This window comes from Ranitomeya imitator, chromosome 5 (assembly GCF_032444005.1).
Source record: "Ranitomeya imitator isolate aRanImi1 chromosome 5, aRanImi1.pri, whole genome shotgun sequence".
Classification (NCBI taxonomy): domain Eukaryota; kingdom Metazoa; phylum Chordata; class Amphibia; order Anura; family Dendrobatidae; genus Ranitomeya; species Ranitomeya imitator.
Genome location: NC_091286.1, coordinates 169,878,143 through 171,031,575, shown reverse-complemented (window position 1 = coordinate 171,031,575; position 1,153,433 = coordinate 169,878,143). Strand labels below are relative to the sequence as shown.

At 45.6% G+C, this 1,153,433-nt stretch overlaps 3 protein-coding genes, 4 long non-coding RNA genes and 2 pseudogenes across 9 annotated transcripts in view; 6 read left to right on the top strand and 3 right to left on the bottom strand.

The window, feature by feature from the left end:
* Positions 1-39,788, bottom strand: part of TAF5L (TATA-box binding protein associated factor 5 like) — a 118,331-nt gene extending 78,543 nt beyond the window's left edge. Inside the window, exons 1-2 of one of the 3 annotated variants that reach the window (XM_069769315.1) lie at positions 39,474-39,788; positions 24,463-24,607 (exon numbers count right to left, since the gene is read on the bottom strand). In XM_069769315.1, coding sequence (XP_069625416.1) covers positions 24,463-24,607; positions 39,474-39,491 — 163 coding nt within the window. In that variant the 5' untranslated portion in view covers positions 39,492-39,788. Of the gene's footprint in view, positions 1-24,462; positions 24,608-39,323 lie in introns of all 3 variants that reach the window. The other 2 variants (XM_069769314.1, XM_069769316.1) reach the window with 2 other exon arrangements.
* A 15,178-nt stretch (positions 39,789-54,966) lies between these two features.
* LOC138680597 (uncharacterized) lies at positions 54,967-61,964 on the top strand. The gene is made up of 3 exons (XR_011321678.1): positions 54,967-55,051; positions 55,128-55,189; positions 61,715-61,964. It is a non-coding gene; the product is annotated as an uncharacterized lncRNA (long non-coding RNA).
* A 30,666-nt stretch (positions 61,965-92,630) lies between these two features.
* LOC138680596 (uncharacterized) lies at positions 92,631-94,052 on the top strand. Its single transcript, XR_011321677.1, has 3 exons — positions 92,631-92,684; positions 93,756-93,815; positions 93,921-94,052. It is a non-coding gene; the product is annotated as an uncharacterized lncRNA (long non-coding RNA).
* Positions 94,053-97,445: 3,393 nt separating this feature from the next.
* On the top strand, positions 97,446-98,867 carry LOC138680595 (uncharacterized). Its single transcript, XR_011321676.1, has 3 exons — positions 97,446-97,499; positions 98,571-98,630; positions 98,736-98,867. It is a non-coding gene; the product is annotated as an uncharacterized lncRNA (long non-coding RNA).
* A 141,793-nt stretch (positions 98,868-240,660) lies between these two features.
* On the top strand, positions 240,661-722,103 carry PGBD5 (piggyBac transposable element derived 5). Its single transcript, XM_069769313.1, has 7 exons — positions 240,661-241,133; positions 338,640-339,067; positions 473,304-473,438; positions 513,507-513,687; positions 599,137-599,334; positions 678,088-678,193; positions 721,301-722,103. The coding sequence occupies exons 1-7, from the start codon at positions 240,752-240,754 to the stop codon at positions 721,494-721,496; spliced, it is 1,626 nt and encodes a 541-aa protein (XP_069625414.1). The 5' UTR covers positions 240,661-240,751; the 3' UTR covers positions 721,497-722,103.
* LOC138680593 (uncharacterized) lies at positions 660,364-665,259 on the bottom strand. The gene is made up of 3 exons (XR_011321675.1): positions 665,149-665,259; positions 660,578-660,890; positions 660,364-660,489 (listed from the first exon to the last, which is right to left on the bottom strand). It is a non-coding gene; the product is annotated as an uncharacterized lncRNA (long non-coding RNA).
* Positions 722,104-851,962: 129,859 nt separating the features above from the next.
* LOC138681638 (vitamin D 25-hydroxylase pseudogene) lies at positions 851,963-853,178 on the top strand (annotated as a pseudogene).
* Positions 853,179-946,971: 93,793 nt separating this feature from the next.
* On the top strand, positions 946,972-1,102,848 carry LOC138681637 (saccharopine dehydrogenase-like oxidoreductase). The gene is made up of 12 exons (XM_069769312.1): positions 946,972-947,578; positions 950,908-951,017; positions 976,166-976,246; positions 986,206-986,335; positions 999,229-999,278; positions 1,004,523-1,004,653; positions 1,027,636-1,027,753; positions 1,056,299-1,056,418; positions 1,074,910-1,074,966; positions 1,092,337-1,092,448; positions 1,092,571-1,092,652; positions 1,102,630-1,102,848. Exons 1-12 carry the CDS (start codon positions 947,380-947,382, stop codon positions 1,102,730-1,102,732), a joined length of 1,293 nt encoding a protein of 430 aa, XP_069625413.1. The 5' UTR covers positions 946,972-947,379; the 3' UTR covers positions 1,102,733-1,102,848.
* Positions 1,102,849-1,144,729: 41,881 nt separating this feature from the next.
* LOC138637704 (zinc finger MYM-type protein 1-like) lies at positions 1,144,730-1,147,270 on the bottom strand (annotated as a pseudogene).
* Positions 1,147,271-1,153,433: the final 6,163 nt, after the last annotated feature.

Sequence of the window (1,153,433 nt, the reverse complement as noted above, 5' to 3'; positions counted from 1 at the left end):
AAAAAAAGTATCACAAATATATCAAAATCAGGTTTACAGGTTTCAATGAAAGTCAAATCCAATGTGGCACAATCACAATTCCTCATTAAACTATTTAGCACAATATTGCGCAAACCAAATATGTGCCCCCAAAATAGCTTATACCACTACATAAGTCCTATATGTGCATACACATGAAGCAAATTTGTGATAAATGCCTGTAATTATAATGGAGCAATCTCTCCCAGGTTCATGTTCACCAATTCATCACAACGTCCCAATCTTTGAGAGGACTCCAAAAGTGATCATGGTAGTCCAGGGGTGGATAATCAAGGATCCCCTCAAAACACACCACTAGGTGTCCTAGATATTGGACAGTATCCCCATAGCCTCCCAACGCGTTTCATTTCTCAAACCATCAGGGGAGGGAAGAAAAATGCCGGGGTTGGGGGGGCAAGAAGGTGTTCTCTTTGAGAAGAAGTCATATAAAAAGTTATCTTGCCGCCATGCTTGTCTCAGCGGTTTAAATAAAGTGTCCCAGTACCTGTTGGAGCGTCATTTCCTTTAACCCCAGAGGATTATGCATCCATCTCTATCATTTCCGGAGGTAAATCTGCGTTTCAAAATGCGTTCCACGTATGTAAACCAAAACCGAAAGTGTCCTTGGAACATCTCATCTGCGCTCCAAGCTGGAACGCAGAAGTACGTCCGGTGTGCGCACTATCAAAAAAACGGGACTGAATACCTTCATTCATATAACAGCGCTCGCTCTGCGCTCCAAGCTGGAACGCAGTTTGCGGAGACGATCGGGACTTCCGGAATGCGCACTCATAACATCCAGCGACAGCACTCGCTTTGTGCTCCAAGTTGGAAGATAGTTTGCAGGGATAGTCATTAACATCCGGCGTGTGCACTATCAAAGTAGTGCCCAGCAACCTAGTAACTTCAAAGCTGTTCCTCATCAACCAAGGTATCATTTTAATCAGTATAACGGCGCCAACCTGACACTTTCTTTAGGTTACTGCGCACAATCCTGCCAATAGATTCCCCTTAAGAGTAGTCATCTCCATATATAACTACCATATATACTAGAATATAAGCCAAGATTTTCAGTCCAAAAAAATGGGCTGAAAGTGCCCCTCTTGGCTTATACTCGAGTCATGGTCAGCAGGGGAGGGAGGAGGGGGTCGGTGGGTGAGGGGGAGCGACAACTGTCAAATACTCACCTGCTCCTGGCCCTCCTGACGCAGTCTCTGCATGTCCAATGGTCTCCGGTGCGGGCAGCTTCTTCCCCTGTTCAGCGGTCACGTGGTACCGCTCATTAAAGTAATGAATATGGACTCCACTCCCATAGGGGTGGAGCCGCATATTCAGTACTGTAATGAGCGGTACCAGTGACTGCTGAACAGGGGAAGAGCTGCGGGCGCCTGAGACCATCTGTCCTGGAGAAGCTGCCAGGGACCGCGCCGGGAGCAGATGAGTATTTCATATTCACCTTTCCTCTTTCCACCGCCGCCCTGTCTTCCGCGTCCTCTGCAGTGACTGTTCAGGTCAGAGGGCGCGATGACGTATTCGTGTGCGCGCCGCCCTCTGCCTGAACAGTCAATGCGGAGAGATGGGACGCTGAGGAGCAGCAGGCAGCAACGAGAGGAGAGTATGTAATTTATTTTTTTTATTGCAGCAGCATTACATGTGGCACATTGTTATATGGAGGATCTTATGGGGCCATAATGAACTGCATGGAGCATTATATGGGGCATATTTGTATATGGAGAATCTTATGGGGCCATAATGAACTGCATGGAGCATTATATGGGGCATATTTGTATATGGAGCATCTTATGGGGCCATAATGAACTGCATGGAGCATTACATGTGGCACATTGTTATATGGAGCATCTTATGGGGCCATAATCAGCATTTATGCAGCATTATATGGGACAAATATCCATATCGAGCATCTTATGGGGCCATAATCGGCATTTGTGCAGCATTATATGGGGCATATTTTAACATGGAGCATCTTATGTGGCCCATCAAATTTTATGGAGCATTATATGGGGCCCATCATGAACTGTATGGAGCATTATATGGGGCTCCTCATTCAATATGGATATTCAAAAACACTTAACCTACTGATGTCTCAATTAATTTTACTTTTATTGGTATCTTTTTATTTGTGACATTTACCAGAAGCTGCTGCATTTTCCACCCTAAGCTTATATTGGAGTCAATAAGTTTTCCCAGTTTTTTGTTGCAAAGTTAGTGGGGTCGGCTTATACTCGGGTCAGCTTATACTCGAGTATATACGGTAATGAAGTTGCACCCTGTATTTTTTTAAAGGCTAAAGCATGTAAACATGAAATATATGAAACTTGAATTGCATTACTGCGCTGGAAAAATAGGAAAAAAAAGATTCATAGCACATAATTTGGCTAATTATGCATACCAAGTGGCCAACGACAAGGCAATCTTCCTTGCTGGGACCTATCCTATTGTTAGTCTTCCCCCGTGCCTACATTTAAATGGGTAGGTAGGATCCTGCTTAAATTAAAATCGCCACAGGCTGATGGGTGGTGGAGTGCTCTGCCATTGGGCCCATGTATACAAACACTAAGGCCATATTCACATGTTCAGTATTTGGTGAGTTTTTACCTCAGTATCTGTAAGCCAAAACCAGGAGTGGTGATAAATACAGAAGTGGTGACGTGTTTCTATTATACTTTTACTGTTGTTCCACTCCTGGTTTTGGCTTACAAATACTGACAGTCACTTCCAAAATAAGACTGGTTTGAGCTGGTGCATACAAATAGTTTTTTGGCCTATTTTCTGGACCAGTAATGCAATTCAAATTTCACATATTTCATCTTTACATGCTTTAGCCTTTATAAAAAAAAAATAAACAAAAAACAAAAAAACAGTGCAACTTTGTTAGCTACATATGGAGATAGCTACATTGCTCAGGGATGTTGGTTTTGAAAGAGTCTAATCAGTGACCAATGACTCTTTGGACAGGTGTCTGCGTATATTATGACAAGCTACAGCTCAGATGAGTATATAGCTAAAATACAAAATTTTGCATAGATCAAATACCATCGCTAATTATCGAGAGCATGCATTACTGATATAGACAGCCCTATTATGGGTGACGGATATGTTTTTTTGCAGCGCCCTGTCCTGTTTTGCCATCATACAGTAGGACCATGAGATAAATGCAGTATTATTGCATCCTTTTTGCCCATATTCTATATTGATCTGTATAAGGACATTTGTCTTTAAAAGGGATATTTTGTATTATTTATGGTGGCTTGACATTATAGCCCCTAATATCAAAAGGAAAAATATCCCTTGCATATATTTATTTATTTTTTTTTTTTTTCATTTTTTGTATTTTTTGTTTTTCAACTTATAGTGTGTTTTTTTCCACATAGGGTGTTTTGGGACATAATTCTAGGGATTTCTAGGGATATTAGGGCAAGCCGCCGCTGAAACTTAGGGTGCCAACCTCCACGGACAGGCAGGTACCAGATCAGTGGACCCGCAGGGCCTATTAGAATACACTATTGATATCTTCAATTCCCTATGGTGATCCTGTTTTTGCTGGTGTTTGTCTCCAATTTTGGAATTTTTTAAACTTTATTCATTAAAGCTTAATTTTAAGGGATCTTGTTTTTTGGGGGTTGTTTTTTGCTGTTCCAGGATCTCAAAAGATTTGATTTTGGTTTAGAAGGAGATAGCTACTCCAAGGAGTACCACAATGTATGCACAAACACCCACGGCTCACCCGCAGACACGGACAGCATGCAATTCTATTTATCTTGCAGAGACGTGAGCCTCTGCAAGATAAATTTCACCCGTACAATGTAACGGATGCGGTGAATCCACACAGCTCCGCGTCCAATAGCCGGCAGCGCTGTGGACGCAGCAGCCATATGCTGCGTCCGAAGCAATGCCAATTCCTGAAGTGTGCACATACCCTTAGTATGCATCTGTTCAGCCCAGTATTCTGCTTGGAACAGACGTTCAGCCCAAGTTATACAACCTAGTTATTATTTATTGTTGTAGCGCCATTTATTCCATGGCGCTTTACATGTGAGGAGGGGTATACATAGTAAAAACAAGTACTACAATCTTAGACAATACAAGTCGTAACTGGTACAGGAGGAGAGAGGACCCTGCCCGCGAAGGCTCACAATCTACAAATTCAATATTACCATTCCGCAATCTGATAAAGCAGCTTGTGTGGGGGTTCTTGATATCACGCAATATCTGCAGGTCGGATTTTGCCATTCTAAATGACATCTCTACACTCAGACCACTTTCCTGTGATGCAACTGTTTCTTTAAAATCTGCCATTCCTAAATGTATTGAGGAGGGCATTTCCTTGTTCACCTTACAACATGGAATTATAAAACTCGCATCAATCACCACCGTTATACCATAAATAAGGTAGAAGAGACTAGATTTACCAGTTTCTATGCACTTCTCAAAAATGGGTAACAGAGAAAACTCAAAATTACTGATGTCATTCCACCTGAAAAGGAGAGGAAGTGACAGTGTCTATTGAAGTGGAGGGAACTAGAGTGGATATACAGGTCCTTCTCAAAAAATTAGCATATAGTGTTAAATTTCATTATTTACCATAATGTAATGATTACAATTAAACTTTCATATATTATAGATTCATTATCCACCAACTGAAATTTGTCAGGTCTTTTATTGTTTTAATACTGATGATTTTGGCATACAACTCCTGATAACCCAAAAAACCTGTCTCAATAAATTAGCATATCAAGAAAAGGTTCTCTAAACGACCTATTACCCTAATCTTCTGAATCAACTAATTAACTCTAAACACATGCAAAAGATACCTGAGGCTTTTATAAACTCCCTGCCTGGTTCATTACTCAAAACCCCCATCATGGGTAAGACTAGCGACCTGACAGATGTCAAGAAGGCCATCATTGACACCCTCAAGCAAGAGGGTAAGACCCAGAAAGAAATTTCTCAACAAATAGGCTGTTCCCAGAGTGCTGTATCAAGGCACCTCAATGGTAAGTCTGTTGGAAGGAAACAATGTGGCAGAAAACGCTGTACAACGAGAAGAGGAGACCGGACCCTGAGGAAGATTGTGGAGAAGGACCGATTCCAGACCTTGGGGAACCTGACGAAGCAGTGGACTGAGTCTGGTGTGGAAACATCCAGAGCCACCGTGCACAGGCGTGTGCAGGAAATGGGCTACAGGTGCCGCATTCCCCAGGTAAAGCCACTTTTGAACCATAAACAGCGGCAGAGGCGCCTGACCTGGGCTACAGAGAAGCAGCACTGGACTGTTGCTAAGTGGTCCCAAGTACTTTTTTCTGATGAAAGCAAATTTTGCATGTCATTCGGAAATCAAGGTGCCAGAGTCTGGAGAAAGACTGGGGAGAAGGAAATGCCAAAATGCCTGAAGTCCAGTGTCAAGTACCCACAGTCAGTGATGGTGTGGGGTGCCATGTCAGCTGCTGTTGTTGGTCCACTGTGTTTCATCAAGGGCAGGGTCAATGCAGCTAGCTATCAGGAGATTTTGGAGCACTTCATGCTTCCATCGGCTGAAATGCTTTATGGAGATGAAGATTTCATTTTTCAGCACGGCCTGGCACCTGCTCACAGTGCCAAAACCACTGGTAAATGGTTTACTGACCATGGTATTACTGTGCTCAATTGGCCTGCCAACTCTCCTGACCTGAACCCCATAGAGAATCTGTGGAATATTGTGAAGAGAAAGTTGAGAGACGCAAGACCCAACACTCTGGATGAGCTTTAGGCCGCTATTGAAGCATCCTGGGCCTCCATAACATCTCAGCAGTGTCACAGGCTGATTGCCTCCATGCCACGCCGCATTGAAGCAGTCATTTCTGCCAAAGGATTCCCGACCAAGTATTGAGTGCATAACTGAACATTATTATTTGATGGGTTTTTTTGTTTGTTATTAAAAAACACTTTTATTTGATTGGATGGGTGAAATATGCTAATTTATTGAGACAGGTTTTTTGGGTTATCAGGAGTTGTATGCCAAAATCATCAGTATTAAAACAATAAAAGACCTGACAAATTTCAGTTGGTGGATAATGAATCTATAATATATGAAAGTTTAATTGTAATCATTACATTATGGTAAATAATGAAATTTAACACTATATGCTAATTTTTTGAGAAGGACCTGTACAACCTCAACACTCGGAAACTCGCAAGTCTAAATGTGGAGTTTAGGATTAAATTTGATTACAATTATTTCCTCCTCAACCATATTATCTGTCTCGCCATAGGTGGTATAATGTGGATTTACAACCTTAAAAATGTATCCTGGTATTCTACTTACCTTACAATATATTAAGATTTTAGTTATTTTTTTATATTTATCTTTCACAGATCACAAACACAAGTAAAGAATTCACAGAAGAAATTGACTCATCCATCTACTCCATTGTTAGAATTTTTTCTTACCATTATTTTTTTCAATTTAGGCTATAGAAAAGTATTTTTATTCTTGTCAATATTCTCTATTAAAGGTATGTGCACACGTTGCAGATTTGCCTGTGGAATTTTCTGCATTTCTTGGCAGAAGACATAGGTAAAAAGCCGCGCGTTTGATACGTTTTTTCAAGCTAAATAAAGATCTATTTAACAAAAAAAAAAAAAAAAGTTGTGGTGTCATTTCTTGTCCAACCTCTTCATTTACACACTCCATTGAACAGTAATGTTTACACACAGATAGATGGATAGATCTATAGATAGATAATACCAAGCCCGATTTTTAGTAATAAACATAATAAAATGGTACATAAAGAGTTAAATAAGAGACAAAATCTGCGTTAGGCCGGGGTCACACTTGCGAGAAAGTCGCACGAGTCTAGCACCTCAATAACCGGCACTGTGGCCGGATACTCAGATCGGAGCGTTCAGCTACATAGAAATACATGCCGCCACACACTCCGGTCCTGAGTGCAGGCAGCAGTGTCGGGTATTGAGGTGCGAGACCAGCCATAAACACAATATTTGTTTAATTTAAAGGGAATCTCTCACCTACTTTTTCGTATATAAGCTGCGGCCAACGCCATCAGGGGATTATCTACAGAATTCTGTAATGCTGTAGATAAGCCCCCGATGTCACCTGAAATAAGAAAAACAAGTTAGATTATGCTCACCTGGGGGAGGGAGGTCCGGTCTGATGGGTGGGTCCAGGTCCGACGCCTCCCATCTTCATGTGATGACGTCCTCTTCTTTGCTTCCTGTCACGGCTCCTGCACAGGCGTACTGTATCTGCTCTGCGCAGGCGCTGGGAAAGGTCCGAGAAGCCCAGCGCCTGCGCACTGCAGTACTTTGCACTGCCCTCAACAGTGCAGATAAAGTACACCTGAGCAGGAGCCACGACAGGAAGCAAAGAAGAGGACGTCATCGTATGAAGATGGGAGGTGCCGGACCGCAACGCCCATCGGACCCGGACCGCCCCTGGGTGAGTATAATCTAACTTGTTTTTCTTATCTTTCAGGTTACATAGGGGGCTTATTTACAGCATTACAGAATGCTGTAGATAAGCCCCTAATGGCGGTGGCCGAAGCTTATATATGAAAAAGTAAAAATGTAAGTGAGATTGCCTTTAAAAAAAAAAAAAAAAAAAAAGAAATTGAAAAAAAAAATGGCGTGGGCTCCCGAGCAATTTCTGCGTCAGAGTGGGAAAGCCAGCTACTGGGGGCCAATGTTTATAGCCTGGGAAGGGGTTAATACCCACGGATCTTCCCAGGCTATGAATCTCAGCCCGCAGCTGTATATTTAGCCTTTACTGGCTAATAGGGGAAACCCCCCCCCCCCCCCCAAAAAAAAAAAAAACACAAACACCGACGTGGGGTCCCCCTATAATAGCCAGAAAAGGCTGTGCAGACAGCTGCGGGATGATATTCATAGCCTAGGAAGGGACCACGGATATTGCCCCCCCCCCCCCCCCCCCCTCTTCCCTACAAGCACCAGCTCACAGCCGCCCCAGTGCCATTTCCGGCACTTAATCCGAAAAAGTGTGAATGACCTGGCGATAAAGAGTCTGCTGCACCTTCAGAGGTTTTATATGTATAAAACTTCCATTTTATTGAAAAACAGTAGAAAATAGTAGAAAAATATAAAAGAGCACAGTTACATGCAGTCAGATCAGCCAGTGGACATCTAGAACTAACATGTTTCGGCCTGTAACAAAGCCTTAATCATGGCTTTTTTCTTGTTAAATTTTGGCACTTAGTCTCTTCCCAGTGCACTGTAGCGGTGGCATATGGGGTAATAGTTGGGGGTTGATGCCACCTTTGAATTGTAAGGTGACATCAAGCCAGCTTAGCAATGGAGAGGCATCAATAAGATATCTATCCATTACTAATCCTATAGTTGTGAAAGGATTAAATAAAGAACAAAGTCAGAAAAAAGTATTTTAATGAAATAAAACAACACAGTTTTGCCATCTTTATTGTTCTGCCAATCATCCGACGCCCTCGGATCTCTTGCAAAAAAATGAAAAAAATAAAAATAAACCAACACAAATATTCCCTGGTCCGAAGCAGTCCATTTAATAACGAGTGTCCCATGACGATCTCCCCTTTAGAGCTGTCACATCAGGAGATGTGACAGCTCTATAGGCCTCCAGTGACACACTGACAAGAGACAATGGCCCCTGCAGTGTTATCACTGAGGGCTCAATGGACTCTCAATTTACAGCAATGCTGCATGAGTTTTCCCACTCAGCGGTGCTGCAAGTGACAGTATGAACTCTGCACTCACTGCGGTGGAGGGACACAGTGAGGAAGGATACCTTCCTTCATTGTATCACCGGAGCCCCTGGAGAGCAGTCGCATCTGCCAATATGACAGCTCTCCACGGGAGATAGCCGTGGGACACTGGTTATTAAATGGATTACATCGGATCAGGGAGTATACTGTTGGTTATATTATTATTATTTTTTTTATTTTTTATTTTTTTTTTTTACAGGTGATCGAGGGTTTTGGGGACTAGGTGATTAGTGTATGTACTGTATGTGTATGTGTGTGTACTTGTTTTTTTTACACTTAAACACAGTAGCCGGATGATGGGACTACTACTGTCCCATCATCTGGCTAGCTGTCACTGTAGCAGGCATAGCTGGATGGGACTAGTAGTCGTATTGGACGATGCCTGCCTACACAGAGCCCCACACACACAGCGCCCCGCACACACACACGCACATCTCCACACACACACACTCTTCCTCCTCCCGATCTGCAGCGTTTCTCGCAGGCAACTCCGCAGATCTTTTTTAAACCTGCGGTTTTGTTGCGGATTTGCCTGACACATTTGAAGTCAATGGTTGCAGAAACGCTGCAGATTCGCAAAATGAATTGAGATGCTGTGGAAAATAAAACGCTGCAAATCCGTGCGGGTTTCCGCAGCATGTGCACAACAATTCTCAATTTCCCATTGACTAACACATTGCTTGTGCACTACACTGCGGATTTGATGCAATTCCGAGCGCCCAAAAACGCTGTGGATCCGTATCAAAATCTGCAACGTGTGTACATAGCCTTATACACTGGAATTGTCTTTATTCTTGTCTAAACTAAGGTGGGAATGCTAATGGTCACATTTTTGTGAACATAAACTGCAACCAGGTTTACCTTTATTTGGTTAATATGATGGGATATATTGACCCGAGAAGATTTTTTGTCCTTCACGTATACCATTGGCACCTGAAACTGTCTCTACACAAGAGGGCGTCTGTGTTTCTCAGGGTAAGGATGGTATATGAAAACAAAACTATCATCCCAATACCCCATATGACATCTTTAAACATAACTTTTGGCTTATGAAACCATTGATCATATGAAAAAATTAATACTTACTCTGAAATAAGGACATAAGTTGTCTTCATATATTATAGATACAATATGGTCTGCCCATGTCTGTTATAACAGGAGTTGCCCATACCTACGATGGTGCCCGCAAGCAAGAATTTGCCATTGCACAGACACGGACTCATTTACATTTACTACCATGTTAAAAAATGTCGTCCACAAACTGCAGGTCGCAACCGCGACATACATTGACTGCACTATGTACTATGTGTCCTTACTGGCTGATCAACACTGACATGCGCAGTATCATTACATGGACACCGAGAACGGCGTGAGAGCTCGAAATAACGACAATATGCATGTGGGTGAGTAAATTCTGAAAATATGCTGCATGAGTTTATTAATTTGTCAATTAAACATTTTTATGTATTATTTTAACCCCTTAGTGACAGAGCCAATTTGCAACTTAATGACCGAGCCAATTTTTACAATTCTGGCCACTGTCACTTTATGAGGTTATAACTCTGGAACGCTTTAACGGATCCCGCTGATTCTGATCAAGTTTTTTCGTCACATATTGTACTTCATGCTAGTGGTAACATTTCTTCAATATTACTTGCATTTATTTATGAAAAAAACGGAAATATGGTTAATTTTTAAAATTTTGCAATTTTCAAACTTAATTTGTATTCACTTAAATCAGAGAGATGTGTCACACAAAATGGTTAAACAATATTTCCCATAAGTCTATTTTACATCAGCACAATTTTGGAAACAATTTTTTTTTTTTATTAGGAAGTTAGGAAGTTATAAGGGTTAAAAGTTGACCAGCGATTTCCCATTTTTACAACAAAATTTACAAACCCATTTTTTTTTTAAGGGACCATCTCGCATTTAAAGTCTTTGAGGGGTGTACATGACAGAAAATACCCAAAAGAGGGGAACCGTGGCTTGCAAGGGGAAGTGAGGGGCCCTACTTCACAGGAGCTCCTGCAATTCCCCTTAATAAAGCATCTAAAAGCGTACCAAAAGTGGAAACATTGACCTCAAAAGCAGTCAGAGAATGCCTTATAACAGACTTATAAAAAGAAAAATCCTGATCCTGAGGTGAAAAAAATCCCTCCTCAGGACAGGGAAACGTGGGGAGAGACAGCGGAGGCCTACCAACGTCCGGAGGAAAGCAGACCAGGCCTGCAGCTCGAGCACTGGCCCAGCGCCAAATCCAGACGAAGCTGGGGCTTTCCAAAATCCAGCCGACACGCGCAACATATACCAGCAGAAAACCTCAGCTTACTGAAGCCCCGGGAGCGATGTGGAGAGGAGCCAAAAGGCAGCGGTGGGTCCGGACGCCGGGGAGGAACTAAGGAGGAATCGGTGGTAAAGTTGCAGCAAGCACCGGTCGGCTGGACCGAAGCAAGGAGGAAAGCTGAGGCATAAAGCACCAGTGTTTGTGCCGAGGCTGCAAGCGGCGGAGGGATCCCGGGCACAGGGAGAGGCAGCGGTAAAGCAGGGAAGCTTGTCATGGCAGTCACATCAGTCTAGGAAGTTCTATTCACACCAGGCTGAGGGCCATTTCCTTGAAACACCAGCGAAAGACAAAGGAGGACAGAGGACATCGCAATCAAACAGCGATGCAAGGCAGACTCCAGCTCTCCGCAATTTTTTCCCACTCCCCACATTACATCTCGCTGTGCTGACTCTATTCAAAACGGTCAGCCTTACATTAACCAACCTAACAAGAGGAAAGCATTGATTTTAAAGACAGTACATCAGAATTCTACTAATTGCCTTACATCTAATGCTGACCCGAATTTAAAGACATCTGTCACTGCCACATGTGAAACAACAGATTCAATCTAGAACTGTTAGCTGAGAAGAATTCTCCCCAACTCTCTCAACCCTGGCACACAAGCTTTAACCCCTTCCCGACCCATGACGCCACGTAGGCGTCATGAAAGTCGGTGCCATTCCAACCCATGACGCCTATGCGGCGTCATGGAAAGATCGCGTCCCTGCAGATCGGGTGAAAGGGTTAACTCCCATTTCACCCGATCTGCAGGGACAGGGGGAGTGGTAGTTTAGCCCAGGGGGGGTGGCTTCACCCCCTCGTGGCTACGATCGCTCTGATTGGCTGTTGAAAGTGAAACTGCCAATCAGAGCGATTTGTAATATTTCACCCATTATAACGGGTGAAATATTACAATCCAGCCATGGCCGATGCTGAAATATCATCGGCCATGGCTGGAAATACTAGTGTGCCCCCACCCCACCGATCGCCCCCCCACCCCCCCGATCTGGCCGGTACACTGCTCCGGCTCCCCTCCGCCCTGTGCTCCGCTCCCCCCCGTGCTCGTGTCCGCTCCCCCCGTGCTCCAATCACCCCCCCCGTGCTCCAATCACCCCCCCTGCACTCCGATCCACCCCCCCGTGCTCCGTTCCACCCCCCCCGTGCTCCATTCCAGCCCCCCCGCGCTCCGTTCCACCCCTCCCGCGCTCCGATTCCCCCCCCCCGTGGTCCCCCCCCCCCCACCCTATCATACTTACCGATCCAGCCGTGGTCCCGTCCGTCTTCTCCCGGGCGCCGCCATCTTCCAAAATGGCGGGCGCATGCGCACTGCGCCCGCCGAATCTGCCGGCCGGCAGATTCGTTCCAAAGTGCATTTTGATCACTGAGATATAATCTATCACAGTGATCAAAATAAAAAAAAATAATAAATGACCCCCCCCCCCCCCCTTTGTCACCCCCATAGGTAGGGACAATAAAAAAATAAAGAAATTTTTTTTTTTCCACTAATGTTAGAATAGGGTTAGGGTTAGGGGTAGGGTTAGGGTTAGGGTTAGGGGTAGGGTTAGGGGTAGGGTTAGGGGTAGGGCTAGGGGTAGGGCTAGGGGTAGGGCTAGGGTTAGGGCTAGGGTTAGGGCTAGGGTTAGGGCTAGGGTTAGGGTTAGGAATGTGCACACGTATTCTGGTCATCTCCGGATTTTTCCGCTGCGGATTTGATAAATCCGCAGTGCTAAACCGCTGCGGATTTATGGCGGATTTACCGCGTTTTTTTCTGCGCATTTCACTGCGGTTTTACAATTGCGATTTTCTATTGGAGCAGTTGTAAAACCGCTGCGGAATCCGCACAAAGAAGTGACATGCTGCGGAATGTAAACCGCTGCGTTTCCGTGCAGTTTTTCCGCAGCATGTGTACAGCGATTTTTGTTTCCCATAGGTTTACATTGAACTGTACACTCATGGGAAACTGCTGCGGATCCGCAGCGTTTTCCGCAGCGTGTGCACATACCTTTAGAATTAGGCTATGTGCACACGGTGCGGATTTGGCTGCGGATTCGCAGCAGTGTTCCATCAGGTTTACAGTACCATGTAAACATATGAAAAACCAAATCCGCTGTGCCCATGGTGCGGAAAATACCGCGCGGAAACGCTGCGTTGTATTTTCCGCAGCATGTCAATTCTTTGTGCGGATTCCGCAGCGTTTTACACCTGTTCCTCAATAGGAATCCGCAGGTGAAATCCGCACAAAAAACACTGGAAATCCGCGGAAAATCCGCAGGTAAAACACAGTGCCTTTTACCCGCAGATTTTTCAAAAATGGTGCGGAAATATCTCACACGAATCCGCAAAGTGGGCACATAGCCTTAGGGTTAGGGTTGGAATTAGGGTTGTGGTTAGGGTTAGGGGTGTGTTGGGGTTAGTGTTGTGGTTAGGGGTGTGTTGGGGTTAGGGTTGTGATTAGGATTATGGCTACAGTTGGGATTAGGGTTAGGGGTGTGTTGGGGTTAGTGTTGGAGTTAGAATTGAGGGGTTACCACTGTTTAGGCACATCAGGGGTCTCCAAACGCAACATGGCGCCACCATTGATTCCAGCCAATCTCGTATTCAAAAAGTCAAATGGTGCTCCCTCACTTCCGAGCCCTGACGTGTGCCCAAACAGTGGTTTACCCCCACATATGGGGTACCAGCATACTCAGGACAAACTGCGCAACAATTACTGGGGTCCAATTTCTCCTGTTACCCTTGTGAATCTAAAAAAATGCTTGCTAAAACAATTTTTGAGGAAAGAAAAATGATTTTTTATTTTCACGGCTCTGCGTTGTAAACGTCTGTGAAGCACTTGGGGGTTCAAAGTGCTCACCACATATCTAGATAAGTTCCTTGGGGGGTCTAGTTTCTAAAATGGGGTCACTTGTGGGGGGTTTCTACTGTTTAGGCACACCAGGGGCTCTGCAAACGCAACGTGACACCCGCAGACCATTCCATCAAAGTCTGCATTTCAAAAGTCACTACTTCCCTTCCGAGCTCCGACGTGTGCCCAAACAGTGGTTTACCCCCACATATGGGGTATCAGCGTACTCAGGAGAAACTGGACAACAAATATTGGGGTCAAATTTCTCCTGTAACCCTTGGGAAAATAAAAAATTCTGGGCTAAATAATTATTTTTGAGGAAAGAAAACGTATTTATTATTTTCACGGCTCTGCATTATAAACTTCTATGAAGCACTTGGGGGTTCAAAGTGCTCACCACACATCTAGATAAGTTCCTTTCAGGGTCTAGTTTCCAAAATGGGGTCACTTGTGGGGGGTTTCTACTGTTTAGGCACATCAGGGGCTCTGCAAACGCAACGTGACGCCCGCAGAGCATTCCATCAAAGTCTGCATTTCAAAACGTCACTACTTCAATTCCAAGCCCCGGCATGTGCCCAAACAGTAGTTTACCCCCACATATGGGGTATCACCGTACTCAGGAGAAACTGGACAACAAATATTGGGGTCAAATTTCTCCTGTTACCCTTGGGAAAATTAAAAAATTCTGGGCTAAATAATTATTTTTGAGGAAAGAAAACGTATTTATTATTTTCACGGCTCTGCATTATAAACTTCTATGAAGCACTTGGGGGTTCAAAGTGCTCACCACACATCTAGATAAGTTCCTTTGGGGGTCTAGTTTCCAAAACGGGGTCACTTGTGGGGGGTTTCTACTGTTAAGCCACATCAGGGGCTCTGCAAACGCAACGTGATGCCCACAGAGCATTCCATCAAAGTCTGCATTTCAAAACGTCACTACTTCACTTCCGAGCCCCGGCATGTGCCCAAACAGTGATTTACCCCCACATATGGGGTATCAGCGTACTCAGGAGAAACTGGACAACAACTTTTGGGGTCAAATTTCTCCTGTTACCCTTGGGAAAATAAAAAATTGCAGGCTAAAAGATCATTTTTGAGAAAATAATTTTTTTTTTTTATTTTCATGGCTCTGCGTTAAACTTCTGTGAAGCACTTGGGGGTTCAAAGTCCTCACCACACATCTAGATTAGTTCCTTTGGGGGTCTAGTTTCTAAAATGGTGTCATTTCTGGGGGATCTCCAATGTTTAGGCACACAGGTGCTCTCCAAACGTGACATGGTGTCCGCTAATGATTGGAGCTAATTTTCCATTTAAAAAGCCAAATGGCGTGCCATCCCTTCCGAGCCCTGCCGTGCGCCCAAACAGTGGTTTACCCCCACATATGGGGTATCAGCGTACTCAGGACAAACTGGACAACAATATTTGGGGTCCAATTTCTCCTATTATCCTTGGCAAAATAGGAAATTCCAGGCTAAAAAATCATTTTTGAGGAAAGAAAAATTATTTTTTATTTTCATGGCTCTGCGTTATAAACTTCTGTGAAGCACCTGGGGGTTTAAAGTGCTCAATATGAATCTAGATAAGTTCCTTGGGGGGTCTAGTTTCCAAAATGGGGTCACTTGTGCGGGAGCTCCAATGTTTAGGCACACAGGGGCTCTCCAAACGCGACATGGTGTCCGCTAACAATTGGAGCTAATTTTCCATTCAAAAAGTCAAATGGCGCGCCTTCTCTTCCGAGCCCTGCCGAGTGCCCAAACAGTGGTTTACCCCCACATATGAGGTATCGGCGTACTCGGGAGAAATTGCCCAACACATTTTATGATCCATTTTATCCTACTGCCCATGTGAAAATGAAAAAATTGAGGCGAAAAGAATTTTTTTGTGAAAAAAAATTACTTTTTCATTTTTACAGATCAATTTGTGAAGCACCTGAGGGTTTAAAGTGCTCACTAGGCATCTAAATTAGTTCCTTGGGGGGTCTAGTTTCCAAAATGGGGTCACTTGTGGGGGAGCGCCAATGTTTAGGCACACAGGAGCTATCCAAACGCGACATGGTGTCCGCTAACGATGGAAATAATTTTTCATTCAAAAAGTCAAATGGCGCTCCTTCCCTTCCGAGCCTTACCATGTGCCTAAACAGTGGTTTACCTCCACATGTGAGGTATTGGTGTACTCAGGAGAAATTGCCCAACACATTTTAGGATCCATTTTATCCTGTTGCCCATGTGAAAATGAAAAAATTGAGGCTAAAAGAATTTTTTTGTGAAAAAAAAGTACTTTTTCATTTTTACGGATCAATTTGTGAAGCACCTGGGGGTTCAAAGTGCTCACTGTGCATCTAGATAAGTTCCTTGGGGCGTCTAGTTTCCAAAATGGGGTCACTTGTGGTGGAGCTCCAATTTTTAGGCACACGGGGGCTCTCCAAACGTGACATGGTGTCCGCTAAAGAGTGGAGCCAATTTTTGATTCAAAAAGTCAAATGGCGCTCCTTCCCTTCCAAGCCCTGCCGTGCGCCAAAACAGTGGTTTACCCCCACATATGAGGTATCAGCGTACTCAGGACAAATTGGACAACAACTTTCGTGGTTCAGTTTCTCCTTTTACCATTGGGAAAATAAAAAAATTGTTGCTAAAAGATAATTTTTGTGACTAAAAAGTTAAATGTTCATTTTTTCCTTCCATGTTGCTTCTGCTGCTGTGAAGCACCTGAAGGGTTAATAAACTTCTTGAATGTGGTTTTGAGTACCTTGAGGGGTGCAGTTTTTAGAATGGTGTCACTTTTGGGTATTTTCAGCCATATAGACCCCTCAAACTGACTTCAAATGTGAGGTGGTCCCTAAAAAAAATGGTTTTGTAAATTTCGTTGTAAAAATGACAAATCGCTGGTCGAATTTTAACCCTTATAACTTCCTAACAAAAAAAAATTTTGTTTCCAAAATTGTGCTGATGTAAAGTAAACATGTGGGAAATGTTATTAATTAACTATTTTGTGTCACATATCTCTCTGGTTTAACAGAATAAAAATTCAAAATGTGAAAATTGCGAAATTTTCAAAATTTTCGCCAAATTTCCGTGTTTATCACAAATAAATGCAGAATTTATTGACCTAAATTTACCACTAACATGAAGCCCAATATGTCATGAAAAAACAATCTCAGAACCGCTAGGATCCGTTGAAGCGTTCCTGAGTTATTACCTCATAAAGGGACACTGGTCAGAATTGCATAAAACGGCAAGGTCTTTAAGGTCAAAATAGGCTGGGTCTTGAAGGGGTTAAACTAAACTAACGACAGACTCTCCTCTCCATATTACCACAGAGTGCAATAATGGGGAATTTAAAGGGACACTCTTACACGAGTTCCCAAGTCGCGCTGAGAATTTAACTGAAGGTTTCAGATTCAAAGTCAAGACTTTCTTATACAGGAGCTCAGGGCTCTCTTAAAGGGAAGGTGCCACCAGTTTTCTTGTATTTTGTTTTTTTGTGAAATTAAGCTTAAAATAGCAATTAAAATGTACTAATGCAATTGCACTGTTTGCAAACATTTCTATATGAAAAATATTATACATGTTTCTACAACTATACATATTTACCACTAGGGGGAGCATTTTCTGTTTTAGACCTCAAGCAGCTATAGTAAGATTTAGCAGCTCTGCCCCAGGGATATTAGACCACCCAAAAGGGGAGGGAAATGGTGATGTCAGCAGTTACTGCCCCAATTTTGCTGCTAACAGTAAGAATGAAGAGCAGCATCACAGGGCAGCACCATTTTGTGTGTGACTGCCCTGTGACCTGCTATCACCAGCAGTTACTACATCAGAGGCACAGCTTGTTTACAGAGGAGCAGAACACAGTGGACTCAGCAGCATTTTTTGTGAACAACATTCTTGCCATCCTCCCTTCCCCCACCTTAATCCCTGTCCTGTCAGCTGCCCTGCTCTCTCTCCAGGTGTCACCTCCCTCTCTGCAGGCTGTGAGTGCAGCTTACTGGAGATCACAGGGACTGTGTGTGAGTGGGAGGCAGAGACACAGCAGGAGAAGCAGACAGGGCAGCGTGTGAGGAGCAGAGGACGTGCCTGTCTGGAGTACAGAGGAGCAGTGAGGGCTTCTTCTGTCCTGCAATAGAGAGTAAGTGGAGCTCGGCAGATAGCACAGGGCTATAATAAAATGGCAGCTAGTCACACCTACAGCAGTGAGTTGTGCAGCCCACAGAGGCGTGCCCAGCTCAATGCTAATGCTGCTGCAATGTTACAGATAGGAGATAATAGACGGGCGCTGACCCTATGTCCATGTGGTGCCGTAATCTGACACTGATAGTGCCCTGCTACTGCTGCAAACCAAGATGTCAGCCCCCAGTGCATTCTTTAAACTCATAACACATGAAATCTGTTTCACATGAATTTCAAACTTGCTTATAGCAGCATGTTATGCTACATTAGTGATTTATTAATGACCTACAAACGCGGTACCTTCCCTTTAAGGGAGTGCGACTTTCTACATAAAAACAAGGACCGAAACACCTCTGTTGATAATAGTGACAATGAAGTCCTGATGGATCGATCGGATGGCTCTCTTATTTCGTCAGAGCCTGGAGAGTATACACTCGGAGGAATTATTCGAGGATATGGACTCATCTGAAAACAGGGTAAATTACATTTCTGACTCATCCTCATATTCTTCTTCAAAGAATGCGCCAAACACGTAAATTCTAGATCAGCTGGTAAGTTTAACCATGGACGGTGTTCTTCTAATCTATTATTGATAGATGAGATTCCTGCTTCTGATGACTACCCAACAGAAGGTTTTATGGTTAATATGCTTACAGCTCTTCTAAGGCTGGTTTCGCATTTGCGATTGTATCCGCAGTGTTTCGGCCGCATACATCCGCATGCGTTGTTTTCCTATCGTTAATGTTGTGGACGCAGGTACATGCATTCGTATGCTTTTGGCCGTGTATTGACTACGCATGCGTCGTATCGGCTTGTGCGGGTGGGCGCGGCTAACGCAACATTATGCAATTTTGGTGGCGGTAATTTGCCGCCAAACGCATGCGGAAGTTTGCGGAAGGAATGCGTCGAAACAATGCATTACAGTCTATGGGAACGAAGGTGGACGCAAGTACACTCATACGCTAGCGTTTTCGTACACGTGTTTTTCCAGAGTTAAACATGTCTAGACACTGATTAGCCACCCCCACACAAAGATAGATAAAAAGAATGTGTGGGCACTGGCAGTACACTACTCTACAGACCCCTGGAAGCAGACAGACTTTGAAGCAGGCACTTGGAAGCAGACTGGAACCTCTCCAGAAGAAACACAACTTTGGCTAAAGTGAGTATAATAGCGAATGTCTGTCTTTTTTTCTATCTTTAGTATGTACTAATTTCTGTCTATTTTTTCTTGCCGCATTCATGTCTTCTTCCTCGCCTTCTGAGGAGCGCCCTGGCCCTGAATGTGCTGGACGTGAAAGTGAAGTGAGTACATTCCCTACTGATTGGTAAGTATTCTCTGTCACATATACACGTGGTCATTTTTTTTTTCTTTACTAGACCAGTTCTTTCACTGCAGCAGAGGCAGACCAGGAGCAGCCAGCACATGTTCAGGTGGCAAGACGGAGTGCAAGTATTCTTGACTAATTTTTTTCTTCATGACTATACTATTCTTGCCTGTTTTTTTTATTTCTTCACTTTGCTTCTATCCTTTTTTTTTTGTTTTGACTTTTTTTCTTGACTTTAACTTATTCTTTCCTGTTTTCTGTATCTCTTGTTTTCTTTCTTTTTTTTATCTTTACAACATTAATGTCTTGCTTTCTTTTCTAGGTTCCAGAACGGGATGAAGACCTCCTTGATAATGACCTTCTCATTTCCCTGGTCGAGGAGCGAGTCCCGTTGTGAGACATCTGGGTTCAGCAGCACTCGGACAACGCGGTCATCCAGCGGCTGTGGAATGAGGTGGCCTGAGGGATGATGGATGGCTGGGACTAAGCCATGGGTTCACAAGAAATTTGGTAAGTATTTAAATGTTATGCGATTTGCCATTTACCTTGGCCGGGATCACACAACTGTGTGTGATGCAATAAACTCCTCCGAGTTTCTCGCATCACACACAGTTGTGTGATCCCGACCGAAAGCGCATTGACTAAAATATTTTTATTTTTTTCACAGTGAAGTCAGAACCCATTGGCGTTCGATGAAGGATCGCTTCAACAAGGACCTTCGTCAGGTGAGCCAGGTTCGCAGTGGTGCTGCAGCAAGGATCAGAAAGTATAAATATCATCGCATGCTGGAGTTTTTGAGATCGGTCCTTGTCCAGAGAACATAAGCATTTTTGTGTTGTATTCCCTATTCTGTTTTTTCTAGTTCACAGGAGATTGTGCTTTTACTATTGTAAATTTTTGGTACTGTTTTTCTTTTAATTTTCACAGCACCTGGAGCAGCATCCTCCAACCTGGATCTGGAGTGGTCCTTCATCAAACAGCCACGGACCCGTCCGAGCCATTCACCAGCGAAGCAGCAAATGGGCTTGCAACACAGACTGGAGATCAGGAAGCTGGTCCATCAGGTGTTCCCCTGTCCCAGTCCTCTGCCTCTTTTTTGGGGGCTCTTCGCGGCAGAAGGCCTCGGACAGGTCACTCATGCCCGAGTTTCATCACTTGAGCTCGGTCTTCCAGAATGGCTTAAAAGCGCTAGGAGACTGGAAAGTGGTCTGACTCATAACACACTTTTCCAGGATGTCAACCAGCGCCTTAATCATCTGGAAGCTGACCTCCAGAGACCAGCACATCGTTTCTTTAATCAAATTCAACAGGGCCTGACGGAACATCCTACTCCTGATCTCAAGCTCAATGTCATGCAGGCCTGCAATGCTGCTTGCATGCAAGCTATGCAGCAGACTCGGTACTTGCAGCAGTCAGTGGGGGTATTTCCACCTCTGCCAACACTGACACGCTTGACCTCAATACAGAGTTCTCCTGCATACCACTGCACGGCCACCACCATTCCAAGCCCTGCTGGACACCACTACAGCGCCCCCCACTATGCAGAGTGCTGTACAGTCCACCGTCACCACAATGCCAAGTGCTGCTTCTGCTTGGTCCTCCTCCACCACCGACATGCCGCAGCAACCAGACCCTGGCAGGCCGTCCACCAGCACCATGCCACAGCAGCACCCAGATACTGCCAGGCCGTCCACCAGCACCATGCCACAGCAGCAACCGGATTCTGCCAGGCTGTCCACCAGCACCATGCCACGGCAGCACCTGGATCATGCCAGGCCGTCCACCCGCACAATCCCGCCTGAAGACAAAGCCAACACTCCCCAGAAGATAGCAGCGCAAAACACTGGGGAGGAAGAAGGGAAAATAAAAAAAAGAACACAGCGGACTCTCGCAGTCCCTCCACCCTCACCTCAATGTGTGTCTGTGATGTTCGGTTTGTCTCTCCCTTCCAGTGTGTTTGTCCTGTCCCATGCCTCCACTATCATCCCTGACCCCACTACTTTCATCGCCTCTTCCCCTGCAACCCCTTCGTCGTCTTTACCCAGTCAAAGGTCTCAGCTCAACACACCCCAGTTCCGTCACGTTTCCCCAAGTCACCGTAGTTGATGTAATTTTTTTTTTTTTTTTAATAAATGTGTATTTTTTTGCCCCTACTACTGTTTGGTTCATTGTGTTCCGCCGCCAGCAACACACACCGTGCGCCGACTAAACACACTGCACCGTACACTTTGTGTTTTTGCCGCCTCATATCTCCAGGACTGACAACTTGAACATTGTACTGCAGCTTTGTTTCTTGTGTCTGTCATGGAGCTATGAGTTGTCAAAAACGAATGACTTGTTTTCTCCAACATCTCTTCAGTCTGCGTAATCTACTGGACGCAGAATGAAGAGACGATGGAGGTAATACAAGGCATATCTATACTCACCTGGCCAGGTGTCAGAAATAGTGAATTCAGGATGCACAAAACCCAGCATCCTGAATTAAATATTTCTGACACCTGGAATGGTGAGTATAGCTATGACTTAAGAGACGCTGGTTTGAATCAGAAGTCGCCTACAATAGCACTGACATCAAAAGTGGGTTTGAATTGAATAAAGACAGAGGGCACTTGGTACAGGTTTCAAAACAGGTTTTTTCAGTTACACAAAACATTACAGGAACGTTTTAACATTAAAAAGGTACATACACAAACAGAACATTTTATTAAACCATTCCATCTTGCCATGCCACAAGTCCGATATCAGAAACCAAGTAGGCAGCAAATTGGTCCCTCATTTGGGCAACTTCTACTGTTGACGGCAGAGAGTGATGATGGCAATATGGCAAGGGGTTTTGAAACTGACTAACCATTATGTAGATAAGCAGAACCACACATGCTTTGACAACCTCATCGACTGTCTCCATTTTTAGATTAATGGATGTTCCAAGATTGCATCGTTTTGAGACGAGAATCCGAAAGGTACACTCCAGTTCTTCGTGCCCTGCTCAGTCTGTAGTTAAAAATATTTTTGGTGTGGTTCAAGTCCCGACTGGAGAATGGTTTCAGTAGGTTTTCACACGTCTGAAAGGCCCCATCCCCAATTATAATAAATGGCATTGGCGGGCATTCAGTGTTGGGAAGAGGTCGTGGCAGGGGGAAAGTAAAATGTTTTCCATACAAGCGTTGGCCCATGTCCTTATGTCTGGGTTTTTAAAAGTCTGGGAGTCATTGCCACTGCCAAAAGCTCCAATTTCCAGAGCAACAAACGACAAAGCGACAGTCAGCATCTGCAATCGCCATGAGAACTACATAAAAATATTTTTTGTAGTTGAAGTACTCAGATCCAGTTCTGGTGGGTTTGATAATCCGAATGTGTTTTCCATCCACTGCTGCCAAACAGTTGGGGAAATTACAGACTTGCCAGAATTTTTCAGAAATTTCCTGCCACATTTCCGCGCTGGGTAGGGGGATAAATTCTTCCCGGAGAACGTTCCACAAAGCATGGCAGGTGTCTGCAACTATTCCAGACAAGGTGGAAATTCCTTGCCGCTACTGAAAATGGAGCGATGATAAGCTCTCTCCGGTAGACAGGAATCTGCCAAAGAAATTAAAAAAAAATTACGAATAATAATATTTATGAGGGGGTTTTGCTAAACACAAAGGAAAAAACAAATAATACATGGCAGACCAATAATAGTTATGACAGGCGTTTGTTTTGAAATATTACATACCTTAATGTGACCAGGAGACGTTCCTCAGCAGGAATCGCTCTACAGAGCTGGGTGTCCTGTCTCCTGATGGCGTCTTGGACACGATCAAGCAAATCCCAGAAGGTCTCTTGAGACATCCTGGTAGAGTCCACAAATTTCTCCGGGTTGGCATGGAGCTTGCTGTATAGGGTGTGGTAGGCTCCACGGCTCTACCGGACTTTGATAATGGGGTGTCTCCAAAAACGCTGACGCCGTGTTCTTCTGTTTCTTTCTTGCTCACAAGCAAACACAAGAAACAGCTTGAGATCCAAATCCAGGTTGAAATTAAAGCTCTCCATGCGAAGATACATCGTGAAGCAGGATACAGGAGCAAAACCTAAATATTTCAGCTGTACAAAGTGTCTATATTTTTCACCTTTACAACTCATGCGCATAAAAAGCGCAAACGCACGCATGCGTTTTTTGACCGAAAGCATAAGCTCCGTCCCAGTCTCAGGTCTTTTGCAGACTCCAACAGGTTTTCTTAAAGAATGGTCCCGTATTTGGCTCCATCCATCTTCCCATCAATTTTAACCATCTTCCTTGTCCCTGCTGAAGAAAAGCAGGCCCAAACCATCATGCTGCCACCACCATATTTGACAGTGGGGATGGCGTGTTCAGGGTGATGAGCTGTGTTGCCTTTACCCCAAAAATATCGTTTGGCATTGTTGCCAAAAGTTTGATTTTGGTTTCATCTGGCCAGAGCACCTTCTTCCATACGTTTGGTGATTCTCCCAGGTGGCTTGTTGCAAACTTTAAATGAAACTTTTTATGGATATCTTTGAGAAATTGCTTTCTTCTTGCCACTCTTCCATAAAGGCCAGAATTGTGCAGTGTACAAGTGATTGTTGTCCTATGGACAGACTGTCCCACCTCAGCTGTAGATCTCTGCAGTTCATCCAGAGTGATCATGTGCCTCTTGGCTGCATATTATTAGGCATCTAGGACAACATTGGATCATTCAGAGATCCAAAATGAACTTCTGGAATGAGTTTGCTTGCAATGAAAGTATAGGGGCCAAATAATATTGCACGCTCCACTTTTCAGTTTTTGAATTTCCACAAAAATATACAATAACCAATACATTTAGTTCAACTTCACAATTGTGTTCCACTTGTTGATTCTTCACCGAAAAATTTACATTTGGTATCTTTATGTTTGAAGCATATGTAGGAAAAGGTTGAAAAGTTCCAGTGGGCTGAATACTTTCGGAAGGCACTGTACATACACTACACTGGAGTCTCATTTTACCTGTTCAAATCCAAATGATACTTCACTTACCAGTCAGATTAGTTGTCATTTCCTCAGCAGTCTGGCAAAGTCTAAGTCCTTGCTTTAGGGATCCATCTACATCTATGTAATGACGACGTTTGAGATAGCAGGTCACAGCCAACTGAATCTGGTCTGTGCGTACTCGCTTCATGGTCTGAAGAAAAGAAAATTAAATAAGAAAAAAATAAACATTAGACAAATTCTATTTTAAAAGTATAGTGCTGGTTTTGGTATACTGATACTATTCACAGAACTTTCAGCAAACTTTTTTAAGGGCGTACAGCAATCCTAGTTATGTGATGTGCACTGACGTAAGACTGATCATCACAATATACAGTGGGTACGGAAAGTATTCAGACCCCTTTAAATTTTTCACTCTCATTGCAGCCATTCGGTAAAATAAAACAATTTCTCATTAATGTACCCCCTTGCACCCCATCTTGACTGAAAAAAAAAAAAAATCAGAAATGTGGAAATTTTTGCAAATTTATTAAAAAAGAAAAAACTGAAACATCACACGGTCATAAGTATTCAGACCCTTTGCTCAGTATTGAGAAGCACCCTTTGAGCTAGTAAAGCTATTAGTCTTCTTCGGAATGATGCAACAAGTTTTTCACACCTGGATTTGGAGAACCTCTGCCATTCTTCCTTGCAGATGCACTTCAGTTCTGTCAAGCTGGATGGTGAATGTTGGTGGACAGCCATTTTCAGGTCTCTCCAGAGATGCTCAATTGGGTTTAGGTCAGGCTCTGGCTGGGCCAGTCAAGAATGGTCACAGTTTTTCTGAAGCCACTTCTTTGCTATTTTAGCTGTGTGCTTAGGTTCGCCTTCCAACAAGGCTATGAAACTTCGGGCAAGTCTGACATCCAGAGCACTCAAAGAGGTTTTCATCTAGGACATCTCTGTACTTGGCCATATTCAGGTTTCCTTCAAAGGCAACCAGTCATGCTGTCCCTGCAGCTGAAAAACACCCCCATAGCATGATACTGCCACCACCATGTTTCACTGTTGGGATTGTATTGGGCAGGCGATGAGCAGTGCCTGGATTTCTCCATACATACCATTTTATCACCAAAAAGGTCTATCTTCATCTCATCAGACAATAGAATCTTAATTCTCTTAGTCTGGGAGTCCTTAACGTAGTTTAGCAAACTTTAAGCAGGCTTTCATATGTCTTGCACTGAGGAGAGGCATCTGTCGGGCCACTCTGCCATAAAGGCCCGACTGGTGGAGGGCTGCAGTGATAGTTGACTTTGTGGAACTTTCTCCCATCTCCCTAGTGCATCTCTGGAGCTCAGCCACAGTGATCTTGGGGTTCTTCTTTACCTCTCTCACCAAGGCTCTTCTTCCACGATTGCACAGTTTGGCTGGACGGCCAGGTCTAGGAAAAACTTCTGGTGGTCCCAAACTTCTTCCATTTAACCCTCCGTCAGGGGCAACTGATCTGACAGGTGCAGCTCACTTAGTTTCATTTCTCTATTTTCAGTGGTTTGTCTGGGAAACATCATCCTCCCAGTACCTTCATAACTTTAAAGGGAACCTGTCACCCCGTTTTTTCAGTACGAGATAAAAATACTGTTAAATAGGGCCTGAGCTGTGTGTTACTAGTGTATTTTGTGTACCCTGATTCCCCACCTATGCTGCCGAAATAACTTACCAAAGTCGCCGTTTTCGCCTGTCAATCAGGCTGGTCTGGTCAGATGGGTGTGGCGACATCGCTGTTTCTTCCCCCAGATCTTGCATATCTTTCCGTTGGTGGCGTAGTGGTTTGCGCATGCCCATCTTCTGAATTCACTGGGCAGGAGAAGAAAAAACACTCGATCTGCGCCATTTCCCTGGTGATCTGAGGGGGCGGCCATCTTCCTGAGGCCGCGCGTGCGCATATGGAGTCCTCTGCTGCCCGGGGCTTCAGGAAAATGGCCGCGGGATGCAACGCGTGCGCAGATGGAGATCTCGGCTTCAGGAAAATGGCCGCCGCGATGCGAACTCTGCTTCAGGAAAATGGCCGCCGCGATCTCCATCTGCGCACGCGCGGCATCCCGCGGCAGCAGAGGACTCCATATGCGCACGCGCGGCCTCAGGAAGATGGCCGCCCCCAAAGATCACCAGGGAAATAGCGCAGATCGAGCGTTTTTTCTTCTCCTGCCCAGTGGATTCAGAAGATGGGCATGCGCAAACCACTACGCCACCAACGGAAAGATATGCAAGATCTGGGGGAAGAAACAGCGATGTCGCCACGCCCATCTGACCAGACCAGCCTGATTGAAAGGCGAAAACGGCGACTTTGGTAAGTTATTTCGGCAGCATAGGTGGGGAATCAGGGTACACAAACTACACTATAGTAACGCACAGCTCAGGCCCTATTTAACAGTATTCTTAGCTCGTACTGAAAAAATGGGGTGACAGGTTCCCTTTAAAGCTGTGTGAAACCTGAGAAGCCTCTTGTGCTGCAGAGCTGCAGGAGATCTGATATCAGTGTTTTGGCTTCTCAGGCTCATTGTCCCTGAATGCGTCACACCTTTGACGACTAGAATTTGCTGTTTTTATTCATCTCAATTGTTTTTTTAGCTTGTTTTATGAATAGCTAGTGCTAAATTTGTGGATTTGTCATAGAAGGTTTTGTTAGAAATATGAGTGTGCTTCTCAGGCACATTGCGCCCTAACACATTCTCTCTCTTGCTTCTGCTTTTCTTATGAAATGGAGAGGAGAATATTTGACTTGTCCAATGCCCTTCATGTTGAGCAAGTGCAAAATATACTGCTTGATGATGAGACAGACCCCTTACAGCTAGAAGATTTAGGGGAAGAAAGTGACTGATTCAGAAGATGATGTGGAAGAATGTCCAGATGTGTCTGATACAGATCAAGATGGAGAGTGAGGAGGATGCTCAAGACATAGAAACATTACTTTTCTGGTTATTAAAAAAAAAAAAAAAAAAAAGTTTAACACCTGACTGTGTATTCTCATTTATTACATTCCTATTAAGGTAACGGATCACTTGTAGAGCGTTGAAATTTTTAAAAAAGGAAAATATAGCCAATTTTCTAGCCTGTGCCGGACAGGCGCAATGCCCCTAAACTCGTTATGAAACATATTGCCCCTGACGGAGGGTTAAGGATTATGGAGGCGACTGTGCTCTTAGGAACCTTGAGTACAGCAGAAATTTTTTTGTAACCTTGGCCAGATCTGTGCCTTGCCACAATTCAGTCTCTGAGCTCTTTGACCTCATGATTTTCTTGTGCTCCGACATGCACTGTGAGCTGTGAGGTCTTATATAGACAAGTGTGTGCCTTTCCAAATCAAGTCTTATCAGTTTAAACACAGCTGGACTCCAATGAAGGAGTAGAACCATCTCAAGGAGGATCATAAGGAAATGGACAGCATGTGACTTACATATGAGTGTCTGAGCAAAGGGTCTGAATACTTATGACCATGTGATTTCAGTTTTTCTTTTTTAATATGCAAAAATTTCTACATTTCTGTTTTTTTTCAGTCAAGATGGGGTGCAGAGTGTACATTAATGAGAAAAAAAAATATTTTTTTTAATTTACCAAATCGCTGCAATGAAACAGTGAAAAATTTAAAAAGGGTGTGAATACTTTCCGTACCCATTGTATGTATTGGAGTATTGCCAATGCGCAGTTCTTGCCACACAGCTAAGAACTAAATCACAAACCAACCAAGGCTTCACCCCAAGTTCATGCATTTCTGCAACTAGCAAAGCAAGACTTGTGCTGTGTGCCCACGTTGCGTTTATGCCGCAGCATGCGTAAAGTGAGCGCTTCATGTGCGGATGGTACCCAGGATCTGGAGGTGAGGAGTCTCTCCTTCAAGCCCTGGGATCCATATTCATGTAAAAAAAAAAAAAAAAAAATTTAAAATGAAAAAAATAGGGATTTACTTACCTTCTGATGGCCCCCGGAGTTCTCCCGCCTCTCAGCAGTGCACGCGGCGGCTTCCGTTCCCAGGGATGCTTTGTGCGAATCACTTAAGATGTCACAAAGGTCCTTCGCGCAAAGCATCCCTGGGAACGGAACGTACCGAGAGCGCCGCTGAGGAGATCGGGGCTGTCGGAAGGGGAGAATAACCATTTTTTTAATTTTATTTTAACATTCTATCTTACTGTTGATGCTGCATAGGCAGCATCAACAGTAAAAAGTTGGTCACACTTGTCAAGCACTATACTTGACAAGTGTGACCAACCTGTCACTTATCCAAGCGATGCTTCAAATCGGTTGGAAAACGCAAGCATTCTGCAAGCTAAAAACGCTTGTGTTTTGCGGGAAAACGCAAGCTAATTCCGCCTGCGTTTTGCCAGCGGCAGGGAGTTGCGGAAATGCTGTGGACATTTCCGCATTTCTGCAACGTGGGCACATAGCCTTACAGTGGCATGTAAAAGTTTGGGCACTGCTGCTCAAATTACCATTATTGTGAACAGTTAATCAAGTTGAAAATGAAACAAATCTCTAAAAGGGACAAAGTAAAATATGACACATTTCCTTTGCATTTCAGGCAAAAAAATATATATACTACTCAAAAAAATAAAGGGAACACTCAAACAACAGAATATAACGCCAAGTAAATCAAACTTCTGTGAAATCAAACTGTCCACTTAGGAAACAACACTGTTTGGCAATCAATTTCACATGCTGTTGTGCAAATGGAATAGACAACATATGGAAATTATTGGCAATTATAAAGACACACTCAATAAAGGAGTGGTTCTGCAGGTGGGGACCACAGACTACATCTCAGTACCAATGCTTTCTGGCTGATGTTTTGGTCACTTTTGAATGTTGGTTGTGCTTTCACACTCGTGGTAGCATGAGACGGAATCTACAACCCACACAAGTGGCTCAGGTAGTGAAGCTCATCCAGGATGGCACATCAATGTGAGCTGTGGCAAGGTTTGCTGTGTCAGCGTAGTGTCCAGAGGCTGGAGGCGCTACCAGGAGACAGGCCAGTACACCAGGAGATATGGAGGGGGCCATAGGAGGGCAACAACCCAGCAGCAGGACCGCTACCTCAGCCTTTGTGCAAGGAGGAACAGGAGGAGCACTGCAAGAGCCCTGCAAAATGAATCTCCAGCAGGCCACAAATGTGCATGTGTCTGCACAAATGGTTAGAAACTGACTCCATGAGGATGGTCTTCGTGCCCGACGTCCACAGATGGGGGTTGTGCTCACAGCAGGATGCTTGGCATTTGCCACAGAACACCAGGATTGGCAAATTTGCCACTGGTACCCTGTGCTCTTCACAGATGAAAACAGGTTCACACTGAGCACGTGACAGACGTAACAGAGTCTGGAGACGCCGTAGAGAGCGATCTGCTGCCTGCAACATCCTTCAGCATGACCGGTTTGGCAGTGGGTCAGTAACGGTGTGGGGTAGCATTTCTTTGGAGGGCCGCACAGCCCTCCGTGTGCTCGCCAGAGGTAACCTGACTGCTATTAGATACTGAGATGAGATCCTCAGACCCCTTGTGAGACCATATGCTGGTGCAGTTGGCACTGGGTTCCTCCTAACACAGGACAACGACAGACCTCATGCTGCTGTCATGTGTCAGCAGTTCCTGCAAGATGAAGGCATTGAAACTATGGACTGGCCTGCCCATTCCCCAGACCTGAATCTGACTGAACACATCTGGGACATCATGTCTCGCGTCATCCATCAACATCACGTTGCACCACAGACTGTCCAGGAGTTGGTGGATGCTTTAGTTCAGGTCTGGGAGGAAATCCCCCAGAAGGCCATCAGCCGCCTCATCAGGATAATCCCCAAATGTTCATGTGGTCATATGAACGCAACGTCATCACAGGTCCTGCGCTCATCCAACCCTGGGACCGGAAGCTGCCGCCTACACCGCACACAGGCAACAGGACTACAAGGGCTCCTTCGGAAGGTGAGTATATGTTTATTTTTTATTTTAACTCTTTTTTAACCTGTTACATACGTGTCTGGGCAATATACTACGTCACTGGGCAATATACTACATGGACATGCATATTCTAGAATACCCGATGCGTTAGAATTGGGCCACCATCTAAATATATATATATATATATATATATATATATATATATATATATATATATATATATTTATTTGTCTAAGGGGTACTTCCATCTTTCTGTCTGCAACTTCCGTAACAGAAATCCAGCATCGCTGATTGGTCTCGCCAGCTGCCTGTCATGGCTGCCGCGACCAATCAGCGACGGGCACAGTCCGACTAGTCCCTCTCTACTCCCCTGCAGTCAGTGCCCAGCGCCCGCATACTCCCCTCCAGTCACCGCTCACACAGGGTTAATGCCAGAGGTAACGGACCGCGTTATGCCGAGGGTAACGCACTCCGTTAACGCTGCTATTAATCCTGTTTGTCCCAAACTTTTTACTATTGATGCTGCCTATGGTGTGCGTATTTCTTTGGAGAACCGCACAGCCCTCCATGTACTAGCCAGAGGTTCCCAGACTACTATTACGCACCAGGATGAAATCCACAAACCCAATGTGTGACTGTAATGCAGGTGCAGTGGGCCCAGGGTTCCTTCTGATGCATGACAATGCTAGGCTTCATATGGCTTAAGTGTGTCAGCAGTTCCTGCATTGTGAATGCATTGCTGCTATGGCCTGGCATTACCATTCCCCAGATCTGAAAACAAATCTAGCAAAACTGGGACATCACGAATCATTCCATCAACGCCACGTTGCCCCACAGACTGTCCAGGAATTGACTGATGCTGTAATCCTGGTATGGGAGGAGAACATCTGCCAACTCATCAGGAGCATGCCCATACTCTGTAGGTATGTCATACAGGCACATGGAGGCCACACACCACTGAGCATCATTTCCTTGTCTTGAGGCATTTCCATTGAAATTGGATCAGCCTGTAATTTAATTATCCACTTTGATTTTGAGTATCCTTCCAAATCCATACCTCCATGGGACATACATTTTGAGTTACACTGATTTTTTTTTGTTTTATTGTTCTCAAAGCATTCCACTAAGTAAAGAATAAAGATTTGTAACACTTGAATATTTCATTCAGGTGTATATAACACATACAATATATACAGTTCCTTGCGAAAGTATTCGGCCCCCTGGAACTTTTCAACCATGTCATGCTTCAAACAAAGATACCAAATGTAAATTTTTGGTGAAGAACCAACAACAAGTGGAACACAATTGTGAAGTTTAACTAAATGTATTGGTCATTTTAAATTTTTGTGGAAATTCAAAAACTGAAAAGTGGGGAGTGCAATATTATTCGCCCCCTTTAACTTAATACTTTGTTGCGCCACCTTTTGCTGTGATTACAGCTGCAAGTCGCTTGGGGTATGTCTCTATCAGTTTTGTACATTGAGAGACTGAAATTCTTGCCCATTCTTCCTTGGCAAACAGCTCGACCTCAGTGAGGTTTGATGGAGATCCTTTGTGAACAGCAGTTTTCAGCTCTTTCTACAGATTCTCGATTGGATTGAGGTCTGGACTTTGACTTGACCATTCTAACACCTGGATATGTTTATTTGTGAACCATTCCATTGTAGACTTTGCTTTATTTTTGGGATCATTGTCTTGTTGGAAGACAAATCTCCTTTCCAGTCTCAGGTCTTTTGCAGACTCCAACAGGTTTTCTTCAAGAATGGTCCTGTATTTGGCACCATCTATCTTCCCATCAATTTTAACCATCTTCCCTGTCCCTGCTGAAGAAAAGCAGGCCCAAACCATGATGCTGCCACCACCATGTTTGACAGTGGGGATGGTGTGTTCAGGGTGATGAGCTGTGTTGCCTTTACGCCAAACATATCGTTTGGCAGGCATTGTTGCCAAAAGTTCGATTTTGGTTTCATCTGACCAGAGCACCTTCTTCCACATATTTGGTGTGTCTCCCAGGTGGCTTTTTGCAAACTTTAAATTACACTTTTTATGGATATCTTTGAGAAATGGCTTTCTTCTTGCCACTCTCCCATAAAGGCCAGATTTCTGCAGTGTACGACTGATTGTTGTTCTATGAACAGACTGTCCCACCTCAGCTGTAGATCTCTGCAGTTCATCCAGAGTGATCATGGGCCTCTTGGCTGCATCTCCGATCAGTCTTCTCCTTGTTTGAGATGAAAGTTTAGAGCAGTATTTTCCAAACTCCAGTCCTCACGGACCCCAACAGGCCATGTTTTCAGGATTTGCATAGCGCTGCACAAGTGATAGAACTCCTGGTACTTCCATCACCTGTGCAATACTAAGGAAATCCTGAAAACCATGCATGGGATTGCACTTTTTTTTGCAATTTTTCCTTGCCACAGCTTGATGATTTGCGACTACTAGACAGCTTGATTACATGTAGGGATTCCCGAGCAACCAGGCAACCCCCACATGTACTCAGCCTGGCTAACAGCCATAAATCATACAGTGGAGGCAAGGAAAACTAAATCACTGAGCACTAAAAAATACTCGGAGATCACCCGAGCGTGCTCAGGGAAAACCCAAGCAAGGAGTATACTCGCTCATCACTAGAAAGCACCAATAAGAGCTGTAGGGAAACAATGTATATCACCTATGTCAGTCAGAGGATCAAGCCACAAAGTCAAGAATGTCCATAATGAGGGGAAAGCAGTCCCGGGACCAGGAAGTGGTGGGAGAGACTCCACACGTATCACTGCGGAGGCAGCTTCGTCAGGGAACGTAAGTAAATACATTAACACTACAGTTATACATTGTATATCAGTTAAATATGTTAATACATACCATATATACACTCTCCATTATACACCTAGAAAAAGGAAAAATCCTAATACTGTTAGGCTATGTGCACACATTGCGGATTCCATTGCGGATTTTTCTGCGCGGATTCTGCAGAATCCGCAGGTAAAACGCCCTGCATTTTACCTGCAGATTCACCGTGGTTTTACTGCGGATTTCACTTGCGATTTTTACACCTACAGATTCTGCTGAATTTTCCGCAGCATGTGCACTGCTGATTTGGTTTTCCTTAGGTTTACATGGTACTGTACAACGCATGGAAAACTGCTGAAGATCCGCAGGGCCAAATCCGCTGTGGATCTGCAGCCAAATCCGCAACGTGTGCACATACCCTAAAGCAGGACAAAGTGAGGACCGATCAAAAGAAAAAAAATCCACATTAATCAGATAAGGTAAGAAAGCACCCGATGAGAAACACTCGTTCAGACTATCTGGATTCACAGTGCCTAACAGATACAGGAGCAATTCCCAAAATCAGAATATCAAAAAGTTAACCGGCGGTTGCGTGACCCACGTCACGCGATTGTGGGTCACTGATGTGTTGGCATGACAACCAGAGGTCTCCTGGAGACCTCTATGGTTGTCACTGCCAGATTGCTATGAGCGTCGTCCGGTGGTTGGCGCTCATAGCAAGTGAGGTATTCTGCTAAAGGCTGCCGTCACACTAGCAGTATTTGGTCAGTATTTTACATCAGTATTTGTAAGCCAAAACCAGGAGTGGAACAAATAGAGGAAAAGTATAATAGAAACATATGCACCACTTCTGTATTTATCACCCACTCCTGGTTTTGGCTACAAATACTGAGGTAAAATACTGACCAAATACTGCGAGTGTGACGGCAGCTAAATACAGGTGATCTGATAGTCGCCAGTATGTAGCATAGCCGATCGGGTTATGGCAGTTTCTAGTCTCCCATGGAGGCTATTGCCAAAAGGTTAAAAAAAAAAAAAAAAAGTTTTTATAAATATATAAAAAAAATATATAAAAGTTCAAATCACCCACCTTTTGCCCCATTCAAAACAAAAAAAAATTAAAAAAAACAAACCTACACATATTTGGTACCGCCACATTCAGATTCACCCGATCAAAAAAAATAAATAAATAATTAACCTGATCGCAAAACGGCGTTGCAAGGAAAGAGTCAAAAGGCCAGAAATATGTTTTTTTTTGGTCGCCGCAACATTACATTAAAAAGCAGTAATGGGCAATCAAAAGATCGTATCTGCACCAAAATGGTATTAAAAACGTCAGCTCAGCAAGGAAAAAAAAAAATGAGCCCTCACCCAACCTGAGATCAAGAAAAATAGAGATGTACTGGAAAATGGCGCAATTTGTTTTTTTTTTTGTTGTTTGTTTTACAAAGTTTGGATTTTTCTTTTTGTTCGCGATTTAGATAAAAAAAATAAAAAAAACCTAGACGTCTTTGGTGTCTATGAATTCGTACTGACCTGGAGAATCTTAATGGCAGATCAGTTTTAGCATTTAGTGAACCTCGCAAAACAAAAACAAGTGTGGGATTGCACTTTTTTTTGTACTTTCACTGCACTTGGAATTTTTTCCCGTTTTCTAGTACAAGACATGGTAAAACCAATGGCATCTTTCAAAAGTACAACTCGCCCCGCAAAAAACAAGCCCTCTCATGGCCATATTGACAGAAAAATAAAAAAATAAAAGTTATGGCTCTGGGAAGAAGGGGAGGAAAAAACAAACGCAAAAATGAAAATACCTCTAGGGGTTAAAATCCGAAATGTTGGCTTACTGAAATGTATGTTCAGTAAATGCACTCAATACTTGGCGTGGCATGGAGGCGATCAGCCTGTGGCACTGCTGAGGTGTTATGGAAGCCCAGGTTGCTTTGATAGCAGCCTTCAGCTTGTCTGCATTGTTGGGTCTGGTGTCTCATCTTCCTCTTGACAATACTCCATGAGGTTAAGGTCAGGCGATCTTGCTGGCCAATCAAGCACAGTGATACTGTTGTGTGTAAACCAGGTATTGGTACTTTTGGCAGTGTGGACAGGTGCCAATTCCTGCTGGAGAATGAAATTTACATCTCCAAAAAGCTTGTCGGCAGAGGAAAGTGTGGCACCCCTAGGGGTATTTGCCACAAAAATAGTTACTGACAGTAAATGCAAATACTAAAATAGCAAGACTGCACTACCACCTCCGGCCAGAAGGGGGAGCTCCAGAGACTCCCCTTGATCCATTCTGGTCTGAGAGAAGAAATGGCAGTTGGGCTAAGGAGCTGAAAGTGAGAGGTCATACAGTTGAATCTCTAACAGCCCTGTGACTGTTACCAGGCCTAAATCACCGGCCTGAGGAGAAGAGGGATAGAGAAAAAGGACATTGTGAGAACCGGGTAGCATTAATCACTACCCAGAACAGGCGCAAAGACGGATACCGGATCCGTGGCTGTATTCATTATATATAATACAGCAACCGGAAAAACGTGAGGTGATATCAGCTTCACTAGGGCCAGACGCAGCAACAGACACAGAGTTCAGCGGTACTCCCAGAGGGGGTAAACCGATAAAAGGACTCGGGTTGCCCGTCGAACCAGGACCCGGAGGGGATAGATTGGGCCGGCAGCCAGTTCACATACAGCAGCAGGGCCACACAGAAATTGCGCACAATAAGAGGCGAAGACCCCGGCAGGGTCAAAGTAACTCAGAGTTCCCATACAGACGCCGGTGACAGGACTGGTTGTAAATCCTTTTTTGTTAAAGTAAACTGGTTAAACGTTTCAGTGCCTCAGTCTTTCATTTGGACAATAGCCAATATCCAGGATTGGGATCGTCACCGCTGGGAGAACCTGCTGCTGATCAAGTAAGTGCCTGTTCCCTCACGATAACCTTTACACTGTGCATTGCCTGAGGCCACAGCACCGGGTCAAGCCACCCGTGACACCCCCCTCAAGAGACAGACCCCATTGGTCCGGTGCTGGGTACCCCGGTCTCTTGGGCGTCACAAAAGCATGAAGTGCTCTAAAATTTCCTGGTAGATGGCTGCGTTGACTTTGGTCTTGATAAAACACAGTGGACCTACACCAGCAGATGACATGGCTCCCCAAACCATCACTGATTGTGGAAACTTCACACTAGACCTCGAGCAGCTTGAATTGTGGCCTCTCCACTCTTCCTCCAGACTCTGGGACCTCGATTTCTAAATGAAATGTAGAATTTACTTCCATCTGAAAACACCACTCAGTAACAGTCCAGTTCTTTTTCTCCCTGGCCCAGGTAAGACGATTCTGGGATTGTCTATTGGGCACACGTGGCTTGACACAAGGAATGTCCTGGACACATCTGTGTGGTGGCTCTTGAAGCAAGGACTCCAGCAGCAGTCGGCTCCTTGTGAATATCCCCCAAATTTTTGAATGACCTTCCCTTAATCCTTTCAAGGCTGCGGTTATCCCGGTTGTTTAAGTATCAAAGTATGGCAGGCAAAACACAGCTCATGTCAATATAGACGTAAAATAGTTATAAATACAATTCATAAAAGTATTAATTGTATTCAACCCATTTGTAAGCCATTTCATTTCAGGAATAATTACTACACATCCCTCACCAAATATCAATGTGAGAAATTATAGGTATTCCCAAAGTGTATGCTATATTCCCCAAGACTGACATGGCAATAAATAAAAGGGGTAAAGCTATATAGTAGGACACAGACACTGAAAGTGCACGGCCGGCATCACACCCCCCACCCCTCCCCCGACGGTGCACGGCCGGCACCGCACCTCCCCCGACACGGAAGCTGCACGGCCGGCATCACACCACCTCCTCCCCCGACACGGAACGTGCACAGCCGGCATCACACCTCCCCCTCCCGCTGACACGGAACGTGCACAGCCGGCATTCACACCACCCCCCTCCCCCCGACACGGAACGTGCACCGCCGGCATCACACCTCCCCCCAACACGGAACGTGCACGGCCGGCATCACACCACCCCCTCCCCCCAACACGGAACTTGCACGGCCGGCATCACACCACCTCCTCCCTCGACACGGAAGGTGCACGGCCGGCATCACACCACCACCTCCCCCCCCCCCCCGACACGGATGGTGCACCGCCAGCATCACACCACCTCCTCCCCCCGACACGGAACGTGCACGGCCGGCATCACACCTCCCCCTCCCCCCGACACGGAACGTGCACAGCCGGCAACACACCACCCCCTCCCCCCGACACGAAGCTTGCACAGCCGGCATTCACACCACCCCCTCCCCCCGACACGGAACGTGTACAGCCGGCATTCACACCACCCCCTCCCCCTGACACATAACGTACACAGCCGGCATCACACCTCCCCCTCCCGCCGACACGGAACGTGCACAGCCGGCATTCACACCACCCCCCTCCCCCCAACACGGAACGTGCACAGCCGGCATCACACCTCCCCCTCCCCCCGACACGGAACGTGCACGGCCGGCATCACACCTCCACCTCCCCCCGACACGGAACGTGCACGGCCGGCATCACACCTCCACCTCCCCCTCCCCCCGACACGGAACGTGCACGGCCGGCATCACACCTCCACCTCCCCCCGACACGGAACGTGCACGGCCGGCATCACACCTCCACCTCCCCCTCCCCCCGACACGGAACGTGCACGGCCGGCATCACACCTCCACCTCCCCCTCCCCCCGACACGGAACGTGCACGGCCGGCATCACACCTCCACCTCCCCCCGACACGGAACGTGCACGGCCGGCATCACACCTCCACCTCCCCCCGACACGGAACGTGCACGGCCGGCATCACACCTCCACCTCCCCCTCCCCCCGACACGGAACGTGCACGGCCGGCATCACACCTCCACCTCCCCCTCCCCCCGACACGGAACGTGCACGGCCGGCATCACACCTCCACCTCCCCCTCCCCCCGACACGGAACGTGCACGGCCGGCATCACACCTCCACCTCCCCCTCCCCCCGACACGGAACGTGCACGGCCGGCATCACACCTCCACCTCCCCCTCCCCCCGACACGGAACGTGCACGGCCGGCATCACACCTCCACCTCCCCCCGACACGGAACGTGCACGGCCGGCATCACACCTCCACCTCCCCCTCCCCCCGACACGGAACGTGCACGGCCGGCATCACACCTCCCCCTCCCCCGACATGGAACGTGCACGGCCGGCATCACACCTCCCCCTCCCCCCGACATGGAACGTGCACAGCCGGCATCACACCTCCCCCTCCCCCCGACATGGAACGTGCACAGCCGGCATCACACCTCCCCCTCCCCCCGACATGGAACGTGCACAGCCGGCATCACACCTCCCCCTCCCCCCGACATGGAACGTGCACAGCCGGCATCACACCTCCCCCTCCCCCCGACATGGAACGTGCACGGCCGGCATCACACCTCCCCCTCCCCCCCCCCCCGACACGGAACGTGCACAGCCGGCATCACACCTCCCCCTCCCCCCGACATGGAACGTGCACAGCCGGCATCACACCTCCCCCTCCCCCCGACATGGAACGTGCACAGCCGGCATCACACCTCCCCCTCCCCCCGACATGGAACGTGCACAGCCGGCATCACACCTCCCCCCGACATGGAACGTGCACAGCCGGCATCACACCTCCCCCTCCCCCCGACATGGAACGTGCACAGCCGGCATCACACCTCCCCCTCCCCCCGACATGGAACGTGCACAGCCGGCATCACACCTCCCCCTCCCCCCGACATGGAACGTGCACAGCCGGCATCACACCTCCCCCTCCCCCCGACATGGAACGTGCACAGCCGGCATCACACCTCCCCCTCCCCCCGACATGGAACGTGCACAGCCGGCATCACACCTCCCCCTCCCCCCGACACGGAACGTGCACAGCCGGCATCACACCTCCCCCTCCCCCCGACACGGAACGTGCACAGCCGGCATCACACCTCCCCCTCCCCCCGACATGGAACGTGCACAGCCGGCATCACACCTCCCCCTCCCCCCGACATGGAACGTGCACAGCCGGCATCACACCTCCCCCTCCCCCCGACACGGAACGTGCACGGCCGGCCTCCCCCGACTCCTTACATTACCTACAGCCCACAGACAGGGGATGAGACAGCAGCGTTATCTGAGCAGTGAGTCTTGGCAAAATACCTGCTGCCATTTACTTGCATGCTTGCACATCTACTGCTTCCATTCGATGGTGTCGGACAGAACACGGCTGCGGGACGGAGTGAGCACAATCGCGCCCGCTCAATGGCAGCGCACACCGACAGCTGCATGAACAGCATCACGTGTCCTTACCGCACATCGCAGAAACATTCACTGCACCCAACGTGATCAATCGCTGCTACTTTAGCGCCTACCGGAAGTTCAATAATGAGCTTCCGACCTACACGGCGGGACCAGTCAGTCTAGGATGGAATCTCTGCTGTGAGGGGAAGGTGTCACAGTGCGGACCGCCTCCATCCGGTGCACACCGGACACCAGGAAGCAGGGGCGAGCTGTGGCCAGTTCCGCAGAAGGTTGTAGCTACTAGCCAGCCTGTGTGGGCTCCTGCCGGGCCCTGACTGCAGCGCACAGTGCAGCCGGCTCACTACTGAAGACGCTGCACTGTATGGGCTCATCGGTATATGGCTAAGTTCACACTTTGCGGATTCCACTGCGGATTTTTCCGCAGCAGAATTCCAAAATCCGCAGTGAAAACCCATCGCGGTTTTTACTGCAGATTTATTGCGGTTTTTACTGCGGTTTCTTCTGCAGTTTCCTATTGGAGCAGGTGAAAATCCGCAGAAAAGAAGTGACATGCTGCGGAATGTAATCTGCTGCATTTCCGCACGTTTTTTTCCGCAGCATGTGTACAGCGTTTTTTGTTTCCCATAGTTTTACATTGTACTGTAAACTCATGGGAAACTGCTGCAGATCCACAGCAAAATCCGCAAAGTGTGAACATAGCCTATATGCTTAAGTATCAAGAACCAGAAAAAAAACGACCAAAAAGTCCAAACTGAAATATAAGGTTTAAAATATATGATTTTATTAAAGAACAAATTTAAAACAATAAGAACACATGATCAATATACATTTTATTATATAACTATATTAATAAATAGGACGCAACGAATTCCAGTACAATAGTAAATGACAAATCATGGACTACACTGATAATATGTATGGCTCAAGGATATATGCTAATAAATATACAGTGCAAAAAATATAAGTGTAAGGTGCTAAAAGATTTACTGGCACTGCAAAACTATTGTAAACTATATAAAGTGCACGTATTAAATATCCCAAACAAATCCATATAAACAAATCAAAATAAGTGATGGAGTAACATGCTCTATATAAAGCTACTAGATGGTAGCCCGATTCTAAGGTATTCTAGAATATGTATGTGTAGTGTATAGCCCAGCCCACGTAGTATATTGCCCAGCCCACGTAGTATATTGCCCAGCCCACGTAGTATATTGCCCAGCCCACGTAGTATATTGCCCAACCATGTAGTATATTGCCCAGCCCACGTAGTATATTGCCCAGCCCACGTAGTATATTGCCCAGCCACGTAGTATATTGCACAGCCCACGTAGTATATTGCCCAGTCATGTAGTATATTGCCTAGCCCACGTCGTATATTGCACAGCCACGTAGTATATTGCACAGCCCACGTAGTATATTGCCCACCCACGTAGTACATTGCGCAGCCCACGCAGTATATTGTGCAGCCCACATAGTATATTGCACAGCCCACGTAGTATATTGCCCAGCCCACGTAGTATATTGCGCAGCCCACGTAGTATATTGCGCAGCCCACGCAGTACATTGCGCAGCCCAGAGATGTGTCTGCTGCTAGATCTCTGTGTGGCATTGACCTGGTCTCTAATCTGAGCTGCTGTTAACCTGCGATTTCTGAGGATGGTGACTCGGATAAACTTATCCTCAGAAGCAGAGGTGACTCTTGGTCTTCCTTTCCTGCGGCGGACCTCATGTGAGCCAGTTTCTTTGTAGCGCTTGATCGTTTTTGCCACTGCACTTGGGGACACTTTCAAAGTTTGCCCAATTTTTCAGACTGACTGACCTTCATTTCTTAAAGTAATGATGGCCACTTGTTTTTCTTTGCTTAGCTGCTTTTTCTTGCCATAATGCAAATTCTAACAGTCTATTCAGTAGGACTATCAGCTGTGTATCCACCAGACTTCTGCTCAACACAACTGATGGTCCCAGCCCCATTTATTAGGCAAGAAATCCCACTTATTAATCCTAACAGGGCACAGATCTAAGTCTTTTAGATCGCTGGAATAGTCTTCAGAGGGAAAGGCTTCCAACTCTCGGCTGTTGGAGGAAATCTTGTGTAACCTTAGGTTAGACTGAGTGAGCATTTCTTGAGCCCTTTTTAGTAGACTGATGGCAGCTTCATTTATTAGTGTGGACTTCAAACTGTCGTCTATGTAGAAACCCTTTTCTGTGAAGGATCTGATGTCTGACCCATACTCTTCTTCACCCTCTTTGGCGGAATGCCGGAGGCCGTAGATAGCGACTGCTGGGGAAGGGCTGTTCCCGAAGATGAGTACTCTCATCCGATACTCTGCAATGTCTTCGCCTGGGTCATTGTTGCGGTACCAGAAGAACCTCAAGTAGTTTCTGTGTTCCTCCTTGACGAGCAAACAGTGGAACATTTTTTGTATATCAGCCATAAATGCCACCGTATCTCTGCGGAAACAGAGTAGTACTTCTAGAAGTCTGTTATTCAGGTCTGGGCCCGACAGTAGGATATCATTCAATGAAATGTCTTCGCATTTGGCGCTTGAGTCGAATACCATTCTTATTTTCCCTGGCTTCTTAGGATGGTACAAGTACCAACACTCCTCTGAGTGCCGAAATGCAGTTGCAATCTCTGCGTGGTTGTTCTGGAATATCTTTGTCATGATTTGCTTAGATTGTGGGATTAGGTAGTTCAGAGGTTAATCTGGACGGCCTCACTATGGGATTCTGGGAGGCTTCTTATAGCCTCATTGTGGGGTCATTCCTCATCGCTTATACTCTGACCGTTGGCCGAGTGTGTGTGACCCTGTTGTGCCTGTGTCTATTGTTGTGAATTCCGCTCTTGGGCTCCCTCCGGTGGTTGTAAGTGGCACTTTTGTGAGTTTTGCTCTTGGGCTCCCTCCGGTGGTTTTAAGTGGTATGGCTGCTCCTTGGATTTAGCAGTCTGCAGCTGCTTCCACTGATTGTCTTTCTGCTCGGCTATTTATGCCTGGCTCTTCCCTTCAGCCAGTGCCACTTGTCAATGGTTCCTGGTTGGATTCACATTTCTCTTGGATTTGCCTGATATCCTGACCAGTTAAGCAAAGTTAAGTCCTTGCTTTGCTCTTTTCTGTCCACATGTTGTGGACTTATTCGTTCTGTGCATGCTATGTTTTGTCCAGCTTGTCAGTATGGATTAATTCAGTTAAGCTGGAAGCTCTGGGAAGCAGATTTACCCTCCACACCTTTAGTCAGGTGTGGAGATTTTTGTAAACTCTGTGTGGATTTTTGTAGTTTTTAATACTGACCGCACAGTATTCTATCCTGTCCTATCTATCTAGCTAGACTGGCCTCCTGTGCTACATCCTGGTTTCATTCTGTGTATGTCTTTTCCCTCTCCACTCACAGTCATTACTTGTGGGGGGCTATCTATCCTTTTGGGATTTTCTCTGAGGCAAGATAGTTTTCCTGTTTCTATCTTTAGGGGTAGTTAGTTCTCAGGCTGTGACGAGGTGCCTAGGGAAATCCAGAAGCGCATGAAGAGAAGGACAGCACCACAGCAATTGTGAAAAAACAGCTCCCGTATTTATTCTGCCATCTGCAACGTTTTGGTCCGTGGACCTTTTTCAAGCATAGTGAAAAGACAATACAACCACCATTATATACCCTTAGGCCAAACCCATTAATTAACAAGCAACCAATGGTGTGGCTCCATACACCTGGAAAAAATACATCATAGTGCAACATACATATACACATATGAAAACAGTCCCACATTGCCAGCCCCCTATATATACTAGCCGCTCACATAGTCCAACTACCTCTGATCGCTCGCCGCTATTGTATCACACTCATAAATCCCCAATAAGTCCCCAAAGTCCACAATGTAAACAAATATCACTCGCACCAATCCGGGTACTACATCCACGATCGTCATGGCATTGTGGGCGTGTTCAGAACAAGAGCAGTCCAATCAGCTCCTAAATCTTAGATCATGTGATCGACATATGCCCAGCATGCAGCGCTCCTCACCGCACTAGTTCATAAGCTGCTGGTCCACATGTCAGTAGTAAACAAACACCGCCCACTCTTGTCCAATGGTGCACATTGTATTGCGCATGTCCGTGACATTATCCCTGTCCGTAGCTCATATGCGCATGTCGCAGTCCCGGACTCCAGCACAATCAGCACACTGAGTCCATATAGTCGGCAACTGCGCATGACAGAGGAATTCTCCATAAATCTCTTCATGACAGATGGTTCCAGTGAGCGGTCCCATAGCGCTATAATGACGGAATCCAGCATAGTCAGCACACTGAATCTATTTAATCGGCAACTGCACCTGACAAAGGAATTCTCCATAAATCTCTTCATGACAGATGGCTCCAGTGAGCGGTCCCATAGCGCTATAATGACGGAATCCAGCATAGTCAGCACACTGAATCTATCTAATCGGCAACTGCAAAGTAATGCTCCATAGACTTCTTCATAATAGATAACTCCAGTGAGCGGTCACATAGCGCTACAATCAGCGCGCAAAAGTACATCCAGGCTCATAGCTAGGTATAGTATTTTTTCCACTCCAGGTCCATAGTATACAACGGTATACAATATAACATTTCTCCACTGGACACCTTATATATTTATCCCCAATATCCACTATTCCTATATTATGTGAGCCGTCATTTTAAATATTTACATCTTTTCATATGGGCCTGTAATGAGAGACGACATATACAGAAAAAAACAACCATCGTGATAACCTAAATTCAGTCCGTATCAAACTCCTTGCAAGGACATACATAGATCACAAACACCTTTGGTACCAAGGATTCCCAGCCAGTCTCCCATGCTGGTACTTGCCCAGCCTCAAGCTGCTTAGCATTTGCAATCTGACGAGAGCAGGCACATTAACTCCATAGACATATATTTTTTTTTTCCTGGAAAAAATATATCCAAGCAGAAAAAGGGGGGAAAAAAAAAAAGGGGAAAAAAATCACAATTTATAAAAAAAGGATTAAGGTAGATATCAGGCGAACAGCCACATTCTATTCAGATCAAATTGATCAAGAGGCTACATTTGTATATATAGGACAGATCTAAAAAGCAACTGTTAATGAGACCACCCCTAACAAAAATAAACAGTATATAATAGAATTAAAAACAATAGTACACCGATAAGGTACCACAAAGGCCCAAAAGGACCTTACAGGAGACAACTTTGTTGATAATCAATATTTAAGCCTTTTGGAGAAAGTATCAAGCTCATAGATCCATTTCAATTCTTTTCTCTTCAGAAGGGAAACCCGATCGCTACCCCGTCTTCGCATAGGTACATCATCAATGACTCGGTATCTTAGCTGATTAACCGAGTGCCCGAACTCATGGAAGTGCCTAGGTACTGGAAGGTCAATCAAATTTGTTCTAATAGTACTTTTATGCTTTGAAATTCTCACTTTGACCTCCATTGTGGTCTCCCCTACATAGTAGAGACCACACGGGCAGCTTAGGGACTGCGGTCAGTACAGGTGCCACCTCCTTCAGAGCTCGTCCCATGTTGCTCCTAAACCACCAGTTCATAGCAGTCTATGCTTTGTGCCTGTGTTACTTTATGCTTGTCTGGTTCTGATCTGGTTCTGTCCCCGTTTAGAGTTCTGTCTGTCCCTCCTGTACTGCGCTGCCCTCTCTGTGTATGACCCCCGCCTGTCTGACCTGGGTTCCCCTCTCCTCTACTTCAGGTTCCCTGTAGAATCCTGCACTCATCTCCAGCAGCAGGACGCTAAGCCCCGCCCCCTGTGGTCACATGATCGTAGGTATTTCTGTTCTCTGCCATACTCAGCACGCTGCTCAGGCCATGTCTGCCTGAACTTTCCCTGCGGTATCTGACCCCGGGCTCTCCCACAGTGTGGGTGAGTCACCCTGTTCAGCTGTGGCTGTGCGCCAGTGGTGACAGGATCCTGATATTATAAGCGGACGTACATTTTTTAGGGTTGGGGAAAGTTGTGTGTTTTTTCTGTGCAAATTAGCAGCATGGATCCACTGCAGGCTTTGGCCGATCAGGTAAAGCATCTAACCCAAATGATCCAAAAGCTCAATGTGGAACAACACATGATGACCCATACCCAACAACAGTTGGTGGACACCATGCCGGGGGCTCTTGCGGCAGGGTCTCCTGGTTCCAGGAGTAGGGACATATCTGTGGTATCCCCTGAATCTCTGGTCAAATTACCTGATTTCTTTTCAGGGGATAGAAAGGAGTTTAGGTCCTTCAGGGAGGGATGTAAGCTTTTTTTTTCTTTACGGCCCCGTTCCTTTGGGGACGAGTTCCAGAGGGTGGGGGTCGTTATTTCTTTACTGCTGGGTGCCCCCCAAGCATGGGCTTTTTCTCTATCTCCCACTGCCCCTGAGAGAATGACAGTTGATGCCTTCTTTGAATCCTTGGGCCGCATATATGATGAGCCTGATAGAGTACGTATGTGTCACGCCGTTTATGGCGATAAAGGGGCAGGTGTTATGAACTGGTGGTTCAGAAACACAATGGACCTGGTGGTTAAGAGCACACAAAGTGACCTGAAAGTTACTAATAACATAGGACGAGCTCTGAGACGTGGGAACTCTGCTGACCGCAATCCCTAATCCTATCACACCACACTAGAGGTAGCCATGGAGCGCTCCTGACCAGACCTAGGCGCCTCGGGCACAGCCTGAGAAACTAGCTAGCCCTGAAGATAGAAAAATAAGCCTACCTTCCCTCAGAGAAATTCCCCAAAGGAAAAGGCAGCCCCCCACATATAATGACTGTGAGTAAAGATGAAAATACAAACACAGAGATGAAATAGATTTTAGCAAAGTGAGGCCCGACTTACTGAATAGACCGAGGATAGGAAAGATAGCTTTGCGGTCAGCACAAAAACCTACAAACAACCACGCAGAGGGCGCAAAAAGACCCTCCACACCGACTAACGGTACGGAGGTGCTTCCTCTGCGTCCCAGAGCTTCCAGCAAGCAAGACAAACCAAAATAGCAAGCTGGACTGAAAAAATAGCAAACAAAGAAACAGAAGCAGAACTTAGCTTATGCAGGCCACAAGGACGATCCAGGAGAGAGCAAGACCAATACTGGAACATTGACTGGAGGCAAGGAACAAAGAACTAGGTGGAGTTAAATAGAGCAGCACCTAATGACTTAACCTCGTCACCTGAGGAAGGAAACTCAGAAGCCGCAGCCCCACTCACATCCACCAGAGGAAGCTCATAGACAGAACCAGCCGAAGTACCACTCATGACCACAGGAGGGAGCTTGACCACAGAATTCACAACAGTACCCCCCCTTGAGGAGGGGTCACCGAACCCTCACCAGAGCCCCCAGGCCGACCAGGATGAGCCAAATGAAAGGCACGAACCAGATCGGCAGCATGAACATCAGAGGCAAAGACCCAGGAATTATCTTCCTGACCATAACCCTTCCACTTAACCAGGTACTGGAGTTTCCGTCTCGAAATACGAGAATCCAAAATCTTCTCCACTATATACTCCAACTCCCCCTCAACCAAAATCGGGGCAGGAGGATCAACGGATGGAACCACAGGTGCCACGTATCTCCGCAACAATGACCTATGGAATACATTATGGATGGAAAAAGAAGCTGGAAGGGTCAAACGAAAAGACACAGGATTAAGAACCTCAGAAATCCTATACGGACCAATGAAACGAGGCTTAAACTTAGGAGAGGAAACTTCCATAGGAACACAATGAGACGACAACCAAACCAAGTCCCCAACACGAAGTCGGGGACCCACACAGCGCCTGCGGTTAGCGAAACGTTGAGCCTTCTCCTGGGACAATGTCAAACCGTCCACCACATGAGTCCAAATCTGCTGCAACCTATCCACCACAGTATCCACACCAGGACAGTCCGAAGACTCAACCTGCCCTGAAGAGAAACGAGGATGGAAACCAGAACTGCAGAAAAACGGCGAAACCAAAGTAGCCGAGCTGGCCCGATTATTAAGGGCGAACTCAGCCAAAGGCAAAAAGGACACCCAATCATCCTGATCAGCAGAAACAAAACATCTCAGATATGTTTCCAAGGTCTGATTGGTTCGTTCAGTTTGGCCATTTGTCTGAGGATGGAAAGCCGAGGAAAAAGACAAATCAATGCCCATCCTAGCACAAAAGGCTCGCCAAAACCTCGAAACAAACTGGGAACCTCTGTCAGAAACGATGTTCTCCGGAATGCCATGTAAACGAACCACATGCTGGAAAAACAATGGCACCAAATCAGAGGAGGAAGGCAATTTAGACAAGGGTACCAAATGGACCATCTTAGAGAAGCGATCACAAACCACCCAAATGACCGACATCTTTTGAGAGACGGGGAGATCCGAAATAAAATCCATAGAGATATGTGTCCAGGGCCTCTTCGGGATTGGCAAGGGCAAAAGCAACCCACTGGCACGAGAACAGCAGGGCTTAGCCCGAGCACAAATCCCACAGGACTGCACAAACAAACGCACATCCCGCGACAGAGATGGCCACCAAAAGGATCTAGCCACCAAATCTCTGGTACCAAAGATTCCAGAATGACCAGCCAACACCGAACAATGAACCTCAGAGATAACTCTACTCGTCCATTTATCAGGGACAAACAGTTTCTCCGCTGGGCAACGGTCAGGTCTATTAGCCTGAAATTTTTGCAGCACCCGCCGCAAATCAGGGAAGATGGCAGACAAAATTATCCCCTCCTTGAGAATACCCGCCGGCTCAGGCAAACCCGGAGAGTCGGGCACAAAACTCCTAGACAGGGCATCCGCCTTCACATTCTTAGAGCCCGGAAGGTACGAAACCACAAAGTCAAAACGGGAGAAAAACAGCGACCAACGAGCCTGTCTAGGATTCAACCGTTTGGCAGACTCGAGATAAGTCAAGTTCTTGTGATCAGTCAAGACCACCACGCGATGCTTAGCTCCTTCAAGCCAATGACGCCACTCCTCGAATGCCCACTTCATGGCCAACAACTCTCGATTGCCAACATCATAATTACGCTCAGCAAGCGAAAACTTCCTGGAAAAGAAGGCACATGGTTTCATCACCGAGCCATCAGAACTTCTCTGCGACAAAACAGCCCCTGCTCCAATCTCAGAAGCATCAACCTCGACCTGGAACGGGAGCGAAACATCCGGCTGGCGCAACACAGGGGCAGAAGAAAAACGACGCTTCAGCTCCTGAAAAGCTTCTACAGCAGAAGAAGACCAATTGACCACATCAGCAGCCTTCTTGGTCAAATCAGTCAACGGTTTAGCAATACTAGAAAAATTATTGATGAAGCGACGATAAAAATTAGCAAAGCCCAGGAACTTTTGCAGACTCTTCAGAGATGTCGGCTGAGTCCAATCATAAATGGCCTGAACTTTAACAGGGTCCATCTCGATAGTAGAAGGAGAAAAAATGAAACCCAAAAATGAAACCTTCTGAACACCAAAGAGACACTTTGACCCCTTCACGAACAAAGAATTCACACGCAGGACCTGGAACACCATTCTAACCTGCTTCACGTGAGACTCCCAATCATCCGAGAAGACCAAAATATCATCCAAGTATACAATCAGGAATTTATCCAGGTACTCTCGGAAGATGTCATGCATAAAGGACTGAAATACTGATGGAGCATTGGAAAGCCCGAATGGCATAACCAGGTACTCAAAATGGCCCTCGGGCGTATTAAATGCTGTTTTCCATTCATCGCCCTGTTTAATACGCACAAGATTATACACACCACGAAGATCTATCTTGGTGAACCAACTAGCCCCCTTAATCCGAGCAAACAAATCAGACAGCAGCGGCAAGGGGTACTGAAATTTGACCGTGATTTTAGTTAGAAGGCGGTAATCAATACAAGGTCTCAACGAACCATCCTTCTTGCCCACAAAAAAGAACCCTGCTCCCAATGGCGACGACGACGGGCGAATATGACCCTTCTCCAAGGATTCCTTTACGTAACTCCGCATAGCGGTGTGCTCAGGCACAGACAAATTAAACAGTCGACCCTTAGGAAACTTACTACCAGGAATCAAATCGATAGCACAATCGCAATCCCTATGCGGAGGTAGGGCACTGGACTTGGGCTCATCAAATATATCCCGGTAATCCGACAAGAACTCTGGGACCTCAGAAGGGGTGGATGATGAAATAGACAGAACTGGAACATCACCATGTACCCCCTGACAACCCCAGCTGGACACAGACATAGATTTCCAATCCAATACTGGGTTATGGACTTGTAGCCATGGCAACCCCAACACGACCACATCATGCAGATTATGCAACACCAAAAAGCGAATATCCTCCTGATGCGCAGGAGCCATGCACATGGTCAGTTGGGTCCAGTACTGAGGCTTATTCTTGGCCAAAGGCGTAGCATCAATTCCTCTCAATGGAATAGGATACTGCAAGGGCTCCAAGAAAAACCCACAGCGCCTAGCAAAGTCCAAGTCCATCAAATTCAGCGCAGCGCCTGAATCCACAAATGCCATGACAGAATAGGATGACAAAGAACAGATCAAAGTAACACATTAAGGTAACGGACAAAAGAAATTTCGACTGTACCGTACCAATGGTGGCAGACCTAGCGAACCGCTTAGTGCGCTTAGGACAATCGGAGATAGCATGAGTGGAATCACCACAATAAAAACACAGCCCATTCCGACGTCTGTGTTCTTGCCGCTCAGCTCTGGTCAGAGTCCTATCACATTGCATAGGCTCAGGTTTATGCTCAGATAATACCGCCAAACGGTGCACATTTTTACGCTCACGTAAGCGTCGATCGATCTGAATGGCCAAAGACATAGACTCATTCAGACCAGCAGGCATAGGAAATCCCACCATGACATCCTTAAGGGCTTCAGAGAGACCCTTTCTGAAAATTGCTGCCAGCGCACATTCATTCCATTGAGTGAGCACAGACCACTTCCTAAACTTCTGACAATATATCTCTACCTCATCCTGACCCTGACACAGAGCCAGCAAATTTTTCTCTGCCTGATCCACTGAATTAGTTTCATCATACAGCAATCCGAGCGCCAGAAAAAACGCATCAATATCACATAATGCAGGATCTCCTGGCGCAAGGGAAAATGCCCAGTCTTGAGGGTCGCCACGTAATAAAGAAATAATGATCTTAACTTGTTGAACTGGGTCACCAGAGGAGCGGGGTTTCAAAGCCAGAAACAGTTTACAATTATTTTTGAAATTCTGAAACTTAGCTCTATCTCCAGAAAATAAGTCAGGAATAGGAATTCCAGGTTCTAACATAGATTTCTGAACCACAATGTCTTGAATATTTTGTACTCTTGCAGTGAGATGATCCACACAAGAAAACAGACCTTTAATGTCCATCACTACACCTGTGTCCTGAACCACCCAAATGTCTAGGGGAAAAGAAAGACAAAACACAGTGCAGAGAAAAAAAAATGGTCTCAGAACTTCTCTTTTCCCTCTATTGAGAAGCATTAGTACTTTGGGCCTCCAGTACTGTTATGAACTGGTGGTTCAGAAACACAATGGACCTGGTGGTTAAGAGCACACAAAGTGACCTGATAGTTACTAATAACATAGGACGAGCTCTGAGACGTGGGAACTCTGCTGACTGCAATCCCTAATCCTATCACACCACACTAGAGGTAGCCGTGGAGCGCTCCTGACCAGACCTAGGCGCCTCGGGCACAGCCTGAGAAACTAGCTAGCCCAGAAGATAGAAAAATAAGCCTACCTTGCCTCAGAGAAATTCCCCAAAGGAAAAGGCAGTCCCCCACATATAATGACTGTGAGTAAAGATGAAAATACAAACACAGAGATGAAATAGATTTTAGCAAAGTGAGGCCCGACTTACTGAATAGACCGAGGATAGGAAAGATAGCTTTGCGGTCAGCACAAAAACCTACAAACAACCACGCAGAGGGCGCAAAAAGACCCTCCGCACCGACTAACGGTACGGAGGTGCTTCCTCTGCGTCCCAGAGCTTCCAGCAAGCAAGACAAACCAAAATAGCAAGCTGGACAGACAAAATAGCAAACAAAGAAACACAAGCAGAACTTAGCTTATGCAGGCCACAAGGACGATCCAGGAGAGAGCAAGACCAATACTGGAACATTGACTGGAGGCAAGGAACAAAGAACTAGGTGGAGTTAAATAGAGCAGCACCTAATGACTTAACCTCGTCACCTGAGGAAGGAAACTCAGAAGCCGCAGCCCCACTCACATCCACCAGAGGAATAATAATAATAATAATAATAATAATCTTTATTTATATAGCGCCAACATATTCCGCAGCGCTTTACAGTTTAACAGTTTCAAACACAAAAGTCATAAGTAACAACGTTAACAATACAATAATTAAAGCAAAATAAGACGACCCTGCTCGTGAGAGCTTACAATCTACAATGAGGTGGGGGAGATACAAAGTACAGGTGTGTATTTACAATGATGTATTTACAATCATGGTCCAGCCATCTTCAGGGGTTGGGGAATAGATGGGGATAGTGAATGGGCTACACACAAACATAACATAACTTTGATTAGTGAACGTGATAGGCCGCTCTGAACAAATGTGTTTTGAGCGAGCGCCTAAAACTATGCAAATTATGGATGGTCCTAATATCTTGGGGTAGAGCATTCCAGAGGATTGGCGCAGCACGGGAGAAGTCTTGGAGTCGGGAGTGGGAGGTACGGATTAGTGCAGAGGTTAGCCGAAAGTCATTTGCAGAGCGCAGTGGTCTGTTAGGCTGATAGACAGAAATGAGGGAGGAGATGTAAGGGGGTGCCGCACTGTGGAGAGCTTTGTGGGTGAGAACAAGTACTTTGAATTGTATCCTGTAATGAATGGGCAGCCAGTGTAACGACTGGCGAAGAGCGGACGCGTCCGAGTAACGATTAGCCAGATGGACGACCCTGGCTGCTGCATTAAGGATGGACTGGAGAGGGGAAAGTCGAGTGAGGGGGAGGCCAATTAATAGAGCGTTACAGTAGTCCAGGCGGGAGTGGATCAGGGCGACCGTGAGGGTTTTAGCTGTCTCCATGGTGAGAAAAGGGCGGATTCTAGAGATGTTCTTTAGGTGTAAGCGGCACGAGCGGGCAAGAGATTGTATATGGGAGGTGAAGGAGAGATCGGAGTCAAACATAACACCCAGACAGCGCGCCTGCTGCCGGGGTGTTATTATGGTGCCACCCACGGAGAGGGAAATGTCAGATTTAGGGAGGTTAGTAGATGGTGGGAGCAGAAGAAGTTCAGTTTTGGAGAGGTTGAGTTTCAGATAGAGAGCGGACATGATGTTGGAGACTGCGGACAGACAGTCAGTGGCATTCTGTAGTACAGCGGGGGTAAGGTCAGGGGATGACGTATATAGTTGTGTGTCGTCGGCATAAAGATGGTACTGAAAGCCAAATCTGCTGATGGTCTGTCCAATTGGGGCCGTGTAGAGAGAGAACAGAAGGGGGCCAAGGACTGAGCCCTGACGTACCCCAACAGTGAGAGGAAGAGGAGATGAAGTGGAGCCAGAGAACAGAACACTGAAGGAGCGGTCGGAAAGATAGGAGGAGAACCAGGAGAGAGCAGTGTCCTTAATGCCTAGTGACTGGAGCCTAGAGAGCAGGAGAGGGTGGTCAACAGTGTCAAAAGCTGCAGAAAGGTCGAGAAGAATGAGCAGAGAGTGGTCACCATTACGTTTTGCTGTCAGAAGGTCATTGGTCACTTTGATGAGTGCAGTTTCTGTCGAATGTAGGGGGCGGAAACCGGACTGTGAAGGGTCTAGGAGGGAGTGAGTGGAGAGGTAACGGGTAAGGCGGGAGTATATCAGGCGCTCCAAGAGTTTAGAGATGAAGGGGAGATTGGAGACCGGTCTGTAGTTGTTTGTGCAGGATGGGTCGAGGGTGGGTTTCTTTAGTAATGGAGTAATGATAGAGTGTTTGAAGGAGGAGGGGAAAATGCCAGAGGAGAGGGAGAGATTAAAGATTGTAGTTAGGTGACTTGTGACAACTGGAGAGAGAGACTGGAGGAGATGTGAGGGAATGGGGTCGGTAGTGCATGTAGTCGGACGAGAAGAGGAGAGGAGCTTGGAGACTTCTTCTTCTGTGATGGGATCGAATGTGGAGAGTGAGCCAGGGGCAATGAGGGGAGGGATGGGAGTCACTGAACTTAGTTGTTGGGAGCGGATTTCCTGACGGATATTGTCTATTTTCTCTATAAAGTGGGAGGCCAGGTCACCAGCACAAATATCTGTGATAGGGGCTTGTGCTTTTGGCCTGAGGAGGGAGTGAAAGGTGTCAAAAAGTTTCTTGGGGTTGTTGGATAGTGAGGAGATCAGAGTGGTAAAGTAGGTCTGTTTAGCGAAGTGAAGGGCAAAGTTATAGGTCCTTAACATAAATTTGAAGTGTATGAGGAAGCTCATAGACAGAACCAGCCGAAGTACCACTCATGACCACAGGAGGGAGCTTGACCACAGAATTCACAACAGGCAGGACGGCATACTGGGACCCGCACCTGTCCCTGCCACTATAAAGGGGCCCTGGCTTTCCCTTATCTCAGGGGTACCTATAATGGTTAGGAAGCCTGAGCCGCCAGCGTATCCCTGTCTCCTGTGCAGGCCCTATCAGTGGCCCCCTCTCTCCCCCAGGGAGGAAGAAAGCACCAGTGTATAAATATGACAAGTAGACAGTGTATGCAGACAAGGTAACTAAAATCTCAAACTCACCAAATGCTCACACAGCCACAGAGGAAACACAGAGAAGGGAAGAGGGGGGGAAAAAACTAGGAAGGAAAACAGGTTTAACATGCAACCAAAACAGCAGACAACAATCTCTGTAAATAAACCTCCAAGCTCCAACACCACGCTCCTTCCCACTTCAAGCCAGGCAGCAGAACTGATCACTGACAACAGTTGTAGTCAAAGCTGAGTCTATATAGGAGAGGAGATTACAAAAACCAATTCAGCTGAGAGACCAAGCACTCAGCAACTTCAGCAACTAGGTTTAACTCCTGCCCTGCTGGCACAAGACAGCCAGGTCAGAATTCAGGAGAAAAGCTTCTGTCCATCGTGTGTGAATGAGGCCCACAGCGCTGCGGTTCTCTGGAATCTCTCTGTCGCAGTAGCCCCATGACAGTATGGCTGACGATATGGTCATGAGTGTGCATCAGGGAAAACGCTCGGCTGAGTGGTTTTGTGCAGAGTTTCAATGTTGGGCAGCGGAGATCTCATGGAATGATGCCGCCCTTTGGGGCTTATTCCGCAGAGGCCTGTCCGAACGCCTCCAGGATGCTCTGGCTCTCCATCCACCACCTGACACCTTGGAAGATGCTATTACTCAGGCCGTGAGCATGGACCACAGGCTTCGGGCTGGGGGTGTCATAAAGTCTGAGACATCCCTATTTTCCGGCAGCAAAGATACTGGTGTCGCTCCTGAACCCATGGAGATTGGCGACACTTCGGTCAAGGAGGTGGAGAGGAGACGCCGCCGGGAGAAGCAGCTCTGTTTTTATTGCGGGGAGTCTGGTCATTGGATAAAGTATTGCCTCTCATGCCCATCGTCCTCCAAAGCGACGAGAAACGACTAGGTCTGGGTAGTGGTCGAGGAAGCTGCCCGGATCTGCAGGTACTTTCTTCCTCATGTCTTAAAGTTTTTCTAAGGGTTGAACTGCTGGTAGACAATGTTCGTTTTTTCTCTACAGCACTTGTGGACAGTGGTTCATCACTCAACCTGGTCAGCTCTGATGTCATTTCCCAATACCAGGTAGGAACAGTCAGGCTTCCTACACCACTTATAGTTGTGGCTATCGACTCATCTCCTATTACTCAAACTGGGATCATTTCTGTTTCTGAAAAGTTTGTGTTGAAAATTGGTCCTTCCCATGCGGAAGAGATTGAATGTTTTGTCATGGACAAATTACCAGCAGGGCTGGTGCTGGGCATGCCGTGGCTTTGGTGCCATAACCCAATGATTGACTGGGAATCTGGGGAGATTGTTAAGTGGGGATCCAAGTGTGCTAACTGTTACCATGAGGCGATGTGCACACGTCAGGATTTCTGGCAGAAATTTTCCTGACAAAAACCTGACATTTCTGCCAGAAATCTGCATGCGTTTTTTGCGCGTTTTTGATGCTTTTTTTCTTGCATTTTTTCCAAATGCATAGAATAGTGGGAAAACGCGAAAAAAACGCTAATTTAATGAACATGCTGCTTTTTTTTACCGCGATGCATTTTTTTCGTGGGAAAAAATAGCATCATGTGCCCAAAAATTGCAGAATGCATTCTAAATGATAGGATGCATATGTCTGCAGTTTCTAATGCAGTTTTATTGCGTTTTTATCACGAACCGCGAAAAAACCTGAACGTGTGCACATATCCTAAATCTATTTGTTGTGCGAAAATTGATAAACCTGTCTTTGTGTCTTCTAATAGTCTGGAGGGTTTTCCGGAGTACCTGAGAGACTTTGAGGACGTGTTTTCTGAGAGTGAGGCTGAGGCGTTACCCCCTCATAGGCCATTTGATTGTGCCATCGATCTGATTACTGGAGCCAAATTGCCCAAAGCTCGCCTGTTCAATCTGTCGGGCCCAGAGCGCCTAGCTATGAAACAGTATATTTCTGAAAGTCCTCGCAAGGGGCACATTAGACCCTCAGTTTCCCCGGTAGCAGCGGGGTTTTTCTTTGTTAAGAAAAAAGATGGCGGCCTACGTCCCTGCCTCGACTTTCGAGAACTAAATAAAATTACTGTCAGGAACACATATCCCCTACCGTTGATTCCTGATCTCTAGAATGTAAGTCCGCAAGGACAGGGTCCTCTCCCCTCTGTACCAGTCTGTCACTGTATACCTGCTTACTGTAATTGATATCTATAACCCTGTATGTAACCCCTTTCTCATGTACAGCACCATGGAATTAATGGTGTTATATAAATTATTAATAATAATAATAATAATAATCTCTGAAACCAGCTCTCTAGCTCCAAATGGTTTTCTAAACTGGATCTGAGGGGGGCTTACAACTTAATAAGAATACGAGAAGGGGACGAGTGGAAAACGGCTTTCCTTACATCTGAGGGGTTGTTTGAAAATCTAGTAATGCCATTTGGGCTCACCAACGCACCAGCAGTGTTTCAAAATTTTATCAATGTGGTATTTTCGGATCTCATTGGCCGTTTTGTACTGGTATACCTAGATGATATCCTGATGTATTCTGTTGACAGAGTTTCCCATTTGTTGCATGTTAAAACAGTGCTTCAGAGGCTCAGAGAAAACCAATTATTTGTCAAACTCGAGAAATAGTTACATAGTTATTAAGGTTGAATGAAGACTATATGTCCATCTAGTTCAACCCATAGCCTAACCTAACATGCCCTAACATGTTGATCCAGAGGAAGGCAAAAAAAACCCATGTGGCAAAGAGTAAGCTCCACATTGGGGAAAAAAATTCCTTCCCGACTCCACATACGGCAATCAGACTAGTTCCCTGGATCAACGCCCTATCAAGGAATCTAGTGTATATACCCTGTAACATTATACTTTTTCAGAAAGGTATCCAGTCCCCTCTTAAATTTAAGTAATGAATCACTCATTACAACATCATACGGCAGAGAGTTCCATAGTCTCACTGCTCTTACAGTAAAGAATCCGCGTCTGTTATTATGCTTAAACCTTTTTTCCTCCAAACGCAGAGGATGCCCCCTTGTCCCTGTTTCAGGTCTATGATTAAAAAGATCATCAGAAAGGTCTTTGTACTGTCCCCTCATATATTTATACATTAAAATAAGATCACCCCTTAGTCTTCGTTTTTCCAAACTAAATAGCCCCAAGTGTAATAACCTATCTTGGTATTGCAGACCCCCCAGTCCTCTAATAACCTTGGTCGCTCTTCTCTGCACCCGCTCCAGTTCAGCTATGTCTTTCTTAAACACCGGAGACCAGAACTGTGCACAGTATTCTAAGTGTGGTCGAACTAGTGACTTGTATAGAGGTAAAATTATATTCTCCTCATGAGCATCTATGCCTCTTTTAATGCATCCCATTATTTTATTTGCCTTTGTAGCAGCTGCCTGACACTGGCCCCTGAATATGAGTTTGTCATCCACCCATACACCCAGGTCTTTTTCATTGACGGTTTTGCCCAGAGTTTTAGAATTAAGCACATAATTATACATCTTATTACTTCTACCCAAGTGCATGACCTTACATTTATCCCCATTAAAGCTCATTTGCCATTTATCAGCCCAAGCTTCTAGTTTACATAAATCATCCTGTAATATAAAATTGTCCTCCTCTGTATTGATTACCCTGCAGAGTTTAGTGTCATCTGCAAATATTGAAATTCTACTCTGAATGCCCCCTACAAGGTCATTAATAAATATGTTAAAAAGAAGAGGGCCCAATACTGACCCCTGTGGTACCCCACTGCTAACCGCTACCCAGTCCGAGTGTGCTCCATTAATAACCACCCTTTGTTTCCTATCCCTGAGCCAGCTCTCAACCCACTTGCACATATTTTCCCCTATCCCCATTATTCTCATTTTACGTATCAACCTTTTGTGTGGCACCGTATCAAAAGCTTTTGAAAAGTCCATATACACTACATCCACTGGGTTCCCTTGGTCCAATCCGGAACTTACCTCTTCATAGAAACTGATCAAATTAGTCTGACATGAACGGTCCCTTGTAAACCCGTGCTGATACTGGGTCATGAGGTTATTCCTCTTCAGATACTCCAGTATAGCGTCCCTTAGAATGCCCTCCAGGATTTTACCCACAGTAGAGGTTAAGCTTACTGGCCTATAATTTCCGAGTTCAGTTTTTGTTCCCTTTTTGAATATTGGCACCACATTTGCTATACGCCAGTCCTGTGGCACAGACCCTGTTATTATGGAGTCTTTAAAGATTAAAAATAATGGTCTATCAATGACTGTACTTAATTCCTGCAGTACTCGAGGGTGTATCCCATCCGGGCCCGGAGATTTGTCAATTTTAGTGATTTTTAGACGCCGCCGCACTTCCTGCTGGGTTAAGCAGGTGACATTTAATTGGGAATTTTTATCACTAGACATTTTGTCTGCCATGGGATTTTCTTGTGTAAATACTGATGAAAAAAAGTCATTCAGCATATTGGCTTTTTCCTCATCCTCATCCACCATCTCACCCAGACTATTTTTAAGGGGGCCAACACTATCATTTTTTAGTTTCTTACTATTTATGTAGTTAAAGAATATTTTAGGATTATTTTTACTCTCTCTGGCAATGAGTCTCTCTGTCTCAATCTTTGCTGCCTTGATTTGCTTTTTACAGAATTTATTTAATTTTCTGTATTTATTTAATGCATCCTCACTACCTACTTCCTTTAATTCTCTAAATGCTTTCTTTTTGTCACTTATTGCGCCCCTTACAGCTCTATTTAGCCATATTGGTTTCCTCCTATTTCTAGTATGTTTATTCCCATACGGTATATACTGTGCACAGGTCCTATCCAGGATGCTAATAAACGTCTCCCATTTTCTTTGTGTATTTTTGTGTCTCAGGATATCGTCCCAGTTAATTGCACCAAGATCCTCTCTCATCCGTTGGAAATTTGCCCTCCTGAAGTTTAGTGTCCTTGTAACCCCTCTACTACACATCTTTTTAAAGGATACATGAAAACTTATTATTTTGTGATCGCTATTTCCCAAGTGACCCCCAACCCTTATATTTGATATGCGGTCTGGCCTGTTGGTTAATATTAGGTCTAGCAGTGCCCCCTTTCTTGTTGGGTTCTGAACCAGTTGTGAAAGGTAATTGTCTCTCATAGTTGTCAAAAACCGATTACCTTTGCTGGAACTGCAGGTTTCTGTTCCCCAATCTATTTCAGGGTAGTTGAAGTCCCCCATAATAATTACTTCTCCTTGAGTCGCAGCTTCATCTATTTGCTTTACGAGGATATTCTCCATTGCTTCCATTATTTTTGGAGATTTATAACAAACCCCTATCAGTAATTTATTATTTTTTCCCCCTCCCCTTATCTCCACCCACAGGGATTCTACATATTCATTAAATTCACCTATATTATCGCGCAGGATGGGTTTTAAGGACGATTTTACATATAGACACACCCCTCCCCCTCGCTTATCTGTACGGTCATTTCTGAACAGGCTAAAGCCCTGCAAGTTAACAGCCCAGTCATGGCTCTCATCCAGCCACGTTTCAGATATCCCCACCATGTCATAATTATGCTCCAACAACATTAGTTCCAATTCGTCCATTTTGTTGGCGAGGCTTCTGGCATTAGTATACATGCACTTTATGTCCCTCTCTGTACTTCTATTTCTTAAATTATTAACTGTTCTGACCCCACCCCCCATGCCACCGCCACCCCCAACTTCCTTATTTGTGCCCAGGTCTATGTCTGCACTATCTTCCCCTCCTATAAAATGAATACCCTCCCCCCAATTCCTAGTTTAAACACTCCTCCAACCTTCTAGCCATTCTCTCCCCCAGCACAGCTGCACCCTCCCCATTGAGGTGCAGTCCATCCCTAGCGTAGAGCCTGTAGCCAACTGAGAAGTCGGCCCAGTTCTGCAGGAACCCAAACCCCTCTTTCCTACACCAATTCTTGAGCCACTTATTAACCTCCCTAATCTCCCGTTGCCTCTCTGGCATGGCACGTGGTACCGGCAGTATTTCGGAAAATACCACGTTGGAGGTCCTTGCTTTCAGCTTGCAGCCTAATTCCCTGAAATCATCTTTAAGGACCTTCCACCTACCTCTAACTTTGTCATTAGTGTTCATTTCTTTTGTTCAGGAATTGTCATTTCTAGTCTGATAATTTCACCTCAGAGGTTTCGCATGGATCCTAAGAAAGTGCAAGATATTGTGGAGTGGGTCCAGCCCCGGGACCTTAGGGGACTCCAGCACTTCTTGGGATTCGCAAATTATTATCGCAAGTTTATTAAAGGTTTTTCACAGGTGACTAAGATTATCACAGACCTCACTTGTAAAGGGGCAGATGTCAGAAACCAATCCTCGTTAGCTAAACAATACTTTCTAATGCTAAAAAACTGTTTTTCATCTGCTCCTATCCTGGTCCAACCGGACCCTTCCAAACTATTCGTGGTTGAGGTGGATGCTTCCGAGGTGGGGGTGGGGGCAGTTTTGTCACAAGGACTAGCTTCTCTGACTAATCTCAGGCCTTGTGCCTATTTTTCTAAGAAATTTTCTCCGGCGGAGAAAAATTATGACGTAGGCAACAGAGAGCTTCTGGCCATTAAATTGGCATTTGAAGAATGGAGGCACTTTTTGGAGGGGGCGGCTTATCCTATTACGGTTATCACTGACCATAAAAATGTAGAGTATATCAAATCTGCTAAAAGACTGACTCCCAGGCGAGGTGTCATCGGAATTGGAGCGAGAGATTGCGGGGGCTCAATCTTTGGCTCCAAGTTCCAAACCTGTAGACAAATTGTCCCTCAGCATTTGCGCAACAAACTCCTGTGGGAGTTCCATGATTCGAAGTTGAGTGCACACCCTGGTATGGCTGCCACACGGGAAGCAGTGGCAAGGGTCTTTCGGTGGCCTTTAATGGCTTCAGATATCAGGAAACATGTTGCAGCATGTGGGATATGTGCCCGTTCTTAGGCTACGTTCACACTAGCGTTGTGCGCCGCTGCGTCGGCGACGCAACGCACAACGCACGCAAAAACGCGGCAAAACGCACGCAAAAATGCTGCGTTTTGCAACGCATGCATCGATTTTTGCCGAAAATCGGACGTAAGAAAAATGCAACTTGTTGCGTTTTCTTGGTCCGACGCTTGCGGCAAAAAAGACGCATGCGTCGCACAACACAACAAACAAAAACGCATGCGTCCCCCATGTAAAATATAGGGGCGCATGACGCGTGCGTCGCCGCTGCGTCGCCCGACGCTAACCCAACGCACACTAGCATAACGCTAGTGTGAACGTTACCTAAGAGGTTCAGTTGCCGGCCGGCCGGGGAATTGGTGCCTTTGCCACTCCCAGGAAGGCCATGGACTCACTTGTTCATGGACTTCATCACCAATCTTCCATCATCCTGTGGTTATACGGTTATTTGGGTAGTGGTGGATAGGTATTCTAAGATGGCACATTTTCTACCCATGACAAGTTTACCTTCAGCAGAGAAGCTCTCTAGATATTTCCTGTCGCAGGTGGTACGCTTACACGAGGTCCCCACTAATATTGTGTCAGACAGAGGGATTCAGTTTGTGTCTAAATTTTGGCGAGCCTTCTGTAAAATATTGGGGATATCTCTGTGTTTTTCCTCAGCGTATCACCCAGAAACTAACGGACAAACTGAACGCACAAACCAGTCGCTTGAACAAATTCTTCTTTGCCTGACTTCTATCCTGCAAAGTGACTGGTCTGATGCCTTACCATTAGCAGAGTTCGCCTTCAACAACTGGGCAAACCAATCTACCGGTAGGTCACCATTTTTTATTAATTATGGGATGAATCCTCATTTTGGCGAATTTTCTCGAATAGATTCTGGTTGTGCGGGGGCAGAGGACGGGGTCAATCGTCTCAAGGATCTTTGGACTAAGGTTCGTTAAAATATTTCTAAGACTCAGGAGAAATATAAACGTTTTGCGGATAGGAAAAGAGACTCTGCTCAGACGCTGCTTTGTGGTGATAAAGTGTGGCTGTCCACACGAAATATAAATCTTCGACTGCCCTCTGCTAAATTGGGGCCTAAATTTATTGGCCCCTATGAGGTCATCGAAGTAGTGAACCCGGTAACCTATCGCCTCCATCTTCCACCCTCCTTAAAACTCCATAATGTCTTTCATAGGTCTTTACTTAAACCCTTGGGGGCGGTGAGGGAGGATAATGAAGCTGCTCCTCCAGTCTTGGTTGAGGGACATATGGAGTTTGAGGTACAACATATTGTGGATTCCAGGCGGGTTCGGGGATCTTTGCAGTATTTGGTACATTGGAGGGGGTATGGTCCGGAAGATCGATCATGGGTACCAGCCAGATCGGTACACGCTGACCGCCTGGTTTGTGCATTTCATGCCCGGCATCCTGGGAAACCTGGGGATCCGGAGGTTCCCCATTGAGAGGGACTATCATGATCTGCTTAGTTTGTGGGATTAGGTAGTTCAGAGGTTAATCTGGATGGCCTCACTATGGGATTCTGGGAGGCGTCTTATAGCCTCATTGTAAGGTCATTCTTCGTCGCTTATACTCTGACCCTTGGCCGAGTGTGTGTGACCCTGATGTGCCTGTGTCTGTGCTTTGTGCCTGTGTTACTTTATTCTTGTCTGGTTCTGATCTGGTTCTGTCCCCGTTTAGAGACCTGTCTGTCCCTCCTTACTGCGCTGCCCTCTCCGTGTATGACCCCCGCCTGTCTGACCTGTGTTCCCCTCTCCTCTACTTCAGGTTCCCTGTAGAATCCTGCACTCATCTCCAGCAGCAGGATGCTAAGCCCCGCCCCCTGTGGTCACATGATCGTAGGTACTTCTGTTCTCTGCCATACTCAGGACGCTGCTCAGGTCCCGTCTGCCTGAGCTTTCCCTGCAGTATCTGATCTCGGGCTCTCCCGCAGTGTGGGTGAGTCACCCTGTTCAGCCATGGCTGTGTCTCGGTGCTGACAGGATCCTGATAATCTTCCCCATGAAAGTTCGTCTCAGGTGACTTCTGAAACTTGTGTCTGAGGGAGATGAATCAGTTGTAGACCAGTTCCCTGTTGTTGGGTAGAAGTCTTCCCCAAGGTTGAAATGGTAATGGTGCGACCCAACTGTTTGACTTGTCCTTGACAATTTGACTATCCATGACGTCCAAGAACATCCTGTCTTCTATAGACATCACTACCTTGTCGTCTTCCTTCGTACTGTGGAAGACTGTGCTGTTTGGTAATTCCTTTACTAGTAGACTATTGTGACATGGCTGAAAGAGAGACGGATGTCGATTTTCCAGTGTGCTGGTAAGCATACTGTTGACTGAGGCCGGCTTGTGTGCTCCTCCTAGACAGACGTCTCCTATAATGACCCATCCAAGGTTGAGCCTCTGTGCGTATGGAGCGTTCCGAGAGCCATTGATATATTCTCTAGCCTTGTGGGCTCGTAGTATATCTCTTCCCAGGAGTAAAGCTATTCTGGCTTCTGGGTCCAACTCGGGTATCAGGTGGTCTATACGCTTCAGGTGGGAGTGATGTGTTACCACCTCCATTGTAGGGAATCCGGTTGCACTTTAGGATAGTCGGTAGTAATAGGCAGGTCTGGCGATCTATGGACTCCACCTTGTATCCAGTTGCTTTCCTTCCCACTGTCTCAACGGTGCCTTAACACGTCCAGGGACAGTTTTATAGGTCGGGTCGTTACAGACGCGGCGATACTAAATAGGTGTACGTTTATTGTTTTTTTCTTATTTAGATAAAGAAATGTATTTATTGAAACAATATTTTTTTTTCTTTATTTAGGTTTTTTTTTTCATACATGTAAATATATATATATTTTAACTTTTTTACTTTGTCCCAGGATGGTAAATGATTGTATAGTGTCAGATCGCTGATCTGACACTTTGCAAAGCATTGTGTCAGATCAGGCGCTTGCAAGCCACCTCCCTGCAAGACCCGGAAGGAGCCCCGAGGCCTGCAGGGAGGAGATGCTCGGAACAACGCAATCACATCTCAATGTTCCGAGGGTCTCAGGAAAGCACGCATGGAGCCCCCTCCCTGCGCGATGCTTCCCTATGCCGCAGAAACATTGCGATTATGTTTGATTGCAGTGTTCCGGGGGTTATTGTGCAGGGACCGGTCCGTGACTGCTCCTGGCACATAGTGCTGGATGTCAGCTGTAATAATCAGCTGACACCCGGCGGCGATCGGCTGCGCTCCCCCTGTGAGCGCGGCTGATCGCCCATGAAGTACTATCCCGTCCCTGGGAATGAAGTCCCAAATCACCTCGACGGGATAGTACGTCATATGACAGAAAGGGGTTAAAGCCAGAAAGTTGTCATTTCAAATGACTTTAGTTTTGTGCCATGTCTGTGAACTGCTTTTTTTCTACAAAATTAAACAACTGAATGAACATCCTCCAAGTCTGATGATTCCATAATTTTTGCCAGGGGTTGTATATACCAGACAGGGGGCAATACATTCTGATATCAACACTAATATATACCAGACAGGGGCCCATACATTCTATTGTCATCACTAATATATACCAGACAGGGGCCCATACATTCTGATGTCATCTGTCATGATCCCAATGGCAAGGGATCACAAAAGGACAAGCATAAATACAAAACAAGCTCTAGGGTGATGGAAACTGAGCTGACCGTGCTCCTAAACCTAACCACACAACTAACAGTAGCCGGGGAACGTGCCTACGATGATCCTAGACGTCTCGCTCCAGCCGAAGAACTAACTTCCCCTATAAGAAGAAATACAGACCTCACTTGCCTCCAGAGAAACACCCCACAGAAATAGCAGCCCCCCACATGTAATAACGGTGAAATGAGAGGAAATCAGAAACGTAGAGATGAAAACAGAATCAGCAAAAATGAGGCCCGCTAAAGCTAGATAGCAGAGGATACAAAAGTGAACTGCGCAGTCAGCGGAAAACCCTTCAAAAAACCATCCTGAAATTACTTGAACTCATGTGCCAACTCATGGAACATGAGGAGTAATTTCAGCCCACTAGAGCTACCAGCAGCAAGGATCACATAACTGCAAGCTGGACTAAGACAAAATGAAAACAAAACATAGAACCGGAAAATCAAAACTTAGCTTGTCCAGAAGATCACAGGCGAAGGGAGCAGAGGTAAACAGACACACTGATTACATTGATAGCCGGCGAGGAAATGACAAGAAAGCCAGGTTAAATAGGAAACTCCCATATCCTTATAGAACAGGTGGACACCAGAGACTGCAGAAAACACAAGTCACCCAGTACCATCTGTAACCACCAGAGGGAGCCCAAAAACAGAATCCACAACAGTACCCCCCCCTTGAGGAGGGGTCACCGAACCCTCACGAAAACCACCAGGGCAACCAGGATGAGCCCTATGAAATGCACGGACCAAATCAGCAGCATGAACATCAGAGGCAACCACCCAAGAATTATCCTCCTGACCATAACCCTTCCACTTGACCAAATATTGGAGTTTCCGTCTGGAAACACGAGAATCCAAGATCTTCTCCACAACATACTCCAATTCTCCCTCCACCAACACCGGAGCAGGAGGTTCAAGCGAAGGAACAACAGGTACCTCATACTTCCGCAACAACGACCGATGGAACACATTATGAATAGCAAACGATGCCGGGAGATCCAAAAAAACGACACAGGGTTAAGAATTTCCAAGATCCCATAGGGACCGATGAACCGAGGCTTGAACTTAGGAGAAGAGACCTTCATAGGAACAAAACGAGAAGACAACCACACCAAGTCCCCAACACGAAGTCGAGGACCCACGCGGCGACGGCGATTAGCAAACTGCTGAGCCCTCTCCTGGGACAACTTCAAATTGTCCACCACATGACTCCAAATCTGATGCAACCTATCCACCACCATGTCCACTCCAGGACAATCAGAAGGCTCCACCTGACCAGAGGAAAAACGAGGATGAAACCCTGAATTACAAAAGAAAGGAGAAACCAAGGTAGCAGAACTAGCCCGATTATTAAGGGCAAATTCGGCAAGCGGCAAAAAGGTAACCCAGTCATCCTGATCAGCAGAAACAAAACACCTTAAATAAGTTTCCAAGGTCTGATTAGTTCGTTCCGTCTGGCCATTCGTCTGAGGATGGAATGCAGACGAAAAGGACAAATCAATGCCCATCTTAGCACAGAACGTCCGCCAAAATCTAGACACAAACTGGGATCCCCTGTCAGAAACGATGTTCTCCGGAATCCCATGCAAACGAACCACGTTCTGAAAAAACAGAGGGACCAACTCAGAGGAGGAAGGTAACTTAGGTAAGGGTACCAGATGAACCATCTTAGAAAAGCGGTCACACACAACCCAGATGACGGACATTTTTTGAGAGACAGGGAGATCCGAAATAAAGTCCATGGAAATGTGCGTCCAAGGCCTCTTCGGGATAGGCAAAGGTGACAACAATCCACTGGCGCGAGAACAGCAAGGCTTAGCCCGAGCGCAAACTTCACAAGACTGCACAAAAGAACGCACATCCCTCGACAAGGAAGGCCACCAAAAAGACCTGGCCACCAAGTCTCTAGTACCAAATATTCCAGGATGACCTGCCAACGCAGAAGAATGGACCTCGGAGATGACTCTACTGGTCCAATTATCCGGAACAAACAGTCTTTCAGGTGGACAACGATCAGGTTTATCCACCTGAAACTCCTGCAAAGCACGTCGCAAGTCTGGGGAGACAGCCGACAAAATCACCCCATCCCTAAGGATACCAGTGGGCTCAGAATTTCCAGGGGAGTCAGGCACAAAACTCCTAGAAAGAGCATCCGCCTTCACATTCTTTGAACCTGGCAGGTATGAAACCACAAAATCGAAACGGGAGAAAAACAGTGACCAACGAGCCTGTCTAGGATTCAGACGCTTGGCAGACTCAAGGTAAATCAGATTTGTGTGATCAGTCAAGACCACCACACGATGTCTAGCACCCTCAAGCCAATGACGCCACTCCTCAAATGCCCACTTCATGGCCAAAAGCTCCCGATTACCAACATCATAATTCCGCTCAGTGGGCGAAAACTTTCTAGAAAAGAACGCACATGGCTTCATCACTGAGCAATCGGAGCTTCTCTGTGACAAAACCGCCCCCGCTCCAATCTCGGAAGCATCAACCTCAACCTGAAAAGGAAGCGAAACATCTGGCTGACGCAACACAGGAGCAGAAGAAAACCGGCGCTTAAGTTCCTGAAAGGCCTCCACAGCCGCAGGAGACCAATCAGCGACATCAGCACCCTTCTTAGTCAAATCCGTCAAAGGCTTAACAACACTAGAAAAATTAGTTATGAAACGACGATAAAAATTAGCAAAGCCCAAGAACTTCTGTAGACTCTTAAGAGATGTAGGCTGCGTCCAGTCACAAATAGCCTGAACCTTGACGGGATCCATCTCAATAGTAGAAGGGAAAAAAATATACCCCAAAAAAGAAATCTTCTGGACTCCAAAGAGACACTTTGAACCTTTTACAAACAAAGAATTGGCCCGCAGGACCTGAAAAACCTTCCTGACCTGCTGAACATGGGACTCCCAGTCATCAGAAAAAACCAAAACATCATCCAAATACACAATCATAAATTTATCCAGGTATTCACGGAAAATATCGTGCATAAAGGACTGGAAGACAGAAGGAGCATTAGAAAGTCCAAAAGGCATAACCAAATACTCAAAATGGCCCTCAGGCGTATTAAATGCGGTTTTCCACTCATCACCCTGCTTTATCCGCACAAGATTATACGCACCCCGAAGATCAATCTTAGTGAACCATTTAGCCCCCTTAATGCGAGCGAACAAATCAGTCAACAATGGCAAAGGATACTGATATTTGACTGTAATCTTATTCAAAAGACGGTAATCTATACAAGGCCTCAAGGAACCATCTTTTTTAGCCACGAAAAAAAAACCTGCTCCCAAAGGGGACGAAGATGGACGGATATGTCCCTTTTCCAAGGACTCCTTAACATAATCCCGCATAGCAGTATGCTCTGGCACTGACAGATTGAACAAACGTCCTTTAGGAAATTTACTGCCAGGAATCAAATCTATAGCACAATCGCAATCCCTGTGAGGAGGAAGCGAATTGAGCTTAGGCTCCTCAAAAACATCCCGATAATCAGACAAAAATACAGGAACCTCAGAAGGAGTAGATGAAGCGATAGAAATCGGAGGTGCATAATCATGAACCCCCTGACATCCCCAGCTTAACACAGACATCGTTTTCCAGTCCAAGACTGGGTTATGAGTTTGTAACCATGGCAGACCAAGCACTAAGACATCATGTAAATTATACAGTACCAGGAAGCGAATCACCTCCTGATGAACGGGAGTCATACGCATGGTCACTTGTGTCCAGTACTGAGGTTTGTTCATAGCCAAAGGTGTAGAGTCAATTCCTTTCAAAGGAATAGGGACTTCCAGAGGCTCCAGACTAAACCCACAGCGGTTGGCAAATGACCAATCCATAAGACTCAGGGCAGCGCCTGAATCCACATAGGCATCGACGGAAATGGCTGACAATGAACAAATCAGAGTCACAGACAGAATGAACTTAGACTGTAAAGTACTAATGGCAACAGACTTATCAACCTTTTTTGTGCGTTTAGAGCATGCTGATGTAACATGAGCTGAATCACCACAATAAAAACACAACCCATTTTTCCGCCTATAGTTTTGCCGTTCACTTCTGGACTGAATTCTATCACATTGCATTGTCTCAGGTGCCTGTTCAGAAGACACCGCCAAATGGTGCACAGGTTTGCGCTCCCGTAAACGCCGATCAATCTGAATAGCCATAGTCATAGACTCATTCAGACCTGTAGGCGCAGGGAACCCCACCATAACATCTTTAATGGCCTCAGAAAGGCCATCTCTGAATTTTGCAGCCAGGGCGCACTCATTCCACTGAGTAAGCACCGACCATTTCCGAAATTTCTGACAATATATTTCTGCTTCATCTTGCCCCTGAGAGAGAGCCAATAAAGCTTTTTCAGCCTGAATCTCTAGGTTAGGTTCCTCATAGAGCAAACCCAATGCCAGAAAAAACGCATCCACATTGAGCAACGCAGGATCCCCTGGTGCCAATGCAAATGCCCAATTCTGAGGGTCACCCCGCAGGAAAGATATAACAATTTTGACTTGCTGAGCAGGGTCTCCAGAGGAGCGAGATTTCAAAGAAAGAAACAACTTGCAATTGCTCCTAAAATTCAGAAAACTAGATCTATCTCCAGAAAAAAACTCTGGGATAGGAATTCTAGGTTCAGACATAGGAGCATGTACAACAAAATCTTGTATATTTTGAACCTTAGCAGCAAGATTATTCAGGCTGGAAGCCAAACTCTGGACGTCCATGATAAACAGCTAAGGTCAGAGCCATTCAAGGATTAAGAGGAGGTAAGACGCAGCCAGGCTGCAATTAAGGCTAGGCAGCAAACTCTGAGGGGCTATACTGTCATGATCCCAATGGCAAGGGATCACAAAAGGACAAGCATAAATACAAAACAAGCTCTAGGGTGATGGAAACTGAGCTGACCGCGCTCCTAAACCTAACCACACAACTAACAGTAGCCAGGGAACGTGCCTACGATGATCCTAGACGTCTCGCTCCAGCCGAAGAACTAACTTCCCCTATAAGAAGAAATACAGACCTCACTTGCCTCCAGAGAAACACCCCACAGAAATAGCAGCCCCCACATGTAATAACGGTGAAATGAGAGGAAATCACAAACGTAGAGATGAAAACAGAATCAGCAAAAATGAGGCCCGCTAAAGCTAGATAGCAGAGGATACAAAAGTGAACTGCGCGGTCAGCGAAAAACCCTTCAAAAAACCATCCTGAAATTACTTGAACTCATGTGCCAACTCATGGAACATGAGGAGTAATTTCAGCCCACTAGAGCTACCAGCAGCAAGGATCACATAACTGCAAGCTGGACTAAGACAAAATGAAAACAAAACATAGAACCGGAAAATCAAAACTTAGCTTGTCCAGAAGATCACAGGCGAAGGGAGCAGAGGTAAACAGACACACTGATTACATTGATAGCCGGCGAGGAAATGACAAGAAAGCCAGGTTAAATAGGAAACTCCCATATCCTGATAGAACAGGTGGACACCAGAGACTGCAGAAAACACAAGTCACCCAGTACCATCTGTAACCACCAGAGGGAGCCCAAAAACAGAATCCACAACAGTCATCACTAATATATACCAGACAGGGGCCCATACATTCTGATGTCATCACTAATATATACCTGACAGGGGCCCATATATTCTGATATCATCACTAATATATACCAGACGGGCCCATACATTCTGATATCATCACTAATATATACAGTGGCGTATCCAGGGGGGGGCAGGTGGGGCATTTACCCCGGGCGCAGCTGACAGGGGGCGCCAGCGGGGCCGCCTGAATTAATGATGGGATGCGGCATTGCAGGTGTTAAAAGCTAGGCTCCTCGTCGGCGCCCGGCACATTCTGCCGCCCGCGGCCCACCCCCCCGCAGTGAGATAATCCCGTGGCTTGTCATGTGTGCCTGTGCGTGCTGCCTGCTGTGCTAGTACAGTGAGAACAGTACCCACCGGCCGCTGGAGGTTCGCTTGCTTCAAGGAAGGAGCCCCTTCCTTCTCAGTCTAAGCCCCTGGCCGGCTGCGCCCCGCCCCCTGACAACCGCTGAGAGGCACAGGCACTGACGTCACAGTCTGACTGAGCGTGTGACTCACTGTGACACATCTCACACAGGCAGGCTGCTTCATAACCGCTGGTCGTTCGTTGTGCCCCTGCGCCGGTGACTGAGACTCGGTTCGTTCATTCGTTCGGGCGTGTCGTCGTGCAGTCAGTGCTCGTGTGTAGTATTACTAGTAGTCACTCACTGTAGGAGGAGGGGAAGCCGGAGAGGGAGCGCTCAGCAGCGGCCAGGGCAGGGGCAAGTTGCAAACTGGTTATGTGACGAGACTGTCAGACTCACTCACTCACTGTTGTGAGAATGAGTCTGACGACTGTGATGGGGGCACAGATCAGGACAGTATGGGGGCAAAGATCTGGACATTATGGGGGCACAAATCTGGACAGTATGGGCCATAATGTCCAGATTTGTGCCCCCATAATGTCCAGATTTGTGCCCCCCATACTGTCCTGATCTGTGCCCCCATACTGTCCAGATTTGTGCCACCATACTGTCCAGATTTGTGCCACCATACTGTCCAGATCTGTGCCCCATACTGTCCAGATCTCTGCCCCCATACTTTCCAGATCTCTGCCCCCATACTGTCCACATCTGTGCCCCCATACTGTCCACATCTGTGCCCCCATACTGTCCACATCTGTGCCCCTTATACTGTGGGGGAGGGGGGACGGGGCGCCGAACTGATCCTTTGCCCCGGGTGCAGGAAAGGCTAGATACACCTCTGAATATATACCTGACAAGGGCACATACATTCTGATATCATCACTAATATATACCTGACAGGGGCCCATACATTCTGATGTCATCACTAATATATACCTGACAGGGGCCCATACATTCTGATGTCATCACTAATATATACCTGACAGAGGCCCATACATTCTGATGTCATCACTAATATATACCTGACAGGGGCCCATACATTCTGATGTCATCACTAATATATACCTGACAGAGGCCCATACATTCTGATGTCATCACTAATATATACCAGACAAGGGCCCATACATTCTGATGTCATCACTAATATATACCAGACAGGAGCCCATTCATTCTGATATTATCACTAATATATACTGTACCTGACAGGGGCCCATACATTCTGATATCATCACTAATATGTATCAGACGGGGCCCATACATTCTGATATCATCACTAATATACACCAGACAGGGGACCATACATTCTGTTATCATCACCAATATATACCAGACAGGGGCCCATACATTCTGATATCATCACTAATATACACCAGACAGGGGACCATACATTCTGATATCATCACTAATATATACCAGACAGGGGCCCATACATTCTGATATCATCACTAATATATACCAGACAGGGGCCCATACATTCTGATGTCATCACTAATATATACCTGACAGGGGCCCATACATTCTGATGTCATCACTAATATGTACCAGACAGGAGCCCATACATTCTGATATCATCACTAATATATACCAGACAGGGGACCATACATCCTGAGATCATCACTAATATATACCAGACAGGAGCCCATACATTCTGATATCATCACTAATATATACCTGACAGGAGCCCATACATTCTGATATCATCACTAATATATACCTAACAGGAGCCCATACATTCTGATGTAATCACTAATATATACCAGACGGGCCCATACATTCTGATGTCATCACTAATATATACCTGACAGGAGCCCATACATTCTGATATCATCATTAATATATACCAGACAGGGGCCCATACATTCTGATGTCATCACTAATATATACCTGACAGGGGCCCGTACATTCTGATGTCATCACTAATATATACCTGACAGGAGCCCATACATTCTGATATCATCACTAATATATACCAGACAGGGGCCCATACATTCTGATGTCATCACTAATATATACCTGACAGGAGCCCATACATTCTGATATCATCACTAATATATACCTGACAGGAGCCCATACATTCTGATATCATCACTAATATATACCTGACAGGAGCCCATACATTCTGATATTATCACTAATATACACCTGACAGGGTCCCGTACATTCTGATGTCATCACTAATATATACCTGACAGGGGCCCATACATTCTGATGTCATCACTAATATATACCTGACAGGGGCCCATACATTCTGATATCATCACTAATATATACCAGACAGGGGCCCATACATTCTGATATCATCACTAATATATACCTGACAGGAGCCCATACATTCTGATATCATCATTAATATATACCAGACAGGGGCCCATACATTCTGATGTCATCACTAATATATACCTGACAGGGGCCCGTACATTCTGATGTCATCACTAATATATACCTGACAGGAGCCCATACATTCTGATGTCATCACTAATATATACCTGACAGGGTCCCGTACATTCTGATGTCATCACTAATATATACCTGACAGGGGCCCATACATTCTGATGTCATCACTAATATATACCTGACAGGGGCCCATACATTCTGATATCATCACTAATATATACCAGACAGGGGCCCATACATTCTGATATTATCACTAATATACACCTGACAGGGGCCCGTACATTCTGATGTCATCACTAATATATACCAGATAGGGGCCCATACATTCTTATATTATCACTAATATACACCTGACAGGAGCCCATACATTCTGATATCATCACTAATATGTACCAGACAGGGGCCCATACATTCTGATATCATCACTAATATATACCAGACAGGGGCCCGTACATTCTGATGTCATCACTAATATATAACTGACAGGGGCCCATACATTCTGATGTCATCACTAATATATACCTGACAGGGGCCCATACATTCTGATGTCATCACTAATATATACCAGATAGGGGCCCATACATTCTGATATCATCACTAATATATACCTGACAGGAGCTCATACATTCTGATATCATCACTAATATATACCTGACAGGAGCCCATACATTCTGATGTCATCACTAATATATACCTGACAGGGGCCCATACATTCTGATATCATCACTAATATATACCAGACAGGGGCCCATACATTCTGATGTCATCACTAATATATACCTGACAGGGGCCCGTACATTCTGATGTCATCACTAATATATACCTGACAGGGGCCCATACATTCTGATATCATCACTAATATATACCTGACAGGAGCCCATACATTCTGATATCATCACTAATATATACCAGACAGGGGCCCATACATTCTGATGTCATCACTAATATATACCTGACAGGGGCCCATACATTCTGATATCATCACTAATATATACCTGACAGGGGCCCATACATTCTGATATCATCACTAATATATACCAGACAGGGGCCCATACATTCTGATGTCATCACTAATATATACCTGACAGGGGCCCGTACATTCTGATGTCATCACTAATATATACCTGACAGGAGCCCATACATTCTGATGTCATCACTAATATATACCTGACAGGGGCCCATACATTCTGATATCATCACTAATATATACCAGACAGGGGCCCATACATTCTGATATTATCACTAATATACACCTGACAGGGGCCCGTACATTCTGATGTCATCACTAATATATACCAGATAGGGGCCCGTACATTCTGATATCATCACTAATATATACCAGACAGGGGCCCGTACATTCTGATGTCATCACTAATATATACCTGACAGGGGCCCATACATTCTGATGTCATCACTAATATATACCTGACAGGGGCCCATACATTCTGATGTCATCACTAATATATACCTGACAGGGGCCCATACATTCTGATGTCATCACTAATATATACCTGACAGGGGCCCATACATTCTGATATCATCACTAATATATACCAGACAGGGGCCCATACATTCTGATATCATCACTAATATATACCAGACAGGGGCCCATACATTCTGATATCATCACTAATATATACCAGACAGGGGCCCGTACATTCTGATATCATCACTAATATATACCTGACAGGGGCCCATACATTCTGATGTCATCACTAATATATACCTGACAGGGGCCCATATATTCTAATGTCATCACTAATATATACCAGACAGGGGCCCATACATTCTGATATCATCACTAATATATACCAGACAGGGGCCCATACATTCCGATATCATCACTAATATATACCTGACAAGGGCACATACATTCTGATATCATCACTAATATATACCTGACAAGGGCACATACATTCTGATATCATCACTAATATATACCAGACAGGGGCCCATACATTCTGATATCATCACTAATATATACCTGACCGGGGCCCATACATTCTGATATCATCACTAATATATACCAGACAGGGGCTCACATATTCTGATATCATCACTAATATATACCAGACGGGCCCATACATTTTGATATCATCACTAATATATATATGACAGGGGCTCACACATTCTGATATCATCACTAATATATATGTCACGGCGCGAGCGCGCCTTCCGGTCTCTTCTCCTGACTCGCCGCCGGTCCTTGGCTCTCATCGGGTGCGCGTGCGCGCCTCTCACTGCGCACGCGCACTTCCTCTCTCTGGTCTGCAGACGCTCTGTTCCTCCACTCTATGATTCTGGAGAATTTTGACCCGGAAGTTCTGCAGCACTCGGTCTATTTAAGGTAACTCCTTCCTCTGCTCCATGCCTGCTTGTCATTTGTCCTCATTTGACCCAGGTCCTTCTGGGCCTTGCTCTGTCCTGTGTTTCCACCACACCTTGCCTGTCCTGTGTTTCCGCCATACCCTGCCTGTCCTGTGTTTCCGCCATACCCTGCCTGTCCTGTGTTTCCGCCATACCTTGCCTGTCCTGTGTTTCCGCCATATCCTGCCTGTCCTGTGTTCCCATCATGTCCAGTCTGTCCTGGGCGTCCGCCATATCCTGCCCATTCTGTATCTCAGTCATTGCCAGTCTGTCCTCTGTCTCCCTTATAGCCAGTTCTGTGTCTTTTCCGCTCCTACTTCCTGTCCCCGGGTATTAGCTTCTGCGGCAATAGTCTCCCTCGGGCCTGCTCCTAACACTCCCTGTATTGGGGATGGTCCACCAGGCCAGCTCACCCTTGGGAGGTTCGTTGTCGTGGTTCTGCGGGTTCACTTTAGGAGTTCTAAAAGATTTGACAGTACACTCAGGCCATGGACCCCGCTGGTACCCCGACTCCTACCCAAAAGGAACTCCTGTTCCTCCGGGAAAATCAGTCAAGGATCATGTTCTTCTTAAAATCCATGGAGTCTCGTCTCTCGTCTCTGCAGGTCTCCGACCCTGGGAGTGCTGCGCAGCTGGCAGGTCTCCAACAGGAGCTTGCTCAGCAGCGTGACACTCAAGCCCACATCCTTAATTTCATGGCATCCGTGGATGATCGTCTTCGTGCCCTCCAGTCTCCTGCTCCTGTTTCCTCTCTATCCCCGGCCCCTCACCCACCGCCTCGCCTGGCTAAACCACCTCATTACATCATTACAGTGGGGATCGTAAATTATGTAGAGGGTTTCTGAACCAGTGCCAACTCCATTTTGAGTTGCTCCCTATGCAGTACCCTACTGACCGAGCAAAGGTGGCCTTTGTGATTTCCCACTTAGAGGGAGAGGCTTTAGCTTGGGTAAACCCCCTCTGGGAGCGAGATGACCCTCTTGTCTCTCAACTATCCATCTTTTTAGATACTTTTTACTTTTCATAAAGTATTCGACGAACCGGGTCATTTGGCCTCTACCACTGAGTCTCTTTTTAACCTCCACCAGGGGGCTCTTTCTGTGGGTCAATATGCCATTCGGTTTTGCACACTTTCGTCTGAATTAGGATGGAACAATGAGGCATCGGTGGGAGCCTTTTGGCGAGGGCTCTCGTTTCGAATTAGGGACGAATTGGCGGGTCGGGATACTCCGACTTCCTTGGGAGATCTTGTATTCCTGGCAACCCGCAAAGGCTTACATTTCCAAGAGCGTACCCGAGAATCAGCGAGAGAGAGGAGAGTTCCTTGTCTTCCTTCGGCTACTCCCGAAGGAGTCCTTCCCGTCCGCGTCCTGTGATGACTTCTGCTGTTTCTGTCCCAGATCCCATGCAGATGGATCGTCTCAAACCGGCAGAACAGCGCCGGAAGGAGAGACTGGCTCAAGGTCTCTGTTTCTATTGTGGCAGTGCTGCTCATCTTCTGCGTTCCTGTCCTTTGAGGCCGGGAAACGCCTCCACCTAGGACAGGTAAGAGAGGTCTTCCTAGGTGTTCCTGAATCCTCTCAACCCCTTAGGGTATGTGCACACGTTGCGGATTCTCTGCGGATCCACAGCGTTTTTTGAGATGCAGAAGCGCTGCAGATCTGCAATTGATTTACAGTAAAATGTAAATCAATGAGAAAAAAAAAATGTTGTGCACACTTTGCGGAAAATCCGCTGCGGAAACACTGCGGTTTAAAAGAAGTAGCATGTCACTTCTTTTTTGTGAATCTGCAGCGTTTTTGTACCCATTCCATTATAGAAAACCGCAGGGGTAAAAAACGCAGCAAATCTGCAAGAAAACCACAGCAAAAACGCACAAAAAACGCTGCGGAACAGCACAAAAAACGCTGCGGAACCGCAGGTGCGTTTTCTGCCAGGAGAGGCAGAATCCGCACCAGAAATTCCTAAGCCTAATCCGCAACGTGTGCACATAGCCTTACACTTTCTGTTCTTTTGCATCTGGGTTCTAAACGTTTTTCTGATTTTGCTTATATACTCGAGTATAAGCCGACCCAAGTTTAAGCCTACCCCCCTAATTTTGCCACAAAAAACTGGGAAAACTTATTGACTCGAGTATAAGCCTAGGGTGGAAAATGCATGCAGCAGTTACCAGTGAATTTAAAAAATAAAAATAGATGCTCCATACCGTTCATTATGGCCTCATATAATATATATAATGCTCCATATAAAGCTGTGTGTTATGTTATCTGAGGCGAAAGCAAGAGTGGACCCTCTGGACCGTGGTAAGGTACTACCTCCGGGCGAGCTGACCTGGTGTTAACCAACCCCTATACAGGGACTGGCTGGGGCAGGCCCGAAGAAGACCAAACCACAGTAGCAGATACCAGAAGGGACGGCTCAGGGGTAAAACAAGAGAGGAAAACAAAAGCGGAAACACAGGAGCGGGAACTGTTGTGAATTCTGTGGCTGAATTCACTCCTGTGGTCACAAGTGGTACTGCAGCTTCTGAGCTTCCTCCCTCAGGTGTTCTGGTGAGCTCGTTAACTGCTTCATTACTTAACTCCGCCTGATGCTGCTATCCTTGCTCCTTGTCAATGTTTCAGTGTTGGATCTGAGCTTCTCCTGATTGTTCCTGTGACCTGCTGCTCTGTATAGCTAAGTGCTTTTTGCTTTTTTGTTGCTTTTTTTCTGTCCAGCTTGTCTTTTGTTTTGCTGGAAGCTCTGAGACGCAAAGGGTGTACCGCCGTGCCGTTAGTTCGGCACGGTGGTTTTTTTTTTGCCCCCTTTGCGTGGTTTTGCTTTAGGGTTTTTTGTAGACTGCAAAGTTCGCTTTACTGTCCTCGCTCTGTCCTAGAATATCGGGCCCCACTTTGCTGAATCTATTTCATCCCTACGTTTTGTCTTTTCATCTTACTCACAGTCATTATATGTGGGGGGCTGCCTTTTCCTTTGGGGAATTTCTCTGGGGCAAGTCAGGCCTATTTTTCTATCTTCAGGCTAGCTAGTTTCTTAGGCTGTGCCGAGTTGCCTAGGTAGTTGTTAGGCGCAATCTACAGCCGCTTTTAGTTGTGTTTAGGATAGGATCAGGTGTGCAGTCTACAGAGTTTCCACGTCTCAGAGCTCGTTCTTGTATTTTTGGGTATTTGTCAGATCACTGTGTGCGCTCTGATCGCTAAGCACACTGTGTTTCTGGATTGCCTTCATAACACCTGTCATTAGCAAACATAACAGTACAAGGAGCAAGGATAGCAGCATCAGGCGGAGTTAAGTAATGAAGCAGTTAACGAGCTCACCAGAACACCTGAGGGAGGAAGCTCAGAAGCTGCAGTACCACTTGTGACCACAGGAGTGAATTCAGCCACAGAATTCACAACAGTGGCCAAACTAATGATTCTCAATAGAGGGAAAGAAAAAGTTCTGACATAATTTTTTTTTTTTTTTCTGCTCTGTGTTCACTTTTTTTTTTTTCCCCTAGACATTTGGGTGATTCTGGACACAGGTGTGGACATGGATATTCAGGGTCTGTGCTCTTCAATGGATAATCTCATTATAAATATACAAAAAATTCAAGATACTATTGATCAGAAATCTATGTTAGAACCAAGAATTCCTATTCCTGATTTGTTTTTTGGAGATAGAACTAAGTTTCTAAGTTTCAAAAATAATTGTAAGCTATTTCTGGCCTTGAAACCTCATTCTTCTGGTAATCCTATTCAACAGGTTTTGATTATTATTTCTTTTTTGCGCGGCGACCCTCAAGACTGGGCATTTTCTCTTGCGCCAGGAGACCCTGCATTGAGTAGTGTCGATATGTTTTTCCTGGCGCTCGGATTGCTGTACGATGAGCCTAATTCAGTGGATCAGGCTGAGAAAAATTTGCTGGCTTTGTGCCAGGGTCAGGATGATATAGAAGTATATTGTCAGAAATTTAGGAAATGGTCAGTACTCACTCAGTGGAATGAATCTGCGCTGGCAGCTTTGTTCAGAAAGGGTCTCTCTGAGGCTCTTAAGGATGTCATGGTGGGATTTCCTATGCCTGCTGGTTTGAATGAGTCTTTGTCTTTGGCCATTCAGATCGGTCGACGCTTGCGCGAGCGTAAATCTGTGCACCATTTGGCGGTACTGCCTGAGGTTAAACCTGAGCCTATGCAGTGCGATAGGACTATGACTAGAGTTGAACGGCAGGAATACAGACGTCTGAATGGTCTGTGTTTCTACTGTGGTGATTCCACTCATGCTATTTCTGATTGTCCTAAGCGCACTAAGCGGTCCGCTAGGTCTGCCGTCATTGGTACTGTACAGTCCAAATTCCTTCTGTCCATTACCTTGATATGCTCTTTGTCGTCGTTTTCTGTCATGGCGTTTGTGGATTCGGGCGCTGCCCTGAATCTGATGGATTTGGATTATGCTAAACGTTGTGGGTTTTTCTTGGAGCCTTTGCGGTGTCCTATTCCATTGAGAGGAATTGATGCTACACCTTTGGCCAAGAATAAACCTCAATACTGGGCCCAGCTGACCATGTGCATGGCTCCTGCACATCAGGAAGTTATTCGCTTTCTGGTGTTGCATAATCTGCATGATGTGGTCGTGTTGGGGTTGCCATGGCTACAAACCCATAATCCAGTATTGGATTGGAATTCCATGTCGGTATCCAGCTGGGGTTGTCAGGGGGTACATGGTGATGTTCCATTTTTGTCGATTTCGTCATCCACCCCTTCTGAGGTCCCAGAGTTCTTGTCTGATTATCAGGATGTATTTGAAGAGCCCAAGTCCGATGCTCTACCTCCGCATAGGGATTGTGATTGTGCTATCAATTTGATTCCTGGTAGTAAATTCCCTAAAGGTCGATTATTTAATTTATCCGTGCCCGAACACGCCGCTATGCGCAGTTATGTGAAGGAATCCCTGGAGAAGGGACATATTCGCCCATCGTCATCACCACTGGGAGCAGGGTTCTTCTTTGTAGCCAAGAAGGATGGTTCGCTGAGACCGTGTATTGATTACCGCCTTCTTAATAAGATCACTGTTAAATTTCAGTATCCCTTGCCATTGTTATCTGACTTGTTTGCTCGGATTAAGGGGGCTAGTTGGTTCACTAAGATAGATCTTCGTGGTGCGTATAATCTGGTGAGAATCAGGCAAGGAGATGAATGGAAAACTGCATTCAATACGCCCGAGGGTCATTTTGAGTATCTAGTGATGCCGTTCGGACTTGCCAATGCTCCATCTGTGTTTCAGTCTTTTATGCATGACATCTTCCGTGAGTATCTGGATAAATTCCTGATTGTTTACTTGGATGACATTTTGATCTTCTCAGATGATTGGGAGTCTCATGTGAAGCAGGTCAGAATGGTTTTTCAGGTCCTGCGTGCTAACTCTTTGTTTGTGAAGGGATCAAAGTGTCTCTTCGGTGTGCAGAAAGTTTCATTTTTGGGGTTCATCTTTACCCCTTCTACTATCGAGATGGATCCAGTTAAGGTCCAAGCCATCCAGGATTGGATTCAGCCGACATCTCTGAAAAGTCTGCAAAAGTTCCTGGGCTTTGCTAATTTTTATCGTCGCTTCATCTGTAATTTTTCTAGCATTGCCAAACCATTGACCGATTTGACCAAGAAGGGTGCTGATTTGGTTAATTGGTCTTCTGCTGCTGTGGAAGCTTTTCAGGAGTTGAAGCGTCGTTTTTGTTCTGCCCCTGTGTTGTGTCAGCCAGATGTTTCTCTTCCGTTCCAGGTCGAGGTTGATGCTTCTGAGATTGGAGCAGGGGCGGTTTTGTCACAGAGAGGTTCTGATTGCTCAGTGATGAAACCATGTGCTTTCTTTTCCAGGAAGTTTTCGCCCGCTGAGCGTAATTATGATGTGGGCAATCGAGAGTTGCTGGCCATGAAGTGGGCATTCGAGGAGTGGTGTCATTGGCTTGAAGGAGCTAAGCATCGCGTGGTGGTATTGACTGATCATAAGAACTTGACTTATCTCGAGTCTGCCAAGCGCTTGAATCCTAGACAGGCCCGTTGGTCGTTATTTTTTGCCCGCTTCGACTTTGTGATTTCTTACCTTCCGGGCTCTAAAAATGTGAAGGCGGATGCTCTGTCTAGGAGTTTTGTGCCCGACTCTCCGGGTTTATCTGAGCCAGCGGGTATCCTCAAGGAAGGAGTCATTGTGTCTGCCATCTCCCCTGATTTGCGGCGGGTGCTGCAAAAATTTCAGGCGAATAAACCTGATTGTTGTCCAGCAGAGAAACTGTTCGTCCCTGATAGGTGGACTAATAAACTTATCTCTGAACTTCATTGTTCGGTGTTGGCTGGTCATCCCGGAATCTTTGGTACCAGAGAGTTAGTGGCTAGATCCTTCTGGTGGCCATCTCTGTCACGGGATGTACGTACTTTTGTGCAGTCCTGTGGGATTTGTGCTAGGGCTAAGCCCTGCTGTTCTCGTGCCAGTGGGTTGCTTTTGCCCTTGCCGGTCCCAAAGAGGCCTTGGACACATATTTCGATGGATTTCATTTCTGACCTTCCCGTTTCTCAAAAGATGTCAGTCATTTGGGTGGTCTGTGATCGCTTTTCTAAAATGGTCCATCTGGTGCCCTTGGCTAAATTGCCTTCCTCCTCTGATTTGGTACCTTTGTTCTTTCAGCATGTGGTTCGGTTGCATGGCATTCCTGAGAATATTGTTTCTGACAGAGGTTCCCAGTTTGTTTCAAGGTTTTGGCGAGCCTTTTGTGGTAGGATGGGCATTGACCTATCCTTTTCCTCGGCTTTCCATCCTCAGACTAATGGCCAGACCGAACGAACCAATCAGACCTTGGAAACATATCTGAGATGTTTTGTTTCTGCAGACCAGGATGATTGGGTGTCCTTTTTGCCGTTGGCTGAGTTCGCCCTTAATAATCGGGCCAGCTCGGCTACCCTGGTTTCTCCATTTTTTTGCAATTCTGGGTTCCATCCTCGTTTCTCTTCAGGACAGGTTGAGTCTTCGGACTGTCCTGGTGTGGATTCTGTGGTGGATAGGTTGCAGCAGATCTGGACTCAGGTAGTGGACAATTTGATCTTGTCCCAGGAGAAAGCTCAACTTTTCGCTAATCGCAGACGCCGTGTGGGTCCCCGACTTCGTGTTGGGGATCTGGTTTGGTTATCTTCTCGTCATATTCCTATGAAGGTTTCCTCTCCTAAATTTAAACCTCGTTTTATTGGTCCGTATAGGATTTCTGAGGTTCTCAATCCTGTGTCTTTTCGTTTGACCCTCCCAGATTCCTTTTCCATACATAATGTATTCCATAGGTCGTTGTTGCGGAGATACGTGGCACCTATGGTTCCATCTGTTGAGCCTCCTGCCCCGGTTTTGGTGGAGGGGGAATTGGAGTATATTGTGGAGAAGATTTTGGATTCTCGTGTTTCTAGACGGAAACTCCAGTATCTGGTTAAATGGAAGGGTTATGCTCAGGAAGATAATTCCTGGGTTTTTGCCTCTGATGTTCATGCTTCCGATCTTGTTCGTGCCTTTCATGCGGCTCATCCTGGTCGGCCTGGGGGCTCTGGTGAGGGTTCGGTGACCCCTCCTCAAGGGGGGGGTACTGTTGTGAATTCTGTGGCTGAATTCACTCCTGTGGTCACAAGTGGTACTGCAGCTTCTGAGCTTCCTCCCTCAGGTGTTCTGGTGAGCTCGTTAACTGCTTCATTACTTAACTCCGCCTGATGCTGCTATCCTTGCTCCTTGTCAATGTTTCAGTGTTGAATCTGAGCTTCTCCTGATTGTTCCTGTGACCTGCTGCTCTGTATAGCTAAGTGCTTTTTGCTTTTTTGTTGCTTTTTTTCTGTCCAGCTTGTCTTTTGTTTTGCTGGAAGCTCTGAGACGCAAAGGGTGTACCGCCGTGCCGTTAGTTCGGCACGGTGGGTTTTTTTTTGCCCCCTTTGCGTGGTTTTGCTTTAGGGTTTTTTGTAGACTGCAAAGTTCGCTTTACTGTCCTCGCTCTGTCCTAGAATATCGGGCCCCACTTTGCTGAATCTATTTCATCCCTACGTTTTGTCTTTTCATCTTACTCACAGTCATTATATGTGGGGGGCTGCCTTTTCCTTTGGGGAATTTCTCTGGGGCAAGTCAGGCCTATTTTTCTATCTTCAGGCTAGCTAGTTTCTTAGGCTGTGCCGAGTTGCCTAGGTAGTTGTTAGGCGCAATCCACAGCCGCTTTTAGTTGTGTTTAGGATAGGATCAGGTGTGCAGTCTACAGAGTTTCCACGTCTCAGAGCTCGTTCTTGTATTTTTGGGTATTTGTCAGATCACTGTGTGCGCTCTGATCGCTAAGCACACTGTGTTTCTGGATTGCCTTCATAACACCTGTCATTAGCAAACATAACAGGGAACACACAGGAGCGGGGAAGGAGACGAAAAACAACGGAGGACATGGAGACTGGAAACTAGGCTGTACTGAGGAAAAGCTGAGACGGAGGCAAAACTGTAGAGAGAAAGAGAGAGAGAGGACGGGATAAATGGAGGCACAATAACGAGAGGCAAACGTAGAACACAGGGCTAGCACAAAGCACAAGGCGAGAAGGGACCAGAGGCAAAAGCACAGGTAAATGACACTCAGGCACCTCCTAGCAGGGGAGGTGGCCTGAAATACTGTGGGTCTTACCGGGATTGGTTGAGACTACTGGATCCCAGCCCCCGGAAGCAGGAGATCCAGGACTGGAGCGCAGGTGCCCACTGTCGAACCCTGCGCGCCGGCGCAGATGTCCGTGCGCCGGCGCAGATGCCGAACTTCCCCAGCAGGATGTGGAGGAGGAGCCTGCTGAGGACGAGCGCGCCGCCCCCCAGAGGCAGGACAGCGGGGACGAACAGCGGCGGAAGGAGTCGGCGCCGCTGGAGAGGCAGGAAGAACGGCACGCCGGGACCCGGAAGAGGAGCGGCCGAAGCAAGCAGGGACAGCGCACCGGCGAGCAGAAGCGGAGCGACGAGGGTAAGTAGCGGCCGTAACAGTACCCCCCTCTTTAAAATTCCCTCTCCCAAAACTAGACAGAAATTTGTTTAGCAGACGAGGTGCATTAATATTTTCTCGCGGCTCCCACGATCTCTCCTCAGGACCGAAACCCCTCCAATCCACCAAAAAAAATTCTCTCCCTCGAACCCTCTTCATAGCCAAAATATCCCTAACCTCAAAAACGTTATCAGCACGAACAGGCTGAGGAGAGGTACAGGAAGATGGATGGAAGCGGATAAGAATAACAGGTTTGAGCAAAGACATATGAAAGGTATTAGGAATACGGAGCGAGGCGGGCAACTTCAGCTTGTAGGCGACATCGTCGACTCAGAATCTCAAAAGGACCGATGTAGCGAGGACCAAGTTTACAAGATGGAATCTTGAGTCTAATGTAACGTGAGGAAAGCCAGACCTTGTCACCGGGTAAAAACGGAGAAGAATATAAACGTCTCTTGTCAGCATGTCTTTTCATCCTAAGAGATGCTTTACTGAGTGCTTCTTTAACCTCTGCCCATATAGAAGAAAAGTCCGAAATTACAGAATCAGCTGCTGGTACTCCAGACGTAGAGGAAACTGGGAGAGGCATATTTGGATGTTGACCAAACACGATGAAGAAAGGAGATTTTGCAGTGGATTCATGGGAGTGATTATTATAGGCAAACTCAGCCCAGGGCAGAAGACTGACCCAATCATCCTGGTGGACATTAGAAAAGTGACGTAGGTAGGCAGCCACAATTTGATTCGTTCGTTCTGCTTGCCCATTAGTTTGAAGATGATAGGCAGACGAAAAATCTAGAGTCACCTTCAAAAGTTTGCATAACGCCTTTCAAAAATGAGACGTAAATTGTACTCCTCTGTCGGACACGATGTTTTGAGGAAAACCGTGAAGTTTGAAGATTTTCGAAATAAAGATCTTTGCCAACTCTGGAGCCGAAAGTAGACCGGGCAGAGGAAGAAAATGAGCCATTTTGGAAAACCGATCTACCACCGTAAGGATGACTGTACAACCTGAGGAATTCGGTAAATCGGTGATGAAGTCCATGGCTATATGCTGCCACGGACTAGAAGGAATGGGAAGAGGAAGCAGACCTCCGCGAGGAAACCGTCTTGGCACTTTATTCTTAGCACAAGAAGAACAAGAAGCGACAAACTCCTCGATATCTTGACGTAACGCAGGCCACCAGTAGTAGCGGGCAATGAGAAGGTAGGTCTTCTTTATCACAGCATGGCCTGCCAATTTCGAGGAATGTCCCCAGCGAAGCACCTTCTCTCTGGCAACCTCTGCCACAAGGGTTTTACCGGGAGGAGGACAGATCATGCTTAAAGGAGCCACCGTGACAACTTTGCAGGGATCCAAAATATATGCTGGTTCCTCATCGACATCCTCTGGCTGTGAAAGCCTAGATAGTGCGTCAGCCTTGAAATTTTTGTCACCAGGCCGGAAGCGAAGCTCGAAGTCGAAGCGAGCAAAGAACAAAGACCAACGAGCCTGCCGTGGATTAAGTCTTTGTGCAGTCTGAAGATAGGCCAAATTTTTGTGGTCAGAGAAAATTACGAATGGATGAACAGCTCCTTCAAGAAGATGCCTCCATTCCTCCAGAGCTTGCTTAATGGCCAAAAGTTCACGGTCTCCAATAGTATAATTGCGTTCAGAGGCAGAAAATGTTTTAGAAAAGAATCCGCAAGGAACCAGTCGACCCGCAGGAGATCTTTGGGAGAGCACCGCTCCGGCTCCCGTGGAGGAGGCATTCACCTCGAGAACAAATGGCTTGTTAACCTCAGGATGGTGCAATGCTGGAGCGGACGAAAAAGACTGCTTTTTGGAACAAAGGCGTTCTCGGCCTCCGGGTCCAAATCTTAGGGTTGGAACCCTTGTGGGTGAGGGCTGAAAGAGGCTGAATTACAGAGGAAAAATGGGATATGAACTGCCTGTAGTAGTTAGCGAATCCCAGGAACCGCTGGATAGCCTTTACACCATAGGGACGTGGCCAATTGAGAATGGCATTCACTTTCTCAGGGTCCATCTTAAGACCCGAATCCGAGATAATGTATCCAAGAAAGGGCAAAGAAGTTTGTTCGAAGAGACACTTCTCATACTTCGCATAAAGACGATTCTCTCTCAAACGTTGCAGTACCAAACGAACACTTCTTCTGTGGGACGGCAAATCCACTGAGAAGACCAGGATGTCATCTAAATACACCACAACACAGGAGTAGAGAAGGTCACGGAAAATATCGTTAATGAACTCCTGGAAGACTGCTGGTGCATTGCAGAGGCCGAACGGCATGACCAGGTATTCATAATGACCGTCTCGGGTGTTAAAAGCAGTTTTCCATTCATCGCCGGCACAGATACGAACAAGGTTGTAAGCTCCCCGGAAATCTAACTTAGTAAAAATTTGCGCCCCTCTAAGTCGATCAAAGAGCTCTGGAATGAGAGGTAGAGGGTACTTGTTCTTGACCGTGATGTTATTTAAGCCTCTGTAGTCGATGCAGGGTCGAAGCGAACTGTCCTTCTTCTTGACAAAGAAAAATCCCGCACCTGCAGGAGAAGAAGACTTTCGAATGAATCCTTTAGTCAAGTTTTCTTGGATGTATTCAGACATCGCTCTGGTCTCAGCAGAAGAAAGTGGGTAAATTCTTCCTCTAGGTGGGGTGGAACCGGGAAGAAGCTCGATCGGGCAATCATAGGAACGATGCGGCGGAAGACTCTCAGCCTCTTTTTTATCAAAAACATCTGCAAATGTCCAGTATGGAGAGGGTAATCCGGAGGGAATGGAAACTTCCTGAGGAGGAACTACAGGACTAACGGACTGTAGGCATTGCTTTTGACAAGTAGATCCCCAACGGAGCACGTCTCCCGAACGCCAGTCCAGAGTAGGTTCATGAGTTCGGAGCCACGGTAACCCAAGTAACAGAGCATGGGCGAGGTTAGGCAGGACGTAAAAGGTGATCTTCTCACGATGTAGGGCCCCGATCCGTAGTTCGACCTCCTCCGTAATTAGGGTAATGGCGTCTTGCAAGGGTCTCCCATCTACGGAAGCAATCAGACGAGGAGTGTCCAGAGAGGTAACTGGAACGCAAAGTCTCCGAACCGCCTCAAGGCTGATAAAATTGCCCGCCGTGCCCGAATCCACATACGCAACCTCGGAAAAACGCTTAAGGTTAAGAACAAGTAGGACAGACAAAAACAAGGGTAGAGAGGAATCAGAAACACCTAGGGAGGCCTCTCTTACCTGTCCTAGGCGGAGGAGTTTTCCGGTCGCTCAGGGCAGGATCGCAGCAAGTGAGAAGCGCTACCACAATAAAAGCAGAGTCCTTGGGAACGTCTCTCCCGACGCCGTTGCTCTGCCATCTTAACACGATCTACTTGCATGGGCTCAGGTACGGATGCAGCAGGGGACATCAAAGGGCGCGGACTCCCAGACCTACGGACTGATGGTATGGAGCGAACTGGCCTCCTTTCCTTGGCTCTGCCATCTTAACACGATCTACTTGCATGGGCTCAGGTACGGATGCAGCAGGGGACATCAAAGGGCGCGGACTCCCAGACCTACGGACTGATGGTATGGAGCGAACTGGCCTCCTTTCCTTGGCGGTCTCACGAGTTCGCTCTTGGAAGCGTAGGTCTATGCGCGTAGACAGAGCTATGAGGTCTTCTAAAGAGGTAGGAGTATCTCGTTCAGCCAACTCATCCTTTATCCGACTGGACAGACCACGCCAGAAAGCGCCGACCAAAGCCTCGTTGTTCCACCCCAGCTCAGAGGCTAAAGTACAGAAGCGGATGGCATATTGGCCTACCGTTAGAGAGCCTTGCTAAAGATTAAAAAGAGACTCCGTCGTAGAAGCTAAGCGCCCGGGCTCATCAAAAACCCTGTGAAAAGTTTCCAGGAAGAAAGCTAACTGAGAGACTATGGGATCATCCCGCTCCCACAGGGGATTGATCCAAGCTAAGGCCTCCCCCTCTAAATGGGACATGATAAAAGCTGTTGTGAATTCTGTGGTTGAGCTCCCTCCTGTGGTCATGAGTGGTACTTTGGCTGGTTCTGTCTATGAGCTTCCTCTGGTGGATGTGAGTGGGGCTGCGGCTTCTGAGTGTCCTTCCTCAGGTGTCGAGGTTAAGTCGTTAGGTGCTGCTCTATTTAACTCCACCTAGTTCTTTGTTCCAGTATTGGTCTTGCTCTCTCCTGGATCGTCTTGTGGCCTGTCTGCCCTGCATAAGCTAAGTTCTGCTTGTGTTACTTTTGTTTGCTAGTTTTTCTGTCCAGCTTGCTTTATTGGTTTTTCTTGCTTGCTGGAAGCTCTGGGACGCAGAGGGAGCACCTCCGTACCGTTAGTCGGTGCGGCGGGTCTTTTTGCGCCCTCTGCGTGGTTGTTTGTAGGTTTTTGTGCTGACCGCAAAGTTATCTTTCCTATCCTCGGTCTATTCAGTAAGTCGGGCCTCACTTTGCTAAAATCTATTTCATCTCTGTGTTTGTATTTTCATCTTTACTCACAGTCATTATATGTGGGGGGCTGCCTTTTCCTTTGGGGAATTTCTCTGAGGCAAGGTAGGCTTATTTTTCTATCTTCAGGGCTAGCTAGTTTCTCAGGCTGTGCCCGAGGCGCCTAGGTCTGGTCAGGAGCGCTCCACGGCTACCTCTAGTGTGGTGTGATAGGATTAGGGATTGCAGTCAGCAGAGTTCCCACGTCTCAGAGCTCGTCCTATGTTGTTAGTAACTATCAGGTCACTTTGTGTGCTCTTAACCACCAGGTCCATTGAGTTTCTGAACCACCAGTTCATAACAAAGCCACTTTGGCCCGATCAGTCGGGTATTGTTGGGGAAGAAGTTCGAAGTGGAGGCGGCACTGGTTCAGGAACCCCCTACAGAGTTTGGGATCCCCGCTATACCTGGGAGGTTTGCCGAGACGAGGTGGCGGGTGGGGTAGAGAAGAAGAATTTGAGTCTTGTGAGACCACCTGAGCGGAGGACGCAGAGACGCACTGCAGGTTGAATAAGCGGTCGTCAATGGAAGCTATATAAGTCAGCATGCGCGCCTGCGTATCACGCTGCTGGGAGAGCTCTTGCTGAAGACCCGCTAAATGAGTAGCACTAACTGGGTCGGCGGCCTGTAAAGAGGTCAGACGGGACTCCATGTTTTTCATAAAGGACATGATGCGCTGTTGGTTGTCGCACAAATGTGCCAATTCCTTTTGGGCAGAAAACGCGGCACCTGCGGGGTCCATGGCCTGAGTGTTCTGTTATGTTATCTGAGGCGAAAGCAAGAGTGGACCCTCTGGACCGTGGTAAGGTACTACCTCTGGGCGAGCTGACCTGGTGTTAACCAACCCCTATACAGGGACTGGCTGGGGCAGGCCCGAAGAAGACCAAACCACAGTAGCAGATACCAGAAGGGACGGCTCAGGAGCAAAACAAGAGAGGAAAACAAAAGCGGAAACACAGGAACGGGAACACACAGGAGCGGGGAAGGAGACGAAAAACAACGGAGGACACGGAGACTGGAAACTAGGCTGTACTGAGGAAAAGCTGAGACGGAGGCGAAACTGTAGAGAGAAAGAGAGAGAGAGGACGGGATAAATGGAGGCACAATAACGAGAGGCAAGCGTAGAACACAGGGCTAGCACAAAGCACAAGGCGAGAAGGGACCAGAGGCAAAAGCACAGGCAAATGACACTCAGGCACCTCCTAGCAGGGGAGGTGGCCTGAAATACTGTGGGTCTTACCGGGATTGGTTGAGACTACTGGATCCCAGCCCCCGGAAGCAGGAGATCCAGGACTGGAGCGCAGGCGCCCACTGTCGAACCCTGCGCGCCGGCGCAGATGTCCGTGCGCCGGCGCAGATGCCGAACCTCCCCAGCAGGATGTGGAGGAGGAGCCTGCTGAGGATGAGCACGCCGCCCCCCAGAGGCAGGACAGCGGGGACGAACAGCGGCGGAAGGAGTCGGCGCCGCTGGAGAGGCAGGAGGAACGGCACGCCGGGACCCGGAAGAGGAGCGGCCGAAGCAAGCAGGGACAGCGCACCGGCGAGCAGAAGCGGAGCGACGAGGGTAAGTAGCGGCCGTAACACTGTGCCACATATAATGCTCTGCACCGTTCATTATGGCCCCATAGATGCTCCACATAAAGCTGTACCATATATAATGCTCTGCACCGTTCATTATGGCCCCATAGATGCTCCATATAAAGCTGCTCCATATACAGTGGGGCAAAAAAGTATTTAGTCAGTCAGCAATAGTGCAAGTTCCACCACTTAAAAAGATGAGAGGCGTCTGCAATTTACATCATAGGTAGACCTCAACTATGGGAGACAAACTGAGAAAAAAAAATCCAGAAAATCACATTGTCTGTTTTTTTTAACATTTTATTTACATATTATGGTGGAAAATAAGTATTTGGTCAGAAACAAACAATCAAGATTTCTGGCTCTCACAGACCTGTAACTTCTTCTTTAAGAGTCTCCTCTTTCCTCCACTCATTACCTGTAGTAATGGCACCTGTTTAAACTTGTTATCAGTATAAAAAGACACCTGTGCACACCCTCAAACAGTCTGACTCCAAACTCCACTATGGTGAAGACCAAAGAGCTGTCAAAGGACACCAGAAACAAAATTGTAGCCCTGCACCAGGCTGGGAAGACTGAATCTGCAATAGCCAACCAGCTTGGAGTGAAGAAATCAACAGTGGGAGCAATAATTAGAAAATGGAAGACATACAAGACCACTGATAATCTCCCTCGATCTGGGGCTCCACGCAAAATCCCACCCCGTGGGGTCAGAATGATCACAAGAATGGTGAGCAAAAATCCCAGAACCACGCGGGGGGACCTAGTGAATGAACTGCAGAGAGCTGGGACCAATGTAACAAGGTCTACCATAAGTAACACACTACGCCACCATGGACTCAGATCCTGCAGTGCCAGACGTGTCCCACTGCTTAAGCCAGTACATGTCCGGGCCCGTCTGAAGTTTGCTAGAGAGCATTTGGATGATCCAGAGGAGTTTTGGGAGAATGTCCTATGGTCTGATGAAACCAAACTGGAACTGTTTGGTAGAAACACAACTTGTCGTGTTTGGAGGAAAAAGAATACTGAGTTGCATCCATCAAACACCATACCTACTGTAAAGCATGGTGGTGGAAACATCATGCTTTGGGGCTGTTTCTCTGCAAAGGGGCCAGGACGACTGATCCGGGTACATGAAAGAATGAATGGGGCCATGTATCGTGAGATTTTGAGTGCAAACCTCCTTCCATCAGCAAGGGCATTGAAGATGAAACGTGGCTGGGTCTTTCAACATGACAATGATCCAAAGCACACCGCCAGGGCAACGAAGGAGTGGCTTCGTAAGAAGCATTTCAAGGTCCTGGAGTAGCCTAGCCAGTCTCCAGATCTCAACCCTATAGTTGAGTTTATCATATAGCAAACCCAAGGATAACCAAAAGAGAATCCCCTTTGTTTCTACTTTTCATCCTTTCTCCAACCTGGTACAGTCTACCATCAAGAGACATTGGAACATTCTAACCAAAAGTTATCCCAACATTCCAGAGTTCAAAGTACCTTTCCTGTCATGTTTTAAGCGAGCCAGGAATCTTAAGGATAGGTTGGTCAAGGCAGATGTTGGCCCAGGCACGATGGTCCCCAAGCAAACCTTTCTACAAACCCAGAGACGAGGCACATTTCCCTGCCTAAACTGTCTGCAGTGCAGCAACGTTCAAAAGGGTCCCTCTGTCTTCCACCCACAAACTGGTAAGGCGATTCCTATCAAAGGGTTCTATACCTGTGAATCCACATTCGTGGTCTATCTTATCAAATGCCCTTGCGGTTTGGCCTATGTGGGGGAGACCACACAAACAGTGAGGGATAGGGTGGCCCAACATAAATCCACCATTCGATGTAATAAGACGCACCTACCCCTCCCATATCATTTTTCTGAAAAGAATCATAGCATTGCCCAACTCCGTTTCCAGGTTCTAGAACAGGTAGACACCCCTAGAAGAGGCCAAAACCGTATCAGTATGCTCCAAAGGAGGGAAGCATACTGGATTTATACACTACAGACTCTAGAGCCTAAGGGATTAAACAGGGACTATGACGTCTCAGCTTTTTTGTAATATACTGTGTACGTTTAGAGCTTATTTGATGATGTATATTGACCTTGTCTAACTATTGTTGTTTCAATTTTAAATGTCTCATACTTTCCCCTTGTTCCTCCACAGAACCGTTAATTGCACCTTTTTGCACTGAGCACTGGCTTTATCTCACATGGTAGAGTATCCCCATATAATGCCATTATATTATAGAGTGTTAAACATATAGCACCTGTGTGACCACCTTAGGGACCTGCTCTGATTTCTGCTAGTGGGTAGATTGCCTTTAACATTGGTCCCCAACCTTGCCTATGTATCCGTTCCAGCCTCTCCTTCAGCACTTCGGTGCTCTTATGGCCCGCCCTGCGCCCTACCCTCCCATGTACACGGCTTCAGTTATCATGGACAGCGCTCCCATTCTCTAGTTCCTATGCGCAGGCGCCGTTAGCGCTATAGCTAGTCCCTATGCACAGGCGCCGTTAGCGCTTTAGCTCTCTAGGGTTCCCCTCATGTCGGCTCTTTCTCTGCGCATGCGCAGCCTCGCTAGTCAGGTGGTTTCTATGACGCGATGGGTCAGCTGACTCTCTGGCAGCGCGCACTTATATCCGGAAGTGCCGCGGCTTGTCAGCAGTCCCGGGAGCCACGCGATCTCTGCAGCACCGCGCCAGCACTCCCTGAGGTTACAGGTATAGTAGCGCTCCCTCTTTACAGCGCCCTCCTTCATGTCCCCTTCCCCCCCAGTCCTGCACTTATCTTGGCTCTGTTACCTACTCCCTGTTTCTCTCCTGTATAGCGCCACTACCCTAGCGAGCATCTCGCCTCTCTGCAGCGCTAATCCCCTATACCTCCAGACTCCTAAAGGTAACTACGATTATATCAGGGGTGTTTTCCCATCTTGGGTTACAGACAGAGCCAGTGCTATGTATGATGTTATACCTCTATCCTGTTATGTTCCTCAGGCGCCTTTTTCTCCCGGACTCCATCTGCAGTTAGCACCTTGAGGGCTGACACATTTATATTTCTTGTGGCTTCCAGGTATTGTTTAGGACCTTGGGGGACATATTACCCCAGTTACATGCATTGCACTCTGTGGTTATACCCACACATCTAGATACAGGCTCCTGGTGGTCACACATGGGGCGGTTCTCTCTTATGGCATGTTTAATAGGATTTTATGCCCAGTCGCTCTGTACCATATCTACACTACGGCATTATTGTATGTATTCATATATCTGTTTTTATGTTTTAGGCAGCTCACCCTGCACCTTAGCCATAAGACCCCGCGTCTTGGGAGGTCACCTCAGTCTCTGTATCCTTTTGGGGTGGTCAGTCGGTTTTCATTTTATTAGTCCTTCGGCTAGACTCGGTCCGGTCACTTCACAACAGTTTTCCTTTACACGTTCACGGTCCTTAGCATCTCCTGAACGAGACCCACGCCTCACGGCACACCAGGTTGGATCCACCTAGACCGCCACCATTGTTGTTCGCCACTTAACATGTGATGTAGTTTTTCTTTTTTGATGAGCAGAATGTACTATACGCATATAATTGTACTGTGCATCTTGTATTTTGTCTAAAAAACTTCTTTTTTGTTCTTTTGCATATGTGTTTCAGTATTCAAAACTGTTTCTGATGAAGGTCTTGTGATTAGACCGAAAACGTTTAATTTTGAACTGGATGCACTGAATAAATGAACTTCTCAAATTGCATAACTATCTCCTGAGTGCCAAGTAATTTATTGCTTATATTTGACGGGTTGGATACCTAACTTGTGCACCACCAAGAAGCCCTGAGTGCCGTGTCCTCTATTGCTATATGCTGAATCCTTGCACGAGCACCTCGGACAATGTCAAATGAGACCTTTTCCTTCAATGCAACAGAAGCGGCGGAAATTCTTTCAAAAGTAACCGCATCTAGCGATTTCCTTCAAATCCCTACTAAGGAACTCAAGAATCGCGACTTGGAACGTGAGTCTAGAAGAGCAGTTAATCTAGAACTGCACATCATCACGATAGCTGAGTACCTCCGAGTCCAGAGGATCCCACGGGGCCTACGGGTCCCTTTACAACCGACCTTCTTCAGGGAAGATAAAGATTACTGTACAAAGTTTGAACACATTCTGAACAAATGCTCAGCGGACCTCATGACCTTAACCCTCTCTTTTCTCCAGAAGAACCTGGATACGGTAAACGCCCAAATAAATGCTATCGAAAGCCAATTGACCAGCACTATGCCCCAGGAGGAGTTCCAGGAACTCAAGATAAAAAATCAAGAACTATTACGATCACACAGATTGGAATTAGAAAAGAGGAAAAGATCAAAATTCCTACGAGACACCGAGGATTATTTACAGAACCGAGTCTACCAGTGGCGGGATACTCGGCATTCCACCAGACGACACAGCTCTCTAAGCTCTTCTGGTTCCATCGACAGCAGGCCCGGCACCTCAAATTCTTCCATCTCCCACTCTTCTTTTTTAGGGAACAACCGCGGTCGCCAAAAGGGAAAACGAGGCGGGGGGGCCAGTGCCGCCGGGGAACCCAGAAACCAGATGGCAACACGCTCACAGGTAAGGACCTCCCACTGGTAGTAAATATCTCCTCGAAAAATTTGGACACACATCAACTGGCTGTACTTCAGAAGGGTTTATCCTTCTGTCCTATGTACAAGTTTAACTCATTTGAACTCAATATGGACCTACAGAGGTTTTATCGCAACCTCAGACTACGTGTCCAATTCTCGGAACAATCTCCTGCATTGAATCCTTCAAGGCAGGACAAGACCCTACTTGAACTCCGCGACCTGGGCCTACGAATCCGCAGTTCTTACATGCCACCACGGTCTAATCCACCGGTGGAAACTTTTGTTTCCCTTGTCGAGAGAGACATTAACACATTGACTCGAGAGATGGATCGGGGGAAGTTCCATTTTCACACCAATCTCTCACACTCGGAGAGACTTTCGCTGGAGCAACTATCGTCAGATAAATCTTTAATAATTAAACCAGCAGATAAGGGTGGGGCGACGGTCGTCATGGATAGGACAGACTACCTTGAGGAGGTGTTTAGACAATTAGGGGACACTATGGTGTACAAAGTAATACCACACAATCCTTTGAATCAGTTGGTCCAAAAAATCGCACCTATCATAGATTTTCACCACCAAGCAGGCACTATCGACAGTAAAATGAGGGATTTCCTCATTAAAAGGGACCCCATCACCCCCATATTTTATGTTTTACCCAAAATACATAAAAGACTAGTCAAACCACCTGGACGGCCTATTGTATCCCTGACCGATTCGGTCCTGTCTCCATTATCAATGGTGCTGGAGAAAATCCTAACGCCACTAATTAAAACCACCCGCTCTTTTCTGCTGGACACTAATGACTTTATTCAAGTTATTAAAGCCCTGGGCCCTATATCTCCCTCTTCCCTTTTAATTACTTGGGATGTTAACAGCTTGTACACTTCAATAGTCCACGAGAAAGGCTTAGCAGCTACGGACAGACTCCTGAGTGATAACAAAGTAGATATCAAAATCCGCCATTTCTGTGCCGACCTTTTGGGCTTGGTACTTAAAGAAAACTACTTTATGTTTCAGGACACCTTTTATGCCCAACAACAAGGCACAGCAATGGGTGCGAACGTAGCGCCCCCTTACGCCGTAGCGTATATGGCGGCCTTTGAAAATGACTACGTGTATAATCATCCCCTATTCATGACTCACTGCAGGGTTTGGCGGAGATATATCGATGATATATTTTGCATCTGGGACGGTCCCCTGGAGTCACTCCTGCCTTTTGACCAACACATCAACAGCATCTGGCCTGAACTCAAATTTTCCATACAACATGACACACATAGGATCAGCTTTTTGGATACCTTGATTTACAAGGAGAGGGAGGGCCACTTGGCAATAGATTTATTCACTAAACCAACAGATCGCAATGGTCTTCTACATTTCACCAGCTGCCACCCACCCTCCATTAAGAACTCCATTCCCAAATCGCAGTTCCATAGAGTTGACAGGATTGTCTCTGATGAAAATATCAGAAAAACCAGACTCATTGAGATGGAACACAAATTTACTGACAGGGGTTATCCCCAAGGGGTCTTGACGGATGCCAAACGGAGTTTATCATATAGCAAACCCAAGGATAACCAAAAGAGAATCCCCTTTGTTTCTACTTTTCATCCTTTCTCCAACCTGGTACAGTCTACCATCAAGAGACATTGGAACATTCTAACCAAAAGTTATCCCAACATTCCAGAGTTCAAAGTACCTTTCCTGTCATGTTTTAAGCGAGCCAGGAATCTTAAGGATAGGTTGGTCAAGGCAGATGTTGGCCCAGGCACGATGGTCCCCATGCAAACCTTTCTACAAACCCAGAGACGAGGCACATTTCCCTGCCTAAACTGTCTGCAGTGCAGCAACGTTCAAAAGGGTCCCTCTGTCTTCCACCCACAAACTGGTAAGGCGATTCCTATCAAAGGGTTCTATACCTGTGAATCCACATTCGTGGTCTATCTTATCAAATGCCCTTGCGGTTTGGCCTATGTGGGGGAGACCACACAAACAGTGAGGGATAGGGTGGCCCAACATAAATCCACCATTCGATGTAATAAGACGCACCTACCCCTCCCATATCATTTTTCTGAAAAGAATCATAGCATTGCCCAACTCCGTTTCCAGGTTCTAGAACAGGTAGACACCCCTAGAAGAGGCCAAAACCGTATCAGTATGCTCCAAAGGAGGGAAGCATACTGGATTTATACACTACAGACTCTAGAGCCTAAGGGATTAAACAGGGACTATGACGTCTCAGCTTTTTTGTAATATACTGTGTACGTTTAGAGCTTATTTGATGATGTATATTGACCTTGTCTAACTATTGTTGTTTCAATTTTAAATGTCTCATACTTTCCCCTTGTTCCTCCACAGAACCGTTAATTGCACCTTTTTGCACTGAGCACTGGCTTTATCTCACATGGTAGAGTATCCCCATATAATGCCATTATATTATAGAGTGTTAAACATATAGCACCTGTGTGACCACCTTAGGGACCTGCTCTGATTTCTGCTAGTGGGTAGATTGCCTTTAACATTGGTCCCCAACCTTGCCTATGTATCCGTTCCAGCCTCTCCTTCAGCACTTCGGTGCTCTTATGGCCCGCCCTGCGCCCTACCCTCCCATGTACACGGCTTCAGTTATCATGGACAGCGCTCCCATTCTCTAGTTCCTATGCGCAGGCGCCGTTAGCGCTATAGCTAGTCCCTATGCACAGGCGCCGTTAGCGCTTTAGCTCTCTAGGGTTCCCCTCATGTCGGCTCTTTCTCTGCGCATGCGCAGCCTCGCTAGTCAGGTGGTTTCTATGACGCGATGGGTCAGCTGACTCTCTGGCAGCGCGCACTTATATCCGGAAGTGCCGCGGCTTGTCAGCAGTCCCGGGAGCCACGCGATCTCTGCAGCACCGCGCCAGCACTCCCTGAGGTTACAGGTATAGTAGCGCTCCCTCTTTACAGCGCCCTCCTTCATGTCCCCTTCCCCCCCAGTCCTGCACTTATCTTGGCTCTGTTACCTACTCCCTGTTTCTCTCCTGTATAGCGCCACTACCCTAGCGAGCATCTCGCCTCTCTGCAGCGCTAATCCCCTATACCTCCAGACTCCTAAAGGTAACTACGATTATATCAGGGGTGTTTTCCCATCTTGGGTTACAGACAGAGCCAGTGCTATGTATGATGTTATACCTCTATCCTGTTATGTTCCTCAGGCGCCTTTTTCTCCCGGACTCCATCTGCAGTTAGCACCTTGAGGGCTGACACATTTATATTTCTTGTGGCTTCCAGGTATTGTTTAGGACCTTGGGGGACATATTACCCCAGTTACATGCATTGCACTCTGTGGTTATACCCACACATCTAGATACAGGCTCCTGGTGGTCACACATGGGGCGGTTCTCTCTTATGGCATGTTTAATAGGATTTTATGCCCAGTCGCTCTGTACCATATCTACACTACGGCATTATTGTATGTATTCATATATCTGTTTTTATGTTTTAGGCAGCTCACCCTGCACCTTAGCCATAAGACCCCGCGTCTTGGGAGGTCACCTCAGTCTCTGTATCCTTTTGGGGTGGTCAGTCGGTTTTCATTTTATTAGTCCTTCGGCTAGACTCGGTCCGGTCACTTCACAACAGTTTTCCTTTACACGTTCACGGTCCTTAGCATCTCCTGAACGAGACCCACGCCTCACGGCACACCAGGTTGGATCCACCTAGACCGCCACCATTGTTGTTCGCCACTTAACATGTGATGTAGTTTTTCTTTTTTGATGAGCAGAATGTACTATACGCATATAATTGTACTGTGCATCTTGTATTTTGTCTAAAAAACTTCTTTTTTGTTCTTTTGCATATGTGTTTCAGTATTCAAAACTGTTTCTGATGAAGGTCTTGTGATTAGACCGAAAACGTTTAATTTTGAACTGGATGCACTGAATAAATGAACTTCTCAAATTGCATAACTATCTCCTGAGTGCCAAGTAATTTATTGCTTAAATACTTTTTTGCCCCACTGTATAATGCTCTACACCGTTCAGTATGGCCCCATAGATGCTCCACAGAAAGCTGTGCCATATAAAATGCTCTGCACCGTTCAGTATGGCCCCATAGATGCTCCACATAAAGCTTTGTCATATAGAATGCTCTGCAACGTTCATTATGGCCCCATAGATGCTCCATATAAAGCTGTGCCATACAGAAAGCTCTGCACCGTTCAGTATGGCCCCATAGATGCTCCATAGAAAGCTGTGCCCCGTATATAAAGCTCTGCACCGTTCAGTATGGCCCCAGAAATGCTCCATATAAATCTGTGCTATATATAATGCTGCTGCTGCTGCAATAAAAAAAAAAATTATATACTCACCTCTCTTGCTTGCAGCTCCTCAGCGTCCCTTCTTGGCGTCTCTCCGCACTGACTGTTCAGGCAGAGGGCGGCGCGCACACTATACGTCATCGCGCCCTCTGACCTGCACAGTCAGAGCAAGAGGACGCGTAAGACTGAGCGGCGACCGGCGGGTGGAACGTGGACAGGTAACTATGACATACTTACCTGCTCCCGGCGTCCCTGGCTCCTTATCCCGGACAGCTGGTCTCCGGGTGCCGCAGCCTCTTCCTCTGTCAGCGGTCACCTTTATCGCTCATTAGAGTAATCATGAATATGCAGCTCCACCCCTATGGGAGTGGAGTCCATATTCATAACTTGAATGAGCGGTCCCACGTGACCGCTGAACAGGGGAAGAGCTGCGGCACCGAAGACCGTGGGATGGGCAGGGGGAGCGCCGGGACTAGGTGAGTATGCGACATGCTCTCTCCCCCTCGCCCGCCGACCCTGCCGCCGACCGTGACTCGAGTATAAGCCAAGAGGGGCACTTTCAGCCCAAAAATTTGTGTTGAATTTCTCGGCTTATACTCGAGTATATTTGGTAGATTCTGGGGCGGCCGGGAATTTCATCCAACTCTTGTTAGGAGACTACGGATTCCAGTCAGATCCCTGGAGACTCCTCGGCAGATTGCGTCAGTCGACGGTCAGTCCTTGCGGGAGTCCGTTACTTTGGGGACCGAAGAACTGGAACTTTAAATAGGAATCTTGCATCGGGAGAAGATAGTCTTTTATGTGCTGCCTTCGTTGTCCCACACAATTCTACTTAGACCTCCTTGGTTGAGGACTGACAAACCTTATCTTGACTGGCGGTCTGGTGATATTCTGTGTTGGGGACTGTTTTGCCCGAGCAACGGTCTGCGGCCAGTTTTGCCGAGGAATTCTTCTCTTCCAAATCCGGTGTCCTCCAATCTACTTTCTAGCTATTGGTCCTTCCAGGATGTCTTCAATAAAAAAGAAGCAGAGATCTTACCACCGCATCATCCATATGACTGCCCAATTGTTCTTGTTCTGGGTTCTACTCCGCCCAGAGGCCGAATTTTCCCGTTGTCTCCCACTGAGACGCAAGCTATGTCCGAATATGTCTAGGAGAATTTAGCTAGAAGCTTTATTCGCAAGTCCTCCTCTCCTGCAAGTGCAGGTTTTTTCTTCGTCAAGAAGGATGGCTCCCTCCGTCCATGTATTGACTACCGAGGTCTTAACAATCTCACGATTAAGAACTAGTATCCGCTACCGCATATTCTGGAGTTATTTGACCGCCTTAGGGGAGCTCGTATCTTCACGAAATTGCATCTTCGCGGAGCGTACAACCTAATTCATATTCATTCTGGAGACTAGTGGAAGACTACCTTTAACACCCGAGACGGCCATTATGAGTATTTATTCATGCCCTTCGGTTTGTGTAACGCTCCTGCAGTGTTCCAGGAGTTTGTGAATGATGTTTTCCGGGATCTGTGCCGAAGGGATCATGTGACCTACACCCATCACCAGGATGAAAAGGGGTGGTGCGCTCGGAACGTTAGGAAATGCGTACCCACCACAGTGCCACCTAGTGTCAAAGTTGATACCGCCACTATTCCGCCGGTTACAGAGCTTGCAACTCCTCATACCAACACTACTACCACTGTATGCATAATCACCACCACTGAGACAACTCCTGTGGCAACTGCACTAACTGACATACGTACTCAAGCCACGCAAACTTTGATAGCAGCTAATGACTTGACCATTCATAAGAGGCAAACCCATGACGTTGATCTGGCATCAGATGAGGATCTAAATACAAATCTTTCCAGGCCAGGAAGTGTTTGATACCGACTGGTGCCTTGGCAACTGCTATAATAGAAGAAAGAAAATCTAAAAAATGACTGTAAATAGTTAAAAATTTACCCATTGCTGCAAGTTTCAAAAATGACTGCACCGTTTAAAAGTTCATTGAACCCGACCAGGATTTCTACTTAAAGGGGTCCCACGTTAAAAGGGATCCTATGTTTTGCATAGTTGCCTTCCATTTAACCCCTTCCCGACCTGTGACACATCGTATGCATCATGAAAGTCGGTGCCAATCCGACCTGTGACGCATATGCTGTGTCCGGCAGATTCGTTACAAGTACATTTTGATCAATGTGATAGAACCTATCACAGCGATCAAAATAAAAAAAATAATAAATAAACTCCCCCCTCCTTTATCACCCCCATAGGTAGGGACAAAAATAAAATAAAGAAAATATATATTTTCTCCATCGTCTCATTGGGGGACACAGGACTGTGGGGTGTATGCTACTGCCGCCAGGAGGCTGACACTAAGTAGATACAAAAAAAGTTAGCTCCTCCTCCATAGTATACATCTTGCCACTGGCCCTGACAGCTCCAGTTTATGCTTAGTGTCCGTAGGAGGCACATCTCTGGGTTTTCCCAGATGTGTTTTTCTCTGAAGATAAGACAGGGGCGACGGACCCTTTTGAAGGGTTCCGATCTCCCCAAACCAACAACGGGCGAGCACATGGAGTGTCGCCTCCACGTATCCTCTCCCACGACGTGGGATTTTTTGCCGGACTAAGAACCTGACCACCCTGAGGTAACGGAACCCTAGGTTGTACAGGCATTCATTCCTTGTCCGTGCAGCCTCCACTTCATCACCAATGCACTGGCTACGGTATTTAAAGGAGGCAGACGGTCCCTCTCCTCACCTTCTGAAGGGTGTAAGGAGTTAGGGTGCCTGCACCGTCTTTCCATATATATATAGATATATATATTTATATGTGAGTTTTTTTGTCTGACCTCATGCGCTGTCAGAGGGCTGCAGGGGGGGCTCCTGCTTCATCGCGCATTCTGCTGGTACTGCACAGGTGGCGACTATTTCCGGCGCTGTGCTGGGTTCCAGCGTTATTTCCCATAAGCAAGGACATGGGCGTCTTCAGCAGGGGCATGGGCGGAAGTCCCGCCCCTTTTTTTCGGCGGCTTCCGGTTCTTTGTGAGGCCTGAGACATTATGGATCTTGTAGTCTGGGGCATGGGCGGAAGTCCCGTCCCTTTTTCGACGGCTTCCGGTTTTCTGTGCGGCCTGTGGCATTATGGGTCTTGTAGTCTGGGGCTTGGGCGGAAGTCCCGCCTCCATCGGCGGCGGTTTACTTCCGGTTTCGCACACCCAGCTTTCCTGGAAGAGCAAGGGAAGGAGTAAAATCTAGTCCCCTGCTTCGGCCTAGTCAGGGTCCATGCGCGGTAACTCCTCCCACTTTCTCAGGCATCCGCCCTGTAATCTAGTTCATACAGTGGGGCAAAAAAGTATTTAGTCAGTCAGCAATAGTGCAAGTTCCACCACTTAAAAAGATGAGAGGCGTCTGTAATTTACATCATAGGTAGACCTCAACTATGGGAGACAAACTGAGAAAAAAAAATCCAGAAAATCACATTGTCTGTTTTTTTAACATTTTATTTGCATATTATGATGGAAAATAAGTATTTGGTCAGAAACAAAATTTCATCTCAATACTTTGTAATATATCCTTTGTTGGCAATGACAGAGGTCAAACGTTTTCTGTAAGTCTTCACAAGGTTGCCACACACTGTTGTTGGTATGTTGGCCCATTCCTCCATGCAGATCTCCTCTAGAGCAGTGATGTTTTTGGCTTTTCGCTTGGCAACACGGACTTTCAACTCCCTCCAAAAGTTTTCTATAGGGTTGAGATCTGGAGACTGGCTAGGCTACTCCAGGACCTTGAAATGCTTCTTACGAAGCCACTCCTTCGTTGCCCTGGCGGTGTGCTTTGGATCATTGTCATGTTGAAAGACCCAGCCACGTTTCATCTTCAATGCCCTTGCTGATGGAAGGAGGTTTGCACTCAAAATCTCACGATACATGGCCCCATTCATTCTTTCATGTACCCGGATCAGTCGTCCTGGCCCCTTTGCAGAGAAACAGCCCCAAAGCATGATGTTTCCACCACCATGCTTTACAGTAGGTATGGTGTTTGATGGATGCAACTCAGTATTCTTTTTCCTCCAAACACGACAAGTTGTGTTTCTACCAAACAGTTCCAGTTTGGTTTCATCAGACCATAGGACATTCTCCCAAAACTCCTCTGGATCATCCAAATGCTCTCTAGCAAACTTCAGACGGGCCCGGACATGTACTGGCTTAAGCAGTGGGACACGTCTGGCACTGCAGGATCTGAGTCCATGGTGGCGTAGTGTGTTACTTATGGTAGACCTTGTTACATTGGTCCCAGCTCTCTGCAGTTCATTCACTAGGTCCCCCCGCGTGGTTCTGGGATTTTTGCTCACCGTTCTTGTGATCATTCTCACCCCACGGGGTGGGATTTTGCGTGGAGCCCCAGATCGAGGGAGATTATCAGTGGTCTTGTATGTCTTCCATTTTCTAATTATTGCTCCCACTGTTGATTTCTTCACTCCAAGCTGGTTGGCTATTGCAGATTCAGTCTTCCCAGCCTGGTGCAGGGCTACAATTTTGTTTCTGGTGTCCTTTGACAGCTCTTTGGTCTTCACCATAGTGGAGTTTGGAGTCAGACTGTTTGAGGGTGTGCACAGGTGTCTTTTTATACTGATAACAAGTTTAAACAGGTGCCATTACTACAGGTAATGAGTGGAGGAAAGAGGAGACTCTTAAAGAAGAAGTTACAGGTCTGTGAGAGCCAGAAATCTAGAGGGGGGGCTGTATGGGGCGCAGCTAAAAGGAGGCCCCCACATGACTGCGTTGCCATGGGAGCAGTGCAGTAGGTTTTCTTTTAAAAAATAAAGGTGTTATTGAGTAAAGGAGCCCGGGGATTGGAAGAGTAGGATTTGGGGTGGGGATTTATGCAAAAAGGGAGGTGGGGGCTTGGGAAAGTGCGGGAAAAGGGGAGATCAGTTACCTTAGACGGGCGAAGTGAGTGGACCTGCTGCCACATCCCTCTCACCATGTCTTCTGTGGACAGCCTGGTAGCTCAGCTTCGTCGGGAGGCCAGTTCCAGGAGGGCCGGATGGCTGGAGGAGCAGCTCACAGGGCTGCTCGGAGGCAGTGGGAGCCAGGACAGCGGGAGCCGGGGCAGCAGAACCAGGCGGTCTAGGCCGCCAGACAGGCTGTCCCCCGACACTACACCGCGCGGCAGGCGCAGGCCGCGGAGCCCCTCCAGGGACCCTGCGGGGGCTGGGGGACGCGGCCGATCCACCTTGCCTGCCCCCTCCCCCGGCAGGAATCCACCCGGCGGCCCTGCCGGCACGAGGCGGCACGGTGCTGGGCGAGCGGTGCAGACGCGGCAGGACGCCGGCGCTGCACAGGATGTCAGGGCCGCACTTCCGGTGCGGCCTAGCAGAGGGCGCGGCGGCGCCGCAGCACCGATAGCAGCAGCTTCTACCCGCCGGGGAGCACCTCCCGCGGTGGCGGCAACACGAGCAGGGGGACGGGGAAGGAGCCCAGCGGCGGTGGCAGCATCCACCAGGCAGGAGCCGGGGAGTATCGCGGCGGGCGCAATTGCGGCGGGGGCACCCGGATCCCATCCCCCCAGTGCGCCTGGCTCTGCGACAGGACGGCAGAGCAGACTATCGGGCAGGACAGCGGCGGCATCACGGCAAGGAGCGGGTCGCGGTCGGGCCGCAGGAGCGGCGTCCAGAGGAGACAGTCCAGCGGCTGGAGGCAGAGGAATCACGGAGCCGGACAGATCCAGATCCAGCAGGAGGTCGAGGGACCGGTCGCCTTCGCCAGTCTCGGTCCCCCTGGTGACGTGGAGGCCAGGGGCGCGGGCCTGGGGCAGATGAGCGGCAGCGATGATTCCGGGAACGAACATCGCGACGAAATGGACCAGCAGGATTCAGGAAGCACGGCTGGTGGGGACACAGCACCTGCGCAGCCACGTGAGTACATGTCCAGTCTTTCCCCAGTGCCGGGTGTTTCGGGTGTGGTGGAGCGGGGTGGGGGCTGTAATGAGGTCCCGGGGGTCAGAGAACTTCTAGCGGGTATGTCGCAGATTTTGCGTAGATTGGATGGGGGCGGGGGTAGCTCAGTTGCTAACAGTGTGGGATCGTCGCCCGCTGGTGCCTGGGTGTCAGTTGCCGGGGGCGTAGCAGGGGGTTCGAACGAGATTGCGAGCTCGGGTAGCGGGACACCTGTTTCTGTGGCGGGGGTGTCGGTGTCGGTACAAACGGAAACGGGAAAAGGTGATACCGTTAAGTTAGACGACAGGGCAAAAGGCGAGGTATATGTGTGTTTTGAGGGTCCGCTGGGGGCCCATTTGAAGAAAGAAGTCAAGGAAAAGATTTGGAAAGATGAATACGTAGAGATTTTCTCTCTCCTTCCTTTAGAAAAATTTAACTTGGATAAAGGAAAGAAAGACGACAGCAAAAAGGAAGAGGAAGAAAAGAGGCGTTGGCGCCTTATTCCTCAGACGTTCGTTAACTGGCAGCAGGCCTTTGCCATTCTAGCGAGTGTTATAGGGGAGAAATTCCCCGAGAATTGCTCGGGCCTGTTTTGTTATTTGGATGCTATTGGTGAGGCGCATCGTACCTACGGGGGCCAGGCTTGGCTGAGATACGATGAACAGTTCAGGCAGCGAAAAGCAGTGAGGCCGGAGATAAGGTGGGACCAAAAAGACATCGGGTTGTGGCTGAAGGTGATGGCTCCGGTGCGTTATGGGCAGTCCTTTCAGGGGGGAGGGGGGGGTAGCAGTCAGCAGTCAGGACAAAGTGGAGGACACGGGTCTCAGGGTTCAAAGGAAAAATCTGGGACATGCTGGCAGTTTAATGAGGGCCAGTGCAAGTATGGCACCACTTGTAAATTTAAACACGTGTGCTCCCATTGCAACGGGGCCTCTCACGGAGCCGCTAAGTGTTTCAAGAAATCACGTGGTAAGCCATCAGTGGGTGGCGGTCAAGGGGGTGACTCCGGTGAGGGTTCAAAAGATGGCCCCCTATCTAAGTAGATACCCGGATGTTAAAAAGGCGGAGGTTATTAGGGACGGTTTTCTTGAGGGGTTTAAGATCCCTCACCCGATGCATGTTGTTCCTTTTTCTACAAAAAATTTGAGATCAGCTGGCTTGCATGCGGAGGTGGTTTCGGCTAAATTGGCAAAAGAGGTTGAGCTGGGAAGAATGGCGGGGCCTTTTAGTTCGTTGCCCATGGCGGGTGTAATTGTTTCCCCGCTTGGGGTGGTGCCCAAGAAGGAGCCGAACAAGTTCCGGCTAATTCAGCATCTTTCATATCCCAAAGGATCCTCGGTTAATGACGGGATTGCGGAGGAGTTGTGCTCCGTTGTTTACACATCGTTTGATGCGGCTGTTCGGTGGGTGCGAATGTACGGGCCTGGAGCATTGCTGGCAAAAACGGACATCGAGTCGGCATTTAGGCTCTTGCCGGTGCACCCGCAGAGCATTCCTTTGTTAGGTTGTTGGTGGGAGGGTGGTTTTTACTTGGATAGGTGTTTGCCTATGGGATGTTCTATTTCCTGTGCATTGTTTGAGACTTTCAGTACCTTTTTAGAGTGGGTAGTGAGAGATGTATCGGCCGTTCCTTCTGTCATTCACTATTTGGATGATTTTTTGTTTGTTGGTCCACCGGATTCAGCAGTGTGCTGTCATTTACTTGGGACCATGGAATGGGTGGCCGGACAGTTTGGTGTTCCTTTGGCACAGGGAAAAACGGAGGGCCCCTGCACGGTCTTGAGTTTCTTAGGGATTCTCATTGATTCTGAGAAAATGGAGTGTAGGTTGCCTGATGATAAGTTGGAGTTGCTTAAGCGAGAGGTGAGTCGGATTGGAAAATTGCGGAAGACTTCATTGAAGGAGTTGCAGTCGCTGCTGGGCCGCCTGAATTTTGCTTGTCGTATTATGCCAATGGGCAGGATATTTTGCCGCAGATTGTCCAGGGCGACGGCTGGAGTTCGGTCGGCTCATCATTTTATTCGTTTGGGTAGAGAGCATAAGGAGGACCTTCTTGTTTGGCAACGTTTTTTGGAAGGCTATAATGGCAGGTCGCTTATTCAGCAGGAGGATCTGAATGCTTTTGATTGCGAGATCTACACAGACGCAGCAGGTGGAGTTGGTTATGGGGCCTACTGTGGAGGAAAATGGAGCGTCGGGGTGTGGCCAGAGGATTGGCGAAAGAAGGGGCTCACCAAGAATTTGGCATTGTTGGAGTTGTTCCCGATTGTGGTGTCAGTGTTTGTTTGGGGTGACAGCTTTCGTGATCGGCGAGTACGTTTCCATTGCGATAACTCGAGCGTGGTGGCCGTGATTAACAGCTTATCTTCTTCTTCCCCTCCAGTAATTAGGTTGGTCAGGGAGTTGGTACTGAGATGCTTGGAGTTGAATGCATGGATTACGGCGGTGCACGTGCCAGGAGTTCAGAACAATATAGCTGATGCTTTGTCTCGTTTGCAGTGGGACCGATTCCGGGATTTGGCTCCAGATTCGGAGGCGGCAGGAGCAGCATGTCCTTTGCATCTGTGGCAGGTGGTTACGGAAGGGGAGGCCGATTGATCCAAGCCTCGGTGTCAAACAGGACATGGTCAGATTATGCGGCGTCATGGGCCATGTGGGAAAGTTGGTTGTTTCAATGCGGCTCGGCTGAGTCAGATAGCGACAGGGCAATGGCGTTATTGGCACTGGTAGGTAAGGTCGTGGAGTGGGGTTGGTCCGTGTCTAGGTTAAACAAGTTTATAGCAGGTTTGGCTTTTGGTTTTCAGTTGCAAGGATTGAGGGACGTCACAAAGGACTTTGTTATACGGCAGGCGTTGAAAGGTTTTCGTAAGGGTAATTCGACTTTTGATAAGCGCAGGCCCATTTCTTTTGGGTTGTTGCAGCGGTTAGGGGAGGCCTTGGGCGTAATTTGTTCATCTCAGTTTGAGGTGGTACTGTTTCAATTGGCCTTTTCTCTAGCGTTTTTTGGTGCTTTGCGTCTGGGTGAATTGGTTTCCCCGAGCAAGGACAGGTCAGGTGGTCTTTTGGCGGAAGATGTGGTTTTTTGGGAAGGGGGAGTTGCCTTTTGGATAAGGCGTTCAAAGACGGATCAGCTAGGTAGGGGAAAGAAAGTAGTGCTAGGAAGGGTGGCGGGTAGCGGGATGTGTCCGCAACGCTGCTTAGAGGCATATTGGAATTTGTCATCAGTCAGGTCAGGCCCTCTGTTGCAACACCAAGAGGGGGATTTCTTGTCACGTTTCCAGTTTGTAGCCATTTTGAAGAAGGGCTTGGGTTTGCTGGGTGTTAACCCGGAAAATTTCGGCTCGCATTCTTTTAGGATTGGGGCCGCATCTGAGGCCGATGGTTTGGGCCTTGGGCCGGAGGTGATCAAGAAAATAGGCAGATGGAGTTCTAATCGTTACCTGTCTTATGTGCGGCATTAAATCAACAATGCGGGGTGAAGAGGGACGTCTTTGCGGATTGTTAATTATGGTTGTGTTTTTCAGGTCGTACCCCTCTTTTGGCGTGGATTGTCGGACACTCTTTCGTTTATTGGGGCGCCCTCCGGGCCGATGCGCACGCGAATGGTAGGCAACTGGGTTTCGGCCGAGAGGCAGTGATCATCCGTTGGATGGGGACTCGTGGTATGTCGTGGCGTAGTTTTTTGCCGGAATTCTCCCGCGCCGCCCGTCTGGATCGCCCTCCGGATATTTTAGTGGTTCACTTGGGGGGTAATGATTTGGGGGCAAAACCCGTGAGGGAACTCATTCGGGATATCCGTTATGACTTGTTGAGGCTGTGGGTATCTTTTCCCGGTATGCTGACTGTGTGGTCAGACATTGTGCCGCGGAAGACGTGGCGGGAGGCCCGTTCCCATAAAGGGATTAACAGAGCCAGGGTAAAATTGAACAGGATGGTGGCGAGTTTTGTGTCCCGGAATGGGGGTATTGCCGTGAGGCATTTCGAGCTGGAGGCCGGGGTCGGTAATTTTTGGAGGGATGATGGAGTGCATCTTAACGAGATCGGGATGGATTTATGGGCGCTCGGTCTACAGGAAGGAGTTGAAAGAGCTTTGGCGGTGGTGGGGCACTCACGAGCCTGAGGTGGTCAGGGCTGTTCGTGTGTGGCGGGGGGTGGGGTTCTTGGAGTTGGTGATGATGCTGATAGGGTTGATCTGGCTTTTGGTACGGGCTCTGGACGGGGTGTTTACCTCGGGAGCTTTGTGGTTGGTTTGCCCGAAATGGGTTACATGGTGCCCTCGAGCTGGTGGTTACGGCTGAGGGTAAATACGTGTTTTTTGTAAAAATTTTGGGTAGGCTCTCTGCCTATTATGAGCCAGATTTTTTAGCTCCAAGAGCCCCCCCCTCGAGGTTTTATATATTTACTGTTTACATGTTGTTATTTATGTATTTGTTTGTTAATAAAATGGCCGCTGTGGCCAAATTATCCAAAAAGAAATTAACGTGGTGGTGTGTTTTCCTGGGTAATAGATGGAGGGGTTAAGAGGGGCAAGGTAGTTGGGGGTGGGGGATGCTTTACGGAAAGGATCCTTTATTGGCCATACGCGGTCAAGATGGGGGGCTGTATGGGGCGCAGCTAAAAAGAGGCCCCCACATGACTGCGTTGCCATGGGAGCAGTGCAGTAGGTTTTCTTTTAAAAAATAAAGGTGTTATTGAGTAAAGGAGCCCGGGGATTGGAAGAGTAGGATTTGGGGTGGGGATTTATGCAAAAAGGGAGGTGGGGGCTTGGGAAAGTGCGGGAAAAGGGGAGATCAGTTACCTTAGACGGGCGAAGTGAGTCCCTCCCACCCTCCCTGTTTTAGCGGTTCTATGAGGCAACGTAGCTTTAGGCAAGATCGGCGAGTTCGTCAATTCTTAAGGTAAAAAAAAAAAAAAAAAGGGGTCTTTTGAATTATATTTCTTTTCTGTTGATTTATTGAAGGCAAGCATTCTGTATTATTGTCACAGTGGCGTTGGCGGGGGGTGGGGTTCTTGGAGTTGGTGATGATGCTGATAGGGTTGATCTGGCTTTTGGTACGGGCTCTGGACGGGGTGTTTACCTCGGGAGCTTTGTGGTTGGTTTGCCCGAAATGGGTTACATGGTGCCCTCGAGCTGGTGGTTACGGCTGAGGGTAAATACGTGTTTTTTGTAAAAATTTTGGGTAGGCTCTCTGCCTATTATGAGCCAGATTTTTTAGCTCCAAGAGCCCCCCCTCGAGGTTTTATATATTTACTGTTTACATGTTGTTATTTATGTATTTGTTTGTTAATAAAATGGCCGCTGTGGCCAAATTATCCAAAAAGAAATTAACGTGGTGGTGTGTTTTCCTGGGTAATAGATGGAGGGGTTAAGAGGGGCAAGGTAGTTGGGGGTGGGGGATGCTTTACGGAAAGGATCCTTTATTGGCCATACGCGGTCATGATTGTTTGTTTCTGACCAAATACTTATTTTCCACCATAATATGCAAATAAAATGTTAAAAAAACAGACAATGTGATTTTCTGGATTTTTTTTTCTCAGTTTGTCTCCCATAGTTGAGGTCTACCTATGATGTAAATTACAGACGCCTCTCATCTTTTTAAGTGGTGGAACTTGCACTATTGCTGACTGACTAAATACTTTTTTGCCCCACTGTATATATTATTTGTTGAGATTCATGGAGAAAGACAAATTCTTTTTTACTGGTTACAGCTACGCCTCAATTTCGGTCATTTTTTCTATGTAATCCGGAGCCTGCTGTTGCATGTATACTAAGACACCAGTCTAATATTACTATATTTGTATGTATATATAGTGTCATATTTTATGGACTGCCTTGGGTTCACTTTGCCGTGTTCTCATCCCCTTCTTGTATGTATTGTTCGTATTTCTGTCTTTTAAAAATTGATGAATAAAAATTCTTTTATATTTCATTTTTGGTATGTTACTTCCCTCTTCGTTTGGGTATATGTTATTTTGGAGGTACGCCTTGTATATAAATTGGTCTATAAATTTGGGTATACAGGCTGAGGGAAGTAGCACTTACCCCAGTCCTGTGTCCCCGTATGTTCTCCAACACTGAACCATGTCTCCTGTGCAAATCACACATACAGTGGGGCAAAAAAGTTTTTAGTCAGTCAGCAATAGTGCAAGTTCCACCACTTAAAAAGATGAGAGGCGTCTGTAATTTACATCATAGGTAGACCTCAACTATGGGAGACAAACTGAGAAAAAAAAATCCAGAAAATCACATTGTCTGTTTTTTTAACATTTTATTTGCATATTATGGTGGAAAATAAGTATTTGGTCAGAAACAAACAATCAAGATTTCTGGCTCTCACAGACCTGTAACTTCTTCTTTAAGAGTCTCCTCTTTCCTCCACTCATTACCTGTAGTAATGGCACCTGTTTAAACTTGTTATCAGTATAAAAAGACACCTGTGCACACCCTCAAACAGTCTGACTCCAAACTCCACTATGGTGAAGACCAAAGAGCTGTCAAAGGACACCAGAAACAAAATTGTAGCCCTGCACCAGGCTGGGAAGACTGAATCTGCAATAGCCAACCAGCTTGGAGTGAAGAAATCAACAGTGGGAGCAATAATTAGAAAATGGAAGACATACAAGACCACTGATAATCTCCCTCGATCTGGGGCTCCACGCAAAATCCCACCCCGTGGGGTCAGAATGATCACAAGAACGGTGAGCAAAAATCCCAGAACCACGCGGGGGGACCTAGTGAATGAACTGCAGAGAGCTGGGACCAATGTAACAAGGTCTACCATAAGTAACACACTACGCCACCATGGACTCAGATCCTGCAGTGCCAGACGTGTCCCACTGCTTAAGCCAGTACATGTCCGGGCCCGTCTGAAGTTTGCTAGAGAGCATTTGGATGATCCAGAGGAGTTTTGGGAGAATGTCCTATGGTCTGATGAAACCAAACTGGAACTGTTTGGTAGAAACACAACTTGTCGTGTTTGGAGGAAAAAGAATACTGAGTTGCATCCATCAAACACCATACCTACTGTAAAGCATGGTGGTGGAAACATCATGCTTTGGGGCTGTTTCTCTGCAAAGGGGCCAGGACGACTGATCCGGGTACATGAAAGAATGAATGGGGCCATGTATCGTGAGATTTTGAGTGCAAACCTCCTTCCATCAGCAAGGGCATTGAAGATGAAACGTGGCTGGGTCTTTCAACATGACAATGATCCAAAGCACACCGCCAGGGCAACGAAGGAGTGGCTTCGTAAGAAGCATTTCAAGGTCCTGGAGTAGCCTAGCCAGTCTCCAGATCTCAACCCTATAGAAAACTTTTGGAGGGAGTTGAAAGTCCGTGTTGCCAAGCGAAAAGCCAAAAACATCACTGCTCTAGAGGAGATCTGCATGGAGGAATGGGCCAACATACCAACAACAGTGTGTGGCAACCTTGTGAAGACTTACAGAAAACGTTTGACCTCTGTCATTGCCAACAAAGGATATATTACAAAGTATTGAGATGAAATTTTGTTTCTGACCAAATACTTATTTTCCACCATAATATGCAAATAAAATGTTAAAAAAACAGACAATGTGATTTTCTGGATTTTTTTTTTCTCAGTTTGTCTCCCATAGTTGAGGTCTACCTATGATGTAAATTACAGACGCCTCTCATCTTTTTAAGTGGTGGAACTTGCACTATTGCTGACTGACTAAATACTTTTTTGCCCCACTGTATATAGAGAAATCTCATGATAATATATGAGAAACAAGTGTAAAATATGCCTACTAAAGGCTACTAATGTATAAGGTGATATATTAGTACCTATAAAAATTACCAGATGGTACTATAAAACTAGAGTAACAGACCAATATATGAAAGTCAAAGAGTGGTGCGTGAACCTACCAAAGACTGTGGGTATATAAGGCCATATGTTGGTATCTATAAATGGTAGCTAAGTAGTATAAGGCTGTGAGGCAATTCCATCAAGTAAAGTGTCAGTGCATAATGCTAATATGGTGAATGCCCAAGTGTTCCTATATAAAGGCCATATAGAAAGGTCACTAATAGAGTATTGGCGCTGTGCTCATACCTGCTGATGGACGAATCTGCCGTGGGACAGGAAAACCCCGACGCGCGTTTCGCAGCGTTTCGCAGCTGTCAGCAGTATTTGGTCTAGACCTAGTAGCTCATAAGGAGATACGGAGCATAGCGGCAGCAATAGAGTCATCATGTCTAGAAACACTAAGACTCACTCAGTTCTGTATACCTCATGCATTACCTGTCGGTCTGCTTTTCCGCATGCGCAAATTAACCATCTCTGTGAGGCTTGTGATTCCGAGCGCGTGCAGGAGCCCCCGTCTGCTACCCTGTCTGCTACCCCGCCTGCTATCCTGCCGGGTGTTCCTGTACCTGGGTCGGCAGTGTCTCCCCCTGAGTGGGTCATATCATTAACGCAGTCTATGGCGTCTCTAACAAAGGCGGTTGAGTTCCTTCAAGCCCCTGTCAGGGACATTCATCCGCCTGTTTTGGAAAGATCCTCCGATTCTCAGGATCCTCCGGCCTGCAGGGGCCGTGCTCCCTCTAGGCAGACACGGGGGAAACTAACCCACACAGTGTCTCCCGGTCCGTCAGGTGCATCAGCATCTTTGAATTCCGTCTCTCGATCTCCCTCTCCTGCGGAATTGAGTGAACACGGTTCGGACTATGACTCAGAGGGGTCTTTTGATTTAGAAGCTCCTGGTTATCAGGAATCTGTTGACAGTCTCATTGAGGCCGTTAACCAGACTTTGGGAGTAGAGCATGTGGCCACCTTACCTTCTGGTCATAAGGTGTCCTTTAAGAAATTCAAGCAACCTCATAAGGTGTTTTCTACTCATCCTGAGTTTGAGGATTTAGTCCAACATCACATTGAGCGACCAGATAAACGTTTCTTAGGTCAGAAGGCCCTAGGTGCAAGGTATCCTTTCGCACCAGAGCTTTGTAAAAAGTGGGCAGAATCCCCTTCTGTGGATCCCCCCGTGTCACGTTTAGCCTCTAGCACGTTGCTGTCTCTTCCTAATGGGTCGGCTATTAAGGATCCGACTGATCGGCTCAGAGAGAGTCTAGCTCGGTCTGTGTTTGAGGCTTCAGGGTCAGCCCTCGCGCCGTCTTTTGCGGCCACATGGGTTGCCAAAGCTATGATAGCTTGGTCAGAGTCCGTAACTAAGGCTCTTCAGGATAAGGGGTTTCCTGTAGAGGTGATAGAGATATCAAATCAGATATCTTTGGCGGGAAATTATCTGATTAATGCATCCTTGGATGCGGCAAATTGTTCAGCATTGGCTGCGGCAAATGCTATTGCTATCAGAAGGGCCCTATGGCTAAGAAATTGGCGGGCGGACTCTACTTCAAAAAAGTCCCTTACATCCCTCCCTTATCAAGGTGGCCGACTTTTTGGCGCAAAATTGGATCAGCTTATATCTGATACCACTGGAGGTAAAAGTAATTTCCTTCCTCAACAAAAGGTCAAGCAACCTTCTTGTCGCCAGTTTCAAGCAAGGTTTAAATCCTTTCGTAACTCCCGGTGGTCTGCAGCACCAAGCGCAGGTCCCCCAAGTCGGTCTATCCAAGACAGGGAGCACCAGGTCTCCTATAGGGCCAATCCATTGGCAAGAATGCGGTATCAACCGTCAAGATCTAGGGGATCTAGATATCCTCGGTCTTTGGCTAAATGACTGGAGGCAGCCTCTTGTCGCTTCCAACAGAGTAGGCGGTCGCCTACTACTGTTCCATCAGTCCTGGCTGTCAGTTGTTCAAGACAGATGGGTAAGAGACCTGGTGGTTTCAGGGTACAAAATAGAGTTTTCCTATCTCCCTCCAGGCCGTTTTTTTCCGTCCAGTCTTCCCAGTTCAAAAACCCAAGAGCTTTATTCAGAGCAGTCGAGTCTCTTCAGTCCAACGGGGTCATTGTCCCTGTTCCAAAGGAAGAAAGGTTCCAAGGGTTCTATTCAAATCTGTTTACGGTTCCCAAAAAGGATGGGACCGTGAGACCCATTCTGGACCTAAAGTGTTTGAACAAATTCGTCAGCACTCGTCACTTCCGTATGGAATCTCTCCGCTCGGTCATTGCGGCTATGGAAAGGGGAGAATTCCTAGCTTCCATAGATATTCAAGACGCCTATCTGCACGATCCTATATTTCTTCCACATCAAAGATTTCTACGGTTTTCCATAGGCGAGCGACACTTCCAATTCACAGCATTACCTTTCGGGCTCGCCACTGCTCCCAGGGTGTTCACGAAGGTGATGGCAACAGTGGTGTCCATCCTGCACTCTCGAGGCATAGTCATTCTGCCATACTTAGACGATCTCTTAGTCAAAGGATCAACTTTTCAGGCATGCAGGGACAACGTCAACATCTCTTTGGACACCCTAGCTCGTCTAGGGTGGCTGGTCAATTTAAAGAAGTAATCTCTAGTACCATCTCGAAAGATTTCTTTTTTAGGGATGATCTTCGACACCTCTCGGGGTCTAACTATTTTACCCCATGACAAGGTGCTTTGTCTCCGGCAGGAGGTAAAAATTCTTCGGCAGCCGAGTTTCCATTCAATCCGGTTCTGCATGAAGGTCTTGGGCAGGATGGTAGCGGCTATAGAAGCGGTTCCATTCGCCCAATTCCATCTTCGTCCACTCCAACAGGCACTTCTGTCAGCCTGGGACAGGAGTCCTTTGTCTCTCAACCTCAGGTGTCGTCTGTCTCCAGGGGTCAGGCAATCCCTGATATGGTGGATGAGGAGTTCCTCCTTGCTTCAGGGGAAAGCCTTTCCTCCAGTTCATTGGCTGGTAGTCACTACGGATGCCAGTCTTCTCGGTTGGGGAGCAGTGTTTCACCAGCACACGGCTCAGGGTCGTTGGTCCCCAAGGGAATCAACCCTTCCAATCAATCTGTTGGAGATAGGGGCAATTTGGCTGGCTTTGCAGCACTTTCACCATCCTCTGGCGGGTCGCCCGGTGCGGACAATGCCACGGCTGTGGCCTACGTAAATCATCAGGGGGGCACTCGCAGCAGATCAGCCATGCGTGAGGTAGGGCAAGTCCTCCGCTGGGCCGAGAACAATCACTAAATGATCTCGGCAGTTTACATCCCAGGCAAGGAGAACTGGGCAGCGGACTTTCTGAGCTGACAGGGTCTTGCGTCCGGGGAATGGTCTCTTCACCCCAATGTTTTTCGGCAGATATGCCAACGCTGGGGAATCCCGGACGTGGATCTAATGGCCACCGGGTCGAATGCCAAGGTACCCAGGTTCGTCGCACGGTTTCGAGATCCAGGAGCAATTGCCGTAGACGCACTAGTCCTATCTTGGAACCAATTTCGTCTTCCATATCTGTTTCCCCCTTTGGCGCTGCTTCCAAAGGTAGTCAGGAAGATCAAGTTAGAGGGAGTTCCAGCAATTCTAGTCGCCCCGGATTGGCCTCGGAGGTCATGGTACGCAGACCTAGTTCAGCTGATCGCCGGGGTTCCTTGGCAGCTACCAATGCAGCCAGATCTTCTGTCGCAGGGGCCGATATTCCACCAGAACTTAGAGGCCCTGCGTTTGACGGCTTGGCCGTTGAATCTTGGATTCTGACCCAGGCCGGTTTTTCTCAGAAAGTAGCTTCCACTATGATTAATGCTCGAAAGACAGTTTCAGCACGCATTTACCACACCTGGAAAGTCTTTCTCTCATGGTGCAGGAAGAAGGGTCTTCCTCCTCTTCGGTTTTCCATTCCTAATGTCCTAGCTTTTCTCCAAGCTGGTCTAGACTCAGGTCTCGCTCCAAGTACCCTTAGGAAGCAAATATCAGCCTTATCGGTTCTTTTCCAGCGCAGGATCGCTACCAATCTGCAAGTAAAAACTTTTTTGCAGGGAGTCTCTCATATAGTCCCTCCTTACAAAGCTCCGATAGAAGCTTGGGACCTTAATTTGGTCTTGAGTGCTCTTCAGGAACCTTCATTAGAGCCCCTCCAAGACGTCCCTTTAATGTACCTTTCTTGGAAGGTTTTGTTTCTGGTAGCTATAACTTCCATTAGGCGGGTATCGGAATTAGCGGCCTTGTCCTGTCAGGCGCCGTTTCTACAATTTCATCAGGATAAGGTGGTGCTGAGACCAGCACCTTCCTTTCTGCCAAAAGTAGTTTCCTCATTCCACATCAATGAGGACATTGTCTTGCCTTCTTTTTGTCCTGCGCCTACACACCGAGTGGAAAAAGCTCTCCATACTTTGGATTTGATGAGAGCTCTGAGAAGATACGTTTCTCGGACCGCTTCTTTTCGAAAGACAGATGTCCTGTTCGTTCTTCCTGTGGGTCATAAAAAGGGACTCGCAGCCTCTAGGTCGACCTTAGCCAGATAGATACGAGCCACTATTCAGGAGGCCTACCGTATCAAGGGTGCAGCCATCCCGGCTAGGATCAGGGCACACTCTACTCGGGCGGTAGGAGCTTCCTGGGCGCTTCGGCACCAAGCTTCAGCAGAGCAGGTTTGCAAAGCGGCAACTTGGTCCAGCCTGCACACCTTCTCTAAACATTATAATATCCACACTCAGGCCTCTGCTGATGCAAGTTTGGGAAGGAAAATTCTGCAGGCGGTAAGTGCCTAGGGGTTTATTCCAGTGAGTTTTTTTCTTTTCTTCCCACCCTGGGACTGCTTTGGGACATCCCACAGTCCTGTGTCCCCCAATGAGACGATGGAGAAACAGGGATTTTTGTGTTACTCACCGTAAAATCCTTTTCTCCGAGTCGTTCATTGGGGGACACAGCTCCCTCCCTATTCATCTTGTTATTTGTCTATGGGCTGTTCAGACAGTAGTATTATTCTAGACATGTTGTCTTTGCTCTAATGCTGTTTTGTTTTCTTTATCTCCTACTGCTTGTGCACGAAACTGGAGCTGTCAGGGCCAGTGGCAAGGTGTATACTATGGAGGAGGAGCTAACTTTTTTTGTATGTACTTAGTGTCAGCCTCCTGGCGGCAGTAGCATACACCCCACAGTCCTGTGTCCCCCAATGAACGACTCGGAGAAAAGGATTTTACGGTGAGTAACACAAAAATCCCTGTTTTTTCCCCACTAGGGTTAGGGTTAGGGCTATGGTTAGGGTTAGGGCTAGAATTAGGGTTAGAACTAGGGTTAGGGTTAGAATTAGGCTGGGTTCTCATTGCATTAGTGGCAGTCCGCTAACGGAATCCATTACATAGCGCCACTAACGCAATGTAACGGATCCGTTAGCGCAGCCATTGACCGCAATGTATTTAACGCATCGCTAATGTATGCCATTTTTGGCATGCGTTAGCGATGTCCCGTCATTTTCTGACAGACCTCGAACGCTGCTTGCAGCGTTTTTGGGTCCGTTCTTACTAGCGCAGATCGGGCATCTGCGCTAGCAGGATCGCTAAACGCAATCCCTTTTTGTACATTGCGCTAGCGCATTCCGTTAGCGTATGCGCTAAACGGATTGCACTAACGCAATGTGAACCTAGCCTTAGGCTATGTGCACATGGTATATCAACATATTACTCAACTAAGCCGGTAAATCAAACCGAATGCTGAGTAAAAAAGTGTCTTGTACTTATTTTATATAAAAAAATACAACTTTATTGAAAGACATATTACACATAGAAAAATGATTAAAACAATACCTCTGAACCACAATAAACAAAATAACTGACAGGTAGACGTATTGAACAAATTTTGCTAAACAGCCCGTAACTAAAACAACTGATTTTAAATAGAATAATGTCCATATAAAAAGACCAAAATTGGGTTGATTTATCATGTGAACATGTCACCTGCTGTAAGTAAGTAACATAATACTTGGTAACCCTAATGTCATAGCCATAGTGCTTCTATATATAAACAATGAGCTAGTCAACCGTTTAACAATAGCAATCAAGAAACCGACTCCGGTATATAAATAACAATAGTTGACCGCTAAATAAGTCTAATATTACAACAAAAGACACTAAGTCTATGAGGGATACAAAGCACAGATCCTTTTGTACATAAACGGGGCTAAATTACCATGCAGCACACACTGAATTCACCTGCTGCTCACGTATATATATACCTACGGATCAAGCTTGCATATGATCTAACAGGTGACCCTTCAATGGAGCCAAATATAGCCGGCAACAGATGCCTACAGCATGACAACGCTAAATAAATCGGTAAGATGCATATTACCTCAATATAGGGAAATCTCTGTTAGCAGCCGCGTGGCACGCTACTCCTTGTCAGACCCCGATGCGCGTTTCGCGACAGCTTCCTCCTGGGGGCGTGTCCGAAATGAGGTATCACAGAGCCTTTTAACTAACCATGGGCCAATCGCATTCGATCCCTTATTAACTACTGCCCACCCACTGATCATCATGGCAACGGCGGTAAACACGCTGCGTGGTGAATATGCGCTCCACTACAAACACTTAGAGTGCTGGCGCTTACTCATAACAGCGCTTGTTGACTCACTGCACATGATCCACAGACATCTTAAACGTCATGGCAGAAGGCGGACCATATAATTAATTACCGACGCAACCCCAGACAATAGCGCTTAATACTGATACTATGCCTAATCTTGCACAGAATAAAGAGCCCAATGGCCAGTGCCCATATTTTTCATATAAATTATGGTCATAGCACCTGGAATATACAAATAAGGATACCAAGTCTCCCTATCCCCAGGGATTAATTTATGCGGCATATAATTGCGAATCACTTGAAAATCAAGGGGCGGTCCCTATTCCCAATGCACACCCATGAGTCATAGTAATCACGGCAGTGAGCGGGTTACATAGTAGACAGAGGCCCCGCTACAGCCACTAGATACATAGACGCTTAATCATAATAGAGCTGATACACTCGCCGCACATAAACAGCAGATATGTAAAACATAACGATACTAAGTAGACCCTTTGACTTGTTGCTAACACAGACTACAGACATTAACTCTTAATGCTGACACCACTACCAGATTTTGCACAGGATAAGAAGCCGAATGATAAGTATCCATGTTCTGAATGCGAATTCTAATCGTTACGCCTATTATTAACCACAAAAGTTAAATTGAATAAAGTCCACTGGACAACCTTACACATTAGCATATACCCTGCTGCCTCATGTATAGTCACTATATAAAAATAAAATATAAACTACCAACTACATAACTGAACAGATGACAGAAATCTAAACAAGTGCATGTGAGAAATAGAAAGAGAAACCAATACGGATGGCAAGAGGCAGCTGGGGGCTCACCTGCAGGTTGATGCACCCAGACACACAATTAGCCTCCGATCAGGTAAGTACACAAAAAGTGAGAAGATTATACCAAGTATAGACTTTAAAGAACAAGTGCCATGTATATAAAAGATGTATACAAAATGGTTCAGTCTGACAAGAAACAGAGTAGTGCAGAAGAGGACTAAGTGGCAGGATGGAAATCCCAATCACTGCCTACGCTGTCCCAGATATTCCAAATAATAAAAGAAAATAGAAGAGCCAAACCACCAAAATGAAATAACAAGAGTTAAATGTGATGCGTAAGTAAGAAAAGAAAAAAAAAAAAAAATATATATATATATATATATATATATATATATAATGACTACAATAAAGAAGGTTGTGAATGTAAGATAAATGAAAAACTGATTCTTACACAAGGCTTCATATCATTCTAAGTGAATCGTCCCTACCGTGACTAGACAAAGTACACAAATAATTACTTTGATATCAAAATAGTTTTGAACAAAAATTATGTTATTAACATTTAAACCTGACTTCAATGTGAAACAAAAGGTTTTTCAGGTCCATATTCATGTGAAATAAAAGTGAAGAGAATATCCATGTGCAGGAACTCCAAAACCGTTTGCTAAAAGAATTCTTCAGGGTAGTTGTAAATGTTCTTTTTTCTCAAAATAGATTAGCTGAAATATCCACCAGTCCATACCCAATAGATAGATTGGGGCAAACGCTTAACAAACCACCGAATAACGATGCCCATCAATGATGAAGTTTAATAAAGAAATTAGAAACGTGATCCCTTGGCGTCCATATACGCAGTATAATCAACAAGGCACTCCGCAATGATCCATAGAAAAAGATATAAAGGGTGCGACATGATGTTATCAATAATTTTTCATGAGCCGTGGTGTCTGAATGATGAATCCCTGAACACACATCACACGGTAGTGATGTGATCCCTTGTAGTCAATATAGGTGGTGTAATCAACATGACACTCCGCGATGATCCATAGAGCGAGAAGTGAAGGGTACCCCATGATGTTATCAATAATTTTTCATAAGTCATGGTAACTAAATGATGAATCACTGGGCATACACCACATGATTAGAGAAGAAAAGACTCTAGGAAAAAGAAAAATAGAATTAAAACAAATAAAAACAACTAAAACCAACCTCACAAGACACACAAACTAAACATTAAAAAATGACCAACGTGAAACCACAAAAATTATAAAAAAGCAGCAAAAACCATGTAGGTCACAAAAAAGCTCCAAAACCCAGGTTCTCGTTGAGGCCCTGTGGTGCCAGGGTCCCCAGACGGTAGATCCATCTGCTTTCGATTTGGGCCAATTTCTTGGCCAAATCGCCACCTCTTGGACCCATCTCTACACTGTCAATAGCTTTTACCTTCATGAAACTTGGGTCACAATCATGGAATTTCATATAGTGCCTGGGGAGTGTTTTAAGACTACTGATGTCATTCACTGTTTTAGCCTTTATTATATCAAGGCAGTGTTCCCGGACACGTATCTTGAGTTCTCTCGTTGTGAGGCCTATATAAATCTTGCCACAGGGACAGGTCGAATGATATATTACTCCCTTAGATGCACAAGAGAGAAATCTCCTAATATCATAGCTTCTTGACCCATCAAAATTTGAAATTTTTTTTGCTTTAATACAATTGGCACAGGCCTTACAACGACCACAGGGAAAAAATCCAATGAGATCCTGATTTGGTCCTTTTTTGTTGTTTTTGGCTGGTACATAATGACTGTGTACTAAGATGTCTCCGATGTTCCTGGATCTCTTAGCCACAATAGAAGGTTTTGAGGGCAAAACTTGCCTCAGGACCGGATCCGTCTGCAACACAGACCAATGCTTTTCAATAATCCGCCTAAACTGGAACCACTTATTGTGGTAACCAGTGATAAAACGAACTTGATCATTCTTCTTATTTATCTTAGTGAAATTGTTATACAGCAAGGTATTCCTGGGAGTCTTTTTAGCCCTCACCAGGCCCCTGCGTATTGTCCGTTCATTATATCCACGTTGCAGAAACCTTCTCGTGAGATCCTCCGCCTGAATGTTAAAGTCTTCTTCCCTCGAGCATATGCGTCGTACCCGCAAAAATTGCCCAACTGGTATCCCTTTGATTGTAGATGGTACATGGGCTGACTCCGCGTGAAGTAATGAGTTTATAGCAGTGGGCTTACGGAAAACATTGGTGACAAGGTCACCCTCGGGCAAGGCACGTATCTGCAAGTCAAGAAAATCGACAGATCTACCGTAATTGAAGGTCAATCTTATGTTCAAATTATTCTGATTGAGTGCTGCCATCAGGGTATTAAGCTCGCCAATGCTCCCCTCCCATACAAACCAAATGTCATCAATGTATCTCATCCAACCTTGGATGAGATTGTTCTGGGGGATGGGATTACTGGTGAAAATCTCCCACTCCCAAGCCCCCAGAAATAGGTTTGCATAGGAGGGGGCACAGCAAGCCCCCATGGCGGTACCCTGTAATTGCAGATACGTGCCTTGCCCGAATAGAAAAACATTGTGTGACAAGACAAACTTCAACAATTCCAATAATAGCAAATTCAAACGCCTATCCAAATTGCTTGTCTCTAGATACCATGCTACTACTTGAATTCCATCATGATGCCTAATTGAAGTGTAGAGGGCCTCTACGTCTGCAGTGACCATTACACTGTTCGGACTTAATTGGAGACTGTCCAACCTCTGCAGAGCCGCCGTAGTATCCTTTATAAATGATGGTAATTGATTAACCAGAGGCTTGAGGTAATAGTCAAGAACTTGCGTTACAACCTCACACAGACCACCGTTGCCCGACACAATTGGTCTGCCAGGTGGATCAACGGGGTCTTTGTGTATTTTAGGTATAAGGTATAGGGTCGGCATCCTAGGACGCATGTTCCTGACAGTCTCCAACAATCTCTTAGGGATAATCCCTTCAGTGAAGGCCCTTTCCAAGATCTCAACCAATTCATCTTGGTAAGAATTCATGGGGTTAGTGCTTAGTTTTTTGTAGCACATTTTATCCTCTAGCAGTTTATGGGCTTGTTTTTCATAAAGTGCATGTGGCCAAATGACCAAGTTGCCGCCTTTATCTGCTGCTTTGTAGACTACGTCATCCCATTCTTTTAGAGACTGCAAGGCTTGTTTTTCAGTTTGTCCGATATTGGAGGACCCAAAGCCTTTTTTTGCAAGTTCCTCAATATCTTTAGTTACCAGCTTGGTGAATACATCCACCGCTGGACATAAATTTAGCGTTGGAAATTTCTTGGATTTGCCTATTAAGTATTAAGGGAATCCACTCACCTGAATAGGATTGTTTTCATGTTCAAGGGCTTCCAAATTAGCCAGAGCCTCTCTTTCTTCATCAGTATCAAATATGTCGTCCCTTTGTCCTTTATGATGTAGTTTTTTAAAATCAATTTTCTTGAGAACAAATGCAAGTCCTTCACTGATGTAAATGCGTCTAAAAAGTAGGAAGGACAAAATGTAAGACCTTTTTCCAAAATTGACAACTGCTCATGTGACAATATATGCTCAGATAAATTAATCACCTTCAATTTGTCTGTTCTTTGATATGTCCTCTTTTTAAAGAAGTCACTTGAGTTGGAGTTCCCACCATGCCTGGTACGTTTATGCCAAGGATTGCTATCTGCACCTTGATTGGATGTACTGGCATCAGACATAGAGGATGCCGAACTAAAGGATCCTGATCTAGTCTTGCGTTTTTCATTGTTGGATCGTGGGTTTTGCCACTTATAGACTTTATTATTTTCATAATCAATCACGTCCCTCAAATATTTCTTTGTTTTTATGGTACAAATTTCTTTCTCCCATTTATCGAGATCACCATCTATATCTTTCAAGAAGATTTCCAATTGTTCCTTTTTAACATCTTTTTTAAGAGAAAGTTCTAATTTATTTATCTCCTCTTCAATTTTCTGTATAGATATGATATTACTTTCTATAATTATCTGGAGGAACTCTAAAGAACATGCTGACGCAGCAGCCATCCAACGATCTATCAGATGTTGTTCTCCTAAATCAAATGTTGGGTATAACTGAACCCGCAAGCCTCGTGGAATTATCTTTTGACTTACATAATTTTCCAGTGTCATTTTTGTCCACCACACCTTAGTCTTTTTATGTACAAGGTTCTTATATTGTTTCATGGTTTCTTTTTCTGTGTTCAAAACATTGGTCATTGGTTGAGAGGTACTGGAAAAAATACTTGAGGCTTTTTTACGCCAGCTAGATTCTCTGGCTGAAAAATCCATCGTAAGGAGCCGGGTACTCTGCCTATGGGCAGAAACAAGATATGTAAACATATAACCCAAGCCCATACCCTCACATACGGGGCGGGCGACACTTAACTAAGTATATCAACATATTACTCAACTAAGCCGCTAAATCAAACCGAATGCTGAGTAAAAAAGTGTCTTGTACTTATTTTATATAAATAAATACAACTTTATTGAAAGACATATTACACATAGAAAAATGATTAAAACAATACCTCTGAACCACAATAAACAAAATAACTGACAGGTAGACGTATTGAACAAATTTTGCTGAACAGATAGCCCGTAACTAAAACAACTGATTTTAAATAGAATAATGTCCATATAAAAAGACCAAAATTGGGTTGTTTTATCATGTGAACATGTCACCTGCTGTAAGTAAGTAACATAATACTTGGTAACCCTAATGTCATAGCCATAGTGCTTCTATATATAAACAATGAGCTAGTCAGCCGTTTAACAATAGCAATCAAGAAACCGACTCCGGTATATAAATAACAATAGTTGACCGCTAAATAAGTCTAATATTACAACAAAAGACACTAAGTCTATGAGGGATACAAAGCACAGATCCTTTTGTACATAAACGGGGCTAAATTAACCATGCAGCACACACTGAATTCACCTGCTGCTCACGTATATATATACCTACGGATCAAGCTTGCATATGATCTAACAGGTGACCCTTCAATGGAGCCAAATATAGCCGGCAACAGATGCCTACAGCATGACAACGCTAAATAAATCGGTAAGATGCATATTACCTCAATATAGGGAAATCTCTGTTAGCAGCCGCGTGGCACGCTACTCCTTGTCAGACCCCGACGCGCGTTTCGCGACAGCTTCCTCCTGGGGGCGTGTCCGAAATGAGGTATCACAGAGCCTTTTAACTAACCATGGGCCAATCGCATTCGATCCCTTATTAACTACTGCCCACCCACTGATCATCATGGCAACGGCGGTAAACACGCTGCGTGGTGAATATGCGCTCCACTACAAACACTTAGAGTGCTGGCGCTTACTCATAACAGCGCTTGTTGACTCACTGCACATGATCCACAGACATCTTAAACGTCATGGCAGAAGGCGGACCATATAATTAATTACCGACGCAACCCCAGACAATAGCGCTTAATACTGATACTATGCCTAATCTTGCACAGAATAAAGAGCCCAATGGCCAGTGCCCATATTTTTCATATAAATTATGGTCATAGCACCTGGAATATACAAATAAGGATATCAAGTCTCCCTATCCCCAGGGATTAATTTATGCGGCATATAATTGCGAATCACTTGAAAATCAAGGGGCGGTCCCTATTCCCAATGCACACCCATGAGTCATAGTAATCACGGCAGTGAGCGGGTTACATAGTAGACAGAGGCCCCGCTACAGCCACTAGATACATAGACGCTTAATCATAATAGAGCTGATACACTCGCCGCACATAAACAGCAGATATGTAAAACATAACGATACTAAGTAGACCCTTTGACTTGTTGCTAACACAGACTACAGACATTAACTCTTAATGCTGACACCACTACCAGATTTTGCACAGGATAAGAAGCCGAATGATAAGTATCCATGTTCTGAATGCGAATTCTAATCGTTACGCCTATTATTAACCACAAAAGTTAAATTGAATAAAGTCCACTGGACAACCTTACACATTAGCATATACCCTGCTGCCTCATGTATAGTCACTATATAAAAATAAAATATAAACTACCAACTACATAACTGAACAGATGACAGAAATCTGAACAAGTGCATGTGAGAAATAGAAAGAGAAACCAATACGGATGGCAAGAAGCAGCTGGGGGCTCACCTGCAGGTTGATGCACCCAGACACACAATTAGCCTCCGATCAGGTAAGTACACAAAAAGTGAGAAGATTATACCAAGTATAGACTTTAAAGAACAAGTGCCATGTATATAAAAGATGTATACAAAATGGTTCAGTCTGACAAGAAACAGAGTAGTGCAGAAGAGGACTAAGTGGCAGGATGGAAATCCCAATCACTGCCTACGCTGTCCCAGATATTCCAAATAATAAAAGAAAATAGAAGAGCCAAACCACCAAAATGAAATAACAAGAGTTAAATGTGATGCGTAAGTAAGAAAAGAAAAAAAAAAAAAAAATATATATATATATATAATGACTACAATAAAGAAGGTTGTGAATGTAAGATAAATGAAAAACTGATTCTTACACAAGGCTTCATATCATTCTAAGTGAATCGTCCCTACCGTGACTAGACAAAGTACACAAATAATTACTTTGATATCAAAATAGTTTTGAACAAAAATTATGTTATTAACATTTAAACCTGACTTCAATGTGAAACAAAAGGTTTTTCAGGTCCATATTCATGTGAAATAAAAGTGAAGAGAATATCCATGTGCAGGAACTCCAAAACCGTTTGCTAAAAGAATTCTTCAGGGTAGTTGTAAATGTTCTTTTTTCTCAAAATAGATTAGCTGAAATATCCACCAGTCCATACCCAATAGATAGATTGGGGCAAACGCTTAACAAACCACCGAATAACGATGCCCATCAATGATGAAGTTTAATAAAGAAATTAGAAACGTGATCCCTTGGCGTCCATATACGCAGTATAATCAACAAGGCACTCCGCAATGATCCATAGAAAAAGATATAAAGGGTGCGACATGATGTTATCAATAATTTTTCATGAGCCGTGGTGTCTGAATGATGAATCCCTGAACACACATCACACGGTAGTGATGTGATCCCTTGTAGTCAATATAGGTGGTGTAATCAACATGACACTCCGCGATGATCCATAGAGCGAGAAGTGAAGGGTACCCCATGATGTTATCAATAATTTTTCATAAGTCATGGTAACTAAATGATGAATCACTGGGCATACACCACATGATTAGAGAAGAAAAGACTCTAGGAAAAAGAAAAATAGAATTAAAACAAATAAAAACAACTAAAACCAACCTCACAAGACACACAAACTAAACATTAAAAAATGACCAACGTGAAACCACAAAAATTATAAAAAAGCAGCAAAAACCATGTAGGTCACAAAAAAGCTCCAAAACCCAGGTTCTCGTTGAGGCCCTGTGGTGCCAGGGTCCCCAGACGGTAGATCCATCTGCTTTCGATTTGGGCCAATTTCTTGGCCAAATCGCCACCTCTTGGACCCATCTCTACACTGTCAATAGCTTTTACCTTCATGAAACTTGGGTCACAATCATGGAATTTCATATAGTGCCTGGGGAGTGTTTTAAGACTACTGATGTCATTCACTGTTTTAGCCTTTATTATATCAAGGCAGTGTTCCCGGACACGTATCTTGAGTTCTCTCGTTGTGAGGCCTATATAAATCTTGCCACAGGGACAGGTCGAATGATATATTACTCCCTTAGATGCACAAGAGAGAAATCTCCTAATATCATAGCTTCTTGACCCATCAAAATTTGAATTTTTTTTTGCTTTAATACAATTGGCACAGGCCTTACAACGACCACAGGGAAAAAATCCAATGAGATCCTGATTTGGTCCTTTTTTGTTGTTTTTGGCTGGTACATAATGACTGTGTACTAAGATGTCTCCGATGTTCCTGGATCTCTTAGCCACAATAGAAGGTTTTGAGGGCAAAACTTGCCTCAGGACCGGATCCGTCTGCAACACAGACCAATGCTTTTCAATAATCCGCCTAAACTGGAACCACTTATTGTGGTAACCAGTGATAAAACGAACTTGATCATTCTTCTTATTTATCTTAGTGAAATTGTTATACAGCAAGGTATTCCTGGGAGTCTTTTTAGCCCTCACCAGGCCCCTGCGTATTGTCCGTTCATTATATCCACGTTGCAGAAACCTTCTCGTGAGATCCTCCGCCTGAATGTTAAAGTCTTCTTCCCTCGAGCATATGCGTCGTACCCGCAAAAATTGCCCAACTGGTATCCCTTTGATTGTAGATGGTACATGGGCTGACTCCGCGTGAAGTAATGAGTTTATAGCAGTGGGCTTACGGAAAACATTGGTGACAAGGTCACCCTCGGGCAAGGCACGTATCTGCAAGTCAAGAAAATCGACAGATCTACCGTAATTGAAGGTCAATCTTATGTTCAAATTATTCTGATTGAGTGCCGCCATCAGGGTATTAAGCTCGCCAATGCTCCCCTCCCATACAAACCAAATGTCATCAATGTATCTCATCCAACCTTGGATGAGATTGTTCTGGGGGATGGGATTACTGGTGAAAATCTCCCACTCCCAAGCCCCCAGAAATAGGTTTGCATAGGAGGGGGCACAGCAAGCCCCCATGGCGGTACCCTGTAATTGCAGATACGTGCCTTGCCCGAATAGAAAAACATTGTGTGACAAGACAAACTTCAACAATTCCAATAATAGCAAATTCAAACGCCTATCCAAATTGCTTGTCTCTAGATACCATGCTACTACTTGAATTCCATCATGATGCCTAATTGAAGTGTAGAGGGCCTCTACGTCTGCAGTGACCATTACACTGTTCGGACTTAATTGGAGACTGTCCAACCTCTGCAGAGCCGCCGTAGTATCCTTTATAAATGATGGTAATTGATTAACCAGAGGCTTGAGGTAATAGTCAAGAACTTGCGTTACAACCTCACACAGACCACCGTTGCCCGACACAATTGGTCTGCCAGGTGGATCAACGGGGTCTTTGTGTATTTTAGGTATAAGGTATAGGGTCGGCATCCTAGGACGCATGTTCCTGACAGTCTCCAACAATCTCTTAGGGATAATCCCTTCAGTGAAGGCCCTTTCCAAGATCTCAACCAATTCATCTTGGTAAGAATTCATGGGGTTAGTGCTTAGTTTTTTGTAGCACATTTTATCCTCTAGCAGTTTATGGGCTTGTTTTTCATAAAGTGCACGTGGCCAAATGACCAAGTTGCCGCCTTTATCTGCTGCTTTGTAGACTACGTCATCCCATTCTTTTAGAGACTGCAAGGCTTGTTTTTCAGTTTGTCCGATATTGGAGGACCCAAAGCCTTTTTTTGCAAGTTCCTCAATATCTTTAGTTACCAGCTTGGTGAATACATCCACCGCTGGACATAAATTTAGCGTTGGAAATTTCTTGGATTTGCCTATTAAGTATTAAGGGAATCCACTCACCTGAATAGGATTGTTTTCATGTTCAAGGGCTTCCAAATTAGCCAGAGCCTCTCTTTCTTCATCAGTATCAAATATGTCGTCCCTTTGTCCTTTATGATGTAGTTTTTTTAAAATCAATTTTCTTGAGAACAAATGCAAGTCCTTCACTGATGTAAATGCGTCTAAAAAGTAGGAAGGACAAAATGTAAGACCTTTTTCCAAAATTGACAACTGCTCATGTGACAATATATGCTCAGATAAATTAATCACCTTCAATTTGTCTGTTCTTTGATATGTCCTCTTTTTAAAGAAGTCACTTGAGTTGGAGTTCCCACCATGCCTGGTACGTTTATGCCAAGGATTGCTATCTGCACCTTGATTGGATGTACTGGCATCAGACATAGAGGATGCCGAACTAAAGGATCCTGATCTAGTCTTGCGTTTTTCATTGTTGGATCGTGGGTTTTGCCACTTATAGACTTTATTATTTTCATAATCAATCACGTCCCTCAAATATTTCTTTGTTTTTATGGTACAAATTTCTTTCTCCCATTTATCGAGATCACCATCTATATCTTTCAAGAAGATTTCCAATTGTTCCTTTTTAACATCTTTTTTAAGAGAAAGTTCTAATTTATTTATCTCCTCTTCAATTTTCTGTATAGATATGATATTACTTTCTATAATTATCTGGAGGAACTCTAAAGAACATGCTGACGCAGCAGCCATCCAACGATCTATCAGATGTTGTTCTCCTAAATCAAATGTTGGGTATAACTGAACCCGCAAGCCTCGTGGAATTATCTTTTGACTTACATAATTTTCCAGTGTCATTTTTGTCCACCACACCTTAGTCTTTTTATGTACAAGGTTCTTATATTGTTTCATGGTTTCTTTTTCTGTGTTCAAAACATTGGTCATTGGTTGAGAGGTACTGGAAAAAATACTTGAGGCTTTTTTACGCCAGCTAGATTCTCTGGCTGAAAAATCCATCGTAAGGAGCCGGGTACTCTGCCTATGGGCAGAAACAAGATATGTAAACATATAACCCAAGCCCATACCCTCACATACGGGGCGGGCGACACTTAACTAAGTATATCAACATATTACTCAACTAAGCCGCTAAATCAAACCGAATGCTGAGTAAAAAAGTGTCTTGTACTTATTTTATATAAATAAATACAACTTTATTGAAAGACATATTACACATAGAAAAATGATTAAAACAATACCTCTGAACCACAATAAACAAAATAACTGACAGGTAGACGTATTGAACAAATTTTGCTGAACAGATAGCCCGTAACTAAAACAACTGATTTTAAATAGAATAATGTCCATATAAAAAGACCAAAATTGGGTTGTTTTATCATGTGAACATGTCACCTGCTGTAAGTAAGTAACATAATACTTGGTAACCCTAATGTCATAGCCATAGTGCTTCTATATATAAACAATGAGCTAGTCAGCCGTTTAACAATAGCAATCAAGAAACCGACTCCGGTATATAAATAACAATAGTTGACCGCTAAATAAGTCTAATATTACAACAAAAGACACTAAGTCTATGAGGGATACAAAGCACAGATCCTTTTGTACATAAACGGGGCTAAATTAACCATGCAGCACACACTGAATTCACCTGCTGCTCACGTATATATATACCTACGGATCAAGCTTGCATATGATCTAACAGGTGACCCTTCAATGGAGCCAAATATAGCCGGCAACAGATGCCTACAGCATGACAACGCTAAATAAATCGGTAAGATGCATATTACCTCAATATAGGGAAATCTCTGTTAGCAGCCGCGTGGCACGCTACTCCTTGTCAGACCCCGACGCGCGTTTCGCGACAGCTTCCTCCTGGGGGCGTGTCCGAAATGAGGTATCACAGAGCCTTTTAACTAACCATGGGCCAATCGCATTCGATCCCTTATTAACTACTGCCCACCCACTGATCATCATGGCAACGGCGGTAAACACGCTGCGTGGTGAATATGCGCTCCACTACAAACACTTAGAGTGCTGGCGCTTACTCATAACAGCGCTTGTTGACTCACTGCACATGATCCACAGACATCTTAAACGTCATGGCAGAAGGCGGACCATATAATTAATTACCGACGCAACCCCAGACAATAGCGCTTAATACTGATACTATGCCTAATCTTGCACAGAATAAAGAGCCCAATGGCCAGTGCCCATATTTTTCATATAAATTATGGTCATAGCACCTGGAATATACAAATAAGGATATCAAGTCTCCCTATCCCCAGGGATTAATTTATGCGGCATATAATTGCGAATCACTTGAAAATCAAGGGGCGGTCCCTATTCCCAATGCACACCCATGAGTCATAGTAATCACGGCAGTGAGCGGGTTACATAGTAGACAGAGGCCCCGCTACAGCCACTAGATACATAGACGCTTAATCATAATAGAGCTGATACACTCGCCGCACATAAACAGCAGATATGTAAAACATAACGATACTAAGTAGACCCTTTGACTTGTTGCTAACACAGACTACAGACATTAACTCTTAATGCTGACACCACTACCAGATTTTGCACAGGATAAGAAGCCGAATGATAAGTATCCATGTTCTGAATGCGAATTCTAATCGTTACGCCTATTATTAACCACAAAAGTTAAATTGAATAAAGTCCACTGGACAACCTTACACATTAGCATATACCCTGCTGCCTCATGTATAGTTACTATATAAAAATAAAATATAAACTACCAACTACATAACTGAACAGATGACAGAAATCTGAACAAGTGCATGTGAGAAATAGAAAGAGAAACCAATACGGATGGCAAGAAGCAGCTGGGGGCTCACCTGCAGGTTGATGCACCCAGACACACAATTAGCCTCCGATCAGGTAAGTACACAAAAAGTGAGAAGATTATACCAAGTATAGACTTTAAAGAACAAGTGCCATGTATATAAAAGATGTATACAAAATGGTTCAGTCTGACAAGAAACAGAGTAGTGCAGAAGAGGACTAAGTGGCAGGATGGAAATCCCAATCACTGCCTACGCTGTCCCAGATATTCCAAATAATAAAAGAAAATAGAAGAGCCAAACCACCAAAATGAAATAACAAGAGTTAAATGTGATGCGTAAGTAAGAAAAGAAAAAAAAATAAATATATATATATATAATGACTACAATAAAGAAGGTTGTGAATGTAAGATAAATGCAAAACTGATTCTTACACAAGGCTTCTTATCATTCTAAGTGAATCGTCCCTACCGTGACTAGACAAAGTACACAAATAATTACTTTGATATCAAAATAGTTTTGAACAAAAATTATGTTATTAACATTTAAACCTGACTTCAATGTGAAACAAAAAAGAGGACATATTAAAGAACAGACAAATTGAAGGTGATTAATTTATCTGAGCATATATTGTCACATGAGCAGTTGTCAATTTTGGAAAAAGGTCTTACATTTTGTCCTTCCTACTCTTTAGACGCATTTACATCAGTGAAGGACTTGCATTTGTTCTCAATAAAATTGATTTTAAAAAAACTACATCATAAAGGACAAAGGGACGACATATTTGATACTGATGAAGAAAGAGAGGCTCTGGCTAATTTGGAAGCCCTTGAACTTGAAAACCATCCTATTCAGGTGAGTGGATTCCCTGAATACTTAATAGGCAAATCCAAGAAATTTCCAACGCTAAATTTATGTGCAGCGGTGGATGTATTCACCAAGCTGGTAACTAAAGATATTGAGGAACTTGCAAAAAAAGGCTTTGGGTCCTCCAATATCGGACAAACTGAAAAACAAGCCTTGCAGTCTCTAAAAGAATGGGATGACGTAGTCTACAAAGCAGCAGATAAAGGCGGCAACTTGGTCATTTGGCCACGTGCACTTTATGAAAAACAAGCCCATAAACTGCTAGGGGATAAAATGTGCTACAAAAAACTAAGCACTAACCCCATGAATTCTTACCAAGATGAATTGGTTGAGATCTTGGAAAGGGCCTTCACTGAAGGGATTATCCCTAAGAGATTGTTGGAGACTGTCAGGAACATGCGTCCTAGGATGCCGACCCTATACCTCATACATAAAATACACAAAGACCCCGTTGATCCACCTGGCAGACCAATTGTGTCGGGCAACGGTGGTCTGTGTGAGGTTGTAACGCAAGTTCTTGACTATTACCTCAAGCCTCTGGTTAATCAATTACCATCATTTATAAAGGATACTACGGCGGCTCTGCAGAGGTTGGACAGTCTCCAATTAAGTCCGAACAATGTAATGGTCACTGCAGACGTAGAGGCCCTCTACACTTCAATTAGGCATCATGATGGAATTCAAGCAGTAGCATGGTATCTAGAGACAAGCAATTTGGATAGGCGTTTGAATTTGCTATTATTGGAATTGTTGAAGTTTGTCTTGTCACACAATGTTTTTTTATTCGGGCAGGGCACGTATCTCCAATTACAGGGTACCGCCATGGGGGCTTGCTGTGCCCCCTCCTATGCAAACCTATTTCTGGGGGCTTGGGAGTGGGAGATTTTCACCAGTAATCCCATCCCCCAGAACAATCTCATCCAAGGTTGGATGAGATACATTGATGACATTTGGTTTGTATGGGAGGGGAGCATTGGCGAGCTTAATACCCTGATGGCGGCCCTCAATCAGAATAATTTGAACATAAGATTGACCTTCAATTACGGTAGATCTGTCGATTTTCTTGACTTGCAGATACGTGCCTTGCCCGAGGGTGACCTTGTCACCAATGTTTTCCGTAAGCCCACTGCTACAAACTCATTACTTCACGCGGAGTCAGCCCATGTACCATCTACAATCAAAGGGATACCAGTTGGGCAATTTTTGCGGGTACGACGCATATGCTCGAGGGAAGAAGACTTTAACATTCAGGCGGAGGATCTCACGAGAAGGTTTCTGCAACGTGGATATAATGAACGGACAATACGGAGGGGCCTGGTGAGGGCTAAAAAGACTCCCAGGAATACCTTGCTGTATAACAATTTCACTAAGATAAATAAGAAGAATGATCAAGTTCGTTTTATCACTGGTTACCACAATAAGTGGTTCCAGTTTAGGCGGATTATTGAAAAGCATTGGTCTGTGTTGCAGACGGATCCGGTCCTGAGGCAAGTTTTGCCCTCAAAACCTTCTATTGTGGCTAAGAGATCCAGGAACATCGGAGACATCTTAGTACACAGTCATTATGTACCAGCCAAAAACAACAAAAAAGGACCAAATCAGGATCTCATTGGATTTTTTCCCTGTGGTCGTTGTAAGGCCTGTGCCAATTGTATTAAAGCAAAAAAATTTTCGAATTTTGATGGGTCAAGAAGCTATGATATTAGGAGATTTCTCTCTTGTGCATCTAAGGGAGTAATATATCATTCGACCTGTCCCTGTGGCAAGATTTATATAGGCCTCACAACGAGAGAACTCAAGATACGTGTCCGGGAACACTGCCTTGATATAATAAAGGCTAAAACAGTGAATGACATCAGTAGTCTTAAAACACTCCCCAGGCACTATATGAAATTCCATGATTGTGACCCAAGTTTCATGAAGGTAAAAGCTATTGACAGTGTAGAGATGGGTCCAAGAGGTGGCGATTTGGCCAAGAAATTGGCCCAAATCGAAAGCAGATGGATCTACCGTCTGGGGACCCTGGCACCACAGGGCCTCAACGAGAACCTGGGTTTTGGAGCTTTTTTGTGACCTACATGGTTTTTCCTGCTTTTTTATAATTTTTGTGGTTTCACGTTGGTCATTTTTTAATGTTTAGTTTGTGTGTCTTGTGAGGTTGGTTTTAGTTGTTTTTATTTGTTTTAATTCTATTTTTCTTTTTCCTAGAGTCTTTTCTTCTCTAATCATGTGGTGTATGCCCAGTGATTCATCATTTAGTTACCATGACTTATGAAAAATTATTGATAACATCATGGGGTACCCTTCACTTCTCGCTCTATGGATCATCGCGGAGTGTCATGTTGATTACACCACCTATATTGACTACAAGGGATCACATCACTACCGTGTGATGTGTGTTCAGGGATTCATCATTCAGACACCACGGCTCATGAAAAATTATTGATAACATCATGTCGCACCCTTTATATCTTTTTCTATGGATCATTGCGGAGTGCCTTGTTGATTATACTGCGTATATGGACGCCAAGGGATCACGTTTCTAATTTCTTTATTAACCTTCATCATTGATGGGCATCGTTATTCGGTGGTTTGTTAAGCGTTTGCCCCAATCTATCTATTGGGTATGGACTGGTGGATATTTCAGCTAATCTATTTTGAGAAAAAAGAACATTTACAACTACCCTGAAGAATTCTTTTAGCAAACGGTTTTGGAGTTCCTGCACATGGATATTCTCTTCACTTTTATTTCACATGAATATGGACCTGAAAAACCTTTTGTTTCACATTGAAGTCAGGTTTAAATGTTAATAACATCATTTTTGTTCAAAACTATTTTGATATCAAAGTAATTATTTGTGTACTTTGTCTAGTCACGGTAGGGACGATTCACTTAGAATGATAAGAAGCCTTGTGTAAGAATCAGTTTTGCATTTATCTTACATTCACAACCTTCTTTATTGTAGTCATTATATATATATATATATATATATATATATATATATATATATATATATATATATATATTTTCTTTTCTTACTTACGCATCACATTTAACTCTTGTTATTTCATTTTGGTGGTTTGGCTCTTCTATTTTCTTTTATTATTTGGAATATCTGGGACAGCGTAGGCAGTGATTGGGATTTCCATCCTGCCACTTAGTCCTCTTCTGCACTACTCTGTTTCTTGTCAGACTGAACCATTTTGTATACATCTTTTATATACATGGCACTTGTTCTTTAAAGTCTATACTTGGTATAATCTTCTCACTTTTTGTGTACTTACCTGATCGGAGGCTAATTGTGTGTCTGGGTGCATCAACCTGCAGGTGAGCCCCCAGCTGCCTCTTGCCATCCGTATTGGTTTCTCTTTCTATTTCTCACATGCACTTGTTCAGATTTCTGTCATCTGTTCAGTTATGTAGTTGGTAGTTTATATTTTATTTTTATATAGTGACTATACATGAGGCAGCAGGGTATATGCTAATGTGTAAGGTTGTCCAGTGGACTTTATTCAATTTAACTTTTGTGGTTAATAATAGGGGTAACGATTAGAATTCGCATTCAGAACATGGATACTTATCATTCGGCTTCTTATCCTGTGCAAAATCTGGTAGTGGTGTCAGCATTAAGAGTTAATGTCTGTAGTCTGTGTTAGCAACAAGTCAAAGGGTCTACTTAGTATCGTTATGTTTTACATATCTGCTGTTTATGTGCGGCGAGTGTATCAGCTCTATTATGATTAAGCGTCTATGTATCTAGTGGCTGTAGCGGGGCCTCTGTCTACTATGTAACCCGCTCACTGCCGTGATTACTATGACTCATGGGTGTGCATTGGGAATAGGGACCGCCCCTTGATTTTCAAGTGATTCGCAATTATATGCCGCATAAATTAATCCCTGGGGATAGGGAGACTTGGTATCCTTATTTGTATATTCCAGGTGCTATGACCATAATTTATATGAAAAATATGGGCACTGGCCATTGGGCTCTTTATTCTGTGCAAGATTAGGCATAGTATCAGTATTAAGCGCTATTGTCTGGGGTTGCGTCGGTAATTAATTATATGGTCCGCCTTCTGCCATGACGTTTAAGATGTCTGTGGATCATGCGCAGTGAGTCAACAAGCGCTGTTATGAGTAAGCGCCAGCACTCTGTTTGTAGTGGAGCGCATATTCACCACGCAGCGTGTTTACCGCCGTTGCCATGATGATCAGTGGGTGGGCAGTAGTTAATAAGGGATCGAATGCAATTGGCCCATGGTTAGTTAAAAGGCTCTGTGATACCTCATTTCGGACACGCCCCCAGGAGGAAGCTGTCGCGAAACGCGCGTCGGGGTCTGACAAGGAGTAGCGTGCCACGCGGCTGCTAACAGAGATTTCCCTATATTGAGGTAATATGCATCTTACCGATTTATTTAGCATTGTCATGCTGTAGGCATCTGTTGCCGGCTATATTTGGCTCCATTGAAGGGTCACCTGTTAGATCATATGCAAGCTTGATCCGTAGGTATATATATACGTGAGCAGCAGGTGAATTCAGTGTGTGCTGCATGGTAATTTAGCCCCGTTGTATCCCTCATAGACTTAGTGTCTTTTGTTGTAATATTAGACTTATTTAGCGGTCAACTATTGTTATTTATATACCGGAGTCGGTTTCTTGATTGCTATTGTTAAACGGCTGACTAGCTCATTGTCTATCTATAGAAGCACTATGGCTATGACATTAGGGTTACCAAGTATTATGTTACTTACTTACAGCAGGTGACATGTTCACATGATAAAACAACCCAATTTTGGTCTTTTTATATGGACATTATTCTATTTAAAATCAGTTGTTTTAGTTACGGGCTATCTGTTTAGCAAAATTTGTTCAATACGTCTACCTGTCAGTTATTTTGTTTATTGTGGTTCAGAGGTATTGTTTTAATCACTTTTCTATGTGTAATATGTCTTTCAATAAAGTTGTATTTTTTTATATAAAATAAGTACAAGACACTTTTTTACTCAGCATTCGGTTTGATTTACCGGCTTAGTTGAGTAATATGTTGATATACTTAGTTAAGTGTCGCCCGCCCCGTATGTGAGGGTATGGGCTTGGGTTATATGTTTACATATGTGCACATGGTGCGGATTTGGCTGCGGATCCGCAGCGGATTCGCCGCTGTGGATTCGTAGCAGTTTTCCATCAGGTTAACAGTACCACGTAAACCTATGGAAAACCAAATCCCCTGTGCCTATGGTGCGGAAAATACCACGCGGAAACGCTGTGCTGTATTTTCCGCAGCATGTCAATACTTTGTGCGGATTCCGCAGCGTTTTACACCTGTTCCTCAATAGGAATCCGCAAGTGAAATCCGCACAAAAAACACTGGAAATCCGTTGTAAATCCGCAGGTAAAACGCAGTGCCTTTTACCTGTGGATTTTTTAAAAATGGTGCGGAAAATCCCATACGAATCCGCAACGTGATCACATAGCCTTAGGGTTAAGGTTGGAATTAGAGTTAGGGTTGGAATTAGGGCTAGGGTTGGAAATAGGGATAAGATTAGACTGTGGTTAGGGTTATGGTTAGGGGTGTGTTGGGGTTAGGCTTGTGGTTAGGGTTATGGTTAGGGGTGTGTTGGGGTTAGGGTTGTGGTTAGGGTTGGGATTAGGGTTAGGGTTAGGGTTGGGATTAGGGTTACGATTAGGGTTCGGGTTGGGATTAGGGTTAGGGGTGTGTTGGAGTTAGGGTTGTGATTAGGGTTATGGCTACAGTTGGGATTAGGGTTAGTGGTGTGCTGGGGTTAGTGTTGGAGTTAGAATTGAGGGGTTTCCGCTGTTTAGGCACATCAGGGGTCTGCAAACGCAACATGGCGCCACCATTGATTCCAGCCAATCTTGCATTCAAAAAGTGAAATGGTGCTCCCTCCCTTCCGAGCCCTGACGTGCCCCCAATCAGTAGTTTACCTCCACATATGGGGTATCAGTGTACTCAGGACAAACTGGGCAACAACTATTGGGGTCCAATTTCTCCTGCTACCCTTGTGAAAATAAAAAATTTCTGGCTAAAACATCATTTTTGAGGAAAGAAAAATGATTTTTTATTTTCACAGCTCTGCGTTGTAAACTTCTGTGAAGCACTTGGGTGTTTAAAGTGCTCACCACATATCTAGATAAGTTCCCTGGGGGGTCTAGTTTCCAAAATGGGGTCACTTGTGGGGGGTTTCTACTGTTTAGGCACATCAAGGGCTCTGCAAACGCCATGTGACGCCCGCAGACAATTCCATCAAAGTCTGCATTTCAAAAGTCACTACTTCCCTTCCGAGCTCCGACGTGTGCCCAAAAAGTGGTTTACCCCCACATATGGGGTATCAGTGTACTCAGGACAAACTGGGCAACAACTATTGGGGTCCAATTTCTCCTATTACCCTTGTGAAAATAAAAAATTGCTTGCTAAAACATATTTTTTGAGGAAAGAAAAATGATTTTTTATTTTCATGGCTCTGCGTTGTAAACTTATGTGAAGCACTTGGGGGTTCAAAATGCTCACCACATAACTAGATAAGTTCCTTGGGGGGTCTAGTTTCCAAAATGGGGTCACTTGTGGGGGGTTTCTACTGTTTGGGCACATCAGGGGCTCTGCAAACGCAACGTGATGCCCGCAGATCATTCCATCAAAGTCTGCATTTCAAAAGTCACTACTTCCCTTCCGAGCCCCGACGTGTGCCCAAACAGTGGTTCCCCGCCCCCCCCCCACATATGGGGTATCAGCATACTCAGGACAAACTGGCCAACAACTTTTGGGGTCCAATTTCTCCTGTTACTCTTGTGAAAATATATTGCGGGTTAAATAATAATTTTTGAGGAAAGAAAAATGATTTTTTATTTTCACGGCTCTGCGTTATAAATTTCTGTGAAGCACTTGAGGGTTTGAAGTGGTCACCGCACATCTAGATTAGTTCCATGGGAGGTCTAGTTTCCAAAATAGGGTCACATGTGGGGGAGCTCCAATGTTTAGACACACAGGGGCTCTCCAAACGCGGCATGGTGTCCACTAACGATTGGAGCAAATTTTTCATTCAAAAGTCAAATGGCGCTCCTTCCCTTCCGAGCCTTGCCGTGTGCCCAAACAGTGGTTTGTGACCACATATGAGGTATCGGTGTACTCAGGAGAAATTGCCCAACACATTTTAGGATCCATTTTATCCTGTTGCCCATGTGAAAATGAAAAAATTGAGGCAAAAAGAAATTTTTTGTGAAAAAAAAGTACTTTTTCATTTTTACGGATCAATTTGTGAAGCACTTGGGGGTTCAAAGTGCTCACTATGCATCTAGATAAGCTCCTTGGGGGGGTCTAGTTTCCAAAATGTAGTCATTTGTGGGGGAGCTCCAATATTTAGGCACACAGGGTCTCTCCAAACGCAACATGGTGTCCGCTAAAGCTTGGAGCCAATTTTTTATTGAAAAAGTCAAATGGCGCTCCTTTCCTTCCGAGCCCTTTTGTGCGCCCAAACAGTGGTTCCCCCCCCACATATTGGGTATCAGTGTACTCAGGACAAATGGTGTCACTTTTGGGAATTTTCAGCCATATGGACCCCTCAAACTGACTTCAAATGTGAGGTGGTCCCTAAAAAAAATGGTTTTGTAAATTTCGTTGTAAAAATGAGAAATTGCTGGTCAAATTTTAACCCTTATAACTTCCTAGCAAAAAAAAATTTGTTTCCAAAATTGTGCTGATGTAAAGTAGACATGTGGGTAATGTTATTTTTAACTATTTTGTGTCCCATAATTCTCTCGTTTAACAGAATAAAAATTCAAATTGCGAAATTTTCAAAATTTTAGCCAAATTTCCATTTTTTTCACAAATAAATGCAAAAATTATCAACCTAAATTTACCACTAACATGAAGCCCAATATGTCACGAAAAAACAATCTCAGAACCGCTAGGATTCGTTGAAGCGTTCCTGAGTTATTACCTCATAAAGAGACACTGGTCCGCATTGCAAAAAACGGCCAGGTCATTAAGGTCAAAATAGGCTGGGTCATGAAGGGGTTAATGACACTGAAGTCATGGATAGTGAATGGCTCAAAAACTTTCACTTGTAAATAGTTTGCACCGTCTTAAAAGGGCTTCTTACTGGTTTTACAAGGAAGTTTGAAAAGAGACTGCTTCTAACATTGCTGTGAGAACTGCTTTGTTTTACAGAGACTCCGACTAATATTGCTTTTAAAGTTGTTTTGTCTCTCAGAGACCCGAAGAAAAACCCGTTTGGCGCGGCAGTATTCCAGGTCTGGATACACGCCTTGTAGTCCACCCAACCCAACATTGAGGGTTAATGACGGGTCCTTCGCATCGTTGCTGCTGTTTTAGAGTTAAAGGGAACCTGTCACCTGAATTAGGCAGGCTCTGTTTATGGTCCAAAGGGCGGTGTTTTCTGTTCTTTCATGCACCCCTTCCTTTCCCACTAGCCGCAATATTGTCTTGAATTTGATTAGGTTTCTTCCGTTGTACACGCGTGCACAATGCAATCTCGCCTTGCGCACGTGCAGTATGCTTTGCCCAACTGCGGGCAAAGCCAAAAAGCATTAGTGCACATGAGCGGCCACTATGTCCCGGAAGTATTTCAGTGTCTCGTGTCTCTTCCTCTCCCGCTAGCCGGACTGACCTACCATTCAAAATTGTTTTCAGTGCAATTTTTCCAGTAAAACTTACATTTTGATGTGAATCAGTCAATTCTTATTGGGGTTCCACTATATATACCATTCATGCTACATTTAGCACACTGATGAAGGTCCATTGCAGACCGAAACGTTTGTGGTTACTGTATGTATATTAAATACCCCCTTTTTGGCGTCACATTGGAGTGTGCTAGTTGTAACTATTTCTTGTTTTCATTCCTGACCCCTGTGGTGTTTCCATTCCTGCCCCCAGTGTTTTCATTCCTGCCCCCTGTGGTGTTTCCATTCCTGCCCCACTGTGGTGTTTCCATTCCTGAAAACAACAATAATACACTGGCTCTGTCCTAATATGCTGTATTGTGAGAGCTGCTGGCACCCTGGCAGGTTGGGATGTGCGAACCTGCCTAAGGCTACCTTCACACTAGCTTCGGAATCTGCCCGTCACAATGCGTAGGGCAGAGATTCCGATGCTAGCGTTTAACGCACTGCACAACAGGTGCAGCGGATGCATTTCTCCGGCGCATCCGCTGCCCCATTGTGAGGTGCGGGGAGGTGGGGGCGGAGTTCCGGCCGCGCATGCACGGTCGGAAAAAGCGGTCCGTCAGGAGCAAAAAACGTTACATGTAACGTTTTTTGCTCCCGGCGGTCCGCCACAACACGGCGCAACCGTCGCACGATGGTTGCGACGTGTGGCAAAGCGTCGCAATGCGTCGCTAATGTTAATCTATGGGGCAAAAACGCATCCTGCAAACAACTTTGTAGGATGCATTTTTTGCCATAAACGACGCATTGCGACGTCTGGCAAAAAACGCCAGTGTGAAAGTAGCCTAAGCAAATAACCAAAACAAAAGTAAAACAGAGGGCTGCTGCGCTGAAACACAAATAGACAAATAAACAAATAGCAGTGCCCACCCCTGGTGCAAAGGGAGGACGCCCCACATCTGCAGATCCAGCACAGATTGTTTATTTGTCTATTTGTGTTTCAGCGCGGCAGCCCTCTGTTTTACTTGTGTTTCCATTCCTGCCCCCCTGTGGTTTTTTCATTCCTGCCCCCTGTGGTGTTTCCACTCCTGCCCCCTGTGGTGTTTCCATTCCTGCCCCCAGTGTTTCCATTCCTGCCCCCTGTGGTGTTTCCATTCCTGCCCCCTGTGGTGTTTCCATTGCTGCCCCCAGTGTTTCCATTCCTGCCCCCAGTGTTTTCATTCCTGCCCCCCTGATTTAATTCCTGCCCCGTGTGTTTTCTTTCCTGCCCCTGTGTCCTCCATCCTTCCCTCCTGTCTTTATCATGCCCCGGGCTTGCCGCATTCAGTACAAAAAAAACCCTTACCTGGCCGCTGTCCATCGCCGACATCCATCCCGGGCATTTCGTGCACGCTGACGTCAGCTGCCAGCCTCCGATTGGCTGGTGGCTTTAACTGTTGCCTTGTGGGCTCGGACAGACTTGTAAGGCAACAGAGGACACTGAACTTGTGTCTCAGACGCAGGTTCAGTGTACTGTCGGAAGCCTGCCGCTGGGGCCCAGGCCCGATGGGCAGATGAGACGGGGCCCGATGCGGGCCCCCTCTGCTCACCAGGCCCATACACCAGTCAGGGCAGTAATGCCCTGATGGTGGCCATGCTGGTAGTCTGTAGGGAAAGTCAGTCAGTTCCAGACATCCGTCTGAGGATAGAGCTGTGCATGTCCTAAGAGCTGCAGCTCCCAGAAAGAGACATTTTTGAAAGCAGAATTGATTACAGTGAGCATGATGGAAAGCAAAGCATGGGAGAGGATACCAGAAGGGGACCAGCCCGGAGCAGGCTGCCTCCTTCTGAGGCGCAGAACGCCGGTAGCCAGAACACCAAGGTAGTAAGGACCTCTACGCCTTACTTCAGAGACCGGCAGGACAGCTAATTACACATTACCTGTCCGCACCTACACCCAGGAGGCACGGTGACACCCCACAGAGTCGGGTTATCTAAGAGACCCTATAAACAGGCTCAAGTCACCAGTCATCTGGTTTTTGTCCTATCCTATCAGGGGGACAGAGAGAGAGAGAGAAACACCACATCTGTGAGGACCTTACGAGATGCTTAGCAGTAAGGGACTACACCACTACAGAGCAAGGGAAGGCTATTGATTTCCACCTGGACAAGGGCCCTCTGGACTTGCCTCCAAACATACCGGATCCTACCTGCCCTGTGAGCTGGTGCTCTGGACTGTGGCTGCTGAAGACTTCAGTAAACGAGGTAAAGAGACTGCAAACCTGTGTCCTCGTTCTTCACTGCACCTCTCACCATTCTACCATCTACACACTGGGAAGCCCTGGGGATATACTTCACCTGTGGGAAGGTATACCATCTAGCTACCATAACATCACCCCAGCAGACCCCTTAAAGCAGCGTCGGTCACCCTGACCGAATATCACAGGTGGCATCACGAACATAAACTTTATCCCTTTAAAGACCTTTCCCTTTTACATGGGTGCCCAGGGCCACGGACCGGGTCACAGCCACCGTGACATCCCCCTGTGAACCGCAGGGCCCGGTACCGAGTACCCCTAGCCCGTGGGGCGTCTCACTTCTTCCCTCTAAGCTCCTCCACAATTCAACTCTTTCAGTAATCCTCTTTCCAGGCGTTGCAGCTCCCTCGTGGCTTCTCGGCCCCCACGTCTGCTCCAGACATCCTTCTTCTCACTCCTGGAGACTAACTGTCTCCCTCCACTGTCTCCCTCAGACTGGCCAACTCCTCCTCCAGACCAGGATACATAAAGTGTAAGGAAGCTCTCCTGAATCCGGGTCCTGAGCTCTCCCTCCTGGCTTAGATTCAGATGTGTTGAATGTGAGTGCCTTACATGACAGAAATAATCTCTCTTGCCTCCAAGCATGACATCACCCTCCCCGAAGGGAAGGCAACATCACTGCAACAACCGGTTACCTGGGGTGTTGCATAAATTCAGCTGTTTGCAGAGGGGGTGCTAAGCAACATGACTGGGAAAAAGCGAGTCCATGGTGGAAGGGGAATTAGGCTTGGTGTTCAAAGTGTACGTGGGGTAGGCGGTAATGTTTGTGAAAGCACTAGTGAAGCAACGTCATGTCCTATGCAAAGACAACTGACAACTTCTGTTACTGGACAGGCTACACCACAACCTTTGTTTGGCAGATGCACAGTGGTATGCCTTGTCGATGATGTCCAGAAAGAGCATGTACTCGTGTGGATGGCAAGCGCAGCTTCAAGTGGCCTCTCCTCCTCTTCCTCCACCTCAACATCACACACAGTACAGTCCACAGAGGTGGCACCCAAATTCCCCCTGCTCCCCCCGCGTCCCAACTCTCTAACCGTACAACTGACTACAGAACCACAGATAGGTCTGAAGAGCTGTTCACGCATTCTATGCCATGGTCATCAGAAGTGTACTCAAAAGCTTCGCAGAATCAAGAGAAGGAAATCTGTACCGATGCCCAACATATTTTTTAGCTTGGATCCGGTGCAGGACAAAGTAGGGTCCGAACAGCATCCTGACCCTCATCATCAGACATTAACCCCTGCAGTGAGGTGATCCTGATGAGTTTCAGATATCATGCAGACTGTACTGTGCTGTCAAGACAAGAAGAGGAGGAGGGTAATGCCAAGGGCAAGGAATGTTATAGCACAGAGGATGATGATGATGAGGTGTTAGATCCCAGTTGAGTGAACATAGAGGCATACAACTGAGTAGGTCATCTGAGGAGGAAGACAAGGAGCTTACACTGCATTATACGTCGCAGACACATAGTGATGCAGCCAAGACGAGCAACACATCCTCAGCCACAACTGTGCCTGTGACCAGCAGCATCAGTTGGTCTGCAGCTTGCAGGGGTGGCAAGGGTTGCCAAGCCTGGACCTTTTTTTACACTGCAGAGGATGAGCCAACTCATGTAATCTGCCAAATTTGCAAAAAAAAAAAAAACTGAGTCGAAGTAAAAAGTGCAATTATTTGATTACTACACGTAAAAACTGTCACATGCGCGATCAACATGCTTTACTGTGGGAATCCCACTGCACAAAAATGTGGACCAACGGACCTCAACAACCATCAGCCGCCCCATCAATCGAATCTGCTCCTTCTTCCTCCTCCTCTGTTACCGTGCCAACTATTGAGACTCAGGTCTTCGGCCACAAAACCTTGGGTTCTTTACCCACTCCAGTAATAAAGCTTGTAGGCACAACTAATAGTGGTGCTCAAGTAGGTGCCCAAGCCGTATTCAGTAGTAGATAAACTTGACACACACAAGTCACTTGGTGCAGTGAAGATTTAATGGAAACTAGTACATACAGTAGACATTTCGGTCTGATTTGACCTTCATCAATGTACTATACAAGAAAAAATAAAATAACCAAAATAAACAAGGTATATATAAAGGAGTAGTATTACAGGTCCGTAAAGTCGTCAATTATAACAGAGTTCGATAATGCAGATATTATACGGTATCTCACGTGGAGTAAAGCCAATGTACAATAAGTCATGTGTAATCATAACTATTATAGACCAGGTTTAGTGGTAGCCAGATATCATCACAATGAGAGTACATAGGTGCGTTTTAGCCGAGAGTATATATTTCTATGCAAGGTAAGGTGCGCCAATAGTACTAAAATTACACTAATATGGTGCCACGTTGGTATAAAATGTGAAAAATAGTATGAAGAAAAAATTGAACATACCCTAAATAGAGTACTAGTAAGGTTTATGGGTCGTTAATGGAAATCAAGATTCCTAAATAGAACATAAGGGTGTGTTATTGGTGAGCTCTATGTCCAATGTATAGTGCCGGTTAAATAAGGTATATCACCTACCCCTTAATGCAGGACTGTCCGGATATGCCAGAAGATAGCACTATGGGGTAAAAGGTTGTCATATAGGTTAAGACCATAGATGCTGTGCATAAAGCGAGGACGTCTATAGAAGTGAAATAACGTCATTCCGTGAATGTATGGCTTACCAGAATCTCAGTTAGATGAAGGACGCAGTATCCACCGCTAGTCCCGTGCTGTGAATGAGTGTTCTGGGGTCTGTTTTAATAGCGCCTGTCTCCGGAGTGTGGAGATCGCGCGAACAGTAGTGACGCAAGGTGAATATGGTGACGGAGATCTGCGTTCCTTCAGGTGAAAAGTGGGTGGGGAGGACTCCAGGCTTGCGTTCCACCATTGGACATGCGCAGAAGGCCAGGCTAGAGGCATATCACTGTGGCAGGAGAAATTCCTTTGTGCATTACAGGAAGAGTGCAAAGAGGTGGTGATCCTGCAGGCTGGTCCTAACGGCCTTGGACCTAAAGAAGTAGGTGCCAAATTTGGGATTCAAGAGAAATCGTTGTCTGGGTATCTGGTGGGAGGAGCCAATATCGGCCTTAACTAGCTTATTCCGTGGTCTTCTGAAGCAAGGGAGAAAGGGTGTATTGAACTCCTTGATGTTCGGATGGGCCGTCCCTAAGATGTGCCAATAGTTTTATGTATCACATAGACCAGAGGATGATAACTATGGACAAATGGGATATGGTCCTTGGAGCTGAGTTTAGCATTGCCAGTGGAATTAGTACTCGATGTGTCTAGTACATGCGGGGGATAGCCCCTTTCCTCAAATTTTGAACGCATTTCCTAAAGGCATTGCTTTTGTAAAGGTTGATTTGAGACTATCCTGGTAACCCTTCTAATTTGAGATTTAGGGATGGAGTTTTTCATTTTAATCAGGTGGAAGCTTTGATAGTGAAGAAGGCTGTTGCGATCTGGAGATTTTATGAACAAGTCTGTGGAGAGTTCTCCCATGTAGTTTTTTAGGACTAGTGTGTCCAGAAAATTGACCTGCTCTGAGTTATGGGTCATAGTAAAGTCTAAACCTGGCCAAGATGTTTTTAAAAAGAGAAAAAAAGTCTCTAAGGTGTTGAGTGGGCCGTTCCAAATGCAAAATATGTCATCAATGTGTGTGCGGAAAAGGATATTGGTGTATATTATACTCTCCTCAAAGTCCACCATATAGCCATTTGCGTACGGGGGCGCAGCGTTTGAGCCCATGGCTGTGCCCCGTATCTGCAAATAGAATGTGTCCTCAAAAAGAAAGAAATTTTTAGTGAGGATGATGGAGAGTAGGTCACACACTAGATCTATTTGTACTGGAGTCATGTTTGAGGTTGAGAGGAGTCTCCTTACTGATCTAATTCATTCTACGTGTGGTATGGATGTATACAAATCTTTGACATCGAATGTCACTAGAAAAGCCCCGTTGGGGATAGGGCCCAGGCTTTCTATCAAATGTAGAAAGGCTCCTGTGTCGAGCAGAAAATATTTGGTTTCTTTGATCAAGGGTGTCAATATCTTTTCCAGAAAAATTGATATAGGTGACAGGACGGACTCAGTGGATGCGACAATGGGCCTCTCCGGTGGATTATCCAGGCACTTATGAATTTTGGGGAGTATGTAAAAAACGGGAGTAATGGGACATTGTTTAGTTAGAAACTCGCATGTCTTATGGTCTAGGATACCTAGGCCGGTGTATTTTATAAGTGTATCCTGAATCAGAACCTTGATAACATGTGTGGGGTCACTTTCTAGGGGAGTAAAAATAGACGTATCACCCAGTTGTTGATGGACCTCTTGTAGATACATAGTTTTATCCAGTGCCACTATCGCTCCTCCCATGTCTGATGGTTTTATGACTGGTTCCTTATCCGCCTGGAGTGAGTTAAGGGCTTGTTGATCTACTGAAGTGAGATTTGGGGGGACATGTAGTCTACCTCTATCCAAATCGTGTCATAATTTCTGGAACGCATCGTTTACAAATTAGATAAATGTTTCCAATGCATGTGAGCCCTGTGGGGGTCTGTAGTTACTTTTATTCCTCAGGCCCAGGCTCTTGGATGTAAGAAGTTTGTCTGGAGTGACATTTGGGATTGGGGTGGTATTGTCTGAGAAATGTAACTTTAACCTAAGAGATCTATAGAAGCTTTGCAGGTCCATTTCTAGGTTAAGCCTATAGGTGCTAAGCCTATAGCTTGGGCAGAAAGATAAGCCCTTTTGTAATATCTGGTGCTCGGCTATGCTCAGAGATTTAGATGAAATATTTATCGCGAGGGGGTTACTACCTGGGATCGGGTTATGCGAGTGAAGTCCATGTTTCTGCGTGTTTTTCTTTCCTCGGCGGGTCCTCTTCTTCTTGTCTGTCTCCTGCCGCGTCCTAAAAAACGACCTGAGGATGAAGATCTGTCTTGTCTCTCTTGGTCTGATCCTGATGTTGAAATGTCCGTTGAGGATCTGTAATTTGGGCGGGAGGAGAAGGTCCCGGAGTTGGAGTTGTCGCGCCATTTATACACTCTATTATGTTCGTAATCTTCTGTGCCTCGGATAAATTTAGTTCTCTTTCTTGCTTCAGTGTCCCGACGGTGCTGTTCTATGATAGTATTTACCTTTTTTTTTGAGGTTATTGAGTTCTTCAACTGTGGTTGATGTAGCCAATTGACTCTCGATGTTGTAGACTTGTTCTTTGCTCTGGACGATCCCCTGATGCAGATGCTCTAGTGTGAGAGTTATAAGATCGAAAGAACACTTATTAAGTATTTTTTCAAAACGAGAGCAATGGTCTGGGGAATCGCTAAAGAGGGTCGGGCGGAGGGGGACTCGCAGTCCTCTAGGTATTGCTCCACACCTCCCGCAAACGTTGCACTGCCGTATCAGCCCCTGGACATCCTGAATCCAGCCTAGAAAATTCACCAAAATGAGGGTGAAAACCGTAGTTAAGAATGGGGAGGTGCCCGTGGACTGGTTAATCCGATTGTTAAATGCAAACTCAGCCAGGGGCAATGAAGAACACCAATCATCCTGTCGAGACGTAGCAAGACACCTCAAAATCTGTTCAAGAGATTGATTGGTCCTCTCCGTCTGACCGTTAGTCTCAGGATGGTAAGCAGAGGAGAACGTCAAACAAACACCCAATTTTTTACAAAAGGCCCTCCAAAATTTGGACACAAATTGTACCCCTCTATCAGAAACCACATTCAAAGGCACGCCATGCAACCGTACAACATGCTCAATAAACAGCTTAAATAATGTTTCAGCATTAGGCAATCCTGCCAGAGGTACAAAATGCGCCTGTTTACTGAATCTGTGAACCACTATCCAGATTACAGTTTCGCCATTGGAAGGAGGGAGATCAGTGATAAAATCCATGGACAAATGAGTCCAAGGTCTATCCGGAATTGGCAATGGCACCAATTCCCCTGGTATCACAAGCAGACACAAACACAGCGACATCAGAGGTCATGGAGGACCACCAAAACAGCCTAGCAATGGCTTTCCGGGTGGCAGAGATCCCCGGGTGTCCACTGAGAGCAGAATCGTGGAACTCCTGGAGAATCCTCAATCGGTACTGAACTGGGACAAAAAGCTTATTGTCAGGCAAAGAGGGAGGTGCAAGAGACTGAGCCTTTTGATTCTCCAGCTCCAATTCAGAGGATACCCCTGCAACAACCACCCCATGCTGAAGAATGGAGGAAGGAGGTTCGGTGGGTGATATCGGATCAAAACTGCGAGATAAAGCATCAGCCTTGACATTCTTGGAAACAGGCTGAAAAGTGATAGAAAAATGAAAACGAGAGAAAAAAAGCAACCACCTAGGCTAGGAGTTAACCGTTTGGCAGTTTCAATATAAGACAAGTTCTTGTGATCAGTAATCACCGTGATCCGATGAACCGCCCCCTCCAAAAAATGCCTCCATTCTTCAAAATCTAATTTTATGGCCAATAACTCCCGATTCCCAACATCATAGTATCTCTCTGCAGAAGAAAACTTCCGGGAGAAAAAGGCACATGGTCTTAAATTGGTCAAAGTAACGGGTCCCTGAGACAACACCGCCTCCCCAACTCCCACCTCTGATGCGTCCACCTCTACAATGAATGGTTCAGATGGATCGGTCTGAACTAATACAGGAGCAGTCATAAAAAGCGTTTTTAATGTAATAAATGCTTCAACTACCAAAGATGACCAAACTTTGAGAACAGCCCCTTTGCGAGTGAGATCGGTGAGAGGCTTGACAACCTGAGAAAACCCTTAATGAATTTCCGATAATAATTGGCAAAACCCAGAAAACGCTGCAACCCCGTGAGGTCTCTGGGTTGCACCCAATCAACAATGGCCTGTACCTTTCCGGGATCCATCCGAAACCCATTGGCAGAAAGGATGATCCCCAGAAAAGAAAGCTCCTGGACACAAAACAAACATTTGTCAGGTTTAGCGAACAGAGAATTTCCCCGTAACCTGTGAAGAACAGCACGTAAATGACCAATATGGGATTCCTTGTCCGGCGAGAAAACAAGGATATCATCCAGGTATGCAACCATAAAGCGCCCGATAAAATCAGAAAATACATAATTCAACACCGCGGGCGCGTTAGTGAGACCGAAGGGCATGACCAAGTTCTCAAACAGATCCTTGGAGGTGTGAAATGCCATTTTCCACTCATCCTCCTCCTGAATATGGATATGGTTATATGCTCCCCTAATATCCAGTTTGGAAAACCAGTTAGCCCCAGACAATTGGTTATAGAGATCAGGAATTAGTGGGAGAGGGTAGGTATTTCTCACCGTAATTTTATTTAGTTCCCGGAAATCGAGGCATGGACGTAAACCACCATCTTTCTTCTTGACAAAAAAAAATCCCGTGGCCACAGGTGAGACAGAGGGACGGATGTGACCTTTGCGAAGACTTTCAGAGATATAGTTTTTCATGGCAATACGTTCCGGGCCAGAAAGATTGTACAAACGGGCTTTGGGCAATTTAGCACCCGGAATAAGATTGATGGTACAATCATAAGAACGATGGGGTGGTAAGGCCTCAGCCTCTTTTTCGGAGAACATGTCCCCAAAGTCCTTTAGGTACTCCGGAATACCCTCCGGACTAATGGTGGACACAAACACAGCAGAAAGACAACCATTGGAACAATTAGGACCCCATTTAACAATATCACGAGATCCCCAGTCTATAACAGGATTATGCCTCTGCAACCAGGGGAAACCCAACACCAGTCCCGCAGGAAGATTATTCATAAAAGTAACATGAAATTCGTTCCTGGTGCAAGGACCCCACCTTGAAGAGGAACTCCTCAGAGACAAATTTGAGGACATTTTGAGCCAACGGTGTCTTATCAATGGCAACGATATGGATGGGAGTCTCTAGCCTAACTGTCCATAACTTTAACTTGGATACCAGACTAGAGTCAATGAAGTTCATGGAAGATCCACAGTCCACAAACGCTGAAGTGGATGCAAAACCACCTCTAGAACACAGTTCCACCTCTAACAAAACTTTTTGAAATGACGAAAATGGTACCTGAGAGTCTGGATGGCCTCCCAGACCATCACCCAGACTCGGCAGCTTGGTACTCGATGGACAAGAGGGGCAGTCCTTCTTACAATGTCCCGGATCTCCACAATAAAAACATAATCTACCATCACGTCGCCGTTTCCTCTCCTTCTCCTTGAAATTGGTGGCACCAACTTCCATTGTCTCCTTGAATGACATCGCCTCAGACTTGGGAATCTCACGCTGGATAATTCTTCTCTCCCGTAACCTCCGGTCCATACGAATGGCCTGGGTCATGGCCTCTACCAGGGAACTGGGTGGCGTATGAAGGGCCAGCGCGTCCTTGAGATGATCTGAAAGTCCTCTCTCAAACAGGCGCTTCAGAGCAGCGTCACCCCAAGACACCTCATCGGACCACCGCCTAAACTCAGAACAATACTGTTCAGCAGTGAGTTCATTCTGGGAGAGACTCATGATCATGTCCTCTGCTACCCTGACCCGGTCTGGTTCATCATAAATCAGTCTCAAAGCCTCAAAGAATTTGTCCACAGACACACGTTCAGGGGCAGAAGCAGGTAAAGAGAAGGCCCATGACTGAGGTCCCTCCCGCAGTAAAGAAATGATTATCCCCACCCGCTGACTCTCATCTCCAGGAGATCTGGGTCTAAGAGAAAAAAAAAGCTTGCAACTCTCCTTAAAAGTGAAAAATCTCTCCCTCTCCCCAGAGAAGGTATCTGGGAGCTTGACTGTATGTTCAGGAGAGTGCAAAGAGACATCAACAGTGTCAGAGGGCTTACAGTCAGTCTGCAATGATTTAACTGTGTCAGAAAGCTCCCTTTGCAGGTGGTTATGAGAAGAGGACAAGGCCCTCTGTTCCACAAACAGGTCTTGTATCATAACTGTCAAGCTATCCATTTGATCCGCCAAGGTATGGAGCGGATCCATAGCAAACAGAGCAGAGAAAAAAAAATGTTGAAAGTAGAAATCCCTTTATATGTGTGGGTCAGCTATAATGTCATGCAGCTGCAGTGCAGTACAGCGCAACCTCCACCAGGGGGAGCCTGGTAGGGAAGCCAGACTGCACACACAGAGCAACTGAACAGACACAACCTAGTGGCGAGAGCGAGGTCAGGAAAACCAAGTCAGAGCACAACAGTACAAAAGGATTTAGACAGAATGGATAGTCAGGACATAGCAAGTGATCAGTAAACCAGGACAGGCAAAATACGGTACAATGGGGACAAACTGAAACGGAGTCAAAAAGCCAAGACAAGAGATCAGAGCCAGGGAGTCAAGCAGATATACAGACAAACAAAGAGACCCTGGGAAAGGGCAGGCAGGGGGAGATAACAGACACAGGACAAGTCAGGGTTCACAGTAGGACAAATCAAGGGCTTCCAGAGTCAGGTTCACACGCCAAAGACAGAGCTATAGCTGACACCACCCTCAGGATACCTGGAAGCTAAATAGCAAATCCGAGCCCAGAATGAGGGAGAGCAAAGTTAACCCTTGACATGATCCACCTAGAGAAAGAGCAGACAAGACTAAACTCCGGAACAGATCATGACAGGTAGACTACATGTCCCCCCAAATCTCACTTCGGTAGATCAACAAGCCCTGAACTCACTCCAGGCAGATAAGGAACTAGTCATAAAGCCAGCAGACATGGGAGGAGCGATAGTGGTACTGGATAAAACTATGCATCTACAAGAGGTCCATCGACAACTGGGTGATACGTCTATTTATACTCCCCTAGAAATTGACCCCACACATGTTATCAAGGTTCTGATTCAGGATACACTTATAAAATACACCGGCCTAGGTATCCTAGACCATAAGACATGCGAGTTTCTAACTAAACAATGTCCCGTTACTCCCGTTTTTTACATACTCCCCAAAATTCATAAGCGCCTGGATAATCCACCGGGGAGGCCCACTGTCGCATCCACTGAGTCCATCCTGTCACCTATATCAATTTTTCTGGAAAAGATATTGACACCCTTGATCAAAGAAACCACATCTTTTCTGCTCAACACAGGAGCCTTTCTACATTTGATAGAAAGCCTGGGTGCTATCCCCAATAGGGCTTTTCTAGTGACATTCGATGTCAAAGATTTGTATACATCCATACCACACGTAGAAGGAATTATATCAGTAAGGAGACTCCTCAACCTCAAACATGACTCCAGTACAAATGGATCTAGTGTGTGACCTACTCTTCATCATCCTCACCAAAAATTTCTTTCTTTTTGAGGACACATTTTATTTGCAGATACGGGGCACAGCCATGGCCTCAAACACTGTGCCCCCGTACGCAAATGGCTATATGGTGGACTTTGAGGAGAGTATAATATACAACAATGACCTTTTTCGCACACACAGCATGGTGTGGAAGAGGTACATTGATGACATATTTTGCATTTGGAACAGCCCACTCAACACCTTAGAGACTTTTTTTCTCTTTTTAAAAACTTCTTGGCCAGGTTTAGACTTTACTATGACCCATAACTCAGAACAGGTCAATTTTCTGGACACACTAGTCCTAAAAAACGACAGGGGAGAACTCTCCACGGACTTGTTCATAAAATCGACTGATTGCAACAGCCTCCTTCACTATCAAAGCTTCCACCCGATTAAAATGAAAAACTCCATCCCTAAATCTCAATTTAGAAGAGTTACCAGGATAGTCTCAAATCAAACTTTACAAAAACAACGCCTTGAGGAAATGCGTTCAAAATTTGAGGAAAGGGGCTATCCCCCGCATGTAATAGACACATCGAGTACTAATTCCACTGGCAATGCTAAACTGAGCTCCAAGGACATTATCCCGTTTGTCCATAGTTATCATCCTCTGGCCTATCTGATACATAAAACTATTCGACGGCATTGGCACATCTTAGGGACGGCCCATCCGAACATCAAGGAGTTCAATACACCCTTTCTCCCTTGCTTCAGAAGACCACGGAATATACGGGATAAGCTAGTTAAGGCCGATATTGGCTCCTCCCACCAGATACCGAGACAACGATTTCTCATGAATCCCGAATTTGGCACCTATCCCTGCCTCCAATGCACCCAATGCAATAATGTTCAGAAAGGCAGTACCTTCCACCATCCCCTTACTGGCAAACAATATAACATAAAAGAATATTTCACTTGTGACACGTCATTTGTCATCTATCTGATTAAATGTACATGCGGTCTCTGCTACATTGGTGAAAAAACTCAGCCAGTAAGAGACCGTATATCAAAACACAAATCTACGATTAGGTGCAAGAATCTGCTACTACCAATCCCTCATCATTTTATTTCCCTGGGACATACCATCGCCCAGTTGAAATTTCAGGTAATCGAGCATATTGCACCACTCCACAGGGGAGGTGATCGTATTCATCTCTTGAAAAAGAGGGAGGGATACTGGATTCATGAGTTACAGACATTGGCCCCGAGGGGCCTCAATAGAGAATACGATATCCAATCTTTTGCATCGTGATATATATACCATAGCCTTGTTCTTAAAAAATGTCTCCCGAAACCTTTTTTCCATTTTTTTCTATGCTTGTCAATCATTATTCTTCTAGTGGTCTGGCGTTTTAGCATACCTTGCGTTACTTACAATATGCCTTAATACTAACTAACAGTCATGTCCATGTCAGAATCGACTTTATTAGGACATTAGGTCCAAGGCCGTTAGGACCAGCCTGCAGGATCACCACCTCTTTGCACTCTTCCTGTAACGCACATAGGAATTTCTCCTGCCACAGTGATATGCCTCTAGCTTGGCCTTCGGCGCATGTCCAATGGTGGAACGCAAGTCTGGAGTCCTCCCCACCCACTTTTCACCTGAAGGAACGCACTTTACCTTGAATGGCAATATATACTCTCAGCTAAAACGCACCTATGTACTCTCATTGTGATGATATCTGGATACCACTAAACCGGGTCTATAATAGTTATGATTACACACGACTTATTGTACATTGGCTTTACTCCATGTGAGATACCGTGTAATACCCGCATTATCGAACTCTGTTATAACTGATGACTTTACGGACCTGTAATACTACTCCTTTGTATATACCGAGTTTATTTTGGTTATTTTATTTTTTCTTGTATAGTACCGTGTATACTCGAGTATAAGCCTAGATTTTCCGCCCACTTTTTTGGGCTGAAAGTGACCCTCTCGGCTTATACTCGAGTCATTGTCAGAGGGAAGGGGGGTCGGCAGGGGAGCAGCGCGGTGACATACTCACCTGCTCCTGGCGCTGTCCCTGCATGTCCGATGGTCTCGGGGCAGCTCTTCCTGTGTTCAGCAGTAACGGGGTACCGCTCATTAAAGTAATGAATATGGACGCATATTCATTACTGTAATGAGCGGTATGTGACAGCTGAAGACAGGAAGATGCCGCCGGCTCCCGGAGACCATCTGACAGTGAGACGCTGCCAGGGACCGCACCGGGAGCAGGTGAGTATATTGGGGGAGGAGAGCATTGCGCGATAGTCACCTTCCTCGTTCCACCGCTGGGCGCCGCTCTGTCTTCCATCTCTGCACTGTTCAGGTCAGAGGGCGATGACGCGATTAGTGGGCAGGCCGCCCTCTGCCTGAACAGTCAGTGCAGAGGATGGAAGACAGAGCAGCGCGCAGCGGTGGAACGAGGAAGGTGACTATCGCAAGTGCCGGGGGCCTGAGCGAAGAGAGGTGAGTATGGGATTTTTTTTATTTTAATCGCAGCAACAGTAAATGGGGCAAATGTGTGGAGCATCTTATGGGGCAAAATGTATGGAGCATCGTATAGGGCCACAATGTATGGAGCATCTCATGGGGCCATAAAGTATGGAGCATCATATGGGGCCACAATGTATGAAGCATCTCATGGGGCCATAATGTATGGAGCATCTCATGGGGCCACAATGTATGGAGCATTGTTGTGAAATCTGTTATTGAACTCCCTCCTGTGGTCATAAATGGTACTTCGGCGAGTTCGGTCCATGGACTCCCTCTGGTGGCTGTGAGTGGAGATGCTGCTTCTGAGGTTCCTTCCACAGGGGACTTAGTTTGTTCTTTGGCTGGCTGCTCTATTTAACTCCACTCAGATCGTTACTCCATGCCAGCTGTCAATGTTCTTGTACTGGTTCAGTTCGCTCTTGGATCTTTCTGGTGACCTGTCTACTCCAGCAGAAGCTAAGTCCCTGATAGTTAATTATTTGTTCATTGTTTTCTTGTCCAGCTTGCTATCATGATTTTGCCTTGCTAGCTGGAAGCTCTGGGATGCAGAGTGGCTCCTCAGCACCGTGAGTCGGTGCGGAGGTCTTTTTGCACACTCTGCGTGGTCTTTTTGTAGTTTTTTGTGCTGACCGCAAAGATACCTTTCCTATCCTCTGTCTGTTTAGTAAGTCTGGCCTCCCTTTGCTGAAACCTGTTTCATTTCTGTGTTTGTGACTTTCATCTTAATTCACAGTCAATATACGTGGGGGGCTGCCTTTTTCTTTGGGGAATTTCTCTGAGGCAAGGTAGGCTTTATTTTCTATCTCTAGGGCTAGTTAGCTCTTAGGCTGTGAAGAGGCGTCTAGGTAGAGTTAGGTATGCTCCACAGCTATTTCTAGTTGTGTGATAGGATTAGGGGTTGCGGTCAGCAGAGCTCCCACTTCCCAGAGCTTGTCCTGTGTTAGTTTAACCATCAGGTCGTTCTGGGTGCTCCTAACCACCAGGTCCATAACAGATCATCTCATGGGGCCATAATGTATGGAGCATCTCATGGGGTCATAATGTATGGAGCATCTCATGGGGCCATAATGTATGGAGTATCTCATTGGGCCATAATGTGTGGAGCATCTCATGGGGCCATAATGTGTGGAGCATCTCATGGGGCATAATGTGTAGAGCATCTTATGGGGCCATAATGTGTGGAGCATCTTATGGGGAATAATGTTGTGAGCATCTTATGGAGCCATAATGTATGGAGCATCTTTTGGGGCCATAATGTATGGAGCATCTTATGGGGCATAATGTGTGGAGCATCTCATGGGGCATAATGTGTGGAATATCTCATGGGGCATAATGTGTGGAGCATCTTATGGGTCCATCAACCTTTATGCAGCGTTGTATGGGGCAAATGTTTCTATGGAGCATCTTATGGGGCCATTATTAACTCCTTTCTGACCTTTGACGTACTGTCCCGTCGAGGTGACCTGGGCCTAGCTGACCCTCGACGGAATAGTACGTCATAGCGATTGGCCGCGCTCACGGGGGAGCGCGGCCGATCGCGGCCGGGTGTCAGCTGCCTATCGAAGCTGACATCTGGCACTATGTGCCAGGAGCGGTCACGGACCGTCCCCGGCACATTAACCCCCGGCACACCGCGATCAAACATGATCACGGTGTGCCGGCGGTATAGGGAAGCATCGCACAGGGAGGGGGCTCCCTGCGGGCTTCCCTGAGACCCCCGCAGCAACGCCATGTGATCGCGTTGCTGTGAGGGTCTCTTACCTCCTCCTCCTTGCAGGCCCGTATCCAAGATGGCCGTGGCATCCGGGTCCTGCAGGGAGGTGGCTTCTCTGCGCCTGCTCAGAGCAGGCGCCGGGAAGCATAGGAAAAGAGCACGTCAGATCGCTGATCTGACACAGTGCACAGCAAAGTGTCAGATCAGCGATCTTACATTATAACATGATGCCCCCTCCTGGGGCAATGTTATAGTGTAAAAAAAAAAAATATTCACATGTGTAAAAAAATTTTTTTAAAAATTCCCCCCAAAATTAAAAAAAATATATATATATTCTTCCTATAAATACATTTCTTTATCTAAATAAAAAAAAAACAATAAAAGTACGCATATTTAGTATCGCCGTAATGACCCCACCTATAAAACTATAACACTAGTTAACCCCTTCAGTGAACTCCGTAAAAAAAAAATAAAAAAAATAAAAAGGGGCAAAAAACAAGGCTTTATTCTCATACCGCCAAACTGAAAGTGGAATAACACGCGATCAAAAAGACAGATATAAAAGGCTTGAACTTAAAGGCCTGCTGGATAGACGGTTTATGGGTGACAAGGAAAGAACTAACGGGTTTTTCTACAAAAGAGCTAATGTTTGTGGTCGCCCTCTAGCACAACTGCTTCATCCCAGATCGGGTCCCACCCTTATCTCATCACTTAAAAATGATAAGGGCCAACTGGTCCATAGTATTGAGGAGATCCTGGAGGTCTTCCAAAAGTTCTATAAATCCCTGTACAACATTAAGGGCAGGTTCGCTGATTTGGATCCCACCACGTTGAAAAATAAAATTCAGGGTATGTGCACACGTCAGGATTTTTTTCTGGCAAATCCTGAGAATTCTGCCAGAAATCCGCGTGTTTTTTTCGCGCGGATTTCTCGCGGAATTTGCGCATTTTTTGCGCGCATTTTTTGCGGATTTTTTGCGTTTTTTTATTTTATTTTACGAAATGTCATTCTTGATAGGAAATCCGCAGAAAATCCGGAAAAAGATAGAGCATGTCTGGATTTTTTGCAGTATGCGTTTTTTTTGCGGAATAAAACGCTAACATATGCACAAAAAATGCGGAATGCATTCTAAAAGATAGGATGCATAATGTTAGCGTTTTTTTACCGGATTTATAGCGTTTTTATGGCGAAATTCCGCAAAAAAAACGCTAAAAATCCTGACGTGTGCACATAACCTCAATCTTATATGAATAGGATCAAGGTCCCGTCCCTCTCTGAGGCGGATTTGGCGGTCCTGGAAAAGGACGTAACCCCTGAGGAGCTGGCAGAAGCTGTTAAATCCACATCCACCTCTAAATGTCCTGGGCCGGATGGGTTCACTCCCTTATTCTATAAATCCCTTCTATCTGACTTGCTTCCCCAAATGGTCCTCACCTTTAATGCGATTTCTGAGGAGAATAGTTTTACCCCCCAGTCTCTAGAGGCTCATATTTCTGTTCTGCCAAAGCCTAATAAAGATCCCCTGCTGGCCGGGAGTTATAGGCCAATCTCCCTGATCAACGTCGATGTAAAATTATTTGCTAAGGTATTGGCTGACAGATTGTCGGGACTTCTCCCATCTATTATCGACCTTGATCAGGTGGGCTTTGTCAAGGCCGGGAGGCGCGGGACAGCATTATTACGTCTCTTCTCCTTATTGAGAGGACTAAGATGCAAAAGTCCCCTCTTTGTCTTCTGTCGATTGACGCGGAAAAGGCCTTTGACAGAGTCCATTGGGACTTTCTACGGGAAACCCTGACCCACATTGGTTTACAATCCAATTTCCTGGGGAAAATTATGTCATTATATTCAAAACCCTCAGCTCGTGTTAGAGTCAATGGATCTTTGTCCGATCGTTTTTATATTCAGAACGGTACTAGACAAGGCTGCCCGTTGTCGCCCCTATTATATGTTTTAGTTATTGAGCATTTGGCTAAGGCTATCCGAGTTAATGACAGTATCTCAGGGATTCAGGTTGGAAACTCTAACCATAAAACGACCCTCTTTGCCGATGACATCCTCCTCTTCGTCTCTGACCCAGTCATCTCTTTTCCAGTGCTTATGAAGGAGTTCGAATCCTTCGGGGATTTAAGTAACTTCAAGATTAATTACTCCAAATCTGAGGTCCTAAACATTTCTCTATCTTCTTCCGTGGTGGCTTCCTTGAAGCGGACCTTCCCCTTCAGATGGCAACGGGATCAGATTTCATATCTCGGGGTGAACCTCACCTCGGATCCTCTTCAATTATTTTCTTTGAACCATCAGGTCATTTTGAACAAGGTGGGATCCCTTCTGGAGTCTTACGGCCCATTGAGGCTGTCGTGGCTCGGTAGGATTCAGGTTGTTAAGATGGATATCCTGCCGAGATTTCTTTATATCTTTCAGGCGATTCCCATTTGGCCACATAAATCGTTTTTTATTAAAATACAGTCCTTGATTTCCCGTTTTATCTGGAAGGGGAAAACACCGAGGGTGAGTTACAAGGTTTTATCTAGGCCACGACAGTTTGGTGGGGTGGGTCTTCCCAACCTCCGAAGCTATTGCAGGGCGGCCATATTAGTTTGCCTCTTGGACTGGAAATATAAAATTAAATTTAAAAAATGGGTAGAGTTGGAACAAGAATGGTCCGATTTGCCTCTTCATTATCTTCAGTGGATCCCAACCTCAGAGGCTATGAGGGCATGGCACTGCAGTGATGTGAAGGGGTCTGCTCCTTCTGGGGCCAGCCTTCTTACACCTATTTTTTGCAACCCGGCATTTCCTCCAGGTATTCACAGGAAAGCCTTCATGGGTTGGAAATACGAGGATGACATACGGGTTGGTGATATCTTACAGCGTGGCGAGATTCCCACCCTCCAAACCCAATCTCCCTCCACTAAACTTCTTTGGTGGGAGTATTTACAGGTCCGGTCCTTCCTGGCCACTTTGAATTTGCCAAGGGGTTCGCACTGTAGACTCTCTCCCTAGGAACTGTTGTTTGCCGGTGGAGACGCCCCAAGCAGGGGAATCTTTTCCCTCTACTCAATTCTTTCAACACCTGACTGACACAAGGCTCTGTTTCCAGTCTGCTTGGGAGAAGGATTTGGGGCGGACTTTGTCGGATGAGGAATGGGAGCATTGCTTCCTGATGAACCATAAACTCCCGAGTTCCAGTGAGGCCTCGGAGAAGGGGTATAAACTGCAATATAGGTGGTACCTCACTCCTGACAGGTTACACAAATTTTCTCCCTCAATTTCAAACTGCTGCTGGAGGTGTGGAAATGGCATTGGCTCCCTTTTGCATGTCTGGTGGGACTGCCCCTTGATTAGAACATTCTGGGACCAAGTGTTCCGAAATTATGGTTTGATCACAGGCAAGCACATCACCGGAACTCCGGAGATAGCATTGCTCTCCATGATTCCCGGTTCGGTGGGATCCCAAAAAAAGGATATCCTTAAGTTTTGCCTAGCGGCTGCTAGGGCTGTGATCCCCCGCCGATGGCGAGACCCGGTTCCCCCCGATGTTGTGGAGTGGTTTTCAGAATTTGAAACCATCTTTAGGTTGCAGGAAATTGATGCAGACATTTCACAGACAAGGGTCTCCTTTTTAGGCATCTGGACTGAATGGATTTTATTTAAAGACTCTGCTCGTTTCCCTGACCTGTTTACCTGATACGCCTGTCTATTCTACAGTTGATTACTAAGCTATTTTTCTTTTCTTTTCGTATTCTCATTTTATTTTTATTTTCTTGAGCCCCACCTACTTACCCTTAGTTAGGGAAAAATTAAAAAATTAAAAAAAATGTATTTATTTCCATTTTCCCGTTAGGGTTAGGGTTAGGGTTAGGGCTAGGGTTAAAAGTTAGGGCTAGGGTTAGGGCTAGGGTTAGGGCTAGGGCTAGGGTTAGGGCTAGGGTTAGGGCTAGGGATAGGGCTAGGGTTAGGGTTGGGGCTAGGGTTAAGGCTACAGTTAGGGTTGGGGCTAAAGTTAGGGTTAGGGTTGGGGCTAAAGTTAGGGTTAGGGTTTGGATTACATTTACGGTTGGGAATAGGGTTGGGATTAGGGTTAGGGGTGTGTCTTGGTTAGAGGTGAGGTTAGGGTTACCGTTGGGATTAGGGTTAGGGGTGTGTTTGGATTAGGGTTTCAGTTATAATTGGGGGGTTTCCACTGTTTAGGCACATCAGGGGCTCTCCAAACGCGACATGGCGTCCGATCTCAATTCCAGCCAATTCTGCGTTGAAAAAGTAAAACAGTGCTCCTTCCCTTCCGAGCTCTCCCATGTGCCCAAACAAGGGTTTACCCCAACATATGGGGTATCAGCGTACTGAGGACAAATTGGACAACAACATTTAGGGTCCAATTTCTCCTGTTACCCTTGGAAAAATACAAAACTGGGGGTTAAAAAATAATTTTTGTGGAAAAAAAATATTTTTTATTTGCACGGCTCTGCGTTATAAACTGTAGTGAAACACTTGGGGGTTCAAAGCTCTCACAACACATCTAGATGAGTTCCTTAGGGGGTCTACTTTCCAAAATGGTGTCACTTGTGGTGGGTTTCTACTGTTTAGGTACATTAGGGGCTCTGCAAACACAAAGTGACTCCTGCAGACCATTCCATCTAAGTCTGCATTCCAAATGGCGCTCCTTCCCTTCCGAGCCATCCCATGCGTCCAAACGGTGGTTTCCCCCCACATATGGGGTATCAGCATACACAGGATAAATTGGACAACAACTTTTGTGGTCCAATTTCTCCTGTTACCCTCAGGAAAATACAAAACTGGAGGCTAAAATATAATTTTTGTGGGAAAAAATGTTTGTTTTATTTTTACGGCTCTGCATTATAAACTTCTGTGAAGCCCTTGGTGGGTCAAAGTGCTCACCACACATCCAGATAAGTTCCTTAGGGGGTCTACTTTCCAAAACAGTGTCACTTGTGGGGGGTTTCAATGTTTAGGCACATCAGTGGCTCTCCAAATGCAACATGGCGTCCCATCTTAATTCCTGTCAATTTTGCATTGAAAAGTCAAACGGCACTCCTTCCCTTCCGAGCTTTCCCATGCGCCCAAACAGTGGTTTACCCCCACATATGGGGTATCAGCGTACTCAGGACAAACTGTACAACAACTTTTGGGGTCCAATTTCTTCTCTTACCCTTGGGAAAATAAAAAATTGGGGGCGAAAAGATAATTTTTGTGAAAAAATATGATTTTTTATTTTTACGGTTCTGTATAATAAACTTCTGTGAAGCACTTGGTTGGTCAAAGTGCTCACCACACCTCTAGATAAGTTCCTTAGGGGGTTTACTTTCCAAAATGGTGTCACTTGTCGGGGGTTTCAATGTTTAGGCGCATCAGTGGCTCTCCAAACGCAACATGGCGTCCCATCTCAATTCCTGTAAATTTTGCATTGAAAAGTCAAACGGCGCTCCTTCCCTTCCGAGCTCTCCCATGCGCCCAAACAGTAGTTTACCCCCACATATGGGGTATCAGTGTACTCAGGACAAATTGTACAACAACTTTTGTGGTCCAATTTCTCCTGTTACCCTTGGGAAAATAAAACAAATTGGAGCTGAAGTAAATTTTTTGTGAAAAAAAGTTAAATGTTCATTTGTATTTAAACATTCCAAAAATTCCTGTGAAACACCTGAAGGGTTAATAAACTTATTGAATGTGGTTTTGAGCACCTTGAGGGGTGCAGTTTTTAGAATGGTGTCACGCTTGGGTATTTTCTATCATATAGACCCCTCAAAATGACTTCATATGAGATGTGGTCCCTAAAAAAAATGGTGTTGTAAAAATGAGAAATTGCTGGTCAAATTTTAACCCTTATAACTCAATAACAAAAAAAAAATTTGGTTCCAAAATTGTGCTGATGTAAAGTAGACATGTGGAAAATGTTACTTTTTAAGTATTGTGTGACATATCTCTGTGATTTAATTGCATAAAAATTCAAAGTTGGAAAATTGCGAAATTTTCAAAATTTTTGCCAAATTTCCGTTTTTTTTCACAAATAAACGCAGGTAATATCAAATAAATTTTACCACTATCATGAAGTACAATATGTCACGAGAAAATAATGTCAGAATCACTGGGATCCGTTGAAGCGTTCCAGAGTTATAACCTCATAAAGGGACAGTGGTCAGAATTGTAAAAATTGGCCTGGTCATTGACGTGCAAACCACCATTGGGGGTAAGGGGGTTAACCTTTGTGCAGCATTACATGGGGCATGTTTTAATATGGAGCATTATATGGGGCGTATTTTGTATGGAGCATTTTATGGTGCCCATCATGTACTGTATGGAGCATTATATGGGGCTCCTGATTCAATATGGATTTTCAAAAACGCTGCAGATCTGCACTAAATCTGCACTAAATCTGCATCGTGTGCACACAGCTTTAGGAAAACAATTTATTAACTGACATATTCATATGACAATGAGGGCTCCAGGCTACGGCGTACATCCTCTCTGTGCACACCCTCAGTCTCTGCCTCACTGCCTGTGCACAGACATCCCTCCACCGGACCCGGTAATCACCGCTCGCAGTGGCATACCGGCAGAGGTGTATCTAGGGTTTCTGGTACTAGAGGCAAGAATTCATTTTGGTGCCCTCCCCCCCACAGGACATATGTGATTTGCACACTTAGTCATGTACCTACGAGCTCCTCTCCCTAATGCTCTCAATGTTCAATGAAAAACAGAGAAGCAGAAGAGAAACTCGCTGTCACAGGACCACAAATATGACATATGAGTGACGTGTCCATGTGACGACTACTGGAACCTGCAGAGCTGAATCCTGACATCGCAGGCTTCTGAATTCTCACAACGAATGCACTGCACACTTTTAGGATTCTCCCTTGCTGGTGGACAGTCATGTCAGCACAAGTATGTGATTTGTATACCTCTGGCCACATTCCGACTAGACGTGCCAGGCTGTTGTGAATTCCGCTCTTGGGCTCCCTCCGGTGGTTGTAAGTGGTACTTTTGTGAGTTCTGCTCTTGGGCTCCCTCTTGTGGTTTCAAGTGGTATGGCTGCTCCTTGGAGTTAGCTGTCAGCAGCTGCTTCCACTGATCGTCTTTTCTGCTCGGCTATTTATGCCTGGCTCTTTCCTTCAGCCAGTGCCACTTGTAAATGGTTCCTGGTTGGATTCACATCTCTTTGGATTTCCCTGTTATCCTGACCAGTTCAGCAAAGCTAAGTTCTTGCTTGCTCTTTTCTGTTCACAGATTGTGGACTTATCCGTTCTGTGCTTTCTATGTTTGTCCAGCGTTATCAGTATGAATTAATTTATTAAACAAAAAGAGGGGGCACCACAATTTCTAAAGGGATCCAACCAGGTCTAACTACAATATGCCATAATACAAAAAGAAGAAAAAGAATAGACCATAAAAGGGGATCACCTAAGGCATGGATCACATGAAAAAATATATAAATTTTTATTTCATACAAATATACAACATGGACACAAAAAACCAACAGAGAACAAATATTAAAAACATTTAAAATCGGTCAACCATGTGACCTACAAACACGTAACCTAGGCCTATAATAGGGCCAAACCCCCTGAATATCCACACCCCTTTACATATAATATCTCATACGAATAACCTATATACATGTAACAGTGGTAATTATAACTGTGAGGTCTATGTGAACAATACTCAGCACAATGGAAGAGTGAAAAAAGACCCCTTGAAAAATCACATAACGAGTTAGCAACATCAGTAAACAGAGAAATCTATATAGGCATATAGTACAACACTTAAAGGGGGAGCCAGTAAATAATGCAATACCAACACGTATATCTATTAAATGGTATATACGTGGTGTAAAAGCAGATCACGTCCATCAGTCTCATTACAGGCTGAATGTCCACTGACCCAATAACACACAATGTACCCCCATTAGCGGCCTCAAACAATGAAAAATGTAACGTTATCCAAAAAGACGCTTGCTAACACATTACCAAGGCCACCAGGCCTAAATAGTCATGAGATCCATAGTAGCGTGGTGATAACCAGAGCTGCAGAGCGCACACAGAGCCACCTGGGGAGTGGAAGACAGTGACGAAGCCACTGTGTGTGGCGACACGCGTCGGGTCAGCACACCTCCTGTCTTCCACTCCCCAGGTGGCTCTGTGTGCGCTCTGCAGCTCTGGTTATCACCACGCTACTATGGATCTCATGACTATTTAGGCCTGGTGGCCTTGGTAATGTGTTAGCAAGCGTCTTTTTGGATAACGTTACATTTTTCATTGTTTGAGGCCGCTAATGGGGGTACATTGTGTGTTATTGGGTCAGTGGACATTCAGCCTGTAATGAGACTGATGGACGTGATCTGCTTTTACACCACGTATATACCATTTAATAGACGTGTTGGTATTGCATTATTTACTGGCTCCCCCTTTAAGTGTTGTACTATATGCCTATATAGATTTCTCTGTTTACTGATGTTGCTAACTCGTTATGTGATTTTTCAAGGGGTCTTTTTTCACTCTTCCATTGTGCTGAGTATTGTTCACATAGACCTCACAGTTATAATTACCACTGTTACATGTATATAGGTTATTCGTATGAGATATTATATGTAAAGGGGTGTGGATATTCAGGGGGTTTGGCCCTATTATAGGCCTAGGTTACGTGTTTGTAGGTCACATGGTTGACCGATTTTAAATGTTTTTAATATTTGTTCTCTGTTGGTTTTTTGTGTCCATGTTGTATATTTGTATGAAATAAAAATTTATATATTTTTTCATGTGATCCATGCCATAGGTGATCCCCTTTTATGGTCTATTCTTTTTCTTCTTTTTGTATTACAGTATGAATTAATTCTGTCTTGCTGGAAGCTCTGGGAAGCAGATTTACCCTCCACACCTTTAGTCAGGTGTGGAGATTTTTTGTAAACTCTGCGTGGATTTTTGTATTGTTTTATACTGACTGCACAGTATTCCATCCTGTCCTATCTATCAAGCTAGACTGACCTCCTGTGCTCATCCTGGTTTCAGTCTGTGTATGTCTTTTCCTTCTCCACTCACAGTCATTATTTGTGGGGGGCTAATCTATCCTTTGGGGATTTTCTCTGAGGCAAGATAGTTTTCCTGCTTCTATCTTTAGGGGTAGTTAGCTCTTAGGCTGTGACGAGGTGCCTAGGGAGAGTTAGGAGCATTCCACGGCTACTTCTAGTGTTGTGTTGAGCTTAGGGACTGCGGTCAGTACAGTTACCACTTCCTTCAGAGCTCGTTCCATGTTGCTCCTAAACCACCGCATCATAACAGTACAAGTGGCCAAAAATGAATTAAATGCATCTCAAAAGAAGGAAAAGAAAGTTCTGAACCATTTTTTTTTCTGTGCTCTGGTTTGTCTCTTTTTTCCTCTTGATATCTGGGTGGTTCAGGATATATGCTCTGGCATGGATGTTCAGGGTTTGTTTTCTCGTGTGGATCAACTTGCTGCAAGAGTACAGAGTATCCAAGATTATGTTGTCCTGACTCCAGCTTTAGAGCCTAGAATTCCTACTCCTGATTTGTTTTTTGGAGACAGATCCAAGTTTTTGAACTTTAAAAATAACTGCAAATTGTTTTTGCTTTGAAACCCCGTTCTTCTGGTGATCCCATTCAGCAAGTAAAAATCATCATATCCTTGCTGCGTGGTGACCCTCAAGACTGGGCTTTTTCTCTTGAAACAGGGGATCCGGCATTATTGAATGTAGACGCATTTTTTCAAGCGCTCGGATTATTGTATGACGAACCTAATTCTGTGGATCATGCAGAAAAAACCCTGTTGGCCTTGTGTCAAGGTCAGGAGGCCGCAGAACTATACTGCCATAAATTTAGAAAATGGTCTGTGCTCACTAAATGGAATGAGGAGGCTCTGGCTGCTATTTTCAGAAAAGGTCTTTCTGAAGCCCTTAAAGATGTTATGGTGGGCTTTCCTACGCCTGCCGGTTTGAGCGAATCTATATCTCTAGCCATTCAGATTGATCGGCGTCTGCGCGAGTGCAAAGCTGTGCACCATATAGCAGTGTCCTCTGAGCAGAGTCCTGAACCTATGCAATGTTATAGGATTTTGACTAGAACAGAACGGCAGGAATTCAGACGTCAGAATAGGCTGTGTTTTTACTGTGGTGATTCTGCTCATGTTATCTCTGATTGCCCTAAACGTACTAAGAGAGTCGCTAGGTCTGTTACCATTAGTACTATACAGCCTAAATTTCTCTTATCTGTGACCCTGATTTGCTCGTTGTCGTCCTTTTCTGTCATGGCATTTGTGGATTCAGGCGCTGCCCTGAACTTAATGGACTTAGAATTCGCCAGGCGCTGTGGTTTTTCCTTGCAGCCTTTGCAGAGCCCTATTCCTTTGAGGGGTATTGATGCTACACCCTTGGCCAAGGACAAACCTCAGTACTGGACGCAGATGACTATGTACATGGCTCCAGCACATCAGGAAGATTGCTGTTTTCTGGTGTTGCATAACCTGCATGATGTTGTTGTACTGGGTTTTCCATGGTTACAGGAACATAATCCGGTGCTGGATTGGAAAACTATGTCTGTGACTAGTTGGGGTTGTCCAGGGGTACATAGTGACGTTCCTTTGATGTCAATTTCCTCTTCCCCCTCTTCTGAGATCCCTGAGTTTTTGTCGGATTTCCAGGATGTATTTGATGAGCCCAAGTCCAGTTTCCTTCCACCGCACAGGGACTGTGATTGTGCTATTAACTTGATTCCTGGTTGCAAGTTCTTTAAGGGCCGACTTTTCAATCTGTCTGTGCCAGAGCATGCCGCCATGCGGAGTTATGTTAAGGAGTCTTTGGAGAAGGGGCATATTCGGCCCTCTTCGTCTCCATTGGGAGCGGGTTTCTTTTTTGTTCCTAAGAAGGATGGCTCCTTGAGACCCTGTATTGATTATCGTCTTCTTAATAAGATCACGGTCAAATTCCAATACCCCTTGCCTTTGCTTACTGATTTGTTTGCTCAGATTAAGGGGGCTAGTTGGTTTACTAAGATTGACCTCCGAGGGGCATATAATCTTGTTCGTATTAAACAGGGTGACGAATGGAAAACTGCATTTAATACGCCCGAAGGCCATTTTGAATACCTTGTGATGCCATTTGGGCTCTCTAATGCTCCATCTGTGTTCCAGTCTTTCATGCATGATATTTTCCGCAATTATCTTGATAAATTCATGGTCGTATATTTGGATGATATTTTGATTTTTTCCGATGATTGGGAGTCTCATGTTAAGCAGGTCAGGATGGTGTTCCAGATCCTTCGTGATAATGCTTTGGTTGTGAAGGGGTCTAAGTGCCTATACGGAGTTCAGAAGGTCTCTTTTCTGGGTTTTTATTTTTTCTCCCTCGTCTATAGAAATGGATCCTGTTAAGGTCCAAGCTATTCATGACTGGATTCAACCCACATCTGTGAAGGGCCTTCAAAAATTTTTGGGCTTTGCTAATTTCTATCGCTGTTTCATTGCCAACTTTTCCAGTGTGGTTAAGCCCCTTACTGATTTGACGAAGAAAGGCGCTGATGTGACGGCCTTTCAGGAGCTTAAATGCCGATTTACTTCTGCCCCTGTGTTGTGTCAGACGGATGTTTCTCTTCCTTTTCAGGTTGAGGTCGACGCTTCTGAGATTGGGGCAGGGGCCGTTTTGTCTCAGAGGGAGTCTGATGGTTCTTTGACGAAACCGTGTGCTTTTTTTCCCAGAAAGTTTTCGCCTGCGGAACGCAATTATGATGTCGGCAATCGGGAGTTGTTGGCTATAAAGTGGGCGTTTGAGGAGTGGCGACATTGGCTTGAGGGAGCTAAGCACCGCGTTGTGGTCCTGACCAATCATAAGAATCTGATTTACCTCGAGTCGGCCAAGCGGCTGAATCCTAGACAGGCTCGATGGTCCCTGTTTTTCTCCCGTTTTGATTTTGTGGTCTCGTATCTCCTGGGATCTAAGAATGTTAAGGCTGATGCCCTCTCTAGGAGTTTTTCGCCTGATTCTCTTGGAGTCCTTGAGCCGGTTGGCATTCTTAAGGAAGGGGTGATTCTTTCTGCCATCTCCCCTGATTTGCGTCGGGTGCTTCAGGAATTTCAGGCTGATAGGCCTGACAGCTGTCCTGTGGGGAAGCTGTTTGTTCCTGATAGATGGACAAGTAAGGTGATTTCTGAGGTTCATTGTTCAGTGTTGGCTGGTCATCCTGGGATTTTTGGTACCAGAGATTTGGTTGCTAGGTCCTTTTAGTGGCCTTCCTTGTCGCGCGATGTCCGTGCTTTTGTGCAGTCCTGTGGGACTTGCGCCCGAGCCAAGCCTTGCTGTTCCCGTGCTAGTGGGTTGCTTTTGCCTTTGCCGGTCCCTGAGAGGCCCTGGACGCATATTTCCATGGATTTTATTTCGGATCTTCCTGTTTCCCAGAAGATGTCTGTTATCTGGGTTGTTTGTGACCGGTTCTCTAAAATGGTCCATCTGGTAGCTTTGCCTAAGTTGCCTTCCTCCTCAGATCTGGTTCCATTGTTTTTTCAGCATGTGGTTCGTTTGCATGGCATTCCGGAGAATATTGTGTCTGACAGAGGTTCTCAGTTTGTCTCTAGATTTTGGCGGGCCCTTTGTGCTAGGATGGGCATTGATTTGTCTTTTTCTTCGGCGTCTCATCCTCAGACTAATTGCCAAACTGAGCGAACTAATCAGACCTTGGAGACCTATTTGAGATGCTTTGTGTCTGCTGATCAGGATGATTGGGTGTCTTTCTTGCCGTTGGCCGAGTTTGCCCTTAATAATCGGGCTAGTTCGGCTACTTTGGTTTCACCTTTCTTTTGTAATTTTGGTTTTCATCCTCGCTTTTCTTCTGGGCAGGTTGAGCCTTCTGATTGTCCTGGTGTTCATTTTGTGGTGGACAGGCTGCAGCAGATTTGGACTCATGTGGTGGACAATTTGACTTTGTCTCAGGAAAGGGCTCAACGTTTTGCTAACCACCGTCGGTGTGTTGGTCCCCGGCTTCGTGTGGGGGATTTGGTTTGGTTGTCTTCTCGTCATGTTCCTATGAAGGTTTCGTCCCCTAAGTTTAAGCCTCGGTTTATTGGTCCTTATAAAATTTCTGAAATTATTAATCCGGTGTCTTTTCGTTTGGCTCTTCCAGCCTCTTTTGCCATTCATAATGTTTTCCATAGATCTTTGTTGCGGAGATATGTTGTGCCCGTTGTTCCCTCGGTTGACCCTCCTGCCCCGCTGTTGGTTGAGGGAGAGTTGGAATATGAGGTTGAGAAGATTTTGGATTCTCGTTTTTCAAGGCGGAGGCTTCAGTATCTTGTCAAGTGGAAGGGTTATGGCCAGGAGGATAATTCTTGGGTTGTTGCCTCCGATGTCCATGCCACCGATTTGGTTCGTGCTTTTCACTTGGCTCGTCCTGATCGGCCTGGGCGCTCTGGTGAGGGTTCGGTGACCCCTCCTCAAGGGGGGGTACTGTTGTGAGTTCCGCTCTTGGGCTCCCTCCGGTGGTTGTAAGTGGCACTTTTGTGAGTTCTGCTCTTGGGCTCCCTCTTGTGGTTTCAAGTGGTATGGCTGCTCCTTGGAGTTAGCTGTCAGCAGCTGCTTCCACTGATCATATTTTCTGCTCGGCTATTTATGCCTGGCTCTTTCCTTCAGCCAGTGCCACTTGTAAATGGTTCCTGGTTGGATTCACATCTCTTTGGATTTCCCTGTTATCCTGACCAGTTCAGCAAAGCTAAGTTCTTGCTTGCTCTTTTCTGTTCACAGATTGTGGACTTATCCGTTCTGTGCTTTCTATGTTTGTCCAGCGTTATCAGTATGAATTAATTCTGTCTTGCTGGAAGCTCGGGGAAGCAGATTTACCCTCCACACCTTTAGTCAGGTGTGGAGATTTTTTGTAAACTCTGCGTGGATTTTTGTAGTGTTTTATACTGACCGCACAGTATTCCATCCTGTCCTATCTATCAAGCTAGACTGGCCTCCTGTGCTCATCCTGGTTTCATTCTGTGTATGTCTTTTCCCTCTCCACTCACAGTCATTATTTGTGGGGGGCTAATCTATCCTTTGGGGATTTTCTCTGAGGCAAGATAGTTTCCCTGCTTCTATCTTTAGGGGTAGTTAGCTCTTAGGCTGTGACGAGGTGCCTAGGGAGAGTTAGGAGCATTCCACGGCTACTTCTAGTGTTGTTTTCAGCTTAGGGACTGCGGTCAGTACAGTTACCACTTCCTTCAGAGCTCGTTCCATGTTGCTCCTAAACCACCGCATCATAACACTCCTCATACTGTCTCCTCTCACATCCCCCTGTTCACCATCCTGTCTCCTCATATATTTACCCCCTTACTTTCTATACTGCCTGCTCACCTGACTCCCCATACTTTGTCTGCACACATCCCATCATCCTCTCTCTCCGTACTGTCTACATCCATTTTTCACATTGCTACTCATACTGTGTCCACACACATTCCCTTGTTCGCTGCCCATACTGTTTGCACCCATCCCCCCTTATTGTTTCCTCACATATGCCCCCCATTCCCCCATACTGTTTCCCTATACATGCCCCCCATTCCCAGTACTGTTTCCTCATACATGTCCCCCATCCTGTATGCATGGCTCGGCTTCCCCATCTTGTATGCATGGCTAGTCTCCCCCATCCTCCCATCTTGTATGCATCGCTCGGCTCCCCCATCCTCCTATCTTGTATGCATGGCTCGGCTCCCCCATACTCCCATCTTGTATGCATGGCTCAGCTCCCCCATACTCCCATCTTGTATGCATGGCTCGGCTCCCCCATCCTCCCATCCTGTATGCATAGCTCATCTCCCCCATCTTCCCACCCTGTATGGATGGTTCCCCCTTCCTGTATGCATGGCTCCCCCATCCTCCCACCTTGTATGCATGGCTCACCCATCCTACCATCTTGTATGCATGGCTCGGCTCCTCCATCCTCCCAACCTGTATGCATGGCTCAGCTCCCCATCCTCCCACCCTGTGTGCATGGCACCCCCATCCTCCCACCCTGTGTGCATGGCTCCCCCATCCTCCCACCCTGTAGGCATGGCTCCCCATCCTCCCACCCTGTATGCATGCCCCCCCATCCTCCCACCCTGTATGCATGGCTCCCCCATCCTCTCACCCTGTATGCATGGCTCCCCCATCCTCCCACCCTGTATGCATGGCTCCCTCATCCTCCCACCCTGTATGCATGGCTCCCCATCCTCCCACCCTATATGCATGGCTCCCCATCCTGCCACCCTGTATGCATGGCTCCCCCTTCCTCCCACCCTGTATGCATGGCTCCCCATCCTCCCACCCTGTATGCATGGCTCCCTCATCCTCCCACCCTGTATGCATGGCTCCCCCATCCTCCCACCCTGTATGCATGGCTCCCCCATCCTCCCACCCTGTAAGCATGGCTTCCCCATCCTCCCACCCTGTAAACATGACTCCTCCATCATCCTCCCCTGTCCTCCTCCGTCTTCCTCCATCCTCCCCCTGTCCTCGATCATACTCATCTTTCTCTCACCGTGCGGCGCTGAACTTCCCAGCATCTCTGTCCCCGCAACGTCTTCCTTCCTGTATGAGCGGTCACGTGGTACCGCTCATTAAGGTGATGAATATGCGTCCATATTCATCACCTTAATGAGCTGTACCACATGACCGCTGAGGACAGGACAAGCTGCCGGCGCTGAGACGGAGTTGCAGCAGGCACCGCTGGAGGAGGATGAGTATGAAGTCTTCAGGGAGGGGGCGGGACGGAGAGAGCGAGGGAGGGGGCGGGAGGGAGGGGGGGCTGGCGCTTGACCCCAGACTTTATTAAATAAAAAAAAAAAAGAAAACCTTGTTCAAATGCGCCCCCCGTATCCTGCCGCCTTAGGCACGTGCCCTCAAGTGCCTAGTGGCAAATACGGCCCTGACTGTAACATCTCCGCCTACAACTATCTCACTGTCCAGCAGTTTGTCTGGTTCACCGTACTGTGCCCTCTCTCAGCACTGCAGCTAGCCACAGTTCCACAAATTGTTTCCTCCTACGCATGACAAAGCTTAGAGGTTGAACTCCACCATTTCCATTCTGTGTTGGCCATGCAAATGCTGCCTTTCCGCCTGGCAGATATAGAAGGTTTCCGAAAGCTGATGGCCGTCGCAGTCCCCCAGTATGAATGGCCCAGTGGCCATTACTTTTCAAAGAAAGCTGTGCCTGCGCTACACCAGCATGTCACAGACAACAGCACCCATTCCTTGAGTAAATCTCTGTCTACAAGGGTGCATTTATTCACAGACACTTGGACCAGTAAGCATGGCCAAGGGCGTTGCATCTCGCTGACTGGGCACTGGGTGACTCTGGTGGCAGTGGGGACAGGCACTGCTCCACAAGTCTTGGAATCCCCAAGGCTTGTAGGACAAACCTTTGCATTTAACATTTCCTCCACTGCTTCTGCCTCCTCTGTCTTCTCTAGGGCCCCCACCTGCACCCTTAACCTCTGCCTTAATGAGACACACATTCCAACAGGGCAGAGCGAATCCCCAACACCTCCATACTGTGCAGCCAGGGCTCACCACAATCAGGCAGTATTAAAATTGATATGCCTTGGAGATTGCAGTCATTCAGCTGAAGAGTTGTGGACCACTCTCCAAGCTGAGTTTCTTCAATGGCTGTCTTCTCTGCAACCTGAATCCAGGGAAGGCCGTGTCCGATATCGGTGTGAACCTTGTGCCAGCCCTACAGCGAGGCAAGCTTACTCATGTGCCTTGCATGGCTCACGTCCTCAACCTGGTGGTACAGTGTTTTCGCCATCACTATTCTGGCCTGGGTGAGCTGCTCCAGCAAGCACATAAATTGTGTTCTCATTTCCGCCGTTCACACCCCTCTGGTCATCGAGTTGCATCGATAGAGGTCTTTGTCCATGCCAGTTAATAGGTTGATATGCTATGTGCTGACACGGTGGAATTCCACTCTGCACATGTTGCAGCAACTATGGAAGCAGTTATGATCCCTGACACAGTATGTCAAGGCGTATAGCCTGGGTGAATGCAGTACGGACGTGGCGTATATCACGTTTACACAGTGGGCACAGACTAATGACCTCTGCACAGTTTCAAAGTGGCTACTAAGATGGTTAACGCTGACGCCGCAGTCATCAGCATCACTATTCCGGTCATCTATATGCTGGAGCAGACTTTGAATAGCCTGCAGGAGGAGATAGAGGTCACAGAAGAGGAGGAAGCAGAGGAGGATGCAAAAGAGATAACATTTTCTCTAAGTTCAAGTTTGTCGTCACACAGGTGGGTGCCAAGGATTACTGCGATCTCGGGGGGCTGGTGACAACCGACAAACTGTTATCGAAGGTGCAAGATCCAAGGAACAAATGGAGGAGGAAGAGGTGATGGGAGAGCAATTGTCAGATGAAGAGGATAATCCTCCCCTCTCTGTTGATCGAGATTGACGAGAGGGGACAGAGGAAACGAGCCTCATTGTTACCCAGCCACCAACACAGCATGGGCTTTGACGTGATGGTAGAGCCCAACATATGAGTGCCTTCTTGCTGCACTCTCTGCAACATGATCCCCGTATAGTTATAATTAAGAATAATTCTGACTACTGGGTTGCCACTCTGTTAGAGCCACGTTATAAAACCAAATTTTGCCAGATGATTCCCCCCGTGGAAAGGGACCCGCGTATGCTGGAGTATCGAAACATGCTTTTACACAACTGTAAGAGAGCTTTTCCCCAAGACAGCAGGGAAGTACACAGTTTACATCACAGCTCTTGACTTCCAGCAGCGGTAGAAGTGGAAGAAGCAATTTCTGGTAGTCCTTTGACACTTTTTTTTAGACCAACTCATGCACCAGCACAACAGAGTCCAAGTCTTACACGTGGTGAACGAATGGAGAGGATGGTGCGGGAGCATCTAGAATTGAATATAAATGCCATCAGGGAGGGTTTGGACCATTTCACATTTTGGTCTTCCAAAATGGATGAGTGGCCTGAGCTCGCCTCACACGTCTTGGAGGTTTTATCTTGCCCAGCAGATAGCATTCTCTCAGAACGTGTCTTCAGCGCTGCTGGTGGTGTCCTGACGGATAAGCGCAGACGGCTGTCCCCTGAAAGTGTAGACCGCCTAACTTTCATCAAGATGAACAAGTCATGGATCTCTAAGGAATTTTGCACCCCAATCGCAGACTGTACAGACTAGATGATATTGCATTTTTTGTGTGATGCATTAAAGTCACGTAACTGCATTCTGTGATATCTTATGTGCCTGCTGTGGCAGCTGCTGCTGATTTTAACAAATTTGTGGAACTGCGAACAGTCATGGTTGGTCTACACCTGCTGGGTTAGGCTGGGTTCACATTACGTTACTGGCATCCGTTAGACAGACTACGTGACACTGCAGCATAACGAGGTGTAACGCAGTCCGTTAACGCCGCCATTGAGTCCAATGTCGGATGCATCGCTAGCGCACGCCCACAATAGGCGTGCGCTAGCGATGTGCCGTCATTGAGTAATGGACCCTGAGATGCAGGCTGCAGCATTTCCGGGTCCGTCACTGCTAGTGCAGATAGAGCATAAACTAGCTTTATCTGCGCTATCGCGATGACACATCGGCACTTTTGCGTTAACAGCAGCCCGTTAAGTGTTAACGCATGTGTTGAATGGGCTGCTGTTAACGCAATGTGAACCTGGCTTTAGCTGTAGTGGAAGACGTCTCGATCTCAATTATACTATTTCTATTCTTGTGACAGTTATTCTACTTTGGTGTTAGGCCCTCATTTTTTAAAATGTGAACACTCCTGGTTAGTTGTCCATCTGTTGGATTGGGTGTAGTGGAAAACCTGTCGGTCCCTGTTATACTATCTATACTGTGGTGAAATTGATGCCACTTTTGTGGTGTCTGCCAGTAATTTTTGTAAATGTGAACACACCTGGTTGGGTGTCCATCTGTTGGATTGGATGTAGTGGAAGACCTGTTGGTGCCCATTATACTATCTATACTGTGGTGAAATTGATGCCACTTTTGTGGTATCTGCCAGTAATTTTGGGAAATGTGAACACTCCTGGTTAGGTGTCCATCTGTTGCATTGGGTGTACTGGAAGACCTATTGGTCCCTATTATACTATTTCTACTCTCGTGAAATTGATGCCACTTCTGTGGTGTGAGGCCCAAATTTGTTTAAATGTGAATTCTTCTGGTTGGGTGTCCATCTGCTGGATTGAGTATAGTGGAAGACCTATCGGTCCCTATTATATTACTTCTACTGTGGTGAAATTGATGCCACTTTGATGGTGTCTGCCAATAATATTTGGAAATGTGAACACTCCTGGTTAGGTCTCCTTCATGCGTGATACCTAAAGCAGTAGGCCTCCGAGACCGTAAGGCCTCCACTTCCTTTGTCTCCACTACCCTTTTTACTATCCTTAAATTTTTGTGACAATGGTAGTCTACAAAACTGATATTTGTGCCACCTGAGTGTGGCTCAGCATGAAAGCAGGTAGAAGTGTTGCATGTGGTGTCAGGGCTCCCAGCAAAGAAGGCCTTCACCGATCACTCACCCACTTCGTCTTACTGTGACTTTTAATTAAAAGCTGTAAATGCTGTCCCAGACCCCAATACCTCATGCCTGGCTGATTGCTGCAGTGCCATGCTGCAATTTGTACTGTGGGTGAATTGAGGCCACTTTTCTGGTGTCTGTCCCTCATGTGATGTGTTTTGGCACCATTTGGGGCTGTTATAAGGTATTCTGCATCCGTTTGTTTTTGCATCGCATTGAGATGAATGGTGTTCGGTTACGATCGGCGAATATTCAACTAATTAATGGGCGAAAATTGCATATTCGGCGATCGTAATCTGAAATGAACGTGTTGGCTCAACTGTAATCAAGACCAAAGTCAGCGCAGCCGTTTGAAATTTAGAGCACTTCATGCTTCCCTCTGCCGACAAGCTTTTTGGAGCTGGAAATTTCATTCTCCAGCAGGACTTGGCACCTGTCCACACTGCCAAAAGTGCCAATACATGATTTAAAAACAACAGTATTACTGTGCTTGATTGGCCAGCAAACTCGCCTGACCTTAACCCCATAGAGAATCTATGAGGTATTGTCAAGAGGACGATGAGACAGCAGACCCAACAATGCAGGCGAACTGAAGGCTGCTATCAAAGCAACCTGGACGTCCATAACACCTTAGCAGTGCTACAAGCTGATCGCCTCCATGCCATGCCGCATTGATGCAGTAATTGATGCAAAAAGTATTGAGTGCATTTAGTGAGAATACATTTCAGAAGGCCAACATTTCTGATTTTAAAATCATTTTTCAAGCTGGTGTTGTATTCTAATTTACTGAGATAATGACATTTGGGTTTTCATTGGCTGTAAGCCTTAATCAACATTAACAGAAATAAACACTTGAAATATATCACTCTATATAATATATGAGTTTCACTTTTTGTATTGAACTGAAATAAATTAACTTTTTGATGATAATCTAATTTTGTGAGAAACACCTGTATTAGACAGCCTGAACATGTGGGGGTTGCCTGTTTGTTAGGGAATCCCCACATGTGTTGCCATTGTCTAACAGCCACAAATTATGGAGCCAGAGGGACATGAACATAATATATGAGTACATCCAGATGCTCAGATAACACCAGGATAACACACAAGGATGCTCGCTTATCACTAATGGGCATTAGGTAAGTATAAGGCCATGTTCACACGTTGCGGTTTTTACAGCGGATCCACTGCATTTTTGACGCTGTGGATCTGTAGCAGTTTCCCATGCAGTTTACAGTACCATGTAAACCTATGGAAAAACAAATCCGCAGTGCACATGCTGCGGAAAAAAACACGCGGAAACACAGCGTTGTTTTTTCCGCAACATGTCAATTCTTTGTGCGGATCTGCAGCGTTTCTGCACCCATTGACTTGTATTGAGTTGGGCACATCCGCAGCAAAACCGCAGATGTAAAAAAGATCTGCGGTTTAGCTGCGGGTGAAAACGCTGCAGATCGGGAGGGGGGAGTGTGGGTGGAGACTGTGCGTGTCTGTGTGTGCGGGTGGGGTCTGTGTGGGGCTGTTGGGGGTCTGTGCGGGCCTCTCAGGGGTCTGCGCAGGCCTGCCAGGGGTCAGTGCGGGCTGCCGGGGGTCTGTGCGGGCCTCCCAGGGGTCTGTGCGGGCTGCCGGGGTGTCTGTGCAGGCCTGCCGGGGGTCTGTGCGGGCCTCTCAGGGGTCTGTGCGGGCCTCTCAGGGGTCTGTGCGGGGCTGTCGGGGGTCTGTGCGGGCTGCCGGGTGTCTGTGCGGGCCTGCCGGGGGTCTGTGTGGGCCTCTCAGGGGTCTTTTCGGGCCTGCCGGGGGTCTGTGTGGGTCCCTCAGGGGTCTGTGCGGGCCTGCCGGGTGTCTGTGTGGGCCTGCCGGGGGTCTGTGTGGGCCTCTCAGGGGTCTTTTCGGGCCTGCCGGGGGTCTGTGTGGGCCCCTCTGGGGTCTGTGCGGGCCTGCCGGGGGTCTGTGCGGGCCTCTCAGGGGTCTGTGCGGGCCTGACAGGGGTCTGTGCGGGCTGCCGGGGCTCTGTGTGGGTCTCTCAGGGGTCTGTGCAGGCCTCTCGGGGGTCTGTGTGGGTGGCCGGGGGTCTGTGCGGGCCTCTCAGGGGTCTGTGCGGGCTGCCGGGGGTCTGTGCGTGTCTCTCAGGGGTCTGTGCGGGCTTGATGAGGGTCTGTGTGGGCCTCTCGGGGGTCTGTGCGGGCCTGCCGTGGGTCTGTGTGGGACTGTCGGGGGTCTGTGCGGGCTCTCGGGGATCTGTGCGGGCCTCTCGGGGGTCTGTGCGGGCCTGCCTGGGGTCTGTGCGGGCTGCTGGGGGGGTCTGTGCGGGGCTCTCGGGGGTCTTTGTGTGTGTGTGCGCAGGCATCGCCCGATAGGACTACAAGTCCCATCGGGCTATGCCTGCTACAATGACAGTGATTGACACATTAGCCAATGATGGGACAGTAGTAGTCCCATCATCCGGCTAATGTGTTGAATGTAAAAAAAACAACAAAAAAACACAAACATATAACACAGAACATACAACGTATAACAGAACATACAACATATAACAGAACATATAACATACAACATATAACAGAACATATAACATACAACATATAACAGAACATACAACATATAACATACAACATATAGCAGAACATATAACATATAACAGAACATACAACATATAACATACAACATATAACAGAACATACAACATATAACAGAACATATAACATACAACATATAGCAGAACATACAACATATAACATACAACATATAACAAAACATACAACATACAACATATAAAAGAACATACAACATACAACATATAACAGAACATACAACATATAACATACAACATATAACAGAACATACAACATATAACATACAACATATAACAGAACATACAACATATAACATACAACATATAACAGAACATACAACATATAACATACAACATACTGTATAACGTACAATACATACATACAGTACATTCATACATTACAAAATAAAACACAAACATACAAGGGGCGATCCAAAAGTAATGATAATCAATACTAAACACAATGAATATAGTCAAAAAAAATTTTTTTACATAGTCTCCTATCAAGTCTATACATTTAGTCCATCGCTTTTCTAAACTTAGAATTCCCTTAGAAAAAAATTCTTGATCTTGACCCTCAAAAAAATCCCCAACAGCGGTTATCACGTCGCTATTGTCATCAAATTTCTTGCCCCGGAGGTGTTCCTTGAGTCGAGGAAAGAGAAGAAGTCACTGGGGGCTAGATCTGGCCAATAGGGGGGTGTTCCACCAGTTCAAAGCCCGCTTCTTGAATGGTAGCCATGGCAACAGCAGCTTTGTGAGCTGGCGCGTTATCTTGGTGAAACAGCACTCCAGCCCGCAGTTTGCCGCGCCTTTTCTCCTTGATAGCCTCCCACAATCTTCTTATTTGTTCTGCGTAGTAGGAGCCCGTAATAGTGGCTCCCTTCTCCAAATAGTCCACCATAAAAATTCCTTCATCGTCCCAAAAAACGGACGCCATAACCTTCCCTGCTGAGCTTGACACTTTGAATTTCTTCGGCGTTAGTTCGTCGGCTCGTTTCCACGTCATCGATTGTTGTTTAGTTTCGGGATCAAAGTTGTGGATCCAGGTCTTGTCCATGGTCAAAAAACGTGACAAAAAATTTTCCTTGTCTGCTTGGAACTTTTCAAGATTTGCTATTGAAATGTCAACTCGTTTCTTCTTTGCTCGTCGGTTAACATTTTTGGCACCCAACGCGCGGAGACCTTTCTCATATGTAATTCTTTTGCAAGGATTCTTTGAATACTGCCATATGAGATCCCTGTGACTTCAGCTACATGCCTGATAGTCACTCTTCGATCTGCCAATACAACTTCTTCAACTTTTTTCACGTTTTCTTCATTGAGGGATGTGGATGGGCGTCCTTGACGATGTTCATCTTCCGTCGATGTTCTTCCCAGCTTAAATTCCTTGGCCCAGCATGCAACTGTGGAATATGGAGGAGAAGAGTCCCCCAATGTTTCCACCAAGTCGCTGTGTATGTCTTTGGTAGTCCTTTTTTTCAAGCAGAGGTATTTTTTTCCATTTTGATGTTCACTCCTCGGCAGTTCATATTCAAATGAATGTAGCTCCCGGGAATCGTGGTCTATTTAAGTGATTTTTTTTTCCTGGACTAGTGGGTACCTAAGAGAGAAGAAAACATTTTATTTTAATTTCTGTGTGCAATAGAAATAGCCGATTATCATTACTTTTGGATCGCCCCTCGTATATAACACAGAACATGCAACATATAACAGAACATATAACATGCAACATATAACAGAACATACAACATATAACATACAACATATAACAGAACATACAACATATAACATAACATACAACATACAACATACAACATAACATACAACATATAACAAAAAATACAACATATAACAGAACATACAACATATAGCATATAACAGAACATATAACATACAACATAACAGAACATACAACATATAACAGAACATACAACATACAACAGAACACAACACATAACAGAACACACAACATACAACATATAACAGAACATACAATATACAACATATAACAGAACATGCAACATATAACAGAACATGCAACATATAACAGAACATGCAATATACAACATATAACAGAACATGCAACATATAACAGAACATGCAACATATAACAGAACATACAACATATAACATACAATACATACAGTACATTCATACATTACATACAATACATACATAAAGTACATACAACATAGACAACATACTCACCATCACCTTGTCACCTTGATCCCCGAAGCCAGTGTCACCTGTAAAAAATATTAAAATAATAAACAAACACTGTACACCCTGATCCGCAGAAATCCAATTAAAACAAGTGTCCCACAGCGATCTCCCGTGGAGAGCATCAGCATCAGCAGATGCGACCGCTCTCCAGGGGCTCCAGGAATACAATGACGGAAGGTATCCTTCCGCACTATATTCCACCGCCACTGTAAAAAATAGTCCCTAGTCTCACTTGTGGCACTGTTGTGTGAGAAAGTTCCCAAGCAGCAATGACATAAAGTGAGACCCTGAACTCAGGTAACCTCAGTGATGCACTGCAGGAGCCATTGTCTCCTGTCAGTGTGTCACTGAAGGTCTATAGAGCAGTGACATCACCCGATGTCACTGTTGTATAGGGGAGATCGTCGTGGGACACTCGTTATTAATTGGACTGCGTCAGACGGGAGTAAATGGTTTATTATTTTAAATTTTTTACAGGCGATAGAGTATGGTAAGTATGGTTAAATTAAGAATATTAAAATACTTTTTCCTGGCTGTGTCTTTATTTTTTTTTAATTCTTTCACTACTCTAGGATTAATAATGGATAGGCGTCTTATTGACGGCACTCCGTTATTAACCCGGCTTAATGTCACCTTACAATAGCAAGGTGACATTAACCCCTTATTACCCCATATCCCACCGCTACACGGGAGTGGAAAGAGAGGGGCTAAGTGCCGGAATTGGCGCATCTTACAGATGCACCATTTCTGGGTCAGCTGTGGGCTGGTATTTGTAGTCGGGGGGAGGGGGCAATATCCATGGCCCCTCTCTAGGCTATGAATTTCAGCCCGCAGCTGTCTGCATAGCCTTTCTGGCTATAAAATATAGGGGGACCCCACGTCATTTTTTAATTTTAATAGCGAGTAAAGGCTACGCAGACAGCATAGCTGATTTTCATAGCCTGGAGAGGCCATGGGTATTAGCCCCTTCCCAGGCTACAAATATTGGCCATCGGCTTTCCCCCTCAGGCGCAGAAAATTGCGCGGGAGCCCACGCCATTTTTTTCCGCTTTTTTTTTAAAAACATTCATTAAGAAACATAGGCCTTGCTATTATATATCTATGGATATACCTATAGATATAACTATGGCTATATCTATTTACTGATATATTTATAGATAGATATATCTGTAGATACATAGGTATATCTATCCATATATGTATCTGGCTACTTTCACACATCAAGTTTTTGCCGTCAGGCACAATCTGGCGAGTTTTGATAAAATGATCCGTTTTTTTTTCTGCTGGATCCGTTTTTTATCATAAAGTTGTATTAGCGCCGGATTGCGCCTGATGGCCACACGTTTAATCCGTTTTTTGCCGGATCCGTCAGAAAAGCTGTTTCCAGCAGACGGAGAAAACGTACAGAACAGTTTTTCTGTCCGGCGAAAAAACGCGCTGCGACGGATCCGGCGAAAAACGTATGAAACTGAGATGTGAAATTATGAATCCGGTTTTTCATGCATTGTTCCATTGAAATCATGCTACTTATAGACGCTTCTCCATTACTAAGCTGTGGGCTTGATGTCACCTGACAATACAAAGGAGACATCAACCCCACAAATATTAACACCGCTACAGGGCAAGTGTGAAGAGCCAATCACAGAGCTGAGGGATGCTATTTTTAGGCTGGGGGGCAATATCCATGGCGCCATACCTGCCTGAGAATACCAGCCTCCAGCTGTCTGCTTTAGCAAGACAGGTGGTCAAAGATCGAGGGGAACCTTACACCGTTTTTTAAAATGATTTATTTAAATAAAAAACAGCATGAGGACCCCTCTGTTCTTGATAACCAGCATTGATGAAGCTGACCGCTGAGGCTTGCAGCCCTTAGCTGTGAGTTTTGCCGGGCTAGTCATAGAAAATACAGGGGAACCCACACCGTTTTATTTATTTATAGCACAGGTGGCAGCTGATGAATACCCTCATTAGCTGCCGCCTGCTCTCCCTGTTATTAGTAGCAGCAGGTGTAGACTGATGAGAGTAGTAGTCCCATCGGCCGACGTCTGCTCTCACTGCTATCAGTTGAATTTAACTCTCAACATTCTCCCCTGCTTGCTGCTTGAGAGCCATCTTTAGCCCCCAACCACCGGTGAACAACGCTAACTGTACTGCTGCTTTCCAGGCACCGGTATATGTCACACTGATGACACACAAATGTCATCCGTGTCCACGTGTGCAGGACATTTTGCGGCCTGTGCTGCTGTTAAAAAACGGACATGTCAGCATATTTTGCCCACGGACACAAGGTCTGTGGAAACACACTAACATGTGCACAGACCTACTTGAATGGTTCTATGTGTCTAAGTGTCTCCGGTACGTGTGAAAACTGTCACCACATGTACCGCACACATTGACATCTGAAAGAGAACTAAGTGACACTACAGGGAGCAAAAAAATCACCGCCTGAGCCAGGAGAGATCATTACCAACTACATGCTGGTAAGTTCTTAGCGCAATAGGGAAAAAAAAAAGTCCCGGATAACTTCTTTAAGAATATCAAATGTATCCATAAAAATTAGATGCTATATGGTTCATCCATGTGAAATCCGATTTTTTTTTCTGGCGTGCCCCAAGACTTGAAAATGTGAGATTCATCCAAATTGTAGAATGCTACGATTTTTTTCATGAGTGCATTCTTTGGCCGGCCTCACACTCTGCGTATAAAAATACGGTCTGTATCTTACGGCCGTAATACGCCACAAAATTCAAAAAATGGTGAGCCGTAAGTACTCCGTAGGCAGGGTGTGTCAGCGTATTTTGCGCTTGGCATCCTCCATATGTAATCCGTATAGCATCCGTACTGCGAGTTTTTCTCGCAGGCTTGCAAAACCGACATACGGACATACAATGTGTTATGGCTGGCAATCAGGCAACACAGCGTGCAGTAATCAGCGCACATACAGAGATCTGGCAATAACCCAAAACAATAGGACGAGCTCTGAGACGTGGAATCTCTGTAGACTGCAGTACCTGATCTATCCTCACACAACTGGAAGCAGCAGTGGATTGCGCCTATCCACTACCTATGCAACTCGGCACTGCCTGAGGAGCTGACTAGCCTGAAGATAGAAATACAAGCCTGACTTACCTCAGAGAAATACCCCAAAGGAATAGGCAGCCCCCACATATAATGACTGTTAGCAAGATGAAAAGACAAACGTAGGAATGAAATAGATTCAGCAAAGTGAGGCCCGATATTCTAGACAGAGCGAGGATAGCAAAGAGAACTATGCAGTCTACAAAAAACCCTAAAACGAAAACCACGCAAAGGGGCAAAAAGACCCACCGTGCCGAACTAACAGCACGGCGGTGCACCCCTTTGCTTCTCAGAGCTTCCAGCAAAAGATAAAAACAAGCTGGACAGAAAAAACAGAAAACAAACTAGAAGCACTTATCTAGCAGAGCAGCAGGCCCAAGGAAAGATGCAGTAGCTCAGATCCAACACTGGAACATTGACAAGGAGCAAGGAAGACAGACTCAGGTGGAGCTAAATAGCAAGGCAGCCAACGAGCTCACCAAAACACCTGAGGGAGGAAGCCCAGAGACTGCAATACCACCTGTGACCACAGAAGTGAACTCAGCCACAGAATTCACAACAGTACCCCCCCCCTTGAGGAGGGGTCACCGAACCCTCACCAGAACCCCCAGGCCGACCAGGATGAGCCACATGAAAGGCACGAACAAGATCTGGGGCATGGACATCAGAGGCAAAAACCCAGGAATTATCTTCCTGAGCATAACCCTTCCATTTGACCAGATACTGGAGTTTCCGTCTAGAGACACGAGAATCCAAAATCTTCTCCACAATATACTCCAATTCCCCCTCCACCAAAACAGGGGCAGGAGGCTCCACAGATGGAACCATAGGTGCCACGTATCTCCTCAACAACGACCTATGGAATACATTATGTATGGAAAAGGAGTCTGGGAGGGTCAGACGAAAAGACACCGGATTGAGAATCTCAGAAATCCTATACGGACCAATAAAACGAGGTTTAAATTTAGGAGAGGAAACCTTCATAGGTATATGACGAGAAGATAACCAAACCAGATCCCCAACACGAAGTCGGGGTCCCACACGGCGTCTGCGATTAGCGAAAAGCTGAGCCTTCTCCTGGGACAAGGTCAAATTGTCCACTACCTGAGTCCAGATCTGCTGCAACCTGTCCACCACATTATCCACACCAGGACAGTCCGAAGACTCAACCTGTCCTGAAGAGAAACGAGGATGGAACCCAGAATTGCAGAAAAATGGAGAGACCAAGGTAGCCGAGCTGGCCCGATTATTAAGGGCGAACTCAGCCAACGGCAAAAATGACACCCAATCATCCTGGTCAGCGGAAACAAAACATCTCAGATATGTTTCCAAGGTCTGATTGGTTCGTTCGGTCTGGCCATTAGTCTGAGGATGGAAGGCCGAGGAAAAAGATAGGTCAATGCCCATCCTACCACAAAAGGCTCGCCAGAACCTCGAGACAAACTGGGAACCTCTGTCAGAAACAATATTCTCAGGAATGCCATGCAAACGAACCACATGCTGGAAGAACAAAGGCACCAAATCAGAGGAGGAAGGCAATTTAACCAAGGGCACCAGATGGACCATTTTAGAAAAGCGATCACAGACCACCCAAATGACAGACATCTTTTGAGAAACGGGAAGGTCAGAAATGAAATCCATCGAAATATGTGTCCAAGGCCTCTTCGGGACCGGCAAGGGCAAAAGCAACCCACTGGCACGTGAACAGCAGGGCTTAGCCCTAGCACAAATTCCACAGGACTGCACAAAAGCACGCACATCCCGTGACAGAGATGGCCACCAGAAGGATCTAGCAACCAACTCCCTGGTACCAAAGATTCCTGGATGACCGGCCAGCACCGAACAATGAAGTTCAGAGATAACTTTACTAGTCCACCTATCAGGGACGAACAGTTTCTCGGCCGGACAACGATCAGGTTTATTAGCCTGAAATTTCTGCAACACTCTCCGCAAATCAGGGGAGATGGCAGACACAATGACTCCTTCCTTGAGGATACTCGCCGGCTCAGATAACCCCGGAGAGTCGGGCACAAAACTCCTAGACAGAGCATCCGCCTTCACATTTTTAGAGCCCGGAAGGTATGAAATCACAAAATCAAAACGAGCAAAAAACAACGACCAACGGGCCTGTCTAGGATTCAAGCGCTTGGCAGACTCAAGATAAGTAAGGTTCTTATGATCAGTCAAAACCACCACGCGATGCTTAGCACCCTCAAGCCAATGACGCCACTCCTCGAATGCCCACTTCATGGCCAGCAACTCTCGGTTGCCCACATCATAATTACGCTCAGCAGCAGAAAATTTCCTGGAAAAGAAAGCACATGGTTTGAACACTGAGCAACCAGAACCTCTCTGTGACAAAACCGCCCCTGCACCAATCTCAGAAGCATCAACCTCGACCTGGAACGGAAGAGAAACATCAGGTTGACACAACACAGGGGCACAGCAAAAACGACGCTTCAACTCCTGAAAAGCTTCCACGGCAGCAGAAGACCAATTAACCAAATCAGCACCCTTCTTGGTCAAATCGGTCAATGGTCTGGCAATGCTAGAAAAATTACAGATGAAGCGACGATAAAAATTAGCAAAGCCCAGGAATTTCTGCAAACTTTTTAGAGATGTCGGCTGAGTCCAATCCTGGATGGCCTGAACCTTAACCGGATCCATCTCGATAGTAGAAGGGGAAAAGATGAACCCCAAAAATGAAACTTTCTGCACACCGAAGAGACACTTTGATCCCTTCACGAACAAGGAATTAGCACGCAGTACCTGGAAAACCATTCTGACTTGCTTCACATGAGACTCCCAATCATCTGAGAAGATCAAAATGTCATCCAAGTAAACAATCAAGAATTTATCCAGATACTCACGGAAAATGTCATGCATAAAAGACTGAAAAACAGATGGAGCATTGGCAAGTCCGAACGGCATCACCAGATACTCAAAATGACCCTCGGGCGTATTAAATGCCGTTTTCCATTCATCTCCCTGCCTGATTCTCACCAGATTATACGCACCACGAAGATCAATCTTAGTAAACCAACTAGCCCCCGTAATCCGAGCAAACAAGTCAGAAATCAATGGCAAGGGATACTGAAACTTAACAGTGATCTTATTAAGAAGGCGGTAATCAATACACGGTCTTAGCGAACCATCCTTCTTGGCTACAAAAAAGAACCCTGCTCCCAATGGTGACGACGATGGGCGAATATGTCCCTTCTCCAGGGACTCCTTCACATAACTGCGCATAGCGGTGTGTTCAGGTACGGACAAATTAAATAAACGACCCTTAGGGAATTTACTACCAGGAATCAAATCGATAGCACAATCACAATTCCTATGCGGAGGAAGGGCATCAGACTTGGACTCTTCAAATACATCCTGAAAGTCCGACAAGAACTCTGGGATGTCAGAAGGAATGGATGACGAAATAGACAAAAATGGAACATCACCATGTACTCCCTGACAACCCCAGCTGGTTACCGACATAGAGTTCCAATCCAATACTGGATTATGGGTTTGTAGCCATGGCAACCCCAACACGACCACATCATGCAAATTATGCAGTACCAAAAAGCGAATAACTTCCTGATGTGCAGGAGCCATGCACATGGTCAGCTGGGCCCAGTACTGAGGCTTATTCTTGGCCAGAGGTGTAGCATCAATTCCTCTCAACGGAATAGGACACCGCAAAGGCTCCAAGAAAAATCCACAACGTTTAGCATAATCCAAATCCATCAGATTCAGGGCAGCGCCTGAATCCACAAACGCCATGACAGAATATGATGACAAAGAGCACATTAAGGTAATGGACAAAAGGAATTTGGACTGTACAGTACCAATAACGGCAGAGCTATCGAACCGCCTAGTGCGTTTAGGACAATTAGAAATAGCATGAGTAGAATCACCACAATAGAAACACAGTCTGTTCAGATGTCTGTGTTCGTGCCGTTCTACTTTAGTCATAGTCCTGTCGCACTGCATAGGCTCAGGTTTACTCTCAGACAATACCGCCAGATGGTGCACAGATTTACGCTCGCGCAAGCGACGACCGATCTGAATGGCCAAGGACATAGACTCATTCAAACCAGCAGGCATAGGAAATCCCACCATTACATCCTTAAGAGCTTCAGAGAGACCCTTTCTGAACAAAGCCGCTAGTGCAGATTCATTCCACAGAGTGAGTACTGACCATTTTCTAAATTTCTGACAATATACTTCTACATCATCCTGACCCTGGCATAAAGCCAGCAGATTTTTCTCAGCTTGATCCACTGAATTAGGCTCATCGTAAAGCAATCCCAGCGCCTGGAAAAATGCATCAACATTACTCAATGCAGAATCTCCTGGTGCAAGAGAAAACGCCCAGTCCTGTGGGTCGCCGCGCAAAAAAGAAATAATAATCAAAACCTGTTGAATAGGATTACCAGAAGAATGAGGTTTCAAGGCCAAAAATAGCTTACAATTATTTCTGAAGCTCAGGAACTTAGTTCTGTCACCAAAAAACAAATCAGGAATCGGAATTCTTGGTTCTAGCATCGATTTCTGATCAATAGTATCTTGAATCTTTTGTACATTTACAACGAGATTATCCATTGAGGAGCACAGAGCCTGAATATCCATGTCCACAGCTGTGTCCTGAAGCACTCTAATGTCTAGGGGAAAAAAAAGACTGAAGACAGAGCTAAGAAAAAAAAATGATGTCAGGATTTCTTTTTTCCCTCTATTGGAAATCATTGAATGGCTCCTTGTACTGTTATGGCTGGCAATCAGGCAACACAGCGTGCAGTAATCAGCGCACATACAGAGATCTGGCAATAACCCAAAACAATAGGACGAGCTCTGAGACGTGGAATCTCTGTAGACTGCAGTACCTGATCTATCCTCACACAACTGGAAGCAGCAGTGGATTGCGCCTATCCACTACCTATGCAACTCGGCACTGCCTGAGGAGCTGACTAGCCTGAAGATAGAAATACAAGCCTGACTTACCTCAGAGAAATACCCCAAAGGAATAGGCAGCCCCCACATATAATGACTGTTAGCAAGATGAAAAGACAAACGTAGGAATGAAATAGATTCAGCAAAGTGAGGCCCGATATTCTAGACAGAGCGAGGATAGCAAAGAGAACTATGCAGTCTACAAAAAACCCTAAAACGAAAACCACGCAAAGGGGCAAAAAGACCCACCGTGCCGAACTAACAGCACGGCGGTGCACCCCTTTGCTTCTCAGAGCTTCCAGCAAAAGATAAAAACAAGCTGGACAGAAAAAACAGAAAACAAACTAGAAGCACTTATCTAGCAGAGCAGCAGGCCCAAGGAAAGATGCAGTAGCTCAGATCCAACACTGGAACATTGACAAGGAGCAAGGAAGACAGACTCAGGTGGAGCTAAATAGCAAGGCAGCCAACGAGCTCACCAAAACACCTGAGGGAGGAAGCCCAGAGACTGCAATACCACCTGTGACCACAGAAGTGAACTCAGCCACAGAATTCACAACAACAATGGATCCATGTGCTCAAAAAATCGTAAAAACATATATACTGTCTATATATATATATATATATACGTATATATATATACAGTGGGGCAAAAAAGTATTTAGTCAGTCAGCAATAGTGCAAGTTCCACCACTTAAAAAGATGAGAGGCGTCTGTAATTTACATCATAGGTAGACCTCAACTATGGGAGACAAACTGAGAAAAAAAAATCCAGAAAATCACATTGTCTGTTTTTTTAACATTTTATTTGCATATTATGGTGGAAAATAAGTATTTGGTCAGAAACAAAATTTCATCTCAATACTTTGTAATATATCCTTTGTTGGCAATGACAGAGGTCAAACGTTTTCTGTAAGTCTTCACAAGGTTGCCACACACTGTTGTTGGTATGTTGGCCATTCCTCCATGCAGATCTCCTCTAGAGCAGTGATGTTTTTGGCTTTTCGCTTGGCAACATGGACTTTCAACTCCCTCCAAAGGTTTTCTATAGGGTTGAGATCTGGAGACTGGCTAGGCCACTCCAGGACCTTGAAATGCTTCTTACGAAGCCACTCCTTCGTTGCCCTGGCGGTGTGCTTTGGATCATTGTCATGTTGAAAGACCCAGCCACGTTTCATCTTCAATGCCCTTGCTGATGGAAGGAGGTTTGCATTCAAAATCTCACGATACATGGCCCCATTCATTCTTTCATGTACCCGGATCAGTCATCCTGGCCCCTTTGCAGAGAAACAGCCCCAAAGCATGATGTTTCCACCACCATGCTTTACAGTAGGTATGGTGTTTGATGGATGCAACTCAGTATTCTTTTTCCTCCAAACACGACAAGTTGTGTTTCTACCAAACAGTTCCAGTTTGGTTTCATCAGACCATAGGACATTCTCCCAAAACTCCTCTGGATCATCCAAATGCTCTCTTGCAAACTTCAGACGGGCCCGGACATGTACTGGCTTAAGCAGTGGGACACGTCTGGCACTGCAGGATCTGAGTCCATGGTGGCGTAGTGTGTTACTTATGGTAAGCCTTGTTACATTGGTCCCAGCTCTCTGCAGTTCATTCACTAGGTCCCCCCACGTGGTTCTGGGATTTTTGCTCACCGTTCTTGTGATCATTCTGACCCCACGGGGTGGGATTTTGCGTGGAGCCCCAGATCGAGGGAGATTATCAGTGGTCTTGTATGTCTTCCATTTTCTAATTATTGCTCCCACTGTTGATTTCTTCACTCCAAGCTGGTTGGCTATTGCAGATTCAGTCTTCCCAGCCTGGTGCAGGGATACAATTTTGTTTCTGGTGTCCTTTGACAGCTCTTTGGTCTTCATCATAGTGGAGTTTGGAGTCAGACTGTTTGAGGGTGTGCACAGGTGTCTTTTTATACTGATAACAAGTTTAAACAGGTGCCATTACTACAGGTAATGAGTGGAGGAAAGAGGAGACTCATAAAGAAGAAGTTACAGGTCTGTGAGAGCCAGAAATCTTGATTGTTTGTTTCTGACCAAATACTTATTTTCCACCATAATATGCAAATAAATTGTTAAAAAAACAGACAATGTGATTTTCTGGATTTTTTTTTCTCAGTTTGTCTCCCATAGTTGAGGTCTACCTATGATGTAAATTACAGACGCCTCTCATCTTTTTAAGTGGTGGAACTTGCACTATTGCTGACTGACTAAATACTTTTTTGCCCCACTGTATATATATATATATATACAAAGAAAAAACTGGAACAGCACAATGCTCACCGGTGGGTGACTGGCCTCCTGGATAGAATGGTCCACTCATGTACCCAAAATGTATACCAAATAGAAAAAAGAAGGCAGCACTCCAAGTCCTTTTCAAGGTGAAAAAAAGTGTGAAGTTTATTCAAACCCACATCTCTGTGCGACGTTTCGGCTCACACTGAGCTCTTCTCAAGCAGTGGGTGTTACTAACAATTGTGTTCTTATAGGCATAATCTACAATCATTTGCATATTATATTGGCCATTTTTATTAACCATTAATACATATATATATAATTTTTTACAACATATATAAAAAATCCTTTGTGCAATCCCTATATATTAAAGTGCACTGTGCTAAGGTGCTAGTGAAATCATGAATCTTCACAGTTATTTCTCTTATTTATAACATACTCATAGTTCTTTTCTTAATAAACATTTGTCACGTGCTGTTTATATCTGTGATTATTTATATCTCTTACCCTGCCGCGCGCAGGTCAGACCACATGGAGGATGCTGTATCTGCCATTGCCGGCGTTATATCGTATCTACTGCGCATGTCCTGACATCATTTAGTCCTGTCATAGCCTGTCAGCCAATCACATTCCATTTGCGGTTTGTTTCCCCTTGCGCATGCGCACTATCATTCTGTCAGTGCAATAGCGCCATCTTGGATGTGGCCCAATGCCTTCTTATGCGCCTAACTTGTATAAACGACTGTACAATTTAATTGCACGGCGGTACGCACATAATGTAATAGTATCACCGATAAGCTTTGCATTTTTAGTCATGCTTCCTGGTTGTAGATACTTACTGGCTTAATGGCTTTAATTTTCACTCTGACACAACGGACGGCACCTTCTTCAGGCTGTCTCCGTTTGTCAATGTGCCTCCAACTTGATGCATAGCCCTTCCAGACCATGACATCGCTATTAGAGGATCCATATAAATAAATATATCTATTGCCAAATATCTACCTATATTATACAACAAGCTTTCATACACGGCTGACTTTTACTATGCACAAATTTTATTGAATTAGTAGAACATTGTTTAAAAAAATAAGAAAAATCTGTTCAAAGCAAAAGAAAAAAATAATAAAAAGAAAAAATATATTCCATCCTCCATGTGGTTATATTGCAAGTTGCTAGAAGTGAAGATATCACTACAATAAATAAAATACAATTAAAATAGGAGCACTATAGCAAAATTACAACATTCATTTATGCATCATGCCCCAAGACTTTGTCTAGGAGTCCATATACATCTGATTCCTAGGTATACCTTTACGGGGCTAGTACATACTAGGATGAATTTTAAAATCCACATTGAGTCCTTTCGGCTTTAAAGTATTAAGCTCATAGATCCATCTAAGTTCTTGTCTTTTTAGAAGGCATACTCTGTCCCCCCCTCTTCTTTGTATAGGGACCTTATCTATTATCCTAAATTTGAGATCTTTCTCTGTGTGTTTTAATTCCGCAAAGTGTTTTGAGACCGGGAGGTCTAAAGGTACCGTCACACTAGACGATATCGCTAGCGATCTGTGACGTTGCAGCGTCCTGGCTAGCGATATCGTCCAGTGTGACAGGCAGCAGCGATCAGGCCCCTGCTGTGATATCGCTGGTCGGGGAAGAAAGTCCAGAACTTTGTTTCGTCGTTGGATCTCCCGCTGACATCGCTGAATCGGCGTGTGTGACGCCGATTCAGCGATGTCTTCACTGGTAACCAGGGCCGCGCTTAGTAACCCGATGTTTACCCTGGTTACCATCGTTAAAGTAAAAAAAACAACCACTACATACTTACCTACCGCTGTCTGTCCCCGGCGCTCTGCTTCTCTGCACTCCTCCTGCACTGACTGTGAGCACAGCGGCCGGAAAGCAGAGCGGTGACGTCACCGCTCTGCTTTCCGGCTGGCCGGCGCTCACAGCCAGAGCAGAGAAGCACAGCGCCGGGGACAGACAGCGGTAGGTAAGTATGTAGTGGTTGTTTTTTTTACTTTAACGATGGTAACCAGGGTAAACATCGGGTTACTAAGCGCGGCTCTGCACTTAGTAACCCGATGTTTACCCTGGTTACCGGCATCGTTGGTCGCTGGAGAGCTGTCTGTGTGACAGCTCTCCAGCGACCAAACAGCGACGCTGCAGCGATCCGGATCGTTGTCGGTATCGCTGCAGCGTCGCTTAGTGTGACGGTACCTTAATCGTTTTTTTCTAATTGAATGTCGGTGATTGTTTATACGTACTTTTACCTCACAAGTTGTTTCCCCTACGTACCATAATTTACAGGGACATTCTAGTAGATAAATCACATGGTCAGAATTACATGTTAAGAATTGCTTAATTGTATATTCCTTATTTGTATCTGGATGTTTGAAAGTGGAGCCCTTTAACATGTATGTACAGTTCACACATGACAGGCATGGGAAACAGCCTTTCTGGCTCACCCCAGTAATCGTGGTCTGGCATGGATTTTTTAAGGGGCCAATATCTGATTTTACTACATAGTCTTTTTTTTTGTTTCAATAAATTTTTATTATTTGAAAAATAACACGAAGTTCTCCCAACATGGGAGTTCTGGATTTACAGTAAATACAAAGATATCAACAGTACCTTAATATGATATGAGAGAGTTATAAATGTTGATACATTTAAGACGAGACAAAGACAAGACAGAGACAAGGGGGATTAGGCACAGAATCATGAGTAATATAAAACTGTTCCACAATTTTACAAAATTGAAAGAGAGAAAAGAATAGGCTTCTCCTGTGACAACAAATATTAGTCGGGCCCCAACATTGGCCCTATCTAGCGTCCCAAAACCGCCACAGAATCTGAAAAGAGGTAATTCGTCATGGAGAAAGGGTGAGAGCCCTCCTAACTTGATCATCCGGGTATAGTTCCAGCCATGGCGACCAAATTTGGAAAGAGGAGTTCCAGTTATCGTTCCTTGTCGCTTGGATGCGCTCATAGATCATAATGGTGTTCATCCTATCTTTAACCTGAGAAATCGAGAGCAAAGGAGACTTCCACTTTGACGCAATGTGTATTTTGGTCGCCATTCCCAGCAGGACCACCAGTTTATATAGATTTTTGGGTGATCCCTTCGGTTTTAAGCCCAGTAGGAAGGTCATTGGGCTCATTGATATCTCTTTTCCATACATCCTTTCCACCAAAAGCTTTACCTCCCCCCACAGATCGGTCACCGTCGGGCAGGGCCACCATATGTGACCCACATCTCCAGGTGCATCACAGCCTCTAAAACGTTTATCAGAAACCTGAGGATATATGGTATGCAGTCTCGTAGGGACCAAGTATGTTCTATGTAAGACTTTGAGGGAAGTCTCAACCAGGGATACCTGGTGGGATCCTCTCGATAAGGCACTACAACAGCTCTGCCATTCTTCCAGTGAGATATTAAACCCCAGGTCCTCCTCCCATTGTTGCATAAATCTAAGTTTCTTTTCCTCCTTTGTATTGGTAAAGGATGAGTATAAGTAAGAAATGACCCCTCCACCCAGTGGGTCAGTTAAGCACTTCTGCTCGAACCCAGTGACTCGGAAAGGCCTCCCACTCGTTGCGCTCTTTCTAGCTAAATCAAAGACTTGGTTAATACGAAATGCTTCCCGGACTGGCGGTTCATATTTTTGAATAAACTCCTGTTTAGATAGGATTATGTTAAACGGGGAGCAGAGATGTTTTATAGTGGTTATTCCTCTCAGAATCCACCATGGGAAGGTTTGGGGATGGAGACCCGGGGGAAATACTGGGTTACCAGAGGAGCAGTGATTGGGCCGCGAAGGGTGAGATATCAGCGACGTGTTTAGGGAGTTTAGCTTCTGTCCACAGCAGACCTATCAAAGAATAGGGTTTTAACAAAAATGACTCCAGTTGGACCCAACAGGTTTGTCTACATTTGTGCATATTCTGGTTAGTTGGGTAATTTGGGCCGCTTTATAATAGTTTATGAAATTAGGTAAGGAGAATCCTCCTTTTTTCCGGTGGATAAACATAGTCTGTTGTTTTACTCTAGATTTTTTCCCTAGCCATATGAATCTGGAAACCATTGTGTGTATTTCTCGTATTACTCTCGGGGGAACTGGAATGGGAAGGGAGCGGAAAAGGTATAAAAACCTAGGTAGAGAGACCATTTTTATGGCATTTATTCTACCTAGCCATGAAAGTGTCAGCGACGACCATTTAGTCAGATCCCGTTGAAATTTTTTTATAAGGGGGGTATAGTTCCATTTATATAAAGTAGATCGTTTAGACGTAAGGTTAATCCCTAGATAAGTTAGGTAGTGCTCTTTTTTTTTCAAAACCAAAATGCGACACTAGGTATGCTTGATCTTTTTCAGGCGTATTCAGGAAGAGGGCCTCCGACTTGTCTATGTTTATTTTAAGCCCTGATACTAACTCAAAGTCATGTAATAGCGAGAATAAATTTGGAAGAGTGGTATAGGGGTTAGAGAGGGTCAGGAGCAGGTCGTCGGCAAACAGACTAAATTTATATTGATTCCCTAGATAGGGGGGCCCTAAGATGTCAGGATTCTTCCTTATGGCTTCGGCTAGTGGCTCCATTGCCAGGGCAAACAGCGCCGGCGAAAGTGGGCATCTCTGTCTAGTACCTCTCTTTATATTTATCGGGGTAGGTTGCAGTGATGGGAGTTTAAGGTATGCAGTTGGATTATCATATAATAGAGTTAAGCAGTTGATTAGTTTACTACATAGTTTTTAATATTTCTGCCCCTACGATATGAAAACAATGGGGGCTCCCTGAATTCTTTTATTCCTGGTAAACAATTACCCAGCATTCCCCAGTGTTTTCTAATGATCCCTGCTATATTTCCACTTTCCTCAGTATATGTCATCACACATGGTATTCTAGTTAATGATTTTTTCTTATTCTGACCATTCTTTCCCAATAGTTCCTTTCGATCTTTATTTAGGACTGTACATTTAGCAATGTTTATTATTTCTTGCGGGTACCCCCTGTTCAAAAATTTCTTTACTAGGGTATCTATGAAACCTTTTATCTCCCCATTTTCTTTTACAATCCTATGTACCCTTAGCAGTTGGCTAAGGGGTATTGACCTCACCATACTGTGAGGGTGTTGGCTGTCGTAGGTTAGGAGATTATTTTTATCGGTCTCTTTAACAACTAGAGTAGTTGTCAATTCTCCATTGTTCTGTCTAACGGAGACATCTAAAAATTGTATGTTGAACCTGGAGAAGATCAATGTAAATTTGATGGTCTCATCTATTTCATTCAGATACCAATGATAATCCTCTAGTTCCTTCTCTGTACCACTCCATAGGAGGAAGACATCGTCTATGTATCTCCACCACACCCGCACATGCTGGAAGTGGTGGGACACATAGACGAGGTCCTCCTCCAGGACACTCATGACAAAATTTGCATATGCGGGGGCCATGTTGGTCCCCATCACTGTACCGCGTTTTTGTGAGTAGAAAGTATCACCAAATAAGCAGTAGCTCCGCCTTAAAAATATTTCCAACAATTTTATCAAAAATGCTTTACCTGCCACCGATATCTCAATAGTGTTTAACTTTTTATCAACTGCTTTTACTCCAGAACTGTGTTCGATTGAGGTATAAAGTGAAATTACATCAAATGATGCCAAAATCACTTCACCCTCCAATCGTATTGACTCCAGTTTATTTAAGAAATTAATGGTATCTTTGATATATGATTTTGAATTTTTACCAATGGGGTTAAGAATTTTATCCAGAAAAGTGCCTATTCTACTGAATACCGAATCCACCCCTGTCACTATTGGTCGCCCAGGAGGGTCAATCAATGATTTATGGATTTTAAGGGTTATATACAGTACCGGGGTTCTGGGGAATTCTAAAGACAGATAATTCATTAGTTCTTGGTCTATAATTTTATTTTTAAGTGCTTCTTGTAGACAGTTATTAATTTCCCCCATTATCCCAAATTTCGGGTCACTGTCCAATTTTTGATATACCTTCTCATCTCTCAATTGCCGATTTATTTCTGCAATGTACTTTGACCTGTTCATGATGACGACAGCACCACCCTTGTCTGCGGGTTTTATTATGATGTCGTCATCATAGACAAGTTCCTGCAATGCCTTGTATTCCTCCCTTGTTACATTGGGATATTTAAACTTATCTGAAACCCCATCTCTAATTTCCTCGATGTCCCTCCTCACTACTCTCTCAAAGGCGTCTATAATTGTGGAGTTTGTAGGTGGAATAAAGTCACTACTTTTTCTCAATTCCATATTCTTAGAGTCAAATTCACTGCTTTCTACTTTGCTCATTACATTCTTATCCTGAAACCATTCTTTCAATTATATTGACCTAAAAAATCTCTCCATATCTATTTGTAAATTGAACCAATTTGTATGTGCACAAGGGGCAAAAGACAGTCCTCTACTCAAAATTGAGACATGTGAAGGGGTTAATACCTTATCAGAAATGTTAATCACAAGTTCTGATCCTTCTTCTTGAAAGTTGCTTGTCTCTGCGGCTGTGACCTGTTTTTCTCTGGTTTTCTTTTGGTACCGGTGGTGGCGTTTGCCTCTTCTCCTCTTGCGCTTGACTATCCTTCCATTACATTGTCCTGGGCTATAGGAAACAATATCGATATTAATCAATCTCTCATTATCACCACTTCTATGATTGTTCCCAAAACCATCTTTCTTTTTCCAAATGGGTTTGCTATTTTCTTTTTGCCATGTGTATATATGTCATGTTTCTTAGTCCTCCAGATCTCTATTCCCCTTCCTCCTTTTAATCTCTTCCAAGTCATTGCGCAATTTAACACTCTCCTTATCAACTTTTTCTTTAAACACATTCCACTTTTCAGCTGTTAACAATGTTTGTATTTTGCACTCAGATTCTCCAATATTCGATTGTAATTTTTTAATTTCAGTTTGCAAAAAGTCAATATTGAGCAAAATAGTGCCCATAACATATTTGTTTGATATCATGACAAAACGTGCACAGTATACTGTATTACCTTGGAATAGATTTGGGCGTATACCCGATCTCAATCCCCTAGGAATTTTACCATCTTTATAGTATTGCCCCAAAGTCATCATCTGTAGCTGTAAATTCACTAATCTTTTCACATCACTTTCATACTTGCGTTTCAATTCCAATGTGGAAGGTGTCTTTAGAAAAATTGCTTCTCCATCAATGCCCCCAAGGATTCGCTTCTCCTCCTCAGGTGTATAATTAAGACTCCTAGTTCTATGGTGCTTCCATCTATGGAACAAAAAAAATGGCTTGTAGAGCAAAAATTGTAGATTATGCAAAATACTTTAAAAGTAAGTTTCTTTATATATTATAAATTGTGCACACATTTCCGGACAAGAATAGACAAAGAAAAAACTGGAACAGCACAATGCTCACCGGTGGGTGACTGGCCTCCTGGATAGAATGGTCTACTCATCTACCCAAAATGTATACCAAATATAAAAAAGAAGGCAGCACTCCAAGTCCTTTTCAAGGTGAAAAAAAGTGTGAAGTTTATTCAAACCCACATCTCTGTGGGACGTTTCGGCTCACACTGAGCCTTTCTCAAGCAGTGGGTGTTACTAACAATTGTGTTTTTATAGGCATAATCTACAATCATTTGCATATTAAATTGGCCATTTATATTAACCATTAATACATACATATATAATTTTTTACAACATATATAAAAAATCCTTTGTGCAATCCCTATATATTAAAGTGCACTGTGCTAAGGTGCTAGTGAAATCATGAATCTTCACAGTTATTTCTCTTATTTATAACATACTCTTATAGTTCCTTTCTTAATAAACATTTGTCACGTGCTGTTTATATCTGTGATTATTTATATCTCTTACCCTGCCGCGCGCAGGTCAGACCACATGGAGGACGCTGTATATGTCCTCATATGAACTCGAGCTTGGGAAAATATTCTGAAAAGTTCCCAGGCTTGAGTTCATATGAGGACATTCAGCAGAGGGCGCATCACGGCAACTGAAGGTAACTACAGGTCATTGACCTACATTCCATTCATTCCCGGGGTTTTACAGGCAGGAGCACAGCTGCATTAGCAGAGCTTCTGCTTGTAAAATTAGTTAACACCTTCAGATGGATTTACAGCGTGGGACGAGGCTGATCATCGGAAGGTATGGGATATTGTTGTTTTTTTATTTTACCTTTTTTACAGAACGAGGGTCTTCAGGTGGATTACCAGTATAATAAAATATTACAAAAACCTGTGTATTTATTTCATTAAGATACTTTGTGTGTGTGCTTTTTTAACCATTTCATACTATTGGATTAATAATGGATTGGTGTCATAATTGACGCCTCTCCATTATTAATCTGGCTTAATGTCACCTTACAATAGCAAGGTGACATTAACCCTTTGTTCTGTCCTCACTAGCTGAGGCAGGCTCATACATAGCTATACAGTCAGCTAAACCGCTATACCGGGGTCCAATAAGGAGACTGTGGTTGAGTCTGTGCTTTATTAAACGTAGTGGTATTGATGCGGTGAAGCTGTGAACAATGATATACATAGAATCAGTGCATGGCATAGAACAGATACATAATACACATGATATACATTATGCATAACATTTAGAAAGCTAGTGACTAAACTGGGAGTACAACTGGTTAAACTAAGCTAATATAGAGCAGAAATATCTATAGGAAGCATAAAGACATACCGGCAATGCAATCGCAAGGGGGATGAAGTGAAGCGTCTTTCCTTGAAGGCAAACTGAAGAAAGTGAAAGGAAAAATGGAGGGAAATGGAGGCTGAGCTACCATAATGCATTGCAAAGGAGGAGGAGAATCAGACATGGATAATACAAAAACAAGATTGAACTGCCAACATAACTCTGACCGCTAGAGGGAGCCAAAGCATCACAGATGAATAAAGGCATGAATATATCAATACTGTATACTGAGGAAACTGCAATTATGCAAGCAAATAATCAGGGTAACAATATTAGATGGCGGAGACAGAACACTCCCCGTCTGGCATCAACGGATGTCACTACTCCTTTCTTCCGAAGGCAACAAAAGGACCAGTTCAGATACCGGTCTGGAAAATGTCTTAGGTTCATTCCCTTTGGTCATCCTTAGCTCAACTTTGCGGACGTTGCCGTCCTTGCTCGGGAACGTTGCGGTAACTAGACCAAGTGGCCACTGGTTCCGGTGAATCTGACAGTCTTTCACAAGAACAAGGTCACCTATGTTCAGATTAGGTTTAGTAGATTGCCACTTCGTCCGTGGCTGCAGGGTAGACAAATATTGTTTGCGCCACCTGTCCCAGAAAGTATTTGCAAGACTTTGTACCTGTCTCCATTGGCGCTTGTAGAGGTCCTTCGCGTCGAATCCTCCTGGAGGGGCACTGGACAGTCCTGTTTTCTGGGTAAGTAAAGTAGCTGGAGTCAATAACAAAGGCTCCTCAGGGTCGTTAGGAACTGGAACCAGGGGTCTTGCGTTAATTATAGCTGCAGCTTCAGCCATGAAGGTGATGAGACTTTCGTGGGTGAGTCTCGCTGCTCCTTCTTGAAGAAGAGTGGAGTCAAGAATTCTCCGTACTAGACCAATCATTCGTTCCCAAGATCCTCCCATATGTGAAGAGTGAGGTGGGTTGAATGACCATGTGCAGCCTTGGTCACTGAGGAACCTCTCGAGAGTCTTATAGTTTAGATTTGAGGGTATTCCTAATTCCTTTGCTGCACCAACGAAGTTAGTACCTCTGTCTGAACGTATGTGCTTGATAGGACCACGGATGGCCATAAAACGTCTTAAGGCATTGATGAAGCTTGACGTGTCAAGGGACTCGATGACCTCTATGTGGACGGGTCTGATTGACATGCAAGTGAACATGACTGCCCAACGTTTACTATTGGCTTGGCCGCCTCTCGTACGACGTGTAACAACTGACCAAGGCCCAAACACATCGAGACCAACGCTAGTAAAGGGAGGGTCTGGGCTGAGTCTATCTGCTGGTAGGTCAGCCATCTTTTGGGTTTGAGTTGAACCACGAAGCTTACGGCAGGTAACACATTTGTAGATGACACTACTGATGAGTCTTTTTGCACCGATGATCCACAAGCCAGCAGATCTGATGGCTCCTTCTGTAAATAGTCTTCCTTGGTGCTTGACCAGATTGTGGTAATGTTGTACGATTAGGTAGGCAACAGCAGCAATTGCTTTGACAGAAGCATCTGCAAATACGTACAGTCTTTGGCTCTGTATCTCAGTAGATGGCACAGGGGTGTATGGTCTTGGCATATGCAAGTTGGAGAGTGCCGCTAACGAGTTCTTCCACTCTTCCCACTGGATCCTCTTATCAGGTGGCAGAGGTGCATCCCAGTCAGATGTTTCCCTAGTTAAGTCTCTTAGTAGGGCCTTGCCTTGTATAGTAACAGGAGCTGCGAAACCCAAGGGGTCGTACAGACTGTTGATGGTAGACAGGACGCCTCTACGTGTGAAAGGCCTTTCTTCCTGGCTGACCTGAAAGGTGAAAGTGTCTGATTGTAGATTCCAGAGAAGCCCGAGGCTGCGTTGCATTGGTGCGGGGTCTGACCCCAGGTCCAGGTCTCTGAGACCATTACATAGGTCTTGAGAAGGGAACGCTTCCATGAGTTCTTGGCTGTTTGAGGCTATTTTATGAAGCCTAAGGTTCGAGCAGGCAAGCATGTCCTGAGCTCTCCTGAGAAGACTGATGGCAGTCTCATTTGAAGGCATGGCTTTTAGACAGTCGTTGACATAAAAGTCCTTTTCTATGAATTGTCTGACATCTGCTCCGTATTCTGCTTCTCCTTCCTGAGCCGACCTTTTGAGTCCGTAAATGGCGACTGCAGGTGAAGGACTGTTGCCAAAGATGTGCACTCTCATGCGATACTCTGTGACTTCTTTAGTAGGATCATTGTCTCTGTACCAGAAGAATCTTAGGAAGTTCCTGTCTCTCTCTCTCACAAGGAAACAATGGAACATTTGCTGGATGTCAGCGACGAAGGCAATGGAATCCTTACGGAAGCGCATAAGTACACCCAGTAGTTTGTTATTGAGGTCTGGTCCTGTCAGCAGAACGTCATTCAGGGAGACATCATTAAATTTAGCACTGGAATCAAACACAACTCTGATCTGGCCTGGTTTCTTAGGGTGGTATACTCTGAACATGGGTAGGAACCAGCATTCTTCAGAGTCTTTGAGAGTGGGAGCTAGTTCTGCGTGACGGTTTTCAAAAATCTTTGACATGAAGGAGAAAAAGTGATCTTTCATCTCTGGTTTCTTTTGCAGATTACGAATGAGAGAGGAGAAACGTTGTAATGCCTGATTTCTGTTGTTCGGTAGACGTGGTCTGTGGGTTTTGAAGGGAAGAGGTGCGACCCAGCTGTTGGTCTCATCTTTAACGAGTCCCTTGTCCATTACCTCTAAGAACAACTTGTCCTCTACCGACATTGCCACTTGGTTGTCCTGCTTAGTTCTCTGGAAGACTGTGCCCCCTAACTGATCCTCATAGCTTCCCGACACTTTACTGCTGTCGTGAGTAAAGTCTATTAAATGATCAGGTAGTTGGATGCTGTGTGGCAGTTCCCTGACATGGAACTCATTGTTACAAGGTTGAAACAGAGATGGACGTCCTTTCTCCAATGTATTTGTCAGCATGCTTGTCACAGAAGATGGGGCGTGCATGCGTCCCAAGCATACGTTGCCAATTATGACCCATCCTAGGTCTAGCCTTTGGGCATAGGGAGCATTGTGGAGTCCGTTGATATGACGTCTCACTTTATGAACCTGTAGGATATCTCTCCCCAACAGCAGAATTATCTGGGCCTGATGGTCGAGTTCCGGTATGAGGTGTGCTATTTTAAGTGAGCGTGATGGATTGCTACATCTGGCGTAGGGATTTCAGATCTGTTGTCTGGGATCTGGTTACATTCGATGATCGTAGGTAGTGGTAGGCAGAATTGTCCGTCTAAAGACTCGATCTGGTAGTCAGTAGCTTTCCTGCCTGCTGTTGTCACAGTACCTGCACACGTCTTTAAGGAGTAGGGAGTGCTTGGCCCTTTGATGTTGAATAGGTCAAAGAACGTTGATCTAGCCAAGGATCGATTACTTTGGTCATCTAAGATAGCATACAGTCTTACAGCTTGGTCTCTATGGCCCTTCGGGTATACTTTGACGAGGCATATTTTTGAACAGGACCTACTGTCTATTGTCCCTTTGCAGACCTCGGTGCATTGTGAAGTGATCTCTGGCGTAGCTGTATCTGTGCTCCTTTCCTCCCCGTCATGCTCACTGTCAATTGGCGTGTTTTGTGTACTCCATGGAGCTGGGCCAGGGTGTAGAGCGGTGTTATGGTCTGTGGTGCCAAATTCTGTGCATTTTACACTGACCTTGCAATCCTTGGCGAGATGAGCTGTAGACGAGCAGCACTTGTAGCAGATACCGTTTTCTTTCAGGAAGCTTCTGCGATCTGGCATAGATTTTCCTCTGAAGGCTCTGCATTTCAGGAGAGGATGAGGCTTCTGATGAAGTGGGCACTGCTTGTCAGGGTCCTGCACCTTTGTCTCTGATTGGGAGCAGCCAGCAGACCTGTAATTAGAATCTGAAGAAGAAACATAAGTCTTGTGTACTGCCACAGATGTTCTGCGTGGATTTGCAGGTGGTGATGGTGTGGTATATGGTATTGCAAAGTCAAAGCTGGGATCGTTTCTAATTCTCGCTTGTTGGTGTATGAAGTCTACAAAAATGGAGAAGGGAGGGAATGGAACGCTTTGTTTGTATTTGTACGTGGAACCATGTGTGAGCCACCTCTCCTGTAGATTGTAGGGCAACTTCTGGACTAGAGGGTTAACACCTCTGGCTGTGTCGAGGAATGCAAGTCCCTGTAGGTTGTCCTCGTATTTGGCAACTTGGACTTCCTTTAGCAGGTCTCTAAGTTTCTGGAGAGCTTTGTTAGATATTTTAGGAAAGTCATCGATTCTTTTGAACAAGGCTCTTTCTATTACTTCTGCTGAGCCGTAACACTCATCCAGCCTTTTCCAGATCTCTTTGAGGCCAGTCTCAGGGCGGTTTATATTAATGTCTCTGATCATTACTGCGTGTTTGACTGACTCTTCTCCCAGGTATTTGACTAACAGGTCTATCTCTTCCCTGTGTTGTAGCCCCAAGTCTCTAATGACATTTTGGAAGGAAGCTTTCCAAGCTCTGTAACCTTCAGCTCGGTCAGTGAATTTCATGAGTCCCTTGGCAACCAGTTCACGTCGTGTGAAGAACTTGGCAAATTCTGTCGTGAACCGCTTGTCAGCAGAGTATACTGGTGATGGGTCACCCTGATAGTGATGTGAGGTGCGTTCGTACCTGTTAGTGTCCTCATGGTGGCGCCAGCCGGTGTCGTATTGCTTCGGCCTGATGTACGGTGCGTCAGCAGGGTGATCCACGTTGGTTACCTGATGAGGGGCAAGGTAGTCATTAGCAGAGTTGTTTTGCCTCACATTTTCGAGTTTATTTCTGTCCTGAGCCTCGTGACGACTCTCGCTCACTTCGCTGGAGGTGTCGTATTCTGGTTTTGGTACTGGTTCAGGGTTATAGTTTGGATCAGGAAGGTCATTAACATACTGAGATGTGCGTTGTGGTGAGTCTTGCAGTGGAAACTCCAGACTCGACGTACTGCTTTGGCTATGCAGCTTGGGATTTTGCGCGGCTTCTAGCGATTCTGCTTCGGCGAGGGCTGCGGCAGCTTCCCTTTTTGCTGCTAGGCTTTCTAAGGCGGCATCCACACGTGCCTTCTCTAACTGCGACCTTCTCTTTTGATCGGCTCTCTCTAAGCGCGACCTTCTCTCTTGATCGGCTCTCTCTTCATATATGCGTGCTTTTTCTAATTTAAGTTGTATCTCTTGGTCAGCAAAGCTCGCTCGTATTTTGGCAGCTTCAGCATTTGCGCGGGCAATGGCGACAGCGCTGCTGATGGATGTTGTCTTTGAGGAGACGGAAGTAACAGATCTTGTCCTATGCGATTTGTGAGACATGGTGTCTTGGGAAAGTGCTTGGCTGTGCAGAGGTTGCTGTAGCTGTATTTAGTCTCTGAGTAGCCGGTGACTTGAATCCCACTAGTTGGATGGCTGCCGTTTCACTGTTCTGTCCTCACTAGCTGAGGCAGGCTCATACGTAGCTATACAGTCAGCTAAACCACTATACCGGGGTCCAATAAGGAGACTGTGGTTGAGTCTGTGCTTTATTAAACGTAGTGGTATATTGATGCGGTGAAACGGCAATGCAATCGCAAGGGGGATGAAGTGAAGCGTCTTTCCTTGAAGGCAAACTGAAGAAAGTGAAAGGAAAAATGGAGGGAAATGGAGGCTGAGCTACCATAATGCATTGCAAAGGAGGAGGAGAATCAGACATGGATAATACAAAAACAAGATTGAACTGCCAACATAACTCTGACCGCTAGAGGGAGCCAAAGCATCACAGATGAATAAAGGCATGAATATATCAATACTGTATACTGAGGAAACTGCAATTATGCAAGCAAATAATCAGGGTAACAATATTAGATGGCGGAGACAGAACACCCTTCATTACCCCATATCCCACCGCTACACGGGAATGGGAAGAGAGTGGCCAAGTGCCAGAATAGGCGCATCTTCCAGATGTGCCCTTTCTGGGGTGGCTGGGGGCAGATGTTTTTAGCCGGGGGGGCCAATAACCATGGACCCTCTCCAGACTATTAATATCTGCCCTCAGTCACTGGCTTTACCATTCTGGCGGAGAAAATTGCGCAGGAGCACACGCCAATTTTTTCCGCGATTTAACCCTTTAATTTAATAGCTAGAGCACCCAAATTTTGCACATACACACTACTAACATTAGTAGTGTGGAATATGCAAAAAAAAGGGATATGAGATGGTTTACTGTATGTATACCATGTCTCATATCATGTTGGGTTTGGGAAGGAGATAGCAAAAGCCGGCAATTGAATTACCGGCTTTTAAGCTATCTAGTGCTGTATGATATATTAATATATATATATATGTGTCTCACTGACATATATATATATATATATATATATATATATATACCCCTATACTATGTGCAGACATTTATCTTCGCTATTCTATTCTAACCTGTCAGTGTGATTTTACTGTACACAGCACTGAATCGCCGACTTTTCTATAGAACACCGCTGCGTATTTCTCGCAAGTCACACTGCTGGTCCGTGTGTAATCCGTATTTTTCTGGCCCCCATAGACTTTCATTGGCATATTTTTTGCGCAATACGGTGATAAACGGATCAGTATAATACGGCTGATAGGAGCTGGGGCATAGAGAAGCATTGTACCGTATGCAATCCGTATTTTCAGCACTTCTCTTATGTCCGTAAAACACCCTAGTGTGAGGCCGGCCTTTGGGTGTAAAACTAAATTTTATCTGAACAGCCTTATTGAATAACATTGGTCTGTGTGGTGTCCATGTATGCTCATTTATTTCCATGGACAGCTCTTGGACTAAAATATGATCGTGTGAATGTAGTCTTAGGGTATGTTTCCACATGCCGGAATGGCTACGCTTTGGACGCAGCGGATACCCCGCTCTGCCCAAAGCGCCGCCCCCCTTTTGATTCTGCATATGTTCATTGAACACATGCAGAATCACCACATCCTATCCATAGACTGGGTTATTTATCTTGCGGAGACGGAGCGTCTCCTCAAGATAAATAGACATGCTGCAGACTAGAAAGACGTGGCGTATGTACGCAGGAAAGCCGGATGCGGCCGTGCGCACATAGTGCAGAAGGGATTTCATAAAATCCCTTCCACTATGCTGTAACATCTGGCGCTGCCGACTGGACAATGCAGCTGTACACAGCGTCCAATCCGCAGCAAATCCTGATGTAATACAGCACGTGGAAACATACCCTAATTCACAATAAGTGGAGAAAGGCTACACCACCGAAATGTGCGTCGGGGAGGACGCCCGCGGACATATCCCTGGCATACTTTGGGTAATGAATCTATCTTTACTTCGATCTATTACTGATTTCTTATGTAACATAAAATCAAAGCCAGGTTGTTGAATATGCTCAGGCTGTATGGGAAATGTGCAATATATACATGACTATGATTCATATAATTATACTTGTTCTTGTGAACCCATATTAATATACTTTATGTCCTGCGGACATCCCAACTTTTGGCATGTGCGAGTGGTTGTAACCCCTCCTTTTCCTCTTTGTTGTCATTGTTACCTGATTGTTTAACCCCTTAGTGACAGAGCCAATTTGGTACTTAACCCCTTCCCGACCTTTGACGCATACGCTGCGTCATGAAAGTCGGTGCCATTCCGACCCATGACGCAGCATATGCGTCATGGAAAGATCGCGTCCCTGCAGGCCGGGTGAAAGGGTTAACTCCCATTTCACCCGATCTGCAGGGACAGGGGGAGTGGTAGTTTAGCCCAGGGGGGGTGGCTTCACCCCCTCGTGGCTACGATCGCTCTGATTGGCTGTTGAAAGTGAAACTGCCAATCAGAGCGATTTGTAATATTTCACCTAAAAAACTGGTGAAATATTACAATCCAGCCATGGCCGATGCTGCAATATCATCGGCCATGGCTGGAAACACTTATGTGCACCCACCCCACCCCTCCGATCGCCCCCCCAGCCCCCCGATCTGTGGTCCGCTCCCCTCCGTCCTGTGCTCCGCTCCCCCGTCCTCCTGTCCGCTTCCCCGTGCACCAATCACACCCCCTGTGCTGCAATCAAACCCCCCCGCACTCCGATCCCCCCCCCCGCACACAGCGACCCCCCCCCGTGCTCCGATCCACCCCCCCCCGCACAGCGATCCCTCACCCCGTGCTCCAATCCTTCCCCGTGCTCCAATCCTCCCTCCCGTGTTCCGATCCACCCCCCCCATGATCCGATCCACCCCCCCGTGCTCCGACGCCCCCCCCGTGCCCTGATCTCCCCCCCCTTATACTTACCTGGCCGCCCGAGGTCCGTCCGTCTTCTTTCCTGGGCGCCGCCATCTTCCAAAATGGCGGGCGCATGTGCAGTGCGCCCGCCGAATCTGCCGGCCGGCAGATTCGTTCCAGAGTGAATTTTGATCACTGAGATATATCCTATCTCAGTGATCAAAATAAAAAAAATAGTAAATGACCCCCCCCTTTGTCACCCCCATAGATAGGGACAATAAAAAAAATAAAGAATTTTTTTTTTTTCACTAAGGTTGGGGTAAGAACTAGGGTTAGGGTTAGGGGTAGGGTTAGGGGTAGGGTTAGGGTTAGGGGTAGGGTTAGGGTTAGGGTTAGGGGTAGGGGTAGGGTTAGGGCTAGGGTTAGGGGTAGGGGTAGGGTTAGGGGTAGGGTTAGGGCTAGGGTTAGGGTTTCGGTATGTGCACACGTATTCTGGTCCTATGCGGATTTTTCCGCAGCGGATTTGAAAAATCCACAGTGCTAAACCGCTGCCGATTTATCGTGGATTTACCGCGGTTTTTCTGCGCATTTCACTGCGGTTTTACAACTGCGATTTTCTATTGGAGCAGTTCTAAAACCGCTGCGGAATCCGCAGAAAGAAGTGACATGCTGCGGAATGTAAACCGCTGCGTTTCCGTGCAGTTTTTCCGCAGCATGTGTACAGCGATTTTTGGTTCCCATAGGTTCACATTGAACTGTAAACTCATGGGAAACTGCTGCGGATCCGCAGCGTTTTCCGCAGCGTGTGCACATACCTTTAGAATTAGGCTATGTGCACACGGTGCGGATTGGCCGCTGCGGATCCGCAGCAGTGTTCCATCGGGTTTACAGTACCATGTAAACATATGGAAAACCAAATCCGCTGTGCCCATGGTGCAGAAAATACCGCGCGGGAACGCTGCGTTGTATTTTCCGCAGCATGCCAATTCTTTGTGCGGATTCCGCAGCGTTTTACACCTGTTCCTCAATAGGAATCCACAGGTGAAATCCGCACAAAAAACACTGGAAATCCACGGTAAATCCACAGGTAAAACGCAGTGCCTTTTACCCGCGGATTTTTCAAAAATGATGCTGAAAAATCTCATACGAATCCGCAACGTTGGCACATAGCCTTAGAGTTGGGTTGGAATTAGGGTTGTGGTTAGGGTTAGGGGTGTGTTGGGGTTAGGGTTGTGGTTAGGGGTGTGTTGGGGTTAGGGTTGTGATTAGGGTTACGGCTACAGTTGGGATAAGGGTTAGGGGTGTGTTGGAGGTAGAATTGAGGGGTTTCCACTGTTTAGGCACTTCAGGGGGTCTCCAAACGCAACATGGCGCCACCATTGATTCCAGCCAATCTTGTATTCAAAAATTCAAATGGTGCTCCCTCACTTCCGAACCCCGACGTGTGCCCAAACAGTGGTTTACCCCCACATATGGGGTACCAGCATACTCAGGACAAACTGCGCAACAATTACTGGGGTCCAATTTCTCCTGTAACCCTTGGGAAAATAAAAAATTCTGGGCTAAAAAATTATTTTTGAGGAAAGAAAACGTATTTATTATTTTCACGGCTCTGCGTTATAAACTTCTGTAAAGCACTTGGGGGTTGAAAGTGCTCACCACACATCTAGATAAGTTCCTTTGGGGGTCTAGTTTCCAAAATGGGGTCACTTGTGGGGGGTTTCTACTGTTTAGGCACACCAGGGGCTCTGCAAACGCAATGTGACGCCCGCAGACCATTCCATCAAAGTCTGCATTTCAAAAGTCACTACTTCCCTTCTGAGCCCCCACGTGTGCCCAAACAGTGGTTTACCCCCACACATGGGGTATCAGCGTACTCAGGAGAAACTGGACAACAACTTTTGTGGTCCAATTTCTCCTGTAACCCTTGGGAAAATAAAAAATTCTGGGCTAAAAAATTATTTTTGAGGAAAGAAAACGTATTTATTATTTTCACGGCTCTGCGTTATAAACTTCTGTAAAGCACTTGGGGGTTGAAAGTGCTCACCACACATCTAGATAAGTTCCTTTGGGGGTCTAGTTTCCAAAATGGGGTCACTTGTGGGGGGTTTCTACTGTTTAGGCACACCAGGGGCTCTGCAAACGCAATGTGACGCCCGCAGACCATTCCATCAAAGTCTGCATTTCAAAAGTCACTACTTCCCTTCTGAGCCCCCACGTGTGCCCAAACAGTGGTTTACCCCCACACATGGGGTATCAGCGTACTCAGGAGAAACTGGACAACAACTTTTGTGGTCCAATTTCTCCTGTAACCCTTGGGAAAATAAAAAATTCTGGGCTAAAAAATTATTTTTGAGGAAAGAAAACGTATTTATTATTTTCACTGCTCTGTGTTATGAACTTCTGTGAAGCACTTGGGGGTTCAAAGTGCTCACCTCACATCTAGATAAGTTCCTTTCGGGGTCTAGTTTCCAAAATGGGGTCACTTGTGGGGGGTTTCTACTGTTTAGCCACATCAGGGGCTCTGCAAACGCAACGTGACGCCCGCAGAGCATTCCATCAAAGTCTGCATTTCAAAACGTCACTACTTCACTTCCGAGCCCCAGCATGTGCCTAAACAGTGGTTTACCCCCACATATGGGGTATCAGCGTACTCAGGAGAAACTGGACAACAACTTTTGGGGTCAAATTTCTCCTGTTACCCTTGGGAAAATAAAAAATTGCGGGCTAAAATTCATTTTTGAGAAAATAATTTTTTTTTTTTTATTTTCATGGCTCTGCGTTATAAACTTCTGTGAAGCACTTGAGGGTTCAAAGTGCTCACTACACATCTAGATTAGTTCCTTTGGGGGTCTAGTTTCCAAAATGGGGTAATTTGTGGGGGATCTCCAATGTTTAGGCACACAGGGGCTCTCCAAACGCGACATGGTGTCCGCTAATGATTGGAGATAATTTTCCATTTAAAAAGCCAAATGGCGTGCCTTCCCTTCTGAGCCCTGCCGTGCGCCCAAACAGTGGTTTACCCCCACATATGGGGTATCTGCATACTCAGGACAAACTGGACAACAACATTTGTGGTCCAATTTCTCCTATTACCATTGGCAAAATAGGAAATTCCAGGCTAAAAAATCATTTTTGAGAAAAGAAAAATTATTTTTTATTTTCATGGCTCTGCATTATAAACTTCTGTGAAGCACCTGGGCGTTTAAAGTGCTCAGTATGCATCTAGATAAGTTCCTTGGGGGGTCTAGTTTCCAAAATGGGGTCACTTGTGGGGGAGCTCCATTGCATAGGCACACAGGGGCTCTCCAAATGCGACATGGTGTCCGCTAACAATTGGAGCTAATTTTCCATTCAAAAAGTTAAAAGGCGCGCCTTCCCTTCCGAGCCCTGCCGTGTGCCCAAACAGTGGTTTACCCCCACATATGAGGTATCGGCGTACTCGGGAGAAATTGCTCAACAAATTTTAGGATCCATTTTATCCTATTGCCCATGTGAAAATGAAAAAATTGAGGCGAAAATAAATTTTTTGTGAAAAAAAAGTACTTTTTCATTTTTACGGATCAATTTGTGAAGCACCTGAGGGTTTAAAGTGCTCACTAGGCATCTAGATAAGTTCCTTGGGGGGTCCAGTTTCCAAAATGGGGTCACTTGTGGGGGAGCTCCAATGTTTAAGCACACAGGGTCTCTCCAAACGCGACATGGTGTCCGCTATCGATGGAGATAATTTTTCATTCAAAAAGTCAAATGGCGCTCCTTCCCTTCCGAGCCTTACCATGTGCCCAAACAGTGGTTTACCCCCACATGTGAAGTATCGGTGTACTCAGGAGAAATTGCCAAACAAATTTTAGGATCCATTTTATCCTGTTGTCCATGTGAAAATGAAAAAATTGAGGCTAAAAGAATTTTTTTGTGAAAAAAAAGTACTTTTTCATTTTTACGGATCAATTTGTGAAGCACCTGGGGGTTTAAAGGGCTCACTATGCATCTAGATAAGTTCCTTGGGGCGTCTAGTTTCCAAAATGGGGTCACTTGTGGGGGAGCTCCAATTTTTAGGCACACGGGGGCTCTCCAAATGTGACATGGTGTCCGCTAAAGAGTGCAGCCAATTTTTCATTCAAAAAGTCAAATGGCGCTCCTTCCCTTCCAAGCCCTGCCGTGCGCCCAAACAGTGGTTTACCCCCACATATGAGGTATCAGCGTACTCAGGACAAATTGGACAACAACGTACGTGGTTCAGTTTCTCCTTTTACCATTGGGAAAATAAAAAAATTGTTGCTGAAAAATCATTTTTGTGACTAAAAAGTTAAATGTTCATTTTTTCCTTCCATGTTGCTTCTGCTGCTGTGAAGCACCTGAAGGGTTAATAAACTTCTTGAATGTGGTTTTGTGCACCTTGAGGGGTGCAGTTTTTAGAATGGTGTCACTTTTGGTTATTTTCAGCCATATAGACCCCTCAAACTGACTTCAAATGTGAGGTGGTCCCTAAAAAAAATGGTTTTGTAAATTTCGTTGTAAAAATGAGAAATCGCTGGTCAAATTTTAACCCTTATAACTTCCTAGCAAAAAAAAATTTTGTTTCCAAAATTGTGCTGATGTAAAGTAGACGTGTGGGAAATGTTATTTATTAACTATTTTGTGTCACATAACTCTCTGGTTTAACAGAATAAAAATTCAAAATGTGAAAATTGCGAAATTTTCAAAATTTTCGCCAAATTTCCGTTTTTATCACAAATAAACACAGAATTTATTGACCTAAATTTACCACTAACATGAAGCCCAATATGTCATGAAAAAACAATCTCAGAACCGCTAGGATCCATTGAAGCGTTCCTGAGTTATTACCTCATGAAGGGACACTGGTCAGAATTGCAAAAAACGGCAAGGTCTTTAAGGTCAAAATAGGCTGGGTCATGAAGGGGTTAAAGGGACACTGTCACCTGAATTTGGAGGGAACAATCTTCAGCCATGGAGGCGGGGTTTTTGGGTGTTTGATTCACCCTTTCCTTACCCGCTGGCTGCATGCTGGCTGCAATATTGGATTGAAGTTCATTCTCTGTCCTCCGTAGTACATGCCTGCACAAGGCAATCTTCCCTTGAGCAGGCGTGTACTATGGAGGACAGAGAATGAACTTCAATCCAATCTTGCAGCCAGCATGCAGCCAGCGGGTACGGAAAGGGTGAATCAAACACCCAAAAACCCCGCCTCCATAGCTGAAGATTGTTCCCTCCAAATTCAGGCGACAGTGTCCCTTTAATGACCAGGCCAATTTTTGCAATTCTGACCACTGTCACTTTATGAGGTTATAACTCTGGAACGCTTCAACGGATCCCGCTGATTCTGAGATTGTTTTTTCGTGACATATTGCAGAGGTCCCCAACTCCAGTCCTCAAGGCCCACCAACAGGTCATGTTTTCAGGATTTCCTTTGCATTGCACAGGTGATGCAATTATTACCTGGGCAAGACTAAGGAAATCCTGAAAACATGACATGTTGGTGGGCCTTGAGGACTGGAGTTGGGGACCCCTGACATATTGTACTTCATGTTAGTGGTAACATTTCTTCGATATTACTTGCGATTATTTATGAAAAAAAATGGAAATATGGCGAAAAATGTTTAAATTTTGCAATTTACAAACTTTGTATTTTTATGCCCTTAAATCAGAGAGATATGTCACGAAAAATAGTTAATAAATAACATTTCCCACATGTCTACTTTGTGCTGTTCCATGTATGTTCCTCAGTTTCCATGTATGTTGTTATATTTTACTCTGCTGCCACCCAATGGCCTTTTTCTGTATGGCAGCTTGTTTTTCATGTATTTCTTGTGGGCATGTCTTACATCCGGTTCAGGGGTCAAATCTTCTCTTCCTCTGGCAGCCATTTCCAGTTTACTTTCTGTTGTGAGAGGACGTGCTTTTGAACTGGGCTTAGGAAGGCATCAGTCTTTCGACCACTCTCTCATGCTGCTCACACTTGCAGTCACACTTGGTGCTACATCTTACTGTACCTTGTCTACACCTGCATTTCTGGAGAAGTTCTGTATTACCAGTTATACGCTGTATGTCCAGATCTACAAAATAAACAAGTCTGGATTACACAATCCCTGGAGTGCATCATCTCTTCAGATGCTGAGCAGCATTGGTCCTGTCTGCCTCACATCGAAGAAATACGGAGGTACGTTTCTCTCTCACAACACTTATTAATCAACCACACCTCCATTCGCCTCATGTGGGGACAGAACAGTCGAAAGACTGCCTTGAAGCCCGGCCAGAATCACCCTTATATCACTATTCACGTGCCCGCTCTCTGCCCGCTCACATACTGCAGCCCTGCTCTGCTAAGAAATCTCCTGCAGCATCACCTCAGACTGCATTGTACATAAAGACTCTCTGTGTATTATATCACACTGCTGCAGATCGTCGGACCGCAGAACCCCTCAATTCTCCAACAACACCTTGGGAATCTTATCAGGGGGTCGCAACTAAGCTGCACCGCAATTTCCAGCCCCCAATTCAAAGGTTCAGTTTCTTAAAGGGACAGCGCACCTTAAATCAAAATGGCCGAAAAGGACCTTCCACAGTTCCCCAATGCTGAAACAGAGCAAATACAACCTGATACTGTCCATTATGAAGACCAGGAAGCAGAGCCCGCTTCCACAGCAGACCCAGATGCACGACCAGTACGTTCCATCAAGCCAACATTAAAGGTCCTCGAGAATTACTGTTCCACAAGGGATGAGTTCAATGACAACTTGGACGACCTATGGGAACGAGTCGCCTCCCTTATGTCAAGCGTCCAACGCCATAAAAATGATGCAGCGGGTTTATAGGACACTATAAGACAGCTAGACGTGGCCCACGGCAGATACAAGAGACTGTCCACAAAGTATGCTGCCTTCCTAAAAGAATCTAAAATCGACGAAGCCCTATCAGAGTTAAGCAAGGCAGATTCCACAGACAGAGAAAGGGACGCCGCCGTGCAAGACGCCAAAGATAAAGCGGAGCTTCGTATCACCCATCTGCAAGAAACTAGATCGCACAGGTCAGCCTCGTCTAAACACTCTACTCGGTCGTACAAATCATCCTGCTCAAGAACTTCAGCCCTCAGCGACAGAATCCTAGAGGCCCGTTTAAATGCAGAGCGGTCCAAACTAAGACGTTCATACACCGAAAAGAAAGCAGAAGCAGAGGCTAAAGCAGAAGCGAAGAGAGCAGAAGCAGAGGCTCGAGCAAAGATTCTTCAAACAGAAGCAGAAGCGAAGAGAGCAGAAGCAGAGGCTCGAGCAAAGATTCTTCAAACAGAAGCAGAGGCTCAAGCAAGGATTCTTCAAACAGAAGCAGAGGCTAGAGCAAAGATTCTTCAAACAGAAATGGAGGAAAAAATTGCATTAGCCGAAGTAAAAATACTCGAGCAAGCATTGAAGCAAAACCTCGACCCAATTTGCCTGCCACCACAGGAAGAAGACGACCCAGCTGTTCGTACCAGAGACTACGTGCAGAAACAGATACCTGCAGCGCACACCTTCTCCAGTGACGTTCAACCCAACATTGCGGAAACGTCCAAGTCAGCCCAACCTATGGTGCCAGTATCGCCCACAGCCCCTACAGAGACCCAAGACCAACGCCGTGATGTACCCCCTCAGGAGCAATCATCATCGCAAGACGACCACAAGTCACACTCCAGCCCGCCTCCACAGTTCAAGCAGCAGTCATCGGAATCTCTAGAGGTTAAACCACAGCTCAACCCTGCAGCGACATCATTTTACCCGGGAACAATTCACCCTTCCACGCCTCACAGCTTATACGCCCGAGGGGCACCACAAGCTAATATGGTAACAAGGAGTGAAGGATCAGACATGTCCGAGTTTGCCAGGTTCATGGTGAGCAGGGAGCTAATCAGCACTAGCCTTTCAAAATTCGACGACCGTGCAGAGAACTACAGAGCCTGGAAAGCAACCTTCAAGGCCGCCATTGCTGATCTCAACCTATCCGCGGAGCAGGAGCTCGACCTCATGGTAAAATGGTTGGGTCCTGAATCCACAAACCGTATCAAGAGTCTTAGGACCGTCTATGTGGGGCAAGCTGAAGCAGGTCTCGCTGCGGCCTGGCAGAGACTTGAAAGAACCTACGGCAGCGCTGAAGCCATAGAAAAGTCCCTATTCAAGAGACTGCAGAACGCTCCAAGGATCAACCTTAAGGAAGCCCACAAGCTTCTGGATTTAAGTGACCTGCTTATGGAGCTGGAACTTGCTAAAAGAGACCCTCGTCTGTCTGGACTGTGCTACCTGGACACTGCCCACGGGGTGAACCCGATCATCTCAAAGCTGCCACACAGTCTGCAAGAGAAGTGGGCAGTGTGCGTCTCCAGGTATAAAAGGTCACATGACGTCACCTTTCCTCCGTTCATTCAGTTCTGCAAGTTCATTGACGAACAAGCCCAAATGAGGAACGACCCTAGCCTCGACTTCCTGGAGTCTAACACTGCAGCTCCAGCAACACCTTCATCAAGGTATGAAAGCGTCGCACATAGACGCAAGGACTCAAGGAACAGTGTAAGCGTCAGAAAGACTAACCTGCCATCACCTGCAGTACCTGCCGACAAGCAGTACACTATTCCGTCGAGGGATAAGTCTTTCAATCGTGAGTGTCCCATTCACAAAAAACCACACTCACTGAACAAATGTAGAGGCTTCAGGTCCAAAACCATGCAGGAGCGCGAGAAAATCCTCAGCGAACTTGGGGTATGTTTCAAGTGCTGCGCTTCATCAGAACACATGGCCAAGGACTGTAAATCTGCCATTAAGTGTGAAGAGTGTCATAGCGACAGACACCCATCAGCCTTGCACCCAGGCTCAGCCACCAGCGATCCAGCAGTCGCAGTTACCTCTGGTCCCGCTACAAACCATGGCGGGGAGCCACAGAATCACGCCAAGTCCACCACAGCTGTGTCCTGCTCATGCTCAGAGGTATGTGGGGAGAATCAAAGTGCTAAATGCTGTGCCAGGATATGCCTAATCAGAGTCTATCCAGAAGGGCAACCAGAGAAGGCTGTAAAAATGTATGCCATCATTGACAATCAGAGCAATCGATCCCTAGCTGGACCTAAGTTCTTTGAAGCCTTTAGAATCAAGGGACCAGCAACGCCCTACACTCTGAATACTTGCACGGGGCGCATAGAGACTAGCGGCAGAAGAGCACAAGGTTTCATCGCTTCTCCTGTCAATGAAGACGTAGAAATACCCCTACCTACGCTAATTGAATGCGATCAAATACCAGACCAAAGGGATGAGATCCTTACCCCGGAAGCTGCTTTCCACCAACCACACTTAAGGCACCTAGCCAGCGTTATCCCACCTTTGGACACAGATGCTGAAATCCTACTTCTGCTCGGCAGAGACAATTTGAGGATACATAAGGTCCGCCAACAGTGTAATGGTCCTGACTACGCCCCCTACGCCCAGAGACTTGACTTGGGGTGGGTAGTCATAGGAAATGTATGCTTGGATCAAACAGGAGTCCATTCCTTTAAGACGTACGTACGCCGAGACGGGCGCACTACCTTCTGCAAACCATGTCCTCATCACTATGAGGTGAAGGAAAAGCTTCCAGATTCTGTACAGCTGCCTGATGTTATCCCTTCTCCCTATGCAGACGACTTGGGAAAATTGGTGTTTCATACCACTAAAGGCCCCTTCACATTTAGCGACGCTGCAGCGATACCGACAACGATCCGAATCGCTGCAGCGTCGCTGTTTGGTCGCTGGAGAGCTGTCACAGACCGCTCTCCAGCGACCAACGATGCCGGTAACCAGGGTAAACATCGGGTAACTAAGCGCAGGGCCGCGCTTAGTAACCCGATGTTTACCCTGGTTACCATGCTAAAAGTAAAAAAAAACAAACAGTACATACTTACCTACAGCCGTCTGTCCTCCAGCGCTGCGCTCTGCTTCTCTGCTCTCCTCCTGTACTGTCTGGGAGCCGGAAAGCAGAGCGGTGACGTCACCGCTCTGCTTTCCGGCTCACAGCCAGTACAGGAGGAGTGGAGAGCGCAGCGCTGGAGGACAGATAGCTGTAGGTAAGTATGTACTGTTTGCTTTTTTTTACTTTTAGCATGGTAACCAGGGTAAACATCGGGTTACTAAGCGCGGCCCTGCGCTTAGTTACCCGATGTTTACCCTGGTTACCAGTGAAGACATCGCTGGATCGGTGTCACACACGCCGATCCAGCGATGTCAGCAGGAGTCCAGCGACGAAATAAAGTTCTGGACTTTATTCAGCGACCAACGATCTCCCAGCAGGGGCCTGATCGTTGGTCGCTGTCACACATAACGATTTCATTAACGATATCGTTGCTATGTCACAAATAGCAACGATATCGTTAACAATATCGTTATGTGTGAAGGTACCTTAAGGATGACAACAAAGTAGCCCCATCTATGGAAGACAAGGAATTTGTCAGGATAATGGACAATGAGTTCCTTAAGGACGAAACCAATCACTGGGTTTTCCCCTTACCCTTCCGAGCTACCAGGGTAAGGCTCCCGAACAATCGTGAACAAGCCTTGTCCAGATTTAACTCTCTCCAGCACACGCTAAGCAATAAACCGGAGATGAAAGAACACATTGTCACCTTTATGGGCAAAATATTCCATAACAACCATGCGGAGCCAGCGTCTCCCTTAAAGGAAAACGAGGAGTGCTGGTACCTACCCTCATTTGGAGTATATCACCCGAAGAAACCTAAACAAATTAGAGTTGTCTTTGATTCAAGCGCCAAACATCAAGGCGTATCTCTCAATGATGTCCTCCTCACAGGTCCTAATCTGACAAACAACCTAGTAGGAGTGTTGATGAGGTTCAGGAAAGAGCCCATTGCCATCACCGCCGACATTGAACAGATGTTCCACTGTTTCATAGTCCGAGAGGACCACAGGAATTTCCTCAGGTTCCTGTGGTACAAGGACAATGACCCCAGCAAAGAGATGGTGGAGTATCGCATGCGGGTGCACGTATTCGGGAACAGCCCTTCACCCGCTGTGGCAACATATGGCCTGCGGAGAACCGCACAAGAAGGAGAGTCCGAGTATGGAACAGACGCCAGAGACTTTGTAGAGAAAGACTTCTACGTAGATGATGGACTAAAATCTCTACCCACAGAAGAAGCGGCAATCGACCTACTTAAAAGGACCCAACATATGCTGTACCGAGCTAAGCTTAGACTGCACAAAATTGCCTCAAACAGCCCAGCTGTCATGAGAGCCTTTGAGTCAAGCGACCACGCACCTGGATTCAAGGACATAGACCTGGGACCAGACCGTCCGCCTGTGCAGAGAAGCTTAGGCCTGAGGTGGAACCTGTCAGCCGACACCTTCGGATTCCAAATCAACTGTGCAGACAAACCATTCACTAAACGTGGTGTCCTGTCAGTGGTAAATAGCCTGTATGACCCACTGGGATTCGTAGCACCAATTACCATACAAGGTAAATCCCTTCTGAGACAGTTGTCCGAAACTGTCAAGGACTGGGATACCCCTCTACCTCCTGATAAGGAACCAAAATGGGAAACCTGGAAGCAGTCTTTGTGTGCCTTGGATAAAATCCATATACCGAGATGCTACGCTGGAATCTCACTTGCTGCTAGCACCAGGACGGAACTCCATGTGTTCTCGGATGCATCCACGGAGGCCATTGCAGCTGTTGTCTACCTGAAGGTAACGGGATCTGACAATCAAGATCATGTTGGGTTCGTTTTCGGCAAAGCTAAGTTGGCTCCCAAGCCTGACCACACTATTCCCAGGCTGGAACTCTGTGGGACTGTGCTTGCAGTAGAACTCGCAGACTTTATTCAGCATGAGCTGGACACTCACATAGATGACGTACAATACTACAGTGACAGTAAAGTTGTCTTAGGTTACATCTACAACCAAACAAGGCGCTTCTACGTGTACGTCAGTAACCGCATTGAGAGAATAAGAAGGTCTTCCAAACCTGAACAGTGGCACTATATCCCATCTGAACTTAATCCAGCTGACCATGCCACTAGACCTATGTCTATAAATTCCTTTGCTAACTCTTGGCTTTCAGGTCCAAAGTTTCTGCTGGAACAGAAGGGAAGTGAATGTGTCCAGGAAGTCTTCAGCATCCAGGATCCGGACGATGATCCAGAAGTCCGCTCCGAGGTCAGTGCTCTGGCCACGAACGCTAAACGAACCTCCTCCCTCGGTTGCCAGTGCTTCAAACGCTTCTCCAATTGGATGAAACTCATTAAGACTATTGCAAGGTTAGTCCACATTGCGAGATCTTATCACAAGCCACATGGAGACAAAGACTGTCATGGTTGGCACGTCTGCCAAAAAATACTACCGATCGAGGACATTCTGGTAGGATAAACTATGAACAGAACACTGCACTACTATTTGTCCATTGGATTACAGTGGGTCAGAGATAGTTTGGCCTAGTGTGGCTTCTCTGATCCTAAGATGGGTTTTCCTTTGGATTATCTCAGAAACTGGCTTAATGTTTATCTTGTTTAAAGTTGTTGTTGTTGCATTGCATGCATGTTTGGTTTCATTTTCTAGGTTGTTGGACTTTATTTCACGGACATTAATATAGTGAAATCCCTTTCGGAATTTCAGACGGGGAGTGTGCTGTTCCATGTATATTCCTCAGTTTCCATGTATGTTGTTATATTTTACTCTGCTGCCACCCAATGGCCTTTTTCTGTATGGCAGCTTGTTTTTCATGTATTTCTTGTGGGCATGTCTTACATCCGGTTCAGGGGTCAAATCTTCTCTTCCTCTGGCAGCCATTTCCAGTTTACTTTCTGTTGTGAGAGGACGTGCTTTTGAACTGGGCTTAGGAAGGCATCAGTCTTTCGACCACTCTCTCATGCTGCTCACACTTGCAGACACACTTGGTGCTACATCTTACTGTACCCTGTCTACCCTGCATTTCTGGAGAAGTTCTGTATTACCAGTTATACGCTGTATGTCCAGATCTACAAAATAAACAAGTCTGGATTACACAATCCCTGGAGTGCATCATCTCTTCAGATGCTGAGCAGCATTGGTCCTGTCTGCCTCACATCGAAGAAATACGGAGGTACGTTTCTCTCTCACAACACTTATTAATCAACCACACCTCCATTCGCCTCATGTGGGGACAGAACATACTTTACATCAGCACAATTTTGGAAACAAAACTTTTTTCTGTTAGGGAGTTATAAGGGTTAAAAGCTGACCAGCAATTTCTCATTTTTACAACACCTTTTTTTTTAGGGACAACATCACATTTGAAGTCATTTTGAGGGGTCTATATGATAGAAAATAACGAAGTGTGACACCATTCTAAAAACTACACCCCTCAAGGTTCTCAAAACCACATTCAAGAAGTTTATTAACCCTTTACGTGCTTCACAGGAACTGAAACAATGTGGAAGGAAAAAATGAACATTTAACTTTTTTTTGCAAACATTTTAATTCAGAACCATTTTTTTTATTTTCACAAGTGTAAAAACAGAAATGTAACCATAAATTTTGTTATGCAATTTCTCCTGAATACGCCAATACCCCATATGTGGGGGTAAACCACTTTTTGGGCGCACCGCAGAACTTAGAAGTGAAGGAGCGCCGTTTGACTTTTTCAATGCAGAATTGGCTGGAATTGAGATCGGACGCCATGTCACGTTTAGAGAGCCCCTGATGTGCCTAAACAGTGGAAACCCCCCACAAGTGACACCATTTTGGAAACTAGACCCCTTAAGGAACTTATCTAGATGTGTGGTGAGCACTTTGAACCCCCAAGAGCTTCACAGAAGTTTATAACGTAGAGCCGTGAAAATAAAAAACGCATTTGTTTACACAAAAATAATCTTTTCGCCCACAAATTCTTATTTTCACAAGGGTAACAGGAGAAATTAGACCACAAAAGTTGTTGTGCGATTTCTCCTGAATACGTCGATACCCCATATGTGAGGGTAAACCACTGTTTGGCCGCACCGCAGAGCTTGGAAGTGAAGGAGCGCCGTTTTACTTTTTCAATGTAGAATTGTCAGGAATTGAGATTGGACGCCATGTCGCGTTTGGAGAGCCCCTGATGTGCCTAAACAGTGGAAACCCCCCACAAGTGACACCATTTTGGAAACTAGACCCCTTAAGGAACTTATCTAGATGTGTGGTGAGCACTTTGAACCCCAATGTGCTTCACAGAAGTTTATAACGTTGAGCGGTGAAAATAAAAAATCACATTTTTTTCTACAAAAATGATCTTTTTGCCCCCAAATTTTTATTTTCACAAGGGTAACAGGATAAATTAGACCACAACAGTTGTAGTGCAATTTCTCCTGAGTACGTCGATACCCAATATGTGGGGGTAAACTACTGTTTGGGCGCACCGCAGAGATGGGGAGAGAAGGAGTGCCGTTTTACTTTTTCAATGTAGAATTGTCTGGAATTGAGATCGGACGCCATGTCGTGTTTGGAGAGTCCCTGATATGCCTAAACAGTGGAAACCCCCCACAAGTGACCCCATTTCGGAAACTAGACCCCCCATGGAACTTACCTAGATGTGTGGTGAGAACTTTGAATGCCCAAGTTCTTCACAGAAGTTTAGAATGCAGAGTCGTGAAAATAAAAAATATTTTTTTTTCCACAAAAAATATATTGTAGCCCCCAAGTTTTTATTTTCACAAAGGTAACAAGAGAAATCGAACCCCAAAAGTTGTTGTCCAATTTGTCCTGAGTATGCTGGTACCCCATATGTGGGGGTAAACCACTGTTTGGGCGCACGGCAGAGCTCGGAAGGAAGGAGCGCCGTTTTGGAATGCAGACTTTGATAGAATGGTCTGCGGGCGTTATGTTGCGTTTGCAGAGCCCCTGATGTACCTAAACAGTAGAAACCCTCCACAAGTGACCCCATTTTGGAAACTAGACCCCCCAAGGAACTTATCTAGATGTGTGGTGAGAACTTTGAATGCCCAAGTGCTTCACAGAAGTTTAGAATGCAGAGTCGTGAAAATAAAAAAATATATTTTTTTCCACAAAAAAGATTTTGTAGCCCAAGTTTTTATTTTCACAAGGGTAACAGGAGAAATTGGACCCCAAAAGTTGTTGTCCAATTTATCCCGAGTATGCTGATGCCCCATATGTGGGGGTAACCAACTGTTTGGGCGCACGGCAGAGCTCAGAAGGGAGGGAGCACCATTTGACTTTTTGAGCGCAAAATTGGCTGTCGTGTTTGGAGACCCCCTGATGTACCTAAACAGTGGAAACCCCCCAATTCTAGCTCCAACCCTAACCCCAACACACCCCTAACCCTTATCCCAACCCGATCCATAATCCTAATCACTAACCCTAACGATAATCACAACCCTTACCCCAAAACAACCCTAATGTCAACCCTAACCATAACCCTAATCAAAACCCTAAATCCAACACACCCCTAATCCTAATCTCAACCCTAACCTCAAACCTAACCCTAATCCCAATACACCCCTAATCATAACCCTAACCTTAGCCCTAATCCCAAACCTAACCCTAATCCCAAGCGTAACCCTAATGCCAACCCTAACCCTAATACCAACCCTAATTCAAACCCTAACCCTAATCCCAACTCTAACCCTACCTTTTGCCTCAACCCTAGCCCTAACTTTAGCCCCAACCCTAACCCTAGCCCTAAGGCTACTTTCACACTTGCGTCATTTGGCATCCGTCGCAATCCATCATTTTGGACAAAAAACGGATCCTGCAAATGTGCCCGCAGGATGCGTTTTTTGCCCATAGACTTGCATTGCCGATGGATCGTGACGGATGGCCACACGTCGCGTCTGTGCACTGGATCAGTTGTGTTTTGGCGGACCATCGGCACAAAAAACGTTCGATGTAACGTTTTTTTGTACGTCGCGTCCGCCATTTCTGACCGCGCATGCGTGGCCGTAACTCCGCCCCCTCCTCCCCAGGACATAGATTGGGAAGCGGATGCGTTGAAAAACTACATCCGCTGCCCACGTTGTGCATAATTTTCACAACGTGCGTCGGTATGTCGGGCCGACGCATTGCGACGGCCCCGTACCGACATAAGTGTGAAAGAAGCCTAACCCAAAATTTAGCCCCAACCCTAACCCTAAATTTAGCCCCAACCCTAAATTTAGCCCCAACCCTAACCCTGAATTTAGCCCCAACCCTAACCCTAAATTTACCCCCGAACCCTAACCCTAGCCCTAACCCTAGCCCTAACCCTAGCCCTAACCCTAGCCCTAACCCTTGCTCTAACCCTAGCTCTAACCCTAGCCCTAACCTTAACCCTAACCCTAACCGTAGCCCTAACCCTAATTTTAGCCCCAACTGCTCTTCTCCTGCCGGCCGGGAGATGGCGATAGATGGCGGGTGCACTGCGCATGCGCCCGCCATTTTCTTTTCCCCGGCAGCCAGGAGGAGCAGCAGGAGGACCCAGGGACACCGGTGAGTATGATAGGGTCCCCGAATCCCCCTATTTCTCTGTCCTCTGATGTGCGATCACATCAGAGGACAGAGAATTACACTTTGCTTTGCATTTTTTTTTGCGGTCGCCGGTAAACAGTTATTTACCGGCGATCGCAAAACAGGGGTCGGTAAAACCGACCCTGATCATGTTCTTTGGGGTCTCGGCTACCCCCAGCAGCCGAGACCCCAAAGATTTTCTCGGTGCCGGCCGGCGGGCGCACTGCGCATGCGCCCGCCATTTTGAAGATGGTGGCGCCCATCGGGAGCCACGAAGAGCACCGGGGGAGACAGGTGAGTATCGGGGGGGCTACCTGGGACCCCATTTCTCTGTCCTCCGATGTGCGATCACATCGGAGGACAGAGAAATTAAAAAGAAATTGCGATTTTTTTTTTTTGCGATCGCCGGTAAACGGTTAATTACCGGCGATCGCAAATGCGGGGTCGGTAAAAAAAACCCCGAATCATGTTCTCTGGGGTATCGGCTACCCCCGGCAGCCGAGACCCCAGAGAAAATCCGACTCTGGGGGGCGCTATTTACTTTTTCCACAGCGCCGTTAATTAACGGCGCTGTGGTTTAAGTACCCTTAGCGGCTGCCGTTAAAAGGCGTATCGCGGTCGCTAAGGGGTTAATAAATACATTTTTTATATTTTGAACTATACTTGGGAGTTTTCGGTCATGTTTTTTCTTGTCGCTTATGCTCGTTTGCGACTTCCTTCCTTCAACTATGTCCATATTCATATAGTATCACTACATTTGTATAAATTATTTATATATCAGAATTATTGTGATCCTTTGTTGCTCTCATAAGGTGTTTTGAATAAGTGGTTTTGCAGTCCATGGATTTTAGAGGGGTTATCCAGTGCTCTGACACCATCTGAATCACTATGCTTTCCTGCAGTAAAGTAATACCAATCATACTCTCCTCCGATGCTAGCACCGTCTTAGCGGTGTCAGCACTGGCTCTCCCGGGGCTTGCGTGACATTGCTATGTCATGCGATCCCTGCGGCCAACTATCGCTGGCTATAATCTCTTCTCCTATAGTCGTAATTAACATCCGGAGGAAGGGAGAGCTGCGGCTGCTCTCCCAGTTCCTCCGGATGTCTTGATTTGTCCATAGGATGGAAGAGTGAAGAGCTAGCCCTGATTTTCCACATTTATTATGTCACGTGAACCCCAGGATCGCTGCTCTTGCCACTGTAGGAACGGCGCTGGCATCGAAGACAAGTATAAGTGCTACAATGTTCAGTGGAGAAACATGAATTCAGAATGGATTGCGCCAGTAGTCGACAACCCCTTTAAATCCACACTGGGAAAGGAATTCTTGAGGTGGTCCCCACATTCAGGTCAGCCTCATCGACTATGGCTAATATGTGCAGACCCCCAGCTGACCAAAATCCCAGCCAGGGATTTGTGACACACACATCAGTCAGATGCTCGGCCTTAGATCGCATGATACAAGGCTTCATACATGATACAAGGCTTCATACATGATACAGGGCTTCATACATGATACAGGGCTTCATACATGATACAGGGCTTCATACATGATACAAGGCTTCATACATGATACAAGGCTTCATACATGATACAGGGCTTCATACATAATACAAGGCTTCATACATGATATAGGGCTTCATACATGATACAGGGCTTCATACATGATACAGGGCTTCATACATGATACAAGGCTTCATACATGATACAAGGTTTCATACATGATACAGGGCTTCATACATGATACAAGGCTTCATACATGATACAAGGCTTCATACATGATACAGGGCTTCATACATGATACAAGGCTTCATACCTGATACAGGGCTTCATACATGATACAGGGCTTCATACATGATACAAAGCTTCATACTTGATACAGGGCTTCATATATGATACAGGGCTTCATACATGATACAAGGCTTCATACCTGATACAGGGCTTCATACATGATACAGGGCTTCATACATGATACAAAGCTTCATACATGATACAGGGCTTCATATATGATACAGGGCTTCATACATGATACAAGGCTTCATACCTGATACAAGGCATCATACATGATACAAGGCTTCATACCTGATACAGAGCTTCATACCTGATACAGGGCTTCATACATGATACAGGGCTTCATACATGATACAAGGCTTCATACATGATACAAGGCTTCATACATGATACAAGGCTTCATACATGATGCAGGGCTTCATACATGATACAAGGCTTCATACATGATACAGGGCTTCATACATGATACAGGGCTTCATACATGATACAAGGCTTCATACATGATACAAGGCTTCATACATGATACAAGGCTTCATACATGATACAGGGCTTCATACATGATACAAGGCTTCATACATGATACAAGGCTTCATACCTGACACAAGGCTTCATACATGATACAGGGCTTCATACATGATACAAGACTTCATACATGATACAGGGCTTCATACATGATACAGGGCTTGATACATGATACAAGGCTTCATACATGATACAGGGCTTCATACATGATACAGGGCTTCATACATGATACAAGGCTTCATACATGATACAAGGCTTCATACATGATACAAGGCTTCATACATGATACAGGGCTTCATACATGATACAGGGCTTCATACATGACAAATGGCTTCATACATGATACAAGGCTTCATACATGATACAAGGCTTCATACATGATACAGGGCTTCATACATGATAAACGGCTTCATACATGATACAGGGCTTCATACATGATACAGGGCTTCATACATGATACAAGGCTTCATACGTGATACAGGGCTTCATAGGTGATACAGGGCTTCATACGTGATACAGGGCTTCATACATGATACAAGGCTTCATATGTGATACAAGGCTTCATACTTGATACAAGGCTTCATACATGATACAAGGCTTCATACATGATATAGAGCTTCATACATGATACAGGGCTTCATACATGATACAGGGCTTCATACATGATACAAGGCTTCATACATGATACAAGGTTTCATACCTGATAAAAGGCTTCATACGTGATACAGGGCTTCATACGTGATACAGGGCTTCATACGTGATACAAGGCTTCATACGTGATACAGGGCTTCATACGTGATACAGGGCTTCATACGTGATACAGGGCATCATACGTGATACAGGGCTTCATACGTGATACAAGGCTTCATACGTGATACAGGGCTTCATACGTGATACAGGGCTTCATATGTGATACAGGGCTTCATACGTGATACAGGGCTTCATACCTGATACAGGGCTTCATACCTGATGCAAGGCTTCATACATGATACAGGGCTTCATACCTGATACAGGGCTTCATACCTGATACAGGGCTTCATACATGATACAAGGCTTCATACATGATACAGGGCTTCATACATGATAAACGGCTTCATACATGATACAGGGCTTCATACATGATACAGGGCTTCATACATGTATGAAGATACATGATACAAGGCTTCATACGTGATACAGGGCTTCATACGTGATACAGGGCTTCATACGTGATACAGGGCTTCATACGTGATACAGGGCTTCATACGTGATACAAGGCTTCATACTTGATACAAGGCTTCATACATGATACAAGGCTTCATACATGATATAGAGCTTCATACATGATACAGGGCTTCATACATGATACAGGGCTTCATACATGATACAGGGCTTCATACATGATACAGGGCTTCTTACATGATACAGGGCTTCATACATGATACAGGGCTTCATACATGATACAGGGCTTCATACATGATATAGGGCTTCATACGTGATACAGGGCTTCATACGTGATACAGGGCTTCATACGTGATACAGGGCTTCATACCTGATACAGGGCTTCATACCTGATGCAAGGCTTCATACATGATACAGGGCTTCATACATGATACAGGGCTTCATACCTGATACAGGGCTTCATACATGATACAGGGCTTCATACATGATACAGGGCTTCATACATGATACAAGGCTTCATACATGATACAGGGCTTCCTACATGATACAGGGCTTCATACATGATACAGGGCTTCATACATGATACAGGGCTTCATACATGATACAGGGCTTCATACCTGATACAGGGCTTCATACCTGATACAGGGCTTCATACATGATACAGGGCTTCATACATGATACAGGGCTTCATACATGATACATGGCTTCATACATGATACAAGGCTTCGTACATGATACAGGGCTTCATACATGATACAGGGCTTCATACATGATACAGGGCTTCATACATGATACAAGGCTTCATACATGATACAGGGCTTCTTACATGATACAGGGCTTCATACCTGATACAGGGCTTCTTACATGATACAGGGCTTCATACATGATACAGGGCTTCATACATGATACAGGGCTTCATACATGATACAAGGCTTCATACATGATACAGGGCTTCTTACATGTTACAGGGCTTCATACATGATACAAGGCTTCATACATCATACAGGGCTTCATACATGATACAAGGCTTCATACATGATACAGGGCTTCATACATGTTACAGGGCTTCATACATGATAGAAAGGCTTCATACATGATACAAGGCTTCATACATGATACAAGGCTTCATACATGATACAGGGCTTCATACATGATACAAGGCTTCATACCTGATACAGGGCTTCATACATGATACAGGGCTTCATACATGATACAAAGCTTCATACATGATACAGGGCTTCATATATGATACAGGGCTTCATACATGATACAAGGCTTCATACCTGATACAGGGCTTCATACATGATACAGGGCTTCATACATGATACAAAGCTTCATACATGATACAGGGCTTCATATATGATACAGGGCTTCATAAATGATACAAGGCTTCATACCTGATACAAGGCATCATACATGATACAAGGCTTCATACCTGATACAGAGCTTCATACCTGATACAGGGCTTCATACATGATACAGGGCTTCATACATGATACAAGGCTTCATACATGATACAAGGCTTCATACATGATACAAGGCTTCATACATGATGCAGGGCTTCATACATGATACAAGGCTTCATACATGATACAGGGCTTCATACATGATACAGGGCTTCATACATGATACAAGGCTTCATACATGATACAAGGCTTCATACATGATACAAGGCTTCATACATGATACAGGGCTTCATACATGATACAAGGCTTCATACCTGATACAGGGCTTCATACATGATACAGGGCTTCATACATGATACAAGGCTTCATACCTGATACAGGGCTTCATACCTGATACAGGGCTTCATACATGATACAAGGCTTCATACATGATACAAGGCTTCATACCTGATACAAGGCTTCATACATGATACAGGGCTTCATACATGATACAGGGCTTCATACATGATACAAGGCTTCATACATGATACAAGGCTTCATACATGATATAAGGCTTCATACATGATACAGGGCTTCATACCTGATACAGGGCTTCATACATGATACAGGGCTTCATACCTGATACAAGGCTTCATACATGATACAGGGCTTCATACATGATACAAGGCTTCATACATGATACAAGGCTTCATACCTGATACAGGGCTTCATACCTGATACAGGGCTTCATATATGATACAGGGCTTCATACATGATACAGGGCTTCATACATGATACAAGGCTTCATACCTGATACAAGGCATCATACATGATACAAGGCTTCATACCTGATACAGAGCTTCATACCTGATACAGGGCTTCATATATGATACAGGGCTTCATACATGATACAGGGCTTCATACATGATACAGGACTTCATACATGACAAATGGCTTCATACATGATACAAGGCTTCATACATGATACAAGGCTTCATACATGATACAGGGCTTCATACATGATAAACGGCTTCATAAATGATACAGGGCTTCATACATGATACAGGGTTTCATACATGATACAAGGCTTCATACGTGATACAGGGCTTCATACGTGATACAGGGCTTCATACGTGATACAGGGCTTCATACGTGATACAGGGCTTCATACGTGATACAAGGCTTCATACATGATACAAGGCTTCATACATGATATAGAGCTTCATACATGATACAGGGCTTCATACATGATACAGGGCTTCATACATGATACAAGGCTTCATACATGATACAAGGTTTCATACCTGATACAAGGCTTCATACGTGATACAGGGCTTCATACATGATACAGGGCTTCATACGTGATACAAGGCTTCATACGTGATACAGGGCTTCATACGTGATACAGGGCTTCATACGTGATACAGGGCATCATACGTGATACAGGGCTTCATACGTGATACAAGGCTTCATACCTGATACAGGGCTTCATACGTGATACAGGGCTTCATACGTGATACAGGGCTTCATACGTGATACAGGGCTTCATGCGTGATACAGGGCTTCATACGTGATACAGGGCTTCATACCTGATACAGGGCTTCATACCTGATACAGGGCTTCATACATGATACAGGGCTTCATACATGATACAGGGCTTCATACATGATACAGGGCTTCATAAATGATACAAGGCTTCATACATGATACAAGGCTTCATACATGATACAGGGCTTCATACATGATACAAGGCTTCATACCAGATACAGGGCTTCATACATGATACAGGGCTTCATACATGATACAAGGCTTCATGCATGATACAGGGCTTCATACCTGATAAAGGGCTTCATACATGATACAGGGCTTCATACATGATACAGGGCTTCATACATGATACAAGGTTTCATACCTGATACAAGGCATCATACATGATACAAGGCTTCATACCTGATACAGAGCTTCATACCTGATACAGGACTTCATACATGATACAAGGCTTCATACATGATACAAGGCTTCATACCTGACACAAGGCTTCATACATGATACAGGGCTTCATACATGATACAGGGCTTGATACATGATACAAGGCTTCATACATGATACAGGGCTTCATACATGATACAGGGCTTCATACATGATACAGGGCTTCATACATGATACAAGGCTTCATACATGATACAAGGCTTCATACATGATACAGGGCTTCATACATGACAAATGGCTTCATACATGATACAAGGCTTCATACATGATACAAGGCTTCATACATGATACAGGGCTTCATACATGATACAGGGCTTCATACATGATACAAGGCTTCATACGTGATACAGGGCTTCATACGTGATACAGGGCTTCATACGTGATACAGGGCTTCATACGTGATACAGGGCTTCATACGTGATACAAGGCTTCATACTTGATACAAGGCTTCATACATGATACAAGGCTTCATACATGATATAGAGCTTCATACATGATACAGGGCTTCATACATGATACAGGGCTTCATACATGATACAGGGCTTCATACCAGATACAGGGCTTCATACATGATACAAGGCTTCATACCTGATACAGGGCTTCATACATGATACAGGGCTTCATACCTGATACAGGGCTTCATACATGATACAGGGCTTCATACATGATACAGGGCTTCATACATGATACAAGGTTTCATACCTGATACAAGGCATCATACATGATACAAGGCTTCATACCTGATACAGAGCTTCATACCTGATACAGGGCTTCATACATGATACAAGGCTTCATACATGATACAAGGCTTCATACCTGACACAAGGCTTCATACATGATACAGGGCTTCATACATGATACAAGACTTCATACATGATACAGGGCTTCATACATGATACAGGGCTTGATACATGATACAAGGCTTCATACATGATACAGGGCTTCATACATGATACAGGGCTTCATACATGATACAAGGCTTCATACATGATACAAGGCTTCATACATGATACAAGGCTTCATACATGATACAGGGCTTCATACATGATACAGGGCTTCATACATGACAAATGGCTTCATACATGATACAAGGCTTCATACATGATACAAGGCTTCATACATGATACAGGGCTTCATACATGATAAACGGCTTCATACATGATACAGGGCTTCATACATGATACAGGGCTTCATACATGATACAAGGCTTCATACGTGATACAGGGCTTCATAGGTGATACAGGGCTTCATACGTGATACAGGGCTTCATACATGATACAAGGCTTCATATGTGATACAAGGCTTCATACTTGATACAAGGCTTCATACATGATACAAGGCTTCATACATGATATAGAGCTTCATACATGATACAGGGCTTCATACATGATACAGGGCTTCATACATGATACAAGGCTTCATACATGATACAAGGTTTCATACCTGATAAAAGGCTTCATACGTGATACAGGGCTTCATACGTGATACAGGGCTTCATACGTGATACAAGGCTTCATACGTGATACAGGGCTTCATACGTGATACAGGGCTTCATACGTGATACAGGGCATCATACGTGATACAGGGCTTCATACGTGATACAAGGCTTCATACGTGATACAGGGCTTCATACGTGATACAGGGCTTCATACGTGATACAGGGCTTCATACGTGATACAGGGCTTCATACCTGATACAGGGCTTCATACCTGATGCAAGGCTTCATACATGATACAGGGCTTCATACATGATACAGGGCTTCATACCTGATACAGGGCTTCATACCTGATACAGGGCTTCATACCTGATACAGGGCTTCATACATGATACAAGGCTTCATACATGATACAGGGCTTCATACATGATAAACGGCTTCATACATGATACAGGGCTTCATACATGATACAGGGCTTCATACATGTATGAAGATACATGATACAAGGCTTCATACGTGATACAGGGCTTCATACGTGATACAGGGCTTCATACGTGATACAGGGCTTCATACGTGATACAGGGCTTCATACGTGATACAAGGCTTCATACTTGATACAAGGCTTCATACATGATACAAGGCTTCATACATAATATAGAGCTTCATACATGATACAGGGCTTCATACATGATACAGGGCTTCATACATGATACAGGGCTTCATACATGATACAGGGCTTCTTACATGATACAGGGCTTCATACATGATACAGGGCTTCATACATGATACAGGGCTTCATACATGATATAGGGCTTCATACGTGATACAGGGCTTCATACGTGATACAGGGCTTCATACATGATACAGGGCTTCATACGTGATACAGGGCTTCATACCTGATACAGGGCTTCATACCTGATGCAAGGCTTCATACATGATACAGGGCTTCATACATGATACAGGGCTTCATACCTGATACAGGGCTTCATACATGATACAGGGCTTCATACATGATACAGGGCTTCATACATGATACAAGGCTTCATACATGATACAGGGCTTCCTACATGATACAGGGCTTCATACATGATACAGGGCTTCATACATGATACAGGGCTTCATACATGATACAGGGCTTCATACCTGATACAGGGCTTCATACATGATACAGGGCTTCATACATGATACAGGGCTTCATACATGATACAGGGCTTCATACATGATACATGGCTTCATACATGATACAAGGCTTCGTACATGATACAGGGCTTCATACATGATACAGGGCTTCATACATGATACAGGGCTTCATACATGATACAAGGCTTCATACATGATACAGGGCTTCTTACATGATACAGGGCTTCATACCTGATACAGGGCTTCTTACATGATACAGGGCTTCATACATGATACAGGGCTTCATACATGATACAGGGCTTCATACATGATACAAGGCTTCATACATGATACAGGGCTTCTTACATGTTACAGGGCTTCATACATGATACAAGGCTTCATACATCATACAGGGCTTCATACATGATACAAGGCTTCATACATGATACAGGGCTTCATACATGTTACAGGGCTTCATACATGATAGAAAGGCTTCATACATGATACAAGGCTTCATACATGATACAGGGCTTCATACATGATACAGGGCTTCATACATGATACAGGGCTTCATACATGATACAAGGCTTCATACATGATACAGGGCTTCATACATGATACAGGGCTTCATACATGATACAGGGCTTCATACATGATACAAGGCTTCATACATGATACAGGTCTTCATACATGATACAGGGCTTCATACATGATACAGGGCTTCATACCTGATACAGGGCTTCTTACATGATACAGGGCTTCATACATGATACAGGGCTTCATACATGATACAAGGCTTCATACATGATACAGGGCTTCTTACGTTTTACAGGGCTTCATACATGATACAAGGCTTCATACATGATACAGGGCTTCATACATGATACAAGGCTTCATACATGATACAGGGCTTCATACATGATACAAGGCTTCATACATGATACAGGGCTTCATACATGTTACAGGGCTTCATACATGATATAAAGGCTTCATACATGATACAAGGCTTCATACATGATACAGGGCTTCATACATGATACAGGGCTTCATACATGATACAAGGCTTCATACATGATACAGGGCTTCTTACGTTTTACAGGGCTTCATACATGATACAAGGCTTCATACATGATACAGGGCTTCATACATGATACAAGGCTTCATACATGATACAGGGCTTCATACATGATACAGGGCTTCATACATGATACAGGGCTTCATACATGATACAAGGCTTCATACATGATACAGGGCTTCATACATGATACAAGGCTTCATACATGATACAGGGCTTCATACATGATATAAAGGCTTCGTACATGATACAGGGCTTCATACATGATACAGGGCTTCATACATGATACAGGGCTTCATACATGATACAGGGCTTCATACATGATACAGGGCTTCATGCATGATACAAGGCTTCATACATGATACAGGGCTTCATACATGTTACAGGGCTTCATACATGATAGAAAGGCTTCATACATGATACAAGGCTTCATACATGATACAGGGCTTCATACATGATACAGGGCTTCATACATGATACAGGGCTTCATACATGATACAAGGCTTCATACATGATACAGGGCTTCATACATGATACAGGGCTTCATACATGATACAGGGCTTCATACATGATACAAGGCTTCATACATGATACAGGGCTTCATACATGATACAGGGCTTCATACATGATACAAGGCTTCATACATGATACAGGGCTTCATACATGATACAGGGCTTCATACATGATACAGGGCTTCATACCTGATACAGGGCTTCTTACATGATACAGGGCTTCATACATGATACAGGGCTTCATACATGATACAAGGCTTCATACATGATACAGGGCTTCTTACGTTTTACAGGGCTTCATACATGATACAAGGCTTCATACATGATACAGGGCTTCATACATGATACAAGGCTTCATACATGATACAGGGCTTCATACATGATACAAGGCTTCATACATGATACAGGGCTTCATACATGTTTCAGGGCTTCATACATGATATAAAGGCTTCATACATGATACAGGGCTTCATACATGATACAGGGCTTCATACATGATACAGGGCTTCATACCTGATACAGGGCTTCATACATGATACAGGGCTTCATACATGATACAAGGCTTCATACATGATACAGGGCTTCTTACGTTTTACAGGGCTTCATACATGATACAAGGCTTCATACATGATACAGGGCTTCATACATGATACAAGGCTTCATACATGATACAGGGCTTCATACATGATACAAGGCTTCATACATGATACAGGGCTTCATACATGTTACAGGGCTTCATACATGATATAAAGGCTTCATACATGATACAAGGCTTCATACATGATACAGGGCTTCATACATGATACAAGGCTTCATACATGATACAGGGCTTCATACATGTTACAGGGCTTCATACATGATATAAAGGCTTCATACATGATACAAGGCTTCATACATGATACAGGGCTTCATACATGATACAGGGCTTCATACATGATACAAGGCTTCATACATAATACAGGGCTTCATACATGATACAGGGCTTCATACATGATACAGGGCTTCATACATGATACAAGGCTTCATACATAATACAGGGCTTCATACATGATACAGGGCTTCATACATGATACAAGGCTTTATACATGATACAGGGCTTCATACATGATACAAGGCTTCATACATGATACAGGGCTTCATACATGTTTCAGGGCTTCATACATGATATAAAGGCTTCATACATGATACAGGGCTTCATACATGATACAGGGCTTCATACATGATACAGGGCTTCATACCTGATACAGGGCTTCATACATGATACAGGGCTTCATACATGATACAAGGCTTCATACATGATACAGGGCTTCTTACGTTTTACAGGGCTTCATACATGATACAAGGCTTCATACATGATACAGGGCTTCATACATGATACAAGGCTTCATACATGATACAGGGCTTCATACATGATACAAGGCTTCATACATGATACAGGGCTTCATACATGTTACAGGGCTTCATACATGATATAAAGGCTTCATACATGATACAAGGCTTCATACATGATACAGGGCTTCATACATGATACAAGGCTTCATACATGATACAGGGCTTCATACATGTTACAGGGCTTCATACATGATATAAAGGCTTCATACATGATACAAGGCTTCATACATGATACAGGGCTTCATACATGATACAGGGCTTCATACATGATACAAGGCTTCATACATAATACAGGGCTTCATACATGATACAGGGCTTCATACATGATACAGGGCTTCATACATGATACAAGGCTTCATACATAATACAGGGCTTCATACATGATACAGGGCTTCATACATGATACAAGGCTTTATACATGATACAGGGCTTCATACATGATACAAGGCTTCATACATGATACAGGGCTTCATACATGTTTCAGGGCTTCATACATGATATAAAGGCTTCATACATGATACAGGGCTTCATACATGATACAGGGCTTCATACATGATACAGGGCTTCATACCTGATACAGGGCTTCATACATGATACAGGGCTTCATACATGATACAAGGCTTCATACATGATACAGGGCTTCTTACGTTTTACAGGGCTTCATACATGATACAAGGCTTCATACATGATACAGGGCTTCATACATGATACAAGGCTTCATACATGATACAGGGCTTCATACATGATACAAGGCTTCATACATGATACAGGGCTTCATACATGTTACAGGGCTTCATACATGATATAAAGGCTTCATACATGATACAAGGCTTCATACATGATACAGGGCTTCATACATGATACAAGGCTTCATACATGATACAGGGCTTCATACATGTTACAGGGCTTCATACATGATATAAAGGCTTCATACATGATACAAGGCTTCATACATGATACAGGGCTTCATACATGATACAGGGCTTCATACATGATACAAGGCTTCATACATAATACAGGGCTTCATACATGATACAGGGCTTCATACATGATACAGGGCTTCATACATGATACAAGGCTTCATACATAATACAGGGCTTCATACATGATACAGGGCTTCATACATGATACAGGGCTTCATACAGTGGTACCCGGACTTGTGAGGACTCACGCCCAAAGGATCTAACAAAATAGGCGGACCTGGAGGAGGAGGAGATCGGAAGTGCTCACATCTCCAACGCTGAGCACTCGCTTCCATATTCTCTCCGATAAGCAAGGAATCAATGACGATGATGCCGGCTGATGTTTCCGCCAGCGCTGACAGCCAGCCGGCTTTGTCCCGGTTGGAAGCTGTCCGCAGCCGGTATGAGAGCCTGCAGATCTCGGATGAGCTCTCCGGGGAATCGGAGGACAGCAGCGCGCATCCATTCTACAGCACATCCCCGGAATCCTCCTCTGGAGCCAGCTCCGGGGAGCACGATGATGCGGCAGAACAGCTGGCGGGCTGTCTCCCCAGTGAGCGCCCGGAGCCGGCCGGTGTGCCCGAGGTCGGGGAAGAGCCGCTGAGCTGGCCCGCTGGAGGCGCCGCCTGCGACCTGGGGGATGAGGATGGGTGGTCCTCCAGGCTGCACCATGTCCTGACTCCGAGCTTTCACCAGCTCCCCGGTAAGACATCCACTATCTCGGATTAAGTGTGAGAGACCCATTGCCCCGTCACACTAGATTTGTCCTGTTTGGCTGTGTTCACACTGGTGTTAAGGCTGTGTTCACACTGGTGTTAAGGCTGTGTTCACACTGGTGTTAAGGCTGTGTTCACACTGGTGTTAAGGCTGTGTTCACACTGGTGTTAAGGCTGTGTTCACACTGGTGTTAAGGCTGTGTTCACACTGGTGTTAAGGCTGTGTTCACACTGGTGTTAAGGCTGTGTTCACACTGGTGTTAAGGCTGTGTTCACACTGGTGTTAAGGCTGTGTTCACACTGGTGTTAAGGCTGTGTTCACACTGGTGGTAAGGCTGTGTTCACACTGGTGGTAAGGCTGTGTTCACACTGGTGGTAAGGCTGTGTTCACACTGGTGGTAAGGCTGTGTTCACACTGGTGGTAAGGCTGTGTTCACACTGGTGGTAAGGCTGTGTTCACACTGGTGGTAAGGCTGTGTTCACACTGGTGGTAAGGCTGTGTTCACACTGGTGGTAAGGCTGTGTTCACACTGGTGGTAAGGCTGTGTTCACACTGGTGGTAAGGCTGTGTTCACACTGGTGGTAAGGCTGTGTTCACACTGGTGGTAAGGCTGTGTTCACACTGGTGGTAAGGCTGTGTTCACACTGGTGGTAAGGCTGTGTTCACACTGGTGGTAAGGCTGTGTTCACACTGGTGGTAAGGCTGTGTTCACACTGGTGGTAAGGCTGTGTTCACACTGGTGGTAAGGCTGTGTTCACACTGGTGGTAAGGCTGTGTTCACACTGGTGGTAAGGCTACGTTCACACTGGTGTTAGGCTACGTTCACATTAGCGTTGTGCGCCGCTGCGTCGGCAACACAACGCACGCAAAAACGTACCAAAACGCACGCAAAAATGCTGCTTTTTGCGACGCATGCGTCGTTTTTTGCCGAAATTTGGACGCAAGAAAAATGCAACTTGTTGCGTTTTCTTGGTCCGACGCTTGCGGCAAAAAAGACGCATGCGTCGCACAACGCAACAAACAAAAACGCATGCGTCCCCCATGTTAAATATAGGGGCGCATGACGCATGCGTCGCCGCTGCGTCGCCCGACGCAAACTAGCATAACGCTAATGTGAACGTTACCTTAAGGCTGTGTTCACACTGGTGTTAAGGCTGTGTTCACACTGGTGGTAAGGCTGTGTTCACACTGGTGTTAAGGCTGTGTTCACACTGGTTTCCTACACAAGCACTTATCCTAGAAGGCATGTAGGGTAAGGCTGTGTTCACACTGGTGTTAAGGCTGTGTTCACACTGGTGTTAAGGCTGTGTTCACACTGGTTTCCTACACAAGCACTTATCCTAGAAGGCATGTAGGGTAAGGCTGTGTTCACACTGGTGTTAAGGCTGTGTTCACACTGGTGTTAAGGCTGTGTTCACACTGGTTTCCTACACAAGCACTTATCCTAGAAGGCATGTAGGGTTCACGTCCATGACCAGTCATACTGTCTGTGTGGCGCTACAGGTGCAACAACTATTTGCCTGCAAGATTGAGCGACTGCCCCAGAAAACCTGGCGGAACGTAACGGTAGATGTTTGCCGCAGATTAAAGCATGTGAACGCACCCTGAGGCCTATTCACACGTCCGATTTTCAGATACGTGTTCTCTGAGTTTATCACGGATAGAACACTTGACCAGTCTATGGTGCTATTCACATGTTCGTGGTTTTTTTTTTTGTGGGCCTTGTGTCCACAAGAAATCATGGAGACGTCCGTAAAAATTACCCATACAAGTATATGGGTCTGATAAAATTACAAACAGCACAAACATTGCATTAGGGTACAGTCCGAGTGCTGCCCGTGATTACAGGGAACCTGTCCTGTCCCCAAACGCTATCCTATCGGGTTAATCTGCAGGTTAATAGCATTGTAATGGCCACACAGAGAGCCTGGCTAATGGGAGGAAATGAACTTTACTCCACCGACGGCCTCCTGGCTTTCAGTCATAGAGATGTGACTACAGTTACCGCTCAGTACGCAGTGAGCAGCAGCTATAACCACACCTCGCCACTGACTGACAGCCAGCTGTACACTGCCTCAGTGCTGATCCAGCTGTTTGTGTTGTGGCGTGGACACAGCTGCCGGTGACTGAAAGCAAGGATGTTGTCGGGAGGAGGAAAGGTAATTTCCTCGCAGTAGCCTGTCCTTCAGTGCGGCTGCTGGACCACTCTGGAACGCTATTGACCTGCAGATTTACCCCATATCTGGGGATAGCGTTTGGGAACAGGACAGGTTCCCTTTAGGTATAGTAGATGGTAGATGGCTTTTTAATTTTTTTTTTTCATATGTGAAAACCCCTGATGAAACAATGACCAAAACACTGGTGAGACTCTGATCCACAGTACTGATAAAAGGCAGAATGAAAACTTGCCGACATCCAAATAAGGACCATAAGTGCGCTCTGGAGGACCATTTCCCCTTTCAAATGGGTACTAGAGGAATGTGAGAACTCACAACCAAAATATCTGCTTTTAAAGGATGCATTTACTGTAAATTTTTTAATGATTTTTCAACTACCTGGAAATGCCATTGCCAATTACCCATAATGTAGGATGGTGGTGTTATGGGGGAGGTCATGCCAGGTGTCAAATTCTCTGGGCACACAACATTTTACTGCCCTTCTTTTTGGAGTGCAAGGTGTGCCCCATCTTTTATTAACGCCTCAATGACCAAGCCAATTTTAACAATTCTGACCACTGTCACTTTATGTTATAACTCTGGAACGGATCCCACTGATTCTGATAATGTTTTTTCATGACATATTGTACTTCCTGTTAGTGGTAACATTTCTTCGATATAAGGCTACTTTCACACTAGCGTCGGTACTGGTCGTTGCAGTAATGTCGCTCTGCCACTAAGGAGAGTGATGTTATGTCTGATTGCACTAAAAGAGTTCACCTGACCAGGTATCACAGTCACACATTACACTTCCGGCCACCAGGGGGAGCTAAAGGCACTATATTAGGCCACTCCTCACACTCTGGTAAAACTGGGGGTTGGATAGGAAGTTAGGGAGAAAGCAACCTGGGAGAGCTCCAGGGAGGACCTGTCAGGGGTGGGTTCCTGGAAAATACCTAGCAGAAAGGACAGAATGTTACGGAGCCGCGCCTGCACTACCTTGCGGCAGCATCCTAAGGAAGGATACTAATATATTGTGGAAAAGTGAGAAACGAGATCACAGCACAAAGGAGATAGAACCAGTAGGAGTCGTGCCCCGAGATCGGCAACATCCTACTGAGGAGCGTAGCCGGTGGCTGGAACGCCGAGGAAGTAACAGACTTCAAGCATTACTTCAAACAGCGGCAGGACAGTTGATTATAGGTTGGCTGTCTACCTTAAATCCCCTAAGCAGACATAGGGGGCAATTGTGGGAGAGGAGCGTCTCTAGGGTCCCAGAAAAACTCCAGGCCTTCCCGTCATACGGGTGCATTCTAGCCAGATAAACTGGGGGACAGAGAAGAGAAAGAACAGATACGAAAGTTGTGAGGACTATCCCGTGGTGCTCAGCAGGGAAGGACTACAACACACAGGCGCTAGTTGGTAGGCACTGATTTCCACCTGCAAAGGGAACTCTGGATGTGCCTTCGGACCGGCCGGACTCAGCCAGCCCTGTTAGCAGTGCTCTGGATTGTGGATCCCGAAGTCTTCAGTAAAGAGTCTGCAACCCTGTGTCCTCGTTATTAACCGCGCCTCGCATCATCACCACCTACACTACTGGGAAGCCCTGGGGAAGCACTTCACCTGTGGGAAGGTATTCCATCTAGCTGCAATAACATCACCCCAGTGGACCCCCAAGCAGCGTCGGTCACCCTGACCGAATACCACGGGTGGCGTCAGGAACCCTTGACAAACTTTCATCACCTTTCATTGGACGCCCCTTAGCAGGGTCACGGACCGGGTCCAGCCACCGTGACAACCCCAGGACCGAGACAGAGAGGACCCCGCGGCCCTGCGTCTGGGGGCGCTTCACATGCGTGGCGGGAACTCCGCACCCTCCTCCCCGGACCTTACAATGGGGCAGCGGATGCGTTGTAAAACTGCATCCGCTGCACCCGTTGTTCATTTTTTCCAATGAATAGAAGGGCGGAAATGGTAAGTATAACGGTGCTATTGCAGAGCGCAGGCTTGGGATTCCGTCCCCACAGCTGCACATCACATGGCATTGTGACGCCGATGGGAGGGGAGTGGTACTGATCTGCAGGGCCGTATTTGCTACTAGGCACTTGAGGGCATGTGCCTAGGGTGTCAGGATGCGGGTGGGGCGGCACCTGAGCAAGTTGTGTGTTTTTTTTTTAATTAAAGTCCGGGGTCACCGACCGCCCACCTCCCTCCTTGCAGACAAAATACCTCTTCCTCCACACCGAAAGTCCCTGCATCTGTGTTCCAGCGCTGCAGCTTCTTCCTGTGTGAGTGGTCACATGGTACCGCTCATTAAGGTCATGAATATGGATGCATGTTCATGACCTTAATGAGCGGTACTGCTCACACAGGAAGATGCTGCAGCGCCAGGACAGAGATGCAAGGACTTTCGGCTTGGAGGAGAAAGGGGAGTATGACAGGGGAGGGAGGAGGATGGGGAAGGATAGAGGAGGATGGGGGATGGATGGAGGAGCCATTCATACAAGATGGGATGGGGGGAACCGAGCCATGCATACAAGATGGGAAGGGGGCAGCAGAGCCATACATACAAGATGGGAGAGGGGAGCAGAGCAATACATACAAGATGGAAGGGGGAAGCAGAGCCATACATATAAGATGGGACGGGGGGAGCAGAGCCATACATACAAGATGGGAGAGGGGAGCAGAGCCATATATACAAGATGGAAGGGGGGAGCAGAGCCATGCATACAAGATGGAAGGGGAGAGCAGAGCCATACATATAAGATGGGACGGGGGGAGCAGAACCATACATACAAGATGGGATGGGGGGAGCAGAGCCATACATACAAGATGGGATGGGGGGAGCAGAGCCATACATACAAGATGGGACGGGGGGGAGCAGAGCCATACATACAAGATGGAACGGGGGGAGCAGAGCCATACATACAAGATGGGATGGGGGAGCAGAGCCATACATACAAGATTGGGGGCATGTATGAAGAAACAATATTGGACAATGAGGGCATATATGAGGAAACAGTACAGGGGAATGGGGGGCATATCTGAGGAAACAGTATAAGGGAATGGGGGGCATATATGAGGAAACAGTATGGGGGATGGGTGCAGGCACTATGAGGAGCGAATGGGGGAATGTATGCGGACACAGTATGAGTAGCGATGTGAAAAATGTATGGACAGAGTTCGGGGAGTGAGGGACATGGGATGTGTGCAGACACAGAATGTTGAGTCGGGGAGTATGTGTGAGCAGGCAGTATAGAAAGTGAGGGGGTAAATTTATGAGGAGACAGTATGGTGAACAGGGGGATGTGAGAGGAGACAGTATGAGGAGGGAGGGGAATAGTGTGAGGAGGCAGCATGGGGAGAAAAGTGAGTGGGCACAAAATAGAAACTGAGTAGTAGGGGCGTAGCATGGAGGGACAGTGTAAGGGCACAGCCAGGACAGGACAGTATACCAAGGAGGGGGAGTGTGATGATAGAGTACAGTATAGAGACTGAGCCCCATAGGGAGCATACAGTGTGAAGAGGACAGTGTGAAGAGGGTGCTGGTATGGAAAGGAGAGGTCAGTGTGAAGAGCATATACAGTACCATAAGAGGGACAGTGTGGGGGTCATATTTTGTGCAGACAATATAGTGAGTGGGCAATTTTTTATTCAGGAGCATTTTAATGACACTTGTATCTTTAAGGGCATCATGTGGAAATTTTCTGCAAAAGAGCAGAGAAGATGAAAATCTGCAGAGACTGCTGTGGATGAGAAAACTTATCATGTAGTCTGGACAAGATGAAGAAAAGGAGAACGACTCCAGAGAAGACGTCATCTATAAGGTACCTGGATGTAAATGTTATTTGTGATACTGACTAACTCTCATGTTTTTATTTGTTAGGAGCATTAAAGGGGATGTTCAGGTTTGTAATGAGTCTGCAGTCATTCGTGACTGCAGACTTCTGAATTCTCAGAGTGCGCACTGCACGCTGTCAGGATTCTGTTGTGCTGGCTATTTGCATACATGCGGTCACGTGCTGACTTATGGCCTCACTCAATGAAAATGAAGGGTATGTGCACACGTAGAAAGGAGCTCTGCGGATTTTTCCGCAGCGGATTTTAGAAATCCGCAGGTAAAAGGCACTGCATTTTATCTGCGGATTTACCGCGGTTTTTATGCGGATTTTGTGCGGATTCCACCTGCGGTTTTACACCTGCGGATTCCTATTATGGAGCAGGTGTAAACCACTGCGGAATCCGCACAAAGAATTGACATGCTGCGAAATGTAAACCGCAGCGTTTCCACTCGTTTTTTTTCTGCAGCATGGGCACTGCGGATTGCGTTTTCCATAGGTTTACATTGTACTGTAAACGCATGGAAAGCTGCTGCGAACCTGCAACTGCGGATCCTCAGCAAAATCGGCAAGTTGTGCACATAGCCGAACTGAGTGAGGTCAGGCACGTCTAGTCAGAATGTGGTCAGAGGTATAGAAATCACATACTTGTGCTGACATGACTGTTCACTGGCCAGGGAGAATCCTAAAATTGTGCAGTGCATTAGTTGTGAGAATTCAGAAGCCTGCGATATCAGGATTCAGCTCTGCAGGTTCCAGTAGTCGTCACATGGACACTTCACTCACATGCGACTTTCATACTTGTGGTCCTGTGACAACAAGCTTCTCTTCCTACTTCTCTCAGTTATTCACTGAACATTGAGAGCATTAGGGAGAGCAACTCCTCAGTACATGACAAAGTGTGAAAATCGCATATGTCCTTGGTGGGGAGGGGGGGGCACCAAAATGAATTCTTGCCCCAGGTGCCAGAAACCCTAGATACGCCTCTGCCGGTATGCTACTGCGAGCGGTGTTTACCGGGTCCGGTGGAGGGATGTCTGTGCACAGGCAGTGAGGCAGGGACTGAGGGTGTGCACAGCAAGAGAATGGAGACCCGGAGACTGCCCATCCCAGTCTACTACGTAGCCTGGAGCTCTCATTATCATAGGAATATGTCAGGTAATAAATTGTTTTCTAAAGCTTTATAGTGTAGTTTTAGGTCAGGGAGGGATGGTTGGGGATGAGCTAGCAAGGTGCAGGGACAGGTAGTGATGGCTACTTGCGGACATGTGCAGCACTTGCGGTTTTGCACTTGTGGTGAGACAAAAACACTGCTAGCAGCGTTTTTTTCCATTGCTGCGAATACCGCATTTGCCGGATCGCGACAAAACCGCAAGTGCCGCACATTTTTGCAAGTCCCATAGGGAATGAATGAGGCAGTGTTGCCGTAAGTGATCCATTACGCGGAAGATGCGGAAAAACTGCAGGATCTGCTGCAAAAGGCTTTCACATCAGCAATTTTTGCCAAAGTCACTGCCGATAGTGTCATACTCAACAATGGGGGAGGCAGCACTAAAAGTGCCTAGGGCAGCAGAAACTCTATATACGGCCCTGCCCATCTGAACACAGAAGGCAGGAGTTTTTTCCCAGGCACCTCCTGGAAGACCTCATTAACATAAAGGATAAAAAGACAATTTCTCAAAAACAAGACAGCTGCTATGAGGCATACAGGTAGGCTATTATCGATTCTGTCACTTGTATGCCCATAGTAACAGGTTAAGAGTGCCCCGGGGGGTGTCAGATTCCCTTTAAGGCCAGAGTCAGACTAGCGTATGGCATCAGGTGCGATATGCTAATGACCCTTGGCTCCTGTTCTGCTGCGAGCGGGAGCCAAGTGTTATGCGTCTGTGCTCCGAGCTTCTCGCAGAGAGGATCGGAGCACAGCTGCGGAGGAGGCAGAGAAATTAATTTCTCCATCTCCTACATTGCCAGGGTCAGCGTATAACGCACATCACTCAGATGATATCCGTGTGATGTGCGTTGTTAGGCTTATATGGGTGCAAGTGAGCCGAGACTTGGCCGAGTGTCGGTGACAATCACAGCATGCTGCGATTTCACTCCCACGTTGAAGACGGCTGAGAAAAAAATACAGTGATGTGAGCTGCCCCATAGATGAATACTGGTCCGAGTGCTATGCAATGTTTTATCGCATAGCACTCGTCCCTATTATACGCCAGTGTGACTCAGCCTTATGTTCATGTTGTAGCTCTCCAATAGTTTTTGGCCAATTTCTGTAATTTTTGTTTGCTTATGATTTCCAAGAAAGTTCTTCCCAAGGTCTTCAAATGATAATCAAGCATTCTTTTGGAGTTCTGACATTGTCTGGGTGAAATGTTTATCTTTTAATGAGCTGCCAAATCTGTCAACTATCAAACACACAAACCTTTCTGTCAATAGATGGCTCATGTAGAACGTTTGGTTTGTCTGACATCAGATCGTGTGCACAAAAAACAAGCATACTTGGTGTATCCATGTGACCAAGAAATAAGCATACCATTTTAAAGGGACTCTGTCACCTGAATTTGGCAGGACTGGTTTTGGGTCATATGGGCGGAGTTTTCGGGTGTTTGATTCACCCTTTCCTTACCCACTGGCTGCATGCTGGCTGCAATATTGGATTGAAGTTCATTCTCTGTCCTCCATAGTACACGCCTGCGCAAAGCAATCTTGCCTTGTGCAGCCATGTACTATGGAGGACAGAGAATGAACTTCAATCCAATATTGCAGCCAGCATGCAGCCAGCGGGTAAGGAAAGGGTGAATCAAACACCCGAAAACTCCGCCCATATGACCCAAAACCAGTCCCGCCAAATTCAGGTGACAGGTTCCCTTTAAGGTTAACACAGGTGATCCAATTGTGTTTGTGATCTTGAAAAAATTCAATGACTCGGTATTCTTTAAAAAGAGAAACTGAATAGTCAACTGGGACTGCACCAACAAATTGCTATTGTAGGCCTGTCCCACACGTCCAGATAATTCCGATACCGGAAAAATCGGTACCGGAATTATCCGTGTCCGTGTGCTTACGGAGCACATCAGTGTGGCACACGTGCGGCAGCCGTATACCGCCCGTGTGTCGACTGAGGACCACATGGACCGTGCAGGAGACAGCGCTAGAGTTAAGCGCTGTCCCCTGCGTGCGGTGCTGAAGCCGGTATTCATCCCTTCTTCCCAGCAGCGTTCGCTGGAAAGAAGGAATGAATAATCTTTTTTTTTTATTTTTAAAATAAAGTTGCCGGTAATCTGCCCCCTCCCACCCCCTGTGCGCCCGCCCGCTGGCATTAAAATACTTACCCAGCTCCCTCGGCGCTTACATTCTCTCAGCGTCGCAGCTCTTCCTGTATGAGCGGTCACGTGGTGCCGCTTATTACAGTAATGAATATGCGGCTCCACCCCTATGGGAGGTAGAGCCGCATATCCATTACTATAATGTGCGGCACCACGTGACTACTCATACAGGACAAGCAGCGACGCTGAGAGGATGTTTTTGTTTTTTTATTCCCTCCCCCTTTTTCCACGAGCCATATTTTTTCGTCAATGTAACCATTTGAAGGCTTTTTTTTTTTTGCTGGAAAACTGGCAAAAAAGAGCAAATTCACAATTGTTTTGGGGGTTTTTATTTACCATGCCCACTATTTGGTAAAGCTGACTTGCCAATATGATTCTTCAGGTCAGTAGGAGAAAGCAGATTTTTTTTTCTTGTCTCCATATTCTGAGATCTGTAACATTTTAATTTTTCAGGATGTGGGACTGTGTGAAGGCTTATTTTTTGCACCCTAAAGGTACCTTCACACTGAGCAACTTTACAACGAGAACGACAACGATCCGTGACATTGCAGCGTCCTGGATAGCGATCTCATTGTGTTTGACACGCAGCAGCGATCAGGATCCCGCTGTGACATCGCTGGTCGGAGCTAGAAGTCCAGAACTTTATTTGGTCGACAGGTGGACGTAATTCGTCCTGTTTGACAGCAAAAGCAACGATGCCAGCAATGTTTTTACATGGAGCTAACAACCAGCGAGAACGATAAGTACGTCACTGGATCGCTCCTGCATCGTTCAGGTGTTGCCGTGTTTGACGTCTCTACAGCGACCTAAACTGCGACGCTGCAGCGATCGGCTCGTTGTCTATATCGCTGCAGCATCGCTGAGTGTGACGGTACCTTAAGCTGACATTTTCATTGATACCATTTTGAGGTAGATAAGATTTTTGGTGGCTTTTATTGCCAACGGTCACAGAAGGATTGTGATGATAGGCACAAGAGTTATCAGCAGAACCTCTGATGTCATGGCAACCCATTGGCACCCTGAGATCACATCTTGGGCCGGCGTCACACTGGCGTATTGCATCCAATGCGAGAGCATCGGATGCGATATGCTTATGACACTCGGCTCCTGCTCGCAGCAGAGCAGGAGCCGAGAGTCATGCGTCTGTGCTCCGATTCTCTCGCACAGGGAGGATCGGAGCACAGCTGCGGAGGAGGCGGAGAAATGAATTTCTCCATCTCCTCCATTGCTGGGGTCCGCTTATGGAGCGCCCCCAAACGCAGGGCCGCGGGTTACTCAGTACCGGTCCTCTACTGGCTCAGTTCTGGGGATGTCACGGTGGCTGGACCCGGTCTGTGACCCTGCTAAGGGGCGTCCAATGAAAGGTGATGCGAGTCTGTCAAGGTTTTGTGACGCCACCTGTGGTATTCGGTCAGGGTGACCGACGCTGCTTGGGGTCCACTGGGGTGATGTGATGGCAGCTAGGTGGTATAACTTCCCACAGGTGAAGTATGTCCCCGGGGCTTCCCAGTAAGGTGAATTGTGATGGTGTGAGGTGCAGACAATAACGAGGAAACAGGGTTGCGGTCTCTTTACCTCTTTACTGAAGACTTACAGATCCTCAATCCAGAGCACGGTTAACAGGGCTGTCTGAGACCGGCCGGTCCGATGGCACTTCCAGAGTTCCCTTTGCAGGTGGAAATCGTTGCCTACCAATAGCGCCTGTGTGTTGTAGTGCTACCCTGCTGAGCATTCGGAATAGTCCTCACAACTTCTGTTCTCGTTCTTTCTAGTTCTTTCTAATTCGTTCAAGATCTTTCTAGTTCTCCATCCCCCAGGTATGTTATGCCTAGGACGCACCCATTTGACGGGTAGGCTCGGAGCTCTTCCGGGACCCTAGAGATGCCCCTCTCCACGCGTTGCCCCCTATGTCTGCGTAGGTGATGTAAGGTAGACAGCCAACCTATAATTAACTGTCCTGCGGAGTTTGAAGTAAGGCATAGAGTCAGTTACTTCCTCGGTGTTCCGGCCACCGGCTACGCGCCTCAGTAGGATGTTGCCGTTCTCGGTACATGACTCCTACTGGCTCTCCTTTGTGCTTGATCTTGTTTCTCACTGTTCCACAATAGCCTTTGCTTCGTGTCTCTTTCTTAGGATACCGCCGCGGGGTGTGCAGGCGCGGTTCCGTAACGTTCTGTTCTGTTCGCTAGGTGCCTGCCAGGTTCCCACGCCTTACAGGGACCCCCCTGAACCTTCTCCCTGCAGCACCCCCTGCCACGGGATGCTGCCTGAATCCAACCCAGTCATCTTCTCATCTAACTTCCTATCCCACCCCTAGTTTTACCAGTGTGAGGAGTGGCCCAATAAATAAAGCCTTTTTCTCCTTTTTCTCCCCGGAGTGTGAAGTGTAATGTGTGCTGGTGATACCTGGTCAGGAGAACTCCTTTAGTGCCATCAGACGTACCATCACTCCCCTTAGTGGCAGAGCGACGTTACTGCAACGACAAGATCTCTGGGGCGCTGCACTCCCCCCCGGTTAAATCCAGTACTCCTGGACTGGGAAGAAGAACAACAATACATGTTAGCAAAAGACATACAAAATTTTGGAATGCTTGAAACAAGTAAATATAACAATGCTTCCCTTTATGGGAGGTGAGGACACTTGAACGTTACAAACAAAAACAAAGTTAAATATTTTAAATAATATTCTGACTATAAATAACTTTTAGTACCCTGCCAGGTATTCTACTAAGTGCAAATTCTGAACAATAATTTAACTTCTCCTTTAAGGGCGTATAAGCTGAACCCACTAAAGGCTTACTATAAAATACTTGTTATGACCTGGTGGTCAGGACAATAATGGACCTGGTGGTTAAGAGCACACGGAATGACCTGATAGTTACTGATAATAAAGGACGAGCTCTGGGACGTGGGAACTCTGCTGACCGCAATCCCTAATCCTATCACACACACTAGAAATAGCGGAGGCACTCCCTCTGCGTCCCAGAGCTTCCAGCAAGCAAGACAACAATAAAAATAGCAAGCTGGACAGGAAAATAGCAAACCAAAGAAAAACAAGCAGGAACTTAGCTTCTGCTGGGAAGACAGGTCACAAGAACGATCCAAGAGTGAACTAGACCAATACTGGAACATTGACAGGTGGCACAGAGCAGAGATCTAAGTGGAGTTAAATAGAGCAGCCAGCTAACGAATTAACCTCGTCACCTGTGGAAGGAAACTCAGAAACACCCACAGCCACCAGAGGAGGTCCATGGATAGAACCAGCCGAAGTACCATTCATGACCACAGGAGGGAGCCCGACAACAGAATTCACAACAGTACCCCCCCCCCTTGAGGAGGGTTCACCGAACCCTCACCAGAGCCCCCAGGCCAACCAGGATGAGCCAAATGAAAGGCACGAACCAGATCGGCAGCATGAACATCAGAGGCAAAAACCCAGGAATTATCTTCCTGACCATAACCCTTCCTGACCATAACCCTTCCACTTGACCAGGTACTGGAGTTTCCGTCTCGAAATACGAGAATCCAAAATCTTCTCCACCACATACTCCAACTCCCCCTCAACCAACACCGGGGCAGGAGGATCAACGGATGGAACCACAGGCGCCACGTATCTCCACAATAACGACCTATGGAACACATTATGGATGGCAAAAGAAGCAGGAAGGGCCAAACGAAATGACACAGGATTGATAACCTCAGGAATCTTATACGGACCAATGAAACGAGGCTTAAACTTAGGAGAGGAAACCTTCATAGGAACATAACGAGACGACAACCAAACCAAATCCCCAACACGAAGTCGGGGACCCACACAGCGCCGGCGGTTAGCGAAACGTTGAGCCTTCTCCTGGGACAATGTCAAATTGTCCACCACATGAGTCCAAATCTGCTGCAACCTATCCACCACAGTATCTACACCAGGACAGTCCGAAGACTCAACCTGCCCTGAAGAGAAACGAGGATGGAAACCAGAATTGCAGAAAAACGGCGAAACCAAAGTAGCCGAGCTGGCCCGATTATTAAGGGCGAACTCAGCCAACGGCAAAAAGGACACCCAATCATCCTGATCAGCAGAAACAAAGCATCTCAGATATGTTTCCAAAGTCTGATTAGTTCGTTCGGTTTGGCCATTTGTCTGAGGATGGAAAGCCAAGGAAAAAGACAAATCAATGCCCATCCTAGCACAAAAGGATCGCCAAAACCTCGAAACAAACTGGGAACCTCTGTCAGAAACGATGTTCTCCGGGATACCATGTAAACGAACCACATGCTGGAAAAATAATGGCACCAAATCAGAGGAGGAAGGCAATTTAGACAAAGGTACCAAATGGACCATCTTAGAAAAGCGATCACAAACCACCCAAATGACCGACATCTTTTGAGAGACGGGGAGATCCGAAATAAAATCCATAGAAATATGCGTCCAGGGCCTCTTCGGGACCGGCAAGGGCAAAAGCAACCCACTGGCACGAGAACAGCAGGGCTTAGCCCGAGCACAAGTCCCACAGGACTGCACAAAAGAACGCACATCCCGTGACAAAGACGGCCACCAAAAGGATCTAGCCACCAAATCTCTACCAAAGATTCCAGGATGCCCAGCCAACACTGAGCAATGAATCTCAGAGATAACTCTACTAGTCCATCTATCAGGGACAAACAGTTTCTCCGCTGGGCAACGGTCAGGTCTATCAGCCTGAAATTTTTGCAGCACCCGCCGCAAATCAGGGGAGATGGCAGACAAAATTACCCCCTCTTTGAGAATACCCGCCGGCTCAGGAACACCCGGAGAGTCAGGCACAAAACTCCTTGACAGGGCATCAGCCTTCACATTCTTAGAGCCCGGAAGGTACGAAACCACAAAATCAAAACGGGAAAAAAATAACGACCATCGAGCCTGTCTCGGATTCAACCGTTTGGCAGACTCAAGATAAGTCAAATTCTTGTGATCTGTCAAGACCACCACGCGCTGCTTGGCTCCTTCAAGCCAATGACGCCACTCCTTGAATGCCCACTTCATGGCCAACAACTCTCGATTACCAACATCATAATTGCGCTCAGCAAGCGAAAACTTTCTAGAAAAGAAAGCACATGGCTTCATCACCGAGCCATCAGAACTTTTTTGCGACAAAACAGCCCCTGCTCCAATCTCAGAAGCATCAACCTCAACCTGAAACGGGAGCGAAACATCTGGCTGGCACAACACAGGGGCAGAAGAAAAACAACACTTCAACTCCTGAAAAGCCTCTACAGCTGCAGAAGACCAATTGACCACATCATCACCCTTCTTGGTCAAATCAGTCAACGGTTTAGCAACACTAGAAAAATTAGTGATGAAGCGCCGATAAAAATTAGCAAAGCCCAGAAACTTTTGCAGGCTCTTCACAGATGTCGGCTGAGTCCAATCGTAAATGGCCTGGACTTTAACAGGGTCCATCCCGATAGTAGAAGGGGAAAAAATGAACCCCAAAAATGAAACCTTCTGAACTCCAAAGAGACACTTTGACCCCTTCACAAACAAGGAATTCGCACGAAGGACCTGGAACACCATTCTGACCTGCTTCACATGAGACTCCCAATCATCCGAAAAGACCAAAATATCATCCAAATACACAATCAGGAATTTATCCAGGTACTCTCGGAAGATGTCATACATAAAGGACTGAATTACTGATGGAGCATTGGAAAGCCCGAATGGCATAACCAGGTACTCAAAATGGCCCTCGGGCGTATTAAATGCTGTTTTCCATTCATCGCCTTGATTATACGCCCCTCGAAGATCTATCTTGGTGAACCAACTAGCCCCTTTAATACGAGCAAACAAATCAGACAGCAACAGCAAAGGATACTGAAATTTGACTGTAATTTTATTAAGAAGGCGGTAATCAATACAAGGTCTCAAAGAACCATCCTTCTTGGCCACAAAAAAGAACCCTGCTCCTAACGGTGATGACGATGGGCGAATATGGCCTTTCTCCAAGGATTCCTTTATATAACTCCGCATAGCGGCGTGTTCTGGCACAGATAAATTGAACAATCGGCCCTTAGGAAACTTACTATCAGGAATCAAATTAATTGCACAATCGCAATCCCTATGAGGAGGTAGGGCACTGGCTTTGGGCTCATCAAATACATCCCGATAATCCGACAAAAACTCTGGAACTTCAGAAGGAGTGGAAGACGAAATAGACAAAAATGGAACATCACCATGTACCCCCTGGCAACCCCAGCTGGACACAGACATAGATTTCCAGTCCAATACTGGATTATGAACCTGTAGCCATGGCAACCCCAAAACAACCACATCATGCAGATTATGCAACACAAGAAAGCGGATATCCTCCTGATGTGCAGGAGCCATGCACATGGTCAATTGGGTCCAGTACTGAGGCTTATTCTTGGCCAAAGGCGTAGCATCAATTCCTCTCAATGGAATAGGACACTGCAAGGGCTCCAAGAAAAAACCACAGCGCCTAGCATACTCCAAGTCCATCAAATTCAGGGCAGCGCCTGAATCCACAAATGCTATAACAGATTAGGATGACAAAGAGCAAATCAAAGTAACGGACAATAGAAATTTAGACTGTACCGTACCAATGGTGGCAGACCTAGCGAACCGCTTAGTGCGCTTAGGACAATCGGAGATAGAATGAGTGGAATCACCACAGTAAAAACATAGCCCATTCCGACGTCTGTGTTCTTGCTGTTCAGCTCTGGTCAAAGTCCTATCACATTGCATAGGCTCAGGCCCATGCTCAGATAGTACCGCCAAATGGTGCACAGCTTTACGCTCACGCAAGCGTCGATCGATCTGAATAGCCAAAGACATAGACTCATTCAGACCAGCAGGCATGGGAAATCCCACCATGACATCCTTAAGGGCTTCAGAGAGACCCTTTCTAAAGATTGCTGCCAGGGCACATTCATTCCACTGAATGAGCACAGACCACTTTCTAAACTTCTGACAATATATCTCCGCTTCATCCTGACCCTGACACAGAGCCAGCAAGATTTTCTCTGCCTGATCCACTGAATTAGGTTCGTCATAAAGCAATCCAAGCGCCAGGAAAAACGCATCAACATCACGCAATGCCGGATCTCCCGGCGCAAGGGAAAATGCCCAGTCTTGAGGGTCACCACGTAACAAAGAAATAATGATCTTTACTTGTTGAACAGGGTCACCTGAGGAGCGAGGTTTCAAGGCAAGAAACAATTTACAATTATTTTTGAAATTCAAGAACTTAGATCTATCACCAAAAAACAAATCAGGAATTGAAATCCTAGGCTCTGACATCGGATTCTGAACCACAAAATCTTGAATGTTTTGTAGTGAGATTATCCATCCAAGAGGACAGACCTTGAATGTCCATGTTTACACCTGTGTCCTGAACCACCCAGAGGTAAAGGGGAAAAGAGAGACAAAACACACTGCAGAGAAAAAAAAATGGTCTCAGAACTTCTCTTATCCCTCTATTGAGATGCATTAGTACTTTGGGCCACCTGTACTGTTATGACCTGGTGGTCAGGACAATAATGGACCTGGTGGTTAAGAGGACACGGAATGACCTGATAGTTACTGATAATAAAGGACAAGCTCTGGGACGTGGGAACTCTGCTGACCACAATCCCTAATCCTATCACACACACTAGAAATAGCCGTGGATTGCTCCTAACGCTCCCTATGCAACTCGGCACAGCCTAAGGAACTAGCTAGCCCTGAAGATAGAAAAATAAAGCCTACCTTGCCTCAGAGAAATTCCCCAAAGGAAAAGGCAGCCCCCCATTTATAATGACTGTGAGTAAAGATGAAAATACAAACACAGAGATGAAATAGATTTAGCAAAGCGAGGCCCGACTTACTGAACAGACTGAGGATAGAAAAGGTTACTTTGCGGTCAGCACAAAAACCTACAAAAAGACCACGCAGAGGGCGCAAAAAGACCCTCCGCACCGACTCACGGTGCGGAGGCGCTCCCTCTGCGTCCCAGAGCTTCCAGCAAGCAAGACAACAATAAAAATAGCAAGCTGAACAGGAAAATAGCAAACCAAAGAAAAACAAGCAGGAACTTAGCTTCTGCTGGGAAGACAGGTCACAAGAACGATCCAGGAGTGAACTAGACCAATACTGGAACATTGACAGGTGGCATGGAGCAGAGATCTAAGTGGAGTTAAATAGAGCAGCCAGCTAACGAATTAACCTCGTCACCTGTGGAAGGAAACTCAGAAACACCCACAGCCACCAGAGGAAGTCCATGGACAGAACCAGCCGAAGTACCATTCATGACCACAACAAATACTATGAGACAAACTCAACTTTTCTCTTCTTTCTAGCTTCACCAATGCAGGACCGCCTAGCTCCTTGGCTGGGCCTACTGTCATTGTCTTTCTATCAGCAACCAACCATCTTTCTATGGTTCTCAGGAGGACTCTCTATCTAACCCCTACGGTTTCACTTTCAATCTTTCCTGTCCTCAATCTCTAGTAACATTATCAACAGTTCCTAAATCTCAGCATTATTAACATTTTAACTTTCTTAAAGCAACATTATAACTTAGTGCAACATGTGGACATTCCCTTTAAGAGGGAACCAAGTCTCTTTGAGGTAGTGCAGATTCTCTCTGTCTGCAAGTCCGTTGAAAGCAAGACCTTCTGTGCTGTGTCCAAAGCAGTATCTTCACAAAGCCTTCTTTCTGTGTAAAACCAGTAGAGGGCGCCTTTAATAAGGCGCAAACTATATACAAAACAGTTTTAGAATCATTTACTGTCCATGATCCGGTAGTCTTTTAGAACGATGATGAACAAACAAACCAAAACAAAAGAGGGATCCCGGGTAAACAAAGGGACCCCTAGGAGTTAACCCTGGACGGGTTTAAGTAGAAAAAGAGTAAGGAGAACAAAGAGTTAACTATTTACAAATGTGGGCCTTCGAGGTTTATTTTTGTAATTTTTGCGATGATGGCTCCGCAGGCAGCAGTGGACGTGGCCATCCACCCGGATACCTGCGGTTAGCAGGTGTGGTACCAGGAGCTCCTTCGCTCCAGGCAGGAGTCTGAGTGGCGATGTTTCTGGACCCCACAACGGCTGGGGTACTAACCACTCCTGAAGCTGAGCTTTCTGCCACCACCATAGTGGTAGTGTCCACGGTGCAAGTAGTGGTCTTCACGATGGTGCATGTGGGGGTCACCACTGTAGTTTTAGTGACAGTCGTCGTCCGGTCACAAGGGGGCACCCTTGCCATGGGGAATGGCTTCTCCGACGCCTTCACTGAGGATGTCACGGGGTCTCGCCGCTTATGAACGTTCAGGGCGAACCACCCCCTTTCCCCGAAGTGCTGGGTATAGGTGACCTCATCCCCCGGGTAGAGATCCTGGTCCGGGTGTCCCTCTTTGAGATGGGACTCCACATCCCTCCTGTTTACGAAGACCTCGGCATACAGGTCTGGCTCCTTGATGAAGCCCCATCCCCCACGGAGCTTGAAATCCACAACGGTGCCCTGCCTGCGCGGGGCCTGGTGGGTGATGCGGTCCTTGCGGGCCCGGTCCTCCACCGCGAGATCCCGCCGGTAGTGGGCCTCTCGCCCGGTCTGATATTTCCTCTCCTGTTCTTCCCACTGCCGGTTCAGCTGGGCCTGGTAATCTTCCCAGCTAAGGGCCTCGACCATCTCCACTTCCTGCGTCTTCACCCCGGGGAACCCCATGAAGTTAGATCCCGGGTTCACCCGGCGGCATACTGTGCGCTCGGCATAGACCTCGCCTGGCATGGTGATCGGCGAGATCGGGGCCTTGAGGAAATGTTCCATGCCCGTGGCCCGGTCCCAGTGTGGAAAGCGCTGGCGGGTGTGGGGCCCAAGGGAAGGGGGTGAAGCAACGAGGCCTATCAGCAGGTCCCCCACCTGCGGAACGGGGTCAGCAGACTCACCAGCCGATGCGACTTCCTCCATTGCAGCTGGCTCCGGTGATGGCAAAGGATCCGGGGTCGGGAGTTCCTGTGCCGGTGCCTCCTGGCACGAGGCCTTGGTCTCCAGCCGCCACTGGAGAAGCTGCTCCATGAGATCCTCCATCTCACCCTGTAGGAGACCGGTCCCAGATGTGGAGATATGGCTGCTGTGCTCGTCCGGGTAGCTGGGGGAGCCCTCTGCTTCAACCCCGCATTCTGGGTCTGAGCAACTAGCCATGGCATCCTCCACGTGGGTCGCTTCCTGGTCTCTTTCCTGCTCTCTTCTTCATGGGCGGTTCCATTTCTTTTGTCTCTGCCCTCCATTGAGAATCAGGAGGCTGATCTCAGCCGCTGACGGACACGTCCTCAAGGTACAGAAATATTTAGACTGGGCGGTCATTGTCGTTCGCGCTCTGCAGCCTGTTCACGCCCACTTCCACGCCCTTCTTCTCCTGCGCTCCTCGTGGAGCTGTAATAGCGGTGGTTTTGGCGGGAATCTTGCGGCAATCAGCAATACACAGTCCTTGCAATAAATCACGGTTCATGCACAATTCAATCACAGTTCCAAGGCACACATGACCTGATTCTTCAGGATTAAGTACAATCCTGTTAGTGACACCAAGTTGGAGCGCCCCCAGACGCAGGGCCACGGGTTACTCAGGACCGGTCCTCTCTGTCTCAGTTCTGGGGTTGTCATGGTGGCTGGACCCGGTCCGTGACCCTGCTAAGGGGCGTCCAATAAAAGGGATGTTGAAAGTCAGCTAAGGTTTCGTGACGCCACCTGTGGTATTCGGTCAGGGTGACCAACGCTGCTTGGGGTCCACTGGGGTAATGTGATGGCCGCTAGATGGTATATCTTCCCACAGGTGAAGTATGTCCCCAGGCTTCCCAGTAATGTAGATGGTGATGGTGTGAGGTGCAGACAATAACGAGGACACAGGGTTGCAGTCTCTTTACCTCTTTACTGAAGACTTCAGGATCCTCAATCCAGAGCACGGTTAACAGGGCTGTCTGAGACCGGCCGGTCCGATGGCACTTCCAGAGTTCCCTTTGCAGGTGGAAATCGTTGCCTACCAATAGCGCCTGTGTGTTGTAGTGCTACCCTGCTGAGCATTCGGAATAGTCCTCACAACTTCTGTTCTCGTTCTTTCTAGTTCTTTCTAATTCGTTCCAGATCTTTCTAGTTCTCCGTCCCCCAGGTATGTTATGGCTAGGACGCACCCGTTTGACGGGTAGGCTCGGAGCTCTTCCGGGACCCTAGAGATGCCCCTCTCCACGCATTGCCCCCTATGTCTGCATAGGTGATGTAAGGTAGACAGCCAACCTATAATTAACTGTCCTGTGGAGTTTGAACTAAGGCATAGAGTCAGTAACTTCCTCGGTGTTTCGGCCATCGGCTAAGCGCCTCAGTAGGATGTTGCCGTTCTCGGGGCATGACTCCTACTGGCTCTCCTTTGTGCTTGATCTCGTTTCTCACTCTTCCACAATATCCTTCGCTTCGTGTCTCTTTCTTAGGATACCGCCGCGGGGTGTGCAGGCGTGGTTCCGTAACGTTCTGTTCGCTAGGTGCCTGCCAGGTTCCCACGCCTTACAGGGACCCCCCTGAACCTTCTCCCTGCAGCACCCCCTGCCACGGGATGCTGCCTGAATCCAACCCAGTCATCTTCTCATCTAACTTCCTATCCAACCCCTAGTTTTACCAGTGTGAGGAGTGGCCCAATAAATAAAGCCTTTTTCTCCCCCTAGTGGCCGGAGTGTGAAGTGTAATGTGTGCTGGTGATACCTGGTCAGGAGAACTCCTTTAGTGCCATCAGACGTACCATCACTCCCTTTAGTGGCAGAGCGACGTTACTGCAACGACCAGATCTCTGGGGCGCTGCACTTATAACGGACATCACTCGAAAACGGCCGACAAAAAGTCGGCTGGTGGGAGCTGCCCCATAGCTTAAAATTGGTCCGAGTGCAATGCGATTTTTTTTTTTATGGCATTGCACTCGGCCGTTTAAAACGCCAGTGTGACGCCGGCCTTAGGCACAATGATGGGAGTGTTGATTTGACATGCTCCCTTCTGGCATGTGTTAAATTCTGTTGTCAGAGAGTCACAGCAGCTTTTAAAAGGAGCCTGTCAGCAGGATTGTGCATAGTAACCTACAGACACTGTCAGGTTGGCACTGTTATACTGATTACAATGATACCTTGGTTGATGAAATCCATCTTCTGGTTGTTGTTTAATCTGTATTTGTGGTTTTCAGTGAATGAGATTCTCGTGCTTCGGGGCGGGGCTGTGGGGATCTTTATGTGGTGATCTGTCCTCATCGTCATTATTCTGGCTTAAATAAAAGGTCACTGATTCTTCAGTGACCTGCCTCACATTTTAAATACTAACACTGTTTTTCTTTACCCCTTTCCGACACGTGCAGTAATAATACGCACATTTCGGATTCTCCTGATCTATACAGCAGACATGTGCCCGCAACAGCCGCTGGTGGAATTGCAATCTACCCGCGGCTGTTAACTAGTTAAATGCCATTTAACTCGCTGTCACTGTCTCATCGGTGACCCCATTACATGATCGCTGGTCAACGATGTGTCGGCATGACAACCAGAGGTCTCCAGCAGACCTCTATGGTTGTCATTGCCAGCTTGCTATAAGTGCCACCCCGTGGTCGGCACTCATAGCAGGTGAGCATTTTTGCTACACACAGGCCATCTGATCATTGCCTGTGTGTAGCAGTGACGATCAAAGTACTGCAGCTTCTAGTCTCCCATGAAGACAATTCAAGCATGCAAAAAGCAAAAATTTTTTTTAAATATTAAAGTTCTGATCACCCCCAATTTCACCCCATTCAAAAGAAAAAAAAAATACAAATATTTGATATTGCTGCGTTAAGACTCGCCCAATATAAGTAATTAACCCAATCGTTAAACAGCGTAACTAGAAAAAAAAATCAAAACTCCAGAATTTTTTGGGGGTCGCTGCTGTATTGCAATAAAATGCAGTAACGGGTGATAACAACATTGTATTTACACCAAAAACATATCAATAAAAATGTCACCTCGACGCTCAAAAACTAAACCCTCACCCAACCCCAGATCACAAAAACTGGAGAGCTAAAGTTCTCGGAAAATGGCGCTTTTTAAAAAAAACAAAAAAACAAATTTGGTTTTTTTTCACGACTTACATAAAAAAGAACCTATACATGTTTGGTTTCTTTGAACTTGTAATGACCTGGAGAATCATAGTGAATAAATGTGACTATAATAAATACATTCCCAATTTGTCAGTTAAACAATGTATGTTATGGCAATTCACAAAGCCACTGTCACTTTTAGAGTATGTTTCCACGTGGCGTCCAATCCGCAGCGTCCAGATGTTACAGCATAGTGGAGGGGATTTGATGAAATCCCATATCCACTATGTGTACAAAGACACAGGTGGCAGACCTGCGTATACGCACATGCGGTGCATCTTTATAGACCACAGCATGTCTATTTTTTTTCCATCACCCATGACGGCACCACGAGAGAGAGGATCCGCCCTTCAAGGACAGCAAACCTTCAAGATAAAAAAAAGACTGCTCCTCTCTCCGCATCAGTTGGTTTCCTGTCCTTGATGGGGAGCCCTCAAGATGCAATCTTATGAAGACAGAAGAGGATGCCTGGGTCGGATAGGGATTGGCAGGCAGTGGTCTGGTGCATCCATCACCAGTTGCCAGTAGTTGCCTCAGAGGCCATGTCTCGCCATGCCTGAGTGAAAACATGGCCACGACCCGTGAGGCGATACTTGGGTGAGATAGGTATCTGGAACACTTCTTGATCGTGGTGTAAAATTTTTCTCACTGTCAGCAACAGGTCAGGATAGTTATGGACACATTACAAATTCTAGGATGGCAGCTAAAAAAATATCCAGGCTGGAACCGGCAACGGTACAGGTTTTCTTAGGGCTATTGATAGATTCGGTATTACAAGAGTGCCGCCTCACAGAGGAAAAAGAGCAAAAGATCAGTTAGGCTAGGTTGAGATTGCGTTAATGGGACCGTGCTAACGAACAGCGTTGCACGGCGAAATTAACGCCGTGCAACGCGTCCGTTAGCGCGCCCATTGGCAGCAATGGGAGCGCACATCGCTAGCGTGTGCCATTTTCAGCACGCACTAGCGATGTGCCGGTGCTTTGTGACGCGCCTCGGACGCTGCTTACAGCATCCGCGGCGTGCCCGAGGTCCATTCCCCGCTCTCACAGATCAGGGATCTGCGAGAGTGGGGACGTTAAACGCGACCCTGAAAAAGACATTGCGTTAGTGCAATCCTCTAGCACTTAGCGCTAAACGGATTGCCCTAATGGAATCTGAACCTAGCCTTAGTCTTGACATCAATAAAGAAGGCGTAAATGACGCTCAGGAAAGCGATGTCGTTGTTGGGCTACCTAACCTCCTGCATACCAGTGGTAAAATGTGCCCAGTTCCATACAAGGGAACTACAGTGGTGCATACTTCAAAACGATCGAGCACTGCAGGGACAGTTGGAGCGAAAGCTTACCCTCCTGGACTCTGTGGTCCAGTCAATCAGGTGGTGGTTACAAATCGAATCAGCCCTGAGTGGAGTACCCTGGATGTACAGAGCCTCCAGGGTAGTCACGCACGGATGCCAGTCCCTGGGGGTGGTGAGCCGATCTGGACACCTTGTGGATACAGAATTCCTGGGCCAGGAGGAAAGGGGCCTATCATCAAACTAATAGGAACTGCTGGAGGTCGAGAAGGCACTGAATGGGTAGTTGCCACATTTGCGGGAACAACATGTGAGAGTCCTATCGGACAACCAATCGGCAGTGGCCTACATAAATCACCAGGGGGGCACCCGTTCTCTAAGGCTGATGCAGAAAACAGAAAGGATCCTACGTCTGGCAGAACATCTTTTCCTCTCATTATCGGACCTGCATATCCGAGGAGTAGACAACCTGAAGGCAGACTTTCTAAGCCTCAATCAGTTAAGACAAGGAGAATGGTCCCTAAAAGAGTCAATTTTCAATCAAATTGTGGACTTGTGGGGTCGGCCTAAAATAGATCTCTTTGCTTCAAGACCCAACAGGAGGATTCAGAAATTCTGTTCCCCAAGTCCAGCAGAAAGGCAGTTGACAGTTGACTCCTTCAGAATAGACTGGACATCAGGAATCCTGTATGCCTTCTGTACGGTCTTGAGGAAAATCAGAGAGGACAAAGCCAGAGTAATCTTGATAGCTCCATTTTGGCCAAAGAGTCCATGGTTCTACTTAGGGTAATGTCTGTGTCGAATCCATGGGTACTCCCAGAGGACCAGGACCTTCTGACTCAGGGACCCTTCCGTCATCCTCAGAAGTCTGGGCTGCATTTAACAGCCTGGAATTTGAGGTCATTACTAGAGAAGGGCTTCTCAGCAGGGTTAGTGTCCATGCAACTTAGTAGTAGGAAACCAATGACCACCAGAATTTATGGGAGGATAAGGAAATGTTTTTTTTCTGTCTCCAATACGGGAATGGGAAGTTCCAATAGCGGCCATACTAGAATTCCTACAGAAGGGATTAGAGTTGGTATTAGCAGTCAGTACCTTGAAGGTTCAGGTTTCGGCTTTGGCAGCATTATTTAACTGTGACCTGGCGAATGATAGATGGGTGGCCAGATTTATCTGGGCCTGTAGTAGAGCAAACTATGTCCCATCTCCTACTCCTCCTCCTTGGGATCTAAATCTAGTGTTATCGGCCTTCACAGAGAGTCCCTTTGAGCTATTGGACACTGTGTCAGATAGGATAATCACATTAAAGACAGCCTTATCAGTGGCGCTCACTTCGGCCCATAGGATAGGCGATATGCATGCAAGCCTTAAGGTACCTTCACACTAAACGATATCGCTAGCGATCCGTGACGTTGCAGCGTCCTCGCTAGCGATATCGTTCAGTTTGACACACAGCAGCGATCAGAATCCTGCTGTGATGTCGTTGGTCGGGGCTAGAGGGCCAGCACTTTCTTTGGTCGCTGGCTCTCCCGCTGACATCGCTGAATCGGTGTGTGTGACACCGATTCAGCGATGTCTTCGCTGGTAACTAGGGTAAACATCGGGTTACTAAGCGCAGGGCCGCGCTTAGTAACCCGATGTTTACCCTGGATACCATCCTAAAAGTAAAAAAAAACAAACGCTTCATACTTACCTTCAGCTGTCTGTCCCCAGCGCTCTGCTTTCCTGCACTCACTGTGAGCACAGCGGCCGGAAAGCAGAGCGGTGACGTCACCGCTGTGCTTTCCGGCCGCTGTGCTCACAGCCAGTACAGAGAAGCACAGCGCCGGGGACAGACAGCGGAAGGTAAGTATGAAGCGTTTGTTTTTTTTTATTTTTAGGATGGTATCCAGGGTAAACATCGGGTTACTAAGCGCGGCCCTGCGCTTAGTAACCCGATGTTTACCCTGGTTACCGGCATCGTTGGTCGCTGGAGAGCTGTCTGTGTGACAGCTCTCCAGCGACCAAACAGCGACGCTGCAGCGATCCGGATCGTTGTCTGGATCGCTGCAGCGTCGTTTAGTGTGAAGGTACCTTTATCGGCAGACCCTCCCTACACTTAGGCCATGGACGATAGAATTGTGTTAAGGTTAGATCCAGCTAATCTTCCCAAAGTTGTGTCAAGATTCCATAGGGCTCAAGAGATCATCCTACCATCTTTTTGTACTAATCCTAGTAACCAGAAGGAAGAAAAGCTCCATTGCCTAGAAGTTAGGAGATGTCTTCTACAATACTTAGAAGTGACAAAATCCTGGAGGAAGCTTTTTTGTATCGTTTCAGGGGTCAAGAAGGGGTCTTAAAGGGAATCTGTCAGCTAATTTTGGCCCTATAAACTGTGACCACTGCCATCAGGGGCATATCTACAGCATTATGTAATGCTGTAGATAAGCATCAATGTAACCTCAAAGATAAGAAAAACAAGTTAGATTATACCCACCCAGGGGCGGTCCCGGTGTGGTTCCGTCCGATGGGCGTCGCTGGTCCGGGTCGGCATCCCCCATCTTCATACGATGTTGTTCTCTTCTTTGCTTCCTGTCGTGGGTCCTGCGCAGTCGTGCTTTATCTGCCCTGTTGAGGGCAGAGCAAAGTACTGCAGTGTGCAGATGCCGGGAAAGGTCAGAGAGGCCCTGCGCACTGCAGTACTTTGCTCTGCCCTCAACAGGGCAGATAAAGTACGCATGCACAGGAGCCGCAACAGGAAGCAAAGAAGAGGACGACATTGTATGAAGATGGGAGGCTCCAGACTTGCGACGCCCATCGGACCAGACCGCACCTGGGTGAGTATAATCTAACTTGTTTTTCTTAACTATCAAGTTACATCGGGGGCTTATCTACAGCATTACAGAATGCTGTATATAAGCCCTGATGGCAGTGGCTGCAGTTTATAGGGCCAAAATTTGGTGACAGATTCCCTTTAAGGTCTCTAAACGAAGGATAGTAGATGAGTGAGAGAGTCAATTAAGCTAGCGTATAGTAGTGCAGGCAGGATTGTTCCAGAAGGTCCGACGGCCCACTCCACGAGAGCCAAGGCGACATCCTGGGCAGAGAGAGCAAATGCTTCCATCAACCAAATATGTAAGGTGGCCACTTGGTCTGTTCGTCTACCTTCTTCAGACATTATAGGTTAGATCTCTCTGCTTCCTCTGACCTCACATTCGCGAGAAGGGTGTTGCAGGCGGTGATCCCTCCCTAAGAGACCACAAATCTCCGTAATTCTCTCGTGCTGCCATCATGGGTGATGGAAAAACACTGGTATTACTTACCTGGTAATGTGTTTTTTCATGATCCATGACGGCACCCTTATATTCCCTCCCTATTGATCACGTTAAGTTGGTGCATTGTTAGGATTAGACACTTCCTTGGGTGTTGGTAGTTAATATGGTAAGGAGTAAATGGATGCATTTTCTGTGTACTATTCTGAGGAGTTCATCTCATGCTCTGTAAAACAACTGATGTGGAGAGAGGAGCCACCCTTTTTATGTTGAAGGTTTCCTGTCCTTGGAGGGTGGATCCCCTCTCTCGTGGTGCCATCATGGATCATGAAAAAACACATTACCAGGTAATACCCATGTATCTTGAGGATACGCTCAGTCTCTGCAAGATAATTAGCACCATTCTATGTATAGGATGTGGTGATTCCGCATGGTTCAATGAACACATGCGGAATCACAGCACACACGTACAAAAGCCAGCAGCGCTTTGGACGGGACGGGTGTCCAAATCGCCCGGAATACACCGGAAACATTCCCTCAAAGTATTGCAGAAATGTACTTTGTCTGGATGGAACGTAGGATACCTTTGCTCCTTTTTCAAGCAAGGGTTTTCTCATGCAGTCTTGATTCTAGGATTCTAAAGCCTATTTTGATAGTCGCAATTCTGGCTGGTTAAGGCTACTTTCACACTGGCGTTTTTTGCCAGACGTCGCAATGCGTCGTTTATGGCAAAAAACGCATCCTGCAAAGTTGTTTGCAGGATGCGTTTTTGCCCCATAGATTAACATTAGCGACGCATTGCGACGCTTTGCCACACGTCGCAACCGTCGTGCGACGGTTGCGCTGTGTTGTGGCGGACCACCAGGAGCAAAAAACGTTACATGTAACGTATTTTGCTCCTGACGGACTGCTTTTTCCGACCGCGCATGCGCGGCCGGAACTCCGCCCCCACCTCCCCGCACCTTACAATGGGTCAGCGGATACGCCAGAGAAATGCATCCACTGCACCTGTTGTGCAGTGCGTCAAACGCTAGCGTCGGAATCTCTGCCCGACGCATTGCGACGGGGAGATTCCGACGCTTGTGTGAAAGTAACCTAAAATTCATTACGAATTGAGACATCTTCATTTTCAAAATCTTCATCATTGTTGTCACTTTGTTCTTCACCAAAATGCGTTTCTAGAAAAGAGGCTAGTTCAAGGAAAACTGGCACTAGTATTTCTGCTGAATGAGGCACTGTGCATATAGCTGATTAGACTAGAATACTGTTATTTTATTTATTTTTCTTGTTAAATCCTGAAGTTTTCCAAATACAAAAGTAACAGTCGCTGGAATGATCTCTTGGCTAAAACGATAGGTGTACCAAATGGTTTATCACATGTTCGCTTTGTTCACAAATATAAACTCTTGACGCCTAGCTAGCAAAAGTATGGGGGGCCCAAGACTTACCTGGTCAACAAGTTTTACTTTGAAATATGCAAACTAGGCTTGCTTGACAAATGTGCTGACCATCCTTTAAAGGGAACCTGACATATCCTTTGTAGCATAAGTAATATAAAGTGTCTGCAGTACGTTGCTAGTGATGCAGTGTGCATCACCAGCATCAGACTGGAGCACCTTCGGCCCACCAGAGAAAATCATTCTTGGGGGCCCACTATGTAGCTACATAGAAATAAATTCAAGACCATCAATTGTGTGGTAAAACACGCTAATATCAGGGTATAATATAAGGTAGTACACTTCTTAATTATGTATCAGGGGTTGGGGTAGCAACCTCATAGGATATAATGTAACCTCCCTCATGGAATATAATGCACCTCCCTCATAGGGTATAATACAGCACCCCACAAAATATAATGCAACCCCCTCATAAGGTATAATGCAGCCCCCCCCATCTACTACATAATTATCTAAGGGTCACTTCCGTCTTTCTGTCTGTCCTTCTGTCTGTCTGTCACGGATAATCATTGGTCGCGGCCTCTGTCATGGAAATCCAAGTTGCTGACTGGTCGCAGCAAAACAGCCACAACCAATCAGCGACGGGCATAGTCCGGAAGAAAATGGCCACTCCTTACTCCCCGAAGTCAGTGCCCGGCGCCCGCATACTCCCCTCCGGTCACCGCTCACACAGGGTTAATGCCGGCGGTAACGGACCGCGTTATGCCGCGGGTAACGCACTCCGTTACCGCCGCTATTAACCCTGTGTGTCCCCAACTTTTTACTATTGATGATGCCTGTGCGGCATCAATAGTAAAAAGATCTAATGTTAAAAATAATAACAAAACAAAAAACCTGCTATATTCACCCTCCGTAGTCCGCCGAGCCGCTCGCGCCTGCCGCCATCTTCCGTTCCCAGCGATGCATTGCGAAATTACCCAGAAGACTTAGCGGTCTTGCAAGACCGCTAAGTCTTCTGGGTGATTTCGCAATGCATCCTGGGAACGGAAGATGGCGGCAGCTGCACGCCCATCGCCACAGTGCCGTTGGATCCCAGGGGGTGAGTATGTAACTATTTTTTATTTTAATTTTTTTTTTTTTTAACAGGGATATGTGCCCACACTGCTAAATACTGCGTGGGCTACATGGCTGCTATATACTTCGTGGATAGTACTATATACTACATGGCTGCTATATACTACGTGGACAGTACTATATACTACATGGCTGCTACATACTACGTGGGCAGTACTATATACTACATGGCTGCTATATACTACGTGGGCAGTACTATATACTACATGGCTGCTATATACTACGTGGGTAGTACTATATACTACATGGCTGCTATTTACTACGTGGGTAGTACTATATACTACATGGCTGCTATATACTACGTGGGCAGTACTATATACTACATGGCTGCTATATACTACGTGGGCAGTACTATATACTACATGGCTGCTATTTACTACGTGGGTAGTACTATATACTACGTGGCTGCTATATACTACGTGGGTAGTACTACATACTACATGGCTGCTATATACTAGGTGGGCAGTACTATATACTACATGGCTACTATATACTACGTGGGTAGTACTATATATTACATGGCTGCTATATACTACATGGACAGTGCTGTATACTACATGGCTGCTATATACTACGTGGGCAGTACTATATACTACATGGCTGCTATATACTATGTGGCCTGTGTTAGATACTGCGTGGGCTGCGTTATATACAACGCATCGGGTATTCTACAATATGTATGTATGTATGTATATAGCAGCCACATACTATATAGCACAGGCCACATACTATTTGTATGCTATATACTACATGGCTCCTATATACTACGTGGCCTGTGCTATATAGTATGTGGCTGCTATATACATACATATTCTAGAATACCCGATGCGTTAGAATTGGGCCACCATCTAGTAGAATATAATGTAGCCCCTCCACAGACTATAATGTAGGCCCCCTCAGAGTATAATGCAACCCCCCATAGAATATACTGTAGCCCCCTCATAGGGCATAATGCAGCTCCCCTTATATAGTATGATGTAGCCCCAAGAGAATAATGCAGCCCCCCACAGAATTATAATGTAGCCCCTTCATAGGGTATAATGCAGCCCTCTTCCACCACCATCATTGTTCTCCCCCTCCACCCCATCATTGTACTCATCACCACCTCCATCGTTGCCTCCTCCCCACCACCATTGTCTTTTCCACCACAACCATCATTGCCTTCTCCCCCACCACCCCATCATTGTCCATTCCACCATCTCCATCATTGCCTCCCCCCCACCACCATCACCCACTCACCTCTCCGCACGTTTCCAGCAGCCACAACACATCCTGGCAGTTTCCTCTATGAAACAGCTGCGCTGAATGATGATGTCATCCAGCCACGCTGAGTCAGACAGGAAGTGTCGGGCAGGAAGGAGGACGGCTTCTGATCCCTGCAGTTCTGCTCTGGTCCCAAGCTGCAAGGATCACAATCCGGGTTCGCCGCACTATAGGGGCCCACCTCCAGGGCCCCGATTCATCAGCACCGGTGGGCAATGTTAGCGGGCAGCGTTGGCTGCAGGCTGAGGCTATTAAAGTGAAATGGTATTCATTCCTCTCCAAGCCCATGGGGGTGTGGGGGAAGCGTGAATATTCATTTCTCTTTAGCAGCGGGGACATGCTCCTGTCTCCAGCTGATGCTCTCTGGCACCGGGAGGGCCCCCCTTGACTCAGGGGCCTCATAGCAGCTAGGTGTGCCGCTATTAGCAGTGGGGCCCTAGGCAGCTGCTGGCCAATATGCCAGCCGGTGTTAGTGCCTGGGCCTACCGGAGAATCCTCCGGTTCTCCTGTGGGCCAGTATGATCCTGTGCATCACTAACACATTTTTTCCATTAAAATCACCACTTTAATCCTTATAAAACATTTTATATAGTTAGAGCTTACCTGCTCTTTTAGTCATAGGGGTGCGCTTCATTGCGTTAAGTCAAATGTCAGAGAGCTGCAAGTTTCAAGGGGAACTGTAAGCGGGATATACATAAATCCCTGCAGTTCGTGGTATATTGAAGAGCAGTGGGATACCTTGTGGAGTGGAGGGATAACTAAGATAAGCCCCCCTGCACATGTGATAGCCATCTGTTGGCCTAAAGTCACCCCGACCCGTGACGTAGGGGTGACGGTCTCGGTGTGAATCGTGACATATTGCAGCTTTACATGAACACCTGAGCCTTACACTATGGCTGGTCCGAATAACTAAAGCAATTGATACCATCCACCTCTCGTGTCTCCCCTTTTCCTCATAGTTTGTAAGCTTGCGAGCAGGGCCCTCATTCCTCTTGGTATCTATTTTGAACTGTGATTTCTGTTATGCTGTAATGTCTATTGTCTGTACAAGTCCCCTCTATAATTTGTAAAGCGCTGTGGAATATGTTGGCGCTATATAAATAAAATTATTATTATTATTATTATAAATGTCACGATTGGACTGGTGAGTAAATTGGGATCAGGGGCACCTTTCCTGGCCCTAGCTCTAGGAGGCGCCATAACTCGCCCTGTTCCCCGGGATACCTCAGAAGGTGAGGATGCCGGGACCTCCTCCCTTGCCCTGTCTCCTAAGCGCAGCCCTGTGTCTATCCCCTTCCCCATCCGGGGAAGAGAGGCGCTACCGTGTACCACAGTACACCAACTGTTATGAAAGGTAATTCAGTACCACAATGAACATAGAGGTCAGCGCACATACAGTGACCTGGCAATAACCCAAAAAACAAGAACGAGCTCTGAGACGTGGGAACTCTGTTGACCGCAATCCCTAATCCTCTCCAAACCACACTAAAGGCAGCCGTGGATTGCGCCTAACGCTCCCTATGCAACTCGGCACGGCCTGAGAAACTAGCTAGCCTGAAGATAGAAAATAAGCCTACCTTGCCTCAGGAAAAGGCAGCCCCCACATATAATGACTGTGAGTTAAGATGAAAAGACAAACGTAGAGATGAAATAGATTTAGCAAAGTGAGGCCCAACTTTCTGAACAGAGCGAGGATAGGAAAGGTAACTTTGCGGTCAACACAAAACCCTACAAAAACCATGCAAAGGGGGCAAAAAGACCCTCCGTACCGAACTAACGGCACGGAGGTACACCCTCTGCGTCCCAGAGCTTCCAGCAAGCAGAAAAAAACAAATTGACAAGCTGGACAGAAAAAAACAGCAAACAAATAGCAAAGAGGAACTTAGCTATGCAGAGCAGCAGGCCACAGGAACGATCCAGGAGGAAACAGGTCCAATACTAGAACATTGACTGGAGGCCAGGATCAAAGCACTAGGTGGAGTTAAATAGAGCAGCACCTAACGACTTCACCACATCACCTGAGGAAGGAAACTCAGAAGCCGCAGTACCACTTTCCTCCACCAACGGAAGCTCACAGAGAGAACCAGCCGAAGTACCACTTGTGACCACAGGAGGGAGCTTTGCCACAGAATTCACAACAACCAACCCGACAAACAGGGGAACCAAGACAAGGGTAAAAGTAAACTCCACTCACACAAAATATGCTCTCACAAATAACAGAGGTATTCACCAGGGTGTGAAGGACAGGGGAAGTAAATAAGGCAGGTAAGGATGAGGAATTTCCAAGGTACAAACCACACAACTGTCATAGTTAAGGTTGAAGGAAGACTTTAAGTCCATCTAGTTTAACCCATAGCCTAACCTAACATGCCCTAACATGTCGCACAATAAATTCCTCCAGTTCTCCAAACACTAGCTCTTCACTACTCCAGGTCTATCAAGCAAGTGCTATCTCAGACAAGGATCTGACTGTAAGGCCTAGCTTTTATAGGAGAGAGGAGTTGCTAACTAAGCACAGCTGAAAGCAGGGATTTCCACATGGCCTATTAACCCCTCTCCTGCTGAAAGAAAACAAACACCTTTAATACACTGGAGAAGTGTATCTTCTCAGCAGTGAAGCAGGAGCCATCAGACGCCACAGTCTTCTGGTACTGCTCTGTCGCCGTATCTCTGTTACATCAAGCTTGTCCTCTCCCACACAATTTGAATTGTTCCCGGGGTTGTGCCGGCGTCACTGTATATCCTGTGCCTGCCCAGTGTGTTTTGCAGCTCTTGCACAGTTTGCATTGGGGGAACTGCGCTTGCGCAATATGTAATTGCTGACCCACGCTTGCACAGACTATCAGCGATCCGCACTTGCATCATGACAAGTGGCTACCTGCACATGCGCACTGAAGCTGGTTTTAGTTCCCAGCTTCATTGACTGTGTGCCCATGCTCCAGAGCCTCTGTGCGTCAGTCTATCAATGTCTGTGAGGAGTGCAGTGGCTCAGGCGCCTGGGCACACAGTCAGTGAAGCTGGGAACTAAAACCAGTTCAGTGCGCATGTGTGGGAAGCCACTCCTCATGGCGTAAGCATGGATCGTCATAATGCGCAAGCGTGGGTCAACAATTACATAATGCGCAAGCGCTGCAAAACAAAAAATACTGGGCAAGCGTGTGATATACAGTGACGTCGGCGCAACCCCGGGAACAATTCAAATTGCGTGGGCGAGGACAAGCCTGACTGGACGCAATGAAGCACGAACAAGTAAGATATAACTACATAAAGTGTTGTTTTTTTTGTTTGTTTTTTTTTAAATAAGGATTACAGTGACTATTTTTAATTAGAAAAAAACGTGTTAGTGATGCACATTGCATCACTAGCAACACATTGAGCAAACTTTAAATGCTACAAACGAAATGATAGGTTCCCTTCAACTTGAAATGGTGAAGCTACCGCAAACAGGGTCGGACTGGCCCAGCGGGACACCGGTGAATTTTTTTTTTGTAGGGACGCAGGTCCTTTAAAAGTGCAGAAGGCAGCGGCATGGGCACGCAGTCCTAACCAGCTGCCACAACCAAGGCTAGCGGCACTACCCGGTGAATCCTGGTAAGTGCTGGGGCTCTGGGCGAACAGGATGTGGGGCACACACTATGGGGCTCGTCAGTCAGGGGAGCCCGGTGCCAGTGCTGGCACCCCACCCCTCTAATACTCACCTTTCCTCGTTTCCAGCAGCTGCATTGTCTTCCGCGCCCTCTGACTCTGTGACATCTCAGGACAGAGGGCGCGATGATGTCATCACAGCATGCTCAGCCTCTGTCTTGAGCACTGCAGAGTCGGGAGAGAAGCTGAATATACCGACCCCACGGCGGGAATGGGAGAAGTGTGTGTGTGTGTGTACATATACAGTGGGGCAAAAAAGTATTTAGTCAGTCAGCAATAGTGCAAGTTCCACCACTTAAAAAGATGAGAGGCGTCTGTAATTTACATCATAGGTAGACCTCAACTATGGGAGACAAACTGAGAAAAAAAAATCCAGAAAATCACATTGTCCGTTTTTTTAACATTTTATTTGCATATTATGGTGGAAAATAAGTATTTGGTCACAAACAAACAATCAAGATTTCTGGCTCTCACAGACCTGTAACTTCTTCTTTAAGAGTCTCCTCTTTCCTCCACTCATTACCTGTAGTAATGGCACCTGTTTAAACTTGTTATCAGTATAAAAAGACACCCTTGCACACCCTCAAACAGTCTGACTCCAAACTCCACTATGGTGAAGACCAAAGAGCTGTCAAAGGACACCAGAAACAAAATTGTAGCCCTGCACCAGGCTGGGAAGACTGAATCTGCAATAGCCAACCAGCTTGGAGTGAAGAAATCAACAATGGGAGCAATAATTAGAAAATGGAAGACATACAAGACCACTGATAATCTCCCTCGATCTGGGGCTCCACGCAAAATCCCACCCCGTGGGGTCAGAATGATCACAAGAACGGTGAGCAAAAATCCCAGAACCACGCGGGGGGACCTAGTGAATGAACTGCAGAGAGCTGGGACCAATGTAACAAGGCCTACCATAAATAACACACTACGCCACCATGGACTCAGATCCTGCAGTGCCAGACGTGTCCCACTGCTTAAGCCAGTACATGTCCGGGCCCGTCTGAAGTTTGCTAGAGAGCATTTGGATGATCCAGAGGAGTTTTGGGAGAATGTCCTTTGGTCTGATGAAACCAAACTGGAACTGTTTGGTAGAAACACAACTAGTCGTGTTTGGAGGAAAAAGAATACTGAGTTGCATCCATCAAACACCATACCTACTGTAAAGCATGGTGGTGGAAACATCATGCTTTGGGGCTGTTTCTCTGCAAAGGGGCCAGGACGACTGATCCGGGTACATGAAAGAATGAATGGGGCCATGTATCGTGAGATTTTGAGTGCAAACCTCCTTCCATCAGCAAGGACATTGAAGATGAAACGTGGCTGGGTCTTTCAACATGACAATTATCCAAAGCACACCGCCAGGGCAACGGAGTGGCTTCGTAAGAAGCATTTCAAGGTCCTGGAGTGGCCTAGCCAGTCTCCAGATCTCAACCCTATAGAAAACCTTTGGAGGGAGTTGAAAGTCCGTGTTGCCAAGCGAAAAGCCAAAAACATCACTGCTCTAGAGGAGATCTGCATGGAGGAATGGGCCAACATACCAACAACAGTGTGTGGCAACCTTGTGAAGACTTACAGAAAACGTTTGACCTCTGTCATTGCCAACAAACGATATATTACAAAGTATTGAGATGAAATTTTGTTTCTGACCAAATACTTATTTTCCACCATAATATGCAAATAAAATGTTAAAAAAACAGACAATGTGATTTTCTGGATTTTTTTTTCTCAGTTTGTCTCCCATAGTTGAGGTCTACCTATGAAGTAAATTACAGACGCCTCTCATCTTTTTAAGTGGTGGAACTTGCACTATTGCTGACTGACTAAATACTTTTTTGCCCCACTGTATATATATCCGGGCCTTCTGTTCTCAGTGGGGATGTCACGGTAGCTGACCCGGTCCGTGGCCCTCAGGAGGTCCATTGATGGAATGGGGGAAAGGTCTTTAAAGGGATAATGTTCGTGACGCCACCTGTGGTATTCGGTCAGGGTGACCGACGCTGCCTAGTGGTCCGCTGGGGTGATGTTATGGCAGCTAGATGGTATACCTTCCCACAGGTGAAGTATGTCCCCAGGGCTTCCCAGACTGTAGTTGGTAGATGGTGGATGTTGTAAGGCGCAGAGAATAACGAGGACACAAGGTTGCAGTCTCTTTACCTTTACTGAAGGCTTCAACATCCACAGTCCAGGGACCAGACCACAGGGTAGGCAGAGTCCGGCCGGTCTGAAGGCACATCCAGAGTCCCCTTATCCAGATGGAAATCAGAAGCCTTCCTACTAGCGCCTGGGTGTTGTAGTACCTCCCTGCTGAGCAACTCGGTAGGGTCCTCACAACTGTTGTAGATGTTCTAGATGTTATTTCTTCCTCTCTGTCCCCCAGATGGTGTGGATAGAACAAACCCGTATGACTGATGGCCTGAGGCTTGTTTATAGGGACCCTAGAGATGCCTCGACCCCCACAATTTGCCACCGTGTCTCCTTAGGTATTAAGATCGGGCAGCCAACTTGAAATTGACTGTCCTGCCAGTCTCTAAAGTAAAGCGTAGAGTCTATTACTCCCTCAGTGTTCCGGCTACGCGCCTCAGAAGGAGGCAGCCTTTCTCAGGGCAGAACTCCTTCTGGTTTTCTTCTCCTTGTGCTATGACTTCGTTTCTCACTCTCTACAATACAATTCTCTTCGTATCCTTTCTTAGGATGCTGCCGCACGTGGGGCAGGCGCAGCTTCGTGTCTTTCTGTCTAGACCTCTGACAGGATCCCACCCCTGTCTGGGGCCCTCTGTCTGCAGCTTTGTAGTGTTCCTCCTTTCCCGCTGTCTGCCTGACAGGAACTGACTGGGTCAAGCCCAGGCAGCGCCTGACTCTGTCAATCCCCAGCCAGCTTCTGACTAACTTTCTATCCAACCCACCAGTTTTACCCTAATGTGAGGAGTGCCCTAGTAGATAGGAGCAAGGCTCCCCCTGGCAGACTGGAGTGCGAAGTGCAGTGTATGGTTTGTGATACCTGGCAAGGTGAACTCCTTTAGTGCCATCAGACGTAATATTACTCCCCCTGGTGGAATAAACACCTACAAGTAATGGCAACACACAAAAAGGAAGTCATAAAAAGGTATAACTTTATTTAGAACGAATTAAAAACAAAGGGCTTTAGTAATAAAATACAATACAGGTGAGGGTCACATAAACAGGAAAAGAAAGGTGGAAAACGCCTGGAAGGAATATATATATATATATATATATATATATATATATATATATATATATATATATATATATATATATATATACATAAAGAAAAAAGGAACAGCACAAAATGTACTTATCTTCAAGTGCAGGGCCCCAGGATAACAGTCCATGTATCCAATTCGTTCAATATAAGGCAAAAAAGAGGCAGCACTCCATGTTAGCAGTGTTCAACGTGCAGGATTTAATCAACCCACTGTTCAGGGCGACGTTTCGGCTCAGACTGAGCCTTTCTCAAGCCTTGAGAAAGGCTCAGTCTGAGCCGAAACGTCGCCCTGAACAGTGGGTTGATTAAATCCTGCACGTTGAACACTGCTGACATGGAGTGCTGCCTCTTTTTTGCCATATATATATATATATATATATATATATATATATATATATATATGTATCATCCACAGCCGACCTATAATTAAGAATGACTGCTACACATACAGACGATAGCAACAAGGCTACAGATTGAATAAATAAATAAAGCAGGATAGGACCTTGTGTCTAGTAAGCCACATGCATGGAAGAGTTAAACCAGCACACATATATGGTTCAAGAGTAAGGGCCGACAGAGGTCCTGTAAACCTAATAAAATAACAAGTATGTGAGACAATGTTACATTATGTATAGCATATTACCAGGCCAGATGCAGGGTAACCAGGCGTCCACCACACCCAGGTTTACAGGACCTCTGTAAACCTGGACTTTTTTTTTTAAGGACCTGGCTGCGAACCGGAGGATATTCGTTTGTGAGTTTTCTGGATTAAAGAAATTTTATGTTAAACTTTGTGGTTCCTGCCTGTCAGTGTATAAACCCTGCTGCACAACACAGGACATGCATCAACGTTAAATAGCAGTTGAGTTAAATGGCTGCCAGCATATCAGAGGCTGCTTAATGACTCCTACAGCCTTTGAATGTTACTGCTATGTGACGTCCGTGCGTGGCCTGTCACACAGCAGAGAGCCCTGTCACAGCTGCAGTCGCCAACCATTTTAATGACCATGCTGAATATGAAGCCACAAGAGGATGCCAGGGAGCGCAGGAAGGTGAGAAGAATCTCTCCCCTCCCCACCTGCAATTGGGCAAGGTAGGGACTGACATAGGGGTCCAGGGTACGGACATTATTAAAGTGGACATAGGGGCCCAGGATGGGGTGACATAGGGGCTTAGGATGGGGACATTATTACTGGAAAGGGCCCAGGAATGGGACCTTATTAAATAAAGGGGTGACTTAATTACTGTATGGAGGTCAGGAGGAGGAACATACATTATTGGTTTATGATGGCAAGTGGGGGCATAATTATTGTATGGGCCAATCAGGGGACATTATTACTGCTTTTATTTAATTTACTTTTGAGGATACTATCTTCCATGGGGAGAACAAAAGATAGGTCCTTTTACTGTATATTGTACAGATGGTTAGCACTCGACTGAAGAAAGTTTAAGGTGCTAGTGAAAGGGAACCATTGGTTCCATAAGTCCAAGTCCAATATAGAATCACTGCACACAATTGAAGGATATGCTTAAAGTGAATTGCTTTATTGATGGTGATGGGTGAAGCGACAATTTAGAAGACGTTTCGGCTGGACAACAGCCTTTATCATATAGTCGCCTTTTGGATAAGGAACCACCGGGTAAGTATTGTCACTGCTATGCAATATTTCATAAATTCGCAATGTGCCCAGTCTGACAGGTGGTCCAATATGAGATTCAGGTAGCTAGGAGAGCGATGTCCTGACAATTTTGCCTGGGGATCATTGGTGGCGCAGTGTCATATGCGAGCACAGCCCAGCACCACCTGTGAGACTGGACACATTGCGCCTTTATGAAATATTGCATAGCAGTGACAATACTTACCCGGTGATTCCTTATCCAAAAGGCGACTATATGATAAAGGCCGTTGTCCGGCTGAAACGTCTTCTAAATTGTCGCTTCACCCATCACCGTCAATAAAGCAAATTCACTTTAAGCATATCTGTCAATTGTGTGCAGTGATTCTATATTGGACTTAGGTCCTGTTACTGTGCAGGGCGGCAGTATGTCTTTTTTTGTTTTTTGTTTCTTTTTTTTCTTCATCCAACATAGTGTAGAAGTTGTAGAAAATAGTGGGAAATGTGCGCTGTAAATAATCAGCTATTGATAACTGTGTTATTTTCTGCAGAGACAAGTTCTGGCTAGAAGAAGTGATGGCAGTCTGCACTGGATGAAGATGAAGGACTTAAACTACAGACGTCACGGGGGAGTCATTGTGTTACTTGTACACTTACGCTATATACTGTGTACTGAGTTCCTGTGTATAATGTCACGGTTTTACCTGGACACTAACACTATGTAGTCTATACTATGTACAGAGTTCCTGTGTATAATGTCACTGGTGATTACATCATTACTTGTACACTGACACTATGTGCTGTACATTATATATTATTTATTTATTATGCTTTACTTATCTAGCGCTATCTTATTCCACAAGGCTTTAGTTACATCATCATTGTCACCAATAGTGTTCACAGTCTAAATTCCCTATTAGTATGTCTTTGGAGTGTGGGAGGAAACCAGAGAACCCGGAGTAAACCCACGCAAACATGGGGAGGACAGAAAAAGTTCTTGCAGATGTTGTCCTTGGTGGGATTTGAACCCAGGACCCCAACACTGCAAGGCTGCAGTGCTAACCACTGAGGGACCGTATATAAAAAGTTTGTGTATAATGGAACTGGTGATCACTGTATTACCTGTACACTGACATTATATACTATGTACAGAGCTCCTGTGTATAATGTCACCAGTGGTAATAGTCTTATTAATAGTGATGAGCAAATACATTCGGCACTATTTGTTACTTGCACAAATAGTACGGTATTCGGGTTATTCGTTACTCGGCAAGTAATTAGGTATTCGCCTCTGTATATTTCAGTTAGCCTCCTAGCATGTTAGGCGCTTTATTGGCAGCTAATGAACATGCTGGGCAGGCTTGCCAGTCACAGTATTGTCGGCGCCATCTTTGGTGTAGCATTACTGTGGTTGGCTGGCTTTCCAGCATCATTATTACTTCCCTCTACAAATAGTTGATTTTTATATTTTGGTAGTGAATGAAACCCTCCCTATTTCACTCTAATCCCACAGTCTGTTCCTAATAGTACTATACAACACAGTGGAAAATAGCAGAGATCTGCAGCGTGTACTTGCATGATGAGAACTTGCAACTCTCCCTCCTATTAAATCTCTCTCTATTAAATCCCCACCTAGCAAACAACTAATCTTCACAATCTTCAGCTCTGAGCAGTTTGGCATGAATAATGCTCACTGTAAGCTCCTATCACTCTCCCTGCGCTCTTTTCACTCTCCCTACACTCAAACTACCCTCTCCCTATGCTGTTTCTGTATGCAATGTGTGCAAGATGATGCTGGCAGCCTTTAAATATCCCCAATGATGCTGGAAAGCCAGCCAACCACAGTAAGGCTATGTGTACACGTTCAGGATTTATTGCAGAAAATTCCTGAGAAAAACCTGAAATTTTCTGCAAGAAATCTGCATGCGTTTTTTGCGCATCTTTACCACATTTTTGGTATGTTTTTTTTGCGGATTATTCCGGACATTTCCCAATGCATGATATAGTGGGAAATCTGCAAAAAATCCGAAAATTAATGTACATGCTGCTTTTTTACCGCAATGCGTTTTTTTAAAAAAAAAGCGCATCATGTGCACAAAAATTGCGGAATTCATTCTAAACGATGGAATGCATAATGTATGCTTTTTTTGCGGTTTTATAGCATTTTTATAGTGTAAAAAACGCGAAAAAAACTGCGAAAAAACAGCAACGTGTGCACACAGCCTAATGCTACACCAAAGATAGCGCCGGCAATACTATGATTGGCAAGCCAGCCCAGCATGTTCATTAGCTGCCAATAAAGTGCCAAACATGCTGAGCAGCTCACTGAAATATACAGAGGCGAATACCTAATTACTCGCCAAGTAACGAATAGCCTCAATACCGTACTAGTTGTGCAAGTAACGAATAGTGCCGAATGTATTCGCTCATCACTACTAATAACACCATTACCACTGGTGACATTATATACAGGAGCTCTGTACATAGTATATAATGTCAGTGTACAGGTAATACAGTGATCACCAGAACCATTATACACATAAACTTTTTATATACGGTCCATCAGTGGTTAGCACTGCAGCCTTGCAGTGTTGGGGTCCTGGGTTCAAATCCCACCAAGGACAACATCTACAAGAAGTTTTTATGTCCTCCCCATGTATGCGTGAGTTTACTACAGGTTTTTTGGTTTCCTCCCACACTCCAAAGACATAATAATAGATAAAAAGGCAGATGCCTTCTTAAAATCAGCTTGGGAAGCATCGACGTGGGCATTTAAGCCTGGAGTGGCCGCCACTTGTACAACTTGGGCCATGATAAAGTGGTTAGAGGAATTGAGTGAACAAATAAGGGACAAATGTCCAAGGGAGAGACTCTTAGAAGTAATACCCTCACTTCAAAATGCAGCAGGCTTTTTGGCAGATGCAGCCATTGACTCAGTGCGTTTTTCTGCCCGTGCATGTGCCCTCTCCAACTCTGGTAGAAGAGCATTATGGCTTAAAAATTGGTCGGCTGACTTTCAATCTAAAGTCAAATTGTGTGCAGTCCCTTGTAAGGGCCAATATCTATTTGGGAAGGCACTAGATGAGATTCTAGAGAAGGCTGCAGATAAGAAAAAACACTTCCCACCTCCCCCCTTCTCAAGTCGGCGGTGGAATGATAACCGGCGTTCCTTTCGGGGTTTGGGAAAAAACGGGACATGGTCGGCCAGGGGATAAATCCACATGTGGGAAGCCCTGGGGTGAGAGAAGAGAGAAAGGATATCTCTTTAATAAGCCTCCTCAGAAATCCGACCCTAAACAGCAATGACGCCGATATCCGGGTGGGGGGAGGCTTTGTTTTTTTGTCCACCAATGGGAAAAATTGCAAACATCACAATGGATAATATCCCTTTTAACCGAAGGCCTACGTTGAAGCTTCACCTCCCTCCCTCCTCATCGTGTAAAAGTCACCCATGTCACAAAAAGAAATCAGGCAACATTGGAAAGGGAAATTCATCTCCTCAGGGAAAAACAAGTTCTTGTCAAAGTACCAGCACAAGAAATCGGGAAAGGGTTTTACAGTACCCTATTCCTTACGTCAAAACCGGATGGTTCACTAAGAACAATCTTCAATCTAAAATCCCTAAATCAATACATCAAAGTAGACAAATTCAAAATGGAGACATTAAAAACTACAACAAAACTGCTATATCCAGGCTGTTACATGGCTGTAATAGCCCTCACAGGTGCCTACTATCATGTTCCCATTTGTGCAGAACATCAACAATTCCTAAGACTGGTAGTAGAAATAAATCAAATCCCTACTCCTCTACAGTACCAATGTCTCCCTTTCAGGGTGTCAGTGGCTCCCAGAATCTTTACGAAGATAATTTCAGAGATAGCGTCGTTGGTAAGAAAGGAAAATATCTTACTAATCCCTATCTAGACGACTTTCTCCTTGTAGTGGACAGCCAGGGAGAGTGCAAAATGGCAGTCTCGAAAGTACAAGACCTATTGTCCAAATTTGTGTGGTCAATTTAAAAAAATCAAAGATGCTTCCAGTCCAGATACAGGAATTCCTGGGAATTCAACTGGACTCAATCAAGCAAATTTGTATCCTTCCGGACAGGAAAATCAACGCCATAAAACAAAAAATAAATCAAACACAATCTGGCAAAGCCCATCTCGTCAAGAGAAGCCATGTCCCTTCTGGGGATGTTCACAGCCACAATCCCATCGGTTCGGTGGGCACAATTGCATTCAAGGGACCTACAATGGCAAATACTTACCAAACAAGCAATAAATCCCCACAATTTAAACCGGAAAATCGTTCTATGGCCACAAGTGCGGGACTCTTTAGATTGGTGGCTAAAAATAGAAAATTTAAAAAAACAGGGTGCCATGGTCAGTCCAAAATCCAGTAGTGCTAACCACGGATGCGAGCCCTCTTGGCTGGGGGGTACATCTGGAAGATCAGATTCTGCAAGGCAGATGGGATCCTCAAATGGAGTGAGCATCCTCCAACCTAAAGGAGCTAACAGCAGTAAGGCTAGCAGTTCTGCAGACAGAAGAGATTATCAAAGGGAAACACCTAGTGGTCTTGTCCGACAACAGCGCGGCAGTCTCCTACATAAATCGTCAAGGAGGAACAAGGTCAACATCTCTGTTAGAAGAAACCAAAAGACTGTTTTGTTGGGCAGAAAAATCACCTCTTATCATTGACAAGTACACATCTGAAAGGAACAAACAACCTTGTCGCGGACTTCTTGAGCAGGCATATACTACATCAGAACGAATGGTCTCTAAATCAGGAAATTTGGGGGGAAATCTGTGCCCTTTGGGTTATCCCACAGATAGACCTCTTAGCCACTATCTTGCTATTTGTCATGAGGGAGGGACCTTCCAAATGTAGGAGTGAGAGCCCTCACAACTGTTAAAGGAAAGACTAAAGCCAAAATGCTGTGTGTGAACAAATGCTAAAGGGGAGGTATAACATTTTTTTTTATTAGCGTTATATACATGTAATTATGAAGGAAAAAATGTTGCTTAGCATAAAAAAAAATTTGGTTAGGTCTTTTTAAAAATCCGTATAACTGGCGCAATAGTCTGACAACATTATTCCCAGATACCATATCTGAGTCAGAAAGGCATGCAGGCTTCTCGTCCATGTAGGATGTAGTTTTTGCAATGAAAAGCATCTTTAGCAGCCAAACATAAAAGCCTGATATAAATCTGGTATCGCTGTAATCGAACTGACCCGAAGAATAAAGTCATCACTTACATCGTTTAATGAATTGGTTAAAAAATATATACCAATTCTTCACATACTGTCGATTTTCCTTTCGCCACGACAGCATCCACTGAGAGAGGGGATCCACCCACCATCAGGACAGGAACCTACAGATTCAAAAGGGGGGCAGTCCCCCTTGCCTCCTTGGTTGGGTTCCTGTCCTGATGGGAGCCTGCAGAACTTACCCGGGTCCAAGCAACCTCTGTGTGGTGTCCTTAGAGAATGGCAGAGCCTGGGGCACTGGAAGCCACGTTGGGAGGGTTTTGCAGGCAGACCCCTCCTCGGTGGTGTGGATGTCGTAAACCCAGAGTCTGGGTGAGGCCTCCCTGGGTCACGTGGGCGCGGCGCAGGTGGGAGTGAGGTTCTCTGCGTTCCTTCAGAAGATGCCAGTTGGCAGCGTGTGAAAGCGCCAGTAACCCGGAAGTAGTGGAGTGGACTTCTGGGTGGGTCTGGGGAGGCACGCATGGGGGGCGTGGCTGGGCCTTCTTATGCCAGCACGAAGCTGCAGGACGCGTGCTGTAAGAATGTCTACTGTGGTGGTATTGTCAGAGCGTAAGAAGATTAAAGGCGGCGGATGCTCCAGAGGGAGCGAGACCACTGAAGCCGAAGTGGGTGTTGGTCATCTAGGGCCCCTATGTCCCACGCTGGATCCCCACCTCCGGAACCAGTACCCTGATGAGAGACCGCTTTAATGGTGAGTGAGCATATGTGCACCTGATAGCTGAATCCCCATTCTGTGCTCTACTTTCCCCAGGTTAAGAAGTTGACAAAGACTAAGCACAAGCAGTGTGCTTTGTGCGCAGTACTAGTGCCCGACAGTTATATTATGAGGCTATGTCAGGTGTGCGTATGCTAGACCCTGGAGGAGGAGGCCCCTGTTCATGCAGCAGAGCTAAGATCATTTATCAGAGAGCAAGTTAAGAGCTCCCTTAGGGGGAAGACCTATAAAAAGAAGCCTAATATTATCGACTCTAGTCCAGAGTCTAGTCCGTCTATGGGGAAACAGCAGTCTAAATCCTCAGAATTCTCCTTGTCGTCCTCATCTTTGGACGAAGAAGGAAGGCCTTGCCTTCCAGTGGAAAATTTAGATGCCTTGGAGCGATCCGTTCGAGCCACCATGGGGATAGGCAGGATAACTGGGGATTCCTGTCCTCTGTCTCGAAATGGAGATACCGATTTGAAGACAACATGCTGACAGAATGGGTGAAGATCCCCAAAGTGGATGCAGCCGTGACTTCCTCATCTAAGCATTGCCCCTAGAGGACGGAGGTCATTGGGAGGATCAATCTGATAGGAAGGCAGACATGCCCCTAAAGCGAGTGTGGGAGTCGTCAGCTGGAGCATTTAAGCCAGCGATTGCAAGCACCTGCACGGCCAGATCCATGTTAGTCTGGTTGGACCAGCTGGAAGATCAAATACGTGCGGGTGTACCCAGAGGTTTCTGGAATCCTTCTCACAAATCTGTCGAGGAGCGGCTGACCTGGCAGATGCGTCAGTTGATTCCTCACGGTTAGCCGCCAGGTCTGCTGGCCTATCGAAAGCTGGAAGGGGGATGCTCATGCAAAGGCAAAATTTTGTGCCATACCATGCCAGGGTGAGTACCTGTTTTGCTCCGTGCTTGACGAAATCCTCATGAAAGCGTCCGACAGAAAAGGGGTTTCCTAGGATGTTTACACCTACTTTTAGGAACACCTAACACCTTTAGGAAGGGGTAGTCATTCCGTAAGAGGTATAGAAACAGTGACTGGGAGCAGGCGGATCCGAAGTGGAAAGGTGCCTACTTCGGCGCGGCCTCATCTGCCAGGTGCGACTATCGCTAGCCTTGATCTTCTGGTCGGCGGTAGATTGGTATACTTTTATAATCAATGGCGCTGTATAATATCCAGCTCCTGGGTGCGGGTGCTCAGCATAATATCTTCAAGGCTGAGATTGGAGTTTCGGAGTATCCCTCCAGATTCCTTCCTATTAACAACCTTGAACTCCCCTGACCAGCAGCGAAATAGAGATCCTACAATTAAGGGAAAAATGGGTCCTGGTTGAGGTCACTAGAAATCAGGAAGTGAGGGGGTTTAGTCCCCTCTATTCCTGATTTCCAAGCCAGATGGTTCATTCAGAACCATTATCAATTTACGGAAGCTAAATACATTCCTGCAGTGTCATACCTTTTAAAATGGAATCCATCATGTCTGCAACCAAACTTTTATTTCCCAGGTGTTTCATGACGGTCTTGGACCGATATTCCAGGACCACCAGCAATACCTCAGAGTGGCGGTACGACTGGGCGATCAGGTTAGGCATTTTCAGTTTGCCGCCATGCCATTTGGTCTCTCCATGGCACCGCGGGTATTTACCAAAGTGATCGCATAAGTGATGGCCCAGTTAAGAGAACAAGACTCCTTCGTCATAACATCTGGATGATTTCCTGATTGTGGGGTGGTCGACTGTTCAGTGTACTACTTGGCTAAACCATATAATATTATCCCTGCAGGATCTAGGTTGGCTAGTCAACCTGAAGAAGTCAAGACTAGTTCCCTCTACCTGTCAAAAATTCCTAGGCATCCTCCTGGACTCGGTAGCTCAGCCTTGTTTTCTCTCGGAGGACAAAAAGACTGGTATCATCCGAAAAGTCAGAAAAGTGGTGGACAATCTGGAATTATGCCTGAGAGAAGCAATGTCTCTGCTGGGTTCCATACATCCTGCATGCCAGCCATTCAGTGGACCCAGTTTCACACCAGAGCACTGGAGAGCGAAGTGCTCAAAGCAGAAAGAAGGCTTCAGGGCCACCTTGGAGGAAGATTACGGTTGTCTGTCGCCATGGTCAGCAGCCTATCCTGGTGGTTGGAACCGATATATCTGTCCAAGAGGGTGCCGTGGGGGATAGTACCCGACAATATAGTCACGACCGACATCAGCCCCCTGGGGTGGGGAGCTCATATGGGACACAGTATAGCTCAGGGGAGGTGGCTGAGCAGGGAGAAAGAGTACTCCTCGAACCTGAAAGAACTCAGTGCGGTAAAATATGCACTTCTAGAGTTCTTGCCGGCTATGTGGAATTCACATGTATGGGTTCATACCGACAATACTACAGTGGTGGCCTATTTAAACCGTCAAGGGGGAGCAAGATCGCCACTACTGATGTCCACTACAAGCGATATACTAACGTTAGCAAAGGATCACCTCCTCTCCCTGTCAGCGCTACTCATCAGAGGGGAACACAATGTTCAGGCGGACTATCTAAGTCGTCATTACTTGCGCCAGGGAGAACGGACTCTAGTAAGATGGGTGTTCAGACAGATTGTACACTTATGGGGCCTCCCGGAAATAGATCTTTTTGCCATGAGAGACAACAGGCAGGTCAGGAGGTTCGCGTCTCTATGAGCATCAGACCAGCCAGATATAGTAGACTCTCTGCAGGTCCGGTGGGATTATACTCTGGCCTATGCGTTTCCCTCGATGTGTCTGATTCCGATAGTACTCAGGAAAATCAGGGAGGAGAGATCGAGGGTGATACTAATTGCCCCCTTCTGGCCCAGGAGGCCTTGGTTTTCCTGAGTTCGGGGCTTTCTCAAGGCCCATTCCGTCATCCTCGGATGAAGAGTCTCCACTTGACGGCGTGGAATTTGAGAAGGAGCTGCTGAGGCGTAGAGGGTTTTCAGAGACACTCATTTGCTATGTTACTATTGAGTCAAAAAAAAGGTTACCAGTGAAATTTATTTTAAGACTTGGAAAACATTTTTATTTCACTCAGCACCTCTGTCAGATCAGGTTCCCATTCCGGCAATTCTTGGATTCTTGCAGAAGGGCTGAGAATTTTGGTTATCTGTTAATACTAGTGATGAGCGAATATACTCGTTACTTGAGATTTCCCGAGCACGCTCGGGTGTCCTCCGAGTATTTGTAAGTGCTCGGAGATTTAGTTTTCCTTGCAGCAGCTGAATGATTTACATCTGTTAGCCAGCTTGATTGCATGTGGGGATTCCCTAGCAACCAGGCAACCCCCACATGTACTTATGCTGGCTAGTAGCTGTAAATCATTCAGCTGTGGCGATGAAAACTAAATCTCAGAGCACTTACAAATACTCGGAGGACACCCGAGCATGCTCGGGAAATCTCGAGTAACGAGTATATTCAATCATCACTAGTTAATACCCTTAAAGGGAACCTGTCACCTGAATTTGGCGGGACTGGTTTTGGGTCATATGGGCGGAGTTTTCCAGTGTTTTATTCACCCTTTCCTTACCCGCTGGCTGCATGCTGGCTGCAATAGTGGATTGAAGTTCATTCTCTGTTCTCTGTAGTACACGCCTGCGCAAGGCCAATCTTGCCTTGCACAGGCGTGTACTACAGAGGACAGAGAATGAACTTCAATCCAATATTTTGGACAGCATGCAGCCAGCGGGTAAGGAAAGGGTGAATCAAACACTGGAAAACTCCGCCCATATGACCCAAAACCAGTCCCGCCAAATTCAGGTGACAGGTTCCCTTTAAGATACAGGTGTCCACACTAGGTGTACTATATAACCATAAAGTAGCAGGAGACAGATGGGTCGCTAGATTCATAAAGGCCTATGAACGCAGTAACTCGGTGCATATCCCTAGATTACCACCATGGGATTTAAACCTTGTTCTAGATGCTCTGACAGGTCCCCCCTTCAAACCCTTAGACTCAGCCTAAACTAAAGTTTTGACCTTAAAAAAACGCCTTTTTGGTTGCCCTAACTTCCCTAAGACGGTCAATGATATCCAGGCATTATCAGTGGATGCTCCTTTCTTAAGGGTCTATCAAAACAAGATAAGTTTTAAAGCCTGACCCAGCTTATTTACCTAAAGTTGCTTCTAAATTTCATAGGAGCCAAGAAATATATCTACCATCCTTCTATGATAATCCCGCTACGGTAGAGGAGCAAAAATTCCATACCCTAGATGTGCAGAGAGCAGTATTGGGGTATTTGGAAAGGACTCTGGCTTGTTTTTCTCCTTTCAGGGTCGAAGAAAGGGGTTTGGTGTCACAAAGAACACCATCGCACGGTGGATAAAACATGCGATCTACTAGGTGTATTCGGTCAAAGGAGAATCCCCACCAGAGGAAGTGAGGGCGCACTCTGCATGCGCCAGGGCATCTTCATGGGCAGAAAAGGAGGACTTCTCCATTCACTTGATTTATAAGGCGGCAATGTGGTTATAATCTTCCACCTTTTATAGACACTACGGCAGACCTGGGCAAGATGCGGCCCGCGGGCCGCATCCGGCCCGCCTGACGGTTGTAAACGGCCCGCCGCCCGCCGCCCCAGGCACCGCTCGGCTCCCCTTCCCTTGCCGCCCGCCGCCCCAGGCACCGCTCGGCTCCCCTTCCCTTGCCGCCCGCCGCCCCAGGCACCGCTCGGCTCCCCTTCCCTTGCCGCCCGAGGCACCGCTCGGCTCCCCTTCCCTTCAGCCACGCCTGCGCCTGTGCGCCCTGCATTCAAACTCCTGTCCGCTGAGAGGCGCTGACCGCCGCTGGCACTTCCGCATCAGGGAAGCGCCAGCAGCAGGTGACGTCCCTCAGCGTGACACATGCTGCTGCTCTGCTCCGTTGCGCCGGTGTTCTGTGTGGCACTGCAGCGCTGTACTGAGGTCACTTGTGGAGTCGGACGGTGCCGGTGGTCGGTGGTAAGGGCTCTGGGTTATCTGCTCCTCAGTACTTGCGCACTGGGTCATCTGCTCCGCTGTACTTGGGCTCTGGGTTATCTGCTCCTCAGTACTTGTGCTCTGGGTTATCTGCTCCTCTGTACTTGTGCTCTGGGTTATCTGCTCCTCTGTACTTGTGCTCTGGGTTATCTGCTCCTCTGTACTTGTGCTCTGGCTTATCTGCTCCTCAGTACTTGTGCTCTGGGTTATTATCTGCTCCTCAGTACTTGTGCTCTGTGTTATCTGCTCCTCAGTACTTGTGCTCTGAGTTATCTGCTCCTCTGTACTTGTGCTCTGGGTTATCTGCTCCTCTGTACTTGTGCTCTGGGTTATCTGCTCCTCAGTACTTGTGCTCTGGGTTATCTGCTCCTCTGTACTTGTGCTCTGGGTTATCTGCTCCTCAGTACTTGTGCTCTGGGTTATCTGCTCCTCTGTACTTGTGCTCTGGGTTATCTGCTCCTCAGTACTTGTGCTCTGGGTTATCTGCTCCTCAGTACTTGTGCTCTGGGTTATCTGCTCCTCTGTACTTGTGCTCTGGGTTATCTGCTCCTCTGTACTTGTGCTCTGGGTTATCTGCTCCTCTGTACTTGTGCTCTGGGTTATCTGCTCCTCAGTACTTGTGCTCTGGGTTATTATCTGCTCCTCAGTACTTGTGCTCTGGGTTATCTGCTCCTCAGTACTTGTGCTCTGAGTTATCTGCTCCTCTGTACTTGTGCTCTGGGTTATCTGCTCCTCTGTACTTGTGCTCTGGGTTATCTGCTCCTCAGTACTTGTGCTCTGGGTTATCTGCTCCTCTGTACTTGTGCTCTGGGTTATCTGCTCCTCAGTACTTGTGCTCTGGGTTATCTGCTCCTCTGTACTTGTGCTCTGGGTTATCTGCTCCTCAGTACTTGTGCTCTGGGTTATCTGCTCCTCAGTACTTGTGCTCTGGGTTATCTGCTCCTCTGTACTTGTGCTCTGGGTTATCTGCTCCTCTGTACTTGTGCTCTGGGTTATCTGCTCCTCTGTACTTGTGCTCTGGGTTATCTGCTCCTCAGTACTTGTGCTCTGGGTTATTATCTGCTCCTCAGTACTTGTGCTCTGGGTTATCTGCTCCTCAGTACTTGTGCTCTGAGTTATCTGCTCCTCTGTACTTGTGCTCTGGGTTATCTGCTCCTCTGTACTTGTGCTCTGGCTTATCTGCTCCTCAGTACTTGTGCTCTGGGTTATTATCTGCTCCTCAGTACTTGTGCTCTGGGTTATCTGCTCCTCAGTACTTGTGCTCTGAGTTATCTGCTCCTCTGTACTTGTCCTCTGGGTTATCTGCTCCTCAGTACTTGTGCTCTGGGTTATCTGCTCCTCAGTACTTGTGCTCTGAGTTATCTGCTCCTCTGTACTTGTGCTCTGGGTTATCTGCTCCTCAGTACTTGTGCTCTGGGTTATTATCTGCTCCTCAGTACTTGTGCTCTGGGTTATTATCTGCTCCTCTGTACTTGTGCTCTGGGTTATCTGCTCCCCTGTACTTGTGCTCTGAGTTATCTGCTCCTCTGTACTTGTGCTCTGGGTTATCTGCTCCTCTGTACTTGTGCTCTGGGTTATTATCTGCTCCTCTATACTTGTGCACTGGGTTATTATCTGCACTAATGAAATCTGGACATTATGGGGGCACTAATGAAATCTGGACATTATGGGGGCACTAATGAATGAAATCTGGACATTATGGGGGCACAAATGAAATCTGGACATTATGGGGGCACTAATGAAATCTGGACATTATGGGGCCTGGATAATCTCTGCATTGTTTAACATACTGTTTGTTCATGAAAATATAGCATATGTATACTACAGTATTGGGTAAAAATTAGTTAATTATATTAGTCCGGCCCTCTAAAACCATCCAAATTTCTCATGCGGCCCCATGGCAAAATTAATTGCCCACCCCTGCACTACGGTCTTGATCTGTCATCCACCTCCAGTTTAGATACCGGGCGATCAGTACTTAGTGCTGTGGTCCCTCCCAGGTAATAGTCTCTGAAAGTCTCTCGGTGGGTGCTGTCATGGCGAAAGGAAAACCAGTCATTACATACCAGTAATAAGATTTTACGGAGTCCACGACAGCACCCGCATGTTCCCCTCCCGTAATTATTCACTATGGGTTTTCCTGCACTCTATGGGAAGTGTGTTATAAAAAGTTTCACTCTATAGAGGTGACGGTATTTTGTAGTCTAACTAAAAAGATGATTGTATGCTAATCTGACGGTTCCTCTCGTACTTTGAAACACAACTGAGGAGGCTGTAGGTTCCTGTCCTGATGGTGGGTGGATCCCCCCTTTCTGTGGGTGCTATTGTGGACTCCATAAAATCCTATTACCGGTACGTAATGACCGTTTTTTTTTTTCATTCTGCATTCCAAAGATCAAGGTAAGACGCACATTTATCCTGTGCTTTGCACTGAGCTCTTACATCGGGTTTCTGTGTAAATCTCTGAAATACATGATTCAGACAAAAGCTCGAGTGAATGGTTCCCTATAATGAAGCCGATGGAGGCACTGTAGACTGTCTAATCCAGGGGTGGGCAATTAATTTTGCCATGGGGCCGCATGAGAAATTTGGATGGTTTTAGAGGGCCGGACTAATATAATTAACTAATTTTTACCCAATACTGTAGTATACATATGCTATATTTTCATGAACAAACAGTATGTTAAACAATGCAGAGATTATCCAGGCCCCATAATGTCCAGATTTCATTAGTGCCCCCATAATGTCCAGATTTCATTTGTGCCCCCATAATGTCCAGATTTCATTCATTAGTGCCCCCATAATGTCCAGATTTCATTAGTGCCCCCATAATGTCCAGATTTCATTAGTGCAGATAATAACCCAGTGCACAAGTATAGAGGAGCAGATAATAACCCAGAGCACAAGTACAGAGGAGCAGATAACCCAGAGCACAAGTACAGAGGAGCAGATAACTCAGAGCACAAGTACAGGGGAGCAGATAACCCAGAGCACAAGTACAGAGGAGCAGATAATAACCCAGAGCACAAGTACTGAGGAGCAGATAATAACCCAGAGCACAAGTACTGAGGAGCAGATAACCCAGAGCACAAGTACAGAGGAGCAGATAACTCAGAGCACAAGTACTGAGGAGCAGATAACCCAGAGCACAAGTACTGAGGAGCAGATAACCCAGAGCACAAGTACAGAGGAGCAGATAACTCAGAGCACAAGTACTGAGGAGCAGATAACCCAGAGCACAAGTACTGAGGAGCAGATAACCCAGAGCACAAGTACAGAGGAGCAGATAACTCAGAGCACAAGTACAGGGGAGCAGATAACCCAGAGCACAAGTACAGAGGAGCAGATAATAACCCAGAGCACAAGTACTGAGGAGCAGATAATAACCCAGAGCACAAGTACTGAGGAGCAGATAACCCAGAGCACAAGTACAGAGGAGCAGATAACTCAGAGCACAAGTACTGAGGAGCAGATAACCCAGAGCACAAGTACTGAGGAGCAGATAACCCAGAGCACAAGTACAGAGGAGCAGATAAGCCAGAGCACAAGTACAGAGGAGCAGATAACCCAGAGCACAAGTACAGAGGAGCAGATAACTCAGAGCACAAGTACTGAGGAGCAGATAACCCAGAGCACAAGTACTGAGGAGCAGATAATAACCCAGAGCACAAGTACTGAGGAGCAGATAACCCAGAGCACAAGTACAGAGGAGCAGATAACCCAGAGCACAAGTACAGAGGAGCAGATAACCCAGAGCACAAGTACAGAGGAGCAGATAACTCAGAGCACAAGTACTGAGGAGCAGATAACCCAGAGCACAAGTACTGAGGAGCAGATAACCCAGAGCACAAGTACTGAGGAGCAGATAACCCAGAGCACAAGTACAGAGGAGCAGATAACCCAGAGCACAAGTACAGAGGAGCAGATAACCCAGAGCACAAGTACAGAGGAGCAGATAACCCAGAGCACAAGTACTGAGGAGCAGATAACCCAGAGCACAAGTACTGAGGAGCAGATAACCCAGAGCACAAGTACAGAGGAGCAGATAACCCAGAGCACAAGTACTGAGGAGCAGATAACCCAGAGCACAAGTACAGAGGAGCAGATAACCCAGAGCACAAGTACTGAGGAGCAGATAACCCAGAGCACAAGTACAGAGGAGCAGATAACCCAGAGCACAAGTACAGAGGAGCAGATAACTCAGAGCACAAGTACTGAGGCGCAGATAACCCAGAGCACAAGTACTGAGGAGCAGATAATAACCCAGAGCACAAGTACTGAGGAGCAGATAACCCAGAGCACAAGTACAGAGGAGCAGATAACCCAGAGCACAAGTACAGAGGAGCAGATAACCCAGAGCACAAGTACAGAGGAGCAGATAACCCAGAGCACAAGTACAGAGGAGCAGATAACCCAGAGCACAAGTACTGAGGAGCAGATAACCCAGAGCACAAGTACTGAGGAGCAGATAACCCAGAGCACAAGTACAGAGGAGCAGATAACCCAGAGCACAAGTACTGAGGAGCAGATAACCCAGAGCACAAGTACAGAGGAGCAGATAACCCAGAGCACAAGTACTGAGGAGCAGATAACCCAGAGCACAAGTACAGAGGAGCAGATAACTCAGAGCACAAGTACTGAGGAGCAGATAATAACCCAGAGCACAAGTACTGAGGAGCAGATAAGCCAGAGCACAAGTACAGAGGAGCAGATAACCCAGAGCACAAGTACAGAGGAGCAGATAACCCAGAGCACAAGTACAGAGGAGCAGATAACCCAGAGCACAAGTACTGAGGAGCAGATAACCCAGAGCCCAAGTACAGCGGAGCAGATGACCCAGTGCGCAAGTACTGAGGAGCAGATAACCCAGAGCCCTTACCACCGACCACCGGCACCGTCCGACTCCACAAGTGACCTCAGTACAGCGCTGCAGTGCCACACAGAACACCGGCGCAACGGAGCAGAGCAGCAGCATGTGTGAGGGACGTCACCTGCTGCTGGCGCTTCCCTGATGCGGAAGTGCCAGCGGCGGTCAGCGCCTCTCAGCGGACAGGAGTTTGAATGCAGGGCGCACAGGCGCAGGCGTGGCTGAAGGGAAGGGGAGCCGAGCGGTGCCTCGGGCGGCAAGGGAAGGGGAGCCGAGCGGTGCCTGGGGCGGCGGGCGGCAAGGGAAGGGGAGCCGAGCGGTGCCTGGGGCGGCGGGCGGCAAGGGAAGGGGAGCCGAGCGGTGCCTGGGGCGGCGGGCGGCGGGCCGTTTACAACCGTCAGGCGGGCCGGATGCGGCCCGCGGGCCGCATCTTGCCCAGGTCTGGTCTAATCCGTGATCCAGCTGTGTCAGTTTTTTAGGCGAGCATAAAAGTGCGGTCCACTACAATTTTGTTTGCTAATGAAAAGGGCAGCGCTTAGCAAAGGCCAGACAGAATCCAGAGTAACTCTGCTGCATCATTACAGTGAATGGATCCCTCGGGAGTATCATCTGAATCGTGTCATTCTGAAATTTTGATGGAGACCCCAAAATAAGTGCACGGCATAGAGCGCTAGATAAATGTGATTCTAAATGTTATGTAAAATGTTTCCAATTAAAGCTTCAACTGGATCCACAAAAAAGCCCCCACTCAGGTCCGTCATCTGTTAACGAAAATATAAGGGCTTCCACGTTACTGGCAGCACAAAGGCTCTGGAAAAGCAAAATTGCTCTATGACCCTTCAAAAGAAATTAAGCAAATTCTGCGCTCCCAAATCCAAATGCCTCCTCCCCCACCTCTTCTGAGCTGCAGTGTGTCTAAACCACATATGGAGCCCACTTGTTTGGCATTTCTGAAGTGATGAAAGCCCGCCTAATTTACGGGTGCGTGTCTCCAGAAGCATGAGCTGGGCATAAAGTACTGGTCCCTACAGCGTACTGGTCACTTCAACATACTGGTGTCACTACAATGGTAGTTGGCAATTTTCACTTGGTAACATCCACTACTGCTTGTTTCTGGAAAACACCCATGGAGTCAAAATCATCACTATACCTGTATATAAATTCCCAAAGGGGTATAATTTCCAAAATGGGACCACGTGAGGGGGTATTCTGCTTTTTTAGAACTTAGGGGCTCTGTATATGGAGTCTGCCAACTCCTAGCGCTCCTACCCTCCTGAGTACTGTACAACCACATATGGGCTGCCACGTTCAGTAGAAATTGTGGGACAAATTTTGTGGTAATTTTTACCCATTTCCCAGTATGGCAATGTAAAATTTGGGGCTAACACACACAATTTTAGTGGTAAAAATGTAAATGATTTTTCTTTCGCTGCCCAATGCCTAAAATTTCAGTTACACACCTGTGGTGTCAATATGATCACTGCACCCCTAGATGAATTCATTGAGAGATTTTAGTTAGTAAAATGTTGTCTCTTATGGGGTCCTGTTCTGGCACCTCAGGGGCTCTGCCAATGTAACATGGCACCCTCAAGTGCAGCAAAATCTGCACTATAATATGACTCTCCTTCCTATCTAAGCTTTGCACTGTTCCTCAAAAGTAGTTTTTAACTACAAATGGAATATTGGTGAACTCAGGATAATTGCACAACAAATTTTGGGGTCCATTTTCTTTTGTTCCACTTGTGAAAGTACATTTTGGGCTAAAAAAAAAACGTTTTTGTGGGAAAAATTGGAGTTTGCTTTCATGGCTCAACATTCTAAACTTCTGTGAAGCTCACCATACATCTAGATAAGTTCTCTGAAGGGTCTGGTATCCAAAAGGGTGTCACTTGTGGGGGGGTTTCCTCTGTCTAGGCACATCAGGGGCTTTCCAAACGTGACATGGCTAACACTAAATCAGGAAATTTTGCGATCAAAAAGTCAAATGGCGCTCCTTCCCTTCCAAGCCCTGCTGTGCACCCAAACAGTAGTTTTCCTCCAAATATTGGGTATCGGTGTACTCAGGAGAAATTGCACAACAAAATGCATGGTCCGTATTCTCATGCTAACCCTGTGAAAGTAAAATAGAAATTGGGTTTAAAGGAACATTTTTGTGAAATGTTAAATGTTTATTTTTTCCTTCCTTATTGCATTAATTTCTGTGACGCATTTCAAGGGTCAAAAAAATTCTTGAATGTGGTTTTGAACACCTTGAAGGGTGCATTTTATAGAATGGTGTCACTTTTGGGTATTTTCTGTTATATAGGCCCCTTAAAGTTGCTTCAAATGTGCTGTGGTCACTAAAAAAAAAGGAAATTTTATTTATTAACTATTTAGTGTGACATGACTCTCTGATTTCAGGGCATAACAATTAAAAGTTTGAAAATTGCTAAATTTTTGCCAAATTTCAGATTTATTTTCACAAACGAAAGTCATATCAAGAAAGTTTTGCCAATATCATGAAATACAATATGTCCCGAAAAATAATAATCTCTGAATTGGTGGGATTGATTGAAGTATTTCAGCGTTATGACGTCATAAAGTGAAAATGGTCCAAATTGAAAACATTGGCCTGGACAGGAAGGTGAAAATAGGCTGCTGGTTGAGGGGTTAATAGCAGATATTCAGCAATATATAAGTATATTGCAGTTTTCCAAGCCTGTCTGCAACTTCACTGTTTATCACTAGTGATGAGCGAACGTGCTCGCCACTACTTGGTATTCGCCCAAGTATCACTATGCTCGGTGTACTCGGCGAGCACCGAGTATTTCCGGGATTATTCGGTGGGAGCTCGGGTTTCTGCCCTGCAAATCTGGTGCTCTTTAGAGCGCCAATGGCATTGCAGGGATTGTCAGCCATGCACTCTAATGGCGCAGCCATCTTTTTTGTGGTATTACAGTGATTTGCTGGCCGCACAGCGTCATTAGGTCTATAAGAGACCTGGCGCCACCCTGCTCGCCGCATTCTGCTCTGGACTTAGCAAGTGTAGGGAGAGCTGCTGCTGAGATCGGGTCAGAATCGTCCTTTTAATAGTTAGTGTAGGTCTGCAACTGTTCAGTACACAACTCCTGAGAAACCAATAGTCCTTTTTAGGGCTAATTCGGGGGTCCAGGGATTGCAGCGCTATGTAGGCAGGGGAGTCTATGTGCATATATCCACATCAGTGCAAGGCCTACAGGCACTGTATGTGAGTACATAGCTCTCACTGCATACCTCCAAAAGCTCCATTACTGTCTGCTGCTGCTTATTTAATATATAGCTAGCTGCAGTTTTCTGTGGCATTTTTCTTTCTTCACCTTATACCTGCTCTTTTTATCCTAAAGCAATCCATAGCCCCCTTATTTCAACATTTATTTGCTTGGACACGCTGCATACTGCAGCTGCTGGTGTATCTGTGGTGGAAAAATTGTAGCTTCGCAGGCATAAGTTTCATAGTTCTGACTGCTAGCCTTGTTGAACTCATTTTTAATTTTTTTCCAAATTTCACATACAACAGAAAAAAATCCAGTCTGTTATCTTTGGCCGCGGCCTGGTGTATCTGTGGTGTAAAAATCTTAGTTTCCCAGACATACATGGCATAGTTCTATGTGTTAGCCTTGTTCTACTCTTTTCTTTTTTTATTTCCAAAAATTCACCAAAAAAAAAAAAGTCCGATATGTCAGGAGGTATCTGTGGTGGAAAAATCGTACCTTCGCAGGCATAAGTTGCATAGTTCGGTCTGCTAGCCTTGTACTCAGTTTTAATTTTTTTCCAAATTTCACATACAACAGAAAAAATATTTATACAGTTATACAGTTTATCTGTGGCTGTGGTCTGTTGTATCTGTTGTGGAAAAATCGTAGCTTTGAAGGCATGCTGATCAGATATAATTTTGCTCAAAATAAATACATTTGTGTAGAGCTTTTGCAATAGTTCAGTAGTGCATTTAAAATGGGCAAGGGACCCGGAAATGGACGTGATGCTGATGGTGCATGCAGAGGACGAGACCGTGGCCAAGCTAAAAGTGGGCCACAACAAAGACCCACATCTTCTCGCTCGACCTTCCTGTCCCATTTTCTACGTGATCGCAGCACACCACTATTGAAGCCAGAGCAGTGTGAAACAGTTGTTGGTTGGATAGCGGATAATGCTGGGCAGCACGGTGGCGCAGTGGTTAGCACTACAGCCTTGCAGCGCTGGGGTCCTGGGTTCTAATCCCACCCAGGACAACATCTGCAAAGAGTTTGTATGTTCTCTCCGTGTTTGCGTGGGTTTCCTCCGGGCACTCCGGTTTCCTCCCACATTCCAAAGACATACTGATAGGAATTCTAGATTGTGAGCCCAATCGGGGACAGTGATGATAATGTGTGCAAAACTGTAAAGCGCTGCGGAATATGTTAGCGCTATATAAAAATAAAGATTATTATTATTATTATTATAATGCTTCCACATGGTCAAGTCTGAGTAGCCGTGAGTGTGGACCAGATATTCCTCACCCTGATCCTCCTATCTCCCACCATGCCGAGTGCCCTGAGACAACTGATCCCGCACTTGGACACTCTGAAGAGCTGTTCAGTTTTCCCTTTCAAGATTTGGGACTCTCGGCCGGTCAACATGAAGGGCCAGATGAGATCACATGTAGTGATGCCCAAAGCTTTGACCGGCCACGGTCACATGAAGGCAATGGTTGGAAAAGTGTCACAATAAGTGGACGATGATGAGACACAATTGCCAGAAAGTCAGGAGGAGCAGGATGCAGATGTGGAAGACGAGGTGGTGGATGACTTAGTGACTGACCCAACCTGGCAGGAGGACATGCAGAGCGAGGACAGCAGCACACATGGGGAAGGAGGCATATCACCCCAACAGGCAGGAAGAAGCAGTATGGTGGCCACATACAGAAATGTATCTGTTCCCCGTAACACCAACATGAGGGAAGTTGCCATTTCAACTGTTAGATCATCCAGAGTCTAGTTATTTTTTAAAGACTCCGTTGATAACCCCAAACAGGCCATTTGCAGCACCTGCCATGTCCGCATCAGCAGGGGTAGAAAAACTAACAGACTGACCACCACTAGCATGATCAGGCACATGGCAGCAAAACACCTGACTTTGTGGGCCGAACCCCATGCTCCAGGAACACTGTCTGCAGGTGACATCTCTGCTTCTTCCACTGTTTTGTGTAGAAGCCAATCCCCAGTCCACCGTGCATGTGAAGATGCCTCTAGCCCTGCCCCTGTTGTTGCCCACAGTCAAGCAGCACCATCACCAAGCCTGTCCTCGTCCTTGTCCCAGCACAGGCTTCAGTTGTCTATACCCCAGTCATTGGAACGCAAGCAGAAATACCCAGCCAACGCGCTACAGTACTAAATTCTAACATTTCCTTTGTGCTTGCACATGAAATGTTGCCTTTTAGGCTCGTTGAGACTGAAGCTTTCCACAACCTGATGGTGGCGGCCATCCAAAGGTACTCGGTCCCCAGTCGCCACTATTTCTCCCGGTGTGACGTATCGGCATTACAACAGCATGTGTCCCACAGCATTACCCATGCCCTCAACAATGCTGTTACTGGGAAAGTCCACCTAACACATGGACAAGTGCTTGTGGGTAGAGACGGTACATCTCAGTGATGGCACACTGGGTTAACATAGTGAAAGCTGGGACCCAGTCAGACCTTGGGATGGAACACAACCTCCCCATGCCGAGGATTGCGGGCCCTACGTCAATCAGGGTTGCTCCCACAGTCTACAGCTCCTGCACCACCTCCTCCTCCTATTCAGCCTCCATCTCTGAAATCAACACATCAGTCAGAAGCTGGAAGCACTGCAGTACTGCCTCAACCAAGCGGCAACAGGCTGTGCTAAAGCTAATCTGCATAGGTGACAAACCGCACAATGCAGAAGAGTTGTGGACAGTGCTGAAAGAGCAGTGAGATATTTGGATGACATCGCTGAACCTACAGCTAGGCATGGTCGTGTGTGACAATGGCCCAAACCTGTTGGTGTCTCTGAGGCAAGGTGAGCTCACACACGTACCTTGCCTGGCCCATGTGGTTCAACGTTTTCTGAAAAGCTACCCAGAGCTGCTGGATCTGCTAGTGAAAGTATGCCGTCTGTCTGCCCATTTTAGAAAGTCAGCTACAGCTTCACTCGCCCTTGCCGTGCTTCAGCAGTGTTTGCAGCTTCCGGCTCACTGACTGGTGTGTGATGTCCCAACGCGTTGAAACTCTACACTGCATATGTTGGATTTGTGAGCAGAAGAGGGCAGTTGTTGACTACCAACATCAAAAAGGCCGTCAATATTCAGTTCAGACTCCACACATAAGACCTCAGGAGTGGACATGGATGTCAGACATATGTACCGTCCTACAAAACTTTGAGGACTGCACCAAGATGGTGAGCAGCGTTGATGCCATAATTAGCGTCACCATCCCGCTTCTCAGCATTCTGAAAACCTCTCTGCTCACAATTATAGAGGATGCATTGTAGGCAGAGCACGAGGACACGGAGCAAGGAACCATACAGGGGGATTACACTTAGCCCAGCCTCATGTCTTCACAACATGGATTGGTAGGCAATGAGGAGGAGGAGGGAGAACAGGAGCTACTTTCATGCACTATAGACGGTACTACAAGCTCAACTGTCATACGATCTGTTCAGCGGGGATGGCCTGAGGACAGGGAGGAGGAGGAGGACAGCATGGATAGTCGTCCTGTTGGTGAGGACACAGAAGTCTTGCCTGTTAGCAGTCTGGCACGCATGGTTGACTTTATGTTGCGCTGTGTTTCACGTGACCCTCACATTATAAAATTTTTTGGTGACACTCATTACTGGTTGTTGACACTTCTAGACCCATGCCACAAGTAGAACTTTCAATCTCTTCTGCCAGAGGCAGAGAGGTGTACTAAAATGTTGCAGTACCAGAGGGCCTTTGTAGCAGAATTACTTAGAAAATTCCCATGTGAGAACGCTGGCAGCAGACGTCAGTTTGTTGTACAACCAAGGAGTTTAAGCGAGAGAGACAGAAGTACAATCCAGCTCAGGCAGGGGAACAATGGCAAAGTTCTGGGACAGTTTTCTCAGACCCTTCCATCGTGCCGGCACAGAGGCAAGGGGTGCTGTCACAATAAGTGCTATGTTTTGGAAGATGGTGAGGGAGTACCTTGCAGATCGTACAAACGTCCTCCGTGATTCCTCTGTGCCTTTTAAATATTAAGTATCCAAGCTGGACACATAGCATGAACTGGCTCTCTACACCTTGGAGGTCCTGGCCTGCCCTGCTGCTAGCATTCTGTCAGAGCGGGTTTTTAGTGCCGCTGGTGGCATTATAACAGATAAGCGTATCCGCCTGTCAACTGAAAATGCTGACCGGCTGACTCTTATAAAAATGAACAAGGACTGGATTTGGCAAGATTTCTGTACACCACCAAGTGAAAACAGCGAAACATAAATTCTAATACATTGTCTTTTTTGTGGAGGTGTAATGTCATGCACCTCTCCCCAACCACACATGGGTATCCGCTTCCCGATTTTGTCTGTTTGGTGCTATCCTCCTCCTTATCCTTATCGTCATCATCCACAACCAGTACAACACCAGGATGAACGTATCCCATGATGCAAAATCACTCAATTTTTGTGCAAGGGTGTTTTTCTGATGTCCATTACTAATTAGAAACCAAAATAAACTTCTCCAGGGGGAACTGTCATCAAAATGAGATGTACATATATTTTTCCCATTCTTGTATATTCCATTTTTAATATCTCTTCACCTTCCATTTATGACCTAGTGTATACCTCTACAAAATGAAAATATTGGAATACTATATATATATTTTTTTATATCCCTGTCTCTGAGCTGTTGCTAGGGACAAACATATCTCGTTGAACACAATCTGGCATCACATATATGAACCTGTGTTCACCCCTCCCTTTTGTTATTTACTTTCATCAGTGGATTCACATCCGTTATTTTTGGGGGGGATTTCAGTATGATTTATCTTTGTCTCCCCATTCTCCACCACTAGATCACCAGGCTTAACGTCTTCTGTACTGCTATAGGCAGTCCAATTTTTTTGCAAGGATGTCTATGATGCCCATAGTATATTTTTAAAAATGTATCCCCCTTGTCTCCTCATTCTCTACCACTAGATCACCACGCTGAACGTGTTCTGTGCTGCTATAGGCAGTCCAATTTTTGCCAAATCTGTCTATGATGTCCATAAAAGATTTTTAAAAAAGGTACATCCCATGGGGAAATGTTTCTCAGCACATGCACTTTGTGTATGGGCGTTACAAGTCTAGTAGACCCGCTGCTTATCATTGGGCCTAGTTTTTAATTGTGCTAGTTGGGCAGGGGAGTCTGTGTGCACATATCCACATAACTGCAAGGCTTGCAGGCACTGTATGTGAGTCTATAAATCTCCCTGCATACATCAAAAGGCTCCATTACTGTCTGCTGCTGCGTATTTTATATATACCCAGCTGCAGTTATCCGTGGCATTTTTTTTTTAAGGTTATACCTGCTCATTTTATTTTTAAAGCAAACCATAGCCCCCTTTTTTCGACATTTATTTGCTTGGTCACGCTGCAGACTACAGCCAGGTCAGTGCAATACAAGAGTGTGAAAATATAATTTTTTCCTTTTTTTCTTTTGGGGGGGGGGGGGGGGGAGGGGGGAAGGGGGGTCCAGGCATGAGATGTGAGTGGGCCTTAAAATCTGTCCTTTTCTTGGGGTACTATCTAAAATTTTGTAGTGTCATTTTTGGACACCATTTTCCTGCCCAAAAAAACTTTAGCTGGCCACAAATAATTTAGCTACAGTTGTTATATTTATCACTATGAGTTGTACGCCACACGCATCACATATCATTGCGCTAAATATCTTAAAATTTTATATTTGGGTGTCATAGCCAACTTTTTGACAAAATTTTGGTGTGCCAAAAAAAGGCTACATTTTGATCAGTCTGTTATCTCTGACTGATGCCTGGTGTATCAGTGGTGTCAAAATCTGTGCTTTGCAGGCATACATTGCATTTTTCTGTCTGCTACCTTTTGGTCTACTCAGTATTTATTGCTTAAAAAAATTATACAGTCTGTTATTTCCGTCACACGCCTGGTGTGTCTGTGGTGTCTAAATCCTCTGTTCAAAGGCATACGTTGCATTGTTCTGTCAGCTAGCCTTGGTGTACTCAGTATTTATTGTTTTACAAAAAAAAATTAAAGAAAATTTATACAGTCTGTTATATCAGGCTGAGGCCTGGTGTATCCGTGGTGGAAAAATCGTAGCTTTGCAAGTATAAGTTGCATAGTTCTGTCTGCTAGCCTTGTTCTACTCTTTTTTTTTTTTCTAAAATTTACCAAACCGCCCTTCCCCCCCAAAAAAAGTCCTTGACTTCAACCAACACTGCCCGGTTCATCTTGATGCGCATTTGCTGTGTGATCTGTAACATGTTCTACAGAAGAGCGTTCGCTGCGTCCTAATTTCTCTGGTGTAAAAGAACAGCCAATTATTCATATCTCAGAGGCTGGTCAGGACGGAGCCCCTCAGCTCTCGCAACTAGGGTTGAGCGAAACAGATCGGCCAATTTTACAGGCATGAGCACAGCTTCATTATAGCTCTGCTATAATGAAGCTGTGCTCGTGCCTGTAAAACCCCGGGGAATGAAGGTAATGTAGGTCAATGACCTATAGTTACCTACAGTCACGGTGATGCGCCCTCTGCTGGATGTCCTCATATGAACTCGAGCCTGGGAGCTTTCCAGGAAAGTTCCCACGCTCGAGTTCATATGAGGACATCCAGCAGAGGGCGCATCACCATGACTGAAGGTAACTATAGATCATTGACCTACATTACCTTCATTCCCCAGGGTTTTACAGGCACAGCTGCATTATAGCAGAGCTCCTGCCTGTAAAATATTTTAACCCCTTCAGATGGATTTACATCGTGGGACGTTACAGATCAACGGAAGGCATGTATATTGTTGGTTTATTATTTTTGATTTATTACAGAGCGAGGGTCTTCAGGTGGATTGAGAGAGCAATAAAATATTAAAACAACCTGTGTGTTTATTTCATTAAAATACTTTTTAATAATGTGTGTGTGTTTTTTAACCCTTTCATACAATTGGATTAATAATGGATAGGTCTCAGAATTGACGCCTCTCCATTATTAATCTGGCTTAATGTCACCAAGGTGACATTAACCCTTCATTACCCCATATCCCACCGCTACACGGGAATGGGAAGAGAGTGGCCAAGTGCCAGAGTAGGCGCATCTTTGAGATGTGCCTTTTCTGGGGTGGCTGGGGGCAGATGTTTTTAGCCAGGGGGAGGGCAATAATCGTGGACCCTCTCCAGGCTATTAACCCCTTAATCCCATATGACGTACTATCCCGTCCAGGTGACCTGGGACTTAATCCCCAGTGACGGGATAGTACGTCATATGCGATCGCGGCCGGGTGTCAGCTGACTATCGCAGCTGACATCCGGCACTATGTGCCAGGAGCGGTCACGGACCGCTCCCGGCACATTAACCCCCGGCACACAGCGATCAAACATGATCGCGATGTGCCGGCAGTACAGGTAAGCATCGCTCAGGGAGGGGGCTCCCTGCGTGCTTCCCTGAGACGATCGGTACAAGGTGATGTGCTCATCTTGTACCGAGCGTCTTCTCCCTGCAGGCCCCGGATCCAAAATGGCCGCGGGGCTGCATCCGGGTCCTGCAGGGAGTACTTCCGGGTCGCCTGCAGGTGCTGGTAAGCCTGCAGCGATGTCAGTGAGATCGCCGATCTTACAGAGTGCTGTGCAAACTGTAAGATCGGCGATCTGTGATGTCCCCCCCTGGGATAAAGTAAAAAAGTTAAAAAAAAATTTTCCACATGTGTAAAAAAAATAAAAAATAAATTACTAAATAAATAAATAAAAAAATTATTCCCATAAATACATTTCTTTATCTTAAAAAAAAAACAATAAAAGTACACATATTTAGTATCGCCGCGTCCGTAACGACCCGACCTATAAAACTGTCCCACTAGTTAACCCCTTCAGTGAACACCGTAAGAGAAAAAAAAAACGAGCCAAAAAACAGCGTTTTATTATCATACCGCCAAACAAAAAGTGGAATAACACGCGATCAAAAAGACGGATATAAATAACCATGATACCGCTGAAAACTTCATCTTGTCCCGCAAAAAACGAGCCACCACAAAGCATAATAAGCAAAAAAATAAAAAAGTTATAGTCCTGAGAATAAAGCGATGCCAAAATAATTATTTTTTCTATAAAATAGCTTTTATCGTATAAAAGCGCTAAAACATAAAAAAATGATATAAATGAGGTGTCGCTGTAATTGTACTGACCCGACGAATAAAACTGCTTCATCCACTTTACCAAATGCAGAACGGTATAAACGCCTCCCCCAAAAGAAATTCATGAATAGCTGGTTTTTGGTCATTCTGCCTCACAAAAATCGGAATAAAAAGTGATCAAAAACTGTCACGTGTCCAAAAATGTTACCAATAAAAACGCCAACTCGTCCCGCAAAAAACAAGACCTCACATGACTCTGTGGACCAAAATATGGAAAAATTATAGGTCTCAAAATGTGGAGACGCAAAAACTTTTTTGCTATAAAAAAGCGTATTTTAGTGTGTGACGGCTGCCAATCATAAAAATCCGATATAAAAAACGCTATAAAAGTAAATCAAACCCCCCTTCATCAACCCCTTAGTTAGGGAAAAATAATAAAATTAAAAAAATGTATTTATTTCCATTTTCCCATCAGGGCTAGGGTTAGGGCTGGGGTTAGGGCTAGGGTTAGAGTTGGGGCTAGGGTTAGGGCTAGGGTTGGGGCTAGGGTTGGGGCTAGGGTTGGGGCTAGGGTTGGGGTTATGGTTGGGGCTAGGGTTAGGGCTAGGGTTAGGGTTGGGGCTAGGGTTAGGGTTGGGATTAGGGTTGGAGCTAAAGTTAGGGTGAGGGTTGGGGCTAAAGTTAGGGTTAGGGTTGGGGCTAAAGTTAGGGTTAGGGTTTGGATTATATTTACGGTTGGGATTAGGGTTGGGATTAGAATTAGGGGTGTGTCAGGGTTAGGGGTGTGGTTAGGGTTACCGTTGGGATTAGGGTTAGGGGTGTGTTAGGGTTAGGGTTTCAGGTAGAATTGGGGAGTTTCCACTGTTCAGGCACATCAGGGGCTCTCCAAACGCAACATGGCGTACGATCTCAATTCCAGCCAATTCTGTGTTGAAAAAGTAAAACAGTGCTCCTTCCCTTCCGAGCTCTTCGGTGCGCCCAAACAGGGGTTTACCCCAACATATGGGGTATAAGCGTACTCAGGACGAATTGGACAACAACTTTTGGGGTCCAAGTTCTCTTGTTATCTTTGGGAAAATAAAAATGTGGGGGGCTAAAAATCATTTTTGTGGGAAAAATAAGATTTTTTTTATTTTCGCGGCTCTGCGTTGTAAACTGCAGTGAAACACTTGGGGGTTCAAAGTTCTCACAACACATCTAGATAGGTTCCTTGGGAGGTCTATTTTCCAATATGGGGTCACTTGTGGGGGGTTTGTACTGTTTGGGTCTATCAGGGGCTCTGCAAATGCAACGTGACGCCTGCAGACCAATCCATCTAAGTCTGTATTCCAAATGGCGCTCCTTCCCTTCCGAGCTCTGCCATGCGCCCAAACAGTGATTCCCCCCCACATATGGGGTATCAGCGTACTCAGGACAAATTGGACAACAACTTTTGCGGTCCAATTTATCCTGTTACCCTTGTGAAAATACATAATTGGGGGCTAAAAATCATTTTTGTGAAAAAAAAAATAATTTTTATTTTCACGGCTCTGCGTTATAAACTGTAGTGAAACACTTGGGGGTTCAAAGTTCTCACAACACATCTAGATAAGTTCCTTGGGGGGTCTAGTTTCCAATATGGGGTCACTTGTGGGGGGTTTCTACTGTTTGGGTACGTCAGGGGCTCTGCAAATGCAACGTGACGCCTGCAGACCAATCCATCTAAGTCTGTATTCCAAATGGCGCTCCTTCCCTTCCGAGCTCTGCCATGCGCCCAAACAGTGCTTCCCCCCCACATATGCGGTATCAGCGTACTCAGGACAAATTGGACAACAACTTTTGGGGTCCAATTTATCCTGTTACCCTTGTGAAAATACATAACTGGGGGCTAAAAAATCATTTTTGTGAAAAAAAAAAGAATTTTTATTTTCACGCCTCTGCGTTATAAACTGTAGTGAAACACTTGGGGGTTCAAAGTTCTCACAACACATCTAGATAAGTTCCTTGGCGGGTCTAGTTTCCAATATGGGGTCACTTGTGGGGGGTTTCTACTGTTTGGGTACATCAGGGACTCTGCAAATGCAACGTGACGCCTGCAGACCAATCCATCTAAGTCTGTATTCCAAATGGCGCTCCTTCCCTTCTGAGCTCTGCCATGCGCCCAAACAGTGATTCCCCCCACATATGGGGTATCAGCATACTCAGGGCAAATTGGACAACAACTTTTGGGGTCCAATTTATCCTGTTACCCTTGTGAAAATACAAAACTGGGGACTAAAAAATTATTTTTGTGAAAAAAAAAAAGAATTTTTATTTTCACGGCTCTGCGTTATAAACTGTAGTGAAACACTTGGGGGCTCAAAGCTCTCAAAACACATCTAGATAAGTTCCTTAGGGGGTCTACTTTCCAAAATGGTGTCACTTTTGGGTGGTTTCAGTGTTTAGGCACATCAGGGGTTCTCCAAACGCAACATGGCGTCCCATCTCAATTCCAGTCAATTTTGCATTGAAAAGTCAAATGGCGCTCCTTCCCTTCCGAGCTCTGCCATGCGCCCAAACAATGGTTTACACCCACATATGGGGTATCAGCGTACTCAGGACAAATTGCACAACAACTTTTGTGGTCTAATTTCTTCTCTTACCCTTGGGAAAATAAAAAATTTGGGGCAAAAAGATCATTTTTGTGAAAAAATATGATTTTTTATTTTTACGGCTCTGCATTATAAACTTCTATGAAGCACTTGGTGGGTCAAAGTGCTCACCACACATCTAGGTAAGTTCCTTAAGGGGTCTACTTTCCAAAATGGTGTCACTTGTGGGGGGTTTCAATGTTTAGGCACATCAGGGGCTCTCCAAACGCAACATGGCGTCCCATCTCAATTCCAGTCAATTTTGCATTGAAAAGTCAAATGGCGCTCCTTTCCTTCCGAGCTCTGCCATGCGCCCAAACAGTGGTTTATCCCCACATATGGGGTATCAACGTACTCAGGACAAATTGTACAACAACTTTTGGGGTCCATATTCTCCTGTTACCCTTGGTAAAATAAAACAAATTGGAGCTGAAATAAATTTTGTGTGGAAAAAAGTTAAATGTTCATTTTTATTTAAACATTCCAAAAATTCCTGTAAAACACCTGAAGGGTTAATAAACTTCTTGAATGTGGTTTTGAGCACCTTGAGGGGTGCAGTTTTTAGAATGGTGTCACACTTGGGGATTTTCTATCATATAGACCCCTCAAAATGACTTCAAATGAGATGTGGTCCCTAAAAAAAAAATGGTGTTGCAAAAATGAGAAATTGTTGGTCAACTTTTAACCCTTATAACTCCCTAAAAAAAAATTTTGGTTCCAAAATTGTGCTGATGTAAAGTAGACACGTGGGAAATGTTACTTATTAAGTATTTTGCATGACATATCTCTGTGATTTAAGGGTATAAAAATTCAAAGTTGGAAAGTTGCGAAATTTTCAAAGTTTTCTCCAAATTTCCGTTTTTCACAAATAAACGCAAGTTATATCAAATAAATTTTACCACTCACATGAAGTACAATATGTCACGAGAAAACAATGTCAGAATCGCCAAGACCCGTTGAAGCGTTCCAGAGTTATAACCTCATAAAGGGACAGTGGTCAGAATTGTAAAAATTGGCCCGTCATTAACGTGCAAACCACCCTCGGGGCTTAAGGGGTTAATATCTGCCCTCAGTCACTGGCTTTACCACTCTGGCGGAGAAAATTGCACGGGAGCCCACGCCAATTTTTTCCGCGATTTAACCCTTAAATTTAATAGCTAGAGCGCCGAAATTTTGCACATACACATTACTAACATTAGTAGTGTGTAATATGCAAAACAAAGGGGGATATGACATGGTTTACTGTATGTAAACCATGTCTCATATCATGTCGGGTTTAGGCAGGAGAAATGAAAAGCCGGCAATTGAATTACCGGCTTTTCTGCTATATCGCACTAAAGTAAATATAAAAAAAAATAATTCCCATTGACTTGCATTGGGTTTCGTGTTTCGGCCGATCACCGACTCCGACTTTTCAATAAGATCGGCCGATTTCACTCGACCCGACTTTTGAGAAAGTCGGGTTTCCCGAAACCCGACTCGACCTCAAAAAATGAAAAGTCGCTCAACCCTACTCGCAACCAGTCAGCAAACTGTGGATTATATTCAGCAGATTTGTGTTTTTGCAGGATTTATTTCTGGAGGTGCAATTCTCCCTTTGAACTGAAGCAGTTCACTATCGAAATTCAGCCCCCAGTCACATAGCTCTTTCTGAACGCTCTCATCCTTGTGTCGCTCGGGTTATAATAGTTGCGTCCTATCTGCTTCATATCCATTATCTTCAGGAGTCTTCGGAAAATGATGTTATAGAAATGGAAGCAGGTGGGTGAGGTCAGTGGAAGCTCTTTGGTCAGGGTGATTGTTATCCACACGTTCTCGCCATTTTGAGTTTGACTGAACACGTTGGTGACCTTATTCAGTATTTTTGGTAAAAACAACACGGTTCCATCAAACGCCCGTGCCTTCCCGATGGTTTCTTCATGTTGGTACAGTAGGTCATACCGCAAACGCTTGGACTCCATGGTGGGGTGGAAGCCAACGTGATACTGGTACAGGGCCCACTGTGGTTGGGATACCAGCTTGAATGTGGTTAGGCACCAGAGGCGCCAGCTTTCTCTTTTTGGACGTGTTCGATAGTCTGCCGGGTGTTCACCCCGACGTCATGGAAGTCACACCTACGGCCACCCCGTTCCCTGATAGACACTTCTACAAGTCTTGCTGACACCTGCAGAACCTTGGGCGATGGTCTATCTACTGCCGCTGCTGGCGAACCTCTCTGGCGCCCTCTTTCGACAAGCAAAGACTCAGGCGCTGGCTGCTAAGATCTGACTGCTGGCCAGGGTCCTTGGGGCTGCTGTACCTGTCCAGGTGGTCTTTGTGGGGCTTGCTCCTGCACACGAGCTCGGCCGCGAGCCCGGGATCTTGCTCGTCAGCTCATCTTTTAATTCATACACAAACCACGCACTAATGTGTATTGTGCCTAGTTTTTAATGTTTCCTCATTTTCCATCACTAGATCACTATCGTGAACATGTTGTATGCTGCTACAGCCATTCAATTTTTGGGCAAGGGTGTCTATGATGTCCATAAATAATTTTTTAAAACTGTAACCCCCATGGGGAAATGTTTGTCAGCCCATGCACTTCATGTATGGGCATTACAAATCTAGGAGACACGCTCCTTTACATTGGGCCTAGTTTTAATGAGGCCTTCATCAATGTTTCCTCTTTCTCCACCACTAGATCACCATGGTGAACATGTATGCTGCTACAGCCATTCAATTTTTGGGCAAAGGTGTCTGATACCCATAAATAAACATGATCCTTTACATTGGAGCAAGTTTTTAATAAGGCCTTCATCAATGTTTCCTCATTGTCCACCACTAGATCACCAGGTTTAACGTGTTCTGTGCTGATACACCAGTGCAATTTTTGGCAAAAGTGGCCATTACCAATGTGAAACCAAAAGAAATGTTACTCCCCAGGGGAAAATTTTGGAAAAAGATGTATGTATCTTCTTCCCCTTTATTATATTTTCCATTTTCATATCTCTGGACAGTCCTCTAATGAGGTAGTGTATACCTCTACAATATAAAATTATTAAAAAACTTTTATATTATATTTTTATTTATATCCCTGACTCTGAGCTGTTGTTATGGAAAAGCATATCTCGTTGAACACATTCTGGCTTCATCTTTATGAACCTGTGTTCGCCCCTCCCTTTTGTTATTTTCTTTCATAGGTGGAGTCACATTTTTTATCTATGTCTTTGATTTCAGTATGATTTATCTTATGTCTCCTCATTCTCCAACACTAGATCACCAGGGTTAACTGGTTTTGTGCTGCTACAGCGAGTCCAATTTTTGCTAAGGGTGTCTATAATGCCTATAAAAGATTTTTTTTAAAATGTACCCCCCATGGGGAAATGTTTGGACAATTTTAGTACTGTTTTATTTTAGTGTCTTAGCCTACTTATGGACACATTTTTGGTGGACCAAAAACAAACAAACCAAGAACACATTTTGATTACTCTGTTATCTTTGTCAGACGCATGGTGTATCTGTGGTGTCCAAATACTTCCGCAGTCTTCAGATGCAGCATACAAGTAGCCCCTAATGGGACTCCAGCACCTCTCATGAAATATTTCCTCTCCTTGCCTTTTTACTATGAGTAAGGTTTGATAAAGACCCAGTGGGTGTAACAACTCTGCCGCAATCACTGCATGGCCTCCCATCCTTCACACATCATCTTACTCACTGCTCCATGTCATGTTGTGATCTGTCTGCTGCCGGCTCCATGTTCTGTGCCTCTGCTCTCTGCTTGCTTCCTGGCGTTGGCAATTCTGCTCCGTTCCACTCTGCTGCTGTGGAATCTCTTGCTGCAGCTCCTCTCCGTATACCTTGCGGTTTCGCTCTGCTTTGCTCTTGCTGTTGCTGAATCTCTTGATGCAGCTCCTCTCGGTTCACCCCCTGTGTGAACAGGTCCCAACCTGTTCCTTCCTACTCCTCTGAGTTTCAGCTGTGCTCATCTGCCAGTCGTGCCTGATGCCCGCACCTGTCCTAGTGTTCCTGTTCCCCAAGTGGGATCAGCAACCATAGCCTGACACTACCCTGGAATGGCACCTGGCAGCTGCCTGCTGCACAAGCCTGACCTCACCATCAGAGGCTCCAGCGAATACCAAGGCAGCTGTCCTAGTCACACCCCTTCTAGGGTAGTCTGGTTTGTGGCACAGTGGGGCCACAACTCCCTGGCTCACGCCCACCAGTCATCCTAGTCACACCCCTTCTAGGGTAGTCTGGTTTGTGGCACAGTGGGGCCACAACTCCCTGGCTCACGCCCACCAGTCAGGGTGTAAGCGTGACAGTGGTTTGAAACGTTACTTTATACCATTGGAATACCTTATTGTCTCAACTGCGGTGAATCATTTAATTTTGGTGCTTTGAAAATAAAATTCTAAATTGTTTGCAACTTAAAGGAAGTCTGAGTGCAACTGTTTATCCTTGGGATCAAATTTGGGTAAAGGCAGCCCTTGCATTGAATGCATAAGGAACCTGTATGGCAGGACCATCTGAAGACTGTGAAGTGGGCTTTCCTGTGGCCATTCAGTATCTGGATTCAAAGGCTATTGGGATGCATATGACTTGATAGCAGGGCAAGCCTTGCATTCAATGCAACATTTTTCCAAGTAAATGCATTTGTGTTGTTGAAAGCAATGTTAAAGTTGAAAAAAGCATCAAAAACGCTGCGTGTGAACATAGCCCAAGTAGTGGAGGAACATTTTGGTCTGGGTAAATTATTTTGCCTTATATACAAGTCATTAGCCTGGAAAGGATATACCTTAACATATTTCCCAGCAAAATCCATTTTGGTTTCGTTTTTGTATGTTTTTGGATGCACCTGTAAAAATGGCTTGCAACTCTGACAACATTGCTTGCAGCTGTGACCTAGGAGTCTGAAATTCTTCCAGGGGAGATCCCCATGATGTTCCTGTGTCATTTGAGCAGTGTTTCCATCATTTTCAGATATTTTTAGACTTTAAAAGGACACCCGGGGGATCGTGGTAAAAAAACTTGGGTTTCCCATAGACTTACATTGGGCTCTTTGCTCGGGTCGAATACTTGAGTATTCCAATTTGCTCGACCCGAGCAACGAGCACCCGAGCATTTTAGTGCTCGCTCATCACTTTTTATCACAATCACACTGGCATTTGTTCTGATCGTTTTCACTCTGATTAGAGCACAGAGCAGTGTGACAATTGAGGATCGCGCAAGCTGCCTATGCAGAGCACCTGATTATAAACTTATCTTCACTGCTGCAATCAGCATTGGCCGATTCTGAAAAGAAAAAGCTCTCATTACAGTGAAGTAAGCTTTTTTTTTTCAATTGCTGTCTATGGATAATGCCGATCACAAACCTCTTTGCTTTTGCACTCTACATAGGTGGCAACTGATATCTACCACAGCTACCAGCCTCTTTTCTCACTTGCAGTTTTGTGAGAGGGGAGACAGATATTTTGGAGGTACTATCACAAAGAAAGTTTATATTTTTTCCATATATTTTCAGGTGTAAGTAGGGTTATGATTAGGGCTAGCTCAGATGAGCATATAATTGGTGCATGTGGTGTCTGTGTAGAAGGGAGGACCTGGCTGCTGAAGTTCTGGGTCTGTAACTGCTGGGGTCGCACCTCCTGTTGCTGGAGGGAATGCAATTGCTGCCGGAGTGAGCCGATAACCTAGGTGAAGGGGGCATGGCCAGGAACAGTAAGCAAAAAGGTGCTGTGCGGGAACAGGGAAGGTCTTCCCGCCAGTATGCTGAACAGGTGCGAATCGCAGCCGCAGTGAGGGGTACATTAGGCTACAGCGTGCAAAGTTGGGGCGGCTGCATGAGGGACTTGCTGATAACGTGCGCCAGGCAGAGCATTGCAGAATGGACATCTGGGTGACGGCTGGCACACAGAGCGAAGCCGTGCAGAGCAGCCATTCAGATGCCATCGGCTGCTCTGAGAGACCTGTGCCGAGTTGAACCTTGTGGAGAGCTTTATTTTTTTGCTCGCTCCACAATTATATGTACTAGGGACTCAGCGGGCAAAACCGGAGATCGCCCACTGCTGAAGGCGCCACGTCGATCGCTGCCGGCGTTCCACTACTCTCGTGACCTCCAGCAAGTGACAAGCTGTGAAGCCACAATAAGTGAAACTGTTAACAAAAGACTGTCTACTTAACCACTTGTTATAGCGTTTAACAGTTGCATTTCCATTTTGACTGTTATCTCCCTGCGAGGAGATACTGTTAGGGCTCCTTCTCACTTGCGTGAGACTCGGATGAGTCTCGCACGGCAATATCCCGGCACTGCACCTGGTACAGAGGAGCGGAGCATGCGGCTGCATGTATTGCTATGTGGCCGCACGCTCCGATCTGAGTGCCGGGTGCAGAGCCGGGTTTTAAACATGCGAGACTCATCCGAGTTGCTCACAAGTGAGAAAGAGCCCTTAAAGGGAATCTGTCACCCCAAAATTCGCCTATAAGCTAAAGGCCCCGTCACACTGGACGATATCGCTAGCGATCCGTGACGTTGCAGCGTCCTCGCTAGCGATATTGTCCAGTGTGACACGCAGCAGCGATCAGGCCCCTGCTGTGATATCGCTGGTCGGGACAGAAAGGCCAGGACTTTATTTCGTCGCTGGCTCTCCCGCTGACATCGCTGAATCGGCGTGTGTGACGCCGATTCAGCGATGTCTTCGCTGGTAACCAGGGTAAACATCGGGTTACTAAGCGCAGGGCCGCGCTTAGTAACCCGATGTTTACCCTGGTTACCATCGTTAAAGTAAAAAAAACAACCACTACATACTTACCTACCGCTGTCTGTCCCCGGCGCTGTGCTTCTCTGCTCTTGCTGTGAGCGCCGGGCAGCCGGAAAGCAGAGCGGTGACGTCACCGCTGTGCTTTCCGGCCGCTGTGCTCACATGGGTGAGTATAATCTAACTTGCTTTTCTCCTCTTTCAGGTTACATCGGGGGCTTATCTACAGCATTACAGAATGCTGTAGATAAGCCCCTGATGCCGGTGGCCTTATCTTATAGGCGAATTTTGGGGTGAGAGATTCCCTTTAAGAGATTAAATATAGTTAAACTCTGTTCTGCAGCATTTGTGTTACTGCATTCCAGTACCTGCTTATTACATCCATATGCAGAATGGGTCACATACAGACAAGACTAATGCATGTGGTAATGTGGTAGTTTACATTATGGTCCGGGAGTGAAAAGTAGCAGCATATACTACTTTGATCTGTATTTTAGGTCAGACTCGTCAATTGTAAGTCAGTGGGCGCAAATAAACGAATCACATATGGTTACCATTCAGATTTAATGCGTTTTTTTGTGGATCCAGTACAAATGAAGAGGAAACCGTATTTGACCTTTTCTTATTAAATTGTGCATGGAAAAAGGATGAAATACAAAGTGAATATGATTTTTTTTTTTAGTGAAAAACTGAATATTTTGCTTACATTAATCTGACTCCAGTATTAGGTGTTCTGTTTGATGAATCCTGTCATAAATCACACTCTGTGAGTATCTCCAGGCTCTTTATTCACATCATGTCTCAACCTCCATTACATGAATTCTGAGTACAACAACATCCAACAAGTTCCAAACACAGAAGATAGAACACACATAAAAGTAGTGAGACCCCTAGAGGCCACATGAACATATAACATATTGCTACATCCTTTCCCTTTTAACTAGAGGAACAATAAAAGATACTAAACTAATGTATACTATGACAAAGTTAGAAATTAACCTAGTACGTCCAGTTAGATATAATCTTTGAGGTGCGCCGGCTTTTTGCTAATTCTGCCAGCTCTGGTAATATAAGATGTGTCACTTTCTACATCTGGTACATCTGGTAGTTCTTCTGATATTGTCTGTCTCTGGCCAGAGTCCTCACCCTGATGGTCAGCTGTCACTGTTGGTGCCTGACTTGTACTTGCTGCCTCGTTTTCTTGGGTGTCTGGATACTGTTCAAAAGGCCATGAATCATCTCTTTCTTGCGTTTTCCTCAAATATCTTCGATTCCTCCTTAGTCTTCTTCCGTCGTCTGTTAGAATTTCGTAAGACCGAGGTCCCAGTTTCTGGACAACCTTTGCCTTTTGCCAGTGTTTGTCAAATGTGGTGCTTGGCTGCAGCCGAATGTTGTCATTTCTCTGGAGCTCAGGCAGATCCTTTGCAGATTTATTGTAATAGAAAGCTTGCCTAGCTTGATTCTTCTGTAATTTAGCTTCGATGTTTCCCAGCAGCTTTGGCTCTAACAGATGACACGCAGTTGGTACTAGTGTCTTTGTACGCCTACTCATGAGCCTCTGTGCCGGACTGCTGTCTAGGACTTGGGTGGGTGTGTTTCTATGATCCAGTATAGACAGATATACATCAGCACCCGCCTGGTTTGCTTTCTGCATGAGTCTTTTGGCCGTTTTTACTGCTGACTCTGCTTTCCCATTACTCTGAGGATATCTTGGAGAAGACGTCTGGTGTTCAAATTCCCATTTCTTACTGAAAGATTTGAATTCTTCCGACGTAAACTGTGCCGCATTGTCAGAGAAAACGATATCTGGAATGCCATACCTGGCAAAATGGGCCTTGAGTTTTTTAATCACTGTTCTCGCCCTTGTGTCCTGCACCAAATCAACCTCCGAGAAGTTAGAGAAATAGTCCACTGTAATCAGGTATTCTTTGTCATTCCATGTGAACAAGTCTGTTCCTATTTTTGACCAAGGCCTATGTGGAATTTCATGAGGTTGCAATGTCTCCTTTGGTTGCTTATCATTGCAGGATGCACATATTTCACATTGTGCTATGTAATTTTTTATGTGGTCATTCATTCCTGGCCAATAAACTGATTCTCGTGCACGACGTAGGCATCCTTCCATGCCTAAGTGAAAAAAAAAAAATAAACAAGAGAAAACATACCAGCACCTATAACACGTACAAGTTATCATAAATCATATTACATAAATAATAGTAAAACCACGTACTGAATAAGACTATAGTGGACAGACTGCAACTCAATGAAATATCAAAGCCAGAAAGAAAAAAGCAATCAGAAGTCCAATTATATGCAATTTAACAAAACATCTTTATTTAGAAAAATACAGGTGAACAAACAGCAGGGAATGGATTCCCCATAGTAGCCTCAACACGTATTGATAGGGCACAGATAGGTGTGCAAAGAAGTGCCTGGTACAAGGGACAATATACCACCCTTTAAAAACATATATAGCGGTCAAGTGACATAAATCACAATAAAACATAAATATATGGATGGTACATACCCGTAACAGAAATAAAGGTCACTCAGCACTCCCTATCGCGCCCACCCCGACGCGCGTACTTTTTTATTCTTTCTAGTACTTAATTGTGGTATCACAATTGAGGGCCATTTATGAATGGTGTGATGACATCTTCACCGCTGGACCAGGAATAATATCACCGGAGAATATGGAAATATGGACTGTTGTATATTCGTGTGGAAAGAGATATATATAAATATGTACATATATTATGCTACTTAATTGTCTATACATGCATCTGTTTCATCTGGTATTTTTAATACTCTATTGTATTGATATTGAGATGATTATATTCTAATCACATGGACTTTTGTTGTTATACTATTAATTTGCGGATATTTATAACATTATCCATGGGAATGATATCTTATTCTCAATATATAGCGAATTATGTATGTCAACTGTGATATGTGAAAAATCTTCTTCCGTGGTCTGTATAGCATGTTTATATGCATATATGTATAGCATGTATAGCATATATAGTTGGTATAGCATGCTTATATGCATATATGTTCCCTCTTTCTAATGTCCCTTTACGGTATATGTATATGTGTTTATATATGTTGTTTTAGTTGTGTGTTCCACAATATATGCAGCTTTAATATGTACTTGCTATATGTCCCAGATATACTCTATAATTTCCCCCTTTTGATCGATCTAACAACGGTAGGATATGTTTAAACTAGTGGGTGGTAGATTATTATATGCGCCAATGGTCCATCTATATCGTTATTTGGTAAGGGCTGCCACTTGCCGTGCATGACGGTTCGATATTTGACAGGATCCCCGTATTTCTTTTAGATGGCTGTGATATACAACCTCCTGTACCAATATGGCGTTGATTTTGCGCTGTGCGCAGGTGTGTCTGCCCCACTTCCGGTTTCGGATGTTGGGGACCGATGTCCTCACTGGAGCCGGATGGCTGTATATTACAGCCCACGTTACCAACATGGCGCCGAATCTTTAATGTGCGCATGCGCGTACGTCATCTCTGGCCTCGGACGCTGCAGGGCTGGTGACCCTGGATCACATGGGCCCATGTGTTTCCGGTGTCGCCGCACTGATGCGCCGGTGTCCGGAACTGATGATGTTACAGGAAGGGGCTTTTTTTTGGCGCAAAATGGGATTATCTGGGACTATAAATGAAATCTGTAAGTACAAGTTGGTACCCCTTGAAAAAGGCATCCGCCGAAACGCGCGTCGGGGTGGGTGCGATAGGGAGTGCTGAGTGACCTTTATTTCTGTTACGGGTATGTACCATCCATATATTTATGTTTTATTGTGATTTATGTCACTTGACCGCTATATATGTTTTTAAAGGGTGGTATATTGTCCCTTGTACCAGGCACTTCTTTGCACACCTATCTGTGCCCTATCAATACGTGTTGAGGCTACTATGGGGAATCCATTCCCTGCTGTTTGTTCACCTGTATTTTTCTAAATAAAGATGTTTTGTTAAATTGCATATAATTGGACTTCTGATTGCTTTTTTCTTTCTGGCTTTGACATGCCTAAGTGAGAAGAGTGCAATGTCTTCAATATGCCTCTTCTGAGAACTTCAGGTATAACAGCCCTGTCTCCTTTAAAGATGATTCCTTGCTGCACTGACAATTCATCTCTTATGTGGAAGAATGGTGAGACTTCCCTCGGAGCATGCAGCTTGTATTTTGGCCAGCCCTGCAAGATGACAGTCTTTAAACTCTGGAGACTTTTATCCTTCTCTGTAAAAGTCTGGATTTGCTTGACCTTTTCTTTTGACACTGCAAGGTAGTTACACATATTGATGGTTTCAATGTCTTCCTCCTCATCATTTGTGATAAGAAGGTAAGCTCTGCTTAGCGTATCTGCAATCAGTAAGTCTCTTCCTGGACAGTACCCGATGTCAACATCATATTTCTGAAGTCGCAACAGCATGCGCTGTAGTCTCTTTGGGGCATTTAGTAATGGTTTCTTTGTAATGCTCTCCAATGGTTTGTGATCCGACTGCACTGTTACCCGTCGACCATAGGTGTACTGGTGAAACTTCTCCATCCCAAATACCACAGCCAGTAGTTCCTTCTCAATCTGCGCATATCCCTGCTCTGTTGTTGTAAGGGCTCTGCTTGCAAATGTAATTGGCTGTTTGTTCTGCATTAATGTGGCTCCAAGGCCTTTTTCCGAAGCATCACATTGTACCACCACTTCTCGATCTGGATCGAAATACTTTAGGGTTGCTGTATCTGCAATGGCATTCTTTACTGCTCGGAAAGCAGTCTCCTGGCTTTCTGTCCATTCCCAGCACACATCTTTGTGGGTTAGCTGTCTCAGTGGCTCACACATGTCTGACAGATGTCTGCAAAATTTTGAGAGATAATTCACCATGCCCAAAAATCGTTGTACTCCAGAAACATCAGTAGGGGTAGGCAAATCTTGTATTGCTCTCACCTTTTCAGGATCCACTTTGACCCCAGTTGAAGTCAGTCGATGACCAATATAGGCCACTTCTGTCATTTTCAATTTGAATTTGTCCAAATTCAGCTTTATGTTTTTTTCTCTGCATCTGTCCAAAAATTGTATCATCTTCTGATCGTGATCCTTGATTGCAGATTCCATATTTTCACCTTCTCCCACTACTAGGATATCACTCCAGTAAGTCCTTCCAAAGCCTGCATCAATTTCTGCTGGAATATCTCTGGAGCAGGTTTTAGTCCCATGGGTATTTTCAGCCATTTAAAGCGTCCAAATGGTGAAGAAAATGTTGTCAATAAACTTGAATCTTCAGTCAGGGCCACATGCCAGAATCCATTTTTTACATCACATACAGAAAATATTTTAGCCTTTGATAAATCTGGTAGAACATCATCTAATGTTGGCATTGGGTAATGATTTCGTTTCAGCGCCTTGTTGAGTGGCTTAGGATCAATACATATTCTTAACTTGCCCGATGGTTTCTGCACTATGACCAAACTGCTGATCCAATCTGTGCTCTTATGGACTGGTGCTATCATGCCTCTTCTCTGTAGATCTTGCAGTTCTACTTTCAGCGGTTGCCTTAAAGCTACAGGCACTCTTCTTGTAGGTAATCTGGTGGGCTGCACTGTGTTGTCAATTTCTAGCCTATATTTACCTTCAAAGCATCCATCACCTTCAAATACATCAGCATACTCTGCTTTTATTTTCTGCATGTCCAAGTTGTGCTCTGCATTTAGTTTTGGATTTTGTATATCCTGGGCAACTTCAACAGACATAATGTTCTGAGACTGTACTTTTATTAAGTCCATTGCCTGAACTGCTTTTACTCCCAGTAATGGTACATGGTTACCACCCCGTAACACGGTAAATTCAACTCTATAACTCTTTCTGTTACATGGGTTTCGTATTTTTAGCTTACATGTCCCCATTGGTTTCAGAACACTTTTGTTGTACATCACCAGTACCTTGTCAGTTGGCTCAATAGAAACCTGTTTGTTTAGCAGATCACATGAAATTACATTGCAGCTTGCTCCACAATCCAGCTGAAATCTAATGGGCTTCTCATCCAACAAGAATGTTGCATAAAGCTGCTTGGCATCCTTCACTATTGACTGCCCGACTACATTGACTTTCTCTGTTGTAGACTGCATTTGTAGCCATGTAATGTCCTCTGCACTGTCAGTGTCTGGTGTCGCAGTGTGGAGCTGTCTGTACTGTTTGCCTCTTCCTTGCCTGCAGACAGCAGAGGAATGATTCTTCTTGCCACATGACCTGCAGGTTTCCCCATATGCTGGACACTTGGTTTTGTCTCTCTCATGTCTTTTCCCACAATACTTGCAGTGGACAGTGTTTATAGGGTAGTCTGGTCCTGTCTTTCCTTTCATAGATACTGCATGTACCTTGTCATCATCATTCTCACTGGTGCCTGCCATCATCTTCAGGCTGTGCTTTGTGAGCTCAGCAGCCCTGCAGATTTGCATACATTTCTCTAAAGTCATGCCTTCCTCTCTCAGTAATCTTTCTTTGAGATGACTGTCCTTTATGCCACACACCATTCTGTCCTTGATTAGACTGTCCCTGATCTCTCCAAAGCCACATGTTTCTGCAAGTCTCCTCAGCTCTGTCAGATATCTGTCCACATTTTCACCATCCTCCTGATGTCTTGTGAAAAACTTATATCTTTCCACTGTCTCATTCTTCTTTGGGTCACAGTGTTTATCAAATGCCTGCACAATGTCTGCTAGGAGGAGGTTGTCTGTGTCTGGGAGCAAGGTGTGGGCTAATTCTCTGCCATTTTCCCCAATTAGGTAATAAAACAGCTTTACTTTCCGTTTGTCATCAGTGGGGCCCACAGTCAGATCCACATATAGTGTAAACTCTTCCTTCCAATGTCTCCAAGTCTGGGACAGATTACATGAAGTGACATCCAGTCTCTGAGGGGGCTTCAGACCAGTCTCCATTTTTCTGTACTGTCAGGGAATCTGTACTTACAGTTGCAGTGATCTGTGCAGTTCCAGCCTCATATAAGCTCTAAGAATTTGCAGGTTCTGTGCCCGGCTGCCACCATGTTCTGTTTGATGAATCCTGTCATAAATCACACTCTGTGAGTATCTCCAGGCTCTTTATTCACATCATGTCTCAACCTCCATTACATGAATTCTGAGTACAACAACATCCAACAAGTTCCAAACACAGAAGATAGAACACACATAAAAGTAGTGAGACCCCTAGAGGCCACATGAACATATAACATATTGCTACATTAGGAATGGTGCTACAGTTGGAGAGTAGGGTTAGATTTATGGATATGGCAATAAAGTAGTTACATAATAATGTACTGAAAAAAATAGAAAAATATTTGACAATGCATCGTTTTATTTTAATATAAAATTTCAGCAGATATAGAGTCAAAGGGAAACCTAGAACTACAGAGCATGTGTGTGTGTAAATATATATATACCGTATTTTTTATGACGCTCCGGATTATAAGACGCACCTGAAATTTTGAGGAGAAAAATAAGAAAAAAATATTTTTTAATAAATTGGTGGTGCTTCTTATAATTCTTGCATCTTATTGCTTACCGGGGGTGGTGGCTGCAGTGAAGCGGGGTCCCAGGGTCGCTTCTGGAGGAGGCAGGAGTGGGGTGATGCCCCTGGCCGCAGGCAGGGATGAGTAGGGACTTCGATGTGTGACGCGCTGCTGCAGGGTTCTTGTGCTGCTGCCGGGTGTCTCCTGGTGCCCGGCAGTTGCTGGCCGTTGCTGCGGGTGTCTCCGGTGCCCAGCGGTGATGCGTGGGTGTCCAGCGCTGCCCGGCACTTCCAGGGTTCCACTTGCGCTGGTCTCTGGGAATATGGCCGCCGCCGGGAACGGCGTATGTGCTGATGGTGATCTAGGGATGATGATATTTCAGCGCTGAGACACCTGGACACCCCCCAGCAATGCATGTCCGCTTTCTAAGACACGGCCCCATTTCCCCCCCCCCAAGTTTGGGGGAAAAAAGTGCGTCTCACAAAGTGGAAAATATGGTGCATATATATATATATATATATATATATATATATATATAAGTAAAAAAGGAACAGCACAGCTTTAAACTTATCTGTGGGTGCAAAGCCTTCAGGGATCCCGTCCACCGGCTATCCTCAGTCCATAGATTCAAACAAAAAATAGGCAGCACTCCATAATCTTGAATGTCTTGTGCAGTTTATTCAGACCCACATGTCTTAATCACGACGTTTTGGCTCAGACTGAGCCTTTCTCAAGACTTGAGAAAGGCTCAGTCTGAGCCGAAACGTCGTGATTAAGACATGTGGGTCTGAATAAACTGCACAAAACATTCAAGATTATGGAGTGCTGCCTATTTTTTGTTTGAATATATATATATATATATATAAACACAGTCACAGTAGAGAAACCAGCCGACTGGGCACTGAACGAGCTCTCACAAAATCAAACAGCTGCAGTACACACCCAGGAGACTAGACGGACCAAGCTTCTTCTGAAGGTAGGGAGGTGCATGCAGTAAGAACAGATGAATCACCAGCGAACGAAGAGATAAATGAATGCAGTACTCACCCACAGTCTTCAATAGTGTAATTGTCCTTTAATGACCATGGTACAACGTTCCAAACTTGGGACAAGACAGGCTAAGACATGAGGGAGCGGTGGGGGAGCGTGCAGAGACGAGACGGACGACGGCCGTTTCACGCACAAGCGCTTCAACGGGTCCAGTTGAAGCGCTTGTGCGCGAAACGGCCGTCGTCCGTCTCGTCTCTGCACGCTCCCCCACCGCTCCCTCCTCATGTCTTAGCCTGTCTTGTCCCAAGTTTGGAACGTTGTGCCATGGTCAATAAAGGACAATTACACTATTGAAGACTGTGGGTGAGTGCTGCATTCATTTATCTCTTCGTTTGCTGGTGATATATATATATATATATATATATATATTGTCTAAGGGGTACTTCCGTCTGTCTGTCTGTTCTTCTGTCACGGTTATTCGTTCGCTGATTGGTCTCGGCAGCTGCTTGTCATGGCTGCCGCGACCAATCAGCGACGCGCACACGCCGGAAGAAAATGGCCGCTCCTTACTCCCCGCACTCACTGCCCGGCGCCCACATACACCCCTCCAGTCTGCCCTCACACAGGGTTAATGGCAGCGGTAACGGACCGCATTATGTCACGGTGTAATGCAGTCCGTTACCGCTGCTATTAACCCTGTGTGACCAAGTTTTTTACTATTGACGCAGCCTATGCAGCGCCAATAGTAAAAACATCAAATGTTAAAATTAATTAAAAAAATAAAAAATGATTATATACTCACCTACGCCACCTTTCCCACTCCTCGCGATGCCACAGCCACGTTCCGGTCGCACGGATGGTATGGCAGAAGGACCTGCCATGACGTCACGGTCATGTGACCGCGACGTCCTCACAAGTCCTGCGTGCCTGCGCGGAAAGGACCTGCCGTGACGTCACGGTCATGTGACCGCTACACTGTCATGTGACCGCGACGTCATGACAGGTCCTGCACGACAAGGACCTGCCGTAACGTCACGATAATGTGACCGCGACACGGTCATGGGACCGCGGCGTCAGCACACCCTGGGACCGGAAGATGCCGCCTGCACCCCACACAGGCGACAGTGCTACAACGTGCCTGTGGAAGGTGAGTATATGTTTATTTTTTATTTTTTTAACCTGTGTCAGACATGGCTGGGCAATATACTACATGGCTGGGCAATATACTGCATGGGCTGTGCAATATGCTACGTGGCTCTGTGCTGTATACTACGTCACTGGGCAATATACTACGTAACTGGGCAATATACTATGTGGCTTTGCTGTATAGTATGTCACTGGGCAATATACAATGTAACTGGGCAATCTACTACGTGGCTGGACAATATACTACGTGGCTGAGCAATCTACTACGTGGCTGGGCAATATACTATGTGGCTGGGCAATCTACTACGTGGCTGGGCAATATACTACGTGGCTGAGCGATCTACTACGTGGCTGGGCAATCTACTATGTGGCTGGGCAATCTACTACGTGGCTGGGCAATATACTACGTGGCTGGGCAATATACTACGTGGCTGGGCAATATACTACGTGGATATACATATTCTAGAATACCCGATGCGTTAGAATCGGGCAACCATATAGTATATATATGTGTATATATATATATATATATATATATATATATATATATATATATAATATGTACTGTGTATATGTGTGTATATATATGTGTACTGTATATATATATATATATATACTAGCTATTGAACCCGTTCTACGCCCGGGTGGCGAGCATTTATATTGGTATATGGTCTCCATCCTGGTATGTGCTGCTCCATCCTGCGCCCTAATCTTGTCATGTGCTGCTCCCATCCTGCGTCCCCATCCTGTCATGTGCTGCTCCCATCCTGCGCCCCCGTTCTGACATGTGCTGCTCCCATCCTGTGCCCCCATTTTGACATGTGCTGCTCCCATCCTGCGCCTCCATTCTGACATGTGCTGCACCCATCCTGTGTCCCCATCCTGTCATGTGCTGCTCCCATCCTGCGTCCCCATCTTGTCATGTGCTGCACCCATCCTGCGTCCCCATCCTGTCATGTGCTGCTCCCATCCTGCGTCCCCATTCTGACATGTGCTGCTCCCATCCTGCGCCCCCATTCTGACATGTGCTGCTCCCATCCTGCGCCCCATTCTGACATGTGCTGCTCCCATCTTGCGCCTCCATTCTGTCTTGTGCTGCTCCCATCCTGCGTCCCCATCCTGTCATGTGCTGCTCCCATCCTGCTCCCCCATCCTGTCATGTGCTGCTCCCATCCTGCGTCCCCATCCTGTCATGTGCTGCTCCCATCCTGCGTCCCCATCCTGTCATGTGCTGCTCCCATCCTGCGTCCCCATCCTGTCATGTGCTGCTCCCATCCTGCGTCCCCATCCTGTCATGTGCTGCTCCCATCCTGCGCCCCCATTCTGATATGTGCTGCTCCCATCCTGCACCCCCGTTCTGTCATGTGCTGCCCTATTCTGTCATGTGCTGCTCCCATCCTGCGCCCCCGTTCTGTCATGTGCTGCACCCATCCTGCGCCCCCGTTCTGTCATGTGCTGCCCTATTCTGTCATGTGCTGCTCCCATCCTGCGCCCCCGTTCTGTCATGTGCTGCTCCCATCCTGCGCCACCATTCTTTAATTTGCTGCTCCCATCCATATCCCCCATACGCTGCTCCATAAAGGTTTATGACCCCCATAAAATGCTCCATAGTATATGCCCCCGTACCATTATGGTTTATGGCCCCATAAGATGCTCCATTATGGTTTATGGCCCCATAAGATGCTCCATTGTATATGCCCCGTATGCTGCTGCAATATATATATAAAAAAAATACCATACTCACCTATGGTCACTGGGTGCCGAGTGCTGGGGGGCCTGAGCAGGCGGGGACACCGGCGCGCTGTGGGGGTCAGGTGCCGGTATCGCCGCTAGTTCAGGCCCCCCAGCACTTACTATATTCACCTGGCCCCGTTCCACCGCTGCACGCCGCCATCTTCCCGGTCCTCTGGCTGTGACTGGTCAGTCAGAGGGCGGCGCCGGCGAGCATTAAGCGCATCATCGCGCCCTCTGAACTGAAGGTCACAGGCCGAGGACCGGGAAGATGGCGGCGCGCAGCAGTGGAACGGGACAGCTGAATATAGCTCATACTTACCCTCCTGGCGGTCCCTGACTCTCCGGTGGAGATCGCGGTGTGCGTTCAGTGCTTACGCATACCGCGATCTCCTGGGAGCGTCACTCTGTGAGGCCCAGACTGTGCCGGCACTTGCGCTTGCGCAGTCTATAAAGGCTTCGGACAGAGTGACGCTCCCAGCGTTATATATATATATATATATATATATAATACACTGCTCAAAAAAAGGAACACTCAAACTACAGAATATAACTCCAAGTAAATCAAACTCCTGTGAAATCAAACTGTCCACTTAGGAAGCAACACTGATTGACAATCAATTTCACATGCTGTTGTGCAAGTGGAATAGACAACAGATGGAAATTATTGGCAATTATCAAGGCACACTCAATAAAGGAGTGGTTCTGCAGGTGGGGACCACAGACCACATCTCAGTACCAATGCTTTCTGGCTGTTGCTTTGGTCAATTTTGAATGTTGGTTGTGTTTTCACACTCGTGGTAGCATGAGACGGACTCTACAACCCACACAAGTGGCTCAGGTAGTGCAGCCCATCCAGGATGGCACATCAATGCGAGCTGTGGCAAAAAGGTTTCCTGTGTCTGTCAGTGTAGTGTCCAGAGGCTCGAGGTGCTACCAGGAGACAGGCCAGTACACCAGGAGATGTGGAGGGGCCGTAGGAAACAACCCAGCAGCAGGACCGCTATCTCAGCCTTTGTGCAAGGAGGAACAGGAGGAGCACTGCCAGAGCTCTGCAAAATGACATCCAGCAGGCCACAAATGTGCATGTATCTGCACAAATGGTTAGAAACCGACTGCATGAGGATGGTCTGATTGCCCGACGTCCACAGATGGGAGTTGTGCTCACAGCCCAACACCGTGCAGGACGCTTGGCATTGGCCACAGAACACCAGGATTGGCAAGTTTTCCACTGGCGCCCTGTGCTCTTCACAGATGAAAGCAGGTTCACATTGAGCATATGTGACAGATTCTGGAGACACCATGGAGAGTGATCTGCTGCTTGCAACATCCTTCAGCATGACCAGTTTTGCAGTGGGTCAGTAATGGTGTGGACTGGCATTTCTTTGGAAACACAGCCCTTCATGTGCTCGCTAGAGGTAGCCTGACTGCCATTAGGTACCGAGAAAAGATCCTCAGACCTTTTGTGAGACCATATGCTGGTGCGGTTGGCCCTGGGTTCCTCCTAATGCAGGACAATGCCAGACCTCATGTGGCTGGAGTTTGTCAGCAGTTCCTGCAAGATGAAGGCATGGAAGCTATGGATTGGCCCGCCTGTTCCCCAGACCTGAATCCGATTTAACACATCTGAGACATCATGTCTCACACCATCCACCAACATCACATTGCACCACAGACTGTCCAGGAGTTGGCGGATACTTTAGTCCAGGTCTGGGAGGAGATCCCTCAGGAAATCATCCGCTGCCTCATCAGGAGCATGCCCAGGCCTTGCTGGGAGGTCATACAGGCACGTGGAGGCCACACACTACTGAGCCTCATTTCCTTGTCTTGATGCATTTCCACTGAAATTGGATCAGCCTGTAACTTCATTTTCCACTTTGATTTTGAGCATCATTCCAATGCCAGACCGCCGTGGGATATTATTTGTGATTTACATTGATAAGTTTTAGGTTTTCTGGTTCTCAACACATTCCACTATGTAATGGATAAAGATTTACAACTAGGATATTTCATTCAGTGATAAGGATGTGATCTAGGATGTGGAATTTTAGTGTTCCCTTTATTTTTTTGAGCAGTGTATAAAAAAAAATTATATACTGTATGTGTGTGTGTATGTGTATGTATATATATATATATATATATATATATATATATATATATATATAGACCCCCCCCCCACACCATCACACCTCCTCCTCCATGCTTCACGGTGGGAACCAGGCATGAAGAGTCCATCCGTTCACCTTTTCTGCGTCGCACAAAGACACGGTGGTTGGAACCAAAGATCTCAAATTTGGACTCATCAGACCAAAGCACAGATTTCCACTGGTCTAATGTCCATTCCTTGTGTTCTTAAGCCCAAACAAGTCTCTTCTGCTTGTTGCCTGTCCTTAGCAGTGGTTTCCTAGCAGCTATTTTACCATGAAGTCCTGCTGCACAAAGTCTCCTCTTACCAGTTGTTGTAGAGATGTGTCTGCTGCTAGAACTCTGTGTGGCATTGACCTGGTCTCTAATCTGAGCTGCTGTTAACCTGAGGCTGGTGACTCGGATTAATTTATCCTCAGAAGCAGAGGTGACTCTTGGTCTTCCTTTTCTGGGGCGGTCCTCATGTGAGACAGTTTATTTGTAGCGCTTGATGGTTTTTGCCACTGCACTTGGGGACACTTTCAAAGTTTTCCCAATTTTTTGGACTGACTGACCTTCATTTCTTAAAGTAATGATGGCCACTCGGTTTTCTTTACTTAGCTGCTTTTTTCTTGCCATAATTCAAATTCTAACAGTCCTATTCAGTAGGACTATCAGCTGTGTATCCACCAGACATCTACTCAACACAATTAATGGTCCCAACCCCATTTATAAGGCAAGAAATCCCACTTATTAAACCTGACAGGGCACACCTGTGAAGTGAAAACCATTTCCGGTGAGTACCTCTTGAAGCTCATCAAGAGAATGCCAAGAGTGTGCAAAGCAGTCATCAAAGCAAAAGGTGGCTACTTTGAAGAACCTAGAATATAAGACATATTTTCAGTTCTTTCACACTTTTTTGTTAAGTATATAATTCCACATGTGTTAATTCATAGTTTTGATGCCTTCAGTGTGAATTTACAATTTTCATAGTCATGAAAATAAAGAAAAATCTTTAAATGAGAAGGTGTGTTCAAACTTTTGGTCTCTACTGTGTATACTGTACATAACTTTATTATACAGTGTTCAAAAAAATAAAGGGAACACTACAATCCCACATCCTAGATATCATTGAATAAAATATCCCAGTTGTAAATCTTTATTCGTTACATAGTGGAATTGTGTTGAGAACAATAAAACCTAAAAATGATCAACTTAAATCATCACAACTAATGTCGGACAGAGGTCTGGAGTTGGAATGATGCTTAAAATCAAAGTGGCAAATGAAGTTACAGGCTCATCCAACTTCAGTGGAAATGCATCAAGACAAGGAAATGATGCTCAGTAGTGTGTGTGGCCTCCACATGCCTGTATGACCTCCCTACAATGCCTGGGCATGCTCCTGATGAGGTGGCAGGTGGTTTTCTGAGGGATCTCCTCCCAGACCTGGACTAAAGTATCCACCAACTCCTGGACAGTCTGTGGTGCAACGTGACGTTGGTGCGAAACATGATGTCCCAGATGTGTTCAATCGAATTCAGGTCTGGGGAACTGGCGGGCCAGTCCATAGCTTCAATGCCTTCATCTTGAAGGAACTGCTGACACGCTCCAGCCACATGAGGTCTGGCATTGTCCTGCATTAGGAGGAACCCAGGGCCAACCACACCAGCACATGGTCTCACAAGGGGTCTGAGGATCTAATCTCGGTACCTATTGGCAGTCAGGCTACCTCTGGCGAGCACATGGAGGGCTGTGCGGCCCTCCAAAGAAATGCCACTGCACACTATTACTCACCCACTGCCAAACCGTTCATGCTGAAGGATGTTGCAGGCAGCAGATCGCTCTCCACGACGTCTCCAGACTCTTAAGTCTGTCACGTGCTCAGTGTAAACCTGTTTCATCTGTGAAGAGCACAGGGCGCCAGTGGCAAATTTGCCAATCCTGGTGTTCTGTAGCCAATGCCAATCATCCTGCATGGTGTTGGGCTGTGAGCACAACCCCCATCTGTGGACATCGGGCACTCAGACTATTCTCATGAAGTAGGTTTCTAACCGTTTGTGCAGACACATGCACATTTGTGGCCTGCTGGAGGTAATTTTGCAGTGCTCCTCCTGTTCCTCCTTGTACAAAGGCTGAGGTAGCGGTCCTGCTGCTGGGTTGTTGCCCTCCTATGGCCCCTCCACATCTCCTGGTGTTCTTGCCTGTCTCCTGGTAGTGGCTCCAGTCTCTGGACACTACGCTGACACACCGCAAACCACCTTGCCACAGCTCGCATTGATGTGCCATCCTGGATGAGCTGCGCTACCTGAGCCACTTGTGTGGATTGTATAGTCCGTCTCCTGCTACCATGAGTGTGAAAGCCCAACCAACATTCAAAAGTGACCAAAACATCAGCCAGAAAGCATTGGTACTGAGATGTGGTTTCACAACAGCATGTGAAATTGATTGTCAAACAGTGTTGCTTCCTAAGTGAACAATTTGATTTCACAGAACTTTGATTTACTTGGAGTTATATTCTGTTGTTTAAGTGTTCCCTTTATTTTTTGAGAAGTATATATACACACACATACAGCTCTGGCAAAAATTAAGATAACACTGCAAAATTTTCAGTTTGTTTGTTTGATTTTTCTCTTTATAGGTATATTTTTGAGTAAAATGTAAATTTGTTCTTTTATTCTATAAACTACTGACATGTCTCTGAAGTTCCAAGCAATACATTTTGTATTTATTTTCTGAAAATGAGAAATGGTCAAAATAACAAAAAAAATGCATTGCTTGCAGACCTCAAATAATTCAGAAAAAAACAAATTCATAATCATTAAGAAAAAACAATACTAATGTTAAAACTCAGGAAGAGTTCAGAAATAAATATTTTGTGGAATAAGCATGATTTTTAATCACAGATTTCATGCTTCTTGGCATGCTTTCCACCTGTCTTTCACACTGCTTTTGGGTGACCTAATTCCACTTCTAGTACAAAAAATTAAGCAGTTCTTTGTTTGATGGCTTGTGACGATCCATCTTCCTCTTGATTACATTCCAGAGGTTTTCAATGGGGTTTAGGTCTGGAGATTTGGCTGTCTATGACAGAAATTTGATGTTGTGGTCCTTTATCCACACCTTGATTAACCTAGCTGTGTGGCATGGCACATTGTCCTGCTGAAAAAAAGAACAGTCCTCAGTTGGAGAACATTGCCTGAGCAGAAGGAATCAACTGTTTTTCCAAGAAAACCTTGTATGCAGCTTGATTCATACGTCCTTCGCAAAGATTAACCTGCCCAATTCCAGCCTTGCTGAAGCATCCCCTGATCAACACCTGGTCATCTAATGGTTAGACAGAGACCTGGAGAGGTGTACAAGCAACAGTGTCTTGCACCCACTGTGAAATTTGGTGGAGGATCGGTGATGATCTGGGGATGCTTCAGCAAGGCTGGAATTGGGTGGGTTGTTCTTTGCGAAGGACGTATGAATCAAGCCGCATACAAGGTTATCACACACATGTATGCAGTTGAAACTATTAGTTACATACACTATATAAAACGTCACATTCATGTTTTTCTCAATATCTGACATGAAATCAGAATAAACCTTTCCCGTTTCAGGTCAATTAAAATTATCATAATTACTATTTGCTAAATACCAGAATAATGAGAGAGGGAGAGAGAATGTTTTAAGGGGTTCTTATTACTTACTGCAAAGTGAAAACATTTCATACACTAAGATTACTATGCAATTCTGTACTGCCCATATGATGATCTCATGTGTTTGGAAGCATCTGATTTTTTGTCAACATCTGTGTTAATCAGAGGCACAACTGTGGATGTATTTTAATGCACACTTGAAACGCACTGCTTCTTTGTATAGCATCATGGAAAAGTCTCAAGAAATCAGCCAAGATGTCAGGAAGAGAATTGTGGACATGCACAAGTCTGACTCATTGTTAGGTGCAATTTTAAGATACCTGAAGGTGCCTTGTTCATGTAATGTTACTGCAGTGCAGTATAGCGCAACCTCCACCTGGGGATGCTGGTGAGGGACGAGAGGTTGCACACACAGCATAACACCAGTGAGCAGCAGCACAAGCGCCACCTGGTGGCGAAAGAGTGGTCTACTGCCCATTGTAGAGACAGAAGGGTCAATGGGTCTTTTTAGGAAGACCACAAGGACCAGGGCTCATCACACTGAATGCTCATACCCCTTTCACGTGGGCAGAATACTACTCAGACAACGCAGGGTGAGGGATAAACAGTGTGGCAAAAATTTATTGAACCACTAACAGACAATAACATATAGAACAGTCCCAGCAAATAAACAAAGTGCAAATTACAGAGCCTCACCCTTCCACTGACTTGCTGGCATTAGAACACTTGTGACTTTGAGGCTTCCATGGCTGTTTAACCCAGCCAGTGGCACCTCGATTTTGGTTGGCACCCACGAAGAGGCGGTAGCGACAAGCTTAGGAAGTGGACAGTCCATTAAGGTATATGGCCAGGTCACCTGATTGTCAAACCTGGCTTCTCCAAACCTCTACATGGAGGGGCAGGCTTCTCCGAACGTCTCCATGTGTTCAGTGATTGTCAGTGAAGCAGATCTGTATCCATCCAGCTGTGGCCATGGTCCCTTAAGCTGGCATCCTCTAGAGCAGTATTTCCCAAACTCCAGTCCTCGCAGACCCCAACACATCATGTTTTCAGGATTTCCATAGTGCTGCACAAGTGAGGGAACTCCTGATACTTCCATCACCTGTGCAATACTAAGGAAATGCTGAAAACACAACCTGTTGGGGTCTGTGAGGACTGGAGTTTGGGAAACACTGCTCTAGAGTGTTAAATCTGTATGTTAGAGCCATGATTTCCTGGTTGCTGTACTGTAGGGTCTCTTTAGGGACATGGGCAGATGCCTCTTTTATAGTTCACAACTGTCCTTCAGGCCAGCATCCACTGGTCAGGGGAAAAGAGATCATCTCTCATTGTTTAGTATTTAGTGAATCTGCATAGTTTGTCCTTAACTGTTTGCAGCTCAACAAGCTACATGGACTTATACAATGGGTAATCAACATACTATCAAACATTGATTGTTAAAATACCCTGCGTCACTGTCCTCCAAAGATAGCAACACAATAAACTGTAGGAGCTGAAGGAATGCCCGCCAGAGCAGCGGAGCACTCGGTATCGCGTCTGGTCTTAAAGGGGACAGTGGCTGTGATCCGCTTGGTGACCAGGAACACAGGACAGGTGCGGGCATGAGGCAGGACTGGCAGAAGAGCACGTCTGAAACTCAGACGAGTATTCTGGCACGGCTGAGACACAGGGCTGGCAGAGACACGGCAGTGAACACAGGACCGGCAGGCACGGCAGAGAACACAGGGCAGGCAGGCACGGCAGAGAACACAGGACTGGTTGGTGTGGTGTATGAAGGAACAGGTAGGGACCTGTTCACACAGGAGGTGCAGGTATGGATATGTAGTAAGAAGAAACAGGGACCTGTTCACACTGGAGGTGCAGATAAGAAAACAAGCGGAAAGGAATTAAGTATGAAGGAACAGGTTGGGACCTGTTCACAAAGGAGATGCAGGTACGGAAACAAGCCAGAAGGAAAGGAGAATGAAGGAACAAGTTGGGACCTGTTCACACAGGAGATGCAGGTACGGAAACAAGCCAGAAGGAAAGGAGAATGAAGGAACAGGTTGGGACCTGTTCACACAGGAAGAGAAGTGCAAGGCTGCAGATAGGAGTGGAAAAGCAGCAAGAGATAGTGTAGCAACAAAAGCTAAGCAGAGCAAAACCGCAAGGAATGTGGAGAGGAGCTGCAGCAAGAGATTTCTGCAGAAGCTAAGCAGAGCGGAGCCACAAGGAATGTGGAGAGGAGCTGCAGCAAGGGATAACTGCAGCAGCAGACGCTAAGCAGAGCTGAGCCACAAGGAATGTGGAGAGAAGCTGCAGCAAGAGAATACTGCTGCAGCAGCAGAAGCTAAGCAGAGTAGAACCACAGGAGTGCAGAACAGAGGTAAAGCCACAAAGGAACAGAGCAGGCAGAGCCACAACAGTGCGGAGAATAAGCAAACTGAGAACACAAGGAAAGACACAACAGGGAAGGAAGCCACAGACAAGGAGACAGAGGTAGGACAAAGTGCAGACAAGGCAATGGAACAAGACACAAGGACAAAGAAACAGGGACCAGGATATTCTGCCTCCTGGAGGGCAGACAACAAGATCAAGGCAAGAACACAGCAAAAGACCACTAGAGAGGGAGTAACACAAAGCAAGGCCTGGCAAACTCAGAAGCTAAACACAAACTGAGCTAACACATTGCACAGGCCCAGTCCACTGGGTGGAGCTGCACTAAATACTGGAGGCCTCTTGGTAATTGGTCAGGAACAGATTAGACAGGTGCACCTGATTCCTATAAGAACCAGAGAGTTCAGGCGCCTCACCCCTATACACACAGCCAGGAAGCATGCAGAGAGCAGAGGAACAGAATATGGAGCTGGCAAGAAACAGAAACCACATCATGGCCTGGAGCAGTGGGTAAGATAGTGTGAGAGATGAGAGGCCATGCCATGATGCCAGCAGAGTTGTTACAGTACCAAGTGCAGGGTAGCTGTGGTCCGGCCGGATTGGAGGCAATAGGAGATCCCTTTCCCATGTGAGGTCCATAAACATTTACTACTTGCGCTAAGATGACGAGGTCCCTGCCGCTTGAAGCTTAGTTGCAATGTCCCCTCTCTCCTGTCCTAAGATAGATGTCTGTACAATAGGCAGTGCAAGCCTGTTTATAGGATCTCTATCATGACCCGGGATCTCAAGTTACTGCTTCACCTCAGACTTGGTGCAGGCAATTGACATACAGTCCTATGCCCTCCGGTTCTGTTGCGCATCCTGGAGAACATCACGACCTCGGGCTCCCGGTACCCGGCTTCTGTGCTCTAGCTCCCAGGGTGTTCTTCCGCTGTTACCCTGCTGAGCCTCTTCCTCCTCTGTGCTTCTTCCCTCTAAGCTCCTCCACAATTCAACTCCTTCAATTTATCACTCTTTATAGGGGTTGCAGCTCCCTCGTGGCTGCTCGGCCCCTCCGTCCCCTCCGTCTGCTCCAGACGTTCTTCTCCTCTGCTACTCTCTACAACTGAACTGACTCCTCCTCCAGACCAAGATACATAAAGTCTAAGGAAGCTCCCCTGAATCTGGGTCCTGAGCTCCCCCTCCTGGCCTAGATTCAGATGTGTTGAATGCGAATGCCTAACCTGATAGAGAGAATCTCCCTTGACTCCAAGCGTGACATCACCCTCCCCAAAAGGAAGGTAACATCACTGCAACAACCGGTTATCTGGGGTGTTGCACTGATATAATAGGTAAATGGAGGCCATTCAGCAATTTATAAACATCAATTCAACCTACAACAGGAGTCAACTTTCAGACTCCTATGAATAATAACTCATGTTCCTGCTAAATATAGGTCTGCCATAATTAATAATAAATGCTGTCATCACAGCCATCATCTGTGATACAATCCAGAGACGTGTATCTACTCCCAACCTGTGATACACTCTGTGTCTAATCCCAATGTGTTGTAATGCATGTTACAGTACTGCTCCCATAGAAATGGATGGAGCTCGGTCACACATTACACTATTACTGCCATAGACTTGGAAGGAATGATGTCATATTTTACACCACTGCTCCCATAAAAGAGACAGGGTTGGGTGCACATTACACCATTGCTCCTATAGAAGTGGACAGAATGGGGTCAAATGTATCTAATCCCATCCTGTGTGATATATTCCGCTGATCCCTGTACCTAATCACAGCATGATACTATCTGCTAATCTAATACACTCTGAGCATGTAACCCCAGCATATTATGTGGTTGCTACATCAAATTGGTGACATTAGATTTCAAATCCTCGTCCTGTCTGCAGAGACTATTTGCATATTTAAAATCTCAGAGGAGCATTGGAATGGCCTATGAATCTCTACACCAACATGGCACTCTCCGCGAGGAGAGATGTTACCTGAAATGCCACAGTTTTCACCCAAATACTTTTTAAGTGACACCAGCTGATTTCTTCATTCCTTGCATGGCTTTTATGCTTTCATATGGTATAAAGCTTGTTTTATATAGTGACTTCATCTACATATGTATGTCTTATTTTTTGATGTTATGTTCATGCTGGCAGAATAAAAATTGATCTTAATTGTTTCACAGTTGTAAAAAAAATGTTTCTTTTTGTTTGCAGGGCCTACTCATATCATGCCATCTAACTCCAGTGCAATTGATTTCTTTCAATTGTTTGTCTCTGACAACGTTATTAAAAACATGGTGGCACAGACCAATATGTATGCTAAGAAGTTTCAAGAAAGATTTGGGATTGACCACGCATGGACGGATGTCACCCTTGCTGAGATGAAGGCATTTCTTGGTTACATGATATCAACTAGTACCCATCATTGTGAATCTGTGCTCAGTATATGGAGTGGTGGATTTTATAGTAGCAAGAAAATATCACTTGTTATGACACAATCACGATTTGAGAAAATTTTGAAGTTCTTCCATATTGTAGCTTTCCGCTCCAGCCAAACAACTCATGGACTCTACAAGATTCAACCCTTCCTTAATTCTTTGCAAAATGGCTTTGATTCATCTTTCAGACCTTCACAAACCCAGGTAAACCTTTCAAGAGATACGATATAAAATAAAATGTGTCAAATAATTAGACCATAACTGTGTAACCAAGTAAATCATCTCGCCCACGTGGCATTATATTAACCGAGAAAATGTTCCACAAAGTAATAGGACTAATAGACATTTCACCTTTTCCTCTGCAATGATAATAGCTGATAGATTGCCCCTAATTAAGTCCTGAGACCATGTGAATAGTGATGATCAAGCATGCACACCACTACTCAATTCATACAAACATTTGGGGTACTTTTCTGGCACCCCATCAAATTACCAGTTAAGCTTCGGTCAGACCGCCCTAGATTCTCTCATTCTAGAGAATTGGGCCGATTTATGCTAATGACACTCCAATAATACACTGATCAGAGTTTGATTCGACAGTCGGCATAGTGTGATCTTAATCCTCTGTCTTCTCCATTGTGTGAGGCCATGGAAATCAGACTTTACTCAGATAACATCTGAGTGCATCTGATGTCTTCCACACACATAGACTTGAATGGGTGAGTGGCATCCGATTTTAGAGTGAAATCGCAACATGCAACAATTTCTTTTCACGGACACTGTCAGTGAAAAAATGATGCAACAGCACCGCCCCATTAAATAACATTGGTCCGAGTGCTGTCTGAAAAAAAAATTGGATTGTACTCGTCTGATTTATACTCTTGTGTGAATGAGCCCTTATCCCGAATCTAATGCATGGGTGCAAATAACCCATCAACATGTGACATGCATATACCGTATATACTCGAGTATAAGCCGACCCGAGTATAAGCCGACCCCCCTACTTTTGCCACAAAAAACTGTGAAAACTTATTGACTCGAGTATAAGCCTAGGGTGGAAAATGCAGCAGTTACCGGTGAATTTCAAAAATAAAAATAGATGCTCCATACCGTTCATTATGGCCCCATAGATGCTCCATATAAAGCTGTGCCACATATAATGCTCCATACATTTCATTATTGCCCCATAGATGCTCCATATAAAACTGTGCCATATAGAATGCTCCATACATTTCATTATTGCCCCATAGATGCTCCATATAAAACTGTGCCACATATAATGCTCCATACATTTCATTATTGCCCCATAGATGCTCCATATAAAGCTGTGCCATATAGAATGCTCCATACATTTTATTATTGCCCCATAGATGCTCCATATAAAGCTGTGCCATATATAATGCTCTGCACCATTGATTTTTGCCCCATAGATGCTCCATATAAAGCTGTGCCATATATAATGCTCTGCACCATTGATTATTGCCTCATAGATGCTCCATATAAAGCTGTGCCATATATAATGCTCTGCACCGTTCATTATGGCCCATAGATGCTCCACATAAAGATGTGCCATATATAATGCTGCTGCTGCAATAAAAAAAAAATTACATACTCACCTCTCTTGCTGCCCGCAGCTCCTCAGCGTCCTGTCTCGGCATCTCTTCGCACTGACTGTTCAGGCAGAGGGCGGCGCGCACACTGGTACGTCATCGCGCCCTCTGACCTGCACAGTCACTGCAAGAGGACGCGGAAGACGGAGTGGCACCCGGTGGGTGGAACGTGGACAGGTAAATATGACATACTCACCTGCTTCAGCATCCCTGGCTCCTTATCCCGGACAGATGGTCTCCGGGCACCGCAGCCTCTTCCACTGTCAGCGGTCACCGTTACCACTCATTAGAGGAATGAATAGGCGGCTCCACCCCTATGGGAGTGGAGTCCATAGTCATAACTTTAATGAGCGGTACCATGTGACCGCTGAACAGAGGAAGAGCTGCGGTACCCGAAGACCATGGGAAAGGCAGGGGGACAGCGCCAGGAGCCCCAGAAGCAGGTGAGTATGCGACAGTCCTCTCTCCCCCTCACCCGCCGACCCTGCCGCCGACCATGACTCGAGTATAAGCCGAGAGGGGCACTTTCAACCCAAAAATTTAGGCTGAAAATCTTGGCTTATACTCCAGTATATACAGTGGGGCAAAAAAGTATTTAGTCAGTCAGCAATAGTGCAAGTTCCACCACTTAAAAAGATGAGAGGCGTCTGTAATTTACATCATAGGTAGACCTCAACTATGGGAGACAAACTGAGAAAAAAAATCCAGAAAATCACATTGTCTGTTTTTTTAACATTTTATTTGCATATTATGGTGGAAAATAAGTATTTGGTCAGAAACAAACAATCGAGATTTCTGGCTCTCACAGACCTGTAACTTCTTCTTTAAGAGTCTCCTCTTTCGTCCACTCATTACCTGTAGTAATGGCACCTGTTTAAACTTGTTATCAGTATAAAAAGACACCTGTGCACACCCTCAAACAGTCTGACTCCAAACTCCACTATGGTGAAGACCAAAGAGCTGTCAAAGGACACCAGAAACAAAATTGTAGCCCTGCACCAGGCTGGGAAGACTGAATCTGCAATAGCCAACCAGCTTGGAGTGAAGAAATCAACAGTGGGAGCAATAATTAGAAAATGGAAGACATACAAGACCACTGATAATCTCCCTCGATCTGGGGCTCCACGCAAAATCCCACCCCGTGGGGTCAGAATGATCGCAAGAACGGTGAGCAAAAATCCCAGAACCACGTGGGTGGACCTAGTGAATGAACTGCAGAGAGCTGGGACCAATGTAACAAGGCCTACCATAAGTAACACACTACGCCACCATGGACTCAGATCCTGCAGTGCCAGACGTGTCCCACTGCTTAAGCCAGTACATGTCCGGGCCCGTCTGAAGTTTGCTAGAGAGCATTTGGATGATCCAGAGGAGTTTTGGGAGAATGTCCTATGGTCTGATGAAACCAAACTGGAACTGTTTGGTAGAAACACAACTTGTCGTGTTTGGAGGAAAAAGAATACTGAGTTGCATCCATCAAACACCATACCTACTGTAAAGCATGGTGGTGGAAACATCATGCTTTGGGGCTGTTTCTCTGCAAAGGGGCCAGGACGACTGATCCGGGGACATGAAAGAATGAATGGGGCCATGTATCGTGAGATTTTGAGTGCAAACCTCCTTCCATCAGCAAGGGCATTGAAGATGAAACGTGGCTGGGTCTTTCAACATGACAATTATCCAAAGCACACCGCCAGGGCAACGAAGGAGTGGCTTCGTAAGAAGCATTTCAAGGTCCTGGAGTGGCCTAGCCAGTCTCCAGATCTCAACCCTATAGAAAACCTTTGGAGAGAGTTGAAAGTCCGTGTTGCCAAGCGAAAAGCCGAAAACATCACTGCTCTAGAGGAGATCTGCATGGAGGAATGGGCCAACATACCAACAACAGTGTGTGGCAACCTTGTGAAGACTTACAGAAAACGTTTGACCTCTGTCATTGCCAACAAAGGATATATTACAAAGTATTGAGATGAAATTTTGTTTCTGACCAAATACTTATTTTCCACCATAATATGCAAATAAAATGTTAAAAAAACAGACAATGTGATTTTCTGGATTTTTTTTTCTCAGTTTGTCTCCCATAGTTGAGGTCTACCTATGATGTAAATTACAGACGCCTCTCATCTTTTTAAGTGGTGGAACTTGCACTATTGCTGACTGACTAAATACTTTTTTGCCCCACTGTACGTTATGTAACATTCCAAGGTGTGCTTGTGTAGAGCAGGCTAAGGAGTCAAGCCCTCCCCATAGATTGCAGGCTCCGGATTTTAAGATACCACTGTCAATGACTGACAGTTGTGTTCAAGTAAAAAAGATATTGGGAAGGTTAATTTATTTATCTATTTCCCTCTGCTGTGAACCAGAAGCTCAGTTGCTGCCATGTTGGTGCCCATAGGAGATTGTTTATTAGCATGACACTTCAGTAGTCTTGCAGTTTATTAAGCAGCTAATCAAGTAATTGCCGGTTTAGCTTCCCTAACAAAATAGTTAAAAACATATTTTAAAAGTACTAAAAAAATAAAGGTTAAAGAAATAAAGGTCCGCCCCCCCCCCCCACTTTCATTTTGAAGAGAAAAAAAAAGCATATTTGTTTTCTCCATATGTCCGTAAATATGTATTTGTCATCCTTCCCCCCACTAAAGAAGAGAGGTTTTGAAGGCCCTGTCTTTAAAGGATTAAAAATGAAGTGTGATTTCTAAATTTTCAATATTTTTTGGCAAATTTCCGATATTTTCAAAAATAAATGCAATTTAATCAATTTTTACCACTTTCATGAAGTACAATATGTCATAAGAAAACTTTTTCTGAATTGGAGGGATCTGATGAGGCATTCTAGAGTTACTACCTTTATAAAGTAATACTGGTTAGAATTGTAAAATTTGGCCTCATCAGGAAGGTGAATGCGGGTGTAACAGATCTTACAGGGGAAGGGGTGTGTCGACTTCACTCACCTCTGGAGGGGTGGGGGGAATGACCCAGCAGGGATCAGTTCTCTGGCGCCATCACTTACCCCAGGTGAGACAGAGAACTGCTCCAAGGGCAAATAGTTGCCGGAGAGGCGTCCCTTACAGGTACAAGTTACTGAGGAGCTCCCAGTGAGGAGGGGGATATACATGTAAACCTCCCGGCCGTCACTGTCAAGGCTCCTCACTAACACAGTACCGTATGTTGCCACCAGTTCCTCATTAGATATAAGCTCTGTCCGACAACCAGCTTATATCTGGTCAGAAACCAGCCTCGGGGTAGCATATAATAAACAACCGTGCGTGCGGACATGAGTATTCATGACTCGAGATTCAAAGAGCAGCCAAGATTAATTTTATATTTAATTGCTGAAAAGTGCACTAGAAAGATACAGGTATATATACACAAGAACAAATATACAAGTATACAGTCAGGAGTGTAGTACAAGGGTAGGGTACAGATGGATTACAATTTCCGCGTTATGTAGCATGTGACCACAGGGAGACGCCGGTGAATCAAAGGTCCAAATCTTTGTTACGTAATTCCCTGCCCACGTCAGCTAACAGGCCACCTGCCAGTAGAAAGACTAAGTCCAAAATGAGAAATCTAAAATTCAAAAAAGTCCGGCACTCAAAAGGATTAATGCTGTCAAAAATGATTTATTTAAGAAACATAATCCAAAATTATATAATGCTTCGGTCCTTTCATTGACCTTCATCAGACTGGAATACATAAATGATACAATAGAATGATAGAGTCAGTGTTTAACAAAAATTAAAGACATAATAATACACAGAATCATACCCAAAATTAAATAAGTATACATGCGATCGACATGAATCTTGTTAATGATTGAGAGAATATGGTATTTAGTTATATTGCTAGTGACTATGACCACAACAGAGACAATACAGAGTTTTTTGATCAATTGTCATAACTGTGAAAAATATCTAACTTCTTAGGAAAAGATGGAAAAAATTATTGGCTCGCTTACCAGATTATCATAGTGGTAATGTGACACAATCGTAAAGTGATCTGAAATTGATAATAAGAGGTGACCGCCTGTGTACTGTAATTATTGTATGCTGTTTACCATAGATGTCTTATAACGTCTACTAAAATGGGGCATATATTGCTACTGATAATGAGTCTTTATCTTACAGCAAAAATCAAAGTAAAGTTTCTTACCATCAGTATAAGTGGATCCCTGAAACGAAGCGCTGTGTGTACCAGATAGGACCTGGTGGAAATGTGCTCTCAGGGGATCTACGCACGTTTGCGTACAAAAATGATGGCAATACCGGAAGTACGGCTGCTGGGATGACTCATCCTTTACTCTCAATTATAACAAACATGAGATTAATTTTTTAGATACGAAAGTATTACAAGATGGGGAGGGCAAGTTAACATTAGATCTTTATGTTAAAGATACTAACCGTAATAATCTATTACTTTAACAGAGCTGTCACCCCAGGGCCGTAAAAAAATTTGTCACACTCTCTCAATTTGAGAGAGTGTGAAGAATAGTTAGCGAATCTCAAATTTGTACACAGCGTATGGATGAAATGGAAGAAAAGTTCGTTCAGAGAGGTCACCCTCTGAAAACTTTTACATCAAACTCTGTACAAATCTAATACCTCTCCTAAGTTGCCTACATCACATAGAATTGCCTTTGTCCACACGTTTTATCCCCTGATGTATAAACTTCACAACAAAATTCGTAAGTTAGGAAGTTAGATATTTATCACAGTTATGACAATTGATCAAAGAAACTCTGTATTGTCTCTGTTGTGGTCATACTTACTAGCAATATAACAAAATACCATATTCTTTCAATCATTAACAAGATTCATGTTGATCGCATGTATACTTATTTAATTTTGGGCATGATTCTGTGTATTATTATGTGTCTTTAATTTTTGTTAAATACTGACTCTATCATTCTATTGTATCATTTATATATTCCAGTCTGATGAAGGTCAATGAAAGGACCGAAATGTTGTATAATTTTGGATTATGTTTCTTAAGTAAATCATTTTTGACAGCATTAATCATTTTGAGTGCCGGACTTTTTTAAATTTACATGATAAAGGGAGTGGTAACCCTTATCCGAGCACCATTAGATTTAAAGGAGTGACGTGTTATTTAATTAAATATTATTAAGTTCAAAATGAGGACCTGCCTATTATCCCCTAGGCTGCTCTCTCCCACACGCTGCGCCAACCCCTGGACTGTGCAGCCTCTCTCCACCCATATCTAAGAGCATGGTTTTCCGGCTGGAACCGTGGATGCTCATAACTTTCCGCCCGAAGCTCTTAAAGGGACGGCGGCAGCGCTACTGGGTTCTGCTGTATTTTATATGTGCAGGGAGACCAAATATGGCTACTGTATTTCATTACAGGTAGCTACGCTTCATAACTCAATAATGCAGAGTTTTAGAAGTGGCTGCATTGTATGGGCTTGTGGGGGAAGGAATGTAGATTTCGATTATGTGCTCGGCTAGGTTCAGAGATATTGCATTCTTTTATTATATGTCATTTTCTAGATTCAATATATCAGAACCTGGTGCTGTTGAGCTGGGGATGTGAGGTACCAATGTGTCTGTGTGTCAGCTTGAGTCCAACAAAGGAAGCCAGTTGGCTGGTAACTGCACAAATGTTCACACCCCTGTGATAATTGCTGGACTTGTGTCTGGGGCACAGGGTCTATGTCTTTTGGCCCCGTGGATAGAGTTTCAAAGGCCTATTTGCTTGAGCTAATTAAAAAAAGCCATTGGTCTGCTCTGTCCAAGGAAGTGCCTTTGCTAGAAAATGAGGTTCCATTGTTTGAGGTGTATTTGACTTCCCTTTTGGCCTGGGGAAATGTCAAAGGTGGGGGCTGAGTTTGGAGCAAGTATTTTTGGTCCAAACTGTATCTGATAGGGAACTCCATCAGATGTCAAAATGATATCAATTAGATGAAATTTTTCCCATATCTCACAATGGGCCTTCAGGGTGAAGGGGTTAAGTGCAGTTATGAAGTGCAGTTATTGTGGCATGGAGGAATGGAGAATGATGAATTGCAGGGAGCAGATTCTAAATAATATTTAGAATGAAGGAAAAGGGGAGAGTTAGGTTAGTGACTTGAGGTGATAGGCTTCTTTAAAGTGATTTTTTTTAAGGCACACTGAAAGAACGTGGGTGCTAGGTATTAGTCTGATTGCCTGGGGTATTGCATTCCAGAAAACAGCACGAGAAAAGTCTTGCAGACATAGATGGGAGGATTGGATTATGGAGGATGTTAGTCTTAAATCAGTTGCAGAGTGAAGAACATGTGAAGGGTGATACACAGAAACGAGGGATGAGATATAGGGTGGTGCATAACTATGAAAATCTGTGTGGTGAAAGAAGTTTTTATTGTATTCTGTAGCGAATGGGCAACCATTGTAATGACTATTATAAGGTGGAGGCATTGGTGAAATGGCTGGACAAGCATACTGCTGCTGCATTTAGGATGGATTGGAGAAGAGAAAGATTGGTTAGATGGAGACTGATCAGTAGAGAGCTACAGTAGTCCACTCGAAAATGAATGAGTGGAAGTAAGAATACATGCCCACGATCAGGAATTGCTGTGGGTTTGATGCTGCGTATTCAGCATAAAAATCGGAGTAGCCAGATGTTTACAGCATAGTGGATGGGATTTCTAGAAATCCCATGTCCACTGTGTGCATGTGCACCTGCGGATCACCCATGGACACTGTCATGTGGCCCGTCTTTCATGATCGCAGCATATTAATTTCTTTTGATGAGACGCTAGTCTCCGCAACAGAAATGTAATCAATAGAATGTAAAGAATGGTTGAGTGAACACATGGGGATTTACCAGTGTCCATAGATTGCAGCGTGTTGGATACATCGAAAATGGGCTGCATCTAAAGCACTGCTATTTCCGGATCATGGGCACATAGTCTAAGAGTTTTGCTAGTTTCAAAGCTGAGAAAAGATGAGATTCTGGAGATGTTTTTAAGATGCAGGTAAAATAAGCGTGTGAGTGATCGGATGTGGGGAGTGAAAGAAAGTTTTGTTATCAAATATAACCCCGAGACAGCAGGCATGCTTCTTGGGAGTTATGGTTGAACCTGCCAAGATAATTTAAATATCAGGTAGAGTTAGGTTAGTAGAGGGCGGAAACGCAAGAAGTTCAGATTTGGAGTTTCAGATGGAGGGATGTGTCATCAGCTCGTGTCGATGGTAGAGACAGCAGACAAACAATCTTTGGTATTTTGTATTAAGGTGGGGGTGATGTCAGGGGAAGAAGTGTATAAGTGGGTGTCGTCAAATATAGTACTCATATTTGGTGTTGCCAAGTCCGGAATGACATGACCTATAAAACTAGTTATGTCCTTCAGTGAATGGCAAAAAAAATAAAATAACTAAAAACACGACAAAAAATTAGGCTTGTTCATCATATCGCTGGGAAAAAAGTGGAATAACATGCAATCAAAAAGTCAAATGGAAGTAAAAATAGTATAGCTTGAAATGTCACCACCAAGTCTCTCGAAAAACAAGATGTTATACAGCTCCATCAGCGGAAAAATAAAAAAGCTAAAGCTCTCAGAATATACCGAAGGATAAAGGTGTCTAATCACTTATACCACATGGTGAACGACATAAAAAGTAAAAAGAATAAATTATTGACCGACTGTTCATTAGTTAATTTTGTCTCCCAAAGATCGCAGTAAGGTTCAACACACATTTATCCTGCGCGCTACACTGCTTAAACCAGGGTTTCCATTTAAATCTTTGAACTACGGGGTTCACGGAACCCCCAGCGGAACATTCCCTATACCAAGACAGATGGAGACATTTTGGACTCTGTATGGCCTATAATCCAGAGGTGTCTGTCTTTCAAAAGGTTGTGAAAAGGATACCGCTGAATACAGGCCAGATGGAGTCATTATAGTTAATAGATTCCTCAGGGATTTCATCTGAGTCATTTAATTCAGAGATTTATATGGAAACCCCAATTCAAATGCTCAGCGTAGAGCTAAGGATAAATTTGATCCAAATGTTATTTAAAATGTTCTAAATAAAAGTTTTAACTCAATCCACAAAAAAAGCAAGATCTCACACAGGTTCACCATCCGTTAATGGAAATATAGGGGGCTTCCAAGTTATTATTGAACAAAGGCGATGGAAAGGGCTATGACTCCTCGCACTCAATGGAAATCCAGTGAATTCTATGCTCCTAAATCAAAATGCCCTTTACTTTTGGTACTTCACAATGGTGCCTAAACCACATTTAGCATCCACATGTTTGGCAATTCTGTGTAATTTACAAGGTACATGTTTCCCGAAGCACGAGCTGGTCACACTGTATGGGCAATAAAATTTACTGGGAACTACAATAGCAGATTTGCCATTTTAACTCCGCAACATCCACTGCTGCTTGTTTCTGGAAAACACCATGGAGTCAAAATTGTCACTACACATGTAAATAAATTCCTAGAGGGGTGTAGTCTCCAAAATGGGGTCACTTGAGGGGGATTTCTGCTCTTCTGGCACTTAGGGGCTTTGTATATTGAGTCCGCAAACTTTTCTCCTGCCCTACCGAATCTCTAAATGTGGGTAAGCAGTACTGCACATCTACATATTGGGTACTGCCATTTTCAGAAGAAATTGTGTGACAAATTTTGGTGCCATTTTTATCTATTTCTCTGTGTGAAAATGTAAAATCTGGGGCTAAAACAACTTATTTTTTTGTGGCAAAAATTTTAAATTTTACTCTTTACTGCCCAATCATATAAAATTCTGTGACACCCATGGTGTCAATATGATCACTTCACTTTTTAGATGAATTCATTGAGCGTTGTAGTTTGTAAAATGAGGTTACTTATGTTGAGGGGTGTAATCTGCTGTTCTGGCACTTCAGTGCCTCTTCCAGTGGGTTATGGCAACAGCAAGATCTTCACTGTAAGGCCAGGGTCACACTAGTGTAGAATACGGATGAGTGCTAGGCTAGAAAACAGCGCATAGCACTCGGACGAGTGTTAATCTATGGGGCATCCATGAATGAAAAAAAAGAAAGTATGACGGCACCAGGATGAGTGGTTATTGATGGTAATTGATATAGGCAAACAAGCTGCAAAAAATCAATGTTTCATGCGGCAGGCAGACAAACTGTGGATTAGAATCGCATAGTGGTGCACAACCAAGCAGCAAGTCATATAAGGGCGTCCAGAGAGAAAAAAGAAAAAAGTTGGCACTCACTCAGCGATGAAAGTAGAAAAGTCCTTTATTTATCCATACAATGGGATGCGGACATGCCTGTAGGGCTGCAGTACAAACGAGAGGGTGTGAGGAGGGAACCGGACGACGGCCGTTTCGCGCAGACTGCGCTTCAACGGGTCCAGGTTGCTCACATCACCATATTTTTCTCAGGTGTATTCAACGTGCATGTGAAATCACAGCATGCTGCAATTTCACGCGTATATCGTCCGAGACTCGCCAATGCAAGCCTATGGGTGCGAGAAAAACTCGGATACCACATGGACCATCCGTGTGACTTGAGAGAAATGAGCTCATATTTTCCTCATTTCAGCCCATTGAGCCATTAAATTCAATGGGGAAAAGCAGTGAGAAATGTAAAGCCATACGCATGTCATACAGATACATAGTAACATAGTTTTTAAGGTTGAAGGAAGACTTTAAGTCCATCTAGTTCAACCCATAGCCTAACCTAACATGCCCTAACATGTTGATCCATGCGAGAAAATCACATCATTGCATTGCAAATGTATTACTCACGGATGACTATATGGAGAACACTTGTACGACTCTCGGCAGGGAGACTAGGAATGATTTTTTTTTCCATATGTTTAGTGTGACGCCGGCCTAATAGATGCTCTTTCCCTTCTAAACTTTCCACTGTGCCTAAAAAGTAGTTCCCGATTACATGTGGGTTATTGTCACACTCAGGAGAATTTGCACAACAAACTGTGTGGTCTATTTTTTTTATTAACCCTTATAAAAATGAAAAACATGGAGTTGAAGCAACATTTTAGTGGTAAAACTGTAATTATTCATTCCTCCCGCCCAATGGTATAAAATTATGTGACGTAAGTTTTGGTGTTAACATGTCACTGCACCCTTAGATCAATTTTTGGGGGGGTGTAGTTTGTAAAATTTGGTCACTTATAGAGGGGTTCTGCTACTCTAGCACGTCAGAGGCTCCACCAATGTGATATGGCACCTTCAAACCATTTCAGCAAAATCTGAATTCCAATATGGCACTCCAGTGGTCCCCAACTCCAGGCCTCGAGGGCCGCCAACAGTGCAGGTTTTCAGGATTTCCTTAGTATTGCACAGGGGTTGGAATCATCACCTGTGCAGATGATCACATTACCACTGATGCAATACTAAAGAAATCCTGAAAACCTGCACTGTTGGCGGCCCTCGAGGCCTGGAGTTGGGGACCCCTGTGGCACTCCCTTCTAGTGATGGCCGAGCACTAAAATGCTCTGGTGCTCGTTGCTCGGGTCGAGCAAATTGGAATGCTCGGGTGCTCGACCCGAGTAATGAGCCCAATGTAAGCCTATGGGAAACTCGGGGATTTTTCCGGCGGCACCCCACAGCGGTCTTAGAGGGGCTAGAAATTGATGAAATTGATGGGAAAAGTTCTCAAATGACATGGGAACAGCATGGGGAAGACCCCTGGAAGCATTTCTGTCTCCCAGGTCACTGCTGTGAACAACGTTGTCAGTCTCACGCCACTTTTACAGACTCGCAATAAAGCATACAAAAACGAAACCGAAATTGATTTTCCTGGGTAATATGTTAAGGAACATCCTTTCCAGAGTAATGACTTCATTATAAGGCAAAAGAAATAACCAAAAACAAAAATGCTCCTCCACACCTTGGGCTATGTTCACACTTAGCGTCTTTGATGCATTTTTAACTTTAGCATTGCTTTCAACCAAGACAAATGCATTCACTGGGAAATGTCATTTTAACATTTTACAACCTTATCTGGCTATATGGTGTGTGACACATCATCAGACTCCTCCTGTTTCATTTATGAAGGAGGGACTCAAAGCCACAAAGCCTATTTTTAGGGTATGTGCATGGATCGCCCCCAGACGCAGGGCCGCGGGTTACTTGGTACCGGTCCTCTGCTGGCTCAGTTCTGGGGATGTCATGGTGGCTGGACCTGGTCCGTGACCCTGCTAAGGGGCGTCCAATAAGAGGGTGATGATGCGTAGTGCGAGGAATAACGAGGACACAGGGTTCAGTTTCTTTACCTTTTACTGAAGGTTTCAGGATCCTCAATCCAGGGCACTGTCAACAGGGCTGTCTGAAACCGGCCGGTCGGAAGGCACATCCAGAGTTACCTTTGCAGGTGGAAATCAGTGTCTACCACTAGCGCCTGTGTGTTGTAGTGCTTCCCTGCTTAGCATTCAGGATAGTCCTCACAACTTCTGTTCTCGTTCTTTGTAGATCTTTCTCTTCTCCGTCCCCCAGGCATGTTATGGCTAGGATGCACCTTTATGACAGGTAGGCCTGGAGTTATTCTGGGACCCTAGTGTCGCCCCTCCCCCACGATTGCCTCCTATGTCCTTCTTAGGTGTTGTATGGTAGACAGCCAACCTGTAATTAACTGTCCTGCCGCTGTTTGAAGTAATGTGTGGAGACTGTTACTTCCTCGGTGCTCCGGCCACCGGCTATGCCCCTTAGTAGGATGTTGCCGTTCTCGGGGCACGACTCCTACTGGCTCTCCAATGTACTTGATTTCGTTTTCTCACTGTCCACAATATCCTTCGTTTTGTGTCCTTTCTTTAGATACCGCCGCAAGGTAGTGCAGGCGCGGTTTCGTAACAATCTGTCCTTTCGCCTGGAACTCTCCCAGGCTTCGTTCTGCCTAACTTCCTGTCCAACCCCTAGTTTTACCAATGTGAGGAGTGGCCCAATAAATAAAGCCTTTTACTGCCCCTAGTGGCCGGAGTGTGAAGTGTAATGTGTGCTTGGTGATACCTGGTCAGTAGAACTCCTTTAGTGCAGTCAGACTTACCATCACTCCCCTTAGTGGCAGAGCGACGTTACTGCAATGACCAGATCTCTGGGGCGCTGCACTCCCCCCCGGTTAAATCCAGTACTCCCGGACTGGGAAAAAAAGAATAACAATACATGTTAATAGAAAACTCACAAAAATTCTTATATATACTATGAACAAATACAGTCATGGCCAAAAGTATTGACACCCCTGCAATTCTGTCAGATAATACTCATTTTCTTCCTGAAAATGATTGCAAACACAAATTGTTTGGTATTATTATCTTCATTTAATTTGTCTTAAATGAAAAAAACACAAAAAGAATTGTCCTAACGCCAAATTGGATATAATTCCACACCAAACATAAAAAAGGGGGAGGGCAAAAGTATTGGCACCGTTCGAAAAATCATGTGATGCTTCTCTAATTAGTGTAATTAACAGCATCTGTAACTTACCTGTGGCACCTAACAGATGTTGGCAATAACTAAATCACACTTGCAGCCAGTTGACATGGATTAAAGTTGACTCAACCTCTGTCCTGTGTCCTTGTGTGTACCACATTGAGCATGGAGAAAAGAAAGAAGACCAAAGAACTGTCTGAGGACTTGAGAAACCAAATTGTGAGGAACCATGAGCAATCTCAAGGCTACAAGTCCATCTCCAAAGACCTGAATGATCCTGTGTCTACCATGCGCAGTGTCATCAAGAAGTTTAAAGAACATGGCACTGTGGCTAACCTCCCTAGATGTGGACGAAAAATTAACAAGAGATTTCAACGCAAGATTGTGCGGATGTTGGATAAAGAACCTCGACTAACATCTAAACAAGTTCAAGCTGCCCTGCAGTGCGAGGGTACAACAGTGTCAACCCGTTCTATCTGTCGGCGTCTGAATGAAAAGGGACTGTATGGTAGGAGACCCAGGAAGACCCCACTTCTTACCCCGAGACATAAAAAAGCCAGGCTGGAGTTTGCCAAAACTTACCTGAAAAAGCCTAAAACGTTTTGGAAGAATGTTCTCTGGTCAGATGAGACAAAAGTAGAGCTTTTTGGGCAAAGGCATCAACATAGAGTTTACAGGAGAAAAAAAAGAGGCATTCAAAGAAAAGAACACGGTCCCTACAGTCAAACATGGCGGAGGTTCCCTGATGTTTTGGGGTTTCTTTGCTGCCTCTGGCACTGGACTGCTTGACCGTGTGCATGGCATTATGAAGTCTGAATACTACCAACAAATTTTGCAACATAATGTAGGGTCCAGTGTGAGAAAGCTGTGTCTCCCTCAGAGGTCATGGGTCTTCCAACAGGACAATGACCCAAAACACACTTCAAAAAGCACTAGAAAATGGTTTGAGAGAAAGCACTGGAGACTTCTAAGGTGGCCAGCAATGAGTCCAAACCTGAATCCCATAGAACACCTGTGGAGAGATCTAAAAATGGCAGTTTGGAGAAGGCACCCTTCAAATATCAGGGACCTGGAGCCGTTTGCCAAAGAAGAATGGTCTAAAATTCCAGCAGAGCATTGTAAGAAACTCATTAATGGTTACCGGAAGTGGTTGGTCGCAGGTATTTTGGCTAAAGGTTGTGCAACCAAGTATTAGACTGAGGGTGCCAATACTTTTGTCTGGGCCATTTTTGGAGTTTTGTGTGAAATGATCAATGTTTTGCTTTTTGCTTCATTCTCTTTGTGTTTTTTTCATTTAAGACAAATTAAATGAAGATAATAATACTAAACAATTTGTGATTGCAATCATTTTCAGGAAGAAACTAAGTATTATCTGACAGAATTGCAGGGGTGTCAATACTTTTGACCATGACTGTAAATATAACAGTGCTTTCCGTTATGGAAGATAAGGACGCTTGAACGTTGCAAAAAATTGGTCGTGCACAGTCCATGACTCCCAGTTCAGTAGGTGCAACCATAGAATAGCAGGGACCCCGGGTAAACAAAGGGGCCCCTGTGAAAGTTTTGGAGTGATTCACTGTCCATCACACCATTGTCCATTTTTAACCTATAACACAGATATTTACACAAGCATTTTCAACCAAATAGCAACTATCGTTAATATCGCCAAGGTCTATAACAAAGTGGAGTCTGATTCTTGGTGCTACGCGTGGACCTCCGCAGCGCAGGGGCTGCTACTGGCCTGACAGTACCCGCTACTCTTGCTACCGCTAGTGTAGTGCACTGTCTTCTAGCTACACTTCTAGTGAGTCTGGGCAGCACTGGCATACTGGAGTCCTCAGTGCTACCACTATTAGTGGTGGGCATGGCAGATTCACCGATGACAGAGGGAGGACCCGCTGGTTCGACCGTTGGCATGGCATCTTCTGGTGGGGTCAGCTGCGCTGGCAGGTCCAGCTGCCTTGGCACCACATTTAGTTCTTGCGGTCTCGGTTGACGGAATGTTAGGACAGTTACCACAATGGCTTGATTTATTTGAGTCCAGGACTGGGGAAAATCGCCAAGAACAGTGTGTATCATCTTCTCTTCTTCCACGGGCGGAGAGGTCCTGGGATCTATTTCCCCATCTTTCAGCTTACCAGGGCATATTTTCAGGTGGTCTCTGGATATGGCCGCTGAGGTCTCCCCTCCGTCTTTACTGATGAGACAGACCTTTGTATTGTCGAAGTCGGAGGGGAGAATGGTATACGGTTCCGCTTCCCATTGATCATCAAGCCTGTGTAGTCACCTCTTTCTTTTGAGTACTTGCTCACCAGGTGCCAATGGAGCCGCGGGAGCATGCTGGTTGTAGTCCCTCTCTTGCTTCTGTCGGGCCTGAGCGAGACTCTTTTCCATACATTCGTGTACTTTGCGGTACCTCTGCTGCCTCTCGGTATCCCAATCCGCATCTGGTGATATATCTTCGGGGGTCAGAACCCCCATGTCCAGATCGACGGGTAACTTGCTAGACCTTCCTCGCATCAGGTACGCTGGGGTGCAGTTGGTGAAATTCACCAGGATATGGTTGTACATGTCTACCAAGTCTGGTAACTTTGTAGGCCACAAGTTCCGCTCCTCTACAGGTAAGGTTTTCAGTAAGTCAATCACCACTTGGTTCATCTTCTCACACATCCCATTGGTCTGTGGATGGTACGGCGTGGTTCTGATCTTCTTACACCCGTACAAATTGCAGAACTCCTGGAACACCTCCGCCTCAAATGACGGCCCTTGATCGGTCAACACCTTCTCTGGGTACCCATGGGGTTGACAGAAGTACTGCTGGAAGGTTTTGGCAGCCATCCTAGCCATCAGATCTTTGACTGGTAAGACTACAAGGAATCTGGAATAGTGGTCCACAATGGTGAGAGCGTAGATATACCCTGACCGGCTAGGTGTTAGCTTTTCGTGATCCAGCACGACCAACTCGAGCGGCCGTTTGTGATGATGGGCTGCAAGGGAGCCCGTTGGCTGTCACGATCCTTCCGGCATAGGCTACAGGGGCCAAACTCTCAACACCACTTCTCGATGGCCTTCCTCATGCCGATCCAGTAGAACCTCCCACGGAGTAGCCTCTCCAGCTTCCTCCATCCGAAGTGTCCTGCCCCATCGTGGTATGCTCCCAGGACCATGGGCACATCTTGTCTGTGGACTACAATCTGCCACACTAATTCGTGAGTGCGAGGGTCGATGCTCCTTCGGCACAGCTTGCCATCGTGAAGAAACAGTTTGCCCCTCTCCTTCCACAACTGTAATGTCTCCGGTGGATCATCCGAGCCAGGATGCAAACCTGCCTGTGTCAGGAGCTCCTTCACCCAACGGACCGCAGGGTCACCATCCTGGTTTCCTGTCCACCCGTGGTGGGGCAGGGGATTCAACGGGGCGTCCTGTTTGTGTCTGCGCCTGTTCTCCACCTGATGGGAACACTGAGTTGCCTTGGGACGATGGAAAGCGGGCAGCTCCACTTCTTCAAATGCTTCTGAGTCTTCCCCCGTTTCAGGTAGGTGAGGCATTCGGGACAATGCATCGGCATTCGCATTCTTGTGCCCTGCCCGGTACTTGATGGTGAAGTCGTAATTGGACAACCGGGCCATCCACCGCTGCTCCAAGGCGCCGAGTTTCGCTGTGTCCAAGTGCGTAAGTGGATTATTGTCCGTGAAGACGGTGAATTTCGCTGAGGCCAGATAGTGCTTGAACCTCTCCGTCACGGTCCAAACGACGGCGAGGAACTCCAGCTTAAAGGAACTGTAGTTGTCTGGGTTCCTTTCAGTGGGGCGAAGCTTCCTGCTGGCAAAAGCAATTACTCGTTCCTTGCCCTTCTGGACCTGGGACAACACTGCTCCCAGCCCCACGTTGCTGGCGTCCGTATACAATACAAACGGTTGGTCGTTTTCCGGGTTGGCTAGTACTTCCTCTCCCGTCAGCGCCGATTTTAAGCAAGTGAACGATCCTTCCAGTCCGTCGTTCCAATCTAACGGGGTATTCTTACCCTTGGGATTCTTGGGCTGGCCCACCAACAGGTCTTGCAACGGCGCGGCCTTCTTGGTGAAGTCCTTGATAAACCTCCGGTAGTAACCCACCAACCCGAGGAACTGCCGGACCTCATGAAGGTTACTGGGCTGCGGCCAGTCCTTCATCACCGTGGCCTTGTTGGGGTCTGGGGCCACTTCTTCGGCACTCACCACATGGCCCAGGTACTGTACTTTGGGTTTGAGCAGATGGCATTTGGACGGTTTCACATTTAAGCCAAAGTTGGACAGCGCTTCAAATACCTCGGCCAGGTGCTTCAAATGGTCTTCATAGGTCTTAGAGAAGACAATGACATCATCCAGATACAGCAGCACGGTCTCAAAGTTCTTGTGTCCCAAACAGCACTCCATCATCCTCTGGAACGTCCCCGGGGCGTTACACAATCCGAAGGGCATGTAGTTTAACTCGCAGAGGCCCATCGGCGTCGTGAAGGCTGTCTTTTCCTTGACCGCCTCTGCCACGGGAACCTGCCAATACCCACTGGTGAGATCTAAAGTAGAGAAGTAATTAGCAGACTTTAACGCGGCCAAGGACTCCTCTATCCTAGGCAGGGGGTATGCGTCTTTATGAGTAATGCGGTTTAATTGCCTATAATCCACACACATCCTCATGGTGCCATCTTTCTTCCTAACGAGTACTAATGGAGCTGCCCAGGGGCTACAGCTGTCTCTCACTACCCCAGCCTCCTTCATTTCTCGTAACATGTCCTTGACACACTGATAATGAGCCGGGGGTACAGGACGGTATCTTTCTTTTACGGGTGGGTGATCTCCGGTGGGGATGTGATGTTGAATCCCTTTTACCCGCCCGAAATCAAGGGGGTGTTCGCTGAATACCCGCTCATACTGTATTCCTGTTATGCTGTAATGTCTATTGTCTGTGCAAGTCCCCTCTATAATTTGTAAAGCGCTGCGGAATATGTTGGCGCTATATAAATAAAAAAAAATTATTATTATTATTATACTCGTGAACCACCCTATAGGCCCCCTGTATCTGGTGAGATTGAGTAGCATCAGTGCCCACATGTAATTCCTGACACCAGTCTTTTGATTGCTCTGCAGAACCGTTGTCCTCCGCCGACTTGGACGGAGCCAAGGGCCCGGGTGCATGTATCACACTATTATTGTTATGGACCTGGTGGTTAGGAGCACCCGGAACGACCTGATGGTTAAACTCACACAGGACAAGCTCTGGGAAGTGGGAGCTCTGCTGACCGCAACCCCTAATCCTATCACACAACTAGAAATAGCCGTGGAGCGTACCTAACTCTGCCTAGACGCCTCTTCACAGCCTAAGAGCTAACTAGCCCTAGAGATAGAAAATGAAGCCTACCTTGCCTCAGAGAAATTCCCCAAAGGAAAAGGCAGCCCCCCACATATATTGAATGTGAGTTAAGATGAAAGTCACAAACACAGAAATGAAACAGGTTTCAGCAGAGGGAGGCCAGACTTACTAAACAGACAGAGGATAGGAAAGGTATCTTTGCGGTCAGCACAAAAAACTACAAAAAAACCACGCAGAGTGTGCAAAAAGACCTCCGCACCGACTCACGGTGCGGAGGTGCCACTCTGCATCCCAGAGCTTCCAGCTAGCAAGGCAAAATCATGATAGCTAGCTGGACAAGGAAACAATGAACAAAAAATTAACTAGCAGGGACTTAGCTTCTGCTGGAGTAGACAGTTCACCAGAAAGATCCAAGAGCGAACTGAACCAGTACAAGAACATTGACAGCTGGCATGGAGTAACGATCTAAGTGGAGTTAAATAGAGCAGCCAGCCAAAGAATAAACTACGTCACCTGTGGAAGGAACCTCAGAAGCAGCAGCTCCACTCACAGCCACCAGAGGGAGTCCATGGACAGAACTCGCCGAAGTACCATTCATGACCACAGGAGGGAGTTCGATAACAGAATTCACAACAGTACCCCCCCTTGAGGAGGGGTCACCGAACCCTAACCAGAGCCCCCAGGCCGATCAGGACGAGCCAAATGAAAGGCACGAACCAAATCGGCAGCATGAACATCAGAGGCAAAAACCCAGGAATTATCTTCCTGACCATAACCCTTCCACTTGACCAGGTACTGGAGTTTCCGTCTCAAAATACGAGAATCCAAAATCTTCTCCACCACATACTCCAACTCCCCCTCGACCAACACCGGGGCAGGAGGATCAACGGAGGGAACCATAGGCGCCACGTATCTCCGCAATAACGACCTATGGAACACATTATGGATGGCAAAAGAAGCTGGAAGGGCCAAACGAAATGACACAGGATTGAGAACTTCAGAATTCTTATACGGACCAATGAAACGAGGCTTAAACTTAGGAGAGGAAACCTTCATAGGAACATAACAAGACGACAACGAAACCAAATCCCCAACACGAAGTCGGGGACCAACACAGCGCCGGCGGTTAGCGAAACGTTGAGCCTTCTCCTGGGACAATGTCAAATTGTTCACCACATGAATCCAAATCTGCTGCAACCTATCCACCACAGTATCCACACCAGGACAGTCCGAAGGCTCAACCTGCCCTGAAGAGAAACGAGGATGGAAACCAGAATTACAGAAAAAAGGCGAAACCAAAGTAGCCGAGCTGGCCCGATTATTAAGGGTGAACTCAGCCAAAGGCAAGAAGGACACCCAATCATCCTGATCAGCAGAAACAAAGCATCTCAGATATGTTTCCAAAGTCTGATTAGTTCGTTCGGTTTGGCCATTTGTCTGAGGATAGAAAGCCGAAGAAAAAGACAAATCAATGCCCATCTTAGCACAAAAGGACCGCCAAAACCTCAAAACAAACTGGGAACCTCTGTCCGAGACGATGTTCTCCGGAATGCCATGCAAACGAACCACATGCTGGAAAAACAATGGCACCAAATCAGAGGAGGAAGGCAATTTAGACAAGGGTACCAAATGGACCATCTTAGAGAAGCGATCACAAACCACCCAAATGACCGACATCCTTTGAGAGACAGGGAGATCTGAAATAAAATCCATGGAAATATGCGTCCAGGGCCTCTTCGGGACCGGCAAGGGCAAAAGCAACCCACTGGCACGAGAACAGCAGGGCTTAGCCCGAGCACAAGTCCCACAGGACTGCACAAAAGAACGCACATCCCGTGACAAAGAAGGCCACCTAAAGGATCTAGCCACCAAATCTCTGGTAGCAAAGATTCCAGGATGACCAGCCAACACCGAACAATGAACCTCAGAGATAACTCTACTAGTCCATCTATCAGGGACAAACAGTTTCTCCGCTGGACAATGGTCAGGTCTATCAGCCTGAAACTTCTGCAGCACCCGCCGCAAATCAGGGGAGATGGCAGACAAAATTACCCCCTCTTTGAGAATACCCGCCGCCTCAGGAACACCCGGAGAGTCAGGCACAAAACTCCTTGACAGGGCATCAGCCTTCACATTCTTAGAGCCCGGAAGGTACGAAATCACAAAATCAAAACGGGAGAAAAACAGCGACCATCGAGCCTGTCTAGGATTCAACCGTTTGGCAGACTCGAGATAAGTCAAATTCTTGTGATCCGTCAAGACCACCACGCGATGCTCGGCTCCTTCAAGCCAATGTCGCCACTCCTAGAATGCCCACTTCATGGCCAACAACTCTCGATTGCCAACATCATAATTGCGCTCAGCAGGCGAGAATTTTCTAGAAAAGAAGGCACATGGTTTCATCACCGAGCCATCAGAACTTCTTTGCGACAAAACAGCCCCTGTTCCAATCTCAGAAGCATCAACCTCGACCTGAAACGGGAGCGAAACATCTGGCTGGCACAACACAGGGGCAAAAGAAAAACGACGCTTCAACTCCTGAAAAGCCTCTACAGCCGCAGAGGACCAATTGACCACATCAGCACCTTTCTTGGTCAAGTCAGTCAACGGTTTAGCAACACTAGAAAAATTAGCGATGAAGCGACGGTAAAAATTAGCAAAGCCCAGGAACTTCTGCAGGCTCTTCACAGATGTCGGCTGAGTCCAATCATAAATGGCCTGAACTTTAACAGGGTCCATCTCGATAGTAGAAGGGGAAAAAATGAAACCCAAAAATGAAACCTTCTGAACTCCAAAGAGACATTTTGACCCCTTCACAAACAAGGAATTCGCACGAAGGACCTGGAACACCATTCTGACCTGCTTCACATGAGACTCCCAATCATCCGAAAAGACCAAAATATCATCCAAATATACAATCATGAATCTATCCGGGTACTTTCGGAAGATGTCATGCATAAAGGACTGAAACACAGATGGAGCATTAGAAAGCCCGAATGGCATAACCAGGTACTCAAAATGGCCCTCGGGCGTATTAAATGCTGTTTTCCATTCATCGCCCTGTTTAATTCACGCAAGATTATACGCCACTCGAAGATCTATCTTGGTGAACCAACTAGCCCCCTTAATCCGAGCAAACAAATCAGACAACAGCGGCAAGGGGTACTGAAATTTGACTGTGATCTTATTAAGAAGGCGGTAATCAATACAAGGTCTCAAAGAACCATCCTTCTTGGCCACAAAAAAGAACCCTGCTCCCAACGGTGATGACGACGGGCGAATATGACCTTTCTCCAAGGATTCCTTTATATAACTCCGCATAGCGGCGTGCTCTGGCACAGATAATTTAAACAGTCGGCCCTTAGGAAACTTACTACCCGGAATCAAATTAATAGCACAATCGCAATCCCTATGAGGAGGTAGGGCACTGGATTTGGGCTCATCAAATACATCCCGGTAATCTGACAATAACTCAGGGACTTCAGAAGGAGTGGAAGGTGAAATTGACAGCAATGGAACATCACCATGTACCCCCTGACAACCCCAGCTGGACACAGACATAGATTTCCAATCCAATACTGGATTATGGACCTGTAGCCATGGCAACCCCAAAACGACCACATCATGCAGATTATATAACACCAAGAAGCGAATATCCTCCTGATGTGCAGGAGCCATGCACATGGTCAATTGAGTCCAGTACTGAGGCTTATTCTTGGCCAAAGGCGTAGCATCAATTCCTCTCAATGGAATAGGATACTGCAAGGGCTCCAAGAAAAAACCACAGCGCCTGGCAAACTCCAAGTCCATCAAATTCAGGGCAGCGCCTGAATCCACAAATGCCATAAAAGAATAGGACGACAAAGAGCAAATCAGAGTAACGGACAAAAGAAATTTAGACTGTACCGTACCAATGGTGGCAGACCTAGCGAACCGCTTAGTGCGCTTAGGACAATCGGAGATAGAATGAGTGGAATCACCACAATAAAAACACAGCCCATTCCGACGTCTGTGTTCTTGCCGTTCAAGCTCTGGTCAAAGTCCTATCACATTGCATAGGCTCAGGCCTATGCTCAGAGAATACCGCCAAATGGTGCACAGCTTTGCGCTCACGCAAGCGCCGATCGATCTGAATGGCCAAGGACATAGACTCATTCAGACCAGCAGGCGTGGGAAATCCCACCATGACATCCTTAAGGGCTTCAGAAAGACCCTTTCTGAAAATTGCCGCCAGGGCACACTCATTCCACTGAGTAAGCACAGACCACTTTCTAAACTTCTGACAATACACCTCCGCTTCATCCTGACCCTGACACAAAGCCAGCAAGATTTTCTCTGCCTGATCCACTGAATTTGGTTCATCATAAAGCAATCCAAGCGCCAGAAAAAACGCATCTACATCACGCAATGCAAGGATCTCCTGGCGCAAGGGAAAATGCCCAGTCTTGAGGGTCACCACGCAACAAAGAAATAATAATTTTTACTTGTTGAACGGGGTCACCAGAGGAGCGGGGTTTCAAAGCCAGAAACAGTTTACAATTATTTTTGAAATTCAGGAACTTAGATCTATCCCCAGAAAACAAATCAGGAATTGGAATTCTAGGCTCTAACATCGGATTCTGAACCACAAAATCTTGAATGTTTTGTGCCATTGCAGTGAGATGATATACACAAGAGGACAGACCTTGAATGTCCATATCTACAACTGTGTCCTGAACCACCCAGAGGTTAAGGGGAAAAGAAAGACAAAACACACTGCAGAGAAAAAAAAATGGTCTCAGAACTTCTCTTATCCCTCTATTGAGATGCATTAATACTTTGGGCCAGCTGTACTGTTATGGACCTGGTGGTTAGGAGCACCCGGAACGACCTGATGGTTAAACTCACACAGGACAAGCTCTGGGAAGTGGGAGCTCTGCTGACCGCAACCCCTAATCCTATCACACAACTAGAAATAGCCGTGGAGCGTACCTAACTCTGCCTAGACGCCTCTTCACAGCCTAAGAGCTAACTAGCCCTAGAGATAGAAAATGAAGCCTACCTTGCCTCAGAGAAATTCCCCAAAGGAAAAGGCAGCCCCCCACATATATTGACTGTGAGTTAAGATGAAAGTCACAAACACAGAAATGAAACAGGTTTCAGCAGAGGGAGGCCAGACTTACTAACAGACAGAGGATAGGAAAGGTATCTTTGCGGTCAGCACAAAAAGCTACAAAAAAAACCACGCAGAGTGTGCAAAAAGACCTCCGCACCGACTCACGGTGCGGAGGTGCCACTCTGCATCCCAGAGCTTCCAGCTAGCAAGGCAAAATCATGATAGCTAGCTGGACAAGGAAACAATGAACAAAAAATTAACTAGCAGGGACTTAGCTTCTGCTGGAGTAGACAGGTCACCAGAAAGATCCAAGAGCGAACTGAACCAGTACAAGAACATTGACAGCTGGCATGGAGTAACGATCTAAGTGGAGTTAAATAGAGCAGCCAGCCAAAGAATAAACTACGTCACCTGTGGAAGGAACTTCAGAAGCAGCAGCTCCACTCACAGCCACCAGAGGGAGTCCATGGACAGAACTCGCCGAAGTACCATTCATGACCACAGGAGGGAGTTCGATAACAGAATTCACAACAATTATTAACAGTAAACAGCTTGGCAAGTGTGACATATTTGGTTAGGTGGACTTCCTCCTCCCCGCAGTTAAGAACACGCACCGGCACCCTCCCCTTGCGGACGTCAACCACCCCTCTGGCTGTCAGGAGGGTAGGCCTATTCTCTGAATACACAGTTTCTACCAGGGCCTGATAGTCCTTACCCCCGAGGCCTATGGCTGCTCGACACCATATTAACATTTCACTCCTGGGCGGTATTGCAATGGGATTCGAATCACTCACTGTGACCCGGCCAATTTCACCACCAGTCAGCTCCACTTGCTGTCTCCGCATTAGGGCTCTGATTTCTTTCTGCAAAGCAGGTTATTCACTGTGACCAGCTGTCTCTGCTACTTGCTGCAACAAGACAATAACTTCTGCAAGAAAATTTTCTATGACATTAGTACCGATGGTCATCATGGGGTAACGTTCACGTCGGTCAATATCAAGAATGACAATTCCTTGGGCCTCCAATTCTACCCGCCCCACCTTAATAGTGACCTCTTTGTATCCCACTTGCAGCAGTGGCTGACCATTGCTAGCTATTATGGTGAAATCATCATCAGGGGCACGGGTGATGTCAGTGTCTTCCCAATAATGCCTATAAAGAATGTAGGGCATAGTTGTCACCTGGGAACCGGTTTCCAGCAAAGCGTTCATGGGGATACCGTCGATCACGATGGGGAGAACAGGACGCCCCCAACGTATTTGGCTCTCCAATTTTGCGGGCCTGGGCGTTCTACTCCTGGGGGTTGGCCCTTGGCCCCAGGGGTTGCTCGTTTAACTGACAGTACTTTGCAAGATGGCCCACCTGGTGGCAGCGGCGGCAGATAGGTCATCCATCCTGATGAAAATGATCGTCGTCTCTGCCTCTGGTCGATGGAACCCTCCTTGGTCGTTGCCAGGGGACATCCTCCGGTCTGGAAGCCAGCTGGATCTTCTCCTTGGGGGCCTCCTGTAGGGACTGGACGGTCCGGGCTAGGGCAGCAACGCTCCTGGTCAGTTCCTGTACCTGGAGGCGCAGTCCTGCAGGGGAGTCATCTTCCAGGATCTGGGCTTCAGCCTCGGCGGAGACAGGTGCGTCCGGCGCCACCTCTTGGTGGTATGTGAGGGCTTGCCGCCTGGGAAGTGTGGCACGGCTGGGCTGCCGCTCCGGTAGTGCCTGGATAGCTTTATCTTTGAATTGCGCGAAAGTCAGATCTGGATTCTGCATGGCCAGGAAGTGTAGCTGGGCCCTTTGGTTACTGCACAGTAGCCCTTCAACGAACCGCTCTTTCAGGAGTTTATCTTCATCTTGCATGCTGTTTGGGTCACTTTGCTTGATGGCCCGCAGCGCCTCCTGCAGATTAAGGGCATAGTCCTGTAAGCTATCCTGCGGCCGCTGCTTGCACCCATAGAACGTCAATTTAATTTCTGTAGCGGTGCGCGTGTCAAAGGTGGCTTTAAGCTTGGCAAATACTTGTTGCGCAGTTTTCTTGTCCGCAGCAGGCCAGGACTTTACTTCCCTCAATGCCGCTCCAAAGAGTTGGCCGATTATCATATGAACCTTCTAAGGCTCCGTCAAGGGATAAAACTCGAGCAGGCTACAAATCCCTTCTTTAAAGTCAGTTAACGTATGAGCTTCTCCAAAGTATCGCGGGAGCCAGGCGGCCCCTGGTAGGTACGGCATAGAGAAGGGCATTATGGCTGCTGTAGCGGTGGCAGTATCTGGCTGGTTGGTGGGAGCGGTAAGCCCCGCGGCCTCTAGCAGTGATACCGGGTTTGTGGCTGCACTTACCGCGGAATCCGGAAGTGCTCCCGAGTCTGCAGCTGTGGCCGCCGCCTCCGCTCCTCCGGAATCCGACATGGCCGTTCCTTCCCCTTGCTAATCTGTCCGGGTTCTCCTTCCGGGGTCGGCGTCTCACCGTGTCTTCCGCTCCGCGTGCTTTTCCAGCCGGCTCCACCCACAAAGCTGTGGCTCCTCCCTTCGCGCTCCACACGGCGCGGCAATGGCGGATTTTTGGCGGCAAATAGCAATACACAGTCTTTGCAATAAGTCACAGTTCAATCACAGTTCCAAGGCACACATGACCTGATTCTTCAGGCTTAAGTACAATCCTGTTTGTGACGCCAAGTTGGATCGCCCCCAGACGCAGGGCCGCGGGTTACTCGGTACCGGTCCTCTGCTGGCTCAGTTCTGGGGATGTCACGGTGGCTGGACCCGGTCCGTGACCCTGCTAAGGGGCGTCCAATAAGAGGGTGATGGTGCGTAGTGCGAGGAATAATGAGGACACAGGGTTCAGTTTCTTTACCTTTTACTGAAGGTTTCAGGATCCTCAATCCAGGGCACTGTCAACAGGGCTGTCTGAGACCGGCCGGTCCGAAGGCACATCCAGAGCTCCCTTTGCAGGTGGAAATCAGTGTCTACCACTAGCGCCTGTGTGTTGTAGTGCTTCCCTGCTGAGCATTCAGGATAGTCCTCACAACTTCTGTTCTCGTTCTTTCTAGATCTTTCTCTTCTCCGTCCCCCAGGTATGTTATGGCTAGGACGCACCTTTATGACAGGTAGGCCTGGAGTTATTCTGGGACCCTAGTGTCGCCCCTCTCCCACGATTGCCTCCTATGTCCTTCTTAAGGTACCGTCACACTAAGCGACGCTGCAGCGATACCGACAATGATGTCGATCGCTGCAGCGTCACTGTTTGGTCGCTGGAGAGCTGTCACACAGACAGCTCTCCAGCGAGCAACGATGCCGGTAACCAGGGTAAACATCGGGTTACTAAGCGCAGGGCCGCGCTTAGTAACCCGATGTTTACCCTGGTTACCAGCGTAAAAGTAAAAAAAACAAACACTACATACTTACCTTCAGCTGTCTGTCCCCAGCGCTCTGCTTCCTGCACTGGCTGTGAGCACAGCGGCCAGAAAGCAGAGCGGTGACGTCACCGCTCTGCTTTCCAGCTGACCAGCGCTCATAGCCAGTGCAGGAAGCAGAGCGTCGGGGACAGACAGCAGAAGGTAAGTATGTAGTGTTTGGTTTTTTTACTTTTACGCTGGTAACCAGGGTAAACATCAGGTTACTAAGCGCGGCCCTGCGCTTAGTAACCCGATGTTTACCCTGGTTACCAGTGAAGACATCGCTGAATCGGCGTCACACACGCCGATTCAGTGATGTCTGCGGGGAGTCCAGCGACGAAATAAAGTTCTGGACTTTCTGCAGCGACCAACGACATCACAGCAGGATCCTGATCGCTGCTGCGTGTCAAACTGAACGATATCACTAGCCAGGACGCTGCAACGTCACGGTTCGCTAGCGATATCGTCCAGTGTGACGGTACCTTTAGGTGTTGTGTGGTAGATAGCCAACCTGTAAATAACTGTCCTGCCGCTGTTTGAAGTAATGCGTGGAGACTGTTACTTCCTCGGTGCTCCGGCCACCGGCTATGCGCCTCAGTAGGATGTTGCTGTTCTCGGGGCACGACTCCTACTGGCTCTCCTATGTACTTGATTTCGTTTTCTCACTGTCCACAATATCCTTCGCTTTGTGTCCTTTCTTTAGATACCGCCGCAAGGTAGTGCAGGCGCGTTTCCGTAACAATCTGTCCTTTCGCTAGGTACCTGCCAGATTTCCCAGTTCTGACAGGTCCTCCCTGGAACTCTCCGAGGCTTCGTTCTGCCTAACTTCCTGTCCAACCCCTAGTTTTACCAATGTGAGGAGTGGCCCAATAAATAAAGCCTTTTACTCCCCCTAGTGGCCGGAGTGTGAAGTGTAATGTGTGCTTGGTGATACCTTGTCAGTAGAACTCCTTTAGTGCAGTCAGACGTACCATCACTCCCCTTAGTGGCAGAGCGACGTTACTGCAACGACCAGATCTCTGGGGCGCTGCATGCACATGTTGCGGAATGGTGTGCGGATTTTTCCGCACTGACTTGGGTAAATCCACAGTAAATCCGCACTGTGGATTTACTGCGGAATTACTATTTTTTGTGCGGATTCTACCTGCAGTTTTACACCAGCGGATTCCTATTGAGGAGCAGGTGTTAACTGCTGTGGAATCTGCACAAAGAATTGACATGCTGGGGAATAAACCGCTGCACTTCCGCACGTTTTTTCCGCAGCATGTGCACTGCGGATTTTGTTTTCCATAGGTTTACCTGGTACTGTAAACTCATGGAAAACTGCTGCGAATCCACAGCGGCCAATCCGCTGCAGATCCACAGCGTGTTTTCAGGAATTTTCCCATCCCATTATTAGGAAGTGGGTGTTCCATACTGTTTGCCTATGCAGTGAATGCAAGAGCTGCTAAAAACTTAGATGCACCCCAATACCCATTTGTTTTCAGCAGGCCCTCTTGTACGTCTCTTCAAAAGGGTATTGGGGAATGTTTACATTTTTGGCAGCTCTTGCATTCACTGCATAGGCAAACAGTATGAAACACCCAATTCCTAATAATGGGAAAATTGTTTTCAGCCACCCGTTGTCCCCTGACCACCGAGCAGATGTACTGCAGCATAGGACGCCATAGTTCATATTATGCATATCCAGCCTACAGTGTGAACTCCCCACCCAACGAGGGGCCTAAAGCGTGTCACGTGAAGGTGAACGGTCAAGCGGTAACGGCACTGCTAGATTCTGTCAGCTTAGTGACCCTTGTGAAGGCCACTTTTCCTCTCAAACTGATTCTGGGGAAAAAAGTTGGCGTTGAGTGTATACATGGTGATGCAAAGGACTACCCTATGGCCAGAGTGGACATTGAAATGGCCCAGAGTACTGAGTCCCATGAGGTTGGCGTTGTTCGGGACTTGTTGCACCTTATAATTATAAGCCGGGACTTTTGTTTATTTTGGGATCTGTGGGGGAAGTTTTCTGAGGTCGCTGGCGTGAATAGGGAACCAGTGAACCCTAATAAGGTATCACCACACCCAGGTTTCCTTTTTGTATCCTTGTGGGGGATGAGGAGGAAGTGTCCCCTGTATCTGACATTCTGGAGTTAGGGGTGACCGATGAAAATTTTGGGACTGCCGAACATAGGGACCCAAATCTGAAAGAAGCCTTTAACAATGTAACTGTCATTGATGGGGTTGCACAGGAGCTGGGCGCTGACACAAGGTTTCGCTATCTTATGATAAGTGGGGAGTTGTTTTACTGGGTCACGAAAGTAAGAGAAAAGTTGGTGGAGTGGTTGATAGTGCCGGGCCAGTGAGGAGTCCAAGAGCAGTTGGTCGAGCCCGATTGTCCTGGCCCCAAAACCCGATGGTGAATGGAGGTTCTGCAATTACTATCATAAGTTGAACGAGGTCTCCAAGTTCGAAGCATATCCAATGCCACGCATTGATGAGCTAATCGAGAGACTTGGGCCTGCCAGGTACATAACCACCTTGGATTTGAGAAAGGGATATTGGCAGATCCCCATGGCACAGGAAGCCAAAAAGAAGACTGTGGATGAATGCTTCCACTATGTCCGGATGATGTTTAGACTCCGGGGCTCCGGCGACCTGTCAGGGAGCTATGGATAGAATCATTGCACCCCATAAGCAATACGCCGCTGCATATTTGGATAATATCGTTATCTTGATCCTGGACTAGGAGAGTCATCTGGAAAAGGTCCAAACGGTGTTTGATGCTCTAAGGAAGGTGGAGTTTACAATAAACCCAGAGAAGTGTGCCTTGGGGAAAGAAGAAGCTAAGTACCTAGTAGTGGGTCAAGGCGAAATAAAACCCCAAATCAGTAAAGTGGAGGCAATTAAAATATGGCTGAGACCTTTGTCCAAAAATCAAGTTAGAGCCTTCCTGGGGATCATGGGATACTACAAGAGGTTCGTCCCAAACTTCACCATGATGGCTGCGCCCCTGTCTGACCTCCTTAAGGGGACAAAATTGGTAATGATCAGATGGCTTGAAGAGGCAGAGATGGCCTTTCAAGAAATGAACGGTGCTCTGTTTAAGCAACCGTCCTGGTGGCACCTTACTTTAAGAAAGAGTTCATACTTCAAACAGATGCCTCAGATGTCAGGGTAGGAGCAGTCATTTCCCAGGAGATACACGGGGAGGAGAACCCTGTTCTCTGAGTAGGAAGCTATCCTTATGTGAGAGGAACTACTCGGTCATAGAGAAGGAGTGCTTGGCCATAAAGTGGGCGGTGGACACATTACGGTACTATCTGGTAGGACGCAAGTTTAGGCTGGTATCCGAACATGCCCCACACAGATGGTTGAGGGAAACAAAGGATAGAAATGCTAAGGTCACTCATTGATTTTTAGGCCTGCAAGACGTCAACTTCCATGTAGAACAGAGAGCAGGGAAGCTACAGTACAGACCAAAAGTTTGGACACACCTTATCATTTAAAGATTTTTCTGTATTTTTATGACTATGAAAATTTTACATTCACACTGAAGGTATCAAAACTATGAATTAACACATGTGGAATTAAATACTGAACAAAAAAGTGTGAAAACAACTGAAATTATGTCTTATATTCTAGGTTCTTCAAAGTAGCCACCTTTTGCTATGATGACTGCTTTGCACACTCTTGGCATTCTCTTGATGAGCTTCAAGAGATAGTCGCCGGAAATGGTTTTCACTTCACAGGTGTGCCCTGTCAGGCAAGAAATCCCACTTACTTTAACCTGACAGGGCACACCTGTGAAGTGAAAACCATTTCCGGCGACTACCTCTTGAAGCTCATCAAGAGAATGCCAAGCGTGTGCAAAGCAGTCATCAAAGCAAAAGGTGGCTACTTTGAAGAACTTAGAATATAAGACATAATTTCAGTTGTTTCACACTTTTTTGTTAAGTATATAATTCCACATGTGTTAATTCATAGATTTGATGCCTTCAGTGTGAATGTACTTTTTTCATAGTCATGAAAATACAGAAAAATCTTTAAATGATAAAGTGTGTCCAAACTTTGGTCTGTACTGTACATGGTAATGCCAATGCCCTCTCAAGAATCACTTGTCTGGTGGGAGAAAGTGCTGAGCCCCACGGCTTTAGGCAGAGGGGGGAGATATGTAGTGTGGCTAAGGGTACCGTCACACAGTGGCATTTTGATCGCTACGACGGCACGATCCGTGACGTTCCAGCGATATATCCGTGACGTTCCAGCGATCTCGCTGTGTCTGACACGCTCCTGCGATCAGGGACCCCGCTGAGAATCGTACGTCGTAGCAAATCGTTTGAAACTTTCTTTCGTCGTCTAGTGTCCCGCTGTGGCGGCATGATCGCATGGTGTAACAAAGGTGTGCACGATATTGTATACGATGTGCGCATAGTAACCAACGGCTTCTACATCGCACATACGTCATGAAATTATCGCTCCAGCGTCGTACATTGCAAAGTGTGACAGCAGTCTACGACGCTGGAGCGATATTGTTACGATGCTGGAGCGTCACGGATCGTGCCGTCGTAGCGATCAAAATGCCACTGTGTGACGGTACCCTAAGGGTCGCGTAGTCGATGGGAGGTATGGCGGAAACCTGCATCAATCTTTAAATTAAATTTTAGCCATCTTATATGCTTCACTATCAGACTATGTGTCCATTTACCTCCTCTTAGGCATTGTTCTATGAGGGTTCCATGAGCAGGAGGCTCAGGCCATTTTCGACAATCCCTGACATTCCTATTTTGGGAAACTTTTGGATATATTCTTTGTAGACAATAATTCCTAATGTTTCCAAAATGGAAACCTGTATGTAACATGTATTTGTAGGATAAACTACCGTATATCTTAGGGTACAGTCACACTAAAACAACGCTGCAGCGATATGACAACGATGTCGATCGCTGCAGCGTCGCTGTTTGGTCGCTGGAGAGCTGTCACATAGACAGCTCTCCAGCGACCAATGATCCCGAAGTCCCCTGGTAAACAGGGTAAACATCGGGTTACTAAGCGCAGGGCCGCGCTTAGTAACCCGCTGTTTACCCTGGTTACTAGCGTAAACGTAAAAAAAACCAAACCCTACATACTTACATTCCTGTCGCGTCCCTCGGCGCTGTGCTTCTCTGCACTGACAGTGAGCGCCGGACAGCCGGAAAGCACAGCGGTGATGTCACCGCTGTACTTTACGGCTGGCCGGCGCTCACCAGTCATTGCGGAAAGCTGAAGGCGAGGGACATGACCAGACACCGGGAAGGTAAGTATGTAGTGTTTTTTTTTTTTTTTACATTTACACTGGTAACCAGGGTAAATATCGGGTTACTAAGCTTGGCCCTGCGCTTAGTAACCCAATATATACCCTGGTTACCAGTGAAGACATCGCTGAATTGGCGTCACACATGCCGATTCAGCGATGTCAGCAGGAGATCCAGCGACGAAATAAAGTTTCAAACGATTCTCAGCGGGGTCCCTGATCGCAGTAGCGTGTCAGACACAGCGAGATCGTAATTATATCGCTGGAACGTCACGGATCGTGCCGTCCTAGCGATCAAAGGGTACCGTCACACAGTGGCACTTTGGTCGCTAGGACGGCACGATCGTGACGTTCCAGCGATATAATTACGATCTCGCTGTGTCTGACACGCTACTGCGATCAGGGACCCCACTGAGAATCGTTTGAAACTTTATTTTGTCGCTGGATCTCCTGCTGACATCGCTGAATCGGCATGTGTGACGCCAATTCAGCGATGTCTTCACTGGTAACCAGGGTATATATTGGGTTACTAAGCGCAGGGCCACGCTTAGTAACCCGATATTTACCCTGGTTACCAGTGTAAATGTAAAAAAAAAAACACTACATACTTACATTCCCGGTGTCTGGTCATGTCCCTCGCCTTCAGCTTCCCGCAATGACTGGTGAGCGCCGGCCAGCCGTAAAGTACAGCGGTGACGTCACCGCTGTGCTTTCCGGCTGTCTGGCGCTCACTGTCAGTGCAGAGAAGCACAGCGCCGGGGGACAGACACGGAATGTGAGTATGTAGTGTCTGTTTTTTTTACGTTTACGCTGGTAACAAAGGGTAAACATCGGGTTACTAAGCGCGGCCCTACGCTTAGTAACCCGATGTTTACCCTGGTTACCAGGGGACTTCGGGATCGTTGGTCGCTGGAGAGCTGTCTGTGTGACAGCTCTCCAGCGACCAAACAGCGACGCTGCAGCGATCGACATCGTTGTCATATCGCTGCAGCGTCATTTTAGTGTGACGGTACCCAAAGTGCCACTGTGTGACGGGACCCTTATTTAAAACACTTGCTTATCTGCTTTTTGTCCATAGAACAGTGCCTGGCCAATATCTTTTGCCACACCACCGCTTTTTTGATGATTATTGACGCCATAGGTCTTACTGTTGGAGGACTTGTTATATTTGTGGGTTATGGCAAGGGCATGATCCTATTGTGGGTCAATGTAACGTTTTGCTTGCACTAGGCAATTGTAAATGGTTTTTAAAACTTTTGCAGTGTTGTTGAATTGTTACCTAATAAAATGTATATATTTTTATTCCCTCTTCTTGGTGATCCCTGTTTAGTGCATGCTACTTTTTCTTTGCATGTTTGCTCTCTATTTTTACCATGTAACAGGAGATCCCTAGCAGTGGTGCCCTCCAGCACTTGTCGATGGGAGGTATGTGTCACAGAGATGGCTTGTATCTGTGATGTAGCCCGGACTGTTTTCTCTAGTGCATGAAAGCTCTAAGAGGACTGTTTGTTGCACCTGGGTCCGGTCTGCGGGCAGCTGTGAGATGGGCGGGTCTGGCTACCCACATACCTCACCTCTGGGTGTGCTTACATTCTAGGCTTTTATTTGGCACATGGTCTGTGTGTTTGGAGGGAGAAGGCCTCCTGTGTGTGTGTGAGGCTCCAGACCAGCCTGAAGTACTGGATATAATCCCAGCCTGTGTGCCCATAGGTCTGCAGGAGCAGAGCCCTGATATGGACATTTATACTTTGTTTTGTCTGAGCTAAAGGCTATTTATTTTCTGTTATTTTCTGGGGTTTATGAAGAAACCCACATGAACTTTCAAAGGAACGTGCCTCCTGTTTTCCTCCCGTCACACCTGAGCAAGTACAACCCTTAGGCCGGCGTCACACTTGGCGTAAGACAATACGGAACGTATTATACGTCCGTACTACGCGTTCAATACGCCACAATGTCTCCGTAATCGACTTCCGTAGTTAATGCGTTTCTTAGGTGTGGTCGCGTATTTTGCGCATGTGCTTGTGCGTGTGTAATCCGTATGTAATCCGTATGGCGTTTTTTTCACGCACCCTCACAAAATGGACATTTAACGGTTTTCTGGCCTGCAAATCATTTAAATCATCATTAAACACACTATTTAAGCCCTCTACAACAGGTGGACCCCTCCCATCTGCCCTATATGTTCTCTAGCATATTTTGGCTGTGTTGCTTGGACCTTACAAACATGTCTGACCATGTGTATTTAAACACAACTCAGCGGGTGTTGCTTCACTGGGTGTTGTCTCGTCGCTTTGGCCAGCCATATCCGGTCAATGTTGATCCGCGAAGGAGGAGACGAAGATTGTGGGTCCATCCTCTATTGACCCAACGCCAGAGTAAAGGACATTTCCAGAGACTATATTCAGCTTTGAGGGCACATCCTGACAAGTTTTACCTGTATAGTCGCATGTCCATCAGGACTTTTGACATGTTGTTGGAGATCTTACGTCCTGGCCTCACCTATCAGGACACCTGGATGAGAAAAGCCATCTCTGCTGAGGAGCGTCTGCTCCTAACCTTACGGTATGTATTCCACATTCACCCATACTGTTTTTTGTTTGTTTGTTCTAAACTGTGTGGTGTCCTACTATGTTTCAGTAACTTAACTTGGACATGAAGCCACAAGCACATATAAGAGAATGTTGTTAATATGCTATTATTTTAAGATAGTAAAATTAACCTTTTTCTATTGTAATTAATGTCCTAGTAAATGAAATATACACTTGTGCTTATTCCTGTTTTCGTAGTCATCATGTTAATGGTTTTTTAACCTTTTTCTTGTATTGCAGCTTTCTGTCCACAGGCTTGTCCTATGCGGGTCTACACCTGGAGTTGCTGATTGGGCGGTCGACAATTTCAGGCATTGTTAGGACAACCTGTTCCCAAATATGGCAGAAACTTCAGGAAGTTGTGATGCCTGAGCCCAAACAGGAGGATTGGCTCAAAATCGCCACTGGTTTCAAAAATACTTGTGACTTCCCTAACTGCATTGGAGCTGTGGATGGGAAACATATCAGGGTGCGTAAGCCGCCGAACTCTGGTTCCCAATTCTACAATTACAAACAGTTTTTCTCTGTAGTTCTGTTAGCAGTTGCTGACAGTAACTACAGGTTTATAATTGTAGACATTGGGGCCTATGGGCGAACTGGAGACTCTAGGGTCTTCAATTCGTCCATAATGGGTCGGCGGCTACGTGACAACCAGACTTGCATTGGCGTATTTTTTGCGCGATACGCTGACAAACGCAGCATGCTGCGATTTTGTGCGGCCGTAGAACGCCGTATATTATGGATAATATACGGCTGATAGGACTAGACCCATTGAGAATCATTGTGCCGTATGTTTTGCGAGTTTTACGGACGTAGTTTCTGCGCTCTTACGTCCGTAAAACTCGCAAGTGTGACGCCGGCCTTACAGTTCCCATTAATAGGAAGTAGGTCTCCAGTACTGTTTGCCAATGCAGTGAATGCGAGGGCTGCCAAAAATTTGGAATGCACCCCAATTGGAAGAGACGTGGAGTAGGGCCTCATAACAAAAAGTGTATGGGCTGACAAACATTTACCCCTAGGGGGTACACATGAACACACTGTGTTTAAAAAAAAAAATTACTGGCATCATAAACACCCTTTAAAAAAATTATGTGGGTGTTGCATCATGGACAACGGTCACCCTTGTGATATGCTGGTGGAGGATGAGGAGAGAAGAAGTAGGACAAAATTAAATAGCCAAAATGAGGAAGTGTATACCCATGTGTGGATGTGAAGAGGTGCATGGGAATAGACCTTGCAAAGAAGACACTGGATTTCAGTTTGTTACACTGCTATCATTCGGTGCTGTTGAGAAGTCTGGCACAATCCAGCCCTTGTTTATTTTTAGAAGTCAGCTTGTCAGCATTTTCAGTTGACAGGCAGATGCGCTTATCAGTTATAATTCCACCGGTGCACTAAAAACCCGCTCTGACAAAACGCTAGTGGCAGGCCAGGACCTTCAAGGTGTAAAGAGCCATTTCATGTCCAGCTTGGATACCCAGTAATTATAAGGCATAGAGGAATCACGGAGGACCTTGGTACTGTCAGCAAGGTACTCCTTCAGCATTATATGGAAATTTGGGTTGGATAAATCTATCCCGTGTGTGCTGTGGCCATTCCCAATAAGGCCGTCGTCACACTAACGAGTTTTACGAACGTATGAGCGCATAAAATACGTCCGTAAAACATGCATTACACACGTCCCAATGATTCTCAATGGATCAGGTCCTATCAGCCGTATATAACGCATCCGTATTATGCGGGTTTCTTCGGCCGTACAAAATCGCAGCATGCTGCGTTTGTCACCGTATTGTGCAAATAATACGCCAATGAAAGTCTATGGGGGCGAGAAAAATACGGATTACACACGGACCAGCAGTGTGACTTGCGAGAAATACGCAGCGGTGTTAGAGAGAAAAGCCAGCAATTCAGTGCTGTGTACAGTAAAATCACACTGACAGCTTACAATAGAATAGGTAGAATAAATGTGTACACATAGAATAGATAGTAAAATATTTTAACCCCTTCAGGTGGATTTACATCGTGGGACGTTACAGATCTTCGGAAGGTATGTATATTGTTGGTTTATTATTTTTTCTTTGTTACAGAGCGAGGGTCTTCAGGTGGATTGAAAGAACAATAAAATATTAAACAACCTTTGTGTTTATTTCATTAAAATACTTTTTAATAATGTGTTTGTGTTTTTTTTAACCCTTTACTACTATTGGATTAATAATGGATAGGTGTCATAATTGACGCCTCTCCATTATTAATCTGGCTTAATGTCACCTTACAATAGCAAGGTGACATTAACCCTTCATTACCCCATATCCCACCACTACACGGGAATGGGAAGAGAGTGGCCAAGTGCCAGAATAGGCGCATCTTCCAGATGTGCCTTTTCTGGGGTGGCTGGGGGAAGATGTTTTTAGCCAGGGGGGGGGAGGGTGGGGGCAATAACCATGGACCCTCTCCAGGCTATTAATATCTGCCCTCAGTCACTGGCTTTACTACTCTGGCGGAGAAAATTGCGAGGGAGCCCACGCCAATTTTTTCCGCCATTTAACCCTTAAATTTAATAGCTAGAGCGCACAAACTTTGCACATACACACTACTAACATTAGTAGTGTGGAATATGAAAAAAAAATGGGGATATGAGATGGTTTACTGTATGTAAACCATGTCTCATATCATGTCGGGTTTGTGAAGGAGAAAGAAAAAGCCGGTAATTGAATTACCGGCTTTTCACATATCTTGCGCTGAATGAAATATAAATACAGTGTATATATATATATATATATATATATATATATGTCTCAATTATATATATATTTATATATATATATATATATACTGTATATATGTTTTAACGAACATTTGAGCCCATAAATCCATTAGATGTCGGTTTTGCAAGCCTGCGAGAAAATATCGCAGTACGGATGCCATACGGATTACATACGGAGGATGCCATGCGCAAAATACGCTGCCACACCCTGCCTACGGAGGAGATACGGATCACTATTTTGGGAACATTTCTGCGTATTACGGCCGTATTACGGCCGTAAAATACGGACCGTATTGTTTTACGCCGAGTGTGACGCCGGCCTAAGACTGAGTATTTTGAGCGTTCAAGAATGAGTCTGTACACGATTGTGACAGGAAAACACTCCATCAATACTGATCCTTTATTTCCTGATACATAGTTTTATAATTGCATATAGAAAGGAGTGGTTAGGGGTGGTTAGTTAATTATCATATTGTCTAGCTCCTCTGTTATTGGTTATCTGAATATATATGGAATATTGTGATTAATGCACATATGATTGTTGATTAAGCAACTAAAATGTATCTCTGCATCTAGGACAAAGTTGAGACATCTCATCAGCACTTAAGACATCTGGAGTTCTTCCGCTTTTTTGGGTGGAAATCACCGAACAGTCTGTCTGGCTTATATCAGTTTATGTCAGCCATTTTAAGCAATTGATTATAGTGTATATAGATATATTTGCGTTTATATGAGTATATATGATTATAGAGGCGTATACATGCAAGTGAGATCTACATGATATAAATATTTCTATCACAAGCCCCTCTTAGATATCACTTGCCCTAAACCTAGCCTCCTGTCCCAAAGCGCTGCAACTCTTTTGTGCTGCCGGCGAACTGACACAAGCCTAGTGCCTACGCCCTATACCGTACAGACTTTTTGCAAATGGGCGGTCAGGAGATCTGTCCCTAACGGGGGTTAGTTGCAGTCAGTCTCTTAGTCAATAGCATGTGTAGTGTATTCTTTATCAGGTAGGTCATCTGTTCGGTCAGGCAGGGCATCCACAGCATCGTTCTGGCTTGGGTGTCAACTTCTGGTAGGGGAGCGTTCTTGCAATGCGATGCGTGGATCTTCCCTCCAGCTTCACAGAGGTTGGTGTCATCAGCGGCACTTGGACAGGACCATCAAATCTGGGATCGAGTGGTGTTCTCATTACAAACTTTTTCACCAACACCCAGTCTCCTGACTTCCAGGAGTGCGTACCGGACACTGAATCTGGATCTGGCAATGAAGAAAAAACTCGAGAATGGATGATAGCAAGTTTCTTGGTGAGTTCAATTACATAAGCAGACAAAGTATCATATTGCATAATCAGCTGCTGAGGGAAAGAATACCCCTAAACTGGGACTAGACCCAAACAAAATTTCATATGGTGACAGCTTTTCTGGTCCTCTGGAAGTGTGCCTTACTCTAAGTAGTGTGATTGGGAGTGTCTCATGCCATGGTTTGCGTGTCTCCTGGGCAATTTTCAACATCCTTTCAACACACTTTCTTGCTACTCTGGAGATTGTAAGGAGTGTGTAGGCCTAAGTCTGACCCTACTGCTGACCTGATCTCTCGTGTGAGATTTGCTGTGGAAGCGGGTCCCTATATCTGCATATCTCCTCTCTAAGAGTAGCTTCTTTGCAGTAGTCTTTGCTGACTGGTTCCTCACTAGGAAAACTTCTGGCCATCCTGAGAACACGTCCACGACCACAAGGGCATATTCGAATCCTCCACTTGGATGTGGTCTATCTGGATCCTCTGGAAGGGGTACAGTGGTCTGGCAAGATGATGTGTGGGAACTTTCTCCATTCTTCCAGGGTTGCATTTGCCGCAGGTCAGACAGCTGCTAGTGAATTTGGCTGCTAGGGTGGAGATCCCTGGAGCGAACCAGTAAGCACCAATCAGATAATTCATCTGTGTCTTTGATCTGTGGGGGGGCCCATGTGCCCACTGGACCACCATAGGGTACATGCTTCGGGGTAAACAGGGTTCGTAGTCCATTGCGTATACCCTTCCTTCTTCATGTGTTGCTCCCTTCCGCATCCAGCATTCCTTCTTGTCCTTTTTTGGGGCATGCTCTTGCAGCTTTTTGAGCAGATCCCAGGACGTCATCTGGTCAGGTTTCGTCTCCAGTTGTCATGTAGTAGCCGTCCGGCTCTACGACCTCTCCCACTTCTCCATTTTGCCTTCCTTTGGTTGCTTCTTTGGCTGCTATACCCGCCATGTTGTTACCCCGTGCCTCTACTGTGTTCAATTTTCCATATGCTTTGACTTTTAGTACTGCCACCATTTTTGGAAGTTGGAGTGTGTCCAGCAGGTCCTTGATGGCTCCATGATGCTTCATGGTTGTTCCACTTGCTGTGATGAAGTCTCCTGCAGTCCAGACGGGTCCAAAGTCATGTGCTATGCCATGCGAGTACCTTGAATCAGTATACATGTTCGCAGTCTTGCCTTCTGCAATCTGGCAGGCCTTCATCAGCGCTATCAGTTCTGCTTCCTGAGCTGACAGACTAGGCGGCAGACTTATGGACTACAGGATCTCTTGATTGCTGGTCACTGCACATCCTGTGTGGAATCTTCCTTCATCATCTGCAAATCTGGAGCCAGCCATGTAGAGGATCAACTCTGGTTTGGTCAGTGGCTCTTTTGCCACCTTAGGTAGTCCTGTTGTTTCCTGTTGCATGATGCTGAAGCAATCATGGTCATCCGTCCGGAGCAAATTTAGATCCCTGCGGAAGGTATCATGCAGATTTTGATCAGAATTTTGATCTGAGGGTCCATATCTGTATCCCCCCTTGGGAGTGGGATTAGAGTGGACAGGTTGAGGATTGTGCATCTGGAGATGGTGACATTGTCGGGCAGGAGTAGAGAGCACTGGAGGCGAAGATGCCTGGCGGTGGAGGGATGTTTTGGCTGGGTTTGGTTGAGGATTGCAGAGATGTCATGCAGGAGGGGGCTTCCCTTGCAACTGGATCCAAGCAAGCTGAAAATTAGCGCAAAGGTCTCGGCTTTCCACCCTGAAGCTGCGTCAGGACACCAGTAGAAAGGTCTTCTTTTTTCATCAGGTAGAGACGGAATGGCTTCTCGTAGTCAGGTAAGCCTAGTGCTGGCGCTGAGACTACAGAGTCTTTTAACTTCTTGAACAAGCTGAAGGCTGCATCTGTCAGGAGGAACGGGGTTATGTTGACACAGTCATACAGAGGCTGCATTAGGACTGAAGCATCAGGGATCCAGGCTCTGCAATACGAAACTAGACCAAGGAAGGCCTGTAGCGCCTTTGGAGTTGTTGGAGGAACCATCTTCTCCACTGTGGTCTTCCGGTCATCCGTCAAGTGTTTCGTCTGGTAAGCAATACAGTGTTCCTGGAACGTAACTCGCTTCAGACACCATTTGACATTGTTCTTCGAGACCTTGCAGTGCTGCTCCGCCAGGTAAAGTAGGAGAGACAAGGAATGGGCTTTACACGTGCACAAAGGAGTAGATTGTCCACATATTGTAGCAGGGTTACTTCTGCATGTTCTGTGACCCAGTTGGTGAGGACTGTGGACATTGCTTTGCTGAACTGTGAAGGGCTGTTCTGGGCCCGCTGTGGCATCACTGTCTCATGTGTGCTGTCCATCCTGGTGCGTTAAGGCAAACAGGTACTGGTCATCCAGGTGAAGGGGAACACTGGAGAAAGCATTAGCCAGGTCGGCCACAGTGAACACTTTTGCTGTGGCAGGCACATTTGAGAGCAGAGTGTGCGGATTCAGCACAATTGGAGTTTAAAACACTGTGGCGTCATTCATGTCTCTCAGGTCATGTACCATTTTGAACGTGGCTGGCTCTCCTTTTACAGTCTTTTTCTTGACAGGGAAAAGCAGGGTATTGCAAGGCGATGTGCAAGGAACAATGATTCCTATTTCCAGGTAGACCTTCAGTTGGTCAGAGGCAGCTTGACTCTAGGCCTGGCCTGGGCCTTACAAGGGTACGGGGTACCTGGCTTGAGTGACACCCGTACTGGGGCAACTTGAGGTTTTCCCTCGTCCTGGGGTCCCTTAGACCATAGACTCTCTGGTACTATGTCCAGTACCTCATAGGGTAGGCCTCTTCAGTTGTTTGAGGTTCTTGTAGGGCCGCCAGCATGATTCTTCTTGGGTCAGGGATGAAGAAAGTGTCACGGTCCCATCTTCCTGGAACACTGTGGTTGCCTTCAGCTTCTGCAGTAGGTCCGCTCTCAGCAGGTTGAGTGGCAGGTTCTTGACACCACAAACTGGGACAGGATAGAGTGTCCTGGCTGAATGCACACGCTCAGAGGCTTTGTAAGCTGAGAATGTCTGACTTGACCATCAATGCCCATGCGAGACACAGAGGATTCTGATAGGCAGGTGGGATCAGCGAGTTCCACAGGTCTCATCACACTTCTGGCTGCACCGGTGTGCAGAAGAAAAGATCTGACAACGCCATCCACTTTCAGGGCAATTTGAGGTATTGGTCCTACAGACGGGGTTTTACATGTCAGGAGCGTAGTGTCTTGCAGACCTGGCTTGCTTACCCCTGTCCCATGGACGGGGTACTTCACTGCCTTCGGTATTTCTTCCTTGACCTGTTTCTCTGGACCAACTTTTGGGTTGCATGGGTGCTCTGCACTGGTTCCAGAAATGGCCAAACTTGCCATAGATGTAACACTTGATACTTCTTCTGTCTTTGTAGGGTGGTTGCGCTTCCAGGTCAGTGGTCACCATGAGAGGGGCTGTCTTCTGCACTCCTGGTTGGGACTCAATCCCTTTGGCTACAGTGGACAACGGCATGATGGGCACTGTAGCGGCAGCGGGGTCCGGCCTGCTGATTGAAGCGGCGGTGGTAAGATGGGGCCTGCAGGTACATCTGTGGCGAGGCCCGGGGGTGCCATGAGACCGGTGGCTGCATCCAACCCAAGGTCTTGGGGTATTACAGGGGCTGCAGCTGCATCTGCCAACCCTTCTTCCCTCTGGTCTGACATAGCTTCTCCCCTTTGCTAATCTTATTGAGGTCGGTGTCTCCTCTCTGGAGTCTGCAGCGGTTCTTCCGGTGTGTCGCTCGGCACTTTGCAGCGTCTTCACCTCTGGCTCCCCTTTCGGCGTTCTCAGCAGCACGGCACCCGTTTCCTTCTTCGCGCTCTTTGTGGCGCTATAATGGCAGCAGTTTTGGCGACAATTGGCAATAAGCAGTCTCTCAGGCGCACATAACCCGTTTTGCTGGGTCAGTCCACTGCTATTGACCTGTTCTCGGGCCTAGCCACTATCAGTGGTTTTCTGATTGGCTGTCTCAGTCCATGCACAAAGGCCTGTGCCAACATTTGCGTGTGTATCTGGTCATGAATGGTGAAGCCCAAGTCTTGGAATACTTGCATTACTCTGCCATGAAACTTCTTTAAAGACTCTGTCTTGTCTTGGCTCATGTCATGTAAGCTGAGGGCTTGTCCTGCCAATCATGCCTTTAGCCCACTCTCTGAGCTGTTCAATTAGCTGTGGCCCTGACTCCCAAGCGTGTACATCTAATTCTGCCGGAAGTTTGAATTGTTCCTTCATGATTGGCCAGAGTGCATCACCTGCTTTTTTGTTCCATTTATGGCCCAGAGATCATTCCAGGTGGCTATATATGTTCGCTGGTTCTGCTACATTCTTCAGTAAAATGGCATGGAATGCATCCCTGGGTCTGGAAGATTGTCACCTGACTTGAAGTGCACATAGTGTAATGGTGGTGCCTTTATCTGCCCCTGCATTCTTGGTGCCTGTGGGTTTCTTTTCCTAGTACTGGGCAGCATGTATGATGTTCCCTTTTCATCTTCATCAGAGGAATAGTTGTGATACCGTGTGCTGGGGTCATACACTGGCTGGTTTTGGATTTAGAAGTTGCCTTTTTATGTGAGTATGTTACCCCCCTTGCTGAAGCATAGGCTGCTCTGACCGGTGCTGAAGTTGTACATTATCAGCAGATGATGATGATGATGCTGATGTCAGTCCTTCCCCCTCTGTACCCAGGGCTGAGCTGTCTGCCGCCTACTGCAGCTTGGGGGGTGCCTTCTACCGGGGGATCTCCACCCTCCTCCCCCGATACCATGACTGCCTGGATTTGGCACCTGCCCGACAGGCGGCAAAGCAGGAAAAGGAGAGTGTGAAACAGGAAGAGATACGTGGTGCAGAGGAAAAGAAGGAGGTAGAAATATGAGGTGTGCAGAAGGCGGGATGTGCGGAGGTGAAGAGTGAGGGAGGGGAGCTGATCGAGCAAAAGATGGGTAGTTTAGAGAAGGGGGAGAGAGAGAGAGGGAGGCAAAGGGTGTGGTGAAAGAGAAGGAGGAGGTGTGGAGTGTGATGTAGAAGGAGGAGAACAGAGGGAGGAGAGAGAGGGAGGCAAAGGGTGTGGTAAAAGAGAAGGAGGAGGTGTGGAGTGTGATGTAGAAGGAGGGAGGAGAACAGAGGGAGGAGAAGATGGGAGTGTAGAGGAGACAGAGGAGGAGAAGAGAGGCGTGGAGATGGGTGTGGAGAAGGAAGAGCAGGAGGAGATAGGTGTGGTGGGGGAGTGAAGAAGGAGGAGAGAAGGAGGGTGAGTGAAGGAGGAAAGAGGTGTGGAGAAGGAGGAGAAGGTGTGTAGAGGAGATAGAAAGGGAGAGAGGGAGAGGAAAAGAGAGTGAGAGAGAGGAGAAGGAGGAGAAAGAGTGACAGAGGAAAAGGAGAATAAAGAGGAGAAAGACAAAAAAAAAAGAAAATTCCTTCTTCTTTGATGGCAGATGCAGCCTGAGACTGCATGGTCAGAGCAACAGCGCCATCTCCATGTACAAAGGTTGGGCGGGGTGCACCACATACTGTGCAAAAACTCCCTATACCATGGATTCTGCTGAGAGCAGACTGCGCAGATCCAATATCTCCCGTCTTATACACACAAAAATCACTACCTGGTTTGGTCACATATCTCTCTGTACCACCTAAACGATGTAAGCTCTGCTGCTACTTTATACCATGTATCAGCATTCAGCAATGTAACATCAGCTAAGTTCCCTTATTTCCTTTCTACGTCCTGCCATTCTGCAGCTTGAATTCTGCCCTTCTGATGAATTTCACATACTTTATACCTTCTAAAATTTTTCACGTACTTAACCCTTATCCGGCTGAATAGGTACAATTGTAACTATTCCGTTTTAAAATTGCAATAACTTTTTTTTGAAAAGACGTAGAGGGCTGAAATTTCGTGACATCTCTACATTTTTGGTCCAGAATATATTGGCCAAATTTCAATAAAATATCTCCACCCGCTTCCGAGATAAGGGGTCGAGATCTTTTTGCATCCATAACAAGCTGCATAGGTACAAATGTACCTCATATATTTTGAATGAAGATAATGCAAGGGAAAAAGCATAAATTTTTTTTTAATGATAATGCTATTTAACTATTATAAACAAGTAAAAAACTGTTCATTTACATTATAAAAGAAAATGTAAGAAACTTTTTTTTATTGATTTTCTTTGCAAGTAATGCATGTTGGCTTTGCTACAGAGTGTTCATCGCAAATGGGTTTCACACAAACCACACAAGACTTTCTAGTCTTGCGTTGTTTTCGCCTCAGGTCTCTGCAGACATAGCAACTACCAACAACAGGGGAGGGTCCACGACTACCATGAGGTATTTTGGGGCCAGCTGCTGGCTGCGATGCTACCACAATGCATCGTCCAAGCACCATTTCTACTGCACCTCGAAGAAAATGGTTTCTCATTATCATTTTGTTTGTACTACGATCTTCAATTGCAATCATACACAGCTGATTTGCGAGATCTTTCAGGAACTTTCTTCGTTGATCCTTTGCCCTGAAGCTTGGATTGTGTTCTCTGTAGATGATGTAGGATGCTAACCCACTGACATCAATCATATTGTAGAAAAATGCCAAAGTCCAACGTGATGTTCGTCGTTTCACAGTGTACTCTCCCAACATTTTATCCATAACATCAACGCCACCTTTTGTTATGTTGTAGTATTTTATTATCTCTGGCTTGGCTGCTAGTGTCTCTTCAACTTCTCCCGTCATGTGCATAGATGATAGAAGCACGACTGATTTGTTCTTCTTTGGTACATATGAACAGACTGTTGCATCATGATTGTAGGCAAAATTTGTCGAGTATACAGGCCTTTCTTTGGCAGGCTGCATGTTGTTAGGTAGGAACCTTTTGTTTTTTCTCACTGTACCAACTAGTGTCATGTTCCAGGAGTTCAATACCTTAGCTAGTTCCATGGTTGTAAAGAAGTTATCGGTGGTGACATTTCTTCCAGAGCCTTTATACGAGCTCACTAGGTCCAATACTGTTCGTTCTCCAATGTTTACTTGTCGAGGACCATCAGTTGGTTTCCCAGTGTAGAGCTGACCTTGTAAAGGGTAGGCATTTGATGAGTCACAAGCCCAGAAAATCTTTATGCCATATTTAGCTGGTTTTGAAGGTATATACTGGGTAAATTTAGTATGACCTCTAAATGGAAATAATTGCTCGTCGACGGTGATACAATGATATGGCTTGTAGGCTCTCTCCAGATTACTGTTCAGCATTGTCCAGATGTCCTGTATTGGTGCAGCTTTATCTGTTTGCACACGTTCTGCACGTGTATTTTCGTTGTCAAACCTGATAAATCTGAGTATCATCTTGAAGCGGTCACGAGACATGGCTGCACGTATAAGAGGCAGAGCAGCAACATTCCACATTTCCTCCAGATTCTCTTTGTTGGCTCTGTGCACACCAGCAGCAATCAGTATGCCCAAAAATGCATGAAGTTCAGTTTCAGTAAATTGCTTGAATGTTTTTTGTGGTGGCCGTTTGGAAGAATCAGGAAAACGTTGTACCAGTTCGTTGTTGTAAGCATCACAAACTCTCTTGGCCTTTCGATTCGTTTCCCGTAATATGATGTCACACATCTCGGGAGTCATGATGGACTTGAATAGCTATTTTGCTGTATATAGGTTGCTGATTGCTGCAGGGCCACCTCTTTGTCGTAGGACATTACGAGATTTTGTTTGTGCATTTGGCAGTGGATTACTGCACCATTGAGTTTCATCCTTAGCAGTCCAAATGTCGCCTGCACTTTGAGGCACAGAATCATCCTCAACACTTTCGTCTGATTCGTATTCATTTTCATGCTCTATGACCATTTCTTGTTCAATGTCTGAATCTTCTTCAGTAACATCCACTTGTGGTACATAGTTTTCATCATCAGATGGAACATATGGTTCATCCTCATGCTCAGAATCAGATTCTTCTAGCATTCGCATTATTTCGTCAGACGTAAATCTGTAAATATGAAAAAATGTAAAATAAATAATTTTCCGAAATACTACATTATTGGCTTTTCACAAAATTATACTAACCTGCAAACACGTTTTCTTGGATTATGGCGGAAACTAGATCCAGCATTACTATCACTCATGATGACTTGCTAGATGAATTTTGGCTTCGTATTTTGTGCTGAATATAAATAAAACATCGTAAAACAATATGTAGATACTAATTATTATCCATTTTTCGTATAAAAATTATACCTATAGTGATAAGTTTCATACAAAATATATGTAAGCCAAGTCCAGGCTGAAAGACAATTTGACTGTTCTGTCCCCACATAATGAGAATAAAGGTATAACTGGCTGTTAGATGCTGTGAGACTTTCCTACCTTCGTTTCCAAGAAATTGAAGACTTCACAAGCCTAGAAATGTGTGCTCACATCAATGAGATGAACAGCAAAATGGCTAATGAGAGGAGGGAGGCAGGAAGACAAGTAGAAGCCACTCCCAGTTTGAATTAACTTAATTGACAGCAACATAAGTGACCAGTAACAACACTGAACAATAGATATCAGCATAACATTTGTAGCTGAATGAACTTTAGTTTCTGAAACCAAGTAAAGTCTTCCCACAGTGGAGGTATATGTGAAGGTACAATTGTACCTATGCAGCCTGTTAAGGTTGTAAAATTATGCAGCCTGACAAGGGTTAACACCTTCTGTCACTATCTGGGGGGCCGTTTTCTCATCAGGAAGTAAAAGACGCTACTGTTGCTTGGCCACTTTATTCCCCATTGCAAAAATAAAAATGAAAAACAAACAAAAAAAAGGAAAAAAAACAGCAAAAACTTCTAAAAATGAGTATATAAAAACTCCAAAAAACCCCCCAAAAGAACAGAAAACAATCAAAAACCTGGTACACGATCAAAAACTCAAAATTTTGATACAAAAGGAAAAAAAACTTTTTTAAAAAGTAAAGAGATTGAAGGAAAACTTTGGAAAACTTAATTAAAAAAAAAACTTAAAACTTTAAGAATATGAAAAACCAGAATAAAGACCTTCAAAAGAGTAAAGAGTAACAAAAACAGCTATTTTTTTTTCCTTCTCTCTGCGCTCAACGCAGTCAGAGTCACACTTCCCCTTTTCTTATGCCGCTGTATCCAATGTCTAAGATCACGTATCTGAGAACAAGTATGTCACATAAAAAATGATCTAGTTTTACCTCTTCAAATAAATGCTATACCATAGCCAGATATATGCAAAAACAGGAAACTTAGCAAAAAGGAAAAAAAAAAAAACAGATATGAGTGTGATTCACAATGGAGATATCTCTACTAGCAGCGTGGAGAAGGAAAAAGAGGAAGAGAAAAAAAAACTTCTCTATACAATTATATGCTCTTAAAGCAGCAACATGTGACTCGAACCAAACAGATACAGACATCCGGAGGATGCCCTTTTAATTATTCTGTGACACGTGCAGGTTGCGCTGGGAACAGACTACTGCCAATCGCACTGGGCACACCTGTGCCCGGGCCGCCTGAGTGAGAAACACAAGCGGGAAATCTACCACCCCGGTCCGGTTTACCTAACTGGCTTGCTGAGCCACCTGCCCCGGAACTGAGCTGTTCCTCCTATGCACGGGAATCCTGCAATAACTTATCGAGCGATTTGACCACCTGCGGTCTGTTACCCAGCAACCACAAACAGTCACTGTTCCTTGCTTCTCCCGGATCTTACACAAACACAGAACACATACACGGCACACAGCAGACACCTTGATCCCAGGGTTTTGGGTACAGGCTTTGGACTTTTTACACTACCTGGGAATGCGGTGGTGACCACACCTGACCGGCAAGAGGTATAGACCCGGACTGGGCACAGGGGACTTTCAGGTAAGATGATAACATTTTCTTACCTTACTTATGGAGCTGCGCAGTCTCCGTCCCGTGAACCAAGGCCGTGGCCAACACCTCCATCTCTCCGGTCAGCAGGGTCCCGTGTGTTTCGTCCATGCCTTGCGTTGGGCGCCATTTAATATGGAAATTTGGGTTGGATAAATCTATCCCGTGTGTGCTGTGGCCGTTCCCAATAAGACTGAGTATTTTGAGCGCTCAAGAATGAGTCTGTACACGATTGTGACAGGAAAGCATTCCATCAATACTGATTCTTTATTTCCTGATACATAGTTTTATAATTGCATATAGAAAAGAGTGGTTAGGGGTGGTTAGTTAATTAACATATTGTCTAGCTCCTCTGTTATTGGTTATCTGAATATATATGGAATATTGTGATTAATGCACATATGATTGCTGATTAAGCAACTAAAATGTATCTCTGCATCTAGGACAAAGTTGAGACATCTCATCAGCACTTAAGACATCTGGAGTTCTTCCGCTTTTTTGGGTGGAAATCACCGAACACATTTCAAAAACCTGACCTGCACATCCAAACATAGACTGAGTGTGAACAGGTGCTGAACCCAGAGTCGCCAACTCGTATATAGTTAAATAAATAGGGCAGCACACTGCAGCGCCAAAACATGCAAACTTGAAAACACGAAATTTGAACTGCATTACTGCACTAGAAATATGAAAAATGAGAGCTTTTAGCGCACAAAAATGGCCAATTTTATGTGTACCTCGTAGCCACTTTACGGCATCTCTCTTATATAAGGTCCTACGCTTGACCTACCTCACTGAGAATAAACGTCTCCATCTGAATGGGTACATGTGAAACCTCTTCTTGGACTCAAATTCTCTCTCTCTGTGGAGGGGTATTGGACCTACTATAATTAAAACACCTGAAGCTAGGAGGCGGGGAGTGCACGATCAGAAGGCTAGAGAATACATTTCAAAAACCTGACCTGCACATCCAAACATAGACTGAGTGTGAACAGGTGCTGAACCCAGAGTCGCCAACTCGTATATAGTTAAATAAATAGGGCAGCACACTGCAGCGCCAAAACATGCAAACTTGAAAACATGAAATTTGAACTGCATTACTGCACTAGAAATATGAAAAATGAGAGCTTTTAGCGCACAAAAATGGCCAATTTTATGTGTACCTCGTAGCCACTTTACGGCATCTCTCTTACACGAGGTCCTACGCTTGACCTACCTCACTGAGAATAAACGTCTCCATCTGAATGGGTACATGTGAAACCTCTTCTTGGACTCAAATTCTCTCTCTCTGTGGAGGGGTATTGGACCTACTATAATTAAAACACCTGAAGCTAGGAGGCGGGGAGTGCACGGTCAGAAGGCTAGAGAATACATTTCAAAAACCTGACCTGCACATCCAAACATACACTGAGTGTGAACAGGTGCTGAACCCAGAGTCGCCAACTTGTATATAGTTAAATAAATAGGGCAGCACACTGCAGCGCCAAAACATGCAAACTTGAAAACACGAAATTTGAACTGCATTACTGCACTAGAAATATGAAAAATGAGAGCTTTTATCGCACAAAAATGGCCAATTTTATGTGTACCTCGTAGCCACTTTACGGCATCTCTCTTATACGAGGTCCTACGCTTGACCTACCTCACTGAGAATAAACGTCTCCATCTGAATGGGTACATGTGAAACCTCTTCTTGGACTCAAATTCTCTCTCTCTGTGGAGGGGTATTGAACCTACTATAATTAAAACACCTGAAGCTAGGAGGCGGGGAGTGCACGATCAGAAGGCTAGAGAATACATTTCAAAAACCTGACCTGCACATCCAAACATAGACTGAGTGTGAACAGGTGCTGAACCCAGAGTCGCCAACTCGTATATAGTTAAATAAATAGGGCAGCACACTGCAGCGCCAAAACATGCAAACTTGAAAACACGAAATTTGAACTGCATTACTGCACTAGAAATATGAAAAATGAGAGCTTTTAGCGCACAAAAATGGCCAATTTTATGTGTACCTCGTAGCCACTTTACGGCATCTCTCTTATACGAGGTCCTACGCTTGACCTACCTCACTGAGAATAAACGTCTCCATCTGAATGGGTACATGTGAAACCTCTTCTTGGACTCAAATTCTCTCTCTCTGTGGAGGGGTATTGGACCTACTATAATTAAAACACCTGAAGCTAGGAGGCGGGGAGTGCACGATCAGAAGGCTAGAGAATACATTTCAAAAACCTGACCTGCACATCCAAACATAGACTGAGTGTGAACAGGTGCTGAACCCAGAGTCGCCAACTCGTATATAGTTAAATAAATAGGGCAGCACACTGCAGCGCCAAAACATGCAAACTTGAAAACACGAAATTTGAACTGCATTACTGCACTAGAAATATGAAAAATGAGAGCTTTTAGCGCACAAAAATGGCCAATTTTATGTGTACCTCGTAGCCACTTTACGGCATCTCTCTTATACGAGGTCCTACGCTTGACCTACCTCACTGAGAATAAACGTCTCCATCTGAATGGGTACATGTGAAACCTCTTCTTGGACTCAAATTCTCTCTCTCTGTGGAGGGGTATTGGACCTACTATAATTAAAACACCTGAAGCTAGGATGCGGGGAGTGCACGATCAGAATGCTAGAGAATACATTTCAAAAACCTGACCTGCACATCCAAACATAGACTGAGTGTGAACAGGTGCTGAACCCAGAGTCGCCAACTCGTATATAGTTAAATAAATAGGGCAGCACACTGCAGCGCCAAAACATGCAAACTTGAAAACACGAAATTTGAACTGCATTACTGCACTAGAAATATGAAAAATGAGAGCTTTTAGCGCACAAAAATGGCCAATTTTATGTGTACCTCGTAGCCACTTTACGGCATCTCTCTTATACGAGGTCCTACGCTTGACCTACCTCACTGAGAATAAACGTCTCCATCTGAATGGGTACATGTGAAACCTCTTCTTGGACTCAAATTCTCTCTCTCTGTGGAGGGGTATTGGACCTACTATAATTAAAACACCTGAAGCTAGGAAGCGGGGAGTGCACGATCAGAAGGCTAGAGAATACATTTCAAAAACCTGACCTGCACATCCAAACATAGACTGAGTGTGAACAGGTGCTGAACCCAGAGTCGCCAACTCGTATATAGTTAAATAAATAGGGCAGCACACTGCAGCGCCAAAACATGCAAACTTGAAAACACGAAATTTGAACTGCATTACTGCACTAGAAATATGAAAAATGAGAGCTTTTAGCGCACAAAAATGGCCAATTTTATGTGTACCTCGTAGCCACTTTACGGCATCTCTCTTATATGAGGTCCTACGCTTGACCTACCTCACTGAGAATAAACGTCTCCATCTGAATGGGTACATGTGAAACCTCTTCTTGGACTCAAATTCTCTCTCTCTGTGGAGGGATATTGGACCTACTATAATTAAAACACCTGAAGCTAGGAGGCGGGGAGTGCACGATCAGAAGGCTAGAGAATACATTTCAAAAACCTGACCTGCACATCCAAACATAGACTGAGTGTGAACAGGTGCTGAACCCAGAGTCGCCAACTCGTATTTAGTTAAATAAATAGGGTAGCACACTGCAGCGCCAAAACATGCAAACTTGAAAACATGAAATTTGAACTGCATTACTGCACTAGAAATATGAAAAATGAGAGCTTTTAGCGCACAAAAATGGCCAATTTTATGTGTACCTCGTAGCCACTTTACGGCATCTCTCGTACACGAGGTCCTACGCTTGACCTACCTCACTGAGAATAAACGTCTCCATCTGAATGGGTACATGTGAAACCTCTTCTTGGACTCAAATTCTCTCTCTCTGTGGAGGGGTATTGGACCTACTATAATTAAAACACCTGAAGCTAGGAGGCGGGGAGTGCACGATCAGAAGGCTAGAGAATACATTTCAAAAATCTGACCTGCACATCCAAACATAGACTGAGTGTGAACAGGTGCTGAACCCAGAGTCGCCAACTCGTATATAGTTAAATAAATAGGGCAGCACACTGCAGCGCCAAAACATGCAAACTTGAAAACACAAAATTTGAACTGCATTACTGCACTAGAAATATGAAAAATGAGAGCTTTTAGCGCACAAAAATGGCCAATTTTATGTGTACCTCGTAGCCACTTTACGGCATCTCTCTTATACGAGGTCCTACGCTTGACCTACCTCACTGAGAATAAACGTCTCCATCTGAATGGGTACATGTGAAACCTCTTCTTGGACTCAAATTCTCTCTCTGTGTGGAGGGGTATTGGACCTACTATAATTAAAACACCTGAAGCTAGGAGGCGGGGAGTGCACGATCAGAAGGCTAGAGAATACATTTCAAAAACCTGACCTGCACATCCAAACATAGACTGAGTGTGAACAGGTGCTGAACCCAGAGTCGCCAACTCGTATATATTTAAATAAATAGGGCAGCACACTGCAGCGCCAAAACATGCAAACTTGAAAACACGAAATTTGAACTGCATTACTGCACTAGAAATATGAAAAATGAGAGCTTTTAGCGCACAAAAATGGCCAATTTTATGTGTACCTCGTAGCCACTTTACGGCATCTCTCTTATATGAGGTCCTACGCTTGACCTACCTCACTGAGAATAAACGTCTCACATGTACCCATTCAGTACCCATTTTTGTGCGCTAAAAGCTCTCATTTTTCAAATTTCTAGTGCAGTAATGCAGTTCAAGTTTCGTGTTTTCAAGTTTGCATGTTTTGGCGCTGCAGTGTGCTGCCCTATTTATTTAACTATATACGAGTTGGCGACTCTGGGTTCAGCACCTGTTCACACTCAGTCTATGTTTGGATGTGCAGGTCAGGTTTTTGAAATGTATTCTCTAGCCTTCTGATCGTGCACTCCCCGCCTCCTAGCTTCAGGTGTTTTAATTATAGTAGGTCCAATACCCCTCCACAGAGAGAGAGAATTTGAGTCCAAGAAGAGGTTTCACATGTACCCATTCAGATGGAGACGTTTATTCTCAGTGAGGTAGGTCAAGCGTAGGACCTCGTATAAGAGAGATGCCGTAAAGTGGCTACGAGGTACACATAAAATTGGCCATTTTTGTGCGCTAAAAGCTCTCATTTTTCATATTTCTAGTGCAGTAATGCAGTTCAAATTTCGTGTTTTCAAGTTTGCATGTTTTGGCGCTGCAGTGTGCTGCCCTATTTATTTAACTATATACGAGTTGGCGACTCTGGGTTCAGCACCTGTTCACACTCAGTCTATGTTTGGATGTGCAGGTCAGGTTTTTGAAATGTATTCTCTAGCCTTCTGATCGTGCACTCCCCGCCTCCTAGCTTCAGGTGTTTTAATTATAGTAGGTCCAATACCCCTCCACAGAGAGAGATAATTTGAGTCCAAGCAGAGGTTTCACATGTACCCATTCAGATGGAGACGTTTATTCTCAGTGAGGTAGGTCAAGCGTAGGACCTCGTATAAGAGAGATGCCGTAAAGTGGCTACGAGGTACACATAAAATTGGCCATTTTTGTGCGCTAAAAGCTCTCATTTTTCATATTTCTAGTGCAGTAATGCAGTTCAAATTTCGTGTTTTCAAGTTTGCATGTTTTGGCGCTGCAGTGTGCTGCCCTATTTATTTAACTATATACGAGTTGGCGACTCTGGGTTCAGCACCTGTTCACACTCAGTCTATGTTTGGATGTGCAGGTCAGGTTTTTGAAATGTATTCTCTAGCCTTCTGATCGTGCACTCCCCGCCTCCTAGCTTCAGGTGTTTTAATTATAGTAGGTCCAATACCCCTCCACAGAGAGAGAGAATTTGAGACCAAGAAGAGGTTTCACATGTACCCATTCAGATGGAGACGTTTATTCTCAGTGAGGTAGGTCAAGCGTAGGACCTCGTATAAGAGAGATGCCGTAAAGTGGCTACGAGGTACACATAAAATTGGCCATTTTTGTGTGCTAAAAGCTCTCATTTTTCATATTTCTAGTGCAGTAATGCAGTTCAAATTTCGTGTTTTCAAGTTTGCATGTTTTGGCGCTGCAGTGTGCTGCCCTATTTATTTAACTATATACAAGTTGGCGACTCTGGGTTCAGCACCTGTTCACACTCAGTCTATTTTTGGATGTGCAGGTCAGGTTTTTGAAATGTATTCTCTAGCCTTCTGATCGTGCACTCCCCGCCTCCTAGCTTCAGGTGTTTTAATTATAGTAGGTCCAATACCCCTCCACAGAGAGAGAGAATTTGAGTCCAAGAAGAGGTTTCACATGTACCCATTCAGATGGAGACGTTTATTCTCAGTGAGGTAGGTCAAGCGTAGGACCTCGTATAAGAGAGATGCCGTAAAGTGGCTACGAGGTACACATAAAATTGGCCATTTTTGTGCGCTAAAAGCTCTCATTTTTCATATTTCTAGTGCAGTAATGCAGTTCAAATTTCGTGTTTTCAAGTTTGCATGTTTTGGCGCTGCAGTGTGCTGCCCTATTTATTTAACTATATACGATTTGGCGACTCTGGGTTCAGCACCTGTTCACACTCAGTCTATGTTTGGATGTGCAGGTCAGGTTTTTGAAATGTATTCTCTAGCCTTCTGATTGTGCACTCCCCGCCTCCTAGCTTCAGGTGTTTTAATTATACTAGGTCCAATACCCCTCCACAGAGAGAGAGAATTTGAGTCCAAGAAGAGGTTTCACATGTACCCATTCAGATGGAGACGTTTATTCTCAGTGAGGTAGGTCAAGCGTAGGACCTCGTATAAGAGAGATGCCGTAAAGTGGCTACGAGGTACACATAAAATTGGCCATTTTTGTGCGCTAAAAGCTCTCATTTTTCATATTTCTAGTGCAGTAATGCAGTTCAAATTTCGTGTTTTCAAGTTTGCATGTTTTGGCGCTGCAGTGTGCTGCCCTATTTATTTAACTATATACGAGTTGGCGACTCTGGGTTCAGCACCTGTTCACACTCAGTCTATGTTTGGATGTGCAGGTCAGGTTTTTGAAATGTATTCTCTAGCCTTCTGATCGTGCACTCCCCGCCTCCTAGCTTCAGGTGTTTTAATTATAGTAGGTCCAATACCCCTCCACAGAGAGAGAGAATTTGAGTCCAAGAAGAGGTTTCACATGTACCCATTCAGATGGAGACGTTTATTCTCAGTGAGGTAGGTCAAGCGTAGGACCTCGTATAAGAGAGATGCCGTAAAGTGGCTACGAGGTACACATAAAATTGGCCATTTTTGTGCGATAAAAGCTCTCATTTTTCATATTTCTAGTGCAGTAATGCAGTTCAAATTTCGTGTTTTCAAGTTTGCATGTTTTGGCGCTGCAGTGTGCTGCCCTATTTATTTAATAAAGAAATCACCGAACAGTCTGTCTGGCTTATATCAGTTTATGTCAGCCATTTTAAGCAATTGATTATAGTGTATATAGATATATTTGCGTTTATATGAGTATATATGATTATAGAGGAGTATACATGCAAGTGAGATCTACATGATATAAATATTTCTATCACAAGCACCTTCCCAAACTTTGCACTCCTTGTGAGAGTACCCCCACGGCTCAAGGCCTGTGCGATGGGAGGGTCTGAGAAAAGTTTCCCAGAACTTTGCCAGTGTTCCCCTGCCTTTGCTGGATTGGAGTTGTCTCTCTCGCCTATACTCCTTGGTTATCCAACGAAATGTGACCTCTGCTGCCAGCGTTTTCAGATGGGAATTTTTTAAATTATTCTGCAACAAGGGCACTCTGGTACTGCCCCATTTTAGTAGACCTGTCCGCCTTGGGAATAAGAGAAAGTTCTCCTTGTGGCATGGGACTAGAAGTGTCACCAACCAGTAATGACCAGCACCCAAAATTTGGAGAACATGATGTCTGACATCCAAGTCCACTCCTGAGGTCTTATGTGTGGAGTCTGAACTGAATACTAATGGCATTGTTGATGCTGGTAGTCAACAACTGCCCTCTTCTGCTCACAAATCCTTCCCAACGTCTGCGGAATACAGTTCCAACACGTGGGGACATCATACACCAGTCAGTGAGCCGGAAGCTGCAAATACTGCTGAAGCATGGCAAGGGTGGCGGAAGCTGTAGCTGACTTTCTAAAATGGGCACACAGGTGGCGTATTTTGACAAGCAGCTCCGGGTAGGTTTTGAGAATCCACTGAACCACGAAATTAAGCACATGGGCCAGGCATGTTATGTGTGTGAGCTCGCTTCACCTCAGAGCCGCCACCAGGTTCCAGCCATCGTTACACATAACCATGCCTGGCTGTAGGTTCAGCGGTGTCGGCCACAGATCTGCCTGCTCTTTCAGAGCTATCCACAACTCTTCAGCATTGTGCGGTTTGTCACCTAAGCAAATTAGCTTCAGCACAGCCTGTTGCCGCTTGGCTGAGGCAGTGCTTCAGCTTGTGACTGATGTGGTCATTTCAGAGATGGAGGCTGAAGAAGAGGATGAGGTGCAGGAGCTGTATACTGTGGGGGCAATCCTGATTGACGTAGGGCCCGCAATCCTCGGCGTCAGGAGGACATGTTCCATCCCAAGGTCCGACTGGGTCCCGACTTCCACTATGTTAACCCAGTGTGCCGTCAGCAAGATGTACCTTCCCTGTGCACAAGCACTTGTCAACGTGTCCGTGGCTGGGTTGACTTTCCCAGTAACTGCATTTTTGAGGGCACGGCTAATGTTGTGGGACATGTGCTTGTGTAATGCGGGGATGGCACACCAGGAGAAATAGTGGCTGCTGGGGACCAAGTACAGAGGGATGGCCACCGCCATCAGGTTGCGGAAAGCTTCCATCTCCATGGGCCTAAACAGCAACATTTCAAGTGCAAGCAGTCGCTAAATGTGTGAATTTAGTAGTGTGGCCTGTGGGGCGTTAGCTGCATATTTGCGCTTGCGTTCCAAGGACTGGGGTATGGACATCTGAACACTGCACTGGGAAAAGGATGTGGACGTGGTTGCTGATGGTGCTAGTTGACTATGTTCAATGACAGTTGCAAGGCAGGAGGCATTTTCGCATGCACCATACACATGGGATTGACTTGCACGCACAACAGCGGAAGAAGCAGTGGTGTTACTCACAGACACTGTTCCTGGACCCTGGAGTTTGGCCCACAAAGTCAGGTGGTTTGCTTCCATGTGCCTGATCATGCTGGTGGTAGACAGGCTGGTAATTTTGCTACCCCTGCTGATGCTGAAAACAAAAATCCCAAATGCATAGTGTGAGAAAACGAGGTCTGACGAAAATAACGCCAGCCACCCCCGAACTCACTAAATCTGCTCAGAGCATATCACAATGCAAGGAGAAAAAGCAGAGCATAGATGAACATTTCATAAAACAAACTTTATTCAAAAAGTAGTACAAAGACATATACTTTAATATTTGAGCGTTATAAATTAGTAATGAGAGCACAACGATTAATGCTTGAAATATGCTGTAAAAAAGGCCCCCCTGCCGCCTAACCCCCCACATAGCTGTAACTGCCAATACAGGAGCACACAAAGGACCCCTGCACCACCGCCCAAAAATAGAGGGGAAAGGGGAAAATGGTAACTAGCCCAACACTATTGACAGGCAGATAAAGGCATCAATGTGCCTGACATGGAAGGCAAGGCAAGGTTCCAGCCATCGTTACACATGACCATGCCTGGCTGTAGGTTCAGCGGTGTCGGCCACAGATCTGCCTGCTCTTTCAGAGCTATCCACAACTCTTCAGCATTGTGCGGTTTGTCACCTAAGCATATTAGCTTCAGCACAGCCTGTTGCCACTTGGCTGAGGCAGTGCTTCAGCTTGTGACTGATGTGGTCATTTCAGAGATGGAGGCTGAAGAGGAGGATGAGGTGCAGGAGCTGTAGACTGTGGGGGCAACCCTGATTGATGTAGGGCCCGCAATCCTCGGCGTCAGGAGGACATGTTCCATCCCAAGGTCTGACTAAGTCCCGACTTCCACTATGTTAACCCAGTGTGCCGTCAGCGAGATGTACCTTCCCTGTCCACAAGCACTTGTCAACGTGTCCGTGACTGGGTTGACTTTCCCAGTAACTGCATTTTTGAGGGCATGGCTAATGTTGTGGGACATGTGCTTGTGTAATGCGGGGATGGCACACCAGGAGAAATAGTGGCTGCTGGGGACCATGTTATGGCTGGCAATCAGGCAACACAGCGTGCAGTAATCAGCGCACATACAGAGATCTGGCAATAACCAAAAACAATAGGACGAGCTCTGAGACGTGGAATCTCTGTAGACTGCAGTACCTGAACTATCCTCACACAACTGTAAGCAGCAGTGGATTGCGCCTAACCACTACCTATGCAACTCGGCACTGCCTGAGGAGCTGACTAGCCTGAAGATAGAAATACAAGCCTGACTTACCTCAGAGAAATACCCCAAAGGAATAGGCAGCCCCCCACATATAATGACTGTTAGCAAGATGAAAAGACAAACGTAGGAATGAAATAGATTCAGCAAAGTGAGGCCCGATATTCTAGACAGAGCGAGGATAGCAAAGAGAACTATGCAGTCTACAAAAAACCCTAAAACGAAAACCACGCAAAGGGGCAAAAAGACCCACCGTGCCGAACTAACAGCACGGCGGTGCACCCCTTTGCTTCTCAGAGCTTCCAGCAAAAGTTAAAAGCAAGCTGGACAGAAAAAACAGAAAACAAACTAGAAGCACTTATCTAGCAGAGCAGCAGGCCCAAGGAAAGATGCAGTAGCTCAGATCCAACACTGGAACATTGACAAGGAGCAAGGAAGACAGACTCAGGTGGAGCTAAATAGCAAGGCAGCCAACGAGCTCACCAAAACACCTGAGGGAGGAAGCCCAGAGACTGCAATACCACTTGTGACCACAGAAGTGAACTCAGCCACAGAATTCACAACAGTACCCCCCCCTTGAGGAGGGGTCACCGAACCCTCACCAGAACCCCCAGGCCGACCAGGATGAGCCACATGAAAGGCACGAACAAGATCTGGGGCATGGACATCAGAGGCAAAAACCCAGGAATTATCTTCCTGAGCATAACCCTTCCATTTGACCAGATACTGGAGTTTCCGTCTAGAGACACGAGAATCCAAAATCTTCTCCACAATATACTCCAACTCCCCCTCCACCAAAACAGGGGCAGGAGGCTCCACAGATGGAACCATAGGTGCCACGTATCTCCTCAACAACGACCTATGGAATACATTATGTATGGAAAAGGAGTCCGGGAGGGTCAGACGAAAAGACACCGGATTGAGAATCTCAGAAATCCTATACGGACCAATAAAACGAGGTTTAAATTTAGGAGAGGAAACCTTCATAGGTATATGACGAGAAGATAACCAAACCAGATCCCCAACACGAAGTCGGGGTCCCACACGGCGTCTGCGATTAGCGAAAAGCTGAGCCTTCTCCTGGGACAAGGTCAAATTGTCCACTACCTGAGTCCAGATCTGCTGCAACCTGTCCACCACATAATCCACACCAGGACAGTCCGAAGACTCAACCTGTCCTGAAGAGAAACGAGGATGGAACCCAGAATTGCAGAAAAATGGAGAGACCAAGGTAGCCGAGCTGGCCCGATTATTAAGGGCGAACTCAGCCAACGGCAAAAATGACACCCAATCATCCTGGTCAGCGGAAACAAAACATCTCAGATATGTTTCCAAGGTCTGATTGGTTCGTTCGGTCTGGCCATTAGTCTGAGGATGGAAGGCCGAGGAAAAAGATAAGTCAATGCCCATCCTACCACAAAAGGCTCGCCAGAACCTCGAGACAAACTGGGAACCTCTGTCAGAAACAATATTCTCAGGAATGCCATGTAAACGAACCACATGCTGGAAGAACAAAGGCACCAAATCAGAGGAGGAAGGCAATTTAACCAAGGGCACCAGATGGACCATTTTAGAAAAGCGATCACAGACCACCCAAATGACCGACATTCTCTGAGAAACGGGAAGGTCAGAAATGAAATCCATCGAAATATGTGTCCAAGGCCTCTTCGGGACCGGCAAGGGCAAAAGCAACCCACTGGCACGTGAACAGCAGGGCTTAGCCCTAGCACAAATTCCACAGGACTGCACAAAAGCACGCACATCCCGTGACAGAGATGGCCACCAGAAGGATCTAGCAACCAACTCCCTGGTACCAAAGATTCCTGGATGACCGGCCAGCACCGAACAATGAAGTTCAGAGATAACTCTACTAGTCCACCTATCAGGGACGAACAGTTTCTCGGCCGGACAACGATCAGGTTTATTAGCCTGAAATTTCTGCAACACTCTCCGCAAATCAGGGGAGATGGCAGACACAATGACTCCTTCCTTGAGGATACTCGCCGGCTCAGATAACCCCGGAGAGTCGGGCACAAAACTCCTAGACAGAGCATCCGCCTTCACATTTTTAGAGCCCGGAAGGTATGAAATCACAAAATCAAAACGAGCAAAAAATAACGACCAACGGGCCTGTCTAGGATTCAAGCGCTTGGCAGACTCAAGATAAGTAAGGTTCTTATGATCAGTCAAAACCACCACGCGATGCTTAGCACCCTCAAGCCAATGACGCCACTCCTCGAATGCCCACTTCATGGCCAGCAACTCTCGGTTGCCCACATCATAATTACGCTCAGCAGCAGAAAATTTCCTGGAAAAGAAAGCACATGGTTTGAACACTGAGCAACCAGAACCTCTCTGTGACAAAACCGCCCCTGCACCAATCTCAGAAGCATCAACCTCGACCTGGAACGGAAGAGAAACATCAGGTTGACACAACACAGGGGCACAGCAAAAATGACGCTTCAACTCCTGAAAAGCTTCCACGGCAGCAGAAGACCAATTAACCAAATCAGCACCCTTCTTGGTCAAATCGGTCAATGGTCTGGCAATGCTAGAAAAATTACAGATGAAGCGACGATAAAAATTAGCAAAGCCCAGGAATTTCTGCAGACTTTTTAGAGATGTCGGCTGAGTCCAATCCTGGATGGCCTGAACCTTAACCGGATCCATCTCGATAGTAGAAGGGGAAAAGATGAACCCCAAAAATGAAACTTTCTGCACACCGAAGAGACACTTTGATCCCTTCACGAACAAGGAATTAGCACGCAGTACCTGGAAAACCATTCTGACTTGCTTCACATGAGACTCCCAATCATCTGAGAAGATCAAAATGTCATCCAAGTAAACAATCAAGAATTTATCCAGATACTCACGGAAAATGTCATGCATAAAAGACTGAAAAACAGATGGAGCATTGGCAAGTCCGAACGGCATCACCAGATACTCAAAATGACCCTCGGGCGTATTAAATGCCGTTTTCCATTCATCTCCCTGCCTGATTCTCACCAGATTATACGCACCACGAAGATCAATCTTAGTAAACCAACTAGCCCCCTTAATCCGAGCAAACAAGTCAGAAATCAATGGCAAGGGATACTGAAACTTAACAGTGATCTTATTAAGAAGGCGGTAATCAATACACGGTCTTAGCGAACCATCCTTCTTGGCTACAAAAAAGAACCCTGCTCCCAATGGTGACGACGATGGGCGAATATGTCCCTTCTCCAGGGACTCCTTCACATAACTGCGCATAGCGGTGTGTTCAGGTACGGACAAATTAAATAAACGACCCTTAGGGAATTTACTACCAGGAATCAAATCGATAGCACAATCACAATTCCTATGCGGAGGTAGGGCATCAGACTTGGACTCTTCAAATACATCCTGAAAGTCCGACAAGAACTCTGGGATGTCAGAAGGAATGGATGACGAAATAGACAAAAATGGAACATCACCATGTACTCCCTGACAACCCCAGCTGGTTACCGACATAGAGTTCCAATCCAATACTGGATTATGGGTTTGTAGCCATGGCAACCCCAACACGACCACATCATGCAAATTATGCAGTACCAAAAAGCGAATAACTTCCTGATGTGCAGGAGCCATGCACATGGTCAGCTGGGCCCAGTACTGAGGCTTATTCTTGGCCAAAGGTGTAGCATCAATTCCTCTCAACGGAATAGGACACCGCAAAGGCTCCAAGAAAAATCCACAACGTTTAGCATAATCCAAATCCATCAGATTCAGGGCAGCGCCTGAATCCACAAACGCCATGACAGAATATGATGACAAAGAGCACATTAAGGTAATGGACAAAAGGAATTTGGACTGTACAGTACCAATAACGGCAGAGCTATCGAACCGCCTAGTGCGTTTAGGACAATTAGAAATAGCATGAGTAGAATCACCACAATAGAAACACAGTCTGTTCAGACGTCTGTGTTCGTGCCGTTCTACTTTAGTCATAGTCCTGTCGCACTGCATAGGCTCAGGCTTACTCTCAGACAATACCGCCAGATGGTGCACAGATTTACGCTCGCGCAAGCGACGACCGATCTGAATGGCCAAGGACATAGACTCATTCAAACCAGCAGGCATAGGAAATCCCACCATTACATCCTTAAGAGCTTCAGAGAGACCCTTTCTGAACAAAGCCGCTAGTGCAGATTCATTCCACAGAGTGAGTACTGACCATTTCCTAAATTTCTGGCAATATACTTCTACATCATCCTGACCCTGGCATAAAGCCAGCAGATTTTTCTCAGCTTGATCCACTGAATTAGGCTCATCGTAAAGCAATCCCAGCGCCTGGAAAAATGCATCAACATTACTCAATGCAGAATCTCCTGGTGCAAGAGAAAACGCCCAGTCCTGTGGGTCGCCGCGCAAAAAAGAAATAATAATCAAAACCTGTTGAATAGGATTACCAGAAGAATGAGGTTTCAAGGCCAAAAATAGCTTACAATTATTTCTGAAGCTCAGGAACTTAGTTCTGTCACCAAAAAACAAATCAGGAATCGGAATTCTTGGTTCTGGCATCGATTTCTGATCAATAGTATCTTGAATCTTTTGTACATTTACAACGAGATTATCCATTGAGGAGCACAGAGCCTGAATATCCATGTCCACAGCTGTGTCCTGAAGCACTCTAATGTCTAGGGGAAAAAAAAGACTGAAGACAGAGCTAAGAAAAAAAAATGATGTCAGGATTTCTTTTTTCCCTCTATTGGAAATCATTGGTTGGCTCCTTGTACTGTTATGGCTGGCAATCAGGCAACACAGCGTGCAGTAATCAGCGCACATACAGAGATCTGGCAATAACCAAAAACAATAGGACGAGCTCTGAGACGTGGAATCTCTGTAGACTGCAGTACCTGAACTATCCTCACACAACTGTAAGCAGCAGTGGATTGCGCCTAACCACTACCTATGCAACTCGGCACTGCCTGAGGAGCTGACTAGCCTGAAGATAGAAATACAAGCCTGACTTACCTCAGAGAAATACCCCAAAGGAATAGGCAGCCCCCCACATATAATGACTGTTAGCAAGATGAAAAGACAAACGTAGGAATGAAATAGATTCAGCAAAGTGAGGCCCGATATTCTAGACAGAGCGAGGATAGCAAAGAGAACTATGCAGTCTACAAAAACCCTAAAACGAAAACCACGCAAAGGGGCAAAAAGACCCACCGTGCCGAACTAACAGCACGGCGGTGCACCCCTTTGCTTCTCAGAGCTTCCAGCAAAAGTTAAAAGCAAGCTGGACAGAAAAAACAGAAAACAAACTAGAAGCACTTATCTAGCAGAGCAGCAGGCCCAAGGAAAGATGCAGTAGCTCAGATCCAACACTGGAACATTGACAAGGAGCAAGGAAGACAGACTCAGGTGGAGCTAAATAGCAAGGCAGCCAACGAGCTCACCAAAACACCTGAGGGAGGAAGCCCAGAGACTGCAATACCACTTGTGACCACAGAAGTGAACTCAGCCACAGAATTCACAACAGGACCAAGTACAGAGGGACGGCCACCGCCATCAGGTTGCGGAAAGCTTCCATCTCCATGGGCCTAAACAGCAACAGTTCAAGTGCAAGCAGTCGCTAAATGTGTGAATTTAGTAGTGTGGCCTGTGGGGAGTTAGCTGCATATTTGCACTTGCGTTCCAAGGACTGGGGTATGGACATCTGAATGCTGCACTGGGAAAAGGATGTGGACGTGGTTGCTGATGGTGCTAGTTGACTATGTTCAATGACAGGTGCAAGGCAGGAGGCATTTTCGCATGCATCATACACAGGGGATTGACTTGCACGCACAACAGCGGAAGAAGCAGTGGTGTCACTCACAGACACTGTTCCTGGACCCTGGAGTTCGGCCCACAAAATCAGGTGGTTTGCTGCCATGTGCCTGATCATGCTGGTGGTAGTCAGGCTGGTAATTTTGCTACCCCTGCTGATGCTGGCCTAGCAGGTGGTGAAAATGGCCTTTCTGGAGTTATCGTCAGAGTCTTTAAAAAAAACAACCAGACTCGGGAAGACCTAACAGTTGGACTGTCAACTTCCGTCCTGTTGGTGTTATGGGGAACGGTGGCCACCTTCTGTCTGCGACCAACACACTGCTTCTTCCTGCCTGTTGGGCTACTACACCTCTTTCCCCTTGTGTGCTGCTGTCCTCGTTCTGCATGTGTGGCATTCCAGGAGTCTAGATTCTACAGTGGCAATGCCTCCCTCAAAGAGGGTGATGCCATGCCTGGAAATGAGAAGGAATCCCCTGAGCAGGTAACACTTACATACAACACTTTTCCTGACTCCAGGCCAGATTTAGGAGCTCTAGACCCAGTTTCAGGGTAGATTCCCTATAAGTTCTGGTCTGGAGGAGAAGTTAGTGGTCAGTCTGTGTGAGACAGTGAAGGGAGAGGAAGAATGTGAGGAGAGGGAAACTTGGGAGTGGAGCTGTGATTGTGCTCACTCCTAGGATTGAGCACAAGAAGCCGGACACTGGGGTCCGAGGTTGTGTTGGAACTGTATGCCCCACAGCAGAAATCAGAGGGCAGGAGATTGCAGGTCTTCTAGCCACAACTGACACCCAAAGGCACAGCAGCAGATTAGAGCCCGAAGTCACCACGAGAAAGGGACACCTGTAAAAAGGCTCGAGCTGCCTGTCATGCGGGTAGAGTTCCATCTAAGGGACAGATTGAGAGAATGACTTGAGGAAAGCTAATGCATTAAGAACCCAGAATTCAGTGCAGAAAGGAAGGCTTCTAACCCCACCGGGCTAGGGGGATTCCAAACCACTTCCAGGCTGCCTGGATTCCAAAGATCACCTGTAACCTGTGCCCTGGACCGCAATTTCACCAGTAAAAGGTAAAGACTGCAAATCCTGTGTCCTCCAATTATTTCCTGCACTCCACCATCTATCATCCCTTACCAACTGCATCGGGAGCCCTTGGGACTAAGCTCTACCTGTGGGGAGCCATACCAACTCTGCTGCAATACCAACAGCCCCACTGGACCCCTTTAAGCAGCGTCGGCCATCCATGTCCGAGTACCCCAGGTGGAATCATGAACACTTATCCCATAAACTCTATTCCCCATTTTCATTTGCATCTTTTATTGGATGCCCAGGACCACGGACCGGGTTATTGCTGCCGTGACACATAAAACAAAATAAGTACCTCTGGCCGCAGCCTGGGTGCTCCACTTGTCCTCCTGCCAGCTGGGGTCAGTTACTATATCATACACCACCCCATCTTCCACTTCTGCACCCTGGTCCTCCTCTTGACTTTCTGGCAATTGTGTCTCATCATCGTCCACCTCTGACACTTTCCCACTGTGGCCTTTGTGTGACCTTGGTTGCTCAAATATTTGGGCATCACTACATGTGGTCTCCCCTTGCCCCTTTTCAAGTGGACCTGGCAAAAGGCCCAAATCTTTAAATGGAAAAGTGAACAGCTCTTCGGAGTGTCCAAGTGTGGGATCAGGTGTCTCCAGGCACTCGGCATGGTGGGAGTAAGGAGGATCAGGGTCAGGAATATGCGGTCCAGACTCACGGCCACTCAGACTTGACTGTGTGGAAGACAGGGTGGTGGTGTGGTGGAAAAGTGACTGGAAACATTATCCACTATCCAACCAACAACCATTTGACACTGCTCTGGGTTCAATAGTGGTGTGCTGCTGCGGTCCCCTAGTAATTGGGACAGAAAGGTTGGGCGAGAAGATGTAGGTGTTTGTTGTAGCACAATTTCAGCTTGCTCACAGCCTTGGCCTCTTCATGCACCATCACCATCACGTCCACTTCCCCATCCCTTGCCACGCGCTTTGCCCATTTTAAATGGAGGACAATATTTTCCACGTTCACTACAAATGGCTGAATTTGGAGTGAACTTAAGGCTGCGTTCACACTAGCAGTATTTGGTCAGTATTTTACATCAGTATTTCTCAGCCAAAACCAGGAGTGGGTGATAAATGCAGAAGTGATGCCTATGAGTTATGTTTCTATTATACTTTTCCTCTATTTGTTCCACTCCTTGTTTTGGCTGAGAAATACTGATGTAAAATACTGACCAAATACTGCTAGTGTGACGGCAGCCTAAGTGTGATTCATGTGATGGAAAACCACAGTTTAAAATATCTGGCCTGTAGGTAAATATTTTTTCTTCAGCGAACTGGTGTCAATAACTTGGGTAAGACACTGCAAAAAAATTTAAATGCAGGTCTGAAATGGCACCATTTTCAGTGCACTGATATGTGATCTGTGTGACGGACAAACCCCAGTTTAAAATAGCTGGATTTTTAGCGCTGTTATATGGAAATGATCTGGCTGTATTCTGCAGTGCCAACAAGCAAATAGAGCAGAGAAACTGTGTTCTCTGGATTGCTTTTAAAGCAAAGAATCAGGATTGATATCTGTAATGGGTAGCTGCAGCAGACAGAACTGGAATGGACACTCTTGCTATATCCACTGAAGTCTGCCACATACACTACCTGCCTGCCAAGCACTGATATCTAAGTAGCTTAATTAGTCCTTAGAAGGACTGTTAGTTGAAATGGATATGTGTATTATATATGGTATACCCAAACACGGAAATACTACGCGAGCTCCGAGCATCTCGAACAGTAAGATGCTCGGGCGAGCACTGAGTAGTGGCGAGCATGCTCACTCATCACTACTCCCTTCCTTTGTGAGCTTTAGACTGTGTTAGGGTTTGGCGCAACGCACCAAATATTTATTTATAGAGTAATAGGTGCGTTTGCAACCCGGGGTCCACCGTGCAGGAGTAAAACCCGCTGCTAGTAATTGATGGTACTATATGGCGGTATAAGTGAACTCACAAAGTCACTTAAGACAAGAGAACACTGTGCCCTGTTAACCTCACAGAGGAACATGTGTCTTGCAGTCAGAATATCACACACACAAAACTCCTCACCGGAGGTGCCAGTATTCTAGGGGCTTATTTCAGCCGAACCCTGAAACCACAGACATATGACCACACTGGCTCTGAACACATAACTTAGTTGATACTAGCGCATGGCCGTGCGGCCATGCAAACCTTTTATAGGTGCAGCAACTTCAGGACCTTCCTAGAGGACCAATGGGAGCTGCTACAGTACTTGAGCAACTTCAGGACCTTCCTAGAGGACCAATGGGAGCTGCTGCAGTACCTGGGCAAGTGACCCCCGAACTCCAATGAGAGGTCTTAGCCTGGGCATGCTCAGAAGGGGAAAAGCAGGACTTAGTCCCTGAGACGTCTGCTCGCCGCTAACAGTACTGGCTACAATGGCTGAGCCTGGAAAGGCAGCACTAACCATCTGCACCGTATCAGGCTGAGCCAGACCTGGGACTGGCGTCTCCACTGAGCAGGCTCCACTGTGGCTGGGGAAGAATGGGAGACCACAGTGGAGGTGGCTCGAGATTCCTCCTATGCAGAGGTGGGAACTTGACCCCTAACACACTGTGCCTCAAAAATAGTTTTTGACTATGGATATTAATATACCCAGGAGAAATTTCATAGCAAATTGTATCATCCTTTTTATCCTATTATTCCCTTTGAAAATTGAAAACTTGGCGACAAAGCGTTGTTTTGCAGAAAAAAGTGGTATATTCCAATTGACTCAGCCCAATGTTATACAAATCTGTGAATCAACTGAGATTTAAAATTTCATACTACACCCCTAGATGAATTTCTGAAGAGATGTAGTTTCCAAAATGGGGTCATTTGTGACTTTTTCTGCTGTTTTGGCATGTCAGGAGCTCTTCAAATGTGGCATGGTAACTGTAATCTATTCCCGTGAAAATTGAGCTCCAGAATTCAGTTGCTGCTCTTTCCCTTCCAAACCCTGCCATGCTCCCAAACAGAAGTTTTGAAGTTTTACAACACATGTGGGTTATTTTTGTACTCAAAAGAAATTGCGTAGCAAAGTCTATGGTTCATTTTCTCCTATTATTCCTGTTGAAAATTAAAAATTAGGCACTAATACATTTTTGCGTAAATTTTTTTTAAAATTTACTCTGCTCAACATTATAAAATTCCGTGAAACACCTGTGCGTTCAATGTGCTCACTAGGGTTGAGCGAAACGGATCGTTCATTTTCAAAAGTCGCCGACTTTTGGCACAGTCGGGTTTCATGAAACTCGACCCGATCCCTGTGTGGGGTCGGCCATGCGGTACGCGACTTTCGCGCCAAAGTCGCGTTTCAATGACGCGAAAGGCGCCATTTCTCAGCCAATGAAGGTGGACGCAGAGTGTGGGCAGCGTGATGACATAAGTCCTGGTCCACACCATCTTACAGAAGGGCATTGCAGTGATTGGCTTGCTGTCTGCGGCGTCACAGGGGCGATAAAGAGGCGTTCCGGCCGACCGCCATCTTACTGCTGCTGATCTGAGCATAGGGAGAGGTTGCTGCCGCTTCGTCAGAAGCAGGGATAGCGTTAGGCAGTGTCCATAAACCCCCAAACCGCTTGTGCTGTAGCGATTTCCACTGTCCAACACCACCTTTTGTTTGCAGGGACAGTGGAAGCTACATTTTTTTTTCACAGCGCTGTAGCTCATTAGGCTGCCCTAGAAGGCTCCCTGATAGCTGCATTGCTGTGTGTACGCCGCTGTGCAAACCAACTGCTTTTTTCAAAGCACAAATCATGTTGTTCCTTCCTTTCTGCACAGCTATCTTTTTTGTTTGTCCACACTTTTGATTTAATTTGTGCAGCAGTCCACTCCTTGTTATTGCTGCCTGCCATACCTGGCAGAGATTACTGCAGGGAGATAGTAATTGTAGGACAGTCCCTGTTTTTTTTTTTTTTTTTTTTAATTCTCCCTAAAAACAAAAGTAGTGGGAGATTAAGATTGGCATTTCTGCTAGAGTGCCAGTCCTGTGTGCCATCTCTCTCAAATAGTGGGCCACAGAAAGCCTAGTGTCTGTTTTGGGTTTTAAAATTCTCCCTGAAAAAAAAAAAATAAACAGTGGGAGATTAATATTGGCATTTCTGCTAGAGTGCCAGTCCTGTGTGCCATCTCTCTCAAATAGTGGGCCACAGAAAGCCTAGTGTCTGTTTTGGGTTTTAAAATTCTCTCTGAAAAAAAAAACTAAACAGTGGGAGATTAATATTGGCATTTCTGCTAGAGTGCCAGTCCTGTGTGCCATCTCTCTCAAATAGTGGGCCACAGAAAGCCTAGTGTCTGTTTTGGGTTTTAAAATTCTCCCTGAAAAAATAAAAATAAACAGTGGGAGATTAATATTGGCATTTCTGCTAGAGTGCCAGTCCTGTGTGCCATCTCTCTCAAATAGTGGGCCACAGAAAGCCTAGTGTCTGTTTTGGGTTTTAAAATTCTCCCTGAAAAAAAACTAAACAGTGGGAGATTAATATTGGCATTTCTGCTAGAGTGCCAGTCCTGTGTGCCATCTCTCTCAAATAGTGGGCCACAGAAAGCCTAGTGTCTGTTTTGGGTTTTTAAAATTCTCCCTGAAAAAATAAAATAAACAGTGGGAGATTAATATTGGCCTTTGTGCTTGTATGCCAGTCCTGTGTGCCATCTCTCTCAAATAGTGGGCCATAGAAAGCCTAGAGTCTGTTTTTTGTTTTTTTTTGTTTTTGTTTTTAAATTCTCCCTGAAAAAAAAATAAACAGTGGGAGATTAATATTGGCCTTTGTGCTTGTGTGCCAGTCCTGTGTGCCATCTCTCTCAAATAGTGGGCCATAGAAAGCCTAGTGTCTGTTTTGGGTTTTAAAATTCTCCCTGAAAAAAAATAAATAAACAGTGGGAGATTAATATTGGCATTTCTGCTAGAGTGCCAGTCCTGTGTGCCATCTCTCTCAAATAGTGGGCCACAGAAAGCCTAGTGTGTTGTGAATTCTGTGGCAGAGCTCCCTCCTGTGGTCACAAGTGGTACTTCGGCAGATTCTCTCTATGAGCTTCTGTTGGTGGAGGAGAGTGTTACTGCGGCTTCTGAGTTTCCTTCCTCAGGTGATGTGGTGAAGTCGTTAGGTGCTGCTTCTCTTTAACTCCACCTAGTGCTTTGATCCTGGCCTCCAGTCAATGTTCTAGTATTGGACTTGCTTCCTCCTGGATCGTTCCTGTGGCCTGCTGCTCTGCATAGCTAAGTTCCGCTTTTGTTATTTTGTTTGCTGTTTTTTTCTGTCCAGCTTGCTTATTTGGTTTTTCTTGCTTGCTGGTAGCTCTGGGACACAGAGGATGTACCTCCGTGCCGTTAGTCGGTACGGAGGGTCTTTTTGCCCCCTTTGCGTGGTTGTTTGTAGGGTTTTGTGTTGACCGCAAAGTTACCTTTCCTATCCTCGCTCTGTTCAGAAAGTCGGGCCTCACTTTGCTAAATCTATTTCATCTCTACGTTTGTCTTTTCATCTTAACTCACAGTCATTATATGTGGGGGCTGCCTTTTCCTTTGGGGTATTTCTCTGAGGCAAGGTAGGCTTATTTTCTATCTTCAGGCTAGCTAGTTTCTCAGGCTGTGCCGAGTTGCATAGGGAGCGTTAGGCGCAATCCACGGCTGCCTCTAGTGTGGTTGGAGAGGATTAGGGATTGCGGTCAGCAGAGTTCCCACGTCTCAGAGCTCGTTCTATGTTTTTGGGTTATTGTCAGGTCACTGTATGTGCTCTGACTTCTATGTCCATTGTGGTACTGAATTACCTAATCATAACAGTACTGGAGGCCCAAAGTACTAATGATTCTCAATAGAGGGAAATAGGAAGTTCTGAGACCATTTTTTTTTCTCTGCACTGTGTTTTGCCTTTTTTTTCCCCTAGACATTTGGGTGGTTCAGGACACAGGTGTAGCGATGGACATTAAAGGTCTGTCTTCATGTGTGGATCAGCTCACGGCAAGAGTACAAAATATTCAAGACTTTGTGGTTCAGAATTCTATGTTAGAACCAAGAATTCCTATTCCTGATTTGTTTTTTGGAGATAGAACTAAATTTCTGAGTTTCAAAAATAATTGTAAACTATTTCTGGCTTTGAAACCTCGCTCCTCTGGTGACCCAGTTCAACAAGTTAGGATCATTATTTCTTTATTACGTGGCGACCCTCAGGACTGGGCATTTTCTCTTGCGCCAGGAGATCCTGCATTAAGTAATATTGATGCGTTTTTTTTGGCGCTCGGATTGCTGTACGATGAACCTAATTCAGTGGATCAGGCAGAGAAGAATTTGCTGGCTCTGTGTCAGGGTCAGGATGAGATAGAGGTATATTGTCAGAAATTTAGAAAGTGGTCCGTACTTACTCAATGGAATGAAGGTGCGCTCGCAGCTATTTTCAGAAAGGGTCTCTCTGAAGCCCTTAAGGATGTCATGGTGGGATTTCCTATGCCTGCTGGTCTGAATGAGTCTATGTCTTTGGCCATTCAGATCGGTCGACGCTTGCGTGAGCGTAAATCTGTGCACCATTTGGCGGTATTATCTGAGCATAAACCTGAGCCTATGCAGTGCGATAGGACTTTGACCAGAGTTGAACGGCAAGAACACAGACGTCAGAATGGGCTGTGTTTCTACTGTGGTGATTCCACTCATGCTATCTCTGATTGTCCTAAGCGCACTAAGCGGTTCGCTAGGTCTGCCACCATTGGTACGGTACAGTCAAAATTTCTTTTGTCCGTTACCTTGATCTGCTCTTTGTCATCTAATTCTGTCATGGCATTTGTGGATTCAGGCGCTGCCCTGAATTTGATGGACTTGGAGTATGCTAGGCGTTGTGGGTTTTTCTTGGAGCCCTTGCAGTGTCCTATTCCATTGAGAGGAATTGATGCTACGCCTTTGGCCAAGAATAAGCCTCAGTACTGGACCCAGCTGACCATGTGCATGGCTCCTGCACATCAGGAGGTTATTCGCTTTCTGGTGTTGCATAATCTGCATGATATGGTCGTGTTGGGGTTGCCATAGCTACAAGTCCATAATCCATTATTAGATTGGAAATCCATGTCTGTGTCCAGCTGGGGTTGTCAGGGGGTACATGGTGATGTCCCATTTCTGTCTATTTCGTCATCCACCCCTTCTGAGGTTCCAGAGTTCTTGTCTGATTACCGGGATGTATTTGATGAGCCCAAGTCCGATACCCTACCTCCGCATAGGGATTGTGATTGTGCTATCGATTTGATTCCTGGTAGTAAATTCCCAAAAGGTCAACTGTTTAATTTATCTGTGCCTGAGCACGCCGCTATGCGGAGTTACGTGAAGGAGTCCTTGGAGAAGGGGCATATTCACCCGTCATCGTCGCCATTAGGAGCAGGGTTCTTTTTTGTGGCCAAGAAGGATGGTTCGCTGAGACCTTGTATAGATTACCGCCTTCTAAATAAGATCACGGTTAAATTTCAGTACCCCTTGCCGCTGTTATCTGATTTGTTTGCTCGGATTAAGTGGGCTAGTTGGTTCACCAAGATAGATCTTCGTGGTGCGTATAATCTTGTGCGTATTAAGCGAGGCGATGAATGGAAAACTGCATTTAATACGCCCGAGGGCCATTTTGAGTATCTAGTAATGCCATTCGGACTTGCCAATGCTCCATCAGTGTTTCAGTCCTTTATGCATGACATCTTCCGAGAGTACCTGGATAAATTCCTGAATGTATACTTGGATGATATTTTGATCTTCTCGGATGATTGGGAGTCTCATGTGAGGCAGGTCAGAACGGTGTTTCAGATCCTGCGTGCTAATTCTTTGTTTGTGAAGGGATCAAAGTGTCTCTTTGATGTTCAGAAGGTTTCATTTTTGGGGTTCATTTTTTCCCCTTCTACTATCGAGATGGACCCTGTTAAGGTCAAAGCCATCCATGATTGGACTCAGCCGACATCTCTGAAAAGTCTGCAAAAGTTCCTGGGCTTTGCTAATTTTTATCGTTGCTTCATCTGCAATTTTTCTAGTATTGCTAAACCATTGACCGATTTGACCAAGAAGGGTGCTGATGTGGTCAATTGGTCTTCTGCTGCTGTGGAAGCTTTTCAAGAGTTGAAGCGTCGTTTTTCTTCTGCCCCTGTGTTGTCTCAACCAGATGTTTCGCTTCCATTCCAGGTCGAGGTTGATGCTTCTGAGATTGGAGCAGGGGCTGTTTTGTCGCAGAGAAGTTCTGATTGCTCGGTGATGAAACCATGCGCCTTCTTTTCCAGGAAGTTTTTGCCTGCTGAGCGAAATTATGATTTTGGCAATCGAGAGTTGCTGGCCATGAAGTGGGCATTCGAGGAGTGGCGTCATTGGCTTGAAGGAGCTAAGCATCGCGTGGTGGTCTTGACAGGATCATAAGAACTTGACTTATCTCGAGTCTGCCAAGCGGTTGAATCCTAGACAGGCTTGTTGGTCGCTGTTTTTTGCCCGTTTTGATTTTGTGGTTTCATACCTTCCGGGCTCTAAAAATGTGAAGGCGGATGCCCTGTCTAGGAGTTTTGTGCCCGACTCTCCGGGTTTATCTGAGCCGGCGGGTATTCTCAAAGAGGGAGTAATTGTGTCTGCCATCTCCCCTGATTTGCGGCGGGTGCTGCAAAAATTTCAGGCTAATAAACCTGATCGTTGCCCAGCGGAGAAACTGTTTGTCCCTGATAGGTGGACGAATAAAGTTATCTCTGAGGTTCATTGTTCGGTGTTGGCTGGTCATCCTGGAATCTTTGGTACCAGAGAGTTAGTGGCTAGATCCTTTTGGTGGCCATCTCTGTCGCGGGATGTGCGTTCTTTTGTGCAGTCCTGTGGGATTTGTGCTCGGGCTAAGCCCTGCTGTTCTCGTGCCAGTGGGTTGCTTTTGCCCTTGCCGGTCCCGAAGAGGTCTTGGACACATATCTCTATGGATTTTATTTCAGATCTTCCCGTCTCTCAAAAAATGTCAGTCATTTGGGTGGTTTGTGATCTCTTCTCTAAGATGGTCCATTTGGTACCCTTGTCTAAATTGCCTTCCTCCTCTGATTTGGTGCCATTGTTCTTCCAGCATGTGGTTCGTTTACATGGCATTCCAGAGAATATCGTTTCTGACAGAGGTTCCCAGTTTGTTTCGAGGTTTTGGCGAGCCTTTTGTGCAAGGATGGGCATTGACTTGTCTTTTTCCTCGGCTTTCCATCCTCAGACTAATGGCCAGACCGAACGAACCAATCAGACCTTGGAAACATATCTGAGATGCTGTGTTTCGGCTGATCAGGATGACTGGGTGTCCTTTTTGCCTTTGGCTGAGTTCGCCCTTAATAATCGGGCCAGCTCAGCTACCTTGGTTTCGCCGTTTTTCTGCAACTCTGGGGTCCATCCTCGTTTCTCTTCAGGGCAGGTTGAGTCTTCGGACTGTCCTGGTGTGGATACGGTGGTGGACAGGTTGCAGCAGATTTGGACTCATGTAGTGGACAATTTGACCTTGTCCCAGGAGAAGGCTCAACGTTTCGCTAATCGCAGACGGTATGTGGGTCCCCAACTTCGTGTTGGGGATTTGGTTTGGTTGTCTTCTCGTCATATTCCTATGAAGGTTTCCTCTCCTAAGTTTAAACCTCGTTTCATTGGTCCGTATAGGATTTCTGAGGTTCTTAATCCTGTGTCTTTTCGTTTGACCCTTCCAGATTCTTTTTCCATCCATAACGTATTCCATAGGTCATTGTTGCGGAGATACGTGGCACCTATGGTTCCATCTGTTGATCCTCCTGCCCCGGTTTTGGTGGAGGGGGAGTTGGAGTATATTGTGGAGAAGATTTTGGATTCTCGTGTTTCAAGACGGAAACTCCAGTATCTGGTTAAGTGGAAGGGTTATGCTCAGGAAGATAATTCCTGGGTCTTTGCCTCTGATGTCCATGCTCCCGATCTTGTTCGTGCCTTTCATATGGCTCATCCTGGTCGTCCTGGGGGCTCTGGTGAGGGTTCGGTGACCCCTCCTCAAGGGGGGGTACTGTTGTGAATTCTGTGGCAGAGCTCCCTCCTGTGGTCACAAGTGGTACTTCGGCTGATTCTCTCTATGAGCTTCTGTTGGTGGAGGAGAGTGGTACTGCGGCTTCTGAGTATCCTTCCTCAGGTGATGTGGTGAAGTCGTTAGGTGCTGCTCTATTTAACTCCACCTAGTGCTTTGATCCTGGCTTCCAGTCAATGTTCTAGTATTGGACTTGCTTCCTCCTGGATCGTTCCTGTGGCCTGCTGCTCTGCATAGCTAAGTTCCGCTTTTGTTATTTTGTTTGCTGTTTTTTTCTGTCCAGCTTGCTTATTTGGTTTTTCTTGCTTGCTGGTAGCTCTGGAACGCAGAGGGTGTACCTCCGTGCCGTTAGTCGGTACGGAGGGTCTTTTTGCCCCCTTTGCGTGGTTGTTTGTAGGGTTTTGTGTTGACCGCAAAGTTACCTTTCCTATCCTCGCTCTGTTCAGAAAGTCGGGCCTCACTTTGCTAAATCTATTTCATCTCTACGTTTGTCTTTTCATCTTAACTCACAGTCATTATATGTGGGGGCTGCCTTTTCCTTTGGGGTATTTCTCTGAGGCAAGGTAGGCTTATTCTCTATCTTCAGGCTAGCTAGTTTCTCAGGCTGTGCCGAGTTGCATAGGGAGCGTTAGGCGCAATCCACGGCTGCCTCTATTGTGGTTGGAGAGGATTAGGGATTGCGGTCAGCAGAGTTCCCACGTCTCAGAGCTCGTTCTATGTTTTTGGGTTATTGTCAGGTCACTGTATGTGCTCTGACTTCTATGTCCATTGTGGTACTGAATTACCTAATCATAACACTAGTGTCTGTTTTTGGTTTTTAAATTCTCCCTGAAAAAAAAAATAAACAGTGGGAGATTAATATTGGCCTTTGTGCTTGTGTGCCAGTCCTGTGTGCCATCTCTCTCAAATAGTGGGCCATAGAAAGCCTAGTGTCTGTTTTGGGTTTTAAAATGCTCCCTGAAAAAAAAAAAACAGTGGGAGATTAATATTGGCCTTTGTGCTTGTGTGCCAGTCCTGTGTGCCATCTCTCTCAAATAGTGGGCCATAGAAAGCCTAGTGTCTGTTTTTTGTTTTTTTTTGTTTTTGTTTTTAAATTCTCCCTGAAAAAAAAAAAACTGTGGGAGATTAATATTGGCCTTTGTGCTTGTGTGCCAGTCCTGTGTGCCATCTCTCTCAAATAGTGGGCCATAGAAAGCCTAGTGTCTGTTTTGGGTTTTAAATGTCTCCCTGAAAAAAAAAAAAAACAGTGGGAGATTAATATTGGCCTTTGTGCTTGTGTGCCAGTCCTGTGTGCCATCTCTCTCAAATAGTGGGCCGTAGAAAGCCTAGTGTCTGTTTTGGGTTTTAAAATTCTCCCTGAAAAAAAAAAAAAAAAACAGTGGGAGATTAATATTGGCCTTTGTGCTTGTGTGTCAGTCCTGTGTGCCATCTCTCTCAAATAGTGGGCTATAGAAAGTTTAGTGTCTGTTGTTTTTTTTGTTTTTTTTAATTCTCCCTGAAAAAAAAAAAACAGTGGGAGATTAATATTGGCTTTTGTACTTGTGTGCCAGTCCTGTGTGCCATCTCTCTCAAATAGTGGGCCATAGAAAGCCTAGTGTCTGTTTTGGGTTTTTAAATTCTCCCTGAAAAAAAAAAAATAAACAGTGGGAGATTAATATTGGCCTTTGTGCTTGTGTGCCAGTCCTGTGTGCCATCTCTCTCAAATAGTGGGCCATAGAAAGCCTAGTGTCTGTTTTGGGTTTTAAAATTCTCCCTGAAAAAAAAAATAAACAGTGGGAGATTAATATTGGCCTTTGTGCTTGTGTGCCAGTCCTGTGTGCCATCTCTCTCAGATAGTGGGCCATAGAGAGCCTAGTGTCTGTTTTGGGTTTTAAAATTCTCCATGAAAAAAAAATAAACAGTGGAAGATTAATATTGGCCTTTGTGCTTGTGTGCCAGTCTTGTGTGCCATCTCTCTCAAATAGTGGGCCATAGAAAGCCTAGTGTCTGTTTTGGGTTTTAAAATTCTCCCTGAAAAAAAAAATAAACAGTGGGAGATTAATATTGGCCTTTGTGCTTGTGTGCCAGTCCTGTGTGCCATCTCTCTCAAATAGTGGGCCATAGAAAGCCTAGTGTCTGTTTTGGGTTTTAAAATTCTCCCTGAAAAAAAAAAAACAGTGGGAGATTAATATTGGCTTTTGTACTTGTGTGCCAGTCCTGTGTGCCATCTCTCTCAAATAGTGGGCCATAGAAAGCCTAGTGTCTGTTTTGGGTTTTTAAATTCTCCCTGAAAAAAAAAAAATAAACAGTGGGAGATTAATATTGGCCTTTGTGCTTGTGTGCCAGTCCTGTGTGCCATCTCTCTCAAATAGTGGGCCATAGAAAGCCTAGTGTCTGTTTTGGGTTTTAAAATTCTCCCTGAAAAAAAAAATAAACAGTGGGAGATTAATATTGGCCTTTGTGCTTGTGTGCCAGTCCTGTGTGCCATCTCTCTCAAATAGTGGGCCGTAGAAAGCCTAGTGTCTGTTTTGGGTTTTAAAATTCTCCCTGAAAAAAAAAAAAAAAAACAGTGGGAGATTAATATTGGCCTTTGTGCTTGTGTGTCAGTCCTGTGTGCCATCTCTCTCAAATAGTGGGCTATAGAAAGTTTAGTGTCTGTTGTTTTTTTTGTTTTTTTTAATTCTCCCTGAAAAAAAAAAAACAGTGGGAGATTAATATTGGCTTTTGTACTTGTGTGCCAGTCCTGTGTGCCATCTCTCTCAAATAGTGGGCCATAGAAAGCCTAGTGTCTGTTTTGGGTTTTTAAATTCTCCCTGAAAAAAAAAAAATAAACAGTGGGAGATTAATATTGGCCTTTGTGCTTGTGTGCCAGTCCTGTGTGCCATCTCTCTCAAATAGTGGGCCATAGAAAGCCTAGTGTCTGTTTTGGGTTTTAAAATTCTCCCTGAAAAAAAAAATAAACAGTGGGAGATTAATATTGGCCTTTGTGCTTGTGTGCCAGTCCTGTGTGCCATCTCTCTCAGATAGTGGGCCATAGAGAGCCTAGTGTCTGTTTTGGGTTTTAAAATTCTCCATGAAAAAAAAATAAACAGTGGAAGATTAATATTGGCCTTTGTGCTTGTGTGCCAGTCTTGTGTGCCATCTCTCTCAAATAGTGGGCCATAGAAAGCCTAGTGTCTGTTTTGGGTTTTAAAATTCTCCCTGAAAAAAAAAATAAACAGTGGGAGATTAATATTGGCCTTTGTGCTTGTGTGCCAGTCCTGTGTGCCATCTCTCTCAAATAGTGGGCCATAGAAAGCCTAGTGTCTGTTTTGGGTTTTAAAATTCTCCCTGAAAAAAAAAAATAAACAGTGGGAGATTAATATTGGCCTTTGTGCTTGTGTGCCAGTCCTGTGTGCCATCTCTCTCAAATAGTGGGCCATAGAAAGCCTAGAGTCTGTTTTGGGTTTTAAAATTCTCCCTGAAAAAAAAAATTACCAGTGGGAGATTAATATTGGCCTTTGTGCTTGAGTGACAGTCCTGCGTGTGTGACATCTCTCTCATTTGGTGCCACAGAAAACCGAGTGTGTAACATTGTGCCTGATTTTCCTTGCAGTCTCACCCACCTATAAAGGGATATCTAAATCCTACAGAGGTTTGAGTTCACCTTGTAATTTTTTTTACAGTAACAAATACCGTTACTTTGGTTACGTTTTTAAAACAATGAGGAAGTCTGGTGGAAGAGGTCGTGGCCGTGGGCGTTCATTGCCAGCTGGTAATGATGGTAGTGGTGGTGGAGCATCAGGTGGTCGTGGGAAAAACAATATTGCACCTAAGTCTCGAGCTGTGGAGCCAGGTTCGTCGTCTGGCTACACAAGGCCTCGAACGCTCCCTTTTCTGGGAGTAGGAAAATCGCTTTTAAAGCCGGAGCAGCAAGAGCAAGTTTTGGCTTACCTTGCAGACTCAGCCTCTAGCTCTTTTGCCTCCTCTTCTGAAACTGGTAAATGTAAAAGCAGCGCGTCGTTAGTGGATGTTCACGGTCAGGGACAAGTCGCTTCCTTGTCCTCTTCAGCAAAAACAACAACAGAGAAGGATGCGGCAGGCGACACAACGCGTTACTCCATGGAGCTCTTTACACATACCGTCCCTGGCTTAGAAAGTGAAACAGTTAACAGGCCATGCCCATTACAAGTTGAATCGGACATGGAGTGCACAGATGCACAGCCACAGCCAGATTACTATGCTGTTCCTTTGACTCAGACCACAACATTGCCCTCGCAGGGTACTGATCCAGAATCAGACCCTGATGAGACTATGGTGCCCCGTCACGAACGCTATACCACCGACTTACACGGTGACACAGACGAAGTTGCACACGAGATAGAAGAGGAGGTTATAGATGACCCAGTTGTTGACCCCGATTGGCAGCCATTGGGGGAACAGGGTGCAGGCGGCAGTAGTTCTGAAGTGGAGGAGGAGGGGCCGCAGCAGGCATCAACATCGCAACAGGTTCCATCTGCCGGGCCCGTATCTGGCCCAAAACGCGTGGCAAAGCCAAAACCTGTTGGAGGACAGCGTGGCCATCCGGTTAAAGCTCAGTCTGCAATGCCTGAAAAGGGATCCGATGCTAGAAAGAGTGCAGTCTGGCATTTTTTTTAAACAACATCCAATTGATCAGCACAAAGTCATCTGTCAAAAATGTTCAACTACCTTAAGCAGAGGTCAGAATCTGAAAAGTCTAAATACAAGTTGCATGCATAGACATTTAACCACCATGCATTTGCAAGCCTGGACTAACTACCAAACGTCCCTTAAGGTTGTAGCACCCTCGGCCAATGAAGCTAGTCAGCAATGCTACATCCCTTCCATCACTGTAAGGCCACCATTTTCCGCACCACCTGCAGTATCTGTGCAGGTTTCGTTGCCAGGCCAAAGCACTCAGGGTCAGGGAATCACCAGTTTCGTAGTAGGAAACACTGCATCTAAGGCACCGGCGGCAACAATACCGTCTCCAACCGTCTCTCAGTCTGCCATGTCCACCGGCACCCCCGCTAGTTCCATGATCTCCAGCTCTCCAGTCCAGCTCACCCTACATGAGACTCTCGTTAGAAAAAGGAAGTACTTAGCCTCGCATCCGCGTACACAGGGTTTGAACGCCCACATAGCTAGACTAATCTCGTTAGAGATGATGCCCTACCGGTTAGTTGAAAGCGAAGCTTTCAAAGCCCTGATGGACTACGCTGTACCACGCTACGAGCTACCCAGTCGACACTTCTTTTCAAGAAAAGCCATTCCAGCCCTCCACCAGCATGTTAAAGAGCACATCGTCCATGCACTCAGGCAATCTGTGAGTACAAAGGTGCACCTGACAACAGATGCATGGACCAGTAGGCATGGCCAGGGACGTTACGTGTCCATCACGGCACACTGGGTGAATGTGGTGGATGCAGGGTCCACAGGGGACAGCAATTTTGGGACAGTTCTGCCTAGCCCACGGTCTAGGAAACACTTGGCTGTAGCCGTTCGCACCCCCTCCTCCTCCTCGTCCTCCTGCAGAAGCGAGAGCTCGTCCACAGACCGCAGTCGCACAACCACTCCATCCGCAGCTGCCACTGTTGCACACCAGGTGTCCCATTATGGGCAGCTACTGGCAAGCGTCAGCAGGCTGTATTGGCTATGAAGTGTTTGGGCGACATCAGACACACCGCGGAAGTTCTGTCCGAGTTCTTGCAGAAAGAAACGCAGTCGTGGCTGGGCACTGTAGATCTTGAGGCAGGCAAGGTAGTGAGTGATAACGGAAGTAATTTCATGGCTGCCATCTCCCTTTCCAAACTGAAACCCATTCCTTGCCTGGCTCACACCTTAAACCTGGTGGTGCAGTGCTTCCTGAAAAGTTATCCGGGGTTATCCGACCTGCTCCTCAAAGTGCGCGGACTTTGCTCGCATTTCCGCCGTTCGCCCGTACACTCCAGCCGTATGCAGACCTATCAGCGGTCTTTGAACCTTCCCCAGCATCGCCTAATCATCGACGTTGCAACAAGGTGGAACTCAACACTGCACATGCTACAGAGACTGTGTGAACAGAGGCGTGCTGTTATGTATTTGTGGGAGGATACACATACATGGGCAGGCAGTAGGATGGCAGACATGGAGTTGTCAGGTGTGCAGTGGTCGAAGATACAAGACATGTGTCAAGTCTTTCAGTGTTTTGAGGAATGCACACGGCTGGTTAGTGCAGACAACGCCATAATAAGCATGAGCATCCCCCTAATGCGTCTGCTGATGCAAAGTTTGACGCACATAAAGGAGCAGGCGTCTGCAGCAGAGGAAGAGGAAAGCCTTGATGACAGTCAGCCATTGTCTGGTCAGGGCAGTGTACAGGACGAGGTAGCGGGTGAACAGGAGGAGGAGGAGGACGAGGAGGATGATGGGGATGATTATTTTTGTAATGAGGAAGCTTCTACGGGGCCAATAGCAACTGGTGGTGTTGCAAGGCCGGGGTCAGGTTTTTTTAGGGAGACAAGTGACTTAGAAGTCCCTGAAACTGCACCTCAACCCAGCACAACCGCAGATTTGACAACTGGACCTTTGGCCCACATGGCGGATTATGCCTTACGTATCCTCAAAAGGGACACACGCATTTGTAAATGATGGGCGATGACGATTACTGGTTGGCCTGCCTCCTTGATCCTCGTTATAAAGGCAAATTGCAAAATATTATGCCACATGAGAACCTGGAACAAATATTAGCAACCAAACAATCAACTCTTGTTGACCGTTTGATTCAGGCATTCCCAGCACACAGCACCAGTGATCGTTATCACACGAGCTGCAAAGGTCAGCAGGCCAGAGGTGTTAGAGGTGCACAAATCAGAAGTGGCGTTGGACAGAGGGGTTTTCTGACCAGGTTGTGGAGTGATTTTGCTATGACCACAGACAGGACAGGTACTGCAGCATCAATTCAAATTGACAGGAGACAACATTTGTCCAGTATGGTTACAAACTATTTTTCATCCCTTATCGATGTTCTCCCTCAACCGTCATTCCCATTTGATTACTGGGCATCCAAATTAGACACCTGGCCAGAATTGGCAGAATATGCATTGCAGGAGCTTGCTTGCCCGGCAGCTAGTGTCCTATCAGAAAGAGTATTCAGTGCTGCAGGTTCAATATTAACCGAAAAAAGGACTCGTCTGGCTACCCAAAATGTTGATGATCTAACCTTCATTAAAATGAACCACAACTGGATTTCGAATTCTTTTGCCCCACCTTGCCCAGCTGACACCTAGCTTTCCTATGAATAGGTCTTGCTTGTGGAGTACTCTGACTGACTTTTCCAATCTCGTAATTTGCAGCAGCTGTTTGTCCAGCATACGACATGTTTACACCACCCTAAATGGCCAAACTCCCCCCACGGGGCCGTGGTCTCGCCACTTGGCGCAAGCACCCGTGAGATTGCCGTTTGTCTGAAGAGGTGGGTGTGCCCGCTTTTGGTCGACGGCACTTCCACTGGGTCCCTCATAGTACAATAAAGTGTCTCTGGCGGTGGTGGTGCGCACCCAACGTCAGACACACCGTTGTAACATGAGGGGGCCTGGGCCTGTACCGCCGGCCACAAGAGAGTGCCCCCCCAGCTCAAACATTGCTCTGCCACTTGCAAAATTATCTCTCACAGTTCCACCAATGTTTAGTCTATGCGCTGACATCCTTCAATGCCTGCCACTGACAATACCATTGTGTTGACATGTATGATGGTACTTAACATAGTCAGGGGCAGTGTCCTATATTTACACCAGTACATACTTTGCGCCAAATTACTAGGTCTGAAACTCAGCAGAGGAGCCCACCCCTGTACCTAAGTATTCCACCCTTTTGTGTTTTGGTTTTGGTGTAATGCGAGACATTAACTGTTATGAAAGGCAATTCAGTACCACAATGGACATAGCGGTCAGAGCACATACAGTGATCTGACAATAACCCAAAATCATAGAACGAGCTCTGAGACGTGGGAACTCTGCAGACCGCAATCCCTAATCCTCTCCAAACAACACTAGAGGCAGCTGTGGATTGCGCCTAACTCTGCCTATGCAACTCGGCACAGCCTGAGAAACTAACTAGCCTGAAGATAGAAAATAAGCCTACCTTGCCTCAGAGAAATACCCCAAAGGAAAAGGCAGCCCCCCACATATAATGACTGTGAGTTAAGATGAAAAGACAAACGTAGAGATGAAATAGGTTCAGCAAAGTAAGGCCCGACTTTCTTAACAGAGCGAGGATAGAAAAGGCAACTTTGCGGTCTACACAAAACCCTAAAGAAAACCACGCAAAGGGGGCAAAAAGACCCTCCGTACCGAACTAACGGCACGGAGGTACACCCTTTGCGTCCCAGAGCTTCCAGCAACAAATTAGACAAGCTGGACAGAAAAAATAGCAAACAAATAGCAAAGAAGAACTTAGCTATGCAGAGCAGCAGGCCACAGGAATGATCCAGGGAAAAGCAAGTCCAACACTGGAACATTGACAGGAAGCCAGGATCAAAGCATTAGGTGGAGTTAAGTAGAGAAGCACCTAACGACCTCACCAGATCACCTGAGGGAGGAAACTCAGAAGCCGCAGTACCACTTCCCTCCACCAACAGAAGCTCACAGAGAGAATCAGCCGAAGTACCACTTGTGACCACAGGAGGGAGCTCTGCCACAGAATTCACAACAGTACCCCCCCTTGAGGAGGGGTCACCGAACCCTCACCAGAGCCCCCAGGCCGACCAGGATGAGCCACATGAAAGGCACGAACAAGATCGGGAGCATGGACATCAGAGGCAAAAACCCAGGAATTATCTTCCTGAGCATAACCCTTCCATTTAACCAGATACTGGAGTTTCCGTCTAGAAACACGAGAATCCAAAATCTTCTCCACAATATACTCCAATTCCCCCTCCACCAAAACCGGGGCAGGAGGATCAACAGATGGAACCATAGGTGCCACGTATCTCCGCAACAATGACCTATGGAATACGTTATGTATGGAAAAAGAATCTGGAAGGGTCAGACGAAAAGACACAGGATTAAGAACCTCAGAAATCCTATACGGACCAATGAAACGAGGTTTAAACTTAGGAGAGGAAACCTTCATAGGAATATGACGAGAAGATAACCAAACCAGATCCCCAACACGAAGTCGGGGACCCACACGGCATCTGCGATTAGCGAAACGTTGAGCCTTCTCCTGGGACAAGGTCAAATTGTCCACTACATGAGTCCAAATCTGCTGCAACCTGTCCACCACAGTATCCACACCAGGACAGTCCGAAGACTCAACCTGTCCTGAAGAGAAACGAGGATGGAACCCAGAATTGCAGAAAAATGGCGAAACCAAGGTAGCCGAGCTGGCCCGATTATTAAGGGCGAACTCAGCCAAAGGCAAAAAGGACACCCAGTCATCCTGATCGGCAGAAACAAAGCATCTCAGATATGTTTCCAAGGTCTGATTGGTTCGTTCGGTCTGGCCATTAGTCTGAGGATGGAAAGCCGAGGAAAAAGACAAGTCAATGCCCATCCTACCACAAAAGGCTCGCCAAAACCTTGAAACAAACTGGGAACCTCTGTCAGAAACGATATTCTCTGGAATGCCATGTAAACGAACCACATGCTGGAAGAACAATGGCACCAAATCAGAGGAGGAAGGCAATTTAGACAAGGGTACCAGATGGACCATCTTAGAAAAGCGATCACAGACCACCCAAATGACTGACATCTTTTGAGAAACGGGAAGATCAGAAATAAAATCCATAGAGATATGTGTCCAAGGTCTCTTCGGGACCGGCAAGGGCAAAAGCAACCCACTGGCACGAGAACAGCAGGGCTTAGCCCGAGCACAAATCCCACAGGACTGCACAAAATCACGCACATCCCGCGACAGAGACGGCCACCAAAAGGATCTAGCCACTAACTCTCTGGTACCAAAGATTCCAGGATGACCAGCCAACACCGAACAATGAACCTCAGAGATAACTTTATTGGTCCACCTATCAGGGACAAACAGTCTCTCCGCTGGACAACGATCAGGTTTATTAGCCTGAAATTTTTGCAGCACCCGCCGCAAATCAGGGGAGATGGCAGACACAATTACTCCTTCCTTGAGGATACCCGCCGGCTCAGACAAACCCGGAGAGTCGGGCACAAAACTCCTAGACAGAGCATCCGCCTTCACATTTTTAGAGCCCGGAAGGTACGAAATCACAAAGTCAAAACGGGCAAAAAACAGCGACCAACGAGCCTGTCTAGGATTCAACCGCTTAGCATACTCAAGATAAGTCAAGTTCTTATGATCAGTTAATACCACCACGCGATGCTTAGCTCCTTCAAGCCAATGACGCCACTCCTCGAATGCCCACTTCATGGCCAGCAACTCTCGGTTGCCCACATCATAATTTCGCTCAGCAGGCGAAAATTTCCTGGAAAAAAAAGCGTATCGTTTCATCACTGAGCAATCAGAACCTCTCTGCGACAAAACAGCCCCTGCTCCAATCTCAGAAGCATCAACCTCGACCTGGAACGGAAGAGAAACATCTGGTTGACACAACACAGGGGCAGAAGAAAAACGACGCTTCAACTCTTGAAAAGCTTCCACAGCAGCAGAAGACCAATTGACCAAATCAGCACTCCTCTTGGTCAAATCGGTCAATGGTTTGGCAATACTAGAAAAATTGCAGATGAAGCGACGATAAAAATTAGCAAAGCCCAGGAACTTTTGCAGACTTTTCAGAGATGTCGGCTGAGTCGGATCATGGATGGCTTTGACCTTAACAGGATCCATCTCGATAGTAGAAGGGAAAAAGATGAACCCCAAAAATGAAACCTTCTGCACACCAAAGAGACACTTTGATCCCTTCACAAACAAAGAATTAGCATGCAGGACCTGAAAAACTGTTCTGACCTGCTTCACATGAGACTCCCAATCATCCGAGAAGATCAAAATGTCATCCAAGTACACAATCAGGAATTTATCCAGGTACTCTCGGAAGATGTCATGCATAAAGGACTGAAACACTGATGGAGCATTGGCAAGTCCGAATGGCATCACTAGATACTCAAAATGACCCTCGGGCGTATTAAATGCAGTTTTCCATTCATCTCCTCGCCTGATTCGCACCAGATTATACGCACCACGAAGATCTATCTTGGTGAACCAACCAGCCCCCTTAATCCGAGCAAACAAATCAGATAACAATGGCAAGGGGTACTGAAATTTAACCGTGATCTTATTTAGAAGGCGGTAATCTATACAAGGTCTCAGCGAACCATCCTTCTTGGCTACAAAAAAGAACCCTGCTCCTAATGGTGACGATGACGGGCGAATATGCCCCTTCTCCAGGGATTCCTTCACATAACTGCACATAGCGGCGTGCTCAGGCACGGATAAATTAAACAGTCGACCTTTTGGGAATTTACTACCAGGAATCAAATTGATAGCACAATCACAATCCCTATGCGGAGGTAGGGCATCGGACTTGGGCTCATCAAATACATCGCGGTAATCAGACAAGAACTCTGGAACCTCAGAAGGGGTGGATGACGAAATTGACAGAAATGGAACATCACCATGTACCCCCTGACAACCCCAGCTGGACACCGACATGGATTTCCAATCTAATACTGGATTGTGGGCTTGTAGCCATGGCAACCCCAACACGACCACATCATGCAGATTATGCAACACCAGAAAGCGAATAACCTCCTGATGTGCAGGAGCCATGCACATGGTCAGCTGGGTCCAGTATTGAGGCTTATTCTTGGCCAAAGGCGTGGCATCAATTCCTCTCAATGGAATAGGACACTGCAAGGGCTCTAAGAGAAAACCACAACGCTTAGCATACTCCAAGTCCATCAAATTCAGGGCAGCACCTGAATCCATAAATGCCATGACAGAATACGATGACAAAGAACAGATCAAGGTAACGGACAGAAGAAATTTTGACTGTACCGTACCAATGGTGGCAGACCTAGCGAACCGCTTAGTGCGCTTAGGAGAATCAGAGATAGCATGAGTGGAATCACCACAGTAGAAACACAGCCCATTCAGACGTCTGTGTTCTTGCCGTTCAACTCTGGTCAAAGTCCTATCGCACTGCATAGGCTCAGGTTTAAGCTCAGGTAATACCGCCAAATGGTGCACAGATTTACGCTCACGCAAGCGTCGACCGATCTGAATGGCCAAAGACATAGACTCATTCAAACCAGCAGGCATAGGAAATCCCACCATGACATCCTTAAGGGCTTCAGAGAGACCCTTTCTGAACATAGCTGCCAGCGCAGATTCATTCCATTGAGTGAGCACGGACCACTTTCTAAATTTCTGACAATATACCTCTATCTTATCCTGACCCTGACAAAGAGCCAGCAAATTTTTCTCTGCCTGATTCACTGAATTAGGTTCATCGTACAGCAATCCGAGCGCCAGGAAAAACGCATCGATATTACTCAATGCAATGTATCTCCTGATACAAGAGAAAATGCCCAGTCCTGAGGGTCGCCGCGCAAAAAAGAAATAACAATCAAAACCTGTTGAACTGGATCACCAGAGGAGCGAGGTTTCAAGGCCAGAAATAATTTACAATTATTTTTGAAACTCAGAAACTTAGTTCTATCTCCAAAAAACAAATCAGGAATAGGAATTCTTGGTTCTAACATAGATTTCTGATCAATAGTGTCTTGAATCTTTTGTACTCTTGCCGAGAGCTGATCCACAAATGAAAACAGACTTCTAATGTCCATCGCTACACCTGTACTGAACCACCCAAATGTCTAGGGGGAAAAAAAGGCAAAACACAGTGCAAAGAAAAAAAAATGGTCTCAGAACTTCTCCTTTCCCTCTATTGAGAATCATTAGTACTTTTGGCTTCCTGTACTGTTATGAAAGCCAATTCAGTACCACAATGGACATAGCGGTCAGAGCACATACAGTGATCTGACAATAACCCAAAATCATAGAACGAGCTCTGAGACGTGGGAACTCTGCAGACCGCAATCCCTAATCCTCTCCAAACAACACTAGAGGCAGCCGTGGATTGCGCCTAACTCTGCCTATGCAACTCGGCACAGCCTGAGAAACTAACTAGCCTGAAGATAGAAAATAAGCCTACCTTGCCTCAGAGAAATACCCCAAAGGAAAAGGCAGCCCCCCACATATAATGACTGTGAGTTAAGATGAAAAGACAAACGTAGAGATGAAATAGATTCAGCAAAGTGAGGCCCGACTTTCTTAACAGAGCGAAGATAGAAAAGGCAACTTTGCGGTCTACACAAAACCCTAAAGAAAACCACGCAAAGGGGGCAAAAAGACCCTCCGTACTGAACTAACGGCACGGAGGTACACCCTTTGCGTCCCAGAGCTTTCAGCAACAAATTAGACAAGCTGGACAGAAAAAATAGCAAACAAATAGCAAAGAAGAACTTAGCTATGCAGAGCAGCAGGCCACAGGAATGATCCAGGGAAAAGCAAGTCCAACACTGGAACATTGACAGGAAGCCAGGATCAAAGCATTAGGTGGAGTTAAGTAGAGAAGCACCTAACGACCTCACCAGATCACCTGAGGGAGGAAACTCAGAAGCCGCAGTACCACTTCCCTCCACCAACAGAAGCTCACAGAGAGAATCAGCCGAAGTACCACTTGTGACCACAGGAGGGAGCTCTGCCACAGAATTCACAACAATTAACATCTATTTATTTTTTGGGAGTACTAACTGGCAGACACTCATTAAAATCGGCCTCCGCTGACAACACCAATGCTGCCTGTGTACCCCTGCAAGACAATTCCAAGCGTCTCCAGCCCACTTTTGTTATGTTAGGCCTACTAAGCCTGTCTGCGGTCACTCCTTCCAATAGTCCTCCACTGACCACACCACTGCTGCCCGTGTACCCCTGGAAGCTATTTTAAAGTGCCTACAGCCAACTTTTGTTATGTTAGGCCTACTACGCCTGTCTGCGGTCCCTCCTTCCACTAGTCTTCCACTGACCAGACCACTGCTGCCCGTGTACCCCTGGAAGCTATTTTACAGTGCCTACAGCCAACTTTTGTTATGTTAGGCCTACTAAGCCTGTCTGCGGTCCCTCCTTCCACTAGTCCTCCACTGACCAGACCACTGCTGCCCGTGTACCCCTGGAAGCTCTTTTACAGTGCCTACAGCCAACTTTTGTTATGTTAGGCCTACTAAGCCTGTCTGCGGTCCCTCCTTCCACTAGTCCTCCACTGACCAGACCACTGCTGCCCGTGTACCCCTGGAACCAATTTTAAAGTGCCTACAGCCTAGTTTTGTTATGTTAGGCCTACTACGCCTGTCTGCGGTCCCTCCTTCCAATACTCCTCCACTGACCAGACCACTGCTGCCCGTGTACCCCTGGAAGCTATTTTACAGTGCGTACAGCCAACTTTTGTTATGTTAGGCCTACTAAGCCTGTCTGCGGTCCCTCCTTCCACTAGTCCTCCACTGACCAGACCACTGCTTCCCGTGTACCCCTGGAACCAATTTTAAAGTGCCTACAGCCTAATTTTGTTATGTTAGGCCTACTACGCCTGTCTGCGGTCCATCCTTCCACTAGTCCTCCACTGACCAGACCACTGCTGCCTGTGTACCCCTGGAACCAATTTTAAAGTGCCTACTGCCAACTTTTGTTATGTTAGGCCTACTACGCCTGTCTGCGGTCCCTCCTTCCACTAGTCTTCCACTGACCAGACCACTGCTGCCCGTGTACCCCTGGAAGCTATTTTACAGTGCCTACAGCCAACTTTTGTTATGTTAGGCCTACTAAGCCTGTCTGCGGTCCCTCCTTCCACTAGTCCTCCACTGACCAGACCACTGCTGCCCGTGTACCCCTGGAAGCTCTTTTACAGTGCCTACAGCCAACTTTTGTTATGTTAGGCCTACTAAGCCTGTCTGCGGTCCCTCCTTCCACTAGTCCTCCACTGACCAGACCACTGCTGCCCGTGTACCCCTGGAACCAATTTTAAAGTGCCTACAGCCTAGTTTTGTTATGTTAGGCCTACTACGCCTGTCTGCGGTCCCTCCTTCCAATACTCCTCCACTGACCAGACCACTGCTGCCCGTGTACCCCTGGAAGCTATTTTACAGTGCGTACAGCCAACTTTTGTTATGTTAGGCCTACTAAGCCTGTCTGCGGTCCCTCCTTCCACTAGTCCTCCACTGACCAGACCACTGCTTCCCGTGTACCCCTGGAACCAATTTTAAAGTGCCTACAGCCTAATTTTGTTATGTTAGGCCTACTACGCCTGTCTGCGGTCCATCCTTCCACTAGTCCTCCACTGACCAGACCACTGCTGCCTGTGTACCCCTGGAACCAATTTTAAAGTGCCTACTGCCAACTTTTGTTATGTTAGGCCTACTACGCCTGTCTGCGGTCCCTCCTTCCACTAGTCCTCCACTGACCAGACCACTGCTGCCCGTGTACCCCTGGAAGCTATTTTACAGTGCCTACAGCCAACTTTTGTTATGTTAGGCCTACTAAGCCTGTCTGCGGTCCCTCCTTCCACTAGTCCTCCACTGAGCAGACCACTGCTGCCCGTGTACCTCTGGAACCAATTTTAAAGTGCCTACAGCCTAATTTTGTTACGTTAGGCCTACTACGCCTGTCTGCGGTCCATCCTTCCACTAGTCCTCCACTGACCAGACCACTGCTGCCCGTGTAACCCTGGAACCAATTTTAAAGTGCCTACTGCCAACTTTTGTTATGTTAGGTGTTATGATCAGGTAATTCAGAACCACAATGGACCTTGAAGTTCAGAGCACACAAAGTGACCTGACAATTACCAAAAACATAGGACGAGCTCTGAGACGTGGGAGCTCTGCTGACCGCAATCCCTAATCCTATCCAACAACACTAAAGGTAGCCGTGGAGCGCTCCTGACCAGTCCTAGGCGCCACGGGCACAGCCTGAGAAACTAGCTAGCCCTAAGAAAGAAAAATAAGCCTACCTTGCCTCAGAGAAATACCCCAAAGGAAAAGGCAGCCCCCCACATATAATGACTGTGAGTTGAGATGAAAATACAAACGCAGAGATGAAATAAATTTAGCAAAGTGAGGCCCAACTTACTGAACAGACCGAAGATAGGAAAGATTGCTTTGCGGTCAACACAAAACCCTACAAACAACCACGCAGAGTTGGCAAAAAGACCCTCCGCACCGACTAACGGTACGGAGGTGCTCCCTCTGCGTCCCAGAGCTTCCAGCAAGCAAGAAAAACCAATATAGCAAGCTGGACAGAAAAAATAGCAAACAAAAATGACACAAGCAAAACTTAGCTTATGCAGGATAGACAGGCCACAGGAACGATCCAGGAGGAAGCAAGACCAATACTAGAACATTGACTGGAGGCCAGGATCAAAGCACTAGGTGGAGTTAAATAGAGCAGCACCTAACAACTTAACCTCATCACCTGAGGAAGGAAACTCAGAAGCCGCAGTACCACTCTCATCCACCAAAGGAAGCTCATAGACAGAACCAGCCGAAGTACCACTCACGACCACAGGAGGGAGCTTGGCCACAGAATTCACAACAGTACCCCCCCTTGAGGAGGGGTCACCGAACCCTCACCAGAGCCCCCAGGCCGACTAGGATGAGCCACATGAAAGGCACGAACCAGATCGGCAGCATGGACATCAGAGGCAAAGACCCAGGAATTATCTTCCTGACCATAACCTTTCAATTTAACCAGATACTGGAGTTTCCGTCTCGAAACACGAGAATCCAAAATCTTCTCCACTATATACTCCAACTCCCCTTCAACCAAAACCGGAGCAGGAGGATCAATAGATGGAACCACAGGTGCCATGTATCTCCACAACAATGACCTATGGAACACGTTATGGATGGAAAAAGAAGCAGGAAGAGTCAAACGAAAAGACACAGGATTAAGAACCTCAGAAATCCTATATGGACCAATGAAACGAGGCTTAAACTTAGGAGAGGAAATCTTCATAGGAATATAACGAGATGACAACCAAACCAAATCCCCAACACGAAGTCGGGGACCCACACAGCGCCTGCGGTTAGCGAAATGTTGAGCCTTCTCCTGGGACAAAGTCAAATTGTCCACTACATGAGTCCAAATCTGCTGCAACCTATCCACCACAGTATCCACACCAGGACAGTCCGAAGACTCAACCTGCCCTGAAGAGAAACGAGGGTGGAACCCAGAATTGCAGAAAAACGGCGAAACGAAAGTAGCCGAGCTGGCCCGATTATTAAGGGCGAACTCAACCAAAGGCAAAAAGGACACCCAATCATCCTGATCAGCAGAAACAAAACATCTCAGATATGTTTCCAAGGTCTGATTGGTTCGTTCAGTCTGGCCATTTGTCTGAGGATGGAAAGCCGAGGAAAAAGACAAATCAATGCCCATCCTAACACAAAAGGCACGCCAAAACCTCGAAACAAACTGGGAACCTCTGTCAGAAACGATGTTCTCTGGAATGCCATGTAAACGAACCACATGCTGGAAAAACAATGGCACCAAATCAGAGGAGGAAGGCAATTTAGACAAGGGCACCAAATGGACCATCTTAGAGAAGCGATCACAAACCACCCAAATGACCGACATTCTTTGAGAGACGGGGAGATCCGAAATAAAATCCATAGACATATGTGTCCAAGGCCTCTTCGGGACTGGCAAGGGCAAAAGCAACCCACTGGCACGAGAACAGCAGGGCTTAGCCCGAGCACAAATCCCACAGGACTGCACAAAAGAACGCACATCCCGCGACAGAGACGGCCACCAAAAGGATCTAGCCACCAAATCTCTGGTACCAAAGATTCCAGGATGACCAGCCAACACCGAACAATGAACCTCAGAGATAACTTTATTCGTCCACCTATCAGGGACAAACAGTTTCTCCGCTGGGCAACGGTCAGGTCTATTAGCCTGAAATTTTTGCAGCACCCGCCGCAAATCAGGGGAGATGGCAGACACAATTACCCCCTCTTTGAGAATACCCGCCGGCTCAGGCAAACCCGGAGAATCGGGCACAAAACTCCTAGACAGGGCATCCGCCTTCACATTTTTAGAGCCCGGAAGGTACGAAACCACAAAGTCAAAACGGGAGAAAAACAGTGACCAACGAGCCTGTCTAGGATTCAACCGTTTGGCAGACTCGAGATAAGTCAAGTTCTTGTGATCAGTCATGACCACCACGCGATGCTTAGCTCCTTCAAGCCAATGACGCCACTCCTCGAATGCCCACTTCATGGCCAGCAACTCTCGATTGCCAACATCATAATTTCGCTCAGCAGGCGAAAATTTCCTGGAAAAGAAGGCGCATGGTTTCATCACCGAGCAATCAGAACTTCTCTGCGACAAAACAGCCCCTGCTCCAATTTCAGAAGCATCAACCTCGACCTGGAACGGAAGCGAAACATCTGGTTGGCACAACACAGGGGCAGAAGAAAAATGACGCTTCAACTCCTGAAAAGCTTCCACAGCAGCAGAAGACCAATTGACCACATCAGCACCCTTCTTGGTTAAATCAGTCAACGGTTTAGCAATACTAGAAAAATTATTGATGAAGCGACGATAAAAATTAGCAAAGCCCAGGAACTTCTGCAGACTCTTCAGAGATGTTGGCTGAGTCCAATCATAAATGGCCTGAACTTTATCATCTCGATAGTAGAAGGAGAAAAAATGAACCCCAGAAATGAAACCTTCTGAACACCAAAGAGACACTTTGACCCCTTCACAAACAAAGAATTAGCACGCAGGACCTGGAACACCATTCTGACCTGCTTCACATGAGACTCCCAATCATCCGAGAAGACCAAAATATCATCCAAGTATACAATCAGGAATTTATCCAGGTACTCTCGGAAGATGTCATGCATAAGGGACTGAAACACTGATGGAGCATTAGAAAGCCCGAATGGCATAACCAGGTACTCAAAATGGCCTTCGGGCGTATTAAATGGTGTTTTCCATTCATCGCCCCGTTTAATACGCACAAGATTATATGCACCACGAAGATCTATCTTGGTGAACCAACTAGCCCCCTTAATCCGAGCAAACAAATCAGACAGCAGCGGCAAGGGGTACTGAAATTTGACCGTAATTTTATTTAGAAGGCGGTAATCAATAAAAGGTCTCAGCGAACCATCCTTCTTGGCCACAAAAAAGAACCCCGCTCCCAATGGCGACGATGACGGGCGAATATGACCCTTCTCCAAAGACTCCTGTTATGAAAGGCAATTCAGTACTACAATGGACATAGCGGTCAGAGCACATACAGTGATCTGACAATAACCCAAAATCATAGAACGAGCTCTGAGACGTGGGAACTCTGCAGACCGCAATCCCTAATCCTCTCCAAACAACACTAGAGGCAGCCGTGGATTGCGCCTAACTCTGCCTATGCAACTTGGCACAGCCTGAGAAACTAACTAGCCTGAAGACAGAAAATAAGCCTACCTTGCCTCAGAGAAATACCCCAAAGGAAAAGGCAGCCCCCACATATAATGACTGTGAGTTAAGATGAAAAGACAAACGTAGAGATGAAATAGATTCAGCAAAGTGAGGCCCGACTTTCTTAACAGATCGAGGATAGAAAAGGTAACTTTGCGGTCTACACAAAACCCTAAAGAAAACCACGCAAAGGGGGCAAAAAGACCCTCCGTACCGAACTAACGGCACGGAGGTACACCCTTTGCGTCCCAGAGCTTCCAGCAACAAATTAGACAAGCTGGACAGAAAAAATAGCAAACAAATAGCAAAGAAGAACTTAGCTATGCAGAGCAGCAGGCCACAGGAATGATCCAGGGAAAAGCAAGTCCAACACTGGAACATTGACAGGAAGCCAGGTTCAAAGCATTACGTGGAGTTAAGTAGAGAAGCACCTAACGACCTCACCAGATCACCTGAGGGAGGAAACTCAGAAGCCGCAGTACCACTTCCCTCCACCAACAGAAGCTCACAGAGAGAATCAGCCGAAGTACCACTTGTGACCACAGGAGGGAGCTCTGCCACAGAATTCACAACAGACTCCTTCACGTAACTCCGCATAGCGGCGTGCTCAGGTACACATAAATTAAACAGTCGACCCTTAGGAAACTTACTACCAGGAATCAAATCGATAGCACAATCGCAATCCCTATGCGGAGGTAGATTATTGGACTTGGGCTCATCGAATATATCCCGGTAATCAGACAAGAACTCTGGGACCTCAGAAGGGGTGGATGATGAGATAGACAGAAATGGAACATCACCATGTACCCCCTGACAACCCCAGCTGGACACAGACATTGATTTCCAATCTAATACTGGGTTATGGACTTGTAGCCATGGCAACCCCAACACGACCACATCATGCAGATTATGCAACACCAGAAAGCGAATATCCTCCTGGTGCGCAGGAGCCATGCAGATGGTCAGCTGGGTCCAATACTGAGGCTTATTCTTGGCCAAAGGCAATGGAATGGAATAGGACACTGCAAGGGCTCCAAGACAAACCCACAGCGCCTAGCAAACTCCAAGTCCATCAAATTCAGGGCAGCGCCTGAATCCACAAATGCCATGACAGAATAGGAAGACAAAGAGCAGATCAAAGTAACGGACAAAAGTAATTTCGACTGTACCGTACCAATGGTGGCAGACCTAGCGAACCGCTTAGTGCGCTTAGGACAATCGGAGATAGCATGAGTGGAATCACCACAGTAGAAACACAGCCCATTCTGACGTCTGTGTTCTTGCCTTTCAGCTCTGGTCAAAGTCCTATCGCACTGCATAGGCTCAGGTTTATGCTCAGATAATACCACCAAATGGTACACAGATTTACGCTCACGCAAGCGTCGACCGATTTGAATGGCCAAAGACATAGACTCATTCAGACCAGCAGGCATAGGAAATCCCACCATGACATCCTTAAGGGCTTCAGAGAGACCCTTTCTGAAAATAGCTGCCAGCGCACATTCATTCCATTGAGTGAGCACGGACCACTTTCTAAACTTCTGACAATAAATCTCTATCTCATCCTGACCCTGACACAGAGCCAGCAAATTTTTCTCTGCCTGATCCACTGAATTAGGTTCATCGTACAGCAGTCCGAGCGCCAGAAAAAAACACATCAATATTACATAATGCAGGATCTCCTGGCGCAAGGGAAAATGCCCAGTCTTGAGGGTCGCCACGTAATAAAGAAATAATGATCTTAACTTGTTGAACTGGGTCACCAGAGGAGCAGGGTTTCAAAGCCAGAAATAGTTTACAATTATTTTTAAAATTCAAAAAGTTAGCTCTATCTCCAGAAAATAACTCAGGAATAGGAATTTTAGGTTCTAACATAGGATTCTGAACCACTAAATCTTGAATATTCTGTACATTTATAGCGAGATTATCCATCAAAGAGAACAGACCCTGAATGTCCATGTCCACACCTGTGCTCTGAACCACCCTGATGTAAAGGGGAAAAGAAAGACAGAAGACAGTGCAAAGAAAAAAAAAATGGTCTCAGAACTTCTCTTTTCCCTCTATTGAGAAGCATTAGTACTTTGGGCCTCCAGTACTGTTATGATCAGGTAATTCAGAACCACAATGGACCTTGAAGTTCAGAGCACACAAAGTGACCTGACAATTACCAAAAACATAGGACGAGCTCTGAGACGTGGGAACTCTGCTGACCGCAATCCCTAATCCTATCCAACAACACTAAAGGTAGCCGTGGAGCGCTCCTGACCAGTCCTAGGCGCCACGGGCACGGCCTGAGAAACTAGCTAGCCCTAAGAAAGAAAAATAAGCCTACCTTGCCTCAAAGAAATACCCCAAAGGAAAAGGCAGCCCCCCACATATAATGACTGTGAGTTGAGATGAAAATACAAACGCAGAGATGAAATAGATTTAGCAAAGTGAGGCCCAACTTACTGAACAGACCGAAGATAGGAAAGATTGCTTTGCGGTCAACACAAAACCCTACAAACAACCACGCAGAGGGGGCAAAAAGACCCTCCGCACCGACTAACGGTACGGAGGTGCTCCCTCTGCATCCCAGAGCTTCCAGCAAGCAAGAAAAACCAATATAGCAAGCTGGACAGAAAAAATAGCAAACAAAAATGACACAAGCAAAACTTAGCTTATGCAGGATAGACAGGCCACAGGAACGATCCAGGAGGAAGCAAGACCAATACTAGAACATTGACTGGAGGACAGGATCAAAGCACTAGGTGGAGTTAAATAGAGCAGCACCTAACTTACTAACTATGTTACTATTTAGGTTCTGTAGAAGGACGTAGATCTGGGGATTTATTATGATGGAATATAGGCTGAACTGGATGGACAAATGTCTTTTTTCGGCCTTACTAACTATGTTACTATGTTACTATGTTACTAACGACTTAACCTCATCACCTGAGGAAGGAAACTCAGAAGCCGCAGTACCACTCTCATCCACCAAAGGAAGCTCATAGACAGAACCAGCCGAAGTACCACTCTCGACCACAGGAGGGAGCTTGGCCACAGAATTCACAACAGTTAGGCCTACTACGCCTGTCTGCGGTCCCTCCTTCCACTAGTCCTCCACTGTCCAGACCACTGCTGCCCGTGTACCCCTGGAAGCTATTTTACAGTGCCTACAGCCAACTTTTGTTATGTTAGGCCTACTAAGCCTGTCTGCGGTCCCTCCTTCCAATACTCCTCCACTGACCAGACCACTGCTGCCCGTGTACCCCTGGAACCAATTTTAAAGTGCCTACAGCCTGGTTTTGTTATGTTAGGCCTACTACGCCTGTCTGCGGTCCCTCCTTCCAATACTCCTCCACTGACCAGACCACTGCTGCCCGTGTACCCCTGGAAGCTATTTTACAGTGCCTACAGCCAACTTTTGTTATGTTAGGCCTACTAAGCCTGTCTGCGGTCCCTCCTTCCACTAGTTCTCCACTGACCAGACCACTGCTGCCCGTGTACCCCTGGAACCAATTTTAAAGTGCCTACAGCCTAATTTTGTTATGTTAGGCCTACTACGCCTGTCTGCGGTCCATCCTTCCACTAGTCCTCCACTGACCAGTCCACTGCTGCCTGTGTACCCCTGGAACCAATTTTAAAGTGCCTACTGCCAACTTTTGTTATGTTAGGCCTACTACGCCTGTCTGCGGTCCTTCCTTCCACTAGTCCTCCACTGACCAGACCACTGCTGCCCGTGTACCCCTGGAAGCTATTTTACAGTGCCTACAGCCAACTTTTGTTATGTTAGGCCTACTAAGCCTGTCTGCGGTCCCTCCTTCCACTAGTCCTCCACTGACCAGACCACTGCTGCCCGTGTACCCCTGGAACCAATTTTAAAGTGCCTACAGCCTAATTTTGTTACGTTAGGCCTACTACGCCTGTCTGCGGTCCATCCTTCCACTAGTCCTCCACTGACCAGACCACTGCTGCCCGTGTACCCCTGGAACCAATTTTAAAGTGCCTACTGCCAACTTTTGTTATGTTAGGCCTACTACGCCTGTCTGCGGTCCCTCCTTCCACTAGTCCTCCACTGACCAGACCACTGCTGCCCGTGTACCCCTGGAAGCTATTTTACAGTGCCTACAGCCAACTTTTGTTATGTTAGGCCTACTAAGCCTGTCTGCGGTCCCTCCTTCCACTAGTCCTCCACTGACCAGACCACTGCTGCCCGTGTACCCCTGTAACCTTTTTTAAACTGCATTGAGCCAAATTTTTGGTTTAAGGCCTACTACCTGTGTCTGTCTGCGCCACTCAATACAGCTGTCCTCCTTTTAAAAAAGCTGAGCGTCAATAGTCTGGTTTTCAGCCTATAGGAATTTGAAAACTGCATTGGGGCTACTACTTCGCTAGGGCCTACTAACGGTGTCTTCCGCTCCAAGGTGTTCCCCAGGTTGCCTCTTCATTGCTTCAATCTTAAAGCTATTGTTTAGTAGTTGTTGAAAACAACACTGCATTCGGCCTACAAGTTGAGTCTGGGGTGTAGAGACGGTGTGTTCCACTCCAAGGTGTTCCCCAGGTTGCCTCTCCATTGCTTCGATGTTCTGGCTCTCGTTTAGTAGTTGTTGAAAACAACACTGCATTCGGCCTACAAGTTGGGTCTGGGGTGTAGAGACGGTGTGTTCCACTCCAAGGTGTTCCCCAGGTTGCCTCTCCATTGCTTCGATCTTCTGGCTCTCGTTTAGTAGTTGTTGAAAACAACACTGCATTAGGCCTACAAGTTGGGTCTGGGTTGTAGAGACGGTGTCTTCCACTCCAAGGTGCTCTCCAGGTTTCCTCTCCATTGCTTCGATCTTCTAGCTCTTCTTAAGTAGTTGTTGAAAACAACACTGCATTAGGCCTAAAAGTTGGGTTTGGGGTGTAGAGACGGTGTGTTCCACTCCAAGGTGTTCCCCAGGTTGCCTCTCCATTGCTTTAATCTTAAAGCTCTTGTTTAGTAGTTGTTGAAAACAACACTGCATTCGGCCTACAAGTTGGGTCTGAGGTGTAGAGACGGTGTGTTCCACTCCAAGGTGTTCCCCAGGTTGCCTCTCCATTGCTTTAATCTTAACGCTCTTGTTTAGTAGTTGTTGAAAACAACACTGCATTCGGCCTACAAGTTGGGTCTGGGGTGTAGAGACGGTGTGTTCCACTCCAAGGTGTTCCCCAGGTTGCCTCTCCATTGCTTCGATCTTCTGGCTCTCGTTTAGTAGTTGTTGAAAATAACACTGCATTCGGCCTACAAGTTGGGTCTGGGGTTGTAGAGACGGTGTCTTCCACTCCAAGGTGTTCTCCAGGTTTCCTCTCCATTGCTTCGATCTTCTAGCTCTTCTTAAGTAGTTGTTGAAAACAACACTGCATTAGGCCTACAAGTTGGGTCTGGGTTGTAGAGACGGTGTCTTCCACTCCAAGGTGTTCCCCAGGTTGCCTCTCCATTGCTTAAATCTTAAAGCTCTTGTTTAGTAGTTGTTTTAAACAACACTGCATTCGGCCTACAAGTTGGGTCTGGGGTTGTAGAGACGGTGTCTTCCACTCCAAGGTGTTCTCCAGGTTTCCTCTCCATTGCTTCAATCTTCATGCTCGTCTTAAGTAGTTGTTGAAACAACACTACATTAGGCCTACAAGTTGGATCTGGGTCGTAGAGACGGTGTCTGCCGCTCCAAGGTGTTCTCCAGGTTGCCACATAATCGAAGCTACATAGAGCCTATTTTGTAATTTTACGCCTACAAAGTCTTTCTGCTGTCCCTCCTTCCAATTGTCCTCCACTGAGCACAACAATGCAGACCGTGTACCCATGTAACCTTTTTTAAACCAGCGTCGAGCCAACTTTGTGGTTTAAGGCCTACTTGTAGTGTCTGGCTGCGCCACTCAATACAGCTGTCCTCTTTACAAAAAATGACCTACAATTATCTGGTTTTCAGCCTATCGGAATTTTAAAACTGCAGTGGGCCTACTAGTTGGGTTGGGGCCTTCTATCTGTGTCTGCCGCTCCTTGCTGTTCTCCTACAGTGAACAAAGCTTTGCCGCCTGTTTACTACTGTTGCCAATTTTGAACTGCATTTAGACTACTTACTGATTTGGGCCTACTCTCTGTGTCAGCCTCTCATTCCAGTTGTCCTCCACTGAACAAAACAATGCCCATTGGTTAGTCCTGTTACCAATTTTGAACTGCATTTAGCCCACTTTATTCTTTGGGCCTATATCTGTGTTTCCTCCTCATCCTGCCCATTGCCCAGCCAGTGATAGATGAGTCTGCTGGTACATTGACCCATAACGCAACATTCCCCGTGCACGCTACACTGCAAGAATGTGACCCTGCTGAAAGTCAGGTCCCCCTTCCGCATACCATACCACCTTACACGGGGACAAAGAGGAAGGTGCAGATGAAGGTGCAGGTTCCTTCATCAGGTGGGGGGAGGAATACTCATTGGCGACGTCACTGGCACAGGGCCCCTCATAGTATGCAAAAGTGTTGCTGCCGGTGGGAGGTGCCCCCGCCGTGCAAACACACCGCTGTACTTTGAGGGGCCCTGTGCCAGTGCCAATGCCAATGAGTGGGCCCCCCCCTGCTTGCTCAGGATCACAGCACTTGCAAAGTTGAAATACTTACCTCTCCCTGCTCCACTGCCGTGACGTGGTCCAGATTTCCTGGGCCCACTAATTACTTAAACCAGCCCTACCCCCCACAACTTTAGCCAAATGACTCCCAATTTCAAATGCCTTACTATTATTATAAGGTAAATTAAGATTGACAAGCTTCAGTAACAAGAATGGATGTTTTTTCCATTAAAATGGGCTCTGTACATGTTTTCCTGGCCTCCACTCACTGCCGACTATGCTCCCCCATTGACTTGCATTGGGTTTCGTGTTTCGGTCGACCCCCGACTTTTCGCGATAATCGGCCGATTCCACTCGACTCGACTTTTGAGATAGTCTCGACTCTAAAAAAGTCATGAAGAAACAAGTACATGCATATAATTGTAGGATCAACCACAAGACAAAGAAATACTATTCAAGACTCTAAAAAAGTCAAGGTCGCTCAACCCTAGTGCTCACCACTCTCTAAATCAGCGTTTCTCAACTTCGGTCCTCAAGACTAGTGTTGAGCCACCTCTCTAGTGTTCGGGTTCGGTTCGGTTCGTCGAACTGGGACGTGTTCAACAAATGTTCGTCGAACGTTCGACGAACTCCGTCGAACCCCATTGAAACCAATGGCAGGGAAACACAAGCACATACAAACACATAGAAAACACATAGAAAACACCTTAAAAGGTGTCCAAAAGCTGACATACTGCTCAGAAGACACAAAAAACACATGGAAAAGTCACAACTACATATAGTCATGCGAAAAGAAAAGAGGTGGAGGAATAAAAGGAGGAGGAGACACAGATATAGGCATGTCATGCCCTTCTAAAATCAAGAAAGGCTGGAGTAAAAATCTAAAATCACTCTACCAACACCCAGACGTCTTGACAAAAAAAAAAATCTTTAGGTAGAATGGCGGCGGGTCCATTCAGAACACTTTCCTTAGAAGACGTAGTGGTACCCTCGTTGGGAGTTGTGCCAAAAAATGAACCAAATACATTCAGACTCATCCACCATTTGTCATATCCAAGGGGCAGGTCAGTAAACGACAACATCGACGTGGAACCAAGTACAGTACTATGTACTGTACCTCCTTTGATGAGGCAATCAAGTGGGTCAAGAAGTTGGTAAGGGGCACCCTAATGGCCAAAATAGACTTTGAGGGGGCCTTCCGGTACCTACCTGTGCCTCCGAATAGTGTCCTCCCATTGGGCTGCTTCTGTGAAGGAGCATACTAAATAGATCGCTGTTTGCCCATGGGGTGCTCCATATCCTGCTCACTATTTGAGGCATTTAGTTGCTTCCTCGAATGTGTCGTCATGGACGTTTGTAAGGCGGCACTTATTATCCATTACCTCGACGACTTCTTATGCCTGGGCCCAAAAGATGCGCCACAGTGTGAAAACACGCAGTAGTCCACCTGTGAGAAGGACAGAGCTGGAGGGAGAATGGACACCCCAGAGCCGAGGGGTTAGATTGAGAAAGAAAGAAGGCGGTGTAGCATGCTTCATTGGTGGGGTACTCTGCTGAGTAGCAGAAATTGCTACTAGGCCCAAAAGGATTTCCTGGGCCAGATACAGTTAAAAAATAGTACTTAGGTAAACATGCGGTGTAGCTTGCTTCACGGGTGAAGTACACTGCTGAGTAGCACCAAATTCTACTAGGCCCAAAAGGATTTCCTGGGCTAGATGCCGTTACAAAATAGTACTTAGGTAAACAGGCGGTGTAGCTTGCTTCATGGGTGGGGTACGCTGCTGAGTAGCACTAAATTCTGCTAGGCCCAAAAGGATTTCCTGGGCTAGATGCCGTTACAAAATAGTACTTAGGTAAACAGGCGGTGTAGCTTGCTTCATGGGTGGGGTATGCTGCTGAGTAGCGCTAAATTCTACTAGGCCCAAAAGGATTTCCTAGGCTAGATGCCATTACAAAATAGTACTTAGGAAACCAGGCGGTGTAGCTTGCTTCATGGGTGGGGTACGCTGCTGAGTAGCACTAAATTCTACTAGGCCCAAAAGGATTTCCTGGGCTAGATGCCGTTACAAAATAGTACTTAGGTATACAGGCGGTGTAGCTTGCTTCATGGGTGGGGTACGCTGCTGAGTAGCACCAAATTCTACTAAGCCCAAAAGGATTTCCTGGGCTAGATGCCGTTACAAAATAGTAGTTAGGTAAACAGGCGGTGGGTGGCTGGGCTACTCTGCTGACTAGCAGACACTGAAGCTTTGGAGCAGACCTCTGAATCCCAGGCCATAGTATGAGTAAACAACTCTGCAGATGACCCCACCCACCTGGAATTGACGATGGCAATGTCATGTAAAACTCAGCAAGGGGACTAAATAAAGAGTCTCCATTTTTTCCAAAAATTCAGCCACAGACACCACTTAAGTGGCATCAATTTCGCCAGAGTTTTTTAAAACGGTTGGTGAGGTGATTTTCAAAAATCGTCAAGCTTTTAGTCTCCCCAAGATGACACAGGGGTAGAAAAGTCCTTGCGGATCCAGGATTTGTTCATCTTGATGAACCTTAGTCTGTCTACATTGTCACTGGACAGCCGCGTGCGCTTATCTGTCAGCACACCACTAGCAGCGCTGAACACATGTTCAGAGAGAACGCTGGCTGCGGGGCATGACAAGATCTCCAAGGGATGAGTGGCGAGCTCAGGCCATTTTTCCAGATTGGAAGCCCAAAATGAGCAAGGGTCCAGTTCCACAGTCATGGCATCGATGTTAACTTGGAGATACTCTTGTACCATCCTTTCTAGGCATTGGCTGTGCGTCAGACTTCTTGTCTCCTGTGGCCTTGCAAAGGATGGTCTAAAAAAATCTTGAAACGATTGGAAAAAGTTGCTGTTACCACCAGATACGATGTTACTGTTACGGTTTGAGTGATGACTCGATAGTCCCACGGTTGGCAAGTTAGAACTCAGAGATTCACTACGTGCACCACTGGTGTTTTGTGGAAAAGCAGATGTTAGATTCTGTAACAGTCTCTGCTGATACTCCTGCATGCGTGAATCCCTTTCTATGGACGGAATTATTTCGCCAAATTTACTTTTGTACAGGGAATCTAAGAGTGTGGCAAACCAGTAGTCGGCATTACTTCGGATTCTGACAATCCGAGGGTCATGTTGCAGGTAGTGCAGCAAGAAGGCACTCATGTGTCTTGCGCATCCAGGAGGACCAAGTCCTTGTTGTCTTGGTAGTGGCGAGGTGAGAATCATGCTTCCTTCATCTGCCCTCTCTCCCAACCTCGCACAACAGAAATTTGATCAAGATCTCCCTCATCTGATGAGTCTTCCATGCCCAGCACCAGTTCGTCCTCCACTTCTTCCTCGCCTCCTGCACCTTCCTCAACAGTTTGGCTGCTACCATGCGCTCTCGGTAATCCCTCTCCCCCAGCCTCCAAAGCCAGCCGCCTTGGTGCTGCCAACCTTCTTGACCTTGGAGATATTATCCCTTCCACATACGACTCCTCCTGTTCCTCCTCCTCCTCTTGTTCCACCACCTGACTCCGAACACTGTTTAAGGTGTGCTCCAGCATGTAAATCCTTGGAATGGGCATGCTGATAATGACATCGTCAGCCCTAAACATCTTCGTTTCTATTTCAAAACTGTGCAGAAGGGTGCATAGGTCCCTTATCTCAGACTACTGCTGCAGCGTGATTTGCCCCACCTCTTGATCTCGTTGGCCCAGGCTATACGTCATAACGTATTGCACCAGGGCTCGTCGTTGCTGCCAAAGTCATTGAGCTGCGGGATGCAAATAGCGGAAGTGAGCACACAGCGACCGTGCCCTCTGCAGAAGCCCATCTAGTCTGGGATAGTGGGATAAAAATTGCTGGACAACCAGGTTCAAAACGTGAGCCATACAAGTCACGTGTGTGACATTGCCGTGGCGAAGGGCCGCATCCAGGTTTGCAGCATTGTCGCACACAACCATTGATGGAACTCGGTCTCCAGAGCTGACCACAACTCCTCAGCTGTGTGACTCACATTTCCCAGACATTTCAATGTAAAAACTGCCGGATGCCATTGAGCCCTGGTGACAGCATAGTAAGGAGGTGTGCAGGATTCCTTCTGCGCAGTTACAACGCAGGTGGCATTACCAGACAAGCTTTGGGTGCAGGTGGAGGACCGAGAGGAGGTTGAGGAGGCAGAAGCACTGGAGGAACTTCTAGATGCATGTGATCGACCAGCAACTCGTGGGGACGGCAAGACTTGGACAGCAGCCCCTTCTCCTAATGTCGCCGTAGTTACCCAGTGCCCAGTCACCGACATGTAATGCCCCTGTCCATGTCTACTCATCCAAGTGTCTGTGGTGAAATGCACCCTGTCACACACAGAGTTTCTCAAGGAAGCGGTGATGTTGTGTGTGACATGCTGATGTAGCGCATGCACAGCTTTCTTTGAGAAGTAGTGGCGACTGGGCATCTGGTACTGGGGCACTGCGACGGACATAAGGTCTCAAAAATCCTCTGTGTCCACCAGGCAGAAAGGCAGCATTTATGTAGCCAACAGCTTGCAGATGGAGAAATTCAACCTCTTAGCTTTGTCATGGCTAGGAGGAAATGGTCTTTTACTTGTCCACATGTGAAGGACTGAGGGCTGGCTGCCTTGCTTAGACAGAGTTGAGTAGGGTGTCCCTGGCCAACTGCTGGTCTGTGAGGAAGGTGCAGGCGGAGATGTTATGTTGCCTTGATCAAAATGTGGTGTCGATGTCGGAGAGCGCTCAACAACAGCAGGTGTTTCCACTTGCAAATGTCCTGACGACTTGCCAATCACACTGGCTGTTGCGGGTAAAAAGGTGTACGGTCTGCATCCAAAACCATGTGCGACTGCTGTCCCCACAGTCACAGAGGATGAAGAGGACGCGGATGCACTTGATGGGGCAGACGGTGGTTGATCCGGCCCACTAGGCCGCATTGTAGCACAGTGAGCTTCCCACTGCAACTTAAGCCTCATATCCATGTGACGGTTCATACATCAAGTACTCAAGCTAGTAATTTATTGTCCTCTACTGAGATTTTGTTGACAAGTCTTACAGACAACATGATTTGGGTCTTCCTTTGCAATGTCAAAAAATGCCCAGGCTATGCAAGGCTTAGAGCCCGTGTGACCTGAAGAGCCACCACGACTGGTCTGAGGCACAGTTGGGGTTGAGTATGCAGCTGTTGACGTGCTTCCAGTACTCCGTCTCTGTCCAGGAAGGCGCAACGTAACCTCGTCGTCAGAGTCATCACTAGCATCCTCCTCCACCTCCTCTGCTGACCTCATGGACTGGCGGACTGGGGGTTGACAGTAAGTGGGGTCTACAACCTCGTCATCATCATTCTCGTTCTCACACCCATCTTCCTCAGAGCCAAACTCTTCCTGCCCCGACCGAAAAGTCAAGTTTTCGTTCCAATCAGGTATCTCAGTCTCATCATCATCTTCCTCATTGTCTCCACCAACAGGAGTTACAGATTGGGAACGAAGGTCTACATTATGCTCAGAACCTTCTTCATCTGGGCCTGGATCCGACTCACAAAGATTCTGGGCATTAGTGCAGATCATTTCCTCGTCTAGATTCACAGAAGCTCTGGAGCAGACCTCTGATTCCCAGGCTATAGTATGCGTAAACAGCTCTACAGACTCAACCATGTGTGTTACCCCATGTTCAGACGGGCAGCTGAAGACTTGGGAGCTGTGAGGAAGCAAGTGCGATTGGGGTGACAACTCTGAGGACTGGAGTAGTTGTGATGTTGAAGTTGACATGGAGGAGAGCCCACTTGAATGAGCACTTGATATCCGTTCAAGCACCTGCTGTTTTTGTGCCTCATCTGGATTTTTTGGCGATGCTCATAGCGATGGTCGTAAGAAATGGATCATATCAGATTGTCCACGAAAAGAAGTAGACATCTTACTTTGGCTGGAAGATGGTCTTTCTTCTGCAGATGTTACTGTTGCTTTACCACCTACCCCATGGACACAACCTTTTTTTTCCCTTTCCAACACGCCTATTCCCCTATCCACCAGCAGCAGGCCTTTTGCCACTCAATTTTTTAATACTTAACTAATTGGCAACTCAGAATATTTTCCCACGCTCGAGTTAATATGAGTTCAACCAGCAGAGGGCTCCTCACCGCGACTCAAGGTAACTACAGTACATTCCCCTGCATTCCATTCATTCACCAAGTTTTACAATCAGGAGCACAGCTGCATTAGCATGCTCTCGGGTGTAAAATGATTTAACCCCTTCAGATGGATTTACAGCGTGGGAAAAGACTGTAACGACGGAAGGTATGGAAAATTGTTGTTTGGTTTTTTTAACTTTGTTTCAGGTGACAAGGGTCTTCAGGTGGATTAAGAGTTTAATAAAACATTAAAACACCATGTGTCTTTATTTCATTAAAATACTTTTTAATAATGTGTGTGTGTTTTATTAACCATTTCGTACTATTGGATTAATAATGGATAGGTGTCATAATTGACGCCTCTCCATTATTATCCTGGCTTAATGACACCTTACAATAGCAAGGTGACATTAACCCTTCATTACCCCATATCCCACCACAGCAGGGGAGTGGGAAGAGAGAGGCTAAGTGCCAGAATAGGCGCATCTTACAGTTGTGCCTTTTCTGGGGTGGCTGGGGGCAGATGTTTTTAGCCAGGGGAGGTGCTATAACCATGGTCCCTCTCTAGGCTATTAATATCTGTCCTCAGTCACTGGCTTTCCCACTCTGGCGGAGAAAATTGCATGGGAGCCCACGCCAATTTTTTCCGGGATTTAACCCTTTAATAGCTAGAGACCCCAAATTTCACACAAAGACACTTCTTACATTACTAAAGAGGAATATGTAATAAAAGAAGGGATATGAGATGGTTTACTGTATGTAAATCATGTTTCATATCCTGTCAGGTTTGTGAAGCAGATAGGAAAAGCCGGCAATTGAATTATCGGCTTTCCTGCTATCTAGCGCTGAATTATATATATATATATATATATATATATATATATATATATATATATATATGTGTGTGTTACTGACATATATATATATATATACCTATAATATGTATACACATTCTAACTATTCTATTCTGTCTGTGATTTTACTGTACACCGCTCTGAATTGCCGGCTTTTCTATAGAACACCGCTGCGTATTTTTTGCAAGTCACACGCATGGTCCGTGTGTAATCCGTAATTTTCTCGCCCCCATAGACTTTCATTGGTGTATTTTTTGTGCAATACGCTGACAAACTTAGCATGCTGCGATTTTCTACGCCCGTAACATACTGTATATTACGGATGCGTAATATACAGCAGATAAGAGCTGCCCCATAGAGAATCATTGGGCCGAGTGCAATGCGTATTTTCTGGACGTATTTTTTGCGCTCATACGTCTGTAAAATTCGCTAGTGTAACGCTGGCCTTTTACTGATGATTTCAGGCAGCCGCAGTCCAGGGTACCGGATCACACAGGTAGCGGTAAGGTCCGGCCAGCTTGCAAGCGAATCTGGAATCCCCTTTACCAGGTGGGGTTGGAAGCCTTCCCTCTAGCGCTGTGGTGTAGTCCCTTGCTGCCTTAGGCCTCACACAAGGTCCTCATGTTTTCTCTCTGTCCCCCTTTAGGAAGGAAACTACCCGTACGACAGGTAGCTCGAGCCTTTATACTGGATCTCTATTACGACCCGGGCTCTGTCTGCTACTGTGACCTCAGGTGTCAATGGTGGACTGGTAACTTGCGATCTTCTGTCCGCCAGTTTCTGCCGTGAGGCAGAGAGTTACTCTCACAACCTCGGTCTTTCAGCTACCGGTATCTGCGCTCATTGTGGAGGAAGCCCAGTCACAGCTTTTCTCCAGCTCTTCACTCTCCTGTGCCTCTTTTCCTCCTTCATGCTCTCTACAACATAGGTTAGTTTCACACTAGCGTTTTGAGGAGCTAGGCCGCTAGCTCCGCCTACTTCTGCATGCGGCGTGCATGCGGCCTGCGTACCTATCTTTAACATTAGGTCGTCAAAACAACGCATGCAGAAGCATCCGCTTTCAGTGGCAGGAAGCATCCGCTTTCAGTGGCACGACCTGCATACCTAATGTTAAAGATAGGTACGCAGGCCGCATGCAGAAGTAGGCGGAGCTAGCGGCAGAGGTGCGGCCGAGGGCGGGGCTTCACGGAGGAAGTCCGCAGCCGTCCGCAGCTCCTCAAAACGCTAATGTGAAACCGGCCTTATTCTGTCTTTCTCTCTCCTGTCCAGGAGCTGCAGCACCTCACGTTGCTGCACAGCCCCTCTGTCTTCCTGACTCTCTTCTGTCTGCTTCCTCCCTCCTCACTCCTCTGTGACATATTACCATGCTCTGTCCCTCTGACAGACTGCTCCCTAACTTCCCTCCAACCAGAATATATATAGGGGAGCTACTGTTGTGAATTCTGCTCTTGGGCTCCCTCCGGTGGTTGTGAGTGGTAGTGCTGCGGTAGTTGGATCGCAGCATTTATCAGGTGTATCTATTTTTTGCAATTTGGGCTGGGCTATATAGCCTTGCTTGATTCTTTAGTCAGTGCCAGTTGTCCATTGTTTTTGGAGGATTCACATCCCTTGTGGTCTCTCCTGTTTGCTGTGCTTTTCTTCAAAGATAAGTCCTGGCTTTGTTTTTGCTGTCCACCTGCTGTGGACCTTATAGTTCTGTGCATTTTCATGTTTTGTCTTGTCCAGCTTTGTCTGTGAAGGATTTTTTGCAGCCAAGCTGTGTCTCTAGAGATGCAGATATACCCTCCATGTCTTTAGTCAGATGTGGTGATTTGTATTTTCTGTGGTGGATATTTTCTAGTGTTTTAATACTGACCGCATAGTACTCTGTTCTATTCTTTCTTTTTAGCTAGTATGGCCTCCTATGCTAAATCCTGATTTCATTTCTGCGTATGTTATTTCCCTCTCCTCTCACAGTCAATATTTGTGTGGCGCTGTCTTTCCTTTGGGGATTTTCTCTGAGGCAAGATAGGTTTCCTGTTTCTGTCTTTAGGGGTAGTTAGTTCTTAGGCTGTGTCGAGGGGTCTAGGGAGTGTTAGGTACCCCCCACGGCTACTTCTAGTTGCGCTGCTAAGTTCAGGGTTTGCGGTCTGTACAGGTACCACCTTCTCCAGAGTACGTCTCATGCTGCTCCAAGGCCACCAGATCATAATAGTACAACTGGCCAACAATGAGTTAATTGCATCTCAGAAGCAGGGAGGAAAGGTTTTGAGCCATTTTTTTTCCTTAGTCTGTTCCTCCCTCTTAATCTCTGGGTGGCTGCGGAACCTAGTAATAACATGAGTGTTCAGGAGTTAGTTTCTCGTGTGGATCAGCTTGCTGCTAGGGTACAGGGTATTTCAGATTATATTGTTCAGACTCCTGCCTTAGAACCTAGGATTCTCACTCCTGATTTATTCTTTGGTGACAGATGCAAATTTTTGAGTTTCAAAAATAACTGTAAATAGTTTTTTGCATTGAGACCCCAGTCTTCTGGTGATCTCATTCAGCAGGTTAAAATCATCATATCCCTGCTGCGTGGTGACCCACAGGATTGGGCATTTTCCCTGGAAACTGGCAATCCTGCTTTGCTTAATGTTGATTCTTTCTTTCAAGCATTGGGGTTATTGTATGATGAGCCTAATTCTGTGGATCAAGCTGAGAAAATCTTGTTGGCCCTGTGTCAAGGTCAAGAAGCTGCAGAATCGTATTGCCAGAAATTTAGAAAATGGTCTGTACTGACTAAATGGAATGAGGATGCCTTGGCGGCAATTTTCAGAAAGGGTCTTTCTGAATCTGTTAAAGATGTTATGGTGGGGTTCCCCACGCCTGCTGGTCTGAGTGATTCTATGTCTCTGGCCATTCAGATTGATCGGCGCTTGCGCGAGCGCAGAGTTGTGCACACTGTGGCTTTGTCCTCTGAGCGGAGCCCTGAGCCTATGCAGTGTGATAGGATTTTGTCTAAAGCTGAACGTCAAAGATTCAGGCGTCAGAATAGGTTGTGTTTTTACTGCGGCGATTCTGCTCATGTTATTTCTGATTGCCCTAAGCGTACAAAGAGAATCGCTAGTTCTGTTACCATCAGTACTGTACAACCTAAATTTCTGTTATCTGTGACCTTGATCTGCTCATTATCATCATTTTCTGTCATGGCATTTGTGGATTCAGGCGCCGCTCTGAACTTAATGGACTTAGAATTTTCCAGGCGTTGTGGTTTCCCCTTGCAGCCTTTGCAGAACCCTATTCCTTTAAGGGGGATTGATGCTACACCGTTGGCTAAAAATAAACCTCAGTTTTGGACACAGCTGACCATGCGCATGGCGCCAGCCCATCAGGAAGATTGTCGTTTTCTGGTGTTGAATAATTTGCATGAATAATTTGCATGATGATATTGTGCTGGGTTTTCCATGGTTACAGGTACATAATCCGGTGTTAGATTGGAGATCTATGTCTGTGACTAGTTGGGCTTGTCAGGGGGTTCATGGTCACATTCCTTTGATGTCAATTTCCTCTTCCCCCTCTTCTGAAATTCCTGAGTTTTTGTCAGATTTCCAGGATGTATTCGATGAGCCCAAATCCAGTTCCCTTCCACCGCATAGGGACTGTGATTGTGCTATTGACTTGATTCCAGGTTGTAAGTTCCCTAAGGGCCGACTTTTCAACCTGTCTGTGCCAGAACATGCCGCCATGCGGAGCTATATTAAGGAGTCTTTGGAGAAGGGGCATATTCGGCCATCTTCTTCACCATTGGGAGCAGGTTTTTTTTTTGTTGCCAAGAAGGATGGCTCCTTGAGACCCTGTATTGATTATCGCCTCTTGAATAAGATCACGGTCAAATTTCAATACCCTTTGCCTTTGCTTACTGATTTGTTTGCTAGGATTAAGGGGGCTAGCTGGTTTACTAAGATTGACCTTCGAGGGGCATATAATCTTATTCGTATTAAGCAGGGTGACGAATTGAAAACTGCATTTAATACCCCCGAAGGCCATTTTGAATACCTTGTGATGCCATTCGGACTCTCTAATGCCCCATCTGTGTTCCAATCCTTCATGCATGATATCTTTCGGAGTTATCTTGATAAATTCATGGTTGTATATTTGGATGATATTTTAATTTTTTCCGATGATTGGGAGTCTCATGTGAAACAGGTCAGGATGGTATTTCAGATCCTCCGTAATAATGCTTTATTTGTGAAGGGGTCAAACTGCCTCTTTGGAGTGCAGAAGGTTCCTTTTTTGGGCTTCATTTTTTCTCCCTCATCTATAGAAATGGATCTGACCGATTTGACGAAGAAAGGCGCTGATGTGACAAATTGGTCCTCTGCGGCTGTTTCTGCCTTTCAGGAGCTTAAACGCCGATTTACTTCTGCCCCTGTGTTGCGTCAGCCGGATGTTTCTCTTCCATTTCAGGTTGAGGTTGACGCGTCTGAGATTGGGGCAGGGGCCGTTTTGTCTCAGAGGAATTCTGATTGTTCCTTGATGAAACCGTGTGCCTTCTTTTCTCGGAAGTTTTCGCCTGTGGAACGCAATTATGATGTCGGCAATCGGGAGTTGTTGGCTATGAAGTGGGCATTTGAGGAGTGGCGACATTGGCTTGAGGGGGCCAAGCACCGTATTGTGGTCCTGACCGATCATAAGAATCTGATTTACCTCGAGTCTGCCAAACGGCTGAATCCTAGACAGGCTCGATGGTCCCTGTTTTTCTCTCGCTTTGATTTTGTGGTCTCGTATATTCCTGGTACTAAGAATGTTAAGGCGGATGCCCTCTCTAGGAGTTTTTTTCCTGATTCTCCTGGGGTTCTTGAGCCGGTCGGCATTCTGAAGGAAGGGGTGGTTCTTTCTGCCATCTCCCCTGATTTACGACGGGTTCTTCAGGAATTTCAGGCTAATAAACCTGACCGCTGTCCAGTGGGGAAACTGTTTGTTCCTGATAGATGGACTAGTAAAGTGATTTCTGAGGTTCATTGTTCTGTGTTGGCTGGCCATCCTGGGATTTTTGGTACCAGAGATTTGGTTGGTAGGTTCTTTTGGTGGCCTTCTTTGTCCCGGGATGGGCGTTCCTTTGTGCAGTCCTGTGGGATTTGCGCGCGGGCTAAGCCTTGCTGTTCCCGCGCTAGTGGGTTGCTTCTGCCTTTGCCGGTCCCTGAGAGACCTTGGACGCATATTTCTATGGATTTTATTTCAGATCTTCCGGTTTCCCAGAGGATGTCGGTTATCTGGGTGGTTTGTGACCGGTTTTCTAAGATGGTTCATTTGGTACCTTTGCCTAAATTGCATTCCTCTTCTGATTTGGTTCCGTTGTTTTTTCAGCATGTGGTTCGTTTGCATGGCATTCCGGAGAATATTGTGTCCGATAGAGGTTCCCAGTTTGTTTCTAGGTTTTGGCGGGCCTTTTGTGCTAGGCTGGGCATTGATGTCTTTTTCTTCCGCATTTCATCCTCAGACAAATGGCCAGACCGAGCGAACTAATCAGACTTTGGAAACTTATTTGAGATGCTTTGTGTCTGCTGATCAGGATGATTGGGTGGCTTTCTTGCCATTGGCCGAGTTTGCCCTTAATAATCGGGCTAGTTCTGCTACCTTGGTTTCGCCTTTTTTATGTAATTTTGGTTTTCATCCTCGTTTCTCTTCAGGGCAGGTTGAACCTTCTGATTGTCCTGGTGTGGATTCTGTGGTTGACAGGCTGCAGCAGATTTGGGCTCAAGTGGTGGACAATTTGGTGTTGTCTCAGGAGGAGGCTCAGCGTTTTGCTAACCGTCGTCGGTGTGTTGGTTCCCGGCTTCGGGTTGGGGATTTGGTCTGGTTGTCTTCCCGTCATGTTCCTATGAAGGTTTCTTCCCCTAAGCTCAAGCCTCGGTTTATTGGTCCTAATAGGATTTCTGAGATTATCAATCCTGTGTCTTTTCGTTTGGCCCTTCCAGCCTCTTTTTCCATCCATAATGTGTTCCATAGATCTTTGTTGCGGAAGTATGTGGTGCCCGTTGTTCCCTCTGATGATCCTCCGGCCCCTGTGTTGATTGATGGGGAGTTGGAGTATGTGGTTGAGAAGATTTTGGATTCTCGTTTTTCGAGGCGGAAGCTTCAGTATCTGGTCAAATGGAAGGGTTATGGCCTGGAGGATAATTCTTGGGTTGTTGCCTCCGATGTTCATGCTGACGATTTGGTTTGTGCCTTTCATTTGGCTTGTCCTGATTGGCCTGGGGGCTCTGGTGAGGGTTCGGTGACCCCTCCTCAAGGGGGGAGGTACTGTTGTGAATTCTGCTCTTGGGCTCCCTCCGGTGGTTGTGAGTGGTAGTGCTGTGGTAGTTGGATCACAGCATTTATCAGGTGTATCTATTTTTTGCAATTTGGGCTGGGCTATATAGCCTTGCTTGATTCTTTAGTCAGTGCCAGTTGTCCATTGTTTTTGGAGGATTCACATCCCTTCTGGTCTCTCCTGTTTGCTGTGCTTTTCTTCAAAGATAAGTCCTGGCTTTGTTTTTGCTGTCCACCTGCTGTGGACCTTATAGTTCTGTGCATTTTCATGTTTTGTCTTGTCCAACTTTGTCCGTGAAGGATTTTTTGCAGCCAAGCTGTGTCTCTGGAGATGCAGATATACTGTACCCTCCATGTCTTTAGTCAGATGTGGTGATTTGTATTTTCTGTGGTGGATATTTTCTAGTGTTTTAATACTGACCGCATAGTATTCTGTTCTATTCTTTCTTTTTAGCTAGTATGGCCTCCTATGCTAAATCCTGATTTCATTTCTGCGTATGTTATTTCCCTCTCCTCTCACAGTCAATATTTGTGGGGGGCTGTCTTTCCTTTTGGGATTTTCTCTGAGGCAAGATAGGTTTCCTGTTTCTGTCTTTAGGGGTAGTTAGTTCTTAGGCTGTGTCGAGGGGTCTAGGGAGTGTTAGGTACCCCCCACAGCTACTTCTAGTTGCGCTGCTAAGTTCAGGGTTTGCGGTCTGTACAGGTACCACCTTCTCCAGAGTACGTCTCATGCTGCTTCAAGGCCACCAGATCATAACAAGCTACCCACAAACTGGATCAAAGCTGCCCCTTCTCGCCTGGAGTAAGAACATGTTGCATGTTTGTGAATACCTGATAAAAGGAATCCTTCTCGCTTCCAAGCATGATACCACTCTCCCCGTGAGGAAAGCAGTGCCACTGAAACAACCAGGAACCTGGGGTGTTACACTTGTCTGTTGTACTCCTCCATCGGATCATCTCTTACAATTACCCAACAGTAATCTTATAGTATTGATGAATTTATATTTTCCTTGATATCTTTTCTCCATACTTGCAATATCTTGGCAAAATCTCTCACCGTGTTCGTCGCTCCTTTCTTTCTTTGCTTCATTTAAACTTGGAAAGTTATCAGTGAGATACGTGAATGCTTTATCATTTTTATTCATCTACCATATAATTGTCTAAGGGTCACTTCCGTCTTTCTGTTCTTCTGTCTGTCTGTCTGCCACAGTCCGATTAGTCCCTCCCCTGCAGTCAGCGCTCGGCGCCAGCTCCATACTCCACTCCCCGCAGTCACCGCTCACACAGGGTTAATGCCAGCGGTAACAGACTGCGTTATGCCGCGGATAACTCACTCCGTTATCGCCGCTATTAACCTTGTGTGACCAAGTTTTTACTATTGATGCTGCCTATGCAGCGTCAATAGTAAAAACATCTAATGTTAAAAATGATTAAAAAAAAAAAAAATCATTATATGCTCACCTTTCGCGACGCTCCGGCAGGTTCCGGTGCCAAGGATTGTATGGGAGAAGTGTTATGTTTGCTAATGACAGGTGTTATGAAGGCAATCCAGAAACACAGTGTGCTTAGCGATCAGAGCGCACACAGTGATCTGACAAATACCCAAAAATACAAGAACGAGCTCTGAGACGTGGAAACTCTGTAGACTGCACACCTGATCCTATCCTAAACACAACTAAAAGCGGCTGTGGATTGCGCCTAACAACTACCTAGGCAACTCGGCACAGCCTAAGAAACTAGCTAGCCTGAAGATAGAAAAATAGGCCTGACTTGCCCCAGAGAAATTCCCCAAAGGAAAAGGCAGCCCCCCACATATAATGACTGTGAGTAAGATGAAAAGACAAAACGTAGGGATGAAATAGATTCAGCAAAGTGGGGCCCGATATTCTAGGACAGAGCGAGGACAGTAAAGCGAACTTTGCAGTCTACAAAAAACCCTAAAGCAAAACCACGCAAAGGGGGCAAAAAAAAAACCCACCGTGCCGAACTAACGGCACGGCGGTACACCCTTTGCGTCTCAGAGCTTCCAGCAAAACAAAAGACAAGCTGGACAGAAAAAAAGCAACAAAAAAGCAAAAAGCACTTAGCTATACAGAGCAGCAGGTCACAGGAACAATCAGGAGAAGCTCAGATCCAACCCTGAAACATTGACAAGGAGCAAGGATAGCAGCATCAGGCGGAGTTAAGTAATGAAGCAGTTAACGAGCTCACCAGAACACCTAAGGGAGGAAGCTCAGAAGCTGCAGTACCACTTGTGACCACAGGAGTGAATTCAGCCACAGAATTCACAACAGAGAAGGACCTGCCATGACGTCACGGTCATGTGACCGGGATGTCATGGCAGGTCCTTCTCGCGCAGGCGCGCAGGGCCTGTGATGATGTTGCGGTCACATGACCGTGACGTCATGGCAGGTCCTTCTCGCGCAGGCGAGCAGGGCCTGTGATGACGTCGCGGTCATGTGACCGCGCCGTCATCACAGGTCCTGCGCGCCTGCGCGAGAAGGACCTGCCATGACGTCACGGTCATGTGACCGAACTACAAGGGGCCCTCGGAAGGTGAGTATATGTTTAATTTTTATTTTTTAACCTGTGACATACGTGGCTGGGCAATATACTACGTGACTGGCCAATATACTATGTGGCTGGGCAATATACTACGTGGCTCTGTGCTGTATACTACGTCACTGTGCAATACACTACGTGGCTCTGTGCTGTATACAATGTCACTGGGCAATATACTACATCACTGGGCAATATACTACGTCACTGGGCAATATACTACGTGACTGGGCAATATACTATGTGCCTGGGCAATATACTATGTCACTGGGCAATATACTACGTGACTGGCCAATATACTATGTCACTGGGCAATATACTACGTCACTGGGCAATATACTACGTCACTGGGCAATATACTACATCACTGGGCAATATACTACGTCACTGGGCAATAGACTAAGTGCCTGGGCAATATACTACGTGCCTGGGCAATATACTACGTGACTGGGCAATATACTACGTGACTGGGCAATATACTACGTGGTTGGGCGATATACTACGTGGCTGGGCAATATACTACGTGGTTGGGCGATATACTACGTGGCTGGGCAATATACTACGTGGCTTGGCAATATACTACGTGGGCTGTGCAATTTACTACGTGGCTGGGCAATATACTATGTGACTGGGCAATATACTACGTGGCTGGGCAATATACTACGTGGGCTGTGAAATATACTATGTGGCTGTGCAATATACTACGTGGCTGGGCAATATACTACATGGCTGGGCAATATACGACGTGGGCTGTGCAATATACTACGTGGACATGCATATTCTAGAATACCCGATGCGTTAGAATCGGGCCACCATCTAGTTGCCTTTATAAAGTTCTTCATTAGGTTTAACTTGATATGCTATGATGGTAGCAAAATCATTTGTGGCCTGGGTCAACAAGTGCTGGATGCAGGACATTTTTACTCTTTACTGACTGAAGTGAATGTCGAAGAGGCTAGTCTCTTTTATCATGGTGATAATAATAATCTTTATTTTTATATTCTCTTGCACGACTATCCCACTCACACAGAAAACAGCAGTACTTTGTGTATTCACCCAGGAGACCAAGTAAAATGGCAATCACCATTAAGTCAGCACAGAGGGGCCACAAATATTGGTAATAATTCAAACACCTCTCAGCTGTTTCATGTGGACTGCATAGCCAACTGGAATTGAAGGTAGCACATTGCAATTATGCAACAAGATAGGCTCGTTTTGGACAAATCTATGAAGAGCCTCCATTCCTCTGGATTATGATTTATATGCTGAGCTTCAATTAAACTGTTGATGCATTCCACCATGAAGAAAGATTGGACAAAATCATTATCACGGTTGTAGAACAATGAAATTCAAACATCGCCTGTTAGGAGATTCCATTGCTGTAACCTGGAAACGAAGAGCTCAACCTTATTCTTGGACAGATCCAAATATCTAACGAGAACGATCACTTCATTTGTGTTACAAGGTGTGGTTCAGTTGAGGTTGCTGACACAAAGGCTGTGTCGTGGGAGGGATGTGCTTCATGACACCAAGTGCCCCAGTCTTCCTCACTTGACTTGAGTGAAAATGTTTCTGCTGCATTTAGAACTGTCAGTTCTTCTGTATGTGGTACTGGGCATATTGCAGATGGAATATTTGGATACTTGAAACTCTACTCCTTCCTATCATGATGGGGAGTACCATGCAGAAATAGCAATTGATAGTGTGATCAGTTGGCTGTCTCCAGATCATTGGAACTGCAAAAGGCATAGAAGGCCTCTTCACATTCAACATCATATTCATTTTCAGCACCACAAAATTAGTTAAATTCAACTGTTTTCGTCTCTGAACCAATTTGACTGTAGAACAGTGTAATTGTATCATTGACTCTGTCTTCTGACATTGGATTTTCCTGTTAAAATACTGTAGAAAAGAAAGTATTTAATAGATTATTTCATCATCCTCTTTCAACCATGCTAATTTTGAAGGACCCAACATTATCCTATTGTTTATGGTGATAAAGAACACATTTGGATTATGTAACCAATGGAAGCGGAGGCACAGATGGTGAAGTTCACATTCGTTTATTATTGATATTTTTGTGGAACCTCGGGACCACGGTCTGGGGGGCTCCGAAGCGGGTGTGATTGTGAGCCCCAGACACCCGTGGTAAGTCCCCTCGAACAGGGTCAGAATGGAATGCCTGGGGGACACAGATGCTATCTCCAGTTACACCCCGACACTTGGCAGAGGTCCCAGCTGGACAGACATACAAGCAGGGTTCCAAAATAAAATATGGAACAGCACCCAGTCCAGGTGAAAGAGCGGAAAAACTTTATTCCGCCATCATACAACGTTTCGACCAAATGGTCTTTATCAAGTATACCGCACAGAGCTAAATGGCAGCCTTATATAGTGTGGATGCACATTTGCACCAATCACCTATAAGGTACTGCCCACCAACACATAAGATATACAGACTAAAAATATTCTTAAAAATTCACATAATAATTCCATCAAAATCAAAACAATATCACATATACATAATATCAAATGAAAAATAAATAAATAGAAGAAGGATCGCTGTTAACCCCTTAGTGACAGAGCCAATTTGGTACTTAATGACCGAGCCAATTTTTACAATTCTGACCACTGTCACTTTATGAGGTTATAACTCTGGAAAGCTTTAACGGATCCCGCTGATTCTGAGATTGTTTTTTTCATGACATATTGTACTTCATGTTAGTGGTAACATTTCTTCGATATTACTTGCGATTATTTATGAAAAAAACGGAAATATGGCGAAAATTTTTAAAATTTTGCAATTTTCAAACTTTGTATTTTTATGCCCTTAAATCAGAGAGATATGTCACGAAAAATAGTTAATAAATAACATTTCCCACATGTCTACTTTACATCAGCACAATTTTGGAAACAAAATTTTTTTTTGTTAGGGAGTTATAAGGGTTAAAAGTTGACCAGCAATTTCTCATTTTTACAACACCATTTTTTTTTAGGGACCACATCACATTTGAAGTCATTTTGAGGGGTCTATATGATAGAAAATAACGAAGTGTGACACCATTCTAAAAACTACACCCCTCAACGTTCTCAAAACTACATTTTAAAAAGTTTATTAACCCTTTACGTGCTTCACAGGAACTGAAACAATGTGGAAGGAAAAAATAAACATTTAACATTTTTTGCAAACATCTTAATTCAGAACCATTTTTTTATTTTCACATGTGTAAAAACAGAAAAGTAACCAGAAATTTTGTTTTGCAATTTCTCCTGAATACGCCAATACCCCATATGTGGGGGTAAACCACTGTTTGGGCGCACCGCAGAGCTTGAAAGTGAAGGAGCGCCATTTGACTTTTTCAATGCAGAATTGGCTGGAATTGAGATCGGAGCCATGTCACGTTTAGAGAGCCCCTGATGTACCTAAACAGTGGAAACCCCCCACAAGTGACACCATTTTGAAAACTAGACCCCTTAAGGAACTTATCTAGATGTGTGGTGAGCACTTTGAACCCCCAAGTGCTTCACGGAAGTTTATAACGTAGAGCCGTGAAAATAAAAAATCGCTTTTGTTTACACAAAAATGATATTTTCGCCCACAAATTCTTATTTTCACAAGGGTGACAGGAGAAATTAGACCACAAAAGTTGTTGTGCGATTTCTCCTGAATACGTCGATACCCCATATGTGAAGGTAAACCACTGTTTGGGCGCACCGCAGAGCTTGGAAGAGAAGGAGTGCCGTTTTACTTTTTCAATGTAAAATTGGCTGGAATTGAGATTGGACGCCATGTCGCGTTTGGAGAGCCCCTGATGTGCCTAAACAGTGGAAACCCCCCACAAGTGACACCATTTTGAAAACTAGACCCCTTAAGGAACTTATCTAGATGTGTGGTGAGCACTTTGAACCCCCATGTGCTTCACAGACGTTTATAACGTAGAGCCGTGAAAAATAAAAATCGCATTTTTTCTACAAAAATGATCTTTTTGCCCCCAAATTTTTATTTTCACAAGGGTAACAGGAGAAATTAGACTACAAAAGTTGTTGTCAAATTTGTCCCGAGTATGCTGGTACCCCATATGTGGGGGTAAACCACTGTTTGGGTGCACGGCAGAGCTCGGAAGGAAGGAGCGCCGTTTTGGAATGCAGACTTTGATAGAATTGTCTGCGGGCGTTATGTTGCGTTTGCAGAGCCCCTGATGTACCTAACCTGTAGAAACCCTCCACAAGTGACCCTATTTTGGAAACTAGACCCCCCAAGGAACTTATCTAGATGTGTGGTGAGAACTTTGAATGCCCAAGTGCTTCACAGAAGTTTAGAATGCAGAGTCGTGAAAATAAAAAATATTTTTTTTTCCACAAAAAAGATATTGTAGCACCCAAGTTTTTATTTTCACAAGGGTAACAGGAGAAATTGGACTGCAATAGTTGTTGTTCAATTTATCCCGAGTACGCTGATGCGCCATATGTGGGGGTAAACCACTGTTTGGGCGCACGGCAGAGCTCGGAAGGGAAGGAGCGCCGTTTTGGAATGCAGACTTTGATAGAATGGTCTGTGGGCGTTATGTTGCGATTGCAGAGCCCCTGATGTACCTAAACAGTAGTAAGCCCCCAAAAGTGACCCCATTTTGGAAACTAGACCCACCAAGGAACTTATCTAGATGTGTGGTGAGAACTTTGAATGACCAAGTGCTTCACAGAAGTTTAGAATGGAGAGTCGTGAAAATAAAAAATATTTTTTTTTTCCACAAAAAAGATATTGTAGCCCCCAAGTTTTTATTTTAACAAGGGTAACAGGAGAAATTGGACTGCAATAGTTGTTGTCCAATTTATCCCGAGTACGCTGATGTGCCATATGTGGGGGTAAACCACTGTTTGGGCGCACGGCAGAGCTCCTAAGGGAAGGAGCGCCGTTTTGGAATGCAGACTTTGATAGAATGGTCTGCAGGCATAATGTTGCGTTTGCAGAGCCCCTGATGTACCTAAACAGTAGAAACCCTCCACAAGTGACCCCATTTTGGAAACTAGACCCCCCAAGGAACTTATCTAGATGTGTGGTGAGAACTTTGAATGCCCAAGTGCTTCACAGAAGTTTAGAATGCAGAGTCGTGAAAATAAAAAATATTTTTTTTCCACAAAAAAGATATTGTAGCACCCAAGTTTTTATTTTCACAAGGGTAACAGGAGAAATTGGACTGCAATAGTTGTTGTTCAATTTATCCCGAGTACGCTGATGCCCCATATGTGGGGGTAACCCACTGTTTGGGCGCACGGCAGAGCTCAGAAGGGGGGAGCACCATTTGACTTTTTGAGCGCAAAATTGGCTGTCGTGTTTGGAGACCCCCTGATGTAACTAAACAGTGGAAACCCCCTAATTCTAGCTCCAACCCTAACCCCAACACACCCCTAACCCTAATCCCAACCCGATCATAATCCTAATCACTAACCCTAATGATAATCACAACCCTTACCCCAAAACAACCCTAATGTCAACCCTAACCATAACCCTAATCAAAACCCTAAATCCAACACAACCCTAATCCTAATCCCAACCCTAACGTCAAACCTAACCCTAATCCCAATACACCCCTAATCACAACCCTAACCTTAACCCTAATCCCAAACCTAACCATAATCTCAAGCGTAACCCTAATGCCAACCCTAACCCTAATACCAACTCTAATCCAAACCCTAACCCTAATCCCAAATCTAACCCTAACTTTAGCCCCAACCCTAGCCCTAACTTTAGCCCCATCCCTAACCCTAAGGCTACTTTCACACTTGCGTCGTTTGGCATCTGTCGCAATCCGTTGTTTTGGACAAAAAACGGTGCCTCCAAATGTGCCCGCAGGATGCATTTTTTGCCCATAGACTTGTATTGCCGACGGATCGTGACGGATGGCCACACGTCGCGTCCGTTGTGCACTGGATCAGTTGTGTTTTGGCGGACCGTTGGCACAAAAAACGTTCAATGTAACATTTTTTTGTACGTCGCGTCCGCCATTTCTGACCGCACATGCGTGGCCGTAACTCCATCCCCTCCTCCCCAGGACATAGATTGGGCAGCGGATGCATTGAAAAACTACATCCGCTGCCCACGTTGTGCACAATTTTGACAACGTGCGTCGGTATGTCGGGCCGACGCATTGCGACAGCCCCGTACCGACGTAAGTGTGAAAGAACCCTAACCCTGAATTTAGCCCCAACCCTAACCCTAACCCTAGCCCTAAACCTAGCCCTAACCCTAGCCTTAGCCCTAACCCTAGCCCTAACCCTAGCCCTAACCCTAGCCCTAACCCTAGCCCTAGCCCTAACCCTAACCCTTGCCCCAACCCTAACCCTAGCCCTAACCCTAGCCCTAACCCTAATTTTAGCCCCAACTGCTGTTCTCCTGCCGGCCGGCAGATGGAGACAGATGGCGGGCGCACTGCGCATGCGCCCGCCATTTTCTTTTGCCGGCGGCCAGGAGGAGCAGCAGGAGGACCCAGGGACACAGGTGAGTATGGCAGGGTCCCCGAATCCCCCTATTTCTCTGTCCTCTGATGTGCGATCACATCAGAGGACAGAGAATTACACTTTGATTTTTTATTTTTTTTTGCGGTCGCCGGTAAACAGTTAGCAAAACAGGGGTCGGTAAAACTGACCCCGATCATGCTCTTTGGGGTCTCGGCTACCCCCGGCAGCCGAGACCCCAAAGATTCTCCCGGGGCCGGCCGGCGGGCGCACTGCGCATGCGCCCGCCATTTTGAAGATGGCGGCGCCCACCGGGAGCCACGAGGAGCACCGGGGGAGATAGGTGAGTATCGGGGGCTATCTGGGACCCCTTTCTCTGTCCTCTGATGTGCGATCACATCGGAGGACAGAGAAATTAAAAAGAGATTGCGGTTTTTTTTTTTTTTTGCGATCGCCGGTAAACGGTTAATTACCGGCGATTGCAAATGCGGGGTCGGTAAAAAACCCCCCAAATCATGTTCTCTGGGGTCTCGGCTACCCCCGGCAGCCGAGACCCCGGAGAAAATCCGCCTCTGGGGGGCGCTATTCACTTTTTCCACAGCGCCGTTAATTAACGGCTCTGTGGTTTAAGTACCCTTAGCGGCCGCAGTTAAAAGGCGTATCGGCGGTCGCTAAGGGGTTAAATAGATCGACACCCCATACACACAACAGCCAATCTGTTCCATGCATAATGGTTGTCATGGTGATCACTCACCAATCATCTCTCATGTCCCAAATCGCATGTAAATCAGCCCTTATCCACCAATCAATATAAGCCAGTGTGTTAATGCCTAAGGCCGGCATCACACTTGCGAGTTTTACGGACGTAAGAGCGCAGAAACTACGTCCGTAAAACTCGCAAAACATACGGCACAATTATTCTCTATGCCCCTGCTCCTATCTGCCGTATTAAACTGATCAGTATTATACGGCTTTCTACGGCCGTAGAAAATCGCAGCATGCTGCATTTGTCACCGTATTGCGCAAATAAAACGTCAATGAAAGTCTATGGAAGCCCCAAAAATACGGATTACACACGGACCAGCAGTGTGACTTGCGAGGAATACGCAGCGCTGTTAGAGAGAAAAGCCGGCAATTCATTGCGGTGTACAGTAAAATCACACTGACAGCTTACAGTAGAATAGGTAGAATAAATGTGTACACATAGAATAGGTATATATATATCTATAATATAACGCTGGGAGCGTCACTCTGTCCGAAGCCTTTATAGACTGCGCAGGCGCAAGCGCCGGCGCAGTCTGGGCCTCACAGAATGACGATCCATGGGAGATCGCGGTATGCGTTCACACTGAACGCACACCGCGATCTCCAACAGAGAAGCAGGGACCGCCAGGATGGTGAGTATCGGCCATATTCACCTGTCCTCCGTTCCACCGCTGAGCGCCGCCATCTTCCCGGTCTTCGGCCTGTGACCTTCAGTTCAGAGGGCGCGATGACGCGCTTAATACGCGCCGGCGCCGCCCTCTGACTGAACAGTCACAGCCAGGAGACCGGGAAGATGGCGACGCGCAGCGCTGGAACAGGACAGACAGGTGAGTATAGGAAGTGCTGGGGGGCCTGAGCTGGCGGCGATACCGGCACCTGACCCCCACAGCGCGCCGGTGTCCCCGCCTGCTCATGCCCCCGGATGGGTGCAGCACATGACAGGATGGGGACGCAGGATGGGGACGCAGGATGATTGCAGCACATACCAGGATGGGGACGCAGGATGGTTGCAGCACATACCAGGATGGGGACGCAGGATGATTGCAGCACATACCAGGATGGGGACGCAGGATGGGGACGCAGGATGGGGACGCAGGATGGGTGCAGCACATACCAGGATGGGGACGCAGGATGGTTGCAGCACATACCAGGATGGGGACGCAGGATGGTTGCAGCACATGACAGGATGGGGGCGCAGGATGATTGCAGCACATACCAGGATGGGGACGCAGGATGATTGCAGCAACCACCAGGATGGGGACGCAGGATGGGTGCAGCACATACCAGGATGGGGACGCATGATGCCTGCAGCACATACCAGGATGGGGACGCAGGATGGTTGCAGCACATACCAGGATGGGGACGCAGGATGATTGCAGCACATACCAGGATGGGAACGCAGGATGATTGCAGCACATACCAGGATGGGGACGCAGGATGATTGCAGCACATAACAGGATGGGGATGCAGGATGATTGCAGCAAATACCAGGATGGGGACGCAGGATGATTGCAGCACATACCAGGATGGGGACGCAGGATGGGGACGCAGGATGGGTGCAGCACATACCAGGATGGGGACGCAGGATGGTTGCAGCACATACCAGGATGGGGACGCAGGATGGTTGCAGCACATGACAGGATGGGGGCGCAGGATGATTGCAGCACATACCAGGATGGGGACGCAGGATGATTGCAGCAACCACCAGGATGGGGACGCAGGATGGGTGCAGCACATACCAGGATGGGGACGCATGATGCCTGCAGCACATACCAGGATGGGGACGCAGGATGGTTGCAGCACATACCAGGATGGGGACGCAGGATGATTGCAGCACATACCAGGATGGGAACGCAGGATGATTGCAGCACATACCAGGATGGGGACACAGGATGATTGCAGCACATAACAGGATGGGGATGCAGGATGGTTGCAGCAAATACCAGGATGGGGACGCAGGATGATTGCAGCACATACCAGGATGGGGACGCAGGATGGGGACGCAGGATGGGTGCAGCACATACCAGGATGGGGACACAGGATGGTTGCAGCACATACCAGGATGGGGACGCAGGATGGTTGCAGCACATGACAGGATGGGGGCGCAGGATGATTGCAGCACATACCAGGATGGGGACGCAGGATGATTGCAGCACATACCAGGATGGGGACGCAGGATGGGGACACAGGATGGGTGCAGCACATACCAGGATGGGGACGCAGGATGGTTGCAGCACATACCAGGATGGGGACGCAGGATGGTTGCAGCACACACCAGGATGGGGACGCAGGATGATTGCAGCACATACCAGGATGGGGACGCAGGATGGGGACGCAGGATGGGTGCAGCACATACCAGGATGGGGACGCAGGATGGTTGCAGCACATACCAGGATGGGGACGCAGGATGGTTGCAGCACATACCAGGATGGGGACGCAGGATGATTGCAGCACATGCCAGGATGGGGACGCAGGATGGGGACGCAGGATGGGGACGCAGGATGGGTGCAGCACATGACAGGATGGGGACGCAGGATGGTTGCAGCACATACCAGGATAGGGACGCAGGATGGTTGCAGCACATACCAGGATGGGGACGCAGGATGGGGACGCAGGATGATTGCAGCACATACCAGGATGGGGACGCAGGATGGGGACGCAGGATGGGTGCAGCACATACCAGGATGGGGACGCAGGATGGGTGCAGCACATGACAGGATGGGGATGCAGGATGGTTGCAGCACATACCAGGATGGGGACGCAGGATGGTTGCAGCACATACCAGGATGGGGACGCAGGATGGGGACGCAGGATGATTGCAGCACATACCAGGATGGGGACGCAAGATGGGGACGCAGGATGGGTGCAGCACATACCAGGATGGGGACGCAGGATGGGTGCAGCACATGACAGGATGGGGACGCAGGATGGGTGCAGCACATACCAGGATGGGGACGCAGGATGGGTGCAGCACATGACAGGATGGGGACGCAGGATGGGTGCAGCACATGACAGGATGGGGACGCAGGATGGGTGCAGCACATACCAGGATGGGGACGCAGGATGGGTGCAGCACATGACAGGATGGGGACGCAGGATGGGTGCAGCACATACCAGGATGGGGACGCAGGATGGGTGCAGCACATGACAGGATGGGGATGCAGGATGGGTGCAGCACATGACAGGATGGGGACGCAGGATGGGTGCAGCACATGACAGGATGGGGGCGCAGGATGGGTGCAGCACATGACAGGATGGGGACGCAGGATGGGTGCAGCACATGACAGGATGGGGACGCAGGATGGGTGCAACACATGACAGGATGGGGATGCAGGATGGGGACGCAGGATGGGTGCAGCACATACCAGGATGGGGACGCAGGATGGGTGCAGCACATGACAGGATGGGGACGCAGGATGGGTGCAGCACATGACAGGATGGGGACGCAGGATGGGTGCAGCACATGACAAGATGGGGGCGCAGGATGGGTGCAGCACATGACAGGATGGGGACGCAGGATGGGTGCAGCACATGACAGGATGGGGACGCAGGATGGGTGCAGCACATGACAGGATGGGGACGCAGGATGGGGACGCAGGATGGGTGCAGCACATACCAGGATGGGGACGCAGGATGGGTGCAGCACATGACAGGATGGGGGCGCAGGATGCGTGCAGCACATGACAGGATGGGGACGCAGGATGGGTGCAGCACATGACAGGATTGGGGCGCAGGATGGGTGCAGCACATGACAGGATGGGGGCGCAGGATGGGTGCAGCACATGACAGGATGGGGACGCAGGATGGGTGCAGCACATGACAGGATGGGGATGCAGGATGGGTGCAGCGCATGACAGGATGGGGATGCAGGATGGGGACGCAGGATGGGTGCAGCACATACCAGGATGGGGACGCAGAATGGGTGCAGCACATGACAGGATGGGGACGCAGGATGGGTGCAGCACATGACAGGATGGGGACGCAGGATGGGTACAGCACATGACAGGATGGGGGCGCAAGATGGGTGCAGCACATGACAGGATGGGGACGCAGGATGGGTGCAGCACATGACAGGATGGGGACGCAGGATGGGTGCAGTACATGACAGGTTGCGGGACGCAGGATGGAGCAGCACATGACAGGATGGGGACGCAGGATGGGTGCAGCACATGACAGGATGGGGACGCAGGATGGGTGCAGCACATGACAGGATGGGGACGCAGGATGGAGCAGCACATACCAGGATGGAGACCATATACCAATATAAATGCTCGCCACCCGGGCGTAGAGCGGGTTCAATACCTAGTATATATATATGTCATTGAGACACATATATGTATATATATTATTATTTCATCCAGCGCGATATAGCAGAAAGCCGGTAATTCAATTACCGGCTTTTGCTTGCTCCTTCCTAAACCCGACATGATATGAGACCTGGTTTACATACAGTAAGCCATCTCCAAAGACATACTGATAGGGAATTTAGATTGTGAGCCCCATCCGGGACAGCGATGATGATGTGTGCAAACTGTAAAGCGCTGCGGAATATGTTAGCGCTATATAAAAATAAAAAAAGAAGAGAAAAAAAAGATCTCATCCCCATTTTTTTTGCATATTCCACACTACTGTTAGTAGTGTGTCTATGCAAAATTTGGCCGTTCTAGCTAGTAAATTAAAGGGTTAAATGGCGGAAAAAATTGGCGTGGGCTCCCGCACAATTTTCTCCGCCAGAGTAGTAAAGCCAGTGACTGAGGGCAGATATTAATAGCTTGGAGAGGGTCCACAGTTATTGGCCCCCCCCTGGCTAAAAACACCTGCCCCCAGCCACCCCAGAAGAGGCACATCTGGAAGATGCGCCTATTCTGGCACTTGGCCACTCTCTTCCCATTCCCGTGTAGCGGTGGGATATGGGGTAATGAAGGGTTAATGCCACCTTGCTATTGTAAGGTGACATTAAGCCTAATTAATAATGGAGAGGCGTCAATTATGACACCTATCCATTATTAATCCAATACTAGTAAAGGGTTAAAAAACAAACAAACACACATTATTAAAAATTAATTTAATGAAAAAATCACAAAGGTTGTTGTATTAATTTATTCTACTCTCAATCCACTCACTGAAGACCCTCGATCTGTAAATTAAAAAAAAATAATAAACCAACAATATACATACCTTCCGAGGATCTGTCACGTCCAACAATGTAAATCCATCTGAAGGGGTTAAAATATTTTGCAGCCACGAGCTCCGCTAATGCAGCTGCTCATGTCTGCAAAGCCCCGGAGAATGTAGGTAAAGTAGGTCATTGACCTATATTTACCTGCATTTGCGGTGAGGCGCCCTCTGCTGGCTGTTCCTAGATCATGGGAACTTTCCTAGAAAGCTCCTTGGCTCGAGTTCATTTGAGGACAACCAGCAGAGGGCGCCCTCTTATGATCTCGAGCCTGGGATGTGCCTTATCTGGGGTGGCTGGGGGCAGATGTTTTTAGCCAGGGGGGGGGGGCAATAACCGTGGACCCTCTCCAGGCTATTGATATCTGCCCTCAGTCACTGGCTTTACTACTCTGGTGAAGAAAATTGTGCGGGAGCCCACGCCAATTTTTTCCGCCATTTAACCCTTTAATTTACTAGCTAGAACGGCCAAATTTTGCATAGACACACTACTAACATTAGTAGTGTGGAATATGCAAAAAAAAGGTGATATGAGATGGTTTACTGTATGTAAACCAGGTCTCATATCATGTCGGGTTTAGGAAGGAGAAAGCAAAAGCCGGTAATTGAATTACCGGCTTTCTGCTATATTGCGCTGGATGAAATATTAATTTATATACATATATGTGTCTACTGACATATATATATATATACTAGCTATTGAACCCGTTCTACGCCCGGGTGGCGAGCATTTATATTGGTATATGGTCTCCATCATGTGCTGCTGCCATCCTGCCCCCGTTCTGTCATGTGCTGCTCCCATCCTGCGCCCGTTCTGTCATGTGCTGCTGCCATCCTGCGCCCGTTCTGTCATGTGCTGCTGCCATCCTGCGCCCGTTCTGTCATGCGCTGCTGCCATCCTGCGCCCGTTCTGTCATGTGCTGCTCCCATCCTGGGCCCGTTCTGTCATGTGCTGCTCCCATCCTGCGCCCGTTCTGTCATGCGCTGCTGCCATCCTGTGCCCGTTCTGTCATGCGCTGCTCCCATCCTGCGCCCATTCTGTCATGTGCTGCTGCCATCCTGCGCCCCCGTTCTGTCATGCGCTGCTCCCATCCTGCGCCCGTTCTGTCATGTGCTGCTGCCATCCTGCGCCCCCGTTCTGTCATGTGCTGCTGCCATCCTGCGCCCCCGTTCTGTCATGCGCTGCTCCCATCCTGCGCCCGTTCTGTCATGTGCTGCTCCCATCCTGCGCCCGTTCTGTCATGTGCTGCTCCCATCCTGCGCCCCCGTTCTGTCATGTGCTGCTGCCATCCTGCGCCCGTTCTGTCATGTGCTGCTCCCATCCTGCTGCCATCCTGCGCCCGTTATGTCATGCGCTGCTGCCATCCTGTGCCCGTTCTGTCATGTGCTGCTCCCATCCTGCGCCCGTTCTGTCATGTGCTGCTCCCATCCTGCACCCCCGTTCTGTCATGCGCTGCTGCCATCCTGCGCCCGTTCTGTCATGTGCTGCTCCCATCCTGCTGCCATCCTGCGCCCGTTATGTCATGCGCTGCTGCCATCCTGCGCCCGTTCTGTCATGTGCTGCTGCCATCCTGCGCCCATTCTGTCATGTGCTGCTCCCATCCTGCGCCCCCGTTCTGTCATGCGCTGCTGCCATCCTGCGCCCGTTCTGTCATGTGCTGCTCCCATCCTGCTGCCATCCTGTGCCTGTTATGTCATGCGCTGCTGCCATCCTGCGCCCGTTCTGTCATGTGCTGCTGCCATCCTGCGCCCGTTCTGTCATGTGCTGCTGCCATCCTGCGCCCGTTCTGTCATGTGCTGCTGCCATCCTGCGCCCGTTCTGTCATGCGCTGCTGTCATCCTGCGCCCGTTCTGTCATGTGCTGCTGCCATCCTGCGCCCGTTCTGTCATGTGCTGCTCCCATCCTGCGCCACTATTGTATTATATGCCCCCGTATGCTGCTGCCATGTAGAAAAAAAAAAATACCATACTCACCTATCATCCGGCTCCACTGCAGGTGTGTCTTCAAGAAAATGGCGCCGGAAAGCGCGGACTGCGCAGGCGCCGATTCTGGCAGCAGGAATCGGTGCCTGCGCAGTCCGCGCTCTCCGGCGCCATTTTCTTGAAGACACACCTGCAGTGGAGCCGGAGTGTGTCTTCAAGAAAATGGCGCCGGAAAGCGCGGACTGCGCAGGCGCCGATTCCGGCAGCAGCGCTGGAACGGAGGACAGGTGAATATACTTACCCTCCCTCCTGGCGCGTCCACGGTCCCTAACTCTCCGGTGGAGATCGCGGTATGCGTTCAGTGCTTACGCATACCGCGATCTCCTGGGAGCGTCACTCTGTGGGGGCCAGACTGCGCCGGCGCTTGCTCCTGCGCAGTCTATAAAGGCTTCAGACAGAGTGACGCTCCCAGCGTTATATTATAGATATATATATATATATAGACAGTATATATGTTTTTTTGTTTTTTTACACATGGATCCCTTGTATAGCCGTATGTCGGTTTTGCAAGCCTGCCATAAAAACACGCAGTACGGATGACATACGGATTACATACGGAGGATGCCATGCGCAAAAAACGCTGAAACATCCTTCCTACGGAGGAGCTACGGACCACTATTTTGGGGACTTTTCAGCGTATTACGGCCGTAATATATGGACCGTATTTTAATACGCTGTGTGTGACGCCGGCCTAAATCACAAGCTCAAATAGCCTGTCAGGCTTATTCACACATCCCTGTGCCATCCAGAACATGCGCCTGTGGTGATGATTGGTCCTCTCTAGTTGCCCATTGGATTGAGGGTGGTATCTGTGTTGAGGGCAGAGTAAAGTATTGCATTGCGCAGGTGCTGGGAAAGGTCAGAGGCCCAGTTTGACATGTCACTCTCCGCAAGGAGAAACATTACCCCTTGGATCAGACTCCTCTCACCCAGCCAATCCAGATCTCACACTGATGAGGGGCAGTACCCCAAAACAGTGTCTGCAAACTGAGATTTTGGTTATTGCTTTTATCCTCAGACATGTGACAAGGCTTGTTTTAGAGAGATGACACTGACTGATTGCTTTTTCCTATAGGTGGTAGTAGAGTTCTAGTCCTCTTTCTCTATGAAGCAGTAACACTTTCTGTTCAGTATTTGCTGTTTTGATTTTTTTTACATAATTAATTTTTATCTTTATAATTTATATTCCCTCATTACTATGTCACTACCCTGCTGCTATAATTATGTTTTATTTATTGTACCCCTACTACCTTTAGCCATCATAGTGTGTGTGTGTGTGTGTGTGTGTGTGTGTGTGTGTGTGTGTGTGTGTGTGTGTGTGTGTGTGTGTGTGTGTGTTTTGATATATGTATAGAATACAGGATTCACTCAGAATGCTTATAAAAGTGTCCCATGTGACTGAATTAACATGTCCTTCCTGAATTTTTCATAGGTACTTCATGAACCTTTAATTGATGAAGATCCAGCCTTTATTGCTTCTTGTACAGGGCGAGAATTACGAAAAAAAAAGAAAAGAAAATTCAGTATATGGGTCAGACAGTGCTCCTCAACAGGATTTATTTCTCAAGTAAGCGTGGACTGAATAATTTGCATTAAAAGCATAATCCTATCTCCAAGATCCTATCCCAATATGTAGTAGGTGTAATAATAATAATATTAGCAAATACCCAGGGCCGTATTTGCCACTAGGCACTTGAGGGCATGTGCCTAGGGGCGCCAGGATGCAGGGGGCGGCACCTGAGTATGGTTTTTTCTTTTTAAGTTCATTTCAGCCCACCCACCCACCAACAATCATTACTGAACTTTGCAGCCTGACCCCGGAAACAGCCCGCTCCTTCCCTGCCCGTGGTCCCCAGCCGACAGCTGCTCCACGCCTCTGTGGGCACCACAGCTACTTACATGTCCTTGGCCGGTAAGTTCTTCCCTTCCACTACCAGAATGAAGAGGGAGCTCCGTTTGGCCATGGCTGAGGGCAGAGAGTTCAGCAGCCCGCTCCCATCCTCGTCTCCCTCCACATTAACCCTAAAGGCTCCGGTTAGCAGGGGGGGGGGGGACCCAGCGTCGGACTGGGGTTCTGGGGCCCACAGGAGGAATTGACCCTAGGGGCACATTCTACAGCTATATCCAAATACCTATATTGTTACAGATACAAGAAATGTCATAGGGATCTATGACTGGCACTACCTGGTCGTCACAGCAGATAACTCATCACATATGTCGTTTTATGAGGTTGGCATCAGTTATGGAGCTGTTGTGATATCACAGCCCATTGTGGTCAGGGGAGATGCTGTAATATTTCGGGTGAGTGACATTACAAGGGGAGTCATTGAGGCACACAGCTTCTGACAGTACAACCTTTCCAAACATGTAAAACGCTGTATAATCACAATTATGTATCACTCAGGTGAAAGGGATTGCCCAAGACCAAAGCCGCCCATCAGTGCTCATAACAATGAGATCCAGCCCCAACATCACTGGAACGCTGCCATTGCGGGAGGTGAATATATATTTATTTTACAGTAGATAATATAGTATTTATGGAAGAGTTGTCCAAGTAGTGATCAGCCCCTTTACGGATAGGTGATCAATATCCAACTGGCTGGGGACCCCCACTGATCAGCTGTTAGCAGCCCCCACTACTACCGGAAGTACTCCTGTACATGCTTTGTATACTGTGTATTCACCTTTTCCAGCTATTGTAGCTCTGCTCCCAATCACTTTAATAAGAGCTGAGCTACAATACTCGAGAAGGGCCACTACGTGTACGGACCTGTGTTGTTCCAGCTCCGCAGGGACCTGGTAAAAGCTGACAGGTGGGTCATCAGTATTGTAGCCTTGGAAAAAACCCTTAATTTGCTTCTGAAGTTCTGATCATAGCAGCAATCTGGTCATCTGTACCTTTAACCATGTCCTGGCCACACAGGCACACTCACACACAGACACGCAGGCACACACACACACTCACACACAGACAAACTCACACACAAACACACACACAAACATGCAGGCACACACTTACACACAGACACACTCACACACGCAGGCACACTCACACACAGACACACACACACAGACACACTCACACACAGACACACTCACACACAAACACGCAGGCACACACACACAAACACACACACACACAGAGACACACTCACACACAGACACGCAGGAACACTCACACACAAACACGCAGGCACACTCACTCACATACACGCAGGCACACTCACACACAGACACGCAGGCACACACACACAAACACACACACAGAGACACACTCACACACAGACACGCAGGAACACTCACACACAAACACGCAGGCACACTCACACACAAACACGCAGGCACACTCACACACAGACACGCAGGCACACACATACAGATACGCAGACACACTCACACACAGACACACTAACACACAGACACACTCACACACAAACACGCAGGCACACTCACACACAGACACGCAGGCACACTCACACACAAACACGCAGGCACACACAGACACGCAGGCACACTCACACACAAACACGCAGGCACACACACACAAACACGCAGGCACACTCACACACAGACACACAAACACGCAGGCACACTCACACACAAACACACTCACACACAGACACACTCACACACAAACACGCAGGCACACTCACACACAGACACGCAGGCACACACACACAGACACGCAGGCACACACACACAGACAGACACGCAGGCACACACACACAGACAGACACGCAGGCACACTCACACACAGACACACAGGCACACTCACACACAGACAGACACGCAGGCACACTCACACACAGACACGCAGGCACACTCACACACAAACACGCAGGCACACACACACAAACACGCAGGCACACTCACACACAGACACACAAACACGCAGGCACACTCACACACAAACACACTCACACACAGACACACTCACACACAAACACGCAGGCACACTCACACACAGACACGCAGGCACACACACACAGACACGCAGGCACACTCACACACAGACAGACACGCAGGCACACTCACACACAGACACACAGGCACACTCACACACAGACAGACACGCAGGCACACTCACACAGCACAGCTCACCTCCCTGCAGCCTGTTCTTTGCCGGCAGCTTTCTGTGTGAGACAACACGCTGGATGATGACGTCATCCAGCTGGGCTCTCACACAGGGAAGCAGGACGCCGGAATGTGCTGCTGCTGCTGCCAGGAGGTGAACTGCTGTGTGTCTGACTCTGTGTGCGGCTGTGCCTGTGTATGTGGTGCGGACGGTGCTTTTGCGGTGCTGTGTGTATGTGGTGCAGTGGTGCGGTGGTGGGGCTTTACATGCGGGCAGCGTTAGCCTCACCCTGCGGCTAACGATGCCCGCTATTAAAGAGAAATGGTATTCACGCTTCTCCACGCCCATGGGGCGTGGGGAAGCATGAATATTCATTTGGCTTTAGCAGCGGGGAAAGGATTCTGTCTCCAGCTGCTGCTAGGCTGGCACAGAGCGGGCCCCCTTGACTCAGGGGCCCCATAGCCAGTGGCTGGGGCCCCGGGAGCAGTGGGGGCCCTTCAAGCATTGGGGGCCTTAGGCAGATGCTGGCAAGTATGCCAGCAGGTGTCAGTGCCTGGGCCCACCGGAGAATCCTCCGGTTCTCCGGTGGGCCCGTCCGAGCCTGGGGGTACCTAGTATCTACTGTTCTCCTGGGAGCTGCTGGAGTTCTGTAACAGGGTCATGACCTAGGGTCAACCTGCAGATGAATGGAAGGAGCACTCACTGTGGGCTTCTGGCTGCAGAGTATTATGGCCTTTTATATGGAAAAGCACTGATTTCTCTCAGTGTAAATGCACATGAGGAAATTACAAGCTGCTCGCTTCAGCCTAAAGACCTGATCAATTCAACTACCTATACATGTTTCATTTGTTACTATTTGTATGGAATGTGGAGAGCAGAACAAATACAATATAAGGCAGTTTCCCCCATAGAAATCAGTATCCACCCTGCTTTCCCTATACAAGTCAGTATCCACCCAGCTTTCCCCCATACAAGTCAGTATCCACCCAGCTTTCCCCCATACAAGTCAGTATCCACCCAGCTTTCCCCAATACAAATCAGTATTCCCTCAGTTTTCCACAGACAAATCACTATTCACCCAGCTTTCCCCATACAAAACAGTATCCACCCAGCTTTCCCCCATACAAAATAGTATCCACCCAGCTTTCCCCCATACAAAACAGTATCCACCCAGCTTTCCCCCATACAAAACAGTATCCACCCAGCTTTCCCCCATACAAAACAGTATCTACCCAGCTTTCCTCCATACAAATCAGTATCCACCTAGTTTTCCCCAATACAAATCAGTATCTACCCCACTCTCCCTCATACAAATCATACAAATCACTATTCACTCGGCGTTCCCCCATACAAATCAGTATCCACTTACAAATACCTCCACACCATGACCAGACCACATATTGCCACCACATAGTGACTGAATATTACAATACTGTAAGGAGAGAATGGAGACCCGGAGACTTAGTCTGGAGCCCTCATTATTGGAGGAATATGTCAGTTAATTGTTTTTATAAAGCTTTATAGTGTAGTTTTAGGTCAGAGGGATGGTTAGGGATGAGCTAGCAAGGTGCAGGGACAGGTAGTGATGGCCACTTGCGGACATGTGCGGCACTTGCGGTGAGACAAAAAAACACTGCTAGCAGCAATTTTTTTCCGTTGCTGCAAATACTGCATTTGCAGGATCACTGCAAAACCGCAAGTGCCGCACATGTCCGCAAGTCCCATAGGGAATGAATAAGGCCGAATGCAGTGTTGCAGTAAGTGATGTGTTACATGGCAGATGTGGAAAAACTGCCGAATCTGCCGCGAATGGCAAAAATCACTGATGTGAAAGTAGCCTAAGTCACTGCCGACAGGGTCTGCATTAGTCATACTCACCAATGGGGGAGGCAGCACGAAAAGTGCCTAGGGCAGCACAAACTCCAAATACGGCCCTGCAAATACCTCCAATTAGAATTGTAGTACACTTTTTCTGATTCATTATGTTTATTTCCATATGTGCAGGCATTGCAGGACTTTAGGTATCCACGACCACTGATATAGTGACCGTTAGCTGTTTGCTAGTGGTCCTAACCGTGGATACCTAAGGTCATGCAATGTCTGCACATGAGGAAAGAAGCATAATGAATAAGAAAAACTACACTACATTTCTAGTTGGAGGTATTTGATAATAATAATGATATTAGACCTACTACAATATGGGATATGGTCTCCAAGATGGGAATACCCTTTTTAAGTTTGAAACGTACAAATGAGCTTCTATGTGTTTTTTTTTTTTGTTTTTGTTTTTTTAAAGAAATGCCCAGTTTCTTTATTAAACTGGCTTTTTACCCTAAAGTTCTCATTTTATGACTCTTCTCAACTGTAATTGTATGTACATGTTATCACTGTTGCTGACACTGCATTGTTGAATCTCCTGACACATGATGTTTTATGTCCACCCCATAGGATAATATGATCAGTAATAACATGCAATATCTTACTGAGCTTTATTGCCATTTAATGATCATTTTTATAATCTAGATTTAACTAAAGTTCTGCCTGTTTGAGGTAAAATATAGTTTTACACTGGCTTATAACATTATTGGACTGAAAGAAAGGATAGGATAAACTATGCATACACTCTAGAGGTAGATAGGATATTATTTTTCTTTTACTGGGACATACAGCACACATGGGAACCTATAAAGGCCTCTTTCACACATCAGTTTTTTGCCATCAGTCGCAGTCCGTCGAATTTTGAAAAAAAAACGGATCCGGCGACTAATGCCTCCGGATCCATTTTTTTCTCATAGACTTAGATGGATTGCAATGGATGGCCTCAAGTTTCATCCATCGTTCACCGGATCTGTAGAAAATTGTTTGTCTGGCGTCCGGAGGCAACAGAGACGGTAACATTTTTTGTGTGCGATGAAAAAAGGGACAGCGACGGATCCGTCGCCGTCCAATGTTTGCTAGAATGGAAGCCTATGGTGATCCAATTAGCCAGATCCGCTAGTCGAATCCGTCCAAAAAATGGATCCATCGCATCAGTTTTTCACAATCTGCAATGGATCCGTCGAGCCAACGGATTGTGACTGATGGCAAAAAACTGATGTGTGGAAGGGGCCTAAGCCAAAAAGTACCGTAATCGAAAATTGAGAAAGGTCCAAACAATAGCGTCATATAATAACTATTCCATAACTAAAAATTGTTAAATAAAAAATATACATATAATGAATATTTTATTGTAAAACACAATTTACATGATAAAATAATTATTGAAAATCCACATAGTAAGAAAATGTGTGAGGCTGATGCAGGACACAATACAATCAAATGTGAGACAATATAAAAAGTAGCCACTAGATAAAGATATACAGTTAGGGCCAGAAATATTTGGACAGTGACACAAGTTTTGTTATTTTAGCTGTTTACAAAAACATGTTCAGAAATACAATTATATATATAATATGGGCTGAAAGTGCACACTCCCAGCTGCAATATGATAGTTTCCACATCCAAATCGGAGAAAGGGTTTAGGAATCATAGCTCTGTAATGCATAGCGTCCTCTTTTTCAAGGGACCAAAAGTAATTGGACAATGGACTCTAAGGGCTGCAATTAACTCTGAAGGCGTCTCCCTTGTTAACCTGTAATCAATGAAGTAGTTAAAAGGTCAGGGGTGGATTCCAGGTGTGTGGTTTTGCATTTGGAAGCTGTTGCTGTGAGCAGACAACATGCGGTCAAAGGAACTCTCAATTGAGGTGAAGCAGAACATCCTGAGGCTGAAAAAAAAGAAAAAATCCATCAGAGAGATAGCAGACATGCTTGGAGTAGCAAAATCAACAGTTGGGTACATTCTGAGAAAAAAGGAATTGACTGGTGAGCTTGGGAACTCAAAAAGGCCTGGGCGTCCACGGATGACAACAGTGGTGGATGATCGCCGCATACTTAATTTGGTGAAGAAGAACCCGTTCACAACATCAACTGAAGTCCAGAACACTCTCAGTGAAGTAGGTGTATCTGTCTCTAAGTCAACAGTAAAGAGAAGACACCATGACAGTAAATACAAAGGGTTCACATCTAGATGCAAACCATTCATCAATACCAAAAATAGACAGGCCAGAGTTAAATTTGCAGAAAAACACCTCAAGAAGCCAGCTCAGTTCTGGAAAAGTATTCTATGGACAGATGAGACAAAGATCAACCTGTACCAGAATGATGGGAAGAAAAAAGTTTGGAGAAGAATGGGAACGGCACATGATCCAAGGCACACCACATCCTCTGTAAAACATGGTGGAGGCAACGTGATGGCATGGGCATGCATGGCTTTCAATGGCACTGGGTCACTTGTGTTTATTGATGACATAAGAGCAGACAAGAGTAGCCGGATGAATTCTGAAGTGTACCGGGATATACTTTCAGCCCAGATTCAGCCAAATGCTGCAAAGTTGATTGGACGGCGCTTCATAGTACAGATGGACAATGACCCCAAGCATACAGCCAAAGCTACCCAGGAGTTCATGAGTGCCAAAAAGTGGAACATTCTGCAATGGCCAAGTCAATCTCCAGATCTAAACCCAATTGAGCATGCATTTCACTTGCTCAAATCCAGACTTAAGACGGAAAGACCCACAAACAAGCAAGACCTGAAGGCTGCGGCTGTAAAGGCCTGGCAAAGCATTAAGAAGGAGGAAACCCAGCGTTTGGTGATGTCCATGGGTTCCAGACTTAAGGCAGTGATTGCCTCCAAAGGATTTGCAACAAAATATTGAAAATAAAAATATTTTGTTTGGGTTATGTTTATTTGTCCAATTACTTTTGACCTCCTAAAATGTGGAGTGTTTGTAAAGAAATGTGTACAATTCCTACATTTTCTATCAGATATTTTTGTTCAACCCTTCAAATTAAACGTTACAATCTGCACTTGAATTCTGTTGTAGAGGTTTCATTTCAAATCCAATGTGGTGGCATGCAGAGCCCAACTCGCGAAAATTGTGTCACTGTCCAAATATTTCTGGCCCTAACTGTATATATATATATATATATATATATATATATATATATAATAATAATAATAATTTTTTATTTATATAGCGCCAACATATTCCGCAGCGCTTTACAAATTATAGAGGGGACTTGTACAGACAATAGACATTACAGCATCACAGAAATACAGTTCAAAACAGATACCAGGAGGAATGAGGGCCCTGCTCGCAAGCTTACAAACTATGAGGAAAAGGGGAGACACGAGAGGTGGATGGTAACAATTGCTTTAGTTATTCGGACCAGCCATAGTGTAAGGCTCAGGTGTTCATGTAAAGCTGCATGAACCAGTTAACTGCCTAAGTATGTAGCAGTACAGACACAGAGGGTTATTAACTGCATAAAGTGTATGAGAACATGATGCGAGGAACCTGATTATGTTTTTTTTTTTTTTATTATAAATAGGCCACACAGGGATCGTTAGGTTAATGCATTGAGGCGGAAGGCCAGTCTGAACAAATGAGTTTTTAGGGTACGCTTAAAACTGTGGGGATTGGGGATTAATCGTATTAACCTAGGTAGTGCATTCCAAAGAATCGGCGCAGCACGTTTAAAGTCTTGGAGACGGGAGTGGGAGGTTCTGATTATTGAGGATGCTAACCTGAGGTCATTAGCGGAGCGGAGGGCACGGGTAGGGTGGTAGACTGATACCAGGGAGGAGATGTAGGGTGGTGCTGAGCCATGGAGTGCTTTGTGGATGAGGGTAGTAATTTTGTACTGGATTCTGGAGTGGATGGGTAGCCAGTGTAATGACTGGCACAAGGTAGAGGCATCGGTGTAACGGTTGGTGAGGAATATGATCCTGGCAGCAGCATTCAGGACAGATTGGAGCAGGGAAAGTTTGGTAAGAGGGAGGCCGATTAGTAGACAGTTACAATAGTCCAGACGAGAATGAATAAGTGAAACAGTAAGAGTTTTTGCAGAGTCGAAAGTAAGAAAAGGGCGAATTCTAGAAATGTTTTTGAGATGCAGGTAAGAAGAGCGAGCCAGTGATCGGATGTGGGGGGTGAATGAAAGGTCAGAATCAAGGATGACCCCAAGGCAGCGGGCATGTTGCTTTGGAGTAATGGTGGAACCGCACACGGAGATGGCAATATATACAGTGGGGCAAAAAAGTATTTAGTCAGTCAGCAATAGTGCAAGTTCCACCACTTAAAAAGATGAGAGGCGTCTGTAATTTACATCATAGGTAGACCTCATCTATGGGAGACAAACTGAGAAAAAAAAATCCAGAAAATCACATTGTCTGTTTTTTTAACATTTTATTTGCATATTATGGTGGAAAATAAGTATTTGGTCAGAAACAAAATTTCATCTCAATACTTTGTAATATATCCTTTGTTGGCAATGACAGAGGTCAAACGTTTTCTGTAAGTCTTCACAAGGTTGCCACACACTGTTGTTGGTATGTTGGCCCATTCCTCCATGCAGATCTCCTCTAGAGCAGTGATGTTTTTGGCTTTTCGCTTGGCAACACGGACTTTCAACTCCCTCCAAAGGTTTTCTATAGGGTTGAGATCTGGAGACTGGCTAGGCCACTCCAGGACCTTGAAATGCTTCTTACGAAGCCACTCCTTCGTTGCCCTGGCGGTGTGCTTTGGATCATTGTCATGTTGAAAGACCCAGCCACGTTTCATCTTCAATGCCCTTGCTGATGGAAGGAGGTTTGCACTCAAAATCTCACGATACATGGCCCCATTCATTCTTCATGTACCCGGATCAGTCGTCCTGGCCCCTTTGCAGAGAAACAGCCCCAAAGCATGATGTTTCCACCACCATGCTTTACAGTAGGTATGGTGTTTGATGGATGCAACTCAGTATTCTTTTTCCTCCAAACACGACAAGTTGTGTTTCTACCAAACAGTTCCAGTTTGGTTTCATCAGACCATACGACATTCTCCCAAAACTCCTCTGGATCATCCAAATGCTCTCTAGCAAACTTCAGACGGGCCCGGACATGTACTGGCTTAAGCAGTGGGACACGTCTGGCACTGCAGGATCTGAGTCCATGGTGGCGTAGTGTGTTACTTATGGTAGGCCTTGTTACATTGGTCCCAGCTCTCTGCAGTTCATTCACTAGATCCCCCCGCGTGGTTCTGGGATTTTTGCTCACCGTTCTTGTGATCATTCTGACCCCACGGGGTGGGATTTTGCGTGGAGCCCCAGATCGAGGGAGATTATCAGTGGTCTTGTATGTCTTCCATTTTCTAATTATTGCTCCCACTGTTGATTTCTTCACTCCAAGCTGGTTGGCTATTGCAGATTCAGTCTTCCCAGCCTGGTGCAGGGCTACAATTTTGTTTCTGGTGTCCTTTGACAGCTCTTTGGTCTTCACCATAGTGGAGTTTGGAGTCAGACTGTTTGAGGGTGTGCACAGGTGTCTTTTTATACTGATAACAAGTTTAAACAGGTGCCATTACTACAGGTAATGAGTGGAGGAAAGAGGAGACTCTTAAAGAAGAAGTTACAGGTCTGTGAGAGCCAGAAATCTTGATAGTTTGTTTATGACCAAATACTTATTTTCCACCATAATATGCAAATAAAATGTTAAAAAAAACAGACAATGTGATTTTCTGGATTTTTTTTTCGCAGTTTGTCTCCCATAGTTGAGGTCTACCTATGATGTAAATTACAGGCGCCTCTCATCTTTTTAAGTGGTGGAACTTGCACTATTGCTGACTGACTAAATACTTTTTTGCCCCACTGTATATATATATATATATATATATATATATATATATATATATATATATATATATATATATGTCATACAGTGGGTATGGAAAGTACTCAGACCACTTAAAATTTTTCACTTTTTGTTTCATTGCAGCCATTTGGCAAATTCAAAAAAATTTCATTTTTTTTCTCATTAATCTACACTCTGCACCCCAACTTGACTGGAAAAAAAACAGAAATGTAGACATTTTTGCATATTTATTAAAAAAGAAAAACTGAAATATCACGTGGTCATAAGTAGTCGGACCTTTTGCTCATTGTCTCTTCAGAGAGGAAGAGGACTAGAACTCTAGTGCCACCAATTGGAGGTAGCAATACTAAAAGTCATTGTCGACCCTTTAATGAGCCTTGTCACATGATTTAGGATAAAAGATGTCAGTCTCCACAAGGAGAAATGATACTTCTTGATCCTTTTGCTCAGACACTCATATTTAAGTCACATGCAGTCCATTTCCTTGTCATCCTCCTTGAGATGGTTCTACTCCTTCATTGGAGTCCTGCTGTGTTTAATTAAACTGATAGGACTTAATTTGTAAAGGCACACACCTGTCTATATAAGACCTTATAGCTCACAGTGCATGTCAGACCAAATGAGAATCATGAGGTCAAAGGAACCTGCCAAGGAGCTCAGAGGAGAATTGTGGCAAGGCACAGATCTCTCCAAGGTTACAAAATAATTTTTGCAGTACTCAAGGTTCCTAAGAGCACAGTGGCCGCCATAATCCTTAAATTGATGATGTTTGGGATCACCAGAAGTCTTCCTAGACCTGGCCATCCAGCCCAACTGAGCAATCGTGGGAGAAGAGCCTTGGTGAGAGAGGTAAAGAAGAACCCCAAGATCATTGTGGCTGAGCTCCAGAGATGCAGTAGGGAGATGGGAGAAAGTTCCACAATGTCAACTATCACTGCAGCCCTCCACCAGTCAGGCAGAGTGGCAGAGTGGCCTGATGCAAGCCTCTCCTCAGTGCAAAACATAAGAAAGCCCGCATAGATTTTGCTAAAAAAAAACACATGAAGGACTCCCAGACTATGAGAAATAAGATTCTCTGGTCTGATGAGATGAAGATAGACCTTTTTGGTGATAATTCTAAGTGGTATGTGTGGAGATAACCAGACACTGCTCATCACCTGCCCAATACAATCCCAACAGTGAAACATGGTGGTGGCAGCATCATGCTATGGGGGTGTTTTTCAGCTGCAGAAACAGGATGACTGTTTGCCATTGAAGGAAACATAAATGTGGCCAAGTACAGAGATATCCTGGATGAAAACCTCTTCCAGAGTGCTCTGGACCTCAGACTTGGCCGAAGGTTCATCTTCCAACAAGACAATGACCCAAAGCAACACAGCTAAAATAACAAAGGAGTGGCTTCAGAAAAACTCTGTGGTCATTCTTGACTGGCCCAGCCAGAACCCTGACCTAAACACAATTGAGCATCTCTGGAGAGACCTGAAAATGGCTGTACACCAACGTTCACCATCCAACCTGATGGAACTGGGGAGGATCTGCAAGGAAGAATGGCAGAGGATCGCCAAATCCAGTGTGAAAAACTTGTTGAATCATTCCCAAGGAGACTTATGGACGATACTAGCTCAAAAGGGTGCTTCTACTCTATACTGAGCAAAGAGTCTGAATACTTATGATGTGATTGTTCAGTTTTTCTTTTTTAATAAATGCAAAAATTTCTACATTTCTATTTTTTTCAGTGAAGATGGGGTGCAGAGTGTACATTAATGAGAACAAAAATAAACTTTTTTGAATTTTCAAAATGGCTGCAATGAAACAAAGAGTGAAAAATGTAAGGGGGTCTGAATACTTTACGTACCCACTGAATAGAAAAATTAAAAATCAATAAAACCTCACCGGAGAGGGGACATATTCCCCTCCCGCAAATTAAACATTTGGGATTGATTAGAACAAGGGAAGTGAGTAAAGGTACCTTCACACATAACGATATCATTAACGATATCGTTGCTTTTTGTGACGTAGCAACGATATAGTTAAGGAAATCGTTATGTGTGACAGCGACCAACGATCAGGCCCCTGCTGGGAGATCGTTGGTCGCTGAGGAAAGTCCAGGACTTTATTTCATCGCTGGATCTCCCGCTGACATCGCTGGATCGGCGTGTGTGACGCCGATTCAGCGATGTCTTCACTGGTAACCAGGGTAAACATCGGGTTAAGCGCAGGGCCGCGCTTAGTAACCCGATGTTTACCATGGTTACCAGCGTAAACGTTAACAAACACTACATACTTACCTTCAGCTGTCTGTCCCCGGCGCTCTGCTTCTCTGCACTCCTCCTGCATCCTGTGTCAGCGCCGGCCAGCCGGAAAGCACAGTGGTGACGTCACCGCTCTGCTTTCCGGCTGACCGGCGCTGACAGTGCAGAGGAAAGCAGAGCGCCGGAGGACAGACACGGAAGGTAAGTATGTAGTGTTTGTTTTTTTTAACGTTTACGCTGGTAACCATGGTAAACATCGGGTTACTAAGCGCGGCCCTGCGCTTAGTAACCTGATGTTTACCCGGGTTACCGGGGACCTCGGGATCGTTGGTCGCTGGAGAGCTGTCTGTGTGACAGCTCTCCAGCGACCAAACAGCGACGCTGCAGCGATCAACATCGTTGTCGGTATCGCTGCAGCGTCGCTGAGTGTGAAGGTACCTTAAGAGGTGACACTTCCAGCTCCATTGAATCCTCCTGCAGTGGATGAGTGATTAAAACAGAATATTTTCAGGAGAAAAACACAGCTTAAGATTTGTTTACACAGATGCGGAGAAGTGCAAGGGCTTCTTTTATTCCAAGGAAAGAGCATCCTTGGTTCAAAAAAATGTTCTGAGTGTGTGCTAGACTTTTTGTGTCCATTACCCAGATGTGAATATTGGTCTCTGTATCAGTCCAATATTTATGAGAAGGGTCAAACTGAAGTGCCTAGAGCCCATAGGTGGGATTGATTCCAGAGGGCCCACCCACTGCTATGTAGACATTTTATTGGTTCATACTCCAGCCTCATGCACATGTACGTGAGACATAACACACAATACAGTGTGTAAAACAGCATGTGCGTGCCTCCTAATGAATTTGGCACATATTTCAGATAACTTGTGCCACCACAAGAAATTAACTATAGTCAGGGACTGCCTGATATTTCTGTTGTATTAACACCACTTTTGTCGAGTAAATAATTTTAAAAATGCTTTTTCATGGGACAGATCAGAGCCTTTTGTTTGATCTCATGCTACCTATAAAGTGACGCCAGTCCTGTTGCACGAGAGCTTTGATAAGTGAAGCGCGTCACTTATCAAAGTTCAGCGGCTGCTGGGTGAGCGCACGGAGATGTAATAAAAAAAAAAGAAAAGGAAGGCACGGGTTAGATGCAGCGGCTGGGTGAGCGCACAGAGATGTGAAAAAAAAAGAAAACTGCAGGCACGAGAGCTTTGATAAGTGAACTGCGTCACTTATCAAAGTTTGGCGGCTGCTGGGTGTGCGCACAGGTGTGGTGAAAAAAGGCACAAGCTCTGATAAGTGAATTGCTTCACTTATCAAAGTTTGGCGGCTGCGGGATGGGTGTGCGGAATTGGGCAAAGGGGGCTGATGAAAAAAAAGCGAGCAGGAGTGTTGATCGGTGAACTGCGTCACCAATCAACACTTGGCGGCTGCTAAACATGCGCACGGAGGCGGCACAAAGAGGGATGGAGGGGGTAAAAAAGAGGGGATGGGGAAGGGGGGATGGGTGAAGGGTGGATTGGGGGGGTGAAGAGAGATCGGTTAGGGGCTGATAACACTTACGTTTGTAGTCTCTCTTTCTTCGGTCTTCTTTCCTTCTTTTATAACGCAGGGATTGTGGTGTTACAGGTTTCTGTAGCACCACAAGGCCCAGGAAGACAAGATCTGGCTGTTTGACCGCTCTGCAGGTGTCCTCAGCTAGAGTGAGGACCCCTGCAGACAGGTCACCTGCAGGTGACAGACAGGTCACAGAGCGGTCACACCGCTGCTGTGAGCTGTCATTGGTGGGATCGAATGATAACATCGATCCCACCAATCCCTGCAGGCCCTGGTGACCATGGCAACTGTCTAGGATCCCTCCGATCCTAGGCAGGTCACAGCTAGGTCACCAGCAGAGCACACAGCAGTCACAACGTGACCGCCGCTGTGCCCTGTGATTGACGCGATCGTCGATAGCATTGATCGCGCCAATCAGCTCCTGCAGGCCCTGCTGGGCCTGCACTAGGCTCTGGCCTATGATCGGTGCGATTGCAGCACCAATCCAGGCCGATATAGCAGGGTACAGCAGGGCACAGCACGGTAAAGCCGCCGCTGTGCCCTGCGATTGGCGCGATCGATGCGTTCGGCGATTGCGCCAATCCGGGGGGGGGGGGGGTGAATTTGTCAGTGCCTGGCGTTGCCAGGCATCGGCCCTGGGATCGAGTACATCGGTACTCGATCCTAGCCTGGGACCTCATTGTTTCAGCCAATCTGATTGGCTGAAACAATGAGAAATGCTTTGATTGGCTGTTCAGGATTGAACAGCCAATCACAGCGATCGAGAGGCATGGGGGGCAGAGCCAGGCCCTGGGATGCCGACACCATCTTCCTCCAGGTAAGATGGCGCCGGAAATGTAATGCGATCACCGTGACTTAAGTCGTGATGTCGCATTAAACAGTATGACGTACTATCTCATCACTGGGAATTAAGTCCCAGGTCACCTTGATGGGATAGTACGTCATATGGGATTAAGGGGTTAAATTTGCCTTGGACAAATAGCTTGCCTTATACCAACAGTTACTCTTCTTTTGCATTGCAATCACAGCTATGCCTGTGACCTTGATGCACTCCCTCCGCCTCAATACCGTGATCATGGTGACATACACAGGAGCTCTGTACACAGTATATAGTGTATAGTGTGCATGTATATGTAATACACTGACTCACCTATGACGTCTCCAGGTGAACTTGTTTATCATCGCTTTTCATCTTCATCCAGCACAGACCACCATCGCTTCTTCCAGCCAGGACTTGTCTCTGCAGGATATAACACAGTTATGTAGAGCATCGCTTGCAGAGCACATTACTTAATTGTTTCCCAACTTCTACACTACACCAGATGAAGAAAGAACAAAGTGACAGTGTTGTTCTGCACAGTAACAGGACCCCCTCATTGAAAACAGAATCTTCAAAAAAATTAAAAAATAAAATACATCACTGCAATAATAGTATCACTTGATTATCCCCTACAGCAGTGTTCCCCAACTCCAGTCTTCAAGAACCACCAATTGGTCATGTTTTCAGAATTTCCTTAGTATTGTAGAGGCGATAATTGCAACATCTACACAGGCAATAATTCCATCACCTGTGCAATACTAAGGAAATCCTGAAAACATGACCTCTTGGTGTCTCTTGAGGACCAAAGTTTGGGAACACTGCCCTACAGTAATAATATTTCCCTTGTGTCTCAATCCAGGCTCCAGCCATATCTTCTCCCATCCTGCCCTCATGAATATCCATTCTGCCCCCTTGTAATGTCCCATCCTGCCCCATATGATCTCCATATCTGTCTATCCTGCCCCATCTGTCTATCCTGTCCCATCTGTCTCCATCATGTCCCATCTGTCTGTATCCTGCCCCATCTGTCTGTATCCTGCCCCATCTGTCTCTATCCTGCCCCATCTGTCTTCATCCTGCCCCATCTGTCTCCATCCTGCCCCATCTGTCTCCATCCTGCCCCATCTTTCTCCATCCTGCCCCATCTAACCTGCCACATCTATCTTTATCCTTCCCCATCTGTCTCCATCCTGCCCCATCTGTCTCCATCCTGCCCCATCTGTCTCCATCCTGCCCCATCTGCCTCCATCCTGCCCCATCTGTCTCCATTCTGCCCCTTCTGTCTCCATCCTGCCCCTTCTGTCTCTATCCTGCCCCATCTGTCTGTATCCTGCCCCATCTGTCTGTATCCTGCCCATCTGTCTGTATCCTGCCCAATCTGTCTCTATCCTGCCCCAACTGTCTCTATCCTGCCCCATTTTTCTCCATCTTGCCCCATCTAACCTGCCCCATCTGTCTCTATCCTGCCCCATCTGTCTCCATTCTGCCCCATCTGTCTCCATCCTGCCCCATCTGTCTCCATCCTGCCCCATCTGTCTCTATCCTGCCCCATCTGTCTCTATCCTGCCCCTGCCCCATCTATCTCTGTCCTGCCCCATCTATCTCTATCCTGCCCCATCTGTATCCATCCTGCCCCATCTGCCTCCATTCTGACCCTTGTTCCTGCACCATTTCAGATGGTGCAGGATTATGGAGCAGGATCATGGGACAGGATGGAAACATATGGTCCATGTGTCTCCATCCGGCAATTCAAACATATTGCGTTTTGCTGCTTTCAATGAAAATAAAAAAACACTTTCTCCTTACCGGGCTGTGGTCCAGCGGTGACATCCCCTCCATCCATTTCAAGCGCGTACATTACCAGTGAATGATAATGATGTCATACACTGGCGACGTGCGCGCTAACGGCAGCTGCCAGCCTCCGATTGGCTGGCAGCTTTTAACTATTGCTGTGCTCGCCCGCATGGCAATAGATTTTAACTGAACCTGCATCTCAGACCATGCTCAGTTACTGCATCGGCAGAATCCTGCCTCTGGGGCCCGCTGAGAAGAAGAGAGGGGGCCCGATGCTCACACTGTGAGTAATGCCCTGATGGCGGCCCTGTTCACACTGTCTAGTTGTGCAAAGGGCAGACACAACACTAAGGCCCTTTTCACACATCAGTTTTTTGCCATCAGTCACAATCCGTTGGCTCGAAGGATCGTCGCAGATTGTGAAAAACTGATGCGACGGATTCGTTTTTTTTGACGGATCCAACTAGCGGATCTGGCTAATTGGATCGGAGCATGCTTAGGTAAAAAAAATTGATTCCGTCTCCGGATTCCGTCATTTGACAGATTCGGCGCCCATAGGCTTCCATTCGAGCAAATGACGGATGGCAATGGATTCATCGCTGTTCGTTTTTTCGACGGGCACAAAAAACATTACTTTGTCCGTTGTCTCTGGCCGCCGGGCAAACAAGTTTCAACGGATTCAGTGAACAACAGATGAAATGTGAGGCCATCCTTAACAATCTGTCGCTAATACAAGTGTATGAGAAAAAAACTGATCCGGCGGCATCAGTCGCAGGATCTGTTTTTTTTAACCCCTTCCCGACCTTTGACGCCACGTAGGCGTCATGAAAGTCGGTGCCAATCCGACCCATGACGCCTATGTGGCGTCATGGAAAGATCGCGTCCCTGCAGATCGGGTGAAAGGGTTAACTCCCATTTCACCCGATCTGCAGGGACAGGGGGAGTGGTAGTTTAGCCCAGGGGGGGTGGCTTCACCCCCTCGTGGCTACGATCGCTCTGATTGGCTGTTGAAAGTGAAACTGCCAATCAGAGCGATTTGTAATATTTCACCTATTATAACGGGTGAAATATTACAATCCAGCCATGGCCGATGCTGCAATATCATGGCTGGAAATACTAATGTGCCCCCACCCCACCGATCGCCCCCCCAGCCCCCCGATCTGACCGGTCCTCTGCTCCGGCTCCCCTCCGTCCAGTGCTCCGCTCCCCCCCGTGCTTTTGTCCGCTCCCCCCGTGCTCCAATCACCCCCCCGTGCTCCAATCACCCCCCCGCACTCCGATCCACCCCCCCCCCCGGTGCTCCGTTCCACCCCCCCGTGCTCCATTCCAGCCCCCCCGTGCTCCGTTCCACGCCCCCCGTGCTCCGTTCCACCCCTCCCGCGCTCCGATTCCCCCCCCCCCGTGCTCCGATCCCCCCCACCGTGGTCCCCCCCCACCCCATCATACTTACCGATCCAGCCGGGGTCCCGTCCGTCTTCTCCCTGGGCGCCGCCATCTTCCAAAATGGCGGGCGCATGCGCAGTGCGCCCGCCGAATCTGCCGGCCGGCAGATTCGTTCCAAAGTGCATTTTGATCACTGAGATAGATTATATCTCAGTGATCAAAATAAAAAAAATAATAAATGACACCCCCCCCTTTGTCACCCCCATAGGTAGGGACAATAAAAAATAAAGAAATTTTTTTTTTTCCACTAATGTTAGAATAGGGTTAGGGGTAGGGTTAGGGGTAGGGTTAGGGGTAGGGTTAGGGTTAGGGGTAGGGTTAGGGGTAGGGTTAGGGTTAGGGGTAGGGTTAGGGTTAGGGGTAGGGTTAGGGGTAGGGTTAGGGGTAGGGCTAGGGTTAGGGCTAGGGGTAGGGTTAGGGCTAGGGTTAGGGCTAGGGGTAGGGTTAGGGGTAGGGTTAGGGTTTCGGTATGTGCACACGTATTCTGTTCCTCTGCGGATTTTTCTGCTGCGGATTTGATAAATCCGCAGTGCTAAACCGCTGCGGATTTACCGCGTTTTTTTCTGCGCATTTCACTGCGGTTTTACAACTGCGATTTTCTATTGGAGCAGTTGTAAAACCGCTGCGGAATCCGCACAAAGAAGTGACATGCTGCGGAATGTAAACCGCTGCGTTTCCGTGCAGTTTTTCTGCAGCATGTGTACAGCGATTTTTGTTTCCCGTAGGTTTACATTGAACTGTAAACTCATGGGAAACTGCTGCAGATCCGCAGCGTTTTCCGCAGTGTGCACATACCTTTAGAATTAGGCCATGTGCACACGGTGCGGATTTGGCTGCGGATTGGCCGCTGCGGATTCGCAGCAGTGTTCCATCAGGTTTACAGTACCATGTAAACATATGAAAAACCAAATCCGCTGTGCCCATGGTGCGGAAAATACCGCGCGGAAACGCTGCGTTGTATTTTCCGCAGCATGTCAATTCTTTGTGCGGATTCCGCAGCGTTTTACACCTGTTCCTCAATAGGAATCCGCAGGTGAAATCCGCACAAAAAACACTGGAAATCCGCGGAAAATCCGCAGGTAAAACGCAGTGCCTTTTCCCCGCGAATTTTTCAAAAATGGTGCGGAAATATCTCACACGAATCCGCAACGTGGGCACATAGCCTTAGGGTTAGGGTTGGAATTAGGGTTGTGGTTAGGGTTGTGATTAGGGTTATGGCTACAGTTGGGATTAGGGTTAGATGTGTGGGGGGGTTAGTGTTGGAGTTAGAATTGAGGGGTTACCACTGTTTAGGCACATCAGGGGTCTCCAAACGCAACATGGCGCCACCATTGATTCCAGCCAATCTCGTATTCAAAAAGTCAAATGGTGCTCCCTCACTTCCGAGCCCTGACGTGTGCCCAAACAGTGGTTTACCCCCACATATGGGGTACCAGCATACTCAGGACAAACTGCGCAACAATTACTGGGGTCCAATTTCTCCTGTTACCCTTGTGAATCTAAAAAAATGCTTGCTAAAACATAATTTTTGAGGAAAGAAAAATGATTTTTTATTTTCACGGCTCTGCGTTGTAAACGTCTGTGAAGCACTTGGGGGTTCAAAGTGCTCACCACATATCTAGATAAGTTCCTTGGGGGGTCTAGTTTCTAAAATGGGGTCACTTGTGGGGGTTTCTACTGTTTAGGCACACCAGGGGCTCTGCAAACGCAACGTGACACCCGCAGACAATTCCATCAAAGTCTGCATTTCAAAAGTCACTACTTCCCTTCTGAGCCCCGACGTGTGCCCAAACAGTGGTTTACCCCCACTCATGGGGTATCAGCGTACTCAGGAGAAACTGGACAACAACTTTTGGGGTCCAATTTCTCCTGTAACCCTTGGGAAAATAAAAAATTCTGGGCTAAATAATTATTTTTGAGGAAAGAAAACGTATTTATTATTTTCACGGCTCTGCATTATAAACTTCTATGAAGCACTTGGGGGTTCAAAGTGCTCACCACACATCTAGATAAGTTCCTTTGGGGGTCTAGTTTCCAAAATGGGGTCACTTGTGGGGGGTTTCTACTGTTAAGCCACATCAGGGGCTCTGCAAACGCAACGTGACGCCCACAGAGCATTCCATCAAAGTCTGCATTTCAAAACGTCACTACTTCACTTCCGAGCCCCGGCATGTGTCCAAACAGTGATTTACCCCCACATATGGGGTATCAGCGTACTCAGGAGAAACTGGACAACAACTTTTGGGGTCAAATTTCTCCTGTTACCCTTGGGAAAATAAAAAATTGCAGGCTAAAAGATCATTTTTGAGAAAATAATTTTTTTTTTTTTTTCATGGCTCTGCGTTATAAACTTCTGTGAAGCACTTGGGGGTTCAAAGTCCTCACCACAAATCTAGATTAGTTCCTTTGGGGGTCTAGTTTCCAAAATGGTGTCATTTCTGGGGGATATCCAATGTTTAGGCACACAGGGGCTCTCCAAACGTGACATGGTGTCCGCTAATGATTGGAGCTAATTTTCCATTTAAAAAGCCAAATGGCGTGCCATCCCTTCCGAGCCCTGCCGTGCGCCCAAACAGTGGTTTACCCTCACATATGGGGTATCAGCGTACTCAGGACAAACTGGACAACAATATTTGGGGTCCAATTTCTCCGATTATCCTTGGCAAAATAGGAAATTCCAGGCTAAAAAATCATTTTTGAGGAAAGAAAAATTATTTTTTATTTTCATGGCTCTGCGTTATAAACTTCTGTGAAGCACCTGGGGGTTTAAAGTGCTCAATATGCATCTAGATAAGTTCCTTGGGGGGCCTAGTTTCCAAAATGGGGTCACTTGTGGGGGAGCTCCAATGTTTAGGCACACAGGGGCTCTCCAAACGCGACATGGTGTCCGCTAACAATTGGAGCTAATTTTCCATTCAAAAAGTCAAATGGCGCGCCTTCCCTTCCGAGCCCTGCCGTGTGCCCAAACAGTGGTTTACCCCCACATATGAGGTATCGACGTACCTTGGAGAAATTGCCCAACAAATTTTATGATCCATTTTATCCTACTGCCCATGTGAAAATGAAAAAATTGAGGCGAAAATAATTTTTTTGTGAAAAAAAAAGTACTTTTTCATTTTTACAGATCAATTTGTGAAGCACCTGAGGGTTTAAAGTGCTCAATATGCATCTAGATAAGTTCCTTGGGGGGTCTAGTTTCCAAAATGGGGTCACTTGTGGGGGAGCGCCAATGTTTAGGCACACAGGAGCTATCCAAACGCGACATGGTGTCCGCTAACGATGGAAATAATTTTTCATTCAAAAAGTCAAATGGCGCTCCTTCCCTTCCGAGCCTTACCATGTGCCCAAACAGTGGTTTACCCCCACATGTGAGGTATTGGTGTACTCAGGAGAAATTGCCCAACACATTTTAGGATCCACTTTATTCTGTTGCCCATGTGAAAATGAAAAAATTGAGGCTAAAAGAATTTTTTTGTGAAAAAAAAGTACTTTTTCATTTTTACGGATCAATTTGTGAAGCACCTGGGGGTTCAAAGTGCTCACTATGCATCTAGATAAGTTCCTTGGGGCATCTAGTTTCCAAAATGGGGTCACTTGTGGGGGAGCTCCAATTTTTAGGCACACGGAGGCTCTCCAAACGTGACATGGTGTCCGCTAAAGAGTGGAGCCAATTTTTGATTCAAAAAGTCAAATGGCGCTCCTTCCCTTCCAAGCCCTGCCGTGCGCCCAAACAGTGGTTTACCCCCAAATATGAGGTATCAGCGTACTCAGGACAAATTGAACAACAACTTTCGTGGTTCAGTTTCTCCTTTTACCATTGGGAAAATAAAAAAATTGTTGCTAAAAGATAATTTTTGTGACTAAAAAGTTAAATGTTCATTTTTTCCTTCCATGTTGCTTCTGCTGCTGTGAAGCACCTGAAGGGTTAATAAACTTCTTGAATGTGGTTTTGAGTACCTTGAGGGGTGCAGTTTTTAGAATGGTGTCACTTTTGGGTATTTTCAGCCATATAGACCCCTCAAACTGACTTCAAATGTGAGGTGGTCCCTAAAAAAAAATGGTTTTGTAAATTTCGTTGTAAAAATGACAAATCGCTGGTGAAATTTTAACCCTTATAACTTCCTAACAAAAAAAAATTTTGTTTCCAAAATTGTGCTGATGTAAAGTATACATGTGGGAAATGTTATTTATTAACTATTTTGTGTCACATATCTCTCTGGTTTAACAGAATAAAAATTCAAAATGTGAAAATTGCGAAATTTTCAAAATTTTCGCCAAATTTCCGTTTTTATCACAAATAAACGCAGAATTTATTGACCTAAATTTACCACTAACATGAAGCCCAATATGTCACGAAAAAACAATCTCAGAACCGCTAGAATCCGTTGAAGCGTTCCTGAGTTATTACCTCATAAAGGGACACTGGTCAGAATTGCAAAAAACGGCAAGGTCTTTAAGGTCAAAATAGGCTGGGTCATGAAGGGGTTAAAATTCGATTGATTGCCACTGATTGCAAAAAACTGATGTGTGAAAGGGCCCTAAGACACAATCCAATCAGCTGGATAAAAAAATATCCTGGAGGGCAGTGCAGCCTTGCAGACATATTGTGCAATGTGAGATTTTGGCAGCAGCTGAGAGGAAGGGCACTGAGGAGATTGTGTTATCAGACTAGTTTTTTGGAGATTATCAACTTTCAGAAAAGATTATTTAGCCATGCAGACATGGATTTTACAGTAATATCAGCATCCTCGTCAGGTGTGGAAGATCTGTGTAAAGTATGCTGTTTGTGTTCTGAATCTGCTGACTGATTCTCTTCAAAAACTCACCATAGACTAGACATGCAAATAGTCATCTAGTCAGGTAGCTGTCTCTGCTTCAGGGTGCAGTTGCTGATATAATGTTCTCACCAATCAAGGTATCAGGACATTTTCTGTGTCGTAGCCCAGGATTGAATAGAACTAGGCCAATAGAGATATAAGACCATAAACATGACATCTCTGATGCTGAATTCTTGTATAAAGTATTGACACAAGCTAAGGGGAGTCAGGGAATTTAATAGTAACGAGTGATTGCATGCCCTTCGGGCGCGTGCTGTGATGACGAACCATGCAATGAGGTCTACCCACGCAGCAGACTGACCTCGCAATGGGGTGTACCCACGCACCACACTGGCGTATGTGCAGACTAATAGCAAACATAATTACCTGGTGTACCTCTCCTGCCACTCCTACCTTGTGTATGAAAAAGCTCTGTAGTTAATACTATTCTGGTAGAGCTATCCGATAGCGCTATTCATGAAGAAAGTGAATGGGTAGAGCTATCCCATAGCCCTATTCCTAAAGGAAATGAATGGGTAGAGCTATCCGATAGCGCTATTCCTCAATGTTCCTGAGTGCAAGCTATTTCACATGGTTGAGCGCACTTGGGATCTGCCCCCAAGGCCCTGCCCATGCCCAATGTTTGGTCCATAGAACGTGGCTAGGAGTTAGTCCCGCTTTTGTGTACAAAATTTTTTGGCTTTTACAATTGTTAAAAAGCTTAATAAAAGACTTCTTTGTACACACAGTTGACAGTAAACCATTTGTCAATGTTAGGAATAAGTTTACCTTGCTTCTGTGTCTCAAATATTTTAACCCTTATTTGTTGGCTTTTCCTTGCCCTGGAGAAAGCCACATATAACAGCCCATGTGAAAACACTGGGAGAGGCAAATAAATTCCTACAATATCCAAGTACTGTCCCTGAGATTTATTGATGGTCATTGCAAAAGCCAATATGGCAGGAAACTGACGCCGGCGCATCTGGACTGGCAAGGTATTATTTTTGGAAATCAGGTCAATTCTTGGAACAAGAACTGTCTGACCCTTTGCTTTTCCATTTAAAGCAACGGCATGAATAAAGTTTGTTTTTAAGCTTTTCACATACAGTCTTGTGCCATTACAAAGGCCACGCTTTCTGTTAAGATTACGCAGGAGCATAATTACAGCTCCTGGTTTCAGCATAAGTTCATGAGGAGGCATCCCAGTGGGATTCAAAGATTTAAGAAACTCTACAGGGTAATCTGTGAGAATCACACCCTCCTCTTCCTCAATTGTGTCGACGGAGCGATATGCTGAGTGTTCACCTTGAACTTGACTAAGAATTTTGTCGTTCAAGGCGTGAACGTCATCATTCAATGGCGTAAGAATTGCTTTATTGGCAATTGCTTCTACCGTTGCATCGGTAATCTCAATTGTTGCCAAAAATAGCTGTAATTAAATCACCCTCTTCAATAAAAGAATTTGGGATTTCAATTGTGTCTTCTGGTAGACCATATACATTTGACAACTCTCCATTGCCAAGTTTCAGTAACCATGAGTTGTACACTACTTCGTCCTGAGACGTTCTCATATTCTGTTGTAACTGGAACCATGAAAACGGATTCCAGGATTTTGAGTATTTAATGGTGGACTGTACAATTTGGGCTCTTTTTCCACCTTCCACAATTGGTAGGGTTTGACGAAAGTCACCACCGTTTATGAAAACTTTTCCACCAAATGGTCTTTTTTTTCCTCATATGTCTTGGAACAAATTATCCACAGCATTCATATTAAAACAGGGAGTCATTGTTACTTTGTCCCAAAGAAGGACATATACAGGTCCTTCTCAAAAAATTAGCATATAGTGTTAAATTTCATTATTTACCATAATGTAATGATTACAATTAAACTTTCATATATTATAGATTCATTATCCACCAACTGAAATTTGTCAGGTCTTTTATTGTTTTAATACTGATGATTTTGGCATACAACTCCTGATAACCCAAAAAACCTGTCTCAATAAATTAGCATATTTCACCCATCCAATCAAATAAAAGTGTTTTTTAATAACAAACAAAAAAACCATCAAATAATAATGTTCAGTTATGCACTCAATACTTGGTCGGGAATCCTTTTGCAGAAATGACTGCTTCAATGCGGCGTGGCATGGAGGCAATCAGCCTGTGACGCTGCTGAGATGTTATGGAGGCCCAGGATGCTTCAATAGCGGCCTTAAGCTCATCCAGAGTGTTGGGTCTTGCGTCTCTCAACTTTCTCTTCACAATATCCCACAGATTCTCTATGGGGTTCAGGTCAGGAGAGTTGGCAGGCCAATTGAGCACAGTAATACCATGGTCAGTAAACCATTTACCAGTGGTTTTGGCACTGTGAGCAGGTGCCAGGTCGTGCTGAAAAATGAAATCTTCATCTCCATAAAGCATTTCAGCCGATGGAAGCATGAAGTGCTCCAAAATCTCCTGATAGCTAGCTGCATTGACCCTGCCCTTGATGAAACACAGTGGACCAACACCAGCAGCTGACATGGCACCCCACACCATCACTGACTGTGGGTACTTGACACTGGACTTCAGGCATTTTGGCATTTCCTTCTCCCCAGTCTTCCTCCAGACTCTGGCACCTTGATTTCCGAATGACATGCAAAATTTGCTTTCATCAGAAAAAAGTACTTGGGACCACTTAGCAACAGTCCAGTGCTGCTTCTCTGTAGCCCAGGTCAGGCGCCTCTGCCGCTGTTTAGGCTATGTTCACACCTTGCGGCGTCCCTCTGCGGGTTTTCCCGCAGCGGATTTGATAAATCTGCAGGGCAAAACAACTGCGGTTCTCCCTGCAGATTTATCGCGGTTTGTTCCGCGTTTTCCGCTGCGGGTTTCCGCCTATACTATTGATGCTGCATATGCAGCAATATGCAGCATCAATAGTAATGTTAAAAATAATAAAAATTGGTTATACTCACCCTCTGACGTCCCGATCCCTCGGCGCTGCACCCGGCGGTCCGGTTCCAGAGATGCTGTGCGAGAAGGACCCTTCGTGACGTCACGGTCATGTGACCGCGACGTCACCGCAGGTCCTGGTCGCACAGCAACTCTGACCGGACATCCGCGTGCAGCGCCCAGGAGCTCCGGACATCAGAGGGTGAGTATAACCAGATTTTTTATTTTTTAACCCCAAATATGGTTCCCAGGGCCTGGAGGAGAGTCTCCTCTCCTCCACCCTGGGTACCACCCGCACATTATCCGCTTACTTCCCGCAACGTGGGCACAGCCCCATGCGGGAAGTAAGCGGTTCAATGTATTCCTATGGGTGCAGAATCGCAGCGATTCTGCACAAAGAAGTGACATGCTGCGGGTTGTAAACCGCTGCGTTCCCGCGCGGTTTTTCCCGCAGCATGTGCACAGCGGTTTGCGGTTTCCATAGGGTTTACATGTTACTGTAAACGCTATGGAAACTGCTGCGGACCCGCAGCATCAAAATCGCGGCGGTTCCGCGGTAAAAACCGCTAAGTGTGAATATAGCCTTATGGTTCAAAAGTGGCTTTACCTGGGGAATGCGGCACCTGTAGCCATTTCCTGCACACGCCTGTGCACGGTGGCTCTGGATGTTTCCACACCAGACTCAGTCCACTGCTTCCTCAGGTTCCCCAAGGTCTGGAATCGGTCCTTCTCCACAATCTTCCTCAGGGTCCGGTCTCCTCTTCTCGTTGTACAGCGTTTTCTGCCACATTGTTTCCTTCCAACAGACTTACCATTGAGGTGCCTTGATACAGCACTCTGGGAACAGCCTATTTGTTGAGAAATTTCTTTCTGGGTCTTACCCTCTTGCTTGAGGGTGTCAATGATGGCCTTCTTGACATCTGTCAGGTCGCTAGTCTTACCCATGATGGGGGTTTTGAGTAATGAACCAGGCAGGGAGTTTATAAAAGCCTCAGGTATCTTTTGCATGTGTTTAGAGTTAATTAGTTGATTCAGAAGATTAGAGTAATAGGTCGTTTAGAGAACCTTTTCTTGATATGCTAATTTATTGAGACAGATTTTTTGGGTTATCAGGAGTTGTATGCCAAAATCATCAGTATTAAAACAATAAAAGACCTGACAAATTTCAGTTGGTGGATAATGAATCTATAATATATGAAAGTTTAATTGTAATCATTACATTATGGTAAATAATGAAATTTAACACTATATGCTAATTTTTTGAGAAGGACCTGTAACTCCCTGAGCTCCTTTGCTTGAAGCGAGGTCGGCTTAATTTTTGACACTGTGATCTCATTTGTTGTAATTCCAAGGCCAAACTTGGAATGGTAGATGTTACTGTTTTGTAGTAATGAAAATCCAACAGGTAGATCGTGGAAAAAAACGCAGCATGTTCATTAATTTTGTGGAATTTTGGCCGCAAAAGGAGTCCGGTTTTTAACAGGAAAATTCTGCAAACATTCTGCAACGTGGGCACGTAGCCTTATAAATAATATTTCCCACATGTTTGCTTTACATCAGCACCATTTGTTAAATGTTGATTTATTTTATTAGCATTTTAGGAGGTTTACAAATGTAGCATTAAGTTTTCATTTTTTCAAGGAAATTTACAAAATAATTTTTTTAAGGGCCTATCCAGGTTTGAAGTGACTCTGGGGGTCCTATACATTGGAAAACACCCAAAACTGATATGATTTTAAAAACAACACCTCCTGACATACTGAAAAACTGCTGACAGATAGTTTATTAACCCTTCAGGTGATTTTCAGGAATTAATAGAAAGTGGCATGATAGGAATGAAAAAGTTGATTTTTCCCTTCCCCCATGACGGCACACCTGAGAGAGGGGATCCGCCCAGTCAGGACAGGAAAACCTACTGAAAATAAAAGGGCGGTACCTCTCTGTCGCTTCAGTTGGGTTTCCTGTCCTGACAGGGACCCTTGTGCTGAACACGGCGGTGATTCCACTTACCCAGGTCCCGTCCCGGCGTGGAAGAACAGGCAGCGCCTGTGCATCGGAGTTCGGGTCCTGGATGCGCCGTCCGCGGTTCCTCCGGGTCTCTGCGTCCGAGTGGGCATTTTGGCAGCATGGTCAGAGGGCCGGGTTCATTTCCATGGCTGCCACGCCGCCCTCCCCTCTCTGCCGGCGTCCAGGTGCGGTGGCCGCTTCCGGGTCGCTCGTCTGACGTCACGCGCAAGGCACGCTGGGAATGGGCGTGCCCGCGTGTCGTCGGGGGCGGGCGCCGGATCCAAGATGGCGGCGCCCATGAAGAAATGCCGGCCGGTGAAAGGGAACTCCGGCGGCACGGCAGAGAGAGGGAGGGGTCACTATTGGGCACCGAAGGAGGCGGGGAGTGCAGTGGTCCCCCCATAAAAGGGTGCTGGACCACAGAAGACGCGCTCATGTCCAAAAACTTCACCATGGAAGTGGGACAACAGGAGCAGCAGCAGCAGCCGCCTTCACAGCAGCAGCAGCAGCAGGAGCTCTCACCAGATGCCTTGCCGAGCCACCAGCATACTAGGAGCAGCCGCTCAAGTGGTAGGAACAGCAGTCGTCCTGTCCGGCAAGATTCGTCGGCGTCCAGGAGGGACGCTTCACGTGCATCTGTCCAGCCTCCAAAATCGGTACCCTTGATTGTCTTTGGTGGTGAGTGATCTACGTGAATGTCACCCTTATGGTAACAGGGTCCATTTTTGTCTGTTTTGATCACTAGGGGTCCAGGAAAGCTGGTGGTAAAACAAAGAACCGAGAGTGTGCTCTTTGTAAAGACCCACTTGCAGTTCAGTGGCAGAAGGATCTCTGTGCTGACTGCATTAGTAAAACTATACAAGAAGAGACCCCTAATTTTGCCATTAGCCTTAAAGCCATAATACAGGCTGAAATAAAAGACTCCTTGAAATTGGCCCTTAATGAACCGAGAAGGAGAAGCCGTAAGGCGTCTACAGAGTCAGATGCCTCTCAGAGACAGGGGAGTCATAAAACATCCCGGTCTCCCTCTACCTCCTCGGCCTCTGTCCAGTCTTCAGATTATTCCTCGGACAGTGATTCAGGAGGTCGTCCATGTTTTCCAACTGAGGACGTAGATAAATTGGTTAAAGCAGTTAGATCTGCAATGGGTCTTAAAGAGGAGAAGACACCTAGGTCACTAGAAGATGTCATGTTTGGTGGCTTAGAAGAGAAAAGGAAACGCACGTTTCCGGTTAATGCGAAAATAAAAGCATTAATTGAGAAAGAGTGGAAAAAACCTGAAAAAATGGGTTCTTTGCCCTCTTCATCCAAAAGGAGATATCCTTTTGAGGATAAACACTCTGAGTCCTGAGAGAAGATCCCTAAAATTGAAGGGGCAGTAGCCAAATGTTTAAAAAGATCATCCCTTCCGTTAGAAGACTCTGGTGTTCTCAAAGACCCGCTTGACAAAAAAGCAGATAGTTTTCTGAAACACATCTGGGAAGCCTCAGCGGGGGGCCTAAAGCCAGCAATTGCTGGAACATGTACGGTCCGTGCTCTAATAGTCTGGCTACAACAAATAGAGGATCAGCTAAGAAACAAAGTACCCAGAACTGACATCCTTGCAAATATATCTTTAGTGCAAGGAGCAGCAGCTTTTTTGGCAGACTCTTCTGCGGATTCCGCAAGACTAATGGCAAGAGCAGCGGGCTTGTCCAATGCGGCAAGAAGAGCCCTTTGGCTCAAAGGTTGTCCGGGGGATTTGCCATCTAAACACAAGCTGTGCTCTATTCCATGTGACGGCCAACTTCTCTTTGGGAAAAAACTTGAAGAGATCCTGGAACATGCAGGAGATAAAAAGAAAGTTTTTCCCAACATCCCTAAAGATTCTAAAAAACCTTTTTTTCGGAGGAAAAGATATAACAGAGGTCGCCCCCCAGGGGAGAGAAAAAATTGGGACTTTAGGGATAAGAGAGGATCGGGCTACATGTTTAAAGGGCCCTCTACATCGGCAAAAAAATCCCCCCAATGACATTATGCCAGAAGTGGGAGGAAGACTTTCCCTCTTCTTTCCGGCCTGGGTAAATATCTCCCCCAGTACCTGGGTCATGAACATTATCAAAGACGGCCTAAAAATAAAATTCGTCTGTCCACCCAGTCGAAACTTTATAATAACTCCGCGAAGGAAGTCCCAGCAGGAACAATCTGCCCTAGAAACCGAGGTCTTGGGACTTATCCACAAAAAGGATCTTCAGGAGGTCCCGGTTCAGGAAGAGGGAGATGGGTTTTACTCCCCCCTCTTCTTGATCCAAAAACCGGATGGTTCTTGGAGAACTTTTATAAATCTAAGGAAGCTCAACCAATCTATAGAGAACTACTCTTTCAAGATGGAGTCTATAAACACGACCATAAAACTTCTCTTCCAACACTGCTTCATGGCAGTAATAGACTTAAAGGATGCATAGTACCATATACCAATACATCAGGAATATCGGAAATACTTGAGAGTAGCTCTCTATATTCAGAATCAGGTAAAGCATTATCAAAATACAGCCCTTCCATTCGGCCTGTCTACTGCCCCCAGGGTTTTCACCAAAGTAATGGTGGAAGTAATGTCATACCTCCGGTCCCGAGATGTAGTAATTGTCCAATATCTAAACGATTTCCTTGTAATAGGGAGGTCAGAGTCCCACTGCACTCATCAAGTATCAGTGGTAACATCAACTCTAATGGAGCTGGGTTGGATAATAAACATCCCCAAGTCCAGACTACTGCCAGTAAAACTACAGTCCTTCCTGGGGTTAATACTGGACTCTGAGCATCAGCTCTGCCTCCTTCCAGAAAACAAAGTGGACAAGATAATAAACCTGGCCAGTACAGCAATACGTCAACCAGCAATGACACTGAGAAAGGCGATGTCCCTTCTAGGCTCGTTAACATCGTGTATTCCGGCAGTAGAATGGGCACAATTCCACCTAAGACAACTGCAGTGGGAAGTTCTCTCAGCTCAAAGACTAGTAAGAGGGCATTTAGAAGGAAATCTATGTCTCTCCCTGGGCGTAAGGGATTCCCTTTGGTGGACGGTGGAACACCACCTGACAATGGGGGTCCTGTGGAAAAATCCGGTCAAAGATATCATCACGACCGACGCAAGCGGTACAGGTTGGGGAGCTCACCTGAGGTCTCACTCTGTACAAGGTACCTGGTCCATACGAGAAAAAAACTATGGGTCAAACGAAAAAGAGCTATGGGCAGTGGAGAAAGCCCTAAGACATTTTCTCACTTTACTACGAGGTCGCCATACTCGAATCCTGACGGACAATCGAGCAGTGGTGGCGTATGTCAATCATCAGGGGGGGACGAGGTCCAAAGGCCTCATGAATGCATCAAAACTACTCTTTCAATTGGCAGAACAACACCTGTTATCTCTGTCGGCACTACACATCAAAGGCATAGAAAACACACAAGCAGACTTCCTGAGTCGCAGAGGCTTAAGACAGGGGGAATGGTCCCTAAACCCCCAGATATTTCAGCAAATAGTCCAAGCCTGGGGCACACCAGAAATAGACTTGTTTGCCAACTCACGCAACAAAAAAGTCAGAAAGTTCTGCTCCTTAAATCCAAGAGAACATCCCTTCGCAGTAGATGCCCTACTGATACCCTGGAAGTTCTCTCTGGCCTACGCATTCCCCCCGATAGTGATGATTCCAGCTGTGATCCGGAAGATCAGAGAGGATCAGGCGAAAATTATCCTCATAGCTCCATTTTGGCCAAGGAGACCATGGTTCTCCCTTCTAAGGCAGATGTCGGTAACAGACCCATGGATTTTGCCAGAGGTTCCGGACCTGCTAACCCAGGGCCCAGTAACCCACTCTCAGGTGAAGGGCTTCCATCTGGCAGCCTGGAATTTGAGAGGGCGTTACTAAGTCGCCAAGGATACTCACCAGGTTTAATCTCCACCCTGTTGAAAAGCAGAAAACCCATAACTTCTAGAATCTATGGTAGGACATGGAAAAAATTTCTTGACTTCCTGGGTGAACCATTGGGGGAGGTGGCTCCAGTGGGTCCTATCCTGGAATTTCTGCAAGCAGGATTACATCTTGGGTTAGCAACCAGCACCCTTAAAGTTCAGGTTTCAGCCTTGAGGGCCCTATATAACTGTAATCTTGCATCAAATAGATGGGTTTCATGATTTATAAAATCTTGTAGTAGATCTCGGCCGGTCGTTATCCCAAAAATCCCTCCTTGGGATCTAAATTTGGTCTTAGAAGCCCTATCTAAACACCCTTTTGAGCCCTTACAGGAGTTATCACCTAAGTTACTTACCCTTAAAACAGTTCTTCTAGTAGCCTTAACATCGGCACGTAGGGTAAGTGATTTACAGGCCCTGTCAATATGCCCTCCTTATACTCAGGTTTTTGATGACAGGATCGTTCTAAGACCAGACCAAGCTTATCTCACCAAGGTTGTTCAAAAGTTCCATAGAAGTCAAGAGATTACCTTACCATCATTCTGTAGTAATCCCAAAAATCCAGGGGAACAAAAGTTCCACATGCTAGATGTGAGAAGATCTATGTTACATTACATATCTATGACTAGTCAGTGGAGGAAAGACCAAACCCTATTCATAGCCTTTCAGGGTAGCAAAAGAGGGTGTGGGGTAGCTAAAAGTACTATTGCTAGATGGATTAGGGAGGCCATTAGTTTATCCTACTCTGCGGGTTGCACTCCGGTTCCTGAAGGCATCAAGGCTCACTCTACCAGAGCCGTGGCTACCTCCTGGGCAGAAAAGGCTGAGGTATCAATTGATCAAATTTGCAAGGCTGCTACCTGGTCCTCACCCTCAACTTTTTCCAAGCACTACCGGCTAGATCTTTCTTCCTCTGCTGACCTAATGTTTGGTAGAAGGGTACTACAAGCGGTGGTCCCTCCCTAAGGTTTCATTCTACAAAAGTCTCTCAGGTGTGCCGTCATGGGGGAAGGGAAAACACCAAGGTTACTTACTGGTAGCCGGTTTTTCCGGAACCCATGACGGCACCCGTATATTCCCCCCTTTATCACCTTTTCGGTGTGCACTATTGCTTTGGGTGCTTTTTTAGTTAATATGATGTGGTGATGGATTACCATGTATACTAACTAGGGGGGCCTCTCATGCTCTGAAAACCAACTGAAGCGACAGAGAGGTACCGCCCTTTTATTTTCAGTAGGGTTTCCTGTCCTGACTGGGCGGATCCCCTCTCTCAGGTGTGCCGTCATGGGTTCCGAAAAAAACGGCTACCAGTAAGTAACCTTGGTGTTTTACAACCTAAGTGTCGTAGACTTTATAACAGGTCAGTGTAGCCAGCAGACTCTAAGGCCGCTATTTACTCATGAATTGCCATGACAAACATCAGGACCACACAGTCATGATCTCAGTGTGCCGATGGGGATAAAGAGGGAGAAGCCACACTCTTTGACAATCAATTTCACATGCTGTTGTGCAAATGGAATAGACAACAAATGGAAATTATTAGCAATTATCAAGACACGCTCAATAAAGGAGTGGTTCTGCAGGTGGGGACCACAGACCACATCTCAGTACCAATGCTTTCTGGCTGATGTTTTAGTCACTTTTGAATGTTGGTTGTGCTTTCACACTCATGGTAGCATGAGACGGACTCTACAACCCACACAAGTAGCTCAGGCAGTGCAGATCATCCAGGATGGCACATCAAAGCTAGCTGTGGCAAGAAGGTTTGCTGTGTCTGTCAGCGTAGTGTCCAGAGGCTGGAGGCGCTACCAGGAGACGTGGAGGGGGCCATAGGAGGGCAACAACCCAGCAGCAGGACCGCTATCTCAGCCTTTGTGCAAGGAGAAACAGGAGCAGCACTGCCAGAACCCTGCAAAATACCTCCAGCAGGCCACAAATGTGCATGTGTCTCCACAAACGGCTAGAAACCGACACCATGAGGATGGTCTGAGTGCCCGACGTCCACAGATGGGGTTGTGCTCACAGCACAACACTGTGCAGGACGCTTGGCATTTGCCACAGAACACCAGGATTGGCAAATTCGCCACTGGCGCCCTGTGCTCTTCACAGATGAAAGCAGGTTCACACTGAGCACATGTGACAGAGTCTGGAGACACCGTGGAGAGCGATCTGCTGCCTGCAACATCCTTCAGCATGACCGGTTTGGCAGTGGGTCAGTAATGGTGTGGGGTGGCATTCCTTTGGAGGGCTGCACAGCCATCCATGTGCTCTTCAGAGGCAGCCTGACTGCCATTAGGTACCAAGATGAGATCCTCAGACCCCTTGTGAGACCATATGCTGGTGCGGTTGGCCATAGGTTCCTCCTAATGCAGGACAATGCCAGACCTCAAGTGGCTGGAGTGTGTCAGCAGTTCCTGCAAGATGAAGGCATTGAAGCTTTGGACTGGCCCACCCATTCCCCAGACCTGAATCCGATTGAACACATCTGGGACATCATGTCTCGCACCATCCACCAATGTCACGTTGCACCACAGACTGTCCAGGAGTTGGCGGATGCTTTAGTCCAGGTCTAGAAAGAGATCCCTCAGGAGACCATCCACCGCCTCATCAGGACCATGCCCAGGCGTTCTAGGGAGATCATACAGGCATGTGGAGGCCACACACAATACTGAACATCATTTCCTTGTCTTGAGGCATTTCCACTGAAGTTAGATCAGCCTGTTACGTCATTTTCCACTTTGATTTTGAGCATCATTCCAACTCCAGACCTCCATGGGATATTAGTTGTGATTTACGTTGATCATTTTTAGGTTTTATTGTTCTCAACACATTCCACTATGTAATGAATAAAGATTTACAACCGGAATATTTCATTCAGTGATATCTAGGATGTGGGATTTTAGTGTTCCCTTTATTTTTTGAGCCGTGTATATACATGCGATTTTAAATGACTATAGGGTGATCGTATGGGGAGACATGCACTTTGGGGCTTGGGCCCTTGATCTTTAAGGACCCTAGTAATGCCCCTGCCATACTGTGTGTTTACATGTCCTTGTTTCTGAAGTTGTATGTATGTTTGTAAGTAAGCTCAGTTATGGTTCCATATCTAAGCAGTAACCTTGGTTCTGGTACTGTATCAATGTAGTAATCTAGATTCTGGTACGATATGTATTGGTTCTGTTTTGGTATCTTATAGTAGACATTGTAAGCTCAGTTCTGCTCCTATATTTCTGTAGTAAGCTCGGTTCTGCTTCCATAGCTCTGTTGTAAGCTCTGTTCTGTTCCCATATCTCTGTAGTAAGCTCAATTCTGCTTCCATAGCTCTGTAGTAAGCTCAGTTCTGCTCCCATATCTCTGTAGTAAGCTCCAGTCAGTTTTCTTGTCTACGTAGCAATATTGGTTCCGGTCTCGTGTCTATTTAGTCAGCTTGCTTCTATTACAGTATCTATGTAGGCAGCAAGCTTAGTTCTGCTTCCATATATATGCAGCTAGCTCTGTTCTGTTCCCATATCTATGTACCAGCCTGTTTTTAAAGCCTGTTATCTCTGCTGCTTTAATGCAGCGGCCAGAGATAAGCAGGGCAAAAGCACCGCAACTGGAGGGCCACTGCCTTGTGATTGCCCCCCCAGGCTGAAAAGTGCCAGCCAGCCCCTGAGCCTCCTTATGGCTTTATAGTGGGTAAATGGTACCATTTTGTGGTTTCCCACTCTTTTATACCTAGTCTTTTTTATGTGATTTGTATGTGATTTTTCTACTTAATAAAAAAAATATATTTTTATATTTTTGATCTGGAGTACATTCGTTTTGTAGTAATGTAGCCGCCAATCCAGTGGAGGCTACTGAGAAAATATACTTATGTCTTGTCCAAGCAGTTGTACAAAAATGTCTTCCCACTGCCTCCTGTACCGTCCAGAAAAAAACAGTGTGAACTAGTGTCATCTGGCTGTGATGCAGCATTGACTGCTTGCATAATTGCATAGAAAGCTGATTTCTGAGCTTCATTAAGCATAGCTTTCAATTGCTCAGCCTCCTGCTTTAACATTTACTGGAGTTGGCAATCCGAAGTCAGCACAGGATTTTTTATTGCTTAAGAGCACTTCATTAATATCACGAAGAACCAGTTGCTCAGCAATTTCTGGAGTATACCGCCTGGTGTAATCCTCCATAAATTCAGTTTTATATTTTTGCCATAATGCCAATGGTTTAGCTGGTTCCCCATATACACAAATTATACAAATAATTTGCAAAGTTGGTAGGGCATTTGGAAAGCGATTGCATCCGTTATACCCTCTTCCCATTGGGAATCTTCTTCCAAAAGATGAAGATCAATGCACGCATTTTTATACGTGTCATATACTGTACGACTCCATTGACAGTCCTTAAGTCAGCATAAGGCTAGTTTCACAATGCTCTACCTGTTCTAGCAGTGACGGACCCAAAAACGCTGCAAACTGCGTCCGAGGGTCCATCACAAAATGACGGAACATCGCTAACGCATGCCGATTATGACATGCGTTAGCGATGCGCTACATAATGGCAGTTATTGGGTGCGCTAACGCATCCGTTACATAGCGTTAGTGCCGCTGTGTAACGGATGCCGTCAGCGCATTGCCATTAACGCAATGTGAACCCAGCCTAAGACTTTGCTCCTCTTACATGAAGTAAAAGGAGTCTTAGGTAATACAGCTCACCATCTGTTAAAGAGACTGTATACATTCGGGCAATTATTTTCCCAAATTGAGCCTGTCATTTTTTCCATCCTTCTAGTACAGGGATTTCACTGTACAAATACTGACGGGGGAAAGCGTCAACTCTGTTTAGCTCAAAACAAACCTGCAGAATAGAGGCTTTTGAGTTCGAAATAACCATATCCACATTACCATCTTCGAAAAACACTTGCTGCATATTTTCAAGGTGAACAGCAGGCTTTTTAATGGTATGCGAAGCATCATTCATTTTATATTTCTGATTCTCCACATGCCCTCAGGGACGCTTATATACTGATAATCTAGGTACATGGCTGGTTTATTCCAGTTTAATGTATCAAACTTGATATTGGCACAGCCATGTCCTTTGTATACATATTTGAAAAGATATTTAACATTTTTTATTGAAGCACATATCTCAAAACTGATATGGCAATTGTACTTGAGTAATAAATAGGGGTTGTATGTAACTTCCCATCTATTGTCGTTTTCTTGCATTCCTCTTCTGGTTTTCACAGTATTTTAAATACTCGTGCAACCAAATCTGTCCTGAACCCTGGCCTTTGCCATGGTTATAAGTTTTCAGTAATTTCTTTCCACTTTGGGTTACAGGTCATCGTAACAAAAAGATCTGGACAATTGTCATGGCGTCTTGGTAAATTTGTTGCATAGCTTTTGGACTTCCAATGAAAGTGGACGGTAAAATTACTGGTGTCCCAGCTTTTAGCCCTTGGTGTAATGCAGCATCATGGATGTGATCCATAACGCCGGCATAACTGTCGGCGTGTAATGCCTTTTGATTTTGTTTTATATGTATTCGATCCTGTCGGATTCAATTTTGACGTAACTGTCAATGATAAATTGTTGCGTCAACTTCCCAGCATTTAAAAAGGGATTGAACTCATCACTAATGGCAAGCCTGTATGCATAGTACTGCAACAGGGTGATTTTTTTTTGTCGATCTTGATCCACTGGTGTATGGATGGTAGATGAATGTCACCAATTCCTTGATGTTGCACACTTAGGGCAATTGGAGTTGTCAAATTTAGGCCACGTGCACACGTTGAGGAAAGGGGTGCGGATTTTTCTGTACTGATTTTGGTAAATCCACAGGTAAATCGCACTTCGGATTACCTGCGGAATTACAGCGGATTTACCTTGATTTTTTGCAGATTTTGTGCGGATTCCACCTGCGGTTTTACACCTGCAGATTCCTATTATGGAGGAGGTGTAAACCGCTGCGGAATCTGCACAAAGAATTGACATGCTGCGGAATCAACAATGCCACGTTTCCGTGTGTTTTCTCTGCAGCATGTGCCCTGCAGATTTTGTTTTCCATAGGTTTACATGGTACTGTAAACGCATGGACAACTGCTGCGAATCTGCAACGGCCAATCAGCTGCGGATCCGCAGCAAAATCCACAACGTGTGCACATACCCTTATTGTATATCCACTGTCCCCATATGGGAATAGAAATGGATGTCATTGCATCACACTTTCTGTGAAGAAAGCTGATTTGAACAGTTTGGTTTTCACTTTTGAGGTGAACTCTGATGTCCCTATTAAATGGGGGCTCACCCATTGCATTTTCATAAATTATAGCTACTTCATTGCACTTTGGTGCATTGTAGCGCCTCTGGTCATCATTGTAGTAATTTATAATTGACATTGTTATTTCGAGTGGATCGCGATATTTTCTAATTCAGCAATCCTCTCTTCCTCTATTTGAAATTCCCTCATCATTGTGAAGGCTCTAGCGAGTGGGTTAATTGCTTTCATTTTCTCTCCAAGAGATAATAGCAGTGCTGGGAGGCTCTTTTTATTTGCATGACTTCTTGTACTTAATGCTTCTTCACTGTCCAAGATATAAATCTGGGCAAACTTGGGAGTACTACCCACAGCGGGATGCAATAGGGCAGTTCTGTGGTAAATTTGTCCATGAATTCGAAAACAGTATGGACCATGCCCAGGAGGTGGCGCTACTTGTGCTCCCATTGATGCCAAAGCAAGAGAGCTATGGTATTGCCTTATATTAGCCATAAAGTTATTGGAGTCCTGATGCTCTCCTTTCATCAACTTGACTAATTGATCATCCATACTAATGGGACGTATTTGGATGCGCCCTCTCTTGCAGCAGGAAGGGAATGTTTTGCCTGCGCCATTTTGTCTTTGAAATTTTTAGATTGCCAGAACTGACATCGAAATGTCAGTTTGCCAGCTCTTCGTGTCTCAACAATTTGATTGAGAAGTCCTCTAGCAGCAAATGTAACTTGCCGTCATCGAGTGGCTCTTGCATTTTGGACACATATTCTATCTTGTTCTCTTTTTTGTGAAATATGGGTATCACTTTGTGCATTGCGTGTTGCTCGTTGTCGTGCAGCATTAAATGCTTTACGTGATTCAGTTGCTTCATTCATTTCGTTTGCTCTGGCCGCCCTCTGTCGGGCTGCATCAGCAGTTCTTCGACAATTTTGTTCGTCTTCTGCTTCATTAAGACGCAGGTTACACATCCGTATGCGATTCGCTTCTCTACGTGCAGCATCACGCTCAATTTGATCCATCTTTGCAATTTTGCCTCACACTGTTGCCTCAGTGTTGCCTCAGTGTTGCCTCACAATGTTGCCTCACAATGTTGCCTCCCAATGTTGCCTCCCAATGTTGCCTCACAATGTTGCCTCACAGTGTTGCCTCACAGGATAATGTTCAAAAAAGGCTTATGCCTTAACTCACTAACAGGGAGAGCTCCTCTCCTTAGGTATCCATGGTTACGCCCACGCAGTTAGCTGCTAGTGGTAGTGACTATGGATATCTAAGTTACTGTTCAGCTGTGGATGACTCATTGTGCACAGACACACGGACACATCCAAATTAGGTATATTGATAAACATGAAATTAATGATGATTTCTGATAATCTAATGTAAGGTCAGATGTTTTCTACTGTAATATAATTTTAATGGTTCTTAAAGTGAATCTATCAGCAGGATTTCACCTCTCAGTTACTTACAGTATATGCATATGTAGTTCTTGCAAATGACGTGCTGTGGATGCCTAGAAGCACTTTTCCAACTTCTGTCACTCCAGCTCTATTCCCTGCCCAGTACGACCACCTTCTGCTCGCCTGACCTCTCCTTTACTTGATGTCACACAGCAAAGATGCTGTCAATCAAGCAGAGAAATGCAGTGCTGGGCGGGGAATAGAGCCAGAGTGTCACAGCCTTGAGAAGTGCTTCCAGCATCCAAAGCATTTCAGCTTCATTTGCATATTGATTCAAACACAGATTTCTCTTATCACGGGGGTATGGACTATCCAGCCAAAGGTATGGCTGAAATTGTCTGTACAGGACAGGAGCTATATAGGCATATAAATAGTTTGAGGGATGAAATCCTGCTGACAGATTTTAAATGCAGACTTTTTAAATGCAGGTGCTATTTGAGTAAATGTAATATTACTTTTTAAAATCAAATGTATTTTATTTTAATTACACATTAATATACAAGTATTTTATTAATGAATACAATATGTTAATTATTTATCTTTTTTTAAGATCTTTGTTCATTTGAAGGAAGGGAGTGGTACAGATGGCCTTGACACTCTAAAAAACAAGACACAACTGCACAGCAATGTAGCTAAGAGCTTGTGCCAGAATTCATACGGAAAAAATTACATAATATTTACTGGCCCAAGTATCACAAGCTTGAATTTATTTGAAGAATTTGCAAAACAAGGTATGTCATACTCTTGCTGTATGCTTCATGACACAAATGTTTAACCATATGTTTATCTATTTTCAGGCAAACGCTGCATTTATAATACAAAAAGAAGCATATATCAAATTTTAGTTTCTTTATACCATAGGTCATCTACATGTACCTGTATGGTGTTCACTGTCACTAAGGCTATGTGCACACGTAGGAAAAGAGGTGCAGAATTTTCTGCACAAAATCCGCATCTCCTGGCAGAATTTGCAGCCGCGGATTTGCCGGGGTTTTTATGCGGATTTTGTGCGGTTTTTCTGCGGATTTTGCCACTGTAGATTTTTATCATCGAGGAAACGCAGAAACGCTGCAGATCCGCACAAAAGAAGTGACATGCACTTCTTTGAAATCTGCAGCAATTCCGCACCATCTGCACAGCTTTTTTTTGGCCCATTGATTTACATTGTCCTGTACATCACAGTGCGGATCTGCAGCGTTTCTGCGCGAAAAAATCCGCATCATGTGCACATAGCCTTAGAGTACTTTACATGCAATCATAAAATGGCCGCATCATAGTGACAAAAAAGTAGACCACCACAGTTCTGATCAAAATGAAATGCCAATAGAGAAGGTCAGAATGGTGCTGGTGTGGTCACATGAGCCTTTATCTGTCTCACATTACCACGCTGACAACACCCAACCTACTGTCTCCTTCCCCATAATCCTGTAGAATGTAAGCCCGCAAGGGCAGGATCCTCGCCCCTCTGTATCAGTCCGTCATTGTTAGTTTGTTTACTGTAAGTGATATCTGTAACTAGTATGTTACCCCTTCTCATGTACAGCACCACGGAATCAATGGTGCTATATAAATAATAATAATTATAATTAGCTACACTAACAGCATTACTACCTGTAGTAGTAGGCATGCCGTCCGCAACTGCTCCCGTGACACTCCTCTCTCTGATGCTACTATCTACCTCCCCTCCCAGTACTCCCTCTCATTTTTTCATGTTTGATTGAAATGGATCTATCACCAGATTTCATAATTCAAACTGCAAACATTATTAGATAAAGGTTAACGCAAAACATCATCCACAGTAGGTTTGCATAAGGGGGACAAAATGTATTTCAACAATAGCCATATATTTAGTAGGATTATAGTTTCATCTCAACAAATAGGCAATGGCCATACTAAAAAACAATATAGAACCTATTGACATGAAAAGTACAACCACATGGGATAGAGGCTATAATTCAAATAAAATATAAATCTTTATTGTTACAACGTAAACATTTCATGAGCACAGACATGATGACGACAAAGAGACAGCAGGAAGATTTACAGGTGCTTCTCACAAAATTAGAATATCATCAAAAAGCTAATTTATTTCAGTTCTTCAATACAAAATGTGAGACTCATATATTATATAGAGTCATTACAACTAGAGTGATCTATTTCAAGTGTTTATTTCTGTTAATGTTGATGATTATGGCTTACAGCCAATGAAAACCCCAAAAGTCATTATCTCAGTAAATTAGAATACTTTATAACACCAGCTTAAAAATTAATTAAAAATAATTTTAAAATCCAAAATGTTGGCCTACTAAAATGTATTATTCCCATAGTCCTAAATCAGGCAGGCTGAAATCACTTCAGAGAATCAATAACATACATATTCAATTGTGAGACTATCACAAGAGAAAAAAAGTGAAGAAAAATAGAATAATATTAAAAGTACAATATTTATTTAACAATAATTAAAATGGTACATAAAAATACACCAAAATTGATGTCGAGAAAGACAGGGGGGGTTGGTAAACAAGACAAAAACAAGGGGAGACGGGTCTGCACAAAACCACCAAAAGTTAACACTGTAGATATAACTAAAATATCACATGTGGATTGATTGCTAGTGATATACCCGCATATAAGGTAAGGCACACAGAGCTCATGGGTGCATACCTCCGTAAAATTGGCCTAAAATGGGGAGACAAGGAGTATCTCTTACTGGGAAAAAAATGCTATGGCAGGGTATACATCTAAAGCCAGTAGTGCAATTCTGCTAACAAACTGGGAAATAAAACCCATTACAGGTGGCCTGAGGAAGCAATAAATTCCAATCAGAGAAACATCTCCCATAGATGGTCAGTTACCTGAGGTATAGATGACAGTGCAAGTGGTGCCTGATGCAGGTGGTCAGGAGCAGCCCGGTTCCCCAGCGCCCCGACAAGCGCTGTTTCGCCGTGGCTTCTTCAAATAGGGGGTGAGGACAAGTTTGAAAGGCATTACAGGGGTTTTAATAGACAGTGCAGTGTGACGCCGGATCCGGAGGTGTGCCCAAAGAACTTCGTAACCGCGCGCGCATTAGACAGTGCCGTCCCACCTTACCAAAGGGACTTCCGGGATTGCGCACCGTGACACGCAGTGGAACGCACTGCGGTCACGTAGGTCGGCGCGACCCGGAAGTCAGAGGGGGTATGCGGACACTGCGCGTGCGCGGTACAGCCTCCGGCACACACGGAACACAGCGGGAAGGGATCTGGCTAGAGCCTGCGCACTAAGATCCTCTGAGCAGGCAAAAAAAGGGGAAAGACATGCGCACTAGAGTCCTGTACGTAGTTGGGGAAAATGCCTCAGGCACACACGGGACACAGCAGGGAGGGGTCTAACTAGAGCCTATGCTCTGAAATCCTCAGAGCAGGCAGAAAAAGGGACATGCGCACTGGAGTCCTAAGCGCAATTGGAAAGAATACCCATGCTAGCAGTAATGTATACCGAATATGCCTAGAGACATAAGGAAAAGGGGGAGGGAAGAAAGTGAGCATATAGAGACAAGAATATGCGTGTAAGAAATGAAAATGAGGGATGAAAATGCTAATGAATGGGGGACATGGTGAGAAATATACCCGTGAAAAGGGACAGATACATGGGTGTAATCTAAGCATGCCACGGTGATGGCCTCATATATTTGGGGAAGGGCAGAAATATGCATGCTATATATTATGTGTAGTTAAGGTGATATTTATAAAGGATATACAATGTATATACAAGGGGAAAAACATGTATATGGATGTTATATAAATGTGCCTCAGTGATGGCATCGTATATTGAGGAAAAAACAATTATATGCATAATATATATTATGTGAAATTAACGCACAAATATAATACTAGGGGGATGTGTTATATTAAGAAATGGAAGTGCATGGGAAATGGAGAAATAATGAGTAAAAAATGGTCCCTACGGGGAATATGCAGTGAATACACACATACTCATTGTTGGTATAGGGAATGGAAAGTAATAAATAAATAAAAAGGGTCCCTAAAGAGAGAATATGCAGTACATACACACATATTCATGACATCAATATATAGTCCATAAATTAAAGGTATAATCTTCCTGCTTTTGCTGTGTTGTTGCAGTGCCTGCGGTGCACAGAAGACGTGAAGACATACAGAAGGTCAACTTCCAGATTGAATGCCTGCCGGAATCCATGAAGACCATGAGAAGACAGAAGACCGAAGACGTCGGACACAACCAACGGAAACTGCACAATGCATAATGTAAGTCTAGGAATAAAAATGTTATAATTAATATATATACTAAAGGTACTTAAAACCAGGAAGGAAAAAAATGGGGACATTAAAAAACAAGAGAAGAAAAAAACCTTAAAAACTGGTCCCAAAAATTTATAGGGAGATGTAGTTACAAAAAAGAATTGAAACCAAAGCTTTCATTGAGGCCACGTGGGGTGATTGTGCCAAGCCGATAAATCCATTTGCTCTCCAGTTGAGCCAAAGACTTGGCCAGATCACCGCCACGTGTCCCCATACAGACCTGGTCAATAGCTTTAAACAGGAGTCCTTTGGAGTCACAGTTATGTTTACTTTTGAAATGGCGTGGCAGAGTCTTTAAAAGTGACAGATCATGGATATTTTTGGCTTTTTCGATGTCCCTAATGTGTTCTCGTACTCGGAGTTTGACTTCCCGGGTGGTCATGCCGATGTATATTAAGCCACAAGGGCATGTGGCATGATATATGACCCCCTGTGATGAGCATGTAAGATGTTTGCGGATGTCCCAGGTCCTAGTTCCCTCGGCGTCTGTGAAGCCAAAGGTTTTTTTCATATTAAGGCACGCTTTGCAAATCCCACAGGGAAAGAACCCTTGTTGCAAGGGTTTTTTAACGGTTTCCAAAGTGGGATCATAGTGGCTATGTACCAATAAGTCCCTCAGATTCCTGCTTCTTCTTGCCACCATTGATGGTCCTGAGGGAAGGATTTTTTGTAGAGTTGGGTCCGTCATCAAGATGTTCCAATGCTTCTTGAAAATAAGTTTAATCTCATTCCAACGATTATTATATGTGGAAATGAATCTTATTTGATCATTATTTTCTTTTGCCTTATATCGGGTAGAATATAGTAGGCTATCTCTAGGAGTATTTTTTGCCCTTCTATAGCCTTTGCGGATGTTCCTCTTACTATATCCTCGATGCATGAACCTTTTTGTAAGGTCGACGGCCTGTTTTTCAAAATCCGAATCTTCAGAGCAAATGCGTCTTGCCCTTAAGAATTGTCCTACCGGTATTCCCTTAATGATTGTAGGTAAGTGGGAAGAGGTAGCATGGAGGAGGGAGTTAGTTGATGTGGGTTTCCTATAGAGGTCAGTACATATCATGCCGTTAGACACCTTGATTTTTATGTCCAAAAATTCCAGTTCTAAGCCACATTTGTAAGTCAGAAAAATATTACGATTATTATTATTTAGTTTAGACATTAATTTGTGAAGATCCTGGGATGTTCCCTCCCAGATGAACCATACATCATCGATGTATCTCATCCACCCTTGGACCTTCTGTATTTCTGGAATGGTGTCCCCTTGAAAGATGTCCCTTTCCCAGGCTCCTAAAAACAGATTGGCATATGAGGGGGCACAAGAGGCCCCCATAGCCGTACCCTGGGTCTGCAAGTAGGTATGTTTATTAAACGTAAAGATGTTATGTGTTAAGACAAATTCAAGTAGGGTCAGGATGAGGGGAATGATGTTTTTATCCAAGTCACTGCTTCGAAGGTACCATGCAACTGCTTCAAGGCCATCCCTGTGTCTAATTGAGGTGTATAGAGCCTCCACATCGGCAGTAACCATCAGCATATTATTGTCCAGAGACAAGTTGTTAAGTCTCTGGAGAGCCGATGTGGTGTCCTGAATATAAGATGGTAATGCTGGTACCAACGGTTTGAGAAAAAAGTCCACAAAATCCGAGATCACCTCACATAGACCTCCGTTCCCGGAGATGATGGGTCTTCCCGGGGGATCGGAGGGGTCCTTATGAAGTTTAGGGATCAGGTATAAAGTTGGGAGCTTTGGATGTAATTTTTGAATGGTCTCAACCATTTTTTTGGTAATAATTCCTTGCTCAAAAGCTTGTTCTATGATCAGTAATAAGTCCGCCTGATATTTCTGAAGAGGATTATATGGTAATTTTTGATAGCAATGAGGTGCATTAAGTAGTTTGTAAGCTTGCTTCTCGTACATACTTACTGGCCATATCACTAAGTTACCCCCTTTGTCAGCTGGTTTAAAGACTACGTCTTTTAAAGACTGCAGATGGACTAGGGCCTGTTTTTCCTCTTTATTCAAATTGGAGGACCACATGGGTTTTTCAGATAAAGCTTCAATCTCGGCCGTGATGACTTTTGTGAATACATCGATAGCGGGACAGGTATGAATGGGAGGGAATTTTCGTGATTTATTGAATAGACCATGAGGGAATCGGCTTACCTGAGCTAATGCATTTTCCTCGAGGAGTTCTTCAAGATTCCTTAGCGTTTCCCCTTCTTCCACTGTGGAAAAGTTATCAAGTGCATCACTTTTAAAGTGGAATTTTTTAAGAAGGAGTTTTCTAGAGAAAAGGTGTAAATCCCTAACAGCCGTGAATGTGTCAAGCCGACACGTGGGTGAAAAAGTCAAACCCCTCTCCAGGAGTTTAACCTCATCTATAGTTAATTCATATTTGGACAGATTAATTACCTTAAGTTGGTCTCCTTGAGTGCGGAGGGCCTTCGATCTTGTGAAGATGTCGGGTAATCTTTTATCAATTCTAGAGGTTTCTCCAGCCACATTTTCACCATCGCTCTGTGAAGTATTGTTGTCAGAGATTGATGTGACTGAACTTGCCGAGGGGCTTCTATGATGGTTAGGCCTAGTTGTTTTCTTGTCGTGTTGTTTATTTCGGCCGGGATGATTTGGTTTTTTATTTTGCCATCGGTATATTTTATCTGTATCGTAGTCATTTAAATCCCTCTGAAACTTCCGGATTTTATTTTGGCAGACTTCTTTTTCCCATCTATCTACGTCTTTATTAATTTCGGTCATAATCTGATCAAAATTCTCAACTGGAATTTCCTTCATGAGGCGTTGTTCACATTCTTCAATTTCTGTATCCAGACCTGTTAGTGACATGGTATTTTTGTCAATAATTATCTGGATAAATTCCAGCGAGCATGTTGTGGCCGTTGAGAGCCATCGTTTGGTCAACACATCATCTTCCAGCTCAAATGATGGATACAGTTGGACTCTCAATCCCCTAGGGATGATTTGTTTGTCCATATAATTCTCCAGGGCTGATCGATTCCACCACGTCCGTGTTTTTTTATATAAGGCACTCCTATATTGCTTGATCAGGTCTTTATTGGTAATGACTACATCCTCATTTGCCTTGGTGGCCCCCTGTCTAAACAGGTCGGATGCCTTAGCTTGCCAGGTTTTTTCCCTGGCTTTGAAGTCCATTTTATGAAGAAAGCGGACAATCTGTCTATGAAATACAGAGACAATTATTATTCCCATAGTCCTAAATCAGGCAGGCTGAAATCACTTCAGAGAATCAATAACATACATATTCAATTGTGAGACTATCACAAGAGAAAAAAAGTGAAGAAAAATAGAATAATATTAAAAGTACAATATTTATTTAACAATAATTAAAATGGTACATAAAAATACACCAAAATTGATGTCGAGAAAGACAGGGGGGGTTGGTAAACAAGACAAAAACAAGGGGAGACGGGTCTGCACAAAACCACCAAAAGTTAACACTGTAGATATAACTAAAATATCACATGTGGATTGATTGCTAGTGATATACCCGCATATAAGGTAAGGCACACAGAGCTCATGGGTGCATACCTCCGTAAAATTGGCCTAAAATGGGGAGACAAGGAGTATCTCTTACTGGGAAAAAAATGCTATGGCAGGGTATACATCTAAAGCCAGTAGTGCAATTCTGCTAACAAACTGGGAAATAAAACCCATTACAGGTGGCCTGAGGAAGCAATAAATTCCAATCAGAGAAACATCTCCCATAGATGGTCAGTTACCTGAGGTATAGATGACAGTGCAAGTGGTGCCTGATGCAGGTGGTCAGGAGCAGCCCGGTTCCCCAGCGCCCCGACAAGCGCTGTTTCGCCGTGGCTTCTTCAAATAGGGGGCGAGGACAAGTTTGAAAGGCATTACAGGGGTTTTAATAGACAGTGCAGTGTGACGCCGGATCCGGAGGTGTGCCCAAAGAACTTCGTAACCGCGCGCGCATTAGACAGTGCCGTCCCACCTTACCAAAGGGACTTCCGGGATTGCGCACCGTGACACGCAGTGGAACGCACTGCGGTCACGTAGGTCGGCGCGACCCGGAAGTCAGAGGGGGTATGCGGACACTGCGCGTGCGCGGTACAGCCTCCGGCACACACGGAACACAGCGGGAAGGGATCTGGCTAGAGCCTGCGCACTAAGATCCTCTGAGCAGGCAAAAAAAGGGGAAGGACATGCGCACTAGAGTCCTGTACGTAGTTGGGGAAAATGCCTCAGGCACACACGGGACACAGCAGGGAGGGGTCTAACTAGAGCCTATGCTCTGAAATCCTCAGAGCAGGCAGAAAAAGGGACATGCGCACTGGAGTCCTAAGCGCAATTGGAAAGAATACCCATGCTAGCAGTAATGTATACCGAATATGCCTAGAGACATAAGGAAAAGGGGGAGGGAAGAAAGTGAGCATATAGAGACAAGAATATGCGTGTAAGAAATGAAAATGAGGGATGAAAATGCTAATGAATGGGGGACATGGTGAGAAATATACCCGTGAAAAGGGACAGATACATGGGTGTAATCTAAGCATGCCACGGTTAATTTCACATAATATATATTATGCATATAATTGTTTTTTCCTCAATATACGATGCCATCACTGAGGCACATTTATATAACATCCATATACATGTTTTTCCCCTTGTATATACATTGTATATCCTTTATAAATATCACCTTAACTACACATAATATATAGCATGCATATTTCTGCCCTTCCCCAAATATATGAGGCCATCACCGTGGCATGCTTAGATTACACCCATGTATCTGTCCCTTTTCACGGGTATATTTCTCACCATGTCCCCCATTCATTAGCATTTTCATCCCTCATTTTCATTTCTTACACGCATATTCTTGTCTCTATATGCTCACTTTCTTCCCTCCCCCTTTTCCTTATGTCTCTAGGCATATTCGGTATACATTACTGCTAGCATGGGTATTCTTTCCAATTGCGCTTAGGACTCCAGTGCGCATGTCCCTTTTTCTGCCTGCTCTGAGGATTTCAGAGCATAGGCTCTAGTTAGACCCCTCCCTGCTGTGTCCCGTGTGTGCCTGAGGCATTTTCCCCAACTACGTACAGGACTCTAGTGCGCATGTCCTTCCCCTTTTTTTGCCTGCTCAGAGGATCTTAGTGCGCAGGCTCTAGCCAGATCCCTTCCCGCTGTGTTCCGTGTGTGCCGGAGGCTGTACCGCGCACGCGCAGTGTCCGCATACCCCCTCTGACTTCCGGGTCGCGCCGACCTACGTGACCGCAGTGCGTTCCACTGCGTGTCACGGTGCGCAATCCCGGAAGTCCCTTTGGTAAGGTGGGACGGCACTGTCTAATGCGCGCGCGGTTACGAAGTTCTTTGGGCACACCTCCGGATCCGGCGTCACACTGCACTGTCTATTAAAACCCCTGTAATGCCTTTCAAACTTGTCCTCGCCCCCTATTTGAAGAAGCCACGGCGAAACAGCGCTTGTCGGGGCGCTGGGGAACCGGGCTGCTCCTGACCACCTGCATCAGGCACCACTTGCACTGTCATCTATACCTCAGGTAACTGACCATCTATGGGAGATGTTTCTCTGATTGGAATTTATTGCTTCCTCAGGCCACCTGTAATGGGTTTTATTTCCCAGTTTGTTAGCAGAATTGCACTACTGGCTTTAGATGTATACCCTGCCATAGCATTTTTTTCCCAGTAAGAGATACTCCTTGTCTCCCCATTTTAGGCCAATTTTACGGAGGTATGCACCCATGAGCTCTGTGTGCCTTACCTTATATGCGGGTATATCACTAGCAATCAATCCACATGTGATATTTTAGTTATATCTACAGTGTTAACTTTTGGTGGTTTTGTGCAGACCCGTCTCCCCTTGTTTTTGTCTTGTTTACCAACCCCCCCTGTCTTTCTCGACATCAATTTTGGTGTATTTTTATGTACCATTTTAATTATTGTTAAATAAATATTGTACTTTTAATATTATTCTATTTTTCTTCACTTTTTTTCTCTTGTGATAGTCTCACAATTGAATATGTATGTTATTGATTCTCTGAAGTGATTTCAGCCTGCCTGATTTAGGACTATGGGAATAATAATTGTCTCTGTATTTCATAGACAGATTGTCCGCTTTCTTCATAAAATGGACTTCAAAGCCAGGGAAAAAACCTGGCAAGCTAAGGCATCCGACCTGTTTAGACAGGGGGCCACCAAGGCAAATGAGGATGTAGTCATTACCAATAAAGACCTGATCAAGCAATATAGGAGTGCCTTATATAAAAAAACACGGACGTGGTGGAATCGATCAGCCCTGGAGAATTATATGGACAAACAAATCATCCCTAGGGGATTGAGAGTCCAACTGTATCCATCATTTGAGCTGGAAGATGATGTGTTGACCAAACGATGGCTCTCAACGGCCACAACATGCTCGCTGGAATTTATCCAGATAATTATTGACAAAAATACCATGTCACTAACAGGTCTGGATACAGAAATTGAAGAATGTGAACAACGCCTCATGAAGGAAATTCCAGTTGAGAATTTTGATCAGATTATGACCGAAATTAATAAAGACGTAGATAGATGGGAAAAAGAAGTCTGCCAAAATAAAATCCGGAAGTTTCAGAGGGATTTAAATGACTACGATACAGATAAAATATACCGATGGCAAAATAAAAAACCAAATCATCCCGGCCGAAATAAACAACACGACAAGAAAACAACTAGGCCTAACCATCATAGAAGCCCCTCGGCAAGTTCAGTCACATCAATCTCTGACAACAATACTTCACAGAGCGATGGTGAAAATGTGGCTGGAGAAACCTCTAGAATTGATAAAAGATTACCCGACATCTTCACAAGATCGAAGGCCCTCCGCACTCAAGGAGACCAACTTAAGGTAATTAATCTGTCCAAATATGAATTAACTATAGATGAGGTTAAACTCCTGGAGAGGGGTTTGACTTTTTCACCCACGTGTCGGCTTGACACATTCACGGCTGTTAGGGATTTACACCTTTTCTCTAGAAAACTCCTTCTTAAAAAATTCCACTTTAAAAGTGATGCACTTGATAACTTTTCCACAGTGGAAGAAGGGGAAACGCTAAGGAATCTTGAAGAACTCCTCGAGGAAAATGCATTAGCTCAGGTAAGCCGATTCCCTCATGGTCTATTCAATAAATCACGAAAATTCCCTCCCATTCATACCTGTCCCGCTATCGATGTATTCACAAAAGTCATCACGGCCGAGATTGAAGCTTTATCTGAAAAACCCATGTGGTCCTCCAATTTGAATAAAGAGGAAAAACAGGCCCTAGTCCATCTGCAGTCTTTAAAAGACGTAGTCTTTAAACCAGCTGACAAAGGGGGTAACTTAGTGATATGGCCAGTAAGTATGTACGAGAAGCAAGCTTACAAACTACTTAATGCACCTCATTGCTATCAAAAATTACCATATAATCCTCTTCAGAAATATCAGGCGGACTTATTACTGATCATAGAACAAGCTTTTGAGCAAGGAATTATTACCAAAAAAATGGTTGAGACCATTCAAAAATTACATCCAAAGCTCCCAACTTTATACCTGATCCCTAAACTTCATAAGGACCCCTCCGATCCCCCGGGAAGACCCATCATCTCCGGGAACGGAGGTCTATGTGAGGTGATCTCGGATTTTGTGGACTTTTTTCTCAAACCGTTGGTACCAGCATTACCATCTTATATTCAGGACACCACATCGGCTCTCCAGAGACTTAACAACTTGTCTCTGGACAATAATATGCTGATGGTTACTGCCGATGTGGAGGCTCTATACACCTCAATTAGACACAGGGATGGCCTTGAAGCAGTTGCATGGTACCTTCGAAGCAGTGACTTGGATAAAAACATCATTCCCCTCATCCTGACCCTACTTGAATTTGTCTTAACACATAACATCTTTACGTTTAATAAACATACCTACTTGCAGACCCAGGGTACGGCTATGGGGGCCTCTTGTGCCCCCTCATATGCCAATCTGTTTTTAGGAGCCTGGGAAAGGGACATCTTTCAAGGGGACACCATTCCAGAAATACAGAAGGTCCAAGGGTGGATGAGATACATCGATGATGTATGGTTCATCTGGGAGGGAACATCCCAGGATCTTCACAAATTAATGTCTAAACTAAATAATAATAATCGTAATATTTTTCTGACTTACAAATGTGGCTTAGAACTGGAATTTTTGGACATAAAAATCAAGGTGTCTAACGGCATGATATGTACTGACCTCTATAGGAAACCCACATCAACTAACTCCCTCCTCCATGCTACCTCTTCCCACTTACCTACAATCATTAAGGGAATACCGGTAGGACAATTCTTAAGGGCAAGACGCATTTGCTCTGAAGATTCGGATTTCGAAAAACAGGCCGTCGACCTTACAAAAAGGTTCATGCATCGAGGATATAGTAAGAGGAACATCCGCAAAGGCTATAGAAGGGCAAAAAATACTCCTAGAGATAGCCTACTATATTCTACCCGATATAAGGCAAAAGAAAATAATGATCAAATAAGATTCATTTCCACATATAATAATCGTTGGAATGAGATTAAACTTATTTTCAAGAAGCATTGGAACATCTTGATGACGGACCCAACTCTACAAAAAATCCTTCCCTCAGGACCATCAATGGTGGCAAGAAGAAGCAGGAATCTGAGGGACTTATTGGTACATAGCCACTATGATCCCACTTTGGAAACCGTTAAAAAACCCTTGCAACAAGGGTTCTTTCCCTGTGGGATTTGCAAAGCGTGCCTTAATATGAAAAAAACCTTTGGCTTCACAGACGCCGAGGGAACTAGGACCTGGGACATCCGCAAACATCTTACATGCTCATCACAGGGGGTCATATATCATGCCACATGCCCTTGTGGCTTAATATACATCGGCATGACCACCCGGGAAGTCAAACTCCGAGTACGAGAACACATTAGGGACATCGAAAAAGCCAAAAATATCCATGATCTGTCACTTTTAAAGACTCTGCCACGCCATTTCAAAAGTAAACATAACTGTGACTCCAAAGGACTCCTGTTTAAAGCTATTGACCAGGTCTGTATGGGGACACGTGGCGGTGATCTGGCCAAGTCTTTGGCTCAACTGGAGAGCAAATGGATTTATCGGCTTGGCACAATCACCCCACGTGGCCTCAATGAAAGCTTTGGTTTCAATTCTTTTTTGTAACTACATCTCCCTATAAATTTTTGGGACCAGTTTTTAAGGTTTTTTTCTTCTCTTGTTTTTTAATGTCCCCATTTTTTTCCTTCCTGGTTTTAAGTACCTTTAGTATATATATTAATTATAACATTTTTATTCCTAGACTTACATTATGCATTGTGCAGTTTCCGTTGGTTGTGTCCGACGTCTTCGGTCTTCTGTCTTCTCATGGTCTTCATGGATTCCGGCAGGCATTCAATCTGGAAGTTGACCTTCTGTATGTCTTCACGTCTTCTGTGCACCGCAGGCACTGCAACAACACAGCAAAAGCAGGAAGATTATACCTTTAATTTATGGACTATATATTGATGTCATGAATATGTGTGTATGTACTGCATATTCTCTCTTTAGGGACCCTTTTTATTTATTTATTACTTTCCATTCCCTATACCAACAATGAGTATGTGTGTATTCACTGCATATTCCCCGTAGGGACCATTTTTTACTCATTATTTCTCCATTTCCCATGCACTTCCATTTCTTAATATAACACATCCCCCTAGTATTATATTTGTGCGTTAATTTCACATAATATATATTATGCATATAATTGTTTTTTCCTCAATATACGATGCCATCACTGAGGCACATTTATATAACATCCATATACATGTTTTTCCCCTTGTATATACATTGTATATCCTTTATAAATATCACCTTAACTACACATAATATATAGCATGCATATTTCTGCCCTTCCCCAAATATATGAGGCCATCACCGTGGCATGCTTAGATTACACCCATGTATCTGTCCCTTTTCACGGGTATATTTCTCACCATGTCCCCCATTCATTAGCATTTTCATCCCTCATTTTCATTTCTTACACGCATATTCTTGTCTCTATATGCTCACTTTCTTCCCTCCCCCTTTTCCTTATGTCTCTAGGCATATTCGGTATACATTACTGCTAGCATGGGTATTCTTTCCAATTGCGCTTAGGACTCCAGTGCGCATGTCCCTTTTTCTGCCTGCTCTGAGGATTTCAGAGCATAGGCTCTAGTTAGACCCCTCCCTGCTGTGTCCCGTGTGTGCCTGAGGCATTTTCCCCAACTACGTACAGGACTCTAGTGCGCATGTCCTTCCCCTTTTTTTGTCTGCTCAGAGGATCTTAGTGCGCAGGCTCTAGCCAGATCCCTTCCCGCTGTGTTCCGTGTGTGCCGGAGGCTGTACCGCGCACGCGCAGTGTCCGCATACCCCCTCTGACTTCCGGGTCGCGCTGACCTACGTGACCGCAGTGCGTTCCACTGCGTGTCACGGTGCGCAATCCCGGAAGTCCCTTTGGTAAGGTGGGACGGCACTGTCTAATGCGCGCGCGGTTACGACGTTCTTTGGGCACACCTCCGGATCCGGCGTCACACTGCACTGTCTATTAAAACCCCTGTAATGCCTTTCAAACTTGTCCTCGCCCCCTATTTGAAGAAGCCACGGCGAAACAGCGCTTGTCGGGGCGCTGGGGAACCGGGCTGCTCCTGACCACCTGCATCAGGCACCACTTGCACTGTCATCTATACCTCAGGTAACTGACCATCTATGGGAGATGTTTCTCTGATTGGAATTTATTGCTTCCTCAGGCCACCTGTAATGGGTTTTATTTCCAAGTTTGTTAGCAGAATTGCACTACTGGCTTTAGATGTATACCCTGCCATAGCATTTTTTTCCCAGTAAGAGATACTCCTTGTCTCCCCATTTTAGGCCAATTTTACGGAGGTATGCACCCATGAGCTCTGTGTGCCTTACCTTATATGCGGGTATATCACTAGCAATCAATCCACATGTGATATTTTAGTTATATCTACAGTGTTAACTTTTGGTGGTTTTGTGCAGACCCGTCTCCCCTTGTTTTTGTCTTGTTTACCAACCCCCCCTGTCTTTCTCGACATCAATTTTGGTGTATTTTTATGTACCATTTTAATTATTGTTAAATAAATATTGTACTTTTAATATTATTCTATTTTTCTTCACTTTTTTTCTCTTGTGATAGTCTCACAATTGAATATGTATGCTACTAAAATGTATGTTCGGTAAATGCACTCAATATTTGGTCAGGGCTCCTTTTGTATCATTGTTGGGTCTGGTGTCTCTCATCTTCCTCTTGACAATACTCCTTAGATTCTTTATGGGGTTAAGGACAGGCGAGTTTGCTGGCCAATCAAGCACAGTGATACTGTTGTGTGTAAACCAGGTATTGGTACTTTTGGCAGTGTGCACAAGTGCCAAGTCCTGCTGGAGAATTACATTTCCATTTCCAAAAAGCTTGTCGGCAGAGGGAAGCATGAAGTGCTCTAAAATTTCCTGGTAGACAGCTTCTTTGACTTTGGTCTTGATAAAACTCAGTGGACCTACACCAGCAGATGACATGGCTCCCCAAACCATCACTGATTGTGGAAACTTCTCACTAGACCTCAAGCAGCTTGGATTGTGGCCTCTCCACTCTTCCTCCAGACTCTGGGACCTTGATTTCCGAATGAAATGCAAAATTTACTTTCATCTGAAAACAACACCTTGGACCACTGAGCAACAGTCCAGTGTGTGTGGTGGCTCTTGAAGCAATGACTTAGCAGCAGTCCTGTTATGATCAGGTGACCTTGGAGCAGCATGAAAAACTTTCACTGCAGTAGGTGGTAACTATACTGACCGCAAACCCTGATCTTATCACCGCAACTAGAAGTAGCCGTGGGGTGTACCTAACAAAACCTAGACACCTCGACACAGCTGGAGGACTAAATACCCCTAAAGATAGAAATAGGAATTTCTACCTTGCCTCAGAGCAGAACCCCAAAGGATAGGCAGCCCCCCACAAATATTGACTGTGAGTAGTAGAGGAAAAGACACACGTAGGCAGAAAACAGGATTTAGCAAATGAGGCACACACTAGCTAAATAGGAAAGGATAGGACAGGATACTAAGCGGTCAGTATTAAAAATGCTTCCAAAAATATCCACAGCAGAAAATACAAAAACTCCACCATCTAACTAAAGATGTGGAGCGTATATCTGCATCTCCAGAGAATCCAACAAGACCGAGAAAACACTGACACAGTCTAAGCTGGACAAGAGAAAAACAAATGAATAGCACAGAATATAAGCACACTGCATGTGTGCCACAGGAACAAAAACCAGACACTTATCTTTTCTGAATTGACAGCTGAGCAGGAGAAGCCAGAAAGTGATCCAAAACGTCAGAAGAAACATTGACAACTGGCAAGGGCTAATTAATCCTGCACACTTAAATATCCCAGTCAGAACAGCAATCAGCAGATACACCTGGCCAGGACTGTGACTCAGAGACAACTGCATTCCCACCTACAACCACCGGAGGGAACCCAAAAACAGAATTCACAACACAGTCCACTCCTTGTGAATCTCCCCCAAATTTTTGAATGTCCTTTCCTTAACAATCCTTTCAAGGTTGCGGTTATCCCGGTTGCTTGTGCATCTTTTTCTACCACACTTTTTCCTTCCACTCAACTTTCGATCAATATGCCAGATTCTTTAGTAATGACCTTTTGTGGCTTACCCTCCTTGTGGAGTGTCAAGTGGAGTCAATGACTGCCTTCTGGATATCTGTCCATGATTGTGGAGACTACTGAAACAGACTAAGGGACCTTTTTAAATGCTTAGGAAGCCTTTGCAGGTTTTGTTAATATTCTAATTTACTGAGATAATGACTTTTGGGTTGTCATTGGCTGTAAGCCATAATCATCAACTTTAACAGAAATAAACACTTGAAATAGATAACTCTATTTGTAATGACCCTATATAAAATATGACATTCTAATTTTGTGAGAAGCACGTGTGTGTGTGTGTGTGTGTGTGTGTGTGTGTGTATATATATATATATATATTATACAGTGGAGATAATAAGTATTTAATACACTGCTGATATTGCAAGTTTTTCCATCTACTAAGAATGGTGAGGTATGTAATTTTTATCATAAGTAAACTTCAACTGTGAGAGACAGGATCTTAAAAAAAGAAAAAAAAACAAAACAGAGAATCACATTGTACACATTGTATGATTTTTAAATAATTAAATTGTATTTTATTGCATTGAATAAGTATTTGATCACCTACCACAGTCTCAAACATTACTGTTAGTAACACACTATGCCTTCATGGATTAAAATCTTGCAGGTCAGGTAACGTCCTCCTGCTCGCGCCAGAACATGTCCAGACTCATTTGAAGTTTGCCAATGACCACCTGGATGATCTAGAGGAGAGGAGGCATGGGAGAAGGTCATGTAGTCACAAGAGACTAAAATAGAACTTTTTGTTGTCAACTCCACTCGCCGTGTTTGGAGGAAAAAGGATGAATACAACCCCAAGAACACCATGCTAACCGTGAATCATGGTGGGGAAAACATCAAACTTTGGGGTGCTTTTCTTGCAAAGGTGACAGGAAGACTGCACTGTATTAAAGGGAGATTAGATGGGGTCATGTATTGTGAGATTTTGGGTCGTCCAGCATGACAATAATCCTAAGCATTTCAAGGTCCTGGAATGGCTTAGCCAGTCTCCAGACATGAACCCAATGGAAAATCTTTGGAAGAAGTTAAAACTCAATGTTGTCCAGCAACAGCCACAAAACCTGAAAGAACTAGAAAAGATCTGTATCAAGGAGTGGGCCGAAATCCCTGCTGCAGTGTGTGCAAATTTAGACAAGAACTACAGGTAATGTCTGACCTCTGTAATAGCAAATCAGGGTATATGTATCAAATATTACATAGTAACATAGTTAGTAAGGCCGAAAAAAGACATTTGTCCATCCAGTTCAGCCTATATTCCATCATAATAAATCCCCAGATTTACGTCAATCTACAGAACCTAATAATTGTATGATACAATATTGTTCTGCTCCAGGAAGACATCCAGGCCTCTCTTGAACCCCTCGACTGAGTTCGCCATCACCACCTCCTCAGGCAAGCAATTCCAGATTCTCACTGCCTTAACAGTAAAGAATCCTCTTCTATGTTGGTGGAAAAACCTTTTCTCCTCCAGACGCAAAGAATGCCCCCTTGTGCCCGTCACCTTCCTTGGTATAAACAAATCCTCAGCAAGATATTTGTATTGTCCCCTTATATACTTATACATGGTTATTAGATCGCCCCTCAGTCGTCTTTTTTCTAGACTAAATAATCCTAATTTCGCTAATCTATCTAGGTATTGTAGTTCTCCCATCCCCTTTATTAATTTTGTTGCCCTCCTTTGTACTCTCTCTAGTTCCATTATATCCTTCCTGAGCACCGGTGCCCAAAACTGGACACAGTACTCCATGTGCGGTCTAACTAGGGATTTGTACAGAGGCAGTATAATGCTCTCATCATGTGTATCCAGACCTCTTTTAATGCACCCCATGATCCTGTTTGCCTTGGCAGCTGCTGCCTGGCACTGGCTGCTCCAGGTAAGTTTATCATTAACTAGGATCCCCAAGTCCTTCTCCCTGTCAGATTTACCCAGTGGTTTCCCGTTCAGTGTGTAATGGTGATATTGATTCCTTCTTCCCATGTGTATAACCTTACATTTATAATTGTTAAACCTCATCTGCCACCTTTCAGCCCAAGATTCCAACCTATCCAGATCCATCTGTAGCAGAATACTATCTTCTCTTGTATTAACTACTTTACATAGTTTTGTATCATCTGCAAATAAGTTAAGTTATTAAGTTATGTTTTTCTGTTTGTGTTAAATACTTATTTCCTGCAAAAAAATGCTAATTAATTATGTAAAAGCCATACAATGAACTGTAATTATCTGGATTTTTAAAAAAATTATGTCTCACAGTTGGTGATAAAAATTACAGACCTCTCCTTCCTTTGTAGGTGGGAAAACTTGCAAAATCATCAGTGTATCAAATACTTATTTTCCCCACTATATATACCGTATAGACCAAAAGTTTGGACACACCTTCTCATTTAAAGATTTTTCGGTATTTTCATGACTATGAAAATTGTTCATTCACACTGAAGGCATCAAAACTATGAATTAACACATGTGGAATTATATACTTAACAAAAAAGTGTGAAACAACTGAAAATATGTCTTATATTCTAGGTTCTTCAATGTAGCCATCTTTTTTTCTAATTCTAATTAATAATAAAGTCATATTTGTGCTCTTTTTGTTACATTTCACTTGCATTACGGAATTAAGAAGTTGAGCCAGTGGTACAGCCATTTCTTCAAAGTGTCCCGGAACCTGACAACATCAGGCTTGTGCTACTGTGAGCAACCTGCAGGGGCCTAAATGTGCTACCTGCAGCATCTTGGAACTTGTCTCCTCTCCAGCAAATCTTACTTCATTGGTCGGCAATTACAAAAGGAGCTGTAAGCAGCAGATTTTGATGATTTGCTTGCCCAAATGCATTCTAAGTAGCAGAACTTTCTTCAGACCATCATTAATAAATGCATTCATAGCATGTCAAGGTGTGTAAGTGCATGTATTTCTGTACGAGGCACTAATACTCAAAACATCAATGTGTTTTAAAAATTTTGGCCTCAATTCATTAAGATCGGTATTGTTCACATTAATCTTAATAAGGAGCATGCTTGAGCCAGAGGCTCTGGATTTATTAAGAGGAGTATGTCTCTGAATAAATAAGGCAGATCTGAAAAATAGTGTGCTTTTTTGCAAATCTTATTCCAGTTGGAAACTGATGTAAGATTTCTGGTGTGAGAATCCTTGTAGCAAGTCATGCTTTAGACTGAATTTTGCAACTTTTCAAAGCAGAATTCTAGCGTAATCACTTTAATGAATCAGTGTCCTGGTTTCCATTTTTTAATCATTTGCATATCACTATCATGTCCATGCTTACAGATTGATGTCAATGGCTTAACTACAATCCAATGGTCCCCAGTGCAAGATTTATATATATATATATATATATATATATATATATATATATATATATAAGGCCAGGGCTGTAGTCGTGGCTCTCAATGGTGGCTGCTTCAGCGCACCCTAGCCCTCCGTCACATACATACAATGTCCCAGCGGTAGCATACTTTTTTGTCCGCTTTCCTGTCCATCTGGGTAGTCTCTGATTCGCTGGGTGTTTCTTTCTGGAAAATCCATATAAAGAGAGACAGAGTCAAGTTCCAACTTGAAGCAAAGGATTTTTCTTAGTTCCTTTCTCTGCTCGTCCAATTCTCATTTAGGTGCAGCATATGATACTTCACAAGACACAACATTTTCTGTCCATGTGCTGTTTCTTTCTTCTTTAGGAATACCACCGGGTCGCACCATTGTTCCCCGTACCGCAGCATTTGGACTGATCAGTCTGACTAAGGGTACCGTCACACAGTGCAATTTTGATCGCTACGACGGCACGATTCGTGACGTTCGAGCGATATAGTTACGATATCGCAGTGTCTGACACGCTCCTGCGATCAGGGACCCCGCTGAGAATCGTACGTCGTAGCAGATCGTTTGAAACTTTCTTTCGTCGTCTAGTGTCCCGCTGTGGCGGCATGATCGCATGGTGTAACATATATCGTATACGATGTGCGCATAGTAACCAACGGCTTCTACATCGCACATACGTCATGAAATTATCGCTCCAGCGTCGTAGATTGCAAAGTGTGACAGCAGTCTACGACGCTGGAGCGATATTGTTACGATGCTGGAGCGTCACGGATCGTACCGTTGTAGCGATGAAAATTGCACTGTGTGACGGTACCCTAACTGTAGAAGTTCCCGGTCAGTTTCTGCCCAGACACGCAGGCGTCTTCCTAAGTAGCTGACCGTCATCATGACAAAGCTGCCCTATATTCTTCTACTTCATGGCAATTATTACTCTTAGGCCCTGGACAAGATGGGCTCCTTTACTTGAAGAACGTTACGTGGCTCAATTGCCCTGCATGGGCTCTGAAGCCCTTCTGACTAAATGTAGGGAGTGCTCTACACCTTACACAGTTGGCCCCTCCTTTACTAAACAAACCCTATCTTACTCTTACTGCTATTCCTACAATGCCCCCGTCTAGTGAGCTAAATCAATCACTACGCCTACTTCCTCTGGTGGTGAGGAAAATCAGGAAGGGCAAGGCCAGAGTTATAGAAATTGCCCCCTTCTGGCCCAGAAGGATGTGGTTTTCATGCCTCAGGACCATGTCGATATCCGACCCATGGGTCTTACCAGACATCCCAGATCTCCTATCCCAGGGCCCAGTCTACCATCCTCTGGCGGTTGGCCTTCGTCTGACGGCGTGGATTTTGAGCGATCGCTGTTAAGAGATAGAGGTTTCTCTCCGGGCCTGATTAACACTCTGCTGAAGAGCAGAAAAATGTCAGGATCTGGAAAAGATTTCTTCAAAGCTTTCTCTATATCTGTACAGTATAAGAACAATGTACATTAGCAGTATTTTAATACAAGGCACCATAAGACAGAACAATATATATCAGAATATACCAAACATAAAAGATGTACCAGCACTTCAGGGACATAGATGCAGGTAAGCTGTCCCCTGTAATCCCTTAGGCCGGAGTCACACTCGGCGTAAGACAATACGGTCTGTATATTACGGCCGTAATACGCTGAAAAGTCCCCAAAATAGTGGTCCGTAGCTCCTCCGTAGGCAGGGTGTGTCAGCGTATTTTGCGCATGGCATCCTCCGTATGTAATCCGTATGGCATCCGTACTGCGTGTTTTTCTCGCAGGCTTGCAAAACCGACATACGGCTATACAAGGGATCCATGTGTAAAAAAAAACATAATAACATATATACTGTCTATATCGTCCAGATGTGCCTTTTCTGGGGTGGCTGAGGGAAGATGTTTTTAGCCGGGGGGTGGGCCAATAACCATGGACCCTCTCCAGGCTATTAATATCTGCCCTCAGTCACTGGCTTTACTACTCTGGCGGAGAAAATTGCGCGGGAGCCCACGCCAATTTTTTCCGCAATTTAACCCTTTAATTTAATAGCTAGAACGGCCAAATTTTGCATATACATACTACTAACATTAGTAGTGTGGAATATGCAAAAAAAAAGGTGATATGAGATGGTTTACTGTATGTAAACCATGTCTCATATCATGTCGGGTTTAGGAAGGAGATAGCAAAAGCCGGCAATTGAATTACCGGCTTTAAAGCTATCTCGCGCTGTATGACATATTAATATACTGTATATACATATATGTGTCTCACTGACATATATATATATATATATATATATATATATATATATATACCTATTCTATGTGTACACATTTATTCTACCTATTCTACCTATTCTCCTAGTGTATCCTCACCCACCCCCTGCAGACTGTGAGCCCTCGCGGGCAGGGTCCTCCCTCCTTATGTACTCGTGTGCCTTGTTATCTGCTCATGTTTAATGTAATTGTCTATATTTGCCCCGTATTCACATGTAAAGCGCCATGGAATAAATGGCGCTATAAAAATGTATAATAATAATAATAATAATAAATAAGCTGTCAGTGTGATTTTACTGTACACCGCACTGAATTGCCGGCTTTTCTCTCTAACACCGCTGCGTATTTCTCGCAAGTCACACTGCTGGTCCGTGTGTAATCCGTATTTTTCTGGCTTCCATAGACTTTCATTGGCGTTTTTTTTGCGCAATACGGTGACAAACGCAGCATGCTGCGATTTTCTACGGCCGTAGAAAGCCGTATAATACTGATCAGTAAAATACGGCAGATAGGAGCAGGGGCATAGAGAATAATTGGGACGTTTGTTAGGCGTGTTTTACGGACGTATTTTATGCGCTCTTACGTCCGTAAAACTCGCTAGTGTGACGCCGGCCTTACATATACATACACACACTGAGGAGCAAAAGGGTAACAATGTTTTGAAATTTTGACTGTCAGGCTCCATATGTCACCATCCATTACAGCTTCGAACGTGTGACTACTGTCATTTTATAGACAATCATTTTGCTGTCTCACACAAAAATTTGGCTTGCAACTATTTAGCATAAGATTAGTTATGCAGATTCTTGTCATGTCACTGCATTGTTACTGTTTTGCTCCTAGCGGTGGAAAAATGGTTTTCTTCCTGTATACTACAAATTACAACCTGTTCTCACATTCCCTAATAGCACAGTGTGTTATTAGGTTGATTCCCAAGCAAAAGGTCACTGGTTCAAATCGAGGAGCAGCTATGAAGATTTCCAAATGAAAGAGGCAGCATCATTCAGATCATCAATAGCAGTCTTTCAGCCAAGAAAATTGCCAAACTGCATTATGTGAGTGCCATGAAAGTTCAAAGAATATGAAATTTAGTCCATCCTGTTGTGAATTCTGCTTTTGGGCTCCCTCCGGTGGTTGTAGGTGGTAATGCAGTGGTCTCTGGGCTGCAGTCCTGGACAGGTGTATCTGCTGATTGCAGTTCTGACTGGGGTATTTAGGTTTGCAGGACTCATTCGTCCTTGCCAGTTGTCAATGTTTCTTGGGAAGTGTTGGATCCCTGTCTGGCTTCTCCTGCTTAGCTGCCAATTCAGCAAAGATAAGTGTCTGTTTCTTTTTCTATGGCACACAAGCTGTGTGCTTGTTTTTTGATTGTATTCCTGCTCTGAGTTTAGTAGTCTCTGGAGTTGCAGACATACGTTCCACGTCTTTAGTTAGATGGTGGAATTTTTGTATAATCTGCTGTGGATATTTTTGGAAGGGTTTTAATACTGACCGCACAGAACTCTGTCCTATCCTTTCCTAATTTAGCTAGATTGGCCTCTTGTGCTAAATCCTGTTTTCTGACTGTGTGTGTCTTTCCTCTCCTACTCACAGCCAATATTTGTGGGGGGCTGCCTATCCTCTGGGGTTCTGCTCTGAGGCAAGGTAGTATTCCTATTTCCATCTTTAGGGGTATTTAGTCCTCCGGCTGTGACGAGGTGTCTAGGGCTTGTTAGGTACACCCCACGGCTACTTCTAGTCGCGGTGTTAAGATCAGGATTTGCGGTCAGTATAGTTACCACCTACTCCAGTGAAAGTTTTCATGCTGCTCCAAGGTCACCAGATCATAACACCATCCATCCATTCAAAAGCCAAGAGTTGGCTCATCAGATGGTCTATCAGTTCTGGCATGAAAAACAGGGCAGTGAAGGTGTCTTGTGTGATGGTGGGATATAGTATGTGGGTATCATTTTGTTTGTATTAATCTTTACTGATTTTCATGTGTTCTCTTGTAGGATGTTATTTGTTTATTGATGAATAGCTGCTGTTATCATCTGATATCACCCTCATATTACTGTATTGTTATCTTTCCACAGGGTAAGTGAATAATGCTGTTTGCTAATTTGCTAATGACATATTAAACAAGCTTGTTGAAACAATGAGCTCCTGGGACCTCCCCCCCCCCCCCGACCTGTGAATGAGGAGGTGAAATATCAGGGAGGTGAGGCACGAGATCAGATCCTGTGCGGAACCATGATGAGAATGTACACAGCACCTCAGAGGGAAAGAAGAATATATGGACTTTGTTATCCTCTGTCTGCTGGATTGTTGGACTCTCATTTCCCAGGGCTTTTATCCTGTTACTGAACTGCACTCGACTTCTGGACTATCTTATCCTTTTTGTGGTGGATTGTACATGGACTTTTCATATTTCTGCCTAAATAAAGGTCTTGGTATTGTTCACTCTTCTCTTGCTCTGTTGATTGTGTGATACCGGAGAAGACCTCGTGACAACTTGTGGCAGCAGTGGGATCAACAGAACGTAACCAAATGGAGAACCACATACAGAGTCAGTACAGAAATTGGACTGTATCCCGTTTACAGGAGGGAGCCAGAGACCTGGGCCTGAACTACCAGGGACTGACTAAAGAGGCCTTAATTGATCTACTGTTGGGTGCTAGCCAGACTACCTACTCCCACATGTCTGAAGGAGAAGCGCAGGAGATGGGGATCCCCACCCCAAAAAGCCAGTGGGTGGTGTGGTACGAAGAAGAGATGGCGGTTCTGGGCCCAAGCATTTCTCAGGAATATAAGGAGGAGGCTGCTTGCTGAGCACAGCGGAGACAAGAAGCTATTGAGATGGAAAAAGGGACTAATGCAATGTGCAGTGTAAACCCCATGATCTGGGAGCCTGTACGGATCACCCAGACAGACTTTAAGCCATTTGATGAGGCTTCCGGAGATGTAGAGGGGTTCTGTAATGACTTTGAACAGCAGTGTGCTGTGATGGAGGTGCCCCACTCTTGCTGGATGCGTTTATCAGTGGGACTTCTGAACGGAAGCATGGCTGAGGCTTACCGAACCATTGACTCCCAGCAGAACCAGGATTATAACATTGTAAAGTGGACTATCCTGGATTACCACGCTATCATCCCAGACTCGCATAGGGCCCAGTTCCGAGACCTCCCATGTATCACAGGGGGGATCATTTAGGATGTATGCCCATAAGATGTCCCAGGCATGTCGGATATGGCTGGAAGCAGAAAACACCTTTACTGTTATACATGTTAGATGTTATACAGGCGTTCCTTATAGAACAATTTTTTGCCAAGTGCCCCGCAGAATTACAGGAATGGGTTCGGGAGCGCACACCGTGCACCATGGACAGAGCTATAGCCCTGGCCGATGAGGACCTTACTATCTGACCGCAATGGAGGAGGCTTCTGGACAATAAGCCACAGCCCTGCCCCCCTCAGACAATATCTGTGCTTCCTCCCAGCCGCAGGCTGATGACAATCATGCGGCTCCAACAGTTTCGACTATGACCTGGGGATATCACAGAGAGGAGATTTTCTTCCAATAGAAAATAAATACTGAAGAACCAGTCAACCCAGTGGGAGCTAGACTAAAAATTTTTCCCACAATGGGAAAAAATAACAAATAGCTCGTGCATCCTGAGCATAATCAGAAAAGGAATAAAATTAGAATTCCCTTTGGTTTCCCCATGATTCATTTATTATAACATCCCTCAATTCGCCAATACAACAAAAGGCCCTTGAGGTGGAAATTCAAAACCTATTAACCAAAAGGGTCTTAGTTAAACTTCCAGAGGGGCAAGAAGGTAGAGGATTCTACTCCCTTATTTCTAGTTTCCAAACCCGATGGTTCTTTTTGAACAATCATAAATCTAAAAAACCTTAATTCATTTATTCAAAATCATAAACTTAAAATGTAGTCAATCAAATCCACCATGAAGCTCCGTTTTTCCAAACTGCACGATGGGGGGCATTGATCTAAAAGTTGCATATTACCATCTCCCTATCCATTGCAGATACTAAAGATACCTCAGGGTAGCAGTCACATTCGAAGGCAAGATCCGTCATTTCCAGTATACGGCCATGCCCTTTGGCCTCTCCACAGCACCAAGAATCTTCACCAAGGTGATTCTGGAGGTGATGGCTTAAATTCGTCAAAGAGACCCCTTAATTGTGCCTTACCTAGATGACTTTTTAGTCGTTGGAAATTCGACCAGTGTGCTGACTGTTTAGCTCACACGATTTCATCTTTACAGGATCTGGGCTGGATCATCAACTTGAAGAAGTCCAGACTTATTCCACATTCCCTCCAGACGTTTTTAGGGTTTCATCTAGACTCCACAAGCCAAAAGTGCTTTGTCATCATAGACAAAGTTACAGCAGCGATGGATAAACCATGCATGTCTCTGAGGTTAGCAATGTCATTGTTGGGATCCCTTACCTCCTATACCCCAGCAGTTCAGTGGGCACAATACCATACCCGGACTCTGCAACATCAGATTCTCCAAGAGGAAAGACGATTACTTGGTCATCTTGAGAAGAAAATGACCTTATCTCAGGATGTCTTGACTTCTCTAATATGGTGGCTAGATTGTAACCATTTGGTGAGTGGTGTTCCGTGGGTAATAACACCATCCCATACTATAACCACCGATACTATTCCCTGCGGATGGGGCGCCCATATGGGAGATAGCTCCTGCCAAGGGTTGTGGGATACATAGGAGATTCAGTATTCATAATCTTAAAGAGCTAAAGGCAGTAAATTATGCATTATACCATTTACTTCCACAGCTCCGAGGAAAACATGTCAGAATTCTTTCCAATAACACCATAACAGTGGCATATCTAAACAGACAAGGAGGTACTCGATCAGAGACTCTGATGTCTTCCGCTGGAGAAATCTTGGATCTAGCCAAGAAACATCTGTTCTTCTTAAGTCGATATACATTATGGCAAGGGGAATGGTACCTAAATCATCACATCCTGGATGTCAGGAGGATAGTATTAAAATACGTTGAAAGGACTAGAAGTTGGAGGCAGTGTAGGGCTCTGTTCATATCCTTCCAGGGCCACAAGAAGGGGTATGGAGTCACGAGGGGCACCTTATCCCAGTGGAATTAGGGAGGCTATCCGACTAGCTTACTCTGCGAGAAATTAAAATCCTCCGCATTCTACCTGAGCTATGGCATCTTCCTGGGCCAAAGAGGGGATGTTACAATTGAAGCCATATGTAAGGTGGCAACGTGGTCAGACCCCTCTACCTTGTATAACCAACATAAGGCTTGACCTCTTGTCAGCTTCTGACCTGGACTTTGGCAGGACTGTCCTCAGCACGGTGGTCCCCCCTAGGTGATGGTCTCTGGAAATCTCTCCAGTAGGGTGCTGTCGTGGCGAATGGTAAAAAGCTGGATTACTTACCCGTAATACTCTTTTAGTGAGTCCACGATAGCACCCTCTCATTTCCCTCCCTGAAATTAATATAGCACGTACTAATAGGTCACTTTTTATTAAATATAGAGTAAATAAGTTTGAACATGAAGTAATTCTATTTGACTAATACTGGTGGTCCTCCTGATACTCTGAAATCCATCTGAGGAGGAGAGACGGACCTCCCCCTTTTATTTTCTGTAGGTTTCCTGTTTCTATGGGGCAGATCCCTCTCTATAGTGAAGTGTTGTCGTGGACTTTCTAGAAGATTATTACCGGTAAGTAATCCGGCTTTTTTTTTTAAAAACTTTTCCCGCTGTGCGCAGTCCTCTTTTGAAACCAGCAGCTGACTGCTGCATGCAAATGATGGGAGAGCATGATGTCACTGCCATGCGCCCCAGTCACTTGTACACCGATATCAGCTGCTGGTCTCTGATTGTCCAGCAGTGTGTGTTGCCCTTATGGGTCTGTTCACTTTGATACACTTCAACTAAATGTGCATCCAAGAACACACATGCAGCTGAAGTGTTTGAAGATATCGAAGGGCCCCTCACCCTCCAGGCACAGTCGCAGAGGTAGTTATGCCCCTGATTGATATCCATAATTCCACTTTTCCCTTTTGGTGTGGCAATTTCAATGCTGAGTAGATATAGTCATGCAAAGTGAATGACCATAAGAGAAATCTAAATCAAATCAATATTGGCATGACTACCCTTTTTCTTTCTTTCAGGTCTCTCTATACTTTAGCTTTTGATTTTCCAGATTTTATCCATTCCACTCTAGATTTCAATATTTTATGCACCTCTATCCATCACAATGGAGGTAGAAACTCTGCTTAAAAAAATTAAACCTCCACAGATTACATTTGTGTTGACCTTTTAAATACAGTAGTCCATAAAAATAATTTTCCATCTGATACCGATTTTCTCAATAAAAAATGTGGTACATTAATGAGGTGTTACGTCACCCCTCCTTACACTAATTGTTATATACGGTAACTAATTTTAAGGACTAGAATTACATTTTCTGTATCTGCAATGGCCCAGAAAATACACTTTTTAATAGTTCCTCAATTCTCAGTCATCTCGATTACTTTAGGTCCAAACTGCAGTTCACGTTAATTAATCATATAGAATATATTTACTTTCTAGACATCCAAGTGGTAAAAGATTGGGGCAGCTCATTTTACACAAATATACACTGTAAACCTATAGACAGAAGTGATAATATCAATAGGAAATGAGGATCGTCTCAGACAAAAGACTATTAGCCACCAGACTCTAAATTTGAAGAAAGAAGTTTTCCCAGACAACTATTAAATAAGGAAATAGATTCTTAACTCATCAACATGCAAATGACCCTGTCACGAATACACACTGCGTTGCCAAAATTCCATCAAACTAAATGAAAGGAACGTTGGTGTATTACCCAGTGTAGTGTTTGGCAGACATGGGTCATTTTGAACTGCTTATGCATATGTATATACTGTGTAAATATATATATATATATATATATATATATATCAACTATATAATTGTCTAAGGGTCACTTCCGTCTTTCTGTCTGTCTTTCTGTCTGTCTGTCACAGAAATTCAATGGTCGCGGTCTCTGTCTGTCATGGAAATCCAAGTCGCTGATTGGTCGTGGCAAAACAGCCACGACCAATCAGCGAACAGCACAGCCTGGCGGAAAAATGGCCACTCTTTACTCCCCGCAGTCAGTGCGCGCTCCATACTCCCCTCCAGTCAGCCCCAACACAGGGTTAATGCCAGTGTTAATGGACCGCGGTGTAATGCACTCCATTAACGCATCTATTAACCCTGTGTGACCAACTTTTTACTATTGATGATGCGTATGTGCAGCGCCCCAGAGATCTGGTCGTTGCAGTAACATCGCTCTGCTACTAAGGGGAGTGATGGTACGTCTGATGGCACTGAAGGGATTCTACTGACCAAGTATCACCAGCACACATTACACTTTACACTCCGGCCACTAGGGGGAGCAAAAGGCTTATTTATTGGGCCACTTCTCACATTGGTAAAACTAGGGGTTGGACAGGAAGTTAGGCAGAACGAAGCCTGGGAGAGCTCCAGGGAGGACCTGTCAGAACTGGGAAATCTGGCAGGTACCTAGCGAAAGGACAGATTGTTACGGAACCGCGCCTGCACTACCTTGCGGTGGTATCCTAAGAAAGAGACACGAAGCGAAGGATATTGTGGAACAGTGAGAAACGAGATCAGCACAAAGGAGATCCAGTAGGAGTCATGCCCCGAGAACGGCAACATCTTACTGAGGCGCATAGACGGTGGCCGGAGCACCGAAGAAGTAACAGACTCCACGCATTACTTCAAACAGTGGCAGGACAGTTAATTACAGGTTGGCTGTCTACCATACAACACCTAAGAAGGACATAGGAGGCAAACGTGGGAGAGGGGCGACACTAGGGTTCCAGAATAACTCCAGGCCTACCTGTCATAAAGGTGCGTCCTAGCCATAACATACCTGGGGGACGGAGAAGAGAAAGATCTAGAACGAACGAGAACAGAAGTTGTGAGGACTATCCTGAATGCTCAGCAGGGAAGCACTACAACACACAGGCGCTAGTGGGTAGACACTGATTTCCACCTGCAAAGGGAGCTCTGGATGTGCCTTCGGACCGGCCGGCCTCAGACAGCCCTGTTGAAAGTGCCCTGGATTGAGGATCCTGAAACCTTCAGTAAAAGGTAGAGAAACTGAACCCTGTGTCCTCGTTATTCCTCGCACTACGCACCATCACCCTTTATTGGACGCCCCTTAGCAGGGTCACAGACCGGGTCCAGCCACCGTGACAACCCCAGAACTGAGACAGAAAGGAGAGGTACCAAGTAAACTGTGGCCCTGTGTCTGGGGGCGATCCAACTTGGCGTCACGAACAGGATTGTATTTAAGCCTGAAGAATCAGGTCATGTGTGCCTTGGAACTGTGACTTATTGCAAAGACTGTGTACCGCTATTTGCCGCCAAAAATCCGCCATTGCTGCGCCGTGTGGAGCGCGAAGGGAGGAGCCATAGCTTCGTGGGTGGAGCCGGCTGGAAAAGCGCGCAGAGCGGAAGACGCGGTGAGGCGCTGACCCCGGAAGGAGAACCCCGACCCTGACAGATTAGCAAGGGGGAGGAACGGCCATGTCGGACCCCGGAGGAGCGGAGGCGGCGTCCACAGCTGCAGACTCGGGGGCACTTCCGGATTCCGCGGTAAGCACAGCCACAAACCCGGTATCACCGCTAGAGGCCGCGGGGCTTACCGCTCCCACCAACCAGCCGGATAGTGCCGCCGCTACAGCAGCCATAATGCCCTTCTCTATGCCGTACCTACCAGGGGCCGCCTGGCTCCCGCGATACTTTGGAGAAGCTCATACGTTAACTGACTTTAAAGAAGGGATTTGTAGCCTGCTCGAGCTTTATCCCTTGACGGAGCCTCAGAAGATTCATATGATAATCGGCCAACTCTTTGGAGCGGCATTGAGGGAAGTAAAGTCCTGGCCCGCTGCGGACAAGAAAACTGCGCAACAATTATTTGCCAAGCTTAAAGCCACCAGTGGCAGAGACGACGATCGTTTTCATCAGGATGGACGACCTATCTGCCGCCGCTGCCATCAGGTGGGCCATCTTGCAAGGTACTGTCAGTTAAACGAGCAACCCCTGGGGCCAAGGGCCAACCCCCAGGAGTAGAACGCCCAGGCCCTCAAAATTGGAGAGCCAAATACATCGGGGGGCATCCTGTTCTCCCCATCGTGATCGACGGTATCCCCATGAACGCTTTGCTGGACACCGGTTTCCAAGTGACAACTATGCCCTACATTCTTTAAAGGCGTTATTGGGAAGACACTGACATCACCCGTGCCCCTGATGATGATTTCACCATAATAGCTAGCAATGGTCAGCCACTGCCGCAAGTGGGATATAAAGAGGTCACTATTAAGGTGGGGCGGGTAGAATTGGAGGCCCAAGGAATTGTCATTGTTGATATTGACCGGCGTGAACGTAACCCCATGATGACCATCGGTACTAATGTCATAGAAACGTGTCTTGCAGAAGTTATTGTTTTGTTGCAGCAAGTAGCAGAGACAGCTGGTCACAGTGAGCAACGTGCCTTACAGAAAGAAATCAGAGCCCTAATGCGGAGACAGCAAGTGGAGCTGACTGGTGGTGAAATTGGCCGAGTCACAGTGAGTGATTCGAACCCCATTGCAATACCCCCCAGGAGTGAAATGTTAATATGGTGTCGGGCAGCCATAGGTCTCGGGGGTAAAGACTATCAGGCCCTGGTAGAACCTGTGTATTCGGAGAATAGGCCTACCCTCCTGACAGCCAGAGGGGTGGTTGACGTCCGCAAGGGGAGGGTGCCGGTACATGTTCTTAACTGCGGGGAGGAGGAAGTCCACCTAACTAAATATGTCACACTTGCCAAGCTGTTTACTGTTAATAATAGTGTGATACAAGCACCCGGGCCCTTGGCTCCGTCCAAGTCGGCGGAGGACAACGGCTCTGCAGAGCAATCAAAAGATTGGTGCCAAGAATTACATGTGGGCACTGATGCTACTCCATCTCACAAGATACAGGGGGCCTACAGGGTGGTTCACGAGTATGAGCGTGTATTCAGCAAACACCCCCTTGATTTCGGGCGGGTAAAAGGGATTCAAGACCACATCCCCACAGGAGATCACCCGCCCGTAAAAGAAAGATACCGTCCTGTACCCCCAGCTCATTATCAGTGTGCCAAGGACATGTTGCGAGAGATGAAGGAGGCTGGGGTAGTGAGAGACAGCTGTAGCTCCTGGGCAGCTCCATTAGTCCTCGTTAGAAAGAAAGATGGCACCATGAGGATGTGTGTGGATTATAGGCAATTAAACCGCATTACACATAAGGACGCATACCCCCTGCCTAGGATAGAGGAGTCCTTGGCTGCGTTAAAGTCTGGTAATTACTTCTCTACTTTAGATCTCACCAGTGGGTATTGGCAGGTTCCTGTGGCAGAGGCGGACAAAGAAAAGACAGCCTTCACAACGCCGATGGGTCTCTGCGAGTTCAACTACATGCCCTTCGGATTGTGTAATGCCTCGGGGATGCTCCAGAGGATGATGGAGTGCTGTTTGGGACACAAGAACTTTGAGACCGTGCTGCTGTATCTGGACGATGTCATTGTCTTCTCTAAGACCTATGAAGACCATCTGAAGCACCTGGCCGAGGTCTTTGAAGTGCTGTCCAACTTTGGCTTAAAGGTGAAACCGTCCAAATGCCATCTGCTCAAACCCAAAGTACAGTACCTGGGCCATGTGGTGAGTGCCGAAGGAGTGGCCCCAGACCCTGACAAGGTCACGGTGATCAAGGACTGGCCGCAGCCCAGTAACATTCATGAGGTCCGGCAGTTCCTCGGGTTGGTGGGTTACAACCGGAGGTTTATCAAGGACTTCACCAAGAAGGCCGCGCCGTTGCAAGACCTGTTGGTGGGCCAGCCCAAGAAACCCAAGGGTAAGAACACCCCATTGGATTGGAATGACGGACTGGAAGAATCGTTCACTTGCTTAAAATCGGCATTAACGGGAGAGGAAGTACTAGCCTACCCGGAATACGACCAACCATTTGTATTGTACACGGACGCCAGCAACGTGGGACTGGGAGCGGTGCTGTCCCAGGTCCAGAAGGGCAAGGAACGAGTAATCGCTTATGCCAGCAGGAAGCTTCGCCCCACTGAAAGGAACCCAGACAACTACAGTTCCTTTAAGATGGAGTTCCTCGCAGTCGTTTGTGCCGTGACGGAGAGGTTCAAGCACTATCTGGCCTCAGCGAAATTCACCGTCTTCACGGATAATAATCCACTTACGCACTTGGACACAGCGAAACTCGGCGCCTTGGAGCAGCGGTGGATGGCCCGGTTGTCTAATTACGATTTTACCATCAAGTACCGGGCGGGGCACAAGAATGCGAATGCCGATGCATTGTCCCGAATGCCTCACCTACCAGAAACGGAGGAAGACTCAGAAGCATTTGAAGAAGTGGAGCTGCCCGCTTTCCATCGTCCCAAGGCAACTCAGTGTTCCTATCAGGTGGAGAACAGGCGCAGAAACAAACAGGGCGCCCCGTTGAATCCCCTGCCCCACCACGGGTGGACAGAGAACCAGGATGGTGACCCTGCGGTCCGTCGGGTGAAGGAGCTCCTGACGCAGGCAGGTTTGCATCCTGGCCCGGATGATCCACCGGAGACATTACAGTTGTGGAAGGAGAGGGGCAAACTGTTTCTTCACGATGGCAAGCTGTGCCGAAGGAACATCGACTCTCGCACTCATGAATTAGTGTGGCAGATTGTGGTCCCCAAACAAGATGTGCCCATGGTCCTGGGAGCATACCACGATGGGGCAGGACACTTCGGATGGAGAAAGCTGGAGAGGCTACTCCGTGGGAGGTTCTACTGGGTCAGCATGAGGAAGGCCATCGAGAAGTGGTGTCGAGAGTGTGGCCCTGTAGCCTACGCCGGAAGGATCGTGACAGCCAACGGGCTCCCCTGCAGCCCATCATCACCAAACGGCCGCTCGAGTTGGTCGCGCTGGATCACGTAAAGCTAACAACTAGCCGGTCAGGGTATATCTACGCTCTCACCATTGTGGACCACTATTCCAGATTCCTGGTAGTCATACCAGTCAAAGATCTGATGGCTAGGACGGCTGCCAAAACCTTCCAGCAGTACTTCTGTCGACCCCATGGGTACCCAGAGAAGGTGTTGACCAATCAGGGGCCGGCATTTGAAGCGGAGGTGTTCCAGGAGTTCTGCAATTTGTATGGGTGTAAGAGGATCAGAACCACGCCGTACCAGCCACAGACCAACGGGATGTGTGAAAAGATGAATCAACCTGTAGAGGAGCGGAACTTGTGGCCTACAAAGTTACCAGAGTTGGTGGACATGTACAACCCCATTCCCGTGAATTCCACCAACTGCACCCCAGCGTACCTGATGCGAGGAAGGTCTAGCAAGTTACCCGTCGATCTGGACATGGGGGTTCTGACCCCCGAAGATATATCACCAGATGCGGATTGGGATACCGAGAGGCAGCAGAGGTACCGCAAAGTACAGGAATGTGTGGAAAAGAGTCTCGCTCAGGCCAGACAGAAGCAAGAGAGGGACTAGAACCAGCATGCTCCCGCGGCTCCATTGGCACCTGGTGAGCAAGTACTCAAAAGAAAGAGGAGACTACACAAGCTTGATGATCAATGGGAAGCGTAACCGTATACCATTCTCCCCTCCGACTTCGACAATACAAAGGTCTGTCTCATCAGTAAGGACGGAGGAGAGACCTCAGCGGCCATATCCAGAGATATATGATGATGACTGCTTTACACACTCTTTACATTCTCTTGATGAGCTTTAAGAGGTAGTCACCGGGAATGGTTTTCAATTCACAGGTGTGAATGGGGTTGGGACCATCAGTTGTGTTGAGCAGAAGTCTGGTGGATACACAGCTGATAGTCCTACTCAATAGACTGTTAGAATTTGTATTATGGCAAGAAAAAAGCAGCTAAGTAAAGAAAAACTAGTGGCTATCATAGCAGCGGCATGCTATTCCATTCGGTTTGCATTTAGTTGGACTATCATTTATTTTTCAAAAGGATGATGACCCCAAACATGAAGTAATACAAAATAAACTAGGCACTCAACTTAAGGTTGAATTTTCTGTCTTTTAATGTAGTCAAGGCAAAACGTTTCGGCCACATCTGGCCTTTATAAATTACAAACTATACAGGAGTGTCAGGGATTCGTGGGAATCCTGTGGATTTTAGTGAGGCACGTCTCGGTATCGTCACTTTCACAATGGATTTTAGTGAGGCACATCTCGGTATGGTCACTTTCACAAGAGTATGGGGCGTCTAAAGGGAAAAACCCCCCAATGGTAAACAAGCCAGGGGACCTGAATGTGCGCACGTGCCTGGAGAAAGACGCAGCGTCCGCTGCTTGTCAGGAGCTTGGGTTTTTTTCCCCTTTACTCTTATATACTCTTGTGAAAGTGACCATACCGAGACGTGCCTCACTAAAATCCAAAGGATTCCCACGAATCCCTGACACTCCTGTATAGTTTGTAATTGATAAAGGCCAGATATGGCCGAAACGTATTGCCTTGACTACATTAAAAGTAAAAAAAATTCATCTTTAATTTGAGTGCCTAGTTTAATTTGTATTACTTCATGGTGTGGGATCCTACTACGGCACCTTCCTTAGTAGTGCACACGGTTCTCTATTAATGACCCCAAACACACCTCCAGGCTGTGTAAGTTCTATTTAACCAGGAAGGAGAGTGATGGGATGCTACGCCAGATGACTTGGCCTCCACAGTCACCAGACTTGAACCCAATCGAGATGGTTTGGGGTGAGCTGGACCGCAGAATGAAGGCAAAATGGTCAACAAGTGCTAAGCATCTTTGGGAACTCCTTCAATATTGTTGGAAGACCATTTCCAGTGACTACCTCTTGAAGCTCATCAAGAGATTGCCAAGAGTGTGCAAAGCAGTCATCAAAGCAAAATGTGGCTACTTTGAAGAACCTAGAATATAAGACATAATTTCAGTTGTTTCACAATTTTTTGTTAAGTATATAATTCCACATGTGTTAATTCATAGTTTTGATGCCTTCAGTGTGAATGTACAATTTTCATAGTCATGAAAATACAGAAAAATCTTTAAATAAAAAGGTGTGCGATAACCCAGACTTCCCTGCGGGCCTGGATAAAGATATATTTCTACATAAACACAAAGATAGCCATCTGATAGTGTATGATTACATAACACAATCTTCTATAAAATCCTTGCAGTCCCTCTTTGGAGAGACAGAACCTCCCCCCGGCTTGTGGCTTTTTTATGAACAAATTAGAAGCTATATAACCAAAATATCCCGACAGCTTGATTTATTTAGACCTCTTACTCCCTTCGAGTCGGCTTGCCTGGATGGGGACCCTCCAACACACACGATATCACTTCTCTATAAAATGTTCCAGGAGCATCAGGTGTCTACATTTGATCCTCCGGCTTTCTTCTTGAAGTGGGAAAATGACTTACATAAACAATTAACATTGGAGGACAGGAATAATGGTATGTGTCCACGTTCAGGATTGCATCAGGATTTGGTCAGGATTTTTCATCAGTATTTGTAAGCCAAAACAAGGAATGGGTGATAAATGCAGAAGTGGTGCATATGTTTCTATTATACTTTTCCTCTAATTGTTCCACTCCTGGTTTTGGCTTACAAATACTGATGAAAAATCCTGACCAAATCCTGATGCAATCCTGAACGTGGACACATACCCTAAGAGTCTCCTCCACATGTTCAGATCTTCATTATATGCAGACTACCAGGAGAGAAGTTATAAATTATTGACTCGCTGGTACAGATGTCCAGACAGCATTCATACTATGTTCCCTACTACCCCAGATATGTGTTGGAGATGTTGGAAGGAGAGGGGTTCATATGCACATATTTGGTGGTCCTGTCCACCCATTAGAGGTTTTTGGGAGGCTGTTTTTGATCTCCACAACAAATTATCCCTTCATAAGGTCCGGCCTACAATGGAGGTGGCTCTGTTGTCTATTTGTGATCTCTCCATAGCCAAATTTAAGAAAAGCCTTCTTAGGCATTTCTTGACAGCTGCACGCAATCTAATACCCCGCTATTGAAAGCAATCAAACTCCCCTTCAAGATCTGAATTTGTAGCAGAATTGAACCATCTCCTTCGTATGGAACAATTGGTTGGTCTGGCTGTATTACATTCTATGGGTGGCTGGCTGCATTACATTCTATGGGGGCTGGCTGCATTACATTCTATGGGGGCCGTGTTTTATTACATTGTATGGGGGCTGGCTGCATTACATTCTATGGGGGCTGTGCTGTATTACATTCAATGGGGGCTGGCTGCATTACATTCTATGGGTGGCTGGCTGCATTACATTCTATGGGGGCTGGCTGCATTACATTCTATGGGGGCCGTGTTTTATTACATTCTATGGGGGCTGGCTGCATTACATTCTATGGGGGCTGTGCTGTATTACATTCAATGGGGGCTGGCTGCATTACATTCTATGGGTGGCTGGCTGCATTACATTCTATGGAGGCTGTGCTGTATTACATTCTATGGGGTCTGGCTGCATTACATTCTATGGGGGCTGGCTGCATTACATTCTATGGGGGCTGGCTGCATTACATTCTATGGGTGGCTGGCTACATTACATTCTATGGGTGGCTGTCTGCATTACATTCTATGGGGGGCTGGCTGCATTACATTCTATGGGGGCTGGCTGCATTACATTCTATGGGGGAGGGCTGTATTACATTATATGGGGTGCTGTATTATATTCTATGGAGGGGCTACATTATATTCTATGGGGGCTGCATTTTGCTCTATGAGGGGGCTACCATATATTATATATGCAGGGGCTGCATTATACCAAATGAGGGGGCTGCATTATATTCTCTGGGGGTTACATTATACTCAGGGGCCTACAATATATTCTGTGGGGTGGCTGCATTATACTCTGGGGTGGCATCATTATACTATATGTGGGCTGCATTATACTGCATCAAGGACTATGGGGAATACATTATACTATATGAAGAACTATGGGATGCATTATACTATGGGAAGTGAATTGTACTACATGAATGACAATGGTGAGGCATTATACCATATGGAGCACTATGAGGAATGTATTGTACTATTTGGAGGACCGAGGAATGTATAATATTATTTGGAGAACTGAGGAGTGTATTATACTATATGGAGGAATTGCAGTGTATTTTAATATATGGAGGTCTATGAGGAGTGTAATTATACTATATGGAGGACTATGTGGAGTGTATAATACTATATGGAGGACTGAGGAGTGTATTATACTATATGGAGGACTGAGGAGTGTATTATACTATATGGAGGACTGAGGAGTGTATTATACTATATGGAGGACTGAGGTGCACATTATAATATATGGAGGACTATGGGGTGTATTATACTAAACAAGCAAAATGCTGCCTATTCATCGAGGGATTGGATTGTTTATGTGGGAACAGAAATCCTTGTTCTCAGCAGCACATCGCCGGTGTAAACTGTAGATGTGCTGCTGATAACATGATGCTGTATGGGGACAGATTGATCTAATTGTGATTGCTCTGTTCCCTTCATTCTTTCTCAGTTGGTGTAAAGAGGCCGGGAAACAAGCGAACGACTTCACTATTGTCGATCACACTTGTTTAGTGGCCTGAGATCAGCGCATGTAAATACAGCAGAAATGCTTCGCCGGGATATCAGGCAAGGATGATGACAGTTTTAGCTAGCACCCGGCGCCTGGGAATAGCGCTAACTCTACTGCTTTTCCCAGCCGCCAGAGCATTTAATTCTGGTCTGTGTAATGATTTTTAGGGTTGATGTCAGCTGCGTAATGTCAGCTGCTATCAATCCCTGGTGTAAGTAATTGAGAGGTGTCTATCAGACACCACCACTACTAGCCCAGACCTGATGAGACCCAGCACCTCTGAAGAGCGGTGACGGTAGTAACAATACCGCTCTTCACAGTCGCCGAGCTCAGCGCAAGACCCAGAATATCTGAAGAGCGGTGACGTTACTGATGTCACTGCTCTTCAGAATCACCACATCTCGCACTGCGCAGCGGAACCAAAAGTGGCTGTAGGCAAAGTGTATGGAGCAACACCTAATAATATCCCTAATACACAGCCATGAAGGGAAAACATAAATACACCGAAAGAACTACCTTCACACAAAGGCCATAAAGTTAAAAAGTAACTTTTATTGATAACAATACTATTTTAAAAATTAATAATGGCGGGTGAACACCTAAGGCACAGGACAGAAGGTGGGCAACCCAGAGCAAAACTCCATATATAACAATAGCAGCACCATAAGTACAGTATAATTAGGCATGTGCCAATGTGCAGTTAGTCATGTACAAACATGCAAGCAAAAATAGCAAGATAAACAGTGAAAGTACAACAGTAGAAATAAATATATATAGTTACCAAATGGAGCGCTCCTGGGTACCCACCACACCCGACGCGCATTTCGCACCGCATTTCGCACGCCTCTCCATTATTAATCTGGCTTAATGTCACCTTACAATAGCAAGGTGACATTAACCCTTCATTACCCCATATCCCACCGCTACACGGGAATGGGAAGAGAGTGGCCAAGTGCCAGAATAGGCGCATCTTCCAGATGTGCCTTTTCTGGGGTGGCTGGGGGCAGATGTTTTTAGCCAGGGGGGCCAAAAACCATGGACCCTCTCTAGGCTATTAATATCTGCCCTCAGTCACTGGCTTTACTACTCTGGCGGAGAAAATTGCGCGGGAGCCCACGCCAATTTTTTCCGCGATTTAACCCTTAAATTTAAGAGCTAGAGCGCCGAAATTTTGCATATACACACTACTAACATTAGTAGTGTGGAATATGCAAAAAAAAAAAGGGGGATATGACATGGTTTACTGTATGTAAACCATGGCTCATATCATGTTGGGTTTTGGCAGGAGAAATGAAAAGCCGGTAATTGAATTACCGGCTTTTCTGCTATATCGCCCTGAAGTAAGTATAAATATATACTGTATATGTGTTTCTATGACATATAAAAAAGAAACCCGACTTTGGACTATAGATCGCCGACCGCCGACCCAATCCCACAGTGGGATCGGGTCGGGTTTCATGAAACCCGACTTTGCTAAAAGTCGGCGACTTTTGAAAAGTGCCGATCTGTTTCACTCAACCCTAGTGGTGACTGATTGCATTCACTATTTGTGCTTGTTGTCGAAGTTCACTTTTTATGCTAGATGACTCCGTTCACTTTTTGTACTGGCTGTCTGCATTGACTGTGCTGGCTGACTGCATTAACTGTGCTGGCTGACTGCATTCACTGTGCTGACTGTGTTCACTGTCTGAGCAGGCGGACTTTGTTTACTGTGTTCACTGTGTGTGCTAGCTGTCTGACTGTGGTCACTACATTCACAGTTTGTGCTGGCTGGCTGCGTTCACTCTCAAAGATGTCATTCGCTCCTTGTGCTGGCGCCGCCCCTCTACTAAGCTCTGGCTGAGTTCGCTCAGATTCCAAGGTGGCATCAACTCCTTGTGCTGGCTCGCCCCTTTTACTAAGCATTGGCTGTGTCAGCATAGAATGCAGCCAGTACTTAGTAGAGGGGGTGGCGCAGTACAGGGGGCAAGTGCCATCTTAGATATTGAGCTCCAGTGCACAATTACATGCTGCTTCTACTGGTATCGGGAAAGTGGTGGAGAGCTAGTCCTTCTGTATCCGGACCTCGTGGGCAACATAAAATGACATTGTGGTTCAGATTCGGCCCACAGGTCTTGAGTTTGACAACTTTGCTTTATGCTGTCTATATGTCAATAAGCGTGACTGATGTATTATGTGTGTATATATAGATATATATATATTCTAGATGGAGGCCTGACGCTATCGCATCGGGAGGGTGGTAATGTCACGATGGGGGCAGGCACGCAGCGCTTTTGTTGCCTAATGGCATCCTGTGATAATCTAATGACTTTTTGCATCAGGGGACTCATGTGCTTGACGCCTACACTTATATGCATTGTTTTTGTCCCAGCGATGCTGTTGCTCTTCAAGAGTCTCATTTGCTCCTTGTTGTCTTCAAAAATGTGCCTTAGCTGCTTTCCTTTCATTGTCATTGGCGTACTTTTTTTGAGGAGCCATGTTGGCGTTGATATTTGCTTTTTAAAGGGGTTTTCACAGGAGATCACAGAGGATACATTTTGTGAGGTAAAATATTTTCACTATGATCCCCTGCTGAAATGTCAGTATTGTCTTTTGCTTCCTCCCCTGCTCAGGAGATGTGGTATGCTCCTTGCATGGTCAGACACAGTCAAGTTTTAAAATAAACTTTCGTTCATGGGAAAACCCCTTTAATGTGACCGGCTTCCTCTGCCTGTAGACACGTCGCGCATCTGCCGCCAGGATCAGCCGAATGATTCACTGCACCTGTGCATAATTCACGCAGGCAGAGAAAATCAGACGGCCGCCATCTTTGTGCAGACAGATAGCGGCGGTCACATTAAAATTGTGCATGCACTCCTCCTATACAAAGATGGCGGCAGTGAGTGAATCATTTGGCTGATCCCGGAGGTGGCGTGTTCCGCTGGTGGTACCGCGCAAGAGGCTGCATGTAAGAGTGTGTGAGTGAGAGTGTGTGAGTGTGCGGTGCATATGGCGTATAGAGCGTGTGTGTGGTGCTACTGTGTTCCGCTGGTGTAAAGCACAATAGGTTTGTACCAGCAGCAGTTTCCATATTGAGACACCCATCACTTGGTTGTCCCAATATGGCGGACAGTGAACTTCCTCCGCGGTGACATCTGGACAAAACAGAAAATGAAAACATTACAAGGCAATCATCTAATTTTATATCAGTGTGATGTAGTGACCCCTGTTACAGATAGGGGGCGCTGTGTGTGCTCTTCGGGATATGCATGGAGGCGTATCTGTGGTTATAATGATGGTGAAACGGTGACTGGCAGAATTGTAAATGGCCGATATGTGTCGCAGAGGGTGTCTGCGCTGAAAGCCTGAAGTAATGTTGTTGTTATTGGACCTGTAGTCCCACAAGTGTTTGTATAATTGTGAAGGGAGGCTTACAGGGCTAGTTATGAGAGCTGGGTGTGTCAAACTAACCACACACACCACCCATCTATGGGAGTGGTTACAGCTTGATAATGTGACCAGGGTGTAGGTCACATGGTTCCTGTGTATGATTCCTGTGTATGGACCTGAATGGATCTTGGCTGGAAGGTCCTGTGAAAGGAAAGGCCTGGGTGTTGGGAGGTCCAGAGTGGGGACCGGATCCCTGAATAGCATCTGGTGAGGCCATAATCCTGAGTGGTCTGGGTGTTGGGAGGTCCAGAGTGGGGACTGGATCCATGAATAGCACCTGGTGAGGCCATGATCCTGAGTGGCCTGGGTGTTGGGAGGTCAAAAGTGGGGACTGGATCCCTGAATAGCACCTGGTGAGGCCGTGATCCTGAGTGGCCTGGGTGTTGGGAGGTTCAGAGTGGGGACCGGATCCCTGAATAGCACCTGGTAAGGCCGTCATCCTGAGTGATCTCTGTGTTGGGAGGTCCTGGGAGTAGGACCGGATCCCTGAAGAGCACAAGGTGAGGCCAAGGACCTGCAGAGCCGGTGATGGCTACTGTGTTGGGGAAGCTACCATCCTTCGGTGGGTCTGGACTGACTGAGGTGTGCCTGCCAGGCAAGTTGGTGATACGGGGGTAAGGCAGCTTTACCAGGGAGAGAGGACTGACAAGGAATCAGCGTGTGGAGCAAGAGCTCCCATAAGGTACCTCCACAGACTGTTGGTGCTTATTGTGTTCTATGAACTAATGAACTGTGCGGCATGCTGTCACCCATGGCAACTGGATAACATAAGGTCCAGCATGTTTAGTGTCTGTGAGATGAAGCCGCAAATCAAGTGATGTAATGAACTGTTCGTGGTTGCGGTTTATGATACCTGAATAAACCGGATAGACTATTTTGTGTTAAAAACCCTACCTGTTAGTGAGCGCTATCTCACATATGGTGCTAGACTGCTGGCAACTGTCGAGGAAGCACATGTGTACATGATTACTGTAACACAGCTGGATTACGAAGTTTGCTGTGGATCGGCGGGTCCACGAAGCTAACAAGCGTCTGGCTGTAACTCGCGGGATTACAAAGTTTTGCTGTGGATCGGCGAGTACACGAAGTCTGCAGTGGAACCGTGCAGAGCCTTGTGGAGTGTAGCTGCAGTTGCAGCAAGAGGTTCTGCAGCAGCCGGAGCTGCAGTGGAAGCAGCAGCGGCTTGTGATCGGCAGCCAGAGGTGCTGGCAGTTTGTGACTGCAGCAGGAGCTGTGGCAGTACCAGCAGGAGCTGGTGAGGTGTCAAAAAAACATTGTTGGTCCTGGTCGTGCAGACTTTTAAAGGGCCAATGCAAGCCCAGAGACATATTGTTGTACTGTGCGAACTGGGGCATGAGAGTACCGTGGGGGAGTCCACGAGGTGTACCCCTGGGGTAGGGTGGTGCCCTGAAAGGGGTGGTGTCCCTAAAAGTGGGTGGTGACCCAAACAGGGATTTTTGCCCAAAAAGGGAGGAGTCCCATAATGGAGCAGTTGCCCAAAAGGGGCTGAAGTCCAAAAAAGGGGCAGTAACCTAAATTGGGGTAGTGGCAAGAAAAGAGGTGGTGGCGAATGTGCCTTTGGACTGTAGCTAGGAGCAGCGAAGTTCCTGCTAGGCAGGACCATGCTATACAGTGGATAGCTCGGTGGGTGAACTGACACAACACTGTCTCTTCTGGATAGATGGGGAAATTTTGATGGGGCTGATAGACCCTGGGAGTAGAGTGTCTTTGCCAAGGATCCCATCCCTGAACATTCTCTGTTGCCTGGAATGGGGTCAGAGTGAATGGCTCTGGTCGGGACGTTAAAGGACGTGTGACAGCATACCTCAACATTGACGTGACTGAGGGGTCCACGTACCAGGAAGTGATGGTGGACTTACTATACAGGATGGTAATAGGGCGGGACTTGGTAGCCCTATCGGATCGGTGGATAAAAGGGAAAGTATCGGTAGAAATAATATGTATGGGAGGTAGTAACAATGGCGTATCCGGGGGGAGCAGCCGGGGCATGTGCCCCGGGCGCAGCTGACAGGGGGGCGCCAGCAGGCCGCCTGATGCGGCGGTCCAAGGAGGAGGCTCCCCGTCGGCGGAATTCTGCCGCCCCCACACTGAGATTCTTCCGTTCTCTGAGCCGGCTGTCAAATTAACAGCTGGCTCAGAGAAAGTGCTGCTCGTTGGTTCCCAAGGATGTACTAGCATCTTCAGACGCTAGTACCCTTGATCTATGCCCTGACCGCCGCTGGCACTTCCGCATCAGTGAAGCACCAGCAGCATGATCAGGTCACATGATCATGCTGCTGACGTCACTCGCCGACTCTTCACAGGCAGCCTTGCGGTTTGTAAGTGCACCAGCTCCAGACGGCTGGGTAATGGAGGCTGAAGCTGAAGACAGCGAACTGCCAGAAGTAAAGATGCGGGCTGTGCTGTATCTATACTACTGTGTGGGCTGTGCTATATACTACTATGCGGGCTGTGCTATATACTACTATGTGGGCGGTACTGTATACTACTATGTGGGCTGTGCTATGTACTACTATGTGTGCTCTGCTGTATACTACTATGTGGGCTGTGCTATATACTACTATGTGGGCAGTGCTGTATACTACTGTGTGGGCTGTGCTATGTACTACTATGTGGGCTGTGCTGTATACTACTATGCGGGCAGTGGTGTATACACTACTGTGCAGGCTGTGCTATATACTACTATGCGGGCTTTGCTGTATACTACTATGTGGGCTGTGCTATATATTACTGTGTGGGCAGTGCTGATACTACTGTGCGGGTTGTGCTATATACTACTATGCAGGCTGTGCTGTATTCTACTATGTGGGCTGTGCTATATACTACTGTGTGGGCAGTGCTGTATACTACTATGTGGGTTGTGCTATATACTACTATGTGTGCTGTGCTGTATACTACTGTGTGGGCTGTGCTGTATACTGCTAAGTGGGCTGTGCTGTATACTACTAAGCGGGCTGTGCTGTATACTACTATGTAGGCTGTGCTGTATACTACTATGTGGGCTGTGCTGTATACTACTGTGTGGGCTGTGCTGTATACTACTAAGCGGACTGTGCTAAATACTACTATGTGGGCAGTGCTGGATACTACTGTGTTCCTCAGATTTCTCCACCACATGCAACTGCACCTGGGAAGGGAGGGGATGGGGGCAAAAATCAGGACATTATGGGGGCAGAAATCTGAGGACATTATGGGGGCAGAAATCTGAGGATATTATAGGGGGCAGAAATCTGAGGGGGGGCGCCAAACTGATCCTTTGCCCCAGGTGCAGGAAGAGCTAGATACACCTCTGGGTAGTAATGTGGAGAATGCACCCCCTAGAGTTGACAGTCCTAAGGTAGGCATGACCAAGGGAAATGGTGGACGGGCCCAACTTAGTGACACGACGGTGGCAGTAACACCTCCCAAAACTGACGGGTCAGATATACGGGTGACCAGAGGAAAAGATGCGTCTGCCCAACTTACTGACCTGAGGTCCCCTGAAGAGTACCACAATGTGACTGATAATGGTCTGGTAGATAAAGCGAGTGGAGCTGACACACAGATAGAGAGTGACTTGGGGGTTCACCATGCTGTGGGCTGTGACACAGACTCCGGGGGTGACTGTGACTCTGAGGAAGTAAGGGAGTAAATTAAAGAAGAACCCCACAAGAAGGGCAAGTCCTCCTGGTGCCAGAGATGTAAAGGGCTCAAAGAAGTTGTACCAGTTGCAGCTGGTGAAGAAAGGAATAAAGGAACAACAGTGTCTTGTGCTTTTGTTCAAGATGTGAATTCTCTTCTAGACTGTTCAAGGAAGATAGATGCGTTCATGTTGCCCCTAGCAATGGCTAGGATGGAGTTGGATGACCAGCCAGTTGATGGTGCTATAGGAGAAGAAAACCTGGAGAGCGCTGGTGGAGTGATAATCCACTTAGGTAATGAGGAACTGACCTGTTGTAGACCCACGTCTGCGGTGACAGAGAAGGGTAAAGTAGGGGAGCGTGGTGAAGGCTCCATAGTACCTGATGCAGAACAGCTGGGGTACTGATGCTGACAGTGCTGAGTCTGAGGGTGCAGAAGTGGAGGAGGCCAACAAAGAAGTGGGACCTGAAGCAGATACCTCCTCAAGTGATGAAAGCTCAACCAATCCAGAGGTAGGAGGAAGCGAGCTAAGGAGTGTCCAGGAGACTGTAGAAGCCCTGTTGAAGCAAAAGGTGCTTCAGAGACAGGCTGCTGAGTGCCATGTGGGTGCATTAGAGAAATAGGTTGTAGAGCTCAGAGGTCGCCTGGCAGAAAGCCAGTCGATGAATACGGAAGCTTTGAGGAAGATGGAGCAACAGGTGTGTCTATACTGGCCAAACATGTGGAAGCTGGTGACATTCTGAGGAACTTGGCTCTGAAAACTGAACAAGATGAGTTTCTAAAGACAGCAGGAGAGAAAGAGACTTCTCTGTTTAAATGCTTGATAGACATAACTGAAGACCTGAGAGAGGCATGGGCCCGGGAGTCTGTGCATTAAGAGTTCAAGAAGGCTGTGGGAAGGGCGGTGTAAGGTGAACTGGACCCTGGAAACTGAACAGTTAGTGATACTGTCCACAACTGATGTCACAGCGAAGAGAGTAGCTACCCTGAGTGACATGCACTTGAGATATGTGCGTACAAAGTGGATGGTCCAATTGAGGTAAGAAGACGCTGCTAGGCGGCTGGAGCAAATGAGGAAAGCTCGGAGTCTTCAGGAAGGTGTAATACAGATGCCCATCTCTATGGTAAAGAAAGTCAATGGAAGAAATGGTCAAGCCATGCAAGAGATGGTGGATAAGCCTGGAGTGGTGAGGTTGAGAATTCCAGGGGTCCATGAAGACCAGTTACCCCGGGAAAAGGGTATGGTCCCCTTCTTCGTTGTGGGAACAGAGGAGAGTCTTGGCGAAACACGGACTCTGCTGGAGTACTGTGTGGTGTATCTAAGGGAGATAGAGCAGTTAAGGCTTGAATGACGGCGCCTTACAGGACTGCTGCGCCCAATTGATGGAAGATGGCAGTCACCTTCAACCCAAGTTATAGGGAAAAGAAGGGGCCCTCCAAGTAATGGAACTGTAGACAGCCAAAGACGCTCAACAAGAATAGGATGCCGAGAATCTGCAAGTGGCAGTTCTATTCCCAGTATGATACTGAGAGACATGGACAGTATCCCCTGTCAAGTGTTAGATGGGCCAGACTCAGACTCAGACCCAGACCAGACAGCAGGCTCGACTGTAAGTGGGTCTCATGACCGCATCAACTGTGGGTGGCAGCCATGGAGAGAAAGCTTATGTCAAGGGGCGTACTGGAAAAATGTGGTGATGAAAGGTCTAGTGACACAGACAGACTGTGACTTAAGGGCCAAAGCTCAAGGCCTACATGTTGACCGCTGGGGCAAGGAAAACCTAACAAGAGTGTGATGATGTATGATGCACAAAACCGACTGAGACGGTTCTCTCGACTGGTAGGGCAAGGTAACGTGCGTGACCTGTCTCGAAACTCTGGCTGTATGACAGGTGTTTGAAGAGGGGGGTATGTGTTATGGCCGGCAATCAGGCAACACAGTGTGCAGTAATCAGCGCACATACAGAGATCTGGCAATAACCAAAAACAATAGGACGAGCTCTGAGACGTGGAATCTCTGTAGACTGCAGTACCTGATCTATCCTCACACAACTATAAGCAGCAGTGGATTGCGCCTATCACTACCTATGCAACTCGGCACTGCCTGAGGAGCTGACTAGCCTGAAGATAGAAATACAAGCCTGACTTACCTCAGAGAAATACCCCAAAGGAATAGGCAGCCCCCCACATATAATGACTGTTAGCAAGATGAAAAGACAAACGTAGGAATGAAATAGATTCAGCAAAGTGAGGCCCGATATTCTAGACAGAGCGAGGATAGCAAAGAGAACTATGCAGTCTACAAAAAACCCTAAAATGAAAACCACGCAAAGGGGCAAAAAGACCCACCGTGCCGAACTAACAGCACGGCGGTGCACCCCTTTGCTTCTCAGAGCTTCCAGCAAAAGTTAATAGCAAGCTGGACAGAAAAAACAGAAAACAAACTAGAAGCACTTATCTAGCAGAGCAGCAGGCCCAAGGAAAGATGCAGTAGCTCAGATCCAACACTGGAACATTGACAAGGAGCAAGGAAGACAGACTCAGGTGGAGCTAAATAGCAAGGCAGCCAACGAGCTCACCAAAACACCTGAGGGAGGAAGCCCAGAGACTGCAATACCACTTGTGACCACAGAAGTGAACTCAGCCACAGAATTCACAACAGTACCCCCCCCTTGAGGAGGGGTCACCGAACCCTCACCAGAACCCCCAGGCCGACCAGGATGAGCCACATGAAAGGCACGAACAAGATCTGGGGCATGGACATCAGAGGCAAAAACCCAGGAATTATCTTCCTGAGCATAACCCTTCCATTTGACCAGATACTGGAGTTTCCGTCTAGAGACACGAGAATCCAAAATCTTCTCCACAATATACTCCAATTCCCCCTCCACCAAAACAGGGGCAGGAGGCTCCACAGATGGAACCATAGGTGCCACGTATCTCCTCAACAACGACCTATGGAATACATTATGTATGGAAAAGGAGTCTGGGAGGGTCAGACGAAAAGACACCGGATTGAGAATCTCAGAAATCCTATACGGACCAATAAAACGAGGTTTAAATTTAGGAGAGGAAACCTTCATAGGAATATGACGAGAAGATAACCAAACCAGATCCCCAACACGAAGTCGGGGTCCCACACGGCGTCTGCGATTAGCGAAAAGCTGAGCCTTCTCCTGGGACAAGGTCAAATTGTCCACTACCTGAGTCCAGATCTGCTGCAACCTGTCCACCACAGAATCCACACCAGGACAGTCCGAAGACTCAACCTGTCCTGAAGAGAAACGAGGATGGAACCCAGAATTGCAGAAAAATGGAGAGACCAAGGTAGCCGAGCTGGCCCGATTATTAAGGGCGAACTCAGCCAACGGCAAAAATGACACCCAATCATCCTGGTCAGCGGAAACAAAACATCTCAGATATGTTTCCAAGGTCTGATTGGTTCGTTCGGTCTGGCCATTAGTCTGAGGATGGAAGGCCGAGGAGAAAGATAGGTCAATGCCCATCCTACCACAGAAGGCTCGCCAGAACCTCGAGACAAACTGGGAACCTCTGTCAGAAACAATATTCTCAGGAATGCCATGTAAACGAACCACATGCTGGAAGAACAAAGGCACCAAATCAGAGGAGGAAGGCAATTTAACCAAGGGCACCAGATGGACCATTTTAGAAAAGCGATCACAGACCACCCAAATGACCGACATTTTTTGAGAAACGGGAAGGTCAGAAATGAAATCCATCGAAATATGTGTCCAAGGCCTCTTCGGGACCGGCAAGGGCAAAAGCAACCCACTGGCACGTGAACAGCAGGGCTTAGCCCTAGCACAAATTCCACAGGACTGCACAAAAGCACGCACATCCCGTGACAGAGATGGCCACCAGAAGGATCTAGCAACCAACTCCCTGGTACCAAAGATTCCTGGATGACCGGCCAGCACCGAACAATGAAGTTCAGAGATAACTTTACTAGTCCACCTATCAGGGACGAACAGTTTCTCGGCCGGACAATGATCAGGTTTATTAGCCTGAAATTTCTGCAACACTCTCCGCAAATCAGGGGAGATGGCAGACACAATGACTCCTTCCTTGAGGATACTCGCCGGCTCAGATAACCCCGGAGAGTCGGGCACAAAACTCCTAGACAGAGCATCCGCCTTCACATTTTTAGAGCCCGGAAGGTATGAAATCACAAAATCAAAACGAGCAAAAAATAACGACCAACGGGCCTGTCTAGGATTCAAGCGCTTGGCAGACTCAAGATAAGTAAGGTTCTTATGATCAGTCAATACCACCACGCGATGCTTAGCACCCTCAAGCCAATGACGCCACTCCTCGAATGCCCACTTCATGGCCAGCAACTCTCGGTTGCCCACATCATAATTACGCTCAGCAGCAGAAAATTTCCTGGAAAAGAAAGCACATGGTTTGAACACTGAGCAACCAGAACCTCTCTGTGACAAAACCGCCCCTGCACCAATCTCAGAAGCATCAACCTCGACCTGGAACGGAAGAGAAACATCAGGTTGACACAACACAGGGGCACAGCAAAAACGACGCTTCAACTCCTGAAAAGCTTCCACGGCAGCAGAAGACCAATTAACCAAATCAGCACCCTTCTTGGTCAAATCGGTCAATGGTCTGGCAATGCTAGAAAAATTACAGATGAAGCGACGATAAAAATTAGCAAAGCCCAGGAATTTCTGCAGACTTTTTAGAGATGTCGGCTGAGTCCAATCCTGGATGGCCTGAACCTTAACCGGATCCATCTCGATAGTAGAAGGGGAAAAGATGAACCCCAAAAATGAAACTTTCTGCACACCGAAGAGACACTTTGATCCCTTCACGAACAAGGAATTAGCACGCAGTACCTGGAAAACCATTCTGACTTGCTTCACATGAGACTCCCAATCATCTGAGAAGATCAAAATGTCATCCAAGTAAACAATCAAGAATTTATCCAGATACTCACGGAAAATGTCATGCATAAAAGACTGAAAAACAGATGGAGCATTGGCAAGTCCGAACGGCATCACCAGATACTCAAAATGACCCTCGGGCGTATTAAATGCCGTTTTCCATTCATCTCCCTGCCTGATTCTCACCAGATTATACGCACCACGAAGATCAATCTTAGTAAACCAACTAGCCCCCTTAATCCTAGCAAACAAGTCAGAAATCAATGGCAAGGGATACTGAAACTTAACAGTGATCTTATTAAGAAGGCGGTAATCAATACACGGTCTTAGCGAACCATCCTTCTTGGCTACAAAAAAGAACCCTGCTCCCAATGGTGACGACGATGGGCGAATATGTCCCTTCTCCAGGGACTCCTTCACATAACTGCGCATAGCGGTGTGTTCAGGTACGGACAAATTAAATAAACGACCCTTAGGGAATTTACTACCAGGAATCAAATCGATAGCACAATCACAATTCCTATGCGGAGGTAGGGCATCAGACTTGGACTCTTCAAATACATCCTGAAAGTCCGACAAGAACTCTGGGATGTCAGAAGGAATGGATGACGAAATAGACAAAAATGGAACATCACCATGTACTCCCTGACAACCCCAGCTGGTTACCGACATAGAGTTCCAATCCAATACTGGATTATGGGTTTGTAGCCATGGCAACCCCAACACGACCACATCATGCAAATTATGCAGTACCAGAAAGCGAATAACTTCCTGATGTGCAGGAGCCATGCACATGGTCAGCTGGGCCCAGTACTGAGGCTTATTCTTGGCCAAAGGTGTAGCATCAATTCCTCTCAACGGAATAGGACACCGCAAAGGCTCCAAGAAAAATCCACAACGTTTAGCATAATCCAAATCCATCAGATTCAGGGCAGCGCCTGAATCCACAAACGCCATGACAGAATACGATGACAAAGAGCACATTAAGGTAATGGACAAAAGGAATTTGGACTGTACAGTACCAATAACGGCAGAGCTATCGAACCGCCTAGTGCGTTTAGGACAATTAGAAATAGCATGAGTAGAATCACCACAATAGAAACACAGTCTGTTCAGACGTCTGTGTTCTTGCCGTTCTACTTTAGTCATAGTCCTGTCGCACTGCATAGGCTCAGGTTTACTCTCAGACAATACCGCCAGATGGTGCACAGATTTACGCTCGCGCAAGCGATGACCGATCTGAATGGCCAAGGACATAGACTCATTCAAACCAGCAGGCATAGGAAATCCCACCATTACATCCTTAAGAGCTTCAGAGAGACCCTTTCTGAACAAAGCCGCTAGTGCAGATTCAATCCACAGAGTGAGTACTGACCACTTCCTAAATTTCTGACAATATACTTCTACATCATCCTGACCCTGGCATAAAGCCAGCAGATTTTTCTCAGCCTGATCCACTGAATTAGGCTCATCGTAAAGCAATCCCAGCGCCTGGAAAAATGCATCAACATTACTCAATGCAGAATCTCCTGGTGCAAGAGAAAACGCCCAGTCCTGTGGGTCGCCGCGCAAAAAAGAAATAATAATCAAAACCTGTTGAATAGGATTACCAGAAGAATGAGGTTTCAAGGCCAGAAATAGCTTACAATTATTTCTGAAGCTCAGGAACTTAGTTCTGTCACCAAAAAACAAATCAGGAATCGGAATTCTTGGTTCTAGCATCGATTTCTGATCAATAGTATCTTGAATCTTTTGTACATTTACAACGAGATTATCCATTGAGGAGCACAGAGCCTGAATATCCATGTCCACAGCTGTGTCCTGAAGCACTCTAATGTCTAGGGGAAAAAAAAGACTGAAGACAGAGCTAAGAAAAAAAAATGATGTCAGGATTTCTTTTTTCCCTCTATTGGGAATCATTGGTGTGGCTCCTTGTACTGTTATGGCCGGCAATCAGGCAACACAGTGTGCAGTAATCAGCGCACATACAGAGATCTGGCAATAACCAAAAACAATAGGACGAGCTCTGAGACGTGGAATCTCTGTAGACTGCAGTACCTGATCTATCCTCACACAACTATAAGCAGCAGTGGATTGCACCTATCACTACCTATGCAACTCGGCACTGCCTGAGTAGCTGACTAGCCTGAAGATAGAAATACAAGCCTGACTTACCTCAGAGAAATACCCCAAAGGAATAGGCAGCCCCCCACATATAATGACTGTTAGCAAGATGAAAAGACAAACGTAGGAATTAAATAGATTCAGCAAAGTGAGGCCCGATATTCTAGACAGAGCGAGGATAGCAAAGAGAACTATGCAGTCTACAAAAAACCCTAAAACGAAAACCACGCAAAGGGGCAAAAAGACCCACCGTGCCGAACTAACAGCACGGCGGTGCACCCCTTTGCTTCTCAGAGCTTCCAACAAAAGTTAATAGCAAGCTGGACAGAAAAAACAGAAAACAAACTAGAAGCACTTATCTAGCAGAGCAGCAGGCCCAAGGAAAGATGCAGTAGCTCAGATCCAACACTGGAACATTGACAAGGAGCAAGGAAGACAGACTCAGGTGGAGCTAAATAGCAAGGCAGCCAACGAGCTCACCAAAACACCTGAGGGAGGAAGCCCAGAGACTGCAATACCACTTGTGACCACAGAAGTGAACTCAGCCACAGAATTCACAACAGGTATGTGATGCAGTTGGAGCACCCTACCAGGGCAGCGGGGTACTCGGTACCGGGTCCGGTGTTCACAGGGGGATGTCACAGTGGCAACCCAGTCCCTGGCCCTGGGCGCCCATGTAAAAGGGGAAATTGAATAAAGTTTATGTTCGTGATGCCACCTGTGGTATTCAGTCAGTGGGGACCGACGCTACATTGAGGGGTCATCTGGGGTGATGTTATGGGAGCTAGATGGTATAACTTCCCACAGGTGAAGTGTATCCCTAGGGCTCCTGGTGTGTAGATGGAAGATGGTAGTGAATGGTGCAGTAAGGAACGAGGATACAGGTTTGCAGTCCCTTTACCTTGTTTACTGAAGACTTCAGGCAGCCACAGTCCAGGGTACCATATGGGATAGGACAATACCTGCATGACAGGTAACTCGAGCCTTTTTACAGGGACTCTAGCACGCCCCAGGCTCTATGCGTTACTGTGTCTTCAGGTGTGTGTGGCGGGCAGGTAACTGTTGTGAATTCTGTGGCAGAGCTCCCTCCTGTGGTCACAAGTGGTACTTCGGCTGGTTCTCTCTGTGAGCTTCCGTTGGTGGAGGAAAGTGGTACTGCGGCTTCTGAGTTTCCTTCCTCAGGTGATGTGGTGAAGTCGTTAGGTGCTGCTCTATTTAACTCCACCTAGTGCTTTGATCCTGGCCTCCAGTCAATGTTCTAGTATTGGACCTGTTTCCTCCTGGATCGTTCCTGTGGCCTGCTGCTCTGCATAGCTAAGTTCCTCTTTGCTATTTGTTTGCTGTTTTTTTCTGTCCAGCTTGTCAATTTGTTTTTTTCTGCTTGCTGGAAGCTCTGGGACGCAGAGGGTGTACCTCCGTGCCGTTAGTTCGGTACAGAGGGTCTTTTTGCCCCCTTTGCGTGGTTTTTGTAGGGTTTTGTGTTGACCGCAATGTTACCTTTCCTATGCTTGCTCTGTTCAGAAAGTTGGGCCTCACTTTGCTAAATCTATTTCATCTCTACGTTTGTCTTTTCATCTTAACTCACAGTCATTATATGTGGGGGCTGCCTTTTCCTTTGGGGTATTTCTCTGAGGCAAGGTAGGCTTATTTTCTATCTTCAGGCTAGCTAGTTTCTCAGGCCGTGCCGAGTTGCATAGGGAGCGTTAGGCGCAATCCACGGCTGCCTTTAGTGTGGTTGGAGAGGATTAGGGATTGCGGTCAACAGAGTTCCCACGTCTCAGAGCTCGTTCTTGTTTTTTGGGTTATTGCCAGGTCACTGTATGTGCGCTGACCTCTATGTCCATTGTGGTACTGAATTACCTTTCATAACAGTACTGGAGACCCAAAGTACTAATGATTCCCAATAGAGGGAAAAAAGAAGTTCTGAGACCATTTTTTTTTCTTTGCACTGTGTTTTGCCTTTTTTTTTTCCCCTAGACATTTGGGTGGTTCAGGACACAGGTGTAGCAATGGACATTAAAGGTCTGTCTTCATGTGTGGATCAGCTCACGGCAAGAGTACAAAGTATTCAAGACTTTGTGGTTCAGAATTCTATGTTAGAACCGAGAATTCCTATTCCTGATTTGTTTTTTGGAGATAGAACTAAATTTCTGAGTTTCAAAAATAATTGTAAACTATTTCTGGCTTTGAAACCTCGCTCCTCTGGTGACCCAGTTCAACAAGTTAGGATCGTTATTTCTTTTTTGCGTGGCGACCCTCAGGACTGGGCATTTTCTCTTGCGTCAGGAGATCCTGCATTAAGTAATATCGATGCATTTTTTCTGGCGCTCGGATTGCTGTATGATGAGCCTAATTCTGTGGATCAGGCAGAGAAGAATTTGCTGGCTCTGTGTCAGGGTCAGGATGAAATAGAGGTATATTGTCAGAAATTTAGAAAGTGGTCCGTACTCACTCAGTGGAATGAAGGTGCGCTCGCAGCTATTTTCAGAAAAGGTCTCTCTGAAGCCCTTAAGGATGTCATGGTGGGATTTCCTATGCCTGCTGGTCTGAATGAGTCTATGTCTTTGGCCATTCAGATCGGTCGACGCTTGCGCGAGCGTAAATCTGTGCACCATTTGGCGGTATTACCTGAGCTTAAACCTGAGCCTATGCAGTGCGATAGGACTTTGACCAGAGTTGAACGGCAAGAACACAGACGTCTGAATGGGCTGTGTTTCTACTGTGGTGATTCCACTCATGCTATCTCTGTCCTAAGCGCACTAAGCGGTTCGCTAGGTCTGCCACCATTGGTACGGTACAGTCAAAATTTCTTCTGTCTGTTACCTTGATCTGCTCTTTGTCATCGTATTTTGTCATGGCATTTGTGGACTCAGGCGCTGCTCTGAATCTGATGGACTTGGAGTATGCTAGGCGTTGTGGGTTTTTCTTGGAGCCCTTGCAGTGTCCTATTCCATTGAGAGGAATTGATGCTACATCTTTGGCCAAGAATAAGCCTCAGTACTGGACCCAGCTGACCATGTGCATGGCTCCTGCACATCAGGAGGTTATTCGCTTTCTGGTGTTGCATAATCTGCATGATGTGGTCGTGTTGGGGTTGCCATGGCTACAAGTCCATAATCCAGTATTAGATTGGAAATCCATGTCTGTGTCCAGCTGGGGTTGTCAGGGGGTACATGGGGATGTCCCATTTCTAACTATTTCGTCATCCACCCCTTCTGAGGTTCCTGAGTTCTTGTCTGATTACCGGGATTTATTTGATGAGCCCAAGTCCGATACCCTACCTCCGCATAGGGATTGTGATTGTGCTATCGATTTGATTCCTGGTAGTAAATTCCCAAAAGGTCGACTGTTTAATTTATCTGTGCCTGAGCACGCCGCTATGCGGAGTTATGTGAAGGGGTCTTTGGAGAAGGGGCATTTTCGCCCGTCATCGTCGCCATTAGGAGCAGGGTTCTTTTTTGTAGCCAAGAAGGATGGTTCACTGAGACCTTGTATAGATTACCGCCTTCTAAATAAGATCACGGTTAAATTTCAGTACCCCTTGCCATTGTTATCTGATTTGTTTGCTCGGATTAAGGGGGCTAGTTGGTTTACCAAGATAGATCTTCGTGGTGCGTATAATCTTGTGCGTATTAAGCGAGGCAATGAGTGGAAAACTGCATTTAATACGCCCGAGGGCCATTTTGAGTATCTAGTAATGCCATTCAGACTTGCCAATGCTCCATCAGTGTTTCAGTTCTTTATGCATAACATCTTCCGAGAGTACCTGGATAAATTCCTGATTGTGTACTTAGATGAAATTTTGATCTTCTCGGATGATTGGGAGTCTCATGTGAAGCAGGTCAGAACGGTGTTTCAGGTCCTGCGTGCTAATTCTTTGTTTGTGAAGGGATCAAAGTGTCTCTTTGGTGTTCAGAAGGTTTCATTTTTGGGGTTCATCTTTTCCCCTTCTACTATCGAGATGGACCCTGTTAAGGTCCAAGCCATCCATAATTGGACTCAGCCGACATCTCTGAAAAGTCTGCAAAAGTTCCTGGGCTTTGCTAATTTTTATCGTCGCTTCATCTGCAATTTTTCTAGTATTGCTAAACCATTGACCGATTTGACCAAGAAAGGTGCTGATTTGGTCAATTGGTCTTCTGCTGCGGTGGAAGCTTTTCAAGAGTTGAAGCGTCGTTTTTCTTCTGCCCCTGTGTTGTGTCAGCCAGATGTTTCGCTTCCGTTCCAGGTCGAGGTTGATGCTTCTGAGATTGGAGCAGGGGCTGTTTTGTCGCAGAGAAGTTCTGATTGCTCGGTGATGAAACCATGCGCCTTCTTTTCCAGGAAGTTTTCGCCTGCTGAGCGAAATTATGATGTGGGCAATCGAGAGTTGCTGGCCATGAAGTGGGCATTCGAGGAGTGGCGTCATTGGCTTGAAGGAGCTAAGCATCGCGTGGTGGTCTTGACTGATCATAAGAACTTGACTTATCTCGAGTCCGCCAAGCGGTTGAATCCTAGACAAGCTCGTTGGTCGTTGTTTTTTGCCCGTTTTGACTTTGTGATTTCATACCTTCCGGGCTCTAAAAATGTGAAGGCGGATGCTCTGTCTAGGAGTTTTGTGCCCGACTCTCCGGGTGTATCTGAGCCGGCGGGTATCCTCAAAGAGGGAGTAATTGTGTCTGCCATCTCCCCTGATTTACGTCGGGTGCTGCAAAAATTTCAGGCTAATAAACCTGATCGTTGCCCAGCGGAGAAACTGTTTGTCCCTGATAGGTGGACGAATAAAGTTATCTCTGAGGTTCATTGTTCGGTGTTGGCTGGTCATCCTGGAATCTTTGGTACCAGAGAGTTAGTGTCTACATCCTTTTGGTGGCCATCTCTGTCGCGGGATGTGCGTACTTTTGTGCAGTCCTGTGGGATTTGTGCTCGGGCTAAGCCCTGCTGTTCTCGTGCCAGTGGGTTGCTTTTGCCCTTGCCGGTCCCGAAGAGGCCTTGGACACATATCTCTATGGATTTTATTTCAGATCTTCCCGTCTCTCAAAAGATGTCAGTCATTTGGGTGGTCTGTGATCGCTTCTCTAAGATGGTCCATTTGGTACCCTTGTCTAAATTGCCTTCCTCCTCTGATTTGGTGCCATTGTTTTTCCAGCATGTGGTTCGTTTACATGGCATTCCAGAGAATATCGTTTCTGACAGAGGTTCCCAGTTTGTTTCGAGGTTTTGGCGAGCCTTTTGTGGTAGGATGGGCATTGACTTGTCTTTTTCCTCAGCTTTCCATCCTCAGACTAATGGCCAGACCGAACAAACCAATCAGACCTTGGAAACATATCTGAGATGCTTTGTTTCTGCTGATCAGGATGACTGGGTGTCCTTTTTGCCTTTGGCTGAGTTCGCCCTTAATAATCGGGCCAGCTCGGCTACCTTGGTTTCACCGTTTTTCTGCAACTCTGGGTTCCATCCTCGTTTCTCTTCAGGGCAGGTTGAGTCTTCGTACTGTCCTGGTGTGGATACTGTGGTGGACAGGTTGCAGCAGATTTGGACTCATGTAGTGGACAATTTGACTTTGTCCCAGGAGAAGGCTCAACGTTTCGCTAATCGCAGACGCTGTGTGGGTCCCTGACTTCGGGTTGGGGACTTGGTTTGGTTATCTTCTCGTCATATTCCTATGAAGGTTTCCTCTCCTAAGTTTAAACCTCGTTTTAGGTTCTTAATCCTGTGTCTTTTCGTTTGACCCTTCCAGCTTCTTTTTCCATCCATAATGTATTCCATAGGTCATTGTTGCGGAGATACGTGGCGCCTGTGGTTCCATCTGTTGATCCTCCTGCCCCGGTTTTGGTGGAGGGGGAGTTGGAGTATATTGTGGAGAAGATTTTGGATTCTCGTGTTTCAAGGCGGAAACTCCAGTATCTGGTTAAGTGGAAGGGTTATGCTCAGGAAGATAATTCCTGGGTCTTTGCCTCTGATGTCCATGCTCCCGATCTTGTTCGTGCCTTTCATATGGCTCATCCTGGTCATCCTGGGAGCTCTGGTGAGGGTTCGGTGACCCCTCCTCAAGGGGGGGGTACTGTTGTGAATTCTGTGGCAGAGCTCCCTCCTTTGGTCACAAGTGGTACTTCGGCTGGTTCTCTCTGTGAGCTTCCGTTGGTGGAGGAAAGTGGTACTGCGGCTTCTGAGTTTCCTTCCTCAGGTGGTGTGGTGAAGTCGTTAGGTGCTGCTCTATTTAACTCCACCTAGTGCTTTGATCCTGGCCTCCAGTCAATGTTCTAGTATTGGACCTGTTTCCTCCTGGATCGTTCCTGTGGCCTGCTGCTCTGCATAGCTAAGTTCCTCTTTGCTATTTGTTTGCTGTTTTTTTTCTGTCCAGCTTGTCAATTTGTTTTTTTCTGCTTGCTGGAAGCTCTGGGACGCAGAGGGTGTACCTCCGTGCCGTTAGTTCGGTACAGAGGGTCTTTTTGCCCCCTTTGCGTGGTTTTTGTAGGGTTTTGTGTTGACCGCAAAGTTACCTTTCCTATCCTCGCTCTGTTCAGAAAGTTGGGCCTCACTTTGCTAAATCTATTTCATCTCTACGTTTGTCTTTTCATCTTAACTCACAGTCATTATATGTGGGGGCTGCCTTTTCCTTTGGGGTATTTCTCTGAGGCAAGATAGGCTTATTTTCTATCTTCAGGCTAGCTAGTTTCTCAGGCCGTGCCGAGTTGCATAGGGAGCGTTAGGCGCAATCCACGGCTGCCTTTAGTGTGGTTGGAGAGGATTAGGGATTGCGGTCAACAGAGTTCCCACGTCTCAGAGCTCGTTCTTGTTTTTTGGGTTATTGCCAGGTCACTGTATGTGCGCTGACCTCTATGTCCATTGTGGTACTGAATTACCTTTCATAACAGGTAACTTGCAGTTCAGCTGTCCTGCCGGTCTCTGATGTAAGTCGTAGAGTCCCTTACAACCTCGATGTCCCGGCTACCGGTTATCTGCGCTTTGCCAGGGAGACAGTCTGCTCGCTGCTATCCTCCCCCTGGTGTCCTCGCCTGTGATCCTCTCTCCTACACACTCACTGCAATATGTTTGACTTTCGGTGTTGTGTCTGTCCAGGAGCTGCAGCACTCTCTCGTGGCTACAAGGCTCCTCATACGTTCTTCCTGCCTCAGACTGCTCCAGTCTGCTGTCTGGCACTATCTCACTGAATCTGACTGACTTTCCCTCCAAAACCACAATATATAGGGGAGTGACCTAGGAATAGGTCCCCCTTGTGGCCTGGAGTATGAACATGTTGCATGCTTGTGTTTACCTGGTGAAAGTTATCCTTCCTTGCCTCCAAGCGTAACATCATTTTCCCCGTGAGGAAAGCAATGTTACTGTGACGACCAGGACCCTGGGGCACCACACTCCCCCCCGTGAAATCCAGTACTCCCGGACTGGGAAAAGGACAACAGTATATATTAATAAAAAGACATACAAGTTTTTGAATGCATGTAAACATATGAAACAAGTTAATTAATGTAACTTTGGCTTCCCTTTATGGGAGGAATGGATGCTTGAATGTTTCAAGAACATATTTACATATATATATATATATACTTTAAAAAATAGAAAGCAGTACTATGACAAAGTATGAAGTGCAATTACCCTCTGAGGGTATACTATCTTTTAGGCTTCAAAGTGCAGAACTTTTCTTACAGACGGCGACTACCCTTTATGGGTATACTGCTTCACGTCCGAATCTTCAACACTATCTGACATATTAAATACAGTCCTAACTAACTTTTCTGACACTATAAAATACTATCATTTTATTAAAGTGCAACATATCAACATTCTACTCTGCTTTCTTGTGCATATTTCCTTATCAACTGAGGTAGCAGTTTTCAAAAGTGCAATTTTATCATTCAAGTAAATTAATCACATTTCTATTTCAAACAGTCACAATATGGGGGACACGTTTCCCGCTAACCCCCAACGTAGGCCTTGGGTGGGCTACAAGGCGTATCCTCAGACCCTTGTTCTTCTGCCACGCCAAACAGGTTTTTCTTCAGGTCTATAAACAAGCAAGCAAGGCCTGTTGTGAATTCTGTGGTCAAGCTCCCTCCTGTGGTCATGAGTGGTACTGCGGCTGGTTCTGTCCATGAGCTTCCTTTGGTGGATGTGAGTGGGGCTGCGGCTTCTGAGTTTCCTTCCTCAGGTGACGAGGTTAAGTCGTTAGGTGCTGCTCTATTTAACTCCACCTAGTTCTTTGTTCCTGGCCTCCAGTCAATGTTCCAGTATTGGTCTTGCTCTCTCCTGGATCGTTCTTGTGGCCTGTCTGCCCTGCATAAGCTAAGTTTTGCTTGTGTTACTTTTGTTTGCTATTTTTTCTGTCCAGCTTGCTATATTGGTTTGTCTTGCTTGCTGGAAGCTCTGGGACGCAGAGGGAGCACCTCCGTACCGTTAGTCGGTGCGGAGGGTCTTTTTGCACCCTCTGCGTGGTTTTTGTGCTGACTGCAAAGCTATCTTTCCTATCCTCGGTCTATTCAGTAAGTCGGGCCTCACTTTGCTAAAATCTATTTCATCTCTGTATTTGTATTTTCATCTTTACTCACAGTCATTATATGTGGGGGGGCTGTCTTTTCCTTTGGGGAATTTCTCTGAGGCAAGGTAGGCTTATTTTTCTATCTTCAGGGCTAGCTAGTTTCTCAGGCTGTGCCCGAGGCGCCTAGGTCTGGTCAGGAGCACTCCACGGCTACCTCTAGTGTGGTGTGATAGGATTAGGGATTGCGGTCAGCAGAGTTCCCACGTCTCAGAGCTCGTCCTATGTGATTAGCAACTATCAGGTCATTTTCTGTGCTCGTATTCACCAGGTTCATTGTGGTTCTGAATCACCAATTCATAACAAAGGCCCTACCCATGCCGGCAAGTGGGCAGAACCAGGGTGCCAACTATGTACAATGAAAAGTTTGTGGACCATTCACTGTCCATGGCCTCAGTGTCTCTTCAAATAAACAAAATGTTAAACTTTAACAGTCATTTAACTGTTTCGGTAGGTTAACTTTCAACTTTTAACTATTCACAGTCACATCACTTTTCTCATTTACTTTCTCTCATGCTTGCCTGGCCATGGATGGTTGCTTTCCCTGCTCCTGCCAGGTTATCATGGGGATTTCCCTTTGGAGCATGATCATGTCCTCCTCTGCACTCACTTCCAGTGGTGCACTCACGGGTTTCAGTGGAGCTCTCATGTGTCCCTTCATATCACAGTCCTGGTCCCAGGAAATGTGTCAATGGCCCCAACCAGGTCAGGAGGCTGATGGCGCTCGGAGCGACCCCACCAGTGACCAGTCGGTGTGCAGCGTGGCACAGTCAGGGGCCACGGTAAGATCAGTCACTGGAGCGGGGTCAGTAGTAGTCGCTGGAGCTGGGTCGGTCACCAGGGCAGGGTCTTTTTCATACCTGCTTCAGATGTGGTCCCTCCGGTGCTGGCCTGCTCCTCTGCTGAAGCTGCAGTCGCTGGTCGCTGGACAGGCCGCGGTGTTGTCGTCTTCTTCAACGGCCTCTCACTTTCTGGCTCTGCTGGGGTCAAAGGTGCGGGCTGCAGGTCCTTCGTCGGCGCTGCCATCTTTTTCAGCAGTGCTGCTCTTTCTGGCTCCAGAGCACCAAATCTTTTCTGCTCCGGACCAGACGAGGCTGCCGACAGACGTCCAGTCAGGCTCGCGATGAAGGTCTTCTTCCGCCCAGCCACAGCTTCCAGCTCCAGTCGCACGAGCTGCCAGGTGAGTTTTTCCTCTTCTTCTTTCCGCAGAAGGTCCGGATTCATCGGCTGTGACAGGGGCAGTTCTTTCAGGTCCCGGCTGGGAGAGTCCTCTTGCTCCTTCCCACGCTTTGGGGTCCACTCACCTCCCTCCGCCATCTTGATTACCGGTTTTTCCTCCTTCCTCACATCACAGTGCTGGCAGTGGGTGGGCATGATCTTCGCACCGCTCTGCTGGGACCGCTCATGATGGCACGCCCTCCTTCTCTGGCGCTCCTCGTGGCGCTGTAATGGCGGTGGTTTTGGTGGCAATTCACAATGTACAGTCTCTTAGCACAACACAGCCTTTTAAGTGCACATGACCCGATTTGCTGGGTCAGTCCATCCTGTTCGTAACGCCAAGATGAAGCGCCCTACCAGGGCAGCGGGGTACTCGGTATTGGGTCCGATGTTCACAGGGGGATATCACGGTGGCGACCCGGTCCGTGGCCCTGAGCACCCATGTAAAAGGGGAAATTGAATAAAATTTATGTTCGTGACGCCACCTGTGGTATTCGGTCAGTGGGGACTGATGCTCCTTTGAGGGGTCCTGTGGGGTAATGTTATGGCAGCTAGATGGTATAACTTCCCACAGGTGAAGTGTATCCCCAGGGCTCCCGGTGTGTAGATGGAAGATGGTGGTGAATGGTGCAGTAAGGAACGAGGACACAGGTTTGCTGTCTCTTTACCTTGTTTACTGAAGACTTCAGGCAGCCACAGTCCAGGGTACCAGATCATAGGATAGGCAGAGTCCGGCCGGCTTGGAGGAAAGTTGGGAGCCCCCTTTTCCAGGTGGAGATTAAGAGCCTTCCCTCTAGTGCGGTGGTGTTGTAGTACCTTACTGCCAATGGCTTCAGATAAGGTCCTCACAGTTCTTATCTCTGTTCCCCATATAGGATAGGACCATACCGGCATGACAGGTAACTCGAGCCTTTTTACAGGGACTCTAGCATGCCCCGGGCTCTATGCATTACTGTGTCTTCAGGTGTGTGTGGCGGACAGGTAACTTGCAGTTCAGCTGTCCTGCCGGTCTCTGATATAAGTCGTAGATATCATACGGCTGCTGCCGCCTCCCCAGTCAGTGTCTCTCTCTCCGCGCTCGCTCCCGGCCTCTGCTTCTCGTGCGCGCGCGCATAACAGGTTCAGTGCTGCATGTGTGCACTTCTGATCTTCTGTCGGTCCTCCTCTTCGTCTCCTCTATGGTCCTGGAGGACTAGTACCCGGAGGTCGGTTCTCCTTATTGTCCTCTCTATGGTTCTGGAGGTCTGTTACCTGGAAGTGCTACCCTGCCTAGAGGTATTTAAACTGCTTCCTGCCGTCCCTCTGTGCCTGGTTATCATTTGTTCCTTCAGGTGTTCCTGGCCGCTCTTAGTCTCTGTGAAGTTCGTTTTCCCTCTGACTTTGGGTTTATCCTGTCTTTCCTGTATCCTGCTAGCCTCTGCGTTTCCTCAGTTCCTCCGCCATTCCCTGTACTGCTGCAGTTTTCCCATCAGTCCTGTGTTTCTGCAGTACTCTCTATAGGACTGCACTGCTGCAGTTTACCCATCAGTCCTGTGTCTCTGCAGTACTCTCCATAGGACTGCACTCGGGTGTCATCTGAGTGCAGCCTGATTCTTATAGCATAACACTGTGGTCCTACTATCTCCGCCTCTTCTTGGTCTTCTCCCGTCCTGGTCCTCCAGCTTCCGTGGCGATAGTCCTTCACGGGCCTGCCCCTAACTCTCCCTGTATAGGGGGCGGTCCATCTGGTCAGCTCGTCCGTGAGGGGTTCGTCATCTCGGTCTAGAGGGTCCACTCTCTGTTTTCCCTCTTTGAATCATCACACTCACAATAGGACTGCACTCGGGTGTCATCTGAGTGCAGCCTGATTCTTACAGCATAACAGTATAACCAGGCCATGGACCCCGCTGGTGTCTCTGCCACTCAAAAGGAGTTACTTTTTTTGCAGGAGAACCAGACTAGAATCATGTCCTTTCTCAAAAACATGAAGTCTCGTCTCACGACGTTACCCTGGTAACGCTACTCAGTTGGAGTCTCTTCAGCAAGAGTTAAGTCAACAACCGGACACTCAGTCCCATATTTTGAATTTTATGGCCTCTGTCGATAATCGACTTCTCTCTCTTCAGACTGCCGCTTCTGCTCCTGTTCAGGCGTCCGCTCCACAGCCCTCGCCCCGTCTTGCCAGGCCACCTCGGTATGGCAGGGAACCTAAATTATGTCGCGGTTTTCTCAACCAGTGTCAACTACAATTTGAATTATCCCCTTTACTGTACCCAACTGACCGTGCTAAGGTGGCTTTTGTGGTGTCCCATTTGGAGGGCGAGGCTTTGGCTTGGGTGAACCCTTTTTGGGAGCGAGATGATCCTGTGGTTTCTCAACTTGCTCTCTTTTTAGACACCTTCCGCAAGATGTTTGATGAACCTGGTCGTCTGGTATCGACTACTGAGTCCCTTTTCAACCTTTGTCAGGGGACCCTTTCTGTAGCTCAATATGCCATCCGTTTCCGGACGCTGTCCTCTGATTTAGGTTGGAATAATGAGGCCTTGGTGGGAGCATTTTGGCGAGGTTTGTCTTCTCGTATTAAGGATGAGCTGGCAGGGCGGGATACTCCTTCTGCTTTAGATGACCTTATCTCTTTGGCGACTCGCATTGATTTGCGGTTCCAGGAGTGTTCTCGTGAGGTTGTCAGAGAGAGGAGACCTCCTCGTTTATTCTCCGTTACACGTGGTACTTCTCTTTCCCAAACCACTGCAGCTTCTTTCTCTTCTTCCCCTGAGCCTATGCAAGTTGATCGCCTCAAGTCTGCCGAACAACGCCGAAAGGAGAGATTGCACAGGGCTTATGCTTTTATTGTGGCAGCGCTTCTCATCTTCTGCGTTCTTGTCCCCAGAAGCCGGGAAACACATCTGCCTAGGTCAGGTAAGAGAGGCCTCCCTAGGTAGCCATGATTCCTCTCCACCTTTGATTTTGCCTGTCATTTTACACATGGGTTCCAGTCGCTTCTCTCTTGAGGCTTATGTGGATTCTGGTGTGGCTGGGAATTTTGTTCAACTTGAGCTGGTCGAGAGGCTTGGGATTCCTGTCAGATCCTTGGAGGTTCCTAGGCAAATAGATTCTGTCGACGGTCAGCCTTTGCGAGAGTGTTGTGAATTCTGTTATCGAACTCCCTCCTGTGGTCATGAATGGTACTTCAGCGAGTTCTGTCCATGGACTCCCTCTGGTGGCTGTGAGTGGAGCTGCTGCTTCTGAGGTTCCTTCCACAGGTGACTTAGTTTATTCTTTGGCTGGCTGCTCTATTTAACTCCACTCAGATTGTTACTCCATGCCAGCTGTCAATGTTCTTGTACTGGTTCAGTTCGCTCTTGGATCTTTCTGGTGACCTGTCTACTCCAGCAGAAGCTAAGTCCCTGCTAATTAATTATTTGTTCATTGTTTTCTTGTCCAGCTTGCTATCATGATTTTGCCTTGCTAGCTGGAAGCTCTGGGATGCAGAGTGGCACCTCCGCACCGTGAGTCGGTGCGGAGGTCTTTTTGCACACTCTGCGTGGTCTTTTTGTAGTTTTTTGTGCTGACCGCAAAGATACCTTTTCTATCCTCAGTCTGTTTAGTAAGTCTGGCCTCCCTTTGCTGAATATTGTTTCATTCCTGTGTTTGTGACTTTCATCTTAACTCACAGTCAATATATGTGGGGGGCTGCCTTTTCCTTTGGGGAATTTCTTTGAGGCAAGGTAGGCTTTATTTTCTATCTCTAGGGCTAGTTAGCTCTTAGGCTGTGAAGAGGCGTCTAGGTAGCGTTAGGTACGCTCCACGGCTATTTCTAGTGTGTGATAGGATTAGGGGTTGCGGTCAGCAGAGCTCCCACTTCACAGAGCTTGTTCTGTGTTAGTTTAACCATCACGTCGTTCCGGGTGCTCCTAACCACCAGGTCCATAACACGAGAGGTCGTTTCTTCTGTCACGGAGGAGATTGAGATTCAAATTGGAGGTGTACATCGAGAAAAGTTGGCATTTTATGTTTTATCGTCATTATCCCATGCATTTCTTTTAGGACTCCCCTGGCTAAGAAACCATGAACCTACTCTGAATTGGCGTACTGGGGACGTCCTATCCTGGGGACAGTGTTGTCAAGACAGATGCCTGCTTCCCGTCAAGCCTGCTAGTCTCTCTCCCTCGGCTCCGGAACTAGCGAATCTACCTGCAGCTTATCACTCTTTTTCGGACGTTTTCAACAAAAAGGAAGCAGAGGTCTTTCCTCCGCATCGCCCATACGACTGTCCGATAGATCTTGTATCCAGCTCTACTCCTCCTAGAGGTCGTATTTATCCTCTGTCACCCTCCGAGACTTTAGCCATGTCTGAATACGTTCAAGAGAATTTGGCCAGAGGCTTTATACGGAAGTCCTCCTCACCTGCAGGCGCTGGTTTTTTCTTCGTCAAGAAGAAGGACGGTTCCCTTCGTCCTTGCATAGATTACTGTGGCCTCAATAACATCACCATTAAAAACAAGTATCCACTTCCTCTCATCCCAGAACTTTTTGATCGTCTGCGTGGAGCATGAATCTTCACTAAACTGGATCTCAGAGGAGCTTACAACGTGATCCGAATTCGTTCCGGTGATGAATGGAAGACTGCGTTTAACACCAGAGACGGTCATTATGAGTATTTGGTGATGCCTTTCGGCTTATGTAATGCTCCTGCAGTTTTTCAAGAGTTGGTGAATGATCTTTTTCGGGACCTACTTTACACCTGTGTAGTGGTGTACTTAGATGATATCCTTGTGTTTTCACCGGATCTGCTTTCTCATAGGAGACATGTGCGGCAAGTTCTTCTGCATCTGAGGGAGAATCGTCTATATGCTAAACTTGAGAAGTGTGCCTTCGAACAGTCGTCCCTGCCATTCCTGGGATTCATCATCTCTGATTCTGGTCTGTGTATGGATCCAGCTAAAGTTTCTGCCGTACTCAACTGGCCACGTCCACTTGGGGTCAAGGCGATTCAGGGCTTTCTAGGATTCGCGAATTACTATCGGCAATTTATTCCTCATTTCTCCTCCTTGTCGGCTTCCATCTACTCTTTGATAAAGAAGGGTGCCAATCCTTGTCTTTGGCCAGCAGAGGCTGAAAAGGCTTTCCACTCTCTCAAAGAAGCATTCGCCTCCGCTCCTTTACTCCATCGCCCTGAAGCTAATAAACCCTTCTTCCTAGAGGATGACGCCTCTGCTGTCGGTGCCGGAGCTGTGCTGTCTCAGAAGTCTTCTACTGGTCGTCTTGTGCCCTGTGGTTTCTTCTCCAAGAGTTTCTCTTCTTCTGAAAGAAATTATTCCATTGGCGACAGAGAACTTTTGGCCATTAAATTGGCCATAGAGGAGTGGAGATATCTGTTGGAAAGAGCCTTACATCCCTTTGTCATCTTTACGGATCATAAGAATTTGGCATACATCCGGTCAGCTCACCGACTGAATCCAGGACAGCCAAGGTGGGCCTTGTTCTTTGCCCGATTTGACTTTGAACTTCGCTTCCTGCCTGGAGAAAAGAACTTCAAAGCTGACGCTCTATCCAGGTCCTTCTTGTCGGTGGACACTGAGGAGGAATCCTCGCACATCATTGACCCCGCTAGAATCATCACACTTGATCCAGTATCTATGACCTCTTTAATAATAATAATATAATAATAATAATTTTTATTTATATAGCACCAACATATTCCGCAGCGCTTTACAAATTATAGAGGTGACTTGTACAGACAATAGACATTACAGCATAACAGAAATACAGTTCAAAACAGATACCAGGAGGAATGAGGGCCCTGCTCGCAAGCTTACAAACTATGAGGAAATAATAATAATAATAATAATAATTTTTATTTATATAGCACCAACAAATTCCGCAGCACTTTACAATTAAGCGGGGACATGTACAGACAATAAATTCAGTACAAGTTAAGACAATTTAAACAGTGACATTAGGGGTGAGGTCCCTGCTCGCAAGCTTACAATATACAAGGAAATGGGGGGACACAATAGGTGAAAAGTGCTTGTTATTTCAGGCCTGGCAATTATAATAAATAGGGATTTTCATATAAAGCTGCATGATCCGGTCATCAGCCCGTGTGTTTAAGTGCAATAGTCAAGTATCAAGTGCAGTTATGTGCATGGAGGGTGTGGAGACAGATGAATAGTAGGGTGCAGATTCACATGCAGATAATATTTGGAAGGAGGCAAAAGGACAAAGTTAGTTTACTGAGTAGTTGATTTGGTAGGCTTGTTTGAAGAGATGGGTTTTTAAAGCGCGCTTGAATAGGTCGGGGCTAGGTATCAGTCTGATCGTCTGGGGAAGTGCATTCCAGAGAGCTGGCGCAGCACGAGAGAAGACAGAGGTGCGAGGTTCGGGGATGTTAGTCTTAGGTCATTTGTAGAATGGAGGGCACGTGTAGGGCGATAGACGGAGATGAGAGAGGAGATATAAGGTGGTGCAGAACTGTGGAGAGCTTTGTGGGTGAGAGAGATGAGTTTATACTGGACCCTGTAGCGAATGGGTAGCCAGTGTAATGACTGGCACAAGATGGAGGCATCAGTGAAGTGGCTGGACAGAAATATGACCCTGGCTGCCGCATTTAAGATGGATTGGAGAGGAGAAAGTTTGGAAAGAGGGAGACCGATCAGAAGAGAGTTGCAGTAGTCCAGACGGGAATGAATGAGAGCGACAGTAAGAGTCTTAGCAGTTTCAAAGGTGAGAAAAGGTCGGATTCTGGAGATGTTTTTAAGATGCAGGTGACAGGAGCGAGTGAGTGATCGGATATAGGGAGTAAAGGAAAGTTCGGTGTCGAATATCACCCCAAGACAGCGGGCATGCTGCTTGGGAGTTATGGTTGAACCCTCCAGGGTAATTTCGATGTTGGGTAGAGTGAGGTTAGTAGAAGGGAGAAACACAAGTAGTTCAGTTTTGGAGAGATTTAGTTTCAGATAGAGGGAGGACATGATGTTAGAGACAGCAGACAGACAATCCTTGGTATTTTGAATTAGGGTAGGGGTGATGTCGGGGGAAGAAGTGTATAATTGGGTGTCATCAGCATAGAGATGGTACTGGAACCCAAATCTGCTGATTGTTTGTCCAATAGGGGCAGTGTATAGAGAGAAGAGGAGGGGGCCCAGGACTGAGCCCTGCGGAACTCCGATAGTAAGGGGACGAGGAGAGGAAGAGGAGCCGGCAAAAGATACAGTGAAGGAGCGGTCAGAGAGGTAGGAGGAGAACCAGGAGAGGGCTGTGTCCTTGAGGCCTATGGAGCGGAGCATGGTGAGGAGCTGATGATCCACAGTGTCAAATGCGGCAGAGAGATCCAGGAGAATCAGCAGGGAGCAATGACCTTTGGATTTCGCTGTTATTAGATCTTTACCTCCGGGTAAGACTTTCGTTTCTGAGAGAAACAGGAGACGTGTGTTACTCTGGGGGCATGCTTCCAAGTTAGCAGGACATGTCGGTTTAAAGAAAACTCTTGATCTAATATCTCATTACTACTCTTTTGAAGGATGTCCAAGCTTTTGTGGTCTCTTGTCCTTCCTGTGCCAAGAACAAAATACCCAGGCGGCTTCCTTCCGGGCTTCTTCTTCCTCTTCCAGTGCCTACTGCTCCGTGGCAACATATTGCAATGGATTTCTTAACTGATCTGCCTCGCTCCTGTGGTTGTACCGTCATCCTCGTGGCTGTGGATCATTTTTCTAAAATGGCACATTTCATTGCTCTTCCTGGTCTGCCTTCGGCTCCTGAACTGGCGAGGATTTTTGTGCAACATATTTTTCGCATTCATGGTCTTCCACAGCACATTGTTTCTGACCGGGGAGTTCAGTTCACTGCTCGTTCCTGGGATCTCTCTGTAAGTCACTGAACATTTCGCTTGATTTTTCTTCGGCCTATCATCCACAGTCCAACGGCCAAGTGGAGCGTACCATTCAGATCCTGGTTACTTATCTCCGGCATTTCTCCAACGCTCATCAAAATGATTGGTTTGACTTACTACCATGGGCCAATTTTTCTTATAATAACCACACCAGCGAAGCTCCTACCAAATCTCCATTTTTTGTCATCTACGGACAACACCCTGGCCTTCCTCTACCAGTTCCTCCTGTCTCTACTGTGCCGGCGGCAGATCTTCTGTCTAAAGAATTCTCCAGGGTTTGGCAGGAGACCAAGTCTGCTCTCGAACTAGCTCAGCATAGGATGAAGCGGCATGCTGATAAAAGGCGTCTCGATTCTCCTGTGTTCCATCCTGGGGATAAGATCTGGCTTTCTTCTAGATTTATTCGCCTTAAAATCCCTTCACATAAACTGGGTCCCAGTTATATTGGTCCTTTCGAGGTTTTGACACGTATTAACAACAACTCTTACAAACTTAAGTTACCTGCCTCTCTTCGTATCCCTAATTCATTGCATGTATCTCTCCTTAAGCCTGTAGTTTTTAATCAGTTTCACACCTTGACTCTTTCTTCACCTTCGCCTGTTTCCGCAGACAATGTTTTTGACGTTAAGGACATTTTGGCCATGAAAAAAATTAGAGGTAGAACTTTGTTTTTGGTCGACTGGAGGGGTTTCGGTCCTGAGGAGAGATCCTGGGAGCCTCGGGAGAATATTCAGGCTCCTCGAATTTTAGCTAAGTTTCTTTCTGGCCTAAAGAGGAAGGAGGGATGTAAAGACGGGGGTACTATCATGCCGCTGCTGCCGTCTCCCCAAGTCAGCGTCTCTCTCTCCGCGCTCGCTCCCGGCCTCTGCTTCTCGTGCGCTACGCATATGGAGCGCCCCCAGACGCAGGGCCGTGGGGTACTCGGTACCGGTCCTCTCTGTCTCGGTTCTAGGGTAGTCACGGTGGCTGGACCCGGTCCGTGACCCTGCTAAGGGGCGTCCAATGAAAGGTGATGCAAATTTGTCAAGGTTTCGTGACGCCACCTGTGGTATTCGGTCAGGGTGACCGACGCTGCTTGGGGCCCACTGGGGTGGTGTTATGACAGCTAGATGGTATACCTTCCCACAGGTGAAGTGCTTCCCCAGGGCTTCCCAGTAGTGTAGGTGGTGATGATGTGAGGTGCGGTTAATAACGAGGACATAGGGTTGCAGTCTCTTTACCTTTTACTGAAGGCTTCGGGATCCGCAATCCAGGGAACTGTTAACAGGGCTGGCTGAGACCAGCCGGTCCGAAGGCACATCCAGAGTTCCCTTTGCAGGTGGAAATCGTTGCCTACCAACTAGCGCCTGTGTGTTGTAGTCCTTCCCTGCTGAACACCATGGGATAGTCCTCACAACTCTCGTATCAGTTCTTTCTCTTCTCCGTCCCCCAAGTTTATCTGGCTAGGACGCACCCGTATGACGGGTAGGCTCGGAGCTATTCTGGGACCCTAGAGACGCCCCTCTCCATGTTTGCCCCCTATGTCTGCTTAGGTGATTTAAGGTAGACAGCCAACCTGTAATCAACTGTCCTGCCGCTGTTTGAAGTAATGCTTGGAGTCAGTGACTTCCTCGGTGTTCCGGCCACCGGCTACGCGCCTCAGTAGGATGTTGCCGATCTCGGGGCACGACTCCTACTGGTTCTATCTCCTTGTGCTGTGATCTCGTTTCTCACTTCTCCACAATATCCTTCACTTCGTGTCCTTTCTTAGGATGCCGCCGCAAGATAGTGCAGGCGCGGCTCCGTCACGTTCTGTCCTTTCTGCTAGGTACCTGCCAGGAACCCACCCCTGACAGGTCCTCCCTGGAGCTCTCCCAGGCTGCGTTCTGTTCTAACTTCCTATCCAACCCCCAGTTTTACCAGAGTGTGAGGAGTGGCCTAATACATAGTGCCTTTTGCTCCCCCTGGTGGCCGGAGTGTGAAGTGTAATATGTGACTGTGATACCTGGTCAGGTGAACTCCTTTAGTGCAATCAGATATAACATCACTCCCCGGCAGAGCGACGTTACTGCAACGACCAGGACTCTGGGGCGCTGCACAGACCAGGTTCAGTGCTGCGCGTGTGCACTTCTGATCTTCTGTCGGTCCTCCTCTTTGTCTCCTCTATGGTCCTGGAGGACTAGTACCCGGAGGTCGGTTCTCCTTATTGTCCTCTCTATGGTTCCGGAGGTCTGTTACCTGGAAGTGCTACCCTGCCTAGAGGTATTTAAACTGCTTCCTGCCGTCCCTCTGTGCCTGGTTATCATTTGTTCCTTCAGGTGTTCCTGGCCGCTCTTAGTCTCTGTGAAGTTCGTTTTCCCTCTGACTTTGGGTTTATCCTGTCTTTCCTGTATCCTGCTAGCCTCTGCGTTTCCTCAGTTCCTCCGCCATTCCCTGTACTGCTGCAGTTTTCCCATCAGTCCTGTGTTTCTGCAGTACTCTCTATAGGACTGCACTGCTGCAGTTTACCCATCAGTCCTGTGTCTCTGCAGTACTCTCCATAGGACTGCACTCGGGTGTCATCTGAGTGCAGCCTGATTCTTATAGCATAACACTGTGGTCCTACTATCTCCGCCTCTTCTTGGTCTTCTCCCGTCCTGGTCCTCCAGCTTCCGTGGCGAGGGGTTCGTCGTCGCTGTCTAGAGGGTCCACTCCGTTTTCCCTCTTTGAATCATCACACTCACAATAGAACTGCACTCGGGTGTCATTTGAGTGCTGCCTGATTCTTACAGCATAACAGTAGAGTCCCTTACAACCTCGGTGTCCCGGCTACCGGTTATCTGCGCTTTGCCACGGAGACAGTCTGCTCACTGCTATCCTCCCCCTGGTGTCCTCACCTGTGCTCGTCTCTCCTACACGCTCACTGCAATATGTTCAGCTTTCGGTGTTGTCTCTGTCCAGGAGCTGCAGCACTCTCTTGTGGCTGCAAGGCTCCTCATACGTTCTTCCTGCCTCAGATTGCTCCAGTCTGCTGCCTGGCACTATCTCACTGAATCTGACTGACTTTCCCTACAAAACCACAATATATAGGGGAGAGACAGAGGAATAGGATCAAAAGCTTCCCCTTGTGGCCTGGAGTGTGAACATGTGAACATGTTGCATGCTTGTGTTTACCTGGTGAAAGTTATCCTTCCTTGCCTCCAAGCGTAACATCACTCTCCCCGTGAGGAAAGCAATGTTACTGTGATGACCAGGATCCTGGGGCGCCACACAGTGACCCCTGTTACAGCTAGGGGGCGCTGCGTATGCTCCTCGAGATATGCATGGAGGCGTATCTGTGGTTTATAATGATGGTGAAACAGTGACTGGCAGAGTTGTAAATGGCTGATATGTGTCGAAGAGGGAGTCTGCGCTATAAGCCTGAAGTAATGTTGTTGTTATGGAACCTTAGTCCCACAAGTGTTTGTATAATTGTGAAGGGAGGCTTACAGGGCTAGTTATGATAGCTGGGCGGGTCGAACTAGCCACACACACCACCCATCTATGGCGTGGTTACAGCTTGATAATGTGACCAGGGTGTGGGTTACATGGTTCCTGTGTATGGTTCCTGTGTATGGATCTGAATGGATCTTGGCTGGAAGGTCTTGTGAAAGGAAAGGCCTGGGTGTTGGGAGGTCCAGATTGGGGACCGGATCACTGAATAGCACCTGGTGAGGCCATAATCTTGAGTGGCCTGGGTGTTGGAAAGTCCAGAGTGGGGACTGGATCCCTGAATAGCACCTGGTGAGGCCATGATCCTGAGTGGCCTTGGTGTTGGGAGGTCCAGAGTGGGGACCGGATTCCTGAATAGCACCTGGTGAGGCTGTGATCCTGAGTGACCTCTGTGTTGGGAGGTCCTGGGAGTAGGACCGGATCCCTGAAGAGCACGAGATGAGGCCAAGGACCTGCAGAGCTGGTGACGGCTACTGTGTTGGGGAAACTACCATCCTTCGGTGGGTCTGGACTGACTGAGGTGTGCCTGCCAGGCAAGTTGGTGATCCCCATAAGGCAGCTTTCCCAGGGAGAGAGGACTGACAAGGAATCAGCGTGTGGAGCAAGAGCTCCCGTAAGGTACCTCCACACACTGTTGGTGCTTATTGTGTTCCATGAACTAATGAACTGTGCGGCATGCGATCACCCATGGTAACAGGATAACGTAAGTTACAGCATGTTTAGTGTCTGTGAGATGAAGCCGTATGTGAAGTGATTATTATTATTATTATTATTTATTGTTATAGCGCCATTTATTCCATGGCACTTTACATGTGAGAAGGGGTATACATAGTAAAAACAAGTACAATAATCTTAAACAATACAAGTCATAATTGGTACAGGAGGAGTGAGGACCCTGCCCGCGAAGGCTCACAATCTCCAAGGGATGGGTGAGAATACAGTAGGTGAGGATAGAGCTGGTCATGCAGCGGTTTGGTCGATCGGTGGTTACTGCAGGTTGTAGGCTTGTCTGTGTCTGAAAAGGTGGGTCTTCAGGTTCTGAAGATGTAATGAACTGTTCGTGGTTGCGGTTTATGATACCTGAATAAACTGGAAAGACTGTTTTGTGTTAAAAACTGTGCCCGTGTGCATTTATCCCATTGCCAAGAGAGTATTCCCCTACTCGTTAGTGAGTGCTATCTCACAATATATATATACAGTATATATACACAGCACAGACCAAAAGTTTGGACACACCTTCTCATTTAAAGATTTTTCTGTATTTACCTGACTATGAAAATTGTAAATTCACACCGAAGGCATCAAAACTATGAATTAACACATGTGGAATTATATACTTAACAAAAAAGTGTGAAACAACTAAAAATATGTCTTTTATTCTAGGTTCTTCAAAGTAGCCACCTTTTGCGTTGATGACTGCTTTGCATACTCTTGGCATTCTCTTGATGAGCTTCAAGAGGTAGTCACCAGGAATGGTTTTCACTTCACAGGTGTGCCCTGTCAGGTTTAATAAGTGGGATTTCTTGCCTTATAAATGGGGTTGGGACCATCAGTTGTGTTGAGCAGACGTCTGGTGGATACACAGCTGATAGTCCTACTGAATAGACTGTTAGAATTTGTGTTATGGCAAGAAAAAAGCAGCTAAGTAAAGAAAAATGAGTGGCCATCATTACTTTAAGAAATGTTGGTCAGTCAGTCCGAAAAATTGGGAAAACTTTGAAAGTGTCCCCAAGTGTTAGGGGTCGAGTTCCTGCCTCTGCACGGGGAATCTCGAGCCATCACCGCTGCAGTCTCCCATTCTTCTCCTGCCGCAGTGGAGCCGTTGGTCCCAGCATCATGCTCAGTCTGACACTGTGCGGAGGATTACTGCTGTCCTTCCAGCTTCTGCCATTGTAGCCAGTACTGGTCAGCAGCGAGCAGACGTCTTTGGGACTAAGTCCTACTTTTCCCCTTCTGAGCATGCCCAGGGTAAGATCTCTCATTGGAGATCAAGGGTCACATGCTCAGGTACTGCAGCAATTCCCATTGGTACTCTAGGAAGGTCCTGAAGTTGCTCAAGTTCTGTGGCAGTTTCCCATTGGTCCTTTTTTGGACTTCCTGTAGTTGCTGCAGCTATATAAGGGCGCATGACCGCACGGCCATGCGCTAGTATCTTTCTGTGTTATGTGCTTTGCGCCAGTGTGGTCACGTGAGATTGTATTCAGGGACCCGGCTGAAATAAGCCCCTAGAATACCGGCACCTCCAGTTAGGAGATTGTGTGTTTGAGTGTATTCAGGGACCTGGCTGAAATAAGCCTTTAGAATACCGGCACTTCCGGTGAGGAGATTGTGTGCATGCATGACCACTGACTGCTCTCTGTTGGGCAGTTAACCTGTGCTCCTGTGAAGTCCTTTCACGGCTACTCTGTGAAGTAACAGAGCTAGTCTGTACCGCCAAATGGCACGGTGGACCCCGGGCTGCGAAAGCATCAATAATAATAAACATCTATATTTACTCCGTGCATTCTGCTAGCCCTAACACCAAGTGCAGTGGCAAAAACCATCAAGCACTACAAAGAAGCTGGCTCACAAGAGGACCGCCCAAGGAAAGGAAGACCAAGAGTCACCTCTGCTTCTGAGGATAAGTTTATCCGAGACACCAGCCTCAGAAATTGCAGGTTAAAAGCAGCTCAGATTAGAGACCAGGTCAATGCCACACAGAGTTCAAGCAGCAGACACCTCTCTACAACAACTGTTAAGAGGAGACTTTGTGCAGCAGGCCTTCATGGTAAAATAGCTGCTAGGAAACCACTGCTAAGGACAGGCAACAAGCAGAAGAGGCTTGTTTGGGTTAAAGGACACAAGGAATGGACACTAGACCAGTGGAAATCTGTGCTTTGGTCTGATGAGTCCAAATTTGAGATATTTGGTTCCAACCACCGTGTCTTTGTGCGGCGAAGAAAAGGTGAACGGATGGACTCTACATGCCTGGTTCCCACCGTGAAGCATGGAGGAGGAGGTGTCATTGTGTGGGGGTGCTTTGCTGGTGACACTGTTGGGCATTTATTCATAATGAAAGACATACGGAACCAGCATGGCTACCACAGCATCTTGCAGCGGCATGCTATTCCACCCGGTTTGCGTTTAGTTGGACCATCATTTATTTTTCAACAGGACAATGACCCCAACACACACCTCCAGGCTGTGTAAGGGCTATTTGACCAAGAAGAAGAGTGATGGGGTGCTTGTCATGATCCCAATGGCAGGGGATCACTAAAGGACAAGCACAGATACAAACAAGCTCTAGGGCGATGGAACCTGAGCTGACCGCGACCCTGAACCTAACACACAAATAAAAGTAGCCGGGGAACGTGCCTACGATGATCCTAGACGTCTCGCTCCAGCCGAAGATCTAACTTCCCCTATTAGAAGAAACACAGACCTCTCTTGCCTCCAGAGAAATACCCCACAGAAATAGCAGCCCCCCACATATAATGACGGTGAAATGAGAGGAAAGCACATACGCAGTATGAAAACAGTTTCAGCAAAATGAGGCCCGCTAAAGCTAGATAGCAGAGGATACAAAAGTGAACTGCGCGGTCAGCGAAAAACCCTTCAAAAAACCATCCTGAAATTACTTGAACTCATGTGCCAACTCATGGTACATGAGGAGCAATTTCAGCCCACTAGAGCAACCAGCAGCAAAGAATCACATATCTGCAGGCTGGACTAAAAAACCAAATAAAGCAAAACACCAAAACAGGAAAATCCAAACTTAGCTTGACCAGAAGGTTCTAGGAGCAGGGAGCAGAGGTAACAAGACACACTGGATACATTGATAACCGGCGAGGAAATGCCAGCAAAGCCAGGTTAAATAGGAAACTCCCATATCCTGATGGAACAGGTGGAACCCAGAGACCCAGGAAAGACAAGTCACCCAGTACCATCAGTAACCACCAGAGGGAGCCCAAAAACAGAACTCACAACAGTACCCCCCCCTTGAGGAGGGGTCACCGAACCCTCACGAGAACCACCAGGGCGACCAGGATGAGCCCTATGAAAAGCGTGAACCAAATCATCAGCATGAACATCCGAGACAACCACCCAAGAATTATCCTCCTGACCATAACCCTTCCACTTGACCAAATACTGGAGTTTCCGTCTGGAAACACGAGAATCCAAGATCTTCTCCACAACATACTCCAATTCTCCCTCCACCAGCACTGGAGCAGGAGGCTCAAGCGAAGGAACAACAGGTACCTCATACTTCCGCAACAACGACCGATGGAACACATTATGAATAGCAAACGATGCCGGGAGATCCAAACGAAACGACACAGGGTTAAGAATTTCCAAGATCCTATAGGGACCGATGAACCGAGGCTTGAACTTAGGAGAAGAGACCTTCATAGGAACAAAACGAGAAGACAACCACACCAAGTCCCCAACAAGAAGTCGAGGACCCACGCTGCGACGGCGATTAGCAAACTGCTGAGCCTTCTCCTGGGACAACTTCAAATTGTCCACCAAATGACTCCAAATCCGATGCAACCTATCCACCACCATGTCCACTCCAGGACAATCAGAAGGTTCCACCTGACCAGAGGAAAAACGAGGATGAAACCCCGAATTACAAAAGAAAGGAGAAACCAAGGTAGCAGAACAAGCCCGATTATTAAGGGCAAACTCGGCCAGCGGCAAAAAGGTAACCCAGTCATCCTGATCAGCAGAAACAAAACACCTTAAATAAGTTTCCAAGGTCTGATTAGTTCGTTCAGTCTGGCCATTCGTCTGAGGATGGAATGCAGACGAAAAGGACAAATCAATGCCCATCTTAGCACAGAACGTCCGCCAAAATCTAGACACAAACTGGGATCCCCTGTCAGAAACGATGTTCTCCGGAATCCCATGCAAACGAACCACATTCTGAAAAAACAGAGGGACCAACTCAGAGGAGGAAGGTAACTTAGGCAAGGGTACCAGATGAACCATCTTAGAAAAGTGATCACACACAACCCAGATGACGGACATTTTTTGAGAGACAGGGAGATCCGAAATAAAGTCCATGGAAATGTGCGTCCAAGGCCTCTTCGGGATAGGCAAAGGTGACAACAATCCACTGGCCAAAGAACAGCAAGGCTTAGCCCGAGCACAAACCTCACAAGACTGCACAAAAGAACGCACATCCCTCGACAAGGAAGGCCACCAAAAAGACCTGGCCACCAAGTCTCTAGTACCAAATATTCCAGGATGACCTGCCAACGCAGAAGAATGGACCTCGGAGATGACTCTACTGGTCCAATTATCCGGAACAAACAGTCTCTCAGGCGGACAACGATCAGGTTTACCCGCCTGAAACTCCTGCAAAGCACGTCGCAAGTCTGGGGAGACAGCAGACAAAATCACCCCATCCCTAAGGATACCAGAGGGCTCAGAATTTCCAAGGGAGTCAGGCACAAAACTCCTAGAAAGAGCATCCGCCTTCACATTCTTTGAACCTGGCAGGTATGAAACCACAAAATTGAAACGAGAGAAAAACAGTGACCAACGAGCCTGTCTAGGATTCAGACGCCTGGCAGACTCAAGGTAAATCAAATTTTTGTGATCAGTCAAGACCACCACACGATGTCTAGCACCCTCTAGCCAATGACGCCACTCCTCAAATGCCCACTTCATGGCCAAAAGTTCCCGATTACCAACATCATAATTCCGCTCAGCCGGCGAAAACTTTCTAGAAAAAAACGCGCATGGCTTCATCACTGAGCCATCGGAGCTTCTCTGTGACAAAACCGCCCCCGCTCCAATCTCGGAAGCATCAACCTCAACCTGAAAAGGGAGCGAAACATCTGGCTGACGCAACACAGGAGCAGAAGAAAACCGGCGCTTAAGTTCCTGAAAGGCCTCCACAGCCGCAGGAGACCAATTAGCAACATCAGCACCCTTCTTAGTCAAATCCGTCAAAGGCTTAACAACACTAGAAAAATTAGTTATAAAACGACGATAGAAATTAGCAAAGCCCAAGAACTTCTGTAGACTCTTAAGAGATGTAGGCTGCGTCCAGTCACAAATAGCCTGAACCTTGACGGGATCCATCTCAATAGTAGAAGGGGAAAAAATATACCCCAAGAAAGAAATCTTCTGGACTCCAAAGAGACACTTTGAGCCTTTTACAAACAAGGAATTGGCCCGCAGGACCTGAAACACCTTCCTGACCTGCTGAACATGAGACTCCCAGTCATCAGAAAAAACCAAAATATCATCCAAATACACAATCATAAATTTATCCAGATATTCACGGAAAATATCGTGCATAAAGGACTGGAAGACTGAAGGAGCATTAGAAAGTCCGAAAGGCATTACCAAATACTCAAAATGGCCCTCAGGCGTATTTTCCGTTTTCCACTCATCACCTTGCTTTATTCGTATAAGATTATACGCACCCCGAAGATCAATCTTAGTGAACCATTTAGCCCCCTTAATGCGAGCAAACAAATCAGTCAACAATGGCAAAGGATACTGATATTTTACGGTAATCTTATTCAAAAGACGATAATCTATACAAGGCCTCAAGGAACCATCTTTTTTGGCCACGAAAAAAAACCCTGCTCCCAAAGGGGACAAAGATGGACGGATATGTCCCTTTTCCAAGGACTCCTTAACATAATCCCGCATAGCAGTATGCTCTGGCACTGACAGATTGAACAAACGACCTTTAGGAAATTTACTGCCTGGAATTAAATTTATAGCACAATCGCAATCCCTGTGAGGAGGAAGCGAACTGAGCTTAGGCTCCTCAAAAACATCCCGATAGTCAGACAAAAACACAGGAATCTCAGAAGGAGTAGATGAAGCGATAGAAATCGGAGGTGCATCATCATGAACCCCCTGACAACCCCAGCTTAACACAGACATCGATTTCCAGTCAAGGACTGGATTATGAGTTTGTAACCATGGCAGACCAAGCACTAGGACATCATGCAAATTATACAGTACCAGGAAGCGAATCACCTCCTGATGAACAGGAGTCATACGCATGGTCACTTGTGTCCAGTACTGAGGTTTATTCATAGCCAAAGGTGTAGAGTCAATTCCCTTCAAAGGAATAGGGACTTCCAGAGGCTCCAGACTAAACCCACAGCGATTGGCAAATGACCAATCCATAAGACTCAGGGCAGCGCCTGAATCCACATAGGCATCGACGGAAATGGATGATAATGAACAAATCAGAGTCACAGACAGAATGAACTTAGAGTGTAAAGTACTAATGGCAACAGACTTATCAACCTTTTTTGTGCGTTTAGAGCATGCTGATATAACATGAGCTGAATCACCACAATAAAAGCACAACCTTTTTTTCCGCCTATAATTTTGCCGTTCACTTCTGGACTGAATTCTATCACATTGCATTATCTCAGGTGACGGTTCAGACGACACCGCCAAATGATGCACAGGTTTGCGCTCCCGTAAACGCCGATCAATCTGAATAGCCATAGTCATAGACTCATTCAGACCAGTAGGCGCAGGGAACCCCACCATAACATCTTTAATGGCCTCAGAAAGGCCATCTCTGAACTTTGCAGCCAGGGCGGACTCATTCCACTGAGTAAGCACCGACCACTTCCGAAATTTTTGACAATAAATTTCTGCTTCATCTTGCCCCTGAGAGAGGGCCAACAAAGCTTTTTCAGCCTGAATCTCTTGGTTAGGTTCCTCATAGAGCAAACCCAATGCCAGAAAAAACGCATCCGCATTAAGCAACGCAGGGTCCCCTGGTGCCAATGCAAATGCCCAATCCTGAGGGTCACCCCGCAGGAAAGATATAATAATCTTGACTTGCTGAGCAGGGTCTCCAGAGGAGCGAGATTTCAAAGAAAGAAACAACTTGCAATTGTTCCTAAAATTCAGAAAACGAGATCTATCTCCAGAAAAAAACTCTGGGACAGGAATTCTAGGTTCAGACATAGGCGTATGTACAACAAAATCCTGTATATTTTGAACCTTAGCGGCAAGATTATTCAGGCTGGAAGCCAAACTCTGGACGTCCATGATAAACAGCTGGGATCAGAGCCATTCAAAGATTAAGAGGAGGAGGAAGTAGCCAGGCTGCAATAAGGCTAGGCAGCAAACTCTGAGGGAAAGAGAAAAAAAAAAAAAAAACTTCCTCAGACTACTTATCCTCCTACTTCAGCCAATACAATTAACACTTTGTGGGCCGGTTATACTGTCATGATCCCAATGGCAGGGGATCACTAAAGGACAAGCACAGATACAAACAAGCTCTAGGGCGATGGAACCTGAGCTGACCGCGACCCTGAACCTAACACACAAATAAAAGTAGCCGGGGAACGTGCCTACGATGATCCTAGACGTCTCGCTCCAGCCAAAGATCTAACTTCCCCTATTAGAAGAAACACAGACCTCTCTTGCCTCCAGAGAAATACCCCACAGAAATAGCAGCCCCCCACATATAATGACGGTGAAATGAGAGGAAAGCACATACGCAGTATGAAAACAGTTTCAGCAAAATGAGGCCCGCTAAAGCTAGATAGCAGAGGATACAAAAGTGAACTGCGCGGTCAGCGAAAAACCCTTCAAAAAACCATCCTGAAATTACTTGAACTCATGTGCCAACTCATGGTACATGAGGAGCAATTTCAGCCCACTAGAGCAACCAGCAGCAAAGAATCACATATCTGCAGGCTGGACTAAAAAAACAAATAAAGCAAAACACCAAAACAGGAAAATCCAAACTTAGCTTGACCAGAAGGTTCTAGGAGCAGGGAGCAGAGGTAACAAGACACACTGGATACATTGATAACCGGCGAGGAAATGCCAGCAAAGCCAGGTTAAATAGGAAACTCCCATATCCTGATGGAACAGGTGGAACCCAGAGACCCAGGAAAGACAAGTCACCCAGTACCATCAGTAACCACCAGAGGGAGCCCAAAAACAGAACTCACAACAGGTGCTACGCCAGGTGACCTGGCCTCCACAGTCACCAGACCTGAACCCAGTCGAGATGGTTTGGGGTGAGCTGGACCGCAGAGTGAAGGCAAAAGAGCCAACAAGTGCTAAGCATCTCTGGGAACTCCTTCAAGATTGTTGGAAGACCATTTCTGGTGACTACCTCTTGAAGCTCATCAAGAGAATGCCAAGAGTGTGCAAAGCAGTCATCAATGCAAAAGGTGGCTACTTTGAAGAACCTAGAATATAAGACATATTTTCAGTTGTTTTACACTTTTTTGTTAAGTATGTTGTAGCTGTTTGCGTTCTGACCCAATGTCAGACATGCCAGATCAACAAGTGAGGCCAAATTGTGGAATTTACGCCCTCCATTGACAAGCGCACTTGGAGAAAAAGGAAGATGCACACAGATTGTGAGCAAAGTCACTTTTATCTGATGCAATGCAGCAAGAGGCAGTATTTTATACCATTTACAACAAATGCAACTCTTAGGGTACCGTCACACTATACGATTTACCAACGATCACGACCAGGGATACGACCTGGCCGTGATCGTTGGTAAGTCGTAGTGTGGTCGCTGGAGAGCTGTCACACAGACAGCTCTCCAGCGACCAAAGATGCCGAGGTCCCCGGGTAACCAGGGTAAACATCAGGTTACTAAGCGCAGGACCGCGCTTAGTAACCCGATGTTTACCCTGGTTACCAGCGTAAAAAAAGTACATACTTACATTCCGGTGTCTGTCCCTTGCCGTCTGCTTCCCGCACTCACTGACTGCCGGCCGTAAAGTGAAAGCACAGCACAGCGGTGACGTCACCGCTGTGCTCTGCTTTCACTTTACGGCCGGCAGTCAGTGAGTGCGGGAAGCAGACGGCAAGGGACCTAACGGACACCGGAATGTAAGTATGTACTGTTTGTTTTTTTTTACATTTACGCTGGTAACCAGGGTAAACATCGGGTTACTAAGCGCGGCCCTGCGCTTAGTAACCCGATGTTTACCCTGGTTACAAGCGAACGCATCGCTAGATCGGTGTCACACACACCGATCTAGCGATGACAGCGGGAGATCCAGCGACGAAAGAATGTTCCAAACGATCTGCTACGACGTACGATTCTCAGCAGGATCCCTGATCGCTGCTTCGTGTCAGACACAGCGATATCGTATGGATATCGCTGGAACGTCACGAATCGTACCGTCGTAGCGACAAAAGTGCCACTGTGTGACGGTACCCTTAATGTAATTCATGTAGCCCTCCCCCTGTTACCCCGGGTCATGTTGACCTTTTTTTCTCAAGTACCCAGAACATGTTGTTTGCTGACTGTTGAAAACACATAAGATAAGAAATATACAATCCTTGAAGAGGAGGCTAACAGACTACAGTGTCATCAGAATACATCCTAGCAATTAAAGGCAAAAGGCAATTAAAGGCAAAACATTAACCCTTCTATATCAAGTATATAATTCCACATGTGTTAATTCATAGTTTTGATGCCTTCAGTGTGAATGCACAATTTTCATAGTCATGAAAATACAGAAAAATCTTTAAATGAGAAGATGTGTTCAAACTTTTGGGCTGTACTGTATATACACAAACATTTATATAGTGATATAAGCTTATGAATCTGCATACTATTTTACGTACTCTGATTATATTTAAAGATCCGATCATTCCTTTTTTTCTGTATATATAAAGAACATATAAAGACTTGGAAATATATCAAAATGACATGTCAATTAATTCTTCTATTATTTTGCACTATATTTTATAACTATTTATGCACTTGTACCACATCAACATTGGGAAAGGTGATAAAAACGTGCCCTAATTAAAGTGTGCAGTGAACTTTGACCTCGATTTCTCAAGACCAGCACTGTTGACATTGGTCTTGATAAGGGGGCTTAGTGGAGTCCGAGCCACTTGATCTTTGGCATAAGGTACGCCAGTTTTTGTCATCAATTAGATAAGCAGGAGAATCCGCACCCCGTCATTTTCTCATCCTACACCAGCTTTGTCCATTTCAATGGTGCAGGCCTAAAATGGTGTGAAACCGCCAAATTTCACAAATTTTACACAACTTTGCCTTACGCAAATTTTTTTTCCACGTTTTCAAAGTTTCATGCCAAATTTGTGACATACAGTAACCACTTTGATTACATGTGGTCACTGTCTCTAAAGATCTCAGTGGGCCCCTCCCCCTTGTCTAAAAATACATCCTACCTTTACTATCCTATTTGCAGCTCAGTTATGTTAAAGGGATTGTCCACTACTTGGACCTCTGATTGGATGCAGTTCTCATGTGATACAGTATAACAATGTCATGCAAGTGACAGGATGTCAGGGCCAAAATCACTGTAATGGCACCAGTGTGGGAAATAAGTAGGTTTTTTATTTTACACAAGGGACCACAGTTTTTAAAAAGGGGTTGTCCAACACCCCTCAAACAATGTAATATGAAGCATGGAGCCTGTAAAAAAGAAAAAAAAAGTTTAAAATATGTAATGAAACTTCAGTACAGTAATGATGATGTGATGATGATGTGGATGTTCATTTGTTTCATACCAATAAGATATTCTAATACATATGATAAATATACTTTACTAATCCTAAACTTTGCATTTATTTTTTAGATATTTACTGCTGTGGGTTGTTGAGCTCTCATAAAAGTGACTGTACTGGATTACCTTTATCAATGATGAGTAACACAGATGTGCCACTGTGTCGAGGGCAAGACAGAATCAGGATGAAGGGAAAGATGTCCTTTATTTGCTGGTACAATAAGGGGCACTTTCGTTTTTTGAGTAATGCATACTCGCCTATCCAGCACGGTAAGTCATTTTAGCACTAAAGCATGTGGTAGGTATGCTAAAGTATTTAATTGCATTTTTCCCTTTTTCAAGTAACTTTGAATTCAAATATAATGGGCATACAAATATTTTAAATTTTTCACTTTTAAAAGGAACCTGTCATCTAATCCATGTTGTTTGAGCCAAGGGCAGCGTTTCAAAGAAAAGTCACTCGGGGTAAAGGCATCCCTGTAGAAGACAAATTTAATTTCTCCTTTTGATGTCTTAAATCCTCTTTATTTGATGAGTGCTTCAAAGAAATGCTTGCCTAATTCAAGCCAATGTAGATCATACAAAAGAAGCTAACACCATAATTTAAAATGTATTTTTTCTTCCTTTATTTAAAACATTTTTATAAGAACTTGGCATGGTGGCCCTTAAAATCTTATGTTTGATTGACGGTCTTAACTTCTGACGAAGCCTCTTCTCACCTTCAGGACCAAGCCCAATTTTTGATTTCTGACCAGTGTCACTTTATGTCATAATTAGTGATAAGCGAGTAGACTCCTTACTCGGGTTTCCCCGAGCACGCTCGGGTGGTCTCAGAGTATTTCAGTGTGCTCGGAGATTTCATTTTCGTCACCACAGCTGCATGATTTGCTACTGCTAGACAGGCTGAACACATGTGGGGGTTGCCTGTTTGTTAGGGAATTCCCACATGTATTCAGTCTGTCTAGCAGCCGCAAATCATGCAGCTGCGGCGACGAAAACTAAGTCTCCGAGCACGCCAAAATACTCAGAGACCACCCGAGCATGCTTGGGGAAACTGCAGCAACGAGTATACTCGCTCATCACTAGTGGTAATATCTCTGAAATGCTTCAACATATCTGTGATTTGACTTAGTTTTTTTCATAACATATTGTACTTCTTACGCAGTGGTACATTTAGGTCAATATGGTATGCATTTATTGTGAAAAAATGGAAACTTTATGACAATTTGGAAAAATTTCCCATTTTTGAATATTTATGCCCTTAGAACAGATAGTCATATCACTAAAATTATTAATGAGTAACACTTTCCACAGTCTACTTTATATCTGTATCATTTTTGTATCTTATTTTTGTTAGAAATGTAAAAGCATTAAAAGTTTAACACCAGTTTTTCATTTTTCCAATAAAATGTGCAAAACCTGTTTTTTTAGGGACCACGTCACATGTGCAGTGAATTTTAGGAACCTATAAAGCGTGCTAAAGTGACAGTATTTTAAAAATTGCACCCTTTAAGGTATTCAAAGCCACGTTTAGGAAGTTTGTTAACCCATGAGATGCTTCATAGGAATTAAAGTGGAAACAAAAATTTAAAAGTAATTTTTCTACTTGTGACTCATTTTGGAAACTATATCTCTCAAAGAATTCATTTAGGGGTGCATTGAGCATCTTGAACCCACAGGTGTTTCACATAATTTTATAAAATTGGGACTTATATAATTAAAAATGTTGCTTTAGACACAGATTTTTCATTTTCACAAGAGCATCATTTTATACCATTGGGCAGTGAGCATTAATTTTAATTTTTTTAACGAAAATTTTTTTTGTTGTGTAATTTTTATAGTTTGTTGTGCCGTGTTTACCTGATTACATATCGTACAGTACTGCTATTTTTGTGCACCATATCTTTATAGGGCCTTTCAGGGAAAGGGAGGGAAAACCGTCGTTGAGTGGGGACACCACCGCACAGGATTGAAGGGTGCCCACCTCCGCTGGTAGGAGGGGAATCCTTTGTAATTTACTAGGGTGATTTTCATAGAATCATAGAATGGTAGCGTTGGAAAGGACCTCCTGGGTCATCTGGTCCAACCCCGTGCTCAAAGCAGGATTCACTAAATCATCCCAGACAGATGTATGTCCAGCCTCTGTTTGAGGACTTCCATTGCAGGAGAACTCACCACTAGTGATGAGAGAACGTGCTCACCACTATTCAAGTATCGCTATGCTCATCGTATTCGGCGAGCAGTGACCATTTCCGGGATTATTCGGCAGTAATTGCAGTCTCCACCCAGCAGTTTTGGCGGACTTTAGAGACCCAATCACGCTGCAAGGATTGTCTGCCAGGCCATGAAATGCCGCAGCCATCTTTGCTGTGGTCGTGCAGTGATTGGCTTGGCTGTACAGCATCTTCACGAGTATAAGAGACCTGGCGCCGCCCTGCTCACCGCATTCTGTTCCTGTTTCAGCGAGAGTAGGGAGATCTGGTACTGAAATAGGGTCAGAATCGTGGTTTTTAGAAGTAGTGTAGGTCTGCAACTCTTACATCCACAACTCCTGAGAAACCCACAGTCCTTTTTAGGGCTAATTCGTGGGTCCCGATATTTCAGCGCTAGGTAGGCAGGGCACAGCATATCCACATCAGTGCAAGGCCTGCAAGCACTGTATGTGCGTATATTGCTCCCACTGAATCCCTCCCAAAGCTACATATACTGTATCTGCATGCTCCAAGTTTGGACATTGTAGGCCAGTATACTTATTTTTTGGCTGTCTGATACTCAAATTCTATACAGCACTATTTTGCATATCAAACAAAAAAAAGGCCACATATTTGCCAGTGTGGTATTTCCGTGACAGCCATCATATATCTGCGTGCTCCAAGTTTGGTAATTGTAGGCCGGTGTACTTAATTTTTGGCTGTCTGATACTCCAATTCTATACAGCACTATTTTGCATAAATTCACTTCACAAAAAAGCCCCCAAACATTGAATACAGTCTGTTATGTCAGGCTGAGGCCTGCCTGGTGTTTGTGTTTGATAAATTGTAGATTTGCAGGCATACTTATCAGATATTATTTCGCTACTAATAAAGACATTTGTGTTGAGCATTTGAAATAGTGCAGTAGTCCATTCAAAATGGTTAAGGCAAGGGATGGGGAAGTGGACGCGATGCTGATGGTGCATCCAGAGGATGAGGCCATGGCCAAGGTGAAAGTGGGCAACAACAAAGACCCACATCTTCTCGCTCAACCTTCCTGTCACAGTTCCTAGGAGACCGCAGCACACCACTATTGAAGCCAGAGCAGTGTGAAATGGTTGTTGGTTGGATAATGGATAATGCTTCCAGTCACTTAGCCACAACCACCACCATGTCTTCCACATGGTCAAGTCAGAGTAGCGGTGAGTGTGGCCAGGATATTCCTCACCCTGATCCTCCTTCCTCCCACCATGCCGAGTGCTCTGAGACAACTGATCCCACACTTGGACACTCTGAACTGAAGAGCTGTTAAGTTGTCCATTTCAAGATTCAGAAATCTCTGGTGGTCAAGTTGAAGTGGGGAAAGATGAGATCGCATGTAGAGCTGCCCAAAGCTTTGACCAACCCCGGTCACATGAAGGCGATGGTGGGAAAGTGTCACAAGAGGTGGACGATGATGAGACACAATTGCCAGAAAGTCAGGAGGAGGAGCAAGGTGCAGATGTGGAAGACAAGGTGGTGGATGACATAGTGACTGACCCAACCTGGCAAGAAGACATGCATAATGAGGACAGCAGCACAAATGGGGAAGGAGACATATCCCACCAACAGGCAGGAAGAAGCAGTGTGGTGGCCACAGACAGAACGTGTGCATCCATTCCCCGGTACACCAACATGAGGGAAGTTGCCATTCCAACTGTTAGATCTTCCCAAGTCTGGTTATTTTTTAAAGACTCTGCCGATAACCCCAAAAAGGCCATTTGCAGCACCTGCCATGCCCGCATCAGCAGGGCTAGCAAAACAACCAGCCTGACCACCACCAGCATGATCAGGCACATGCAAGCAAAGCACCCGACTTTGTGGGCCAAGCCCCAGGCTCCGGGAACACGGTCTGCAGGTTACACCACTGCTTCTTCCACTGTTTTGCGTAGAAGCCAATCCCCAGTACACCGTGCATGTGAAGATGCCTCTAGCCCTGCACCTGTTGTGCCCCACAGTCAAGCAGCACCATCGCGCCCGTCCTTCTCCCAGCACAGCCTTCAGTTGTCTATAACCGAGTCTTTTGAATGCAAGCAGAAATACCCAGCCAATGCCCCACAGGCCACAGTCCTAAATTATAATATTTCTCTTCTGCTTGTGCTAGAAATGCTGCCTTTTAGGCTCGGTGAGATGGAAGCTTTCCACAACCTGATGGCGGTGGCAGTCCAAATGTACTCGGTCCTCAGTCGCCATTATTTCTCCCGAAGTGCCGTACCGGCATTACACCAGCATGTGTCCCACAACATTACCCCGTGCCCTCAACAATGCTGTTACAGGGAGAGTCCACCTAACCACGGACACGTGGCAAATGCTTGTGGGCAGGGACGGTACATCTCAATGACGGCACACTGGGTTAACATAGTGGAAGCCGGGACCCAGTCGGTCCTTGGGATGGAACACATCCTCCCCATGCCGAAGATTGCTGGCCCTACGTCATTCAGGGTTGCCCCCACAGTCTACAGCTCCTGCACCTCCTCCTCCTCCTCTTCACCCTCCATCTCTGAAATCAACACATCGGTCAGAAGCTGGAAGCACTGCAGCACCGCCTCAGCCAAGTAGCAACAGGCTGTGCTGAAGCTAATCTGCATAGGTGACAAACCACACAATGCAGAAGAGTTGTGGACAGCGCTGAAAGAGCAGTGAGCTGCTGGATCTGCTAGTGAAAGTACACCATCTGCCTGCCCATTTTAGAAAGTCAGCTACAGCTTCAGCCGCCCTTGCCGTGCTTCAGCAGCATTTTCAGCTTCCAGCTCGCCGACTGTTGTGTGATGTCCCCACGTGCTGGAACTCTACGCTGCATATGTTTGAAAGGATTTGTGAGCAGAAGACTCCACACGTAAGACCTCAGGAGTGGACATGGATGTCAGACATCCTCCAAAAACCCAGTCCCGGGTACCCCACGTCCCTGGTGGGCGACTCACAAACGTCCTCCGTAATTCCTATGTGCCTTTTAATTATTGGGTATCCAAGCTGGACACATGACATGAACTGGCGCTTTACGCCTTGGAGGTCCTGGCCTGCCCTGCTGCTAGCATTCTGTCAGAGAGGGTTTTTGTTAGCAGCGGGTTAATCAGCGTGATGTCCACAACGAGCAACAGAGAATGTTCATTTATTAAGAATTAAGAATATCCAGCTTAAAACATGAGAACAGGATCAATCTGGTTTCTGAGAGAGACAGATATGCTATGAGTCCTTCTGCTTTAGCTCCACACAAGAAATGTGCTCACAGGGAAGGGGAGGAGGAACATCCTGTCTGTAAATGAGGACCTTTTTTTTTTTTTTTAACTTTGCTGACATGTGAACAATATGCATGCAGATATATAAATCACATCATATTAAACAAACAATAGTTGTTGCAATACATACAGATCAATATGCATTAGGCCAACACCCACACTCAACAACTACTTATTCTGTCAGTCCCATAGTAGTTCTCAATTCTTGGAACCTAGGTCGTGGCAATGGCTTGGTCAAAATATCAGCTAACATTTTATCAGTTTCACAATAAACAAATTGAATTACGCCACGATCTATTACATCACGTAGATGATGACATCTGACGTCGATGTGCTTAGTTCTAGCACTGATCTTTTCACTGCATGCAAGTTTAATGCATCCTTGGTTGTCCTCATATATCACCGTTGGCTGAGTTAACGGTTTACCAAGATCGTCCATCAGTTGTCTTAGCCAAATGATCTCCTGACTTGCATAGGCTGCGGATACATACTCAGCTTCTGTAGATGACAAAGCAACAGACACTTGTTTTCTACTAGACCAGGAGATTGAACTTTCTCCAAGTTTAAATACATATCCGCTTGTGGATTTACGATCTTGCGAATCACCAGCCCAATCTGAGTCAACATAGCCGGTGAGTTTTAGATTTCCTGCTGCAGATATTTTTACATTTACACTTTGTGTCCCTTTTAAATATTGGAGAACTCTTTTAACGGCATTCCAGTCCTTTTGGCGCGGTTTCTCCACAACTGTTGTTGTAATATCCGGTCGAGTCGTAGTTGATATATATAGAAGTGCCCCCACTGCCTGTCGATATTTCTCATTGTTAGGCAACAGGTCATCTTCTTCCAGTTTCAGGTAGGATGATTCCATTGGCATTGATACACCTTTGGCTTCCGTCATTCCGAACTGATCCAAAATTGAATTAATCTTTGCACTTTGATTTAAAAGAAAACTTCCATCTTCCTCTCTCTGGATGTGGATTCCTAGATAATATGTCACATTTCCTAGGTCTTTCGTTTCAAAATGCTTGTTCAAAATTTTAGTAATTTTCCCAATTTCAGCTTCTTCTTGATGACCTACAATTACATCGTCTACATATAAGAGAATATACATCCATTTTCCATCTGTATATCTCGTGTACAGGCATGGATCCGCTTGACCTCTTTTAAATCCTTCTTCTAACAAGACTTTGTTCATTTTAGAGTTCCATGCTCTCGCCGATTGCTTAAGACCATAAAGAGATTTTTGTAGTTTGCAAACAAGATTCTGTTCACCTTCCTTTACATAACCTTCAGGTTGAGTCATGTATAAGTCCTCCTCAATGTCACCATTTAAAAATGCAGTTTTGATATCCAAATGTCTGACAAACATCCTTTGTACTGCAGCTACTGCTAACAATGCTCTAAATGTTGTCTGCTTAGCGACCGGGGAAAAAGTAGCATCATAGTCTTCGCCATATTTTTGAGAATATCCTTTTGCGACCAACCTCGCTTTAAATCTGTGGACTTTACCTTCAGAATCATATTTGGTTTTAAATACCCATTTACACTTAATTGCCTTTTTATCCTGTGGTAACTCAGTGAGTTTCCAAGTTTGAAGTTGATGAAGCGAGTTCATTTCTTCATTCGCGGCATTGATCCACTTTGTTCTTTCATGGGCGGGTAGTTTCTGCATTTCATCCCATGACTGTGGTTCTGACTCAGGCAGTGTCTTCACAATGTAGGATAAACGTTTAGCTGGTATTCCTTTGTTTGATCTTGATGACCGTCTAATTTCAGGTTCACTTAGGCCTTTTGTTGTTCCTTCAGTGGTTGAAGAGTCCAGCCAGACTTCTACATTCTTTTCTTCGTTGTCTTGTAATTGTGATTGAGATTGTTGTTTCATCTGGACTACTGGCATAATGTCATAAAACTTGGGTGACACGAAGTTTTCATCAAACACTACATCTTTACTTATTGTGACCTTGTTTGTCTCTGGGTGTAAAATTCTATAACCTTTCTGGGTTTCACTGTAGCCTACCAGGATGCCTTCCTTGGCATGAGATTCCCACTTAGTTCGTTTTTCTTTGGGAACATGTGCAAATGCTTTACTTCCGAAAATCCTTATGTGTTGTAGTTTTGGTTTTGTACCATTCCATTGCTCAAATGGAGTTTTCTCTGTCGCTTTACTTGGTAGTCTGTTCTGAAAATAACAAGCCGTCATAATAGCTTCGCCCCAATATACTGTAGGCAAATTAGCATCAAATAACATACTCCTTGCACTTTCACAGAGTGTCCGGTTCCTTCTTTCTGCTACACCATTTTGCTCAGGGTTGTATGGTACAGTAGTTTGAAATATGATTCCATTTTTCTTTAAAATGCTCTGTGTTTCATTACTTGTATACTCAGTTCCATTATCTGCACGTAAAGTTTTTGGCATTCTTCCAAACTTGTTGTGTACTTCAGCTAGATATATTCCAAGTTTCTCTGGAACTTCATTTTTGCTGTGAAGTAAATAGACAACTGTATATCTTGAATTGTCATCAATAAATGTAAAAAAATATCTCTTCTTTCCAGGGGTCTGAGTACGCATTGGACCACAGATATCCGTGTGTACTAAATCTAGTGGTTGTTCTGTTCTTGTAGTAGTTTTCTTAGGAAAGGCCTTTCTGGACATTTTCCCTTTGATACAGCTGGAACACCTCATTGTCTGATTACATGAATCAATTGTAATATTATCAGCTAATTGTTCTTGAAATAACTTTCTTATTGCTTCTGGGTCTCTATGCGCAAGCCGCCTGTGCCATACATGAATACAGTTCTTGTGCAGTTCTTGCTTAGCTGTGCATACACACTCTTTACATTTCAACTGATACAGTTCATCTCTGATTTTTCCTTTTGCTAATGTGTGACCCTCCTTTGAGATGATGCAGCAATCTTCCTTAAATGTAACTTCATTACCTTGTTTTGTGAGCTTTTTCACAGATAATAGATTACTTTCAAGACTAGGCACATATAGTACATCTTTTACATGGATCCTTCTACTTTATGTTGCAGAGATGTTACAATCAATATAACCGTCTCCTATGCCTTCTGAGTTCATGCACTGACCGTTTGCCATTATCACTTTCTCTGACTTATTTTAGTTAAGCTTAGTAAAGAAGTCTCTGTCATTGGTCATGTGACTGGTTGCACCAGAATCTATACACCACGCATGCTTTGATTTAAATGCATTGACTGATGTGAATGCAGCTTCAGTATTTGCCGAATCATTGTTTCCAGATACAGCACTCTTAGGCTACGTTCACATTAGCGTTGCGCCGCCGTGCGTCGGCGACGCAACGCGCGACGCACGCTAAAACGCACGCAAACGCGCGCGTTTTGCGACGCGTGCGTCGTTTTCCGACGAAAATCGGACGCACAGAAAATGCTACATGTAGCGTTTCCTTGCGTCCGACGCTAGCGTCGGAAATGACGCACGTGGCGAAAAACGCCACCAAAACGACGCACGCGTCCCCTATGTTAAACATAGGGGCGCGTCGCCGCTGCGTCGCCGCTGCGTCGCCGGCGCAACAGCGACGCACATTGGCGTAACGCCAATGTGAACGTAGCCTTAACTCTCTGTTGGCTGTTTTGCTTTTTCCACTGACTCATTTTAGCTTTCCAGACTCTGCATTCAGCTTTTAAATGACCTGGCTTCTTGCATACAAAACATTCACGTGTCTCTTTAGGGTGGTTTCTGCTGGTGGGCACATCATGTGTTTGTAAAGCAGTTTCCTTGTTACATATCTTGCTGCTCACGTTTTCTGTCTTTCTCTTATATTCATCTACAAGCTTTCCTCTGACGTATTCCAATGTCAGCTCAACATCTGGGCGTGCATCTAGTGCAGTTACCAGAGTGTCATAGCTTTCTGGGAGACCACTAAGTAATAGTGTTGCTACATGGAAGTCCTTCATATCTTCCCCAATGCCCCGCAGGCGCTCTACGGTCTCCAGAGTATTTCTAATGTAGTCCTGCATGTCCTGGTCACTGTGTAGCTTAGAATGATACAGCTTTCTCATTAGATAGAGTTTGTTACTTAAATTTATTCTCTCATGTACTTTCTGCAACTGCTCCCACACTTTCTTTGCAGATTCACACTTACACACATGCACAATCTGATCATCCTCTATACTAAGTGATATGGTGCTCTGTGCTTTCTGATCCATTTCTAGCCATTCCTGTGGTACTGGGTTAGGCTTAGGTGTTGTGAATTCTGTTGTCGAACTCCCTTCTGTGGTCGTGAATGGAACTTCGGTGAGTTCTGTCTATGGGCTCCCTCTGGTGGCTATGACAATTTGACATTGTCCCAGGAGAAGGCTCAACGTTTCGCTAACTGCCGGCATTGTGTTGGTCCCCGACTTCGTGTTGGGGATTTGGTTTGGTTGTCATCTCGTCATGTTCCTATGAAGGTTTCCTCTCCTAAGTTTAAGCCTCGTTTCATTGGACCATATAAGATTTCTGAATATCTTAATCCTGTGTCATTTCGTTTGGACCTTCCAGCTTCTTTTGCCATCCATAATGTGTTCCATAGGTCGTTGTTGCGGAGATACGTGGCGCCTATGGTTTCCTCCGTTGATCCTCCTGCCCCGGTGTTGGTCGAGGGGGAGTTGGAGTATGTGGTGGAGAAGATTTTGGATTCTCGTGTTTCGAGACGGAAACTCCAGTACCTGGTCAAGTGGAAGGGTTATGGTCAGGAAGATAATTCCTGGGTTTTTGCCTCTGATGTTCATGCTGCCGATCTTGTTTGTGCCTTTCATTTGGCTCATCCTGATCGGCCTGGGGGCTCTGGTGAGGGTTCGGTGACCCCTCCTCAAGGGGGGTACTGTTGTGAATTCTGTTGTCGAACTCCCTCCTGTGGTCGTGAATGGTACTTCGGCGAGTTCTGTCTATGGGCTATGAGTGAAGCTGCTGCTTCTGAGGTTCCTTACACAGGTGACGTGGTTTATCCTTTGGTTGGCTGCTCTATTTAAATCCTCTCAGATCGTTACTCCATGCCAGCTGTCAATGTTTTTGCATTGGTTCAGTTCGCTCCTGGATCTCTCTGGTGACCTGCCTTCTCCTGCAGAAGCTAAGTTCCTGATAGTCATTATTTGTTCACTGTTTTCTTGTCCAGCTGGTTATCATGATTTTGTCTTGCTAGCTGGAAGCTCTGGGATGCAGAGTGGCCCCTCCGCACCGTGAGTCGGTGCGGAGGTCTTTTTTGCACACTCTGCGTGGTCTTTTGTAGGTTTTTGTGCTGATCGCAAAGTTACATTTCCTATCCTCTGTCTATTTAGTAAGTCTGGCCTCCCTTTGCTGAAACCTGTTTCATTTCTGCGTTTGTGACTTTCATCTTTACTCACAGTCAATATATGTGGGGGGCTTCCTTTATCTTTGGGGAATTTCTCTGAGGCAAGGTAGGCTTTATTTTCTATCTCTAGGGCTAGATAGCTCTTAGGCTGTGACGAGGCGCCTAGGTCTGGTCAGGAGCGCTCCACGGCTATTTCTAGTGTGTGTGATAGGATTAGGGATTGCGGTCAGCAGAGCTCCCACATCCCAGAGCTCGTCCTGTATGAGGTTTAACTATCAGGTCATTCCGGGTGCTCCTAACCACCAGGTCATAACAGTACAGCTGGCCCAAAGTATTAATGCATCTCAATAGAGGGATAAGAGAACTTCTGAGACCATTTTTTTTTCTTTGCACTGTTTTGTCTTTCTTTTCCCCTAGACCTTTGGGTGGTTCAGGACACAGGTGTAGATATGGACATTCAAGGTCTGTCCTCTTGTGTGGATCATCTCACTGCAAGGGTACAAAACATTCAAGATTTTGTGGTTCAGAATCCTATGTTAGAGCCTAAAATTCCTATTCCTGACTTATTTTCTGGGGATAGATCTAGGTTCTTGAATTTCAAAAATAATTGTAAACTGTTTCTAGCTTTGAAACCCCGCTCCCCTGGTGACCCCGTTCAACAGGTAAAAATCATTATTTCTTTGTTGCGTGGTGACCCTCAAGACTGGGCATTTTCCCTTGCGCCAGGAGATCCGGCATTGCGTGATGTTGATGCGTTTTTTCTGGCGCTTGGATTGCTTTATGATGAACCAAATTCAGTGGATCAGGCAGAGAAAATCTTGCTGGCTTTGTGTCAGGGTCAGGATGAAGCGGAGGTGTACTGTCAGAAGTTTAGAAAGTGGTCTGTGCTTACTCAGTGGAATGAAAGTGCCCTGGTGGCAATTTTCAGAAAGGGCCTTTCTGAAGCCCTTAAGGATGTCATGGTGGGATTTCCCACGCCTGCTGGTCTGAATGAGTCTATGTCTTTGGCCATTCAGATCGATCGGCGCATGCGTGAGCGCAAAGCTGTGCACCATCTGGCGGTATTCTCTGAGCATAGGCCTGAGCCTATGCAGTGTAATAGGACTTTGACCAGAGCTGAACGGCAAGAACACAGACATCGGAATGGGCTGTGTTTTTACTGTGGTGAATCCACTCATGCTATCTCCGATTGTCCTGTTCGCTAGGTCTGCCACCATTGGTACGGTACAGTCTAAATTTCTTTTGTCCATTACTCTGATTTGCTCTCTGTCGTCCTATTCTGTAATGGCATTTGTGGATTCAGGCGCTGCCCTGAATTTGATGGACTTGGAGTTTGCCAGGCGCTGTGGTTTTTTCTTGGAGCCCTTGCAGTATCCTATTCCATTGAGAGGAATTGATGCTACGCCTTTGGCCAAGAATAAGCCTCAGTACTGGACTCAATTGACCATGTGCATGGCTCCTGCACATCAGGAGGATATTCGCTTTTTGGTGTTGCATAATCTGCATGATGTGGTCGTTTTGGGGTTGCCATGGTTACAGGTCCATAATCCAGTGTTGGATTGGAAATCTATGTCTGTGTCCAGCTGGGGTTGTCAGGGGATACATGGTGATGTTCCATTGTTGTCTATTTCGCCTTCCACTCCTTCTGAAGTCCCTGAGTTTTTATCAGATTACCGGGATGTATTTGAAGGGCCCAAATCTGGTGCCCTACCTCCTCATAGGGATTGCGACTGTGCTATTAATTTGATTCCTGGTAGTAAGTTTCCTAAGGGCCGTCTGTTTAATTTATCTGTGCCAGAGCACGCCGCTATGTGGAGTTATATAAAGGAATCCTTGGAGAAGGGTCATATTCGTCCATCGTCATCACCATTGGGAGCAGGGTTCTTTTTTGTGGCCAAGAAGGATGGTTCTTTGAGACCTTGTATTGATTACCGCCTTCTTAATAAGATCACAGTCAAATTTCAGTATCCTTTGCCGCTGCTGTCTGATTTATTTGCTCGGATTAAGGGGGCTAGTTGGTTCACCAAGGTAGATCTTCGTGGTGCGTATAATCTTGTGCGAATTAAACAGGGTGATGAATGGAAAACGGCATTTAATACGCCCGAGGGCCATTTTGAGTACCTGGTTATGCCATTCGGGCTTTCTAATGCTCTATCTGTGTTTCAGTCCTTTATGCATGACATCTTCCGAGAGTACCTGGATAGATTCATGATTGTATATTTGGATGACATTTTGGTCTTTTCGGATGATTGGGAGTCTCATGTGAAGCAGGTCAGAATGGTGTTCCAGGTCCTTCGTGCCAATTCCTTGTTTGTGAAGGGGTCAAAGTGTCTCTTTGGAGTTCAGAAGGTTTCATTTTTGGGTTTCATTTTTTCCCCTTCTACTATCGAGATGGACCCTGTTAAAGTTCAGGCCATATACGATTGGACTCAGCCAACATCTGTGAAGAGCTTGCAGAAGTTCCTGGGCTTTGCTAATTTTTATCGTCGCTTCATCGCTAACTTTTCCAGTATTGCTAAACCGTTGACTGATTTGACCAAGAAAGGTGCTGATGTGGTCAATTGGTCCTCTGCGGCTGTAGAGGCTTTTCAGGTGTTGAAGCGTCGTTTTGCTTCTGCCCCTGTGTTGTGCCAGCCAGATGTTTCGCTCCCTTTTCAGGTGGAGGTTGATGCTTCTGAAATTGGAGCAGGGGCTGTTTTGTCGCAAAGAAGTTCTGATGGCTCGGTGATGAAACCCTGTGCCTTCTTTTCTAGGAAATTCTCGCCTGCTGAGCGCAATTATGATGTGGGCAATCGGGAGTTGTTGGCCATGAAGTGGGCATTCGAGGAGTGGCGACATTGGCTTGAAGGAGCTAAACATCGCGTGGTGGTCTTGACGGATCACAAGAATTTGACTTATCTCGAGTCTGCCAAACGGTTGAATCCTAGACAGGCTTGATGGTCGCTCTTTTTCTCCCGTTTTGATTTTGTGGTTTCATACCTTCCGGGATCTAAGAATGTGAAGGCTGATGCCCTGTCAAGGAGTTTTGTGCCTGACTCTCCGGGGGTTCCGGAGCCGGCGGGTATTCTTAAAGAAGGGGTAATTTTGTCTGCCATTTCCCCTGATTTGCGGTGTGTGCTGCAAAAGTTTCAGGCTGATAGACCTGACCGTTGTCCTATGGAGAAACTGTTTGTCCCTGATAGGTGGACTAGTAGAGTTATCTCGGAGATTCATTGTTCTGTGTTGGCTGGTCATCCTGGAATCTTTGGTACCAGAGATTTGGTGGCTAGATCCTTTTGGTGGCATGGCTTTTTCCGCAGCATGTGCACAGCGGATTGGGTTTTCCATAGGTTTACATGGTACTGTAAACCGCATGGGAAACTGCTGCAGATCCGCAAGGTCAAAAAATCCGCATCGTGTGAACATGGCCTAAAAACAGGTTGGTAAATTCTTTTATACCATGAACACTCTTAAACGATATGAAGTCAGATATTTTATCAACTGCAGAAGTGATGGAGTTATTTACAGGGCCTCATGCTTCTGTGGTTTGATATATGTCGGGAAGACCATCAGTGAGTTCAGGAGAATGGTAGGAGAACACCTGAGGGCATAGTGAAAGAGAGGGACACACCTGTGGTGGTGCATGTAAACTCCCTACATGAAGATTAATCAAATGGACACAGAAGTAAAACCAGGTATTATATAGAGAGAAATAACTGATATTTAAATAGATTTCCCATAATCTAATACCAATAGTAATCCCGGTCACCACCTGTGTCAGACAATATAGTGAAACCACTAAAGAGAACAAAAACAGCATGCACCAAGCATGAACCAGACCAGTGAAAGAATGATGACAGGGAATATTTAAAATATATATCTCTTTTATTTCACAGCAATAGCAGAAGACCAATAAAATATTAAAATCAAACAACTGTGTATATGTATATTTCACATGTGCACATAAAATATATATATATATATATATATATATATATATATATATATATATATATATATATATATATATATAATGCAATGTACAGTGTTGCACGAGGCAGGTCAAATTATATTATATACTGGATACCCTGGTGGGCAAAGTAAATATCAATAGAAAGGTAGAGACCATATGTGGCATATAATATAAAAAATAAGATAAAAGCCAAAAGTGAAAGTGTGTATGAAAATATATACTTGAAAAATATATCTCACACAAAGTGGTAAATATATATATATATTAAAGTTATATAAAAGCATGCAAAAAGTGCTATGTGCTGGTTTTACAGAGAACAACTTGCCATTATAGATGCATGCCGTGCATGTTACACACGAAAAAAAGTGCTATATGCACATATGATCAAATGCCACTTATAGAGCTAGGGGAAGTGTTTCCAGGACTGCCAAATGTTTGATGATGTGCACCCCGGCGCGCGTTTCGGACCCAAAGTTCCTTCGTCTATAAGTAAGTGTCTCTTTGGGGTGCAGAAGGTTTCTTTTTTGGGCTTTATTTTTTTCTCCCTCATCTATAGAGATGGATCCGGTTAAGGTTCAGGCCATTCATGATTGGATTCAGCCCACATCCGTGAAGAGCCTTCAGAAATTTTTGGGTTTTGCAAATTTTTATCGCCGTTTCATTGCTAATTTTTCCAGCGTGGTTAAACCCTTGACCGATTTGACGAAGAAAGGCGCTGATGTGGCGAATTGGTCCTCTGCGGCTGTCTCTGCCTTTCAGGAGCTTAAATGTCGATTTACTTCTGCTCCGCTGTTGCGCCAACCGGATGTTTCTCTTCCGTTTCAGGTTGAGGTTAACGCTTCTGAGATTGGGACAGGGGCCGTTTTGTCTCAGAGGGATCCTGTTGGTTCCTTAATGAAACCATGTGCCTTCTGTTCCCGTAAGTTTTCGCCTGCTGAACGCAATTATGATGTCGGCAATCGGTTGGTTATGAAGTGGGCGTTTGAGGAGTGGCGACATTGGCTTGAGGGAGCTAAGCACCGTATTGTGGTCTTGACCGATCATAAGAATTTGATTTACCTCAAGTCTGCCAAACGGCTGAATCCTAGACAGGCTCGATGGTCCTTGTTTTTTTCCCGTTTTGATTTCGTGGTCTCGTACCTTCCGGGTTCTAAGAATATTAAGGTTGATGCCCTCTCGAGGAGTTTTTCGCCTGATTCTCCTGAGGTCTTAGAACCGGTCGGTATTCTGAAAGAAGGGGTGGTCCTTTCTGCCGTTTCTCCTGATTTACGACGGGTTCTTCAGAAATTTCAGGCTGACAAACCTGATCGTTGTCCTGTGGGGAAGCTGTTTGTTCCTGACAGATGGACTAGTAGAGTGATTTCTGAGGTTCACTGTTCTGTGTTGGCTGGTCATCCTGGCATCTTTGGTACCAGAGACTTGGTTGGTAGGTCATTTTGGTGGCCTTCTTTATCGCGTGATGTGCGGTCTTTTGTGCAGTCCTGTGGGACTTGTGCGTGGGCCAAGCCTTGTTGCTCCCGTGCTAGTGGGTTGCTTTTGCCATTGCCGGTCCCTGAGAGGCCCTGGACGCATATTTCTATGGATTTTATTTCCGATCTTCCGGTTTCCCAGAGGATGTCGGTTATCTGGGTTGTTTGTGACCGGTTCTCTAAGATGGTTCATTTGGTGCCTTTGCCTAAATTGTTTTTTCAGAATGTGGTCCATTTGCATGGTATTCCGGAGAATATTGTGTTCGACAGAGGTTCTCAGTTTGTTTCTAGATTTTGGCGGGCTTTTTGTGCTAGGCTGGGCATTGATTTGTCCTTTTCTTCTGCGTTTCATCCTCAGACAAATGGTCAGACCGAGTGAACTAATCAGTCTTTGGAGACTTATTTGAGATGCTTTGTGTCTGCTGATCAGGATGATTGGGTGGCTTTCTTGCCATTGGCCGAGCTTGCCCTTAATAATCGGGCTAGTTCGGCTACTTTGGTTTCGCCTTTCTTTTGTAATTTTGGTTTTCATCCTCGTTTTTCTTCTGGGCAGGTTGAGCCTTCTGACTGTCCTTGTGTGGATTCTGTGGTTGACAGGTTGCAGCAGATTTGGGCTCATGTGGTGGACAATTTGGTGTTTTCTCAGGAGGAGGCTCAACGTTTTGCTAACCGTCGTCGGTGTGTTGGTTCCCGGCTTCGGGAAAAGAAGGCACATGCTTTCATTAAGGAACCAACAGGATCCCTCTGAGACAAAACAGCCCCTGCCCCAATCTCAGAAGCGTCAACCTGAACCTGAAACGGAAGAGAAACATCCGGTTGACGCAACACAGGAGCAGAAGTAAAACGATGCTTAAGTTCCTGAAAGGCAGAGACAGCCGCAGGGGACCAATTCGCCACATCAGCGCCTTTCTTCGTCAAATCAGTCAAGGGTTTAACCACGCTGGAAAAATTAGCAATGAAACGGCGATAAAAATTAGCAAAACCCCAAAATTTCTGAAGGCTCTTCACGGATGTGGGCTGAATCCAATCATGAATGGCCTGAACCTTAAACGGATCCATCTCTATTGACGAGGGAGAAAAAATAAAGCCCAAAAAGGAAGCCTTCTGCACCCCAAAAAGACACTTAGACCCTTTCACAAACAAGGCATTGTCACGAAGGATCTGAAATACCATCCTGACCTGCTGCACATGAGACTCCCAATCATCGGAAAAAATCAAAATATCGTCCAAATATACAATCAGGAATTTATCAAGATAATCCCGGAAGATATCATACATGAAGGACTCAAAAACAGATGGAGCATTAGAGAGTCCGAATGGCATCACAAGGAATTCAAAATGGCCCTATGGTGTGTTAAACGCAGTTTTCCATTCAACACCCTGCTTAATACGAACAAGATTATAAGCCCCCCGAAGGTCAATCTTAGTAAACCAACTAGCTCCCTTAATCCTAGCAAACAAATCGGAAAGCAAAGGTAAAGGATATTGAAACTTGACCGTGATCTTATTCAAGAGATGATAATCAATACAGGGTCTTAAGGAACCATCTTTTTTAGCAACAAAAAAGAACCCCGCTCCCAACGGTGAAGAGGATGGCCGAATATGCCCTTTCTCCAAAGACTCCTTAATATAGCTCCGCATGGCGGTATGTTCTGGTACAGACAGGTTGAAAAGTCGGCCCTTAGGAAACTTACAGCCTGGAATCAAGTGAATAGCACAATCGCAGTCCCTGTGTGGTGGAAGGAAACTGGACTTGGGCTCATCGAATACATCCTGAAAATCAGACAAAAACTCCGGAATTTCAGAAGAGGGAGAAGGGGCGATAGACATCAGAGGAACATCATTATGAACCCCCTGACAACCCCAACTAGTCACAGACATGGACTTCCAATCCAAAACAGGATTATGTACTTGCAACCATGGAAAACCCAGCACGATAGCATCATGCAAATTATGAAATACCAGAAATTGACAATCTTCCTGATGGGCTGGCGCCATGCGCATGGTCACCTGTGTCCAAAACTGGGGCTTATTTTTAGCCAAGGGTGTAGCATCAATGCCCCTTAAAGGAATAGGGTTCTGCAAAGGCTGCAAGGGAAAACCACAACGCCTGGAAAACTCAAAGTCCATTAAGTTCAAGGCAGCGCCTGAATCCACAAACGCCATGACAGAAAATGATGACAATGAACAGATCAAGGACACAGATAACAGAAATTTAGGTTGTACAGTACTGATGGTAAATGAACTGGCGCTCCTCTTGGTCCGCTTAGGGCAGACAGAAATGACATGGGAAGCGTCGCCACAATAATAACACAACCTATTCTGACGTCTGAAACCTTGTCGTTCCGTTCTAGACAGAATCCTATCACATTGCATTGGCTCAGGAATTTGTTCTGAGGATAACGCCATAGCGCGCACAGTTTTGCGCTCCCGCAAGCGCCGATCAATCTGAATGGCCAGAGACATAGAATCACTCAGATTGGAGGGTGTGGGAAACCCCACCATAACATCTTTAATGGATTCAGAAAGACCTTTTCTGAAAATTGCCGCCAAAGCATCATTATTCCATTTAGTCAATACAGACCATTTTCTGAATTTCTGACAATACAATTCTGCCGCCTCTTGACCCTGAGACAGGGCCAACAAGGTCTTCTCAGCTTGATCCACCGAATTAGGTTCATCATACAGTAATCCTAACGCCTGAAAGAAGGAGTCTACATTAAGCAAAGCAGGATCCCCAGGTTCCAGGGAAAATGCCCAATCCTATGGATCACCACGCAGCAGGGAAATTATGATTTTAACTTGTTGAATAGAATCACCGGAGGATCGAGGTTTCAATGCAAAAAACAGTTTACAGTTGTTTTTAAAACTCAAAAATTTGGACCGGTCACCAAAAAACAAATCAGGAGTAGGTATCTTCGGTTCTAAAGCAGGAGTCTGAACAATGTAATCAGAAATACCCTGTACTCTAGCAGCAAGCTGGTCTACACGAGAAACTAATTCCTGAACATTCATGCTAGCACAAGGCTCTTCAGCCACCCAGAGATAAAGAGGGAGGAGAAGACAAAACAGACTGGAGAAAAAAAAATGGCTCAAGATCTTTCCTCCCTTCTTCTGAGATGCAATTAACTCATTGTTGGCCAGTAGTACTGTTCTGATCAGGTGGCCTTGGAGCAGCATGAAATGACCTTCGCTGGAGCAGTGGTAACTTTACTGACCGCAAACCCTGATCCTATCTCCAAGTAGCCGTGGGGTGTGCCTAACCAGACCTAGACACCTCGACACAGCCTAAGGACTAAATATCCCTAAAGATGGAAATAGGAAAACTCTCTTGGCTCAGAGTATATCCCCAAAGGATAGGTAGCCCCCCACAAATAATGACTGTGAGTAGGAGAGGAAAAGACACACACAGACAGAAAACAGGGATAAGCAAAGGAGGCCACTTCTACCTAGATAGGAAAGGATAGTACAGGATACTATGCGGTCAGCATAAAACACTACAAAATATCCACAGCAGAAAAATACAAAAACTCCACCACCTAACTAAAGATGTGGAGAGTATATCTGCGACTCCAGCGAGTCCAACGAGGCCAGGCAGAGAACCAACACTTCCAAAGGAACATTGACTACTGGCAAGGACTAATGAGTCCTGCACAGCTAAATACCCCAGTCAGAATTGCAATTAGCAGAAACACCTGTCCAAGGCTGCTGCTCAGGAATAACTGCATTACCATCAGCAACCACCGGAGGGAGCCCAAGAGCAGAATTCACAACAGTTTAAGCCTCGGTTTATTGGTCCTTATAGGATTTCTGAGATTATTAATCCGGTGTCTTTTCAACTGGCGCTTCCGGCCTCTTTTGCTTTCCATAATGTCTTCCATAGATCTTTATTTCGGAAATATGTGGAGCCCGTTGTTCCCTCTGTTGATCCTCCGGCCCCTGTGTTGGTTGATGGGGAGTTGGAATATGTTGTTGAGAAGATTTTGGATTCCCGTTTTTCGAGGCAGAAGCTTCAGTACCTTGTCAAATGGAAAGGTTATGGCCATGAGGATAATTCTTGGGTTTTTGCCTCTGATGTCCATGCTGCTAATTTGGTTCGTGCCTTTCATCTGGCTCATCCTGATCGGCCTGGGGGCTCTGGTGAGGGTTCGGTGACCCCTCCTCAAGGGAGGGGGGTACTGTTGTGAATTCTGCTTTTGGGCTCCCTCCGGTGGTTGTAGGTGGTAATGCAGTTGTCTCTGGGCTGCAGTCCTGGACAGGTGTATCTGCTGATTGCAGTTCTTAGTCCTTGCCAGTTGTCAGTGTTTCTTGGGAAGTGTTGGATCTCCATCTGGCTTCTCCTGCTTAGCTGCCAATTCAGCAAAGATAAGTGTCTGTTTCTTTTTCTATGGCACACAAGCTGTGTGCTTGTTTTTTTTATTGTATTCCTGCTCTGAGTTTAGTAGTCTCTGGAGTTGCAGATATACGTTCCACGTCTTTAGTTAGATGGAGGAGTTTTTTGTATAATCTGCTGTGGATATTTTTGGAAGCGTTTTAATACTGACCGCACAGAACTCTGTCCTATCCTTTCCTATTTTAGCTAGAGTGGCCTCTTGTGCTAAATCCTGTTTTCTGACTGTGTGTGTCTTTTCTCTCCTGCTCACAGCCAATATTTGTGGGGGGCTGCCTATCCTTTGGGGTTCTGCTCTGAGGCAAGGTAGTATTCCTATTTCCATCTTTAGGGGTATTTAGTCCTCCGGCTGTGACGAGGTGTCTAGGGCTTGTTAGGTACACCCCACGGCTACTTCTAGTTGCGGTGTTAATATCAGGATTTGCAGTCAGTATAGTTACCACCTACTCCAGTGAAAGTTTTCATGCTGCTCCAAGGTCACCGGATCATAACAGTCCTCATTCTTTCACTGGTCTGGTTCATGCTTGGTGCATGCTATTTCGGCTCCCTACATGAAGGAAACATTTCTTCCATAAAATTTATCGGGATTGAAAAGATGGATTGACTGGCGTATGGTGGTGACTGGGATAGATTGATCTTGCCACATGATGCAAGATGGATCTATCTTCTTGGGTCCACCTTTCCTGGGGGTCTGAATGAACAGCTTATTTTTGGCTGTTTTTTTTAAACTTTATACAGGATGACATTCCTAGGGCCTTCTATTGAGGGTGAGTCGCAGTCGAGCGGATGAGCTAGTGTACAGGTTCTAGGGTGCCAACAACTGCTGTTAGGTAGGGTTAATCAATTAGTAAGGTGTGAGCGTAGGGTCAAGGTAGTCTAGTCACATCGCCTAAGTTATGGTGTGGGTTTTTCTGTAGGTTCTCGTGCTCCTAATAACTTTCCTCAGTCTTATCCATCTGACCTCTATTTATGTGATAAAAAAATGAATCTGACGATTCCTATGACGCTGCAAAGTAGGAAAGAGGCGGAGGGAGATGAGGGAGAGCCGCAGATAAGTACTGCGCATGCCCAAGATTCCCAGCCCCGCAGTGTGAATAAATCAGAAGAGACTGTGGGGCGGGATCACGGGCCACGCGTCCACGTAGGTGCAATAATAAAGACATCATGTGATGTCAGTGGACGGGCAGCACTAACTGCACATGCCCAAGGACTAAGATTACAGCGCAGGCACCAGGAAAATGCCATAAAGCTGAGGAGGCGGTGCCAGGGAGACATGAGGAAGTAACTGATGGCTGTGGTGCATCTGTGTTAAGGGGGAAACACCTGTCCCCTCGACAAATTCAAGGTATGAGGAACAAATTCTAAAACCGATTATTTCAGCATTGGCAGGGACAAGAACTAAAAGAGCCACCTTGGCAGAATGCAGCATTAGTGCTGCACAAGGTGGCTCTTTAAGTTACAAATGCCTGGGGGGGGGGTGGTGACAGGTTCCCTTTAAGCCTGGAGGACCCTGCACTTCGGAATCCAGTATCCATTTAGTTTCTCTTTGGAGAAGCAATCTATTACTGTTCCCACCTCAAGGTGGATATTCTATGTGTTTCGATTTCAGCAAATTTTAACACATTAGGATCTGCGTTATGGCAGTCATGAATGTGTTTAATAAATCTTTGCGCCCCCTTCATTGTTGCGATAGAATGATAGTGCTCCCTAAACATTGTGCAAAGTGGCCTCATTGTTTTCCTAATATAATAAAACTGACATGGGCATAATATTGCATAACCTACATATTTGGTGCGGCAAGTAATAAGATCTTTAATTTCATGCATGATTTTACCTCATTTTAAAATTTTACCCGTGATTCATAACTGGCAAAATAAACAATGTCTGCAGCGATGGTTGCCTGATGGTATAATATCTTCTAACCAAGCAGGCAATTTTTTTGTCTGATGTAAACCTTTTGTTTTACTAATATGCCATCAATATTTTTATTTCTTCTATATGTGACTAATGGTTTATTTTGGGCTATTTCTCTAAAATCTTTATCACTTTCTAGCAAATGGCAGTTTTTTCTAATTGCATTTCTTATCAGACTCATACTCTGGTTGTTTTTGAAGACAAAAATAAATCTTTGTTGTCTTTTATTGCTATGATTTTTTTCTAGATTGATTATTTCTAATTGTGTCTTTTCTTTTGCCTTATTGTATGCTCCCCTTAATAAACAGGAAATATATATATCTTGGTACCGTGCTAGCCAGTAGATAGAAAAATATTTAGAATAGAGAGTCCTCAGTGGTTGATAGCTTTTAATTGGCTAACTGAAAAGATGGTAACAAATTGCAAGCTTTCGAGACTACAAAGGTCACACCTTTGACACTCTCACTGCAGGAATGAATGTGTCGCATGGATTTATATCTTTTTACATCAACTAAGGAACTTGCCCCTCAGACTATGAGGGGTCGTCACAATAGAGACCCTAATCACAGGACAATAAAACATTCCTTATCTAAGAGCTGGCCCAATATTTATGGACGTAACTGTTTATCACTCATGATAATTCTATTTCATGTCACCTGTCTTATCCATGGTTTTCCCCCTTTTTGATTTTTTTTTTCTCTATGTTGTGCTTAAATATGTGATTCTTCAGAATTTGTTTTAGTCTTTGCCTGATGAAGAGACCTGTGTAGTCTCGAAAAGCTTGCAATTTTGTTACCATCTTTTCAGTTAGCCATTAAAAGATATCAGCCACTGGGGACTCTCAATTCTAAATATTTTTCCCCTTAATAAAGATAAAGTGTAACCCCTCTATCTAAAATTTGTATTAAGTTCTTCTGCTTGTGCTTCAAAACCTGCATCACTACTGTTGTAATTCATCTTAGCCTAAGATATTGGCTAAAAGGTACACCTTTTTTATATGGCTGGGGTGTGCACTTCTATAATGTAGCAGCAAACTGGAAGCCCTTGGTTTCTTAAAAATTTTTACAATGTTACCATTTACTATGGCTTTTTTCACATCTAAAAACTCTAGATTAGTGTTGCCAAATTATGCCGTGAATTTCATATTCATTGAATTGTAATTAGTCAAATGAGTGAGAAATTCATTGAAGCCTGATTCAGAACCTGCCCATACAACAAATATATCGTCCACGTATCGGTGATACGCATAGATATACTTGATGTATTGGTTATAATGGTTATTAGGGGAAGAACTATCCAAAATCCTCATCATTACATAAAGCAAACCTGTCACCAGAAAAAAATGCTTTTCATCTGCAAATATAGGCTTAATTTGCAGTTCAATAGCATTACTTCCCTGCCTGGTGCCCTCACTTAGCTGAATGCTACATGGAGAAAATGAACTTTATTCTCACCTGCAATGTTCCTTCCGGTTTAAGTCACTAGGGCAGTGCTAGCGCAGGTTCAGTCACCGCTCTGAGTATACAGAGCAGTGGCTATAACCACTTCTGGCACTGGCTGACACTCCCTCTGCATTGGGGCAGGCGGTCAGTCAGTGCTGGGGGCATGGTTATTGCCGCCTCTCTTTACTCAGAGTGGTGACTGAACCCATGCTGGCACATTCTGCATGACTGAAATTCGAAAGCTGCCGGGGAGAATAAAGTTCATTTTCTCCCTGCAGCGTAGAGCTAAGTTCAGGCGCTGAGCAGGTTAGTAACACTATTAACCTGCAGATTAACCCCATATCTGCAGGTTAATAGTTTTTTTTCTGGTGACTGGTTCCCTTTAATACATTGTACAGGTCAGCGTGTTTAAAAAAAAATAATCTGAAATTAGATCCACTCATAGGTGAAAGTTAATAATCGGGATAACTTAATGTGTCTAGGGCACCCTTAACCCATTTCTGCCATTGGACGTACTATTCCATCCATGTGGGATGGGCCTTAATTCCCAAAGACGGAATAATACGTCCAGAGCGATCAGCCACGCTCACGAGGGGAGCGCGGCCGATCGCGGCCGTGTGTCAGCTGCCTATCACAGCTGACATCCGGCACTATGTGCCAGGAGCGGTCACGGCCCCCGGCACACTGCGATCAAACATGATCGTGGTGTGCCGGCGGTTGTTGTGAATTCAGCTTTTGGGCTCCCTCCGGTGGTTGTAGAGGGTAATGCAGTTGTGCCTGGACTGCAGGAGTGGACAGGTGTATCTACTAATTGCAAAACTGACTGGGGTATATAGCTTTGCTGGATCCTTTAGTCAGTGCCAGTTGTCCATTGTTCTTGAAGGATTCACTTCCCTGCTGGTCTCTCCAGTTTGCTGAGTTTTTCTACAAAGATAAGTCCTGGCTTTGTTTTTGCTGCCCACCTGCAGTGGACCTTATAGTTCTGTGCATTTTCATGTTTTTGTCTTGTCCAGCTTGGTCTGTGAAGGATTTTTTGCAGCCTAGCTATTTCTCTGGAGATGCAGATATACCCCCCATGTCTTTAGTCAGATGTGGTGATCCGTATTTTCTGCGGTGGATATTTTCTAGTGTTTTTATACTGACCGCATAGTACTCTGTTCTATTCTTTCTTTTTAGCTAGTATGGCCTCCTATGCTAAAATCTGATTTCATATCTGCGTATGTTATTTCCCTCTCCTCTCACAGTCAATATTTGTGGGGGGCTATCTATCCTTTGGGGATTTTCTCTGAGGCAAGATAGGTTTCCTGTTTCTGTCTTTAGGGGTAGTTAGATCTTAGGCTGTGCCGAGGGGTCTAGGGAGAGTTAGGTACCCCCCACAGCTACTTTTAGTTGCGCTGCTAGGTTCAGGGTTTGCGTTCAGTACAGGGACCACCTTCTCCAGAGTACGTCTCATGCTGCTCCAAGGCCACCAGATCATAACAGGCGGTATAGGGAAGCATCGCGCAGGGAGGGGGCTCCCTGCAGGCTTCCCTGAGACCCCTGGAGCAATGCAATGTGATCACGTTGCTCTGAGGGTCTCTGTTATGACCTGGTGGTCAGGACAATAATGGACCTGGTGGTTAAGAGCACACAGAATGACCTGATAGTTACTGATAATAAAGGACGAGCTCAGGGACGTGGGAACTCGGCTGACAGCAATCCCTAATCCTATCAACCTGTTATGAAAGGTAATTCAGTACCACAATGGACATAGAGGTCAGCGCACATACAGTGACCTGGCAATAACCCAAAAAACAAGAACGAGCTCTGAGACGTGGGAACTCTGTTGACCGCAATCCCTAATCCTCTCAAACCACACTAAAGGCAGCCGTGGATTGCACCTAACGCTCCCTATGCAACTCGGCACGGCCTGAGAAACTAGCTAGCCTGAAGATAGAAAATAAGCCTACCTTGCCTCAGAGAAATATCCCCAAAGGAAAAGGCAGCCCCCACATATAATGACTGTGAGTTAAGATGAAAAGACAAACGTAGAGATGAAATAGATTTAGCAAAGCGAGGCCCAACTTTCTGAACAGAGCGAGGATAGGAAAGGTAACTTTGCAGTCAACACAAAACCCTACAAAAACCACGCAAAGGGGGCAAAAAGACCCTCCGTACCAAACTAACGGCACGGAGGTACACCCTCTGCGTCCCAGAGCTTCCAGCAAGCAGGAAAAAACAAATAGACAAGCTGGACAGAAAAAAACAGCAAGCAAATAGCAAAGAATAACTTAGCTATGCAGAGCAGCAGGCCACAGGAACGATCCAGGAGGAGACAGGTCCAATACTAGAACATTGACCGGAGGCCAGGATCAAAGCACTAGGTGGAGTTAAATAGAGCAGCACCTAACGACTTCACCACTTCACCTGAGGAAGGAAACTCAGAAGCCGCAGTACCACTTTCCTCTACCAACGGAAGCTCACAGAGAGAATCAGCCGAAGTACCACTTGTGACCACAAGAGGGAGCTCTGCCACAGAATTCACAACAGTACCCCCCCTTGAGGAGGGGTCACCGAACCCTCACCAGAGCTCCCAGGACGACCAGGATGAGCCATATGAAAGGCACGAACAAGATCGGGAGCATGGACATCAGAGGCAAAGACCCAGGAATTATCTTCCTGAGCATAACCCTTCCACTTAACCAGATACTGGAGTTTCCGTCTAGAATCACGAGAATCCAAAATCTTCTCCACAATATACTCCAACTCCCCCTCCACCAAATCCAGGGCAGGAGGATCAACAGATGGAACCACGGGTGCCACGTATCTCCGCAACAATGACCTATGGAATACGTTATGTATGGAAAAAGAATCTGGAAGGGTCAGACGAAAAGACACAGGATTAAGAACCTCAGAAATCCTATACGGACCAATAAAACGAGGTTTAAACTTAGGAGAGGAAACCTTCATAGGAATATGACGAGAAGATAACCAAACCAAATCCCCAACCCAAAGTCGGGGACCCACACAGCGTCTGCGATTAGCGAAACGTTGAGCCTTCTCCTGGGACAAGGTCAAATTGTCCACTACATGAGTCCAAATCTGCTGCAACCTGTCCACCACAGTATCCACACCAGGACAGTCCGAAGACTCAACCTGCCCTGAAGAGAAACGAGGATGGAAACCAGAGTTGCAGAAAAACGGTGAAACCAAGGTAGCCGAGCTGGCCCAATTATTAAGGGCGAACTCAGCCAAAGGCACAAAGGACACCCAGTCATCCTGATCAGCAGAAACAAAGCATCTCAGATATGTTTCCAAGGTCTGATTGGTTCGTTCGGCCTGGCCATTAGTCTGAGGATGGAAAGCCGAAGAAAAAGACAAATCAATGCCCATCCTAGCACAAAAGGATCGCCAAAACCTCGAAACAAACTGGGAACCTCTGTCAGAAACGATATTCTCTGGAATGCCATGTAAACGAACCACATGCTGGAAAAACAATGGCACCAAATCAGAGGAGGAAGGCAATTTAGACAAGGGTACCAAATGGACCATCTTATAGAAGCGATCACAGACCACCTAAATGACTGACATCTTTTGAGAGACGGGAAGATCTGAAATAAAATCCATAGAGATATGTGTCCAAGGTCTCTTCGGGACCGGCAAGGGCAAAAGCAACCCACTGGCACGAGAACAGCAGGGCTTAGCCCGAGCACAAATCCCACAGGACTGCACAAAAGTACGCACATCCCGTGACAGAGATGGCCACCAAAAGGATCTAGCCACTAACTCTCTGGTACCAAAGATTCCAGGATGACCAGCCAACACCGAACAATGAACCTCAGAGATAACTTTATTCGTCCACCTATCAGGGACAAACAGTTTCTCCGCTGGGCAACGATCAGGTTTATCAGCCTGAAATTTTTGCAGCACCCGCCGCAAATCAGGGGAGATGGCAGACACAATTACTCCCTCTTTGAGGATACCCGCCGGCTCAGATACACCCGGAGAGTCGGGCACAAAACTCCTAGACAGAGCATCCGCCTTCACATTTTTAGAGCCCGGAAGATATGAAATCACAAAGTCAAAACGGGCAAAAAACAACGACCAATGAGCTTGTCTAGGATTCAACCGCTTGGCGGACTCGAGATAAGTCAAGTTCTTATGATCAGTCAAGACCACCACGCGATGCTTAGCTCCTTCAAGCCAATGACGCCACTCCTCGAATGCCCACTTCATGGCCAGCAACTCTCGATTGCCCACATCATAATTTCGCTCAACAGGCGAAAACTTCCTGGAAAAGAAGGCGCATGGTTTCATCACCGAGCAATCAGAACTTCTCTGCGACAAAACAGCCCCTGCTCCAATCTCAGAAGCATCAACCTCGACCTGGAACGGAAGCGAAACATCTGGTTGACACAACACAGGGGCAGAAGAAAAACGACGCTTCAACTCTTGAAAAGCTTCCACAGCAGCAGAAGACCAATTGACCACATCAGCACCTTTCTTGGTCAAATCGGTCAATGGTTTAGCAATACTAGAAAAATTGCAGATGAAGCGACGATAAAAATTAGCAAAGCCCAGGAACTTTTGCAGACTTTTCAGAGATGTCGGCTGAGTCCAATTATGGATGGCTTGGACCTTAACAGGGTCCATCTCAATAGTAGAAGGGGAAAAGATGAACCCCAAAAATGAAACCTTCTGGACACCAAAGAGACACTTTGAACCCTTCACAAACAAAGAATTAGCACGCAGGACCTGAAACACCGTTCTGACCTGCTTCACATGAGACTCCCAATCATCCGAGAAGATCAAAATGTCATCTAAGTACACAATCAGGAATTTATCCAGGTACTCTCGGAAGATGTCATGCATAAAGGACTGAAACACTGATGGAGCATTGGCAAGTCCGAATGGCATTACTAGATACTCAAAATGGCCCTCAGGCGTATTAAATGCAGTTTTCCACTCATCGCCTCGCTTAATACGCACAAGATTATATGCACCACGAAGATCTATCTTGGTGAACCAACTAGCCCCCTTAATGCGAGCAAACAAATCAGATAATAATGGCAAAGGGTACTGAAATTTAACCGTGATCTTATTTAGAAGGCGGTAATCTATACAAGGTCTCAGTGAACAATCCTTCTTGGCTACAAAAAAGAACCCTGCTCCTAATGGCGACGATGACGGGCGAATATGCCCCTTCTCCAAAGACTCCTTCACATAACTCCGCATAGCGGCGTGCTCAGGCACAGATAAATTAAACAGTCGACCTTTTGTGAATTTACTACCAGGAATCAAATCGATAGCACAATCACAATCCCTATGCGGAGGTAGGGTATCGGACTTGGGCTCATCAAATAAATCCCGGTAATCAGACAAGAACTCAGGAACCTCAGAAGGGGTGGATGACGAAATAGTCAGAAATGGGACATCACCATGTACCCCCTGACAACCCCAGCTGGACACAGACATGGATTTCCAATCTAATACTGGATTATGGACTTGTAGCCATGGCAACCCCAACACGACCACATCATGCAGATTATGCAACACCAGAAAGCGAATAACCTCCTGATGTGCAGGAGCCATGCACATGGTCAGCTGGGTCCAGTACTGAGGCTTATTCTTGGCCAAAGGCGTAGCATCAATTCCTCTCAATGGAATAGGACACTGCAAGGGCTCCAAGAAAAACCCACAACGCCTAGCATACTCCAAGTCCATCAAATTCAGAGCAGCGCCTGAGTCCACAAATGCCATGACAGAATACGACGACAAAGAGCAGATCAAGGTAACGGACAGAAGAAATTTTGACTGTACCGTACCAATGGTGGCAGACCTAGCGAACCGCTTAGGACAATCAGAGATAGTATGAGTGGAATCACCACAGTAGAAACACAGCCCATTCCGACGTCTGTGTTCTTGCCGTTCAACTCTGGTCAAAGTCCTATCGCACTGCATAGGCTCAGGTTTAAGCTCAGGTAATACCGCCAAATGGTGCACAGATTTACGCTCGCGCAAGCGTCGACCGATCTGAATGGCCAAAGACATAGACTCATTCAGACCAGCAGGCATAGGAAATCCCACCATGACATCCTTAAGGGCTTCAGAGGGACCTCTTCTGAAAATAGCCGCGAGCGCACCTTCATTCCACTGAGTGAGTACAGACCACTTTCTAAATTTCTGACAATATACCTCTATCTCATCCTGACCCTGACACAGAGCCAGCAAATTCTTCTCTGCCTGATCCACTGAATTAGGCTCATCGTACAGCAATCCGAGCGCCAGGAAAAACGCATCAATATTACTTAATGCAGGATCCCCTGGCGCAAGGGAAAATGCCCAGTCCTGAGGATCGCCACGCAAAAAAGAAATAACAATTCTCACTTGTTGAACTGGATCACCAGAAGAGTGAGGTTTCAAGGCCAGAAACAGTTTGCAATTATTTTTGAAATTCACAAACTTGGCTCTATCACCATAAAACAAATCAGGAATAGGAATTCTTGGTTCTAACATAGGCTTCTGAACCACCAAATCTTGAATCTTTTGTACATTTATAACGAGATTATCCAATGAAGAGCACAGACCCTGAATATCCATGTCCACACCTGTGTCCTGAACTACCCAAATGTCTAGGGGAAAAAAAAGGCAAAACACAGTGCAAAGAAAAAAAAATGGTCTCAGAACTTCTTTTTTCCCTCTATTGAGAATCATTAGTACTTTTGGCCTCCAGTACTGTTATGAAAGGTAATTCAGTACCACAATGGACATAGAGGTCAGCGCACATACAGTGACCTGGCAATAACCCAAAAAACAAGAACGAGCTCTGAGACGTGGGAACTCTGTTGACCGCAATCCCTAATCCTCTCCAACCACACTAAAGGCAGCCGTGGATTGCGCCTAACGCTCCCTATGCAACTCGGCACGGCCTGAGAAACTAGCTAGACTGAAGATAGAAAATAAGCCTATCTTGCCTCAGAGAAATATCCCCAAAGGAAAAGGCAGCCCCCACATATAATGACTGTGAGTTAAGATGAAAAGACAAACGTAGAGATGAAATAGATTTAGCAAAGCGAGGCCCAACTTTCTGAACAGAGTGAGGATAGGAAAGGTAACTTTGCGGTCAACACAAAACCCTACAAAAACCACACAAAGGGGGCAAAAAGACCCTCCGTACCGAACTAACGGCACGGAGGTACACCCTCTGCGTCCCAGAGCTTCCAGCAAGCAGGAAACAACAAATAGACAAGCTGGACAGAAAAAAACAGCAAGCAAATAGCAAAGAATAACTTAGCTATGCAGAGCAGCAGGCCACAGGAACGATCCAGGAGGAGACAGGTCCAATACTAGAACATTGACCGGAGGCCAGGATCAAAGCACTAGGTGGAGTTAAATAGAGCAGCACCTAACGACTTCACCACATCACCTGAGGAAGGAAACTCAGAAGCCGCAGTACCACTTTCCTCCACCAACGGAAGCTCACAGAGAGAATCAGCCGAAGTACCACTTGTGACCACAAGAGGGAGCTCTGCCACAGAATTCACAACACAACCACACTAGAAATAGCCATGGATTGCTCCTAACGCTCCCTATGCAACTCAGCACAGCCTAAGGAACTAGCTAGCCCTGAAGATAGAAAAAAAAAGCCTACCTTGTCTCACAGAAATTCCCCAACGGAAAAGGCAGCCCCCCACATATAATGACTGTGAGTAAAGAAGAAAATACAAACACAGAGATGAAATAGATTTAGCAAAGTGAGGCCCGACTTACTTAACAGACCGAGGATAGGAAAGGTTGCTTTGCGGTCAGCACAAAAATCTACAAAAAGACCACGCAGAGGGCGCAAAAAGACCCTCCGCACCGACTCACGGTGCGGAGGCGCTCCCTCTGCGTCCCAGAGCTTCCAGCAAGCAAGACAACAATAAAAATAGCAAGCTGGACAGAAAAATAGCAAACCAAAGAAATACAAGCAGGAACTTAGCTTCTGCTGGAAAGACAGGTCACAAGAACGATCCAGGAGTGAACTAGACCAATACTGGAACATTGATAGGTGGCATGGAGCAAAGATCTAAGTGGAGTTAAATAGAGCAGCCAGCTAACGAATTAACCTCATCACCTGTGGAAGGAAACTCAGAAACACCCACCAGAGGAAGTCCATGGACAGAACCAGCCGAAGTACCATTCATGACCACAGGAGGGAGCCCGACAACAGAATTCACAACAGTACCCCTACCTTGAGGAGGGGTCACCGAACCCTCACAATAGCCCCCAGGCCGACCAGGATGAGCCAAATGAAAGGCACGAACCAGATCGGCAGCATGAACATCAGAGGCAAAAACCCAGGAATTATCTTCCTGACCATAACCCTTCCACTTGACCAGGTACTGGAGTTTCCGTCTCGAAATACGAGAATCCAAAATCTTCTCCACCACATACTCCTACTCCCCCTCAACCAACACTGGGGCAGGAGGATCAACGGATGGAACCACAGGCGCCACGTATCTCCGCAATAACGACCTATGGAACACATTATGGATGGCAAAAGAAGCAGGAAGGGCCAAACGAAATGACACAGGATTGATAACCTCAAAAATCTTATACGGACCAATGAAACGAGGCTTAAACTTAGGAGAGGAAACCTTCATAGGAACATAACGAGACGACAACCAAACCAAATCCCCAACACGAAGTCGGGGACCCACACAGCGCCGGCGGTTAGCGAAAGGTTGAGCCTTCTCCTGGGACAATGTCAAATTGTCCACCACATGAGTCCAAATCTGCTGCAACCTATCCACCACAGTATCTACACCAGGACAGTCCGAAGACTCAACCTGCCCTGAAGAGAAACGAGGATGGAAACCAGAATTGCAGAAAAACGGCGAAACCAAAGTAGCCGAGCTGGCCCGATTATTAAGGGCGAACTCAGCCAACGGCAAAAAGGACACCCAATCATCCTGATCAGCAGAAACAAAGCATCTCAGATATGTTTCCAAAGTTTGATTATTCGTTCGGTTTGGCCATTTGTCTGAGGATGGAAAGCCGAAGAAAAAGACAAATCAATGCCCATCCTAGCACAAAAGGATCGCCAAAACCTCGAAACAAACTGGGAACCTCTGTCAGAAACGATGTTCTCCGGGATACCATGTAAACGAACCACATGCTGGAAAAATAATGGCACCAAATCAGAGGAGGAAGGCAATTTAGACAAAGGTACCAAATGGACCATCTTAGAAAAGCGATCACAAACCACCCAAATGACCGACATCTTTTGAGAGACGGGGAGATCCGAAATAAAATCCATAGAAATATGCGTCCAGGGCCTCTTCGGGACCGGCAAGGGCAAAAGCAACCCACTGGCACGAGAACAGCAGGGCTTAGCCCGAGCACAAGTCCCACAGGACTGCACAAAAGAACGCACATCCCGTGACAAAGACGGCCACCAAAAGGATCTAGCCACCAAATCTCTGGTACCAAAGATTCCAGGATGCCCAGCCAACATTGAACAATGAATCTCAGAGATAACTCTACTAGTCCATCTATCAGGGACAAACAGTTTCTCCGCTGGGCAACGGTCAGGTCTATCAGCCTGAAATTTTTGCAGCACCCGCCGCAAATCAGGGGAGATGGCAGACAAAATTACCCCCTCTTTGAGAATACCCGCCGGCTCAGGAACACCCAGAGAGTCAGGCACAAAACTCCTTGACAGGGCATCAGTCTTCACATTCTTAGAGCCCGGAAGGTACGAAACCACAAAATCAAAACGGGAAAAAAATAACGACCATCGAGCCTGTCTCGGATTCAACCGTTTGGCAGACTCAAGATAAGTCAAATTCTTGTGATCTGTCAAGACCACCACGCGATGCTTGGCTCCTTCAAGCCAATGACGCCACTCCTCGAATGCCCACTTCATGGCCAACAACTCACGATTACCAACTTCATAATTACGCTCAGCAGGCGAAAACTTTCTAGAAAAGAAAGCACATGGCTTCATCACCGAGCCATCAGAACTTCTTTGTGACAAAACAGCCCCTGCTCCAATCTCAGAAGCATCAACCTCAACCTGAAACGGGAGCGAAACATCTGGCTGGCACAACACAGGGGCAGAAGAAAAACGACGCTTCAACTCCTGAAAAGCCTCTACAGCTGCAGAAGACCAATTGACCACATCAGCACCCTTCTTGGTCAAATCAGTCAACGGTTTAGCAACAGTAGAAAAATTAGCGATGAAGCGCCGATAAAAATTAGCAAAGCCCAGGAACTTTTGCAGGCTCTTCACAGATGTTGGCTGAGTCCAATCGTAAATGGCCTGGACTTTAACAGGGTCCATCTCGATAGTAGAAGGGGAAAAAATGAAACCCAAAAATGAAACCTTCTGAACTCCAAAGAGACACTTTGACCCCTTCACAAACAAGGAATTCGCACGAAGGACCTGGAACACCATTCTGACCTGCTTCACATGAGACTCCCAATCATCCGAAAAGACCAAAATATCATCCAAATACACAATCAGGAATTTATCCAGGTACTCTCGGAAGATGTTATGCATAAAGGACTGAAATACCACAGGAGGGAGCCCAACAACAGAATTCACAACAGGTCTCTTACCTCCTTCCTCGCTGCAGGCCCTGGATCCAAGATGGCCACAGCATCCGGGTCCTGCATGGAGGGAGGTGGCTTACCAAGTGCCTGCTCGGTGCAAGCGCTTGGTAAGCCTGCAGTGCTCTAAGTCAGATCGCTGATGGAATCCAGGTTAGGTACAGGACTGATGGCAAGCTATTCAACCCAAAACGCCTGAAGGCAGCTACGAAAGTGCATGAGACTGTTGTCCGTGAATTACTATTTGCTGATGACTGTGCACTTAACGCTAGCACGGAACAGCAGATGCAGCATGAAATGGACAGTTTTTCGCAAGCCTGCGACAGTTTTGGTCTCGAGATCAACATTAGAAAAACCGAAGTTATGTATCAACCGGCTCCAGGAAAACTGTACAAGGAGCCACGTATCACGGTGAAGGAGCAAAACCTCAAAGCAGTCGATAACTTCACCTACTTAGGCAGCACACTTTCCCGTGAAGTAACCACAGACGCTGAGGTTAACAACAGAATCGCCAAAGCCAGTGCCGCTTTCGGGAGACTGCGTAAGAACGTTTGGGAACGAAGGGGACTCAGCCTTACCACCAAGCTGAAGCTCTACTGCGCGGTGGTCCTCACCACACTTCTCTATGCTAGCGAGACCTGGACAGTGTACAGCCGGCATGCTAAACAGCTTAATCATTTCCACATGAGTTGCCTCCGCAGACTCCTCCACATCAGGTGGCAAGACAATGTCCCAGACACGGCAATTCTGGAACAAACTGGGCTCTGCAGCGTTTACACTCTCCTGCTGAAAGTCCAAGCCAGGTGGGCTGGACATGTGGTCCGAATGCCGGACAGCCGACTACCGAAACAACTGCTGTACGGAGAACTGTGCCAAGGAAAGCGAGCAGTTGGGGGGCAGAAGAAGCGCTATAAAGACTGCCTTAAGGTGTCTCTCAAAAACCTGGAAGTCAACACCAATGAATGGGAAGAGCTTGCCCTGGATCGTCCAGGTTGGCGGGGCAGGATCACCTCAGGGGCACGTGCAGGTGAAGATAGGAAAATCTGTGACGCAAAAAGAAAGCGTGCTGTACGCAAGGCACAAGCAGAATCTGGTGTACTGACCACATCTGCTTTCGTATGTCAAGTATGTGGGCGAACCTTCAGGACCCGGATTGGACTCATCAGCCACCTCCGGACCCATAACTATTAATTCTCTTCTAACCCTGAAGTCATGGTCATCTTCGAAAACGAAGGACGAACATCAAGTCAGATCGCTGATCTGACAGAGTGCTGTGCAATCTGTCAGATCAACGATCTGTGATGTCCCCCCCTGGGACAAAGTAAAAAAGTTTTTTTTTAAATTTTCACATGTGTAAAAAAAAAAAAATCCTAAATAAAGAAAAAAAAGATATTGTTGCCATAAATACATTTCTTTATCTAAATAAAAAAACAAACAATAAAAATACACGTATTTAGTATCGCCACGTCCGTAACGACCCAACCTATAAAACTGTCTCACTAGTAAACCCCTTCAGTAAACACTGTAAGAAAAAAAAACGAGGCAAAAAACAACAATTATTATCATACCGACGAACAAAAAGTGGAATAACACGCGATCAAAAAGACAGATATAAATAACCATGGTATCGCTGAAAACGTCATCTTGTCCCGCAAAAAACGAGCCATGATACAGCATCATCAGCAAAAAAATAAAAAAGTTATAGTCCTCAGAATAAAGCGATGCAAAAACAATTATTTTTTTCTATAAAATAGTTTTTATCGTATAAAAGTGCCAAAACATAAAAAAAGATATAAATGAGGTATCGCTGTAATCATACTGACCCGAAGAATAAAACTGCTTTATCAATTTTACCAAACGCGGAACGGTATAAACGCCTCCCCCAAAAGAAATTCATGAATAGCTGGTTTTTGGTCATTCTGCCTCACAAAAATCGGAATAAAAAGCGATCAAAAAATGTCACGTGCCCAAAATTGTTACCAATAAAAATGTCAACTCGTCCCGCAAAAAACAAGACCTCACATGACTCTGTGGACCAAAATATGGAAAAATTATAGTTCTCAAAATGTGGTAACGCAAAAAATATTTTTTGCAATAAAAAGCGTCTTTCAGTGTGTGACGGCTGCCAATCATAAAAATCCGCTAAAAACCCCACTATAAAAGTAAATCAAACCCCCTTCATCACCCCCTTAGTTAGGGAAAATTAAAAAATTAAAAAAATTAGTATTTATTTCCATTTTTTCATTAGGGTTAGGGCTAGGGTTAGGGCTAGACTTGGGGCTAGGGTTAGGGTTGGGGCTAGGGTTAAGGCTACAGTTAGGGTTGGGGCTAAAGTTAGGGTTAGGGTTGGGGCTAAAGTTAGGGTTAGGGTTTGGATTACATTTACGGTTGGGAATAGGGTTGGGATTAGGGTTAGGGGTGTGTCTGGTTTAGAGGTGTGGTTAGGGTTACCATTGGGATTAGGGTTAGGGGTGTGTTTGGATTAGGGTTTCAGTTATAATTGGGGCGTTTCCACTGTTTAGGCACATCAGGGGCTCTCCAAATGCGACATGGCGTCCGATCTCAATTCCAGCCAATTCTGCGTTGAAAAAGTAAAACAGTGCTCCTTCCCTTCCGAGCTCTCCCTTGTGCCCAAACAGGGGTTTACCCCAACATATGGGGTATCAGCGTACTCAGGACAAATTGGATAACAACTTTTGGGGTCCAATTTCTCCTGTTACCCTTGGGAAAATACAAAACTGGGTGCTAAAAAATAATTTTCGTGGGAAAAAAAAGATTTTTTATTTTCACGGCTCTGCATTATAAACTGTAGTGAAACACTTGGGGGCTCAAAGTTCTCCCAACACATCTAGATAAGTTCCTTGGGGGGTCTAGTTTCCAATATGGGGTCACTTGTGGGGGGTTTCTACTGTTTAGGTACATTAGGGGCTCTGCAAACGCAATGTGACGCCTGCAGACCATTCCATCTAAGTCTGCATTCCAAATGGCGCTCCTTCCCTTCCGAGCCCTCCCATTCGACCAAACATTGGTTTCCCCCCACATAAGGGGTATCAGCGTACTCAGGACAAATTGGAAACAACTCTTGGGGTCCAATTTCTCCTGTTACCCTCGTGAAAATACAAAACTGGGGGCTAAAAATAATTTTTTGGGGAAATTTTTTTTTCACGGCTCTGTGTTATAAACTGTAGTGAAACATTTGGGTGTTCAAAGTTCTCACAACACATCTAGATAAGTTTCTTGGGCAGTCTAGTTTCCAATATGGGGTCAATTGTGGGGGGTTTCTACTGTTTAGGTACATTAGGGGCTCTTCAAACGCAATGTGACGCCTGCAGACCAATCCATCTAAGTCTACATTCCAAATGATGCTCCTTCCCTTCCGAGCTCTGCCATGCGCTCACACGGTGGTTCCCCCCACATATTGGGTATCAGCGTACTCAGGACAAATTGGACAACAATATTTAGGGTCCAATTTCTCCTGTTACCCTTGGAAAAATAAAAAACTGGGGGCTAAAAAATAATTTTTGTGCAAAAAAAATATTTTTTATTTGCACGGCTCTGCGTTATAAACTGTAGTGAAAATTTGGGGGTTCAAAGCTCTCACAACACATCTAAATGAGTTCCTTAGGGGGTCTACTTTCCAAAATGTTTTCACTTGTGGGGGGTTTTCTACTGTTTAGGTACATTAGGGGCTCTGCAAACGCAATGTGAAGCCTGCAGACCATTCCATCTAAGTCTGCATTCCAAATGGCGCTCCTTCCCTTCCGAGCCCTCCCATGCTCCCAAACGGTGGTTCCCCCAACATATGGGGTATCAGCGCACTCAGGACAAATTGGACAACAACTGTTGGGGTCCAATTTCTCCTGTTACCCTCGGGAAAATACAAAACTGGGGGCTAAAATATAATTTTTGTGGGGAAAAAATTTTGTTTTATTTTTACGGCTCTGCATTATAAACTTCTGTGAAGCCCTTGGTGGGTCAAAGTGCTCACCGCACATCTAGATAAGTTACTTAGGGGGTCTACTTTCCAAAATGGTGTCACTTGTGGGGGGTTTCAATGTTTAGGCACATCAGTGGCTCTCCAAATGCAACATGGCGTCCCATCTCAGTTCTTGTCAATTTTGCATTGAAAAGTCAAACAGCGCTCCTTACCTTCCGAGCTCTCCCATGCGCCCAAACAGTGGTTTACCCCCACATATGGGGTATCAGAGTACTCAGGAAAAATTGTACAACAACTTTTTGGGTCCAATTTCTTCTCTTACCCATGGGAAAATAAAAAATTGAGGCGAAAAGTTAATTTTTGTGAAAAAATATGATTTTTTATTTCTACGGTTCTGCATTATAAACTTCTGTGAAGCACTTGGTGGGTCAAAGTGCTCACCATACCTCTAGATAAGTTCCTTAGGGGGTCTGCTTTCCAAAATGATGTCACTTGTGGGGGGTTTCAATGTTTAGGCACATCAGTGGCCTCCAAACCCAACATGGCGTCCCATCTCAATTCCTGTCAATTTTGCATTGAAAAGTCAAACGGCGCTCCTTCCCTTCCGAGCTCTCCCATGCACCCAAACAGTGGTTTACCCCCACATATGGGGTATCAGCGTACTCAGGACAAATTGTACAACAACCTTTGTGGTCCATTTTCTCCTGTTACCCTTGGTAAAATAAAACAAATTGGAGCTGAAGTAAATTTTTTGTGAAAAAAAGTTAAATGTTCATTTTTATTTAAGCATTCCAAAAATTCCTGTAAAACACCTGAAGGGTTAATAAGCTTCTTGAATGTGGTTTTGAGCACCTTGAGGGGTGCAGTTTTTAGAATGGTGTCACACTTGGGTATTTTCTATCATGTAGACCCCTCAAAATGACTTCATATGAGATGTGGTCCTAATAAAAATGGTGTTGTAAAAATGAGAAATTGCTGGTCAACTTTTAACCCTTATAACTCCCTAACAAAAAAAAATTTTGGTTCCAAAATTGTGCTGATGTAAGGTAGACATGTGGGAAATGTTACTTATTAAGTATTTTGTGTGACATATCTCTGTGATTTAATTGCATAAAAATTCAAATTTGGAAAATTGCGAAATTTTCAACATTTTTGCCAAATTTCCGGTTTTTTTTCACAAATAAACGCAGGTAATATGAAAGAAATGTTACCATTATCATGAAGTACGATATGTCACGAGAAAACAGTGTCAGAATCACTGGGATCCGTTGAAGCGTTCCCGAGTTATAACCTCATAAAGGGACAGTGGTCAGAATTGTAAAAATTGGCCTGGTCATTAACGTGCAAACCACCCTTGGGGGTAAAGGGGTTAAAAGGTTTTTCTAGGTCAGACATTTTTCATAGAAATATAAAAAAACTATGCAACTATGGACTTTTTCCCTACATTTTTTAATGATACATACCGTATATGCAATTTATTGTTGACATATTAATATTAATATATTAATGTGTTAATATAGAATATAAAATATTAATATATAATATATTCTTTTGCTTATCTTTATAATATTCCGTTTTTTTAAAAGTTTATTTTTAATTAAAATAAAACATCTATAATATTAAAATGTCTTTATATATTTTACATGCATACATATTCCTCATAAGTTTATACTTTCATTCTTGCTGTATCTCGGCATAAATTGCTCAGAACCTTTACATGTGTAGCTGGATTAATTATTTTCACTCTGATCCCATGTGCTGTTGGATTAATCACTTTTATTATATTTTTAAACAACTTTTTATTGGGTTTTTGAAATATAACAATGATATAACATGCTGTGTATATTAAATCAATAGAGTGTTATAATAATATCCTTAAATAAGTCATATAGCATATTACATAATAGGTTTAGTCCAGGTAGAAATCACGATTTCTCATTCTAAATCAGTATGTCATCGTTTTTCCTACCACTTTATCACAAAGGATTCTAATCCAGTGTGTACATATCTATAAATCTTATATGAAAACATTAATATGAATAGATAGGTAGAGAAATGTAGGGAAAGAAATAGAGGAAGAGGGAAAAGTGGAGTGAAGCTTCAAATTTAAGAGTGGATAGTGGTATTGGCGGTTATTTTCCTATAATTTCATGAGACCAACTAAGAGAAACTTAGCATCCGGTTATAGCTTGTTGAGTTTTGGAGTAAAGACCAGACCATCGCTTTTTCAATGTTTGTGACTGTTGGCCTATTGCCTTTAGGTACTCATTAGAACAAATATATAAAGCTGAATGTGTGTGTGTGTGTGTGTGTGTATGTCCGTGATTGGCATCTGCGCCGTCGCAGCTACAGCCACAAAATTTTGCACAGTTAGGCTATGTTCACACATTGCGGTTTTTACCGCGGAACGATTTTGCAGCTGCGGGTCCGCAGCAGTTTCCATAGCGTTTACAGTAACATGTAAACCCTATGGAAACCGCAAACCGCTGTGCACATGCGGGAAAGCAGTGGTTTACAACCCGCAGCATGTCACTTCTTTGTGCAGAATCGCAGCGATTCTGCACCCATAGAAATGCATTGATCCGCTTACTTCCCGCATGGGGCTGTGCCCACCATGCGAGAAGTAAGCGGATAATGTGCGGGTGGTACCTGGGGTGCAGGAGAGGAGATTCTCCTCCAGGCCCCAGTAACCATATTTGTATAAAAAAAAAGAATTAAAATAAAAAATAATGAAATACTCACCTCTGAAGTCTCAGCGCTGCATGCGACCGTCCGGTCTCAGGTTTGCTATGTGACCAGGACCTGCGGTGACGTTGCGGTCACATGACCGTGACGTCATGGAGGTCCTGGTCACACAGCATCTTTGGAACCTGACCGCCGCCTGCAGCGCCGAGGAGATCGGGACGTCAGGGGGTAAGTATATTATTATTTTATTATTTTTAACATTACTATTGATGCTGCATATTGCTGCATATGCAGCATCAATAGTAGGGGTAAAATCCCGCAGCGGAACCCGCAGGACAAACCGCGATAAATCTGCAGGGATAACCACAGCGGGTTTGCCCTGCAGATTTATCAAATCCGCTGCGGGAGAACCCGCAGGGACAGGACGCTATGTGTGAACATAGCCTTACACATCTGGACCCTGAGAGCATCATGGGCTATGTTGTGAGGCAAAATTTTAACCCCGCGCGTTCCAATTCACCAAACAATTTTGCTCCATCTACATAACGGGGAAAAAGTGAAAGGAAAAGTGTTGGAGGCAAATTGACAGCTGCCAGATGTGAACAAGGGGGACTTAAATAATGAGAGCGAAGGCGCCAAAGAGTATATACCGTACAGTTGCTAAGGTGGGGCCCCGACATGGGATACTCACCACACACAGGGATATGAACACACACAAAATGCGCCACACACTACCACGTGCTTGAACACAAATCCCACCCTCAGCACACATTTCACCACACATAAACCAACCTCGCTACATAAAAGTCGAAACACAAAAGTCGCCACTAGGGTTGAGCGAAACGGATCGTTCATTTTCAAAAGTCGCCGACTTTTGGCAAAGTCGGGTTTCATGAAACCCGACCCGACCCCTGTGTGGGGTAGGCCATGCGGTATGCGACTTTCGCGCCAAAGTCGCGTTTCAATGACGCGAAAAGCGCCATTTCTCAGCCAATGAAGGTGGACGCAGAGTGTGGGCAGCGTGATGACATAGGTCATGGTCCCCACCATTTTAGAGAAGGGCATTGCAGTGATTGGCTTGCTGTCTGCGGCGTCACAGGGGCTATAAAGGGGCGTTCCCGCCGACCGCCATCTTACTGCTGCTGATCTGAGCCTAGGGAGAGGTTGCTGCCGCTTCGTCAGAAGCAGGGATAGCGTTAGGCAGGGTCCATTAACCACCAAACCGCTTGTGCTGTATCGATTTCCACTGTCCAACACCACCTTTTGTTTGCAGGGACAGTGGAAGCTACATTTTTTTTCCTCAGCGCTGTAGCTCATTGGGCTGCCTTTGAAGGCTCCCTGATAGCTGCATTGCTGTGTGTACGCCGCTGTGCAAACCAACTGCTTTTTTCAAAGCACAAATCCTGTTGTTCCTTCCTTTCTGCACAGCTATCTTGTTTGTTTGTCCACACTTTTTATTTAATTTGTGCATCAGTCCACTCCTTATTGCTGCCTGCCATACCTGGCTGAGATTACTGCAGGGAGATAGTAATTGTAGGACAGTCCCTGTTTTTTGTTTTTTTTGTTTTTTTTAATTCTCCCTAAAAAAAAAAGTTGTGGGAGATTAAGATTGGCATTTCTGCTAGAGTGCCATCCCTGTGTGTGCCATCTCTCTCTCACATACTGGGCCATAGAAAGCCTTTTCATTTTTCTGTTTTTTTTTGTGGGGTTTATAAATTCTCCCTGAAAAAAAAAAACAGTGGGAGATTAATATTGGCCTTTGGGCTTGTATGCCAGTCCTGAGTGTTCCATCTCTCTCTCAAATAGTGGGCCATAGAAAGCCTATTTTTTTTTTATTAGGTTTCTAAATTCTCCCTGAAAAAATAAAAAAAAAAATCAGTGGGAGATTAATATTGCCCTTTCTGCTTGTGTGCCACTCCTGACTCCTGGGTGTGCCATCTCTCTCTCTCAACTAGTGGGCCATAGAAAGCCTATTTTTTTTTATTGGGTTTCTAAATTCTCCCTGAAAAAATAAAAAAAAAATCAGTGGGAGATTAATATTGCCCTTTCTGCTTGTGTGCCAGTCTTGACTCCTGGGTGTGCCATCTCTCTCTCTCAAATAATGGGCCATAGAAAGCCTATTTTTTTTTATTGGGTTTCTAAATTCTCCCTGAAAAAATAAAAAAAAAAATCAGTGGGAGATTAATATTGCCCTTTCTGCTTGTGTGCCACTCCTGACTCCTGGGTGTGCCATCTCTCTCTCTCAACTAGTGGGCCATAGAAAGCCTATTTTTTTTTTTATTTGGTTTCTAAATTCTCCCTGAAAAAATTATTTTTTTTAATTTGGTTTCTAAATTCTTTCTGAAAAAATCATTTTTTTTATTTTGTTTCTAAAGTCTCCCAGAAAAAATAAAAAAAAATCAGTGGGAGATTAATATTGCCCTTTCTGCTTGTGTGCCAGTCTTGACTCCTGGGTGTGCCATCTCTCTCTCTCTCTCTCAAATAGTGGGCCATAGAAAGCCTATTTTTTTTAATTGGGTTTCTAACTTCTCCCTGAAAAAATCATTTTTTTATTTTGCTTCTAAAGTCTCCCTGAAAAAATCAAAAAATAAAGTGGGAGATCAATATTGACATTTGTGCTTGAGTGACAGTCCTGCGTGTGTGGCATCTCTCTCATTTGGTGCCACCGAAAACAGAGTGTGTAACATTGTGCCTGATTTTCCTTGCGGTCTCACCCACCTGTAAAGGGATATCTAAATCATACTGAAGTTATAGCTCACCGTGTAAGTTGTTTGACAGCAACAAATACCGTTACTTTGGTTACGTTTTTAAAACAATGAGGAAGTCTGGTGGAAGAGGTCGTGGCCGTGGGCGTTCATTGTCAGCTGGTAATGATGGTAGTGGTAGTGGAGCATCAGGTGGTCGTGGGAAAAAAAATATTGCACCTAAGTCTGGAGCTGTGGAGCCAGGTTCGTCGTCTGGCTACAGAAGGCCTCGAACGCTCCCTTTTCTGGGAGTAGGAAAACCGCTTTTAAAGCTGGAGCAGCAAGAGCAAGTTTTGGCTTACCTTGCAGACTCAGCCTCTAGCTCTTTTGCCTCCTCTTTTGAAACTGGTAAATGTAAAAGCAGCGCGTTGTTAGTGGATGTTCACGGTCAGGGACAAGTCGCTTCCTTGTCCTCTTCAGCAAAAACAACAACAGAGAAGGATGCAGCAGGCGACACAACGGGTTACTCCATGGAGCTCTTTACACATACCGTCCCTGGCTTAGAAAGTGAAGCAGTTAACAGGCCATGCCCATTACAAGTTGAATCTGACATGGAGTGCACTGATGCACAGCCACAGCCAGACTACTATGCTGGTCCTTTGACTCAGACCACAAAATTGCCCTCGCAGGGTACTGATCCAGAATCAGACCCTGATGAGACTATGTTGCCCCGTCACGAACGCTCTACCACCGACTTACACGGTGACACAGACGAAGTTGCGCACGAGCTAGAAGAGGAGGTTATAGAAGACCCAGTTGTTGACCCCGATTGGCAGCCATTGGGGGAACAGGGTGCAGGCGGCAGTAGTTCTGAAGCGGAGGAGGAGGGGCCGCAGCAGGCATCAACATCGCAACAGGTTCCATCTGCCGGGCCCGTAGATGGGACAAAACGTGTGGCAAAGCCAAAAACTGTTGGAGGACAGCGTGGCCATCCGGTTAAAGCTCAGTCTGCAATGCCTGAAAAGGGATCCGAGGCTCGAAAGAGTGCAGTCTGGCATTTTTTTAAACAACATCCAATTGATCCGCACAAAGTCATCTGTCAAAAATGTTCAACTACCTTAAGCAGAGGTCAGAATCTGAAAAGTCTGAATACAAGTTGCATGCATAGACATTTAACCACCATGCATTTGCAAGCCTGGACTAACTACCAAACGTCCCTTAAGGTTGTAGCACCCTCGGCCAATGAAGCTAGTCACCAACGCTACATCCCTGCCGTCACTGTAAGGCCACCATTTTCCGCACCACCTGCAGTATCTGTGCAGGTTTCTTTGCCCGGCCAAAGCAGTCAGGGTCAGGGAATCACCAGTTTCGTAGTAGGAAACACTGCATCTAGGGCACAGGCAGAAACAATACCGTCTCCAACCGTCTCTCAGTCTGCCATGTCCACCGTCACACCCGCTAGTTCCATGATCTCCAGCTCTCCAGTCCAGCTCACCCTACATGAGACTCTGGTTAGAAAAAGGAAGTACTTATCCTCGCATCCGCGTACACAGGGTTTGAACGCCCACATAGCTAGACTAATCTCGTTAGAGATGATGCCCTACCGGTTAGTTGAAAGTGAAGCTTTCAAAGCCCTGATGGACTATGCTGTACCACGCTACGAGCTACCCAGTCGACACTTCTTTTCGTGAAAAGCCATCCCAGCCCTCCACCAGCATGTTAAAGAGCGCATCGTCCATGCACTCAGGCAATCTGTGAGTACAAAGGTGCACCTGACAACAGATGCATGGACCAGTAGGCATGGCCAGGGACGTTACGTGTCCATCACGGCACACTGGGTGAATGTGGTGGATGCAGGGTCCACAGGGGACATCAATTTCGGGACAGTTCTGCCTAGCCCACGGTCTAGGAAACAGTTGGCTGTAGGCGTTCGCACCCCCTCCTCCTCGTCCTCCTGCAGAAGCGAGAGCTCGTCCACAGATCGCAGTCGCCCAACCATTCCATCCGCAGCTGCCACTGTTGCACACCAGTTGTCCCATTATGGGGCAGCTACTGGCAAGCGTCAGCAGGCTGTATTGGCTATGAAGTGTTTGGGCGACAACAGACACACCGCGGAAGTTCTGTCCGAGTTCTTGCAGAAAGAAACGCAGTCGTGGCTGGGCACAGTAGATCTTGAGGCAGGCAAGGTAGTGAGTGATAACGGAAGGAATTTCATGGCTGCCATCTCCCTTTCCCAACTGAAACACATTCCTTGCCTGGCTCACACCTTAAACCTGGTAGTGCAGTGCTTCCTGAAAAGTTATCCGGGGTTATCCGACCTGCTCCTCAAAGTGCGCGGACTTTGCTCACATATCCGCCGTTCGCCTGTACACTCCAGCCGTATGCAGACCTATCAGCAGTCTTTGAACCTTCCCCAGCATCGCCTAATCATAGACGTTGCAACAAGGTGGAACTCAACACTGCACATGCTACAGAGACTGTGTGAACAGAGACGGGCTGTTATGTTTTTGTGGGAGGATACACAAACACGGGCAGGCAGTAGGATGGCAGACATGGAGTTGTCAGGTGTACAGTGGTCGAAGATACAAGACATGTGTCAAGTCCTTCAGTGTTTTGAGGAATGCACACGGCTGGTTAGTGCAGACAACGCCATAATAAGCATGAGCATCCCCCTAATGCGTCTGCTGATGCAAAGTTTGACGCACATAAAAAATCAGGCGTCTGCAGCAGAGGAAGAGGAAAGCCTTGATGACAGTCAGCCATTGTCTGGTCAGGGCAGTGTACAGGACGAGGTAGCGGGCGAAGAGGAGGAGGATGATGGGGATGAGTATATTTTTAATGAGGAAGCTTTTCCGGGGCCACTGGAAATTGGTGGCGTGGCAAGGCCGGGTTCGGGTTTTTTGAGGGACACAAGTGACGTAGATTTGCCTGAAACTGCCCCTCAACCCAGCACAACCGCAGATTTGACAACTGGAACTTTGGCCCACATGGCGGATTATGCCTTACGTATCCTCAAAAGGGACACACGCATTACTAAAATGATGAACGATGACGATTACTGGTTGGCCTGCCTCCTTGATCCTTGCTATAAAGGCAAATTGCAAAATATTATGCCACATGACAACTTGGAACTAATATTAGCAACCAAACAATCAACTCTTGTTGACCATTTGCTTCAGGCATTCCCAGCACACAGCGCCCGTGATCGTTCTCACACGAGCAGCAGGGGGCAGCAGAACAGAAGTGTTAGAGGTGCAGAAATCAGAAGTGGCGTTGGACAGAGGGGTTTTCTGACCAGGTTGTGGAGTGATTTTGCTATGACCGCAGACAGGACAGATACTACTGCATCAATTCAAAGTGACAGGAGACAACATTTGTCCAGTATGGTTACTAACTATTTTTTCATCCCTTAACGATGTTCTACCTCAACCGTCATTCCCATTTGATTACTGGGCATCCAAATTAGACACCTGGCCAGAATTGGCAGAATATGCATTGCAGGAGCTTGCTTGCCCGGCAGCTAGTGTCCTATCAGAAAGAGTATTCAGTGCTGCAGGTTCAATATTAACCGAAAAAAGGACTCGTCTGGCCACCCAAACTGTTGATGATCTAACCTTCATTAAAATGAACCACAACTGGATTTCGAATTCTTTTGCCCCACCTTGCCCGGCCGACACCTAGCTTTCCTATGAAAAGGTATTGCCTGTGGACTACTCTGAATGACTTTACCAATCTCGTAATTTGCAGCAGCAGATTGTCCAGCATACGACATGTTTACACCTCCCTAAATGGCCAAACTCCCCACACGGGGCCGTGGTATCGCCACTTGGCGCAAGCACCCGTGAGAGTGCTGTTTGTCTGAAGAGGTGGGTGTGCCCGCTATTGGTCTACGGCACTGCCACTGGGTCCCTCATAGTACAATAAAGTGTCTCTGGCGGTGGTGGTGCGCACCCAACGTCAGACACACTGTTGTAACATGAGGAGCCCTGGGCATGTACCGCCGGCCACAAGAGAGTTCACCCACCCCCAGCTCAAACATTGCTCTACCACTTGCACAATTATCTCTCACAGTTACACGTATGTTTAGTCTATGCGCTGACATCCGTAAATTACTGCCACTGACAATACCATTGTGTTGACATGTATGATGGTACTTAACATAGTCAGGGGCAGTGTCCTATATTTACCCAAGTAAATACTTTGTGCCAAATTACTAGGTCTGAAACTACGCAGAGGAGCCCAACCCTGTACCTAATGATTGCACCCTTTTGGTTTTTCTTTTTGTTGTAATGCGAGACATTAACATGTATTAATTTTTGGGACTACTAACTGGCAGACACTCATTACAATCGGCCGCCGCTGACAACACCAATGGTGCCCACTGCCTGTGTACCCCTGCAAGAGAATTCAAAGTGCCTACAGCCCAATTTTATTATGTTAGGCCTTCGAAGCCTGTCTGCGGTCCCTCCTTCCACTAGGCCTCCATTGAATAGTCTACTGCTGCCCGTGTACCCCTGGAACCAATGTTAAAGTGCCTACAGCCCTAATTTATTATGTTAGGGCTTCGAAGCCTGTCTGCGGTCCCTCCTTCCACTAGGCCTCCACTGACCTGTCTACTGCTGCCCGTGTACCCCTGGAACCAATGTTAAAGTGCCTACAGCCCTAATTTATTATGTTAGGCATTCGAAGCCTGTCTGCGGTCCCTCCTTCCACTAGGCCTCCACTGACCAGTCTACTGCTGCCCGTGTACTCCTGGAACCAATGTTAAAGTGCCTACAGCCCTAATTTATTATGTTAGGCCTTCGAAGCCTGTCTGCGGTCCCTCCTTCCACTTGGCCTCCACTGACCAGTCTACTGCTGCCCATGTACCCCTGGAACCAATGTTAAAGTGCCTACAGCCCTAGTTTATTATGTTAGGCCTTCGAAGCCTGTCTGCGGTCCCTCCTTCCACTTGGCCTCCACTGACCAGTCTACTGCTGCCCGTGTACCCCTGGAACCAATGTTAAAGTGCCTACAGCCCTAATTTATTATGTTAGGCCTTCGAAGCCTGTCTGCGGTCCCTCCTTCCACTAGGCCTCCACTGACCAGTCTACTGCTGCCTGTGTACCCCTGGAACCAATGTTAAAGTGCCTACAGCCCTAATTTATTATGTTAGGCCTTCGAAGCCTGTCTGCGGTCCCTCCTTCCACTAGGCCTCCACTGACCAGTCTACTGCTGCCCGTGTACCCCTGGAACCAATGTTAAAGTGCCTACAGCCCTAATTTATTATGTTAGGCCTTCAAAGCCTGTCTGCGGTCCCTCCTTCCACTAGGCCTCCACTGACCAGTCTACTGCTGCCCGTGTACCCCTGGAACCAATGTTAAAGTGCCTACAGCCCTAATTTATTATGTTAGGCCTTCGAAGCCTGTCTGCGGTCCCTCCTTCCACTAGGCCTCCACTGACCAGTCTACTGCTGCCTGTGTACCCCTGGAACCAATGTTAAAGTGCCTACAGCCCTAATTTATTATGTTAGGGCTTCGAAGCCTGTCTGCGGTCCCTCCTTCCACTAGGCCTCCACTGACCTGTCTACTGCTGCCCGTGTACCCCTGGAACCAATGTTAAAGTGCCTACAGCCCTAATTTATTATGTTAGGCATTCGAAGCCTGTCTGCGGTCCCTCCTTCCACTAGGCCTCCACTGACCAGTCTACTGCTGCCCGTGTACTCCTGGAACCAATGTTAAAGTGCCTACAGCCCTAATTTATTATGTTAGGCCTTCGAAGCCTGTCTGCGGTCCCTCCTTCCACTAGGCCTCCACTGACCAGTCTACTGCTGCCTGTGTACCCCTGGAACCAATGTTAAAGTGCCTACAGCCCTAATTTATTATGTTAGGCCTTCGAAGCCTGTCTGCGGTCCCTCCTTCCACTAGGCCTCCACTGACCAGTCTACTGCTGCCCGTGTACCCCTGGAACCAATGTTAAAGTGCCTACAGCCCTAATTTATTATGTTAGGCCTTCAAAGCCTGTCTGCGGTCCCTCCTTCCACTAGGCCTCCACTGACCAGTCTACTGCTGCCCGTGTACCCCTGGAACCAATGTTAAAGTGCCTACAGCCCTAATTTATTATGTTAGGCCTTCGAAGCCTGTCTGCGGTCCCTCCTTCCACTAGGCCTCCACTGACCAGTCTACTGCTGCCTGTGTACCCCTGGAACCAATGTTAAAGTGCCTACAGCCCTAATTTATTATGTTAGGCCTTCGAAGCCTGTCTGCGGTCCCTCCTTCCAATAGTTCTCCACTGACCAGACCAATGCTGGCCGTGTACCCCTGGAACCCAGCTGAAAGTGCATGGAGCCTCCTTTTTTTCTTTGTTTTATATTTAGAAAACCCAGATGAACTACGCTGTACCACGGTTCAAGCTACCCAGTCGACATTTCTTTTGCGAGAAAAGCCATCCCAGCCCTCCACCAGCATGAAAAAGTCTGCATTGTCATAGCACTCAGGCAATCAAACAGTAGAAAGGTGCACCTGACAAGAGACGCATGGACCAGTAGGCATGTCCACAAAAAGTTACGTGTCCATTACTGCGCACTGGGTTAATGTGTTGGATGCATGGTCCACAGGGGACAGCCTACAAAGTCTGTCTGCAGTCCCTAATTCAAATTGTCCTCCGCTGACCACACCACTGCTGCACGTGTACCCCTGGAACCAATTTTAAAGTGCCTACAACCTAATTTTGTTATGTTAGGCCTACTACGCCTGTCTGCGGTCCCTCCTTCCAATACTCGTCCACTGACCACACCATTGCTGTCCGTGTACCCCTGAAACCTATTTTTAATTGCATAGAGCATCCTTTTTTTAATTGTAGGCGTACAAAGTCTGTCTGCGGTCCACTATTGAAATTGTCCTCCACTGACCAGAGCAATGCTGCCTGTGTACCCCTGTAACCTTTTTTAAACTGCAGTGAGCCACATTTTTGGTTTAAGGCCTACTACCTGTGTCTGTCTGCGCCACTCAATACAGCTGTCCTCCTTTGAAAAAAGCAGAGCGTCAATAGTCTTGTTTTCAGCCTCTAGGAATTTGAAAACTGCATTGGGGCTACTACTTTGGCAGGGCCTACTAAAGGTGTCTGCCGCTCCAAGGTGTGCCCCAGGTTTCCTCTCCATTGCTTCGATCTTCCGACTCTCGTTTAGTAGTTGTTGAAAACTACACTGCATTAGGCCTACAAATTGGGTATGGGGTGTAGAGACGGTATGTTCCACTCCAAGGTGTTCCCCAGGTTTCCTCTCCATTGCTTGGGTCTTCCGACTCTCGTTTAGTAGTTGTTGAAAACTACACTGCATTAGGCCTACAAATTGGGTATGGGGTGTAGAGACGGTATGTTCCACTCCAAGGTGTTCCCCAGGTTTCCTCTCCATTGCTTGGGTCTTCCGACTCTCGTTTAGTAGTTGTTGAAAACTACACTGCATTAGGCCTACAAAATGGGTATGGGGTGTAGAGACGGTATGTTCCACTCCAAGGTGTTCCCCAGGTTTCCTCTCCATTGCTTGGGTCTTCCAACTCTCGTTTAGTAGTTGTTGAAAACTACACTGCATTAGGCCTACAAATTGGGTATGGGGTGTAGAGACGGTGTGTTCCACTCCAAGGTGTTCCCCAGGTTTCGTCCATATTGCTTCGATCTTCCGACTCTCGTTTAGTAGTTGTTGAAAACTACACTGCATTAGGCCTACAAATTGGGTTTGGGGTGTAGAGAGACGGTGTGTTACACTCCAAGGTGTTCCCCAGGTTTCCTCTCCATTGCTTGGGTCTTGCGACTCTCGTTTAGTAGTTGTTGAAAACTACACTGCATTAGGCCTACAAATTGGGTATGGGGTGTAGAGACGGTATGTTCCACTCCAAGGTGTTCCCCAGGTTTCCTCTCCATTGCTTGGGTCTTCCGACTCTTGTTTAGTAGTTGTTGAAAACTACACTGCATTCGGCCTACAAGTTGGGTCTGGGTTGTAGAGACGGTGTCTTCCGCTCCAAGGTGTTCTCCAGGTTTCCTCTCCATTGCTTCAATCTTAAAGCTCTTGTTTAGTAGTTGTTGAAAACAACACTGCATTCGGCCTACAAGTTGGGTCTGGGGTGTAGAGACGGTGTCTTCCACTCCAAGGTCTTCCCCAGGTTTCCTGTCCATTGCTTCGATCTTCTGGCTCTCGTTTAGTCGTTGTTGAAAACAACACTGCATTAGGCCTACTAGTTGGGTTGGGGCCTTCTATCTGTGTCTGCCGCTCCTTACTGTTCTCCTCCAGTGAACAAAGCTGTGCCGCCGGTTTACTACTGTTGCCAATTTTGAACTGCAATTAGAATACTTACTGATTTGGGCCTACTCTCTGTGTCAGCCTCTCATTCCAGTTGTCCTCCACTGAACAAAACAATGCCCCCTGGTTAGTCCTGTTACCAATTTTGAACTGCATTTAGCCCACTTTATTCTTTGGGCCCATATCTGTTTCCCCCTCATCCTGCCCATTGCCCAGCCAGTGATAGATGAGTCTGCTGGTACATTGACCCATAATGCAACATTCCCCGTGCACGCTACACTGCAAGATTATGACCCTGCTGAAAATCAGGTCCCCCTTCCCGCATACCATACCACCTTACACGGGGACAAAGAGGAAGGTGCAGATGAAGGTGCAGGTTCCTTCATCAGGTGGGGGGAGGAATACTCGTTGGCGACGTCACTGGCACAGGGCCCCTCATAGTACGCAAAAGTGTTGCTGCCGGTGGGAGGCGCCCCCACCGTGCAAACACACCGCTGTACTTTGAGGGGCCCTGTGCCAGTGCCAATGCCAACGAGTGGGCCCCCCCTGCTTGCTCAGGATCACAGCACTTGCAAAGTTGAAATACTTACCTCTCCCTGCTCCACTGCCGTGACGTGGTCCAGATTTACTGGGCACACTAATTACTTGAACCAGCCCTACCCCCCACAACTTTAGCCAAATGACCCCCAATTTCCAATGCCTTCCAATTATTATAAGCTAAATTACGATTGACAAGCTTCTATAACAAGAATGGATGTTTTTGCCATTAAAATGGGCAGTGTAGGTGTTTTCCTGGCCTCCACTCACTGCCGACTATGCTCCCCCATTGAATTGCTTTGGGTTTCGTGTTTCGGTCGATCCCCGACTTTTCGCGATAATCGGCCGATTCCACTCGACTCGACTTTTGAGATAGTCGGGTTTCGACTCTAAAAAGGTCAAGGTCGCTCAACTCTAGTCGCCACTCAAAACTCGCCACGCGTAAAATTCGCCACATGCAAAACTCACCACATGTAAAACTAGGCTCACGCAAAACTCACCACACATGCAAAACTCACCTCGTGGAAAACTCGCCACACGCAAAACTTGCACACGCGGAAAAATTGCCACATGCACAAAAGTTGCAACACATGCAAAAGTTGCCTCACACAAAACTTGCACATACTCAAAACGCACCACACATAAAACTCGCCACGAGCAAAACTCACCATGCGCAAAACTTGCTGCACACAACTTGCTACACTAACCTGTCACATGCAACTCGACACACAAAAAGTTGCGACACGAATGTCGCAACACAAAACTCATCTCACAAAAGTCGCTACATACATGTCGCCACACGCAACACAGCAAACACAACTAGACACACACAAGTCTGGTATTATCCTTCAAAAATAAAAATCTGATTAATAAGCAGACAAACTACAAGAGCAACAAATGTACCATATAGGAAATCCAGCAGCTGTCAGTCACATAACCTGCCTATTATGTGTATGTGTGAGCTAATATATACTGCCAGGGGAAGGGCTTCCTGTTGGCTGGGGATTTATCAGGCTGCCAATTTAGCTTACAAATACTGAGATAAAAATACTGACCAAATAACGTGTGAAAGAGGTCTAATACAGGGGAGATGACACACAGGTATATACTGTACTATATACAGGAGCAGATGACACACATATATATGCTATATACAGGAGGAGATGACATACAGGTATATACTATATACAGGGGAGATGACACACAGGTATATACTATATACTGGAGGAGATGGCATACACATATATACTATATATGGGAGGAGATGACATACAGGTATATACTATATACAGGAGGAGATGACATACCAGTATATACTATATACAGGAGGAGATGACACACAGGTATATACTATATTCAGGAGGAAATGACATACAGGTACAGTATAACAGTATATACTGTACAAAAGAGGAGATGACACATAGGTATATACAGGAGGAGATGATATACAGGTATACACTGTATACAGGAAGAGATGACATGCAGTTATATACTATATACAGAAGGAGATGACATACAGGTATATATTATATACAGGGGATATGACATACAGGTATATACTATATATAGGAGGAAATGAAATACAGGTATATACTATATACAGAAGAGATGACATACAGGTATATACTATATACAGGAGGAGATGACACATAGGTATATACAGTATACAGAAGGAGATGACATACAGCAGGCATATACTATATACAGGGGAGATGACATACACGTATATACTATATACAGAAGAGATAACATACAGGTATATACTATATACAGGAGGAGATGACACAGGTATATACAGTATACAGAAGGAAATGACATACAGGTATATAGTATATTCGTGTGAGGTGAAAATGAAAAAGTGTGATTGCAAAATGAGAGGAGTGAGGGAAAATAGTGGAGTGATCGGAAAATGACAGATGTGAGGTTGAAATGACAAGTGTTAGGGGGGAATGAGAGGAGTGAGGGGAAAATGAAAGGAGTAAGGAGGAAAATTAGAGATGTGAGGGGGAAAATGAGAGGCGTGATGGGAAAATGAGAGAAGTGAGATGCTATAACTAACCAGAGATATACAGGTATACTATGCCCAGGCAACGCTGGGCTTTTCAGCTAGTTCTCTATATAATACCCATGGCACCCAGATTACTCTAAATTTGTCTAGTGAGAAACGTGTGTAAGCTCCAATCTCCTCTATATAATAAAGCTGGTCAACTTTTTGGATCCAACCAATAACAGTTGGGCAGCTCTGAGAGAGCCATTTTGTAGGAATAATTAGTTTGGACGCTGCTAACAAAAATAGAAGCAGTGATTTGTACTTGGTCTGTGAAATGTCGCTGGACCAGTTTAGAAAGATGAGGCGCAGCTGAGGAGGTTTCGAAAACTTGCACAACTTGGTTATAATTTTCAGAATCTTGTCCCAAAACGGTTTTATCTTATTGCATGACCACCAAATGTGTAGGAACGTCCCTTTATCTCTGGTACATCTCCAACAGGCAGGGGGTATACTGGGGTACCATCAGAGCCGTATTTAGAGTTTCTGCTGCCCTAGGCACTTTTAGTGATGCCTCCCACATTGCTAAGTATGACACTATCGGCTGTGACTTTGGCAAAAATCGCTGATGTGAAAGGAGCTTTTTGCAGCAGATCCGGCAGTTTTTCAGCATCTGCCGCGTAACAGATCACTTACGGCAACACTGCGTTCGGCCTCATTCATTCCCTATGGGACTTGCGGACATGTGCGGTACTTGCGGTTTTGCAGTGATCCGGCAAATGCGGTACTTGCTGCAATGGAAAAAAAATGCTGCTAGCAGTGTTTTTTTGTCTCACCGCAAGTGCAAAACCTCAAGTGCCTCACATTTCTGCAAGTAGCCATCCCTACCTGTCCCTGCACCGTGCTAGCTCATCCCCAACCATCCCTCCCTGACCTAAAACTACACTATAAAGCTTTAGAAAAACAATTTATTAACATATTCCTACGATAATGAGGGCTCCAGGCTACGGCGTAGACTGAGACGGGCGGTATCCGGGTCTTCATTATCTCTGTGTGCTCACCCTCAGTCCCTGCCTCACTGCCTGTGCTGCACTGTGCACAGACCTCCCTCCACCGAACCCGGTAATCGCCGCTTGCAGTAGCATACCAGCAGAGGTGTATCTAGGTTTTCTGGCACCCGGGGCAAGAATTAATTTTGGTGCCCCTCAGGACATATGCGATTTGCACACTTAGTCATGCATCGACGAGCCGCTCTCCTTAATGCTTTCAATGTTCAGTGAAAAACAGAGAAGCAGAAGAGAAGCTTGTTGTCACAGGACCACAAGTATGAAAGTCACATGTGAGTGAAGTGTCCATGTGATGACTACTGGAGCCTGCAGAGCTGAATCCTGGCATTGCAGGCTTCTGAATTATCACAACGAATGCACTGCACACTTTTAGGATTCTCCCTTGCCGGTGGACGGTCATGTCAGCACAAGCATGTGATTTGTATACCTCTGACCACATTCCGACTAGACGTGCCAGGCCTCGCTCGGTTCATTTTCACTGACTGAGGCCACACATGTCTAGTCAGCATGTGATCGCATATATGTAAATTGCCAGCACGAGAGAATCCTGACAGCGTGCAGTGCGCACTGTGAGAAGTCAGAAGTCTGCAGTCACAAAGAATGACTGCAGACTCATTACAAACCTGGACAACCCTGTTATGATCTGGTGGCCTAGGAGCAGCATGAGACGTACTCTGGAGAAGGTGGTACCTTTACTGACCGCAAACCCTGAACTAGCAGCGCAACTAGAAGTAGCCGTGGGGGGTACCTAACACTCCCTAGACCCCTCGACACAGCCTAAGAACTAACTACCCCTAAAGACAGAAATGGGAAAACTATCTTGCCTCAGAGAAAATCCCCAAAGGATAGACAGCCGCCCACAAATATTGACTGTGAAAGGAGAGGGAAATAACATACGCAGACATGAAATCAGGATTTAGCATAGGAGGCCATACTAGCTAAAAAGGAAGAATAGGACAGAGTACTATGCGGTCAGTATTAAAACACTAGAAAATATCCACCACAGAAAATACAAAACTCCACATCTGACTAAAGACATGGAGGGTATGTCTGCATTTCCAGAGACACAGCTAGGCTGCAAAAAATCCTTCACAGACAAAGCTGGACAAAACAAAACAAGAAAATGCACAGACTATAAGGTCCACAGCAGGTGGACAGCAAAAAACAAGGCCAGAACTTATCTTTGAAAAAAAATGAACAGCAGACCAGGAGAGACCAAGTATGGATGTGAATCCTCCAAAAACAATGGACAACTGGCACTGACTAAAGGATAAAGCAGGACGTAAATAGCCCAGCCCAAATTGCAAAAAATGGATACACCTGATAAATGCTGCGATCCAACTACCGCAGCACTACCACTCATAACCACTGGAGGGAGCCCAAGAGCAGAATTCACAACAGTACCCCCCCCCCCTTGAGGAGGGGTCACCGAACCCTCACCAGAGCCCCCAGGCCGATCAGGATGAGCCAAATGAAAGGCACAAACCAAATCGTCAGCATGAACATCGGAGGCAACAACCCAAGAATTATCCTCCTGGCCATAACCCTTCCATTTGACCAGATACTGAAGCTTCCGCCTCGAAAAACGAGAATCCAAAATCTTCTCAACCACATACTCCAACTCCCCATCAATCAACACCGGGGTCGGAGGATCAGCAGAGGGAACAACGGGCACCACATACTTCCGCAACAAAGATCTATGGAACACACTATGGATGGAAAAAGAGGCTGGAAGGGCCAAACGAAAAGACACCGGATTGATAATCTCAGAAATCCTATAAGGACCAATAAACCAAGGCTTGAGCTTAGGGGAAGAAACCTTCATAGGAACATGACGGGAAGACAATCAGACCAAATCCCCAACCCGAAGCCGGGAACCAACACACCGACAACGGTTAGCAAAACGCTGAGCCTCCTCCTGAGACAACACCAAATTGTCCACCACATGAGCCCAAATCCGCTGCAGCCTGTCAACCACTGAATCCACACCAAGACAATCAGAAGTCTCAACCTGCCCTAAAGAAAAACGAGGATGAAAACCAAAATTACAAAAAAAGGCGAAACCAAGGTAGCAGAACTAGCCCGATTATTAAGGGCAAACTCGGCCAATGGCAAGAACGCCACCCAATCATCCTGATCAGCAGGCACAAAGCATCTCAAATAAGTTTCCAAAGTCTGATTAGTTTGCTCCGTCTGGCCATTTGTCTGAGGATGAAATGCGGAAGAAAAAGACAAATCAATGCCCAGCCTAGCACAAAAGGCCCGCCAAAACCTAGAAACAAACTGGGAACCTCTATCGGACACAATATTCTCCGGGATGCCATGCAAACGAACCACATGCTGAAAAAACAACGGAACCAAATCAGAAGAGGAAGGCAATTTAGGCAAAGGTACTAAATGAACCATCTAAGAAAACCAGTCACAAACCACCCAGATAACCGACATTCTCTGGGAAACCGGAAGATCTGAAATAAAATCCATAGAAATATGCGTCCAAGGTCTCTCAGGGACCGGCAAAGGCAGAAGCAACCCGCTAGCGTGGGAACAGCAAGGCTTAGCCCGCGCACAAATCCCACAGGACTGCACAAAAGAACGCACATCCCACGACAAAGAAGGCCACCAAAAGGACCTACCAACCAAATCTCTGGTACCAAAAATCCCAGGATGGCCAGCCAACACAGAACAATGAACCTCAGAAATCACTTTACTAGTCCATCTATCAGGAACAAACAGTTTCCCCACTGGACAGCGGTCAGGTTTATTAGCCTGAAATTCCTGAAGAACCCGTCGTAAATCAGGGGAGATGGCAGAAAGAATCACCCCTTCCTTCAGAATGCCGACCGGCTCAAGAACCCCAGGGGAATCAGGAAAAAAAACTCCTAGAGAGGGCATCCGCCTTAACATTCTTAGTACCAGGAAGGTACGAAACCACAAAATCAAAATGGGAGAAAAACCGGGACCATCGAGCCTGTCTAGGATTCAGTCGTTTGGCAGACTCAAGGTAAATCAGATTCTTATGATCGGTCAAGACCACAATACGGTGCTTGGCCCACTCAAGCCAATGACGCCACTCCTCACATGCCCACTTCATAGCCTACAACTCCCGATTGCCGACATCATAATTGCGTTCTGCAGGCAAAAACTTCCGAGAAAAGAAAGCACACGGTTTCATCAAGGAACCATCAGAATTCCTCTGAGACAAAACGGCCCCTGCCCCAATCTCAGACGCGTCAACCTCAACCTGAAATGGAAGAGAAACATCCGGCTGACGCAACACAGGGGCAGAAGTAAATTGGTGTTTAAGCTCCTGAAAGGCAGAAACAGCCGCAGAGGACCAATTCGTCACATCAGCGCCTTTCTTCGTCAAATCGGTCAGAGGTTTAACCACACTGGAGAAGTTGGCAATGAAACGACGATAAAAATTAGAAAAGCCCAAGAATTTCTGAAGGCTCTTCACAGATGTGGGCTGAATCCAATCATGAATGGCCTGAACCTTAACCGGATCCATTTCTATAGATGAGGGAGAAAAAATGAAGCCCAAAAAAGAAACCTTCTGCACTCCAAAGATGCACTTCGACCCCTTCACAAACAAAGCATTATCACGGAGGATCTGAAATACCATCCTGACCTGTTTCACATGAGACTCCCAATCATCAGAAAAAATCAAAATATCATCCAAATATACAACCATGAACTTATCAAGATAACTCCGAAAGATATGCATGAAGGACTGGAATACAGATGGGGCATTAGAGAGTCCGAATGGCATCACTAGGTATTCAAAATGGCCTTTGGGCGTATTAAATGCAGTTTTCCACTCGTCACCCTGTTTAATACGAATAAGATTATATGCCCCTCGAAGGTCAATCTTAGTAAACCAGCTAGCCCCCTTAATCCTAGCAAACAAATCAGTAAGAAAAGGCAAAGGGTATTGAAATTTGACCGTGATCTTATTCAAGAAGCGATAATCAATACACGGTCTCAAGGAGCCATCCTTCTTGGCAACAAAAAAAAAAACCTGCTCCCAATCTTGAAGAAGATGGCCGAATCTGCCCCTTCTCCAAAGACTCCTTAATATAGCTCCGCATGGCGGCATGTTCAGGCACAGACAGGTTGAAAAGTCGACCCTTAGGGAACTTACAACCTGGAATCAAGTCAATAGCACAATCATAGTCCCTATGTGGTGGAAGGGAACTGGATTTAGGCTCATCAAATACATCCTGGAAATCTGACAAAAACTCAGGAATTTCAGAAGAGGGGGAAGAGGAAATCGACATCAAAGGAACGTGATCATGAACCCCCTGACAACCACAACTAGTCACAGACGTGGATTTCCAATCTAACACCGGATTATGTAGCTGTAACCATGGAAAACCCAGCACAATATCATCATGCAAATTATGCAACACCAGTAAATGACAATCTTCCTGATGGGCTGGCGCCATGCGCATGGTCAGCTGTGTCCAAAACTGAGGTTTATTTTTAGCCAACGGTGTAGCAACAATCCCCCTTAAAGGAATAGGGTTCTGCAAAGGCTGCAAGGGGAAACCACAACGTCTGGCAAATTCTAAGTCCATTACATTCAGAGCGGCGCCTGAATCCACAAATGCCATGACAGAAAATGACGATAATGAGCAGATCAAGGTCACAGATAACAGAAATTTTGGTTGTACAGTACTGATGGTAACAGAACTAGCGATTCTCTTTGTACGCTTAGGGCAATCAGAAATAACATGAGCAGAATCGCCGCAGTAAAAACACAACCTATTCTGACGCCTAAATTCTTGACGCTCAGCTCTAGACAAAATCCTATCACACTGCATAGGCTCAGTGCTCCTCTCGGTGGACAACACCACAGTGTGCACAACTCTGCGCTCGCGCAAGCGCCGATCAATCTGAATGGCCAGAGACATAGAATCACTCAGACCAGCAGGCGTGGGGAACCCCACCATAACATCTTTAACGGATTCAGAAAGACCCTTTCTGAAAATTGCCGCCAAGGCATCCTCATTCCATTTAGTCAGTACAGACCATTTTCTAAATTTCCGGCAATACTATTCTGCCGCTTCTTGACCCTGACACAGGGCCAACAAGATCTTCTCAGCTTGATCCACAGAATTAGGCTCATCATACAATAACCCCAATGCTTGAAAGAAAGAATCAACATTAAGCAAAGCAGGATTGCCAGATTCCAGGGAAAATGCCCAATCCTGTGGGTCACCACGCAGCAAGGATATGATGATTTTAACCTGCTGAATGGGATCACCAGAAGAACATGGAGCTGGCATGAAACAGAAACCACATCATGGCCTGGAGCAGTGGGTAAGATTGTGTGAGAGATGTGAGGCCATTCCGTGATGCCAGCAGAGTTGTTACAACATCATTCAAATTTTGTAAACTGAAGATGGCCTCTCGTTCCTCCCCACTGCAGTTACTGGCCCCATACCCACTGTGGCACAATTTTTCAATATCTTCCGTAACCAATCTAGTATACACCTCCACTGCTTGACAAATACTCAGTGGAGGAAATTTTGTGGATTTATTTATAAGAGACAGGGGAAAGCTCTGGTTTGCCAAGGAATACTCACTCTCTTCCACCAATGCCTCAAGGTTATCCAAGGCCTCCCTCTCCATGTCAGATAGAGATGTTTCTTCAGTACCAGATTTAGAATGTAACCTCTGCAAAATTACTTTCCTTGAAAAAAGATGTAAGTCCTTGATGGCTATAAAGGGGTCTGGATATTTGGAAGGAGAAAAAGTTAGACCTTTTTCAAGAACTGAGATTTGAATATCAGATAACTCATGGTTCGACAGATTTATTACCTTGAGATGGTCATTTTTTCCTTTTTTGAAACCTTTTGTAAAAAAATCGGCTGGTTTCCTGTTCCCACCATTACGTGTATTGTATTTAGTAGAATGATATACTTCACGCTCATTTCCAGATGCATTATGTTCCAACACAGATGATGCCGAGCTGAAGGATGACTCTCGTGGCCGTGATCTTTTTACGGACTCCTTTTTGAATTGCCATCTAAAAATCCTATTCTATTCATAATCCGTCAGATCCCTCTGATATTTCTTGATCTTCTTATCACAAATCTCCTTTTCCCATTTCTCCATGTCTTTATTGAGATCACTGGAAAAACAGTATCAGAATCAGTGGGATATGTTGAAGTGTTCCAAAGCTATAACCTCATAAAGTGACAATGGTCAGAATTGTAAAAATTGGCTTGGTCATTAAAGAAGTTGTCCACTACAATATATATATGTTTTTCATAAATCTTGCTATTATGTTCCACTGAAAACATCCACTGTGTTTATTTTAGAAATATTACCTTTTATCTTGCTGTAGCATCTTCAGTGCTGGATCCAGCTATCAAGGGGTTAATCAACAACTTCCTTTCTCCTGAGTTATTGTGCTCTAATACTACAAGTTCCATGATGCATTGCACTGGCCACTAAGCTTGAACCTACCACACCAACTCCAAAACACACCCAAACCCTCCCTCCTCTATCTTCAAAAAGATTTGTGATGTCATTTCTGTCCAACCTCCTCTTTTACATTTGTCCAACCCACACTCCATTACACACAGATAGAAAGATAGATAACAGATAAATATGTATCTATATATCTATGTCTATTTACATAGATATGTCCATATCCATGTTTCTAAACCCCTTCACCCCTGGAGCTTTTTTTGTTTATCGCTACCCTTCTTTCCAGAGCCATAATGTTTCCGTCAATATGGCCATGTGAGGGCTTATCTTTTGCGGGACAAGTTCTACTTTTGAACGACACTATTGGTTTTACCATGTCGTGTAACAGAAAATGTGAAAAAAATTCAAAGTGCGATGAAATTGCAAAAAAAGTGCAAATCCCACACTTGTTTTTTGCTTGGCTTTATTGCTAGGTTCACTAAATGCTAAGGCTGTGTGCACACCTTGCGGATTTGATTCCAGATCCGCAGGGTTTTTTGCAGTACGGAATTGCATCAAATCCGCAGTGTAGTGAACAACAGCCTATGTAAGTCTATGGGAGCCGCAGACTTGTTGTGCACACACTGCGGAAAAAGCCGCACCGAAATGCAGCTTTTTTTCCTGCAGCATGTCACTTCTTTTGTGCCGAACTGCAGCGTTTCTGCATCCTTAGACTTTCATTGAGTTGGGCACATCCGCTGCAAAACCGCAGATGTAAAAAAGATCTGCAGTTTTGCTTTGGATGTGGGTCTGAGAAATGCTGCAGTTCGGCACAAACTGATATATATATATAGATAGATATATGAAGAGATAGATGTATGCATCTATAGATCTATTTATATGTAGAGCTGTCTATCCATTTCATCTATCATCTGTCTATGTGTGTGTAATTAAGTGTGGGTTGGACAAATGTAAAAGAGGAGGTTGGACAATAATGACATCACAAATTTTATTTTTGTTTAATAACACATCTTTGTTTAGCTTTCAAAAATGCATACAAAAATGCACAATAACTGCGCAAATACCGCACCAAAAAAAATAAAAAATGCATCAAAACCGCGCAAAAACTCCACCATAAATGCATCAAAACTGCATCAAAACCACAGCAAAAACTGCATCAAAACCGCACCGAAAACTGTATCAAAACCCCACCAAAAACTGCATCAAAACCGCACCAAAAGCTGCATCAAAACTGCACCAAAAACTGCATCAAAACCGCACCAAATACTGCTTAAAAACCGCATCAAAAACGCATCAAAACCGCACCAAAAACTGCACTAAAACTGCATCAAAACTGCACCAAGGACTGCATCAAAAACTGCATCAAAACCGCACCAAGAACTGCATCAAAACCGTAGCAAGAACTGCATCAAAAACTGCATCAAAACCGCACCAAAAGCTGCATCAAAACCGCACCAAAAACTGCATCAAAACCGCACCAAATACTGCTTAAAAACCGCACCAAAAACTGCATCAAAAACGCATCAAAACCGCACCAAAAACTGCACCAAAACTGCATCAAAATTGCACCAAGGACTGCATCAAAAACTGCATCAAAACCGCACCAAGAACTGCATCAAAACCGTAGCAAGAACTGCATCAAAAACTGCATCAAAACCACACCAAAAACTGTATAAAACCGCACCAAAAACTGCATCAAAATTGCACAAAAACCACAGGAAAAACTGCATCAAAAACACAGCATCAAAACCGCACCAAGAACTGCATCAAAAACTGCATCAAAACCGCACCAAAAACTTCATCAAAACCACACCAAAAACTGCATCAAAACCGCACCAAAAACTGCATCAAAACTGCACTAAAAACTGCGTCAAAACTTCACCAAAAACTGCATAAAAAAAGCATCAAAAACCTGATTCAAAACCACGCAAAAAACCGCACCAAATACTGCAGCAAAAACTGAATCAAAACCGCACCAAAAACGCACCAAGAACTGCATCAAAACCGCACAAAAAACCCGCATCAATACCGCGCAAAAACCATGAAAAAATGCATCAAAAACGCAGCTGTGTTTTCTGCAAGGAGATGCAGATTTTGTGCAGAAAATTCTGCACCCAAATCTGCAACGTGTGCACACAGCATAGTACTGACCTGCCATTATGATTCTTCAGGTGATTACGAGTTCATAGACACCAAACATGTCTAGGTTTTTTTTTTATCTACGTGGTGAAAAAAAATTCCAAACTTTGCTAAAAAAACAAATGTGCCTTTTTCCAATACACGTAGCGTCTATATTTTCTGAGATATCAGGTTGGGTGTGGGCTAATTTTTTGCGTCCCGAGCTGACATTTTTAATGATACCACTTTTGTGCAGATACGTTCTTTTGATCGGTATTTTAATGTCGCAGCGACCAAAAAAACATAATTTTGGCTTTTGATTTTTTTTCTCTCGCTACACCGTTTAGCGATCATGTATATTTTTTTGTTGTATTGAAAACAGCTGACATGTTGCGGCTTTGAAGTGGGCTCACCGCCGAAGCCCACCTCAAAGCGGGGGATACTGCCAGCTGACGTAGTATTCCATCAGCTGGCAGAAAGGGGTTAATTAACAATATGGTTCACTTAAAAAAAACGAAAAAAAAAATGGCGTGTGCTCCCGTGCAGTTTTCTGCGCCAGAGGGGGAAAGCCGATGGCCGGGGGCAAATATTTGTAGCCTGCTATGAATATCAGCCCGCAGCTGTCTACGTAGCCTTTACTGGCTATTAAAAAATGACGTGGGGTCCCCCTATATTTTATAGCCAGAAAGGCTATGCAGACAGCTGCAGGGTGATATTCATAGCCACGGATATTGCCCCCCAAGGCTACAAATACCAGTCCGCAGCCGCCCCAGAAATGGCGCATCTGTGAGATGTGCCAATTCCGGCACTTAACCCCTCTCTTCCCACTCCCGTGTAGCAGTGGGATATAAGGTATTAAGGAGTTAATGTCACCTTGCTATTGTAAGGTGACATTAAGCCGGGTTAATAATGGAGAGGCGTCAATATGACGCCTATCCATTATTAATCCTAGAGTAGTGAAAGAGTTAAAAAAAATAAAAGACACACCCAGAAAAAAGTATTTTAACACTCTTAATTTAATCATACTTACCATACTTCAGCGCCTGCAAAAAACGTAAAATAATAAACCGTATACTACCTGTCCGCCGTAGTCCAATTAATAACGAGTGTCCCACGATGATCTCCCCTATAGAACAGTGACATCGGGTGAAATTAGCGGCGGCTGCAGCCTGGGGCTCACGTGACCTAGACTCAGCCACCAGCATAGCGCCACTCACAGGCGAAAACGACAATGGAAGGTATTTACACAATTCATTAGGGGCCCCGGGGGGATACATTGGGGGGTTAACTGAAAGTAGTGGACAACCCCTTTAAGTATCAAATTGTCTGTCACTAAGGGGTTAAAAAATCTTTATGACAAAATTCAGATATCACATTGAAAACAATGGGAGTCAGTTTATGGCTGTATTTCACATGAACATAGTCAAAAACCTGCATGAAATTTCCCCCATACAAAAACATTTTTGTGGTGCATGCTTCTACAGCTGACATTTCTGGTGTATACGTGTGTGGTGTACACCAATAAACATTTGCATATATAGCCACACATATTGCACACACTTATACAGTACATATACACAATGCACATATATACAGTATGTACCCACGCTGCACATAAAGTATATACACACGAGCTGAACAGGTGGTCAGGGACACTTCAAGAAACTCCCTGCTACATAGAGTTAAAGTCGCTAATCCAGCTGCTATGAACATGCCTGATCAGATACACGCATTACCCTTCATTACACAATTTCATGCGGACTATCCAAAGTTCAGGTCCATTATCCGCAAGCATTGGTCCATTTTACAAGGGGACAAAATAATAGGGGGTTACTTACCGAATGTCCCCAGGTTCATATTCAGGAAGGCTCGCTCTTTAGGTAGCCTTGTTGCTCCCACCATTAAACCATCTGTTAACCGTGAATCACGTCCTGGCACCCAGACACACGTCAGGTCTGGATTTACGCCCTGTGGCAATTGCTTTGGGTGTAGAAATACTTCCTTTAACAAGACGTGTTATTCTACATTCACAGACTCAGATTCTGTGAAGGAGTTCAGGATCAAGGAATGCATTACATGTTCCACCACAAGGGTTATCTACCTTATTGAGTGCCCATGCAAAAAATTGTATGTGGGCTGCACTAAGAGACCCCTAATGGTCCGAATTAAGGAACACTTGATGAATATTTGAAAGGGTTTCTCTGGTCATCCTCTCTCACGCCATTTTTGCGAAAAACACAACAAGTCTACTAAAAATGTATGCTTTCTGGGGATCCAAAAAATCCTCCAAAGCGTGAGAGGAGGCAATCTAATACAGGTCATGTCCAAGGTTAAATCCAAATGGATTTTTACCTTGGACTGTCTTGCACCTAAGGGCCTAAATTATGGGCTAGAATTATATGCTTTTTAACTAGTGATATATGTATGTTTCCTATCTTTTATATTTGTCCTCTTTTATTGATGTTGTTTTTATTCCTATGTCACGCATTTTAGCTGTATTATGCCTATCATCCCATCTTTTTATTTATTAAATTATTAAAATAGTTTTAGTTTTTACATTCATATTATTGTGTCACATCTGCACCTTATACCCACTATGTTTTGTCATTGATGGAGTCGGAACCCCCCCTTTTCTCTATATATTTATATATTATATATATTTTATATTTCTACATTTGCATATTGCTTGGCTGCATAACTGGCAGATTATATATCGCCCCCACAGCTTCTCTTTAGGTCTTGCAGTTAATCCCCAGCGGTCATTATCGCACATACTACCAGTTGCTATACTGCAGATTTATGAAGGCACGTTTCCATTATCCATTACATGGGGCGGGGGGGCAGGGCCTCTTTTCTGTATGATTGACAGGGATTGAGCATATATTCTTCGGAGCCACCGGTGCCGGGTAACCCTGACGAAGAAGGACGCTGTTCCTTTGAAACGCGTTGGTTTCAACCTTGTCCCTAGTGCCGCTCCGTAGTTCTCCAGCGGTGACGTCACACGCTCAGTCCTTTGTCGGCCATCTTGCTTGCGCTCGTATCCAGGGACGCCACCGGCCGGGGCTCTCCCTGGCTCTAGGCAGCCTCCCTGCTTCCCCCGCGTGCAGCACCGCACCGGATATCTGCAGACCCTCACCATATCTCCACATCTGACGGTGGACATTTCACCTTGCAGCGCCACGCTCAGCTCTGCATTGGGCCCATTACGACCTGGTACACAGCCATACTGCCTGGCACATCTACTACTCCCCCATGTGACACACAGAAGTTACAGGTATGGTTATGATATATGGTTGTGGGCCTTGCTTGTCCATGTGAGTCCGGAGCGTTGCTGCTTATATGCTCGTACTATCTCATTAGTCATTTTGCCTGGACCAATCTCTGGTGACTGTTTACCTGTTTAGGGGGCTTTCAACGATTTAGGGGATTCCTTGGGACCATTCTATGACCTTGTATTCGTAGTTTTGCCACATTCCTCCCTTTTCCAGTGTCCTCCCTATGCGCGGTCTCTATTTTTTTCTATTCACTGTTTATATCAGGGGTGGCGTTTACCTGTTTTGAGTCCGGCTGCAAGGGGTTCTATTCTGGTCCAGTAAGCGCTGGTGTGTTTATTACTTTTTTTATATACACACAATATGTACAGAATGTATACACAGTGCACACACTACCAGCGCAGTGAATATTCATTTCTCTGTAGCAGCTGGCACAGGTTTTAGCCGCAGCCGCCTGCTACTGCCTCCTTTGACCCGCTGCTCCGACGCTGCCTCTCCCCCTCCATCTTGTGGGACCCTCAAGCGTGTATAAGACGAAGGGCGGCTTTTGCAGCATGAAAAATGTGCTGAAAAACTCAGCTTATACTCGAACATATACGGTAATCATTACAGAAGAGTGAACTTTTTCGGAAAACGTTCGTCAATCTGAAATTCGGCACAAACGTAGCACATTCAGATTTGTGTTCCTGACCATTTTTACTCAGTTGGCAAACTTCAGTCACAGTTCAATAAATCATCGCATTTCCACTACCACTTTTGTGATGACTTTTGCTAAGATACTGGTGCTGTATGATGAGTGGTGGGAGATGGGCAGTGTGTTTACAGTGGGTATGGAAAGTATTCATACCCCTTTACATTTTTCACTCTTTGTTTCATTGCAGCCATTTGGTAAATTCTAAAAGTTCATATTTTTTTCTCATTAAAAAAAACAGAAATGTAGTAATTTTTGCAAATTTATTAAAAAAGAAAAACTGAAATATCACATGGTCGTAAGTATTCAGACCCTTTGCTTAGTATTGAGTAGAAGCACCCTTGTGAGCTAGTACAGCCATGAGTCTTCTTGGGAATGATGCAACAAGTTTTTCACACCTGGATTTGGGGATCCTCTGCCATTCTTCCTTGCAGATCCTCTCCAGTTCCCTCAGCTTGGATGGTGAACGTTGGTGGACAGCCATTTTCAGGTGTCTCCAGAGATGCTTAATTGGGTTTAGGTCAGGGTCCTGGCTGGGCCAGTCAAGAATGGTCACAGAGTTGTTCTGAAGCCACTCCTTTGTTATTTTAGCTATGTGCTTAGGGTCATGTTTCCTTCAATGACAACCAGTCATCCTGTCCCTGCAGCTGAAAAACACCCCCATAACATGATGCTGCCACCACCATGTTTCACTGTTAGGATTGTATTGGGCAGGTGATGAGCAGTGCCTGGTTTTCTCCACACATGCTGCTTAAAATTATCACCAAAAGGTCTCTATTCGTCTCATCAGACCAGAGAATCTTATTTCTCATAGTCTTGGAGTCCTTCGTGTGTTTTTTTTTTAGCAAACTCTATGTGGGCTTTCATTTGTTTTGCACTGAGAAGAGGCTTCTTTCGGGCCACTCCGTCATAAATGCCCGACTGGTGGACAGTAATAGTTGACTTTGTGGAACTTTCTCCCATCTCCCTACTGCATCTATGGAGTTCAGCCACAATGATCTTGAGGTTGTTCTTTACCTCTCTCACCAAGGCTCTTCTCCCACGATTGCTCAGTTTGGCTGGATGGCCAGGTCTAGGAAAACTTCTGGTGGTTCCAAATTTCTTCCATTTAAGGATTATGGAGGCCACTGTGCTCTTAAAAACCTTGAGTACTGCAGAACTTGTTTTGTAACCTTGGCCAGATCTGTGCCTTGCCACAATTCTGTCTCCGAGCTCCTTGGCCAGTTCCTTTGACTTCATAATTGTAGAAACACACTCACACTGTGTGTCTTCCAATGGATCGCCACATGTGAAACGTAGGACAGCCAGGGAATGCACAGACACCGAAGTGCTCGAGGAAAAGCAGAACAGGACTTGGCAGATTACGTGATGGTCAGGAAGGCGCCGGGGGGCAGAGCCAAACTCTGAGAACAGATGAGAACTAACAGCTAAACAGCTAGGTGAACGCTGGGTACGTAGTCAGGCAAGCCGAGGTCAGAAGCTGGGAAGGCGAGCAGTAGCCAGGGACGAGACAGAAGGATGGCGGGGGACAAGCCGAGGTTGGTAGCCAGATGTGAGCACAGGACACAAAAACAAGACAGAGAATGGTCAAAGACAGAGCCAGGGATCAGAACTAGAGAGTATAGAGTGGTACTGAATCAAGAGGCATAAACAGAGTTTAAAGCCGGGTCATACACTGGATACACAAGCACACACAGGCACAATGATATCAGAACAATAACTTGGGTCAACAACTCAAACCTGGTAAGCAAAAGTATCACTGACACAGAACCAGGCCAGCAGCAGACCTAAATAGTCCTCCCTGAACCAAACAAGGTTAATCCCTACCTGACCAGGATGGGAGGAAAACCACATCTTGTGTCATGACAATGATTCTCATTTGTTCGGACATGCACTGTGAGCTGTGAGGTCTTATATAGACAGGTGTGTTATATAGACAGGTATGTGCCTTTTCAAATCAAGTCCTATGAGTTTAATTAAACACAGCTTGACTCCAATGAAGGAGTAGAACCATCTCAAGGAGGATCACAAGAAAATGGACAGCATGTGACTTAAATATGAGTGTCTGAGCAAAGGGTCTGAATACTTATAACCATGTGATATTTCAGTTTTTCTTTTTTATTAAATTTCTATATTTCTGTTTTTTTCAGTCAAGATGGGGTGCAGAGTGTACATTGATGTGAAAAAAATAACTTTTTTGAATTTACCAAATGGCTGCAATGAAAAATTTTAAGGGGTCTGAATACTTGGTAAATGGTAAATGGACTACGGTGGACAAGGGAGTATTTGTGTTGGTTAATTTTATTTTTGTAAGATGCACCATTTCTGGGGCGGCTGAGAGCTAATGTTTTTAGCGTGGAGGGGTGGCAATATACATGGCCCCTTCCCAGGCTATTAATATCAGCCCACAACTATCTGCCTAGCCTTTGCTGGTTCGATTTCATAGGGGGACCCCCATGTCACTTTTTTTCTGGTGATTCCCTGTAAACTAGCCAGTAAAGGATAAGCAAACAGCTGTGAGCTGATATTAATAGTCTGGGAACCTTTATGGCTATTGGCTCCTTCCCAAAATATTAAGATGGGCCCTCAACCGTCAGTTTTCCCTCTGCTGGGTATGAAAAATTACGCAAGAGCCCATGCAATTTTTTTTTTTTACATTTTTTGAAAAATAAACAGATATTGCATTTCACACGGATTTCTAAGGGTATGTTCCCACAGTCAGTAAACGCTGCAGTTTTGACTCTGCGTACATCCGCTGTGGATAAAACGCTGCAGATCTGCAACAAAATCTGCAACATGTGCACATAGTCTAAGAGAGCTCATGGGAATCTCTCCTATTTAAAGAGAACCTGTCAGCAGGATTGAGCTGAGTAACCTACAGACAATGTTAGGTTGTCGCAGTTATTCTTATTAAAATGATACCTGGGTTGATGAAATCTGTCTTGTGGTTGTTTAATCTTTGTTTTCAGTTTTGAATTAATGATATGCTCCTGCTCTGGGGCGGCCTGTTGGGGAAGGGGGGGGGGGGGGTGTTGACATGTGGTGCTCTGATTAGTTATTAATCAGTATGGCTTATGACAGATCAATGATCCCTCAGTGAACTGCCCTCTATTTTACATCATGAATATTATATTTATTTAAGAAGAAAAAATCACCTGCAGTCAGGCATCATTGGCAATGCCTATGCTGCAGCATGGTCACATATATAATGTGTATTTAATCATTTTTTTGAGGGTGTACATTAATTCATTAAAAAAAATCAGTTTGAAAATTGTGCTGGCCGCACCTGCACAGTAGTATTTATTGGTGATCTAATGGTGGCTACTGTGCAGGCACCATCTTTCTACAGAAAAAAATTGCCTCCTTCAAGATGGCGCAACCGGCGCCTATGCAATATCATCTGTCAGATTGCTGATAGCTACTACCGTGCAGGCGCAGTCAGCGCCATTTTCAGACTGATTTTTTTTTTCTTTAATTAATGTATACCTTAAAAAAAATTAAATACACATTATAGATGTGATCATGCTGTAGTGCAGGCGCCTGTCTGCAGAAGGTGATTTTATTTATTTATTTTTTCAATATGTATAATATTTATTATGTAAAATAGGGGGCAGGTCACTGACAGATCAGTGACCTGTCAGAAAGCCATACTGATGAATACCTAATTCGAGCACCACATGAAGACACCCCTACAGGCCCATCCCGAAGCACAAGCACATCATTAACTCAAAACTGAAAATAAAGATTAAACTACAACCACAAAATAGATATCAACAACGCAGGTATAATTTTAATCAGTATAACGGCGCCAACCTGACAGTCACTGTAGGTTACTCAGCACAATCCAGCTGACAGGTTCCCTTTAAGGGTAGACTAACGGGGTGGTCTCTAAGACAGATGCTGGATACTCAAAAATGGCATTCGTGCTTCAGTCATGCTAAAGATATTTCATTCCAAGTATCATCTTTGTTCTGTTACTCAGTTTTCTGGTGCGGGCCCTAAAAGGGGCATTGGTAGTATTACACATCACTCCTGTCATCAAGGCTGATTTCATCTTCCTTTCCTTTTGGTCAGTGCATTTTGATGTGTTGCATAGTTTGGTCACAGAAGAAACTTGTGAGAGTAGATTATATGGGGTAATTCAACTTTTATCTACACGGGACAAAAGGTACATGCATCAGCTTCTTAATACAGCTTAACAGGAAGTCTAAAGGATCTTTTACCAGAGAGAAAGTGAAACCAAAGTACAACAAGTATATGCATTACATTCAACTAAGCATTTAACAGTAAAAACATTGTCGTCTACTGTCAGAAAAGTGTAAACTCCTCCTGCACACAAATAAGTCTGTAGCTGTTGCATATCTGCCAACACCACGATGAGTCTTAAAGCAGCCTGATTTTCCTGAGTGACATAATCTCCTAAGTCCTTAAAGGGCCCACTTCCACACACCCCGGTATCTCAGAACATTAATGTATTCAGTTGCTGCTTTGTTGGAGTTTAGTCTGATACATGCATTTTCACATAGTGACAAGGGACTGTGAGTACCTAACCGATCCCTCGAACTAGGGGCGCCATAGTATATGCCTTTCCCCCAGATTACCCCAAAAGGTGGCGACACTATGGTCTCACACCTCTGTATGTAACCTTTATCTAATCCTTTTCCCACCCTTATCTGATCCCTTCTCTGAAGTCTATAGAAAAACATCAATCAGACAGAAGAGGGTAAACAGGATAAAAGAAAACTACAATCATACAAATACATTCACAAAACAACAGAGTGGGAAACAGAGGAGATATAGGAAGGGGAAAGCAAATGGGAGAGGATGAAGATAAAACGCATTCCAACTCTAGTCAGCAATCTCCTGAAAAACTCTCCAATTGCCGACTCCAAACACTCCTTCACCATCAAACCAGGAAGTTGAACTATCACTAGCAATTCCCAAGTGCCAGTGGCTAGTATATATACATAGGGGAGTGGTCAACACAGAACACCTGAGACAATTCAGGAAGGAGAGCTCCAGGAGATCAACCAAACTGATTAACCCTTGCAATGACAGAGCAAGGAAAACCTGCACTGTTTAATAACATGGTGAAGCAGTTCTAATCAGTTAATGTAACCAGATGTCACTATCTTCTGGCCACTTTCTGCCACGGTCAACACAGTTACATTCATCTTTGCAAACTCCTGTAATTTCTGTAAGTGCTTCATTCACTTGTCAGTATTTATGATATAAGTGATGTGCTTTTTCACAGATGGCACTCATACATGTAATGGTGAATGGAGCCATTCTAATGTCTGTGAAACAAATCTGATCTTGATCTGTGTGTTGGATCATAATCTGCAAAGTTAGTTTATGGGCTCATGAAAAAAAAAAAAAGCTCTCAGACAGCATCCAAGTGCATAATGATTTTCACAGACTATTAGATAGGGTAAGGAGAATAGTGTGACGTGACAGTATAAAAGAAAAATGCGTGATGGGATATTATTGAGAAAAGTAGGAGGGAACAGTATGGGAGTGACAGTATGAGGGGAAGGTATTAGAGGGAATAGTGCAAGGGGATGGTATTGGAATGTCCGCCAGGGCCATGGGGTACTCGGTACCTGGTCCGGTACTTAAAGGGGATGTCACGTGGTGGCGACACAGTCCATGGCCCTGGGTGCCCAAGTAAAAGGGAATGTCCTTAAAGGGGGTTTTTAGGAATAGAGTTTGTTTGTGACACTAATATGACCTGGTGGTTAAGAGGCCACACTGAAATGACCTGGTGGCTAAAACGCAACATGGAACAGCTCTGAGAAGGTGGTATCTCTACTGACCGCAGTCCCTAATCCTAACAACACAACTAGAAATAGCCGTGGGATGTTCCTGACACTCCCTAGACACCTCGTCACAGCCTAAGATATAACTGTTGTGAATTCTGTGGCAGAGCTCCCTCCTGTGGTCACAAGTGGTACTTCGGCTGGTTCTCTCTGTGAGCTTCCGTTGGTGGAGGAAAGTGGTACTGCGGCTTCTGAGTTTCCTTCCTCAGGTGATGTGGTGAAGTCGTTAGGTGCTGCTCTATTTAACTCCACCTAGTGCTTTGATCCTGGCCTCCAGTCAATGTTCTAGTATTGGACCTGTTTCCTCCTGGATCATTCCTGTGGCCTGCTGCTCTGCATAGCTAAGTTCCTCTTTGCTATTTTGTTGCTGTTTTTTTCTGTCCAGCTTGTCAATTTGTTTTTTACTGCTTGCTGGAAGCTCTGGGACGCAGAGGGTGTACCTCCATGCCGTTAGTTCGGTACGGAGGGTCTTTTTGCCCCCTTTGCGTGGTTTTTGTAGGGTTTTGTGTTGACCGCAAAGTTACCTTTCCTATCCTCGCTCTGTTCAGAAAGTTGGGCCTCACTTTGCTAAATCTATTTCATCTCTACGTTAGTCTTTTCATCTTAACTCACAGTCATTATATGTGGGGGCTGCCTTTTCCTTTGGGGTATTTCTCTGAGGCAAGGTAGGCTTATTTTCTATCTTCAGGCTAGCTAGTTTCTCAGGCCGTGCCGAGTTGCATAGGGAGCGTTAGGCGCAATCCACGGCTGCCTTTAGTGTGGTTTGGAGAGGATTAGGGATTGCGGTCAACAGAGTTCCCACGTCTCAGAGCTCGTTCTTGTTTTTTGGGTTATTGCCAGGTCACTGTATGTGCGCTGACCTCTATGTTCATTGTGGTACTGAATTACCTTTCATAACATATAACTACCCCTAGAGAAGGAAATAGAAACCTATCTTGCCTCAGAGAAACCCCCAAAAGGAAAGACAGCCCCCCACAAATATTGACTGTGAAAGGAGAGGGAAATGACAAACACAGAAATGAAATTAGAATTCAGCAAAGGGGAGGCCAATACTAAACATAGACAGAGAGCAAAGGAAACTGTGCGGTCAGTATTAAAAACTACAAAATCCACGCCAAGTTTACAAAAATGAACTCCACACCGACTCACGGTGTGGAGGGGCAAATCTGCTTTCCCAGAGCTTCCAGCTAGCCTAAATAAGACATAGTGACAAGCTGGACAAAGAGACAAAATGCAAAGCAATAGAGTCAAAACAAATGGACAAACAAACTAGCAAAACTTATCTTTTGCAGACAAGGACTGGCCATATGAGAAATCCAAGGGAAGAATCAAATCCAACCAAGAACATTGACAGCAGGAATGGACTAAAGCCCAGAGCAGGTTTAATTAACAAACCCAGGCAAGGCGATTAGTGAAGGCAGCTGCTACAGCCACCTAACGGAGCAGCAGTTCCACTCTAAACCACCAGAGGGAACCCAAGGGCAGAACTCGCAAACATACCATTAGCAACCACAGGAGAGAGCTCCAGAACGGAACTCACAACATGGCGCCACCTGTGGTTCTCAGTCAGGGATGATCGACGCTGTTTAAAGGTGTCCACTGGGGTGATGTTATGGCAGCTAAGATGGTATGGCTTCCCACAGGTGAAGCTGGGTCCCCAGGGCTCCCGATGTATATATGAAGATGGTGGGTGGTATAGCAAGAAACGGAGGAGGCAGGTTTGCAATCTCTTTACCTGGTTTACTGATGAATTCAGGCAGCCACAGTCCAGGGTACCGGATCACAGGTGTCAATAGTAGCTTGTAAGCGAGTTGAGCGTCCCCCTTATCAGGTGGTTTAGAAGCCTTCCTTCTAGCGTTGTGGTGGAGTCCCTTGCTGCCTTAAGCCTCTCACAAGGTCCTCATGTGTTCTCTCCGTCCTCCAAGTTGGTAGGACACTACCCGTATGATATGTCGCTTGAGTCTTTTTACAGGGTCTCTGTCATGACCCGGGCCCTATGCGCTACTGTGTCCTCAGGTGTAAGGGTGGACAGGTGACTTGTAATCCAGCTGTCCTGCCGGTTTCTGCTGTAAGACGTGGGGTCCCACACAACCTCGGTCTTCCGGCTACCGGTGTCTGCCTTCAGTAGGGAGGTAGCCCAGTCGCAGCTAACTCCCCAGTCCTTCACTCTCTTGCGCTCCACTTCCCCTACATGCTCACTACAGCTTGTTCTCTTTTCTGTTCTATCTTCTTCCAGGAGCTGCAGCATTTCTCGTGGCTGCACATCCCCTCTCCTTCCTCTCTGCCTGAGACTGCTCCAGTCTGCTGTCTGGCACTCACTGACTGAACTCAAGTCACTTTCCCTACAGACCAGAATATATTTAGGGGTGCCACCCACAAGCTGGATCAGAGCTCCCCCTTCTGGCCTGGAGTATGAACATGTTGTATGCTTGTGGTTACCTGATAGGAGAGATCCTTCCTCGCTTCCAAGCATGACATCACTCTTCGCATGTGGAAAGCAATGCCACTGTGATAACCAGGAACCTGGGGAGTCACAGTATGGGAGAAGTATAAGAGGACAGTATGGGAAAAGTGAAGTACAGAATGAGGGGAAAGTTTGAAAGAGCACAGTACAGAGACTGGTGGGTGGGGATCAATATAGAGAAGGGGCAGGGTGGACGAACAGTGTGAGGGCACAGTAAGAAGAGGACAGTATATGCATTGGGTGAGTATGAGGATGGGGCACAGTATGAAGACTGGGCAATATATGGGAATAAAGTGTGAGGAAACGTGTAGAGCGGGATATATATAGCAAAGGGGTAGCTTTGTGGAAGACACATAGAATAGAGACATTGTGGTGGTTATAGCTAATCAGGGTGGACAGTGTGGCAGTTGTAGCTATTAAAGTGAATAGTGTGGTGATTATAGATAAGGGGCAGTAGTGCTTATAGTTCATAAGGGCAGACAGTGTGGAGGCAATATTTTATAGGAGAAGACATTGTGGAGGACATGTACTATATAAGGGACAGTGTTGGGGTCATTTTTTGTGCAGGGAGCACAGTGAATAACGATTATTCATTCATAGGCACAAATGTTTTATGAACAGTGATCCGTTTGTAATGCGAGGATGCGATTTTTTCTCCAAAAATATCCTTGTGTCATCCATTTGGCATCCGAATGGCGAGATTTTCTCGCTGGCTTGCAAAATGGACATATAATAATAATAATAATAATTTTATTTACATAGTCCCACGCTGTAAATCCATCTGAAGGGGCTAAATACATTTACAACCGGTAGCGCTGTTAATGCGGCCGCTTTCGGCTGTAAAAGACTGGGGAATGAATGAAATGCAAGGAGCGGAGCTTCGGTATGAATTCGTTTGAACTGTAGCGTGGGAAAGTCTCTAAATAATTTTAATAATTTCTCACGCTACAATGTCTCACTGACATATACCATATATATATATATATATATATATATATATATATATATATATATATATATATATATATATCTACCTATTCTATGTGTAGTTGTTTATTTTATCTATTCTATTGTAAGCTGTCAGTGTGATTTTACATTACACCACACTGAATTACCGGCTTTTCTATAGGACACCGGTGCGTATTTCTCGCAAGTCACACTGATGGTCCGTGTGGTGTGCAAGTTTTTCTCGCACCCATAGACTTTCATTTGCTGATTCTCGGCCGATATACGGTGAAAATCGCAGCATGCTGCGATTTCTCTCTCACGCATTATACTGCCGAGAAAACAACGGATGATGGGAGCTGCCCCATATATATTAACATTGGTCCGAGTACTATGCGATTTTTTGTCGCATAGCACTCGTCGGTATTACGATCTAGTGTGACCCCAGCCTAAGGCAGATATTTTTATTCAAGGACATTATGACAGTTATTTTTAACTGTACCGTGTCGGGATGTGCTGCAGAAGACCAGAGAAGATGTGAGTCCACAAAGACGAGCAGTGGATGTGAAAAGTCATCATGGTGTCTTGACAGGATGGAAAAGAAAACAAAGAAAATGGCTTCAATCGAAGAAAATGTCATGTATATGGCACCTAGATGTGATTGTGAAACTACCTGCATCTCATTAGTACTGTGGTTCCTGTATGCACAGTATAATGTCCAGACTGTACTGTTCTAACTGAGAACGAAGCTTGTCAAAGGTGCTCAGCATACAAAAAGCAACATTGGGCTCTTGGAAATGCAGTCTTTAGGCTACTTTCACACATCATTTTTTTTCCGTAGGCACAATCCGGCGAATTTTGAAAAAAACAGATGCGGCAAAAGTTGCTGCTCGATCCTTTTTTTTTCTCTTAGACTTGTATTAGCGATGGATGTCCTCACGTTTCATCCGTTTTTATCCACTGAAAATTAATTTTCCGGCGACCGGAGAAAACCGACATAGGACCGTTTTTTGTGTCCGTTGAAAAAACGGACATCGACGGATCCGTCGCCGTCCGTCTTTTGCTATAATGGAACCCTATGGCGCTTTATCCATCAAATGATGGAATCTGGCGACAGATTCCGTTTTTTAAACTAAGCATGCTTTTTCCATTAAGGTGGCTAGCATATATGTATTGTTTTCCATTCTGAGGATTCTCTCTCTCTCTCTCTTTCTTTCTCTCCCAGAATCCAATTAGCCAGATCAGCTAGTCGTATCCGGCTAAAAAAAACGCATCCGTCGCATCAGTTTTTCACAATTTGCTACGGATCCGTTTTTTTCACAATTCGCCAGATTGTGCCTGACGGCAAAAAACTGATGTGTGAAAGTAGCCTTACTATGTCACATGCACCTTACTGCAGGTCCACCCATTTAGGCTGGTGCTACTAAAAATGCTGGGAATCAGAACTGGTAGCACAGATACCCAGGAAGTCAGTGACCCTATAATTTTAGTAAAGTGTTATATAAGAATATTCTGTAAAGTTGTTCAATTTTGCACAGATGTGCAATTTTTCAATGCATTTTCATTTTCTCTTCTTCTCCCTCTAGGAGTCATTATAAAAAGAAAAAGTGGTGACATCCCATGTCCACTGGCCGTTGAAGCCTTTGCTGCTCACCTGAGCTACATTTGTAAATATGATGATAAATATAGCAAGTAAGTAGCGTCTAATCATTTATATGCAATTGTGTGCTCACCAGTTCTGTTCTCGGCTATCTCTAGCAGTCTTAGGCCGGCTTCACACTTGCGAGTTTTACGGACATAAGAGCGCAGAAACTACGTCCGTAAAACTCGCAAAACATACGGCGCAATAATTCTCTATGCCCCTGCTCCTATCTGCCGTATTAAACTGATCAGTATTATACGGCTTTCTACGGCCGTAGAAAATCGCAGCATGCTGCGTTTGTCACCGTATTGCGCAAATAAAACGTCAATGAAAGTCTATGGAAGCCCCAAAAATACGGATCACACACGGACCAGCAGTGTGACTTGCGAGAAATACGCAGCGGTGTTAGCGAGAAAAGCCGGCAATTCAGTGCGGTGTACAGTAAAATCACACTGACAGCTTACATTAGAATAGGTAGAATAAATGTGGACACATAGAATAGGTATATATATATATATATATATATATCAGTGAGACACATATATATATATATTAATATTTCTTCCAGCGCTAGACAGCTTTAAAGCCGGTAATTCAATTACCGGCTTTTGCTTTCTCCTTCCTAAACCCGACATGATATGAGACCTGGTTTACATACAGTAAACCATCTCATATCACCTTTTTTTGGGCATATTCCACACTACTAATGTTAGTAGTGTGTATATGCAAAATTTTGGCGCTCTAGCTCTTAAATTTAAGGGTTAAATGGCGGAAAAAATTGGCGTGGGCTCCCGTGCAATTTTCTCCGCCAGAGTAGTAAAGCCAGTGACTGAGGGCAGATATTAATAGCCTGGAGAGGGTCCACGGTTATTGGCCCCCCCTGGCTAAAAAAACCTGCCCCCAGCCACCCCAGAAAAGGCACATCTGGAAGATGCGCCTATTCTGGCACTTGGCCACTCTCTTCCCATTCCCGTGTAGCGGTGGGATATGGGGTAATGAAGGGTTAATGCCACCTTGCTATTGTAAGGTGACATTAAGCCAGATTAATAATGAAGAGGCGTCAATTATGACACCTATCCATTATTAATCCAATACTAGTAAAGGGTTAAAAAATACACAAACACATTATTAAAAATTATTTTAATGAAATAAAAACAAAGGTTGTTTTAATATTTTATTGAACGCCCAATCCAATCCCTGAAGACCCTCGTTCTGAAACAAAAAAAAACATAATAAACCAACAATATCCTTACCTTCCGCAGATCTGTAAAGTCCAACGATGTAAATCCATCTGAAGGGGTTAAAATATTTTGCAGCCACGAGCTTTGCTAATGCAGCTGCTCATGTCTGCAAAACCCCGGAGAATGTAGGTAAAGTAGGTCAATGACCTATATTTACCTGCATTTGCGGCGAGGCGCCCTCTGCTGGTTGTTCCTAGATTGTGGGATCTTTCCTAGAAAGCTCCCAGGCTCGAGTTCATATGAGGACAACCAGCAGAGGGCGCCCTCTTATGTTTTCGAGCCAGGGAGCTTTCTAGGAAAGTTCCCACGATCTAGTAACAGCCAGCAGAGGGCGCCTCACCGCAAATGCAGGTAAATATAGGTCAATGACCTACTTTACCTACATTCTCCGGGGTTTTGCAGACATGAGCAACGTTGCATTAGCAAAGCTCGTGCCTGCAAAATATTTTAACCCCTTCAGATGGATTTACATCGTTGGACTTTACAGATCTGCGGAAGGTAAGGATATTGTTGGTTTATTATGTTTTTTTTGTTACAGATCGAGGGTCTTCAGTGATTGGATTGGGCGTTCAATAAAATATTAAAACAACCTTTGTTTTTATTTCATTAAAATAATTTTTAATAATGTGTTTGTGTATTTTTTTAACCCTTTACTAGTATTGGATTAATAATGGATAGGTGTCATAATTGACGCCTCTCCATTATTAATCTGGCTTAATGTCACCTTAAAATAGCAAGGTGGCATTAACCCTTCATTACCCCATATCCCACCGCTACACGGGAATGGGAAGAGAGTGGCCAAGTGCCAGAATAGGCGCATCTTCCAGATGTGCCTTTACTGGGGTGGCTGGGGGCAGGTGTTTTTAGCCAGGGGGGGCCAATAACCGTGGACCCTCTCCAGGCTATTAATATCTGCCCTCAGTCACTGGCTTTACTACTCTGGAGGAGAAAATTGCGCGGGAGCCCACGCCAATTTTTTCCGCCCTTTAACCCCTTAATTTACAAGCTAGAACAGCCAAATTTTGCATAGACACACTACTGACATTAGTAGTGTGGAATATGCAAAAAAATGGTGATATGAGATGGTTTACTGTATGTAAACCAGGTCTCATATCATGTCGGGTTTTAGGAAGGAGAAAGCAAAAGCCGGTAATTGAATTACCGGCTTTCTGCTATATCGCGCTGGATGAAATATTAATATATATATACATATATGTGTCTACTGACATATATATATATATATATATATATATATATATATATATATATATATATATATATATATAGACAGTATATATGTTTTTTTTTTTTTTTACACATGGATCCCTTGTATAGCCGTATGTCGGTTTTGCAAGCCTGCGATAAAAACACGCAGTACGGATGACATACGGATTACATACGGAGGATGCCATGCGCAAAAAACGCTGAAACACCCTGCCTACGGAGGAGCTACGGACCACTATTTTCGGGATTTTTCAGCGTATTACGGCCGTAATATACGGACCGTATTTTCATACGCTGAGTGTGAAGCCGGCCTTACAGAGAATGAATAGAGCAGTGGTGTGCATGACTAGTTGGTGCTCCATTAAGAGCTACCTGCCATTTTGCTAGCCGGGTTTTTGCTCATTTTGTTTTTTGTAGGTTTTGCATGCTTTATGGCCATTGTGAACATGTGTTTATGTGCTGCATGTATACCAACTTAAACCAAGCTCAATTTTTGTTTTTTTTGGCCGTTTAAATTTGTAGGCTTTAAGCCAAGGAAAGGCATGCTAGAATAATATTAGGTTTGTGGTCCCATCAACGAAATATTTTTATTGAAGCTTTCTTAAAAGCATGCCAAATAAGATAAATATATAATGTAAAATAAAATCAGGGAACTACAAGACTTGAAAATGTACATTCATGGGTTGGAGTATGTCATTAAAAGGCAAGATCAAATGACAGCAATTGATAAAGCAATATATATGAGCCTCAATCTCGGATATCATTGAAACTGTATCTGAGACATATATACAAATGTTACCAAGGCTATAATAACAAGGACATGATCACAAATAGTAAAAAGTTATTTGATAGTTACTAGTGATCAGCGAGCACTAAAATGCTCGGGTGCTTGTTACTCGGGTCGAGCAGATTGGTATTCTCGGGTACTCGACCCCAACAACGAGCCCAGTTTATGTCTATGGGAGACCCCCGGGGTCCTTTTAAGGTCTGAAAACATCTGAAAATGATGGAAACACAGCTGAAATGACACAGGAACATCATGGGGATCGCCCCTGGAAGCATTTCTGACTCCTAGTTCACAGCTTTAAACCATTTTTTCCGAAATTCATACCATTTTCCCGGTGCCACAAAAAGCACAGTAAAACTAAACCAAAACGAATTTTGTTGGGAAATATGTTAAGGAACATCCTTTGCAGGTTAATGACTTGCCTGTAAGGCCAAATAATTAACCCCAGACCAAATGTTCCTCCCCTATTTAGGCTTAGTTCAGACGCAGCATTTTTGAAGCATTTTTCAACTTTAACATTGTTTTCAACCACTACAAATGCATTCACTGGGAAATGTCATTGTAACATTTAACAACCCTAGCTGGCCATGTGGTGTGTGACACATAGGCAGACCCATCTTTTTTCATTTATGAAAGAGGGACTCTTAAAGTAACAGAGCCTATTTTTACTGGTGCATCAGGTGGCATTAATCTTCTTAAAGGGCCATTATTAAACAGTGGGTCTCCTAGACTGTTGTAGCCTACGCTGTGAGTAGATGGGCTGCCAAGAATTACTATGCACCACAATACCCCTTTCGTAAGATATCCAGGAGGTCCTCCTGAAAAAATGTTGCATTGAATGCAAGGCCTGCACTGCTACCAATTCATATGCACCCCAATAAGCCTTTGAACCCACATACTGGATGGCCCCTGAAAATCCACTTCACAATATGCATTTTGTACTCCCGTACTCCTTTGTTTTACACATTGGCAGCAAGGCCAGCCCTGCTGCATAGTCAGTCATATGCCCCCCTTATGCCTTGGAACCCACATACTGGATGGGCCCAGGAAAATCCACTTGTATTTTTTAATGGTATGATGTCTCCCGATTTGCAGAATTATTTACAGGAGAATTTGGCAATTTAATTTGCCATGTTTTTAACACTAAGCTTCAGATACAACTGTAAAGAAGGCTAATACTTGCAAAGTACCAAATTAAAGGAATTCCCCCCTGACGAAGGAAACTGTACCGAAACGCGCGTCGGGGTGTGTTGTGCACAAGGACAGTAACCCTACTAAGGTACCTGTATGCTCTTAATTACTTTTTATCACTATTTTTACATTCATAGCGGTGTTCTGATATTTACACTGGCCCTGTTATATATTATTCTGGACCAGTGCAAACACTATTTGTTTATTATAGCACCTGAGCACTTTATTCACTTATTGATATATATGTGTATATATATATATATATATATATATATATATATTCTATACAGATATATATTTTTTCCACAAAAAATATTTTTCTCTTTTCAGCATCAGGTTTTGCCTTCCCCTTTTTTTACTGAGGGTTACTGTTATGTATATACCTATGCAATATTTATAGCAGTATATGTCCTGCAGTGCACATCTTTTTAATAATTTTATAATACTATATTACCATTTGTTACCATAATAAAATTTAATATTTGCACATCCTAGCCTGATGGTCCTCCTTCTTTTGATCCTTGCTTTAGGTTTTGGTGTTCTCTATAAAATGATTAAGTATATATAAAGATTAACTGCATACAGTGTACTTAGATCATCACCAAGAGGCATTTAAACATCATCCATCTGGAATACAATTATGCAGGTATGAGCACACTGTACATGTACAGGTACCCAAGTTTTTGCAACTGTCGTAGTCATGTTTCTCTGGTCTTATATAGTGATTTACACTATGTAGTAACTCTAGTTTCAACCATACCTTCAAGTGGCCAGCTTTCAAGGTTGGATGAAACTGAGATATCACGGAGTCATCAGACGAGGGGCCATAAACCCCTAGAATATAAAAGCCACAAGGATTTAGATCAAACCACCACAGGCAGAGTTTCAGTAAACCTTAATGTTTTACAATGACAAACAGCAAACATATAGAGTCTTAGAACTGTTTGTGAAGTGAATAAACAAACATTTCTCAAGATTGTGTCACTATGAGCATTGTCTGTCACATCTGTAAATGTTTTACTAGAAATGCAGCTATGAAGTTGTCTGAATGCATTTGGTTTACAGTATTTTAATCTGGATTCTAAATCGCCATTTGAAAATTCCCATTTGTACATTTGATGCAGCTAAAGTTCTTGCTCTCAAGGAGAGAAATTAATACAGTGGACAAAGAAATATTTGTAATGAACTACAGAGCCAAACTAACAGCATTGCTTTATCAAATTTATATGAAGTGTATTGTTTCCAATGTGAGCAACCAGGCAACACAAAAAGGAGGTTTTTAAGTGAGCTCTTTAAGGTACACAAATGTTATGAAGTCTTTGCCAACAAGGATGTGGTTTCACCAATGTGGGGTACCTTTTTTAAAAATATACTATTACCATCACAGCCCCCCTTGCCCAAAATTCACTGGCCTATAACAGTACAGAGCATGTTCACCCTGGTCATCTAGTGTCAGGTAAAGAAGATACATTGCAGGAGACAGAGTTAAAAAGTAGGCCCAATGTAGGGGTGTGGGTCTCTAAGACTTGTAATGGAGTGCATGGCCTGACAAGCATTTGCTCATGGGGGTAAATTTACAAAAAATATTTCATGGGGATAATAGATAGCCTTGCCAAAAAATTGACTGTCTGTAGTAGCACGTTACACATGAACCTTGGTGATCTAGTGGTGGAAAATGATAAGAGGTGGAGGAAGGCCTCATTAAAACCTAGGCCCAATTTAAAGGATCGTTTCTCCTACATTTGTAATGCCCATACACTAAGTTTATAGGCTGACAAACATTTCCTCAAGGGGGATACATTGATTAAAAACATTCTATGGCCATCCGAGACACCCTTTGCAAAAAATTGACTGTCTGTAGCAGCCTGGAACACATGAACCCTGGTGATCTAGTGGTGGAAAATGATGAGAGGTGGCAGAAGGTCTCATTAAAACCTAGGCCCAATTTAAAGGAGCATTTCTCCGACATTTGTAATGCCCATACACTAAGTTTATAAGCTGACAAACATTTCCCCAAGGGGGATACTTTGATTAAAAACATACTATGGCCATCTGAGACACCCTTTGCAAAAAAATGACTGTCTGTAGCAGAACGGAACACATGAACACTGGTGATCTAGTGTTGGAAAATGATGAAGCCTGAATGTGTCCAACAAGATATGTTTGTCCTTAGCAACTGCTCAGAGACAGGGCTAAAAATAAACATCTACTATATAATTGTCTAAGGGTCACTTCCGTCTGTCTGTTTTTCTGTCTGTCTTTCTGTCGGTCTGTCACGGGTATATTCATTGGTTGCGGCCTCTGTCTGTCCTGGAAATCCAAGTCGCTGATTGGTCGCGGAAAAACAGCCCCGACCAATCAGCGATGGGTACAGTCCAGAAGAAAATGGCCGTTCCTTACTACCCGCAGTCAGTGGCCGGTGCCCGCATACTCCCCTCCACTCACCGCTCACACAGGGTTAACGCCGGCGGTAACGGACCGTGTTTTGCCATGGGTAACGCACTCTGTTACCACCGCTATTAACCCTGTGTGTCCCCAACCTTTTACTATTGATGCTGCCTATGCGGCATCAATAGTAAAAAAATGTAATGTTAAAAATAATAATTAAAAAAAAAACAGCTATACTCACCCTTCGTTGTCTGCTGAGCCGCTCGCGCCTGCCGCCATCTTCCGTTTCCAGCGATGCATTGCAAAATTACCCAGAAGACTTAGCGGTCTGGGTAATTTCGCAATGCATCCTGGGAACGGAAGATGGCGGCAGCTGCGCGCATATTGCCGGAGTTCCGCTGGATCCCAGGAGGTGAGTATATAACTATTTTTTATTTTAATTATTTTTTTTAACAGGGATATGGTGCCCACACTGCTGTATACTATGTGGGCTGTGTTAGATACCGCGTGGCTCTGTGCTGTATACTACATAGGCAGTGTTATATGCTATGTGGGCAGTGTGATATACTCCGTGGGCTGTGCTATATATTAAGCACATGGGCCAGGCATGGCACGTGTGTGAGCTCCCCTCGACACAGAGCAGCCACCAGTTTCCAGCCATTGTCACACATGACCATGCCTGGCTGTAGGTTCAGTGGTGTCAGCCACAGATCTGCCTGCTCTTTCACAGCTGGGTAACGAGTACCTTGTGATGTCACTGGCATAAGATTGCTGAAAGCTACACCTCCCACGTGCCTAAAATGCAACATTTCGAGCAAAAGCAGATGAGAAATGTGTGAATTTAGTACTGTGGCATTGGCGGCTTTTTCCTCTTGCGTTACAAAGAATGGGGTAAGAACAAGTGAACGCTGCACTGGGACAAGGACGTGGACGTGCTTATTGATGGTGCTAGTTGAGTTTGTGTGCAACTGCAGATGCAGGGCATGAGACATCTTTGCATGCACCATGGACAGGGGATTGGCTTGCATGCACAACATCGGAAGGAGCAGTGGTATCACCCGCAGACACTGTTCATGGAGCCTTGTGTTCAACCAACAAAGTCGGGTGCTTTGCTGCCATGTGCATGATTATGCGTGTGGTGGTTCGGATGGGAGTTTTGCTACCCCTGCTGAAGCGGGCATGGCCATTGATGCAAATGGCCTTTTGGGGGTTATCGGCAGAGTCTTTAAAAAACAACTAGGGTGTTACGGGGACATTCAGTGTCTCCCTCTCCCACACCACCTCCTCACCTCCACCACGGTCTTTCGGTGTTCTCCAAGGCTCAGTTCTAGGACACCTACTATTTATTTTTATTATTATTATTATTATTATTATTAATTTATATAGCACCATTAATTCCATGGTGCTGTACATGAGAAAGGGGTTACATACAGGGTTATAGATATCGATTACAGTAAGTAGGTTTACAGTGACAAACTGGCACAGAGGGGAGAGGACCCTGTCCTTGCGGACTTACATTCTATGGACTATGGACTATTCATACTATTCTCCATGTACACCTTCACCCTGGGACAGCTGATGTAATGGCATATCATCAGTACGCCGATGACATGCAGATCTACCTATCTGTACCTGACATTTTCTCCTCACTGACCAAAATCACACGTCTTGCCACTATTTTATCCTTCTTTTATGCTCCCTTTCAAAAAGTGGAAATGGACAAAACAGAATACATCATCTTTCAACCATAAAACGCTAAATAGACATGAGAGCTGTGTATGCATCATTCGGTACCACTTAAGTAAGAGGGAAAGTTTGCACAAGAGAAAATGATTTTCCAGACATTCACGTCCTTTTTTGCAGCTGTGATCTTCATCTTCTTGGTTTTGATGTGGTAAATTTCAAAGTCGTCATCAATACCATCATCGTCCATATCTTGTAAAGAGGAAATCTGGTGTTTCCCAGGGTCGTGGTTATCTTCGTTTAGAATAAATAATTTTCGACTGTGAAATTTGTATATTATTGGTAATATGTATGGGTGAAGATGAAGAAGCTTGTGCCACGGGTGTGTTTAGAGTTACGGACGGTGCACTCCTCTTTTTTTAAATCAAATAATTTTTTATTAAAGCATATGACACGCAGTAACACAGTCTGACACATTCTCCAGACAGGTACCAGTAATACAAAACCTATTAATACATTTTCATTTTACGAAAACAGGACCCTTACCCCATAACCAACCCTCCCCCCCCCCCGTCCCTTACCCATTATCCAATACAACCAACTGACAACATCACCTCTTGAAAATTGTCCAACAGTACATGTAAAAGTCCCTCCAGAAGCAACTAAGTGACCCCCATTCTACTCTGCAATAACTCAGCAAACACCACACCTGGGTAATCCATCCATCCACCCCACACATTTTCAAATTTTGTATTCTGATCTGTCTTGATGTAGATATTCCTTTCCATAAGGACAATAAAATTAATTTTATTCATAAATTCCTTTTTTTCCTGGCGGTTTTTCATCCAATCAGTGCATCACAATAAGCTTCCTCGCAGCATACAACAATCTTGCAATTATCAACCATCCACATTTAACCCTATCACCTCTTGATCCAAGTTAAACACCTTAACCCAAAAGGGTTGGAGGCGAACGCATGACCACATATGTATCAAATCTGCATCCTCCTCACCGCACCTTGGGCATTTTGAGTCACCTCTCAGTCTTGCCTTCCTCATCCATGCCAGGGTCCTGTACACCCTTTACACCAAGTATAACTCCGACACCCTCTTAGCCTCACTTAAAGATGCCCTGGGGATGGATTGAAGTATAGACTCCCACTGGGACTCTGACAAAGGACCCACGTCCGCCACCCATTTTTCCTTATCCTTAATGGATGTTTCAATAAAAAGGTATCCATCAGACCCCTGTACATCAAGAAAATGAACCCCCTCGTACTCCTCCGAGGCCCGATAAGATTCAACAAGCTATCGGACTGCAGAATCACGTGCGACCCCCTCCTTTTGACAATTTAGGGCATGTCTCAACTGCAAGTATTGAAATGACATCTTCTGGGACAAAGGAAGCTCAGTCCTAAGTGTCTCTTATGTTTTAAAAACATCCCGTATCACCCTTACTTTGGAACCCTCTACCACAACACATCAGACTCTCGACTACCATCGAAACCTTCAAAAAGAGCTTGAAGACCTACCTTGTTGTGAGTTCTGTTGTCGGGCTCCCTCCAGTGGTCGTCAATGGTAATTCGGCTGGTTCTGTCCATGGACTTTCTCTGGTGGCTGTGGGTGTTTCTGAGTTTCCTTCCACAGGTGACGAGGTTAATTCGTTAGCTGGCTGCTCTATTTAACTCCACTTAGATCTTTGCTCCTTGCCACCTGTCAATGTTCCAGTATTGGTCTAGTTCTCTCCTGGATCGTTCTTGTGACCTGTCTTCCCAGCAGAAGCTAAGTGACTGCTTGTTTTTCTCTGGTTTGCTATTTTTCTGTCCAGCTTGCTATTTTGATTGTTGTCTTGCTTGCTGGAAGCTCTGGGAAGCAGAGGGAGCAGAGGGAGCGCCTCCGCACCGTGAGTCGGTGCGGAGGGTCTTTTTGCGCCCTCTGTGTGGTCTTTTTGTAGGTTTTTGTGCTGACCGCAAAGCTACCTTTCCTATCCTCAGTCTGTTCAGTAAGTCGGGCCTCACTTTGCTTAATCTATTTCATCTCTGTGTTTGTATTTTCATCTTTACTCACAGTCATTATATGTGGGGGGCTGCCTTTTCCTTTGGGGAATTTCTCTGAGGCAAGGTAGGCTTTATTTTTCTATCTTTAGGGCTAGATAGTTGCTTAGGCTGTGCCGAGTTGCATAGGGAGCGTTAGGAGCAATCCACGGCTATTTCTAGCGTGGTTGATAGGATTAGGGATTGCGGTCAGCAGAGTTCTCACGTCCCAGAGCTCGTCCTATATTATCAGTAACTATCAGGTCATTCCGTGTGCTCTTAACCACCAGGTCCATTATTGTCCTGACCACCAGGTCATAACACCACCTCTTCCGACAAGCCTATAACCTGCAGTAACCACCGATCGACCAAACCGCTGCATGACAAGCTCTACCCTCGCCTACTGTATTCTCACCCATCCCTTATAGATTGTGAGCCTTCACTGGCAGGGTCCTCTCTCCTCCTGTACCCGTTATGACTTGTATTGTTTAAGATTATTGTACTTGTTTTTATTATGTATACCCCTCCTTACATGTAAAGCGCCATGGAATAAATGGCGCTATAACAATAAATAATAATAATCCCCATCAAGCAACTGAGGCATGAACCAAATGCCAATGCTCCTCCACTGACCGAACCCCCACAATCTCATGAGCTCTGCCAACCTAGGCTCAAACAAAATCGGCATATATCTTGTAAATTCCGTTAATCCCCTCCAATACTTAATTTTATGCCAGACTTTCCCCATCATAGCTATTGTTGGGAATTGTTTGGGGTTAATTCTGAATCTGCCTGCTTCCAGACTGGCTAACAATGGGCCTTTCCCTAATGCGTGTTCAATGATTATCCACACTGAAGCGCTCTGTTCCAGTTCTCCCCAACGTACTATATGCTGGCGGCATTGAGATGCTATATAGTAAATCCATGGATCCATGGAAGAAAGTAAAGGAACTGGATGCACAGGTAGTTTTTTCTTCTATCCTTCCAGTAGACGGGCATGGCACCAGGAGATGGAACAGGATCCTTGATGCAAACAACTGGCTAAGACGATGGTGCAGACAACAAGGATTTGGATTCCTGGACCACGGTGTGAATTACTGGTATGATGGACTCCTCGCCAGAGACGGACTACACCTCAACAAACCTGGGAAACACACATTCGCCAGAAGACTCGCTACACTCATCAGGAGGGCGTTAAACTAGAAGAAGAGGGGACGGGAAGAAAAACATTAGACTCGAACAAAGACGACCCAGGAAAACATACTCAGAAGGGAGGTAAGAACATTTCTAAAACAATCCACAGTGAGGAGATTGGAACAAAACAAAATCCTCTAAACTGCATGCTCGCAAACGCCAGAAGCCTGACAAACAAGATGGAAGAACTAGAAGCAGAAATATCTACAGGTAACTTTGACATAGTGGGAATAACCGAGACATGGTTAGATGAAAGCTATGACTGGGCAGTTAACTTACAGGGTTACAGTCTGTTTAGAAAGGATCGTAAAAATCGGAGAGGAGGAGGGGTTTGTCTCTATGTAAAGTCTTGTCTAAAGTCCACTTTAAGGGAGGATATTAGCGAAGGGAATGAGGATGTCGAGTCCATATGGGTTGAAATTCATGGAGGGAAAAATGGTAACAAAATTCTCATTGGGGTCTGTTACAAACCCCCAAATATAACAGAAAGCATGGAAAGTCTACTTCTAAAGCAGATAGATGAAGCTGCAACCCATAATGAGGTCCTGGTTATGGGGGACTTTAACTACCCGGATATTAACTGGGAAACAGAAACCTGTGAAACCCATAAAGGCAACAGGTTTCTGCTAATAACCAAGAAAAATTATCTTTCACAATTGGTGCAGAATCCAACCAGAGGAGCAGCACTTTTAGACCTAATACTGTCGGGGTCGTCACGACAATACCCTTCATCCACCAGTCATTCCAAATCAGATTAGGAGCATGTTGGTACCGGATAAGAATGAGTCAGACACAATGCTGGTTCAAACTCATTGCACGCTCGTGTGTAACGTCACAGCAACTGAACTGTTTATTTCATATACATAACATTATATAGTCCATTGGGGGAAGGTGTGCAGAGGGCGGGGTTAGGCGGGGTTTAAGCAATGTATCTAGTATTCAGTCCCTCTGATTGGCTATGACATCATCTGATGAATCTTCCTTTGTCCACATCTTGTTAAGTTTCCATTTCTCCAGAAACGATACTTTAGCTTCAGAAACGAAAGTAGATTCTTGGCAAGTACAAAAACTAAGGCAAAAGTGAATACTGGCAGCCATCTTAAATACAGTTAAATTTGCATTTAGCAAGCAAAGGGGAAAAACTTATTGTTTCACAGCATAAGAATATATAAAAGTACAAAAGAGTATAAAAACGTATATTTTTACCTTGACAATCCCCCCTAAACACTAAGTTTTTCCCTAAAAAGAAAGATCCTTTGAGACTGTCCATGTGATGGGGAAAGGGGAGGTGGATTTCTTCATCCAGACACCTCAGAAGCTCTCCCCTTGTGAGAGGCCTCCAGGCAGCTGAACCCTTCACTAGCTTCACATGGAGTTCTCCCGCTGTCCCTAAACTAAATCTCTTTGCATCATCTGAGAGTAAGGGGTTTTGTCTAACATCTTGAGGGGGCGTACTTAGAGATTTCCCCTGGATCAGTGCCATCGCACTCTGGTGGGTCTACTTCTTGGTTGGGGAAGGTGCCAGTCGGAGTTGCCTCAGTGATAACCTTTTTATACAGGGGAATAACACAACAGAGGATTATTGATCCAACTACAAGAAGGGCAATCAGTACTAGACAAGCTTGTTGGAGGAATCCTTTGAGCCCACCCAACCAACCGGAAAAGAAAGATGTGTCTACTCCAGCATTAGATTTTAATTCTGCTACTAACCCATTTATCTTCTTAAGGGCTATCATGGTCTTTCCATTTACCCCAGAGTTCTGAGGGATATAGGTACAACACTCCTCTCCCACCATCCCACAGACTCCTCCTTCCTTAGCTAAGATCATATCAAGGGCTAGTCGGTTTTGGAGGGTCATTCTAGTATTAGGGCCCAATTCCTCAACTATACCCTGGAAAGCATCACAGGTAAAATTGACAAACCTTTGTTCACTGTAATATGTGTAATTGATCCCATCAACATTCTTATTAATCTGCACCTGTGGATTAAAGAAGCAAAGCCAACATAGATCTGGTTCTCGGCTTTAAATTGGTCAGGCACCCCCCTTGGCACTCCAACGCCATCGACATATAACAATGGATCTTCTTCATAACTCATGTGGAGCTGATCAAGGCTTCTCCTCATTCTGGTATATTCATCAGGTGTCTCTGGATCCCAAGGTAAAATCTTGAACTGCATAGCTAGTTTAACAAGGGTGCATTGACCTATCCAGGCATTAGGCAACCTAGGACGGAGCTTACCATCTCCACATAACCAATAAATGTCGTACATATACCGTGTATGTTTAGTTAGGAAATCAGTATCTAGGGAACTGTTCTCTTTACACAAACCTGTCTTGAAGACCCCTACTGATGTACCTGTAGTGTCATGGGAATTATAGCAGGTATAATTATCAGCTAACACGGTTATCCCTCCTGGGACCTTTAATTTAGGTGCTTCATGAATTAGTGAGACATAATCTGAGCAATCAGTGGGCTTTAGACCCCTCAACAGATTCATAACACAGACAGTGGTATTGTCATCAGGAAAAAACAATGCATGTGTGTATAGATGTGTATTCGCTGCAGCACAAGCAACACATCCTACAGAGATATTCTGGACTCGTACATTGTATCTTACCCATTCTAACCATAAACTTGTCCTTGGGGCTGTTTGTGTTTCTATGGAGAAGACTTCTTGCCAACTAAGACCTGGAATGGGGATTACTTCGTTAACTATATTTTGCAAACATTCACCTGGGCCTGTTTTAGCTGTACTGGTAACGGGGGCCTTGGTTGGTCTGAAGCTAATATCCTGGAGCTGTATATGGCCTAAATTCCCATAGTATCCACTATTAAACACATTATGAAAATATCTTCCCAGCACAATTGTTATCTCTGGTAACACATATATAATATTGAATGATTCCCTCTACCACCCGCTGAGTCTCGGGGCACTTGACTACATTGCAGAAATCAAATCTCCAGATATTTACCGGGGCCGTTAGGTTTACCCAGAGAATAGTGGCACCGGAATTCTTATTTACAATAGAGGCCGAGGAGGTAGGGGCGAGGATGGCCCCCAGCCTCAGGACCAAAAACAACAGCAACATTTTCCTTCGATCATCACTGTGACTAAGCGCTGGTCCGGTCTCTTTTGCAGTGTAAAGCGTAGATCCAGGTGCTCTTTCCTTCAAGTTTTACTGACATAGCTTTTCACGACCATAAAACCACCAGGCTTCAAATTGTGACCAGTGTCGGTTCCTGCTGAACCTGGAAGGGAAGAAAAAACTAAAACATGGGTGTTAGCAACATTTTTACTAAACTGAATAACATATTGAACAGCACGGTCAGTTTCCTCTGACAACTACTGAGACTTGAAAATTTACAATTGAGAACCTAGCACCAAACAATATCTCATATGGGGACAGGCCATGTTTTGCAATAGGGGTAGTACGAATGTGTAAGAGCCCTGGCCATGGAGCCGTAGTCTCCTGCATCATTTTGGTCAATTGTCCCTTCAGTGTGCCGTTCAGCCTCTTAACTTTCCCACTGGATTGTGAATAGTACGGAGTATGGAGGGCTACAGTGGATCCAAGCATTGTCAGAACCTCCTGATACACATGAGAAGAAAAGTCCGGGCCTTGGTCACTTTCAGCAACTTCTGGAACACCATATCTGCATATAACTTCCATCACCAGTTTCTTTGCTGTGGTCTTTGCAGTCACGTTGGTAACGGGGAATGCTTCTGGCCAACTGGAGAACATGTCGACAACCACCAGACAATAGTCATACCTTCCAGACTTCGGCAACATGATGAGGTCCACCTGGAGCCTTTGGAAAGGATAGTCGGGCTTAGCAAGATGCTTCGGGGGTACACGTTGAAGTTGACCGGGATTGCGGGTCTGACAGATACCTCGATGTGTGGGCCCATGCGCCCACGTGGCAATAGCAGGGTACATCCGCTTAGGGAGACACACAAGTTGGTCCTTTTTCCAGCGACCATTGTCCATACGTGCTCCATCAGCTTTCCACTGCTTCACTTCTTCCTTTGGAGACATTCTCTGCATCGTCATTAAGCGGTCTCGCGGGGTCCGGTAGAAAACCTCAGTCTGGCATAGATCATCAGGTTCCTGTAGAGTCAGTGTTTCTTGTAACTGTTTACGCTGAGAGCGTGTGGTCACCATAGCTGGTATGGTCAGTTCAACGGGTAGGAGAGCAGCGGCTTTTGCTTGCATATCCGCAAAGGCATTACCAACAGTCTGTGGACTGTTCCATGGTACCGTGCTCCTTAACTTTGATAATGGCCACCTGGGTAGGTAATTCGATTGAGTCCATGAGGGCTTTAACAGCTTCAACATTCTTCACTGAGTCCCGGCGGTAGTAACAAATCCTCGATTGGTTCATAGGCTCCGAAATCATGAGCAATACCAAATGCTTACAGTGAGTCTGTGTATATTAGCCCACCTGTCTTTGGCTTGTGCTGACAGGGAGGGAGTGAGTGCAGCTGCTTGCACTACAGTGTCTTCCGTAGTAACAGCGTATCATGTGTGAAATCTGCCAAAATCATCACCATATCTTGAACAGTCTTTCAGGGCCTTGTAGAGAGGTAACATTATGCGGGATGCGTCCGGTATCCACTGACAACAATAAGTACATAGTCCAAGGAAACGCTGGAGCTCAGTCTCATCTTTTGGGAATGGAAGGGAGCTGACGGCTATTTTTTTCTTTCTTCTGTGAGGTGTCTGGCACCCTGAAGGAGACAGTGACCCAAAAATATCACTTGACCAAGGCAGAACCGAAGTTTCAAGGCCGAAGCCCGACAGTTCAGATCTGCCAGATACTTGCGAAAACTAACAGTGGCAACAATGGCTTCCTGCTCTGTCTGTGTACACAACAAAAAAACAAAAAAATTACCCACATACTGAAGTAACGTGACATAGGCATATTCTAACTGACAGGATTAGAGACACTATCCCCCCTATTTTTTTTTTTTTTTTTTTATAACTCATCTCATTATACTCATCTACATAGGGGTTATATAACGTAAGGACCATCTGACCATCATCTTGGCTCACCAACTCTCTAGGTCTGCTCAGTTGCACTTATACGTCCATCATATTGTCTTTGTCTGTATAATGGGAAAGGTTTGTTCTCAGGGTCAGCCAATTATTTTAGCGTAGCTAGCTAGTCAGAGGGCTTCCAGGGATAATACTCCTGTATCTGTCTTACACTACCTGGTGTGGTTGGTTCTCTGGTGGTGGGGGTGACTAGATAACCGGTTGGGGGTGACATGACATGCTGGTCTACAGCTCCTTCCCAAAAGGATTACTGTCAGCCTACTCCCAAAATTAATGTCCCCACTACCCACTATCCTGTGTCAGCTTATCACTACATGTGATCTTATCTGGACAGGAATCAGTGTAATTCACTTAGGTTGCAGCACAGATTATACAAGTATTTCTCCAGTCTGGGTTTGTCTGACCGCAATATTTACAAATCCATCTGTCCTATCTTGGTCTGAGAATTAACATGGCGAGAGAGATTTCCAGACACAGGGTTAAAATAAATATTGGAATATGAGACTAGATTTGCATAAGGGAGGGGGAGCTGGAGCTGAAGTCTTCTGCTTCTTGGGCCACTGATAAGGAAGCGAGCTGCGAGTTGTGTCCTTGAAGCTGCGAGGGGAGGGGGACTAGAGAGCGAGAGAGGATCGCTGCAGCTGCTGATACAGACTGGGTTAAGTTCTTCTGGAAACTTTGGCCCCCCTTCCTCTGCCCGCAGCACAAAGAGGAGACATCAGAAAAACAATTCGGCAGGGGTTCACCCCTCCCATCGGCCACAGACACACAGATAAGAATTTACAGCATTCCTCAACACAAAAGAAGAAAATAACGCAGCTATTTGACTCCACCCTCCCATTGGGTGTCTCGGAAAACCACACAGAGTGACAAAATACAGCAGTTCTCAGACTCAATTAATTTCTACAAAACCTTCACACAACTCATTTGCCAGAACACCCTAGAAAAACTAATGATTGAGGTATTTTATAGCCAAACACGGGCTCTGCATCCTTTCATCTTTCCTCTCCATCAACCTTTTTGCTCGTTCTTTATGAGATGGTGCCATGTAGACAGCTGCAATCTCCCTGTCGAGGGCAATCCTACATGCTCGTACACCTTCTCGACATTCTTGACTGCCTTCTTGCCCTCCCGTGACTCTACTATTGTCTTGACTTCCACAGCATCCTCATCTAACTCGTGGGGCACGGACTTCTTCTTTAAGAGACGTAACATGACTCACAGAATACTACGCCCTTCTGCAGTAGGCCGCTGACAGCGACAGCAACACGTGTGTCCTAACACGGAGCCTCGCGCTCCACGTGTTATGAATAAAGAGCCTCGCGCTCAATATTTTTCCCTAACCTGAACACCAGTGATTACAGTCTGTCCTGTCACGATATTCTAAACGTTGGGAGGCTGTCTCCTAGTGAGACCCCTCCACTGTGTTTCTGGTGGTCCCCCTCTTGGGACGTCTTAATTACCGATATGTGCAAGTGTGTGCAAGTGTTTCTGGTGGTCCCCCTCTTGGGACGTCTTAATTACCGATATGTGCAAGTGTGTGCAAGTGTTTCTGGTGGTCCCCCTCTTGGGACGTCTTAATTACCGATGTATGTGCGTGCAATATCACAGAGGCTACGTCTCCTATCCCAATCCACAAACTTCTCAATCTTTCACTCTATCACTACTAGGCAACAGTCATGGGTAGGGTGGTTGAATGGAGTACAATGACCGGTGGAGGAGGTGTGGTGTACACGAGGACGCGCAGAGTGCGACGTCTCTCAGTTGCTGGTTCGAAGCGTGGCACGGGATCGCGCTCGGTCTCACCACTCGACCAGTCACTCCCCAGACCCAAGGAGACCACAGACTAACCAATAATGGCTGAAACACTAGCAAGTGTGACACATACATAGTATGCGATCTCCACTTACCGTGTTTGGAGGGTGATCAGTCCTCGAGGTCAGCCACTACTGGTGTCGTCCACGGACGTCCAGGCATGGGTCCAGGGGGTCTCGGATCGCGGGCCACGCCCCACGTTGGTTGCGCCAAATTGTCGGGGTCGTCACGACAATACCCTTCATCCACCAGTCATTCCAAATCAGATTAGGAGCATGTTGGTACCGGATAAGAATGAGTCAGACACAATGCTGGTTCAAACTCATTGCACGCTCGTGTGTAACGTCACAGCAACTGAACTGTTTATTTCATATACATAACATTATATAGTCCATTGGGGGAAGGTGTGCAGAGGGCGGGGTTAGGCGGGGTTTAAGCAATGTATCTAGTATTCAGTCCCTCTGATTGGCTATGACATCATCTGATGAATCTTCCTTTGTCCACATCTTGTTAAGTTTCCATTTCTCCAGAAACGATACTTTAGCTTCAGAAACGAAAGTAGATTCTTGGCAAGTACAAAAACTAAGGCAAAAGTGAATACTGGCAGCCATCTTAAATACAGTTAAATTTGCATTTAGCAAGCAAAGGGGAAAAACTTATTGTTTCACAGCATAAGAATATATAAAAGTACAAAAGAGTATAAAAACGTATATTTTTACCTTGACAATACTATCTAATAGACCTGACAGAATAACAAATCTGCAGGTGGTTGGGCATTTAGGAAATAGCGACCACAATATTGTGCAGTTTCACCTGTCTTTCACTAGGGGGACTTGTCAGGGAGTCACAAAAACATTGAACTTTAGGAAGGCAAAGTTTGAACAGCTTAGAGATGCCCTTAATCTGGTAGACTGGGACAATATCCTCAGAAATGAGAATACAGATAATAAATGGGAAATGTTTAAGAACATCCTAAATAGGCAGTGTAAGCGGTTTATACCTTGTGGGAATAAAAGGACTAGAAATAGGAAAAACCCAATGTGGCTAAACAAAGAAGTAAGACAGGCAATTAACAGTAAAAAGAAAGCATTTGCACTACTAAAGCAGGATGGCACCATTGAAGCTCTAAAAAACTATAGGGAGAAAAATACTTTATCTAAAAAACTAATTAAAGCTGCCAAAAAGGAAACAGAGAAGCACATTGCTAAGGAGAGTAAAACTAATCCCAAACTGTTCTTCAACTATATCAATAGTAAAAGAATAAAAACTGAAAATGTAGGCCCCTTAAAAAATAGTGAGGAAAGAATGGTTGTAGATGACGAGGAAAAAGCTAACATATTAAACACCTTCTTCTCCACGGTATTCACGGTGGAAAATGAAATGCTAGGTGAAATCCCAAGAAACAATGAAAACCCTATATTAAGGGTCACCAATCTAACCCAAGAAGAGGTGCGAAACCGGCTAAATAAGATTAAAATAGATAAATCTCCGGGTCCGGATGGCATACACCCACGAGTACTAAGAGAACTAAGTAATGTAATAGATAAACCATTATTTCTTATTTTTAGTGACTCTATAGCGACAGGGTCTGTTCCGCAGGACTGGCGCATAGCAAATGTGGTGCCAATATTTAAAAAGGGCTCTAAAAGTGAACCTGGAAATTATAGGCCAGTAAGTCTAACCTCTATTGTTGGTAAAATATTTGAAGGGTTTCTGAGGGATGTTATTCTGGATTATCTCAATGAGAATAACTGTTTAACTCCATATCAGCATGGGTTTATGAGAAATCGCTCCTGTCAAACCAATCTAATCAGTTTTTATGAAGAGGTAAGCTATAGACTGGACCACGGTGAGTCATTGGACGTGGTATATCTCGATTTTTCCAAAGCGTTTGATACCGTGCCGCACAAGAGGTTGGTACACAAAATGAGAATGCTTGGTCTGGGGGAAAATGTGTGTAAATGGGTTAGTAACTGGCTTAGTGATAGAAAGCAGAGGGTGGTTATAAATGGTATAGTCTCTAACTGGGTCGCTGTGACCAGTGGGGTACCGCAGGGGTCAGTATTGGGACCTGTTCTCTTCAACATATTCATTAATGATCTGGTAGAAGGTTTACACAGTAAAATATCGATATTTGCAGATGATACAAAACTATGTAAAGCAGTTAATACAAGAGAAGATAGTATTCTGCTACAGATGGATCTGGATAAGTTGGAAACTTGGGCTGAAAGGTGGCAGATGAGGTTTAACAATGATAAATGTAAGGTTATACACATGGGAAGAGGGAATCAATATCACCATTACACACTGAACGGGAAACCACTGGGTAAATCTGACAGGGAGAAGGACTTGGGGATCCTAGTTAATGATAAACTTACCTGGAGCAGCCAGTGCCAGGCAGCAGCTGCCAAGGCAAACAGGATCATGGGGTGCATTAAAAGAGGTCTGGATACACATGATGAGAGCATTATACTGCCTCTGTACAAATCCCTAGTTAGACCGCACATGGAGTACTGTGTCCAGTTTTGGGCACCGGTGCTCAGGAAGGATATAATGGAACTAGAGAGAGTACAAAGGAGGGCAACAAAATTAATAAAGGGGATGGGAGAACTACAATACCCAGATAGATTAGCGAAATTAGGATTATTTAGTCTAGAAAAAAGACGACTGAGGGGCGATCTAATAACCATGTATAAGTATATAAGGGGACAATACAAATATCTCGCTGAGGATCTGTTTATACCAAGGAAGGTGACGGGCACAAGGGGGCATTCTTTGCGTCTGGAGGAGAGAAGGTTTTTCCACCAACATAGAAGAGGATTCTTTACTGTTAGGGCAGTGAGAATCTGGAATTGCTTGCCTGAGGAGGTGGTGATGGCGAACTCAGTCGAGGGGTTCAAGAGAGGCCTGGATGTCTTCCTGGAGCAGAACAATATTGTATCATACAATTATTAGGTTCTGTAGAAGGACGTAGATCTGGGTATTTATTATGATGGAATATAGGCTGAACTGGATGGACAAATGTCTTTTTTCGGCCTTACTAACTATGTTACTATGTTACTATGTTACTATGATTGGGGACTTCCAGACTAGCCTCATCTTTTGCCCTTTGCAGATGTTCCAATTTGATGTGCGCCAGTCCACCCTTCCAAATTGAGGCCCTAAATAGAGTATTGATCCTATAAAATTTACTCTGAGGCAGCCACACTGGAGCATTATGCAATATGCAGAGGAGCTGAGGCATACAGTAAGTATCATTTTGATCAAATTTACTCTTCCTGCAACCGACAGAAATAGCTTCTTCCAAGCCCCAATCTTTTGCTGGAACTTCCCAAGCAAAGGAGTCAGGTTGAGCCGCACATAGTCCTCTATTTTGCTGGAAACCACGATGCCCAGATATTTAAACTCATGTACCACCGTTAAGGGAACCCCAGGGTCTAGTGTCAGAGGAGCCGCCACATCCATGGGCAACAACACAGACTTATGCCAATTAATAGATAATCCAGAAGAGACCCAAATTTTTTAATGCTGTTCACAACAGCCCCCAAAGACTCCTGTGCCCCTTCCAAGAACAGTAACATGTCATCCGCGTACAGGGCAATCTTTTCTTCATAGTTTCCGTATCTAAATCCCTTTATGTCCCTATCCCTCCGTATCGCCACTGCCAAGGGCTCAACAGCAATTGCAAGCAAGAGAGGAGACAAGGGCCCATTTACCCGTATCCTGGCTCTTGGAGAGGCATATAACAATTGCACCCAACTTCTAAATCTCCCGCCAAAACCCAGTGCCTTCATAACTGCCCACAAATACCACCATTCCACACTATGAAAAGCCTTAGCGGCGTCTAAAGACACCACAACCCTCTGACCCATATTGTTCGACTTTACCTGCATTTGAGAAACAATTATCTAAGATTACATGCTGTAGAACTATTGGGCATAAAACCAGACTCGTCCCGGTGTATTAGTGTCGTTATCACCTTGTTAAGATGATTAGCCAACATTTTGGGCAAGATTTTGATATCTATGGTTAATAATGAGATTGGCCGATAAGAAGCCGGATCTGTCGAATCCTTACCTTGTTTTGGCAACACTACAATTATTGCCTCACGCATGAACCGTAGCAACTCCCTCTCCACCAGACCAGCAGCATACACCTCCAACAAAGCCGGAATACCTCTTTATATTTTATATTCACCTCCCCTGGGATACCATCCACCCCTGGGACTTTATCATTAGGCATAGAGGTCAGTGCGGCGTCAAGCTCCTCCAAATTAAATTAAACGGCTCTTCAAGAAGTCCCTGATGAACTGTAGAAAGTGTAGGAAGCTGAACCTCTGCCAGAAAACCATCCACCTCCTCCATCGTTGGTTGTACCCGTGATTTAGAAAGATCCAAATAATACTCCGTCATCACCTCCAAAATTGCCCCGCAACCAAAATGCTCCGACCCATCCTTTCCCTTCAAAGCAACTATATATGTGGAGTCTCTCTGTGCCGCCACTATTCTAGAAAGGAAATGACCCGCCTTGTCCCCCTCCTCGTGCACTCTCTTTAAACTTAGTTTTTCACAAGCATCCATCAGTTTGTTTTCTTTTCCTCCAACACTGATCTGCTTTCTATAATTCAGCATCTCACGAACATGTTGCACTTTGCCCTTTAGACAGAAACATGCGTCTTTGGTTTGGCAACATATTTTTGACAGGCATTTTTTAGGCCGAGTCAAACACGTGCATCTGTTGCACCGATTTTCTGGTGGACATGAAACACATTCTAGTAATTGGTGGCTAAACGACTAATCATTGTAGTCTGCATACTAGATTTCATACCTCCCACAGCCACCGCTGTTATTAATCATGTACGTTCCCATTCCTGTCATCACCATGCCCCTTTTACTGATCACTTTATTCAACGATTCGTGTGCCAAATTTTTATTAAAAACCTGCACCTTCCCAGCAGCAACTGTGTAAGAAACCACTTTACAGTTTTGCAAGGTGTTTAGATGCCCGTAAACAATTTGTTTTTTAAAAATTGCCCCCCCCATGGGGAAATGTATGTCTGCCCATGCACTTATTGTATGGACATCATAAGTGTAGGAGTCACAAACTTTTACATTGGGCCTAGGTTTTAATGAGGCCTTCAGCAATGTCTCTTCATTTTCCACCACTAGATCACCAGGCTTCACGTGTTCCGTGCCGCTACAGAAAGTCAATTTTTGGAAAAGGGTGTCTAGGATCCACATGAAAAATGTTTAAAAAATGAACCACCTATGAGCAAATGCTTGTCAGGACAGGCAATCCATTACAAGTCTAAGAGACCCACGCCCCTACATTGGGCCTACTTCCTAACTCTGACACTCGATGACCAGGGTGAATGTGCTCTGTATGGTGAATTTTGGGTACGGGAAAAGTGATGAGACTATTTTTATTTGTAAAAAAGGACCCCACATTGGGGAATTGGGCATTTCATTACATTGGGCCTGGACCCGTCGAAGCACTCACTGTGCGAAACGGCCGTCGTCCTCTCTCCACCACCGCACCCTCCTGTATACCTGATGTCCTAATGGATGTATGAACATGCAACAGTTTTATACCAATAAAGAGCACGAATATACAGCAAAAGAAGGGTGAGTGCCACATATTTTCTTTTTCTCTGTCTTGACGATAATTAAGCTACACGCTAGAATTGCAGAGCACCATATACCCAGAGATTTCGTGACACCTGCAAATCGGTTTCTCATAAGAGTCCAAGTCCAAAAGAGTTTGTACTCCTCTTGTGCCGTTCCTTTCTCTATTTCTTAATCGTTGGTTACATTGGGCCTACTTCTTAGGTCTGTCTTCTGCAATGTGTCCTTTAACTGCCACTAGATGACCAGGGTGAACGTGCTCAGTACTGTTATAGGCCGGTGAATTTTGGGCAAGGGGCCTGCGATGGCGCTAGTCTATTTTTAAAAAAGGTACCCCCATTGGGGAATTGTTTGGCAGCTCATGCACTCCATTTTAAGTCTCAGTGACCCAAACCACTACATTAAGCTTACTTCTTAACTCTGTCTCCTGCAATGTCTCTTGTTTAACTGCCACTAGATCAGCAGGTTGAACGTGGTCTCTACTGTTATAGGCCAGTGAATATTGGGCAAGTGGGCTGTGATGGCACTATTTTTTAAAGTCCAAAAAGGACAAGACATTGGGGAATTGGGCATGACATTACTTTGGGCCTACTTCTTAACTCTGTCTCCTGCAATCTGTCCTGTACCTGCCAGTAGATCCCCAGGGTGAACGTGCTCTGTACAGTGCATTTTGGCCAAGGGGGTTGTGATGGCACTCTTCTATTTTTTTAAAAAAAGAATCCCACATTGGGGAATTGGGCATGACATTACATTGGGCCTACTTCTTAACTCTGTCTCCTGCAAGCTGTCCTGTACCTGCCAGTAGATCACCAGGGTAAATGTGCTCTGTACTGTTATAGGCCTGTGAATTTTGGGTAAGTGGGCTGTGATGGCACTAGTCTTTTTTTTAAAAAAAGGTACCCCCATTGGGGAATTGTTTGGCAGATTATGCACTGCATAATCTGAGAGACACACAACACCACATTGGGCCTAATTGTTAACTCTGTCTCCTGCAATGTCTCTTGTTTAACTGCCACTAGATCATGAGGGTGAACGTGCTTTGTACTGTTATAGGCTGGTGAAGTTTGGGCAAGGGGGGCTGTGATGGCACTAGTATATTTTTTTCAAAGGTACCCCACATTTGTGAATCCACATCCTTGTTGGCAAACACTTCATAACATTTGTGTACCTTAAAGAGCTCACTTGAAAAGCTCCTTTTTGTGTTGCCTGGTTGCTAACATTGGACACAATACACTTTATATAAATTTGATAAAGCAATGCTGTTAGTTTGGCTCAGTAGTTCATTAAAAATATTTCTTTGTCCACTATATTAGTTTCTCTCCTTGGGAGCCTTAACTGTGGCTGCCTCAAATGTACAAATGGCGAATATACAAACGGCGATTTGTAAACAAGATTGAAATACTGTATACCGAATGCATTCAGACAATCGCATAGCTGCATTTCTTGTAAAATATTTACAGATGTGACAGACAATGCTCATAGTGACACAATCTTGATAAATGTTTGTTTATTCACTTCACAAACAGTTCTAAGCCTCTATATGTTTGCTTTTTGTCATTGTAAAACATTAAGGTTTACTGAATCTATGCCTGTGGTGGTTTGATCTAAATCCTCGTGGCTTTTATTTTCTAGGGGTTTATGGCCCGTTGTCTGATGACTCCATGATATCTCAGTTTCATCGAACCTTGAAAAGTGGCCACTTGAAGGTCTGGGTGAAACTAGAGTGACTACATAGTGTAAATCACTATATAAGGCCAGAGAAACATGTCAAAGACAGATGCCAAAACTGGGGTACCTGTACATGTACACTGTGTGCGCATAATTATTAGGCAAGTTGTATTTTGATCACTTGATACTTTTTCTACATGTTGTCCTACTCCAAGCTGTTCAGGCTTGTGAGCCAACTACCAATTAAGTAAATTGGGTGATGTGCATCTCTGTAATGAGGAGGGGTGTTGTCTAATGACATGAAAACCCTATATAAGGTGTGCTTAATTATTAGGCAACTTCCTTTCCTTTGGCAAAATGGGTCAGAAGAGAGATTTGACATACTCTGAAAAGTCCAAAATTGTGAGATGTCTTGCAGAGGGATGCAGCAGTCTTAAAATTGCCAAACTTTTGAAGCTTGATCACCGAACAATCAAGTGTTTCATGGCAAATAGCCAACAGGGTCGCAAGAAGCGTGTTGGGCAAAAAAGGGACAAAATAACTACCCATGAATTGAGGAAAATCAAACGTGAAGCTGCCAAGATGCCATTTGCCACCAATTTTTGCCATATTTCAGAGCTGCAATATTACTGGAGTAACAAAAAGCACAAGGTGTGTGATACTCAGGGACATAGCCAAGGTAAGGAAGGCTGAAAAACGACCACCTTTGAACAAGAAACATAAGATAAAACGTCAACACTGGGCCAAGAAATATCTTAAGACTGACTTTTCAAAGGTTTTATGGACTGATGAAATGAGAGTGACTCTTGATGGGCCAGATGGATCGGTCAGAAGCTAGATCAGTAAAGGGCAGAGAGCTCCACTCCGACTCAGACGCCAGCAAGGTGGAGGTGGGGTACTGGTATGGGCTGGTATCATCAAAGATGAACTTGTGGGACCTTTTCGGATTGAGGAGGGAGTGAAGCACAACTCCCAGACCTCCTGCCAGTTTCTGGAAGGCAACTTCTTCAAGCAGTGGTACAGGAAGAAGTCAGTATCGTTCAAGAAAAACATGATTTTCGTGCAGGACAATGCTCTATCACATGCCTCCAACTACTCCACAGCGTGGCTGGCCAGTAAAGGTCTCAAAAAAGAAAAAATAATAACATGGCCCCCTTGTTCACCTGATCTGAACCCCATAGAAAACCTGTGATCCTTCATAAAATGTGAGATCTACAGGGAGCGAAAACAGTACATCTCTCGGAACTGTGCCTGGGAGGCTGTGGTGGCTGGTACACGCAATGTTGATTGTAAACAGATCAAGCAACTGACAGAATCTATGGATGGAAGGCTGGTGAGTGTCATCATAAAGAAAGCTGGCTATATTGGTCACTAATTTTGGGGGGTTTTGCTTTTGTATGTCAGAAATGTTTATTTCTAAATTTTGTGCAGTTATATTGGTTTACCTGGTGAAAATAAACAAGTGAGATGGGAATATATTTGGTTTTTATTAAGTTGCCTAATAATTCTGCACAGTAATAGTTACCTGCACAAACAGATATCCTCCTAAGATAGCCAAATCTAAAAAAAAAAACACTCCAACTTCCGAAAATATTAAAGGGACCCTGTCAACCCGTTTTTTGAAGATGAGCTACAAATACCGTTAAATAGGGGCAGAGCTGTGCTTTACATTAGTGTGTTTTGTGAGCCTTTATTCCCCACCTATGCTGCCGAAATACCTTTGTAAAGTCGCCGTTTTGGGCTGTCACTCACGCTGGTCAAGTCATATGGGCTTGGTGACAGCGCTGTTTCTCCCCCAGATCTCTGTTGGTGGCGTAGTGGTGTGTGCATGTCCAACTGGCGAATCCACTGCGCAGCTTGAAGGAAAATAGCGCGATCTGCGCTATTCAGCCGTTTATCGGTGGGCGCGGCCATCTTTGTGAGGCCGCGCGTGCGCAGATGGTTCTTCTCAGATTCCCGGGGCTTCAGGAAAATGGCCGCGGGATGCCGCGCGTGAGCACATGGAGATCTCGGTTGGCCATTTTCCTGAAGCCGAATTCGCATCTCGGCTGCAGGAAAATGGCCGCCGCGATCGCCATCTGCGCACGCGCGGCATCCCGCGGCCATTTTCCTGAAGCCCCGGGAAGCCGAGAAGAACCATCTGCGCACGCGCGGCCTCACAAAGATGGCCGCGCCCACCGATAAACGGCTGAATAGCGCAGATAACACTATTTTCCTTCAAGCTGCGCAGTGGATTCGCCAGTTGGACATGTGCACACCACTACGCCACCAACGGAGATCTGGGGGAGAAACAGCGCTGTCACCACGCCCATATGACCTGACCAGCATGAGTGACAGCCCAAAACGGCGACTTTACAAAGGTATTTCGGAAGCATAGGTGGGGAATAAAGGCTCACAAAATACACTAATGTAAAGCACAGCTCTGCCCCTATTTAACGGTATTTGTAGCTCATCTTGAAAAAACGGGGTGACAGGTTCCCTTTAAGCTTTGATATTTATGAGTCTCTAAAATACAACTTGCCTAATAATTCTGCACACAGTGTACAGTGTGCTGATACCTGCATAATTGGGGACGCCCATGCAGTGTAGGTAATCTCCCAGGGGTTCTCTGTCTTGGTGTTGCTTCTCTGATACTCCAGACAGATGATGTTTAAAAGCCTCTTGGTGATGTTCTAAGTATACAGTATGTAGTTAATATTCATATATACGTAATCACTTTATTTATGTAATCCTTATATGTACTTATTAACCTTTGTATGTTAACATATACAAAAGTGTACGCACTCACACTATTCAATCATACTATTCCTTGAATTTTGTAGTTTGTAATAAAATTGCATTGTATTGCAAGTATTAGTCTTTTTTAAAGCCGTTTCTGAACCTTAGTGTTAGAAACATGGCAAATAAAATTGCCAAATTCGCCTGTAGATAATTGTGCAAAGAGGGAACCATCATACCATTAAAAAATACGAGTGTATTTTCATGGGCCCATCCAGTATGTGGGTTCCAAGGCCTAATGGGGTACATATGACTGACTATGCAGCAGGGCTGGCCTTGCTGCCAATGTGTAAAACAAAGGAGTACGGGAGTACAAAATGCATATTGTGAAGTGGATTTTCATGGGCCCATCCAGTATGTGGATTCCAAGGCCTAATGGGGTGCATATGACTGACTATGCAGCAGGGCTGACCTTACTGCCAATGTGTAAAACAAAGGAGTACGGGAGTACAAAATGCATATTGTGAAGTGGATTCTCATTGGCCCATCCAGTATGTGGGTTCAAAGGCTTTTTGAGGTGTAGATGAATTGCTAGCAGGGCAGGCCTTGAATTCAGTGCAACACTTTTTCAGGAGTCCACCCTGGACATCTTACGACAGGGGTATTGTGGTGCACCGTAGTTCTTGGCAGCCCATCCACTCACAGCGTAGGCTACAACAGTTTAGGAGACCCACTGTTTAATAATGGCCCTTTAAGAGGATTAATGCCGCCTGATGCACCAGTAAAAATAGGCTCTGTTACTTTAAGAGTCCTTCCTTCATAAATGAAACAAGATGGGTCTGCTTATGTCACAGACCACATGGCCAGCTAGGGTGGTTACATGTACAATGACATTTCACAGTGAATGCATTTGTAGTGGTTGAAAGCAATGTTGAAGTTGAAAAACGCTTCAAAAACGCTGCGTCTGAACTAAGACTAAGTGGGGAGGAAATTTTCTGTCTGGGGTTAAATATTTGGCCTTACAGGCAAGTCTTTCACCTACAAAGGATGTGCCTTAACATATTTCCCAGCAAAATCCGTTTTGGTTTCGTTTTAATGTGTTTTTTGTGGCACCGTGAAAAATCGCATGAATCTCGGAAATATCGTAGTTACTTACCGATAACGGTATTTCTCTGAACCCATGACGGCACTAACGAGAGAGAGGGATCCGCCCTCAGGGACAGGAAACCCACAGGTTAAAAAGGCGGGACCTCTCCTCCACCTCAGTTGGTTTACAGAGCCTTGCAGGGAATTTCTGCTGTAACTTAATTGGTTATTTTTACACAACAAAATATAACTGTATAACTTATATAAGCTCCTCTATATATATATATATACACATTTATTTTTTTTTTATTTTTTTTATGCACACCTCGTGACTTAATTTATAAGTAGTGTGGACACCCATACGTGAAGGGAGGGAATATACAGGTGCCGTCATGGGTTCAGAGAAATACCGTTATCGGTAAGTAACTACGATATTCTCTTACCCCATGACGGCACTAACGAGAGAATTTCAAAGAATGAAAATTTTAGGGTGGGACTACTGCCTCAAGAACTCTCCTACCAAAAGTTAAGTCTGAGGGAGAAGATAGATTAAGCTGATAGTGCTTGAAGAATGTAGAGGGGGAAGACCAAGTGGCTGCTCTACATATTTGATCTATTGATGCTCCACCACGTTCAGCCCAAGAGGTTGCCACCGACCTGGTTGAATGAGCCTTAATTGTGTCCGGAGCTTGTTCTCCGGAAGAGGTATATGACATTTTGATGGCATCTCTTACCCACCTCGCCAACGTGGCTTTCGATGCCTTGTGACCCTTATTTGGTCCCTGAAAGCAGACAAACAGAGCCCTCCCTTTCCTACACTCCCTTGTGGCTGATAGATAGTGTGTTAGACATCTCTTTACATCTAGAGTGTGTAGAGCCTCCTCTTTTTTGTTTTTTGGATTGGGGCAAAAAGATGGTAACGCTATCTCTTGAGATCTGTGGAATTTTGACGCCACTTTGGGAAGGTAAGAAGGGTCAGTTTTGAGGATTACTCTGTCATCTAATATTTGTGTTAGAGGTGGGTAGGCTGATAAGGCCTGCAGATCACTAATCCTGCGAGCTGAGGTTAGGGCCACCAATAAACAGGTTTTCCAAGATATTATTTTTAGTGAAGCCTGAGATAAAGGTTCGAACGGCGCCTTAGTTAGTGCTGAAAGGACTAAGTTCAGGTCCCAGGGAGGAGCGGTGAGATGTATAACTGGTCTGGACCTAGTAGATGCTCTAATAAATCTTTTTACCCAGTGATTCCCCGCCAAATCTTGGTTGTAAAGGGCACCCAATGCTGCAATCTGAACCTTCAGAGTGTTTGTTGCTAGGCTTTTCTCTAAACCTTTTTGAAGAAATTCTAAGATTTCCTGAATTGGCATCTGATTTGATAGGATAACTCCTGACGTGGAGAGGAACTTTTTCCAGACTTTGCCGTAGGCTCTGGTAGTTATAGGTTTTCTACTGGCCAGCAGGGTAGAAATTAGATTTGAAGAAAACTCCCTTTTTGTTAATAGTTCCCTTTCAAAAGCCAGGCCGTTATGTGCAAACTTTTTATTTGAGGGTGATTCACTGGCCCTTGATGCAGAAGGTCTGGGATATCTGGGAGTACCCATGGATCCGCTATGGACATTAGGCGTAGCCATGGGAACCATACTCTTTTCGGCCAGAACGGAGCTATCAGTATCACTTTGGCTCTGTCTTCCCTGATTTTCTTCAAGACTAAGGGAATTAGAGCTATCGGAGGAAACACATAAGCTAGATGGAATTTCCATGGAATTAACAACGCGTCTATAGCCACTGGACTCCCCCGAGGATCTATCGAGCAGAAGGCCTCCGTTTTCCGATTTTGATTGTTTGCAAATAGATCTATATCCGGGGCCCCCCAAAGATCCACTATGCGTTTGAATATACTTGTATTTAACTCCCATTCCCCCTGTTTTAATTGGGTTCTGCTTAGAAAATCTGCAGTTTGATTTTCTGACCCTTTTATGTGAAGGGCTGTCAGGGAGGACAAGTTGGCTTCTGCTTGTGACATGATGAAATTTGTCACTTTCATTAGGGATTGAGACCTCGTCCCTCCCTGATGGTTTAAATATGCTACTACCACCCTGTTGTCCGTCAGTACTCTCACGTGGTGGGAACGGAGGGAAGTTAAAAAATGATTGATGGCGTACTGAACTGCTAAAAGCTCCTTCATGTTTGAAGTAAGGTCTTTTTCTTCTACTGACCAAGGACCTTGGGCAATTTGCCTGTTTAGGTGGGCCCCCCACCCCCAAGGGCTTGCGTCTGTGGTCAGGATTATCGAGACCGGCCATACCCATGGAACCCCCCTCCTGAGATTGGACGGGTCTGTCCACCAAGCTAAGGAAGTTTCTGTCCGAGAGGATATTTTTAATTGCTTTTCTAAATTTCCTCCTGCGTGGGATACCGCCTCTAGTATTTCCCACTGGAGATCTCTCGAGTGGCTCTGAGCCCACTGTACCGCTGGGATACAGGATGTCATCGACCCTAGTATGGACATGGCTCTCCTTAGAGAGATCAGAGGAGAGATACTCAACTGATTTACTAGATGTATCATGTTGGATACTTTTTCTTCCGGCAGACGACACTCTTGCTTTGTTGAGTCTATTACTATCCCCAAGTACAACTGTACTTGAGATGGGATAAGCCTGGATTTTTCCAGGTTCAAAAACCATCCTAGATTCGATAGGGCTACCATCACTCTGTTTAGTTGCTGGCTGCAATGTAGAGAGGAACTGCCCATCACTAGGAGGTCGTCCAGATAAGGCACAATCAATATGTTTTGTTCCCTTATATGGGCCATTACTTCCGCCATTAATTTTGTGAATACTCTCGGGGCAATGGCTAGACCAAACGGAAGAGCCCTGTATTGGTAATGTTTCAGTTCCCCTTGTATCATTACTGCAACCCTGAGATATTTCCGGAAATCCGGATGGATTGGCACATGATAGTATGCGTCCTTTAAGTCTATAACAGTCATGAAACAAGACGGGATAAGGGATCTGACACATGATTTTATTGTCTCCATTTTGAATTTTTCTATTACCAGGTATCTGTTTAGTTGTTTCAAATTTATAATTACTCTGAAAGTTCCGTCCGGTTTTGTTCGAAGAAAGAGCGGAGAATAAAACCCCATCGTCTCTTCCTGTTGTGGAACTTCCTGTAAGACTTTCTTCTCCAGAAGACTGAGAACTTCTCTCTGGATGCTCAGCTGCTCGATCTCTGACTTTCTTCGTGGTGTGACCACAAACTGATTGTGTGGCATTGTGTGAAAGCTTAGTTTTAGGCCCGTCTTTATGATGTTTAGAGTCCAGGCACTTCCAGAAATTTTTTCCCAGGTTGGAAGAAAGTGGGTCAGTCTCCCTCCTACCTGGGGCACACCCTCATTGTGGCTGTTTTTTATTATCCGGCTTGTTGAACATGAAACCTCCTCTTTTGAATTTTCTGTCTTCCCACCCCTCCTTTTGATTTTTTTGGGGGCGTCTTTGTGTGAACCTCCTTCCTCGAAAGGGCCGCCTATAAGATTGATTTAGGAATCCCGGAAAGGCTTTCTTTTTATCAACCGCTTTTTCGAGGACATCGTCTAGGGTGGGACCGAACAAATATTCACCTTCACACGGAATGGAACACAACTTAGCTTTAGTTTGCAGGTCCCCCGGCCAGCACTTTAGCCATAATGCTCTCCTAGCCGCATTTGAGAAGGAAGCCGATCTTGCCGTCAGTCTAACTGAGTCTATTGAGGCATCTGCTAAATATGCAGCGGCCCCTCTCATCGCTGACACAGAGTCTAGTATAGACTCTCTCGGGGTTTTATTTTTTAATTGAGTCTCTAAATGATCCAGCCAGACCATTAGTGCTCTAGCTGTACACGTAGCAGCTATACCGGGTTTTAGCCCCCCGCTGGCGGCCTCCCAGGACCCTTTTAGGAAGACATCGGCCTTTTTATCCATAGGATCCTTGAGGGTCCCCATATCTTCAAAAGGCAGAGCGAACTTTTTAGAGGCTTTCGCGATGGCGACGTCTAATTTTGGCGCTTTTCCCCATGAGGCGCAGGCTGGGTCATCAAATGGGTATTTCCTTTTGGGTGTTAACAGTACTTTTTTGTCTGGTCTTTTCCACTCCTTTTTTTATAAGGGCTTGAATTTTTTCATTTAATGGGAACACTCTGTACTTCTTTTGTTCCAGGCCACTAAACATAAGATCTTGTACAGATTTTTTGGACCGAGTGTCTGCCAGACCCATTGTCGCCCTAACCATTTTCACCAACGCATCCGTTTCATCTATTGGGAAACAGTTGCGACCGCTTTCTGAAGATGCGGAGGAGGATGATGAAGCTGTAGAGCTATCAGAATCCCCACTCGTACTATCTCCCTCTCTGGAGCTGTAATCTGGAGATTTTTCTTTGTTTTCTTTTACGGTTTTTTATGCTTTTTAATGCGTCTGCTACTTGGGTTTTAATTAAATCTTTTAATTCAGATGTGAAACTTGGTGTCTCCTCATCAATGGTGTTCTTAATACATGGCGCACAGAGTTTTTTAACCCATGAATCCAGCAAATCTGCTGAACAAAGCGGGCATACTCTATGTTTACTTTTCCCCTGGCATTTCTTTCCCTAGGAAACAATAAACCCCTATTAGAATTTACACTTTTACGGAGGTCACTTACCCTCCTAATGTGAGGAAGATACCGGCTGTGGCTTTGAGGATGCCTCCTCCACTTGAACCACCGTCTCCCTCCTGGATCCACCAGAGCCTCTGCTACGCTGGGATCCTGAGCTGCTGCGCTGCGTGGGTTTTCTTGAGGAATGGCGCTCCTTCGGGTTCTTTGTCACAGGGGCCTGTGAAATTTCTTCCACCGACTGCTCTATTCCACTCATGGTGGTAATCTCTGAGCAGCGGTATACCCCTTTCCTTCTGGATATATACTAATGGAGCGGCGCCAGGCAACTTCCGGTTTACCCAGAGGTGCCCTGCGCCGCCCCGGAAGTGACCCCCACGCCTGCGCAGTAAGTCGCCGAACCCCGCGCGCGCGCTCACTGTTTGCCGGCTCACAGGAGGGACGGAGCTTCCGCAGCCGCCGCTGCTCCCAGCGTTCTCTGTCATGATCCCAATGGCAGGGGATCACTAAAGGACAAGCACAGATACAAACAAGCTCTAGGGCGATGGAACCTGAGCTGACCGCGACCATGAACCTAACACACAAATAAAAGTAGCCGGGGAACGTGCCTACGATGATCCTAGACGTCTCGCTCCAGCCGAAGATCTAACTTCCCCTATTAGAAGAAACACAGACCTCTCTTGCCTCCAGAGAAATCCCCCACAGAAATAGCAGCCCCCCACATATAATGACGGTGAAATGAGAGGAAAGCACATACGCAGTATGAAAACAGTTTCAGCAAAATGAGGCCCACTAAAGCTAGATAGCAGAGGATACAAAAGTGAACTGCGCGGTCAGCGAAAAACCCTTAAAAAAAAACCATCCTGAAATTACTTGAACTCATGTGCCAACTCATGGTACATGAGGAGCAATTTCAGCCCACTAGAGCAACCAGCAGCAAGAATCACATATCTGCAGGCTGGACTAAAAACCAAATAAAGCAAAACACCAAAACAGGAAAATCCAAACTTAGCTTGACCAGAAGGTTCTAGGAGCAGGGAGCAGAGGTAACAAGACACACTGGATACATAGATAACCGGCGAGGAAATGCCAGCAAAGCCAGGTTAAATAGGAAACTCCCATATGCTGATGGAACAGGTGGAACCCAGAAACCCAGGAAAGACAAGTCACCCAGTACCATCAGTAACCACCAGAGGGAGCCCAAAAACAGAACTCACAACAGTACCCCCCCCTTGAGGAGGGGTCACCGAACCCTCACGAGAACCACCAGGGAGACCAGGATGAGCCCTATGAAAAGCGCGAACCAAATCATCAGCATGAACATCCGAGGCAACCACCCAAGAATTATCCTCCTGACCATAACCCTTCCACTTGACCAAATACTGGAGTTTCCGTCTGGAAACACGAGAATCCAAGATCTTCTCCACAACATACTCCAATTCTCCCTCCACCAGCACTGGAGCAGGAGGCTCAAGCGAAGGAACAACAGGTACCTCATACTTCCGCAACAACGACCGATGAAACACATTATGAATAGCAAACGATGCCGGGAGATCCAAACGAAACGACACAGGGTTAAGAATTTCCAAGATCCTATAGGGACCGATGAACCGAGGCTTGAACTTAGGAGAAGAGACCTTCATAGGAACAAAACGAGAAGACAACCACACCAAGTCACCAACAAGAAGTCGAGGACCCACGCGGCGACGGCGATTAGCAAACTGCTGAGCCTTCTCCTGGGACAACTTCAAATTGTCCACCACATGACTCCAAATCCGATGCAACCTATCCACCACCATGTCCACTCCAGGACAATCAGAAGGTTCCACCTGACCAGAGGAAAAACGAGGATGAAACCCCGAATTACAAAAGAAAGGAGAAACCAAGGTAGCAGAACTAGCCCGATTATTAAGGGCAAACTCGGCCAACGGCAAAAAGGTAACCCAGTCATCCTGATCAGCGGAAACAAAACACCTTAAATAAGTTTCCAAGGTCTGATTAGTTCGTTCAGTCTGGCCATTCGTCTGAGGATGGAATGCAGACGAAAAGGACAAATCAATGCCCATCTTAGCACAGAACGTCCGCCAAAATCTAGACACAAACTGGGATCCCCTGTCAGAAACGATGTTCTCAGGAATCCCATGCAAACGAACCACATTCTGAAAAAACAGAGGGACCAACTCAGAGGAGGAAGGCAACTTAGGCAAGGGTACCAGATGAACCATTTTAGAAAAGCGATCACACACAACCCAGATGACGGACATTTTTTGAGAGACAGGGAGATCCGAAATAAAGTCCATGGAAATGTGCGTCCAAGGACTCTTCGGGATAGGCAAAGGTGACAACAATCCACTGGCCCGAGAACAGCAAGGCTTAGCCCGAGCACAAACCTCACAAGACTGCACAAAAGAACGCACATCCCTCGACAAGGAAGGCCACCAAAAAGACCTGGCCACCAAGTCTCTAGTACCAAATATTCCAGGATGACCTGCCAACGCAGAAGAATGGACCTCGGAGATGACTCTACTGGTCCAATTATCCGGAACAAACAGTCTCTCAGGCGGACAACGATCAGGTTTACCCGCCTGAAACTCCTGCAAAGCACGTCGCAAGTCTGGGGAGACCGCAGACAAAATCACCCCATCCCTAAGGATACCAGAGGGCTCAGAATTTCCAAGGGAGTCAGGCACAAAACTCCTAGAAAGAGCATCCGCCTTCACATTCTTTGAACCTGGCAGGTATGAAACCACAAAATTGAAACGAGAGAAAAACAGTGACCAACGAGCCTGTCTAGGATTCAGACGCCTGGCAGACTCAAGGTAAATCAAATTTTTGTGATCAGTCAAGACCACCACACGATGTCTAGCACCCTCTAGCCAATGACGCCACTCCTCAAATGCCCACTTCATGGCCAAAAGTTCCCAATTACCAACATCATAATTCCGCTCAGCCGGCGAAAACTTTCTAGAAAAAAACGCGCATGGCTTCATCACTGAGCCATCGGAGCTTCTCTGTGACAAAACCGCCCCCGCTCCAATCTCGGAAGCATCAACCTCAACCTGAAAAGGGAGCGAAACATCTGGCTGACGCAACACAGGAGCAGAAGAAAACCGGCGCTTAAGTTCCTGAAAGGCCTCCACAGCCGCAGGAGACCAATTAGCAACATCAGCACCCTTCTTAGTCAAATCCGTCAAAGGCTTAACAACACTAGAAAAATTAGTTATAAAACGACGATAGAAATTAGCAAAGCCCAAGAACTTCTGTAGACTCTTAAGAGATGTAGGCTGCGTCCAGTCACAAATAGCCTGAACCTTGACGGGATCCATCTCAATAGTAGAAGGGGAAAAAAATATACCCCAAGAAAGAAATCTTCTGGACTCCAAAGAGACACTTTGAGCCTTTTACAAACAAGGAATTGGCCCGCAGGACCTGAAACACCTTCCTGACCTGCTGAACATGAGACTCCCAGTCATCAGAAAAAACCAAAATATCATCCAAATACACAATCATAAATTTATCCAGATATTCACGGAAAATATCGTGCATAAAGGACTGGAAGACTGAAGGAGCATTAGAAAGTCCAAAAGGCATTACCAAATACTCAAAATGGCCCTCAGGCGTATTAAATGCGGTTTTCCACTCATCACCTTGCTTTATTCGTATAAGATTATACGCACCCCGAAGATCAATCTTAGTAAACCATTTAGCCCCCTTAATGCGAGCAAACAAATCAGTCAACAATGGCAAAGGATACTGATATTTTACGGTAATCTTATTCAAAAGACGATAATCTATACAAGGCCTCAAGGAACCATCTTTTTTGGCCACGAAAAAAAAACCTGCTCCCAAAGGGGACAAAGATGGACGGATATGTCCCTTTTCCAAGGACTCCTTAACATAATCCCGCATAGCAGTATGCTCTGGCACTGACAGATTGAACAAACGACCTTTAGGAAATTTACTGCCTGGAATTAAATTTATAGCACAATCGCAATCCCTGTGAGGAGGAAGCGAACTGAGCTTAGGCTCCTCAAAAACATCCCGATAGTCAGACAAAAACACAGGAATCTCAGAAGGAGTGGATGAAGCGATAGAAATCGGAGGTGCATCATCATGAACCCCCTGACAACCCCAGCTTAACACAGACATTGATTTCCAGTCAAGGACTGGATTATGAGTTTGTAACCATGGCAGACCAAGTACTAGAACATCATGCAAATTATACAGTACCAGGAAGCGAATCACCTCCTGGTGAACGGGAGTCATACGCATGGTCACTTGTGTCCAGTACTGAGGTTTATTCATAGCCAAAGGTGTAGAGTCAATTCCCTTCAAAGGAATAGGGACTTCCAGAGGCTTCAGACTAAACCCACAGCGATTGGCAAATGACCAATCCATAAGACTCAGGGCAGCGCCTGAATCCACATAGGCATCGACGGAAATGGATGATAATGAACAAATCAGAGTCACAGACAGAATGAACTTAGACTGTAAAGTACTAATGGCAACAGACTTATCAACCTTTTTTGTGCGTTTAGAGCATGCTGATATAACATGAGCTGAATCACCACAATAAAAGCACAACCCTTTTTTCCGCCTATACTTTTGCCGTTCACTTCTGGACTGAATTCTATCACATTGCATTATCTCAGGTGACGGTTCAGACGACACCGCCAAATGATGCACAGGTTTGCGCTCCCGTAAACGCCGATCAATCTGAACAGCCATAGTCATAGACTCATTCAGACCAGCAGGCGCAGGGAACCCCACCATAACATCTTTAATGGCCTCAGAAAGGCCATCTCTAAACTTTGCAGCCAGAGCGCACTCATTCCACTGAGTAAGTACCGACCACTTCCGAAATTTTTGACAATAAATTTCTGCTTCATCTTGCCCCTGAGAGAGGGCCAACAAAGCTTTTTCAGCCTGAATCTCTTGGTTAGGTTCCTCATAGAGCAAACCTAATGCCAGAAAAAACGCATCCGCATTAAGCAACGCAGGGTCCCCTGGTGCCAATGCAAATGCCCAATCCTGAGGGTCACCCCGCAGGAAAGATATAATTATCTTGACTTGCTGAGCAGGGTCTCCAGAGGAGCGAGATTTCAAAGAAAGAAACAACTTGCAATTGTTCCTAAAATTCAGAAAACGAGATCTATCTCCAGAAAAAAACTCTGGGACAGGAATTCTAGGTTCAGACATAGGAGCATGTACAACAAAATCCTGTATATTTTGAACCTTAGTGGCAAGATTATTCAGGCTGGAAGCCAAACTCTGGACGTCCATGATAAACAGCTGGGATCAGAGCCATTCAAAGATTAAGAGGAGGAGGAAGTAGCCAGGCTGCAATAAGGCTAGGCAGCAAACTCTGAGGGAAAAAAAAAAAAACTTCCTCAGACTACTTATCCTCCTACTTCAGCCAATACAATTAACACTTTGTGGGCCGGTTATACTGTCATGATCCCAATGGCAGGGGATCACTAAAGGACAAGCACAGATACAAACAAGCTCTAGGGCGATGGAACCTGAGCTGACCGCGACCCTGAACCTAACACACAAATAAAAGTAGCCGGGGAACGTGCCTACGATGATCCTAGACGTCTCGCTCCAGCCGAAGATCTAACTTCCCCTATTAGAAGAAACACAGACCTCTCTTGCCTCCAGAGAAATCCCCCACAGAAATAGCAGCCCCCCACATATAATGACGGTGAAATGAGAGGAAAGCACATACGCAGTATGAAAACAGTTTCAGCAAAATGAGGCCCGCTAATGCTAGATAGCAGAGGATACAAAAGTGAACTGCGCGGTCAGCGAAAAACCCTTCAAAAAAAAACATCCTGAAATTACTTGAACTCATGTGCCAACTCATGGTACATGAGGAGCAATTTCAGCCCACTAGAGCAACCAGCAGCAAGAATCACATATCTGCAGGCTGGACTAAAAACCAAATAAAGCAAAACACCAAAACAGGAAAATCCAAACTTAGCCTTACCAGAAGGTTCTAGGAGCAGGGAGCAGAGGTAACAAGACACACTGGATACATAGATAACCGGCGAGGAAATGCCAGCAAAGCCAGGTTAAATAGGAAACTCCCATATGCTGATGGAACAGGTGGAACCCAGAAACCCAGGAAAGACAAGTCACCCAGTACCATCAGTAACCACCAGAGGGAGCCCAAAAACAGAACTCACAACAGTTCTCCTGTCGGTGACCGGCGTCACCACCTCCTGTGTGCCTTATGGATCGGTGGAGAAAACCTCCAGGTAGCCGCCACTACCTATTGCCGATCATCCCTTTGAAAAGGAAGAGGCAGGCTTTCTCGGCATCCTCTTCACTGCCTCCCCTCTGCGCGCATCTACGAGGCCCGCCGACCCCGGATCGCGCCCTCAGGGAGGAATCCACCTGAGACCGTGGCAGGGCCCCCCGCTGCCTGAACTCGGCCTGATGGTCCCTGGACTCCTGGATGGTGAGTTGTGGGATCCCCGTCGGGGACAGGAAACCGAACTGAGGTGGAGGAGAGGTCCCGCCTTTTTAACCTGTGGGTTTCCTGTCCCTGAGGGCGGATCCCTCTCTCTCGTTAGTGCCGTCATGGGGTAAGAGAAAAATCGTATAAAGCTGTGAAATAGGAGTCAGGAATGCTTCCAGGGGTGATCCCCATGATGTTCCTGTGTCATTTGAGCAGGATCGCGGTAAAAGTACTCAGGTCTCTCATAGACTTGCATTGGGCTCGTTGGTCTGACCCGAGAATTCCAATCTGCTCGGCCCAAGCAACGAGCACCCGAGCATTTTAGTGCTCGCTCACCCCTAATTATAAGAAAGTCTGCAAGGTGAGGCCCAACTTAATGTGAATCTATATAGGTGTGCTGTAACCGGGGATGGCCATTTTATGTGATTTGTCCTAAGTGAAAAAATGATATAAATTTAAAGAAATTTGTGCTCATCACTACTAAAAGGCCAAAAGGCAAACTAGACGCACAATCTATTTTTACATTAGAATGTTTTGTACATTACGGAGTTACAGTATATACTTGTGCATAAGCCGAGATTTTCAGCACAAATTTTTGTGCTTAAAACGCCCCCCTCGGCTTATGCACGAGTCAGTTGTCCAGAACGCTGGTTGGGGAGAGGGAGCGGCATAGCAGTGGCAGGAGCCAGTGGCACAGTGACAGCTGCAGCTGCCGGCTAACAGAAGAGATCATACTCACCCTCCTCGCACCTGCATCTCCGTCCTTGCATCTCCGTTCTCCCAGCGCCAGCGGCTCTCTTCTCCTGTGCTGAGCAGTTATGTGGTACCGCTCATTTAGGTAAGTATGGATGCGTCTGCATTCCAATAGGAGTGGAGCGCATATTCATTACCTTAATGAGTGGTACCACGTGACCACTGAGCAGAGGAGAGGAGAGCCGCCAGCGCCATGACAACGGAGAAGCAGGGACAGAGATGTAGGTACGAGGAGGGTGAGTATGATGGGGAGAGGGGGCAATATGAGCCATGCATACAACCAGGGGAAGGGGGGAGCCGAGCCATGGGGTACGGGGGGAGCTGAGCCATGCAGACCGGGGGATCTGAGCAATGCGGGACCTGGGGAGCTGAGAAACACGAGACCTGGGGAGCTGAGCAATGCGGGACCTGGCGTGTTGAGCAATGTGGACCAGGGGAACTGAGCAATGCGGTACCTGGGGAGCTGAGCAATGCAGGACCAGGGGAGCTGAGCATTGCGGACCGGAGGAACTGAGAATGCAGGACCGGGGGAGCCATGCATACAACAAGGGGAGCCACACATACCAGGACAGGACAGGGGGAGCCACGCATAGCAGGACAGGACAGAGGGAGCCACGTACCAGGACAGGACAGGGGAAGCCATGCATAGCAGGACAGGGATGAGGGGGACAGTGCATACCCGCTTTATACTCGAGTCAATAAGTTTACCCAGTTTTCTGTGTCAAAAATAGGTGCCTCGGCTTATACTTGGGTCAGCTTATACTCGAGAATATAGTATGTAAATAATATGCTTTAGAATGGTTTATTCTTCTACTGTTTTGCTGTAGTCCACAAAGTCTAAAAAATTTTTAATAGCATATTTTGTATCCATGTAATCAAATCAAATGCAGAAATCTAGAGGAATACAGCATTTAAAATTTTATTTAAAGTGAACCTGTCACTAGGATTGGCTGATATAAGATACGGCCACTGCCTTTCATGGCTTATCTACAGCATTCTATAATGTTGCAGATAAACCCCTGATCCAACCAGAAAGATAAGTGTGCAGAGGAAAGTATTGCAGTGCGCAGGCACCGGGAAAGGTCAGAGAGGCCCTGCGCATGCGCACTGCAGTACTTTACTCTGCCCTCAACTGGACAGATAAGTACGCCTGCGCAGGAGCACGATGCCGGGGAGCCATGAAGCAAGCAGGAGGGTAGCGATCATATGAAGATGGGAGGCGCTGGACCCGGATTTGCGACACTCATAGGACCGGACTGCCCCCCCTAGTGAGTATAATAAAACTTATTTTTCTTCTCTTGCAGGTCGGTTCAGGGGCTTATCTACAGCATTATAGAATGCTGTAGATAAGCCCTGAAAGGCGGTGGCCGTATCTTATATCTGCCAAGCCTGGTGACAGGTTCCCGAATAATTGCACATGGTTTTGAATGCACCTTAATTGTTTTACATTTTTGAGATGTTTGCAAGAACATGGTAAAAAACCCAAAAAGAAAACAATCTAAAAATCAAGGGATACATGCAATTTCTTCAAAGTTAAATAAAAGTATAGTAAATATATATATATATATATTCATCAATATAATCAATTTTCTATTCTCTTTCAGGTACTTTATTTCACACAAACCAAACAAGACTTGGCAGCAAGTATTTTGGTATTCCCTAAGCATTGCTATAAATAATGCATACATCCTCTACAAAATGTCTGATGCCTACCATGTTAAATGTTATAGCCGTGCCCATTTTGGCGAAAGACTTGTTCAAGAGCTGCTTGGCTTGGAGGAAACTTCATCTCAGGAATAATTACCACCGTTTGATGGCTGTTTGGAGAAGAATTTGAAGCTCTTCTGCTCTGAAATGCCAGTCATAACTGTATACATTAAAACATCTACAAATATTCTTATTTCTTTTGGCAAGCCTGTGAACCGCACCATTTTCTACATTCCTTTCTAAATATGAAGTAATTAAAAAATAGTATAAATTTAAAATCATACAACCTACCATGTAAAAGATGTACCAAAAAATATGCATCTAAGTGTACGATATTATTCAAACGTTTTACGCAGGTGTAGAAAAAATGCTGCAAAGTGAGAATGCTTTCAAAACTACGTGTTCACAGTTTACTTTTAACCCATTCACCCTCAAGTCTGTGTCCACCTTCCTGACCAGGCCAATTTAATCAAAGCTGACCAGTGTTACTTTATGAGGTAATAACTTTGGAAAGCTTCAACAGCTCCCACTGATTCTGTGATTGTTTTCTTGTGATTTATTGTACTTCATGAGAAATTTGTTTAATACGACTTGTATTTATTTCTGAAAATATCGGAAATTTGGCGAAAATTGTAAAAACTTTTCATTTTTATGCCCTTTAATGTCACACAAAAAAAGCTAATAAATGACACTTACCACATGTCTACTTTACACTAGAACAATTTTTGAAATTGTTAAGAAGTTAGAAGGAATAAAAGTTGACCAGCGATTTCTCATTTTACCATTTTTGCTTTAAGGACCACATCACAATTGAAGTGACTTTGAGGGGTTTTTATGACATAAAATACCCAAAAGAGACACCATTCTAAAAATTACACCCCTCAAGGTGCACAGAACCACATTCAAGAAGTTTATTAACCCTTCAGGTGCTTCACAGGAACTGAAGCAATGAGGAAGGAAAAAGTGAACATTTAACTTTTTTCCCCAAAGTGTTATTTTAGACACAATTTTTTTTAATGAGGGTAGCAGGAGAAAATGAACCCCAATATTTGTTGTGCAATTTTGCCTGAGTATGTCGATACCTCATATGTGGAGGAAAATCACTGATTTGGCACACGGCAGGGCTCGGAAGGGAAGGAGCAATGTTTGACTTTTTGAATGCAAAATTGTCAGGAATCGAGCGAAAGCCATGTCGCGTTTGGACAGTCCCTGATGTGCCCCCCACAAGTGACCGCATTTTGGAAATTAGACCTCTCAAGGAACTTAACTAGATGTGTGGTGAGCACCTTGAACCTCTAGGTGCTTCACAGAAATGTAAAATGTCATGAAAATAAAAAAAAAAAAAACACTTTTTCCACAGATGTTTTTTAGCTCCTTTTTTTATTTTCACAAGGGTAACAGGAGTAAAAGTACCCAAAATGTTTTTGCTTTTTGCCCAATTTCCCCTGAGTACACCGATACCCCATGTGTGGTGGAGAACTACCGTTTTGCCGCACAGCAAGGCTGGGAAGGAGTGACGGTTTGGAGAGCAGACATTGATAAAGTTGCCTGCACGCCATGTTGCATTTGGACAGCCCCTGATGTGCCTAAACAGTGGAGATCCCCAGAAGTTACCTTAGGAACTACACCCCTCAAGGAATTTATCTAGAGGCATAGTTTTATGGTAATGATTGCAATGATTTTGATTTTACTGGTGTATGAATTGTAGGGATTTCACCCACTCGGGTGCGACGTCTGAGACTCAGGAGGCACGTTTCTTGAAAAGTTCATAGGGTTTATTGCATCATAAACCACGTGGCGAAATAACAGAAAACAAATAGCCTTTGGCTCAGGAAAAGAAAAACAAATGTCCAGTCCTTCCGGCTCAGTCCTGGAGCCTTGACACACTCAGGAGGGTTTCACCTCCTCACATATCTACTGTGTTAAGCATTAGCCTGACTTATATAGGACTAACCACACCCAGTAATCTATCACATGATTAGCCATGTGGTCTGACATCACCACAGGTCCTGAAACACAAATATATGGTTATGTAAAACAAAGAAATATTCCGGGCTACATTACAGCGACAAGGTACCTATGTGACACATACCTCCCGTCGACCACACACCCGTTAGCCATGCTACATACCTCCCCCCTCTGCCTAAAGCCGTGGGGCTTGGCACTTTCCCCAACTAAACAAGGGATTCTTGATAGGGCATCCGCATTACCGTGCAGCTTTCCGGCCCTATGTTCCACATGGAAACTAAAGTTCTGCAGGGCTAAGAACCAACGGGTGACCCTAGCATTTCTACCCTTTGTTTCCCTCATCCATCTAAGTGGGGCATGGTCAGATATTAGTCTGAATTTACGACCCAGCAGATAGTACCGTAACGTGTCCACCGCCCACTTTATGGCCAAACACTCTTTTTCCACGACTGAGTAGTTCTTCTCAGATGAGGACAGCTTTCTACTCAGATAGAGAACAGGATGCTCCTCCCCATGTAGCTCTTGGGAAAGGACTGCTCCTACCCCAACATCTGAGGCATCTGTCTGAAGAATAAATTCTTTCTTGAAGTCTGGGGCCATCAGAACGGGCTGCTTACATAGAGCCCCTTTCAACTCTTGGAAGGCTGACTCTGTCTCTTCGGACCATTTAACCATCACTGACTTTGTCCCCTTCAGCAGATCAGTCAGAGGCGCAGCCACTGTGGCGAAGTTCGGGATGAACCTCCTGTAATATCCCACGATTCCCAGAAAGGCTTTAACTTGCTTTTTTGAAAGTGGTTTCGGCCACGTTTGGATTGCCTCCACTTTCCTGATTTGGGGCTTTATTTCTCCACGACCCACTATATAGCCTAGGTATTTAGCTTCTTCCTTACCCAAGGCACACTTCTTCGGGTTTATTGTAAACCCCGCCTCTCTTAGAGCATCAAACACCGCTTGGACTTTCTCCAGATGACTCTCCCAGTCCGGGCTAAAGATGACGATATCATCTAGGTACGCAGCAGCGTAGGCCTTATGGGGTGCAAGGACTCTATCCATAGCCCTCTGGAAGGTTGCCGGAGCTCCCTGTAGGCCAAACGGCATTCGGACATACTGGAAGCATCCATCAGGTGTCGAAAAGGCCGTCTTCTCCTTGGCTTCCTGTGCCATGGGGATCTGCCAATACCCCTTTGTCAAATCCAAGGTGGATATATATCTGGCGTGCCCGAGCCTTTCGATGAGCTCATCAACGCGGGGCATGGGATAAGCATCAAACTTGGAGACCTCATTCAACTTCCGATAGTCGTTGCAAAACCTCAACTCTCCATCAGGTTTTGGGACCAGGACAATTGGGCTCGACCAACCGCTCTTGGACTCCTCAATGACCCCAAGCTTCAACATACGCTCCACTTCCTTGGAGATAACTTCTCGACAAGCCTCAGGAATACGATAGGGTTTCACATTCACCCGCACATGTGGCTCTGTTAGGACCTCGTGCTCTATGACCTTCGTGTATCCCGGCAACTCTGAAAACAGGTCCCTGTTTTTCTGGAGTAACTCCCGGCACTGCTGTTTCTGGGTCTTTGATAGCGTCTCCGCTATAGTAACCGCTCCAACCTCATCTTCTGGGTTGCTTAGCAAAGATGGAGTTACTGTCGGCTCTCTATCTTGCTATGGCTTGATGAGGTTGACATGGTAAACTTGGAATGGTTTCCGTCTTCCCGGTTGGTGAATTTTATAATTTACCTCACCAAGTTTCTCGATGACCTCATATGGCCCTTGCCATTTGGCCAAGAACTTACTTTCCACCGTCGGAACTAACACAAGAACTCGGTCTCCCGGATTGAACTGCCTCACTCTTGCAGACCGGTTGTAGACCCTGGCCTGAGCTTCTTGTGCCTGGAGGAGGTGCTCTTTCACGATAGGCATCACCTTTGCAATCCTCTGCTGCATCAGGGCCACATGCTCAATGACGCTTCTGTGGGGCGTGACTTCGGCTTCCCAGGTTTCCTTGGCTATATCCAGGAGTCCTCATGGATGTCGGCCATATAGAAGCTCAAATGGTGAGAACCCTGTGGAGGCCTGTGGAACTTCACGAATGGAAAACATCAGATAGGGTAAGAGGCAATCTCAGTCTCTACCGTCTTTCTCAATAGCTTTTCTCAGCATGCTCTTCAGAGTCTTGTTAAATCTCTCAACAAGGCCATCTGACTGGGGATGGTACACCGAGGTCCTCAACTGGGAGATTTTCAGGGCTTTGCATAACTCCCTCATCACCTTGCTCATGAAAGGTGTACCCTGGTCAGTCAGGATCTCCTTCGGCAGACCTGTCCAGGAAAAGACATGGACCAACTCACGGGCTATGCTCTTTGAGGAAGAATTTCTCAAGGGAATTGCCTCAGGATAGCGTGTGGCATAGTCCAGGATGACTAATATATACTGATGGCCCCGAGCTGATTTAACTAAGGGACCGACCAAGTCCATGGCAATTCTCTCGAACGGTACCTCAATAATGGGCAGTGGCACAAGGGGGTTCCGGAAATGAGGAGTGGGAGCAGTTAGCTGACATGCAGGGCAGGACCTGCAATAGTTCACTATTTCCCGGTGACACCCAGGCCAATAGAACCTCTGCACAACCCGTTCGTGCATTTTTTCCACCCCTAGGTGTCCACCCAAGATGTGTGAATGGGCCATGTCCAACACCTTCCGTCTACACGGACCCGGCACTACCAACTGCTCTACCAACTCCTCCCTTATTTTTGTGACCCGGTACAACAACTCCCCACTCATCAGAAAATGGGGAAATCTTGTGTCTGCCCCCGGCTCCTGTACCACCCCGTCAATAACTGTGACATTATTAAAGGCTTCCCTCAGAGTGGGGTCCCTATGTTGGGCAGTCCCAAAATTTTCACCGGATACCTCTAACTCCAGAATGTCAGATGCAGGGGACACTTCCTCCTCATCTCCAACCAGGACACAAAAAGGAAACCTGTCTGACTCTGGGTGTGGCGACACCCTTCCAGGGTTCATTGGTTCCCTACTCTTGCTAGGGAGCTCAGAACCTTTCCCCCACAAATCCCAAAACAAACAGAAATCCCGGCCAATAATTATAGGGTGCAACAAGTCCTGAACGACGCCGACTATGTGGGACTCAGTGCCACATGCCGTTTCAATGTCCACCCTGGCCATAGGGTAGTCCTTTGCATCACCATGTATGCACCGCACTCCGACCTTCTTTCCTGGGAGCAGGTGGAGAGGAAAAGTGGCCCTCACCAGGGTCACTAGGCTCCCCGAGTCTAACAGTGCCGTTACTGCTCGACCGTTCACCTTTACGGGACACGCTTGAGGTCCCTCGTTGGATGGAGAGTTCACACTACAGGCTGGATACGCATAGTATGAACAACGGCGTCCCATGCTGCAGTCCATCTGCTCAGTGGTCTGGGAACAACGGGCAGCTATATGTCCTGGCCCGTTGCACCTCCAACAAATAATATCACCTGTAGGGACCTTGAGCACCACCTCCCCCGCCCTTTGTGACCTTGGATGCACCACCCCTTTTTGGGACTCAGCTCCCTTCTGGGACCCCCAGTACAGCATGGGCTGCCTCCCGAAGGAGCCTTCCAACCCTTGGTATCTCTCAACCAGTCCGATCAGCTCGTCGGCATTCTGGGGATCACCCTGGGCAACCCAAGACTGTATAGGCCTTGGGAGGGAATGGACAAACCGATCCATCATCACCCATTCTACCATCTGTGCAGGTGTAGATGACTCTGGCTGCAGCCATTTCTGGACCAGGTGCAACAGATGAAACATTTGGGAACGAGGTGGTTTGTCCCAGTGATAGGCCCAGCAGTGAACTCGCTGTGCCCTGACAGTCAGTGTCACCCCCAAATGTGCGAGAATCTCGGCTTTCAATTTGTGATACTCTTTGGCATCCTGCAAGGTCAAATCATAGTACGCCTTCTGGGGTTCTCCCGTCAGGTATGGCGCCAGTACCTCTGCCCACTGCTCTGGCGTAAGTTTTTCCCGCTCAACGACCCTCTCAAACACCGTCAGGAAGGCCTCAACATCATCCCCGGGAGTCATTTTTTGCAACGCGCGTCTTACCGTCTTCCGAACGTGGGTGTCATCAGCCAGACCTGGGGTTGGAGCGCTCGTCTTGCCCTGGATGGCGGTTGCCAGAAGCTGCATCTGCTGCCGTTGCTCCTGCTGGTTCTGTTGCATCTGCTGCTGTTGCTCCTGCTGGCTCTGTTGTATTTGCTGCTGGTTCTGTTGAATCTGCTGCATCAACAGCCTGTTGCTCTCTTGCTGTGACTGGAGCAAGTGTTTCAGCAGGTCCTCCATTTTCTCCGGCAATGCTTGCTGGCTTACCACAGACTTGACCCAGGACATCCAATAACAGACTCTTCGTCTCCGCTGGGAAGGCTGCCCGCACGTCTATCACCAATTGTAGGGATTTCACTCACTCCGGTGCGACGTCTGAGACTCAGGAGGCACATTTCTTGAAAAGTTCATAGGGTTTATTGCATCATAAACCACGTGGCGAAATAACAGAAAACAAATAGCCTTTGGCTCAGGAAAAGAAAAACAAATGTCCAGTCCTTCCGGCTCAGTCCTGGAGCCTTGACACACTCAGGAGGGTTTCACCTCCTCACATATCTACTGTGTTAAGCATTAGCCTGACTTATATAGGACTAACCACACCCAGTAATCTATCACATGATTAGCCATGTGGTCTGACATCACCACAGGTCCTGAAACACAAATATATGGTTATGTAAAACAAAGAAATATTCCGGGCTACATTACAGCGACAAGGTATCTATGTGACACATACCTCCCGTCGACCACACACCCGTTAGCCATGCTACAGAATGTATAATGTGGTGGTATGCGTAAGTTGTGCTGAGTACATCAGATTATAAAAGCGTTGTATAAACTGGGTAAAAACTAATTTTTTGCTTTGAAGCAAGCCTTATTGCAAAGGCCAGGTTTCTCAGGGCAGGTTTGACAATACTAAATTGTGACTTTTCAGATTCCCCTCTAGGAGCATACTTTGCACCTTTTTTTTTTTTTTTTAAATCTTCCCTTCTTTACTGTTTGGAGAACTTCTCTTGGAAAATCTTGACCTAGTACAATACAATCACCAGGAACCTCTCCTTCCTCAGTGCCAAGCATTAGGGCCTTGATGACTACCTCCTGAAACTGAAGGAAGTGCCATCTGCACAATGTTCACCACCAATTTATTGTACCATAATTTATCTTTTCGCATGGCACTGTATAGTTTGAGGATCGGATCTGGAACATCTACACCCGCCATGTACTTATTGTAATCCAGGATACAATCTGGCTTTGAGACTTGTATTGCATTCCTTGGACAGTGAAAAGGGAGCTGTTGTCATGGTGTATGGTGGACAAGATAATGTCATCCCTCTTGTCCTTCGCGGCTCAGGGAGGACTCTCTGATTTTTGTGCACGGTGCTGCATGCAACTGTAGCTCTGACAGAGAGAATCTTGAAGAGCGAGATGCTGGTGTAAATGTTATCTATGTGCAGGTGATATCCAGCAGTGGCTGCAGCAATTCCCACTCAACTCCAGGACAGGGTGCATTCAGGGGGTTCAATCTGAGTGTCCTTTTCTTTTTAGGCTGGTTTCACACTTGCGTTTTGATCTGCAGCGTTTTTAACGCGTTGCAAACGCATGCAAAAACGCATGTAAACACGTGTCAACGCTGCGTTTTTTTGCCGCTTGCGTTAACGCATGTGTCTAAAAAACGCAGCGTTGGCACTCGTTTACATGCGTTTTTGCATGCGTTTGCGTTTTTTGTGCACATGTCCAAAAATATCACAGGAGCCAAACAAAGATAACCTGACACCACCAATGGGAATAGAGAGTGCGTACATGATGGGCTCTCTATATATAGACCCTAGGGGTACTGAAATTTTAACAGCTTGCTACTGTTTCCTGTGTCATGATGGATATTTGCATGGAGAGCTTTTATTTCAACCTGGATTTCAGCTTCAAGATTTTTCTGGCCTGTGCTTTGGCTTGGGAGCAAGACCGAAACCGCGAAAGATGGAGAAGGAGACAACGTAGGCGTTTTTGGAGGCACCCCATAATAGAAGTGCGTGAGAGCCGTGGAGCCTATCACAAGCTCTATGCCGAGCTGAATGCCAACCCGGAGAAATTCCAGGAGTACACGAGAATGTCGCAAGAATCGTTGCGGGATTTGCTGTCTCGTGTCCAAGGAGCCATACGGCGACAGGACTCCCAGCTCCATAGAGCGATCCCACCCGAAGAAAGTCTGCTGGTGACATTAAGGTACGTTCAAAATCTAAACCAATGACAGTCACAATTTTGTTTATTCTGACATGTTTTTATTTTGTTTTCCTCTTTTTTTTTCTTTTTAACCACACCATAAAAAGAGTAGATTGTAATGTTGTTTTTTGTTTGTGTTTTTCTTCTAGATTTCTTGCCACAGGGGAGAGTTTATCTTCCCTCCACTTCCAATACCGGCTTGGAATATCCACCCTGTCCGGAATAGTTGTGGACACCTGTCGGGCTTTATGGAATGTACTCCGTGAGGAGTTTATACCAGTACCCACCGTGGACATGTGGCGTGAAATTGCAGATAAATTTTTGAATGTGTGTGATTTCCCCAACTGTTTAGGGGCGGTGGATGGAAAGCATTATCAAACCTGCCAGAACCGGATCGGAGTTTTTCAACTACAAAAAATATTTTTTCTGTAGTGCTCATGGCAATAGCTGATGCGGCCTGTCGCTTCATCGCCATGGACATTGGAGCTTTTGGCCGTGGCAATGATTCCCAGACTTTCAAGAGCTCGGATATGGGCCGTCGTGTGTATGGCAACAATTTTAATTTTCCCCCTCCACAGCCTCTCCCCAACACTCAAGGCCCACCGCTGCCATTTGTTATGGTTGGGGATGAGGCCTTCCAGATGTGTGAAAATCTATTGAAGCCATATTCCAGTCGGGACTTGGACCACACTAGAAGGATCTTCAACTACAGACTGACCAGGGCCCGGAAAACAGTAGAGTGTACCTTTGGCATTCTGGTTGCTATATGACGCATTCTTGCAACAGCCATAGATCTAAAAGTGGAAACAGTCGACGAGGTGGTCAAAGCCTGTGTGGTTCTCCACAATTACATAATTATTAAGGAGCGACCCCACGTTGAACTGGATGAACCAGTTGCACACCCACTGCCTGATTTTCAGCATCACCCGCTGCGGTCAACTGCAGCCGTTGGTCTCATGCGGGACCAATTTGCGGCCTATTTTGTTTCAGATATTGGACGGGTGTCATCACAGGACAATGTTGTGTAAATGTCCTGTTGTATCTTTATCTTTACCAGTAATTTTCTACAATGAAAAAAATATTTCAAATTAATAAACTTTGGGGACTTCTGGGAGGCGGAGCCTGTGAATGGCCGCTTCTTACCAGAGCTCCTGGACCAAGGGCGCAAAACACCTTTTATAGCGCCAGCTTCTCTCACTTGGAGGCCAGGATAGGGACCGGACAAGGGACACCTGCTGCAGTCCCAGCTCTCTGGACTCCCCGTGAGTCACGAGGCGCAATCGGCGCCACATACACCACAGCACGCAGCGCCGCTCCATTCCGACATCCAGAGGCTGGAAGCGGTGTGGTAACCGGAGGAGAAAGGGTGCAAAGCACACCACAGCACCACAAAGACTCACCGATCACCGCCAGAAGGAGGAGGGTGGAAGTCGTCGGTGAGGATCAGAGAAGCCCCGGGACGGTAAGCGGCGCCAAAGGTGTGCAGGGGGATCAGCGTGGGAAGAGGAGGTGAGCCGGCGCCATCTTGCCAGAAAGCGCGCCAGTCTTCACCACTTGCCACACACCGCCGGAGGAGAGAGGAGAATCAAGCCGCAGTTGGCGCCGCTGTGACAGGGTGAGCGGCACAGGGGACACTCATAGCACCCGGGCACGGGGGAGGTGGGTGACGGCTGCAGGACCTGGAATACCTGAAACATACCCCACCAGAAAGCGCGCCAATCCCCCCCCCCCCACATTGCAGGCCATGCCTTACTGGGGAATCACAAGAGGAAATAGTGCCAGTGCAGGAGAAGGAGTGCAGCATCCTTGACCCCAGACAATTACAGCACTGGCAGGGGTGTGGGGTGAGGGGAGAGACATTCCTGCAAGCTTGCAGAAAAGCACACCTGGTATTGGTGACAGTCTGCTGGGTGGTCTGCACAATTGCGCCGCTGGGGCCCTGTGCTGGCTCCTACCATAGCCTTACATTGACTGAAGTGCATATGCAACATCTCTATGAAGGACATATTTAATTCCTCTGGCATAATAAGTGCAAGGTCTTAAGTGAAAGCACACCCAGTGCAATAACCTAAAAGATATCCAAATTTATCCCCTGATGTAACTACCTCGCATAACGATATCACTGACAACTTTACTAACTACCTCAGGCATCCATCTCACCATGGACAAATTCGTGGGTAAAAATGCCAAGCCTGGCAGAAGCTCCACATGTAACCAGGCAGGCACATCTCCTGTGTCACAGAATGCAGATATTAACAATGAAAACCCACAGTCAATTGCAACTGCTATCATAGAAGGGCTGATGTCTGAGATAGACAATTGCTTGGCAGCTTTCCAAACTTCATTGGACACAATAGTCTCACAAGTCAACACCCAGGGAGCACACATAGCAGAAGTGGAACAAAGAATATCTGACCTGGAGGACACTACCATGACCCTCAAAGACAAAATAGATGACAAAGAAAAGGTCATTTCAGATCTTCTGGACAAAGTAGATGACCTTGAAAATAGGTTTCGTCGCAATAACTTGAGACTTATAGGCCTCCCAGAGTCCATTCCCCCCTCGGAGCTAGTCAAAATTACATCTGAGTGGCTGCCTAAAGCTCTTGGGGTATCACCAACATCGGGCATTATGGCTATTGAGAGAGCACATAGGTTGGGTCCCCCGAGGGGAGGAGAGGGTGATAGACCACGTCCAGTCATCTTTAAAATCCTGGACTTTCAAGATAAAGTTCGCATTTTGGCAGCATTTAGGAAACAACACACATTGCTGTATGAAAACCACAAACTACTATTGTTCCAAGACTACTCGGCCGCAATGGCAGCCAAACGTAAAGCCTTCAACCCTGCTTGTAAACTATTGGTGGATAAAAACATTCGCTTTAGCCTGCAATATCCCTCGATTTTGCGTTTTGTCATGGAGGGGAAAAATCGGTCCTTCAATGACCCAGAAAAGGCTCTGGAATTTCTTCGGGAAGCACCCCGGGCTCATTCTAATTCTGACAAATCCTGATTGAGAAGAGCTGCTGTATTTAGTCTTTATTAAGTGATGTCGTGTTTATGCTGACACTCTTTTGCCCTTAGGCGGCATGTTTGTTTTCTATGTTATGCTCACTCTGAGGTTGAGTACATCTGTTATAGTTATAAAGTTTAATTGGGGAAGGGAGTTGGGAAGGGGGGAGGGGCTCTGCGTGCGCATACTTAACTCTTTGGTCCTGAGAGGTCTCACGCTCACTCGCTGGGATGGGTGGGGATCTCACTTACAACTTCTGCAGGTGGGTCTGGCGGCTGCCCGAAAAGGGATAGGTTAATGACTGACCAGACAGTCACTAAAGACACCACTATCCGCTCCTTACAATGGTGCTCATGGAATGTCAATGGACTGAACTCCCCAGTTAAGAGGAAAAAAGTTCTAAATTTTTTTACAAAAACAAAACTTCCACATCATTTTCCTTCAGGAAACACATTGGATCAAAGGTAATTTACCCCTCTCTGCTTAGTAGGAAATATACACTCTGTGCTGAAGCTTCATACACTAAAAAACAACGAGGAGTAGCTATACTAATATATAACAGCCTCAATTATGAGATACTTGACACCCTAGAAGACCCCCAGGGCAGATTCCTCTTGGTTAAAATTATAATCGAAGGAATGTGTTTTAGTCTAGTCAACATCTATGCCCCAAACACGCCTGAGGCTCAGTTTCAGGTTAGGCTGAGGGAGAGTTTGGCGGGGTGAGATACGTCACGGGTGGTCATGGGAGGCGACTTCAACGAGGTAGCTGACATCTCCATGGATAGATCTAACCCTAAAGATGCTCATCGACCGGTACAGGGAAGTGGTATTCAATCTTTGACAGATCATTTTGACTTGATTGACATATGGAGACTACAACACCCCTAGGAGAGAGACTACTCTCACGTACATGATTCACACGCCAGGATTGACTGCTGGTTGTTACACGAGTCATTGATACCTCTAGTAACACAGTCAAATATACAAAATATTCACATTTCAGATCATGCCCCGGTAACATTTCAATCCAAACTAGCATCCCCAATCCACCAGGAGAGGAGGTGGCGCTTTCCTTCATACCTATACCAATCAGACGATTTTAAAAAATATTTGCAGATGTCATGGGGAGTATATAAAAATGATAATCAAGTTCACTGTGATGATGCACACCTGTTTTGGATGGCCTCTAAGGCCGTGCTGAGGAGTCAAATTATCTCCTATGTTAGCCATAAAAAAAAAGAAATTATGAAAAGAGCATTGTAAACACAAAAATCAGTAACCCAAGCCTACAAAGATTTCAAACTAAATAACACCCCACTGCCAAAGGATAAATTCTTGAGGGCAAAGAAGGAAGCGGACACTCTGGCCCATGAGATGGCTATGTTCAACTTGGACTATCAAAAACAAAAATATTTTAAATGGGGCAACAAACCGGGGAAGGTGTTGGCATCTCTTACAAGGCCATACAGGAAAGCAACAAGAATATATCAAATACAACAACGCAACGGTCACACTCTAACAAATAACGAAGAGATAGTGGATGAATTCCATTACTTTTTCGGTGAGTTATATAGGTCATAGGCGGGAGGAGGGAGTGGGGAATTCCTTAAAAACCACCTTGCTCCAGCGCTCACAGAGGAAGAGAGGGAAACCATTAACTCCCCAATAACACCCTCAGAAATCTTACAGACTATAACTAAACTTAAACTATCCAAAGCACCAGGCCCAGACAGGTTCAGCAATGAACATTATAAGATCCTAGGAACATGTATAGCCCCTCATCTGAGCGAGTTATTTAATAATATAGTTAAATTTGGTCACCTACCGGACCGGTTCATGAGGCTGTGGTTATTGTTCTCCCAAAACCAGGTAAAGACCACACACAGGTTGAGGGATATAGACCTATCTCGTTATTAAACCCGGACTTTAAAATTTTTACAAAAATCCTGGCAGACCGATTACAGAAAATAATTCCAAATTTAATCTCGCCACAACAAACCGGATTCATTCATGGGAAATCCATCACGTACAACAATAGGACAGCTTTGAGTGCCATATCTTATAGCAGAGCACACAAACGTATGAAAACTATCGTGGTTAGTCTTGACACTGACAAGGCGTTCGATAGGGTAGCATGGGATTATCTATACGATCTACTATCATTCAGAGAGTTTGGCCCATGGTTTTGTGAAGCTGTCAAATCAATTTACAGACAGCCACTGTCCAGGATGTCCGTGAACAAGGTTTTATCTAAACCCTTTGAGATTCAGAGGGGGACACGTCAGGGCTGCCCTTTGTCGCCACTATTGTTCGACATAGCATTAGACCCTTTCTTGAGAACACTACAGAACGAGGCAGCTTTCGAAGGGGTGAGGGTGGGAGCTACATCCATAAAGATCTCAGCCTTTGCTGATGATGTTCTCTTATTTATTGCCAACCCAGCAAAAGCAATCCCGGCCATTATGCATATTCTAGAGAGTTTCGGCAGATGCTCTGGATTCAAGGTTAACTATGGTAAATCTGAGGCCATGGCGGTCTTTAGATCTGGAAAGCTGAGCGACCCCTCATTCCCATTCCACTGGTGCCAGGAATCTATCAAATACTTGGGGATACGGTTGCATGCAGACCCTTCTATTTTATATAGAGCCAACTACAAACCACTAATCTCCTCCATAGTTGACCTTCTCCATTCATGGAAACACTTCACACTGTCATTTTCTGGGAGATGCCATTTAATCAAAATGATAGTATTTCCTAAACTGCTATACACCTTTCAGACGTTGCCCCTTCTCCTGACTTGATCAGATCTGGGCTTGTTGAACCTAAACTTTCGTAAATTTATTTGGGGGGTTGGAGGTAGAACGCGCATAAGTCTTGCAAGATTACAGGCGACGAGATTGGAGGGCGGTGTTAATTTTCCTGATTTGGAAAGATATAATTTAGCAGCTAATTTTAGATATGCAATTGATTGGATTAGGGGTATTTCTCACTTTGCAAATGTTGCATTGGAACAACAATTCTACCCACATATCTCGTTACCGGCTTTGTTACACCTAAACGGGGAGGACCTCCCAATGGGAATACGCGAACACCCGTCGATATGGCAAACGTTGCTAACTTGGCGACACTGTAGAAGGATTTGTAATCTAAAATATAATCTATTCCCCTACCAGCACTTTCTGGGAAATCCTGAGTTTTTGAGGGGCTCCGCACCATCTTTTTATAGGCTTTTGGTCTCCCAGGGATGTGGGCAGGTAATAGGCCTCTTGGATCTTAATTTCTCAATATTATCCTTTGAAACGGCGTCACAACGATTCCCATTATTTAGCAATAAACCGTTCTTATTTCTCCAGGCGCGCAGCTTGGTACGGAAATGTCAGTCGATGGGGGGGGTGGCGGAGGGGAGGACCAATCTTGATGGGTTTATTCGAAATGCAAAATCCCACCCGGCTTCTATAAGCAACATTTATTCAATACTACTTAGAAAGTGGGCGGGGGAAGGGAAATCCACGGGAGTTGCGAGGTGGCTGAGAGACATGCCTTGCTTAGAGGTGGGAGACCTCTTTGAGGCTACCATAACACAAAGAAAGATTCTGCCATACAGCAGCTACACTGACATGGCACTCTTAGTACTACACAGAGCCTACATTACACCCTTCCTGCAATCTAAGATGTCTTCCTCCACCGTCTATCTGTGTTCTAAATGCAAATCTCGTAACACCGACATATACCATCACTTATGGAGTTGCCCGCAAATTCTGGGATTGTGGGGCGAGGTGCACAAAGAATTGCAGAAAATCTGCGAAGTAAACTTCACGCTTACTCCACAATGGGCCATTTTTAATATTCTAGGCGAGACATCTCACAAACTGCCCAAACACATTAAGGCAACACTTATAATATGGGCATCGGCGACCAGGAAAAGCATTTTGCACCAGTGGATGAGTCCATTAGTCCCTTCGCTCCCTTTCATCCGCACTGAAATCCGGTTCATATTCAGAATGGAGTGGTTGGACGCATTGACTAACAGAGAAGCAGGCGGGTAAATTCTTTTCCACGTGGGCTACTTTCATTCCATCGCTACCTCTAGAGACAAGGGAGAAACTGAGAGCACATTTTGAAAATACCCAATGGTATTTATTACAGCGGATAGGTGGCAACTCACCAATTCCTTGAGACGTCTTTTCGGCCAAGCGCACGCAAAGTCTGGGGGATTCTATTTTGTTTATGTAGGGGGGGGAGGGTTTCGGGGATACAATATCATTCAATTCTGTTACCTTACTGTATTATCACCAATGGAATTGTTTGGTTTGTACTGCATTACTAAACTTTAATAAACAGATTTTCAACAAAAAAAAAAAAATAATAAACTTTAGTGCTGGTTGTGTTGACCGTGTCTCCTATCTTTTTCCTCTCCAAACAAAGGTTGCCCAAAAACGGGCAGTAGATATGTATGTAATATCATTTTTTGTAATCCAAAACCAGGAGTGGGTGATAGAGGCAGAGGTAATAGTTATTATTTTAATATCATAATTGACCTCTTATTGTTGCACTCCCTATTTTGGTTTACAAATAATGATATAAAACACTGGCCACATACTTCTAATAATGGCAACCATGTTGATTTATTGGTAAGCTTGTTGACGTCATTGCGTCAAGACTCTATACTCATATATCCATTGGACACAAAATGGAGAGACAATCACTGTCATGCTATCTATACTCATCAAGTCAAGTGTCAGAAATAATGAATTCATGATAAACATATACAGGCTCATGAATTCACAATTTCTTACACCTGGGCAGGTGAGCATAGATATGTAGCGTGTGACAACCATTGTCACCTCAATTGGTGTGTAATAGATTAGGTATAAAGAAGAGAATATGGTGAATATACAAGGCAGTTATCAACTCAATAGGTCAGGTGTCCTTAACTTATGAGTTTTTGGACACCTGACCTGTTCAGTAGAGGACTGAACTGGATTTCCACCATTTTCTCTTCGTACTGTCACACTAGGCATATAGAAAAGCAGAGTATGGAAATAAATGTTATATTTTTTGGGCCACCTCATATCTCTATACTAAAGACACACATACAGCTGCAATCTTGTATTTTTAACTACTGGAGATATGTTGTGGCCCAAAGAATACGTGTGTGGCGAAGTTTCTTGGCGCACGGTGTGTATTGCCGGCGGCGATAGACACAATAAACCAAACATAATTGTGGCAAATTAAACTTTTTTTATTTAGTTAACAAATTCTAAAACTTATTTTTTGGTACTGCGACAGGATGTACCGCGACGGCTTGGGGTAGAGTGATGTAAACGGGGGGTGTGAAGAACTGAGGCCTGGCTAACCGTGGACGATGCAGAGGTGGCAGGAGAAGGGGCAATGAAACTGGAAGGGTCTGGAAGTTCGGGGATGGGGCTTGACACATGAGAGGCTTGAGACGCACTGGAAGGGTGAGACAAAACTAACAATACAGACACATCGGTAGGTGATGGGGGAGGAATACTAAGAGTTTTCTTTTTTTCTGAATTCTTGTTTGGGTTTGCCTGGTAGGGGGACATCTTGGTGGGCTCATATGCTGTAGCGTGGTGGCGGTAGGCACGTCAGGGTCCGGCTGTACTGTCTCACAGTCCATTGCGCTTGTCGATCGCTCAGCCATGCCAGAGTCCTGCTGCGTCGTAGTGGGGGCGGAACATAAAGCCCTGCCAGGGTCCTGCTGCATCGTTGGGGGGGAACATAAAGTCCTGCCAGGGTCCTGCTGCATCGTGGTGGGACCGGCCCAATAAGCCATGCCTGGGTCCTGCTGCATCGGGGGGAAGCCGGTCCGATACGCCATGCCTGCGTTCTGCTGCATGGGGGGTCCTGCCCGGAAAGCCATGCCTGGGTCCTGCTGCATCGGGGGGGTCCTGCCCGGAAAGCCATGCCTGGGTCCTGCTGCATCGGGGGGGTCCTGCCCAGAAAGCCATGCCTGGGTCCTGCTGTATCGGGGGGGGGGGGGTTCTGCCCGGAAAGCCATGCCTGGGTCCTGCTGCATCGGGGGGGTCCTGCCCGGAAAGCCATGCCTGGGTCCTGCTGCATCGGGGGGGGGGGGCGGTCCGAAAAGCCACGCCAGGGTCCTGCGGCATCGTGGTGTCAGTGGAGGAGGTCCAAGCCGGAGCAGCGGTTGTCACGGTGGTGGCGGTGGGATGTCCAACAGCACTCGTCATGGTGTTGGCGCTGTAGTGGAGTCCACCTGTGGAAGGAATTGAGGTGGCCGTGCAGTGGTATGCAGCAGAGGTAGGAATGGAGGTTAATCGTGACAGTGACGGCACAGTTGGATATGCCGCCACTGTCTGCTGTAAATTGCGACTCTGCTGCATAGCCTGCACAAAAGCAGCATTGCAGGCCTGCATCACACTGAGCTGGAGATCAGGGCTAAGGTGTTCCGACATGCCCTGCTCAATTTGGTTGAAAAAATGATGAGCTAGGCTCTGGAGGTCAGCTTTAACTTGATCAAGGCTTTTGGTGACCTCCTGGATACGGCAATTCAAGAGGTTATGAGACACATCCATTCGGTCACCTAAAGCCTTGATTGCTTCGTGTAAAACCGAGCTCAAGTGCAAAAACTCGGGCATGAGTGACCTGTCCGAAGCCCTCTGTCGCTGCCGGGATGAGCCCGCAAAAAAGGGTGCAGTGGAAGAGGACTGCGAAAGGGGAAGACCTGATGGGCCAGCTCCCTGGTCTCCAGTTAGTGTGGAAGTCCCACCTGCTGCTGAGCTGCTGGATAGCTGGGACGGGTCCGTGGCTGCCGGCTGAAGGACCGCTCCAGAACCTGGGGCGACAGTCATGCTGTGTGTGCTGTGAAAAAAGGAAACAGAAAATTAATACCAAAAAATAACCAGACGCTAAATCCTGTGGAATTTGAAAATACATATTATGCCAATGCAATACAACCGAAAGCTTGTGAGAAATACTTACGTTCTCTGGAGAAGGACCAGTCTTAAAAATGACAGCACACGATGGTATTTGTACGGTCTGATCCTTGCTCCTGAACCACTTGCAGCACGACTCTCTTTGCGAAGGTCCTTGTTGAAGCGGTACTTCATGGAACGCCAACGCGTTCTTATTTTGTCCACTGTTAAATAAAAATAAAATATAATGATCAGTAAATGGACTTTTGGCCGTGCAAAGACAACTATGTGTGATGAAAGAAACTCCGAAGCGTTTGTGTGATGTGCTGCTGCAGTGCAGTATGGAGCAATCTCCACCAGGGGGTGCTGGATAAGGAAAGGAGGCTGCACACACAGCACAGCTACACTGAACAACAACACAGGTGTCACAGGTAATGAAAGGGACATGAAACAAGCCAAGGTCATACACGGAGATAGCAGCGCGGTACAGAAGGGGCGAGCAGAGAATCGTCGGGGGCAAGCAAGATGTCAGAACCTACCGGGAACGTGGTAACCAAAACGTGAGGCGTAAGACAGAGTCGGGGTACAGGCCAAAGGTCAGAACAAGTAACAAACGGGTGCAGTCAGTCAGAGGCAAAGAGGAACACTATAACGGATCAGGTCAGGAGCTCAAACAGTGCAGGATGAACTTATAGCTGACACTGGCCCCCAGGCTGCAGAGGACTTAAATAGCACAGCCAGCTCCAGGGTGAGGCAGAGAGGATTAACTCCCACATGACCAGTCCAGAGACAAGAGAGCTGAACATAATCTCAGAACTGGATCATGACAGTTTCTTTCATCACACACAGTCAAGAGAGCACAACCAAGGTCTCTGCTCCTTCACACTGCAGTGCAATACTTACCAAATGCATTACGGACCCGTGGCGGGGCATTGTCCCAGCCATCCCACAACGCTTGGGCCACCTCACTCCATAAATGGCGGAGCGTGCTGTTCATTGAATGTTGTGGATCCCGGCTGTCCCACAACGGAACTCGCTCCTGGACCAGGGTTATCAGGAGGTCGTTGTCGATACGGTCATCATCCCGTCGTGAAACCTAAAATTAAAAGAAAATCATTAAAGTTTGCTCAATCACATAAGGAAAAGAAAGATAACAGATGATGAGAAATGGCATGAATATGAAAGTCAACATACAAAAGGATTCCAGAAGAAAAATTTAAAGAAATTAAAGGGTAAAGAAAGAAAGATTCAAGAATAGTACAATGAGGACAGTCAGCCTTGTATACATACCCGCTGCCGTCTTCCCACCGGACCTTGACTTCGCTGCTCCGGCTGTTGTGAATTCTGTTGTCAAGCTCCCTCCTGTGGTCATGAATGGTACTTCAGCTGGTTCTGTCCATGGGCTTCCTCTGGTGGTTGTGAGTGGGGCTGCGGCTTCTGAGTTTCCTTCCACAGGTGACGAGGTTAATTCGTTAGCTGGCTGCTCTATTTAACTCCACTTAGATCTTTGCTCCATGCCACCTGTCAATGTTCCAGTATTGGTCTAGTTCGCTCCTGGATCGTTCTTGTGACCTGTCTTCCCAGCAGAAGCTAAGTTCCTGCTTGTTTTTCTCTTGTTTGCTATTTTTCTGTCCAGCTTGCTATTTTGATTTTTGTCTTGCTTGCTGGAAGCTCTGGGACGCAGAGGGAGCGCCTTCGCACCGTGAGTCGGTGCGGAGGGTCTTTTTGCGCCCTCTGCGTGGTCTTTTTGTAGTTTTGGTGCTGACCGCAAAGTTACCTTTCCTATCCTCTGTCTGTTCAGTTAATCGGGCCTCACTTTGCTAAATCTATTTTATCTCTGTGTTTGTAATTTCATCTTAACTCACAGTCATTATCTGTGGGGGCTGCCTTTTCCTTTGGGGAATTTCTCTGAGGCAAGGTAGGCTTTATTTTTCTATCTTTAGGGCTAGCTAGTTCCTTAGGCTGTGACGAGTTGCATAGGGAGCGTTAGGAGCAATCCATGGCTATTTCTAGTGTGTGTGATAGGATTAGGGATTGCGGTCAGCAGAGTTCCCACGTCTCAGAGCTTGTTCTGTATTATTTGTAACTATCAGGTCATTCCGTGTGCTCTTAACCACCAGGTCCATTATTGTCCTAACCACCAGGTCATAACAGTACAGGTGGCCCAAAGTATTAATGCAGCTCAATAGAGGGATAAGAGAAGTTCTGAGACCATTTTTTTTTTCTTTGCAGTGCGTTTTGTCTCTCTTTTCCCCTTTACCTCTGGGTGGTTCAGGATACAGGTGTAGATATGGACATTCAAGGTCTGTCCTCTAATATGGATAATCTCACTACAAGGGTACAAAACATTCAAGATTTTGTGGTTCAGAATCCGATGTTAGAGCCTAGGATTCCTATTCCTGATTTGTTTTTTGGGGATAGATCTAAGTTTCTGAATTTCAAAGATAATTGTAAATTGTTTCTTGCTTTGAAACCTCGCTCCTCAGGTGACCCTGTTCAACAAGTGAAAATCATTATTTCTTTGTTACGTGGCGACCCTCAAGACTGGGCATTTTCCCTTGCGCCAGGAGATCCGGCATTGTGTGATGTTGATGCGTTTTTTCTGGCGCTTGGATTGCTTTGTGATGAACCAAATTCAGTGGATCAGGCAGAGAAAATCTTGCTGGCTCTGTGTCAGGGTCAGGATGAGGTAGAGATATATTGTCAGAAGTTTAGGAAGTGGTCTGTATTCATTGTGGAATGAATGTGCCCTGGCAGCAATTTTCAGAAAGGGTCTCTCTGAAGCCCTTAAGGATGTCATGGTGGGATTTCCCATGCCTGCTGGTCTGAATGAGTCTATGTCTTTGGCCATTCAGATCGATCGATGCTTGCGTGAGCGTAAAGCTGTGCACCATTTGGCGGTATTATCTGAGCATAGACCTGAGCCTATGCCATGTGATAGGACTTTGACCAGAGCTGAACGGCAAGAACACAGACGTCGGAATGGGCTGTGTTTTTACTGTGGTGATTCCACTCATGCTATCTCCGATTGTCCTAAGCGCACTAAGCGTTTCGCTAGGTCTGCCACCATTGGTACGGTACAGTCGAAATTTCTTTTGTTCCTTTACTCTGATTTGCTCTTTGTCATCCTATTCTGTTATGGCATTTGTGTATTCAGGCGCTGCCCTGAATTTGATGGACTTGGAGTTTGCTAGGCGCTGTGGTTTTTTCTTGGAGCCCTTGCAGTATCCTATTCCATTGAGAGGAATTGATGCTACGCCTTTGGCCAAGAATAAGCCTCAGTACTGGACCCAATTGACCATGTGCATGGCTCCTGCACATCAGGAGGATATTCGCTTTTTGGTGTTGCATAATCTGCATGATGTGGTTGTTTTGGGGTTGCCATGGCTACAGGTCCATAATCCAGTATTGGATTGGAAATCTATGTCTGTGTCCAGCTGGGGTTGTCAGGGGGTACATGGTGATGTTCCATTTTTGTCTATTTCGTCATCCACCCCTTCTGAAGTCCTGGAGTTTTTGTCGGATTACCAGGATGTATTTGATGAGCCCAAATCCAGTGCCCTACCTCCTCATAGGGATTGCGATTGTGCTATCGATTTGATTCCTGGTAGTAAGTTTCCTAAGGGCCGACTGTTCAATTTATCTGTGCCAGAACACGCCTCTATGCGGAGTTATATAAAGGAATTCTTGGAGAAGGGTCATATTCGCCCGTCGTCGTCACCATTGGGAGCAGGGTTCTTTGTTGTGGCCAAGAAGGATGGTTCTTTGAGACCTTGTATTGATTACCGCCTTCTTAATAAGATCACAGTCAAATTTCAGTACCCTTTGCCGCTGCTGTCTGATTTATTTGCTCGGATTAAGGGGGCTTGTTGGTTCACCAGGATAGATCTTCGTGGTGTGTATAATCTTGTGCGTATTAAACAGGGAGATGAATGGAAAACAGCATTTAATACGCCCGAGGGCCATTTTGAGTACCTGGTTATGCCATTCGGACTTTCCAATGCTCCATCAGTATTTCAGTCCTTTATGCATGACGTCTTCCGAGAGTACCTAGATAAATTCCTGATTGTATATTTGGATGATATTTTGGTCTTCTCGGATGATTGGGAGTCTCACGTGAAGCAGGTCAGAATGGTGTTCCAGGTCCTTCGTGCGAATTCTTTGTTTGTGAAGGGGTCAAAGTGTCTCTTTGGAGTTCAGAAGGTTTCATATTTGGGTTTCATTTTTTCCCCTTCTACTATCGAGATGGACCCTGTTAAAGTCCAGGCCATTTATGATTGGACTCAGCCGACATCTGTGAAGAGTCTGCAAAAGTTCCTGGGCTTTGCTAATTTTTATCGTCGCTTCATCAGTAATTTTTCTAGTGTTGCTAAACCGTTGACTGATTTAACCAAGAAGGGTGCTGATGTGGTCAATTGGTCTTCTGCGGCTGTGGAAGCTTTTCAGGAGTTGAAGCATCGTTTTTCTTCTGCCCCTGTGTTGTGCCAGCCATATGTTTCGCTCCCGTTTCAGGTCGAGGTTGATGCTTCCGAGATTGGAGCAGGGGCTGTTTTATCGCAAAGAAGTTCTGATAGCTCGGTGATGAAACCATGTGCCTTCTTTTCTAGAAAGTTTTCGCCTGCTGAGCGCAATTATGATGTTGGCAATCGAGAGTTGTTGGCCATGAAGTGGGCATTCGAGGAGTGGCGTCATTGGCTTGAAGGAGCCAAGCATCGCGTGGTGGTCTTGACGGATCACAAGAATTTGACTTATCTCGAGTCTGCCAAATGGTTGAATCCTAGACAGGCTCGTTGGTCGCTATTTTTCTCCCGTTTTGATTTTGTGGTTTCGTACCTTCCGGGCTCTAAGAATGTGAAGGCTGATGCCCTGTCAAGGAGTTTTGTGCCCGACTCTCCGGGTGTTCCTGAGCCGGCGAGTATTCTCAAAGAGGGGGTAATTTTGTCTGCCATCTTCCCTGATTTGCGGCGGGTGCTGCAAAAATTTCAGGCTGATAGACCTGACCGTTGCCCAGCGGAGAAACTGTTTGTCCCTGATAAATGGACTAGTAGAGTTATCTCTGAGGTTCATTGTTCGGTGTTGGCTGGTCATCTTGGAATCTTTGGTACCAGAGATTTGGTGGCTAGATCCTTTTGGTGGCCGTCTTTGTCACGGGATGTGCGTTCTTTTGTGCAGTCCTGTGGGACTTGTGCTCGGGCTAAGCCCTGCTGTTCTCGTGCCAGTGGGTTGCTTTTGCCCTTGCCGGTCCCGAAGAGGCCCTGGACGCATATTTCTATGGATTTTATTTCGGATCTCCCTGTCTCTCAAAAGATGTTGGTCATTTGGGTGGTTTGTGATCGCTTCTCTAAGATGGTCCATTTGGTACCCTTGTCTAAATTGCCTTCCTCCTCTGATTTGGTGCCATTGTTTTTCCAGCATGTGGTTCATTTACATGGCATTCCGGAGAACATCGTTTCGGACAGAGGTTCCCAGTTTGTTTCGAGGTTTTGGCGAGCCTTTTGTGCTAGGATGGGCATTGATTTGTCTTTTTCCTCGGCTTTCCATCCTCAGACAAATGGCCAAACCGAACGAACTAATCAGACTTTGGAAACATATCTGAGATGCTTTTTTTCTGCTGATCAGGATGATTGGGTGTCCTTTTTGCCTTTGGCTGAGTTCGCCCTTAATAATCGAGCCAGCTCGGCTACTTTGGTTTCACCGTTTTCCTGCAATTCTGGTTTCCATCCTCGTTTCTCTTCAGGGCAGGTTGAGTCTTCGGACTGTCCTGGTGTAGATACTGTGGTGGATAGGTTGCAGCAGATTTGGACTCATGTGGTGGACAATTTGACATTGTCCCAGGAGAAGGCTCAACGTTTCGCTAACCGCCGGCGCTGTGTGGGTCCCCGACTTCGTGTTGGGGATTTGGTTTGGTTGTCGTCTCGTTATGTTCCTATGAAGGTTTCCTCTCCTAAGTTTAAACCTCGTTTCATTGGTCCGTATAAGATTTCTGAGGTTCTAAATCCTGTGTCATTTCGTTTGACCCTTCCAGCTTCTTTTGCCATCCATAATGTATTCCATAGGTCGTTGTTGCGGAGATACGTGGCACCCGTGGTTCCATCCGTTGATCCTCCTGCCCCGGTGTTGGTTGAGGGGGGTATGTGTTATGTCTGCTAATGAAAGGTGTAATGAAGGCAATCCAGAGACACAGTGTGCCTAGCGATCAGAGCGCACACAGTGATCTGACAAATACCCAAAAACAAAAGAACGAGCCCTGAGACGTGGAAACTCTGTAGACTGCACACCTGATCCTATCCTAAACACAACTAAAAGTGGCTGTGGATTGCGCCTAACCACTACCTATGCAACTCGGCACAGCCTAAGAAACTAGCTAGCCTGAAGATAGAAAAATAGGCCTGACTTGCCCCCAGAGAAATACCCCAAAGGAAAAGGCAGCCCCCCACATATAATGACTGTGAGTAAGATGAAAAGACAAAACGTAGGGATGAAATAGATTCAGCAAAGTGGGGCCCGATATTCTTAGACAGAGCGAGGACAGTAAAGCGAACTTTGCAGTCTACAAAAAACCCTAAAGCAAAACCCACGCAAAAGGGGGCAAAAAAGACCCACCGTGCCGGACTAACGGCACGGCGGTACACCCTTTGCGTCTCAGAGCTTCCAGCAAAACAAAAGACAAGCTGGACAGAAAAAAGGCAACAAAATAGCAAAAAAGCACTTAGCTATACAGAGCAGCAGGTCACAGGAACAATCAGGAGAAGCTCAGATCCAACACTGGAACATTGACTAGGAGCAAGGATAGCAGCATCAGGCGGAGTTAAGTAACGAAGCAGCTAATGAGCTCACCAGAACACCTGAGGAAGGAAGCTCAGAAGCTGCAGTACCACTTGTGACCACAGGAGTGAATTCAGCCACAGAATTCACAACAGTACCCCTCCCTTGAGGAGGGGTCACCGAACCCTCACTAGAGCCCCCAGGCCTACCAGGATGAGCTGCATGAAAGGCACGAACAAGATCGGGAGCATGAACATCAGAGGCAAAAACCCAGGAATTATCTTCCTGAGCATAACCCTTCCATTTAACCAGATACTGGAGTTTCCGTCTAGAAACACGAGAATCCAAAATCTTCTCCACAATATACTCCAATTCCCCCTCCACCAAAACCGGGGCAGGAGGCTCAACAGATGGAACCATAGGTGCCACGTATCTCCGCAACAATGACCTATGGAATACATTATGTATGGAAAAGGAGTCTGGGAGGGTCAGACGAAAAGACACAGGATTGAGAACCTCAGAAATCCTATACGGACCAATAAAACGAGGTTTAAATTTAGGAGAGGAAACCTTCATAGGAATATGACGAGAAGATAACCAAACCAGATCCCCAACACGAAGTCGGGGACCCACACGGCGTCTGCGATTAGCGAAAAGTTGAGCCTTCTCCTGGGACAAGGTCAAATTGTCCACTACCTGAGTCCAGATCTGCTGCAACCTGTCCACCACAGAATCCACACCAGGACAGTCCGAAGACTCAACCTGTCCTGAAGAGAAACGAGGATGGAACCCAGAATTGCAGAAAAATGGAGAAACCAAGGTAGCCGAGCTGGCCCGATTATTAAGGGCGAACTCAGCCAACAGCAAAAAGGACACCCAATCATCCTGGTCTGCAGAAACAAAACATCTCAGATATGTTTCCAAGGTCTGATTGGTTCGTTCGGTCTGGCCATTAGTCTGAGGATGGAAAGCCGAGGAAAAGGATAGGTCAATGCCCATCCTACCACAAAAGGCTCGCCAGAACCTTGAAACAAACTGGGAACCTCTGTCAGAAACAATATTCTCAGGAATGCCATGCAACCGAACCACATGCTGAAAGAACAAAGGTACCAAATCAGAGGAGGAAGGCAATTTAGCCAAGGGCACCAGATGGACCATTTTAGAAAAGCGATCACAGACCACCCAAATGACTGACATCTTTTGAGAAACGGGAAGGTCAGAAATGAAATCCATCGAAATATGTGTCCAAGGCCTCTTTGGGACCGGCAAGGGCAAAAGCAACCCACTGGCACGAGAACAGGAGGGCTTAGCCCTAGCACAAATCCCACAGGACTGCACAAAAGTATGTACATCCCGTGACAGAGATGGCCACCAGAAGGATCTAGCCACTAACTCTCTGGTACCAAAGATTCCAGGATGACCAGCCAACACCGAACAATGAAGTTCAGAGATAAGTTTATTAGTCCACCTATCAGGGACGAACAGTTTCTCCGCTGGACAACGATTAGGTTTATTCGCCTGAAATTTTTGCAGCACCCGCCGCAAATCAGGGGAGATGGCAGACACAATGACTCCTTCCTTGAGGATACCCGCTGGCTCAGATAAACCCGGAGAGTCGGGCACAAAACTCCTAGACAGAGCATCCGCCTTCACATTTTTAGAGCCCGGAAGGTACGAAATCACAAAGTCGAAGCGGGCAAAAAATAACGACCAACGGGCCTGTCTAGGATTCAAGCGCTTGACAGACTCGAGATAAGTCAAGTTCTTATGATCAGTCAATACCACCACGCGATGCTTAGCTCCTTCAAGCCAATGACGCCACTCCTCGAATGCCCACTTCATGGCCAGCAACTCTCGGTTGCCCACATCATAATTACGCTCAGCGGGCGAAAACTTCCTGGAAAAGAAAGCACATGGTTTCATCACTGAGCAATCAGAACCTCTCTGTGACAAAACCGCCCCTGCTCCAATCTCAGAAGCATCAACCTCGACCTGGAACGGAAGAGAAACATCTGGCTGACACAACACAGGGGCAGAACAAAAACGACGCTTCAACTCCTGAAAAGCTTCCACAGCAGCAGAAGACCAATTGACCAAATCAGCACCCTTCTTGGTCAAATCGGTCAATGGTTTGGCAATGCTAGAAAAATTACAGATGAAGCGACGATAAAAATTAGCAAAGCCCAGGAACTTTTGCAGACTTTTCAGAGATGTCGGCTGAATCCAATCCTGGATGGCTTGGACCTTAACTGGATCCATCTCGATAGTAGAAGGGGAAAAGATGAATCCCAAAAATGAAACTTTCTGCACACCGAAGAGACACTTTGATCCCTTCACAAACAAAGAGTTAGCACGCAGGACCTGAAAAACCATTCTGACCTGCTTCACATGAGACTCCCAATCATCTGAGAAGATCAAAATGTCATCCAAGTAAACAATCAGGAATTTATCCAGGTACTCACGGAAGATGTCATGCATAAAGGATTGAAACACTGATGGAGCATTGGCAAGTCCGAACGGCATCACTAGATACTCAAAATGACCCTCGGGCGTATTGAATGCAGTTTTCCATTCATCTCCTTGCCTGATTCTCACCAGATTATACGCACCACGAAGATCTATCTTAGTGAACCAACTAGCCCCCTTAATCCGAGCAAACAAGTCAGATAACAATGGCAAGGGATACTGAAATTTAACAGTGATCTTATTAAGAAGGCGGTAATCAATACACGGTCTCAGCGAACCATCCTTCTTAGCTACAAAGAAGAACCCTGCTCCCAGTGGTGATGACGATGGGCGAATATGTCCCTTCTCTAGGGATTCCTTCACATAACTGCGCATAGCGGCGTGTTCGGGCACGGATAAATTAAATAATCGACCTTTAGGGAATTTACTACCAGGAATCAAATTGATAGCACAATCACAATCCCTATGCGGAGGTAGGGCATCGGACTTGGGCTCTTCAAATACATCCTGATAATCAGACAAGAACTCTGGGACCTCAGAAGGGGTGGATGACGAAATTGACAAAAATGGAACATCACCATGTACCCCCTGACAACCCCAGCTGGATACCGACATGGAATTCCAATCCAATACTGGATTATGGGTTTGTAGCCATGGCAACCCCAACACGACCACATCATGCAGATTATGCAACACCAGAAAGCGAATAACTTCCTGATGTGCAGGAGCCATGCACATGGTCAGCTGGGCCCAGTACTGAGGTTTATTCTTGGCCAAAGGTGTAGCATCAATTCCTCTCAATGGAATAGGACACCGCAAAGGCTCCAAGAAAAACCCACAACGTTTAGCATAATCCAAATCCATCAGATTTAGGGCAGCGCCTGAATCCACAAACACCATGACAGAAAACGACGACAAAGAGCATATCAAGGTAATGGACAGAAGGAATTTGGACTGTACAGTACCAATGACGGCAGACCTAGCGGACCGCTTAGTGCGCTTAGGACAATCAGAAATAGCATGAGTGGAATCCCCACAGTAGAAACATAGCCCATTCAGACGTCTGTATTCCTGCCGTTCCACTCTGGTCATAGTCCTATCGCACTGCATAGGCTCAGGTTTAACCTCAGGCAATACCGCCAAATGGTGCACAGATTTACGCTCGCGCAAGCGTCTACCGATCTGAATGGCTAAAGACAAAGACTCATTCAAACCAGCAGGCATAGGAAATCCCACCATGACATCCTTAAGAGCCTCAGAGAGACCCTTTCTGAACAAAGCTGCCAGCGCAGATTCATTCCACTGAGTGAGTACTGACCATTTCCTAAATTTCTGACAATATACTTCTATATCATCCTGACCCTAGCACAAAGCCAGCAAATTTTTCTCAGCCTGATCCACTGAATTAGGCTCATCGTACAGTAATCCGAGTGCCAGGAAAAACGCATCGACACTACTCAATGCAGGGTCTCCTGGCGCAAGAGAAAATGCCCAGTCTTGAGGGTCGCCGCGCAAAAAAGAAATAATAATCAAAACCTGTTGAATAGGATTACCAGAAGAATGAGGTTTCAAGGCCAGAAATAGCTTACAATTATTTTTGAAACTTGGAAACTTAGTTCTATCTCCAAAAAACAAATCAGGAATAGGAATTCTTGGTTCTAACATAGATTTCTGATCAATAGTATCTTGAATCTTTTGTACATTTATAACGAGATTATCCATTGAAGAGCACAGACCCTGAAAATCCATGTCCACACCTGTGTCCAGAAACACCCAAATGTCTAGGGGAAAAAAAAAAAAAAAGTGAACACAGAGCAGAGAAAAAAAAAAAAAAATGATGTCAGAACTTTTTCTTTCCCTCTATTGAGAATCATTAGTAGGCTCCTAGTACTGTTATGTCTGCTAATGAAAGGTGTAATGAAGGCAATCCAGAGACACAGTGTGCCTAGCGATCAGAGCGCACACAGTGATCTGACAAATACCCAAAAACAAAAGAACGAGCTCTGAGACGTGGAAACTCTGTAGACTGCACACCTGATCCTATCCTAAACACAACTAAAAGTGGCTGTGGATTGCGCCTAACCACTACCTATGCAACTCGGCACAGCCTAAGAAACTAGCTAGCCTGAAGATAGAAAAATAGGCCTGACTTGCCCCCAGAGAAATACCCCAAAGGAAAAGGCAGCCCCCCACATATAATGACTGTGAGTAAGATGAAAAGACAAAACGTAGGGATGAAATAGATTCAGCAAAGTGGGGCCCGATATTCTTAGACAGAGCGAGGACAGTAAAGCGAACTTTGCAGTCTACAAAAAACCCTAAAGCAAAACCCACGCAAAAGGGGGCAAAAAAGACCCACCGTGCCGGACTAACGGCACGGCGGTACACCCTTTGCGTCTCAGAGCTTCCAGCAAAACAAAAGACAAGCTGGACAGAAAAAAGGCAACAAAATAGCAAAAAAGCACTTAGCTATACAGAGTAGCAGGTCACAGGAACAATCAGGAGAAGCTCAGATCCAACACTGGAACATTGACTAGGAGCAAGGATAGCAGCATCAGGCGGAGTTAAGTAACGAAGCAGCTAATGAGCTCACCAGAACACCTGAGGAAGGAAGCTCAGAAGCTGCAGTACCACTTAGTAACATAGTAACATAGTTAGTAAGGCCGAAAAAAGACATTTGTCCATCCAGTTCAGCCTATATTCCATCATAATAAATACCCAGATCTACGTCCTTCTACAGAACCTAATAATTGTATGACCACTTGTGACCACAGGAGTGAATTCAGCCACAGAATTCACAACAGGTATGTGGTGGAGAAGATTTTGGATTCTCGTATTTCGAGACGGAAACTCCAGTACCTGGTCAAGTGGAAGGGTTATGGTCAGGAAGATAATTCCTGGGTCTTTGCCTCTGATGTTCATGCTGCCGATCTGGTTTGTGCCTTTCATTTGGCTCATCCTGGTCGGCCTGGGGGCTCTGGTGAGGGTTCGGTGACCCCTCCTCAAGGGGGGGGTACTGTTGTGAATTCTGTTGTCAAGCTCCCTGTTGTGAATTCTGTGGCTGAATTCACTCCTGTGGTCACAAGTGGTACTGCAGCTTCTGAGCTTCCTCCCTAAGGTGTTCTGGTGAGCTCGTTAACTGCTTCATTACTTAACTCCGCCTGATGCTGCTATCCTTGCTCCTTGTCAATGTTTCAGTGTTGGATCTGAGCTTCTCCTGATTGTTCCTGTGACCTGCTGCTCTGTATAGCTAAGTGCTTTTTGCTTTTTTGTTGCTTTTTTTCTGTCCAGCTTGTCTTTTGTTTTGCTGGAAGCTCTGAGACGCAAAGGGTGTACCGCCGTGCCGTTAGTTCGGCACGGTGGGTTTTTTTTGCCCCCTTTGCGTGGTTTTGCTTTAGGGTTTTTTGTAGACTGCAAAGTTCGCTTTACTGTCCTCGCTCTGTCCTAGAATATCGGGCCCCACTTTGCTGAATCTATTTCATCCCTACGTTTTGTCTTTTCATCTTACTCACAGTCATTATATGTGGGGGGCTGCCTTTTCCTTTGGGGAATTTCTCTGGGGCAAGTCAGGCCTATTTTTCTATCTTCAGGCTAGCTAGTTTCTTAGGCTGTGCCGAGTTGCCTAGGTAGTTGTTAGGCGCAATCCACAGCCGCTTTTAGTTGTGTTTAGGATAGGATCAGGTGTGCAGTCTACAGAGTTTCCACGTCTCAGAGCTCGTTCTTGTATTTTTGGGTATTTGTCAGATCACTGTGTGCGCTCTGATCGCTAAGCACACTGTGTTTCTGGATTGCCTTCATAACACCTGTCATTAGCAAACATAACAGTACAAGGAGCCCAAATTAATGATTCTCAATAGAGGGAAAGAAAAAGTTCTGACATCATTTTTTTTTTTTTTTTCTGCTCTGTGTTCACTTTTTTTTTTTCCCCTAGACATTTGGGTGATTCTGGACACAGGTGTGGACATGGATATTCAGGGTCTGTGCTCTTCAATGGATAATCTCGTTATAAATGTACAAAAAATTCAAGATACTATTGATCAGAAATCTATGTTAGAACCAAGAATTCCTATTCCTGATTTGTTTTTTGGAGATAGAACTAAGTTTCTAAGTTTCAAAAATAATTGTAAGCTATTTCTGGCCTTGAAACCTCATTCTTCTGGTAATCCTATTCAACAGGTTTTGATTATTATTTCTTTTTTGCGCGGCGACCCTCAAGACTGGGCATTTTCTCTTGCGCCAGGAGACCCTGCATTGAGTAGTGTCGATGCGTTTTTCCTGGCGCTCGGATTGCTGTACGATGAGCCTAATTCAGTGGATCAGGCTGAGAAAAATTTGCTGGCTTTGTGCCAGGGTCAGGATGATATAGAAGTATATTGTCAGAAATTTAGGAAATGGTCAGTACTCACTCAGTGGAATGAATCTGCGCTGGCAGCTTTGTTCAGAAAGGGTCTCTCTGAGGCTCTTAAGGATGTCATGGTGGGATTTCCTATGCCTGCTGGTTTGAATGAGTCTTTGTCTTTGGCCATTCAGATCGGTCGACGCTTGCGCGAGCGTAAATCTGTGCACCATTTGGCGGTACTGCCTGAGGTTAAACCTGAGCCTATGCAGTGCGATAGGACTATGACTAGAGTTGAACGGCAGGAATACAGACGTCTGAATGGTCTGTGTTTCTACTGTGGTGATTCCACTCATGCTATTTCTGATTGTCCTAAGCGCACTAAGCGGTCCGCTAGGTCTGCCGTCATTGGTACTGTACAGTCCAAATTCCTTCTGTCCATTACCTTGATATGCTCTTTGTCGTCGTTTTCTGTCATGGCGTTTGTGGATTCGGGCGCTGCCCTGAATCTGATGGATTTGGATTATGCTAAACGTTGTGGGTTTTTCTTGGAGCCTTTGCGGTGTCCTATTCCATTGAGAGGAATTGATGCTACACCTTTGGCCAAGAATAAACCTCAATACTGGGCCCAGCTGACCATGTGCATGGCTCCTGCACATCAGGAAGTTATTCGCTTTCTGGTGTTGCATAATCTGCATGATGTGGTCGTGTTGGGGTTGCCATGGCTACAAACCCATAATCCAGAATTGGATTGGAATTCCATGTCGGTATCCAGCTGGGGTTGTCAGGGGGTACATGGTGATGTTCCATTTTTGTCAATTTCGTCATCCACCCCTTCTGAGGTCCCAGAGTTCTTGTCTGATTATCAGGATGTATTTGAAGAGCCCAAGTCCGATGCTCTACCTCCGCATAGGGATTGTGATTGTGCTATCAATTTGATTCCTGGTAGTAAATTCCCTAAAGGTCGATTATTTAATTTATCCGTGCCCGAACACGCCGCTATGCGCAGTTATGTGAAGGAATCCCTGGAGAAGGGACATATTCGCCCATCGTCATCACCACTGGGAGCAGGGTTCTTCTTTGTAGCCAAGAAGGATGGTTCGCTGAGACCGTGTATTGATTACCGCCTTCTTAATAAGATCACTGTTAAATTTCAGTATCCCTTGCCATTGTTATCTGACTTGTTTGCTCGGATTAAGGGGGCTAGTTGGTTCACTAAGATAGATCTTCGTGGTGCGTATAATCTGGTGAGAATCAGGCAAGGAGATGAATGGAAAACTGCATTCAATACGCCCGAGGGTCATTTTGAGTATCTAGTGATGCCGTTCGGACTTGCCAATGCTCCATCTGTGTTTCAGTCTTTTATGCATGACATCTTCCGTGAGTATCTGGATAAATTCCTGATTGTTTACTTGGATGACATTTTGATCTTCTCAGATGATTGGGAGTCTCATGTGAAGCAGGTCAGAATGGTTTTTCAGGTCCTGCGTGCTAACTCTTTGTTTGTGAAGGGATCTAAGTGTCTCTTCGGTGTGCAGAAAGTTTCATTTTTGGGGTTCATCTTTACCCCTTCTACTATCGAGATGGATCCAGTTAAGGTCCAAGCCATCCAGGATTGGATTCAGCCGACATCTCTGAAAAGTCTGCAAAAGTTCCTGGGCTTTGCTAATTTTTATCGTCGCTTCATCTGTAATTTTTCTAGCATTGCCAAACCATTGACCGATTTGACCAAGAAGGGTGCTGATTTGGTTAATTGGTCTTCTGCTGCTGTGGAAGCTTTTCAGGAGTTGAAGCGTCGTTTTTGTTCTGCCCCTGTGTTGTGTCAGCCAGATGTTTCTCTTCCGTTCCAGGTCGAGGTTGATGCTTCTGAGATTGGAGCAGGGGCGGTTTTGTCACAGAGAGGTTCTGATTGCTCAGTGATGAAACCATGTGCTTTCTTTTCCAGGAAGTTTTCGCCCGCTGAGCGTAATTATGATGTGGGCAATCGAGAGTTGCTGGCCATGAAGTGGGCATTCGAGGAGTGGCGTCATTGGCTTGAAGGAGCTAAGCATCGCGTGGTGGTATTGACTGATCATAAGAACTTGACTTATCTCGAGTCTGCCAAGCGCTTGAATCCTAGACAGGCCCGTTGGTCGTTATTTTTTGCCCGCTTCGACTTTGTGATTTCGTACCTTCCGGGCTCTAAAAATGTGAAGGCGGATGCTCTGTCTAGGAGTTTTGTGGCCGACTCTCCGGGTTTATCTGAGCCAGCGGGTATCCTCAAGGAAGGAGTCATTGTGTCTGCCATCTCCCTTGATTTGCGGCAGGTGCTGCAAAAATTTCAGGCGAATAAACCTGATCGTTGTCCAGCAGAGAAACTGTTCGTCCCTGATAGGTGGACTAATAAACTTATCTCTGAACTTCATTGTTCGGTGTTGGCTGGTCATCCTGGAATCTTTGTTACCAGAGAGTTAGTGGCTAGATCCTTCTGGTGGCCATCTCTGTCACGGGATGTACGTACTTTTGTGCAGTCCTGTGGGATTTGTGCTAGGGCTAAGCCCTGCTGTTCTCGTGCCAGTGGGTTGCTTTTGCCCTTGCCGGTCCCAAAGAGGCCTTGGACACATATTTCGATGGATTTCATTTCTGACCTTCCCGTTTCTCAAAAGATGTCAGTCATTTGGGTGGTCTGTGATCGCTTTTCTAAAATGGTCCATCTGGTGCCCTTGGCTAAATTGCCTTCCTCCTCTGATTTGGTACCTTTGTTCTTTCAGCATGTGGTTCGGTTGCATGGCATTCCTGAGAATATTGTTTCTGACAGAGGTTCCCAGTTTGTTTCAAGGTTTTGGCGAGCCTTTTGTGGTAGGATGGGCATTGACCTATCCTTTTCCTCGGCTTTCCATCCTCAGACTAATGGCCAGACCGAACGAACCAATCAGACCTTGGAAACATATCTGAGATGTTTTGTTTCTGCAGACCAGGATGATTGGGTGTCCTTTTTGCCGTTGGCTGAGTTCGCCCTTAATAATCGGGCCAGCTCGGCTACCTTGGTTTCTCCATTTTTTTGCAATTCTGGGTTCCATCCTCGTTTCTCTTCAGGACAGGTTGAGTCTTCGGACTGTCCTGGTGTGGATTCTGTGGTGGATAGGTTGCAGCAGATCTGGACTCAGGTAGTGGACAATTTGATCTTGTCCCAGGAGAAAGCTCAACTTTTCGCTAATCGCAGACGCCGTGTGGGTCCCCGACTTCGTGTTGGGGATCTGGTTTGGTTATCTTCTCGTCATATTCCTATGAAGGTTTCCTCTCCTAAATTTAAACCTCGTTTTATTGGTCCGTATAGGATTTCTGAGGTTCTCAATCCTGTGTCTTTTCGTTTGACCCTCCCAGACTCCTTTTCCATACATAATGTATTCCATAGGTCGTTGTTGCGGAGATACGAGGCACCTATGGTTCCATCTGTTGAGCCTCCTGCCCCGGTTTTGGTGGAGGGGGAATTGGAGTATATTGTGGAGAAGATTTTGGATTCTCGTGTTTCTAGACGGAAACTCCAGTATCTGGTTAAATGGAAGGGTTATGCTCAGGAAGATAATTCCTGGGTTTTTGCCTCTGATGTTCATGCTTCCGATGTTGTTCGTGCCTTTCATGCGGCTCATCCTGGTCGGCCTGGGGGCTCTGGTGAGGGTTCGGTGACCCCTCCTCAAGGGGGGGGTACTGTTGTGAATTCTGTGGCTGAATTCACTCCTGTGGTCACAAGTGGTACTGCAGCTTCTGAGCTTCCTCCCTAAGGTGTTCTGGTGAGCTCGTTAACTGCTTCATTACTTAACTCCGCCTGATGCTGCTATCCTTGCTCCTTGTCAATGTTTCAGTGTTGGATCTGAGCTTCTCCTGATTGTTCCTGTGACCTGCTGCTCTGTATAGCTAAGTGCTTTTTGCTTTTTTGTTGCTTTTTTTCTGTCCAGCTTGTCTTTTGTTTTGCTGGAAGCTCTGAGACGCAAAGGGTGTACCGCCGTGCCGTTAGTTCGGCACGGTGGGTTTTTTTTGCCCCCTTTGCGTGGTTTTGCTTTAGGGTTTTTTGTAGACTGCAAAGTTCGCTTTACTGTCCTCGCTCTGTCCTAGAATATCGGGCCCCACTTTGCTGAATCTATTTCATCCCTACGTTTTGTCTTTTCATCTTACTCACAGTCATTATATGTGGGGGGCTGCCTTTTCCTTTGGGGAATTTCTCTGGGGCAAGTCAGGCCTATTTTTCTATCTTCAGGCTAGCTAGTTTCTTAGGCTGTGCCGAGTTGCCTAGGTAGTTGTTAGGCGCAATCCACAGCCGCTTTTAGTTGTGTTTAGGATAGGATCAGGTGTGCAGTCTACAGAGTTTCCACGTCTCAGAGCTCGTTCTTGTATTTTTGGGTATTTGTCAGATCACTGTGTGCGCTCTGATCGCTAAGCACACTGTGTTTCTGGATTGCCTTCATAACACCTGTCATTAGCAAACATAACAGCTCCCTCCTGTGGTCATGAATGGTACTTCGGCTGGTTCTGTCCATGGGCTTCCTCTGGTGGTTGTGAGTGGGGCTGCGGCTTCTGAGTTTCCTTCCACAGGTGACGAGGTTAATTCGTTAGCTGGCTGCTCTATTTAACTCCACTTAGATCATTGCTCCATGCCACCTGTCAATGTTCCAGTATTGGTCTAGTTCGCTCCTGGATCGTTCTTGTGACCTGTCTTCCCAGCAGAAGCTAAGTTCCTGCTTGTTTTTCTCTTGTTTGCTATTTTTCTGTCCAGCTGGCTATTTTGATTTTTGTCTTGCTTGCTGGAAGCTCTGGGACGCAGAGGGAGCGCCTCCGCACCGTGAGTCGGTGCGGAGGGTCTTTTTGCGCCCTCTGCGTGGTCTTTTTGTAGTTTTGGTGCTGACCGCTAAGTTACCTTTCCTATCCTCTCTCTGTTCAGTTAGTCGGGCCTCACTTTGCTAAATCTATTTCATCTCTGTTTGTAATTTCATCTTAACTCACAGTCATTATATGTGGGTGGCTGCCTTTTCCTTTGGGGAATTTCTCTGAGGCAAGGTACCCTTTATTTTTCTATCTTTAGGGCTAGCTAGTTCCTTAGGCTGTGACGAGTTGCATAGGGAGCTTTTGGAGCAATCCACGGCTATTTCTAGTGTGTGTGATAGGATTAGGGATTGCGGTCAGCAGAGTTCCCACGTCTCAGAGATTGTTCTGTATTATTTGTAACTATCAGGTCATTCCGTGTGCTCTTAACCACCAGGTCCATTATTGTCCTAACCACCAGGTCATAACATCCGGCCCTGTCTGTGCCTCAGTAGAAGTGCTCTAAAAAAAAGGAAAAATCAAATTGTCACATGTGTCGATGTTACAGTGAATACTTACCAAGCTGACGAGGCAAATACTAACCTCACTGACATGCTCCATTTCCGACTGACGTGGCTTTAACTCCTCACCAGATGAAGACACCCGAAGAAGACATTCTGATGCATGTAGAAAAAAAGAAATGGAAGAAATTAGGACATGTAGAGCAAAAAATTTGAAAATAAAGGCATTGGTTAGTATATACTCACATTGACCTGGGTCTTGTCCTCCAAAATGCGGCCTGACAGTGTCTTGTCTTCTTGACAGTCTGATGAGAAGTGTCCTGAAACTTCCCCCAAGCTCCCTTTTATCACCTTGATGCTAGGGGGTGGCTTGTCAGTGTCTAGACATGCTTATCTTAATTGAAACGCATGCGTTCAAAAATGCATGCAAACGCATGTCCGTAAAAAACGAATGCGTTTCCATAGACTCCAATGCATTTTTTTACGCAAAAAAACGCAAACAAACGCATGCGTTTTTATGCGTCAAAAAACGCCTCTGAAAAGTACTACATGTTGCATTTCTGCAAATAAACTGTCACGATTCCCCTGACCGCTGTCACCAATTGGTCAAGATTCACACCGTGACCTTCACCCCTACGTCACGGATTGAGGTGACTTTAGGCCAACAGACGGCTATCACATGTGCAGGGGGGCTTATCTTAGTTATCCCTCCACTCCACGATGTGATGAAAAAACACACACAGGGCTATTGACCTCTAAGTTTACAGCAGGGGCTTATTCTAGGTATCCCACTGCTTTCAATATACCACCAACTGCAGGGATTTATGTATATCCCGCTTACAGTTCCACTTAACACTTGCAGCTCTCTGGCGCCCCCCTTACTCTCAGGTCAGATTAGGTACTGCACCCTGGGTAATTAGTCGCCAGAAAGGCTGCCTGCTATGTACTGGCTATTGGGCACGCTGCAGCGACGTGATAACTACTCCCACTCAGGCAGGAACAATAATTATTAACGCCGCAGCCGCTACAACATAACCCAAAAGTCTGCACACTTCTCGCTGCCACCAGCTTCGATTAAACGGGTCCGAAGCTAACCCAACACAGTAGCGTAATTCTCTTCAAGAGACAGGGTACGTTTAGAGCATGGATGAACGAACTAATATGAAATATTATATCCCATAAAAATAATTAGGCAGTGCTTTATCAAAAATAGTTTATAAAGATGTTACAAATGAGACAATTGCAAATATGTACAAGGGTAATTATAACATAAAGGGAATAAATGAGAAAAAGCAACACTTACATGTTCAAAGCATGACAGGCAACCAGGCTAGTGGAGTTTTTCCCATACGTCCCAGCTCATTTGGACGTGAGCAGGGCTCTTCCAGAAGAAGACAAGAAATCAAGCAGAAAGACTGAGCTGGGGATGTGTGCAGCCAGTTATAACTTCAAGGCTGTGACATCACAGAAAGGCTGGCTTATCCAGACCCTCCTCTCTCTACCTTCTGAGTAAACTTTAAACTATTTTCTCTGATTTCTATAACTTCACTACAAAACATGTCAGAGTCCTAACATACTCATAATTCATCTCGGATTAACGTGAGCATTCTAATGAGATCAAATATGTCCTATCTGGGATACATATTTACAGAGAAAACCCTACTTCTTTACCAGACGGAGTTAGAAGCCCGAGTTTCCAGGGATGGGTACATACACCGAGTGGGAATACGAATATATATTTTCGTGTTCTTACCGTAAACATGGTGCATAATATCGTATAAAAACCAAACAAAGAATCTTTCAGGAATTTTGGAGCCACTTTTCAGTTCTAGCTAGTGGAAGATTCTAACCTGGTCGTAAATACCGTTCGGCCATAAAACTCCCCCACACTCTCTGAGAAGGAAAGCCAGGAATTGGCAGCTACAAACTGTTACTCCAAGAAGGGGGGCTTAGCCCACACAGGCTAGCAAGAGAGAAACAAGGAGAGTCAGCTAGGGAAGGGGGGGTTTAGCCCACCTCATGAGCTGAAGAGCAACTAAACTCATATGATATTTCATACCATATCGTGACACCTCCCCCTTTTGGTGTGCGCTAGGGAGGCAGTACCCCACGGTATGCCTTCATGGGCACCTCAGTAGGTTCACCCTGGCGGGAGAGTCCATCTGCATTCCCATGCTCTTTGCCCGTTTTGTGTTCCATGGTGAAGTCAAACTGCTGAAGGGCAAGGCTCCAGCGTAGCAACCTGCCGTTGGTTCCACACATGGCGTTTAGCCAGCGCAGAGGGTTGTGGTCGGTCACCACAGTGAAAGTGTGACCGTACAAGTAGTGCTGCAAGCGCTGCAGGGCCCAGACTATGGCCAGGCACTCCTTCTCGATTGTGGAGTAGGCCACTTCCCTCGGCAAAAGTTTCCGGCTCAGGTATAACACGGGGTGCTCTTGGTCCTCCGAGTCAACCTGGCTGAGCACAGCACCAAGGCCAAACTCGCTGGCGTCGGTCTGCACCAAGAACGGTCGACTGCTGTCGACTGCTTTCAACACAGGGGCGTTGCACAGTGCGGTTTTCAACGCCTGGAAGGCCCCCTCACAGCCATCTGTCCAGTTGACGATGTGGGGTAGCTTCTTCCTGGTGAGGTCCGTCAAAGGTTTTGCCAGGCTACTATAGTGCTGTACGAAGCGCCTATAGTACCCTGCAGTGCCCAAGAAGGACATCACCTGTTTTTTGGTCACGGGAGTGGGCCAGTTCACGATCACTCCCACTTTGTCAGGCTCTGGCTTCAGGGTGTTCCCGCCTACCCGGTGCCCCAGGTAGTGAACCTCCCTCATGCCCATCTGGCACTTTCCCGGCTTGATAGTCAGTCCTGCTTGGTGAATTCGCCTGAGCACCTCCTCGAGATGCTGCAGGTGTTCCTTCCAGGAGGGACTGAAGATGGCAATGTCATCCAAGTACGCCACGGCGTACGTCTCCAGTCCCTGAAGCAGGAGGTTGACCATCCGCTGGAAAGTGGCAGGGGCATTCTTCATGCCGAAGGGCATGACCGTGGACTCGTACAGTCCGAAGGGCGTGATAAAGGCGGACTTCTCCTGCGCCTCGGGGCTCAGGGGAATCTGCCAGTATCCTCTACTCAAATCCATTATTGTCAGGTATTTTGCGCCAGCTAACTTCTCAAGCAGCTCCTCGATGCGCGGCATGGGGTGCGCGTCAGAGGCTGTGATGGCGTTGAGCCCCCTGTAGTCCACGCAGAACCGGGTGGTCCGGTCCTTCTTTGGCACGAGAACTACAGGTGAGGCCCACGCACTCTTTGACCGTCGAATCACCCCCAGCTGTAACATCTCATCAATCTCTTGGCGCATAATCTGCTGCACCTGGTCAGAGATACGATAGGGTGTTCGCCGTAGTGGGGCGTGATTCCCGGTGTCCACCTCGTGGACTGCTAACTCAGTCCTCCCAGGTCGGTTGGAGAACACGACCCGGAAAGGTTCCAGTGTGGTTTGCAACTGCACCCGCTGGGGTTCAGTTAACGAGGCGCTTACCTCCACATCCTCGATGGACCCATTGGCCTTGGCTTGGGCCAGCAAGTCCAGGAGGGTGTCTTCCTCACCGTCTTCGGGCAAGCTGCAGACCGGTAGGACGAAAGGTTCACGTTCGTGATGAGCCTTCATCATGTTGACGTGAAAGGCCTTTCGCCTACCCCGAGCGTGGTCAAGCGTGACCACGTAAGTGACCGGGTTGAGCTGTTGGTGGACGACGTACGGGCCCTCCCAGGCGGCCTGAAGCTTATCCGTTGGTACGGGGACCAGCACCCACACCTTTTGACCCACGTGGTAGATCCGCTCCCGGGCGTTCTGGTCGTACCAGTGCTTCTGATCAGCCTGAGCCTGCGTCATGTTGTCATGCACCAACTGCGTCAAGGTCTGTATCTTGTCACGGAAGCGCATGACATACTCCACTATGGACACTTCAGAAGGGTTCAGCTCCTCTTCCCAGGATTCTCTTACCAACCCAAGGGGTCCCCGGACTCGCCTGCCATACAGGAGCTCGAAGGGGGAGAACCCCGTCGAGGCCTGCGGAACCTCTCGGTAAGCGAACAACAGGTGTGGGAGGTACCGCTCCCAGTCGCGCCCTTGAGTCTCAACCAGCATGCGTAGCATCTGTTTGAGGGTACCATTGAAGCGTTCACACAAGCCATTGGTCTGTGGGTGATACGCACTCGATACCAGGTGCTTCACCTGCATTCTCTTACAGAGAGCCTCCATTAGGCGAGACATAAATTGGGTCCCTTGATCAGTAAGCATTTCCCTGGGAAATCCTACACGTGAAAAGATAGCCAACAGGGCATCTGCCACCTTATCTGCCCTAGTTGACGATAGAGCTACTGCCTCTGGGTACCGGGTAGCATAGTCTACCACAGTAAGGATGTATTGCTTTCCAGAGCTGCTGGGGACGGCCAGCGGGCCCACAATGTCCACCGCAATCCTCTGGAAAGGCTCCTCTATCACTGGTAGAGGGATCAGGGAAGCCTTAATAGCAGGCCCTGCCTTCCCCAATCTTTGACAAGTGATACAGGAGTGGCAGTAGTTTGACACATCTGTCCCCATCTTAGGCCAATAGAAGTGTTGAGACAGCCGGGCCTTAGTTTTGCTGATCCCCAAGTGTCCAGATAGCGGGATCTCATGGGCAATCCGCAACAACTCACCCCAGAATTGCTGCGGGACGACCAGCTGTCTTTCCCTCAACCACTCCTTTTGTGATTCTCCGGGTACTGTCTCCCGGTACAACCTTCCTTGTTCCCAGAACACCTTCTCCTTATCAGTCTCGGAGAAGTGCATCCCGGCAAGTTGTCTCAAACTCTCTAGGCTCGCATCTGTGTGCAGAGCGGCCTGAAACTCCTGGCTAGGGGAAGCCAGAAGCGATGTCAGGGCCCCTTCCCCACGGGAACCCTCTTGGACCTGCTCTGGGTCCACCACTGGTTCAGTCACAGTAATGACTGAGGAGGGTCCGGAAGGCCGACAGTTATCTGCGTTCCGGGCACTCTGACTGCTGGTGACAGCGGCTAGGTAGGCTGTCTCCATGGGGGTTTCTACAGTCCCATCAGCCGGCGCTGCTATGGGCTCTACCTCCCCATCCACCCCCAACACTTCAGGGGCAGTGCTACTTATGGGCCAGTTACCTTCCTCGGTGGCACTGGTCACTTTCATGGCGTCACCTTCCTCACGGTTCCCATGCATCTCCCCATTTCCTGTAGCACCGACACTTTCCCCTGTTAGGGGTTCCTCAGCCGCCTCACTCCGCAGAGCGACGTGGCTGGGCATACCTGTACCTATGGACACATTAACCTTCACAGAAAAATCATTATCAGGTTCAGCTGGCACAGGTACAACATTTTCACCATCAATCCTAGGGAAAAAATGGTTATTAGATGCATCATTACAAGATAAAGCATGGTCAGATAACACATGCGATCTCCCATCATCATCATCATCAGGGTTAACGTTACCCTTATTAGTAGATTGGGGAGGGGTATCAGTGACGTAGTGGGCAACCAACCTCCCCAAATCAGTCCCCAACAAAACATCAGTGGGCAAATTATCAGACAGCCCCACTTCTTTCACCCCGCTCCCAGCACCCCAATCAATAAAAACCCGGGCCATCGGTAAGGGACAGCTGATGCCCCCAATCCCAGTGACAGTTAGGGTTTTCCCCGGAATGATTTCTTCAGGGGCCGCCAGTTCGGGTCGGATGAGGGTTCGTTCAGCCCCGGTGTCCTTGAGGCCTGTAGCAACATGGCCTCCCACAGTGACGTGCTGTACGTTGTCACACACCCTCCCAACCATACCACCCACCAAAAGAACTGCTGCATTAGGCCCTGGGGCCTTGGCTGGGGTGTTCTTCTGCTTGGCTGGGCAGTAGGTACTGATATGACCAGTCTGATTGCAGTGGTAACACTTGCGAGGTTCGGTGGTAGGTCTGGTGCTGTTGGCTACGGGGACAGGACCTCTGGTGTGCTGGCTGGCAGGGGTACTGGCGTTGGTTGCAGGCTTAACCCCTCTCCAGCTGGTGGTGACTGGCTTCCGCGCTTCCGATCTACGGTTGGCCTCATAGGCATCGGCAATCTGCGCTGCTTTCGTCACGTCTTTGGGTTCTCTGTCCATCACGAACTGTCGCACCTCAGCTGGGCAAAGATGAAAGAACTGGTCTTTGATCATCAGGTCTCGCAGCTGTGCAAAGGTGGTCACTGACAGTCCTTGGGTCCACTGGTCAAAGTGGGTCCCCAGTCCATGCACCACATCACTGTAACTGTCATGTGGGCCACGTTGGAGGGTCCGGAATTTTCTACGGTACACCTCGGGTGTAAGCTGGTACTTGGCTATCAGAGCCTGCTTGATGGCCTCATAGTCACCATCTTGTTCTTGAGGGAGGGCAGCAAACGCCTCCAGAGTTTTGCCTCTCAGCCCTGGTGTCAGGTATCGGGCCCATTCATCTGTAGGCAGCCGGTACTGTCTGCAGGCTTTCTCAAAGGCCCGCAGAAAAGTGTCCAAGTCTCCGTCCTTCTCCATAACAGGGAAGTGATCGGGCCGGGGCTTAGGTATCTGAGCGCTGCTGGGCTCACATCTCTGGGCGGTGGAGGGCATCCCCCCCTGCCGGAGCATCTCCAGTTCATGTTCTCGCTGGGCTTGGCGCTCGGCTCTCTCAGCCTCCCGCTCGGCTCGCTGGGCCTGGGCCTCTCGCTCAGCTCGCTGGGCCTGGGCCTCTCGCTCAGCTCGGGCCTCTCTCTCGGCGCACTCCTGGTATTGCTGGATCAGCTGCAGACGTCTCTCTACGTCATCTGCGGAGCATTGTTGCAGAGCCAGCTGCAGGAGGAGGTCTGAACCCCCCTGGTTGCCAGTAGGGCCCGTATTCAGTGGTTGGACCTCTGCTGCAGCACCATGTTCGCTTGTGCTGGCTTCTGCGGCCTCTGGGCTCTGTGACCTGGCTTGGTCTGCTTCAAATTGCACCAGTTCAGCGACCATTTGAGTCTTGGTCTTACCCTGGGGGTTCAGGCCATGGCACGTGCATATCCCAGCAAGAAAGTCCTTCTTCTGCTGGTTGTACCAGGCTTCCCCTTTCGCAGCCATGGTTGCCAAATAAAAGATAGGATAGAAAAACGAAGAGAAAGGGAGGGGATAATTACCCGTACACAATTGTCTCAAGACTAATAAAACACTGTGTTCGTTCTCCCAACTTATTTGCGCAGAGTCCTCGCAAGAACTTTCTGCAAGTTTTTAGTGAGAGGAATGATTACGCAAACCAAATCACTAATGCTCTAAGATATCCCACCGCTGCCACCAATTGTCACGATTCCCCTGACCGCTGTCACCAATTGGTCAAGATTCACACCGTGACCGTCACCCCTACGTCACGGATTGAGGTGACTTTAGGCCAACAGACGGCTATCACATGTGCAGGGGGGCTTATCTTAGTTATCCCTCCACTCCACGATGTGATGAAAAAACACACACAGGGCTATTGACCTCTTAGTTTACAGCAGGGGCTTATTCTAGGTATCCCACTGCTTTCAATATACCACCAACTGCAGGGATTTATGTATATCCCGCTTACAGTTCCACTTAACACTTGCAGCTCTCTGGCGCCCCCCTTACTCTCAGGTCAGATTAGGTACTGCACCCTGGGTAATTAGTCGCCAGAAAGGCTGCCTGCTATGTACTGGCTATTGGGCACGCTGCAGCGACGTGATAACTACTCCCACTCAGGCAGGAACAATAATTATTAACGCCGCAGCCGCTACAACATAACCCAAAAGTCTGCACACTTCTCGCTGCCACCAGCTTCGATTAAACGGGTCCGAAGCTAACCCAACACAGTAGCGTAATTCTCTTCAAGAGACAGGGTACGTTTAGAGCATGGATGAACGAACTAATATGAAATATTATATCCCATAAAAATAATTAGGCAGTGCTTTATCAAAAATAGTTTATAAAGATGTTACAAATGAGACAATTGCAAATATGTACAAGGGTAATTATAACATAAAGGGAATAAATGAGAAAAAGCAACACTTACATGTTCAAAGCATGACAGGCAACCAGGCTAGTGGAGTTTTTCCCATACGTCCCAGCTCATTTGGACGTGAGCAGGGCTCTTCCAGGAGAAGACAAGAAATCAAGCAGAAAGACTGAGCTGGGGATGTGTGCAGCCAGTTATTATTATTATTATTTATTTATATAGCACCATTGATTCCATGGTGCTGTACATGAGAAGGGGTTACATACAAGTTACAAATATCACATACAGTAAAAAAACTAACAATGACGGACTGATACAGAGGGGCGAGGACCCTGCCCTTGCGGGCTTACATTCTACAGGATTATGGGGAAGGAGACAGTAGGTTGAGGGTTGCAGGAGCTCCGGTGTTGGTGAGGCGGTAGCTCCGGTGTTGGTGAGGCGGTAGCTCCGGTGTTGGTGAGGCGGTAGCTTCGTTAGTGATGAGGCAGCAGCGGTGTCAGTGCAGGCTGTAGGCTTTCCTGAAGAGATGAGTTTTCAGGTTCCGTCTGAAGGATCCGACTGTGGTTGATAGTCGGACGTGTTGGGGCAGAGAGTTCCAGAGGATGGGGGATATTCGGGAGAAGTTTTGGAGGCGATTGGATGAGGAGCGAATAAGTGTGGAGGAGAGAAGGAGGTCTTGGGAGGACCGGAGGTCACGTGAGGGAAGATATCGAGAGATTAGTTCAGAGATATATGGAGGAGACAGGTTGTGGATGGCTTTGTAGGTCAGTATTAGCAATTTGAACTGGATACGCTGAGGGAATGGGAGCCAGTGAAGAGATTTGCAGAGGGGGGAAGCGGAGGAGTAGCGAGGAGAGAGATGGATTAGTCGGGCAGCAGAGTTAAGGATGGTCTGGAGAGGTGCAAGGGTGTTAGCAGGGAGGCCACAGAAAAGGATGTTGCAGTAGTCAAGGCGGGAAATGATGAGGGCGTGCACAAGCATTTTAGTAGATTGGGGGTTGAGGAAAGGACGGATCCTGGAGATATTTTTGAGCTGGAGGCGACAGGAGGTGGAAAGAGCTTGGACGTGTGGTTTGAAGGACAGGGCAGAGTCGAAGGTTACTCCGAGGCAGCGGACTTCGGGTACAGGGGAAAGCATGATGTCATTGACTGCGATAGATAGGTCAAGTAAGGAAGATTTGTGGGATGGAGGAAAGATGATGAGTTCAGATTTGTCCACATTGAGTTTGAGGAAGCGAGAGGAGAAGAAGGAGGATATGGCTGATAGGCACTCTGGGATTCTGGACAGCAGAGCGGTTATAACTTCAAGGCTGTGACATCACAGAAAGGCTGGCTTATCCAGACCCTCCTCTCTCTACCTTCTGAGTAAACTTTAAACTATTTTCTCTGATTTCTATAACTTCACTACAAAACATGTCAGAGTCCTAACATACTCATAATTCATCTCGGATTAACGTGAGCATTCTAATGAGATCAAATATGTCCTATCTGGGATACATATTTACAGAGAAAACCCTACTTCTTTACCAGACGGAGTTAGAAGCCCGAGTTTCCAGGGATGGGTACATACACTGAGTGGGAATACGAATATATATCTTCGTGTTCTTACCGTAAACATGGTGCATAATATCGTATAAAAACCAAACAAAGAATCTTTCAGGAATTTGGAGCCACTTTTCAGTTCTAGCTAGTGGAAGATTCTAACCTGGTCGTAAATACCGTTCGGCCATAAAACTCCCCCACACTCTCTGAGAAGGAAAGCCAGGAATTGGCAGCTACAAACTGTTACTCCAAGAAGGGGGGCTTAGCCCACGCAGGCTAGCAAGAGAGAAACAAGGAGAGTCAGCTAGGGAAGGGGGGGTTTAGCCCACCTCATGAGCTGAAGAGCAACTAAACTCATATGATATTTCATACCATATCGTGACATAAACGCATGCAGCAAAAAAACGCATGCGTCGTAAAACGCGACGTTTTTAATGTTAAACATAGAGAAAAAAACGCATGCGTTTTTTTGCGTTACAAACGCTGCAGATCAAAACGCAAGTGTGAAACCAGCCTTAGACCCTAAATCTGTGGGTGTACCTTCAGGTACTAGTGCACAACTTGTACAGTTTAATTCCAAACTTGGCCCTCTTACTGGATTCATCTATAGCGATGTCCCTCTGGGGTGTGTACGCCTGTGCAAATGTTCTGCTGAAGTGTTCAACTACTAGTTGAATTTTAGATAGACAATCAAAGTTAGGATTGTCTTGGGGAGGATAATGCGCATTATCAATAGAGCTGAGCGAATATTTCAATGTTCAGTTCGGATTACGATCGCCGATTTTGCAATATTCGCAGATTAATTCATTGAATATTCACTGAACATAACCGAACACCATTCATCTCAATGGGAGGCAAAAACAAACGCAGGCACAATACCTTATAGCGGCTCCAAATGCTGCCAACACACATCAAATGAGGGACAGACACCAGGAAAATGGTCTCAATTCACTCACAGTACAGATTGCAGCATGGCACTGCAGCAATCAGTCAGGCACGAGGTATCGGTGTCTGTGACTGCATTTACAGCTTTCAATTGGACATCATAGTAAGATGAGGTGGGTGAGGGATCGGTGTATGCCTCCTTTGCCAGGAGCCCAGATACCACATGCAACACCTCTACATGCTTTCATGCTGAGCCACACTCGGGTGGCACAAATATCAGTTTTGTAGACTACCATTGTCAGAAAAATGTAAGGATAGTAACACGGGTAGTTAAGTCCAAGGGAGTGGGGGCTTGACGGTCTTGGAGGCTTACTGCTACATGAAGGAGACCCAACTGGGAATGTTCACATTTCCAAAAATTATTGTCAGACACCACAAAAGTGGCATCACTTTCACCACAGTGGAAATAGTATAATAGGAACCGACAGGTCTTCCACTACTCCCAATCCAGGAGATGGACACCCAACCAGGAGTGTTCACATTTAAACAAATGAAGGCCTTATACCACAAAAGTGGAATCAATTTCACCACAGTGGAAAAAAGCATAATAGGGACCAACACGTCTTCCACTACGCACAATCCAGCAGATGGACAGCCAACCTGGAGTGTCCACATTTTAAAAAAATGAGGGCCTGACACCACTGAAGTGGAATAACTATCATGAGAATAGAAATAGCATAATTGGAACCGACACGCCGACTACAGCTAACCCAGCAGATGTAGACCAATTATGATTGTTCACATTTCCACAAATTTGTGTTAACATCAGCAGCAGCAGGCACAGAAGCCACACTAAAGATATCACAGAGTGCAGTTACGTGACATTAATGCATCACATTAAAAATGCAATATCACCTATTCTGTACAGTCTGCGATTTGGGTGCAAAAGTCCTTGCAGAACCATGACTTGTTCATCTTGATGAAAGTTAGGCAGTCTATACTTTCAGGGGACAGCCGACTACTCTTATCCATCAGGACACCACCAGCAGCTCTGAAGACACATTCTGAGAGCGCGCAGGTGGCCGGGAAAGATAAAACCTCCAAAGTGTGTGAGGCAAGCTCAAGTCACTCATCCATTTTGGAAGACCAACATGTGAAAGGGTCCAATCCCTCCCTGATGGCATTTATATTCAATTCTAGATACTCCTGCACCTTTCTCTCCATTCATTCACCATGAATAAGACTAGGACTGCTGGTGCACAAGCTGGTTTAAAAACGGTGTCAAAGGACTCACGGAAATTGCTTCATCCACTGTTCCCGCTGCTGCTAATGTTTTGGTGTTGACAAATTGACGTGCCGAAGGTTGGAAGTCTAGAGCTGCTATGCGAACTGTGTGCTTCACTGCTATCTTGGGGAAAAGCTCTCTTAAGGTTGTGTAAAGGCGTGTTTCGACACTCCAGCATTCGCGGGTCCCTTTCCAGGGCAGGAAGCATCTGGTAAAATTTGGTTTTAGAACTTGGATCTAACAGAGTGGCAACCCAGTAGTCAACAGTATTTCTAATCATAACTATATGGGGATCATGTTGCAGAAGAAGTCACTCATTTGTCAGGCTCTACCCATGAGGTCCAAGCCCATACTGTGTTGGTGGCTGGGTAAAAATGAGGCTCATTTCCTCCATCCCCTCCCACCAACCAAAAATAACAGAGAGGGGAGGATTATGCTCTTCATCTGACAGTTGCTCGCCCATCACTTCTTCCTCTTCCATTTGTTCCTCGGATCTTCCACCTTCGATAACAGTTTGTCTGTTAGCACCAGTCCCCCTCGATCGCAGTAATCCACCCTCCCTTGTCACCTGCCTGTGTGATGACAGTGTTGAACTTAGAGACAATGTTATCCCTTCCGCATCCTACTCTGCTTCCTCCTCTTCCTCTGGGACCACATCTCCTCCTGCAGGCTATTCAAAGTCTGCTCCAGCATATAAATGACCGGAATAGTGATGCTGATGATGGCATTGTCAGCGCTAGCCATCTTAGTAGCCATTTCAAAACTATGCAGAAGGGTGCAGAGATCCTTAATCGGTGCCCACTATGTCAACGTGATATGCGCCACGTCTGTACTGTATTGGCCCAGGCTATACGACATGACATACCGCTTCAGGGCTGGTTGCTGCTGCCACAGGCACTGCAACATGTGCAGAATGGAATTCCACCGTGTTGGCACATCGCATATCAACCTGTTAACTGGCATGGGCAAAGACCTCTGTATCGATGCAAGTCGATGACCTGAGGGGTGTTAACGGTGGAAATGAACACACAGCTTACATGCTTTCTGGAGCTCACGCAAGCCAGGGTAGTGGTGGAGAAAATGCTGTTACACCAGGTTGAGGACATGAGCCTTTCAAGGCACATGTGTGAGCTTGCCTCGCCGTAGGGCCACCACCAGGTTCGCATCGTTATCGGATACGGCCTTTCCTGGATGAAGGTTCAGCGGAGACAGTCATTAATCAAATTCAGCCTAGAGAGCTGTCCAGAACTCTTCAGCTGTATGACTGCAATCTCCAAGGTATTCAATTTTAATAATGCCTGATTGTGGTGAGCCCTGGCTACGCAGTACAGAGGTGTTGGGAATTTGCTCTGCACTGTTGGAACGCGTGTCTCATTAAGACAGAGGTTAAGGGCACAGGTGGAGTCCCTAGAGGAGATAGAGTAGGAGGCAAAAGCAGTGGAGGAAATATGAAATGCAGAGGTTTGTCCTGCCCTGGGGATTCCAAGACTTGTGGAGCGGCGCCTGCCCCCACAGCCACCAGAGTCACCCAGTACCTAGTCAGCGAGATGTAATGCCCTTGGCCATGCTTACTCTTCCAAGTGTCTGTGGTGAAATGCACCCTGGGAGACATAGATTTAGTCAAGGAATGGGTGATATTGTCTGTGATATTCTGGTGTAGTGCAGACACAGATTTCTTAGAAAAGCAATGGTGACTGATCAATTGGTACCGGGGGGCTGCGACAGCCATCAGCTTTTGGAAACCATTTCTATCTACCAGGCAGAAAGGCAGCATTTCCGTGGCCAACAGATTGGAAATGAAGGAGTTCAACCTCTTAGCTTTGTCATGCATAAGAGGAGGCAATCTTTTACATGACCATAACTGCGGAACAGTGAGCTGGCTTCAATGCTGAGAGAGGGCAGAGTACAGTGAAGCGGACAAATGGTTGGACCATGAGAGAGATGCTGGCAGAGAAGTTATGGTGGATTGAGAAGCTTGTGGTGTGCTCGTTCTCGGCAATCAGTAAAAAACAGCAGACATGTCAGCTTCCGTTACAGCCGATGGCGGGCTCACAGTCAGCATGACCAGAGCAGGTAAAGAACCCAAGGTTCTGCGGTCGAAGACCTGCATATCAATACAATAGTTGGCATGGTATCTGAGGAGGAAGAAGCAGCAGATATGATTGATGGGGTGGCTGATGGTTGTTGAGGTCCGTTGGTTCGCATTTTTGCAAAGTGGGATTCCCACAGTAAAGCATGTGCATGTGAAGGAGCGTACATGTAGTCAAATTATTGCACTTTTTACCTTGACTCAATTTTTTTGCAAAGTTGGCAGAATATGTGAGATCACTCCCACTCATCTTTGCAGTATCAAAAAAAAACAAGCTAGGCAACCCTTGCCACTCCTGTGAGCTGTAGACATGTGAATGCTGCTGGTCACAGCCACAGTTGTGGCGAGGATGCATTGCTCATCGTGGCTACATCACTACGCATCTGCGACGTATGGCACAATGTAACCTCCTTATCTTCCTCCTCATCAGATGACCTACTCAGCAGTTTACCTCTATGTTCACGACAACTGGGATCTAACATCTCATCATCATCCTCTGTGTTATCATATTCCTCGCCGTTGGAGTCACCCTCATCCTCTTCCTGCCCTGAGTGCACAGTACAGTCTGTGTGAGCCTCAGACATCTGAGTCTCATCAGGATCACCTCCCCCCAGGGGTTAATGTCTGATGACGAGTGTCAGGATGCTGTTCAGAGGGCAGGATCCAAGCATTTGAGTACATATCTGATGACCATGGCATAGAATGTGAGAACAGCTCTTCAGATTCACCCATTTGAGGCTCCGTACAGTCAGTTGTATGGCTAGAGAGTTGGGACGTGGGGGAAAGTGAGGGGAATTTGGGTCCCAAAACAAATGCACTAACAGGGTGCAGTGGACCCAATTAATGATGGTGCCATCTTTAATTGGGTCCATTGCGCCCTGTTAGTGCATTTGTTTTGAGGCCTGGGCAGGTAAGTGTCTCTGCCTTTTTTTTGTTTTTTTTTATAGATTTTTTTGAGGATTTTCAAGTCCTCTTTTTGTGGTTTTTAATTTAGGTCCCACCTCTGTGGACTGTACTGGGTGTGATGTTGACACTAATCTTCAGGAGGGCAAATTTCCAACGGATGAGAGAGGATCTTGGTGCAATTAACTGGGACGATATCCTGGGACACATTTATTAGCATCATGGATAGGACCTGTACACAGTATATACTCGCTGTTATCTGCCGCCCCTAATCCTGCACCCTTCCCTTTAATGGTACGAACATCTCTGCTACTCGCTGTTATCTGCCGCCCCTAATCCTGCACCCTTCCCTTTAATGGTACGAACATCTCTGCTACTCGCTGTTATCTGCCGCCCCTAATCCTGCACCCTTCCCTTTAATGGTACGAACATCTCTGCTACTCGCTGTTATCTGCCGCCCCTAATCCTGCACCCTTCCCTTTAATGGTACGAACATCTCTGCTACTCGCTGTTATCTGCCGCCCCTAATCCTGCACCCTTCCCTTTAATGGTACGAACATCTCTGCTACTCGCTGTTATCTGCCGCCCCTAATCCTGCACCCTTCCCTTTAATGGTACGAACATCTCTGCTACTCGCTGTTATCTGCCGCCCCTAATCCTGCACCCTTCCCTTTAATGGTACGAACATCTCTGCTACTCGCTGTTATCTGCCGCCCCTAATCCTGCACCCTTCCCTTTAATGGTACGAACATCTCTGCTACTCGCTGTTATCTGCCGCCCCTAATCCTGCACCCTTCCCTTTAATGGTACGAACATCTCTGCTACTCGCTGTTATCTGCCGCCCCTAATCCTGCACCCTTCCCTTTAATGGTACAAACATCTCTGCTACTCGCTGTTATCTGCCGCCCCTAATCCTGCACCCTTCCCTTTAATGGTACGAACATCTCTGCTACTCGCTGTTATCTGCCGCCCCTAATCCTGCACCCTTCCCTTTAATGGTACGAACATCTCTGCTACTCGCTGTTATCTGCCGCCCCTAATCCTGCACCCTTCCCTTTAATGGTACGAACATCTCTGCTACTCGCTGTTATCTGCCGCCCCTAATCCTGCACCCTTCCCTTTAATGTGCCTGTTGACTGTATGCTAAATGCATTTGTTGCATTGTATTACTTACTGCTGTCCATCCATGCTGGGGCCACAGGAGACATTATTGTGTTCATGGTGTTAGAGCAAATGCTTGCAGCCAGGTCTAGTGCCTTTGATCTTGTAACTTCCCCCGGGGTGTTGGCCAATTGCTAATTTATCCCAAATAAGGACCCACAATCCCTCTCACCTGATCCTTCAGTCAGTCCAATAAATTTAGTAGCATCTTAAGGGGTGCACGCGTGTGGGGTCAGGCACACGCATCTCTGCAGCAAAGCATCACGGCAGCTAAGCATACAGACGCCGCAGTTATTTCAACGGCAGTTAGTCACGGCAGGAGTCAGGACCCCACTCTATGTTCTGTTTCTTCTGGGTGTGTCTTCCGAGTAAGCACTTCTTATTACTTGAATCTAGCTTTCTATTAACCCATCTTACTTCTTTGCCATGTTTACCTATGCCCCTACATTGTTTGCTCCACTAGTCCTCTCTCTCCTTCGCTATCACAAATCCCAGCATTCCCTAACCTAATAATCATCTCCCCTTCCCTCTTACCTCCCCACCTGTCCTCCTCTGCTGACCTGCTCCTCAACCTCAAATCTGTCCAACAAACACATAAAACAAGTCGGCCACTCTCTTTCTCCCACCTGCTCTCTCTCTCTCCTTCTCCTCACTGCTGGAGACATATCTCCCATCCCTGGACCCCCACATCTCATACCTCCCATTACTACTCCCTCCTATCACTCCCTATCCAACATGAACTTCCGCACTCTTTCCAACATAAAACCCGTGCCCCTGACGCCCACCCCCCTGCTCCCTCTCTCTGGAGCAGTCTGGAATGCCCGCTCAATCTGCAATAAGCTTCATGTGATTCACGACCTTTTTCTCTCCCGCAATCTTGCCTTCCTTGGCCTCACAGAAACATGGCTAACACCCTCTGACACCGCCTCCCCTGCTGCGCTGTGTTACGGAGGCCTCCACTTCACCCACACCCCTCGACCCGGCAACAAACATGGTGGAGGAGTGGGTCTTCTCCTTTCTTCAAACTGCACCTCTAACCCAATCCCACCTCTTCCCTCCCTTATCCTCCCCTCTTTTGAAGTCCATTCTGTCCGCATCTACTCTCCCTCCAACCTCCAAGTGGCCGTCATATACCGACCTCCGGGCCCGGCCACTGCCTTTATTGACCAATTCTCCACCTGGCTTCTTCACTTTCTCTCTGCTGACACTCCCACCATCATCATGGGTGACTTCAACATCCCCATTGATACCCTTCAGTCAACAGCCTCCAAACTTCTGTCCCTTACCTCATCCTTTGGACTTACTCAGTGGTCCTCCGCAGCCACCCACACGGATGGGCATACACTAGACCTGGTATTCACCCGTCTCTGCTCTCTATCTAACTTCACCACCTCCCCTCTCCCTCTATCCGACCACCACCTGCTCACCTTCTCATCCCTGTCCTCCTCACCAATCATCCATATCCAGCAACATGCGCACCCACGCAGAAACCTTGCACACCTAGACACCCACACACTCTCTGACTCCATCCTACCGCTGGCATCCATATCCTCACTCCACGACACAGACGGTGCTGCTGCTTTCTACAATGCCACTCTCGCATCAGCTATTGACACGGTTGCCCCTCTCGTCCATGGCAGAGCGCGACGTATCAATAGACAACCTTGGCATAATAACACCACCAAAAAGCTAAGGCAAGTGTCCAGGGTTGCGGAGCGGCGTTGGAAGAGAACACAATCGCAAGACGACTTCACTGTATTCAAACAAGCAACACTCGCTTTTAAATCTGCACTCACCTCTGCTAAACAGGCCTACTTCACAACCCTCGTATCTTCCCTATCCCACAACTCCAAACAGTTATTCAAAACATTTAACTCCCTCCTCCGCCCCCCACTGCCCCCTCCAACCTCCCTCATCTCTGCTGAGGACTTTGCCACACACTTTAAAAATAAGATCGACCAGACAAGGCAAGACTTTATTGTTCAACCACCACAACCCCTTTGTATACCAGACCAATGCCCAAACCCCATAACCTCCCTATCCAACATCACTGAAGGGGGACTTAATTGTCTCCTCTCCAAATCCCACCTCACCACCTGTACGCTCGATCCCATCCCATCCCACCTCCTCCCCAACCTCACCACCACACTTATCCCATCCCTAACCCACCTCTTCAACCTATCACTAACTTCTGGCACCTTCCCCTCTGCGTTCAAACATGCCACAATCACGCCTATCCTTAAAAAGCCAACCCTCGATCCAACTGCTATGTCCAGCTATCGCCCAATATCGCTGCTCCCATTTGCTTCCAAACTCCTGGAGCAGCACGTCCATGCTGAACTCTCCTCCCACCTCTCATCTAACTTGTTGTACGACAATCTACAATCTGGTTTCCGCCCCCATCACTCAACTGAGACTGCCCTGACCAAAATCACTAACGACCTACTTACCGCCAAAGCTACTGGACAATACTCTGTACTCCTCCTTCTAGACCTGTCCTCTGCTTTCGACACAGTTGACCACTGCCTCCTACTACAGATCCTCTCCTCCTTTGGCATCAAAGACCTCGCCCTTTCCTGGATCGCCTCGTACCTTTCCAACCGCACATTCAGCGTCTCCCACTCCCATACTACCTCATCCCACCCTCTCTCTGTTGGAGTCCCCCAAGGCTCTGTTCTAGGACCCCTACTCTTCTCAATCTATACACTTGGCTTGGGACAACTCATAAAGTCCCATGGATTCCAGTACCACCTCTATGCTGACGACACTCAGATCTACCTCTCTGGCCCAGACGTCACCGCTCTGCTGTCCAGAATCCCAGAGTGCCTATCAGCCATATCCTCCTTCTTCTCCTCTCGCTTCCTCAAACTCAATGTGGACAAATCTGAACTCATCATCTTTCCTCCATCCCACAAATCTTCCTTACTTGACCTATCTATCGCAGTCAATGACATCATGCTTTCCCCTGTACCCGAAGTCCGCTGCCTCGGAGTAACCTTCGACTCTGCTCTGTCCTTCAAACCACACATCCAAGCTCTTTCCACCTCCTGTCGCCTCCAGCTCAAAAATATCTCCAGGATCCGTCCTTTCCTCAACCCCCAATCTACTAAAATGCTTGTGCACGCCCTCATCATTTCCCGCCTTGACTACTGCAACATCCTTTTCTGTGGCCTCCCTGCTAACACCCTTGCACCTCTCCAGTCCATCCTTAACTCTGCTGCCCGACTAATCCATCTCTCTCCTCGCTACTCCTCCGCTTCCCCCCTCTGCAAATCTCTTCACTGGCTCCCATTCCCTCAGCGTATCCAGTTCAAATTGCTAATACTGACCTACAAAGCCATCCACAACCTGTCTCCTCCATATATCTCTGAACTAATCTCTCGATATCTTCCCTCACGTGACCTCCGGTCCTCCCAAGACCTCCTTCTCTCCTCCACACTTATTCGCTCCTCATCCAATCGCCTCCAAGACTTCTCCCGAATATCCCCCATCCTCTGGAACTCTCTGCCCCAACACGTCCGACTATCAACCACAGTCGGATCCTTCAGACGGAACCTGAAAACTCATCTCTTCAGGAAAGCCTACAGCCTGCACAGACACCGCTGCTGCCTCATCACCAACGAAGCTACCGCCTCACCAACACCGGAGCTACTGCCTCACCAACACCGGAGCTCCTGCAACCCACAACCTACTGTCTCCTTCCCCATAATCCTGTAGAATGTAAGCCCGCAAGGGCAGGGTCCTCGCCCCTCTGTATCAGTCCGTCATTGTTAGTTTTTTTACTGTATGTGATATTTGTAACTTGTATGTAACCCCTTCTCATGTACAGCACCATGGAATCAATGGTGCTATATAAATAAATAATAATAATAATACCGTATGGGACTAAACATACTAGAAATAGGAGGAAACCAATATGGCTAAATAGAGCTGTAAGGGGTGTAATAAGTGACAAAAATAAAGCATTTAGAGAATTAAAGGAAGTAGGTAGTGATGAGGAGGCATTAAATAAATACAAAAAATTAAATAAATTGTGTAAAAAGCAAATCAAGGCAGCAAAAATTGAGACAGAGAGACTCATTGCCAGAGAGAGTAAAAATAATCCCAAAATATTCTTTAACTGCATAAATAGTAAGAAACTAAAAAATTATAGTGTTGGCCCCCTTAAAAATAGTCTGGGTGAAATGCTGGATGAGGAAAAAGCCAATATGCTAAATGACTTTTTTTCATCAGTATTTACACAAGAAAATCCCATGGCAGATAAAATTACTAGTGATAAAAATTCCCCATTAAATGTCATCTGCTTAACTCAGCAGGAAGTACGTTGGCGTCTAAAAATCACTAAAATTGACAAATCTCTGGGCCCGGATGGGATACATCCCCGAGTACTGCAGGAATTAAGTACAGTCATTAATAAACCATTATTTTTAATCTTTAAAGACTCCATAATAACAGGGTCTGTACCACAGGACTGGCGTATAGCAAATGTGGTGCCAATATTCAAAAAAGGGGACAAAACTGAACTTAGTAATTATAAGCCAGTAAGCTTAACCTCTACTGTGGGTAAAATTCTGGAGGGCATTCTAAGGGATGCTATACTGGAGTATCTGAAGAGGAATAACCTCATGACCCAGTATCAGCACGGGTTTACTAGGGACCGTTCATGTCAGACTAATCTGATCAGCTTCTATGAAGAGGTAAGTTCCGGACTGGACCAAGGGAACCCAGTGGACGTAGTGTATGTGGACTTTTCAAAAGCTTTTGATACGGTGCTACACAAAAGGTTGATACATAAAATGAGAATAATGGGGATAGGGGAAAATATGTGTAAGTGGGATAACAGCTGGCTCAGGGATAGGAAAAAAAGGGTGGTTATTAGGGTTGAGCGAAACGGGTCGGCCATTTTCATAAGTCGCCGACTTTTGGCAAAGTCGGGTTTCATGAAACCCGACCCGATCCCTGGGGTTGGCCATGCGGTACGCGACTTTCGCGCCAAAGTCGCGTTTCAATGACGCGAAAAGCGCCATTTCTCTGCCAATGAAGGTGGACGCAGAGTGTGGGCAGCGTGATGACATAGGTCTCAGTCCCCACCATCTTAGAGAAGGGCATTGCAGTGATTGGCTTGCTTTCTGCGGTGTCACAGGGGCTATAAAGGGGCATCCTGCCGACCGCCATCTTACTGCTGCTGATCTGAGCATAGGGAGAGGTTGCTACCGCTTCGTCAGAAGCAGGGATAGCGTTAGGCAGGGTCCATTAACCCCCAAACCGCTTGTGCTGTAGCGATTTCCACTGTCCAACACCACCTTTTGTTTGCAGGGACAGTGGAGGCTACATTTTTTTTTTCCTCAGCGCTGTAGCTCATTGGGCTGCCCTAGAAGGCTCCCAGATAGCTGCATTGCTGTTTGTACACCACTGTGCAAACCAACTGCTTTTTTCAAAGCACAAATCCTGTTGCTCCTTCCATTCTGCACAGCTTTCTTGTTTGTTTGTCCACACTGTTGGCTTTTTTTGTGCAGCAGTCCACTCCTTGTTATTGCTGCCTGCCATACATTGCTGAGATTAGTGCAGGGAGATAGTAATTGTAGTACAGTCCCTTTTTTTTTTTTGTTTCGTTATATCTCTTCAAGCCACTTTCTGCCACAGAAAATATACTCTAATACAGTGGCTCAGATTTATTCACTAGTTTCACTGAAGAAGAAAACGGTGCAGATTAAAATTGGCAAATCTGTATCAGTGGCAGTCCTGTGTGTGGCATCTGTGTCTCATTTTCTGGCACAGAAAACATACAGTCAAACAGTGGACCTGATTTCTTGCCAATTCTCCCATAAATAAAAAAAAAATAGTGGGAGATTAAGATTGGCATTTCTGCTTCAGTGCCACTCCTGTATGTGCCACCTGTCTCAAATTGTGTGCCACATTAAACATAGTGTGTAATACTGGGCCAGATTTCTTTTCAATTCTCCCTGGAAAAAAAAATAGTAGCAGATTAAGATTGGCATTTCTGCTTCAGTGCCACACCTGTGTGTGCCACCTGTCTCAAATTGTGTGCCACATTAAACCTAGTGTGTAATACTGGGTCAGATTTCTTTTAAATTCTCCCTGAAAAAAAATAGTGGGAGATTAAGATTGGCATTTCTGCTTCTGTGCCACTCCTGTGTGTGCCACCTGTCTCAAATTGTGTGCCACATTAAACCTAGTGTGTAATACTGGGTCAGATTTCTTTTAAATTCTTCCTGAAAGAAAAAATAGTGGGAGATTAAGATTGGCATTTCTGCTTCTGTGCCACTCCTGTGTATACCACCTGTCTCAAATTGTGTGCCACATTAAACCTAGTGTGTAATACTGGGTCAGATTTCTTTTAAATTCTTCCTGAAAAAAAATAGTGGGAGATTAAGATTGGCATTTCTGCTTCTGTGCCACTCCTGTGTGTGCCACCTGTCTCAAATTGTGTGCCACATTGAACCTAGTGTGTAATACTGGGCCAGATTTCTTTTCAATTCTCCCTGGAAAAAAAAATAGTGGGAGATTAAGATTGGCATTTCTGCTTCTGTGCCACTCCTGTGTGTGCCACCTGTCTCAAATTGTGTGCCACATTAAACCTAGTGTGTAATACTGGGTCAGATTTCTTTTCAATTCTCCCTGGAAAAAAAAAAAAATTGGGAGATTAAGATTGGCATTTCTGCTTCAGTGCCACTCCTGTGTGTGCCACCTGTCTCAAATTGTGTGCCACATTAAACCTAGTGTGTAATACTGGGTCAGATTTCTTTTAAATTCTCCCTGAAAAAAAAAAGGGAGATTAAGATTGGCATTTCTGCTTCTGTGCCACTCCTGTGTGTGCCACCTGTCTCAAATTGTGTGCCACATTAAACCTAGTATGTAATACTGGGCCAGATTTCTTTTAAATTCTCGCTGAAAAAAAAATAGTGGGAGATTAAGATTGGCATTTCTGCTTCTGTGCCACTCCTGTGTGTGCCACCTGTCTCAAATTGTGTGCCACATTAAACCTAGTGTGTAATACTGGGTCAGATTTTTTTTAAATTCTCCCTGAAAAAAAAAATAGTGGGAGATTAAGATTGGCATTTCTGCTTCTGTGCCACTCCTGTGTGTGCCACCTGTCTCAAATTGTGTGCCTCATTAAACCTAGTGTGTAATACTGGGTCAGATTTCTTTTAAATTCTCCCTGAAAAAAAAATAGTGGGAGATTAAGATTGGCATTTCTGCTTCTGTGCCACTCCTGTGTGTGCCACCTGCCTCAAATTGTGTGCCACATTAAACCTAGTGTGTAATACTGGGCCAGATTTCTTTTCAATTCTCCCTGGAAAAAAAAATAGTGGGGGATTAAGATTGGCATTTCTGCTTCTGTGCCACTCCTGTGTGTGCCACCTGTCTCAAATTGTGTGCCACATTAAACCTAGTGTGTAATACTCGGCCAGATTTCTTTTCAATTCTACCTGGAAAAAAATTAGTAGGAGATTAAGATTGGCATTTCTGCTTCTGTGCCACTCCTGTGTGTGCCACCTGCCTCAAATTGTGTGCCACATTAAACCTAGTGTGTAATACTGGGCCAGATTTCTTTTCAATTCTCCCTGGAAAAAAAAAATAGTGGGGAATTAAGATTGGCATTTCTGCTTCAGTGCCACTCCTGTGTGTGCCACCTGTCTCAAATTGCCTGCCACATTAAACTTAGTGTGTAATACTGGGCCAGATTTCTTTTCAATTCTCCCTGAAAAAAAAAAATAGTGGGGGAATAAGATTGGCATTTCTGCTTCAGTGCCACTCCTGTGTGTGCCACCTGTCTCAAATTGTGTGCCACATTAAACCTAGTGTGTAATAATGGGTCAGATTTCTTTTAAATTCTCCCTGAAAAAAAATAGTGGGAGATTAAGATTGGCATTTCTGCTTCTGTGCCACTCCTGTGTGTGCCACCTGTCTCAAATTGTGTGCCACATTAAACCTAGTGTGTAATACTGGGCCAGATTTCTTTTCAATTCTCCCGGGAAAAAAAAATAGTGGGAGATTAAGATTGGCATTTCTGCTTCTGTGCCACTCCTGTGTGTGCCACCTGTCTCAAATTGTGCGCCACATTAAACCTAGTGTGTAATACTGGGCCAGATTTCTTTTCAATTCTCCCTGGAAAAAAAAAAAAATTGGGAGATTAAGATTGGCATTTCTGCTTCAGTGCCACTCCTGTGTGTGCCACCTGTCTCAAATTGTGTGCCACATTAAACCTAGTGTGTAATACTGGGTCAGATTTCTTTTAAATTCTCCCTGAAAAAAAAATAGTGGGAGATTAAGATTGGCATTTCTGCTTCTGTGCCACTCCTGTGTGTGCCACCTGTCTCAAATTGTGTGCCACATTAAACCTAGTGTGTAATACTGGGTCAGATTTCTTTTAAATTCTCCCTGAAAAAAAAATAGTGGGAGATTAAGATTGGCATTTCTGCTTCTGTGCCACTCCTGTGTGTGCCACCTGTCTCAAATTGTGTGCCACATTAAACCTAGTGTGTAATACTAGGTCAGATTTCTTTTAAATTCTCCCTGGAAAAAAAATAGTGGGAGATTAAGATTGGCATTATTGCTTCAGTGCCACTCCTGTGTGTGCCACCTGTCTCAAATTGTGTGCCACATTAAACCTAGTGTGTAATACTGGGTCAGATTTCTTTTAAATTCTCCCTGAAAAAAAAAAATGGGATATTAAGATTGGCATTTCTGCTTCTGTGCCACTCCTGTGTGTGCCACCTGTCTCAAATTGTGTGCCACATTAAACCTAGTGTGTAATACTGGGTCAGATTTCTTTTAAATTCTCCCTGAAAAAAAAAATAGTGGGAGATTAAGATTGGCATTTCTGCTTCTGTGCCACTCCTGTGTATACCACCTGTCTCAAATTGTGTGCCACATTAAACCTAGTGTGTAATACTGGGTCAGATTTCTTTTAAATTCTCCCTGAAAAAAAAAAATAGTGGGAGATTAAGATTGGCATTTCTGCTTCTGTGCCACTCCTGTGTGTGCCACCTGTCTCAAATTGTGTGCCACATTAAACGTAGTGTGTAATACTGGGTCAGATTTCTTTTAACCCCTTCCCGACCCATGACGCCACGTAGGCGTCATGAAAGTCGGTGCCATTCCGACCCATGACGCCTATGCGGCGTCATGGAAAGATCGCGTCCCTGCAGGCCGGGTGAAAGGGTTAACTCCCATTTCACCCGATCTGCAGGGACAGGGGGAGTGGTAGTTTAGCCCAGGGGGGGTGGCTTCACCCCCTCGTGGCTACGATCGCTCTGATTGGCTGTTGAAAGTGAAACTGCCAATCAGAGCGATTTGTAATATTTCACCCATTATAACGGGTGAAATATTACAATCCAGCCATGGCCGATGCTGAAATATCATCGGCCATGGCTGGAAATACTAGTGTGCCCCCACCCCACCCCTCCGATCGCCCCCCCACCCCCCCGATCTGGCCGGTACACTGCTCCGGCTCCCCTCCGCCCTGTGCTCCGCTCCCCCCCGTGCTCGTGTCCGCTCGCCCCGTGCTCCAATCACCCCCCCGTGCTCCAATCACCCCCCCTGCACTCCGATCCACCCCCCCCCGTGCTCCGTTCCACCCCCCCGTGCTCCGTTCCAGCCCCCCCGTGCTCCGTTCCACGCCCCCCGCGCTCCGTTCCACCCCTCCCGCGCTCCGATTCCCCCCCCCCGTGCTCCGATCCCCCCCCCCGTGGTCCCCCCCCACCCTATCATACTTACCGATCCAGCCGGGGTCCCGTCCGTCTTCTCCCGGGCGCCGCCATCTTCCAAAATGGCGGGCGCATGCGCAGTGCGCCCGCCGAATCTGCCGGCCGGCAGATTCGTTCCAAAGTGCATTTTGATCACTGAGATATAATCTATCTCAGTGATCAAAATAAAAAAAATAATAAATGACCCCCCCCCTTTGTCACCCCCATAGGTAGGGACAATAAAAAAATAAAGAAATTTTTTTTTTCCCACTAATGTTAGAATAGGGTTAGGGTTAGGGGTAGGGGTAGGGTTAGGGTTAGGGGTAGGGTTAGGGGTAGGGTTAGGGTTAGGGGTAGGGGTAGGGTTAGGGTTAGGGGTAGGGTTAGGGTTAGGGGTAGGGCTAGGGTTAGGGCTAGGGTTAGGGTTAGGGTTAGGAATGTGCACACGTATTCTGGTCCTCTGCGGATTTTTCCGCTGCGGATTTGATAAATCCGCAGTGCTAAACCGCTGCGGATTTATGGCGGATTTACCGCGTTTTTTTCTGCGCATTTCACTGCGGTTTTACAATTGCGATTTTCTATTGGAGCAGTTGTAAAACCGCTGCGGAATCCGCACAAAGAAGTGACATGCTGCGGAATGTAAACCGCTGCGTTTCCGTGCAGTTTTTCCGCAGCATGTGTACAGCGATTTTTGTTTCCCGTAGGTTTACATTGAACTGTACACTCATGGGAAACTGCTGCGGATCCGCAGCGTTTTCCGCAGCGTGTGCACATACCTTTAGAATTAGGCTATGTGCACACGGTGCGGATTTGGCTGCGGATTCGCAGCAGTGTTCCATCAGGTTTACAGTACCATGTAAACATATGAAAAACCAAATCCGCTGTGCCCATGGTGCGGAAAATACCGCGCGGGAACGCTGCGTTGTATTTTCCGCAGCATGTCAATTCTTTGTGCGGATTCCGCAGCGTTTTACACCTGTTCCTCAATAGGAATCCGCAGGTGAAATCCGCACAAAAAACACTGGAAATCCGCGGAAAATCCGCAGGTAAAACGCAGTGCCTTTTACCCGCAGATTTTTCAAAAATGGTGCGGAAATATCTCACACGAATCCGCAACGTGGGCACATAGCCTTAGGGTTAGGGTTGGAATTAGGGTTGTGGTTAGGGTTAGGGGTGTGTTGGGGTTAGTGTTGTGGTTAGGGGTGTGTTGGGGTTAGGGTTGTGATTAGGGTTATGGCTACAGTTGGGATTAGGGTTAGGGGTGTGTTGGGGTTAGTGTTGGAGTTAGAATTGAGGGGTTACCACTGTTTAGGCACATCAGGGGTCTCCAAACGCAACATGGCGCCACCATTGATTCCAGCCAATCTCGTATTCAAAAAGTCAAATGGTGCTCCCTCACTTCCGAGCCCTGACGTGTGCCCAAACAGTGGTTTACCCCCACATATGGGGTACCAGCATACTCAGGACAAACTGCGCAACAATTACTGGGGTCCAATTTCTCCTGTTACCCTTGTGAAAATAAAAAAATGCTTGCTAAAACATAATTTTTGAGGAAAGAAAAATGATTTTTTATTTTCACGGCTCTGCGTTGTAAACGTCTGTGAAGCACTTGGAGGTTCAAAGTGCTCACCACATATCTAGATAAGTTCCTTGGGGGGTCTAGTTTCTAAAATGGGGTCACTTGTGGGGGGTTTCTACTGTTTAGGCACACCAGGGGCTCTGCAAACGCAACGTGACACCCGCAGACCATTCCATCAAAGTCTGCATTTCAAAAGTGACTACTTCCCTTCTGAGCCCCGACGTGTGCCCAAACAGTGGTTTACCCCCACATATGGGGTATCAGCGTACTCAGGAGAAACTGGACAACAACTTTTGGGGTCCAATTTCTCCTGTAACCCTTGGGAAAATAAAATATTCTGGGCTAAATAATTATTTTTGAGGAAAGAAAACGTATTTATTATTTTCACGGCTCTGCATTATAAACTTCTATGAAGCACTTGGGGGTTCAAAGTGCTCATCACACATCTAGATAAGTTCCTTTCAGGGTCTAGTTTCCAAAATGGGGTCACTTGTGGGGGGTTTCTACTGTTTAGGCACATCAGGGGCTCTGCAAACGCAACGTGACGCCCGCAGAGCATTCCATCAAAGTCTGCATTTCAAAACGTCACTACTTCAATTCCAAGCCCCGGCATGTGCCCAAACAGTAGTTTACCCCCACATATGGGGTATCACCGTACTCAGGAGAAACTGGACAACAAATATTGGGGTCAAATTTCTCCTGTTACCCTTGGGAAAATTAAAAAATTCTGGGCTAAATAATTATTTTTGAGGAAAGAAAACGTATTTATTATTTTCACGGCTCTGCATTATAAACTTCTATGAAGCACTTGGGGGTTCAAAGTGCTCACCACACATCTAGATAAGTTCCTTTGGGGGTCTAGTTTCCAAAATGGGGTCACTTGTGGGGGGTTTCTACTGTTAAGCCACATCAGGGGCTCTGCAAACGCAACGTGACGCCCACAGAGCATTCCATCAAAGTCTGCATTTCAAAACGTCACTACTTCACTTCCGAGCCCCGGCATGTGCCCAAACAGTGATTTACCCCCACATATGGGGTATCAGCGTACTCAGGAGAAACTGGAAAACAACTTTTGGGGTCAAATTTCTCCTGTTACCCTTGGGAAAATAAAAAATTGCAGGCTAAAAGATCATTTTTGAGAAAATAATTTTTTTTTTTATTTTCATGGCTCTGCGTTATAAACTTCTGTGAAGCACTTGGGGGTTCAAAGTCCTCACCACACATCTAGATTAGTTCCTTTGGGGGTCTAGTTTCTAAAATGGTGTCATTTCTGGGGGATCTCCAATGTTTAGGCACACAGGGGCTCTCCAAACGTGACATGGTGTCCGCTAATGATTGGAGCTAATTTTCCATTTAAAAAGCCAAATGGCGTGCCATCCCTTCCGAGCCCTGCCGTGCGCCCAAACAGTGGTTTACCCCCACATATGGGGTATCAGCGTACTCAGGACAAACTGGACAACAATATTTGGGGTCCAATTTCTCCTATTATCCTTGGCAAAATAGGAAATTCCAGGCTAAAAAATCATTTTTGAGGAAAGAAAAATTATTTTTTATTTTCATGGCTCTGCGTTATAAACTTCTGTGAAGCACCTGGGGGTTTAAAGTGCTCAATATGCATCTAGATAAGTTCCTTGGGGGGTCTAGTTTCCAAAATGGGGTCACTTGTGCGGGAGCTCCAATGTTTAGGCACACAGGGGCTCTCCAAACGCGACATGGTGTCCGCTAACAATTGGAGCTAATTTTCCATTCAAAAAGTCAAATGGCGCGCCTTCTCTTCCGAGCCCTGCCGAGTGCCCAAACAGTGGTTTACCCCCACATATGAGGTATCGGCGTACTCGGGAGAAATTGCCCAACAAATTTTATGATCCATTTTATCCTACTGCCCATGTGAAAATGAAAAAATTGAGGCGAAAAGAATTTTTTTGTGAAAAAAAATTACTTTTTCATTTTTACAGATCAATTTGTGAAGCACCTGAGGGTTTAAAGTGCTCACTAGGCATCTAAATTAGTTCCTTGGGGGGTCTAGTTTCCAAAATGGGGTCACTTGTGGGGGAGCGCCAATGTTTAGGCACACAGGAGCTATCCAAACGCGACATGGTGTCCGCTAACGATGGAAATAATTTTTCATTCAAAAAGTCAAATGGCGCTCCTTCCCTTCCGAGCCTTACCATGTGCCCAAACAGTGGTTTACCTCCACATGTGAGGTATTGGTGTACTCAGGAGAAATTGCCCAACTCATTTTAGGATCCATTTTATCCTGTTGCCCACGTGAAAATGAAAAAATTGAGGCTAAAAGAATTTTTTTGTGAAAAAAAAGTACTTTTTCATTTTTACGGATCAATTTGTGAAGCACCTGGGGGTTCAAAGTGCTCACTATGCATCTAGATAAGTTCCTTGGGGCGTCTAGTTTCCAAAATGGGGTCACTTGTGGGGGAGCTCCAATTTTTAGGCACACGGGGGCTCTCCAAACGTGACATGGTGTCCGCTAAAGAGTGGAGCCAATTTTTGATTCAAAAAGTCAAATGGCGCTCCTTCCCTTCCAAGCCCTGCCATGCGCCAAAACAGTGGTTTACCCCCACATATGAGGTATCAGCGTACTCAGGACAAATTGGACAACAACTTTCATGGTTCAGTTTCTCCTTTTACCATTGGGAAAATAAAAAAATTGTTGCTAAAAGATAATTTTTGTGACTAAAAAGTTAAATGTTCATTTTTTCCTTCCATGTTGCTTCTGCTGCTGTGAAGCACCTGAAGGGTTAATAAACTTCTTGAATGTGGTTTTGAGTACCTTGAGGGGTGCAGTTTTTAGAATGGTGTCACTTTTGGGTATTTTCAGCCATATAGACCCCTCAAACTGACTTCAAATGTGAGGTGGTCCCTAAAAAAAATGGTTTTGTAAATTTCGTTGTAAAAATGACAAATCGCTGGTCGAATTTTAACCCTTATAACTTCCTAACAAAAAAAAATTTTGTTTCCAAAATTGTGCTGATGTAAAGTAAACATGTGGGAAATGTTATTTATTAACTATTTTGTGTCACATATCTCTCTGGTTTAACAGAATAAAAATTCAAAATGTGAAAATTGCGAAATTTTCAAAATTTTCGCCAAATTTCCGTGTTTATCACAAATAAACGCAGAATTTATTGACCTAAATTTACCACTAACATGAAGCCCAATATGTCACGAAAAAACAATCTCAGAACCGCTAGGATCCGTTGAAGCGTTCCTGAGTTATTACCTCATAAAGGGACACTGGTCAGAATTGCAAAAAACGGCAAGGTCTTTAAGGTCAAAATAGGCTGGGTCTTGAAGGGGTTAAATTCTCCCTGAAAAAAAAAAATAGTGGGAGATTAAGATTGGCATTTCTGCTTCTGTGCCACTCCTGTGTGTGCCACCTGTCTCAAATTGTGTGCCACATTAAACCTAGTGTGTAATACTGGGTCAGATTTCTTTTAAATTCTCCCTGAAAAAAAAGGGAGATTTAGAATGGCATTTCTGCTTCTGTGCCACTCCTGTGTGTGCCACCTGTCTCAAATTGTGTGCCACATTAAACCTAGTGTGTAATACTGGGCCAGATTTCTTTTCAATTCTCCCTGGAAAAAAAAATAGTGGGAGATTAAGATTTGCATTTCTGTTTCTGTGCCACTCCTGTGTGTGCCACCTGTCTCAAATTGTGTGCCACATTAAACCTAGTGTGTAATACTGTTAGGGGTCGAGTTCCCGCTTCTGCACAGGGGGGAATTTCGGGCCGCTTCTGCTGCGGTCTCCCATTCTTCTCCTGCCGCAGGTAAACCTGCTCAGCGGAGACGTCGGTCCTTGCGTCTGGCTCAGTCTCACTCTGTGCTTAGGCTTGCTGTTGCTTCTCCAGCTTTTGCCATTAAAGCCAGTGCTGGGCAGCAGCGAGCGAACGCTTTTGGGACTAAGTCCTCCTTTTTCCCTTCTGAGCATGCCCAGGGTGAGATCTCCCGTTGGAGATCAAGGGTCACATGCTCAGATGCTGCAGTGGCTCCCATTGGTCCTCCTGGCAGGTCCTGAAAAGGGCTAACTTCTGTGGCAGCTGCCCATTGGTCCTTTATTTGAAGGTCCTGAAAGTACTACAGCTATATAAGCTTCGCATGACCGCACGGCCATGCGCTAGTGTACAATTGTATACGTGTGTTTGTTGTGAGTGCAAGTCGTTCATTAAATACCCCTACCCTATTGTATGACTGTTCGCGTATGGAGTATGGCTGCTATCTAGCGCCCAACTAACCACTCAACGTGTCACACACGTATCAGCGTCTATTGCTGTGTCTGCCAGTGCGGCGCCACGCGCCAGTAGTGCGTTTCCTGACCCACGTCTGGGTGCTTAGTGGTGGCTGCCAGCACGGCACAGTTCGCACTTCGGTGCTCTAATTATAACAGTTACCTAACACACCCAGCTGCGGTGTTGTGTCAGCAAGTGGTCTAATCGGACTTCAATCCTGAGTCTTGGGGTTGTGTTCGCTGACTCCTTGCTTGCACTCTTTAGTGCGGTATTGCGGACCTGTGGCTTTACCGGGTTCGCTTCCACCGCCATATTACGCTGCCATTTACTAGCAGCAGGTTTTCACCTGCACGGTGGACCCCGGACTGCGAACGCATCTATTACATCTTTCTTGGTGCGTTCCGCCAGTCCTAACAGAACACTAGCGCCAGGGTCTGGCTAGTAAATGGCAGACGATCAGCGTTTACAGCGGTACATCCAGCAGCTGGAGGGAAGGTTGGCGGCTCTAGAGCGTTCAACCTCAGCTGTGGATGTCACTGCTGTCGCTGTTCAGGCTGCAAGTGTAGCCGCAGCCAGTTTGTCCGCTGCCACCTCTGCCCCGACTTTATCCCGTCTCCCGCTTCCTGACAAGTTTGCTGGTGACAGTAAACAATGTCGCGGATTCGTAAGCCAGTGCTCCATGCATCTCGAGCTCCTGGCGGCGCGTTTCCCTACGGAACGGGCGAAAGTGGGATTTATTTTATCTCTCTTGTCAGGCAGGGCGTTGGAGTGGGCAACGCCACTTTGGGAGCGTGATGACCATGTGCTACAGAGTGCTCCGCTCTTTCTGGACGCTCTGAAGCAGGTCTTTTTGGGACCCCGTATTACACACGGCACCGCGCTCCAGTTATTGACAATTACTCAGGGCTCGTCCGTGGTCAGCCAGTTTGCCATCCAGTTCCGGACTCTAGCCTCGGAGTTAGAGTGGTCGGATAAAGTTCTAATTCCGGTGTTCTGGAGGGGACTGGCAGACCACGTGAAGGACGCCTTAGCCACCAGGGAGATACCCACCACACTGGAGGAGCTTATTTCTCTATCTACCCGCATCGACCTCCGTTTTCACGAACGAAGGTTAGAGCAGACCCAGTGTAGGCAGAGGTTTGGACTGGCTCCCACCTTCGCCAGACCTCTTGAATCTTCCGTTTTGGCGTCCGACTCACATGAGGCCATGGAGGTTTCTCAAGCGGGACCTAAGTCTCAGGCCGCTCGAGTACCCATGGTTTGTAAAAATTATCACCAACGAGGACATTACACTAATAAATGTCCACGGCAGTCGGGAAAACGATCGTGTCTAATAACCTTAGGGGGAGGTTCACTAGACACAGCGGCTTTTTCCTCCAAACTGTCCTTTAAAGGGACAATCCTGTTTGACTCATCCACTCTAACAGTCGAGCTTTGTGTGGACTCAGGAGCAGAGGGAAAATTCATGTCCTCTGCTTTTGCTCTGCGCCACGCTGTACCACTTGTTATGCTCGCCAAACCTGTAACTGTTAGAGTTGTGAATGGGTCGACACTTCCACAACAAATCACACACCAGACTGTTCCATTCTTGTTGTCCATGTCCCCTTCCCACCAGGAGATTATTTCCCTTCTAGTCCTTCCCGAGGGAATGGATGAGATTTTACTGGGAATACCCTGGCTCCGTTACCACTCCCCACATATTGAGTGGTCCTCAGGGAGAATATTGGGTTGGAGTAAGTCTTGTATGGGCAGGTGTGTGAGTGAGAGTGTACAGGTCTCTAGTACCGAGGTACCCGCAGACCTTTCATCTCTTCCAAGGTGCTATTGGTGCTATGCAGATGTATTCTCTAAAAAGGCAGCAGAGACTCTACCGCCTCATCGCCCCTATGACTGTCCTATTGACCTCTTGCCTGGAGCTGAACCTCCTCCGGGAAAGGTATATCCCCTCTCTCTCCCTGAGACAGAGGCTACGTCTCAATACATCCAGGAGAATTTGGCAAGAGGGTTCATTAGGAAGTCAGTGTCTCCTGCAGGGGCGGGATTCTTCTTCGTACAGAAGAAGAACGGGGAATTACGTCCTTGCATCGATTACAGGGGTCTCAATGCTATCACCATTAAAAATAAGTACCCGTTGCCCCTGATATCGGAGCTCTTTGACAGGCTAAGGGGAGCTAAGATATTCACCAAACTAGATCTGCGGGGTGCCTACAACCTGATTCGCATCCGTGAGGGGGACGAATGGAAAACGGCTTTCAATACCAGGGATGGGCACTATGAGTACCTGGTGATGCCCTTCGGGCTCTGTAATGCCCCAGCCGTTTTTCAGGACTTTGTCAACGATATCTTCCGGGGTATGCTTTCCACCTCGGTTGTAGTCTATCTGGATGATATTCTCATCTTCTCTCCAGATATTGACTCCCACCGGAGAGATGTTGGCAGAGTCTTCGAACTCTTACGGGCGAATTCTCTTTATGCAAAGTTGGAGAAGTGTGTGTTTGAGCAGGAGTCTTTACCTTTCCTGGGCTATATCATCTCGGCTCACTGATTGGCTATGGATCCTGCCAAACTACAGGCTGTGATGGACTGGCAAGAACCCCATTCTCTTAAAGCGGTGCAGCGCTTTATGGGGTTCATAAATTACTATCGCCAGTTCATCCCCCATTTCTCCACTTTGGTAGTTCCCTTGGTATCCCTCACCAAGAAGGGAGCGAATCCCAAATTGTGGTCGGAAGAGGTCTCCAAGGCCTTCACTTCTATAAAGTCCCATTTTGCTAGCGATCCCATCTTACATCGTCCCGATGTGGATAAGCCATTCCTTATGGAGGTGGATGCCTCATCCGTTGGTGCTGGAGCAGTTCTCTATCAAAAGGATGCTCAAGGTCGGAAGCATCCATGCTTCTTCTTCTCAAAGACCTTCACACCAGCGGAGAGAAATTACTCCATCGGGGATAGGGAGTTGCTAGCAATGAAGTTGGCCTTTTCGGAGTGGAGACATCTTTTGGAGGGTGCTCGGTTTCCATTCCAAGTCTTCACGGACCACAAAAATTTGGTCTAATTGCGTACAGCCCAGCGGCTGAATTTTCGTCAGGCCAGATGGTCCTTGTTTTTCTCTCGGTTCCACTTCACTCTACATTATCTCGCCGGGGAGAACATTCGTGCTGACGCTCTCTCTCGCTCCCCTGTGTCAACTGAGGAGGAGGAGCCTCGGCTTATTGTCCCTTCGGAGAGTCTGAGAACCGTAGCTCCGGTTTCGCTTGAGTCTGTGCCTCCGGGCAAGACTTTTGTTCCCATCAATTTGCGACCGGAGGTTCTCTCTTGGGCTCATTCGTCCAGAGTGGGTGGACACTTTGGGGCAAAGAGGACATCTGAGTTGCTGGCGAGAATGTACTGGTGGCCACATATGGTTCGTGACGTCGGAGACTACGTTCGGGCATGTGTCTCTTGTGCCAAAAATAAGTCTCTCCGTCAACGGCCAGCTGGTTTGTTATACCCTCTGCCGGTGGCAGACAGGCCCTGGGAGATGGTCGGGATGGACTTTGTGGTGGGTTTGCCCAAGTCTCGTGGCTGTACCATCATTTGGGTAATCACCGACCATTTTTCTAAAATGGTGCATTTGGTGCCGCTTCCTCGGCTACCTTCTGCACGGGCCTTGGCAGCGTTGTTTATTAAACACATCTTCCGCCTTCACGGTATGCCAGACAAAATTGTCAGTGACCGGGGTCCCCAGTTTGCGTCTTGGTTCTGGAGAGAGCTTTGTCATCTTCTCAGTATTGAGTTAAATCTCTCTTCGGCATATCATTCCGTGACGAATGGGTTGGTGGAGAGAGCCAACCAGACTTTGGTCACATATCTGCGACATTTTGTCTCTGCTAGGCAAGATGACTGGGCATCTTTGCTACCGTGGGCGGAGTTTGCTCTTAACAATGCTGTAGCTGACTCCACTGGACAGACCCCATTCCTCCTTAAGTATGGTCAGCATCCGCGGGTACCTGTGCCCATGCCCGTGTCTTCCGCCGATTCCAGGGTGGCAGACTGGGCTGTGGAGGCACGGGACATTTGGGATCGCACTCAGGATGCCATTCGGGCTTCCAAGGAGAGAATGAGGCCCTGCGCCGACGCACATCGGCGCCCCGCTCCAACCTTTGCTCCTGGCGACTTAGTGTGGCTCTCCTCCCGTAACATCAGGCTGCGAGTTGAGTCTACCAAGTTTGCACCTCGCTACTTAGGTCCTTTTAAGTCCTCGAACAGGTTAATCCTGTGGTTTACCGTCTAGCCCTTCCTCCACGCCTAGGTATCACTGACACCTTTCATGTGTCCCTCCTTAAGCCCGTGTACATGTCCTGATTTTCTGAGTCATCTACTGGGACGTTGGGTTCGTCTACGGACGATTACGAGGTGAACGCTATCTTGGGGTACAAGGTGGTTCGTGGCAAAAAATTTTATTTGGTGGACTGGAGGGGTTACGGCCCTGAGGATAGATCCTGGGAGCCCGCTGAGCACATTCGGGCTCCGCAGCTCATTGCTGCCTTCGAACGTAGCGAGGCCCAAGGAGGGTTCCCGCTTCTGCACAGGGGGAATCTCGGGCCGCTTCTGCTGCGGTCTCCCTTTCTTCTCCTGCCGCAGGTAAACCTGCTCAGCGGAGACGTCGGTCCTTGCGTCTGGCTCAGTTTCACTCTGTGCTTAGGCTTGCTGTTGCTTCTCCAGCTTTTGCCATTAAAGCCAGTGCTGGGCAGCAGCGAGCGGACGTTTTTGGGACTAAGTCCTCCTTTTTACCTTCTGAGCATGCCCAGGGTGAGATCTCCCGTTGGAGATCAAGGGTCACATGCTCAGATGCTGCAGTGGTTCCCATTGGTCCTCCTGGCAGGTCTGAAAGGGCTAACTTCTGTGGCAGCTGCCCATTGGTCCTTTATTTGAAGGTCCTGAAAGTACTACAGCTATATAAGCTTCGCATGACCGCACGGCCATGCGCTAGTGTACAATTGTATACGTGTGTTTGTTGTGAGTGCAAGTCGTTCATTAAATACCCCTACCCTATTGTATGACTGTTCGCGTATGGAGTATGGCTGCTATCTAGCGCCCGACTAACCACTCAACGTATCACACACGTATCAGCGTCTATTGCTGTGTCCGCCCGTGCGGCGCCACGCGCCAGTAGTGCGCTTCCTGACCCACGTCTGGGTGCTTAGTGGTGTCTGCCAGCACGGCACAGTTCGCACTTCGGTGCTCTAATTATAATAGTTACCTAACACACCCAGTTGCGGTGTTGTGTCAGCAAGTGGTCTAATTGGACTTCAATCCTGAGTCTTGGGGTTGTGTTCGCTGACTCCTTGCTTGCACTCTTTAGTGCGGTATTGCGGACCTGTGGCTTTACCGGGTTCGCTTCCACCGCCATATTACGCTGCCATTTACTAGCAGCAGGTTTTCACCTGCACGGTGGACCCCGGACTGCGAACGCATCTATTACATCTTTCTTGGTGCGTTCCGCCAGTCCTAACAAATACTGGGCCAGATTTCTTTTCAATTCTCCCTGGAAAAAAAAAATAGTGGGAGATTAAGATTGGCATTTCTGCTTCTGTGCCACTCCTGTGTGTGCCACCTGTCTCAAATTGTGTGCCACATTAAACCTAGTGTGTAATACTGGGCTAGATTTCTTTTAAATTCTCCCTGGAAAAAAAATAGTGGGAGATTAAGATTGGCATTTCTGCTTCTGTGCCACTCCTGTGTGTGCCACCTGTCTCAAATTGTGTGCCACATTAAACCTAGTGTGTAATACTGGGTCAGATTTCTTTTAAATTCTCCCTGAAAAAAAAATAGTGGGAGATTAAGATTGGCATTTCTGCTTCTGTGCCACTCCTGTGTGTGCCACCTGTCTCAAATTGTGTGCCACAGAACATATACTGTATTAGAGTGGGCCACATTTCTTCAATATTCTCCCAGAAAAAATAAAAAGGGGGAGATTTGAATTGTTAGTGTCTGCATCAGCGTCAGTCCTGTTAGTGGCATATCTGTCTGCCACTGAAGCTGTGTACTGTTATACATTGGGCCTGATTTACCCTGCAGTCTGACCCACCTATAAAGGGATATATAAATCCAACAGAAGTTTGAGTTCACCTTGTAACTGGTTTTACAGTAACAAATACCGTTAGTTTGCTTACGTTTTTTAAACAATGAGGAAGTCTGGTGGAAGAGGTCGTGGCCGTAGGCGGTCATTGGCAGCTGGTAATGATGGTAGTGGTGGTGGAGCATCAGGTGGTCGTGGGAAAAGCAATATAGCACCTAAGTCTCGAGTTGTTGAGCCAGGTTCATCGTCTGGCTACACAATGCCTCGAACGCTCCCTTTTCTGGGAGTAGGAAAACCGCTTTTAAAGCCGGAGCAGCAAGAACAAGTTTTGGCTTTCCTTGCTGACTCAGCCTCTAGCTCTTTCGCCTCCTCTTCTGAAATTGCAAAATGTAAAAGCAGCGCATCGTTAGTGGATGTTCACGGTCAGGGACAAGTCGCTTCCTTGTCTTCTTCACCAAGAAAAACAGAGAAGGATGCGTCAGGCGACACAACGGGTTACTCCATGGAGCTCTTTACACATACCGTTACTGGGTTAGAAAGTGAAACAGTTAACAGGCCATGCCCATTACAAGTTGAATCGGACATGGAGTGCACAGCCACAGCCAGATTACCATGCTGTTCCTTTGACTCAGACCAGAACATTGCCTTCGCAGTGTACTGATCCAGAATCAGACCCTGATGAGACTATGGTGCCCCGTCACGAACGCTATACCACCGGCTTACACGGTGACACAGAAGAAGTTGCACACGAGATAGAAGAGGAGGTCATAGATGACCCAGTTGTTGACCCCGATTGGCAGCCATTGGGGAACAGGGTGCAGGCAGCAGTAGCTCTGAAGCGGAGGAGGAGGAGCCGCAGAAGGCATCAACATCGCAACAGGTGCCATCTGCCAGGCCCTTATCTGGCCAAAAACGCGTGGCAAAACCAGTTGTAGGACAGCGTGGACATCCGGTTAAAGAAGCTCAGTCTGCAATGCCTGAAAAGGTATCCGATAGTAGAAAGAGTGCAGACTGGCATTTTTTTAAACAACATTCAAATGACCAGCGCAAAGTCATCTGTCAAAAATGTTCAACTACCTTAAGCAGAGGTCAGAATCTTAAAAGTCTAAATACAAGTTGCATGCGTAGACATTTAACCACCATGCATTTGCAAGCCTGGACTCAGTACCAAACGTCCCTTAAGGTTGTAGCACCCTCGGCCAATGAAGCTAGTCAGCAACGCTACATCCCTTCCCTCACTGTAAGCCCACCATTTCCCGCACCACCTGCAGCAAATGTGCAGATTTCGTCGCCAGGCCAAAGCAGTCAGGGAATCACCAGTTTCGTAGTAGGAAACACTGCATGTAGGGCACCAGCAAGAATACCATCTCCAACCCTCTCTCAGTCTGCCATGTCCACCGGCACCCCCGCTAGATCCACGATCTCCAGCTCTCCAGTCCAGCTCACCCTACATGAGACTCTTGTTAGGAAAAGGAAGTACTCATCCTCGCATCCGCGTACACAGGGTTTGAACGCCCACATTGCTAGACTAATTTCATTAGAGATGATGCCCTACCGTTTATTTGAAAGCGAAGCTTTCAAAGCCCTGATGGACTACGCAGAACCTCGCTACGAGCTACCCAGTCGACACTTCTTTTCGAGAAAAGCCATCCCAGCCCTCCACCAGCATGTAAAAGACCACATCGTCCATGCACTCAGGCAATCTGTGAGTACAAAGGTGCACCTGACAACAGATGCATGGACCAGTAGGCATGGCCAGGGACGTTACGTGTCCATCACGGCTCACTGGGTTAATGTGGTGGATGCAGGGTCCACAGGGGACAGCAATATTGGGACAGTTCTGCCTAGCCCAAGGTCTAGGAAACAGTTGGCTGTAGGCGTTCGCCCCCCCTCCTTCTCATCCTCCTGCAGAAGCGAGAGCTCGTCCACAGACCGCAGTCGCACGAGCACTCCATTCGCAGCTGCCACTGTTGCACACGAGGTGTCCCATTATGGGACACCTAGTGGCAAGCGTCAGCAGGCTGTATTGGCAATGAAGTGTTTGGGCGACAACAGACACACCGCGAAAGTTCTGTCCGAGTTCTTGCAGAAAGAAACTCAGTCATGGCTGGGCACTGTACATCTTGAGGCAGGCAAGGTAGTGAGTGATAACGGAAGGAATTTTATGGCTGCCATTGCCCTTTCACAACTGAAACACATTCCTTGCCTGGCTCACACCTTAAACCTGGTGGTGCAGTGCTTCCTGAAAAGTTATCCGGGGTTACCCGACCTGCTCCTCAAAGTTCGCAGACTTTGCGTGCATATCCGCCGTTCGCCCGTACACTCCAGCCGTATGCAGAACCATCAGCGGTCTTTGAACCTTCCCCAGCATCGCCTAATCATCGACATTGCAACAAGGTGGAACTCCACACTGCACATGCTTCAGAGACTGTGCGAACAGAGGCGTGCTGTTATGTATTTGTGGGAGGATACACATACACGGGCAGGCAGTTGGATGGCAGATATGGAGTTGTCAGGTGTGCAGTGGTCGAAGGTACAAGACCTGTGTCAAGTCCTTCAGTGTTTTGAGGAATGCACATGGCTGGTTAGTGCAGACAACGCCATAATAAGCATGAGCATCCCCCTAATGCGTCTGCTGATGCAAAGTTTGACGCACATAAAGGAGCAGGCGTCTGCAGCCGAGGAAGAGGGAAGCCTTGATGACAGTCAGCCATTGTCTGGTCAGGGCAGTCTACAGGACGAGGTAGCGGGCGAAGAGGAGGAGGACGAGGGGGATGATGGGGATGAATATTTTTTGAATGAGGAAGCTTCTCCGGGGCCAATAGTAACTGGTGGCGTTGCAAGGCCGGGTTCAGGTTTTTTAGGGAGACAAGTGACGTAGATTTGCCTGAAACTGCCCCTCAACCCAGCACAACCGCAGATTTGACAACTGGAACTTTGGCCCACATGGCGGATTATGCCTTACGTATCCTCAAAAGGGACCCACGCATTATTAAAATGATGACCGATGACGATTACTGGTTGGCCTGCCTCCTTGATCCTCGCTATCAAGGCAAATTGCAAAATATCATGCCACATGAGAACCTCGAACAAATATTAGCAACCAAACAAGCAACTCTTGTAGACCGTTTGATTCAGGCATTCCCAGCACACAGCGCCGGTGATGGTTCTCACACGAGCTGCAGGGGGCAACAGGGCAGAGGTGTTAGAGTTGCACAAATCAGAAGTGGCGTTGGACAGAGGGGTTTTCTGACCAGATTGTGGAGTGATTTCGCAATGACCGCAGACAGGACTGGTACTGCAGCATCAATTCAAAGTGACAGGAGACAACATTTGTCCAGTATGGTTACTAACTATTTTTCATCCCTTATCGATGTTCTCCCTCAACCATCATTCCCATTTGATTACTGGGCATTCAAAATAGACACCTGGCCTGAATTGGCAGAATATGCATTGCAGGAGCTTGCTTGCCCAGCAGCTAGTGTGCTATCAGAAAGAGTATTCAGTGCTGCTGGTTCAATATTGACCGAAAAAAGGACTCGTCTGGCTACCCAAAATGAAAATGTTGATGATCTTAGCTTCATTAAAATGAACCACTCATGGATTTCTAATTATTTTGCCCCACCTTTCCCGGCTGACACCAAGCTCTCCTATAAAAAAGTCTCGCTTATGGACTGGTCTTACTGACTGTTCCAATCTCTTAATTTGCAGCAGCTGTTTGTCCAGCATACGACATGTTAACACCTCCCTAAATGGGCTAACTCCCCCCACGGGGCCGTGGTCTCGCCACTTGGCGCAAGCACCCGTGAGAGTGCCGTTTGTCTGAAGAGGTGGGTGTGTGTTGTGAGTTCTGTTTTTGGGCTCCCTCTGGTGGTTACTGATGGTACTGGGTGACTTGTGTTCTCTGCGGTCTCTGGTGTCCACCTGTTCCATCAGGTTATGGGAGTTTCCTATTTAACCTGGCTTTTTTGTCATTTCCTCGCCGGCTATCAATGTAATCTGCGTGTCTTTTTACCTCTGCTCCCTGCGTCTGTTATCTTCAGGACAAGCTAAGTTTTGATTTTCCTGTTCCACGTTTTGCTTTATTTTTGTTTTTGTCCAGCTTGCAGATATGTGATTCCTTGCTGCTGGTTGCTCTAGTGGGCTGAAATTACTCCTCATGTTCCATGAGTTGGCACATGAGTTCAAGTAATTTCAGGATGGTTTTTTGAAGGGTTTTTCGCTGACCGCGCAGTTCACTTTTGTATCCTCTGCTATCTAGCTTTAGCGGGCCTCATTTTTGCTGATTCTATTTTCATAACTACGTATGTGCTTTCCTCTCATTTCACCGTTATTACATGTGGGGGGCTGCTATTTCTGTGGGGTGTTTCTCTGGAGGCAAGTGAGGTCTGTGTTTCTTCTAATAGGGGAAGTTAATCCTTCGGCTGGCGCGAGACGTCTAGGAATCATGGTAGGCACGTTCCCCGGCTACTGCTAGTTGTGTGTTTAGGTTCAGGATCGCGGTCAGCTCAGGTTCCATCACCCTAGAGCTTGTTTTGTTTTTGTGCTTGTCCTTTTGTGATCCCCTGCCTTTGGGATCATGACAGTATAGCCGGCCCGAAAAAATTGGTCATCGTTTTGGCTGAAGTAGGAGGAAAAGTAGTCTGAGGAAGTTTTTTTTTTTTTCCCTCCTCAGTGTTTGCTGCCTAGCCTTAATTGCAGCTTGGCTGCTTCTTTCCTCCTCTTAATCCTTGAATGGCTCTGACCTCAGCTGTTTATCATGGACGTCCAGAGTTTGGCTTCCAGCCTGAATAATCTTGCTGCTAAGGTTCAAAATATACAAGATTTTGTTGTACATACGCCTATGTCTGAACCTTGAATTCCTATCCCAGAGTTTTTTTCTGGAGATAGATCTAGTTTTCTGAATTTTAGGAACAATTGCAAATTGTTTCTTTCCTTGAAATCTCGCTCCTCTGGAGACCCTGCTCAGCAGGTCAAGATTGTTATATCTTTCCTGCGGGGTGACCCTCAGAATTGGGCATTTGCATTGGCACCAGGGGATCCTGCGTTGCTCAACGTGGATGCGTTTTTTCTGGCATTGGGTTTGCTCTATGAGGAACCTAACCTAGAGATTCAGGCTGAAAAAGCTTTATTGGCTCTCTCTCAGGGGCAAGATGAAGTAGAAATATATTGTCAGTAATTTCGGAAATGGTCGGTGCTTACTCAGTGGAATGAGTGCACTCTGGCTGCAAAATTCAGAGATGGCCTTTCTGAGGCCATTAAAGATGTTATGGTGGGGTTCCCGGCGCCTACAGGTCTGAATGAGTCCATGACTATGGCTATTCAGATTGATCGGCGTTTACGGGAGCGCAAACCTGTGCACCATTTGGCGGTGTCTTCTGAACAGGCACCTGAGATAATGCAATGTGATAGAATTCAGTCCAGAAGTGAACGGCAAAATTATAGGCGGAAAAATGGATTGTGTTTTTATTGTGGTGATTCAGCTCATGTTACATCAGCATGCTCTAAACGCACAAAAAAGGTTGATAAGTCTGTTGCCATTGGTACTTTACAGTCTAAGTTCATTCTGTCTGTGACTCTGATTTGTTCATTATCATCCATTTCCGTCGATGCCTATGTGGATTCAGGCGCTGCCCTGAGTCTTATGGATTGGTCATTTGCCAATCGCTGTGGGTTTAGTCTGGAACCTCTGGAAGTTCCTATTCCTTTGAAAGGAATTGACTCTACACCTTTGGCTATGAATAAACCTCAGTACTGGACACAAGTGACCATGCGTATGACTCCCGTTCATCAGGAGGTAATTCGCTTCCTGGTACTGTATAATTTACATGATGTCTTAGTGCTTGGTCTGCCATGGTTACAAACTCATAACCCAGTCGTGGACTGGAAAACAATGTCTGTGTTAAGCTGGGGATGTCAGGGGGTTCATTATGATGCATCTCCGATTTCTATCGCTTCATCTACTCCTTCTGAGGTTCCGGTATTTTTGTCTGATTATCGGGAGGTTTTTGAGGAGCCTAAGCTCAGTTCGCTTCCTCCTCACAGGGATTGCGATTGTGCTATAGATTTGATTCCTGGCAGTAAATTCCCTAAAGGTCGTTTGTTCAATCTGTCAGTGCCAGAGCATACTGCTATGCGGAATTATGTTAAGGAGTCCTTGGAAAAGGGACATATCCGTCCATCTTCGTCCCCTTTGGGAGCAGGTTTTTTTTTCGTGGCCAAAAAAGATGGTTCCTTGAGGCCTTGCATAGATTATCATCTTTTGAATAAGATTACAGTCAAATATCAGTATCCTTTGCCATTGTTGACTGATTTGTTCGCTCGCATTAAGGGGGCTAGGTGGTTCACTAAGATTGATCTTCGGGGTGCGTATAATCTTGTGCGGATAAGGCAGGGTGATGAGTGGAAAACCGCATTTAATACGCCTGAGGGCCATTTCGAGTATTTGGTGATGCCTTTTGGGCTTTCTAATGCTCCTTCTGTCTTCCAGTCTTTTATGCGCGATATTTTCCGTGAATATCTGGATAAATTTATTATCGTGTATTTGGATGATATTTTGTTTTTTTCTGATGACTGGGAGTCTCATGTTCAGCAGGTCAGGAAGGTGTTTCAGGTCCTGCGGGCCAATTCTTTGTTTGTAAAGGGTTCTAAATGTCTCTTTGGAGTCCAGAAGATTTCTTTTTTGGGGTATATTTTTTCCCCTTCTACTATTGAGATGGATCCCGTCAAGGTTCAGGCTATTTGTGACTGGACGCAGCCTACATCTCTTAAGAGTCTACAGAAGTTCTTGGGCTTTGCTAATTTTTATCGTCACTTCATAACTAATTTTTCTAGTGTTGTTAAGCCTTTGACGGATTTGACTAAGAAGGGTGCTGATGTTACTGATTGGTCTCCTGCGGCTGTGGAGGCCTTTCAGGAACTTAAGCGCCGGTTTTCTTCTGCTCCTGTGTTGCGTCAGCCAGATACGTCGCTTCCTTTTCAGGTTGAGGTTGATGCTTCCGAGATCGGAGCGGGGGCGGTTTTGTCACAGAGAAGCTCCGATGGCTCAGTGATGAAGCCATGTGCGTTCTTTTCTAGAAAATTTTCACCCGCTGAACGGAATTATGATGTTGGTAATCGGGAGCTTTTGGCCATGAAGTGGGCATTTGAGGAGTGGCGTCATTGGCTTGAGGGTGCTAGACATCGTGTGCTGGTCTTGACTGATCACAAAAATCTGATGTACCTTGAGTCTGCCAAGCGTCTGAATCCTAGACAGGCTCGTTGGTCACTGTTTTTCTCCCGTTTCAATTTTGTGGTTTCATACCTGCCAGGTTCAAAGAATGTGAAGGCGGATGCTCTTTCTAGGAGTTTTGTGCCTGACTCCCCTGGAAATTCTGAGCCCACTGGTATCCTTAGGGATGGGGTGATCTTGTCGGCTGTCTCCCCAGACTTGCGACGTGCTTTGCAGGAGTTTCAGGCGGATAAACCTGATCGTTGTCCGCCGGAAAGACTGTTTGTTCCGGATAGTTGGACCAGTAGAGTCATCTCCGAGGTCCATTCTTCTGTGTTGGCAGGTTATCCTGGAATATTTGGTACTAGAGACTTGGTGGCCAGGTCTTTTTGGTGGCCTTCCTTGTCGAGGGATGTGCGTTCTTTCGTGCAGTCTTGTGGAGTTTGCGCTCGGGCTAAGCCTTGCTGTTCTCGGGCCAGTGGATTGTTGTCACCTTTGCCTATCCCGAAGAGGCCTTGGACACACATTTCCATGGACTTTATTTCGGATCTCCCTGTCTCTCAAAAAATGTCCGTCATATGGGTTGTGTGTGACCGCTTTTCTAAGATGGTTCATCTGGTACCTTTGCCTAAGTTACCTTCCTCCTCTGAGTTGGTTCCACCTGTTTTTTCAAAACGTGGTCCGTTTGCATGGCATTCCGGAGAACATCGTTTCTGACAGGGGATCCCAGTTTGTGTCTAGATTTTGGCGGACGTTCTGTGCTAAGATGGGCATTGCTTTGTCCTTTTCGTCTGCATTCCATCCCCAGACGAATGGCCAGACGGAACGAACTAATCAGACTTTAGAAACTTATTTAAGGTGTTTTGTTTCTGCTGATCAAGATGACTGGGTTTCCTTTTTGCCGCTTGCCGAGTTTGCCCTTAATAATCGGGCTAGTTCTGCTACCTTGGTTTCTCCTTTCTTTTGTAATTCGGGGTTTCATCCTCGTTTTTCCTCTGGTCAGGTGGAGCCTTCTGATTGTCCTGGAGTGGACATGGTGGTGGATAGGTTGCATCAGATTTGGAGTCATGTGGTGGACAATTTGAAGTTGTCCCAGGAGAGGGCTCAGCAGTTTGCTAATCGCCGTCGCCGCGTGGGTCCTCGACTTCTTGTTGGGGACTTGGTGTGGTTGTCTTCTCGTTTTGTTCCTATGAAGGTCTCTTCTCCTAAGTTCAAGCCTCGGTTCATCGGTCCTTATAGGATCTTGGAAATTCTTAACCCTGTGTCGTTTCGTTTGGATCTCCCGGCATCGTTTGCTATTCATAATGTGTTCCATCGGTCGTTGTTGCGGAAGTATGAGGTACCTGTTGTTCCTTCGCTTGAGCCTCCTGCTCCGGTGCTGGTGGAGGGTGAATTGGAGTATGTTGTGGAGAAGATCTTGGATTCTCGTGTTTCCAGACGGAAACTCCAGTATTTGGTCAAGTGGAAGGGTTATGGTCAGGACGATAATTCTTGGGTGATTGCCTCTGATGTTCATGCTGCCGATTTGGTCCGTGCTTTTCATAGGGCTCATCCTGGTCGCCCTGGTGGTTCTCGTGAGGGTTCGGTGACCCCTCCTCAAGGGGGGGGTACTGTTGTGAGTTCTGTTTTTGGGCTCCCTCTGGTGGTTACTGATGGTACTGGGTGACTTGTGTTCTCTGCGGTCTCTGGTGTCCACCTGTTCCATCAGGTTATGGGAGTTTCCTATTTAACCTGGCTTTTTTGTCATTTCCTCGCCGGCTATCAATGTAATCTGCGTGTCTTTTTACCTCTGCTCCCTGCGTCTGTTATCTTCAGGACAAGCTAAGTTTTGATTTTCCTGTTCCACGTTTTGCTTTATTTTTGTTTTTGTCCAGCTTGCAGATATGTGATTCCTTGCTGCTGGTTGCTCTAGTGGGCTGAAATTACTCCTCATGTTCCATGAGTTGGCACATGAGTTCAAGTAATTTCAGGATGGTTTTTTGAAGGGTTTTTCGCTGACCGCGCAGTTCACTTTTGTATCCTCTGCTATCTAGCTTTAGCGGGCCTCATTTTTGCTGATTCTATTTTCATAACTACGTATGTGCTTTCCTCTCATTTCACCGTTATTACATGTGGGGGGCTGCTATTTCTGTGGGGTGTTTCTCTGGAGGCAAGTGAGGTCTGTGTTTCTTCTAATAGGGGAAGTTAATCCTTCGGCTGGCGCGAGACGTCTAGGAATCATCGTAGGCACGTTCCCCGGCTACTGCTAGTTGTGTGTTTAGGTTCAGGATCGCGGTCAGCTCAGGTTCCATCACCCTAGAGCTTGTTTTGTTTTTGTGCTTGTCCTTTTGTGATCCCCTGCCATTGGGATCATGACAGGTGTGCCCACTTTTGGTCAACGGCACTGCAACTGGGTCCCTCATAGTACAATAAAGTGTCTCTGGCGGTGGTGGTGCGCACGTCAGACACACCGTTGTAACATGAGGGGCCCTGGGCCTGTACCGCCGGCCACAAGAGAGTTCCCCCCTCCAGCTCAAACAGTGCTCTACCACTTGCAAAATTATCTCTCACAGCTCCACCAATGTTTAGACTATGCGCTGACATCCTTCAATGCCTAGCACTGACAATACCAATTTGTTGACATGTATGATGCTAGTTAAAATAGTCAGGGTCAGTGTCCTATATTGACACCAGTAAATACTTAGCGCCAAATTACTATGTTTGAAACTCAGCAGAGGAGCCCACCCCTGTACCTAAGTATGCCACCCTTTTGTTTTTTGGTTTTGTTATTTTGCGAGACATTAACATCTATTTATTTTTTGGGAGTACTAACTGTGTCAGACACTCCTTCCAATCGTCCTCCACTCACCACACCAATGCTGCCTGTGTAACTCTGCAAGATAATTCAAACAGCTTTGAGCCTAATTTTTTTATTTTAGGCCTACTAAGTCTGTCTGCGGTCCCTCCTTCCAATTGTCCTCCACTGCCACACCAATGCTGCCCGTGTAACCCTGCAAGGTAATTCAAACAGCTTTGAGCCTAATTTTTTTATTTTAGGCCTACTAAGTATGTCTGCGGTCCCTCCTTCCAATTGTCCTCGCATGAACACACCAATGCTGCCTGCGTACCTCTGCAAGATAATTCAAACAGCTTTGAGCCTAATTTTTTTATTTTAGGCCTACTAAGTCTGTCTGCGGTCCCTCCTTCCAATTGTCCTCCGCTGACCACACCAATGCTGCCTGTGTAACCCTGCAAGATAATTCAAACAGCTTTGAGCCTAATTTTTTTTATTTTAGGCCTACTAAGTCTGTCTGCGGTCCCTCCTTCCAATTGTCCTCCGCTGACCACACCAATGCTGCCTGTGTAACACTACAAGATGATTCAAACAGCTTTGAGCCTAATTTTTTTATTTTAGGCCTACTAAGTATGTCTGCGGTCCCTCCTTCCAATTGTCCTCCGCTGAACACACCAATGCTGCCTGTGTACCTCTGCAAGATAATTCAAACTGCTTTGAGCAAATTTTTTTTATTTTAGGCCTACTAAGTCTGTCTGCGGTTCCTCCTTCCAATTGTCCTCCGCTGACCACACCAATGCTGCCTGTGTACCTCTGCAAGATAATTCAAACTGCTTTGAGCCTAATTTTTTTTAATTTTAGGCCTACTAAGTCTGTCTGCGGTCCCTCCTTCCATTTGTCCTCCGCTGAGCACACCAATGCCGACCGTGGACCCATGTAACTTTTTGTCATCTTGCAGTGAGCCAACTTTGTGGTGTAAGGCCTACTAGCCGTGTCTGTCTGCGCCACTTAATACAGCTGTCCTCCTCTAAAAAAAATACCAAAAAAGGCGGATTTTCAGCTTGTCAGAATTATAAAACTGCATTGGGGCCACAAGTTTCGTCGTGGTCTACAAACTGAGTCTTCCGCTCCAAGGTGTTCTCTCTGTTGCCTCTCCCTCGCTTCTAGCTTGAAGCTCTTGTTAAGTAGTTGTTGAAACAACACTGCATTAGGCCTACAAGTTGGGTCTGGGTTGTAGAGACGGTGTCTGGCGCTCCAAGGTGTTCTCCAGGTTGCCTCTCCATAGCTTCAATCTTCATGCTCTTGTTAAGTAGTTGTTGAAACAACACTGCATTAGGCCTACAAGTTGGGTCTGGGTTGTAGAGACGGTGTCTGCGCTCCAAGGTGTTCTCCAGGTTGCCTCTCCATAGCTTCAATCTTCATGCTCTTGTTAAGTAGTTGTTGAAACAACACTGCATTAGGCCTACAAGTTGGGTCTGGGTTGTAGAGACGGTGTCTGCCGCTCCAAGGTGTTCTCCAGGGTGCCTCTCCCTAGCTTCTATCCTTGAAGCTCTCGTTAAGTAGTTGTTGAAACAACACTGCATTAGGCCTACAAGTTGGGTCTGGGTTCTACAAACGGTGTCTTCCGCTCCAAGGTGTTCTCCAGGTTGCCTTTCCCTAGCTTCTATCTTCAGGCTCTCGTTAAATTGTTTTTAATATAACACTGCATTTGGCCTACTTGTTTTGTTGGCCCTACTAAAGGTGTCTGCCGCTCCTTGATGTTCTCCTCCACTGAACAAACCAGTGCCGCCTGTTTACTTCTGTTACCAGTTTTGAACTGCATTTAGCCTACTTACTGATTTGGGCCTACTCACTGTGTCAGCCTCTCATTACAGTTGTCCTCCACTGAACAAAGCAATGCCCCCTGGTTAGTCTTGTTACCAATTTTGAACTGCATTTAGCCCACTTTATTCTTTGGGCCTATATCTGTGATACCTCCTCATCCTGCCCATTGCCCAGCCAGTGATAGATGAGTCTGCTGGTACATTGACCCATAATGCAACATTCCCCGTGCACGCTACACAGCAAGATTGTGACCCTGCTGAAAGTCAGGTTCCCCTTCCCGCATACCATACCACCTTACACGGGGAAAAAGAGGAAGGTGCAGATGAAAGTGCAGGTTCCTTCATCAGGTGGGGGGAGGAATACTCGTTGGCGACGTCACTGGCACAGGGCCCCTCATAGTACGCAAAAGTGTCGCTGCCGGTGGGAGGCGCCCCCGCCGTGCAAACACACCGCCGTACTTTGAGGGGCCCTGTGCCAGTGCCAATGCTAACGAGTGGGCTCCCCCTGCTTGCTCAGGATCACAGCACTTGCAAAGTTGAAATACTTACCTCTCCCTGCTCCACTGCCGTGACGTGGTCCAGATTTCCTGGGCCCACTAAATACTTGAACCAGCCCTACCCCCCACAACTTTAGCCAAATGACCCCCAATTTCCAATGCCTTACTATTATTATAAGGTAAATTAAGATTGACAAGCTTCAGTAACAAGAATGGATGTTTTTGCCATTAAAATGGGCACTGTAGGTGTTTTCCTGGCCTCCACTCACTGTCGACTATGCTCTCCCATTGACTTGCATTGGGTTTCGTGTTTCGGTCGATCCCCGACTTTTCACGATAATCGGCCGATTCCACTCAACTCGACTTTTGAGATAGTCGGGTTTCGCAAAACCCCACTCGACCCTAAAAAACTAAAAGTTGCTCAACCCTAGTGGTTATTAATGGAGCACACTCGGACTGGGTCGCGGTTAGCAGTGGGGTACCACAGGGGTCAGTATTGGGCCCTCTTCTTTTTAACATATTTATTAATGACCTTGTAGGGGGCATTCAGAGCAGAATTTCAATATTTGCAGATGACACTAAACTCTGCAGGGTAATCAATACAGAGGAGGACAATTTTATATTACAGGATGATTTATGTAAACTAGAACCTTGGGCTGATCAATGGCAAATTAGCTTTAATGGGGATAAATGTAAGGTCATGCACTTCGGTAGAAGTAATAAGATGTATAACTTTCCGTTTAATTCTAAAACTCTGGGTAAAAACATCAATGAAAAAGACCTGGGTGTATGGGTGGATGGCAAACTCATGTTCAGTGGCCAGTGTCAGGCAGCTGCTACAAAGGCAAATAAAGTAATGGGATGCATTAAAAGAGGCATAGATGCACATGAGGCGAACATAATTTTACCGCTATACAAGTCACTAGTTCGACCACACTTAGAATGCTGTGCACAGTTCTGGTCTCTGGTGTATAAGAAAGACATAGCTGAACTAGAGCGGGTGCAGAGAAGAGCGACCAAGGTTATTAGAGGACTGGGGGGTCTGCAATACCAAGATAGGTTATTACACTTGGGGCTATTTAGTTTGGAAAAACGAAGACTAAGGGGTGATCTTATTTTAAAGGGAACCTGTCACCTGAATTTGGCGGGACCGGTTTTCGGTCATATGGGCGGAGTTTTCAGGTGTTTGATTCACCCTTTTCCTTACCCGCTGGCTGCATGCTGGCCGCAATATTGGATTGAAGTTCATTCTCTGTCCTCCGTAGTACACGCCTGCGCATGGCAATCGCCCATATGACCAAAAACCGGTCCCGCCAAATTCAGGTGACAGGTTCCCTTTAATGTATAAATATATGAGGGTACAGTACAAAGACCTTTCTGATGATCTTTTTAATCATAGACTTGAGACAGGGACAAGGGGGCATCCTCTACGTCTGGAGGAAAGAAGGTTTAGGCAAAATAACAGATGAGGGTTCTTTACTGTAAGAGCAGTGAGACTATGGAACTCTCTGCCGTATGATGTTGTAATGAGTGATTCATTACTTAAATTTAAGAGGGGATTGGATACCTTTCTTGAAAAGTATAATGTTACAGGGTATATATACTAGATTCCTTGATAGGGCGTTGATCCAGGGAACTAGTCTGATTGCCGTATGTGGAGTTGGGAAGGAATTTTTTTCCCCAAAGTGGAGCTTACTATTTGCCACATGGTTTTTTTTTTGCCTTCCTCTGGATCAACATGTTAGGGCATGTTAGGTTAGGCTATGGGTTGAACTAGATGGACTTAAAGGGAACCTGTCACCTGAATTTGGCGGGACTGGTTTTGGGTCATATGGGCGGAGTTTTTGGGTGTTTGATTCATCCTTTCCTTACCCACTGGCTGCATGCTGGCTGCAATATTGGATTGAAGTTCATTCTCTGTCCTCCATAGTACACGCCTGCGCAAGGCAAGATTGCTTTGCGCAGGCGTGTACTATGGAGGACAGAGAATGAACTTCAATCCAATATTGCAGCCAGCATGCAGCCAGTGGGTAAGGAAAGGGTGAATCAAACACCCAAAAACTCCGCCCATATGACCCAAAACCAGTCCCGCCAAATTCAGGTGACAGAGTCCCTTTAAAGTCTTCCTTCAACCGTAATAACTATGTTACTATGTTACTATGATAGGCCACTTGAAGCTGCGCTTGCCATCCACTCGAGCACATGCTCTTTCTAGGCCTCATCAACAAGGTGTACCGCTGTGCTTCTGCCAAAGAAAGGTAGTGGAGTAGCCCATCCAGTAACAGAAGTTGTCAGTTGTCTTTGCATAGGACATGACGTTGGTTCAGTAGTGCTTTCACAAACATTACCACCTACTCCACGTACAACTTGAACACCAAGCCTAATTTCCCTTCCACCATGGCCTCACTTTTTCCGAGTCATGTTGCTCAGATAGTGTGTTAGGAACACAGTATTAGCAACAAAAAATTAGATTTTGATCTCTGCACCACAGCTGAATTTCAGCAACATTAAATTCCAAGTTGAAATATGGTGTGCTGTATCGTGTTAGTCACAGAAGAAAGAATTGTTTGAGTGTGGATGAGGCCTGTATGACAAAGAAGATATGCTGTAAACAATTTGAAAGTCAGATGTCTCCTACTGTATGACACTAGGAACAGAAGGATTTTTTTGGTGGCATCTGGATAAGGCCTCTATAACACACTATATACTGCAAACTATTTGACAATAAGGTCTCCTATTGTATGACGCTAGGAACAGAAAAATTGTTTGCAGCCTCTGGATCAGGCCTCTACAGCTTAATTTCAACCGAACAAAATGACAAAGTGTGACATAGCGTGTTGTCTAACTTTTTGCAACTAAAAATTATAATGTTTTTTAATGTGCCTTAGGTCTGCAGACAGTTTCATATCACACAACACAAAATGACAAGGTGGAATACAGCTGGCTGTTTCACATTTAGCTAGTGAAAAAATATTATTTAGAATGCTGTACTCGTGCATGGAGCACAATAGAAGCAGTACACAACACACTTGTAAGACATGTGCTCTGCTTGCTTTGTCTGGGGTCCTAATTAATGGCAAAAAAAAATGCTGGAAGGTAAATTTAACAGCCACACTGGACACTAGCTAGCTACACTATCTGACTGATATACAACCGCCTAGCTATCTAGCTAAAATCTTGCTGCTAGCAGTGCCAGCGTCAGGAGCAGCCTCTCTGTGCTGTTAGTGTCAAACTGGTGCTAAAACAAGATGTCCACTATTTATATGGAGAGGGACATATGATTTCAGTGGCCAATGACACAAGCCATTGTGTCAGGACATTGTGGGTGTTTTCTGTGCCCTGACTGGCTATCCGCAATGTGCACACATAAAGTTAGAGGGAAAAAATGACTGTTTACAAGAACGCAGTGCCTCTGAGCTCTGCAAACCCCCTCCCCTCATCAAGCACGTGCCAAACGCTCATAATATACCACCATATCCATTGCTAAAGTGCTGAAAATACTTTTGTGGCAGCGCAAATATTTTCCTGCACTTTTTGCTGAATGTTACTGATTTCTTCTGATTTTATTAAATTTTGCTAGTTTTTCCGATTACAAAACTGAATGTGCCATATTCATGCCAAATTTATGTTTGGCGATCGTTTTTCGACAAATGCGCTCATCACTAATTATCGCTATAATGCAAACATTATTGGATCACTTCAAATCTTGTCCTTGGTGTAGTCATAAGGAATACCGCTGTGCTGTAGAGTATATCCAGTCCCCAGTATATATAGTCCCCAGTATTGATGAAGCTCTTGATTACCGACTATGCCCATGTGCAGCACAATGCACCACAATGTTATAATTTCTGCTGTGTTTACAGGGATCCATTTGGTGTATGATGACGTTGAATTTTGGGTGAAAAATTGATGAGGAAACAAATTTGTCTGGACCACCATAAGATGTATTATTTCCTCCCTGAAAAAGTGAATTTCAGTGAGGCCTGTAACCAGGGCCGTATTTAGAGTCTCTGCTGCCCTAGGCACTTTTCGTGCTGCCTCCCCCATTGGTGAGTATGACTAAAGGTACCGTTACACTAAACGATTTTCCAACGATCACGACCAGCTATACGACCTGGCCGTGATCGTAGGTAAGTCGTTGTGTGGTCGCTGGGGAGCTGTCACACAGACAGCTCTCTCCAGCGACCAACGATGCCGAAGTCCCCGGGTAACCAGGGTAAACATCGGGTTACTAAGTGCAGGGCCGCGCTTAGTAACCCGATATTTACCCTGGTTACCACTGCATAAGTTAAAAAAAAAACCAAAAAAACAGTACATACTCACATTCCGATGTCTGTCACGTCCCCCGGCGTCAGCTTCCCGCACTGACTGTCAGCGCCGGCCATAAAGCAGAGCGGTGACGTCACCGCTGTGCTCTGCTTTACGGCCGGCGCTGACACAGTGCAGGGAAGCTGACGGTGGGGGACGTGACAGACATCAGAATGTAAGTATGTAGTGTTTTGGTTTTTTTTGTAACTTTTGCAATGGTAACCAGGGTAAATATCGGGTTACTAAGCGCGGCCCTGCACTTAGTAACCTGATGTTTACCCTAGTTACAGGTGAACACATCGCTAGATCGGCGTCACACACGCTGATCTAGCGATGACAGTGGGTGATCAGCGACCAATAAAAGGTCCTGATCATTCCCCACGACCAACGATCTCCCAGCAGGGGCCTGATCGTTGGTTGCTGTGACACAAAGATATCGTTAGCGGGATCGTTGCTACGTCACAAAAAGCGTGACGTTGCAACGATATTCTTAACGATATTGTTATGTGTGAAGGTACGTTAATGCAGACACTGTCGGCAGTGACTTGGGCTCCTTTTACATCAGTGATTTTTGCCATTCATGGCAGATCCGGCAGTTTTTCTGCATCTGCGGATCACTTACGGCAACAGTGCATTCGGCCTCATTCATTCCCTATGGGACTTGCGGACATGTGCGGCATTTGCTGTTTTGCTGCGATCCTGCAAATGCAGTACTTGCAGCAGCGGGAAAAAAAACGCTGCTAGCAGTGTTTTATTTGTCTCCCCACAAGTGCCGCACATGTCCGCAAGTAGCCATCACTACCTGTCCCTGCAAGTTGCTAGCTCATCCCTTACCATCCCTCACTGACCTAAAACTACACAATAAAACTTTAGAAAAACAATTACCTGACATATTCCTATGATAATGAGGGCTCCAGGCTATGGTGTAGGTGCATTGTTTTCCCTGCTGAAGACTTCAGGAAGACGGCCGCCATAGGCGGCGCATGCGCAGACTGAGATCGCATCTGGACCAAGATCACAATCTCCACATGCGCTGCCTCCACTGGCCCACAGCTTCAGAAATATGTCCGCCAGGAAAGGAATGCACTCCACTTAGCTCACCGCCAACAGCAAGCCCGCAGCATTGCACCGCTGGGACACCCCCTCCTCCCATTCAGGGCCTGCTGCATTGTCCCACTTCTGCCACTGCAGACTTCCGGAGGAAGGGACTCGGCCTCCTGTGATCCTACTTACAAGACAGGAGACCATTACTACAGGACAAGGTATGTTATTACAGGACGGGGGATGGGATCACTGGACTGGAAACGTTATTACAGGACAGGGGACGTTATTACAGGACAGGGGACGTTATTACAGAACAGGGGACGTTATTACAGGACAGGGACATGTATATGTATCACAGATACACTGCACAGGGGGGCACAGTATACACACATATATACACCACACAGTGCTCCATACTGTATAATGGCTCCACATGTGTGCTCCGTACACATGTGGCTCCGCACACACACCCGGCTCCGCTCCGTACACCTCACACACAACTCTGCTCCGCACATACACACACATACAACTCCGCACCGTACACCTCGCACACATGCAGACACGCTCTGTACACCTCGTACACACCCGGCTCTGCTCCGTACACCTCATACACACCCGGCTCTGCTCCGTACACCTCGTACACACCCGGCTCTGCTCCGTACACCTCGTACACACCCGGCTCTGCTCCGTACACCTCGTACACACCCGACTCTGCTCCGTACACCTCGTACACACCCGGCTCTGCTCCGTACACCTCATACACACCCGGCTCTGCTCCGTACACCTCGTACACACCCGGCTCTGCTCCGTACACCTTGTACACACCCGGCTCTGCTCCGTACACCTCGTACACACCCGGCTCTGCTCCGTAAACCTCGTACACACCCGGCTCTGCTCCGTACACCTTGTACACACCCGGCTCTGCTCCGTACACCTTGTACACACCCGGCTCTGCTCCGTACACCTCGTACACACCCGGCTCTGCTCTGTACACCTCGTACACCTCCGGCTCCGCTCCGTGCACACCCGGCTCTGCTCCGTACACCTCGTACACACGCAGCTCTGCTCCATCCACACTGTAAACCCCTCCTTACCCCACACATAAACTTACCCTCATCCATCACCATGACAACCAGCACAGCAGAGTCCTGCATACACTGAGGCCCTGATCATGTGACCCCCTGACTCCTCCCCTCCTGTGACCTCATCACAGGTCCTGTGCGCACAGTGCAGCCACATATGTTATGTGCAGTGCACGGCTCTGCAGGTGGACGGATGTTGATCCGCTGAATCCAGGACTGTCGAGAGGTATGTGCTGCCAGCTGGCAAGAGTGCCTCCCTGCAGGCTGAGGCCTCGCTCTGGCCCAGTGTTCTCCACATACCTTTCCAAGATGCTTTTTTTTCTTCCCCTTTTCTCTTTGGCTGTCAGTGTTAGATCCCAGGACCTTCCTAGCTGGCAGCGATCTGGACCGGGGGCGCTGTGCCGCTCTGGATCTCCTCCTTCCAGGCCAGATAGCTGACTTTAGCACACACTGACTACTGCACACAGTGTGGGCGTCTGCAAACGGCCTGAACCGGCTGCTGGGGGACTGGCCCGGGGGCATCTGCACCCTGCCCGCCCCTGGTGGGATCCATCCGAGACACCAACAGCAGACAGATGCGGGTAAGCGGGCCGACACAGGACTCAGGATGGAATTGAACTTGGCGCTTCAACGAAGAGGGGGCGGGGCCTGCGGTGTGACTTGTTTCCGCTTCCGGCCCCCTGCGCCGTACATGTGACAGGACTGGATCCGAGACTGCAGCAGCAGCCAGAAGACTGGGGTGGGCGGGGATGAGGACGAGGAGGGCGGGAAGTATGAGGAGGGCGGGAAGTACGAGGAGGGTGGGCGGGAAGTACGAGGAGGGTGGGCGGGCAGTCGGACCCAGATTTAAATTTAAAAAAAAAAAATAAATAAATAAAAAATCTTGCCTTGCTCGGGTGCCGCTCCCGTTTCCTTACCGCCCTAGGCACGTGCCCTCGAGTGCCTAGTGGCAAATACGGCCCTGCCTGTAACATCAAATTGGATTCCTGAACTGACCTTGAAACCTGGAAAAACAGACTGATAATTTTTGGGGGGCAGAGTCCATATGGGATCTCTTGCTGTAGGGGTTGCCTGGGTACTAGGGCGCCTTGCTGAGGGTCCCTCCTCACTTGATGAGGTGGATGAGAAGGAAGAGAAATAGAAAAATTTGAGATCTTCCTCACTGTCGTAATCCGTGTTCGAGGCAAGGAAAGCTTATGCCTTCTCTAGTCAATAGCGCCTTCTTAACAAATGGACCAATTTTATTTTATTCTTCAAAACACTGGGGATGTGTGTGTAAGTGGTGCTTTTAAATATTAGTTGTGTGGGGCTTGTGTAAAGGAAGCTATTAATTATAAAAAGTAGAGAGAATTAAAGTAGAGAAAAAAGTAAAAAGGAAAAATTTTGAAGAAACAATTAGAAGAAAATGAAAGTAAAAATCAATAGATGCAAAAAAAAAGGTTTGTATCAAAAAATGACAGCGATGTTCACTACACTAGTGCATTCCCTATAAAATTACTCTGTGCTAACTATTCTTTTTTTTTTGTTGTTGCAAAAGAAAAACGGACGGCACTAATACTTTGACGTTTGCTTTCCGAATGCACTAGCTAAAAATTTACTCGGCACAATTCTTTTTTTTAACAAAAAAAAAAAAATTCTCACCACTAATACTGTGATGTACGCTCCCATAATGCACTAGCTAAGAAATTACCCAGCGATAACATTTACTTTTTTTTGCAAAATAGAAATGCTACCTCCCTACCCATAATGCTACGTTGTACTATTATTTTTTTTTCTAAAAGAATATCGGACGTCAGTTATACTGCAACAACTAGGGTTGAGCGACTAGGGTCGAGTCGGGTTTCGCTAAACCCGATTATCTCAAAAGTCGAGTCGAGTGAAATCAGCAGATTATCGCAAAAAGTCGGGGATCGACCAAAACACGAAACCCAATGCAAGTCAATGGGGAAGCATAGTGGGCAGTGAGTGGAGGCCAGGAAAACACCTACAGTGCCCATTTTAATGGCCAAAACATCCATTCTTGGTACTGAAGCTTGTCAATCTTAATTTGCCTTATAATAATAGTTAGGCATTGGACATTGGGGGTAATTTAGCAAAATTTGTGGGGGGTATGGCTGGGTCAAGTATTTAGTGGGCCCAGGAAACGTGGACCACGTCACGGCAGTGGAACAGGGAGAGGTAAGTATTTCAACTTTGCAAGTGCTGTGATCCAGAGCAAGCATGGGGGGGACCACTCGTTCGCATTGCCACTGGCACAGGGCCCCTCAAAGTACGGTGGTGTGTTTGCACGTCGGGGGCGCCTCCCACCGGCAGCGACACTTTAGAGTACTATGAGGGGCCCTGTGCCAGTGACAATGCGAACGAGTGGGCCCCCCCCACCTGATTAAGGAACCTGCACTTTCATCTGCACCTTCCTATTTGTCCCCGTGTAAGGTGGTATAGCATGCGGGAAGGGGAACCTCACTTTCAGCAGGGTCAGAATCTGGCTGTGTAGCATGCAAAGGGAATGTAGCGGTCTGGGTCAATGTACCAGCAGTGTCATCTAGCACTGGCTGGGCAATGGGCAGGATGAGGAGGAAACACCGATATAGGCCCAAATAATAAAGTGGGCTAAATGCAGTTCAAAATTGGTAACAGGACTAACCAGGTGGCATTGCTTTGTTCAGTGGAGGACAACTGTAATGAGAGGCTGACACAGAGAGTAGGCCCAAATCAGTAAGTAGTCTAAATGCAGTTCAAAATTGGCAACAGTAGTAAACAGGCGGCACAGCTTTGTTCAGTGGAGGAGAACAGCAAGGAGCGGCAGACACCGTTAGTAGGCCCCAACCCAACTAGTAGGCCAAATGCAGTGTAACATTAACAAATACTTAACGAGAGCCTGAAAATGGAAGTTCAGGACAGGAAACCAGGAGAACAGCAAGGAGCGGCAGACACCGTTAGTAGGCCCCAACCCAATGTACACATTTACCGGCATTGGAGAGGCAGTTAAGTAGGGGCCGCGTGTGTAATGCGGCGTTCCCTATGTAAGTTTCACCGGGGGACGTTTATTTGTAACACACCGCTAGGACCGCTGGGAATTACAGCGGCACCATAGAAGCACGAGAAAAGGCGGAAGTGAGGTAGGACGCTGAGTTCATTTGAAAACTATTTAAGTGGAAGTAGATGGTCCCGCAGCTCACCTTACCATAAGTCTGGTCCCACCACTGGGAGCTCTAGACACGGGGGTTACCTGCCGATGCAGGGACTCCCTCTTGATAGGAATATCCCCCATTTATTTTGCAGTTATTTCCCCTGAGGATTCTCCCCTATGGGAGAGGAAACGCGTAGGGAAGGTTACTTTGTTTTGGTGGGTACAATATATTAGACTGACTTGGGGACTGCCCTTGTCAGGGCGGGAGCTACACGGGCACGACTGGGGTAGTATAGAACTCTTCTCTCCCCCTCCCCCTAAGAATATTGTTGGATGCTCCCGTAAAGGAAAAGAATAAGGACCATTTGGTGAGACAAAACCCATTTTTTTATGGCACTGGTTATATGAGCACTTTTTTTGCACTTTATCACATGTTGCGCTATTATCCATTTGATATTTTAAACATTGTTCATTAAAAGCTATGTTTTAGGTCTTAGTGTTTATATGAGTTGTTCTCCTAGCTTATTTGTCTATTGTATTTTGAGGACCTCTAGGGATATCATATCGGGATATACCCCATACGTGGTTTATATAGGCCCCAACCCAACTAGTAGACCAAATGCAGTGTAACATTAACAACTACTTAACGAGAGCCTGAAAATGGAAGTTCAGGACAGGAAACCAGGAGAACACCTTGGAGCGGCAGACACTGTTAGTAGGCCCCAACCAAACTAGTAGCCCCACTGCAGTTTTAAAATTCTAATAGGCTGAAAACCTGATAATTGCAGGTCATTTTTTTAAAGAGGACAGCTGTATTGAGTGGCGCAGCCAGACACTGCTAGTAGGCCTTACACCAAAAGTTGGCTCGACGCAGGTTTAAAAAAGGTTACATGGGTACACGGTCTGCATTGGTGTGCTCAGTGGAGGACAATTGGAAGGAGGGACCGCAGAAAGACTTAGTAGGCCTAAAATAACAAAATAGGCTCTATGCAGCTTCGGTTATGTGGCAACCTGGAGAACACCTTGGAGCGGTAGACACGTCTCTACAACTCAGACCCAACTTGTAGGCCTAATGCAGTGTTGTTTCAACAACTACTTAACAAGAGCATGAAGATAGAAGCTATGGAGAGGCAAACTGGAGAACACCTTGGAGCGGCAGACATCGTCTTTACAACCCAGACCCAACTTGTAGGCCTAATGCAGCGTTGTTTCAACAACTACTTAATGAGAGCTTGAAGATAGAAGCTATGGAGAGACAACCTGGAGAACACCTTGGAGCGGCAGACACCGTCTCTACAACCCAGTCCCAACTTGTAGGCCTAATGCAGTGTTGTTTCAACAACTACTTAACTAGAGCATGAAGATAGAAGCTATGGAGAGGCAACCTGGAGAACACCTTGGAGCGGTAGACACGTCTCTACAACCCCGACCCAACTTGTAGGCCTAATGCAGTGTTGTTTCAACAACTACTTAACAAGAGCATGAAGATAAAAGCTAGGGAGAGGCAACCTGGAGAACACCTTGGTGCGGCAGACACCGTCTCTACAACCCAGACCCAACTTGTAGGCCTAATGCAGTGTTGTTTCAACAACTACTTAACAAGAGCATGAAGATAGAAGCTATGGAGTTGAACATCTTGGAGCGGCAGACACCGTCTCTACAACCCAGTCCCAACTTGTAGGCCTAATGCAGTGTTGTTTCAACAACTACTTAATGAGAGCTTGAAGATAGAAGCTATGGAGAGGTAACCTGGAGAACACCTTGGAGCGGCAGACACCGTCTCTACAACCCAGTCCCAACTTGTAGGCCTAATGCAGTGTTGTTTCAACAACTACTTAATGAGAGCTTGAAGATAGAAGCTATGGAGAGGTAACCTGGAGAACACCTTGGAGCGGCAGACACCGTCTCTACAACCCAGTCCCAACTTGTAGGCCTAATGCAGTGTTGTTTCAACAACTACTTAATGAGAGCTTGAAGATAGAAGCTATGGAGAGGCAACCTGGAGAATACCTTGGAGCGGCAGACACCGTCTCTACAACCCAGACCCAACTTGTAGGCCTAATTGTTGTGAATTCTGTTGTCGGGCTTCCTCCTGTGGTCATGAATGGTACTTCGGCTGGTTCTGTCCATGGACTTCCTCTGGTGGGTGTTTCTGAGTTTCCTTCCACAGGTGACGAGGTTAATTCGTTAGCTGGCTGCTCTATTTAACTCCACTTAGATCTTTGCTCCAGGCCACCTGTCAATGTTCCAGTATTGGTCTAGTTCACTCCTGGATCGTTCTTGTGACCTGTCTTCCCAGCAGAAGCTAAGTTCCTGCGTGTTTTTCTTTGGTTTGCTATTTTGCTGTCCAGCTTGCTATTTTTATTGTTGTCTTGCTTGCTGGAAGCTCTGGGACGCAGAAGGAGCGCCTCCGCACCGTGAGTCGGTGCGGAGGGTCTTTTTGCGCCCTCTGCGTGGTCTTTTTGTAGTGTTTTGTGCTGACCGCAAAGCAACCTTTCCTATCCTCAGTCTGTTCAGTAAGTTGGGCCTCACTTTGCTAAATCTATTTCATCTCTGTGTTTGTATTTTCATCTTTACTCACAGTCATTATATGTGGGGGGCTGCCTTTTCCTTTGGGGAATTTCTCTGAGGCAAGGTAGGCTTTATTTTTCTATCTTCAGGGCTAGCTAGTTCCTTAGGCTGTGCCGAGTTGCATAGGGAGCGTTAGGAGCAATCCACGGCTATTTCTAGTGTGCGTGATAGGATTAGGGATTGCGGTCAGCAGAGTTCCCACGTCCCAGAGCTCGTCCTTTATTATCAGTAACTATCAGGTCATTCCGTGTACTCTTAACCGCCAGGTCCATTATTGTCCTGACCACCAGGTCATAACACCTAATGCAGTGTTGTTTCAACAACTACTTAACGAGAGCTTGAAGATAGAAGCTAGGGAGAGGCAACATGGACAACACCTTGGAGCGGCAGACACCGTCTCTACAACCCAGACCCAACTTGTAGGCCTAATGCAGTGTTGTTTCAACAACTACTTAACAAGAGCATGAAGATAGAAGCTAGGGAGAGGCAACCTGGAGAACACCTTGGAGCTGCAGACACAGTTTGTAGACCCCAACGAAACTTGTGGCCCCAATGCAGTTTTAAAATTTCGACAGGCTGAAAACCAGACAATTGCAGCTAATTTTTTCATTTTTTTTAAAGAGGAGGACAGCTGTATTGAGTGGCGCAGACAGACACTGCTAGTAGGCCTTACAACACAAAGCTGGCTTTGACAGGGGTGGGCTCCTCTGCTGAGTTTCAGACATAGTAATTTGGCGCTAAGTATTTACTGGTGTCAATATAGGACACTGACCCTGACTATTTTAACTAGCATCATACATGTCAACAAATTGGTATTGTCAGTGCCAGGCATTGAAGGATGTCAGCGCATAGACTACACATTGGTGGAGCTGTGAGAGATAATTTTGCAAGTGGTAGAGCACTGTTTGAGCTGGGGGGGGGAACTGTCTTGTGGCCTGCGGTACAGGTCCAGGGCCCCTCATGTTACAATGGTGTCTGACGTTGGGTGCGCGCCACCATCGCCAGAGACACTTTATTGTACTAAGAGGGACCCAGTGGCAGTGCCGTCGACCAAAAGCGGGCACACCCACATCTTCAGACAAACGGCACTCTCAAAAGTGCTTGCGCCAAGTTGCGAGACCACGGCCCCGTGGGGGGAGTTAGCCCATTTAGGGAGGTGTAAACATGTCGTATGCTGGACAAACAGCTGCTGCAAATAAAGAGATTGGAACAGTCAGTAAGATCAGTCCACAAGCAAGACCTTTTTATTGGAAAGCTAGGTGTCAGCCGGGAAAGGTGGGGCAAAATAATTAGAAATCCATGAGTGGTTCATTTTAATGAAGGTTAGATCATCAACATTTTGGGTAGCCAGACGAGTCCTTTTTTCGGTCAATATTGAACCAGCAGCACTGAATACTCTTTCACTGAGGAGGTGTTACATGGAGGGTGGCAGGTCCTTATGTCCTTTTTTTCTAAGCACTCGTGCACTTTATCTCCCAGGCAGGCAAGTCCTCTGATGAATCGGCCTGCGAAGAAACCCGTCGGGACATTCCAATAGGGAGAGTGCAGGGCATGATATTGTCCAGGGGTAGCTGTGGACTGCCCTTGGAAGGGCGGGAGCTTGGGATTGTAGGTTTATGAATAGCCCCTCAGGGATTGACAGGGCATTGTCTCCCGACATTGCTGATACATGGACTTTTCCACTCCAGTGAATTGTGGGCTTCACCTACTTCATCTATGGCAATTGGTGAGATCATTCCTGTTTTAAATACTTTTGTTGTTGCATGATGTCCACTTTTGTTGCCATATCCCCTCCCGCCTGCTTTATAATTTGTCTTTGATACCTGCCAATACCTGTACAAACAAGTTTATCTGGCTAAACATTTTTTGCACCCATATGTGCTTATGTTAATAACTAGAGGTATCTTGGTAGCGTGGGACAGTACACCGTATGTGTTACGGCTGTTCTCATGAACACTCTATTTTGGTATCACCCATAAATGGTGTTTTATCATACAGGCTACACCATTTAGTACCAGTTTATTTGTTTGGGGTGACATTATTTGTTTTTTGTCGTTGGAAATATTTTTACCTTGTATACATTAAAGGTTATGTTTTAATTCCTACTACAGCTATGTTCCTCTAATATTAGTGGGATTTGTTGGATATTTTCCAATTAGATTTATTAAGATTTGCTTTTTTCGTGAGCTGGACTGGAGAGCTGCAGATCGTGGAACTAGCGGGGGTGCCGGTGGACATGGCAGACTGAGAGAGGGTTGGAGATGTGTTGTGAATTCTGCTTTTGGGCTCCCTCTGGTGGTTGTAGGTTGTAATGCAGTTGTCCCTGGGCTGCAGTCCTGGTCAGGTGTATCTGCTGATTGCAATTCTGACTGGGGTATTTAGGTTTGCAGGATTCATTAGTCCTTGCCAATTGTCAATGGTTATTGGGAGGTGTTGGACCTTAATAATCGGGCTAGTTCGACTACTTTGGTTTCGCCTTTCTTTTGTAATTTTGGTTTTCATCCTTGTTTTTCTTCTGGGCAGGTTGAGCCTTCTGACTGTCCTGGTGTGGATTCTGTGGCTGACAGGTTGCAGCAGATTTGGGCTCTTGTGGTGGACAATTTGGTGTTGTCTCAGGAGGAGGCTCAACGTTTTGCTAACCGTCGTCGGTGTGTTGGTTCCCGGCTTCGGGTTGGGGATCTGGTCTGGTTGTCTTCCCGTCATGTTCCTATGAAGGTTTCTTCTCCTAAGTTTAAGCCTCGGTTTATTGGTCCTTACAGGATTTCTGAGATTATTAATCCGGTGTCTTTGCGACTGGCGCTTCCGGCCTCTTTTGCTATCCATAATGTCTTCCATAGATCTTTATTGCGGAAATATGTGGAGCCCGTTGTTCCCTCTGTTGATCCTCCGGCCCCTGTGTTGGTTGATGGGGAGTTGGAATATGTTGTTGAGAAGATTTTGGATTCCCGTTTTTCGAGGCGGAGGCTTCAGTACCTTGTCAAATGGAAGGGTTATGGCCAGGAGGATAATTCTTGGGTTTTTGCCTCTGATGTCCATGCCGCTAATTTGGTTCGTGCCTTTCATCTGGCTCGTCCTGACCGGCCTGGGGGCTCTGGAGAGGGTTCGGTGACCCCTCCTCAAGGGGGGGTACTGTTGTGAATTCTGCTTTTGGGCTCCCTCCGGTGGTTGTAGGTTGTAATGCAGTTGTTCCTGGGCTGCAGTCCTGGTCAGGTGTATCTGCTGATTGCAATTCTGACTGGGGTATTTAGGTTTGTAGGATTCATTAGTCCTTGCCAATTGTCAATGGTTATTGGGAGGTGTTGGACCTCTGTCTGGTTTCTCCTGCTTAGCTGCCAATTCAGCAAAGATAAGTGTCTGTTTTTTTTTTCTATGGCACACATGCTGTGTGCTGGATTTTTGATTGTATTTCTGCTCTGTGTGTAGGATTCTCTGGAGTTGCAGATATACGTTCCACGTCTTTAGTTAGATGGAGGAATTTTTTGTATAATCTGCTGTGGATATTTTTGGAAGGGTTTTAATACTGACCGCACAGTATTCTGTCCTATCCTTCCCTATTTTAGCTAGAGTGGCCTCTTTTGCTAAATCCTGTTTTCTGCCTGTGTGTGTCTTTCCTCTCCTACTCACAGTTAATATTCGTGGGGGGCTGCCTATCCTTTGGGGTTCTGCTCTGAGGCAAGATAGTATTCCTATTTCCATCTATAGGGGTATTTAGTCCTCCGGCTGTGACGAGGTGTCTAGGGTTTGTTAGGCACACCCCACGGCTACTTCTAGTCGTGATGTTAGATCAGGATTTGCGGTCAGTACAGTTACCACCTACTCCAGTGAAAGTTTTTCATGCGGCTCCAAGGTCACCGGATCATAACAGTACAACTGGCCCATAATGAGTTAAATGCATCTCAGAAGAAGGGAAGAAAGGTGTTGAGCCATTTTTTTTTTTCTTCAGTCTGCTTTATATTCTCTTCCCTCTTAATCTCTGGGTGGCTGAGGAGCCTTGTGCTAGCATGAATGTTCAGGAAATAGCTTCTCGTGTAGACCAGCTTGCTGCTAGGGTACAGGGTATTTCTGATTATATCGTTCAGACTCCTGTTTTAGAACTGAAGATTCCTACTCCTGATTTGTTTTTTGGTGACAGGTCCAAATTTTTGAGTTTCAAAAACAACTGTAAACTGTTTTTTGCTTTGAGACCTCGATCCTCTGGTGATTCCATTCAGCAGGTTAAAATCGTCATCTCCCTGCTGTGTGGCGACCCGCAGGATTGTGCGTTTTCCCTGGAATCTGGGAATCCGGCTTTGCTTAATGTAGACTCCTTTTTTCAGGCTTTAGGATTATTATATGACTAGATTGTGGCCCGATTCTAACGCATCGGGTATTCTAGAATATGAATGTCCCCGTAGTATATGGACAATGATGATTCCAGAATTCGCGGCAGACTGTGCCCGTCGCTGATTGGTCGAGGCAACCTTTATGACATCATCGTCGCCATGGCAACCATTATGACATCATCATCGCTGTGCCCATCGCTGATTGGTCGAGGCAACCTTTATGACATCATTGTTGCCATGGCAACCATTATGACGACATCATCGCTGTGCCCGTCGCTGATTGGTCGAGGCCTGGCGGCCTCAACCAATCAGAGACGCAGGAAGTCTACGTCCTTTATGACATAATCGTCGCTGTGCCCGTCGCTGATTGGTTGAGGCCTGGCGGGCTCGACCAATCAGAGATGCGGGATTTCCTGGACAGACAGACAGACAGACAGACAGACAGACGGAAAAACCCTTAGACAATTATATATATATAGATGAACCTAATTCTGTGGATCAAGCTGAGAAGACCTTGTTGGCCCTGTCTCAGGGTCAAGAGGCGGCAGAATTGTATTGTCAGAAATTCAGAAAATGGTCTGTGTTGACTAAATGGAATAATGATGCTTTGGCGGCAATTTTCAGAAAGGGTCTTTCTGAATCTGTTAAAGATGTTATGGTGGGGTTTCCCACGCCTTCCGGTCTGAGTGATTCTATGTCTCTGGCCATTCAGATTGACCGGCGCTTGCGGGGGCGCAGAACTGTGCGCGCTGTGGCGTTGTCCTCAGAGCAGATTCCTGAGCCAATGTAGTGTGATAGGATTCTGTCTAGAACGGAATGACAAGGATTCAGACGTCAGAATAGGTTGTGTTATTATTGTGGTGACGCTTTTCAAGTCATTTCAGTCTGCCCTAAGCGGACAAAGAGGATCGCTAGTTCATTTACCATCAGTACTGTACAACCTAAATTTCTGTTATCTGTGTCCTTGATCTGCTCATTGTCATCATTTTCTGTCATGGCGTTTGTGGATTCAGGCGCCGCCTTGAACATAATGGACTTTGAGTTTGCCAGGCTGTTGTGAATTCTGTGGCTGAATTCACTCCTGTGGTCACAAGTGGTACTGCAGCTTCTGAGCTTCCTTCCTCAGGTGTTCTGGTGAGCTCATTAGCTGCTTCGTTACTTAACTCCACCTGATGCTGCTATCCTTGCTCCTAGTCAATGTTCCAGTGTTGGATCTGAGCTTCTCCTGATTGTTCCTGTGACCTGCTGCTCTGTATAGCTAAGTGCTTTTTTGCTATTTTGTTGCCTTTTTTCTGTCCAGCTTGTCTCTTGTTTTGCTGGAAGCTCTGAGACGCAAAGGGTGTACCGCCGTGCCGTTAGTCCGGCACGGTGGGTCTTTTTTGCCCCTTTGCGTGGGTTTTGCTTTAGGGTTTTTTGTAGACTGCAAAGTTCGCTTTACTGTCCTCGCTCTGTCTAAGAATATCGGGCCCCACTTTGCTGAATCTATTTCATCCCTACGTTTTGTCTTTTCATCTTACTCACAGTCATTATATGTGGGGGGCTGCCTTTTCCTTTGGGGTATTTCTCTGGGGGCAAGTCAGGCCTATTTTTCTATCTTCAGGCTAGCTAGTTTCTTAGGCTGTGCCGAGTTGCATAGGTAGTGGTTAGGCGCAATCCACAGCCACTTTTAGTTGTGTTTAGGATAGGATCAGGTGTGCAGTCTACAGAGTTTCTACGTCTCAGAGCTCGTTCTTTTGTTTTTGGGTATTTGTCAGATCACTGTGTGCGCTCTGATCGCTAGGCACACTGTGTCTCTGGATTGCCTTCATTACACCTTTCATTAGCAGACATAACACCAGGCGTTGTGGTTTTCCCTTGAAGCCTTTGCAGAACCCTATTCCTTTAAGGGGCATTGATGCTACACCCTTGGCTAAAAATAAGCCCCAGTTTTGGACACAGGTGACCATGCGCATGGCGCCAGCCCATCAGGAAGATTGTCGATTTCTGGTGTTGCATAATTTGCATGATGCTATCGTGCTGGGTTTTCCGTGGTTGCAGGTACATAATCCTGTGTTGTATTGGAAGTCCATGTCTGTGACTAGTTGGGGTTGTCAGGGGGTTCATAATGATGTTCCTTTGATGTCAATCTCCTCTTCTTCCTCTTCTGAAATTCCAGAGTTTTTGTCTGATTTTCAGGATGTATTCAATGAGCCCAAGTCCAGTTTCCTTCCACTGCACAGGGACTGCGATTGTGCTATTGACTTGATTCCAGGCTGTAAGTTTCCTAAGGGTCGACTTTTCAACCTGTCTGTGCCTGAACATACCGCCATGCGGAGCTATATTAAGGAGTCTTTGGAGAAAGGGCATATTCGGCCATCTTCTTCACCGTTGGGAGCGGGGTTCTTTTTTGTTGCTAAAAAAGATGGTTACTTGAGACTCTGTATTGATTATCGCCTCTTGAAAAAATCATGGTCAAGTTTCAAACCCTTTACCTTTGCTTACCGATTTGTTTGCTAGGATTAAGGGAGCTAGTTGGTTTACGAAGATTGACCTTCGGGGGGCATATAATCTTGTTCGTATTAAGCAGGGTGATGAATGGAAAACTGCGTTTAACACGCCCGAAGGCCATTTTGAATACCTTGTGATGCCATTCGGGCTCACTAATGCTCCATCTGTTTTTCAGTCCTTCATGCATGATATTTTCCGGACTTATATTGATAAGTTCTTGATTGTATATTTGGACGATATTTTGATTTTTTCCGATGATTGGGAGTCTCATGTGGAACAGGTCAGGATGGTATTTCAGATCCTTCGTGACAATGCCCTGTTTGTGAAAGGGTCTAAGTGTCTCTTTGGGGTGCAGAAGGTCTCTTTTTTGGGCTTTATTTTTTCTCCCTTGTCTATAGAGATGGATCTGGTTAAGGTTCAGGCCATTCATGATTGGATTCAGCCCACATCCGTGAAGAGCCTTCAGAAATTTTTGGGTTTTGCAAATTTTTATTGCCGTTTCATTGCTAATTTTTCCAGCGTGGTTAAACCCTTGACCGATTTGATGAAGAAAGGCGCTGATGTGGTGAATTGGTCCTCTGCGGCTGTCTCTGCCTTTCAGGAGCTTAAACGTCGATTTACTTCTGCTCCGGTGTTGCGCCAACCGGATGTTTCTCTTCCGTTTCAGGTTGAGGTTGACGCTTCTGAGATTGGGGCAGGGGCTATTTTGTCTCAGAGGGATCCTGTTGGTTCCTTAATGAAACCGTGTGCCTTCTTTTCCTGTAAGTTTTCACCTGCTGAACGCAATTATGATGTCGGCAATCGGGAGTTGTTGGCTATGAAGTGGGCATTTGAGGAGTGGCGACATTGGCTTGAGGGAGCTAAGCACCGTATTGTGGTCTTGACTGATCATAAGACTTTGATTTACCTCGAGTCTGCCAAACGGCTGAATCCTAGACAGGCTCGATGGTCCTTGTTTTTTTCCCGTTTTGATTTCGTGGTCTCGTACCTTCCGGGTTCTAAGAACATTAAGGCTGATGCCCTCTCTAGGAGTTTTTTGCCTGATTCTCCTGAGGTCTTAGAACCGGTCGGTATTCTGAAAGAAGGGGTGGTCCTTTCTGCCATTTCCCCTGATTTACGACGGGTTCTTCAGGAATTTCAGGCTGACAAACCTGATCGTTGTCCTGTGGGGAAGCTGTTTGTTCCTGACAGATGGACTAGTAGAGTGATTTCTGAGGTTCACTGTTCCGTGTTGGCTGGTCATCCTGGCATTTTTGGTACCAGAGACTTGGTTGGTAGGTCCTTTTGGTGGCCTTCTTTGTCGTGTGATGTGCGTTCTTTTGTGCAGTCCTGTGGGACTTGTGCGCGGGCCAAGCCTTGTTGTTCCCGTGCTACTGGGTTGCTTTTGCCATTGCCGGTCCCTGAGAGGCCCTGGACGCATATTTCTATGGATTTTATTTCCGATCTTCCGGTCTCCCAGAGGATGTCGGTTATGTGAGTTGTTTGTGACCGGTTCTGTAAGATGGTTCATTTGGTGCCTTTGCCTAAATTGCCTTCCTCTTCGGATTTGGTTCCTTTGTTTTTTCAGCATGTGGTTCGTTTGCATGGTATTCCGGAGAATATTGTGTCTGACAGAGGTTCCCAGTTTGTTTCTAGGTTTTGGTGGGCCTTTTGTGCTAGGCTGGGCATTGATTTGTCTTTTTCTTCTGCGTTTCATCCTCAGACAAATGGTCAGACCGAGCGAACTAATCAGACTTTGGAGACTTATTTGAGATGCTTTGTGTCTGCTGATCAGGATGATTGGGTGGCTTTCTTGCCATTGGCCGAGTTTGCCCTTAATAATCGGGCTAGTTCGGCTACTTTGGTTTCGCCTTTCTTTTGTAATTTTGGTTTTCATCCTTGTTTTTCTTCTGGGCAGGTTGAGCCTTCTGACTGTCCTGGTGTGGATTCTGTGGCTGACAGGTTGCAGCAGATTTGGGCTCTTGTGGTGGACAATTTGGTGTTGTCTCAGGAGGAGGCTCAACGTTTTTCTAACCGTCGTCGGTGTGTTGGTTCCCGGCTTCGGGTTGGGGATCTGGTCTGGTTGTCTTCCCGTCATGTTCCTATGAAGGTTTCTTCTCCTAAGTTTAAGCCTCGGTTTATTGGTCCTTACAGGATTTCTGAGATTATTAATCCGGTGTCTTTGCGACTGGCGCTTCCGGCCTCTTTTGCTATCCATAATGTCTTCCATAGATCTTTATTGCGGAAATATGTGGAGCCCGTTGTTCCCTCTGTTGATCCTCCGGCCCCTGTGTTGGTTGATGGGGAGTTGGAATATTTTGTTGAGAAGATTTTGGATTCCCGTTTTTCGAGGCGGAGGCTTCAGTACCTTGTCAAATGGAAGGGTTATGGCCAGGAGGATAATTCTTGGGTTTTTGCCTCTGATGTCCATGCCGCTAATTTGGTTCGTGCCTTTCATCTGGCTCGTCCTGACCGGCCTGGGGGCTCTGGAGAGGGTTCGGTGACCCCTCCTCAAGGGGGGGTACTGTTGTGAATTCTGCTTTTGGGCTCCCTCCGGTGGTTGTAGGTGGTAATGCAGTTGTCCCTGGGCTGCAGTCCTGGTCAGGTGTATCTGCTGATTGCAATCCTGACTGGGGTATTTAGGTTTGCAGGATTCATTAGTCCTTGCCAGTTGTCAATGGTTATTGGGAGGTGTTGGACCTCTGTCTGGTTTCTCCTGCTTAGCTGCCAATTCAGCAAAGATAAGTGTCTGTCTGTTTTTTTTTCTATGGCACACATGTTGTGTGCTGGATTTTTGATTGTATTTCTGCTCTGTGTGTAGGATTCTCTGGAGTTGCAGATATACGTTCCACGTCTTTAGTTGGATGGAGGAATTTTTTGTATAATCTGCTGTGGATATTTTTGGAAGGGTTTTAATACTGACCGCACAGTATTCTGTCCTATCCTTTCCTATTTTAGCTAGAGTGGCCTCTTTTGCTAAATCCTGTTTTCTGCCTGTGTGTGTCTTTCCTCTCCTACTCACAGTTAATATTCGTGGGGGGCTGCCTATCCTTTGGGGTTCTGCTCTGAGGCAAGATAGTATTCCTATTTCCATCTATAGGGGTATTTAGTCCTCCGGCTGTGACGAGGTGTCTAGGGTTTGTTAGGCACACCCCACGGCTACTTCTAGTCGTGATGTTAGATCAGGATTTGCGGTCAGTACAGTTACCACCTACTCCAGTGAAAGTTTTTCATGCGGCTCCAAGGTCACCGGATCATAACAGAGATGGTATTCTTGCTGGTGCCCTACATGCAGTGTTTCCTTCCATGAACCTGGTGATACCCTGACTGCTTTGGCCTGGCGATGAAACCTGCACATTTACTGCAGGTGGTGCGGGAAATGGTGGGCTTACAGTGAGGGAAGGGATGTAGCGTTGCTGACTAGCTTCATTGGCCGAGGGAGCTACAACCTTAAGGGACATTTGGTAGTTAGTCCAGGCTTGCAAATGCATGGTGGTTAAATGTCTACGCATGCAACTTGTATTTAGACTTTTAAGATTCTGACCTCTGCTTAAGGTAGTTGAACATTTTTGACAGATGACTTTGCGCTGATCATTTGGATGTTGTTTAAAAAAATGCCAGACTGCACTCTTTCTACTATCGGATACCTTTTCAGGCATTGCAGACTGAGCTTCTTTAACCGGATAGCCACGCTGTCCTACAACTGGTTTTGGTTTTGCCACGCGTTTTTAGCCAGATACGGGCCTGGCAGATGGAACTTGTTGCGATGTTGATGCCTGCTGCGGCTCCTCCTCCTCTGCTTCAGAGCTACTGCCGCCTGCACCCTGTTCCCCCAATGGCTGCCAATCGAGGTCAACAACTGGGTCATCTATGACCTCCTCTTCTATCTCGTGTGCAACTTCGTCTGTGTCACCGTGTAAGCCGGTGGTATAGCGTTCGTGACGGGGCACCATAGTCTCATCAGGGTCAGATTCTGGATCAGTACACTGCGAGTGCAATGTTCTGGTCTGAGTCAAGGGAACAGCATAGTAATCTGGTTGTGGCTGTGCATCTGTGCACTCCATGTCCGATTCAACTTGTAATGGGCATGGCCTGTTAACTATTTCACTTTCTAACCCAGGAACAGTATGTGTATGTTGTGTCGCCTGACGCATCCTTCTCTGTTGTTCTTGGTGAAGAAGACAAGGAAGCGACTTGTCCCTGACCGTGAACATCCACTAACGACGCGCTGCTTTTACATTTAGCAGTTTCAGAAGAGGAGGCGAAAGAGCTAGAGGCAGAGTCAGCAAGGAAAGCCAAAACTTGTTCTTGCTGCTCCGGCTTTAAAAGCGGTTTTCCTACTCCCAGAAAAGGGAGCGTCCGAGGCCTTGTGTAGCCAGATGACAAAGCTGGCTCAACAACTCGAGACTTAGGTGCTATATTGCTTTTCCCACGACCACCTGATGCTCCACCACCACTACCATCATTACCATCTGGCAATGACCGCCCACGGCCACGACCTCTTCCACCAGACTTCCTCATTGTTTGAAAAACGTAACCAAACTAATGGTATTTGTTACTGTAGAACAAGTTACAAGGTGAACTCTAACTTCTGTTGGATTTATATATCCCTTTATAGGTGGGTGAGACTGCAGGGAAAATCAGGCCCAATGTATAACAGTACACAGCTTCAGTGGCAGACAGATATGCAACTAACAGGACTGATGCAGATGTACACACTACCAATAAAAATCTCCCCCTTTTTATTTTTTCAGGGAGAATATTGAAGAAATGTGGCCCACTCTTATACAATAAAATGTTCTGTGGCATAAAATGAAAGACAGATGCCACACACAGGACTGCCACTGATGCAGATTTGCCAATTTTAATCTGCACCCTTTTTTTTTCTTCAGGGAGACTAGTGAATAAATCTGGGCCACTGTATTAGGTCGGCGTCACACTCAGCGTATAAAAATACGGTCCATATATTACGGCCGTAATACGCAGAAAAGTCCCCAAAATAGTTGTCCTTATCTCCTTCGTAGGCAGGGTGTGTCAGCGTATTTTGCGCATGGCATCCTCCGTATGTAATCCGTATGGCATCCGTACTGCGTGTTTTTCTCGCAGGCTTGCAAAACCAACATACGGATTTACAATGGATCCATGGGCTCAAAAAATCATAAAAACATATATACTGTATGTGTGTGTATATATATATATATATATATATATATATATATATATATATATATATATATATATATATATATATATATATATATATTAATATTTCATCCAGCGCGAGATAGCTTTAAATCCGGTAATTCAATTGCCGGCTTTTGCTATCTCCTTCCTAAACCCGACATGATATGAGACATGGTTTACATACAGTAAACCATCTCATATCCCCATTTTTTTTGCATATTCCACACTACTAATGTTAGTAGTGTGTCAATGTGCAAAATTTGGGCTCTCTAGCTATTAAATTAAAGGGTTAAATGGCAGAAAAAATTGGCGTGGGCTCCCGAGCAATTTTCTCCGCCAGAGTAGTAAAGCCAGTGACTGAGGGCAGATATTAATAGCCTGGAGAGGGTCCATGGTTGTTGGCCCCCCTGGCTAAAAACATCTGCCCCCAGCCACCCCAGAAAAGGCACATCTGGAAGATGCGCCTATTCTGGCACTTGGCCACGCTCTTCCCATTCCCGTGTAGCAGTGGGATATGGGGTAACGAAGGGTTAATGTCACCTTGCTATTGTAAGGTGACATTAAGCCAGATTAATAATGGACAGGCGTCAATTATGACACCTATCCATTATTAATCCAATTGAATGAAAGGGTTAAAAATCACACATATTATTAAAAAGTATTTTAATGAAATAAACACAAAGGTTGTTTTAATATTTTATTGTTCTCTCAATCCACCTGAAGACCCTCGCTCTGTAACAAATAAAAAATAATAAACCAACAATATACATACCTTGCGTTGATCTTTAACGTCCCACAATGTAAATCCATCTGAAGGGGTTAAAATATTTTACAGCCAGGAGCTCTGCTAATGCAGCTGTGCTCGTGGCTGTAAAACCCCGGGGAATGAAGGTAATGTAGGTCAATGACCTATATTTACCTTCATTCGCGGTGATGCGCCCTCTGCTGGATGTCCCTCGAGCGTGGGAACTTTCCTGGAAAGCTCCCAGGCTCGAGTTCATATGAGGACAACCAGCAGAGGGCTCTGTTCACATGTCCATTTCAATTTGTCTGTTATGTGTAAAATAAATAAATGGAACAAATAAGCGGAATTTGGATTCAGTGCATTTAATATTTTAAACGGAAGCAGTGGGGCGACATTGATTTATATTGGGTTGATCTCCTTTCTGTTTGTGATGTATTTTTATCCCTTAATGACCGCCAACAGCGGTGGTTAAGGAGCCTTATTCCCCAGCACAGCTTTTTTATGGTGCTGAGGAATAAGAGTATAGAGCCGCCCGGTGGAGGCGATTCTCGCAGGTATCAGCTGTATATGACAGCTGACATCCTGTGGTACCGGCCCCGGTCAGTTTTGCGACTGAACAAGGTCAATTAATTCCTGAAATACCCTGGTCAATCGTGACAGCTGTATTTTAGTTTTTAAAACAGAGTCACAAGGCCCACTTAGTGACCATAAGACCACAGCAATGAGAATCGCGGGTCCTGATGGTTACCATGGTACCCTGAGGTCAAGTGATGACCACAGGGTATGGTGGCCCATAAGATCCAACTATAAACTGGATCTCGCAGGCTGAGTCAGTGAGACACTGACTGCTCTCATGCACTCATGAGTACTGCGGTGTTTGAGACCACTAATATAGAAAACATAAGGTACATGTCCTTCAGTGAAATAGTGTAAAAAAAAAAAAAAGTGCACACAAATCAAGAAAATCTGATTTGCCACTCAAAACACAGAATTAAACAAAAAAGTAAACATAATTGGCATGGCCGCATCGGGAACGACACACTATAAAACTGGCACTTGCAAAACACATGCCCTTAACTGGCCCACTCAGCAAAAAAATAAAAAAGTTACAAGTCTCAGAATATGAAGATGCAAAAATAAATTAATTTTGCTAAAATACTGGTTTTAGTCTGTAAAAGTAGCAAAACATAAAAAAAATATAAATCTAGTATCACTGTAATCGTACTGACCTGACAAACAAATCAGTCTTATCACTTTTACTGCATGGTGAACAGTGCAAAAAAAATAAAAGCAATAACTGAATTGCTGGTTTTTGTTCATTCTGTGTTTGAAAAATCTGAATAAAAAGTGAAGAAAAAATTGTACCAAACAAATCTGAAACTCGTCTCACAAAAAATAAGCCCTATGCAGCTCTGTTTGCCAAAAAATAAAAAGTTACAGCTCTGAGAATATGGAAACAAAAAACTACTTTTACAAAAGAAGTATTTTTAATGTGTGAAAGCAGCAAAACCTAAAAAACCCAAAACAATATAAATCTGGTATTGCTGTAGGCATACCAACCCAAAGAATAAATTTGTTTCACTTACACAGTGAACCGCGCAAAAATATAAACTATTCTGGTACTGCTGTCTACTTGTTCATTCTATCTTCCAAAAATTGTAATAAGGCTCGGCTCACATTTATCCTTCGCTCTCCGCTGAGCGCTTATCTCTGGGATACCATATTCATTCCCAAAAACCGTGATTCTGACAAAACTCCCAATGGAGCACTCACTTATGAGGCAAATGGGGTCACTTTGAACTGGTCTCTGTTCCGGCGATTGTTAGGCACATCAGGGGCTCTTCAAACACGACATGGAGTCTGCTCTTTATTCCAGTCACTTTTGCATTCAGAAAGTCAAACTGTGCTTCGTCCATTCCCGAGATCAGCCATGCACCTAAAAAGTAGATTTCCCCCATTTGTGGGGTACACAAGAGAAATTGCACAGTAAATTTTATGGTCCCTTTTTCTTCTGTTACCGTTGTAAAAAATAACAAATTTAGGGCTATAGTAAATTTTTGGTGAAAAAAAGTTAAATGTTAATTTTAATTTCCACATTACTTCAGTTCCTGTGAAGCACCTGAAAGGCTAATAAACTTCTTGAATGTGATTTTGCGCACGTTGAGAGGTGCAATTTTTAGAATGGTGTCACTTTTGGTTATTTTCTGTCATATAGTCCCCTCAAAGTCACTTCAAATGAGATGTGGTCCATAAAAAATGGTTTTGTAAATTTTGTTGGAAAAATTAGAAATTGCTGGCCAACTATAACCCGTTCTAACTTCCTTGCAAAAAGAAAAAAGTAAAAAAAAATTATGTAGATGTAAAGTAGAAATGTGGAAAATGTTATTTACTAGCTATATTGTGTAAGATAACTTTCTGATTTAACCCCTTCCTGACCTTTGACGCACCGTATGCATCATGAAAACCTGTGCCATTCCGACCTGTGACGCAGCATATGCGTCATGGCCGGATTGGGCTCCTGCAGGCCGGGTGAAAGGGTTAACTGTAATTTCACCTGGCCTGCAGGGACAGGAGGAGTTGTACTTTAGCCCAGGGGGGGTGGCTACACCCCCCCCCCCCCCCCGTGGCTACGATCGCTCTGATTGGCTGTTGAAAGTGAAACTGCCAATCAGAGTGATTTGTAATATTTCACCTAAAAAACTGGTGAAATATTACAATCCAGCCATGGCCGATGCTGCAATATCATCGGCCATGGCTGGAAACACTGATGTGACCGCCCCCCCCCCCCCCACCGATCGCCCCCCCAGCCCTCCGATCTGTGGTCCGCTCCCCTCCGTCCTGTGCTCCGCTCCCCCGTCCTCCTGTCCGCTCCCCCGTGCTCCAATCCCACCCCCCGTGCTCCAATCCCACCCCCCTTGCTCCAATCCCACCCCCCTGCAGTCCGATCCACCCCCCCCGCACTGCGATCCACCCCCCCGCACTGCGATCCACCACCCCCCGCACTGCGATCCACCCCCCCCCGCACTGCGATCCACTCCCCCGCACTGCAATCCACCCCCCTGAACTGCGATCCACCCCCCCCCCGTGGTCCCCCCCACCCCATCATACTTACCGAGCCTCCCGGGGCCCGTCCGTCTTCTTTCCTGGGCGCCGCCATCTTCCAAAATGGCGGGCGCATGCACAGTGCGCCCGCCGAATCTGCCGGCCGGCAGATTCGTTTCAAGTGCATTTTGATCACTGTGATAAAACGTCACAGTGATCAAAATAAAAAAATACTAAATGACCCCCCCCCCCTTTGTCACCCCCATAGGTAGGGACAATAATAAAATAAAGAATTTTTTTTTTCTTCCACTAAGGTTGGGATTAGGGTTAGGGTTAGGGCTAGGGTTAGGGCTAGGGTTAGGGTTTCGGTATGTGCACACGTATTCTGGTCCTCTGCGGATTTTTCCGCACCGAATTTGATAAATCCGCAGTGCTAAACCGCTGCGGATTTATCGCGGATTTACCGCGGTTTTTCTGTGCATTTCACTACGGTTTTACAACTGCGGTTTACTATTGGAGCAGTTGTAAAACCGCTGTGGAATTTGCAGAAAGAAGTGACATGCTGCGGAATGTAAACCCCTGCGTTTCTGTGCAGTTTTTCTGCAGCATGTGTACAGCGATTTTTGTTTCCCATAGGTTTACATTGAACTGTAAACTCATAGGAAACTGCTGCGGATCCGCAGCATTTTCCGCAGCGTGTGCACATACCTTTAGAATTAGGCTATGTGCACGCGGTGCGGATTTGGCTGCGGATCCGCAGCGGATTGGCCGCTGCGGATTCGCAGCAGAGTTCCATCAGGTTTACAGTACCAAGTAAACCTATGGAAAACCAAATTTGCTGTGCCCATGGTGCGGAAAATACAGCTCGGAAACGCTGCGTTGTATTTTCCGCAGCATGTCAATTCTTTGTGCGGATTCCGCAGCGTTTTACACCTGATCCTCAATAGGAATCCGCAGGTGAAATCCGCACAAAAAACACTGGAAATCCGCGGTAAATCCACAGGTAAAACGCAGTGCCTTTTACCCACGGATTTTTCAAAAATGGTGCGGAAAAATCTCACACGAATCCGCAACGTGGGCACATAGCCTTAGGGTTAGGGTTGGAATTAGGGTTGTGGTTAGGGTTGTGATTAGGGTTATGGCTACAGTTGGGATTAGGGTTAGGGGTGTGTTGGGGTTAGTGTTGGAGGTAGAATTGAGGGGTTTCCACTGTTTAGGCACATCAGGGGTCTCCAAACGCAACACAGTGAGGTCAAAAATACTCTGTTGTAAAAAAAATCACAGTAGTAAGCAAAGTGCTAGTCAAAAGATGGAAAAAACAGGGTATTTAGTTGATACGTTTGTTTGCAAAAAAATGTATACTAAGCTGCTCCACCAATCGTTAAGGTATACCCATATAGAGCAGTCCTAACTAATGTATATAATCCCTATCTGATGTATTTAAAAACCTGATCATCTGTATAGTACCTGTATTAGCAGAGTTCAGAGAGGGAATATCCATGTGGACATGCTGGATGGAACAGCTTTGATGCAAATGACCCATAAGCAGTGGTGGACTCCCTAGTCTTGTAGAAACAAGAGAACAATTACAGAACCAGAAACACATGGGCTACTTGCACATTGAACAAGTCTGTAGAAACCTGTTCACACACCACCAAGAAACTTGAAGACACAAAAGAGCACAGTGAGGTAAAAAATACTCTGCTATAAAAAAATCACAGTAATAAGCAAAGTGCTAGTCAAAAGATGGCAAAAACAGGGTATTTAGTTGATACTTTTTTTTGCAAAAAAATGTATACTAAGCTGCTCCACCAATCGTCAAGGTATACCCATATAGAGCAGTCCCTGTTTGAAACAGGAATCCACAGGATGCTAATTCTGTTTATCTGTTACATTTGTACTAAACGGAAAAAATAAACAGACATATGAACATAGGCCTTGCTTGGGTTAGTTAAAAATATTTCTAATCATAAGCATTGAAATTAGTTTCACATGCATTATCTTGTTTGTTTGAAAACTATATTGTTTAATGTTTCGTATTTTAATAACTCATTTAATTATTTTTATTATTTACATAGTTTATATAGAAAACAAAAAAAATCATATATTGCAACTCACTCGATAAATACTGTTACACATGTTATTATAGTATACATTAAAAATTGAAAATTCAGACCGACAAAAAAACAAAGTGGGTATTTAAAGGGAAGGTGCCATCAAAAAAAAAATTTTTTCAGAAATTGTAAAAATGTAAAGAATTAATGATTACATTTTCTTAAAAAATATTATCATTTGTTTATAATTTAGTAAAATATGAAAAATAATTTGAAAAGTTTTGGAATTTCCACTTTTAAACACTAGGGGGAGCAGCTGCTGAAATTTCAGAAAAACCTAGTGTACAAATAGCTCACATTACTGCACTGCAGTAATTATGGGCGGAGTCTGCTGACATATGCGATGTCTCCTCTCCTCCCCTTCTGGGTGTTTGCTAAGGGATTAGAGAGGATGATGTTCAGGAACCCAGTGAGCAGCCATTTTGTTGGTGACTGCAGAATATGGTCAGTATTTTACATCAGTATTTGTAAGCCAAAACCAGGAGTGGAACAAATAGAGGAAAAGTGTAATAGAAACATATGCACCACATCTGTATTTATCACCCACTCCTGGTTTTGGCTTACAAATACTGAGGTAAAATACTGACCAAATACTGCTAGTGTGACGGCAGCCTTATACTGACAAGTAGACAGTCACCGAGGATGGCAGGCAGCAAGGATTCTGGGAGATAGGTGGTGGAGGGAGCAGGGTGACAGCAGCACAGAGTATTTCAGGAGAGCAGTGTGCTGGTCTATGGGGGCCCCCTGTTCGGTGTGCGGAGCAGCCAGGGATTGTACATAGAGCGCTGTCTTTTATACACATGGATGGACCGTCTGCTCCACAGAAATCCAGGAAACATTTCTGCGGATTGATGGCCTGTTCTGATCCAGACTTTGCATACAGACCCCATTCCCCTCCTCAGATCCTGTCTTCTCCATCCTGTCCTGGCGATGTGTGAAAGTGAGGTGACAGGTGCAGTCTGGGGTGACGCTGGGAAGGAAATGTAGCCATATAGTAACGATAAAAATGAGACGCTTCTCTTCAGCTGCCTCACCAGCCTTCCCCTGACTACACCTAACTGGAGGTCATGCTGTCCCCTCTATTACCCCAGACCCGCGTGCAGGTGCTCAGCCAGAACCACCATAGAATGGGTCCGCTTTCTGAAGATAATACTGCCATAGTGTTCTCACATAATACCGCCATATAGATCACACACAATACTATCAAATAGATCACACAATACTGTCATACAGTTCTCACATAATACCACCATATAGATCACACATAATACCGCCAGTGTTCTCACATACCACCATATGCTTCTCACATAATACCACCATATAGATCACCCATAATGCCGCCACATAGATCTCACATGTATTGTAAATACTCGGCCAGAATAAAGTCCTTTATTAATCGTTTTTAAACCATACCGAACGCATAATCCTCGACTCCCTCATCTCCCACAACAAAAATAATAAACCACAATGGGGAAAGACACGCAAGGGGGAGAGGAGTGCATAGGAAAGGATTAGATACTGACTGCTGAGCCGTGTATCTAATCCTGTCCTGTGTGATACTGTTCTGTGCCGTGTATCTAATCCTATCTTGTGTGATACTGTACACAGGACAGGATTAGCTTCACAGGACTAGATTAGCTACACAGGACAGAGGTAGCAGTGGTAGATGGTATATAGAGGCAGGCAGCAGTGGTAGATGGTATATAGAGGCAGGCAGCAGTGGTAGATGGTATATAGAGGCAGGCAGCAGTGGTAGATGGTATATAGAGGGAGGCAGCAGTGGTAGATGGTATATAGAGGCAGGCAGCAGTGGTAGATGGTATATAGGGGCAGGTAGCAGTGGTATATAGGGGCAGGTAGCAGTGGTATATAGGGGCAGGTAGCAGTGGTATATAGGGGCTGGTAGCAGTGGTATATAGGAGCAGGTAGCAGTGGTATATAGGGGCAGGTAGCAGTGGTATATAGGGGCAGGTAGCAGTGGTATATAGGGGCAGGTAGCAGTGGTATATAGGGGCTGGTAGCAGTGGTATATAGGGGCAGGTAGCAGTGGTATATAGGGGCAGGTAGCAGTGGTGTATAGGGGCAGGTAGCAGTGGTATATAGGGGCAGGTAGCAGTGGTATATAGGGGCAGGTAGCAGTGGTATATAGGGGCAGGCAGCAGTGGTATATAGGGGCAGGCAGCAGTGGTATATAGGGGCAGGTAGCAGTGGTAGATGCATAAGAAAATAAAAACCCTGTACATACCTTCAGTCCTCTCCCAGGAAGTGCTGAATCCTGTTCAGGGCAGAGCAGTGTGACGATCTCCCTGCTCAGAACAGGTCGGCAGTGAGCAGTGATTGCAGCCTGTGCTGTAATACTAAGTACAGGCTGCAATCACAGCTCCTGGCTGCAGATACTCACCCCGACCCTCGCTTCCCAGCAGCAGCTTCACCCTGGCAGCTCCTGTCATCGCACGCACTGAGCTGTGTGTGCGATGACAGAGGAAAATAAAAAACAAAATGGCTGCGATCTCCTCTCACAGCTGTGATGTTGCAGCTCAGTGGGCGTGCCCAAGTCACAGCTGAGAGGCAGGAGAAGCGGCCTCAATGAAAGAGATGCGGTCGGTCCAACCGTTGGCTCCTACGTCCATGGCTGTCGTAAGTGAGGTGTGTAAGTGTCGTGCCCAGACACTTACACCCACACTAATGAAAATGGCGGCCTCCAGTGGTAAAAGTAAAAATGAACAAATAAAAAAGTATGAAAGTAGTACATTTACTTTTGTATTAAAAATAATCTACTATATAAAGCTGAATGTATGTGTGTGTGTGTGTGTGTGTGTGTGTATGTGTGTATGTCCGGGATTGGCATCTGCACCGTCGCAGCTACAGCCACAAAATTTTGCACATTCACACGTCTGGACCCCGAGAGCGTCATAGGCTTCGTTGTGAGGTGAAATTTTAACCCCGTGCATTCCAATTCACCAAACAATTTTGCCCCTATCTACATAATGGGAAAAAATGAAAGGAAAAGTGTAGGAGGCAAATTGACAGCTGCCAGATGTGAACAAGGGGGACTTAAAGAATGAGAGCGATGGCGCCAAAGAGTACCGTATATACTCGAGTATAAGCTGAGATTTTCAGCCCAAATTTTTGGGCTGAAAGTGCCCCTCTCGGCTTATACTCGAGTCACGGTAGCGGTGGGGTCGGCAGGTGAGGGCGCTGAGGTATACTTACCTAGTCCCAGCGATCCTCGCGCTGTCCCTGCCTTCCTCCCCGTCTTCTTTGCTGCAGCTTCTTCCCCTCTTCAGCGGTCACGTGGGACCGCTCATTACAGAAATGAATAGGCGGCTCCACCTCCCATAGGGGTGGAGCCGCCTATTCATTTCTCTAATCAGCGGTGCCCGCTGACAGGAAGAGGCTGCAGCACAGAAGACGGGGAGGAAGGCAGGGATAGCGCGAGGATCGCTGGGACTAGGTGAGTATGTTATATTTACCTGTCCACGTTCCAGCCGCCGGGCGCCGCTCCATCTTCCCGGCGCCTCCATCTTCCCGGCGTCTGCGCTCTGACTGTTCAGGCAGAGGGCGCGATGACGCATATAGTGTGCGCGGCGCCCTCTGCCTGATCAGTCAGAGCAGAGACGCCGGGAAGATGGAGGCGCCGGGACCGGACGCTGGGAGCTGCAATCAAGAGAGGTGAGTATGTGTTTTTTTTTTTTTTTTATTGCAGCAGCAGCAGCGGCCATGGCACAGATATATGTGCAGTATCTATGGGGCAGTATGAACGGCACACAGCACTATATGGGGCATCTGTGCAGCATCTATGGGGCAGTATGAACGGCACACAGCACTATATGGGGCATCTGTGCAGCATCTATGGGGCAGTATGAACGGCACACAGCACTATATGGGGCATCTGTGCAGCATCTATGGGGCAGTATGAACGACACACAGCACTATATGGGGCATCTGTGCAGCATCTATGGGGCAGTATGAACGGCACACAGCACTATATGGGGCATCTGTGCAGCATCTATGGGGCAGTATGAACGGCACACAGCACTATATGGGGCATCTGTGCAGCATCTATGGGGCAGTATGAACGGCACACAGCACTATATGGGGCATCTGTGCAGCATCTATGGGGCAGTATGAACGGCACACAGCACTATATGGGGCATCTGTGCAGCATCTATGGGGCAATATGAACGGCACACAGCACTATATGGGGCATCTGTGCAGCATCTATGGGGCAATATGAACGGTGCAGAGCACTATATGGCACAGCTATGGGGAAATAATGATCTATTTTTATTTTTGAAATTCACCGGTAAATGCTGCATTTCCACCCTAGGCTTATACTCAAGTCAATAAGTTTTCCCAGTTTTTCTGGCAAAATTAGGGGGGTCGGCTTATACTCGGGTCGGCTTATACTCGAGTATATACGGTATATACCATACAGTTGCTAAGGTGGGGCCTCGACATGGGATACTCACCACACACGGGGATATGAACACACACAAAATGCGCCACACACTACCACGTGCTTGAACACATATTACCCTCAGCACACATTTCACCACAAATACACCAACCTCGCCACATAAAAGTCAAAACACAAAAGTCGCCACACAAAACTCGCCACGCGCAGAACTCGCCACATGTAAAAACTAGGCTCACGCAAAACTCGCCACACATGCAAAACTCACCTCGTGGAAAACTCGCCACACGCAAAACTTGCACACGCGGAAAAATTGCCACATGCACAAAAGTTGCAACACATGCAAAAGTTGCCTCACACAAAACTTGCACATACTCAAAAGGCACCACACATAATACTCGCAACGCGCAAAACTCGCCATGCGCAAAACTTGCTGCACACAACTTGCTACACTAACCTGTCACATGCAACTCGACACACAAAAAGTTGCTACACGCATGTTGCTACACAAAACTCATCTCACAAAAGTCGCTACATGCATGTCGCCACACGCAACTCAACACACACAACTTGACAAACGAAACTCGCCCTAAAACACACACAAGTCTGGTATTATCCTTCAAAAATAAAAATCTGATTAATAAGCAGACAAACTACAACAATTGCACCATATAGGAAATACGGCAGCTGTCAGTAACATGACCTGTCTATTATGTGTATGTGTGAGCTAATATATACTGCCAGGGGGAGGGCTTCCTGTTGGCTGGGGATTTATCAGGCTGCCAATTTAGCTTACAAATACTGAGGTAAAAATACTGAGCAAATAATGTGTGAACGAGGTCTAATACAGGAGGAGATGACACACAGGTATATACTATATACAGGGGAGATGACACACAGATATATACTATATACAGGAGAGATGACACACAGGTATATACTATATAGAGGAGGAGATGACATATAGGTACATATATATACAGGAGGAGATGACATACAGGTATATACTATATACAGGAGGAGATGACATACAGGTATATGCTATATATAGAAGATGACATGCAGGTATATACTATATGCAGGAGGAGATGACACTCAGATATATACTATATACAGGGGAGATGACACACAGGTATATACTATATACAGGAGGAGATGACATACAGGTATATGCTATATATAGAAGATGACATGCAGGTACAGTGGGGCAAAAAAGTATTTAGTCAGTCAGCAATAGTGCAAGTTCCACCACTTAAAAAGATGAGAGGCGTCTGTAATTTACATCATAGGTAGACCTCAACTATGGGAGACAAACTGAGAAAAAAAAATCCAGAAAATCACATTGTCTGGTTTTTTTATCATTTTTTTTGCATATTATGGTGGAAAATAAGTATTTGGTCAGAAACAAACAATCAAGATTTCTGGCTCTCACAGACCTGTAACTTCTTCTTTATGAGTCTCCTCTTTCCTGCACTCATTACCTGTAGTAATGGCACCTGTTTAAACTTGTTATCAGTATAAAAAGACACCTGTGCACACCCTCAAACAGTCTGACTCCAAACTCCACTATGGTGAAGACCAAAGAGCTGTCAAAGGACACCAGAAACAAAATTGTAGCCCTGCACCAGGCTGGGAAGACTGAATCTGCAATAGCCAACCAGCTTGGAGTGAAGAAATCAACAGTGGGAGCAATAATTAGAAAATGGAAGACATACAAGACCACTGATAATCTCCCTCGATCTGGGGCTCCACGCAAAATCCCACCCCGTGGGGTCAGAATGATCACAAGAACGGTGAGCAAAAATCCCAGAACCACGCGGGGGGACCTAGTGAATGAACTGCAGAGAGCTGGGACCAATGTAACAAGGCCTACCATAAGTAACACACTACGCCACCATGGACTCAGATCCTGCAGTGCCAGACGTGTCCCACTGCTTAAGCCAGTACATGTCCGGACCCGTCTGAAGTTTGCTAGAGAGCATTTGGATGATCCAGAGGAGTTTTGGGAGAATGTCCTATGGTCTGATGAAACCAAACTGGAACTGTTTGGTAGAAACACAACTTGTCGTGTTTGGAGGAAAAAGAATACTGAGTTGCATCCATCAAACACCATACCTACTGTAAAGCATGGTGGTGGAAACATCATGCTTTGGGGCTGTTTCTCTGCAAAGGGGCCAGGATGACTGATCCGGGTACATGAAAGAATGAATGGGGCCATGTATCGTGAGATTTTGAGTGCAAACCTCCTTCCATCAGCAAGGGCATTGAAGATGAAACGTGGCTGGGTCTTTCAATATGACAATGATCCAAAGCGCACCGCCAGGGCAACGAAGGAGTGGCTTCGTAAGAAGCATTTCAAGGTCCTGGCGTGGCCTAGCCAGTCTCCAGATCTCAACCCTATAGAAAACCTTTGGAGGGAGTTGAAAGTCCGTGTTGCCAAGCGAAAAGCCAAAAACATCACTGCTCTAGAGGAGATCTGCATGGAGGAATGGGCCAACATACCAACAACAGTGTGTGGCAACCTTGTGAAGACTTACAGAAAACGTTTGACCTCTGTCATTGCCAACAAAGGATATATTACAAAGTATTGAGATGAAATTTTGTTTCTGACCAAATACTTATTTTCCACCATAATATGCAAATAAAATGTTAAAAAATCAGACAATGTGATTTTCTGGATTTTTTTTCCTCAGTTTGTCTCCCATAGTTGAGGTCTACCTATGATGTAAATTACAGACGCCTCTCATCTTTTTAAGTGGTGGAACTTGCACTATTGCTGACTGACTAAATACTTTTTTGCCCCACTGTATATACTATATGCAGGAGGAGATGACACTCAGATATATACTATATACAGGGGAGATGACACACAGGTATATACTATATACAGGAGGAGATGACATACAGGTATATACTATATATAGAAGGAGATAACATTCAGGTATATACTATATATAGGGGAGATGACACACAGCAGGTATATACTATATACAGGGGAGATGACATACAGGTATATACTATATACAGGAGATGACATACAGATGTATACTATATATAAGGGAGATGACAAACATGTATATACTGAGGTGATGAGGTGAAAATGAGAGGTGTGAGTGCAAAATGAGAGGAGTGAGGAAAAATAGTGGAGTGATCAGAAAATGACAGATGTGAGGTTGAAATGACAAGTGTTAGGGGGGAATGAGAGGAGTGAGGGAGAAAATGAGAGGTGTGAGGGAGAAAATGAGAGATGTGAGGGGGAAAATGAAAGATGTGATTGGGAAAATGAGAGGCGTGATGGGAAAATAAGAGAAGTGAGGTGCTATAACTAACCACAGATATTTACTATGCCCAGGCAACGCCGGGCTCTTCAGCTAGTTGATTATATAATCAATAATTATTAATACAAAAACTAAAATCACGGCACCCTCCCTTTAAGTAACTATGTACCACCCCTCACAGGCCGACACCTTTGATATTATCGCCCTCCCATATAACAGTAGTCACCAATAGACAACTATACCACATATTAAGGGAAAATAAGATATTATTAGATATATATGAAATATTTTTATAATTTAAATATCCCATGTGGAGACCCTATATTACGGACACATCCATATACTACGAAGCTAATTCCCATAGGGAAAAAATGATAGTTTTCAGTCCACTATAAAAAGTATAAATCCTTTATTAGAAACTTTAAAATACACAGAGACAAAATCAGGTGTGTGGAAGTCACAAACTGAAAACAATACAATAACACCAGGGGCCCCACCCCCCACCAGTCAACCCACCACATATAAAGATCCAAATAGCATGCTGTAACCTATAAACGGCCAGAAAATGGTACATGTGTACCTCCGATCAAAGGCACATGGGCTAATAGTACATATCCCTCCTCCCAATTATAACGGGGTTTTTTTCAGCGTTAGCCCGTACATGTCCAAACCAGGACAAATAGTCACAAATAGGTAATGTGGGAATATCCACTCACCCCCCCTGGTTCTCCCACTATTATCGGCGTGATGTAAGTATTTGGTAACCATTTGTACTGTAGGCTAGGGTTCATTGCATAGTTGCACATATTATTATATGGCGGATCAGTAGGACATGGGCATTAACCCTTAAGGTCTGGGCCTGTTTAAAATAATGGTATTATTACAGTCACGTTATATATGGCCTTATAAATAGGTGGATATTCCCACATTACCTATTTGTGACTATTTGTCCTGGTTTGGACATGTACGGGCCAACGCTGAAAAAAACCCCGTTATAATTGGGAGGAGGGATATGTACTATTAGCCCATGTGCCTTTGATCGGAGGTACACATGTACCATTTTCTGGCCGTTTATAGGTTACAGCATGCTATTTGGATCTTTATATGTGGTGGGTTGACTGGTGGGGGGTGGGGCCCCTGGTGTTATTGTATTGTTTTCAGTTTGTGACTTCCACACACCTGATTTTGTCTCTTTGTGTATTTTAAAGTTTCTAATAAAGGATTTATACTTTTTATAGTGGACTGGTACATCATTTTTTCCCTATGGGAATTAGCTTCGACCCATATAACAGTGCAGAGAACCTGTGTGACTGGCGTCCTATGCAAGCGCTATTGGTGAGTAATTTTTTCTACTTGGCTCTACCTCTCCATAATCTGGTATGTGTGGGGGTGGCAGTTTTTATTAGTAGTTTGCACCTGTGCTGCCCTTAGCCTTTATTAGTGGGGACCTGCTTCATCCTGCTAGTGCATTTGTCATCTGACCGGTTTTGGAAAGGCTGTATCCATATGGTATGTGTATTTTTGAATTTTTCTATGTTGGACAAATAGAGCATATCCCAATAAACATGTTAATAGTACTGCTCATTTAGACAAATATTTATCGTCATATATATATACAGCTGAAACCAGAAGTTTACATACACTATGTAAAAAGACACATTTGCATGTTTTTCTCACTATCTGACATGAAATCAGAATAAACCTTTCCCATTTTAGGTCAGTTAGGATTACCATAATCATTAATATTTACCAAATGCCAGAATAATGAGAGAGAGAATGTTTTAAGGCTTTTTTTTATTACTTACTGCAAAGTTAAAAGTTTACATCCATTTCATTGGTATTTGGTACCATTGCCCTTGAATGGTCAAACGTTTGGGATATCCTTCCACAAGTTTTAACTTCCTGGCTGATGTCTTGAGATGTTGCTTCAGTATTGCCACATAATCTTCTTTTCTCATGATGCCATCTAGTGAAGAGCACCTGTCTCTCCTGCAGCAAAACAACCCCACAACATGATGCTGCCACTCCCATGTTTCACAGTTGGGATGGTGTTCTTAAGCTTAAAAAGCTTCTCCCTTTTTCCTTCAAATATAGCGATGGTCATTATGCCCAAAAAGTTCAATTTTAGTTTCATCAGACCACAGGACATGTCTCCAAAAATTAAAGTCTTTGTTCCTGTGTGCATTTGCAAACATTAATCTGGCTTTTTTATGTTTCTTTTTGAGTAATGGCTTCTTCCTGATTTCTTTCTGATTTCTTTAGACTTTCCCATGATGCTACACTAAGCAGCAGTGTGTTTCAGGTGTACATTAAAATACATCATGTGTATTTTATATAGTGTATGTAAACGTCTAGTTTCAACTGTATATTAACCTGTGAGATTAAATGATTGTATCTCTCCAGTCATTTTAAACATTTGCAAAAATAAGTCAGAACTGCAATGATCTCACCTCATTAGTTGTCCCTCTCACAGATACAATGGTTGCGGGTTGCTAGTGTCTGTCTTCAGATAGGGAACACTGACATGCTGTCTCTACCTGTGCCCGCAAAACTCTCGCCCTTACAAGAGCAGTCCAAAGCTGCCCCTACAATACTGCTATATTTGTGGAGATTCCCTATGTGCCTCCCAACATTTCCTCCATCACAGATTCTTCAGGGCAATAGCTCATCTGACTTTGATTAGTCCATAGGTTATAGTTAGATCAAGTTTTTGTCTCAGCAGTTCACTTTCTGAATTAACAGCTCTATTATCAGCAGGGCAGGCATTTGGGGCAGGCAGATGCCTGGGGCCCCCACTCACAAAAGGGGTGCCCTGCATCTGCAGCCCCTTTATGAGGTGCCCAGAGGGTGTACAGCAGTGAATAACACTGTACATCCTCTGTAGTCCCGGAGCGTTTCTCCCAAGCCCTCCTCCAGTCCCCATCTCTCTTCCTTTCTCCCTGCAGTCAGGTTAGAAGTTCAGTGAGGGGGAGTGGCCCGATTACAGCACAGCAGACAGAGGTCAGACCCGGGCCAGGAAGATGCCTTCAGCCCTGTGTGTCTGTGTCTTCTCCGAGTCCTCTTCATGGCTGCTCCTAGCACTGTCCTGGGAATGGATCTGTACAAGTGAAGCAACAGAACCTGGTAAGTATACATGTATATGTGTATCTGTGTGCGTACACGTGCAGTATACAGTGTGTGTGTCTGTATATGTGTATATAGTATGTGTGTGCATACAGGGCAGACCAAAAGTTTGGACACACCTTCTCATTTAAAGATTTTTCTGTATTTTCATGACTGTGAAAATTGTACATTCACACTGAAGGCATTAAAACTATGAATTAACACATGTGGAATTATATACTTAACAAAAAAGTGTGAAACAACTGAAAATATGTCTTATATTCTAGGTTCTTTAAAGTAGCCACCTTTTGCTTTGACTGCTTTGTACACTCTTAGCATTCTCTTGATGAGGTTCAAGAGGTAGTCACCGGAAATGGTCTTCCAATCTTGAAGGAGTTCCCAGAGATGCTTAGCACTTGTTGGCCCTTTTGCCTTCACTCTGCGACCCAGCTCACCCCAAACCATCTCGATTGGGTTCAGGGCTTGTGACTGTGGAGGCCAGGTCATCTGGCGTTGCACCCCATCACTCTCCTTCTTGGTTAAATAGCCCTTACACAGCCTGGAGGTGTGTTTGGGGTCATTTTCTGTTGAAAAATAAATGATGGTCAAACCAAGCGCAAACCGGATGGAATAGCAGGCCTCTGCAAGATGCTGTGTTAGCCATGCTGGTTCAGTATGCCTTCAATTTTGAATAAATCCCCAACAGTGTCACCAGCAAAGCACCCCCACACCATCACACCTCCTCCTCCATGCTTCACGGTGGGAACCAGGCATGTAAAGTCCATCCGTTCACCTTTTCTGCGTCGCACAAAGACACTGTGGTTGGAAGCAAAGATCTCAAATTTGGACTCATCAGACCAAAGCACAGATTTCCACTGGTCTAATGTCCATTCCTTGTGTTCTTTAGCCCAAACAAGTCTCTTCTGCTTGTTGCCTGAAACAAAAGAAAGAGCAGACTAGGCCAAAAATGGTATGCACACCCACGAATGCTATAAACATATGAAACAATTTTATTTACACCTCAGAACAAGACATGTATAGATAAAACCAATTAAAAAGGTCTAGATACAAGACCACATACCATCACCCCTAGACATATATGGCATAAATAAGCCTAACACATAAAGAAGTATAAATACATACATATAGAGTATACATATATATGCAACGTCTCTTGTCCACAAGATATTCCCTCAGATCACAGAGAAGTATATAATGTAACATATACTCAATTTAGAAGGGATGAACCAACTCAAGCATACCAAATGACCAATAATCATAACAATAAATCCCCCCCCCCACACACATAATAATATGATGTCAAAAGATAAATTATGCTCATGCATGAGACTAGTGAGACCATGAACACAATAGTGCAGGAGAGACAGATAGGAAATACAATCCCTAGGGTTTAGATGTGAACACACAATGGGACCACAAAAAAAGTAGTAAAGATCATGTCCCAGCGGTATACCTATGTGGTCAGTGGTAAGCAGAAATATATCATGGAAGGCAATGCCCGAGAAGGACAAGAGACAAGAGCAGGGGTGAGGCAGCGAGCGAGCTTTTGTTTCTATCATTTGTTTACTGGCCAGGTTTTGCACCCTGCTTTCTCTTGATTTATGCAGGGGTGCACCACTTACATATATTACTTCTGCTTGTTGCCTGTCCTTTGCAGTGGTTTCCTAGCAGCTATTTTACCATGAAGGCCTGCTGCACAAAGTCTCCTCTTAACAGTTGTTGTAGAGATGTGTCTGCTGCTAGAACTCTGTGTGGCATTGGCCTGTTCTCTAATCTGAGCTGCTGTTAACCTGCGATTTCTGAGGCTGGTGACTTGGATAAACTTATCCTCAGAAGCAGAGGTGACTCTTGGTCTTCCATTCCTGGGGCGGTCCTCATGTGAGCCAGTTTCTTTGTAGCGCTTGATGGTTTTTACAACTGCACTTGGGGACACTTTCAAAGTTTTCCCAATTTTTCGGACTGACTGACCTTCATTTCTTAAACTAATGATGGCCACTCATTTTTCTTTACTTAGCTGCTTTTTTTCTTGCCATAATACAAATTCTAACAGTCTATTCAGTAGGACTATCATCTGTGTATCCACCAGACTTTTGCTCCACACAACTGATGGTCCCAACCCCATTTATAAGGCATGAAATCCCACTTATTAATCCTGACAGGGCACACCTGTGAAGTGAAAACCATTTCCGGTGACTACCTCTTGAAGCTCATGAAGAGAATGCCTAGAGTGTGCAAAGCAGTCATCAAAGCAAAAGGTCGCTACTTTGAAGAACCTAGAATATAAGACATATTTTCAGTTGATTCACACTTTTTTGTTAAGTATATAATTCCACATATGTTAATTCATAGTTTTGATGCCTTCAGTGTGAATTTACAATTTTAAAGGGAACCTGTCACCCCATTTTTTCAGTAGGAGATAAAAATACTGTTAAATAGGGCCTGAGCTGTGCTTTACAATAGGGTATTTTTTGTCCCCTGATTCCCTACCTATGCTGCCGAAATACCTTACAAAAGTGGCATTTTTCGCCTGTCAATCAGGCTGGTCAGGTCGGATGGGCGTGGTCACAGCGCTGTTTCTCCCCCACATCTTGCTTATGTTCCCGTTGGTGCGCAAGTGCCGCATGCACTGCGCAGCTGTAGAAAAAGAGCACGCTCGCCGCTATTCAGCGGTTTCTCGGTGGGCACAGCCATCTTCCTGAGGCCGCGCGAGCGCAGATGGAGTCTCCTGCTTCCCGGGGCTTCAGGAAAATGGCCGTGGGATGCCGCGCGTGCGCAGATGGATATTGCGGCGGCCATTTTCCTGAAGCCGAGTTCGAATCTCGGCTTCAAGAAAATGGCCGCCATCTGCGCACGCGCGGCATCCCGCGGCCATTTTCCTGAAGCCCCGGGAAGCAGGAGACTCGGTCGGCTCCGCTGTGAGATGTTGCTCGGGGGGTCCCGGGCTCCTCTCTGGGTGGTCGCTGCCGCCTGCGCCGCTCTGCTTCTCCTCATCTTCCTCGTCAGACAGGTCCGGAGGCAGCGGAGACCCCCGAGCTTCCCCCCCGGGCCCCCCCGGACTGCCGCTGATCGGGAACATCCTGGCTCTGGCCCGAGACCCGCACGTGTATATGAGAGAGCTGAGCGGAGAGCACGGGGAGATCTTTAGTTTGGACCTCGGGGGGATTTCCGCTGTGGTGCTGAACGGCTACGACGCCCTGAAGGAATGTCTTTTGCGCCAGAGCGATGTGTTCGCCGACCGCCCGTCACTGCCGCTGTTTCTGAAACTGACGAAGATGGGAGGTCTTCTGAACGCCAAGTACGGCCGCTGCTGGACGGAGCACCGGAAGTTGGCGCTCGGCTGTTTCCGCAGCTTCGGGTTCGGGCACAAGTGGTTTGAGAGCCGGATCTGCGAGGAGTCGAGCTTCTTCCTGGACGCGGTGGACACGTACAAGGGCAGAGCCTTCGACCCCAAGCACCTGACCACCATCGCCGTGTCCAACGTCTCCAACCTCATCCTGTTCGGCGAACGCTTCCGCTACGACGACGGCGACTTCCTGCACATGATCGAGATCTTCAGCGAGAACATCGAGCTGGCGGCCAGTGCCTGGGTCTTCCTGTACAACGCCTTCCCCCTGATCGGCCTCCTGCCCTTCGGGAAGCACCGCCAGCTCTTCAGGAACGCCGCCGAGGTCTACGACTTCCTCCTGCGCATCATCCAGCGCTTCTCCGAAAACCGCACACCGCACTCACCGCGACACTACATAGACGCGTATCTGGATGAGATGGAGAAGAGCGCGGCTGATCCTGACAGCTCCTACTCCACGGAAAACCTCATCTTCTCTGTGGGGGAGCTGATCATCGCCGGCACCGAGACCACCACCAACGTGCTGAGGTGGGCCGTGCTCTTCATGGCGCTGTACCCCAATATACAAGACCTCCTTCTCTCCTCCACACTTATTCGCTCCTCATCCAATCGCCTCCAAGACTTCTCCCGAATATCCCCCATCCTCTGGAACTCTCTGCCCCAACACGTCCGACTATCAACCACAGTCGGATCCTTCAGACGGAACCTGAAAACTCATCTCTTCAGGAAAGACTACAGCCTGCACTGACACCGCTGCTGCCTCACCGACGCCGGAGCTACCGCCTCACCAACACCGGAGCTACCGCCTCACCAACACCGGAGCTACCGCCTCACCAACACCGGAGCTACCGCCTCACCAACACCGGAGCTACCGCCTCACCAACACCGGAGCTACCGCCTCACCAACACCGGAGCTCCTGCAACCCTCAACCTACTGTCTCCTTCCCCATAATCCTGTAGAATGTAAGCCCGCAAGGGCAGGGTCCTCGCCCCTCTGTATCAGTCCGTCATTGTTAGTTTGTTTACTGTATGTGATATTTGTAACTTGTATGTAACCCCTTCTCATGTACAGCACCATGGAATCAATGGTGCTATATAAATAAATAATAATAATAATAATAATAATCTGCGCACGCACAGCCTCAGGAAGATGGCCGCGCCCACCGAGAAACCGCTGAATAGCGGCGAGCTCGCTCTTTTTCTACAGCTGCGCAGTGCATTCGGCACTTGCGCATGCGAGAAGCACTACGCCACCAACGGGAACATAAGCAAGATGTGGGGGAGAAACAGCGCTGTGACCACGCCCATCCGACCTGACCAGCCTGATTGACAGGCGAAAAAGGCCACTTTTGTAAGGTATTTTGGCAGCATAGGTAGGGAATCAGGGGACAAAAATACCCTATTGTAAAGCACAGCTCAGGCCCTATTTAACGGTATTTTTATCTCCTACTGAAAAAACGGGGTGACAGGTTCCCTTTAATAGTCATGAAAATACAGAAAAATCTTTGAATGAGACGGTGTTCAAACATTTGGTCTGGACTGTACATACAGTATATAGTATAAATGTTTATATCTGTGGTGCATGTGAGTGTAAATAATATATACACATCTACATACAGTATATAGTATGTGTATGTATACTAACAGAACAGTGGTTGGGATCTCAAGAAACCCCGTGCCCACTATGCGTCCACAGACACACGCGGTCACCAGCGGAGACGGACATGCGATGCTTCTTTCCAGATCACAACATGTCTATTTATCTTGTGGAGACACGATAAATCTCACCTGTACAATGTATTGGACGCAGTGAATCAGCACAATTCAGTGGGCTGCAGGGGTCTTGTGGCTCCGGGGGTTTCTGCCAGTCTCAGCACTGGGCTGCAGGGGTCTTGTGGCTCGGGGAGTCTCTGCCAGTCTCAGCACTGGGCTGCAGGGGTCTTGTGGCTCCGGGGGTCTCTGCCAGCCTCAGCATTGGGCTGCAGGGGTCTTGTGGCTCTGGGGGTCTCCGTCAGTCTTATCACTGGATGCAGTGGTCTTGTGGCTACGGGGGTCTCCGCCAGTTTCAGCACTGGGCTGCAGTGGTCTTTTGGCTGCGGGGGTTTCTGCCAGTCTCAGCACTGGGTTGCAGGGATCTTGTGGCTCCGGGGGTCTCTGCCAGTCTCAGCACTGGGCTGCAGGGGTCTTGTAGCTCCGGGGGGCTCTGCCAGTCTCAGCACTGGGTTGCAGGGATCTTGTGGCTCCGGGGGTCTCTGCCAGTCTCAGCACTGGGCTGCAGGGGTCTTGTGGCTCTAGGGGTCTCCGTCAGTCTTATCACTGGGCTGCAGTGGTCTTGTGGCTACGGGGGTCTCCGCCAGTTTCAGCACTGGGCTGCAGTGGTCTTTTGGCTCCGGGGGTTTCTGCCAGTCTCAGCACTGGGTTGCAGGGATCTTGTGGCTCCGGGGGTCTCTGCCAGTCTCAGCACTGGGCTGCAGGGGTCTTGTGGCTCTAGGGGTCTCCGTCAGTCTTATCACTGGGCTGCAGTGGTCTTGTGGCTACGGGGGTCTCCGCCAGTTTCAGCACTGGGCTGCAGTGGTCTTTTGGCTCCGGGGGTTTCTGCCAGTCTCAGCACTGGGTTGCAGGGGTCTTGTGGTTCCGTGGATCTCTGCCAGTCTTAGCACTGGGCTGGGCTGCAGCTTCACCTTATATTATAGCTGCAAAGTGAATATTAACCATGAGGGACCCCGATCCATCGGCCACGGAGCCAGAGGGGATTTAGCAGAGTAGGTTGGCCGACATGTAGGATTTTTTTTTTACTCGCTTTTTATTCTGCTGTTAGTGAGGTAGGATGTAGAAAAAGATGACAATTCTACTCATGTTTTCTATTATGTGACTGTACGGCCCCTTCACACAACCTATCATGTTTTTCACAGATGCCACATGTGCCCTATTTGACCTACGGTGCTGCACTCATGTCCGTGTTTTCCCAGCAGCACAGATGACAAGGGCCAATAGAAGTCTATGGGTCCTCGTAAACCTGCCGTCCATGTGCCGTACGTGTGCTGTACATGTGTCGTACGTGTTTAACCCCTTCATGACCCAGCCTATTTTGACCTTAAAGACCTTGCCGTTTTTTGCAATTCTGACCAGTGTCCCTTTATGAGGTAATAACTCAGGAACGCTTCAACGGATCCTAGCGGTTCTGAGATTGTTTTTTCGTGACATATTGGGCTTCATGTTAGTGGTAAATTTAGGTCAATAAATTCTGCGTTTATTTGTGATAAAAACGGAAATTTGGCGAAAATTTTGAAAATTTCGCAATTTTCACATTTTGAATTTTTATTCTGTTAAACCAGAGAGATATGTGACACAAGATAGTTAATAAATAACATTTCCCACATGTTTACTTTACATCAGCACAATTTTGGAAACAAAATTTTTTTTTGTTAGGAAGTTATAAGGGTTAAAATTTGACCAGCGATTTGTCATTTTTACAACGAAATTTACAAAACCATTTTTTTTAGGGACCACCTCACATTTGAAGTCAGTTTGAGGGGTCTATATGGCTGAAAATACCCAAAAGTGACACCATTCTAAAAACTGCACCCCTCAAGGTACTCAAAACCACATTCAAGAAGTTTATTAACCCTTCAGGTGCTTCACAGCAGCAGAAGCAACATGGAAGGAAAAAATGAACATTTAACTTTTTAGTCACAAAAATTATCTTTTAGCAACAATTTTTTTATTTTCCCAATGGTAAAAGGAGAAACTGAACCACGAAAGTTGTTGTCCAATTTGTCCTGAGTACGCTGATACCTCATATGTGGGGGTAAACCACTGTTTGGGCACACGGCAGGGCTTGGAAGGGAAGGAGCGCCATTTGACTTTTTGAATCAAAAATTGGCTCCACTCTTTAGCGGACGCCATGTCACGTTTGGAGAGCCCCCGTGTGCCTAAAAATTGGAGCTCCCCCACAAGTGACCCCATTTTGGAAACTAGACGCCCCAAGGAACTTATCTAGATGCATAGTGAGCACTTTGCTTCACAAATTAATCCGTAAAAATGAAAAAGTACTTTTTTTTCACAAAAAAATTCTTTTAGCCTCAATTTTTTCATTTTCACATGGGCAACAGGATAAAATGGATCCTAAAATGTGTTGGGCAATTTCTCCTGAGTACAACAATACCTCACATGTGGGGGTAAACCACTGTTTGGGCACATGGTAAGGCTCGGAAGGGAAGGAGCGCCATTTGACTTTTTGAATGAAAAATTATTTCCATCGTTAGCGGACACCATGTCGCGTTTGGAGAGCTCCTGTGTGCCTAAACATTGGCGCTCCCCCACAAGTGACCCCATTTTGGAAACTAGACCCCCCAAGGAACTTATTTAGATGCCTAGTGAGCACTTTAAACCCTCAGGTGCTTCACAAATTGATCTGTAAAAATGAAAAAGTACTTTTTTTTCACAAAAAAATTATTTTCGCCTCAATTTTTTCATTTTCACATGGGCAGTAGGGTAAAATGGATCATAAAATTTGTTGGGCAATTTCTCCCGAGTACGTCGATACCTCATATGTGGGGGTAAACCACTGTTTGGGCACTCGGCAGGGCTCGGAAGGGAAGGCGCGCCATTTGACTTTTTGAATGGAAAATTAGCTCCAATTGTTAGCGGACACCATGTCGCGTTTGGAGAGCCCCTGTGTGCCTAAACATTGGAGCTCCCCCACAAGTGACCCCATTTTGGAAACTAGACCCCCCAAGGAACTTATCTAGATGCATATTGAGCACTTTAAACCCCCAGGTGCTTCACAGAAGTTTATAACGCAGAGCCATGAAAATAAAAAATAATTTTTCTTTCCTCAAAAATGATTTTTTAGCCTGGAATTTCCTATTTTGCCAAGGATAATAGGAGAAATTGGACCCCAAATATTGTTGTCCTGTTTGTCCTGAGTACGCAGATACCCAATATGTGGGGGTAAACCACTGTTTGGGCGCACGGCAGGGCTCGGAAGGGATGGCACGCCATTTGGCTTTTTAAATGGAAAATTAGCTCCAATCATTAGCGGACACCATGTCACGTTTGGAGAGCCCCTGTGTGCCTAAACATTGGAGATCCCCCAGAAATGACACCATTTTGGAAACTAGACCCCCAAAGGAACTAATCTAGATGTGTGGTGAGGACTTTGAACCCCCAAGTGCTTCACAGAAGTTTATAACGCAGAGCCATGAAAAAAAAAAAAAAAATTATTTTCTCAAAAATGATCTTTTAGCCTGCAATTTTTTATTTTCCCAAGGGTAACAGGAGAAATTTGACCCCAAAAGTTGTTGTCCAGTTTCTCCTGAGTACGCTGATACCCCATATGTGGGGGTAAATCACTGTTTGGGCACATGCCGGGGCTCGGAAGTGAAGTAGTGACGTTTTGAAATGCAGACTTTGATGGAATGCTCTGTGGGCGTCACGTTGCGTTTGCAGAGCCCCTGATGTGGCTTAACAGTAGAAACCCCCCACAAGTGACCCCATTTTGGAAACTAGACCCCCAAAGGAACTTATCTAGATGTGTGGTGAGCACTTTGAACCCCCAAGTGCTTCATAGAAGTTTATAATGCAGAGCCGTGAAAATAATAAATACGTTTTCTTTCCTCAAAAATAATTATTTAGCCCAGAATTTTTTATTTTCCCAAGGGTTACAGAAGAAACTGGATCCCAAAAGTTGTTGTCCAGTTTCTCCTGAGTACGCTGATACCCCATATGTGGGGGTAAACCACTGTTTGGGCACATGCCGAGGCTCGGAAGTGAAGTAGTGACGTTTTGAAATGCAGACTTTGATGGAATGCTCTGTGGGCGTCACGTTGCGTTTGCAGAGCCCCTGATGTGGCTTACCAGTAGAAACCCCCCGCAAGTGACCGCATTTTGGAAACTAGACCCCGAAAGGAACTTATCTAGATGTGTGGTGAGCACTTTGAACCCCCAAGCGCTTCATAGAAGTTTGTAATGCAGAGCCGTGAAAATAATAAATACGTTTTCTTTCCTCAAAAATAATTATTTAGCCCAGAATTTTTTAATTTTCCCAAGGGTAACAGGAGAAATTTGACCCCAATATTTGTTGTCCAGTTTCTCCTGAGTATGGTGATACCCCATATGTGGGGGTAAACTACTGTTTGGGCACATGCCGGGGCTTGGAATTGAAGTAGTGACGTTTTGAAATGCAGACTTTGATGGAATGCTCTGCGGGCGTCACGTTGCGTTTGCAGAGCCCCTGGTGTGCCTAAACAGTAGAAACCCCCCACAAGTGACCCCATTTTAGAAATTAGACCCCCAAGGAACTTATCTAGATATGTGGTGAGCACTTTGAACCCCCAAGTGCTTCACAGACGTTTACAACGCAGAGCCGTGAAAATAAAAAATCATTTTTATTTCCTCAAAAATGATGTTTTAGCAAACATTTTTTTTGATTCACAAGGGTAACAGGAGAAATTGGACCCCAGTAATTGTTGCGCAGTTTGTCCTGCGTATGCTGGTACCCCATATGTGGGGGTAAACCACTGTTTGGGCACACGTCAGGGCTCGGAAGTGAGGGAGCACCATTTGACTTTTTGAATACGAGATTGGCTGGAATCAATGGTGGCGCCATGTTGCGTTTGGAGACCCCTGATGTGCCTAAACAGTGGTAACCCCTCAATTCTACCTCCAACACTAACCCCAACACACCCCTAACCCTAATCCCAACTGTAGCCATAACCCTAAACACAACCCTAACCGCAACACACCCCTAACCACAACCCTAACCCCAACACACCCCTAACCATAACCACAACCCTAATTCCAACCTTAACCCTAGGGCTATGTGCCCACGTTGCGGATTCGTGTCAGATATTTTCGCACCATTTTTGAAAAATCCGCGGGTAAAAGGCACTGCGTTTTACCTGCGGATTTTCCGCGGATTTCCAGTGTTTTTTGTGCGGATTTCACCTGCGGATTCCTATTGAGGAACAGGTGTAAAACGCTGCGGAATCCGCACAAAGAATTGACATGCTGCGGAAAATACAACGCAGCGTTTCCGCGTGGTATTTTCTGCACCATGGGCACAGCGGATTTGGTTTCCATATGTTTACATGGTACTGTAAACCTGATGGAACACTGCTGCGAATCCGCAGCCAAATCCGCACAGTGTGCACATAGCCTAATTCTAAAGGTATGTGCACACGCTGCGGAAAACGCTGCGGATCCGCAGCAGTTTCCCATGAGTTTACAGTTCAATGTAAACCTACGGGAAACAAAAATCGCTGTGCCCATGCTGCGGAAAAACTGCACGGAAACGCAGCGGTTTACATTCCGCAGCATGTCACTTCTTTGTGCGGATTCCGCAGCGGTTTTACAACTGCTCAAATAGAAAATCGCAGTTGTAAAACCGCAGTGAAATGCGCAGAAAAACCGCGGTAAATCCGCCATAAATCCGCAGCGGTTTAGCACTGCGGATTTATCAAATCCGCAGCGGAAAAATCCGCAGAGGACCAGAATACGTGTGCACATACCGAAACCCTAACCCTAACCCTACCCCTACCCCTACCCCTAGCCCTAACCCTAACCCTACCCCTAGCCCTAACCCTAACCCTAGCCCTAACCCTACCCCTAACCCTACCCCTAACCCTAACCCCAACCCTATTCTAACATTAGTGGAAAAAAAAAATTTCTTTATTTTTTTATTGTCCCTACCTATGGGGGTGACAAAGGGGGGGGGTCATTTATTATTTTTTTTATTTTGATCACTGAGATATATTATATCTCAGTGATCAAAATGCACTTTGGAACGAATCTGCCGGCCGGCAGATTCGGCGGGCGCACTGCGCATGCGCCCACCATTTTGGAAGATGGCGGCGCCCAGGGAGAAGACGGACGGGACCCCGGCTGGATCGGTAAGTATGATGGGGTGGGGGGGGACCACGGGGGGGGGGGATCGGAGCACGGGGGGGGGAATCGGAGTGCGGGAGGGGTGGAACGGAGCACGGGGGGCGTGGAACGGAGCACGGGGGGGCTGGAATGGAGCATGGGGGGGTGGAACTGAGCACCGGGGGGGGTGGATCGGAGTGCAGGGGGGGTGATTGGAGCACGGAGGGGTGATTGGAGCACGGGGGGAGCGGACAAGAGCACGGGGGGAGCGGAGCACTGGACGGAGGGGAGCCGGAGCAGTGTACCGGCCAGATCGGAGGGCTGGGGGGGCGATCGGAGGGGTGGGGTGGGGGCATACTAGTATTTCCAGCCATGGCCGATGATATTTCAGCATCGGCCATGGCTGGATTGTAATATTTCACCCGTTATAATGGGTGAAATATTACAAATCGCTCTGATTGGCAGTTTCACTTTCAACAGCCAATCAGAGCGATCGTAGCCACGAGGGGGTGAAGCCACCCCCCCTGGGCTAAACTACCACTCCCCCTGTCCCTGCAGATCGGGTGAAATGGGAGTTAACCCTTTCACCCGATCTGCAGGGACGCGATCTTTCCATGACGCCGCATAGGCGTCATGGGTCGGAATGGCACCGACTTTCATGACGCCTACGTGGCGTCAAAGGTCGGGAAGGGTTTAACATGGAAAGTATATGAGAAGCTTTGTAATTTCATTTCCATTATCCATACCGGGAAAACATGACGGCACACTGATTGAAAACACTGGTGACACCGATATCGGTTTAACATGTACGTGTTTTATATGGACATGGGGGCCCCACTTTGAATTTTGCCTAGGGTCCCAATTTGTTTAAAACCGGTCCTGATTACCAGCTTCCTAAGGCCGGTTTCACACGTCAGTGGCTCCAGTATGTGAGGTGACAGTTTCCTCACGTACCGGAGACACTGACTCACGTAGACACATTAAAATCAATGTGTCTCTGCACATGTCAGCGTGTTTTCACATACCGTGTGTCCGTTTGAAAAACACGGAGACATGTCAGTGTTCGTGGGAGCGCACGTATTACACGGACCCATTAAAGTCAATGGCTCCGTGTAAAACACGTACCGCACATTGATGCTGTCCGTGTGCCATGCAGGAGACAGCGCTACAGTAAGCGCTGTCCCCCCAGCGTGGTGCTGAAGCCGCCATTCATTTCTTTTCTCCAGCAGCTTTCGCTGGAGAGAAGATATGAAAAATCTTTTTTTTTTTTTTTTGTGCTTAAAAAAAAGATCCCTGTCCCCAACCCCCTCCCACCCCCTGTGCGCCCTCCCCCCGCTGTTAATAAAATACTTACCCGGCTCCCTTGCTGCTTCCTCTCCTCGCCGCAGCGTCTCCTGTATGAGCGGTCACGTGGTGCCGCCCATTACAGTGATGAATATGCGGCTCCACCCCTATGGGTGCTGGAGAGAAGAAATGAATGGCGGCTTCAGCACCAGATGCAGGGGACAGCGCTTAACTGTAGCGCTGTCTCCTGCACGGTGCGTGTGGTACCCAGTCGGCACATGGGCGGCACACGGATGCCGCCCGTGTGCCACACTGATGTGCCACGTGAGCACACGGACACACAGACACGGATAATTCCGGTACCGGAATTATCTGGACGTGTGGGACAGGCCTAACTGAGGCTCTTAAAATACCTTACCTTCAGAAACATCTAATGTTAATTGATTTGAATGTAACTTAAAGATTATACTATTTTATAAAAAAAATTCTGAATGGTGATTCTATACTATAATGGATCATTGAGGCCAAAAAGGAAAATGTCTATATGGCTACTTAATGATATACCACATTTGTTTTCTGCACTGATATATGGGTCAGCAATAATACAAGAGGTGACAGCCTGTAAGGGGTGGGACATAGTTACTTGAGAACCCACTTTTTGTCTGTTTGAGTTTTGAATTTTAAATGTATACTAATAAAATTTATTTTTGCGAGAAAGTGTAAGTTTTTGCTAGAATAGTTATTATTTACGTGGAGAAAATAATGTTTTGTTATTGCTATTTCTTACTATGGTATATGGTGTGTTTTAAAAAGTGATTTTCAAATTATAGCGAGAGTATTTTCTTTTGATTTTTACCTGGATTCTCTGGTTAGTGGGATTAGCTGGTTATTGTAAAATAAACAACCTGTGTTAAAGAAAGTCTGTGATTATGTGCTGTAAGACATTAATGCACAAATACACAATCTGAAAAAAGCATATCTGTAAATTGTATTCACAAGAAAAATCACAATTTTACATTTTAAGGCCGGTTTCACATGTCAGTGGCTCCGGTACGTGAGGTGACCGTTTCCTCACGTACCGGAGCCACTGACACACGTACACACATTAAAATCAATGCATCTGTGCAGATGTCATTGATTTTTTGCAGACCGTGTCTCCGTGTGCCAAACACGGAGACATGTCAGTGTTCGTGGGAGCGCACGGATTACACGGACCCATTAAAGTCAATGGGTCCGTGTAAAACACGTACCGCACACGGACGTTGTCCGTGTGCAGTCCGTGTGCCGTGCAGGAGACAGCGCTACATTAAGCGCTGTCCCCCCTACTGGTGCTGAAGCCTCCATTCATATCTTCCCTGCAGCAGCGTTTGCTGTAGAGACGATATGAATAATAGTGTGTAAAATCCAGATCCAGGTCCCCACCCTCCTCCCACCCCCTGTGCGCCCCCCTTCCCGCTGTGATTAAAATACTCACCCAGCTCCCGGCTCCCTCGCTGCTTCCTGTCCTGGCCGCACCTTGTACTGTATGAGCGGTCACGTGGGGCCGCTCATTTACAGTAATGAATATGCGGCTCCACCCCTATGGGTCTAAGGGGTACTTCCGTCTTTCTGTCCTCAACTTCCGTAACAGAAATCCCGCATCGCTGATTGGTCTCGGCAGCTGCCTGTCATGGCTGCTGCGACCAATCAGCGACGGGCACAGTCCGATTAGCCAATTAGTCTCTCCCCTACAGTCACAGTGCCCGCTGCCTGCTCCATACTCCCTGCAGTCAGTGTCCCCGGCGCCCGCTCCATACTCCCCGCAGTCAGTTCCCGCTCCATACTCCCCTCCAGTCACCGCTCACACAGGGTTAATGCAAGCGATAACGGACCGCGTTTTGCCGCGGGTAATGCACTCCTGCTATTAACCCTGTGTGACCAAGTTTTTACTATTGATGCTGCCTATGCAGCATCATTAGTAAAAACATGTAATGTTAAAAATAATAAAAAAAAACCCAAAAAACTGCTATTCTCACCTTCCGTCGTCGGACGATGCGCTCGCGCCGGCCGCCATCTTCCATTCCCAGAGATGCATTGCGAACTTACCCAGAAGACTTAGCGGTCTCGCGAGACCGCTAAGTCATCTGGGTAATTTCGCAATGCATCTTGGGAACGGAAGATGGCGGCCGCATCACACAGCTTCGCTGGATCCCAGGGAGGGGTAAGTATATAACTATTTTTTATTTTAATTATTTTTTTAACAGGGATATGGTGCACACACTGCTAAATACTGCGTGGGCAGTGTTATATACCTATGTGACTGGGCAATATACTACGTGACTGGGCAATATACTACATAACTGGGCAATATACTACGTGACTAGGCAATATACTACGTAGCTCTGTGCTGAATACTACTTCGCTGGGCAATATACTACGTCGCTGGGCAATATACTACGTGACTGGACAATATACTATGTGGGTGGGCAATATACTAAGTGAATGGCCAATATACTACGTAGCTGGGCAATATACTACATCACTGGGCAATATACTACGTAGCTGGGCAATATATTACGTAGCTGGGCAATATACTACATTACTGGGCAATATACTATGTGACTGGGCAATATACTACGTAGCTGAGCAATATACTACGTGGCTGGCCAATATACTACGTGGACATGCATATTCTAGAATACCCGATGCGTTAGAATCGGGCCACCATCTAGTGTATATCTATCTATCTATCTATCTATCTATCTATCTATCTATCTATCTATCTATCTATCTATCTATATATTTATATACTTATATATACTGCTCAAAAACAACAAAGGGAACACTCCAAGTAAATCAAACTTCTGTGAAATCAAACTGTCTACTTAGGAAGCAACACTGACAATTTCACATGCTCTTGTGCAAATGGAATAGACAACTGATAGAAATTATTGGCAATTATCACAACACACTCAATGAAGGAGTGGTTCTGCAGGTGGGGACCATAGACCACATCTCAGAACCAATGCTTTTTGGCTGATGTTTTGGTCACTTTTGAATGTTGGCTGTGCTTTCACACTCATGGTAGCATGAGACGGACTCTATAACCGACAGAAGTGGCCAGGGCCGGCTTCAGCACCCGGCGTACCCTGGTGAGACGGGGACCCATTCAGGGCCAGCATTAGGGGCAGGCAGCTGCCTAGAGCCCCCGCTCCCCCAGGGGCCCTCAGCTAGCGGCACATCAGCAGCCGCTATGGGGCCTCGCCCTATGTGAGACAGGGGGGCCCGCTTGTCGCCAGCGCCAACTCCCCCGCCGCCGCATTGAACTATACCGGCGTCTGCTGGTAAAGTTCAAAGCAAATGATGGAGGAGAGAGCATCACCTGACGCTCCCTCTCCCATCATTCCCCACTCTGCCTCTGACACTGCCGAGACCGGAGCAGGGAACAGCGCGGGCACGTTGAGAGGTGTTTTTTTTTCTGTAACTATAACAGTGAGTACTGGACTATGGGGCCATTCTTGGGGGGAGGGGGGCTGTGATGTATACTACATGTCTGTGCTATATACTACATGGCTGTGTTATTTACTACGTGGGCTGTGCTCTATACTATATGGGCTATTATATGCTACGTGGGCTGTGCTATATACTACATGGCTGTTCTATATACTATGTGGGCCGTGTTATATACTATGTGGATGTGCTATATACTATATTGGCTGTTATATGCTACGTGGGCTGTGCTATATACTATATGGGCTGTTATATGCTACGTGGGCTGTGCTATATACTACATGGCTGTTCTATATACTACGTGGGCCGTATTATATACTACGTGGGCTGTGTTATACAGTATGTGGCTGTGCTATATACTATATGGGCTGTTATGCTACGTGGGCTGTGCTACTGTATATACTACGTGGCTGTGTTATATACTACGTTGGCGGTGTTATATGCGATCATAAATCGTGGTATGGTATGTGTTAAAGGGGGGGGGGCCACTGAGACTCTTTCGCCCGGGGCCCTCAAAAACCTGGAGCCGGCCCTGCAAGTGGCTCAGGTAGTGCAGCTCATCCAGGATGGAACATCAATGCGAGCTGTGGCAAGAAGGTTTGCTGTGTCTGTCAGCGTAGTGTCCAGAGGCTGGAGGCGCTACCAGGAAACAGGCCAGTACACCAGCAAGACCGTTACCTCAGCCTTTGTGCAAGGAGGAACAGGAGGAGCACTGCCAGAGCCCTGCAAAATGACCTTCAGCAGGCCACAAATGTGCATGTGTCTGCACAAATGGTTAGAAACTGACTCCATGAGGATGGTCTGAGTGCCCGACGTCCACAGATGGGGGTTGTGCTCACAGCCCAACACGTGCAGGATGCTTGGCATTTGCTACAGAACACTAGGATTGGAAAATTTGCCACTGGCGCCCTGTGCTCTTCACAGATGAAAGCAGGTTCACACTGAGCACATGTGACAGACATGACAGAGTGTGAAGATGCCATGGAGAGTGATCTGCTGCCTGCAACATCCTTCAGCATGACCAGTTTGGTGTGGGGTAGGATTTCTTTGGAGGGCTGCACAGCCCTCCATGTGCTCTCCAGAGGTAGCCTGACTGCCATTAGGTACCGAGATGAGATCCTCATACCCCTTGTAAGACCATATGCTGGTGCAGTTGGCCCTGGGTTCCTCCTAATGCAGGACAATGCCAGGCCTCATGTGGCTGGAGTGTGTCAGTAGTTCCTGCAAGATGAAGGCATTGAAGCTATGGACTGGCCAGCCCATTCCCCAGGCCTGAATCCGATTGAACACATCTGAGATATGTCTCGCACCATCCACCAACGTCACGTTGCACCACAGACTGTCGAGGAGTTGGCGGATGCTTTATTCCAGGTCTGGGAGGAGATCCCTCAGGAGATCATCCACCGCCTCATCAGGAGCATGCCCAGGCTTTGTAGGGAGGTCATACAGGCATGTGGAGGCCACACACACTACTGAGCATCATTTCCTTGTCTTGAGGCATTTCCACTGAAGTTGAATCAGCCGGTAACTTCATTTTCCACTTTGATTTTGAGCATCATTCCAACTCCAGCCCTCCGTGGGATATTAGTTGTGATTTACGTTGATCATTTTTAGGTTTCATTGTTCTCAACACATTCCACTACGTAATGAATAAATATTTACAACTGGAATATTTAATTCAGTGATATCTAGGATGTGGAATTTTAGTGTTCCCTTTATTTTTTGAGCAGTGTGTATATATACAGTATATTGTACCAATAAATACTATGAAATAAAACAAAAAAAAAAACAATAAAACTACACACCTTTAGTAAACATCGAAAGAAAAATAAATAAAAAAGTGACAAGAAACGATGCTTTATCATCATACCGTCGAACAATAACATCATACCGTCGAACAAAAAGTGGAATAAAACGCGATTAAAATAATGAACATAAATAAAAATGATACCGCTGAAACTGTCATCTTGTCCCGCAAAAATAAAGCTGCCATACAGCTCCATCAGCTGAAAAATAAAAAGTTATATCTTATTATTTTAAGTTAAATAATAGTTTTTATTGGGTAAAAGCGCCAAAACATAAAAAATATATAAATGGGGTATCTCTGTAATCGTGCTGATGCAAAGAATAAAGCTGCCTTATCAATTTTACCACATGCAGAATGGCATTTAAAAAAAAAAATCCTGAATTATTGGCTTTTGTTTACTCTGCCTCACAAAAACTGGAATAGAAAGCGATAAAAAAAAGTCTTGTGACCAAAAATGGTACCAATAAAAATGTCAATTTGTCCACAAAAAACAAGCCTTGACTGTCGGACGAAATATGGAAAAATTATAACTCTCAAAATATGGTGATGCAAAAAACTAGTTTTAGCAATAAAAAGCATCTTTTAGTGGGTGACAGCAGCCAAACATAAAAAACCAATATAAATCTGGTATCGCAGTAATCGCAACGAACCAAAGAATAAAGTCGCCATATCTCTTATACCGCATGAGGAACGGCGTAAAAAAATAAAACCAATTCTTCACCTGCTGATTTTTTTTTTTTTTAATTCTGCCTCCCAAAGATCACAGTAAGGGCTGCGCTCTACACTGAGCGCTTACAGTGGGGTTTCCGAGTAAATCTCTGAAATATGTAATTCAGATGGCAGTTTTCTGCACCTCTGAAAAAAGGACAACGCTTAGCAGAGGCCAGAAAAAGGCCAGAGTAAGGGTATGCACCCAGGACCAGTAATTGCTGTGGGTTTAATGCTGCGTTTTTATACGGCATCATAGCCGCAGCGGCCAGCTGTGACAGCATAGTGGACGGGATTTCAAGAAATTCCATGCCCACTATGCATCCATACACGTCTGTGGCTCATCCTCAGAGAATGACACGTGCCGCGTCTTTCCAGACCGCAGCATGTCAATTTCTCTTGCGGAGACTAGCTAGTCTCTTCAACAGAAATTACATCAATATATGCAGTGGGTACGGAAAGTATTCATATCCCTTTAAATTTGTCACTCTTTGTTTTCATTGCAGCCATTTGGTAAATTCAAAAATGTTCATTTTTTTCTCTCATAATTGTACACTCTCCCCCCCATCTTGACTGAAAAAAAGAACAGAAATATAGTAATTTTTGCAAATTTATTAAAAAAGAAAAAAGGAAATATCACATGGTCAAAAGTATTCAGACCCTTTGCTCAGTATTGAGTAGAAGCACCCTTTTGAGCTAGTACAGCCATGAGTCTTCTTGGGAATGATGCAACAAGTTTTTCACACCTGGATTTGGGGATTCTCTGCCATTCTTCCTAGCAGATCCTCTCCGGTTCCGTCAGGTTTGATGGTGAACGTTGGTGGTGCTCAATTGGGTTTAGGTCAGGGCTCTCGTTGGGACAGTCAAGAATGGTCACAGAGTTGTTCTGAAGCCACTCCTTTGTTATTTTAGCTGTGTGCTTAAGGTCATTGTCTTGTTGAAAGGTGAACCTTCGGCCAAGTCTGAGGTCCAGAGCACTCTGGAAGAGCTTTTCATCCTGGATATCTCTGTACTTGGCCGCATTCATGTTTCCTTCAATGATAACCAGTGTCCTGTCCCTGCAGCTGAAAAACACCCCCATAGCATAATGCTGCCACCACCATGTTTCACTGTTGGGATTGTATTGTGCAGGTGATGAGCAGTGCCTGGTTTTCTCCACACATACCGCTTAGAATTATCACCAAAAAGGTATAGCTTCATTTCATCAGACCAGAGAATCTTATTTTTCATAGTCTGGGAGTCCTTCATGTGTTTTCTTTTAGAAAACTCTATGCGGGCATTCATATCTTTTGCACTGAGGAGAGGCTTCCATAAAGGCCTGACTGGTGGAGGGCTGCAGTGATAGTTGACTTTGTGGAACTTTCTCCCATCTCCCTACTACATCTCTGGAGCTCAGCCACAGTTGATCTTGGGGTTCTTCTTTACCTCTGTCACTAAGGCTCTTCTCCAACGATTGCTCAGTTTGGCTGGATGGCCAGGTCTAGGAAGACTTCTGGTGGTCCCAAACATCTTTCTTTAAGGATTATGGAGGTCACTGTGCTCTTAGGATCCTTGAGTACTGCAGAAATTCTTTTGTAACCTTGGCCAGATCTATGCCTTGCCACAATTCTGTCTCTGAGCTCCTTGGCCAGTTCCTTTGACCTCATGATTCTCATTTCGCCTGACATGCACTGTGAGCTGTGAGGTCTTCAATAGACAGGTGTGTGCCTTTCCAAATTAAGTCCTATCAGTTTAATTAAACACAGCTGGAATCCAATAAAGGAGTAGAACCTTCTCAAGGATGATCACAAGGAAATGGACAGCATGTGACTTAAATATGGGTGTCTGAGCAAAGGCTCCTGAAAACTTATGACCATGTGATATTTCAGTTTTTCTTTTTAATTTAATTTGCAAAAATATTTTTTTTTCAGTCAAGATAGTTTACAGAGTGTACATTAATGTGGAAAAAATGAACTTTTTTTTTTAAATGGCTGCAATGAAACAAAGTGAAAATTTTAAAGGGGTCTGAATACTTTCCATACCCACCATATGCCCATGAGGCTGTTGAGTTAAAGTCAGGAGACCCGGGTCCAATCCATACATGCAGGCACACTGAGGCCACAATCCAGTGATGTGTGCATCTGGCATGAGGCATGTTTAACACATCCGTGAAACATGGACCATTTTCGCATCAGAAGACTCAACTTAAGCCAACTTCTTAACTTCTTCATATATGCCTATGAAGAGGTCCGTGTTTAATGTGTAAATTCAGCCTTTCTTTTTTTTTTTCACCCATAGAAAGCAATGAGAAAGTTAAAAAATGCAGCATAATATTCTGCTTTTTGGTGAATAAAACTATATGTATTAACATGTACTGTGGAGAAATCACATACATAACTAGCCTGAAAAATACACCAGAAAAAAAACACAGGAAAAAGCCGCTTTTTATACAAGGTTTTTTACTGCCAAGAGTGTAGGTTTTGGCTGGAGAAAAAAATGCTGCAAAAACACCACGTGTGAACATAGCATTCTGGTTTGAAGGTAATGTACCCTCCAAAGATTTTTTTATAATTTCAGTGCTGGAATGGTGATAATGATTTAAGGTCCCTGCATCTAGCATTATATTCACCATCTGCCATCTTCAGCATGACCCCTCAGTTCCCGAGCCAACATCTTTTGACTTCAACTTCTGACTGACTGAAAGTAAAAGTGCACAAACACTCAATGCAAGTCTATGGCAGACAGCACAAGGCTCTCATAGACTTGCATTGAAAAGTGACATCCGTCTCACTTCATCAAACGCTGGAGCGATCCTGCAGGTCACAAAGTGATGGAGACCAACGGGAATGGCATTGATAAAAGATGGCAACTGAGGAATATAAAGCTAAGTGCAGGGGACTTACATTGGTAGCACCACTCCAGTATTGCTATTAAAAAAAAAACGTTGGAATGGTGCTTTAGTCCCTTCAAGTGGGTGCAGTTGTATGGAGAGGGCTCAGCTGCACTATAAAATGTTGTTAAAAATATAAGCTCAGCAAAAAATAAGTCCTCAGCTCAGGCAGCAGAAAAATGAAAGTTTCTCAAAAAATATTACATAAATCAAAAATTTGTTTTTTCAACGCTTCAATAATAAAATGCCATATTTTTTGGATTATAAAATGCAGTTTTATGATCCACAAAATTAGGGGGAAAATGGAGGTGCATCTTATAATCCGAACACTGTTCTTACCAAGGGGTCAATGCTGTGGGCCCAGAGCTGGGGGTGTTGCGGTGGTCCTGCGGTGGTGGTACGGCAACGAGTAGTAGACCTGTGGCGGTGACATATGGCGGCCACCATTCTCCGGGGTCTGGCTTTTTACTTGGCGCAAGCACAGATGGAGGAAAGTCGAGATCTCCATCCGCGCCTGCCTCTCTGCGATGTCTCCATGAAAATGGCTACATACAGTCATGGCCAAAGGTATTGACACCCCTGCAATTCTGTCCGATAATACTCATTTTCTTCCTGAAAATGATTGCAAACACAAATTCTTTGTTATTATTATCTTCAATTAATTTGTCTGAAATGAAAAAACACAAAAAGAATTGTCCTAAAGCCAAATTGGATATAATTCCACACCAAACATAAAAAAGGGGGTGGACAAAAGTATTGGCACTGTTCAAAAAATCATGTGATGCTTCTCTAACTTGTGTAATTAACAGCACCTGTAACTTACTTGTGGCACCTAACAGGTGTTGGCAATAACTAAATCACACTTGCAGCCAGTTGACATGGATTAAAGTTGACTCAACCTCTGTCCTGTGTCCTTGTGTGTACCACATTGAGCATGGAGAAAAGAAAGAAGACCAAAGAACTGTCTGAGCACTTGAGAAACCAAATTGTGAGGAAGCATGAGCAATCTCAAGGCTACAAGTCCATCTCCAAAGACCTGAATGTTCCTGTGTCTACCGTGCGCAGTGTCATCAAGAAGTTTAAAGAATATGGCACTGTGGCTAACCTCCCTAGATGTGGACGGAAAATAAAAATTGACAAGAGATTTCAACGCAAGATTGTGCGGATGTTGGATAAAGAACCTTGACTAACATCTAAACAAGTTCAAGCTGCCCTGCAGTCCGAGGGTACAACAGTGTCAACCCGTACTATCCGTCGGCGTCTGAATGAAAAGGGACTATATGGTAGGAGACCCAGGAAGACCCCACTCCTTGCCTCGAGACATAAAAATGCCAGGCTGGAGTTTGCCAAACTTACCTGAAAAAGCCTAAAACGTTTTGGAAGAATGTTCTCTGGTCTGATGAGTCAAAAGTAGAGCTTTTTGGGCAAAGGCATCAACATAGAGTTTACAGGAGAAAAAAAGAGGCATTCAAAGAAAAGAATATGGTCCCTACAGTCAAACATGGCGGAGGTTCCCTGATATTTTGGGGTTGCTTTGCTGCCTCTGGCACTGGACTGCTTGACCGTGTGCATGGCATTATGAAGTCTGAAGACTACCAACAAATTTTGCAGCATAATGTAGGGTCCAGTGTGAGAAAGCTGGGTCTCCTGTTGTGAATTCTGTGGCAGAGCTCCCTCTTGTGGTCACAAGTGGTACTTCGGCTGATTTCTCTCTGTGAGCTTCCGTTGGTGGAGGAAAGTGGTACTGCGGCTTCTGAGTTTCCTTCCTCAGGTGATGTGGTGAAGTCGTTAGGTGCTGCTCTATTTAACTCCACCTAGTGCTTTGATCCTGGCCTCCAGTCAATGTTCTAGTATTGGACCTGTCTCCTCCTGGATCGTTCCTGTGGCCTGCTGCTCTGCATAGCTAAGTTATTCTTTGCTATTTGTTTGCTGTTTTTTTTCTGTCCAGCTTGTCTATTTGTTTTTTCCTGCTTGCTGGAAGCTCTGGGACGCAGAGGGTGTACCTCCGTGCCGTTAGTTCGGTACGGAGGGTCTTTTTGCCCCCTTTGCGTGGTTTTTGTAGGGTTTTGTGTTGACCGCAAAGTTACTGTATGTGCGCTGACCTGTTATGAAAGGCAATTCAGTATCACAATGGACATGGAGGTCAGAGCACATACAGTGATCTGACAATAACCCAAAATAATAGAACGAGCTCTGAGACGTGGGAACTCTGCAGACCGCAATCCCTGATCCTCTCCAAACACAACTAGAGGCAGCCGTGGATTGAGCCTAACGCTACCTATGCAACTCGGCACAGCCTGAGAAACTAACTAGCCTGAAGATAGAAAAAATAAGCCTACCTTGCCTCAGAGAAATACCCCAAAGGAAAAGGCAGCCCCCCACATATAATGACTGTGAGTAAGATGAAAAGACAAACGTAGGGATGAAATAGATTCAGCAAAGTGAGGCCCGATATTCTAGACAGAACGAGGATAGGAAAGATAACTTTGCGGTCTACACAAAACCCTAAAGAAAACCACGCAAAGGGGCAAAAAGACCCTCCGTACCGAACTAACGGCACGGAGGTACACCCTTTGCGTCCCAGAGCTTCCAGCAAAACAAATAGACAAGCTGGACAGAAAAAATAGCAACAAATAGCAAAGAAGCACTTAGCTATGCAGAGCAGCAGGCCACAGGAATGATCCAGAGAAACACAAGTCCAACACTGGAACATTGACAGGAAGCATGAATCAAAGCATTAGGAGGGGTTAAGTAGAGAAGCACCTAACGACCTCACCAGATCACCTGAGGGAGGAAACTCAGAAGCAGCAGTACCAGTTTCCTCCACAAACGGAAGCTCCCAGAGAGAATCAGCCGAAGTGCCATCCGTGACCACAGGAGGGAGCCCTGCCACAGAATTCACAACACTGACCTCTATGTCCATTGTGGTACTGAATTACCTTTCATAACAGTCTCCCTCAGAGGTCATGGGTCTTCCAGCAGGACAATGACCCAAAACACACTTCAAAAAGCACTAGAAAATGGTTTGAGAGACAGCACTGGAGACTTCTAAGGTGGCCAGCAATGAGATCAGACCTGAATCCCATAGAACACCTGTGGAGAGATCTAAAAATGGCAGTTTGGAGAGCGCACCCTTCAAACACCAGGGACCTGGAGCAGTTTGCCAAAGAAGAATGGTCTAAAATTCCAGCAGAGCATTGTAAGAAACTCATTGATGGTTACCGGAAGTGGTTGGTCGCAGTTATTTTGGCTAAAGGTTGTGCAACCAAGTATTAGGCTGAGGGTGCCAATACTTTTGTATGGCCCATTTTTGGAGTTTTGTGTGAAATGATCAATGTTTTGCTTTTTGCTTCATTCGCTTTTGTGTTATTTCATTTAAGACAAATTAAATGAAGATAATAATACCAAAGAATTTGTGTTTGCAATCATTTTCAGGAAGAAACTGAGTATTATCTGACAGAATTGCAGGGGTGTCAATACTTTTGGCCATGACTGTATGTGGTGCAGATGGAGATCTCGGCACCAAGATCTCAGGAGATGAGATCTCAGTGTCAAGATCTCCATTTGCGCATGCGCTGCCCCGGCAGCCATTTTCACAGAGTTCTCCGCATATTAAACAGTGCAGGGGCTCTGGGCTTTCACAAAATGTCAGCAGTGCCCCAGCTCCACCGAGCACCAGCAGCGCCACTCTTGCCTCCTCCAACAGCGACCCTTCTCCACTGCATTCTGCACCATCGAACACCCGCAGCGCCACTCTTGCCTCCTTCAGCAGCAACCCTGGGACCCCGCTTCACCACAGCCACCACCCCAGGTAAGCAATAAGACGTCTGGATTGTAATAAGAAGCAACGCCATTTTATTTAAAAAAAACAAACATTTTCTTCCTAATTTTATCCTCAAAATTTGGGGTGCGTCTTATAATCCGGTGCGTCTTATAAATCGCAGAATACAATAATGCTATGTGCACACGTTGCAGATTTAGATGCGGATTCGCAGCATTTTTGCATGCGCGGAATTGCATCAAATCCGCAGTGTAGTGCAATAGTAGTAGCAATGTTAGTCAATGTGAAATTGAAATTTGGTGTGCACATGCTGCGGGAAAAAACGCGCGGGTTGTAGCTTTTTTTTTCTGTAGCATGTCAATTCTTTTTGCAGATCTGCAGCATTTCTGCACCCATTGACTTCCATTGTGTCAGGCCAATCCGCAGCAAAACTGCAGGTTTAAAAAGACATGCGGATTTGCTGCAAAAGTTCCTGCGAGAAACGTTGGAGATCGGGAGGGGGGAGAGTGTGTGAACGGATACTGTGTGTGTGTGCGGGTGTGTGTGTGTGGAGATGTGCGGGGCTGTATGTGTATATGTGTGGCGCCCTCTGTCTTTGTCGCCACAAAATGGTTAAATATTTACTATTTAATAGGTGCATTGTACAACCCCTGGCAAAAATTATGTAATCACCGGCCTTGGAGGATGTTCATTCCGTTGTTTAACCCCTTTACCCCCAAGGGTGGTTTGCACGTTAATGACCGGGCCAATTTTTACAATTCTGACCACTGTCCCTTTATGAGGTTATAACTCTGGAACGCTTCAACGGATCCCAGTGATTCTGACATTGTTTTCTCGTGACATATTGTACTTCATGACAATGGTAAAAATTCTTTGATAGTACCTGCGTTTATTTGTGAAAAAAAATTGAAATTTGGCGAAAATTATGAAAATTTCGCAATTTTCCAACTTTGAATTTTTATGCAATTAAATCACAGAGGTATGTCACACAAAATACTTAAAGGGACACTGTCACCTGAATTTGGAGGGAACAATCTTCAGCCATGGAGGCGGGGTTTGGGTTTTTTTTATTCATCCTTTCCTTACCCGCTGGCTGCATGCTGGCTGCAATATTGGATTGAAGTTCATTCTCTGTCCTCCGTAGTACACGCCTGCGCATGGCAAGATTGCCTTACGCAGTCGTGTACTTTGGAGGACAGAGAATGAACTTCAATCCAATATTGCAGCCAGCATGCAGCCAGCGGGTAAGGAAAGGGTGAATCAAAAACCCCCAAACCCCGCCTCCATGGCTGAAGATTGTTCCCTCCAAATTCAGGTGACAGTGTCCCTTTAATAAGTAACATTTCCCACATGTCTACTTTACATCAGCACAATTTTGGAACCAAAATTTTTTTTTGTTAGGGAGTTATAAGGGTTAAAAGTTGACCAGCAATTTCTCATTTTTACAACACCATTTTTTTTTAGGGACCACATCTCATTTGAAGTCATTTTGAGGGGTCTATATGATAGAAAATACCCAAGTGTGACACCATTCTAAAAACTACACCCCTCAAGGTGCTCAAAACCATATTCAAGAAGCTTATTAACCCTTCTGGTGCTTCACAGGAATTTTTTGAATGTTTAAATAAAAATGAACATTTAACTTTTTTTCACAAAAAATTTAATTCAGCTCCAATTTGTTTTATTTTACCAAGGGTAACAGGAGAAAATGGACCCCAAACATTGTTGTACAATTTGTCCTGAGTATGCCGATACCCCATATGTGGGGGTAAACCACTGTTTGGGCCCATGGCAGAGCTCGAAAGCGAAGGAGCGCCATTTGACTTTTCAATGCAAAATTGACTGGAATTGAGATGGGACGCCATGTTTCGTTTGGAGAGCCCCTGATGTGCCTAAACATTGAAACCCCCCACAAGTGACACCACTTTGGAAAGTAGACCCCCTAAGGAACTTATCTAGAGGTGTGGTGAGCACTTTGACCCACCAAGTGCTTCACAGAAGTTTATAATGCAGAACCGTAAAAATAAAAAATCATATTTTTTCACAAATTATCTTTTCGCCCCCAATTTTTTATTTTCCCAAGGGTAAGAGAAGAAATTGGACCCCAAAAGTTGTTGTACAATTTGTCCTGAGTACGCTGATACCCCATATGTGGGGGTAAACCACTGTTTGGGCGGATGGGAGAGCTCGGAAGGGAAGGAGCGCCGTTTGACTTTTCAATGCAAAATTGACAGGAATTGAGAAGGGATGCCATGCTGCGTTTGGAGAGCCACTGATGCGCCTAAACATTGAAACCCCCCAAAAGTGACACCATTTTGGAAAGTAGACCCCCTAAGGAACTTATCTAGAGGTGTGGGGAGCACTTTGATCCACCAAGTGCTTCACAGAAGTTTATAATGCAGAGCCGTAAAAATAAAACAAAAATTTTTTCCCACAAAAATTATTTTTTTAGCCCCCAGTTTTGTATTTTCCCGAGGATAACAGGAGAAATTGGACCCCAAAATTTGTTGCCCAATTTGTCCTGAGTGCGATGATACACCATATGCGGGGGGAACCACAGTTTGGGCGAATGGGAGGGCTCGGAAGGGAAGGAGTGCCATTTGAATGCAGACTTAGATGGAATGGTCTGCAGGTGTCACATTGCATTTGCAGAGCCCCTAATGTACCTAAACAGTAGAAACCCCCCACAAGTGACACCATTTTGGAAATTAGACCCCCTAAGGAACTCATCTAGATGTGTTGTGAGAGATTTGAACCCCCAAGTGTTTCACTACAGATTGTAACGCAGAGCCGTGAAAATTTAAAAAAAAAACTTTCCCCAAAAAATTGTTTTTTAGCCCCCAGTTTTGTATTTTCCCGAGGGTAAGAGGAGAAATTCGACCCCAAAAGTTGTTGTCCAATTTGTCCTGAGTACGATGATACCCCATATGTGGGGGGGAACCACCGTTTGGGCGCATGGGAGGGCTCAGAAGGGAAGGAGTGCCATTTGGAATGCAGACTTAGATGGAATGGTCTGCAGACGTCACATTGCGTTTGCAGAACCCCTAATGTACCTAAACAGTAGAAACCCCCCCACAAGTGACCCCATATTGGAAACTAGACCCCGCAGGGAACTTATCTAGATGTGTTGTGAGAACTTTGAACCCCCAAGTGTTTCACTGCAGTTTATAATGCAGAGCCGTGAAAATAAAAAATCTTTTTTTTCCCCAGAAAAATAATTTTTTAGCCCCTAGTTTTGTATTTTCCCCAGGGTAACAGGAGAAATTGGACCCCAAAAGTTGTCCTATTTGTCCTGAGTACGCTGATACCCCATATGTTGGGGTAAACCCCTGTTTGGGCACACGGGAGAGCTCGGAAGGGAAGAAGCACTGTTTTACTTTTTCAACGCAGAATTGGCTGGAATTGAGATCGGACGCCATGTCGTGTTTGGAGAGCCCCTGATGTGCCTAAACAGTTGAAACCCCCCAATTATAACTGAAACCCTAATCGAAACACACCCCTAACCCTAATCCCAACCCTATTCCCAACTGTAAATGTAATCTAAACCCTAACTTTAGCCCCAACCCTAACCCTAACTTTAGCTCCAACCCAAACTGTAGCCCTAGCCCTAAACCTAGCCCTAACCCTAGCCCTAACCCTAGCCCTAACCCTAACCATAGCCCTAGCCCTAACCCTAGCCCTAATGGGAAAATGGAAATAAATACATTTTTTTAATTTTTCCTTAACTAAGGGGGGTGATGAAGGGGGGTTTGATTTACTTTTATAGCGGGTTTTTTAGCGGATTTTTATGATTGGCAGCCGTCACACACTGAAAGACGCTTTTTATTGCAAAAAATATTTTTTCATATTTTGGTCCACAGAGTCATGTGAGGTCTTGTTTTTTGCGGGACGAGTTGACGTTTTTATTGGTAACATTTTCGGGCACGTGACTTTTTTGATCGCTTTTTATTCCGAATGAATTTCTTTTGGGGGAGGCGTTTATACCGTTCCGCGTTTGGTAAAATTGATAAAGCAGTTTTATTCTTCGGGTCAGTATGATTACAGCGATACCTCATTTATATCATTTTTTATGTTTTGGCGCTTTTATACGATAAAAACTATTTTATAGAAAAACTAATTATTTTTGCATTGCTTTATTCTCAGGACTATAACTTTTTTATTTTTTTGCTGATGATGCTGTATGGCGGCTCGTTTTTTGCGGGACAAGATGACGTTTTCAGCGGTACCATGGTTATTAATATCAGTCTTTTTGATTGCGTGTTATTCTACTTTTTGTTCGGCGGTATGATAATAAAGCGTTTTTTGCCTCGTTTTTTTTTTTTCTTACGGTGTTTACTGAAGTGGTTAACTAGTGGGCCAGTTTTATAGGTTGGGCCGTTACGGACGCGGCAATACTAAATATGTGTACTTTTATTGTTTGTTTTTTTTATTTAGATAAAGAAATGTATTTATGGGAATAATATTTTTTTTTTTCATTATTTAGGAATATTTTTTTTAATTTTTTTTACACATTTGGAAATTTTTTTAAAAACTTTTTTACTTTGTCCCAGGGGGGACATCACAGATCGATGATCTGACAGTTTGCACAGCACTCTGTCAGATCACCGATCTGACTTAAAGTGCTGCAGGCTTCACAGTGCCTGCTCTGAGCAGGCTCTGTGAAGCCACCTCCCTCCCTGCAGGACCCGGATGCCGCGGCCATCTTGGATCCGGGCCTGGAGCAGGGAGGGAGGTGAGCAGACCCTTGCAGCAACGCGATCACATCGCGTTGCTGCGGGGGGCTCAGGGAAGCCCGCAGGGAGCCCCCTCCCTGCGCGATGCTTCCCTGCACCGCCGACACATCGCGATCATGTTTGATCGCGGTGTGCCGGGGGTTAATGTGCCGGGAGTGGTCCGTGACCGCTCCTGGCACATAGTGCCGGATGTCAGCTGTGATAGGCAGCTGACACCCGGCCGCGATCGGCCGCGCTCCCCCCGTGAGCGCCGCCGATCGCCCTGGACGTACTATCCTGTCGATGGTCATAGGGGCCCACTCCACCTCGACGGGATAGTACGTCCGATGTCAGAAAGGGGTTAATTTTGTTGAAAAAAAGCAGATCACAGACATGGCACAAAGCTAAAGTTATTTCAAATGGGAACTTTCTGGCTTTAAGAAACACTAAAAGAAATCAAGAACAAAAAAAATGTGTTAATCAGTAATAAAAAAAGAAAGAAATGTCCAGTTTCACCGAGTCCGTAAAAAAGCATTTTCTTTATTCACAAACTTTAAACATGGAGGATACAGACTTCAGCACAACCATATGGGTAAGAATCTCAACGCGTTTCTGGAGACTAGGCTCCCTTAATCTTAGTCTCCAGAAATGCGTTGAGATTCTTACCCATATGGTTGTGCTGAAGTCTGTATCCTCCATGTTTAAAGTTTGTGAATAAAGAAAACGCTTTTTTACGGACTCGGTGAAGCTGGACATTTCTTTCTTTTTTTGGATCTTGCACGCCTGGACACAGCGGGTCCGTGCTCCCGAGGTTTGGTTGCTGAATCACGGGTGAGCTGGTTTATGTTCCTTCTTGTTAATCAGTAATGGTTACTTTTTTAACCAAGCATAGTGGAAAATTTATGGAGTCACTCAATTATGAGGGAAAAAATTATGGAATCATGAAAAACAAACAAGCAAAAAAACACTCCAACATATTGTTAGGGTTGGCGGAACGCACCGAATATATTAGATGAGATTGGTGCGTTCGCAATCCGGAATCCACAGTGCAGGAAAGAACCTGCTGCTAAGCAAGGCGGCGAAGCAAGTTAGTATAAACGAACTCTGTTACTTCTCAGAGCCCGTGGTAAAGAGAACGCTGTGCCCTGTTTAGCTCACAGGGGACACAGCTACTGTGTAGAGCAAACAGTGGTCATGCTGTCCAACCAACTAGCAGCTCCTCTCCGGTGGAGCCGGAATTCTAATAGCTATTAGCCAGCCCTGAATTCAGACATAAAACTCCTCGCCGGAGGTGCCAGCATACTAGGGGCTTATTTCAGCTGGGTCCCTGACTGCATACACAAAACTCCTCGCCGGAGGTGCCAGCATTCTAGGGGCTGTAGCACCTACAGGACCTTCCAAGAAGGACCAAAGGAAGGCTGCCACAGAACTTGATCAGGTACAGGGCCTTCCTGGAGGACCAATGGAAGTTGCTGCAGTACCTGAGCATGTGACCCTTGATCTCCACTGAGAGATCTTACCCTGGGCATGCTCAGTGTGTGCAAAGCAGGACTTAGTCCCAGAAAAGCCTGGTCGCCGCAGACCAGTGCAGGGTACAATAGTAGAGCCTGGAGAGGAAGCAGTAACCCTTTGCACAGTATCAGATTCAGAGAGACGCTGGGACTGACATCTCCGCTGAGCAGGCTCCACTGCGGCCGATGCAGAATGGGGGACCGCAGCAGACATGGCTTGAGATTCCCCCTGTGCAGCAGCTGGAACTCGACTCCTAACACATATCACTAGTATTTTGTTGCACCACCTCTGGCTTTTATAACAGCTTGCAGTATCTGAGGCATGGACTTAATGAGTGTCAAACAGTACTCTTCATCAATCTGGCTCCAACTTTCTCTGATTGCTGTTGCCAGATCAGCTTTGCAGGTTGGAACCTTGTCATGGACCATTTTCTTCAACTTCCACCAAAGATTTTCAATTGGATTGAGACCCAGACTATTTGCAGGCCATGACATTGACCTTATGTGTATTTTTTCAAGGAATGTTTTCAGTTTTTGCTCTATGGCAGGATGCATTATCATCTTGAAAAATGATTTAATCATCCCCAGACATCCTTTCAATTGATGTTATAAGAAAAGTGTCCAAAATATCATCATAAACTTGTGCATTTATTGAAGATGTAATGACAGTCATCTCCCCAGTGCCCTTTACCTGACATGTGTCATGCCCTCAACTGCAGGTCTGGTCTCCGCTGCGAAGGGAGAACGGCACCTTTCACGCAGCTCCACTGGTACTACTCACCCTGTCCGTGGCTCCAGACGATCAGTGGCTCCTTTCTCTGCTAAGAACCTGCATCCTCTTGGCAGGTCTCCTGGAAATGCTCTTAGCACCCCGCTTCCTGCACATACTTAAAACAGCAGAGCACCTGTTCTCGATTAAGGCTCTCTGTGCTATGATGCTCTGTGCATAAAAGGCATCTTCTCATTATGGGAGGTGCCTGGGCAATGTGTTCATTCTATTGTTTGTGGCCTTCTGCTCAGGCCACACTCTGCTGTGCTCTGCTCTGCAAAGTGTAGTTTATTACTTTTGGTTTTCTAATCCCTCTGTCTCCTCAGAATCCTCCGCTGGCAGTTCCCTATTCTGGATCCTTCTGGACTCTCCGGTTTCCACTCCAGGCTGACTAAGCTGCTTCTCACGGAACCATCCAGATATTGCTGTCGGCTGGATCAGCCTTTCCGAAACTACACAGAGCTTCTAGTATTCTCTTCACTGACAAAGCCTGAATTCCACCGTCTTGTTAATACGGTCTGTACGGGTCGTCCTTCTGGTCCGGGCACTGCGGCATTTAGGCCATCTGGTGTTGTGACGGGGGAATCCCTGTATAGGGGTACACCTTGCCCGGTGCTCCACTACGTGGTTCAGTGTTCTGGTCCAGAGGGTTCTTCTCTCAGGCACCTCTTTCTGTTTGTTTAAGCTTCATTTAAATAAATACCTTTGCTTTTTGGAAGCACATGCAGCGCCCCAGAATCCTGGTCGTTGCAGTAATGCCGCTCTTCCACCAGGGGGAGTGATGTTACGTCTGATGGCACCAAAGGAGTTCACCCTGCCAGGTATCACAGCCACACACTTCACACGCCAGTCCACCAGGGGGAGCTAAGGGTTCTATTCACTAGGCCACTCCTCACATAGGCTAAAACTGGTGGGTTGGTTAGGAAGTTAGTCAGTTAAAGGGAGAGTGAGTCAGGAGTCGGAAGGAGGAGAGGGAGAGAAGCAGACTGGACTCAGGACTCAGCCCAGGGAATTCCTGTCAGGCAGAGGGAAAAGGAAGAACATCAGCGGCTCAGTAAGAAAGAAGGACACGGAGCTGCGCCTGCAACCCATGCGGCAGCCTCCTAAGAAAGGACACGAAAGGAAGTGTGCTGTAGTGAGTGAGCACAGAAGTCATAGCAACAGGAGTGAAACATCAGTGGGAGACCAGCTAGAAGCAGGCTGCCTCCATCGGAAGCGCAGATACGGTGGCCGGAACACCGAGGGAGTAATAGACTCTACGCTTTACTTCAGAGACAGGCAGGGCAGTCGATTCCAAGTTGGCTGTCCGACTTAAACACCTAAGCAGACACGGTGGCAATTGCGGAGGAGAGGCGTCACTAGGGTCCCTATAAAATAGCCTCAGGCCATCACCGTCATACGGGTTTGTCCTATCCAGCTGGGGGACAGAGAGAGAGAAGTAACAACAGTGAGGACCTTATGGTAGCTAATGCAAGTAGGGACCTACTACGTTACTGTGCGCAAGGGGAAGGCTACTGATTTCCACCTGGATAAGGGGACTCTGGAATTGCCTTCAGACCGGCCGGACCCTGCCTACCCTGTCATCCGGCACTATGGACTCTGGATGCTGAAGCCTTCAGTTAAGGTAAAGAGCCTGCACCCATTGTGTCCTTGTTATTTGCTGTGCCTTACATCATCCACCATCACCATCTACACTTCTGGGAAGCCCTGGGGAAATACTTCACTCTGACCGAATACCACAGGTGGCGTCACGAACACTACCGTTATCTAGGAACTCTGCCTTTTATTGGGTGCCCCTCATAGGGCCATGGTCCGGGTCGGGCCACCGTGACATCCTCGCTGAGGGAACTGAAGGATCCGGTACCGAGTACCCCATTGCCCTTACGTGGGGGCGATCCACACACATCCATCTCCTGTCTCTTGTGTACCGGGTATACAGCTACCACTGCTCCATCAGTGGTCTAGTGAGTCCTCTATATTTCCCCACGCCCTGTGGGCGCAACAACATGCAGCCCCATATCATCAATGACTGGAAATTTGCATGTTCTCTTCAGGCAGTCATCTTTATAAATCTCATTGGAACAGCACCAAACAAAAATTCCAGCATCATCGCCTTGCCCAATGCAGATTCGTGATTCATCACTGAATATCACTTTCATCCAGTCATCCACAGTCCACGATTGCTTTTCCCTAACCCATTGTTTTTTTTCTGTTAGGTGTTAATGATGGCTTTCGTTTAGCTTTTCTGTATGTAAATCCCATTTCCTTTAGGCGGTTTCTTACAGTTCGGTCACAGACATTGACTCCATTTTTCACCCGTTGGTTCATTTGTTTTGTTGTGTATTTCCTGTTTTGGAGACGTACTATCCCGTTGAGGTGGTATGGGCCCGGATGACCACCGATGTAGATACCCTACACTCTATACCCTACACTCTACACTCTATACCCTACACTCTACACTCTATACCCTACACTCTATACCATACACTCTATAACCTACACTCTATACCCTACACTCTATACCCTACACTCTACAATCTATACCCTACACTCTTTACCATACACTCTATAACCTACACTCTACACCATACACTCTACACTCTATACCCTACACTCTATACCCTACACTCTACACCATACACTCTACACTCTATACCCTACACTCTATACCCTACACTCTATACCCTACACTCTACACTTTATACCCTACTTCTGTGAAGCACTTGGTGGGTCAAAGTGCTCATGCGCCCAAACAGTGCATGCTCAGAACAAATTGGACAACAACTTTTGGGGTCCAATTTCTCCTGTTACCCTTGGTAAAATAAAACAAATTGGAGCTGAAGTAAATTTTTGGTGAAAAAAAGTTAAATGTTCATTCTTTTTTAAACATTCCAAAAATTCCTGTGAAACACCTGAAAGGTTAATAAACTTCTTGAATGTGGTTTTGAGCACCTTGAGGGGTGCAGTTTTTAGAAAAAACCCAAGTGTGACACCATTCTATCATATAGACACCTCAAAGTGACTTCAAATGTGATGTGGTCCCTAAAACAAAATGGTGTTGTAAAAATGAGAAATTGCTGATCAACTTTTAACCCTTATAACTCCCTAACAAAAAAAATGTTGGTTTCAAAATTGTGCTGATGTAGACATGTGGAAAATGTTACTTATTAAGTATTTTTTGAGACATATCTCTGTGATTTAAGGGCATAAAAATTCAAAGTAGGAAAATTGCGAAATTTTCATAATTTTCGCGAAATGGCTATTTTTTCACAAATAAACGCAAGTAATATCAAAGAAATTTTCACTATCATGAAGTATCCCTTTTGTCACTACATTTTCAATTTCGACTCGGAATTTCCACCATATCGGGAATTGTCAAGCACATGTGCCGTGCATTGTGGGACTCTTTGCACTGCGAATTTATACCACATCCCATAATGGAGAGTTGGTTGAAAATAGCCGATAAATTCCAGCAAGTTTGTCAGTTTCCCAATTACTTGGGTGCAGTGAACGGGCGCAGTGGACGGGCGCAGTGGACGGGCCATTGCAGACGCGGAATACAAATTTATAGCGGTGGATATTGGGGCATATGGCCGCTCCAATGATTCCAAATTTTTCAAATTGTCTGCTATGGGCCGTCATCTGTATGGAAACACTTTCCAATTCCACCCTTCCCCCCCCCCCCCCCCCGACCACTGCCCCAAACCTCTGGGCCACCAAAGCCTCTTGTTTGTATTGGGGATGAAGCATTCCAGCTGTCGGAACACCTGCTGAAACCCTACTCAAGTAGTGGATTAATGCAAACTAAAAGAATTTTTAATTACTGCCTCACACCAGCACGCAGAATGGTGGAGTGCGCTTTTGGGATTCTGACCGCCAAATGGCGAGTTCTATTGACAGCTATAAACTTGAACACTAAGACTGTTGACGAGGTGGTGAAAGCGTGTCTAGTACTGAACAATTATGTGATATGCGAGAATCATATTTCCATTGAAGACCACTCTGAAGAAACCACCTTTGCTGATTATCACAATATTACGTATAGAAGTTCTGTGTCAGTTTCCCGAATGAGGGACAAATTTGCAGAATACTTTATTTCACCTGAAGGAAGAGTAGATTGGTAGGATGAGAGAGTTTGAACAATTTGTCTTGGACCTTGTAACCCAAAGTATTTTACCTTTTTTTTTTTAACCAAGTTGTGTACATGTTTGGGCTGTAGCCAAAGTATTTTACCTTCTTTTACCCAAGTCGTGTACCTGTTTTGGTTGTACCCAATGTATTTTACTTTCTTTTACCTTTATCCTTATTTTACTCAAGTTGTGTACCTGTTTGGGTTACACCCAAAGTATTTTACCTTTAGCCACATTATTAAACCTTGATTTAACCTTATAAATAAAAGGTTTTTTTTTTTAAACAAACAGTTTTATTAAACCAAATTTTTTAAGAAATATAATTTTTATAAGTTTAAATAGTTCAGGGTGGATATATTGCTGGAGGGCCTGTCAGATTGGAACACTTCGACATTGAGAGTGTGGAGAGAGGAATGTGATGGCGGTGAAGGATCAGTAGGTAAAACAGGTGAGGGGGTGGAGAAAGAAAGAACGGGTGGACATCAATCTGGGAGTAGTATTTGGAATTTAAAAGGTTGGAGGGGTGGAGTGGATGTATTGGGAGGCAGAAGAGATGATGGGTGGAGAAGAGGATTGTGATAGTGGCATGATGGTTTAAGGAGACTGGTGGTAGTGGGCAGGAAGAGGAGGTGCGGATGATGTTGGTGGGAACTGGTATGGGGCGGGATGTTGGTGCGGGACAGGATGCTGAGATGGGGCACAGGCAGAATGCTGGAATGGGGCAGGATGCTAGTACGGGTCAGGCTTGGGAGGTCTACAAGCACTAGAGCAGACTGGCACGATTGCATTACTTGTATCTGCTGATCAAGAGATAGCTTATCCATGCGCTCGAATACCGACCGGAAAAAAGTGTGGTTTGGTGATTGACTTGCATCTGAATGCATCTGTTGCAGACGTGTATGCAACTCAAGAATACTTTTATCAAATTAAAACCTGCAGCCATTTGCTCCAACAAAAGTTTCAGACAGTTCTGGAAGAATGCATTCAGGTGCAAGAACTCAGGCGCATAGCTCTGTACCTGACCACTCTGGCATGGCCGCCCCAAAGCCACAGGTGTACTAGAGATAGCAGCATCAGCGGGCTGGGATACAGGAAAAGCTATATCCTCACCAGCAGATTCATGCAACGCAGGCGGCCAGGATACTCCAGTGCTGGTGGATGGGACCGAGGGATCAGATGTGAGGGAAGGCTGGGAAGGTGCTGAGGGGCCAGGACTGTCAAAGTGTCCGGTGGTGGTGGACTCCTGAGGGATCGCCTCAGAAGCGTTCAACTCTGCTACAGGCTCCCAAGTGCTGCCGACGGTGCTGTGGAACAAAGAGAAAAAAATATACGTTTGATTATGCGCGACATAAGCGATTTACATGAATAACTTCTGAATTACACATAGAGTTGATAATTTTTGGGGCAAATATTATTCACGACATTGAGCTGGTCATTTTCAGTACTAGTGGTCAAGGGTACCTGTTTTCAAATTGAACTTACATATGATTGAGTACGTTTGATTATGCGCGACATAAGCAATTTACGTGAATAACTTCTGAACTACACATAGAGTTGATAATTTTTTTGGCAAATATTATTCAGGACATTTATATGTTCATTTTGAGTACTATTGGTCTAGGGAACCTCTTTTCAAATTGAACTTATGTACGATTGAGTACGTTTGATTATACGCGACATAAATAAGCGATTTACGGGAATAACCCAGAACCACAAGTAGTCAAAGAACAAAATTTTACCAAAACAATATCCACTCTGTGTAATTCATCATACATGAAAATCTAATAGCTAATTCACCATGCATGAAAATCTAATAGCTAACTAATAACTAATAGATAACTGCAGACTAACTTGAGTCCGGTGAGGGATTGTGCAAGAACAAACACATGCTTCACATAGGATTCAAGCTGCATGTTGCCAGGGCAGAAAACACTGTGAGTACTTGGTAGTACTGGAAGTTTAGACTCCAGGAAACCCTGTCCCCAAAGGGATTAGAAAAGCAGGACGTTCACACTGAATCACAGCAGAGAGAGATAACTCCGATCGTGCAGAGCAGACTGTGAACCTGGAGAGAGTTGTATTCCATCTTCTGACACTGATTCCGGATTTCAGTAAATGATAAAGTGACTTTCCTTGTCTCCTGCCTTACTACTCTGCACCATCTACCTCTATCACTATCTCTGGGGGCCAGCCCTAGTTGGAGGGAGTTAAACACCTGCACTGCCCTCATCACCTACCCCCTCAGGAATCATCTGCAGTGACAGCCATCTTACAGCCGAACACTCCAACTGGCGTCACACACTCTTCTTTTTAATTTTTGTTTTCCTTCCTTTTTAGTTTATTTTTAACCCCTATTTCAGTTACACCAGAGCACAGGCACTGGTAACGGCTGCAATCCCAGTGACCCTGAATCCAATGCTGTCCGGCGACCTGAGTACCCCACTCTGGGCGATACATGTGTGTGTGCGGGTCTGTGAGAAGGCAAGTCTGCTACTGTGACAGGTAGCCGGATGATGGGACAGTAGTGGTCCCATCATCCGGCTACTGTGTTCAAGTGTAAAAAAAACATACACACATATACACATACAGTACATACATATAGGCATACATTACATACAACACACAGTATATACTCACCAATTACCTAGTCCCCGAATCACTTGATCACCTGTAAAAAATTTAAACATAATAAACCAATAGTATACTTCCTGATCGATGTAATCCATTTAATAACGAATGTCCCACGATGATCTCCCGCAGGGAGCTGTGACATCGGTAGATGTGAGCGCTCTCCAGGGGCTCCGGTGATACAATGACTACTGTTGTAAATTCTGTGGTCAAGCTCCCCCCTGTGGTCATGAGTGGTACTTCGGCTGGTTCTGTCCATGAGCTTCCTTTGGTGGATGTGAGTGGGGCTGCGGCTTCTGAGTTTCCTTCCTCAGGTGACGAGGTTAAGTCGTTAGGTGCTGCTCTATTTAACTCCACCTAGTTCTTTGTTCCTGGCCTCCAGTCAATGTTCCAGTATTGGTCTTGCTCTCTCCTGGATCGTTCTTGTGGCCTGTCTGCCCTGCATAAGCTAAGTTCTGCTTGTGTTACTTTTGTTTGCTATTTTTTCTGTCCAGCTTGCTATATTGGTTTGTCTTGCTTGCTGGAAGCTCTGGGACGCAGAGGAAACACCTCCGTACCGTTAGTCGGTGCGGAGGGTCTTTGCGCCCTCTGCGTGGTTGTTTGTAGGTTTTTGTGCTGATCGCAAAGCTATCTTTCCTATCCTCGGTCTATTCAGTAAGTTGGGCCTCACTTTGCTAAAATCTATTTCATCTCTGTGTTTGTATTTTCATCTTTACTCACAGTCATTATATGTGGGGGGCTGCCTTTTCCTTTGGGGAATTTCTCTGAGGCAAGGTAGGCTTATTTTTCTATCTTCAGGGCTAGCTAGTTTCTCAGGCTGTGCCCGAGGCGCCTAGGTCTGGTCAGGAGCGCTCCACGGCTACCTCTAGTGTGGTGTGATAGGATTAGGGATTGCGGTTAGCAGAGTTCCCACGTCTCGGAGCTCGTCCTATGTGATTAGTAACTATCAGGTCATTTTCTGTGCTCGTAACCACCAGGTCCATTGTTACATAGTAACATAACATAGTTAGTAAGGCCGAAAAAAGACATTTGTCCATCCAGTGCAGCCTATATTCCATCATAATAAATCCCCAGATCTACGTCCTTCTACAGAACCTAATAATTGTATGATACAATATTGTTCTGCTCCAGGAAGACATCCAGGCCTCTCTTGAACCCCTCGACTGAGTTCGCCATCACCACCTCCTCAGGCAAGCAATTCCAGATTCTCACTGCCCTAACAGTAAAGAATCCTCTTCTATGTTGGTGGAAAAACCTTCTCTCCTCCAGACGCAAAGAATGCCCCCTTGTGCCCGTCACCTTCCTTGGTATAAACAGATCCTCAGCAAGATATTTGTATTGTCCCCTTATATACTTATACATGGTTATTAGATCGCCCCTCAGTCGTCTTTTTTCTAGACTAAATAATCCTAATTTCGCTAATCTATCTGGGTATTGTAGTTCTCCCATCCTCTTTATTAATTTTGTTGCCCTCCTTTGTACTCTCTCTAGTTCCATTATATCCTTCCTGAGCACCGGTGCCCAAAACTGGACACAGTACTCCATGTGCGGTCTAACTAGGGATTTGTACAGAGGCAGTATAATGCTCTCATCATGTGTATCCAGACCTCTTTTAATGCACCCCATGATCCTGTTTGCCTTGGCAGCTGCTGCCTGGCACTGGCTGCTCCAGGTAAGTTTATCATTAACTAGGATCCCCAAGTCCTTCTCCCTGTCAGATTTACCCAGTGGTTTCCCATTCAGTGTGTAATGGTGATATTGATTCCTTCTTCCCATGTGTATAACCTTACATTTATCATTGTTAAACCTCATCTGCCACCTTTCAGCCCAAGTTTCCAACTTATCCAGATCCATCTGTAGCAGATCCAGAATAATATCCCTCAGAAACCCTTCAAATATATTACCAACAATAGAGGTTAGACTTACTGGCCTATAATTTCCAGGTTCACTTTTAGAGCCCTTTTTGAATATTGGCACCACATTTGCTATGCGCCAGTCCTGCGGAACAGACCCTGTCGCTATAGAGTCCCTAAAAATGAGAAATAATGGTTTATCTATTACATTACTTAGTACTCGTGGGTGTATGCCATCCGGACCCGGAGATTTATCTATTTTAATCTTATTTAGCCGGTTTCGCACCTCTTCTTGGGTTAGATTGGTGACCCTTAATATAGGGTTTTCATTGTTTCTTGGGATTTCACCTAGCATTTCATTTTCCACCGTGAATACCGTGGAGAAGAAGGTGTTTAATATGTTAGCTTTTTCCTCGTCATCTACAACCATTCTTTCCTCACTATTTTTTAAGGGGCCTACATTTTCAGTTTTTATTCTTTTACTATTGATATAGTTGAAGAACAGTTTGGGATTAGTTTTACTCTCCTTAGCAATGTGCTTCTCTGTTTCCTTTTTGGCAGCTTTAATTAGTTTTTTAGATAAAGTATTTTTCTCCCTATAGTTTTTTAGAGCTTCTATTGTGCCATCCTGCTTTAGTAGTGCAAATGCTTTCTTTTTACTGTTAATTGCCTGTCTTACTTCTTTGTTTAGCCACATTGGGTTTTTCCTATTTCTAGTCCTTTTATTCCCACAAGGTATAAACCGCTTACACTGCCTATTTAGGATGTTCTTAAACATTTCCCATTTATTATCTGTATTCTTATTTCTGAGGATATTGTCCCAGTCTACCAGATTAAGGGCATCTCTAAGCTGGTCAAACTTTGCCTTCCTAAAGTTCAGTGTTTTTGTGACTCCCTGACAAGTCCCCCTAGTGAAAGACAGGTGAAACTGCACAATATTGTGGTCGCTATTTCCTAGATGCCCAACCACCTGCAGATTTGTTATTCTGTCAGGTCTATTAGATAGTATTAGGTCTAAAAGTGCTGCTCCTCTGGTTGGATTCTGCACCAATTGTGAAAGATAATTTTTCTTGGTTATTAGCAGAAACCTGTTGCCTTTATGGGTTTCACAGGTTTCTGTTTCCCAGTTAATATCCGGGTAGTTAAAGTCCCCCATAACCAGGACCTCATTATGGGTTGCAGCTTCATCTATCTGCTTTAGAAGTAGACTTTCCATGGTTTCTGTTATATTTGGGGGTTTGTAACAGACCCCAATGAGAATTTTGTTACCATTTTTCCCTCCATGAATTTCGACCCATATGGACTCGACATCCTCATTTCCTTCGCTAATATCCTCCCTAAAAGTGGACTTTAGACAAGACTTTACATAGAGACAAACCCCTCCTCCTCTCCGATTTTTACGATCCTTTCTAAACAGACTGTAACCCTGTAAGTTAACTGCCCAGTAATAGCTTTCATCTAACCATGTCTCGGTTATTCCCACTATGTCAAAGTTACCTGTAGATATTTCTGCTTCTAGTTCTTCCATCTTGTTTGTCAGGCTTCTGGCGTTTGCGAGCATGCAGTTTAGAGGATTTTGTTTTTTTCCAATCTCGCTGTGGATTGTTTTAGAAATGTTCTTACCTCCCATCTGAGTATGATTTCCTGGGTCTTCTTTGTTCAAGTCTAATTGTTGTTCTGATTCACCAGTTCATAACAGTACTGGAGGCCCAAAGTACTAATGCTTCTCAATAGAGGGAAAAGAGAAGTTCTGAGACCATTTTTTTTTCTTTGCACTGTGTTTTGTCTTTCTTTTCCCCTTTACATCAGGGTGGTTCAGAACACAGGTGTAGACATGGACATTCAAGGTCTGTCCTCTTTGATGGATAATCTCACTATAAGTGTACAGAACATTCAAGATTTAGTGGTTCAGAATCCTATGTTAGAACCTAAAATTCCTATTCCTGAGTTATTTTCTGGAGATAGAGCTAAGTTTCTGAATTTCAAAAATAATTGTAAACTATTTCTGGCTTTGAAACCCCGCTCCTCTGGTGACCCAGTTCAACAAGTAAAGATCATTATTTCTTTATTACGTGGCGACCCTTAAGACTGGGCATTTTCCCTTGCGCCAGGAGATCCTGCATTATGTGATATTGATGCGTTTTTTCTGGCGCTCGGGTTGCTTTATGATGAACCTAATTCAGTGGATCAGGCAGAGAAAATCTTGCTGGCTCTGTGTCAGGGTCAGGATGAGGTAGAGATATATTGTCAGAAGTTTAGGAAGTGGTCTGTGCTCACTCAATGGAATGAATGTGCTCTGGCAGCAATTTTCAGAAAGGGTCTCTGAAGCCCTTAAGGATGTCATGGTGGGATTTCCTATGCCTCATGGTCTGAATGAGTCTATGTCTTTGGCCATTCAGATCGATCGACGCTTACTTGAGCGTAAAACTGTGCACCATATGGCGGTATTATCCGAGCATAAACCTGAGCCTATGCAATCTGATAGGACTTTGACCAGAGCTGAACGGCAAGAACACAGACGTCGGAATGGGCTGTGTTTTTATTGTGGTGATTCCACTCATGCTATCTCCGATTGTCCTAAGCGCATTAAGCGTTTCGCTAGGTCTGCCACCATTGGTACGGTACAGTGAAATTTCTTTTGTCCGTTACTTTGATCTGCTCTTTGTCATCCTATTCTGTCATGGCATTTGTGGATTCAGGCGCTGCCCTGAATTTGATAGACTTGGAGTTTGCTAGGCGCTGTGGGTTTTTCTTGGAGCCCTTGCAGTATACTATTCCATTGAGAGGAATTGATGCTACACCTTTGGCCAAGAATAAGCCTCAGTATTGGACCCAACTGACCATGTGCATGGCTCCTGCGCATCAGGAGGATATTCGCTTTTTGGTGTTGCAAAATCTGCATGATGTGGTCGTGTTGGGGTTGCCATGGCTACAAGTCCATAACCCAGTATTGAATTGGAAATCTATGTCTGTGTCCAGCTGGGGTTGTCAGGGGGTACATGGTGATGTTCCATTTCTGTCTTTCATCATCCACCCCTTCTGAGGTCCCAGAGTTCTTGTCAGATTACCGGGATGTATTTGATGAGCCCAAGTCCAGTGCCCTACCTCCGCATTGGGATTGCGATTGTGCTATCGATTTGATTCCTTGTAGTAAGTTTCCTAAAGGTCGACTGTTTAATTTATCTGCACCTGAGCACGCCGCTATGCGGAGTTACGTAAAGGAATCCTTGGAGAAGGGTCATATTCGCCCGTCGTCGTCGCCATTGGGGGCAGGGTTCTTTTTTGTGGCCAAGAAGGATGGTTCGTTGAGACCTTGTATTGATTACCGCCTTCTAAATAAAATCACAGTCAAATTTCAGTACCCCTTGCCGCTGCTGTCTGATTTGTTTGCTCGGATTAAGGGGGCTAGTTGGTTCACCAAGATAGATCTTCGTGGTGCGTATAATCTTGTGCGTATTAAAAAGGGCGATGAATGGAAAACAGCATTTAATACGCCCGAGGGCCATTTTGAGTACCTGGTTATGCCATTCGGGCTTTCCAATGCTCCATCAGTATTTCAGTCCTTTATGCATGACATCTTCCGAGAGTACCTGGATAAATTCCTGATTGTATACTTGGATGATATTTTGGTCTTCTCGGATGATTGGGAGTCTCACGTGAAGCAGGTTAGAATGGTGTTCCAGGTCCTGCGTGCGAATTCTTTGTTTGTGAAGGGGTCAAAGTGTCTCTTTGGTGTTCAGAAGGTTTCATTTTTGGGTTTCATTTTTTCCCCTTCTACTATCGAGATGGACCCTGTTAAAGTTCAGGCCATTTATGATTGGACTCAGCCGACATCTGTGAAGAGTCTGCAAAAGTTCCTGGGCTTTGCTAATTTTTATCGTTGCTTCATCAATAATTTTTCTAGTATTGCTAAACCGTTGACTGATTTAACCAAGAAGGGTGCTGATGTGGTCAATTGGTCTTCTGCTGCTGTGGAAGCTTTTCAGGAGTTGAAGCGTCGTTTTTCTTCTGCCCCTGTGTTGTGCCAGCCAGATGTTTCGCTCCCGTTCCAGGTCGAGGTTGATGCTTCTGAGATTGGAGCAGGGGCTGTTTTGTCGCAACTCGGTGATGAAACCATGTGCCATCTTTTCCAGGAAGTTTTCGCCTGCTGAGCGTAATTTTGATGTTGGCAATCGAGAGTTGCTGGCCATGAAGTGGGCATTCGAGGAGTGGCGTCATTGGCTTGAAGGAGCTAAGCATCACGTGGTGGTCTTGACTGATCACAAGAACTTGACTTATCTCGAGTCTGCCAAACGGTTGGATCCTAGACAGGCTCGTTGGTTGCTGTTTTTCTCCCGTTTTGACTTTGTGGTTTCGTACCTTCCGGGCTCTAAAAATGTGAAGGCGGATGCCCTGTCTAGGAGTTTTGTGCCCGACTCTCCGGGTTTGCCTGAGCCGGCGGGTATTCTCAAAGAGGGGGTAATTTTGTCTGCCATCTCCCCTGATTTGCGGCAGGTGCTGCAAAAATTTCAGGCTAATAGATCTGACCGTTGCCCAACGGAGAAACTGTTTGTCCCTGATAAATGGACGAGTAGAGTTATCTCTGAGGTTCATTGTTCGGTGTTGGCTGGTCATCCTGGAATCTTTGGTACCAGAGATTTGGTGGCTAGATCCTTTTGGTGGCCGTCTCTGTCGCGGGATGTGCGTTCGTTTGTGCAGTCCTGTGGGATTTGTGCTCGGGCTAAGCCCTGCTGTTCTCGTGCCAGTGGGTTGCTTTTGCCCTTGCCGGTCCCGAAGAGGCCCTGGACACATATCTCTATGGATTTTATTTCGGATCTCCCCATCTCTCAAAAGATGTCGGTCATTTGGGTGGTTTGTGATCGCTTCTCTAAGATGGTCCATTTGGTACCCTTGTCTAAATTGCCCTCCTCCTCTGATTTGGTGCCATTGTTTTTCCAGCATGTGGTTCGTTTACATGGCATTCCGGAGAACATCGTTTCTAACAGAGGTTCCTAGTTTGTTTCGAGGTTTTGGCGAGCCTTTTGTGCTAGGATGGGCATTGATTTGTCTTTTTCCTCGGCTTTCCATCCTCAGACAAATGGCCAAATTGAACGAACCAATCAGACCTTGGAAACATATCTGAGATGTTTTGTTTCTGCTGATCAGGATGATTGGGTGTCCTTTTTGCCTTTGGCTGAGTTCGCCCTTAATAATCGGGCCAGCTCGGCTACTTTGGTTTCGCCGTTTTTCTGCAATTCTGGTTTCCATCCTCGTTTCTCTTCAGGGCAGGTTGAGTCTTCGGACTGTCCTGGTGTGGATACTGTGGTGGATAGGTTGCAGCAGATTTGGACTCATGTAGTGGACAATTTGACATTGTCCCAGGAGAAGGCTCAACGTTTCGCTAACTGCAGGCGCTGTGTGGGTCCCCGACTTCGTGTTGGGGATTTGGTTTGGTTGTCGTCTCGTTATATTCCTATGAAAGTTTCCTCTCCTAAGTTTAAGCCTCGTTTCATTGGTCCGTATAGGATTTCTGAGGTTCTTAATCCTGTGTCTTTTCGTTTGACCCTTCCAGCTTCTTTTTCCATCCATAATGTATTCCATAGGTCATTGTTGCGGAGATACGTGGCACCTGTGGTTCCATCCGTTGATCCTCCTGCCCCGGTTTTGGTTGAGGGGGAGTTGGAGTATATAGTGGAGAAGATTTTGGATTCTCGTATTTCGAGGCGGAAACTCCAGTACCTGGTTAAGTGGAAGGGTTATGGTCAGGAAGATAATTCCTGGGTCTTTGCCTCTGATGTCCATGCTGCCGATCTGGTTCGTGCCTTTCATTTGACTCATCCTGGTCGGCCTGGGGGCTCTGGTGAGGGTTCGGTGACCCCTCCTCAAGGGGGGGGTACTGTTGTGAATTCTGTGGTCAAGCTCCCTCCTGTGGTCATGAGTGGTACTTCGGCTGGTTCTGTCCATGAGCTTCCTTTGGTGGATGTAAGTGGGGCTGCGCTTCTGAGTTTCCTTCCTCAGGTGACGAAGTTAAGTCGTTAGGTGCTGCTCTATTTAACTCCACCTAGTTCTTTGTTCCTGGCCTCCAGTCAATGTTCCAGTATTGGTCTTGCTCTCTCCTGGATCGTTCTTGTGGCCTGTCTGCCCTGCATAAGCTAAATTCTGCTTGTGTTACTTTTGTTTGCTATTTTTTCTGTCCAGCTTGCTATATTGGTTTGTCTTGCTTGCTGGAAGCTCTGGGACGCAGAGGAAGCACCTCCGTACCGTTAGTCGGTGCGGAGGGTCTTTGCGCCCTCTGCGTGGTTGTTTGTAGGTTTTTGTGCTGATCGCAAAGCTATCTTTCCTATCCTCGGTCTATTCAGTAAGTTGGGCCTCACTTTGCTAAAATCTATTTCATTTCTGTGTTTGTATTTTCATCTTTACTCACAGTCATTATATGTGGGGGGCTGCCTTTTCCTTTGGGGAATTTCTCTGAGGCAAGGTAGGCTTATTTTTCTATCTTCAGGGCTAGCTAGTTTCTCAGGCTGTGCCCGAGGCGCCTAGGTCTGGTCAGGAGCGCTCCACGGCTACCTCTAGTGTGGTGTGATAGGATTAGGGATTGCGGTCAGCAGAGTTCCCACGTCTCAGAGCTCGTCCTATGTGATTAGTAACTATCAGGTCATTTTCTGTGCTCGTAACCACCAGGTCCATTGTGGTTCTGAATCACCAGTTCATAACAGACTACACAGTATGAACTCTGCACTCAATGGCCTAGGGATACAGTCACTTGTGGCGTGGGAAAATTCTCACACAGCAGTGCCATAAAGTGAGAGGCCATTGAACCCTCAGTGATAACACTGCAGGAGCCATTGTCTCCTGTCAGTGTGCCACTGGAGGCCTATAGAGCTGTCACAATATTCTGTGACAGCTCTACATGGGAGATCATCGTGGGACACTCGTTATTAATTGGACTGCGTCGGACCAGGTAGTATACTGTTGGTTTATTATTTTTTGCAGGTGATCGATGGCTTTGGGGAATTCGGCGTGGTTGTAAGTATGGTGAAATTAAGAATATTAAAATACTTTTTTCTGGCTGTGTCTTTATTTAACTCTTTCACTACTATTGGATTAGTAACGGATAGGTATTTTATTGATGCCTCTCCATTACTAACCGAGCTTAATGTCACCTTACAATCAAAGGTGACATTATTCCCTTATTACCCTTTATGACACTACTTGGTAGTGGGAAGAGAGTGGCTAAGTGCCGGAATTGGCACATCTTACAGATGTGCCATTTCTGGGGCGGCTGGGGGCTGGTATTTGTAGCCGGGGGGGCAATATCCATGGTCCCTCTCTAGCCTTTTCTGGCTATTAATTATAGGTGGACCCCACGTTATTTTTTTTGGGGGTCCCCTATTTTAATAGCCAGTAAAGGCTAAATATACAGCTGCGGGCTGAGATTCATAGCCTGGGAAGCTCCATGCGTATTAACCCCTTCCCAAGCTAGAAACATCGGCCCCCAGCTGTCGGCTTTCCTTCTCTGGCGCAGAAAATAGCGTGGGAGCCCACACCATTATTTTCCTTTTTTTTAATTAAAGATATTGCGTGCAAATTTTGTGTCTTTATTTAACTATTTACGTACTATTAGGTTCATTACTAAACATCGGCCTTGGTATTATCTATCATCTATTATCTATCAATCTATCATCTGTCTGTGTGTATGTGTGTAAACATTATTCTTCAATGAACTATGTAAAAAAGGAGGTAGGACAAAGAAATGACAACACAATTTTTTTTTGTTAAATAATAGATTTTATTTAGGTTACAAAAACGCAGACAAATCCGCATGAAAAAAAAAACGCTTGAAAATCCGCACAAAAAAGCATGGATTTTTAACTGTTTTCTGTCAAGAGATGCAGATTTTGTGCAGAAAATTCTGCAGACAAAACTGCAACGTGTGCACATACCCTAAATATATGAGTAATGTGTTGTCTAATATACTGACCCGAAGAATCAGGTTATGTAAATGTGGCACCCCTAGGGGTATTTGCCACAAAAATAGTTACTGACAGTAAATGCAAATACTAAAATAGCAAGACTGCACTACCACCTCCGGCCAGAAGGGGGAGCTCCAGAGACTCCCCTTGATCCATTCTGGTCTGAGAGAAGAACTGGCAGTTGGGCTAAGGAGCTGATAGTGAGAGGTCATACAGTTGAATCTCTAACAGCCCTGTGACTGTTACCAGGCCTAAATCACCAGCCTGAGGAGAAGAGGGATAGAGAAAAAGGACATTGTGAGAACCGGGTAGCATTAATCACTACCCAGAACAGGCGCAAAGACGGATACCGGATCCGTGGCTGTATTCATTACATATAATACAGCAACCGGAAAAACGTGAGGTGATATCAGCTTCACTAGGGTCGGACGCAGCAACAGACACAGAGTTCAGCGGTACTCCTGGAGGGGGTAAGCCGATAAAAGGACTCGGGTTGCCCGTCGAACCAGGACCCGGAGGGGACAGATTGGGCCGGCAGCCAGTTCACATACAGCAGCAGGGCCACACAGATATTGCGTACAATAAGAGGCGAAGACCCCGGCAGGGTCAAAGTAACTCAGAGTTCCCATACAGACTCCGGTGACAGTGCTGGTTGTAAATCCTTTTTTGTTAAAGTAAACTGGTTAAACGTTTCAGTGCCTCAGCCTTTCATTTGGACAATAGCCATCTATCCAGGATTGGGATCATCACCGCTGGGAGAACCTGCTGCTGATCAAGTAAGTGCCTGTTCCCTCACGATACCCTTTACACTGTGCATTGCCTGAGGCCACAGCACCGGGTCAAGCCACCCGTGACACCCCCCTCAAGAGACAGACCCCATTGGTCCGGTGCTGGGTACCCCGGTCTCTTGGGCGTCACAATTGGCGTCACGAACAGGATCTAGCCAGCCCGTATACCGGGTATTGTGTGCCGTGATTGGAGCCCAAAACTGTGAAAACTTGGATGAAAAATCTTGAAAATTGACTTTATTAAAGAAAAATCCATTCTCCATTGAAAACTATTGAAAGTGACTTTTCCCCATTGGTTATAATGGAGTAAAGATGGCCGCCATCCCCTGAGGTAATCACTTCATAACCGTTAGGCACGAGACTGTTAATTGAGCTACGCCATCACCTGAGCCCCAGTCTAACTGAAAAACTTCAGAATCCGCCATTACAGAGCGCGGTGGGTGGGAGCAGCAGGGGGCGTGTCATTGTGGGCGGCACCAAGCTGAGCGCTCTGACATCAGAGCAAGGGGAAAATCGATCCTGCTGCACAGCGGAACGAATCTACACTATCCCGACGGAAGCGGAGGACCGGAAGGGTCCGGATTAACTAAGGGGGCACAGTATGTCGCAGCACGGAGACGCCGCAGCACCCGGCGACGCTAATGCAGCTGAAAGACAGAGTGTCGATAGAGAGTCCGGTAGCGCAGCGGTGCAAGGAGTGGCGCCCATCATGCCGGTGCTGATGCCATATACCCCGGGTGGCCCATGGCTTCCAATGTATGAAGGTGAGCCTAATACCCTTGACGATTTCAGAGAAAAGATGCTGGCCCATTTTGACATGTTCCCTGTGGGTGAAGTTCAGCGTGTTAGTCTCCTGATGATGCAGTTAAGTGGCCATGCTAAGCGAGAAGTCACAGCATGGGCAGCTGATCTAAAAGGCACTGTTGAACGCATATTTGCTGGATTAAAAGCTACATTTGAAACCACTGCCAGCAGCAAAGCTAAAGTACGATTCTTTAATTGCAAACAAAAAGTTAATGAGGGCGTGAGAGACTTTGCCTTAAACCTGCAGGAAGCCCTTAAATCACTTACACTGGCTGAACCCATTTTTAACACCGGAGCGGATAAACTGCTAAGAGATCAATTTATTGAGGGACTCTACACCCCTTCTCACCGGGGGCATGTGAGCATGCTTGTTTTTAAGAACCCTGAATTGACATTTGCCCAATTAAAGGAGAGCGTTATACGTCTCCAGCTGGCAGAGGCACCTCGGGATCAGGATCCTGCGCAACTCATGGCAGAGGCTCCTCAACAACATGGAGTACCAGTGACATCAGCTATGTCCGGGGCCATTGCTAAGCCCCTGGGGCCCAGTACTAATGAGGCTCTTCAACAAAAGCTTGACTCTTTAACTGATGTTGTTGCTTCAATGGCTAAAACCATGCAGGAGATGAGAGGACCCAAGATGGAGTTGTCAAACCGTAGAGAAGGTGTTCCATGGATGAGACCCCGGAGATACCCGACATGGAGAGGACGAGCCCGCGACCGCTACCAACCGGATGGACAGCCCATTTGCCGCCGTTGCCAGCAGCCAGGCCACTTTGCACGAGATTGTGATTTAAACGGGAATCCCCTGGGAATGCGGGCCGCTTCGCAGGAATGAACTTTCAAGGCCCAACACCCTGGCACGACAGGTACATCGGAGGACGACCCATTATCCCTATCGTGCTGGACGGAATGCCCCTCAACGCTTTGCTGGACACAGGTTCCCAGATTTCATCTATACCGTATATCTTTTATAAGAGGTACTGGGCTGATGCAGATATTGATAAAGGGTCCTCTGATGTTGAACTAGATATATGGGCCAGTAATGGTAAGTTGGTACCGAAACTAGGATTCAGGGAGATGACCATAAAGATTGGTAAAGTAGAATTGAAGAAACAGGATATAATTGTTGTTGATGTTGACCGGCGGAACTGTGAACCAACTGTATTGATAGGAATGAATGTGTTAGAGAACTGCTTTTCCGAAGTCATTTCTGTCTTACAGCAAATTGCTGAAACTGCCCAATCCTGCCAGCAGAGAGTTCTCCGGAGGGAAATAAAAGTATTGATGTTAAGGCAACAGGTAGAAGTTGCAGGTGGAGAAATCGGCAGTGTGAGGGTAAGTGATCCAACATCTATTGTAATCCCACCAAAAACAGAAATGCTGGTGTGGTGTAGAGCAGCCATTGGTACTAAGGGACGAGATTATCAAGCCTTAATAGAACCAGTGTACACCGACAGCAGGCCCACTATACTCACAGCACGAGGGATAGTCGAGGTACACCGGGGACGAGTGCCGGTACGACTTTTGAACTGTGGAGAGGAAGAGGTCACTTTGCCAAGGTATGCTACAATGGCAAAGCTATATACTGTTGACAACAATGCCATCACAACCATTGAGCCCTTAGAACCAACCTGTCAGGTGGAAGGCAGTGGCTCAGATGGAGAAATGGAGGATTGGTGCCAACAGCTACACGTGGGCATAAATTCAACACCTACCCATCAAAAACAAGGGGTGTATAGGCTAGTGACGGAATATGAACAAGTCTTCAGTAAACACCCATTGGACTTCGGACGGATAGAAGGGGTAGAACACACAATCCCCACCAGTGACCATCCCCCAATAAAAGAAAGATATAGACCCATACCGCCCGCTCACTATCAATGTGCAAAAGATATGCTGAGGGAGATGAAACAGGCCGGGGTAATAAGAGACAGCTGTAGCCCCTGGGCGGCCCCTCTAGTGATTGTCAAAAAAAAGGACGGAACCATGAGAATGTGCGTAGACTACCGGAAGATTAATAACATCACCCATAAAGACGCCTACCCCTTGCCTAGGATAGAAGAGTCCTTAACTGCTTTGAAATCTGCTAATTATTTTTCCACCTTAGACTTAACAAGCGGGTATTGGCAAGTCCCTGTGGCTGAGCGAGATAAGGAAAAGACGGCATTCACTACACCAATGGGTCTATGTGAATTTAATCGCATGCCGTTCGGACTCTGCAACGCATCCGGTACCTTCCAGCGGCTGATGGAATGCTGCCTCGGACACAAGAACTTCGAGACCGTCCTCCTGTACCTAGATGATGTGATCGTCTACTCAAAGACTTACGAACAACACTTAATAGACCTGGCAGAAGTGTTCGAAGCCTTATCCAGGTATGGCATGAAAGTCAAGCCATCCAAATGTCACCTTCTCAAGCCAAAGGTACAGTACCTGGGACACATCGTGAGTTCGGAGGGAGTAGCACCAGATCCCGAGAAAATAAGCGCCATAAGGGATTGGCCAAGACCTACCAGCGCAAAAGAAGTGAGACAATTCCTGGGATTGGTGGGTTACTATCGCAGATTTATAAAAGGATTTACCAAGTTGGCAGCACCCTTGCAAGACACCTTGGTAGGGCAGACGAAGAAACCTTCAAACCGAAACCCTCCTTTTCAGTGGAACGACGAAAGAGAAGACTCCTTTGAACAACTAAAGAAGGCACTAACCGGAGAAGAGGTTCTGGCATACCCAGATTACCATCAACCTTTCATCCTCTACACCGATGCCAGTAATGTGGGACTAGGAGCGGTGCTGTCACAAAAGCAAGAAGGTCGGGAGAAAGTCATCGCCTTTGCAAGTAGAAAGCTCCGGCCTACTGAAAGAAATTCAGAAAATTACAGCTCCTTCAAATTGGAACTACTGGCAGTAGTTTGGGCTGTGACTGAACGTTTCAAACACTATCTGGCCGCTGCAGAATTTATTGTCTATACTGACAACAATCCGTTGACCCACCTGGACACAGCCAAATTAGGTGCGTTAGAACAGCGATGGATAGCCCGGTTATCTAATTACAACTTCAAGATCAAGTATCGAGCAGGTCGCAAGAATGGAAATGCCGATGCCCTATCCCGGATGCCACACTTGAGAGATGTAGAAGAAGAAATGGGGGAGCTTGAAGAAATTGAACTACCAGCCTTCTATCATCCCAAGGCAAAACATCATCAGTCAAGTACCTATCAGAAACAACAAGAGGTGAATTTTAATCCGTTAGCACACCATAGATGGGCTGACACCCAAGACAGCAATCCGGCTGTGAAGTTGGTGAAGGAACTGTTAACTGAGCAAAGTACATATCCCGATGAGGATGCCCCAGAAGAGACGCATCAACTCTGGAAAGAGAGAGGCAAAATGTTCCTGTATCAAGGGAAGCTCTGTAGAAGGTACACCAATCCGAAAACACATGAATTGGTTTGGCAGATTATCGTGCCTAAACAAGATGTCAAGATGGTCCTCGAAGCTTACCATAATGGTGCTGGTCACTTCGGTTGGAAAAAGTTAGAAGTACTTCTAAGAGAAAGATTTTATTGGGTCGGGATGAGAAAATCAATCGAACAGTGGTGCAGAAATTGTGGCCCGTGCAACCTCAGAAGAAACGATCAAAAGAACCAAAGAGCACCACTGCAGCCCATAATCACCAAACAACCACTTGAACTTGTAGCCATGGACCACGTGAAGTTGACACCAAGCCGGTCTGGCTATGTCTATGCCTTGACCATCGTGGACCATTATTCACGCTTCTTGGTAGTAGTACCCGTAAAAGATCTGACAGCAAAAACAGCAGCCAAAGCGTTCCAAACGTACTTTTGTAGACCCCATGGATATCCGGAACAGGTTCTCACCGACCAAGGTACAGCCTTTGAATCAGAGATCTTCAGAGAATTCTGTAATATGTATGGTTGCAAAAAGATCCGGACGACGGCCTATCATCCACAAACAAACGGCTTATGCGAGAAGATGAACCATATTGTAATAGAACTACTAAAGACTTTACCTGAGGCAGAAAGGAATCAATGGCCAGAGAAATTGCCTGACTTGGTGGATCTGTATAATCATGTCCCGGTGAGTTCCACCAATTGCACCCCAGCTTACCTTATGCGTGCAAGACCCGGCCAATTACCAATCGATCTAGAAATGGGAATTCTGAAACCAGACGCAGAAGTCCAAGACTCCAATTGGGATATCATACGGCAAAAGCAGTATCGCCAAGTGCAAGAGAGTGTGGAAAGAAGCCTTCAGCAAACTAGAGAAAGACAAGAGCGAACTTTCAACCAGAATGCTCTAGCGACCCCATTAAGACCAGGTGACCAAGTGCTCAAGAGAAATCGTCGAACCAATAAACTGGACAATCCGTGGGAAGCCGTACCCTACACAGTTTTACCAACAAGAGTGGATAATCCTAAAATGTGTCTCATTAGCAAAAACTGAGGCTTAACATCTGTACTAGTGTCAAGAGACAATCTTAAATTATGTCCGGAAGCATTGAAAGAGCCAGACGTTGTCCAGCCAGAACCAGAAGTTATTCAACCCATACAGGTTCAACCAGTAAAGGAAAAAGAAGAGGAAGTGTATCACACCTGTATAGGAGACTTTCCCAAAACCCTACTAACATACCATGGTGCAGTAGTGGTTCCCATGGTGGCCTTTTACCCAACACCAAACCCAATACCAGAAGTCCCAAGACAGGAAGAGGCTGACCCCGTACTACAGGAGGTTCCAGGCCAGGAAGAACAGATTCCTGGTCAGAGTAATCCCATTCACGGTGGACTTGCCAACTCCATAGTCGTTGAATTATCTTTAGCAGAGCGGGCAGATACTACATCCGCAGTAGACAGTAGTACACCACATGAAGAGACACCGCTATTACGTAGATCACAGCGTAGTACCCAGGGTCAATTACCGGCCAGGTATGCAGATTACCAACTATAAAGCTCATAATGTGAATTGTATATATGTTATGCCGTATATAGTTAAACAGAAAATGTAGTATAGTCATTGTTATCAGTCTGCAACGTTTAAGCCCAGTGCCTACAGAGACTTGTCTGTATGAACTTCTTGCATATTCTTGAACTTTTTATCAGCCCGGAGGCACTAAATCAAAGCTCCGGAAAGACTGCTTTTTGAACTTTGCTCCTCGCTCTTTTTGAACTTTCTTTAGACTTTATATTGATAACTCCTTTGGAAAAATGGAACTAAATTCGTGGACACAAAGTGCAGTGCCTTTCCTAGTACCTTCAAGGATAGAACTGTATTAATCGACGCTATTTGAAGTGACTTTGTACAGAACTATATTTTTGTTTCCTCGAGTGGTTTTTGTAACTTTTCATTTTTAAGACTCTGTACATATTAATTGTTATTTCAAAATGTTATTGTCCCACAGTCCCGGAGTACTGTTCTTAACTAAGGGGGAATGTGGCACCCCTAGGGGTATTTGCCACAAAAATAGTTACTGACAGTAAATGCAAATACTAAAATAGCAAGACTGCACTACCACCTCCGGCCAGAAGGGGGAGCTCCAGAGACTCCCCTTGATCCATTCTGGTCTGAGAGAAGAACTGGCAGTTGGGCTAAGGAGCTGATAGTGAGAGGTCATACAGTTGAATCTCTAACAGCCCTGTGACTGTTACCAGGCCTAAATCACCGGCCTGAGGAGAAGAGGGATAGAGAAAAAGGACATTGTGAGAACCGGGTAGCATTAATCACTACCCAGAACAGGCGCAAAGACGGATACCGGATCCGTGGCTGTATTCATTACATATAATACAGCAACCGGAAAAACGTGAGGTGATATCAGCTTCACTAGGGTCGGACGCAGCAACAGACACAGAGTTCAGCGGTACTCCTGGAGGGGGTAAGCCGATAAAAGGACTCGGGTTGCCCGTCGAACCAGGACCCGGAGGGGACAGATTGGGCCGGCAGCCAGTTCACATATAGCAGCAGGGCCACACAGATATTGCGTACAATAAGAGGCGAAGACCCCGGCAGGGTCAAAGTAACTCAGAGTTCCCATACAGACTCCGGTGACAGTGCTGGTTGTAAATCCTTTTTTGTTAAAGTAAACTGGTTAAACGTTTCGGTGCCTCAGCCTTTCATTTGGACAATAGCCATCTATCCAGGATTGGGATCATCACCGCTGGGAGAACATGCTGCTGATCAAGTAAGTGCCTGTTCCCTCACGATACCCTTTACACTGTGCATTGCCTGAGGCCACAGCACCGGGTCAAGCCACCCGTGACACCCCCCTCAAGAGACAGACCCCATTGGTCCGGTGCTGGGTACCCCGGTCTCTTGGGCGTCACATAAATTTTACCGCACAATGAACATTGTAAAAACCCCAACATCTCAATTTCATTTTTTTTTCTCAATTTTCACCGCATTTGGAATTTTCTCCCGTTTTCAGAACTGCTGTCAAAAGTTTCCAGGCTTTCAGTTTGCTTCTTCAGTGTATTTAGATCTTTTAGTCGGATGTTTCTTTGGTTACTAAAGTACAATTATCAGCATTTCATAATTTTTTATATCTTTATTGACAAATAAAAGATTATGTAAAAACTCAATATTTACAGCGCTGTTAGTTTTCCAGACTTTTGCCCTTTGCCCTGGCAGCTGGATATCAGCTTCTGGTCTCAATCCTGACAGATGAGAAGCCATTTTTTTCTAATCATAGTTAGGCCACCACATTCAGTATTTGATCAGTAGTATATATCAGTATTTGTAAGCCAGAACCAGGAGTGGGTGATAAATACAGAAGTGGTGACATGTTTCTACTGGGATTTGGATGTTTCGCCCCCGGGTACATTTCATCCCCGCACATTTTGCCCCCAGCAGCTTGCCCCCAGCAGTTCGCCCCTGGGTACATTTCGCCCCCGCACATTTCGTACCCAGCATTTGGCCCCCAGGATGTTTTTCCCCCCACACATTTCATCCCTAGCAGTTCACCCCCAACCCTTCGCCCCTGGGTACTTTTCGCCCCCGCACATTTTGCCCCTGGGTACATTTCACCCCCGCACATTTCATCTCCAGCATTTGGCCCCAGGATGTTTCGCACAAGCAGTTCACCCATTTTGCCCCCAGATGTTTCACCCTCAGCAGTTCGCCCCAGCAGTTCCCCCCCGGATGTTTGTACCCTTGTGGTTCATGAATTCCCGTCCGTCATCAATGTTTCGCCCCCAGCAGTTCGCCACCAGATGTTTTGCACCGAATGTTTCTCCTACAGCATTTTGTCCCTGGATGTGTCACCATCTGATGTTTTCCCCTAACATTTTGACCCCAGATGTTTCACCCTCAACTTTTGGGGTCAACATGCAGGGAACAAAACATCTAGGGCTGAACGTACCTGGGGGTAAAATATACAGGACCCCAATTGCTAGGGATTCCTGTGACTGCCTTTTCAGCAGCTCACCCTAGAACAAAAAAAACTGACATACTTACCTGTCACAGCTGCAGCTCCTTGGGTCACGGAGTGCAGTCTAGCGATTTCCCCTGATGTCTTCTCCTGCTCTGGCTGTCTTTTCATCTGGCCTGGATCACTGATCCATGAAGCATGATGAATGCCGCAACAGTGAGGCCGAATGTCTGAAGGCCGCTCACTGACATGACGTTACTCCTGCCCCATTCATCAGTCAATCCAGAGGGCAGGATGCCTCTCCAGTCACCAAGACACTGCTGCGCATACACAGTGCCACGATGAGATCAGGCAGAAGAGGAAGCTGGGAAGGAGAGGACTCGTGGTGGCCTCTGGATCCAGCATGGCGACTGCCAGCCCACACAGCCAGGAGATCAGGCAAAGATGAGCAGAAGACCTCTAGGTTAAGGCCCCTTCACATTAAGCGACGCTGCAGCGATACCGACAACGATCCGGATCGCTGCAGCGTCGCTGTTTGGTCGCTGGAGAGCTGTCACACAGACCGCTCTCCAGCGACCAACGATGCCGGTAACCAGGGTAAACATCGGGTAACTAAGCGCAGGGCCGCGCTTAGTAACCCGATGTTTACCCTGGTTACCATGCTAAAAGTAAAAAAAAACAAACACTACATACTTACCTACAGCCGTCTGTCCTCCAGCGGTGCGCTCTGCTTCTCTGCTCTCCTCCTGTACTGTCTGTGAGCCGGAAAGCAGAGCGGTGACGTCACCGCTCTGCTTTCCGGCTCACAGCCAGTGCAGGAGGAGTGCAGAGCACAGCGCTGGAGGACAGACAGCGGTAGGTAAGTATCTAGTGTTTGTTTTTTTTTACTTTTAGCATGGTAACCAGGGTAAACATCGGGTTACTAAGCGCGGCCCTGCGCTTAGTTACCCGATGTTTACCCTGGTTACCAGTGAAGACATCGCTGGATCGGTGTCACACACGCCGATCCAGCGATGTCCACGGGAGATCCAGCGACGAAATAAAGTTCTGGACTTTATTCAGCGACCAACGATCTCCCAGCAGGGGCCTGATCGTTGGTCGCTGTCACACATAACGATATTGTTAACGATATCGTTGCTACGTCACAAATAGCAACGATATCGTTAACAATATCGTTATGTGTGAAGGTACCTTAAGAATCCAGGAGGGGAAGATCGGCAGCATGCTACCGCAACATGATTACTGAAAGCATGCTGCCTTATTTTGCTGTTCGGCATGAGAATACCCCTTTAATGCAAGCTATGTATGGAAGCAGGGGGATTGTTGACTGACTACAGGGTTAATCCCACCAACCATCTCTGCAGAACTAAGATATTGGCTTTGCTGAACTAAAGTGGTGTTTAACCAGCATCTACAGAACCTCTTTATCAGGTCTTCAGAAGGGGGGGCTTGGGATTAGCCCTCACAGAACACTCTGCCAGTATACCAAAGAATGGAGCAGCAGATAAAAGTGGTATTCTCACTTCAGGATCCCTTTTTCAATTGATGCCCATTCCTCAGATTAGGCCAAGAATAGGGTCCAGTTGTATTCTGCATTTAACCAGTTGTTTATCAGCAACCTTCAGCACCAACGACAAGTGACTGGAAGCTGCACCCATAGCTCTCCATGATTTCAGTGAGATTCAGGGAAGATGTGACAGCGCCTGGTAAAGAGCTAATCCACCGTTACATGCCTTATACAGGGACATGCACTGCTCTGTGCAGAGAAATGCATGTTCTGAACTGGACTCGGTTGTGTGCATCCGGTCTTTCAGTAACAAATGGCCCTTCGGTGACAACCATTAAATTGGTGTGACTCTTGGTGAATGAGTTTGACACCCCTGATCTAAGACAAGTGACCATCATTTTACTCAGATGTACTAGTGGTGTTACCCTTAATTGGTTCTTTTTGTCATCCATTACATATCATACTGTATCTCGTGATGAGCAAACGCGATCTGGAAAGTTCTGGGTTCATATTGAACATTGCCTGCTCGGGTTCAACCATACCAACCCAAAGTTTGCTCATCAGAAAATGAAAATCAATTCTCTCCCCTTTGCAGAGGTCCCGACCTGTGTGGAGAGTTGTCTTGACCAAGGAATCCCTATCTAGGAATCTTGAAAGGGATTTCCTCGGGTACGATGACATATTCACACAATGTGGAAGTGCATGGAAGAGGACTGAAGAGAACCCTCCGCGTCTGCCGGTACCTCAGCAAAGGAATAAGTAGAAATATATATATATTTTCTTTTTACTATCTGGTCAGTGATGAGGATGTGGTGGACAGATCCTCCACTCCTCTGAGCCTCCATACCCATTGAGTTCAATGGAGATGATAGTTTGGGGGGTGCTGAATCCGAACCCAGATTTTCTTGTGTGTTTGGGAACTGCCCGAACTGAACTTTGGCAGGTTCACTTCTCACTAATCATATTTTGAGTCTAAGATGTATAAATGTGATCAAGTTACATTTTTTTTTTAAATTCCAAAACTTTGAGTTTTCTAGATAAGTAACTTTACAAATAGACAGAAAAATATTAACAATTGGTCAAAGCAACTAACATTGCAGAACAATATATTTAAAGCGTAACTGTAAAAAAAACAAAAAAACTGTTGATATGTTATAGTAACTGTGGCACTGATCTTTTCTAATGGAGAACCCATTCCAGAAAATTTAGTTTTTTTTTAAATATAATATTTTCTAAATTGTATTTAGTTTTGTGTGAAAAGTCCCATCCAAGTTACAGCAGCAGGCTCTATGTGCTGCTGAAGAGTTTCAGTGGTTACTAAGGAAGTCGGGCGCCATTTACGCAGGATTATAGGGTGCCAACCCCCACAGGAAGGTAGAACGCATCTAGGTACAGTGCAGGGGTATATGTTAAATTGCCTCAGTATCGGCAAAAATAAATGTGCAATACATAATATAAGTGTGTTACATCGTTATATGTTTAAAAACCACACTTTTGCACAGGCCTTAATGTATATCCCATTGATTACATGTGCAACATATTACAAAAAGTGTGCAATATTGTTACTTTTTCCATTTAGCACACTTTTGCACAATTTATGGAATTTTTGCTCTAGTGACATCTGTTTGTCTGATATGTATGCTCTGCTGTTTGTTGTTTTTTCTATTTTCCGCACGATAGGGCCTACTAGGGACAGTTATGGGGAGCCTACGTTGAGCAGGGGCGCCATTGCGCAGGTTTATACGGTGCCAACCTCTGCTGCAAGGTAGGGCATTAGATAGTTGGCCCTTTAGGGATTTAGTGCACCCTGTATCTTTGTTTGCAGCCATACGTGTTTTTAGGTCGTGTATGTTGTATTGTTTTGTTTTAGTAATAACAAGTAAATGTTAAGTTTTATTGTGGTCATTTACTTTATCGTGTAATAGTGTCATTTGTCGGTGAGTTGATCTAATTAAGGCACTTGTATTTGAAATTCTGTGAAAAATTTGATATTAAGCTATTAAGTCTCCTCTCAGTCTTCTTTTTTGCAAGCTAAATGAGCCCCATCGGGGACAGCGATGATAATGTGTGCAAACTGTAAAGCCCTGCAGAATATGTTAGCGCTATATAAAAAATAAAGATTATTATTATTCCCAAATCCTGTAAACATTCCTCATAGGACATGGTTTGCAGACCGGTCACCATTCTGGTCGCTATTCTCTGAACTTGCTCCAGTTTGTTGATGTCTTTTTTTAAATGTGGTGCCCAAAACTGGACACAGTATTCCAGATGAGGTCCGACCAAAGAGAAATAGAATCCTTAAGGTCCATTCACATGCACTAAGTAGTTGAAGCAGACAATCTGCAGCTAATTTATAGCAGAAAATTGTACACTAAAATTGACATCTAGTGATGCGGTTTTGATGCGACAGCTTTGTCCTCTGGCTGTGATTGACAATGGCTGGATACCTGCAAATCATGGTTGGTGGACAAGGTTACCACTCTGCTTATGAACATGGCAGACCACTGTATCTTAAAGGCAGGACTTCTACTTTGAAGCTGAGCAGAGAATTAGACTGCAACTAAAGAAGTGAGGCATAGTTGGAATCAGTAGGCCTCATCCTACATTATACTATCCTCAAAGTTTCCCTTTAAGGCAAAAAAATCATAGTATTCTATATCAGCACTTTGTAATATATACTTGTTCACATTTGTGCAACATAAATTTTGCAATAATTCTGCATAAGGGAAATGTTAAATGCAGAAGGGACTGCTGCTGGATGCCATCAATATTGATCCCCTGGGGAATAACAAGTTGATCAAGGGTTTGGGGCAACCTTGGAATATTGTCAAGTTGCCTTGATAATCGTATTGTTCTCTTCAGTGATGCTTTCTTTGGGAGAAGTGCTACAACATTAGAATGGGCTTCTGAAATGACTTCTGTGAGAATCTGTTGTAGTGTCTACTGTGTTGTCCTTGCCCTGGTGACGGCCTCATTGACAAGTCGGATTGCTTCAGGTCTTGCTGCTTGTGCTGCGTGGTTGTGGGGATTGGTTACCACTTCACCAGATGCTTCATTGGTCCAAACACGTCCCTTGCAAGTCGACCGTTTTTCACACACCCAGATGGAATGGACATCGTCAGCCGTTCGTTTGGAAAATACGTAAATGTGATTCTCTTAGACCAACTTCTTCTTTTCACGTTTGGATAGAACTGAATTCATACTTGTAGAAAGTGAATTGCTGTGGAAGCTGACTGATTTTTTGTGCTAGTACACCTCTCTCTTTGTACAGATTTTAGGCACTGCTATATTCTGATGTAAAGATGGAATAAGAGCTAGTCTAATGTAACTTGCAGGACACCTGACATAAAAATTGTTACAGCTGCAACAAAACTTGCAAATAAGCAGGTCAGTGCTGGGTCAGGTAAAAGTTTGATTTAGAGTGATTTACATTCCCCACCTAAATCAGGCCTCATTCACATTACATTTTTTTAATCCGTTTATTTTTTTCGTGTTATGTTTTTGTAACACAAAAACGTTTTAGAGAAGTTTTGGAAAATGTCTTGTTAAAATTGCGGGCAAAATGCTCTGACACTATAATGCAATCAGTTGTGAGGTTTACAGATGGAAACAGTTGATTTAACATGTCACAAAAGTGCAGCACTCTGTACAGATCTTTTGGGGCATGTGGATTGATGATGGACGGGAATTCATGAATCACAAGGACAAACTCGTGAAACATCCAAACACAAAATTATGGAGGCAAAACAGGGTGCAAACTTCCGGGGGCGAAAGCTCCCAGGCTCGAGATCATAAGAGGGCGCCCTCTGCTGGTTGTCCTCATATGAACTCGAGCCAGGGAGCTTTCTAGGAAAGTTCCCACGATCTAGGAACAGCCAGCAGAGGGCGCCTCACCGCAAATGAAGCTAAATATAGGTCATTGACCTACTTTACCTACATTCTCCAGGGTTTTGCAGGCAGGAGTAGCGCTGCATTAACATAACTCCTGCCTGCAAAATATTTTAACCCCTTCAGATGGATTTACATCGTTGGACGTGACAGATCCTCGGAAGGTATGTATATTCTTGGTTTATTATTTTTTTTTTATTTACAGATCGAGGGTCTTCAGTGAGTGGATTGAGAGTAGAATAAATTAATACATCAACCTTTGTGTTTTTTTCATTAAATTAATTTTTAATAATGTGTGTGTTAGGGGTCGAGTTCCCGCTTCTGCACAGGGGGAATCTCGGGCCACCTCCGCTGCGGTCTCCCATTCTTGTCCAGCCGCAGTGGAGTCTGCTCAGCAAGGACGTCGGTCCCAGCGTCTTGCTCATTCTCACTCTGTTCTGAGAGTTACTGCTGCTTCTCCAGTCTCTGCTATTAAAGTCTGTGCTGGTCAGCGGCGAGCGGACTTCTCTGGGACTAAGTCCTTGTCTGCACGTACTGAGCATGCCCAGCGTAAGGTCTCCCGTTGGAGATCGAGGGTCATGTGCTCAGGCTCTGCAGCACATTCCATTGGTCCTCTTGGCAGGTCCTAGAAGGGCAAAAGTGCTGTGGCCACTTCCTGTGCTGCTGCTATATAAACTGCGCATGACCGCACGGCCATGCGCTAGTATTGTCAAACAATTGCTAATGTGTGTATGTTGTGAGTGCAAGTCGTCCTTGGATACCCCTACCCTATAGTATGACTGTTCGCGGAAGGTGTATGGCTGCTACCTAGCGCCCGACTTATCCTACAGCACTAGTCACACATTATAGCGTCCAGTTGCTGTGACCGCCAGTACGGCGCCGTGCACTTCCTCTGTGCTTTCCTTACCCAAGCCTGGGTGGTTAGTGGCGTTCGTCAGTGCGGCACTGCATGCTCTTCTGTTTCATTTCACACCCAGTTGCGGTAGCAAGGGTCTAATCGGACTTCAATCCCAGTTGGGGTTGAGTTCGCTGACTACTTGCTCGCGCTTTAGGTGCGGTACCGCGGTCCTGTGCCTTAACAGGATTGCTTCTTTCACGCTGGGTGAGGTTAACCCACGCGTGTATACTCTAGTGTACCGCCATATAGTCTGCTAATTGCTAGCAGCAGGTTTTCACCTGCACGGTGGACCCCGGACTGCGAACGCATCTATACCATCTGTCTTGGTGCGTTCCGCCAGTCCTAACAGAATACTAGCGCCAGGGTCTGGTTAGTAAATGGCGGACGACCAGCGTTTACAGCGGTACATCCAGCAGCTGGAGGGAAGGTTGGCGGCTCTTGAGTGTTCAACCTCAGCTGTGGATGTTACTGCTGTCGCTGTTCAGGCTGCAAGTGTGGCTGCAGCTACCTTGTCCACTGCCGCTCCTGTACCGACGCTATCTCGCCTCCCGCTACCAGAGAAATTTTCTGGTGACAGTAAGTCCTGTAGGGGTTTCGTGAGTCAGTGCTCAATACATCTCGAGCTTCTGGCCTCTCGTTTCCCTACAGAGCGAGCTAAGGTGGGCTTTATAATTTCCTTATTGTCGGACAGGGCGTTGCAGTGGGCTACGCCGCTGTGGGAGCGTGGCGATCATGTGGTGCAGAGTGCTCCGTTATTCCTGAGCACTCTGAAACAGGTCTTTCTAGGACCTCGTGTCACCCATGACACAGCGCTCCAACTGTTGGCACTGACTCAGGGCTCGTCCTTGGTCAGCCTTTTTGCCGTCCATTTCCGCACTCTGGCATCTGAGCTGGAGTGGTCAGATAAAGCCCTTATCCCTATATTTTGGAGGGGGCTGGCTGACCACGTTAAGGATGCTCTGGCCACTAGGGAGATTCCCGCCACACTGGAGGAGTTAATAGCAGTATCTACTCGCATTGACCTCCGTTTTCACGAGCGGAGGTTAGAGCGAGCCCAGTGTAGGCAGAGGTTTCGGCTGGCTCCCACCTTCGCCAAACCTTTGGAATCTCCAGTCCAGGCTCCTGAGTTCCAGGAACCTAAGGTGGTGTCACGAGCGGGATCTAAGTCCCAGACCGCTCATGCACTCCAGGGTTGCCATGTTTGCCAACAGTCAGGACATCTTGCCACCAGATGTCATCAGCGGTCGAGGAAACGTCAGCGTCTAGTGGTAGTAGGTGGAGGTGCACTAGACACTGCGACGTTTGCCTCCAAATTGTCCTTTAAGGGGACAATTACCTTTGGCTCATCCTCCCACTCGGTAGACCTCTGCGTGGATTCTGGGGCGGAGGGCAATTTTATGTCTTCTGCCTTCGCCCAACGTCACGCAATACCCCTGGTTATGCTATCTCAACCAGTAACGGTACGAGTGGTGAATGGGTCGACACTCCCCGCACAGATAACACATCAGACCATCCCTGTTACTCTGTCCCTGTCGCCATCCCATCAGGAGATTATTTCTCTGCTCGTCATTCCTGGGGGTATTGATGAGGTCCTCTCCTCACATCGAGTGGTCCTCAGGCAGAATTCTGGGAAGGGGTGAATCTTGTGGGGGTAGGTGTCACCGAGAGTGCGTTCAGGTTGCTACTACTGAGGTACCCGCAGATCTATCCTCTCTCCCCAAGCAATATTGGTCTTACGCAGACGTGTTCTCCAAGAAGGCGGCGGAGACCCTTCCGCCCCATCGCCCCTATGACTGTCCTATCGATCTCTTGCCTGGTGCGGAGCCTCCCTGGGGTCGAGTTTATCCATTATCTCTCTCGGAGACGGAGGCCATGTCTCAGTACATTCAAGAGAATCTGGCAAGAGGGTTTATCAGGAAGTCAGTGTCGCCTGCTGGGGCAGGGTTCTTCTTCGTGCAGAAGAAGAATAGGGAGCTACGTCCATGCATAGACTACAGGGGTCTTAACGCTATCACCATTAAGAACAAGTATCCTTTGCCCTTGATATCTGAGCTCTTCGATAGGCTTCGGGGAGCAAGGGTATTTACTAAATTAGATCTGCGGGGTGCTTACAACCTGATTCGCATCCGTGAGGGGGACGAATGGAAAATGGCGTTTAACACCAGAGATGGGCACTATGAGTATCTGGTGATGCCCTTCGGGCTCTGTAATGCCCCAGCCGTTTTTCAAGACTTTGTCAACGACATCTTCCGGGATATGCTTTCCACCTCAGTTGTAGTCTATCTGGATGATATTCTCATCTTTTCTCCAGATATTGACTCCCATCGGAGAGATGTTGGCAGAGTCTTCGACCTCCTACGGGCAAACTCTCTTTACGCTAAGTTGGAGAAGTGTATGTTTGAGCAGGAGTCTTTGCCGTTCCTGGGCTATATCATCTCCGCCCAGGGATTGGCTATGGATCCTGCCAAACTACAGGCTGTGATGGACTGGCAAGAGCCCCATTCTCTTAAAGCGGTGCAGCGCTTTATGGGGTTCATTAACTATTACCGCCAGTTCATTCCCCACTTCTCAACTCTGGTAGCTCCCTTGGTAGCCCTCACCAAGAAGGGAGCGAATCCTAAATTGTGGTCGGAAGAGGTCTCCAAGGCCTTCACTTCTATTAAGTCACACTTTGCTAGCGCTCCCATCTTACATCGTCCCGATGTGGATAAGCCATTCCTAATGGAGGTGGATGCCTCGTCCGTTGGTGCTGGAGCAGTCCTCTACCAGAAGGATGCTCAAGGTCGGAAGCATCCATGCTTCTTCTTCTCTAAGACTTTCTCGCCAGCGGAGAGAAACTACTCCATCGGGGATAGGGAGCTGCTAGCAATGAAGTTGGCCTTTTCAGAGTGGAGACATCTTCTGGAAGGTGCGCGGTTTCCCTTCCAGGTTTACACTGACCACAAAAATTTGGTCTACTTACAGACAGCCCAGCGGCTAAATTCTCGCCAAGCCAGATGGTCCTCGTTCTTTTCCCGGTTCCACTTTTCTCTTCATTTTCTCGCCGGGGAGAAGAATATTCGTGCTGATGCTCTCTCTCGCTCCCTTATGTCAACTGAAGAGGAGGAAGAGGAGCCTCGGCTTATTGTTCCCTCTGAGAGCCTGAGAACCATAGCACCGTTTTCGCTTGAGTCTGTGCCTCCGGGCAAGACTTTTGTGCCCATTAATTTGCGACCGGAGGTTCTCTCTTGGGCTCATTCGTCCAGAGTGGGTGGACACTTTGGGACAAAGAGGACATCTGAGCTACTGGCGAGGACGTACTGGTGGCCGCATATGGTCTGGGATGTCAGGGATTATATTCTGGCGTGTGTCTCCTGCGCCAAAAATAAATCTCCGCATCAAAGGCCAGCTGGGTTGCTCTATCCCTTGCCGGTGGCAGATAGGCCCTGGGAGATGGTCGGGATGGACTTTGTCGTGGGTTTGCCCAAGTCTCACGGCTGTACCATCATTTGGGTCATCACCGATCATTTCTCGAAAATGGTGCATTTGGTGCCGCTACCACGGTTACCTTCTGCACGGGCCTTGGCTGCGTTGTTCATTAAGCACATCTTCCGCCTACAAAATTGTCAGTGACCGGGGTCCCCAGTTTGCGTCTCGGTTCTGGAGAGAGCTGTGTCGTCTTCTCAGTATTGAGTTGAATCTCTCTTCCGCTTATCATCCCGAGACGAATGGGTTGGTAGAGAGGGCCAACCAGACCTTGGTCACATACCTGCGACATTTTGTTTCAGCCAGGCAGGATGACTGGGCATCTTTGCTATCATGGGCAGAGTTTGCGCTGAACAACGCCGTAGCCGACTCCACTGGACAAACCCCATTCCTCCTCAACTATGGTCAGCATCCACGGGTACCTGTGCCTATGCCCGTGTCTTCCGCAGACTCCAGGGTGGCAGACTGGGCTGTGGAGGCACGGGATATTTGGGACCGCACTCAGGATGCCATTCGAGCCTCTAAGGAGAGAATGAGGTCCTCCGCCGATGCTCATCGGCGCCCCGCCCCGTCCTTTGCTCCTGGCGACTTGGTGTGGCTCTCCGCCCGTAACATCAGGCTGCGAGTTGAGTCCACTAAATTTGCTCCTCGCTACTTGGGTCCCTTCAAGGTCCTCGAACAGGTTAATCCTGTGGTCTACCGTCTGGCCCTTCCTCCACGCCTTGGTATCACCGACACCTTTCATTTGTCCCTCCTTAAGCCCGTATACATGTCTCGGTTTTCTGAGTCATCTGCCGGGACATCGGGTTCGTCTACGGACGATTTCAAGGTGAACGCTATCTTGGGGTGCAAGGTGGTACGTGGCAAAAAAATTTTTTGGGTGGACTGGAAGGGTTACGGTCCTGAGGATAGGTCCTGGGAGCCTGCTGAGCACATTCGGGCCCAAGGAGGGGGGGTAATGTTAGGGGTTGAGTTCCCGCTTCTGCAAAGGGGGAATCTCGGGCCACCTCCGCTGCGGTCTCCCATTCTTGTCCAGCCGCAGTGGAGTCTGCTCAGCAACGACGTCGGTCCCAGCGTCTTGCTCATTCTCACTCTGTTCTGAGAGTTACTGCTGCTTCTCCAGTCTCTGCTATTAAAGTCTGTGCTGGTCAGCGGCGAGCGGACTTCTCTGGGACTAAGTCCTTGTCTGCACGTACTGAGCATGCCCAGCGTAAGGTCTCCCGTTGGAGATCGAGGGTCATGTGCTCAGGCTCTGCAGCACATTCCATTGGTCCTCTTGGCAGGTCCTAGAAGGGCAAAAGTGCTGTGGCCACTTCCTGTGCTGCTGCTATATAAACTGTGCATGACCGCACGGCCATGCGCTAGTATTGTCAAACAATTGCTAATGTGTGTATGTTGTGAGTGCAAGTCGTCCTTGGATACCCCTACCCTATAGTATGACTGTTCGCGGAAGGTGTATGGCTGCTACCTAGCGCCCGACTTATCCTACAGCACTAGTCACACATTATAGCGTCCAGTTGCTGTGACCGCCAGTACGGCGCCGTGCACTTCCTCTGTGCTTTCCTTACCCAAGCCTGGGTGGTTAGTGGCGTTCGTCAGTGCGGCACTGCATGCTCTTCTGTTTCATTTCACACCCAGTTGCGGTGTTGCGCCAGCAAGGGTCTAATCGGACTTCAATCCCAGTTGGGGTTGAGTTCGCTGACTACTTGCTCGCGCTTTAGGTGCGGTACCGCGGTCCTGTGCCTTAACAGGATTGCTTCTTTCACGCTGGGTGAGGTTAACCCACGCGTGTATACTCTAGTGTACCGCCATATAGTCTGCTAATTGCTAGCAGCAGGTTTTCACCTGCACGGTGGACCCCGGACTGCGAACGCATCTATACCATCTGTCTTGGTGCGTTCCGCCAGTCCTAACAGTGTGTGTGGTTTTTTTTTAACCCTTTACTAGTATTGGATTAATAATGGATAGGTGTCATAATTGACGCCTCTCCATTATTAATTTGGCTTAATGTCACCTTACAATAGCAAGGTGGCATTAACCCTTCATTACCCCATATCCCACCGCTACACGGGAATGGGAAGAGAGTGGCCAAGTGCCAGAATAGGCGCATCTTCCAGATGTGCCTTTTCTGGGGTGGCTGGGGGCAGATGTTTTTAGCCAGGGGGGAGGGGGGGCAATAACCGTGGACCCTCTCCAGGCTATTAACCCTCCGTCACATACAATATTCGGACTAACGAGTTCACATACAATGTGCCTGTCAGGCGCCTGCTGGAAAAATACCTATAATATCTAATGTTTGCAATTTCAGTGCTCTAAAAGTAATCAGTGACCTTCATAGGGATGTAATAAAAGAGACTACACATAATCAGTTGCAAAAAAACCCATTTACTTAACATAAAACTAATAACTATGAAATACAAACTTTTCAAAACTCCCGCCAAATAGTCCCCAGTTCGACTCTCTCAAAAAAATGTACAAAGAAAATTTTTGAACACAAACTTAATTTTAAGGTACCTTAAGTACTATTAAAAACATATTCAATCAGAAGTAGATGCTGAGGTTTCCCCAGAAAAGTCACACTTGCAGAGCAAATAGCAAGAATTACACACCATTTTTGCATGTGTCAGGCAAATTGCTTTATGACATTTGAGACATTCATAATTTGAAAGCCTTCTGGTTCCGCTTTCCGTTTGGCAGGTGGTGCATCTCCTTCTTTTGTGAGGTGGTGCAGATGGTGACTTTTCACCATCATCTTCTGGGCGGAACCTTTTGAGCTGAACTTGAAGGCGAGAGGGGATACCGATTGTTTTCACGCTTCTCCTGCGTAGCTCTCCAAGTACTAGTTTATGGGCCAATTTTTTCAGATACAATCGTCTACGGAGTGGTTCAAGCTTGTTTTCAAGATAAATTACTTGTGAATTTATACCACCCAAATTCAACATAGCAAAAAATATGACCATTGGCCAGCATTTGATGTTTCTGCTGACGTTGAAAGTGGAGCACATCTGATCTGCTGTATCCACACCCCCTTTGGTGGCATTGTAAAATGTAATTATCTCCGGGTTTTTTTCTGCCCCAGTCCCAGGATCGATGGCAGCATCATCATGAAGTGTTGATAGAAGAAGTACGATTTTTTTGGCATGTGGTACATAGGAAACTAAAGCCTTTCCATTATGGAATGCAAACATACTGCTGTACTGTTGTCTCTCTTTCACACTTACAAACTGTGGCGGCAATTCCCTTTTGTTTTTTCTTACAGTTCCCACATATGACAGCTTCTGAATTTTCAGATAATCAATCAGATCACAACTTGTAAACCAATTGTCAGCTGTAATATTGCGACCCGATCCAAATAAGGGTGCAGCCAGTCTTTTTACAACATCAATGGGTTTGTTGCTCACACAGTAAGGACCTTCTGGTTGTTTTCCTGCATAAACTTCCAGGTTGTAAGTGTAGGTCTTACTGGCATCAACAAGGGCATAAATTTTTATTCCATATTTGTTTGGCTTTGATGGAATATATTGACGAAAGGCACATCTACCACGAAAACCAGGGAGCATTTCGTCAATAGTGAGATTCTCTCCAGGGTAATAACTTTGTTTACAGTTTACAACAAATCTTTGAAATATATCACGAATTGGAGCAAGTCGGTCATGTGTTTTGAGTTCGGTTCGGGTAGTTCTGTCGTCAAACCGAAGGCAACGAATTAGAATCTTGAATCTGTTTATGGACATAACAAGGCTAAATTTTTCAACTCCATCCCCATCTTTACCCCAAAGTTCCTCCAAACTTTGTCTATTTGCCCTATAAGCTCCTGCAAGGTACAGTAATCCAAAAAAAGCATGCAGTTCTATTTCATCTGTGGGCTTGATGGTTCTGTTGCAGATGTACTTGTCCTTTATAATGTCTATATATTGGTTGGTATATGTGACAATAGAGTCCAGAATGTCATCTGTAAATATACTGTTCCAGCATTCAACTGCAGTTTTTGCATTACGTGCAGTTCCTATTACGGCAGGAAGGTGAGTAATAATGTTTAAAGGTTCCCTACGTTTTTTCTGGAATGGCTTCTTGTTCCATTTAGTATTTTTATCTTTTCCAATATAATATGATCCAACTTCTTCATCCTCACCACTGTCACCATCTTGCTCTGTTTCAGAATCCAGTACACATTCTTCCACCTCATCATGAGAATCAATCTCACTTTCCTCTCCTAAATCCTCATTCAGTTTGAGGTCTCTATCATCTAACAGCATGTTTGTTACTTCCTCAACATCAAGTTGTTTGGATAAATTGTACATTTTCCTCTCCATTTCAGCAGATAATCTGAAGCAAGAGAAGGAATATGTTAGGGAACTACTGTATATGCCTGAGCAGCACACTTTCTTTTATAAAATCTCCCTTATTTCTATGAAATATCCTCAAATTTTGTGCTATACATTCATAAAACAAGCTAAATAAACTATTGTGATGAATAAAAACATAAAATACCAACCTTACTGAATGTGACGTATTCACATACAATGAGCCTGAGAGATCTGTGCAGCTATATCCTCTCCCCTGAAGCTCTGAAATCCAACTGTGATATCAGGTTTCACAGACCTTCAATAGACAGGAGACTACCTGGAGGGAGGGGGTTTCCTCACAATCTGGTGAGGAAGGAGAAATGAAAGTAAAAGAGAAGCGCCTGTCAGATCAGTTGTATGTGACGGAGGGTTAATATCTGCCCTCAGTCACTGGCTTTACTACTCTGGCGGAGAAAATTGTGCGGGAGCCCACGCCAATTTTTTCCGCCATTTAACCCCTTAATTTACTAGCTAGAACAGCCAAATTTTGTATATACACACTACTGACATTAGTAGTGTGGAATATGCAAAAAAAATGGGGAGATAAGATGGTTTACTGTATGTAAACCATGTCTCATATCATGTCGGGTTTAGGAAGGAGAAAGCAAAAGCCGGTAATTGAATTACCGTCTATTCTGCTATATCGCGCTGGATGAAATATTAATATATATACATATATGTGTCTACTGACTATATATATATATATATATATATATATATACAGTATATATGTGTTTTTTCTTTTAACACATGGATCCCTTGCATAGCCGTATGTCGGTTTTGCAAGCCTGCGATAAAAACACGCATTACGGCTGCCATACGGATTACATACGGAGGATGCCATGCGCAAAAAACGGTGACACACCCTGCCTACGGAGGAGCTACGGACCACTATTTTCGGAACTTTTCAGCGAATTATGGCCGTAATATACGGACCGTATTTTCATACGCTGTGTGTGATGCCGGCCTTAGTCTTTTAAAATATGGTGGTCCATCTGGGTTGCATTATTTAACCCCTTCACGCCGCAGCCCTTTTTGTTTTTGAGTTTGTTTTTCGCTCCCCTTCTTCCCAGAGCCAGAGCCATAACTTTTTTATTTTTCCCATCAATATGACCATGTGGGGCTTGTTTTTTGCAGGACAAGTTGTACTTTTGAATCACAGCACTGGTTTTACCATGTTATGTACTCGAAAACAGGGAAAAAAAATTCCAAGTGCAGTGAAATTGCAAAAAAAAGTGCAATTCCACAACCTGCCATTATTATACTCCAGGTCATTACGCGTTCGTAGACACCAAACATATATAAGTTGTTTTTTATTTAAACGGTGAAAAAAAAATCCAAAGTTTCTTAAAAAAAAAAATAATAATTGCGCCATTTTCTGAGAACCATAGCGTATCAATTTTTCTTGATATCGGGTTGTGTGAGGGCTTATTTTTTACATGCTGATCTGACTTTTTTAGGTATGTGCACACGTTGCGGATTTGACGCTGCGGATTTGCAGCAGTTTTCCATGCGTTCTACAGTACCATGTAAACCTATGGAAAACAAAATCCGCAGTGCACATGCTGCGGAAAATTCCACGCAGAAATGCTGCGTTTTTTCTGCAGCATGTCAATTCTTTGTGTAGATTCCGAGGTGGTTTACACCTGCTCCTCAATTGGAATCTGCAGGTGTAAAACCGCAGGTGGAAGCCGCACAAAAACTGCAGGAAATCCGCAGGTAAAACGCAGAAATCCACGACGTCTGCACATAGCCTTAATGATACCATTTTACTGCACATATGATCGATCTTTTGCTCACCTGTTATTGCATTATTGCGGTGACCAAAGAAACGTAATTCTGGGGTTTTGACTTTTTTCTTGCTACACCATTTACCGATCGGATTACCGTATATACTCGAGTATAAGCCGAGATTTTCAGCCCATTTTTTGGGGCTGAAAGTCCCCCTCTCGGCTTATACTCGAGTCATATACCCGGGTGTCAGCAGGGGAGGGGGAGCGGGGGCTGTGTAATTATACTTACCTGCTGCGGCGCGGTCCCTGCAGTCCCTGGCTTCTTCGGCGCTGCAGATTCTTCCTGTACTGAGCGGTCACATGGCACCGCTCATTACAGAAATGAATAGGCGGCTCCACCCCCATAGGGGAGGAGCCGCATATTCATTGCTGTAAATGATCGGTGCCATGTGACCGCTCAATTACAGGAAGAAGCTGCAGCGCCGGAGAAGCCAGGGACCGCGCCGCAGCAGGAAAGGGGAGCGCAGCGCTCAGGCGCGGACTGGCCCAGGTGGCAGGAATGCATATGCCCCCCGGGCCGGTGCCTAAGCAGCTGTACAGGGCCGCTGGAGGACTAGCAGTAGCAGTGATTGCAAGACATAGCGCCACCTGTAGTGCGCGGTGGCGTCATCCCGCCAGCAGCCGACATGTAGGCTGCAGGGGTATGTGAGGAGCAGGCTCCTGTGCGGCGCTGCCACTCTGAGGGAGAGAGCCAGCAGCAATCAAGATGAAAGGTCAGACTCAGCATACCGGCCTGTGTGTGCATGGAGCTCCAGCTTCTCCTGCTCTTATCTGTTATCCCGGCAGAGAAGGAGAGACAGGGGAGGTGCCGGACAGTGCAGAGCTGTGAGCAGGAGAAACTGAAGAGCTGCACACGGACATCAGCCGCCCCTGCACCACAGAGGAGAGTGTGTGATGTGTGTATGAGCCTGGTATCTGGTGTGTTGTGTATGTGATGGCTGCATGCATGTGTGTGATGGCTGCATGCATGTGTGTGTGATGGCTGCATGCATGTGTGTGATGGCTGCATGCATGTGTGTGATGGCTGCATGCATGTGTGTGTGATGGCTGCATGCATGTGTGTGTGATGGCTGCATGCATGTGTGTGATGGCTGCATGCATGTGTGTGATGGCTGCATGCATGTGTGTGATGGCTGCATGTGTGTGATGGCTGCATGCATGTGTGTGATGGTTGCATGCATGCATGTGTGTGTGATGGCTGCATGCATGTGTGTGATGGTTGCATGTGTGTGATGGCTGCATGCATGTGTGTGTGTGATGGCTGCATGCATGTGTGTGTGTGATGGCTGCATGCATGTGTGTGATGGCTGCATGCATGTGTGTGTGATGGCTGCATGCATGTGTGTGTGATGGCTGCATGCATGTGTGTGTGATGGCTGCATGCATGTGTGTGTGATGGCTGCATGCATGTGTGTGTGATGGCTGCATGCATGTGTGTGATGGCTGCATGCATGTGTGATGGCTGCATGCATGTGTGTGATGGCTGCATGCATGTGTGTGATGGCTGCATGCATGTATGTGATGTCTGCGTGAACAGGGGCGGATTATAAGAGGGTCAATATAGGCGGTAGCCCAGGGCCAAGTGGTTTGGGGGGGGGGCCTGGGCTACCGCACAGATTGCCCGCCACCATCAGGGCATTACTGCCTGTGCCCTGACTGGCGTATCATATATGGGCCCGGTTGGCAGAGAGAGGGGGCCCGCATCGGGCCCCGTCTCATCTGCTCACCGGGCCCCTACCGGCGCTGTGGCGGTTTCCTATTGACGTGCGGGCGCGTGCCCGCACGTCAATAGTTAACAACAACAGCCGCCAGCCAATTGGAGGCTGGCAGCTGAAGTCGGCCGCAGGCGCACGCGCAGCGCACACGTCGCTGGCGTCTGACGTCATTGTCAGTCGCCGGCGAATGCGCGCTGCTGGAGGGAGCTCGCCGCCTGGAGCGCTGTTAAGGTGAGAACTCAGTTTGTTGATTGCTGGACACACTGGGGCAATGCTGGACACACTGGAGCAGATTGCTGGACACACTGGGGCAGATTGCTAGACATACTGGGGCAGATTGCTGGACACACTGGGGGCAATGCTGGACACTGGGGCAGATTGCTGGACACTGGGGCAGATTGCTGGACACTGGGGCAATATGATGGACATACTGGGGCAGATTGCTGGACACACTGGGGGTAATATGCTGGACACACTGGAGCAGATTGCTGGACACACTGGGGCAATATGCTGGACACACTGGGGGTAATATGCTGGACACACTGGGGCAGATTGCTGGACACACTGGGGGCAATGCTGGACACTGGGGCAGATTGCTGGACACTGGGGCAGATTGCTGGACACTGGGGCAATATGATGGACATACTGGGGCAGATTGCTGGACACACTGGGGGTAATATGCTGGACACACTGGGGCAGATTGCTGGACACACTGGGGCAGATTGCTGGACACTGGGGCAATATGATGGACATACTGGGGCAGATTGCTGGACACACTGGGGGTAATATGCTGGACACGCTGGGGCAGATTGCTGGACACACTGGGGGTAATATGCTGGACACACTGGGGCAGATTGCTGGACACACTGGGGCAGATTGCTGGACACACTGGGGCAGATTGCTGGACACACTGGGGCAATATGCTGGACATACTGGGGCAGATTGCTGGACACACTGGGGGTAATATGCTGGACACACTGGGGCTGATTGCTGGACACACTGGGGGTAATATGCTGGACACACTGGGGCAGATTGCTGGACACACTGGGGCAATATGCTGGACATACTGGGGCAATATGCTGGACATACTGGGGCAATATGCTGGACATACTGGGGCAGATTGCTGGACATACTGGGGCAGATTGCTGGACACACTGGGGGTAATATGCTGGACACACTGGGGCAGATTGCTGGACACACTGGGGGTAACATGCTGGACACACTGGGGCAGATTGCTGGACACACTGGGGCAGATTGCTGGACACACTGGGGCAATATGCTGGACATACTGGGGCAGATTGCTGGACACACTGGGGGTAATATGCTGGACACACTGGGGCAGATTGCTGGACACAGTGGGGGCAATGCTGGACACGGGGGCAATGCTGGACACACTGGGGGTAATATGCTGGACACACTGGGGGCAATGCTGGACACTGGGGCAGATTGCTGGACACTGGGGCAATATGATGGACATACTGGGACAGATTGCTGGACACACTGGGGGTAATATGCTGGACACACTGGAGCAGATAGCTGGACACACTGGGGCAGATTGCTGGACACACTGGGGCAATATGCTGGACACACTGGAGCAGATTGCTGGACACACTGGGGGTAATATGCTGGACACACTGGGGCAGATTGCTGGACACACTGGGGGCAATGCTGGACACTGGGGCAGATTGCTGGACACTGGGGCAGATTGCTGGACACTGGGGCAATATGATGGACATACTGGGGCAGATTGCTGGACACACTGGGGGTAATATGCTGGACACACTGGGGAAGATTGCTGGACACACTGGGGCAGATTGCTGGACACACTGGGGCAATATGCTGGACATACTGGGGCAGATTGCTGGACACACTGGGGGTAATATGCTGGACACACTGGGGCAGATTGCTGGACACAGTGGGGGCAATGCTGGACACACTGGGGGTAATATGCTGGACACACTTGGGGTAATATGCTGGACACACTGGGGGTAATATGCTGGACACACTGGGGGTAATATGCTGGACACACTGGGGTAATATGCTGGACACACTGGGGCAGATTGCTGGACACACTGGGGCAATATGCTGGACACACTGGAGCAGATTGCTGGACACACTGGGGGTAATATGCTGGACACACTGGGGCAGATTGCTGGACACACTGGGGGCAATGCTGGACACTGGGGCAGATTGCTGGACACTGGGGCAGATTGCTGGACACGGGCAGATTGCTGGACACTGGGGCAATATGATGGACATACTGGGGCAGATTGCTGGACACACTGGGGGTAATATGCTGGACACACTGGGGCAGATTGCTGGACACTGGGGCAGATTGCTGGACACTGGGGCAATATGATGGACATACTGGGGCAGATTGCTGGACACACTGGGGGTAATATGCTGGACACGCTGGGGCAGATTGCTGGACACACTGGGGGTAATATGCTGGACACACTGGGGCAGATTGCTGGACACACTGGGGCAGATTGCTGGACACACTGGGGCAATATGCTGGACATACTGGGGCAGATTGCTGGACACACTGGGGGTAATATGCTGGACACACTGGGGCTGATTGCTGGACACACTGGGGGTAATATGCTGGACACACTGGGGCTGATTGCTGGACACACTGGGGGTAATATGCTGGACACACTGGGGCAGATTGCTGGACACACTGGGGCAATATGCTGGACATACTGGGGCAGATTGCTGGACACACTGGGGGTAATATGCTGGACACACTGGGGGTAATATGCTGGACACACTGGGGTAATATGCTGGACACACTGGGGCAGATTGCTGGACACACTGGGGCAGATTGCTGGACACACTGGGGCAATATGCTGGACATACTGGGGCAGATTGCTGGACACACTGGGGGTAATATGCTGGACACACTGGGGCAGATTGCTGGACACAGTGGGGGCAATGCTGGACACAGTGGGGGTAATATGCTGGACACACTGGGGGTAATATGCTGGACACACTGGGGGTAATATGCTGGACACACTGGGGGTAATATGCTGGACACACTGGGGGTAATATGCTGGACACACTGGGGGTAATATGCTGGACACACTGGGGCAGATTGCTGGACACACTGGGGCATATTGCTGGACACTGGGGCAATATGCTGGACACACTGGGGTTAATATGCTGGACACACTGGGGGTAATATGCTGGACACACTGGGGGTAATATGCTGGACACACTGGGGTAATATGCTGGACACACTGGGGCAGATTGCTGGACACACTGGGGGCAGGACTGGAGGCATGGGCAGAATGTAGATACGGGGCATGATTGGAGACACGGGGCAGAATGAAAGACATGGGGCAGGATTGGATTATGGGGCAGGATGGGGAGATCATATGGAGTAGAATGGATACTCATGAGGGCAGGATGCGAGAACATATGGCTGGAGCCAGGAATTAGATATACGGGGCCAGGATGGGGATTATTACCATAGGGGCTAATTAAGGGATATTATTACTGCAGTGATGTATTTATTTTTTTTTTTTTAGTATACTGTTTTAAATGGGGGGGGGGGGGGGGGGGCAGGCCTGTTACTGTGCAGAGTGACACTATGTCGCCTTTTTTTCTTCATGTGGTGTTGTGTAGAAGTTGTGAAAAATTAAGTAATGTGTTCTGCAAGCGGAGCTCGAGATAACTGTTATTTCTTGCAGAAACGAGTCCTGGCTGGAAGAAATGATGGCAGTCTGTGCTGGATGAAAGATGAAGGAGTTCACCTAGAGACATCACTGGTGAGTCAGTGTTACCTATACACTGACACTATACACTGTATACTATATACAGAGGTCCTGTGTACAATGTCACCAGTGATCACTGTATAACCTACACATTATATACAGAGCTCCTGTGTATAATACCACCAGTGATCACTGTATTACCTATACATTATATACAGAGGTCCTGTGTACAATGTCACCAATGATCTCTGTATTACCTCTACACAGACACTGCATACTAAGTACAGATCTCCTGTGAATACTGGCACTTATGGTGATAGTATTATGTTTTTTTGTTTTTTTTATTACTGATCAGTATTGTACTATTCAGTCACTATGTGGTGGTAATATGTGGTCTGGAAATGGTGTTGTGGTATTTGTCCCTTGTGTGTGCTATTTGGTCACCAAGTGGTGGTAATATGTGGTGTTGGCATGGTGCGGTGGTATTTGTTCCTTGTATGTGATATTATTTGATCACTGTGGTTGCAATTTGTGGTCTGGTCATGGTGCAGTGGTATTTGTTCCTTGTATGTGATATTGGTCAAAATATTCCTAAATTGTATTGCATATTTTAACAAAAATTTAATAGGTTACAGTAGAGTAGGGCCCGGCCATTTTCCTGGAATAATCTGGTTCAGGTATATCGTGACCCCTGTCACATGACCCCCGTCACATGACCGAGGGGGCCCACAGTGTCTGAACAGCCCGGGGCCCTGGCTACCCTTAATCCACCCCTGGCTGCCTGTGTGTGTGATGGCTGCCTGTGTATGTGATGGCTGCGTGTGTGTGATGCATTTGTGTCAGAGCTGCGTGTGTGTGAGCTGCATGCGTGTGTGTGAGCTGCGTGCGTGTATGTCATTATATAGTGGGGCTGTGTGTGTGTGTGTCATTTTACAGTGGTGCCGTGCGTGTCATACATTATGGCTGTGCGTATGTGTCATTATACAGTGGGGCTGTGTGTGTATGTGTTATTGGTGCATTCACTCTGTGTCATTCTATGTGACTGCAGACTTGTGCATCTCACATTGCTCGCAGAGCTGTGGTTATTTGGCATGTGTCTGGCTGCAAGTTTGTGATTGGCATACATGCGGTCACATGCCGACAAGACTTGCATGGCGAATGCAACTGTATTGAACAAGGCCCAAAACCGTCTGGTCGAAATGTGGCTGGGAATATATATATTGCATGATTGTGGTCACAAGACCACCTGTTGCCGGCACCAGAGAATCCTCATAACGCACAGTGCGCACGATATGAGGATTCACACATAGTGACTGTAGACATGTAGCATTATATCCGACAACCCCTTTAAGGATGAGCCGCTCCTCATGGGCCACTGCTGTGTGCTTGCCCCCCAGGCCAAAATTTGCCAGTCAGCCCCTGGCAGCGCTATAATTACCTGCTCCTCGCTCCGGTGCGGCTCCGTCTGCAGCGTCCTCTAGCAGTGACGCTCAGGTTAGAGGGCGCTGTGACGTAGTCAGTGCGCGCCCTCTGCTGAGCGTCAGTGCTGGAGACGGAGCCGCACGAGGAGCAGGTAATTATTGAAAGCGCCGGCGTCCTGAGAAGAGAGGTGAGTATGTGATTTTTTTTTTTTTATTGCAGCCGCATTCTATATGGCACAGCATTATAAGGAGCATCTATGGGGCCATAATCAAAGGTGCAGAGCATATATGGCACAGCATTATAAGGAGCATCTATGGGGCCATAATCAAAGGTGCAGAGCATATATGGCACAGCATTATAAGGAGCATCTATGGGGCCATAATCAAAGGTGCAGAGCATATATGGCACAGCTTTATAAGGAGCATCTATGGGGCCATAATCAAAGGTGCAGAGCATATATGGCACAGCATTATAAGGAGCATTTATGGGGCCATAATGAACGGTGCAGAGCATATATGGCACAGCTTTATAAGGAGCATCTATGGGGCCATAATCAAAGGTGCAGAGCATATATGGCACAGCATTATAAGGAGCACCTATGGGGCCATAATGAACGGTGCAGAGCATATATGGCACAGCATTATAAGGGGCATCTATGGGGCCATAATGAACGGTGCAGAGCATATATGGCACAGCATTATAAGGAGCATCTATGGGGCCATAATCAAAGGTGCAGAGCATATATGGCACAGCATTATAAGGGGCATCTATGGGGCCATAATGAACGGTGCAGAGCATATATGGCACAGCATTATAAGGAGCATCTATGGGGCCATAATCAAAGGTGCAGAGCATATATGGCACAACATTATAAGGGGCATCTATGGGGCCATAATCAAAGGTGCAGAGCATATATGGCACAGCATTATAAGGAGCATCTATGGGGCCATAATCAAAGGTGCAGAGCATATATGGCACAGCATTATAAGGAGCATCTATGGGGCCATAATCAAAGGTGCAGAGCATATATGGCACAGCATTATAAGGAGCATCTATGGGGCCATAATCAAAGGTGCAGAGCATATATGGCACAGCATTATAAGGAGCATCTATGGGGCCATAATCAAAGGTGCAGAGCATATATGGCACAGCATTATAAGGGGCATCTATGGGGCCATAATGAACGGTGCAGAGCATATATGGCACAGCATTATAAGGGGCATCTATGGGGCCATAATCAAAGGTGCAGAGCATATATGGCACAGCTTTATAAGGAGCACCTATGGGGCCATAATCAAAGGTGCAGAGCATATATGGCACAGCATTATAAGGGGCATCTATGGGGCCATAATGAACGGTGCAGAGCATATATGGCACAGCATTATAAGGGGCATCTATGGGGCCATAATCAAAGGTGCAGAGCATATATGGCACAGCATTATAAGGAGCATCTATGGGGCCATAATCAAAGGTGCAGAGCATATATGGCACAACATTATAAGGGGCATCTATGGGGCCATAATCAAAGGTGCAGAGCATATATGGCACAACATTATAAGGAGCATCTATGGGGCCATAATCAAAGGTGCAGAGCATATATGGCACAACATTATAAGGAGCATCTATGGGGCCATAATCAAAGGTGCAGAGCATATATGGCACAGCTTTATAAGGAGCACCTATGGGGCCATAATCAAAGGTGCAGAGCATATATGGCACAACATTATAAGGGGCATCTATGGGGCCATAATCAAAGGTGCAGAGCATATATGGCACAACATTATAAGGAGCACCTATGGGGCCATAATCAAAGGTGCAGAGCATATATGGCACAACATTATAAGGAGCATCTATGGGGCCATAATCAAAGGTGCAGAGCATATATGGCACAGCATTATAAGGAGCATCTATGGGGCCATAATCAAAGGTGCAGAGCATATATGGCACAACATTATAAGGAGCATCTATGGGGCCATAATCAAAGGTGCAGAGCATATATGGCACAACATTATAAGGAGCATCTATGGGGCCATAATCAAAGGTGCAGAGCATATATGGCACAGCATTATAAGGAGCATCTATGGGGCCATAATCAAAGGTGCAGAGCATATATGGCACAACATTATAAGGAGCACCTATGGGGCCATAATCAAAGGTGCAGAGCATATATGGCACAACATTATAAGGGGCATCTATGGGGCCATAATCAAAGGTGCAGAGCATATATGGCACAGCATTATAAGGAGCATCTATGGGGCCATAATCAAAGGTGCAGAGCATATATGGCACAACATTATAAGGGGCATCTATGGGGCCATAATCAAAGGTGCAGAGCATATATGGCACAGCATTATAAGGAGCATCTATGGGGCCATAATCAAAGGTGCAGAGCATATATGGCACAGCATTATAAGGAGCACCTATGGGGCCATAATCAAAGGTGCAGAGCATATATGGCACAGCATTATAAGGGGCATCTATGGGGCCATAATGAACGGTGCAGAGCATATATGGCACAGCATTATAAGGGGCATCTATGGGGCCATAATCAAAGGTGCAGAGCATATATGGCACAGCATTATAAGGAGCATCTATGGGGCCATAATCAAAGGTGCAGAGCATATATGGCACAACATTATAAGGGGCATCTATGGGGCCATAATCAAAGGTGCAGAGCATATATGGCACAACATTATAAGGAGCATCTATGGGGCCATAATCAAAGGTGCAGAGCATATATGGCACAACATTATAAGGAGCATCTATGGGGCCATAATCAAAGGTGCAGAGCATATATGGCACAGCTTTATAAGGAGCACCTATGGGGCCATAATGAACGGTGCAGAGCATATATGGCACAGCATTATAAGGGGCATCTATGGGGCCATAATCAAAGGTGCAGAGCATATATGGCACAACATTATAAGGAGCATCTATGGGGCCATAATCAAAGGTGCAGAGCATATATGGCACAGCTTTATAAGGAGCACCTATGGGGCCATAATCAAAGGTGCAGAGCATATATGGCACAGCATTATAAGGGGCATCTATGGGGCCATAATCAAAGGTGCAGAGCATATATGGCACAGCATTATAAGGGGCATCTATGGGGCCATAATCAAAGGTGCAGAGCATATATGGCACAACATTATAAGGAGCACCTATGGGGCCATAATCAAAGGTGCAGAGCATATATGGCACAGCATTATAAGGGGCATCTATGGGGCCATAATCAAAGGTGCAGAGCATATATGGCACAGCATTATAAGGAGCACCTATGGGGCCATAATCAAAGGTGCAGAGCATATATGGCACAACATTATAAGGAGCATCTATGGGGCCATAATCAAAGGTGCAGAGCATATATGGCACAACATTATAAGGAGCATCTATGGGGCCATAATCAAAGGTGCAGAGCATATATGGCACAGCTTTATAAGGAGCACCTATGGGGCCATAATGAACGGTGCAGAGCATATATGGCACAGCATTATAAGGGGCATCTATGGGGCCATAATCAAAGGTGCAGAGCATATATGGCACAACATTATAAGGAGCATCTATGGGGCCATAATCAAAGGTGCAGAGCATATATGGCACAGCTTTATAAGGAGCACCTATGGGGCCATAATCAAAGGTGCAGAGCATATATGGCACAGCATTATAAGGGGCATCTATGGGGCCATAATCAAAGGTGCAGAGCATATATGGCACAGCATTATAAGGGGCATCTATGGGGCCATAATCAAAGGTGCAGAGCATATATGGCACAACATTATAAGGAGCACCTATGGGGCCATAATCAAAGGTGCAGAGCATATATGGCACAGCATTATAAGGGGCATCTATGGGGCCATAATCAAAGGTGCAGAGCATATATGGCACAGCATTATAAGGAGCACCTATGGGGCCATAATCAAAGGTGCAGAGCATATATGGCACAACATTATAAGGAGCATCTATGGGGCCATAATCAAAGGTGCAGAGCATATATGGCACAACATTATAAGGAGCATCTATGGGGCCATAATCAAAGGTGCAGAGCATATATGGCACAGCATTATAAGGAGCATCTATGGGGCCATAATCAAAGGTGCAGAGCATATATGGCACAACATTATAAGGAGCACCTATGGGGCCATAATCAAAGGTGCAGAGCATATATGGCACAGCATTATAAGGAGCATTTATGGGGCCATAATGAACGGTGCAGAGCATATATGGCACAACATTATAAGGGGCATCTATGGGGCCATAATCAAAGGTGCAGAGCATATATGGCACAGCATTATAAGGAGCATCTATGGGGCAATAATGAACGGTGCAGAGCATTCTATATGGCACAGCATTATAAGGAGCATCTATGGGGCAATAATGAACGGTGCAGAGCATTCTATATGGCACAGTTGTATATGGAGCATCTATGGGGCAATAATGAACGGTGCAGAGCATTCTATATGGCACAGTTGTATATGGAGCATCTATGGGGCAATAATGAACGGTGCAGAGCATTCTATATAGCACAGTTGTATATGGAGCATCTATGGGGCAATAATGGACGGTATGGAGCATCTATTTTTATTTTTGAAATTCACCGGTAGCTGCTGCATTTTCTACCCTAGGCTTATACTCAAGTCAATAAGTTTTCCCAGTTTTTTGTGGCAAAATTAGGGGGGTCGGCTTATACTCGGGTCGGCTTATACTCGAGTATATACGGGTAATTCTTTTTATAGCTTGATATAGATAGGGCGATTCTGAACGTGGCATTGCCAAATATGTGTATTTTTTTTAATTGTTTCATTTTGAATGGGGGGGGGTGATTTTAACTTTTATTTTTTAAATATTGTTAAAAACATTTTTTTTACTTTTCACTTGCATCAATAGTCTCCATGTGAGACTAGAAGCTGCAATAACCCGATCGCCTTTGCTACACACAGGCGGTAATCAGATCGCACGTGTGTAGCAGAAATGCTCACTTGCTATGAGCGCCGACCACTGGCTTAGCCTTTCCTGTCTAGTTTACAGGGGGACCCCAGAAGAAAATTGACATTGGGTCCCCCTATAAAATCTAACCAGCAAAGGCTAGGCAGATAACTGCAGGCTGATATTAATAGCCTAGGAAGGGGCCATGGATATTGGCCCCTACCAGACTAAAAACATCAGCTCTAATGCTCTAATCCGAACCAGAAAAAGTGCAGCTATAAGATGCACCGACTCTGGTTTTTAGTCTTGCTCTTCCCACTAGCCCTATAGCAGTGGCAAATGTGGTGATGGTTGGGGGAGGAGGTTGATGTCACCTTTGTATTGTCAGGTGACATCAAGCCCCGAGGTTAGTAATGGAGAGGTGTCAGTAACTCCATAGTGATATTATAAATACACAGGCACCCACAATAAAGTAATTTATTTGAAATAATGACACCAACTATTGAATCTAACTACTGAATCTAAATTAAACCATACTTACCAAACGCCTAATCCACTGATGCCAATGTCTCCTGCAACAAAAATAAAATAATAAACCACAATATTCCTCACCTGTCGGCAGAGAAGATAATCCATAATGTCCCACAACGATCCTGATGACTGAGATGTGACTGTTCTCAAAGACAGCCAGCGATACACTGACAGGAGGCAATCGCTCCTGCAGTGTATCACTGAGCTGTCGTGAGAGAGTTCACCAGAGTTCATCAGATGATCAGCTTCGGTGATCTCCCTTAGGTCACCACTGCTGTGTAAAAAAGGTTCTCACGCAGCAGTGGTGCCGTGAGAGCATCGGAGCTGATCAGCTGATGAACTCCGGTGAAGTCTCTCACGGCAGCTCAGTGATACACTGACAGGAGGTAATTGCTCCCGCAGTGTATCACCAGCAGCCGGGTAGCAGACATTCGTGATTACGTGGACTATGGCGGACATGTGAGTATATGGTGGATTTTTTTTATTTTTTATCTAGGAGACATGAACATCGGGGATTAGGCATTACGTGAGTATAATATTTTTTATTTTATTTGGCTATGTATGTAATTATTTTACATTTTTTTAAGCGTCTCCCATCAGCAGCTCCTGCCATCACTGTTCTCAGTGACACATAGGCTTATGGGAGTTGTTTCATCCGTCCACGAGTGCTGACCTGCGATAAGCGTTTTACCGCGGGTCACAGTCACAGCTGCGGGGTCACGCTAACATCTGACAGCATGGCCCCGCAGCCCTCTGACGGTCTTACCAGGGGTAGCGTTACCACCGATAAGAACCAGCGCACCGGTGATTCCCATGCTGTCATCTGTATGACAGCATGGGAAACACCCACCAAAGAAAGCCGGTAAAAACCGCAAACAAAAACTCGGCAAATCCGCAAACATTTTTATACCTGCATTTTTGCTGCAGATTTGACTGAATCAATTGAAGTCAATGTGTGTAAAACGCTACAAAACCACACAAAGAATTGACATGCTGTAGAAAAAAAACACACTACAGATACTCTAAGGAAATTTACTGATCATGTGCCCAACACTTCAGGATTGTCATTGAAATAGCCTGCATAAGGGTTTCCATAGCGTTTTTAGCCCATTTCCTCGTGGAGAAAACGTATAAAAAATGCGCCGAGTACACACACAGTATTTGCAGCAGATTTTACTGCTACAAGGACCAGCGTGTTGGCAGGAGAAATACTGAGAATTAACTAAATTACTATTTTAGCATGCCAGAAAAAATAGACTGTTATCTATATATTGACTTTTGAATTTAACCCCTTTACCCCCAAGGGTGGATTGCATGTCAATGACCAGGCCAATTTTTACAATTCTGACCACTGTCCATTTATGAGGTTATAACTCTGGAACGCTTCAACGGATCCCAGTGATTCTGACATTGTTTTCTCGTGACATATTGTACTTCATGATAGTGGTAAAATTTCTTTGATATTACCTGCGTTTATTTGTGAAAAAAAAAACAGAAATTTGGCAAAAATTTTGAAAATTTCGCAATATTCCAACTTTGAATTTTTATGCAATTAAATCACAGATATATGTCACACAAAATACTTAATAAGTAACATTTCCCACATGTCTACTTTACATCAGCACAATTTTGGAACCAAAATTTTTTTTGTTAAGGAGTTATAAGGGTTAAAAAATTTTACGACACCATTTTTTTTTAGGGACCACATCTCATTTGATGTCATTTTGAGGGGTCTATATGATAGAAAATACCCAAGTGTGGCACCATTCTAAAAACTGTACCCCTCAAGGTGCTCAAAACCACATTCAAGAAGTTTATTAACCCTTCAGCTGTTTCACATGACTTTTTGGAATGTTTAAATAAAAATGAACATTTAACTTTTTTTCACAAAAAATTTACTTCAGCTCCAATTTGTTTTATTTTACCAAGGGTAACAGGAGAAAATGGACCCCAAAAGTTGTTGTACAATTTGTCCTGAGTACGCCGATACCCCATATGTGGGGGTAAACCACTGTTTGGGCGCATGACAGAGCTCGTAAGTGAAGGAGGGCAATTTGACTTTTCAATGCAAAATTGACAGGAATTGAGATGGGACGCCATGTTTGGAGAGCCACTGATGTGCCTAAACATTGAAACCCCCCACAAGTGACACCGTTTTGGAAAGTAGACCCCCTAAGGAACTTATCTAGAGGTGTGGTGAGCACTTTGACCCACCAAGTGCTTCACAGAAGTTTATAATGCACAACCGTAAAAATAAAAAATCATATTTTTTCACAAAAATTATCTTTTCGCCCCCAATTTTTTATTTTCCCAAGGGTAAGAGAAGAAATTGGACCCCAAAAGTTGTTGTACAATTTATCCTGAGTACGCTGATACCCCATATGTGTGGGTAAACCACTGTTGGGCGCATGGGAGAGCTCAGAAGGGAAGGAGCGCCGTTTGACTTTTCAATGCAAAATTGACAGGAATTGAGAAGGGATGCCATGCTGCGTTTGGAGAGCCACTGATGTGCCTAAACATTGAAACCCCCCACAAGTGACACCATTTTGGAAAGTAGACCCCCTAAGGAACTTATCTAGAGGTGTGGTGAGCACTTTGACCCACCAAGGGCTTCACAGAAGATTATAATGCAGAGCCGTAAAAATAAAACAAATTTTTTTTTCCCACAAAAATTATTTTTTAGCCCCGTTTTGTATTTTCCCGAGGGTAACAGGAGAAATTGGACCCCAAAAGTTGTTGTCCAATTTGTCCTGAGTACGGTGATACCCCATGTGTGGGGGGGAACCACCGTTTAGGTGCATGGGAGGGCTCGGAAGGGAAGGAGCGCCATTTGGAATGCAGACTTAGATGGAATAGTCTGCAGGCGTCACATTGCGTTTGCAGAGACCCTAATGTACCTAAACAGTAGAAACCCCCCATAAGTGACCCCATATTGGAAACTAGACCCCCTCAAGGAACTTATCTAGATGTGTTGTGAGAACTTTGAACCCCCAAGTGTTTCACTACAGTTTATAAAGCAGAGCCGTCTAAATAGAAAATCTTTTTTTTCCCACAAACATTATTTTTTAGCCCCCAGTTTTGTATTTTCCCAAGGGTAACAGGAGAAATTGGACCCCAAAAGTTGTTGTTCAATTTGTCCTGAGTACGCTGATACCCCATATGTTGGGATAAACCCGTTTGGGCACATGGGAGAGCTCGGAAGGGAAGGAGCACTGTTTTACTTTTTCAACGCAGAATTGTCTGGAATTGAGATCGGACGCCATGTCGCGTTTGGGGAGCCCCTGATGTGCCTAAACAGTGGAAACCCCCCCAATTATAACTGAAACCCTAATCCAAACACACCCCTAACCCTAGTCCCAACGGTAACCCTAACCACACCTCTAACCCAGACACATCCCTAACCCTAATCCCAACCCTATTCCCAACCCTAAATGTAATCCAAACCCTAACTTTAGCCCCAACCATAACTGTAGCCTTAACCATAGCCCCAACCCTAACCCTAGCCCCAACCCTAACCCTAACTTAAGCCCTAACCCTAATGGGAAAATGGAAATAAATACATTTTTTTAATTTTTCCCTAACTAAGGGGGTGATGAAGGGGGGTTTGATTCACTTTTATAGCGGGTTTTTTAGCGGATTTTTATGATTGGCAGCCGTCACACACTGAAAGACGCTTTTTATTGCAAAAAATATTTTTTGCGTTACCACATTTTGAGAGCTATAATTTTTCCATATTTGAGTCCACAGAGTCATGTGAGGTCTTGTTTTTTGCGGGACGAGTTGACGTTTTTATTGGTAACATTTTCGGGCACGTGACTTTTTTGATCGCTTTTTATTCCGATTTTTGTGAGGCAGAATGACCAAAAACCAGCTATTCATGAATTTCTTTTGGGGGAGGCGTTCATACCGTTCCGTGTTTGGTAAAATGGATAAAGCAGTTTTATTCTTCGGGTCAGTACGTTTACAGCGATACCTCATTTATATCATTTTTTTATGTTGTGGAGCTTTTATACGATAAAAACTATTTTATAGAAAAAATTATTATTTTTGCATCGCTTCATTCTGAGGTAATTCAATTACCGTCTTTTGTTCTCTCCTTCCTAAACCCGACATGATATGAGACATGGTTTACATACAGTAAACCATGTCTTCTCTCCATTTTTTTTTGCATATTCCACACTACTAATGTTAGTAGTGTGTATATGCAAAATTTGGCCGTTCTACTAAATTAAAGGGTTAAATGGCTGGAAAAAATGGCGTGGGCTCCCGCACAATTTTCTCCGCCAGAGTAGTAAAGCCAGTGACTGAGGGCAGATATTAATAGCCTGGATAGGGTCCACGGTTATTGCCCTCCCCCCCCCCCCTGGCTAAAAACATCTGCCCCCAGCCACCCCAGAAAAGGCACATCTGGAAGATGCGCCTATTCTGGCACTTGGCCACTCTCTTCCCATTCCCGTGTAGCGGTGGGATATGGGGTAATGAAGGGTTAATGCCACCTTGCTATTGTAAGGTGACATTAAGCCAAATTAATAATGGAGAGGCGTCAATTCTGACACCTATCCATTATTAATCCAAAACTAGTAAAGGGTTAAAAAAATACACAAACACATTATTAAAAATTATTTTAATGAAATAAAAACAAAGGTTGTTGTAATATTTTATTGAACGCCCAATCCAATCACTGAAGACCCTCATTCTGTAACAAAAAAAACATAATAAACCAACAATATCCTCACCTTCCGCAGATCTGTAAAGTCCAACGATGTAAATCCATCTGAAGGGGTTAAAATATTTTGCAGCCACGAGCTGTGCTAATGCATTGATGCTCGTGGCAGCAAAACCCCGGGGAATGAAGGTAAAGTAGGTCATTGACCTATATTTACCTTCATTTGCGGTGAGGCGCCCTCTGCTGGTTGTTCCTAGATCGTGGGAACTTTCCTAGAAAGCTCCCTGGCTCGAGTTCATAAGAGGCGCCCTCTGCTGGTTGTCCTCATATGAACTCGAGCCTGGGAGCTTTCTAGGAAAGTTCCCACGATCTAGGGACAACCAGCAGAGGGGGCCTCACCGCAAATGAAGGTAAATATAGGTCATTGACCTACTTTACCTTCATTCTCCGGGGTTTTGCAGCAAGGAGCATCGCTGCATTAGCAGAACTCCTTGCTGCAAAATATTTTAACCCCTTCAGATGGATTTACATCGTAGGACTTTACAGATCTGCGGAAGGTAAGGATATTGTTGTTTTTTTTTTTTTGTTACAGAACGAGGGTCTTCAGTGATTGGAATGGGCGTTCAATAAAATATTACAACAACCTTTGTTTTTATTTCATTAATATAATTTTTAATAATGTGTTTGTGTATTTTTTAACCCTTTCCTAGTATTGGATTAATAATGGATAGGTGTCATAATTGACGCCTCTCCATTATTAATTAGGCTTAATGTCACCTTACAATAGCAAGGTGACATTAACCCTTCATTACCCCATATCCCACCGCTACACGGGAATGGGAAGAGAGTGGCCAAGTGCCAGAATAGGCGCATCTTCCAGATGTGCCTTTTCTGGGGTGGCTGGGGGCAGATGTTTTTAGCCAGGGGGGGCCAATAACCATGGACCCTCTCCAGGCTATTAATATCTGACCCTTAGTCACTGGCTTTACTACTCTGGCGGAGAAAATTGCGCGGGAGCCCACGCCAATTTTTTCCGCCATTTAACCCTTTAATTTAGTAGATAGAACGGCCAAATTTTGCATATACACACTACTAACATTAGTAGTGTGGAATATGCAAAAAAAATGGTGATATGAAATGGTTTACTGTATGTAAACCAGGTCTCATATCATGTCGGGTTTAGGAACGAGAGAGCAAAAGCCGGTAATTGAATTACTGGCTTAACCCCTTCCCGACCCATGACGCCACGTAGGCGTCATGAAAGTCGGTGCCAATCCGACCCATGACGCCTATGTGGCGTCATGGAAAGATCGCGTCCCTGCAGATCGGGTGAAAGGGTTAACTCCCATTTCACCCGATCTGCAGGGACAGGGGGAGTGGTAGTTTAGCCCAGGGGGGTGGCTTCACCCCCCCGTGGCTACGATCGCTCTGATTGGCTGTTGAAAGTGAAACTGCCAATCAGAGCGATTTGTAATATTTCACCTATTATAACGGGTGAAATATTACAATCCAGCCATGGCCGATGCTGCAATATCATCGGCCATGGCTGGAAACACTAATGTGCCCCCACCCCACCGATCGCCCCCCCAGCCCTCCGATCTGTCCGGTACACTGCCCCGCTCCCCTCTGTCCTGTGCTCCGCTCCCCCCCGTGCTCTTGTCCGCTCACCCCCGTGCTCCAATCACCCCCCCGTGCTCCGTTCCACCCCCCCCGTGCTCCGTTCCACCCCTCCCGCGTTCCGATCCACCCCCCATGCTCCGATCCCTCCCCCCCGTGCTCCTCCCCCACCCCATCATACTTACCGATCCTGCCGGGGTCCGTCCGTCTTCTCCCTGGGCGCCGCCATCTTCCAAAATGGCGGGCGCATGCGCAGTGCGCCCCCCGAATCTGCCGGCCGGCAGATTCGTTCAAAGTGCATTTTGATCACTGAGATGTAATCTATCCCAGTGATCAAAATAAAAAAATGATAAATGACCCCCCCCCCCTTTGTCACCCCCATAGGTAGGGACAATAAAAAAATAAAGAATTTTTTTTTTCCACTGTTAGAATAGGGCTAGGGTTAGGGTTAGGGTTAGAGCTAGGGTTAGGGCTAGGGGTAGGGCTAGGGTTAGGGCTAGGGTTAGAGCTAGGGTTAGGGTTTTGGTATGTGCACACGTATTCTAGTCCTCTGCGGATTTTTCCGCTGCGGATTTTATAAATCCGCAGTGCTAAACCGCTGCAGATTTATGGCGGATTTACCATGTTTTTTCTGCGCATTTCACTGCGGTTTTACAACTGCGGTTTTCTATTGGAGCAGTTGTAAAAAGGCTGCGGAATCCGCAGAAAGAAGAGACATGCTACGGAATGTAAACCGCTGCGTTTCCGTGCAGTTTTTCTGCAGCATGTGTACAGCGATTTTTGTTTCCCATAGGTTTACATTGAACTGTAAACTCATGGGAAACTGCTGCGGATCCGCAGCGTTTTCCGCAGCGTGTGCACATACCTTTAGAATTAGGCTATGTGCACACGGTGCGGATTTGGCTGCGGATCCGCAGCGGATTGGCCGCTGCGGATTCGCAGCAGTGTTCCATCAGGTTTACAGTACCAAGTAAACCTATGGAAAACCAAATCCGCTGTGCCCATGGTGCGGAAAATACCGCGCGGAATCCGCAGATGAAATCCGCGGAAAATCCGCAGGTAAAACGCAGTGCCTTTTACCCGCGGATTTTTCAAAAATGATGCTGAAAAATCTCACACGAATCCGCAACGTGGGCACATAGCCTTAGGGTTAGGGTTGGAATTAGGGTTGTGGTTAGGGTTGTGATTAGGGGTGTGTTGGGGTTAGTGTTGGAGGTAGAATTGAGGGGTTACCACTATTTAGGCACATCAGGGGTCTCCAAACGCAACATGGCGCCACCATTGATTCCAGCCAATCTTGTATTCAAAAAGTCAAATGGTGCTCCCTCAATTCCGAGCCCCGACGTGTGCCCAAACAGTGGTTTACCCCCACATATGGGGTACCAGCATACTCAGGATAAACTGCGCAACAATTACTGGGGTCCAATTTCTCCTGTTACCCTTGTGAAAATAAAAAAATGCTTGCTAAAACATCATTTTTGAGGAAAGAAAAATGATTTTTTATTTTCACGGCTCTGCGTTGTAAACGTCTGTGAAGCACTTGGGGGTTCAAAGTGCTCACCACATATCTAGATAAGTTCCTTGGGGGGTCTAGTTTCTAAAATGGGGTCACTTGTGGGGGGTTTCTTCTGTTTAGGCACACCAGGGGCTCTGCAAACACAACGTGACGCCCGCAGACCATTCCATCAAAGTCTGCATTTCAAAAGTCACTACTTCCCTTCTGAGCCCTGACGTGTGCCCGAACAGTGGTTTACCCCCACACATGGTGTATCAGTGTACTCAGGAGAAACTGGACAACAACTTTTGGGGTCCAATTTCTCCTGTAACCCTTGGGAAAATAAAAAATTCTGGGCTAAATAATTATTTTTGAGGAAAGAAAACGTATTTATTATTTTCACGGCTCTGCGTTGTAAACTTCTGTGAAGCACTTGGGGGTTCAAAGTGCTCACCGCACATCTAGATAAGTTCCTTTCGGGGTCTAGTTTCCAAAATGGGGTCACTTGTGGGGGGTTTCTACTGTTTAGCCACATCAGGGGCTCTGCAAACGCAACGTGACGCCCACAGAGCATTCCATCAAAGTCTGCATTTCAAAACGTCACTACTTCACTTCCGAGCCCCGGCGTGTGCCCAAACAGTGGTTTACCCCCACATATGGGGTATCAGCGTACTCAGGAGAAACTGGACAACAACTTTTGGGGTCAAATTTCTCCTGCTACCCTTGGGAAAATAAAAAATTGCAGGCTAAAAGATCATTTTTGAGAAAATAATTTTTATTTTTTATTTTCATGGCTCTGCGTTATAAACTTCTGTGAAGCACTTGGGGGATCAAAGTCCTCACCACACATCTAGATTAGCTCCTTTGGGGGGTCTAGTTTCCAAAATGGGATCATTTGTGGGGGATCTCCAATGTTTAGGCATACAGGGGGCTCTCCAAACGTGACATGGTGTCCGCTAATGATTGGAGCTAATTTTCCATTTAAAAAGCCAAATGGCATGCCTTCCCTTCCGAGCCCTGCCGTGCGCCCAAACAGTGGTTTACCCCCACATATGGGGTATCAGCATACTCAGGACAAACTGGACAAGAACATTTGGGGTCCAATTTCTCCTATTACCCTTGGCAAAATAGGAAATTCCAGGCAAAAAAATCATTTTTGAGGAAAGAAAAATTATTTTTTATTTTCATGGCTCTGCGTTATAAACTTCTGTGAAGCACCTGGGGGTTTAAAGTGCTCAATATGCATCTAGATAAGTTCCTTGGGGGGTCTAGTTTCCAAAATGGGGTCACTTGTGGGGGAGCTCCAATGTTTAGGCACACAGGGGCTCTCCAAACGCGACATGGTGTCCGCTAACAATTGGAGCTAATTTTCCATTCAAAAAGTCAAATGGCGCGCCTTCCCTTCCGAGCCCTGCCGTGTGCCCAAACAGTGGTATACCCCCACATATGAGGTATCGGCGTACTCGGGAGAAATTGCCCAACAAATTTTATGATCCATTTTATCCTATTGCCCATGTGAAAATGAAAAAATTGAGGCTAAAAGAATTTTTTTGTGAAAAAAAAGTACTTTTTCATTTTTACGGATCAATTTGTGAAGCACCTTGGGGTTCAAAGTGCTCACTATGCATCTAGATAAGTTCCTTGGGGCGTCTAGTTTCCAAAATGGGGTCACTTGTGGGGGAGCTCCAATTTTTAGGCACACGGGGGCTCTCCAAACGTGACATGGTGTCCGCTAAAGAGTGGAGCCAATTTTTCATTCAAAAAGTCAAATGGCGCTCCTTCCCTTCCAAGCCCTGCTGTGCGCCCAAACAGTGGTTTACCCCAACATATGAGGTATCAGCGCACTCAGGACAAATTGTACAACAACTTTCGTGGTTCAGTTTCTCCTTTTACCATTGGGAAAATAAAAAAATTGTTGCTAAAAGATAATTTTTTGTGACTAAAAAGTTAAATGTTCATTTTTTCCTTCCATGTTGCTTGTGCTGCTGTGAAGTACCTGAAGGGTTAATAAACTTCTTGAATGTGGTTTTGAGTACCTTGAGGGGTGCATTTTTTAGAATGGTGTCACTTTTGGGTATTTTCAGCCATATAGACCCCACAAACTGACTTCAAATGTGAGGTGGTCCCTAAAAAAAATGGTTTTGTAAATTTCGTTGTAAAAATGAGAAATCGCTGGTCAAATTTTAACCCTTATAACTTCCTAGCAAAAAAAAATTTTGTTTCCAAAATTGTGCTGATGTAAAGTAAACATGTGGGAAATGTTATTTATTAACTATTTTGTGTCACATAACTCTCTGGTTTAACAGAATAAAAATTCAAAATGTGAAAATTGCGAAATTTTCAAAATTTTCGCCAAATTTCCGTTTTTATCACAAATAAACGCAGAATTTATTGACCTAAATTTACCACTAACATGAAGCCCAATATGTCACGAAAAAACACTCAGAACCGCTAGGATCCGTTGAAGCGTTCCTGAGTTATTACCTCATAAAGGGACACTGGTCAGAATTGCAAAAAACGGCAAGGTCTTTAAGGTCAAAATAGGCTGGGTCATGAAGGGGTTAAAAGCTATCTCGCGCTGGATGAAATATTAATATATATACATATGTGTCTCACTGACATATATATATATATACCTATTCTATGTGTACACATTTATTCTACCTATTCTACTGGAAGCTGTCAGTGTGATTTTACTGTACACCGCACTGAATTGCCGGCTTTTCTCTCTAACAGCGCTGCGTATTTCTCGCAAGTCACACTGCTTGTCCGTGTGTAATCCGTATTTTTCACGCTTCCATAGACTTTCATTGGCGTATTTCTTGCGCAGTACGGTGACAAACGTAGCATGCTGCGATTTTCTACGGCCGCAGAAAGCCGTATAATACGGATCAGTAAAATACGGCAGATAGGAGCAGGGGCATAGAGGATAATTGTGCCGTATGTTTTGCGAGTTTTACGGACGTAGTTTCTGCGCTCTTACGTCCGTAAAACTCGCAAGTGTGACTCCGGCCTTACCCTCACCCTATATTGTCTGAGTAGCATTACACCCACATTAAAGGGCGTTCGGTGGGACGACCCTTGGTCCAGGCGGTTTTGCCCCCCCATGTCTCCACAATTCACTTTCTGTGCTGTCACTTGCATTTGTTTCTGTCCATTGGAATGGCTGAAAAATGCAAAACCAGAAAGAAATGACATCCAGCAGATTTGGAAAAAAAAACACTTTAAGGCCATGTTCACACGATCCTTTTTTTCATGCGGAACCGCCGCGATTTTCCTGCTGCGGGTCCGCAGCTGTTTTCCATTCAGGGTACATTACAATGTACCCAATGGAAAACAGGAACTGCTGTGCCCACATTGCGGAAAATCGCAAAAAAAGCCGCGCTGAATAGCTGCAGTAAAAAAGAAGTACCATGTCACTTCTTTTTGCGGAACTGCAGCGGTTCTGCACCCATAGACCTCCATTGTGAGGTCAAACCCGCAGTAAAACCCACAGATGAAAAAAATATCTGCGGGTTTTCTGCGGTTTGTGGTGCAGAACCGCTGCAGTGTGGCTGCCCCCCGTGCTCCAATCCCACCCCCCCATGTCCCAATCCCACCCCCCCATGCTCCGATGCCACCCCCCCCCCCGTGCTCCGACGCCCCCCCCCCCCCGTGCCCTAATCTCCCCCCCTTATACTTACCGGGCCTCCCGGTGTCCGTCCGTCCGTCCGTCTTCTCCCTGGGCGCCGCCATCTTCCAAAATGGCGGGCGCATGCGCAGTGCGCCCGCCGAATCGGCCGGCAGATTCGTTCCAGGCACATTTTGATCACTGAGATAACCTCACAGTGATCAAAATAAAAAAAAGGTAAATGCCCCCCCCCCCCCCTTTATCACCCCCATAGGTAGTAACAATAATACAATAAAAAAATATATATATTTTTTTTCCCCACTACTGTTAGAACTAGGGTTAGGGGTAGGGTTATGGTTAGAACTAGGGTTAGGGGTAGGGTTAGGGTATTTTCAGCCATTTTAACGCTAAAAAAAGTTCCTAGAAAACACACAGAAACTGCACTAAAAACCGCATCAAAAAACGCACCTGCGTTTTCTGCCAAGAGCTGCGGTTTTTAGTGCAGAAAAAACAGCAGGGAAATCAGGAACGTGTGAACATGGCCTGAAGGTTCACATCTGCAAGGAAAGAATGAGTAATGCCGAAATCTCACTCACTTTTACTTCCGTAAAACGCTGCAAAAACATAACAAGTAAACAATGTGTTAAAATGAGATTCAGATGAACCACGGACAGGGCCACGGGCAGTGTCTGCACTAACGGACACGTTCAGAGAAAGCCACAGACGGGCGAATTCACACTCTGCTCGGGTCACTATATTCTGTGGCCTTGCGGTTCGGTCCCGTTTTCAGGGAAATCAGAGGGAACCCGTCAGACAGCAATGCAGTGTGAACAGGGACTAAACTGACCCCGGCGGCCCCATGACATTCACCAGCTGCTTCCGTTTGCCAGTGACACGGATCGCTTGTGTACATGAATCCCGTCCGTCTGCTCACGTGTTTACAGCCACTGACACAGAACAGCTGCCCTGCCCTCACTGCCGTGCCCGGTAAAGCCTCGCCCATCTGGCGCTGCCGCCCGCACCAGTCAGTCACACACTCTCAGCGCAGTCACTATGGCGTCCAGAGCCTCCAGCCGGCCGTACCAGATCGTCGTATTCGGGGCCTCCGGCTTCACCGGGCAGTTCGTTGTGGAGGAAGTGGCCCGAGCGGCTGATGGCGAGGACTACAGAGGCCAAGAGCTGCGCTGGGCTGTGGCCGGCCGGAGCAAGAAGAAGCTGGAGGACGTGCTGAGCTGGGCCGCGGACAGGATGGGTGAGTGACAGGACGGCGGCCACTGGGGGGCGCACTGACCGGTGCTGCTTCTGACGGCAGCAATGGGCACAACTTCCTTCAAGTGGCTGACAATCAGCTGGTGTGGGACTACAAGGCTCAGCATGCCATGCTGGAGAACTACAGGTTGCAGCCAGCTGTGCTCCTAGGTCACAGGGTCCCGCACAGAGCCATATTGGGGTCTCGCTAGTCATTGTCCGGCTGGGCGTCCTGCTTGGCATGCTGCACTCGAGGCTCTGCCCTGGATATCCTCTATATCTGCAGAGCAGGGGGCCGCTCGCCGTCATGCCCCCCGTTATCCTTGTATCCCACAATCAGCCATATTGGGGTCTCGCTAGTCATTGTCCGGCTGGGCGTCCTGCTTGGCATGCTGCACTCGAGGCTCTGCCCTGGATATCCTCTATCTGCAGAGCAGGGGGCGCTCGTCCGTCATGCCCCCCGTTATCCTTGTATCCCACAATCAGCCATATTGGGGTCTCGCTAGTCATTGTCCGGCTGGGCGTCCTGCTTGGCATGCTGCACTCGAGGCTCTGCCCTGGATATCCTCTATATCTGCAGAGCAGGGGGCCGCTCGCCGTCATGCCCCCCGTTATCCTTGTATCCCACAATCAGCCATATTGGGGTCTCGCTAGTCATTGTCCAGCTGGGCGTCCTGCTTGGCATGCTGCACTCGAGGCTCTGCCCTGGATATCCTCTATATCTGCAGAGCAGGGGGCCGCTCGCCGTCATGCCCCCCGTTATCCTTGTATCCCACAATCAGCCATATTGGGGTCTCGCTAGTCATTGTCCGGCTGGGCGTCCTGCTTGGCATGCTGCACTCGAGGCTCTGCCCTGGATATCCTCTATCTGCAGAGCAGGGGGCGCTCGTCCGTCATGCCCCCCGTTATCCTTGTATCCCACAATCAGCCATATTGGGGTCTCGCTAGTCATTGTCCGGCTGGGCGTCCTGCTTGGCATGCTGCACTCGAGGCTCTGCCCTGGATATCCTCTATATCTGCAGAGCAGGGGGCCGCTCGCCGTCATGCCCCCCGTTATCCTTGTATCCCACAATCAGCCATATTGGGGTCTCGCTAGTCATTGTCCAGCTGGGCGTCCTGCTTGGCATGCTGCACTCGAGGCTCTGCCCTGGATATCCTCTATCTGCAGAGCAGGGGGCGCTCGTCCGTCATGCCCCCCGTTATCCTTGTATCCCACAATCAGCCATATTGGGGTCTCGCTAGTCATTGTCCGGCTGGGCGTCCTGCTTGGCATGCTGCACTCGAGGCTCTGCCCTGGATATCCTCTATATCTGCAGAGCAGGGGGCCGCTCGCCGTCATGCCCCCCGTTATCCTTGTATCCCACAATCAGCCATATTGGGGTCTCGCTAGTCATTGTCCAGCTGGGCGTCCTGCTTGGCATGCTGCACTCGAGGCTCTGCCCTGGATATCCTCTATCTGCAGAGCAGGGGGCGCTCGTCCGTCATGCCCCCCGTTATCCTTGTATCCCACAATCAGCCATATTGGGGTCTCGCTAGTCATTGTCCGGCTGGGCTGCTTGGCATGCTGCACTCGAGGCTCTGCCCTGGATATCCTCTATATCTGCAGAGCAGGGGGCGCTCGTCCGTCATGCCCCCCGTTATCCTTGTATCCCACAATCAGAGCCATATTGGGGTCTCGCTAGTCATTGTCCGGCTGGGCGTCCTGCTTGGCATGCTGCACTCGAGGCTCTGCCCTGGATATCCTCTATATCTGCAGAGCAGGGGGCGCTCGTCCGTCATGCCCCCCATTATCCTTGTATCCCACAATCAGAGCCATATTGGGGTCTCGCTAGTCATTGTCCGGCTGGGCGTCCTGCTTGGCATGCTGCACTCGAGGCTCTGCCCTGGATATCCTCTAAATCTGCAGAGCAGGGGGCGCTCGTCCGTCATGCCCCCGTTATCCTTGTATCCCACAATCATGGGATTAGGGGGGTCTCCGGGAACTAGTGAGGCTGAAACCCCCCAGTCCGCACAATCCCTGGTCTCCAGAGGTAAACGCTGCCAGTCTGTGTCTGCTGCGACCTTCCACCCGGGATTTCACCCGTTGAGCGTTGTCTGCCGCCTTTGTGCCCGATCTTGGGTTTAGGCCACTGGTAGAATATTTTTCCGCCACAGATTACGATGCAGATTGGGCTGTGGATCTGCGGAGAAAATCTGCAGCTTTCACGGCTTATGGAGCAGGAGAAACTCCGTAGGATTTAATGGGGTTGTCCATCCCGGCCCTCTTCTGCATCGGGAGGAGGCGGCACTGATGATGCCGTGTCTGCACATCGGCAGGTATAGCACACCCGCCATGCTACAGAGACCTAACGTCATCAGCTCCGATTACCTGCCGATGTGGAGGGGCAGTCAGACTACTCGCTGACCACACATTAGATACTGTAGATCGTGGGCATGGGGCACCTGATGAATTTCAGCATGCCCAATCCATTCCTTGGAGAGGTGATGGCAGAAGTGACAGTGTGGTCCTGCATATTTAAGAGGGTGTAAGGCTGGTTTCACATTTGCGGTGGTGTCCACAGTTTTTCTGACGCGTACGTCAGCATTCGTCTTGATTTCCTAGCTTTTACATTGTAGAGGCAGGTGCATGCGTATTTTGTCGGTGTGCGGCTGAGCGCGGTTGACGCACCATGTTAGAATTTTTTTGGCGTCAAATTTCCGCCGCCATACGCATGTGGATGCTTGCGGAAGGAGTGCGTAAAAAACGCATTACAGTCTATAGGAACGCAAGGACATGCGTTTGCACAAGGATCTATATACAGAAATCCCATGAGCGTGTCAAGGAAATTCTCCTTGAAAATTTTTTTCATAACAAACGCATGCGCATAAACAACATGAACGCATGCAAAAAACGCATGTAAATGTTGCTTTTTTATCCGTCCTGCGTAAATTGATGCGCATAAAAAACGCAGCGTTATCATGCGTTTTGCCATGCGTTTGCGGTTGTGTACGAAACGCTGCGGACTCAACCGCAAATGTGAACCTAGCCTTAGATCTAGGGGACCTGAGAACCTGCAGAGCCGTATGTATAATGCCTGTGCTGCAGGAGAAGAGCCACATCCTGCATCTGACGGAGCGCGCTGCTACCATTACTTTTAGTCTTGTATGGTAAAGGTCCCATGCTCTAGACTAAGGCTTATAGGTGGTATAATGAGGCTTTATCGGTATCATTAATTGCTTGTCTTCTTCCGCACCGCCAGCCTGTATTATAGAACAGTTCCGGGTTTTTTAGCCATTATAGAACTAACCGTAACTTCGTACCAGTCACTGCTTCTATCCATTATTCATCTGTAGGAAAGCCCCAGCTGAAGTCCATTGACATTCTAATCTCCGATGTTGGTGATGAAGCCTCCCTCGCTGAGATGTGTAAGAAGGCCTCTGTTGTTCTGGACTGTGTGGGACCAGTAAGTATCACACTGAAAGGACAAATGGAAACTACATGGAAAAATGGAATACTATGTGACATCTGATCGGCTACATGTCTGTTGGTTATTAGCTTGTTTAGACAGGCCAACTTGCGATGCTGATGCTCACAGAATAATCAGTGATAAATTGTTCAGTGCACTTACTGTGTCATTGTTATCAACAGCACATGCCCTTTTGCAGAGGCGTAGCTAGGGTTTCAACTTAGGGGGGCAAAACATTTGAGTGGGCCCCTAACCAGCAACCCCTGATTACAGCTATGGTTGCACTCTAATTGTGAATAGTGGAACCTCAGAATATGACCGTGCTGTTATTGAAAGTAAATCTACATACAAAAACAAACATTGATTTTACCGCCATAGTGTGACGATATGCAACTTTTATGGTTGCAATACTCTGAATGCCCCTATAACAATACAGTAATGCTTAAGTGCCCACTTTACATTTAATAATGTCCCCTAAGTTTCCTCATGTACTGCTCCATTATACACAGTATGGTGAGCTCAGAGCTTCCATATACACAATATAAGGCCCCCACAGCTCCCCTATACACAGTATGGTGAGCTTAAAGCTTCCATATACACAATATAAGGCCCCCACAGCTCCCCTATACAGAGTATGGTGAGCTCAAAGCTTCCATATACACAGTATAAGGCACCCACAGCTCCCCTATACACAGCATGATGATTCTATAACTCCTCGATACACCGTATGATGTTCTCACTGCTCCCCTTTACACAGTATAATGCTGACAGAGCTCCACTATAGAAAGTATAATGCCCCCCAGAGCTCCCCTATATACAGTGTACTGGGCCAACAGCTCCCATATGCCGTCACAGTTCCCTATACACAGTATGGTGGGTCCACAGCTCCTTTATACACAGTATGATGGGCCTGCAGCTTCCGTCAAACAGTATGATGTCACTCACAGTTCTCCTGTATAAAGTATGATGTGGCCACAGCTTCCTTATACACAGTATGATGGGCCCGCAGCTCCCTTATACACAGTATGATGGGCCCAGAGCTCCCTTATACACAGTATGATGGATTTCACCTGCGTTTTTACACCTGTGGATTCCTATATAGGAGCAGGTGTAAAACGCTGCAGAATCCGCACAAAGAATTGACATGCTGTGGAAAATACAACGCAGCGTTTCTGTGTGGTATTTTCCACACCATATGCACTGCGGATTTGGTTTTCCATTGGTTTACATGGTATTGTACAATGCAAGGAAAAGTGCTGTGAATCCGCAGCGGCCAATCCGCACCATGTGCACGTAGCCTGAGAGTGAGAAAAAGGCCCGAACGAGGCTCCCATAGACTCACATTGATTAGTGACCTCTGTGCTGCTCCATGAAACACTGGAGCAGCGGACAGGTCACAAACTGCAGGCGACGGAGCCGAGCAGAGACAAAAACAGATGAAGACACCAGAAGGTGAGTATCAGACAGGAGGCAGGGGACGTGGATTTTCAGCACCGCACCAGCAATGAAATAAAAAATAATGCTGGAGTGGTGCTGTAAATGTGATGCAGCTCTTGGTTACTGTATGGGGGCTTCGTATACTAATACTCATAAAAGACCCAGGTGGTACCTATAAAAAGCCCCCCACCCCCCATCTCCAGCCTCCCCAGACAGCAAATATTACGTGATGGAGCACATATAATATCATAACAAAACATTATAATATTCAGCCCCCAGTGACCTGTTCCCCCTCCCCCACTTAAGCCCCAATGCCCCCATCAACTCACATCCACCCCCTCAGTGCCCTGTCCCACCTCACCCACCTTCAGCCCCCACAACACCCCCATGGTCTCACATTCACCCCCCAGTGCCCTGTCCCACCTCACCCACCTTCAGCCCCCACAACACCCCCATGGTCTCACATTCACCCACCAGTGCCCTGTCCCACCTCACCCACCTTCAGCCCCCACAACACCCCCATGGTCTCACATTCACCCCCCCCAGTGCCCTGTCCCACCTCACCCACCTTCAGCCCCCACAACACCCCCATGGTCTCACATTCACCCCCCAGTAGCTGTTTTTTCCGGAACCCATGACAGCACACCTGAGAGACGGATCTGCCCAGCCAGGACAGGAAACCTACAGAAATAAAAGGGCGGTACCTCTCCCTCGCTTCAGTTGGGTTACAGAGCATGAGAGGTCCACCGGTTAGTTTACATGGAAAACAAACACCACATTATATCAACAATAAACACCCAAACTATGGTGCACATCCAAGAGGTGAGAAGGAGGGGGGAATATACAGGTTCTGTCATGGGTTCCGTAAAAATCTGCTACCGGTAAGTAACCTTGGTGTTTTCCCTTCACACATGACAGCACACCTGAGAGATTTTTCGAGAAATGAAAACATCTTAGGGAGAAACCACCGCTTGTAGCACCCTTCTACCAAAGGATAGGTCAGCCGAGGACAGATTCAGTCTGTAGTACTTAAAGAAAGTAGACGTTGAGGACCGGGTAGCGGCCTTACAGATCTGATAATTGATACTTCTGCCTTTTCTGCCCAGGAAGTAGCCATGGCTCTGGTGGAGTGAGCCTTGATGCCTTCAGGAACCGGAGCGCCACTCGCAGAGTAGGATAAGCTAATGGCCTAACTGATCCATCTGGCAATGGTGCCTTTAGATACCCCATAACCATTTCTGCTACCCTGGAAGGCTATGAATTGGAATTCATCTTTCCTCCATTGACTAGTCATGGACATGTACTCTAACATGGACCTCCTCACTTCTAAAATATGGAATTTTTCCTCCCCTGGATTTTTAGGGTTATCACAGAACAAGGGTAAGGTGATCTCCTGGCTCCTATGGAATTTAAGAACTACTTTGGGGAGATAAGCTGGATCTGGTCTTAGAACCACCCTGTCCTCAAATACTTGCGTGTATGGGGGGGCATATAGACAGGGCTTGTATGTCACTTACCATACGGGCTGATGTTAAGACCACTAGAAACACTGTTTTAAGCGTGAGGAATTTCTCCTGTAAGGGCTCGAATGGTTCCCTAGTTCGCGCCTCTAAAACTAGGTTCAGGTCTCATGGAGGAATTATAGGAATTATAAGCGGTCTAGGTCTGTTACAGGATTTAATAAATCGGGACATCCATCTATTGGATGCTAGGTTGTAATTATACAAGGCACCCAGGCCGACACCTGTACCTTGAGAGTATTGGTTGCTAACCCTAGTTGCAATCCTGACTGTAGAAATTCTAGAATAGCCCTTACCGGAGCCTGATTCCCTAAGGGCTGTCCTAAAAACTCCAGGAATTTCTTACATGTTCTACCATAGATCTTTGATGTAACCAGCTTCCTTCTTTTCAACAGGGTGGAGGCTAGCCCTGGTGAGAATCCTTGCCGACTCAGTAACGCCCTCTCAAATTCCATGCTGCCAGATGGAAGCCCTTCACTTGAGAGTGGCACACCAGTCCCTGGGTAAGCAGGTCCTGGATCTCTGGTAGAATCCATGGATTGGTAACAGACATCCACCTTAGAAGGGAGAACCACGGTCTCCTCGGCCAAAATGGAGCAATGAGAATTATCTCGCCTGATCTTCTCTGATCTTTCTCATGACTGCTGGAATCATAGCTGTCGGGGGAAACACGTAGGCCATACCAAACTTCCAAGGTATCTGAAAGGCATCTACCGCAAATGGATTTCCCCTTGGGTTTAACTAGCAGAAGTTCTTCACTTTCCTGTTGTGTAAACTGGCAAGCAGATCTATCTTCGGCCTTCCCCATGCCTGCACTATTTGCTGGAGCACTCAAGGATTTAGAGACCATTCTCCCTGCCTCAATTTCTTGCAACTCAGGAAGTCTGCTTTCGTGTTTTCTATTCCCCTTATGTGAAGAGCTGTAAGAGATAGCTAGCTGGAGCAGGATATTTTCTGCCCCCATAAGGGTATGGGACCTCGTTCTCCCTGGTGGTTGATATAAGCCACCACCGCGTGATTATCCGACATGACCTGGGAATGGCGACCCCGAAGGAAGGGAAGAAAGTGTCTTAAGGCTCTTTCCACAGCCCACAGCTCCTTTAAGTTTGAACTCTGATCTCTTTCTAGAGGAGACCAGGTTCCCTCCACTGAGTAAGACCTCAGATGTGATCCCCATCCGGTACCGATTGCGTCTGTTGTGATAGCATCCTCCACCGGCCTCAGCCACTGGACTCCTGACGCCAGATGCTCTCTTACTGTCCACCAGGCAAAGTAGTCTCTTACAGCTAAGGAAAGATGTACTTTTCCCTCTAAATGCCCTTTTAATGACCTCTGTACTGACAGGACCTCCCACTGTAGCTGCCTTAGGTGAATTTGTGCCCATCTTACTGCTGGTATACAGGATGTTAGGGATCCTAGCAAGGACATCACCTTCCTTAATGCCATTATAGGCTGCTACATTGCTCATAGTGCTAGTCCCATTATTTTGACTATTGGTTTCCCTGGTAGGAGACAGACCTGGCGCTTGGAATCCAGAACCAACCCAGGAAGGATTGTATCTTTTCCTGTCTTTGCTTTGACTTGAGGGTATTTATCACCCAGCCTAGCTCCTTTATGGCCACAGTCACTTCCCTCACTTGCTCTATACAGTGATCTTCCGACTTCCCGACTATAAGGAAGTCATCCAGGTACGGGATGATAACAATGTCCTGAGAACGAAGGTAGGCCATCACCTCTGACATTACCTTGGTAAACACCCTTGGGGCCACTGGCAGACCAAATGGGAGGGCTGCATACTGATAGAGCCTGACCTGTCCCAGTATATACAGAGCCACCCTTAGGAACCTCTGATGGTCCCGATGGTTTGGGATGTGGTAATGGGCATCTTTTAACCCCTTAATGACCGTCAACACGTCTTTCAACTGACCTGAGATATAAGAGACTAGCATCCCCATACAGGTGACAATCCAGTAGCTGTCGGCTGTACACTATAACTGACAACTTGCTGCATCAGCCACGATCAGTGTTGTCACTGTCCATATCTGTTTAACCACTTAGATGCTGCTGTCAATAATGACTATATCATATAAATGTTTAAAAGTGTGGCTTCTCCCTCTTTATCCCCATCGGCACCCTGAGATCATGATTGTGTGGTCCTGATGTTTGCCATGGCAATTCAAGAGCAAGTAGTGGCCTTAGTCTGCCGTCTACAGTGGCCTGTTCAAAAGTCAGCAACATTTAGGTGGTAAAAATACACTTTTAAGTTCTGCAAATTGTCTCTTCGGAGAGGAAGAGGACTAGAACTCTAGTGTCACCTATTGGAAGTAAGTAGCAATCCTAACAGTCAATGTCGACCCTTTAACTAGCCTTGTCACATGACTTAGGTATAATAGTCAAACCAGAATCTCAATTTGCAGACACTGTGTTTCGGGGTACTGCCCCTTGTTCTGTCATGTTACTTTGCATTAATTCCTGAAAATCACCCTGAAGGGTTAATAAACTATGTGACGGCAAATTGTAATATGTCGAGGGGTGCTGTTTTTAAAATGTTTTCCAATATATAGGACCCCTAAAATCACTTAAAACCTGGATAGGTCCCTAAAAAAATAATTTTGTAAATTTCCATGAAAAAATGAAAAATTACTGCTACATTTTTAAACCTAAAATGCTAACAAAACAAAATAACATTTTACAAACGGTGCTGATGTAAAGCTGGCATGAGGGAAGTGTTATTTATTAATGTTTTTGAGTGGTATGACTATCTGAATTAAAGGGATAATCATTCAAAGTTTTAACATTGCTAATTTTTAAATTTTTTTGTCAAATTTCTGATATTTTTTTATAAATAAATACAAAACATATCAACCTAAATTTACCATTATCTTAAAGTATAATGTGTCATGAAAAAACAGTCTCAAAATCGCTGCAATTTGTCGAAGCGTTCCACAGAGTTATTACCACATAAAGTGACACTGGTCAGATTTGTAAAATTTGGCTCTGTCACTAAGGGGTTAAGTCTATGACCTCCATGAAGCAATCCTGGAACAACATCTTTATAGCTGTGTTTACTGACTCAATTTTGAAATAGTAATTCACAACCCATCGGTTGAGCTTCCTCCTTGATGATAGTCTTTAGAGAAACGTCCGGCTTCTGTATCAAAAAGAAGGGGGAATAAAATCCTCTTCCTATCTCTTCCAGCAGGACTTCGCACAGAACCCGCTTTTGCACCATTCCCAAAATCTCCGCCTCCAGGGCTAGCTATTCTGGAGATTTCCTGCCGGGTGTTAATATAAATGTCTGCCGGGGTGGATGGACGAAGTCTATCATCAGACCATCCTTGATGACTCTTCAGATCCAGCAACTGGGGGAGATGTCTACCCATGCAGGGAGAAAGATATAGAGCCTCCCCCATACCTCTGACCTGACATCATTGATGGGGCTTTTTGGATGATGAAGAGGGTCCCCATAACATATATCCAGACCCCTTCCTGTCTTTGAAGTCCAAGCTCTTTCTTTCTCCCGGGAGACGACCCCTATTAAATTTCCTCCTCCGAAAAGGTTTCCTAGCCTCCTCCAGGAAACCCCTTTGTTTTATCCCCTGCCTTCTCTAATATGTCCTCTATTTTGTGACCGAAGAGTAACTGACCGTCACACAGAATGGAGCTGAGTCTATTTTTCGAATGCAGATCTCCCGGACACCCTTTTAGCCACAAAGCCCGTCTAGCCGCATTGGATAGGCTTGCCACCCTAACTGCCAACCTCACTGAGTTGGCTTAGGAGTCTGCTAGGAAGGCCGCTGCTCCTTGCAACAGAGACATATTGGCCAAGATTTCATCTCTTGGAACCTTACTCCTCAGCTGTTCATCCATCTGTTGCCAGACCATAAGGGGAACAGGCAGTATACATCTCGGCTATTGCCGGCTTCAGACCCCCTGCGGCTGTCTCCCAGGTGTGCCTCGGTAATCCATCTGCTTTTTTATCTAATGGGTCTCTTAAGTGTGCCGGAGTCCTCCAAGGGCAGGACAATTTTTTTTTAGAGGACTTAGCTACTGCCCCGTCGATCATAGGGATTTTAGCGCAACCCTCCAAGTCCTTTCCCTCAAATGGGGTATCTTCTTTTGGAAGATGAGGGCAGGCTACCAGACCTCTTCTTCCACTCCTTCTCTATGAGCGCCTTTATCCTAGCGTTAACTGGAAAGGTGCGCTTCCTTTTTTTATCCAGGCCCCCAAATATAACATCCTCTAAGGAATTGGGTCAACAATGGGCCTAAAAGGAGGAAAAAACACCTGGCTGTCCTAACCAGTCTATCAGTGTCCTCGGCCGGAGGAGGAGGATGGGGGAAGGAGGAAGGGAACAGGGATTCCACATGATATCTCCTGCCACATTGCAAGGCCTCTGAATCCGTGACAAGCCCTCGAGCTCTCTTGCTTCCCTTTTTCAAGGCTAACTTTAGGGTATTTTTAACCTCCGCCCTGATTATGGTCCTAAAGCTTGTGGTGAAGTCGGGGGTCTCTTGGCTGTTATGAACAGGTAATTCAGAACCACAATGGACATTGAAGTTCAGAGCACACAAAGTGACCTGACAATTACCAAAAAACATAGGACGAGCTCTGAGACGTGGGAACTCTGCTGACCGCAATCCCTAATCCTATCCAACCACACTAGAGGTAGCCGTGGAGCGCTCCTGACCAGACCTATGCGCCTCGAGCACAGCCTGAGAAACTAGCTAGCCCTGAAGATAGGCTTATTTTTCTATCTTGCCTCAGAGAGATACCCCAAAGGAAAAGGCAGCCCCCCACATATAATGACTGTGAGTTGAGATGAAAATACAAACGCAGAGATGAAATAGATTTAGCAAAGTGAGGCCCGACTTACTGAACAGACTGAGGATAGGAAAGATTGCTTTGCGGTCAACACAAAACCCTACAAACAACCACGCAGAGTGGGCAAAAAGACCCTCCGCACCGACTAACGGTACGGAGGTGCTCCCTCTGCGTCCCAGAGCTTCCAGCAAGCAAGAAAAACCAATAATGCAAGCTGGACAGAAAAAATAGCAAACAAAAATAACACAAGCAAAACTTAGCTTATGCAGAGCAGACAAGCCACAGGAACGATCCAGGAGGAAGCAAGACCAATACTAGAACATTGACTGGAGGCCAGGAGCAAAGCACTAGGTGGAGTTAAATAGAGCAGCACCTAACGACTTCACCACATTAACTGAGGAAGGAAACTCAGAAGCCGCAGTACCACTCACATCCACCAATGGAAGCTCATAGACAGAATCAGCCGAAGTACCACTTGTGACCACAGGAGGGAGCTCTGCCGCAGAATTCACAACACTTCGCGTATTGTTTTCTGTATGCTGTCAGAGCAGAGATCCTGCTGCCAATGACCAATGACCTTCTGACAGCAAAGTGTAAAGGTGACCACTCTCTGCTCATTCTTCTCGACCTCTCTGCAGCTTTTGACACTGTTGACCACCATCTCCTACTCTCTACGATCCAGTCACTAGGCATTATGGACACTGCTCTCTCCTGGTTCTCTTCCTACCTTTCTGACCGCTTCTTCAGTGTATCGTTCGCTGGTTCCTCTTCGTCCCCTCTTCCTCTCACTGTCGGGGTACCTCAGGGCTCAGTCCTTGGTCCACTTCTCTTCTCTCTCTACACGGCCCCAATTGGACAGACCATCAGCAGATTTGGTTTTCAGTACCACCTTTATGCTGATGACACACAACTATATACGTCATCCCCTGACCTTACTCCCGCTGTACTACAGAAAGCCAGTGACTGTCTGTCCGCAGACTCTGACATCATGTCTGCCCTCTATCTGAAACTCAACCTCTCCAAAACTGTACTCTTCTGCTCCCACCATCTACTAACTTCCCTAAACCTGACATTTCCCTCTCCGTGAGTGGCACCATAATAACACCCCGGCAGCAGGTGCGCTGGGTGTTATGTTTGACTCCGATCTCACCTTCACATCCCATATACAATCTCTTGCCCGGTTTTGCCGCTTACACCTTAAGAACATCTCTAGAATCCGCCCTTTTCTCACCATGGAAACAACAAAACCCCTCACTGTTTCCTTGATCCACTCCCGCCGGGATTACTGTAACGCTCTATTAATTGGCCTCCCCCTCACTCGACTTTCCCCTCTCCAGTCAATCCTTAATGCAGCAGCCAGGGTCATCTACCTGGCTAATCAGTATTCAGACGTGCCTGCTCTTCGCCAGTCCTTACACTGGCTGTCCATTCATTATAGGATCCAATTCAAAGTACTTGTTCTCACCCACAAAGCTCTTCACAGTGCAGAACCCCTTACATCTCCTCCCTTATTTCTGTCTATCGGCCTAGCCGACCGCTGCGCTCTGCAAATGACTTTCGACTAACCTCTGCACTAATCCGTACCTCCCACTCCTGTCTCCAAGACTTCTCCCGCGCTGCGCCAATCCTCTGGAATGTATCACGCTACACGGGAGAGAGACAGAGGGAAAGGTGAACCGAGAGTGGACTTTCTGGGTTGCGGCCCCAGAGCCCCCTAGGGCGAGCAAACCTGATGGACGCACCCCCTGTACAGGGAGTGTAAAGGTACCGTTACACTAAGCGATGCTGCAGCGATATAGACAACGAGCCGATCGCTGCAGCGTCTCTGTTTAGGTCGCTTAGAGACGTCAAACACGGCAACACCAAAACGATGCAGGAGCGATCCAGTGACGTTCTTATCGTTCTCGCTGGTTGTTAGCTCCATGTAAAAACATTGCTGGCATCGTTGCTTTTGCTGTCAAACATGACGAATCACGCCGACCTGATGACCAAATAAAGTTCTGGACTTCTAGCTTACGACCAGCGATGTCACAGCGGGATCCTGATCACTGCTGCGTGTCAAACACAATGATCACGGATCGTTGTCGTTCTCGTTGTAAAGTTGCTCAGTGTGAAGGTACCTTTAGGAGCAGGCCCAAGGAGGATGGAACCGCAACTGCCAGAGCCAAAGGGACAACTGGGTAAAGTTGGTAAACAGGAACGCTGAGGATAAGAGGATGACGAGGCAGTGAGCTGGAAAAGAAACACAAGTATTAAATGACGGCAATACTGAGAGCATGGAGGCAGAGGAGGACAATAGAACCAGGAAAAGACGGAACAAGCACGGAAGGAAAGGAGCACTTGGAACCAGCAATTGAGAAGGCCTGAGCACGATGCTAGATAAGCAAAAAAGCAGAATCGCAGCAACGAAGATACACAGGCGCTTACCTAGGTAAGCGCCAAGCAGAAATACTCGGTGGGCGCCGCCATATTGGAGGCGGGCCCATCGGGTCACGACCTCCCAGAAACCCGAGCGGCGGAGGAGATGCTACGGCGCATGCGCGGATCGCCGACATGCCGGGAACCAGAGAAGCCGGGCAGAGAAGGACGAGTAGGGACGTCGGGAGTGTGCCTGCCAGACAGGTAAGTATCATTGATTGTGACAGAATGCTCTACCCCAAGATATTAGGACCATTCACAATTTGCATAGTTTTAGGCGCACTCTCAAAACATATTTGTTCAGAGCGGCCTATCACATTCCCTAACAAAAGTCATTTTGTGTAAGGGCGCGTGTGTAGCCCAATTCACGATCTCCATCTATCCCCCACCCCCTGAAGATGGCTGGAATATCATTGTAAATAAGATCCTGTACTTTGTATCTCCCCCACCTCTTTGTAGATTGTAAGCGCTCACGAGTAGGGTCATCTTATTGTGCTTTAATTATTGTATTGTTAACGTTGTTACTTATGACTTGTGTTTGAAACTGTTAAACTGTAAAGTGCTGCGGAATATGTTGGCGCTATATAAGTAAAGATTATTATTATTATTCTGCCACTAAACTGCCATCGGGGTTTTACAAAGGGCACATTCTTTATTTTTTGTCTTGGCGCTAGCCTTCCTAGGCCCCTAGTGATTAAGCAGAAAATGGCCCGAATTAACAACAAAGGTGACATTCTCATAGATTATTATTATTATTTATTTATATAGCACCATTGAATCCATGGTGCTGTACATGAGGAGAGGTTAAATACAAATTACAGATATCACTTACAGTAAGCAAACTAACAATGACAGACTGATACAGAGGGGCGAGGACCGTGCCCTTGCGGGCTTACATTCTACAGGATGGTGGGGAAGGAGACAATAGGTTGAGGGTTGCAGTAGCTCCGGTGTTGGTGAGGCGGTAGCTTCAGTAGTGGTGAGGAGGCAGCGAGATCAGTGCAGGCTATAGGCTTACCTGAAAAGGTGGCTTTTCAGGATCCGTCTGAAGGATCCGAATGCGGTTGATAGTCGGATGTGTTGGGGCCAAGAATTCCAGAGGATGGGAGATATTCGGGAGAAGTCTTGGAGGCGCTTGGGTGAGGAGTGAATTAGTGTGGAGGAGAGAAGGAGGTCTTGGGAGTACCGGAGATTATGTGAGGGAAGATATCTGGAGATTAGTTCAGAGATATATGGAGGAGACAGGTTATGGATGGCTTTGTAGGTTAGTATTAGTAATTTGAACTGGAAACGCTGAGGGAATGTGAGCCAGGGAAGAGATTTGCAGAGGGGGAAGCGGAGGAGTAGCGAGGGGAGAGATGAATTAGTCGGGCAGCAGAGTTAAGGATGGACTAGAGAGGTGCAAGGGTGTTAGCAGGGAGGCTACAAAAAAGGATGTTGCAGTAGTCAAGGCGGGAGATAATGAGTGCATGCACAAGTATTTTAGTAGATAGACGGTTGAGGAAAGGACGGATTCTGGATATTTTTTTGAGCTGGAGGCGACAGGAGGTGGAAGAGCTTGGACGTGCGGTTTGAATGACGGGGTAGAGTCAAGGGTTACTCCGAGGCAGCAGACTTCTGGTACGGGAGAAAGCGTGATGTCGTTAATTGCGATAGATAGGTCAGGTAAGGAAGATCTATGAGATGGAGGAAAGATGATGAGTTCAGATTTGTCCACATTGAGTTTGAGGAAGCGAGAGGAGAAAAAGGAGGATATGGCTGATAGACACATCAGGATTCTGGATAGTAGAGAGTTGATATCTGGGCCAAAAAGGTAGATCTGAGTCTCATCAGCATAAAGGGGGTACTGGAATCCATGAGACTTTATGAGTTGTCCCAGGCCGAGTGTATAGATTGAGAAGAGTAGGGGTCCTAGAACAGAGCCTTGGGGGACTCCAACAGAGAGAGGGTGGGATGAGGAGGTAGTGTGGGACTGGGAGACGCTGAATGTGCGATTGGAAAGGTATGAGGAGATCCAGGATAGGGCGAGATCTTTGATGCCAAAGAAGGAGAGGATCTGTAGTAGGAGGCAGTGATCAACTGTGTTGAAAGCAGAGGACAGGTCTAGAAGGAGGAGTACAGAGTATTGTTCATTAGCTTTGGCTGTAAGTAGGTCGTTAGTGATTTTGGTCAGGGCTGTCTCAGTTGAGTTATGGGGGCGGAAACCAGATTATCGATTGTCAAAGAGCAAGTTAGATGAGAGGTGGGAGGAAAGTTCAGCGTGGACATGCTTCTCCAGGAGTTTGGAAGCGAATGGAAGCAGTGATATTGGGCGATAGCTGGACATAGCTGTTGGATCGAGAGTTGGTTTTTTAAGGATAGGCGTGATTGTGGCATGTTTGAAAGCAGAAGGGAAGGTGCCAGAAGTTAGTGATAGGTTGAAGAGGTGGGTTAGGGATGGGATAAGAGTGGTGGTGAGGTTGGGGAGGAGGTGGGATGGGAGGGTGTCGAGCGCACAGGTGGTGAGGTGCGATTTGGAGAGGAGACAATTAAGCCCCCCTTCAGTGATGTTGGATAGGGAGGTTATGGAGTTTGGGCTTTGGTCTGGTATACAAAGGGGTTGTGGTGGTTGAACAATGAAGACTTGCCTTGTTTGGTCGATCTTATTTTTAAAGTGTGTGGCAAAGTCCTCAGCAGAGATGAGGGAGGCTGGAGGGGGCAGTGGGGGCGAAGGAAGGAGTTAAAGGTTTTGAATAACTGTTTGGGGTTGTAGGATAGGGAAGATACGAGGGTTGTGAAGTAGGCCTTTTTAGCAGAGGTGAGAGCAGATTTAAAAGCGAGTGTTGCCTGTTTGAATGCAATGAAGTAGTCTTGCGAATGTCTTTTCTTCCAATGCCGCTCTGCAATTCTGGACACTTGCCGGAGATTTTTAGTGGTGTTATTGTGCCAGGGTTGTCTATTGATACGTCGCACTCTGCCACGAGATGGGCAACCGTGTCAATAGCTGATGCGAGAGTGGCTTTCTATAAAGCAGTGGCACTGTGTGTGTCGTGGAGTGAGGATATGGATGCCAGTGGTAGGATAAAGTCAGAGAGTGTGTGGGTGTCTAGGTGTGCAAGGTTTCTGCGGGGGTGCGCATGTTGCTGGACATGGGTGACCGGTGAGGAGGACAGGGATGAGAAGGTGAGCATATGGTGGTCCGATAGAGGGAGAGGGGAAGTGGTGAAGTTAGATAAAGAGTAGAGACGGGTGAAGACCAGGTCTAGTGTATGTCCGTCTGTGGGTGGCTGCGGAGGACCACTGAGTAAGTCCAAAAGATGAAGTAAGGGACAGAAGTTTGGAGGCTGTTGACTGAAGGGTATCAGTGGGGATGTTGAAGTCACTTATGATGATGGTGGGAATGTCAACAGAGAGAAAGTGAAAAAGTCAGGTGGAGAATTGGTCAATAAAGGCAGTGGCCGGGCCCGGAGGTCGGTATGTGACGGCCACTTGGAGGTTGGAGGGAGAGTAGATGCGGACAGAGTGGACTTCAAAAGCAGGGAGTATAAGGGAGGGTAGAGGTGGGATTGGGTTAAAGGTGGAGTTTGAAGAAAGGAGAAGACCGACTCCTCCACCATGTTTGTTGCCCGGGCGAGGGGTGTGGGTGAAGTGTAGGCCGCCGTAACACAGCGCAGCAGGGGAGGCGGTGTCAGAGGGTGTTAGCCATGTTTCTGTGAGGCCCAGGAAGGCAAGCTTGTGAGAGAGAAAAAGGTCATGAATCACATGAAGCTTATTGCAGATTATGCGGGCATTCCAGATTGCTCCAGAGAGAGGGAGCAGGGGGGTGGGCGTCAGGGGCACGAGTTTTATGTTTGAAAGATTGCGGTAGTTCATATTGGATAGGGAGCGGTAGGAGGGGGTAGTAATGGAAGGTTTGAGCTGGTGGGGGTCCAGGGTTGGGAGATATGTCGCCAGCCGTTTGGAGAAGCAGAGAAAGGGAGAGCAGGTGAGAGAAGGAGAGTGGCCAGCTTGTTTTATTAGGACATTAGGATTTGAGGTTGAGGAGCAGGTCAGCAGAGGAGGACAGGTGGGGAAGAAAGAAGAGATGATTATTTGGTTAGAGGGTGCTGGGGTTTGGGGATAGCAAAGGAGAGAGAGGATTAGTGGAGCAAACACTGTAAGGGCATATGTAGACATGATGAGGGAGTAAGATGGGTTAATAGAAAAGCTAAGTCCAAGTAATAAGAAGTGCTTACTCTGCAGACATACCCAAAAGAGACAGCGACATAGTGTGGGGTCCTGACTCCTGCCATGACTAATAGATCACTCACGACCCGCTGTCAAATCAAGGGTACCTGATTCGGAGGCTGGTCAGGGGTATGAACAACATCCCTCCTGGATACCGAGGAGTCCCGCGATCTCTGGTCGGAACGGCAGCCACTCCTGAAACTCGAGCAGCTGCTCCTCTTAGTGTGCCCAAGCTGGTGACCAGGCATAGACCCTGGTGAATGGTCCTGCACTGTGATCCTCCATAATGGGGAGCTTCGGACACGAGCGCCTCTTCTGTGGTCATCCCTCCTTATAAGAGGGATCCACTGCGCTTCCTGCCTCCTCCGGTATTGATCCATGCCCCTCCCCATGCCCCTCTAGCCTCCCTGCCGAGACGCGCCCAGTATCCACGCACCCCGGCTGGCTTTTTCACTGTGGGTGCCGCCATCTTGGCCTCGGTGCACACCCCCTGATGTCACGCGCCCCCGGAAGTCCGGCTCACTATGAAGCATCGGTCAGCAGGCAGAGGAGAGAGAGAGGCTTTGGTGGCTGCAGAAGAGTCACTGGGCCCATAACTGCACCGCTCCACGTCTACATGTAAGTCGAGGCCCCTCAGGATCCACAGACAGTGCTTCCACCACCTGAAGGCCGGCATACAGGCACTCTGCCTGTTCTTCCAATGACGGGACAGGCACGGGTGAGTGGATAAGAAAGTCTTCAAACTACTGGGTTTTCAGCACAAGGGTCCCTGTCAGTACATGAAACCCAACTGAAGCAAGGAAGTATTTTAGTAGGTTTCCTGTCGCGGCTAGGCGGATCCCTCTTTCAGCTGTGCTGTCATGGGTGAAGGGAAAACTATGGTTGAAAGATTGACACCAGTTGTATATTTTGGAGACCCTCCTGGCTTTGGTATACAAATACTGACGTGTGAATGAGGCCTAAAGGTGAGTAATGTTTATGTTATTTAAAATCCCCATTTAAAATAAACTGGTCAAAAACACTATGCGTACCCAAAAGAGGTAGGACAGTGTAAAACTTTATAAAAGATACCTGTTCTAGCACCATCTGCTTTGCGGTTGCGCAGAGTTTCTGCTTTTATTGATATGCAAATTAGGATCACCAGTGCACGGATACCGGAGACGACAGAAACCACTAAAATCAATGCACCAGGTGGGGAAATGGGTGTGATGAGAATCGTGGGCTTCCCAAACTAAAAGGTGCTGCGCCACAGTTTCAGATCTTCAGGCTGTCCTGGTCAAGGTCAATGGAGAAGTGAGGAGCCATATACTGCAAGTGCGCAGATACCCCCACCAGTGCACTTGCAAATGCATATCAACAAGAGCTGAATTTCAGCACAGCAGATGGTGACAAAATACCTATCTTTTAAAATGTTTTTCATTTCCCTGTATTGTGCTACCTCTGCTTGCGCATGAGCAGTGTTACTGACAGGTTCCCTTTAAATGAGTGACCTTTAGATGGGTTCCTCATTTTAAGTAAATTAAAAATTAAACCTCTACAACTTTCTATCACATACTTTTTTTAACCCGTAATTATTTTAAGTTCTCAGGCGGCAAACCAGCACATAGTCCTGATCAGTGCCTTGCGAAAGTATTCGGCCCCCTGGAACTTTTCACCCTTTTCCCACATATCATGCTTCAAACATAAAGATACCAAATGTAAATTTTTGGAGAAGAAACAACAACAAATGGAACACAATTGTGAAGTTGAATGAAATTTATTGGTTATTTTAAATTTTTGTTGAAAATCAAAAACTGAAAAGTGGGGCGTGGACCTTTAAGCTAATACTTTGTTGTGCCACCTTTTGCTGCGCTTACAGCTGCAAGTCGCTTGGGGTATGTCTCTATCAGTTTTGTACATCGAGAGACTGAAATTCTTGCCCATTCTTGCTTGGCAAACAGCTCGAGCTCAGTGAGGTTTGATGGAGATCGTTTGTGAACAGCAGTTTTCTGCTCTTTCCACAGATTCTCGATTGGATTGAGGTCTGGACTTTTATTTGGCCATTCTAACAGATGGATACGTTTATTTGTGAACCATTCCATTGTTGATTTTGCTTTATGTTTGGGATCATTGTCTTGTTGGAAGACAAAACTCCGTCCCAGTCTCAGGTCTTTTGCAAACTCCAACGGGTTTTCTTCAAGAATGGTCCTGTATTTGGCTCCATCCTTCTTCTCATTAATTTTAACCATCTTCCCTGTCCCTGTTGAAGAAAATCAGGCCCAATCCATGGTGCTGCCACCACCATGTTTGACAGTGGGGATGGTGTGTACAGGGTGATGAGCTGTGTTGTCTTGACGCCAAAAATATCGTTTGGCATTGTTGCCAAAAACTTCGAGTTTGGTTTAATCTGACCAGAGCACCTTCTTTCACATGTTTGGTGTGTCTCCCAGGTGGCTTGTTGCAAGCTTTAAATAACACTTTTTATGGATATCTTTGAGAAATGGCGTTCTTCTTGTCACTCTTCCATAAAGGCCAGATTTGTACAGTGTATGACTGATTCTTGTCCTATGGATAGACTGTTCCACCTCAGCTGTAGATCCCTGCAGTTCATCCAGAGTGATCATGGGCCTCTTGGCTCCATCTCTGATCAGTCTTCTCCTTGTTTTGAGATGAAAGTTTAGAGGGACGGCCGGGTCTTGGTAGATTTGCAGTGGTATGATACTCCTTCCATTTCAATATGCACAGTGCTCTTTGGGATGTTTAAAGTTTTGGAAATCATTTTGAATCCAAATCCAGCTTTAAACTTCTCGACAACAGTATCACAGACATGCCTGATGTCTTCCTTGGTCTTCATGATGCTCTCTGTGCTTCAAACAGAACCATGAGACTATCACAGAGCAGGTGCATTTATACGGAGACTTGATTACACACAGGTGGATTATATTTATCATCATTAGGCATTTAGGACAACATTGGATCCAAAATGAACTTCTGGAGTGAGTTTACTGCACTGAAAGTAAAGGGGCCAAATAATACTTTTCAGTTTTTGAATTTCCACAAAAATTTGAAATAACCAATACATTTCGTTCAACTTCACAATTGTGTTCCACTTGTTGTTGATTCTTCACCAAAAATTTACATTTGGTATCATTATGATTATGTTTGAAGCATGATATGTGGGAAAAGGTTGAAAAGTTCCAGGGGGCCAAATACTTTTGCAGGGCACTGTATATTTGGATCCAGTGTAGGTTATATACAGATTGCACAAACTTCACAATTCTTTTAGGCTAGGTTCACACTATGATGCTGAGGTTTTTGTTTCTTATTCATCAACTTCTTTTTTTTTCCTTTCTGTTTTTTTACAGGTTTAATGGCAAATATAAAACAATTACAAAAATAAAACTAAATACAGTGAGTGGTTCTGATTTGTAGCTGCTTTTGAGTTTATTCAGAAGTTTATAAAACTGGCACAAAAATGAGCATCAAAGTGATAGATCAGAGTGTCCCACATCAAATTCAGGTCACTCTAGCCTGGCCCAAATATGTTCTGGGCATTAGAATGGGCATCAAAACTGGCTAATAGACAATTTTTACAGATTTGAGTAAGTAATTGATGTTTTTGAGGGGTTAAATGACTTTGGGCCACTGATCTCACACCACCAATACACAGATAGTGATGACCCGCATCAAATTCAGGCCACTTTAATCTTGGTCAAAATGTGTTCTGGGCATCAAAGAGGGCGTACTATGTACCGTATGTAATGCTGGTGTGAGGTCAGTGGCCCAAAGTTACTAAACCCCTCAAAAACACCAGTCAATTATTCAAATAATTAAAATGAACCTCCACTTTGCTGCCAGTTCAGATGTCCAGAAGCCATTTGGGCCAGACAAGAGTGACCTGAATTTGATGTGAGGCACCCTGATCTATGTGTGAGAGAGGTGGCTCAAAGTCATTTAACCCTTTCAACAACACCCTCCAGTGCCCACTTTGATGCCAATTTTTGTCAGTTTTTTTACTTTAGTAGCTGCTTTTAAGCGTATCAGGGCCCCTCGCTGCATTGTATTTTATTGTAATTCTTTTTTTTGTATATTTTTTTTACAGGTTTAACAACAAAAATAAAGAAGTCGCCAAATAAGAAATCGACCTTTGCTTCATTTTCACACTTGTGTCTGATCCACTTTTAGGAGGGTTCTCGCCATATACTATATTCATTGTTCTGGCAAATTCACACGGAGACTAATGCTTATTTTTAAAGAGGTATTTCAGAATAAGCAAATCATCGCCTATCTACTGGATAGGTGATATCGCTTACATCATTGTGGGTCCCATGGTTGAAAGCAAAGCGTTGACGGCAGAAGCAGATTGTGCTTGCATTTGACTGTGCATTAATGTCTATGGCATGGGTGCAGATTCCAGTGTGGATAATTTCTGTGCCATAGGTTTTGAATGGAGGCTTAGTGTTTGCGTTATTTGCAGTTTCCATACTGGCTAGCAAAGGGGATCCCGACAATGGGACTCCTACTGATTTTAGTTATCTTTCTAATTCTATGGACAGGTCATGTCTTGCTTTAACCAGAATGCCTCTTTTAAGGGAATCTGTCACCCCTGGGATGTATATGTGTTAATATGGGTATGCAGGTAATGGAAATGTTAAACCAGTCCTTCCTGTATGCCTCATATTACCGGTCTTGTTGTTGAGAAATGCTATGTTTGGTCTTTATGCTAATGATTTCTTCCAGGCTCTGAGGAGTGCGGTGCCTGGAAGAAATCCTGCCTCCTATCTTCATTGTAAAACTACCCCCTCTCCCATGTACGTCAATTATGGCCCAAGAATCCTGCCCCTGCGCCCAGCACTCATTCCACAATACTCTTCCTCTTTTCTATGGGTGCTGCATTCAAGGGTGTTCTGCGCAGGCATCGGCTAGTCGCTGTGACCTCCGGCGTGCATGCTGATAATATGCTCTCCCTACTTCCTCCCTGCATGGTCATCGCTAGGAACCATGTGTACATAGCAATGACTATGCAGGGAGGAGGAAGTGGGGAGAGAACCTTATCGGCGCGCACATCACTGAAGAGGAAGTCGCTGACGCAGAAGAATGCAGTGCCCATAGAAGGGAGGAAGAGGTTCGTATTGTGGAGGGCGTGCAGGCGCAGGATTCTGTTACCATACACTTTAAAAAACTGTTCGCTAACACTCGTCTTACCTGCTGCTATTCCTCCTATATTCCCCCACATGCATCATCATCCAAGCCAAGTGTACATGTGTTCTCAATAGGGATTGGGGACTAATCCAACGGCAGCCATTTCCTTTAGAGAACAAAATATTGGACATGTTTAAATTTGACTGCCTAATCCTGTTCCCCTGATATCTGGGAGAGTCGATGACCCCTCAGGGATAACATCAAATGCTCAATCTCAGTGTTACTGATTGGCTTGGCAACCAATGTGACTCCACAGACCCGGACACTGCTTGTTTCTTACCTCTCCTGTTTGGCAGTTTGAGGCTATTTTGCTGATGTAATTGCATTGACTAGCATATCCTCATGAGGGTGTTATATTGATAGTTCTAGTACAGGTCTGGGCAAACTGTGGCCCGTGGGGCACATTCGGCCCTTGGTTATTCCTGGATTAGGACAGGCAGAACTTCTGAACCTGTGACTTGACGCCTGTGACTTTGGGAAGCCCGTACTTTTCACCCCCCCATCGTCTTGACTTCAACAGTATCTGTATCTTCTGGTATCAATCTCTCACGTGTTTTTCTAGGGAAAATAAATTGGCCACCCTTGTTCTAGACATTCACTGATAATATTTATTGCAGTGACCTGATAATGCATTTCTGAGCCATAATGGGCTGCCATAAAGGTGCACTTAGCCTCTAATCTACCGCTGAATACCTACACACTGTGACCTGCTCCATCAGACTTTTCATCTATATTCTTCTCTACTACAAGAATTTACAATAGGGCTGTACAATGTTCAGTTAGGAGTCCTAAGACTTTGTGCCCTTTGTCCTTAGGCTGAAAGTCCTCAAGTTTGAAGGAAAAAAAAAATAATGATGAACACTTTGTCTCAGCAATAGGTGATTGCTTTGCTACCGGAAGTAATTACTCTGTCCTGGGAACATGAGGTTTTATACATTTTGGATAGAGCACATGGGGCCTGCTGATATATACCATCTGTGGGTGAAGGGAAAATGGGAGAAGGGGGGAAAAAACTGATTTAAGAAGAAAACTACACATCTCTCGTACTTGATCCTAAATGGGGGTTTCTGGGAAGGTACTAATGATGTCTATGAAATTCCTTGCTAATAAAAATCAAACTGACTACAAAAATTGGCAGTGGGCTACCCAGCCCTGTAATGTAGTAGACATGACTAGGGAGTTGGTCAGCAGATTTGACCCTATCCAAAGTAAGGACACGCATAAGAGAACATGCCATTCGTTCATTTTGAATGGAAAAAAGTTTTTTATTAAAGCTGGCAAAATACATTTTAGAACAATTTTTGAACCCACATACCCCACTATTGTTCACATATAGATTTTTCACCCCCAAACATCTCCCTACCCCCAAACATCTGCCCAGACCCTTCCCCTTCTAGTGTATGACAAACAATACATTACCCAGAGAACCATCTAAAATATGTTCGTTAAAGTATTAGTAAATTGAAAATCTCATCCTTTGCCAATTCCCTTAAGGCTATGTGCACACGTTGCGGATTAGCCTTAGGAATTTCTGGTTCGGATTCTGCCTCTCTTGGCAGAAAACGCAGCTGCGGATTTGTCACGTTTTTTTGTGCGGATCCGCAGCGTTTTTGGTGCGGTTTTGCTGCGGATTTTCAGCGTTTTTTACCCCTGCGGATTTCTATAATGGAATGGGTATAAAAACGCTGCAGATCCGCAAAAAAGAAGTGACATGCTACTTCTTTTAATCTGCAGCGTTTCCGCACCGAATTTTCCGCACAGCGTTTTTTTTTCTCATTGATTTACATTGTATTGTAAATCAATTGCGGATCTGCAGTGTTTCTGCACCGCAAAAACCGCTGCGGATCCGCAGGAAATCCGCCACGTGTGCACATACCCTAATACTACTGCAGAACATCTGATCCAGTTTCCCCATTTTTGCCCAAAGTTGGCAGTAGCTCCCCTTTTGATATACATATTTTTTTTCTTCATATAAATTGTATGTTTCAGATATTTTATTACTTCATCGATGAATGGAGGAGCACTTGCCATGCAATGTTTAGCAATAGATTTCCTAGTGTGATATAATATTTTGGATATGTCTAACTGAATTGGACAGGAATTTCTGGCGTCCCTCACCAGTCCCAAGATCCAGGATTTAGGACTAAGGCCGGGGTCACACTGGCGACTAAAACGGACGAGTGCAATGTGATAAAAAAAAAAATCAGCCGTTTTCCACTCGGCCGACTCTCGGCTCACTCGCACCCCCATATAAGCCTATGGGTGTGAGTGAGACAACGCACATCACTCGGATATCATCTGTGTGATGTGCGTTAAACGCTGACCCCAGCAATGGAAGAGATGGAAAAATTAGTTTCTCTGCCTCCTCCGCAGCTGTGCTCCGATCCTCTCTCTGCAAGAGGCTCGGAGCACAGACGCATGACACTCGGCTCCCGCTCGCAGCAGAACAGGAGCCGAGGGTCATTAACATATCGCATCTGATGCTCTCGCATCGGATGCAATAAGCTAGTGCAGTGGTCCCCAACTCCAGTCCTCGAGGGCCGCCAACAGTGCAGGTTTTCAGGATTTCCTTAGTATTGCACAGGGGTTGGATTCCAACCCCTGTGCAATACTAAGGAAATCCTGAAAACCTGCACTGTTGGCGGCCCTCGAGGACTGGAGTTGGGGACCACTGAGCTAGTGTGACTACAGCCTTAGGCTACTTGCACACATCAGTTTTTTTGCATCAGGCACAATCCGGCAAATTTTCAAAAAAATGCCTATGCAGCATCAATAGTAAAAAGATATAATGTAAAAAATAATAAACAAAATAAAAAATCATGATATTCTCACCTTCCAGCGTCCCCCGCAGCCTTCCCGCTCTTCGCGATGGTCCCGGTCCCAGTAATGCATAGCGGCAATGACCCCAGATGACGTGTGGTCTCGTGAAACCGCTACGTCATCGCAGGTCATTGCTGCGATGCATTACTGGGACCGGGAGCATCGCGACCATCGCAAGGAGCGGGAAGGCTACCAGAAGGTGAGAATATCACAATTTTTTATTTTTGGTTATTATTTTTTTACATTATATCTTTATCCGGATCCGGAAGAAAAGCTGATCCGCTGCAATCAGTTTTTACACTAATTGTGCCAGATCCAGCAATCCGTCCCGCCGCCGGATTATGCGTGACGGAAGTAGCCTTAGTGGGATTTGAATTTGATAAACCTCCATTAGTATAGCAACCCTTTGCCATAACGCGGTTAACAGCGACCATGACCAAAACATATGTATTTTTTTGTATGTAAAATCTGCCAACTTTACGCCGCAGCGTGGAGTAGCCAACATCTCTTTCCCAGTTAGCTTTAAAGAGGTTGTGTACTACATTCTATAATGCCCCTACCAATTTAAACCTTAAAATTAATCTATATAGCACCAACATATTCTGCAGCACTTTATTATCATCACTGTCCCCAATGGGGATCACAATCTAATTTCTCTATCGATATGTCTTTGGAATGTGGGAGGAAACCAGAGAACCCAGAGGAAACCCACGCAAACACAGGGAGAACATACAAACTCCTTGCAGATGTTGTCCTTGGTGGGAATTGAACCCAGGAATTCAGTGCTGCAAGGCTGCAGTACTAACCACGGGCTACCATGTAAAAAAGTATTTATGTAAGTGGCTCTTGTTGTCATCTGTACCTGTGAGGGTTTCTATTGCTGACCGCTCACTCGGCATCACGTGATCCCGGCTGCAGCCATCTGCTGATGTCAAGTTCCAGATCTCCTGCATTTCCCCGGGCGAGACCCAGTTGCGCACACTCCTCCTGATTGACTGGGCTGTGATGTGAAGTGAAACACCATTCACAGCCCAGTCAATCAGGAGGGGTCTCGCCCGGGGAAATGCAGGAGATAGGAAACTTGACATGACATCAACGGAGGCTGCAAATGGGGTCACATGATGCCGAGTGAGCGGTCAGCGATGGCGCCCCTCACAGCCATAGATGGCAACAAGAGGTACAGTACAGACCAGAAGTTTGGACACACCTTCTCATTTAAAGATTTTTCTGTATTTTCATGACTGTGACAATTGTACATTCACACTGAAGGCATCAAAACTCTTTGTTGTCATCCGTGTGTTCGGTTTTCAAAAATATACATGATCAATACTGATCCTTGAGATAATTTAACCCATAAAGATCAGGTGCTACAAAAGAATGTTTTGTGTGGGATTTGAAAAAAGTTTTTTTTCCCTCCACACGGACACTTGGTCTGTGTGAAAAACTGTCATCTCACCAGCCCTATTGAGTTACCTTGGTCAGTGTGCTGTGCAATCTTTACTCAGACAGCACATGCCCTAAGGTACCGTCACACTAGACGATATCGCTAGTGATCCGTGACGTTGCAGCGTCCTCGCTAGCGATATCGTCCAGTGTGACAGGCAGCAGCGATCAGGCCCCTGCTGTGCTGTCGCTGGTCGGGGAAGAAAGTCCAGAACTTTATTTGGTCGCTGGACTCCCCGCAGACATCGCTGAATCGGCGTGTGTGACACCGATTCAGCGATGTCTTCACTGGTAACCAGGGTAAACATCGGGTAACTAAGCGCAGGGCCGCTCTGCTTTCCGGCTGACCGGCGCTCACAGCCAGACCAGAGAAGCAGAGCGCCGAGGACAGACAGCGGTAGGTAAGTATGTAGTGTTTGTTTTTTTTACTTTAACGATGGTAACCAGGGTAAACATCGGGTTACTAAGTGCGGCCCTGCGCTTAGTTACCCGATGTTTACCCTGGTTACCAGCGAAGACATCGCTGAATCGGCGTCACACACGCCGATTCAGCGATGTCAGCGGGACCTCAACGATCAAAAAATGGCCCAGGCCATTCCGACACGACCAGCGATCTCACAGCAGGGGCCTGATCGCTGGTACGTGTCACACATAGCGAGATCGCTACTGAGATCGGTGTTGCGTCACAAAACTTGTGACTCAGCAGCGATCTCGCTATGTGTGACGGGGCCTCTACTCTCGTCTTAATTAGGCCTTATCGGAAGAAGTCTAGGGCAGACTACTATTTAGCATAGGGCAGACTACTATTTAGCATATTGTAAGTGCCAATTGGCTCTTACCCACTATATAAATGATAACCCTGCCTCATATTTGTGGAGTTTTGTAATTGTTATCAGTTGATTAGAGATAACGCTGCAGAGTAAAGTTCTCCCACTTATTGGAAGTCCATGGTGCAGATGTTGGTTTGTAATAAAGTCTATACTGATTGTGAAATGTTTTTCCTTGAGACGCCTCCACAACATTCACCTGATCTGCAAGAATGCAGTTAGTGTAGGTGAGGGGTGATGGCAGCTCTGTACTGAATGACCCATCACTTCTGTGAGAGATGGCGCAAAGCCCCCTGATCTAGTTACATTGGTCGGCATTGCTTTTGCTAGTTGCACAATCTTTTGATGTTATAAAGGGCTCACATTATGATGTATATTACCATTTCTAAATAATAATTGCTGCTTAAGTTTTCTAGTTAAACCTTCTTCACAATGACTGACTTGTCTTCTGAATGTGCATTGTATCAGTACAGATTTTATGGCGAACCTGTGGTGAAGGCCTGCATTGAAAATGGAGCTCACTTTGTTGATATCAGTGGAGAACCCAAAGTAAGTTTTCATTCACTTAATACACAAATAATGGTTTATGTGCTTGTAGTTATTACATTATTTTTATCATTCTTTAGTTTCTGTGTTTAAAGATTATTTTCATCTATAACCATATAACATCTATACTTGGCGACAACCTCCTGGCACCCTCATCAATTCCAAGAAAAAGGCTGTGTAGACATGCGCACTACCATTCCATCCACAGCCGGCATGTCTCTTATTAGCAGGAACTCTCTGCAATCGCTGTAGTCTAAGGCCAGGATCACACATGCCAGAAGAGTCTCGCATGTTAATACCCAGGAGCCAAATCCGCAACGTGTGCACATACTCTCAGGCCGGGATCACACATGCGAGAAATATGGCAGAGTCTCGCATGTGTGATCCCGGCCTGAGAGTATGTGCACACGTTGCGGATTTGGCTCCGGATCCGCAGCGGATTTGGCCCTGCGGATCCGAAGCCGTTTTCCATGCGTTGTACAGTACCATGTAAACCTATGGAAAACCAAATTCGCACTGCACATGCTGCTGAAAATTTCACGCAGAAACGCAGCGGTTTATTTCCCACAGCATGTCAATTCTTTGAGCAGATTCCGCAGCACTTTACACCTATTCCATAATAGGAATCCGCAGGTGTAAAAATGCAGGCGAAATCCGCAGAAAATCTTAGGTAAAACGCAGGGGACAGAATCCGCATGGAAAAATCCACAATGCAGTCCACAACGTGTGCACATACCCTAACTGTGTAGATGCCTCTGTCACTCTCATGCGGCAGGATTGAAGCTGTTGCCCCCTCTAAGTGGGACCAATAGTTACCGTGTCAGTCGGCACCCTCTAAACGCCCCCATGGCTGCCGTCTTGGTACTGCTGTGAAGCCCCGCGACAGTCCCATAAACTAATATAAATAATGCCACAATCCTTGCTTAGCTGCAATACGTGATAATAATGAATTAGTTGTGAAAATAGAATATTTTACTGGTGTCAAATTGACAATCCAGAAAGATAAACACAAATTGCATAAAGATTAGAAAAACGTCATATAAGATGCCGAGTAGAGGAGAAACTGCATGAGAACTGATGTTACAAAAAATACGGTAAGATAATATATGTGATCCAACCAGTGATAAGTCATAGGTAGGGAATAGTACCCAAAGGATTGTAGAATAAAAATGCATATATAATGAGAACATAATTATTGTAAACGGTTATGGAAAGGCGGTATGAATCAAATAAATAAAAAAAATCTAAAGTAGTAACCCAAATGTGATATAGGAATCACACTGTCCCTCCGCCCCACTTTCCAACTTGCGTTTCGTGTGGCTTCTTCAGATAGTGATGGACTTCATAGGAACCCATGGTTTACATTATATACTGAAGTATTGCAGTACAATTGGTGGAGGAAGGTTGAATTTGGTGGACCTAGGTCTTTTTTTCATCCCATGTAACTATATAGTACAAGTAATTAAAGCATCGTAGATTCAAATCTCCCATGGGGAATAAAGAGAAAAAAATAAATGGCCCCTTTTTTATCTGCTAATAAAAAAGAAACATGCTTTGTATTTAAATTAATCCGTACTATAATCGCCATAAAGAGGGGAAATAAAAATCAAAATGTCAGATCGGCATGCAAAAAAACAAGCACTATTACACAGGTCAATCAACAGAAAATTAAAAATGTTATCAAAATCTATGCATATTTTGGCACCACCTTAAGGGTATGTTTCCACAGTCAAGATACGGCAGCACTTTGGACACAGCACATGTCCGTTCCATCCAAAGCTATGCCGGATTTTGTAGGTGCGGTGATTCCGCATGTGTTCATTGAACCGTGCTGAATCACTGCATCCTGTGCATTGGACTGTGATATTTATCTTGCTGAGGCGGAGTGTCTCCGCAAGATAAATTGACTTGCTGCGGTCTAGAAAGACGCACCGCATGTGCGTATACGCAGGGAAGCCGGAGGCGTCCTTGCACACATAGTGGAGACGGGATTTCATAAAATCCCATCCACTATGCTGTAACATCTGGCCGCTGCGGATTGGATGCTGCAGCTGTACGCAGTGTCCAATCCGCAGCATTTACTTACCCTGGAAACATAACCTAATACTGTAGTACTGACATGGAGAATCAGCTGATCACGTTCAGCAGCTTGTGCTTTCTGCATCAACAGACCCATGAGCTATTGATTGGCTGCGACGGGGATGTGCGTTTATCAATGCTGCAGTCAAAAGAGCAATAAAAGCAATGCTAGAAGGCCTGTGCTGGAGTCGGGAAGGGCTGTCCTTATTTTACTTTACAGGAAGTGTTTGGGGTCCACTTTTCTAGAAGTGGAAAAACCCTTTAAATAAAAAAGGCAGCCACAGATGGGTTATAGGAACTTGAATGCAAGTTCTCACACGGTCGCTTATTGTGCACCGTGTGGGAGAGCAGCCTGTTGATCACAACCATACTATTAGATCAGGTGGACTAGCAGCAATGTACTACACAAGTCTGGCCTTGTTCAGTTGCTGGAGAATGAGGTATTAGTAATTTGTATGGCACATTGTAAGGTTTGGGCCAGCCTGCATATATGGAGGTTAGGGTAAGTACAGATGGTCGTAGATTATGCAAATGACATTCTGAGCAGAGTATGATCAGAGTTTTATCAGAGTGCCAACATAGTGTCCGATGAGAGAATCTGAGCACTCTGAGAAGATGGAGAACAAAATGTCTCCATCTTTTACATTCTGTGAGTCTGCGTAAAATGGACTGTACTTGGATGTCATCCGTGTGCAGTTTTTTTTCCACGCATGCATTGACTTGAGTGGGTAAATAGCATCCAATTTCAAAAAGAAATTGCAGCATAGTGCTATTTATATCACTGCCAATGTCTGATATATATATATATAATTAGTTGCCGTCACAACCACAAGGGGTCGGTCCAGCGGACGACATAACCCCAACAACGGGATGGGAAAAGGGGGAGGAAGACCCTAATAGTAGGGAATGAGGGATGGGGCATCACCTAACTCAGCCTGTGCCTATCCCTCTCCCCTAATGCCCTATGTGGGTCCTTCCCCCTCCCTGCCACTGTCACATACCTGTCCCTTGCTGTCACCTCACTAAACCCTGGCAAGTGCACTGGCCGACAAGGACGCTAACCTCACCGTTGCAGATACTACTAACACGGGGGATTGTGACAAGCACGAGACAGACAAGGTATGTAATCAAGCAACTTAGCTCCTGGCTCTGCTGCCAAGCTCCACACCACAGAGGATACGGAAACAGGACCCCGAACTCCACAGAAGAAGCAGATTCAGCACTGACAACAGAGGGCTGCAAGTCCAAGGCTGGCATACATAGAAATCTCTATTACCAACAGTCAGCTGGTGTGTCATATGGCTATTTAAATGATGTGGGAGTAGTCACCACCCACATCAGGTGACCAGCAACAAAGCAGCTTCCAGCAAGGAAACTGACATTAACCCTTGCTGGCACGAAAGCAAAAAACAACATATAAATTAAAGCTGAGGCAGAGCTGTCACGAATCCAAAAATGGATTGTGACACGTGCATTAGCAATGCTATTTTGATAAGATGTCTGAGTGATATCTGATAAAAAAATAAATAAATTGAATATCACTAGTCTGATTTATAGGCTGTTGTGAGAGTGCCCTTATTGATAGACTATAAGCCAACATGGTGCACAACACCACGCAAAGCCTGTAGAATACTAGTGAAACCGGGTGTGTTTGTCCAAATCTGCCCTGCTGATAAAGATGGATGGTAGACGATATTCTTCAAAGCTTTATTCAAAACTGGTTAATAGTCAATGTGTTTCGAGGTCATGCAGGACAAGATAGGGGTTTGAAAAATATTGTCTGCCATCCATCTTTAACAGAAGTGAAGATTTGGACACATACACCCGGTTCCACCATTATCATTGGTCTCTGATCCCATGTCCTGCAGCAGCTGATCCATACTTTTTACATGTTGCTTAGTTGCAACAAAATGAGGTGAGTGTACCTCTCCCGGAGCACACTATGTTTTTAACCAGTTGAGACCCTTTATGCTTTTTCTTTTTGCTCTCCAGAATTTCTACTTTGATTCATGTAGAATACTAGGCATACACCCTATCTATGGATCATAGGTGTATGAGTGGATCTTAATCATAGTTCCATAGTTATTAAGGTTGAAGGAAGACTTTAAGTCCATCTAGTTCATCCCATAGCCTAACCTAACATGCCCTAACATGTTGATCCAGAGGAAGGCAAACAAAATTCATGTGGCAAAGAGTAAGCTCCACCTTGGGGAAAAAAAATCCTTCCCGACTCCACATACGGCAATCAGACTAGTTCCCTGGATCAACGCCCTATCAAGGAATCTAGTGTATATACCCTGTAACATTATACTTTTCCAGAAAGGTATCCAGTCCCCTCTTAAATTTAAGTAACGAATCATCAGTATTTTACAACCTCCCTTTCATAACGTTGTGGTCTGTCTGCATCCAGCTCCGAACTGGTATTTCAACCTGTCCTGTCTCAGTAAATTTAGACAGTCCGACCTAAATTCTTTGCTATGCGCCTCAGTAGGATGTTGCTGTTCTCGGGGCACGACTCCTACTGGTTCTCCTTTGTGCTTGATCTCGTTTCTCACTGTCTCACAATATCCTTCGCTTCGTGTCCTTTCTTAGGATACCGCCGCAAGGTAGTGCAGGTGCGGTTCCGTAACGTTCTGCCTTGTCGCTAGGTACCTGCCAGGTTCCCACACCTGACAGGGACTTCCCTGAAGTCTTCCCCGCAACGCCCCCTGCCACGGGATGTTGCCTGGACAAAACCCAGTCAGCTTCTGACCTAACTTCCTATCCAACCCCTAGTTTTACCAGTGTGAGGAGTGGCCTAATAAATAAAACCTTTTGCTCCCCCTAGTGGCAGGAGTGTGAAGTGTAATGTGTGCTGGTGATACCTGGTCATGTGAACTCCTTTAGTGCCATCAGACGTACCATCACTCCCCTTAGTGGCAGAGCGACATTACTGCAACGAACAGGTCTCTGGGGCGCTGCACTTGCATCCAGCTTGGAACTGGTATTTCAACCTGTCCTGTCTCAGTAAATTTAAACAGTCCGACCTAAATTCTTTGCATACAGAACAATTGTTAATTTTATTAATTGTTAATTTTGTTATCGGCAGTACATCGGACATAGTGCTGCCATTAACGATATTAATGTTTTGCTCATTAACTAGGTAATTAGTCATATTTACACATTTGCTTGTTCCTGATATCACCTTGTCTAAATGAGCCTTAAAGGGAACCTGTCAGTCTATTTATGTTGGCCAAACCACTGGCAGCATAAATCAGAGCCTGGTTTCACAATCACAGCCTGATATGCTTTACTCTGAAACGCTTCAGTGCTTAGTTTGAGGAGCCGACTGGAGTCCGTAGGAGAGCCCAGATGAGCCCACTGTGTGATTCTCCCCATGTCGCTCCAGATGATAAAGCTCTCACTATGTACAAACATGGGGGAGACCTGTCAATCACCGGTCGAGGACCATAGTGGACACCTTATGTCTTGACTTACGCTTCAATCAGATGGTCAAACTGTGTTTTCTCTGAAACCCAAAAGCGTTTCAGATTAAGATGTACCAGGATGAAATTGTGCAGTCAGGTTCCGACTCATGCAGCACACAATTTGGCCAGCATAGATTGAGTGACAGGTTCTCTTTAAAGCGAACTTGGCATGTCCCCCATGCCATCCCAATCCTCTAGCATTTGCTGCCTGAACAGCCCTCTATAGCGTTTAACACCTAGACCCATGTTTAGAAAAGGCTTTATAAACTGTGCCTTTTCTATGCTAATTAGGCCTTTGACTAGTAGATGTGGCTTTAGTTTCCCCAGACTAGTCGCCCCGCACAGCATGTCATCACGCCGCTGTGGACACTGCCATTGTGGCATCATTGCCAGCTTCCTGTAGAGCACGCTCATGCACGTGGCTTTTTTCACACACATCTTTGCTCCTTTGAAGCTTGGTGTAACCTTTCTGGGTTCAGAGGCATACTGCGCATGTCCAGAAGTGAGGAAGGCAGTTTAGAAAGACTTTAAAAAAAAAAAAAATTTAAGCATGAATCTAGGTGTTAAAACACTGTAAAGGGCAGGTTAAGCAGGGTAAGTAGTCTAATGCTGGTGGATTGGAGGGTATGGGGACCTGTCAGGTTCCCTTTATGTAATACCATCTGTCAGCATTCAAAGCAAACGTTTCAATTATTGTGTGTGTGTGTGTGTGTGTGTATGTATATATATATATATATATATATATATATATATATATATATATATATATATATATATATATATATATATATATATATAAATTGTCTAAGGGTTACTTCCGTCTGTCTGTCGGCAACTTCCGTCATGGCAATCCCGCGTCTCTGATTGGTATCGCCAGCTGCCTGTCATGGTTGCCGCGACCAATCAGCGACGGTCACAGTCCAATTAGTCCCTCCCTACTCCCCTGCAGTCAGTGCCCGGCGCCCACATACTCCCCTCCACTCACCGCTCACACAGGGTTAATGCCAGCGGTAACGGGCCGTGGGTACCAAACTCCGTAAGCGCTGCTATTAACCCTGTGTGACCAAGTTTTTACTGTGCCTATGCAGCATCAATAGTAAAAAGATCTAATGTTAAAAATAATTTAAAAAAAAACAAAATACCTGCTATGCTCACCTTCCGTAGTCCGACGATGTGCTTGCGCCTGCCGCCAGCTTCCGTTCCCAGAGATGCTTTGCGAAATTACCCAGAAGACTTAGCAGTCTCGCGAGACCGCTAAGTCATCTGAGTAATTTCGCAATGCATCCTGGGAACAGAAGATGGCGGCAGCCGCGCGCATAGGGACAGCTTCGCTGGATCCCGGCAGGTGAGTATATAACAATTTTTTATTTTAATTATCTTTTTTTAACACGGATATGTGCCCACACTGCTATATACTACCTGGCCAGTGTTATATACTACGTGGGCAGTGTTATATACCGTGTGGGTTGCGTTATATACTATGTGGGCAGTGTTATATACTATGTGGGCAGTGTTATATACCGCGTGGGCTGCGTTATATACCGCGTGGCTGCTATATACTATGTGGCCAGTGTTAGATACTGTGTGGGCTGTGTTATGTACTGCGTAGCCTGTGCTATATATTACGTGGCCACTGTTATATACTGCATGGCCTGTGTTATATACTACGTCGCCTGTGTTATATACTGCGTGGCTGCTATATACTGCGAGGGCTGTGTTATATACTATTTGGGCTGTGTTATATACTATTTGGGCTGTGTTAGATACTGAAAACCCTCTCTTCAGGAAAGCCTACAGCCAACAATAACCGAGCCGCCACCTCACCACTGCCAGAGCCGCCGCCTCACCCCTGCCTTCTTTCTCTTCCCCACTATCCCACAGAATGTAAGTCCGCAAGGACAGAGTCCTCTCCCCTCTGTACCAGTCCGTCACTGTAAACCTGTTTACTGTAAACGATATCTATAACCCTGTATGTAACCCCTTTCATGTACAGCACCATGGAATTAATGGTGCTATATAAATAAATAATAATAGTTATAATATACTGCATGGCCTGTATTAACGCATCGGTATTCTACAATATGTATGTATGTATGTATGTAGCAGCCACATAGTATATAGCACAGGCCACGTAGTATTTGTCTGCTATATACTACATGGCTCCTATATACTACGTGGCCTGTGCTATATACTATGTGGCTGCTATATCTAATATATAAAGCTGAATGTGTGTGTGTATGTATGTATGTCCGGGATTGGCATCTGCACCGTCGCAGCTACAGCCACAAAATTTTGCACAGTCACACGTCTGGACCCTGAGAGCGTCATAGGCTATGTTGTGAGGTGAAATTTTAACCCCGCGCTTTCCAATTCACCAAACAATTTTGCCCCTATCTACATAATGGGGAAAAAATGAAAGGAAAAGTGTAGGAGGCAAATTGACAGCTGCCAGATGTGAACAAGGGGGACTTAAAGAATGAGAGCGATGGCGCCAAAGAGTATATACCGTACAGTTGCTAAGGTGGGGCCCCGACATGGGATACTCACCACACACGGGGATATGAGCACACACACAAAATGCGCTACACACTACCACGTGCTTGAACACATATTACCCTCAGCACACATTTCACCACAAATACACCAACCTCGCCACATAAAAGTCGAAACACAAAAGTCGCCACTCAAAACTCGCCACGCGCAGAACTCGCCACATGCAAAAACTAGGCTCTTGCAAAACTCGCCACAAGTGCAAAACTCACCTCATGGAAAACTCGCCACACGCAAAACTTGCACACGCGGAAAAATTGCCACATGCACAAAAGTTGCAACACATGCAAAAGTTGCCTCACACAAAACTTGCACATACTCAAAAGGCACCAGACATAAAACTCGCCACGCGCAAAACTCGCCATGCGCAAAACTTGCACACAACTTGCTACACTAACCTGTCACATGCAACTCGACACACAAAAAGTTGCTACACGCATGTTGCCACACAAAACTCATCTCACAAAAGTCGCTACATGCATGTCGCCACACGCAACTCAACACACACAACTTGACAAACGAAACTCGCCCTAAAACACACACAAGTCTGGTATTATCCTTCAAAAATAAAAATCTGATTAATAAGCAAACTACAACAATTGTACCATATAGGAAATACGGCAGCTGTTAGTCACATGACCTGTCTATTATGTGTATGTGTGAGATAATATATACTGCCAGGGGGAGGGCTTCCTGTTGGCTGGGGATTTATCAGGCTGCCAATTTAGCTTACAAATACTGAGGTAACAATACTGAGCAAATAACGTGTGAACGAGGTCTAATACAGGAGGAGATGACACACAGATATATACTATATACAGGAGAGATGACACACAGGTATATACTATATAGAGAAGGAGATGACATACAGGTACATATATATATACAGGAGGAGATGACATACAGGTATATACTATATACAGGAGCAGATGACCTACAGGTATATACTATATACAGGAGGAGATGACATACAGGTATATGCTATATATAGAAGATGACATGCAGGTATATACTATATACAGGAGGAGATGACACACAGATATATACTATATACAGGGGAGATGACACACAGGTATATACTATATACAGGAGGAGATGACATACAGGTATATACTATATATAGAAGGAGATGGCATTCAGGTATATACTATATATAGGGGAGATGACACACAGCAGGTATATACTATATACAGGGGAGATGACATACAGGTATATACTATATACAGGAGATGACATACAGATGTATACTATATATAAGGGAGATGACAAACGTATATATTGAGGTGATGAGGTGAAAATGAAAAGGTGTGAGTGCAAAATGAGAGGAGTGAGGAAAAATAGTGGAGTGATCAGAAAATGACAGATGTGAGGTTGAAATGACAAGTGTTAGGGGGGAATGAGAGGAGTGAGGGAGAAAATGAGAGATGTGAGGGGGAAAATGAAAGATGTGATTGGGGAAATGAGAGGCGTGATGGGAAAATAAGAGAAGTGAGGTGCTATAACTAACCACAGATATTTACTATGCCCAGGCAACGCCGGGCTCTTCAGCTAGTACATACATACATACATACATACATACTCTAGAATACCCGATGCGTTAGAATCGGGCCACCATCTAGTGTATGTGTGTGTGTATATGTATGTATATATATATATATATATATATATATATATATATATATATATATATATATAAAAAAATGGGTATAAATCACAACTGAATGCAGTGCATGTGTATATAGATCACATACTGCTTGCCATTGTATCCATGTGGCCCTATTGTCTTGATATTTACTATCTTTTTGGCATTTTCGTCCTATTGTGATATTCCTTTGTAGTAATTATACTGTACGGTTTTCTTCCCAGTTTCTTGAATCAATGCACATGAAGTATGACAGACAGGCTGCAGACAGAGGGGTATATGTTGTGGGCAGCTGTGGCTTTGACTCCATTCCTGCTGATCTAGGGGTCCTATTTACAAGGAACAGCATACAAGGTAAGGGCGGATACCCATCACCGTAAAATAAATAAATAAAACTGTCCGATATCTGTCCAGAAAAGTGGGACAGGTGTCATGCGATTTTTATCACCTAGCACTCGAATGATATCCGATTTACATATAAATGTCATCCGAGTGCAATGCGATTTTTAACATTAGCTTTTACATAGAGTAATCCTGTCATTTACTCATAGTTTTCAAAGGAACTATTCTTTAAAAAAAAAAAAAAAAAAAAAAAAAAAATAAATAAATAAATATATATATATATATATATATATATATATATATATATATATATTTCATTCTGCCTCCCAAAAATCGGAATAGAAAGCGATCAAAAAGTTATGTGCCAGAAAAATGGTACCAATAAAAATGTCAACTTGTCCTGCAAAAAACAAGCTCTCACATGACTCTGTCAGGTGAAATATGGAAAAATTATCGTTTTTTAAAATATGGTGATGCAAAAACTATTTTTTGCAAAAAAAAAAAAAGCATCTTTTAGTTCGTGACAACAGCAAAACCTAAAAACCCGATGTAAATCTGATATCGCACCAAACCGAAGAATAAAGTCACTTATACCACATGAGGAATGGCTTATAAAATAAATAAAACCAATTCTTCTTTGATTTGGTTATTCTGCCCCCCAAAGATCGCAGTAAGGCACTGCTCACATATATCCTGCTCTCTGCGCTGTGTGCTTATACCGGGGTTTCCGTGTAAATCTCTGAAATACATGAATCAGGCGGCACCCTCGGAGAAATATTCCCTATATTGAGGCAGATGGAGGCACTGTGGACCCTGTCTGACCTGTCATCTTTTGGTGGCCGTATATTTAAGTTTGCATAAATATGCAGTTGGTCACAGTTTTGTGCACTCCTGACTTGACGGAAACTGCTGAAGAGAGGCCAAACTGAGTCCAGAGTAACCCTGCTGCTTCATTATAGTGTGTGGCTCCCTCGGGGGTTTCATCTGAATCACGTCACTAAAGGTACTTTCACACTCAACGATATCGCTAGCGATCCGTGACGTTGCAGCGTCCTGGCTAGCGATATCGTTGAGTTTGACACGCAGCAGCGATCTGGATCCTGCTGTGCCATCGTTGGTCGGAGCTAGAAGGCCAGCACTTTATTTCGTCTCTGGATCTCCTGCAGACATCGCTGAATCGGCGTGTGTGACGCCGATTCAGCGATGTCTTCACTGGTAACCAGGGTAAACATCGGGTTACTAAGCACAGGGCCGCGCTTAGTAACCCGATGTTGACCCTGGTTACCAGCGTAAACGTAAAAAAACCATTACATTACATACTTATCTTCCGCTGTCTGTCCTCCGGCGCTGTGCTTCTCTGCACTGTGAGCGCCGGCCAGCCGGAAAGCCGCTCACTGTCAGTGCAGAGAAGCAGAACGCCGGGGGACAGACAGCGGAAGGTAAGTATGTAGTGTTTGTTTTTTTTTACGTTTACGCTGGTAACCAGGGTAAACATCAGGTTACTAAGCGCGGCCCTGCGCTTAGTAACCCGATGTTTACCCTGGTTACCAGGGGACTTCGGGATCGTTGGTCGCTGGAGAGCTGTGTGTGTCACAGCTCTTCAGCGACCAAACAGCGACGCTGCAGCGATCGGGATCGTTGTCTGGATCGCTGCAGCGTCGCTAAATGTGAAAGTACCTTTAGAGATTTAGATGGTGCTCAGCAAAGAGTGCTAAATAAATGTGATCCCAAACATTATGTAACATGCTCCTAACAAAAGCTTCAAATCAGTCCACAAAAAAAGAAGGTCCCCACTCAGGCCTGTCATATGTCAATGAAAATATAGGGGCTTCCACGTTACTGGTAGCAAAAAGGCTGTTGAGAAATGCTATGGCTCCTCACCCTTCCAAAAGAAAACCAGTGAATTCTGCGCTTCCTAATGCCCCCCTCCCATCTGAGCCCCAGTGTGCCTAAACCACATTTAGCGACCACATGTTTGGCATTTCTGTAGCGATGAGAGCCCGCCTAATTTACAGGTGCGTGTCTCCAGAATCACAAGCTGGGCACTACCGCATACTGGCCATTATAATTTACTTGCGACAACGGCAATTTTCACTCAGCAACATCCACTTCTGCTTGTTTTTGGAACACACCCATAGAATAAAAACCGTCACTATACCTGTAGATAAATTCCCAAAGGGATAAAAATTACCAAAATGCGGCCACTTGATGGCAGATTCTGCTCTTCTAGCACTTAGAGGCTCTGTATATGGAGTCCGCAAACTATTCTAGCAAAATCTGCGCTCCGGGAGGCAAATGGCTCTCCGTCAAGCCAGTCTCTCACCATATTGCTAAGCAGTACTGTGCAGCTATATATGGGGTATTTCTGCATTCAGCAGAAATTGTGGGACAAATCTTGGTGCCATTTTTACCCATTTTCACTTTGGAAAATGTAAAATCTTGGGCTAAAACTAAATTTTGATGGTAAAAATGTAGATTTGTTTTCTTCCCTGCCCAATGGTATAAAATTGGTGCAAAGAAAATGCGCAAAGATTGAGCTTGATTTAAGTTGGTATACATGCAGCACATAAACGCATGTTCACATTGGCCATAAAGCATATAAAACCTACAAAAAACAAAATGAGCAAAAACCCTGCTGTAACTAAATGTATCAAAAATAGCATAAAAGCCATCCCACTGTCAACAAGGTGACCCTGATTGGGACTGTGCTGCATGTATACCAACTTAAACTAAGCTTAGTCGTTGTGTTTTTTCTTTGCATGTTTGCATTCTGTGCATGTCGGGGTGTGGCCTCCTTCTCCTGAGCTGAAAATTCCTCAGACTGGTGTCCATAGATCGGGACCTGGTCCTTTTGTCTGCCCTTATTCACACACTGAGGTCAACTCTGACACATGGTAAGGTTTTTAATATCAGACAGCATAGGAATGTCCCGATTAGGGTCACCTTGTCGACAGTGAGATGGCTTTTATGCTATTTTTGATCAATAATAGAATTACTAAGAACCCTGAGTTATTCGAATGCACGTTTGCTTTTTTCTCATTTAGTTACCGCAGGGTTTTTGCTCATTTTGTTTTTTGAAGGTTTTATAAAATACCTGTACAGTAAGCTACACATGCACTGTATTAATTATGTCACTGACCTCTTTATATCTGTTCTATGTGTGTATTTCTATTCTATCCTCTTCTGTCCGGTCACTGTGATTTTACTGTATGCGGCAGATGAAATTTCAGGTTTTCACGGACAAGCGTATGTAAAAATTGGACGGCACTTGCATGGTCTGAGTGCCGTGCTGTTTTTTGTTTTTTTTTTCAAATTTAATAAAATAACATTTTATTGATTATAATTGTTTGCCTTAGAATGATGAATTATCTCTAATAAATGTCTCATTTCTAGCATGATATTAAAGGTAATTGATATGAGGCCCTTGTTCAGGATGCAGTAGGGAATTTATGTTGGTTTGATTAGCGATCCATTCTGTTTATAACTGGCACACAAATGCAGGGCAGCACACCAGGGCTGAGAAATCCTGCTCCTATTTCCTTCATTTAACCATGGCAGGGGATAGCCTCTCTTGGAATGTAGGAGGTCGGGGATAGTCTCTCTTGGAATGTAGGAGGTCTTAATAACCAAATAAAAAGGATTTTCACCATTTCAATACATTTAAAACCATCAATGTGAGGTTAGTGTTTCTCACTAAATTAGAATATCATCAAAAGCTTTTTTTAACTCAAATAGATTTTTATTAAGTATAAAATCACAATAAACATTTTACAACAATACAGGGATTTTGGAAAGATTTCCCCCCGCAATATATCCCAACATTTCCAACTCCCCCCCCCCCCCCCCCCCCCTTTCTCCCCATTTAAACAGCTCATGCTCTTCCCTTAGCATATCGTATACCGGCATATACTTTAGTATTATGTGATGACTCCTATTATCCCCATATAAACAAACATTCCAACAGGAAAAAACTTCACAGAACGTTCTTCCCTCATCCCTCCCCTACCTCAATTCCAGCCAAGGCGTCCACATTTTATCATAAAACTCCACTTTCCCTTTTTTCTGGTAAACTCCCTTTTCTAGAGTAATAACATGTTTCACATATTGAAGGTATTCTCCTCTCGAAGGTGGATCCTCTTTTATCCAGTTTCTTGCTATGACCTTCCGAGCCATGTACAATAGTCAAGCAATTGCTATCTTCAAATTGTTATCTACTCTTATCTCCTCTACATATCCCAACAAACACATCACCTGTTCCCTTGGGACCACACATCTACTGTATAAGCCTCCTCTATTCGATTGATAATCACCAACCAGAAAGCAGCCAACCTCTGACACATCCAGAGCATGTGTAGCAGTCCATTATTGTCATTCCTACACCTAGGGCACTCCGAGTCAGACCGCAATCCGGCCTTATACAAAACATCTGGAGATATATACACTCTATGTAGAATATAAAGCTGAGACAGTCTGTATGGTTCATTCAGTGACATTCAGTATCCATTCTAACACAGACATCCATGTTTCATCCTCTAAATGGCCCAATTCTCTCTCCCATTTAGTTCTAGCGCCAATCGGGAAACCCAATAAATGAGTATGTAGTAGGTCTCTGTACAAGGTGGAAATAATCCCTCTCGTTGCCCCCTCTCCACACACATACTCCGACACTAAATCACCTTGAATTTTAAAACCGTCTCCCCTGTTCTGGGCATTAAATGCATGTCTCACCTGTGCATATTGATATCCCCCAGAAGCCCTAATACCAAATTCCGATTGTAGCTGGGAAAAGGATTTCAGCTCTCGCCACTCTAGAACCTGATAGACATATCGTATCCCCCTGGCCTGCCATTCTGGTAAACATCCCATTGCCATAAACTCCGGTAAATGGTTATTAAACCACAGCGGGGAGAACCTGGTAAGACAGGTGACTCCACAAATTTTTCTAACTCTTCCCCATAATTTATATATCAGGAATAGCGTAGGATAGATTTTCCCAAGTGCCCCCAGAGACCCATCTTCCAAGCACTGTACCGCAGGACATCATGTCGTCACCCTCTCTATCAGCAGTTGTACCACGCTGGAAGACGCCTCACGCTCCTAGCCCTTTAAGTGCTGGCACTGAGCCACCAGGAAGTATATTTTAGACTTAGGCAAAGCCAAATCTCCTTCATACTTAGGTCTCTGAAGCGTCTCCAACCTAATATGGGGATGATGCTTCCCCCACACCAAATTCCTAAATAAGGAGTTAATCAGCTTAAATTTCCCACGTGGTATCCAAATAGGTGAGTTATTGAGAACATATATTATCTTAGGCATGAGAATCATTTTAATAAGGTTGACTGACAAGTGCAATTTAGACTGTGCCCCTACTTTTGCCTTAAGAACCCCAAACACGGGAGTCAAATTCTTATGCAAGTAATCTGTAATCAGCAGAGAGATCCATATCCCCAAATATTTGAATTGATCAGCCACTTTAAATCTGCCTCCATCCGCAACATCTCCCATCTCATCCCCTTTTGTCATCTACCTTAAACAGAGTTGATTTATTCCAATTTATCCGCAACCCCGACAATGCTCCAAATTTTTCAATAAGCCGAATAGCATTTCCCAATGAAATATGTGGATCGCTCAGGAATAGCAGTATGTCGTCCAAGTACAACGCTATCTTTTCTTCAATTGACCCATACTTAAACCCAGATACTTCAGCAGACTGGCTAATCTTGGCGGCCAACGGCTCAACAGCCAAAGCAAACAGGAGAGGGGAGAGTGGACACCCCTGTCTCGTCCCTTTATGTAACTTAATCGTAAACTCTCCATTCACCCTAACTCTAGCCACTGGTTGCGCATACAGCAGTTTGACCCAGGACACAAATTGTGGACCAAAACCCAAACAGTGTAACACCTGCCACAAATACCCCCATTCTACACTGTCGAAAGCCTTATGGGCGTCTAAGGATGCAATAACTCTCTGGCCACAGTTATCAGTTACTCCCATCATTAAACTCAAACTCCTCTATCTCTCACTGTATGTTGTCTATATCAATACTGCGCAACCAGTTAGGGTGAATTTTCCACTCTCCCCTGCACCCGACCCGCGCCCCCCATCGGCCGCAGCTCCACCTCAATCGGATTATGATCATAAAATGCCCGTGACAGGTATCTCACTTCTCCCGCCATTGTATCTAACATTTAATTTCCAAGAGCCATATCTATTCTAGATAAGGCTGGGTTCACATTTTGTTCTGGCAGTCTGTTAGACGGACTGAGTTACACCGCGGCATAACGCGGTGTAACGCAGTCCGGTAGTGCTGCCATTCTCCCCTATTTCAGGCACATCGCTAGTGCACTCCCATAATGGGCGCGCGCTAGCTATGTGCCATCATTGAGTGACGGACCCTGGGACGCGGGCTGCAGCATTTCCGGGTCCGTCACTGCTAGTGCAGATAGAGCATCTGCTAGCTCTATCTGCGCTAGCGCGAGCGAAATTCGGCACTTGGGTTGACGCAGCCCGTTTAACGCATGTGTTGAACGGTCTGCTTTAACGCAGTGTGAACCTAGCCTAAGGTATCATGGTCCGGTGAGTAGCAAGAATACCCCCTCTCCTCAATGTGTCGCAGCCTCCACAGATCAATCATGCCAATTTCCTGAACATATGTACCAAACGTTGTAGTATGACCTTCACACCTATTCTGTAAGTTTTTGTTCCTATCCCAGAAGTCATCATATATATTATTGAGGTCTCCAATGATTAGAAGTGGTATCGGGTCCCCTCGCCCTACCAGCTCCAACACTTCTCTAATTTTCTTACTGGAATAGGGAGGTGGAATATACATAGCCACTACACACGACGTCACCCCAAGCAAGTTACATTTCACCACCACATATTGACCATCCGCATCAACATACACCTTCATCTCCTCAAATCGCATCCCCGCAGGAATCGGTACTGACACTCCCCTTGACTACGTAGAGAAAGTAAAGTGATACACTTTCTGTATCCAGCGCCTAGACAAGACATCAACCCTCTCACGTACTAAATGTGACATATCAATGAGGCTCTTTGATCACGAGCATACTGTAAAACCGCAGACCTTACACCTTTTAACCCGCAACAGCCAGTGTGATTGGCAGGTCGTCAGGACATTTGCAAGTGGAAACACCTGCTGTTGTTGAGCGCTCTCCGACATCGACACCACATTTTGATCAAGGCAACATAACATCTCCGCCTGCACCTTCCTCACAAACCAGCAGTTTGCCGGGGACACCCTACTCAACTCCGTATAAGCACGGCAGCCAGCCCTCAGTCCCTCAGATGTGGACAAGTAAAAGACCATTTCCTCCTAGCCATGACAAAGCTAAGAGGTTGAATTTCTCCATCTGCAAGCTGTTGGCTACAGAAATGCTGCCTTTCCGCCTCGTGGACACAGAGGATTTTCGAGACTTTGTCAGTCGCAGTGCCCCCGTACCAGATGCCCAGTCGCCACTACTTCTCAAAGAAAGCTGTGCCTGCGCTACACCAGCATGTCGCACACATCACAGCTTTCTTGAGAAACTCTGTGTGTGACAGGGTGCATTTCACCACAGACACTTGGACGAGTAGACATGGTCAGTGGCGTTACATGTTGGTGACTGGGCACTGGGTAACTACGGCGACATCAGGAGAAGGGGCTGCTGTCCAAGTCTTGCCGTCCCCATGAGTTGCTCGTTGATCCTCTGTATCTAGAAGTTCCTCCACTGCTTCTGCCTCCTCAACCTCCTCTCGGTCCTCCACCTGCACCCAAAGCCTGTCTGGTAATGCCACCCGCAGAATCCTGCACACCTCCTCACTATGCTGTCACCAGGGCTCAACGGCATCAGGCAGTGTTTACATTGAAATGTCTGGGAAATGTGACTCACACAGCTGAGGAATTGTGGTCAGCTCTAGAGACCAAGTTCCATCAATGGTTGTCTCCACTCAACCTGCAGCCAGGGAAGGCTGTGTGCGACAATGCTGCAAACCTGAGTGCGGCCCTTCGCCGGGGCAATGTCACACACGTGCCTTGTATGGCTCACGTTTTGAACCTGGTTGTCCAGCAATTTTTATCCCACTATCCCGGACTCGATGGGCTTCTGGAGAGGGCACGGTGGCTGTGTGCTCACTTCCGCTGTTCGCATCCCGCAGCTCAACCACTTACATCTCTACAGAAGTCGTTGGGCCTGCTAGTTCACCGGCTGAAATGCGATGTGCCCACACGGTGGAATTCAACTCTGTACATGTTGCAGCGACTGTGGCAGCAACGACGAGCCCTGGTGCAATACGTTATGACGTATAGCCTGGGCCAAAGAGATCAAGAGGTGGGGCAAATCACACTGCAGGAGTGGTCTCAGATCAGGGACCTATGCACCCTTCTGCACAGTTTTGAAATAGCAACGAAGATGTTTAGTGCTGACGATGCCATTATCAGCATGACCATTCCGGTGATTTACATGCTGGAGCACACCTTAAACAGTGTTCGGAGTCAGGTGGTGGAACAAGAGGGGGAGGAGGAACAGAAGGAGTCGTATGCGGAAGGGATAAGATCTCCAAGGTCAAGAAGGTTGGCAGCACCAAGGCGGCTGGCATTGGAGGCTGGGGGAGAGGGATTACCGAGGGCGCATGGTAGCAGCCAAACTGTTGAGGAAGGTGCAGGAGGCGAGGAAGAAGTGGAGGACGAACTGGCGCTGGGCATAGAAGACTCATCAGATGAGGGAGACCTTGATCACATTTCTGTTGTGCGAGGTTGGGGGAGAGGGCAGACGAAGGAAGCATGATTCTCACTTCGCCACCACCAAGACAACAAGGACTTGGTCCTCCTGGATGCGCAAGACACATGAGTGCCTTCTTGCTGCGATACCTTCAACATGACCCTCGGATTGTCAGAATCTGAAGTAATGCTGACTACTGGGTTGCCACACTCTTAGATCCCCGCTACAAAAGTAAATGGCGAAATAATTCATGCCATAGAAAGGGATTCACGCATGCAGGACTATCAGCAGAGACAGTTAGAGAATCTAACATCTGCTTTTCCACAAAACACCAGTGGTGCACGTAGTCACTTTCTGAGTTCTAACTTGCCAACCATGGGACTATCGAGTCATCACTCAAACCGTAACAGTAACATCGTATCTGGTGGTAACAGCAATTTTTTCCAATCGTTTCAAGATTTTTTTTTAGACCATCCAAGGCCACAGGAGACAAGAAGTCTGACGTACAGCTAACGCCTAGAGAGGATGGTACAAGAGTATCTCCAAGTTAGCGCTGCTGGTGGTGTGCTGACAGATAAGCGCAGGTGGCTGTTCAGTGACGATGTAGACAGACTAACGTTCATCAAGATGAAGAAATCCTGGATCCGCAAGGACTTTTCTACCCATGTGTCGTCTTGGGGAGACTAAAAGCTTGATGATTTTTGAAAATCACCTCACCAACTGTTTTAAAAAACTCTGGCGAAATTGATGCCACTTAAGTGGTGTCTGTGGCCGAATTTTGGGAAAAAATGGAGACTCTTTATTTAGTCCCCTTGCTGAGTTTTACATGATGTTGCCATCGTCAATTCCAGGTGGGTGGGGTTGTCTGCAGAGTTGTTTACTCATACTATGGCCTGGGATTCAGAGGTCTGCTCCAAAGCTTCAGTGTCTGCTAGTCAGCAGAGTAGCACAGCCACCCACCGCCTGTTTACCTAAGTACTATTTTTAACGGCATCTGTCCCAGGAAATCCTTTTGGGCCTAGTAGAATTTAGTGCTACTCAGCAGTGTACCCCACCCATGAAGCAAGCTACATCGCCTGTTTACCTAACTACTATTTTGTAACGGCATCTAGCCCAGGAAATCCTTTTGGGCCTAGTAGAATTTAGTGCTACTCAGAAGCGTACCCCACCCATGAAGCAAGCTACACTGCCTGTTTACCTAACTACTATTTTGTAAAGGCATCTAGCTCAGGAAATCCTTTTGGGCCTAGTAGAATTTGGTGCTACTCAGCAGCGTATCCCACCCATGAAGCAAGCTACACCGCCTCTTTACCTAACTACTATTTTGTAACGGCATCTAGCCCAGGAAATCCTTTTGGGCCTAGTAGAATTTGGTGCTACTCAGCAGCGTACTTCACCCGTGAAGCAAGCTACACCGCCTGTTTACCTAACTACTATTTTTTAACGGCATCTGGCCCAGGAAATCCTTTTGGGCCTAGTAGCAATTTCTGCTACTCAGCAGAGTACCCCACCCATGAAGCAAGCTACACCGCCTTCTTTCTTTCTCAATCTAACCCCTCGGCTCTGGGGTGTCCACTCTCCCTCCAGCTCTCTCTCCTTCTCACAGGTGGACTACTGCGTGTTTTCACACTGTGGCAAATCTTTTGGGCCCAGGCATAAGAAGTCGTCGAGGTAATGGATAATATGTGCCGCCTTACAAATGTCCATGACGACACATTCGAGGAAGCAACTAAACGCCTCAAATAGTGAGCAGGATATGGAGCACCCCATGGGAAAACAGCAATCTATATAGTATGCTCCTTCACAGAAGCAGCTCAATGGGAGGACACTATTCGGAGGCACAGGTAGTAACCGGAACGCCACCTCAATGTCTGTTTTGGCCATTAGGGTGCCCCTTACCAACTTCTTGACCCGCCTGATTGCCTCGTCAAAGGAGGTACAGTACATAGTACTGTATTTGGTTCTGCATCGATGTTGTCGTTTACTGACCTGCCCCTTGGATATGACAAATGGTGGATTAGTCTGAATGTATTGGGTTCATTTTTTGGCACAACTCCCAACGGGGGTACCACTACGTCTTCTAAGGAAAGTGTTCTGAATGGACTTGCCGCCATTCTACCTAAAGATATTTCTTTTTTTATTTTTTTTTGTCAAGACGTCTGGGTGTTGGTAGAGTGATTTTAGATTTTTACTCCAGCCTTTCTTGATTTTAGAAGGGCATCACATGCCTATATCTGTGTCTCCTCCTCCTTTTACTCCTCCACCTCTTTTCTTTTCGCATGACTATATGTAGTTGTGACTTTTCTATGTGTTTGCTGTGTCTTCTGAGCAGTTTGTCAGCTTTTGGACACCTTTTAAGGTGTTTTCTATGTGTTTTCTATGTGTTTGTATGTGTTTGTGTTTGCCTGCCATTGGTTTCAATGGGGTTCGTCGAACGTTCGACGAACATTCGTCGTTCACATGCCAGTTATTGAACTGAACCCAAACACTAGGAAGGTGGCTCAACACTGTTCATTAATGTGTTTGACTATCTGGATTAATGGGCTAACCATTCAGAGTTTGAAAATTGCTTATTTTTTTACATTTTTGTAAAATTTCTGATATGTTTTGCATTTATTTATAGAAATATCAGCCTAAATTTATCATTATCATAAAGTATGATGTGTCATGAAAAAACAGGCTCAAAATCAATTGAATATGTTGAAGCATTGCAGAGTTACTACACAAAGTAACACTGGTCATCTTCTGTTTTGTGGTGTGGGAGGCAGAGGTCTACCTTTGGCAGGCATTGCTGGTATGGAGGGCTATTAAGAATTAAAAAATTACATGTAATCATTACAATCATGAAAGTTCAGTCAATCAAAATATAAAATTAATTATCCACTCTGTAAACGGCATAATGAGAAAAAAATCTAAACACCAGAATCACATGGTAAATAAAAAAAAATTATAATTGCACTTTATTATCAATTTTGTCGCACTTGGAATTTTATCCAAGTTTTGAGAATGTCAGATGATATAATAAATAGTGTCATTCAAAAGTACAACTTGTTCCCCTAAAAAAAGCCCCTATGTGGACAGAACAATAAAAATAAAGTTAAGGCTGTTGAAAGCAGATGAAAGAATAAAATCTTAAAATAGCATGATAGGAAGGGGTTAATGCCATAACAAATATCTGTACCATCACCCTGGAAACTTCAACTAAATTTTGAATAGATGGTTGCCAGTTCCATATTTTGGCATAGGGTCCAGTGTATGATACTGATTTTCCAGTAACTCTTGTTGTCACTGTCCTTTACTGTAAAGTATGTGCTATCGGGATAAATACCGGTAGATTATATTTATTTATGAGGACCTTGTACATAGGCGACAAATATATTGATCAGGACCTTGTTTTTTATCAACCTAATTTCTGCACATCGACTTTAAACATTTTCTTTTTGTATTACTGGAACCTCCTTATATCCTAGCAATATCCGATATAGACTTTACCCTTTCTTATTGTATACTAGAAATAGGCCTGATGCTGTCGCATTGGGAGTGCGGTAAAATTAACATAGACGTCACCGCTATTCCCCACGCAGGCGCAGTAACAGCTCGTATGCACGGGTAGAGCGCGCAGTTGTGGCTTTTATTGCGCATGTGTGGGAATAGCGGAGATATGTATGTCACTTGCGCAGGCGCAAGTGACACTGCCGCAGTGCCTTATGGGATTCGGGGACAGCGGCCGGAAGTCCCAACTGGCGATTATTATATATAGATATTTGTTATTCTTGTTATTCATATCCTTAATTAAAGTTAATGTTTTAATTAAAATCTATGAGTACAATCTGAGTGCGACAGCCATGTAGCATAGACAATAAGGCTATGTTCATATGCAGCATTTTTGCTGCTTTTTTCCCCGCTATATTGGAAGTAAAAATGCTGTGTTCAAACCTCGTATTTTTTCAACGTTCTCAAAATCTCTGCAGTTCTTAAATTCAGTCAGGAAAAATAAAGTGTGTACATGAGATTTCCGAAATTTTATTTGTATTTAAAAAGCTGTGAAACACTGCATGTGAGCCTGGCCTAAGGATTTTCATAATAATAGTCACACACATTTTATGGTTCATTGTTAGTTTTATGTGGATGGGAAGATTCAAGGAAAATACTTTATTTGTTTATTTCTTTCTAATTTTTAGGTACCTTGACAGCTGTAGAAGGTTTTTTGTCTGTAAAGTCTGGACCAGAGGTTAGTTTAATTCTTGGTGAAATAAACATTAGTAGCCAAGGGCGTAACTACAATGGGTGCAGGGGTTGCAATCCCACCCAAGCCCTGGAGTTTAGGGGGCCCCAAAAGTCCCTTTTGCCTATATAAAATAATCAATGCTATTAAAGGCTTGCAATAATTTGGAGCTTTTGCATAGGAGCCAATGAGCTGCAAGTCCCTCCTCTGTCAGTAGCATACTGTTATCAGTGAGTCATTGTGTACCATGGAATAGATTAACCCCTTTCTGACATTAGATGTACTATCCCGTGGAGGTGGTCTGGGCCCCTATGACTACCGACGGGATAGAACGTCATCACCGATCAGCCGTGCTGACAGGGGGAGCATGGCCGATCGTGGCCGTGTGTCAGATGATTATCACAGCTGACATACGGCACTATGTGCCAGGAGAGGTCACAGACCGCTCCTGGCACATTAACCCCCGGAACACTGCGATCAAACTTGATCGCAGCGTTCCAGCAGCATAGGAAAGCATTGCGCAGGGAGGGGGCTTCCTGCGTGCTTCCCTGAGACCCTTGGAACAACGCGATGTGATCGCATTGTTCCGGGCGTCTCCTCCCTTCAGGCCCTGGATCCAAAATGCATGTACGGCTCCTTCCGGGTCCTGCAGGGAGGTGGCCTGAGAACAGGTGCCGGCAAGCCTGCAGCACTGCCTATCAGATCGCTGATCTGACACAGTGCTGTGCAAAGTGTCAGATCAGCGATCTGACACCATAGCATTATGTCCAACCCTGGGACAAAGTAGAAAAAAGTTTAAAAAAAAAATATTTACATGTGTAAAAAGAAAAGAAAAATCCTAAATAAAAAAAAAAAAGATATTCCAATAAATTTCTTTATGTAAATAACAAAAAAACTAAAGTAAAAGTACACATATTTAGTATCGCCGCGTCCGTAACTACCCGACCTATAAAAGTGTCCCACTAGTTAACCCCTTCAGTGAACACCGTAAAAAAAAAAGAGGTAAAAAACAATGCTTTATCATCATATTGTCAAACAAAAAGTGGAATAACACGCTATCAAAAAGACGGATATCAATAAACACGGTACCACCGAAAAAGTCATCTTGTCCAGCAAAAAACGAGCCGCCATACAGTGTAATCAACAGAAAAATAAAGTTGTAGCCCTCAGAATAAAGCGATGCAAAAATAATAATTTTTTCTATAAAATAGATTTTATTGTATAAAAGCGCTGAAACATAAAAAAATTATATAAATGAGGTATCGCTGTAATTGTACTGACCCAAAGAATAAAATTGCTTTATCAATTTTACCAAACGCGGAACGGTATAAACGCCCCCACCCAAAAGAAATTCACAAATTGCTGGTTTTTGTTCATTCTGCCTAACAAAAATCTGAATAAAAAGCGATCAAAAAATGTCATTGTACCAATAAAAACGTCAACTCGTCCCACAAAAAGCAAAACCTCACATGACTCTGTGGACCAAAATATGGAAAAACTATAGCTCTCAGAATGTGGTAACGCAAAAAATATTTTTTACAATAAAAAGCATCTTTTAGTGTGTGACAGCTACCAAACATAAAAACCCGCTATAAATAGTAAATCAAACCCCCCTTTATCACTACCTTAGTTAGGGAAAAATAATAAAATAAAAAAAAGTATTTATTTCCATTTTCCCATTAGGGTGAGGGTTGAGGCTAAAGTTAGGGTTAGGGTCTAAAGTTAGAGTTAGAGTTGGGGCTAAAGTTAGGGTTAGGGTTGGGCTAAAGTTAGGGTTGGGGCTAGAGTTGGGGTTAGGGTTTGGATTACGTTTACGGTTGGGTTAGGGGTGTGTCAGGGTTAGGGGTATGGTTAGGGTTGGGATTAGGGTTAGGAGTGTGTTGGGGTTGGGATTAGACTTAGGGGTGTGTTGGGGTTAGGGGTGTGGTTAGGGTTGGGATTAGGGTTAGGGGTGTGTTGGGGTTAGGGTTGGAGTTATAATTGGGAGGTCTCCACTGTTTAGGCACACCAGGGGCTCTGTAAACGCAACATGACGTCCGATCTCAATCCATACAATTCTGCGTTGAAAAAGTAAATCTGTGCTCCTTCCCTTCCGAGCTCTGCCGTGCGTCCAAACAGTGGTTTACCCCCACATATGGGGTATCAGCGTACTCAGGACAAATTGCACAACAACTTTTGGGATCCAATTTCTATTGTTACCCTTGGGAAAATAAAACAAATTGGAGCTCAAGTAAATTTTTTGTGAAAAACAGTTAAATGTTCATTTTTTTAAAACATTCCAAAAATCAATGTGAAACCCCTGAAGGCTTAATAAACTTCTTGAATGTGGTTTTGAGCACCTTGAGGGGTGCAGTTTTTAGAATGGTGTCACACTTGGTTATTTTCTATCATATAGACCCCTCAAAATTACTTCAAACGTGATGTGGTCCCTAAAAAAAAATGGTGTTGTAAAAATGAGAAATTGCTGGTCAGCTGTTAACCCTTATAACTCCCTAACAAAAAAAATTTTGGTTCCAAAATTGTGCTGATGTAAAGTAAACGTGGGAAATGTTACTTATTAAGTATTTTGTGTGACATATCTCTGTGATTTAAGGGCATAAAAATTCAAAGTTGGAAAATTGCGAAATGTTCAAAATTTTCACCAAATTTCCGTTTTTTTCATAAATACCGTATATACTCGAGTGTAAGCCGACCCGAGTATAAGCCGACCCCCCTAATTTTGCCACAAAAAACTGGGAAAACTTATTGACTCGAGTATAAGCCTAGGGTAGAAAATGCAGCAGCTACCGGTGAATTTCAAAAATAAAAATAGATGCTCCATACCGTTCATTATTGCCCCATAGATGCTCCATATACAACTGTGCTATATAGAATGCTCTGCACCGTTCATTATGGCCCTATAGATGCTCCTTATAAAGCTGTGCCATATATAATGCTCTGCACCGTTGATTATGGCCCCATAGATGCTCCTTATAAAGCTGTGCCATATATGCTCTGCACCTTTGATTATGGCCCCATAGGTGCTCCTTATAAAGCTGTGCCATATATGCTCTGCACCTTTGATTATGGCCCCATAGATGCTCCTTATAATGCTGTGCCATATATGCTCTGCACCTTTGATTATGGCCCCATAGATGTTCCTTATAATGCTGTGCCATATAGAATGCGGCTGCAATAAAAAAAAAAAATCACATACTCACCTCTCTTCTCAGGACGCCGGCGCTTTCAATAATTACCTGCTCCTCGTGCGGCTCCGTCTCCAGCACTGACGCTCAGCAGAGGGCGCGCACTGACTACGTCACAGCGCCCTCTAACCTGAGCGTCACTGCTAGAGGACGCTGCAGACGGAGCCGCACCGGAGCGAGGAGCAGGTAATTATAGTACTGCGCTCCCCGTACCTGCTGCGGCGCGGTCCCTGCAGTCCCTGGCTTCTCCGGCGCTGCAGCTTCTTCCTGTAATTGAGCGGTCACATGGCACCGATCATTTACAGCAATGAATATGCGGCTCCTCCCCTATGGGGGTGGAGCCGCCTATTCATTTCTGTAATGAGCGGTGCCATGTGACCGCTCAGTACAGGAAGAATCTGCAGCGCCGGAGAAGCCAGGGACTGCAGGGACCGCGCCGCAGCAGGTAAGTATGACTACACAGCCCCCGCTCCCCCTCCCCTGCTGACACCCGGGTATATGACTCGAGTATAAGCCGAGAGGGGGACTTTCAGCCCCAAAAAATGGGCTGAAAATCTCGGCTTATACTCGAGTATATATGGTAAATGGAGGTAATATCAAAGAAATTTTACCACTACCATGAAGTACAATATGTCACGAGAAAACATTGTCAGAATCATCAGGATCCGTTGAAGCGTTCCAGAGTTATAACCTCATAAAGGGACAGTGTTCAGAATTGTAAAAATTGGCCCCGTAATTAACGTACAAACCACCCTTGGGGCTTAAGGGGTTGATGAAGCTGCCAGTTGAGGACCTGAGAGGCGCTGATTTCTCAAACTACAGACTCTAATGTATTTGTTGCTCAGTTGTGCAGCGGGGCCGCCAACTTCTCTTTCTACTCTGGTTAGAGCCTGTTTGTGCCCTCCTCTGAAGGGAGTAGTGCACACCGTTGTAGGAAATGTTCAGTTTCTTGGCAATTTCTCGCATGGAATAGCCTTCATTTCTAAGAAAAAGAATAGACTGTCGAGTTTCACATGAAACTTCTTATTTTTTAGCCATTTTGAGAGTTTAATGGAACCAACAAATGTAATGCTCCAGATTCTCTACTGGCTCAAAGGAAGGTCAGGTTTATAGGTTCTCTAATCAGCCAAACTGTTTTCAGCTGTGCTAACATACTTGCACAAGGGTTTTCAAGGGCATTCTAATCATCCATTAGCCTTGTTACACAGCAAACACAAAGTACCATAAGAACACTGTAGTGATGGTTGTTGGAATTGGGCCTCTATACACCTATGAAGATATTAAATTACAAACCAGACGTTTGCAGCTAGAATAGTCATTTACTACATTAACAATGTAAAGAGTGTATTTCTGAATTATTTAATGTTAGCTTCATTGGAAAAAACTGTGCTTTTCTTTCAAAAATACGGAAATTTCTAAGTGACCCTAAACTTTTGAATGGTAGTGTACATTATACAGGTTATAGAGAAGCGTGTATACATGTGTATCATACATATACATGGGAAAGCTGTGTCTGCAGCTGTATGCACAGAAGCGATGAATGAGCTCTGCTGCATAGAGCTTCTCCAAGACACATTGCTGTGATTGTGCATCAGATTCCAGAGACAGGAAATCGGGGAGAAATTGACGTGACCTCACAGGAAGTCTTCGAATTCTCCGCTAGATATCATGTGACTAGGAGAACAGCTCAGGTTACAGAAGGATTTGGGAAAGCAAGGTATTAAGTAAAGTTGGCAGTTTACATGAAAGGACCAATACCTGCTAGAGTATGATGTGCCTAATTAAGACGCACACCACTTGGTGAATTTGTCTCATTATAAAGGTGCTACGCGCCTCTGGTAGAATTGTACTCCAATCATGGGCTGGAGCACATTTCTGGCATACGTTACCCCACTAAAGTGGCGTAACTTTTCATGATTTTGAAAGGTGTCACTTAGTGAAACACTGTCCCACCCATTCTTCGCCCATATTGGCATAGCTGGGTGGGACTGGTGTGAAATGGCAAGTGGCAATATTTCTGCACAACTTATAACATTATTCGCTTTGTCACACTTATGTTGTTTAGGGCCCTTGTCTTCATGAGGGGACCTGGCAATCTGTTATCCATGGAGTTACAGATCGGGCAAGTATGAAGAATTTCAGAAAGAAACTGGCCCTCAAGCCACTTCCAGTTATTGGGAAAAAGTTAAAAAGAAGGTAAGATTAATTAATCTCAATCTTTCTTCTATTTACAATAGTCCATCGAGTTCAACCTAGTTCTTTTTTCAACCTATGTAGCTATCACCCACAATCTTATGTGGACTGAGGAAATCATCCAGCCCTTTTTTAAAAGCTTTTATTGTGTCTGCCATTAATACCTCTTGTGGTCGGGCATTCCTCAGTCTTACTGCTCTAACTGTAAAAACATAAACAAAAATGTCCAAAAACATAATAATAATACTGCTCAGAGGGTTCATCCACTCGGATAAGAAATCCCACAAAAGGCATATATAGGGTGTGGAAAACTAGCACTAACCCAAAAGATACAGAGGTATCAAAACACACCACTCAAGAAAAGTATATAAAAAAGTAACAAATTTTATTGAGAATATAAACATCTTAAAAACATAAGAATAACAAAGAATCCTTTCCTTTAGCTGTTGTAATCGCCTTTTTTTTCCACCCGTGATGAGTGCCCCCTGGTCCTTAGTATGGTCTTTGTATTGACCACACATGTATTTATACAAATAAATGATATCCCCCTATTAGACGTCTTTTTTCTAAGATAAACTAGTTTAACTTTTCCATCCTCTCATCACATGTAAAGTGCCATGGAATAAATGGTGCTATAATAATAAAAAATAATAATAATAATAATAATAATAATAATATGAGAGGCCTTCCATCCCATGTAATAATCTAGTTGCCCACCTTTGAACTGACTTCTGAATTTCGTTTTATAAATGTGAAGCCCAAAATAGGATCCCATATTCTAAATGTGGCCTCACAAGTGATTTTTATAGGGATAACTATGTTGATCTCACTGGATTTTTATCTCTTTTTATACACTCTCTAAAACCTTGTTTGCTTTTGCATCTGCTGCTTGACATTGAGTACTGCTGCTCTGCTTACTTGTAACCAGAATACCCGAGTCCTCCTGTTGTTTAATACCAATTATTCTCCGATTTAATGTATATTCAACAATGGAACTACTCCATCCTAGGTGCATTACTCTACATCTATCAACATTAAGTCTCATTTGCCGAGTGTTTACCCATCCAGTCATCTTATTTGCTTTTGTGTTTCTTGTGTAGCACAGCCTCCTGAATTTCACTTGTCTCCACTCCTAACTTGTCTCTCTCAGTGAACATGATAAAACAATTGCGAACTTTCTTTTCTTCAAACACTGTGTTGTTGTTCCTCCTAGAAATGTAAGAATAAATTACCAACTCCAGTTGTTTCAGTGCACTTCCTGATTCGGCTTGGAGACGTTGCAGAGCGGTTATTGTTATGCTGGGCTGGGCCTTGTAGTGACATCTACCTTTTCAAGCCTGTGCCATCACTTCTGCTGGTGTTGTTGCTGTTCCTGAAAGAAGACATTCCTGATCCCTGATTTCTCCTAATTCCCAACCTCCCTTCTGCCACCAAGACCAGGTCTCTCCTTCTGTGGCAGATTTTTTTTTTCCTTCATGCATCCTGAAGCTGTCCAGTGCTCATCAGTGACACCAATGCTCATCTTTGGCCAGGACTTTTTTTTTTCTTTTTTCAATTTTTTTTTAAATCCCCTTTTTCCCGTCTCCCATGACAGCACACCTGAGAGAGGGATCCGCCCAGTCGGGACAGGAAACCTACTGAAATAAAAGGGCGGTACCTCTCCCTCGCTTCAGTTGGGTTTCCTGTCCTGATGGGAACCCTTGTGCTGGAAATCACGGCGGTACTTTTTTTATTTTAGTCATCTGTTGATTGAAGATCCACTTACCCACTCCCGTCCCGGCACTTGAAGCGCAGGCAGGACGCCTGTATGTCGGCCTTCGGGATGCTGGTAGCGCCGTCCGCAGATCCTTCGGGCTCTTGCGCACGTGCGGGCGTCGGTCCAGCGCAGTCCGGAACTCTGGGGCCATTCTGTGGCTGCCACGCCGCTCTCTCCATCTCTGCTGGGCGACTTCCGGGCGCGCGGCTGGCGTTCAGCGCAGAGCACGCTGGGAATGGGCGTGCCTGCGTGACGTCAGAGAGGCACGCCGGATCCAAGATGGCGGCGCCCATGGATTGAAACGCCGGTAATAATGTACACTTTCCGGCGGTATACTGGAGGGAGAGAGGAGCGAAATTGGTTACCGGAAGAGGCGGGGAGCGCTGTGGAAGACCCCTTATTAAGGGGGTGGCTGCACAAGATCGCTGCTCATATCCATACAATTTCCAGAGATGGAGGGTATGGAGCAGCAGCAGCAGCTATTACAGCAGCAGCAGCAGCAAGAGCCCTTATCAGGTGATACACCTGCTCACCTTCATGCTAAGAAGAATAGCCGCTCAAGTGGAAGGAGCAGCAATCGTCCAAGTCGAACGTCTCAGGACTCTTCAGCATCCAGGAGGAATGTTCCCCGTGCTCCCAGTCCGCCTCGGAATCCGGTACCCTTTATGGTCAGCGGGTGGTGAGTGATCTACGTGAATGTCACCCTGGTGGTAATGGGCTACATTTTCTGTTTACTTGGCAGGCGCCGAGGAAGGCTAGCTCCAAGACAAAGAATAAGGAATGTGCCCTTTATAGAGTTTCATTGGCAGTCCAGTGGCAGAAAAGTCTTTGTATAGATTGCATCCAAAAGACTATCCAGGATGAGACCCCTGACTTTGCCTCTAGTCTTAGAGCAATAATCAGAGCCGAAGTACAAGACTCTGTAAAAGCAGCCCTTAAGAAAAAGGGTAGTAAACACCCTGAACCAGTTTCGGCTTCTGAGGTGTCTCTTTCTGACGAGGAATGTCAAGAGGAACCGTTATCTCCCTGCTCCTCTTCTCCTAAGTCCTCTGGCTCCTCTTCTGATAGTGATGTGGGGGGCCATCCGTGCTTTCTTACTGAGAACACGGACAAGCTAGTAAAAGCTGTTAGAGCTTCGATGGGCCTTAAAGATGAGAAAGCGGCCAAGTCCCTGGAGGACATAATGTTTGGGGGTTTAGAGGAAAAGAGAAAGCGCACCTTTCCAGTTAATTCCAGAATAAAGGCCCTTATAGAAAAGGAGTGGAGGAAGCCAGAAAAATCGGGTAATCTTCTCTCGGCTTCTAAAAGACGTTACCCCTTTGAGGACAAAGATTCAGAGACTTGGGATAAGGTTCTGAATATCGATGGTGCGGTTGCTAGATCGTCTAAAAAGTTGTCCCTTCCCTTAGAAGACTCTGGTGTATTAAGGGATCCCTTAGATAAAAAAGCGGATGGGTTCCTAAGACACACCTGGGAAGCAACCGCAGGGGGCTTGAAACCAGCAATCGCAGGGACCTGTGTCTCTCGCTCCCTTATTGTCTGGCTGCAGCAGATAGAGGAGCAACTGAAGTCTAAAGCCCCGAGAGATGAAATTTTAATGAATGTAACTTTGGCTAAAGGTGCAGCTGCCTTTGTAGCGGATTCCTCAGCAGACTCCGTAAGGCTGGCAGCTAGGGCCGCAAGTTTATCCAACGCGGCTAGACGTGCTCTCTGGTTGAAGGGGTACCCGGGTGATTTACCTTCAAAAAATAGACTTTGTTCTATACCATGTGATGGCCATTTCCTCTTCGGTCAAAAGTTGGAAGACATTTTAGAGAAAGCAGGAGATAGAAAAAAGGGATTTCCTCGTTTTCCTGTGGACTTTAGAAGGCCTTATTTTCGGAGGGGCAAATTTAGTAGGGGCCGCCCCCCGGGAGATAGAAGGAATTGGGACTCCAGAGACAGGAGGGGATCTGGATATATGTTTAAAGGTCCCTCAACATCGGCAAAAAAGCCCTCCCAATGACGCCAGGCCGGAGGTGGGGGGAAGGCTTTCATCTTTTCTCCCAGCCTGGGTAAACATCTCCCCCAGTCATTGGACTCTAAAGGTCATCAAACACGGCCTAAAAATAGATTTTGTTTTTCCACCGCGACAAACTTTTGTTTTAACGCCCCAAAGAAAAACCCCGGAGGAGCAGCTAGCCTTGGAGGCAGAGGTACTGGAGCTCGTATCAAAACGGGTTCTAGTGGAGGTCCCGGGGGAAGAGCAGGGAAAAGGTTTTTACTCCCCTCTTTTCTTGATACGAAAACCGAACGGGTCTCTGAGAACCATTGTCAATTTAAAAAATCTAAATCGGTCAGTAGTAAACTGCTTCTTCAAAATGGAGTCGGTGAATACGGCAATACAACTCTTGTTCCCAGGTTGCTTCATGGCAGCCATAGACCTAAAGGACGCCTATTACCACGTCCCAATTCATCAAGACTACCAAAAATTCCTAAGAGTGGCGGTTTATGTCCAAGGTTGTCTCAGGCACTATCAATATGCTGCCCTACCATTCGGCCTATCAATAGCACCGAGAATTTTTACAAAGCTAATGTCAGAGGTCATGTCCTTCCTCCGCTCTCAGAACGTGGTTATAGTTCCGTATCTGGACGACTTCCTTATAATAGGGAACTCATCAACACATTGCCAGACACAAATAAAACAAGTCATATCAACGTTAGAGCGGTTGGGGTGGAAAATAAATCTTGCCAAGTCGAGGTTGACACCGGAGCTAGTGCAATTTTTTCTGGGTTTAGTTCTGGACTCCAGGCGTCAGCTTTGTCTTCTACCAGAAAACAAGCTGGTCAAAATTCAAAATCTTGCAGGGTCAGCAATTCATCACCCCGTAATGACGTTGAGAAAGGCAATGTCCCTGTTGGGTTCTCTGACGTCCTGTATACCCGCAGTAAGATGGGCACAGTTCCATCTAAGACAGTTACAATGGGAGGTCCTGTCAGCGCAGAGGTGGTTAAAAGGGCATTTAGAGGGGAAGCTACGCCTTTCATTAGAGGTAACGGATTTCCTAAAATGGTGGGCCGTGAGAGATCATTTGACATCAGGGGTCCAGTGGATAACTCCGATAGATCAGATCATCACCACAGATGCAAGCGGTTCAGGATGGGGAGCTCATTTGGGGACACTCTCAGTTCAAGGATCTTGGTCCCAATTGGAATCACAACAGGCGTCAAACCTAAGAGAGTTATGGGCTGTAGAGAGAGCGGTAAAACATTTCCTTCCCATCCTTCAGGGTCATCATACCAGGGTCATGTCAGACAATCACGCAGTAGTCGCATATATCAACCACCAAGGGGGGACGAGATCCCCTTCCCTGATGATGTCAGCGTCTGTCCTCCTACAACTAGCGGAGCACCACCTATTATCCCTCTCGGCTCTCCACATAAAGGGAGTCGAGAATACAAAAGCAGACTACCTAAGTCGCAAAACACTGAAGCAAGGAGAGTGGTCTTTGAATCCCCAGGTGTTTCAACAGATAGTGCAGGCTTGGGGCTTACCTGTGATAGATTTATTTGCCACCCTAAACAACAGGAAAGTAGAGAGCTTCTGTTCATTAGACCCAAGAGAGAAACCCTTCGCGGTAGATGCTCTCCAAATACAATGGAATTTCAGTCTCGCATATGTGTTTCCACCAATAGCGATGATTCCAACAGTGGTAAGGAAGATCAGAATGGAGCAGGCGAGAGTAATTTTGATTGCTCCATTTTGGCCAAAAAGACCTTGGTTCTCCCTCCTGAGACAAATGTCAGTGACCGATCCATGGATTCTGCCAGAAATTCCGGACCTGCTTACTCAGGGTCCAATATGCCACTCTCAAGTGAAGGGCTTCCATCTGGCAGCCTGGAATTTGAGAGGGCATTACTGAGTAGGCAGGGTTTTTCACCAGGGTTAGTCTCCACCCTGTTGAAAAGTAGAAAACCAGTTACATCAAGGATATATGGCAGAACATGGAAAAAGTTTCTGGATTTTTCTGGGCAACCTTTGGGGGACAAGGCTCCTGTGGGTACTATTTTAGAGTTTTTACAGGCGGGTTTGCAACTAGTGTTGGCAACTAATACGCTCAAGGTACAAGTGTCGGCATTAGGAGCCTTGTATAATTGTAATCTGGCCTCCAATAGATGGGTGTCCTGCTTTATAAAATCATGTAGTAGGTCTAGATCAGTGGTAATTCAGAGGGTTCCTCCATGGGATTTGAATCTGGTGTTAGAGGCTCTGACTAGTGATCCGTTTGAACCCTTGCAGGAATCCTCAATAAAAATACTTACTCTTAAGACAGTACTTCTGATAGCGTTGACGTCAGCCCGTAGGGTGAGTGACTTGCAAGCCCTGTCTATCTCCCCTCCTTACACGCAGATATTTGATGACAGAGTAGTGCTCAGACCAGATCCGGCATATCTGCCGAAGGTAGTACTTAAGTTCCATAGGAGTCAAGAAATTGTGTTGCCCTCTTTCTGTGATAATCCAAAGAACCCAGGGGAAGAGAAATTTCATACACTGGATGTAAGAAGAGCTATTTTGCTGTATATATCTCTGACTAGTCAGTGGAGGAAGGATCAATCCCTATTTATAGCTTTATGGGATATGGGGTATCCAAGGGTACTATTGCTAGGTGGATTAGGGAGGCCATTTCCTTATCCTATGCTTCTCGTGGTGCCCCGATTCCTGAAGGCATCAAGGCTCACTCCACCAGAGCCGTGGCTACTTCCTGGGCAGAAAAAGCAGAGGTATCGATTGATCAGATTTGTAAAGCCGCTACCTGGTCCTCACGTCTACCTTCTTTAGACACTACCGGCTAGATCTATCCTCCTCAACTGACCTTACCTTTGGTAGAAGGGTGCTGCAAGCGGTGGTCCCTCTCTAAGGTGTTTCTTCTCCAAAAATCTCTCAGGTGTGCTGTCATGGGAGACGGGAAAACACCAAGGTTACTTACTGGTAGCCGTTTTTTCCGGAGCCCATGACAGCACCTGTATATTCCCTCCCTTCTTTTTTCACCCTTTTGGTGCGCACTTTTTAGTGGGTGTTATTTATTATTACAATGTGGTGGTAGATTGCCATGTGTACTAACCAAGGGGCCTCTCATGCTCTGAAAACCAACTGAAGCGAGGGAGAGGTACCGCCCTTTTATTTCAGTAGGTTTCCTGTCTCGACTGGGCGGATCCCTCTCTCAGGTGTGCTGTCATGGGCTCCGGAAAAACCGGCTACCAGGAAGTAACCTTGGTGTTTTTACACTACATCCGTTCATGCGTCCTAAAGCCATTGAGCCGTTGATCAGCATCCGATTGTGGTGCTTTTCTTTCTCATGCACACACGTAAAAAATATTGAATACAACATTTTTTAATTAGTTGATAGGACTACATTAGGCACAGTAAAAAATATATAGTAGTAATCAGTGTATACTATAGTATTAATTTTTTTTTACTGAATACAGTCAGGGTTAGTGTCAGATTTTTGCGGGCACTCAGTAATTTTCTTTTTTTTTTTTACTGACGTGTGTTTGTTTTTACCAAATTTTGATATTTTTTTATTCGGTATTTGGTATTACACAGTATTCAGCGGAGAAGGCATACGTTTTCCTTGCCTCAGACACTGATAGTGAATGAGAGGAAGCCACCTTCATTTTTCCTCCTCCTAAACTGATGCCAAACCACCACGCAGAAGTCCCAGAACAGAAAATGGACCTCCCCACCCGAAGATTGTGAGCCATAGATTCCAGATTTTGTGGCACAGTCAAGTATCCAATTTTTATCAGCCTCACAGAAACAGACTTTTTCTCGGAGGATTTTGTGAACTTCATGGTGGTCGAGACAAATTTGTATGCCAAGCAATTTTTGGTCCAAAATACCACTACTTCATTTTCTAACTGGGACCCCTGTAGATGCAGAAGAAAGACATTTTGGGGCCTTAATCTTTAAATGGTGTTAGTGAAGAAGCCAGAACTTTGGCAATGTTGGTGTTGACGTTTTGAACAACACTCCAGTATTCCGCATGGCTGTGACCCGTAAACGTAGATCATCCACAAATTTTTGCATTATAAATGTAGACCATCGACAAATTTTTGCATTACAATGACAATGCACAGTGTCTTCCTGAGGTGACCCCAATTGTGCCTGACTTTTCAAAGTTTGGCCGGTCATTGAGCACTTCAGCAACAAGTTTGCTGAGATGTACATCCCCCAAAGGAACATCTGCGTGGATGAATCCCTAATCCGTTTCGAGGAGAGGCTCAAATTCTCAAATTAAGCTGTACAAACTGTGCGAGAGTACCTCAGGGTACACCCACAAGGTTAGGGTTTATGAAAGGAAGGACACCTGGATTCAACCCCCTGAATGCCACCCCTGTCCGGTGAGTGAGTAGGAAAATTATTTGGGATTTGGTGCTCCCACTTCTGGATCAGGGTTATCACCTCTAGAGATGAGCGAATTTGCTCAGGTTCCCTCTTATTCGCCAAGCTATAGCACTTGCCGAATAAGCTGCAGAGGAAACCCGGCTTCCTGGATTGCGCCGGACGATCACCTGATCGGCACTGCAGCTGTATGTGTCGCAGCTGTGTCACAGTCACGACATATGCATGGAGAGCCTGTTTGTTGGGCTCTCCATGCATGTGTTGTGACTGTCACACAGCCGTGACACATGCAGCTGCGGCTTTTTAAGGGCGCTGAGGTTTAAGGTTATAGCGCCCCCCAGCATCGGAATTTCTCCGGGGACTTGGTGAACATGATTCGGGTTGGTTGTTACTGACCCCAGTGTTGCGATCGCCGTTATTAACGGTACAATGGCGACCACAAAAAAAGTCTGATTTTTCCATTTAATTTCTCCTCTGATGTGATCGCACAGATCAGAGGATATAGAAATAGGGTCCCCCGATCACCCCCTCCAGTACCTCCGTTGTCCCTGCAAGCCCTCCTGAAGTCCCCCGGGCCACTGGCTTGTTCTTCCGGGAGAAAATGGTGGGCGCATGTGCAGTGCGCCCGCCGAGATCTGCCGGCCGGCACCTGGCAACAATAAGAGATTTTTTCCTAATGGTTAATTTTGATCACTGTGATAGACCCTATCACAGTGATCAAAATAAAAAAAAATAGTAAATCAAACCCCTCTTTATCACCCCCTTAGTTAGGGAAAAATAATAAAATTAAAAAAAAATTATTTCCATTTTCCCATTAGGGTTAGAGTTGGGGCTAAAGTTAGGGTTGGGGTTAGGGTTTGGATTACGGTTGGGATTAGGGTTAGGGGTGTGTTGGTGTTAGGGTTGGAGTTAGAATTGGGGGGTTTCCACTGTTTAGGCACATCAGGAGCTCTCCAAATGCGACATGCCGTCCGATCTCAATTCCAGCCAATTCTGCCTTGAAAAAGTAAAACGGTGCTCCTTCCCTTCCGAGCACAGCTATGCACCCAAACAGTGATTTACCCCTACATATCAGATGTCAGCATCTTCAGGACAAATTGCAGAACAACTTTTGGGGTCCAATTTCTCCCTTTACCGTTGGGACAATAAAAAAAATTGGAGGCGAAAAGGTCATTTTTGTGAAGAAAAAAAAATATGATTATTTATTTTTATGGCTCTACGTTATAACTTCTGTGAAGCACTTGGGGGTTCAAAGTCCACACATCTAGATAAGTTCCTTAGGGGTCTACTTTCCAAAATGGTGTCACTTGTGGGGGGTTTCCACTGTTTAGGCACATCAGGGACTCTCCAAACGCGACATGGCGTCCGATCTCAATTCCAGCCAATTTTGCATTGAAAAGTCAAACGGCGCTCCTTCCCTTCTGAGCTCTGCCATGCGTCCAAACAGTGGTTTACCTGCATATATGGGATATCAGCAAACTCAGGACAAATTGCACAACAACTTTTGGGGTCCAATTTCTCCTGTTACCCTTGGTAAAATAAAACAAATTGGATCTGAAGTAAATTTTTTGTGAAAAAAAGTTAAATGTTCCTTTTTTTTTAAACATTCCAAAAATTCCTGTGAAGCACCTGAAGGGTTAAAGAACTTCCTGAATGTGGTTTTGAGCACCTTGAAGGGTGCAGTTTTTAGAATGGTGTCACTTCTGGATATCATGTAGAGCCCTCAAAGTGACTTCAAATGTGATGTGGTCCCTAAAAAGAAAAAAATATGGTTTTGTAAAAATGAGAAATCGCTATTTAATTTTAACCCTTATAACTTCCTAGCAAAAAAAAAATTGGTTCCAAAATTGTGCTGATGTAAAGTAGACATTGTTAGGTGTTGCGTTCCCGCCTCTGCACAGGGGAAATCTCGGACCATCTCCGCTGCGGTCTTCCATTCTTCTTTAGCCGCAGTGGAGTCTGCTCAGCAGAGACGTCGGTCCCAGTGTCTAACTCAGGCTGATACTGGACGACTGGTTACTACTGCCCTTCAGGCTCTGTCCTTGTAGCCAGCAATGTTCAGCAGCGAGCAGGTCTTTCTGGGACTAAGTCCAGCTTTTCCCTTTCTGAGCATGCCCACGGTCACATGCTTTGATACTGCAGCAAATCCCATTGGTCCTCTAGGAAGGTCCTGAAGGTGTTCTTCTTCTGTGGCAGACTCCCATTGGTCCTTCTGGGAAGGTCCTGTACTTGCTGCAGCTATAAAAGGTTCACATGGCCACACGGCCATGCTCTAGTATACATTTGAAAACGTGTGTGTGTTGATGAGTGCCAGTCGTTCTTTAAACATCCCCTCCCTTGTGTATGACTGCTCGCGAAAGGTGGATGTCTGCTATCTAGTGCCCGGCTGAGCTATCAGCACAAAGCCACACGTAAACAGCGTCTAACTGCTGTGACCGCCAGTGCAGCGGCGTGCTCTATTAGAGCACTTACCTTACCCAAGTCTGGGTGGTTAGTGGCGTCCGCCAGTGTGGCGCAGCACGCACTTCTGTGCATATTAGTTACTCTGATACCCCAATTCTGGTGTCGATCGCAAGAGGTCTACACTAACTCTAATCCTGTGTCCTGGGATAGAGTTCTGTGATTCCTTGCTTGCGCTCTCTGTGTGGTACTGCGGCCCTGTGACGTAACAGGGTTCGCTTTCTTCATAGAGGGTGAAGTTAACCCATGTGTGTATCCTCATTGTACCGCCATATAGTCCGTCATTACTTAGCAGCAGGTTCCATCTCTGCACGTGGACCCCGGGCTGCGAACGCACCTTATTCTATCTATTTAATTATTTGGTGCGTTCTGCTAGCCCTAACAGACATGTGGGAAATCTTACTTATTAAGTATTTTATGTGACTTATCTCTGTGATTGAAGGTCATGAAAATTCAAAGTTGGAAAATTGCAAAATTTTCGCTAGCTGTCCATTTTTTTTCATAAATAAACGCAAGTCATATCAAAGAAATGTTACCACTATCGTGAAGTACAATATGTCACGAGAAAACAATTCTCAGAATCACGAGGATTCATGGAAGCGTTCCATGGAATGAGTAAAGTTACACACGTGGTCAAAATTGTTGGTACACGACCTTGTTTAATTACAGAAAAAGCCACAATGGTCATAGAAATAACTTGAATCTGACAAAAGTAATAATAAATAAAGAACTATGAAAATTAACAAATTAACAGAATTAAAAAAAAATAAATAAATAAAACTCATGAAATAGGCCTGGACAGAAATGATGGTACCCCTGAAAATATTGTGACAAAAGGGACATGTTAAATCAAGATATGTTCACTAACTAGCATCACAGGTGTCTACAATCTTGGAATCAGTATTGGGCCTGTATATAGGGCTACAGATACTCACTGTGCTGTTTGGTGACATTGTGTGTATCAGAGGAAGCGAAGGAAAGCGTTGTCTCAGGAGATTAGAAAGAAAATAATAGACAAACATGTTAAAAGTAAAAGTTATAAGACCATCTCCAAGCAGCTTGATGTTCCTGTGACTACAGTTGCACATATTATTCAGAAATTTAAGATCCATGGGACTGTAGCCAACCTCCCTGGACATGGCCGCAGGAGGAAAATTGATGACAAATCAAAGAGATGGATAATACGAATGATAACAAAAGAGCCCAGAAAATCTTCTAACCAGGTTAAAGGTGAACTTCAAGCTCAAGGAACACCAGTGTCAGATCGCACCATCCATCGTTGTATGAGCCAAAGTGGACTTCATGGGCAACGACCAAGGAGGACACTATTGTTGAGAAAAAATCATTAAAAAGCCATACTGGAATTTGCCAAACTACATGATGACAAGCCACAAAGCTTCTGGGAGAATGTCCTATGGACCGATGAGACAAAAATGGAACTTTTTGGCAAGGCACATCATCTCTATGTTCACAGACGGAAAAATGAAGCATATCAAGAAAAGAACACTGTCTCTACTGTGAAACATGGAGGAGGCTCTGTTATGTTCTGGGACTGCTTTGCTGCATCTGTAACAGGGTGTCTAGAATCTGTACAAGGAACAATGAAATCTCAAGACTATCAAAGGATTCTAGAGAGAAATGTACTGCCCAGTGTCAGAAAACCAAGGTCTCAGTCGCAGGTCATGGATCTTGCAACAGGATAATGACCCAGAACACACAGCTAAAAACACCCAAGAATGGCTAAGAGGAAAACATTGGACTATTCTGAAGTGGCCTTCTATGAGCCCTGACCTAAATCCTATTGAGCATCTTTGGAAACATGCCATCTGGAAAAGGCAACCTTTAAACACGAGACAACTGGAGCTGTTTGCTCTTGAGGAGTGGGCCAAAATACCTGTCGAGAGGCGCAAAAGTCTCAATGACAGTTACCGGAATCGTTTGATTGCAGTGATTGCCTCAAAAGGTTGTGAAACAAAATATTTAGTTAAGGGTACCATCATTTCTGTCCAGGCCCATTTCATGAGTTTTTTTTTTTTTTTTAATTCCATGAAAGCATGGTTGAAAAGCAATGTCTGACTTTCATTTGTTCATTTTCATAGATCTTTTATTTATTACTTTTGTCAGATTCAAGTTATTTCTGTGACCATTGTGGATTTTTCTGTCATTAAATGAGGGGTACCAACAATTTTGACCACGTGTGTAACAAGGCAGTACTATGGCCAGGGGAAAGAATAAGGCAGGTGTCTCAAACTTGCTGGGTATATGGGCCGCACACAGAAAAACATTTAATTTTGAGGGCCGCATTATTTGCATGACAAAATTCCTTATCTTGTAGTGAGGCCCCATGCTGGTCCCTATCTTGTAGTAATGCCCCATACTAGTCCCCATCTTGTAGCAATGCCCCATGCTGGTCCCTATCTTGTAGTAATGCCCCATGCTGGTCCCTATTTTGTAGTAATGCCCCATGCTGGTCCCTATCTTGTAGTAATGCCCCATGCTGGTCCCTATCTTGAAGTAATGCCCCGTGCTGGTCCCTATCTTGTAGTAATGCCCCATAATGGTCCCTATCTTGTAGTAATGCCCCATACTGGTCCCTATCTTGTAGTAATGCTCCATACTAGTCCCTATCTTGTAGTAATGCCCCATGCTGGTCCCTATCTTGTAGTAATGCTCCATGCTGGTCCCCATCTTGCAGTATCTTGCCCCATCCAGGTCCCCCCTTATATTGCACACATGCCCCCCATCCAGGTTCCCCCATATATTGCAGACATGTGCCCCATCCAGGTCCCCCCATATATTGCAGACATGTTCCCCATACTGGTCCTCCCCATTTATTGCAGACATGTCCCCCATCCAGGTCACCCCCATATATTAGACAGGTACCCCATCCAGGTCCCCCCTTATATTGCACACATGCCCCCCATCCAGGTTCCCCCATATATTGCAGACATGTGCCCCATCCAGGTCCCCCCATATATTGCAGACATGTGCCCCATCCAGGTCCCCCCATATATTGCAGACATGTCCCCCATCCTGGTCCCCCCCCATTTATTGCAGACATGTCCCCCATCCAGGTCACCCCCATATATTGCAGACATGTGCCCCATCCAGGTTCCCCCATATATTGCAGACAGGTCCCCCCCCATTTTCACATAGACATAACAGAGAAGAAAAAAAAAAGATTCTTCTCACCTGTTGTCTGTTCTCATGGCATCCTTTCTGCTCCTGTGGCCCGCCGACACATAAACCCCTTGATGATCGCAGCCCGGTCCAGGAGTCGCTGGCATCCGCGTTGTAGTGCAGTGTATTGCAGCGCAGAGACCGGCTCTCGGCACAGCAGTACTAGTGTCAGCCGCCGGCCTATCAGAGGCCAGCAGCTGACATCTGCGTCCCGGCGCAGCGGCGTATGACGTCACTGCCATGCGCAGATGTCAGCTGTAGGCCCCTGATAGGCAGGCGGCTGACACTATTATTGCTGTGCAGAGAGCCAGTCTCTGCGTGGCAATACACTGCACTACAGCGCAGATGTCGGCATCTGCTGGAGTGAGCGCGATCGTTACGGGGTCTATGTGCCAGCGGGCCGCATGAAGCAGCCGGAGGGGTCGCAGGCGGGCCGCGTGTTTGAGACCCCTGGTATAAGGCTTGGGATATCCAGGAAATAATCTCTACATATAATTGACCTCTAAGAAATGGCCCCAAAACTGTCCAAAGCCAAGTACATACAGAAATCGAACGCAAGTTCCACCGTTCACGATAAACATACTCCCTATGTATAGGATTTGGCCTCCTGAGTCTCGGCTTCTTAATTTTCCAATAAATTGGATCTTTTGACTAAATATAAACTGTGAAGTATTCTACTGTCCTGTCCTCTTTGAGATCTGATGAATTGGTCTTTTCCCATGAATAATCTCTGTGCTCTTCAAACAACACCCACCTCCCCTCCTCTCAAATGTCACTGATCATAGAAGGGGTTTTGCACAATTGGTATTTTGTCAGTCCAGATATGGTTTTATATAACTATACAGGATAAATGGCATGCAAGGTATTTGCTCATCAGATTCATGTAAGAATAACATTACTCAACTGTTAGTCTTTGGCATCTACAAAGTAGGGTGCTATGAGAACCTTTTTAGAAAATTCTGTCTTCATGTTGCTGAAACTCCACTATATTGTTGCACTTTTTAAGTGCACCAATACAATTTTATATTGATTTGCGCCATTGCTAACAATATATATCTCTGTTGTCTGTTATTTATGCATGGACAAATGAATGGATCAATCTGCACTAAATTTTGCAAATGGGTAAATACTTGTGCTTCCAAAGGTTTTACACTTGGTTTCAGTTTTCTAGGACCTACCACTGTCGACATATTCGCCAAAAAACAAAACCAAAAGCAAATATTAATTAGATATAAAGTTAGGACCAAATCTTCCCCAAATGTGCAATATGGATAAATCTGGCACATCAAAGGTTTTACACCAGGTCAATAACAGTAAGTCCTAGAGAGCTGAAACCTGGTATAAAACTTTCCGTAGCATCAGATTTACCCATTTTGCAATTTTGGGTCAGATTGGTACAGCACTTTGGCCATATATTACATATTGATTTTTGTGTTCTGCTTTTGGGGAAAAATAACAGAATATATAAGCATTCTCGAGATATTCGCTAAAACATGGAACATGAAAGCAAAATGTAATTTGCGACCAAACGTCTGGACCAATCTGCCCCAAATGTGCCACATGGGTAAATCAGGAACATTGGAAGATTTTACATCGGGTATCTGTTCTTTTGTGATACAACTTTATCAACATAGTCACCAAAAAACGGAAAACAAAAGTAAATCTGAAGTTAAATATCATAGTGCCACCACTGGAGATGTGAAATTTCTGTTCATAACAGCTCAGATATGTTGGTTTAATATTGGTAGAAAAAAGGAAATAATTCTGCTCACCCTTATAATGGTATTCTCACAGCCCTTGAGAATTTTGATCCGAGCACGGAAATGTCTCTGCTTGACGCCAGGCACTTGTGCATGAAAATGAAGGTATCCAGCTCAGGAAATACAATCAAAAGTCTTTAATTGGACACGTTAAAAAATAAGCTGCTTGACAAACCGGTGCATACCGAAGGAAGGGATGTCTTAAGTAACTGGACGCGTTTCGAACACATATAGTGTTCTTAGTCCTCAGTTTCACCTATATTGGTAGCAGAAGAAGTATTTAAAAACACATAATCAATAAACAACTAAAGGGACTATTGTCATCACCGAGTGACTGTTCAAACAAAGTCATCTTTGACAGCTTTGGCATCAAACAACCAGAGAAGAGAGTAAATAGATGGAAACCAAGCAGGTGGGAAGGTGTATTTAACCCCTTTACCCCCAAGGGTGGTTTGCACGTTAATGACCGGGCCAATTTTTACAATTCTGACCACTGTCCCTTTGTGAGGTTATAACTCTGGAACGCTTCAACGGATCCCAGTGATTCTGACATTGTTTTCTCGTGACATATTGTACTTCATGACAATGGTAAAAATTCTTTGATAGTACCTGCGTTTATTTGTGAAAAAAACGGAAATTTGGCGAAAATTATGAAAATTTCGCAATTTTCCAACTTTGAATATTTATGCAATTAAATCACAGAGATATGTCACACAAAATACTTAATAAGTAACATTTCCCACATGTCTACTTTACATCAGCACAATTTTGGAACCAAAATTTTTTTTTGTTAGGGAGTTATAAGGGTTAAAATTGACCTGCAATTTCTCATTTCTACAACACCATTTTATTTTAGGGACCACATCTCATTTGAAGTCATTTTGAGGGGTCTATATGATAGAAAATACCCAAGTGTGACACCATTCTAAAAACTACACCCCTCAAGGTGCTCAAAACCATATTCAAGAAGTTTATTAACCCTTCTGGTGCTTCAAAGGAATTTTTTGAATGTTTAAATAAAAATGAACATTTAACTTTTTTTCACAAAAAATTTAATTCAGCTCCAATTTGTTTAATTTTACCAAGGGTAACAGGAGAAAATAGACCCCAAACATTGTTGTACAATTTGTCCTGAGCACGACAATACCCCACATGTGGGGGTAAACCACTGTTTGGGCGCATGGCAGAGCTCGGAAGCGAAGGAGCGCCATTTGACTTTTCAATGCAAAATTGACTGGAATTGAGATGGGACGCCATGTTTCGTTTGGAGAGCCCCTGATGTGCCTAAACATTGAAACCCCCCACAAGTGACACCATTTTGGAAAGTAGACCCCTTAAGGAACTTATCTAGATGTGTGGTGAGCACTTTGACCCACCAAGTATTCACAGAAGTTTATAATGTAGAACTGTAAAAATAAAAAATAATATTTTTTCACAAAAATTATATTTTCGCCCCCAATGTTTTATTTTCCCAAGGGTAAGAGAAGAGATTGGACCCCAAATGTTGTTGTACAATTTGTCCTGAGTACACTGATACCCCATATGTGGGGGTAAACCACTGTTTGGGCGCATGGGAGAGCTCGGAAGGGAAGGAGCGCCGTTTGACTTTTCAATGCAAAATTGACAGGAATTGAGATGGGACGCCATGTTGCGTTTGGAGAGCCACTGATGTGCCTAAACATTGAAACCCCCCACAAGTGACACCATTTTGGAAAGTAGACCCCCTAAGGAACTTATCTAGATGTGTGGTGAGCACTTTGACCCACCAAGTGCTTCACAGAAGTTTATAATGCAGAGCCGTAAAAATAAAACAAAAAATTTTTCCCACAAAAATTATTTTTTTAGCCCCCAGTTTTGTATTTTCCCGAGGGTAACAGGAGAAATTGGACCCCAAAATTTGTTGCCCAATTTGTCCTGAGTGCGATGATACACCATATGTGGGGGGAACCACTGTTTGGGCGCATGGGAGGGTTCGGAAGGGAAGGAGTGCCATTTGAATGCAGACTCAGATGGAATGGTCTGCAGGTGTCACATTGCGTTTGCAGAGCCCCTAATGTACCGAAACAGTAGAAACCCCCCACAAGTGACACCATTTTGGAAACTAGACCCCCTAAGGAACTCATCTAGATGTGTTGTGAGAGCTTTGAACCCCCAAGTGTTTCACTACAGTTTGTAACGCATAGCCGTGAAAATTGAAAAAAAAATCTTTCCCCCAAAAATTATTTTTTAGCCCCCAGTTTTGTATTTTCCCGAGGGTAAGAGGAGAAATTTGACCCCAAAAGTTGTTGTCCAATTTGTCCTGAGTACGCTGATACCCCATATGTTGGGGGGAACCACCCTTTGGGCGCATGGGAGGGCTCGGAAGGGAAGGAGTGCCATTTGGAATGCAGACTTAGATGGAATGGTCTGCAGGCGTCACATTGCGTTTGCAGAACCCCTAATGTACCTATACAGTAGAAATCCCCCACAAGTGAATCCATATTGGAAACTAGACCCCCATGGAACTTATCTAGATGTGTTGTGAGAACTTTGAACCCCCAAGTGTTTCACTACAGTTTATAACGCAGAGCCGTGAAAATAAAAAATCTTTTTTTTCCCACAAAAATTATTTTTTAGCCCCCAGTTTTGTATTTTCCCAAGGGTAACAGGAGAAATTGGACCCCAAAAGTTGTTGTCCTATTTGTCCTGAGTACGCTGATACCCCATATGTTGGGGTAAACCCCTGTTTGGGCACACGGGAGAGCTCGGAAGGGAAGGAGCACTGTTTTACTTTTTCAACGCAGAATTGGCTGGAATTGAGATCGGACGCCATGTCGCGTTTGGAGAGCCCCTGATGTGCCTAAACAGTGGAAACCCCCCAATTATAACTGAAGCCCTAATCCAAACACACTCCTAACCCTAATCCCAACAGTAACCCTAACCACACCTCTAACCCTGACACACACCTAACCCTAATCCCAACCCTATTCCCAACTGTAAATGTAATCTAAACCCTAACCGTAACTTTAGCCCCAACCCTAACTGTAGCCTTAACCCTAGCCCCAACCCAAACTTTAGCCCCAACCCAAACTGTAGCCCTAACCCTAGCCCTAACCATAGCCCTAACCCTAACTTTAGCCCCAACCCTAACTGTAGCCTTAACCCTAGCCCTAACCATAGCCCTAACCCTAGCCCTAACCCTAGCCCAAACCCTAACCCTAGCCCTAATGGAAAAATGGAAATAAATACATTTTTTTAATTTTTCCCTAACTAAGGGGGTGATGAAGGGGGGTTTGATTTACTTTTATAGCGGGTTTTTTAGCGGATTTTTATGATTGGCAGCCGTCACACACTGAAAGACGCTTTTTATTGCAAAAAATATTTTTTGCGTTACCACATTTTGAGAGCTATAATTTTTCCATATTTTGGTTCACAGAGTCATGTGAGGTCTTGTTTTTTTGCGGGACGAGTTGACGTTTTTATTGGTAACATTTTCGGGCACGTTACATTTTTTGATCGCTTTTTATTCCGATTTTTGCGAGGCAGAATGACCAAAAACCAGCTATTCATGAATTTCTTTTGGGGGAGGCGTTTATACCGTTCCGCGTTTGGTAAAATTGATAAAGCAGTTTTATTCTTCGGGTCAGTACGATTACAGCGACACCTCATTTATATCATTTTTTTTATGTTTTGGCGCTTTTATACGATAAAAACTATTTTATAGAAAAAATAATTATTTTTGCATCGCTTTAGTCTCATAACTTTAATTTTTCTTTTTTTTGCTGATGATGCTGTATGGCGGCTCGTTTTTTGCGGGACAAGATGACGCTTTCAGCGGTATCATGGTTATTTATATCTGTCTTTTTGATCGCGTGTTATTCCACTTTTTGTTCGGCGGTATGATAATAAAGCGTTGTTTTTTGCCTCGTTTTTTTTTTTTTCTTACGGTGTTTACTGAAGGGGTTAACTAGTGGGCCAGTTTTATAGGTTGGGCCGTTACGGACGCGGCGATACTAAATATGTGTACTTTTATTGTTTTTTTTTGTTTTTTTTAGATAAAGAAATGTATTTAGGGGAATAATATTTTTTTTTTTTTTTTTTTTTACACATTTTGAAATTTTTTTTTTTACTTTTTTACATTGTCCCGGGGGGGACATCACAGATCAGTGATCTGACAGTGTGCACAGCACTCTGTCAGATCACTGATCTGACATGCAGCGCTGCAGCCTTCACAGTGCCTGCTCTGAGCAGGCACTGTGAAGCCACCTCCCTCCCTGCAGGACCCGGATCCGTGGCCATCTTGGATCCGGGGCTGGAGGAAGCAGGGAGGGAGGTGAGACCCTCGCAGCAACGCGATCACATCGCGTTGCTGCGGGGGGCTCAGGGAAGCCCGCAGGGAGCCCCCTCCCTGCGGGAAGCTTCCCTGCACCGCCGGCACATCGCGATCATCTTTGATCGCGGTGTGCCAGGGGTTAATGTGCCGGGGGCGGTCCGTGACCGCTCCTGGCACATAGTGCCGGATGTCAGCTGCGATAAACAGCTGACACCCGGCCGTGATCGGCGGCGCTCCCCCCGTGAGCGCCGCCAATCGCGCTGGACGTACTATCCCGTCCGTGGTCATGGGGGCCCACCCCACCTCAACGGGATAGTACGTCCCATGTCAGAAAGGGGTTAAAGCGAACCTGTCAGCAGTTTTGGCCGATATACTGTAAGATAGGGCCACCGCCTTTCAGAGTTCATCTACAGCATTCTATAATGCTAATGGCGGTGCTCAAGGGCAACATAACGTGAGTAAGGTGAATTTAGGCACTCACTGCTGCTCACTTGCCGGACTATTAACCGTACCAGTCGTAGCTGTATAGTACAGAGAAGATGTGGAAACCACAAAGAAAACGACCAACAAGGGTAACTATAATCAAAATACAAAACTCTTTATTCAATATACATATTAAAAATTACTATGACCTAAATAGGACACAGATGGGGAAATGGATTAGGTCACAATACAGGCACGCACCCCTGACGAAGGAGCCCCGGCTCCGAAACGCGCGTCGGGTAGACGTGTCGGCCGCGCACTTGGCTCACACCTGCTAAACCGCCCAGGACCAGGTAATTAAGATTAGACTATGTCATCTGCTTTCATGTATATGGGTGCATGTGCACCTTCCTGGCTGTTCTCCTGGTGTCGGGGTTAGTGTTTTCGGGTATGGCTTTTGTTGTCTATCAACCTGGTTTACTCCATGTTTCACTTGCTTGGTTCCAGCGGTCATTCTGGACGTTCATAGCAGTCTAAGTTCTCTGGGCCTTATTTTTTACATGTGTACTATAGTCTAATGGGCGTGATGGAGACTTATACATTATATATCCGTTGGTTCCAGGGCACAGCATTCAGGGGTATGTAGTGTGTTTCACACTTACCTTAGCCATTCCATTACTTTTGGTGTTTCCTCCCAATATCTATACTCTGTTTTCACATTTTATAGGGAGCCAGTACTAGGCCCACACATTTTCTATAGGGGAGTACCTGTATTGTGACCTAATCCATTTCCCCATCTGTGTCCTATTTATGTCATAGTAATTTTTAATATGTATATTGAATAAAGAGTTTTGTATTTTGATTATAGTTACCCTTGTTGGTCGTTTTCTTTGTGGTTTCCACATCTTCTCTGTAGCATTCTATAATGCTGTAGATAAGCCCCCAGTCTGACCTGAAAGACAAGAAAAATAAGTTTTATTATACTCACCCGGGGTTGGGGGGGGGGCGGTCCGGTCCAATGGGTGTTGCAGGTCCGGGTCCGGCGCCTCTCATCTTCTTGTGATGCCGCCCCTACTTGCTTTATGTCTGCCTGGCATCGCGCTCCTGCGTGGGCATACTTATTTGCCCTGGTGAGGGCAGAAGAAAGTACTGCATTGCGCGGGCGCTGGGCATCTCTGACCTTTCCCAGCGCCTGCGCATTGCAGTACTTTACTCTGCCCTCAACAGGGCAGATAAGTATGCTGCGCTAGAAGCGTGATGCCGGGGAGCATTGAAGCAACAGGAGGTTGGCATCGCAAGACGATGGGAGGCACCAGACCCGGACCTGCGACACCAATCGGTTATGCCAGTATCAAGTCACTAATCTCGCCCGTCGATTTCTGTGTCACAAGACCGTGAGTGGCCGATAGGTTAACATAACAACCCGGGACTGCAGGAGATCCCTGTGGTTGCCATTGCCTGAATGCGACCGGTAGTTGGTGGTCATTTTTGCACAGGCGATCTGATGATCTCAGCTTTTAGGCTATATTCACACTTTGCGGATAGAGCTGCGGATCCGCAGCGGATTTGACCGCTGCGGATCCGCAGCAGTTTCCCATGAGTTTACATTTCAATGTAAACCTATGGGAAACAAAAAACGCTGTGCACATGCTGCAGAAAAATCCGCGCGGAAACGCTGCGGATTACATTCCGCAGCATGTCACTTCTTTTCTGCGGATTTTCAGCTGCTCCAATAGAAAACTGCAGTTGAAAATCCGCAGAAGAAAACGCAGTAAAAACCGCGATAAATCCGCAGTAAAAACCGCGATGGGTTTTCACTGCGGATTTTGCAATTCCGCTGCGGAAAAATCCGCAGTGGAATCTGCAAAGTGTGCACATAGCCTAAGTCTCCTACAGAGACTATTTAAGCATGTGTAAAGTAAAAAAAAAAAAAAAAGTATGTATGTTCAAAATGCCCCCCATTCACATGATCCAAATAAAACAATAAAAAAATACACATTTGGTATCACCGTGTTCAGAAATGCGCAATCTATCAATGTAGAAAAATAATTAATCCTATCGGTAAACGTCTTAACGAGAAAATCAAGACTCCAGAATTCCTTTTATTTTGGCTGCCACAACATTGCAATGGTATGCAATAACAGGCGATCAAAAGACCATAGCTACTCCAAAATGGTATTGATAAAAACACCAGCTCAGCGTGCAAAAAATAAGCCCTGACCCAGCCCCATATCCCAAAAGATGGAGATGCTGCAGGTCTCATCAAATGGCGACATTTATTTTTGGCAAAGTTTAGATTTTTTTCACAACTTAACCTAAACATGTTTGATACCTGCGAACTCGTAATGGCCTGGAGTATCATAGTGGCAGGTCAGTTTTAGCATTTGGTGAAACTTGGTAAGAAAAAAACAAACACAAAAAAACTATTGTGGAATTTCTCTTTTTTTGCATTTTCACTGCACTTGGATTTTTTTTTTTACCCTTTTTCCGGTACATGCTATGGTAAAACCAGTGCTGTCAGTCAAAAGTACAACTTATCCCACAAAAAAGCAAGCTCTCACACGGCGAAAATAAAAAAGTTAAGACTCTGGAAGACAAGGAGCAAAAACGGAAACTGAAAAACCCACGGTCGTGAAACCAAGTAGACTCGTGCAATGCTAGGTAATTCTACTGTTGTTCTGTGTAGATGCTAGTTTGCACTTTGTTTTGCAGGGGTGCAGTATTTTACAGTAATGAGGTGCAGCAGTATTCCATTCCTTTTCTTGGATCTGATGCTTCTGTCGTCAAGAGGACCCAACGTTATCTCTATGAGAATCTGCAGGAGACTCCAGTGAGTAAAGTCTGTCAGTTATTTCTGTATTCACACTGTCTATACGTTAATGTTGGAAAAATGTTTCGGTTAGCGAGGAGAGTGCAACACCAGTCTCATTTTCAACCTCTTAAGATTAGGGTTATATAACATGATGGGTAACTTGTGAAACAATATATTACAGTGATTTATGCCTTTTCATCCCTAAAGGAAAACATTCAAACTTGCAATAATTCCAACATAGCCTACATCGTGTATTACTTATTCTCTATAGTGAAATACGAGTGATTGCACGCCCTTCGAGCGTGCGCTGTGATTACGAACTACGCAATGGGGTGTAACAGCGCAGCAGACTGATCTCGCAATGGGGTGTACCCACGCACCAGACTGGCATATGTGCAGACTAATAGCAAACATAAATACCTGGTGTACCTCTCCTGCCACTCCTACCTTGTGTATGAAAAAGTTCTGTGGTTAATACTGTTCGGGTAGAGCTATCCAATAGCGCTATCCATGAAGAAAGTGAAAGGGTAGAGCTATCTCATAACCCTATTCCTAAAGGAAATGAATGGGTAGAGCCATCCGATAGCGCTAATCCTCAATGTTCCTGAGCGTAAGCTATTTCACATGGTTGAGCGCACTTGGGATCTGACCCCAAGGCCCTGCCCATGTCCAATCTTTGGTCCATAGACCGTGGATAGGAGTTAGTCCCACTTTTGTGTACAACATTTTTTGGCTTTTACAATTGTTAAAGAGATTAATAAAAGACTTCTTTGTACACACAGTTGACAGTAAACCATTTGTCAACATTAGGATAAGTTTACCTTGCTTCTGTTCCTCAAATATTTTGACCCTTATTTGTTGGCTTTTCCTTCCCCTGGAGAAAGCCACATATAACAGCCCATGTGAAAACACTGGGAGAGGCAAATAAATTCCTACAATATCCAAGGATTGTCCCTGAGATTTATTGATGGTCATTGCAAAAGCCAACATAACAGGAAACTGAAGCGGTCGCATCTGGACTGGCAAGTTTTTATCTTTGGAAATCAGGTCAATTCTTGGAATAAAAACTGTCTGACCCTTTGCTTTTCCATTTAAAGCAATGGCATGAATAGCGTTTGTTTTTAAGCTTTTCACATAAAGCCTTGTGCCTTAACAAAGGCCACGCTTTCTGTTAAGATTACGCAGGAGCATAATTACAGCTTCTGGTTTCAGCTTTAGTTCATGAGGAGGCATCCCAGTGGGATTCAAAGAGTTAAGAAACTTTACAGGGTAATCTGTGAGAATCACACCCTCCTCTTTCACAAATGTGTCAAAGAGCGATATGTTGAGTGTTCACCTTGAACTTGACTAAGAATTTTGTCGTTCAAGGCGTGAACATCATCATTCAATGGTGTAAGAATTGCTTTATTGGCAATTCTACCGTTGCATCGGTAATCTCAATTGAGTCGCCAAAAATAGCTGTAATTAAATCACCCTCTTCAATAAAAGAATTCGGGATTTCAATTGTGTCTTCTGGTAGACCATATACATTTGACACCTCTCCCTTGCCAAGTTTTAGTAACCATGAGTTGTACTCAACTTCGTCCTGAGACGTTCTCATATTCTGTTGTAACTGGAACTATGAAAACTGACTCCAGGATTTTGAGTATTTAATGGTGGACTGTACAATTTGGGCTCTTTTTCCTCCTTCCTCTATTGGTAGGGTTTGACAAAAGTCACCACCGTTTATGAAAACTTTGCCACCAAATGTTTTTTTTCACATATGTTTTGGAACAAATTATCCAAAGCATTGATATTAAAACAGGGAGTCATTGTTACTTCATCCCAAATAAGGACAGATGACTCCCTAAGCTCTTTTGCTTGAAGTGAGGTTAGCTTAATTTTTGTCACTGTGGTCTCATTTGTTGTAATTCCAAGGCCAAACTTGGAATGGTAGGTGCTACCGTTTTGTAATAATGAATATCCAAAATGTATTGGTCAATAATTTGGGGCATTCCATCAAACATGTAAAATTCCCAAATCCTATACTGCCAAAATTACAGTACAAAGCAAAAGTTTGGACACACCTTCTCATTTAAAGATTTTTCTGTATTTTCATGACTATGAAAATTGTAAATTCACACTGAAGGCATCAAAACTATGAATTAACACATGTGGAATTATATACTTAACAAAAAAGTGTGAAACAACTGAAAATATGTCTTATATTCTAGGTTCTTCCAAGTTACCACCTTTTGCTTTGATGACTGCTTTGCATACTCTTGGCGTTCTCTTGATGAGCTTCAAGAGGTAGTCACCGGAAATGGTTTTCACTTCACAGGTGTGCCTTGTCAGGTTTAATAAGTGGACTTTTTTGCCTTATAAATAGGGTTGGGACCATCAGTTGTGTTGAGCAGAAGTCTGATGGATACACAGCTGATAGTCCTATTGAATAGACTGTTAGAATTTATATTATGGCAAGAAAAAAGCAGCTAAGTAAAGAAAAATGAGTGGCTATCATTACTTTAAGAAATGAAGGTCAGTCAGTCTGAAAAATTGGGAAAACTTTGAAAGTGTCCCCAAGTGCAGTTGCAAAAATCATCAAGCGCTACAAAGAAACTGGCTCACATGAGGACTGCCCAAGGAAAGGAAGACCAAGAGTCACCTCTGCTTCTGAGGATAAATTTATCCGAGTCACCAGCCTCAGAAATGGCAGGTTAACAGCAGCTCAGATTAGAGACCAGGTCAATGCCACACAGAGTTCTAGCAGCAGACACATCTCTACAACAGCTGTTAAGAGGAGACTTTGTGCAGCAGGCCTTCATGGTAAAATAGCTGCTAGGAAACCACTGCTAAGGACAGGCAACAAGCAGAAGAGACTTGTTTGGGCTAAAGAACACAAGGAAGGGACTCTACATGCCTCGTTCCCACCGTGAAGCATGGAGGAGGTTTGATGGTGTGGGGGTGCTTTGCTGGTGACATTATTGGGGATTTATTCAAAATTGAAGGCCTACTGAACCAGCATGGCTACCACAGCATCTTGCAGTGGCATGCTATTCCATCCGGTTTGCGTTTAGTTGGACCATCATTTATTTTTCAACACGACAATGACCCCAGATATAATTAGATTTGCCCTCTCTTGCAGCATGAAGGGAATGTTTTGTCCTGCGCCATTTCGTCTTTGAAATTTTTAGATTGGCAGAACTGACATCGAAATGTCAGTTAGCCAGCATAGTGCTCTTCAATATGTGTCTCATCAATTTGATTAAAAAGTCCTCTAGCGGCAAATGTAACTTGCCGTCATCGAGTGGCTCTTACATTTTGGACACGTATTCTATCTTGTTCTCTTTTTTTGTGAAATATGTGTATCACTTTGTGCATTGCGTGTTGCTCATTGTCGTGCAGCATTAAATGCTCTACGTGATTCAGTTGCTTCATTCGTTTCTCTTGCTCTGGCCGCCCTTTGTCGGGCTGCATCAGCAGTTCTTCGACAATTTCGTTTGTCTTTTGTTTTGTTAAGATGCAGGTTACGCATCCATATGCGATTAGCTTCTCTATGTGCAGCAGCGTGCTCAATTTGATCCATCTTTATAATGTTGCCTCACAATGTTGCCTCACAATGTTGACTCACAGGCTAACGTTCAAAAAAGGCTTATGCCTTAACTCGCCACCAGGGAGAACTCCTCTCCTTACGTATCCATGGTTACGCCAACGCAGTTAGCTGCTAGTGGTAGTAACTATGGATACCTAAGTTACTGTTCAGCTGTGGATGACCCATTGTGAACAGACACACGGACACGTCCAAATTAGGTATATAGATGGATCCTATATAGCCTTAATATGCAAATTGTCTCTTCAGAGAAAAAAAGGACTTGAACTTTATAGCGCAATCTGTTGGCCTTAAGTAATGAAAGGAAGTTAAAAAATATCTGTCCATAAGAATGTGATCAGTGGCGTAACTACCGCGGTCGCAGCGGTCGCCAGTCCGAGGCGTATCTAGGGGGAGGGGGCAGTCGGGGCACGTGAGAGACAGGAAGCAGCTCCAGTCATCATGCCAGGTGAGACTGTCAGCTTCTGCTTTGCAGCCCCGGGATAGAAGGTGAGAGCAGGGGGGGGAGGTGCGGGACGGAGCCGCTTTAGTCAGGAGAAGCTGAGGAGCTGTGGAGCTGCAGAGCTGCAGCCAATTTACATCAGCCACCCCTGTACCAGAGAGGAGATTGTGAGTTGTGTATATGAGCTGGTATCGTGTGTGTGTGTGTCAGGGACTTGTGTCCCTTGTCCCCGTGTGCCAGTCTCCCTTGCCCATTTGTCCCTGTGTGTCCCCATGTGCCTGTCTCCTTTGTCCCCTTGTGCTTGCGTCAGTCTCCCTTTCCCACTTGTCCCTGTGTCCCCTTGTGCTTGTATCCCTTGCCCACTTGTCCCCATGTGTCCCTTGTGTCAGGCTCCCTTGCCCACTAGTCCCCTTGTCAGTCTCCCTTGTCCCCTTCTGTCAGTCTCCCTTGCCCCCTTCTGTCAGTCTCCCTTGCCCACTAGTCCCCTTGTAACCTTCTCCCCTGCCTCCTAGCCCCCCTATGCCCCCTCATCACCATTTGCTCGTGTCTTTCTCACTGCCCCTGTATGGAGGGGCTGCATTATACTATTAGGGGGGCTGCGTTGTATTCTATGGGGGTTACATTGAGTTGTATGGCAGGGCTGCGGGGGGGGGGGGGGCCCATTTGGAAGTTCGCACCGGGGCCCCTAACTTTGTAGTTACGCCACTGAATGTGGTCATTCTATTCCAAAGCCAAGAGGCGTAATATAATGTTGGTCCCCCCTTCTGCATCCATGACAGCTTTTCTTCTGGGAAGGTTTTCAACAATATTTTTGAGTATGCCTTTGGGAATTGTAATTCATTCAGACAAAAAAAAAAGTTTGTGAAAAAAAACCTTCTTATTCAACATCGGTGTCTGATTTCTTTATCTACCTTCTAGTTCCCTAAGATCACGTACATAGGCTGGTAGTGCAACTACAAATTCCTTATTTTATCCACACATGCAATATACCTTACCCAATACCTCCCTACTTGAGCGGTTAAAGTTTTTCCTGACTCAAAATTATTTCCTGTTTGATGTTAAATTCTCCCACTAGTTTGGGGGCACAGCTATTGGGAGCTGATGTGCCCCCACCTATTCTAACCGGCTCCGGAGCCCTCGTATCTTTTTTTTTTTTTGTATAGATGACTGAATTGTATTTTGATTAGGAGGTGCCCATTTTAGGCATATTTCATTCACATTTTGACAGTCTACCAATGTCAGAAGATTTACATCTGAGAATAAAGCGGGACTTCATAACTTTTCTAGATATCCTTATTGAAAAAGAACAAATGGGACACTTGGGGACCCGTACCTTTTTAAGAAGTCTGCGTCTACTAACAATCTACTCTGATGGGAGAGCCATTCTTGCTACCTTAAGAAGGGCACCTGGAAGTGGCAGTATTACTGGGTGAGGAGAGACTGCTCCTCTAATTTGGTTTATCATGAACAAGCACGAGATTTGATGAATAGATTTTTGGAGAGCTGTTATCCATTACCAGTGCTCTTGGAGGCCTACCAGAGTGCAAAGAAATGTGACAGTCTGTTTCTGCGAAGACCCTGAGATACAGAGGGTGAAACAAAGTAGTCTATTCAGGCAATGAAAACTTATGATCAGATCACAAGGAACTAGAAATTTATTGGCTAGACATTGGAACTTGCTTAAGGCGGACCCAAACTTAAGGGATGTTATACCCCCTTCCCCAGCAATAACTTTTAGGAAGGGTAGGTCAGTCAAAGAACAGTTGCTGCATAGTCTTCACACAAATGAGAAAGTTACAGGCACTTGGTTGGAGAACAAAGCCATGGGGACATGTAGATGTGGAGAATGTAAGAACCCCCAATACTTTCAGGAGTGAGACAACTGGATACCATTGTCGTCCTTTCGCTAACTGTAAGGCTGTGTTCACACAGTGCGGTTTTTTCGCGGTTTTTCCCGATAAAAACGCTATAAAACCGCAATAAAACCGCATACAATAAGCATCCCATCATTTAGAATGAATTCCGGATGTTTTGTGCACATGATGCGTTTTTTTCCGCAAAAAAAACGCATACCGCACAAAATCCGGACATGCTCTATCTTTTTGCGTTTTTTTTGCGGATTTCCCACTCCAAAATGCATTGGGAAGTGTCCGGTAAAAAAAACGTGTCAAAAACGCGTCAAAACCGCGGCAAAAACGCATGCAGTTTTCTTGCGGATTTCATGCAGAAAATGTCCGGAATTCTCAGGAATTTTCTGCATGAATTCCTGAACGTGTGCACATAGCCTAATACCGAGGGTGTTTGTTTATTTAATGAAAATTGCCTCTTCAGAGAGAAAGAGGACTTGAACTCTAGTGCCACCGGTTGGAAGTAGCGATCCTACAAGTTACAATAAACCCTTTAACAAGTCTTGCAATATAAATCAGTGCAAAGTAGAAGAACTGATTTGGTTAGGTAAGAGGCTCTGGACTGGGGTTTAAGGGGTACCATTTCACTTGTCCATTGGTGTGCTTCGATAACGGATCAAGGATCATATTGGGGACATGAACATATTACCCCGATTGTTAAGGAGATACATGGAGGAAGGCTAGACACAGTCTACATTTGTGTTATTGAGGTGCTAGCTCCCCAGTTAGTGGTGGTAACTGAGACCAGAAAATCTTACAGAAAGAAACTAAATGGATATACATAATGAATACAACTAAACCACATGGGCTGAATGAGCAACTTCGCATTAACCCCTTGACGACCGCCGATACGCCTTTTAATCCTGCAGTTATGGGTACTTATGCCTCAGTGCCGCTTTTTAACGGCGCTGAGAAATAAGGCTGGTTTCACATTTGCGTTTTTTGCCGCTGCGTTTTAGCGAAAAAAGCATGCGTTTTTTTCCTATACTTAACATTAAAAACGCATGCATTTTTTTGCGCGCTTTTTTTCCGCGTTTTGCCAACGCATGCGTCATTTCTATGCATGCGTTTTGTTGCAGAAATGCAACATGTAGTAATTTCTAGCTGCGTTTTTTGCCGCGTTTTGCCAACGCATGCGTCATTTCTATGCATGCGTTTTGTTGCAGAAATGCAACATGTAGTAATTTCTAGCGGCGTTTTTTTGCCACAAAAAAACCCATGCGTTTTTTTACATAGTTACATAGTTACATAGTTATTAAGGTTGAAGGAAGACTATATGTCCATCTAGTTCAACCCATAGCCTAACCTAACATGCCCTAACATGTTGATTCAGAGGAAGGCAAAAAAAACCCATGTGGCAAAGAGTAAGCTCCACATTGGGGAAAAAAAATTCCTTCCCGACTCCACATACGGCAATCAGACTAGTTCCCTGGATCAACGCCCTATCAAGGAATCTAGTGTATATACCCTGTAACATTATACTTTTACAGAAAGGTATCCAGTCCCCTCTTAAATTTAAGTAATGAATCACTCATTACAACATCATACGGCAGAGAGTTCCATAGTCTCACTGCTCTTACAGTAAAGAATCCGCGTCTGTTATTATGCTTAAACCTTTTTTCCTCCAACCGCAGAGGATGCCCCCTTGTCCCTGTTTCAGGTCTATGATTAAAAAGATCATCAGAAAGGTCTTTGTACTGTCCCCTCATATATTTGTACATTAAAATAAGATCACCCCTTAGTCTTCGCTTTTCCAAACTAAATAGCCCCAAGTGTAATAACCTATCTTGGTATTGCAGACCCCCCAGTCCTCTAATAACCTTGGTCGCTCTTCTCTGCACCCGCTCCAGTTCAGCTATGTCTTTCTTATACACCAGAGACCAGAACTGTGCACAGTATTCTAAGTGTGGTCGAACTAGTGACTTGTATAGAGGTAAAATTATGTTCTCCTCATGAGCATCTATGCCTCTTTTAATGCATCCCATTATTTTATTTGCCTTTGCAGCCGCTGCCTGACACTGGCCACTGAATTTAAGTTTGTCATCCACCCATACACCCAGGTCTTTTTCATTGACGGTTTTGCCCAGAGTTTTAGAATTAAGCACATAATTATACATCTTATTACTTCTACCCAAGTGCATGACCTTACATTTATCCCCATTAAAGCTCATTTGCCATTTATCAGCCCAAGCTTCTAGTTTACATAAATCATCCTGTAATATAAAATTGTCCTCCTCTGTATTGATTACCCTGCAGAGTTTAGTGTCATCTGCAAATATTGAAATTCTACTCTGAATGCCCCCTACAAGGTCATTAATAAATATGTTAAAAAGTAGAGGGCCCAATACTGACCCCTGTGGTACCCCACTGCTAACCGCTACCCAGTCCGAGTGTGCTCCATTAATAACCACCCTTTGTTTCCTTTCCCTGAGCCAGCTCTCAACCCACTTGCACATATTTTCCCCTATCCCCATTATTCTCATTTTATGTATCAACCTTTTGTGTGGCACCATATCAAAAGCTTTTGAAAAGTCCATATACACTACATCCACTGGGTTCCCTTGGTCCAATCCGGAACTTACCTCTTCATAGAAACTGATCAAATTAGTCTGACATGAACGGTCCCTAGTAAACCCGTGCTGATACTGGGTCATGAGGTTATTCCTCTTCAGATACTCCAGTATAGCGTCCCTTAGAATGCCCTCCAGGATTTTACCCACAGTAGAGGTTAAGCTTACTGGCCTATAATTTCCGAGTTCAGTTTTTGTTCCCTTTTTGAATATTGGCACCACATTTGCTATACGCCAGTCCTGCGGCACAGACCCTGTTATTATGGAGTCTTTAAAGATTAAAAATAATGGTCTATCAATGACTGTACTTAATTCCTGCAGTACTCGAGGGTGTATCCCATCCGGGCCCGGAGATTTGTCAATTTTAGTGATTTTTAGACGCCGCCGCACTTCCTGCTGGGTTAAGCAGGTGACATTTAATTGGGAATTTTTATCACTAGACATTTTGTCTGCCATGGGATTTTCTTGTGTAAATACTGATGAAAAAAAGTCATTTAGCATATTGGCTTTTTCCTCATCCTCATCCACCATCTCACCCAGACTATTTTTAAGGGGGCCAACACTATCATTTTTTAGTTTCTTACTATTTATGTAGTTAAAGAATATTTTAGGATTATTTTTACTCTCTCTGGCAATGAGTCTCTCTGCCTCAATCTTTGCTGCCTTGATTTGCTTTTTACAGAATTTATTTAATTTTCTGTATTTATTTAATGCCTCCTCACTACCTACTTCCTTTAATTCTCTAAATGCTTTCTTTTTGTCACTTATTGCGCCCCTTACAGCTCTATTTAGCCATATTGGTTTCCTCCTATTTCTAGTATGTTTATTCCCATACGGTATATACTGTGCACAGGTCCTATCCAGGATGCTAATAAACATCTCCCATTTTCTTTGTGTATTTTTGTGTCTCAGGATATCGTCCCAGTTAATTGCACCAAGATCCTCTCTCATCCGTTGGAAATTTGCCCTCCTGAAGTTTAGTGTCCTTGTAACCCCTCTACTACACATCTTTTTAAAGGATACATGAAAACTTATTATTTTGTGATCGCTATTTCCCAAGTGACCCCCAACCCTTATATTTGATATGCGGTCTGGCCTGTTGGTTAATATTAGGTCTAGCAGTGCCCCCCTTCTTGTTGGGTCCTGAACCAGTTGTGAAAGGTAATTGTCTCTCATAATTGTCAAAAACCGATTACCTTTGCTGGAACTGCAGGTTTCTGTTCCCCAATCTATTTCAGGGTAGTTGAAGTCCCCCATAATAATGACTTCTCCTTGAGTCGCAGCTTCATCTATTTGCTTTACGAGGATATTCTCCATTGCTTCCATTACTTTTGGAGATTTATAACAAACCCCTATCAGTAATTTATTATTTTTTCCCCCTCCCCTTATCTCCACCCACAGGGATTCTACATTTTCATTAAATTCACCTATATTATCGCGCAGGATGGGTTTTAAGGATGATTTTACATATAGACACACCCCTCCCCCTCGCTTATCTGTACGGTCATTTCTGAACAGGCTATAGCCCTGCAAGTTAACAGCCCAGTCATGGCTCTCATCCAGCCACGTTTCAGATATCCCCACCATGTCATAATTATGCTCCAACAACATTAGTTCTAATTCGTCCATTTTGTTGGCGAGGCTTCTGGCATTAGTATACATGCACTTTATGTTCCTCTCTGTACTTCTATTTCTTAAATTATTAACTGTTCTGACCCCACCCCCCATGCCACCGCCACCCCCAACTTCCTTATTTGTGCCCAGGTCTCTGTCTGCACTATCTTCCCCTCCTATAAAATGAATACCCTCCCCCCCAATTCCTAGTTTAAACACTCCTCCAACCTTCTAGCCATTCTCTCCCCCAGCACAGCTGCACCCTCCCCATTGAGGTGCAGCCCGTCCCTAGCGTAGAGCCTGTAGCCAACTGAGAAGTCGGCCCAGTTCTGCAGGAACCCAAACCCCTCTTTCCTACACCAATTCTTGAGCCACTTATTAACCTCCCTAATCTCCCGTTGCCTCTCTGGCGTGGCACGTGGTACCGGCAGTATTTCGGAAAATACCACGTTGGAGGTCCTTGCTTTCAGCTTGCAGCCTAATTCCCTGAAATCATCTTTTAGGACCTTTTTGCGGCAAAAAACGTATTGATGTCTGTGTAAACGCATGCGTTTTTAAGCACATAATAGCATAAAAGCATTAATATAAAAACACAAGAATACACACTGATAAGCCACCCCCCAACCCTAACCCTAGGGATCCTAACCCTAAGGGTTAGGGTTAGGATCCCTAGGGTTAGGGTTAGGATCCCTAGGGTTAGGGTTAGGATCCCTAGGGTTAGGGTTAGGATCCCTAGGGTTAGGGTTAGGATCCCTAGGGTTAGGGTTAGGATTACTAGGGCTAGGGTTACTAGGCATCCTAACCCTAGCTATTTCTGTTTATAGTGGGTTTTCTAGTTGATTTTGATGATTGGCAGCTGTCACACACTTCTCATCATGCGTTTCAAAAATGCAAATGCAGGAAAAAACGCATGTAAACGGGTCAAAACGCCGCGTTTGTTTTAACACATGCAAAAACGCATGCATCTAAAAAACGCAGCGTTTAAACGTGTTTTTTCACCAAATGCGTTTGCGTTAAAAACCCTGCGTTTTTAAACGCAAATGTGAAACCAGCCTAAGTGTGTAGCGCCCCCAGCGTCGGAATTTCTCCGACCCCAGAGAACATGATTCAGGTCAGTTTTTACCGACCCCAGTGTTGCGATCACCATTATTAACGGAATAACGGCGACTCAAAAAAAAAAAAGTCTGATTACCCATTTAATTTCTCCTCTGATGTGATCGCGCATCAGTGGATAGAGATTCCTCCGGTGTCCCGTCAACCCCCCGTGAAGTGCCCCTGTGCAGCGTCTTCCGGGAAGAAAATGGGCACATGCGCAGTGTGCCTGCCGAGATCTGCTGGCCGTCACCGGGCAACAATAGGAAATTTTTCCTATTGGTTCATTTTGATCACTGTGATTGGGTCTATCACAGTGGTCAAAATTAAAAAATAGTTAATCAACCCCCCCATTATCACCTCTTTAGTTAGGTACAAATAATACAAAAATGTATTTATTTACATTTTTCGATTATGGTTAGGGTTGGGTTAAAGTTGGGGTTGGGGCTAGGATTAGGGTTTGGATTGGGCAAAAGTTAGGTGTCACGCCGTAAGCGGTGATAAAGGGGCAGGACGGCATATTGGGACCCGCACGTGTCCCTACCACTATAATGGGGCCCAGGCTTTCCCTTATCTCAGGTGTACCTATGATGGTTAGGAGACCTGAGCCGCCAGCGTATCCCTGTCTCTTGTGCAGGCCCTATCAGTGGCCCCCTCTCCCCCCAAAGGAGGTGGACTGCACCAGTGTAATAATACAACAAATAACAGGGTATACAGACAAGGTAACTAAAAGTCTCAAACTCACCAAATGCTCACACAACCACAGAGGGTACACATAGAAGGGAATAGAAGGAGAAAACTAGGAAGGAAAACAGGTTAAACATGCAACCAAAACAGCAGACACCAATCTCTGTAAATAAACCTCCAACACCAACACTACGCTCCTTCAACCTCCAAGCCAGGCAGTAGAACTGATCACTGACAATAGCTGAAGTCAGAACTGGGTCTATATAGAGGATCAGATTGCAAAATCCACTTCAGCTGAGAGAGACCCAGCTCTTAGCAACTCAGCAATAAGGTTAACTCCTGCACTGCTGGCACAAAGCAGCCAGGTCAGAATACAGGTGAAGAGCTTCTGTTCACTGTGTGTGAACGAGGCCCAGAGCGCTGCGGTTCTCTGGAACCTCTCTGTCGCAGTAGCCCCGTGACAGTACCCCCGTTCTATGAGGGACCTCTGGAACCTCAGGACCAGGTTTCTCAGGATGAGCTGTATGAAATGCCCGAACCAACCTAACCGCATGGACATCGGCAGCAGGTACCCACGTCCTTTCCTCAGGACCGTACCCTCTCCAGTGTACCAGATATTGTAGGGATCGACGAACTAAACGAGAATCCATAACCTTGGAAATCTGGAACTCGATATTTCCATCAACAAGGACCGGAGATGGAGGTAAAGGGGACTGATTGGATGACACCACAACCTTTTTGAGTAAGGAGCGATGAAAAACATTATGGATCTTAAATGACTGAGGCAAAGCCAGCCGAAAAGCAACGGAATTCACGACGGCCACAATCCTATAAGGGCCAATGAACCTAGGGCCCAATTTCCACGAGGGAACTCTCAGCTTAATATTTTTCGAGAACAACCAAACCCAATCACCCACACACAGGTTCGGACCTTCCACATGTCTCCGATCAGCCGCATTGTTATACCTGGAACCCATCCTCTTTAATTTTTCAAGAACCCCTTGGCATTCGGACGTGATGGATGAAGAAAACCTCTCCTCTTCAGGAACACCTGAGGAATCCCTCCTATTAAATGAACTAGATTGAGGATGAAAACCATATGCTCCGAAAAACGGGGACTTACCAGTAGACTCATGAGTACGATTGTTTATAGCAAATTCTGCTAATGGTAAGTATTTAACCCAGTCCTCCTAATTCTCTGAGATGAAACACCTGAGATAAGTCTCAAGATTTTGATTTACGCGTTCAGTCTGACCATTGGATTGAGGATGAAAAGCTGAAGAAAATGACAAATGAGTCCCCAGCCGGCTGCAGAAAGCCCTCCAAAACTTAGAAATAAACTGCACCCCACGGTCTGAGACAATATCTGAAGGAATACCATGCAGTCTCACAACCTCCTTAATAAAGACCTGTGCCAGAGGATTAGCATTTGGTAATGCGGGAAGCGCAATGAAATGAGACATCTTGCTAAATCTATCAACTACGACTAAAATAACTGTATTACCCTCCGAAACCGGTAAGTCAGTGATGAAATCTATTGACAAATGAGTCCAAGGTCTATTGGGAATCACTAAAGGTTGGAGAGACCCAGACGGGCGAGAACGAGAAGACTTGGAACGCGCACACACACTGCAGGCAGCGACATATTCCTGTACATCATGTCTTACCCCAGACCACCAAAAACGCCGAGTGAGTAGGTCCGTGGTAACCTTACTTCCAGGGTGTCCAGCCAAAACCGAGTCATGATGCTCATTTATGACCCTGAGACTGCGATTAGCTGGAACAAAAAGTTTACCTAACGGACAGGCTGCTGTGGCGTCCCCCTGTGTCTCTACCACCTCTTTCTCAAGATCAGAATGAATTGCGGTGACTACTACACCCTTCTGCAGTATAGGACCTGGTTCACAATTATCCCCACCCCCCGGGAAACAACGGGATAATGCATCAGCCTTGACATTCTTATTTCCTTCCCGGTACGTAATGTAGAAATTGAACCTAGCGAAGAACAGAGACCACCTTGCCTGCCTAGGTGTAAGACGCTTTGCAGATTCTAAATATAACAGATTTTTGTGATCTGTAATCACCATGACAGGGTGAAGTGCTCCCTCCAAAAAATGACGCCATTCCTCAAATGCCCATTTAATTGCCAACAGCTCCCTGTTACCAATGTCATAATTCTTCTCCGTAGGAGATAATTTTCTCGAGAAAAATGCACACGGACGCCACTTACTCGGAGAAATCCCCTGAGACAATACAGCTCCCACCCCTACCTCAGAGGCATCCACCTCAACCACAAATGGCTGCGTGATGTCAGGCTGTATTAGTATGGGTGCAGTGGAAAAACACTTTTTCAAAGTTTCAAAAGCTTTACTGGCCGCACTGGACCATACTGAGAAATCCGTGCCTCTCTTGGTCATGTCTGTCAATAGTTTGGCTACCACTGAAAAGTCTTTAATAAATTTGTGATATAAATTTGCAAAACCTAAAAACCTCTGTAAAGCCTTAAGGTCCTCAGGACGATCCCACTCCAAGACCGCCCTGACCTTAGCCGGATCCATACGAAAACCTGTGGAGGATATGAATTAACCCAGAAACGGAATCTCTTTGACCGCGAACATGCATTTCTCAAGTTTGGCAAACAGTTTATTGTCCCTGAGTACCTGAAGGACCTGCCGTACATGATCCTGATGACACTCGAGGTCAGGGGAATAAATTAAGATGTCATCGAGATATACCACCACAAACCTTCCTATTAAGTGACTAAGTATATCATTGACGAAGTGTTGAAACACAGCCGGAGCATTACTTAACCCAAAAGGCATAACCAAGTTCTCATAATGTCCCTCTGGAGTATTAAACGCCGTCTTCCATTCATCCCCCTCCTTCATCCGAATGAGATTATATTCCCCCCTGAGGTCTAATTTGGAGAACCATTTAGCCACCACAATTTGGTTAAAGAGGTCCGGAGTAAGAGGGAGCGGAAAAGAATCCCGGACCGTAATCTGATTTAATTCACGGAAGTCTAAGCATGGGCGTAAACCCCCGTCCTTCTTTTTAATAAAAAAGAACCCAGCAGCAATGGGTAATGACGAGGGTCTGATATGACCCTTGGCCAGACTCTCCGTGATATAGCCCTTCATGGCCTGTCTCTCTGGGGCAGAGATGTTGTATAGCCTACTCTTAGGCAGTTTAGCACCAGGAATGAGACGTATGGCGCAATCATAAGGAAGGTGTGGAGGTAGCTCTCGACTCCCCTCCTCAGAGAATACATCCTGAAAATCTGAGATGAACTCTAGCAAAACCTGAGAACTCAATCCGGCCAGCCGAGTACCCAGGCAATGTTTCTGACAAAACTCACTCCATCTAGTAATCTCCCGAGTCTGCCAGTCTAACACCGGGTTGTGTAACGTGAGCCATGGTAAACCGAGAACTACAGGCGACGGCAAACCCCTCAACACATAACAATCTAATGACTCAGAGTGCAACGCCCCTGTTTGTAGGCTCACCCCACGGACGATCTGAGTGAAAGTCCCCTGGCTCAAAGGTGCAGAATCAATGGCAATTATAGGTATGGGTCTAGGCAACTCTTGAGTCTTAAGCCCATGTGCCTGAACAAACCCAGCATCAATTAAATGAAACCCTGCCCCAGAGTCCAGAAAGGCAGAGATATTGAACCTATTTTCACCAAGACGTATCTGGGCTGGTAGGAAAAATTGAGGTCTACCTAAGGAGGAAATTAGTACACCCGAGTTGCCAACCTCCCCGCAACCCGGGCTCAATAGTTTTCCGGTGGTTGTCTTCTAGAAGGACACACATTCACATAATGACCCCTTCTGCCACAAAAAAAACATGCACCTTCCTTACGCCATACTACTGCAGCCCCCTTAGAACGAGAAGCGCCACCCAACTGCATAGGTTCTCCTAGAGACTCAGATTCTGGTGAGTCCATATCTGAATTACCTTTAAATAGCAGCGATTCATTAAGTCTCTGGCGCAGGCGGCGGTCCACACGGATTGGAAGAGACATAGCTGCCTCCAGTGTGGTTGGTGTCTCCTGTAAGGCAAAGACTTCTTTTATTTTAACAGATAGGCCCTGATAAAATTGACTACGGAGTGCAGGGTCATTCCACAATGTGTCAGTAGCCCATCTCCGAAACTCAGAGCAGTACTCCTCTACTGGCTGGTCTCCCTGTGTAAGATGGCGTATTGTGGACTCAGCGAGGGAGATGCGGTCAGGATCATCATACACTTGACCTAAGGCTCGAAAAAACTCCTCCACAGTCCGTAACAGCAAAGCGTTAGCAGGAAGTGAAAATGCCCAGGCCTGAGGGTCACCTTGTAGGAGCGATACTATAATTCCAGCCCTCTGCTCCTCTGAACCTGAAGTGTGAGGACGCAACCTAAAATACAATTTACAAGCCTCCCTGAATGTAACAAATTTGTCACGCCCCCCTGAGAACCTATCAGGTAACGCAATTTTAGGCTCCAGCGAAGCTTGTGGAGGTGTAGCAACCCCTGCAGTGGCCACTGGAGTGCGCTGCACAACCGCCGAACAGAGGTCAGCCACGTCTAGACTGAGTTGCTGCATTTGTCCAACTAAAGCAGCAATGGGGTCCATATTGGACCAAGAAAAAATTTTAAGGTCCGTGATACTGTCACGCCGTAATCGGCGATAAAGGGGCAGGATGACGTACTGGGACCCGCACCTGTCCCTACCACTGTAATGGGGCCCTGGCTTTCCCTTATCTCAGGGGTACCTATGATGGTTAGGAGACCTGAGCCGCCAGCGTATCCCTGTCTCTTGTTCAGGCCCTATCAGTGGCCCCCTCTTCCCCCCAAAGGAGGTGGACTGCACCAGTGTAATAATACAACAAATAACAGAGTATACAGACAAGGTAACTAAAAGTCTCAAACTCACCAAATGCTCACACAACCACAGAGGGTACACATAGCAGGGAAGAGAAGGAGAAAACTAGGAAGGAAAGCAGGTTAAACATGCAACCAAAACAGCAGACACCAATCTCTGTAAATAAACCTCCAACACCAACTCTACGCTCCTTCAACCTCCAAGCCAGGCAGTAGAACTGATCACTGACAATAGCTGAAGTCAGAACTGGGTCTATATAGAGGATCAGATTACAAAATCCACTTCAGCTGAGAGAGTCCCAGCTCTCAGCAACTCAGCAATAAGGTTAACTCCTGCACTGCTGGCACAAAGCAGCCAGGTCAGAATACAGGTGAAGAGCTTCTGTTCACTGTGTGTGAACGAGGCCCAGAGCGCTGCGGTTCTCTGGAACCTCTCTGTCGCGGTAGCCCCGTGACATTAGGGTTGGGCAAAAGTTGGGATTGGGCTAAATTTAGGGTTAGGTTAGGGTTGTGGTTATGGTTGGGATTATGGTTAGGGTTGGAATTAGGGTTAGGGGTGTGTTAGGGTTAGGTTTGTGGTTATGGTTAGGGTTGGGATTAGGGTTAAAGGTGTCTTGAGGTTAGTGTTGGAGTTAGAATTGGGGAGGTTCCACTGTTTAGGTACATCAGAGGGTCTCCAAATGCAACTTGGCGCCACCATTGATTCCAGCCAATTTTGCGTTCAAAAAGTCAAATGGTGCTCCCTCCCTTCTGAACCCTGCCATGCGCCCAAACTTTCCCCCACCTAGGGGTGTTGGTGTACTCGGGAGAAATTGCACGACAAATTTTGTGGTCCACTTTCTCCTAATACCCGTGTGAAAATAAAAAAAATTGGTTCCAAAATATTTTTTTTTTTTAAAAGAAAAATGTTCATTTTTTTCCTTCCACATTGCTTTGGTTCTCTTGAAGCACCTGAAAGGTTAATAAACTTCTTGAATGTGGGTTTTGTGCACCTTGAGGGGTGCAGTTTTCAGAATGGTGTCATTTTTGGGTATGTTCTGTTATATTGACCCCCCAAATTTACTTCAAATGTGAGGTGGTTTCTAAAAAAAATGGTTTTGTAAATATTGTTGGAAAAATTAGAAATCGCTGGTCAATTTTTCTGAATATTTTCCCACGCTAGAGTTCATATGAGTTTATGCCACCAGGGGGCGCATCACCGCTAGTCTACGAAGCTACGGTCCCCTGCATTCCATTCTTTCCCCAGGTTTTACAGCCAGAGGCGGCTGCATTAGCAGGCTCCTGGTTTTAAAATTATTTAACCTCTTCAGATGGATTTATATTGTGGGACATGACTGTACGACGAACAGGTATCTTGCCTTGTGCAGGCATGTACTACGGAGGACAGAGAATGAACTTCAATCCAATATTGCAGCCAGCATGCAGCAAGCGGGTAAGGAAAGGGTGAATCAAACACCCGAAAACCCCGCCCCTATGGCTGAAGATTGTTCTCTCCAAATTCAGGTGACAGAGTCCCTTTAAGCTTAATGTTTTTAAAAAAATTGTTTTTTTTTGCAACAGCTATTTCAGTTTCATATATCTAATAACTGTTGGACACAGTAATGAAATGAGGTTTATTGTACTAACACAAAATGTGCAATCTGCGTTCAAACAAAATTTGAAAGGTGCATAAGTATGGGCACACCACCAGAAAAGTGACATTAATATTTAGTAGATCCTCCTTCTGCAAAAATAACAGCCTCCAGTCGCTTCCTGTAGCATTTAATGAGTTCCTGGATCCTGGATGAAGGTATTTTTGACCATTCCTCTTTACAAAACAATTCCAGTTCAGTTAAGTTTGATGGTCGCCGAGCATGGACAGCCCTCTTCAAATGATCCCACAGATGTTCAATGATATTCAGGTCTGGGGACTGGGATGGCCATTCCAGAACAGTGTAATTGTTCCTCTGCATGTATGCCTGAGTAGATTTGGAGCGGTGTTTTGGATCATTGTCTTGCTGAACGATCCATCCCCTGCGTAACTTCAACTTTGTCACTGATTCATGAACATTATTGTCAAGAATCTGCTGATACTGAGAGGAATCCATGCGTGTTGTGAATTCTGTTGTCGAACTCCCTCCTGTGGTCGTGAATGGTACTTCGGCGAGTTCTGTCTATGGGCTCCCTCTGGTGGCTGTGAGTGAAGCTGCTGCTCCTGAGGTTCCTTACACAGGTGACGTGGTTTGTCCTTTGGTTTGCTGCTCTATTTAACTCCACTCAGATCGTTACTCCATGCCAGCTGTCAATGTTTTTGCATTGGTTCAGTTCGCTCCTGGATCTTTCTGGTGACCTGTCTTCTCCTGCAGAAGCTAAGTTCCTGATAGTCATTATTTGTTCATTGTTTTCTTGTCCAGCTGGTTATCATGATTTTGTCTTGCTAGCTGGAAGCTCTGGGATGCAGAGTGGCCCCTCCGCACCGTGAGTCGGTGCGGAGGTCTTTTTTGCACACTCTGCGTGGTCTTTTGTAGTTTTTTTGTGCTGACCGCAAAGATACCTTTCCTATCCTCTGTCTATTTAGTAAGTCTGGCCTCCCTTTGCTGAAACCTGTTTCATTTCTGCGTTTGTGACTTTCATCTTTACTCACAGTCAATATATGTGGGGGGCTGCCTTTTCCTTTGGGGAATTTCTCTGAGGCAAGGTAGGCTTTATTTTCTATCTCTAGGGCTAGCTAGCTCTTAGGCTGTGACGAGGCGCCTAGGTCATGTCAGGAGCGCTCCATGGCTATTTCTAGTGTGTGTGATAGGATTAGGGCTTGCGGTCAGCAGAGCTCCCACATCCCAGAGCTCGTCCTGGGTGAGTTTAACTATCAGGTCGTGCCTGGTGCTCCTAACCACCAGGTCATAACAGTACAGCTGGCCCAAAGTATTAATGCATCTCAATAGAGGGATAAGAGAAGTTCTGAGACCATTTTTTTTTCTTTGCACTGTGTTTTGTCTTTCTTTTCCCCTAAACCTTTGGGTGGTTCAGGACACAGGTGTAGATATGGACATTCAAGTTCTGTCCTCTTGTGTGGATCATCTCACTGCAAGGGTACAAAACATTCAAGATTTTGTGGTTCAGAATCCTATGTTAGAGCCTAGAATTCCTATTCCTGATTTATTTTCTGGGGATAGATCTAGGTTCTTGAATTTCAAAAATAATTGTAAACTGTTTCTAGCTTTGAAACCCCGCTCCTCTGGTGACCCCGTTCAACAAGTAAAAATTATTATTTCTTTGTTGCGTGGTGACCCTCAAGACTGGGCATTTTCCCTTGCGCCAGGAGATCCTGCATTTCGTGATGTTGATGCGTTTTTTCTGGCGCTTGGATTGCTTTATGATGAACCAAATTCAGTGGATCAGGCAGAGAAAATCTTGCTGGCTTTGTGTCAGGGTCAGGATGAAGCGGAGGTGTACTGTCAGAAGTTTAGAAAGTGGTCTGTGCTTACTCAGTGGAATGAATGTGCCCTGGTGGCAATTTTCAGAAAGGGTCTTTCTGAAGCCCTTAAAGATGTCATGGTGGGATTTCCCACGCCTGCTGGTCTGAATGAGTCTATGTCCTTGGCCATTCAGATCGATCGGCGCATGCGTGAGCGCAAAGCTGTGCACCATCTGGCGGTATTCTCTGAGCATAGGCCTGAGCCTATGCAGTGTAATAGGACTTTGACCAGAGCTGAACGGCAAGAACACAGACGTCGGAATGGGCTGTGTTTTTACTGTGGTGAATCCACTCATGCTATCTCCGATTGTCCTAAGCGCACTAAGCGGTTCGCTAGGTCTGCCACCATTGGTACGATACAGTCTAAATTTCTTTTGTCCGTTACTCTGATTTGCTCTCTGTCGTCCTATTCTGTAATGGCATTTGTGGATTCAGGCGCTGCCCTGAATTTGATGGACTTGGAGTATGCTAGGCGCTGTGGTTTTTTCTTGGAGCCCTTGCAGTATCCTATTCCATTGAGAGGAATTGATGCTACGCCTTTGGCCAAGAATAAGCCTCAGTACTAGACTCAATTGACCATGTGCATGGCTCCTGCACATCAGGAGGATATTCGCTTTTTGGTGTTGCATAATCTGCATGATGTGGTCGTTTTGGGGTTACCGTGGCTACAGGTCCATAATCCAGTGTTGGATTGGAAGTCTATGTCTGTATCCGGCTGGGGTTGTCAGGGGGTACATGGTGATGTTCCATTGTTGTCAATTTCGCCTTCCACTCCTTCTGAAGTCCCTGAGTTTTTATCAGATTACCGGGATGTATTTGAAGAGCCCAAATCCGGTGCCCTACCTCCTCATAGGGATTGCGATTGTGCTATTAATTTGATTCCTGGTAGTAAGTTTCCTAAGGGCCGTCTGTTTAATTTATCTGTGCCAGAGCACGCCGCTATGCGAAGTTATATAAAGGAATCCTTGGAGAGGGTCATATTCGTCCGTCGTCGTCACCATTGGGAGCAGGGTTCTTTTTTGTGGCTAAGAAGGATGGCTCTTTGAGACAGTGTATTGATTACCGTCTTCTTAATAAGATCACAGTCAAATTTCAGTATCCTTTGCCGCTGCTGTCTGATCTGTTTGCTCGGATTAAGGGGCTAGTTGGTTCACCAAGATAGATCTTCGAGGGGCGTATAATCTTGTGCGAATTAAACAGGGTGATGAATTGAAAACAGCATTTAATACGCCCGAGGGCCATTTTGAGTACCTAGTTATGCCATTCGGGCTTTCTAATGCTCCATCTGTGTTTCAGTCCTTTATGCATGACATCTTCCGAGAGTACCTGGATAGATTCATGATTGTATATTTGGATGACATTTTGGTCTTTTCGGATGATTGGGAGTCTCATGTGAAGCAGGTCAGAATGGTGTTCCAGGTCCTTCGTGCGAATTCCTTGTTTGTGAAGGGGTCAAAGTGTCTCTTTGGAGTTCAGAAGGTTTCATTTTTGGGTTTCATTTTTTCCCCTTCTACTATCGAGATGGACCCTGTTAAAGTCCAGGCCATTTACGATTGGACTCAGCCGACATCTGTGAAGAGCTTGCAGAAGTTCCTGGGCTTTGCTAATTTTTATCGTCGCTTCATCGCTAATTTTTCTAGTATTGCTAAACCGTTGACTGATTTGACCAAGAAAGGTGCTGATGTGGTCAATTGGTCCTCTGCGGCTGTAGAGGCTTTTCAGGAGTTGAAGCGTCGTTTTTCTTCTGCCCCTGTGTTGTGCCAGCCAGATGTTTCGCTCCCGTTTCAGGTTGAGGTTGATGCTTCTGAGATTGGAGCAGGGGCTCTTTTGTCGCAAAAAAGTTCTGATGGCTCGGTGATGAAATCCTGTGACCTTCTTTTCTAGAAAATTCTCGCCTGCTGAGCGCAATTATGATGTTGGCAATCGAGAGTTGTTGGCCATGAAGTGGGTATTCGAGGAGTGGCGACATTGGCTTGAAGGAGCTAAACATCGCGTGGTGGTCTTGACGGATCACAAGAATTTGACTTATCTCGAGTCTGCCAAACTGTTGAATCCTAGACAGGCTCGATGGTCACTCTTTTTCTCCCGTTTTGATTTTGTGGTTTCATACCTTCCGGGATCTAAGAATGTGAAGGCTGATGCCCTGTCAAGGAGTTTTGTGCCTGACTCTCCGGGTGTTCCGGAGCCGGCGGGTATTCTTAAAGAAGGGGTAATTTTGTCTGCCATCTCCCCTGATTTGCGGCGTGTGCTGCAGAAGTTTCAGGCTGATAGACCTGACCGTTGTCCTACGGAGAAATTGTTTGTCCCTGATAGATGGACTAGTAGAGTTATCTCTGAGGTTCATTGTTCGGTGTTGGCTGGTCATCCTGGAATCTTTGGTACCAGAGATTTGGTGGCTAGATCCTTTTGGTGGCCTTCTTTGTCACGGGATGTGCGTTCTTTTGTGCAGTCCTGTGGGACTTGTGCTCGGGCTAAGCCCTGCTGTTCTCGTGCCAGTGGGTTGCTTTTGCCCTTGCCGATCCCGAAGAGGCCCTGGACGCATATTTCCATGGATTTTATTTCTGATCTCCCTGTTTCTCAAAGGATGTCGGTCATTTGGGTGGTTTGTGATCGCTTCTCTAAGATGGTCCATTTGGTACCCTTGTCTAAATTGCCTTCCTCCTCTGATTTGGTGCCATTGTTTTTCCAGCATGTGGTTCGTTTGCATGGCATTCCAGAGAACATCGTCTCGGACAGAGGTTCCCAGTTTGTTTCGAGGTTTTGGCGGTCCTTTTGTGCTAAGATGGGCATTGATTTGTCTTTTTCTTCGGCTTTCCATCCTCAGACTAATGGCCAAACCGAACGAACTAATCAGACTTTGGAAACATATCTGAGATGCTTTGTTTCTGCTGATCAGGATGATTGGGTGTCCTTCTTGCCTTTGGCTGAGTTCGCCCTTAACCCCTTCATGACCTTGGGATTTTTCGTTTTTCCGTGTTCGTTTTTCACTCCCCTCCTTCCCAGAGCCATAAGTTTTTTATTTTTCCGTCAATTTGGCCATGTGAGGGCTTATTTTTTGCGGGACGAGTTGTTGTTTTGAACGACATCATTGGTTTTAGCATGTCGTGTACTAGAAAACGGGAAACAAAATTCCAAGTGCGGTGAAATTGCAAAAAAAGTGCAATCCCACACTTGTTTTTTGTTTGGCTTTTTTGCTAGGTTCACTAAATGCTAAAACTGACCTGCCATTATGATTCTCCAGGTCAGTACGAGTTCATAGACACCTAACATGACTAGGTTATTTTTTATCTAAATGGTGAAAAAAAATTCCAAACTTTGCTAAAAAAAAAAAAAAAAAAATTGCGCCATTTTCCGATACTCGTAGCGTCTCCATTTTTCGTGATCTGGGGTCGATTGAGGGCTTATTTTTTGCATGCCGAGCTGGCGTTTTTAATGATAGCATTTTGGTGCAGATACGTTCTTTTGATCGCCCGTTATTGCATTTTAATGCAATGTCGCGGCGACCTAAAAAGCGTAATTCTGGCGTTTTGAATTTTTCTCTCGCTACGCCGTTTAGCGATCAGGTTAATGCTTTTTTTTAATTGATCGGGCGATTCTGAGCGCGGCGATACCAAATATGTGTAGATTTGATTTTTTTTTTATTGATTTATTTTGATTGGGGCGAAAGGGGGGTGATTTAAACTTTAATATTTTTTTTATTTTTTTCACATTTTTTTTAACTTTTTTTTTTTACTTTTGCCATGCTTCAATAGCCTCCATAGGAGGCTAGAAGGAGGCACAGCACGATCGGCTCTGCTACATAGCAGCGATCTGATCGCTGCTATGTAGCAGAAATGGAGGTGTGCTGTGAGCGCCGACCACAGGGTGGCGCTCACAGCCACCGGTCATCAGTAACCAATCCTGACGCATCGCCGACCCCCGATCATGTGACGGGGGTCGGCGATGCTGTCATTTCCGGCCGCCCGGCTGGAAGCGGTAGTTAAATGCCGCTGTCTGCGTTTGACAGCGGCATTTAACTAGTTAATAGGTGCTGGCAGATCGCGATTCTGCCCGCGGCTATTACGGGCATATGTCAGCTGTTCAAAACAGCTGACATGTCCCGGCTTTGATGCGGGCTCACCGCGGAGCCCTGCATCAAAGCAGGGGATCTGACCTCGGACGTACTATCCCGTCCGAGGTCAGATAGGGGTTAATAATCGGGCCAGCTCGGCTACTTTAGTTTCTCCTTTTTTCTGTAATTCTGGTTTCCATCCTCGTTTCTCTTCAGGGCAGGTTGAGCCTTCGGACTGTCCTGGTGTGGATACGGTGGTGGACAGGTTGCAGCAGATTTGGACTCATGTGGTGGACAATTTGACATTGTCCCAGGAGAAGGCTTAACGTTTCTCTAACCGCCGGCGCTGTGTTGGTCCCCGACTTCGTGTTGGGGATTTGGTTTGGTTGTCATCTCGTCACGTTCCTATGAAGGTTTCCTCTCCTAAGTTTAAGCCTCGTTTCATTGGGCCATATAAGATTTCTGAAGTTCTTAATCCTGTGTCATTTCGCTTGGACCTTCCAGCTTCTTTTGCAATCCATAATGTGTTCCATAGGTCGTTGTTGCAGAGATACGTGGCGCCTATGGTTCCCTCCGTTGATCCTCCTGCCCCGATGCTGGTTGAGGGGGAGTTGGAGTATGTAGTGGAGAAGATTTTGGATTCTCGTGTTTCGAGACGGAAACTCCAGTACCTGGTCAAGTGGAAGGGTTATGGTCAGGAAGATAATTCCTGGGTTTTTGCCTCTGATGTTCATGCTGCCGATCTTGTTCGTGCCTTTCATTTGGCTCATCCTGATCGGCCTGGGGGCTCTGGTGAGGGTTCGGTGACCCCTCCTCAAGGGGGGGGTACTGTTGTGAATTCTGTTGTCGAACTCCCTCCTGTGGTCGTGAATGGTACTTCGGCGAGTTCTGTCTATGGGCTCCCTCTGGTGGCTGTGAGTGAAGCTGCTGCTTCTGAGGTTCCTTACACAGGTGACGTGGTTTGTCCTTTGGTTTGCTGCTCTATTTAACTCCACTCAGATCGTTACTCCATGCCAGCTGTCAATGTTTTTGCATTGGTTCAGTTCGCTCCTGGATCTTTCTGGTGACCTGTCTTCTCCTGCAGAAGCTAAGTTCCTGATAGTCATTATTTGTTCATTGTTTTCTTGTCCAGCTGGTTATCATGATTTTGTCTTGCTAGCTGGAAGCTCTGGGATGCAGAGTGGCCCCTCCGCACCGTGAGTCGGTGCGGAGGTCTTTTTTGCACACTCTGCGTGGTCTTTTGTAGTTTTTTTGTGCTGACCGCAAAGATACCTTTCCTATCCTCTGTCTATTTAGTAAGTCTGGCCTCCCTTTGCTGAAACCTGTTTCATTTCTGCGTTTGTGACTTTCATCTTTACTCACAGTCAATATATGTGGGGGGCTTCCTTTATCTTTGGGGAATTTCTCTGAGGCAAGGTAGGCTTTATTTTCTATCTCTAGGGCTAGCTAGCTCTTAGGGTGTGACGAGGCGCCTAGGTCATGTCAGGAGCGCTCCACGGCTATTTCTAGTGTGTGTGATAGGATTAGGGCTTGCGGTCAGCAGAGCTCCCACATCCCAGAGCTCGTTCTGGGTGAGTTTAACTATCAGGTCGTGCCTGGTGCTCCTAACCACCAGGTCATAACACATGCGTCCCTCAACTTTAACAAGATTCCCGGTGCCGGCATTGGCCACACAGCCCCAAAGCATGATGGAACCTCCACCAAATTTTACTGTGGGTAGCAAGTGTTTTTCTTGGAATGCTGTGTTTTTTTGGCCGCCATGCATAAGGCCTTTTTGTATGACCAAACAACTCAATCTTGGTTTCATCAGTCCACAGGGCCTTCTTCCAAAAAGAAATTGGCTTCCCCAAATGTGCTTTTGCATACCTCAGCCAACTTTGTTTGTGGCGTGCTTGCAGAAACAGCTTCTTTCACATCACTCTCCCATACAGCTTCTCCTTGTGCAAAGTGCATTGAATAGTTGACCGATGCACAGTGACACCATCTGCAGCAAGTTGATGCTGCAGCTCTCTGGAGGTGGTCTGAGGATTGTCCTTGACTGATCTCACCATTCTTCTTCTCTGCCTTTCTGATGTTTTTCTTGGCCTGCCACTTCTGGCCTTAACAAGAACTGTACCTGTGTTCTTCCATTTCCTTACTATGTTCCTCACAGTGGAAATTGACAGGTTAAATCTCTGAGACAGCTTTATATGAAACTGAAATAGCTGTTGCAAAAAAAAACAATTTTTATAAAACATTAAGCTTAAGATTAATAGGGGTGCCCAAACTTTTTCATATAACTGTATATAGCCTGTATACTGTATATGTTTTCACGAATATTTGAGCCCATGAATTTATTCTATGTCCATTCCGGGGAGAAAATTTTGCTGTACGGATGCCATACGTATGTTTAAAAGCACAAAATACGCAGCCACACCTTGCCTACGGATGACATACGGATCACTGTTCAGGGAACATTTCTGCATATTTGGTCTGTAAAAAAGGGACTGTATTAGAGTTTACAACCATAGTTGTAATCATCAGATAATTGAGGTCATCACATACAGACAGGTCAGTATGCAGCAAATCTTCCCACAATATACATACTGTATACGTTATGATGTTAGAAGAGGTTTTGAGGGATTCCCATCTCACAATCTATCTATATAATCGTCTAAGGGTCATTTCCGTCTGTCTGTCACGGAAATCCCGCGTCGCTGATGGGTCGCGGCCGGCAGGCTGCGACCAATCAGCGATGGGCACAGTCTGGCTGCGCAATCGCCCTTTTCTACTCTCTGACAGAGCCCCCTCCATACTCCCCTCCAGTGAGCGCTCACACAGGGTTAATGGCTGCCCTACACCGCGTTATGCTGCGGTGTAACGCAGTCTGTTAATGCTGCTATTAACCCTTTGTGACCAACTTTTTACTATTGATGCTTCCTATGCAGCATCAATAGTAAAAAGATCAATGTTGAAAATAATAAAATTAAAAAATCATTATATTCTCAGCAAATGTATTGCGGTCTCGCGAGATGATGACGTAGCGGTCTCGCGAGACTGCTACGTCATCATCTCGCGAGACCGCAATGCATTTTTGGGACCGGAACGTCGTGAGGAGCATCGCTAAACGCCTGGCCTGGATCCGGGGCCCGCTGGAAGGTGAGTATATAACTATTTTTTATTTTAATTCTTTTTTTTAACAGGAATATGGTGCCCACATTGTTAGATACTACGTGGGCTGTGTTAGATACTGCATGGGCTGTGTTATATGCTGCGTTTGCTGTGTTATATACTACGTCTCTGTGCTATATACTACGTGGGCTGTGCTATATACTACGTGGCTGGGCAATATATTACATGGCTGGGCAATATACTACGTGGCTGTGTTATATACTACGTGTCTGTGTTATATACTACGTGGGCTGTGCTATGTACTACGTAGCTGTGCAATATACGTGGCTGTGCAATATACTACGGGGCTGTGCTGTATACTACGTGGCTGTGTTATATACTACGTGGGCTGTGTTATGTACTACGTGGCCTGTATTATATACTGCGTGGGCTGTGCTATATACTACGTTGCATGTGTTATATACTATGTGGGCTGTGCTATATACTACGTGGGCTGTGCTATATGCTACGTCGCTGTGCTATATGCTACGTGGGCTGTGTTATATACTACATGGCTCTGCTATATACTATGTGGCTGTGCTATATACTACGTGGGCTGTGTAATATGCTACATGGGCTGTTATATACTATGTGGCTGTGTTATATGCTACGTGGGCTGTGCTATATGCTACGTGGGCTGTGTTATATACTACGTGGCCTGTGCTTTATGCTACGTGGCTGTGCTATATGCTACATGGGCTGTGTTATATACTACATGGGCTGTGTCATATGCTACGTGGCTGTGCTATATTTTTCTGCTGTATCTGAGCATCATGAATCGTAGTATGTGTTAAAGAGGGGGCCCACTGATATACTTTCACCCGGGGCCCTCAAAAACCTGGAGCAGGCCCAGGAGTATATAATAATCAGTGACATGAGCAGTCCGGCCGCTAATTGACGTGGAATTTGAACCACGCTTCGCAAACTGGTTGTGCCCGGCCGGCCGAATCCTGTGTATCAATTGCATTTTTCTGAAAACTTCATAAATAAACTACATACATATTCTAGAATACTAGATGCATCAGAATCGGGCCACCATCTAGTTATATCATAAACGTCTTAAAGATGCGAGTGAATGAACTGAAGGGCTTTCTGTCCAGTGTGTACATTGGTATAATATATATATTTTTCCTCGTCCTAGGTGCAATATGCTGCATATGCTGCAGTGGGTGGTATCGCTTCAGTTATAAAATTGATGTTTGCAGGATTCTTCTTTCTGCTTATTACCAAATTCAGCTTTGGTCGTAAACTTCTCATAAAGGTAAGCCTTTTTTTTTCCTTTTTATTTTCTGTAGATGGTACTATCGCTAGGGGCACACAATGTCATCAAAGCAAAGTTTTTGATATTCAATATATTTTTTATTTTGTCCGCTTTATTTTATCAGTGAGGCCGGTGTCACACTAGAGTTTTACGGATGTGTGAGATGATCAAAAACAACACATTGCACACAGACCAATCATTCTCTATAGGGCAGCTCCTATATGCCGTATAGTTCGCAGCCGTATTTTACGGGCTGAGAAAATCACAGCATGCTGCGTTTCTCAGCGTATTGCGCAAAAAATCCGCCAATGAAAGTCTATGGGGGTGAAAAAAATACGGATTACACACAGACCATCAGTGTGACTTGCGAGATATACGCATCAGTGTTCTATAGAAAAGCCGGCAATTCAATGCGGTGTACAGTAAAATCACACTGACAGGTTAGAATAGAATAGATAGAATAAATGTCTACCCATAGTATTGATATATATATATTTATATATATATATATATATATATATATATATATATATATATATATATATATATATATATATACTAGCTGAAGAGCCCGGCGTTGCCTGGGCATAGTAAATATCTGTGGTTAGTTATAGCACCTCACTTCTCTTATTTTCCCATCACGCCTCTCATTTTCCCCCTCACATCTCTCATTTTCTCCCTTACACCTCTCATTTTCCCCCTCACTCCTCTTATTTTTCCCCTCACTCCTCTCATTCCCCCCTAACACTTGTCATTTCGACCTCACATCTGCCATTTTCCGATCACTCCACTATTTTCCCTCACTCCTCTCATTTTGCACTCACACCTTTTCATTTTCACCTCACACCTCTCATTTTCACCTCACACCTCTCATTTTCCCCTCAGTATATACATGTTTGTCATCTCCCTTATATATAGTATACTCCTGTATGTCACCTCCTGTATACAGTATGTACCTGTATGTCATCTCCCCTGTAAATAGTATATACCTGCTGTATGTCATCTCCTCCTGTATATTGTATATACCTACTGTATGTGTCATCTCCTCCTGTGTATAGTATATACCTGTATGTCATCTCCTCCTATATATAGTATATACCTGTGTCATCTCCTGTATATAGTATATACCTGTATGTCATCTCCCCTGTGTATAGTATATACCTGCTGTATGTCATCTCCTCCTCTATATACCTATGTATCATCTCCTCTTTTATATAGTACTAGATTGTGGCCCGATTCTAACGCATCGGGTATTCTAGAATATGCATGTCCCTGTAATATATGGACAATGATGATTCCAGAATTCGCGGCAGACTGTGCCCGTCGCTGATTGGTCGAGGCAACCTTTATGACATCATCGTCGCCATGGCAACCATTATGACATCATCGTCGCTGTGCCCGTTGCTGATTGGTCGAGGCCTGGCGGCCTCGACCAATCAGAGAGCCGGGATTTCCAGGATAGACAGACAGACGGAAAAACCCTTAGACAATTATATATATAGATATACCTGTATGTCATCTCCTCCTGTATATAGTATATACGTGTGTCATCTCCTCCTGTATATAGTATATACCTGTAAGTCATCTCCTCCTGTATATAGTATATACCTGTGTGTCATCTGCTCCTGTATATAGTATATATCTGTGTGTCATCTCCTCCTGTATATAGTATATATGTGAGTCATCTCCCCTGTATATAGTATATACCTGTGTCATCTCCTCCTGTATATAGTATATACCTGTGTGTCATCTCCTCCTGTATATAGTATATATCTGTGTGTCATCTCCTCCTGTATATAGTATGTACCTGTATGTCATCTCCTCCTGTATATAGTATATACCTGTGTGTCATCTCCTGTATATAGTACTAGATTGTGGCCCGATTCTAACGCATCGGGTATTCTAGAATATGCATGTCCCCGTAGTATATGGACAATGATGATTCCAGAATTCACGGCAGACTGTGCGCTGATTGGTCGAGGCAACCTTTATGACATCATCGTCGCCATGGCAACCATTATGACATCGTCGCTGTGCCCGTCTCTGAGACGCGGGATTTCCAGGACAGACAGACGGAAAAACCCTTAGACAATTATATATATAGATATTTGTGTGTGTCATCTCCTCCTGTATATAGTATATACCTGTGTCATCTCCTGTATATAGTATATACCTGTGTGTCATCTCCCCTGTATATAGTATATATGTGTGTGTCATCTCCTCCTGTATATAGTATATACACCTGTATGTCATCTCCTCCTGTATATAGTATATACCTGTGTCATCTCCTTCTGTATATAGTATATACCTGTGTGTCATCTCCCCTGTATATAGTATATACCTGTGTGTCATCTCCTTTGTATATAGTATGTACCTGTATGTCATCTCCCCTGTATATAGTATATACCAGTGTGTCGTCTCTTCCTGTATATAGTATATACCTGTATGTCATCTCCTCCTGTATATAGTATATACCTGTGTGTCATGTCACTTTAAAAATAAAATCGACCAGACAAGGCAAGTCTTCATTGTTCAACCGCCAAAACCCCTTTGTATGCCAGACCAATGCCCAAACCCCATAACCTCCCTATCCAACATCACTGAAGGGGTGCTTAATACCTGTATGTCATCTCCTCCTGTATATAGTATATACCTGTGTGTCATGTCATTTCAAAAATAAAATCGACCAGACAAGGCAAGTCTTCATTGTTCAACCACCACAACCCCTTTGTATACCAGACCAATGCCCAAACCCCATAACCTCCCTATCCAACATCACTGAAGGGGTGCTTAATTGTCTCCTCTCCAAATCGCACTTCACCACCTGTGCGCTCGACCCCATCCCATCCAAGCTCTTTCCACCTCCTGTCGCCTCCAGCTCAACAATATACCATTGATTCCATGGTGCTTTACATGAGAAGGGGTTACATACAAGTTACAGATATCACAGTAAACAAACTAACAATGAAAGACTGATACAGAAGGGCAAGGACCCTGCCCTTGCAGGCTTACATTCTACAGGATTATGGGGAAGGAGACAGTAGGTTGAGGGTTGCAGGAGCTCCGGTGGTGGTGAGGCGGTAGCTTCAGTAGTGATGAGGCGGCAGCGGGGTCAGTGCAGGCTGTAGGCTTTCCTGAAGAGATGGGTTTTCAGGTTCCGTCTGAAGGATCCGAATGTGGTTGATAGTCGGACGTGTTGGGGCAAAGAATTCCAGAGGATGGGGGATATTTGGGAGAAGTCTTGGAGGCGGTTGGGTGAGGAGTGAATTGGTGTGGAGGAGAGGTGGTCTTGGGAGTACCGGAGATTATGTGAGGGAAGATATCTGGAGATTAGTTCAGAGATATATGGAGGAGACAGGTTATGGATGGCTTTGTAGGTCAGTATTAGTAATTTGAACTGGATACGTTGAGGGAATGGGAGCCAGTGAAGAGATTTGCAGAGGGGGGAAGCAGAGAAGTAGCGAGGAGAGAGATGAATTAGTCGGGCAGCAGAGTTAAGAATGGACTGGAGAGGTGCAAGGGTGTTAGCAGGGAGGCCACAGAAAAGGATGTTGCAGTAGTCAAGGCGGGAGATGATGAGGGCGTGCACAAGCATTTTAGTAGATTGACGGTTGAGGAAAGGACGGATTCTGGAGATATTTTTGAGCTGGAGGCGACAGGAGGTGGAAAGAGCTTGGATGTGCGGTTTGAAGGACAGGGCAGAGTCGAAGGTTACTCCGAGGCAGCAGACTTCCGGTACGGGGGAAAGCATGATGTCATTGATTGCGATAGATAGGTCTGGTAAGGAAGATCTATGGGATGGAGGAAAGATGATGAGTTCAGATTTGTCCACATTGAGTTTGAGGAAGCGAGAGGAGAAGAAGGAGGATATGGCTGATAAGCACTCTGGGATTCTGGACAGCAGAGCGGTGACGTCTGGGCCAGAGAGGTAGATCTGAGTGTCATCAGCATAGAGGTGGTACTGGAATCCATGGGACTTTATGAGTTGTCCCAATCCAAGTGTATAGATTGAGAAGAGTAGGGGTCCTAGAACAGAGCCTTGGGGGACTCCAACAGAGAGAGGGTGGGATGAGGAGGTAGTGTGGGAGACGCTGAATGTGCGGTTGGAAAGGTACGAGGAGATCCAGGATAGGGCGAGGTCTTTGATGCCAAAGGAGGAGAGGATCTGTAGTAAGAGGCAGTGGTCAACCGTGTCGAAAGCAGAGGACAGGTCTAGAAGGAGGAGTACAGAGTATTGTCCATTAGCTTTCGCGGTAAGTAGGTCATTAGTGATTTTGGTCAGGGCTGTCTCAGTTGAGTGATGGGGACGGAAACCAGATTGTAGATTGTCAAAGAGCAAGTTAGATGAGAGGTGGGAGGAAAGTTCAGAGTGGACGTGCTGCTCCAGGAGTTTGAAAGCAAATGGGAGCAGTGATATTGGGCGATAGCTGGACATAGCAGTTGGATCGAGGGTTGGCTTTTTAAGGATAGGCGTGATTGTGGCATGTTTGAAAGCAGAAGGGAAGGTGCCAGAAGATAGTGATAGGTTGAAGAGGTGGGTTAGGGATGGGATAAGTGTGGTGGTGAGGTTGGGGAGGAGGTGGGATGGGATGGGGTCAAGCGCACAGGTGGTGAGGTGCGATTTGGAGAGGAGATAATTAAGCCCCCCCTCAGTGATGTTGGATAGGGAGGTTAAGGGGTTTGGGCATTGGTCTGGTATACAAAGGGGTTGTGGTGGTTGAACAATGAAGACTTGCCCTGTCTGGTCGATTTTATTTTTAAAGTGTGTGGCAATGTCCTCAGCAGAGATGAGGGAGGTTGGGGGGGCCAGTGGGGGGCGGAGGAGGGAGTTAAAGGTTTTGAATAACTGTTTGGGGTTGTAGGATAGGGAAGATACGAGGGTTGTGAAGTAGACCTGTTTAGCAGAGGTGAGAGCAGATTTAAAAGCGAGTGTTGCCTGTTTGAATGCAGTGAAGTCGTCTTGCAGGTGTGTTTTCTTCCAACGCCGCTCCGCAAGCCTGGATGCTTTCCGGAGCTTTTTAGTGGTGTTATTGTGCCAAGGTTGTCTATTGATACATCGCACTCTGCCATGGACGAGAGGGGCAACTGTGTCAATAGCTGATGCGAGAGTGGCATTGTAGAAAGCAGTGGCACTGTCTGTGTCGTGGAGTGAGGATATGGATGCTAGTGGTAGGATAGAGTCAGAGAGTGTGTGGGTGTCTAGGTGTTCAAGGTTACTGCGGGGGTGCGCATTTTGCTGGACATGGATGACCGGTGGAGAGGACAGGGATGAGAAGGTGAGCAGATGGTGGTCGGATAGAGGGAGAGGGGAGGTGCTGAAGTTAGATAGAGAGCAGAGACGGGTGAATACCAGGTCTAATGTATATATGTATGTCATCTCCTCCTGTATATAGTATATATGTGTGTGTCATCTCCTCCTGTATATAGTATATACCTGTGTGTTATCTCTCCTGTATATAGTATATATTTGTGTCATCTCCCCTGTATATACAGTCATGGACAAAAATTATGAGTATGAGACAAATATTCATTTTTCCAAAGTCTACTGCTTCATTTTTTCTAATGGCAATTTGCATATACTCCTGAATGTCAGAGTGATCAGCTTAACAGCAATTACTGTACTTGCAAAGTCAATATTTGCCCAGAAAATGAACTTTAACCCCCAAAACACATTTCAACATCATTGCAGTCCTGCCTTAAAAAGAGCAGCTAACATCGTTTTAGTGATTGATCCATTAACACAGGTGTGGGTGTTGATGAGCACAGGGCTGGCGATCAATCAGTCATGATTAAGTAAGAATGACATCACTGGACACTTTAAAAGGAGGCTGGTGCTTGGTATCATTGTTTCTCTTCAGTTAACCATGGTTATCTCTAAAGAAACACATGCAGCCATCATTGCACTGCACAAAAATGGCCTAACAGGGAAGAGTTTCGCAGCTACAAAGATTGCACCTCAGTCAACAATCTATCGCATCATCAAGAACTTCAAGGAGAGAGCTTCCATTGTTGTCAAAAAGGCTCCAGGGCACCCAAGAAAGACCAGCAAGCGCCAGGACCGTATCTTAAAATTGTTTCAGCTGCGGGATCGGACTACCAGGAGTGCCGAGCTTGCTCAGGAATGGCAGCAGGCTGGTGTGAGTGCTTCTGCACGCACTGTGAGGCGGCGACTTTTTGAGCAAGGCCTGGTTTCAAGGAGGGCAGCAAAGAAGCCACTTCTCTCCAGAAAAAACATCTGGGACCGACTGATATTCTGCAAAAGGTACAGGGAGTGGACTGCTGAGGACTGGGGCAAAGTCATTTTCTCTGATGAATCCCCTTTTCGATTGTTTGGGACATCTGGAAAACAGCTTATTCGGAGAAGAAGAGGTGAGCGCTACCACCAGTCTTGTCTCATGCCAACTGTAAAGCATCCTGAAACCATTCATGTGTGGGGTTGCTTCTCAGCCAAGGTAATCGGCTCACTCACAGTCTTGCCTAAAAACACAGCCACGAATAAAGAATGGTACCAGAATGTCCTCCAAGAGCAACTTCTTTCAACCGTCCAAGAGCAGTTTGGCGCCCAACAATGCCTTTTCCAGCATGATGGAGCACCTTGCCATAAAGCAAAGGTGATAACTTAATGGCTCATGGAACAAAACATAGAGATTTTGGGTCCATGGCCTGGAAACTCCCCAGATCTTAATCCCATTGAGAACTTGTGGTCAATCATCAAGAGACGGGTGGACAAACAAAAACCAACAAATTCTGGCAAAATGCAAGCATTGATTATGCAAGAATGGACTGCTATCAGTCAGGATTTGGTCCAGAAGTTGATTGAGAGCATGCTAGGGAGAATTGCAGAGGTCTTGAAGAAGAAGGGTCAACACTGCAAATATTGACTTGCTGCATTAACTCATTCTAACTGTCAATATAACCTATTGGTACTCATAATATGATTGCAATGATATTTCTGTATGTGATCTAAACATCAGACAAACACTAATAAAACCCAGAGGGCAGCAGATCATGTGAAAATATAATTTTGGTGTCATTCTCAAAAATTTTGGCCATGACTGTAGTATATATCTGTATGTCATCTCCTCCTGTATTAGACCGCGTTCACATGTAATTTGGTCAGTATTTTTTCCTCAGTAATTGTAAACTAAATTAGCAGCCTGATAAATCCCCAGCCAACAGGAAGCCCTCCCCCCTGGCAGTATATATTAGCTCACACATACACATAATAGACAGGTCATGTGACTGACAGCTGCCGTATTTCCTATATGGTACATTTGTTTCTCTTGTAGTTTGTCTACTTATTAATCAGATTTTTATTTTTGAAGGATAATACCAGACTTGTGTGTGTTTTAGGGCGAGTTTCATGTGTCAAGTTGTGTGTGTTGAGTTGCCTGTGGCGACATGCATGTAGCGACTTTTGTGAGATGAGTTTTGTGTGGCGACATGCGTGTAGCAACTTTTTGTGTGTCGAGTTGCATGTGACAGGTTAGTGTAGCAAGTTGTGTGCAGCAAGTTTTGCGCATGGCGAGTTTTGCGCGTGGCAAGTTTTATGTGTGGTGCCTTTTGAGTATGTGCAAGTTTTGTGTGAGGCAACTTTTGCATGTGTTGCAACTTTTGTGCATGTGGCAATTTTTCCGCGTGTGGAAGTTATGCGTGTGGTGAGTTTTCCATGAGGTGAGTTTTGCACGTGTGGTGAGTTTTGCGTGAGTCTAGTTTTGCATGTGGTGAGTTTTGCGCGGCGACTTTTGTGTTTCGGCTTTTATGTGGTGAGGTCGGTGTATGTGTTGTGAAATGTGTGCTGAGGGTGGTATATGTGTTAAAGCACGTGGTAGTGTGTGGCGCATTTTGTGTGTGTGTTCATATCCCCGTGTGTGGTGAGTATCCCATGTCGGGGCCCCACCTTAGCAACTGTACGGTATATACCCTTTGGCGCCATCGCTCTCACTCTTTAAGTCCCCCTTGTTCACATCTGGCAGCTGTCAATTTGCCTCCAACACTTTTCCTTTAACTTTTTCCCCGTTATGTAGATAGGGGCAAAATTGTTTGGTGAATTGGAACGCGCGGGGTTAAAATTTCACCTCACAACATAGCCTTTGACGCTCTCGGGGTCCAGACGTGTGACTGTGCAAAATTTTGTGGCTGTAGCTGCGACGGTGCTGATGTCAATCCCGGACATACACACATACATACATACACACATACACACACACATTCAGCTTTATATATTAGATATATAGGCACTCCAAGTCCTTTCAAGGTGAAGAAGTGTGTAGTTTATTCGAACCCCACATCTTTGTGCGACGTTTCGGCTCACACTGAGCCTTTCTCAAGCCTTGAAATGACTTGGAGTGCTGCCTTCTTTTTTCCATTGTATATAGAGATACTGTATATATGAAAAAGTTTGGGCACCCCTATTAATCTTAAGCTTAATGTTTTATAAAAATAGTTTTTTTTGCAACAGCTATTTCAGTTTCATATATCTAATAACTGTTGGACACAGTAATGTTTATGCCTTGAAATGAGGTTTATTATACTAACAGAAAATGTGCAATCTGCATTCAAACAAAATTTGAAAGGTGCATGAGTATGGGCACCCCACCAGAAAAGTGACATTAACCCCTTAATGACAGCCAATACGTCTTTTAACTGACCCAAGATATGAGACTAGCCTCCCCATATAGGTGACAATCCAGTAGCTGTCGGCTGTCCACTATAGCTGACAACTTGCTGCATCAGCCACGATCACTGTTTGCACCGTCCAACTCATTTTAACCCCTTAGATGCTGCTGTAAATAGTGACTACATCATTATAAATGGTTAACAGAGTGTGGGGGCTTCCTATTTAACCAAATTGGTGCCCTCAGATCATGATTGTGTGGTCCTGATATTTGCCATGGCAATTCATGACCAAATAGCGGCCTTAGAGTCTGACGGCTGTAGTAACCTGTTCAGAAGTTAGAGACATTTAGGTGGTAAAAATACACATTTTCATTCCTATCATGCCACTTTGCATTAATTCACGTAAAGCACCTGAAGGGGTAATAAACTACCTGCCAGCAGTTTTCAATTTGTCAGGGGGTGCTGTTTTTAAAATGGTATCATGTTTGGGGGTTTCCCAATATATGAGACCCCTAAAGGCACTTCAAACATGGATAAGTCCCTAAAAAAATAAATTTTGTAAATTTCCTTGAAAAAATGAAAAATTGCTGCTACATTTCAATCCTCCTAAAATGCTAAAAAAATAAAATAACATTTTACAAATGGTGCTGATGTAAAGCCGACATGTGGGAAATGTTGTTTATTAATGTTTTGCTGTGGTATGGCCATCTGGACTAAAGGGATAATCATTCAAAGTTTGAAAATTGCTAATTTTTTAACATTGTTCTCAAATTTTTTATATTTTTAATAAATAAAGACAAAACATATTGACCTAAATTTACCATTATCATAAAGTATAATGTGTCACGAAAAAAACAATCTCAAAATCACTCGGATTTGTTGACGCGTTGCAGAGTTATTACCACATAAAGTGACACTGTCAGATTTAAAAAATTTGGCTCCGTCACTAAGGGGTTAATATTTAGTAGATCCTCCTTTTGCAAAAATAACAGCCTCTAGTCGCTTCCTGTAGCTTTTAATGAGTTCCTGGATCCTGGATGAAGGTATTTTTGACCATTCCTTTTTACAAAACAATTCCAGTTCAGTTAAGTTTGATGGTCGCCAAGCATGGACAGCCCTCTTCAAATGATCCCACAGATGTTCAATGATATTCAGGTCTGGGGACTGGGATGGCCATTCCAGAACAGTGTAATTGTTCCTCTGCATGAATGCCTGAGTAGATTTGGAGCGGTGTTTTGGATCATTGTCTTGCTGAAAGATCCATCCCCTGCGTAACTTCAACTTTGTCACTGATTCATGAACATTTATTGTCAAGAATCTGCTGATACTGAGAGGAATCCATGCGTCCCTCAACTTTAACAAGATTCCTGGTGCCGGCATTGGCCACACAGCCCCAAAGCATGATGGAACCTCCACCAAGTTTTACTGTGGGTAGCAAGTGTTTTTCTTGGAATGCTGTGTTTTTTGGTCGCCATGCATAACGCCTTTTTGTATGACCAAACAACTCAATCTTGGTTTCATCAGTCCACAGGACCTACTTCCAAAAAAGAAATTGGCTTCTCCAAATGTGCTTTTGCATACCTCAGCCAACTCTGTTTGTGGCGTGCTTGCAGAAACGGCTTCTTTCGCATCACTCTCCCATACAGCTTCACTTTGTGCAAAGTGCGTTTTATAATTGACCGATGCACAGTGACACCATCTGCAGCAAGTTGATGCTGCAGCTCTCTGGAGGTGGTCTGAGAATTGTCCTTGACTGATCTCACCATTCTTCTTCTCTGCCTTTCTGATGTTTTTCTTGGCCTGCCACTTCTGGCCTTAACAAGAACTGTACCTGTGTTCTTCCATTTCCTTACTAGGGGTGGTACCATCAGACCGGAGGTAATGTTATACTACTAACAGGGATTTTGATTACAGTGCTGCCGGATTTAATTGCAGTTTGGGGGCCATATGGTGTGACGCCGTATAGGCATTTAGTGATAGTGCCATTTGTGCATAAGAGGTTTCCCTTCTTGGAGCTTTTGATACACTTTCCTGGCAGTGGGTTATATGAGATGTAATACGTTTTCCTCTGGTCTGGGGTGTCTTTATATAGTACAGTTTTCCATCACAACTGTGTTTTAGCATTTTTTTGTTATGTTGTTTAATAATAAATACTGATTTTTTGTACGATGAGGTCTCTGTGCAGCTTTTTGTAGGTTATTTGTATTGGTATTGTGCGGGGCCGATATGGTATATATCCCCGGACGGGCATAGGGTGTAATTTGGTTCACCCTGTGTATTGTTTGTCTTAATTGGTCCCTGAACAACTATGTTGAATAATCTTTGTTTTCAGATCATTAGACAGTTGTTTTGAGGAGCCATGATGCCACTCTTCAGAGGAGATTCAAAGAGGAGAACAACTTGCAAGTGACCACTTTAAGTAGCGTTTCTCATGATTGCATACACCTGACTATGAAGTTCAAAGCTCAATGAGGTTAGAAAACAAAAAAAGTGCTTTAGTAAGTCAGTAAAATGTAGGTAGGAGTATTTAAAACAAGAAAATGATAAGGGTGCCCATACTTATGCACCTGTCAAATTTTGTTTGAATGCAGATTGCACATTTTCTGTTAGTACAATAAACCTCATTTCAAGGCATAAACATTACTGTGTCTAACAGTTATTAGATATATGAAACTGAAATAGCTGTTGCAAAAAAAACAATTTTTATAAAACATTAAGCTTAAAATTAATAGGGGTGCCCAAACTTTTTCATATAACTGTATATATGTCATTGAGACACACACACACATATATATATATATATATATATATATATATATATATATATATATATATATATATATATATATATATATATACAGTATATAGTACAGACCAAAAGTTTGGACACACCCTCTCATTTAAAGATTGTTCTGTATTTTCATGACTATGAAAATTGTACATTCACAATGAAGGAATCAAAACTATGAATTAACACATGTGGAATTATATACTTAACAAAAAAGTGTGAAACAACTGAAATTATGTCTTATATTCTAGGTTCTTCGAAGTAGCCACCTTTTGCTTTGATGACTGCTTTGCACACTCTTGGCATTCTCTTGATGAGCTTCAAGAGGTAGTCACCGGGAATGGATTTCCCTTCACAGGTGTGCCCTGTCAGGTTTAATAAGTGGGATTTCTTGCCTTATAAATGGGGTTGGAACCATCAGTTGTGTGCAGAAGTCTGGTGGATACACAGCTGATAGTCCTACTGAATAGACTGTTAGAATTTGTATTATGGCAAGAAAAAAGCAGCTAAGTAAAGAAAAACGAGTGGCCATCATTACTTTAAGAAATGAAGGTCAGTGAGTCCGAAAAATTGGGAAAACTTTGAAAGTGTCCCCAAGTGCAGTGGCAAAAACCATCAGGCGCTACAAAGAAACTGGCTCACATGAGGACCGCCCCAGGAAAGGAAGACCAAGAGTCACCTCTGCTTTTGAGGATTAGTTTATCCGAGTCACCAGCCTCAGAAATCGCAGGTTAACAGCTCAGATTAGAGTCCAGGTCAATGCCACATAGAGTTCTAGCAGCAGACACATCTCTACAACAACTGTTAAGAGGAGACTTTGTGCAGCAGGCCTTCATGGTAAAATAGCTTCTAGGAAACCACTGCTAAGGACAGGCAACAAGCAGAAGAGACTTGTTTGGGCTAAAGAACACAAGGAATGAACATTAGACCAGTGGAAATCTGTGCTTTGGTCTGATGAGTCCAAATTTGAGATCTTTGGTTCCAACCACCGTGTCTTTGTGTGATGCAGAAAAGGTGAACGGATGGACTCTACATGCCTGGTTCCCACCGTGAAGCATGGAGGAGGAGGTGTGATGGTGTGGGGGTGCTTTGCTGGTGACACTGTTGGGGATTTATTCAAAATTGAAGGCATACTGAACCAGCATGGCTACCACAGCATCTTGCAGCGGCATGCTGTTATGAACAGGTAATTCAGAACCACAATGGACCTTGAAGTTCAGAGCACACAAAGTGACCTGACAACTACCAAAAACATAGGACGAGCTCTGAGACGTGGGAACTCTGCTGACCGCAATCCCTAATCCTATCCAACCACACTAGAGGTAGCCGTGGAGCGCTCCTGACCAGTCCTATGCGCCTCGAGCACAGCCTGAGAAACTAGCTAGCCCTAAGAAAGAAAAATAAGCCTAGCTTGCCTCAGAGAAATACCCCAAAGGAAAAGGCAGCCCCCCACATATAATGACTGTGAGTTGAGATGAAAACACAAACGCAGAGATGAAATAGATTTAGCAAAGTGAGGCCCAACTTACTGAACAGACCGAAGATAGGAAAGATTGCTTTGCGGTCAACACAAAACCCTACAAACAACCACGCAGAGGGGGCAAAAAGACCCTCCGCACCGACTAACGGTACGGAGGTGCTCCCTCTGCGTCCCAGAGCTTCCAGCAAGCAAGAAAAACCAATATAGCAAGCTGGACAGAAAAAATAGCAAACAAAAATAACACAATCAAAACTTAGCTTATGCAGGAAGACAGGCCACAGGAACGATCCAGGAGAAAGCAAGACCAATACTAGAACATAGACTGGAGGCCAGGATCAAAGCACCAGGTGGAGTTAAATAGAGCAGCACCTAACGACTTAACCTCATCACCTGAGGAAGGAAACTCAGAAGCCGCAGTACCACTCTCATCCACCAAAGGAAGCTCATAGACAGAACCAGCCGAAGTACCACTCACGACCACAGGAGGGAGCTTGGCCACAGAATTCACAACAGCATGCTATTCCATCCGGTTTGCATTTAGTTGGACTATCATTTATTTTTCAACAGGACAATGACCCCAAACACACCTCCAGGCTGTGTAAGGGCTATTTGACCAAGAAGGAGAGTGATGGGGTGCTACGCCAGATGACCTGGCCTCCACAGTCACCAGACCTGAACCCAATAGAGATGGTTTGGGGTTAGCTGGACCGTAGAGTGAAGGCAAAAGGGCCAACAAGTGCTAAGAATCTCTGGGAACTCCTTCAAAATTGTTGGAAGTCCATTCCCGGTGACTACCTCTTGAAGCTCATCAAGAGTATGCCAAGAGTGTGCAAAGCAGTCATCAAAGCAAAAGGTGGCTACGTTGAAGAACCTAGAATATAAGACATAATTTCAATTGTTTCACACTTTTTTGTTAAGTATATAATTCCACATGTATTAGTTCATAGTTTTGATGCCTTCAGTGTGAATGTACAATTTTCATAGTCATGAAAATACAGAAAAATCTTTAAATGAGGTGTGTCCAAACTTTTGGTCTGTACTGTGTTTACATATATATATATTTAATATAGAGCTGGATAGCTTAAAAGCCGGTAATTCAATTGCCGCCTTTTGCCATCTCCTTATCAAACCCGACAGGATATGAGACATGGTTTACATACAGTAAACAATTTCATATCCCTTATTTTTTACATGTTCCTCACTACTAATGTTAGAAGTGTCTGTGTGTAAAATTTGGGGGCTCTAGGTGTTAAAATAAAGGGTTAAATCACGGAAAAAACTGGCGTGGGCTCCCACGCAATTTTCTCCGCCAGAGTGGGAGAGTGGGAAAGCCAGTGACTGGGGGCAGATATTAATAGCCTAGAGAGGGACCATGGTTATTGGCCTCCCCCCGGCTAAAAACATCTGCCCCCAGCCACCCCAGGAAAGGCACATCTGTAAGGCTACGTTCACATTTGCGTTGTGCGATGTTGCGTCCGAGACGCAACGCACAACACAAAACGCACCAAAACGCATGCTAAAACGCAGCGTTTTGCGACGCATGCTTCCATTTTTGCCGATTTTTAGACGCAAAAAAAATGCAACTTGCTGTGTCCTCTGCGCCCCACGCTTGCGGCAAAAAAAATGCATGCGTCGCAAAACGCAGCACAACGCATGTCCATGCGCCCCCCATGTTAAATATAGGGGCGCATGACGCATGCGTTGCCGCGGTTGCGCCCGACGCAACGCAAATGTGAACGTAGCCTAAGTTGCACCTTTTCTAACTCTTAGCCACTCTCTTCCCACTCCCCTGTAGCGGTGGGATATGGAGTAATGAGGGGTTAATGTCACCTTGCTAATGTAAGGTGACATTAAGCCTGGTTTCCTTCACCCACCTCAGGGATGTTGAACTTTAATACACAGAATGCTAAAATTAAAAGCTTGGGCAAAGTCACGGGCCAATCTTGATATTTATTAAAAAAAAAGTCTACAATTCAGGAAGTTTTCTTTATGAAATATAACTATGACCTTTTTCATATGGAAACAAACTTAAGGCTATGTGCACACGTAGGAAATGTGGTGCAGAATTTTCTGCACTAAATCTGCATCTGCAGATTTGATGCAGTTTCTGTGCAGTTTCTGTGCAGTACAATGTAAATCAATGTGAAAAAAAAAAGCTGTGCACATGGTGCAGAAAAATCTGCTGCAGAAACGCTGCAGATTTCAAAGAAGTGCACGTCACTTTTGTGCAGTTCTGCAGCGTTTCTGCAGCAGATTTTTCTGCACCATGTGCACAGCTTTTTTTTTCACATTGATTTACATTGTACTGTAAATCACAGTGCAGTTCTGCTGCGTTTCTGCAGCAGAAAAATCTGCAGCAGTTCTGCACCAATTCTGCACTAAATCTGCATCGTGTGCACATACCCTAAAGGAGTTGTCCCACAAACAAAGTAAATTTTAATGAATAACTCTTAGAAAAAAATATTGGAATACTATAATATTTATTTTATGTAAGAGCAGTAACAAGCGTATGACCCAGTGGCCTAATTTAAATGTGTAATAACAAAGGATAAAAAACCTTGAATAATAAAGTATGATGCAAACAAAAGTGCCCCCAAACACCATATGATACCCCCACAGTGAATTCCTCCACATTACCCTCCACACACACGGTATGCCGACCCTCAATGTCCTCTGCAAAGAGAATGGTGACCCCATCACATTATGATTCTCCAACTGTAATCCCAACATAGAGCTTCATACAGTATAATGGCCCCACATAGTGCTTCTTGCAGTATAATGGCCCCACATAGTGCTCCTTGCAGTATAATGGGCCCCACATAGTGTTCCATAGAGTAAAATGGAACCGCATTTAAAAAAAAAAATACTCTGGCCGTTCCCCCGCTGCTCTGGTCTCTTCATGGTGTTGTCCGCTCCCTATCTCAGTACAGTGGGAGTGTTGTAGTGTCATTCCGCCCGCTGCACTGAGACTTCAGACGCAGAGGAGGCGCCCATTTTACTTTATAGGGCACTATATGTGCCCTGCCCGAAGTCAGATGTAGGAGCCATTTGAACAGGCTGTGTTTGTAGCGTTAGAATCACATTAACCCTTTCCTTGTAAAGTACATATTTCTTATGCCTTTGCAGGGTGCTAACTCAGTAGCCAAGGATGTATGTGATTTGGTTACAAATGACCAAAACTCAGCCTTGATCTCAGTTATTTCAGCTGAGATTCTCAAATTAAGGGTGCACTCAAACTGCCATATAAATATCGGACCACAATGCTTAGACTGGCTGGCAGCTTTCCTGACCCGAGCGTGACTGCTGCATAGAAATACATGAAGCTGTCATGTCACGCCCGGGTTGGGAGAACCGCCAGCTAGTCCAAGCATTGCGTTCCATTGTCCTTCTGATTTATGATTTATACTGCCGTCTCTGCACCCTTTAAAATGAGAGCTGAATTATTGCGACAGTTGCAACCACACACCAAATCTCCTGGATTAAATTGAGATTTGGTAGTGCAAGTTGCCACATGCCAGAAGCTCTCACTTCCACAACACACCGTATATACTCGAGTATAAGCCGACCCCCCCTAATTTTGCCACAAAAAACTGGGAAAACTTATTGACTCGAGTATAAGCCTAGGGTGGAAATGCAGCAGCTACCGGTGAATTTCAATAATAAAAATAGATCATTATTTCCCCATAGCTGTGCCATATAGTGCTCTGCGCCGTTCATTATTGCCCTATAGCTCTGCCCCAAATAGTGCTCTTGCACCGTTCATATTGCCCCATAGAAAGCTCTGCCATTGTCGCTGCTGCTGCTGCAGTAAAAAAAAAAAACACATACCTCTCTTGCTTGCAGCTCCCGGCGTCTCGTCCCGGCGTCTCCGCTCTGACTGATCAGGCAGAGGGCGCCGCGCACACTATATGCGTCATCGCGCCCTCTGACCAGAACAGTCAGAGCGCAGACGCCGGGAAGATGGAGCGACGCCGGGAAGATGGAGCGGCGCCCGGCGGCTGGAACGGGGACAGGTGAATATTACATACTTACCTGGTCCTGGCGTCCGGCTCCTTCTCCCGGACAGCTGTCTTCGGTGCCGCAGCTTCTTCCTCTATCAGCGGTCACCGTTACCGCTGATTAGAGAAATGAATAGGCGGCTCCACCCCTATGGGGGGTGGAGCCGCCTATTCATTTCTCTAATGAGCGGTGCCATGTGACCGCTGATAGAGGAAGAACTGCAGCACAGAAGACCGTGGGACGGCAGGGGGAGCGCCAGGATCGCTGGAAGCAGGTAAGTATGCCTCAGCACCCTCTCCCCCTCACCCGCCGACCCCACCACCGACCGTGACTCGACTATAAGCCGAGAGGGGCACTTTCTGCCCAAAAATTTGGGCTGAAAATCTCGGCTTATACTTGAGTATATACGGTATATCTCAAGCTTAGTGTCTACTACAGGTGCATTTCTGGTCTCATTTTAAGGGCTCACTCACACGAACATATATATTGGACGAGTACTATCCGATTTGTTATGTTAGCACTTGGATCATTGTTGTTCTATTTTGCGACTTGCAGCACAAATCGGATGCCACTCAGGTCTATGGTTGCATGAAAATCATCGTATTGCACTCGGATGACAGTGTGATTTCCGCAGACTCCCAAAATGGAGAGATTTTGTTTTCCATCTTCTCCTCGCTTGTGTTATGATTCTACCAACTGAGAGAATCTGATCACACTAAGCTGACACTCAGATCAAACTTTCATCTGGTGTGATCCGGGTGTCATTACCATAATCTATTTGATTCTTTCGCATGAGAGAATCTACGCTTGTGTGACCCCGGCCTAAATCTGGCAATCTTCACTGCTGTAGTTGTGATCCAGGTTGAGATATGACCATTATTAGCCATGACATCTCATATATCCTTGGCAAGGAAATGGTTAACACTAAAATCCTGAAAACATGACCTGTTGGTGGCTCTTGAGGACCGGAGTTGAGGAACACTGATCTAAGGCCAAGTTCACATGACCATATTTTTGGTATGAGATTTCTTGGAGGCACGATTACAGCCAGGCGTGTTTTACAAAACTTACTTGAAAGAGGAATTAACAGTATTTTGAAGATCTCGCAGTGGACCATAGAGAGACGTGACTCTCTCCGGTGTGGCCAAGGCCGACATCTCCCTGCCTTGCTCCATTTGACTGGCAGGTCCTCTAGCATGTTTATACATGGGGAGTGACCGGTTAATCACCTGGAGAGGGGCTGGACGATCCAGCTGAGGACCACAGCAGACTCATGTGTCTCACTACAGACCCTGACTGGCTTTTCAAATTTTGCCTCTGAAATGCCGGAGCTTTTCAGAGTAAAACCTACCTAGGTACAATCATGTACCAAGGCTCTGATTAATGCTGCCCGTGGTTTGGGCATCGTGAATCGACTGAGGTTCTCTTCTAATGTTGCCAGGCTTGAAGTGATAGGGATTACTCAGGTAAATTACTACAGTGTCAATGAAAACCGTGTACAGTATTCAGATTTGTGTAAAAGACTTCATTCAGATTTTTACTGGATGTTTTGCCTTTTGGTAATTTTGTCATGATTTATGTGTTTTTCTTTCGTTTAATATACAGTACCCCAAATTATTCTCGTTTGGTTATTTCTCCAAAGAAGGTCCAACTGCGAAACAGGTATTGTGTGTGTGCTTGTTGTTGTTGTTTCCTTCCTTTCTATCTGGAAGAAAATGCATAACAGTGAATACAGCTTTGGAGCAGAATTACATGGGTCAGAGCAGAGAGTTTGAAATTTTTATTTTTTTTTTAATCATAAAATGATTTACAGAGGTTTTTTTTACTACCATGTCTAATATTTTAATTTGTGTGGTCAAGGATAACATAGGTAAACAAAAAATGCAATTTTTAAATGAAGGTACTTATTATTAAATGAAAATGAAATCCAAACCTATAGGGCCCTATGTGAAAAAGTAAATCCCCCTCCACGCCATTTCAACATAAATTAACTGTGGTTTATCACATCTTTGGAAAGCTGAGATAAATTTGCCTAGCCATACCCAGGCCTGATTACTGCCACACATGTTCTCAATCAAGAAATCCCTTAAATAGGACCTGCTTGAGAAAGTGAAGTATACCAAAAGATCCGCAAAAGCTAGACATCATGCCGCGATCCAAAGAAATTTTGGAACAAATGAGAAACCAAATAGTTAAGATCGATCAGTTTGGAAAAGGTTATCAAGCCATTTCTAAAGCTTTGGACCTCAGCGAACCACAGTGAGAGCCATTATCCACAAATGTCGACAACATGGAACAGTGGTGAACCTTCCCAGGAGTGGCCTACCGACCAAAATTACCCCAAGGGTGCAACGATTACTCGACCAAGAGGTCACAAAAGACCCTATAACAACATCCAAAACACTCAAGGCATCATTTGCCTCAGTTAAGGTCAGTGCTCATGACTCCACCATAAGAAAGAGACTGGACAAAAATAGCCTGCATGGCAGAGTTTCAAGATGAAAACCACTGCTGAGCAATAGGAGCATAGAGGCTTTGTTTTTTCCAGAAAACATCTTGATGATCCCTAAGAATTTTGGGAGAATACTCTGGACTGAGAAGACAAAAGTTGTACTTTTTGGAAGGTGTATGTCCCATTACATCTGGCGTAGAAGTAACACAGCATTTCAGGAATGGAACATTATAAGTAGTAGCAGCAGCAGCTGATGCTGCTGCTACAGGGGATGGGTGAGGATACACTAGGAGAGGGTAGAGCTGGTTGTGCGGCGGATCAGTAGACTGAGGATCACTGCAGGTTGTAGGCTTGTCGGAAGAGGTGGGACTTCAGGTTCTTTTTGAAGGTTTCCGTGGTAGGCGAGAGTCTGATATGTTGGGGTAGAGCGTTCCAGAGTATGGAGGAAGCACGGGAGAAGTCTTGTATGCGGTTGTGGGGAGTAGAGAAGGAGATCTTGAGGATCGAAGGTTGCGGGTAGGTAAGTACCGGGAGACCATATCACAGATGTATGGAGGGGACAGGTTGTGGATGGCTTTGTATGTCATAGTTAGGGTTTTCAACTGGAGCCTCTGGAAAATAGGAAGCCAGTGAAGGGCTTGGCATAGGGGAGAGGCTGGGGAATAGCAGGGAGACAGGTGGATTAGTCAGGCGGCAGAGTGTAGGATGGATTGGAGTGGTGCCAGAGTGTTAGAGGGGAGGTCAGAGAGTAGGAGGTTGTTTTTGTGGTTTCGTGGTCAAGGAATACGTGGATCTGGGAAATATTTTTGAGTTTGAAATGGCAGGAGGAGGCAAGGGCTTGGATATGTGGCTTGAAAGGGAGGGCAGAGTCGAGGATCACCCCGAGGCACCAAGCATGCGGGACTGGGGAAAGTGATTAGCCATTGACATTGATGGATAGGTCTGGTGGAGGGGTAGAGTGAGATGGGGGTAAGATGATGAATTCTGTTTTGTCCATGTTCAGTTTTAGAAAGCGAGCAGAAAAGAAGGCTGAAATAGCAGACAGATATTGTGGGATTTTGGACAGTAAGGAGGTGAGGTCAGGTTTAGATAGGTAGATCTGCGTTTCTTCGGCATAGAGATGATACTGCAAACCGTGGGATTCTATGAGCTGTCCCAGGCCGAAGGTGTAGATTGAGAAGAGTAGCTGCCTAGGGCCCCCACTGCTCCAGGGGCCCCCAGGCAGTGGCTATTGGACACCTGAGTCAAGGGGGCCCGCCCTATGCCAGCGTAGCAGCAGCTGGAGACAGGATCCTGTCCCCGCTGCTAAAGCAAAATGAATGTTCACGCTTCCCCACGCCCCTATGGGCGCACAGACACACAGCGCAGCACATCCCGGCGTCCTTCTTCCTGTCTCAGACAGCCCAGCTGTATGATGTCATCATCTAGCGCGCTGTCTCAGACAGAAAGCAGCCAGTGAGGAAGTAGCTGCCCGGATGTGCTGCTGCTTCAGGGAGGTTAGCTGTGCTGTGTGTCTGTGTGATGATCTGCTGCTGCTGCGGTGAGCTGTGCTGTGTGTGTTTTGTGTGGTGAAGGACAATGATATTGGTGGGGGGAGACAATGATGGAGGTGATGGACAATGATGGTGGTGGGGAGGAGGCAATGATGGAGGTGGTGGAATTGGGATGATGGGGGAGAATGATAGGGGTGGTGAGGGAGAAGGCAATGATGGAGGTGGTGATGAGGACAATGATAGGGATGGAGAGGGGCTGCATTATACTTTGAGGGGGCTACATTATATTCTGTGGGGGAACTGCATTATTTTCAGGGGACTACATTATATTATGGGGGCTACATCATACTATATGAGGGGGTACAGTATACTCTATGGGGGGCTGCATTATATTCTGTGGTGGGGCTGCATTATTCTCTCAGGGGACTACATTATATTCTGGGGGGCTACATATTACTATATGGGGGGCTACAGTATACCCTATGGGGGGTTCTATTATATTCTGTAGTGGAGCTGCATTCTCTCAGGGGACTACATTATATTCTGGAGGGCTACATCATACTATATGAGGGGGGCAGCATTATGCCCTATGAGGGGGATACAGTATACTCTATGGGGGGCTGCATTATATTCTGTGATGGGCTGCATTATACTATATGAGGGGGGCTGCATTATACCCTACGAGGGTGCTACATTATATTCTATGGTGAGGACTGCATTATACCTGAGGGGGTTGCATTATATTTTGTGGGGTGCAGCATTATATTCTATGAGAGGGGGCTGCATTATATTTTATGAGGGGGCTACATTATATTCTATGAGGGGGCAACATTATATTTTATGAGGAGGCTACACCTCTATGATTCCAGCCCAACCCCTGCTACATAATTAAGACGTGTACTACCTTATATTATGCCCTGATATTAGCATGTTTTACCACACAATTGGTGGTCTTGTATCTATTTTTATGTAGCTACATAGTGGGCCCCAAGAATGATTTTCTCTGGTGGGCCCAAATGGCTCCAGTCCGACGCTGCATACAACCAAAACATTTCCTCCAACAATAAATACACTATGATCCTCTTGAAATCCAATAACTCATAACCAATAGAGCAAATGAAGTAGCAACACGATCAAAATTATAAAAAAAAAAATATCTTTTATTACAAATATAGCAGGAAATGGAATAAATTTTTCACAAGAACAATATCACATATAATAAATAAGGGGTACCATTCCCCAATAATCATGGACCATCATAACAAGAGACAAAACATATAGAGATCTATGACCTATACAACCTGCTAACGACACATATCATGATAATAGTATGCATATCCATGCTGGTTACTTATAAAATATGTATGATTTAGTAACAGTCAATGCCAGCATGCATATCCATATATATATATATATATATATATATATATATATATATATATATATATATATATATATATATATATATATATATATATATATATATATACATATATATAATATAACGCTGGGAGCGTCACTCTGTCTGAAGCCTTTATAGACTGCGCAGGCGCAAGCACCGGCGCAGTCTGGGCCTCACAGAGTGACGCTCCCGGGAGATCGCGGTATGCGTTCACACTGAACGCACACCGCGATCTCCAACAGAGAAGCAGGGACCGCCAGGAGGGTGAGTATCGGCCATATTCACCTGTCCTGCGTTCCACCGCTGAGCGCCGCCATCTTCCCGGTCTTCGGCCTGTGACCTTCAGTTCAGAGGGCGCGATGACGCGCTTAATGCGCGCCGGCGCCGCCCTCTGACTGAACAGTCACAGCCAGGAGACTGGGAAGATGGCGGCGCCCGGCGGTGGAACGCAGGACAGGTGAATATAGTAAGTGCTGGGGGGCCAGGGCTGGCGGCAATACCGGCACCTGACCCCCACAGCGCGCCGGTGTCCCCGCCTGCTCAGGCCCCCGGATGGGTGCAGCACATGACAGGATGGGGGCGCAAGATGGGTGCAGCACATGACAGGATGGGGGCACAGGATGGGTGCAGCACATGACAGGATGGGGACGCAGGATGGGTGCAGCACATACCAGGATGGGGACGCAGGATGGGTGCAGCACATACCAGGATGGGGACGCAGGATGGGTGCAGCACATGACAGGATGGGGACGCAGGATGGGTGCAGCACATGACAGGATGGGGACGCAGGATGGGTGCAGCACATACCAGGATGGGGGTGCAGGATGGGTGCAGCACATGACAGGATGGGGACACAGGATGGGAGCAGCGCATGACTGGATGGGGACGCAGGATGGGGACGCAGGATGGGTGCAGCACATGACAGGATGGGTGCAGCACATGACAGGATGGGGACGCAGGATGGGAGCAGCGCATGACAGGATGGGGACGCAGGATGGGTGCAGCACATGACAGGATGGGAACGCAGGATGGGTGCAGCACATGACAGGATGGGGACGCAGGATGGGTGCAGCACATGACAGGATGGGGACGCAGGATGGGAGCAGCGCATGACAGGATGGGGACGCAGGATGGGTGCAGCACATGACAGGATGGGAACGCAGGATGGGTGCAGCACATGACAGGATGGGGACGCAGGATGGGTGCAGCACATGACAGGATGGGGACGCAGGATGGGTGCAGCACATGACAGGATGGGGACGCAGGATGGGTGCAGCACATACCAGGATGGGGGCGCAGGATGGGTGCAGCACATGACAGGATGGGGACACAGGATGGGTGCAGCACATGACAGGATGGGGACGCAGGATGGGAGCAGCACATGACAGGATGGGGACGCAGGATGGGTGCAGCACATGACAGGATGGGAACGCAGGATGGGTGCAGCACATGACAGGATGGGGACGCAGGATGGGAGCAGCGCATGACAGGATGGGGACGCAGGATGGGTGCAGCACATGACAGGATGGGGACGCAGGATGGGGACGCAGGATGGGTGCAGCACATGACAGGATGGGGACGCAGGATGGGTGCAGCACATGACAGGATGGGGACGCAGGATGGGTGCAGCACATGACAGGATGGGGACGCAGGATGGGTGCAGCACATGACAGGATGGGGACGCAGGATGGGTGCAGCACATACCAGGATGGGGACGCAGGATGGGTGCAGCACATGACTGGATGGGGGCGCAGGATGGGTGCAGCACATGACAGGATGGCGCAGGATGGGTGCAGCACATGACAGGATGGTGACGCAGGATGGGTGCAGCACATGACAGGATGGGGACACAGGATGGGGACGCAGGATGGGTGCAGCACATGACAGGATGGGGACACAGGATGGGTGCAGCACATGACAGGATGGGGACACAGGATGGGTGCAGCACATGACAGGATGGGGACGCAGGATGGGAGCAGCGCATGACAGGATGGGGACGCAGGATGGGTGCAGCACATACCAGGATGGGGACGCAGGATGGGTGCAGCACATGACTGGATGGGGGCGCAGGATGGGTGCAGCACATGACAGGATGGCGCAGGATGGGTGCAGCACATGACAGGATGGGGACGCAGGATGGGTGCAGCACATGACAGGATGGGGACGCAGGATGGTTGCAGCACATGACAGGATGGGGACGCAGGATGGGTGCAGCACATACCAGGATGGGGGCGCAGGATGGGTGCAGCACATGACAGGATGGGGACGCAGGATGGGTGCAGCACATGACAAGATGGGGACGTAGGATGGGTGCAGCACATGACAGGATGGGGACGCAGGATGGGTGCAGCACATGACAGGATGGGGCGCAGGATGGGTGCAGCACATACCAGGATGGGGACGCAGGATGGGTGCAGCACATTACAGGATGGGGGCGCAGGATGGGTGCAGCACATGACAGGATTGGGACGCAGGATGGGTGCAGCACATGACAGGATGGGGACGCAGGATGGAGCAGCACATGACCAGATGGGGACGCAGGATGGGTGCAACACATGACAGGATGGGGACGCAGGATGGGTGCAGCACATGACAGGATGGGGACGCAGGATGGAGCAGCACATGACAGGATGGAAACCATATACCAATATAAATGCTCGCCACCCGGGCGTAGAACGGGTTCAATAGCTAGTATATATATATATATATATATATATATATATATGGATATATATATATATATGTTTATATATCTCAAGTGTATCCGCAGTTCATATAACAACTACCTAATATTCATTGCCCAAAAGGGTTATAGAGAAACTAGCTATTGAACCCGTTCTACGCCCGGGTGGCGAGCATTTATATTGGTATATGGTCTCGCGCTTTCCGGCGCCATTTTCTTGAAGACACACTGCAGTGTTATGATCTGGTTGCCTAGGAGCAGCATGAGACGTACTCTGGAGAAGGTGGTACCTTTACTGACCGCAACCCTGAACTAGCAGAGCAACTAGAAATAGCCGTGGGGGGTACCTAACACTCCCTAGACCCCTTGACACAGCCTAAGAACTAACTACCCCTAAAGACAGTAACAGGAAAACTATCTTGCCTCAGAGAAAATCCCCAAAGGATAGACAGCCGCCCACAAATATTGACTGTGAAAGGAGAGGGAAATAACATACGCAGACATGAAATCAGAATTTAGCATAGGAGGCCATACTAGCTAAAAAGGAAGAATAGGACAGAGTACTATGTGGTCAGTATTAAAACACTAGAAAATATCCACCAGAGAAAATACAAAACACCACATCTGACTAAAGACATGGAGGGTATATCTGCATCTCCAGAGACACAGCTAGGCTGCAAAAAATCCTTCACAGACAAAGCTGGACAAAACAAAACAAGAAAATGCACAGACTATAAGGTCCACAGCAGGTGGACAGCAAAAACAAGGCCAGAACTTATCTTTGAAGAAATGAACAGCAGACCAGGAGAGACCAAGTATGGATGTGAATCCTCCAAAAACAATGGACAACTGGCACTGACTAAAGGATAAAGCAGGACATAAATAACCAAGCCCAAATTGCAAAAAATGGATACACCTGATAAATGCTGCGATCCAACTACCGCAGCACTACCACTCATAACCACCGGAGGGAGCCCAAGAGCAGAATTCACAACAGTACCCCCCCATGAGGAGGGGTCACCGAACCCTCACCAGAGCCCCCAGGCCGATCAGGACGAGCCAAATGAAAGGCACGAACCAAATCGTCAGCATGAACATCGGAGGCAACAAACCAAGAATTATCCTCCTGGTCATAACCCTTCCATTTGACCAGATACTGAAGCTTCCGCCTCGAAAAACGAGAATCCAAAATCTTCTCAACCACATACTCCAACTCCCCATCAATCATCACCGGGGCCGGAGGATCAGCAGAGGGAACAACGGGCACCACATACTTCCGCAACAAAGATCTATGGAACACATTATGGATGGAAAAAGAGGCTGGAAGGGCCAAACGAAAAGACACCGGATTGATAATCTCAGAAATCCTATAAGGACCAATAAACCGAGGCTTGAACTTAGGGCAAGAAACCTTCATAGGAACATGACGGGAAGACAACCAGACCAAATCCCCAACCCGAAGTCGGGAACCAACACACCGACGATGGTTCGCAAAACGCTGAGCCTCTGCCTGAGACAACACCAAATTGTCCACCACATGAGCCCAAATCCGCTGCAGCCTGTCAACCACTGAATCCACACCAGGACAATCAGAAGGCTCAACCTGCCCTGAAGAAAAACTAGGATGAAAACCAAAATTACAAAAAAAAGGCAAAACCAAGGTAGCAGAACTAGCCCGATTATTAAGGGCAAACTCGGCCAATGGCAAGAACGCCACCCAATCATCCTGATCAGCAGACACAAAGCATCTGAAATAAGTTTCCAAAGTCTGATTATTTCGCTCCGTCTGGCCATTTGTCTGAGGATGAAATGCGGAAGAAAAAGACAAATCAATGCCCAGCCTAGCACAAAAGGCCCGCCAAAACCTAGAAACAAACTGGGAATCTCTATCGGACACAATATTCTCCGGGATGCCATGCAAACGAACCACATGCTGAAAAAACAACGGAACCAAATCAGAAGAGGAAGGCAATTTAGGCAAAGGTACCAAATGAACCATCTTAGAAAACCGGTCACAAACCACCCAGATAACCGACATCCTCTGGGAAACCGGAAGATCTGAAATAAAATCCATAGAAATATGCGTCCAAGGTCTCTCGGACCGGCAAAGGCAGAAGCAACCCACTAGCGCGAGAACAGCAAGGCTTAGCCCGCGCACAAATCCCACAGGACTGCACAAAAGAACGCACATCCCGCGACAAAGAAGGCCACCAAAAGGACCTACCAACCAAATCTCTGGTACCAAAAATCCCAGGATGGCCAGCCAACACAGAACAATGAACCTCAGAAATCACTTTACTAGTCCATCTATCAGGAACAAACAGTTTCCCCACTGGACAGCGGTCAGGTTTATTAGCCTGAAATTCCTGAAGAACCCGTCGTAAATCAGGGGAGAAGGCAGAAAGAATCAACCCTTCCTTCAGAATGCCGACCGGCTCAAGAACCCCAGGGGAATCGGGGAAAAAAACTCCTAGAGAGGGCATCCACCTTAACATTCTTAGTACCAGGAAGGTACGAGACCACAAAATCAAAACGGGAGAAAAACAGGGACCATCAAGCCTGTCTAGGATTCAGTCGTTTGGCAGACTCGAGGTAAATCAGATTCTTATGATCGGTCAAGACCACAATACGGTGCTTGGCCCCCTAAAGCCAATGATGCCACTCCTCAAATGCCCACTTCATAGCCAACAACTACCGATTGCCGACATCATAATTGCGTTCCGCAGGCGAAAACATCCGAGAAAAGAAGGCACACGGTTTCATCAAGGAACCATCAGAATTCCTCTGAGACAAAACGGCCCCTGCCCCAATCTCAGACGTGTCAACCTCAACCTGAAATGGAAGAGAAACATCCGGCTGACGCAACACAGGGGCAGAAGTAAATTGGCGTTTAAGCTCCTGAAAGGCAGAAACAGCCGCAGAGGACCAATTCGTCACATCAGCGCCTTTCTTCGTCAAATCGGTCAGAGGTTTAACCACACTGGAGAAGTTGGCAATGAAACGACGATAAAAATTAGCAAAGCCCAAGAATTTCTGAAGGCTCTTCACAGATGTGGGCTGAATCCAATCATGAATGGCCTGAACCTTAACCGGATCCATTTCTATAGATGAGGGAGAAAAAATGAAGCCCAAAAAAGAAACCTTCTGCACTCCAAAGAGGCACTTCGACCCCTTCACAAACAAAGCATTATCACGGAGGATCTGAAATACCATCCTGACCTGTTTCACATGAGACTCCCAATCATCAGAAAAAATCAAAATATCATCCAAATATACAACCATGAACTTATCAAGATAACTCCGAAAGATATCATGCATGAAGGACTGGAACACAAATGGGGCATTAGAGAGTCCGAATGGCATCACTAGGTATTCAAAATGGCCTTCGGGCGTATTAAATGCAGTTTTCCACTCGTCACCCTGTTTAATACGAATAAGATTATATGCCCCTCTCGAAGGTCAATCTTAGTAAACCAGCTAGCCCCTTTAATCCTAGCAAACAAATCAGTAAGCAAAGGCAAAGGGTATTGAAATTTGACCGTGATCTTATTCAAGAGGCGATAATCAATACACGGTCTCAAGTAGCCATCCTTCTTGGCAACAAAAAAAAAACCTGCTCCCAATGGTGAAGAAAGATGGCCGAATATACCCCTTCTCCAAAGACTCCTTAATATAGCTCCGCATGGCGGCATGTTCTGGCACAGACAGATTGAAAAGTCGACCCTTAGGGAACTTACAACCTGGAATCAAGTCAATAGCACAATCATAGTCCCTATGTGGTGGAAGGGAACTGGATTTAGGCTCATCGAATACATCCTGGAAATCTGACAAAAACTCAGGAATTTCAGAAGAGGGGGAAGAGGAAATCGACATCAAAGGAACATGATCATGAACCCCCTGACAACCCCAACTAGTCACAGACATGGATTTCCAATCTAACACCGGGTTATGTAGCTGTAACCATGGAAAACCCAGCACAATATCATCATGCAAATTATGCAACACCAGAAAACGACAATCTTCCTGATGGGCTGGCGCCATGCGCATGGTCAGCTGTGTCCAAAACTGAGGTTTATTTTTAGCCAACGGTGTAGCATCAATCCCCCTTAAAGGAATAGGGTTCTGCAAAGGCTGCAAGGGGAAACCACAACGTCTGGCAAATTCTAAGTCCATTAAATTCAGAGCAGCGCCTGAATCCACAAATGCCATGACAGAAAATGACGATAATGAGCAGATCAAGGTCACAGATAACAGAAATTTTGGTTGTACAGTACTGATGGTAACAGAACTAGCGATTCTCTTTGTACGCTTAATTAATCCATACTGACAAGCTGGACAAAACATAGAATGCACAGAACGAATAAGTCCACAACATGTGGACAGAAAAGAGCAAAGCAAGGACTTATCTTTGCTGAACTGGTCAGGATATCAGGGAAATCCAAGAGAGATGTGAATCCAACCAGGAACCATTGACAAGTGGCACTGGCTGAAGGAAAGAGCCAGGCATAAATAGCCGAGCAGAAAGACAATCAGTGGAAGCAGCTGCAGACTGCTAAATCCAAAGAGCAGCCATTCCACTTAAAACCACCGGAGGGAGCCCAAGAGCAGAACTCACAAAAGTGCCACTTACAACCACCGGAGGGAGCCCAATTCACAACAGCACTGACTAAAGGATAAAGCAGGACTTAAATAGCCCAGCCCAAATTGCAAAAAAATGGATACACGTGATAAATGCTGCGATCCAACTACCGCAGCAGTACCACTCATAACCACCGGAGGGAGCCCAAGAGCAGAATTCACAACACTGCAGTATCCAAGAAAATGGCGGCGGAAAGCGCGGACTGTGCAGGCGCCGATTCCGGGAGCAGGGGGACATTCATGGCCCGGAATCAGGGGGCCTAAGTAAGAAATTGCTGTGGCATGAACTGCCACAGCGTCATGAGGGCGGGATCGTGTCCACAAGCCCCCTGTTTCCCGCTCATAAATGTCCCCCTGCTCCCGGAATCGGTGCCTGCGCAGTCCGCGCTTTCCAGCGCCATTTTCTTGAAGACACACCGCAGTATCCAAGAAAATGGCGCCGGAAAGCGCCGACTGCGCAGGCACTGATTCCGGGAGCAGGGGGACATTTATGGCCCGGAATCAGGTGGCGTAAGTAAGAAATTGCTGTGGCATGAACTGCCACAGCATCATGAGGGCGGGATCATGTCCACCGTGTCCCCTGTTTACGGTTCATTAATGTCCCCCTGCTCCCGGAATCGGCGCCTGCACAGTCCGCGCTTTCCGGCGCCATTTTGTTTTCTAGAATACGGACACTGGCTATAATCTAACGCTAGGAGCGTCACGCTTGTGCAGTCTATAATGGCTTCGGACAGAGTGACGCTCCACCGTTATATTATAGATGATATAGCCAAAATGGCTCAGTTAGTTGTCTTGCTTAATATAGAAAAATACATCAATTACCTGCGGCCATATTTGTAACAGGGTGACGGTCCGTGACTACACCTCGACGCGCGTTTCACCGCCTCTGCAGTTTCGTCAGGAGGTCTGATGAAGGGACCTGAGTAAGCTTGCAATTTGTTACAATCTTTTCAGTAAGCCATTAAAAGGTGTCAACCACTGAGGACTCTCAATTCTAAATATTTTTCTATCTACTGGCTAACACGGTACCAAGATATATATCTTTCCTATATTGTATCACTAAACAGATTTAAAGGAGTATTCCCATCTCAAAGATCCTATCCCAATATGTAGTAAATCGGGAAAGAAAGGAGAGGTTTGTGGATGATTTCTGCACTTGCTGATCACTGATGAGACGTATATCCCAGATTGAAATGCGTAGAATAAACCACTATCCATTTGACAATCTGGGATATACGTCTCATCATTGAGCACAAGCATGGAAATCATCCACAAACCTCTCCTTTCTTTCTTGGATATCCGAGAATCTGTTGCAGCTGATGTGCTTCATTACATGACTTATAGATACTCATGAAAGGTTAGTGTAATTTTGATTGTATCGCCTGCAATACTCCTCGGATGAGACCCTATGTTGCGCTGATCTCTCCTGCAGCTCTGCTAATATGAAGTAAGTGTAATAATATATTATATTAAAAAAAGTATTTAGTCAGCCACCAATTGTGCAAGTTCTCCCACTTAAAAAGATGAGAGAGGCCTGTAATTCACATCATATCTAGACCACAACTATGAGAGTCAAAATGAGAAAACAAATCCAGAAATCACCTTGTCTGATTTGGCAAGATTTATTTTCCAAATTAGCGTGGAAAATGAACTTTTGTTAAAGGGACTCTGTCACCTGAATTTGGCGGGACTGGTTTTGGGTCATATGGGCGGAGTTTTCGGGTGTTTGATTCACCCTTTTCTTACCCGCTGGCTGCATGCTGGCTGCAATATTGGATTGAAGTTCACTCTCTGTCCTCCGTAGTACATGCCTGCACAAGGCAATCTTGCTTTGCGCAGGCGTGTACTATGGAGGACAGAGAATGAACTTCAATCCAATATTGCAGCCAGCATGCAGCCAGCGGGTAAGGAAAGGGTGAATCAAACACCTGAAAACTCCGCCCATATGACCCAAAACCAGTCCCGCCAAATTCAGGTGACAGAGTCCCTTTAATGATCAAATACTTATCTCATTATTTTGTTATATATCCTTTGCTGGCAATGACAGAGGTCAAATGTTTTCTGTAAGTCTTCACAAGGTTGGCACACACTGTTGGTGATATGTTGGCCCATTGCTCCATGCAGATCTCCTCTACAGCAGTGATGTTTGGGCTTGTCACTGGGCAACACGGACTTTCAACTCCCTCCAAAGGTTTTCTATGGGGTTGAGATCTGGACACTGGCTAGGCCACTCCAGGACCTTCATTTGCTTTTTACGAAGCCACTCCTTTTTTGCCCTGGCGGTGTGCTTGGGATCATTATCATGCTGAAAGACCCTACCACGTTTCCTCTTCAATGCCCTTGCTGATGGAAGGAGGTTTGCACTCACAATCTCACGATACATGGCCACATTCATTCTTTCATGTACACGGATCAGTCGTCCTGGTCACTTTGCAGAAAAGCTGCCCCAAAGCATGATGTTACCACCCCCATGCTTCACAGTAGGCATGGTGTTCTTTTGGATGCAACTCAGCATTCTGTCTCTTCCAAAGACGACAAATTTTGTTTCTACCAAACAGTTCTACTTTGGTTTCATCAGACCATATGACATTCTCCTAATACACTTCCGGATAATCCAAATGCTCTCTAGAAAACTTCAGATGGGCCTGGACATGTACTGGCTTAAGCAGGGGGACATGTCTGGCACTGCAGGATCTGAGTCCCTGGCGGCGTAGTGTGTTACTGATGGTAGCCTTTGTTACTGTGGTCCCAGCTTTATGTAGGTCATTCACTAGGTCCCCCTTATGGTTCTGGGATTTTTTCTTACCTTTCTTGTGATCATTTTGACCCCACGGAGTGAGATCTTGCGTGGAGCCCCAGATTGAGGGAGATTATCAGTGGTCTTGTATGTCTTCCATTTTCTTATTATTGCTCCAACAGTTGATTTCATCACACCAAGCTGCTTGCCTATTGCAGATTCAGCCTTCCCAGCCTGGTGCAGGACTATAATTTTATTTGTGGTGTCCTTCCACAGGTCTTTGGTCTTCACCATAGTGGAGTTTGGAGTGTGACTGTTTGAGGTTGTGGACAGGTGTCTTTTATACTGATAACAAGTTCAAATAGGCGCCATTACTACAGGTAATGAGTGGAGGACTTGCCAAATCAGACAAGGTGATTTTCTAGTTTTGTTTTCTCATTTCCACTCTAGGCTATGTGCACACGTACAGGTTTTTTCGCGCTAAAAACGATATAAAAACTCATTAAAAATGCATACATTATGCATTCTATCATTTAGAATGCATTCTGCATGTTTTGTGCACATGGATGCGTTTTTTTCCGCGAAAAAAACGCATCGCGGTAAAAATGAGCATGTTCATTATTTTTGCGGATTTTCTGCGTTTTTCCCGCAATTCTATACATTTGGGAAAAAACGCACCAAAAATGCGTCAAAATCGCGGTAAAAACGCATGCGGATTTCTGGCAGAAATGTCCGTTTTTTGTCAGGAAAATTTCTGCAAGAAATCCTGACGTGTGCACATACCCTAATAGTTGTGGTCAACCTATGATGTCAATTACAGGCCTCTCTTTTAAGTGGGAGAACTTGCAGAGTTGATGGCTGACTAAATACTTTTTTTCCCCACTGTACCTCCAATTAGAAATGTAGAATAGCTTTCATCATGTCCAGTTATTGCAGGACCTTAGGTATCTATGGTTATGACCACTAGCAACTAGCTGTCACTAAATCTGTGGTCGAAATCATGGATATCTAAGGTCCTGCAATTCCTGCACATGAGGAGAGACCTGAAAAACTATACTACATTTCTAATTGAAGGTATTTGTTAATATTATTGTTATTACACCTGCTACATATTGGGATAGGATCTTGGAGATGGTAATACCCCTTTTAAGTGTGATAAACATGCAAAGGAGTAGGAAATCAGGAAGGGGTAAACACTTTTTCACCCATCTGTATGTAAAGACCGGTAGCAGCTTAGCCGGCAGTGTTGAATTGATTCCATAACTCCCCCTAACATCAATCAGAATATCTCTATTAATGCTTACAAAACTACAAAGGGTAGTGTAGGATTAGGCCTCTTTCACACTTCAGTTATTTGGCGTCAGTCTAAAACCGCCATTTTCCTCAAATAACGGATCCGTCAATTTTTTTTGACGGATCCGTTATTTTCCCATAGACTTGCATTAGTGACGGATTGTGACGGATGGTCGTCCGTTCCATCCGCCATGCGACGGATCCGTCGAAATTTGGCGGACGTTTTCTGAAAATAGACGGACATTGAAACGTTTTTTGTCAACGCCGAAATGGCGGATCGCGACGGATCCGTCGCGTCCGCCGTTCCATAGAATGGGCGCCTATGGGTGACGGATCCGCCGCAACCGTTTTTTCGGCGGATCCGTCGCCCCAATCCGTTTTTTCAATTGCGCATGCTCCAAAAAGAAGATACTTTTCCCAGACAACCCCCAAGTAACGGATCCGTCAAAAAAACGGATCCGTTAGAACCGTTTTTACAACAATTGTGACGGATCCGTCAATCCGTCACTATGTCGGTAGTGACTGACGCCAAATAACTGAAGTGTGAAAGAGGCCTTAGACCCAAACTACAGCTTTAATAAAAATGAGCATCAATACCATTTACACCTAATAGACACATGTGGTACTGAGAAAAAGCAATGTTCATTAAATCTCAAAGCGAGCAATAGGGTAATATAAATACTGTATATACACTACTCAAAAAATAAAGGGAACACCAAAATTCCACATCCTAGATATCACTGAATGAAATATTCCAGTTGTAAATCTTTATTCATTACATAGTGGAATGTGTTGAAAATAATAAAACCTAAAATTTATCAATGTAAACCACAACTAATAACCCACAGAGGTCTGGAGTTGGAATGATGCTCAAAATCAAAGTGGAAAATGAAGTTACAGGCTGATCCAACGTCAGTGGAAATGTGTAAAGACAAGGAAATGATGCTCAGTAGTGTGTGTGGCCTCCACATGCCTGTATGACCTCCCTACAACACCTGGGCATGCTCGTGATGAGGCAGCGGATGGTCTCCTGAGGGATCTCCTCCCAGACCCGGACTAAAGCATCCGCCAACTCCTGGACAGTCTGTGGTGCAACATGACGTTGGTGGATGTGTAAGACATGATGTCTCAGATGTGTTCAATCGGATTCAGGTCTTGAGAACGGCGGGCCAGTCGATAGCGTCAATGCCTTCATCTTGCAGGAACTGCTGATACACTCCAGCCACATGAGGTCTGGCATTGTCCTGCATTAGGAAGAACCCAGGGCCCATCCGCACTAGCAAATGGTCTCACAAGGGGTCTGAGGATCTCATCTCAGTACTAATGGCAGTCAGGCTACCTCAGGTGAGCACATGGAGGGCTGTGCGGCCCTCCAAAGAAATGCCACCGCACACCATTACTGACCCACTGCCAAACCGGTCATGCTGAAGGATGTTGCAGGCAGCACATCGCTCTCCATGGCGTCTCCAGACTCTGTCTCATGTGCTCAGTGAGAACCTGCTTTCATCTGTGAAGAGCACCAGGGTGCCAGTGGCGAATTTGCCAGTCCTGGTGTTCTGTAGCAAATGCCAAGCGTCCTGCACGGTGTTGGGATGTGAGAGCAACCCATATCTGTGGACGTCGGGCACTCAGACCATCCTCATGGAGTTGGTTTCTAACCGTTTGTGCAGACACATGCACATTTGTAGCCTGCTGGAGGTAATTTTGCAGGGCTCTGGCACTGCTCCTTCTGTTCCTCCTTGCACAAAGTCTGAGGTAGCAGTCCTGCTGCAAGGTTGTTGCCCTCCTACAGCCCCCTCCACGTCACCTGGTCTACTGACCTGTCTCCTCGTAGCACCTACAGCCTCTGGACACTACGCTGACAGATACAGCAAACCTTCTTGCCACAGCTCGCATTGATGTGCCATCCTGGATGAGCTACACTACCTGAGCCACTTGTGTGGTTTGTAGATTCCATCTCATGCTACCACGAGTGTGAAAGCACAAACAAAAGTAACCAAAACATCAGCCAGAAAAAATTGGTACTGAGAATGTGGCCTGTGATCCCCACGTGCAGAACCACTCCTTTATTGAGTGTGTCTTGATAATTGCCAATAATTTCCATCTGTTGTCTATTCCATTTGCACAACAGCATGTGAAATTGATTGTCAAACAGTGTTGCTTCCTAAGTGGACAGTTTGCTTTCACAGAAGTTTGATATACTTTGAGTTATATTCTGTTGTTTAAGTGTTCCCTTTATTTATTTAGACATTTTGAAGAACTGTCTATTATTCATTATGGAAGTATGAATGTTATGTCTACAATAAATGTATTTACTAAATATTGTACTGACAGATGGCAGAATCTTCATTCTCAATAACATTCTTCGGGGAGGGTTACAGTCGGGGCATAGACCCACAACAGGGGAAACCCAATGTGAAAATCTGCACACAGGTTTCAGGACCAGGTACATTTTTCTCTTCTTTGTCAAACTAAACTTCTAGTAAACTAGGTAATTAAAATGATCTCAAAGTTGGTAGTTTTTGAAATAGAGTTTTCTTAGTATTTTTGCCAAACATTGCTTTTCAGAAGCTGGATATGTTGCTACCCCAATAGCCATGGTTCAGGCCGGAATGACTATTCTAAAGGAGCCAGAATCTCTTCCAAAAAGGTACGTGTAGTAGTCGAATACAAATTGCTTACTTATCTAATCTAATCGTGGGTAATAAAAGTAATATATTTAAATATTCCCTGTCATCCTTTTCCTTTTTGGTCTGATTCATGTTCGGTGAATGCTTCATCTAATCGTGGGTGCAAAGCCTCTTGGGCATACAGTATATCACAAAAATGAGTACACCCCACACATTTTTGTAAATATTTTATTATATCTCTTCATGGGACAACACTAAAGATATGATACTTTAATGCAATGTAAAGAGGTCAGTATACAGCTTGTATAACAGTGTAAATTTGTGCGCCCTATTAATACTCAACACACATATTAATTACTCAACACACAGCCGTTCATGACTAAACCGCTGGCAACAAAAATAAGTACACCTCTAAAAAAAAAATGCCCAAATTGTGCCCAAAGTGTCAAGATTTTGTGCGGCCACCATTATTTTCAAGCACTGCCTTAACGCTCTTAGGCATGGAGTTCACTAGAGCTTCACAGATTGCCACAAGAATCTTCTCCCACTTCTCCAAGACGACATCACGGAGCTGGTGGATGTTATTGCGCTCTTCCACCTTCTGTTTGAGGTTGCCCCACAGATGCTCAGTAGGGTTTAAGTCTGGAGACATGTTTTGCCATTCCAGCACCTTTACACTCAGTTTCTTTAGTAAGGCAATGGTCATCTTGAAGGTGTGTTTGGGGTTGTTATTAGTGATGAGCGAATATACTCGTTACTCGAGATTTCTCAAACATGTCCGGGTGACTTCCGAGTATTTGTAAGTGCTCGGAGATTTAGTTTTCCTTGCAGCAGCTGAATGATTTACATCTCTTAGCCAGCTTGAATACATGTGTGGATTCCCTAGCAACCAGGCAATTCCCACATCTACTTATGCTGGCTTGTAGCTGTAAATCATTCAGCTGCGGCGATCAAAACTAAATCTCCGAGCACTTATAAATACTCGGAGGACACCCGAGCATCCTCGGGAAATCTCGAGTAACGAGTATATTCGCTCATCACTAGTTGTTATCATGTTCATAGTATCATAGTTATTAAGGTTGAAGGAAGACTTTGGCTATGTGCACACATTGAGGATTAGGCTTAGGAATTTCTGGTGCAGATTCTGCCTCTCCTGGCAGAAAACGCACCTGCGGATTTATCGCGTTTTTTGTGCGGTTCCGCAGTGTTTTTTGTGCGTTTTTGCTGCAGTTTTCTTGCGGATTTGCTGCGGTTTTTACCCCTACGGTTTTCTATAATGGAATGGGTACAAAAACGCTGCAGATTCACAAAAAAGAAGTGACATGCTACTTCTTTTAAACCGCAGCGTTTCCGCAGCAGATTTTCTGCAAAGTGTGCAGTTCTCATTGATTTACATTGTACTGTAAATCAATAGCGGATCTGCAGCGTTTCTGCACTGCAAAAAACGCTGCGGATCCGCAGAGAATCCGCAACGTGTGCACATACCCTTAAAGTCCATATAGTTCAACCCATAGCCTAACCTAACATGCCCTAACATGTTGATCCAGAGGAAGGCAAAAAAAAAAACCACGTTGCAAAGAGTAAGCTCCACATTGGGGAAAAAAATTCCTTCCCGACTCCACATACGGCAATCAGACTACTTCCCTGGATCAACGCCCTATCAAGGAATCTAGTATATATAACCTGTAACATTATACTTTTCAAGAAAGTTATCCAGTCCCCTCTTAAATTTTAGTAATGAATCACTCATTACAACATCATACGGCAGAGAGTTCCATAGTCTCACTGCTCTTACAGTAAAGAATCCGCATCTGTTATTATGCTTAAACCTTCTTTCCTCCAGACATAGAGGATGCCCCCTTGTCCCTGTCTCAGGTCTATGATTAAAAAGATCATCAGAAAGGTCTTTGTACTGTCCCCTCATGTATTTATACATTAAAATAAGATCACCCCTTAGTCTTCGTTTTTCCAAACTAAATAACCCCAAGTGTAATAACCTATCTTGGTATTGCAGACCCCCCAGTCCTCTAATAACCTTGGTCGCTCTTCTCTGCACCCGCTCCAGTTCAGCTATGTCTTTCTTATACACCAGAGACCAGAACTGTACACAGTATTTTAAGTGTGGTCAAATTAGTGACTTGTATAGAGGTAAAATGATGTTCTCCTCATGAGCATCCATGCCTCTTTTAATGCATTCCATTATTTTATTTGCCTTTGTAGCAGCTGCCTGACACTGGCCACTGAATATGATTTTGTCATCCACCCATACACCCAGGTCTTTTTCATTGACGGTTTTGCCCAGAGTTTTAGAATTAAGCACATAATTATACATCTTATTACTTCTACCCAAGTGCATGACCTTACATTTATCGCCATTAAAGCTCATTTGCCATTTATCAGCCCAAGCTTCTAGTTTACATAAATCATCCTGTAATGTAAAATTGTCCTCCTCTGTATTGATTACCCTGCAGAGTTTAGTGATATCTGCAAATATTGAAATTCTGCTCTGTATGCCCCCTACAAGGTCATTAATAAATATGTTAAAAAGAAGGCCCAATACTGACCCCTGTGGTACCCCACTGCTAACTGTGACCAAGTCCGATTGTGCTCTCTTAAAGGGAACCTGTCACCTGAATTTGGCGGGACTGGTTTTGGGTCATATGGGCGGAGTATGGGTGTTTGATTCACCCTTTCCTTACCCGCTGGCTGCATGCTGGCTGCAATATTGGATTGAAGTTCATTCTCTGTCCTCCATAGTACACGCCTGCACAAGGCAAGATTGCTTTGCGCAGGCGTGTACTATGGAGGACAGAGAATGAACTTCAATCCAATATTGCAGCCAGCATGCAGCCAGCGGGTAAGGAAAGGGTGAATCAAACACCCGAAAACTCCGCCCATATGACCCAAAACCAGTCCCGCCAAATTCAGGTGACAGAGTCCCTTTAATAACCACCCTTTGTTTCCTATCCCTGAGCCAGCTCTTTAACCACTTACACATATTTTCCCCTATCCCCATTATTTTCATTTTATGTATCAACCTTTTGTGTGGCACCGTATCAAAAGCTTTGGAAAAGTCCATATACACTACGTCCACTGGGTTCCCTTGGTCCAGTCCTGAACTTACCTCTTCATAGAAATTGATCAGATTAGTCTGACATGAACGGTCCCTAGTAAACCCGTGCTGATACTGGGTCATGAGGTTATTCCTCTTCAGATACTCCAGTATAGCATCCCTTAGAATGCCCTCCAGGATTTTACCCACAGTAGAGGTTAAGCTTACTGGCCTATAATTTCCGAGTTCAGTTTTTGTCCCCTTTTTGAATATTGGTACCACATTTGCTATACGCCAGTCCTGTGGTACAGACCCTGTTATTATGGAGTCTTTAAAGATTAAAAATAATGGTTTATTAATGACTGTACTTAATTCCTGCAGTACTCGGGGGAGTATCCCATCCGGGCCCGGAGATTTGTAAATTTTAGTGATTTTTAGACGCCGCCGTACTTCCTGCTGGTTAAGCAGGTGACATTTAATGGGGAATTTTTGTTATCATGGATTATATTGTCTGCCATGGGATTTTCTTGTGTTGGAATACTACTACCCTGTGGCCCAGTTTCTGAAGGGAGGGGATCATGCTCTTCTTCATTATGTCACAGTATCACAGTACATGTTGGTATTCATTGTTTCCTCAATGAACTGTAAATCCCCAAAGTCAGTAGCACTCATGCAGCCCAAAACCGTGACACTCCCACCACCATGCTTGACTGTAGGCAAGACACACTTGTCTTTGTACTCCTCACCTTGTTGCCGACATACACTCTTAACACCATCTGAACCAAACAAGTTTCTCTTGGCTTACTGGAACCATGTGCTTGGTCTGCTTGTCAAACTGTGTGTTTTCTTGTTCATCATCTTTAGAACAGGCTTCCTTCGAGGACGACAGCCATGCAGGCCAATTTGATGCACTGTGCAGCGTATGGTCTAGGCAATGACAGGCTGACCCTCACCCCTTTAAAGGGACTCTGTCACCTGAATTTGGCAGGACTGGTTTTGGGTCATATGGGCGGAGTTTTCGAGTGTTTGATTCACCCTTTCCTTACCCTCTGGCTGCAATATTGGATTGAAGTTCATTCTCTGTCCTCCATAGTACACGCCTGCGCAAAGCAATCTTGCCTTGTGCAGGCGTGTACTATGGAGGACAGAGAATGAACTTCAATCCAATATTGCAGCCAGCATGCAGCCAGCGGGTAAGGAAAGGGTGAATCAAACACCTGAAAACTCCGCCCATATGACCCAAAACCAGTCCCGCCAAATTCTGGTAACAGGTTCCCTTTAACCTCTGCAGCAATGCTGCAAGCACTCATACATCTACAGTGTGTCCGTAAGGTCATGGTGCACTTTTATAGTTTACATTTTGACGCTCTTTCTCCGGTCCAATCATATCAGAACTGTTCATGAGGAGAGATAACAAGAACCAATCAAACAACACAAACTCATTTAAGCTGTAGCTGAACCCCCAGTCAGATTAACCCCTGATAAACTGAACTCTGATTAATACACTGCCAGGTCTGTGACATTATGCCAGCTGTGTGGTTTTCCATGGCAGTTGCGATGTGGACGGTACAGAGGAAAGTTCAGTGTGTTCTGTGGCTCGCCAAATTCGAATCTGTGTCCAAAGTGCTACGTGAATATTGGCGCATTTATAACACTGCGCCATCACATAGGAATAACATTACTCGGTGGGATAAGCAGTTGAAGGAAATCAGTAGTTTGGTGGAGAAACCTCGTTCTAGTAGGCCATCAGTCTGTGATGAGTCTGTAGAGGCTATGCAATACGGGATAGCTACCTAAGGAGCCCTAAAAAATCTGTGCGTGCTTGTGCTTGAGAGTTACACCTAAACAAGACTACAGAGACAGAAATGTCTCTGTTTTACGGGGTACAAATTTCGGCTGTTGCACGCTATCAAACTGGCAGATAGACCCAAACGATGTGCGTTAGCTACAGATATGCTTCATGAGATCGGCAGTGATGCAAGATTTTTGCAGAAGATTGTGTTTAGTGATGAGGTGACCTTCCATATCTCTGGTATCTCTGGACATGTTCATTGCCATAACGTCTAAATATAGGCTGCTGAACATCCTCATGCCTATGCTGAGCACGAACGTAACACCCCTAAAGTGAACGTGTGGTGTGGCCTGATGCATGCAAATGTGGCAAATGTAGACATTAATGGTTGTTAGGTTTTTGAGAGAGAACGCCAAATTTGGACTGTTATACAAGCTGTACACTGACTACTTTACATTGCATCAAACTGTCATATCTTCAGTGTTGTCCCATGAAAAAAATATAAAATATTTACAAAAATGTGAGGGGTGTCCACACTTTTGTATTATACTGTATACCCAAATTGTTCACTATAATGTAGTAAAAGAAAGGACCAGCACCCCAAATATTTGAGCAAAGGTTGACTTTTATTGGCCCGTGTGGCGGTATTTCATTTGCCACATGGGCTAATAAAAATCTAGCTTTTGCACAATTAATTAAAGTGCTGGTTCCTTTTTTCCACTACATTTATCTCCATTTTTTTCCATTTTGTAGAATCCTCTTTTTTAATTTATATTGTTTAATCCATTAAAGGGGTTGTCTAGGTTTATGATATCAATTTTCTATCAATATCATTCACTTCAATGGGAGCAGAGATGAAATTCCATGAATTTCATATCCATTTGCCCATTGATCTACTTTCCTTAATATTGAAATTGGAAAATCAAGACTGAAAAGTTGTAAAATTATGAAAATCCCGGGATCATGAGACTCCTTAATAATATGCCAATGATGAAAGAATGGAGACAAGATTTTTCAAAACATCTTGATTTGGTGTAGAGTATGAGCACCACACGCAAAAATACATGCACTTCCACGCCTTGGCTTGCTATTAATGGTTGTCTGAGAATTATTTTGCCACAATGAATGCCCATGGGCATGTAAAATATTCAAGATCCACTGGTGGCAGCTCCCATTGCAATTGTCTCCTATGGAGCACATTCAGGGCGTTATTGGTTGGCAAGGCCAGAGACACTGCAGGCTATGGTAGTATGTTTAGGCCATGCAGTTTTCTCACAGTTATGGTATGTGCACACGTTGCGGTTTAGCCTTAGGATTTTCTGCTGCAGATTCTTCCCTCTCTTGCCAGAAAACGCAGGTGCAGTTTTGTTGCGTTTTTTCCATGCGGATTTATATGTGTTTTTGAAAGCTAAATAAAGATCTATTATTGACAAACAAAAAAAAGATTTGTGATGTCATTTCTTGTCCAACCTCCTCTTTTACATTTGTCCAACCCACACTCCATTACACACACAGTTAGACAGACAGACAGACAGATAGAAGGAATGAGATAGATACAAGGAATGAGGCCGGCATCACACTAGAGAGTTTTACGGACGTATGAGAGGCGCAAAAACAACGCATTGCACACGGACCAATGATTCTCTATGGGGCAGCTCCTATCTGCCGTATATTTCGCAGCCATATTTTACATGCGTAGAAAATCGCAGAATGCTGCGTTTGTCAGCGTATTGCGCAAAAATTCCGCCAATGAAAGTCTTGCCAACGGATTACATACAGAACACTGTTTTGGGAACATTTCTGTTTGTTGCGCCCGTAAAAAACGGACCGTATTTTCCTACGCCAAGTGTGACACCGGCCTGAGATAGATAGAAGGAATTAGATGGATAGATGTAGATAGATATATGGATAGTTAGGCTACTTTCACACATCAGTTTGTTAACAACAGGCAGGATCCGGCGAATTTTTGAAAAAACGGATCCATTGCAAATAGTGAAAAACTGATGCAACTGATCCGTTTTTTTTTTTTTAAAAAGAGAGCGAATGGAAAATGTACATGATTTGAATGGAAACATGCATGAAAAAATGGATTCAGAGGCCGGATTCATCATTTAACATCTCAGTTTCATACGTTTTTCGCTGGATCCGTTGCTGTGCGTTTTTTCGCCGGACAGAAGTAACGTTCCTCTGTATGTGTTTTCTGTCTGGCGGAAACAGCTTTTTTGATGGATCCGGGAAAAAAACGGATGAAACATGTGGCCATCAGGCACAATCCGGCGCTAATACAACTCTGAGAAAAAACGGATCCAGCAGAAAAAAAAACTGATCTTTTTTTTTCAAAACTCGCCGGATTGTGCCTGACGTCAAAAACCTGATGTGTGAAATTAGCCAGATAGATATATGGATAGAAACATCTATGTATCTATAGATATATCTATAGATAGATATATCCATAGCTAGGCCGATGTTGAGTAATGAACATAAAGAAAAAACGGCGTGGGCTCCCGTGCAATTTTGTGCACCAGAGGGGGAAAGCCAACGGCTGGGGGCCAATATTTGTAGCCTGGGAAGGGGGTAATACCCATAGCCCCTTTCCAGGCTATGAATATTAGCCCGCAGTTGTCTGCATAGCCTTTACTGGCTATTAAAATAGGGGGACCCTCCAAAAAAATAACCAGAAAGGCTACGCAGACTGCTGCGGGCTGATATTCATAGCCTAGAGAGGGGGCATGGATATTGCCCCCCCCCCCCAGCTACAAATACCAGTCCGCAGCTGCCCCACAAAAGGCGCATCTGTAAGATGTGCCAATTCCGGCACTTAGCCCCTCTCTTCCCACTCCCGAGTAGCGGTGGGATATGGGGTAATAAGGGGTTAATGTCACTTTGCTATTGTAAGGTGACATTAAGCCGGATTAATAATGGAGAGGCGTCAATAAGACGCTTATCCATTATTAATCCTAGAGTAGTGAAAGAGTTAAAAAAAAATTAAGACACAGGCAGAAAAAAGTATTTTATTATTCTTAATTTAACCATACTTACCATACTTCAGCGCCTGCAAAAAATGTCAAATAATAAACCGTATACTCCCTGTCCGACGCAGTCCAATTAATAACATCGGGTGATGTCACTGCTCTATAGGACCTCCAGTGACACACTGACAGGAGACAATGGCTCCTGCAGTGCATCACTGAGGTTACCTCAGTTCAGGGTCTCACTTTATGCCATTTCTGCATGGGAACTTTCTCACACAGCAGTGCCAAAAGTGAGACTGGGGACTATTTTTTACAGTGGCGGAGGAATACAGTGCAGAAGGATACCTCCCTCCCGTCATTGTATTCCTAGAGCCCCTAGAGAGCGGTCGCATCAGCTGATGCTGCTGCTCTCCACGGGAGATCGTCGTGGGACACTCGTGGATTTCTGTGGATCAGGGAGTATATTGTTTGTTATTTTAATATTTTTTACAGGTGGCACTGGCTTCGGGGAACAAAGTGACAAGTGATGGTGAGTATGTACTCTGTTATATGTACTGTATGTATGTAATGTATGAATGTACTGTATGTATGTATTGTATGTCTATATGTATGTATATTATATTTTGTATGTTCTGTCATATGTTGTATGGTCATATGTTGTATGTTCTGTCATATGTTATATGTTGTATGTACTGTCGTATGTTGTATTTTCTGTTGTATGTTCGTGGTTTTTTTTGTTTTTTTTTTTTTTACATTCAACACATTAGCCGGACAATGGGACTACTACTGTCCCATCATTAGCTAATGTGTCAATCACTGTCACTGTAGCAGGCATAGCCCAATAGGACTTGTAGTCCCATCGGACGATGCCTGCACGCACACACACCCCCAAGGACCCCCCACAGCATGGCACAGACCCCCAACAGCCCGCTGCAGACCCCCGACAACCTGCCGCAGACCCCCGACTGCCCAGCACAGACACCTGACAGCGATCCCCGCAGACACACACATCTTCCCGCACACAGTCTCCGCCCACACACAGTCTCCGCCCACACACTTTTCCCCCTCCCAATCTGCAGCATTTCTTACAGCAGAACCGCAGATCTTTCTTAGATCTGCAGTTTTGCTGCGGATGTGCCCGACTCAATGCAAGTCAATGGGTGCAGAAACGCTGCAGATCCGCACAAATAAATGACATGCTCCTTTTAACCCGCAGCGTTTTCAGTGTGGAGTTTTCCGCACGATTAGCACAGCATTTTTTTTTCCATTGATTTACATTGTACTGTAAATCACTTGTGGATCTGCAGCGTTTCTGTATGGTAAAAAACGCTGCGAATCCGCAGGAAATCCGAAACGTGTGCACATAGCCTCACACAAACAATATGTGGCTTAGTGTAATGTTGAATAATCGCACCTGGTACAATACACTATGGAGAAATGTCTGTACCACCGAGCTGTTTGTGTACCTGGAATAAACACTAGAGCTGCCTGGTTACCATAGTGTATATTATGCCACCCCACAGCATAATCCCAGGAGTCGGACCGATATGATGTTGCCTCGTGAAGGCCTCTTCAAGGTATTGCCCACTTGGTCTCCAGATGGAGCCATGAAGTTGGAATTGAGGCATACCCTCTTCGGTGATTAGCCCCGATTATCGTCTTGAATGGAATGAAAGCCAGAGATTGGTCTGGTGGTGATGTGGGCAAAGCCATGAAGTTGCCTTCACAAGACAACTACTTCCGTGATAACAGGGTGAGGTGGCATAATGTACTGTACCCCTCCTGCCTTCATTCTAGGTACACTAACCGCTCGACATTACATTAGTTTGGTGGTGAAACCAGTAGTACCGCCAGTGTGTCCCAGGAGCCATTTTTCAACACCTAATTCAATGACTGCTCAACCTTGAAATTCCAGAATCAAGATTGAAGAGTGTGTATCAATGACGTATCCTGTGGATAAGGTCTTCTAGTTCATAAGCCTGGATAACCCCTATTATGCTTTTTGTGCAAGATTCAACATTTTTCACATGTACATAGTGAGGTTCCTCATCAATGTCTATAAACCGAGTTGTACGTCTGAACAGTTTTGCTGCATTTCCTGCGCTATTGTTTATTCATGGTGTAATTTGTATTTTAATAAATATAAATGTATATAATTTATTTTTATTTTTTTTCTTCCAGTGGAGGAGTGTACACTCCAGGAGCAGCATTTTCCAAAACCAAGTTGATTGACCGACTGAACAAGTCTGGCATTCATTTTACTGTTGTTAGCCAGATGGAGTAATCCATTCCACTATAACTACCGGCATGACAAGCTGGTTCAGCACTTAATAACACATAAGATATATTTTTCAAATGAAAATGAATTGCGTTAATAAAACGTTCTGTGTAAAATGAGAATTGTTACAATGTTTTTCATTAATAAATAAGTCTATACTAAAAGGGTATTCTCAAAGTATGAAACTGGTATAGTTGGAGAGCATTAAAGGAAATGGAAAAAGCTATTTCATTGTAAACTTATCAGCTTTCATTCTGCTGTGAGATTTTTTTTATCTTCCATAATGTACAGCTTGATGCCAAGGACATCAACCACCAGAGGCTGGCTGAGCATGTACAGTAGTTACATTCCAGTAGAGGGGTTAACTCTGAGTATACCAGCCAACTCTCCCCATCCCCTTGAATTTCTATACAGAAAATATCTGCTTTATCCTTCCAACCAGCCCCTGACCTATTATCAGTCATGCAAAATGACAATCACCTGGGCCACCACCAGCAGCAGTTTCCAGAGCTGTTCTTGTACTCCTTGCTTCTTTCACTTTCCAAGCCCTATTTTTGCTTAAAGTGGTAACAGATTCCAGATCAAGCAATAATAGACCGTTAATGTGCCCCTATAGCCAGCAGAAACTCAATAGACTAAGCTGCTGAAGCAAAATTGTCACGCAAGGAAATGTGCGCCCTTTCCCCCACAATCCCAACAGTAAGGGTATGTGCACACGTTCACGTTTTTTCGCATTTTTTTCACGTTTTTTTTCGTGATAAAAACCACATTAGAAACCGCAGACATACGCATCCTATCATTTAGAATGCATTCTGCAATTTTTGTGCACATGATGCATTTTTTTCCGCGAAAAAAACGCATTGCGGTAAAAAAAGCAGCATGTTCATTAATTTTGCGGATTTTCTGCGTTTTAACCACTATACTATGCATTTGGGAAAAAATGCACCAAAAACGCGTCAAAAACGCATGAAAAAAAAACGCATGCGGATTTCTGGCAGAAATGTCCGGTTTTTGTCAGGAAAATTTCTGCAAGAAATCCTGACGTTTACACATACCCTAAGGAAGCTAAAACCTGTGCAGCAGGGTGTTGCTGAACACACACGTTCCGAAAAACTTTACAGTAAGTAGTTTATGGCTAGTTCAGAAATAGCATGCTCCTATTTTAGTTAAAGAAGACCTTGCACCAAGTTTTGTTCACATTGAACTGGACACACAATATGGCTGCAGAGCAGAATAAAACATGTTTTGTCTTTTCTCGTCTCTTCATAGTGGATATTAAAAATCAACGTATCTGGCCCCTAATGAATTAACATATACATATTAGTCCTAACCCTAAATCTCTATAGGTTACACTCCGTATACATTTAAGCAACACAGAACCCAATAAAGGAACAGGGAGCGAAAATCTAAAATAAATCAAGTTTATTGAATATCTATAAAAGCATCAAAATATTCAACAAGTGTTTTTCAAGTGCCTCAAGTCAAAACTAGAAAAAGACAACAACGTTGACACACCATATTGATCCTAAGATATTTAAAAAATAACTCTCTCTTTATAGGATACAAAAAATGCATTTACCAAATCTCAGGGGTCTCCAACTCCATGCCTCGAGGGCCACCAACAGTGCAGGTTTTCAGGATTTCTTTAGTATTGCATCGGTGGTAATGTGATCATCTGCACAGGTGATGATTCCAACCCCTGTGCAATACTAAGGAAATCCTGAAAACCTGCACTGTTGGCGGCCCTCGAGGCCTGGAGTTGGGGACCACTGCCATATCTAATGGATATAATCCTATTATTCACAAAACACTGAATCCCATATTGGTTCTTTCACCATACCGAGAGAGCATACAGATAAACCACCCCCATCTCCATCTATCGCACAAGGCTGTCACAAAATTTGGAGTGCATATCTGCTTACAAATACCTGGATCTGCGTGTCCACCCTGCTGTCTCACCCCAGGGGTGTATGCTGTATGCTCTCTCGGTATGGTGAAAGAACCAATATGGGATTCAGTGTTTTGTGAATAATAGGATTATATCCATTAGATATGGTAAATGCATTTTTTGTATCCTATAAAGAGAGAGTTATTTTTGAAATATCTTAGGATCAATATGGTGTGTCAATGTTGTTGTCTTTTTCTAGTTTTGACTTGAGGCACTTGAAAAACACTTGTTGAATATTTTGATGTTTTTATAGATATTTAATAAACTTGATTTATTTTAGATTTTCGCTCCTGTTCCTTTATTGGGTTCTGTGTTGCCCTAATGAATTAGGTTCAAGTGGATGTTATGAGTGGGGCCATGTACTTCATTCCCCTGTATGATGCTGATTATTCATAAGCGAGTAGCAACACTCAAAAGAAAAAAGAACGTCTTTCCTACATAACTTAGAACAGGTTTCTCACTGTGTGAGGGCAGTCCCACACGTCCAGATAATTCCGGTACCGGAAAAATCGGTACCGGAATTATCCGTGTCCATGTGCCCGTGCGTTTCTGTGGCACATCAGTGTGGCACACGTGCGGCACATCAGTGTGGCACACGTGCGGCACATGTGTGCCGCCCGTGTGCCCACTGGGTACCACACGCACCGTGCAGGAGACAGCGCTAAAGTTTAGCACTGTCCCCCCCACTGGTGCTGAAGCCTCCATTCATATCTTCTCTGCAGCAGCGTTTGCTGTAGAGAAGATATGAATATTCCTTTTTTTTTTTGTTTCTCGTGTTTACAATAAAGATCCATGTCCCCACCCCCTGTGCGCCCGCCCGCTGTTCTTAAAATACTCACCCGGCTCCCTCGCTGGCGCTGCTTCCTGTCCTGGCCACAACTTCTACTGTATGAGCGGTCACGTGGGGCCGCTCATTTACAGTAATGAATATGCGGCTCCACCCCTATGGGAGGTGGAGCCGCATATTCATGACTGTAATCGGCGGCCCCACGTGACCGCTCATACAGTGCCAGCGAGGGAGCCGGGTGAGTATTTTAAGAATAGCGGGCGGGCGCACACGGGGTGGGGACATGGATCTTTATTTTAAACACGAGAAACAAAAAAAAAGGAATATTCATATCTACTCTACAGCAAACGCTGCTGCAGAGAAGATATGAATGGAGGCTTCAGCACCAGTGGGCTGGGACAGTGCTTACTGTAGCGCTGTCTCCTGCACGGCACACGGACTGCACACGGACAACGTCCGTGTGAGGTACGTGCTTTACACGGACCCATTGACTTTAATGGGTCCGTGTAATCCATGCGCTCCCACGAACACTGACATGTCTCCGTGTTTGGCACACGGAGACACGGTCCGCAAGAAATCAATGACATCTGCACAGATGCATTGATTTCAATGTGTCTACGTGTGTCAGTGGCTCCGGTACGTGAGGAAACTGTCACCTCACGTACCGGAGCCACTGACATGTGAAACTGGCCTGAGATGTTGTGACACAGATCTGATCTCCTGGTCTAACCTCCTACATGAGTCAGGGTGGGACCATGCAGCTGAGGTGTATTACATCTTTCCTCCTTTCATAGCACTGTCAGCTCTGTTATACTTTCCCCCTTTTCCCACACTTCCTTTCAGGAGCTGAGCGATTAAAGTGTCAGTATCATACTTATGTCTGTTGTGCTCAACTGATCTCCTCTGTCAGTTGTAATGGTGGTCTGATCTCACAGCAAAGCAACTTGCCTGTTCTGGACTTCAGGAATCAGGACTACTCCTTAGGCCTCTTTCACATGTCCATGTCTCCGGTACGTATCGTGACAGTTTTCACACGTAGACCCATTCAAATGAATGGGTCTGTGCACGTCAGTGTGTTTCCACACTATGTCAGTTTTTTACCATCGACACAGATTGCAAAATGTCCCACACATGTGCACACAGAGAACACACATTGATGTCCTCCGTGTGACACACATCGGCACCAGGGAAGAAGCACTACAGTAAGGGCTGTTCCCTGGCTGCAGGTGCTGAAGCCGGCTCTCATCATTCTCCCCTGCTCTGCCAGCGAGCAGAGGAGAATGATGAGCGTTATATTAAAGTCCGAACGACAGCAGGTGAGGGCTTTTGGGACTCTTACCCCCATCATCCGACACCTGCTACCGCTAATAAGTGGCAGTAGGTGCAGATGATCAGGGTATTCCACAGCCGCTGCCTGCGATCTAAGGAAATAAATGAATGAAAAACCTGACACGGGTTCCAACCTATTTTCTTTAACTAACCAGACAACTCACAGCTGGGGGCTGCAACCGTCAGCTTCAGCAAGGTTGGTTATCAAGAATAGAGGGGTCCCCACTTTAAATGAATATTTTTAAAAACGGCATAGGGTCCTCCCCATTTTTGAAAACCAGCCTTGCTAAAGCTCACAGCTGGGGGCTGCTATTATCAGACTGGTAAGGGGCCATTGATATAGGCCCCCCCAGCCTAAAAACAGCAGCCTGCAGCTGCCCAGAAAAGGCGCATCTATTAGATGCGCCTATTTTGGCGCTTTGCCCAGCTCTTCCCACTTGCCCTGTAGGAATGGTAAGTGGGATAATATTTGTGGGGTTGATGTCACCTTTCAGATGACATCAAGCCCACGGCTTAGTAATGGAGTGGTGTCTAGAAGACACCACTCCATTACTAATCCTATTGTTATTTGTTAAATAGAGACACAGCCAGAATAAAATCCTTTATTTGTAAAAAATATACACAGACTCTTTAATGTTCTAAATTAAACCATACATACTGCAACACAAATGTCCCCGACGAACTCTATCTCCTGTAATAAGAGTAAAATAGTAAAACATACCTGTCCGTCGTTGTGTCCCACGCTATAATGTCTTGGGGGTAAATAGTTTTCAACCAAGACGGTGCCAAGATGTGACCATCCCGCCTGAAAACTACTGATGAATGAGATGCTGAGAGCGCAGCCTCATTCACCAGCGATAACATCATCACCGACTTTTTCCCATGGTCCTGAGGTCAACGCAGTTCAGCCCAGCCTCGATGTCCCCGCTGCTTGTCAGATACTTATGTGATACTCTTCAGTGCAGAGTATCAAATCGGCGATCTGACACCATACAGTGATGTCCCAGGATGGGACAATGTAAAAAAAATTATATTAAAAAGTGTAACAATATTTTTTAACCCCTATATCCCCGAGGGTGGTTTGCATGTTAATGACCAGGACAATTTGTACAATTCTGACCACTGTCCCTTTATGAGGTAATAATTCTGGAACGCTTCAATGGATCCTGGTGATTCTGAGAATTGTTTTCTCGTGGCATATTGTACTCATGATAGTGATAACATTTATATGATATGACGTGCGTTTATTTGTGAAAAAAAAATGGAAATTTGGCAAAAATTTTGAAATTTTTGCAATTTTCTAAGTTTTAATTGTTATGCCCTTAAATTACAGAGATATCTCACGCAAAATACTTAATAATAAAGAAATTCCAAAAGGGTTTATATGACACCATTCTAAGAACTGCACCCCCTCGAGGTGCTCAAAACCACATTCAAGAAGTTTAACCCTTCATTTGCTTCACAGGAATTTTTGGAATGTGGAAAAAAAATGTAACATTGTAACTTTTTTCCCCAAAAAATGTTCTACAGGTCCAAATTTTTTTATTTCGACAAGGGTAACAGGACAAAATGGACCCCAAAATTTGTTGTGTAATTTCTCTTGAGTGCGCCCATACCCAAAATGAGGGAGAAAACCACTGTTTGGTCGCACAGCAGAGCTTGGAAGGCAAGGAGCGCCATTTGACTATAAGCAATATTTGCTGGAACAATTGGCGGACACCATGTCATGTTTGGAGAGCCTCTAGTGTGCCAAACAGTGAAAATCCATCTTAAGGGACACCATTTTGAAGACTAGACCCCTCAGGGAACTGATCTATTTGTGTGGTGAGCACATTGAACCCTCAGGTGCTTCACAGAAGTTGATAACGTTAAGCCGTAAAAATAAAAAAAATCTAATTTTCCTCAAAAATATGTTTTTAGCACAAAATATTGCATGTTCATGAGGGTAACAGGAGAAATTGCACCATACAATTTGTTGTGCAATTTCTCCTGAGTACGCTGATACCCCATATGAGGGAGCACGGCAGGGCTTGGAAGGGAAGGAGCGCCATTTGATTTTTTGAATGTAAAATTTGCTGGAATCATTAGTGGACATTATGTCCCATTTGGAAAGCCCCTGATGTAAATAGTGGAAACCCCCTGAAGTGATCCCATTTTGGAAAATAGACCATTCAATGAATGTATTTAGATGTGTGGTGAGCACCTTGAACCCCCAGATGCATCACAGAAGTTTATAATGTTGAGCCATGAAAATAATAAAATCACATTTTCCTCACTAAAATGTTGTTTTAGCCTCAAGTTCTTAATTTTTCTACAGGCTAATAGGAAATTTTTTTTTACAACAAACTGAGGTCCATTTTTTCCCGAGTGCGCCAATACCCTACATGTAATCGGGAAATATTTTTCAGGCACAGTGCAAGGCTCAGAAAGCAAGGAGCACCAGATATTACTGATGTGGTTTGCAGGTACCATGACCCACTGGGAGAGCCAATGGGGTGCCAGAATAGCAGAATATATAATATATAATGAATTTATCTAGAGTTGCAGTGATCATATTGACACCATGGGTGTGTCACATAATTTTATACCATTTAGCAGTGAAGAAAAATAACTACATTTTTACCATCAAAATTTAGTTTTAGCCCCATATTTAACATTGTCACAAGAAGTGCGTTAAAATGGCACCAAAATTTGTCCCACAATTTCTACTGAATGTGGCAATGCCCTATAAGTGGATGTACAGTTCTACTTTCCCATACCGAGAGACTCTGGAGAAACGGGGCGCTATTTGCCTCCTGGAGTGCAGATGTTTCTAGAACAGTTTGCGAACTCCATATACAGAGCTGCTAAGTGCTAGAAAAACAGAATCCCCCTCAAGTGACCCCATTTTGGAAATTATACTCCTTTGGGAAATTGTCTACAGGTATAGTGCTGATTTTGACTCCATGGGTATTTTCCAGAAACAAGCAGCAATGAATGTTGCCAAGTGCAAACTGCCGCTGTAGTAACGAGTACTCTGTAGTGACCAGTACGTTGCAGTCACCAGTACGATATGCTCAGCTCGTACATCTGGAAGCATGCACCCGTAAGTTAGGCAGGCTTTCATCTCTTCAGAAATGGCAAACACGGAAGCTATATGTGGTTTAGGGCTCAGAAGGGAGGGTGACATTTGGATTTGCGAGCACAGAATTTGCTGGATTTCTTTTGGCTGGTGAGGAGCCATTTCGCTTTTCCAGAGCCTTTGTATTACCAGTAACGTGAAAGCTTCCGTTAACAGTTGACAGACCTGAGTGGGGACTTGTTTTTTTGTGGATTGCGTTAAAGCTTATATTTGTAACATTTTACATAACGTTTGGGATCACATTTATCTGGCGCTCTTTGCTGAGCACTTCCTTTGGGGTTTCCATCTAAATCTCTGAGTGACGTGATTCAGATGAAACCCTCAAGGGATCCATTCACTCTAATGAGGCAGATTTAAAACAAAACACTCTGTTTTAATCCACTGTGCAACCATTGTTACATCCTGTGCCCAGCTCAACATGAAAAATTTGCTGAATGGAACTCCTTAACTTCTTATTGTTAATTTATTATATAAACATTCTTTTGTTTTATAGGGATTGTCCCACAACCATAGCTTATCACCTATTCAAAGGATAGGAGATAAATGTCTGAGTTCTAATGGTCCAGCCACATTAAACATAACAAATATAGAGATTGGGGTCTTATGTCTCTTTGCATGTGAAACGATGCTATACTCCGTTATCACCATCATAAATAACTGCCTTCTGCAATTCCATAGATAAAAGGACAAATGGCTGTGCGTAAGCTTGACCACCACTTTTTCAAACTTATTGGTGATCATGTGGATCGGTGTTGGAGAGCATTTGCTGGGCTTTTATTACGTTATGATGTCTGCATCGTCTAATACAACCCCTGGCAAAAATTATGTAGTCACCGGCGTTGGAGGATGTTTATTCAGTTGTTTAATTTTGTAGAAAAAAAGCAGATTACAGACATGGCACAAAACTAAAGTCATTTCAAATGGCAACTTTCTGGATTTAAGAAACACTAAAAGAAATCAAGAACAAAAAATGTGGGGATGGGTGCCATGGATACCAGCATCGGAATGAGGGGGCCATGCATACCTAACTGACCGGACATTCAGCGTCTCCTACTCACACACCACCTCCTCACCTTGCCCCCTATCTGTCGGAGTCCCGCAGGATGAGGGGGCCGTGCATACCAGGATTGGGATGAGGGGGCCTAGCATAACCAGGATGGGGATGAAGGGACCATGCATACCAGGATTGAGTTGAGTGGGCCATGTATACCTGGATTGGGGACATATACCAGGATGGGGAATATTAGTACAGAATTTACCAAATTTTTGCTTCACTTTTTTTTTTTATTTTCCTACTTTAAAATCTAGGGACATACCTACGATATGAGGATCTGGATGGGGACATGACTAGAATATGGTGACCTGGACGGGGCATGACTACAATATGGGGACATATCTACTATATCAGTGCACATTTGTTATTATCACATCCATAATGACCCACGCTCTAAATGGAAAAAAAAAAACACAGCAAACATGTTCAAAAGGTGTATAGAAAAAAATGTCACTTTGTCCTTTAAAGAGTGCGCCCCCCAAATTCAAAATTTTTCTATATGCCGCCCGTATACCCAGCCGAGTTTGAGCCCCCTGCCCTAACTCATGGTACGGTGTCAAGGTGAAAAGATATATCTTCATACACTTTTTGTACTTTTATATCCTTATGCTGTGAAACAATAAGTTTTCCCCTTTGCTTGCTGATGCAAATGTAACTGTATTTAAAATGGCTGCCAGTATTCACCTATGCCCTAGTTTTGTTTCTGAGAAGCTAAGTATCGTTTCTGCTGAAATCGAAACTTGAGATATGTGGAGAGAGGAGGATCCACCAGATGACGTCAGGACTAACCAGAAAGACCGGATACTAGACATATATTGCTTAAACCCCGCCTAACCCCGCCTATTGCACACCTTCCCCTAATGCACTACATAATGCTGTGTATCAGGAAATAAAAGTCAGTTGCTGTGACTGTTGCAAATACTTGTATACTTGTAGAAGCACGAGCATGCACTGAGATTGAACCAGCACTTTGTCTGACTCATTCTTACCCGGTACCAATGCTCATAGTCTAATTTGGAATGACTGGTGAATGAAGGGTATTGTCGTGACGACCCCGACAATTGTACAAAAGCTTCTATTGCGCACATAGAAAAATGTAAACTAAATTTCTGACTCCAATTCTTTTTATAAGAACCACAAAAGACAACAATTAAATTGTGAATATTTCATATGTATGAGATGTGTGTTTTTGTTTGGTTGGTTTTCTTTTTGCGATGGGCATCCATTCAGACTGGTGACTTTTTAGATTTTCACACATTGTGCTCTTATCAATAGACAAAATGATTTTTGAAATGTGTCTGTCACTCACAAAATTTACAAGTAAAATGCCAACTAAGGTAAAGTTTGCTTGAATACCACAGGGTTAACAACTGCTGGAACTAACATCTTGTCTTTTTTTCTTTACAATGGCAGCCACATCATTTTTCAGCTTGTATATACAAGATTCCAGTTGTTGCCAAAAGTCTTTAAACATTTGTGATTGCTTCTCTGTAAAAAGCCGCAAGTGATGAATGTTCTCTTCCTCCTAATAAAATAAAATATATAAATGCTTTACAATGTTACACCAACTTGAAGAATTTTTTATTTTTTAGTGTATATACTAGTTTTTAGTAGTGGTCAAAAACCTTCAAGAACTGCAAAGTCCATCTGCAAAAGAGAAATTCTTATTAACTTGCACCTTTTAGTAAAGTCTCTTTTCTGCACGTTTGGCAATAATTTTATGCTGGACATCTTCAAGTTTTTTTGTACGGTTATTAAAAAAATCTCGATTGATGAAGCAACTGGAAACTTAAAGCCTTGCCCATAATCACAGACATTAAAAAAAAAGAAAACATAAAATATGAAAAAAACTCCAAAACTAGGTGAGCGTGCAAGTTATTTACTGGAACAATTTGATGGGTACAGAGAAAAGTGGCATTGCTAAAATATGGCAGACATTTGTGATAAAAGATAACTTAATAGGTGGTATAACATTAGAGTAGACTGTTTTTTTAAAAGGTGCTCCAAATAAGTCAAACAGCAGGAGCCAGTGTGATAAATGTATCCCTATCTAAAAATGACACTGTATTGATAAATCTGCCTGATTTTCCTAACAGCACTTACCTATGGGCATAGAGTTGACATGGCACAAATGTGATTGTTAGTAGATATTCTGGCATTTTGATAAAATCACTGTTTTATCTGCTGCACATCTAGTAGCTATCTGAATGTTGAGCTCTGTATAATCCCGACCACATCACTGATTGGCAGCTTTCGGTCTATGCAGTGTACACCGAAAGCTGCCAGTCCGTGGAAGGGGCGGGGGTATACAGAGCTCATGAATATGGAGGACTACATAACAACAAGTTTACTAGTCCTCTAGTAATGACATCTTGATAAAACCATGATTTTATCAAAACTGCAACAAGCAGCCCAGTAAATGACGCATCACTGGAGTCAGTGTCTCTGCCTCTCCATTATGCTGCTCTCAGATTAGTTAACAAAAACCTGGTGACAGATTGCCTTTATTTGCTTTACTGTGCCTGTGGCAAGGGGGCAGAATGCAGGTGATATAACTAAAAGATCTAGACGTCAAGGAGCACTGACACTTTTCCTGTAGATGAAGTACTACAGCTGTTAGATGGATTGAATAGTGTCAAATGTTAGCACTGGATTGTGTAGTAAGCTATTTTTTAATGGTTTCAACACTCCAATTAATTAATACTAATTATTGATATGGTTTTAGTCAGTTTTATATATATACAGTGTATATATATATATATATATATATATATATATATATATATCTCCCTTACTTTCATGGAGTTAGCAGAAGGTCATTGAAGCTTAAGGCTATGTGCACACGTCAGGATTTCTGGCAGAAATTTTCCTGACAAAAACCTGACATTCTGCCAGAAATCCGCATGCGTTTTTTTCGCGTTTTTCCCCGCGGTTTTGATGCGTTTTTTGCACGTTTTGATGCGTTTTTTCTTGCGTTTTTTTCCAAATGCATAGAATAGCGGGAAAAACGTGAAAAAAACGCAAAATTAATGAACATGGTGCTTTTTTTACCGTGATGCGTTTTTTTCCCGGAAAAAAAGGCATCATGTGCACAAAAATTGCAGAATGCATTCTAAATGATAGAATGCATAATGTATGCATTTTTAATGAGTTTTTATCGCGAAAAAACCTGAACGTGTGCACATACCCTAAATGTCATTCAGATGGTCAAGTGATCAAGGAATGCAAATGGACGGTCATTTAGTTATTATCTAAACAAAAGACAGAGATGTTATCCTGCCAATTAAATATTTAAGTGGAGGCTGTTAAGTTTACAGAACACATACCATGGTAGATCAAAGATTTTAACTGAGATACATTGAGAGTTTAACATATAAAGAGGACTGAACTTTTAGAGGGGGGACACACATGCAACAGAGATGGGAGATACAGAGACAGACAGCCTGATGACTTCTACAATAATAATGTAATGTATGAATAATGTTTGTTTTGATACACATGTATTTATTTTATTTTATTGTTCAATATTATAATTTATTAAGTAAATTCATTTTAGATTACTCAATTCTCGTGTGAGCATGTTCTTATTCATCACAATTTTTGAATCTGTTACAAAGCATGGACTCCAACATGTTTATTGGCCACGACCAGGGTTATTGGGAAATGACTTATTTTCTCTCCATTGAAAAACTTACAAATTGATCCATACAACATGTTTATGGTAGAATCCGGGGGATAAATCTCTTTTACAGTTAGCTCTTGCAGTTGCTTTTTGCAAGCAAAAGTTTTTTTACTAAAACCGTACTAGTACAGTGCTGCTATTTCTGGTGACCGGGTTAAGATGGCTGCTGTCCCTGACAGCAGACCATCCCTGCACGTAGCCCCGGGGGGCTGCACCACCCCTCACACATTGTCAATCGCTGTGATTGGCAGCATTTTAGTTAATGAAAAAAACCCTGTTACATGCTGTGATCTGGGCTGTGTAACACAGCACCAATCACAGTCATCAAAATGGGTGGGGTGATCTTTATCTCAGTTTTGGCATGCAGAGCAATTATATAGCCCCTCTGTGTACGTGATTCAAAGATTCATTGGTGGCCAGTGTGATCCCCCTGCGATCTCCTACCTCCGGCTCCAGCGTCCTGCTCTGCCGAGATCCTCCTGCGATCTGCTTGCTGTGCTGTGTGCTGGCTCATCAGTGATCACAGCAGCAGCAACTCTCCCATCCCTGTCCCAGTCTCCCCATCCCTGTTCCAGTACTCCCCTCCCCTTCCAATTGAATTTTTTGCGCACTTTTTTGCGCTTTTTTCGTGTGCCTCAATGTCCTGCACAGAGCATTCATGCGCTTCCTGTGTCCGCAGCGCTCTGATCAGTATCTTTGCTGATCAGAGACTGCACCATAGGACTTTTTCTTTTTGTAGCTAATTAGCGTGGAGGATGTCGCAGTGTAAGCAACGTCTGATTTTTTTTTTTGTTGAAAAAAATAATAATCGAAATTAGTACAGCGTAGTTTTAGAGGTAGAGTAGCTGGCATCACAGTGTTAGTGACGACCGACCTTCTTTTAGAGAAAAAAAAATTGTTCAGAGTAGTTTTATAGGTAGCGAGGTAGAACGTTAGTGTAGCCAGCGTCACAGTGTTTGGTGATGACTGATCTTGTTTTAGAGGAAAAAAAAATCGTACAGAGTAGTTTTATAGGTAGCATGTTATTGTAGCGGGCGTCACAGTGTTTGGTGACATCCTATCTTGTTTTAGAGAAGAAAAAAAAGTATAGCGTAGTTTTATAGGTAGGGAGGTAGCATCTTTTTCTGCATAAAATAAGTGTTATCGTTGGGTAATTTCTAGTGCATTAGGGGAGCATACGTCACATTGTTGGTGACGTCCGTTTTTCTTTTGTTAAAAAATAATTTGTTGCATCAAGTAAATTTTTAGCGAGTGCATTAGGGGAGCGTACATAATATTGTCGGTGACATTCATTTTTATTTTGCAAAAAAAAATTAGTTGCGTTGAGTAAATTTTTAGGGGGTGCATTAGAGGAACATACGTCACATTGTTGGTAACGTTCATTTTCTTTTGTAAAATAATAATTAGTTGCGTCGAGTAAATATTTAGCGAGTGCATTAGAGGAGTGTACATCACATTGTTGGTGACGTTTGTTTTCCTTTTGTAAAAAACAACAAAAACTAGTTGTGTCAAGTAAATTTTAAGCGAGTGCATTAGGGGAGTGTACATCATATTGTTGGTGACATTCATTTTTCTTTTGTAAAAAAAAATTTGTTGCGTTGAGTAAATTTTTAGCGAGTGCATTAGGGGAGCATACGTCACATTGTTTACATAGTTACATAGTTATTAAGCTTGAAGGAAGACTTTAAGTCCATCTAGTTCAACCCATAGCCTAACCTAACTTGCCCTAACATGTTGATCCAGAGGAAGGCAAAAAAAAACCATGTGGCAAAGAGTAAGCTCCACCTTGGGGGAAAAAATTCCTTCCCGACTCCACATACGGCAATCATACTAGTTCCCTGGATCAACACCCTATCAAGGAATCTAGTGTATATACCCTGTAACATTATACTTTTCCAGAAAGATATCCTGTCCCCTCTTAAATTTAAGTAATGAATCACTCATTACAACATCATACGGCAGAGAGTTCCATAGTCTCACTGCTCTCACAGTAAAGAATCCGCGTCTGTTATTGACGTTCAACTTTCTTATGTAAAAAAAAATAATTTGCGTTGGTATAAATTTATAGGTAAGGCATTAGTGTAGTGAACGTCCGTATTTTTTTTATTCAAACTTATTTTTTCCATGTAATTTTTCTTTTCATTTTTTTCTTGTTTCTTCTAAATTTTCTCTCTCTACTTTTTTTCTCCCTGTTTTTTTGTATAATAAATAACACAAGTCCAACACATTACACATGTAAAAGCACCACTTACACACACATCCTAGGGGTTTGGGGAAAAAAATGGCCCATTCGTCATGAAGACGCTATTCACCAGAGGAGGCATACGCCTTCCTTGCCTACAACAGGGATTCAGGCTGTGAGGAAGATCCCACATCCCTCTATTCCTCCTCCTCATCTAGAGAGGAAAGACACCCCACAAGGCGCTCTAGGATCCAGGCAACTCCTGCAGCAAACAATCCTATATGAATTGCAAACCCCCCCGAAAAATTTTCGGCCCGTCATTCTGGATTTCATCGGCAGCTCAGGAATCCAGTTTGACACCACTGGTCTCACTGAAATTGACTTCTTCAAATTATTTTTCAGTGAGGAAGTAATAAATCTTATGGTGGCCCAGACAAACTTGTATTCCCAACAATTTTTCACCCAAAATCTCACGTCATCATACGCCAGATGGACGCCTGTAAATGCAGCAGAGATGACATTTTGGAGAATTGTGCTGCATATGGGCATAATGCGAAAACCAAGGTTTCAGCAATACTGGAGTACTGATATTCTCTACAGTACACCAGTATTCCGCATGGCCATGACAAGGACACGATATGAAGCGATCCAACAATTTTGCATTATAGTGATAATGTGCAGTGTCCTCCCAGAGACGATACAAACTTTGATCGTCTACATAAAATTCAGCCAGTGGTTGACCACTTCAGCAGAAAATTATCTGAGGTGTACACACCCCAGAGGGACATCGCTATTGATTAATCTCTAGTTCATTTCAAAGGGAGGCTAAAACTCTGACAATACCTGCCCAGTAAAAGGGCCAGGTATGGAATAAAACTGTGCGATAGTACCTCAGGGTACACCCACAGATTTAGGGTCTACGAGGGGAAGGACACCCAGATTAACCCCCCTGAATGTCCCCCGTCCTGGGGGTGTGTGGGAAAATTGTGTGGGAATTGCTGCACCCACTGATAGATAACTGTTATTACCTCTACATTGATAATTTTTACACCAGCATCCCGCTCTTCAAGACCCTCTCTGCCAGAGATACCGTTGAAAAAATCAGCAAGACCTCCCTAAGCCGAAAATGCTGAGAAAAGGCAAAAGCAGAGCTCAATGCAGCGACAACATCATGGTGGTCAAGTATAAGGACAAAAGGGATGTCCTTATCTTGACCACTATATACCATGACAACAGCTCCCTTATCACTGTTCATGGGACCACAACACAAGTCCCAAAGCCAGATTGTGTCTTGGAATACAATCGGTACATTGGGGGTGTAGATCTTTCAGATCAAGTCCTCAAACCATACAGTGCCATGTGAAAAGCCAAAGTATGGTATAAATAATTGGCCGTGCACATTGTACAGATGGCAATGTACAATGCTTTTGTCCTGTTCAGTTTCAGGAGGTAGTCCTCAAGACCCTAATGTTTGGAATTCAAGAAGGTCAGGGTCCTCGTACTTCTGAAGCTGATAGTGCCCGTATTGTCCCAGGTCAACATTTGCCAGGACAGATTCCCCAAACAGCGAGGAAGGGACGATCACAAAAACGTTGCAGAGTGACCCAAGAAAGTCCATTGTTAAACCTGCCCTGAGAAACCTGGTCTTTGCATTAAGGATTGCTTCATAGTGTACCACATGTCCACAAATTAATAAAATTTGTTTATACCCGGTTGACACAACACACTTTTATAATCTGATGTACCGCGCACATCTTACACATAACACCACATTATAATGCTTTCTGTTTTACTGTGTATGCATTTATAATCATGACTATAAAACTATGCCTCTAGATAAATTCCTTCAGGAGTGTAGTTTCCAAAATGGGGTGACTTGTGGGGGATTTCCAGTGTTTAGACATATCAGGGGCTCTGAAAATGCTACATGACGCCCGCAGACCATTCAATCAAAGTTGGCAATCCAAAACGTCACTTCTTCCATTCCAAGCCCTGCCGTGTGCCCAAACAGTAGTTTTCCCCAACATATGGGGTATCTGCGTACTCAGGAGACCTTGCACAACAACTTTAGTGACCATTTTCTCCTGTTGCCCTTGTAAAATAAAATTATTTTCACGGCTTTACGTTCTAAACTTCTGTGAAGCATCTGGGGGTTCAAAGTGCTCACCCACAGCTACATAGGTTCCTTGAAGGGTCTAGTTTCCAACATGGGGTCAATTGTGGGGGTTTTCCAATGTTTATGCACATCAGGGACTCTTCAAATGCGACATGAAGCCCTGTTGTGAATTCTGTGGTCAAGCCCCCTCCTGTGGTCATGAGTGGTACTTCGGCTGGTTCTGTCTATGAGCTTCCTCTGGTGGATGTGAGTGGGGCTGCGGCTTCTGAGTTTCCTTCCTCAGGTGACGAGGTTAAGTCGTTGGGTGCTGCTCTATTTAACTCCACCTAGTTCTTTGTTCCTTGCCTCCAGTCAATGTTCCAGTATTGGTCTTGCTCTCTCCTGGATCGTTATTGTGGCCTGTCTGCCCTGCATAAGCTAAGTTTTGCTGGTGTTACTTTTGTTTGCTATTTTTTCTGTCCAGCTTGCTATATTGGTTTTTCTTGATTGCTGGAAGCTCTGAGACGCAGAGGGAGCACCTCCGTACCGTTAGTCGGTGCGGAGGGTCTTTTTGCGCCCTCTGCGTGGTTGTTTGTAGGTTTTTGTGTTGACCGCAAAGCTATCTTTCCTATCCTCGGTCTATTCAGTAAGTCGGGCCTCACTTTGCTAAAATCTATTTCATCTCTGTGTTTGTATTTTCATCTCAACTCACAGTCATTATATGTGGGGGGCTGCCTTTTCCTTTGGGGAATTTCTCTGAGGCAAGGTAGGCTTATTTTTCTATCTTCAGGGCTAGCTAGTTTCTCAGGCTGTGCCCGAGGCGCCTAGTTCTGGTCAGGAGCGCTCCACGGCTACCTCTAGTGTGGTATGATAGGATTAGGGATTGCGGTCAGCAGAGTTCCCACGTCTCAGAGCTCGTCCTATGTTATTAGTATCTATCAGGTCACTTTGTGTGCTCTTAACCACTAGGTCCATTGTGGTTCTGAATCACCAGTTCATAACAGTACTGGAGGCCCAAAGTACTAATGCTTCTCAATAGAGGGAAAAGAGAAGTTCTGAGACCATTTTTTTTTCTCTGCACTGTTTTGTCTTTCTTTTCCCCTAGACATTTGGGTGGTTCAGGACACAGGTGTAGTGATGGACATTAAAGGTCTGTCTTCTTGTGTGGATCATCTCACTGCAAGAGTACAAAATATTCAAGACTTTGTGGTTCAGAATTCTATGTTAGAACCAAGAATTCCTATTCCTGATTTGTTTTCTGGAGATAGAGCTAAGTTTCTGAGTTTTAAAAATAATTGTAAACTGTTTCTGGCTTTGAAACCTCGCTCCTCTGGTGACCCAGTTCAACAAGTTAAGATCATTATTTCTTTATTACGTGGCGACCCTTAAGACTGGGCATTTTCCCTTGCGCCAGGAGATCCTGCATTATGTAATATTGATGCGTTTTTTCTGGCGCTCGGATTGCTTTATGATGAACATAATTCAGTGGATCAGGCAGAGAAAAATTTGCTGGCTTTGTGTCAGGGTCAGGATGAGGTAGAGATATATTGTCAGAAGTTTAGGAAGTGGTCTGTGCTCACTCAATGGAATGAATGTGCGCTGGCAGCAATTTTCAGAAAGGGTCTCTCTGAAGCCCTTAAGGATGTCATGGTGGGATTTCCTATGCCTGCTGGTCTGAATGAGTCTATGTCTTTGGCCATTCAGATCGATCGACGCTTGCGTGAGCGTAAAACTGTGCACCATTTGGCGGTATTATCTCAGCATAAACCTGAGCCTATGCAATGCGATAGGACTTTGACCAGAGCTGAACGGCAAGAACACATGTCAGAATGGGCTGTGTTTTTACTGTGGTGATTCCACTCATGCTATCTCCGATTGTCCTAAGCGCACTAAGCGGTTCGCTAGGTCTGCCACCATTGGTACGGTACAGTCGAAATTTCTTTTGTCCGTTACTTTGATCTGCTCTTTGTCATCCTATTCTGTCATGGCATTTGTGGATTCAGGTGCTGCCCTGAATTTGATGGACTTGGAGTTTGCTAGGCGCTGTGGGTTTTTCTTGGAGCCCTTGCAGTATCCTATTCCATTGAGAGGAATTGATGCTACGCCTTTGGCCAAGAATAAGCCTCAGTACTGGACCCAACTGACCATGTGCATGGCTCCTGCGCATCAGAAGGATATTCGCTTTTTGGTGTTGCATAATCTGCATGATGTGGTCGTGTTGGGGTTGCCATGGCTACAAGTCCATAACCCAGTATTGGATTGGAAATCAATGTCTGTGTCCAGCTGGGGTTGTCAGGGGGTACATGGTGATGTTCCATTCCTGTCTATTTCATCATCCACCCCTTCTGAGGTCCCAGAGTTCTTGTCGGATTACCGGGATGTATTTGATGAGCCCAAGTCCAGTGCCCTACCTCCGCATAGGGATTGCGATTGTGCTATCGATTTGATTCCTGGTAGTAAGTTTCCTAAAGGTCGACTGTTTAATTTGTCTGTGCCTGAGCATGCCGCTATGCGGAGTTACGTAAAGGAATCCTTGGAGAAGGGTCATATTCGCCCGTCGTCGTCGCCATTGGGAGCAGGGTTCTTTTTTGTGGCCAAGAAGGATGGTTCGCTGAGACCTTGTATTGATTACCGCCTTCTAAATAAAATCACAGTCAAATTTCAGTACCCCTTGCCGCTGCTGTCTGATTTGTTTGCTCGGATTAAGGGGGCTAGTTGGTTCACCAAGATAGATCTTCGTGGTGCGTATAATCTTGTGCGTATCAAACAGGGCGATAAATGGAAAACAGCATTTAATACGCCCGAGGGCCATTTTGAGTACCTGGTTATGCCATTCGGGCTTTCTAATGCTCCATCAGTATTTCAGTCCTTTATGCATGACATCTTCCGAGAGTACCTGGATAAATTCCTGATTGTATACTTGGATGATATTTTGGTCTTCTCGGATGATTGGGAGTCTCACGTGAAGCAGGTTAGAATGGTGTTCCAGGTCCTGCGTGCAAATTATTTGTTTGTGAAGGGTTCAAAGTGTCTCTTTGGTGTTCAGAAGGTTTCATTTTTGGGTTTCATTTTTTCCCCTTCTACTATCGAGATGGACCCTGTTAAAGTTCAGGCCATTTATGATTGGACTCAGCCGACATCTCTGAAGAGTCTGCAAAAGTTCCTGGGTTTTGCTAATTTTTATCGTTGCTTCATCAATAATTTTTATGGTATTGCTAAACCGTTGACTGATTTAACCAAGAAGGGTGCTGATGTGGTTAATTGGTCTTCTGCTGCTGTGGAAGCTTTTCAGGAGTTGAAGCATCGTTTTTCTTCTGCCCCTGTGTTGTGCCAACCAGATGTTTCGCTCCCGTTCCAGGTCGAGGTTGATGCTTCTGAGATTGGAGCAGGGGCTGTTTTGTCGCAAAGAAGTTCTGATGGCTCGGTGATGAAACCATGCGCCTTCTTTTCCAGGAAGTTTTCGCCTGCTGAGCGTAATTATGATGTTGGCAATCGAGAGTTGCTGGCCATGAAGTGGGCATTTGAGGAGTGGCGTCATTGGCTTGAAGGAGCTAAGCATCGCGTGGCGGTCTTGACTGATCACAAGAACTTGACTTATCTCGAGTCTGCCAAACGGTTGAATCCTAGACAGGCTCGTTGGTTGCTGTTTTTCTCCCGTTTTGACTTTGTGATTTCGTACCTTCCGGGCTCTAAAAATGTGAAGGCGGATGCCCTGTCTAGGAGTTTTGTGCCCGACTCTCCGGGTTTGTCTGAGCCGGCGGGTATTCTCAAAGAGGGGGTAATTTTGTCTGCCATCTCCCCTGATTTGCGGCGGGTGCTGCAAAAATTTCAGGCTAATAGACCTGACCGTTGCCCAGCGGAGAAACTGTTTGTCTCTGATAAATGGACGAGTAGAGTTATCTCTGAGGTTCATTGTTCGGTGTTGGCTGGTCATCCTGGAATCTTTGGTACCAGAGATTTGGTGGCTAGATCCTTTTGGTGGCCGTCTCTGTCGCGGGATGTGCGTTCGTTTGTGCAGTCCTGTGGGATTTGTGCTCGGGCTAAGCCCTGCTGTTCTCGTGCCAGTGGGTTGCTTTTGCCCTTGCCGGTCCCAAAGAGGCCCTGGACACATATCTCTATGGATTTTATTTCGGATCTCCCCGTCTCTCAAAAAATGTCGGTCATTTGGGTGGTTTGTGATCGCTTCTCTAAGATGGTCCATTTGGAACCCTTGTCTAAATTGCCTTCCTCCTCTGATTTGGTGCCATTGTTCTTCCAGCATGTGGTTCGTTTACATGGCATTCCGGAGAACATCGTTTCTGACAGAGGTTCCCAGTTTGTTTCGAGGTTTTGGCGAGCCTTTTGTGCTAGGATGGGCATTGATTTGTCTTTTTCCTCGGCTTTCCATCCTCAGACAAATGGCCAGACTGAACGAACCAATCAGACCTTGGAAACATATCTGAGATGTTTTGTTTCTGCTGATCAGGATGATTGGGTGTCCTTTTTGCCTTTGGCTGAGTTCGCCCTTAATAATCGGGCCAGCTCGGCTACTTTGGTTTCGCCGTTTTTCGGCAATTCTGGTTTCCATCCTCGTTTCTCTTCAGGGCAGGTTGAGTCTTCGGACTGTCCTGGTGTGGATACTGTGGTGGATAGGTTGCAGCAGATTTGGACTCATGTAGTGGACAATTTGACATTGTCCCAGGAGAAGGCTCAACGTTTCCCTAACCGCAGGTGCTGTGTGGGTCCCCGACTTCGTGTTGGGGATTTGGTTTGGTTGTCATCTCGTTATATTCCTATGAAAGTTTCCTCTCCTAAGTTTAAGCCTCGTTTCATTGGTCCGTATAGGATTTCTGAGGTTCTTAATCCTGTGTCTTTTCGTTTGACCCTTCCAGCTTCTTTTTCCATCCATAATGTATTCCATAGGTCATTGTTGCGGAGATACGTGGCACCTGTGGTTCCATCCGTTGATCCTCCTGCCCCGGTTTTGGTTGAGGGGGAGTTGGAGTATATAGTGGAGAAGATTTTGGATTCTCGTATTTCGAGACGGAAACTCCAGTACCTGGTTAAGTGGAAGGGTTATGGTCAGGAAGATAATTCCTGGGTCTTTGCCTCTGATGTTCATGCTGCCGATCTGGTTCGTGCCTTTCATTTGGCTCATCCTGGTCGGCCTGGGGGCTCTGGTGAGGGTTCGGTGACCCCTCCTCAAGGGGGGGGGTACTGTTGTGAATTCTGTGGTCAAGCTCCCTCCTGTGGTCATGAGTGGTACTTCGGCTAGTTCTGTCTATGAGCTAACTCTGGTGGATGTGAGTGGGGCTGCGGCTTCTGAGTTTCCTTCCTCAGGTGACGAGGTTAAGTCGTTAGGTGCTGCTCTATTTAACTCCACCTAGTTCTTTGTTCCTTGCCTCCAGTCAATGTTCCAGTATTGGTCTTGCTCTCTCCTGCATCGTTATTGTGGCCTGTCTGCCCTGCATAAGCTAAGTTTTGCTGGTGTTACTTTTGTTTGCTATTTTTTCTGTCCAGCTTGCTATATTGGTTTTTCTTGTTGCTGGAAGCTCTGAGATGCAGAGGGAGCACCTCTGTACCGTTAGTCGGTGCGGAGGGTCTTTTTGCGCCCTCTGCGTGGTTGTTTGTAGGTTTTTGTGTTGACCGCAAAGCTATCTTTCCTATCCTCGGTCTATTCAGTAAGTTGGGCCTCACTTTGCTAAAATCTATTTCATCTCTGTGTTTGTATTTTCATCTCAACTCACAGTCATTATATGTGGGGGGCTGCCTTTTCCTTTGGGGAATTTCTCTGAGGCAAGGTAGGCTTATTTTTCTATCTTCAGGGCTAGCTAGTTTCTCAGGCTGTGTCCGAGGCGCCTAGGTCTGGTCAGGAGCACTCCACGGCTACCTCTAGTGTGGTATGATAGGATTAGGGATTGCGGTCAGCAGAGTTCCCACGTCTCAGAGCTCGTCCTATGTTATTAGTAACTATCAGGTCACTTTGTGTGCTCTTAACCACTAGGTCCATTGTGGTTCTGAATCACCAGTTCATAACAGAGTCCGCTCTCAATTTCAGCCAATTTTGCGTTCAAAAAGTCAAGAGGTGCTTCTTCCCTTTCGAGCCCTGCCGTGTGCCCAAACAGTGGTTTTCCCCCACATTTGAAGCATCGGCATACTCAGGAGAAATTGCTCAACAACTTTAGTGGACCATTTTCTCCTTTTAGGCTACGTTCACATTTGCGTCTTTTGACGCAGCATCATCGACGCAACGCACAACGCAAGTGAAACGCATGTACAGCGCAGGTTTTAAAGACGCATGCGTTCAACGCATGCATCGGAAAACGCAGCGTTTTTTTAAAAAATTGTTGCGTTTTTGCCACGCATGCGTTTACCTAAAGTGATGTCATTCTTTACACAATTGCACAAAATAAAGCCACAATTACTGTCTAGACACTAGATAAAGACCACCAATGGCTAGAAGGTTGGTGTAATGTAACTGTATATATACCCTGCAGAGATGATTTCCTCAGATTTGGCTGTGGTTCATCATGATGGCGCGTCCTATGGAGAGTATCTACATGGATATGGAGATGGATTTTGCCTTGGCTAATGCCTATGCTATTGCATATTACGAGCAAAGGAAAAGGGATAAACGGAGAAGGAATCATCGGCGCTTTTGGCTACACCCTATCGTGGAAGTCCGGGAGAGCCGTGGAGCCTACCATTGTTTGTTTGGCGAGCTAAATGAGAACCAGGAAAAATATTATGAATATACCAGGATGTCTCAAGACAGCTTCCGCTATCTTCTGCGTCGTGTGGAAAGAGCCATTACCAGGCAGGACACACAGCTCTGGAGATCAATTTCCACAGAGGAACGGCTGCTGGTGACTCTACGGTACGTAATGTAGTTCTATTTGAACGACTGTGATCTGTTCTGCCATTTTTTTTTTTTTTATTTTTTTTTTTTGGGTGGGTATGGCATTTTTTTTTTATTACAATGTACTTTAATTAAATTTATTTATTTATCTTCTTGGCAGTTTCCTGGCTACCGGAGAGACCTTAAGATCCCTGCATTTCCAATTCAGGATTGGAGTTTCCACACTTTCGGGAATTATTGCGGACACATGCCGCGCTTTGTGGGACAATCTCCGTGAAGAATTTTTACCCCTCCCTACAAGCGAAATATGGGAGGCCAACGCCAAGAAATTTGATCAAGTGTGTTCTTTCCCTAACTGTATTGGAGCAGTGGATGGGAAGCACATTCAGATTACAAAGCCTGCAAGAAGTGGATCTCTCTTTTTTAATTATAAAATAAAAATACTTTTCCACCGTGCTCATGGCCATTGCAGGTGCGGACTGCAGGTTTCTCGCTGTGGACATTGGAGCTTTTGGCCGGACAAATGACTCACGGACATTTAAAGAGTCTGATATGGGCAGAAGATTATATGGGAACAATTTTAATTTCCCCCAGCCACGACCTCTTCCCAACACCGAAGGCCCGGCGATGCCATTTGTTGTGGTTGGGGATGAGGCATTTCAAATGTGTGCCAACCTAGTGAAACCCTACTCCAGTCGTGGCTTGGACCACACCAAAAGTGTATTTAATTACAGACTGTCCAGGGCCAGAAGAACTGTGGAGTGCGCCTTTGGAATCCTGGTGTCCAAATGGCGTATTTTAGCATCCGCCATCAATTTGAAAATTGAGACAGTGGATGAGGTGGTGAAGGCTTGTGTGGTTCTACACAATTATGTTATTGCTAAAAAGAGACTGAACGTGGAACTAGATGAACCGATACCAAACCCTTTGCCCAACTACCATGATCATCCTCTGAGGACAAGTGTTGAAATTGGGCAGATGAGGGACCGATTTGCTTCCTATTTTGTTTCTGATGTTGGCCGTGTGTCATGGCAAGATCAAATGGTGTAGTGTTTATGTTTCAGTTCAACTTTATCCTGCTTTTATTTTACCATACATTTATTGTGATTAAAGTCAAATAAAACACTGACATTTTACGATTTTAACACAATTGTGTCCATAAAATTTAACCAGTTGGGTGCCTAATGTAATGTTCTTCTACTTTTGTATGGTACATGGAATATCTACTGTGTTGTTATTTAAACAAATGTACCTTTTATTGTGCCTTTCCTTTATAAAAACGGTTCCACTTTTTGTAACAAAAAGTTTTTGTCAATAAAATTTGTGGTAAAATATTACGATGTCCATTTTTATACCAACTGTGTGTACCACTTAAAAAAGGTACTCAGGTGATCACCGTTTCCCAAACACACTCTGCCTAACCACCCCTTATGTTCACATCCGTGTGTTGCATAGTTGAGCGAACATGATCGCCTCCCTCCTTGTCAAGCTATCAAGCTTGCAGACTAGTTGCATATGGAACGCGGCTTCATGTAGCGCGCTGGTTGAAGCATTTTGCCGCCCCCGCAGCTGTATGTGCCGCGGCTGTGTGACAGGCACTACACATGCATGGCGAGGCCAACAAATAGGCTTGGGTTGTGCATGTGTTCTGGCTGTCACACAGCCTCGGAACATGCGGCTGCGGAGGGTGAAAAAAATCCCCACTCTAGGAAGCTGGCTTCCATATGCTAGTAGTCAGCAAGTGTTTTTTTTGCCAAGGAGGGAGCCGATCATGTTTGCTCAACTCTAGTGAGTTAACACTCTTGAACTCTGGATGATGGAAAACATCCTGAGTCAAATAGTGGCGACACTTGACCACGTGACAATTGCTACCACCTCACCTGACCCATTACCTTCAAGTATGTTTAGGCTGCCGTCACACTTGCAGTATTTGTTCAGTAATTAACATCAGTATTTGTAAGCCAAAACCAGGAGTGGGTGATAAATACAGAAGTGGTGCATATGTTTCTATTATACTTTTCCTCTGTTTGTTCCAATCCTGGTTTTGGCTTAAAAATACAGAAGTAAAATACTGACCAAATACTGTGAGTGTGACGGCAGCCTAAAAAGTGTAATATTTTCTCTGTTTGTGTTTAACACCTCATAGTACAATGAGAGACACCAAAAAAAATAAAAAATTACAAAAATTTATAAAATAGTGTCTGACATTGCAGATATGAGGTGTGAAAAACCTTTACATATGTGTACACGGCGCACGGTGTGAGTTGCCGGCAACAACAATAAAAATAAATTTACCGTAGTTTTCAACATAAACTTTTTTATTGGGGGACAAAAGAAAAAAGTGGGAAAGATTAAGGGGTATCCACGTCGGCAACTAGGGGCGACTCATATCCACCGGTTTGGGAGTATGTAGGGGAGGGGGTGGAGTAGGAGGAGGTGGAAGCATAATCTAGGATGCTTGAAGGGATCTCCGACCACCCTGTGGCCGTCGGTGGTGTGGCCCTCGGTGGTGTGGCCCTCGGTGGTGACATTGCGAACTCATGAAGGGGGGGGGAGGAGGCACAACCAGTGTCCGAGTTCCGGTTGACAGACTCTGGCTACTCCAGCTCCGGCTTGAACCCGGCCGAGAGCTCGGTGTGGTTGTAGGAGCTGCCAGAGCCGCTGTAGCTGTACGGGTTTTCCTTTTTTTTCCTGTGTCCCTCTTGTTCTTCCTCCGCAGGCCGTCTTTGTGAACTTGAGGGCCTGGCAGGAGCAGGCCTCGGCGGCTCGGTGCGATGGTGTCGGTGGCGGTGTCCCTCAGCACCCGGACCTCGGTAGAGTGGCTCTGCAGCAGGACTAGGAGTCATGCTTGCCAGCGTTGGAACTACTGGCATTGTAGCCGCTGACTGCATTATCCTAGCCTGCTGCAGAGCACTCACATAGGCATTGTTACAGGCCTGCATCACCGAAATCTGGAGTTCCGGCGTAAGGTGTTCCACCGTGCCCTTCGCTATTGTACTAAAAAAATGTTTCGCCGGCTTCATGAGCTCGGATTCCATTGATTCAAGGTGCCGGTCTATAGTGGCCAGAGCAGTGTCCATCCTATCTCCCAGCACCTTGAAGCAAGTTTCGAAAACCGTGCCCAAGTGAAAATATTCGGGCCTGTCTGAGGCTCGCTGACGCTGTCGGGAATACCCGAAAGAAGGAGCAACAGAGGCCTCGGCCAGGGGAACACCAGATGTACCGGCTGCCGGTTCTCCAGATGGTGGTGCAAGCCTGCTCACGCTGTGGGATGGCTGTGATGGGTCTGATGGCGATTCATGAAGGACCGCTCCAGATGGACGACAGGCTCGAGGGTGCTGCTGTGTGTTCTGTGAAAACAAGCAAAACATTAGTATACAAAATCTAAAATTTTACATTCGCCACCTCCTGTGTAATAAAAAGTTAACATTGCATCACACAACACTATTGTAAAGGGTCAGGTCTCTCTGCCAGTCTTCAGTAACCGTTATTCGCTGATTGTTCTGTCCAGCTGGCTGTCATGGCTGACGCGACCAATCAGCAAGGGGCACAGTCCTGAATAAAATGGCCGCTCCTTACTCCACGCAGTGAAAGCCTGTCGCCCGCATACTCCCCTCGCCGCGGGTGAAATCCATTGCCGCCGTTAAACCTCGATGTCACCAACGTTTTAATATTGACGCTGCCTAAACTGCATCAGTATTAAAAAATGTAAAAAATTTAGATTTTAAAAATAACCTGGGTACACTCACCCTCCGTAGACGTTTGTGGCGGCCGTCATGGTTTACGCTTATCGTCGGACCTGCCATGACGTCACGGTCAATAGACTACGCCACTATGAAATATTGTACGTGGCTGGGCAATATACTATGTGTCTGTGGGATGTAGATTACGTCACTGGGCAATATACTAAGTGGCTGGGCAATATACTACATGGCTGGACAATATACTACGTGAATATGCATGGTGTACAATACCCGATGTGTTTGAATAGGTAAATACTTACTCTCGGCGGCCAAGGATCGGTCTCATGAACTGTAGAAGTCGTGCGTACTTTTACGTTGATGTCCTTGCCGCAGCAGCACCACTTCGAGCCTGTTCCTCCTCCTTCCGCAGGAATTTATTGAAACGGTCCTTCATGGAACGCCATCTTGTCTTCAATTTTTTGACTGTGAAAAAGGCAAAAGAAAATTTAGAGATTGTACCTTTTCAAATGATAAAACAACCATGTGCGATGCAACAAACTTGCAGAAGTTGATCACATCGCACACGGTTGTGTATCCTGGCCTGTAGGGTCATAGCGGCGTTTCAGCAATACTTACCAAAGCTTCCTTTGTCCGTGGGTGAAGCGCTGTCAAAGCCATCCCACAGCGATTTTGCCACCTGATTCCACAGGCGCCTCAAAACAACCTGGTCCGTGTGCCGGGGGTCACGGCTGTCCCACAACGGGCCTCGCTCCTGGATACAGGCGACCATCATATCGACGTCTATGGACTCCTGTGGGTCCCGTCGTGGAACCTAGAATAATTGTAAAACATTAATGTTTGCAAGCTAAATACAAATATTCCCCCACCCCCCCACACCACCCAAAAAAAAAGGTTTAACCATTAAAAACATTCCTATGTTGTTTTGAAAAATACTTACTCGCCGGCTTGCCACCACAGCTTGGCCCCGAGGTCGCTGCTCCTGCTGGTTCTCTTCCTCCTCATTTGAAGAAGCCTGGAAAATAGTTTACAAAAAATGTACTGACACGTGTACAAATACAACGGATAGTTAACAACAGTAGATCATGTACTCACCGAACTCCCCTGCGGTGTTGTGTGGTTTGAGTCGCTGGCCATGGTCAAGATAAATTCTGCAAGGAAAAAGTAAAAAAATTATTACATTAACAGAATGCACATTCCTTAGCCACATAGCAGAAAATATAAAAAAAAAACATACATAAACATTACGACCACAACGAACAGTGTACTCATAGTACAATGCCAACTGAACAAGCGCTGAGCAAACAACACCGCAATACATTGAAAAAAAAATCAATGGCAGAGACAACACAATGGCAGAGTATAGCAAACACAGAATACAACAGTCCCAGAAAAGATAACAAAAAATAAACAACAGCCCCTATGTACAAATAAAAAAAAACACACAAATATATTTTCTAAACCAAAAAGGCACAAGACAAGGCAATCCATTATAAAACACCATATTTTACAATTTTCTTAAAAAAAAGAAAGCCAAGATAACACAAAGAACCCCAGAGATACATCAGAACCTGATAAGAAAAAATACATTTCTATAAAAAAAAAAAAAAACAGTGGAACAACCGCATGCAATACATAACAACCCCAAAAAAATATTAAGCACCATAAAATCATTGAAAAACCCAAAATAAAACACCCAACAAAAAAAGGGAAAAGAAAAGTTAATCCTGGATAGACCACCATACTTTACAATAAAACCAACAAGGACGGAGACAATGAAACGCCATCATATAATGGCAGAAATACATCGCAACCAGAATGAAAAAAAACACCAATTTCCATTAAACAACAACAGTATAGCCGGAATAAAGTACAGTACAACATCCACAACTTGCAATAACATTTTTAAATAATAAAACACCAAGAAAATGCACAGAATCCATTCTATACTTACATCTCTTGAATTATTTTAAGCACCACAAACTCATAGAAAAAACCCAAAATAAAACACCCAAACAAAAAAGCGAAAAGAAAAGTAAATCCTGGATAGAACACCATACTTTACAATAAAACCAACAAGGCCGGAGACAATGAAACGCCATCATATAACGGCAGAAATACATCGCAACCAGAATAAAAAAACACCAATTTCCATTAAACAAACAACAGTATAGCCGGAATAAAGTACAGTACAACATCCACCAATTGCAATGAACATTTTTAGAAAATAAAACACCAAGAAAATGCGCAGAATCCATTCTATACTTACATCTCTTGAAGAGAGCTTGTCTGGTGTGTGTTCAATGCTGCAGCCAACTGTCAAACGATGCATCAACCTTTATTTCATACTAGCTGAAGAGCCCGGCGTTGCCTGGGCATAGTAAATATCTGTGGTTAGTTATAGCACCTCACTTCTCTTATTTTCCCATCACGCCTCTCATTTTCCCAATCACATCTTTCATTTTCCCCCTCACATCTCTCATTTTCTCCCTCACACCTCTCATTCCCCCCTAACACTTGTCATTTCAACCTCACATCTGTGATTTTCTGATCACTCCACTATTTTTCCTCACTCCTCTCATTTTGCACTCACACCTTTTCATTTTCACCTCACACCTCTCATTTTCACCTCAGTATATACATGTTTGTCATCTCCCTTGTATATAGTATACATCTGTATGTCATCTCCTGTATATAGTATATACCTGTATGTCATCTCCCCTGTATATAGTATATACCTGCTGTGTGTCATCTCCCCTATATATAGTATATACCTGTATGTCATCTCCTCCTGTATATAGTATATACCTGTGTGTCATCTCCCCTGTATATAGTATATATCTGTGTGTCATCTCCTCCTGTATATAGTATATACCTGCATGTCATCTTCTATATATAGCATATACCTGTATATCATCTCCTCCTGTATATAGTATATACCTGTAGGTCATCTGCTCCTGTATATAGTATATACCTGTGTGTCATCTCCTCCTGTATATAGTATATACCTGTATGCCATCTCCTCCTGTATATATATGTACCTGTATGTCATCTCCTCCTCTATATAGTATATACCTGTGTGTCATCTCTCCTGTATATAGTATATATCTGTGTGTCATCTCCCCTGTATATAGTATATACCTGTGTGTCATCTCCTCCTGTATTAGACCTCGTTCACACGCTATTTGCTCAGTATTTTTACCTCAGTATTTGTAAGCTAAATTGGCAGCCTGATAAATCCCCAGCCAACAGGAAGCCCTCCCCCTGGCAGTATATATTAGCTCACACATACACATAATAGACAGGTAATGTAACTGACAGCTGCCGTATTTCCTATATGGTACATTTGTTGTAGTTTGTCTGCTTATTAATCAGATTTTTATTTTTGAAGGATAATACCAGACTTGTGTGTGTTTTAAGGCGAGATTCGTTTCTCAAGTTGTGTGTGTTGAGTTGCGTGTGGCGACATGCATGTAGCGACTTTTGTGAGATGAGTTTTGTGTGGCGACATGCGTGTAGCAACTTTTTGTGTGTCGAGTTGCATGTGACAGGTTAGTGTAGCAAGTTGTGTGCAGCAAGTTTTGCGCATGGCGAGTTTTGCGCGTGGCGAGTTTTATTTGTGGTGCGTTTTGAGTATGTGCAAGTTTTGTGTGAGGCAACTTTTGCATGTGTTGCAACTTTTGTGCATGTGGCAATTTTTCCGCGTGTGGCGAGTTTTCCATGAGGTGAGTTTTGCACGTGTGGCGAGTTTTGCAAGAGCCTAGTTTTTGCATGTGGCGAGTTCTGCGCGTGGCGAGTTTTGAGTGGCGACTTTTGTGTTTCGACTTTTATGTGGCGAGGTTGGTGTATTTGTGGTGAAATGTGTGCTGAGGGTAATATGTGTTCAAGCACGTGGTAGTGTGTGGCGCATTTTGTGTGTGTGTTCATATCCCCGTGTGTGGTGAGTATCCCATGTCGGGGCCCCACCTTAGCAACTGTACGATATATACTCTTTGGCGCCATCGCTCTCATTCTTTAAGTCCCCCTTTTTCACATCTGGCAGCTGTCAATTTGCCTCCTACACTTTTCCTTTCATTTTTTCCTATTATGTAGATAGGGGCAAAATTGTTTGGTGAATTGGAAAGCGCGGGTTAAAATTTCACCTCACAACATAGCCTATGACGCTCTCCGGGTCCAGATGTGTGACTGTGCAAAATTTTGTGGCTGTAGCTGCGACGCCTCCAACACTTTTCCTTTCACTTTTTCCCCATTATGTAGATAGGGGCAAAATTGTTTGGTGAATTGGAAAGTACGGGGTTAAAATTTCACCTCACAACATAGCCTATGACGCTCTCAGGGTCCAGACGTGTGACTGTGCAAAATTTTGTGGCTGTAGCTGCGACGGTGCAGATGCCAATCCCGGACATACACACATACACACACACACACACACACACACACACACACACACACACACACACACATATACACACACACACACACACACATATACACACACACATTCAGCTTTATATATTAGATCTGGGTTGTTTTGTCATTGTCTAGACACCGTCTAGACACTTTATCTTATTTTATTTAACGACGCATGCGTCGTAAAACGCGCTACAACGCATGCACTTGCGTCCTATGCGTCGTCTATTGGTTTCTTTGGAATAATAAACGTATAGACGACGCAAGGATGACGCATGTGTTTTTTAAAAAAAATTTGCCGCTACAAAAATGCAATATGTAGCGTCGGCCGCGCCCCGGCAGGTGCGGCAAAACGACGCATGCGGCGGTAAATGCATACAAACACATGTCCATGCGTCACCAATGTTAAAGATAGGGGCGCACGACGCATGCGTTGATATGCGTCGACGACGCTGCGTCGAAAGACGCAAATGTGAACGTAGCCTAAGACACACTTTCTTTCCCACAAATTTGGAAGGGAAATGGGAGTGCGTCTTACAAAGCGGATATACTGTTTACCGTTACAGGCTGGGATAAGGGGATGTTCGCCGCTGCTGCTCCGGTTGTCTGCTGCTGCCCAGGGTGGTGCTGGAGTCTCCGGTGCTCCGGGGGGCTCTGGCGACATGTTGTGAAAGGCCAGAGCCCCCCAGCAGTTCGTTCATGCTTTCCTGTGCGACGGACTCTGTGAAAATGGCTGCTGGAATCTCGGGAGATGAGATTTCAGCGCTGAGATCTCATCTCTCGAGTTCTTGGCCCCAAGATCTCCATCTGCGTATGCGCCGCCTCCCGGCGGCCATTTTTCCGAAGTCCACTGCACAGGAAACCATGGATGAACTGCCGGGGGGCTCTGTCCTTTCACAAAATGTTGGCAGCACCGTAGACACCCCCGCAGTACCGGAGACGCCCTTGCAGCATCGGAGACACCTCTGCAGCACCGGAGCCCCCCGCAGCACAGGACACCTGCACACCCTCTCAAACCAGCCTGCACAACGCTCCACTCCTGCCTCCTCCAGCAGCGACCCTGGGACCCTGATCCACCGCAGCCACAATCCCCGGTAAGCAATAAGACACATGGATTATAAGAAGCCCCACCAATTTATTAAACAAAAAATTTTTCCTATTTTTTTCCTCAAAATTTGGGGTGCGTCTTATAATCCGGAGAGTCTTACCAAGCGAAAAATATGGCACGTGCTTGAAAAAATAAAAACTTCAAGACAAAAAAAGGAAATAAATTGACAATTGCCCAATTTTACATTGTAAAATGTTTTTTTTGTTGTTTTTTTTTTTAAAGTGTTAGTGTACTCAAAGGACAAAGCATACAGGGTGTAAGGTAAATGTAATCATAAAAAAATATATTCTTCAAGAAGACTGTCTACAAACATGCACAGTTTACATTCACTTTTATACTGTGCTATAATGTAGCATTACCTATGGCTTTTCAGAGGCTATGTTCACACTTTGCGAATTTTGCTGCGGATCGCAGCGGATTTGACCGCTGCGGATCTGCAGCAGTTTCCCATGAGTTTACAGTACAATGTAAACCTATGGGAAACGCAGCGGATTACATTCCGCAGCATGTCACTTCTTTTCTGCGGATTTTCACCTGCTCCAATAGGAAACTGCAGATGAAAATCCGCAGAAGAAACCACAGTAAAAACCGCGATAAATCCGCAGTAAAAACCGCGATGGGTTTTCACTGCGGATTTTGGAATTCTGCTGCGGAAAAATCCACAGTGGAATCCGCAAAGTGTGAACTTAGCCTTAATGAAGTTGTTGGGAGTTGTAGTTTCACACCTGTTGTTCCCTGTTGCACACAGTTTTTATGTATGAAATATCACCAGAATGCTGTCAATGCATGAATGCATCACCAGAACCACCATCAGTACATGAATACAACATCACAACTACCATCAATAAGTTAACTTATTGTCAAACTTAGTACAGTGATCAATTACAATGTCAAGTCAGCCCCGTATACATTTGTATGGGGTCATGGGTTTAAATCCCATCTAGGACACCATTTGCAAAGAGTTTGTTTGTTCTCTCTGTTTATGTGGGTTTCCTCCAGGTTTTCCTGTTTCCTCCCAATTTCCAGATGCATATTTGACACCCCAGGGTCCTGGTTGTCACAGTGGCATTGCTTTCCTCATGGGGAGAGTGATGTCATGCTTGAAAGCGAAGGAAGATCTCTTTTGTCTGGTAATCACAATGCACACAACATGTTCACACTCCAGCGTACAGGAGAGTGGAGCACAGGAGTGTGACACCAGGGGAGAATAGCAGCGTTTGGGCTACCTCCCTGGCTGAGCGCAGATTCTGGTAGTCGGAAGACCGAGGTTGTGTCCGACTCTAAGAGGCACAGCAGAAACCTGCAGGACAGCTGGATTATTTCAAGTAACATGTCTGTCCTAATACCCAAGAGACACAGTGGCACATAGAGCCTGGCTCGTGATGGAGACCCTATAAAAAGGCTCAAGCCACCTGTCATACGTGTTGTGTTCTAACCTTCATGGAGGACAGAGAATTGTGAGGACCTTGCCAGAAGCCAAAGGCAATAAGGTACTATAACATCACCGCGCTAGTAGGAAGGCTTCTAACTCCACCTGGTAAGGAGGACTCTGAATTCGCTTCCAAGCCGGCCGGACTCTGCCTGTACCTGTGATCTGGTGCCCTGGACTGCGTTTGCCTGAAGTCTTCAGTAAACCAGGTAAAGAGACTGCAAACCAGTGTCCTCCATTCTTTACTGCACCACTCACCATCCTGATCTATACATCGGGAGCCCTGGGGACCTACTTCACCTGTGGAAAGTTATACCATCTAGCTGCCATAACATCAACCCATTGGACCCCTTTAAGCAGCGTCGGTCCCCACTGACCGAACTCCACAGGTGGCGTCACGAACACAATCTTTATTAAACCCTTAAAAGACCTTTCCTTTTAATTTGGGTGCCCAGGGTCACAGACCGGGTTGGAGCCAACATGACATCCCCTTTAATTGTAACCGGACGCGGTACAGAGTACCCCACGGCCCTGGCAGGCGGCTCAACGTTGGCGTCACGAAGAGAATGGACCGACCCATTGAAGTGGGTCATGTGTGCCTAAGAGACTGATTTGTTTTGGGACTGTGGACTGTAAATTGCCGCCAAAACCGCCGCCATTATAGCACCATGTGGCGTGCAGTAGGAAAAGGGCGCGTTGTCGTGGGTGGCACATGGAGGAATGGTGCGAAAACCATGGCCGCCCCTCATCAAAACTATTATGTGAGAGAAATATGCCCATCAACAAGAGAGGTCCTCCTCCTAATTTGGGACAGCAGGGAGAAGAGAGAGAACCGCCCACGAAGACGGGCGTGGTGCTGAGAAACTGCGGGAAACGAGACCAAGGAGGCAGTGCCGCAAAGCAACATGGCGGAGGGAGGTGAGTGGACCCTGGAGCGTGGGGTGGAGCAGGAGGACTCCCCCAGCCGGGACCTGCAAGAGTTGTACCTGTCACCAATGATGGTGACAAACTTTAATTGTGACTGGACCTGGTACTGAGTACCCCACGGCCCTGGCGGGCGACTCACATACTAATAGGGAATTAGGTTCTGAGCCCCAATGGGGACAGTGATGATGATATTTGTAACTTGCTGCGGAAATAATAACAGTATACAGGCCTGGCACCCACAGCATATACAGCGGTGCTGCCTTCCATGGTAACTGGTAGCAGATGTGGACAATCCTGTGCACAAAGGAGCACTAGCGTGTTTAACAGCTGCAAACAGGTGGATATGGTGCCCGGCTGCGACCCGGAGGATATCAAGGACTGTGTATGGCTGTGTCAGTAAAAATAGACTGTGACACAGCGGTGCAGGACACCTACGGGAACTAGTTAGAAGACGACTGGCGTGTGAAGTGCCTGCAACATATAACGCTGTGAGTGAAAGAGACATTGAGACAGCGTGTGGTCGCCCACAGTAACTGGACAAAAGGAGGTTCAGCATGTTTAGGGGCTGCAAACCAATAAAGTGAAGCTGTGTGTGTAAGAGACTTTGTCATGGCGTGCAGTTGCCCATGGAAACTGGACACAGGGAAGTTCCACATGTTTAGGGACTGTTGTCATGCTGCTGCAATGCAGGTAGGTGCAGGCTTCACTAGATGGCAGTAGAGAGGAAGCAGATCTGCACCTAAATAGAGCTGACCTGCAGTGCAGCAGTGAGGCTATCACAAGTGGCAGCAGAATAGTCAAGCCGGGTCACATCCTAGACTGTAGCGCAGTACCAAAGGAATAAGCAAATTCGCAGTCAGAGACAAGCTAGGGGGTCCGTAACAGTCTGGAGCGGATAAGCCAAAAAAAAAAAGAACAGAAACAGGTCAGGATACAAGCCAAGTCAAAACCAGGGAGCCTGCCCACTAAGGGGAAACACTGAGTCAAGACGGGAACAGGGGAAAACAGACACGGGTGCAGGAAGCAGGGGCGATAAATAGCCAACCTGAACCCAGACTGAGGCTGAGAAAGGTTAACTCTCGACATGACCAGACCGGGAAAATGGGAAAACAGGGCTCAAAACCTGGTCTGGATCATGACACTGTGATTTGAAGCCGTGTACTATGTAGTGCTATGAACTGGTGTGAACTAAACACTAATGAGATGCACTTGTGTGTAAAGAACTTTAATGTTGTGATGATAACACATTAAAGGGACTCTGTCACCTGAATTTGGCATGTACTACGGAGGACAGAGAATGAACTTCAATTCCAATATTGCAGCCAGCATGCAGCCGGCGGGTAAGGAAAGGGTGAATCAAACACCCGAAAACCCCACCCCTATGGCTGAAGATTGTTCCCTCCAAATTTAGGTGACAGAGTCCCTTTAAAGAGACTTTGTGTTTGAACTTTGTGGGTCACTGCCTCTTCACTGCGTAAGTGTGCTGTCACTGCACTACAAAGTGTAGTCACAAAAAAAGTGACAAAGGAATTAAAGTTTTGTAAGTTTGCAACTCCTTTCAATACGCCACAATTTTCTAGATTCAGAATTTTGCCTCTGGGTGTCATGCTGAAAAGCGAGGCTCGTGTTTGTAGATTAATATAGCTTCTTACTTTTCTGGCAGAAGCATCCTTGAACAAAAAACTGAAAAATCACTGGCCTCAGTTAAATATGGGTCTTTTGGTGAGGTAGAATTAATCTTGAAGCAATTTGGCAGGAGAGCCTTATTGGCAAAGGCTGAAGTTATACCAGCTTTTAGGCTCCTACCTATTAAACCTTGCGGTTTTAATTCATTGGGATTTCAATTTGAAAACAATTTTTATTTGATAAATGTCTTCCACTGGATTTTCACTGCCGTGTTATTTTTAAGCCCTTTTCATTTTTTTTGCACTGACTGCTGCAATGTGAGTTGTCAGGCGGTGGTGTTCATTATTTCGACAATTGTTTATTTGTGGTCATGGGGATTTTAAGATGTACACCCAAAAGATAGGAAGTGATGGAAACCCAAAATAATAAAATATAACAATCTTTATTTGAAAATGCGTTAAAAACAGTAAAATGGGAGAAAATCCCAAGCATAATGAGAGTAAATAAATTCCAACAATAAAATGCACAGTGGCAATTCATGGATATGGTGTGGAAAAGAAAAGTAATGTTCAGCCACAAAACGTATGAAAATATAGCATGGAACAATATTGAGCTCTGGTGGTCCAAGTGTGAAAAAACAGTTTGAACCTGTCACCCCCAAAATCGAAGATGAGCTAAGCCCACGGGCATCAGGGGCTTATATACAGCATTCTGTAAGGCTGTAGATAAGCCCCCGATATAACCTGAAAGATGAGAAAAAGAGGTTATATTATACTCACCCAGGGGCGGTCCCGCTGCGGTCCGGTCCGTTGTGCTTTGCGGTCCGGGGCCTCCCATCTTCTTACAATGACGTCCTCTTCTTGTATTTACGCTGCGGCTCCGGCGCAGTCGTACTTTGTCTGCCCTGTTAAAGGCAGAGCAAAGTACGGCAGTGCGCAGGCACCAGGAAAGGTCAGAGAGGCCCAGCACCTGCGCACTGCAGTTGTCACGAGATAAAAATAGGAAGACAGAAGATTAGGAATCTGGGCCCCTGAACTGCCCCTTAGGCTAGGGGAAGCCGTGTCTTTCCTTAACGTGGGGGTACCCTTGAAGGTAGGGAGGCCCAAGTCACCGACCTGTCCCTGTCTCCTGTTAAACCCTGTATTAAACCCCCAACCCCCACCCCAGGGGGTGAACAGTGTAAACAGCACCACAAAGCAAATAAACAATATAAAGGCCCCGTCACACATAGCGAGATCGCTAGCGAGATCGCTGCTGAGTCACAAGTTTTGTGACGCAACAGCGATCTCAGTAGCGATCTCGCTATGTGTGACACGTACCAGCGATCAGGCCCCTGCTGTCAGATCGCTGGTCGTGTCGGAATGGCCTGGGCCATTTTTTGATCGTTGAGGTCCCGCTGTGTGACGCCGATTCAGCGATGTCTTCGCTGGTAACCAGGGTAAACATCGGGTAACTAAGCGCAGGGCCGCGCTTAGTAACCCGATGTTTACCCTGGTTACCATCGTTAAAGTAAAAAAAAACAAACGCTACATACTTACCTACCGCTGTCTGTCCCCGGCACTCTGCTTCTCTGCTCTGGCTGTGAGCGCCGGGCAGCCGGAAAGCAGAGCGGTCACGTCACAGCTCTGCTTTCCGGCCGCTGTGCTCACAGCCAGACCAGAGAAGCAGAGCGCCGGGGACAGACAGCGGTAGGTAAGTATGTAGCGTTTGTTTTTTTTTACTTTAACGATGGTAACCAGGGTAAACATCGGGTTACTAAGCGCGGCCCTGCGCTTAGTTACCCGATGTTTACCCTGGTTACCGGGGACCTCGGGATCGTTGGTCGCTGGAGAGCTGTCTGTGTGACAGCTCTCCAGCGATCAAACAGCGACGCTGCAGCGATCCGGATCGTTGTCGGTATCGCTGCAGCGTCGCTATGTGTGACGGGGCCTTTAGAGTGAGGGGAACACAATACGTACTCATTCACACACAGGTCCGGACCTGAACGTTTATTTCCATGCAAACGTTTGCCACAGGATGGAGAATTCTTTGAGGATTTGAGGAATTGACAACAGAGGCGTCCCCCTGTGTCACTGCACTCAGGGCCGGCTCCAGGTTTTTGAGGGCCCCGGGCGAAAGAGTCTCAGTGGGCCCCCCCTTTAACACATACCCCGATTCATGATCGCATATAAACACAGCCATGTAGTATATAACACTGCCCACGTAGTATATAGCAGCCCATGTAGTATATAGCAGCCCACGTAGCATATAGCAGCCCACGTAGTATATAGCAGCGCAGCCCACATAGTATATAGCAGCGCCACTCACTCATGCACTGGTAGGACTAGGAGCTCCTCCTGAATCTGCCTCATAACTTCAGCAGCACGGCAGCCAGCCAGGGGCGGAGAGCAGAGCAGAGAAAGTGCTCTCTCCCCCCACAAACAATGTCACAGCTGGCTGCCTTCTCTTAACCCCTATGTGTGCCTGCCTGGCTTCACTCACTGAGTGATAATATGCTTTTGTCAGAGCTGGCACATAGGGGTTAAGAGAACGCAGCCAGCAGTGACTTTGTAGGCGGAGAGAGCATGTTATCTCCTGCTCTGCTCTCCCAGCTGTATCTATGACAGCATGAGTGGGCCCCCCTCTCTCCCCAGGGCCCCGGCATTTGCCCGCTGTGCCGGGTGCTGACGCCGGCCCTGACTGCACTCACACCCCCACAATGCTCCGAGGGAACCACCACCCTCATCTGACCCCTCCTCCTAAGAGGTCTCTGACCCACCGGGTTAACCTGTAGTGAGGGTAAAGTCTTGCCCCTAGTCCCTGGCAGCACCTCTGCTGCCCCCACTGAAGGGGAAGGGGTAGGTTTTAGAAGAACGGCAGAGATCGTAGCTCCCGGGCAGCAGTATATGACCGGGTTATGTCTTTTCAACCAAGGGAGTCCTAAAACCATGGGAGTTGGTATGCCCTCCAAGACTTAACATGATAACAACTCTTCATGACAAGCCCCTATACGCAGATGTATATTGTCTACGACTTGTGTAATGCTCCCCTGGCTGAGCAGAGCAGAGTCAATGGCCTGGATGCTTAAGGGTTTCGATAGCGTCCTACTCATCAGGCCATGGGTCTGGACAAAATGAGCATCCACCAAATTGACTCCTGCTCCACTGTACACAAGCAACGGAATATTCTCAGTTACCCCACCAATAACCACCTCAGCAGGTAAGGTACACTGAGACGAAAAAATGGAGGAAATATACACACCCTGGTCGCCTCCCTCCACACGACCAGGGGGACGCGGCTCTTTAGATGGTGCAGGTACTTTGGCACGCGCTGGGCAGACATTGATAAAATGACCGGTCTGCCCACAGTAGAAACATGCCCCCACTCCATGGCAAACCACAGGCAACCCAGTGTGGGAACCAACTCCTCCCACCAGCATGGGTTCGTCCGCCTGCCCAGGTGTGTCCTCTGTTATGAACTGGTGGTTTAGGAGCAACATGGGACGAGCTCTGAAGGAGGTGGTACCTGTACTGACCGCAGTTCCTAAGCTTAACACAACACTAGCAGTAGCTGTGGGATGTTCCTGTCACTCCCTAGACACCTCATCACAGCCGGAGAACTAACTACCCCTAAAGATAGAAACAGGAAAGCTATCTTGCCTCAGAGAAAATCCCCAAAGGATAGACAGCCCCCCACAAATAATGACTGTGAGTGGAGAGGGAAATGCATACGTAGAATGAAACCAGGATGTAGCAAAGGAGGCCAGTCTAGCTAGATAGATAGAACAGGACAGAATACTGTGCGGTCAGTATTAAAAAACTAGAAAAATCCACACAGAGTTTACAAAAATCTCCACACCTGACTAAAGGTGTGGAGGGTAAATCTGCTTCCCAGAGCTTCCAGCTTAACTGAATAAATCCATACTGACAAGCTGGACAAAAACATAGAAAGTACAGAACAATTAAGTCCACAACATGTGGACAGAAAAGAGCAAAGCACGGACTTATTTTTGCTGAACTGGTCAGGATATCAGGGAAATCCAAGCAGAGATGTGAATCCAACCAGGAACCATTGACAAGTGGAACTGGCTGAAGGAAAGAGCCAGGCATAAATAGCCGAGCAGAAAAGACAATCAGTGGAAGCAGCTGCAGACTGCTAAATCCAAGGAGCAGCCATTCCACTTAAAACCACCGGAGGGAGCCCAAGAGCAGAACTCACAAAAGTGCCACTTACAACCACCGGAGGGAGCCCAAGAGCGGAATTCACAACAGTCCTCCTCCCTAGCAAGGTCTATAGGGGGCACATTTGGTGTATGCCTCTCCCTCAAGCGTCTATCCACCCGGATGGCAAGGAACATGGCGGCCTCCAACGACCTGGGGGCTGCGTACTGCACCAGAGTATCTTGCAACCTAGGGGACAGACCCTGCACAAAATAGCTCCTAAGGGCAGGGTCATTCCACTGTGTGTCAGTGGCCCACCTCTTGAACTCTGAACAGTACTCCTCAGCCGGCCGACCCCCCTGCTTGATCTTACGGAGTTGGGATTCCTCCAGGGAGACACCATCTGGATCACCATACACCAGAGTCATAAAAAACTCATCCACCGACCGTAGGGATGGTGAACTGGTTGGCAGGGAGAAGGCCCAGGATTGGGGATCACCCTTAAGAAGGGAAATGATGATACCCACCCATTGTACCTCACTCCCTGATGAACGAGGGCGGAGCCTGAAGTACAACTTGCAGGCCTCCTTAAAAACCAAAAATGTATCTCTTCCTCCAGAGAACCTGTCTGGAAGAGATATCTTGGGTTCAGGTTGAGCCTGTACCTGAGCCGAGGCCCAAAACCCCAACAATTGCTGCAGCTGCTGCACCACCTCACCACGCAGCACCTTACACTCTTCGGTGAGAGTCTGCAGCAATTGGGCAAAGGCCTGCATCTGGGCCATGGCTCACCAGAAAAAACAGAATGATTGGTTTTAATGTCACGAGACAAAAATAGGAAGACAGGAGATTAGGAATCTGGGCCCCTGAACTGCCCCTCAGGCTAGGGGAAGCCCTGTCTTTCCTTAACGTGGGGGTACCCTTGAAGGTAGGGAGGCCCAAGTCACCGACCTGTCCCTGTCTCCTGTTAAACCCTGTACTAAACCCCCAACCCCCACCCCAGGGGGTGAAGAGTGTAAACAGCACCACAAAGCAAATAAACAATATAAGAGTGAGGGGAACACGATACTAAAAGGTGAATGCACAAACTACAAAATAACAAAACTCAAAACTTAGCTTGTGCACACCGCTGCAGACTCCACAACAAAGATAGTACAGCAACTGAGCTCCAAACACCAGACTTGGCTGACACCAGGGAGCTGCTACTGCGAGGTTGGTCTCCTGAAAGGACCTGTATAACCAACAGTCAGCTGATGCACCAGGTGACCTTATAAAGGATGGTGGGAGTGGTCACAAACATCAGCTGACCCAGCAGCAATGCAATGCAATAACACCAGCGGCCACCGGGGGAGAAAACTGCATTAACCCCCAATCAGGGCCAGCCCGAGAGATTACGGCGCCCTAGGCGAAACTATTTTGTTGCGCCCCTACTATTCTTGGCAGTAGATGAAAACTTGGGATATAAATTTAGGAGCAAAATAAACCACAACAACAATGATTAATTAACTCTCTTCTAACTCTTTAATCTTCTGAGAAGTTGTATAGGACAAATATATACAAAGTAATCAATAACAAAACAAAAACGACCATAGGTAATTAAAATTTTTGTTTCCTTTCCTTTTTTTTGTTAAAAGGATGACACTAAGTCACTGAGATTAATTTGTTTAACAACTTCAGATTCTATCGAAATTGTTGCCAACCCAACCAACCTCTCTTGTATCATATTTGCCCTTAAATATGTTTTAATTAGCTTTAGTTTTGAGAAGCTTCTCTCTCCTGAGGCCACGGACACAGGCAGAGTCAAAAGAATTCTTAGAGCCACCACCAGGTTGGGGACACTTTCTTTCAAGTCAGATTTAAGCAGAAGTTCAAGAACGTCTTTTGGTGATGAATATTCTGGAACACGTCTTGACATTGCCTGCAGTTCACCACATAGCTCTATGGCATCGATGTCTTTTACTTCATTGTGTGTAAGAGACTTTTCCAGAGCTTTACACTTATCCAGAACAAATTTGCTTGGTTTTCCCTCAAGTGAACGGATGTGGTACAAAAATCCAAATTTCAATTCCATTTCTTTCAGCTGAGTGAACCGCTCATCAACTGAATCTATAGCAGTATCTAAGATCGCAACGTGAAAGTTAATTTTGAAACTCTGTTTCTCATCTCTTATGGGCTCATCTTTCCCTTCATAAGAGAACTGTCTGGTGTTTTTCTTTAAACGTTTTGGCGCAGAACTTGACTCAAAATTAGCTGGTATGCCAAGCTCTTCTGCGATTTCCCTCGCATCAACTAACAGCTTCTCAAACTCTTCATCGCTTCTTAATAATTGCAGATATTTCTTCGTTTTGTCAAGGTGTTGAGAAGCAGCAGCTAAATTGAATTCTTGTGACTGAAGTAACTTACTTGTCAAATTGATTTCGTACAAAATGTTGAACCATACTAGAACAGATGTAACAAAATAATAATAATCTAAGAAAAGGTTCCAACTTGTTTAGCAAGACCTTGAGCTTCTAGCCGGGAGACATTTCCAGAGTTTCCTTTGAGAATAATATTTTCTGCTATGTCCATTAGGGCATCATAGACTTCGCTCAATTGGTAACGGAGGGGGGCCAGAGCATCAATTCTACTTTCCCACCTTGTTTTGCTTAGAGGTTTTAGAGTCAGAGATGGCAAATGACGCACAATTACTTCCCAACGCTGAGTTGACGAAGAGACGAAGAGAAAAATACGTAGAGATTTTGAACTAACAGGAAAAAAGTTGTCGCTCCAAAACATTTAGCAGCATCGTTGACGACTAAGTTTAGAGAATGGGAGGTGCAAGGCACAAAGCATGCACGTGGGTTTATGTCCAAAGTTCGTCTTTGTAGTCCAATGTTTTTTCCCTTCATGTTGCTCCCATGTCGTAGCCTTGCCCTCGTAAGTTGTCCACAGAGAGCGACAGTTCTTCAAATTTGCTCAAGACAGCGGCTATCAAACCACCTACAGTTGTATCAGAAACAGGAATGAATCCGAAGAAGTGCTCTTTAATTTCAAACTTTTTGTCTTCTGATTTGGAAACAAACCGAACAATGATAGTCATTTGTTCAACATGAGACACGTCTGAAGTACAATCCAGCACTACAGAAAAGTATTTTGCAGTTTTGACATCGTCAAGAATCTTTTCCTGAATACCATTACTTAGCAGTAATCTCATTCTGTATTGTTTTTCCCAAATAATGTGCATGAATCTCTGTCCCGGATTTTCCGAATGTGCTCACACATGACGGGATCGAACATAGCCAAATACTCCACAAATTTCAAAAAGTTCCCATTATTAGATGCAAACAATGCATCATTTGATCCACGGAACGCTAAGTTTTGCGTACCTAGTACCCTCACTAGAGCTATCAACCTTTCTAAAATTTGATGCCAGTATTTTTCTTGCTCTTAAGTTTTGCATAAGTGTTCTTCGTCAATGGTCTTGTTCATCTTAAGTCTATTTTCAAGTTCCTTCCATTTTTGAAAGCTAATCATGTGATCTTTGCTTTTTTCGTGGCTGGCTAAAATAGCAGATGTTTTTCCAGTCATTTACACCAGCAGTGCCTAAGGCTGAGTGTTTGATGATTCCTAGTTGAAGTGATGAGTCTGGAAACAACGTGCAGCAAAAACAAAAAACTGAATTTTTCTGAATAGAATACGTTAGCCAATTGCGTTCAAGACTTTCACCATTGACAAGACGACAATTATAGTGAACACAAGAGAATTTTCTACGATTAGTGTCCAAAGGAAAATCAAAATCTTTAACTTGTGTGGGGCCGAGTTTTACTACATGTAGGCGTAAGTCATCATTGATTACGGTCCACGTAGCGGGATCGTCCGTATAGTCTTTGCATAGTATTTCTATAGATGTACCAGCCTCCATGTCAGTACTGGTACTTTGATCAGATCTACCACCAGATATTGATGGTTGTAGTTCACTATTTTCAGCATGAGAAACAAATTCTATTTCCACATTCGATATTTCAGAGGCAACAGAAGCCTGTTGTTCCAACGTTTGGAATTCCGTGTCTTCATTTCTATTGCTTAGATATTTTAAAAATGACCCTTTGATTTTTGAAAGTGATTTCTCCTCCTCAGCTTTTCTTTTACGGTTCTGAAACCCCGAAAGTTTTTTCTTCTTATCAGCCATGACTCGTTACAACACGCAGCATTTACCTAAAAGTTAACGCGCCGATTAAAATTGATATCTGAACATTATATAATACGATTTTACTTTTAAGACAAAAACCACAAATTTCTTTAACAATTGCCAATGTTTCCAATATTTTTGAAAATCAAAACAATATACCTACCTTGCAGCACCTAAGGCTAGTTTCAGATTTGCGTTTAAATCCGCAGCATTTAAAACGCATCCGCAAGTGGTGGAAAAAACACATATAAACGCATACAAACGCAGCATTTTTTAGACGCATACGTTTACATGCGTTTTTTCCTGCGTTTGCATTTTTGATGCGCATGATGAGAAATTTCACAAGAGAAAAATCAAGATAACCAGACACCGCCAATGGGACTACAGAGGGCGTGTATGATGGGATCTCTATATATAGACCCTCGGGCTACTGAAATTTTAACAGTTTGCTACTGTATCCTATGTCATGATGGATCTTCGCATGGAGAGCTTTTATTTCAACCTGGATTTCAGCTTCAAGCTGTTTCTTGCCTGTGCTTTTGCTTGGGAGCAACACAGAAATCACGAAAGATGGAGAAGGAGACAACGTAGGCGTTTTTGGAGGCACCCCATTATCGAACTAGGTGAGAGCCGTGGAGCCTATCACACGCTCTATGCCGAGCTTAATGCCAACCCGGAGAAATTCCAGGAATACACACGAATGTCGCAAGACTCGTTCCGGGATTTGCTTTCTCGTGTCCATACGGCGACAGGACACCCAGCTCCGTAGAGCGATTCCACCCGAGGAACGTCTGCTGGTTACATTAAGGTACGATCAAAATCTAAACCAATGACAGTCCAAATTTAGTGTTTTCTGACATGTATTTTTTGTGTATTTTCCTTTCTTTTTTTATCGTAACCACACCATAAAAAGAATAGATTGTAATGTTTTTTTTGTGTTTGTTTTTCTTCCAGATTTCTGGCCACCGGAGAGAGTTTATCATTCCTCCACTTCCAATACCGGCTTGGAATATCCACCCTGTCCGGGACCCCTACCCACCTTGGGCATGTGGCTTGAAATTGCGGAAAAATTCTGGAATGTGTGTGATTTCCCCAACTGTTTAGGAGCGGTGGATGGAAAGCACATTCACATTATCAAACCAGCCAGGACAAGATCGCAGTACTTCAATTATAAAAAATATTTTTCTGTAGTGCTCATGGCAATAGCCGATGCGAACAGTCGCTTCATCGCTGTGGACATTGGAGCTTTTGGCCGTGGCAACGATTCCCAGACTTTCAAGAACTCGGATATGGGCCGCCGTGTGTATGGCAACAATTTCAATTTTCCACCGCCACAACCTCTCCCCAACACTTAAGGACCACCGATGCCATTTGTTATGGTTGGGGATGAGGCCTTCCAGATGTGTAAAAACCTACTGAAGCCATATTCCAGTCGGGACTTGAACCACACTAGAAGGATCTTTAACTACAGACTGACCAGGGCCCGAAGAACAGTAGAGTGTACCTTTGGCATTCTGGTCGCTAAATGGCGCATTCTTGCATCAGCCATAAATCTAAAAGTGGAAACAGTCGACGAGGTGGTCAAAGCCTGTGTGGTTCTGCACAATTATATAATGGTTAAGGAGCAACCCAACATTGAACTGGATGAACCTGTTGCACACCCACTGCCCGATTTCCAGCATCACCCGCTGCGGTCAACTGCAGCCGTTGGTCACATGCGGGACCAATTTGCTGCCTTTTTTGATTCAGATATTGGACGTGTGTCATGGCAGGACAATGTTGTTTAAAAGTCATGTTGTAATTACATCTGTACCAGTAATTTTCTACAATGATAATAATATTTCTCATTAATAAACTTTAGTTTTGGTTGTGTTGACCGTCTCTCCTATGTTTTTCCTCTCCAAACCAAGGTTGTCCTAAAACTGGCAGTATTTGATCTGTATTTAATATCAGTTTTTGTAATCCAAAACCAGGAGTGGGTGATAAAGGCAGAGGTGCTAGTTATTATGTTAATATCATAATTTACCTCTAATTGTTCCACTCCTTGTTTTGGCTTACAAAACACTGGCCACATACTGCTAGTAATGGCAGCCATGTTGCTTTATTGGTAAGCTTGTTGACGTCATTGCGTCATGATTCTCTTCTCCTGTATCCATTGGACACAAACTGAAGAGACAATCACTGTCACACTATCTATACTCATCAAGTCAGGTGTCAGAAATAATGAGTTCATGATAAACATATACAGGCTCATGAATTCACTATTTCTGACACCTGTGCAGATGAGCATAGATATGTAACGTGTGACCACCATTGTCCCCTCAATTTGTGTGTAATAGATTATGTATAAAGAAGAGAAAATGGTGGTTATACAAGGCAGTTCTCTACTCAACAGGTCAGGTGTCATAACTAATGAGTTTTTTGACACCTGACCTGTTCAGTAGAGGACTGCACTGTATTTCCACCATTTTCTCTTCATACTGCCACACTAGGCACAGACGAAAAGAGATTATGGAGATACATGTAATATTTTTTGGCCCACCTCATATCTGTATACTAAAGACACACAAAGCTGCAGTCTTTTTATTTTTAACTACTGGAAATATGATGTGGCCCAAAAAGTAAGTGTGTGGTGACATTTCTTGCGCACTGTGTGAGTTGTGGCGCACGGCAGAAGACACAATAAACCAAACATAATTGTGGCAAATCAAACTTTTTTTATTTTGTTAACAACTCATAAAATTATTTTTTTACTGCGCCGGCTTGGGGTAGAGTGATGTAAACGGGGTGTGTGAAGAACTGAGGCCTGGCTAACCGTGGACGACGCAGAGGTGGCAGGAGAAGGGGCAATGAAACTAGAAGGGTCTGGAAGTTCGGAGATGGGGCTTGACACATGAGAGGCTTGAGACGCACTGGAAGGGTGAGACAAACCTGACATTACAGACACATTGGTAGGTGAAGGGGGAGGAATGCTAAGAGTCCTCTGTTTTTTTTTTTTCTGGGTTTTTTTTGGTTTGCCTGGTTGGGGGAGGTCTTGGTGGGCTCATATGCCATGGCATGGTGGCGCGTGACCTGTCAGGGTCCGGCTGCACTGTGTCAGAGTCCATAGTGCTCGTAGAGCGTGCAGCCATGCCAGAGTCCATAGGGCTCGTAGAGCGTGCAGCCATGCCAGAGTCCATAGTGCTCGTAGAGCATGCAGCCATGCCAGAGTCCATAGTGCTCACAGAGTGTGCAGCCATGCCAGAGTCCATAGTGCTCGTAGAGCGTGCAGCCATGCCAGAGCCCATAGCGCTTATAGAGCAGAAGGCCATGCCAGGGTACTGCTGCATCGTGGTGGTGGCGGTACGGAAGGCCATGCCAGGGTCCTGCTGCATCGTGGAGGTGGCGGTACGGAAGGCCATGCCAGGGTCCTGCTGCATCGTGGTGGTGGTGGAACGGAAGGCCATGCCAGGGTCCTGCTACATCGTGGTGTCAGTGGAGGAGGTCCAAGCAGGAGCAGCGGATGTCATGGTGGTGGCGGTGGGATGTCCAACTGCACTCGGCATGGTGGTGCTGTAGTGGTGTCCGGCTGTGGAAGGAATTGAGGTGGCCGTGCAATGGGATGCAGCAGAGGTCAGCATTGAGGACAATCGTGACAGTGAAGGCACAGGTGGATGGATATGCCCCCACTGTCTGCTGGAAATACCGACTCTGCTGCATAGCCTGCATGTAAGCAGCATTGCAGGCCTGCATGACACTCAGCTGGAGATCAGGAGTACGGTGTTCCCGCATGCCCTGCTCAATTTGGTTAAAAAATGATGAGCTGGCCTCTGGAGGTCGGTTTTCACTTGATCAAGGCTTTTGGTGACCTGGATACGTGCATTCAAGAGGTTATGTGAAACATCTATTCGGTCACCTAAAGCCTTGATTGCTTCGTGTAAAACCGAGCTCAATTGCAAAAACTCGGGCATGAGTGACCTGTCCGAAGCCCTCTGCCACTGCTGGGATGAGCCCAAAAAAAAGGGGGCAGTGGAAGAGGACTGCGAAAGGGGAAGACTTGATGGACTAGCTCCCTGGTCTCCAGTTAGTGTGGAAGGCCCACTTGCTGCTGCTCTGCTGGATGGCTGGGACGGGTCCGTGGCTGTCGGATGAAGGACCGCTCCAGAACCTGGGCCGACAGTCATGCTGTATGTGCTGTTAAAAAAAGGAAAAATAAAATTATTATCAAAAATTTACCAGACGCAAAATCCTGTGGAATTTAAAAATACAGATTATGGCAATACAATACAACCTAAAGCATGTGATAAATACTTACGTTCTCTGGGCAAGGACCGGTCTTAAAAATGACAGAACGCGATGGTATTTGTAGCGCCTGATCCTTGCTCCTGAACCACTGGGAACACAGCTCTCTTGACGCAGGTCCTTGTTGAAGCGGTCCTTCATCGAACGCCAACGTGTTTTGACTTTGCCCACTGTTAAAAAAAAACCCATTATGGTCAGAAAATTGACTTTTTGCCGTGCTCAGACAACTGTGTGTGATGAGAGAAACTCCATAATAATAATAATAATAATTTTTATTTATATAGCGCCAACATATTCCGCAGCGCTTTACAAATTATAGAGGGGACTTGTACAGACAATAGACATTACAGCATAACAGAAATACAGTTCAAAACAGATACCAGGAGGAGTGAGGGCCCTGCTCGCAAGCTTACAAACTATGGGGAAAAGGGGAGACACGAGAGGTGGATGGTAACAATTGCTTTAGTTATTCGGACCAGCTATAGTGTTAGGCTCAGGTGTTCATGTAAAGCTGCATGAACCAGTATGTAGCAGTACAGACACAGAGGGCTAATACTGCATAAAGTGTATGAGAACATGATGCGAGGAACTTTTTTTTTTATTATTATAAATAGGCCACACAGGGATCGTTAGGTTAATGCATTGAGGCGGTAGGCCAGTCTGAACAAATGAGTTTTTAGGGTACGCTTAAAACTGTGGGGATTGGGGATTAATCGTATTAACCTAGGTAGTGCATTCCAAAGAATCGGCGCAGCACGTGTAAAGTCTTGGAGACGGGAGTGGGAGGTTCTGATTATTGAGGATGCTAACCTGAGGTCATTAGCGGAGCGGAGGGCACGGGTAGGGTGGTAGACTGATACCAGGGAGGAGATGTAGGGTGGTGCTGAGCCATGGAGTGCTTTGTGGATGAGGGTAGTAGTTTTGTACTGGATTCTGGAGTGGATGGGTAGCCAGTGTAATGACTGGCACAGGGTAGAGGCATCGGTGTAACGGTTGGTGAGGAATATGATCCTGGCTGCAGCATTCAGGACAGATTGGAGCGGGGAGAGTTTTGCAAGAGGGAGGCCGATTAGTAGAGAGTTACAATAGTCCAGACGAGAATGAATAAGTGAAACAGTCAGAGTTATCAGGTCATCGTCCCGTTGTGAAACCTAAAAATTAAAGAAAGTCATTAAAGTTTGCTCAATTACATAAGGAAAAGAAAGAAAAAAGATGCTGAGAAATGGCATGAATAGGAAAGTCAACATACAAAAGGATTCCAGAAGAAAAAAGTTAAGAAATACGAGTGGAAAGAAAGGAAGATTCAAGAATATTACACTGAGGACAGTCAGCCTTGTATACATACCCGCTGCCGTCTTTCCACCGGACCTTGACTCCGCTGCTCCTGCCCTGTCTGTGCCGCAGTAGAAGAGCTCTAAAAAAAAAGGAAAAATCAAATTGTCACATGTGTCGATGTGACAGTGAATACTTACCAATCTGACGAGGCAAATACTCACCTCACTGACATGTTCCACTTCCGACTGTCCTGGCCGAAACTCCTCACCAGATCCAAAGAAGACCTTCTGATGCATGTAGAAAGAAAGAAATGGCAGAAATTAGGACATGTAGAGACAGAAAATAGAAAATAAAGGCATTGGCTAGGATATACTCACATTGTTCAGGGTCTTGTTATCCTCCAAGATGTAGCCTGTCTGTGTCTCGTCTGCTTCAGAGTCTGGTGAGAAGTGACCTGCAACTGTCCACACCCTCCCTTTTATCACCTTGATGGTGGGGGGTGGCTTATCAGTGTCCAGACATGGTTTTCTCGAATGAAACGCATGCGTTCAAAAACGCAACCAAACGCATGTGCTTAAAAATGCATGCGTTTACATAGACAGCAATG

Coding starts and splice junctions, on each gene's coding strand:
- PGBD5 (XM_069769313.1), top strand. CDS start 240,752: ATGACGATGATGCCGGCTGATGTTTCCGCCAGCGCTGACAGCCAGCCG. Junction 339,068..473,303: donor TCAGACCTTCACAAACCCAG/GTAAACCTTTCA, acceptor AATTTTTCATAG/GTACTTCATGAACCTTTAAT. Junction 513,688..599,136: donor TGAAGAATTTGCAAAACAAG/GTATGTCATACT, acceptor TTTATTTTTTAG/ATATTTACTGCTGTGGGTTG.
- LOC138681637 (XM_069769312.1), top strand. CDS start 947,380: ATGGCGTCCAGAGCCTCCAGCCGGCCGTACCAGATCGTCGTATTCGGG. Junction 1,027,754..1,056,298: donor AGAATCTGCAGGAGACTCCA/GTGAGTAAAGTC, acceptor TCCTCGTCCTAG/GTGCAATATGCTGCATATGC. Junction 1,056,419..1,074,909: donor GTCGTAAACTTCTCATAAAG/GTAAGCCTTTTT, acceptor TTTAATATACAG/TACCCCAAATTATTCTCGTT.